At 42.1% G+C, this 1,153,433-nt stretch overlaps 4 protein-coding genes, 2 long non-coding RNA genes and 4 other non-coding genes across 29 annotated transcripts; 4 read left to right on the top strand and 6 right to left on the bottom strand.

Moving 5' to 3' along the window:
- Positions 1-210,734: 210,734 nt before the first annotated feature.
- LOC133260661 (uncharacterized) lies at positions 210,735-252,493 on the bottom strand. Of its 2 annotated transcripts, none has more exons than XR_009740920.1 (3): positions 252,409-252,493; positions 222,984-223,263; positions 210,735-210,937 (listed from the first exon to the last, which is right to left on the bottom strand). It is a non-coding gene; the product is annotated as an uncharacterized LOC133260661 (long non-coding RNA). The 2 variants fall into 2 exon arrangements; XR_009740919.1 differs by lacking the exon at positions 210,735-210,937 and adding an exon at positions 211,883-218,539.
- Positions 236,749-236,860, top strand: LOC133260857 (U6 spliceosomal RNA). The gene has a single exon (XR_009740997.1). It is a non-coding gene; the product is annotated as a U6 spliceosomal RNA (small nuclear RNA).
- LOC133260828 (small nucleolar RNA SNORA79) lies at positions 246,108-246,252 on the top strand. The gene has a single exon (XR_009740974.1). It is a non-coding gene; the product is annotated as a small nucleolar RNA SNORA79 (small nucleolar RNA).
- GRHL2 (grainyhead like transcription factor 2) lies at positions 251,642-422,763 on the top strand. Of its 6 annotated transcripts, none has more exons than XR_009740917.1 (17): positions 251,642-252,347; positions 296,522-296,717; positions 305,184-305,251; positions 309,779-310,172; positions 323,174-323,229; positions 325,988-326,144; positions 331,031-331,142; positions 358,058-358,152; positions 377,566-377,724; positions 385,491-385,578; positions 386,264-386,403; positions 391,471-391,502; positions 402,795-402,889; positions 406,755-406,840; positions 407,663-414,644; positions 417,565-417,629; positions 419,754-419,777. XR_009740917.1 is itself a non-coding variant. In XM_061439255.1 (16 exons), the coding sequence occupies exons 1-16, from the start codon at positions 252,531-252,533 to the stop codon at positions 419,866-419,868; spliced, it is 1,875 nt and encodes a 624-aa protein (XP_061295239.1). In that variant the 5' UTR covers positions 252,466-252,530; the 3' UTR covers positions 419,869-422,763. The 6 variants fall into 6 exon arrangements, 2 of the variants coding, with proteins under 2 accessions (XP_061295239.1, XP_061295238.1); XR_009740915.1 differs by lacking the exon at positions 251,642-252,347 and adding an exon at positions 252,466-252,550 and having other exon boundaries at positions 402,798-402,889; XR_009740914.1 differs by lacking the exon at positions 251,642-252,347 and adding an exon at positions 252,466-252,550.
- On the bottom strand, positions 350,916-358,642 carry LOC133260662 (uncharacterized). Its single transcript, XR_009740921.1, has 3 exons — positions 358,189-358,642; positions 356,849-356,934; positions 350,916-351,838 (listed from the first exon to the last, which is right to left on the bottom strand). It is a non-coding gene; the product is annotated as an uncharacterized LOC133260662 (long non-coding RNA).
- Positions 416,071-416,172, bottom strand: LOC133260863 (U6 spliceosomal RNA). Its single transcript, XR_009741003.1, has one exon. It is a non-coding gene; the product is annotated as a U6 spliceosomal RNA (small nuclear RNA).
- Positions 422,764-425,610: 2,847 nt separating the features above from the next.
- NCALD (neurocalcin delta) lies at positions 425,611-893,912 on the bottom strand. Of its 6 annotated transcripts, none has more exons than XM_061439257.1 (7): positions 893,814-893,895; positions 754,165-754,217; positions 648,588-648,638; positions 620,575-620,662; positions 449,774-450,170; positions 430,856-430,961; positions 425,611-428,248 (listed from the first exon to the last, which is right to left on the bottom strand). In XM_061439257.1, exons 5-7 carry the CDS (start codon positions 450,149-450,151, stop codon positions 428,151-428,153), a joined length of 582 nt encoding a protein of 193 aa, XP_061295241.1. In that variant the 5' UTR covers positions 450,152-450,170; positions 620,575-620,662; positions 648,588-648,638; positions 754,165-754,217; positions 893,814-893,895; the 3' UTR covers positions 425,611-428,150. The 6 variants fall into 6 exon arrangements, with proteins under 6 accessions (XP_061295241.1, XP_061295246.1, XP_061295244.1 ...); XM_061439262.1 differs by lacking the exon at positions 893,814-893,895 and adding an exon at positions 807,735-807,780; XM_061439260.1 differs by lacking the exon at positions 893,814-893,895 and adding an exon at positions 776,284-776,335.
- Positions 893,913-968,916: 75,004 nt separating this feature from the next.
- Positions 968,917-1,006,567, bottom strand: RRM2B (ribonucleotide reductase regulatory TP53 inducible subunit M2B). 5 transcript variants are annotated; one of them, XM_061439250.1, is made up of 10 exons: positions 1,006,162-1,006,237; positions 995,501-995,656; positions 990,755-990,871; positions 989,877-990,010; positions 989,209-989,303; positions 985,909-986,042; positions 982,269-982,373; positions 980,414-980,527; positions 975,320-975,501; positions 968,917-969,638 (listed from the first exon to the last, which is right to left on the bottom strand). In XM_061439250.1, the coding sequence occupies exons 1-9, from the start codon at positions 1,006,207-1,006,209 to the stop codon at positions 975,349-975,351; spliced, it is 1,056 nt and encodes a 351-aa protein (XP_061295234.1). In that variant the 5' UTR covers positions 1,006,210-1,006,237; the 3' UTR covers positions 968,917-969,638; positions 975,320-975,348. The 5 variants fall into 5 exon arrangements, with proteins under 5 accessions (XP_061295234.1, XP_061295236.1, XP_061295233.1 ...); XM_061439252.1 differs by having other exon boundaries at positions 968,918-969,510; XM_061439249.1 differs by having other exon boundaries at positions 968,920-969,374.
- On the top strand, positions 997,036-997,142 carry LOC133260843 (U6 spliceosomal RNA). Its single transcript, XR_009740984.1, has one exon. It is a non-coding gene; the product is annotated as a U6 spliceosomal RNA (small nuclear RNA).
- Positions 1,006,568-1,014,959: 8,392 nt separating the features above from the next.
- UBR5 (ubiquitin protein ligase E3 component n-recognin 5) lies at positions 1,014,960-1,152,427 on the bottom strand. Of its 5 annotated transcripts, none has more exons than XM_061439243.1 (59): positions 1,151,769-1,152,427; positions 1,107,325-1,107,369; positions 1,106,674-1,106,755; positions 1,106,122-1,106,198; positions 1,105,300-1,105,419; positions 1,096,053-1,096,242; positions 1,095,343-1,095,502; positions 1,094,584-1,094,733; positions 1,092,642-1,092,853; positions 1,082,285-1,082,401; positions 1,082,090-1,082,200; positions 1,081,334-1,081,488; positions 1,079,708-1,079,825; positions 1,075,482-1,075,666; positions 1,073,164-1,073,273; positions 1,071,924-1,072,036; positions 1,070,475-1,070,618; positions 1,070,269-1,070,380; positions 1,069,948-1,070,102; positions 1,069,457-1,069,654; positions 1,064,918-1,065,128; positions 1,063,801-1,063,927; positions 1,059,744-1,059,895; positions 1,059,218-1,059,313; positions 1,058,719-1,058,842; positions 1,053,357-1,053,454; positions 1,052,546-1,052,694; positions 1,052,137-1,052,228; positions 1,051,154-1,051,300; positions 1,050,942-1,051,060; positions 1,050,731-1,050,857; positions 1,050,519-1,050,648; positions 1,049,457-1,049,617; positions 1,049,101-1,049,340; positions 1,046,771-1,046,894; positions 1,046,046-1,046,157; positions 1,044,891-1,045,022; positions 1,044,253-1,044,514; positions 1,043,452-1,043,716; positions 1,043,070-1,043,281; positions 1,042,066-1,042,296; positions 1,041,512-1,041,585; positions 1,040,160-1,040,332; positions 1,039,957-1,040,070; positions 1,038,942-1,039,162; positions 1,037,388-1,037,508; positions 1,037,161-1,037,265; positions 1,034,600-1,034,843; positions 1,033,147-1,033,258; positions 1,032,403-1,032,547; positions 1,031,031-1,031,161; positions 1,026,416-1,026,476; positions 1,024,274-1,024,449; positions 1,023,992-1,024,076; positions 1,022,490-1,022,645; positions 1,022,041-1,022,154; positions 1,020,482-1,020,626; positions 1,018,813-1,018,898; positions 1,014,960-1,015,590 (listed from the first exon to the last, which is right to left on the bottom strand). In XM_061439243.1, the coding sequence occupies exons 1-59, from the start codon at positions 1,151,828-1,151,830 to the stop codon at positions 1,015,378-1,015,380; spliced, it is 8,403 nt and encodes a 2,800-aa protein (XP_061295227.1). In that variant the 5' UTR covers positions 1,151,831-1,152,427; the 3' UTR covers positions 1,014,960-1,015,377. The 5 variants fall into 5 exon arrangements, with proteins under 5 accessions (XP_061295227.1, XP_061295230.1, XP_061295229.1 ...); XM_061439246.1 differs by having other exon boundaries at positions 1,059,218-1,059,262; XM_061439245.1 differs by having other exon boundaries at positions 1,092,642-1,092,835.
- Positions 1,152,428-1,153,433: the final 1,006 nt, after the last annotated feature.

Genomic DNA, 1,153,433 nt, shown 5'->3' with positions numbered 1-1,153,433 from the left:
GAGGGTTTTTAGTTCCTCTTCACTTTCTGCCATAAGGGTGGTGTCATCTGCATATCTGAAGTTATTGATATCTCTCCCAGCAATCTGGATTCCAGCTTGTGCTTCTTCCAGTCCAGCGTTCCTCATGATGTACTCTGCATACAAGTTAAATAAGCAGAGTGACAATATACAGCCTTGACATACTCCTTTTCCTATTTGGAACCAGTCTGTTGTTCCATGTCCAGTTCTAACTGTTGCTTCCTGACCTGCATATAGGTTTCTCAAGAGGCAGGTCAGGTGGTCTGGTACTCCCATCTCTTTCAGAATTTCCCACAGTTTATTGTGATCCACACAATCAAAGGCTTTGACGTAGTCAATAAAGCAGAAATAGATGTTTTTCTGGAACTCTCTTGCTTTTTCCGTGATCCAGCGGATGTTGGCAATTTGATCTCTGGTTCCTCTGCCTTTTCTAAAACCAGCTTGAACATCAGGAAGTTCATGGTTCACATATTGCTGACCCTGGCTTGGAGAATTTTGAGCATTATTTTAGTAGCGTGTGAGATGAGTATATATATATAAATAAAATATACATAAAATATTTCCTTTCCATGTGATTCCTAAAATAATAAAAACATTTCATACTTACATATTCAATAGTTCCTACTATCTACCAGGCACTTTTACACAGGCTTTACATATATTGGTTCATTTAATCCTGCCAACAACTCTTAGGTAATTAAGGTTCAAAACAGTTAAGTAAATGACCCAAGAATACATAGCTAGGAAGTAGAAAAGCTAGATTGTGGCTCCTGCCGTTCCTCACCCAGAGTGGGCCACTGGCCTGCACTGTAAGGGCAGGTTCTCCATGAGTTATTTTCACCCCCATCCCCCAACCGCCCTCACCTCATGTGTAGCCAGCATTGCGCCTAGTGTCTGGCATGCTGTGGGCATCCAGTAAATACTTGTTGAATGAATCTATGCCTGGGTGATCCCTCCAAACTCTGTTAGGAGCCCTCTTAAGTATCAGAGAGAGAACTATGAATAGCATTTATATAAAAACCAATAATAATGTATATATGGATCTAATCACAGTTACGACTATTGATGCATATGCAACTTTCCTGGGAAGATGAGAGAATGAGAAAGCTCTGCGTAGTGAGGCCATGTAGGGGGACGGGCTGAAAGAGAATGAAATTCTCAAGTCCCTAGATAATGCCCAAAACTGGGAACAAAAAAACTTTCAAGAAATAGTAATATAAGTATTCAGAGATATAGAGATAAACACCCAAAGAATCAGCTGAAAGAATTACAAGTGGCTGTGGCTGAAAAGACAATATGGCAGGTAGGAAAGTGCTGTTTTTCATAACCAGTCTTGTAGGACTAGTGGTGTGCATATATTACTGTGATAAAACAAAAACTCTATTAATGATTTTTATTTCAAATATTTTTCTATCCACATTTGTTTTCAGGCAGTATGTTTGTCATCACAGGGCTTCAGAAAAAGAAATGAATGCGAAGTACCCTTGGCATCTCCTGCAGTTAGTCTCCGTTTTCTCTCCCCGTGAGGACATGCCCCAGGTTGCCCCACTTCATTTTTCTAGTTCTCTGCATGCCATCCTTATCATGAGACTCTGAATGAGACAGAACAGCTGAATGAGCAAAGGCGAAAGAGTATCCAAATTTAATGTGCCTGGCCTGCTGTCTTTCCATTATTACTCTTACGCAGGGGGAAAACCAAAATAAAATAAGGAGTCAAGAATGGAGTGAGTCTTTCTGAAGACACAGATTCATTACTTATTGATTGAGGGCCTTTGCTTTGGTTTCAGCTGTAAAGCTCTCCTGGTGTGGCCAATGGTCTTGATGTTGTCTGAAGTCTGCTGAGTGCCCTAGTGATGTTGGAATGATCCCATAGAGAGAAATCTGTCCTAAGAATAACTTTTGTAGTTTTTTCCTAACTCCTAATGATCTGCAGATACTTTTTTCTAATGTCTCCACTTTAAACTATCACTTTGGAGAAGACAAGAAAAGAAAAAGAAAAAAAAATTTACTTACGCTCTGAAATTTAACCACTTTTTGGCTGAGAATGGTTACTAATGCTTTTAATTACATGATAATTATAGTCTAAATTTAATTTTATAGTAGTAAAGCCATTAAGACTCAGAAGAATTTTTAATGACTAATTCTCCAGATATAAAATGAAAGAGCTGGTCTGAGTGATGTCTAAGACTCCTTCTAGCTTTTGAACTTAAGGACTCAACATGAACTTCAGGGTCTTTTAAAAGAACTCTTTATGAAAGGCAACATAAAAATCACTGCAAATTCCATCCAGATGAAAATTTGAAAGCAAGGCTGCTTGCTATTGACATACAAAATGAAGATGTAATTTCTAAATACCATAGGAGAGCACTAAGTGATGAGTAAAAAGTAGCATGAAAGGGAAAATACTTGCTTGAAACTTCCATGACTGTATTAATCATGTTTTATTTTATGTATATTATGAAGCTTTAATACCTGGGGGGCCTTCTGGCCCCAGCTAGAGACTGGGGCTAATTCCCAAAGATAGTAACAACTTGCCTAGGAATATGCCTGTTGGATTCAACACCCTCAACCATCCTCTTACTTAAATTACACACCAAACCAATGCTTCCCCAACCTAAGTCATCCCAGGGCCAGGAACCAGGCAACTAGAGACCAAGCCTCTCACCCAAAGTCTGCTGGAATCATTCATACCGGCTAGTTCTAAAATGTCCCCTCTGCCCTGCCTTACCATTCCCACGCAAACCCAGTGAGGGCTCTGGCCTAGGCTTTCCCCTACCAGCACCCCCACCCCCCGCCTTGCTCCTGCTCTGCCTCCTGACCAAAATCAAGTCATCCTCAAGTAGCTCCATGTGCTATGGCATGCGCTGTCCTCTGATTATGTAAGTAATCATTTCTTTCGATGGCATTGACCTCTCTGTATCTTCATTCCGTCACCTCTATAAATTACAATCCCATGGAAAAAACTAGTGTTTGAAGTACTAACTGTTGATTGCTAACGAAAGTATGTATTCAGTGTGACATTCCCTGTAGTTTCATAATGGCTGAGATTTTCTTGTATTTTTGCTCAAAAAAATTAAACTCTAGTTGTTCTAAAGTTGGTTAATAGATTTATAAGTATAGAATTCGCTTAGGTCAGAGGTGGAAATGAATACATCAAAAAACATTAAAAAAAATCCAAAGGAATTTAATGTTATGTGATTTAAAGAAACCTCACATATAAATTCTAAAAAAAAAAAAAAAATCCCACGGGTACAAATGAGATGGTGACGTACATTCAGTTTTGTTGTCTGTGTGAACTGGGAAGAGGGAGGTGGTCCACGTCCTCCACGTGTTACCGAGTCTAAGCTTGTCCTGCTTTAATTATTTACTTTTTTATTTTTGGCTGTGGTGGGTCTTCATTGTTTTGTGGCGGCAGTTGCGGCCAGAGAGGACTGTTCTTTTTTGCAGCGCGTGGGCTTCTCTTTGCAGTGGCTTCTCTCATCATGGAGCACAGGCTCTGGGCGTGTGGGCTTCAGTAGTTGTGGCTCATGGGCCCTAGAGTGTGGGCTTTATTGTGGTGGCTCATGGGCTTAGTTGCTCCATGGTGGCATGTGGAATCTTCCCTGACAAGGGATCGAACCTGTGTCCCCTGCGTTAGCAGGTGTTTTCTTTTCCACTGCGCTACCAGGGAATAATTGAAAGTTCAGTTGTTGGTGCAATAAATAAGGACTTTATTAAGAAAGCAGAAAACCTGAGAAGATGATGGACTCATGACCCTCAAAGAACCATCTTACCTGAATTAGAAATCAGGCTTCTTTTATACTAAAAAGGGAGGGAGTAAAGTCAAACACTTCCTGGTTTCCATCAGCCTCCAGAAGGTGTGTTAATTTCTTCCTGCCTGCCATCATCCACAGGTGGTCGTGGTCAGTATGTTTCATGTGAGCTAAAGGAAGGTGTTTTAGCTTAATGCTTATTACCTCGGAAGCAGAGTTCCCAGAGATGGGCCATTATGTATGATTTAAGCTTCCAGGCAACATCCCTTTAGTGATTAACTTGTAATAGAATACAAAACGTTTGCAATAGAATACAAGATGTTCTTCCTTATTACACATGCTCCATAGAGCACTGGTTGGTTGGTTGGTTCACTAGCTTAGGACACCTTACAAAGGATCACCCAGACTTCTAGCTCAGTCCCATGTGGACCTTGTAGCTTTGCTTCATGATCATGCACCAGACTCCTAGACTAGACCAAATGCTCAAAGCAAATGACTCATAGTACAGGGTTACAAAGGCATGTGGAGATAGGGAGGAGAAGGACAGGTAATCACTGCAGCTCGACATGTTTCTCCTGGAACAAATAGCCATAGAACAAGCCCTACTGAAGCTGGGTCCCCAGTATCATCTTCCCACATAAAATTTGTTATTGCTCAAAGCCTCTTAGTGATAACAAATAACAACAGCTATAATTTGGGCTCATGCTGTGTGGCTCTAATCCTCACATCAGACCTTCACAGTATGTCTGATTGTCCAATTTTTTTTTTTTAATTTTATTGTTGGCTGCCTTAGGTCTTAATTGTGGCATGTGGGCTCTTTGTTGTGCACGGGCTTCTCTCCAGTTATGGCACATGGGACCAGAGCGCGTGGACTCTGTAGTTTGCATCCCGCGGGCTTAGTTGCTTTGCAGCATATGGGATCTTACTTCCCCAACCAAGGACTGAACCCATGTCCCCTACATTGGAAGGTGGATTCTTAACCACTGGACCACCAGGGAAGTCCTTGATTGTCCCAATTTATTGATGAAGAACCTGAGACTCCAAGAAATTAATTTTCTTATTATCACACAGAAGGAGAACTAGTAAGTAAAAGAGCTAGGATTGAGAATCCATATCTATCTGATTCCAAACTTGGCCTTGCCTCCCCACACCATACCCACTCAGGAATGGATTCCAGGGTGGAGAATTTCTCTTCCATTTGGCTGAGAACCGCTGATACCAGCCCTCAGATTTGCAATGGCTAACATGGGCACCACGGTTCTTTCTGTTGTCATGACCATACCCTGTTACTCATCTGAGTTGCACAGGGATATCCCTTATCATCTCTGGCTCTTGTTTCTTAATCTGAAAAAAATTAGGGACTTGGAGTAACAGTTGGATTTTAAAAATATGATTATAACTTTAAGTATGATGTATGAGATAATTTATATTTTATACACTTCTTTTTCCCAAAGTAGATTTGGAGTACCCAAATACTTAACTGTTAGTTTTATTTAGCTGACATTTAATTTTTTTTTCTTCTTATAATTTCAGAAAGGCAACAAGGAACATGAATTGGTTAACCTTAAAGAGAGCTATCTTTAGTGGCTCAGAATTTTAAGTACAAATAAGAGAAGGATGTCTTTAATAAACAAATGATGTGTCCCTTGGGACAAATGCAATATGATGTGTGGGTTCATCCAGTGTAGTCATCAGGACACGTCATCATAGTTGGCATAGTTGGAATTGCCAAGGTACATGTGTATTCATATCAACCTTCCTTAGCATGTCCTTTCACCGCCGATTGGCCTCAGTAGGACTTGAGCTTTCAGCTGTCTTGCTGTCAGTGGGGATGGATGGATATACACAGATCCTTCTCTTCCCTCATCCATCTTTTGATTTATGGCTTACACGTGTCAGATGTTGGCTCACTAGAAACTGTGATCATAATAGTGCATGATTATCTGGCCCTCCAGGGGACTGGATGCAAGGCCTTGTCCCCTCAGCTGTAGAATCTAGTCAATTATCCTTACTTACCACTCTGTTTCGGAGATGTAATTTTTTTTTTCCATCAGCTGGGCAAGTCATGCTACCTCATTATGTTTTGTCATTAGATTAAAATTTTTTTTAATTTATTTGTCTTGGTTGAGTCATGCAGGATCTTCAGTTGAACTCTTAGCTGTGGCATGTGGGATCTAGTTCCCTGAACAGGGATCAAACCCAGGCCCCCAGCTTTGGAGCTCAGAGTCTTAGCCACTGGACCACCTTAGCAGAAGCCAATATTTTGTCTGATGGTATATATTCACTGCAAGTAGTTGACTGGTTTACAAAATAACCCAATTAATTGGAGGGAAATACAGAGTACAATGTTAAAAAACAGTTGTATAGAATAAAACCTAATTTAACAAAGTTGAAAATTTCATATTTTGAGATCAAAAGTTTTGGAGAAAATCTACATATTCTAATCCCTGATTTTTCTTGCTGTTCAATAAAATTTGCTATAACATGATGATCCTAAGTTTTTTAATTGTCAGACAAGCTATCTTTTGCTATTGTATTATTATTGTAATTATAGTGTATTTTTCAGCTGGCACAGCATTTCCAGCCTGAACTGTGACCAAGAAGTGGCAGAGTTAAAACTGCAGATCATAAACACGTATTGAAATGTGACTGACAGTAGCAGGTCCAAAATATTGGAAATGCAGCTGAATAAGCGAGTATGACTCGTGCTAGACAAGTCAAACGGAGACTCAAAAGCCCTGAGATGGTGAGAATGTTCTCACCTTCTGTTCCCAGAGGACGGCATTTGTCAGGTTAAAAAAAAAAAGCCTGTGATATACTTTCAACAAAATATTAAATAGGCTATAGGATTTTAATGTTAAAGCAGAGTTTTGGTAGTATCAGTGCAGTTAGTTTTAGAGAGCAGTTGGTTGATATTTTGCATCTTAAAACTGGATACTCCAGGGTCTTTCCCTGTGGCTCAGCAGTAAAGAATCTGCCTGCAATGCAGGAGATGTGGGTTCAATCCCTGGATCAGGTTCAATTCCTGGAGGAGAAAATGGCAACCCACTCCAGCATTCTTGCCTGGAAAATTCCACAGACAGAGGAGCCTGGCAGGCTCCATGGGGTCACAAAGAGTTGGACACGACTGAGTGACTGAGCATGCATGCATAGCTGAATACTCCACAGGCCATGTCACTGACTCCTTTATGTCAAAAATCTCTTGAGCATCCTGGTAACTTGATGCATCAGCAGAGTTACTAAGAGTCATTTTCCATCCTCCAAAAAGAGGATCAGTCTATTTGCTAAACAGAATTCTTGGCTCCCCAATCTTATTTCTGTTTTCTTATTCATCCTCTTCTTCCTTCCAGACAAAAAATAAGTTAGGCAACTGTTGATATTTTCTTAACTCATCACTGCTTTGTTGCCATCTTAAAGCATATATCAGAGGAGGGAAATGGAGAGGGATTGTCTTAATTCAGTGTGCAGACCAATTGAAAATCCCTCTGGAAAATTACAGAAGACAAATCAAGGCCTGCTCAAATGGAGTCCAGAGCTTGATCTTATGTATAAAATGCACGTTGATTTCTATGAATAATTCAAATTGTCTAGTCTACATATTAGCCTCTTTGCAAGTGCATGTAGAAAGTATTTTTTAAAACCTTTTTATTTTATATTGGAGTATAGCTGATTAACAATATGGTTTCAGGTGTACAGAAGAGTGACTCAGCCATATACATACATATACATGTATCCATTCTCTTCCCAACTCCCCTCCCATCCAGGTTGCCACATAACACTGAGTAGAGGTCTACAAGGTAGGTCCTTGTTTGTTATCCATTTTAAATGTACATGTCATCCCAAACTCCCTGGCTATCCCTTCCCCCGGGGGGAGTATTTTTTCTTTTTCTCTTTATATAGGCACTTTAAAATCATCATCACAGCAGGTTAAGCATTTGGGAGGCGGAGTATTTAAAGATCTGTTAACAGTGGTAAAGAATTTAGAAGCTCCGAGGCTCCGAAGTTCTGGCGATAGCGGGGAGGCTGAAAGCGCTGTGAGACCAATCGAGGGTGATGGGTGCGCTTGGCTCCTCATGTGAACAGTGAGAAAGGATAACTGCATAGTCATTCTCTCACACATAAATAAAAGATAACCTCTGAAAGAGAGGGAAATTGTGCCAATGAGCATAGCAAATTAGAATAAGAACCATTTTTTTTTAAAAAGCAAACATCCTCAGGCATAGGTTGGAGTTCGGATTTAGACTGCACGTTTAGTTCTGCGTCTTGTATGAGTTTCGTGTTAAAAGCCTGCAAAGCTTTTCTGTTAACAGAAGAAGGTATTTTCCCGTATTCACTTAAATTAGAAACGTGCACATTTTCCATGCTTCCATTTCTCTGCCCCCTGGTGGATGTTCCTTAACACTGCAGTAGTTGTGTCGAGTACGAACATGTCCGCTGATGTGTATGTTTTATGATTTATCCCATTTGAATTTTTCCAAATGACTGACAAACACTGTTAATAAACACTTTTCGAGCCCGTCATGGGTTAGTAATAAAAATCCATCCCAAAGATACCCAGGTCTCTTTTAAAACTCTTTTAAAAGAATTATTATCGTTACATGTGGTTTTTTTTTTTTTTTTTTTTTTACTTTGGCCTGTTTCTAAGCAGAAAACAGGTAGCTGTAACTTTGGATAAGAGTCTTGGTTAAAGTCTCTGACTTCTTTGGGGTTTTTTAAGGGCAAAAACTTCCAATCAGCCAGGAAAGCTGAAAGACTTATACGGTACATCACTGTCTATCCCCACGGAGATTCCACCATTTACGTGTTACTTGCTTTGTCACATATCATGCATACCCCTAACCTTTTGTCCATCCTTATGTTTTAAGTACTTATTTTTTTGTTTATTTTGCCTGAACTGGGTCTTAGTTTCGCTACACGGGATCTCTGATCTTCATTTTGGCATTCAGGGCCTTTAGTTGCTGCATGTGAACCCTTAGTTGCTACACGTGGGCTCTAATTCTCTGACCAGGATTGAACCCATGGCCCCTGCATCCGGAGAGTGGAGTCTTAGCCTCTGGACCACCAGGGAAGTCCTAGTCCATCCTTATTTTTTTAATGAATTTTAAGTTAAGTTGTAGACATCAGTATACTTGCCCTGAAATGCACCTCATTAATGAATGCTTGCTTATCTTATAGACCCTATGACTCTTATGACTGATTCTTTGGTCACTGGGAAGCTTAGGAATTGTGGCCTATCAACTTTGCAATAATCTCTGGCATATTATATTTTTGTGTGTTACCCCTGGCTTTGTTTCACAATGCCATCCTTGTTTTCTCTAAATCTCCTCTTTTTTTAAGTAAACCTATATTGATCTTTCTGTATTTTGCAAACTTCCCTCAAATAAATCCTGGACTAAGGTTAAAATAAAATTAGGCTAGCTTGATATTCTGTTTAAAGCTGATTATTCAAAAAGAATAGCTGTGAAAGAAGAGAAGTGAAAAGCAAAGGAGAAAAGGAAATATATAAGCATCTGAATGCAGAGTTCCAAAGAATAGCAAGAAGAGATAAGAAAGCCTTCTTCAGCGATCAATGCAAAGAAATAGAGGAAAACAACAGAATGGGAAAGACTAGAGATCTCTTCAAGAAAATTATAGAGATACCAAGGGAACATTTCATGCAAAGATGGGCTCAATAAAGGACAGAAATGGTATAGACCTAACAGAAGCAGAAGATATTAAGAAGAGGTGGCAAGAATACACAGAAGAACTGTACAAAAAAGATCTTCACGACCCAGATAATCACGATGGTGTGATCACTGACCTAGAGCCAGGCATCCTGGAATATGAAGTCAAGCAGGCCTTAGAAAGCATCACTACGAACAAAGCTAGTGGAGGTGATGGAATTCCAGTTGAGCTGTTTCAAAACCTGAAAGATGATGCTGTGAAAGTGCTGCACTCAATATGCCAGCAAATTTGGAAAACTCAGCAGTGGCCACAGGACTGGAAAAGGTCAGTTTTCATTCCAATCCCAAAGAAAGGCAATGCCAAAGAATGGTCAAACCACCACACAATTGCACTCATCTCACATGCTAGTAAAGTAATGCTCAAAATTCTCCAAGCCAGGCTTCAGCAATACGTGAACCATGAACTTCCAGATGTTCAAGCTGGTTTTAGAAAAGGCAGAGGAACCAGAGATCAAATTGCCAACATCCACTGGATCATCAAAAAAGCAAGAGAGTTCCAGAAAAACATCTATTTCTGGAAAATTCTGAAAGAGATGGAAATACCAGACCACCTGACCTGCCTCTTGAGAAACCTATATGCAGATCAGAAAGCAACAGTTAGAACTGGACATGGAACAACAGACTGTTCCAAATAGGAAAAGGAGTATGTCAAGGCTGTATATTGTCCCCCTGCTTATTTAACTTGTATGCAGAGTACATCATGAGAAACACTGGGCTGGAAGAAGCACAAGCTGGAATCAAGATTGTCGGGAGAAATATCAATAACCTCAAATATGCAGATGGTACCACCCTTATGGCAGAAAGTGAAGAGGAACTTTCAAAAACCTCTTGATGAAAGTGAAAGTGGAGAGTGAAAAAGTTGGCTTAAAGCTCAACATTCAGAAAAACGAAGATCATGGCATGTGGTCCCATCACTTCATGGGAAATAGGTGGGGAAACAGTGGAAACAGTGTCAGACTTTATTTTGGGGGGCTCCAAAATCACTGCAGATGGTGACTGCAGCCATGAAATTAAAAGACACTTACTCCTTGGAAGAAAAGTTATGGCCAACCTAGATAGCATATTCAAAAGCAGAGACATTACTTTGCCAACAAAGATCTGTGTAGTCAAGGCTATGGTTTTTCCAGTGGTCATGTATGGATGTGAGAGTTGGACTGTGAAGAAAGCTGAGCACCGAAGAATTGATGTTTTTGAAAGGTGGTGTTGGAGAAGACTCTTGAGAGTCCCTTGGACCGTAAGGAGATCCAACTAGTCCATTCTGAAGATCAGCCCTGGGATTTCTTTGGAAGGAATGATGCTAAAGCTGAAACTCCAGTACTTTGGCTACCTCATGTGAAGAGTTGACTCATTGGAAAAGACTCTGATGCTGGAAGGGATTGGGGGCAGGAGGAGAAGGGGAAGACAGAGGATGAGATGGCTGGATGGCATCACTGACTCGATGGACGTGAGCCTGAGTGAACTCCAGGAGTTGGTGATGGACAGGGAGGCCTTGGCGTGCTGGATTCATGGGGTCGCAAAGAGTCGGACATGACTGAGCGACTGAACTGAGCTGAACTGAATTTCCATGTATATATTTATAAGAAATTGGAATGTTTGTGACAAAAGTGAATTATAAGATCAGATTAAATACCATTCTTTTGTTAAGTTAAGACAATTATAGTTGCTAGGGACTTCCCTGGTGGCTCAGACGGTAAAGAATCTGCCTATAATGCGGGAGACCTGGGTTGATCCCTGGGTTGGGAAGATCCCCTGCAGGAGGGCATGGCAACCCACTTCGGTATTCTTGCCTGGAGAATCCCCATGGACAAAGGAGCCTGGCGGGCTACAGTCCATGGGGTCAAAAAGAGTCAGACATGAACGAATAACTAAGCACACACAGCACAGAGTTGCTAGGCATTTTAATAGTAGCAGCATTATTCACAATAGCTAAAATGTGAAAACAGCCTAAGTGCTCATGAACAGATGAATGGATAAATTGTGGCATTTACATATGGTGGAATATTATTCAGCCATAAAAATGAAATTCGAATGCATGACACAACATGGATGAATCTTGAAAATATACTAAGTGAAAGAAGTCAGACACAAAAAAGCAAGTATTGTATGATTCCACTTATATGAAGTATCTAGAATAGACAAGTTCATAGAAACAAAAAGTAGAAATTATCAGGGCTGGGAGCGGGGAATGGGTAGTTATTGTGTAATATTTACAGGGTTTCTGTTTGGAGTGATGAGTTTTGGAAATAGATAGCGGTCATGGTTACACAACATTGTGAATGTACTTCAGTTCAGTTCGGTTCAGTCGCTCAGTTGTGTCTGACTCTTTTCGACCCCATGAATCGCAGCACGCCAGGCCTCCCTGTCCATCACCAACTCCTGGAGTCTACTCAAACTCGATGGCGAGTCGGTGATGCCATCCAGCCATCTCATCCTCTGTCGTCCCCTTCTCCAGTGAATGTGCTTAATGCCACTGAATTAAACATTTAAAAGTGATTAAGAGAGTGAACCTCGTGTTATATCTATTTTACTACATATAACTTTTTTAGGGGCTTCCCTGTGGTCCAGTGGTTAAGACTTCACTTTCTAATGCAGGGGTTGTGGGTTTGATCTCCAGTTGGGGAGCTACAATCCCACATGCCTCAGGGCCAAAAAAACCAAAACATTAAAAAATAAACAACTGTTTAAAAAAAGCAGGTTAACAAAATTGAAAAAGGCACATGCATCCCATTGTTCATTGCAGAATTATTTACAATAGCTAGAACAAGGAAGTAACCTAGATGTCCATCAATAGATGAATGGATAAAGAAGTTGTGGTATATATACACAATGGGATATTACTCAGCCATAAAAGAAATGCATTTGAGTCAGTTCTAATGAGGTAGATGAACCTAGAGCCTATTATACAGAGTGAAGTAAGTCAGAAAGAGAAAGAGAAATATCGTATACTAACGCATATATACGGAATCTAGAAAAATGGTACTGAAGAATTTATTTGCAGGGCAGCAAATGGAGAAACAGACATAGAGAATAGACCTATGGACACGGGGAGAGGGGAGGAGAGGGTGAGATGTATGTTGAGAGTATGGAAACTTACATTACCATATGTAAAATAGATAGCCAAAGGGAATTTGCTGTATGGCTCAGGAAACTTGAACAGGGGCTCTATCAACCTAGAGGGGTGAGATGGGGAAGGAGATGGGAGGGAGGTTCAAAAGGGAGGGGATATATGTATACCTATGGCTGATTCATGTTGAGGTTTGACAGAAAACAACAAAATTCTGTAAAGCAATTATCCTTCAATTAAAAAATAAAATTTTAAAAAGCCATTAAAAAACAAGTTAAATACCATTCTTTTTGTGATTAGGATAATTAGAGTTGGTAGTCTTTTAATGAGTTTTTAGTAGTTTCGGGCAGTTTTTCCTACAAGGCATCCCAGAACACATGCCACATAGTTGAACGTTATAAAGAAGATCATGTTTTATTAAAGGAACAACTTTACAATTGAAAATTACATTTCAGTGTACATGACCAAGGAAGCAGTATTATGTAAGTTGCAGAGATAGCTGGAAATATTCCATAACAGCTACAAGGATTGTCACGACTTGGGGCTTGTGTGTTCACTTATGAGACAGTCTAGCGGTGATCCTGGGCAATGTCTAATATCAATGTCTAATGTCTAATATGGCTCCGAAAAAATGGTCTGCCCCAGGGCTCAGAGTGGTGGGCGAGTAGTCTGGAAAGGGAGCCATGACAGGCAGGCAGACAGGCTATATGACCTCTAGTCATGACAGATACAGGCAGCCAGGAAGTAGACCCCTGGAAGGCTTGCAGATGAAGGGCAAGGTCCCACCTACCAGAAGGCACAGAGCAGGACCCCAGTTCCAGGACAGAGTTAAGGATTTGCTCAGTTTCGCAGATCAAGAACACGGAACTAGAGTGTCTGAGAAAGCTATCAGAAGCCTTGATAATGATTATATTCTTCAATATAAAAACATTGATAAGCAATTTATTCCAAGAAAGTAACTATTTAGCATAAAAATGTAACTGCTAATACAGACATTTTTATAACAACAGTGGTTAAAATAATAAAAAATTATGATTAACTTAAATGCTCAAAAATAAGGATATCCATCCAGCAAAATTACTGTAAAAATGCTGTTTGGGGACCTCCCTGGTGGCACAGTGGATAGACTCTGCCTGCCAGTGCTGGGATGCTGGTTCGATCCCTGATGCGGGAAGATCCCACATGCCTTGGAGCAACTAAGCCCAAGTGCCACGACTGGTGAGCGCTCACTCCAGAGCCTGGGAGCTCCAGCTACTGAAGTGTGGGTGCAGTACAGCCTGTGCTCCACAAGAGAAACCACCACAATGAGAAGACTGAGCACCGCAATGAATAGTAGCCCCCGACTCGCCACACCTAGAGAAAGCCCTCACAAAGCAACGAGAACCAGTGCAGCCAAAAATAAATGAAGAAAAAATTTTAAAATGCTGTTGTGGAAGAATTTGCAAAGGCATGTACATAAAGATGTTTCCATTTTTATATATACAACAACTATCCCTTGGTTAGATAGGTTAGTACTCCTCTGAACAAATCAAAGGAGATTATGCTGCCAACATTTTATATCTGAAGCTACCTATATTACTCAGAACTTCTTGTGCTTGCAGAGTAAGCTCATGGGGTAAGAAGGGTCTTTCTTTCCCTCATTTCATTTAACAGTATTAAAATATTTTAATACCTCCCGCTCCCTCTCCCCCTCCCCTCGTTAGACCCTGTGCTGTGCTTAGTTGCTCAGTTGTGTCCGACTCTGCGACCCCATGGACTGTAGCCCGCCAGGCTCCTCTGTCCGTGGGATTCTCCAGGCAAGGATACTAGATTGCGTTGCCCTGCCCTCCTCCAGGGGATCTTCCCAACCCAAGGACTGAACCCAGGTCTTCTGCATTTCAGGCAGATTCTTTACCATCTGAGCCACCAGGGAAGCCCCGTTAGACCCTACACGAGGCCACGTTTGTGCCAGCCGCTCTGTTAGAGACTGCAGAATTTTTTTTATTCACTCATTCTGTGAATGTTTCAGTTCAGTTCAGTTCAGTTGCTCAGTCGTGTCCGACTCTTTGCGACCCCATGAATCGCAGCACACCAGGCCTCCCTGTCCATCACCATCTCCCGGAGTTCACTCAAACTCACGTCCATCAAGTCGGTGATGCCATCCAGCCATCTCATCCTCTGTCGTCCCCTTCTCCTCCTGCCCCCAATCCCTCCCACCATCAGAGTCTTTTCCAATGAGTCAACTCTGTGAATGTTTACTGAGTGTCTAATGTGTGCTGGGCTCTGGGGATAAAACAGGTAAAGAGACAGAAACACAGTCTGTGCACAGAGCTTGTAGCTTAGCCGGGAAAGTCAGACAATTAACGAGGGCAGCAATTACAACAGATTGTAATGGTGCTATGATAAGGTGCTGTGGGGGTCCCCAAACAGGGCCTGGGCTTGGTCTAGAGGTGTCAGGGAAGGCCTCCCAGAGCAAATGCTGTTTGTTTAAGCCCAGCTGGGCTCAAAGGTTTAGTAGGAGTCAGCTAAGATAAGGAAGAGAGAATGGAGAAAATGGGCTTCTGAGTGGAAGTTCGAGCACGTGACTGCCTGGGTATTCAGTATGGGATTCTGAGGGGCTGAATGTTCCTATGGCTGGAGCATGGAGTGGTGGAGAGCAGAGAGACAAGGGAAGCCAGGGACTTCTCAGTTCTCTTCACCCCTTACACACACACACACACACACACACACACATATCTTTTGCTGCACTGGGTTTTCGTTGGGGGTACTCTGGATTCTCTGCTTACCTCCACTAGACTTAGTTACTCCTCAACATGTGGGATCTTAGTTCCCCGACCAGGGATTGAACCTGTGTCCCCTGTGTTGGAAAGCAGAACCTTAACCACTGAGCTACTAGAGAATTTTTAACAGAAAAAATTTCCAACATATGCTGAAATAGAATAACATAATAAACCCCTAAACTCAGCATGCAGCTTCAGTAATTATCAGCTCATGGTCAGTCATGTTCTCAACACATCTTCTGCTTTACCAACTTCCCCCTCCTCCACCCCTGGGGTTATTTGCTCTTTGACGTTTTTCCTACTTCTCCCCAGTGTCCCTCCAGATGGGGCTAGATCAGATCCAGGGTGACCCTCTGCTCTGTGGGTCTGAATGTCTGTGCTTCAAGCTGGTGCCCGTAACGGTGCAAACAGTAAGAGCTCATCAAGCATTAGTGGAGAATGGTGCTAGAGAGGGAGGTTTTCTCTGAAACATGACAAATTCCTGAAATTTATAGTTTGCAGCCATTCTAGAAAGAAAACTTTCAACAATATGTACTCATTACTCTGCCTTAGTTAACAGAATGAGTGAAGCATAATTTGAAGTTCAGTTAACTTAGGATTGCTGTTGATAACCCTGTTCTGCCTATGGAGAAACTCGGTCTGTCTTTTCCCTGAATTCCAAGAGATTACCTCCACCAGTCAAAGCAGCAGCCATCTTTGTCCCTGCTTCTATTTTAGTCGTTTAAGTTTAGTAGTTTAAGCTTAATAGCTTAAGAGTTAAGTTTAAGGCTTTTGCATCAGTCTCCCTTTGGTAGGCTCTCTAAACCTCCAGATATTCATAGAATGAGAATTTTTAGAGCTAGAAGCAAATGGGAGCCTCTAGTCTTTGACTGTTACTGAGGGCAGAACTGCAGGTTGCCAAGGAAACCAGAGAATTCAGTGTTGTTTGTAACACGAAGTCGAAATTGTTCTCTGTGCATCTGAAGGAATAAAGTATCAAGACTTTGTCATAGTTGCCATTGTTGGGGTCAGAGTCTTTTAAGCTAATTTACAGCTTATTTTCACGGCCGCTGTAAATCTGGAACCAGGCCCAGATTCTTCACCCTTTGCAAGGGAACAATCTCTGTTCCCATCTAAGTCTCACGAGCCTTTGGAGTCAGTGTTGGATGCAGCCATAGGTAACTCTGGGTACTTAGGAGATATCCGAAGTAGTCCAAGTGGAAGGTTAAGGCATCATGACGGGAAGAGAGGCGCACTCAAGTTCACCAGACATGCCAAAGTGAGGATTGCTAGGTTTGGTGACTGGTTTCTGGGTAAGGGGTGGGGCGAGTTGTCCCAGATAAGCCAGCAATCTAACTTGGCTATGACACAAACCAGCATTTAAAGCACAAAGATAAGAGCTCCTGTAAAAGGGTAGATAGTAGGCTTCTCTTTGAATGTGGCTTTGAGGGGACATGCAGGGAAAATACGTCATCCCTGGCTTAACAAGCTTTCAGATCACAGCAGTTCTAAAAGATATTTAAGGATTTGACCTGACTGTGAAGATCAGGAGGTGGAAAGACCCAGGATGTTTGTTCTCTCGGGGCCACGTTCTTCCACTAACCAGCCATGTTCCCTTAAGCAGGTCATAACTTTTCTGGAACTTCCATTTTTTAAAAAAGTGGCTAAAATGAGAATATTTTCAAAGTGTGTTTTAACTGTGATATCTGTGTGCTTTGATGTGCTTTGATTTGCTGCATCTCCTTTCCAGCGTGGTGTTGCTTGGTTTTTTCAGTCAATATGTTTGTGCATACAAAGACAGCTGTGTCACTCTGTCTCATGGATTTCTCAGTCAAGTTTATTAGAAGCCTGTGGCTCTGTCAGTATACTGCTTTCCTTGTAGGGATCGAACCTAGTGCACCGTGTTTCATTCTATTTTTGTAATTTCTCTTTCTGGTACTTTGTTGTTAGTGTAGAGAAATGCTACAGATGTCTGTATATTAATTTTGTATCCTGCAACTTTTCCGAATTCCTTGATGAGCTCTAGCAGACCTCTGGTAGTGTCTTTAGGATTTTGTTTGTTGACTAAAAAAAAAGATGTACAACTTGAGAGTTGTGAGTTAAGTTTTATTTGGGGCAAAATGAGAACTGCAGCCCGGGAGGCAGCATTTCAGATAGCTCTGAGAGTCTGCTCCAAAGCAGCAGTGGGGGAAAGACAATATATAAGGTTTTGGTTAAAGGGAGTTCAATACCATGAAGCACTCGTTTTACAAAAGGCTTTTTAAGAAGTTAGTCAAGAGGATCTGATATCATGATGACAGGATTTAGTGGTTCTCTAGATATGAAGAGATGCAAGGATTGAGATGATGCTGAAAGATGATGCTGTGAAAGTGCTGCACTCAATATGTCAGCAGATTTGGAAAACTCAGCAGTGGCCACAGAGCTGGAAAAGGTCAGTTTTCATTCCAATCCCAAAGAAAGGCAATGCCAAAGAATGGTCAAACTACCGCACAATTGCACTCATCTCACACGCTAGTAAAGTAATGCTCAAAAAAAAAATAAAAATAAAAATAAATAAAGTAATGCTCAAAATTCTCCAAGCCAGGCTTCAGCAATATGTGAACCGTGAACTTCTCACGGTTCAAGCTGGTTTTAGAAAAGGCAGAGGTACCAGAGATCAAATTGCCAACATCCACTGGATCATGGAAAAAGCAAGAATTTCAGAAAAACATCTGTTTCTGCTTTATTGACTATGCCAAAGCCTTTGACTGTGTGGATCACAATAAATTATGGAAAATTCTGAAAGAGGTGGGAATACCAGACCACCTGACCTGCCTCTTGAGAAACCTATATGCAGATCAGGAAGCAACAGTTAGAACTGGACATGGAACAACAGACTGGTTCCAAATAGGAAAAGGAGTACGTCAAGGCTGTATATTGTCACTCTGCTTATTTAACTTGTATGCAGAGTACATCATGAGAAATGCTGGACTGGAAGAAATACAAGCTGGAATCAAGATTGCAGGGAGAAATATCAAGAACCTCAGATATGCAGATGACACCACCCTTATGGCGGAAAGTGAAGAGGAACTCAAAAGCCTCTTAATGAAAGTGAAAGTGGAGAGTGAAAAAGTTGGCTTAAAGCTCAACATTCAGAAAACGAAGATCATGGCATCCGGTCCCATCACTTCATAGGAAATAGATGGGGAAACAGTGGAAACAGTGTCAGACTTTATTTTGGGGGGCTCCAAAATCACTGCAGATGGTGACTGCAGCCATGAAATTAAAAGACACTTACTCCTTGGAAGGAAAGTTATGACCAACCTAGATAGCATATTCAAAAGCAGAGACATTACTTTGCCAACAAAGGTCCATCTAGTCAAGGCTATGGTTTTTCCTGTGGTCATGTATGGATGTGAGAGTTGGACTGTGAAGAAGGCTGAGCGCCAAAGAATTGATGCTTTTGAACTGTGTTGTTGGAGAAGACTCTTGAGAGTCCCTTGGACTGCAAGGAGATCCAACCAGTCCATTCTGAAGGAGATCAGCCCTGGGATTTCTTTGGAAGGAATGATGCTAAAGCTGAAACTCCAGTACTTTGGCCACCTCATTTGAAGAGTTGACTCATTGGAAAAGACTCTGATGCTGGGAGGGATTGGGGGCAGGAGGAGAAGGGGATGACAGAGGATGAGATGGCTGGATGGCATCACTGACTCGATGAACATGAGTCTGAGTGAACTCCAGGAGTTGGTGATGTACAGGGAGGCCTGGCGTGCTGCGATTCATGGGGTCGCAAAGAGTCAGACACGACTGATCGAGTGAACTGAACTGAACTGAAGGATTGAGATCATAAAATCTGTTCCTAAAGACATCCACCTATCTGAAGATCTGTCCCACTAGATTCCCTGGGGCACAGAGTGCCTCACGCCCCTGAACTCCCTCAGGGGTTGTTGAAGGTAACAGCTATAGCAGCGTGGGGTTCAGTCTCCACAGAGGCAGATGGCATACACCTTTCTTGTTCAGTCACTGGCAATGCTCTTGGTAAGTGCCAATTTGTAGTTGACATGTTACTTTCTAAAATAGTGACAGGACTATAGACTTACAGCCCTATGCTAGTTCACTTGCTAAACTGTCTCTGGGACTTATTTGTTATTATACAACCTTAGGAAGGACTTTTTTTTTTCTTTGAATTGTGGTTAAAAAAACACAACATCATATAACATGAAATTCACCATTGAACCATTTTAAAGTGTACAGTTCAGTGGCTTCTGGTACATTCACCGTGTTGTGCAGTCAGCATCATTATCTAGTCTCAGAAGGTTTTATCATCCCCGAAGGAAATCCTGTCCTTGTTAAGCAGTTAGCCTTCATTTCCCCCTCCCCCAGCCCCTGACCATCACTCATCTGCCTTCTGTTTCTGTTTGTCTGTTCTGGACAGTTTATATGAGTGGAATTCGTGCAATATGCGTCCTTTTGTGTCTGGCTTCTTTCACTTTAACATGTTTGCAGGGTTCACTTATGTTGTAATATGTATCAGAACTTCATTCCTTTTTATGGCTGGATAATATTCCATTGCATGGACCTGCCATATGTCGTTTATCCATGCATTGGTTGGTGGACATTTGAGTGGTGCCCACCTTTTGGCAACTGTGAATAGTGTAGTTATGAAATCTGTGTACAAGTTTTTGTTTGAACACCTGTTTTCTTCAATTCTTTGGGGTATACAATTGGGAATGGAATTTCTGGGTCACGTGGTAATTCTGTGTTTAACTTTTTGAAGAACTGCCAAACTGTTTTCCACAGCAGCCAAACTGTTTTACACATCTACCACTTTTCTCTTTGTGCTCTAAGTGGTTTCTGGCACAGCCAAGTTAGAGTGCTGGCTTATCTGGGATGGCTTACCCCACCCCACTTCACCTAGAAACCAATTGCTTAACCTACCATTCCACCAGCAACGTGGGAGGGTTCTAGTGTCTCTATATTCTCACTGATACTTATTATTTTCCAATTTTTTGATTATAGCCATCCTTCGGGGCCTGAAGTAGTATCTCATTTTGGTTTGCAGGGATGATGCATAAACATTGATGGATAAAACTGCTGGTGCTTTAGTGCCAGTCAAGTCAGTGGCACTTACTATACACACCATAGTGGTATTGATGTATTCTTGCATTCCACCATTTAGTTGCAGGGAGGAGAAAAAGCAACAAAAAAACCCAACAGTTGCATAAATGTCTTTATTTTTGGCCATGCGGCACAGCTTATGGGATCTGAGTTCATCTACCAGGGATTGAACCCTGGGCCATCAGCAAAGTGCCAAGTACTAGCCACTTGGACCACCAGGGAATTCCCTTACTGTCCTTAATGAAGTAAAATAATTTTAATCCTACTAAAATTTTGTCCTTGAACCTACTATATAACACATGGAACTCTGCTCAATGTTATGTGGCAGCCTGCAGGGGAGGGGAGTTTGGGGGAGAATGCATACACGTATAAGTGTGGCTGAATCCCTTTGCTGCTCACCTGAAACTATCACAAGACTGTTAATCAGCTATACTCCAATATAAAATAAAAAGTTAAAAAAATTGACCCTTGAATACACATTTTTTGATATCTGTATGAAAAAACTGGCAAGTATTCATAAATCTTTTTTCTGCATATGACGATCACCTTGAGGGAAAGCACTTGTGTAATTGTTGGGTTACAGTGAGTTATTTCAGCTCTTTTTTACTTGAAAAAATGATTAATAAACTGTGGTTACTTATACTTGAATATTTGGTAGATGTTATCTGCAATTTGAACAAACTGAACCACTTCAGGGAAAGCAATGGATAGTATTTGTTGTCAGTGATAAGGTCAAGCTTTTGAACAAAATTAGAATTTTGGAAAATTTGCTCATGTACTTGACAGCATCCCAGTATTTACTGATAGTTTCTCAATATTTAAAGACTTTTCTAAGACCAGTGGTGATATTAACTAATCTGATGATTTTGACATAGTATAATGAAATGTGTCAATATTTCAAAGACGTGCATAACTCAGTGAACTAATATTTTTGAAATGACCAATGACTTTACAAAATTATACATAGGATAAAGATCCATTTGGGATTCCCAGGTGGTGCTAGTGGTAAAGAACCCACCTGCCAATTCAGGAGACATAAGAGATGTGGGTTCAATCTCTGGGTCAGGAAGATTCCCTGGAGGAAGGCATGGCAACCCACTCCAGTATTCTTGCCTAGAGAATCCCACGGACAGAGGAGCCTGGTGGACTACAGTCCATGGGGTTGCGAAGAGTCGGACATGGCTCAAGCTACTTAGCGTGCAAAGATCCATTCAAGATGTAAGATATAGACCAATGGGTATTAATACTATATGATAGAATATAAAAAGCTTTTGATATTGTTTCAGATCCACACTGGAGAAGGCAGTGGCACCCCACTCCAGTACTCTTGCCTGGAAAATCCCATGGAAGGAGGAGCCTGGAAGGCTGCAGTCCATGGGGTCGCTGAGGGTTGGACACAACTGAGCGACTTCACTTTCACTTTTCCCTTTCATGCATTGGTGAAGGAAATGGCAACCCACTCCAGTGTTCTTGCCTGGAGAATCCCAGGGACGGGGAAGCCTGGTGGGCTGCCATCTATGGGGTCGCACAGAGTCGGACACGACTGAAGTGACTTAGCAGCAGCAGCAGATCCACACTATAACTAATCTTCAGGAAATTGGTCTTAAATTTGAGTGTTCTATTAAAGAACATCAACAATTTTATGAAAAGGCTATTAAAATACTTTTCCCCTTTGTAACAAAGTATCTGTTTAAGACCAAATGTCTCCCATGTACTTCTTCGAAAACAACATTGAATATTCCTCAGTTTTAGTTTCTACTACAACAAATATTAATAAATATAACCCATATAACCAGTGTAAAGGGATCCTAAGACCAAAAGTTTTAGGAACTGCTGATCTAAACCATAATGGTATCATTGAATCAGTAATTTTACTATTCCTGGAGCTTGCCCTAGTTCTGTTTACCTTGTTTAGAATCATATTAACTTTTTTCTTGTTTCCAGAGTAAGTTGAGGTTTCCTATTGCTTACAGTCTAAAGCATTCTAAATGATACAACATGGTACATATTTTAAATCAATAGATTATTTTTCTCTAATGACATTGTTTATCTGATACTAAATATTTTCAGCTATTTTTGCTTTCTGTGTTCTTCAAAGGTATTTCATCATGTATTTTTGTAACATAAGCAGCCTAATTATTTAAGTCCAAGTAATTTAATTCTTATTATCTTCTTATTCTATTATCTAGAATTATCTTTAATTCTATTATCTATTTCTACAAAATAGGGTGAGCTGAAGACTACATTTACTTCCTTCTGATCAGCTCCTGTTTTTCTCAGCTTCTTCAAGATGTTATGGCTAATGTTATTATCGTTCTATCTGCATCTCTCAAATTCTTCCAATTCCTGAGCCTCTTTTGGAGTAAGGCAAAAAATAGCTCATAAACTTAGTTTAGAATCTAGTGGGGTCTGTAATAGAAAGATATTTGCTGCTATTTACATGGAGTTGGTGTGTTGTGGTGAGTTCTGGGCTTTAAAGAGCTCTACTTGCTGCTACGTTCTCTGACTGTCTCCTTGTTGGTTTCCTGTCTAACTCATCAGTTTCCTATGAATCCAGTAGTGGTCACCCAAGCTTTTTTTGCCTACTAAGCATCCATATTACGTCTAGAAACAGATTAGCAGCATTCTGATTTTCCTTTGAGAAACCAACTCTTCACTCAGTGCATGCATTTTTCTGGGGACTATTATTCAAGGCACTCTGTCCATCATCTGCCAAAGTGAAGGTGAGTGGCCCGAGCTACATCATCAGTCTCTCTCTCTCTCTCTCTCGGAAACGGAATCTTGGTTGAGAAGAGAAAAGGAGAGAAAACTGTTGAAGTTGACACTGGCAAGAGATTTTTCCCTTTGTTCTTGCCACCTGAATTCTCAGAATTGCCCCAATTCCTCTCCCCTCTGAGGGCTGAATGTTCTCACATTTTCCATAGACTTGTGAACCACCTGTGTTTTTAATAAATTATTTTTTGCTTAAGGGAGCTAGAATCGGGATCTGTTGCTTTTGACCAAGAACTTGGACAGAGATGTGGAGAGCTGCTCTGAACATGCTCCTAATTGGCTGAGACTCTGATGCTCTCCCTGTCTTGCTGGGACTCCTGTGGCTCTCACCTGTAGATCAGGGACTTATGAATTACGTTGTCGATGGATAGTGGATGGAAGTTAATTAACTTCCAACTACCTGCCTGGTAAAACATCCAGCATCCATCCATCAGATCTGTCCATCAGATCACATCACTGTGCACATGGATCGCCTCTCTGGGACAAGCCTGCTCCCTGTGTTCAGTCAGATAGTGTAAGGTACCAAACTGAATGTCTCCCTGAGAACTGAGTACAGCCTGGCCCCAATTCCTTTCCTTCCCCATCAGTTCTGTGCTCATGAGTCCCAACATTCTTCAGACCCAAGATGTCAATACATTTATAGTAGAGAAAAGATACGTACCTGTTTTATAAACATCTTCATCATGCATTGGAAAGAACATAAGACCCAGCCCAAGAACGCTGATGACCCTGTTGGTTGCTCAGTCGTGTCCAGCTCTTTGTGACATGGTGAACACATGTACACCCATGGTGGATTCATGTCAGTGTATAGCAAAACCACACACACACACTCACAAAAACAATGATATGTTAGTTACAGATGTACAGCAAAGTGATTCAGTTATGCCCATGGCATGAATACTGGAGTGGGTTGTCATGCCCTTCTCCAGGGAATCTTCCCGACCCAGGGATCGAACCCATGGCTCTTACATCTCCTTCATTGGCAGCCTGGTTCTTTACCACTAGTGCCACATGGGAAGTCCAGTTATGGCCATACAAGTACCCATTCTGAGTTTTAAAGGATCAGATTTGTCTTTTACCTACATTCCAAGTATGTGGTGCGACACCTAATTCATAGCAAACACTTTCCACGTGTTGGTTGAATTAATCACTTCGTGTGATAGCTCAACCAGAATTGGGACTAAACTGGCGATAGATATTGAAGAGCAGATCTAGGAGCATGGGCTTTACTATTCTGTCATCTTCTCTGTGGGCTCCTCTTTCCGGGCCCTTTATACTGGACTGAGTTTCTGCCACACTGAAAACCTGAGGTTTTTCCCCTCACCCAGTTGCTACTGAAATTGAAACTGCCTGAAAGAACAGCTGAGCAATTCCTCAGGCTCTTGCGGCTTAGAGGGAGCTGCTGGTCCAGTCTGCATGGGATTTCTAATGACACACAGGCTCCAGTGGGGCTGTTGCGATTTCATGGTCACACGTTATACTGGCATCGTTCTAAGCCTGCATGAAAGATTTCGTTAAGCCCAGTTGTCTTGAGCTTTGCATCAGCCGTTTGGGCAAACTGCCGGCCCCTCTGCCACATTCTTTCCAGACCACAAAGATTGTTGAGTATCCCTCACAGATTTTTCTCTAGTGAAACAATCCAGCAGATAGAAGTATATGTGTCCTTGGACTGAGGATAATGGAATTTTTGTTGCTAATTAAAATTTTAGTTTCATCCAGGTAAAATTTATATACAGTAATACTTAGAGATCTTCAGTGTACAACGGGATGAGCTCTTTCAAATGTGTATATCTAACCAGGCAGTAATGGAGAAGGCAGTGGCACCCCACTCCAGTACTTTTGCCTGGAAAATCCCATGGGCGGAGGAGCCTGGTAGGCTGCAGTCCATGGGGTGGCGAAGAGTCGGACACAACTGAGTGGCTTCACTTCCACTTTTCACTTTCATGCATTAGAGAAGGAAATGGCAACCCACTCCAGTGTTCTTGCCTGGAGAATCCCAGGGATAGGGGAGCCTGGTGGGCTGCCGGCTATGGGGTCGCACAGAGTCAGACATGACTGAAGTGACTTAGCAGCAGCAGCAGCGGCAGCAACCAGACAGTAAAGTGTCTCAGACGGTAAAGCAGCTGCCTGCAATGCAGGAGACCTGGGTTCAATCCCTGGGCCAGGAAGATCCCCTGGAGAAGGAAATGGCAACCCACTCCAGTATTCTGGCCTGGAGAACTCTCCATGGACAGAGGAGCCTGGTGGGCTATCGTCCACGGGGTTGCAAAGAGTCGGACACAACTGAGCAACTAATACATGTACACTTATATCTAACCAACTCCCCAAATAACATATAGAACATTTCTGTCACCCCAAAAGTTGTCTTCTGTTCCCTTCAATTCCCGCCCCACCCACTAGGCAGCAATTTTCTTATCTTCTGAAATCATCAGTTAGGTTTTGTTTTGTTTTCTGGAACTTCATATAAATGGAATCAGGCAGTGTACCCTTTTTTGATCTACTTTTTTGTGTGTCTGGATTCTTGTTTTTGAGATTTATTCTTGTTGCATGTATCCATAGCTTATTTTAATTGCTGACTAATATTTCATTATATAAATGTACCACAACTTGTTTATCCATAATGTTTTTGAGATTTATTCTTGTTTTTGTGTGTATCAACCTTCTGCTATTTTTTATTGTTGAGTAATATTCCATTGTGCAAATGTACTGTAATTTGTGTGTCTCTTCCCTTGTTGAGGGACATCTTGAGTGGTTTCTAGTTTTTGGCTGTTATGAATAAAGCTGCTTTAAAGATCCCTGCAAAAGTCTTTTTGAGGAAGTATCTTTTACCTAAGAGTAGAATTGCTGGGTCACACAGTAAGTGTCTGTTTAACTTCAGAAGAAACTGTCAGACCTCTGTAAATCATGGTTTTACCATTTTACATTCCTGCACGCTGTGCTGTGCTAAGTCACTTCAGTTGTGTCCGACCCTTTGACCCCATGGACTGTAACCCTCTGGGCTCCTCTGTCCATGGGATTTTTCAGGCAAGGATACTGGAGTGGGTTGCCATGCCCTCCTCCAGGGAATCTTCCTGACCTAGGGATCAAACCCACATCTCTTATGTCCCCTGCATTGGCAGGCGGGTTCTTTACCGTTAGTTCCACCTGGGAAGCCCTTTTACATTCCTACCAGCACTATATGAAGTTACAGTTGTTCCACGTCCTCACTTACACTTGTCTTTCACTTTAATCATTTTAGTGGAAGTAACATGATTGGTATCTTTTTGGGTCAGTGAGATTTTACTGGAATTTTGTATACTGCTACACACAATTCTAGGCAGGACAGACAAGAGCAATAGGCGGACTCTGGCAGTAATCAAGGGTCCTGATACTTTACACTCACTCTACCTCTGCCCTTCACCAAGTTCCACTAATTTTTCCTTCATAGGCTCCCCCAAATCTGGCCTTTTTCCATTTTCAGAATTATCACTACAGTTAGTGCTCTAATGGTTTCTATTTTGGAGTTAAATCCCTGAACCCAGGAGAGGGGATCCTTGAGGGAAAATGACATTCAAAAAGGTGCCTCCCTCTCACCTCCACCTCATCTCAGGCTTTTGGCCTCCTTCAGGATTATAACCTCACTGGAATACACAAGAGAGAGCAGACACATGGTTGTTCTATCGTGTGGAACAGAGAGTTCTTTGGGCATTGAAGTTGAGTTCCAGGTATCAGAGAACTTAATCCAGTTATCATCAGAGCTTCATCATAAAAATACAGTCAAGGATGACTTCAAGGTTTTGAGTTTAAAAGGCTCTCTGTATAGACCCTTAGACTTTCATCTTTAGAAAACCGTTGGTTTATGGGAGCTCTCCAGGGTACTGGACTTTTGCCTGAAAACATCTCTGACACAGAACACTTAAGATTCCATGCCTGCATGTAACTTACATTTCTCTTTGTTTTGAACATTGTCCTCCTTATGTGTGCGTGCATGCATGTGTGTGTGTCAGTCGCTTCAGTTGTGTCTGATTCTTTGTGACCTTATGGCCTGTAGCCCGCCAGGCTTCTCTATCCATGGGATTCTCCAGGCAAGAATACTGGAGTGGGTGGCCATGCCCTCCTCCAGGGGATCTTCCCAACCCAGGGATCGAACCATGTCTCTTACGTCTCCTGCCTTGGCAGGTAGGTTCCTTACCACTAACACTGCCCGGGAAGCCCTATCCTCCTGATACCAGCTTTTAATTCTAGGGGAAATTCTGCATGCCTCTGACTATGTGTAAGATATCCCTTCGACTTTTCCATCTCCCAGCCACTTTGTTAGGCCAAGCTACCATGGTCTTCCAACTTAGAGCTTCTCAAACTTTAATGTGCAAATGAATCACTTGGGAATCTTGTTAGAATGCAGATTCTGATTCCAGGCTTGGGAAGGGACCAATATTCTGCATTCCCAACCAACTCTCAAGTCAGTTTGTGCTGCTGATCTGTGGACCACATGAGTAGCAAGTCTCTAATTTTCTCACTTCCACCCTTGCCTCTCAACACTAGTTATCATTTTGAAGACATAAAACCTTTCAGTGACTTCTTATTATACTTAGGATGAAATCTAGACTTGTTATTGTGACCAGAAAAATCCTGCCCTGTGGACCAGCATGTTTATCTTCCTTTGCACATTAGGTACACCTTTGCCCTCAGTCTCTACACTCCAGCCACAATGGATTTTTTTAATGTTTATTTTTATTTTTTTATTTGGCCGAAGTGGGTCTCAGTTGTGGCATGCAGGATCTGTAGTTGCAGCATGTGAGCTCTTAGTTGCTGCATGTGGGATCTAGTTCCCTGACTGGGGATTGAACCCAGACCCCCTGCACTGGGAGTGTGGAGTCTTAGCCACTGGACCACCAGGGGAATCTCAGTCACACTGGACTTCGACTGCACTTACAGAGGACCACATTCCTCCCAACCCCAGGGGTTTGTGCATGCCATTTTCTCTCCATGGAACCCCCCTTCTCTTGTGTAAGACTGCCTCTTCCTAATTCTTTAGGGCTCAGCTGAAATGTTCCCTTCTTAGAAATACCCAACCAGAAGGTAATCTCCATGGTATTGAGACATGTCTATTTATTCACTGTTGTACTCCTACCATGTAGTACACATTCAATAAATATTTGAGTGACTAAGTATAAATACCACAAGCTCTACCAAACTAGTCTTGGTTAACTCACTGTTTCATCAGTTGCAAATAGATAACTTGTTTTTCTGTCTGATACACCAGTCACTGATTATTGTATCCCTGAACAATTGCCCATAGCTTTCTAACTGTATCTCTAGAATTTCCTGCTTATTCATTCATCATATTCTCCATCATCAGTAAGTGAACCAGAAGCACCTGAATATGTTTATGTCCTAATGCCCAGAACCTCTTATTCTGGTGCCACACATGGCAAAAGGGATATTGTGTATGTGACTAAGAACCTTGAGATAGGAAGATTTTCCCAGAATATCTAGGATCAGAGTCAAAGAGAGAGAGAAAGAGATTTGAAGTTGCTTTGAAGATGGAGGAGAAGCGGTCAGAGCCAAGGAGTGCAGATGGTTTCTGAAGTTTGAAAAGGCAAGGACATGGATTACTGTCTAGAGCCTCTGAAAGAATACAGTCCTGCTGACCTATTTTAGACTTCTGACCTCCAGAACTGTAAGATAAGAAAAACGTGTTGTGTTGAGCCACTATATTTTTGCAATTTGTTACATCTGGGGCTTCCCTGATGACTCAGATGGTAAAGAATCTGCCTGCAATTCAGGAGACCCAGGTTTAATCCCTGGGTTGGGGAGATCCTCTAGAGAAGGGAATGGCAACCCCTACGAGAATTCAATGGACAGAGGAACCTGGTGGGCTATAGTCCATGGGATTGCAAGAGGTGGACACAACTGAGCTGCTAGCACTAACACTGCATCTGCAATAGAAGACTAATACAGTTAATAACATGAGGGGCACTCCAAAAACCAAGTTCCCAGCCAAGGGGCAGCTCTGCGAGCAGGTCCTTCTAAACAGAAATATCAAGCCCACAACATTAACTCTTTCTTGCATGAGCCAATAGCCAGCCAATTACCAAACAGATGTGAGAAACCAGCCAAGATTAGCAGAGCTGCTCACCCAATCCACTATGAGTGAGCTCAGCCAAGACAAAAAGCACTTCGTGGCACAATTATTATCATGGGCAAAAGTAAGTGCTTATTGTTTTAAGTCACTGAGTTTTATGGTGATTTGTTACACAACAATAACTAGCTAAATTATATTCCATTTAAGGTCTTCGATAGGAATTCATGAGCCCAAGCCACACACCCATCTTATCTCTTGTTTAAGAACTGTTGTATTTATACTGGTCTATTTCATGTCACTCAAGCAAACCTTGTTCCTTCCCGTCACAGTACTTTCCTCCATGTGATCACTTTATTTGGAGAGCCTTTTCCATTCACATCTTTGCCTCCTATTTCACAATGTAATTGACAAGCACTTGGCATGTACTTTCTTGAGCATCTGAGCTTCCAAGTCTAGTCAATTGATTGCATTTGGAATTTGGTTAGGATCATGCAGTGTGTTACTAGTATTAAAAAGGTTTTTAAGGCATTGCCATCTGTAGGCCCTCAAAAGAACAAATACTTAGAAAACACTTTCTCTTAGGTGAGAAAGTAGAATTGGTGAGAGAGCTGCCAAAGTTATTTCTTTCTGTTATTGAGAAGCAGATTTGTTGACTTTTTAAGTGCTTTGTTGTTTTCGTTCAGTCACTAAGTTATGTCCGACTCTTTGCGACCCTGGGGACTGCAGCATGCCAGGCTTCCCTGTCCTTCACTGTCTCCCAGAGTTTGCTCAGGTTCAAGTCCACTGAGTACTTATGGAACTCTTGTTTCCTAGGCTCCATAGCCAAGGACTATGGTACTCTCACTGGCACTTTATTGTTGTATTTATAAAAACTATAAGTGCATGTCTGGCTCAAAGTTAGGCAACTTGTATTTCATCGGCATCTTAAGAGTTAAGCTAGCTACAGAGTCTTGAAAGCAGGTAAGAGCTGCAAATCTTTTTGACAATCACAAAATTGCCAGTCGGCAAATGCTGTCATTGGGTTGTAAAAAAGAAACACAACAGCTAATATTTATGGAGTGCTTACTCTTCACCAAGCCTTGGGCTCACTCATGGGGGTACAGAAGTGAATAATACAGAAAAAGCCCTTAACCTTATGGAATTTGTAATAGAATGTAAACACAGTAATAGTTAAAGTCAGAAGAAAATATCTCCTGAGGTCAGCTATGACATATAAAGGCATTTGAAGGTGAAAAAAGTCAGATAATTATTGTATAATACCAAGAATATCCTTATGTCTTTTGTATAATAAAACTACTTCTAAATTTTCTGTCAATATTCCTCTACACAACAAATATTTACTGAGTGCTAATTATATTATAGGCACCCTATCTGACACCATGAAGACATGTAAAAGACCAATACAATCCCTGCCCTCTTGAATTGGATTCCGTCTAAACATTAACAGCTCCGGGTCAAGATATCTGGGGCCATGAAAGTGTGGTTTATATTGCATTATTTGTCTATTTTGCATTATTGAAATTTGTATATTTTGTTAAATCATCTGAAAGTAAAAGTCGCTCAGTCATGTCCAACTCTTTACAGTCCCAGGACTATACAGTCTATGGAATTCTCCAGGCCAGAATACTGGAATGGGTGGCCTTTCCCTTCTCCAGGGGACCTTCTCAAACCAGGAATCAAATCCAGTTCTCCTGCATTGCAGGCAGATTCTTTACCAACTGAGCCGCCAGGGAAGAGAAGCCCAAGAATACTGAAGTGGGTAGCCTTTCCCTTTTCTAGCGGATTTTCCCGAACCCAGGTCTCCTGCATTGCAGGCGAATTCTTTACCAGCTAAACTACCAGGGGAGCCCCATCTGACACACTCCTAAAACTTAGTTCTTTTGCTGGCTAAACTCTTTGATAGAGAGACATGTATATACATATATTTTATTTAATTGGAGGATAATTGCAATATTGTGATGGCTTTTGCCAAACATAAACATGAATCGGCCACAAGTATACGTATCCACTCCTTCCTGAACCCCCTCCCCACCCTATCCCTCCAGGTTGTCACAAAGCACCGGCTTTGGGTTCCCTGCATCATACATCAAACTCCCACTGGCTATTTTGCATATGGTAATATATATGATTCAATGCTATTGAGATACATACATATTAATCAGATGGTCAGAGTTAGATTATGAATGCTAAGTCACTTCAGTCGTGTCCGACTCTGTGCAACCCCATAGACGGCAACCCACTAGGCTCCTCCGTCCCTGGGATTCTCCAGGCAAGAATATTGGAATGGGTTGCCATTTCCTTCTCCAATGCATGAAAGTGAAAAGTGAAAGTAGGAGCTGCAAGAATAAAAGAGCTAACCCTGGGACTTCCAGTGATGTTTTCAATGGATTCCCCATGTATCTCACTATTTGTTTGGTGAATGTTGTGAAAGAGTCCTGGACTTGAAATCCAGAGTTCTAGTTTCCATTTTTCCATGAAACAAGGCTGTATAATTTAGGGGCAAATCACTTCACTTCTTGTCTCCTAAAAGATAGGAATTTTAGCTCTGCTCAGCCCCAGTGACCCATAGCTCTCTGATCCATTTTCCCATACAGGTGTTACCTGTATTCCTTTGAAAGTTTAAGTTTGTTAGAGAGAACCAGCTATTCTGAGACAGCACTGCCCTGTAAGGTTAACATCATGTGTCATGATCACTCATTTCAACAGCAAGAACATAAAGCAACAAAGAAGGCTTCTTTTTGTTTAGACAAGCAAAGTTTGGGGTACAAGCCACAATCCACGAGATCTCAGACTGTGAAAGTCTGTTCTAGCCCCTGTCTCAGAAAGGACACTTGGCTTTGATTTCAGGATGTTAGCCCTGACCTGGGAACCAGTACAAAGAGGGGTGGGGACAGGGCATGAGAAGCTTTTGTCATTCTGCTCACCCACAGACCCATGGGCGGAAAATGGTGCATGGATTTGACCTCTGAATTTCTTCTCTGCTGTGGAGCCTGAATCATTCAGCTTTAACAGCAGGGAACTTCTGGGGGCTCAGGCTTGGCAACTTATACCAGCAGCCACTAGGGGTAGGTCAGGGGGATTTCTTAACTTGAAGACGTAAGGAAGAATCAAGCAAAATGAAAATACGATACTATTCTTAAAATCCTCTGAACTAATAATGATGCTTTAAGAGTTTCAGGATCCTGGTTAGAGGGAACCCGTCTGATTGCTTCTCACTAAGAAGCGTTGCACATAAAATCTCTGACAGCACCAGATTGATGGCTCATTCCTTAAACTCTGGGTGAAGAATGATGACGTGCATGCTCAGTCACTCCAGTCGTGTCTAACTCTGACACCCTATGGACTGTAGCCCGCCAGGCTTCTCTGTCTGTGGGATTCTCCAGGCAAGACTACTAGAGTAGGTTGCCACGCCCTCCTCCAGGGGATCTTCCCAACCCGGGGATGGAGTCCGTGTCGTCATTGACAGGTGGGTTCTTTACCACTAGTGCCACCTGGGAAGCCCAAGAATGATGACAAGGGGAACAAATATTCATGAGACTATCTGGGGCATCAGGATGTATGGAGAACCATTAATGCATTAAATTCAGAGGGCCATTTTTAAAGTCTTTATTGAATTTGTTATTCAGTTCAGTTCAGTCACTCAGTCGTATCCGACTCTTTGCAACCCCATGGACTGCAGCATGCCAGGCCTCCTGTCCATCACCAACTCCCAGAGTTTACTTAAACTCATGTCCATCGAGTCGGTGATGCCATCCAACCATCTCATCCTCTGTCGTCCCCTTCTCCTCCCATCTTCAGTTTTTCCCAGCATCAAGGTCTTTTCAAAGGAGTCAGCTCTTCACATCAGGTGGCCAAAGTATTGGAGTTTCAGCTTCAACATCAGTCCTTCCAATGAATATTCAGGACTAATTTCCTTTAGGATGGCCTGGTTGGATCTCCTTGCAGTCCAAGGGACTCTCAAGAGTCTAATCCAGTTTGTTATTATATTGTGTCTATTTTCTGTTTTGGGTGTTTGGTCATGAGGCACGTGGGATCTTAGCTGACTGACCAGGGATTGAATCTGCATCCCCTGTCTTGGAAGGCAAAGTCTTACTGGACCGCCAGGGAAGTCCCTCGACAGGTTTTTACAAAGCTATTGGCAGGGTTGAAGGGTTAAGGACAAGGGAGATAGCATCGGGATGGGGCTACTGCCAGTATAACCATGGAAGGGCTTTACAGAACCCAGAAAACGGGTGGAGGGGAGTGGAGGCTGTGTGGGGAGGCCACCCTCACAGGAGCTGTGGCCGGGTTGGAAGAACACAACTGGTCCACAAGATCGGAAGGGAGGGAGTATCAGACCCTGGGAATAGATGCTCCTCCATCACTTCCCTTCTCTCTCCCTCAGTATCCTGCCAGTACCTCCTTGTGGCTAAACCCAGCTAGAAACAAACCCGTTTTTACAGCTTGTGTGGGTCAACCCACCAGGGCTCAGAGCAGGATGGAGAGACAAAGCAGAAAGTACCCAGTAGACTCGATAGTAAGATCTTCTCTGTTCCAACTAGCTAAGGAGACAACCAGTCAATCTAGGTTAGAAAGACCTCTGAACCATCAATCACCCAACGGAGACCCAGCATGGGAAACAGGACAGTCCCCTATTGAGAGTCACCTCAATAAGTAAATAAGAAACCACTTCCAGCTAGTACCTCAGTTTTATGTAGAGAGTACTCCTAAACCCCAGGAGAATTTGAAGACAATTTGTTCTCTTTAGTGATGTGCGCTTTCTCTTTTATAGACAAAGTCTCCTGCATTGGCAGGCGGGTTCTTTACCACTAACGCCACCTGGGAAACCCATATTAAACTCTTGGCCCCTTAAAAAAACTCTTAGCACTATAACCTGGCATACACAGTGCTCAAAATATAATGCCTATGTTTCGTGGTTTCACACTGGGAACAAGAAATGATGTCCATTGTGATCGCCATCTTGAAAACTCCACCACCTCTGTCTCCCACAGTCGCTCAGCTCCATATTCCTCTGACCTCTGGGGAGGGGAAGCAGTAACAGAGGCGACCACAGCACCTCTGTTAGCAGTGTCCCAGCCTTTGTTATAGGTTTAACCAGTTTCCTAGCTGTGCCCTACCTCAGCTGCATATTTTTAGTTATTACCCCTGTTCCTCTTTGCAGCATCCATATTCCCTAAGAGCAAATCCAAGGACATTTCTCAGTCTTCATCTTCCTTGGCAAGAAGCATGGTTATTGCATGAAGAACACTTGGAGCTGTGTGATTTAAGAAAAAGAATGAAAATGATGAATTCATATCATTTGCACATGTAAAGCATCTGCTTTCATCAAAGCAGAAGGTAAAAGAACATTCCTAATCTGCTTCAAATTATCTGAAGTTCCATTCTTATAACAATAATAGAGTCAAAAGATTTGCTTGTAATTCATTGATCAAGTTCTACTCTATTTTAAATCAGCATTTCTCGAACCATGCTCTGTGGAATACCTTTTCTGAAGACTGTTGGGAGTTAACACAACATTAGAAAGAATCCCTTGCTAGTAAAATAGGAGAGAAGGTGGGCTCAATAAAATATAAATTGTAGGACCTCTCAGAGCTTTGAAATGAAAAGTGTATACTGCAAATCTCTAAGGGAGGTTGTGGCGTGCATTATTTTCCAAATTAGTTTTCAAGCTCTGTTTGTGAGAAACATCTCCTAGGACTCGTGTTCTTCTAAATCCACTTTGAAAAACAGATATAAACCCGAGGAAGATGAAACCACATATACAGTGGTTGTATAAAATGAAAAGGGAAAGTAAAGCTGAAAATGACATAGTTGGGGACAGTCAGAGAATCTGTCCTGTTGCCAGAAGGATCCTTAAGAGGGAGGAGAGGATAGTGGTTAGTGATGGGCCAACCAGTCAAATGGGCTCAGGTCTGGAGACAAAGCTGCACACATGTAGAGGACTTTTCTGCTGTGGATGCTTGACATGGAAAGGGAAAATAAAATGTGCCTAAACAGAATCTACAGTATGGGGCAGCAGGTAAAGTGGTGTGTGTGAGTGTGTGTGTGTGTGTGTGTGTGTGTGTGAGTGGCATATTCCTCTCTTTAGAGTTTTGGAAATATGATAGAACTGTGCAAAGAAATTAAGCCAGTTCTATAAATTATTAAATAAAAAGTCCAATTATATATTTCTGCAATAGTATACAAAAATCACAAAATGTTTAACCATGTGGAAAACAAGAAAGCTATGAGCACTTCACTTATGCCTTATTTTGATTGATCACTACTAAATCCACATAACTTGTACCTCTCGCCCAAGCCCCTCCACATTTCAATCAGGCTATCCAAACATGTGTGACCTTACTTGCTTACCAATATTTATCTTCACTTCGGCGTCTCATCCCAAACTCAGATAAGCTATATTATTTTATTTAGGGGTATTTCACTTGCCTATGGCAACAGACAAACAGAATAAAAATTAGAAACAAAGCCTGGCTTGAACAAAAAGGAAATTTCTTGTATCACCTAAAGTTCAGAAGAGTTTGGTTCCAGGCACAACTTTGAGAGGACCTCAAACACTGTGATCAGGGCCCAGGTATTCTCCCCATCTTTTAGCTCTACTGCCCTATGTGTTGGAGAAGGCAATGGCAACCCACTCCAGTACTCTTGCCTGGAAAATCCCATGGGCGGAGGAGCCTGGTAGGCTGCAGTTCCATGGGGTCACTAAGAGTCGGACACGACTGAGCGACTTCACTTTCACTTTTCACTTTTCATGCATTGGAGAAGGACATGGCAGCCCACTCCAGTGCTCTTGCCTGGAGAATCCTAGGGACGGGGGAGCCTGGTGGGCTGCCGTCTATGGGGTCGCACAGAGTCGGACACAACTGAAGCGACTTAGCAGCAGCAGCAGCAGCCCTAAGTGTTGACTTTATCCTTTAGCTCCACAGCACCGTGACATGGCTGCAGTTGCTCCTCACATTCCTCCAACTCCAAGTCCACCAGATAAAGTGGTCTCTTACCCAGAAGTCCCTGCAATGGTCACCACTGAATCTCATGGACTCTGATTGGGTCCAGTCTCTGGGCTTAGGGAATGGCGTGCTCTGATTGGCCTAGACTTAGGTCACATGCTCCACCATTCCACCCAGAGCAAAGGATGGGACTGGAGAAGGAACTGATAAATCAGTGCTCTATTTAAGTACCAGGAGAGAACAAATGAATGCTGGAGGGCCCAAACGAGGGACATTCACCATATTAGGCTTGAGAGGTCGTATAGTGCTACAGTTTGAATGTTTATGTCTACCACCCACCCCGAAATTCATACGACGCAATCCTAGCTTCCAAAGATGATGGTATTAGAAGGTAGGCCCTGCTTAGTTCATGAGGGCAGAGCTCTACTGACCGGGATTAGTGCTTTTACAAGAGTCTTCAGCGAGATCCCTGGCATCTCCCACCATGTGAGGACACAGTGAGAAGCAGGCAATCTATAACCCAAGAAGGGGTTTTTCCTTTGCCAAATACAACCATGCCAGCACCATGACCTTGAACTTCAAGTAGTAAATTTCTGCTGCTTATAAGCCACCTGGTCTGTAGTATTTTGTTATAGCTGCCCAAATGGACTAAGACGTTTAGTGTACAGGTGGTCCCCAATGTATGATGGCTTGACTTAGAATTTTTTGACTTTACAGTGGTGGCACCTTCTCAGCCCCAGGCCTCCATGCTCTCTCAGCTGCCTGGCTCGCCTGGTCAGTGTCTAACCCCCTGGTTCTGAGAGAAGATTCTGACTGGTCCAGTTCATCCAATCCTGCTAGGTCAAAAGGGAATTCTTTTTCAGAGTTTTCTTCCCTGTGAGTTATAAACGTTGAAAGGAAAGAGACTTGATGCTCTCATTCACCACTGTGTCCCCAGAACACAGAGCTTGGCACATGGTTGGGCCTCAGAAGGTAATTGCTACCTGAAAAGATGCCAGTTTGTGGAAGCATTCCCTTCATCTTGTCGGCTGTGGACATGAGTGACAGTGGGCTCGAGAGGGTAGTAAGGGCCCTGGACACAGACAGTATCCTCTGCAGAGTCAGTAGGCATAAGGCACAGTGACTGACATCTTTAGTGTCTGTGAGATCATCACAACATCACTGGGTTACTGGATTAGTCTTGGTAGCTATAAAGCTCCGATCTAGATTTTGGGTTTAATTTTAGCAACTATTTTCAGTTTGGGCTTCCCTGGTGGTTCAGATGGTAAAGAATCCACCTGTAATGCAGGAGACCTGGATTTGATCCCTGAGTTGGGAAGATCCCCTGGAGGAGGGCATGGCTACCCATTCCAGTGTTCTTGCATGGAGAATCCCATGAACAGAAGAGCCTGGCGGGCTGCAGTCCATGGGGTCGCAAAGAGTCCGACACGACTCTTTGCTTAGCGACTAAGCACGCAAGCGCACACATCTTCAGTTTAGATTTTTTCTAGACAAGCCTTCCTATCTATCTGTTCCTTGGTTGACCTACCACTGTATCCAAAATTTTATGAATTTTTCGTTAATGATTACTTCAATGACCCACTGCCTGTGTGTCTTTGTGAACTTCCTATATCTTAAAATTTTTTTATTTATTTTTAGATTCTATTTTTAAAATTTGTTTTATTTATGTTTGCTGTGCTAGGTCTTTGCTACTTTGGGCGGGCTTTCTCTAGGTGCAGCGAGCGGTAGTGAGGTGCACGGGTTTCTCGTTGCAGTGGCTTCTCTTGTTTCCGGGTGCATGCTCTAGGCCCTCAGGCTTCAGCAGTTGCAGTACACAGGCTCAGTAGATGCAACTCTGGGGCTCTAGAGCATGGGCTCAGTAGCTGTGGTGCATGGACTTAGTCGCTCCCCAGCATGCAGAATCTTCCCAGAACAGGGATCGAACCTGTGTCCCCTGCATTGACAAGTGGTTTCTTATCCACTGTGCCACTAGTGAACTTCCTTTATCTTAGAAAAAGTTATAGATCTTAACAAAATAATACCAGTGGTAAATAGCAGGTTGGAGACAGATGGTTCAAGGCCGTGAAGACCGCAGACACTGTCTGGTTTGAGGGTACATGAGAGTGACTCTGCATGCCGGGCCCTGAAGGAGAGTGAGGGCGGTCCCCTTCCTGCACCTGCAGGGGATGTCTGGCTCTGTGGGTCAAATCTGATGCAGACAGAGTAAACATGGGCTTTCTGATCAATCTAGTAGTGGGGCAGAGGTGGGTGCTTTCTCCTTTTAATACTTTTGTCTCCTATCTGATCTTTAGAATATTCTAAAAACCTTCAGTTTTACCTTTCAACCACACGCTGGGGGTTCATTATAGGATTAACCAGGTTAACACGCATAATGGCTGGCGTGAATTTTGTGGCTGGGACTTCGTTCCGGATGTTCTCATTCTGTGCCAGTGATATTCTGGACCCAGCCTTCACCTCACAAGATAGCTCCTGTCCCCCACTACCCCAGACTCCCCAGTTCACCAGCATCCCTGTCCTTCATCCCACCTTGGCTCACCGTCTGTGCCTCCCCACAACCTTCCTCCTGACTGCCTTGCACCCTCTAGGAGTGTGTTGTAGGGTTCCCCTTAGAATCTTCCTGGCCACTGGTGACATAGGGTATTGTGTTGTTCCTGTGGCCTTTTCAGAGGAAGCCTTGGAGAGATGGACACGTCTCTCCCCAACCCCATCCCAGGTACCCCTGCTGGCAGCACGGCATGGAGACACATATGCAGGGCAACCCGCACCCACACCATCCCGTTGCCTTAGCAATGAGACTGAGAAAGTTGGGTTTCCTGGTATCCAAGGCTACACTGTGTTCAGCCAACTGCTACATACTACACGTACGTATGGATCCACAGTTGGTTGGATGAGAGGAAGTTTTAATTGTACACAGGTGTATGCTGGTGACTCATCGAATCTGGGGCTGATCACGAAATTTCCTTTCCTTTATAAAGAGAGCTCAGGGTGTTAACTGGGAACATTTTGCAATGTTTCTTGTGATCTTCCTCGGTCAACAGAGAGAGCTTTCTCCCCAGGAGGATGGGCAGTGGGTTCTTAAAGGCAGGGATGAGAACTGGGGAGAAGGTGGATGGAGAAAGAGGAGGAATGCTATTAATTACTTTTTAAATTCATTAATGTGAACTTATGAAAGAAGAGGAGGGGGCACCTTAGTACCTTATAGTTCATAGCCCCGGGTGCTATTCCTACGGGTCCCACAGAGCATCTCCCCCACAATAGCCAAGGTCAAGTTTGTAGTTCAAGGGACACACAGCTCACTCCAGATCTTGGGATCTGAGCAGAGGCAGCAGGCCCTCAGCCATGAAGTGCAGTGCTGAGCCCTGCACGGCCATCCCAGATTCTCCTGCAGCCAAGGGGCCACCCTGCACCCCGGCCTTTCTGTGCCTGTGGACTCACAGCCCAGCTCAGCTACACAGGCATCTCAGCCAAGCTCCTGTCCAGGTTCTCGGGCCCTTGGGTTCAGGGCACCTGGCTCCCAGCTCAGTTCACAACAGAACAGCTTCACAGACATCACATATGATCTTGCAAAAATTCAAGGGGGAGGAAGGTATTTTCAGGCTCATTTGGCAGGTGAGGCAACAGGGCAGCCCAATGGTTAGCTTGGCACCTTAACTGGACCTTGGTGCCTCGGGTCCCTTAGCCTGGGCATCTCCTGTCTCCGGGGCTTTATCTCATGACCTGGGAATGCGATCCTGCTAAAGTCATATTTGCCATCCAGTTGCAAAGGAGACTTGGCATGTCCCTTCTACCTGGGGTAGAACTTTTCTTTCAGAGAAACTGGAAGAAATTAAAATGATCCCATCAGCTCTAGTAGTATAGTTCTCAATAAAAAGTTTGTAGCCACCATGACAGTATTTCCAGACTCAAAACTAACACATGTGGTCTCACCAAGTATTCTTGTTAATTTCTCTGAATTTGGTTTTAATGAAAAAGAAAGCTCATAAAATTTAAACCTCATTGAGCTACACATTTAACCAATTGCCCTCAGTGGAAAAAATAAAATGACTTGAATCAGGATTATCCAAAAACTCTGAGACAATTGTGGCTGTATTTATGACGCTATGTGGTATATAGCCATGCCTACTATTTTAATAATAAAAGTTCTCTGTGGAAGGCTAAAGTGATTTATAAACAACTTCTAGTAATTCTTTTGTGAATATGGAAATTCAGTTCAATAGAAATTGGTTACTTATTAGGCTTTTTCAAAGAAATCTGGCAGAAATAATATTTAAGAGGAACTATAGGATTCTGATGGTTAATTATATTTTTTTAAAAAAAATTCAGATTAGGAAATTAGCAACTGTTTAAACTTGAAAACAAATGTGACCTTTGATCTATGTCATGATCCATTTTCACATGTTTTAAAGGAAATTTTATTCCACTTTTCAGTCCCTGCCCCATCTCCCCCGCCCCGCCCCCACCCCTGGTTTCCTCCCAAGGAAGTTCCTGAAGGATTTAGTAAACATCTAGGTCAGGTAAATGCCTAGAATTTCTTCCTTTCTTTTTAAACATTTATTTATTTGGCTGCACCAGGGCTTATCTGCAGCATGAAGGATCTTTAGTTGTGGCTTGTGAACTCTTAGCTTTGGCACGTGGAATCTAGGTCCCTGACCAGCGATTGAACGTGGGTCCTCTGCATTGCGAGCCCAGAGTCTTAGCTGCTGGGCCACCAGGGAAGTCCCCTGCCTGGAATTTCTAAGAATGAGACTGTAAACTATTTGCTACCAGAGCTCTCCTTACAAGGAAATCTGGCAATGACAGCGTGCCAACAACTTTATTTTATGGCAATTAGAAATAGTGAGATTTTAGTATTAATTTGATTAAGCTCAGCTCCAGAAACACCAGCAGCCACATATTTCTTTCACATTTTAAAATTAATAAAGACCTAATTGCAGTACAATTTGCTGACATTTCTACCTTGCTTATAAAATTATAATTATATAAATATGGGAATAGACTTCGTTAGTTGAGTCTTCCCATTTTATGCTGCTCTTGGAACCATTTATCCTCCACTATAACAGTAAGTACTTTTAAGTTGCCTATTTTACAACATCAATAAAATTAAGCTCCCTGTTTGTCTTTACCTAGAATATTTTGCAGGAAGCCATTCTTAAGATTTAGTGAGTGTTTTACAATTTAAAGGAAATCTAAGTAAATAGAGTCACATGGTAAGTTTTTAAAATAAGATTTGCATTCTCTCTCTGCAGGTGACTATAAAAAAAATAAAAACCAATGAAAACTTGGAACCATGGCAAATATTATAGTCACTAAAGCTGTACAGTGCTTTCCCACATTCGCTTGTTCTTGTTTAACCTTTACAATCGTAAATTACCAACCGCCATGTCCAGTGTCACTCCTGGCCATGTGTCCAGGAGCTTAATTTTCTTCCACTTTGGAGATGCCTTGTGTGGAGCTTATTTACATCCATGTTCAGGACTCAAAAGGTGCCTGTGGCTACAAAGTCAAATCCTTCCTTGCATCTGATTGATGTTACCTGTTCTGACTCTGAACAGGAGAGACACATGGTCTCTTCCAGGTTGGAGGTAATGGAGCTTTAGTAACCACGCACCAGAGAGAAACTGACAGAGAATGAGATGGTTGAATGGCATCACCGATTCAACGGATGTACGTGGGCAAACTCCAAGAGATGGTGAGGGACAGGGAAGCCTGGCATGCTGCAGTCCTTGGGGTCGCAAAGAGTTGGACACAACTTGGCGACTGAACAACAGCAACAGAGAGAAACCTGGTACCAAACATCCAAGTGGAACTGGATTCTAAAAACAGTCACCACATTTGCCCAGATTTGACTCTGACACACACGACCAGCTGCAGTTAAAATGGGTCACAGACACAGCTTGTGTTACAGTAGTGGCCAGGCTTGGGCACTGCACCAGCGTCTTCCTTTTCCCTTTTCTGCCCCTTGCTTTATCTCTTGGCCACAGCAAAGTCTCCACACCAGCACAACTGGGCCTTTGTTTGGCTGCCTACCCAGCAAAGTCAGTGGGGCTGCCAATTCTTGTGTTTTTCCTCCATCTGCACAGAAACAGCCCTCCTCCTAGCCTCTAAATCAAGATTCATGCCGTGGGCAGCAGCTTTTGCTAATAGAACTTGAACTTGAAGGATGAAAGAGGAAACAGAATTGAGTTGTCTTTCGGGAAGTTAATTGAAATTAATCCTGGATGGAATGAATGGCTTGAATGTCATCGCTCTCCTCTTCCCCGCCTCAGCCCTCTCCCGCCCCACGCTCTGTCCCCAAGGCTGGGACGCCTGGCTCTAGACGCACAGTCCTGATGCCAGCTTCTCTCCAGAGCCTCTGCACAGCACATCCATTCTCTCCTGTCCACAGTTGCCAGTTCAGTCAGTCATTTATGAGTTCAATACTTTCCCTAGGTTTTCCTATGGACCAGGCATTTCACTGAGAATGCATTTATCTTATCAATCACTTATCCATATTTGTTAAATGACTCTTAGCTGATCTAGGTATCAATTACACAGCAGAAAACCAAACAACCTTCGTGGAGTTTATAATCTACAGAGAAAGTGGGAAGTGTGCTGTGCTTAGTTGCTGTCATGTCAGACTCTTTGCAACCCCATAGACTGTAGCCTACCAGGCTCCTCTGTCCATGGGGATTCTCCAGCAAGAATACTGGAGCAGGTTGCCGTGCCCTCCTCCAGGGGTTCTTCCCAACCCAGGGGTCAAACCCAGGTCTCCCGCATTGCAGGCAGATTCTTTACCATCTGAGCCACCAGGGGATTAATCAATCACGTATCCATATTTGTTAAATGACTCTTAGGTGATCTAGGTGCCAGTTCCACAGCAGAAAACCAAACAGCCTTTGTGGAGTTTATAATCTACAGGCAAGGTGATGGAGACAGAGGACCAAATTATACACTTAAATTTAGATTATGTTAGAGAAACGCCTTAATAGAAATACTGGGAGACGTACGGGCTGTGTTTGGTGGGGCATCCAGAAGCCCACACTGCAATGATGACTTAAATAAAGACCTGTGGGGGGTGAGGGAGCATGCCATGTAGACACCTGGGGCAGAGCTGTCTAGACAGAAAGCCATGCAAAGGCTCTGAGGCAGAATATGCTTGGTGAGATCACTCAGGAGTCATTAACATGGCAGGGGCTTTGATTGTGAGGAGGGCAGTCATAGGAGATGAGATCAGAGAAATAAGGGGTGGAGGTAGGTAACATAGGTCTTATAAGATACAGAAAGAACTTCGACTTCACCACCAAGTGGAATGGGGGCCATCTAGGGGTTCAGGGCTGAGGAGGGACAGATTTGCTGTGGTGACAATTGACTGATTGGGGTGGGAGGGAAGGGTATAAGCAGGACCAGAGCAGTGACACAAGGGAGAGCTGATGGGATGCAGGCATCCCAAGTCTGGGTAGATTTTGAGGAGAGACCTGGTGGGATTTGCTTTTTTTTTTTTTTTTGACTTTAAGTCAGCCTTATTGTTGCTTTTGAATTCTCCAGGAAAACAATGCACCCCTTACTGCTTGTGGGAGGATGGACGCTCCCACTGGCCTTTTTCCTTTGGTGAAGCACTGGATGTCACTATTTGTGAGCAGGGTACCTTAAAGATAGGTCACTGATCTTTACTTAGCAACCATGGTTTTGGTGGGATTTGCTATGGATCGGATATGGGATATGGGAAAAAAGAGAGTGGGTATGAGCAGCTACTTGTCCTGAAAGCTGAGAAATAAGACTGGGATACGATACCTGCCCCAGAAGAGCCTACAGTCTAACAACGGCCTCGTGTGCTGCGGGAGACGTTGTGTAGGATGCTGGAGAGGGTGCAGAGTAGGCGCTGAGCTGAGCTGTGAGGCAGGAGCAAGGGTGAGCCAGGCTGGAGAGGTGCGGAGGGGCGGCCAAGCTGAAACCCCACAGAAGGGCAGGCAGCTCCTGGAGCCCTGGGTGAACCCCACTGTGCTGGGCAGCGAGCAAGGGGCCTTCCATGGCCTTAGTGGTCCCAGTATGACTGGGATCCTCCTCCCCTCACGTCTTAACCATGACTGGACAGGCTAGATCCCCATCTTAACCATGTCCTTTGCAGGTGGGAGTGATCAGGTGACACAGTTCTGGCCAATGACACGTATGCTTGTATCTGGTTGGGGTTTGCAACAGAAATGCACTTTATTCTCCTAATGAAGGAGACAGTCGTGGCTACTGATGGGGAACTCGTATTCCTGTATTCTTGTCCTGTGTTCCTCGAATACAGTCGTGATGTGGAGCTGCAGCAAGCAGCTTGGAGCCTTGAAGCAATAAACTCACCTGCAGGGAGGGGAGTGGGAAGCGGGGAGGAGAAGGAGTCTCGAGGGCGAGCTGCTGGTCCAGCTCCAGTTGCCTCCATCCAGACCACTCCTGGGCTCAGTCGTGTCCGACTCTTTGTGACCCAGGGACTGTAGCCTACCAGGCTCCTCTGGCCATGGGGATTCTCCAGGCAAGAATACTGGAGTGGGTTGCCATGCCCTCCTCTAGGGGATCTTCCCAACCTAGGGATCAAGCCTAGGTCTCCCACATTGCAGGTGGATTCTTTATCATCTGAGCCAGCAGGGAAGCCCAGACCACTCCTATGTAAGGTAGGAAATGTCCTTCAGCCTCTGCGAGTCAGATGTTCGAGAAGTGTGCCTATGATTCCTGAGTCCTAGAGTCAATGTCCCCTTGCAGATTTCACTGGGCTGCTCTGACTTGTGGGTGGGGGGAACCACTGAAGGGATAATAAGGGACTTTTTATTTTTGAGAAATCCCTCTGGCATCAATATGGAGCTGGATTAGAGGCTGGAGGCAGAGAGGCCCAGGAGGAGGCTGCCTCGCCTGATCAGCTGAGCTCAAGGTCAGGGGCTCGAGAGGAGCTTCTCGCCGTCCTGCAGGCCCGTGCCCTCTGGCCTCTGGCTCTGTGCACTCCCCCTTGTGTGGGGCTCTCCCTCGGGCTCCCCTGCGGTCCACCCAGGAGGAGGTGGGGGCTGTTCTCCTCTCCCCTCTGGGCCACTGACCCTTCCCACCTTCTGCCACATCCACCCTCACTGGGGACTGTGAAGCAGAAGGTCCTGCTAGGAGGCCAGGGGCTGGATTCCAGCCCAGGCCCTGACTTTATTGTGCTGAGGAGCCTCCTACAGGCTACTCTGCAGCCTGAGTGCCTTTTGCTTGTTTATTTATCATTTGGCAGTGCTGGGTCTTAGTTGTGGCATGTGGGATCTAATCCCCTGACCAGGGATGAAACTGGGGCCCCCTGCATTGGGAGGGCAGGATCTTAGCCACCAGACACCAAGGAAGTCCCAGGCTGGGTTCCTTTACTCTACGATCAGGGTGTAGAACTGGAGGATCGCATGCTACTCTAATGGTCCTAATCCGGGGACATCAAGCAGGCAGACAGATGACGGCTGGCCTGGGAGGCGGCTCCACTGTCTGACTGTCCCCAGACAGTGTCGTCTGTGTCATGGGGCCTGCAGACCACCAATGGTCATTTCCTTCCTTTGAACCCTGGAGACCTTAAGACTTTCCATAGGTCTGTACTGATGTTCTAATACCTTTGGAGGGGGTACCTTTTAATCTCTTATCTACTAGCTGGGGAAGGGGAGGAGAGAGAGGGACTTGACATGAATCTACAAAACTTCCTTTCTATGAAAGGTGGGGGGTGGGGTGCAGGGAAGGGGAAGGGGACTGATTGGAAAGGTCCAGAGCCAGACCATCCTTGCTTAAAAGACAACGTGTCACTGAGTCGTGCCTCAGGTCCTACCCGCTCTCCATCACCACCTGGCCATCCTCACATCTTCACAGTCAACTCCATGACTCAGTTCTTTTTCTTTTTTTGAACTTAATTTGGGGGGGTACCACACAGCACACAGGTTCTTAGATTTCTCGACCAGGAATCACACCCGTGCCTGCTGCAGTGGGAAGCATGGAGTCTTAACCACTGGATCACCAGGGAAGTCCTCATGACTCAGTTCTTGAGTCCGATTCTTATTATCACCTCCCTCCCAACTGGCCTCTCCTCACAGGTGACGACGCATCCATATCTTTGCAAAGCCTTGGGCGGCCCATCAAATGTTTGCTTATTTTGTTGGAGAGGCTATAGGAGACACTGGAAGGTGGTAGAATTTTCTGTTCTGAATAATTCCATACACTGTTCCCCCCCGCCCCGCCCCCAACGCATATGCCCTCCAGATCTCCCAGACCCATCAGTGTAGTGAGGGATGTGACTGTGTGGACTGGACTTAGCTGTGAAGAGCCAGCCCAGGCTCTAGCCCCTGGTGGAGCCAGAGGTGTGGAGGGCTGGTGCGCACGAAGCTGGAAGATTCTTAACCTCTGGGCCTCCTCCTTGCCTTCTCTAAGTGCCGTCTCTACAGGTAGGAGAAGCAGGAAAGGGCCAAGAAGAAATTCTAACTTCTGCTCTTTCTCACTGAAGTAGCTTCTAGGCTGCATAACAAACAATTGGGTTGACCAAAAAAAGTATGCGCGGGTTTCTCCATAAAATGGTACAGAAAAACCCGAACAAACTCTTTGGCGAAGAAAATATCACGGACATCGCAGTTTAAAACCACACCCATTTATCATCTTGGATGGAGCTTCTGTGGGTCAGGGCGCTGTGTAGCCGAGGTCTCTGCTCAGGGGCTCACCAGGCTGAAATCAACACATTGGCTGGGGCCATGGTCTCACTGGAGCTGGGCGTCCTCTCCCATGCTCATACAATTTGTTGGCAGAATTGAGTTCTTGGGGGTGTAGGACTGAGGTTTCTGCCTTCTCTCCCTCGGCTGTCTGGAGTGTCTCTCAGCTCCTGGGGGCCTCCGTCAGGCCCTAGACGCCTGGCCCCATAGGCAGTCCTGCACACGGCAGCATGCTTCCCTCTTTGAGGGGATGAGATCGGCACACATACCAGAAGTGGAAGTTTGGGGGGCCACCTAGAATTCTGACTCCTCTCTCACTGTCGATTCCCACCGGCACCTTCCCCCTGATCTCCACACTCTCCTGGGACTTCATCTCTATGTACTTCCTGCCTCTACAAACAGGTGAGTCATAGTTTAAGATAGGAATTTTATTGTCAGAAGGGTGTTTGAAGTGAATCAAAGGATTTCCAATAGAACTGAACCTCCCTTGTCGGCTGATCCGAAGTCTACCACCAGATTTACTTACTGAACCAGGGTATTCACTGTGTTCTAGGTATTGCTGTCAAATGCTGTGTATACAGACGTGATTTTACTGAATTCCGCACCCCCCCAACATCTGTATGAGGGGGCATTGGTGCCTTCATTTTACGGACAAAGAACCGAAAACTCAAAATGGACTCACTCAGGCCCCCCGGGTAGCGAGCAGAGGAGGCAAGCCTGTTCGTGTTGCCTCTGGCCGCCACCTCCCCAGGGGCAACGCAGAGAGGGTGGGGTGAAGAGCAAGACACCTACCTCTCAGAGCGACAAAACTCCTTGCACTGAACAGGAGACTGAGCTACTTACGGAGCCATTCACGTCTGGGGCATCAGACAGCCCGCTTTGGTCTCTCCTTTCATGACTGATGGGGTCTGACATTTTCCACTTAGCCTTCAGGCATTTTCATTAGAAGCACAACTTTGAATAAGAGAAGAATAGTCTTAAACCTCAAGAATCAGAACAAAGGGACTTCCCTGGTGGTCCAGTGGCTATAACTACAAGCTCCCAATGTAGGGGACCCAAGTGGTTCGATCCCTGGTTAGGGAACTAGATCCTGAATGCCACAAAGCACCAAGATCCCATCTTCTGCAACTAAGACCTGGTGCAGCCAAGTAAATATTTTAAACAACAACAACAAAAGAATCAAAAAGAAGAGACTGTGTGTGGATTAAACCCAAGGCAGAGCTTCCAGCTTTCAGGACTTGTATACATTCTGGCTAGAAATCAGTGGAGCGTGAAGCAAAAATGCTGAGTGACCTCTAAGCAAAGTGCAGGCCTTCCCAGGGCTGACTGCCCAGGCCTCTGCACCGGCCACCGATGCCTGGCATTGCTTCCTTAGAATCTAGCTTGTGATTGGTTGTGGCGGGGATTTTGACCAAAGCTCACAAAGGAGGCAGGAAGCTACTAGCACAAAACGGCCACATCACTTTGTTTTAGAATCTTTGTCTACACTCCTGGACTAAGAGAGCACCATAGGAAGCAACTTAGCACAGCGGTTAAGACCAAAGATGTTGGCCAGCTTCTGTGTTTAAATACCAGCTTTCCTACCTGATAATTGTTTGACTTAGGGAAGTATTTTTTTTAATGTTACAACTTTATTTCATTCACTGTTATACTGCTATGATATAAATGTAAAGTGAGTACTGATCTTTTTTTATGGACATGTAATTGACATATAACATTATATTAGTTTCAACGCAGGGACTGGGTGTTTAAATGTGTTGCAAAGTGATCATCACAGTAGATCATCACAGTAAGGCCTGTTAACATCCATCACATACAGAGAAACAGATATTTTTTTTGACAAGAACTTTTATGACTTTTTTTAGCACTTATCACATATACAGTATAAATATATATTTATGTTGACAATTGCTAAACAAAGTTTTAAAAGTTCTCATCAAGATTAAAAAAAAATCTGTTACTTTGTATATGATGGATGTTAACAAGATTTATCATGATAAGTCTTTGCCACATATATTAAACACACTTTTTTACCAGCTGTCAAATATCCAATATAGTAATATTAACCATGGGACTTCCCAGGTGGCACAGTGGTAAAAACCACACCTGCCAGTGCAGGAGGAGGAAAAGACTCTGGTTTGATCCCTGGATCAAGAAGATTCCTGGAGGAGGGCATGGCAACCCACTCCAGTATTCCTGCTGGTAAAAATCCCACGAACAGAGAGGCCTGGTGGGCTACAGTCCATGGAGTTGCAAAGAGTCGGACACGACTGAGTGATTAAGAACACACACACTATATTAACTAGAGTCATTGTGCTTTACATTCATCCCCATTTAGGGAATTTTTTTTTTACCCTCTTTCAGCCTCAGTTTTCTTATCTGTAAGCTGGGCACAGGAATACCTGCCTTGGAGGGAATTTACATGAGACATTAAATCCCTTAGCCCTCTGTACTGCCCCGGCCCACAACAGTTGTTTGATAAGGGACAATATTTGTTATACTGCTTTTGCTGCTTTGTTTTCCTGCTCTGCACTGTCTGCCAAATTCTAGCAAACCTACTTCCACGCCCCAGTGGCAGCTTAGTCAGATTGCAAGCAGGAAATGTCACATTGCCTAAGAAACCTTCTTTTAGGGGAAGCTCCTAACCAAGCCTGGGGGTGTCAGAGAAACTTAGTGTTAGAGGAGGCTCAGAGATACACTGCTGGATGCATAAGAGTCATCAAAAGAAGAGAGTACAGAAGGGGGCTCCAGGGAGAAGGACCAGGAGGAGTGAAGATCAGGCAGTGAGTCACGGTGCATCCGTCATGCTCCGTGCTTTGTTATTGCCAGGACTTAAGTCTCTGTGTTGACCTGCCCTGATGTCAGAAGAATGTGTGCAGGAGTCTAAAACATGTGCAGATGTCACCATCTATATCACTTAGAGATTTGGGTGTTCGGAAAATTTTATGTGTATGTGAGTGAGACACACACATACACACAAATATAATTACTTCAGTGGCTCAGACAGTAAAGAATCTTCCTGCAATGCAGGAGACCCATGTTCGATCCCTGGGTCATGAAGATCCCCTGGAGAAGGGAATGGCTACCCACTCCAGTATTCTTGCCTAGAGAATTCTATGGACAGAGGAGCCTGGCGGGCTACAGTCTACAGGGTCACAAAGAGTCAGACATGATTGAGTGACTAACACACATAATCCAGGGACCATTCTCTGGAAGTTCAGTGTTGAGTCCAGTCGTAGGAATCAACCTATTTTATAGACCAGGACCCAGAGAAAGCAATCACGCTGCCCTTTTATGCAGCTACCCTTGGGAACAAAACTTCCGCTGCATTTTAAAGTAGCAAACCCAAGATCCAGGCCCTGTAGACAGCGCTTTACCTGCGTGACGTCAGTTCTGCTATTGACCATCCGTTTTCCTTAACACTACCTGTAGGCCATTTCCTTTCCTGGGGACACAGACCATTTCGTGGGGAAGAGCGGGCCTGATTTGGCCACCAGGGATGCTGCCTGTTTGTTTATTGCTCTTATTGTTTCTGAAGCCTCTTGAATGGAGGCTTTTTGTAGCCATGGCCTTGTGACCTGGAAGGGACAGTGACCAAAGGACTGTTTGCACCAGTGAAGGGAACAGGATGCTCTTAGCCTCAGGAACGCTGCAGCTATTCGTATCTGACTCTTTGATTTCATCCCTGTATCGTATTCTGCTTTGTTCGCTTCCTGTCTCTTTCAAACGATGCCACCGAATGACATCATCTGGAAACAAACAGAAGAACAAAAGAAAGAAAGAAAGGGGTAGAAAGTGCTTGTGTCAGTCAAGTGAAAACCAGGGCAATGTCAGTGTTCTTGGACCTCCAGGCCGTGTAACTTACAGGCAAATACAGCTGCAAAAAAAGCCACAGACCACCACACCCTGGGGACCCGGATCAGACCCTCCTGGCAGGGCCAGCCCTGTGGCCAGCCAGCCTGGCCAACCAAGCCCCTCTCTCCACGCACTGCTCTGAAGCATGGACTTCTGCATTTTCATCCCCTTCTCTCTGGAGTCTGCTGTTCACATGCAGGGGTTGCTATGGTAATACAAAATCCCCGTTGAGTTAGGAATTTTGTAGAAATATAATTTAGGAAGAAGCGTGAAACTGGTGTGTTTATCTTTTTATGGGAATTGGAGCCTGGATCCTGAGTTTCCAGGGGAGTTGGAAGAAATCTGGTCTGAACAGAGCTGTCTAACCCTCCTAGGTCATCATCTGGGCCACTGGACCAGAATGGACTGTCAGACCAGGGTGAAGCAGAAACAGCTTAGAGTGGGGCAGGGGACAGCAGCCCTCTCACTCACTCCTCTCGGCCTCTGGGTGTGCTCATCATCCCTGCACCTGAGAAATCTTTACAAGTGAACAAATGAGAACTGAGCTTGGGGCAGGGGTGGGGGCGCGGGGGTAAGTGGGGGACTTCCTTAGTGGCCCAGGGGTTAAGACGCAGTGTTTCCCCTGCAGGGTGTGGGTTTGATTTCTGATCAGGGAACAAAGATACTGCATGCCGCTAGGCGTGGCTAAAAAAAAGAATAATTAAACACAGGGCTTTCCTTTCTGTTCATCTCCACACTCTCTCTTTCTCCCCTGAAGAGTGATATGGGGGCGGGGAGGAGGCTGGACACAGAGCTTCTGGAGACCGGGGCCTGAAGGTTACTTGGCTTTCCCCACCTCTTTCCGTATTCCTCATCCAGCCCCCATTCTAGGCTCAGTGGATGCTTGATAAATATTAACACTTCTTTTGACTTTCCCCACTGCCCTGGAGACGAGGGAAGAAGGTCTCAGCAGAGCTGTGAAGGGAGTCAGGCACACAGACAGACTCCTCTGCAGGGAACACACGTGCACAGAGCTCCGGGGACGAGAGGAGCTTTGGGACATCTCGTGAGTCTGCAGCCCCTCTAGAGGGGCTGGGAAAGTGACCACCCCCTCCTCCCCCAAGCAACCCAGAGCATCTCCCAATGACTCTATTATGCAAAACATTTCTGTGACTCATGACAGAACCACCCAACATATCTCCTCCACCCCCAGTCCCCCACCTTCCCCCATTTTTAAGGCTAATTATCTTTTCCTTTGCTTGGCAGCATGAATCACAGGGAGGAGGCTGAGCTGTTCACACCAGCATTGTGTAGAAATCATAGTCTCACAGAACGTAAGCATTGCCACGGATCCGGGAGGTTACCTAGGTCGTTGACAGTCTTCTTTCCGCCCAACACTCTACAGGGATGAGCTGCACTTCTGTCAGCAAGATATCCTCTGCAGCAGTGATTCGAGCCCGGATGGGACCAGGAGGTCACACCTGGGACCTCAGGGGTGGGGGAGGGGGGCCTGTCAAATTTGTTTTCTGTCGTCTAGAAGGCAGAGGTGACATAGGACTGCTGCTGCTGCTGCTAAGTCGCTTCAGTCGTGTCCGACTCTGTGCGACCCCATAGACGGCAGCCCACCAGGCTCCCCCGCCCCTGGGATTCTCCAGGCAAGAACACTGGACTGGGTTGCCATTTCCTTCTCCAACGCATGAAAGTGAAAAGTGAAAGGGAAGTCGCTCAGTTGTGTCCAACTCTTCTCGACCCCATGGACTGCAGCCCACCAGGCTCCTCCGTCCATGGGATTTTCCAGGCAAGAGTACTGGAGTGGGGTGCCATTGCTTTCTCCCGACATAGGACAGATACCTTTTAATAAAGGTGATCAAGAATAGTCTGGACCACACAGTTGGAAAGAATCCTGAATTCCCTACAGCCCATGATTCTGATACCCTTTTGTCTATGTTGAAAATCACTGATCAAGTCAGCATCTCATTTTTTTTTTTAATTTTTTATTGGAGTATAGCTGATTTATATAATGTTGTGTTAGTTTCAGATGTACAGCAAAGTGAACCGGTTGCACATATAAACATATTCAAATATCTTGTTTTTGAGGTGTGGGAAGCCAGGGAGACCCAAAGACATGAAGTAGGAGGGAGACTTCCCTGGTGGTCCAGTGGTTAGGGCTGTGCACCTCCACTGCAGGGAGCACGGGTTCCATCCCTGGTCTGAGAACTAAGATCTCCCATGCCATATGGTTTGGCCGAAAAGAAAAAAGAAAAAAGGCAGCCAGAAAAAGACAACGCTGTGTCAATCAAGCCCGTGTGTCCTAACTCCCAACCCAAGTCAGGATGTAGCACAACACCCAACTCTCTAAAATAAAGAACTCTGCTTTCTGAAGGGGGGCGGGGGGTTAAGGACATTGATCTGCTCACTGATTAGATTAAAATATAGGATGAAGGAGGAACCAAGGATGTTCTTGAAAAGAAGCTGAAGAAGGCGGGGGAGCCTGGGCGCCAGCTAGAGGCAGAACAGCAGGTCGGGTGCTCGGACGGAGGAAGCCTGCTCTGTGTGTGATCGGGGCTGCTCTGCAGGATTGGGGGCTGGCAAGGGGGGGGTGCAGGTGTGCTGGTCAGGGCTGTCTAACAGAACTTCCTGTGAGGATGGAAATGTTCCAGATCTGTGCTGTGCCTAGTGATATCACTTAGCCATAGGTGGCTATGAAGCTTTTGAAAGCACTTGAAATGTGGCTCGTGTGATTGACAAGCTGAATTTTTAATTTTTGCTTAATTTTAATTTATGTTTGAATAGCCACATCTGGTCTGTGACTATTGTATCAGCATGTGTCTAGGGCAGCCTTTTTAGCACCAGGGACTGATTTTGTGGAAGACAGTTTTCCCATGGACTGCGAGTGGGGGCAGGGGATGGTTTGGGGATGATTCAAGCCCATTACATATATTGGGCACTTTATTTCTATTAACAATCTAACACTGTCACTGATCTGACAGGAGGTACTGGTCTGTGGCCTGGAGGTTGGGGACCCTTGGTCTAGAGGACAATCCTATCTTTTTGTTGTCTCCTCTTCATAGACTTAAAACATATTCTGACTTGTTATAAACCAAAACGTGCATGCATGCCAAGTCCTTTCCATCATGTCTGACTCTTTGTGACCCCATGGACTGTAGCCCGCCAGGCTCCTCTGTCCATGGGATTTTCCAGGCAAGAATACTGGAGTGGGTTGCCATTTCCTTCTCCAGGAGATCTTCCTGACCCAGGGATCGAGACGTCTCCTGTCTCCTGCATCTCCTGCATTGCAGGCGGATTCCTTACTGTTGAGCCACCAGGGGAATCCATAAACCAAAGGTTGAAGGCTAATAAGGAAACAGGGTAGGGTGAAAACCCAGACTTTTGACAATTCCCTTTCACCTGTATCTCTGGAAGAAAATCGTGAGGTTGGAGGATCATGATTCAAAGCAGATGCTGTTCATAAGAGAGTCCCACCTGCAGGACTCACAAATCACAGACTTACAAGACTTGTGCCACTCAGGATGCTCAGAAATCTTGTAATAAGTCCAGATAAAATTATTCCAATTTTTTTTTGTAAAGTCCTTCTAAATCCAAGCTGCTTTAATACCCCTTGCTCTTCTTTTAGCCACATGTTCTTAGAGACGCTATTTCCCTCGACTTTGAGTTTATGAGGTCGTCATGAGAGGTTGAGAGCCGTATCCTTTGGAGGAGACACTGAACACACTCTCCTAGGAGAGAATGTTGGTTAAGAACTATTTGTGGTGTAAGGAAAGAAATCACGGTCTCTTCTGCATGAAGGATTGAGTCAGGCTGTCCACACCGACGGAGGGCTCTTGTAATTATGCAGGTTTTCTGCTGTTGTTGAGACAAAGGGTGCAGGCTGGTGACAGATCAGAACTTGGGCTTTGAGGCTGCCTTGAGCTGGAGTGGATGCCTGTGTCTTCCTCTATGCGGCTGTGAGACTTTGGGTTCATGAACTGGTCTTTTCCCACGTATAAAATAGGCATCATAATAATAATATCTAAGGACTTCCCTGGCGTTCAGCAGTTAAGAATCTGCCTGGCAGTGCAGGGGACACGGGTTCCATCCCTGGTCCGGGAAGATCCCACATGCCATGGAGAAACTAAGCCCAAGAGCCACAACTGCTGAGTCTGCAAGCCTGTGCTCCCCAAAGAGAAACCACCGCGATGAGAAACCCCTGCAGTGCAACTGGAGAGAAGCCATCCCTGCTCTCTGCAACTAGAGAAAGCCTGAGGGTAGCAACAAAGACCCAGGGCTGGCATTGGTTCAGTTCAGTCGCTCAGTCATCTCTAACTCTGTGACCTCATGCACTGCAGCACACAGGCTTCCCTGTCTATCACCAACTAACTCCCAGAGCTTACTCAAACTCATGTCCATCGAGTCAGTGATGCCATCCAACCATCTCATCCTCTGACATCCCCTCCTCCTCCCGCCTTCAATCTTCCCAGAATCAGGGTCTTCTCTAGTGAGTCAGCTCTTCACATCATGTGGCTGAAATATTGGAGTTTCAGTGTTAGCATCAGTCTTTCCAATGAATATTCAGGACTGATTTCCTTTAGAATAGACTGGTTGCATCTCCTTGCAGGCCAAGGGACTCTCAAGAGTCTAATCCAACACCACAGTTCAAAAGCATCAATTCACTCAGCTTTCTTTATGGTCCAACTCTCACATCCATACATGACTACTGGAAAAACCATAGCCTTGACTAGACAGACATTTGTTGGCAAAGTAAATAATGTCTCTGTTTCTTAATATGCTGTCTAGGTTGATCATAGCTTTCCTTCCAAGAAGCAAGTGTCTTTTAATTTCATGGTTGCAGTCACCATCTGCAGTGATTTTGCAGCCCCCCTAAATAAAGTCTCTCACTGTTTCCATTGTTTCCCCATCTATTTGCCGTGAAGTGATTGGAGTGGATGCCATGGTCTTAGTTTTCTGAATGTTTAGTTTTAAGCCAACTTTTTCACTCTCCTCTTTCACTTTCATCAAGAGGCTCTTTAATTCTTCTTCGCTTTATGCCGTAAGGGTGGTGTCATCTGCATACCTAAGGTTATTGATATTTCTCCCGGCAATCTTGATTCCAGCTTGTGTTTCATCCAGCCTGGCATTTTGCATGATGTACTCTGCATATAAATTAAATAAGCAGGGTGACAGTATGCAGCCTTGACATACTCCTTTCCCGATTTGAAACCAGTCTGTTGTTCCATGTCTGGTTCTAACTGTTGCTTCTTGACCTGCATACAGACTTCTCAGGAGGCAGGTCAGGTGGTCCTGTTTTCCCATCTCTTTAACAGTTTTCCATGCTGGCACAAATTAATTGATTAATATTTTAAAAATAAATTAAAAAAAAAGTAACACCCAGTACCTGCTCTCTGGGCTTCCCAGGTGGCACTAGTGGTAAAGAACCTACCTGCAATGCAGGAGACATAAGAGACACAAGTTCAATCCCTGGGTCGGGAAGATCCCCTGCAGGAGGGCATGGCAACCCACTCCAGTGTTCTTGCCTGGAGAATCCCATGGACAGAGGAGTCTTGTGGGCTACAGTCTATGGGGTCACAGAGTCAGACATGACAGCAACTGAGCCCCACAGCCCACCTGCCCTTTAGCAGTGGTGTCAAGAGTAGATGAAGCAGCGGAGGGACAGGCCAGCGTATGCCTGGCACTTAGCAGATACTGTTGTCTTCACATCGTCATCGACAGATCCAAGTTCCATCTCCAGCTCGGCCGTTTACTAATTGAGCGACCTTGGCCAAGTTGCTTAATCTGTGTCAGAATTTCCTCACTTTTACACTGAAAATATTATCGACCTGAAAGGATTGTAAGAAATAAAAATAATCTGCAGGCAGTACTTGGTACGCAAAAAGTAATAATTATGTCAATTATTATTATAACTAGTTTTCCCTCTAGTGATAGTTACATTTGAAGAATGTAGCAAATACTTCCAGACTTAATTTTTCTTCCTCTCTGTTGAAAAATACCAGGCCTCTTTGAAATCACTTTAGTGGACTCTGAAAGGTGTGCAGTGTTCTATGAAGATATGTCAGGGATATGCTCTCATTTGATTTTTAGAAAAATATTTATTTACTTATTTCGTATTTACTTTTGTCTGTGCTGGGTCTTTGCCGTGCTTGGTCTTTCTCAATTTGCAGGGAGCAGGGGCTACTCTTCCTAGAGGTCCATGGGTCTCTTGTTGAGGTGCCTTCTTTTGTTGTAAAGCATGGGCTTTCTCAGGCATATGCGCTCAGTAGTTGCAGCTCTCGGGCTCAGTAGCTGTGGCACATGGGCTTAGTTGCTCCGCAGCATATGGCAACTTCCCTGACCAGGGATTGAACCCGTGTCTCCTGCACTGCAAGGCGGAGTCTTAACCACTGGACCACCAGGGAAGTCCTGACTTCTTGTTTTTACCGACTGTAGTGTCAGGGATAAATTGTGTTTGTTAATTTCATTCACATTTGGTGCATACTTATTTCCATTTCAGGGATGAGGAGTCTGGATGAGGAATAAACAAACACTATTTGAGCATTTTGTGTCCAGCACTGGGTCCAGATTTACCTGTACAATCTTATTTTATCTTCATAGCAATCCTTTGTTATTCCTCTAAGAGGCTATTAGCACACCCATTTCACAGATAGAGAAACTGAGGCAAAGAGCTGGAGGTCACACAAGGCAAAGCCAAGTTGCAGAGCCAGGTTGTCTCCCTTCAGACTCCCAGCACTTACTTCATCAGTCTGCTAACTCTCTGCACTTTTCTCTCTTCCTCAAGAATCTCTACAGTAACGAAATTTTATCAAAACGAGTCTCAAAAACATATATGAAACGGCCCTGGCCAGGCCGAGGAGGGTGAGTGGAGGTGGGCAGACTTCCCTGCCCAGGGTCAATCCAGGGTCTGAGCAAGGCCTCCCCTCGGCCAGGCCAGGCTCAGCCCTCCTTTGAGCTCCTTTGCTCTTTCTTCCCCTTGAACCACAGGGTCCCAGCAGCAGTTCAGGCCCCAGGCCTCCTCCCCTCAAGGCCTAGGCGGATGGCAGCTGTCCCTACTTGCCACCCCATGGGGACAGTGCCCTTGCTTGCTTTTCTGCAGTTCAGAGCTCAGTAAAGCGTATAATGTGATAATGGATTTTCAGTTGCTTTAGTAACATCTTGGTAAATTGATTTCCTGGTTCGGGTTCCACCGCAGGCCTTTGCCATTGTGATGAAGACCAGGTGGGTGAAGATGGGTGGGTAAGTGGGAAGGCAGGGTGAGTGCTGTGCGTGAGGCAGGGGGTCAAAGCAAGGTTGCCGTTGGGTCTAGTCTCTGTCTGTCTCTCTTTCTCTTGGTTTCTCTATCCAGCACATTGAACATGTTGCAGGAAGTGGGACCCCTTCCAGGGCCTGAGAGTGGGCTCTTGTCTAACACTCAGAAATGAATTGTCCAAGGAGACACACGAACTGACCAAGCAAGAGACTTTATTGGGAAGGGGTGCCTGGCAGAGAACAGGAGGGTAAGGGAACCCAGAAGAACTGCTCGACCACGTGGCTCAGGTTTTATGGAGATGAAATGACTTTCCAGGTTGTCTCTGGCCAATCACTCTGACTCAGGGTCCCTCCTGGTGGCACACACATTGCTCAGCCAAGATGGATGCCAGCGAGAAGGATTCTGGGAGGCGGTAGGACACATGGTGTCTCCTTTTGACCTTTCCTGAATTCTTCTGGCGAGTGGTGGTTTATGAGTTCTATGTTCCTTACCAGGATCTCCTGTTGTAAAATAACTCAAAGGTTGCCATGGTCCCTGGCCAACATGGGCGGTTTCAGTCAGTGTGCTTCCCCTAACAAACACGTGTTATTTCATGAACACATGTGTTGTAATATCCTCCCCAACTTTTTTTTTAAGCAAGATGGCCGCTATTTCCAGGCTTGCGACAGTGGGTTGAACAAGAATAACCCATGGACTGGGTCCTGCCTGCATGCAGGTCACATAATTCACATTTTGGCTTCCTGAGTCACTGTCATTATCTAACCTTCCCAGGGAGCCAGCAGCGTGTGGGCGTAGATGGACAGGAAATCGGATAAGGCCCATCTGTGTGCACATCTGCTCGGGGACCTCTTTACCTGATTCTGGGGAAAGAGCTTTGCATTTCAAGCAATATGACTGAAAAATTCTTGCCTGAATTTCTAAATCCCTTGCTGGAGTCAGTGGATGTTTCTGGACTGGAAGACACAGGGCTGCCACGAAAGGCTGAATCAATCAGAAGGCAGAAAGCTTCAATCCAAGATCTCTTTAACTGGAGTGAAACATCAGAGGTTAAACTAGTCACTGGCTGTAAAATTATTCTCGGAGAGAGACTCGTTCTCCGAATCTAGTTGTTATTCCAAACCCATTCTTCCTCTCTTTGACCTCACAACTGTTGCGAGATTCCCCTTCGGTACCCGCTCCAGCCCTCTTCCAATAGTAAACTTACTCTCGGAGGTTATCCTGAAGATGTCACTGGCCCCTCTCCCAGCTGCCCCTGTGACTGCTCCCTTCATCCGCGCCCCGCTGGTTTGTGTAGAAAGCCTGAATAAGAAATGAGCCTCTGAGGGTTTTCCAGGTGGGCAGTGAGGATGAGATGCATCAGAGTGGGGGTGTCTGTCACACCCCACAGTGGTCACTTTGTGAGGTCCAGGTTTAGGATGTCTTGGGACACCCATGATCTCCTGAAGGACTCACTGGCTTCTTCCCTCAGGACCCTGTAAACTCACTCCAGGGTCACAGGCTCAAACGTCTATGAGAAGAAACCTTTTCCCTTCAGGGAGCCAAGTAACTCTATTTTAGTACCAAACATACATTATTTTCACTGGGAATCCATTTTTTTTTGCATGTTCAGATGTCCCTCTCTGCTTTTTTGTAACGTTAACTGCAATGATGTTCTTGGAATTCATGAAAATATAATTAAAAGAGATTTTTAAACAAAGACAAACAAACAAAAAAGGTAACAGGTGCGGAGCGTGGGCTGAGAGGTGAACACGTCAGTTTCAGCCGGCTACCGCCAGGTGGGAGGGCAGGCCCAGTGCTGCTCCATCTTCTGAAGGTTTTAGTGGGAAGCCAGAAATACTTTTAAACAACCTTAAAATATCCGCCCCCCACTTTTTATTAAGATTGGCAAGCAACCAACTGAAAAATAAACAGTCCTGGAAAGGCCCAAGTAGAATTTATTCACGGGCTACATTTGGCCCACAAACCACCATTTGCAGCATCTGGCAAGACCTCCTTGCCGGTGCTAAGTCGCTTCAGTCATGTCTGACTCTTTGCAACCCTATGGACTGTAGCCCGCCTGTCCTCTGTCCATAAGACTGGCTCCTCTGTCCATAGGATTCTCTAGGCAAGAATACTGAAGCGGATTGCCGTTTCCTTCTCCAGGGGATCTTCCCGACCCAGGGACTGAACCCGGGTCTCTTACGTCTCCTGCATTGGCAGTCGGGTTCTTTACCACTAATGCCACCTGGGAATCCCAGACCTCCCTGCCCTGACTACTAAGACCATGTTGGTGACTACCTTCGCAAGCCTAGAGGAAGTCATGCTGTGCATTTTTTGTACTTGATCATATTTTGAGCTTCCTTTTGTATGTTCTTGGTTTTTGTTTTTTGCTCCATCTTCATCACTTAATCCTGTTAAATATAATCTTATTAAATTGCACCTGTCACTGAAGGGGGGTTTTTGTCTTTTTTTTTTTTTTGCTTCCCAGGTGGCTCAGAGGTTAAAGCGTCTGCCTGGAATGCGGGAGACCTGGGTTCAATCCCTGGGTCGGGAAGATCGGCTGGAGAAGGAAATGGCAACCCACTCCAGTACTCTTGCCTGGAGAATCCCATGGAGGGAGGAGCCTGGTAGGCTACAGTCCACGGGGTCGCAAAGAGTTGGACATGACTAAGCGACTTTCACTTTCACTGCTCAGCATGTAGGGTCTTAGTTCTGTGACCAGGGATTGAACCCCTGCCCCCGAGAGGGGTCTTCATCACTGGACTGCCAGGGAAGCCCTCCTAAAGGAAGCCTTTTGGAATAAAAAAGGGGAGTCATCAATTGCTTATCTGCAGCAGGCCTTTCTTTCCTGTACTTCCAGGCCCATCTGTTTGAACCAGTCGTCAGGTGAATGCTGATTAGTCTAAAACAATCATGGTAATTCCACGCCCCTTGCATGGTCATGTGCCATAACTTACACTGGGTTAGGCATGGTCATGTGCCATAACTCTGGCCAATGAGATGTAAGATAAAGTCTGGGGCAGGGGTGTGCACTCTGGAAAAGTTTTCCTTGATGAAAAAGGTCCTGAGTCTTGATGCCATCTTGAGTCTCAGAGCTAGACTCCTGAACCCCCTGCCTCTGCCCCTGGCTAGGTGAGATAATTAATTTTCCTTCTTATTCAAGCTAATTTTAGTCTGGTGTTTCTGTTGTTTATAGTCAAAATGCTTGAACTGATAGAAAACAGAACACTTCTGGGTCTCTAACTATGCTCCACTCATGAGATCAGACTACTAGCCTATCAGCAGGTATGGCTGGCTGCCCCTTTTGAGGGCCATTTTATCAAGACCATCTTGAAGGGCTTCCCTGGTGGTCCAGTGGTTAAGAGTTTGCCTGCTGGTGCCGGGTATACGGGTTCAATCCCTGGTCCAGGAGGATCCCACATGCTGTGGAGCAACTAAGCCTGTGCACCACAACTACTGAAGCCCATGTGCCGAGAACCGGTGCTCTGCAACTAGAGAAGCCACCGCGGTGAGAAGCCTGAGCACCGCCACGATGAGCAGTCCCTGCACACTGCAGCTAGAGAAAGCTCAAGCACAATAACGAAGACACGTCACAGCCAAGAAATAAATAAAACAAACAAATCTTAAAAAAACCCTCATTTACTGAATGATTATATATATTATACATACATATATATGTATACACACATACACATATATACACGCTGGTAAAGTCATGCTCAAAATTCCCCAAGCCAGGCTTCAGCAATACATGAACCGTGAACTTCCAGATGTTCAAGCTGGTTTTAGAAAAGGCAGAGGAACCAGAGATCAAATTGCCAACATCTGCTGGATCATCAAAAAAGCAAGAGCATTCCAGAAAAACATCTATTTCTGCTTTATTGACTATGCCAAAGCCTTTGTGTGGATCACAATAAACTGTGGGAAATTCTGAAAGAGATGGGAATACCAGACCACCTGACCTGCCTCTTGAGAAACCTGTATGCAGGTCAGGAAGCAACAGTTAGAACTGGACATGGAACAACAGACTGGTTCCAAATAGGAAAGGAGTATGTCAAGGCTGTATATTGTCCCCCTGATTATTTAACTTCTATGCAGAGTACATCATGAGAAACACTGGGCTGGAAGAAGCACAAGCTGGAATCAAGATTGCCGGGAGAAATATCAATAACCTCAGATATGCAGATGACACCACCCTTATGGCAGAAAGTGAAGAGGAACTAAAAAGCCTCTTGATGAAAGTGAAGGAGGAGAGTGAAAAAGTTGGCTTAAAGCTCAGTGTTCAGAAAACGAAGATCATGGCATCTGGTCCCATCACTTCATGGGAAACAGATGTGGAAACGGTGGAAAGAGCATCAGACTTTATTTTTGGGGGCTCCAAAATCACTGCAGATGGTGACTGCAGCCATGAAATTAAAATCCGCTTACTCCTTGGAAGGAAAGTTATGACCAACCTAGATAGCATATTCAAAAGCAGAGACATTTCTTTGCCAACAAAGGTCCGTCTAGTCAAGGCTATGGTTTTTCCAGTGGTCATGTATGGATGTGAGATTTGGACTGTGAAGAAGGCTGAGTGCCAAAGAATTGATGCTTTTGAACTGTGGTGTTGGAGAAGACTCTTGAGAGTCCCTTGGACTGCAAGGAGATCCAACCAGTCCATCCTAAAGGAGATCAGTCCTGGGTGTTCATTGGAAAGACTGATGCTAAAGCTGAAACTCCAATACTTTGGCCACCTCATGCAAAGAGTTGACTCATTGGAAAAGATCCTGATGCTGGAAGGGATTGGGGGCAGGAGGAAAAGGGAACGTCAGAGGATGAGGTGGCTGGATGGCATCACCGACTCGATGGACATGAGTTTGAGTAAACTCTGGGCGTTGGTGACGGACAGGGAGGCCTGGTATGCTGCAATTCATGGGGTCACAGAGTTGGGCATGACTGAGCGACTGAACTGAACTGAACTGATACATGCATACATATATGTATACTTTTATGCATGTACATATGTACATATATACATATATATGTATACATACACATATATTATATATAGGTATACATACTTACATATATATATGTATGCATACATATATATAAGACCAAACTGAAGTCTCTTGTCCTCTCTTGTTACTGCCAGTGGTGGAAACAGGTCACAGGCATCTTTATTTCATAACGTCTACTCAGTACCCACAAGGGTAACCTTCATCTCCAGCCACCTCATGGCTGCAAGCAGAAGGAACTACGCTGTGTTTAGTGACAGCCTCACAGAACTCCAGAGATGAAAGCTGAAGGGAGTGATGATGGAAAAGGTCACATTTCCATCTCATAACCTGTCAGGCAGGATTCCTGAGCTGTCAAGATTTGTCCTTTTTTTTTTTTTTTTTTTTTGCTTATTTTCTTTCTTGCATCATCATTTCAACCCTATTTGACCCTTTTACTCCACAAAGAAAGAAAGAAAGTGAAGTCACTCAGTCGTGTCTGACTCTTTGTGACCCCATGAACTGTAGCCTGCCAGGCTCCTCTGTCCATGGGATTTTCCAGGCAAGAATAATGGACTGGGTTGCCATTTCCTTCTCCAGGGATCTTCCTGACCCAGGGATTGAACCTGGGTCTCCGGCATTACAGGCAGATTCTTTACTGTCTGAGCCACCAGGGACAAGGTGCTAGGAAACGTGATTTGTGGCACCAGAAGAGGCCCCAGGGACTCGGACACCCTTGAAGGCCATACAGTGAGATCAAGTGGAGGGTGTTCACTATGTTCCCAGTGGCCACTGTGCCCAGAGGCATGCCCTCTGGTCTGGGAGCCTCTTCTCTAGTTCTGGGTTCCTTCCAGCACATTCTATTTCTTGAGCCCATCAAGGCTACAAACACGATTCATAATGATGATGATGACGATAGTAGCAGTGGTAGTGGGCAACCCGCACTGAGACTCTGTGTCAGACACTGTTCTCTTTTTTTGGCTGCACTTGGTCTTTGTTGCAGTACCTGGACTTTTTCTAGTCGTGGTATGGGCTCCAGAGCTCAGGGGTCAGTAGTTTTGACGTGTGGGCTTAGTTACCCCAAGGCACGCAGGATCTTAGTTCTCAGACCAGGGCTTGAACCTGTGTCCCTGGATCGGAAGATGGATTCTTAACCAGTGGACCACCAGGGAAGCCCCTAGATGCTGTTCTAAATGCTTTATATTTATTAACTAACTCTCACAACAAACATGAGGCAAGTTATCCTTATTTTACAGATGAGGGAACTGAGGCCAGAATCTCCTAGCGGGTCCCCCAGCAAAGCTGGGACTCGATGCCAGACAGTGTATTTCCAGGGTTTGTGTCAGCAAGGGGCCTCCATGTGTGTTAACAGTGCTCACTGCTAGGCATGGAAGGAGTGGATGGGGGGGTGTTTGCCTCTCAGCCTGCATGATTTAGAGTTTTAAATCTTGAATCTGTACTACTTTTTGCTGAGTTAAAAGTATTAGATGTGACATCCAGCGCACACTCTTGGGAGTTTGTGTCTAAAGACTATTCACCAAACCTCCCAAGTGCCATCCCTCATGAAAGCCTCCCTGTCTCACGCCTATAAACCTCCACCCCTCTCCCCACTCACCGGAGGCTGGGAGACATGGAGGGTGAATTCTACAGTAAGAGTTTGGGGCCCTCCTGTGGTCCCTGGGTAACCTTAGCTACAACACCTCTGACTTGGAGGAAAGGAGAGAGAAATCAGTCAAGTAAAGACAGGGAGGTGAGTTCAGGCAGGGGCTTTATCGTGGCTCCTAGATTGCAGGACTTATAGTATGAGACTCAGGGCTGGTGATATTTTTACAAAATGAACATGTGACTTTCTGGGTTAGATGTCTTTCTTCTTTAGATGACATTGGGCACACTTGTTCCAGCAACTTGCGCTGTGTGACCATTTGCCCCTAATTTTAGTGGCATTAAACAGCCATGTGTCATACTCATGGTTCTGTGGGTCAGGAGTCCAGTGAGGGCAGAGTGAGGATGGCTTGCTTGTGTCCACTCTGCAGAGACAGCCTCAGCTGGAAGCTTTGAAGATGCACCTTCTGAAGGCTTGTTCTTTCACATGACTGGTGGTGGATGCTGGCTCTTGGCTGAAGGCCTCTCTTGGCTTTTCTCCATGCCATCTCTCCACCTGAACTAGTTTGGGCTTCCTCAGTACACAGAGGCTGGTTTCCCAAGGTGAGCTTAGAAGGTGGTGGGGAGAAATGTCAACCTCAGGTGGAAACCATGACCTTCTTCTGCTGTAGCCTCTGAAGGCCCATAGCATCACTCTCAACCTTTCTCCAGTGTCTCTCTAGGCTAGCACCTAGACCCAAGGGGAGGAAAAATAGGCCCACCTCTCAGTGGGCGGGGGCGCCAGGCACATGGTGAGGGAGCCCGTGTGTGAGACAGATAGCTCCATCCTTGGAAAGTAAGGTATGCCCAGCATGTGGGCAATGGCCGCCGTGGAAGTAATGGCGCCTTGGCCGTCCTTCCCACATCTACCAGAGACTACCCACCCCTGTTACAGTCTGAGACAGACCCCAAGGCTAGTTTTAACAGTGGCTCATCCTATCTTTCCATCACAGCCTTGTTCTGAGCCGGTTAATCTGAGGAACTCCTGCCTGGGAATGGGTTCCTCATCCCAGGAGACATGTTGGCAGTTAGCAGGGAGAGACGTGACCCCTTCGCATGGAAAGTGACTTCACCACGGCCCCAGAGGACGAGAGTGGGCACCAGTGGCTCTCTTCCGGTGCCAGGCAGTTCACACTGTGTGGGCTGCCCCTGTCTCCCCAGACACAAACGCGGATCTGTGTGACAGTCCAACTAAAGCAAGCACCTAAAGCAAGCAAAGCAACTAAATGCAAATACCCCACAACGTGAACTCAGAGGAGTGGTTTATTTTCTGGGTCAAAAATCTCCCTTTGGATCTGGAAAACAGTATCATGATGTTAAAAATATTGTGTTTGGGTGGTGGAACTAAGGGTCATTTTTATTCCCTAATTTTCTCCACTTCCTTTTTTTTTTTGCCACGTGTTTGCATTATTTTTATAGTAAAAATTTTAAATTGTTATTTTTTAAATTTTCATCAGTAAGAGACCGGAAAATGGTAAACCTGGGCTCCAACCTTCCTATGTCGCCCTCCGTGGTTGACATCTGCCAGGACCCTCGATGGTTCTGTGGCTTTGTTTCCGCAAATGCTAACGCTGGAGCCACGTGCTGCCTCACAAGACTGCTGTGAGTATCTCGTGAGTGAGCGGATGCAAAGCATTTGGGGAAAGGCATCATTTTTAAAAATTGCTTCCCAACATTGTTAGTTTCTGCTGTACACAAATGAATCGGCAATATGTATACATATATCCCCTCCCTCTTGGCCCTCCCTTCTGCCCCACCCCATCCCACCCCTCTAGGTCATCACAGGGCACTGGCTGCGCTCCCTGTGCTACACGGCAGCTTTCCCACTAGCTATTTGACACATCGTAGTCTACATATGTCAAACCTGATCTCTCAATTCAGCCTCCCCTTCCCTTCCTGCTCTGTATTCACACATCTGTTCTTTACATCTGCGTTTCTTTTCCTGCCCTGGAACTAGGAGAATGGAAAAAGGCATCATTGCCTTTGTTTTCCAAAAAAAAAAAACTTGACTTCATCAAAACAATATTGCTTACTTGTTTACTCTAACAGGCAAGGCCATTATGCAGCAAAATCTGAGGCTGGAATATAGGATTCACAACATGTTTTGAAATCCTGCTCCTGATGTCATGAACAAACACACACACACACATTAGATGTGATACATGGTTAATGGAGAGATGGTTTCAAAGACACCACGCTCATGAACAGAAATTTCCTTTAGCATTTTCTTCTCCAGCCTTCCTGACATCTATCTCAGAACTAGACATGGCACCTGTGAGCTAATAAATAATGTATCTAAAGAATTCTGCAAATCCAGAGCGATCGCTGTGTGTGCATCTGTCTGGCAAGGGAAATTTTTGGTTCAAACCAAGAAAGCAAGTTTATTTTGGGGGCGAATGGCTTAGAATAAGAGCTGCAAAAAAAAAGGGGGGGGGAATAAAGAGCTGCTACTTAATCTTCTTTCTAAATAGTCATTCAAAGTCCCTCTTTGATCAAATTTGATTGCCAGATGGGGCCAAGAGGACAGGGAAAGCAGAGAACCTGGAATCTGGAGCTGCTGGATATGTACAAGCACTGGTTAGGAGCTGAGGGTCGGCCCAGCCTGGAGTGGGGGGTCCCAAGCCCCCTTTGCCTGTGGCACAGTTCGGGACAGGAACGATGCTGCGGAAACCAGGGCCATTCTCCCCACCCCTGGCTCCCAGAGCAGTCCTGATGGAGGCCTTAAGCCCATGTAGAATCCACCCAACATCCCCAGGATGGGATGGGAGGACAATGACTGACTTCAGCCCCAGTGTTTTTTTGTTTTTTTGGCCGCACTGGTCTTTGTTCTGGCATGTGGGCTTTTCTCTAACTGCAGCACTTGGGCTATAGAGGGCAGGGGTTCAGTAGTAGCGGGTTGGCATGCCAGCTTAGTTGCCCCAAGGCACGTGGAAACTTAGTTACTGACCAGGGATCACACCCATGTCCCCTGCATTGGAAGGTGGATGCTTAACCACTGAACCACCAGGGAAGTCCCCCCACTGTTTCTCATGAGGTTCACCCCACCATTCCCACCCTTAACCCCAGCTCCAGCCGGCCTGCCCCTGCCGTTCCCATGACCTTCCACAGGCATCCTCGACATAGACTCGTCAGCAACCCCCAAGGGAGATAACGACAGTCCCATTCTCTCAATGAAGGAACTCTAACTTCGAGAGGTCCAAGGACTTGCCAAAAGCCCACCCAAGTGGTTGAAGCAAGCAGGCTCGTCCCCAGTGCCTCCCTTGAGATGCTTGCCGTCCTCCTCCCCTAGGCTTCTGTTGCCCCCCCACCCAGCCACATGCACGTCTCAGCCCCACCCCTCCCTGCCCACCCGGGCTCAGGGCTGGTTTGCAGGTTCACACCCTCGAGGGTGCTTCACTGATGCCTCCTGTGTGCTGTGGCTTAGACGTTTTGGGGGCGTAATCACCGGGTGCCAATTTGGCCTTGAGATATTTCACCTTTGTTGGAGAAAGGAATCTTTCCATCCTTTCCTCAGCCCAAACAAACAAAGATCATGGCCGGGGTTCACAGTATTGGCCGTTTCCCTTTCTCTCCAGGCCATGGGACTTGCTTGGAGCTCGGGCCATGGTTTCAACTCCTAGCCCAGGCCTTCAACATCGGGCCCGGGGCACAGCTGATTCCTCGCATAACCAGGGCCCCTTCTAGGGAAGCTGGCGCCCTGACCTTGGAAGAGCCTGTTACCCCACTTACAGCGACTCCCACAAGTGAAAAGACCTCAGACACGGAAAAGCTAAAGCCTGGGCGCCACTGACCTCACCTTCCTCCAGCGTGGTGGTGGTGGTCCCATGGAGGTGGAGCCACGACAGGCCCGATGCGTATTGCTTTCAAATGCCTGGGTGTCATCTGTTTTCAGTCAGAGTAGGCTAGTCAACCACGAGCAAAGCCTCACCTGGCTAAGAATGTATGCAAATGCCCAGCCAGTTTTTAAAATTCAAAATTGGACAGTCGGCCCAGAAATTTCACTCACCTAGAGAAGAACGTGTGTAGCTGTGTACCTGTCTCAGTACTTGAGAACAGACTCCCAGATCTTGGAGCCAAAGGCCTCGGATCCCAGAGGCTGCACTGGCCTGGCTCCTGACAACCCTTGGGTTTCAGCTTCTGATCTGTTACACGCCTCACGGTGGACAGACTACACTCAAAATGTCTTCAAAGGCAGTGTGGGAGCATTGCACGGGCTGGCTGTTTTCTAGACTCAAATTAACTGCTTGATCACCTGAACTGTCCTCCCTAGAGAAGCAGACTTATCCCACTCCAGCTATTTCATCACTATTTGGATTAGGCTTGATCAAACTTTCTGAAGGGCAATTGATTTTAAATTTGCCATAGGCTCAAGTGAAGTCTATGAAACATACACTTACTCCACTGCTGTGGGTGAGCACATGTAAAACTGTGAGTGGCTCAGAGAAGGCAAGAGAGTGGAGGGTCAGCTCAGGACAGGAAGAGAATAATACACCGGTCCACAGATTACATAATCCACAATTACATAATGTATTAGAAGGACCACATGAGATCCCAAACTCTTGTGGAGGAAAAAAGTAATTGTTTTTCTTCTCCCTTGTCATTTTTTCCCCTCTTAAATCTGAAAACAAGTTATGATGAAAAAATCAAATTACTTTAAACCTGGTAATCAACACCCACACTTGGAGACAGTGTTCAAACAAGCAGGGAATGCAGCCCTCCGTTAGATTCCTCCCGTAGTACCGTTACTATAACTACCACCAGAAACTGTTACATCGGAATAGGCGTTCTCAGATTACAAAGCTCTTTTTATTCCACATGTCACCACAAACAGCTCTGGAAGTCCTCATTTCCATTGTCCCCACTTCAGAGATGAGTCACCTTTTTATCGCTATGGAGAGTGGGGCGGTCCCCGTCCACGCCCTCGGATGACGCTCTGGACTGGGATTTAGGGATGGTGCCCATTTCCACCCTCGGACCCGCCGGAAAGCGGCTGGTGCACAGAGCACGTGGGGCACAGCGACTGAATTGCCTCCTGCTGTGTCGCAGACTGCCCTGAAACCCAGGGCTCTAACCCTGCAGCCACTGTCTTCTCTCACAGCCTGTGGAGCAGGAGTTCAGGGAGGACTTGACCAGGTGATTCTGCTGCTGCCCGTGGAGTGGACTGGGCTATCAGTGGTATTTGGTTGGCCACTGAGCTGGTCTAGAAGGTCCGAGGCAGCTTGCTCACACACCCGGTGCCTCGGTCAGGACAGCTCCCTGGCTGCACTCAGTTTGGCTTCTCTTCTCCTCTGAGTTACCTCTGGGCCTCTCCATGGGGTCTCTCCAGCAAGGCAGAGAGAGACGCTTCTTATGTGGAGGATCAGAGCCCCCAGGGGTAGCGTTCTGAGAGACGGAAGTGAACACTGCCTGACTCTTGAGGCCTGGGCCTGAGGGATGGCAAATGTATCCAATGTCTGCATAGTCCCATGAAGCCAGGGAGGGCCTGAACAGATACCGTCTGATGATAGATACCGTCTGATGATTACAGCAGAAGGAATACCTGTCTAGAAATGGATGCTCACAGTTTTGCAGCATTTCTACTCTTAGGGAAGGGAAGAATACATGTTATCTGCTTTGGGGCCCACAAATTCCTGCCCTTTGACAAATGACCAGCTCTGGGTTTCGCCAGGGCACAGTGTATGTAAATGTCCATTGATCATCCCCAGGAGGACATTAAAGGGGCTTCCCTGGTGGCTCAGTGGTAAAGAACCCACCTACCAAGGCAGGAGATGTGGGTTTGATCCCTGGTCAGGAAGATACCCTGAAGAAGGAAATGGCAACCCACTCCAGTATTCTTGCCTGGGAAATCCCATGGACAGAGGAGTCTGGCTGGCTACAGTCTATGGGGTTACAAAGAGTCAGACATGGCTTAGCGTCTAAACAACAACAGGAAGGCTTTAAAAGAGGAGATAGTTCTGAGGTGGTTTGTGAGGCCTTGATTTCCAGTAGTTCATTCCTTCCTTCCCAGGAAAGGAATTCAGAATTTTTCAACCTCTGAAAAATGTCTGAGTCCTAGTTCCCTGAAACTGTGCATGTCAGCACTCACGGCAGGAGAAACTTGTAGATGTGTTTAGGGTAAAGATGCTGAGATGAGGAGATTATTCTGGAGCTCGATATAATCACAAGGGTCTTCCTATCAGGGATACAGGAGATCAGAGTGGAGAGTAAAGCTGTAATAACAGGGCAAGAGGTCTGAGTGACATGAGGAGGGGCCACAAGCCAAGGAATGAGGGCAGCCTCTAGAAGCTGGAGAAGGTGGGGATGAAGTTCTCGGCTGGAGCCTCCGGAAGGAACCATGCCAGCCAACAACTCAATTTTAATTCTGTAAGACTCATTTTGGACTTCTGATGTCTAGACCTGTAAGACAATAAAGCTGTGTTGCTTTCTACCACCACCCTTGTGGTGCTTTGTTAAAGTAGCAACAAAAAACTAATACACTGCCCTAAAGCATCGCTAAGAAATTACTTCCGACACCCTGTGGGTTTTACATCAACAAAGGGCTTGACCTGGTAAATAATACAGTGCAGTGAAATCTCTTTCTGCTCAGAGATAAATTACAATACAACATCCTGCCTCTGACTACATCTCTGTGAACACACTTTGGTTTTTTGCTCTCCTTTTTCTCTCCTCTTTTCTTTCTAAGTGAACAGCTTCCATAGGAAAAGAATCAAAACTAACCAAGAGCTGGGGACTTCGATGGTGGTCCAGTGGTAAAGAATTCACCTTCCAGTGCAGGGGACGTGGGTTCAAGCCCTGGTCAGGGAACTAAGATCCCACATGCCAGGGAGCTACTGAGTCCCCTTTTCGCAACTACTGAGCCCACAAACTTTGGAGCCTATGCAAAGCAACAAGAGAAGCCACACATTGCAATGAAGACCCAGCAAACACCAACACAAACAAACAAACTAAACAAGAGCTAAAGGCCATCCTCTAATGACAAGGGAGGGCGACAGTGAATTTTGCTTTTCTTTAGACTTCTAAACTCGAAATAGCAGTTCAATGCCTTTTGGGGGGCAGAGGAGGGTGGCAGACATTGTTTTCTTTTAAGAACAAGGCCATGAAACATGAAACGCATTTCTTCAGAAATATCTGGGTGGTACAGTTGACTTCATATCAGAGAACCAAGCTCAACTAATAACTTTTTTTACAGGGGAAATACTGGAGGTTTGTGTAATAATGTTTGTTTACTTTTGGCAAGTATTTTCACAGACCTCTCTCTGTCAATTTTGAGGCACCTAACCAGCAAGCTTGTCTTCCCCAAGGAGACGTTCATCCAGACCCCAAAGTCACAAGGAGCAGATCTGGGTTGAGTCTGAGCCTGAGACCCACACACCTTCCACTAAACCTCTCAGGTCAATGTCAAAGGGAAACCTTCTCACCTACTTCTCTGCCCTGCTTCCAACAAGAAAGGTTGGGGAATTGAAGTGGGTTAAATGGAAAATCAATAAAGTGTATATCAAGTAACAATCTGATCTCAGTTTAAGAGAACTGATGTCTGAGATACAGAAATGTGAGTATGAGCTAATGAGGTATTTGTTGTCGTTGGGTCGCTCAGTCATGTCTGACTCTTTGTGACCCCATCATCACGTCCCAGATCTAATCGGAAGACCCAACCCCCTTAAAGATTTTTTGATGAGTTCCAGAGGAGAAGGCAATGGCACCGCACTTCAGTACTCTTGCCTGGAAAATCCTATGGATGGAGGAGCCTGGTGGGCTGCAGTCCATGGGGTCGCTAAGAGTCGGACACGACTGAGTGACTTCACTTTCACTTTTCACTTTCATGCATTGGAAAAGGAAACGGCTGCCCACTCCAGTATTCTTGCCTGGAGAATCCCAGGGATGGGGGAGCCTGGTGGGCTGCCTTCTATGGGGTCGCACAGAGTCGGACACGACTGAAGCGACTTAGCAGCAGCAGCAGAGGAGAAGGGGAGAGGCCGGCAGCTGAGGTTCAAGGTCAGAAGAGATGGGAGTGTTAGAGAAGCAGCTCAAGGGGGTCACCCTGGGGAGAAAAAGGGTTCTTCTTACACTAAGGCACAGAAATGGGAGGACAGCCCCTACTTCTGGGCAGGCCACTCCAGGGAACCCACGCAGGCACAGGACGGGGCAGTGGTCACGTTTCTCCTGATCCTCAGAGAAGTGGGTGGTTCACCAGCCCAGACGACGGGCATAGCACCAAGTGGTTCCTGGCTGGCTCAGTGGGCTCTGCTGCCCAGCTCGCCTGGGTTCCGGGTAGCAGCCTGGGACAGGCCTCCATCCGCACCGGAACGAGTCCCTTTTCATTTAGCTTTGTGATAATTCCCTACCAAGGGGCGTGCTTTCTTGCTTAGCTATTTGGAATTAAGGGTTATCAACCCTGGCTATGCACCAGGGTTATATGAGAGACTTAAAACCCCGTGCCTGGACCCCACCCTGAGCAGTTAAGTCAGCAGGCTCCGGGTGGGCCCAGGCTCCAGTGTCGTTAGGGTGTCCCAGGTGATTTCAAGGTGGACCTGAGGCTGTAGCCACCTACTTAGAATCATTCAGGCCTCTGCTCACGGGTCACCTCCCCAGAAAGGCTCTCAGACCTGCCTGCTGAAAGAGCCGGCTTGGTTTTCCTTCTGAGCACATGTTGGAAACAGCCATTACATGACAGAGTTATCTTTGTTTTTATTGGACTTCATCTAATCATCTGTTTCGCTCAGCTCTCTTTCCCCAGCTCTGAGAATTGTACCACGCATATGGGAAGCACCACTGAGCTGTTGCTGAATGAATGAATTCCTCAGTGGGAGGCAGTTTTATGCATTTATGATCTACGCCCAGGCTTGTGGTCGATGCATAATGTCTTGTAGATTGCAGGGGAGAATGAATCAGAGTGGAGACTGGTCCTAACTCCAGGCTTTGGGGGGTCACACTCTTCTGTTTGGGAATTGGTGTTGAGTTGTTGTTTAGTTTCTAAGTAGTGTCCCACTTTTGCGATCCCATGGACTGTCGCCTGCCAGCCTCCTCTGTCCATGGGGTTCTCCAGGCAAGAATACTAGAGTGGGTAGCCATTCCCTTCTCTACAGCATCTTTCTGACCCAGGGATCGAATCCAGGTCTCCCACATTGCTGGAAGGTTGATTCTTCACTGCCTGAGACACCAGGGATGGGCTTCCCACGTGGCGCTGGTGTAAAGAACCCGCCTGCCAATGTAGGAGATATTAGAGACACGGGTTCGATCTCTGGGTCGGGAAGATCCCTTGGAGGCGGGCATGGCAACCCACTCCAGTATTCTTGCCTGGAGAATCCCATGGACAGAGGAGCCTGGTGACATACAGTCCGTAGAGTTGTAAAGAGCCAGCCAAGACCGAAGCGACTGAGCGCGCAGCCAGCACATTGCTCTACAGAGCGTGGTGCACAGCGCCATCTGCTGGATAAAGTGTAAAACTGGGCTTATTTTTCTAAGCCGGGAGGGTTACTTCCAAGCAGCTCTTCTCGGGAAAGAGCTCCAGGCAATCCTCCGCCTGGACACGTTCCCCTGTTTGGTTGCACGCCATTGTGGATGTGAGTGTGTGTGAGTGTGTGAGTGAGTGAGTGTGTGTAAGTATACTGTGTGAGTGTGTGTGTGAGTGTATGAGTGTGTGTGAGTATACTGTGTGAGTGTGTGTGTGTGAGTATACTGTGTGAGTATGTGTGTGTGAGTATACTGTGTGAGTGTGTGTGTGAGTGTGTGTGAGTGTGTGTGTGTGTGTATGTGTGTGTTTATGTAGATGGAGACAATGATTGAGATTTTTTACCTAATGCCCAAAAGCAGAGCCACAAACCCCACTATTCTTTAGGATTGATCCAGGCAGTGAAGAATCTCTGGGGCTGTGCCAGAAAAATACAAACTTAAAAAATCATCAAATAATTCTAAAAACTAAACAATGCCAAGCCTTGAACTCCGTGGGAGGCACTGCGCTCTCTCTGTCTCTCTCAACATCTATTGCTCTGAGGCCAGACTGAGGTGACCACATAAAGGCTTATTTGCTGTCTTTGATCAGTTTCCTAGAGCTGAAATGACAGAGGACCCAGCTGTGAGAAGAGCTATTCCAAGTATTTAAGTGGGTTTCCAAATGCTTACCTTATGTTCATTAAATTTTAGAGTGCTTTGGTTTTTGTGGGTTTTTTTTATACTGTAGCCTGATCTTTAGAATGGAACCTCCATAAAAATGGAAACTCCACAATCGCTCTATCTCACTCTCTCTCTTATACACACACACAGGATTTAATATATTGAGACGTTTCTCTTAGACCCTTACAATAAGTTTTTCTTTTTTGGTTGCCCTGGGTGGTGATTGCTTCAGTCAGGCTTTCTCTGGTTGCGGCGAGCAGGGGCTGCTCATCATTGTGGTGCCCGGGTTTCTCATCGCAGTGGCGTCTCTTGTTGCCAAGCACAGGCTCTAGGCGCACAGGCTTCAGCAGCTGCAGCACGTGGGCTCGGTAATGTGGCCCACGGGCTTAGTGGCTCCGAAGCATGTGGAGTCTTCTCAGACCAGGGAGTGAACTCATGTCCCTTGCATTGGCAGGCGGATTCTTCTCCACTGTGCCACCAGGGAAGTCCTAGACCCTTACACGACTATTGTTTCCTCTTTCAAATGGAAAATACTGGACGAGACCAGAAATAATCCCTGGGACAACTGAGGGACATTCAACCTAGAGGGGAGAAAACAGATTTAATAGAAACTTCAGATGAAGAGCAGGCCTTGATTAGGTAGAAATAGGGCTGAAAGGCAAGGGGCCAGTTATAGCATGGGGGCGCCCACTTTGTGGGGCTCTGTTTAGGAGTCATCTGGCTATGTGTGTTAGCAAATTGTCTTGTGACAGGGTTCTGAGTTCTACCAAGAGCCTTTGCTCCGAATGTGGGTGCCTGCGGTTCTCCAAAGTACGGAGGTGGCACCGCCAGTACCAAAGTAAGCTGATAAAGTGGCAGGAGGAGCTAAGTTAGACATCAGGAAAACGTCTTACTAACATCACTTCAGTAGATTCTAGACCAAGTCATGGAGCGGAGCTGTGAAATACAATTTTCTGTGGTTCTTAGGAGTTGGAGGTAATAAAAAATTAAGTAAACTCTGCAGTCATTTAGCAAATATTTAAGGAGTACCTGGTGTCTGTCAGGCCCAGTCCTGGTCTCTGGGGGCATGCAAGCTTGTCCTGGACTGGTCTTGCCCCCTTGGGGGTGAGGGTGGGCGGGGTAGTGAGGAATGATGCAAATAAGTGCTAAACAAACGCCTCAGGAGAGTGACCAGCTTGTCCTTGACTTGAGCCTGGAAGGACAGCTGGGAGCAAGGCGGGGCAGGTGCAGACAGCCCAAGGCGATGCTGAGATTGAAGACCCAGGCCTAGGAATACACAAGTCAGCTTGAAAGGATGGTTGGTGGGTCATTTGGGCTGGAGAAGAGCTGTGTGGCAGGAGGCGGTGACACATGAGTTGGGAAAAGTCGATGCGGGTGGCCTCAAAGGTCAAACTAAGGAATTTGAACTTTGTTCTGTGAGCAACAAGATGTTTGTTCTGCCCTTCAAGATACCAAGGGACGGTATGATCCACATGTTCTGAGTCTGTGTTTTATTCTGCTGGATGTTGGGTCTCCCCAGGGTCCCCTCTGTGTCTTGGTACATCTGACAACAGGCACAGGGGAGCTGACCAGGACCTTCTTCAGTAGACACAGCCGCCGGGACACAGGAAGAAGTGTGAACCGCCAAGCACGCCTGAAACCAGCTTAGAAGGCATAACCTAATCAGCATTTCATGAAAGCGTCATAAACCGATTTCTACTTTATTATGTTTGTAAATTATAATCTTACCCAGATAGTATAACTGCTACCCTAGAGACTGAGAGATCTACAAACCTCTGATTATTTTTCTAGGTGGAATACCTTCCTTTGGTATTTTGGGAAAGGCTACCCACTCCAGTATTCTGGCCTGGAGAATTCCATGGACTATATAGTCCATGGGGTAGCAGAGTTGGACACGACTGAGCGACTTTCACATTCAACATTCAATGTCATCTCCCTTATTTGAGATTTCTACCTATTGTATCGGCTCCCTCTGATAGACCTGGTGCTTTTTGGAGACATTTAAAAAACTGAAGTCATTTCAGTGTTTCTGGGGTAAGAGTAACAAAGTGGTTAAAGCTGGGATTTTGAGTCAGACTTCCTGTGTTCACAGGACTTCCCTGGTGGCTCAGTGGTAAAGAATTTGTCTGGAATGCAGGAGATCCAGGTTTGACCTCTGGGTCGGAAAGATCCCCTGAAGAAGGGAATGGCTATCCACTGCAGTATCCTTGCCTGGAGAATCCCATGGGCGGAGGAGCCTGGTGGGCTGCAGTCCATGGGGTCGCTAAGAGTCTGACACGACTGAGCGACTTCACTCTCACTTTTCACTTTCACGCATTGGAGAAGGAAATGTCAACCCACTCCAGTGTTCTTGCCTGGAGAATCCCAGGGATGGGGGAGCCTGGTGGGCTGCCATCTATGGGGTTGCACAGAGTCGGACACGACTGAAGTGACTTAGCAGCAGCAGCTCCTACACTTAGGCCTATGATCCACTTGGGTTTACGCTTTATATACAGTATGCAGTAAGGGTTAAGATTCCTTTTCTTATGTAGGATAACCAACTGTTCCAGTACCATTTGTGGAAAAGATTGTTCTTTTCCCATTATATTTCCTTGGCTTCTTTTCAAAAAGCAAGGGGCCGTATATGTGTAGGACAATTTCTGAACTCTCTAGTCTGTTCCATTGATCTATATACCTATCTTTATACCAATACCACTATCTATTATTTTTACATGTAACTTTTTTCCATTATTATTTATATTCTAAACTAGAGCCTAAATTCCTTGAAGATACCACTCTGATAATCAGTTCAGGAATATTATGCAGATTAAATTAAATTACACGTGAAACTAACCAGCCCTGAGTTTGGTGTATACAGATGCATAATAGATGTCCATTGCTTGTTTACAAGTTCATGTTTCTTCTATTAATTTAGTAAGTGTCTACTTGCCCAGCACCATAAAAGGATAAAAGGCAAGAGTCTCAGACAGAGCTGACATCTAAGACGGTAGCTGAGATATGTCATCAGTGCAGCAACGTGAAGTTATCGTATTTTAAACTCTGCAGTTCTGCTGGCGAGTGGTGGTATTTTTGCCACAGCCCACATCAAAGTCCAGATGGAGTGAGGGAGGGATGGAAATGGGGCCCCATAACCCCCAGGAACTCTTGAGATTTCATCTCCTAAGTAGTATGGTCCATCTGTTTCTGTAACTTCCTTAGCAACTTAACAAGTAAATCCTTTAATAGTAACTCCAGCGATATTTCAGCTTTTAAAATTTCTTCCTAGGTGCAAGAGCTATGAAGGACCTCTACATTGGAGTTGTCGGCTCCTCTGGGCCCACATACCCTTCCTTTTTGTCTCTAAAGGGAGATCTAGACTGATGAGCCAATGTTCACACATCCTTTGTTTCTGCCGGTCGAGCACCCAGTACCCCTTCCTTAGGCAGCAATTCCCTGACTTTCCTTGGGTCCCCTTCCAATCTCAGACCACATGGTTTGGGTGAGGATGGTACCCCTTCGCTAATTACTTATTTAGAGAACTGTTCTGAGAAGCAATCCCCTTCTAAAAGAAATATGTAACAATAATGTTTGTTCTTTCAACTTTGATCTCCTAGACGGTCCTATCTTTGAAGAGTCTTCCAAAAAAAAAAAAAAAAACAAAACAGAGAAAATATTTTGTTAGCCATTGTGGTTTGATTGGAAGTCTTCTGGTCAGGTCTGGGAACTGGATGAGTGTGTCCAGACATCAGACTTCTTGTCTTAGATGATGTTTTTCCAATCAGAGCTTTTTTTTGCTTTTATTTGATGTTTCCTTTAACGTGACTCAGGCTGCAGTCACCACCAGAGTGTTTACCTTTCAAACTCCGCAGCAGCTAGAATCCAACCCTCGGAAAGTATGAGTGTCCCCACACTGCCCACCACAGCGGGGTGACCCCAGCTGACTGGACCCAGAGCCTTCATCTTCTTCATCTTGGTTCTCAGCACATGTGAAGCCCAGAAATGATGACCATAGACAATTTCAGATGTTTCAGTCCTGATTTTAAAAATGCCCTTTTGTCACCAACCATATTTGGTCAACCAGCTGCCTTGATGGTTGGGATTGGGATCTAAAGTTTTCATTGTAAGAGACACTTGGTTTCATCACCTGGATTCCTGGCTCCCCCATCCCACCTCTCCTTCTCCTTGGGTCCCTCTTGCTCTTCCTGCTTCTGGAGTGTGGGTTTTTGACTTTGAGCCCTTCTTTTGGCAAACCAATGACCTTCTATCTTGACAATCTTGTAATGGGCAATACCATGCTTTTTCTGCAACACCTTGAATCTCTTTAAAAAGTTATTTTGATGTGCTCTTAATCACACAAAGATATACACAACACTGGAAGTGCCATGGAGTATCTGTCCCCTCCTCCACACTCCGAAGGTCATTAGACTGTCAGTGTGGGAACATGAGAGCCCAGCTCGGCCTGGGACAGCTCTGAGGTGATCCTTATTCTCACAGCTGCCCCGAGGGGTGAGGCTGCAGGAGCCCTTGCTTGGTGTAGTGGGTTGAATTTTGTCCCTGCAAAATTCACATGTTGAAATACTAATCTCTGGTATCTCAGAATGTTTATTTGGAAATAGGCTCACTACAGATATAATTAACAAAGATGAGGTTTTATTGGAGTCAGGTGAGCCCTGATCCAATATGATTGGTGCCTTTATAAAAAGTTTGAACACAACTACACACACACAGTACGTGAACCGAGAACTTCCAGACTTTCAAGCTGGATTTAGAAAAGGCAGAGGAACCAGAGATCAAATTGCCAACATCCACTGGATCATCGAAAAAGCAAGAGAATCCCAGAAAAACATCTACTTCTGCTAATTGATTATGCCAAAGCCTTTGACTGTGTAGATCACAACAAACTGTGGAAAGCTCTTCAAGAGATGGAAATACCAGACCGCCTGACCTGCCTCCTGAGAAATCTGTATGCAGGTCAAGAAGCAACACTTAGAACCAGACATGGAACAATGGACTGGTTCCAAATTGAGAAAGAAGTGCGTCAAGGCTGTATATTGTCACCTTGATTATTTAACTTATATGCAGAGTACATCATTCAAAATGCCGGGCTGGATGAAGCACAAGCTGGAATCAAGATTGCCCGGAGAAATATCAATAACCTAAGATACGTGGACAACACCACCCTTATGGCAGAAAATGAAGAGGAACTAAAGAGCTTCTTGATGAAAGTGAAAGAGGAGAATGAAAAAGCTGGCTTAAAACTCAACATTCAAAAGACTAAGATCATGGCATCCGGTCACATCATTTTATGGCAAATAGATGGGGAAACAGTGGAAACAGTGAGATTTTATTTTCCTGGGCTCCAAAATCACTGCAGATGGTGACTGCAACCATGAAATGAAAAGATGCTTGCTCCTTGGAAGGAAAGCCATGACACACCTGCTGCTGCTGCTGCTAAGTCGCTTCAGTCGTGTCTGACTCTGTGCGACCCCATAGACGGCAGCCCACCAGGCTCCCCCATCCCTGGGATTCTCCAGGCAAGAACACTGGAGTGGGTTGCCATTTCCTTCTCCAATGCATGAAAGTGAAAAGGCAAAGTGAAGTCGCTCAGTCGTGTTGGACTCTTCGCGACCCCATGGACTGCAGCCCAACAGGTTCCTCCATCCATGGAATTTTCCAGGCGAGAGTACTGGAGTGGGGTGCCATTGCCTTCTCCGTGACAAACCTAGACAGCACATTAAAAAGCAGAGACATTGCTTTACTGACAAAGGTTCACATAGTCAAAACTATAACAGTAGTCATGTATGGATGTGAGAGTTGGACCATAAAGAAAACTGAGCACTGAAGAATTGATGCTTTTGAACTGTGATGCTGTAGAGGACTCTTGAGAGTCCCTTGGACTGCAAGATGATAAAGCCAGTCAATCCTAAAGGAAATTAGTCCTGAATATTCATTGGAAGGACTGATGTTGAAGCTGAAACTCCAACACTTTGGCCACCTGATGCGAAGAACTGACTCACTGGAAAAGACCCTGATTCTGGAAAAGATTGAAGGCAGGAGGCAAAGGGGATGACAGAGAATGAGATGGTTGGATGGCATCACCAACTCAAAGGACACGAGTTTCAGCAAACTCCAAGAGATAGTGAAGAATAGGGGAGCCTGGTGTGCTGCAGTCCATGGGGTCGAAAAGAGTCTGACATGACTGAGTGACTGAACTGAACTGAACACACCCACACAGAGAATGCCATGTGAATGTTAAGTCAGAGATTGGGGTGATGCTCTATCAGCCAAGGAACACCAAAGACTGCCAGAAAACCAGCAGAAGCTATGAAAGAGGCATGGAACCAACCTGCCTGGACCTTGGACTCCTAGCCTCCAGACTTGTGAGGCAATACATTTCTGTTGCTTAAGCCACCTGCTACAAAGATGGCAGTGCTTTGTTATGGCAGTCCTGGGAAACAAAACTATTTGCTTCTCATCCCTCCCTGTTCCACTTCCCACTCCCTTCTGGCCTCCCCTGGGAGTGTTGCCATGGTGAACCACTCACATGTGAGTCCTTCTCTCAGCGCCTACTTCCTGGGAACCTTAGACAGATGTGAGACAGAAGTCATACATCCCTCGCCAGGCTGGATCTCTCTTCAGACTGCAGAGCTAGCTGCCCACTGAACTCCTCCACCTGGATAGGCCTCAGATATTTTACTTTGAAGTTTTTTGTTGTTGTTCATTGTTCAGTCATTCAGGGGTGTCTGACTCTTTGCGACCCCATGGACAGCAGACCACCAGGCTTCCCTGTTCTTCACTGTCTCTTGGAGTTTGCTCAGACTCATGTCCACTGCGTTGATGATGCCATCCAACCATTTCATCCTCTTTACGTTTTTTAAAGGTTTTAAAAATTATTGATTATTTTTGGCCATGCTTTGTCTTTGCTGCTGCCTGTGGGCTTTTTCTAAGGTGAGCAGGGGCTACTGTCTAGGTGTGGTCTGTGGGCTTCTCATTTCAATGGCTTTCTTGTTGCAGAGCACCGAGTCTAGGGTGCACGGGCTTCAGCAGCTGTGGATCACATGCTATAGAGCTCAGGCTCATCGTTGCAGTGCAGCAGCCTGGTTGCCCGTGTGGAATCTTCCTGGACCAGGAATCAAACCCATGTCCCCTGCATTGGCAACCAGATTCTTAACCACTGGACCACCAGGGAAGTCCTAAAGTTGTTTCTGTTTTTTTTGACGTGGACCACTTTTAAAGTCTTTAGTCAATTTGTCACAATACTGCTTCTGTTCTGTGTTCTGGTTTTTTGGCCACAAGGCATATGGGATCCCAGCTCCTCGCCCACCTCGACCTCCTCGATCCAGCCCACACACCCTGAATTGGAAGGTGAAATCTTAACCACTGGATGGCCAGGGAAGTCCTAGCTCTTAGATATTTTAAATTCAAGGTTACAAAGTCAGACTCATCACTTTTAAAGTCTCCACGTTCTGCAACCTTGCTCCTTGAAGGTGTAATGGCACCTTCAAGCTTCACATGGCTCACGTCGGAAATCCAACAACTCCCCTTGCCCCCTTCTCCTCTCTCCCTCCTCTGATGCCTGTCGTTGTTCAAAGTCTGTCAGCTTCCCCTTAGTCTCCCAGTCCACGCTCCCCACTCCTCGAAGTTGCTGGCAGTGGGTTTGAAGACTCGGCCTTAGTTGTCTCTCTTGGATGATTACATTCATCTTCTCTCCCCAGCCTTCTCTCTTCTGTCCCCCTCAAGAATTTTTCCTTGACACAATCCAAACATGAGACTCTTCCTCTTAAAACTCATCAATGGCTCCCTATGCCCCGAAGATGAGATCCAAGCTCCATGGCATGACAAGCCCATTCCCTGCCCCACATGGTGCCTTCCTCATGGGCCTCCCTGAACCACCAGCACTTTCCCAAGCCGTAGCTGTGCTCTCCCCTGCCTGCCTCCTGCTCTACACTCGTTCTCAAGTCTAGGAGCCCTTCCCTTTCACCCCCTGGCTCCCTGACTCCCAGTGGCCCTCCAGATCTCTCCAGCAGCTCGCTCCATGGAACCTCCCACACCCAACTCCTGTGCTTCGTTGCCTTGGCTGCGCTCCAGGATGCTGCCCACCACTCCGGGTTGTATTTCTCTGCCCACCGGACGGTGAGCTCTGTGAGGAGCAGAGGAGAAAACTCTGAATCAGGGCTCAGGGGCTGGGTGGAGCCTGGAGGAAACCTTTCCAAGACCTGCTTTTAGTGTTGGCTTGAAAACCTCCTGGGAGAAGCCTGAATTCCGTGCGAGTGTCACAAATTTGCTTGAAAGGTAAACCAAGCTGTTCATTATCGCACCAGAGGTGTTTTCTTTTCTCTTTTAAAAATAATTTCATTTTTAATCTATTTTTGGTGGTACTGGGTCTTCGTGGCTGTGCCGGCTTTTCTCTAGTTGTGGCAAGCGGAGGCTACTCTCTAGTCGTGCTACACAGGCTTCTCACTGCAGTGGTTCTCTGGTTGCAGGGCACAGGCCCTAGGACTCAGTCTTCGGTAGCTGCAGCTCTCGGGCTCAGTAGTTGTGGAACACAGGCTCAGTTGCTCTGAAGCACGCGGGATCTTCTGGACCAGGGATGGAACCCATGTCCCCTGCATTGGCAGACAGCTTCTTAACCACTGGACCACCAGGGAAGTCCAGAGGTGTTTCCTTTGACATAACCTTCCTAAACATCACAAGTCTAGAATCCATCTCATCCCCAGACCCCTCTTCTTCCCCCTAGTGGTGCCAGCCTTTGCTTGGGATAGGTCGACAATCATGCCCACTGTTCTCTGGTTGCAAAGGAAAGACAAACTTCTTTCTACAGCCCTGGGATTACAGCTGCCTTCTTGGGTGAGCAAAAGGGCTGCAATCAGAACTCAGGAAGGTGAGATTAAGCTCAACTGCAGCCCACTCGTCTTCTACTTTCTACCGCTTGTCTACTGTTTTAATGTAAAGGTCTCCATCCTTAAAGAAATGAGAAGTTTTCTGGACTTAGAAGTCTCTGGTTTAGAATGTAGGTGATCAGCGTCCTCAATGTTCTACTCATACAAAAGGCACTTGAGTCAGAAAATATTCTGACTCAGACACTCCATGTATAGGGAAGAAATCTGACAGATATAAAGATACATAAAGATACATTCATAGTCATGTTATAGTCAAGAAACTGAAAAACCCTTTAATAGGGAATTTGTTAAGTGAGTTACGATATTAACAGAGTAAAACAAGTTATTAAATTTTTTAAAAAGGCATTTTACTTTTATACTCTCAGTGTTACACTGAAAAGTTTGTCTCTTATGACTCTCTGACACAATGATCACTTACTTTGCAGGCATTTACTGAGCTCCTGGGCTTCCCTGATAGCTCAGCTGGTAAAGAATCCACCTGCAATGCAGGAGATTCTGATTCAATTCCTGGATCAGGAAGATCCACTGGAGAAGGAATAGGCTACCCACTCAGGTATCCTTGGGCTTCTCTTGTGGCTCAGCTGGTAAAGAATCTGCCTGCAATGCGGGAGACCTGAGTTCTATCCCTGGGCTGGGAAGATCCCCTGGAGAAGGGAAAGGCTACCCACTCCCGTATTCTGGCCTGAAGAATTCTATGGACTATAGTTCTTGGGGTCACAAAGAGTTGGACATGACTGAACGACTTGCACTTCACTGACTGAGCACCTACTATGTTCTGGGCACTGGGCTCGATTCTGAGACTACAAAAGGGATGAAGGAGTCGTACATCTGCACACACAGACACTGAAACACAGAAGGGAAAGTGGAGTGACCGGCAGATGGCCGTTTGTTCCCCAAGCTCCCTTCTCCCCTTCTTCACAGGAAGAGCTGCTCAGCTTCTCTGTGTCCCTGGGGCAGAGAGGGAGCCTGGAGCTGGAGCTCTGAGAAGCCAGGAGGAAGGAGGAAGGGTGTGGTGGGTGGTGGAAACAGGGGTAGTTTCCAAGAGCAGAGAGGAAGGAGCCTTTGCAGCCATAACGCGTGACCTAACCGCAGGTCTTGAGACCCATTCCGTAAATGCTGGTTCAAGTTTATTTTACAATCCTAAATTTTATGCTTATGAAAGGTAATAGGGCAAGTTTCCTTGGTCATGAGAATGACCCACAGATTTGAGTTTGTTCCATAACACAGTGCAGCCCAGCTGAACCATCCAGGCCTCGTGTTTATGGCAGATTTGTTAGTAGCTTTAAAATAAATAGAGACATTGGAACTTCAAAGGAATATGAATTCCCAGGGTTCTCCTAAAAACCTCCACCTAGACTTTCTTCCTTCAATCTGCCCTGTGCTGGAAAAAAAAAAAAAAAAGAATTTGTTTCCAATACCAAAGCCTTCCTCTGAAATAAATTGCTAGTAGCTATTTTGTGGTCTCTATTCTATGATTTCAGTCTGGGTTTCCCAGTCAGTCCTCAAACTTTTCAGGCTTCAATATCTTCCTTTATTTCTTCTAATTTCTTCTAAAATGAGTAAAAGAGCAGTTGGATCTTTGAATGGAGGTACCTCTCCTCCAAGTTAAGGCATCTCCATCTCAGGGAACTCACCTTCCTTGCCTCCCGTGATTTTCCTGGTTGGAACACATTTTTACTCTCCCTGTCAGGGTCATATTCCTGCCTCACTCCTCTTCAAGCCCAGGGACTCAGAAGTGGAGAAGCATCTCCAAGAGGCCATCTACTCCCACCTCTGACCCCCACTCAAGCTGCAGGAAGCAAATCCAGAGAAGAAATATTTAGTGCTTTCTTTTTAGTTTTAAAAAAGTGCTTCCTTCTTCATTTTAATTTTCTTTTAAATGCATTACAGTTTCACCATCTGAGGCTTTAACTGTACTTCAAGGCTATTCAGGATTCAAAGGCTAATCTTCCTGTCTCCTGTTTTTGTTTTGCCATTTGGATTAGTCAGACAAAGCTCTTTCCTTGTAAGGAAATTATCTTTATAACTTGGGGGCTAGTCATCTCCTAAAAATATTCTTGGGACACATAAAAAGCTATAAATACATGCATGATATGCTCAGCTAGTAAATACAGAACCACAGAACTTTTGCATGTAATTTTCACCATCCAACTATTTACAGGTTCGTGGTTTCTTATTCTGCTTTGACTTGCATTCATTATACTATGGAAACTCTCATTTCTTTCAATGATTGACAAATAGAGTTCCTAATGAGTTGTTTCTCTGAGTTATGTGAAAGTTACCAAAATGATGATCAATGTCCAAACAAGCCAATAGCAAAATGTATAATACGTAACCCTAGAACCACCCAGAATATTCTTGGATCTTTCTTTGATGATTCAGAAAGTCTCAGTTTTGCAATGTACTCAGGGTACATTCTGCTGATTATCCACACTGGAAGCAGTATCTCAATTAGTTGAGCTTCTTAGAAGTTAGCATTCTGGATGACTAGAAGTTTATTCTAAAACATATCAGTAAATGTGTTGATGTTTAAATAACCACCTTTTAAACAGGTTAAATGTTAACAGATAAGGAATGATTTGTCCTTATAATAGAGAAAGAGTTACGGATGATTAGATTGAATTCCTTTATTTTTCCTTTTGAGGATGGAAGGCAGGAAGAAGTGCAGCCAGTCAGCCATCTAAACTCTGGAATCCACCTTCACTGTTTTCTGAAAATCTTAAGTACAGAGACTATGAGGTCAGCTTATAATTATCCTGGCTACTCATTTATTTATTCTGTCTTCTAAGAATGTTTAATGCTAACGTTGTTCTAATACTATGTCTGGAATCTTCAGCTGACATCCCTCCATGGCCAATCAGCTGATAGCCTTTCTCATTTATGGGATATATATTTTGATTAGTTGGGCTCGTGACATACAAGTTGTTAAATATTTTGAGTAACATCCTTGCCTTGTAAAATTGTAATAGGATCAGTTCAGTTCAGTTCAGTCTCTCAGTCATGTCCGACTCTTTGCGACCCCATGGACTGCAGCACACCAAGCCTCCCTGTCCATCACCAACTCCCAGAGTTTACTCAGACTCATGTCCATCGGGTCAGTGATGCCATCCAACCATCTCATCCCCTGTCATCCCCTTTTCCTCCCACCTTCAATCTTTCCCAGCATCAGAGTCTTTACAAATGAGTCAGCTCTTCATATCAGGTGGCCAAAGTATTGGAGTTTCAGCTTCAATGTCAGTCCTTCCAATGAATATTCAGGACTAGTTTCCTTTAGGATGGACTAGTTGGATCTCCTTGCAGTCCAAGGGACTCTCAAGAGTCTTCTCCAACACCACAGTTCAAAAGCATCAGTTCTTTGGCACTCAGCTTTCTTTATAGTCCAACTCTCACATCCATACATGACCACTGGAAAAACCATAGCCTTGACTAGATGGACCTTTGTTGACAAAGTAATGTCACTGTTTTTTAATATGCTGTCTAGGTTTGTCATAACTTTTCTTCCAAGGAGTAAGCGTCTTTTTATTTTATGGCTGCAGTCACCATCTGCAGGGATTTTGGAGCCCAGAAAAATAAAGTCTGACACTGTTTCTCCATCTGTTTGCCATGAAGTGATGGGACCAGATGCCATGATCTTAGTTTTCTGAATATTGAGCTTTAAGCCAACTTTTTCACTCTCCACTTTCACTTTCTTCAAGAAGCTCTTTAGTTCTTCTTCACTTTCTGCCATAAGGGTGGTGTCATCTGCATGTCTGAGGTTCTTGATATTTCTCCATGCAGTCTTGATTCCAGCTTGTGCTTCATCCAGCCCAGCGTTTCTCATGATATACTCTGCATATAAGTTAAATAAGCAGGGTGACAATATACAGCCTTGACGTACTCCTTTTCCTATTTGGAACCAGTCTGTTGTTCCATGTCCAGTTCTAACTGTTGCTTTCTGATCTGAGTACACGTTTCTCAAGAAGCAGGCCAGGCGGTCTGGTATTCCCATCTCTTTCAGAATTTTCCAGAGTTTATTGTGACCTACACAGTCAAAGGCTTTGGCATAGTCAATAAAGCAGAAAAAGATGTTTTTCTGGAACTCTCTTGCTGTTTTGATGATCCAGCGGATGTTGGGAATTTGATCTCTGGTAATAGGATAGTCGTTCGTAATAGCAACCAAAGTTTGCATGTTTTTTCTTTTCTTTTCCCCTAAGAATTTCACTGTGCTCTTGGTGCATCCTTAATCAGTTTACAAGAGTATCATCCTGTTTTATAAGGCAGTACAGGTTAGACTATGCTAAAGTAACAAACAGCTTCAAAAAACCTCAGTGGTTTAACGCAACTACGGTTTACTTCTAACTCATGCTACATATCCAGTGAGCATTAGTGAAGATCTCTGCTCCACACAGTCACTCAGGGATTCAGAGATGGTATTGTCTTGCAGCTGCACCATCTGGGTGCATGTGTTCCTAGGCAACCACAGCAGAAGAGAACACCTAGGGGGATGCACATGGGCAGGGAAGTGACACTCAACACTTTTACTCACATTTCATGGCCAGAACTAGTTGTGACACCGTCTAACTGCGGGGTGCTGGGAGATATAGGGCATCAGGTGGAATTTTACCTCAGGGAAGAGAAGACCCAGCAAAAATTTGGAGAAAAGGAAAAAAGCCAACTGAGTTTCAGAATAAACTATCAATGTATATGCAAAAATAAACCCTCACAGATACAGAAAACAAACTTGTGGTTACCAAAAGAGGGAGGGAAGGGGGAGGGTTAAATTAGGGGTATGGGATTAAGAGATACAAGCTACTATGTATATAATAGGTAAGCACAAAGATACATTGTATAGTATTATATATACATTATATAAGTGTATAGGTGATTATAGTCATTAACTTGTAATAATCTATAATGGAGTATATTCTGTAAAAATAATCACTATGCAGTACACATGAAATGAATATCATTTTGTAAACCTACTTCAATTAAAAAAAAATAAGCTATCAACATATTTGGTAATGAGAATACCTTTGGGATAAAAAGGTTTGGAATTGCAAGCACCCAGGCACTGAGCCTCAGAAACCATACCTAAAGAACTCAAGGAAAAAAATCCATAAAAATAGACTGAGACGGACTTCCCTGCTGGTCCAGTGGTGAAGACTTACTGGTTCCACTGCAGGGTCCGTGGGTTCAATCCCCAGTCAGAGAACTAGGATCCTATATGACAAGTGGTGTGGCCAGGAAAAATATGTATATGGAGAGAGAGACTGGAGAGAAAATAGGTGAAGAGTTCTGATGATTGCTGACCAAGAGATGATGATAGTTATAGAGGAAATTTGGTGAATGAGTATATATTTAGTTAACAGAATGATTGTTCTTTTAATGAAAGGAAACTAAATCAACGATGTAGTAAATTACTTGTGCTATGTACCATCTGTAATCTATTTATTTTACAGAACTTCACCATTGGTATTCTTTTTTCCGTTGAACAGATGAAGAAACTGAGGCTTAGATTTACACAGCAAATGGGAAGGGGGTATTGTGACACCAGGTATCTCTCATGATTTGTCTAACTGTGTTTATCACTAGATAACAAATCTGTTATTTTCTTTATACAATTCTTATTTATCAACTGTAGATGTCAGAGCAAATTAAACAATAAAGGACAACTTCGTGGTTTCTTACTTTAAATAGACGTATGTATCTTTCTACATACAGTTGAGCTATTCTAAATCCTGAAAGATGATGCTATGAAAGTGCTGCACTCAATATGCCAGCAAATTTGGAAAACTCAGCAGTGGCCACAGGACTGGAAAAGGTCAGTTTTCATTCCAATCCCAAAGAAAGGCAATGCCAAAGAATGCTCAAACTACCGCACAATTGCACTCATCTCACACGCTAGTAAAGTAATACTCAAAATTCTCCAAGCCAGGCTTCAGCAATATATGAACTGTGAACTTCCTGATGTTCAAGCTGGTTTTAGAAAAGGCAGAGGAACCAGAGATCAAATTGCCAACATCTGCTGGATCATGGAAAAAGCAAGAGAGTTCCAGAAAAACATCTATTTCTGCTTTATGGACTATGCCAAAGCCTTTGACTGTGTGGATCACAATAAACTGTGGGAAATTCTGAAAGAGATGGGAATACCAGACCACCTGATCTGCCTCTTGAGAAATTTGTATGCAGGTCAGGAAGCAACAGTTAGAACTGGACATGGAACAACAGACTGGTTCCAAATAGGAAAAGGAGTACGTCAAGGCTGTATATTGTCACCCTGCTTATTTAACTTCTATGCAGAGTACATCATGAGAAACGCTGGACTGGAAGAAACACAAGCTGGAATCAAGATTCCCGGGAGAAATATCAATAACCTCAGATATGCAGATGATACCACCCTTATGGCAGAAAGTGAAGAGGAGCTAAAAAGCCTCTTGATGAAAGTGAAAGTGGAGGGTGAAAAAGTTGGCTTAAAGCTCAACGTTCAGAAAACGAAGATCATGGCATCTGGTCCCACCACTTCATGGGAAATAGATGAGGAAACAGTGGAAACAGTGTCAGACTGTAGTTTTCTGGGTTCCAAAATCACTGCAGATGGTGACTGCAGCCATGAAATTAAATGACTCTTACTCCTTGGACGGAAAGTTATGACCAACCTAGATAGCATATTCAAAAGCAGAGACATTACTTTGCCAACAAAGGTTCGTCTAGTCAAGGCTATGGTTTTTCCTGTGGTCATGTATGGATGTGAGAGTTGGACTGTGAAGAAGGCTGAGTGCCGAAGAATTGATGCTTTTGAACTGTGGTGTTGGAGAAGACTCTTGAGAGTCCCTTGGACTGCAAGGAGATCCAATCAGTCCATTCTGAAGGAGATCAGCCCTGGGATTTCTTTGGAAGGAATGATGCTAAAGCTGAAACTCCAGTACTTTGGCCACCTCATGCGAAGAGTTGATTCATTGGAAAGGACTCTGATGCTGGGAGGGATTGGGGGCAGGAGGAGAAGGGGACGACAAAGGATGAGATGGCTGGATGGCATCACTGACTCGATGGACATGAGTCTGAGTGAACTCCGGGAGTTGGTGATGGACAGGGAGGCCTGGTGTGCTGCGATTCATGGGGTCGCAAAGAGTCGGACACGACTGAGCGACTGATCTGATCTGATCTGATCTGATGTACCTTTCTGAAGAATTCAATAAAGGAGATGTAATCAGAAATTGATGCTTTCCTGGGTGATGTTGCGAACTGCCAGGGTTATTTTGGATTGGAAGACACATTGCAATAATCTGTGTTTAGTTTAACTGCTACTGCTAAGTCGCTTCAGTCGTGTCCGACTCTGTGCGACCCCATAGACGGCAGCCCACCAGACTCCCCCGTCCCTGGGATTCTCCAGCCAAGAACACTGGAGTGGGTTGCCATTTCCTTCTCCAGTGCATGCAAGTGAAAAGTGAAAGTGAAGTCGGTAGTCGTGTCCGACTCTTCGCGACCCCATGGACTGCAGCCCACCAGGCTCCTCCATCCATGGGATTTTCCAGGCAAGAGTACTGGAGTGGGGTGCCATTGTCTTCTCCGAATACATACTCTGTTCACAATATTTTATGCACCCAGTTGCACTGTGATGTTTTAGTCAGCAGGTGGCGATGTTGCGTCACAAGGGACATCCAACGTTCTTTGCTGATGAGGTAAATGGTGATTTTATTTCCGTATCAATAGCTCTATTTTAAAATAAGACAATGGGCTACGGTCTGATAGCTGGAATCCTGTCTCTTCACAGGAACAAAGCAACACAGGTATTTCAAGCAGTTCTTTGGGGGCGGTGTTCAGACATTAGGAGCCGCCGGCGGTGAGAAATGGGACCTGCGTTCTCAGCCTCAGATCCTCCGAGGGCGACTTCCTGCCTCCTGAAAGCAGGTGCTAGACACAGCGTTCTGAATCAGCTAGGAGAAGGGTAGGTTCTTCTAACGACAATGGATATTATAGCCACTTCTCACTTTGGAGATCCCCAATGCAATGCAATCATTTCAGCTCTCAAGACCCCATTCAAAAAGTGGAATAAGGTTGGGGGGAGGGGGAAGCATTTACAGCAAAAAAATGGTTGCAGAATTGATGGAAACTGTTAGTTGTTTAATCGTGTCCAACTCTCTGCGACCCTGTGGTGTGTAGCCCTCCAGGCTCCTCCATCCATGGAATTCTCCAGGCACGAATATTGGAGTGGGTAGTCATTCCCTTCTCCAGGGGATCTTCCCCACCCAGGGATCGAACCTGGGTCTCTCACATTGTGGGCAGATTGTTTAGCCTCTGAGCTGCAGAGACAAATTCGTGTAACTTATACTTGAAAGAGACACAAAGCTTTTTTAAATTTAATTAGGGGCTGTTATCATTTTGGACATAATTCTAATCAGGCTACTTAGTTTTCTGGTTTATATGGATTGAAGATCAGCTGTTTGGAAGAGGGGGGAAATTGTTAAAGTATAATACAAAGATGAACTTGAGTTCAAAGCTCAGGGCAGTAAGACGGAGCACAGAAACATGAAAAGAAGAGAAAATAAGGACTTGAAGGCCTGGGACTGCGGTGCAGGGACAGAGAGCGCCCGGGGGCGTCACTGTGGCCACGCTCAGCCTGCTTGTGAAGGAGACCCTGAGCCTTGATCTGAGTTAATAGCGCATCGTCCATAAAGCAAGCAGGTGTGTAACAAGATGGAGATGAAGAGGTTTCTCCCAGTGGAGGGAGTACAAAAAGATGGTTTGCTGCAGAGCACAGTTCCAGGGAGTGGGAAAATGAACTCCTGGCCCACTGAAGAGCAGTTACAAGCTCTTGGGCTCTGGAGGCAGACAGACCTGAATGCAGATACCAGCTGACATGTCTTACAGGAGCATCAGCAGGTTACTCAAGCTCCCTGAGGCTCAGTTTCCTCATCTGTAAAATGGGGATTAAATGAAGGTTTGGGTGAGGATGCACAGTGCTGAGCCCAGTCCAGACACACATCAATCCCTGGTAACAGTTTTTTATTCCAGGTAAAGTGAAAATTGAATGGTTTTCCCAGTAGTCATGTATGGATGTGAGAGTTGGACTATAAAGAAAGCTGAGCGCCGAAGAATTGATGCCTTTGAACTGTGGTGTTGGAGAAGACTCTTGAGAGTCCCTTGGACTGCAAGGAGATCCAACCAGTCCATTCTAAAGGAAATCAGTCCTAAATTTTCATTGGAAGGACTGATGCTGAAATTGAAGCTCCAATACTTAAGCAAACTGATGCAAAGAGCCAACTCATTAGAAAAGATCCCAATGCTGGAAAAGATTAAAGGCAAAAGGAGAAGGGAATGACAGAAGATGAGATGGTTGGATGTGATCACTGACTGAATGGACATGAGTTTGAGCAAACTCCGGGAGACAGTGAAGGACAGGGAAGCCTGGCATGCTGCAGACCATGGAATTGGCAAGAGTCAAACACAACTGAGTAACTGAACAGCAACGGCAAAAAATGAAAAGTGAAAGTGTTAGTCACTCAGTTGTGTCCCACTCTTCGACCCTCTGTCCGTGGAATTCTCCAGGCAAGAATACTGAAGTGGGTTGCCATTTCCCTTCTCCAGGGGTTCTTTCCAACCCAGAGATAAAACCTGGGTCTCTTGCATTGCAGGCAGATTCTTCACCATCTGAGCCACCAGGGAAGCCAAAGGGTAAATGTGTGGTCATGACTTCTACCTCTGTTGGGATCCCAGGACCACAGACACATCTTGGGTTTCTCTCTGGGTCCCACCTCTGGGTGCAGGGTTCTGGCTGTAACCCACAGCATACTGCGCTTGCCTCAAAACCTGACCAGGGGTCCCGCCCCACCTCTGTAGTCGAGGATCCCTGGCCACACAGCCGGTCTCCCTGCCACCCACATTCCTGGTCATTCTGCCCCCACTGCGGCCTCTCTGAATGCTTTCCCCACCTTGTGCCTGGATCCTGCTGTTCCAGCCCACCAGCAGGGTCCTCACGGAGACCCCACATCACAGAGCCCTGTGTTTCCAGTGTCTTACACGAACACTGGCGACTGGATTTAGGGCCCCCCAGGGCAATCCGGGGTGACCTTAACTCTAGAACCTGAACTTAATTACATCTGCAAAACCCATTTTCCAAATAAGGTCACTTCCATAGATTGCAGGACAAATGGACGCACCGTGTCAAGGCCGTCATTCAACCCATTATACACGCAATGCCTCGATGCCATCGCTCAGGCCACAACACACACATAGCCTTGATGACCTCTGAAGGTGATGCAGAGCCCTGGAGGGTGGCTCTGCAGTGTCTGGTTTTGGATGACTTCCCCGGGCTTTCACACGGATCCCCTGGAGGCACCTGCTCACCCTTGCACCACCCCACCTCCCTCTTTCTCCTCAGTTGTAGTGTCCCCCACCAATCCAGACTATCTTCATACATGCTAAGAATTTATTGGAAAGATCTTTAGGGGACTTCCCTGGTGGTCCAGTGGTTAAGACATGTACTTCCAATCCAGGGGACATGAATTCCATCCATGGTTGGAGAACTAAGATCGCACAGGCCACAGAGTGTGGCCAAAAGAGAAAAAGGAAAGTTCTTTTTTTAACAAATTTATTTTTAATGGAAGGATAATTGCTTTACAGTACTGTGTTGGTTTCTGCCAAACATCAGCATGAATCAGCCGTAGGTATATCTATGTCCCCTCCCTCTTGAACCTCCCTCCCACCTCCCTGCCCATCCCACCCCTCTAGGTTGTGCAGAGCTGTGGTATGTGGACAAACACAGAGAACAGACGTATGGACATGGAGCGGGGAGGAAGGAGAGCAAGGGATGCACGGAGACAGAGGCCTGGAAACATACACTACCATACATAGAAAAGAAAAAGGAAAGATCTGCCCATGGGAGACGCTCTGCAGCCACCTTCATCCCACACAATTTCCCCAAACCAGGGCCCTGTGAGTTCCACTAGGAAAGCCCCTGCCTCACCCTGCAATGCCTTTAACCTGAACCTGTGAGGCTGGGCTGAGGCCCCAGTCCCCTTCCATGGGTGTTGACTTCACACTATGAACGTCCAGCTGCAGCTCCTCAGCCTCTGCGTATCAAACCAGCCCCACCCATTTCAGTTCTATCAATAGTCATTTAGCACCTAAAGTGTACTCGTTTCACACACACACACACACCCCTCAATGACTCAAACTGGAATGTAGCGCTGTTAATGCCCACAGGTATTTTGCTGGGAAAGATTGAAGGCAGGAGGAGAAAGGGATGACAGAGGATGAGATGGTTGGATGGCATCACCAACTCGATGAACATGAGTTTGAGCAAGCTCCGGGAGTTGGTGATGGACAGGGAAGCCTGGCATGCTGTAGTCCATGCGGTCGCAAAGAGTCGGGCATGACTGAGCAACTGAACTGAACTGATTCTGAAAGATTATATCCAAATCAGAGACTGATTTTTCTATTTTCCTGTGGATTTTCAATATTTTAGTGATGATCCTGTCTCATGACTTTTCTCATAATTTAAGTTTCTGTGCAACTCAAGGTGTGCCTGTACATATTAAAGTGAACAGTCAAAAGTCTTTCAGGAGGAGGGACTTCCCTGGTGGCCCAGTGGCTAAGACCCCAAGCTCCCAATGCAGGGGGCCTGGGTTCAATCCCTGGTCGGGGAACTAGATCCCACATGCCATTACTAAAGGTCCCGCACGCCACAATGAAGACCCGGCACAGCCAAATACATGAATGCATAGTTTTTAAAGTCTTGCAGGAGAAGAGACAGTTCTTTGGACTGGCGCCCACACTGCAGAATGTCTCCGCCCCTCTCCCACTCACACACCAGCAGCCCCTCCCCATCAGTGATGAGTGACAGCCAAGGGCACCTCTATGAGCACAGTGAGACAGGCAGTGGGCCCAGGAATGAGCCCCTTCCCTCGGAGGGAGCAGGCGAGACATCCTGTGTGCAGCTGTTGGGACCAAGTTCCCAGAACTCCCCAGGGTTTGTATTGATTTCTCTGAGTTTTTTTTCTAAGTACCATTTCTAAGAGGCCTCCATACCATTTAAATAACTGCGGACCATGGTTCTCTGATGTTGATCTTGATGTCTGTTTGCTGGCTATGCTGATAGGTGCTGAATAGTTTTTGGTGCTTGTGCTCAGTCATGCTCTTTGGGACCCCATGACCTGTAGCCTGCCAGGCTCCTCTGTCTGTAGGATTTCCCAGGCAAGAATACTGGAGTGGGTTGCCATTTCCTGATCAAGGGGATCTTCCTGACTTAGAGGTGGAACCCTCTCTTGTATCTCCTGCATTGGCAGGAGGATTCTTTACTACTGCCTCACCTGGGAAGCCCCAAAGAGTCTTTAGATTTCAATCTGACGATAATCTGAAGGTCTGCTAGGTCTTTATGTTTATATCTATGGAAATTTACCTGTATGCAAATGGCTACATCTGCTGAGCCCAGATGCAAAACGACTGTTTGGATCTTGCAAAGGCTTGGGGGAGGCTCTCTCTGAGAGAGCTGGATAAGCAAAATCCACAGATCTTTGCCTCAGGGAGAACTTCTGGGTGCTCTCAGATTTCTAACTCCACAGATCAAGATGTCTGGTGGGGACCTTTCAGCGAGGTCCATAGCTTTGTTTACTGTGCTTTTCAAAGTGCGACGAACTTCACATGTGCATCGCTAATGACCCAAATTCTCAGTGGGCCTGTGTACCCTTAGGGTTTGGAAGAACTCTTAGAATTTTCACTCTTTGGAGCATGATTATCAAGTTACCAGCAACCAGGTGATCCCAGACGTATCCCCAGGAGTCTGCTTTCACCCAGCCTTGCTCAGCCAGCCAGACACCCAGAAGCTGTAAACAGGGGGGGAAGACAGAGCTCTTTCCGCTGGGTAAATATTGATTTGTGTTTTTTTATCCTGGCCATCAAGGCCTCTCTTGCCCTGGCCTGCCACAGGCGGGACCCCCTTCTGCACACTGCCCCCCACCATTCTATTTCACAGACCTTTACATTTTCCATAGTAAGCTGAAAATTAAGGATTAAAACAAACTCTATATTGTTCCTTTGAGTCTTCTGGATTCTCTTTCCCCTGCTTTTCAGCCTGGTAGAAGCTTCCTCCCATTTCCAGTCCTTAGGGAAGCCTTGCTGGCCCAGCCTGGCTAAGACTCTGCCTCACACAGCATCACTTCCTGCACAGTCGAAGCAGGACCAGGCTTCCCAGCTTTGGGCAGCCTTCCTTTGGGAGTCTGCGTGAGCTGCTCCTCAAATGTGCTGCCTTAACAACCTGGACAGACAAACCATCAAAGCACCTTCTGTCTCACTGTGTCACAATGATCCCTTTGCTATTGGCAAGGTTATGCCCTTCTAGAGGGCAGGATCATGTTTTTGTTCGATTGCTTGCTCTTGTGACCCCAATTCTTAGCAAAGCGACTAGCACAGAGAATATGAGCTCCACTGAAGCTGATTAGAATTTCAAAGCCGAAGGAAACATCAGCTCCTCCAGATGATCACAGGTCCAGAGCGACAAAATGGCTTGATTATCCTTACTATCAACCATTGGCAGAGTGAAGACCAAACCAAGTGCCATGAGTAAATGGTTCTAGGTCACTTGCTTTTTGCTAAGCCCTCTTCACAGCATCATGAGATCAAAGGAAAAACAAAAAAACATTTTTTTTCCATAAGAAACTTACACTGCAACCCACTAGAGCTAGGTCCACTGATTGTATTGCAGGTAACCCTCAGCAAAGGTTTACTGATGAATCAGTGAATAGACCAATGGATGAATGAATGAATATTTTATTACTTAAATCCTTCAATGTTAAATACCCACATATACAGAAAAATGCACAGGATATAAGTATACAACACCGAATTCTAACAAAGTGAACACTTATTTAACCACCACTCATGTCAAGAAATAAAACTAGGCCAGGACTCAAAAGCCTTCTTTATGCTCTATCTCAACTATTGCCTATCCTCTCCTTTCTAAAAGTAACCAATTTCCCAACTTAACCATAGATTTGTTTGGCCAGCTTTTTATCTTTATGTAAGTGGAATAATACCTTTAATGGGTCAAAGCTTTGTTGTGGTGGAGGGGCTTGCATAACTCAATGAAGCTATGAGTCAAGCTGTGCAGGGCCACCCAAGATGGACAGGTCATAGTGAAGAGTTCTGACAAAATGTGGTCCACTGGGGAAGGAAATGGCAACCCACTACACTATTCTTGCCTAGAGAGCCCTAAGGGCAGTATGAAAAGGCAAAAAGATATGTCACTGAAAGATGAGACCACCCCCCCTCCCAAGGTCAGAAGGTGTCCAATATGCTACTGGGGAAGTGTGGAGGGCAATTACTAATAGCTCCAGAAAGAATGAAGCTGCTGGACCAAAGTGAAAATGATGCCCAATTGTAGACATGTCTGGTGGTGAAATGAAAGTCCAGTGCTGAAAAGAATAACATTGCTTAGGAACATGGAATGTGAGGTCCATGAATCAAGGTAAATTGGACATGGTCAAGCAGGAGATGGCAAGATTGAACATCAACATCTTAAGAATCAGTAAACTAAAATGGATGGGAATGGGCGACTTTAATTCAGATGACTATTTTATCTATTACTGTGGGAAAGAATCCCTTAGAAGAAATGGAGTAGACCTCATAGCCAACAAAAGAGTCTGAAATGCAGTACTTGGGTGCAATCCATAAACAATAGAATGATCTTGGTTCGTTTCCAGCGCAAACCATTCAACATCACAGTAATCCAAGTCTATGCCCCAACCACTGATGCTGAAGAAGGTAAAGTTAACTAGTTCTATGAAGATCTGTGGAGTAAGAAATGCAAGTCATTCCAGGATATTTGCCTGGGAAATGGACGAGGGAGCCTGATGGGCTATGGTCCATGGGATTGCAAAGAATCAGATACAACTGAGTGACGGAACACACACAAATGAAGACCTACAACATCTTCTAGAACTAACACCAAAAAAGCATGTCCTTTTCATCATAGTGGATTAGAATGCAAAAGTAGGAAGTCAAGAGATACCCAGAATAACAGGCAAGTTTGGCTTTGGAGTATGAAATGAAGCAGGGCAAAGACTAGCAGAGTTTCGTTAAGAGAACATACTGGTTATAGCAAACACTGTTTTCCAACAGCACAAAAGGTGATTATACACATGGACATCACCAGATGGTCAATACCAAAATCAGATTGATTGTCTTCTTTTCAGCCAAAGATGAAGAAGCTCTATACAATCAGTAAAAACAAAACCTGGAGCTGACTGTGGCTCAGATCATGAGCTCTTTAATGCAAAATTCAATTAAATTGAAGAAAGTAGGGAAAAGCTTAAATTGAAGAAAGTAGGGAAAACCACTAGGCCATTCAGTTCAGTTCAGTTCAGTTGTTCATTCGTGTCCGACTCTTTGCGACCCCATGAACAGCAGCACACAAGGCCTCCCTGTCCATCACCAACTCCTGGAATTCACTCAAACTCATGTCCATCAAGTCGGTGATGCCATCCAGCCATCTCATCCTATGTTGTCCCCTTCTCCTCCTGCCCCCAATCCCTCCCAGCATCAGAGTCTTTTCCAATGAGTCAACTCTTCCCATGAGGTGGCCAAAGTATTGGAGTTTCAGCTTTAGCATCATTCCTTCCAAAGAACACCCAGGACTGATCTCCTTCAGAATGGACTGGTTGGATCTCCTTGCGGTCCAAGGGACTCTCAACAGTCTTCTCCAACACCACAGTTCAAAAGCATCAATTCTTCGGCACTCAGCTTTCTTCACAGTCCAACTCTCACATCCATACATGACTACTGGAAAAACCATAGCCTTGACTAGATGGACCTTTGTTGGCAAAGTAATGTCTCTGCTTTTCAATATGCTATCTAGGTTGGTCATAACTTTCCTTCCAAGGAGTAAGCGGATTTAAATTTCATTGCTGCAATCACCATCTGCAGTGATTTTGGAGCCCCAAAAAATAAAGTCTGACACTGTTTCCACTGTTTCCCTAACTGTTTCCCATGAAGTGATGGGACCAGATGCCATGATCTTCATTTTCTGAATGTTGAGCTTTAAGCCAACTTTTTCACTCTTTTCTTTTACCTTCATCAAGAAGCTTTTTAGTTCCTCTTCACTTTCTGCCATAAGGGTGGTGTCATCTGCATATCTCAGGTTATTGATATTTCTCCTGACAATCTTGATTCCAGCTTGTGCTTCTTCCAGCCCAGTGTTTCTCATGATGTACTCTGCATAGGAGTTAAATAAGCAGGGTGACAATATGCAGCCTTGACGTACTCCTTTTCCTATTTGGAACCAGTCTGTTGTTCCATGTCCAGTTCTAACTGTTGCTTCCTGACCTGCATATAGGTTTCTCAAGAGGCAGGTCAGGTGGTCTGGTATTCCCATCTCTTTCAGAATTTTCCACAGTTTATTGTGATCCACACAGTCAAAGACTTTGGCATAGTCAATAAAGCAGAAATAGATGTTTTTCTGGAACTCTCTTGCTTTTTCCATGATCCAGCAGATGTTGGCAATTTGGTCTCTGGTTCCTCTGCCTTTTCTAAAATCAGCTTGAACATCTGGAAGTTCATGGTTCACGTATTGCTGAAGCCTGGCTTGGAGAATTTTGAGCATTACTTTACTGGCATGTGAGATGAGTGCAATTGTGCGGTAGTTTGAGCATTCTTTGGCATTGCCTTTCTTTGGGACTGGAATGAAAACTGACCTTTCCAGTCCTGTGGCCACTGCTGAGTTTTCCAAATTTGCTGGCATATTGAGTGCAGCACTTTCGCAGCATCATCTTTCAGGATTTGAAACAGCTCAACTGGAGTTCCATCACCTCCACTAGCTTTGTTGGTAGTGATGCTTTATAAGGCCCACTTGACTTGACATTCCAGGATGTCTGGCTCTAAGTGAGTGATCACACCATCATGATTATCTGGGTCGTGAAGATCTTTTTTGTACAGTTCTTTTGTGTATTCTTGCCACCTTTTCTTAATATCTTATGCTTCTGTTAGGTGCATACAATTTCTGTCCTTTATCAAGCCCATCTTTGCATGAAATGTTCCCTTGGTATCTCTAATTTTCTTGAAGAGATCTCAAGTCTTTTCCATTCTGTTATTTTCCTCTATTTCTTTGCGTTGATCATTCAAGTATGACGTAAATCAAATCCCTTATGATTATACAGCAGAGATGAAACTAGATTCAAAGGAATAGATCTGGTAGACAGGGTGCCTGAAGAACTATGATGGAGGTTTGTGACATTGTACAGGACATGGTGTGGGGCTTCCCAGGTGACACAGTGGTGAAGAATCTGCCTGCCAGTGCAGGAGACCTAGGAGACACAGCTTCAATCCCTGGGTTGGAAAGATCCGCTGGAGTAGGAAATGGCAACCCACTCCATATTCTTGCCTGAAAAGTTCCAAGGACAGAATATCCTGGTGGGCCACAGTCCATAGGATCTCAAAGAGTCGGACACAATTGAGCAACTGAGCACAGCACAGGAGGTAGTGACCAAAACCATTTCAAAGGAAAAGAAATGCAAGAAGGCAAAGTGGTTGCCTGAGGAGCCTTTATAAATAGCTGAGGAAAGAAAAGAAGCAAGAGGCAAGGGAGAAAAGGAAAGATATACTCAAATGAATGCAGAGTTCCAGAGAATAGCAAGGAGAGATAAGAAGGCCTTCTTAAACAAACAATGCAAAGAAATAGAGGAAAACAATAGAGTGGGAAAGACCAGAAATCTCTTCAAGAAAATGTGAGATATCAAGGGCCTATTTCATGCAAGGATGGGCACAATAAAGGACAGAAACGTAAGGACCTAACAGAAGCAGATGAGATTAAGAAGAGGTGGAAAGAATACACAGAAGAACTATACAAAAAAGGTTTTAATGAGCCAGATAACCACAATGGTGTGGTCACTCACCCAGAGCTGTAGTGTGAAGTCCAGTGGGCCTGAGGAAGCATTACTACAAACAAAGCTAGTGGAAGTGATGGATTTCCAGCTGAGCTATTGAAAATACTAACAGATGATGTTGTTAATATGTCAGGAAATTTAGAATACTCAGCAGTGGCAACAGGACTGGAAAAGGTCAGTTTTCATTCCAACCCCAAAGAAGGGCAATGCCAAAGAATGTTCAAACTATTGCACAATTGCATTCATTTCACATGCCAGCAAGGTTATACTCAAAATCCTTCAAGCTCAGCTACAGCAGTATGTGAACCAAGAACTTTCAGATATATAAGCTGAGTTTCAAAGAGGCAGAGGAACTAGAGATCAAATTGCCAGCATTTGTTGGATCATGGAGAAAGCAAGGGAATTCCAGAAAAACATCTCCTGTTTCACTATGGGAAAGCCTTTGACTGTGGATCACAACAAATGGTGGAAGATTCTTAAAGAGATGGGAATACCAGATCACCTTACCTGTCTCCTGGGGCTTTCCTGGTGGATCAGATGGTAAAATGTCTGCCTGCAATGTGGGAGACCTGGGTTTGATCCCTGGGTCAGGAAGATCCCCTGGAGAAGGAAATGACAACCGACTCCAGTACTCTTGCCTGGAAAATTCCATGGATGGAGGAGCCTGGTGGACTACAGTCCATGGGGTTGCAGAGTCAGACAAGACTGAGAGACTTCACTTTCTTTCTTTCTTTTCCTGTCTCCTGAGAAACCTGTATGCAGGTCAAGAAGCAACAGTTAGAACCTTACATGGAACAACTGACCGGTTCAAAATTGGGAAAGGAGTACATCAAGGCTGCATATTGTCACTGTGCTTATTTAACTTATATGCAGAGTACATCATGTGAAATGCTGGGCTGGATGAATCACAAGATGGAATCAAGATTGCTGGGAGAAATATCAGCAACTTCAACATGCAGATGATACCACTCTAATGGCAGAAAGTGAAGAAGAACTATAGAGTCTCTTGATGAGGGTGAAAGAGTGAAAAAGCTGACTTCAAGCTCAACATTCAAAAAACAAAGATCTTGGCATCTGGTCCCATCACTTCCTGACAAATAGATGGGGAGAAAGTGGAAGCAGCGACAGATTTTCTTTTCTTGTTTTCTCAAAAATCACTGTGGATGGTGACTGAAGCCATGAAATTAAAAGATCTTTGCTTCTTGGAAGGAAAGTTGTGACAAACCTAGTTCAGTTCAGTTGCTCAGCCATGTCCAACTCTTTGCGACTCCATGAACCGCAGCATGCCAGGCCTCCCTGTCCATCACCAACTCCCAGAGTTTACCCAAACTCATGTCCATTGAGTCAGTGATGCCATCCAGCCATCTCATCCTCTGTCATCCCCTTCTCCTCCTGCCTTCAATCTTTCCCAACATCAGGATCTTCTCAAATGAGTCAGCTCTTCGCATCAGGTGGCCAAAATATTGGAGTTTCAGCTTCAACATCAGTCCTTCCAATGAACACCCAGGACTGATTTCCTTTAGAATAGGCTGGTTAGATCTCCTTGCAGTCCAAGGGACTCTTAAGAGTCCCACAGTTCAAAAGCATCAATTCTTCTGCGCTCAGCTTTCTTTATAGTCTAACTCTCACATCCATACATGACTACTGGAGAAACCATAGCCTTGACTAGATGGACTTTTGTTGACAAAGTAATGTCTCTGCTTTTCAATATGCTGTCTAGGCTGGTCATAACTTTCCTTCCAAGGAGTAAGTGTCTTTTAATTTCATGGCTGGATTCACCATTTGCAGTGATTTTGAATGAATGAAGTTGCTCAGTTGTATCCAACTCTTCTCGACCCCATGGACTGTAGCCTACCAGGCTCCTCTGTCCATGGGATTTTCCAGGCAATAGTATTGGAGTGGATTGCCATTTGGAACCCCCAAAAATAAAGTCTGCCACTGTTTCCCCATCTATTTGCCATGAAGTGATGGGACTGGATGCCATGATCTTCGTTTTCTGAATGTTGAGCTTTAAGCCAACTTTTTCACTCTCCTCTTTCACTTACATCAAGAGGCTTTTTAGTTCTTCTTCAGCATATTAAAAAGCACAGACATCACTTTACTGACAAAAGTCCATATATTCAAAGCTACAGTTTTTCCAGTAGTCATGTACGGATGTGAGCATTGGTCCATAAAGAAGGCTGAGTGCTGAAGAATTGATGTTTTTGAATTGCAATATTGGAGAAGATTCTTGAGAATCCCTTGGACTGCAAGGACATCAAACCTGTCAATCCTAAAAGAAAGCAACTCTGAATATTCATTGGAAGGACTGTTGCTGAAACTGAAGCTCCAATAGTTTGGCCACCTGATACAAAGGACCAATTCACTGGAAAAGACCCCGATGCTGGGAAAGATTGAAGGCAAAGGAGAAGGGGGCAGCAGAGGATGAGATGGTTACATATCATCACCAATTCAGTGGACATGAATTTGAGCAAACTCTGGGAGATGGTGGAGGACAGAGGAGACTGGTGTGCTACGGTCCATGGGGCCACAAAGAGTCAGGTGTGACTTCGTGACTGAACAACAACAGTAAGTGGAATAATACAGTATGATTCTTTTGTGTCTGGCTTCTTTTGCTTAATTTCACATTCAGGAAGTTTGGGTATGTTCTGGTATATTAGCAGTAGTTTGTTCATTTTCATTGCTGTGTATAAGTTCATTGTATGATTATACCATGTTTATTTAATTTTCTACTGATAGAGATCTGGGTTCTTCCTGGGTTGGGGCTGTTGTAAATAATACTGCCTATCAACATTATTGCCCATGGATTTTGGTGCACATGGACATATATTTCCCCCTGAAATATCTATGAGAATAGACTTGCTATGTCATACAGTATGCATATATTTAACATTAGTAGATAATGCCAAACTATTTCCCAAAGTGTACTACCAGTTTGCAGGCTCACCGAAGTGTTTGAGCAAAACCATTGGGTTAGATCTTCACCAACATTTGATACTGTTGGTCATTTTAATTTCAATTGTTTTATTTTAAAAACTTGTGTGGGAACACAAAAGACCCTGAATAGCCAAAGCAATCTTTTTATATATAATTTCACTCCTTTATTTATTTATTTTTGGTGGTGTTGGGGCTTCATTGCTGCCCTCTAATTGCGGCTAGTGGGGGCTGCTCTCTAGTTGCAATGTGCGGGATTCTCATTGTAGTGGCTTCTCCTGTTGCAGAGCACGAGCTCTAGGGCACAAGAACTGAATAGTTGCTGCTCCTGGGCTCTAGAGCACAAGCTTAATAGTTGTGGCCATGGGCTTAGTTGCCCAGTGGTATGTGGGATCCTCCTGGATCAAGGATGGAACCTGTGTCTCCTGCATTGACAGGCAGATTCTTTATCACTGAGCCACCAGGGGAGCCCTGAAAAGGCAAAGTAATCTTGAGAAAGAAACACAGTTGGAGGAATCGGACTCCCTGACTTCAGACTATACTACGAAGCAACATTAATCAAAACAGTATCATACTGGCACAAAAACAGACATATAGATCAATGGAACAGGAGAGAAAGCCCAGAAACAAACCTATGTACCTATAGTCAATTAATCTAACACAAAGGAGGCAAGAATATACAATGGAGAAAAGATGGTCCCTTCAATAAGTGGTGCTGGGAAACCTGGACAGCTACCTGTAAATGAAATTAGAGCATTCTTTAAGACTTACCTAGTGGTCCAGTTGTTAAGAATCTGCCTGTCAAGGAAGGGGACATGGGTACAATCTCTGATCCAGAAAGATTCCACAGGCTGTGGGGCAAATGAGCCTGTGCTCTAGAACGTACAAGCAACTGGAGAGTAGTCCCCACTCACTGTAAATAGAGGAAGCCTGAATGCAGCAATGAAGACCCAGCACATTCAAAAATAAAATAAAAATAAATAAAAAATTTAAAAATAGCATTCTTTAACACCATATACAAAAATAAACTCAAAGTGGATTAAAGACCTAAATATAAGACTGGATATGATAAAACTCCTAGAGGAAAATATGGGCACAACCCTCTTTGACATATATCTCAGCAATATCTTTTTGATCCTCTCTTAGAGTAGTGGAGATAAAAAATAAATAAATAAGTAAACAACTGGGACCTAATTAAGCTTAAAAGCTTTTGCACAGCAAAGGAAACCATAAACAAATGAGAAGATAGCCTACAGAATGGGGGAAAATATTTGCAAATGATATGACTAACAAGAGATTAATTTCAAAAATAAACAAATGGCTCATACAGCTTGATATAAAAAAAAAAAAAAACAGACAATCCAATCCAAAAATGGTTAGAAGGTCTAAATAGATATTTTTCCAAAGAAGACATACAGATAGCCAGTAGACACTTGAAAAAATGCTCAACACCAGTTATTAGAGAAATGCAGATCAAAATTACAATGAGGTATCATCTCATTCTGGTCAGAAGGGCATCATCAAAAAGTCTGTAAATAATAAATGCTGGAGAGAGTGTGAAGAAAAAGGAATCCTCCTACACTATTGGTGGGAATGTAAACTGGTACAGTCACTCTGGAGAACAGCCTGGAAGTTCCTTAAAAAACTAAAAAGCAGAGCTACTGTATGATCCCCTGCAATCCTACTCTGTGCATATATAAAGAGAAAACCATAATTCGAAAAGATACATGCACCCTAATGTTCATTGCAGCACTGTTTACAATAGCCAAGACATGGAAGTAACCTAAATGTCCATCAACAGATGAATGGATAAAGAAGATGTGATGTATATATATGTAATGGACTAGTACTCAGTCTTAAAAAAGAATGAAACAATGCCATTTTCAGCAATATGGATACACCAAGAGATTGTCATACTAAATGAAGTAAGCCAGTCAAAGATAAATATCATATATCACTTATTTGTAGAATTTGAAAAAAAATGACACAAATGAACTTATTTATGAAACAGAGAATCAGAAACATAGAAAATAAACATATGATTACCAAAGAGGAAAGGGTCGGGGGAGGGATAAATAAGGAGTTTGAGATTAACATATACACACTGATATATATAAAATAGATAACCAACAAAGATCTACTGTAAAGCACAGGGAACTATAGTCAACATTTTATAGCAACCTATAAGGGAAAAGAATCTGAAAAAGAATCTATATATGTGTATATACATATATATATGTATATAACCAAACCACTGGGCTGTACCCCTGAAACTAACATATATTATAAATCAAGCACACTTAAATGAAAAAAAAAAACATTATGTAGAAAAAAGAAATGAGGTGAACTAAAAAAAAAAGTGAAATAATGCCATTTGCAGCAACATGGATGGACCTAGAAATTATTGTGCTTAGTGAAATAAGTCAGACCCGGAAAGATAAATACTGGTGATATCACTTATATGTGCAATTTTAAAAGTGATACAAACGAATGTATATGAAAACAGAAACAGCCTCACAGATACAGAAAACAAAGTGTGGTTATCAAAGAAGAGAGGGGGGGAGGGGCAAGATGGGTTATGAGGTTAAGAGATACAAACTACGGTGTATAAAGTAGATAAGCAACAAGGATAGACGGTAGAGCATAGGGAATTATAGCCATTATCTTGCAATTATTACAATCTGCAAAAATACTGAATCACTATGTTGTATACCTAAAACTAATATAATGTTGTAAATCAGCTATCCTTCAATTTTAAAAAAAGAAATTAGGCAAACTACTTTTAAGTCATTTCCCCACTCAATCTTTCAACAGTGTGAAGGCATAATACAGATTTATTTTACAATTTGTTCTTCCAAACAATTCAGAGAAAACAGACAGTGCTAGGCAGCATATATGTATCTTTCACTGATGAAAAAGGTATATTTATTATTTGGTTATAATGCATACAGAAAACATGAATACATGATGTACAGGGTGTCAAATCTACACCATGGTTCATCTATAGATTTGAGATAAGGTTTGAAGGTAAAATTGTCTACTTTTAACTGTTCAAAACCTTACCTCTGCTCTGCTTGACTCTTGGTAGGACCCTAGATTTTTTCTTTCTTTTCTGTGACAGTTTAATCATTTTGCTTATGAATTTAGATCAAAAGGGACAAACCAGTATAGCACAGGGAAATATATTCAGTATCCTGTACTAATCTATAATAGGAAGGAATCTGAAAAGGAATATATAGCTTAACTGAATTACTTAAATTCAGTTATGCTGAATTTAGAAATTCATATTTTTAAATATAATTCATTAAATATAATTCATATAATTCATTGTCTTATTTAAAAATATGGACAAGCCAGTTCCCATCATGTTTGAATTTGAATGTGATTTCTACCACATCCAACCCACAAACCATGCTCCAGGTAATGGCTTCCAGTAATGGTAACACGGTGGACATAATTACATGCTAATAATATTCATGGGCTACATTTTCCATGATACTGGTTTCTTGTTTTCTCTGGGGTTATAAGGCACCATGTCCATGAGATTCACCTTCTGTCTCAAGTACTTTTGTGCTTGGCTAAGTCAGCAGTGGGCCTGGGCCCTCCACCTCCCAGCTCAGTAGGAAGAAAAGGTATGAAACTCTGGTACCGTCTCCAGGGCTACAGCCAGAGGTGCACTGAAGCCAGATTATACCGGCTTGTTAGACTCAATTACACACATCTCTTCCCAATTCTCTGTTTGGTGATCTCACGTTGATAGCTTGAAAATTGGCCATGGTGGGTTTACTTACACTGAGGGAATTTTCTTTTTGAGGAGACTGATGTTAAACATTAACCAGCACAGCCTGGCTTAAGTCTTTAGAGCTGAGACCACAGCTGTTAGGAAAGAAGGGGGTGGCGGACCTTGAAAAGGCTGGGCTGACACCCCTTCAGCCATGACTTACCTGGTTCCACCGCAGGAAAAAATCCAACGTAAGGACCGAGCTGGCAGGACCGTTCTGGAGAGCCCAAATCAGTAGCGTGGCTGATACTCACAGGCTAAGGTCAAACTGCTGCTGCTGCTGCTAAGTCGCTTAAATCATGTCTGACTCTGTGCGACCCCAGAGACGGCAGCCCACCAGGCTCCCCCATCGCTGGGATTCTCCAGGCAAGAACACTGGAGTGGGTTGCCATTTCCTTCTCCAATGCGTGAAAGTGAAGTTGCTCAGTTGTGTCCGACTCTTAGCTACCCCATGGTCTGCAGCCTACCAGGCTCCTCCATCCATGGGATTTTCCAGGCAAGAGTACTGGAGTGGGGTGCCATCGCCTTGTTAAATATGCCTTTCATTTCCCACCCAGCTGTTGGGGGAGAACAGAAGCACTTGTTCATCAAGGAGCAGGCCTGGCCCTCACGAGGACTAAAAAGATGTCAGTGGGTGTCCTGTAGTGAAAATAGATTCCTGTTTGTTTTTTTTTTTCTCACAAAAATCATACTATCCCTTTTGATATTAGCTATCATTTTTGATTCTTCCATGTCTAAACAATGAAAAAAAAGATTAAGTGAGGAACGAAATTTTACTTGAAAAGAGTAGGAAAAAGCCTGAATCAAACCCGTATTATGTCTTTATCATGTTATGAAGCTGTGCCCTTAATTTTCCCTTTGCCTTTGCATGTGTTTGTTATCCCAGCAGAAGGTATAAATGAAAATGCTTATGAGTGTTACAAGCACTGTCACTCTCGGTGGATTTGGATGGATGAATATGTGCTGGTTAAATAAATGTTGAAAAGTCCTGAGTTAAATATTTATTGGATACTCTGTCCTTGCTGTTATTACCTCCACTGATTTGAAATCTAAATGTGCTGCTCCCATTCCGGCTGACATTATCGGAACCAAACAGAGAAGATGATGGATTGGACCCATTTAGCAAAATGACATAGACAAAGTGATACCCAGCAATGTGTAGTTTTAAATAGCTTTGTCTGAAAAAAATGAAAGAATTCTTTTTTTCTTTCAAAACTAATATCTGGTTTCCAGACTCATTAAACTATCATTTTTTAATCCAAAACTGAGATCGCCAGTCACATCAATTTTATTCACATTTAAAATTGTGAATGTTGAAAAAAAGTCACATAAAACTCCCCCTTCAGAAATATCTGGAGATTTTTAAAAAATTTCAGTCTGAATATATATGGAGAAGTGTTTGGGCTAATAGCTGTAGGAGTGTGAGAAATAGACAGCATTTAATTAAGTGTTTTCTGGGTGTTTGGAGAAAACATTCTGGATTTATTCAGTATTTCCACAGTGGCCATCTTTGCAGCCCACAGCAAATGTTGCTCTCTGGAGAAGAAAGCCCTTAATCTCAGAACTTATTAAATGCTAAATACCTTCCTGAGGAAAGATGGAGGCTCAGGATGTCAATTCCAAAACCATAAAATTCTGGAGTCCTCATGGTAATGTTAATTTGCTCTTTCATTAGCATTTTAACAGTGAAAGTTGCTGCTAACAGACTGGGATGAGGAAGCTCCCTCTGAATGGTATTAGATAAGCTCATCTTAAAAAAATTTTTTTTAATTTATTTTTATTGGAGGCTAATTACTTTACAATATTGTGGTGGTTTTTGCCATACATTGACATGAATCAGCCACAGGTGTACATGGGTCCCCCATCCCGAACTCCCCTCCCATCTCCCACCCCATCCGTCCCTCTGGGTTATCCCAGGGCACTGGCTTTGAGTACCCTGTTTCATGCATCAAACTTGGACTGGCCATCTATTTCACATATGGTAATATACAGGTTTCAATGCTATTCTCTCAAATCATCCCACCCTCACCTTCTCCCACAGAGTCCAAAAATCTGTTTTTTATATCTGTGTCTCTTTTGCAGTCTTGAATATAGGGTCATCATTACCATCTTTCTAAATTCCATATATATGCATTAGTATACTGTATTGGTGTTTTTCTTTCTGACTTACTTCACTCTGTATAATAGGTTCCAGTTTCATCCACCTCATTAAAACTGATTCAAATGCATTCTTTTTAATAGCTGGGTAATATTCTATTGTGTATATGTACCACAACTTTCTGGGTAAGCTCACCTTAATTAAACTACCGGCTTCCTCCATTAACTGGCTCGACTCAGAAAAGATTTCATTGGTGTGACAGAACAAGAAGTTGAACTGGGTGAACACCTATAGAAGCATCCAGAAGACAGAAATGCTTCTGGAAAGGCTTTGAGTTCACAAGGGCCATGACCACCATGGCAGTCATGTATCATGAAGCAAGTCAATGGCAACCAAATTTTATGCCTGCACCACCCACAGGGAAGTAATTGTCCTTGGCACTCTGGGGGGCTTGGAATCCCACAGCCAAGAGTCTGCTTTAGTGTGGATTAAGTTGCAAAGTTTTGTTCAATGGGCCTTAATCCTTGACTCACTCCTAAACTGTGGCTAATGCCATTGGTTTCAGATCTATTCCTCTGTCCTGCTTCCAGTTGACCATTAATATAAAACTGCTGAAAATGGCACTCAAGTCAATGGCTAAATCTAAAATAAACCTTCCAGGGACTTCCCTGGGGATCCAGTGGCTAAGACTCTGTGCTTCTAATGAAGGAAGCCCAGGTTCAATCCCTGGAGAAGGAACTAGATCCCACATGCCTCAACTAAGAGTTAACATGCTGCAACTAAGACCCAGTGTAACCAAATAAATAAATAAATATTAAAAAAAGAAAAGAAAAGAATTTGCCTTTCAATGCAGGCAACACAGGTTCAATCCCAGGTTGGGGAACTAAGATCCCACCTGCTTCACAGCCACAACTAGAAAAACCTGTGAATCACAGCAGAGACCCAGAAGAGCCAAGACAAACAAACAAAATGATAGAATGAAAGAAACCTTTGAGATAAGTTGATACGAGTATCTCAAAATTGACCTGGGCAATTTAAGTGCCCAAGTCACCAGGACTGGGGCTTTGTTGGTTCCCTGGGCCATGCTGGTTAACTCTATGACTCTGGACCCATCATTGAAATCTCTAACGGATCTCATGTGAAATAGAGACAGTGATACCTACTCCATATATGTGCTTGCATGTGTGAAATACAATGAAATAATGAATTCTAAATACTTAATCAGGTATCTGGCTTAAAACATTATGATTTATTCACTTAGACTTCCTCCCATTCCTACTCCATGCCTTCTTCTGCCTGGCTTAGATACACATGCTGTTTGTTCTAAAAGGATTTTAAAGGGAACTCTCTATACATTGTTTTTGTTTCTTTCTCTTCCTATCTTCAAAGTCTTTGTTTATCTGCCAACCTAGGGTTTCTTGTTTGGAAAGAACAACAACAACAACGACAAAATGTTGTTAAAATTATGTTTGACTGGCTAGCATTCCTTACACCTAAAGACATCTGAACTGCTACTTCTGCATCCTTTGAACCCATAAAGCATTTCTACTGGGATCAAGTCCAAGCGATTACCAGTGGTGGATTGGTGGTTTATTTGTTTTTTAACTTTTTAAGGAGTGTGGTTGATGAACAATGCTGTCTTGGTGGTCCACTGGTTAAGAATCTGCCTGCCAATGCAGAGGACACGGGTTCAGTCCCTGGTCTGGGAAGATCCCACATGCCACTGGGCATCAAAGCCTCTGCACCACAACTGCTGAGCCTTGCTCTAGAGTCCATGAGTGTCAACTATTGAAGCTTTCGAGCTGAAGCCAATGCCACGGAAAGCCTGCTCACCACAACAAATGGTAATCCCCACTCCCTGCAACCAGAGAAAGCCTGCACACAGGGATGAAGATCCGCACAGCCAAAAATAAATAAAATTAAATTTTTAAAAACGGCAATGTGTTTCAGATATACAGCAGAGTGACTCAGTTATACATACACATTTATTTATTCAAATTCTTTTCCCATTTTTAAAACTTTTTATTTTGTATTGGAGTATAGCCGATTAACAATGTTGTGATAGATGAACAACGCTGTGATAGTTTTAGCTGGGCAGCAAAGGGACTCAGCCACACATACACATCCATCCATTTCCCCCAAGCTCCCCGCCCGTCCAGGCTCCCACGAAACACTCAGCAGAGTTCCCTGTGCTGTACAGCAGATCCTTGTTGGCTACCCACTGTAAATAGAGCAGTGTGTACATGTCCATCCCCGACTTTCAGTCTGTCCCTTTCCCCCACCCAGCCTAAGTTTGTTCTCTAAGTCTCTGAGTCTGTTTTGTAAGTAAGTTCATCTGTACCATCTTTTTTTTTTTTTTTAGATTTCACATATAAGCATTATCACATATTTTGCCTTCTCTGACTTACTTCACTCAGTATGACGATCTCTAGGTCCATCCACGTTGCCGCAAATGGCTTCATTCCATTCTTTTTGTTTTTCTTTTCTAAAAATACTTATTTGGCCGTGTAAGGTCTTGGTTGTGGCATGCAAGATTGTCACTGCATCATGCGGGATCTTTCTTTGAGGCACCCGGACTCTACAGTTGTGGCTCTCAGGCTCCAAGGCACATGGGCTTTAGCAGCTGCGGTGCACAGGCTTAGTTGCTCCACACCATGTGGGATCTTAGTTCCCTGACCAGGGGACCAGGGATCAAACCAGTATCCCTTGCATTACAAGGTAAATTCTTAACCACTGGAGCCCCAGGAAAATCCCTATTCCATTCTTTTTTTTCCCCTACACTGGGTCTTCATTGCTACATTCAGGGTTTCTCTAGTTGTGGCGACTGGGGACTACTCTCCAGTTGCGTGGGCTTATCATTGTGGTGGTTTCTGTTGTTGAAGAGCTTGCAGACTTCAGAGTTGTGGTGTGTGGTCTATTTCGTTCTTTTTAGTAGTGGAGTGTCAGTGGTGGTTTGAGTATATTCCTTAGAGAACTAATCACGGGCAATCCATAAATTAATGAAGTGATTCTCCACCACGGCCACACATCATGATCCACCGGAAGCTTCTAGAAATACTGATGCCTGTACGAATCAAGACTCTTCAAATTTTTCACAGCGTGTGACTTGGAAATTCCACCTCTAAGAATCCATCTATTTTCAGAGAGTAGAGATGTGGACAAAAATATATAACCAAAGCATCTCATGTGTGTTTTTTTTAAAAGAATCTTCCAAATTCAGTTAAAGGATGGGGAGGGTTGATTAAATTAAATATGATACATTCACAAACTATTGCAGCTCCATTAAGGATTATACTTATGTTACCATTTGGAAGTCAGGATACCATTACCCTTGAGGTAGGGATAGAACCAGGAGGTGGTATATAGGAGGAATAAAGAGGGCTTATGGGGGCTGGTAATATTTCATTTCTTCACATGGGTACTGGTTATACAAGTGTGTTCACTTTGTAAAAATTCATCAAGTTGTATTTTTATACACACACACACACACACACACACATATATATACACTCTTTAAAAATTGTGGGACAATACACATAACATAAAATTTACTGTCTTAATAACATTTAACTATATACTTCATTAGTATTAGGTACTTTCACATTGTTGTGCAACCAATTTCCAGAACTCTTTTCATCTTACAAAACTGAAATTCTATACACATTAAACAATAACTCCTTATCTGCCCCTCCCCTCAGTCCCTGGCAACCACCGCTCTACTTTCTATATGTACGAATTTGACTACTCTAGGTACCTGAGTGGAATTGTTAACACTTGTCTTTGTATTTTTGTGACGTGGCCCTTATTTCAGCTCTTGCCAGGATGAGTGCACAAGACTGGTCTTTCTACCCCTGGAACAAGTAGGTAGATGCCTTCATGATAAGAATGAAGGAATAGCCAGGAGGGCCTCCCCAACACATACATATAAAACATTGCTCCCCGTAGCTTCTCAAAAGTCTTCTCTTCCTTTTGCATTTGTATTTAAACCATATGAATGCTTGCCAAAAAGTGAAAACCTCTTTTAAAAACCAACTGACCCTGGAAGGTTATACGTAGATTATCAGCCATTCAAACCACATTGGAATCAGTTCAAATAGATGCTTTTCAGTCCTACAGCTCTGATGTCAGTACATGCCAGCAAGGTTTTCAGTTTCAGTCCTGGTGACATTTTGGGCTGGATAATTCTTTGATGCGGGGAGCTGTCCTGTGCCTTGTCGGGTGTTTAGCAACATCTCTGACCTCTACTTACAGGGGATGCTGGTAGCACTCCAGTCCCTGGTTAGAATCACTACAAACATCTCCAGATACTGACAAATGTCCTTTGGGTGCAAAATCCCTTCTAGCTGAGAACCACTGTACTGAAGAAATGGGATTTTGATGGAAGAAGGGAGGAAGAAGATATTTTGCAACACCGGAAGGTTTAGAGGAGGCCAGGCCTGGGAAGTTTGGGCGTGGGTGTTAATACCCTCTTACTTCTCATGGTCCACTTATATCTCAGCCCCAGAAAGCCCTCCTCACTGTGTGTGAGTCAGGGTGGAAGTCAGGTCGCCAGGAGACACAGGTATGCACTGAAGACCAAGCCTGTCTGTGTGGAAAAGCACCTTGCGCCTGCATGGGCTCTCTGCCTCCTCTGGTGGCCTGTGGTCTCCTCCTCACTTCCTTCCTGCTGCAAAACATGAAATGTTGTGCGACTAGGGTTTATGAGATCCACCCTTCCCCGCCCCCTCACCCTGAAGAAAATATTTCCAGCTTTTCTCGATGACAAAGCTACCTCTTGGGAATGCCATAAATATGGTTCACGCATGGACACGACATCGTGTCCTTTTTCACGTGTGAGACCTTAGGACACATTCCCAAAGTTCTTTAGTTCTCATCTGCCCAAACTCTCAAGGCCTCTGTGGTGCGGAAGTGGCAGACGGAGAGGCATTGCTGGCCAAGGGTGAGACCTGCTTTCCAAAGCGACCAGGAACCTGAGCACACGCTCTCTTTCTCTCAAGTCCTTTCCCCACCTTGGAAGAGAATCTTAAAAGCTATTTACAAGGCCTCTCGCTGACAGGGTGTGTTTTATGCCTTTTGTCTTTGCATTGCGTTCTCTTCACCTCAGGTCTCCACTTTATTGGGGTTATAGAACCCCAAGCCCTCTCTGTGAGGGACCTGCAGTCCAGGCTTTCTCAGCAGGCAGGGCAGCCAGCGCCCGGCGGACTCAGGCACCGCCCCTCTCCTCAGCTTTCTCAGTCCCCCGCCCCACCCCGCTAAAGGGGCGGCCATTTTGCAATGAAAGACGCTGAGTAAACACAGCGTCGGCCCGGGGAGATTGGCTCGGACTTAATAGAGGATGTGTGCAGGCTTTCAGGGCTCCTCGGCCCACAGGCTTTAACCACTGTTCAAACTGATTTAGAACACTAAAGCCCGACTGTTTGCTTAGGGCCTGTGTTGACTCAATTCCCGCCTCCAAGGCAGGTGGCCTCCCAGCCGCTCAGTCATTGTTCTGACTCAGTTCTCCTCAGTAACGGGGAAGGCGGGGCGGGGGGCTCCCTATTGAGAGTTCGTTTCTTTATTTCACTTTCTGGCCCTTGAAAGGCCAGGCAATCAGTTCATGCTTGCAGGTGTAGTGTTTCATTTTAAAAGAGGCATATTTGACTGCAGTCAGAATTTTCAGTGTTGAGTTGGGTTTGTTGGGTAAGAGGGACTTTTCTGCTTTCCTTTTGGAAACCAAAGAGCTGATTTCCCGGTGACAACAGTTGCCATTGTTCTGGTACATTAACTCTTCCCAACCCTGGGGCCTCTTGCTAACGGCTTCCGAAGTGCCCTAATATCTAATCAAGTTGAACCAAAGAGCTTCTACAAACCTCCAGTAGTGCCTTGTCTCCACTCTGAGAGCTGTGAATCTGACCCACAGTGGCAACCTGGAAGAAAGAAATGGTGATCCTACTCTTTCAGTGGAACAATAATATCATCTATTGAGCATATACTTTGTGCAGAGTGCTATATATAGGTTTTTTTTTTTTTTTCAAGATGCATTGATCCTTTTGATATTCCCCATAAGCTTCTGTGCTAGGTATCATAGCACATTCCTCTATCAGATGCGGAAGCCAAGGATGAATCCATTAAGGAGCTCACCCACAGCTCTTAGTGTCTGGAGGCAGAGCAGGAATTTCAGCCCCAGTCTGTTTGACTCCAAGGCTGCTCCCTCTCTCTGCCTGACCACTTCCCTCTTCACCTCCCTTGGACTAGAAGAGAAGGAAACCCCACACGACCCCAGGGAGGGGCAGCACTCATGGGAGTGGTCCAGGAAGACAGGTGGGTGGTGGCCCCCGTGGGTTTGCTCAGCTCCCTCCCATCAGAGTCCTCTTGGCACAGAGCTGACCTCCTCCCTCTCCAGCGCTGTCCTTGAACAGCTTCCTTAAGCTTTCTCATCAGAGGGCCAAGCTCAGGTGTCACTTGATCTGGCTGCCAGTAAAGGAAGTTGGGAGCAGCACACAACCCCATACATTCACCCTGTGTGCATGTGTTCAGTAAGACACACATAGGTGCACTCACACCCCCACACACATTTATGTGCACACATATCCACATTCATTCAGACACACATCCACACACATTTACTCTCAATACTTTCACTCATACACTCATTCACACTCTCACCTACACACACACACATGCAAATATACACCTTCACATCCATCACCCACACACGCTCACACATGCATTCATGGGGTCACAACACCTCCACTTAGGTAAGTTCATACCACATGCTCACATGCACTCACACACGCGTGCGTATGACTCACACGCACACTCACACAGTGCACACTCACACACTTACACACACGTACTCCTTTCACTTCCTGTGGAGGAGCTGAGGACACACTGTGGTGCAAGGTCAGAAGGCCAACACCTAAGACAATAAACCTGGGGTGGAGGGGCGAGAAGTATGCTGTGGGATTTGATGAGTACAGCACTGGAAATAAGTGGAGGGCTTACAGCAGTGACACCAGATCTGCCCTAAGGAACTGTAGGCTCTAGCCTATCTTTGATTGCCCTCAGTGTTCATGAGTCAGATTTTTGGCATCAGGCTCTTTGTTCAGAACATCTACTTTGGAGCCTCACATACGAGCTCTGTGACCTTGGGTAAGTAACTTAACTTCTCTTTGCCTCCATTTCCTCATCTGTAAAATGGGGGAAATAATAGTGCCTGTCTTAGGGAGTTATGCACTACTGGGACTAAAACATATGAAGCTCATAAACCAGTTAGGGCACATATGTGTTCAGGGACAGTGGGCCCTTCATGGCTTGGGTTGGCTCATCCTTAACAAGTGAGAAGGTGACCAAAGGTGGACACCAATTTGGGATTTTGACATCAAAATGGGATCCAAGAAGAGATTAACTAAGTTTTAAGTTCTTCTTTTTGCTGAAATGCCTGCAATTTATAAGCCCTTACACTTGAAAACCCTTCCAGGCAGGGGACAACTATCCTTTTTCCTTCTCAGTCTCAGAGTATCCTTGACTTCTTAGGTCAGCAGGTGATAAATTCAGTCCCCTGGGTTAGATGGGCAGCATCTCAGGTTTCTACATAGGCCAGGTCTGCCCCTTACTGTCCCCGGTCCCCTCAGTTAAATTGATCCTCATCTTGTGAAAATTTTGCTCAAACCAGTTGGAGAAGGAGCCATGCAACAAATCAGAATTTTATTTTTATGCTCAGTTTACTTGTAAACAGGTAGAGTCTAAGAATTAGCACTTTTAATTTGTGGTTCCAAGACATTTCTTTAACATGATAGAAGTTGAAATCATGAAGTAAAAGCAGTTAGACCAATGACACACAGTATTTTATTCTATTTCTTTTCTTTGGTCACATCCAGGATCATTTTTCAAAACCTTCAAGAATTCATTCTCCCAGTCATCTTACTTTTCCCTCAGGCCCCTAGCAGTTTATTGCTTTGGCAGTAATGCAGAGGCATAATTCCTCTTCCCTTCTCTGCTCTGTGATGGTCTACATCTTGGCTCTTTCTTTCCTTGAGAAAATCCCCAAGGGGAACTAGAAGCTGTTCCCCTCCTTCCCATCCCACCTCCCACCTCTGAGTTAGGCCTACTGTTTGATCCAAAAGGCACAATTTGCTTTAGAATTCCAACTATTTTGTTATCAGAGCACTCATCTCATCAGGGGAAGGACCAGAAAGAGGCTCTTTTACAATCTCTGAGAGCACAAGTCCCTCTCTCTCCTCCACCACAGAGATCTCCCGAGCATGTTCCTTTGTCATTTGTTTTTCAAGTTTGCACTCGTGTTTACAAAATAATTCCTACCCCTGCCTAGAGATGTGTTGGAATGAAAGTTACTTAGTGCTCATAAGGGGCTTCCCAGGTGGCTCAGCTGAAAAGAATCTGCCTGCCAATGCAGGAGCTGCAGGAAACTTGGGTTGGATCCCTGGGTAAGGAAGATCCCCTGGAGGAACGCATGGCAACCCACTCCAGTATTCTTGTCTGGAGAATCCTATGGACAGAGGAGCCTGGTAGGCTACAGTCCATGGGGTTGAAAAAGAGTCGGATACGACTGAAGTGATTTAGCACGCACACATGCTCATAACAGTTACTTGGGGAAGTGAGATGGGGGTGATTTTTATTTAATATATTGATTTTCACTCTGTACTGTTCTGTATCAATTGACTTAAAATTGAATACACATCATATTTGTGGAAAAAGCATTTTGAGAGGTTTTAAAAACATACAGAACAATTATGACAATGCTATTTTTCAAATGCTTTGAAATGTGGTGTTTTGGGGTTTTTTTTTCCCATGGTAGTTTCTGAACACGCTGCTCAGCTGCCCAGTTAAACAGCACCTCTTTCTGAGCTCTGTTGAAGGGGGGTTTTGAGTTGCAAAAAAGTTACTCTGAACATGGAGCAAACACTTTCCTTCATTTTGGACGGCATTGTTGAATTATCAACTCATAAATCTTTTGTAAAATGTGTCTTATGGGCTTATCTTTTTTCAGACATTTTATTGATCACATGTCTTTAAAGACAACCACAATGGTCAATTGGGAGAAGAGTGTTCAGAGGTTGCAGTGTGTGGGCTCTTTCCAGTGTGTGGGCATCTCTGATAAGAAAGGGACATGAAGTGAAGTGAAACTCCTTCAGTCGGTCCAACTCTTTGCGACCCCATGGACTAAATAATCCATGGAATTCTCCAGGCCAGAAACCTGGACTGGGTAGCCTTTCCCTTCTCCAGGGGATCTTCCCAACCCAGGGATCGAAGCCAGGTCTCCCACATTGCAGGCAGATTCTTTACCAGCTAAGCCGCAAGGGATGCCCAGTAAGAAAGGGAGTCCTCTGGGAAATAAGGACTGTCTCCCTTAGTGAACAGCATCATATATATTTTGTATATACATCCTTGGAGTTGATTTTAACTTTTCATTGGAATCTAGTTTCTTTCATTTAAACTCATGAATCTGAAATTCATCGATTTTTGTGTGTACTTGTAGATCATTCACTTTCTGTGCTACTAGGACTCTTTAGTGTGACTGTATGATGATTTACTTATCTATTCTACTGTGGATGGTCGTTTGGGTAGTTGCCTGTGTTGAGCTGTTATGATCCGTGAAACTATCACGATTCTAGTACATGTCTTTTGATAAACATACGTTTGCTTTTCAGTTTGGTTTGTGTATAGGAAATAGGATGTGGAAATATTCAGCTTTACTAGGTACTACTAAGTAGTTTTCCAAAATGGTTATACCAGTTTGTATCCCCAACAAGAAGTATGAGACTTTAAACAGGTTTTTTTTGTGTTTTTTTGCAAGATTTGTGATGGATGATAACCCTGGAGATAAATATTTGCTTGAACAAACAGATGCTAATGCACATGAGTCTTTCCAAGAAGTCCAAGGTGCCATTCATTTTTCACATTAGTTTTCACAGGAAAACATCCCTGGGAAATAGATATGTGTTATGCCATTTCCTCCTGAAGCTAAGGAAATATACAGAAGCAACTGAAATGCTTTTTCTAAACCCTACTAAGCTCCATATCATCTACTTTAGCCTTAGAGCTTAGATTTTCGGTTCAAATGCCTACTTGTGAATTTGTTACGGAAATGTCATGCTCATGCTAGCATTTCTACATTAATAGCTTCAAATAACAAAGCCTAATGCCATGAACCTTCATAGAGTTTTCCAGGCAGTCATCCAGCAAAAAGGGGGATATTCATAAGCTCTCAGGCCTGACCTTGAAGGTCTTTTGACAGTTTTATAATGGAAAAAAGAAGCCTGTCCAGATATCCTGGCTTGGCTGCTCCTCAGATTCACCTGGGCAGCTTTTCAAAATAAAGAATTCCTGCCCCTACTCTGGGCTTCCCAGGTGGTGCTAGTGGTAAAGAACCCGCCTGCCAATGCAGGAGATATAAGAGACACGGGTTCGATCCCTGGGTCAGGAAGATCCCCTGGAGGAAGGCATGGCAACCCACTCAGTATTCGTGCCTGGGAAATTCCATGCACAGAGGAACCTGGCAGGCTGCAGTCCATGGGGTCGCAAAGAGTCAGACACAGCTGAGGTGATTTAGCAGGCATGCACATATCCCCACTCTAGAATAATTGGATTGATTTGCTCGGTGTTGGGACTTGGAATTCTGTATATTTTAAAGTTCTTAAGTGATTCTGATTCAACTGGAGATCACTGGTCAGTCTTTGGAATCACTGTTGTCCGTAGATCAATTTTAAAAATGACAACCATAGAAATGCAAATACAATAGCAAAATCCTGAAAATAAAGAAGGAAAAATGAATAAAAGATCAGGATTTTCCCCCTACTCCAAAATATTCTCTCAAGGTACAGTGTTTTGCCAAATGAAACAGATAAGTGTTCTGATGAAGATGGCTGACTCCCCAGTGATAATACATAAAGTAACAATTATGTGGTACTTGTTTCTTGAATGGTGTCACATTTATCATTTCACTTACTCAAGATTTCTTTAAGGTAGAAATAATAAACCCCAATTAAATGGGAGAGTTAGTTGGCTAACCCAAGCTTGCTGCTTCCAATTGTATTTCCAATCATATTTCTCATTATGCCCCAGGACTCCAGGAGACAAGAAGCTACCTGAAGGTCAACAGGAGTTAAGTGTTTCACAATTCTGAATGAGGTTCAGGAGTCTTTTTGGACCCCTTCCCTCCTCCCTTTCCTATTCTCCTTCATTGTGCTTAAAAATTTTTTTTTTTACTTATTTATTTTTTTTTACTTATTTATTTACTTATTTGGCTGTGCTGGGTCTTAGTTGCCATACATGGAATCTTCAGTCTTCCTTATAGCTTATGAGATCTACTTCCCTGACCAAGGATGGAACCTGGGCTGCCAGCACTGGAAGCGCAGAGTTTTAGCTACTGGTCCACCAGGCAAGTCCCGTCCTTTATGCTTTGAATGTCTCCCGTGCTACGGGTAATCTGCAGTATACCAGGGAATCAGAGATAGAAAGAAAAGTCTTTACCCTCAAAAAGTTCACATTCCAGTGGAGAGATTAGATCAATTATTGTGCGATGATGCACTGAATGTCACAGTCATATGTAGTCAAATGACAGATCAGCACAATCAGGTTGAGGTGGGAAGGGGAGATCCAACTGGGGTGTGGGTTCAGAGTCTCCACTCAGACAGAAGGTCCCAAATCCTTAAAGGTAAGAACTTCTCTGATGTATCTTACTTCAAAGGGCGACTGTTTTGTTTTGAAACAAGCCCCACGGCCTCTAATATTTGTTAGCACCCTCTTCAAAATGTGTCTTCAGATCTCTCATCTACATTCTATCGCACGTGTTTACCTTTTCCTGAATAAACTGAGAAGTAAGCTATCTAACTAGTGGTTCATTTATATAGTCTTTAAAGAATCATCAAAAGAGGTACAGAGGCCTTAAATAAGTATAGGGAGGGACCCAGGGGATTCCTTTCCTGGGTTGGTGCATTGGGGAAACAGCTCCTAATATACCAGGAAACAGCTTTGTTTATATTCAGCAACTGGGTTAGATAGAATAGGGTAGGTAGGGTGTGTGTATTCACATGTGTGTGGCCAAGGTTGGTGGCAGATGGATTTCTTTAACACACTATTTCATTTAGTTCAGTTCAGTTGCTCAGTCTTGTCTGACTCTTTGTGACCCCATGAAAAGCAGCACTCCGGGCCTCCCTGTCCATCACCAACTCTCGGAGTTCACTCAAACACACATCCATTGAGTCAGTGATGTCATCCAGCCATCTCATCCTCTGTCGTCCCCTTCTCCTCCTGTCCCCAATCCCTCCCAGCATCAGAGTCTTTTTCAATGAGTCAACTCTTCGCATGAGGTGGCCAAAGTATTGGAGGCTTTAGAATCAGTCCTTCCAATGAACATCCAGGACTGATCTCCTTTAGAATGGACTGGTTGGATCTCCTTGCAGTCCAAGAGACTCTCAAGAGTCTTCTCCAGCACCACAGTTCAAAAGCATCAATTCTTTGGTGCTCAGCTTTCTTCACAGTCCAACTCTCACATCCATACATGACCACTGGAAAAACCATAGCCTTGACTAGATGGACCTTTGTTGGCAAAGTAATGTCTCTGCTTTTGAATATGCTATCTAGGTTGGTCATAACTTTCCTTCCAAGGAGTAAGCGTCTTTTAATTTCATGGCTGCAATCACCATCTGCAGTGATTTTGAAGCCCAGAAAAATAGTCAGCCACTGTTTCCACTGTTTCCCCATCTATTTCCTATGAAGTGATGGGACCAGATGGCATGATCTTCGTTTTCTGAATGTTGAGCTTTAAGCCAACTTTTTCACTCTCCTCTTTCACTTTCTTCAAGAGGCTCTTTAGTTCCTCTTCACTTTCTGCCATAAGGGTGGTGTCATCTGCATATCTGAGGTTACTGATATTTCTCCCGGCAATCTTGATTCCAGCTTGTACTTCTTCCAGCGCAGCATTTCTCATGATGTACTTAGTGACAATAAATTACTGACTTTATTTTCAAACACCTAAGACTTATTCAACAGGCTTCCCAAGTGGTTCAGTGGGTAAAGAATCCACCTGCAGTGCAGGAGAGCAGGAGACGTGGGTTCAATCCCTGGGTCTGGAAGAGTCAGGCATGACTCTTCCTTCCAAGAGGAAGACATGGCAATCCACTCCAGTATTCTTGCCTGGAAAATCCCACAGACAGAGGAGCCTGGTGGGCTACAGTCTGTAGGGTCACAAAGAATCAGACATGACTGAAGCAACTGAGCACAGCGCATAGCACAAGACTTATTCAACAATAATAGGGCTTCCCTGATGATCCAGTGGTTGGGAGTCTGCCTTCAAATGCAGGGGACCAGTTCGATCCCTGGTCCGGGAGGATCCCACATGCCAAGGAGCAACTAAGCCCGTTCACTACAACTACTGAGCATGCTTGCCGTAGAGCCCATGAGCCACAACTACTGAAGCCCTTGCCCCCTAGAGCTTTTGCTGCAACAAGAGAAGTCACCCCCCTGAGAAGCCCGGATGCAGCAATGAAGACTCAGCACAGCCAAAAATAAAAATTAAGAATAAATAATAAAAAAAAACATATTATTTTTTTTAATTCCCTTTAAAAAAAAAAAGCAATAATAAATGAGTGTCAGGTGCCCAGGGGGTACCAAAAGCTTCTTAAGCCCAGGGTCCACAGTAACAAAGGAGGCAGATACATTCCTGCCCATGTTCCCTGGTTTCTGAGTAGACTGCTGATGACCTGTGGATCATTTCTGGAAGAGTGAATGTGAGTGTTGCTCTGTAATCTGATGCTTTATATCATTTAATCCTCTCGACATTTCTGAAGCAGTGCACATTTTGTACACATGTTCACCTTTTGGTTCTGTGCCGGTTCTCATTTTTCTGAATACTCGGTCTCCTTCTTGTCTTCATTATGTCTCCTCTGGACATCTGTGGCTTCCTCTTCCCCTCTTTCCCTGCTCCAGGATCTCCAACTTATAATTTAGTACTCTCTTTCACTTTTTAAAAAAAATTGAAATAGTCTGTGTCGTCAAAGTTATGGTCTTTCTGGTAGATATGTACAGATGTGAGAGTTGGACCATAAAGAAGGCTGAAGGTCAAAGAACCAATGCTTTCAAATTGTGGTGCTGGAGAAGACTCTTGAGTGTCTCTTGGACTGCAGGGAGATCAAACCAGTCAATCCTAAAGGAAATCAATCCTGAATATTTGTTGGAAGGACTGATGCTGAAGCTGAAGCTCCAATACTTTGGCCACCTGATGCAAAGAGCCGACTCACTGGAAAAGACTTGATGCTGGGAAAGGTTGAAGGCAAAAGGAGACATGGGCAGCAGAGGATGAGATGGTTGGAATGGCATCACTGATTCAATGGACATGAACTTGCACAAACTGTGGGAGATGGTGAGGGACAGGGAGGCCTGGCGTGTTGCAATCTGTGGTGTCACAGTCACGTGGGCGTGACTTAGCAACTGAACAACAATAACAAATATTTGATTTATAATATTGTATTAGTTTCAGGTGCACAGAAAAGTAATTCAGTAATATATACATATATTTTTTCAGATTACCTTCCATTATAGGTTAATATAAGGTATTGAATATAGCTCCTTGTGCAATAGTGTACCCTTGTTGCTTACCTATTTTATGTATAGTACTTTGTATCTGTTCATCTCATACTCCTAATTTAACCCTCCCACCTACCTGTCTTTCTCCTTTGGTAACCATAAGTTGTGTTATCTTGGACTAGCCTCAGTACATACAACTGGGGTTGGTACTAGGCACCATGCCTATCACATAGAAAGAAGGCATGCAATTTAAGTGTTTGTTGACTCATACAGTGTCTGAATCTATGTGTCTGAATTTTCTATGTCTGTGAGTCTATTTCTCTTTTGTGTGTAGATTAAAGTGAAAATGAAAGTGTTAGTTGTGTCTGATTCTTTGTGATCCCATGGACTGTAGCCTGCTAGGCTCCTCTGTCCATGGAATTCTCCAGGCAAGAATACTGGAGTGGGTTGCCATTTCCTCATCCAAGGGGTCTTCCCAACCCAGGGATTGAACGTGGGTCTCTTGCATTGCAGGCAGATTCTTTACCATCTGAGTCACTAGGGAAGCCTGGTGTGTAGATTAATTTGTAATATTTTTTAGATTCTACATCTAAGTTCATCTTTCACTTTTTCACTAAAGTTATGTGTTTTTTTTTCCTTTCCAACTCTAAACAATAATAATTAACAATAATATGGGTTTTAGAAACATATACATAGAAAGTTCCATCCATTGTCTGAATCAACAAACACTTAAATGCATACCTTCCTTCTGTGTGATAGGCATGGTGCCTAGTACCAACCCCAGCTGTACGTACTGAGACTGGTCCAAGATAACACAACCAGGATGGGGCACACTCAAACACAGTCTTCTCATCCTTGACTCTGGTCCCTTCCAGCTGTTGCAAGGTGGGTCCCTAGGAGGCAGACCCCGAGATGCCACTTGGTGTGCAGGAACACTCTTGGGACCAGAGCCTGTAGAAGAGGAGAGAAGGAAGCAGGATTGGGCAGGGGAAGAAGTTGAATGACGTTGCAGTTTCAACAGAAATCTTAAGAGTTCTGAACATGGGATGGCATTCCAGAACTGCCTGCTTTTGAAGTAAGACTGATAACTAAAGGTTGTCTGACTGTAGCATTCATATCAGGGTGGGGAGAGGGGGAATTGGTGAATTCTGCAGTCATGAAGCGAAGGCCAGGCTGGGGGCATTCCAGCATTTACCACACCTCTCATTGCTAATGTTCACTGGAGGTGACCGACTTGATTTGCTGGCTTGAGCCTTAGAATAAAGGGATCAGAGTGCATGGAGAAAAAGCCAAGTTCCTGCAGCCAAGACCTTCACCCCAGGTGGTGGCAGAGCAGAAAGAGGGTGGAATGAACCTGGTCAAGTCCCACCAGACAATTGAACAAAGGCCAAGGTCATGTCAAGATAGGCAACTCTACTTCCTGCCTCAGGTCTTCCTTTACAGGGGCTGTCCCTTCGGCCTGGAATATTCTTCACTCAGTGTCTCTGATACATGTGTCATCCTTCGTGCTGTCTCCTTGTGCCCAACCTAAATAAAGATCCTGGAGATGCACTTGCTTAATATCCTGAACTTGACCTTTGTCACACTATTCTGAACTTGACCTATGGCCACCTCACTCCATGGCCTGTTGGGGAACAATTTATTCTATGTTTCCTTTCCTATTTTACTGAAAGCCTCATAAAGGCAGATAGTCTTTTTTTTTTTTTTTCACTATGTAATCCCCCATATCTAGTGGTGCCTGACACAATAGATGCTCAATAAACAATTTTAAACTGTTTTAATCAAAATGAAAGAGGGGACACATCAGGTTTCTTTGTTTGCAAGCAACAGAAACTGACACTGGTGCAATTAAGCAAAAAACAAACAAACAAAGGGACTATGGAAAGAAAGTGGGCAGCCCCACATAGAGACCAGGGGTGAAAATAGGGAACACTATCAGTTCTGAGAGTGAGGGATTAGGGAGAGAGTGGGAAGGAGTGGTCATAAGGCTGGAGCTGCTGGACAAAGCAAGCATTTTTGATCTTTGCCATTCAGTTTAAGAGTCAATTTCCACTGGGAGAGTAAAGGTCTACTTGGTTCAATCTGGCCCCTATGCTGTTCCCCTGGCTGGGAGGGGACAACTGACAAAACTCCCACCAAACTATATCCTAAAGAAAATTGGAGGAGACCAAAGGTATTTCTGCTTTGTTGACTATGCCAAAGCCTTTGACTGTGTGGATCACAATAAACTGTGGAAAATTCTGAAAGAGATGGGAATACCAGACCAACTGACCCGCCTCTTAAGAAACTTGTATGCAGGTCAGGAAGCAACAGTTAGAACTGGACATGGAACAACAGACTGGTTCCAAATAGGAAAAGGAGTATATCAAGGCTGTATATTGTCACCCTGCTTATTTAACTTATATGCAGAGTACATTATGAGAAATGCTGGGCTGGAAGAATCACAAGCTGGAATCAAGATTGCCGGGATATGCAGATGACACCACCCTTATGGCAGAAAGTGAAGAGGAACTAAAAAACTTTTTGATGAAAGTGAAAGAGGAAAGTGAAAAAGTTGGCTTAAAGCCCAACATTCAGAAAACTAAGATCATGGCATCCAGTCTCATCACTTCATGGCAAACAGATGGGGAAACAGTGGTAATAGTGGCTGACTTTATTTTTCTGGGCTCCAAAATCACTGGAGATGGTGATTGCAGCCATTGAAATTAAGAGACATTTACTCCTTGGAAGGAAAGTTATGACCAACCTAGACAGCATATTAAAAAGCAGAGACGTTACTTTGTCAACAAAGGTCCATCTAGTCAAGGCTATGGTTTTTCCAGTGGTCATGTATGGATGAGAGACTTGGACTGTGAAGAAAGCTGAGCACCGAAGAATTGATGCTTTTGAACTGTGGTGTTGGAGAAGACTCTTGAGAATCCCTTGAACTGCAAGGAGATCCAACCAGTCCATTCTAAAGGGGATTAGTCCTGGGTGTTCATTGGTAGGACTGATGTTGAAGCTGAAACATCAAAACTTTGGCCACCTGATGTGAAGAGCTGATTCATTTGAAAAGCCCCTGATGCTTGAAAAGATTGAGAGCAGGAGGAGAAGGGAATGACAGAAGATGAGATGGTTGGATGGCATCACCGACTCAATGGACATGGATTTGGGTGGACTGTGGGAGTTGGTGATGGACAGGGAGGCCTGGCGTGCTGCGGTTCATGGGGTCACAAAGAGTCGGACATGACTGAATGACTGAACTGAACTGAAAGGTATGAGGGCTTCCCTGTTGGCTTTGTGGTAAAGAATCTGCCTGCCAATGAAAGGGATGCAGATTCAATCCCTGGGTGAAATTGAAAGTTCATGGTGAAAATGAAAAATATGTCTTTTATTTTTACTTTAAAATGGAAGGAACTTTTTGGCCAACCCAGTACATTAGTTTCAGATCCTGAAGGGCTGAGAAGGAAGTGGCAGTCTGCTCCAGTATTCTTGCCTGGGAAATCTCCTGGACAGTCTGGCTGGCTACAGTCCATGTGGTCGCAAAAGAGTCAGACATGACTTAGCAACTAAACAACAACAACCAAAAATAGGAAGTGGATTAAGGGGAGCACTTCCCTGTAGCTCAGACAGTAAAGAACCTGCCTGCAATGTGGGAGACGTGGGTTTGATTCCTTAGATAGGGAAGATCCCCTGGAGAAGGGAATGGCAACCCACTCCAGTCTTCTTGCCTGGAGAATCCCATGGACAGAGGAGCCTGGTGGCTGCAGTCCTTGGGATCACAAAGAGTCAGACACGACTGAGTGACTAACAATACAACACAGTACAACAAAGCAAACAAAAAACATTCCCATGTATGAGCCAGAGGGAGAAAGGAGTGTCTTGATTACCTGGGTTATCAGGGAAGAATCTACAAAGGTAGGAGACCTGGTCTACCTCTTTCCCAGTGCGAGTGTTATGGCCGCCATCCTGCTTCTAGTGATGTACAAAATTCTGAGTCATATGTCTGATCTCTTTGAATACAGTCAGCACACTTATCTTAAAATCTGCAATAACTTCATTTTCTGTATCTCCTCTGATTCTATCATCTCATGTGTCTTATGGATTTTAGTAATATAATCTGGTCTCATTGTGTGCTTGGTCATTTTTTGTTAAGTTTCAGACATTGTATATGCACAGTTATAGAATAATTTAAGGACTATAAGGATGCCATCTTTTCTCAGAGAGAATTTATATTTGTTTCTCAGAGGGATTTTAAAGTTGTACCAATCAAGGATCAACCTAATCTGGTTTTAGGGTTGGAGATGATTGGAAGCTGTGCTCTGTGTGAAGACTCATCCATCACCACACTTACTGTGCAAGTTCAGCCCTTCAGGATCTGAAACTAATGTATTGGGTTGGCCAAAAAGTTCCTTCCATTTAAAAGTAAAAATAAAAGACACATTTTTCTTTTTCATCAAGAACTTTATTGAATAGTCTATTCACTGTTTTGTTCCACTGAGTTGAATTAGTTGCTCAGTAATGCCCAGCTCTTTACGACCGCATGGACTGCAGCCCATGAAGCTCCTCTGTCCATGGGATTTCCCAGGCAAGAATACCAGAGTGGTTTGCCATTTCCTTTGTTCACTACCTTCTGCCATTTTTCAGGCAGCTTCATAGTTCCACCTTTCCCAAACTTCTTATCTTTTTGAGGAAAGAACTTTTCCAGGTGCCTTTTACAGTCTTCCAGGAAACTGATTTTTTTTTTTTCCATTAAGAGAATTTCATAAAGATTAAAATAAATGGAAGGTGCAATGTCTGGTGAATACAGTGGATGAGTCAGAGCTTCCCAGCCAAGCTGTAACAGTTTTTGCCTGGTCATCAAAGAAATACATGGTCTTGCATTATCCTGATGGAATATTATGTGTTTTCTGTTGACTAATCCCTGACACATTTTGTCAAATGCTGCTTTCAGTTGGCATAATTAGGAGCAATTTTTGTTGCAATTGTTTGATTTTCCAGAAGGAACTCATAATAGAGGACTCCCTTCTAATCCCACCAGACACTCAACATCATCTTCTTTGGATGGAGACAGGCCTCTGGTGCAGTTGGAGGTGGTTCATTTCTCTTGCCCACGCTCTCTTCCATTCCACATTATCATACAGTACTCACTTTTCATCGCCCATCACAATTTGTTTTTAAAATGGAATGTTTTCATTATGTCTAAGTAGAGAAGCACCTTCAGAAATATAGTCAAGAAGATTTTTTCACTTAACTTATATGGAACCCAAACATCGAAGTGATGAATATAACCAAGCTGGTGCAGATGACTTTCAACACTTGATTTGGGTATTTTGAGTATATTGGCTGTCTCCCATGTGGCATAATATTGATTTTTCTCAGCTAATGTCTCAGTTTGAACTCTTATCAATTTCAACAGGTCTACCCAACCATGTAGCATTATCCAGTGATAAATCTCCAGGATGAAACTTTGCAAACCACTTTTTACACATTTGATCAGTCACAGCACCTTCTGTATTCACTTCACAAATCTTTCTTTGCTTTTTTACCTTTCTTGAAATAACAAGGCATCGTATGCTGAAAATGTTGCTTTTTTTTCTTCCATCTTTAATATTAAAATGGCTACACAAAAATTCACCAACTTTGATAAGTTTTTAAAAGTGCATGCTGATATGACAGCCATCAGAGTACAATCTAAAAAAATTGTTTTGAAGTTAAAGACCACTAAGTGCTACTAGAGCCATCTTGTGGAAAAGCGGAATGGACTTTTTGGCCAACCCAATATTAGCACATAACTAGAGGCTTTCCTTTTCGATTATTCTTATACTCCAGTATTTGTTCCTTTAGCTCCACAAGGCTCTCACGGTGGTGCTGTCTGCAACCCTACCTGTGAGATACCTCCTGAAAACATCTGGGAGTGGGTTCCTATGTTAGATCAGGTATTCAAGAAGCAGTGTGTGCATTCTAAGTCACTTCAGTTGTGTCTCTGGGCTCTTTGAGGCTCTATGGACCATAGCCTGCCCAGCTTCTCTGTCCAGGGGATTCTCCAGGCAAGAATACTAGAGTAGGTTGCAATGCCCTCCTCCAGGGGAATCTTCCCGACCCAGGGATTAAACCCACATCTCTTACATCTCCTGCATCAGCAGGCAGGATCTTCACCACTAGCGCCACCTGGGGAGTCCCTTCAAGAAACAGACATCCTGTCAAAGTTAAACCTGCAAGGAATTGATTGAGAGCAATGCCCTCCAATGAAGGAAAAAAAGAGAGAGTCAGGAAAGATGGGGAAAGCCTTCACATGGACATGTCTGACCCCTGTGAAGTAAGAAAAGTCTCAGACTTCAGGCCAGGTCTCAGGTGGCTTCAGCCAGGCTGATGGGGAGTCCTGGGGCCAACATCTGCTGGCTGGGGAGTCCCAGGTCATGCCATGCTAAGAACCCCGTCATGTTCATTCACTGGCTGGGAGTACCCATGGAAACACAGCCAGGATACATACATGACAGTAGACACAAAAGGACAATGTTAGAGTCTTCAGACAATCATCCTTCCATGGAAAGAGGTCTAAGCAGTTCATCCTCATGGTTACCATGGCTCTGCACCAGCTGATGAGGCCAGCGTAGAGATCATGGGTTACAGAGATTATATATCATTGGTTACAGTCTGTGAAATCGTAATCTTAACCCCACATTTTAACCCCAGGCAGATTTATCTACATGGAGAAATTTGGGTTGCAATGGTTACAAACTGCAAAACTCTTTTTGGGGTTCAAGAGTTATGCTTAGTTTTCTGGGCTCCTTTATCCAAAACTGAGGCACCTCTGTAGTGGAGGCCATATAAAGAAGGTCCTACGGAGGTGCTGGAATTGTCAACAACCTGTGCAATGATGGTCAAAATGAAAAATTTTTTTTTTAGCCTCAGAATATGGAAAGATAACAGATTGTCTGCATTTCTTTAAACAGGTATGGAGTTAGCTAGACTGATAAAGGAGAGAATATGTGAAGGATCCTAAGTAAAAAAGGGCACAGCCAAGACCCCCTACTCCAGCTGCTCGGCTATCTAAGGAATAGGAAAAACTCGCATGCCAGAGATTTCAGAACAATGGTGAGAGGAAGGGCTTTAAGGGAGTGAAAACCTGAACCAGTGTGCATCTGGAGTGACATCACAGGTCAGAGACTGTCAGTTCAAGAATTATGTGTTCAACTGGTGCTTCAGGCACATCAGGTTGAGCTTGTCCCCCAGCTTGCAATATCTAGGTGACCCCGGAAAGTGCGAGATGTAAATACAGGACAGAGAAAGGAAGTGGGAGTGACTTACTGAACTTGTTCTGTCAAGCAGTGATGACAACCAAAAACACGAATGGCATCTCTATTAAAAAGTTTAGCAAAGTTCACGCCTGACAGATTACTAGCTGGGAGTTGAGAGTGCCATTCTCTGATCCTTTGAAGGTGACATTGAACAGATTGTCCTGTTTGTCTCTCAAACATAGGCCTCTGCAAAAGCCAGATTGCTGGATCAGACGTATGATGGTTCTAACTTCAATATTTTCAAGTGAATGAATGAATGAATGTGAAGGAATTCTAAGGCAGCTGTTTACTCTTGTGGTTGTGCTCCCTTCAGAGCATCACACTTCTTTTTTTTTAGCTTTTTATTTTGTATTGGGGTGTAGCCAATTAACAATGCTGTGATAGTTTCAACTGAGCAGCAAAGGGACTCAGCCATACAAATACATGTATCCATTCTCCCCCAAACTCCCCTCCCATCCGGGCTGCCATATGACACTGATCAGAATTCCATGGAGCATCACAGTTCTGTTAGTGTCACAGGGCTCTTCAATCCAAAAGACAAATGTCATGGGCACCTCCCAGGCATCATCATTTGCTCAGCTCTAGAGGACCCTGAAGGCCACCCCGTTTGTGAGTTTTCTCTCACGCAAGATGTTAAACAAGAAGCTGGACCATCTAGCAGAACCAAAGTTGTTGCAGCCTTTTTCGAGCAGGGGGTTCTAACCTGTAGAAAGGGAGCAGCTCTGATTGAAGTGATGGTGGGGAGAGGACTGGGGGCTGAGTGCAGACAGCAGATGGCCTGTGCCCATCCTCCTTTTCTGTCCTCACTGAAGTCCCTGTGAGTGCACCTTCTCTGGGCACCAGACATCTGGTTTGGTACCACTGTGACAAAGGAAATCAGTGTATTTTGAGTTGGACTGGGTGACCAGGGACACATATCCAGGACTACATGTTTGACTGTGTGATTATGAATACCACATCACACATGGCAGTCAGAATTCTCTGATGATGGCAGACAGACTTCTCAACAAGGTGACCTGCACAGAGCAAGAGCTTTGGAGTCAGAAGTCCCGGGTTCTAGTCTTGACTTACTAGCTTTGTGACTTCTGCGACTAACTTCTCCAAGTCTCACTTTTATGGTGTTTACAATGGGGAGAATAAGAATCCCCCTCCAAGAACTGTATGGAAAAGGAAGGACCAGCTGGGTTGTCTTGGCCTACAAAGGGCAGTCCTGCTCACACAAACTTTCTCCAGGAGCTCTTATCTGGCTTTCTGATGGCCCTTTGTGCTTGATTCCCAGCATTGCTCCCAGGCCTCCAACTCTGGTCACCGACTTGGAATACACATTGAGCCCCAGTGTAGTGTTTCCTGGGACCCAGTGCTGACAGTCACCCCTTGACTCAACCTATACAACCACGGGTCCAAGATACCAGCTCACTCCTCAGACTGCCCTTTCAGGACTCTGGCTGCTGGGGGTAGTGGGGGGACGGGGGTGTAATGGCAGGTAGGCTCGAGGCCCCAAGGCCTGCTTGGCTTCTGATCTGGCTCAGAGTCACCCTTTCTACTGGGACTTGGGTTCTAGGCCCGACTCAAGCTGAAAGAGCCTGCAGTGACTCCTCACGCTTCACCATAAAGCCTTTGCCAGTCAGATTTGGGCAGCCCAGTTCTTCAGCCAAGGAAGCTCCTGTCCTGACCACAGGCCACTGTGGGCTATCTTTAGGTCTGCGGAGGACGGCAAGCCTGCGGGAGGCCAAACAATGGCCAGGACACAAGGGTGAGCAGACATGTCAGGCTCCCCAGATGAGTCCTGGCTGACCAGGACAATCAGAAACGGCACTTCGGAGAATCCACTACAGCCAACAGCAGGGAGAGCAACCAGAGCTGTAAGAGGAGAGGGAAGTGGCCTGAGAAACAAGAGACCCGGGCTCTGATCTCAGCCTGGGTAGGATCCAGCTGTCACCATACTTCATGGTTTCCTCCTCAGCAAAAAGAAAACCTTTGATAAAAAGGTCCCATAGGTTCATAGGAAAGAACATATGAGTACAAGAGCTTGAGTCACGTGTGTTATTTACTCCCCAGCGGCCCCCATATGGGCACGTGGGAAAGCAGAAGGAAAGATAAGGCTTCCAATCTGGCTTGTTTGGAGAAGAGACCCTCAGTTCCTAAGAACTCAGCTGGAAGCAACACTTATCACACGTGATGCCTTATCACACTTGATGCTAACCAGTACCTCGCTGATATCTGTAACACATGTGCAGATTCCTGATCTCAGTGGATAGGAACACCTCCTGCTTATTGTGAAGGTGTTAGCAGGAGTGAAAGGGTGTGGGTAGCCAGCCTTCGGAAAAGCAGGTTTGTCAAGCACCATCACCGCGGACGCCTGGTAATTTAATCTGCAGAATATCAGATAAGCAAACAAATCTCTTAATGGGAGGAAACAAAGTCTGGGCTCAGCCAACCAAGAAGAGAGATTGGGCAGCTATTAAAGAGCCCTTTCCTCTCCAGAGGCCATCGTTTCTGTCTTCTTGCTGATAAAGAGAATGAATCAGGAGTTTAATTCTACCTGGAAGAGGACGCAGTATTTCTACCACATGTTTCAAATGTGGAGAAGCCTGACAGGAAACCAGAATCACAGAATTTGGCAGAAAGGAAGTGGGAAGACAAGAAACAAGAATCCCAGGGATTCAGGGAGAGAATCAAAGGTGCCAAACATATGCTGCCTCTGGGCTTAGCTTGGTGGGGTTTGGGGCAGGACAGGGTCCCAGCTGGTGGGAAGGGCCCACGGGGAGCATCTCCACAGTCTCCCTCCAGCCTGCACCTGGTCTTTCCTCAGTGGGGAATTTCATGACAATCCAAAGGCATTTCACCATCATTTGATCAAATAGCTTATGTGAGAATTCTTTATATATGTGTATGCCAAGTATGCATCTTATCAGGCTTACTGTTTCAGGCCTGTCTTCAGAATATTTTTGGATGTTAGGGAACCAATGAGTAATAATAATGAAGAAGATGATGATCAGCTCAATTCAGTTGCTCAGTCGTGGCTGACTCTTTGTGCCCCCATGGACTGCAGCACGCCAGGCCTCCCTGTTCATTACCAACTCCCAGAGTTTACTCAAACTCATGTCCATTGAGTCGGTGATGCCATCCAACCATCTCATCCTCTGTCGTCCCCTTCTCCTCCCCCTTCAATCTTTCCCAGCATCAGGGTCTTTTCCAATGAGTCAGTTCTTCGCATCAGGTGCCCAAAGTATTGGAGTTTCAGCTTCAGCATCAGTCCTTCCAAGATGATGATGATAACAGCTGAATACTGAAAACTCTCCTAAGCACTTTAAATACATTTCCTCACTAAATCCTCACAACTGCCCCCTTAGTATAAGTGGTGTTATTCTCACTATTTTACAAGTAAGAAAACAGAAGCTTAGAGTTGAAGGAAATTTGCTCAAGGTTTCAAGGCTACTTAGTGGTGAAGCTAGAAGTCAAATCTAGAACTGCTTGCACTCAAATCCATGCTCTCAGTTAATATGCTTGACGACGCAGCCAATGGCTGGCAGGAGCATTTAATAAACACTCTGGTGTGCGGCAGTCCATGGTGTTGCAAAGAGTCAGACACAACCTAGCGACTGAACACCACCACCACCACCACGAATGCTCAGCTCTCTCCAGCTCTGTGTCTCAATTTGTTTTTGCTGTTTAGTCACACAGTCATGTCTGAATCTTTGTAACTCCATGGACTGTAGCACACCAGGCTTCTCTGTCCTTCACTATCCCCCAGAGGTTGCCCAAACTCATGTCCATCGAGTCAGTGATGCCATCCAACCATCTCACCCTCTGTTGTCCCCTTCTCCTTTTGACTTCAATCTTACCCAGCATCACGGTTGTTTTCCAGTGAGGTGGCTCTTCGCATCAGGTGGCCAAAGTATTGTAGCTTCAGCTTCAGCATCAGTCCTTCCAATGAGTATTCAAGGTTGATTTCCTTTAGGACTGACTGGTTTGATCTCCTTGCAGTCCAAGGGACTCTCAAGAGTCTTCTCCAGTACCACAATTCAAAAACATCAGTTCTTTGGCACTCAACCTTCTTTATGGTCCAGCTCTCACATCCGTACATGACTACTGGAAAAACCATAGCATTGACTAGATGGACTTTTGTCAGTAAAGTGATGTCTCTACTTTTTAATACACTCTCTAGGCTGGTCATAACTTTCCTTCCAAGGACCAAGAGCCTTCTAATTTCTTGGCGGCAGTCACCATCCACAGTGATTTTGGAGCCCAGGAAAATTAAATCTGTCACCGCTTCCACTTTTCCCCCTTCTATTTGCCTTGAAGTGATGAGACTGAATGTTGAGTTTTAAGCCAGATTTTTCACTTTTCTCTTTGACCCTCATCAAGGGGCTTTTTACTTCTCTTCTCTTTCTGCCATTAGAATGGTATCATCTGTGTATCTGAGGTTGTTGATATTTCTTTTGGCAATCTTGATTCCAGCCTGTGCTTCATCCAGCCTGGCGTTTCACATGATGTACTCTTCTTATAAGTTAAATAAGCCAGGTGACAATATACAGCCTTGTTTTACTCCTTTCCCAATTTTGAACCAGTCAGTTGTTCCATGTCTGGTTCTAGCTGTTGCTTCTTGATCTGCATACAGGTTTCTCAGGAGACAGGTAAGGTGATCTGGTATTCCCATCTCTTTAAGAATTTCCCAGTTTGTTCTGATCCACACAAAGGCTTTAGTGTAGTCAGTGAAGCAGAAGTAGATGTTTTTCTGGAATTCTCTTGCTTTCTCTTTGATTCCGTGAATGTTGGCAATTTGATCTCTGGTTCTAAATGCTCATATTACAGACCTTCCTGGTGGTCTAGTGGTCAAGACTCTGTGCTTCCAGTGTAGGGGGCCATGGGGTGGATCCCTGGTTCAGGAACTAAGATTCCATAGGCCTGTCAGCAAGGCTCCCCAAACTATTAAATGCCCACAGCAACTCATAGCTGTACTATTATTGTTATTCTTTTAAAAATTATTGTTATTATTACAGAAGAAAGCAGTGAGACTTGAGAAGTTCAGTAACTTGCCTGGGAACTTCAAACAGTAGATTTTGGATGCAACCCCGGGGCAGCCTGACTCCCAGGCTCACACCATGACACTGAGTCACGTTCAGAACGTGCCCTGACTCACGGACCCAGTGGAACACACACTGTGTTGCCAATAAGTGGAATTTCCAGGGTAAATTCTATCTGTTTGGCAAGTTCAGTTTTATGTTTTAACTGCCTAGAGCCTTTCCCACATGAGTAATGCTTGGCACCTGTTGATCACTAGTAGTATAGATCTTGCAGTTTCTCCTCTCTTGGGCTTGAAATATTTTCTGCCCATCCCCAGGAACTTCCCAAGTGCCAGTTGTGTGTGAATTAAAGGATAATGAGCTTGACACCCTCCCACTCCTGCCCCCCCTGAAACTTTGTGCAAACCTTCCTGAAGTCATTCTGTGGCCAACTGCATACTTTGCTCCTATTTACTACCGTGTCAGGATGTGAGCCCGTCACTAGTTAAGGGCCAAGCTCTCAGAACGATGCTAGTTATTATTATTATTATTATTATTATTTTTTTTTACTGAGCCCAGTCTTAGATACAGTAGTTGGCTTAGCTTCCCCATGGCACGTGGGATCTCAGTTCCTTGTTATTGCTTTTCAGTCGCTCAGTCGTGTCCAACTCTTTGCGACCCCATGGACTATAGCATGCCAGGCTTCCCTGTCCTTCCCTGTCTTCTGAAGTTTGCTCAGACTCATGTCCATTGAGTTGGTGATGCCCACCAACCATCTCATTCTCTGTCACCCCTTCTCTTCCTGCCCTCAATCTTTCCCAGCATAAGGGAAAGATTCTTTTCCGGTGAGTGAGCTCTTTGCATTAGGTGGCTAAATTATTAGAGCTTCAGCTTCAGCATCAACCCTTCCCATGAGTATTCAGGAGAATTCACCACAATTCAAAAGCATCAATTCTTGGGTGCTCATCCTTCTTTATGGTCCAATTCTCACATTTGTACATGTAGTCAGTTCCCTGACTGAGGATCAGACCCATGTCCCCTGCACTGGAAGACAGATTCTTTACCACGAGACCAGCAGGGAAGTCCGAATGCTGGCTATTCTAAGTCAAGACTGTTCTAAAAGGCTTTGGGATTTTCTGACACCTGGCCTCCATTTGTCTGAAAGTTCCCATCTCTCCCAGGTTCCCTTTCCCCAGTCACAGCATTGCCTCACCCCTCCCGGACCTCCTACTCTTGGAAAGGCCACTAAAGCATTTCTAATGTCTGCGTCCATTTCCTGCAGCATGTTTGAATGTGAGTTTCCTGGACTCTTATCAGCATGAAGAATCTGAAGTCTTTTCTGGTGTTCTCTGCCTACCTCCCAAATCCTCATCAAGCCCTCATAATTTGATTCTAGATTAAGAAAATAGCAATTTTGCTGTACAAATGAAGGCAGTGTGCCCCAAGGGTGTCACAATTTCTTTGTCCTTGTTTTTTGTATAAAGCATTATCCTCTGTCATTTGAGGAAGAAATTCTTTTTTCATCCTTGATCTTTTGTTTATTTTTCATTGTTTTTGTCCCTTTGGATGCTTCCAAATGGCCATTTACTTTCTTTCTATAACAATGTTTTTCCTTTTGGAATCAGGACTTGGCTAAGCTTTAATTTTCTCATCTGTTTAGGAGTTGGACTAGGTCAGGGCCAGAAAACTTTTTATGCAAAGGGTCGAATAGTATTTTCGGCCTGTGGGCCATGAGGTCTCTGTTGTTGTTTTTCAGTCGCTCAGTCATGGCTAACTCTTTGCGACCCCATGAACTGCAGCACGCCAGGCTTCCCTGTCCTTCACCATTTCCCGGAGTGTGCTCAAACTCACGTCCATTGAGTCGGTGATGCCGTCCAACCATCTCATCCTCTGTCGTCCCCTTCTCTTCCTGCCTTAAGTCTTTTTCATTATCAGGGTCTTTTCCAATAAGTTGACTCTTTGCATCAGGGGGCCAAAGTATTGGAGCTTCAGCTTTAGCATCAGTCCTTTCAATGAATATTCATGGTTGAGGTCTCTAAAGCAACTACTCAAGTCCGCCATTGTAGTAGGAAAGCAGCCAGAGAAAATACAGAAACGAGTGTGGCAGTGTGTCAATAAAGCTTTATGTGTGGTCACTGAGATTAAAATTGCATATAATTTTCACCTTTTATGAGATACTCTTTTTCCAACCATGTAAAATGTAGAAGTCATTCCTAGCTGTGGGATGTATAAAATCAAGCAGTGGGCCAAGTTTGTCCTCAGACTAGATGATTCTGTTTCCTCCTTAACCTTAGCATTATGATATTTCAGAATTGGTGGGTGGGGGGAGAGCTTTAGTTCAGTTCAGTTCAGTCACTCAGTCGTGTCCTACTCTTTGTGACCCCATGAACTGCGGCACGCCAGGCCTCCCTGTCCATCATCAATTCCCAGAGCCTACCCAAACTCAAAGGGGGAGGGCTTAGAAGCTATCAAATCCAAACGCCCTGGGTACCAGAAGGAAAGAGTGGCCCAGAAAGACAAAGTGACTGACCCCTGTTCACACAGCTCAGGACCACAGTGTGAGTCTCTTGGCTCACAGTCTGGGTCACTGCCATCCCTGTGCACTGCCCCCCAGGACTGAAACAGATATACTGGGTTCCATTTATTGGCAGAATGAGATCGTTTATTTATTTATTTTTAAAGTCCACCAACGGAAAAAAAAATCATATTTGGTTGCACCAGATCTTTGTTGTGGCACTCAGAGTCTTTAGTTGTGGCGTATGGGATCTTGTTCCCAGACCAGTGATCGAACCCCAGCCCCCTGCATTGGGAGCACGTAGTCTTGGACCACCAGGGAAGTCCCAGAATGAGATAATTTTAAAGAGTTACAAGTTTGGGGAACACGCCTTGCTCTTGCCTGGAAATTTTATACCTCAACATTTAAATAAAAATGTGACTGTGGACACGTTATTTGAAGGAACATATAAACTACTTGCGTCTGTCAAACACTGAAGAGTTAGCTTTTTTGTTGTTGTTATGATTAAGGTCAATTTAGACAATGGCTTCAATTGACTCAGAGCAATTTACGGATGCTCTCAATTTGTGACACTTGAATGAAATAAAAATAAGTAAAGTCAATGTACCTAGAAAATTTTCTTGGATGAGTTGGATGGAGGTACTAAATAGGAGAATAATCTCACCTATATACAAGCACACAAAAGGAAAAAAATTGGTACGTCTCCTAAAAGGTAAAATTAGCACAAATAAGTTCAAAGCTGCCCCTAGATAAGCTGTGTACAGAGTATGCCTCTTCTATCCTCCAAGAAGTCCTACAGAGTATTTGTGACAAAAGCCTGATTTTGAAACAAGATTGATTCAATCACAGAGCAGCCAGCTTAAAATATGAAGCCCTATTTTAAAATTTAACAGTCTTCATCCAAATGGATTGACCAGGCAATAAAGAGGGACTTCCCTGCTGGTCTGGTGGTAAAGAATCTGCCTTTCAATGTGGGGGACATGGGTTCGAGCCCTGGTCAGGGAGATAAGATCCCACTTGCTGCTGGGCAACCAAGCCCACACGCCACAACTAGAGGGGCTCTCAAGCCACACTGAAGACCAATAAATGAATAAAATTGTTTTTAAAAAAAGATAGGTTATCGAAACACCTGTCTTTTCCTTTCCCTGTTTATCTGCTAACAATGGGTTAAGGGTTTTAGAAGGGGGTGTGTGTGTGTGTGTGTGTGTGTGTGTGTTCAGGTGGGGACTGGGCAACTGCTTTAAAAATTCAGTGCATCCATTACCATCCGTAAAATAGATAGCCCGTGGGAATTTGCTGTATGACTCAGGGAACTCAAACCGGGGCTCTGTAACAACCTAGAGGGGTGGGATGGGTAGGAAGGTGTGGGGGAAGTTCAAGAGGGAGGGGACATATGTAAACCTATGGCTGATTCATGTTGATGTTTGGCAGAAAACAACACAGTTCTGTAAAACAAGTATCCTTCAATTAAAAAAATATGTACATTTAAAATTAAAAAAAAAGAGGAAGACACTCAGAGACATTAAACCCTTCAACAGTGGAAAAATAAAAAAAAATCTGTGCTTCTCCTTCCCTTTTTGGTGCCCAGGAAGGCAGGATAAGAAGGAATTTCATTTAAAGTAGCCCATGATGATGAGTTTTAGAAAGATAGTAGAAAGAGAAGAAGGTGGCCCAGAAAGGAAGGACTGTTCCAGGATTCCCATCTGGAACTCGGTTTATGCTTCCTGAATCTTCACACTATTTCTGCAGTTTCTCAACTTGCAGGAGAGTCCCTGCCTTGGCAGCCAACTCTGGCAAGTGGTCCAGGGAGACACACTACAGCAAAGAGAGGGGAGAGAGACCGCGAGTAGCTTTCCGGATGGCTCACATGTTCCCCTCGTCACCCTGCTGCAGACTGCTGGCTCATTCACCTTCCCGAACTCTTTCCTGAGCCTGTTTGCACGCACGCCTGGAAAGAAACGGAACTGCCTCTGGCAGCAGCAGCACCCGTGATGCAAGCTCGGGTCTCTACCTGCTAGACACAAAGCTGACCTCGATCCTAGTCAGCCAGATACACGGATGCTTCCAGCCAGCACGCGGGGTCCCCCCATGTGTGAACCTGCTCTCACAGGTGCCAAACCATTTCTTCCTCTCCCTGGAGCTTTCAGGAGTTCACGTCTCCATCTCAGAAAAGAAAAGGAGCTGGGCTTTTTACTTTGCAGAGGAAGAAGTGAGTGGCTTGGCTTTTCCGCTGTGGCTAGAGGCCTTGACCTTGGTTTATCATCTCCTTCCGTTTCCTTAACCACACACAGCATACAGTCAACACCTGGAAGGTGGATTTGGGCATCCCACGTCCACTCAGGCAGAAGTCCTAGACATTTTCATTTTCTGCTCACCTGGTCCATTCTTGGGCATGTTTGACTCCTGACCTCTTGGTTCTATCCCCCTTTCCCTACCTATCTCTAGATCTTTTATACATGTTTGTTAATTAATTAATTAATTTATTTCTGCCACCAGTATTGGGTGCGGCCATGTGCAGGCACCGTGCCAGAGCTGGTGGAGACAAGGTAAAGGAGGTCTCTGTGTGCTTGCGACTTGAGATGCAGCAATGAACAGCGTAGTCGAGAAATAATTACCTAAGTATCCACAGCGTTACTGTGTGGTGAGCACTATGAAGGATATTTGCTCACTAAATATTTGTAGGGAGCTACTCATGCCAGGCTGAGGGCACAATGGTGATCATCAAGAGACACCCCCTGCCTATTTTCATGGAAATACACCATTAATCTCACAATCGCACTCATAGGTGCTACAATTACAATCTCAGGATATAATAGGGTAGGCAGGGGTGGCTGCTGGGAGGCAATGGTGTCCAAGCAGAGACCTGAAGCCCAGCTAACTTGCTTGGCTTCTCTGCCATCTACCCAGGGTGTGGTGCCCTGGCCTTTTGCTCTACCTGGTCTTCTTGCCAGGGAACCACTCAGACTAATCCAAGCCTTCCCCTGGGACCACCCCAAGGTCCCTGACAGTGGGTGTCTGACACGTGGACCATCCAATTGCTTCAGCTTTGCTCACCACCTAGCACAGGGCCTGCCCATAGTAACCATTCGCTGAATATTAATATTTCATATAAAGGAAAGAATTTCCATTTCTTTAGTAATTAGCTCCACTCCTCTGTGGTTGGGCTCTCCTCTCACCTTATTCTCACATTCCTTTGCCCTCTGGGGACAACTGGTGCTGGCTTACTTCTATCTTCCACAATCATCATGTTGTTGTTTAGTCCCTCAGTCGTGTCCGACTCTTTGTGACCCCAAGGACTGCAGCACGCCAGGCCTCCCTGTCCTTCACCATCTCCCAGAGCTTGCTCAAACTCATGTCCATTGAGTTGGTGATGCCATCCAACCATCTCATCCTCTGTCATCCCCTTCTTCTCCTGCCCTCAATCTTTCCCAGCATCAGGGTTTTGTTTTGTTTTTTTCTTCACTATCTGCCAACACAAGGCCAATGGCTAATTTACATTTCAGCCTCTGGGTTGGGTGTCTCGTTACTTGGATGAACTGAAACCCATGCAGTCCTTCCTTCCTGGCCTCTGTCACACTTGCTTCAGCAGCCCCTAGACTTCCTGGCCTCTGTTTGCACAGCTGGAAGATTAAGCGGGAGGAATACACATGGCTTCAAGGATGTGCAACAATAGGAGGCTCAGAAGCGTGACTGCTCGCTGGGGTAGAACTTGGCTCCCCAGTTCTCACCTCCTTTCACTGCTTATTCTTCTCAGTCTTTGCTCACCTGAAGCATCAGCGGGGCCTGGTCAACTAAGAAGCGTTCAGAGCCCAGGAACACAAAGTTCTGATTGCAGGTCTCCTCCCAGGGGGCATCTGAGCAACTGCTTAGTGACCATTGCACCTTGGCCACGAGAAGAGCCAACCAGCCCCGGAATGGAATCCTCATTAAGACAATTTGGAGACACTTAGCAGAGTTGAAGTTCAGGGTCAGTGCTCGGCATGGCTCCTAATAAACATCTTGGAGCTTTTAGGAGAAGAGCTGCTAAGGAAGGGCGAGAGCTTCAAGGCCCTTCCGGGGAGGGGCTAAGGGAGGGCAGTGCTGGGCAGCTGGCCATTTGCCATCACTGGGAGGACACGGCCTAGCCTCACTGTCTGTTTTGCAGCTGTTTCATGGTGTCATTTCTGCAGTGGTAACAGGCTGCCGGATCTGACCCTGTTCAAGTGGTCACCTAGTTCTCCTCTCGGGCATGATGCAGGGACTGTCATTCATGGCCCCAGCTGGCAGGTGGGTGTCCCCTTGATGCCAACAATTACTTTCCAATTAATCCTCAAGTTGACTCTTTCCTTCCTTTTAGGTATATGATCTGTGATGACCCGAGGAGCTCCCAGAAACTGCTCAGCCTGGAGCTTAAGGAGAATTGTTTAAAATCGTATATATAATATAACCACATTTTAGCAATAAAATAGAAAAAATTAAGGGAAAACACACATGATCTATTAACTTGATATTTTACTCCTGTTGCCATTTTGATGTATTTTCCTTCATCTTTTGCAAATGCACTTTTTTACAATGCTTTAATAATGTATGTTAAAGTCAGCATCCTCTTTTGTTTTGTGTTTCTATCCAGTCTTCATAATAATGCCTTTGATTGGCTAGATACTATGTATTGAAAGAATAGCTCATATTTATCCTAATTGTCCCTTACAGCTTTAGATTTTCTTGCCTCCAGTTTTTCCATGATGGAATGGCACTGGAAGCCACATTTTTGTACAGTATCCATGGTTCAGTCCTAGGAAATAGCTCATGTCACATGGCAAAGTAACTTTCTCTGACAAAGGCTGGCTTAAGTCAAGGAGGCCTTCTGGGATATCTGGACTGAGGCTAATTGTATATCAGTCAGGCAATGCTCCATACGGTAGATGAGACTCTGTCTCAGATCCTGGGTTTGTAACCTGTCTTATTTCTATCTCTATAAACACCCAGTTCAATGCTCTCTCCACTTCCGTGAACATGTGGTAGATGAAACATGGCCACTCCTGAGCTCCTGGGTTCAAATCACTTTTCAAGAAACTGACCTCTGTCTCTTAATCCGCATTCTAAATTCCACACAGAGGGAATCTGAAGGCCCTATTTAGGCCTGGTCTAGCTCTCCTCTGTTCTGTCAAACACAGTCAGGGAGGTATAGTTGCCTAGTACCCACTGGAAACCCACTCTGTAACTATTACACATGATATATCTTTGCCCCGATTGAAGGCCACCTCTTCTAACTGTGCCCTACCTCCCACTCCTTCTCACCTGCTCAAGGACAGACTCCTGCAACTAATCTCTCTCTCTTCTGGGTCTCAGTTTCTCCCATCATTTATACCCTTTTGTTTGTCAGCAAACATGTTCTGGTATCTTTCAATTTAAAGCAAATAAAAAACCTCCCCTGACCCCATGTCTTTCTCCATTTAACACCCAATCACTCTGCTTCTACTGACTGATAAGATTCTCAAGCAAATAGTCTACACCCTGTCTCCTGTCAACTGCAGATGGGCACTTGCCATGGGCACTTGCCATCTACCTCTACAAGGATTAGATCAAGTGCTGCTGCAGCTACCGATCTTCAATATCCCCTGAAGGGAGTTCACGATGCAGGGATGAGGCACTCTATACTCTGGAAAACTGGCGGAACAGGTCTTCAGATCAGTTCAGTTCAGTTGCTCAGTCGTATCCGACTCTTTGCAACCCCATGGGCTGCAGCACGCCAGGCTTCCCTGCCCTTCACTACCTCCCTGAGTTTGCTCAAACTCATGTCCATTGAGTCGATGGTGTCATCCAACCATCTCTTCCTCTGTTGTCCCCTCTCCTCCTGCCCTCAATCTTTCCCAGCATCAGTGTCTTTTCCAATGAATCAGCTCTTTGCATCATGTGGTCAAAGTATTGGAGCTTCAGCTTCAGCATTTGTCCTTGAGGATACCATCTAGAACTGATGCTCAGCCATGCTACCCAGATTCCCCAGCAGAACTAAGGAACTGTTTCCCCTAGTTGTCCATCTTGGAATTGTCCTCAGAAGGGCAGACTTGCTTTATCCTTCCCAGGGATAGCCCATAGCCAAGGACTGGTTGATGTGAGGATACAAAGCATCAATGTGAGACACCGCTGAAGGACTAGGTCAGTTCCGGAGCTCCCAGTTGGCCTGGACAGGCAGAGGCTTCTGCTGCAACCACATCTCATTAGAATTTCTCCCTCTGATCTCCCAAATCTATACCTCAGAATTCATGTCCAGGGGACCTGACCTAGGACAATAAAGTCTTCCGGTTTTCCTCACCTCATTTTCTGCCACCGTACTAATTACAAGCTCCTTCCTGATTTCTGCCACAGCAATTTCAAAATACCCCTTTCTCTCTCTCCCTTTCACTCCTTCTATTCTCTCTTTAGCCTTTTTTGTTTGTTTGTATTGTCTGGTTGTTACAGGTGCTTTGGCAAACTGATAAGAAAATCATCCCACTCTAACAGTTTTCCTTAGAAATAACCACACTACCCAATGACTGTATACAACTTTTCTGAAATCTACGGAAGAGAGAGATTACAGGATGAATTTTATCCACTGGGTTAGATAAAATAAATGCAGCATTATCTGTTCTCTTGTAATTGGTTAGCTAAGAAGCAAAGCAGATCAAACCAGTGAGGTGGAATTAGGTACTTAGGTGCTATTTTTTTGTAAGTATATTTTATTATTTCTCTTAATTCAGTTCTAAAATAACAAAGAAAATGACCAAAAGTTTGGGTGTGCAACAACTGTAAACTTCCCAGCGGGGCAAAAGGGGACTGAACACTTTTTCACAAGAGTTTCACAAGATGAAGAACCAAGAGGCAATTGAATTCCGAGGCGCAGTGGTAAAGAATCCACCCACCAGTGCAGGAGGCGCAGGAGACGCCGGTTTGATCCTGGGTCAGGAAGATCCTCTGGAGAAGGAAATGGCAACCCACTGCAGTATTCTTGCCTGGGAAATCCAATGGACAGAGAAAAGTCTTGTGGGCTACAGTCCATGGGGTCACAAAGAGTCAGACATGACTCAGCACGTACATACTGGGTCAAGTCACAGAGCTGGTTGTTGTATATAATCCAGACTACTATGTACAAATGAGACCATCTAGAAAACCAGAAAATATTCATTACTTAACACAGTGCTTATATATTAAAAGCACCTCTACAATCAATGTTGACCTCTTAGTTTTGACACCTGAACTCTGGTTATGTAAGACTTTAGTATTAGGAAAGGACAGGGGAGCTCCCTGCCCCAGCCCTGCACCTTTTCTGTAAATCTCAAATCAAAAGCTTAAATAGTACACAGTTTAATATTTTAGCCCAATTTGATTAGCAAGCCATTGAGAAGAACCTCTGTATGCTGAAACTGGGTATTTGATGATGCCAGTCATTCAGAGTATAGCTCTGAACACTGAAGTCAGACAAAAGGTCTTTGAGCCCCTTAAAGTTCTCAGGAAAGGCAGAGTCCCCCTCAGGGCTGCTCAGAGCAGTTGTGCATGAGGATACTGACAAGACCAGAAGCTGCCAAGCCATCCAGACTGGCAAGTAGTGCTAGAAGGAAAACTATGAATACGTGCACAGCTGGTTGGGGACACGATGGAAAAGCAAACAGAACCAGGCACATCACGGAGTGTGACAGGGTTGTAATGCATTTCAATGGAGGGCATTCGTAGTGATGTTTTGGGGTGACAAATACAGGCTGAATTTATTTTTGGCTTAGGTAGGAAAGATGTCTTAGAATTCCTGCTCCTCTCCGTCTGCATACCCTATTTCCCAGTAGGAAATGCAGTGGAAGAGGAAGAATATGAGCTTTGGGGTCCACATCTCACACTATTCCTTCATCTTTCTGAGTCTTGGTTTCTCTGCCTATCAAGTGAGAACACTGATAGGTATCCTGCAAAGGTTGCCATGACAATTCTGTATGAGACTCTTTATGAAACAGCAAAAGCCTGGCCCTCAGTGGATACGAGGGGTTCTGGGAGGTAATGGATGCACATCTGACTGAGATTGGATCCTGCTTCTCAGATCACCCTGCCAGTTGCAGCACTTTGAGGCTCCACTCTGTTCTGTCTCTGAGCACAAGACGGGCCCAGTCAACGACCTTCTTAAGCCCAAGCAATCAGGATGAAACTTATAAGCTGAGGAGTGAAGAGTTTCGAGGCTCCAGCATCTCTTTGTGTCGTCATGTTTCTGTATTCTTTCTCCTCCTAGAAGTCCCCACGAGGCCAGCAGAGTAGATGCTTCTGGGGCTGCCATTACTCTCCATCTCCAAGGTGGTGGTGCATTGCTCAGGCCAGCTGTGCTCTGAGCTTTAAGGAGAAGTCATCTTTTTGTAGATGGACTTTTCTTTGGATTAACCATTCCTGACCTTTTCAACCTAAGAGTGATAAGATCCAGAAGGCTAAGATCAGGGGCCAAGAATGCCATTCAGTCAGTTCAGTTCAGTCACTCAGTCCTATCCGACTCTTTGCGACCCCATGAATCGCAGCACACCAGGCCTCCCTGTCCATCACCAACTCCCAGATTTCACTCAGACTCACGTCCATCGAGTCAGTGATGCCATCCAGCCATCTCATCCTTTATTGTCCCCAAAGCCATTAGCCTGGTTTAAATGTCAGTCAATAGTGCCTGTCTATTCTGAGTCCTCTCAGTCCCCTGTGATCCACCCTCATTCATCAGGGACAAAGGCTTCAGGTGGTCCTTGGAACCAGTGCCTAGAACAGGATCTCCTCCACAGAGCTCTCTCGGCAGCCTCAGTGTAGGAAACAAGTGAAGTGTTCTTTCATGACTAGTAAGGTCCCTGGAACTCCCCCTAATCTGAAGCCATTATTTGAATTCCCCAGAGGGATATCCTGGGCTTCCCTGGTGGCCCTAGTTGTAAAGAACCCACCCGCCAATGCAGGAGACATAAGAGATGCTGGTTCGATCCCTGATCAGGAAGATCCCCTGGAGGAGGGCATGACAACCCACTCCAGTATTCTTGTCTGGAGAATCCCATGGACAGAGGAGCCTGGTGGGCTACGTCCATAAGGTTGAAAAGAGTCGGACACAACTGAGCGACCAACACACACAGAAGGACATTCTGGTTCAGGAGTCCTAGGTTTTGGCCATTGTGTTTCCATGGGCTGAGAAGGTGGGTTCACTGAGGCACAGCTGGCCTCCTCCACTTTCCTGCAGGGAGAATCTTCTCAGGAAGGTTACTTGCAAAGTAGGCTCTCCTATTTCACTACATGATATTTCTATGACCTCCTGCCCCTAAGAGCTGCTATAATTACACCAGGGGCCAGCTGACCCTCTCCTCAACACTGGACCAGAATCCTCTAAGAAGACACCAGGGCATTTCTTCAAGAGTGTTCTATACAAAAGCTGAGCATCTCATAAAACGGCAACTCCACCCTTCCAGATGCTCAGGCTAAAACCTTAAGGTGTCTGTGATGATTCCTCTCCTCTCACATCCCACTTTCAATCCATCAGCAAAGCATTTTGGTTCTACCTTCAAAGTGACCTCTTCTCTCCATCCATGTATCGCTGCACCTCATCCAAGCCACCATCATCCCTCACGAGAGTTTTGCAGAAGGCTCCTAATGGGTCTCCTGGCTTCCACCCTTGCCCTTCAGTGATCTAGTCTCAGCACAGCAGTCAGTGGGGTCCTTGGCTACCCATGCACAGCACTCTTTGGTACAAATGCTCCCAGTGCCTCACCAGCCTCTTTCCTGCTTCTCAAAGGCATCAACACACTTCTGCCTCAAAACCTTTGCTCTTGCTCTGCCCTCAGGGTAGGACAGACTTCCCTCAGAAATTGATCAGCTCCATCCTTACCTCCTTCCTGCCTCTACTGATAAGGTTGCCTTATCAAGAGAGTCTTCCCTTGTCACCCCCTGCCAACCCTTACCCAGCTTTCTTGTTTGCTTTCCACTTACTCTCTGGCTCATGCATTTAATGGTTTGATTTTGGCAGTCTCACCCAATGGAAGGCTAGCTCAGTGAAGTCAAAAGCTTTGTCTTTTTGATTTGCTGGTGCATTTCCAGACACAGGGACTGGAGGCACTCAGGAAACACTTTTGAATGGCTGGGAGAAATTATTAATAATTGGGAGGGAATTCCCCAGTGATCCAGTGCTTAGGATTCAGTGCTCTCACTGCTGGGGCCTGGGTTTGAGCCCTGATTGGGAAACTGCTGCTGCTGCTGCTGCTGAGTCGCTTCAGTCGTGTCCGACTCTGTGCAACCCCATAGACGGCAGCCCACCAGGCTCCCCCGTCCCTGGGATTCTCCAGGCAAGAAAAAAGTGTTAATTGTCTCTGACTCTTTGTAATCCCATGGACTGTAGCCTGCCAGGCTCCTCTGTCCACGGAATTCTCCAGGCAAGAACACTGGAGTGGGTTGCCATTTCCTCCTCCAATGCATGAAAGTGAAAAGTGAAAGTGAAGTCGCTCAGTCATGTCTGACTCTTGGAACCCCATGGACTGCAGCCTACCAGGCTCCTCCATCCATGGGATTTTCCAGGCAAGAGTACTGGAGTGGGGTGCCATTGCCTTCTCCTGATCAGGAAACTAAGATCCCACAGACCACACAGCCAAAAAAATAAAATGCAAGAACTGAGTTGGGGCACTGTGGAGTATAGTGAGGTGTGGGGGTAATCTAGAGCTAAAACTCTGGTTTTCAAGCCTTCCTTAATCTCGGAAGTCTTTAAGTGAAACCAGAGGGTTGAAGGGGGAGGGATCATTGAGGAACTGGGGGCCCATTCTTGGGACTCTCCTCTTGCTCTTCAAGGAAGTCCCTGACATACCGTGGCTGAACCTGCAGGCGTCTAAGCAGCACAAACAAAGGCCAGTGATCCAGCAGATCATTTTAATGCTGATGATGGTTTAGAGAACCTTTGGTCCTTTAGCTATCATTTTGGGTCTGCATATGAGTTCTTTTAAGATATTCTCCAATTGAATCCCTTTACCTCAAAAGAAGATTACCTTCCTTCTCAGGAAAGATAATTTGTTTTGTATCCATCAACTTTATGATACAGTTTTCTGGAACATTATGCGGTAAAAAGCAAAGACTTCTTGTGATGGCATTTTGGCCAGGCATCATAGAACCAGGAAATGTTTAGACTTCAGTTTTTGGTGATGGATGAAGAATAAGAAAGTGGGATACTCATTATCCAAACAAACATTTACAAAGTGGCTGTCTCGTACCAGGCACCTCTAGCTGCTGAAGATTATGTTAAGAACTAGATGGGGTCCCTGCCCATGACGATCACATTTGAGAGGGCCAGGCTGATAGGAAACACCTAAGAGTGACTTGTTTATTTTCAGATAGTATTACAGGTCATAAAGAAAATAAATGAAGACTATGTCACAGAGAAAGACTAGGGATTTGTCAAATAACCATGGTCTTCTTTGCTGTTCAATTTTTCCAGAGAATTAATCAAGCCAATTTCCTTATTTCAAGACTGAACAATGAAATTTCGTGTTTAGAATGATTGTCCAGAAGATATGAAAGATTAAATTCTATTCCTTATATTCATTTTTAAGAAAGGAAAGAGAGAAACTAGGAGGGAGAAAGGAATAAAGAAGGAAGAGAAGGATATAACTATGTTCTAGAAAAATTCCTTACAAGGTGGAGAAAATCCAGTTAACCAAAACATGCTATTCCCAAAGAATCCCAGCTAATCAAGGATCCATTGACTCAATTAGAGCTGTATCTTACTTCTTTGACTATTTGGACTGAAAGTCTAGGAAATAGTGCTTATATTTATTTACTTTCCCTGATTTTGAAAATTACCTTCTCTTCTTCCTGGAGACAATGTTGGTGTGGTGTTTATAATTGCTGTTTTGATTTCACATATCTCTCACTCCATAATCTAGTCCCTTTTGGACTTACCAATTTCATGCAATTCATCTGTGGTCTTTATATAACTGGGGAAAAATATGTCTGCAAAAATAACACATAAAAAGGTACAATATTTTTTAGATCAAAACAGTTCAATTTCAAACTGATTCAGGACATGTAATTACTGACCTTGAAAAGGACTCAGGATGCATCCTGGACCACATGGTCGTTTCTGGTGGTTGATCAACTAATAAAAGGCAGGTACATCCTTCGCAGAGTGAGTCCAGTTAAACTGACCGTGACACAGGCAGGGCCTGCATGATTGAGATTCCCTTCCTATCTATAAATACAGCTTATAAAGTCAAGGAAAAAGGACTTGTTGAGGCACCCTGGAATGTTCCTGGGCATGGTGGCACCAGTCTAGACAGATATACAATCAGAACAGTGTAACTAGTCAGATCTGGAGTTTTGAATCACGGTCCCAGGGGAGATGCCTGAACCATGGCTTAGAGTTGATTTATCCTTTCTTCTACCATCAGACACTCATATAATAACTGCTAACCTCTGAGTACACAGTAGGTGCCTCTGTTATATTCATTAGCTCGTGCAGCTATATCGTGATACGTGTAACATTATTTTGTCCATTTTGAAGATGCAAAAACTGAGGCTTAGTCAGATAATTTGCACAATCTCACTTGCTAGTAACTGAGTCAGAACTGCAACTGAGGAGAAGACTCTAGAAGCTGCATTCATTAACACTTTTCTTTGATACCATCATGTGTTGGCGTTTCTTGGAAAGTTTTGTTAAAAGAGAAAAAACGGATTAGGTTGTTATAACAAACCACCCACTCTCCAAACAAGGCTTAAAGACCACCCGCTTAGAGTAATCAGAGCATCTCTATCGTGCCGCTGTACCTGGCAAAGGGGTAATTGTAATCTGCAGAGAGGTTGAACCTTTGTCCTAGAAAGGGGCTTAGAGCCTTCTCACTGAGCCCAGACTCCTGGGTGATAATGAAAAGGAGGAGACGGTGGCAATGATTGATAGCAACCCCCCATATTTACTGAGTGCTTGCTCTGTGCTAGGCATTAAGGTGTTATGCTAAGCTCCATAGATGGATTATCCCCGTTGATCCTTCCTCAAACCTTCTGAGTCAGTACTGTTATCATTCTGAATGTTAAAAGGAGGAAACTCAGATTTAAACTGTGTGCCCTGCCTAAGGTCATGCAGAATTCCTAACTGACAGATATTTAAACCTTCATCTACCTGATTGCAGAGGCTGGATCCTTAACCACTAGACTATACACAGCCCAAGGTCAAGCCAAGCTGAACGTCATGGAGAGTTGGGGTCAGGGGAACTGCCTGAGTCAGAAACAGAAAGATGAATCAGCTAAGAAGGAAGTAGAGTAAGCCTATGTGCTCAGTTGTGTCTGACTCTCTGGGAACTGCATGGACTGTTGCTCGCCAGGCTCCTCTTTCCATGGGATTTCCCAGGCAAGAATACTGCAGTGGGTTGCCATTTCCTACTCCAGGGGAGTCTTCCCAACCCAGGGATGGAACCTGTGACCTCTGCTTTGGCAGTCGGATTCTATGCCAGGGAGCCTCCTAGGAAGCCCAAGGCTACAGCAATTTAGAATGTATTCATCAAGCCATTGATTCACTCAATTCTTCAACAAATATTTCTTGCGTGCTCACTATTTGTTAAGCTCAGCTAGTTCCACTCATGAGCTCTTTAATTTGTTCAGCAAACATTTACTGAATGCTTCATCTTGAAGAGATAAAGATAAATAAGTCCCTGTCCCCAGAAGCTCCTGTTTAGCAGAGAAGTTGTGTTGACAAATTGCTAAGAAAAAAAAAAAAAATCACTAATCCGAACAAATAAACCAACCCCCAACAACCCCAGGGGCTTGCTTTCTGGACCACCCCTACTCCATTCACAGAGCCTGACTACACAGGGTGCTCGCCCCTGCCTGAGGTTGCAGGAAGCTGGTTTCAGAGCACCTGCTGCTCATGTGTGCTGCTAAAGTGGATGGATCTGTGGGAGGCAGCACTCTTTTATTCATTCGTGAGACTTGGATATCCAAAGACAAACCCAGGTCTTAGTGAGGGGAGGAAACGCAGACTCAAACACAGGGACATGATGGGAATGCAGTGGGGCAGGGGGGTGGGGGGGTGGCGATGCCTGGTGGGTGAAAAGAATATATGCAAATATTGATACGCCTCAGGGTAAGATAAGTGCCGTCCCAGGGCAGATATCTAAGGGAGCTCACTGTGGGCTACAGCTGAAGCCAAGGAATGGTTGGTAGAATTATGCAAAACTGCTATTTCATACATATTTTAAATGGCTGCCTAAATGATGCTTGAAAGTGAAAGCATAAAAGTGTTAGTCCCTCAGCTGTGTCCAACTCTTTGGGACCCCATGGACCATAGCCCACCAGGCTCCTCTGTCCATGGGATTCTCCAGGCAAGAATACTGGAGTGGGGAGCCATACCCTTCCAGGGGATCTTTCTAACCCAGGGGCTAAACCCAGATCTCCTGCCTCACAGGCAGATTCTTTACCATCTGAGCCACAGGGGAAGCTCATATGATGCTTCACTGCAGTCTAGTCCTTCTCTTCCTCAAACCTTCACTAAAAGTCCGGAATTCTGCTGTTATCTGTGGGAAGGAGAGGGAAGAGCTGCTCTGAGGACCCCGCAGGCAGCAGGGAAGCTGGATGCCAGCTGAGTGTGGGACCGGCAGCGCCCAGATAGGCTCAGAAACGCTGGGCGAGGAGTTGGACTTGTGAGTCTAAAATAGACAAGGAGGCCGTGGTAAGGATCCAGAGTCAGGAGACCTGGGAGAGTGGACTCAGCTGCTGAGGCACAAGTACTTCTGAAGTCCAGTTGACTGGGGTGACTTTGCAGACCCTACTACCCTGGGGATGAGGGGAGGCAATTTGGGCTATAAATTAAGGACATTGGGCCAGTGCAATACAGTAAGAGCTAAAAAGAGATTTTCCAGGGAGGTGACATAAGAGACTCAGGTTCAGTCCTTGGGTTGGGAAGATCCCGTGGAGAAGGGCATGACAACACACTCCAGCATTCTTGCCTAGAGAATCCCATGGACAGAGGAGCCTGGCGGGCTACAGTCAATGGGATCACAAAGAGTTGGACACAACTGAAGCAACTTAGCATGCACGCACGCATGGAGCCTACAGCCTTTGTGGAAGTGGGGGCTAGGGCACAGGCCAGGAAGGTTTCACAGCCCAGCACTTCCTGGGTGAGATCATGCCTAGGCTGGACCTTGGGGACAAGTGAGAGTTGCCCGGTAGAGTAAAGCAGCATGGGCATTCCAGGCAAAATGGAAGAGAGAGAAGAAGGCAGTGGGCAGGGAGAGCAAGGTCTTCGGGAGAAGTGGAAGAGCCCCTAGTTCCAGGTGGGCTGGGTGGGAGGTGGAGGAGTGGTCAGTAGAAGAGGTCAGGGCCGGAAGGTTGGATCCATCCACAGGCCCACGGTTCCCAGTCTACCATGAATGGAGTTCTCACAGGTCCTGCTGAAATGAGAAAAACATGGACATCTGTCTCCTTTAGGACTTCTCATCCCCCCTAAAATATAGTCTTCTTCCTCTTCCTCTTTTTTAACTCTTTGTTACAATGACCTTTCTTTCATGAAATGATAGTGATCATTAAATGATTATTGCTTTCGAATGACTTATTTGGCAAAAGAAAAAGTTGGCAGCTCCAATATTATTCTGTTTAACATATATTTTGTTTCATTTCATCGGTTTAATTTATTTCTTTTAAGTCACCCTGTGGAGTCCTGGGTAGGGGGAAATGGAAAGGCCTTTACCCGGGGAGAGACACAGATGTGTGTTCTGGAGTGAAAACTGGTCGGGGTGTGAGGATGACATCAGGAGAGCAGGGGGTTGGCTGGGAGATGAGGAGCCTGGAGCTGCAGCCAAGGTGTGGCAGAGGCTGAGCCAGGGCATGACAGGAAGGGCAGGGTGCAGAGGGTAAAGATGGCACACATGGGTGGCAAGGCTGCAGAAGCTGAAGAGCCTGTCTTATTGACTTCTAGAATCCAGGTGCCTGGTGCAGCTGATGACCCGTGCAGCTTGTGGATGAATTAATGGACTCATTAAACATGGAAGTGAGAGACAGAGGGGCCAGCTAGTGATTCCTGCTTGTATGGCTGGGTGGATGGTGATGCCCAAGGCTGAAATGGAGGAAACTTGGGAGGAAGGCAAGACTGAGGTGATGACAACTTCTACTTTCAAGGTGTTGGGTGTTAGGGGCTTAAGGAACATCTGGGTGGGTAGGCGTGTCCGACTCTTTGCCACCCCATGGACTCCCACCAGGCTCCTCTGTCCACAGAATTCTCCAAGCAAGAATATTGGAGTGAGTAATCATTCTCTTCTTCAGGGGAATCTTCCCAACCCAGGGATTGAACTCTGGTCTCCAGCACAGCTGGTGGCCCATCACAGGCTTGAGTTTCTGGAGAGAGATCCAGGCTGGACCTGAACCTGAGACGAGTCCCTGACGCCCCGAGGGTGTAGCCATCTGGAGGGGGAGAGAGAGAAGGAGTGCTGTTACGTGATGTTTAAAGAGCCTTCTGACATGACTCCAACTCTGCCAGCCTATTGAGTATTCCAGAACACATCCGTGTAGAAACACCTGTCGTACTCAGTTTTGAAGTGCACCCTGGTAACTGTCACTGCTGATATATGGGGACTTTGAGATGTGCCTGCTACCCCTGCCTCCGCTCCCCAGGATCATCTCTATCAATGCATCCTTGACATCACTCAACACCCTGCAACAAGCTTCAGTGTCCCCTAATTTTGCTTTTTATGAAATTCAAATATTGAATTTCCATGGAAATTTTACAAAAGATGAGAAGATATTTTAAATAATTAAATCTATACATCATAGGCTTCATCAGACACATAGTCTAATAAGGTTGGGAAATAAAAAGTTGAGGTTATTCTTTCCTTTCCTCCCAAACCCAGACCTTGCATGTTAACCCCAGTTTCTTCTGCAAGGCTTGTGTGAAATTGACTCTAACCTGGTATTATTGAAAATGTTAGCAGAAAGAAACAGATGAATGACTAATGACAGGGAGGAGGAAAGATGCCTTCTTCAAGTGCCTGATGGCTGGCAGGCACTGTGCTGGGCACTTGAAATGGACTCTCTCACTAGTTTTCACAAGTGTCCTGCTGGGTGGCACCATTAAGCCTTACAAAACAAGGACTAAGAAGCAGAACAACTTGACCTCAGTCTTGTGGTCAGGAAAGTAGTAGAAATGAGATTTGAACTCAAATCTGTCCAGTTGTAAAGCCCTTGGAAAGGGCCACCATACATTCTGATTTCCCCTCTGCCATTTGCCTCAGGTCCCATAGCTAAGTCCCAGATCCAAAGAGAACTCTGCTTTGGGCTTACAAGGTCTTGATTTGAGAGGTCACCTGAAGGGAATCCACTCCCCAACCCCTCCACCATCCGATTATTTTATTGCACTCCAAGAAAGAGGAGGAGAGGGAAAGAGAGAAAGTTGGTGAAACCGGACATGCTTAGTGCCCAGCTAGCAGGACACTGTGATTGTCGCCAGGCCAGGAGCCCCACAGAGGGCAAAGACTGGAGAAAAGGTGACCTGTCCAGGCAGGCGGGCGGCTAGCACAAGTTGCTCCGGGAGCTGGGAGGTGCCCCAGGGAGCAGTCGGGGAGGCTCTGCAACCACCATCCAGACCCAGCTGCCTTCGATGGATGAAATAGGAGGGGAAGGAGGGGTTTTCAAAGGAACCAAAATGAGGCATGTGGCCAGCATTCGAAGAAATGTTGAAAACCTGGACTCCAAGGACAAGAGAACCTGTCACTATGGAGCCTATTTACTCATTTCTTTTCTTTCCTCTCATTCCTTTTTCTACTGTTTATTTATTGAAGTATAGCAGATTTGCCATGCTGTGTTAGTTTCTCGTGTACAGCAATGTATTCATATCTATTCTTTTTCAAGTTCTTTTTCATTATAGGTTATTTCAAGCTGTTGAACATTATTCCCTGTGCTATACAACAGGACCTTGTTTTTTATCTGTTTTACATAGAGTGTCTATCTGTTAATCCCATCACCCTTGTCTTTAACAAATATTTTTTGAGTGTCTATTTATGGCTGGCACTGAGACCACTAGTGGTGCGTAAAACAGACACAGGCTTTTGCCTTTGCCAAGTTTATAATCTGGGAATAGACACAGAAGATCGGTACATAAATACAATGGAATATTTACTCAGTCATGAAAAGAAAGAATAACGCCATTTCAGCCACATACATGGACCTAGAGATTATCATACTTAGTGGGGTAGATTAGACACAGAAAGACAAATGTTAGTATCATATGATATCACTTATGACGGAATCTTTAAAAAGGGTACAAATGCACTTATTTACAAAACAGAAGAAGAGTCACAGGTTAGAAAACAAACCTATGGCTACCAGGGGACAAGTGGGGGAGGGATAATTGAAAGATTGGGATGGACACATACGCCAGTGTGGCACTGGTCGTAAAAGAATCCAGACCTGGAAAGTTAACCCAGTGTCTTCTTCTAGGCTGCTGTGAAATTTACTCTAACCTGGTTTTATTGAAAGTATTAGTGGAAAGAAATAGATGAATGAAGAATGACAGGAGACATGAGGGATGTGGGTCTGATCCCTGGGTCAGGAAGATCCCCTGGAGAAGGAAATGGCAACCCACTCCAGTATTCTTGCCTGGAAAATTCCATGGTCAGGGGAGCCTGATGGGCTACAATCCATGCACTCGAGAAGAGCCAGACACGACTGAGCAAACATGTATACATAAAATAGGTAACTAATAAGAACCTACTGTGTAGAAGAGGGAACGCTACTTAATACTCTTTAATGGCTTCTATGGGAAAAGAATCTAAAAAAAGAGTGGACATATGTATGTGTGTAACCGAGTCACTTTGCTATACACCTGACACTTAAGATTGCAAATCAACTAAATTCCAGTAAAAAATTCTTAAAAAAATTATAGTCTGGGGTCTTCCCTGGTAGTCCTGTGACTAAGACTTTAAGCATGCTGCAACTAAGGATTTCACATTTTGTGACAAAGATTGAAGATCCCAAGTGCCACAGCTAAGACAAAATGCAACAACAACAACAACAACAAAAACCCACAATAAAAACAGTCTTAAAAAAAAAATACGGTCTGGAAAAGAAGACCTAGGTAATAAACAAATCCAAATGATAAAACTGTGAATTATAATTATTGCTCTGGAGAGACAGTGGCACCAGAGGTCAGGAGTCATCCATTCTGGTCACGATCATTGGGAGGCCCTGTAGTGAGGGGTGTGAGGTACCCTGCAAGGCTTGCTTGAAAAGAGTTTTGTCAGAACCAGCTAGCTGCCTGAGCAATCATATGTAAGTGACAGTTTGTGCTAAGAGAGATTGTCTTGGAGGAAACAGAAGGTGGCCTGAGAAGACAGTGTTTGGACCCTGGGGTGTGGGGGAATGTAAGTGGGATAGATGGAGCTGGAGTCCCCAGGCTGTTCTTAGGCAGGTGTCAGGGAAGGACAATGTTCATGAACATTAGGCAGTAGATTAGATGGCTGGTGGTGAGTTGTGGTGAGGGAAGAATTGATGCTTTTCAACTGTGGTGTCGGAGAAGGCCCTTGAGAGTCCCTTGGACTGCAAGGAGATCCAACCAGTCCATCCTAAAGGAAATAAATCCTAAATATTCATTGGAAGGATTGATGCTCATGCTGAAACTCCAATACTTTGGCCACCTGATGAGAAGAACTAATTGATTGGAAAAGACCCTGATGCTGGGAAAGATTGAAGGCAAGAGGAGAAGGGGATGACAGGAGAAGGGGATGACAGAAGATGAGATGGTTGGATGGCATCACTGACTCAATGGACATGAGTTTGAGTAAACTCTGAGAGTTGGTGATAGACAGGGAGGCCTAGTATGCTGCAGTCTTGGGGTTGCAAAGAGTTGGATATGACTGAGTGACTGAACTGAGATGGCTGGTTGTTCGAGACTATTCACTCCTTCCATCTCCATGCTAAGCACCCATTTCCCTATTCCTTGACTTTGGGTTCAGCTGTGAGATGCTGTGGTCAGTGGGCTGTGAACAGATGTCATGTGGACCCAGACAGTGAGATTGGCCTCCTGCTCCTCTGTCATGGCCCCGAACAGAGCTTTCCCTGGATAGCAGCTTCCCCTTCAGCCTGGCCCACAGAGTGAACACACAGACCAAAATCCAACCCTCGCCAAGGAGCCCAGCCCACCCCAGCCAGAGCTCGTGCAGTCATGTGATCCACAGGAGCCCCACAGACTGGCAAGCATGAGAACAAGTGTTGGCCCTGGAAGCCCTGAGGTTTGCAGTGGTTTGTTATACAACATTATGTGGCAACAGCCCAATGATATAACCAGTTACAGTGCCAAGAGTTGGTTGGAAGAATTAGTCCCCTCTTACCCAAGTCACCCCAAAACTAGCAATCTAAGTGAAAACAATGGGTGCACCATGCAAATGCAGCATTAAAAAACTCCCTTAGTGATGGCCTTCCTACCGTATTCCAGCTCCCACGGGAATTCTGGAGCGGCCAGTCTTGACCACAGCCTCTGCCTCTGAAAGTGGGCACTGCTGCTTGGGCAGGGCTCTCTCCAGGGACACTGCTGACTCTTCTTCATGCCAGTCCTCGGCCTCATGGTGGCTCTGACTTCAGGTTAAAGGCAGAAGCTTTCATTCCCACTGTGATGTGACGTGTCTGAATCCCTGTGGGGGATAAGCCAAGGCAGGTCAAATCCATCCAGGTCTCACCTGCAGTCCCTGAAGTCCAAAGGAGCTGTCACTTCCTGCCCGAGTGCTGCTAGCTTCCAGCTCTCTAGTCCTGTCCTGGAGCAAGATTTGGAATCTGCTGTTGGGAACATCGCGGATAATCTGTTTCCCTGTCTGGTTCTCTGTAAATGTTCATTACCTTCTTCTCACCTAGCATATATGTTTTCTCTGGCTTGTGCTGCATGTCCCTTTATCTGGGCAACTCTCTCTCTTTTAAAATCATTTATTTATTTGGCTACACTGGGTCTTAAGGCATACAGGATCTAGCTCCCTGACCAAGGATTGAACCCAGGCTCCCTGCCTTGGGAGCATGGAATCTTAGCTGCTGGACCACCAGGGAAGTCCCCTGCCCATCTCTCTTGCTGCTTCTTGTCTCTTTCTACCTTTCCTCATGTTCCCCTTCTCTTCTTTCCCTCCTCTTCTTCCTTCTTTGTTCTCTCTCTCTCTTTTACTTCTCCTTACCTCCACACTGGCATCACCAACTCAATAGACTTGAGGTTGAGCAAGCTCCGGGAGATGGTGAAGGACAGGGAACCTGGTGTGCTGCAGTTCATGGGGTCACAGAGTGGGACACAACTGACTGACTGAGCGAGCAACCCCCACATTCACTGTGAAGAGGCTCTGATTGGTTCTGTGTGTCAAATGGACATCTCTGGTCCAATCAACAGGGTCCAAGGTGCACAATCATGTTGACTAAACATTTATTTATTTGAATAAATATATATATATTTAAATTTTATTTTGGCTGCTCTGTCTTTGCTGCAGCACACAGGCTTCTCTAGTTGTGGTGCTCGAGTTTCTCTTGTTGCAGAGCACAAGCTCCAGTAGTTGCAGCATGCAGGCTTAGTTGCTCTGCCACATGTGGGCTCTTAGTTCCCCAACGGGAATCAAACCAGAGTCTCCTGCATTGGAAGGCAGATTCTCAACTGTTGGACCACCAGGGAAATCCCTTGACTAAGCATTTCTATAAGGAGCTGGCCTTCTGTGAATGTGTCAAGTTAGGGGGAAGTTAAGGGGACACTGAACTTGGGCAAAACTCCCCAGAGCAGTCTATCCTGGGCAGGGCCATCTCTGCTATTCCTTCATATCTGCGTAGCATTTTATACAGTGCTGAGCACACGTGTGATTTGTGGAAGCTGCAGGCCTATTGATTGATTACTGTAACATTTTTACACTGGGAAAGAAAATCTGCCACAGCAGTGACAAGGCAGTACTAGGGGATCAAGATTTCTCAGCCTCCCCAAGTAAAATGGGACAAACAGCCAGTTAATAGAGGAACAGTCTCAGTACTCGGTCCCACGGTTTTCTCCTTTCTCTTTCTTACTCCTCCTTTTCCCTTCTTTTTACTTCCTACGTTTCAGAGTCTACCCTTCCATTCTTCATTAGCACTTCTGCTTTATCTCTTCCAAGCTCCCCAAGTCAGAGTTATAAAGGGGAAAAAAAAAAAAAAACTAAAGCAAAACAGTGGGCAGAGTACTAACATGTTAATCTAGTTTGGGCTTTAGCACAATCTAGTTGTGTGACCTTGGGCAAATTACTGGATTTCTCAGGGCTTTCATTTCCTCAACCATAAAAGAAAAAAAAAAAAAAGAGGGAATGTGGTGGTCTGCAGCTTGGAGTCTTAGGGGTCAGCTGAAGTGTGTCAGGGGCACTTCCTACAGGGTAGGAAGGCTGATGGAGGGCCCAGGAGGCATAAGATTTAGTTGCTCAGTCGTGTCTGACTCTTTGCAACCCCATGAACTGTAGCCCACCAGGCCCCTTGGTCCCTGGAATTCTCCAGGTAAGAATACTGGAGTGGGTAGCCATTTCCTTCTTAGTGACCTTTCCTACCCAGGGATGGAACCCAGGTCTCCTGCATTGCAGGCAGATTCTTTACCATACCATCTAAGCCATCAGGGAAGAGTTCTGCTCTATACAAACTAGTTGACCTCAAAGATTCTTTTCCATATTAGTTAAGAATTTTGTTTGATAGCAAGGTGAATGGTTACAGGGACTTTAAAGAGAGAGGGGGTGGTCCACTTTTCTGTCATGTGAAAAGAGAATGGATTTCAGGGTCAGGATGGTTGCTCTACAACATCACTATTGACCTTCATTCTTCCTGCTCCACCGTTCTTTGCACTGGCTATTTTTAAAAATATTTATTTATTTGCCTGTGATGGGTCTCAGTTGTGGCATGCAGATCTTCGATCCTTGTTGCAGAATGTAGGATCATTAGTTGTGGCATGTGGGAACCAATTCCCTGTCCAGGGATAGAACCCAGATCCACTGCAATGGGAGCTCAGAGTCTTAGCCATTGAACACCCAGGGAAGTTCCAGCACCAGCTATTGCTTCCCATCCCATCACAGGTGCTAAATATTTACTAAGCACCTGTCTATATGTGGGGGCTTCCCTGGTGGCTCAGATGGTAAAGAATCTGCCTGCAATGCAGGAGACCCAGGTTTGAAGCCTGGGTCAGGAAGATCCCCTGGAGAAGGGAATAGCTACTCACTCTAGTATTCTTGCCTGGAGAATCCCATGGATCGAGGAGCATGGTGGGCTACAGTCCACGGGGTCCCAAAGAGTCGGACACAACTGAGCAACTAGCACACTTGTCTCTAAGTGAGACCTCCAGGACACCTGCCCTTGACATCTTCCACAGGTACAATTAGTAATTCCCACCTCTGCTGCCCTCCACTTTGTTTATGTATCCCGAGTACTGTGTTTACCACATTTTGCATATGTTCTCTTTCTGTATTCTGGACAGATCTGGGCTGTTGACAGCGGGCACCATGTGTTACTCCTCTTGGGTTTCCTGGTGCCTAACCCAGTGCTTGGCATCCATCAGGAGCATGGTGTTTGGGGAATGGATGAGTAGATGCATGAGCCAATACATTATTCCGTCCTCAGCTCCTACAGCCCATCTCTAAGGATTGACGAGTAGATTGTTTGGGCCCCTTTGTGTCCCAAGGGGAGGACGAGAGGAAGGACAGGACATAGCTGATTATCTATAGGTCTGTGGCTCCAGAAGACAGCTGAGCTGGAGGTGTGTTTGAGAATCCTCAACAAACATGTGGAAGTTCAATTGACGTGATGGATCGATTGAGATCACAGAGTGGGTCAGTGGAGAAAAGAAGAAAAGGGAGCTCTAGGGAACATCCACACTTAAGAAGTGGGGAAAAAAAGAGGCCCCAGCAAGGGAGACTGAGCAGGAATGCAAAATTAGGAAGAGAACTGAGGCAGGGGAGAGCTTCAGAAGGAAAACATGATCAGTACTTGAGAGATGCAAGGAGGTCAAAAGCCTGCATGGTTTTCTCTTGACAAGTCTCTAGAATTATAGGAGACCCAGAGAACTTAACCCCAGTTCTCACTCTCAGTCCCCTCTGCAAAAGGGCCATTTTCCAGAAGATCAGAGGAATCTATTCTCAGCACCCAGCTCCATCTACCATCACAACTATACCTTCTTTGCTATAAAGTAATTTTATCTATAGCAAAAGCCACTTACCACTAATATATATATATATATAAGACAGCTCTTGCTGTAGAGGATTTATGCCTGGATAGGCATAGCTTAGGTCTGTCCTGGGATAACAAGGTCAAAATCAAACTATGAGTCAAGGGAGCAATCAGAATCTGAGCCAGTCCTCCAGGCTGGTGTTAACAAGTAGAGCAATGTTTCCCAAAGTCAATGCCAAGACTGGCCTCCCTTGTTGTAGGGAGATGATGAGAAAAACAACAACAAAAATTTGTTAAATATTAAGAACCAGGAGGTGAGAATGAGCTTGTGGAGCCAGAGACTGGGAGGGAGAAGCTCAGAATCAAGAGAAAGAGAAGAAGCTCCAGAGCTGGGGGTTGGCCATTGGGGCAGCAAGACAGCCCTGCCAGGGAGAAACTATAACAGTGGTGGAGACTTCTCTGGTGGTCCAGTGTTTCAGGCTCTGTGCTCCCACTGCAAGGAAGTGCGAGTTCAATCCCTGGTCAGAGAACTAAGATCCCACACGCCACGTGGACAAAAAAAAAAAAAAACAACAACTATCAGCGATAGAGACAGAGTGCTGAGCAAGCCCTGGGGAAAGAGAGATGATTCATACCAGGGACCCCAGGACAACCTCCCTTGCTCGGGAGGGGCACCGAGCAAGCAGAATGCGTTCCTGCAGAATCAATAATGTAAGTCGGATTTCAGCTGCACTTGGAAGAATGGCAGCTACAGAGATGGGAAAGTCACTTTGGGCAGAAGACAATATTTGAACTATCAACAGCCTGATGTGAGGTTAGCTCTGCTCCACATGGGTGGAAGGGGGAGAAGGGGTAAAGCGTTAGCTTTGCACGTTCTCAGCAGCTCCCCAGGGAAGAGAGAGCTACTTTCAGCCTCGTGCTGTTTCAGGGCACAAGCTCTGGAATGAAATCAGACCCAGCTCCCTCATCAATGCTGGCTTTTGACTGAGAGCAGCCGAGACCTGGGCCAGGCAGCCCAAATTCCCGCCTGGAGAAAGCGGGCACCCAGACTCTCCTGGCCTGGGCTGCCTGCGTGGGGCGTGCTCAGTCGAGCTCAGAGTCTCCATTACTCCACGTTGCAGGCTCCCAGGCAGGGCCCCAGCCGCTTTGTTCACAGCTGCTCCTCCGAGCGAGGACGCCGACGCTGTATGTCCTCCCGGACTCTTGCTTTGTTCAGACGGACAGCCCCGCCGCTATGCGCTCTGTCACATTCTCAAGTCTTCCTCCTGGTCCACGCTCCAGGCCAAGGGAGCAGGACGCGCTGTGTCCTCAGTTTAAAAGGCTTGTAAGCTTTTGGGTGGGAAGAGAGTGCAGAAAAAAAAATACAGAGTGAGAACACCGATAAATTGGGCAAAAGCCCAGCCCCAAGCCTTCTGGAAAGACTTCCACTGAAGCCTCACATTCATAACAACACGAAACAAAAATAGAAAACAACAACAACAAAAAATGGGAAGTTCAACAGTTGCTTTATGAGACAGTGAAGAAGGCTGCTGCTGCTGCTGCTGCTAAGTCGCTTCAGTCGTGTCCGACTCTGTGTGACCCCATAGACGGCAGCTCACCAGGCTCCCCCATTCCTGGGATTCTCCAGGCAAGAACACTGGAGTGGGTTGCCATTTCCTTCTCCAATGCATGAAAGTGAAAGGTGAAAGTGAAGTCACTCAGTCGTGTCCGACTCTTAGCGACCCCATGGACTGCAGCCTACCAGGCTCCTCTGTCCATGGGATTTTCCAGGCAAGAGTACTGGAATGGGTTGCCATTGGAGGCCTTAATGAAAGAGTCAGAATCATTTTCTGGCTTCCTCCGGTGGCTGACCTTTAATTTCTTGATAGTTCTATTAAGCTCCTAACAGTTTTTCCTGCCTATAAAATGGGTCACCTCAGTCCACAAGTCCTCGTGCAGCTACTGTGACAAATAACGAAAGTGTTGATAAAGACACTGAGAGGATGATGACATCTGGTTAAGACTATGAAACAGATGAGCTAATTCCTCCATCCTACTTGATCCTCCCAGGGAGTGAATCGAAACTGCTTGCTAGAGATAAGCAGCAGGTTACTTCAGCAGGAAATCAGGGATACTCTCTGGGCTGCAGCCTTGGCCCTACCATCTACCTGCTCCTCAAGCTAGGTTAAAGCATCAGTACTTAACTCAGTATCCTCTTTATTTAATTGGAGATAATCACACCTACTTTAAGAGTAGTTGTGAAGAGTCAGTGAAATAAAGGATATGAGGCCTGGCATCTGAGAAGTGCTTGAGAACCATTAGTCACTCAGTGTGACAGCCCCTCCCCTCCACATCAGGGCTGTCTCTTTACACAAAACAGATGGGAACACGCATTCACAGACCTCATCCGGTAATTCCTGTCTCAGGAATTCACCTTAAGTAACTCTATGCCCAAGAGGAAATGAGATACAGATATAATTTTATTAGATACAGATATAATTTTATTCTTTACAAACTTAATAACAACACAAAATAGACTGGAACAGTTAAATGATGAAGTGCATTTATTGTAAAACATCCATTTTATGAGCTATCTTGCAACCGTTAAAAATTGTCACCAAGAGGGAATTCTCTGGTGGTCCAGTGGTTAGGACTTGACACTTTCACTGCCCAGCCATGGGGGTTTAAATCCTTGCTTGGGGAAATAAAATCCTACAAGCTGTGAGGCATGGCCAAAATACACACACACACACACACACGCACACACACACATACACACACACATATATATATATATCACAAAGAATAGCCAAAATAATCTTTAAAAAGAAAAACGTTGGAGGATTTGCACAGCCTGATTTTAAGACTTATTTGAAGGTTACAGAAATCAAGACAGTAGAGTATTGGCATAAGGAGACATGAATGAATCAAAACTGGGAGTCCGAAAGTAAACTGTTATATTTATCAGTTGATTTTTCTTAATTGGGGGTATAGCTGCCTTACCGTGTTGTACGACAAAACGAGTCAGCCGTATGTGTGTATATGTACACCTCCTTTCCTTTTAGGCCGTCCCCTGCACCACCCCGGTCCCACCCCTCTAGGTCATCGCAGAGCTCTGAACTAAGCTCCCTGGGCTGTACGGCAGGTTCCCACTGGCTATTTTACACATACTTCATTCCTAATCTCCAGTCTCCGTTTCATTCTACCCTCTCCCCCACTAGTCCACACATCCATTCTCTTCGTCTGAGTCTCTACTCTTGCCTGCAAATAGGTACCATCCATATCATTTTTTTCTAGATTCCACATGTATGCATTAATATATGGTATTTGTTTTTCTCTTTTGACTTATGAAAGTGTGAAGGCAATTCAATGAGGGAAAAGATAGTCTTTTCAACAAATGGTGGTGAGACACTGGCTGTCCACATGCAAAAAAATCAAAGAACAGAACCAGAACATAGACCTATAGCACACTAGACACAAAAATTAACTTAAAGTGGACCACAGGCCTCAAAATAAGAACAAAACTGTAGGATATCACAGAGGAGAAAAATCTTTGTGACTTTGGGTTAGGCAAAGATTTCTTAAGTATGATGCTAAAAGCATGATCTATAAAAGAAAAAAATTTTGATAAATTTGACTTCATCAAAATGAAAAAGTTTTCCTCTTCAAAAAAATGTGATAGTTGGACCATAAAGAAGGCTGAGCATCGAAGTACTGATGCTTTTGAACTTCGGTGCTGAAGAAGACTCTTGAGAGTCCCTTGGACTGCAAAGAGATGACACAAGTCAATCCTAAAGGATATCAATCTTGAATATTCATTGGAAGGACCCATGCTGAAACTAAAGCTCCAATACTTTGACCACCTGATGCAAAGAGCCGGCTCGTTAGAAAAGACCCTGATGCTGGAAAAGATTGAAGGCAGGAGGAGAAGAGGATGACAGAGGACGAGATGGTTGCATGGCGTCACTGACTCAATGCACATGAGTTTGAGCAAGCTCTGGGAGATGGTGAAGGACAGGGAAGCCTGGTGTGCTGCAGTCCATGGGGTTGCAAAGAGTCAGACATGACTGAGTAACTAAACAATGACAATGAAAATAAAAGTTACAGGTTGGGAGAAAGTACTTGCAAATCACATCTAACAAAGAACGTAAGTTCAGGCTATATCAAAAACTCTTACAACTCACTAACAAGACAAACAACCTAATTTTAAAATGAGCAAAAGATTTGAATAATTATTTCAGCAAAGACTTCCCTAGTGACTCAGATGGTAAAGAGTCTGCCTTCAATGTGGGAGACCTGGGTTTGATCCCTGGGTTGGGAAGATCCCCTGGAGAAGGAAATAGTAACCCACTCCAGTACTCTTGCCTGGAAAATCCCATGAATGGAGGAGCCTTGTGGACTACAGTCCATGGGGCTGCAAAGAGTCGGATACGACTGAGCGACTTCACTTTTCAGCAAAGAAGATATAAAAAAGGCATGAAAAGATGTTCTACATTATTAGTTAGGAAAATACAAGTTGAAATCAATGAAATACCATTTCCCACCCACTTTGAAGGCAATAATCAAAAAGAGAGACAACAACAAGTATTGGCAAGGATGTGGGGAAATTGGAAACTACACATTCCTGGCAGGAATGTAAAGTAGCACAGCCACTTGGGAACAGTTCAGTTGTTCCTTTAGAAAGTTAAACATAGAGCTACCATATGACTCAGTGATTCCACTCCCAGTCATCTGGTCAAAAAAGATGAAAACATATGTTCCCACAAACATGCCATTCATAGCTGCAGTATTCATAATAGCCCCAAACTGGAAACAATCCAAGTGTTGGTCACTTGGTGAGTTGCGTGTGGTATAACCATTCAATAGGATATTATTCAGCAACAAAAAGGAGCAAACGATTGATACATACTACAACATGGATGATCCTCAAAAACACTTTGCTAAGTGCAGTAAGCCAGACCAGACACAAATTTACATAAAATTTCTAGGAAATACAAAGCTATGGCAGAAAGCAGTTTCCTAGGATGGGGGATGAAAACCCACGAACTGCAAATGGGCACAAGAAAATGTGGCGGGGAGGTGATGGGAATATTCTAAAACCGGATTTTCAGCAGCTCTATAAATTTACTGAAAGTCTTTGGGTCACTAAATTAACACTAAAATGGTGTTATTAACACTAATTTTATGCTATATAAATTTACATGAATATAATACTTTAAACATGAGTTTGAGCAAACTCTGGAAGGTGGTGAAGAACAGGGAAGCCTGGCATGCTGCAGTCCACGGGGTCACAGAGAGTCAGACATGACTTAGACTGAACAACAACAATACTTTAAAAAACTGTTATGAAGATTGTGTACCAACATGAACACATTACACGATAGATACCTTAAGGAAATACAAACAAGCTAATGCAAAATACATAAGTATCAATATTTAAAATACGAAGTAGGTAAATGATCATAAGCATGGATGGATGAGAATAACAATGAAGAAACTGTGGAGCACTTAAGGTGCCATATTAACAAAATGGAGAATATTTTTTGGTCTTTTTAACAAAATTTTCTTTAATCTTTTTGTTGTTGTTGTTATAGTAAAACAGGTAAACACGTGAGACAGACTGTTCTGTGTTTGGTCTTTTAGCTTTGCATGAGGTGGGGGGGCAGATACTAACACCTGCTAGCTTTCCACTTCTTTACTTCTGCTTTGCTAGAGAGCTTTACAGACATTAGTTCATTAATCCTCAACAATCCACCAGGCAGCCAGGGAATAATATTACCTCCCCCACCTTGCTTATTCTGTTCATTTAAAGGTATAATTGTTTTGAATTTATAATGAGGGCTTTATGTGAGGCACGTTATAATCATATTTTTACATGTTATAAATCCCCGCAGATGTACGCACCAGAAGGAACGGATTACATTTTAACCACCACTTTGGAACTAGGTTATGTCTCCCCCGCTCTCTTTGTGCTCTTATCCATTCTGAGCTTAGGCTGAAGTGTCATATTACCCTAGCTCCCAAACACAAAACACGAGGCCTGCTACATGCTTCTGGTGGGCCAAAATGGGAATTTCTCTTTTTGTGCTTTCTCCTTCCGTTATCCAGACAGTAGGAATGAATGTCCAGGCACTAGCTTATCAAGCTGATTAATGGCATCTCGCTTTGTTGGGTTAGGAACTTACTTTCTCTCCATCACGACCCAGGTCAGGTCCTGTGTAACAGAACAAATGACTCCTAGAAAACAAACCCTGAAGAATGTCCTTGTCACCCACAAATTTCACTGTAAGTGCTATCCCCTTGCCTAAGAAGCCTTGTCCCTCCTTACTTATGAAGTAATTGATCTTCCTTGGTCTTTTCAGGACTACTATACTTTATAACCCCTCCCCCATTTTCTCCTTTATGTCTTGTTAAGTACCCTCCCCCATATGGTAAAGCATTCCTTCTCTTGTGCTCTTATGGGTATGGTGCAGACCTTTATTTTTGTCCTTAGCTTGGATTATAAAGTGGGGCTTCCCTGGTGGCTCAGATAGTAGAGAATCCTCCTGCAATGCGGGAGACCTGGGTTTGATCCCTGGGTTGGGAAGATCCCCTGGAGGAGGGCATGGCAACCGATTCCAATATTCTTGCCTGGAAAAACCCCACGGACAGAGAATCCTGGTGGGCTACAGCCCATGGGGTTGCAAAGAGTCAGACATGACTGTATTAAAAAATATATTTGTCTATAAGCTTGTCTCCCTCAGATTGTGAATTCACTGAAAAAAGAATTAACAGCATAATCATCTTTGAATCCCAGCACATGGAGATGGTAATGATGATACTGATGATGTTGAAGACGATTGTACTAGTCTGTTAGGGCTGCTGTAACAAACACCACAGACTGGGTGGCTTAAAAAACAGAAATGTATTCCCCTGCAATTCAGAAGCTAGAAATCCACGATGCGGATGTCAGCAGGGTTAATTTCATTCAGGGGCTTGTCTCCTTGGCTTGTAGATGGCTGTCTTCTCCCTGTATCTTCACACATCTTCCCTCAGGTATTTTGTGTCTTCATCACCTCTTCCTATAAGGATACTAGTCATATTGGATCAGCACCCACCCGTATGGCTTCATTGTTACCTTAATCACATGTTTAAAGGGACTAGTTCCAAATACAGCCATATTCTGACCCATTGAGGGTTGAGACGCAACATATAAATTTGGCGGGGGACACAATTCAGTCCGTAACAATGGTTACGAAGAGGATGATAACGGCTACAATTTATTGGACACTTACTGTGTTCTGTTATTGACCTTCCACATGTTATCTCTTTCAATTGTCGATAGCCCTATAATTATGATATACTGTCATTCCTGGTTTATAGATAAAGGAACCAAAGCTTACAGAGATTAAGTCACTTAGCCAGGGTCAGAGAGCTAATGTGCAGTGAAAACAGGATTCAACCTCAAATTATTCTGCCTCCAGAATTACATGCAATTATGTTCTACTGCCTGGTATGTAATTGGTGTACAGTGCATTTCTGAAGAAAAAATGGCCAGGTAAACGAATGAAAAAATGCCTAATATGGGGTTTCCCTTGGGGCTCAGTGGTAAAGAATCCACCTGCCAATGCAGCAGACATGGGTTCAAACTCTGGTCCAGAAAGATTCCACATGCTGTGGAGTAGCTAAGCCCATGCGCCACAACTATTGAGCCTGTGCTCCAGAGTCTGGGAGCAACAGCTACTGAAGCCCATGTGCCCAGAGCCTGTGCTCTGCAACAAGGGAAGCTTGCATGCTCAGTCGCTCAGTCGTGTCTGACTCTTTGTAACCCCATGGACCGTAGCTTGCCAGGCTCCTCTGTCCCTGGGATTCTCCATGTAAGAATACCAGAGTGGGTTGCATTTCCTTCTCCAGGGGATCTTTCCAACCCAGGGATTTAACCCAGGTCTCCTGCATTGCAGGCAGATTTTTTTTTTTTTTTTTTTACCACCTAATCCACTAAATAAATAAATAAAAAATTTTAAATTGATTCATATGGGCAAGTGACATTTCAATTTAGGTGTACCATAGGCCATATCGTAGTGTCCAGAAAATTTACAGAAATTACACATAGATGATTATCCCAAAGGTAACCTTATTCTTGTCTTCTAATGCCAGATTTTTAAAGGGATTCAATCAAATTTAAATTTAGTACGTTTTTTGTTTAAAAAAATAAAAACTGAAGTCATATAGTCAAAGAACTTCAGAGGTGGCAGAATTTTCACAAAATATCCAGTTCAAATTCTGTCTTTTCCAAATGAGAAAGTAAAGGCTCAGTGAGATTAGCTGACCTGATCCTGTGTTAAGTCACTCAGTCATGTCTGACTCTTTTGCCACCCCATGGACTGCAGCCCACCAGGCTCCTCAGTCCATGGGATTTTCCAGGCAAGAATACTGAAGTGGGTTGCCATTTTCTACTCCAAGGGGATCTTCCTGACTCAGGGATCAAACTGGTGTCCCATGTGTCTCCTGCACTGGCAGGTAGATTCATTACCACTAGTGCCAGCTGGGAAGCCCTGAGATTAGCTGAGTTGCCATTATTTTATTAGACTGACAGCGTATTATTATCGATAGAGAATCTGCCGTGTCTCTTGCATTGCAGGCGAATTCTTTATCACTGTGCCACCCAGGAAAAGCCACTGCAATGAGAAGCCCACGCACTGCAACTGGAGAGTAGCCCCCACTAGCCACAGCTTGAGGAAAGTCCGCACAGCAACGAAGACCCAGCACAGCCGAAGTGTGTTAGTGTTACAGTGTGTTAGTGTTAGTTGCTCAGTTGTGTCTGACTCAAGAGTCAGATACTACTGAGAGACTGAGCATGCACGCACGCGCATTATTAATTATGCACCATTGCCATTATTTATCATCACTGCACTCTAAGATGTGGGGTAATCAAATCAGGTTTTCCTTTTCTCAGGATCTCTCCAGAGTAGTTGGGGTGTCAGACCTGGGAGGAAGCAAAATAGGAGTGAAATCAGCAATCTTTCAAAGCCACCTTCCAAACTCCTTTTGCCCAGTTGCTTTTTCTTCGACCGCAATTCATCCAAACTAGAGAAAGGGGGTTTTTGCATTCAGATACTGGCTGGGAGGCATATTCCCTAAGCATTGCTCATGAAAGGAGCAGCAAAGGCCTGCAAAGCTCCCAGATTAAGCGCATGTATCAACTGGTGCTAGAGAACCACCTGGAGCTCAAGGCCACACTGCATCTGGGCCTGGCAACAGAATCTTAGAAAACTTACAGATCATTAGGGAGGAACTCAGAGCCTGTTGAGTCCAACTTCTTCTGATGAGGAAATAAAGTTGTAGGAGGTGAGTGACTAACCCAAGATGGATCAGCCAATTAAGGAGAGTGTTGGAACCAATCGGCCTCTTCCAGGATGAACTGGGCATAAAGCTTCACTCACACTTAGCCTCTTCCTTATCACTGAGTAGGATTTCCCAAAATGCAGTCTGCATGCCAGTCATGGTTACACAAGAAGTTTTTAGTTATTTTCTTTTTAATGGGCCAACATTGTTTTCTGTTTATATTAGCTATGTATTGTTTCAACTGATATCAGAAAAAAATAGCCCATAAAAGCTACAAATTCACAGACAAAACAGATTTTGAAGATATTGACAATGTTACTAAAAAATATTCTATTTAGATTAAAAAAAAGGTGAGTTGACAAAGAAAATAAATCAGTGAAGAATACTATAGCTGGAATGATGATATAGCAGAAATTCTGAGGCAGTGTGCAAGTCATGGGACACACTGAACTAAGATAATTCTCTTTCTATCAATGTATTAACTAATGTGTGGAGAGGAGAGAGGATCTGCTCATGAATAGGACAAAAATACTTTTACTTACAGTTGAGAGATCCTTCAAAGAAAGGCAACGCCAAAGAATGCTCAAACTACCACACAATTGCACTCATCTCACATGCTAGTAAATTAATGCTCAAAATTCTCCAAACCAGGCTTCAACAGTACGTGAACTGTGGACTTCCAGATGTTCAAGCTGGTTTTAGGCAGAGGAACCAGAGATCAAATTGCCAACATCTGCTGGATCATGGAAAAAGCAAGAGAGTTCCAGAAAAACATCTATTTCTGCTTTATTGACTATGCCAAAGCCTTTGACTGTGTGGATCACAATAAACTGTGGAAAATTCTGAAAGAGATGGGAATACCAGATCACCTGACCTGCCTCTCGAGAAACCTGTATGCAGGTCAGGAAGCAACAGTTAGAACTGGACATGGAACAACAGACTGGTTCCAAATAGGAAAAGGAGTGTGTCGAGGCTGTATATTGTCACCCTGCTTATTTAACTTATATGCAGAGTACATCATGAGAAACGCTGGGCTGGAAGAAGCACAAGCTGGAATCAAGATTGCTGGAAGAAATATCAATAATCTCAGATATGCAGATGGCACCACACAGAAGAAAATGTGGCAGAAAAGTGAAGAAGAACTAAAGAGTCTCTTGATGAAAGTGAAAGTGGAGAGTGAAAAATTTGGCTTAATGCTCAACATTCAGAAAACTAAGACCTTGGCATCTGGTCCCATCACCTCATGGGAAATAGATGGGGAAACAGTGAAAACAGTGGCAGACTTTATTTTGGGGGGCTCCAAAATCACTGAAGATGGTGACTGTAGCCATGAAATTAAAAGACTCTTGCTCCTTGGAAGGAAAGTTATGACCAACCTAGACAGCATACTAAAAAGCAGAGACATTACTTTGCCAACAAAGGTCCATCTAGTCAAGGCTGTGGTTTTTCCAGTAGTCATGTGTGGATGTGAGAGTTGAGCTATAAAAAAAGCTGAGCCCCGAAGAACTGATGCTTTTGAACTCTGGTGTCGGAGAAGACTCTAGAGAGTCCCCTGGACTGCAAGAAGATCCAACCAGTCCATCCTACAGGAAATCAGTCCTGAATATTCATTGGAAGGACTGATGCTGAAGCTGAAACTCTAATACTTTGGTCACCTGATGCAAAGAATTTATTCATTTGAAAAGACTCTAATGCTGGGAAAGATTGAAGGTGGGAGGAGAAGGGGATGGCAGAGGATGAGATGGTTGGATGGCATCACTGACTCAATGGACATGAGTTTGATTGAACTCTGGGAGTTGGTGATGAACAGGGAGGCCTGGCGTACTGCTTTTCATGGGGTCACAAAGAGTCGGACAAGACTGAGCAACTGAACTGAAAAATCCCTATCCTTACAAGCAAGTACTGAAGTGAAGTGCTAGTTGCTCAGTCGTGTCTGACTCTTTGCCACCCCATGGACTGTAGCCCACCAGATTCCTCTGTCCATGGGATTCTCTAGGCAAGAATACTGAAGTGGCTAGCCATTTACTTCTCATGGGGATCTTCTCAACCCAGGGATTAAACCTCTGTCTCCTGCATTGCAGGCAAATTCTTTACCATCTAAGCCAATGCAAGGAAGGAAGCCCACAAGCAAGTACTAGGATGGCTCATTTATGTTTGGTGGGTCATGATGATTGCCATCAAACAGAGCTCCCCTGCTTTAGATAAATATAAATATGCTCTGAGAACAGCAGGTGTCTTGAACGTTTATTGATACACTCATATGGTGGGGGATGAAATAATGAACCAGAAAAGATCTCGATGTAAATGTTCTCATAGTAAGCTGTCACTTATCAGATCCCTGTCTTTCATCTGCAAATTGGCAGATTGGACAGCAACCAGTCTACACTTGTCCTCTATAGCTGCTGCTCTGACATGTTTACTACGAACAAATACATTTTGTTTTTATAGGGTGAATAATATCCTGAAAGAGCAACTTAGGTTTCTCATCGCTCAATTTAAGCTGGCCCCAGATCTCCTTAACCTCGAAGTAATTCCTTTCTTTATTTAAAATGCCTCATTAAATCCTCAAAATTCACAAAGTTGAGTAATGAATTAAGGTAAGGCTTTCTGCGGAGTTCTTCTGCGGTTGTTTCTGTTATTCACAAAGTTCTCACCTCAGAGATCTGTATCTGGAAATTTATAATCAACCAGCAGAGGCTTAACCCTCCTTCAGAGAAGGATCATTCATTAATTCTCAGATGTGAAGTGTGTGGGCCTGAAACTCTGGGCCCAGAATCTTCTGCATAATGCAGTCCCTGGAGGTTCTTGGGTAAGCCATTAAACCTCCTCCTCCGGAAGAGAGATTTGGGCTAATGTTTTCTTGGAGACACTACTCAAACTAGGAAGATTCTAGTCCAGTCCTGGGGTTGGGTCTCACTGGCATGTTTATGGATGCAAGATTACAACAAATCACGGGGAAAAACCCAGGCTGGCTTTCAAAACTTCCCAGAAACATTATTTCCAAGACCTTTCTAGAATATTCCACCCTCCCATGTGTTAAATATGGCTTAAGACATTTTCCTGGTCTTCGAAACACATTCTCCTTCTTTCTCCTGAACCTCCCTTTAGTCAGAGGTCATGAGAATATCAGATCAGATCAGATCAGTCACTCAGTCGTGTCCTACTCTTTGCGACCCCATGAATTGCAGCACACCAGGCCTCCCTGTCCATCACCAACTCCCGGAGCTCACTCAGACCCACGTCCATCAAGTCAGTGATGCCATCCAGCCACCTCATCCTCTGTCGTCCCCTTTGCCTCCTGCCCCCAATCTCTCCCAGCATCAGAGTCTTTTCCAATGAGTCAACTCTTCACATGAGGTGGCCAAAGTACTGGAGTTTCAGCTTTAGCATCATTCCTTCCAAAGAAATCCCAGGGCTGATCTCCTTCAGAATGGACTGGTTGGATCTCCTTGCAGTCCAAGGGACTCTCAAGAGTCTTCTCCAACACCACAGTTCAAAAGCATCAATTCTTTGGCGCTCAGCCTTCTTCACAGTCCAACTCTCACATCCATACATGACCACAGGAAAAACCATAGCCTTGACTAGACGAACCTTGGTTGGCAAAGTAATGTCTCTGCTTTTGAATATGCTATCTAGGTTGGTCATAACTTTCCTTCCAAGGAGTAAGCGTCTTTTAATTTCATGGCTGCAGTCACCATCTGCAGTGATTTTGGAGCCCAGAAAAATAAAGTCTGACACTGTTTCCACTGTTTCCCCATCTATTTCCCATGAAGTGATGGGACCAGATGCCATGATCTTCATTTTCTGAATGTTGAGCTTTAAGCCAACTTTTTCACTCTCCTCTTTCACTTTCATCAGGAGGCTTTTTAGTTCCTCTTCACTTTCTGCCATAAGAATGTTGTTATCTGCATATCTGAGGTTATTGATATTTCTCCCGGCAATCTTGATTCCAGCTTGTGTTTCTTCCAGTCCAGCGTTTCTCATGATGTACTCTGCATAGAAGTTAAATAAACAGGGTGACAATATACAGCCTTGACGTACTCTTTCTCCTATTTGGAACCAGTCTGTTGTTCCATGTCCAGTTCTAACTGTTGCTTCCTGACCTGCATACAAATTTCTCAAGAGGCAGATCAGGTGATCTGGTATTCCCATCTCTTTCAGAATTTTCCACAGTTTATTGTGATCCACACAGTCAAAGGCTTTGGCATAGTCAATAAAGCAGAAATAGATGTTTTTCTGGAACTCTCTTGCTTTTTTGATGATCCAGCAGATGTTGGCAATTTGGTATCTGGTTCCTCTGCCTTTTCTAAAACCAGCTTGAACATCAGGAAGTTCACAGTTCACATATTGCTGAAGCCTGGCTTGGAGAATATACTGGCTAAGAATTTGTAAGTTTTCAAACTGAACACAAGGGCTTCCCTGGTGGTTCAGATGGTAAAGAGTCTGCCTGCAATACAGGAGACCTGAGTTCGATCCTTGGGTCGGGAAGATCCCTTGGAGAAGGGAATGGCTACCCACTCCAGTATTCTTGCCTGGAGAATTCCATGGACAGAGGAGCCTGGCAGGCTACATTCCATGGGGTCACAAGGAGTCGGACATGACTGAAGCGACTAATGCTTTATGCTTTCAGGAATTCTATACAACACATCAGAAGACCCAGATGTTTCAAGTCAACATTCAGAAGGGAAATTTTCATGTTCTCACAGGAGATCTTCAAGGGAAATCCACAACCTAAAGTATTTGGGTTGGAAATACAACCCTTGTTTGTGTGTGTGTTAGTCGTCCAGTCAGACACAAAGAGTGTCTGACTCTTTGTGACCGCATGGACTGTGGCCCAACATGCTCCTTGGTCCATGGGATTTCCCAGGCAGGAATACTGGAGTGGGTTGCCATTTCCTTCCCCAGGGGATCTTCCAGATCCAGGGATTGAACCTGGGTCTCCTGCATTGCAGGCAGATTCTTTACCATCTAAGCAACCAGGGAAGCCTGATGTACAACCCTTGGATATTCTCTTTAAGGACTGGAAAAAATGGTGAGAAAACATACTTTGAAGGAGATGTTTAATCTATAAGGATATATCTTATATTTTTGTATCATCACAGGTAAAATGTCTCCTACCAAATTTTGCTAGTTTCCTGACCAGTCTCCATCGCCTGCTGAGTGGGCAATAAACCAGGTAAGCCTGTCCCCAGACTCAGCTAGCTGTTTATACCTGGTTAGGACCCAGATCTCAGGGATGGGCCAATGGTAGCTCATGACACAGCCTGGCTCAATGGCTAAGTCAGTCAAATTCTTCTGTGAGGATTTAGGTAAAGATGTCCAGACGGAAGTTTAGTTATGGTTGTTGAACCTGGAAAGTCATGCATATTTGGAGACTGCAATGGCCATCTGGGGCCATGTGTAGAAAAATAACCAGAAATAGCCAGCTGGCAAGGAAGAAGATAAAGGAGGTGATATATAGAGCAAGACTTTGCTGTGAGAACAAGAGTTGAAAATGTAAAAAAAGCATATCACAGAGGCTTGTTTTTTTTATTCTTCCAAGACTCCCATGCATACATGTCCTTTCAATAAATCCCATTATTTCTGGAACAACTTGAATGAGTCTCTTTTTCTGATAAAGACAAAACCATGGTGGAAGCACTGAGTGAATTAGCCTTGATGGACACTAACCTGGGTGACCGCCAGAGCTCTTTTCAAGGGCAGGTTGATTAGTGACTCTAGGTCAGTGTTGACTTGGACACCAGCCCAGGGAATGGAACCCATCCATGTTCAGCCCTCACACCACAACTCTTGCCTCTGCCATTTTGCCTTAAAGGATCTCAGTTCAGTTCAGTTCAGCCACTCAACTGTGTCCAACTCCTTGTGACCCCATGAACTGCAGCATGCCAGGCTTCCCTGTCCATCACCAACTCCCAGATCCTACTCAAACTCATGTCCATCACATCGGTGATGCCACCAACCATCTCATTCTCTGTCGTCCCCTTCTCCTCCTGCCCTCAATCTTCCCCAGCATCAGGGTCTTTTCCAATGAGTTGGTTCTTCATATCAGGTGCCCAATATACTGGAGTTTCAGCTTCCGCATCAGTCCTTCCAATGAATATTCAGGACTGATTTCCTTCAGGATGGATGGACTAGTTGGATCTCCATGTAGTCCAAGGGACTCTCCAGAGTCTTCTCCAACACCACAGTTCAAAAGCATCAATTCTTTGGTGCTCAGCTGATGGATCTGCACATCCTTAAATCTCTCTCATATAGAATCATAAACTCTCAATGTGGGAAAGAAATGAGGGCATCATATCCAACCACTCTCTCCATGGTTGAGTCATCCTTGTAAATCCCTGGACTGTGATTTTCAAGTCCATACTTGAATACTTCCAGAGACAGGAAATTATAATCAAATCATTTCCATAGCTACCATTGATTGCACATCTACTAGTGTGTTTCTCTTCACAAATGCTCTCTCATGTGATACTCTAAAACCTAGTGGGATTACTTTCAAATGAAGGAACTGGGACTCAGAGGGGTCAAATTGTTTCCCACAACCATAGCCATGGATCTAGTTTATGGCTGTGTCAGTTAGGATATTTTGTTCACAATAGGAAAATATTTCTATTAACTTAAAAATAGAATTTACTGGGGAGACAGAGGAAGCCCAAGAAATTGAGAGGATGTTGAAGAACAGGACCAGGGAGGATAATACCTCTGTCCTTCAAGGGCAAACTGCATTGTAAGGAACTTAGATTGGAGGTATAACCCTTGGAGATTCTCTTTAGAGACTGGATGAAAATGGTGTGGAAATTGAGCTTGCAGGGGATGTTTAATATACAAGAATGCATCTTGTATCTTCATTGGTCAGGGCACTATTCAGGGAAGAGTCGCTCCAGTCATCTTACCACCCTCATGTGACTCTACTCAAGATAAAGCATCCTGGGAAAAGAATCTGACTGGGCCAACTTGGATCACACATTCAAATCCTGGCAGAGGGGTGAATAGAACAACTTGAAGGATCATCCCACCAAGACAGTTTGCAGTGGGGAAATGTTATCTCCCCAAAGAAAATCAGGCCATTGCTTTCTGAATAAAGAGGAAAGGACTCTGGAAAGCAAAAATAGCAAACGCTTACCGCAGTGATGGGACTGGCGTTTCAACTGTCCTTCCCCTGCTTTCCAGTTAAAGGGATAACCAACTTATCTTTATATGGATCAAAATCTGTTTCTTTCCAAATTCTTCTTATTGATCCTGGTCTTCCAACTTGGAGCTACACAGCACTAGCATATTTTGACAGCCCTCTGATTATTTGAAAGCAATTAGCATACTCTCCCTCCCCAGTCCCTAGTTCTATTCACTCCTGGCTATAAGTGTTTCTGGTTCCTTAAACTTTTCTTCACATGACACGGCTCGAGTATCTTTTCCACCCTGCTTGTTCTTTGTTGTTGTTGTTGTTCATATTTATTTATTTGGTTGTGCCGGGTCTTAGTTGTGGCATGTGGGATCTAGTTCCCTAATCAGGGATCAAACCCAGGCCCCATGCAACAGAACCCAGAATCTTAGCCACTGGACCACCAGGGAAGTCCTCTGGTTTTTCTTTTTAAAACCTGCTTCAGATTGTTTCTTTTCCTTAAAGCACAGTGATCAGAGGAGCCCAGGTGACACTCCCGATATGCTTTGTTTAAAGCAGAGTAGAAAAGAGCATCTTGGAATCAGAAAACCTTAAATACTAAGTGGAAATTTGCCTCCACCTCCTGCCTGAGTCAGGCTCTAGCACCTGATGGGTCTAGTTCTGCACCTTAGCATTGACATTTTTCAGCTTCATTGATGCTTTGTGAGCAGGCTTCTTCACTGTTACCTGTTATCATAAAATGTACTTACAGGTAAATGGCCTGGGAAAATCCCGTGAATCCCATGGACAGAGGAGCCTGGTAGGCCACAGTCCATGGGGTCACGAAGAATCAGACATGACTAAAGCAATTGAGCACACACACACACACACGGCCACTGTAGTTATTAGAGGAGAGAATGCATGTAGAACGTGTGGCATGGTTTCTGGCCCATAGTAGGCCCTCAGTACAGCTATCACCACTGCCATGTGTCACTATTATTACTCTACCCCACGTAAGTGACCATTCAGTCTTTCCATGGCCACTGAAGTGGGTCACTGCCAAAGAAGTCGTATCTGTCCTTCAGAGTTTGCTCAAAAGCACACGAGGAGTGGCCTGGTCGAAGAGCACGGAGTTCGGGATTTGCACACACCATCAGAAGGAAGTATTATCACTTGGGAAATGAGAATGACCTTGCAGGTAAGTGTAGTGCTGCAGGGCAAGGAGACTGCTTTGAGGGACTTCCCTTTGAGTAGGTAAAGTGCAAGCTAATTTTGCTTTTTTTTTTTCAGGATCTGAAGGAAGCAGTCATTATGTCTGAACCTGTGAAAATCAGTGCAGTTATCAAGGGGTGAAAACCAACACACAAATATTTGTTATTGATAAGATACTTAGTAATCGGAGCGGCTTCTCACACCCATGGTAAGCTCTGCTCACAGGGTTTTGAACTTGAATTTGCTGCTCCCACGCTAATTAGGCAAATGAGACAATGCAGGCTTGGAATATACATAAGTATATGGCCATCGTCCTTTGCGGCACCAAGACTCTTCTACTGAGAGTGTCTCAGCCCGGCTAGGGCAAGGCAGAGGTGAAGGTCATGGTCTCTGGCATAGTACTCAGTGGCATCAGAGACAATGACAGACTTCAAAGTATGTGCACCTCGAAGAGGCTGTCTGATAGTTAAGAGAACGGGTATTGGAGTCAGAAACAATCAGATCTTCCTTGGCTTATGATGGGTTACATCCCAATAAATCCATTGTAAGTTTAAAATTACGTAGGTCGAAAGTGTATTTAACACATTAACCTAAGGGACATCACAGCTCATTCTCGCCTCCCTTAAAATGTGCTCAGAACACTTACATGAGTCTACAGTTGATCAAAACCATCTAACATAAAGTCTATTTCACAATAAATATTGAATATCTTATCTAATTCACTTAATATTGTACTAAAAATGAGAAACAATGACTGTCTGGGGACAAGATGGTTGTCAGCATATCAGCCTCTGACCCTCATGGATCGTGTGGCTGACCAGGAACCAGGTTTCAAGGTCACTGCCTGACTTCACCAGGGGGGACCACAGCACACACCACAGGGCCAAAGAAAGATCAAAACTCAAAGTGTGGTTTCTACTGAGTAAGTATTGCTTTTGCACCATCATGAAGTAAAAAAATCAAACACTGAGCCATCATAAGTCAGGGACCATTTGTAATCAGATTCTGTTTAGTCCAATTTGTCCATGAAGGACCAACCCTAAGAGTTCCTCTTGGTCTAGTGAACCCCTGGCACTGTGCCTGTCTCGGAGTGGGAGTTCAGAACCGGGAATGAATGAGTGAAGCACCTGGGTTCAGATCCTCGCATGGCCCGAGGCAAGTTCTGGAACCTCTCCGTGCCTTCATCTCCTTGACTATAAAAGGAGAGCATGACACTTGCTGTCTCAGGATGGTTGTGGAGATGAAACGAGAAAATGCAGCCAGTCGAGTACAGCACAGAGCATATAGCAAGAGCTCAATAACTGTAAGCTGTTGTTGTTCTGACTTTTCATTATTATTATAACTTACCTTTGATTAATTCTGATAAAAGATCTGTACACAATAACCTTCACATTTACATAAATACCCAAAGAGTTAAATTGCCATATTAGCAGCTGTCTTACCACCACCAATAGTCAACAATGAGACACCTAAGCTTTTGTTTGCTTGTTTGTTCCTGGCAATTGAATTTTAAGATCTCCAGCTTCCCTATAATTAACTCTTTGAACTGGCAAGGTGCTTGCAGGGTAATCACCAGCTGCCCAGGTCTTGCCTGCCTCTCTCACCACACTCCCAGGGCCGCAGTGACGGTATCCTGGGCTCTGCCTCGGGACATCAGAGCACTGAGAGCACAGAGAGCAGTGGGAGACACGTATCTTTCATTTGGAGGGACTCGAATAATTTCTGCACTGAAGAGAGAAAAGGAGAGAGAGATTTTGTTTTTTAGAAAACTAACTTGGTAAAAGCAAAACAAAACAAAAGTGTGAAAGTGTTAGTTGCTCAGAAAGTGTTAGTCGCTCAGTTGTGTCTGACTCTTTGTGACCCATGGACTGTAACCTGCCAGGCTCCTCTGTCTATGGAATTCTCCAGGCAAGAATAGTGGATTGTTATTCCCTTCTCCAGAGGATCTTCCCAACCCAGGGATTGAACCCAGGTCTCCTGGATTGCAGGTAGATTATTTGCCGTCTGAAACAAAACAAAAAACCTTGGGAATTCCTTGGCAGTCCAATGATTAGAACTCCACACTTCCACTGCTGGAGGCCTAGGTTCGATCCCTAGCTGGGGAACTAAGATTCCACAAACCATATGGCACAGCCAAAAAAGAACAACAACAACAACAAAACTAACTTGGTAAATTTTTTTAAACTGGAAATTTTCAAAGAGTTTTGAGTTTGTTTGAGCAATGCTCCCTATAACACCACAATTTTCAGGTCCCAATCTCCCTGGGCTTGGTTTCCCCCTTCTCATCAATGATGAATATGATACAAGAAGTTGAACTGATCTACCCCAAATCCCTTTGAGTCAAAAAGCAGTCACTTTATGTATGTGGGTCTGTGCCCAGGTAGATGCTCCATTATACTGTATATTACGTATATGATATTATTCTAATCTCCTATTATTCTAAACACCAGATTACCTTCTTTAATTATATGTATTGAAACTTTTAACTTTCAAAAAATATACAGACTGTGTACAATTTATGAAGGAAAAAAAAAAACAAACCCGGAACTTTGTGCTCCTGAGTGTCTTCCACAGCCGTATAAAGAAAACCAGCAAGCATTTCTAGACTGCCTTGAGCCAGACACCACCCTTCTAGGAGCCCATCTTTTATGATATTACGATCTCTTTCAAAAGAAAAGGTCGGGACAGGGGGCATAACTCTTCATTCTATTATCTTTGGTATTTTGTACCAGTCTGGGGTTTCTCAAGTCTGGAGACAAGAAGCACATATTCGGTTTAGACATTAAAAAAAAAAGAAGAAGAAGAAGTTCTGAATGCCTTTGCAGTTTCTTCCTTGAGCTGTCTAGAGGGAACTATTTATTTTGCTTCTTTACCTTGCAAATAGCTAACGGCTTCCAGCCAGGGCTCAACCCAACCCTTTTGTGCCCTGCAGTCATCGCTGCGTCTTTAAAAGAAAAGCGATCCGTTGGAATGCTCTGCGTGCACAAGCCTGTCGGACTCAGCGGGCCCCACCTGCTGAGCAGGTAAACCAGATCCTCCTACCGGCCTCTGCAGCCGCATTCCAGCCAGGCAAGCTCCCACTCTCTAATTGTTACCTGTCAAACAGGTCAACCAGGCACTTGGGTCTGGTCCAAACATGCGCATGTTCCCACGAAACCCTAACCCTGCCAACCTTTGACCTTTCTGTCGTTCCCAAGTTCCCCTGATGATTTCAACCAGGGCTGATGTAAATGTGAATGATGACTTTTTAACGGGCACACAGGTTCTTTTTTTCTCCCTCACTGTGAATGGTAAAACTGATCACACAGTTTGGGGTTTCTGGACTAGCACACTGGGGTCACTCAAGATGACCCCGGAAGGCATAAGGCTAGGGTAGCTAGGGCTTCTGAAATGAAATCCACAAGTCCTAAATCACTCGTGGAAATTGCAAGCTGCCCACCCTGACCGATGGAGAGTTCCCTTGAGTGGATAGAATCGGAGGTGACTCACAGTTGGCAGATCCCTTAATCTCCTCTCTGGCACTGACCGGGGCCGTTGGGCTCAGCCTCAAACCTACTTACAGGTAAGACCACGAGCAAGTCATGTGACCTGTGTGGGCCTCAGCATCGCCCCTCCTTTCCCCACCCCCTAGCAAAGAGAAGCAAGGGGAACTACACAGACTGGAAGGCCTATTCCAGCACCATTTCTGTTTTCTTTCCTTTCATTGCTGCCACTCAAAGTAGGGGGATCATGTAAGAGGAATGCTGACGCTTCTTCACCCTTGATATCTAGGGCTGAGTGGAGGGCCCTGGAGGGACCCTGGCTGAGCTGAGGGCCCCTTTTCATTAGCTGCCCAGGTCTAAAGATTTCCCTCAAGTGTGGAAAAACCCTGGGCTCCTCTTCTGGAGACATCTGAATAGAACACAGAGAATCCATCTTAACCTCAGGTCCCCTTCTGTATCTCATCCAGTGAGTTCAATCATTTTTATTGGGATATGTGATTTTCTGTGTCTGGGTAGCATAGACTATCCTTTTTTATTCTACTGATGAGGAATACAGAATCCAAGCTACAGGCTCACTGAATCCAACCACTGCATTTTACAGATCAAGAGCCCCCAGGGAACGGGTGTGAGTTGCCATAAATATCCTGCAAGGAGTCAGGCTCCTTGGGAGCTGGGGAACACTGTGGGCTCCCTAAATCGTTGCCAGAGCAGTGACATTGGAATATGCTCCCAAAGGCTGCTCCAGTGAAGGAATTTCAAAACTCCAGGCCAAGAACCTGAGCTCTGGAGCAGGTTTCTGAGATGGGTGGTGCTGTCAGGCCAGTTTGCTGGGGGAGGGGTTTCTCCTCCTGGGATGGACAGGTTATTCTACAAAGAGCTCAGGATCACCGCTTGGAGAGCAGGAACTGGCACTTCCTGCTCGTTCATCCAGCTCAGACTTGTCCACCAGAGCCAAACTGTTGGGGCCGGGCTACAGGAGGGAAACTTCCTCGGGGCTGTGGGACGGTGGAGTCAGGCAGTCTGCAGGCCTGCTGAGCATCCTTCTCATGGGCTATTCACTCTAGGGAGAACAAAGTGTAGAGCGCCTGGGCTCATGGAGAAGAAACTCAACCAGAAGCCTGCCTGGCTTGTTCTCTGGGATGCCATTAACTCACGAGGGCTGGCCTATGCTGTGGGGGGCCATAACCCCCCCACCAAGGGGCTGGATGTCCTGGAGAGGCCTTCAGAGGCCAAACTGGATAAACAGGCACTTCCTCTCATGAAGCCCCCTGGGAACATGGAGATCACAGTGTGGTTACTTTAAAACAGATATCAAACGGTATTTACACAACATACCTGATTAGCATTATTTTCTCATTATCAAACACAAAATCTTTGACAAACAATAAATTGTTCATAGCTATAAGCATCTATTCAATGCAAACATCCTAAATTTCATGCTCTTCCCTTGGTTCACTCCACCGCGCATTGGCTGTGGAGAAAGTTGCATTGGCTTTCCGAACCTCAACTTTCTTATCTGCAAAATGGGAACACTTGTCCTATTTTCCTCGAGGCACCATTTGTAGAATAAGTGAAATAAAGTTCCTGGCCTGCTGTGGGGCCTCAGCACATACATTTAACATACATTTAACATCAACTATTTTGGTTGCTATTGTTGATTTTTAAAAAAGCTTATTAAAATAGTGATTCACATGACCCAGTTTCAGAATGGTATTCTGATGATTAAAAGTAACTTCAGAATAACTCAGGGTTCTTCATTCATTTTCTCCAACACTGTGGGGGAAGTGGTTCTGGTTCTTCACACAGCATGCTGCTGCTAAGTCACTTCAATCGTGTCCGACTCTGTGAGACCCCATAGATGGCAGCCCACCAGGCTCCCCCATCCCTGGGATTCTCCAGGCAAGAACCCTGGAGTGGGTTGCCATTTCCTTCTCCAATGCATGAAAGTGAAAAGTGAAAGTGAAGTCGCTCAGTCGTGTCCGACTCTTCGCGATCCCATGGACTGCAGCCCACCAGGCTCCTCCGCCCATGGGATTCTCCAGGCAGGAGCACTGGAGTGGGGTGCCACTGCCACTGTTACTTATTCTTTGTTTTGTAGTTGTTTAGTCACTAAGTCGTGTCTGACTGTTTGCGACCCCATGGACTGTAGCCTCCCAAGTTCCTCAGTCCATGGGATTTTCCAGGCAAGAGTACTGGAGTGGGGTGCCATTTCCTTCTCCAGAGGATCTTCCCAACCCAGGGATCGAGCCTGTGTCTCCTTCATTGCAGGCAGATTCTTTACCACTGAGCTACCGGGGAAGCCCTCTCTGTTCAAGTACTACATTAAATTCTAGGCTCCTTTCCCTGCCATTCCTCATACTTCTAAATGCCTCCATTTGCCATTTGTTGGTAAAGATTCAGGGGTTTAAAACAGATTTTAGCATCAAAGAATCCACAGCAAGATTAGAACAGGTAGGGGGCTTCTCAGGTGGTCCAGTGTTTAACAGTCCACCTTGCAGTGCAGGGGACGTGGTTCGATCCCTTGTTTGGGAAGATTTCACATGTTGCGGAGTAACCAGGTCCATATGCCACAACTACTGAGACCCCACGCTGCAAACTAGAGAGTTCATGGGCCACAGTGAAGGATCCCACATGATGCAACGAAGGTCCTGCCTGCTGCAACTAAGACCCAATGCACCCAAATAAATATTTTAAAGAGAACATCAACAGACACAATGTGATTATGAGAAGAAAGTACCAGAGAAAAATATTCAAGGAAAAAAATAGCTGAAACTTACAAATGTGATAAAAGTCTGCACACCCAAGAAGCTCAAGGGGGAAAAAAAAGATTAGAACAGGCACTGTGAAGGAGAGGGTACTTTTGGATTATTGCTCGGGGGTCTTTTCCACCACACTCCCCCTCCACTGGCTCAGCTCATCAAATGACTGCATGGCAGTAGCTACGCTGTTGGTAACTGTCTCTCTCCAACCTTTCCTTTAGGTCACTGATTACAACGCAGGCTTTCAAAGAAAGAAGAGTCTAAAGACAGAGAGAATCCACTCATCAGCTAATTAACTCCCAAATCTTCAAGTGTTGACAGCTCTCTTCAAAGTCCTGGCTTTTCTAAAACAGGAATAGCCCAGGGCCACCCCAAACACACTCCCCACGGCCCGCCCCCAGCAAAAGTAACCTGGGCCCTGGGGATGGATGAGGATGGACCCATCGAGAGAGGCTTGCTGGACATTTGGCCTAGAGGTTGATAAGAAACTGTATCAGTCAAGCTTCTGCAAGGAACAGATGGTGTCCTCAACAAACAGTGGTTGAATCCTTGCTGACTAAACCCAGGATGTCCAATGAGTCACCAAATCCTGTCAACTCTACCTCCTAAATCTCGCTTAAATCCATTGACCGCTTCACATCCTCACTGCTTTGTCTCCCCTTTAGAGCACTCGCGCTTTGCATTTGGATTAATGGAGCAGCCTCCTAACTGGTCTGCCAAGAATGGTTCATGGAGGCCTTTGATTTCTCTCTCCAGCCCCGCTCCTGGCCTCGCCCCCTCGGTGCTCCAGGGCACACTGCACACCTGCTGTTCCCTCTGCCTGGAACACGCTCCCTGCCTAGCCCTCCTCAGCCTTCAGGGACCTGCTTAAACACCCACTTCTACAGCAATGACTACGCTTCAGCAGCCTGTCTGTAGCCCCCTCCCAGGCCCTAAGCATCGCGATGACAGGCACGCCTTCCATATCAGTCCCCATGGCAGCCTGTTCAACACGCTGCTGTTCAGTGTGTGTGTGTGTTTTCTCGTTTAATCTGCATGACCGCCCTAGAACACACTCGGACCACATCTACTCAACAGATGGAGAGACTGAGGTTTCAAGGCGTGAAATAACTCACCTGTGGTCACCCAGCTAGGAGAGAGGCAGAATTTGTGTTTTAATCCAGGCCTACGAGTTTAGCTTCTACAAGAAGCTGCCCCAGGAATACTCTGTTTGCTCCATAATTAAACAAGTCAGGGGTCAAATAGTTTAGTTAATGAGGTTCTGAGTCAGTAATGAAGGGAATCAAGAGGTGCCAGCTCCCCTCAAATTCAAATTCAAGCAAACCTGTGACCTCTCAGAGGCAGGTGTGCAGCCCTCTGGGAGCAGCTGCTGTTTGAGATGGAACCATTTTTACCCTCAGACGTGTTTAAAAGACTCCTTTAGGGCCATATGCTGAAAAAATGTCTTTATGATGGTTGAAAAAGAAGCTTGAATGCAGATGCACATTTTTGCTTTCCGCCTAGACCCTGAGCAGTAAGCAAGTTTTATGAAAGAATGAGGTCTGAAGGGGAGGTCTCCAAATGCAGAAATGTTGGGGGTGGCCTGGAGTGGCCTCAGGGAAGAGACAGCCCTGGGGACAGTGACCGTGGAAGAGCCCTGGGCGGGAGGTGCAGAGAGGATGCAGGAATGCAAACAGCCTCCAGAAACCCCCAGAGCTCCTGACCTCAGAGGAGAGACACTAAACTTGGTGCAAAGAAAACAAGACAGCCCCAGACAGGTGATGGTTAGAGAGAGAGCAGAGGGAGCTGGGATGGGGGAGTTTTAACCAGTCTGGAAAGGATACCGAGGGAATATGAAGCAAAGGCTTCCTAGGTCTCACCCAGGTACTCCTGAGAGGGCATCAGGATTGAATATCTGAGTTAAAAGTCATGAAAGACAGGAGGACATCAACTTCTGTGACCTCCTACCCTTGGAGAGAAGGAGAGTCAACAGTATTTGGCCAAGGACTTCTGTTAGAAGGGGCTTCTGTTAGAAGGGGCTTCTGTTAGAAGGGGGAATGTCAGAAAAGAACCTGCCTGCAGTGTAGGAGATGTGGGTTTGATCCCTGGGTCAGGAATATCATGGCATGGCAACCTACCCCAGTATTCTTGCCAGGAAAATCCCATGAACAAGGGAGCTTGGCAGGTTACAGTCCGTAGGGTGGCAAAGAGTCGGACACGACTAAAGCGGCTGAGCACACGTTTGGTTAAAAGTAGGTATGAACGGATGAGCTTCTGAGTGCAAAGGGAGCCACACCCAGTTGCTCCAGCTCCTTCCCTCCTGCCTCTTTGTCCCACAGCCATTGCCTGCCTGACCTCTGGTTCTGCTCAGGGGAGGTGAGCATTCAAGACCCTGAGCCATGGATAAGATTATAAATTAGAGACTTACAGAATGCAGTTAGATGTGAGAGAAAAGAACATTTTTCTTCAACTAGCCATCCTAAGTCCTTTCCAAGACAAGCTAAGGTACAAAACAGTGAAATAAAATAAAACTTAATATTGAAAGTAAAAAGGGAGGGTGGTGATGGTGTTTATAAAAATTCCTTGAGTATATGAATATAGAACTAGAATCCATCAAGTCATCAGTAGCACCCATTGGCTAGCTAAAGAAAAAAACCATGGGACTTCTCTGGTGGTCCAGTGACTGAGACTCCCAGCTCCCAGGGCAAGGGTCCCAGGTTTGATCCTTGGTCAGGGAACTAGATCGCAAACGCCGTAACTAAAGATTCTGCAGGCTACAGCTAAGACCTAGCACATCAAAAAAAAAAAAAAAAAATCATGTCAGAAGGGGAAACAGTCTATTTTTATTGGGAATATGTTTGCTTTACAATGCTGTGTTAGTTTCTAATGTACAGCAAAGTGAATCAGCTATATATACACATGGATCCCCTCTTTTTTGGATTTCCTTCCAATTTAGGTCACCACAGAGTACTGACAGAGTTCCCTGTGCTGTACAGTAGCTGCTCATTAGTTATCAATAAAAGGGGAAACACTCTTTACAGGAAAAACGATGAGGATCTACAAAAATCAGTTCGTGCTTTAAGAGCGAGCATCATACAGGAACGTGCGGGCCACATCCCCAAGTGGAAGGTATTGCTCCTGTTTATGGAAGCTATACGTCCAAACTTGAATGTCAACAGACTAGGTGAATCAATTAGTGGCTGAATGAAGCAATTGAAATGCATCCAACTTCCTACTTGGAAAAGGCAATAATGTTTCATAATAATGAATGTTAATAACCTTTGATGGTATGTGATCCTGGCCAGTGTCAAAGAGAAGTGTTTTGTGTGTTTTGTTTTTTTTTTAATAAACACATAGCCACACATACTGTCTCACACACACCCATAAGGGTTTGTGCAATTCAATTACTTTAACAGGAAGTCCCTCCATGGAAAAAGTAACAGGACCAAAGACCCATCTGTGTCCAAGGCAAATCAATGGTGATCTCAATGGGACCTTTGGAGAGAAATGAACCATATCATGGAGTTAATTGGCTAAAGCCAGTTACAGAGAAACGCTAGTCTAACTTCTCTGGGGAAGGAAATGTTACCCTGCCCAAGTTTTCATTAATACGTTTATAGAACACACTAAGAAAGTACAATTCTTAGGTTAGCAAAATTTCAAAGAGATTTTATAATTTCAAGCAGAAAAAAACATTCCTACTAGTCTGTTGCATATCCCTGAACTTGCCAAGGACTTTCTGAGATAAAGGAAATAGAAGAGACCATCAGTTCCCTCCAGTTTTTTATCTAATTGGGTAGACAGAAGAAAGACACATTAAAGCAACGGGTAAGTGAAGGAAGTTTGGGGAAGTTGTGTTGCCTGGGGACGCAGAGGCAGCAGAAGAGTATGTGCCACGGGACTAGCCAGACGGGTTCCATAAAGTAAGTGAATCTCAAAATACTACTTGGACTTGACATATCCCAGTTCTGACCAGGATGTCCCAGTAAACCATCACGAGGACACTTGCTGAGTATCTCCAGGGCTTATTACATTGTAGGACTTCCAATATGCAAGGTACTTTATGGGTGTCATCCCACTTAATTCTCACACAGCCACCAAAGGCAGGTTCAAACACCATCCCAGTTTTTCAGATGAGGAAATGGAAGCACAGAGAGGATGATCACCCGCCCGAAGTGACAGAACTAGTAAGGAGCCTGCAATATGAAGCACTGCTCTCTACTAGCTGGACAGCAAATGCTCAATAAATAAGGAGGCTTCTGGTCAAGCAGGAAAACTATCACAAGTGTTAGGTTTAACCTCAAGATTTCCGCTAAAGTAACAACTGCTTTAAAACACGAAATTTAGCTTGGAAGTCTCATGGATATCAGTGCATCACACAACATAGCTATTGTACAAAGGGTTTTCCGTGTTCTGCTACCACTCAGGATATTTGCCAGTTAAATATTGAAGTTTTCTCTAAACATTCCATTCAGCTTACAATGCTGATTATAAAAAGCAGAGTTCCAGCAAAATTTCATTCTTTACCAAACCAGGACATCTGATTCTGCCTGGTTTTGTCAACAGAGGTTAGGCTTAACGCATACAGCCTGGTTTCTTGAGCCAGATTTAGTGTTTGCTTCTTTTGAACTCATAAGAGGTTCAGCTAAGATCGACAGAATTGAAAGTCTTACCCAAAAGCATTTTGGAACAAACCAAGACTTATATATTCACTGAGATTTCATTCAGGGTGATCTAATGGTCCCTGCTGGAGACCTCTTCACCTGTTAAAATTTAACCTGATAAGGAATTCCCTGGCAGTCCGGTGGTTAGGATTCACCCTTTCACTGCTGAGGGCCCAGGTTCAATCCCTGACCAAGGAACTAAGATCCTGTAAGCCTCATGTAATGGCAAAGGAAAAAAAAAAAAAAACAAACCCAACCTGATACAGTATAGGGATTAAATGACACCGAGATCCCAAGATTCCTAACTCTTTCAGAGGCATTAGGGGTATATTGGGTTGTTTACTTATAGCCACTTACACATATGACTTGGCAACATTATTAAAGTCAATGTATTACGAATCCCTTGGATTTTTCTTTTTGGTGTGTATTGGTGTGAAAGTACCCATCATGTAAAAACACATGAGCAATGAGACATGAGGGGCTTCCCTGGTGGTTCAGTGATAATCTGTCTGCCAAGCTGAAGATGTGGGTTCCATCTCTGGGTCAGGAAGTTTCCCTGGAGAAGAAAATGTCAACCAACTCCAGTATTCTTGCCTCGTAAATCTCATGGACAGAGGAGCCTCTCAGGCTACAGTCCATGGGGTCAAAAAGAGTCAGACAATAAGACCTGAAGGATACAGCTAATAGATCAGAGGGGATGCTTATCTCAGATAAACTCTCACACAGGCCACACAAGGAGACATTCACAAGGATGGATCCTGCAGTGTGAGGGTGCTGGGGAGCTGGGAGAAATGTGGGTGAATATCACTGGGGGTGTGGATGGGAAAAATGTGGTGGAAGCGGACTGGCAGCCTCTGCAGGAGTTAGGAACACCAGACAGGATGTACCCAAAGCAATATGGTAGCAGTAAAAGTGTTAGTTGCTCAGTTGTGCCTGACTCTTTGCAACCCCGTGGACTGTGGCCCGCCAGGCTCCTCCTCTGTCGGTGGGATTCTCCAGGCAAGAACACTGGAGTGGATCGCCATTCCCTTCTCCAGAAGATCTTCCCGACCCAGGGATTGAACCCAGGTCTCCTGCATTGCAGGCAGATTCTTTACTATCTGAGCTACAGAGAAGATCCAAAGCAACATGGATGGAGTGAAAAAATTAACAGTCAGAATGAGTGAAGAGCACAATACATATATATAAAACAAAAGTATGGTGTAAAAACCAGTGAAACACATTTTTACAAAAATGTACATAAACACATGCAAATATTGTATATATATCCAGTGTATTAGGATGGTTGTCTGTAGTGGGGGACCCATTCCAGTACTCTTGCCTGGAGAATCCCAGGGACAGAGGAGCCTGGTGGGCTGCCGTCTATGGGGTCTCGCAGAGTCGGACACGACTGAAGGGACTTAGCAGCAGCAGCAGCAGCTGTGGCAGTGGGGAGATGCCTAGACAAGAGGGCCTTGCCTGGGCCAACGAAGGCAATGTGCTTGAACTGATGGATCTGACAAACTCAACTCTGCATCTGAGGTCCAGAAAGGTCTAGCAAAGACAGACATTCAGCCCAACAAGTTTTCATCATAGGTGCTTAGCCCCATGGCTCCTGAACGAGGTGTTTAAAGAGTGAGGTTAATGATTGCCAGGTGGGTTTCTTAAGCTCCTCGGATGTGCTTGGATGCTCCTTAGGCCAGAGACTCTCAACCTTGGCTGCACCTGAAAGACAGCTGGGGCAAAGTAAAAACATCCCATTGCTGGGACTCAACCCAGAGATTCTTTTTAAGAAAACTGGTGAGGCCCAGGCATCAGTATTTTTCCAGAGCTCCTCAGGTGATTTTTACTGGGCATCCAGGATTGAGAACTGTTACATTAGGTTTTTGCATTTTTTATTCTAGTTGCAAATATTGCATTCTTGGGCATTTGAGGAAAAAAAACCCCCACAAAGTCAGATTATTTTCCTTTTGCCAAATATAAAATCACTGATTAGCGGAGACGACCAAAGATAGTACAATATATCTACTCACTGGATCATACAATTAAAGCTTTCAGCTGAGCCCCATGTATGTCGGTGGGCACTCCATAATTCTGTACTTAGTTGCTCAGTCGTGTCTGACTCTTTGCGACCCCACAGACTATAGCCAGTCTCCTCTGTCCATGGGGATTCTCCAGGCAAGAATACTGGAGTCAGTTGCCATGCCCTCCTCCGGGGGATCTTCCCAATCCAGGGATCCAACCCATGTCTCCTTCATTGCAGGCAGATTCTTTACCATCTGAGCCACCAGGGAAGCTCCCCCAAAGTCATACCTTTCCTGACCAGGATTCGGACCCTGGCTGTAGCAGTGGAAGTTCTGAGTCCTAGCCACTAGACCTGTGTCCACAGTGTAGCTTATGCAGACGGAGCCCCTTGGAGCTGATCAGTGCATGACCTGTTCTGTGCACACGGCAGAGTTCCAGTCCCACCCCATGTGCTGGGCGATGTCTTGGCTACACTGGTGACAAGATGACGTGGTCACAGACCCGGTGGAACACCTATACTTCAGGGAAGGTGGACACACACAAGGTTTCCATGAGGTGTGACTGTGCTAGGGTGGGAGGGGCACTTCAGGAACTCAGGTCAGGGCCCCTCACTCAGTCCAGGGGTCAGGCAGGACTTGCTAGAAGAAATGAAACTTGAGCCCAAACCCAAGAATAAGAATGTAGGGAGGTCTGGAGGTGTAGTAGAAGGAGGGTGCTGTCCACCCAGAAAGAACATCCCAGAAAGGGCAGAGAAATTTTACCATGCTCATAACAGAGCTGAAAGAAACTCAGAAGAGGTGTGATGGGCAGGGTTAAGAAATCTGGACTTCAGGACTTCCCTGGTGGCTCAGAATATGCCTGCCAATGCAGGAGACACGAGTTCGATCCCTGGTCCAGGAAGATTCCCATATGCTGTGGAACAGCTAAAGCCCCTGTAACCACAGCTTTTGAGCCTGTGTCCTAGAGCCCAGGCTCCACAACCAGAGAAGCCATGGCAACAAGAAGCACATGCACCAGAAGTAGAGAGCAACCTCCGCTTCCTGAAACTATAGAAAAACCCACTCAGCCATGAAGACCCAACACAGCCAATAAATTAATAAAAATTACTTTTAAAAAAAGAAAGAAAAAAAATGCAGACTTAAAGGAAGGCAAAGTCTAGTTACAAAGGATGCTGCAGGTCAACTTAAGAAGTCTAGCTTTATGATATGGGCAATGGCGAAGGAGCTCATCAAATATGAGCATTCTGGCAACAAGTGGAATTGAGGCTGCAGAGAGTATGGAGGACACTCAAAGGATTCTGTGCTGATGGGAGCGGCTGGTTGAGGGTGGCCTGGGGAAGGAGGGACATGTATGAAAGATGAACAGACATGTATGAAAGATGTCCAGGAGAGACAGAATGTGGAGAGTGCCTGAGGGCGTGGAGGTGCCATCCACTGAGGTCAGGCATGAAGCAGAGGGGTCAGGAAGATGACACCTTGAACATGTTGGCTTTGGGGGATTAGTCTTACAGGTTGAGTTCCTGGGAGGCAGGCTCTGAGACAGTTTAGTGAGCAGGATAGTTTTGCAGGTGTGCTTTTGATGGCTACGTCACAGATGGGAGGGGAAGAAGACAGCAACAGACAGAGGGAAAGATGGAGATGCAGGACCCACCTATGGACACGCCTGTGGCCATGGCAGGTTATACTCTCCCAAGATGGCTGCACCGACTTGCACCCCAGTCTGCGTGTTCTTCTTACAGTGTGACGCTGATGCTCCTCCGTGGAGAGGTGGGGTCCACACTCCATACTCTTGAACCTGGGTGGACTCCTGTAACTGCTCAATCAGAGTGATGCTACATGGCTTTGGAGGCTAGGTCATAAAAGGCAATATGGCTTCTTCCACTTCTTCTCTTGGGGTATGTACTTTGGGAGTCACCAAGTAAGAAGCCTGGCTCCCCTGGTGCCTTTGTACCCGAGAGGGCACATGGAGAGATCGTATGGAGAACGAGATGCCCAGGAAGCCAGGGGTTCCGGCCCCCAGCAGTGTGAGTGTGCACAGTCCACATGCCAGACACGTGCGTGAGGCAATGAACTTTGCAATGTGTCCAGGCCCAACTCCAAGTCAGACCAGCAGACTGAGTAGGGAAGAGACGAATGACCTCTGTCCACTCCCCTACCTGGAACCTGGCCCAGATGCATCAGCAAAGTGAATGTCGTCGTTTGAAGCCATATTCCGTTCTGCGGTGGTTTGTGATGCAGCAAGAGATAAATGGCACATCAGCTCACCCCTCTGGGAGTCCCAGAACATGGATGGCCTTTCAGAGCTGTTCCAAATAGGGCCAGAAGGCTGAGCCTTTATATTCCCGTTCTAAGCAGTGATTGGACAAGGCCTCCTCAAGAAGCTACATGAACTTGGACAAGGAGGTTCTCTCCAGCTGAGGCCATCCTGGAAGGGGCTGACAGCCGACAGCTGGAGGCAGATAGCATTCCCTGCCACTGGAGCAGAAAGGCCTTCCCCGAAGGGAGTTCTGGGCGGCGTGCCCGGTGATGGCTGCAGTGAAAGGAACAGAAGCCGCTTCCATGGTGGGCAGTTGGCTGTTCCAGTTTGGAGCTTGGAAGTGCTCGGTATTGGGGGATATCAGCCTATGACACAGTGCCCCATCCTGTGGTGTGAGACCTGGGGGACGGCCTGCACTGAGTCATCAGAATGCAGCACCTCCCCCGGGCAGAATCAGGAGTCTGGGTCATCATCAGGCTCCCTCAGCCCAGCCTCCTGCCCACTAACATCGAAAGGCTCTGGATGAAGATGAGGTCAAACCACCAGGCAGCAGCTAAGGTGCCCAGGGAGACTCCTGAGGGTGAAATGAGAGCCCTGGATCACGGCAGAAGAGGCTGCGAAGGAGATGGGCTGAGGAAGGAATCGGGGGCACAAGGGGTTTCTGGTGGGAGTGGTCACTAGAGGCAGATTCAGACTGAGTCCAAGTAGGATGAGAACACCTAGCACCCCCAAATTCACAGTCATTCACAGAGTGACTGTGAATGATATGAAACAGCCCTGGTGGTGTTCATCCTTGGCTGCTTCTCAGCTGAGGCTCCTGGAGCAGAGGAAGGAACTAGAACGCAGAAGGACCCAGGAAGACCAGATGGAGTTGTCTTGAAGTGAGCCCTCCGCTCAGAGCAAAAGAAAAGGACTGATGAGACCAAGGCAAGGAAGAGTAAGTCAGGACGACATAAATGAGTGAGAAGCTAAAAGGAAAAGAAACTACCTACCGGGGAGCCTAGGGCCCGGCTGAAGGAGCAAAACTCAGCCCAATGTTCACTCAACAAGAACCATCCGGTCTGTACAACCCACACGAGGCAACAGAGGGAGGCACTCCATCGGATAGTCTTAATAGTCGCTGTCACAGCCACGAGAGCAAATGCGTTTGGAATCAATGGATTTGGATTTGGTTCCCAGCACCACAGAGGAGTATCTCCTTGGAAAGCATTTCAATTTTCTTTTTTTTAAAATTTATTTATTTATTGTTAGTTGCACTGGGTCTTCACTGCTGCACTGAGGCTTTCCCTAGTTGCAGTAAGCTGAGGCTACTCCTCGTTGCCATGCTCGGGCTTCTCATTGCTGTGGCTTCTCTTGTTGCAGAGCGCAGGCTCTAGAGCACAGGCTCAGTAGTTGGGGCACACAGGCTCTTGTTGCTGCAAGGATGTGGGATCTTCCCGGACCAGGGATCGAATCTGTGTCCCCTGCATTAGCAAGCAGATTTCTATTCACTGTACCACCAAGGAAGTCCCCATTTCAGTTTTCTAAGCATCCATTTCCTTATCTGTAAAATGAGATAATAGTGCCTCATTTGCTGCTTTGCTGCAAGGACTGTACCTCATTCATTCATTTATTCAATGAGTATTTAATCATGAGCCAGACATAATGCAAGATATGGTGATACAAGAGCAAACAGCACAGACACGGCCCTTCACCTCCTGGAGATAAACATTAAATAGATTATAACATGAACGACACCTCTACAATTGCTAGAAGGGAGAAGAAAGATGAAGCATGTTAGATACTAAATATGTAATACCTGGGACATAGTAGGTGCTGAAGAAATGATATTTCTGGGAAGATATTTACAGGGATCACACACAGCAAAATTGTGAAAAGAGATATTTTACATTCAGTATCCACAGTTTTCCTGTTTCTGCTGTTTCCCTCTCCTGAGGAACTCGGGTATTTCAAGTTTTTCATATCAAAGTTAGTACTTATCTGGCACCATTAAATAGCTCCAGGAAGAAGCCAGCAGAATTGGGGGAGAGGGGGCATTGTTTCAGGGTCTTCAGAACTGCTCTTTGTGGCAACAACCTCTGAGAACACTGGTAGCTTACACTGTCATTCACAACGTCCACTCACTCTTGAATTTCTTACACATAAAAACAAAGGTTTGAAAAGCATTTTCTCCTCAGGCATTCATTTATTAGAAGCAGCATAAAGGTGCTTTCTTGTGAGGGTAAGCTGCATAGTATCTTGGCACCTCTTTTGTTTTTAAAAAATTTTGGAACAACAAGGACACAAAGCTGACTCACTTGGAAGTAAAGGTTGCCAGCAGGAATGAGGAGTCAGTAGGAGAGGCGTCTTACAACCGGTAACAACACTGTCGGGACAGCGTGTTCATATCCAGCAGGGCTTGTGACGCTGCACGACTCCTGACACGTACCTGCAATAGAGCAGCTCACCTGAGCGCGGGAACTGGGGCTGGACCCAAGCCGGGCGTTTCCCAAAGCCTGGCCCACCACAGCGCGCTTCTCCACGAGAAGAAGAAACCAGAAGGGGGCCACAGTGTCGGGGGCGGGGGCGGTGGGGAGACACAGCTGGGAGGGGCCAGCCCCAGGCTCCCGCCTTTCATCTCAACCAATGTTCGGTGGGCAGCCCCCAGGCCCACATACACACAGGTGTTGAGTCAGGGCCCAGTGACCAGGCTCAGAGGGAAACAGGGAAGCAGCAGCTAAAGGAAGCCTGGGCCTGGGAAAATGCTGCTGAGGCCAGGCCTGGGAACAAAGGCGGGCAGGTTAGTACAGCTGCGGGTGCTCTGCCAGAAGCATGTCGTGCAGGTGAGAGAGAGACTGAGTGTGTGTGTGTGAGACAGAGAGACAGAGAGGGAAAGTATGAGTGCGTGTGAATGTGTGGATGTGTGAGTGTTACGTGAGCTGGTGTGTGTTTTTGCACATAGGCAGCAAGCGTGTCATCAGCCAGAATGTGTTCAAGGGTGTATGTGTCTGGGGGCACGTGAGAATGTAGGTTGTGTGTCAAATGTCTGAGACTGTGTGTGAGAGAGAGAGAGGGAAAAAGTGAGAGAGAGAGGTTGCTTGTATGAAGAGCCCACCTGAAGGTGTTTAGAGATAAAGCAGCTTTAGCTGCCCTGGGTTACAACTCTGAGGCACGCCCGCTCCTGATGAGCGAGCACACAATTGTTCTGAATTCTCATTACGGGAAAATCTGAAGGAGCAGAGTCCCAGAGTTCCCTGAGCCACTTATCCCTGGGAGTGAAATTCCTACGCACCAGCGGGTATCATGTAGAGTCTTTCCCAATTAGCAATCATAACACCTGAAGCTTTGAACGGTTGTTGTATGTTTATCTTTCTCTTCAAGCTCACTCTGCTGGCTCTCATAACCAAGTTCAGACAACCTTCTGTCTGCCAGCCACAAAGACAACGCCCACAGCCCCCACCCCAGACGGAGATCGGAGTCATTTCCATGATCGCTGTGTGTGTTCTGCTGCCTTTTTATTTAATTGTGCTTTATGGTGTGCCTGTTTCCATCAAGGATTTGCGCGGGCTTACAATATTAAAAAACACACATCCAACAGAAATGTTTCAGAAACACACAAAACTCAGAACAAAACTCAAGCCACAGGAAGGGAAAGATGTTCCAACGTGGGCGTTCCATGACTTAATTTTTCACGTGTGGTAAAACAGAGTCATGAGAAGTGCAATACTGAGTAATAGGAAGGTGTCTTTAGGAGTTTTACTCTGTCTGGATTTTAATTATTGTGCTGTTTGCTTAAATTCTCCAGATCTCACTCTTCCCATCACTAAAAACAGGGACAACAGCCCTACCTCATAGGATGGAGAACAAAGTAAGATAAGGTACACTAAGTGCTTAATACACTGCCTGGCACACAGCAAGCAATATGTTTAGCAGTCCTGTTGTCATTTTCTTTTTTAAAATTCTTTTTATTGCGGTAAAAGTCATATAAAGTATACTATTTTAACCATTTTTAACTGTATGGTTCAGAGGCACTAAGTACATTCCCCTTGTTATGCAGCTCTCACTGTCATCTGTCTCCTGAATTTTTCACTTTCTTAAACTGAAACTATGTCCCCATTAAACACGGACTCCCCATTTCCCCTCCATCTCCCACACACCCCACTTCTGGCATTTACCAATGCACTTTCTGACTCTATGAATCTCACTACTCTAGGTACCTCGTATAAGTGGAATCCATGTTGTTGTCATGTTCACTGACATTGTAGGATTTCACTCACACCCTAGTTGCATCTCTCTTAGGCTGCATGCACAGATCGAGGGGAGACTTTCCGCTCTCTGGTCTGATGCAAAGAGCAATGAGGTGAATGTACCCTGCACTCCTGGCATTCAGAGCCCAGGAGTGGGCGCTGCACATGGCCCGCTGTCACCCACGGCAGCGAGGTTCTTCAGGCTGCATGGGAGACTGCATGACTCAGTATTTCTTTCATTTCCTTTTACAGTTTTGGTTTTGTTTGCAAGCGCTGTTGGACATTTGCATGAGCTGTTTGGCCTGTGGGCTCTGTGATCACCAAGCATGGAGCTAAGCTGAGCTGCAGAGAAGCCGTGTGCTCAGCTGCAGGTCAGGCTGCACCGAGACCATGCCAGGGCTGTGGAGGACCACAGGCCCCCCTGGGGCAGCCGGGCTCAGAGACTGCTGCTGGCCTATTTGATGGACAGGGCCAATAGCTGAAACACCTCCATGTGGGTTCTCCACTCAACCCAAGATACCTAGACGCAGGATGCATCCACTCTTCATGTCTCCAGCGGGCAGGTGAGAGGGGCTCCATGCTCTCCTCAAACAACAGTCAATGCTCAAGAGAATCCCACTGAGCCCTCTTCCCAGCTTTCCCTTGGCGTGGGCTCGGTTTCCCAGGCTCCTGAGGAGTGCACCATCTGGTCAGGAATGTGCTTGGAACTTAGCTCAAGAGCCATCAACCTCATCTTGCCTAGTATTTGTTTTCCATGTAGATGTCTATCTTCCATCCTCTCCCTCCACTCATCAAAGTGGGTTCAAAGGCTGCAGTGTTTCATAATTTATTTCTGCATCTCCCTTCTCATCTGTCAGCCCAGGTCTACTTGGTGCTTACCACCTAAGTGCCTTATAAATATTATATTTATAAATATTTGTAAATAGGTGTTACATAAGTATTGTTGGGTCAGAGCATGAAAGTAAGCGAACAAAGGAATAAAGCATTTCACAGAATGAGAAAGATGTTGAGGCAAACATAAACCCTGGCGCCCATTTGATGAAGCACCTACATATAATAACAGTCAAGGAGACAGAGGTGGCAGCTCCCTGGGAGGTGATGAAACTCAGCAGCAGGACCGGAGTGCAGGTGTCCCGCTCGTGCTGGACCCCGTGCTGCTTCTCAGTTCGTCTCGGTCTTCATCTACCACTCTTCTCCAGGAGTCTCCCTGGGTCTCTGTCAGCTCCTCCTCTCGCTGAATCACTAGTTCATTAACCAGGGTACAACTCAGCCCCACTGCTCATTGCAAACCAAATCGATAAATATTGATTGAGTGCCTACTATGTCGACAGCCAAGTGAGAACGAGCCAAGGCAGGAAGCACAGAATAGAGAAGCTGTGTGCAGCTTATCTACCTTATTGATGGTCAGTCTGACACCCAGGTCACGTCCATAGCATAGTCCAAGAAGGCAGCAGACATGTGCGGGCTTTCAGCGGGGAAAGATAAGGGGGTGGGGGAGGGTCTCTAGGGGCTCCAGAGAAAGCCTCTTTCTCCCTCAGGCAAGAGGGAGAGGAGAATGTTGTGTAAATAATGAGTGCATACTACACCCTGTTCATGTACAAGAATTCCAAGAATGATTAAACTCGACTGTGGCTCTAGGATAAACAGAAATTTAAGGCTGCTTAGTGTACTTTGTCTCTCTCTGTTGCACATGTACTCACACACACACACGCACACACACACACACACACTATGTACATCTGCTACCTTATAACTGGTTCATAAGGAATGCAGTTTAGTCTGATGGAAAGGTAACAGTTCAGTTCAGTTCAGTCACTCAGTCGTGTCTGACTCTTTGCGACCCCATGAATTGCAGCACACCAGGCCTCCCTGTCCATCACCAACTCCCAGAGTTCACTCAAACTCATGTCCATCGAGTTGGTGATGCTATCCAGCCATCTCATCCTCTCTTGTCCCTTTCTCCTCCTACTCCCAATCCCTCCCAGCATCAGAGTCTTTTCCAATGAGTCAACTCTTCGCGTGAGGTGGCCAAAGTACTGGAGTTTCAGCTTTAGCATCATTCCTTCCAAAGAACACCCAGGACTGATCTCCTTTAGAATGGACTGGTTGGATCTCCTTGCAGTCCAAGGGACTCTCAAGAGTCTTCTCCAACACCACAGTTCAAAAGCATCAATTCTTCGGCTCTCAGCTTTCTTCACAGTCCAACTCTCACATCCATACATGACCACTGGAAAAACCATAGCCTTAACTAGACGAACCTTTGTTGGCAAAGTAATGTCTCTGCTTTTGAATACGCTGTCTAGGTTGGTCATAACTTTCCTTCCTGGTATGGACCTAACAGAAGCAGAAGATATTAAGAAGAGATGGCAAGAATACACAGAAGAACTGTACAAAAAAGATCTTCACGACCCAGATAATCACGATGGTGTGATCACTGACTAGAGCCAGACATCCTGGAATGTGAAGTCAAGTGGGCCTTAGAAAGCATCACTATGAACAAAGCTAGTGGAGGTGATGGAATTCCAGTTGAGCTCTTTCAAATCCTGAAAGATGATGCTGTGAAAGTGCTGCACTCAATATGCCAGCAAATTTGGAAAACTCAGCAGTGGCCACAGGACTGGAAAAGGTCAGTGTTCATTCCAATCCCAAAAAAAGGCAATGCTAAAGAACGCTCAAACTACCGCACAATTGCACTCATCTCACACGCCAGGAAAGTAATGCTCAAAATTCTCCAAGCCAGGCTTCAGCAATATGTGAACCGTGAACTTCCTGATGTTCAAGCTGGTTTTAGAAAAGGCAGAGGAACCAGATACCAAATTGCCAACATCCGCTGGATCATGGAAAAAGCAAGAGAGTTCCAGAAAAACATCTATTTCTGCTTTATTGACTATGCCAAAGCCTTTGACTGTGTGGATCACAATAAACTGTGGGAAATTCTGAAAGAGATGGGAATACCAGACCACCTGATCTGCCTCTTGAGAAATTTGTATGCAGGTCAGGAAGCAACAGTTAGAACTGACCATGGAACAACAGACTGGTTCCAAATAGGAAAAAGGAGTATGTCAAAGCTGTATATTGTCACCCTGCTTATTTAACTTATATGCAGAGTACATCATGAGAAACGCTGGACTGGAAGAAACACAAGCTAGAATCAAGATTGCCGGGAGAAATATCAATAACCTCAGATATGCAGATGACACCACCCTTATGGCAGAAAGTGAAGAGGAACTCAAAAGCCTCTTGATCAAAGTGAAAGTGGAGAGTGAAAAAGTTGGCTTAAAGCTCAACATTCAGAAAACGAAGATCATGGCATCTGGTCCCATCACTTCATAGGAAATAGATGGGGAAACAGTGGAAACAGTGTCAGACTTTATTTTTCTGGGCTCCAAAATCATTGCAGATGGTGATTGCAGCCATGAAATTAAAAGACGCTTACTCCTTGGAAGGAAAGTTATGACCAACCTAGACAGCATATTAAAAAGCAGAGACATTACTTTGCCAACAAAGGTCCATCTAGTCAAGGCTATGGTTTTTCCTGTGGTCATGTGTGGATGTGAGAGTTGGACTGTGAAGAAGGCTGAGAGCCGAAGAATTGATGCTTTTGAACTGTGGTGTTGGAGAAGACTCTTGAGAGTCCCTTGGACCGTAAGGAGATCCACCCAGTCCATTCTGAAGGAGATCAGCCCTGGGATTTCTTTGGAAGGAATGATGCTAAAGCTGAAACTCCAGTACTTTGGCCACCTCACGTGAAGAGTTGACTCATTGGAAAAGACTCTGATGCTGGGAGGGATTGGGGGCAGGAGGAGAAGGGGACAACAGAGGATGAGATAGCTGGATGGCATCACTGACTCAATGGACGTGAGTCTGGGTGAGCTCCAAGAGTTGGTGATGGACAGGGAGGCCTGGTGTGCTGCGATTCGTGGAGTTGCAAAGAGTAGGACATGACTGAGCGACTGAACTGAACTGAAGGAGTAAGTGTCTTTTAATTTCATGGCTGCAGTCACCATTTGCAGTGATTTTGGAGCCCCCCAAAAATAAAGTCTCAGGTAACAGTAGGAGCAGCCAAAAGACTTGACATTGTCTCTGCTCAGCTATTCACTCACTGTGATCCTGGGTCCATCAGTTAATCACTCCAGGCCTCCACTTGTCCATTTATATGTCCAGTAAAAATATTTTACTAATATCACTGGCTATCTGCTTTACAGCAGTGCTGTGACTACACAGATATAAACAATCCTTTAGAAGTTGAACTACTGTAGGCTTCACACAAATGAAGTATTCTTCAGAGCTGACTTAAGGATTCATAGAGATACCATAGAGATCACAAGGAAGTAGAAGACCTTAACAACACTATAAACCAACTAGACCTAACGGACATCTAGAGAACACTCTACTCAACAAGTGTTCCAAGTACACATGGAACATTTTCCAGGATAAACCATATGCTAGGTCACTGCTATGGACCGAATTATGTCCAACCCCAAATTCATATGTTAAATGTCTAACCCCCCAAGGTAGGACTATTTTGGAGTCAGGAACTAATTAAGGGTAAATGAGGTCATAGGTGGGGCCCTGATCCGATAGGATTAGCATGTTTATAAGAAGAAATACCAATGTCAAAGAGCATATTGCCTGTATTTTTTTTTTAGAAGTTTTATGGTTTGAGGTCTTATACTTAAGTCTTTAATCCATTTTGAATTTATTGTTGTATATGTTGTGAGAAATTAACTCAATTTGAATCACGTACATGCTAATGTCCACTTTTCCCAGCACCATTTATTAAAGAGGCTATCTTTTCTCCATTGTATAGTTTTGCTTCCTATGTCACAGATAATTTGCTTATATAAGTGTGGGTTCATTTCTGGGTTCTCTATTCGGTTCCATTGATCTATGAGTATATTTTTGTGCCAAAGCCATACTGTTTTGATTACTGTAGCTTTGTAGTACAGTTTGTAAGCAGGAAGCATGATACCTCCAGCTTTGTTCTTTCTCAGGATTGTTGTGGCTGTTGTCTTTCATGGTTTCATACAAATTTTAGAATTATTTCTTCTAGTTCTATGAAAAATGGCATTGGTATTTTTGATAGAGTTTGCGTTGAATCTGTAGATTGCCTTGGGTAGTATGATCATTTTAAAGATATTAATTCTTCCAGTGCATGAATATGGTATGTCTTTCCAATCATGTTGTCTTCTTTCATCAATGTCCAGGTCTTTAACCTACTTACTTAGATATATTCCTAGCTATTCTGTTCTTTTTGATGTGATTATAAGTGGCCCTGTATTCTTAATTTCTCTTTCTGACAGTTTGCTATTAGTGTATGGAAGTTCAACAGATTTCTGTATATTAATTTTGTGTCCTGCAACTTTATTGAATTCATTGATGAATTCTAGTATTTATTTATTTATTTATTTTGGTGGTGTCTTGAGGGTTTTCTGTGTATAGTATCACGTCATCTGTAAACAGTGACCCGTTTCACTTCTCTGTTTCCAATGTGGATTCTTTTTATTTCTTTTTCTCATTGACAGTATTACAAGTGGCTAGGACTTCCAATTCTATGTTGAATAAAAGTGGTGACAGTGCATCCTTGTCTTCTTCCTGATCTTAGAAAAAATGCTTTCAGCTTTTCACTGTTAAGTATAATGCTGGCCATGGGCTTGTCATATTTGGCCTTTACTGTGTTGTAGTATATTCCCTCTATACCCACTGTGTTGAACATTTTTCCCAGCAGGCACATGAAAAGATGCTTAGTATCATTAATCATCAGGGAAACACAATCAAAACCACAGTGAAGTATCACCCCCACTCCTGTCACAATGGCTAGGATCCAAAAGACAACAAGTAACAAGTCAGTGAGATAGTGGAGAAAAGGGAACTCTTGTGCACTACTGGTGGGAATGCAAATCGATGCAGTCACTATGGAAAACAGTTTGAAGACTCCTCAAAAAATTAAAATAGAATAGCTGCATGATCCAGCAGCTCCATCCAAAGAAAATGAAAGCACAAATTTGAAAAGATATAAGCAGCCCTATGTTCACTGCAGCATTATTTACAGCAGCCAAGATAGGAGAGCAACCTAAGAAGACGTGGTGTTACATCGCTCAGTCGTGTCCAATTCTTTGTGACCCCAGGGACTGTAGCCTGCCAGGCTCTCCTGTCCATGGGGATTCTCCAGGCCAGAATACTGGAGTGGGTTGCCATGCCCTTCTCCAGGGGGTCTTCCCAACCTAGGGATCGAACCCGGGTCCCCCGAGTTGCAGGCAGATTCTTTACCATCTGAGCCACCAAGGATGCTCACAATAGAGTATTACTCAGCCATAAAAAATAATGAAATCTTGGAACAACATGGATGAACCCAGAGAGTATTATGTTAAGTGAAATAATTTAGACAAATACTGTATGATTTCACTTATATGTAGAATCTAACAAAGCAAAACAATGGACAAACATAATAAAACAGAAACAGTTATAGATACAGAGAAAAAACAGCTGGTTGCCAGAAGAGAGGAAGGTAGAAAGAGAGAGAGAGAGAAAAAAAAAAAAACAGATTAGTGGGTGAGATTAAGAGGTAAAAATTTCCAGTTGCAAAATAAATGAGTCATGGGAATGATATGTACAGTGTGGGGTATGTAGTCAGTAACAATGTAATATCTTTGTATGGTGACAGACTGTAAATAGAATTATTACATGATCCTTTTGAAATGTACAGAAGTATCAAATCACTATGTCCTGTGCCAGGAACTAACATAATGTCATACTTCAACAACAACAAAAAAACAAACTCATAGAAAAAGAAATCAGATTTGAGATTTTGAGAGGCAGGGCACGGGGGGAGGGAAAATTGGATGAAAGTGGTCAAGAGGCAGAAACTTCCAGTTATAAGATAAATAAGTACTAGGGATATAATGTACATGATAAATATAATTAATAGTGCTGTATGTTATCTATACAAGTTGTTAAGAGTAAATTTTAAGAGTTCTCGCCATAAGAACATTTTTTTCTATTTTTTTAGTTTTGTATCAATATGAGATGATGGATGTTCACTAAACATACAGTGGTCGTCATTTCATGATGTATGTAATTCAAATCATTATACTATGCACCTTAAAGTTATAGAGTGCTGTTTGTCAATTATATCTCAATAAAACTAGAAGTAAAATAAAAAGAAATGCCGACGAGCTGGTGCGCTCTCTCTCTCGCTCTACTGTGCGAGGACACAGTGAAAAGGCAGCCATATGCAAGCCAGGAAGACAGGTCTCATCAGGAACTAAACAGGCTAACACCTTGGTCATAGATTTCCCAGCATCCAGAACTGAGAAAACAAATTCATTTTGTTTTATGCTATTTTGTTATGGCAGTCACAAAACAAACTAAACAAACCTCAATAAACTTAAAAGGAGAGAAATCATACAAAGTATGGCCTCTGACTGCAATGAAATGATATTAGAAATCATTAGCAGGGAAAAATTGGGAAACTCAGAAATATGTGGAGATTAAACAGAATACTCCTAAATAACCAATGGGTCAAAGGAGAAATCAAAAGAAATCAGAAAATCCTTTGGGATGGATCCAAATGAACACACAATGTGTTGAAATGTACAGAATTCAGTTAAAGTCCTCCTTAAAGGGATATGTAGAGTGATGAATACTTATATTAAGAAAGGAGAAAGATCTCAAGTCAGTAACCTGAACTTCCGTAATAAGACACTGGAACAAGAAGAACAAGCCTAAGCAAGTAGAAGGAAGGAAATAATAAAGACTAGAGTCTAAATTCAATAAAATAGAGACAAGGAAGATCATACAGAAAAAATCAATGAAACCAAAAGCTGGTACTGAAAGACCAACAAAAATAGACAAATACTGGACTTCCCTGGTGGTCCAGTGGTTAAGAATCTGCCTGCCAATGCAGGGGACACAGGTTCGATCCCTGGTCTGGGAAGATCCCACCTGTCTCGGGCAATTAACCTCGTGTGTCACAACTACTAAAGCTCACATGCCTAGCGTCTGGGCTCAGCAATGAGAAGCCACTGCGAGAGAAGCCCTCACACCACAACTAGAGGAAGCCTGTTGCAACTAGAGGAAGCTTGTTGCAACTAGAGGAAGCCTGTTGCAACTAGAGGAAGCCTGTTGCAACTAGAGGAAGCTTGCTGCAACTAGAGAAAGCCTGCGAGCAGCAACAAAGACCCAGTGCAGCCAAAAACATAAGTTAAAAAATAATTAATTAACTTTAAGAAACAGACAAACGTTTAGTAGATTGACCAAAAGTCATGTCTAAACAGACTTCACTGAGGAGAGAGCCCGCAAACCATCCATCCTATAAAACGGCCAAAAAGGTCGAGGCTTTAAGCCTGGGCGGTAAGGACAAGGCAGAGGCAACACTAGAAACCAAATAGGCTGAGCCAGCCTGGGGCTTCTGATGCTGCCAAATGGACGCTCGCATACCAACCTCTATTTGAAAGACAGTAGGAAAGCCAAAGAAAAGAACTGTACTATGTCTTAAAATAAGAAACCCTTGAGTGAGTCAATCATTTGCCTCCTACTTTGTCTCCCTGCATGAATCAAAAAGGGTCCTATTCTGACTCACTCGAAGTAGAGATTACTCCAAGCGTTAGACTTGTTTTCTCTGGTTTCGGAAGAACAATCCATAGCTGTAATAGATGTGGCAGGAGAGAAGTGAAATCTTGCTTCTATAAATAGTCATGGTGACTCTTTCAGAATTATAATCCTGGATAGGAAGACAGATGGGAGGTGGAAGAGCCAGGGCATGCACTGCATTAGAGAATATGGTCCAGGTCTTGGACTCAGGATCCCCAGACCATGCCCTGTGTCTCTTGTAGCATTGTAGAAGTGCTGAATGTGTGGCAGAACCTGAGGTGATCCTGTTCTAGGTGATTTTAGAGAGACTGCTTGATTCTCTCAGGGAAAGATGAGTTTAAGAACACAATTAAAATCTTAGGATACCACTCTTGTTTTCTTTTCTTTTTTAAATATTTATTTATTTGGTTGCACCGGGTCTTGGTTGCAGAAGGCAGAATCTTTGATCTTCACTAGAGCATGCAGGATCTTTCATTGCGCCATGTGGGATGTAGTTCCCTAAATGGGGATTGAACCTGGGTCCCCTGGATTCAGAACTTGGCGTCTTAGCCACTGGACCACCAGGGAAGTCCACACTGTTCTCTTTCTTGAGCAAGCAGCTTATGGCAGTCCCATGTGGGGGCATGAAAATTCACACATCTAGATTTTGCCCTCTTTAAGATTTTCTCACAGGATTCCAGCAACAGACTTGCCTTCACAACACTAGTTGAGCTTGCTCTTCTCCTTGATACAAATTTCATTCAGCTAATGGGATAGTAGAACCTGAAGGTAGAGAGGTGTTTTTGGTTGTAGTTAAATGAACTGAAGTAAAAGGAAGGAGCCTTGAAATCACAATAATAACAGGTAATATTTATTGAGCACTTGTAGCCAAGCAGTGTTCAAAGTACTTCACATGGATTAACTCTTTTAATCTGAAAAATTTCGTGATGCCAGTACTATTACTGACTCCATTTTACAGGTAAGAAAATCGAGGCAGTTGGGTAATCTGCCCAAGGTCATGAGAGACGGAGCTCCATTAAGTCTGCATTCTTATCCAGCCTCTTCAGGGAGTTAGCTTTAAGATTTGGATCTACCGAGTGCTGTTATTTATTATTTATCTATTTATTCAGCCTTTTTCAAATTCCTACACAATTCCTCCAGCTGTAATCCTCTTCAGGAATTTGAGTGATAAACAAATTCAGGGTCATAATATGTTAGAAAATCAAAACTGGGAGAGACCTTTGAAAATACATAATCGAAGCCTCTATCATACAGTTGAGGAGACTGAGGTCCAGAGTTTCACACAGCATTAATGATAAAAGAATTATTTAGTTACAGCACAATCACATAGTTCTAGTTTCAGTGGAGACCACTAAACAACAAATCTACTTTTTAGATTCTTCTAAACTAATTCTGGATCTTCTTGGGAAAACATAGAGCCTGCCCAAGAAGTCTAGACCTGCCCACTCATTAGAATCACCCGAAACACTTTTTACACATACTTAAGCTTGGGCCCCTTGAATCAGAACACCTGGGGCAGAGTTTGGACAATTGTGTGTTTCTATAATTACCCCAGGTGAACACCATGCATAGTAAAAGAAGAAAATCATTTATTTAGTCAACATTTGATGGGTTCTTGGTGATGGTGGAGTTGTTTTTCATTCCATAGGGGGTTCTTCCTACAGTCGTCCGGGCATCTTAGGCAAAGACAGTGTGGCCGTTCTTTTCTGAGTTCTTTCTGTGAGTCAAGAATCACTTTCAGGACTTCCTTGGTGGTCCAGTGGTTAAGAATCTACCTGCCAATGCAGAGGACACAGGTTCAATCCCTTGACCAGGAAGATCCCACATGCTGTGGAGGCAACTAAGCTTATGCGTCAGAACTACTAAAGCCTGCATGCCTAGAGCCCATGCTCTGCAACAAGAGGAGCCACTGCAATGTGAGGCCTGCGCAGCACAACTAGAGAAAGCCTGTGTGTAGCAACGAAGACCAAGCACATCCAAAAACAAACAAATAAAAAGTGAATCACTTTATAGCATGTAACTATGCTATGAAATGGGCTTCCCCGGTGGCTCAGATGGTAAAGAATCCTCCTGCAATGTGGGAGACCTGAGTCTGATCCCTGGGTTGGAAAGATCCCCTGAAGGAGGGCATGGCAACCCACTCCAGTATTCTTGCCTGCAGAATCCCCATGGACAGGAGAGGCTGGGGGGCTACAGACCCTGGGATTGCAAAGAGTCAGACAGGACTGAGCGACTAAGCACAGCCTAGCACGTGCTATGAAATTCCCAATATTCCATAAGCCTGGTGTTAAGTTTAAGGAGATGAGTGTGCTGGAGAAAACACAAGCTTTTTGAAGTAGGTTGGTGTGTATTTGTCTAATCTAGAAAAGCATCATCTGATGCCTTTATGTCTGATAGGTGTCCACGCACAAGCCAACCTTGGCCTTTCCCTCCCTTGGCATGCAAATGCCTGTGGGTCCCAGACCAACTCTCTAGCCTCAAGCTAAAATCAGGCTAAAATCTAAAAATATTTAGTTATTAAAAAAAAAGAGGCGGATGGGGAAAGAAAAAAGTAAAGTGTGGATCAAATAAATGGCAGATTGTCTTCCCACAGAAATAATCAGCTCGCCTGTCCAGAGAGCAAGTCCTAAGGTCCAGGAGCAGAGGAGTGAAGTGGGAGATGACAGAATGCCAAAGCCGAAACCTGCCCCCTCAACCACCCCCACTCCCATCCCCCACACGTCAGTCCTCCAGCACTAAATAAACAAACATCCATTTGAATTACTTCTTTCTATTCTGCCCAATAATAAAGACCATCTCTATACCAACTCAATGCATGTGAGTTTGAGCAAACTCCAGGAGATGAGGAAGGACTGGCATGCTGCAGTCGTGGGGTCACAGAGTCGCACACAACTTAGCGACTGAAAACAAATAGTGTTTTGTGGCGAGAGTTGTGTAAAACCGCATTTTGTTAGTTTGAATAAGTCAATTTGAGTGACTCCATTTTTGTTTTAAAGCCTGAGATCAAACAGAGGTGAAGGAAAGAGGTGGGGTGGGGGTTAAATGGTCCATTTGAGATGTTTGCCTTGGGTGATAGAGAGGGAAAAGAAGGAAAGCAGGAGATGAACCACGGGAGGTGCAGGGCTCCGCCAGCCCCTGTAGCACCTTACAGCAGAGAGTGGCACCGGGTTAACACCAGTGAAGACTCAATGAAGAGTGTTGGAATCCAATGCTGTTTTCTAAGATAGAAACAGCCAGAAGATGTGAATTAATGAAAGCTCTTTGATGAGCAGTGACTAAAGCATCAGGGTCCAAAGAAACAATTGCAATTGGAAAATGTAGCCGAAATTGTTTCCTAAACTGGTAAATAAAAGCAAAGCGTGTGCTAAGAACGTAAATAGCTGTACCTGTAATTAGCTTGTATTGATGAGAGAGGGTATTAATGATCACAGTAAAAGAAGGCTGAGCATTGAACAACTGATGCTTTTGAACCGTGCTGTTGCAGAAGATTATTTAGAATTCCTTGGACAGCAAGGAGATCAAACCGGTCTACCCTAAAGGAAATCAACCCTGAATATTCATTGGAAGGATTGATGCTGAAGCTGAAGCTCCACTGTTTTGGCCACCTGATGTGAAGAGCCAACCTGGGAAAGACCCTGATGCTGGGAAAAAGAAGAGGGGCAGCAGAGGATGAGATGGTTAGATAGCATCACCGACTCAACAGATATGAATTTAAGCAAACTCCGGGAGATAGTGAGGGACAGGGGAGCCTGGTGTGCTGCAGTCCATGGGGTCGCAAAGAGTCAGACATGACTTAGCGACCGAACAACAGCAGCATTGTTATTGATCTTGCTTGGATTCTTGAAGAGAATGCTTCTGGATTCTGAAATCAGGGTGAATTTTTAAGAATTGCCCTCTTTTTTTGCACATTTCACAGCATGCTGGAAGACCAAGCTACAATCCTGCCATTCCCCAATCCCCAACCTTCCTCCTTCCTTTTAAGTTTTGGCTTCTGTGCTAGTGACAAAGGGAGCCCCTAGAAGGAGCTTGTTTAGGCCAAGCTCCTTGGGTGCCCAGCATGGGCTGCAGTCGGAAGGAGGGGGTTCACCTCCACTAGAGACAGAAAGTCTCAAACGGGAGACTCTGCCTTTTTCCTAAGATGGAAAGCCCTGGAGATAAGGCTGATCTTAAGAGAGATAGGGATGCCACTGACCAAGGTTTCTTAACTTCTCTTTATTTTTGGTTTGCATATTCACCAACAAAAATCCTCATTGTTACGAAGCAATCTGAAACTTTTTGCATGCATTTAAGCAGAGTGAATTTGCTTCCTCTAATCCCCAGGAAGAAGGAGGAGAATCAATATTTATTAAATGCTTAATGTAAGCCAAGTCCTTCACAAACACCCTCATTTTAAATCCTGTAACTACCCAATGAGTTAGCTTTATTTGTTGCCTTTTATACTTATCCAAAACTAAAGCTCAGAGAGGGGAGGTAACTTTTCTAAGGTCATACAGTAAACCCACAGTGGAGCCGGGTTTCAAGCCTAAGTATCCCAGGCTCCAGGATCCTCACTCCTGTTCTCAATGCTAGGCAGCCTTCCTCCTGCCCTTTTCTCTTGGCCCATCATTATCCTTCTCTAATTCTACCTCCAGTTCTGAAGGATGGTTTTACCAACAGCATCTTCCCCCACACTCTTCTTATTCCTAAAGACAGGGCAGGTGCCTCTGACTCCCGCAAGGACATTGCTAAAAGTGTGGGAATTTCTGAACAATTTCTTGTGACATTGTATAACCAAAAGAATCAAAAATAGACTCTCTTCTGATATTTCCACCTTGCATTTTTCTACCTATTCTTATGCTCCTTGATGTTAGGATGATACTTCTTTTCCATCCTAGTACAAACAGGTTAAAAGCCTGGGCTCTGGAATAAGAGAAAGCTAAGGTAAAATGCCCTGGGTGGCTTTGTGTAAGTGATTTCAGGGTGTAAAATGAGGGTGTGTGTGCGTTAATCACTCAGTCGTGTCCAACTCTTTGCGACCCCATGGACATAGCCCGCCAGACTCCTCTGACAATTTTCCAGGCAAGAATACTGGAGTGGGTTGCCATGCCCACCTCCAAGGGATCTTCCCAAACCAGGGATCGAACTTAGGTCTCCTGAATTGCAGGTGGATTCTGTACTGTCTGAGCCACCAGATAATCACCCATTTTTGTGAACAGTATGTGAAATAATGCAAAGAGCTTAGAGAAGTGACTGGCACATAAAAGGTGCCTCTGCAATATTTCTCCTCATTCTCACTTCTCTCCTCCTTCTTCTCTTTATTATTGTAACTATTTCCCCTAGAAACTGGAGGCAGAGCGGGTGGCACAATTGTATGTCCGGTCTGCCAGGAATCCACAGCCTGGGCCTGGCAGGTCTTGGCGATCAGCAGGCTCTCAGGGAAGCTAAGCAGGGGTCAGCAGAGGCAAGCCCTTTTGGGTTTGCCCTTTTTTCCCTATCTCCAGAGATCTCACTGGTGACAGGAGTAAGAATTGAGGGTGGAGATTGGAGGGATGGAAGAAGCAGAGCAGACGGGGCTACCGCAATTGGAGCTTATGTAAAATACAACAATATGAGCACAATGAAAATAATGCGGGCTTTGAATCTAACTAAATATGCTTGAGTTTGCCTCCACTGCTTATGAACTCTTTGTCTTTGGGCACATTAGTTTGCCTCTCTCAATCTCAGTCTCTTCATCCTAATGTTTATTGAGCTGCTACCTTATGCCAGGCACTTTGTTGAATATATAAATATATGTATGTATTTTGTATACTATATGAGAGGGTATTCACATGTACTCTGTAAGGTGTTATTAGCATCCCAGTCTATTTTACTCTTGTGATTCTTATCTTCCTGTTTAGCTAATATCTATGAAGCCACGTATAGGGCTTCCCTGGTGGCTCAGCAGTAAAGAATCCGCCTGCAATGCAGGAGGCTTGGGTTTGATCCCTGGGTGGGGAAGATCCTCTGGAGAAGGAAATGGCAACCCACTCTAGTATTCTTGCTTGGAAAATCCCCTGGACAGAGGAGCCTGGCAGACTACAGTCCGTCCATGGGGTCGCAAAAGAGTTGGACACTGGCTTGCGACTAAACAAATGAAGCCACATACTCTGCTGGGAACAGTGATATGCTAAGTGAAGAATGGGACTTGTATTCTGGCAGTAATTTGAGGTAGGCAGGGGTGGGGGGTGGTGGTCAGCAAGCCCAGCACATATTGTGTCTTCAATAAATGTCAGTTCCCTGCTCCTGTGCCCTAATTCATCCCATTGTGCTCCACAGAGTTCAACTATTCCATTGAATCACACTAAATGAACATTTTTAGAACAAAAACTGGTTCAAAAGCAGCAGTTGCATGTGATCCAGCAGAACCCAGAAGAGAGGCAGCCTGCCTGGGTTATGAAAGGAGCAGCAACCTCCCAGTGGAGGCTCGAGTGGGCTTGTTTCCCTTGACTTCTCAGGAAGGCAATTCCATTCCTTACCTTGTTAAACCCCGTTCTAAAAGCAAGCATTAAAACAGACTGTGGAATGCTCACTGAGGTAGAAAACCAGCACCCAGCAGCAGTACCCCTCACCGGGAGTCAATGGCTGGAAACAAGAGACAGCAGAGGAGGCTGGCGAGGAGGCTGCCCCGGACAGACTGATGGCGGCCACCAGCCTTTCCGTCTCCCCTCCCACCGCCGGGCAGGGGCATGCTGCCGGGCTCTCTCCTTTCCTGAAGTCAATCCAACCAAGACACAAGCCCCCAAGAGAAAATACTCCCAGTTGGAACTCAGGCAAAGCACGACCATCAAGGGGGACACCTAGAAAAATTGTACCCTGCCCAAAGTAATGATCCCTTTGCAAAGATTGGGTGGCTCAAGGAATTCGATCCCATTAACATCTGAACGCCTCTGAACAACCATTTGACTATCTCATTTCATTACTAAGGGCTCTCGAGCTCAGTTGGTAAAGAATCCACCTGCAATGCAGGAGACACCGGTTCGATTCCTGGGTCAGGAAGATCCCCTGGAGAAGGAATAGGCTACTCACTCCAGTATTCTGGCCTGGAGAATCCCATGGACTGTACAGTCTGTGGGGTTGCAAAGAGTCGGACGTGACTGAGCGACTTTCACTTCACTTTCAGTAGAGGACAGTCACTTACCGTTATCGATGCCTTACTCTTGGTGATTAGGATGATGATATCCAGTGTAAATGGCTTCCCTGGTGGCTCAGTCGGTAAAGAGTCTGCCTGCAATGTGGGGGATCTGGGTTCAATCCCTGGGTTTGGAAGAGCCCCTGGAAAAGGGAATGGCAACCCACTCCAGTGTTCTTGCCTGGAGAAGTCCATGGACAGAAGAGCCTGGTGGGGTACAGTCCATGGGGTCACCAAGAGTCGGACATGACTGAGTGACTAACTTTATCCAGTATAATTAAAATCTTCACTAATTTCAGTTGTGTACAATGAACAGCCTTTTTTTATTTCCCCCTTTTTTTTCTCTTTCCCTTTAGGCTTCTTTGCTCTGAATTAACTCTGGTTCCTGAAGTGTGGAAAAAGTAAACAAGGTTTTGTTTGGATTCTACCCTTAGTTTCTCTGGACTGAAACACACGAAAGTGCCAGAAGTGTCCTCTGATATGATAAGAGTTTCACAAAAATGTTATAGAACAACAAAAAAATTTCCAGAGGTTTTATAATTAAAAAGATAGGGGTGCAGGTAAACTGTTCAGCCTATTTCCAATTGCTGAGTATTTTCATAAAAGCTAAACAAAAAATTCATGCTAAATGAAATCAACACAATTCATGTTAACTTTAGCCAAATGAGTATCCAGGTCATTGAAAACAGAATCCCAAATGGTAGATTAAATATTTCACATGCTCATATCAAATTCTGTTATAAGAACTTAATCAGTATAAAATTTCTGAAAGATGAGATAAAACAAATATTAAGGACTTAAAAACACACAAGAACACAAACAAAACACACAAAGAAACGAAATCATCTAAATGAGTGACCTTAGTCTGTCTTTGTGGCCCTCAGTGATCCACTTAAAGGAGTTCAGTTAGTAAGGTGACTTACCTGTGTGAACTGTGCTAATTGTTCCGAGTGTACAGGTGTCCCTCACGGGACAACGTCAACCTGTGTCTGGAGAAGCTGCCAGCCAAGCAGTCAGATGTGGGCTCCAGGCCTGGATTATGGAAAAAAGAACATCTCCCTAGCCTGTTCCGAGCTCTGTTTTGGTTTGGTGTGTGTGTGTTGGGGAGAGGGGGCTGTTGTTTGTTTTTTCCTTTGGTTTATTTATTTTTGGCTGTACTGCATGGCTTGTGGGATATTAGTTCCCCAACCAGGGCGTGAACCCATTCCCTTGGCAGTGTAAATGAAGAATCCTAACCACTGCACCAGCAGGGAATTCCAAAAGTCATAATTTTATTTTTTGTGTGGCCATGTCATAGAATCTCAGTTTCCCCAACCAGGCACTAAACCCAGACCAAGGCAGTGAAAGCCCGGAATCCTAACCACTAGCCACCAGAGAACTCCTGAACCCTGTTTTGAGGCTAAAACAGGGCAAAACTTATGAAATGGTTTGAAGATCTAGGACAGAAAATAACTTGATACAAAAATGCCAACAGTTAAGTGGTTAGATTATGAGTGATTATTGTATTTCTTTCTCTCAACAGACTATTGAAATGAATTTCATTACTTTTGTAGTACAAATAGGAAATTAGAAAAAATATAATGCTACATAAGGTAACTTAAAAAAAATCTTATGTTAGTCGGCCCACTTATGGGGAGTTTTATAATAGTTAATGGGCTTCTCTTGTTGGCTCAGCTGATAAAGAATCTGCCTGCAATGCAGGAGACCTGGGTTCGATCCCTGGGTTGGGAAGATCCCCTGGAGGAGGGAAAGGCTACCCACTCCAGTATTTTGGCCTGGAGAATTCCTGGACTATACAATCCATGGTGTTGCAAAGAGTCAGACATGACTGAGCGACTTTCACTTTTACTTTCATAATGGTTAGTTCTATTTCCATTTGATTATAGAAGCTTGTATAATGCATGGTAGACCCATAAATGTACTCCAAAAATCTACAAAACCTATATTCTATCAGCCATTATAAGAAAATAAACTTTTCCCCTTTTCTAAACCTCTTTTATTAACAAAACCCTTGAATATTCTCTCCAGTACACTCTTAACAAATACCAAAAATATACAGAGGTAAATAGCATGCAAATAAACCTTGAAAACATACATTTCTCCCTTAATTATAAAAAGTAATATAAGGAATTCCTTAGTGGTCTAGTGGCTAGGATTTGGTGTTTACATTGCTGGGGTCCAGGTTCAATCCCTGATTGGAGAACTAAGATCTGCAAGGTACATGGCAAAGCTGGAAAAAAAGAAAAGAAAAGAAAAGAAAAGTAATATAAGCCCTTGTAAATGCTGGAAACTATAAAATAGAACCTAAAAAAAATATTTACCCCCAAACCTACCAATTGTAATCAACCTTTGTCCATATTTCTGTGTAATAGGCGGGAAGCCACCACTGCTGGGGGTTCCTTTCGGAAGACTTGGGCGCCCGCAGCTGAGTGGCAAGCATGTACTACAGTGAGCAGTGTTTGTCACCATACTGCTTATGACCCTTACAATGGAAGTGATTTACTTGAACACCACATAAATTAAGGAAATCTGAGTGAGAAAACAAAGAGAGGTATTTTTTTTTTTTTTCTAAGAGAGTTGTTTCTCTGCAAACTAGATTGAAGGCTTCGGAAAGATGCCATGAGACAAGATTTTTTAAATAAAAGGGTTCTGCGCTCAGGAGGCCTTGCAAGGGTCTGCCCTGAGTGGCACTGTCCTGGGTGTTGCGTCCCACCTTCTAGGACCAGGCTGGGCAGGGTGGGCACAAGGGGCAGACACAGCCACGTGGCTCATTACAGGCTGGCTGCTTCCGTCCACTAAATGAGGATCCGGAAATGAACACTGCGTGACTGACCTTGTGTTCTCTCCCTTTGAGACAGGACCACTGGACTGGAAATCACCAGAGCTAAAGGACTGGAGACTCTCACGGAGACCTTGTGAGCTCTGCACACTGTGAGGCTCTCCTCCATCTGGGTCCTCAGGTCAGTGACTCATGGGATAAATTGGCTATAGCTTTAACTAAGCTCCAGCTCAAGTTTCCCTCTGCTGTCCCAAGGAAAGGACCTTGCTTTTCCTTCTGGCTTCCGTGATTTGGAATGTGCCCCAGGATATTTAGGGATCAGTCAAATTCAGCCAAAACTGTGTTGGTTAAGATTCCCATCTAGATGCCCTATTTAAGAAGGTTGCAGAGCAGGAAACACTCCTGGATGGAGTCCCAGCTCGGTCCCACGGCTGGAGAGGCCTCTGTCTGTCCCGGGTCCCTGCGTAGGGAGCTTCCCAGAAACTTCTGGGCAAGATGAATGGCCCAGGCAGAGGCCACCTCATTTACCATCCACCTCGCCACCGGCATCACTGCCCTGACGGTCCAGAGGGCTCTCGCAGTGGGCTCTGTTGTCCTTGCCTGTCTGGACTTGTCCCAGTACTGCTGTGGGGACCCAGTCCTCATCCCATTGGATGCCCTTTGGTGGGACAATCAATCAAGGTGTGGGGTAGGGGGCAGGGGGCCATTTGACCAGAGCGAGGCCAGTGAGATGCCTTCTCCTGGGATCTGAATTTTGAGCTAGGGGCAGAAACTGGTGGGACAGCATCTGAGGGAGACCATCCCCTCATTCCTGCTGACTGCGAACCTGAGAGCAGCCCCAGTTCCTGTCCCTCCTGAGCCTGGAGATTCAGATTTCTCTTTGATTCTGTCAGCTACCCATAGGTTCCACTGAGATCTGTTTGTGTTAGAGTAGCCAGAGCTAAATACTTCTGACTGTAACCGAAGAATCCTGAGGGACACAACTCACAGTGGTGTGTGTGTGTCTGTATGTGTGCAAACACATGTGTGTGTTCTGCCCTGGAAGCACAGCCTGGGTCTGCATTTTCAGCGCTGACCATGCAACACACATATATTCAGTCTATCACATATATTTCTTTCACTAATATCTAGGCCATTGAGTTAGTATACAAAACAAAAAAGGGAATAAAATTCAATACTTTGTTTCAAGGCTATGGCATGTATGTGCTTACACTTAGCCAGGAGAAAAACCCCACCAATATATTACACCGCATCTCGTGGACACCTATTGGATTATGAGCCAAGTCCTTCCACATCGGTGGGGTGGTGGTTGGTGGTGAGGGATTGGGTGGGGAGTATGGCTGTTTCTCCTGCATGCCCCTGCTAAGTCGCCTCAGTCGTGTCCGACTCTGTGTGACCCTATAGACGGCAGCCCACCAGGCTCCCCCGTCCCTGGGATTCTCCAGGCAAGAACACTGGAGTGGGTTGCCATTTCCTTCTCCAATGCATGAAAGTGAAAAGTCAAAGTGAAGTTGCTCAGTCATGCCCGACTCTTAGCGATCCCATGGACTGCAGCCTACCAGGCTCCTCCGTCCATGGGAGTTTCCAGGCAAGAGTACTGGAGTGGGGTACCATTGCATGCCCCTACCCACCAGCAAACAACAGATTGTTCCACAGGGTCAATGCTGATGTAATCTAGGCCAATCATATTTTTCTCCATGGCACTCAGAATGGGGATGGGGTGAGAGGGGAGGGCAGGGCTGGAGAGAGGAAGGGAGAAAGACAGAGAGAAAGGTGGAAAGAGTCGGTTTCCTCCAGGTGCTAAACCATGAATACTTGAGTGGGGTGGGAAGCTGCCTTCTGCCCACCAGAAGATAAGCAGCCAAACCATGTAGTCTGTTAAGGAAGAATGAAGGGACTGCCAGAGAGAAACCAGAGAGGCAGTCACCCACCCAGCTGCTGGCTACAGCTCTCTTTTGGTACCCAGCTGTGTGCCTGTCTTGGGATTCTGTGATAGCCTTGGGTCCTGATAATGTATTCCTACACGTATAACCGGCTCAGGTGGATTTCTGTGCTTGCAACTCAGTATCCAACCAATACAAGCATAAATTCCACATGCTGTGGAAATCCAATCTACAGAATGACCTTCTCAAGGAGTGAGGAGAGGTTCCAAGGTCCCTGCAGAGAGGAGGGACTTCATTCCTCTTCCTTTAGAACCACACCATTCACCATTCTTTAAGCACCAAGATGCTTGTCTCAGGTCTGTTCAGTTCAGTTCAGTTCAGTTGCTCAGTCATGTCCGACTCTCTGCAACCCCATGGACAGTAGCATGCCAGGCCTCCCTGTCCATCACCAGAGTTTACCCAAACTCATGTCCATTGAGTCGGTGATGCCATCCAACCATCTCATCCTCTGTCGTCCCCTTCTCCTCCCACTCTCAATCTTTCCCAGCATCAGGGTCTTTTCAAATGAGTCAGTTCTTCGCATCAGGTGGCCAAAGTATTGAAGTTTCAGCTTCAGCATCAGTCCTTCCAATGAATATTCAGGACTGATTTCCTGTAGGATGGACTGGTTGAATCTCCTTGCAGTCCAAGGGTCTCTCAAGAGTTTTCTCCAACACCACAGTTCAAAAGCATCAATTCTTTGGCGCTCAGGTTTCTTTGTAGTCCAGCTCTCACATCTGTACATGACTACTGGAAAAACCATAGCTTTGACTAGATGGATCTTTTTTGGTAAATAATGTCTCTGTTTCTTAATATGCTGTCTAGGTTGGTCATAACTTTTCTTCCAAGGAGCAAGTGTCTTTTAATTTCATGGCTGCAGTCATCATCTGCAGTGATTTTGGAGCCCCCCAAAATAAAGTCTGTCACTGTTTCCACTGTTTCTCTATCTATTTACCATGAAGTGATGGGACTGGATGTCATGATCTTCGTTTTCTGAATCTTGAGTTTTAAGCCAGTTTTTTCATTCTCCTCTTTCACTTTCATCAAGAGGCTCTTTAGTTCCTCTTCACTTTCGGCCATAAGGGTGGTGTCATCTGCATATCTGAGGTTATTGGTATTTCTCCCGGCAATCTTGATTTCAGCTTATGGTTCATCCAGCCCAGCGTTTCTCATGATGTACACTACATATAAGTTAAATAAGCAGGGTGACAATATACAGCCTTGACATACTCTTTTTCCTATTTGGAACCAGTCTGTTGTTCCATGTCCGGTTCTAACTGTTGCTTCCTGACCTGCATACAGATTTCTCAAGAGTCTGTATCTCCATTGAGTCTTCTAAGGGAGATTAGTTGAAGTCTATTTCATAACAGGAAACAACTATATACAAATATAGGTGCCCATTTTTATACTTAGGATAACTACTCCCAAGAGACTCACAGAATTAGATATTCTAATATTGGCACATGACACTTTGGTAGACACATCGTACTGCAGTTCAACAGCTTCCATCAGCGTGTTCCATGAACGGAAAACATGTTACTATCATACAGGAAGATATGAAGCAAGCCTGACATTGTCCTGTCCCTCACACGAGCACCATCAGAGGTCACACTTTATGAGTTTTACTGGTGTAGACTTAACACTGGACAAAGTCTTTTCCTGTCAGAGTTGCCATGTCTGGGCTCCCCTGGTGGTCCAGTGGTTAAGACTCTGTGCTTCCAAAGCAGGTGACCAAGGTTCCATCCCTGGTTGAGGAACTATGATCCTGCATGCCATGTTATAAGGCCAAAGAAAAAAAAGAAAAAAAAACAACCAAACAAACCAAACCAAAGACCCCTCTGTTGCCATGTCTAAAAATTCTAGGGTCCCATCTAAGATCTCACTAATGTCATGGTAGAGCTAATTGAGAGGCATTGTTTAGACCTGTGCTCTTGTCCCTAGGACACACCTTTAGTGATTTTAGAGTGACTTACCTGATTTGAAAATTTGGGGAGGTTAACTAAACATGTTATTTCAGCTTCTTGATGTCTTTCATCCCCTTGAACAGTACTGTGGGCAGCACTGGCTTTCTTTGCTCTTCCACGGGGCATTTTGCAGGCCTGCGACCAGGTGGGGACCAGAACTCAACTCAGGGTGCAGGCCCGATTTCATTCTTCCACTAAGTCACAACCTCATGTGTACCTCTCTCAGTAGGAGGGATGACATTCGGCCTCCATCTTTAATCTTTATTTTGTGTTTCATCTTGTTTAGAACCTAGGTGAAAAAAAGGAGTGTAATTTAATGGGGACCTCTTTGAGACCTCAACAAACAGTTCCTCCAATTTTCCCAGTGCTATCTTATACATGCTGAGTTCCAGTGTTTCCTAGCTGCTAGTAAGGGAAGATATAGTTTGCTATGTTCTAGAGATGCTTTTATAAAACCATCATCTGTAAAAGGTTTAAAAGTCCTGACATCAAATTCATAATAGTATTTTGCAGCAACTTCACTGACTTTATTCACATGTAAAAACAAATTCTTTGACCTGTTCATCTTCTTTTTCAGTTTGATAGCATTATCATCCTTTATCATCTCATTTATCCTAGCTCTTATTATGTTTATTTATGACAATTATTAACGTTTTTCAGAGAGTGTCATTCTTTTTTTTCTTCCAGTTTTACTGAGATATAATTGTCATATAACACTAAGTTTCAGGTGTACAGCATAATGATTTGATTCACATACCTCATGAAATGATTATCACAAGAAGTTTAGTGAACATCCATCATCTCATATAGATACAACATTAAAGAAATAGAAGAATATTCCTGTGATGAGAACTCAAGATTTACTCTCAATTATTTTTACATGTAATATATAGCAGTGTTAGAGGAGGGCATGGAAACCCACTCCAGTGTTCTTGCCTGGAGAATCCCATGGAAGAGGAGCCTGGCGGGCTACAGTCCATAGAGTCGCAGAGTTGGACAGGACTGAAGTGATTTAGCATGCATGCAGCAGTGTTAATTGCATTTGTCATGTACATTATACCCCCAGTACTTATTTATCCTATAACTGGAAATGTGTACCTTTGGATTGCCTTCATCAATTCCCTCTCCTCCAACCCCACATCTGGTACCCCAAATCTGATCTCTTTTTCTATGAGTTTGTTGAAGTATAATTGACCTGTATTATGTTAGTTTCTGGCACAGGACAGTGATTGAATTTTTCTATACTTTTCAAAATGATGACCATGATAAGTCTAGTTGTCACCTGTCATCATTCAAAGATAGCATATAATTATTGACTATATAATCCACAGTGTACATTTCATACCCATGGCTAATTTATTTTGCAACTGGGGGTTTGCATGCCTTAATCTTTCTCACCTAATTCTTCTCCTCCAACACCTTCCCACATCTCTTCTCTCTAGCAATCATCTCTTTGTTCTCACAGTCATGAAAGTGAAAGTCGCTCATTTGTGTCCAACTCTGTGCAACCCCATAGACTATATAGAATTCTCCAGGCCAGAATACTGGAGCCGGAAGCCTTTCCCTGCTCCAGGGGATCTTCGAAACCTAAGGATCGAACCCAGGTCTCCCACATTGCAGGCGGATTCTTCACCAGCTGAGCCACTAGGAAAGACCAAGAATACTGGAGTGGGTAAGCCATCCCTTTTCCAGGGTCTTCCAGACCCAGGAATCAAACTGGGGTATCCTGCATTGCAGGAGGATTCTTTACCAGCTGAGCTTCCAGGGAAACTCTCTCACAGATATAGTCATTATTATTATTATTGCCGTGGGATCTTAGTTCCCCAACCTGGGATTGAACTGGTGCCCCCTGAATTGGAAGCATGGAGCTCTACACATTGCACAGCCAGGGAAGTCTCAATCTTTCTTTACATAATAGACAATATTTTTTATTTCCATAGAGAAATAGACTCAATACTTTTCTGAAAATCAGTGGTCTTCTCAGTCTAAAATTTCCCCCAACTTACGATAAAGGCATAGGAGCAAAACAATATTAGAAAAATAGTGGAAGAATGATTAGAAATGACAGCTGACACTCAGCCCAGGATTGCCGAGATGCATAACATGAGTAAACAGGAGGCAACGATCTTTGCTTAAAGCCATTAATGCATGTGGGCCCAGGGCTGCCAGGTCATCTGATTTTCAAAAAGAAGCTGAAATAAGATTTTTACATTAAATTTCACCAAAAAAAAAAAAATACTACCTCAATTTTAAAAAGAATCACTGAGCATATCCACAAAATACATTTTTTGGCAGAATCCTCCATAATCCCATTGGGGCTGCCAGTTTGATTATTATCAGAAGCCACAGGGAGCTTCTAAGGTGGTTGGACATAGCCGACTACCTGTGTTGTGAGATCTGTTTGGGGAGGACTGGGCCCCTCTTAGGAACGGGCTGTCTTTCTTTGTAAGGACTGAGACGCTTGGAACAGGGGACAGAGCAGGTGGGGATGGTGGGATGATCCTGGCTAAACACCTAGTTTGCTTTTAGCCTGGGGCAGCTGCCGTCTATGGGGTGGCACAGAGTCGGACACGACTGAAGCGACTTAGCAGCAGCAGCAGCCAAAGCTGCAGGTGACTCCCCAGTGCTTTCTCTGAGATTCCAAGCTGACCATATCCACTCGCAGGTTTTCTTTCCCTTAATTTGTCCTTCCTTCCAACCTGTCCATTCTCACTGTTTCCATTGGAAACCAGAGAAGTTCAGCTGGAGTTTCAGATTCTGGAGATCAGTGTGTACTTGGTAAATTCTAGTCACTGCGGGACATGGCTAAACAGCTGAACCAAGGGCTGCAGTGACTAACCAGAAAGGCAGAATATCTGGGATGAAATTCAGCCACCGGAAAAAACAAAACAGCATTTCATTTGCTGTGGAGAAAATGTAATCATTAAAGAGCCCCAAATGAAGACTACTACTTTTTTTTTTTAATTTTTTGTCCACTCTGTGTGGCATGTGGGATCTTAGTTCCCAAACCAGGGATGGAACCCACACCCCCAGCATTGGCGGAATGGGCTCAACCACTGGACTGCCAGGGAAAGCCTGAAAACTACTTTTTATGAGAAACACGTAGAACATGTTATGCTCTCCTCTAAAACTGAGTGGCCTTTCTGAGAGGATGTGTACACATTATACACATTTACACGTTACACAATGTTTTCACACAGGTATACTATTTTAATAAGACTTTTGTTTCAATAAATTGTATTAAAAATATGTTTTTGAGTACATTTCTGTCAAGTGATTATTCGAATACCACTTTTGAAAAATTGCTTACCCAAGTTTATTGGGTCATATCCAATTGCATTATTTTTTCTTATGGGTTTGTATAAGTCTGTATTCTTTCCTTCTTTCTCTCTCTCTCTCTCTTTTTTTTTTTTTTGTGGCCTACTCCAAGGTCAGGCTTCCCTGGTGTCTCAGATGGTAAATTATCCATTCGCCTGCAATGCTGGAGAGGCAGGTTCTGTCCCTGGGTCAGGAAGATCCCCTGGAAAAGCACATGGCAACCCACTCCAGTATTCTTGCCTGGAGAATTCCGTGGACAGAGGAGCCTGCTGGGCTATAGTCCATGGGGTCGCGAAGAGTCGGACACAACTGAATGACTAACACACACACTCCAAGGTCATGCCGATATTTTTCTGTTATCTGCTTCTGGAAGGTTTATTGTTTTACATTTAATATTTAAAACTATAATCCACTTGGATTAACTTCTTGTGTGTGAGGTAGGGGTCAAGTCCTTCTTTGCTTCCTTTCCTTTCCACTTCCCTTCCTCCTTCATCTGGACATCCTATTGGCCTAGAGTCCCTTACTAAAAAGACTGTCCTGTTCCCACTACACTGTATATTATTTTGTCATAAATGAAGATGTGTGAGTCTATTCATTTTTCAAGTTCTTTTTAAAATAATTTTTTGTAAGCTTTAAAACCCACCCATATGCAGTAGGCAGTCTCCAAGATGGCCCCCAAAACTCTCGCCTCCTGATATTTACACCTTGGCATAGTTCCCTCCCACATCGCACCAAGATTGGTTTGTGTGACTCATAGAATGCAGCAGAAAAGATGGAATGTGACCTTGAAAATTAAGTTATAAAAGATACCACGATCTCCCTCTCTTTCTCTTTCTCACTTGTTCTTGGGGAAGCCAGCAGTCATTTCTGAAGGATACTCACACATCCTTGTGGAGAGATTCACATGGCAAGTAGCTGAGCCCTTTGTCCAACAGTCCACGAAACAAGTGTGTGAGTGAACTCGGGAAGAGATCCTCTGGCTTTCAGGTGACTGCGGACCTGGCTGATGGCTTGACCACAACCTCATAAGAGACCACAGCCAGAACCACCCAGCAGAGCTGCTGCCACATTCCTGACTCTCAAAAACCAAGTGAGACAATAAGTTTTTGTTGTTTCAAGTCGCTAAATTTTGGGGTAGATTGTCACACAGCGCGCATGTGTGCTAAGTCGCTTCAGTCGTGTCCGACTCTTTGTACCCCCATGGACTGTAGCCCCCTCCCAGGTTCCTCTGTCTGTAGAATTTTCCTGGCAAGAATACTGGAGTGGGTTGCCATGCCCTCGTCCAGGGGATCTTCCCCATCCAGGGATCCAACCTGCATCTCCTGTAACTCCTTCATTGCAGGCAGATTCTTAACCACTGAGCCACTGGGGAAACCCTGTTACACAGCAGTAGATACCAAATATATCATTATTCCATTTTAAAAAAGTTTACATATTCAAAAATACAAGCAGAGCTCCTAAAATTTTCACTTTATTATGAGTCATTGAAATGATAAAGGCACTTGTAAAGCAAAGGATTACTTAATGACTAATGCCTTACACTTCTGCTTCATTGACTGAAGCCTTTGACTCCATGGATCTCAACAAACTGTAGAAAATTCTTCAAGATTTTTGGAGTATAAAATACCAGACCACCTTACCTCCCTCCTGAGAAATCTGTATGCAGGTAAAGAAGTAATAGTTAGAACCGGACATGGAACAACAGACTGGTTCCAAATAGGAAAAAGAGTATGTCAAGGCTGTATATTATCACCCTGCTTATTTAACTTCTATGTGGGCTGCCGTCTCTGGGGTCGCACAGAGTCAGACACGACTGAAGTGACTTAGCAGCAGCAGCAGCAGCAGCAGCAGAGTACATCATGTGAAATGCCAGGCTGGATGAAGCACAAGCTGAAATCAAGATTGCTGGGAGAAATATCAATAATCTCAGATATGCAGATGACACCACCCTTAAGGCAGAAAGTGAAGAGGAACTAAAGTGTCTCTTGATGAAAGTGAAAGAGGAGAATGAAAAAGCTGGCTTAAAACTCAACTTTCAAAAAACTAAGATCATATCATCTGGTCCCATCAGTTCATGGCAAATAGATGGGGTAGCAATGGAAACAGTGACAGACTTGATTTTCTTGGACACCAAAATTACTGCAGATAGTGACCGCAGCCATGAAATTAAAAGACATTTGCTCCTTGGAAGAAAAGCTAAGACAAACTAGACAGCATATTAAAAAGCAGGGACATTACTTTGCCAACAAAGGTCCATATAGTCAAAGCTATGGATTTTTCATTAGTCATGTATGGATGTGAGAGTTGGACCATAAAGAAAGCTGAGCCCCGAAGAACTGATGCTTTTGAACTCTGGTGTTAGAGAAGACTCTTGAGAGACCCTTGGACTGCAAGGAGATCCAACTAGTCCATCGTAAAGGAAATCAGTCCTGAATATTCACTGGAAGGACTGATACTGAAGCTGAAACTCCAAAACTTTGGCCATCTGATGCGAAGAACTGACTCATTTGAAAAGACTCTAATGCTGAGAAAGATTGAAGGCAGGAGGAGAAGGGGATGACAGAGGATGAGATGGTTGGATGGCATCACTGACTTGATGGACATGAGTTTGAGTGAGCTCTGGAAGTTGGTGACAGACAGGGAAGCCTGGTCTGTTGCAGCCCATGGGGTCTCCAAGAGTCAGACATGACTGAGCCACTGAGCTGAACTGAATGCCTTACATGTCACAAAATCACAGGCAGTTTTGACTTCAAGCTACCAGTGCTACAGAAAGTATGTGGCAGCTAGAGATAGAATGAGAAATGCAAGATTAAATCTGGGATTCCAGGATAATTTCTGTGGGTCCCTCCTTCTGGACAATTTATGATTCTGGTAGAAGCCAAAGAACTCTATTTCTCTAAAATCCTTCCAGTAAAGAGTGGTCACCTTTCTTCATCTCTCTTCATTCCTACAGCAGTCTTAAGTAATTAAATTGCTTTAAATACCAGCTGGAAAATGCAATGAGTATTTAAGATACAATGTGCAGAGCACTTTGCCTGGGGCACATAGTCAATGAAAGGAAGTCTTAGGAGGTAAGACTGAGTAAGCTGAGGTCTTTATGGTAAATTGATGTCTTTTTGCTCTTGGCCATTAGAGCTGGGATGAGCCATACAGGAGCCATGCACCAGCTGGCCCAACGAAGTGGTAGATTCCTAAAGGCAACCTGATCGTTCCTCAGGCCTGTGGTCTTGGTACCACTGCTTGCCTGTTGTAAAAAAAAATCCCTGGGCATACAGAAGGGCGTGTTGCAAATACAGATTCCTGAGCCTCACCCCTGGGCATTCTAAGTCATTAAGTTAGAAGTCGGGTCAGGAAATGTGCATTCGTGACAGCCTCTTATGGAGATTCTATGGACATCCAGGTTTGAGACCGAGTTCTAAGAGACTCCCAGTGGGCTGGCTCTGTTACCTCCAAGTCTTACGTGCTCATTCTATCTCTCAATCCAAAGCCTTACCATAAAACTGTCCCTGATAATTCCTGAGACTCTTTTGTTTCTGGGGACCTACATGGCTTTGGGGCACCTTGCTTCTTGCACAGTTTCTGCTCCTTTTGCTTTCTTGGTTTGGGCATCACCTGATATTTTCGGAAAGAACTTCCCTACTCCAAACTTGGTCCTTGGGAACTTCACCCTCAGCTTGGTCCTCACCAGCTCCCAGGGAAGAATCATATCATTTTGCTTAAATGTCATATTTAAAACTGAGTGCCTCCCTCAGTGCACGCACACACACACACACACACACACACACAAACACACATAACACATATACTTCCCATGCTCTCTCCCACCCAGGCAGGGGCCAGTGAAGGATGGAGAAGCCAGATGGTTCCACATTCAGGTTCTTGAAGGCCTTGTCTGAAGCCCTCCATACTCACTTCTATCCGTCCACTCCCTTCCCTGTAGTATCATGGTCAAATGAATGTGGACACTGAGCTCTGGATTTTGTTGCTTTCAAAAACATTTTTTGGGGTATAAAAAAATTAAACTCACACAGCAAGTAGAGAGAACAATACAACGAATCCTCATAGACCCATTCACCCAAATTCAGTAATTATGAAAAAATTTGCCACATTTACTTTATCTACTCTTCTTCTCCCTTCTGTTGAATTCTTTCCTTTCAAGCCAGCTTCAGACATTTCAGACATCTAAATTGGGCAATGCTATGAGGCCGTCTTTCTGGTAAATCTTCTGTCTTCCTGTCTGGAAAACTACGACTTAGAGACCAATCATGGCCTCCTTCATATGCTTCTGTATCCGATGCCCAAGCCCATGATGTCAATGTGCATCTCTGTATTACCACATAGATTTCTTAAACATGTTTCTTGTCTAAATCAAGATCCAAACCAGGTCCACAAATTACGTTTAGTGGTTTGTCTTTTATACCCATTTTAACGTAAATTTCTCCCCACCCCACAAGCCATTGACCTGTTGCAGTAACTAAGTCTGTTTCCCACAGCCTTCCCAACATTCTACATATGTTAGTGTGGCTCCTTTGGAGTCATTCAACTTGCTTCCCTCTCTTCCTTGTTTCCAGAGGCTTGATTAGGTTGCTTCATTTTTTTAGGCAATAGGTGATGCCACAGGCTTTTTCATGGAATACCTCAGAAAGCCTGTAGTGTCTGGTTGTTTTGCTTTTAATGATGCTAAGATCATTCAGTGGCTTTAGGGGGTGACCAACCTGATAGCTTGTTCTAAAATTTCCTAGAACCGGTTCATCACATTAGTTTCATCCATTGACAATCCCAAGTGAGTTCTGAAGAATTTCTGCTACAACAGCACAACTGACCCACTGGTTAAATCTACCCACAGTCATCCATTGTGCTTCTTTGTTCTGAACCTCCAGGAGATGCCGCTTCCTCTCGTGACTGTATCGCCAAACTCTAGAAAACTGCTTCTTAACCCTTTAATGTGCATATAAATCCTATTAAAATATAGGCCTAATTTAGGAGGCTTGAGGTTCCACATTTCTAACCAGCTTCCAGGCTATTCCAAAATTGCTGATCTGTGGCTATACTTAACTGAGCAAGGCCCTGCTGCTGTTGCTGCTAAGTCGCTTCAGTCGTGTCCAACTCTGTGCAACCCCATAGACGGAAGCCCATCAGGCTTCCTGGGATTCTCCAGGCAAGAACACTGGAGTGGGTTGCCATTTCCTTCTCCAATGCATGAAAGTGAAAAGTGAAAGGGAAGTCACTCAGTCGTGTCCGACTCTTAGCGACCCCATGGACTGCAGCCTACCAGGCTCCTCCATCCATGGGATTTCCCAGGCAAGAGTACTGGAGTGGGGTGCCATTGCCTTCTCCAAGCAAGGCCCTAGGGCATTTCTAATAACTAAAATCCCACAGGAACCAGAAGGAGCTATGTACAGGCCACTCAGAGATTTTCAAGAAACTGGCCCTGAGAATCAGGGAGTGTATCTAAATTGGGCAACACTATAGGGCTGTCTTTGTGGCAAATCTTCTTTCAGTCTGGAAAACTGCTGCTTAGAGACCAATCATGGCCTCCTCATATGGCCTCTGCATGCAGTGCCCAAGCCCATGACGAGACCCTTCTCACTGGGTTGGACCACTTAAATTTAGCCTCTTCCTTCTCCTCTCCTCGTGCATATTTCTGCTGTTAAGTCCTGCAACAAGAGATGGGAAAAGTGCAGTTAGAAATGTTCTATGCTCTGGTTGTCTCCAGAACTTAGTATACTGGGAAGTACGTGGACCAGCATGTGCCATAGAGGACTGTCTGCTATCTCCAGAGTACCTTGGAAAAGGTCAAGGCTTTTGGCCAGACCCCCTGGAAGAACTGACAACATGTGATGCAGGGGAGGGAAGGGGCTGTACCAAGACCAGGGTAATAAAAGCAAATTGTCCCCAGCAGCGAAAGTCATCTGTCCCCATAGACGACTGCCCTAGAGTTTTTGCTGTCCAAATCTCAATGCTCCCAATGGGGAACCACTCACTCATATCTCTTGGCTTGATGTCCTAGATCATGTACTAGTTTTGAGCTCTCCTAAGGCTTCCCTGGTGGCTCAGATGGTAAAGAAACTGCCTGTAATGTGGGAGACCCATGTTTGACCCATGTACAGTTCTAAATTGGGCAACACTATATAGGGCTGTCTTTCTGGCAAATCCTGGGTCAGAAGGATCCCCTGGAGAAGGGAATGGCTACCCACTCCAGTATTCTTTCCTGGAGAATTCCATGGACAGAGGAGCCTGGTGGGCTACAGTCAACCGGATTACAAAGAGTCGGATATGACTGAGTCACTAACATTTTAACGCTTTGGCTCACTCACTTAAGCTTTAAGGTCCTTCCAAATACCCTCTCTGGTATTTTTGGTTCTATCTTCCAATTTCATGCACGCTTTGTGGCTCTGCTTACACTTGTGATTATGGTGGGGGGATGGTCACAAATCTTGGACAAAGACAGCTCCCTCCTACATGTCGCGCTGCACACTCCACATCCGGCCACATTCAACTCAGGTCTCTGAGTGCAGAAGACCAGTTGGGATGAATCGGAGCGACTGGAGTTAGACCGGGTAACATCTTAATTCCTAGATGAGGTTGCCCTGTGTGCACTGAGGAACTGCTGAAGGTTATCAAGCAGGAAAGCAGCAGTTCCATGATATTAGGTTATTTGAATATGTTTTCCAGGTTGAGACATTTTTAAGAGTACTTTGAGGCATCAACAACGAGCATGCCTCATTAAAAATCTCAGAACATTCTGTCCTCCTGTAGCCCAGCCATGGTCTCTGGGTTCTCACTGTGACATTTTCCCCGGGGTAAATGTCTTCTCATCTCAGTTTATTTATAGTTCATTTAGACCATCAAAGCAATAATAATTCCCAAAATAGAGAGCATTGCTCTGATGATCAATGGGATACATGAAAAGCAGTTTAATATAAAAGTGAAAATGAAAAGGGTGTTTTTTGTGGGGGTTTTCTGGGCTGCAGTAGGTCTTCATTGTTGCATGGGTTCACGAGTTGGGGAGCACTGAGCTAGTTGCCCTGTGGTATGTGGGATATTAGTTCCCTGATGAGGGATCAAACCCATGTCCCTTGCATTGTAAGGTGGATTCTTAACCACTGGACCTCCAAGCAAGTCCAAGAGAGTGGTTAATATAACTAACAACTTTCCTCTCATTCACTCTATCAACTCAATTTGTGTTATTTCTTTCAAGACCATGCCTAAGATATTTTTCTTCTATGAAGCCATTCCTGACTAAATCTACCACATCTTGAATCAGGAAGAACTTTACATTTAAAGCTAGGAGGTATCATGATACAGACTTTAGAATAAGGCAGATAAAGATTTGAATCCCAGATCTGTTACTTACATTATCCGAAACGAAGGTCAAATTTATCATCTGTATTATGAAGCTATCAATTCTGTGTTATCTCTATTGACACTTATTTTTAACTCAGTGGCAGTCTCCCACTACTTTCTTGTTAAGATAACCCAGATCTTTTCAAATATTGAGTGGAGATTTCTTGATCTCATGAAAGATGGATCCAGCTCCTGATTTGTACAGATCACGTGACCCAGTTCTGGCCAATGAGATACAAGGTGAAGTCTGATGGGGGCTTCTGGGAAAGATTTTCATCCCTAAAGTACGTGCTCTATCTACCTTCTTCCTGCTTTTAAACTTGGTTGTGTAAGAACATGAAAGTTTCTACTGTGAGAGGCAGATGAGTGCCAAGACACTGACTCAGAACTCTGAGTTATGAAACTGCTGACCAAATGCCAGCAATGGTGTTAAGTGCTGGGGAGACAATGAAGAGCCAGTAACAGATATCATCTCTGCCCTCCTGAAGCTCAGAGTCTAGTGGAAGGTGACGGCCAGGGATCAGACACTGTGCAAGTAAATATGAAATCACAACTGTGACAAGTGTTTTCAAAAAAGAGGAACATGTTCCTGGATTAATAAATCATGGAGAAATGTATCTTCCCAATATACCTATACATGATCTGGGAGAGTAGAGGATGCTTCTCTGGAGATGAGATGATACAGCACTATCTGAAGGAAGGTTAGGAGCTAGTTGGATGAGGGATTAAAGAGACCAAGAGATTTAGGGATACAGAACAGCAAATGCAAAGACCCTGGGAAAGAGGGAATATGATATATTTGCAATTGTACTTTTATTTTTTAATTTAATTTTATTTGACCAAAGTTGTATATTTGTGGATGTAAACTACAATGTGTATAAACTATATGTAATTTTAAAAGTCAAATAATTACCTTGAGTAATAATATTGAAAATGATACACATTAATATCATCGAAAAATATCAGTCCATGCCTCGCTCCTCCCCACTTTCCAATCCCACTCCTCAGGGGCAACTCTTTTTCATTATTTGAGCTTTCTTTTTCAAATTCTAGCATTCACTTCTATATTTCTAAGTAGTATGCTGAATGGCCAACCAGAACACAATTCTGTGACCCAGGTCTGGCCAATGAGATAGAGGCATAGAGGAGGCTTCTTCAGTGCTGGCATTTCTTTCTTCATGAATGACTTAGTTGAGGTAAGCACCATCCTCTCCTCCTCCTTACTGTCTTAAGCATAGATGTAACAGCTAATGTTGAAGGGGTCATCTTGTATCCATATGAAAAAGGCCAAGAGACGCTCAGAGATACCACAACTGAGTGTTGGGACCAATGCTAACTTTCAGAGCTTTTTTTTTTTTTTTTTTTAATGAGGAAAACTAAATCCCATCCTTCTAAACTACTGTTAATCAGCCTTGATATTACTAGCAGCCAAAAGCATTTCTAATTGATGTTTAGTTGCTAGTTTCTGATTTATGAATTTTGGGCAATAGGTATTGACTTTCTGTTACAGAAGATGACTATTTTGAGCTTCCCAGGTGACACTAGTGGTAAAGAACCCACCCACCAATGCAGAAGATGTAAAAGAAGTGGGTTCAATCCCTGGGTTGGGAAGATCCCCTGGAGGAGGGCATGGCAGCCTACTCCAGCGTTCTTGCCTGGAAAATCCCACAGACAGTGGAGCCTGGTGGGCCGCAGTCCATGGGATCGCAATGAGCCAGACATGACTGAGTGACAAAGCACTCACACACGCACATGGTAATTTAACTCACAATTTCCCACATCGTCATCACCCACCTAATACCAGTATCTTCCTTCTTTCATCTTCCAGTTGAGGTTTATCACCAGTTTTAGTAAATTATCATTCAGTAATTCTATTATGAAGATCATATGAATATTATTCACTGTTGAACCAAGTATGTAGTAAGATTAATTTGATTATATTTCCAGTCTTGTGTAATTTCCCCCAGAATTACTGAATGCTAAATATTTGTTAAGCTTTCTCTGTACCTATTCCTAATACTTTTCATACCCTCAAACACCATCTCAATATAATTTTCCATCATGTTAAACTTAATTGTTGGGTTCAACCCTTCAACCCCACCCCAAAACCTCTGTTGGATGAGAGAATTTAGTTGCTGTCTAAGCCTGCTAAGCCATTATCATTTTCTGCCATCCCTCTAACTTTCTCTTCTGTTGCCTCCCCTCTTTCCTGAATCTTAAGACTATCTCTTTCTTGGTTCTTTCTGTTCTCCCATGTCTTAATAGAGCACATTGTCTAGTATCTTTTTGAGAAAGGATGCAAGGTTTTAGAACTTGAGCTTCTGGAATTGAATTTTATTCTACTTTCATACTTCACTGATAACTTGTCTAGGCATATAATTTAGCATTTAAAGGTTTTTGTCCCCCCTAATATCTTGAAGCTGGCAGTATTGTTGAATGAGATAATATATTCTGATTCTTCTTTTTTTTTTGGCCATGCCCCACAGCTTGTGGGATCTAGTTTATCGACTAGGGCCACAGCAGGCCGCGAAAGCCAGAAATCCTAACCACTAGTCCACCAGGGACTCCTATTTCTTCCCCTTTCTTTCTTTTTTTCTTATTCTTGATCCTTTGTGCCTGAGCAGTTTGCTCTTTGCTTGCTTCATTTTATTTTCATTTCTCTGGGCTAGAAAGATCTGCCCAGACATTTTATGAGAATTGCTTCAATTTACTTCATTTAGAACCCACTGTGCTGACCACTGTGTGGGTCATGCCAATTAGAAGACTTAAAATACTTGAGCTATTTAAAAATCATATTTTATCTTTTTTCTGATAATTTTCTTCCCAACATTTTTCCATTCTCTTTTTCTGCAATACCTCTTAGTCATGTATGAGATCTACCTGCCTGATCTTACAATTGTTAATTTTTTTTGTCTTTTACTCTCTATTTTGTTGTCTTTTTTTCTACTGTATGGGAGATTTCCTAGATTCTAACTTCAAATATACCGTGGAAGGCTCTTTTTATGCTTTCTTTTTAGCCTCTTTTTAGGCTTTCATATTGATATTTTAATGTCTATGAGCCCTTTTTGACTCCCTGATGGTTGTTTCATTGCTTTTAAATAGTATGCTGGTGCTCACTTTGGCAGCACATATACTAAAATTGGAACAATATAGAGAAGATGAGCATGGCAAGTGTGCAAGGATGACAAGCAAATTCATGAAGCATTCCATTAAAAATTTTTAAAAAATAAATAGTAGCTGTTCTTATTTCATGGAGGCAATGTTTTCTCATATTTTAATTATATAATCTTTATTCCATCTTTGTACCATCTGTTTTTCTTAAAATCACTCTTTTAGTTACATTTTGGTCAAGTCTTCATTTTGGAGGCTTTTCTCAAATGTCTGACCCCTAACCTCTTATCTATATTCAAGAGTGTGGCAGAAAGAGCTCCTTAGAAACTCTCTGTATGAAGGTAGGACTTGTTGACTGATGGACTTTGTTGAAAGGAGATGTATTAGAGAATAGCCCTCTTTTTTCTTTCTTCCTTGCTTTCTTTCATTTCTTCCTTCCTTCCTTTCGCCCTCCTTTTTCTTTCTTCTCTTTCTTCTTTCTCCCCCCACTCTCTCTTTCTTCCTGATTGGGAAACACCCACATCAGTATCTGCAGATCTTTTCTCTAAGACCTTACAATTAATCCAAAGAAAGATCTTCTGATCTCCTGCTTTGAGGGGAGGCGTGGCTGCTGGTGGGATAAGCTTGGTTCCTGGCTCACTGGGCTGGGTGGAGGAAACCAGGAGATGGTATCTCACTGATTAGCATATGGCCTTCACAAACTCTCCCTGTTATAGGTCCGGTGCCTCAGTCCTGATGATTCCCTCAGTACACCCAAGTCTGCAGTCTTCCTGGTTCAGTTTGTCTAGAATACACTTCTGTCTCCTGCCGGAATGAGGAGGGATGGTGTTATGGGCTGAACTGTGCCCCCCACCTAAATTCACAGGCTGAGGTCCTAACCCTGCAGTGGCACACTCCATTTTATTGCACTTCACTTTATTGTGCTTTATGTGCATTGTTTTGGTTTTTTTTTTTTTTAACAAACCAAGGGTTTGTGGCAACCCTGCATCAAGCAAGTCTGTTAGCACCATTTTTCCAATGGCATTTGACCACTTTGTGTCTCTGTGACACATTTTCACGATTTTTGCAATATTTCAAACTTTTAAATTATTTTTATATTTGTTACAGTGATATGCGATGTGCTCTTTTAAAACTTTTATTTATTTACTTGGCTGTGCTGGGTCTTTGGTGATAGTTGCAGTGAGCCAAGGCTACTCTTCCTTGCAGTGCATGGGCTTCTCACAGCAGTGGCTTCTCTTATTGCAGAGCACGGGCTCTAGGCACATGGGCTTCAGTGGCTGTGGTATGGGCTCAGTAGTTGCACTTCCCGGGCTCTGGGGCACAGGTTCAATAGTTGGGTGCTTGGGCTTGATTGCTCCATGGCATGTGGGATCTTCCCAGACCAGGATTGAATTCATGCTTCCTGCATTGGCAAGTGGATTCTTTACCACTGAATTGCCAGGGAAGCCCAATAAGTGACCTTCAATGCTACTACTGTAATTGTTATGGTGGCACCATGAACTGTGCCCATATAAGACGGCCAACTTAACTGATAAATGTTGTGTGTGTTCTAATGTCTCCATTGATGGGCCATTCCCCCATCCCTCTCAGGCCCCCCTATTCCTTGAGACCCAACAGTATTGTTATCAGGCCATTTAATAACCCTACAGTGGCCTCTAAGTGTCCAAATGAAAGGACAGATCACATGTGTCTCATTTTAAATTAAAGCTGAAAATTATTAAGTTCAGTGAGAAAGGCATATAGAAAGCTGAGTCAAGCCAAAAGCTAGGCCTCTTGTGCCAAATAATTAGCTAAGTTGTAAATGCAAAAAAAAAGTTCCTGAAGGAAATTAAAAGTGCTACTCCAGTGAACACAGAAATGATAAGAAAATGAAAAACTTATTGCTGATATGAAGCAAGTTTAGTGGTCTAGATAGATCAAACCAGCCACCACATTGTCTTAAGCCAAAGCCTCATCCAGAGCAAGGCTCTAATTCTCTTCAATTCTGTGAAGGCTGATGGAGGTGGGGAAGCTGTAGAAGAAAAGTCTGAAGCTAGCAGAGCTGTTTCGTGAGCTTTAAGGAAAGAAGCTGTCTCTGTTACATAAATGTGCAAGATGAAGCAACAAGTGCTGATGTAGAAGCTGCAGCAAGTTATACAGAAGATCTAGCTAAGATAATTAACAAAGATGGCTACACTAAACATCAAACTTTCAATGTAGATGAAAAACTCTTATATTGGAAGAAGATGCCATCTAGAACTTTCACAGCTAGAGAGAAGTCAACAACTGGCTTCAAAGCTTCAAAGGACAGGCAAACTCTCATAAAAGAGGTTTATACATCTGGTGACTTGGTGTTGAAGTCAATGCTCATCAACCACTCTGAAAATCCTCAGGCCCTTAAGAACTATCCTAAATCTACTTTGATTGTGTTCAATAAATGGAACAAAGAGCCTGTATGATTGCATACGTGTTTACAACATGGCTAATTGAATGTTCTAAGCCACTGTTGCAGAGAAGGCAATGGCAACCCACTCCAGTACTCTTGCCTAGAAATCCCATGGACAGGGGAGCCCGGTGGGCTGCCGTCTATGGGGTCACACAGAGTCGGACATGACTGAAGTGACTTAGCAGCAGCAGCACAAGCCACTGTTGAGACCTATTGCTCAGAAAAAAAGAGATTAATTTCAAAATACTGATGCTCACTGAAAATGCACCTGGTTACCTAAGAGCTCTGATGGAGGTGTACAAAGAGATGAATGTTTCATGCCTCCTAGGACAATATCCATTTTGCAGCCCGTGGATCAAGGAGTCATTTCAACCTTCAAGTCTTACTAATTAAGCAATACAACATGTAAGACTAAAGCTGCCATAGACAATGATTCTTTTCATGAATCTGGACAAAGTAAATGAAAAACCTTCAGGAAAGGATTCGTCATTCTAGATGCCATTAAAAACGGTCATTAAAAACATTAAGATGAGGTGACTCATGGAAAAAAGGTCAAAATATCAATATTAACAGGAGTTAGGAAGGACTTCTCTGATGACCCAGTAGTTAAGAATCCGCCTGCCAATGCAGGGAAGGGAAGATCCCACATGCTGTGGAGCAACTAACCCTGTGTGCCATGACTACAGAAGCCCACACACCTGGAGGCTGTGCTCTGCAACAGGAGAAGCCACCATGAGAAGCCTGCATACCACAGGGAAGAGCATGCCCTGCCCACCACAACCAGACAAAAGCCTGTGAGCAGCAACAAAGACCCAGGGCAGTCAAAAAACAAAATTAATTAATTAAAAAAACAAAAACAGGAGTTGGGTAAAGTTTGGTTCCAAGCCTCATGAATGACTTTGAGGCGTTCAAGATTTCAGAGAAGGCTCTTTGACATAAATCACAGCAAGATCTTCTTTGACCTACCTCCTAGAGTAATGGAAATAAAAACAAAACTAAACAAATGGGACTTAATTAAACTTAAAAGCCTCTGCACAGCAAAGGAAACTATAAACAAAATGAAAAGACAACCCTCAGAATGGAAGAAAATAATTGCAAATGAAGCAACTGACAAAGGATTAATCTCAGAAATATACAAGAGGCTCACGCAGCTCAGTATCAGAAAAACAAACAGTCCCCAGTCCAAAAATGGGCAGAAGACCTAAACAGACATTTCTCTAAAGAAGACATACAGATGCTCAACATCACTCATTATTAGAGAAATGCAAGTCAAAACTACAATGAGGTATAACCACCTCACATGGTCAGAATGGCCATCATCAAAAAATCTACAAACAATAAATGCTGGAGAGGATGTGGAGAAAATGGAACCCTCTTACACTGTTGGTGGGAATGTAAATTGATGTAGCCACTGTGAAGAACAGTATGGAGAATCCTTAAAAAACCAGGAATAAAACTACCAAATGACCCAGCACTCCTACTACTGAGCATATACCCTGAGAAAAACCATTATTCAAAAACACACATGTACCCCAACATTCATTGCAGCATGGCCAGTACAGGGAAGTAACTTAGATGCTCATTAACAGATGAATGGATAAAGAAGTTGTGGTACATATATATAATACAATATTACTCAGCCATAAAAAGGAATACATTTCAGCCAGTTGAACTGAGATGGATGAACCTAGAGCCTGTTATAGAGTGAAGTCAGAAAAATAAATATCACATATTAATGCATATGTATGGAATCTAGAACAATGGTACTGATGGGCCTATTTGGAGGGCAGCAATGGAGACGCAGACACAGAGAACAGACTTGTGTACGCAGTGAGGGAGGGAGAGGGTGGGACGAGTTGAGACAACAGCATTGAAACATACATTACCACATGTAAAACAGACAGCTAGTGGGAAGCTGCTATAAAACACAGGGAGCTCAGCCTGGTGCTCTGTGACAACCTAGAGGGGTGGGATGGGGATGGGTGGGAGGGAGGTTCAAGAGGGAGGGGATATATGTATGCTATGCTAAGTCGCTCAGTCGCGTCCGATTCTGTGCGACCCCATAGACGGCAGCCCACCAGGCTCCTCTGTCCCTGGGATTCTCCAGGCAAGAACACTGGAGGGGGTTGCCATTTATAGCTGATTCATGTTGTTATATGGCAGAAACCAACACAACATTGTAAAGCAATTATTCTCTGATCAAAACAAATTAAAAAAAAAAAAGATTTCAGTGAAGGAAATAACCGCAGATGTGGTGGAAATAGCAAGAGAATCAGAAACAGAAGTAGAACCTGAAGATGTGACTGAGTTGCTGCAATCTCATGATAAAACTTTGATGAATGCCGAGTTGCTTCTTATGGTTAAGCAAAGAAAGTGATTTCTTGAGATGGAATCTACCCCTGGTGAAGATGCTATGAAGATTGTTGAAATGACAAGGGTTTAAAATATGACAAAAACTGGTAAAGCAATAGCAGGACTTGAGAGGATTGACTCCAGTTTTAAAGGAAGTTCTTGCTATTAAACAGTACTGCATGCTACCAAGCAATTTCTTTGTGAAAGGAAGAGTCAACTGATGCAGCAAATGTCACTGTTGTCTTATTTTAAGTCATCATAGCCACCCAAACCTTCAGCAACCACCACTCTGATTAGTCAGCAGCCATCAATACCTAGGCAAGATTCTCTACCAACAAAAAGATTACTTAATGAAGGTGCAGATGATGGCTAACATTTTAATAATAAAGTATTTTTTTAAGCAATAAACTGTGGTATCCTACATGAAAATAAACGGAAAAGGCAATGGCACCCCACTCCAGTACTCTTGCCTGGAAAATCCCATGGATGGAGGAGCCTGGTAGGCTGCAGTCCATGGGGTCTCGAACAGTCAGACACGACTGAGTGACTTCACTTTCACTTTTCACTTTCATGCATTGGAGAAGGAAATGGCAACCCACTCCAGTGTTCTTGCCTGGAGAATCCCAGGGACGGGGAGCCTGGTGGGCTGCCATCTATGGCGTCGCACAGAGTTGGACACGACTGAAGTGACTTAGCAGCAGCAGCAGCACATGAAAATAAAAGGTACAAAACATCTTATTTCAACATAAAAACGAAACTATTTTTTCTGGAGTACATCTTAATCTGGGAAAAGGATAGATATGTTGGAAGGAAAAAAAAGAAAAGAAAAGACAACCCATTATTTAGTCCTATGCTGTTGTGCAGGGGATGATTTCAATGAAGTATTTTTTACTTAAAAGTATGCACATTGTTTTCGTAGACATAATGCCATTGCACGATTAATAGATTACAATATAGTGTAAACGGAGCTTTTGTATGTACTGGGAAACCAAAGAATTCATGTGACTTGCATTATTTCAATATTCACTTCATTGAGGTGCTCTGGAACTAAACCTCCAATAACTCCAAGGTATGGCCTTACCTCTGAATGTGACTGTATTTGGAGACAGGGCTTCTAAAAAGGCAGTTAAGGTAAAACGGGGTCATATGTGTGGGCCCTAATTCAACATCACCAGTGTCCTTAGAAGAGAAGATTAGGACACGTGCATGTTCACAGTGAACAGGATCTGTGAGGACAGAGCCAGTGACGGCCACCTGTAAGTCAAGAAGAGAGGCTTCAGAATGAAACCAACCCTGCCGAAACCTTAACCTGGAACTTCTAGCACCATGAGAAAATACATTTCTCTTGTTTAATCCACATGATGTGTGGTATTTTTTATGGTAGCCCTAGCTTTGCCAACAAAGGTCCGTATAGTCAAAGCTATGGTTTTTCTAGTAGTCATGTACAGATGTGAGAGTTGGACTGTAAAGAAGGCTGAGTGCCAAAAAATTGATGATTTCAAATTATGGTGCTGGAAAAGACTCTTGAGAGTCCCTTGAATTGCAAGATCAAACCAATCAATCCTAAAAGAAATCTACACTGAATATTCACTGGAAGGACTGATGCTGAAGTTGAAGCTCCAATATTGTGGCCACCTGATGCGAAGGGCTCACTCATTGGGAAAGACCCTGATGTTGGGAAAGACTGAAGGCAGGAAGATGATGGGGGTGATGACAGAGAATGAGCTGGTTGGATGGTATCACCGATTCAATGGACATATGTTTGAACAAACTCCCGGAGATGGTGAAGGGCAGAGGAGCCTGGCATACTATAGTCCATGGGGTCACAAAGAGTTTGACACGACTTAGTAACTGAATGACAAGCAAATTAATACAGATAGAAGCTTGATTATACTGGGGGTGGGGTGGGGGGTGGTAAGGGGACCTACAGGATCTAACAGCTTTGAATTAAAAATGTTAATCCATTCCGCTGGTTTCAGTCCTTCCACTTGCTCCCACCTTCAATGACAATTAGAAATTTGATTTTCTATGTCTTTATGAGGTTCTACAGCCTAAACAGGCTTGATCCTGTCTACAGATGCTCTGGTTCATCTTTCTCAGTTCACCTAAATCAGTTTCTACTCCTCCAGTCACTTTCCACTTTTTTTCCACCTTCCAAATTTTGTTATCTTGAACCATCTCATCTCCTCTCTTATTCTTCCATCAATGGGACTTCAGGAAGAAGTAGAGATAAAGATATGTATTCAGTGCAGTATGTTTTAACAGGACCACGATTTCTGTTGAAGAGTTACCAATGACCAGTTCAAGAAACAGAAACCTTCACTTCCCTGAAGGAGATGTGTTACTTCAGGTTACTAGCTGAAGTCCACACTGCTAGTTTCAGAGTCTGCGTGGAAACAGTGTCAATGCAAATATACATATCCATACAACTATGAAAAATAGAAGTGGCCCCAAAAAAGTGCCATTTACTGCTTAGTTGGTTAAGTTATATACTTCTATGTCAATTTCAAATTCAGACACCCAGGTACATTTCCTTCTTTACAAGGTTAATTCTTGGGGAGAAAAGCCAAACAAAAAAAAAGTATTTTTATAGTGTGAAGCAATGTAGGAGATACCACCAGTCATCTACCACAGTACATTCAATGTGCTTTAGTGGCTCTGTATATGACATTCAGTGGGTGAAAAGCAGCAAAGCAGATTCAGTTGATGGGTTCCTAGAAACCCAGTATTTCTAGGAACTTCTCTGGTGGCCCAGTGATTAAAAACCACCTTCCATGCAGGGGACACAGGTTCGATCCCTGGTCTGGGAACTAAGATCCTACATACTGAGGGGCAACTAAGTCCATGTGCTGCAACTAAGACCTGATGCAGCCAAATAGATAAATAAAAGATCTTCACGGCCCAGAAAATCACGATGGTGTGATCACTGACCTAGAGCCAGACACCCTGGAATGTGAAGTCAAGCGGGCCTTAGAAAGCATCACTACGAACAAAGCTAGTGGAGGTGCTCGAATTCCAGTTGAGCTCTTTCAAATCCTGAAAGATGATGCTGTGAAAGTGCTGCACTCAATATGCCAGCAAATTTGGAAAACTCAGCAGTGGCCACAGGACTGGAAAAGGTCCGTTTTCATTCCAATCCCAAAGAAAGGCAATGCCAAAGAATGCTCAAACTACCGCACAATTGCACTCATCTCACATGCTAGTAAAGTAATGCTCAAAATTCTCCAAGCCAGGCTTCAGCAATACGTGAACTGTGAACTTCCTGATGTTCAAGCTGGTTTTAGAAAAGGCAGAGGAACCAGAGACCAAATTGCCAACATCCGCTGGATCATGGAAAAAGCAAGAGAGTTCCAGAAAAACATCTATTTCTGCTTTATTGACTATGCCAAAGCCTTTGACTGTGTGGATCACAATAAACTGTGGGAAATTCTGAAAGAGATGGGAATACCAGACCACCTGATCTGCCTCTTGAGAAATTTGTATGCAGGTCAGGAAGCAACAGTTAGAACTGGACACGGAACAACAGACTGGTTCCAAATAGGAAAAGGAGTACGTCAAGGCTGTATATTGTCACCATGTTTATTTAACTTATATGCAGAGTATATCATGAGAAACACTGGACTGGAAGAAACACAAGCTGGAATCAAGATTGCCGGGAGAAATATCAATAACCTCAGATATGCAGATGACACCACCCTTATGGGAGAAAGTGAAGAGGAGCTAAAAAGCCTCTTGATGAAAGTGAAAGTGGAGAGTGAAAAAGTTGGCTTAAAGCTCAGTGTTCAGAAAACGAAGATCATGGCATCCGGTCCCACCACTTCATGGGAAATAGATGGGGAAACAGTGGAAACAGTGTCAGACTTTATTTTTCTGGGCTCCAAAATCACTGCAGATGGTGACTGCAGCCATGAAATTAAAAGACACTTACTCCTTGGAAGGAAAGTTATGACCAACCTAGATAGCATATTCAAAAGCAGAGACATTACCTTGCCAACAAAGGTTCGTCTAGTCAAGGCTATGGTTTTTCCTGTGGTCATGTATGGATGTGAGAGTTGGACTGTGAAGAAGGCTGAGCGCCGAAGAATTGATGCCTTTGAACTGTGGTGTTGGAGAAGACTCTTGACAGTCCCTTGGACTGCAAGGAGATCCAACCAGTCCATTCTGAAGGAGATCAGCCCTGGGATTTCTTTGGAAGGAATGATGCTAAAGCTGAAACTCCAGTACTTTGGCCACCTCATGCAAAGAGTTGACTCATTGGGAAAGACTCTGATGCTGGGAGGGATTGGGGGCAGGAGGAGAAGGGGACGACAGAGGATGAGATGGCTGGATGGCATCACTGACTTGATGGACGTGAGTCTGAGTGAACTCCGGGAGTTGGTGATGGACAGGGAGGCCTGGCGTGCTGCGATTCATGGGGTCGCAAACAGTCGGACACAACTGAGCGACTGATCTGATCTCATATATATATAAATTATATATATGTATATACATACGATTTAAAAACAAACTTGGTATTTCTGCCCAGATGGCACAGAAGCGGCATTCTTCTCCCCACATCTCATTATAAGAGATTTAACATCTGATGGCTGTTCTCACTCCCTGGAGCCTTAGGTAGTGGGTTTTAATACATCATACATCTAAACAGACTTGTCTTCACTCAGGGCACTATGGGGATGAGTTGGCTATGGGGTAGCATCTACTGATTTTTGCGGAGCCAAAACAACTGAGGGAAAAAAAAAGACATAATAAAGTAACAATTTGGTATCAAATACTGAAGTTTTAATTTAGGAAAATGGCATTGGCCATTATAATAGATGCTAAAAATCACCATTAAAATGATAACAGAAGTAAACACTAAAATGATAATAGAAGTTTTTCTCCACTAGAAATTTAACTAAAACTTTAATCTCATAAATGGAATAGTTTAAAAAACACTAGCTTTTTCTTATTGCTAGCTTTTTACATGAGAATTTACTTTGTTGCGGCCACATAAAATGACATCAAATACTAACCTGTGCTGAAATTCCTAAAGATATGACAAATAATGTAGCAGATCACACGCTGTTTTAAAAAAATGCACTCAGATCAGATGAGATCAGATCAGTCACTCAGTCGTGTCCCACTCTTTGCGACCCCATGAATCGCAGCACGCCAGGCCTCCCTGTCCATCACCAACTCCCGGAGTTCACTCAGACTCACGTCCATCAAGTCAGTGATGCCATCCAGCCATCTCATCCTCTGTCGTCCCCTTCTCCTCCTGCCCCCAATCCCTCCCAGCATCAGAGTCTTTTCCAATGAGTCAACTCTTCACATGAGGTGGCCAAAGTACTGGAGTTTCAGCTTTAGCATCATTCCTTCCAAAGAAATCCCAGGGCTGATCTCCTTCAGAATGGACTGGTTGGATCTCCTTGCAGTCCAAGGGACTGTCAAGAGTCTTCTCCAACACCACAGTTCAAAGGCATCAATTCTTCGGCGCTCAGCCTTCTTCACAGTCCAACTCTCACATCCATACATGACCACAGGAAAAACCATAGCCTTGACTAGACGAACCTTTGTTGGCAAGGTAATGTCTCTGCTTTTGAATATGCTATCTAGGTTGGTCATAACTTTCCTTCCAAGGAGTAAGTGTCTTTTAATTTCATGGCTGCAGTCACCATCTGCAGTGATTTTGGAGCCCAGAAAAATAAAGTCTGACACTGTTTCCACTGTTTCCCCATCTATTTCCCATGAAGTGGTGGGACCGGATGCCATGATCTTCGTTTTCTGAACACTGAGCTTTAAGCCAACTTTTTCACTCTCCACTTTCACTTTCATCAAGAGGCTTTTTAGCTCCTCTTCACTTTCTCCCATAAGGGTGGTGTCATCTGCATATCTGAGGTTATTGATATTTCTCCCGGCAATCTTGATTCCAGCTTGTGTTTCTTCCAGTCCAGTGTTTCTCATGATATACTCTGCATATAAGTTAAATAAACATGGTGACAATATACAGCCTTGACGTACTCCTTTTCCTATTTGGAACCAGTCTGTTGTTCCGTGTCCAGTTCTAACTGTTGCTTCCTGACCTGCATACAAATTTCTCAAGAGGCAGATCAGGTGGTCTGGTATTCCCATCTCTTTCAGAATTTCCCACAGTTTATTGTGATCCACACAGTCAAAGGCTTTGGCATAGTCAATAAAGCAGAAATAGATGTTTTTCTGGAACTCTCTTGCTTTTTCCATGATCCAGCGGATGTTGGCAATTTGGTCTCTGGTTCCTCTGCCTTTTCTAAAACCAGCTTGAACTGCTCCAATTGAGAATAATGGTCAACCATTATATAAACAGTCACTAGATTAGGAATAAAACTATCCAGACGGGTAAAATCGACTGCCTACCCCACGGTTGCTACAAGTTGCTGGAAAACTCCAAATTCGGCATAATTTACAATGATGGCTTTCAATGGCTACTGAGGTGCTACTTCCTCCTGTCAGCATTCGGTACTGATGCGTTTCAAACTCTAACCTGCATCAGAATCACCTGGAGGACTTGCTAGACACACAGTCTGCTGTCCACCTCCATGAGTTTCTCGAGGCCTGGGGTGAGTTGGTGAATTTGCATTTTTCACAAGCTCCCAGGTAATCTGATGTCGATGGTCTGTCCAGGGATCTCACATTGGGAACGACTGCTGCACTTAAGAGTTTACGGAGAAAGATGTTTGAGAAAGAGAGAGAAGTACATTCTCATGTTGGGTGTGGCAAGGTTTCATAGTCACTTGGAACTATTTTGCCAACAGAATCAAAACAATTGGGTAACCTGGGGCTTCCTTGGTGGCTCACTGTAAAGAATATGCCTGCCAATGCAGGAGACATGGGTTTGATCCCTGGTCTCGGAAGATTCCACATGCCTTGAAGCAACTAAGCCCGAGCAACTTGAGCCTGTACTCCAGAGCCCAGGAGCCGCAGCTACTGAGCCCACACACGGGAATTACTGAAGCCCATGTGCCCTGGAGCCCGTGTTCCTCCACAAGAGAAGCCACCGCAGTGAGAAGCCCAAGCACTGCAACAAAGAGTAGACAGCCCCCAGCCAACCCCTGCAACTAGAGAAAATCCTGTGCAGCAATGAAGATCCAGCACAGTCAAAAATAAGTGAATAAATAAATAGTATACGTATGGCTGAGTCTCTTCACTGTTCACCTGAAACTATCACAACATTGTTAATACCCCAATGTTAATACAAAATTAAAAGTTTAAAAAGAAAGAAAAATTAAAAAAAAAAAAACTTCAATTGGGTAACAGAGTTAACTTCATTGTTGATGATTTTAAATTGTTCATGAGGATCTTCTCCTTCATAAATCTAACCAAACAATATAGCAGTGGGTAGTCAAACAGGGCATACTAAGCAATGTAGTCAAGGCTGAGTTGTTAGATATTGGTGAGAAAGAAGGGAATCTTGAGCACCGTTGACCAAAAAAAGGCAAGGTTTGCTCATAAATTCTAGTTTTGTTTGCACAAACAAATTTGGAACAGTTTGGTAAAAGTTTTGGGATGGTTTTGGAAATGGCTTCAGATTAAAGATGTCAGATTGACCCATACTTGTTTATGTTCATTATCTCCTGAAAAGGACAGTAAAGGAAAGTAAGAGGATAAATTCACAGGGACAAAGAGGATGGAGGTGGAGTCATCTGCACAAGATATATCTCAACACAATTCTGGAAGATGGGGATGAACGGCAGAGTGGAAACTGGTTTAACAGAACTTCAGAAGCTACTCTAATGACATCCTAGAGGTCAATATAGAAACAGCCCAAGAGATTCTTCTATAAAACACCAGATTGGGCCGGGTCTTGGAGATGCCAGAGGTCATGAGAGAGATGCTGAGGAGAGGGCGCAGGATCCCAGAAGTGAGACAGAGGCGAGAGGCTGAGAGCTGAGTGAGTGCAGATGTTTGAATTTGTTAGATCCTCAGGTCCCCTGTCCCACTTCTTGCAGCCAGGGGATTACAATGACAGTAGGAAATACAGGAGAGAGGCTTGTGCATCCGGCAGAAAGAAGAGCAGGAGTAAAGCGCCTACAGGAAAGACAGAGACTGCATACTGAGCAGTGGCTGCTCTGGATCTCTTCTGACCTGTTCTGAGAATACCAGCAGCCAGGTGAACGTACCCTAAGTCAAGGTATGGCAGATACTTCTCTTGAGATGCTGAAGAGCCCATAAGAAAAGACATCTCGTTTCTGATATTTGGGAATCTTCCTAAGGAAAGATGAACTTTGAACACGATCACCACACGGCAAGCCCATCAATGAGCAAGAACCCTTCCTCCCACCCCTATGTCTAGTTTCCAGAGGGGTTTTAAGATCTCATTCTTAAGTATGAAGCGACAGTCAAAGGTTTGCAAACATTTGATGAAAGCCTCCAACATACTGACATTTCAGAATATTAGGTAACCAAGGCACATAATTATGAAATCTCAGAATATCAGAGATAAAGAGATTATTCTATGAGTTTTTAGGAAGAAAAATTCTAGGTCACAAAGGAACGGGAATCAGGATGGCGTCAGAATTCTCAGTGGCAACACTGGCTGCTAGAAGATAAAAGAGAAATTTTTATGAACTTATGAATGAAAAATTTCAACTTAGAATTCGACACTTGGTCAAACTCCTTCAAAAGAAAGAATTGGGGAAAAAAAAGAAAGTTGAATAAGTTTTACCTTCTGAACCCATTCTTGGGCTACTACTGGAACATATGCCATGGAAAAAATAAAGCAGCAAACCAAGCAAAAAGTCACAGGACAGAGAAATGGGGCTCTTACTCTGGAGATGACGGATTGTCCCAAGATGACAACTGAGTAGCAGGTCCAAAGAGGAACTCATCTCCATTGGAACAAAAGGGCAGTGGACTTTCGGAGGGATGTTTGGGGGTGTAGGGGGTAGGATTGACTGATCATTTGAAAAATAAATGTGACAGTCATTTGATAGACATGTTGTAGAAAAAAATATCAGATTGGAAACATCACAAACTAAGTAAATAGATAAAAATTTGTTTTAAAAATAAGAAAACAAGCGTAGTACAGTAGGTGGTTCTGTTGTGACTAGTATTTGCACACTCACTGACTACTTGCTGTGCCTAAGCTGTGAAAGAGATACATTGGAAGAATGGTGGAAGATGAAACTGGACAGGGTTTGAAAGAGCTAAGTCCTTATCTAAGGCAACAGGTGGTCAAAGCACCTGTTATCAAAATTGATAAATCAAGGGATAGCTGCGTAAATTACTAGAAATAGGAAGGTAATGACAGAATAGACAGCTAAAAGTGGAATTTGGTAGCCTCTAGACAGGAGGTTAAGAAGGTACATGAAAGTAGGTATTGCATTACCTTAAAGTATTGTATTATCTTAAAAACGATAGTGTGCATGCTTATATTGTATTTAAAAAGAAAAAAATCCTGAAATTCATTTGTTGAGAATGAAACATGGAGCTGCCAAATCTTGCCTCATAATGTCATGTGCAGGAAATATATGATCCATACAGATTAAAATGGGAGTTGTTTCATCTCTGCCAACGTAGTAATAACTCGAAATAAATTATGATAAAATTTTCATGCCCTCTTTATTTCTACAATTAATATGCATGGGCTAGATTACTGTCAGAATTTACACAAGTACTCATTGGAAGAATTGGTTATAAATTACAGTTTTGCAAATTCGCTGCTCTCAACCAGGGGCAACAAAACTGCAAAAAGTCAGTTTCATCCTGAATTGTTTCCGTAGCAACCATATTAAGCTGGAAGGATAAAGCACCTTTGTAGCTGCTGCTTCTATTGAATTACAATGTAAATGTTGATGCCTGCCTGGAAACGTCAAATGACAATAGGTTTATGGAAGGGATTCAGTCGTTTGCAGCTCTGCAATCCTGGTCTGCAGAATTGAGATGGAAGAGGTGCGCTTGAGCCCTTTGAGTGTCTGTTCAACCAAATTTCTTCATCCCATCAAAATCAGCCACTCCCTACCCGCCGAGGTGAAGAAAGGATGCTGCTGCTGCTGTTCAGTCGCTAAGTCGTGTCTGCTTATCTATTTATAAGTCTAGCCGTCTACCGTATCTTTTACACATTGGGACATGACATGTTGTTTGTTGTGGATAAGAATGTTAAAAATGCAATTACGTAACAGACTTGGCGATCTTTGCGCTTTTCGCCCCCTCGGAGCACAACGTAAACTTCAGTCCCGTGTTCTTCTGACACTGTCCAACACTGTCCTCTTAACGTGGGTATTAAAAGCCTCGTGGTTGTGCTGCGCATTTGATTCCGGTTGGCTTGGGACACCCGAGTTCAGCTCTCCTTAGTCCTTCCGTTCGACCCACAATGCCTAGTGGTTGCAGGTGTTGTAGTTTTTTTTCCTGGTTAACTTCTCTCCTTCAAAGTCCCCCAACCCCTCACCCCAGGCCGGTCCCCGGGAAGAAGGGAAACGTAGCACGAAGTCTGCTCCAAGCACCGACCCTCAGCTCCCACGGCTCGCCGCTGGGCTGCAAGCGTGCCGCCGCTCCACTCAGGTAAACTTCGGAGTGAGTTACCTGCACTTGGAGAAGGGCCTTACCTGAGCGCGCCTCTGCCAATGGCAGCTCACCTGAGGGAGCCCCGCAGCCAATCACCGCGCAGCTCGTCCCTCGGGCTCGTACCCTTTAGTGAAAGAATTCAGCTCCTTGCGAGAAAGTTACCTGTGGCCGCCCAAGTCCGCCACTTTCTGCTCTGTGGCTGCCCATTGCCACGATTCGGGAGGGACTCCGCGCCGCCCGGCCGCCTCCGAGCTCGGGCCCCATGTGAGGGGGCCCCCCCCTTATCCCACCTTTCCGGCTAGGTGAGGGCGCGAGCGGGCGAGCGAGCGAGAGTGGTGAGGGGGGACGGAAAAGCAGAATTACCTGTAGCTCTTGTTCTGCCATCTCGGGCGCTCTCACACACCTTCACCTGCACAGACTTGAAAGTCCAGTTTCACCAGAGGCTGAGGCTCCAGGAAAAGGGGAGCGAGTTCATTGGATCAAACATGTCACAAGAGTCGGACAAGTAAGTGGATCACACGCGCCGGCTGCTGCTACTACCACTTTGGGCTGATGGCAACTGGTTTGTTGTGTTTTTTTTTTTTAAGTTGCTATTGTTGGTATTTTTTTTTTTTTCTTTCTTTTTCTTTTTGGTGTATCCAGACTTTTCCAGATTATGTTTCTACCCTGGTTAAGGGGAGAAACCCTGAAAGAATGTGAATGTTTAATATCCCCTTTGGGCCTTGATAGTAAAAGTAGGTTTTCCTCTTTCCTTCCTCCCTTTACGAATGATCTCAGCCCCGGTCTCCCAGGACGAATCCTTGGATATTGGCAGAGGTTTCGGTAGAAGAGGGCGGGAGGCCTCTTATTCCCCCTCTCTTTTAGTTGCTCCCACCGCTTCGGGCTCCGAGGGCCATTTGGAAAATTCAGCTGCGTTCCTTCGATTTGCCCAAAGGGCCTGCTGGAAAAGCGGGTCTTGGCGGCTTTTGTGTGAGAGCAACAAAGAGCCTTTATCCTGAAAGCAGAAACGGCCATCTTCCCGCACCGGGCCGGACGGTGTGCGTGTGTGCGCCCCCGACGGGAGGCCAGGCGCCTGCCGGCCGGGGTCTCGGGGGCCAGAGGCGCCGAACCCACCCCCGTCCCCGGGCCTCCCCGCCCCTCCTGCCCGCCCCCGCATTGTTTGGTCACCTTACGCAGGTGCCGGAGGACGGGGGCCTTTCGGAAATGAGGGGGATCGATTTGAGGCCAGAGTTTGTGCCACGGTTGGGCGCGAAGGGGCGCGTGCGACTTAGGGAGTCACCCCAGCGTCCGGCCGGCCTCCGCCGCCCCGACGGCCCGGGCGCCGCGCGCTGGAGCCCGCCACCTCGGGCGTGGCTAGCGGGACGGCGCGAGTGCGCCTGGCCTCCCCGGGGGAATGTCGCCTGAAAAGGCGGGGAGCCCGGCTTCCCGCGCCTCCTAAGGCCAGCCGGGGGGCGCGTCCGCCCCGTCCGGGACTGGAACAGGAGACGCGCCGGGGCACGGCGGCCGGAGCCGCGGGGCGCCGGGCCCCGGTCCAGTCTCGTCCGGGCGGCCTCCCAGCAGGCCTGGCCCCCGCCTCCGGGCCGGCTTTGTGCAGGCTGGGGGAGGTGGGGCCGAGGGCGGGAGCGAGGGGGAGCCGGAGGTGGGTCCCGCGGCCTTCCCTGGGATTCGGTGGCGACACTCCCTTCCCCCTCCTGTCGGGCGCGTCCCCGGCTGGGAACGGGCTGCGTCCTATTGGAGTGCGTAGGGGCCACCTTCCCGCCTTGCCCGGTAGCTTTATCTCGGCGCTGTGGCCACCCCAAGGAGACCTTTCTCAGGGCGCCTCTCCTGGCCAGGTGGCCCTGGACCTTCTCGGATTGAGGGACCTTGAGGCGGGGGAGCGCGAATGCCCCGCGGACCTATCGAGGGATGGAGGGGACTGTCCCTAAAGTTAAGCCCCGGGTAGGGTAGGCGTAGTTAACATCACAGGCTAGCATATTTTAACAAAATTAGGTATTAGTACCACTTTACTCATTAGTGAAAAATTAGCTGCTGCGACTATATACACCTGAGGGATGGACCTGGTTGCAAACGACGAGAAGAGGGCGGGAGAAGGGTAGGACTGGGAAAGTGATTGAGTGTATCCTTGTTTCTTCCCCCTAAATTCTCTCTAACCTTTAAGAACTCACTACTCCGAGTTTGAAAACTTCAGTAACCAAAAGCCGAGATGGCAGCAGGGTTGGTTTTTTTTTTTTTTTGGTTTGTTTTCATCTTGTCAAAAATGGTCGCAAATCTAGTGAATAAGACTTACTGTAATTCCTTAATTAAATCATATAACGTTGGTCGCACCCCTTCGTTTTGTGATACAACGGGACTCGAATTTAGGGTGAAATCAGATGGGCTTATATTTTAGCCGGTTGTACTTAGCACCAATGAAGATAATTTATTTAGTATTGAAGATAAGTTCTAATATAGTCAATAACGTTGTGTTAACTTTGGTGAGGAACAGTAACTGCATTTATTGTGCGGATAATGTCCACAGGCTTCCCAGGTGGCTCAGTGGTAGAGTCCGGGTGCCAATGCAAGAGACTCAGGAGACATGGGTTCAATCCCTAGGTAGGGAAGACCTTCTGAAGCAGGAAATGGCAACCCGCTCCAATTTTCTTGCCTGTAAAATTCTATGGACAGAGGAGCCTGATGGGTAGGCTCCACAGCCCATGGAGTGGCAAAGATACAACTTAGCCACTGAGTGTGCAGTATATAGACATCAAATCACTGTGTTGTGTGCTTGCAACTAATACCATATTGACTGTGAATTATATGTCAATTAAAAATAAATTTAAAGAAATAATAAGTTCAGAACACTAGCAATCTAGTTCACTGTGATACATTACCATATTTCTATGGATAAAACTAGGGTTATGTATACTTACATTTAATGAAAGTAACTTTAATCTAGTCATGGTTTCCAAGACTTCATTTTGTTTCCGGGGAAAAGAAATACTAACAATACTCCAAAGAGATTGTTGAACCCCATTCGCCTCTCTTTGCTGGGACTATGGAGAAATGCTTGACATTAAAAAATGGTTTTTGGATCGTTTTTGCAGATTCTAGCCTAGTTTTCTTAATGTTAATATTCTAATGGAGGGCTGTCAGGATGGGTCCAGGTTTTTATGAGCTTGAAGCTTATGCAATTGTGTGTGTTAGGTGGAGTAGGGGTGAGATCTCAAAAGAAAAAAAAAAAAACCCCACACACATGAGCCTGTTTTCTGGCGTTTCCTGCCAGAACAAACGGGGATCCTGAAGCTTGAACTTGATCAGCTTCATGGTAAATCTGTGTAGGAGGCCTGTCTGTATTTTCTGGAACTAACCTAAAAGAATACACACAGGATTTTTTTTTTCCTTTCTATAAACCCATCAAAGAGTAGGTAAGCTTTTGGATAGCACAGGAAGATAATTCCAGTCAGCAAGTCTGGACTGAAGTAGCATCATCTTTTTTATAGCTGTGAACTTTTCAGATGCAAACGATCTACTTTTTATGTTCTGCAATGTTGATGCTATCGCTATTTAAAACAAAGTATTTTTAGGACAGTTTGTACATATTTAAAATTTTTCTACTCCCCCTTTCTAACATTTTATGACGATTTATGGTCTTTGTCAACAAGCATGTATGTTCTAGCAGCAGAGTGATGGATTTAGAAACTCTTACATTACTGCCAAAATATTCAGAATATATACGATTTATTTGAAACCCACAGGTGTTTTTCATTACCTATATGTGTTTTCTGATTACTTACCATTTGCAACACATTCAGATAAGTATATAGGAGAATAAAAAGATACATAATGTGGGCTATGTCCTCAAGGGACTTTCACAATCCAGCAGAAGATGAGACTTGAACAGATATTATAAAAGTCCCCCTTCTCTCTACCCACCCTACTTTAGCCTTAGGGCAATTACCTTCAGTCATTTGGTGCATTTTATCTAGGGAGTCCAGCCATAATTCTATAAAGAAAAATAAACAAATTTATAGATGCCTTATGTGGGTGGGTAATCTTTCAATTAATGGGGTGAAACATTTTAATTAATCTTTCTACCTAGATAGCATATTGAAAAGCAGAGACATTACTTTGCCAACAAAGATCTGTCTAGTCAAGGTTATGGTTTTTCCAGTGGTCATGTATGGATGTGAGAGTTGGACTGTGAAGAAAGCTGAGCACCAAAGAATTGATGCTTTTGAACTGTGATGTTGGAGAAGACTCTTGAGAGTCCCTTGGACTGCAAGGAGATCCAACCAGTCCGTTCTGAAGGAGATCAACCCTGGGATTTCTTTGGAAGGAATGATGCTAAAGCTGAAACTCCAGTACTTGGCCACCTCATTCGAAGAGTTGACTCATCGGAAAAGACTCTGAGGGAGGGATTGAGGGCAGGAGGAGAAGGGGACGACAGAGGATGAGATGGCTGGATGGCATCACTGACTCGATGGACATGAGTCTGAGTGAACTCCAGGAGTTGGTGATGGACGGGGAGGCCTGGTGTGCTGTGATTCATGGGGTTGCAAAGAGTCGGACACGACTGAGTGACTGAACTGACTGACTGACTGACTGTTTGGTTTTATAAATGTATATGTTTCTATTTGGCTATAGACTTTCTTTTTTGTCCATGCCACAGGGCTTGCAGGATCTTAGTTCCCTGACTAGGGATAGAACCTGGGCAAGGGCAGTGACAATGCAGAGTCCTAACCACTGCATTTCGAGGGAATTCCCTAAAATATCTTTTAAAATCACAAACACCAAGTTAACCATATCTTCCTCAAAGCACTAAAAATACCCATTCATTTATTCAACAAATATATCTTGAGTGCCACTATATACTGAACAATGCCATTGATCCTGGCATTGAGATTCATTAGCAAATAGAACAAACTTCCTGCCATCATGGTGCTAGCATTGTAGTGCCAGGAAACAGAGGAAATCTATAAAGAAGTAAATATATAACAATTTAGATGATGATTAATGCTACAAAGGAAAGCAAAGCAGGCTAAAGGGATTGCAAATAATGGGAATTATGTTATATAAGGTGGTCAGGGATGGCCTTTCTGATGAGATGACTTTTGATCAGATGGCTGAAGTGAGGGCTCAAGCACTGAAGATACTTGGGATAAGAGTGTTATAGGCAGATGGGAGAGTAAGTGCAAAGGCCATGAGGTAGGAGAGTGCTTAGCATATTCTAGGATCAGAAAGGAGCCCAGTGTGGGTGAATCAGAGATGTAGACAGACAGCGGTCCCATTAAGTAAACTAACATAATCAACTCCCTACTTAATAGTCCAGACACTTGTACACTCAAAACCAGACAACATTATACTTATAAATGTCAAGTCAAGAGGGTAGTAAATAAAGAATTAGCCAATAGCGTCAGTCTTGTTTCTTTCCTCAGATATCACTAGTTTAATGGCTAGAGTCCAGTGTTCATCTTCCCTGCAATGGATTAAATCCTGCATATGTCTTAATTTAGGGATGAAAAAAATGTACACATTCTGGATGACCCCGGGGAATTAGAACTGAAGGAGAGGGACCTGCATGGTATTGCTCTGACATTCCTGTCTAAACCTCTTATTTTAAGCTGCCACTCTTCCTGGCTATCTCAACCCTAAATTGTGTATGTGTGTTAGTCATTTACTTGTGTCCAACTCTTTGTGACCCTCTGGACTGTAGCCTGCCAGGCTCCTCTGTCCGTGGGATTCTCCAGTCAAGAGTACTGGAGTGGATTGCCATTTCCTTCTCAAGGGAATCTTCTTGAGCCATGGACTGAACCCTGGTCTCCTGCATTGCAGGCAGATTCTTTACCATCTGTGCTATAGAGGAGTCTCAACCCTAAATTAACCTCCAGCAAAATAAGGCTTACCCTTTCTCTTGCCATCATTCAATTTCTGCAAACCTGCATCTGTCAGAAAACAGACTGGTCCACTGTGTTCTGAAGTGAGACACTGAAAACAGTGTGCTTTCCTTAGTTTTGCATCTTCAGTGAAATAAACCAATATACAGGCAAAATTAACCTACCTGAAAAATAAGGAACTGCTAGACAATAATACACGGAGAAGGCAATGGCACCCCACTCCAGTACTCTTGCCTGGAAAATCCCATGGACGGAGGAGCCTGGTAGGCTGCAGTCCATGGGGTCGCTAAGAGTCGGACACGACTGAGTGACTTCACTTTCACTTTTCACTGTTCTGCATTGGAGAAGGAAATGGCAACCCACTCCAGTGTTCTTGCCTGGAGAATCCCGGGGACGGGGGAGCCTGGTGGGCTGCCGTCTATGGGGTCGCACAGAGTCGGACACGACTGAAGCGACTTAGCTGCAGCAGTAGCAGCAGCAGCAGCAGACAATAATACGAAAGTCTAGATTGATTGGGGAAAAAAGGTTGAAGATAATCATGTATGTGCTTAGTAATAGGAATGTCCGTAGGAATTCTTTAAATCACTGCAAACTCATCTGATTACAAAAATATCACCTGAGGCACTTGGTAAAACTACATTCCATGTGCCCCACCCCAGAGCTGTGGGGAGAGGGGCCAGGGCATCTACATTGGATTATTTAACAAACTAATGCTTTAAGTGAATAATAAATTCAATTCACAAGCGACTTTTCAGGTGTATATTTGCTTATGTGAAATGAAGTCTGTGGGCTTTGTTTTACCTTCAGTATTACTGCTTCTAAATGATTAGCTTCTGACATTTTAACTTGGGTTTAAGAGTTTTTTGGAGAAGGAAATGGCAACCCACTCCAGTATTCTTGCCTGGAAAATCGCATGGCCAGAGGAGCCTGTGTAGGCTACAGTCCATGGGGTCGCAGAGTTGGACATGACTGACTGACTTCTCTTTCTCTTTTCTAAGAGTTCTTCGTTAAGAGTTCTTAGGCCTTCTCTCAATGTCATTTACTTTCATTGTTTTGCTGAACTGTCCCTTCTGGAAGAATGGGACCCTTTTGACAGGTCATACATTTCCAGATCTGCTAAACACCTTATTTGGAGTGATGTCACCCCACGGGGGCTTCTGCCAGGCCCAGAGCTAAAAGGTCAAGCTCAGATTATAGGCTGGATCTCACACACTAGGGAGCTGAGTTGGAGTTAGAAGGCCAACCTCATTCTTCCATAATTTCACATTACAGCATAAAATTGGTGTTCATTTTTCTGGGCACAGTTATTTCGTTAAAATTAGGTTCTGTTTTATAGCACAAAGTCAAAGATAACAAGTTCTGATCTGTATGATCTGATGTTGGTCCTTGGTGAAATATTTAATGGGATGGTGGTTGCAGTTTCATTTCTAGGGCTGCTTTAAGTATTTAAGTAGGCTGCTTTAAGATGGTAGCTTTAAGTATTACCTTGATAAGATGGCACTAGGCCCTCTGTTGATCTGTAATTAGATCCTATTTTAAACTGACTGCAGAGACTAGGTCACTCAAATGCACCCAGTGCCATCTGATTTAAAGGAGGATTAAAAGTCAGTGCTAGAGCAGTGCTGAAGAGCTGTATCTAGCAATTTGTACTATATTCTGCAAAATCAAAAAGAGAATTTAGACATATAGCCAAGTAAGTCAAACATACATAGAAACATTTATGCAAAAACACGATCAAAGAACCCCACGAAGTATTTGTTTAAAATCTACAGATACTTTAAACAAGATTATTATTTTGATGTTAGGTTATTAAAACTGGTTGTTAAAAAGTCTTAGGTAACTCAAACAAATGCTTTGGTTCCTCTCTGTGACTTTGATACAACTAGGCATACATTTCAGGTTAAAAAATAAACAATTTGGTTAAATAGTATTTTCCCTCTTATTTCATCCTGAGTCTGACACAGTATTTTTTCCCCCATTTTTCCCTCCTTCTCTCCCTTCCTTCGCTTCTTGGTCTATCTCCTGATGCCACTTTCCTGATTTTTTTTTCCCTTCTATATTACTTGATAGGAATTTACACATGCATATCTTCTGTGCAGAGAGATAAATATGAATCTGATTTTAGACGTTCCTTTAGTCAGTGAACTTTGATGAACTTCTTTTAGCCTTGTAACCATCAGCAGACCATCCCTGTTACCTGAGCCAAGAGTTAAGATGATGGCTGTAGATGATGCCACCCTATCTAGTTCAAGTCAACTGAGTTTAACCTTGGGAAATGTTTACTTTTAACTTCTTCTTAGTTTAAGGCAAACCTTGCCCTAGAGTCCTCACTCATGATCCCTGCCATTCACTTTGGGGTGTGTACACTCTTCCTTTTCAAAAGGTATTCAAGGATTCCTGCTCAATTATAAAAACATTAGGTCTAAGCTGAAATAGGGTAGTGATTGGTTTGGCAAACGTGTCCAGGAAAAATTCCTTAGCGAGCAGCAACAGGCTGAATAGGAATTTCTGCTTCGGGCCACGAGGATGAGTGGGTTGCTTAGTAACAACAACATATACCTAGGAGTCCCTCAGACAGCTTCACAAGTCTTCAAATTTAGGCCTCCAAAATTCAGGTTCATTCTACCCTCCATGTGCCCTGTGTATTTCCATCCACTAAAGTAGTCCTTGGTTCCATTTTATTTATTTATCCGTCCATCCATCCATCCTATATTCATCCATCACCAGAAAATTACATTTTGTGCGATGTCTTTTAATGGTCTATGGTAAAAAGGACTGGACTATAAAGGGGCAGGTTGGATAGAAACAGAAAGTACTACCTTGGGGATTTACCCCCACATCCCACCCCCGTTTATATTGGGAAGAGAATTAAGTGTTTTAGCTTGATGTATTCTGGGGAGTAACGGGATTAAAGTAATATTTTTAAAAACAGCATATTTTGATTTGTTACTTAAAATACCCACCAAACAAACATTTTTTGAGTGCTTTGGAAGGCACTAAAAAGCTGGTGCATTTCAGCGGATTTTGATGTACGTTTTGACAATGTGTCGGGGTTATGGAGATTGACCATGTATTTGAAACGGACATTCAGCAGAAAACCATCACTGCCTGTGGCGATAAAGAGCCTTTATTTTACTTTGTAATGAACAGGGCAGTGAACTTTGTGGGGTGCACTTTTAAAGTGATCTGACTTCACATTCACTCCCAAGGAAATGCTTCCTTTACAAGTGTGAATGCAGATACCCTCCGGAGCAGAAAAGGAAAGCGAGATTCGCCTGTTGCTTCTTTTTATTTTGGTGCCCGCCTTTCTTCCCAACGCTGAATGTATATGTATAACAACCCTCCTCCCCCAGAGTCTCTTTTTTTAAGACTCCTGAGTTTAGATCAAGATTTTAGAAAAGGGGGAAAGGTTGAAGTGAAGGGGAGAAGAATGGAGAAAAGAGAGAAAGAAAAAAGGAACGGAAAGAAACTGCGCTTCAGCCGCTATTGAGCTGCAGGCTTTTCTCAGGCTTTTTCAGTAGATGAGAGAGTTGCTTGGCTCAGCCTGCAGAGCTGGGGTCTAGGAGAAGATGACCAAGTGCTGTTTGTCTTCCTGGGCAACTGATTCTTACTTGACGCCTTGAATCTGAGATCTAGGATGAACCTTCCAGATCTTATAAGTGAACCTTCCAGACCTTCTAGGATGAACCTTCCAGGTCTATGAGTACCCAAGTGTAGGATCTGGAGCCAAAAGTTTGGTTTGGAGATAAAAATGCCTTAATTCTTTCTTGAGTGTTGCACACCAGTTGTATGAATTGAAAATCTGAAGTTTTGATTAAAAAATACACTGCTTTTTATGGGTAGGGAGATTGAGAACAGGGGAGGCATTGCCTATTTGCTTCTTAAAATATGAACATGACTGTAGGAAATACCTGGTTAAGATTTCGACAGTGTTTCTGCTAGAACACTTTCCTTCCCACACTCACCCCAAATCATTGGTTTTGGTTCTCAGTTCAGTGAGCCTCAGAAAATAACTGCTTTCTGTACTTCTTGGATCTAACTTTTCAAAGAAGCAAGGAACAAAGGTAGCTTTAGCCTCTTTCCTGTATTGCCAGTAAGATAATTAACATAAGATCAGAGGGTTCTTCTTTCATTATTTTTCACCTGTAAAATGAAGTTGAACTAAATGATCTCTGAGGATAATCACTTACTCCAACATTCTGCGAGTTTCATTTTTTCCCTTCCAGAGGGGTCTGGGCTGCTGGCAGCTCACAGAAAGATGATGTTAACAAGATAGGAGAGGACCCAGCACAGTGGGACCTGCTTCTGTTCCCATGCCCTCCCCCACTCAATCATTTTATTTTAGCAAAATAAAAGGTGGTTTAAGATGACAAACAGACTTCTGGCAGTCAGGAGAAATTCAGAGGGCCACGCGGAATTCAGCAGGGCAGCTAGGCTGTGAGATCAATGGTTTACCGAGTGGATCCCTGAACAGCCTCACTGGGCTGGTAGATAAAGGTACAGGAGAATCAGATAAAAAGCGCTGGTAGTTTCTCGAAGAACTCTCTTGCCAGAGAGCGCCCAGGAAGTGGTGTATTCTGCGCAGGCTCCTGGAGTGAGAGGTAATGTTGGAATGCACGGGACACTGAATAAAATTTAGTAAATTGCAAACAGCAGCAAAAAGGACAAAGGATTCTCCTCTTTGCTCTTCCTGCCCTTTCCTCTCCTCCCCATACTCCTCCTCCCTCACCCCTCCTCCCCCCCAACTTCCTGATTCCTCCTCCTCTTAATAAGACATAATTCAGGGAAACCCATTGTCAACCAGATTGCCAAACCAGTGGTTTGATAAGAGTTCAGAAGAGGTATTAAATAATATAAGGACAAGAATAGCACCTGCAGTTTCTCCTTGATTATAAGACAATATATTATTTCACTCCAGGGCACACAAATGACTATTCGTTTAGGTCAGGAATAAAATCTCCTTTTCTGGTATTCTGTTGTGTTCTAAGATTTAAAAGTCTCTGAAGTTCGTTTTCTCTGAAGCCAGTATTGGTACCTAGACAAAATGGACTATAGGCCCTGGAAGGTTCTCAGGGTGGGGGACTTCTGATAGGTTATAAAGCCCTGTAAATACATTTATGCTTCTTGTGCAGACCACGGTTTTTAGCTGCTTTGGCATCTTGGTGGCTAGTTTTAAAACTATGTCTATCTTATACATAGTTTTGAAAACATTTTTCAAAAGGACACATGTCACAATGGAAATATGGTCCATAACCATGAGTAGACAGTTCACAAAAGCTACAAATAGTTAATAAGCAGATGAAATACTATTTAGTTTATTAATAATCCAAGAAGTACAGATGATAAAACAGGGAAGCTCAAGGTTTCCCTGTCAAATGGGCCAACATTAACAAAATTGGGTTTGAGTAAAATACATTTCTAGGAGGATTCTAAATTATTACAAACTTTCTGGAAGACAGTTTGGTTAAAGTGGTTGAAATGGGCCTATCTTTTGACATCTGAACTTCAGTTTTAGGGCTTTATTTTAAAGAAGTAATCAAAGATATTAATTGTAGAAATATTTAAAAAGAAATATTTTCCTGAAAAATCAGGAAAGCTCTAAGTGTCCAGCTACAGAAGATTGGTTTAAATCCTCTGGTAAATCACTGTTCAGTGAGATGATGGAGAACTCTGCAAGCATTATAAATCATATTATGGAAAAATATTTAATAACAGGGAAAAAAATGTCATGGTGTATTATGTTAGAATGTTTACAGGGATAGAAAACAAAAAACTATAGTAATACAACCACAATAGGTTAACAGTAGTTTGCTCTCTGCATGGAGAAATTACAGACACTTCCGTGTCTTATTTGTGCTTCTCTGTACTTTTCTAGTTTGCAGAAGTGAGCTTGTACTGTTTTTGTAATTAAAGAGAACCATTTAAAGGTTCTTTCTAAAGAATAGTCATTTGGCCATGCAGATGTGTAAAAATAGCACACACGTACCCTAAATAAAAGGGAGAGAGAGTCAGCTTGCTTAGTTGTTCCAGGTAGAATTCATCCGCTCCCTCCCTCCTATCCAAGCATGCCATTCTACTCATCACTGCTGGAACACCACGTGTGTCTTTTGCACTATGCCTCACTCACCTGGACACTTTTGGGTTGGTCTCAACAACTCTGTCTCTTTGGGTTGGCCCAGTTATCAAGTCCAACTATTTTTCAAAACAGCACAAATAGGTGTGGGAGTTTCCAACCTCTGTGTAACTTGGAGCTGGGGGGGTCGAGGGTGACTAAGTCGAAGAGAAACGTTTTCATCTACTCAGTAGGCTGCCTGCGCGCCTGCGCAGTTTCCCTTGGAGAAAATTCTCTGTAGGCGGGGCTGCCTTCCAGGCCTTCTCAGACCTCACCTGAGTGCGTGTTCTTGGGAGCGACTCGGTGGTGGGTCCAGTTGTGTTTAATCTTTTGCAGGAATAAAGAGAACCTGGAATATGACTTCCTTTGAAACAAAAGGTAGATGTAGGCACGGTTGAGTTTTTATTAATTTTTTTTTTTAACAGCTACTTATTTTTTCCATAACATAGACTTGCTTTTTCCCTGGAGGGCCCAGCCTGTGACTCATCTACCTGCTTCTACAAGCTGGTTCATAGATCATGCCAGACGCGAGCTGGAGTCTGTTAGTTAAGCTGTGGAGAGATTGCATCACTGGATTTCCTGCAGGCGTCTTTCAGGGTGGTTTTGTCGCAAATGTGAAGTTATTTACTTAACATGTCCAAGGAGCATCCACAGCAGGGAACAAAAAGTACACGAGGTGAACTTGAGGGAGAAAGTGGCCTCACAGAATCACTCAAGTTGCCAAAAATGTGTCAGGAAAAAATCAGGGGTGGTGGGGTGGTGGTGGGGAGTGGGGGTTGGAGAGGGTGAGGTTTAAAAAAAAAATGTTAAGAAACGTTGCCTTTGTGAACAAAACCTAAGCAACGTTAGCTTGTGGGAATCAACATGGTTTTATGACACAGGAACTCTAAGATATATACTTCTTGGTTGTGGATTCCACAGTGAAATATGCAGTTGTTCCTTTCTCTCCCACCCCAGCCTGGCTTCCCCTTGCCCGTACTTTTCTTCTCGTATTGCAGAAATTCATCAGGTCTTAAATACTATACCTTACATTTTCAAAAATCATATCTTCTTTGGACGTTGGAAGTCTAAAGGTGCACATCCTTGTAGGTCTTGTGAGGGGAGATAAAGAAAGGCTACTTTTTTATCCTGTGTTTATCTTCAGTTTTCAGTAAACATCGTAAAAGGTGTGGTTTGTATTCAGCCACACAAAACCACAAATTTGCTTGTTGAGCTTGCCCACAAATCTTGGGACACAGTTCATTTATCATTTCTAGTATCCTGAAGTTGAATTGACCAGTGGTTGTAGCTGTTTCTCTTCTCTTTTCCTCATTTAAATGACCCACACACATGCTACTTTTTGATTTCCTGGTCCTTCTTAAACAATAAAATGCCTGTGTGGTCAATACCGAGGACACATTTAATTGCAAATTGGGAGTTTTCCTCTTGCAGCATAACCCATGGTTAGCCAGGTGAACTGAATTGAACATGCTATGCTGAGCTTTCAGGACTAACCAGATTTTACTATTTTTGTGCTAGATATTCCTGGAATATGGAAGACATTATAATGTTTTTATGGTTCTCAGACTTCTTTTTTATTGTACTTAGTATTTGATGGATTATTTTTTAAATAACTATTTGAAGCATTTCTGAATGGCCTACCTCACTGCTTTCAATGCTATGGTGCGGGCTGACTTTTGCTGCAACTATTTTATGGTACAGTTTTGTATTTGTAGTGTGTTTTCTTTTTAAAGCATCATATCTTGAGGCCTTTTTTTATGATTATGAAGATAATATAAGTTCACAAGTAAAAAAAACTGAAAACTAGAGAAAGATATAGAGAAGAGAAGCCACTCATAATTCCTGGGCCCTGACACTTCATATGGGATTCCCTAGCAGCTCTGTGGTAAAGAATCTGCCTGCCAGTCTGAGGTTGACGAGTTGTGGGTTTGATTCCTGGATTGGGAAGATCCCTTGGAGAAGGAAATGGCAACCCACTCCATTATTCTTGCCTGGGAAATCCCATGGTCAGAGAAGCCTGGCAGGCTACAGTCCATGGGGTTGCAAGAGTCAGACACGACTTAGCGACTAAACGACAGCAACACGTCATATATTTTCTTGCAGTATCTAACAAGTGCATGCACATGCTGCTGCTGAGGCTGTTGCTAAGTCGCTTCAGTTGTGTCCAACTCTGTGCGACCCTATGGACTGCAGCCTACCAGGCTTCTCTGTCCATGGGATTCTCCAGGCAAGAACACTGGAGTGGGTTGCCCTTTCCTTCTCCAATGCATGAAAGTGAAAAGTGAAAGTGAAGACGCTCAGTCGTATCTGACTCTTAGTGACCCCATGGACTTCAGCCTACCAGGCTTCTCCGTCCATGGGATTTTCCAGGCAAGAGTACTGGAGTGGGATGCCATTGCCTTCTCCCACATGCACATGAATATGATTATAAAAGTATACAAATTATGATCTCCCATTTTTATATCATTCATGCTGTTTTGAGTTTTCTACTCAACGCTATAATTATTGGTGTTTTATTAGTCTCTGAAGTATTCTTCTATATATCACTTAAAGATGAAATTTATCATCTCTTATTTTTTAATATTTAGGTTGTTTTGCTTTTTCTTTATTATAAATCATGATTGTATATAAATCTTTGTATCTCTGGTTATTACTTTAGAATAGTCTTCCGAGAGTACAAGAACAAAAGAGAAAACATTTTTAGGTTCTTGATTCATACTTTGAAAATGACTAGTAGATAGGTTGTAAACATTTATGTTTTCTGCCAACAGTGTTTGAGTGTGTCTTTCTCACATCTTGTCACCAGTATATGATAATTATAATTTTTTTTGGTCAACTTGAAAAGCAAAAAAAAGGTACAGTTTTGTTTTAGATTGCAGTCTCACAATTAATGAGGTTAAACGTTTTCTCAGATGTTTGTTGATCATTTAAATTTCTTCTTTTACCAAAGTTCCTGCTCTTGCCCTGGCTGCTTACTACATATGGGTGTTTTGTTGTGTCCTGGTTGAGGGGACCTTGGGGCTGAGAGTCAGCTCTGCTTCCCCTTGGCTGCTGCCCAGGGAAAATAGTGCCTTCCTACATCTGTACAAATGCACCATATGCATTAGAAGTGGGCTGTTCTTAATTTTCACTTTTTTTTTTAAAATTGGGATGCTGATATTTTTATGACTGATTTGTGAGAGCTTTTTTGTTGTTGTTTAGTCACTAAGTCGTGTCCACCCAGGGATGGACTGTAGCCCATCAGGCTCTACTGTCCATGGATTGTCCAGGCAAGAAAACTGGAGTGGGTTGCCATTTCCTTCTCAGGAGATCTTCCCCACCCAGTGATCGAACCCTTGATTGTTGCATTGCCAGGCGGGTTCCTTATCATTGAGCCACTTTTACACACCTAAAATGATTAACTCTTTCGTCAAAATTCTGCTTATAATTTTCTCAAATTTTTGATTATCATTTAATTTCACGATTTAAAAAATGTTTGAAGCTTTAAATTTTTTTAATGTCAAATATATTATTCTTGTTTTTTCAAATATATTATCTTATGTGTGAGAGTGCTTTCAGGGCTTTTAAATGTAGAGAGTTTGAGATCAACATTTATGGATTTAGCTCATTAAATTTTTTTCTTTTATTTTAGCCTTATTTTTAAGGTTCTTTAAAAGACCCTTTAAAGATGATTAATTCATACTTAATTTTCGAAAACATTAGCGAATGCAACTACTCTCCAAACTACCACTCAAAGATGTTAATAGTAACATTGCTAACATTTTGATGTCTATATTTTCACTTTTTTTCTGTGTCTGTACATACTGTGTATACAGAAGTGAGAGTAATGTATTTATATACTGTTCCCATGGATGGGGGAGCCTGGTGGGCTGCAGTCCATGGGGTCACTAAGAGTTGGACATGACTGAGCGGTTTCACTTTCACTTTCCACTTTCATGCATTGGAGAAGGAAATGGCAACCCACTCCAGTGTTCTTGCCTGGAGAATCCCATGGACCGAGAAGCCTGGTGGGCTGCAGTCCATGGGGTTACACAGTCAGACACGACTGAAGCGACTTAGTAGTAGTAGTAGTAACTTAATTTTTAAGTTAATATTGATCACAAAGAGCTTTTCATGGTGGTAAATATTTTTAATGGCCCCGAGTTTTACATTGAATGGAAATGTCCAGATTGATTTAACGAGTTCCCTGTTGAATATTTAAATTTTTCATGTTTTTACTGTTAAAGTCAATATTTGGATGACATATCTAAATCCTAACATACTTCTTAGTTGTGTCTTTGTAATACATTCCAATGAATAGACATCCCTAATCAAAAGGCATCCTCTTTTTAAAATTATCTGGTTCGTATTTCCAAATTTCCACCCCAAAATCCTCTCTTCATTAACACTCCCATAAACAATATATTTGAAGGAGGATTTCACCTCCCTTCTCCAAAAATTCATAGTATCCTCTTTATTTTTTAAATTGAAGTATAGTTGATTTGCACTGTTGTATTAGTTTCAAGTGTACAGCAGAATGATTCAGTTATATATATACTTTTTTTTTAAAGACTCTTTTTCTGTAGAGGTTGTTACCAAATATTGAGTGTAGTTCCCTATGCTCTATACTAGGTCCTTGTTGGTTATCTATTTGGAGTGTGTTTATGTTCTTCTTTTTAGTTTTTGCCAGTTTGATAGGTCAAATGGTAACTCGTTTTGAATTTACTTCCCATTTACTTAAATTGTATTTTCTATTTCAGTTGAACATTATATATTTTTTAATATATATATATAGTATTTTGATATCTTAAAAGCTCTTCTTGAGGTTTATAGAGTTCAATGTTAGTAAAAAGAGTTTATCAACAAGAGGCCCAGCCATGGTCTCTTCTCTTGGTACAAGTCATTGGTTCTGAGAACTGTCCTTAGTTCACAGCTTCCATCCTTTGCCAGTGAGAGCAGTGACCTAGGCCTTCACTCAAGCGCCCTAATCAAAGGCCACAAGTTCATGGAACTTACCCATCCAAATACTGACATGAAAAATTCAAGTGTTCAACAAGGAACTGGTTAAATTAAGCTGGATTCCATTCAATGTAAAACTCCGGTATGTCCAAGCTGCCTGGTGATGACCAAACTCAGGATGAATACGTCCAAACGGCAAATGAGTGGTCACCGCGCAAATCTGTTCCACTTCTTTACTGAGTGCCTACAGGCCCAGTACAGAGCCGGCCGGGCACCATGCCAGCCACAGACACCACAAAGATTAGACAGACTACTAGTTTAAGGTTTGAGAGCCTTAAACAATATAATTAGGTAAAACACAATTGACTTTTGAAAATGCACGCCTATCTTTCATTTCTGAGGTAATTAGTTGTGGGAGAAATAGACGCAGGCAGGTCCAAAATAAGACAAAATCCTGTGAGTCTTCAAATTTTCTGCTTTATGTTCATTTGAAAAAATCTGCCACTGGTTTTCATTTCTCAGGTTTGGTCAGGCTTGCATCCATTTCCTCTCTCCCCCCACCACCCCCACTCCTTTTTTGGTCTGTTATTAGCGGTTAAGAAACACTGGTCATTTATCTAAATAGTAGGACTATTTAAAGTGGTGTTACTTTTCAAAGATAAATCTTCAGCACTCTGTAATTAAACTTTGTATTAAAAACTTTTCTAGAGCTATGGGTTCAAACATCTGTTTATATTCCTTCTCATATATATATATTGCTTGTAGCATTAAAAGGTAACATCTGTGGAAACTGGCAATTTATGAAAAGTAATTTGGTACTTTTCTAAACTGAGATATAAAATTAAAACATCTAGGACAATTAGAAATTTATTTTAAAAATGTTGGTGACATTAGAGCCAGCTGCATTAATCAGGAACTTATTATCTGGTCTGTGAATTATCCAGGCTGTTTTCTTCAGTCTTTCTCTTATGGTTAACCTTTTAGATATATAGTTTTTTTTTCCTCTCTACAGATCTAACAGAGAGGGCATGAAGAGGAAAATCCAACTTAATTAGTTTGACTACTGATTAAAAGGAAAAAAAAGTAATTCCAGTAGAAGTTTGAACTCATTATTTTAAATAAATTCTTGGATTATCTAAAATTTCATGTGATACATGTTACACCTTCTCCCGTTTTTTCAAATGTACTTGAAGCTGTAAATTTAAGGATTGTTTGATTAGAAATTCCAGAATTTGCAAGCTGTAAATAATGGCCTTTCCTTATGAAACCTAAAAAGCACAATACCAATGAAGGGGAATTTTTAAGTAATTGGTCATATTGCATATTTTTCTCTTTTCCCAAATGAATTTTATAATATTAATATTTGGTCATGATTTTACGATGTTTTTCTAAATAATTGAATAGCTGCTGAGCATGATGTGCTGTGGATTTACTATCATTGACTTCCATTTAGGTTTCATGTAGTTGGTTGCCATCGTTTTCACTATTATAAAATCATACTTGAAAGAATTTGTTAATCTTTTGGCTGCGCAGCATGCGGGATCTTTGTTCCCCAGCCAGGGATCAAACCCACGCCTCCTGCATTGGCAGCATGGAGTCTTAACCACTGGACCACCAGGGAAGTCCCTAAATCATACTTTCTTAAAAATCTTCAAACTTAAAACCTTTCAAGGTTTTAGAGTTTCTACAAGTGGAAATTTCTGGATTGAAAGTCACAAATATTAAGAAAATTTTGTTAAATAGTAGCTGTAAATTTATGGAGAAAAAGAATAAACACCTCTTTTATAATTCTTTGTTTTCTATTATTTTCAAAAGAATTTTGACAGTTTACTGGAGAGCCTTCTAGATGTGTTTCTAGGTATTATATCCCATATGAATGTGTATGTAGTTGAGAATTTAAAAAATTTCACAGATTATTTTATATATCGTGTTTTATGATTTTGATTGTTCTATGCAGGTAATACCAAATCATCTTTTTGGTTGCACAGTATTCCACAGTATGCATATACAGTGACTAAAGGATATCTTTATAGAAGTGGAACTTCTGGGGCAAAGATTTTGTATATTGAAATCTTAGATTGTTCTCCAAAAATGCTACTTTTATTTATACTCCAATCAATACTGTTAGCATATGCTTATTTCTGCCAACCCTCAGTCAATGATTTTATCAGTCTACCAAGTTTTTGCCTAGGTGAAAAATTATTCACATAATTTACATTTCTAGAATTCTTTCCACATATTTAAAAGCTGCTTGTATTTTTCCACCGTGTGGACTGTAAATGTTCTTTGTCTATTTCTCTGTTTTGTTGTTGGCCTTTTAATTTATTTATGAAAATATTTGTTTTTCGCTGTGCTAGGTCTTTGTTGCTGCACGGGCTTTTCTCTAGTGGCGGTGGGTCGTGGCTACTCTCTGGTTGCCTGAGGGTTTCTCACTGTGGTGGCTTCTCTTGTTGCGGAGCATAGGCTCTAGGAAGTGCAAGCTTCAGTAGTTGCAGCACATCGTAGCTGTGGCTCCCGGGCTCTAGGGCACAGGCTTAATAGCTGTGGTGCAGGAGCTTAGTTGCTCTGCAGCATGTACGGTCCTACCAGACCAAGGATCGAACCCATGTCTCCTGCATTGGCAGGCGGCTTCTTTGCCACTGAGCCACCTGGGAAGTCTCCATTGTTGGCCTTTTTAAAGAGAAGTTTTATTGAAGTATAATTAACACACAAAGAATTGCATATATTTAATGTGTGCAGAGAGTTTGTACTTAGGCAAACACCTGTGATTCTATCATCACGATCAAGATAATAGACATGTTCAGCACCTCCCAGAGTTTCCTGGTATATCCGTGCGTGTGTGTATGTGTGTGTTAAGAATACTTAGCGTGATATTTACCTTCTTAGCAAATTTTGAAATGTATAATACTATATTAACTGCAGGCACTCTGTCGTACAGCAGGTCTCCAGAACTTATTCATCTACCATAACTGAGAGTTTAAACCCACTGTATAACAGCTCCTCATTTCACTCTCTCTGCAGTTGCTGGCAACCACTATTGAATGCTCTCCTGTGTGAATCAGTTTGACTACTTCAAATACCTCATAGAAGTGGAGTCCTGTGGTATTTGTCCTTCTGCATCTGGCCTTTTTCACTTAACATAATGTCCTCCAGATTCATCCACGTTATTGAAATTGGCAGAATTTCCTTTTTAAAGGCTGAATAATATTCCACATTATGTTATCTATTCATCTGTCAATGGACACTTGGGCTGTTTCCATATCCTGGCTATTGTAAATAGTGCTGCAGTGGACACGGGGGTGCAGATATCCTTTTAGGATCCTGATTTCTATTCTTTTGGTTACTCAGAAGTGGATTTGCTAGATCATGTGGTGTTCTTGGTCTTTCCTTGATGATTTTTAAGAGATGCGGTTGTACTGAGAGATTAATTAGCCTGTTGTCTACCAGTTTGTTGTCATTTGACTATGCTGTATTTTTGCTCTGTAGAGGTTTTAGAAATTTAGGTAGCTAAATTCATCTGTTTTCTTAAATGGCTTCTAGGTTTTCTGTCTTAGTAAGGAAGGCTTTCTCTGTTCCAAAGTTACAAACAACCCCTACCCCAATATTGTGTGTTAGTCGCTTAGTGGTGTCTGACTCTTTGTGACTCCATGGACTGTAGCCTGCCAGGCTCCTCTGTCCATGGAATTCTCCAGGCAAGAATACTGGAGTGGGTTGCCATTTCCTCCTCCAGGGAATCTTCCCGACCCATGGATCAAACCTGAGTCTCCTGCATTGCAGGCAGATGCTTTACTGTCTGAGCTACTAGGGAAGCCCCTTCTCCAGACCCCAATATTAACTTCTCTCAAATTGTATTCTTTCTATGACTTAAGAGTTCACATTGCCATTGAAAACTTTGATCCATCTGGAATTTATTTGATGAATAAATGAGGTAGGCTCCTTAATTGTTTTTTTAGATGGTTCCCCTATTTTGTCCATAGTGTTTATTGAATAATACTGTTCCTACTATAATAATATTTCTTGCACTTATTTGAAATCCAACCCATATCATATATTAAATATCTGTGTATATTTGGGACTATTTCCTAACTCTTCATTACATTACATTGATCTACCTATTTATGTTTCAAAAGCAGCTATCTACCTAACTTATTTATCTTTATAAAATGTTTTCATATCTGAAAGTGCTATGCCATTTCATTACTCTTCTTTTAAAGAATATTACTGGTTATTTTTCCTTTTTTTTAAAGTATACATTTTAGAATCAGCTTCTGTAGTTCTTAAGAAATCCTGATTTGAGGGTGGGGAAGAAGAGAGGGAATACATTAAATTTTATGGGTAACTTTGGTATAGAGTTGATATCATATTACTATTGTATCTTCCTATTTAAGAACAGGGTGTGTTTTGCTCTATTATTTAAATCTTTGATGTTCCTCAATATTGTTAAACATTTTCTTCATATAGATCATGTACTTTTATTGTTTATTAAAAAAGTTTGTTTACTCAAAAATATGTTATCTTTTTGTTACTGTTTTAAGTGGGATTTTTAAAAAAAATATGTTTTAGCTAATTCTTTTTGAGTAAGAAAGGTATTGATTTTAAAATATTATTTTGTATCCAGCCACCTTATTTTATTTCTTTTTTAGAGGTTATTGTTGTTCAGTTGACTCTCTTGGGGATCAGTCATGCTGCCATATTGTGTGCAAATGCTTTTTATTCATCTCTTCCAGTTTTTATACTTTTACTTCATTCTCATCTCTAAGTGTATCAACCTATCACTATAGAACAATGTTAGTTAATACTATTAGGTGTGAGAGTAGACCTTCTTGTCTAATGTCTTTAGGATTTCAGCATTAAATATGATCTGGTCTTTGAAAAGCTTTTGGGTTTATATGATCTTCTATCTGACCACCCAGCTGAACTCTTCTGTTCTAATATCTATCTAGCCATTCATCTCCTTTTCCCCTCTTTCTCTTTTATTGAATTTCAAATTGTCCAGTAATTAGATTGTCTACAAATAATGATTATTTTTTCTCCTTTCTGGTATTTAGATTTATTAGGTTGTTCTCTTTTATTATGTAGCTCAGGATGTCAAGTAAATGTTGGCAAGTAGGATGGCAGAGGACCTTCTGTGAAGGAAGTGGTATTAATGTCTCACTTTTAAAAGCGATGGTATTGTAGGTTTCTTGGCTATCAAGAATGATTTTCATATTGGATTTTTTAGTCTCTTGATGTAATGATATTCATAAATAAATTTCCTAATTTTTTTCAGAGCAGTCTTATATTCCTGGGATAAGCCTTGTATGGTCATGATGTAAAAACATATCAATAGATTCAGTTCATCAGTATTATTTTGAGGAATTTTATATCTGTATTCATCCCAGTCCCACCTGCTTACTGGTGACATGACCTTGGGTAAGTTACTTAATCCCTCTGTGTCCTCACTTTCCCTCTATAAAACAGAGATAATGGTAAGAGACCTTGTTTCCTAGCATTGGGGTGAGGTAGATAACTTGTATAGAACAGTCTGTGGTACACAGAAAACACCCAATAAATGTTAGCTGTCATTGTTATTGCTATTTGTGTGCGGGTGTATGTACGTGGATGCTTGCTACCTGTGTTGTGTTTTGATATCCATGTTATGCTAGCTGATTAAAATGAGTTGGGAAACTTTCCATGTCATATTATGCTCTGCAGTAATTCAAACAATGGTGGAATGATCTATTCCTTGAAGGCTGCCTGGGCTCGGTGAAGGTCCTTGACTAACCTTTCAATTTCTTCTGTGGTTCCTTTGTCTCTTTATTCTTTCTACTCCAGGCAAGTTTGAGCACTTATATTTTCCAGGAAATCATCAGTTTCAGATTTCCTTTTTATCTGTGGTTATTATGCTTGCTCCTTGGAAGGAAAGTTATGACCAACCTAAATAGCATATTAAAAAGCAGAGACATTACTTTGCCAACAAAGGTTTGTCCAGTCAAAGCTATAATTTTTCCAGTAGTCATGTATGGATGTGAGAGTTGGACTATAAAGAAAGCTGAGCCCCGAAGAATTGATGCCTTTGAATTGTGGTGTTGGAGAAGACTCTTGAGAGTCCCTTGGACTACAAGAAGGTCTAACCAGTTCATCCTAAAGGAAATCAGTCCTGAATATTCATTGGAAGGACTGATGCTGAAGCTGAAGCTCCAATATTTTGGCCACCTGATGCGAAGAGCCGACTCATTAGAAAAGACCCTGTTCCTGGGAAAGATTGAAGGCAGGAGAAGGGGACGACAGAGGATGAGATGGTTGGATGGCATCACTGACTCAATGGACATGAGTTTGCGTAAGCTCCGGGAGATGGTGAAGGACAGGGAAGCCTGGCGTGCTGCAGTCCATGGGGTCATAAAGAGCCAGACCCGACTGAGTGACTGAACACCAACAACAGGAGTCCTAGAGCTGACAGGTGCAGAGCTGGGATTGGAACCCCTGTGGTCAGACGTCACCATCTGAATTTAGTCATCATGCTTTCTTCCTCACCTACTTTCTCTTGCCAGAAGCTTGGTGGTTTAGTGGGTAAAGCTGGCTATCATTGGCTACGTCTGGACTCGGATATATTTCATAGGACTCAATAGTATCAATATTTTAACATTTATTTTGTATTTTTAACAAAGAAATGTATTTAGTTTAAGATGTATTTAGTTTAGTTTAAAATGTATTTAGTTTAAAATTATTTAATACAAAAAAGACTTATGAAAAATAGTGGTTTCCTGAGCCCCGCTCCGCTCCCCAGTTTCCGTCTCCTCTGGTCTCAGCGGCGGCTATGCTCCTCTCTTTTGTACTTATTCCCATACGTCTCGATACTAAATACTGTTGTTTCTCCATCTGCCCATTTAAGACCTTAGATATTGACTTCCCAACATGAAGATAAAAATCTTTTTCTTTTGCTAACCAAAAAAAAAAAACGGTTATTAATTCTTGTGTCTCTGAAGCATGGGAAAAAAGGGAGAAAAGAGAAAAAGGAAACTGCCCTTCTAACATTTCAGTCCCTGATTCAGGTCAAGGGGCTGATTGACCCTGCAGACAGTCGAGGCCCAAAGGCCAAGTCAGGCCCTCTCCCAAATCCTTTGGCCTCTTTAACCTTCTTTCTTTTTTTTCATTTTCTAAAAATTTATTTTTAATTGGAGGATAATTGCTCTACAATGTTATGTTGGTTTCTGCTGTACAACAGTGTGAATCAGCTGTAAGTATACATATATCCCCTCTATCTTGAACCTCCCTCCTACCGTCTCCCCCATCCCACCCCTCTAGATTGTCAGAGAACACTGGGCTGAGCTCCCTGTGTTTAACCATCAGTTTTTTTTGTTTTGTTTTTTTTTTTTGTAATTTTTAATATGTATATATTTTATTGTAGTTGACTTATGTTTCAGGTGTACAGCAAAGTGATTCCGTTATACGTATGCATTATTTTTGAGATTATTTTCCTTGTAGGTTATTACAAGATATTGACTGTAATTCCCTGTACTATACAGTAAACTTTTGTTGCTTGTTGCATGTATATATTTTTAGAATTAGAAATCTAGCATTTTATTCAAGCATTTACAAGTAGCATTTAACAAAGAGAATTAGAATGTCATAAATTTTTTAGTTAGGGAAAAATTCATAAGCTTTCTAAAACATATACATACTAGTGTTTATATTTATGTATAGAAAAGCTTTTCTCCTATGCCTAATAAATGCTTGAGAAAGAACATCAAAAAAAAAAAAAGAGATGGAGAAATTGGAAAGCATAAACTAAATGAAATGGGAGCACTGCATATGAAATAGAAAAAGTGAAACAAGCTAGATAAAAAGTAAAAGATCATCGTAGAGTCCAGTTGTTTTTAAACATGGCTGCTCATTAGAAACATATCTGGAGCTTTGGAGAAAAAAGCAAATACCTGGGCATTTGTATTTTTCAAAAAATCCCAAGATAATTCTGATATACATCTGGATTTTTAAAAGTGATGACAGGTTTTTGTATTAATAACCGTCACTTTAATGGGGTTTCAGCAAAGATGTTCAGCCTGCCGCATTAACCAGAAGCGTCCCTGTAGTGTAACTGAGTGGTGTTTGTCTTTTTTTTTGTTTGGTGTTCTACTTCAGTGACATTTATCTCCATGTTTGTTCCTCTTTGTCCCTGATTATCTATTGTCTAATGCTTGTAATTTCTCTCTTTCTCTTCTGCGATTGCTGTGATTATCTCAAGCCTTTCCTTTGTCAGTAATTCTGTTTTCAGTTCTTCTGGTATGCTGTTGTTTCGGTCTTTCTTTTCTTAGCTCTGCAATTTTCCTTTTTTACCTAATTCTGTTGTGCCGTCAACTTTGCACTTTTTGTTTTCTTGAATTCATGTTTTTATGTTTTATAGTATAAAGCAAGTTCTGGGATTTGGGAGGGTTAATTTAATTAATTATAGTAATTAATTTTGGTTAATTTAATTTTCTTATGTGTGCTATGTTCTTTTATTATTCATCTGATTTCCTGTAGTATTTTTTGCTCTATTGCTATGCCATTTCTTTTTGACTTGTTCGTGCTTGATGTGTTCTAGTCAAACCTCCTTTTGTTATGCTGCAGTCAAAGCGAATGATTTCTTTACCGTCTTTCTGCCATTTGAGTCGTGTTTGCTTGCCCTTTCAAGGTTGGCTTGGAGCCTGGGCATTTGAAGATGGGGCAGCATGGGAAGGCTCAGCTGGCCTTGTGTAGCCTCTGAGTGACTTGGTTAAATGTCCTGTATCAAGTTCACGCCCCATCTGAAGGAGGGCATTCTCTTTCCTGCCTTTGGGTTTTAGGTCTGTCCCCTACCTGACCTTGGGGTTGTGGGGCTTCCACTTCTGGAGACAGTCGCCTTGGTTGATCATGTCTCTCCTCTCCTTTCTCACTCCCATCAGTCACTAGGGTTGAAAGAAAAAGGTGCCTGAGAGTGTTGGAAAGTTGTTGTTCACACTGGAAAGTACATTTGGAGCTTTTGACAAGCTTCTGCCTGCCCCTTTCCCAGTTTTCCCTCCTCTAAGGGTCTTACCGTGTTTATCTATCATTTTGTATCTATCATCAGTTCTATTTTTCTTCACTGCTGGGGATATTTAGTGCCAGCTCCTTCTTCCACTCACCCTCCCCTCTCTGGCTGGACCAGAGCAGTCAAGATAAATATGGTAGGGAGTGTCCAGACAGCTGCTCCTACAACCCCAACGAGTCTCAGAAACCACCGAGACCAAGGGTTATGCTGTCACTCAGTGGCTCTCTCTGTCAAAGAAATCAGGCTGCTCACTGTGTTAGATTGAGCTCTGCAGGACCCTTCTATTGGGCAATATTCTAACATTTGTTGGGGAATCTGTGTAATTTTAAAAAATGCTCACTTTCCTCAGAGACAAAGCAGACAAAGGTCAAAGAAAGTCAAATAATAGAAAAAATACAACACCAATACTTGTTTCTTCTTCAGAGTTCCAAGAACATTTGCAGCAGTCTGATACAAACTTTAAAGCATTGCAATTAAATGACTCTAATTCCTGGAAAATTTTCTGCCTCTTGCAATCCCACCTCTCTTTCTAACAGGTTTAAGCACAAGTTTGGTTAGCGTCCGCTTGGTGTGGCTGAGGTTGGGAAATAGAGCTGCATATTTTCATGCTGTGAATGAAACTAGCTAGAAGAGGCAAGGCAACACTTGGGTTCCTTAATATCTGTGACCCTGTCACATGGTCAGCAGGAAAGTTGACGTGCTGTAGAATCCTAAGTGTTATAGACCTTTCAGGCTTAAGATAGTCCTCTTTACTTACAACACAGGTTCATCCCTTGTGATGTGCTGTGTCCAGATTACGGCATGGCCCACTCTGAACTGTCCTGCACATCTTACGCTATTGTGGGGACACCCACATTCCGTATTGCCCTCCTCCTAATTATTACTTATTATACTTACATGTGACGTTTCCCATTATACAACTAAAAATATGGTTTTATAAGTGATGTGCACACTGCGTCTCCTCTTTACTTGGTTCTGTCTTTCCTCCTCTGTTTGGTCACGAGAACCCTTCTGCAGGCTCCTGGTCCTTTTTAGGATATTCCTGCCAGTGCCTCCTTGCTAGTCACCAAGACAACACGTTACCCTTCTATCAATGTCCCTTCAGCACAGAATGATGCACTCGTAGCCAATGATAGCTGCCTCTACATGGTTGAGATCATTTTGTGTGTCCTGTCTTTTCTCTCAGACTAGAAAGATCCCAAGTTCTTGCCGTTTCTCCTGAAGTCTAATGGGGGAGGTACCGATTTTTCTCAAAGGGTTTTCCTAAACCATTATTCAAGTTGTCTTTGTATATGTGGTTTAATATTAAACATAAGTAAAGAGTTGCTTGGGATTTCTTAAAATAGTTTCAGGTAAGAATCTTATTTAAATAAGTAAGCGCACAAATGAAACCCAACACTTCAACTACTTACTCTAATATCGTTTATTGGAAGAGGAATTCTTTGGATTCCCTTCTTTCCTTCTTCCCTCCCATCATCCCTCTCTCCTTTTTGTCCTTCCTTCTTCCTGTAAAATTTCTTTACACGTACCTAATTTTGCACACACACACAACTTCTATAAATTATATAAATTCATAATTTATATAAATTCATGAGTGTGATCATATTGTGCACAGTGTGTTTGGGTACCTTCCTCTTTCCTTTTCTTGCCTCTCCTCTCCACTCCTACTTCCTGTCACCCACCTCACACATTCTACCACCCCAACCCTAAGGATGTATATGTAAAGATTTATGTATATATACATTCTTACGTTCATATACACTCACATAACAGGTACAAGTTTAAGATTAATTTTTAACTTCAAGCACAGATCTAAGGCCAAAGAAATAACTTTGAGTGCTTTTGATTATTGTCTAGAAGAGGAAAAACAAGGATGTAACTGTTATTTTCCTGATAGAGTTCTCAGGAGCCCATCTAAATTCTAATAAGGCAAACTAAAGCTTAACTGGTTTTGGTTATTTCCAGCACTTTTGTTTTAGGTCAAATTTATTATAGAGCAAAGCCCATTCATATGCCCTGTTTTGTTTTGTAGAAGGAACTTCTTATTCAATCATTACGTTTAGTGTGGATTCTGTATGGGCTTTTCCATTACTTCATTGTGTAACCTTTGTGGCTTTCTGATTTATTTCCTTATATACTGAAGATTTATTTCCTCATCTACTGAAGTTGGATTCTAATGTTTTTATCAATGAATATTTCTGCTAATATTGGAAAAAATAGACTAACTCACATGCTATGTTATTACAAATTGAGTAAGACATAATACCCACTTGCATAAAGACAGTAGAAGTTAAAACTTGTAGCTGAATAAAGAGTAAGGCATAGAATATTGAATGCCTTCAGATAAAGAAATGGGCTATGTACTCTCAAGGGAAACACTGTGAAAATGATTTTTTTAAGCCTGTTTCCTAATCTCCTAGTATTCACCCCGCCTGCCCCCCACCCGCCGCCCAAATCCATCCACCGCAGCCACAGTGCCCTTTTTAAAAACACACATTGAACCAAGTTGGTCTGTTGCTAAGGATCTTGCCTGCCTTTCCAATGCATTAGAATACAATTTAAAATCCTTAAAGTGAATTACAAATCCTTGCATAATTTGGCCTCTGCCTATCTCTTAAGTTTTATCAGACACTGCTATCTTCCTTCTTAAAACACTATGGCCCAGCTACACTGGCCCTCATTTAGTCCCTCACTTGGACAAGGCTCCACACTGCCTCGGGGACCTTGCACTTGCTGCTTGTGTCATTCACTGCTTCACCTCTCCATTTCTTTTTTTCCCACCTGACTAAATTCCTCCTCCTTCAAGTCTCAGTTTAAGTGTCACTTCCCCTATAATCCACTCTTATGCAGCCCCATCTCTATCTAAATTAGACCTGTGTTAGTCTGGGCTCTCCAAGCTAAAGACTCCACGATGGGATTAATTTGGCAAGAATTTAGGCTTCCTTGGTAGCTCAGCTGGTATAGAATCCGCCTGCAATGCAGGAAACTCCAGTTCAATTCCTGGGTTGGAAAAATCCCCCAAAGGAGGGCGTGGCAAACCACTCTGGTATTCTTGCCTGGAGAATCCCATGGACAGAGGAGCCTGGCGGGCTACAGTCCATGGGGTCGCAAAGAGTCGGACACAACTGAGCGACTAAAAGCGCATCACATCGCATAGCATGTATGATGTATTTTTTATTAAGTTTTAATTTGAAATTTTTCCTTGATTTTTTTTTTTGATCTGTATTTGGAAGAGTATCTTATAATTTCTAAACATACAGTGTTTAACGTTCATCTTTTTGTTATTGGCTTACAATTTAATTATAATGTGGTCAGAGAATTTAGTCTGTTTCATAAGAATTCTTTGAAATGGGTGGTCTTGCTTAATGGCTTGATACAGGATCAATCTTCTTATGTATCATGGGTGCTTAAAAAGAATACTCCTATCTTTTTAAAATTCAGTTTGAAAAAAATCTCTTAAAAGTAGAGTTAACTCATTTTTACTTATTGCAGTGCTGAAATTATAAGGTCTTATTTTTCACAGGTTATTTTGTCATTTTTATTTTTGCTTACTTCTGTTTCATTGATCAATATTTCTTTTTTTTCCATTATTTTTCTCTAGTGATTTTCTAGTAGAGTGATCTTCAAACTGTTTGTTCTCAGAATCCTTTTACACTCTTAAATTGTTGAAGTCCCTAAAACATGTATTTGTGTGAGTTTTATATAGACTGTAGTCTGCTGGGCTCCTCTGTTCACGGGGTTCTCCAGGCAGAAATACTGGAGTGGGTTGCCATGCCCTCCTCCAGGGGATCTTCCCAACCCAGGGATTGAACCTGCCATCTCGTTATGTCTCCTGTATTGGCAGGCAGGTTCTTTCTTCATCACTAGCGCCATCGTATATATACGTGTGTATGTATACACACACATATATATATTATAATTTACCAATCTAGAAATTAGAGATGAGAAATATAAAATACATTTTATTATTCAATTAAAATAATGATTATAAACCCATTGCATATTAACATAACATTTTAAAAATGAAAACTAATTAAAATTTCCAAAATGAGGAACTTAGTGAGAAGTGCTGTGTTGTGCTCAGTCGCTCTGTCCATGGGATTCTCCAGGCAAGAATACTGGAGTGGGTTGTCATGCCCTCCTCCAGGGGATCTTCCCAACCCAGGGATCGAACCCAGGTTTCCTGCATTGCAGGCAGATTCTTTACCATCTGAGCCACCAGGGAAGCCCCTTAGTGAGAAGAGTGGTGTTGATTTATATTTTTGCAATTCTCTTTAATGTCTGGTTTCATAGATGACAGCTGGATTCTCATATCTGCTTCATTCAGTGTGTTGCAAAATGTTATTTTGGTTGAAGTATATGTGAAGAAAATCCTGCTTCTTGCTGATAGTTGGAAAAGAAAGATGTATCTCCAAAGCCTTTTCAGATAATTGTAGATACTTGGGTACTACATCAAAACTTGGCAGGTGGGCTCATTCCTAGGGTGTGTGCTCTTAAATGTAAGGAGTGCTCAAGGGTGTAGAGGGCATCTGGAGGTTTCCTTCGCATAGGTACAGGTGAAGTGCAAGGGGGCAAACTGAAGGTAGGACTCAGTGGAGGGTTTCTTATTGTCTTAAAGCTGAATTTCCCTCTGTGTTTCTTCCATAACCCCCTTTGTTTCATTTGGTAGTTTGAAATTACTCTAGGCATTTTCCCAAGTTGTTTTTCTCTCTGGTTCTAGGACCCTTCCAAAGACTGATCCCTTCTGTATTCAAGAAGTGAACACGTAGCTAGTTGCTATGACTGGCTTGGTTATAGATGCTGAAGACTCTGAGTTAGAGTTTTCCAAGCTCAGTGGGAAAACCAGTTCTCACTTACGCAGTAAGTGGGGGTGCAGTGCTCTTGACTTTGGTTTCTCCTTATTCCAGTCTTCTGCTTTCTGTCTTCTAGAATTGCACAAAATTTCTGTTTTCACATTGACTACACATTATTATGTGTCTCAGTTCAGGGAAACCTTTGAAGGAAAAGTAAACACATGAAATGGTCATGAGATAGAAATCTGTCCTGCAGCCTTTTAAGAGGCTCTTATTTTTTTTATTTTTTTTCCTGCTGGAGATTTGAGCATGATAAGTTTCTCTAAAGAACTGATTCTCTTTTTAATTTCTGAAGCTGATTTGGCTTTAAGATGACTTTTTTTCCTTTAAAAATTGAATTTTGGTCATTACTGAAATATAATGTTTCTGATATTTCCTAATTATTTAATGTATGTTTTTATTATGTCAATTATTTAACATTTTCTACAGGATATTTAAAAACAGATGGCCTCTAACTGTGTCAAATTAAATATGGATAAGGTGTAGTAGTTATTCTTCTCCATATGCAGTTTATTTGTGTTACCTGCCTAATACGTACCCCACAGAAAGTTTCAGCACCTTGGAATTCTACACATAATTAAAACACATAATCTCTGTCTTCAAGGATCTTATAGACTTCCACTTTGTGCAGTATTTTTAGAACTTTGGATTTAGATAGTGTTTCATTTACTTCCATGTAAGAAAATCCCCTGTCATATTGGTCTCTTGTATCTGGTCTGTTTTCTAGTTCCTTCTTTTCAAGTAACTTTTTGGATTATGAAAGTAGAGCGTAGTCAAGAATTGACAACAAGGAAAAAGAATGCTTAAGAGCTCAGGCTCTGGGATGCCATCCTGGTCTAAGCTGACTGCTACGTGACCCTAGGCATGTAACTTAGCACTTTGTTCAACGTCCCTGTCTGTGTAAAGGGCTTGGTTACCTTTCCGACTTTATGGCTCCAGTAAAGAATAAACGTATTAACCCGTGTCAGGAGCTTAGAACACCATCTGGCATATAGTAGGGGCTCAATAAGTATGTGTGCTGCTGCTGCTGCTAAGTCGCATCAGTCGTGTCTGACTCTGTGCTACCCGAGAGATGGCAGCCCACTAGGCTCCCCTGTCCCTGGGATTCTCCAGGCAAGAACACTGGAGTGGGTTGTAAGTATGTGTGACTTATTAAAGACTATTTGAAAAGTGAAAAAGGAAAATTCACCCATAATCCCTGTTAATATTTTGGATTTTGACTTACATACACACAGTTTTAACCACTTTTAATTATTTCATAGATTGTAAACTCTACAAATTCTCTCCATTTAAAAAATTATTTTCTTGTCCTCTTTCTTTTGCTTTCCATTTTGGTAACTTTTTCCTCCTGTTTGTTTTTACTGCTTGATGATGTGCCTTTCCAGCTGCTTCTTAATTATATCCCTAATCCTCTGAGTCCTTGATTAATTAGTAGGTGGACGAAGGATGCTTGTGTATGTGCATACTCAGCTGCTGAGTCGTGTCCGAGTCTCTGTGACCCCACGGACTGTAGTCCATGGGCGCCAGCAAACCTAGGGTTCAGTCAATGGATCAGTGTGTTCTGCAGTTAATATATTTTAAGTGGAACTATCTTAATTTTAATAAACAAGTTTTGTTTTAAAATGCACTTATTTTTAAGAACTGTGCATTTTATATGGTTTATATGCATCTTATATGGAAGCATTATAGTATTTTCACTGAATTAATCAAAATTCTTTTTGTCAAATATAACCATCTTCAACATAAGACTATCGATGTCACCCCAGACTTTTGGATTCATTTTATTTCCTTTGACTTATATATGGATTTGGTCAAGGGCAAAAAGAGTCATTAAGGACAAATGCTCAGTGTAGAAACTTCCTAATCAATTTCAACCCTTGTTCCAACATGGAAAGTATCTGTTATCTCTTGTGATTTGCCTCTAGCAAGCACCAAAAGGAGGGATTTATTGAAAGTAGCTACTAGTGAAATGACTAACATTGTTGGCATTTAAATTGTGACATTTTCCCTGGTCAGCATGGTTGGTTCATTAGTTTCTATTTGAAACTCATATTCTGTTACTGGAGAAAATGCCAGGATTTCCAAAGGAAGAGTGATTGTCAGTTCTTAAATCTTGCCCTTAAGTTTAGGATCTGAATATAGTCTTTTTTTTTTTTTTTTGTCTTTTTGGCTGAGAAGCTGAAGTGATTATATGTCAGTAAGCAGTTACGTTAAATCAGCTACAAGAAATTGAAGTGGATGAAGATTAAATTCCAAGTGCTGACGACTCAGTATAAGAAGAGGCATTCTATTTAGAAAATAGAATTCATATAATCTCAAGATAAAGGTTGTGTGTGTGTGATATAGAGAGAGAGAGAGACAGAGAGACAGAGAGAAGGAGGGAAATATTGAGACAGAGAACATAGCATGAAATCCTGAGAATCATTTTAAAACGTCACTTCTTCTTTTAATTGAAGTATAGTTGATTTACACTATTTCTGGTGTATAGCAAAGTGTTTCAGTTATATATATGTGTGTGTTTGTGTGTATAATGCTGCTGCTAAGTCGCTTCAGTTGTGTCCGACTCTGTGTGATCCCATAGACGGCAGCCCACCAGGCTCCCCTGTCCCTGGGATTCTCCAGGCAAGAACACTGGAGTGGGTTGCCATTTCCCTCTCCAATGCATGAAAGAGAAAAGTGAAAGGGAAGTCGCTCAGTCATGTCCAACTCTTAGCGATCCCACGGACTGCAGCCCACCAGGCTCCTCCGTCCATGGGATTTTCCAGGCAAGAGTACTGGAGTGGGGTGCCATTGCCTTCTCCGTGTGTGTATAATATATATGCACTATTTCTTTTCAGATTCTTTTTTGTTATAGGTTATTACTGTGCTATGCAGTAGGTCCTTGTTTATCTATTTTATATATATAGTAGTGTGTATCTTTTAATTCCATGCTTCTAGTTTATTCCTCTTCCCACGTTTCTCTTCTGGTTACTGTAAGTTTGTTTTCTATGTCTGAGTTTATTTCTGTTTTGTAAGTAAGTTCCTTTGTGTCACTTTTTTAGATTCCATATGCAAGTGACATCATATGTATTTGTCTTTGTCTATCCAACTTACTCCACTTAATAGGATAATCTCTAGGTAAAACGTCACTTTTTCTTCCTTTTGGCTCTGTTGCAAGACATGCAGGATCTTCCCAGGGATGGAACCTGCCTGCCCTCCCCCACCTCACCCCACGCCACCCCCGCCCCAACACACACAGTGGGAGCAGAGTCTTAATCATTGGACCAACTGGGAAGTCCCAAAACTTCACTTCTTAAAGAGAGGTGGAAAAATTATTTTGTCCCCAACTCAAGTCAGTGTTGGGAATGATAGACAACAGGTGGGAGGAAGGGTCATGTATTGCAGACCTTTGCTGAGTAGAGCTCAGTCCTCTAGTTTTGCCTCTGGTCTCCAAATAAGTCTGCTTGATTTCCTATTGTGTAGCTCATATTTTGGGGCTTCCCAGGTGGCACTAGTGGTAAAGAACCTGTCTCCCAATGCAGGAGACATAGACATGTGGATTCAATCCCTGGGTTGGGAAGATCCTCTGGAGGAGGGCACGACAACCCTCTCTATCTTTGCCTGGAGAATCCCCTGGACAGAGGAGCCTGGTAAGCTTCAGTCCATAGCGTTGCAAAGAGTTGCACACAACTGAAGCGACTTAGCATGCACTCACAGCTCTTATTTCAGGAGAACAGAAGAATGAATCCTCATTTTGTTTAATGTGAAGGTGAAAATTAAGAGTTGAGAGAAGGACACTGTAGGATCAATACTTGTTAAATTAATTTTAGAATTCTGCTGCTTACAATTAAGGCATCTTGCATTTGTATAGCCCTTTACAGTTCACAACCAATTTACAAATATACTATAAACTGATTTTATCAAAACGGAAAAAATAGCTCGCCCAATCCCTTCATAGTACTTGACTCTTTACTTTTTAACCTTTTTAAAAAATTAATTTTTATTGGGGTATAATTGATTTACAATGTTGTGATCTTCCTAGTACTTTAAATTCTAACTTACACTTCAATTCTTCAGCTGAACTTTTATTCACTCATTCAACAAATTTAATTGAGTGGCAGGCATCATTCAATGCTTGTGATACATCCATGAGGAAAAAAAAAAAAAGAATCTCCATCCTGTGGAGCTTACATTCTCATGGGGGTAGATAGACCATGAACTCAGAACATAGTAAGTAGGCTACATTGTATGAGCAGATGGTGACTACCAGGGAAGAAAGGAGAAGGGATTTCCCTGGTAGTCCAGTGGCTCAGACTCTGTGCTCCCAATGCTGGAAAGGGGGTGATGGTTTGATTCTTGGTTGGGGAGCTAAATCCCACATGCCACACCTGGGGATCCCACATGCTGCAACTAAGACCCAGCACAGTCAAATAAATAAATACTTTTTTAAAAAGAATAGAAGCTGTATAAGGGAGATGTAAATTTTGGAGGAATTGAGATTTTTAGGGTAGGTGGTATCACCGACTCAGTGAACATATTTTTGAGCAAACTCCAGGAGATGGTGAAGGACAGGGAAGCCTGATGTGCTGCAGTCTTTGGGGTCACAGAGTCGGACATGACTTAGTGACTGAACAATAATGAGGATGGGTGGAGGCAGGTCACTGCATTAATAAAGGTAGCCAGGATTAAGTCTCACTGTGCTGAGATCTGGGCAGAAGTTTAGAGGCAGCGAGAGAGTTATGAGGGGATATTGGGGGAAAGAGCATTCCAGAAAGATGAAAAACAGCTGGAGCCAAGACCCGAAGGTAGAGACATGGAGACCAAGGAAGAGGATCACAATGAGGGCGGAGGATGACAAGGGGAGAGAGTACCAGGAGGGAAGCTGGGAGAAGTAAGGGAGGAGAGGTTCTGTAGGACCTGGAAGGCCGCTGGAAGGACCTTGACCTCTAAGGAAAATGGGGATAATATAGGACTGAGGATGGGAGTAGCCTGATCTGATTTATGTCTTAATGGGATTTCTCTAGATGCTGCTTTGTTGAGAATAGACTGGAGAGAGGGGGCCACAAAGGTGAAAGCCGGGAGGTTTATTCAGAAACAGTATTAACTCTCTGTTGCTGGGTAACATAGTATCTAAACATTTAGCAGCTAAAATAGCAAACATTATCTTACACAGTTTCTGATGGTCAGGAGTCTAAGAGTTGCTTAGCTGGAGATGGTTGTGGCTCAGGGTCTCTGTAAGGCTTCACTCAGGCTGTCATCTGGGGCTATAACTGATTTTGCACTTGACTTTGACTGCAGGATGTACTAAGCTCCCTCACGGGTTGGTGGTGGTCTTCAGTTTCTCATTAATTGTTAGTCAAGGCTTCAGTTCCTCACCATAATATGGCAGTTTGGTTTCCCCAGAATAAGAGAGGAGAAAGAGAGAGAAAGAGAGAGACTTACCAAAATGGAAGACTTTCAGTATCTAATTCTAGGAGTGCCATACTCTCACTTTTGCCATCTGCTATTCATCATATCAAAGTCTGGTACAGTGTGGGTGGGCACTCCACAAGGCTGTGAGTTCTAGGAGGCAAGGATTTTTGGGAGCTTGTAGTAGAGGTTGCCTACCTCAGAGACAATTGCAGTAATCCAAGTAGAAGATGAGGGTGGCTTGCAGCAGCATACTTGCAGTGGAATGGCGAGAAGAGGCCACAGTCTAGGTATATTTTGAAGGTAATATCTATAGGATTTTTAAATGAAGTGGATGGAAGAAAATAAAGGTTCATGGATGACTCTGTGGTAGCTGCCTTTTAAGAGATAAGTGCCTAGGGCCAGTCCAGGTGTCTAGGTGTGCTCCTTGACTCAGGGAGGTGTGTGTGTGTGTGCACGTATGTGTGATAGAGTGGGGACTAATGCTTTCAGAAACAAAGCCAGTGCAAAGTTGGAGAAGAGGGATTCACAGATCTTTGAGTGAAGTCAGGCAGGTTGGGAATCCAAGGCAGGTCAAGGACATGGTGTAGGATAGACTGGACTATGTACGGGAACTTCTGGCTTTTTGATTAACAAATACTACTTTCTTGGTATAGTTTTAGCAGCTGAATAACAGTTGTTAGATCTTGGTGGATCTAACAACTGAATAACAGTTTTCTCTCCATATTTGGTATTCTTTGCATAGTAAAAATTAAATGGTAGAATATGTAGTAAATGGGCTTCCCTGGTAGCTCAGCTGGTAAAGAATCTGCCTGCAATGCAGGAGACCCTGGTTCGATTCCTGGGTCAGGAAGATCCCCTGGAGAAGGGATAGGCCACCCACTCCAGTATTCTTGGGCTTCCCTGGTAGCTCAGACGGTAAAGAATCTGCCTGCAGTGCGGGAGACCTGGGTTTGATCTCTGGGTTGGGAAGATCCCTGCAGGAGGGCATGGCTACCCACTCCAGTATTCTTGCCTAGAGAATCCCCATGGACAGAGGAGCCTGGTGGGTTACAGTCCATGGGGTCACAAAGAGTTGGACACGACTGAGAGACTTAGCACAGCACAGCACATGTAGTAAATAATATACATACTGTAGGAGTTTGTAGTACAGGAAAGCCCTTAAAAACTCAAATAGGAACAACCAGGGAGTATTTTCTACAAGATGGGATGTTGGTGCTGGACTTTGCTAAGAGTAGAGTTTAGATGGAGAGAAGCAGGAAGGCAATTTCAGGCAGGGGAACAGTCTGAGCAAAAGCATGGATATAGAAATGGGGCTTTTTTGCGGAATTTCAGCTAAATGGTTCAACTCCTTATGCTAAGCAAGTAGGAATAAATTTTGAGAGGTAGGTAGGGGGCTGATCATGGAGAATCCTAAGTATCAGATGGAGGATTTGGGGCTCCATATTACAGGTGGTGAAGAAACATAGAACACTCTTGAAAGTAATTAACTATGAAGGTGATTCCACAGGGCTTCAATACAGATTGAAGGGGGGAAAGCTGAAGGATAACGAGACCACTTGGAGGCATGAAGAGGTAAGACTAAAACTGTGATCGTGGATACTGTGACTGACTCCATATAAGGGACAAAGAGAAAGTATAATAGCTAACACACATAAGACTTTTATACTGTGTCAATTTTAATTCTGAGAAAATCCTAGAGAGTGCATATTATTATTCTGTTTCATTTGGGAGTACATCTCAGTTTTACAGGTGAGGAAACTGATGCCCAGAAAGGTTAACTAACTCAACCAAGGTTACACAGTTAGTAAGCGGTGCAGCCAGGATTTACACCCAGGCCATCTGGCTCCAGAAGCTATATTTTATTTTTTATTTTAAATGTATTTTAATTGGAGGCTAATTACTTTACAATATTGTGGTGGGTTTTGCCACACAGTGACATGAATCAGCCATGGGTGTCCCCTCCCACCTCCCTGCCCACAGAGTCTATATTTTAAACCAGTACATAAGATTTGGCTCTGGATAACTAGGGACAGGGGATGATGAGTTGTGCTCAACTGAGAAATGATGGTTACCATAGTTTTGAATTGAGTTTAAGTCGACAACAGGATGTCTAAGAGAGAAGGCAGAACCGGCTCTTAGGTGATACATGTCTGTTAGACATGAAAATAGAGGATGAATGAAAGCTGTGTGAATCAACAAGGGAGAGAAGAGAACCAAGGGCCCAGAAATGATGAGAGTTAGAGAACAGGAAGAGGAGAGGAGAACTTCGGCTTTGCAGGTGGCGCTCGTGGTAAAGAACCTGCTTGCCAACACAGGAGATGTAAGAGATGGGGGTTTGATCCCTGAATTGGGAATATCCCCTGGAGATCTGCATGGCAGCCTACTCCAGTATTCTTGCCTGGAGAATCCCATGGACAGAGGAGCCTGGTGGGCTATAGTCCATAGGGTTGCAAAGAGTCAGACATGACTGAAGCGACTTCTCATGCACGCAGAGTAGTAATTGGAAAAGAATGTTTGGCTGTAGAGGAGAACTGCACTTGTACAGTATCTTAGAAGCCAGGCCAGGCAAGAAGTGAGAAATGGCCAAGAAAATCCAAGGAGATTAAGAATGGAGAGCCGTCTGTTGGATTTTGGGTGCTGCTGCTAAGTCACTTCAGTCGTATGCGACCCCGTAGAGGGCAGCCTACCAGGCTCCTCCATCCTTGGGATTCTCCAGGCAGGAACTCTGGAGTGGGTTGCCGTTGCCTTCTCCAGTGCATGAAAGTGAAAAGTGACAGTGAAGTCCCTCAGTCGTGTCTGACTCTTTGCGACCCCATGGACTGCAGCCTACCAGGCTCCTCCATCCATGGGATTTTCCAGGTAAGAGTACTGGAGTGGGTTGCCATTCCTTCTCTGGAGGATTTTGAGTGGGGGTCATTAATAGAATCAGTTCTAAAGAGAATACTTCTAACTATTATTTATAGAAGATCTGTAATGTACCAGGCTCATTGTATGTGAATATCTGAGTTTACCTTTAGAACAACACTGTAAGTCTGATATGATACAGAGGAAGAAACAGAAGCTTGAAGAAGTAAAATACCTCATCCAAATTCAGAAATTGACAGAGCTGAGATTGAAACTGAAGTTTAACCATTCTCCCCCTAGATTAAGGCAAAAAGCTCCCAAACAACCCTCCCCACAAAGAAAGACTAAAGCTCTTCTAGGAATTTTTTTTTTTTTTTAAAGAATGGTAAGAAATGAATTGAAACTGATAATTTGAAGTGAAAACTTCACTGTCCTGGTTTTCTGTGGTCCCAAGTGAAATGAATTTATGTCTGAATTTGTTGACTATTACTGCACATATTTTTAGGAGGTGAAGGCATTATGTGTTCAGTTCTGTAAGCTTTTCCCCAGCAAAGCCTTCCCTCTGTTAGACTCTTACTAATGCCCCAGGGCATGGTAGGTTGTGGTAGAGTGATCTGGAGTTTTTCTTGACCTGTTGGTTATGATCTCAGTCTCATGAATGCTCCACCTCTTTCACTACTTCAGCTGATGACTCACTCATCTGTTAGTTTTTCTCCCAGCATCAACAAAATGAAGTAGTGGATTAAAGAAACAAATGAAAGACAAAAAAAAAAAATATCTATGATCTAACAAGGCCTTTAGCCTTGCTGGGAATACTCAGGTGCTAATGTAAACTTTCCTCCAAGGAAGAACAGGGATCAGGTGTATAGTTCAAGGCAACTCTGAAAATTGCACACCTAAAGCTACTGAAAGGATATTTTAAAAGCTGACTGGTGCATGATTAGAACTGCCATTCCAAAAAAGCAATGATGAAACTCACCCTCAGAAAGTGTTCCAAACTTTGGTAAAAGCTGTTCTGTGAAAACTTTCCTTTCTTTACAGGTCTACATTTTTGCTCAGTGTACCAGAGAGATTGTTCTGTTTTTATTAAACCAAGCTTTATTCAACAGTGCTCTGTACCGGAGAGATTATAATCTAAGGAAAAAAAAAAAACAACAAAGTCATTATGCAGTTAAAGGGAAGAGCATAAAACTCCTTTGGCCATCAAAAAATGTGAACAGAAACAGCTAGCAAGGTTGTACTTTCCCAGAATATTTTTTTTCTATTGATCGTGTAAAGATTCATCAAGCATTTCTTCATAGAAAAGCTGATGAATCTAGATTTATGAGTGAACGTTTGTGCTGGGAACATATGAAATCAGCAATCCAGGAGACTTAGCAGAACGGAGAAGAAGGAAGACTCAGGAGAAAATCTCTCCAGTGAATGAGGACCCTATTTAGTGTAAATCAAGAGTTGGCTCTTATCCTTCACCCTGGCGCTTCCTGCTAAATTTTGGAGATTAGCCAGTGTTGTAATTAACACTCCACCCCCACCCCAACCCCACCCCGCCTCCCCACTTTTCTTAAGTAAGGAGAGTCAAATCCCCATCTTTTTCAGTGGTGAGGTCACTACAAGTAACGTAAAGCTCTTCCTTCCTGCTGCATGTTTTAGGAAGTATACATGATGTGTGGGCGCTCCTGGGCAGCAGTTAGGATTCAGATTCCTCTAATTTGCCTCTAAGTGAAGGCTGCAGAGTGGCTTCTTCTAGTGACTGGGAGGGGTGGTAATGGCACTGCCCCGTGTGGCCCACCAGCACCGCCTTCCCTCTTGGTCCTCCCAGAGACTTCATTTCTCCCACTTACAGACTCTTAGGAGTCCGCCAAAATTCTGTCTCTAAATCCAACTCTATCCTCTGTGATTAGTAATGTCCACAACGTGGAAAAGCTGTTTTACTATTAAATCAAAATGTGTGTAATTTTTTTTTTTACGTTGAGGAGTAGTTGATTTATGATATTGTATTAATTTCTGCTGCACAGTGAAGAGATTCAATTATCCATATATGTATACATTCTTTTTTTATATCCTTTCCCATTATGGTTTATCACAAGATATTGAATGTAGGTCCCTGCGCTATCCAGTAGGGCTTTGGTGTTTAGCCGTTCTCTGTGTACTAGTTTGCATTGGCTAACCCCAAACTCCCACCCCATCCCTCCCCCACCTTGCCTGCCATTAGCAATCACAAGTCTGTTCTCTATGTCTGTGAGTCTGTTTCTGCTTTTGTAGATAACTTCATTTGTGTCATATTTTAGATTCCACACATAAGGGATACTCATATGGTATTTGTCTTTCTCTGACTTACTTCACTTAGTATGATCATCTCTAGGTCCATCTGTGTTGCTGCAAATGGCATTATTTCCTTCTTTTTTTATGACGAATACGCCATTGTATATAAAATATGTAAATTTCTTGGACTCTCCAAAATGAATACAAATGTGCTCCTTTTGTTGGAAAATCCCATTATTTTGCATTACCAATACACTCTTCACTTAAAAATTTTTTTCCCCACATCTGCCCATTTCACCACTGACCAGCACTCTCCTGCTTTTCCTTCAGGTCTTTGTGGAAGCTTTGCTTCCTCCTGGATCCTCTGGCTAAGTTAGTCCCCTCTGTCATGAATCCTCACTCATGACACTGTTCATTTCTCACGCTCATCACTCATGTAACACTGGTGCTTGCTTTCCCTTCCTGTAGGCTTCGTGGGCTACAGGGCAGTGCCCATGTCCTTTGCCATCACCCCCTCCACATATAGCATGATATTTGGTGTCTGTTGGGCTCTTGTGGAAAATAGCTAAGTAAACAACTTCAGACTCCCTTAATTAATGATTACCTTTAGCACTTCTACGTTGTAACCAAAAGTTGCTATGCCCTCAAACTTTATAGGAATATAGAACTGTGCTGTGAGAGTAATACTTGTTCAGTTTACAGTTGATTTATCCATTATCTTATTGAGTTCTCACAGTCATACTGTGAGGTTAGTAGGGTAGGCATTGCTGTGCTTGGTGTTTTAACTTTCTGTTTTATATTGGAGTAGAGTTGATTAATAATGTTGTGTTAGTGTCAGTTGGACCACAAAGTGATTCACTTATACATATACATGTATCCTTTTTCAAATTCTTTCCCCAGTTAGGTTGTTCCATGATATTAAGCAGAGTTCCCTGTGCTATACAGTAGGTCCTTGTTGGTTATTTGTTCACATCAGTCAGAATGGCTGTCATCAAAAAATCCAGAAGCAATAGATGCTGGAGAGGGTGTGGAGAGAAGGGAAGCCTCCTACAGCCTTGGTGAGAATGTAAATTGGTGCAGCTGCTAAGGGAAAAGGGTTGGTAAAGAATCCGCCAGCCATGCAGGAGATCCTGGTTTGATTCCTGGGTTGGGAAAATCCCCTGGAGAAGGGATAGGCTACCCACTCCAGTATTCTGGTCTGGAGAATTCCATGGATTATACAGTCCAGGGGGTCACAAAGAGTTGGACACAACTGAGCAACTTTCACTCACTCACTTCACTAAGGAAAAAACAGTATGGAGGTTCCTCAAGAAACTAAAAATAGTGCTGTCTTTATGTAAGGCACGAAGAAACCGAACCTCAGGCAGTGTTCCTCCTCGGTAAACAGTGAACAGAGACTCACTTCCAGAGCCTGTGCTGCTCCGTGTCACCACACAGCCGAATGGTTAGAAAGGCCTTCCACCAGGATTTTCCTGTTTACTTCCAGAAACTTGGTTTTTACCCTTTTAATTCAATTCATGTACAGTTGGGTCATTATTTTCTCTTTCCTCCCAATCAGTTCCACCAAACCACTGGCACAAAGAGTTCAAACCATCTAAAATTTGGAGACCATCTAAAATTCCACTCTGCTCAATGTGGATTTCCCACCCGCACCCCCCAATATATGTCACCAATGTCAGTGTCATTTTCTGACCCTCCGTCGATGCATGACACCATGCCTCCACACAAAGGGCCCTCAACACAGCCTTTGTTGTGAGTTCACACCTGTGTTCCACCACAAAGTGAGCTGGAAGACCATCTACCGTTGAGGGCCCTGCAGGAATACCAGCAAAAAGGTTTGTCTTTACTGAATGACCATCGGTTCTTGCTGGATGAATTTCCACTGATCGGCGTACATGCTGCCTTTGCAGCCCTGCCACTTCTCTGTGTCAGGTTACCCTGAGTAGACCCAGGTGTTACTGAAATACAATGTCTCATTGTTACTTTCTGATTTCATTTCAATGAACAAGCCTGGGGTGTGCTGCTGAGGACTGTGGTGGTTTAGAGGTGAAAGTGAAAGTCACTCAGTCGTGTCCAACTCTTTGCAACCCTGTGGAGTATAGCCCACCAGGCTCCTCTATCCATGGAATTATCCAGGCAAGAATACTGGAGTGGGTAGCCATTCCCTTCTCCAGGGGATCTTCTCGACCTAGGGATCAAACCCAGGTGAGTCACCTGCATTGCAGGTGGATTCTTTACCATCTGAACCACCAGGTACTTGAGTTATTATTGAATCCTCCTTAAAAAATTGCTTTGATGGTCATTTCCTGCTTTACCTGAGTTTGGCTTGGTTAGGACCGACAGCTCCAACCCCTCTTGTCTGCTGAAGATTCTCCAGGTGCCCTCCTCACTCTCCATGATGATCTTTTATGATCTGTAGCTTCTATATCCTTTAAATATAGTAGGATCCCATGGAAAACAGGACTCATGTACAGAGTTCATCTCTTTCCTGTTGCTTCGCATCCGTATGATGCATCATATCTGCAGTACGCCTTGCGCCTTGTTTCTGTAGCTTCTATTGCCTTTTAAATTAAAGGACATGGATTGGTCTATAGGGAAATGGCAATCCACTCCAGGACTATTGCCTGGAAAATCCCATGGACAGAGGAGCCTGGTAGACCACAGTCCATGGGGTCGCAAAGAGTCGGACACGACTGAGCAACTTGACTTCACTTCATAGTGTAAATTACACTAGATAAAACTGTTTTTTAACTGCCATTAACACGCCAATGACTTTTAATGTGTTGCACATATTTATACACTAGAACTTACAGAATTAAATGAAACCTGTTCCCTTCCAAGATTTCATTCTAATATATATTAATGAAGGATAATCAAATAAAATGATTTGGCTCCTGAACTGATTGGTTATGAAAAGCCGAGTGTGAAGGGAGTCAACTTACACTACTTCTACACTACCTTTTAAAGGCCATTATTACCTCTCCTGGACAGTAAAGAAATAAATCAGTGGCTTTATCAATGTGACGTGACCATCACTTTGGTCTTAATCTTCCTTCTCTTCCATTCTGGGGAAGTACAAGTGAACCGAATAACGTGCATATTTTTATTCCACGTGTATATTTAGTGGGAAAAAAGAACACTTCTCTGATCAGGAATCTAATTTCTCTTGCTTTCGCAGTAATAAACGACTGGTGGCCTTAGTGCCCATGCCCAGTGAGCCTCCATTTAATACCCGAAGAGCCTACACCAGTGAGGATGAAGCCTGGAAGTCGTATTTGGAGAACCCCCTGACGGCGGCCACCAAGGCAATGATGAGCATCAACGGTGACGAGGACAGCGCGGCCGCGCTTGGCCTGCTGTACGACTACTACAAGGTAGACCGCGGAGCCCCGCCTCCCTCTGCCCTCGGCCCCTAGGTCCGCCCCTCTCTGTGGGCAGAGAGGGCAAACTTCGTCCCAGGCCAGAGAACCAAGGGTATTTCCACACTCACCGTGGAACTCAGCCTCTTCCTTGTCTCGTTGCTTCCCTGCTTTCCCGTCTATGAAGCCCAACTTCACCCCTGCCCAGAGGGAGTTTTCCTTTCGGATACTGACTTCCGTGCCCTCTGTTTACAAGCATACATAGTATCTACATTTAATGCCTGCAAGGCAGGAGACCTGGGTTCAGTCCCTGGGTTGGGAAGATCCCCTGGAGAAGCGAAAGGCTACCCACTCCAGTGTTCTGGCCTGGAGAATTCCATGGACTGTATAGTCCATGGGTTGCAGAGTCCGACACAACTGAGTGACTTTCACTTTCACATTTAATTCCTACTTCATATCATATTGCAGTACTTTTTTGCTGCCATTTTTACTCTATGATTTTTGGTGAATAAAGAATATTGCATTGTGTGGCTGTACCATAATTTAGTCATTGCTGTTTGGGGGCATTGAAGCTGCTTTTATTTCTTATTTTATTATTATTTTAAAATTAAGTACTGTGGGACTTCCATGGCCATCAGTGGTTAAGACTCTGTGCTTCCATTGAAGGGGGCATGGGTTCCATCCCTGGTTGGGGAACTAAGATCCCTCATGCTGCATGGTGCAGCCAAAAATAAATAAATTAATAAAATGAAATAAATACATGAAAGAATGAGAACCTTTATGTTTTTGTTTATTTATTTTCTGGCTGAACCCTGTGATGTGCAGGGTCTTAGTTCCCCGACCAGGGACTGAACCCAGTCCCATGGCAGTGAAAGCAGCAGTAAAAGTGCCAAGTCCTAACCACGGGAGTGCCAGGGAACTCCCTAGTTTGCTTTTAGATATTCCATTTTATAAGAAACATCAGGATTTCTAGATTTTTCACTTTTGTAAGAAATACGCCAATGAATGCTTTTATGGTAGACTTTTGCAGCAATTCCAAAATCTGTCTCCCTTTGTTTCACTGGGCACTCAGTATTTATTTTGAAAAACCCTTAAAACAAAATGAATGTAATTCACTTGCATTATAAAAATACTTGTCACAGGTACCTTCAAAACAGGAGTATTTCAGGAAATTGAACAAACATTGGTCTGTCTCTACTATAAAGGACTATATCTGGTATGACCTGCTTCCTTAGAACCATTGAAATGTAAAAAGTCAACAAGTATTTACTGATTGAGGATATTTATTTGCCTGATTTGATTGTAAACACCTGGGCTTCTGCTGGGATTGGCACAAAGGTGAAAACGGCTGTGTTTATTTTGCCTGTTGGGTGCAACTCTTTAGAATAAGCACTAAATCCTCCTCTTGCCCTCTCCCTCCATCAGGAGAAAATCACACGGGAGGAATTTCTATTTTAGTTAAGCGTCAGTCTCGGTTTCCTACTTCGTTCCTGCATCCCAGTTCCTGTTTCCTCCCAGCAGTCTCCACCATTGCAAGTTGTGCTGCCTCCTGTGTCTCTCCTAAACCAGAGTTTTCATGCTTTCCAAGGATCTCCCACCAACACCAACACCAGTACCAACCCTGGCACTGACCGACCACCCCCAAGCCTACTCTTTGACCAACGTTCCCTAAAATTATTCATTCCTTTTCCAGCTTCCTCTAATTTTCTCTATTAAAACTCTAAGGAGGGCTCCCTCTGTGGGGAGAGAAAATACAGTCAAGCCAAGTTGTGCTTGTTAGTCTCTCAGTTGTGTCCGACTCTATGCGACCTTATGGACTGTACTGCCAGGCTCCGCTGTCCATGGAACTTTCCAGGCAAGAATACTAGAATGGGTTGCCACTCCTTTCTCCAGAGAATCTTCCTGACCCAGGGATCGAACCTGGGTGGGTCTCCTGCACTGCAGGCAGATTCTTCACCATCTGAGACAGGGAAGCCCCAAGCTGTGCTTATTAAAGATGAGATATTGAGTTGGTCAAAAAGTTGGTTCAAGTTTTTCTGTAAGCTGTTATGAGCAAACATTTTGGCCAACCCGATACAAGGTTTGAGTAACTGATAGGTTGGCCCATCCAGGCTATTTTAAATGAGGATATTATTGACTCAAATAAATGCATCTTTTATGGTTAGAAAGTGATGGAGAAATAAATGAAAGGCATTCCACTTGCACCCTTGCAGTCTAGGCTGACTTTTCCCCCTTACTAAGAGAGCTGGAATTGGCAGATTTCACAGCTGTCTTGTGAAGGTATACAATTCCCAACATGACTCGTGACCTAGCAAAAAGGGGCTTTAAATTTGGGAACTGGGGTCCACATGAGAGAAGGTAGGGTCTAGTCTCCATTTCATGCAAGCAGGGCAGTTTCCTACACGGAACAGGGAGCACCCGAAAAAAACTGAGCCTGAAAAACAAAGATGGTTTCTCGGCAGGCTTTCTTTTCTTCTTTTGTTTGTGGCTGTTTTATATATTTAAATCCTTTTTGACTGAAAAGCTAATTTGAGAAACACAAGGATAATTTCTAAACGTTTTGGGGTGAACATTTTCAGAATGTATTAAGGATGGTACAGAACTTATCATGTTAGACTGTTTCATGTTCTAGGCTACTTCTTGAGGGTTTCGATTTATTAGACTTTTGTGTTAATACTTAATGTTTGGAAATGATCTCATCCCTAGAAATTGCAAAGCAATTTTTATTTATTATAAAAAATAGTTAAGCTTGACACTCATTAAAATCTGGTAACATATCATTAAAGTGACTATGATTTAATAACTTGGGTCATTAAAACTTTTTGGTAACCTATATAACTTCATTAAGCAAATATGTTAGTAATAGTTTTATAAGACTATGAAGAAATATATTAAGATTATTTTGAAGAAACATATTGTTCTTATTTTTTAAAAACAGATTTTATTCCATTACTGTCATAATTTCAGATATCTTTATTAGATGACAGTTCTTTCATATTAATGAAAAAGAGAAATATACCTTGAAACAAAACTCATTAGTAATTTAGGAAAGAATTTAATTTCCCATAGGTTCGAAGGATAAAGTATTAGTAAATATGGTACCTAGATTACCTCTCCTTTTGTACATTATTAATATTAAAAAGAAAGTTGAAATTCTGCTTTCATAAATATTTTAAGATACAGAGTAGGGAGTTTACATAAAACTCACTTTGAGGATATGGAGAAAATGGAACCCTCCTACGCTGTTGGTGGGAATGTAAATTGGTTCAACAACTGGAAAATGGAGGTTTCTCAAAAAACTAAAAATAGAACTACCATATGACCCCACAATTCCACTCTCAGATATATATTAGAAAAAACCCAAAACACTAATTCACAAAGATATGTGTACCTCACTGTTCATAGCAACATTATTGACAATTGCTAAGATATAGAAGCAACCTAAGTGTCCATCGATGGATGGATAAAGATGTGTTGTGTGTGCGCACACACACACACAGTGGAATACTGGTCAGTCACAAAAATGAAACTTGCCATTTGTAACAACGCGGATGGACTAAGAGGATATTATGTTTAGTGAAATGTCAGAGAAAGACAAATGCTATATAATGTCATTTATATGTGAAATCTAAAAAATAAAAACACACCAGTGAATATAACAAAAAAGAAACATACTCAGATATAGAGAACAAATTGGTAGTTACCAGTGGGGAGATGGAAGAGAGAGAGGAGGGGCAAGTTTGGGGTGGGGATTAAAGGTTACAAACTACTATGCATAAAATAAATAGGCTACAAAGATAAATTGTACAACACAGGGAGTAGCACCAATATTTTATAATAACTAAATGTAGTATGATCTTTAGAAACTGGAGATTACTGTGTTGTACACCTGAAACTTATATAACATTGTACATCAACCAGACCTCAAATAAATAAGTAGTCATCACTACTTCGGAGAAGGCAATGGCACCCCACTCCAGTACTCCTGCCTGGAAAATCCCATGGACGGAGGAGCCTGGTGGGCTGCAGTCCATGGGGTCGCTAAGAGTCGGACACGACTGAGCAACTTCACTTTCACTTTTCACTTTCATGCATCGGAGAAGGAAATGGCAACCCACTCCATGTTCTTGCCTGGAGAATCCCAGGGACAGGGGAGCCTGGTGGGCTGCCATCTATGGGGTCGCACAGAGTCAGACAAGACTGAAGTGACTTAGCAGCAGCAGCATCACTACTTGCTCTGTCCATGGGATTTCCCAGGCAAGAATACTGGAGTGGTTTTTCTTTTCCTACCCCAGGGGATCTTCCTGACACAGGGATCAAACCCACGTCTCTTGTGTCTCCTGCATTGGCAGGTGGATTCTTTACCACTAGTGCCACCTGGGAAGCCCCATTTAATCTTAACCACTTCCTTAAAGGCCCTGTCTCCAAGTATAGTCACATTGGAGATTAGGGTTTTAACATACAAACATTGGAGGCATACAATTCAGTCTATAACACTCTACCCTGTTTAAAAAATGCTTCAATGGAATCTATTTGAAAATAAGCTCAAAACTTTAAAATATGCATTTGAAGCTTAGATGTAATCTATTATAAAAATAACCAAAATGCTAGAATTTGTCATAATTTAAAGACTCAGATACTAGCCTAGTTCTCTATTCGGTTCAAGCTACTTACCAACAACAGAGCCACCAACAGCTCTGAAGTCAATTGTGACCTTTTGATTAATTTCAGGCATGACAGAAAAATATGACAGATTTCATTTGTTATTTTTATGTGGTTTGATTTACTTTAGCTTACTTTACTTTCCCCCTGAAGAAGCTGGTGATTCGTAATCATCTGATTCTAGCTCTGGTGAAAGTATTCTTCCCTGGCCCGTTGGTTCCTCTCTATTCTGTTGACCTGGTGCTGCTGGACACCAAGATGTTTGTTTGTTTGTCTAACCATTTGGTCACCCATTTATTCATCCATCCATCCAACAAGTGCTAATTCACCACGACCTTCCAGCAATGGTGTTAGATATTAGGGGGGTGGGTTGAGTATCCAAAGGCAGATGGGACCCCATTTAAGACCTTAGTGAGGTCACAGTCCAGGACGTCTGTAACAGTCCCGTAAACCTATAACAACAGTGCATGGCAGTAAATACTATGAAAGTGATGTGCTCCAGGTGCAGTGAGGAGGGCGTGCCAGCCTTCCAGAGAGCTCAGGTTTTCCAGAGTTGTGCTCAGTCGCTCAGTCATGTCCGACTCTTTACGACCCCATGGACTGAAACTGGTGGTGCTGGCGGTGAAGACCCCACCTGCCAATGCAGGAGACATAAGAGACGGGAGGCAGCAGTGCCTATTCTACGGGGAAGCAGAGGAGAGTTTTTCAGGTAGGCATACAGAGAGGGAGCATTTTAGGCAAAGCAAACAGGAGATGAGAAAACGTGGGAGGTCAAACTCCAGGATGCATTCAGTGAAATCCAAGGAATCAGCCTTGCTGAACTGTGGAGGTGAGTGAGGGGGGAGGGCAGTCAAGGTTGGTTAGGAAGGCAGCGACTCCTTCTGGAAGTGACCAGACTGGTGGGCTGGGCTTTATTCCCCCAAGAGGGAGTGCAGGGCTAGGTACATGGCCTTGTTTTTTGCTAGATGAATGAGTGAATAAATGATTTAATAAATATTCATAAGCTTTAGAAATTTTTGAAAGAAATCTTTTTATTTTTAATTTAAAAATGGAGCCTTTTGTTTTCAGTTTATATACATTATAGAAAATGGATAGAAGCTTAAAGAAAATGAAATTTCCTGTAATTTTTCTATTATATTCTTTGACATCATTTTCTCTATTACTGAAGGATTTTGAACATTGGGCTGGTAGATTGGAGAAATGACTTACACATGTTATAGCAACAGCAGCAGCAGGGAGATGGATTATGAGCAGAGAATCCAGTGAACAGGTTGTTGCGATTGTCCAGATAAAAAAGAATGAAGCCCTAAAGTAAGACCTAATGGTAGCTGTTCCCTGGGTCAGCATTTGTGAGCTTCTTCTTAAATCAGCTGCTATATTTAGTCAGTCATGCAACACAGAAACAAAGCTGTATGTTCAGGAGATCATTGAGTATTTGTTTGAATAAAAGTTGGCAACTGATTCTGTTTGTGTGTGTGTGTATGTGTATGTGTGTGTGTGTGAGAGAGAGAGATTTGATGAGAGAGCCCTATAACTAGGATCACAATAGCTCAGTTGATTCTCAGAGTAACCAAGGCGGAGTACAGAAGAAGGGCTTTGGGGAAAAGGATAATTGTAGGTTGAGTTTGAAGTGCTTGTAGGATATCCAGGGAGGGGTGTGTGGTGGTGAGTCTAGACTCGGAAGGGGCCTGAGTTCAGAGGTCTCGGTTTCTCTAAGAAGGACAGTCTTTGGGAAGCCAGAAGTAAACATGGTTCAGGGGGGCCCAGATGGGAGGGAGGAAATCTGAAGGCACGGTGGGGTCAGCCTGAAAGAGCACTCTGGTCCTTCTCAATGGAGCCAGATGGATTTGCAGGGACTAAGTGAAGGAGAGGAGAGACCAGTTAGCTGATGCAGTAACCCAGGCAAAAGAGGTGGGGGGCTGAGCCAGGAGGCAGGCCTCCACAGGGAAGTGGATGGATCTGAGTCACATGGGATTTAGTGTGGTGTCTTTAAGACTCATTCATATTATAGCATGTATCAGAATTTCATCTTTAAGACTGAATAACATTTCAGTGTGTGTGTGTGTGTGTATATATATATATATATATGTATGTATATAAAACACATTTTGTTTACTCATTCATCTGTAGATGGACATTTGAGTCATTTATACCTTTTGGCTATTGTGAATTATGCTGCTGTGAACATGGGTTTGCTTAGTATTAAAATTTTGTGATTATCCGTCATCTTCAGTAGATGATAGGAGTTTTGTTTTATTCATTTCGTTTCTTGTTTAGCATGTAGTAATGCTGCTACTCTGTAGACCCTCAACATCGACATGTGCATGAAGGACTTAAAATTGATTTACTTTATTTTTATTTAACAAATGCTTATAAATTTCCACGCTAAGTGCCTTTAAAAAATCAACTTTTCTAATTTTACTAAACACCCGGTGAGGTGTAGAACTACCACTATTCCTTTTTTACAGCTGAGGAAACTCAGGCAGAGTTAGTTTGTGGTAGAGCTGAGATTTGAACTGAAACGATCAGGTCGAGGTCTGGACTCTTAGTCACCCTGCTGTGTCGCCGCCCTCGCCCAGCTGGCTGGGCTTGCAGACACATTTGGGTGAGTGGAAACCATCCATGAGGATTGCAAGAGAAGTCCAGAAAAGAGAAACTTCTCATAAACACTCTTTTATGTCAAAATAGTGCAGGGTGCATTTTCAGTGCAAAGGTGTGTGGCTAGAAGGAAGATCTGGAGATTTAGGGGAAAAACAAAATTGAAAAACAAAAAAATTGAAAACATCCAACCAGCCAAACAAATCTAAACCCACTGTTCATGTATTTGAGAACTGTGGTAGAGATAGAAAAGCGATCCATAGTGCCGTCGAGTGATTAGATGATGCTCAGACACACAGCTGGTCGGGGTGTCCCTTCTCTCAAGTAGCGCTTTTTCGATAATCTTTCAGGTAATGCGTTGGCACTGTAGTTGTGAAGTCCATAATAAAAGTGCCTTAGAAGAAGAAGGGTGGAAGGCAATGGCACCCCACTCCAGTACTCCTGCCTGGAAAATCCCATGGACGGAGGAGCCTGGTGGGCTGCAGTTCATGGGGTTGCTAAGAGTCGGACACGACTGAATGACATCACTTTCACTTTTCACTTTCATGCACTGGAGAAGGAAATGGCAACCTACTCCAGTGTTCTTGCCTGGAGAATCCCAGGGACAGGGGAGCTTGGTGGGCTGCCGTCTATGGGGTCGCACAGAGTTGGACATGACTGAAGCGACTTAGCAGAAGAAGAAAGGTGGAAGGAAGGCAAGCCGTGAGCTATGTAGGGAGGTTGGATAAAGGTGGCCCAGGTATTAGGTGTTGCCTCACCACTGAACGGTGCAGCCCACTACCCAGTTTTCCCCTCTACATGTCAGTCTAGAGTCCCTCATCACAGTGGGGGGTCAGTCCTGTTCCTTAATGGGATACTTGTAGCTCCAAGATGCTTTTTCTCTGCTCCAGAGTAGAGATACCCTTTCCCCTCATCTGCGCCCAACCAAGGAGGGGAGGACTCAAGAGGTGCGCAGGTCCAGCGATAACTGCCTGTGTCAGCGGAGCACAGCAGAATCAGGATTGCTGTGACTTTGCATCAGTCATCACCGTTTTGTGTCTGGTCCGCTTCATTGCTACTCAGGCCTCTCACCTTTAACCATCTCCTGGCCATTGCGAATTTGCCACCTTTCTCCAGAGAATGTTCCGTTTCATTTTTTTTGCTTATGCTGGTGTCAAGCTCTCTGCACAAGGTCACAGTTGCATTTATGTAAGTCTGACTGACGGTTGGTCATGATTTCAGGTTCCTCGAGACAAGAGGCTACTGTCTGTAAGCAAAGCAAGCGACAGCCAAGAGGACCAGGATAAGAGGTATGATGATATACATAGGAGTATGCCTGACTCCCCAGATAACTCCTTTTTTATGTTTTTGACAACAATAGTATTAAACTATAACTTGTTCTTGAGAGGGTATGGTAGTTAAGAAGCTTAATGTCTGCTCCCTGTCTTTTGGAGCCTGGACCAAAACCGGATTTCTCAGTTGGAAGAGCAAATCGTAGTTTTTGGTTTTGCAATTTGCAGAGGTTCATTAGTGTCTTCCAAGGAGGCTGCAAATCCCAAGAGACAGAGATGATATACTGGCAAGATAGCCCACTGCTAGTGTGAACTTTTCTGTTAATTCAGTGGCTGTGTAACTGTGATGAGGCTCTTGAGGGAGTGAGACATTTGAAGATGACCTTTGGTAAGGGGGAGAGGAAGGAGGCCAGGCTGATCTCAGTCCAGGGAGGAGCTGGTAGGGAGCCATGGGTGGCAGAGGACACTGTCAGGGTGCAGGGGCAGGAAAGATATTAGGAGACCATAGGTAACACTCTTTTCCTTCAATCCTGAATTAAGAACCAGTTGAAAAACAAGACACAGATTGAAATTAAAAAGGAAAATAAATCAATTTTATTTCTGATGAAGCTAATTAGAGAATGTGATTTTGAACGGGCAATTTGTAACATATCAGTACTGACTTGGATATGACCTATTATCCAGTCCCAGGCAGGACTTCAGGCCTCCCTGAAGGGACGTATGGCCTGGCCAAGGTGACTGGAGTGTCTGTCCCCTTTCTTTGGCCAAGACGATCCAGACATAAAGGAGGACCCATAAAGGTCTGAACCACCTTGCTCAGCTACTTCTCCCAAAGTAGCTCTGGAACACAACCAATCAAATATATCTCTTCCCCTGCAGAGGAATGGAGAAGCCCCAGTGCTTTTCTGTTGGAGGGTTTTCCACTTGGAAACATGAAGCCAAGAGAAATGAAGTCTCCTACTAAAACAGATGTCAGAAACTGGCCTGCCCTTGATAGGAACTGCTGTGACCCTACGATCTTGTCATGTGACTAGCAGTGGGGACCACCCTGCCAGCCAGTGGTATTGTCCATGTGTCACCTCCAGGGCACACCCCCAGCAGAAGGTCAAGGCTGTCTGCATATGATTTGCTGTTCCAAGGGGATCTTCTGGAACTTTATGCTGCTTTGGGGACCCAGGCACTGGTTAGTAGCAGTGATGACAGGGAGAAAGAGGCTGATACTCTTCAGGTCCAATAACTTTTCCTCCATCCAGTCAGTATTTAATAAGCTAAAGAGGTTTAAGTCCTACACCAGTAATCACAGAAAGATTAGGGACGCATGCAGGAGGTGGAGATGGGGAGAGAAATGAATCTAAAATGTGCTCTGTATGTATCGTAATAGACACAAGAGGCCCTGTTTTGGTGAAGTATCTTTTAGAGCAACCTTAAAGACTGACAGCTGCCCATTGTATTTTAAAGGCCGTTTTTATGATATCTATGGAGTGCCTTGAAAAAAAACTGGCAGTGAGGTATAGACAAATTACCTTGTATAGACTAATTATGACTTTGTAGACTTCTGGTTAAATGTAATTTGGAAGGATATCATTTGGTCTGCAGTGTACTCATGAATTAGGGTGCCATGGGCTGGCATAATATCATTACAAATGTTTGTATACAGAAGTCACCACTTTGAAAAGTAATCTCAAGGAGATGAGTCCAGTTTTTTTTTTTTTAAGAGTATATTTTCATCACCATTCCTAGCATTGCATTTTTTCCTCATGTTATAATGTTTGGTTCAATTTTAAATTCTATTGCAAGTGAGTTAGTATCTCACAATTGCTCTTAACTTTGCTCAGATCACCCATTTTTGGGGATGACTTTCAAAGTTCTCTGGCATCAGCTTTTAATGTCAGTGCTATCTGTAGAGGCACTGTTAACACATTATAGGACAGTGCTGAGTCTATTATTTCCTTGTCTCGTGGTAATGAAGATTCAACTATATTTGCACGACTCTATTCGCTTGCTTATTTATTTATTTATAAGAATGCCCAAAATATTTTGACTTGTGTTTCTTGCTTAGAATCCAAGTGTTTTACATGAAATACAGACTTAAGAAATTTGGACTGAAGTGGACTCTGATGGTAGAGGAGTTGATGAATTTAGAATATTTTGGCCAAGCCAGTAAGACCATGCTTGTGCAAAGCCCAAAAGTGTGAAGAAAGTAGATAATTGCTTTGGTAGCTACTGAACATAGACCAACCCTTCTACACTCAACTTGCAGGATATTATCCAAAGGGTACTGCATAAAATGAGTTTGGGAGATTCTGGGTTACAATTAAACTTTTGGAGGAACCGCTGGGGGCCTTACTGTGTTCACAGCTGTGACCCACCAGGGTGGTCTTCTTGTTGTGGCAATAGCATCTTTTTAAAAAATATTGATTCTATCGTGGACTCCTTTCTTGAGGAACATGTATTAACATGCCATGTGATGTTCTAAAAAACAAGGTTTAGAAAATACTGATATAAATGGGTGGTCTGGGTTTTGGCATCATCCACTCACTGGATTCAGATTAAACGTAATATCTAATTTTCACTGTGTCTTAGACACAGATTCATTGTATTGATTTGGCCACGAAAGCAGGTTATTACTGAAAGCCAGTATGTTTATAGACTCGTGATTTTATTCTTTAAAGGATTCCTTTCTAGAGTGGTTTCTTTAGGTCTGTGGCTGACTCAGAGAGGTTCAGGTATTTTTCTGTTGGCTTTGCTCATGAGGAGCCATTTTCTCCCCAAGCTTCCCTTTGAAGTTTTATCTGAAAAATCAAAGCTAAAAATACCAAGCCCTGTTTGAGAGTTAGGCAAGTTCAGAGGCCAGTTGACTTCCTTTACAGAGAGGAGCCAGGAGAGCTCAATTCTTAGAAGAACCAATTTTGTTCAAACATTTCTCCTGATGAAAAATGCCTATAAACCCCAGAAAGCACCTGCTGGTTTAAAAAAAGCAGACACCAGGGACAGGGTTGCATACAAAACATGCATTTTCTTTCTGTCATTCAGGATAATCTATAAATAAGTAAGAGATGGCCTCAAACCTTACTGACTACTAGGACTTGGTTAGTAAAATCACTTTGCTGTCAACAGTGCTCATTTAGTAAGAAGTTGCTCTTTGCTTCTGCTCTCACTCAAAATCCTGCAGTATAGATGCAAATAGTTCATCCTATCCTGGTAAGAATTAATTTTCTAAATCCTTTTTTTTTCTCTTTGTACCAGTCAGGAGGTGTGAGATCTGAGAGCTCTTGTCTTACATAAGCCCAGTTACACCACTTCCTTAAGTCCTGATAGTAATTCAATGCTCAGGATATCAATGAGCTCATGGTTTTTCTCAATTAAGTGAAAATATTTTAATGACAAGTTCTCATTATCTTATTTTTATCTGCAAAGGGTTTAGCCTGCAGAACAGTGAAAACTTTTCTTCCCAATCTTCTCCTTCAACCTATTGTTCTGCCCCTAATTTTTAAATTACTGTGAATTTTTTAAAAATTATTTTTAATTGAAAGATAATTGCTTTACCAGTATTTACCAGTACCACAAAACCAGTATTGTATTGGTTTCTACCAAATCCCTGTGTTTTTAAAAAAGCCTATTTAAATTTTTTTCTTTTGAAAGCTTTCAAACATATTCATTAAAAAAACAGTGGTATAATGAACCCCCAAAGACCCATTCCATCCTCCAGATTCAGTACTTGATAACTTTTTCTTACACCTATTTATTCTTCACCATTTCTTTCTTTCCCTTCTTTCTTTTTTTAAAAAATTTTTATTGCAATAGTATTTAAAATAAGTTCCTGGCTTAACTTTATGTCATTTCACCTGTGACATGACATATTTAGAGATCCATATCCATTTGATATGGATCTCTAAATAAACAAGGACCTTTTATTACATAATCTCAAAATCATTATCACATCTAAGTGAATGAACAATACTCCTTAACATCAGCTAACTTTCAGTTCATATTTGATTGTCTCAAAAATCCCATTGCCTCATAAATACCTCTTTGGCTTTTTAGATCGGGATCCAAACAAGATCTGCTCGTCCTGTTTGGCTGTCATGCCTTTTAAATCTCTTAACCTAGAACAAGTCTCCCACCTTTCTTTCTTTTTTCATGCCTCTGACTTATTGAGGAAACCAGGTCAGTAAGATGTGTGATATTCTGGTTTGTATGATTGTTTCTTTTCAGTATGGTTTAAATTATTCTTCCAGCTCCCGTATAGCCTAAGAACTGGAAGTTAGATATAAAGCTTGGTTTGATTTAGAGTCAACATTTGATTTTTGTTGAGCATTTCCTAGGTGGGGCTGATCGCATGCTACCAGGAGGCACATGGGGGTGCTTGTCCTACTTCTAGTGGTGGAAAGATCCATTTCATTCCATTGTAAAGCTCACCATCAATTTTTTTTCCCCTAATGCATTAGCATCCGCTGATTCTTGCTTGCATCAGTTATTAGGAGTTGCAAAATGATGATTTTTCTAATTCTATCCTGTTGCTGGGGGGCGGGTTTCAATACACAGAAACTGTCTCGGCACGAGTGAAGCCCAGAGTAATTTGAGCGGAGGAGAAAACCGAGTGCAGGTCCTGAAGACTGTTCCAGTGAACCTTTCCCTGAATCAAGACCACCTGGAGCATTCCAAGCGGGAGCAGTACAGCACGAACGTCCCCGAAAGCCCAGCCATCATCCCCGTGTCAGGAATCACAGTGGTGAAGGCTGAAGATTTCACCCCGGTTTTCATGAGCCCACCTGTGCACTATCCCCGGGGAGAAGGGGAGGAGCAACGCGTGGTTATCTTTGAACAGACTCAGTATGGCGTGCCGTCCATGGCCGGCCATAGCACCTACCTCAAGGACGACCAGCGGAGCACCCCGGACAGCACTTACAGCGAGAGCTTCAAAGACGGAAACACAGAGGTGAGTCCCTGGCTCTTACATCAGGAGCCCGAACCGAAACCCAGAACCCATACCTAACTTTTTTCCTCTGTTTGCTTAAAAAAAAAAAAAAGTATTTATTTCTTTTTGGCTGCACGGGATCTTCATTGCTGCATGCTGGCTCTCTCTAGTTGCGGTGAATGGGGCTACTCTCTAGTTGCCGTGCATCGGCTTCTCATTGCGGTGGCCTTTCTTGTTGAAAAGCACGGGCTTTTGGGGACCCGGGCTTCAGCAGTTTCAGCGAATGGGCTCTACAGCACAGGCTTAATAGTTGTGGCCCCCGGACTTAGCTGTTCCACGGCACGTGGGATCTTCCTGGACCGGGGGTAGAACTGTCTCCAGCATTGGCAGGTGGATTCTTTACCACTGAGCCCCCCAGAAAAGCCCTTTATTTGCTTTTTATGTGGGATGAGTGAATTCAACTGTGAGTTCATTTTTTTTTTATAAACATGTTTGCTTCTTTCCTTATAAACAGATTTTATTAAAACACAGGTTGTGTGGAGGAATATTCTCATTTTCCTGACTCTGAGATGACAGATTCCTCTATTGGCTTTAGTTTTAGTCTTAAAATCAAATATTTGTGAAGAACAGAGCTGTTTGTGTGGAAGTTTCCTACTTTTTAAAGTTTTCACCTTGACTTCTAGTTTGTAACCTTCCAAATTGGAGCCAAAGGTGTTGCCTGCCCATCATTTTTTAAAAACGAAGCAACTCTTCTTTAAAAACTTATTTATTTTTAATTGAAGGATAATTGCTTTATGATATTGTGTTGGTTCCTGCCATACAGCGGCATGAATCTGCCATAGGGGTACATATGTCCCTTCCCTCTTGAACCTCCTTCCCACCCCACTCGGCCATCACAGAGCTGATGTGATGAGCTCCCTGAGTCATACAGCAGATTCCCATTGGTTGCTTTACATATGGTGTGTATATGTTTCCATGCTACTCTCCATTCACCCACCCTCTCCTTCCCCCACAGTGTCCACAAGTCTGGTCTCTATGTTTGCACCTCCATTCCTGCCCTGCAAATAGGTTTATCAGTACCATCTTTCTAGATTCCATATATATGTGTTAATATACAGTATTTTTTTTTCTCTTTCTGACTTACTTCACTCCGTATAATAGGCTCTAGGTTTATCTACCACTGACTCAAATGTGTTCTTTTTATGGCTGTGTAATATTCCATTGTACATATGTACCGCAGCTTCTCTATCCATTCATCTGTTGTTGGCCATCCACAGGTTGCTTCCATGCCTTGCTGCTGCTGCTGCTAAGTTGCGTCAGTCGTGTCTGACTCTGTGCGACCCCATAGATGGCAGCCCACCAGGCTCCCCTGTCCCTGGGATTAGCTATTGTAAATAGTGCTTCAGTGAACACTGGGGTACATGTGTCTTTCTCAATTATGGTTTTCTCAGTGTATATGCCCAGTAGTGGGATTGTTGGGTCTTATGGTTTTATTTTTATAAAACTAGTTTTATTCCTAGCTTTTTAAGGAATCTCCATATGCTTCTCCATATGCTCCTCTGTAATAGTATCAGTTGATATTCCCACCAACAGTGAAAGAGGGTTCCATTTTCTCCACAGTCTCTCCAGAATTTATTGTTTATAGATTAAAACTATATAAATCTTTAAAGACCTTGTCAGATGAAAACTCAAGGAAGAATTGGTATTATCAGTAATAAAGTGTGTATACGTATGTGTACTTTGCACCTTACAGATAGATTCTGTGTATTCTTCTCATGTGCCCAAAGAATTTGCAGAGGCAGTGGATCTTTGCTTGCTTGTTTGTTTTAAATTCACAGGTTTTAAGGGCACAGTTTGAAAATTTTGTTAATTGTATCCAGTTGTGTAACCAACATCAGAATCAACAGACGGCTTCCTCACCCTAAAAGTCTGAACTTGAAGCTCTCCCCTCCCCCCTTGCTCATGGCAAACAGTCACCTGCCGTCAGTCACTATAGTTTTGCTTTATCTAAAATTTCATACAAATGGAATGATGGAGTATGCAATCTTGTATGTTCTCTTCTTTCATTTAGTATAATATTTTTGAGTTTCATCTGTGTTACTGGTTATATTAATAATTTCTTAAATTGCTGAGTAGTATTTCATGGTAAGCATATATCACAATTTATTCATCAGCTGGTGGATATTTGTTGCTTCTAGTTTTTGGCTATTATAAATAATGCTGCTGTAGACATTCAGGTTTTAATGTGGATGTATGTTTTCATCTCTCTTGGGTACATAACTATGGCTGGACTTGGTGGGTCATCTGATAAATGTATATGTAACTTTATATGGGTCATGTGGGAAATGTATGTGAAACATTGTTGTACAGTGTTTCAAGGTAGCTGTAATATTTTCGTTCTCACCAGCATTACATGAGGATTCCCGAACTTTTCCACATCCTTGCCCAAGCTTGATACCACCCATCTTTTAAGCTTTACTTTAGTGTATATGTGATGTTGTCTCATTATGGTTTAAACCTGCATTTCTCTGATGTCTAGTGATGTTGAATATTATTCTGTGTGTTTATTTGACTACTTCTATAACTCCTTTTATGAAATGTCTGTTTCAAATAATTCGCCCAATTTTTAGATTGGGCTGCTGGTCTTTCTTTTATTAAGTTGTAAGAGTTTCTTAAATTGTGTAACCCTTGACCAGTTATGTTTTACAATTTGATGGCTGCTTTATTTAACTATTCAAACAGCAACACTATTTAATCTTGATAAAGTCCAATTGATCAATATTTTTCTCTTAGAGTTTATGCTTTTGATATATTGTTTAAGAAATCTTGGCCTAACCTAATGTCACAAATATTTTCTGGTTTTTTTTCCCTAAGCATTTAATAGTTTTTACCTTTTGAGTGTAGGTTTATGATCCACTCTGATATAATTTTCATATTGGATACTAGAGAATTTTCATATTGGATACTAGAGAAGTGTTGTCCCATTTTTTTTTATGTTGACATCCAGTGTTCCAGAACCACTTGTTAAAAAGGCAGTATTCTCTTCATTTAATTGCCTTGAGATCTTTGTAGAACATCAGTTGCTAATATAATTGTGAATCACCACTCCAATTTTTGACTTGGCGTATGTCATGGTTTTTTTTTTTTTTTTTTTTTTGAGTTTGTGTCAGCTTCTTCCACATTTCGGAGCAGTGACTCTGCATTTGAGTCACTGGTCACTGACATCTCATTTTGCCTGGCCGATTAAAGACAACAGCAGAAGGAGAAAACTTGTGGTTTTTTCCTTTCTTAAAGAGGAGTGTGGTGGCAGCATACTGAATACTTGCAGCCTGCTGCCCATTTAGTTGCCAGCAGGACAAACTTCAGCCACTGAGGCTGAAATGGTAACCTTAAACAATAATATCTTAAAATAATAAGCATTTGATGAGCACTTACTCTGTGCTGGGCATCATTCTATGTAATATGGACTCATGTAATCCTCCCAAAACTCCCACGAGGTAGGTACTACTATTGTCATCTCTGTTTTCCAAATGAGATGCATAAGGGCAGCTGTGAACATACCACAGTAAGTGGCAAAGATGGGACTTGCCACAAGCTGTTGGTCTCCAGGGCCAGCATCCTTGACCATTAGCTCTATATTCAGAGACAACGTGGGGCCTTCTGGTTCACAGGAGTCCCATTGCTGAACATAGTGCCTTACCCCGATGTGTTCGTTTTTTCATCTGAGTGTTCTTTATCTATGTCATTAGCTGTTTCTCATCTTTCATATGATAATAAGAGGGACAAAAGGAACCAGCTCTCTTCAGCGTTGGTAGGGGCTCACAGTAGACAGGTCACACTAGCAGCCCTTCCTTTCCTGACTCGTCATTCCTGAATGCCTGCTGCTTTCTATGAATTTGGGGAAAGAGCAGAGCGAGACAGGATAAATTCGCTGTGCTCATCAGGGTTCCATATTTTGGGGGTTCTGGGGGCTTTACATCAAGCATTCAATGTCCTTGTAGTGACAATGTTATCTTCAGGTTTGCTTCTTTGGCTTCCTGTGTGGCTTAAAATCATCTACAAGCTTCTTCTCCCTGTTCCCCTCTCCTTTTTTTTCCTATTATTTCTGGGATGAGCAGGGGTTACTTCCTCGTTGTAGTGCATGGGCTTCTCATTGCAGTATCTTCTCTTGTTGCGGAACATGGGCTCTAGGCGCACAGGCTTCAGTGGTTGCAGCAGGCTTAGAAGTTGGGGTGCATGGGCTTAGTTGCTCTGAGGTTTGTGGGATCTTCCCAGACCAGGGATTGAACCTGTGTCCCCTGCATTGGCAGGTGGATTCTTAACCAGTGGGCTACCAAGGGAGTCCCCCTGCTCCTTCTTCTTTTCTTTTTTTTTCAAACTGAGCAAGGGATCTTGTAGGGCTTTGGTATTGTTGAATATTTGGTTTGCCCTCAAGCAGTCAGGGGTGCTTCTGTAGGGAAAAGCAAATCACTCCACAAAGGAATGTGAGGTGCATACTTTTTCACCAAAGGGTTGCTACTAATGTTTTTCTCACACAGTGCAGAAATATTCCATTAGTCACAGAAGAGTCCATGGATGTGGTCCAATGTCAACGGAACCGTCACCCTATTTGGGGGATGTGTTATCAGTTGTGTTGTAGATAAAGAGGCTTATGAAAGGAAGCTATTGTATTCAGGGTTTTATTTTGAAGTAAATGAGAAAGCAACTCACCAGAAATGAAATGTGAAAATTATTTCCATTGAATTTAGTTTAGATGCTCTCCTAGTCTTGGAAATCAGTATTTACATTGCATAAGGTATTTCAATGTGATGTAAATTAATTGAAATCATCTATCATGATCTTCAGCCATGGCATTGTCAACAGGTTATAAAATTAGGTGATTTCAGAGTGATTTCACCAAGTAAATTTCACTAAGGAAAATTTGTCTAAAACCTAGTACTTCCTTTAGGCAAACTATTAAAATCCCTACTACTTGTTGAATTGGCAAGTTTCATTTGCTATTACAGATGACTTCTTCTCTCTGTATCTGTATGTGTATGTGTGTGAGTGTGTCTGTGTGGGTGAGTGTGTGTGTGTGTGTGTGTGTGTGTGTGTGTACTGATACCAAGGAAGGGAGCAATTTGGTTCAATTCAAGCCAGTAGCATTAAAAAGTTCTTTAATGAGTTTATTTAGCTAATTTGATTTATATTTTATTCTATATCCTCTTTGTAGTAACATTTGGTAAATATTTGTTTATACTGGGTGTTAGGCATTTTGCTAAATGTGGGAGTAGAGAGAAGGGGGTGTGCCTTGGTTTCTGTGCTCTAGAAGGTTACTATATAATCTGTGAAGAGACATAACAATGTTGCTGTTTATTGAGTATTACTGTATGCCAGGCACTGTGGTTTACACATTTTATTTAATATTTACTATGCCACAATTCTGCAAGGAAAGTATTATTTTTCCCACTTTACAGATGAAAAAACAGATCCAGAGAGCTTATGAATGTGCCAAATGTCACACAGCTAATAAGCAGAGAGTCGAGTTGATAAATATAAATCAGTGTAGTATTAACAGCTATCAGGTTTCTAAAGTGAAAGTGAAAGTCGCTCAGTCCTGTCCAACTCTTTGCGACCCCATGGACTATACAGTCCATGGAATTCTCCAGGCTAGAATACTGGAGTGGGTAGCCTTTCCCTTCTCCAGGGGATCTTCTCAACCCAGGGATCAAACCCATGTCTCCCGCATTGCAGGCGGATTCTCTACCAGCTGAGCCACAAGGAAAGCCCTATCAGGTTTCTAGGAAACATGTAAAACTTGCGAGAGGGAAGAAAGAGTTTTTATAGAAAAATCATGTGTATTGTCATTATAAAAATAAAAGTAGAAGAAAGAATTTGCTTATTCTATTCTACAATTTTGTATAAGTCAGTTAACAGAAGTCTAGCTGTAGGAATGAAGAAACTCCAGATCTCAGTGATATGATACAGTAAAAGTTGATTTCTTGCTAACAATCTTGATACAAGTCTATAGACTTGTCTTCTGATCAGGAATCCAGGTTCTCTCCATCTTCTGACATTACCGTCTCTATATTTGACTTCAGAGTCACCCTAGCTGGGGAAGAGAGACCATGGAGATGGCACACTGACTTGTAAATACATTGATCTGAAAGTGGTGCTATTCCCCCTGTTCACATTTCATTGGCTAGAACTAGTCACATGGTCTCAACTAACTGCAAGAAGCTGAGAAGTCGATTTCCTATTTAGTCCTCCAGTGTGCTCAGGAATGAGAACCATTCAGATCAGATCAGTCACTCAGTCGTGTCCGACTCTTTGCAGTCCCATGAATCACAGCATGCCAGGCCTCCCTGTCCATCACCAACTCCCGGAGTTCACCCAGACTCACGTCCATCGAGTCAGTGATGCCATCCAGCCATCTCATCCTCTGTCTTCCCCTTCTCCTCTTGCCCCCAATCCCTCCCAGCATCAGAGTCTTTTCCAATGAGTCAACTCTTTGCATGAGGTGGCCAAAGTACTGGAGTTTCAGCTTTAGCATCATTCCTTCCAAAGAAATCCCAGGGCTGATCTCCTTTAGAATGGACTGGTTGGATCTCCTTGCAGTCCAAGGGACTCTCAAGAGTCTTCTCCAACACCACAGTTCAAAAGCATCAATTCTTCAGCACTCAGCCTTCTTCACAGTCCAACTCTCACATCCATACGTGACCACAGGAAAAACCATAGCCTTGACTAGATGAACCTTTGTTGGCAAAGTCATGTCTCTGTTTTTGAATATGCTATCTAGGTTGGTCATAACTTTCCTTTCAAGGAGTAAGGGTCTTTTAATTTCATGGCTGCAGTCACTATCTGTAGTGATTTTGGAGCCCAGGAAAATAAAGTCTGACACTGTTTCCACTGTTTCCCCATCTATTTCCCATGAATTGATGGGACCGGATGCCATGATCTTCATTTTCTGAATGTTGAGCTTTAAGCCAACTTTTTCACTCTCCTCTTTCACCTTCATCAAGAGGCTTTTGAGTTCCTCTTCACTTTCTGCCATAAGGGTGGTGTCATCTGCATATCTGAGGTTATTGATATTTCTCCCGGCAATCTTGATTCCAGCTTGTGTTTCTTCCAGTCCAATGTTTCTCATGATGTACTCTGCATATAAGTTAAATAAACAGGGTGACAATATACAGCCTTGACGTACTCCTTTTCCTATTTGGAACCAGTCTGTTGTTCCGTGTCCAGTTCTAACTGTTGCTTCTTGACCTGCGTATAGGTTTCTCAAGAGGCAGGTCTGGTATTCCCATCTCTTTCAGAATTTTCCACAGTTGATTGTGATCCACACAGTCAAAGGCTTTGGCATAGTCAATAAAGCAGAAATAGATGTTTTTTTGGAACTCTCTTTCTTTTTCCATGATCCAGTGGATGTTGGCAATTTGATCTCTGGTTCCTCTGCCTTTTCTAAAACCAGCTTGAACATCAGGAAGTTCATGGTTCACATATTGCTGAAGCCTGGCTTGGAGAATTTTGAGCATTACTTTACTAGCGTGTGAGATGAGTGCAATTGTGTGGTAGTTTGAGCATTCTTTGGCATTGGCTTTCTTTGGGATTGGAATGAAAACTGACATTTTCCAGTCCTGTGGCCACTGCTGAGTTTTCCAAATTTGCTGGCATATTGAGTGCAGCACTTTCACAGCATCATCTTTCAGGATTTGAAAGAGCTCAACTGGAATTCCATCACCTCCAGTAGCTTTGTTCGTAGTGATGCTTTCTAAGGCCCACTTGAGAACCATTAGGTTAGCCAAAAAGTTTATTCAGGTTTTTCCATAATATCTGAAAATATAAAATATGAAAATATATATTTCATATAATATATTAAATATTTCATGTAATATATCAATACTAATAATTGATAATTATATCAGTGTATATAATAATTGGTATATAATATATATTCAGATTTCCCATAATATTTGGAAATATATAAATATGGAAATATAATATGTATTATATTATATACATGTATATAAATATAATATCTTATGGGAAAACCTAATGAACTTTTTGGCCCACCCAATATTTATAGGGAAGATGAGATATCTCTACCGTGTATTTCATTATTTAGCCCCTGGTATGTTAATTGTCAGATTAATGTAGTTTGCAGAGAATCCTGTAATGAAATCAAAGAATTATTATTTGTCATACCCAACAGACTTATGATGGTTATGTCCATTGATGTCCTCCTATTCATCTGTAGACTGATACAGAAAGTTACCCTGGATCTAAACACTGTCCAGTGTGATTTTGAAATTTTTCATTTCCTTTCCTAACTAAAGAATAAAACCTTGAAAATGTTGATTCAGTTACTAAAATGGATCATGGCTTTGCTTTTGATTAGTGCAACCAATTTTATTATTTTTTATTTCAAATACTCAAAATAGTGCATGTAGTACCACTAAAACTTCTATCATTTATTATTTTGTTCTTGAGCCAAGAAAAATTTTGGAAAATCCTTAGAATACAAATTTTATACTTTGGGAAGATTTAGGTTTCTCTGTATGTGCTGTGCTGTGTTAAGTCGCTTCAGTTGTGCCCGACTCTTTGCAACCCTATGGACCTGCCTGTCCATGAGATTCTCTGGGCAAGAATAATGGAACTGGTGGCCATGCCCTCCTCTGGGGGATCTTCCCAACCCAGGGCTTGAATCTGTGTCTCTTACATCTCCTGCATTATTGTTTACTACTAGTGCCACCTGGGAAGCCCTTGCTGCTACTGCTGCTAAGTCGCTTCAGTCGTGTCCAACCCTGTGTGATCCCATAGACGGCAGCCCACCAGGCTCCCCCGTCCCTGGGATTCTCCAGGCAAGAACACTGGAGTGGGTTGCCATTTCCTTCTCCAATGCATGAAAGTGAAAAGTGAAAGTGAAGTCACTCAGTCGTGTCCAACTCTTAGCGACCCCATGGACTGCAGCCCACCAGGCTCCTCCATCCATGGGATTCTCCAGGCAAGAGTACTGGAGTGGGGTGCCATTGCCTTCTCTGTGGGAAGCCCTTAGTTTTCTCTATTTGTAGTCAAAGTTGATAAGAATTGGATGTCCCATTATTCTGGCTCCTAGGAGCCCTCTATCCAACTCTTGCATAGAATGGATTTGGAAATCCCCTTTCTGTTAAAGCTGTTACTTGGCAGCACCGTTTGATACTTTGATACTCTTGCCTCTTGAAGAAGTTCTTGTGTTTATGTCCATAGCTCAGTTACCATCTATGCCCTGAATACTTTTCACACTTTTTTCTCTTGCCCAGTTCTCTCTGCACCCTGTACCTTTGTGCCCAACTGCCTGTTTGATTTTGAAAAGTAAAAGTGAAAGCCGCTTAGTCATGTCCAACTCTTTGTGACCCTGTGGACTATAGCCTACCAGGCTCCACTGTCCATGGAATTCCCCAGGCCAGAATACTGGAGTGGGTAGCCGTTTCCTTCTCCAGGGGATCTTCCCAGCTTAGGGATCAAACCCAGGTTTCCCACATTGGAAGCAGATTCTTTACCACCTGAGCCACCAGGGAAGCCCCCTGTTTGACTTTCCACCTATACAAAACCTGGTTTACAAATTGTTTTCCACCCTAGTGGATTGACACCACCATCTTTCTGGTTTCTGAAGAAACTAGGATTTTTTTTTTTCTGCATACTTTGCTCTCTTATCATCCTGGTCTAAGTCATTACCAGTTCTATCAACTCCTCTTTCTTTTTTTTTAAATATTTATTTTAATCCATGTATTTGGCTGGGCCAGGTGTTAGTTGCACCTGGACCCTTTTCAGTTGCATCTAGCAGGATCTTCCAGGTGCGGCATCTGAACTCTTATTGCAGCATGTGGGATCTAGTTCCCTGACCAGGGATTGAACTCACACCCCCTGCATTGGGAGCTCATAGTCTGAGCCACTGACCCACCAGGAAAAGTCTCTGACTTCACTTTCTTACATCTCTCTGAAATCCTTCCTTTGTCTCCCTTCTGCTTCCACCTTACTGACTCAAGCTGTCGTTATCTCTGGTCTGTGAAACAGTCCAGTTTTGTACACTGTACCTGGGATGGTCTTTTCAAAATTATAATCTGATCATGACACCCTCTTATTGAAATCCCATTGTTTCTAGGATCAAGGTCTAAATCTGTAACTGGTTTTCAGGGCCTTGCATGTTCTGTTTCTCCTCTGCCTTTCCCACCTCACCTTGCACATCTTTCCCCCTGGTGCCCTCTGTTCTGAGCTTCATTCAGTTCTGTGAGCCTAATATGCTCCTCCTGCCTCAAGACCCCTGTGAATGCTGCTCCATGTTTCAGATCTGTGCTGTGCACTAGGTACTGTAGTCACTAGCCACGTGCAGCTATTAAAATGGATAAAATTTAAAATTTAATTCCTCAGTCCCATTATCTCCATTCTAAGTGCTCAGTAGATACATGTGGCTAGAGGCTACTGTATTAGACAGTGAAGATATAGAACATTTCCATCTTTGCATAAAGTTCTGTTGAACAATGTTATTCTAGAATGTTCTTTACTACCTTCCACACCCTTCCTCCTGTGTGACTTTCTTAGGGAAGACCTCCTTGTCCTCTCCTTTCAGTTTCTAGTAAAATCAGTTTTCTTTGAATCTAAGTCCACCAGCCAAAGACTACCACGAACATATTTGTAGTCAATGTTGCATTTATTTAGTCTGTTTCTGCAGGGGATCCTCAGGGACAGCTCATAAGAGAGAGCTGGGAGGAGCTCTTGATAGTGTTTGGGCTTGTGCTGGATGAATCTAAGAAGGGATCATGGAAATGACAACCAGTTCTGGATTGTGTATATCGAGATGTGGGGGCGGTCTAGAAACTGGGTATCTTGGTTGTCATTGTTCAGAAGAGGTGACGAACAAAGCGAGGCTGAGGATATCTTTGCTAGGAAAGCATCAGTCCCACAGGAGGAGGGAGCGTTGCTCACTTGTGTAGCTGTGTTGCTGTCTTTTGGGCTTCTGTTGGGAGCATTGCTGATCTTCTGTTGGTCTTCTCTGTTGTGCCACTGGAAATAGTACATCCTATTAGAACCATCTAGGCTGATTGTCAGTGGGACTGATTTCTACTTTCTCAGTTGTGATGTACTGCCTAGAACTCTGTGGCTGTTCCTCAGAGTGTTTGCACATGGTTTATAAGTTTTTAAATGAATGATTATTTGGCTAATATTCTTCACCTACTAGACCAGAAGCTTCATGAGAGCAGGGCCTGCATCTTTTCTTTTCTACCGTGGTATCCATAGCACCTAGCATGGTGTCTGATACAAAGTGGATGCTCAGTAAGTATTTACTGAAAGAGTGGATGAACGAATACATTAATAAGACCTAAAAATTGGTGACTGATTAAAGACATGGAATTATATAGCTATATCTGATGTACATATAAACTGTGATGTAAGGGTCCACTGTGTTCTAGAGATGGTGGTTGGAAAATAAACCACTATCCTAGAGACAATGGTTAGAGATGGTGGCTGGAAAATAGCTGGGAGTAACCCTTTCTTGGGGATGACAGAGGATGAGATGCACGGATGGCATTACTGACTCAATGGACATGAGTTGGAGCAAACTCTTGGGGACAGTGAAGAATAGAGAAGCCTGGCGTGCTGCAGATCATGGGGTCGTAAAATGCTGGACACAACTTAGCAACTGAGCAACAACACCACCAAACCCTTTCCTGAGAAGGAAATCTTTGAATTACTTGTCAAAGAATGGACATTTATGTCAGGGAAAGGAGAAGCAAGAAGGTTGTTTCTTAGAGAGACTAGAAAAAAGGCCACAGTGGAAGGTCCAGATGTATGTGATCCACCAAGTGCTTTTTCTTCAATGTTCTGTTATATTCACTTTAGGATCAAGAGTTAGCACTTTTGTGCATCTTCAATGAAAAGGTTCTGCTGCTGCTGCTGCTAAGTCGCTTCAGTCGTGTCCGACTCTGTGCGACCCCATAGACGGCAGCCCACCAGGCTCCCCCATCCCTGAGATTCTCCAGGCAAGAACACTGGAGTGGGTTGCCATTTCCTTCTCCAATGCATGAAAGTGAAAAGTGAAAGTGAAGTCACTCAGTCGTGTCCGACTCCTAGCGACCCCATGGACTGCAGCCCACCAGGCTCCTTGGTCCATGGGATTTTCCAGGCAAGAGTACTGGAGTGGGGTGCCATTGCCTTCTCCATGAAAAGGTTCTAAAATATAGTAAAATGCATCCTACTTGCACTAAATATACAACAACTGGATGTCTGTGAACCCAAACCTCCTCATGTTATGACTTAGAGTATTATGACTTATAATATTATGACTTAGAGTTTCCTCTGCAAACTTACTCTTAACAATGTTGCGATAATGAAGATCTTAGAGAAGGGCACTAAATATGGTCAAGTGTTCACAATAGAACAGAATTTAATACACATAGATAGGGCTCGCCACATTCCAGGAACTGTTCTTAGTAGTTCACCACTAATAATGCAGTTAATTCTTCTCATCACTACAACTGTGCATTTTACAGCTGAAGAAAATATGACACTTGCCCCAGTCTACACAGGCAGCAGGTAAAAGAACTAGAACCTGACTCTAGACAGTCTTGCTCCTGAAACTATGCTCCTAACACTCTCAGTAGGGCTTATGATATGCTGTGTGGCCTCCCTGTATTCAGTGTTCCATTAACTCGGAATTTGTGACTTTTGGGATAGTGCTGGAGATAAGAAAATAGAAGAGATGTTTAAACGTTTGAGGAAACAGTTTCCAGTACCTGAAAGCACCTTAGGAGCACCTGTGAATTTGTGAAGAAAAGTACAAATACATTTTATGTTGAAAATAATTCTCAATGTGCAGGTACTATGCCAGTTCTGTACACAAATGGTAACTATTTTCACTGTAGTTGAAAACACAATACCAAAAAAATGTGTAATTTTCCTTTCTAAAACATAAGACAGTTTGGATACCTTTGCCACTTTGGTGGGGGGCGGGGAGCATAATGACTCACCTATTTGTTTTAATTTTGATGACTTTTTATATTTTGCAGAAATTTCGGAGTGCTTCGGTTGGGGCTGAGGAGTACATGTATGATCAGACATCAAGGTCGGTTTCCAGGAGATGCCCCTAGACACTGATGCACCGATAACTGTTTAAATGTATCTTCAACTTTATACTTCTGCACCTTTAAAATAAAATCGTCTTCTCTGCACAATGACTTCTAAATTATTATTTCCAGTCTTGATCAGCTTTCTGAGGCCCATACTCTTTCTTTGTCCTTTAGTTGGCTAGATATCCCTTCTTAGGTGTTCCTCTGAACATCAAACACTTGGGCCTCCAACACAACGTGTACATAATGGAACTCTCTTTTTTTCTCCCTTTTCCCCTTCCTTCTTGACTTCTTTCACATCTGTTCTTCCACTTTTATTCCCTCTTTTAAAAAATTAATTAATTCTACTTTTTTGGCTGTGCTGGGTCTTCAATGCTGCATGCAATCTTTCTCCAGTTTTGGCCAGCAGGGGCTACTCTCTCGTTGCGGTGTACGGACTTCTCATTGTGGTGGCTTCTTTTGTTGTGGAACACGGGCTCTGGGTGCATGGGCTTCAGTAGTTGCAGGGCACAGGCTTACTTGCCCTACGGCATGTGGGATCTTCCTGGACCAGGGATAGAGCCCATGGACCACCAGGAAGTCCCGCTTTCATTTCTTGTTATGCGTAATGATGTAGCCATCCTCCTAGCCACACACTCCAGAGGTGCCTGAAGACAGGAGAGAAGGGCGTGAATGAATGAATCTCTCCCATTTGCAAATCTTACCACTGATTTCACCATTTCAGAATAAAACACAAATTCCTTATGAAGGTGGTTAGAGCCCTCCATGCACTGGAGACCTCTTCTCCCACTGTGTTTCTTGCCCCTTTACTTTTACGGGTATGACCCTCTTTTCTTCTGTCTGTTTTCTCTTAAAGTCTTTCTGCTCCTTCAGAGTCTTGTTCCAACCTCAGGCTCCCCAGTTATCCTCTCCAGATTGTTCCAGACAGAATTTGGCTGTGCAGTGGTGGCAGCGAAGGGTAGGGAAAAGGCAGAGAAGAAAGTTTCAAATCAACTTCTAAAATATGGAAATGCATGGGTAATTTACATGCTGTCTGTCCAGATAACCATGCAACCAGCTCTTGGGCCATTAAAAAGAGCATTGACCTACCATTTTCCTGCCCTGTTTTCGCTTTCTGCTGCTGTCATTGTTCCCTGGAGTGAGCGAGTTTCTCAGCTTCTTCTCAGCTGTGAAATGAGGAAGGTGGTTCTTATCTTATGCTGTTGATCAGCCTGGGGGACGTGAATCCCCTGAAATTATATTACAAATCATTTGTGTGCATATGTGCTTTTATCTGGGGAGAAAGTTCACAGCTTTCTTCATATTTTTCAAGCAGTGATTCCTAATATCCTGTCCAGGTCTCAAATTTTCTGATTCAGTGGTTATCTCGAAATTGCTTTTTCCAGGCAAAATGACAGTGGAATCGATTCTATCTTGAATGATTTATTTCCCACCTTATTCTAAGACGCATATTCTGGAATTCACTTTATCAGCTTTAACGTAAGATTTTCTATCATATAAGAGAAGTATTATTTTGCCCTTCAGATTTCTTTCTCATTTAAGTTAAAAGATATGAAACATTGCAGAAATATTCAACATAGAAAGTAAGAGTCCCCCGTAATCTTATGGGTAGATCATTTTAGGAAGCAAACTTTGAATCATTTTGTACCTAGTCTTTCACAGACTATGAAATTTAAAGGGCTAAAAAAATAGACACAGTGAAGAGTTTCTGATGATCCAGAAAACAGACAAAGCATTTGCAGTTGGATCATCATCTGCGCCTTCCTGCAGGGTAGCAGAAATAAGTATTCTGAACGAGCATCTTAAATAAAAAAGACGGTGGTTCATATTCATTGCTCATTTTAAACAATGGCTATGTTTTTCAAAGTTGGGAAAATTAGTGTTTTCCTTTTACAAGTTAAATTATATTTGTCAAATATTAGGGAAATTATTAAGAGCAGTGATCTTCAAACTTTTTTTCTGTAATAGGCTAGATATTAAGTATTTTAGTTTTAGCGAATTACACAGTCTCTGTCGCAACTCCTCAGCCCGGCTGTGGCAGTGCAAAAGCGGCCATGAGAAGGTAGAAACAGATGAGTGTAGCTGTGGGCCAGTAAAACTTTATTTACAAAAACAGCCAGCCAACTGGCTCTGGCCCAAGGACCATTGTTTGCAACCTCCTGCTTTAGAGCAGTAACCCTGTCATGAGTTCTTCTGCAGGCTTAGAAAACAAGACCCCCAAATCAAAAAATAATCCGTGTTATGAAACTAGATTCCCTAGAATTTTCAATCATGAGTGTTGAGTTCTAGATTTTTATATTCTGAGGTATTTTAAAGTGGGATGTAGCTGTGTGCAACACCTCAGTTAGACAAAAGAAGGTTAAGTATATGGATCAATTGAACAAAGGTACTCACACCTATGGCTTATAGCCAGCATGAAAGAAGCAAGTCCTATCTAAGTTAAGGCGTTGCAAAGTGCCAGCTTAAACCTAACAGAGGCTCCCCTGGCCCTGCCTGGCTCAGTGGGATGGGCATGCCGTGGACTTTCTCCCTTTCTTAACCATCTGGTTTATGGGCCACTAATAGAAATGTTATGTGCACTGTACTAGCAGTGACCTTTGGTATGGTCTCATCTCTTTTGCCATATGCTGTGTTTTGTCTGTGAAATGGAGTAAACGTTGGTTAATGTTCATACAAAATGTTATTGATGTGAAATTGATCCCAAAGGCAGAAATGTCTGAGTGAATCTGACCACTATTTGCTTTCTGTTCACAGTGGCACATTTCAGTACACCCTGGAAGCCACCAAATCTCTCCGTCAGAAGCAAGGGGAGGGCCCGATGACCTACCTCAACAAGGGGCAGTTCTATGCCATCACGCTCAGCGAGACGGGGGACAACAAGTGCTTCCGACACCCCATCAGCAAAGTCAGGGTAGGAGCCTCGTTTCTCAAATAAAGCATGGAGGGATCAGATGAAGGCATTGTTACTTCCCAGCCTTGTGGAAGGGCATGGAAAAAAATTCCAAAGTAAATAATTCTAGAACAAATGTCAGAATTGGGGCACAAGAACTTATTGGCCTGCAGTTTATCATTTTAATCAGTAACCAATAAACCCCAGGGAACAGACATGGTGGGAACATGCTTTCTGACCGTATCCAAGGGATTTTCCCAGCTTCATTCATTGCCTATGTGGTATCTAGTTACTATCATCATTGTTTTCAATCAAATGATGTTCATTTTTCCAGTAAGTAGCTGTAAGTCAGAGCATATCTGTGGGCGGGAAAGAGCTGGGCTTTCTTCTGTAAAAGAGGGTGCAATTCATACATTCATACATACAAAGAGCCCTTTGCAGCTCTGCTTAAAAGCCTTCTGCAGCCCAGTGCTTACTAAGGAGTCAAGGGGTTCAGTTCAGTTGCTCAGTCGTGTCCGATTCTTTGTGACTGCATTGACTGCAGCACATCAGGCTTTCCTATTCATCACCAACTCCTGAAACCTGCTCAAACTCATGTCCATCGAGTTGGTGATGCCATCCAACCATCTCATCCTCCATTGTCGCCTTCTCCTCCTGCCTTCAATCATTCCCAGCATCAGGATCTTTTCAAATGAGTCAGTTGAAATTTCTCATCAGGTGGCCAAAGTATTGGAGTTTCAGCTTCAGCATCAGTCTTTGCAATGAATATTCAGGACTGATTTCCTTTAGGATTGATTGGTTGGATCTCCTTGCAGTCTAAGGGACTCTCAAAGAGTCTTCTCCAACACCACTGTTCAAAAGCATCAATTCTTTGGCGCTCAGCTTTCTTTATTAGCCCTATTCTCACATCCATACATGACTACCAGAAAAACCATAGCTTTGACTAAATGGACCTTTGTTGGCAAAGTAATGTCTCTGCTTTTTAATGTGCTATCTAGGTTTGTCATAGCTTTTCTTCCAAGGAGTAAGCGTCTTTTAATTTCATGGCTACAGTCACCATCTGCAGTGATTTTTGGAGCCCCTCAAAATAAAGCCTGTCACTGTTTCCATTGTTTCCCCATCTATTTGCTATGAAGTGATGGGACTGGATGCCATGATCTTAGTTTTCTGAATGTTGAGTTTTAAGCCAACTTTTTCACTCTCCTCTTTCGCTTTCATCAGGTCCACCATAGTTTGGTCGCAGGTCAAACAAAAGGGAGGAAACACAGCCCTGCCCATCGACAGAAAATTGGATTATAGATTTACTGAGCATGGCCCTGGCCATCACAACAAGATCCAGTTTCCCCCACAGTCATTCTCTCCTATCAGGAAGCTTCCATAAGCCTCATCCTTATCCCTCAGAGGGCAGACAGAATGAAAACCAGAATCACAGAAAGCTAATAAACTGATCACATGGACCACAGCCTGGTCTAACTCAATGAAACTATGAGCCATGCCATGTAGGACCACCCAACATGGGTCATGGTGGAGAGTTCTGACAAAACATGATCCGCTGGAGAAGGGAATGGCAAACCACTTCAGTATTCGTGAGAACCCCATGAACAGTACGAAAAGTCAAGGAGTGGGCATGATATGATCCCCACCTGGAGTGACTTGAAAGAATTTTCACATCCATGAGGGCTAGTTCTGTTTTTGGGAAATGAAACTGTTTTGGAAGTCTGCCAGCTTCTGGCATTCTCGACTCTGCCAAGAAGGGCAGGACCTGGTAATGCTTCTCTACTGAAAAGGAAAATTATATATACAAGAGCTCTGAAAAGAGGTTGAAGGACTTTCCTGCCCTGTTGTAAAATGATTTATGCTGCTGTGTGCGTGCCTCCTTATTTTATCATAACTGCCTCCCCCTAAGCTGTTTCTTCAGTACACTGAGGAAGGAACGCCGTGCTCCTCCGGGCCCAGTTCACCGCATCTCAAATTCCCACACAAAGGGTAACACATGAGGTTACAGAGAAAAGTGTATCTGGGCACCTGCTGGCTGACTTGCCTGTTACTAGCTTTAGGTAAAATCACTGCAGTGGTGTGCTCTTGAATCAACTGGGTTTTATGACATTGTTTCCATGAGAAAGACAAGGGAGAACTGCTCCTCCTTTGTCCAGGCCTTCCTCCCTTCAAGTCTGTCCCAGTTCCAGATTGGAGCTTTAGGAGGCAGGGTGGTTGAGAGTGAAGGGAAGGATGGGGAGGGAGGCTCTGGGACTAATGTCCTACCTGAGGCTGCGCTCCGGGGCAGGTGCAAAGGTGCTCAGTGTGCTGTGTGCCTCCAGGGGGCTTAGTATGTCCCAAGCCTGCGGTCAGGCCTGCAGTGGAGGGATGCCGTCCTCGTCCCCATCGTCCCAACAACCAGAGCCACAATAGAACAGCTCGTATTTATTGTGTGTGTACGTTGAACACCGTACATCGAGTAACTCTCGGAAACTAGCAACAACCCTATGCCACAGGCATTACTTCTGTAATGTTCCAGATGAGGAAACTTGGCCTTTCAGAAGTCAGCGACTGGCCAAGGTCACACAGCTCAAATGTGAGGGAGCCAGGTTCTATCCTGAACAATCAGACTTCTAACCTACTCTCTTAACACCCAAGTGTACAGTACTGAACAGCATGGAGGCCTGAAAGGCATAGGCTCCACCTCTGGAAATTGACCCTGGTGCGCCCTATGCCATCGTATATGAATGCCTGGTGAGAAGACACTGGATACCTCTTCTTTTTCAAAAAATCTTGCCAATACAAGGTAGTGTATAACTCATATACACCTTGGTAATAACACCATTATCATCACCCTGAAAAGATGATGTTAGTAATCTAAGGCCATGGCAGCAGTTTGGAGTACAGCGACTTTTCCAAGAATTTTCTTTCATTGAAATCATGAAAATAATGTAGTTTATTTTATCTCCTTTTGTTCCATTTTGCCTGAAACAAAGAGCCTTCCTTCTCTTCAGGTCTTCAATCTAACAGCCTTGGAGAACAGGATGGCCCTTCTCGGAGTGCGTCTGTCTTACTCCTCGGCTCTGGGAGAGCAAGCTGCCTGGAGGAGCAAGGAATGCACTTAGAATCTCTGAGCACTGATTTCTGTGAACAGTGCTACATCCTAAGTCAGAGCCTGTGGCCCTGGTAATAGCAGTTTCAAACTGCCTTTTTCTTTATCACTGGAAAAATACATTTCCATACCAAAACCAGGCCATTACTTATGCTAATTTAGTCATTGACTAGAAAAAAGTCACCCGAAATGTTATTTTTATTTTGGGACAGACAGAAATAAACAACAGGAGGCTGTGCAGTGAATGTTTACATAGAAATAGAAAGACCTGAGGAAGGGGAAGGGGGAAGGATGGAGGGAGGCCGAGCCCCGGGTTCTACCAGCACAGCCCGTGAGTCCCTTTCTCGTCAGCTCTCCTGCACGCCTTTGTGAGTCATGCTGCTTGTGGATTCGAATAATATGGATGCATTATTTCTAAACCAGCTTTTCTGACAAACCTCTGCTTTTTTTGTGTGACACATGTTTACATACCACTGGGAATAAGCCAGATCTTGACACTACGGCTACTATCATGCATTTAGTATCTCTTATTTGTCGGGCACTATGGACATGGTCACCCCACTCCAGTACTCTTGCCTGGAGAATCCATGGATGGAGGAGCCTGGTGGGCTGCAGTCCATGGGGTCGCTAGGAATCGATCACGACTGAGAGATTTCCCTTTCACTTTTCACTTTCATGCATTGGAGAAGGAAATGGCAACCCACTCCAGTGTTCTTGCCTGGAGAATCCCAGGGACAGGGGAGCCTGGTGGGCTTCCGTCTATGGGGTCGCACAGAGTCGGATACGACTGAAGTGACTTAGCAGCAGCAGTAGGGACACGGTGGTGAGTGACACTATATCCCCGCCCTTATTAACATAAGCCACTGCCATGGACTGAGTAACTGTAGGTAATTAGGTAGATATGTGTCAAATGCTACAGGGGTCAAGGCATTAAGGAATGAGAGTTGATGAACTATTCTCTTGAAATAGCAGAAAAATTTCTAAGAGGTATTTTGGATATGGAATGAGATGGGGAGTATATTCCTGGATATAGTATTCCTCATGCAGTAATTAAAGGGTTGTAAGTTGGTTTTGTTTTGTTTTTTTTTTTGGTTTGTTTGGTGATTTTGGGTACCTTCTCCACCTCGTAAATGACAATGAATTAACATATATTTAGTTTAGCAAGACAGCTTGGAACTTAGAAGTGGAAGTCATTTGGGATTCTTATTTCTACAGATATAATTAGTTTCATGGGCTCATTTAAAAGTATATCCACATATTTAAGGAAATCATATGGTTGACTTTGTATCTTTTGGTCTGTGATATATCTGTATTTTATATCATTGTTCATCAGTGTGAGCTCATCTTTTAGTATTTCTCTCAGTACCATCACTGATTCAGTCAGAGGCACTTAATTAGGCCAGAAACACATATTTGCTCTTTTACAAAAGCACCAAATTCTATGTTTAAGGATATGCCATTTCAAAAATGGCCTTGTATTCAATGTAAGAAAAAAATCTTTTTTGGTATTCCCACTCACCTCACAAAATAGTACATTTGCTGGTAAATTGGTTAATCCAATTGTGTGTTAGTCATGGTAAAGATGAGGTAGCATTTTTTTTTTTTTTTACTCTGTGCTGTTTTCACTTCCCACTTATTTTCTAAAAAGTAGGCCTATTTTGAAACAAAATAAACCCTACAACTGAGCTTATCTAAAGCAAGAAAAGCAAATTTACAGAAATTAAGGCAACACACCTCTGATAGGATTCCCAGAACTGGACACTGTGGAGCAGGAGGGGCTGAATGGAAAATAAGCTGTGTGGTTCTCCCTGCCCTGCAGAGCGTGGTGATGGTGGTCTTCAGTGAGGACAAAAACCGGGATGAGCAGCTGAAATACTGGAAGTACTGGCACTCTCGGCAGCACACCGCAAAGCAGAGGGTCCTTGACATTGGTAAGTTGACCTTGACCTTGACCTTCTTGCATGGTCTTTGGTAAACCTCCATGTTGCCTTGATAGAAAGAAGAGCCCAGAAATCACAGCTGAGACCTACATCACTCCTGTGATGTGCCTGGCACTAGTTTGGAACGTTTCCAATATTTCAGTACATTTAGTACAAATTGGACTGAGAAGTCAAGATTGGGCTAAGCTTAGAGCAAAACACTTTGTGTCCCATAGAAGTCAACTGTGTCTCATATAATAATAGATTTAGATTTACCATGGCCAGGCCAGTTTCTGAAACATATTTCCATGCCCTCTTGTGTTTGAGCCTAATAACTGGCAGGCAGGCCAGAGGAACTCTTATTCCTTCCTGTAACACAAGTAACGTGGGCTCATTTGGATCTAAGGTACTCGTGAAGGTCACGGGACTAGATAGAGCATTCTAGTTCTCTAATTTTCTATCTTGTGTTCCTTCTATCCAAACACACGTCTAGTGCAAAGAGTACTAGGTGATCAGACTAATGCAGAGTTTGAGAGAGCGTTCTTGGCAGTAGAGAAGGAATGATCTGCCCAGTGCATTTCCCGGAGTCTGTATATTCCTAAACATCATGCTTGTTCTTCAGAGATTCAGAGCCCCCGGGTGGGACTCAAGAGTCCAGTCAAGAGAACAGAGCCCATACCAAGTGGTTCCATGGAGAGAATTCATTGCCAAGATTGGGAGGGTGGAAGGCCCCACGAGGCCATGAGAGAGGAGCCACAGCAGGAACTTGCTGCTATTTGCTGGAGGGCCGAAGGATCAAAGGAGAGGGGGTGGGAGTTGTGAGAGCCCCCAGGCAGGGACAGGATCCGCCGGAGCCACAGCTGGGACCATGGAGGGAGCAGCTGTCTTAGAGCAGCGAGGACGCGGACCCCAGAGGGAGCAGCTATCTTAGAATAGCGAGAACCGCAGAGAATCTGCCAGAAACACCCCTCAGTGTAGAGCGAGGGGGAGAGGGCACGCCCTGCCCCCCAGCCTCCCCTAGCACTTTCCATTGACCCCATTAGCCTGAAGAGGAGGGCACCTCCCAGGCACATGCACTTTGTAGGAATCAACCTCTAGACACAGAGCAAAGCAGGGGGTGCCAGGGATTGATCTTAAAGTGTCTAGAAATAACTTAAGACCACAGTAATTATATGTGTTTCTAAATAATTTTAACAGTTCATGTACATCCTGCTTCCATAAGAAATTATTTCCCATTTATAGGCTTTATTTTCACGTTTCCCAGACCTCGAGGCACAGTCCCAGTGAGGACAGGCCAAGTCCAGTGAGGAAGGTTTCTGCTGTGTTGGACACCAGAGTTGATAATGAAGCACTAGAAGGATGTTTACTTTGATTTCTTTCATATTATAGCAAAGGACTTTTTCAAACCTTTTATCTCACACTTGCTGGGACCCTTTGACCAATGGTAGAGGAACGAAGGTAGGGTTGGAGACTCGCTGTAGAACATATGGAAACTAATTTGCTGGTTTTTCTTGCAAAATGGCTACACCACTCCTTATCTCTACCACAGATGCACACACTCACACACATCTCCTTTCAACTAGTCAAACGAATTTATTTAATAAACAAGGAAACCAAGGCTTACTGACCCACCTTTCCTTTCCTCCGATAATTAGTGCAAGACTTAGTGCAAGTGCTGGGATAAAAGCGATCTTCCTCACCCAAGTCACACCCTGAACCCCCAAGATCGACCAACTGGGAAGAAGGGTTTGGGAATACTTGCTGTAACCTGCTTTGGAGGCAGTCTGCCCAGAGCAGAGGAACAATTTTATTTTATTTGAAAAGTTAGCCTTATAATTACTGCCCAAGAAAGGAGCAATTAAGTAGAAATGTGGCCTAGGTCCAAATAAGGCAAATAATAAACACGTTTTACTGGCATACCTGTGGGTTCAACTTTGATGTTGCTACACGGTTTACTTTTCTTAGCCCAGAATGATCTCTCAGGTCTCATAGGATTTCAGATCTTATCTCTCTTCTTTATCACCTCCTGGCTGCTTTTTCTCCCTCATGTAACCCTTTGCACATGTGTGTGTGCACACAAACACACACACATTTATCACTGAGATTTGTGACTTTGACTCAGTAACTTCATGGCTACCTGGGCTGTTTGCTGACTCTGAGATTAAGGCATTGAATCAGCCTCTTAGGTTCAAATGAAAAATCAATTTTCTGACCACAGTCTCTACCCCTCACCTCAACCTGACAGGATGAGGAAAGATGGAAGAAATTCCTCTCATTCATTCTTGTACCAGATTTTAAAAAATCAAGCAACTTGTTCCTCTGTCAGTGGGCGGTTAACACCATTTCCAGTAGAAAGCGTGGGTGGTGAGGTTGCTGTGGCAACTGCATGCGTGTGCTGCGTGCCCTCCCCGTGGTGACTCTGCAGGGCCGTGTTGAGAATGTCTGTGAGGCTGCACCCTGCGCTCAGCCAGGGGGCTACCAGTGCCTGCTGAGGGGGAGGAGGCCCAGGAGTGCGTTTATGCTATACCTTTGTCAGTTTGGGTGGAGAACCTTCTAGTGGCTGGCCTGCAAGAGAAAAGGAAAAATCCAGAAGTGTGTAATGTGTTATTTTTCTTTACCTTTATGAACTGGAGATTAAAGCTGGGTCTCCCAAGTTGCAGTTCCCCAAGCCTCTCCCAGCCACTGTGGTCAGCAAGTCCAACTGAAGCCTGTAGGTAGTGACTTTGAAGCTGGCATTAGAGACTGAGATGAGGCCCTTTTTTGCTAAAACGAGCATTCGTAACCTGGGTCCTTGGGTCTGTGGGTGGGCTTCGGGGAACCTCCATTACTCAAGTTATGTGCAATACCACTCTGTGTTTGGATACACAGGTCCTTTTACCTTTCCAGGGGTGCCCAGGACAGCCAGCCCTCCCTCCATCCCTCAGTCTCCCTGCTTCCCTTCCAAGCAGCACCCAGTGGAGCTCTCACCTCTCTGGGTCTTTCTTCAACATCCCCTCAGAACTCATGTGCTCAATTGACTCTTGGCGACGCCATGGACAGTAGGCCACCAGGCTCATCTGTCCATGGGATTTCCCAGGCAAGCATACTGGAGTGGCTTGCCATTTCCTTCTCCGGGGAACTCACCACTCATGCTCGAGGGTCATCCTGTCACCTCTGGGCCCTGATATAATCATGCCTGGAGCACATTCTCCATATTTCCCTACATAAATTGTCTCCTCTGGACTAGACTGTTGGTTGTTCTTTGTGGCCCCGCCTCATCGCCCACTCCTGCCCTCTGAGTAACCTGTGTGTGCCGGCTGCCTGATGGGAGAGGACCCTCAGCGTCCCTGTTGGAGTCCCCATCTGTGGAAAGGCCATCCACGGAAAGTGGAGGGCCAAGGAAGAGAGCTGCTCCTCAGAGCAGGGGGCACCTCAGCTGCCAGCTTCCTGAGTGCTGAGCAGAGTTCCTGGTGAGTCCCTTCCTGCCTCACACCAGTCACATCCCTCCCTGGGCGGATACTCACATGTTGCCTGACTTGTTCCCTCACTTCTTGGAGGTCTTTGCTTGTCGTCACCGTATCAGAGAGACCTTCCCTCTCACCTCACCCAAACATCACGCCCTCGTCGCTCTCAAGCTGCCTTAACTCTACTCCACTGCAGAGCCGTGTCGCCACCAAACATGTTATGAATACATGTTTCTATTTCTTCTTGTGTCCCCCCTCATGCTACACTAAGCCCCATAAGAGCAGACACTAGTCTGTTTTCTTTTCTGCTCCAGGCCTAATGCCTCTCACAGAGCCTGAGTCACCGTGAGCATTTGATAAATATTTCCTGAAGGAATTAATGAACGTATGAACGAATGAATGAACGCACGTAAGTTTGAAACTCTTGCTGCAGTGATAGGAAGCTGGCTTTCAAAGGCGCGAACTGTGTCTTCGTAACAGCTCCGGGGTGTCTGTTGCCTTTTGTGTGCCACGCTCTTTCTATACATCAGACTTAAGCATTTTGTCCTTCATCCTGAAAACAGCTTATTTTATTGCTGAAAAGCTGAGAGGGTGAGGTGTGAAGAATTTTACCCAGGATCAAACACCTGGTAAGTGGTGAAGGTGGAAATTCAGGATTGCTAGAGTGTGCACCCCTTGTTTTTTTTAATTATTGTGTGTCTTCACTCCACTGTCTCTCATCTTTGTATCCTGACCTCTAGATCACTCTGCCGCCCCCCCGCCCAGCCCCTAATCACATGCAGAGTAACTGCAAGCTGTCATGAATTGACCTTGCGCTGAGGCCCTGCCTCTCTCCACTGCACCTTCCTTTCCAGACGCTGAGAACGCTTTGCACTCTGGGTGGCAGGACTCGGCTGCTGCTAGTTCTGGCATTTCTAAAAGCCAGTTCAGATGTGTGGTTCTTGTACATTAGGCCATAAACTATGTTGGTGGGGAAGGAAACATTAGCAATTAGCTCTTGCTGGATATAAGTAGAACAAACAAACCCCAGCCCAAGTGCACTCTGCTGCTCTGCAAAGCACATAAGTAGAGTTCTCCAAGTTTCACAAGTTCTTTCTTGTGAACTCGTCGGATAACAACAGTTACTCCAGGTCATCAATATGTTCACATTCTGCAGCCTAAAGAGTGTTCCTGCACTAATTGTACCTACTGTATGGAATCACCACTTTGATGGTATCTGTCCTTTGCTCATCTCTGAGCGTGAAACCCCCTTTCTCAACGGACATGGAGTCAGTGTTGATCCCATCTTAGTTACCACCAGCTTGCAGAAAGGCAGAGTAATTTCACATTCACTCAGCAAACCGACCCTTCGTTAGGAACTGGTGATTCAGAGATAAATAAATAAGGCAGAGCCCCATCTTCAAGTTGCTCCAGACTGGAGGCAAGAAGATGACTGGCTGAGGTTATCACATGGTGAGAGGCAGATGGGAGGAACACTTGCCGTAGATGTTTCTAAGTCCCCTCTGAAAAGATAACCAGAACATGTGAGGTCAAAAAGGTGGGGGAGGGTGCTGTGAGCCAAGGAAACAGCCCATGCAGAGGTATAGGAATCAAGACAGTAAAGCCAAAGTGAGATTGGCACGTGATTTTATAAAATCTGATAAAACTGTTGGCAAAAATGGGAGGGGTAAAACTCTCGTGCATGCTGGTGGGTGTATCATTGATTCAACTTACACAGTGGGTGGGGAGACAAGTAAACTGGGAATAAACTGGGCTGAAAAATGAGCTGGAAGGCTGTGGGAATTGTGGAGAGGCTTGCTTTTTTAAGGGGAATTTTAGAGTAACCTGGTGGCTCAGACAGTGAAGAATCTGCCTGCAATGCAGGAGACCTGGGTTCAATGCCTGGGTTGGGAAGATCCCGTGGAGAAGGGGATGGTTACCTACTCCAGTATTCTCGGCGGGAGAATCCCATGGACAGGGGAGCCTGGTGGGCTGCGGTCCATGGGGTCACTGAGTCGGACATGACTGAGTGGCTAACACTTTCTTAGAGTGACAGGGGTAGGAAGTATAGATGGGATTTGCTGGTCTCAAGCTGTAAGAGGAGACCCATGTAAAGCCGTTTCAGTGAGGTACAGACTGAAGCTCTGGGTCTCCCATGGAGGCTGAATGAGCCCAGGAGGGTGTTTTGGGGTCCAAAGCCCAGAAAGTTCCTGGTATGAGAGGGCTGTTGACTCCGACCACACGTATCCTGGTGGTCAACTCAGAGCTGCAGGCGGAACACTGGGGAAATGCTCTCTCAGACCGTTGGGTGGGTCTTTGCAGAGGCGCGTCACCACACCAGATACCGAGGGGAACTGCGCTCAGAGCTTCTCGTCTTCTGCCGCGGTGCACTCGTGTGGCTCCACAGAACCTTGCTTTGCAGTTTTGTCGGGGAGATTTTCGAAATGTGTGTGCTTACACTTTTTTTATATTGAGGTGTAACATGCATATTTTGTTTTTCATTAATCCATGTTTTTCTCTTGTTGAACACAGTGGGCTTTAGAGATGCAGGAATATATAAGTGAGGGCCCATAAGAGATGTCCCTCATCCAGGGGAGTGTTCCATTCGCCCATTGGTCCTCCCAGAACTCTGACAAGGGGGAGACTGGGCAGAAATACAGGCAAATGGAATACTCTGATGAGGTGACATTTGTCTTTATTGAGTTGCAGGGTTTTATTTGGGAGACTTTGCTCAACTGCTGATGGTTTTTAGCAGGACTGAGCCAGGGTCCGGGTGGGATGAAGTGGGGGAGAGACTGGTTATAGCTGGGGAGAGACCTGGAGGAGTAAGCTGTAAAGGAGAGATGCAAAAATTAACTCAGGAATGAGAGATGAATTATAGAACTGGTAGACTTTCAGAACTGACTGGCTGTAGGGATAAAGGAGAAGAAAAAGATCACAGAAAGAAAGTGCAGCTTTGCCAATGAGGTAGGGGTTGGGAGTAGCAGCAAGCATGGTGTCCCAGGTGCCAGGGGAGTGTGGGCTGACTGATGCTGAGTCCAGCCAGGGGCACAGTGACTTTTAGGCACCATCTACACATTAAACAGGCCGGGAGTTCCCTGGGACTCATTTGCACAGTGGAGAGATCCAGTTTTGCCCCATGTAAGCCATTTAAAAAATATTTGAAAGGAACTACCAATCATAAAATGAACCAGAATGCGCAGCAAGTCTACTCAAAGTGTGAATAATTACAGAACCACTTTCTTGGGGAAGAATGTTTTTCTGTTTCCTTTCAAGCAAGGAAGGAAAATTATAAGACATTCAACAACTAACATTGATTTATAGAATGAAAAATCAGAAGCTACAGCAGATACATTGAGACTCATTCAAATATAGCTTCTCTCTACTGAACAGAATTAAGAATTATTTGCTTGCTTGACAATGCAGCTTTTTCAAAATAATGAGCATCAGAGTTTTTGCACTTTCCGAAAGGGTGGTATGGATGGTGATGTAATTAGACTAATTCCCCAAGCACGTCCGAATGAGCAAAATTACTTGATAGTCACATCCAATGTAATCAGTATTGACATCATTTTGCAGTTAATTGTGAAACCAACCATTTGCTCTTTATTCAATCTGTCTTTGATTTTGGTTCCCAGAAAGTAATCTTTCCTTGTATTAGTATGTATTATATTGTTAATATTAATCCCATTGTTTTCCATTGACAGGCAGTTATAGTCTCTTTGGTTATTAGCATGTGATTATAGGATTTTCATCTGTGCCCTAATACAAATGTATTTCTTTATTTTAAAATTGTCCTGTTGATAGCAATCTTATATTAAGATAAAGTTTTCATGAATCCTTAAGGTCTGATGAAATCAAAACATTTTTTCAAGTTTAGTTCGAGATAGTTTTCTGTGAGGGTCAAAGAGAAGCCTTTCGGGAGATTCTCGAATACAGCATTTCGTTGACCACTGTGACTTTCGCAGCTTGGCTCATCTGTCTGGGGCTGGGAGCTCTCTTCTGTGTGGAGTCGTACTCCACTTTCAAATAGGAATTGTGAATAAAACTAAGTTACACCTTTAGTTTTCCTTTGAGCTTTCTAGAGGAGCCTGGCTTTGGATGTGCCTTACAAGTGTGCTTTCTTGCAGTTTTTATAGTCAAATGCTGGCTTGGGCTACTCAAAGCTGTGCAGAGAAGTGGGGCGTGGTGGTGTAGAGATTGGTGGGCTGGGAGAGGCATCTGCTGGTTTTCAAGAGGTCAGGTAGCCAAGTAGTCAGCATGAATCTGTGGCCCAAAGGGGCCTAGACTCAGGCATGAGTAAGATGTGGAGTAGGAAGTGACTCCTCTTTCAAGAAACATGGATGGAAGGAAAGAGGAAGACCTAGCAATGGTTTGGAAGGAAATCTGCCAAGACCAGGGCCTGAATGTGTGGTCATTTGGTGAACTCTGGCCCTGTCCTGGCCCCTTCCCTTGTGGGGATGGCTGGGGGAACCCCAGATCACCATAGGGTGCCCTGCAGCTTGCCTCTCTCTTCCCCAGGGTTGCCCACTCTGCCACTGAGTTTTGTTCTGCGGTGAGCCCTCCTCCCCCAGCACTGAGCAAACCTGCTCTCTCCCTGCAGCTGGGAAAGTGTGGGACTTCCCTCCTTTAAAAATAACTCAAGGAAATGGAATTTTGATTTTTTATATTTCCTAGACTCTTTCCACACTTCTGAATAGATATGAAAAGTAAATTTGATTCAAAACCAAACCAAACCCCTTGAGAGCCCTCAACTTAAAAAATAAATAAATAATAACCCAACCCAGGGCTGGTTGGTGAGAGTCAGGGCAGTGAGTGAGTCAGAGCTGAGATAGTGGAGCAGCCTTGGCCCCTGCTTCCTGCACGGGTGGGGGCAGGGAGGAGAGGTTGGGGTGTGGCCCCGGCTCTGCCCCACCTGCTGTTTGATCATCAGCTCCGGTTGTTGAAACAGTCACAGGCAGTGCGAGGCACCCTCTGATTTACAGAGAAGCACTGTAGCCACAGCTACTGGACAACTGTTTTCATCATCAACTTTGGTTAGAAAACATGGCCATGATAAAAATCGTAGCCTGTTAATGCTGTATTTAAAAGATGATACACTGCAAATATTCTTTAAACTTTAATCTTAGTTCAAGCAGAACATACTCATTTTCAATAAAAATTGAACCACCGTGAGTTTTTCTTTATTGCATGCGTGTCTCCGTATGAGTGTTAGGAGCTGATTCTATTGGGGACAGCACCTCTGGGGAGAATCATTTCCTCCTTGGCATGTGTGCCTAGGGTGATGGAGAGTTCCTCCAGCCTTCCCCCGAGACAGGGCCAGAGTTCACCAACTGTCCACACATCCAGGCAGATTTCCTTCCAAACTATTGCTGGGTCTTCCTCTTTCCTTACAATCCAGGTTTCTTAAAAGAGGCATCATTTCCCTCCTCACATCTTACTCACGTCTGAATCCAGCATAATCTGCCTTTTATTAAGATTTCTTTTTTTTTTTTAACTGGAGTATTGTTGCTTTACAATACTATGTTAGTTTCTGCTGCACCGCAGAGTGAGTCGGCCGTATGTACACATACCTCCCTCTTTTCCGGATGTCCTTCACATTTGGGTCACCAGAGAGCGCCTAGCAGAACTCCCTGTGCCGTGCATCCTCGTCAGTTACCTGTGTTAAACACGTAGTGTGTGAGTCCCCATTGCTCCACCCACTGCCTCTCCTCCATCCTTGGGACCCTTATGTTTGTTCTCTGCATCTGCATCTCTAGTCCTGCTTTGCAAATAAGGTCCTCTATACCATTTTTCTAGGTTCCACATATGAAAGTGAAAGTCGCTCAGTCGTGTCCGACTCTTTGCAACCCCATGGGCTATACACTTTTTGGATTTCTCCAGGCCAGAATACTGGAGTGGGTAGTCTTTCCCTCCTCCAGGGGATCTTCCCAACCCAGTGATTGAACCCAGGTTTCCAACATTGCAGGCAGATTCTTTACCAGATCAGCCACGAGGGAAGCCCAAAATGTGTGTCATATATTTATTTTTCTCTTTCTGACTTAACTCTGTGACAGTCTCTAAGTCCATCCATACCTCTACAAATGGCACAGTTTCATCCCTTTTAATGGCTCATAATTTTCCATTGTATAGATATGTGTGTGTGTATACATATGTGTATATGTATACATATATGTGTATATATATATGCCACATCTTCTTTATCTACTCCTCCATTGATGGACATTTAAGTTGCTCCCATGCCCTGGCTATTGTAAATAGCGCTGCAATGAACTTTGGGGTGTGTGTATCTTTTTTAATATTCAAATTTCTTAATGCCATATCTGTAGATCTGTTTCACCCCTAGGTTACTTCCAACCTCCCCTTCATTTCTCCTCTCGGGCTCTCCTTGCCTAGAATGGCCCTTCCTCCCTCCTTTACCTGGCAGTCATCTCCCTCCTAAGACCTTGTTCCACGCCCCACTTAGGTGAGATCTTCCTGATCTTTCAGACATCAGTTGCTTCCTCCAAAGGTTTTAGTTTGTACTTAGACCGTAACATTGCTGTCTTTCACTTGGTTGATCAGTTTACATTCTGTCCATTCCACTAAATGCCAAGCTTCTCGAGGGGAGAAAAAATTTTCTTCTGTAACTTTTGTATGAGCAGCACCTGGTATGGTGCCTGGCACAGAAAAGATGCTCAACTAGTGCTGACTAGCTGATGAGCAAACTTCCGTGTATTGTTCTGTGTGTGTAGGTAACACCATGGTAAGGGAATATGTGCCTTGTTAACAGGGAAATCAGGGTGGGGTTGGGCTCTGTCCTCTTCTATGATGAAACAATCAGTTTTGGTGGTATTTTTCTGGATGCCAGCTAAATGTGCATTTGGTACTTTGATTTCTTATATTTTAAAAATTGTTGCATTATTCTATAGACTTTTTCATGAAGCATGGTTAACTCCAAGACTTAATTGCTAACATAGAAACATAATACCTACATTAATAAACCAAGGGGGAACTTTTCCTTTTTAACTTGGGGGCTTCATTAATAAATTTTTCTTTTAACTTAACTGGAAATTATTGTTATTTCCCTGAAACAAACAGAAATTTGCTTTAAAGAAAACTTTACCAAGAAAAAATATGGGAATTAAAAATTGTAATTAATCTGGTCTTTAATTTGGGTTAATTTTTTTTTCACTGCTCCTGGGAAGTGTGTTTGCCTGGTTGTAGGCATTATTGTTTAAGAAACCTTTTCTGGAGAAGTACTTCCCCACTGCTGGCAATTTTAAAACCCTGAGTGGTTAACCAGAAGGAATGTTACAGAGAGGGTTAAAGTAGGAATGGGTGCTTGAAGGGCATCCACTGAATGGATGCTCTGAGAACCTGTTTCAGTGAAAGGCTGAAACTTTCTCATAAAGAGATCGTGGTTTATATGATGAGCTTTCAAAATGAACACACACACACATAACTAAAGCCACTCAACAGACCTATCATATTTAATACTGTAAAATACTTTAATTTCCTGTCTTCCACCATTTTCTTTTTCACATTTACTGGATGCCACATTGCTTTCTCCTACTTGGTCGGAACTTTCCTGTATCTTTAGCTATATTTGACCATGACTTCATCTCAAACATGTTATCTATGCTCCCTATTTGAGTTTATGTCTTTAAAAAATATTTATTTGGCCACGTCGGGTCTTAGTTGCAGCACCCAGGATCTTTATTGCAGCATGCAGACTTCTCAGGTTGCAACCTGTAGGCTTAATTGTCCCCTGGAATGTGGGATCTTAGTTCCCCGACCAGGGATCAAACCCCTGTCCCCTGCCCGGGAAGACGGATTCTTAACCACTGGACCACCAGGGAAGTCCCTGATTTCATGTTTTTTGCTTGGTACCTAATTATTTTCTTTCTTTAGAGATGCATTTAGTGAAACCTCAGCCTAATAGTCTCACATTTTTTAGTGTTACTTGGTTGACTTAAGAATTACAAAAAAAGAAACCCTGGCAAGACAGTCTGATAGTGTCACGAGACTCAGCTAATTACTGAACAGAACTACAGAGCTGGTCTTTTCAGCCGCACTCCAGCAGGGACTGGAAACCTCTCTCTCACCCTGCCTTTCAGCAGGAACAAACGCATGTCTTCCTTGGCTTTGCAGTACCCACAAGTGTGGAATTAGGCAAATGTAAAGTTTTTCTTCCCTGTTTACAAAATCTAAAACTTGCCAAGAGAAAGTTTTTTCTGTACAACAGAAAAAAACAGAAAGTTTTTTATGCTGTGAGGCCAGCACTGTGTTATCTCCATTTCACAGATCAAGGAGCCAACTTTTCTAAGGTGGCTGTTGGTTTCCTCTTGGTGCACACCTGCAGTCCTCAGATGCTGTGATTCAGCATCTCCAAGGAGAATGGTAACAGCAGGAACTGCCTCCCTCCTTTGAAGGACACATTTATCTTCTTGAGGAAATATATGTAAGAGAATTGGAATTTCCATTTTGAAATAATATGTAAATCCTCTAATAACTGTTGAAAAATAAATAAACAGGAATAGCAACGTGAGTAACTCTAATAGCAGTTAATGCAAAAATCCCTCATATAACAAACACCCTCCACCCTCATCGTCCACATAACAAACTTACCTTCCTTTATCTGTAGACCACTTTGGTGAGTGACTGGGCAGCCCAGGGGCTAATGGGAAGGTTGAAAGTGGAGGTTGCTTTTAATGGATCTTGAGCTACTGAAAGAATTGGGTTTGTAATTTCTGGTTGATCAAAGGGTAATCCCTGTGAAGATTTACAGTTCTCATAGTGTGTCTGTGTCCCGCACCCCCAGTTACCAAAAAGTCATTTCTTTTTTTTGAATCTATTCAACTCAAAAGGGCAGTTATAGGTGTTGGAAAATCATTTGTGACATTGAGGGCTACTAGATACTAGAATGAGACTTTGAGAGATTGGAATGTCTTAGGACAGAAAAGCAATTCTGAAGACTGTTGCTAATAATAAAGTACCATCGTTTGAGAAAGAGTTCCATTGTCTTTCATAAATTAGACTTGGTTTAACTGGGAAGCGTCACACTTTCCGGAAATGTCAACTGACGTGGGGAAAGCTTGGGGACTTGTGCTAGAGGAAGGGAGCCCGGTGTGCAGGTCTGACATGATTTTGGCTGAATAACCACTCTGGGCAGTAACTTCTAATCCTAGATGTCTATAACATCTTGTCCTCTGCCTTCCCCTAAGAGTGTTAGCATATTAAGTAACGAAATAAAGAATGGAAAACTGAAATAAAACATGAATAGTTCCCACAGTATACACAAATAAATTATTTACCGAAGCACTACCCCAGTCTTCATTCATTCAGTGAAATGTCAGGATGTGTTAGGCACTTTTGTGTTTTCACAAATTTAAAAGACACATAGTTTAAAAAGACATAATAGTTAGATTGAATTTAAATCTCACTGAATAACAGACTAATGAGAAGAGTTTAATTTTAAGCCCATCCCAGTTGATTTAAATTCAGAGCTAGAAGTCTTGTTGTATGTGTGTGTGGGTATATATATATATATATATATATATATAAAAGTGAAAGTATTACTCACTCAGTTGTGTCTGACTCTTTGTAAACCCTTGGATTGTAACCTGCCAGGCTACATGGGATTTCTCAGGCAAGAATACTGGAGTGGGTTGTCATTCCCTTTTCTAGGACATATGTGTATGTGTGCCTACAAACAGAATGTGACCTACTTTCAATCTGAAGTCAAGTTTTATGGGTCAAGACCAGCATTCTTTTTCCCTGTTTTCCCATTATGGTATGCTGGGCTTCCCTGTTGGCTCAGATGGTAAAGAATCTGCCTGCAATGCAGGAGACCTGGGTTTGATCCCTGGGTTGGGAAGATTCCCTGGAGAAGGGAATGGCTGCCCAGGATATTGAATATGGTTCCCTGTGCTATACAATAGGACCTTGTTGTTTATCTGTTTTGTATATACTAGTTTGCATCTGCTAATCCCAAACTCCCAACCCTTCCCCTCCCCAGCCCCCTCCGCCTTGGGAAGTTTGTTCTCTATAGTTTGTTCTCTGTATCTGTGAGTCCATTTTTGTTTTGTAGATAAGTTCATTTGTGTCTTATTTCAGATACATATAAGTGATATCACATAGTATTTGTCTTTCTCTTTCTGACTTACCTTGATTAGTATGATCATCTCTAGGTCCATAACATGTAACTGTAAATGGCATTATTTCATTCTTTTTTATGACTAATATTCCATTGATGTATAAACATCACATTTTTTTTACCCATTCATCTGCTGATGGATATTTAGATGGTTTGCACGTTCTGGCTGTTGTAAATAGTGCTACACTGAACATAGGGGTGTATGTATCTTTTTGAATTATAGTTTTGCCTGGATATACACCCAGAAGTGAGATTGGTGGATCACAGGTACCTTTCAGCACATCCTCTCCAGTATTTGTTATTTGTGGACTTTTTCATGCGGCCATTCTGGCTGGTGTGATACCTCCTTGTAGTTTTGATTTGCATTTCTTGAATAATTAGTGATACTGAGCATCTTTTCGTGTGTCTGTTGGCCATCTATATGTCTTCCCTGGAGAAACAGCTATTTAGGTCTTCAGGACCAGCATTCTTAAGCAATGAAATCAAACAGAATAAAAGTATGGGGTTGGCCAAAAAGTTCATTTGGGTTTTTCCGTACCATTTCTCTGGCTGATGTAAACCTGAACGAACTTTTTGGCCAACTCAATACTAGCCTATCTGGAATGCAGCAACGGGTTACAGTGTCAATGCTTTTCTTATTCTAAGTTTATGTTAAGTGCAATTGAAAGCTATCTCACAGGCCTGTATAATTCTTTCTCTAGAAATAGAAGGGTGAGTCAAACAAATAAAATATTAGGCTTCTCCTAATGGGAAAACTCTAAGAAAGAGTTTATCTTAAATGATATATGGAGAGTAAATATCATAACAATATTAATAACTCCAGCTTTAATAGTGCCAAAGAGTCACTCTACACCAGTCACAATTCTATGAGTCACAAATTTTGTTTTCATAATGTCAGCCCCTTTTGTTCTGGATTATGTATGGAAAGGTGCTCATTGTAAAGCTTATATATTACAGAACTTCTTAGGTTTCAATCCCAGCTTGTCCCTTTCAGAACTAAGTGACTGCCAGGGAGGGGAGGTACTCGATGCGTTTGCCCACTATACCTAGTAGGAATAATTTTTAAAAGCTACTGATCAGAATTATTTGAGGTTGTGTTCATGAAGTATGTGTATTTAGTACACACTCAGCTCTCAGAGACTGGTGGTTGTTCCTAACTGTTTGCTCAGGACCCAGTGATGGAAATACATTTAGTGCCTCTAAAAATCAGCTCAAGTGTCAACACCCTTAAGGAAACCCAGGTCACCTCTGATTTGGTAAAAATATATAAAGGAAATCATGAACTCAGAGTTCTTGTGAGTCATTCAGATTTTAAGAAGCTGATTCTTTAGTTTTGAAAACAGAAAAAAAAAAAAATCTCAGAACCTACTTCAACTAGGGTTTATTTATTTTTCATATTTCAAGTCAGAGTGAATACTTTTAGAATGACCCTTGACTGTTTCCGGAATTTGAACTGATCCCATTTGTCATTGCAGATAGAGGGACACAGATGTTTGAGGACAGAAGGGATGGGGGAAAGTGGGGACCAGCGTTGTTTCTGTCACCGACTACAGGACCAGTAGGGTCTGTTCTCTTAGACATTGTCTCTCTTTAATGGCTGAGGAAATACAAGTGCAGTAATTCACTGGCGGTCTCAGGCTTTGGTGAGAGGAGGATAAATTTAATTCAGGTCTAGGTATCTCCCCTGCCAGTGGTTTTTCTCTCTGTGCTTTGAGCACCACCGTATAAATGGACTCTTTGTAGCATCCTGACCCCAAATGCATAAAATGCATAAACTACCACAGGTCCTTGGCTTTTCAAAAGAAGCATCTTCCTGGGCTGTGATGCTGCACACTGAGTTGGTACTAGTGCCTTGAGCCATTCTCAGCATTCTGGCTTCATTATTGCACCAGTCCAGGCAGAATCCACACCTTTCAAAAGAGAAGCAATTTTTTGCATTAATTATACCACTTCTTTTAATCTCCAACAATATATACAAAAATAATAAGGAGTAGTTATAATTTACCAAGCATGTGAACTTAATTAAGGTAAAGGAGTTACTAGTTTCTTTGACAGCATTCCAGAATCACACTTACACATACAATCAGTTTGAAGAAAACAACAAAAGTCTGAATTTAAAGACCTTTTGGGACTTCCTTGGTGGTTCAGTGGTTAAGACTCCTTGCTCCCAAAGCAGAGGGCCTACGTTCAGGGGGCCTGGTCAGGGAACTAGAGCCCACTTTCCACAACTATGAGTTTGCATGCCACAGCTAAAGAATCCTGCTGCTACGACTAAAGACCCAGAACAGTCAAATGAATAAATAAATATTTTTTTAAATGAAAAAATAAAGACCTTTTAACAGACCAATATTCATATGCAAAAAAATAAAAAGGGTATAACAAATGAATTCATTGGCCTGCTTTCCATAGCAATTAAAATAGAGTGGATCCTATAATATCAGCACAGAATATAACTCCCAAAAACATGGAAAGTATTGCATATCCATGCTTGTCTAGCGGTCCTTTGCTGATAATAGTGTGAAGTTTGTCATCTCCACCCTGGTGGCTCAGATGGTAAAGAATCCACCTGCAATGTGGGAGACCTGGGTTCAACCCCTGGGTTGGGAAGAACCCCTGGAGGAGGGCATGGCAACCCACTCCAGTATTCTTGCCTGGAGAATTCCATGGACAGAGGAGCCTGGCGGGCTACACTCCTTGCAGTCACAAAGAGTCGGACACAGCTGAGCAACTAAGCACACACCTCCGTTGCTTTCTTAGAAGGGCTAATTTGTGAGCTTTCTTTCCATCCTCCCAGTGTCTGCAGGGTATGGAGATGTGTTCTTTGCTTCCTCTTCACTGCAACACCCCTAACTTTGCCCTGGTTTGCTCAGGCATTTGCAGTGGTCCAAAAATGTCCAGACTCTCCTCCTCATCAAACTTCCATTCCTCCGGCACTTCTCTACCCGCTAGTTTCCACATAGGCTATGCTATGATTTTTCTCTGTAAGATGTTAATGTCTGGTGGCCATTTATTGTTTAATTTGCAAGATAAACTTACAAGATAAATGCAGGTAGTGGTTAAAACTGTGGCCTTTGGCACTAAACAGACCTAGATTCAAATCACAGGTTGTTTTGTCACCAGCCATGTTGCTTTGCACAAGCAGCTTAACTTCTCTTTAGAAGGGCGTGCTGATACCTACCTCCTGGAGCCATGGTGAGGCTTAGAGGAGGCTGTGTCAGGAGAAGGTTTGGCATTTGGTAAGAGCTCACTTTATGGCAGGTATTAGTGTCCCTAGAGCACTTCATTTTCATGTCAGGAGATGACAGTGTCCGTTCCCAAAGAGAGTCCTAGGATGGGATTCCAGGCCAGAGAATAAGTAGAGGTCTTGGAGCAGGTGGTCCCCAGGTCTTACCATGTAGGTAGCTGCCTGGTCCTCCTGTACGTGGTGCTGGCATTTACCTAAGAGGGGAGACTTGAGGATGAAGACAGTCTGTCTCATGGACATCATGGATAATTGATGTGGGACATCACTGTAGATGGAGTGCTTTCTAAGCCTATATGTGAAATAAATTGAATGCACAAAAAGGATTCAGTCATTTCAATTTGCCATAGATCTATGCTACCCAGTCTGGTCTCCAGACCAGCAGCATCAGCCCTGCCTGGGACCTTATTAAAAAGGCAGATTCTTTGCCACATCCCAGACCTACTGAATGAAAATCTCTGGGAGTTGGCTCAGTTGTCTCCATTTTACCAAAGTTTTCCCGGTGATTCTGATGCACCCCAGCACTCGAGAGTAACTATAACAGAACATCTGCCCAAGGCTACCAACCATGAGAATCCAGAAACTATCAGTCTATGTCTTTGGAGGCTATCCTAACAGGCTCTAGAGAATCTTCATGGCTGTGTGTTCCCATATGCTTCACTTTAACATTTCAAGGACACACCCAACCTGAGAACAGACCCTGGAAAGTTTGACTCTATCACCAGACATGACATTAACATGAGATCAACTTCACCCTTATTTCATTAGATTCTCATTTCTTCTTTCCATGGTTTTGTTCTTTTTGATGCTTTGAGCTGGTTGTGTACTTTAGGGTTATCCCTTTGTGTGTAAATCACTAAGATTAATAAGAAGTACCTTCTTAACTCAGATGCAATTGACATACATTTTTTTTTTTTAGAAACCTGTTTTAGCCACTTGTAGTTTTGTTCCATTATGCCAGTTTTGGGAAACATCTAAGCCATATTTATATCTCCATGCTGATCAAGTAGATGTTTATATTCTATAGATATTTACAAACTAGTGTACAAAACATGTAGCTTGTGTGTTGCCTCGTCATCTTTTTTAGGAAACAAAGTCCATTCAAAATGTAATACAAAGTGTTTTTTTACTGGGCTTCAGTTTATGGTGCTTTACAGATAATGCTTTTTTAAAAATTGGATGTTTGTGGCAACCCTGCATGGAACAAGTCTGTTGGCACCATTTTCCCAGCAGCATCTGCCTGTGTCACATTTTGGTAATTTCTCCATATTTCAAACTTCTTCATTATTGTTGTATTTGATATGATGGTCTGTGATCAGTGATCTTTGACGTTGCTATTGTAATTGTTTTGGGACATCACAAACCACATCCGTATACCATGGCAAGCTTAATTGATAAATGTACGTGTTATGATTTCTCCACCAACAAGCCATTCCCCCATCTCTCCTTTTCCTCAGGCCCTCCTGTGCCTGGAGAGACAATATTGAAATTAGGCCAATTAATAACCCCAACAATGGTCTCTAAGTGTTCAAGTGAAAGAACAAGACTTACCTCTCTCACTTTCTTTTTCTTTTTTTCAAAATTCTTTTTTTTATTTTTTAAATTATGAAAGTATGATAATGCATTTACAGAAAATACAGAACAAAATTACATATAGTTCCACTATATATTACAATTACTTTTAGGTAGTAAATTAGAATTTTAGTTGGAGTTTCAATATCAAACTCTCAAAAATTAATAGAATGAATATACAGAAAAGTAGAAGGATATAGTAGACCTGAAAAGCACCATGAACCAAGTCAACATAAACATAGTTAAGGCTTACACAATTTTCATACAACAGTAGGATATACATCTATCCAAGTTCTCATAGACTATAAACTAGGAGACACTGGAGCGTATCCAGGGACATAAAACAGGGTGCAAAAATTTCATGGTTTAAAGGTATTGAAAGCATACAGAGTCTGTTCTCTTATCACTGTGTTAGAATTATCAAAAGGTAATTATGTTAGAAACAAATTATCAAAGATATTTGAAAATAATCCACACATTTTCAAGTGCAGTGTGACCTTTACCAAGAGAATCACATCTCTCACTTTAAATCAACAGCTGGAAATCGTTAAGCTTAGTGAGGAAAGCATGGCAAAAGCCAAGAGAGGCCAAAAGCTAGGTCTCTTGCTCCAAGCAGTTAGCCAGGTTGTGAATGCAAAGGAAAAGTTCTTGACAAAAATTAAAAGTGCTAATCCAGTGGACACACAAATGATAAGAAAACAAAACAGCCTATTGCTGACATGGAGAAAGTTTTACTGCTCTGGGTAGAAAATCAAAACAGCCACGACATTTCTGTAAGCCAAAACCCAATCCAGAGCAAAGCCCTGACTCTCTTCCATTCTACAACAGCTGAGAGAGGTGAGAAAGCTAGGGAATAAGAGTTTTAAGCTAGCAGAAGTCAGTGTATGAGGTTTAAGAAAAGGTGTCGTCTCATTAACTTATAAAATTGCAAGGTGAAGCAGCCAGTGCTGATGTAGAAGCTGCAGCAAGTTATCCAGAAGATCTAGCTAAGATAATTCATGAAGGTGGCTACATGAAGTGAAAGTGGCTCAGTCGTGTCCGACTCTTTGCGACCCCATGGACTTTACAGTCCATGGAATTCTCCAGCCAGAATACTGAAGCGGGTAGCCTTTCCCTTCTCCAGGGGATCTTCTCAACCCAGGGATCAAACCCAGGTCTCCCGCATTGCAGGTGGATTCTTTACCAGCTGAGCCACAAGGGAAGCCCAAGAATACTGGAGTGGGTAGCCTATCTCTTCTCCAGAGGATCTTCCTGACCCAGGAATTGAACCGGGGTCTCCTGCATTGCAGGCGGATTCTTTACTAACTGAGCTATTAGGGAAGCCCCCAATTATCAATGTAGATCAAAAGAAAATGCCATCTAGGACCTGCATAGCTATAAATGCAACAACGAAGCCTGGATGACCACACATGTGTTTATGACATGGTTTATTGAATATTTTAAGCCCACTGTTGGAACCTGCTGTTAAGAAAAAAAGATTTCTTTCCAAATATTATTATTGTCCATTGATGATGCATCTGATCACCTGAGAGCAAGGATTGAGAGGTACCACAAGATTATTGTTATTTTCATGTCTACTAACCCAACATCCATTCTATAGTCCATGGATCAAAGAGTAGTTTCAACTTTCCAATCTTATTATTTAATAAATACATTTTTAAGACAATAGCTGCCATAGATAGTGATTCCTTTGATGAATCTGTCAAGATTGATGACCTTCTGGAAAGGATTCACCATTCTAGATGCTTTAAGAATGTGGTTTGTGGAAAGAGGTCAAAATATCAACATTAACACGAGTTGGGAAGACATTGATTCCAGTCTTCATGGGATACTTTGAGGGGTTTAAGATTCAGTGGAAGAAGTAACTGCAGATGTGGTGGAAATTGCAAGAGAACTAGAAGTGGAGCCTGCAGATGTGACTGAATTGCTGCAATCTCATGAGAAAACTTTCATGAATGTGTAGTCGCTTCTTATGGGTGAGCAAAGTATGTGGTTTCTTAAGATAGAATCTGCTCCTGGTTACGATGTTGTGAAAACTGTTGAAATCATAACAAAGACTTAGACTATCATAAAAACTCAGTTAATAAAGCAGCAGGAGGGCTTGAGAGGATTAACTCCAGTCTCCAAAGAAGTTCTGTTGTGGGCAGAATGGCACAGAGCATTGTGCTCTGCAGCACAGCATTGCACGCTACAGAGAAGTCATTTTTTAAAAAAAATCAGTTCAGCTCATTTTAAGGAATTGTCTCATTTTAAGAAATTGCCACAAGCACCCCACCCTTCAGCAACTACCACTCTGATCAGTCAGCAGCCATCAACTCCAGGCAAGATGCTCCACCTGCAAAAAAGATTAAAAAAAAACTCAAAAAAAGATTATGACTCACTGAAGGGTCAGATGATGGTTAGCATTTTTAGCAATAAAGTTTTTTGAATTAAGGTATATACATTGTTTTTTAGGCATAATGCTATTGTGTGCTTAATAGACTACAGAGTAAATATTTTTATATACACTAGGAAACCAAAATATTGATGTGATTACCTTTATTTCAGTATTTGCTCTATTGAGGCTCTCTGGAGCCAAACCCCACAAAATCTCTGAGACATGCCTATATGTTCACCATGAAATGCTTTAAAAGAAAGTGTGATGACTCTTTAGCTACAGTGGCTCTCATACAAGAACAAGCCATGCATTCAAATCATAGGACTTCCAATCATAGGAGGGAATCGCAGATACAGAGGTTGATGATAACTCTCTCAAAAATTATATGTTCATATCCTAAGTACTAGATCCTGTAAATATGACCTTGTTGGGGAAAAAGGTCTTTGCAGATATAGTAAGTTAAGTATCTCTAGATGAGATCATCCTGGATTATGGTGGGCCTTAAATCCAATGCCAAATCCTCAGAAGAGAAGAAAAAGGGAGAAGAGACACAGAAACACAGAAGAGAACACGACATGCAGACGGAGGCAGCTTAGAATGCTGGGTCTGCAAGTCCAGGGATGCCAAGCATTGCCAGCAACCGCCAGAAGCCAGGAGAGCTAGGAACCTTCAGAAGGTTCCAGCCCTGCCAACACTTCCTTTGGAACGTCTGGCCCCAGAACTATGAGAGAATATGTTTCTATGGTTTTAAACTTCCAAGTTTGTGCTATTTGTTATGGCAGCTCTAGGAATATAAACTCATGACACTAGCTCATGACACTCCCTTTTACTGTTTGCAGCTACCAACATTTATAAAACTTAGGTTCTGGAAACTTTCTTGAGGAAATAAATTCAGGAAGATGTAACAACAGGTTTGTTGTTGTTTAGTCACTAAGTCATGTCTGACTCTTTGTGACCCCGTGGACTGTAGCCTGCCAGGCTGCTCTGCCCATGGGGTTTGCCAGGCAAGAATACTGGAGTGGGTTGCCATTTCCTTCTCCAGGGGATCTTCCTGACCCAGGGATTGAACCTGCGTCTCCTGCATTGGCAGGTGGATTCTTTACCACTGAGCCACCTGGGAAGCCCCCCTAAAAACAGGTTGAATGTGAAAGTGAAGTCGCTTAGTCGTATCCGACTCTTTGTGACCCCGTGGACTGCAGCCTACCAGGCTCCTCCGTCCGTGAGATTCTCCAGGCAAGAATACTGGAGTGGGTTGCCATTTCCTTCTCCAGGGAATCTTCCCGACCCAGGGATCGAACACGGGTCTCCTGCATTGGAGGCAGACGCTTTAACCTCTGAGCCACTAGGGAGTTTTATTCCTACACCAAGGATCATGAACCCTTAAGCCAGCAACACTCATCAGAGGACATTAAGACAGTTTTCAGAAACAGGAGACACATCCGTTAGCGTTCTGTTTATTGGACTAACATGCGTGTGGACAAAGCAGTATCAGGGTGTATGATGTAGAAGACTTTGACAGTCACCGTGTGATAGCAGGGCTGTTTTGCCATCTACAGGTGAATGGCTTAGAGACGAACAACAAAGGGAGTCAAGAAGAACAGGTATTTCTTGTATAAGGTCAAACGGGAGTGTGTGACTCTGGTGTCTTAGTTTTGTTTTTTGTTAGACTATTCATGGAGCCATTATTCATTTTTTACTCAAAAATTTTATGGAATGAATATCATCTGAATAATGTCAAACACCGAGAAGGCAGCATTATTAATGACAAGTTCCTTGCCTTCATATACATGTGTAGCTAATGAGAAATGATAGTGATAAATAAAACAAAATATTGATGTGTGGTATGAAGGAAATGGGTAAATAATATAACCACCTCGTAAAAGGTAGCCTTGCCAGTCTTGTTTTTGGCATAAAGTGAAAGTGAAAGTCGCACAGTCATGTTCAACTCTTTGTGACCCCATGGACTGTAATCCATGGAATTTTCCAGTTTAGAATACTGGAGTGGGTAGCCATCCCCTTCTCCAGGGGATCTCCCCAATCCAGAGATCAAACCCAGGTCTCCCAGATTGCAGATGGAATCTTTACCAGCTGAGCCACCAGGGAAGGCCCCCCCCCGCCGCCACCGCCTTTTCTTTGAAGCATATTGAACATAATTGTGTTGTTCATTTATTTATTCATCTACTTAATTATATTCTGTCTCCTTCTGAACTGTAAGCACCATGAGATCAGGGACCTCATTTTGTTTTCTGCTGATCTCAAGTGTAAGGATGCTGCCTGGTATATAGGGAACACAGAGCAAATATTTATTCAATGTATTTGTGGACTGAGTAAGGGAAATTGGATTCCCAGGCAGCTCAGTGGTAAAGAGTTCACCTGCAATGCAGGAGACTCAGGTTTGATCCCTGGGTTGGGAAGGTTCCCTGGAGAAGGAAATGGCAACCCAGTATTCTGCCCGTGGACAGAGGAGCCTGGTGGGCCATGGGGTTGCATTAGAGTTGGACAGGCCTTAGTGACTCTGCAGCAACAACAGCAACAAGGGAGCATGATGGAGAGAAACTGGCAGACCCCCTGGGCAAAACTAGGGGGCCCAACACGCATTTTATTTGTATTTGTATTGCATTTGTTTTTAAAATTCTTTACTTTTCTAAGCTAACATTTTTTTAGGGGAGAAATTTTTCAGGTAGAGAAGGTATGAAAAAATAAAAACTTGTAAGATCTAGAATAAGTGCTGGACCAAAGCACTTTTATTTATTTCTCTTTATTGCTAGATATAGTATTTGTTTTTTAAATTTATGGTTGATTGATAATTTTTAAGAGGCTTATTAAAATTTTAAAACAAAATTGTAAGACTATTTTTTAAAACAGATAGCATGAAGAATCAAGGAACTCAATTTAAGTTCAGTGATCTTTTCTTATTTCAAAATTTAAGAAACTGGCCTGCTGAAAACACAGGTTTGCATTTAAAATTATCTGAAATATAGTCATAAAGACTTGTAAAATTTTAGGATATAAAATGGTTTTCCTTTGCTATCTGTTTTATCTCTTAACTTTAAATATTTACTTTAAATCAAGAAAATTTGAATTCCCTTAGAGAAAAATGAGCAAAAGACAGAACAATAAACTGTTACAATAAATGAGTAAAATTTAAAAACAAAGAGAAAGAATATAAAGAAACACAAAGAACCAGAAGCCAAATGGAAGACTGTTCTATTCTTTAGCAATCAAGGAACTGCAAATAAAATAATGTAACCTGCTTTGCATACCAACTTGGAAAGAGACAGTTTGAGGAAACAGGAAGTCATACAGTTATTGTGAATATAAACTGTTTTAACCTTTCCAGGAGCAATTTTACAAAATGAATTATAAGCCTCGAAAATATTTTGCCTTTGACCTATTAATTTCACTTCTGAGAGTATATATTAATGAAAAAGTGAAGTATATATGGCTATTTTGCCATGAAGATAATTAGATGAAGTGCTATTTAAGGTAGCAAAGTATTAGACATCATTTATAGGATCAATAAGAGCAAAATAAAGTTTATAGCATTTTATCTTAATCCAATATAATAGTACTTAGACATTAAGACTATTTTCCACAATTTTATTTAGTGACGTGGTAAGATGCTGAAGATGTATTACAGGGGGAAAGAAGCAAATTAAAAAATAATTGTTACAATATTGTTTAAAATATTTACATATTTTGGAGAAAGGGAGACAGAGACTGTGGTAGGAAAAATGAAGGCTACACAGATGTGTTTGTAGTGGGTGGAAAATATTGTGCCTGCTTTTCAATATTTTTCTTATTTGTTCATGGTCTGTGACTTTCCTATGGTGATCACACAAGCGTCTATGTTAAAACGTGTGTGCTTTATTTAAAATGTGAAGATCCATAGTCTTGCCTTGAAGTTTCCCTGGAGAAATGAATAAAATTACGGACAAAGGGCATGAGTAGGCAGTTTATGTAAGGAGACACCTGCTTGGCTATCCTGGATGTGAAGAGATGCTTGAACTCATAGGTGATGGAAAAAATGGAATTGTAATGACTTTGAGACACCACCTTGTACCCACTGAATTGGCCCCCACAGTAGAAATTTGGTGAGAAAGACGGGAACTAGAATTCTGGTCAGGGTCTAGACCAACATTACCCTTTACAGGAAGTGCATCCAAGGCCGTTCTGAGAGCACCGAGGTAGGTTTTTCTGCAGTTAACCACCAGTCCAGGTCCCAGTAATAATAAGAAGTTTTTTCTTTTAAACAAAATCAAACTGACTTTATTATATTTTGAGCTCATTAGTATTGTGGGCTTTGTTTTATTATTATTTATACTATGGATAGAAAAATAGGAGTCTAATTCACACAAAGTGTGTTGTATGAATAAGAAAACGTAAGTAAAATTTTGGCGAATGATCACATGAATTTAGATTTTGTGATAAATGAGGAGAAAATGGCTAAAATGATCAGATATATGAATTTTAGGAAAGCAGACTTCAAAAATTTGCAGCATTCACGTAGAGAACTTGCTGAAACCTCAAGAAACCACTGACCCTGGAGTCGCAGGGCCGCTTAGGACACAGGTGAGGAAATGACCATTTGTCGAGAAACATGTCAGATATTGTAGACAATGAATGCTTTATACACCCTGAAAGTCAGTCATCATAACTCACTCCTAACTTAGAAAAACATTCGAAAGATTTTATAAACAAAAAAGACTCCAGTATGGTCAGCATTGTACCTTCCTCTGACCCCCACTGTGGGGCTGGAGTATGAGCAGAGAGAAGTATGCAGGGCCTGATTGTGAAGGATAGTGTAGGTCATGGTGTATGTTTTAGCCCTAAAAAATTATTAAAAGCACATAATTAGAGTTTTCATTTTAGAAAATAATTATAGAAATTTAGATAAAAAGAACGTACGTGATTAGGTGATCAAGCTGTGAGTGAAACAGACCTCAAAGAAAAGCAGATGGACCTTACCATGATGCCAGCCAAGCAAGACGTGGTCAGTGTTTATTTCGTACACAAGAGATGGAGTGAAGGTAGGTTGTCATATCCAAGGAGGCCTAGAGTAGAGGGAAAATCCAGATGGTGAGCATAAGCTAAAACCTCAGGAAGTAGTAGTGAGGATTAAGAGTAAGAATATCATGCCTCGCCCTGAAGACCAACTAAGGCGGTGACAGTGCAGACAGAAGACCAGGGATTTTTATCAGTGTTGTCTGTGGTTCCGGAGAGCTGGAGACTACTGAAGGCTCCATCTGGGGAGAGGGGATAAGTAAATTGCGGTTGACGGTCACCACGGAATTCTGTGCAGCCACAGCCAGGATTAGACATGCAACCAGTAAAGTGGTTACATCTGAAAAGGTCCATAGCGAGGGTTGCCAGATAAAACAGAGAGTTAAATTTGAATTTCGGACCAACAACAAATACTTTTTTAGAGTATGGTCCAACTATTTGCTAAATCTGGCAACCCTGGTCATAGCATGGCACAGTTTGTGAAAATGAAAGCTATGAACACAGGCAGATCGACCCAATTTATTTCATAAGCATATAGAGCAAACATGTCAATAGCTATTGCGGGGGCAGGGGGACAGAGGAGATAAAAAGGATTATTTATTACATAAATAATATTACATAAATAAATGAGAGGGCCTTAAGTTGACAGGTGGATGGTAATGAACTGAATCAGACTGACTCAATTCTCTGTACCTAAATCCAAGAAGAAGTAAAAAAATAAAATTTTCTTCACTCTCCTGGATTTCTTTACTGAAGTCCTGAGACACTGCCTGGCTGATAGATTATTCTGTCCTACAAAACGATCCCTATGAAATAGTCCGGCATTGCTGGCAAAATTAAATGGCAGAAAAGAGAGTAGGAGAGGGAGTGGGTAGGTGACAAGGAACTCAGGGGGAAGAAATTTATAAACCGAATGAAAAATAAAACTAATGAACAAATCGTTTAGGAACACTGCTTCTCCTAGATTTACTGTTTTAATACAGGAATGGGCTCACATTCTTATAGAGTAAATAGTAGTAAAAGATTATCCATAAGCACAAATCCTTAACTGTTACCATGGCAATAGTCAGCCGAATAGACAAAGTTGCAATTTCCCCATTGGAAAATGATACTTCAATACATGTCACCAGTAACATTGACTCTTAATTTTTTTTTTTTTTTTTCATGTCACAGCTGATTACAAGGAGAGCTTTAATACGATTGGCAACATCGAAGAGATTGCCTATAATGCTGTTTCCTTCACCTGGGATGTGAATGAAGAAGCAAAAGTGAGTGAGAAAGTAGCATTGATTCATTGGTCATACCTTTTAAGTATCACAGCCTTTCTCTGCAGTGGAGTCTTTGACAAAAGCCTCTGTGAGTAGAGAAAGATCTGTTAACTTGAGCCAGAAAAACGGGAAATGAACCTATTGGGTTTCTCTAGAAGTCACACACATTCAGTTACTGAGAAGCTAAATCAATCGCCTTTTGACAGGCAAAGGGGTGTACCTGTCTCTCTGGGGCCTCCTGCTGAAAGGGCCAGGCCCCTTGTCCCTCCCATTCCTCCAGGCCCCCAAGCTCCATTTTATCACTTGGGGCTGATGGGACTGGGCATAAAAATCTTTTCTCCCTGTACTGGTTTCCCCAAACACCTCTGCAACTGCCTCTTTCTTCAGAGTTGCACAGGTAAGCAGCTGGAAGACCCCACCCCGACTCCTGCCCCCTCCAGGCTTCACCTGGTCAAGGGAGGGAGCAGGGCTGCAGGTCTCTGAACTTCACTCCCTGAGAAAAAGCCACCACTGTGACCTTGAGCCATTTCTTTCCTGTTGACCTTAGGCTTTTCTTATTTCTATCTGGTGCCAGCACAGTTAAGAAGTGCAAAGGTAAAAATCTCTGGCCAGGTGCATCCAGAGGATAGACATCCACCGTTGCATGGATTTGGGTGAAAAAAAGCAAGACTTGAGGATATTCAGACTTATTTTCCAGCCACGAGTCTCTGAGTATATGGAAACTGAGTTTTGTGGCTGTGCCCACTCTTCATCCTGGGTTCTGTACCATCTGATTCTCGAGCTTCATTTTGCACCAAAGGGAAGGTTTCAGATGAACCCTAAGCTTGTTTTCTGCTTCGGTTACTTACCATCTAGGCGGGCGTTAGAAGACTTTGTCTTCGAATTAATGAAAAGGTCAACGTAAACAACCGCTGTCAATGCTTCATTGTCTGCGAGCAGGGGAAGGCCGGGTGAGAAAGGAAACTGGATGGGAGTTCGTGGGCATGATTTAGAGATGAAGATGAATTGCTCAGTGTCTCATTTCACTCAGGTGTAAAACAAAGTAAATGAAACTGGCGTTAGGCCCAAGGAAGGTGACCTAAATGGGCAAGCAGAAACAGAGCTCCGGAGCGGCCGAGGGAATGTTCCGGGGGCTCAGTGCGTCCAAGGGAAGGAGGGAGGCCTTGTGATGTGTTGGGAACTCAGGGACCGCACAGAAGGGCAGGAAGAGCTTTTCCTCAAGGCTTTCCTCTGCTTCCGCTTCCCGTTCCTCACCCGAGCCCCAGGCCTTCTCCTAGTGGCCCTTTGCTTCTCCCAGAGGCTAGATTACTGGGCTGGGTAAGGGAGAGGCAGCCTGTGCGGTGGTGTCAGGGCCCAGAGTTGGAATCCTTGGCAAGGCATCTGACCCCTCTGGGCTTCAGTTCCCTCACACAAAGCAAAAACAAAACAACTTTTCGATTGTCTCTGCTGTACCAAGCATGTGCTTGGGGGGGTTGATATGTGAAAAGTCAGCCTCCGAGAGAGGTGGGGGACAGCAGTGTGTGAGGAGTGAGGCATGTCCGAGAACAGCCATCCACTGTGAAGACAATGGGATCCTACCTTTGGAATACCTTGTCAAGGTAAAGCCAGCTGAAACTGCACCCTCATTTTCCTTTTCATGGAATCTGATAATAAGTTGCTAGAATGTAAATGTATTAACTGTCACCAGTCAATAGAACCTTTTAAAGAAAATGCCAAAACTGGAAGGCACATCTTGAATGATGGTGGCTCTCTGGTCAACCAATGAGATGGTTAATTTGGGGTTGAGTTGACTCTTCTTTCTTTTCCCATAGGCAGGGCTCACTTGTCTTGTTTAAATATGTGTGTTTGTACATGTGTATTGTTCCAGGCTGACACATTTACGCTCACATATGCTTTGACAAATGGCAGTACTTGCTTGTTGTAGCACAACTTGTTTCTTTAATACATATTTTTAGTAGCTATTATTTGGTAGTTGTAATTGTGCACAGTCTAGATAAGTAATAGAAATAGTTCCAAAGAATTTTACTGAACTACTGGAAGAACTTTTAAAGAAAAACCATAAAAATTAAATTCATTTCATTAGGTAGGCTGAGAAGATTTTTTTTTTCAGACTGCAGGACATAAAGGTTTTTCTTTAAAATATAATTGATCAAAAATATACAAGCAACTCCTACAGCTCAACTCCAGAAAAATAAATGACCCAATCAAAAAATGGGCCAAAGATCTAAATAGACATTTCTCCAAAGAAGACATACAGATGGCTAACACACACATGAAAAGATGCTCAACATCACTCATTATCAGAGAAATGCAAATCAAAACCACTATGAGATACCATTTCACACCAGTCAGAATGGATGCGATCCAAAAGTCTACAAATAATAAATGCTGGAGATAGAACTGCCTTATGATCCAGCAATCCCACTGCTGGGCATACACACTGAGGAAACCAGAAGGGAAAGAGACACGTGTACCCCAATGTTCATCGCAGCACTGTTTATAATAGCCAGGACATGGAAGCAACCTAGATGTCCATCAGCAGATGAATGGATAAGAAAGCTGTGGCACATATACACAATGGAGTATTACTCAGCCATTAAAAAGAATACATTTGAATCAGTTCTAATGAGGTGGATGAAACTGGAGCCTATTATACAGAGTGAAGTAAGCCAGAAGGAAAAACACCAATACAGTATACTAACGCATATATATGGAATTTAGAAAGATGGTAACGATAACCCTGTATACGAGACAGCAAAAGAGACACACACACAAAAAAATAAATAAATACATAAGTAAAATAAAATTGATTTTATAATAAGCAGGCTGCAAAAATAACCCCACAATTACACAACTGGGAAAAAGTTTTCAACAAAGCAATGCATATAAAGGGCTTCCCAGGTGGCTCAGTGGTAAAGATTCCACCTGCTGATGCAGGAGAGGCAGGAGACATGGGTTCGATCCCTGGTTGGGAAGATCCCATGGAGAAGGAAATGGCAACCCACTCCATTATTCACGCCTAGGAAATCCCATGGACAGAGGAGCCTGGAGGGCTACAGTCCACGGGGTCCCAAAAGAGTTGGACATGACTTAGCAATGAAATGACAACAAAGCAAGGCATGAAAGGTGTCCCTCTCACGGTGGAATTGTTTATAATTTTCATATTGTGGAATTCTCAGAAGCAGTTGCCTTGGCCTACGAGTTCCTGTTGGTAACAACCACACAGAAATCCACTGGAGGCTTCGGGATCGGGGCCCCATTCAATGTCAACTGTTGTTTTGGTTTTGGTGTGGCCAGAGGACGCAAATTTGTGACCCACCACCTTCATATGGTCCACAGAACATAAATGTGTGTGGGTTTAATGCACTTTAAGTACTTTTATTCCAAATTTTAAAATATTTCACCCGCATTTAATAATCAGATTTTTTTTTTTTTAATACAAGTTTCCAGATTCTTTTGGACTCCAGCAACATTAGCCCGAGTGTTTGCAAGGCTGTGAGTGGCTCTTGTGAGGCACCAGTGTTCTCTTGAATGCTTTCTCTGCCTTTCTCCCTCTTGGAACTTCCCTTGCCTGGTCCTCATGGACATTTGAGTTTCCATGCCTGAATCACACCCTCTCAAGCAACCAAATATGCAGTTTACCTCTTTATTGGCTTTCAGTGTTAGGGAAAGTAGTGACACAGGGGAGCTTAACACAGGGAGGAACGGGGCAGTCACAACTCCGTCACCCTCCGCTGGTTCTTCGGCAGCAGGTTGCGCAGAGGTTGAGCTGGTGCCCATACAGAGAGTTGCAGTGCCTTCCTTTGGAACACACAGAGTGGTAGTAAATCTTGATCTTTGAACGTGTTAAAAAAAAAAATCAGAATCACTTGGGTCCAAATGTAAATATATACAAACAATTTGAATAATACCATTTCAAGGATAAAAATTATATATATATAATTTATTAAGTTTATATATGCCTATATAAATTTACCTATACAAATACACATATATACAAACATATATACATATATATGTATACATGTATATATAAATACATGTATATATGTATACAAATGTACATATATATACATATATAAATTTACATATACATATACAAATATAAACATACATACATACAAAAATATATATATTTGCACAAGACCAGCTTTGAAGAACTCAATAGCTGAAGAAACACTACGAATGTTCTTTGAGCCATGTAAGCATCATTTGAGAAACCCAAGATAGCTTTTGTGTCTTCCCAAGATAGCTTTTATTTGGACATTTGGCTTCCCTCGTGGTTCAGATAGTAAAGAATCTACCTGCAATGCTAGAGACCGAGGTTCAAGCCCTGGGTCAGGAAGATCCCCTGGAGAAGGGAATGGCTACCCACCCCAGTATTCTTGCTTGGAGAAACCCATGAACAGAGGAGCCTGGTGGACCACAGTCCACGAGTTCACAAAGAGTCGGACACGACTGAGCGGCTTTCACTTTCACTTTTGGTTTTGGTGCATTTACTAAAAGAATAGAATAGTCTCATATGTGGTAGTCTCCCCACGTACGCATCATCAAGACCTGATGACAAAATTTATGGATTTTTTCCAGAACACTACTCTTGTCTTTTGCTGCTGACCTACATTCTATTCTTACCTCTCCTTTAGTGGGAACAGAAGTAAAGAAAGAACGTGAAACTGTAATCACTTAGTTTAATTTAATTACAGGAGAAAATTTGGCCAGGGAAGGTGTTAACACTGTTTGTTAAAATGAGGTTGTGGGATTAACTCCAGGTTGCCAGTCTCAAGAGCAGTGTGGTTCTGGCAGAATTCCTGCAGAGTTTTTCCTCCCAGAACCGGTTCTGCTGGTTATGCTACAGTGTCTCTGCACAATGACACCTGCTGGCCAGAGACGTTTCCCACTGTCTAGAAGCTCTTGTTGGAGAAGGAAATGGCAACCCACTTCAGTATTCTTGCCTGGAGAATCCCAGGGATGGAGGAGCCTGGTGGGCTGCCGTCTATGGGGTCGCACAGAGTCGGATACGACTGAAACGACTTAGCAGCAGCTCTTGTAATGTGAACGGGTGTCCCGGGGTCCCTGGGAATGACTTAGGTAGCATCCAGGTAAGTGAGGTTCTGAGCATCCTTGCAGTCACAGTTTGGAAGTTGATGGGGTGGGGCACAGGATAATAAAGAAGATAAAACACTGAAATGGCACTCAGGCCGCCAGGTCTCTGGGCATATGAATAGCCGGTTTTGTGTCTTCCTCCTTCTTAGCTTTAGCTTCTCAGCTGGAAAATGACAGGAAGGGGAACCGGGCAGGGTTGACAAAGTATTAAGGTTCCATCCTTATGATTCTAGTGGAGGACTACAGGGCTAAGTTTCTTCGTGTGACTCCCACTTATAAGGTCATTCAATGTTTCTTTCTCCCCACAGCCAATCCAGTATCTACAACGTAGATTTGTTGCTCGCTAATTTCCAAGATGAGAAATTCCCAGGCAAGCCCCTATTGAATTATTAAAGAGCGGTGAGCTCTGATTCCTGGCACCGAACGCTGGTGATGACATCATCTCAGAGCAGGAGCTCACAAATCCTAATTACAGGCTTCCTTTTCTCCCCAGTTTCTAAGGAGATTCTTGAAACCAGGCCCCTTAGTTTTGTCCACAGCCCTTTTCTCAGTTCACAGTGATTTCAAGATGAAACCAATTTTGATGTGCTACAAAGGCCTCTCTCATGTGACCACAGAGGAATTACCTGAATGTTAAGATGCTGCTTAGTGCTCAGAGGAAAAGGTTTCTATTTTGGTCTTTTCACTGGAATCAGTTTAGTTCAGTTCAGTCGCTCAGTCATGTCCAACTCTTTGCGACCCTATGAACCGCAGCATGCCAGGCCTCCTTGTCCATCACCAACTCCTGGAGTTTACCCAAACTCATATCCATTGAGTCGGTAATACCATTCAACCATCTCATTCTCTGTCATCCCCTTCTCCTCCTGCCCCCAATCCCTCCCAGCATCAGGGTCTTTTCAAATGAGTCAGCTCTTTGTATCAGGTGGCCAAAGTATTGGAGTTTCAGCTTCAACATCAGTCCTTCCAATGAACACCCAGGACTGATCTCCCCCAGGATGGACTGGTTGGATCTCCTTGCAGTCCAAGAGACTCTCAAGAGTCTTCTCCAACACCACAATTCAAAAGCATCAATTCTTCAGCGCTCAGCTCTCTTCACAGTCCAACTCTCACATCCACACATGACTACTGGAAAAACCTTAGCCTTGACTAGATGGACCTTTGTTGACAAAGTAATGTCTCTGCTTTTTAATATGCTGTCTAGGTTGGTCATAACTTTCCTTCCAAGGAGTAAGTGTCTTTTCATGGCTGCAGTCACCATCTGCAGTGATTTTGGAGCCCCCAAAATAAAGTCAGCCACTGTTTCCACTGTTTCCCCATCTATTTCCCATGAAGTGATGGGACCAGATGCCATGATCTTAGTTTTCTGAATGTTGAGCTTTAAACCAACTTTTTCACTCTCCTCTCTCACTTTCATCAAGAGACTCTTTAGTTTTTCTTCACTTTCTGCCATAAGAGTGGTGTCATCTGCATATCTGAGGTTATTGATATTTCTCCCGGCAGTCTTGATTCCAGCTTGTGCTTCTTCCAGCCCAGCGTTTCTCATGATGTACTCTGCATATAAGTTAAATAAGTAGGGTGACAATATACAGCCTTGATGGACTCCTTTTCCTATTTGGAACCAGTCTGTTGTTCCATGTCCAGTTCTAACTGTTGCTTCCTGACCTGCATACAGGTTTCTCAAGAGGCAGGTCAGGTGGTCCGGTATTCCCATCTCTTTCAGAATTTTCCACAGTTTATTGTGATCCACACAGTCAAAGGCTTTGGCATAGTCAATAAAGCAGAAATAGATGTTCTTCTGGAACTCTCTTGCTTTTTCAGTGGTCCAGCAGATGTTGGCAATTTGATCTCTGGTTCCTCTGCCTTTTCTAAAACAAGCTTGAACATCTGGAAGTTCACAGTTCACGTATTGCTGAAGCCTGGCTTGGAGAATTTTGAGCATTACTTTGCTGGACATAGGAACATTGGATGTGGTCCGTGTCGTGAACTGCTTCGTATTGTGAGACATAAATAAAGCTCTCATATTGGGTGACTTGCTTTTGTCACATGAAGTCCAGGTTTCTTCCTTTTCCTCCCATGTGGGTCAGCCCTTTCTCTTTCCAGTGCTGTCTTTTCCAGGTACAACCAGTGGTCCGCTGGCCAAGCGTGGCTCTACTCCATCTGCTCCTGATGGGAAGGAAACTAGCCCCTCAATTGAGATCCTCAGATCTCAGTGTTGGTAGCATCAGAGACAGGATGGTGCCAGCAGCAGTGTTTGATCACAGCCTATGTAAAGGCAGTAAACTGGAGGAAATAGAAGTATTCTAACCTTCTTGAACCCTGCAAATTATTCAGTCTCTCTTTGTTGAAAATAAGGTTATTGAAAGACTTTTAGCACCAAATCATGGCAGAGCTATTAAAATTGTCCCTGATTTATCTCACCTTTCTTCCTTTTCTCTTTCTCTCAACACTTCTTTTTTGTCTAAAGATTTAATTAGTTTTTATGGGGCTCCACTGTGTGTCAAGCAAAGTGCTTTGGAAAGTTACAGTTTCGATAGTCTTGATGAATCATGTCTTCCAAAGGGATGCTTCTGAATGAATTGTGTTCCTTTCCTACCAAACTCCAGTGCTGGACACCAGGGAGAAGGAGAGATGTGTAAATACTGATTTGGGGGATTAAAAGGGAACACAAAGAACTGGTCAAAGGAAACCACACTCCTGAGTATCCATGGGTTCATGATCTAATTTGCTTCCCTGACCCTAACCTCCTGTCAGCAGTCCAGGGAGTCCTCTTTCTGCATATCAGACAGTCCAGGATGAAATGGAGTTGATGGATATTACTAATTCAGAAAAAGTTACATCTTAATGTGTGTGCATGTGTGCTCAATTGAGTCTTGATTCTTTGTGACCCCATGGACTAACCTGCCAGGCTCCTCTGTTCATGGAACTCTCCAGGCAGGAATCCTAGAGGTGAGTTGCCATTTCCTCCTCCAGGGGATCTTCCCAACCCTGGGACTGCAACCTTGTCTCTTGTGTCTCCTGCATTGGCGGGTGGGTTCTTTACCACGGGTGCCACCTGGGAAGTCCCTTATGTCCTAATGTTTTGCCTAAGTAGAGCCCAGGTTTCAACAGATCATCCTATGGAAGAAGAGAAATATTATAAGGCATCTTCCTTGGTCTCCAAAGTAAACAAAGTATTGAGAGGCTCCTGGGAGGAGTCTTGAGGGGCTGAGATACACATTGCAAAGCAGGGCAAATGGCATTTTTATGTGTTTGCTAGGGCGTGGTGTGGATGAAGGAAACTTTCAAAGGGAAAGGTAAACATTTGCTGGAGTCTTTGTTATTGAACTTAAACAAAGCCATACCTTTGTTCCAGTTTTATAAGGTAATGGATGGCAGAAAAAGCCGTAAAGCTGGAGTTAAGTCACATTTGGACGGAATAATCTTTGGAAAGCATCTCACCAGAGCTATCAACAGCTTGATCTTTTGTTAGAATGTGGAGTATCCATGGTTTTTGCCCTGAATTCTGCTGAGGGCTCTGTAACTCACAGGCATGAACTCTTGTGTGCATGCGGAGAGTGAGACTGCATACAGATTTCATAGACTGATAATGTGTGTGTGTGTTCACCATGGTTAGTATTTATTCAGTGCTTACTTATTGATATATACCAGGCAGTCTGCCAGTTGTTTATATACCTTATGCAATATTCATATTTTAAGTGGCTATTATTTTTCATTTAAACAATGAAGAGATTGAAGTCCAGAGAGCTTACACAGTGAATGCACAGTAGAGTGGAGACTCCCACCCTGGGAATGTCTGTCCGAGGCACGTGTTCTTTCCATACTGCCTTATTGTCTGGGAAGGAGGTGGTCATAGTGTCTTCCACCTCGTCTCTGGCAAAGGGGCTGGCATCCCCTCAAAGCAACCTGCTTGCTGTGCATCACGTGCTGGGGCAGGCAGTGGGGATTTACAGACAAAAAGCCAAGCAGGGTGTCTGCTGCTCTCAGAGGCCATCCTGGCTGGGCTGAGAACTCAGACACCTCTGTACATGACTGTAAAATGAGGAAGAAAGAGACAAAGCCTCCAATGAAAACAGAATTAAAGGGTGAGGAGAGTTCTGGACAGGACGGTAGCCCTGGTGTTTTATTTTTTATCACAAAATAAAAAAATTTTCTTGAGCACAAATAAGCATCCACCTACTTGATTAGTAGCCCAGTTCGCAAGTTTTCTCTTCCATTCTGAGTCTTGTCTTTTTGTCTTGATTATGGTTAGCAGCCAGGAACTTTTTGGTAACTTAATGTTTTCAAACCATTTTTTGAAACGGAAGTATAGTTGATTTACAATGTTGTGTTAATTTCAGGTGTATAGCAAAGTGATACAGTTGTATATGTTGTGATTCTTTTCAGATTCTTTTCTAATTCTTTCTAATAACCATTATAGATTATTAGAAAATAGTGAATATAATCCCCTGTATTATAGAATAGGTCCTTGTTGATTATTTGTTTTATATATAGTAGCGTGTATATGTTAACCCAAAACTCCTAATTTACACCTTCCTCCTTCCCCTTTGGTAACCAGAAGATTGTTTTCTATGTCCATGAGTCTATTTCTGCTTTGTAAACAAGTTTCATCTTTTAATTCATTTTATTTTTATAAAAGCATTTCTATTAACTTTTTAATTTAAAAATTCCCCCAGTGTCTTATTTTAAAAGCTTGCAAATGAAAAGTTGAAAGATTAATACAGTTATGACCACATACCCTGCTCTTCAGCAGGTAGAGAGGGTGCCAGCTGTGTGGGATCAAGAAAGACCCAAGGGAGGGCGTGGTGCTTGAGCTGCATCTGAGCGGGGGCCGGGAAGGGGCACCAGGTAGCAGGACGGGCCGCTCGCAGGCACAGAGACTGGGCAGCACAGCAGAACCTGGGGCGGCGGAGCTCCGAGAGAAGGCAGAGTGGCTGTGGAGGGGCATGAGAGACATTGCAAGACGGGTGAAATGCTACGGGGAGGCTTGGAGGGTGGGTGAAAGAGGCTCAAGGTGGGAGTTTTAGACCCACCCATTTGGGGGACATGGAGGAGAAGGAACCAGAGAGGGCCGGAGTGGTCAGTAAGGAGAGGACAGAAGGATACGGGAGAGCAAAACAGAAGGAGAAAGTGACCAGCGAAGTGGGTAACGCAGGCGGTGGTTTCTCACAGCCGGAACCTCTGAAAGCAGCAGCAAGTTGGGAAATGGTTAGAAATGCAGATACTTGGACCTCCCACCTGCGACCTAGAGGGCAGAGTCATGACACGTTTGAACAGCATACCCCTGCTTGTAAGGATGCCACCTGGAGGAAAGCAATCTCAGTGAAGTCCGAGGTCAGGTTAAAACTGTTGGGGACAGGGCCTTTACTTACGGTCCCTAATTTATATGTGCTCGTGTTGAAAGCTTGCATTGCAGCATGGTTTACAAGACGAAGAGGCTAGAAACAGCCTCGTGTTAAAGAAGTTGTTACTCCATATTCATGGTCTTTTTTTTTTTAAAAAGAGAGAAAGGACTTTCTTCAGAATGTCCTGTCAAGTGAAACAAAAAGCAGGCTGCGGAACTGTGTTGACCATGCTACCATTTGTGTTGGAAAGGAAAGGATTATGAATTTGCATAGCAGGCTTCTAGAAGATACACTAGAAACTGTGACGGATACCCAAGAAACTGTTGGTTGCAGAGCAGTGCTGGCAGGGGACGGGGTGTGGTTTCCACGTTTACCCTTTTGAATTTGTGCTAGATTCAGCTATGACAAACTCAAAACAAGTTTTCAGGGTTAAACACGAATAGAAGAGGCTTAAAGTCATAACCGATAACCAGAAATCTGAGTGAGTGGCTCTTTCAGTCTGTTTCACTCCTTCTCCCACTGAGAGCTCATTATTTGTGAAACAGCCCCACCCGTTGTTACACAATATCCAGATTCTTCCTTGTCCTGAGGTGCTGCTTCACAAGACCCGTTCAGGTGACAGAGCCGAGTGGCCGAGACTGGCCGTCTGCAGAGCCACGAGGGTTCTGCCCCAGAGGGCTCACCTTTGCTCTCTCCCCAGCGAAGCCTGCGACTCCACCCTTCTGAAAGGATCACACAGAGATAGAGTTTGTGCTTTCCAGATCAATTCACCTTCATTAAGTATCTCTCTGTTCAAGTTAATGTGAATATAACCACTCTGGACCCATGTGGAATCAAATGCCTGGAGAGAGTCTGGACAGGGAGCTCTTGGAGCAGTCTGGTCGGAAGGAGGGCTTGAACTGGGGACCGTGGTTGCAGAGGTAGTACAGGTGGGGCAGTACTTTGTGGACTGTGCTGTGGGGCGAGGAGGAGCTTGGAGTCTCAGAGCAGGACTGGCAGGGTGACCAGGTATCTGAGAAGATGGAGACTGTGGTGGTCATAGCAAGTTGCCGAAGAATTTCATGGCATCTTATAGTTGAAAAATGAGATCTCAGTCTCCGTATCTGACTGAGATCGTGTGCAGTAGAAACTAGCACAACCTTGTAAAGCAGCTATATGTGCATAAAAATTAATTCCAAAGACAATAAATATTTAAAAACGTGATCTTGAAGTATCACAGTATCAAGCTAGAGATTGTTATACCTATTTAAAAGAAGAGGCCAATGAGGCCCAGAAAGGTTCGATAGTGAGTCCAAGGCCACAGTGTCAGCATTTGTACCAGGGACATAATTTTGAGCCTCTTGTACATTTTTTTTTTTTTTCCTTCCTGGGATTTCCTCTCATTTTGCCCTCCAGCTTCATAGAAAGCTCCTTCTTCTTAATAGAACTTCACCTGTGAGCTGATCCCATTTAATCCCTGTTTCCAGGGCTCTCAGCTCCCACAGGGCCTCCTTCCACAGCCTTGCAGCCTTCTGTTCCTCCTCTCTGGCTGTGTCCCATCCATCCTGGGAGAAGACCTCTGCATGACCCCCTAGCACGCGCTCCTGCCCATCCTCCTGCTTCTGCCAGACTCCCCAGCTGGGTGCTCTCTCCCCATCTTCACATCCTGGCTCCCTTGCCCCAGCAACCTAGCTTCCTGTCCTTCCCTCCAGAGGTCTGGCCTCTGGAAGGGATGCAGACCCTCGATTTCTGATCCTCCTGGTCTTTTCTCAGCCTTTACTCTGTCCTCTCGGTAACTTGGATGTTGATACTGTGGCCACAGGTCTATCTGCCCTTGGCCTCAGTGATACACACTTGACTTCATCAAGTGTCCGTGACTCGATCACAGGGATACAAGCATCTTGGTTGGTGTCTCCCCTCCCCAGCTGCCTTTTCTCAGGCTCCTTCTGAACCTCCTCAGCACGAACCCTCCTCTCCCATTAGCCTGGCCTCTTTCCTCTTTTGAGAACAGCATGCACCTTCTTCTCCATTTCTCTTCCTTCTGGGTCAGCACTCCTATGGGAAATCCTCCCTGGCTGAGCTGTCTCCTTTTTTTTCAGGTTCTCACAGTATGTACACCCTGAGATACTCACCTCAGTTCCTATTTTTATACACCCCACCACAGTGAGAAATGTTGTAGCTGCCCTTTTCCCCAAGGGCAATGCCCTACCTTAGATTTCTGTTTCTCCTGTAACATCCATGTGTATCATCTTCATTAGCTTATATACATGGACATACATGATACATACATATATACATTCATACTTGATTATATAGTTTGGGCTTGATTTGGGTTTGTTGATATATAGCTAGATAACATTTTTTTGAGGATAAATCTGGTCAGAGCAACTGACTCTGCTGTATTTTATCTTGACAACTTCAGCTACTCAGAGCATTCTTGGCTCTTAGAACATTTTGCTTATGAAAGCAAGAACACTGATAAAGGAGGAACTGTGTATTTAGAAAAGTAATTTTCTCTTAATTTGTTAGACAAATATTTGTTGAGTATCTTCCATGAGCCTGGCATTGGGAACAGAAGGAGCTTGAGGCAGACAAGGCCCCTCCTCTTATGGGTTTAGAGCTGCATGGGGCAGACAGATAATTAAGTACTAAACAGATAAATGACAAGATAAATCCAGATAATGTTCAGTACTGTGAAGAAACCGAGAAAGAGCAGCATCGTAAGATGAGCTACTCGTTGTGGGAGAAGGAGAAGGAAGACAACTCTAGATGGTCAGGGCGGGGATTTCTGAAAAGTTGACATTGGACTGAAATCTGAATGAGAAGAAGGACAGGCAGTGTGATCATCTATGGAATCAGCTTTAGGGGTAGAGGGCACTGCCCATAGCAAAGTCTGGCAACTGGAAACAAGCCTGGTATATTCTGGAAATGGAGACTATTGAGTACTAAAGGAATATGGAAGATGTGGTAGAATATGTGAGTAAACCAAAAATGTATCTGTGCCTACTCACGGTATCTGTAGGAGAAAATAAAGAAATATTTATTCAGGTTGTAATCATTTCCTAAAGGTATTCTATAAATGGAGGCATCAGGAAATCTAGGAGTTTCATAGCTTCTCAACGAAATTGCAAGCTCTCTGAGAGCAGGGAGTCTGTCTCAGCATTCTTATGTCCCACCTCGTAGCATAATGGCAGACACAGAGAAAAGATATTCAGTAAGTATTTGATGAATGAATGCATAGAGGAAACAAATAATTGCCTAAGACCGAGATGTCCCATGTTAATATTATTTACTTTTAGTTTATCTTTCTATCTCAATTTGGCATTGCATTTGCACCAAACGCAATCATATAAATGGGGAAAAAATGCTAAGATGTAAGAAAACCATCTGTAAGGTCTTTCATAATTCTAAGAACAGAGAAGAAAACAGTAGGGAAACTGGCAAGGGTACACTTAACGCGTTCATATATTCTTTGTGTTTTACGGTGAAAATATGGATTTCTTCGTGTATGTCGTGTCCCTGTAATTTGGAGGCTAATGTGTGCAATTTCTTGTAAAAGAGCTCTTTAGAGTCCCAACCTTAGGAAATAAGTAGCTTTCTTAGTCTCTAATCAGGGGATCTTGAAAACACGAAATACAATTGTTTAAAGAGGTAAATAAACACTTCCCATCAAACCATAGACCTTATGATTTTTTAAGTCCCAAATTGCTTTGTAGATCAAGATTGGCCTATTTATTTTAATGGCAAGCTCTTGGAAAAATCTTGGAAGTTAATAATCAAGTTAACGTAGCACGTCTAAAGCACACTAATTCTGCATTTATTTTAATAAATCTTACTATACCCATAATGCACAACTGAGAGGTATTGTAACCCAGATAAAGTCACTTTTCTTGTGTACAAAATGGGAGTTGTAATTCATGTGTCAAAAAGTGATTTTATTAAAAATTATCAATTGTCATGAGACTGCTTCTGTTTCTGAAAAGGTTTTGGTACCTTTACAAATGATCTCTCTGTTGGAATCAATCTTTGAACCAATGACAAAATTAAAATTGTATCTATTATCTGCCTGGATACACTTGATTCAGTTAAAATTTTTCTAAAAAATAAATTACGTGCTGTAAGAATTATAGGAAAACAACATTTACAGCTCTTGGTTGACAGACTAATTGTTCACAGCATTTCTTTACATAATTAGGGCTTCTACTAAAGTTAAAAAGAACTTTCTGTGCTTGACATTTGGATTAACATTTGGTGAGGGAAAGTGTATTGCCCCCATACACTTTCTGTAATACACGTTTCTGTAATACACGTTTCTGTAACACACGTTTACAAACAGTGCTTTGTAGATAAACTTGCAAGAAATTCATTGTCACATTTGCCTGCTGTGTATAGAGCTGCGACATGGTTGGGTTTGCAAGATGAAACAAATGAATGCTTATCAGTCCCAGCCTAGGTTTTAGTTAATGTCCTTCCATGCCCTCCTCCCCCATCCTACCACCCATTGCAGTTAAAGTTCAACCATTTGGGTTTTAAGTGCAGCGCAGCGAGACCACAATTGATACCATCAGGCACATAGACCGTGCTTTGCTAGCGGGTCAGACAGTCAGGCAAGAAGAAAGCAGTGCCAACCCTATTATAAAATCCCTACTTGTTAGGATAATTCTGGTAACATAACATAGCAGAAAAAGAAGGTAGAGTCTTGCGTTGTTTACTTTTTGTAGAATCAGGCTGCCATGAATCAAAGAGGGCCCACTGGATCTTCTCCTAAGGACCTTTCTCCATGAAGAGGACCTAAGTCTAACTGTCTCCTGGTAGGGGCCAGTGCGCTGTAGCTCATTTCACCATTGAGACCTTCTCTACTGGATGGCTCGTTGTTACAGCTCCTCCAAGGACGAGTTAGTGCATGTGTTGCAGAATATTGCCAGTAAGCATCTGTTATTTCCATAGATCTGTCCTACTCAAGTGGCCCTTTAAATATACATATTTCATCAGCTAAGCTTTCTTAGCTGAGACCTTGGGCTGATGAGGCCACAATTAATACTGCTTCCTGTCTGTCTGGGTATATGTCCACGGTGAGTAAGCATATGGATCAATCAGTGAGCCAACCATGAATCCTATTAGCTTGGGAAGAACAGAACAGTTTTCTCTTCTGGCTCCTGCAGGACTTGGGAGGCTTTATGAGGGAAAGGGAAAAAAACCAGTCTGGTTGAGGACTCTGTCGATTATAGCCACCAACAGGAAGATTTCTACATGAAATACACAGCCACAAATTGGAACAACTGCGTAGCTCACCAGAGTGATCATTGATTTGCTGACATAAAGCTGTGTTTATTTATACATTCTGGCCAAGAAAAACCCTATCGCCAATAATGCCAATCACAATTTAAGAAGTCAAGTGTTCCTAGAAAAGTATGCTTTTATTTTCTAACCTGTTTGATGAAGTTATTGTAATCTTTCATGCGTGTGTGTGCTCAGTCACTCAGTCGTGTCCGACTCTTTGTGACCATATGGACTTTAGCCCTCCAGGCTCCTCTGTCCAGGGGATTCTCCAGGCAAGAATACTGGAGTGGGTTGCCATTTCCTCCTCCAGGGGATCTTCCCAACCCAGGGATTGAACCTACATCTCCTGCATTGCAGGCAGATTCTTTACCGCTGAGCCACCGAGAAAGCTAGCCTCAAACTTCTGTGATTGCAGGGACCATTGTTGTACCTCTGCTAGTATCCAGCACAGTCTCAGAGACATGGTAGATGCCTAAAAATATCTGTGGCGTGAGTGAATGTTCTCTGCAGTCAGGATATCTTCTACTTTTACCCTGAAAATTCAGTAGGAAAAACCAGCATGGCATCTTCCTTCTGAGTGGTCTTCATCACTTAGCTCTCCTAAATCACTTGACATTTGCATCTCTAGTTACTCTTTGCCTTTATTTTCCTAAATAATAAACAAGTATTTATGGAATCCCTGACCTTAGCCCATTGTCTCTGTGGGTTGTGTATTTCACTTGTGTCTTTCAAGTTCAGTATTCTGTGTTCTCATGGCCTCTGTACACATCTCTCTCTGGGGAGCCCTGACCACTCTGTATTGGTCATTGCTGGATTACTCATCTGTCTTCCCCTTGGACTATTAGCTCCATGAGACGGATCTGCTTTCTTCTGTATCCCCAGTGTCTAATGCTGCATTTGAACTACTGTGAACTTGTGTTGATCTTTATAGAATGAATGAATGAAAAAGGAATGAATGAATGGAATGCCCATATTTATGGTTAGATCATCTTTAGGCACTTGTTTCCGGATGCAGCTAGAGAAGTGAGATCCTGTGTCATGGTGTCCATAGGTGTTGTGATTAGCATGTCACTAAGATGTGTCATCTGGGCTTGACTGAGATTGATGTGGTGTGCTGCCTTGCTAATGTGTCTCTATTGCCAAGCAAGGGGCTCAGAAAAAGGCAATCTTTATATAGATATAGCACTAAAAATGAGAGATTTGGTTGTATGAATTACCAAAGGACGACCAGGGATATGGCCTGAAATGAATTAGATCAAAAATTTGAATGGCCTTTAAAATGCAGCTCCTGGAAGTGGCTCTTTGCTTTCTGCTGGGTGTTTTCTGGGGGTGTTGCTATGATATGAAAGGCTTTAGGACAAGAGTTTGAAGGTGAATAAAGATTTCAAAGGGACCAAATAAAACAAGAGTCAGATAATACATCTGATGAAATGGATTTCATAATACATAACTGTACAATTTTAAAACAGTGAGTTTAAAGTTTTCTGTTGAATACAAATAATAAGCTGGAATCAAGATTGCAGGGAGAAATATCAATAACCTCAGATATGCAGATGACAACACCCTTACAGCAGAAAGTGAAGAGGAACTCAAAAGCCTCTTGATGAAAGTGAAAGAGGAGAGTGAAAAAGTTGGCTTAAAGCTCAACATTCAGAAAACGAAGATCATGGCATCCAGTCCCATCACTTCATGGGAAATAGATGGGGAAACAGTGGAAACAGTGTCAGACTTTATTTTGGGGGGCTCCAAAATCACTGCAGATGGTGATTGCAGCCATGGAACTAAAAGACGCTTACTCCTTGGAAGAAAAGTTAGGACCAACCTAGATAGCATATTGAAAAGCAGAGACATTACTTTGCCAACAAAGGTCTGTCTAGTCAAGGCTATGGTTTTTCCAGTGGTCATGTATGGATGTGAGAGTTGGACTGTGAAGAAGGCTGAGCACCGAAGAATTGATGCTTTTGAACTGTGGTGTTGGAGAAGACTCTTGAGAGTCTCTTGGACTGCAAGGAGATCCAACCAGTCCATTCTGAAGGAGATCAGCCCTGGGATTTCTTTGGAAGGAATGATGCTAAAGCTGAAACTCCAGTACTTTGGCCACCTCATGAGAAGAGTTGACTCATTGGAAAAGACTCTGATGCTGGGAGGGATTGGGGGCAGGAGGAGAAGGGGATGACAGAGGATGAGACGGCTGGATGGCATCACTGACTTGATGGACGTGAGTTTGAATGAACTCTGGGAGTTGGTGATGGACAGGGAGGCCTGGCATGCTGCAATTCATGGGGTGGCAAAGAGTTGGACACGACTGAGTGACTGAACTGAACTGAACTGACTGAACTGAAAATAGTATCAAGGATGTAATCTATTGTGCCTGTTTTTCCCCAGAGACTGCCTCTTCTATTCATGTATTCACCAGATAAATCTAAGTGCTGTCCTTATATCCCTGTGTGCGTGCTATCGCTCAGTCATGTCCAACTCTTTGTGACCCTATGGACTGCAGGCCACCAGGCTCCTCTGTCCATGGGATTCTCTAGGCAAGAATACTGGAGTGGGTTGCTATGCCCTCCTCCAGGGGATCTTTCTGACCCAGGGGTCAAACCCGAGTCTCTTATGTCTCGTGCTTTGGCAGGCGAGTTCTTTACCACTAGCACCACCTGGAAAGCCCCCTAATATCCCTAGTCCTTCATAAATAAAGTGGTATGTATTGATGTCTATAAACTATAGAAAAAGAGGATAAATTTAATCATTTGTATTCCTCTTTCCATTCCTCTCAGTATTTTATAATGAGATTATTATTTTTAGTTCTGTTGGGCAGTTCCATTTTTTCAGATTCATATCATTTTGTTTGTCTCTCTTGATACCTCATGTTGTAAGATGAGAATGCTGATGTCTTTACTACCCATCCATCCTCCTGTTCCATGTCTTACTTTGCCAGCTCTTTTACTTTTTCACCAAGTTGAAAGCATCTTAGCATTTTATATTCTGTTCTTTGGAGAGGGTTTAAGAATGATTTAACGGGAAAATTGAAAACCAAAAACTAGAAATGGCTTGACTGAGATCTGGTTAATGTTAGAGCTGGGACTAAAACCTGGGGCTTTTGACTCTCAGTCTAGTGGGCTTTCTAAATAAATTCGTTGACCTCATTCATCAGATGTTTATTGAATGGTTATTCTCTGCTAGGCATTACATTAAGTACCAGTAATACAAAAATAATAAAAAATTGTCTCAAATCTCATACTCTCATGAAAATAAGAAAAATAGATGTGTAAACAAACAACTATGTTTCGATGCAATAAGATGCAAAGGAAGATGTTGTGTAGCTTTTTTTTTTTTTTAAGCCCCACAGGTCAGAGATTATAGAAATCAATGTAATTATTAAAAGTTACAGTTTTTATATGTTGAGGAGATAGTGTTTCACCCAACTAACTTATGCATGTTTGGAAAATAAGGCATTGCTGATATAAAGATAAATTTAAATTGTCTGTTTCAAGTTTAAATATAAAAGCAAAAATGTTGTAAATTTATAACTAGAAATTATAATAAATCAGTTTCATGTATTCAGTAAGTTTTATGTGAGAATATCCACATATTCTTTAGTTGTACTTTTAGGTTTGTTTAATATTCTAATTTTAAGTCTAAGGCTTATGCATTTTTTTAATAGATCTATTTTATGGTGACTCGTGAACTTTTTCCTTTCTTCCTCCCTCAGATTTTCATCACCGTGAACTGCCTGAGTACAGATTTCTCCTCCCAAAAAGGAGTGAAAGGACTTCCTTTGATGATTCAGATTGATACATACAGTTATAATAATCGTAGCAATAAACCCATTCATAGAGCTTATTGCCAGATCAAGGTCTTCTGCGACAAAGTGAGTAAAGATGACAGTTTGTCATAAAGGTATTTTTGTTATTAGATATTACTTTTGATGACATTTCCCCCTTGTCACCTTTCTTGTCTAGTGGTGTCCAAATAATCACTTTCCAGTCACAGTGGGAGTGGCAATCTTTCATTCTCAGTTCTTATTAGCTATCTCCGGAGCCATCAACTGTATTTGTTTTTTTTCAGTCAATCATTCTAGCACTAATTTAATGACTGACATTGTGCTGTGCTGTGAGTCTGATTCACATAGATATAACTGATCTAATAGATGGATAGTTTTTAATGGGTAGGTAGATCTTGTCCCAGAACATACTAATATAACCTCTTTTATGGGTTAAATGGGGTCTCCTCTAGAGCCTTTTGGAATGGACACAGTACCTTTTAGGTATGTTCACTAGCAAACATGATGCTTCAGGAGGACATGTAGTTTTTGAATCTTCTTGAATCCCCCTGTATGAGATAGATCAATTAGAATAGCAAAGATTAAAATCCCATGTTTATGTGATGAGAGACCCTTACAAATCCCAAATGTGAATGGGACCAAGCATCAACAGTTTCAGAACCTGTATGATGTCAGCATCATGAGGGAAAATAATGGACTCACTTGATGACCGAAGAACAGGACACTGTCAAGTGGTCCATGATAGCAGAGAGTGCAGTGGGCATCGAGGACATCTGGTGAGACTGGGGTAGAAGGATGGAGTGTGCAGACTTGAATTTACTGCTGGGTGGGTGCAAGGGGACAAAGCATTGGAGTGTTTGGGGCTCTATAAACTTGGGAAAGTTACAAATCGAAGTTCCCTTCTAGGATAAAAATCCTGCTCTGAGAAAAGGCTACTGGGAGTAGAATCCAAGTTGAGTTAGACAAAAACAAAGCAAAGGTTCAAAGGAATGAGAAGTTCCAATTAAAAAGGAAGAGGGGAAAGAAAACAGAGTAGTGAGATCTCAGGAAATACAGGACGATTTTCTGGTATCACTTTGTGAACACAGCTAGAGTAGGAGCATGAGGACCATCAAGCTAGAAGAATTATCCTAACTTACTTATTTCACTTAGAAATGACCAACAGAAAAGAAAAAATATTGAGTCCCCTACAGTGTTACATGAAAAATATAATTAAGATTAGACTAACTTCTTGTGGACCATGGATGCATGCCAGAAAGACATGCCCCCGAAACAGGTGATACATATTATATGTCCTTATGTCTATAGCCTACTGTTTCAGATGGGCTGAGAATTAACAAAATTTTAAAATATGAAATTAACAAAATCATGGAAATTATGAAGAACAACATAAACAACAATTTGAAAAACTCAGACATGAGATGTTTGGAGACCAGAATGACTTGAAAAGAGATATAGTAGAATTCAGGAAAAAATTTAGAAGTGGAAGATTAAAATGTTTCAGAAGTAAAGACTACTACATGGGAGTAAATAAATGTAAAATATAATTCCTTAAGAACAATACAAGTATAAAATGGCAAAATTTTTAAAACTTGAAGAAATGAGAAAACAATTAAGAGAAAATAATAGATACAGAAGAGAGGGAAAGAAGATACAAAGACATATAATATGTATCTTTGTGGGAGAAAACATAAACAATGGAACAGAAGAAAAGCTAAAAAAGGACAAATCAGGAAAACTTAAAAAGAACATATTTTTAATGAGCTACCAGGCACTTGGGAAAGTTGATTGAGGATAGCCAATATCAAAAGCCATTGGACTTTAAAAATATTCTTTGGGCATCTAAGAAAAATAAAATAGACAATGCGTCATTAATTTTTTTCATTAATTTTTACTGGAGTGTAGTTGATGTACAGTGTTGTCTTGGTTCCAGGCGCATAGCAAAGTGAATCAGCCACACACACACATATATCCACTCTTTTCCAGACTTTCCTCCCATAGAGGCCACCACACAGGGTTGAGCTGAGTTCCCTGTGTTACGCAGTAGGTCCCTATTAGCCATCTACTTTATATATGGTAGGCAATGAATCATTTATAAGGAAACTTTTATTATCAAGCTTTTCAACAGCAGCACCTTGTCAGGAGACAGTGATATTTAAAGTAACCAAGTAAAGAAAATGTGAGCCAAGGATTTTATATCCAGCCAAGCTGATTTTCAAGTATAAGGAAAACAGGCAAATGCAAAACAAAATAAAACAAGGAAACAAAACCACCAGTGAACAAACAACCAAAGGGGCAAAAATCCAGGGAATATTTCTGCTCTAGGAATCTAGTAAAAAACTTTGTTTAGACACCGATATGACTGTAAAGACATTGATAAAAGGACCGACGGTGAGCATTCCACGTGTTTTTATCTTGGATATAATGATGGGAGAGACAGGAATGGCAATATGATATGTTCTGACAATAATCAAGACATAATTATTTAGCAATTGGGTAGGGTAGGGAGAGAATATGAAAAATTGAATAAACTGGCAACTGCTGTTGCTGTTATTTTAGTTTCTAAGTCATGTCCAATTCTTTTGTGACCCCATGGACTGTAGCCTGCCAGGCTCCTCTGTTCATGGGATTTCCCAGGCAAGAATATTAGGGTGGGCTGTCATTTCCTTCTCCAGGGGATCTTCCCAACCCAGGGATCAAACCCGAGTCTCCTGCATTGCAGGCAGATTCTTTACTACTGAACCGCCAGGGAGTTGGCTGGATGTAAAAGAGTAGGAGTTCAGTTAGGTCCTGGGGAGAAGACAGAAAGGGGAAAAAGAGGTTAGTGGCTAATTCAGAATTGCCAGCACTCTTAACGGTGCTGCAGTCAGATGTAGATCAAAGAGCTTATAGGGCCATTAAAATGTCTGAGTTGTCGTTTAGCAGAGTTGGAGAGGAGGAAGAAGTGGGCATCTCTGAACAGAAGGCAGAGATGATCATGAGACGAGAGAAGGAAGCAAATTAACTCGAACTGCACTGAGTTTAGGGACATGTGGCATAATGGAAAATGTCTCTAAAATCTCGATAGCGTTTCAAGTTGCAATGATTTCAATTAGTGCTAATTGTCAGAGCAGCACAGCCCTCTCAGGCCCAGTTAGGCAGCTTCCATGATATAGAGGAGGCACAGGTAGGTCTGTAGACACAGTTGTTATGTAGATGAGAAAATTGCCAGTGAGCACAGGTAACTCGCCAGAGTCATGTGGCGAAAAAGCAGAGTAGCTGCGTGTAAATCCATGTCTGATCCCAAACTCAGATTCCTTATATCTTTAATTCAACATATTAAACGTTAAGAAAGCATTTTCAAATGATGTACAAGGTGGAATTTTTAAAGTACGCATGGGAGAACAGTTAACTGATTTGAATTCCCTTCTTTTATTCCAGAAGTTTCAAGGGGAATAGTAGAATCCCCCTCCCTGAATCTCCTTATTGGAAGGAAGGAGGAAGATTAGGAGCAAGGAGAAAAGGAAGGAAGGGTGGAATGGAGGCCCTGGGCAATCTGTTTACCTTTAAGTCACAGCTGGAATTGAAAGTATGAAAGAGAAGGCTTAAGAGATGCTCGTATAATTATTTGTTTCGAGTATTGATGTAATAAATACTAAAAATAAAAATAAAGCATAAAATGCAGAATAAACAGAGAGTGCCATATTGTTCACTATGCCCTAGAATGAGAGGGACTCCAAGGAACTAGTGATGTAGAGAGTCTCTAGTGGGTCGCTTTTTAGTTAACATGGTGATGAGGATCAGGAAACTCATAGGGAAGGAATCTCATGGGATAAGCAGAGTATATTAATCTTAACTGCTCTTAATTATTCCAATAAGCTAGATGCAAAATCTTTTGCTATGATTTGTCATTATATTTGTAGCCATGATTTCAAAATACAGGCAAAACTCATTCCTGGGACATTTTAGTTCTTGCACTTTCAAATGTGTGTATAAATGCAAAAGATTAATTTGAATCATCTTCTAAAGCAAAAGAATTAAGAGCTATTCCATTTTCAGTTCAGTTCAGTCGCTCAGTCATGTCCGACTCTCTGCGACCCCATGAACCACAGCACGCCAGGCCTCCTGTCCATTACCAACTCCCAGAGTTCATTCAGACTCACGTCCATCGAGTCATTGATGTCATCCAGCCATCTCATCCTCTGTCGTCCCCTTCTCCTCCTGCCCCCAATCCTCCCAGCGTCAGAGTCTTTTCCAATGAGTCAACTCTTCACATTCCATTTTAAAACTGTAAATTTCCCACAGTTTAAACAGATGGAATTTTGTACTATTTATAGTTCCCTAGGTTGATTTCTAATTAATGCACCTGTAAGATTGCAGATGAAAATAAAGGACTTCTCTCCCTTTTTTTGATATTAAAATTTCTTTTTTTGAAATACATATGTTTATGAATTAAAAATTCAGGATCTGCTATATGGCTATATCTTTATCAATACTTTTGTCTGTATTTTTATGGGCTCAGTCACTCAATTGTGTCCAGCTCTTTGTGATCCCATCAACTGTAGCCAGACAGGCTTCTCTGTCAATGGAATTTTCCAGGCAAGAATACTAGAGTGACTTGCCATTTCCTACTCCAGGGGATCTTCCCAACCCAGGGTTTGAACCTGCATCTCTTGCGTCTCCTATGTTGGCAGATGGATTCTTTACTACTACGCCACCTGGGAAGCAGATATCTTTATATCTGTATTTAATTCAGTTATCTTTCATGAAAAACAAGAATCATATTACTGCAAAGAGCAACTATATATTGTTCAAAACTTGAAAATAAAGCCACCTTCTCCTAAGAATTTTCCCCCTCTTTATTAATTCTTGCTTAGAATTATCTTGGAGATTATAAAAAACTAAAGATATTTTTCCAAAATACCTTCTCGGTATCTTGGCCAACTTTAAATAGGTTAAGGCCACATTATTGAGACAAATTTAAGAGAAACAATTTAAGTATCAAATACAAATATAAAGATAGCCATCACCTCTCAAGAGGTGGCAAAGGTGATCACAGTATAATCAGGAAATCCTCTGGCATCTTTTTTTCTTTTCTCCAAATTTAACACTTCATAATGAACATCTAAGTGGGGGAAATTATTTTCAAATGATAAATTTGGTATTTGTAGCAAATTATACCCTTCTGGAAGAACCAGACTTTTTTACATTTTAATGAGAGTGAAAATATTTTCCAGAAGCTTTGGGTCACAAATAATCAAAAGAAGGAAAGGAATTCTTGGAAGGTCATGTTCAAGGATGGTTCTTCATCATAATTGAATGTATCAAAGCTGCCCTGGGTCACTGTGAATCAAAGCGTTATTTTAAACATGAGGACGGTGGTCCTCCTAAGTTTGGATACTATCAGAATTGTTTTGGAGTGCTGCTCTCTGGGCCTTCTGGGCAGGGAGTTTCTTACATAGATGTGGTGCCCGGACTAGGCTCTATGGAGAACTACTCTGTGTTTTATGTTAATCCTTCAGGTTTGGTGTATCAAAGAACCCCTGTAAAATGATAAGCAGGTGGCTTTATTTCCTAAAAATTGACACTGAACATATATAAACCTTGGAACGGTAATTTCAGAACTTTTCTTCACATAAATTGTACAAGACAGAAGACTAATTTTAAAATAAAATTGCTCGACAAACTTTGGGATGTGTCTTCAGTGAGTTATAATTTATGTAGGTACATTTCTATATTTTGACTTACATGCAATACTATATTGTACAGAACTTCAAATACAGAGAAAAAAGTCTTACATGGACACAACTACAAATGAATAATAAGGGCCTTTTGCTTCTTTTTCACACCCATTTGAACAAAGTCATGTTTGTGCATTTAGCACTTTATTTTTTTTCTGAAAATATTATACCTTATCTAGACAAAAATCTCTACAAAACTTTTAGTTTATCTTGAAGAGACTTTCCAAGGAAATATTTTTATATTTTATCTCCTTCTTTCTATGAATTTCTATGGTTTATAAACATCAGTGACAATTTAAAACTTAAAAATAGAGCACTGTAAATGATTAGTCTCTTTTTGGAGTAGAAGCTTTTTGACATAAAAATGCATATTTATAATATCTGTTTAAACTATTATAAGCATCCAAATCTTACCAATGTAAAGTTCTTAGAGCTCTCCTGGCTCAGAGGAAGTGCCGCATCTGATTAGCTGTCATCACTTGTTCATGAAGAATTAGCTCTAAAGCCGTGTCCTTTATGATGGATGCCTCCCTTGGCCACATGTCTCCATTGTGTCATGGCCTTACTTTGGCCAGAATTGGGATTATGTTTTTTTTTTTTTTTTTAAGCCAGATTGATAAGCAAAATCTATATTTCAGTGTTTTACTTCTAAACCATTAGCGTGCCCCTTTCTGTGAATTGCCTTCATGACTCTTGTCCATTTTTTAACTGGTATGATAGTTGCTGTTTTCTTTTTAAATTTGAATCATTATTTATATGTTATTGATTTAACACTTTATATGAGATTTTATGGGCTTCCCTGGTTGCTTAGGCAGTAAAGAATCCGCCTGCAGTGTGGGAGACCTGGGTTCGATCCCTGGGTTGGGAAGATCCCCTGGAGGAGGGCACGGCAACCCACTCCAGTATTCTGGCCTGGAAAATCCCCAAGGACAGAGGCACCTGGTGGGCTACAGTCCATGGGGTCACAAAATGTCAGACACGACCGAGTGATGAAGCCCAGCCCAGCACAGCACATGAGATTTATATAGCAAGTATTTCTACCAACTTGTCCCTTCCTTTTTAATTGATCTGTGTGCATTTTACAGAAGGATTAAATTGTATATTCTCAGATCTATCTCTTTTGTGTGTGATAACTTGGGGATTTTCCAGGGGTAGAGGTTGCTGAGCAGTCCACACTTTGCTGTTTTTTAAATGTGCTGCCACAAAGGGCAGAAATAGTGAGGATTTGAAATGTAGGAGGAGTCGAGGCTGGGAGAGGTGTCGCGTTAGAGCACCTTGGAAATATAGGTATAGATGGACTTCTCTGCCACAAGAATGGAGAGAGGGAAAGGCAAAGGGAACTATGTGGAAATGTCTGTATTTGGGGCGTGAGAAGAGGAAAATGAGTCAGCAAAGCTGACATCGAAGGGTGACCAAAAAGAGAAGAGGATGATCAAAGAATTGTGGAAGACCAAGAGGGCAAGAGACATGGGTGATGGCCAGCTGGTTAATTTGGATGGAGTTGGCAAGAGATGCCAATGAAAAAGTCAAATTACAGGGAACAGAGGAGCAAAAAGGCAAATTGAATGCCATTTCCAAGAGCATGTGAACATATTAAGACAAAAGCCCAGATCGTAGTTGTATATACAAAATCTTACACCTTGTGTAGCTTGCTTCAGCCCTACCTCATTTCCTCTTCTGTAATAATTTTTTAAAGTTCCATACCAAGGAGCAAAGGAAAAGTTTTATAGGAAATTCATACTCAACTTTCATGCCCACTCCATGATTAGGAAAGATAACAGGCCAATGCGTCATCCTACAACATTTTATTTTAAATAAATACCACTAAAATTACTTAACTGGCTTTACTGGGATAGGGAACTGAGTCTGGCCTTTCCGTAATTGGAATTGTTTAAATAGGCAAGATACCAAAAAAGGGGAGACTTTGGGAGGAGTGGGATCCCTCCCTCCCCCAGGACGTCAGCAACATCAGGTAGACTGAGGGGCGGTCGACCTCGCTGGAGGCTGGAGCCGCGGCTGCTGGCCTCCCCTCCCCACGTTTTATTTCTTATCCCTGTGACTTGTGTGTGCACAATTGTTTTGCACTTTCTGGTAACATGCCTGGCATTGTCTGCATTTGTTTTTCCCTGTCAGGGAGCAGAAAGAAAAATCCGAGATGAAGAGAGGAAGCAGAACAGGAAGAAGGGGAAAGGCCAGGCCTCCCAGACCCAGTGCAACAATTGTGAGTGTGGCTGGGAAGGGGGTGGGCTTCAGCCGGGCCAGGTCCACCAAGGAACGGGTGGAAAGAAGTGGGTTGCAGGTAAAATATGCACGTCCAAGTTATGGCTGGGCTTCCCTGGTGGCTCAGACAGTAATGAATCCTCCTGCAATGAGGGAGACCTGGGTTCGACCTCTGAGCTGGGAAGTTCGTCTGGAAGAGGGCATAGCAACCCACTCCAGTATTCTTGCCTGGAGAATCCCCATGGACAGAGGAGCCTGGCGGGCTTCCGTCCATGTGGTTGCAAAGAGTCAAACGCAACTGAGCAACTAAGCACAGCACAAGTTATGGCTAGCCACGGCGATGGGGAGAACCATCCCTGTGCAAAGCAAATAGGATCATGTGATTACATCAGAGCTAGGAGGGAGGTTCTCATACTCCAGAGACCAACATCCTCCTTCTCCAGACAAATCTAGGGTGCAGAGAGTGACAGGAGAGCACCCCTTCAGGAGTGTTCACTCCAGGTGCACACTCTTTCTGCTGGTCTGGTGATGGGAGAGGGCAGGCTTTTAAAGTCTGTTCACATATATGGCATTTGGGAAGCTTCATAGGAGACCATTGCGAACTTTAGCCAAGACTAGAGCTTACAAGTGAGAGATCTTAAGTCATCCACGACCCTTGCACTTACGGGTTTTGTGATCGTGTCCAGCCTCTGATGGGAAGTTGGCAGCGATACCGTTACAGAAGAAGAGTGACGTCACCTACTTCAAGACAATGCCTGATCTGCACTCCCAGCCCGTCCTCTTCATACCTGATGTTCACTTCGCAAACCTGCAGAGAACAGGACAGGTATGGCTGACCCGCTCACATCACCTGCCATCCATCCACTCGGCAGGTAGAGCCTTAAGAGACCATCACTTCAGGCGCTATTGACCTGAAAAATAAAACCTATGCGTTCGACCAAAAGTCAGCCATTTCCTACAGAAAATGTAATTTTATAGAAAGGAATGTCTCAGGAGAGGAAACCAACTTACTAAGGGGAAGGTGAGAGTGAGCTGATAATAGTGAAGTGTTGACAAAGCAATGAAAGAGGAAGAAAGTAAGAAGGCTGATAACCTGTAAGGCAAGTTTTGTGAGTTTTGTTCTGTGGGATCCGCATGATGCGATAGGGCTCCATCTAATGGTGGGAAATTGAACTGCACCCATTGGAAAGTTGCTTAAGAGGAAAATTCTTTCTGTTAAAAACTTTTTCTTAGTAAATTGACAGTTACTGTTGAATAGGTAAATTATTTTAAACCAAAAGAAAAATGAGATTGTAGACAAGCCTTTTAAAAGACAATTCCTGTCTTCTAGTTCTAGTTACAAGTGAAATTATAGAGATAATATAATAATACATAAACACCCAATAATTAGCTCCTTATGGTAGCTCACGTTAATGATATGCAGCCACTAAAATTATAATTAGGAAAACTATGTAGCAACATAGGAACTAGTTATGATAATGTTCAGTGGGGAAAAGGTAGAATATTCATTTGTGTCTATACTGTGATTCCAAATACTGGGTTGGCCTAAAATTTCATTTGGGTTTTTTGCAAGATGTTACAAGAAAAATTGTAATACTTGATGAGTAAGCTTAAGAGATGGATAATTTTTCTTGCTTTTTGTAATGTCTTAATATTGTCTATTTTATGTGATAAATTAAAATTGTGTGAAAAAAAATTACTTCCCTAGCTTTAGCCAGAATTGTCTTCCTGTTGAGAAATAGGTGCATACTGACACATTCAAGTTTTTCTTCCATTCTAGCGTTCAGGTACTCACTGGAATTGACCTTAGTCTAGGAACAGAAATCATTATTGGCTTAACTTTCTTTTTCTTGAGAATATTTTGTCCCTGGGCCATTTCATTTTGTGTATGAGACAAACCAGTTATACAACCAGAACTTTTTAATTGGTGTTTTTGATGCCAACTAAATATGGGTAGCAGAATACCCCCTAGTTCTTTTTCTTAAGAGTGCATTACATTAAAATTTAACATTCTCATCTTGTCTTACTTGTCTGATAGGAAAAAGACACAGAGATGAAAGGAAGAATGTAATGATTTATTACGACATGAGTGCCAGGGCCTGATTTTATTTTTTAATTCCCAAGAACGTGGTGATTTGTGTATTTGCAGTCTTTGTAAATATGTGCTGTATTTTGAAGCTAGGTCGTCACACTTTTAGGAAAGAGGGGATGGTTGAATTAACTTGCTCTCATTGTTTCCTGTTGTGATTCTGGCTTCAGCCCTGTGTCAAAGCTGACAGCCTGACCTGTTCTCTTGGCAAGATTTCTCTAAAATACGCAAAGCTGTAAATGAATCTTAAGAGGAAAACTGACCAAATGTGACGGCTCGTGACTGTCTCTGGCCTCACGTACCCCCTCTGTGTCCTGAGCGGGACTCCTAGCCTGTGGCTGAGCAGAAGGAAAGTGTAGTCTTTCCCATTTGTTGGTTTCAGCAGTTTGCAAAGCAGCCCAACCAGCGTCCCTTGGGGCATCAGCACAGTTAAGTCCTGCTGTCCTTGAAGAGCCTCAGGCTTTCCCTGTGGCTTTGGAGTCAGAATGTAGGGGGTCAGTGAGGGAGCCTGCCTGAGCCCCGGGTGACAAAGGAATGCACTCTTCTGTGTGCTGGGACAGTGTGTCAACATCCTGTGGTTGATCAACGTGCTTGGCTGAAGGAAAAGAGCACGTGCGGTAGCTGGTCAGGACTAGAAAGGCTGCCTTTACTTAGAAGAGTCAGGAGTTTGGGGGGATGAGTCCAGAGGCAGGAGGGAAGAGGGCAGTGCTCTGATGTTGGAAGTGGGCAAGGGACAGGGCTTGGCGAGCTTCGACAGGCCAAACAAGAGCCAGCTGTGGCAGGTCACGAGCTGGCCCAGTTCTCCCATAAGGGAGCAGAGATGGAAGGGAGGAAGGCAGGTGATGGTGTGATGCTCAGTAACCGCTACTGCCATGGACCTGGCGAAGTCAGCCACGTGGCAGCCCTTCAGCTGCAGAACAAGCCGCTGGCTAGCTTTCACTGTCAGCCCACATGTCCCCTTCTCCCTCCATGTCTCACTGATTCACTCGTGGGTTGAAATAGTCACCGGATGGTTATCAAACACTCACAGGAGGGCATTCTTACCGAGTCCATGCTCATTCCGCTCCCTGCACGACAGGCCAGTAAATCAGAGACGAGGAATGTGGAGGCAAGGAATGTGACGTCATTCAGAAAGCAAGCAGACCAAGAAGGTGGCAGACTAGTATGTCCAAATGATCATCTTCTCTGGGCCTGGATGCCAGTTTCTGTTATAGAACAGAGATGGGGAGGAGGTGAGGAAGTAAAATAAAAAGGTCATGAGTCTTGCAAGTATCTCCTGGAATGGCCAGCCTGAGGGGGGAGGTGGGATGGGGACAGGTTGTGTTAATGTCTTTTTTCTTTTTGTAAAATTCAGGCAGAGGGGCAGGGTTCCCCAGGCAGGCCTTTTAGTAAACAAAAGCAACGGGGGAAGGGAAGCAAAAGTTAAAGAAACAGATCCACCATGGAGTCAGATTTTGTTGTCCCCTGAAACAGCATGAACCCAGGGTGCAGGCACTATGGAGGTCTCTGCTTTCCCTCTCCTCGCATTAAAGCCCAGAAGATCCAACCAGTCCATTCTAAAGGAGATCAGTCCTGGGTGTTCATTGGAAGGACTGATGCTGAAGCTGAAACTCCAATACTTTGGCCACCTCATGCGAACAGTTGACTCATTGGAAAAGACCCTGATGCTGGGAGGGATTGGGGGCAGGAGGAGAAGGGGACGACAGAGGATGAGATGGCTGGATGGCATCACTGACTCGATGGACATGAGTCTGAGTGAACTCCGGGAGTTGGTGATGGACAGGGAGGCCTGGCGTGCTGCAATTCATGGGGTCACAAAGAGTCGGATGCGGCTGAGCGACTGAACTGAACTGATGCAAGGTGCCTTTTGTCAAGAACCCTTGAAAAGAAGTGATAGAGGAGCTTGGGAGAAATTGTGGGCTGCGTAGGCCTCGTTCCTCTGGATCCCATGTACCTGGCAGGAATCAGCCTCCCTCAATGCACCTGAACCCAGGGAGGACATCCCTTCTCTTCTCCTTTACACCCTCGAGAGCCGTCTCCCTGACCTGTGGCTTGTAAGCCACCTCCACCCAAATCACAGGCGTTCTTGATAAGAATTCAGGTTCCCAAGGTTTATTCCAGGTCTTTCAAATTAAAATCTCCTAAGGGGAGCCTGGGGATTTGTGTTTATGAGAAGTTCTCCAGATCGTTTTTATGTGTTCTGAAGTTTGAGAACACTGTCCAAAAATCAAATTTGTGCAATAAGCACTAGAGCCGACTAGGAAGAGATGGTGGGTCATCCCGTGTGAGGAGGAGGAGGAGGAGTGGCGGTGCGGGGAGGCGAGGAGTGGCGGTGCGGGGAGGCGACGGGGGCAGCACAGTACAGGCTGCCCAGGAAGCCAGGGGGACACTCAAGAGAAGGTCGCTTCTGGCTCTGGATCACCAGGCACCTTCGCAGAGAGCTGGCCGTTACCCTGCCTGGGCAGTGAAGCAGGGCGGGTGTATTATGCCACATTTAAAGAAAGCAGCAAAAAAACAAGTCAGCATCAGTCTTGGGTCCAGTTCTGTGGCCCAGGCTCCCTGGCTTATGTGGGTCCCTCTGTATACATCTAAATAAATAGTCCATTCTGAGCATAACCCAGTGCTCTGATGCCACACTGAAACTTGGGGCGTGGGGAGGAAACGTCTTACCTTCACCTTCATTGCCTTGTGTTTAAGAAGAAAGGATACAATACTACCATAAACATTAAAAAGTTTAAGAGGAAAAAGTTCCCCATGGAAATCTCAGCCAATGACTAATATGACTCATTCCCGAAGAGTTCCAGGTAACGAGCTCTGTTGTATAACTAAGTCTGGGCTTGGCGGCATGCTGGAAACTGGCACGAGCCTTTGAGAAAGTTTACACGGAGGGTGTCATGGCTGTGGCAGGGACATTGATGAATTGCACTGGAACCCAAAGGTGATTTTTGAAGTTTAATGTGTGAATGTTGGATACTAACGAGTGTCATTCTCACCCAAATGCAAATGATCCTGAAGCACATAGTTAAAGCTCTTGAAAGGCCCACAGTTAATTGCCGTAAATAACTGGGTGAAGAGGACTTAACATACACAGCAGCTCCCCCTCTGGATTTCCAGAGCTGCATAAAATAATAAGGATGCTTCATAATGTCTTTAAATCTGATTTGGCCTGTTGCCAGGCTGACCACCTAAGAAGTCTCTTTCCCTTCTGGCCAGAACACCTCCTATGGCCAGAAATACCTCCTAGGGCTAGGTGACATTTCCTGGCCTGAAGATAGTTGGCTCCTAGATTTTTGTGGTCATGGGACCAGGGTAGCCCAAGTCCCTTTGGGAAATAAACAAAGGCCTGGGCTTACTGCCTGGTACTTGCTTCCCTCCCTTTACCAAAGTATACCAGTCTGCAATCAGCTCACTTGTGGACTGGATGGGATCGGTTACTTACAGGCCCTGTGCCAAGGCCCTTCTAAGCAATGAGTTTTAAATCTTGCTAAAATATTTCCTTAATGTCTAAAGCAAGGTTTGGCTTTGATCTATAGGTGATCTGATCAGACTGATTTGAGCTAGAAATAGTCAGATTTCTAATTTTAGTTCATTAACGTCTAAGAATTAACCCTAGGAGACTGTTGAAGAGCTTAAATTTGTATTCGACACACACAGATTTGTATTAGACACATACAAATGATTAAACAGATGTGTCTTTTTTTTTTTTAAGAGACAGTGTAATGTCTTAGGAAAGTCTGTGCATCACGTAATATATTTCCATTTCTCATGCTTGACCTACAGTAAGTCTGCCGTTTTGTTCCACAGGTGTATTACAACACGGATGATGAACGAGAAGGGTAAGACACTCAGGCTTTTCACTTCAACACCCAAAGTCAGTTCCTGTTGGTAGAAATGGGTTTCCAAGCACAGGATAATGGGACAGGGAGTGGGCATGTCCTTTCAGCCCCAGACTCAGAGCTAGAGAAGCCTTGACTCCCAGAATTGTCTGGGAGAAGCCTGGAAGTACCGTTCTCCTTCCAAGTTTCTCTCTTTTTTATTTTTATTTTTGGCCGCACCTCACAGCATGTGGGATCTTCCCTGACCAGGGATCGAACCTGTGACCCTTGCATTGGAAGCACAGAGTCTTAACCACTGGACTGCCAGAGAAGTCCCCAAGTTTCTCTTTACCCCTCTCTCCTTCCTATGATCTGCCTTTGAAGTGGTACATCTCTTTGATTCCACCCTTTCACTGCTAATCCAGTTACTGAAATCTTTGGCCCCAACACAAGATCGAGTTGAGCTCAAGGCAGGAGCTAAGGAGACAGCCTGTCCTCCTTTCAGTGCTACCTGGACCCCCCTCCCCAACCCCGCACATCCCTCACGCTGGAGGGTGAGCTGCCTGGGCCAGTGGCGAGGCTGGTTTAGATGGGGGCTAGGAAGATTGAGAACCTTGTCACTGTCTTCAGGACTGTAGGGAAGAGAGGGTTTACACAGGGGCATTGAAGGCTCCCAGTGTCTTGGGTATCAAGTCGCTGCATACTGCTTTTCTGTTCATTAACTCATTGTGTAGATTCCTAGAATTTTGGAGGCAAAAAGGAACCTTCAAGGTCGTTTAGCTGATCCTATTCCCAGGCAATATAATGCAATATACCACATTCTTGATAGGGGGTCAGCCAACTTCTACTTGAATGTTCCCAGTGATGGGAATATTCTGACTATTCTCGTTGTAGGAGATAGCTCATGACGCTATTGGACAATTCCAGCTCCAAAAAGTTAGTTTGTGGAACCGATGTTGCCTTCTTTTGACTGATATGCGTTGGCTGTAGTTCTTTCTGGATGAGTCTCAACCTTTCCTCCTCATTCACATGTCATTTTACCTCTCAACATCTTAATTCTCCCACCAGGGGGTACCACCAGATTTGTTACTGGTCTCCTTAAAATTGGCTCTCAGAAGTACACGTGTTCTGAACCACATGAGTTGGAGATTATATTGAGATCATTTCTTTTTGCCACCTGGATGCTGTACTACATTCAATTTTCATCATGTTACACCACTTACAACTAAAATCTTTGTTTGCACTAATTACATGGGTATAACTAAACTCTCTAGATCACTGTTTTTCAAACTATGGTCAAACCAGGGCTTCCCTATTCTTAAGCAATATTTCCTTGTGCAACATTTCAAAATGAAGTCAAGTGGAACAGATAGTCCTGGGTTCTTTTCCAAAGCAGAGCTTGGTAAACTGTAGCCTAAGGGCCAAATTGAGCGCCCCCCACCGCCCCTGCCCCACTGCAGTACGCCACTTCTTTTTGTACTGTCTGCATATTTTCAAATAGTTGAAAAAGTCCAAAAGAAGAATAATATTGCATAACATTTGAAAATTATGAGATTCAAGTGCACACAGTCACATTTAATTGGCACACAGCCACATGAACGCCTTGTCTCTGGCTGCCTGGGTGCTTCAATAGCAGAGCTTCAGCAGAGCTCAGTAGAGAGACGCTGTTGTAGTTGCAACAGAGACTGTCTAGCCTGGAAAGCCTAACTGTTTACTTTCCAGGGGAAGTGTGCCACCCTCTGTCCTAAAGGATAGAGAATCTCAAAAGAAACTAATAATTCCCTAGTTGGTCAGGAGCAGAGCCTCATCCAGGATCTGACCTCCAAATTCTGAGTTCCAAATTTTCTAAATACCTAGTTATATTGTTCTCTTTTTATCTTGGTGAAAGTGAAGTGAACGTGAAGTTGCTCAGTCATGTTCGACTCTTTGCGACCCCATGGACTGTAGCCTACCAGGTTCCACCATCCACGGGATTTTACAGGCAAGAATACTGGAGTGGGTTGCCATTTCCTTCTCCAGGAGATCTTCCCGGCCCAGGGATTGAACCCGGGTCTCCTGCATTGTAGGCAGACGCTTTACCGTCTGAGCTACAGAGGTCGTATATTCCAGCGGCAGGAATGAACAGGAACAATTAGCACCAATCACTTCTACTCTGTTGTTCACTTGGTTCACAAAGGACAGGGTGGCGTCATGGAAGGAACGATGACTCTGAGCCAGGAAGCCCATGTTCTCCTCCTGGGCTGCTGCTCCCCAGTGGGAAGCCTGGGGCTGGGTCCCTGACCTCTGGACTTTGGTGTTCTCCATTGTAAAAGGAAGATTTTATAGAAGAGGATCTGTGAGATCTCTCCTGAGGAAACTGAGGATCGGGGGATCTAGTCTCCATCTCCATCTGACCCGTAGTTCCTGGAAGACCCTTCTTGCCTTGATCCTCTGTCCACACTCATCCCCACTAGGATGCCCACGTTCCAGCCTTCCATGAGGTCCCCTCAAGTTTTGCATTTCTATGGCTCACATACTGCATTCAGGATACAGGGGTTCTTGGTGAATTTGGGCATCCTTAAGTCTGGAAAAACAGTGATTTCCCTCCAAGAACTTGCCATCGCCTGATGCCACATGGGGCACTCAGACCACAATCCTCTCTCAGAATTTCTCTTATTTTTGCTTCTTCTCAAAGGCATGCCACTATCTCCTTTGGGCCCATCTTGTATAATCTCCTCAAAGGCTGGTAGGTGGGTTTAGTCCCTAAGTCACATCCAACTCTTGCAACCCCATGGACTGTAGCTCACTAGGCTCCTCTGTCCATGGTCTTCTCCAGGCAAGAATACTAGAGTGGGTTGCCATTTCCTTTTCCAGTGGATCTTCCCCAACCAGGGATCGAACCCATGTCTCCTGCATTACAGGCAGACTCTTTACCAATGAGCCACCAGGGAAGCCTTAAAGACTGAGTCTTTAGGAAAATAAAAGCCAGAAGAAGACAAATGTAGAGAACAGCAAGTCTGAATTTGGTTCCATCACAGCTCAGAGAGTCAGCCCTGCAAAGTGACTTCACTCATCAGCCTCTGAATGACTGGAGCAGAGGGCCATGCCTCTCCTCTCAGAGATGCTGCCAGACCAAACCCTGAGCTTGCTTACAGTGTTGCTGAGCAAGAGGTGTTATCTTCCACCCAGAACACTTTGGCCAAAATTCAATGCACTTTGGAGATATTAGAGATTGTTGACCAATCACCAGTGAGTACATTTAATCAACATAATATTAAACCTAAGTATTCATCATGCTGTGTTCATCAGCACAAAATAAAGTTCTTCCAGAATTCTGCCCTATTTCTCTTAAAGGAGCAATTTCCTGGAGGACCAAGCACTTTTTTTTTGATGAGGTTCTCAGAGATGCTAAGGAAACCATGAGCTGTAGGACATGGTGGGCTATGTCTTAACCACATATACACAGGTGATTACAACTATAGGACAATTTCCCCAGGAGAATATGAAAACATAAACTAAAGCTCTGGGGCCACCTTGAATAGGTAAACTTTTTTGAATATAACCAAAAGAATCAACACTCTGTTGATACTTTTGTTGTTGTTGTTAATTTACTTTGTTTAACATGCATTTAAAAAGTAACATAATTTAGAAATATCTCACATTTTGTGAAACTTTTATTCGAATTCTTCACAATTCATGACATCCGTATCTTTCTCATTCTTCAAGTTACTTTTTATGTCATCTCATACTATATATCAAGGCAGTTCTCCGCTACCTTCAAAGTTGAGATACAGAACTTAGAAATTCTGTCCTAAGTCACAAATATTGACTCTTGTAATATTAGTTACATAAGTGACTGCTGCCATGTTGCCTCTTATTTTTAAATTTTGTTTTTAATTAAACTCTTTTATTTCAAGATAATCATTGATTCACATGCAGCTGTAAGAAACCCACCCCCTTTTCTTTTCTTTTTTTTTTTTTGCCACACTGCACAGCCTGCAGGATCTTAGTCTCCCCAACAGGGACTGAACCCAGGCCCATAGCAGAGAAAGCGCCAAGTCTGAACCACTGAACCACCGGAGAATTCCCAGGACCATCTCCTTTTCAACGGATATATTTTTACTTTTACTGTTAGATATTGCAGTTAAAAAAATCCACCCAGTAATATTCAAATCTGCATCAGATACACAAGGGAGATTTTTAGAAAATATTTAAGAAAATGAAAATCATCTTTACCATCCCTTAGCGTAGCAGATTTTTATCAGTTTCTTATATTAGTTCCGGTTATTCTTGTACTAGTTAGCCATTTTGCAAATTGGAAGATTTGAACTAAATACTCATAAAACTGAGCTTTACCTCCTTTTATAAATTTAACCTACATTTACCCTTTCTGTTGCTCTTCATTCCTTTATTTTTGTGTTTCTTTGGGATCCTTTTTCATTGTTTTTTTTAATTGTGTTTGATTTCTTTTTTCTTTCTTTATTTTTAATTGGAGAGTAATTGTTTTCCAATATTGTGTTGGTTTCTGCCATAGAGCAATATGAGTCAGCCATAGGTGTACATATGTCCCCTCCCTCTTGAACCTCCCTCCCATCTCCTACCCCATCCCACCCCTCTAGGTTGTCACAAAGTATTGGTTTGAGCTCCCTGATTTATACAGCAAATTCCCACTGGCCATCTGTTTTATGTATGATAGTGTATATGTTTCCATGCTCCTCTCTCAGTTCGGCCCACCCTCTCCTTCTCACTGTGTCTGCAAGTCTGTTTTCTATGATTGCGTCTCCACTGCAGCCCTGCAAATGGTTTCATCAGTACCATCTTTCTAGATTCCATATATATACGACATTTGTTTTCCTGACTTACTTTACTCTGTATAATAGGCTCTAGGTTCATTCACCTCAATTAGAACCGACTCAAATGCATTCCTTTTCATGGCTGAATAATATTCCATTGTATACATGTACCTCAACTTCTTTGCAAATTCATCTGTTGATGGAAATCAATCCATGTGATACACCATGTCAACAAAGTAAAACATAAAATCATTTGATAATCTCAATAGAGGCAGAAACAGCTTTTGACAAAATTCAGCATACATTTATGATAAAAACTCTTTAAAAAATGGGCATAGAAGGAATCTATTTCAACATAGTAAAGGCCATATATGATACACCCTTAGCAAACATTATTCTCAATGGTGAAAAGCCAGAAGCATTTCCTCTAAGTTCAGGAACGAGACAAGGTTGCTCACTCTCACCACTGTTACTCAACACAGCTTTGGAAGCCCTAGCCGCTGCAGTTAAAGCAGAAAAAGAAATAAAAGGGATCTGGATTGGAAAAGAAGAAGTAAAACTCTCACTGTTTACAGATGACATGATACTATACTTAGAAAACCCTAAAGATACTATCAGAATTACCAGAGCTAAATTGGTGAATTTAAGTCACAGAATACAAAATTAATACACAAACGTCACTTGCATTCCTATATACTAACAATGAAAAATCAGAAAGAGAAATTAAGGAATCAATCCCATTTACCATTACAACAAAAAGAATAAAATACTTAAGAATAAACCTACCTAAGAATACCAAAGAGCTTTCCATTATTTATTTATTTGGCTACACGGCCTGGGCGAGCTTAGTTCCCTCACCAGCAATCAAACTGGGGCCCCCCGAATTGGAAGTGCAGTTTCTTAACCAACTGGACCACCAGGGAATTCCCTCACCATCTTTTAAATTTTGTTTACTTTTAAACTTTTTATTTTATATTGGGGTATAGCAGAGTAACCATGTTGTGATGGTTTCAGGTGAACAGCAAACGGATTCAGCCATACATACTCTCCCCAAACCTTCCCTCCCATTCAAGCTGCCACATAATATTATACATGCTGCTATATTAAAATAGATAATCAACAAGACCTACTGTATAGCACGTGGCACTCTGCCCCACCATTTTTCAAAAACTGAAATATAGTTGGTTTACAATGTTGAGTTAGTTTCTGGTATTTGGCAAAGTGATTCAGTTATATATGGGCTCCTTTTCCTGTTGCTAAAAGAATTCTGTTTAATTGTTCTTTCATTATGGAACTTTTGGCAAAGAATTCTTTCATATTTGTTTCTTTGTTGTAAGCATTTTTATTTGGTCATCATTTTTCTAGCGTATTTTTGTTTTATTGTCTTTGTCTCATGCAGCTTAAGAATCTGACAAAGATCTAGGAAGGAATACTGCAGTGTCTGGCTCACTTCTCCTGCTTCTCTTCTCTCTGGAAGTTTTCCCATTAGTCCTGAATACCTTTGCACTCCTAAACACCAATTTCTGTTTCTCTAACACCATGAGATTGCCCAAAGCTGTGCAGGCTTCTTTGCCCTTAAGTATGTGCCTCTGCTGGGATCACCATCCTCTGCTCCCAGTTGAGAAATGGCAGATGCTTCAGGGGAAAGCAGCTCACTGACTATCAGCCCACCTTGCTGCATTTTTCTCCTCTGGGATCTTAGCTCTCAGGTTCTGGCTGACTCAACAGTAGTCTCCAATACCTTCAATAAGATTAAATATTAACATATATATATACATACACACACACGCAGTTACTTAAGTTGTTCTTGGATGGAACATTGCTTGGTTTGCCACAACTGCAACATCTTAGCCACAAACAGAAATATCTGTATTTCCTCTTAAAATGATCCTTCTCGGGCCTACTGACCTAATTATTTACTGCTTTTAATTGTAAGCTCTTAACTACCATAATTGTTACTAAATATATGTGGGGTTTGTTTGCTTTTTGACTTTGGTTTGTTTTTACTGACTGTGTCAGATGAATTCTACCAAGACCCTGAACTAGCATTGATTAAAGTCATTTGGAAATGATAGATTCTTCCCCAAAGAGTGATTTATTGTTGCAAATAAATTGAGATTCTACTCCATTATGTGAGAGCCTTTGTGAGGACTTGAACATAAGAGGACCTCCACTTTTCTGAGGCTAATAAACGGTTGTGGTGGTGTTAGTCTCTCAGTTGTGTTCCACTCTTCGTGATCCCATGGACAGTAACCCACCAGGCTCCTCTGTCCATGGGATTCTCCAGACAAGAATTCTGGGGTGGGTTGCCATTCCCTTCTCCTGGGGATCTTCCCGACCCAGGGATTGAACCTGGGTCTCCCACATTGCGGGCAGGGACATTCATTTATTTAGGGCAGATGTGGTCGTCAGCCTACACGGGCCATAAGCAGAGCTGTGAACTAGACAAACTATGCCGCCATGGTGCCGGCAGCGCCTTTCTGGGTTTTATTCTGACACCTCCTCACTAGGTACTGATGTCTAGTGTGACCCAGCCTGACAGGTAGGGCTCAACATGGCCAAGTATGTCCAGAGATGCAGCCTCCAGACCCAGGCACCTTCCCAGTTTTTTTCCTGATGAAACAGCTAGCCTTTGTTAATACCTCAGGGACTTGCTCTCCCTGAAATTGACCCCATAAAACAATGGCTTCACACGTTGCTGGGTCTGGAGCCCCTCCACACGTTAACCTCACACACTGTGCCCAAAAGGTGTGGGTTGAAGGAAGAAGATTGGTATCAGAGAAAGCTCCTTCTCCTTGTTCTCATCCTTTTGTGGTGCAATCTACTGTAATTGAACAGGACATCAGGAGACCTGAAATCTGTGCTCTTCCCATCTATCAACTGGGCAGTCATTTCTGCCCTTCTTTTCTCACCTTGCCTTGAAAAGAAATGAACCACTGAATTCAGACCACACAAGCTATTGACTCCCACTGGGTTTATAGATTTGGAAGTGTGAAAAAGCATCTCTGAACTCCTAAGAGAAATGTGGTTTATCCAAGATGTTATTTTAATGACAAAGTTTGTCATGGCTCAGAGTGGGGTGCTGTTAAAAGTCAACAGAACTGGAAAAATATAAATAAATCGTCCTTGGCGAGAAAAAGAAAATCACTAGTTAAGGAACCCTGACACAGCATGAGTGGTGATAGTTCAGTCTGTTTACCCATTATTAACCTCCTGGTCACTGACTGCCAAGTCAATGAATTTTTAATCTTCTGCTCCCAAGGTCATGGTCAGTCCAGATTCAAGACATGACAGAATAATATGACCCACTTTTATGATTTTAAAGAAAAGTGAGGGGAAGATAGAGGGAACAGGGCCCTTAAAACTCATTACCACCTTCAACTGGGACTTGACCTTGAGTTTTTCCTCTAGCTCTTTCCATGGTTTGATTACCATGGGATAAGACGGAATGCTGACTCTTAATATCATTTCTCATACTCTTACTCATCGTCATCTCAGTTTTATTGGGTACTTTATCATGAGGTTGTCCCTCAGAGCTGGGTTCTCTTAACAGCCTGATTCACTGTTTAGCTGCATTGCCCAGCATAAGACACGACAGCTGTGCCTTAGTTTGGTCATCACTGAATAGGGATAAGATTAGTTCTCGCCCTGCTGGCTCGCAGAGTGTTCAAGAGACTTAATTTACCAAGATGAAAAGTGCTTTATAAAAAGTGGCCTTCCTAAGGGCTGGTAAACATACTTTTGGACCATCTAGAGCAGCAATCCCCATCCTTTTTGGCCCCAGGGACTGGTTTTATGGAAGACGATTTTCTGTGCACCTTGGAGGAGGGGGATTGGTTTTAGGATGGTTCAAGCGCATTATTGTGTACTTTGTTTCTATTATTATATCGGCTCCACATCAGATCATCAGGCATTAGATTCCGGAGTTTGGGGACCCCTGATCTAGAGTGTGATCTAGTTGACTTCCCTGGTAGCTCAGTTGGTAAAGAATCCGCCTGCAATGCAGGAGACCCCAGTTTGATTCCTGGACTGGGAAGATCCCCTGAAGAATGTATAGGCTACCCACTCCAGTATTCCTGCCTGGAGAATTCCATGGACAGAGGAGATTGCATGGGATTGCAACGAGTCAGACATGACTGAACGACTTTCACAGTCACAGATCTAGACTGTGAGATGGTCAATTAAAGCCTTGTTGGTTTAATAATTTAAACCGTTAGAATTAATAGAAATGCCATTTGGACAGTTTTACCCCACGTGCTCTTTCTACCACTGGATCCCAGCATTAGCTCCACTTGAGAATTGAGGAAATAAAAGCTTCTTAATGACAGTGATGCCAGTAGAGGTTTGGTTTTGAAACAGAGTTTTATATTATTAATGTCTTGGAAGCTTGGGATTGATACAATGTCAGTCTCCAATGCAGGAAGTTTTTTCAACTTTGGCCCTTAATTTGGACTAGAGAGGTAGTTTGGACTATTTGCCATATGATGGTAAATGGGAACTTTGAGCTCTTTCAAATTGTCTGCCTTCTGTACTCTTTCCCCGTATCTCTCTTCCTCAGATCTCTCCCTCGTTCATTTTCATGATCATCATGATGCATCTCTAATAACACTTCAGTTGTTCTTACAAAGTATCAGGCAACTCTGTGAGTGCTTCACGTGTGTTGAATTCATTTACTTCTCTCAACAGCCTCCTTTTAAAGACAAGCAGGCTGAGTCTCAGGGCAGTTGAAGGACTTGTCCATGTGTTCATAGCTAGTAGATTGCAAAGCACGGGGTTATTATTTTTTTTAATTTTTATTGAAAGATGGTTGATTTATTGTGTTGTGTTAGTTTCAAGTGTCCAGCAAAGTGATTCAGTTATATATATAATTTTTTAGAATCTTTTCCGTTATAGGTTATTACAAGATATTGAGTAGAGTTCCCTGTGCTATACAGTAGGTCCTTGTTGGTTATCTATTTTAGATTTTAATCCCAAACTCCTAATTTATGGCCCCCCTACTTTCCCCTTTGGTGGCCATAAGCTTCTTTGCTTTGTTTGTGAGTCTACAAAGCAGGGGTTTAAACCACGGTGCTCGGTACCCAGAGTTCATGTCTTAACAATACCGCTGAGCTGCCTATCTATCTTTGCTTCATGTGCCTGGGTCCAGGAATCCCCAGAGAGATGAAAGTTTCCTGAAAACCTGCACCCACTCTCTTGAGGGCTTTAAGGACAGTAGGACGCCATGCAGGACCGTTTGCTCGGCGTTTTGGTCGGTTTGCGTTGCTGTAACAAGATTCCATAAACTAGGTGGCTCAGACAGCATAGTGTGAGTCTCACAGTTTGAGAGGCTGGAAGTCTCTAGAAGGAGAGACTGGAAGAGATCAGAATGCCAGTGTGGCTGCCATCTGATGAGGACCCTCTTCTGGCCTGCAGACCACCATCCTCTTGCTGTGTCCTCACATGGCAGAGAGAGGGCATCCGCTCCTTAAAAGATGCTCCCATCATGGGGGGCTCCACCCAGAGGGTCTAATTGCCTCTGAATGCTCCCACCTCTGAATACCTTTCTCCTGGGGGCTTGGGTTTCAGCCTCTGAGTCTGAGGGGACACATGTGCCGGCTGCAACTCTCAGCAGCGACGACTACTGTTCTTCCGAGTTCCTTTCTCTTGACAGCTCTCCCTTCCTTAGAAAGCCCGCAATGGACAGGGATTCTGGGAGGAAATGTAGAACTACCAGAACTTGCTGATTGGGGACCTGTGGGCCCTCAGGAAGAGGGGCTGAAACCCTCTCCTGGAGGAAGGGAGGGCTGGATCTAGGAATCCTCCAGCACTGCAGTCTCCTCTGTTGCAAGTGACGGAGCCGTGGAACAGCAGGATCTGAGGGCAACCTCATAACTTAGACCCACCGAGGCAGGCCTGGGGCCTTCACAGGTGGCGCCAGAGGTAAAGAGCCTGCCTGCCAATGCAGGAGACATAAGAGATGTGGGTTCAATCCCTGGGTTGGGAAGATCCCCTGGAGGAAGACAGGGCAACGCACTCCAGTATTCTTGCCTGGAGAATCCCACGGACAGGGGAGCCTGGCGGGGTCGCAAAGAGTCGGACACGACTGAAGCAACTTAGCACGCACGCACGAGGGAGGCCTGTGCCCTTTCCAGACAAAGGTTGTGCTGTGCCCTCGGGGCTGGCGAGAGGTGCAGGACACCCAGATGCTAGCTAGATGGGAGGGGCTGGGTAACTTGGAGGCCATACAGACACAGGGCTCACATCGCCTCCCTAGCCCTAGACATTTGAGCAGGAAGGGGGTGAGGTGTAGGACAGAATGGGTGAAACCCAGCGGTCTCCCCTGGCGGATCCGTATTTAGGACAGGGAGAATGTCTCGGGGCCACGTGGTAAAGATATTGGGGTGTGTGTTCTGCCCCACACGCCCACTCGGGACCTGCAACCAGAAGGCGGGAGGTTGGTGCATGGATCCAGTTGTGACGAGGGATGGTATACACAATGGGAAAGGGTTTTTGTTGGCGCCCCGCATACTTTAATGAATGAACACTTTCTCATCTTTTCTAGCAGCAGTGTCCTTGTGAAACGGATGTTCAGGCCCATGGAAGAGGAGTTTGGTCCAGCACCCTCTAAGCAGATGAAAGAAGAAGGGATGAAGCGAGGTAGCGCTCCCCCTGGGGCCCTGCCCTCCTTGGCCTCGCTCTCATGAGGAAGAGTGGGGGACGGTTCACCCAGAAGAGCTCACATTCCGTCCGGGCCCTGCGGTTCCGTGCTGGCCTGGAGATGCTCTTATTGACAAAGGAAGTCCACAGTTTCCTCCTTTGCTTTCCACCTTGCCTCTTTAAACACCCTAAGCAAACATTTATTCTTTCTGGGAGCTGGTTCTTTCCTTTACCTTGAGGGCAACGTAATGAACATACTGACTCATCCAGCAGTGAAATAGAAAGTTAAAAAGAAACCCGCGCTGTGTTTGACAATAGCCTCTCATAAGCACCAAGAGCTGAGACTTGTTCAATAGACGCCAATGATGGATCACGGCACAAGTAAATGAACCTATTTTCTGTGATATCACAACTTAACTCATTTTCTCTTGGTCAAGGATATTATTCCACTTCACCAAGAGGGTAAGAAAGGAAGCACGGGCATGTTAGTGTCTTGTTCAGCATCTCAGTGCTTTGCTGACCCACTGTCCTTCCTGGGAGTAAGAGGAAGGGGTGAAGGGGGGCGTACCCCGCACACTCTGCTGTAGCCAACACCAAGAGCTTCCAGAACTTCCGGCTTATGCAGCACTGGACTGTTAATGAGGCAGGTTGCTATACGCCCACCATCTGCACAGGCTTGAGGTTTTTGTTTTTGAGAATTTTTTCCCCTATTTGTTAAAATGGGTTTGTACAGTGGTAAGAGCATCCCCTCTGCAGCCTCCCTCAGCCTTGTCACATTGAATGACCTTGGGAAGGTCCTCTGTGCATTGGAGTCCTTGCTTGTAAAGTGGGGACCACAAGGTACCTTCATCACAGAATGAGGACTGATGAGTTAATGTATGTAAAGCACTAAACTCAAGTGCCCAGTGCATAGTAAGCACTCCATCTTCACTATTACTAGTTTTATTTTTAGGCCTGGATCTAGTTAAGGCATATTATCATAATTATGATTGAGTAATGAGCATTTCAGAATTCAAAGAGCATAAATACCTGAGTAGTGTTGATTGCAGTAGTAGTATTTAAACCTTTAAAGGGTTTTCAGATTTCCCAGGCTCACCATCAAATATTCGAGTCCATTTTGAGCTCTGTTCCTGCATGCCTTTTATATCACATCCTTTAAAAGGAGGGCAGTGTTGTATGGAAATCAAGAATCACACAGGCCAAAGTGATTGCAGCTTAGATCCATAGTTAGTGAGTGTGACTGGTCTAAAGATTGTGTTTTTCAGATTATTTTGAGGTGGTGAAGTTAGCACAAAAATTGCCACCAGAATTTGTATTGGGCTGTGACGAGACACGGTTATGGCCTTTGAAACATCTCAGTCGTAGGGACACATGAGGGCGCTGCAACCTTCCAGCAATAGAGAACTCCCAGGAGTGGCTTGTCTTTGGAAAAGGGCTGTGGAGTGCCTGAGCCCCTCCGCCAGGACTCCTACTCTGAGCTGGGCTTTGATGAGCACGAGGAGCCGGGATCAGTGATGGTGCCCACTGTTTGTTTGTTAGAAGTTCTCCAGGAGAGGCAGTGACCGTAATTATCACCAATGCCACTGTTTGCTGCTTTGTCTTTGTAGCCACTTCTCAGGGTGGCTCCCTTGGAGTCACCAGGGGCTGGCCCCCCTTGGCTGGCTGCCTTTGTCTGTAGGAGGTCTTGGATGTGTGATGATGGTTATTGCTATCATTAGCGGAGTGATTATTATCCACAGACACACAGTTAATGAGAGCTGTCTCTCTGGGCAAGCTGTGGGGGTGAGCTGTAAGCCCAGCGCTGCCAGTGTGGCTGTCAACAAGCCCAGCAGGAGACGGTGACACAGTATGCAGCCAGTCAACCTGCCGCCACGCCCCCTTTAACCCTTTCCAGGGACTCCTGCAGCTGGAGTGGCAGCTGCACTATCTCAGATCCAGTGGAAGTGGTACTCACTTTAATAGAACATGGTTTGGGGTTTCCTTAGGGTACTGGAGATTACGTTTTTCTGTTGGGGGTCCATGGGAAGAAGTTACAGAACGTTTATCTGTGAGAGGCACCGGTGGGGTTTCTTGTTCTGTTTTGTTTTTTACTTAAAATTTCCCCCATCTAGTAGTAATTGAGGCCCTGTGGTCTAATTATTTCTCTCTGTGCTGCTAACATTGAGACCTCATACAGTGCCATTAGGTCACTAGATCATTGTAGCTGAAATGGGGGCTATCCAATATCGGAGATACTATTCTCCAATCTATTATTTCCTTGGTATTTTATTTTTATACTTGGTGAAGAGAAGAAACTGCAATGCTTACGGTTTTGTTTTTTTCTTTCTGGGGCATCATACAGAAACTGAACCTCTGGCTGCAGAAGGAAAATGCGGGCAGAGCCCATGTGCACCCATAGACGCTGCCGTTACAAAGCAGCAACTTTAATGATGTCCCTGGGGACTGGGCAGGAGGAGAAGAAGGGGTGGGAGTTTGGATTAGAGCCGATTTCATTTCCCAGCTCCAGCTCCATTCTTTCAGGCTGGTGGTGACCGCGGCTCCATGGGTATCTGACGGTGGTCAGGATCTGGGCTCAACAGGGCTTCTGACCTGTGCGTTCTTCCTATTGTGGCCAGGTGCATGGGGCTTCAGCCTCGGCCCCTTCCTTCCCTCTGAAGGTAGAAGCAGAAGCCAGGTCATCACCAGGAGGAGGGAAAGAAAGGGCAGGCAGTTCACTGGGCCTGGAGAGTCTCATCTGAATAGTGCTTCCTGGTTCTTCCCGGGAGCTGAGCCTGGTGCAGTTGCTGTAAGAGTGGGGCTGCAGTAACAGTGTGCCTTTGCCTCCCTGAGGACCCCTGGGGTCCCTGCCATCTCTTGTATTCTGTGCGTTGCTGGATTCAGTATGTTAGGTTATAGAGAAATGAGCAGAAAACTGCACGTGCCTTCGCCAAGGGAACCAGCACCCTCACTACAGTTGCTTCATAATGACCCAGGGATGGAGAAATTGGAGGTGCCGCCTGCGTGCCTGGTGCCCATGGCTGCTGTCTCATTCAGCCCTCTCAGCAGCCCCATGAGGGAGGTATCATCCTCAGCTTGAAGGGGTTGAACAAATAGGGCCCCCCAGCAGGCTGAACTGGGCTCAAAGCCAGATCAGGTTCTCAGCTCCTCCCTCAGCTTGCCTCCGACTTGCTCGGTCTCCCTGTGGGCCTGTTAGTCTGTCCACCTGGGGGTCGCCCCCCTGTCCTCTCCCTCCCACCCTCCTCACCCCCATGGCCTGCACTGATGCCTCTACACCCTCCATAACTCAGATCTCTCCTTCAAAGTAGCCTTCTGGGAGCCCTCCTTCCCCACCCCCTTGAAAAAGCTCAGGCCTTACAAGCCCCCGCTTGTGGTTTTTTTCCTTCATAACTCTGACACCCTGTCTGCTCATCTGAGGAATGCCCGCCTCTCTAAGTGGACTACAGACTTCTGAAGGGCAGGCTGTGTCTTAACTCATTACTGCAACCCCAGCTCCTGTCACACCGCCTGGGGCCTTGGGCCCAGATGGATATCCAGTAATACTTGTTGAATGGTCAAATAAATAGAAGATAGAGGTCACAGAGAGATGGGTCATAAAGAGATTGTGTGCCCACCTTAAAGGAATTCAAATGTGATGGGTGTGATGGGTGTGATGGGTGTGATGTGACGACGTCTTACACCCTACTGTTGGTTTCTTTCATTGAATTCTCAGTAACAGTCCCTAGCCGCAGGTGCCTCGTCACCGGGTGGGATGCCGTCTGGGTCAGGGGTCGGATGATGGCAGCCTCTGACCCCTGTGTCAGGGGAGCAGCCTCCAGGGGCAGCCACGTGGGTTCTGTGGTCATGGCTTCCCGCCCTTCTCTTCCAGTGCTTCTGTACGTGAGGAAGGAGACGGACGACGTGTTTGATGCCTTGATGTTGAAATCCCCCACCGTGAAGGGCCTGATGGAAGCGGTAAGCGTGAGCCCCCTTCAGCCTCCAAGAAACCAGCATGCAGTCTCCTATGGGCTGGAATCCATTTATTAAAAGGCAGCCTTCGAGGTTGGCTCTGGAATGAGCTTTATAAAAGAAAAAGGAAAACTGGAGATTTATGGAGACACTGATTTCTATCCTGACATGGCTTATTATCTTAAGGAGAAGGAAATTGGAAAACTGCCAATTTCCTGTCAGTTTAAGGCTAATCAGAGTAAAGATGCCATAGAGGAAGGTTAAATTGTGGGTTTCTATCAGCCTCTTTGCAAGAAACCAAATTAGATGGGCTTCCCGGGTGGCACCAGTGATAAAGAACCTACCTGCCAATGCAGGAGACATAAAAGATGAGGGTTCAATCCTGGGATCGGGAAGATCCCCTGTAGGAGGGCATGGCAACCCACTCCAGTATTCTTGCATGGAGAATCCCATGGACAGAGGAGCCTGGTGGGCTGTAGTCCATAGGATCTCAAAGAGTCGGACACAGCTGAAGCGACTTAGCATGCAACTTCCTAATATGTACGGAACAAAAATAATTAGGAAGTGTCTCACCAGCTGTGACAGTGTACAGTATAATCCAGAATAAATTATGACTTCTTTTGGTTAAGGAAAAAGTATATATTGCAGAGTTATAATAATTTAAGTAAGATTCTGAAGTTCTTCCCTCCCTTCTCATCCCCAATTTAATCTAGTGTTAACTAACCGGGGACTCAGGAAGATATTTTACATTTTATTTATGTATTACCTATGTGAATATGACTCTACCTTGAATATGATTTCTGGCTCCCCTGTACATTTATGTTGCAGAACACGTATATTTTTTATAGTGATGCAGTGGAGAAGGAGATGGCAACCCACTCCAGTATTCTTGCCTACGGAAGCCCATGGACAGAGGAGCCTGGCAGGCTACAGTCTGTGGGGTCACAAGAGTCGGACACAACTGAGCGACTAAGCCCAGCACAGCACATAGGGATGGAGACAATAGGGTTGCCGAGGGCCAGTCCAGAACTTTTGTTAGTCTGGAAACCTGCTACATTGAAACAGCATTTTGGGCTATGGAGTAATATGTCGAAATGTATATATAAAACAGTGCCTGTACGTGGGATCATGCACTGTATTGTCTTTTGTGGATGGCTTATTTCACTTAGCATAATGTTTTTGAGGTTCATCAATGCTGTACTATAAACCAGTACTTCGTTCTTTTTAATGGCTGAGTAATGTTCCATTGTGTGACTATACCACATTTCATCTTCCCATTCACCAGTTGGTGGACATCTGGATTTTCACGTCCACCTTTTAGCTATTGTGAATAGTGCTGCCGAAAGCATCCGGCTACACGTTTTTTTTTTTTTTTTTTGAATACTTGTTTTTTCAATTTTTTTTGATATATATGAGGAGTGTCTGCCAGCCAGATACAAAAGATCACATTGTATGATTCAATTTTTAGGAAATCTCAAGAATAAACAAATCCATAGAGACAGAAAGCAGATTCATTGTTGCCAGGATTTTGATGAAAGGTGAATGAGGAACGATTATTTTGTGAGTTTCCTTCTGGGCTGATGAATTGTTCTGAAACTACATAGTCCTGATGTTTGCAGAACATCGTGAATGCACTAAATACTACTGAATTGCATACTTTAAATGATTTAAGTGGGAAATTGTATGACATGTAAAAAAAATTATTTGTTCACCTGAAATTTTTTTTAAAAAGCATAAGAATGTTACCAATGCACATTGCCCCCCTCTGTGGTTGGCATTGTTAGGCAATACAGAACAGGGCATGGAGGACCACCCTCTAAGAAAACATGTGAATGCCCGGCTTGGTAATCTCTTCTGTTCTTAGGATTTGCCATTGGAATGGAGTTTGTCGTTACTGAATCTGCCCCTGTAAAGGGAAAACACAACCAGAAATGAACACAACAAAAAGTGTGAGCTCTACTTCTTCAAAAGAACCAAGATTTTTTAAATGACCCTAAAATCACTGGAAGATTGATTTATGAGCTAGAGGAGCCCTTTGGATAGAGTTCATACCCTTCATACCCTGTGTGCCTGCGTGCTAAGTCGCTTCAGTCGTGTCCGACTCTTTGCGACCCCATGGACTATAGCCCATCGGGCTCCTCTGTCCATGGGATCCTTCAGGCAAGAATAATGGGTTGCCAGGTCCTCCTCCAGGGGATCTTCCCGACCCTGGGATCAAACCTGAGTCTCTTATGTCTCCTGCCTTGGCAGGGGGATTCTTTACCATTAGCGCCACCTGGAAAGCCCTTCATACCCTTAACCTGGCCTTTAAGATCATATTACTGAAACTCACTTGGCTGTTTCAAGTGCACAAACCTAGGCCTTAACCCAGATTCCAGTTCTGCTGAATTGGAGGTGGGGTGGGGATGGAGCTGCAGGAAAATATATTCTTAACAGTTCTTCAGGGAATTCTTAGATCAACCAGTTGTGAGAACCGCTGATCTAGACCAATTCTAAACTAATTCATCACACCCTTTTCCTTGATGTCTTCCTTTCCTGTCTGTGACATCTGTTCAGTTCTGCAAGTGTTTGGTAGCTGTGGTCTCGCTGGATCACAGTGGGGTTCGATATCACCTTCTCCTCCTCCCGCACTGTGACTGACTCTGTTTATTTGTTTCTCTCTTCCCCAATGGAATGTGAAGTTCTTGAGAACAGGGACTTTGTCTCTTGCTGTCTTCTGTGTATCCCTAGGTCTTTAAGCATAAGTATTATGCTTGACTGACTGAACTGAGCATGCCGCCATGCCGAGTGCTATGGGGGCACGCATTCCACATGCACTGTTCTCATTTGATCCTCAGAATATCCCTGTAAACTTGGGAGGTCAGATGTCATCACCATCCTTTGCAGATGTGGGTGTCCTGAGAGGTCTGATAGCTCCACAGAGTGGCAGAGCCAATGTAAGCCCTTGAGCAACGTAAGTGCACTTAGGGAGACGTCCACACGTGAAAAGTTATTACAAGAAGAACAGACCTTCCAAGCCACAGCTCATATCAACTAAAGGAAAGAAGCTTGGGCAATAGTGAGCCATCAGGCAAGAAGTGTGTGTGTACTGCTTTGAACCACAAAGTCAGGGTTCAAGTCCTGACTCTGACACTTCAGGGTGGTGGGCAAATTTCTCAGCCTATCTACACCCCAGGTTTATCATTTCTGATAATATGGCCTATTATTATGAAGATAACAAGATGTGGAGTTGTTGCGAGGATTAAGTGACTTCATAGACGAGGTGTTTAAAGCAGCACATAGACTACTCTATAGGTGAGTATTTATATATAGTAGATGACTGTATGTGCTATGGGGTGGGGAGGCAGACAGAGTCCTTCTAACCAGAGGGACTAAAGCTAAGGGTGTTCTTCCATGGTGAAGCTGGCTAGGGTGCACAAGGAAAGGAGGGTTCATGAACCTGGGAGCACCCACTTGTATGCTGCTGACTTATTCATGCATGGAGATACAAGCCTGTCCCTCCTGATTCTATTGACAGATCAAATGCAGTCACCTAGGAAGTATCTGCAAGCAAGAGTCACCGGTTTTTAAAAAGTGCATCCTAGAGCCCACACTCAGCACTTTATAACTCCACAGAAAAGTCATCGGCTTCCAGAACTGGCAGTTGTGTTAGATGCCTCTAGACCAGGCAGACAGAGTCCTGCAGTGGTGAAAACCAATGGGAATTTGTTCTGCCTGTTACAGGCCAGAGGTTTCTGGGAAAACAGAACTCTGCCCCGAGTAAAAGTCTAAATGTTCCAGATCATCAGATAGCCAGTAACACATTGATGAGATATGTCCAAGGCCTAGGATCCTCCTGGTTGCTAAGGAAATCTTGTGTGTGTGTGCATATGCGCTCAGTCGTGTCTGACTCTTTGCGACCCCAGGGACTGTAGCCTACCAGGTTCCTCTGTCCATGGCATTCTCTAGGCAAGAATACTGGAGTGGGTTCCCATGCCCTCCTCCAGCGGATCTTCCCAACCCAGGGATTGTGTCTCCTGTATGTGTCAGGAACCTGCGTCTCCGGCATCGCCTGCATTGGCGGGCGGTTTCTTTACGACTAGCGCCACCTTGGGAAGCCTGCCAAGGAAGTCTTAGGGGTCCTTAAAAATATTCATCACGGGCTTTTAAAAATGATGGACGTGTTTGGGCAGTTCAGATGACTTGAAAAACACAGAGAAAAAAACTAAGCACTCCTAATGCCTTGCTCTGAGAACTGCCGCAAAGCACACGCTTTCCACGCACACGGAAGGGGGATGCTGCGGTGAGATCACCCAGCTCCTGGGCAGAACGATTCCTTTCCATAACCTCCCGACAGATGGCCTGCTTCCTCCACATGCCATCCGACATGGTCTCACTTCTTTCCAGGCTTCTGGGTTTGGCAAAGCACACTTCCTTGCCTGGCGTGGAGGCAGGGGATGCGGTGTGAAGGTGGCTTTTTATCCAGTTGCCTTTGCCTTTGATGATTGCATGGAGGCCAGGGCTTTGCCCTCCTGGAGGCTGTTGCCCTTGGCAGCCTGATGCCCGAGCCCACTTTGCCAGTCTCTTCTTGGAGCCCTGCTCCTAACAGTCCCAACATATGCCTCTTTTCTCCATAAGTTTAGAATCCAAAACCAGACTGCCAGACTGTTACCCTTTTAAATCTTGTCTCTGTCACTTCTTAGCTGAGGCACCCTGGGCAAGTTACTTAATGACTGTACGCTTGAGTTTGCTCGCTGAGAAACAGGTCCCATAAAAGCACCTGTTCTGTTGCAGTGATTCATGGACTGAGCGAGTTAATAGACGCAGAGCTCCCCATGCCCATATGCTAAGCACTTAGTAAGCACTCGGAAAATGCAGGCTGCTGCTGCTGTTCCAGGCAGACCCAAATCGAAACTGGAGTAATGCAGATTTAGGCAAATTTCCTCACTGTTATCAACTGATTTGTGAGCTGAGTATATGCATTCATGCTTTGGAAACTGGGAGTCAAACCCCTAAAAAGGGAAGATCCACGAATCAGATTCACTTCTCTTTCAGAAAAGATGTGAACTTGCTGATGTTGAGGAGAAAATAGAACACCTTTTCCTTTATTTATCTATTTCATTTTAAAAACAAGTTCCAAATGACACCAACCAAAGGTCAAAACCCAACGCTAGCAGGTCAAGCAACTCAGAACGAAAAACTTTTTATTTATTTATTTCGCTTTGTGGCTTCCTCTTTCTGTTTAGTTTTGCAGCTGGATTAAATCAATGTTTTTCACCTTTTCTTGGAAGTTATTCTTTACTTTTCCTAAATTGTTTCCATCTCTTCTCCTTATTGTGCTGTGATTTGAAAATAAATTTTCAACTGTCTTCTGCACCCCTGCTCTCTAGCCCCCTGGCCCACTGGGTGAGAGGAGCCTTCTAGAGCCTTTGTCTCGCCCCCTTCTCCCCTCCTTCGCTCATTAGGACGAGTATGCTGAAATGTTTACCCCGCACTGCCCCCACACACTCCAGGCTTCTGGATGTTCCTGAAGTAGTTTATTGCTTTCTCTCTAGGACACGATTAGATTTTTTCCTCCCATTGTGTTCTTTTCACTTCAAGAACCCTTATTTAACACTTATTTCACTTCCCCAGTCCATTTACCTGTGTGTGTGTGTGTATGTATATATATATATATATGAGCTTCCCTGGTGGCTCAGATGGTAAAGCATCTGCCTACAATGCGGGAGACCCGGGTTCGATCCCTGGGTGTGGAGGATCTCCTGGAGAAGGAAATGGCAACCCACTCCAGTACTCTTGCCTGGAGAATCCCACGGACGGAGGAGCCTGGTAGGCTACAGTCCATGGGGTCGCAAAGAGTCACTCATAGATATAAATAGATATATATTATATGTGTGTGTGTTAGTTGCTCAGTCATGTCAGACTCTTTGCAACCCCATGGACCACAGCCCACCAAGCTCCTCCATCCATAGAATTCTCCAGGCAAGAATACTGGGGTAGGTTGCCATTTCCTTCTCCAGAATATATTATATACATATCTATAATTCTATATCTATATATGAACTGTATATATATGTATATAAAGAGTTTTGTATAGAGAACTATAGTTATATAGCCATATATAATGTATATAGAGTATGTCTCTCTCCATGTGTGTATGTGTATATATATATATATTTAATGGTATAACACTGGTTACTTGTTTCTTCCCCCTTTGCTTTGCTGAAGTCTTCGTTCTTTTGTGTGTTCTGTTCAGCTAGGAGTCAGACACAACTGAGCAACTTCACTTTCACTTTTCACTTTCATGCATTGGAGAAGGAGGTGGCAACCCACTCCAGTGTTCTTGCCTGGAGAATCCCAGGGATGGGGGAGCCTGGTGGGCTGCCGTCTATGGGGTCGCACAGAGTCGGACACGACTGAAGCGACTTAGCAGCAGCAGCAGTAGCAGCAGAGATCTTTTATGAGTATTTTCTTCAAATGGGATTTTTTGAATGAAATGCATTTGTTAAATACCATTCTTTAACCTGAGTATTGAGGGAGAGCTTGTCAGTGTACAGAATTCGTGGGGTGACATCCCTTTTTTCAGTAGTCTATAGTGGTTATTCCACTTCGGTTTCCAGTTTTGCAGATGAGAAGACTGAAGCCAGGTTCATTCTTTTTCTTTTCTTTTTTTAGTATTAGTATTAATGTTAATAACTTGTACTTTCTGTCTGGAGGTTCCAGGATGTTTTATTTTTATTCTTACCTTTGGAGATCTGGCACTTTTCAGAATGGCCAGATGCATGGTTCTTTTCTCACTGATCCCTTCTGGGATTCAGGATACCTCTCCTGTCTAAAAATGTGGTCTTCTATTATTTAATTGTTTTCTCATCTCCATTTGCTCCTTTTTCTCTGCCTGGGACTTTGAAAGTTTGAAAGTGTTAGTTTTTCAGTCATGTCTGACTCTTTGCAACCCCGTGGACTGTAGCTTGCCACGCTCCTCTGTTCATGGAATTCTCCAGGCAAGAATACTGGAGTGGGTAGCTATCCCCCTCTCCAGGGGATCTTCCTGACCCAGAGATCGAGCCTGGGTTTCCTGTGTTGCAGGCGGATTCCTTACAGTCTGAGCCACTAGGGAATTCCCTGACATCTGATATGGTTGCCTTTATTCTTCAAATCTCCCTCCCTCCCTCTCTCCTTTTATTCCCTTCCTGATTTCTGTCTATGCTATGTGTCTTTGCTTTGCACTTGAAATGGTTTTCCTAATTGACCTTTCCTAACTCCTGGATCAACCTTCAACTAGCCTTCAACTCATTTACTGAACTTGCAGATCTTTTAGTTCAGTCGTATTTTTAGATCAGGATTTTGCCCGTGTGTGTGTGCTGTACAGCAGTCTTCCTAAGTGCTCTTTTATGTTGTGTTCACATGGACACCTTCCACACAAGTCCTGTACATTTTCTTTGCTACGCCACAGGCCAGGTTCTGTATGTGCTGGGCTCATCTGGGCTCCAGTGTGGCCATGGGGCAGCCCCATCAGTGAGGGAGCGGTGGTGGGCCACAGGCAGGCTGTGTGTTTCCCAGTCTCTTTGCTGTCTCAGCCCTCAGCCCAGCTGTTCTGCTCTTTGGGGCTTGGGGGAGAAGTGGGGGCGGTCTTCCTATGTATGAGGGATGGACAGGTGGGAATCTATGATGCTCTGGAGAATAAGCTCTTCCCAGGAGACAAAGCTATCCCACCTTTGCCCCGGAGCTATTCGGGCTCTTTCCCCAGGCCCTGCTAGAGCACCGGGTAGTCAGAGTCCCAAACCTCACCAGCGCCAGCCGTTTGTGCACCGCCAGCCACTGGACTCAAGAGGTGGGTGGATTGGATTTGGGAGAGAGAAAGTATTTCGAGTAAGTCTCTCCAGAACGCATCTCCAATGTTATATTGCTTTATATTTATGAAAATAAATCACAGTCACTTTAAAAGTAAACAGTACAGAATTATGCAAAGTGAAAAGAAAAATAATCTCCTTGTTTTTGTCCATTTTTCCAGGGTAGCCACTGTTAATAGATTGATGGGCCTTTCAAATATTTTCTATTTACTTACATGTGTGCGTGCGTGCTAAGTCACTTCAGTCGTGTCTGACTCTGTGCAGCCCTATGGACTGTAAGCCCTTTAGGTTTCTGTCCATGGGATTCTCCAGGCAAGAACACTGGAGTGGATTGCCATGCCCTCCTCTAGGGGATCTTCCTGACCCAGGGATCAAACCCATGTCTCTTATGTTTCCTGCATTGGCAGGTGGGTTCCTTACCACTAGCGCCACCCAGGAAGCCCATTTACTTACATACATATTTTTAAAAATATACATTCAGGATCACACAATAAACACTGTTTTTCTATTTGTGTTTTTTCACTTAATATGTTTCCATGGGGTTGCAAAGAGTCCGACATGACTGAGCAACTGAACTGAACTGAACTTAATATGTTAATGACATTTTTTTTTTCATATAGGCGTTGTGCATTTCTTTGAATGATTATATGACTTCATGGTTTTTAACTGAGCAAATATCAAAGTGTGCTTAATGGTTGTTTTCTGTGTTATGAACAGTGATACTTTCAAGATGTATGTACTTACATACATCTGACTGTATTTCTGTAGATCAGATTACTAGATGTGGACTATTTGGGTCAAGAGATAAATGCCTTTTAAATTTCAATATCTTCTGCCAGACTTCCCTCCAGAAAGGTCGAGCTTACTGCTCTCCTGTTTATGGACTAGGAGAGTTGCTGTTTCTTATCCTCTGGCTGTCACTGTATTATCAAGCTTTCAGTTTTTGTTGCCCTGATAAAGATAGTATCTTCTGGTTGCTTTAATTTGCATTTTTAAGTTATTAGTGCGGTGGTGCATTTTTTCATTTGTGTATTGTCCTATTGCATTTATCTGAAATTACTTCTTTATATTGTATTCTTCCTTTTTTTCACTGAACTGTCTTTTTTTTTTAATTGAAGCATGATTGATTTATGATACTGTGTTTGTTATAGGTGTACAGCGAAGTGGTTCAGATATATATTTTCAGATTATTTTCCACTATAAGTTGTTATAAGATGTATTGAATATAGTTTCCTGTGCTATACAGTATGTCCTATTGTTTATTTTATATACAATAGTATATATTTTTTAATCCCAGACTCCTAATTTATCCCTCCCTCTCCCCTCCTCACTTCCCCTGGTAACCATCAGTTTGTTTTCTATGTCTTGGAGCCTGTCTCTGTCTTGCAAATAAATTCATTTGTATTAAAGGATATGGACTGACTCAGGAGCCTGCGTATCATCCTTGTGCAGGGGCCATGCTCATCTTTTCTGTATCAGTTTTAGTGTGGTGGTGGTTTCGTTGCTAAGTCGTGTCCAACTCTTGCAACCCCATAGGTAGTAGCCTGCCAGGCTCCTCTGTCCATGGGATTCTCCAGGCAAGAATACTGGAATAGGTTGCCATTTCCTTCTCCACAATTTTAGTGTATGTGCTGCCAAAGTGAGCTCGTGTGTTGTATGCTCACTTGCTCAGTTGTGTCCGACTCTTCGAGACTCCATGGACTACAGCCCGCCAGGCTCCTCTGTCCATGGGATTCTCCAGAGGAGAATACTGGAGTGGGTTGCCAAGCTGTCTTGCAGGAGATCCTCCCGACCCAGGCATCGAACCTGAGTCTCTTGTGTCTCCTGCATTGGCAGGCGGGTTTTTTGCCACTAGCGCCAGCTGGGAAGCCCTAAAGTGAGCACATTAGTCTTTCATTTATTTATTTTTGGCTGTTTTAGTCTTTCATTTATTTTATTTTCAGTCTTCATTGCTGCACGGGCTTTTCTCCAATTGCGGTGACGGGGGAGCCTACTCTTCTTGCAGTGCACCGGCTTCTCACTGCAGTGACTTCTTTTGTTTCGGGGCACAGGCTCTAGGGCGCTCAAGCTTCAGTAGCTGCAGCTCATGGGCTTAGTACTTGTGGTTCCTGGACTTGACAGCACAGGCTCAATAGTTGTAGCTCACAGGCTTAGTTGCTCCGTGGCATATGGAATCTTCCCAGATCAGAGATGAAACCTGTGTCTCCTGCATTGGTAAGCAGACTTCTCACCACTGAGCCACCAGGGAAGCCCTAGCCTTTTATTTGTATTCACAGATGTTCTTTCTAACTTAAGGAAGTTAGTTCTACATCTGTCATTTACATTGCCCGCAGAAATGTTTCCCAGTGTATTGTCTGTCCTCAGTTTTATTTAAAGGTAGTTTTTGCTCTACTGGTATTTTAAATATTATGCTGTTTTATCAACATTTTGACCTTTTTTCTTTAGGTTTCATACTTGCTTGGAAAGATCTTCCTTATCTAAAGATAATATTCATACAAAGAATTGATTCACGGTTTCTTCTTGCATGGTTTCATCTTTCACATATAAATCTTTGATGATGTTTATTCTGATGGAAGGAGTAGAGAAAGGATCCAGCGTAACTTGTTAATTTTTTTCTACCTATTTAATCCAACATTATGACCACAGTCCATCTTTTTCTGACTGAACTGAAATGACACCTCTATCATAGATCAGATTCTCGTGGGACTGAATCTTTTGCTGATTGATTTATGGTGTGTCCAAAGGGAGAGCCTTGCAAATGAGTCTTTCCGAAAGCTTGACTCATGACTGAAGGCCACTGGCACCCAGGAACATTGCCAGGACAGTGATGTTGGAACTTTCTCTCTTGCTTCTGCTCGGTTCCCCTTCCACACTCATCTGCCTTTTTGTTACTGGTTGCAGATTTCTGAGAAATACGGGCTGCCTGTGGAGAAGATAGCAAAGCTTTACAAGAAAAGCAAAAAAGGGTAAGAAAGAAACCTAATTTCAATTGACTTTCACATCAGATATGTCTGCACAGTGCCTTTATAAAAACAAGATGGCGCCCATCTTATGTTAGTTCTGTTGTTTGCCTTTTATAAAATTTGTGTGTCATCTTCCCGAAGGAGTGCTGAGCAGCTTACCCGTGCCATGCGTTTTGAAGATCTTTAATGAGAGAAAGAGAAGGGGTGAGAGTGCATTGTCATGGTATCAGCTGAGATGTCCCCCTCCATGGCAGGATTAGGGGGTAGAGTAGAGGGGTCTGGAAGTGGGGAGAGTGGCCCTTGGGCAGAGAGCCAAGTTTGTTAGGAATCACGTGCTGCTCTTAAGCTTGGTCTCAGGGCAGCACAAAGCTTGGTCTCAGGGCAGCACAGTAGAAATACAAAGGATTCAGGACATCAGGGATTCTTCTGGGGTCGTTATTAACAGAATGATCAAAGTGATTACTGAACCTGCTTGTTCTCAGTGTTAAGAACGATAGCTCTTATTTATCTGGTCTTCGGTAGGTTCTGGGTCCCCTGCTAAGCGCGTTATGCACATTGTTCTGTTATTCCTCATCACTCCGTGAGGTAGATTCTTATCCCTAATTTATTGCCGAGGAAATCGAGCCAGATGGAGGCTAAGCATTTTGCCCAAAGTCTTGTGTTCAGTAGGTGAAATGCAGATTTAACCCAAGTAAACTTCCATGGCGCCAAAGCCCAAGTATTTAGCTTGCACATTCTGCTGTCTGCTGCCTCCAGCCCTCTTGGGGCCTCCTGTGAATGAAGCTATAAGCATAGTGGCCGTGGAACAGGATTTAGTACCGGAAAAGGATCTCCAGTGAGTCAGCTTCTGGATCCATTTTCTTACAAAAAGCAGAAAGTTGATCTTTAAACTCTGCTCTGGGCCTTTTTCATAGAAGAAATTGATGATCTGGGATACTGGGGACTTCCAAGTAATGGGGTCTCTCAGTTAATTTGGAGTCTAGCAGGAAACCCTTTCCATTTGAGCCCTGGTTGAAAAGCTCACTAAAATGCACGTTCTTTCCAAAGTCAGTGCAAGAGGCTGAGTGGATTCCTTTGATGGTGAGATCTGAGTGGTGTCTCAGGGTCTCATGCTGAGCAGAAGCCCTGAGTGCTGATGTGCATGCCGATGGTAGCATTTCACTTCCACGGGGTCCGGTGTCAGGCCCTGGGCTAAATACTTTAATCCTAACCACAACCCTCTAAAGCAGGGTTGTTATTCTTATTTTTGTGGAAGAATAAACCGAGACTCTGAAAGGCTAAACAACTTGCCTGATGACACATAGCTGTAAAATGATAGTCACTTCTCAAACGAAGGTCTGTCTGACTTCAAAGAAGGGGATTGGCTCAAGGACTTGTCTCATGGACAGGCCCTGAAAGTTGTTGGTTTTCTTAAAACGAAACCCAGCTCAGATGGTTAACTAAGGGCTAAGTCACATGTGATAGAGTACGAACTTCAGAGTGAGGCAAAGCTAGTACCCAAACCGAGCTCAGCCTTGAACCGGCTGAGTGAACCTGGGGACATGATCTAACCTCGCTGAACTCAGGCTACTCAATTGTACCATGGCGGTGATCGCACCTGCCTCCATGGTTGCCCTGAGGACTGAACACAGGTTTGTGGAACAGACTCCATGCTCGAGGAAGGGTAGCCGCAGCTCTGGTTTATTTTCCTCTTGTAAGTGCAGAGGACTTTTTAAACACCTTAAAAAGGTGTTTTCAAGAGGCAATATGGTTTAATGAAAAGAGTTAGGAGACCTAACTCTTTAGATCCAGTCTCTGTCAATAGTTAGCTCTGTGGTTTCAGGCTCTGTTAACTTTTTCTAGGCTTCAGTTTACCAGTCTAGAGAGCCAAAGGTTTGCGTTAAATGATCTCTGACATCCTGTCTCATAAGAAGTTAGTTCTGAGAAATCGAGGTTTTGCTTCCCTCTAACTGATATCTGGGAAAGAAATACAGTGAGGGCCTCTCTCCCTGCCTGTCTCCTCTCCTTCCCACCCCCCACCCACCTCCCTTGTGAAAGAATGGCTAAGGGAACCCCCAGCCTGGAGCCTCCCTTCACTGAGCACCTCGGTCATGGCGTCTTTGTTTCCCCCCGCATTCACCCCCGCAGCATCCTGGTGAATATGGACGACAACATCATTGAGCACTACTCGAATGAGGACACCTTCATCCTCAACATGGAGAGCATGGTGGAAGGCTTCAAGATCACACTCATGGAAATCTGAGCCCCACTCTGGGCTGCAGCCCTCAGGGCCTTCCTCCCCCAGGGAAGTCGGAGGCCCCGGCCCCCAGGCCCTACAGACCCACTTCACCCATCTGACGACTGCTGTTACACGACTGTGCTGGGGAGCGGGGCGAGGCCCAAAGACCCTGGGATCCCTGCGTTTGGGCCACCCACCGGTTCCTGCCCTGGAGCCACGGCCCAAGCCCCTCAGGACGGGGCCTTGAGCTTATCACATCCTTATTTATTGTCCACCTTTTTTCCGGAGCCCGGGGCCCAGGGCCCGCCAGGACTCTGCAGGTCACTGCTGGCTCCAGCTGACACGGGCCAGAGCTCTCCCTTTCAGTCCATTGATCCTGAAGAGCCTGAGGGAGCTCCCTCCTGCCATCTCACCCCTGACGTCTCCTGAGCGGCTGGACAGAATGAGCCGCTTCCTTCGTCCGAGGTGGGGGAAGAGGTGGACACCTCTTCCTGATCAGGAGCCTTCTGTCTGCTCTGAGGAAAGGCATTGGTGGGTACCCTCAGGGGTTCCTAGTGAGTAGCCACCAGGCCGTGTACAGGAAGACATTCGCCACCGTGTAATTAGTAAGTAACCCCGAAAGTGTGCCTGGCTATCATGTACATAGTGTTTATAATATCGCAATAATATATTTTACCTGTGGTATGTGGGCATGTTTACTGCCGCAGGCCTGGGGGAGGCGCATACCTGGAGACCCTGCTTTCTCCAAGAGGTTTCTGCCTCCGTGCTGTTCAGAAGACATGCTGGGCGAGGGACACAGCCTTCAGGCTGTCAGGCAGTGGGTGCCAAGATGGTTGACCCCTGTGGGCATGCCTAAAGCCCCCCCGTTCCCTCTCTATGGGCACTATCTGCCCCGGAGACCCACTGAGTTTGTCTCATGGCGATGAGCTTCGCCTGACTCTCCCTCTGAGCTGTCTGTGGGAAAGGTTGGATTGTCTGAGGTCCCAGCTCCTCCAGCTTTGGTGTTGGTGCCGCCTGAACTTTCTGGAGATGCTGCAGGGACTTGCCATCAGGGTTCCATCACTGGGTCTGCCGCAGAACTCCTGGGCTTTCGTGAGGAGCCGGCCACTGTGCAGTGTCTCAGTTTACAAGCACATCCTCATCTCAAGTGGCTCCCTGGAGGCCCAGCTGAAGTCCTGAGAGTGGTGCCAGCGGCTCAGCTCTGGCCTGCCAGGCGTGGGCTGCCTTCTGGGGCTCAGCCGGCTCTGGAAGGCTGGGCTGCTGGATGCTGGATGGGTGCGAGAAGACCCCGGGAGCCCTGGCACTTCTGAAACCAGCGTCTGGAAGATGGAGAGAGAAGGCTTGTCCTCCTACCAGGTATCCTGGCAGATGAAGAGGAGATGAAATGCTTCCCCAAACAGTCGCATCATCATGTACCATCCGGGCCACAGTTCTCTTTGAGGAACAGGTACATGGTCTAGGGGTTTGTGTTCAGCCTTATGGGCTAAAGCATAGGTTTCTGGTAGCCACACTCCCTAGGAGGTCCCGGATCTAGGGCAGATTCTATGGAAGGGCCCAGATTTGTTTGTAAAGCACTTTGATGTCTTACCTGGGGGCTTTCTCTCCAAGGGCTCCCTGCCTCCCTGCCCTCCACGGCCCAGAGCAGGATGGAAGGGCCGCTTTCAGTCCAGCTCTCTGTCCTTGAGGCTGCAGAGGATTCAAATGGGCTGGAGGGCAGGTGCGTGCCCAGGAAGATCTCTAGTAGGTGTGGTGAGGGGGCACCTTTCTGTGTGTCTTCTGGACGTGTTACGCCTCCCTGCGGTGCCAAAGATTGCATCCTGGATTTAGCTCTGCTCCAGTCTGTCCCCTCGTCCTCCACTCTGTGACAGTCACATCCTGGACCAGCATGTGGTACTAATGGGACTCAGTATTGGAAACGCATGATGTACAATGTGCCACCATGCTCCTTGCCTAAGGGGTGATTTCAGACATCACTGCCAGGCCCAGTGGTCAATACTGTCAGGCCAGGGTGTAGGACTCCAGAATAGGGAAAAGAGAAAATCTTTGGCAGACATGGGTTCCCTGACCTTCTCTCCCCAGCCTCTGTGGACAAAATGTTTCTGGTCCTGCCCTAGGCAGAAGATGAATCCAAGATACTTTTGCCTTTGTCCCAGGGCCCTGGGCAATCATTGTGGTGGCCACTACCAGAACAAAGCGTATGAGGCCAGTGCCAGCAAAGGGTGGCACACAGTGTACCCTCCCATCCAGTCTGTCCCCATCTTACCACGTCCTCTCTGCACTCTCAGTGTGCCCGTGGCTTAGCTTCAGCGTGCCCTTCACTGTGTGTGTGAGCAGAGCTTTGATGAGCAAAATTGTCCAAGGGGAAAAAAAAAAAAAACACTCCAGAGAAATAGGAAAACTTGCCTCCTCTTTTTTTTTTTTTTTGGTTTCTTAATCAGACTCAAATAAATAAGCTTTAAAAATTCCATGTAAGATGAGGGACATATGCAACAAGTGTTTTTCTTATACTTACCCCAGATGCTTAGACTTTCTGGGAAATTGGGTCCGACAGAAAAATGCAGTCAGATGTCATCTTGGAATTGGATCCTAAAAGACTAAGGCATGTCCCAGCCCAGAAACTTAAGAAGCATGAACTGAATCAAACATTTATTTTCCTTCTTATTTAAAATTACGAAAATGCAACAGAAGCAGGGGGTTTGTGCCAAATTCTGCGAACAGCCCTTTCGTAAAGACAAGCAAAGGAGATTGCGAGATGGACAATTTGTGCTCATGTTTTTTTTTTTTTTTAAAAAAAAGGCAAATGTAACTTAATAGTTTTGTAAATGGGAGAGGGGGAATCTATAAACTATAAATACAGTTATTTTATTTTTTGTACATTTTTAAGAAGAAAAAAATAAATATTCATAATGTAAGAGTAAACTTCAAGCGTGCCATGTTTTCTGTGAGGTGGGTGTTGGGGCTCCTAGGCTGATTGGGAAGAAGCCTCTGTGTGCGCTGGGAAGGTTCTGGGCTCCCCGTGGGCACCTCAGGTCCTGGACTCCAACACAGCAGGCATTTCCTCTTCTGGTTGCTCCATTGTGCCTCCACCCCAAGGTTAAATGAGAAGAGGCTGAAGACATCACCACGCCTCCAGTGTGACCACAAAAGGCCACCAGGATGGCTGTTCTTTCAGTTCCTCGGGGTAGGGAGTAGGCTCTGTCCATCCATGTTTGTCTTCCTCTCTCCCCACTTAAATTACCAGAAGAGCCTTTCATGTCCTTTAACTCATCTTCACCCACCTTTTCACAGATCCTAAAACCATGTGGCTGAAACACCAAGCTCCTCACAACAGTCTCTTGCCCTGGAACCCACAGCCTCACCAGTATCCACCAGCTCAAATCCCAGTATTTCTCGGCATTTCCTCAGTGACCACCCACCCGCTCCTTCAACTGTCCTCCATGATGATCTCCCAAGAGCCTCTCTGTTCCAAACAAGTAGCAGCTTCTGTGTTCTTCCACATCTCACCTTCTATGTCCACAGCTTTCAAATCTTGGCTAAAAATCCACCTTGGGAAAGCTTTCTCTGACCAACTTCAACCCTGTTGGCATCCTTGGCAGCCTCCACACCTGGACCAGTGGGCGTTAAAGAGGAGGCTGGGAGAAGTGCTTGTTGAGGAGGCTTCTGAAGAGATCATGGATCAGAAATGGGCCAAAGGCCCGTTTGCCATGACCTGTGTTCCCCAGTATCAGTAGGAGGTCTGAATATGCTCCCCCCACCCCCACCCCTGCCCGAGGAGGTCCTGCCTGGCATTCACTAGTCTCACTTCCTCTCCTGAGGCAGTTCTTCCTGGACTCATGGCAGCTCTGGTCCTGCTGTGAACATGGCTCCCCACATGTGTCACCCCACCCCCCACCTCCCTGTACTGGGACTCTGGGTGGGTGAAGATGACCAACTATCAAGGCCCCGGGGTCCAGGACTGGCTCTTGCCTCCATCTTCATCTCTATACCAACTCAGCTCAGTTACCATGGGCCGGGCATTGTGCCTGGTGCTGGGGACGGAGAGGCAGGTTAGATGCAGTCCATCCTCAGAGGCCATGATGTACCAAGTGATGACAGCCTGGCATCATCAGTGCCAGGATAGCAGTTCACTTTCAGAGAGGCAGGGCTCGCAGTTACCCCAGTCCCAGGGCATACAAGCCCCTCTTACCCTTAGACTTTCACAACGTGATGAGAGGTCACCAAACTCTAACCTCGCTTTGGGAAGGTTGCCCACTCAAGTGTCTGCACCCCTGTGTCTGAGGATCAATGGCATCTTAGCAGCCAGGGCAGCAAGTGCCCAGGACCTAAGTCCTAGACACACAGCCATCATTCAAGTGTAGAGAAATCTGAAATGCATATACCATTGGTTAGATATAAAATATATCATTGGCTCTTGGCGTGGACATCTTTTCACTGTACAATAATCTTTCTATTGTAGGTGGATTTGACTGATACTCTGATGCCTTGGCAAATACAGTATTCTTTCTCTTGTTTCTTCAGCCACCTGAAAAACCAGAATATTTCAGGAGAATGCAAGCATACGCCTGACAAAGATGAGAGGCTTGTTGAAGCAGCTCCATTTTTCCTAAAGAAAGCAGTCGTGATTTCCCCTTACCTTGACTGAGAACACACGGACTCCTTCTTACCTGGCCGGTGACCCCCTCCCCACACCTGAACTAGACTGTCAGGGAGTCCAGGGTTGGGTTGGGGTGTTGGGACAGTACCCTGAAGATAGGAGTTTCAGGCTTGAAAATTTGCTGGAAATTAACCAGTTAACCTCCAACAGGTGTGCGAGTGAAGCCTCCTGATCAGGTTGGAGGGTCCCAGCCACCTGCTTACCATCATTGCCATGAATGACATGGTGTTCCTCATGCTCATGCAGTTCTCATAGGCATCAGGACCACTGTTGAACCATAAAGAGAAACTGTGGTACAAAAGGACTCCCCTCCAGGCCAACTCACTCCAGCATGAAGTCTGGTTGGCCTATGAGACGCCTACTACAGCTGACTTTCAGCCTCTTTTTCCTACATTCATGACCCCTGTGCTGGAGGCAGAGCCAGTGACAGCAATAACAAACACCTTGATCGGAATTGGCTTTGAGGCTGTGGGCTGTGTATCATGTCATCTTTTCTATCAACTCTTCTCCAGACTGAGAGGTCTGGGGGTTTGGGGGTGGGGGGAGGATGCTAATTTCCCACTGAAGAGGAAGGTGCCTCCGTTTCTCCTTCCATTGCACCTAATGTTGAGACTAGAGTTTACAGCTCCAGTCAGTTGTGAGGAAGGAGAAGAGGTAAGAAGAAAGTGAAGGCCATGAGTGGAGGGAAGTAAAGACGCCCACACGTAGACCTAGGATGCTCTTGGACAATGCTTTAGGCCCACAGACCCTCTCATCCCTCTTTCACAAACCCTGCTTCCTTGTGCCTTCAGGGCCGAAACCATACCTAGAAGGAGGCCAACACAGCGTCTGGGCCCTCACTCAGGCACAGATTCAGCTGGAGCAGTTTAGGCACAGAAAGCCCAGGTCCCAGACAATCATATTAAACAGTCAACATGCTTGACTGCCAAGCTAGAGCGACCCAAAGTCAACTGATGCAGGACCCACTCCATAGGAAAGGATTCATAAATATATTGATATATATATAGATATATATGTGGAAAGTGCCCCCGGGGTGTATCAATGGGATTGGACTGCACCCTCAGCATCCCTTCCCCCCCTAAACAAGGGTATGAATAGTCGACCAGTCTGTATCATCCTTCAAGTCGTAAGCCACTTTATTCCAGTCCCTTGAACATCACAGGCTGAGCTGCTTTCAGACAAAACAGACTCCATTTCCAGAGGTCCCTCAACACAGCAGTGACAATGAACAGCCCAGCTCAGGAGTGACATAAGCGTTTAGGCATTCAGCCTTTGGGTGCTGCTGAGCCCCTTGGCCACACAGTGCACTGGATCAGACATACAAAGGCCTGCCTGGGGAGGAGAAGAATGAGAAAAACAACCCTCAAGAAAACAGTCCGGGTCAGTGGCAGGCCAGGACAAGGACTACTTTGCGGCCATCCCGGGCATGTCAGCATCGATCAGCCCTGTGTCTGCTCTGTTGTTTTAACAGCTGGAGATGCGCTCCCCTGCTTCTTACCCCAGCTCTAGGCTCTAACGAGCAGAGTGAGTCTGGCTCAGTAAGATGTCATGACTGAGGATGGAGTCCTAATGGGCTTTCCCTGACATTAAGCAACTCTACCATTAAGGAAAACTAAAGGAGGAATTAGGTCTTCAATCCAGGGCAGGAGAAAGTGGGATGCAGCTCAGGAACATCACCTGTAGAGGCGCTGGGTCCCCATGCCATTGTGCACGCCACTAGGTTAATTTTCAAAACCAGATTTTACCACTTGGCCAATGGAGGAACTCCGAAAGTCTCAAGGTGTAAAATCACTATTAAAAAAAAGCTGACACTCGGAGCAAGAGGATTATGTTACAGGTGGTGAGTCCAGGTCTCAAAATTTCACCTTGCAAAGTTCATTCATTTTGGTCAACCACATAAATGCAGATTTTTACTACCAGTTTAAATGGAATTGAGTAATACCCAGGAATCTGGAGGTTAGAATAGGCTCAGCATCGTTTCCCTTATAAGTTTATCTTTGTGTGGTTCATGGTCTGTAGGAAGTAGCTTGGCTGCAGCCCAGGGAACCTGTCTGCCTTCTCTTTGGGCAAGATCTCCTCATCTACATCCTTGAGTGTTTGGGCTTCCCCTTGCCTACTGCTTGTGAAAATATGACTTACCTATGACCAGCGACTTTGACTCTTACCTTTCAATACGAAGGTCATCAGACCAAACAGCAACTCAAATTTGTGTCGTCACTTCTGGAAATAGAAATTTGCTTTCAGAGAACACAATGATGGAAAATATTTTTTGGATTCTTTATAGTGGGCCTTGGAAATGAGACACAGTTGCTTATGCCTTCTTCAAGATGAACCAGATGACTGCCTAACCTCTGACTCTCTTAAGGGTCACTGGGGGCATGGAAAAGTCAACGTTCCAGCTATAGCTTCCTAACTATACATGTGGATTAAAGCATCGGGAAACCCCCAGAATTTATGCTATTTGGGGTGGAGGAGGGTGGGAAAATCTATAGAACATCATCTGCTCAGAAAAGCACCAGACCTCCAATCCAGTACTACATCAGTGAGCTGCTGGGCTGGTGGGCAAACCCACAGCTCTAATAATTATGAACCTTCTGGTGCTCCACTTGACACATTCCACTCAAACCTGCCCCACTTCTACTCCCTTGGCAGTACCACCGGAAAAGCACTCAAAATTAAGGTTGGGCCCTGGTCATGGTTACTTTGTACTTTTCTGGAGTATATAAAATATACCTGCTGATGGGTGCATTTGTGCAAAGACAGATATGACTTTAAAACAAGACATAGACATTCATTACAGCTGGCTTACTTTACAATAAGCTACAGAAAACAGTCTTCTGTAATAAGATTGTATTAGTGCTCACTAAACATGCATTTCATTTAAACAAGGCAAAACAATTTGGTCTGCAATACCCAATATTTTATATACAGCAATCTTTTTTTTTTTTAATCACAATAGGCAACAAGATGGGTCTGGTTTTGGAATATAAGTTACCATTTGCATTTAATTTCCAAAGAAACTCAGCTCAACTAGTGTAAACCTGGCAAGAAATAGCTGAGCCATCTTTTTCTTCTTCTCTATGAATTTACCTTGAAATGTTCACAGCTTAGAAACTACAGCCTATTTGGGAAGAGGGTGGGGTGGGCCTCTGGGGGGATCCCCCAGGTCCCTTTAAGAGTCTGGCCCCAGAGGATTCCTGGTCCCTGGGGAATCCAGCAAGTGGTGCCACCACCCCTAGGGCATGTGTGACTCCAGACCCAGGTGGCGAGTTTTGTTTTTCCAACAGGCCCCTCAAGTTTGCAACAGAATCACTGGACTGTATTGTTTTCCCTTCCCTCGCCTCCCCGAGTCTTCAGTTTTAGAACACAGACTTCCGAATTAAAGGAAAAATAATAACAACAATAATGATGAAAAATCGTCAGAACAACAAACACCACAGTCTGTGCACGACAGCGCTGTCCATGCTTCCACAAGCGCGGGGGGTCTAGACATTCCCACGAAGCATCCACGACAGAGAAGCTGAAGGCGGCACGGAAGGAGGCGCATCCGACCACAGGGGGAACAGCATCACTGTCAATATTGTTTGGCCAAAAAAAAAAAAAAAAAAATCCAAAGGGAACACAGGCAGCTCTACAGTTGGTGGCGCCGGGCTCAGAACTGGCCGGCGCTGCTGGGGTCACACTGCAGGAGGCGCACAATGGACGGGTCGCTCTTGGCCCCTCGGATGAACTCTTCCAGGGAGAGTTTTCCTGAAAAATAAGAGGACCGGTGAGTGTTGGCGGACGGCAGCCGGATGAACCGGGTCTTCTCGATGCATCTCTGGGGTGGCTGCGGCAGCACACCCTTTCCCGGGGTCTCACACCAGCCGTGAGCCCCACCTTCTGTCTTTCCGAGCTGAGACGCACCCCACCCCCGCTCCGGGGGCAGTGGGTCGTTCGGCATCGCACGCCCAGCATGCGGCTTACTGAGAGCTCACCGTGTGCCCGGCCCTGGCTCTGGAAGGGTTGGGGTGGGTGGGTGCTGGGTGCCCCCCACGTGGTCCCTGCCCTCGTGGCCCTTCCAGCTAAGGCCACTGGAGGGACTCAGTGTCCACGGAAGAGATGGCGCTTGCACCTTTCAGAGAGTGAGCTGGGTTCCTGCTGCACATCCCACGGGGTATTCCTGGGCCCCTTGGGGCTCCTTTGGGTCACCTGGGTACCTAGCTTGGCCTGTGAGCAGAGGGGTCTGAAGAGACACGTGGGGTGAGGGCCACTTCTTTTGGACAAGGTGGGCTGCCCTTCCCACCTGGGGTGAGGGAATCCAAAACAGAGAGAGGACTCCTCAGTCTGTAGTCTTTCCTCCTACCCCGATGGACTGCGGGAGGGAGACTGGCTGGTTGAGATTCCACTCCTATTCCAGGTCCTTTTCCTTTCTAGCTAGGCTAGAGTATGTGTTAAGTTCCCTTCCAGAAGTTTCCTCATGCTGTCAGTGGGGAGGCAAAGCTTCTCCCCGATTTCTGGGGGTGAGGGGTGGGGGCGGAGCGAACCCTACATTCAGCAAAGAAGTCTTGCTTCCTCCAGTAACCTCTGTGCTTCCGAATTGGCTTTGGAGCTAACTTGCTGAGGGCCCAGACTTTTCAAGTATTAGATGCAAAGAGGAGGCATGTAACCGCCGGAGACTCTAGATGAGGCCTCTGCTCCAGGCTCCAGCCTTTGGATCTAGAAGCCCAGAGTAGAAGCACCAAGTCTCCCAATTGGGTGGAATCTGATCCCCTGCAGACTTAAACCCCTCCCTGTATGGCTCTAACTTCCCCTCCCCATCTATTTCTTAATCAAGGCTTTCCATTAGGAAAACACAGGGCTTTTAGCAACAAGATGCATTTGAGTAATGCAGACCCTGTCAGGGCTCTGTGAGCCCACTGTGGCCAAGTCCCCCAGCAGAAGCTCTCATTTCTGGCAGGGAGGGTTTGATCCCGCCCGTCTGGATCTTCTCCCACCCTTCACCCCTATTCTAAAGAGGAGGCCGGGTTACAGGCAGGACACAAACCCCCCTGTGCTCCCCTGGAACATCAGGAAAATGTGCAGTTTAATGTCAGGGCCTTTACTATCCTATTAAAAGAATCCTGTTTGGTCTTTGCAAGATGAACTATTCGCTGTGAATCAAGGCACACAAAGAAACAGGATGTAATGGCACCTTTGTGAAGGAACAGGCAAACAAACAGATGAGCTTGTACCCTGCAAACCCAGATTCTCAGGCCGCTGGTGCCCCAGAGGGCACAGGTATAGAAACTGAGGCTTGCTCTGACACAAAGCCTTCTACATCAAGGCTTTGTGAGTAACTTTGCTCATATATTTGACAAGAATTGCTGGGATGCCCAGCAGAATAGGCAAGCCAGAAATAACAGCAAGAGCTCTAGATGACTCAGGGCTTTTTATGGGCCAGGATCTGTGTCAAAACTTTAAACTCAGGTATTACATCTAACTAGGGTTGTCAGAGGGGCTTCCCTGGTGGTTCAGATGGTAAAGAATCTGCCTGCAATGCAGGAGACCTGAGTTCAATCCCTGGGTCGGGAAGATCCCCTGGAGAAGGGAATGGCTACCCACTCCAGTATTCTTGCCTGGAGAAATCCATGGACAGAGGAGCCTGGCAGGCTACCATCCATGAGGTTGCAATCAGTCAGACACAGCTAAGCAATTAACACACATACACACACACAGGGCTGCCAGATTTGGCAAATAAAATACTTGATGCCCAGTTAGCTTTCAATTTCAAATAAACAATAATTTTTTAGTATGTTCCAAATATTGCATAGGGCACACTTATACTAAAAAAATCATTTGTTATATATCCAAAAATCAAATTTAATTGCACCTCTTTATTCTATCTGGCAATCCAGCATCTAAAAGTCCACTGTTTTTGAGTCTGAAATCCATCTTTCCTTTCATTTCAGTTTGCTTTGCTCCCCCTTGCTGGGTTTGAATTGTGGGTGGCTCTCTTGGGGTGAAATCTGCTGGCCTAACCCCTCAAAAGCTGAGGGGCCCCTCTTGGTTCTGGGAAACCCTACACTTTGGAGCATGTGCAGGAAACCCCCTGGGCAGGCTGGAAGGGAAGCTTCTAGGGTCTGAGTGGATACCAAGCCCCTCCCCACTTTCTGATTAGCTAGCCTGCAGGATCCAGCCTACTGCGAACCACTCAGGTCCTCCTCCGTCCTCCCATTGCAGGGAGCATGCAACAAGAGCCACTTTCACAAAGGACCCTGAGCCAGATCCTGTGGCCAATAAATTGTCCTTGAGTGGCATTTCCATGCCTGGGTGATCTAGACCCTCCAGCAGTCCCCACTCTGAGCAAAACCAAGCAAAATAGCCATGGCCTCCTACCATCTCGATTGGTGTCCATCTGGCGGAAGATCTTTTCTGTCCTCTTCTCTGGGGTCGACTCATCTTCAGGCATTTTCATTACGGAGGAAACCATCTTATAGATCGCCTGGGGACAAGAAGCAACATGGTGGGGAGACGGAAACACAGTTTGGTTTTGCACCCAATGGCCCTATTATTAAACCTCCCAAATGCAGGGGGGAAGGGAATGCCTTCCCTTCACACAGAGAGCAGGCTCTGTTCTTGCTTCTCGCTTGTTGTGGAAATCAGATGTGCAGTGGCTGTGAGAGCAGCCAGACCAGCAGAGCATGTCCAGTGGTAAGGACCTTCAGGAACGACAGCTGATCAGAAGATCCGCTAGACGCACCCTCTACTCCATGTCTCTAATCGTACTGTGCATATGAACCCCCTGGGAATCTTATGAGAAGGAGAAGCTGATTGAGTAGAGTGGGTTGGGAAATGGGAGTCATAAGATTCTACCTTTCTAACAGGGATCCCGTGTGATGCTGTTGCTAATTTTGGGGTTCCCACTCTCAGGCTGTAGACAACATTCCTCGGGCCAGACAGACAGGTCAGGGTCTACTCCCTGGGTCCCTGGAGGATGATGCTGCCAAGTCGCTTCAGTCATGTCCGACTCTGTGCGACCCCATGGACTGTAGCCTACCAGGCTTCTCTGTCCATGGGATTTGCCAGGCAAGAACACTGGAGTGGGTTGCCATTTCCTTCTCCACTGGAGGATGATAAACACTGTTTATAAGGGCCTGCCCTCCTCCAGACATTACCAATCCATCTCAGTGCCCTCTCCACTTGTGTGTGGCAATCGTCTTGCATTCCTTATCAGCACACTGTCAGTTATCCCCCAGGATGGGAACCATCTGTGACTTGAGTACTGCTGGATGAAATAAGTGCATAATGAAAGTAAAGAAGGCTGGATCTGAAAGAAGGCTGAGCCCCGAACAATTGATGCTTTGGAACTGTGGTGCTGGAGAAGACTCTTGAGAGTCCCTTGGACTGCAAGGAGATCAAAAGAGTCAATCCTAAAGGAGACCAACCCTGAATATTCAATGGACGATCTAATGCTGAAGCTGAAGAGTCAATACTTTGGCCACCTGTTGAGAAGAGCTGATTCATTGGAAAAGACCCTGAAGCTGGGAAAGATTGAAGGCAAGAGGAGAAAGGGATGACAGAGGATGAGATGGTTGGATGGCATCACTGACTCAATGGACATGAGTTTGTGCAAGCTCCAGGAGATAGTGAAGGACAGGGAAGCCTGGTGGGCTGCAGTTCATGGGGTTGTGAATAGCCAGATAAGAGTTCACTTAGCAACTGAACAAGTGTACAATCTCTGCTTGAGATAAACTGAGTATGTCTGAAATCTGATGATCAAAGAGTTTTGACTGAGACCCTGAAAACCTGAAGAGGTTTTGAGCAGTACTGAAACTATCTCCCCTACCACCTGTGGACACCACACCCCAACCCCAGATGCTCAGGGCCTGGAAGACCTCTGCTATCAGATATTTGTATTTTGGAAGAATAATGTAAAGTCATTGTTTTTATCCCCAGACCATGGTTTTGCTACTCAGATTCAGTTTGGGAACTTTGGCCCTGGGAAGGAGTTTTAGAAAAAGTGGAATTTCCTGGGGGTGGGGGCGGGGTAGAAATCTGGAAAGTTCTGGAACTTGGGATGCAGAGGGAGGAGAAAAAGGAAGGCAGCTGAGGGGAAGTAGTCTCCAAAGGGGAAATGTGGAAACAAAAAGGATGGTAGAAAGAGATAAAGGCTAAGCTTTGCTGCTTTACAGTCTTGTTCAGGTCAACCTGCCTCAAGTTCCTAAAATAGTCTGGAGAGATGGCGATAAATATTACAATCTCAGTTGCTAAAACAGGAATGAAAAGTGGACTCAGCCAGTATGCCGACTCTTGGGCTGATCCCACCCCACAAGGACCCCTTAGGCCAGGCTCCCCTAGTCTGACTTGAACCCACCCAGAGCCCTTGCTGAACTGAAGAGCTGCCTCCACAGTGACTCCGGGAGGAAGGGCAAGCTGGGAGTCATGGCTCTGCCTGGGGGTAAGCGAGCTGGGCCACAGACAGCTGTCCCAAGAAGTGCTCACTGAAGTGTGCTCCACAGGCAAGAGGCAAACCTCACTCTGTCTTCCTCCTGGTCCCCTCCCGCTGTCCCCTCCAGCCCGGGACAACCCTGCCATCTGTGCTGGGGTTATAGTGCCACCTGCCAAGCTGGCGGGGACACCTGGATCCTTGGGGGAATTAGAAAAGGCCATAGAGATAGAGACTTTTTTTTTAACAAATGGGAAAACAGAGATGCTGAGCTTTCAGGTCCACATGAATATTTAGTAACAAAAGTAGACAGCAGGACACTCTCCATACCACCTGTGTCCTGAGGTCTAGCCCCTGTCCTCATGGAAGCTTTTCTGAAACTCTTGACCCAAAGAGGAATTGGTGGCACAAACTGATGAACACACACACACACCTCACCTGGATTTCAGACTTACACAATCTGAAATATTTTGGGAATTCATAAGCCCAGATATCTTAGAACAACAACAACAAAATAGTATCTATTTGTCAGTATCTCATCAGATCACAGGTACACCCATTTAAAGGTGTAAGAACTCTACAACATTTCAGTAGTTACAGAGGTAATGAGGGAGGGGCATAACTATTAAGATTAGTTTTAGCTATTTGTTGTTATTCAGTCACTCAGTCGTGTCCAGCTCTTTGCGACCCCATGAACTGCAGCATGCCAGGCTTCCCTATACTTCACTATCTCCCAGAGTTTGCTCAAACTCCTGTCCGTTGAGTCAATGATGCCATCCAACCATTTCCTCCTCTTTCGCCCCCTTTTCCTCCTGCCCTCAATTTTCCCCAGTATCAGGGTCTTTCCCAGTGAGTCAGCTCTTCGCTTCAGGTGGCCAAAGTATGGGAGCTTCAGGTTCACCATCAGTCCTTCCAGTGAGTATTAATAGAAGCCTTAAGGATGTTGTGTAATCAACCTTCTTTGGGGCTGCATTGTCCTTTCCCTGGTCTTTTTGGGCCTCAGTAAGGTCCCATAGTAGCAAGGATAACCCATTGATTTGGAATACTCCTTGGTGCTCTCAGTCTCTAAGACTTGAGGCTCATGAAATTCTCCTTCTTGGGATCCTGAAGGCAAGTCAATGATATGATAATCTAGAGACCATTCTCTTAATACTCTGGTTGAACAAGTGAATGAAGGACCAAGCCAACAGATGACTGTGTGTTTGAAATAAAGGTTCTTGTACCCAACAGAAAGTCTTCAATAGTTTAGTCTTTAGCTGTCAGTCTAAGGGAGTAGGGTTGGGGCCAAGAAATGAGGATGCGTTAGTACAAAAAAGAACCCATAAGCAAAAAGAATTACAACGTCTGAGTGTACGAAGGGGCTGAAGAGGAAAAGAGAACACCTTTAAGAGCCTCACATTTCTAAATAGCTCTTTCATTGCATTCAAACTAGATTTTTTCCCCCTTTTTTTGCATGTGCACCAACTCACAGAAAATGATGAATAAATTATTCAGAATACCAGGTCTATGAACATGTGTGTACTAGAGCAGGGAGCAAAGAGACGAGGTGACAAGTCCCAAGGGTCTTAAGAGTGAGTGAGTGGGTGACATCCCTGCAAAACCTCAGCGGGGTTAGGGTTAGTGTTCTCGCATGGTCTCAACAAGTCAGCATTGACTGTATTGGCTCTAGGACTCCACAGAGCAGGGAGATAGAAGGCACAAGCCCAGACAGCACTTTGAAACAAATCGTGTCTTATTAGCTCCAGTTTCTGTACACCACCCCTTACCACCACCCCGCCAATTTAATGGGATTAAATCATGAAGAGGCCAGGCTATTTCCCTACTTTATTTTTAGCAATGTCAGTGAGAGGCCCAGCAGGGACATCCTGTTTTTAATTAAACTTGAAGAGCCTTATTCTTGTCTGTGTGTAAATACAAAGCTATGGGACACTCAGGGGCCCAGTTCTGGCTTGGCCCTAGGCAGACCCAGGACAGCACAACCTGTGGCCGGGGATCTTACCGGCTTCCGCAGGGCCTAGGATTTTTTTTTTTTTCTTTTTCCCTCTGAATGAACCACCTCTGAGAATGTTGGAAAGGAAGGACTCAAGTCTGAACTGATAAAGGTTGTGGAATTAACTGAGGGCAGGCACAATTCCAAGAGCTAAAGTTCACTCCTCTCTGAAGAAAACCAGGCTGAGTTTTCATCAGAGGACATAGGGTTTTCTAACAGGACACCCAAGCCCCACAACAACCCACCAAGGGCAAAAGAAGTTAAGTGGCACAGGGCTGTTTCTAGATTATTGGTAAAGAAGAGCACCCTCCTTAGAAGGACACCACACAGCAGGAAAGGAGGGTAGAAAGAGGCCAGGAGGATCTTTCTTGTAAATGCTCTTGAAATGGTACCAATATCTATGTATCAGCACTTTCTTGTTTAGAGCTAGAAGAATACAAGAAAGTCAGTGAATCCATAATGTTTACCAAAGTGCTCCCTGCCTGTCACAGACAGGGAGGACTAGGGGAGAATAAGGGCCCCACCCCTTCTTTCCAGCAAAGCAGCTCCGTTCTTATGTTAGTTTTCTCATAAGATTTCATTAATACTTGAAACTCATTACTACCCAGTCCCCCTGCCACCACTCTGTTTCTTGGTAAATAGCCCTACCATCCACTGTTCTATAATCAACTCAAAGGCATCTTTAATACCTCTCTGTCTCCACAGGCAGGTGGTCAACTAGACCTATCAAATCTGCTTCCTTGATATTTTTCTTAATTTATCATTCTTGCCCATTCCTCCCACCACTGTCTTGTTTCAAGTCAATGGTGGTACCCCTCACTTTTAGATCTGGGCAATTACTATTTGTTTCAGTCTTATATAAAGTGCTCTGCAAAGGCTGCTTCAAACAACCCCTTCCAAAGATCCCATTTACTCCCCTAAAAAGACATTCTGGAGCTGCTGTGCTTTAGGACTTCACATGTTGGGGGGTTATACTGAGCTTGTTTCTGGAATGTTTGATTGTGAGATACCACTGCAATGTCTTACTGGAGAGAGATGTCCATTAACAGCTGGACAGAGTAGAGGCGAAGGCCTGAAAGTACACTGATTCTTCATCCATAACATGGGGCTAAGAAGGTTATCGTGAGGATTAAATGAGATAATACACAGGTATCAGGTGGACCAGTGTCCTGCAAAAACTCATGTTCACTCAAAACCTGTAAATGTGACTTTATCTGGAAATAGGGTCTTTGTAGATGTAATCAAGTTAAAATGAGATTCTATTGGATTAGGGTGGGCCCCAATCCAATGATGTATTCTTATAGGAAGAAGAAATTTATACACAGATACACAGGGAAAATGTCATGTGATGATGAGAGATGCACAACCCCCAAACACCAAGGATTGCCAGCCACCACCAGAAGCTAGGAAAGAGGCATGGAGCAGATCCCCCATACCCCCACCGGCCAGGAGTCTCTGGAAGGAACCAACCTTGCCCACACCTTGATGTTGGACTTCTGGCCTCTGGAACTATGATAGAATAAATGTTTTGTTGTTTGAAACTGCCCAGTTTATGGTAATTTATTACATAGCTGTAAAAAGAAGAGAAGCGAAAAGCAAAGGAGAAAAGGAAAGATATAAGCATCTGAATGCAGAGTTCCAAAGAATAGCAAGAAGAGATAAGAAAGCCTTCCTCAGCAATCAATACAAAGAAATAGAGGAAAACAACAGAATGGGAAAAACTAGAGATCTCTTCAAGAAAATTAGAGATACCAAGGGAATATTTCATGCAAAGATGGGCTCAATAAAGGACAGAAATGGTATGGACCTAACAGAAGCAGAAGATATTAAGAAGAGGTGGCAAGAATACACAGAAGAACTGTACAAAAAAGATCTTCACAACACAGATAATCACGATGGTGTGATCACTGACCTAGAGCCAGACATCCTGGAATGTGAAGTCAAGTGGGCCTTAGAAAGCATCACTACGAACAAAGTGAGTGGAGGTGATGGAATTCCAGTTGAGCTATTTCAAATCCTGAAAGATGATGCTGTGAAAGTGCTGCACTCAATATGCCAGCAAATTTGGAAAGCTCAGCAGTGGCCACAGGACTGGAAAAGATCAGTTTTCATTCCAATCCCAAAGAAAGGCAATGCCAAAGAATGCTCAAACTACCGCACAATTGCACTCATCTCACATGCTAGTAAAGTAATGCTCAAAATTCTCCAAGCCAGGCTTCAGCAATACGTGAACCGTGAACTTCCAGATATTCAGGCTGGTTTTAGAAAAGGCAGAGGAACCAGAGATCAAATTGCCAACATCCACTGGATCATGGAAAAAGCAAGAGAGTTCCAGAAAAACATCTATTTCTGCTTTATTGACTATGCCAAAGTCTTTGACTGTGTGGATCACAATAAACTGTGGAAAATTCTGAAAGAGATGGGAATACCAGACCACCTGATCTACCTCTTGAGAAATCTGTATGCAGGTCAGGAAGCAACAGTTAGAACTGGACATGGAACAACAGACTGGTTCCAAATAGGAAAAGGAGTACATCAAGGCTGTATATTATCACCCTGCTTATTTAACTTATATGCAGAGTACATCATGAGAAACGCTGGACTGGAAGAAACACAAGCTGGAATCAAGATTGCTGGGAGAAATATCAATAACCTCAGATATGCAGATGACAACACCCTTATGGCAGAAAGTGAAGAGGAACTCAAAAGCCTCTTGATGAAAGTGAAAGTGGAGAGTGAAAAAGTTGGCTTAAAGCTCAACATTCAGAAAATGAAGACCATGGCATCCAGTTCCATCACTTCATGGGAAATAGATGGGGAAACAGTGGAAACAGTGGCAGACTTTTTTTAGGGGGGCTCCAAAACCACTGCAGATGGTGACTGCAGCCATGAAATTAAAAGACGCTTACTCCTTGGAAGGAAAGTTATGACCAACCTAGATAGCATATTCAAAAGCAGAGACATTACTTTGCCAACAAAGGTTCGTCTAGTCAAGGCTATGGTTTTTCCTATGGTCATGTATGGATGTGAGAGTTGGACTGTGAAGAAGGCTGAGCGCCGAAGAATTGATGCTTTTGAACTGTGGTGTTGGAGAAGACTCTTGAGAGTCCCTTGGACTGCAAGGAGATCCAACCAGTCCATTCTGAAAGAGATCAGCCCTGGGATTTCTTTGGAAGGAATGATGCTAAAGCTGAAACTCCAGTACTTTGGCCATCTCATGGGAAGAGTTGACTTGTTGGAAAAGACCCTGATGCTGGGAGGGATTGGGGGCAGGAGGAGAAGGGGACGACAGAGGATGAGATGGACTGACTTGATGGACGTGAGTCTGAGTGAACTCTGGGAGTTGATGATGGACAGGGAGGCCTGGCGTGCTGCGATTCATGGGGTCACAAAGAGTCATACACAACTGAGCGACTGAACTGAACTGAACCCCAGGAAACTAACACAGCATGAAAAATACTTAACACAATGCTTGAGCACTGAGAAGCACTCACAAGCACTGAGAAGATGAGATGTCCCAGAAGGGAAAAAAAAAAAGAAGGAAAAGAGGGCTAAGGCTGGAACTCTGCTTGGGAATATCCTTGTTTAGGGAACAGGAGAAGGAAGAGGAGTCCACAAAGGAGGCCTGGACGGCACAACCCAGAGGGGGGCCTTTGGTTAGTAGGCATTCATTTGTCTTGCCAGATGTATAACTTCAACTCTTAAACTATAATGTGACTTGTCATGATATGGTTAATCCCCTAATAAGAAAGGGATAAGCCAAATATAACTGATAAACAAACAGTAAGGTTAGTTCTTAGAGAAAGTCACTAGCCTGGACAAATGCTTTAAAGAATTTTCTCCAGGAGAGAAACTGAAGTTGAATTCAGTGTAACATCTGTGGTCCACACTTGTAATTGAGTATTAGGCAAGAGTTTGGTGCTGAATCCCCAAGGGCCATGTCAAGATGGACTAGAAGCTCTCACTACCACCCCTACTTCCTTTTTTTTTTTTTCACAATCAGAAAAAAAACAGTGTTTCAGCTCTTCAAGGCACATACTACAAGTGACATGGTGTCTATGACACAAATTTAGAAAGACCTTTGGGAGAAAAAAACCACTCAGGAAGTGGTTCTAGAAAAAATGTAACCAAATCTTTCTGGCCCTGATTTAGATCTGTTGTGACACAAATATGCACGATGTGGTTTGCCTGAACTGGTCACAGTTGGTGCTCTTGAGACTAGGTCAGATTAATTTGTTAGTCTGTTTGGTGTTTGGGGACAGTAACCCTTTGTGTGACCAACACCACAATCTCCCTTCCTCTTCATCTCATTGCTGCATAGAAACATGTAACTTACTCTGATGAGTGTATCAGGAAAAAAAAATCCAAATCCCCATGTTGTGAAAAAACCAAAGCAGTGCACTCTTCTTAGACTGCCAGCATAAGCCCGCTTCCTTCCTTTCGTTTCCATTCATTCAAAAGATGTGGAGCTGTAGACTAGGGTGTTATGAAGCTCACTTGCCTTCATCAAAAGAGCCAATCAACCTTGAATCACAACTAGGAGGGAGAGTCTGATTCTAAGACAACACGCATTTGAACACCAAGTAGTGTAAAGCAATCATTACCATCCAAGGAATGAATGTGCTAACTAGAAATTATCCCAACCCGGTCATTAAAGTGAGTTCCCCAAGAACTGCTAAGGGTAACATTGTGTTAGCCTCTATATTCCTCTGGGAAAGCCTCTAGTTGGAACTTGAGAACAAATCCAGATGATCTGTGCCCCAATAGTCTGAATGCATGAGGTGCACCCATGAACTCAGAGCAACAGCTGAGATTTGGCGAATTCCTGGTGCCAACCACACTGTCTCCTAGAAAGGTAGCTCTTTCTGTTACTTAAATCCCATGAGCATCAGAGCAGCCCAGAAGTTTTGGTTTCTTCCCAGCTGGGCTGGTGTTTGGTGGGAAAGACAACAGCTGAAGCGGCCTGGGTACTCCTAAAGCTATCTATACAAGCACATCTCTTCTGTGGGTTCCACCCTTCAGAGGTTTAGTTGGGTTTGTGAACATACAAACCCAACTTGTATGTTGGGTTTGTGAACAAACATTTTATGATGAGGTAAACAACATAAAACTTAATGGAAAACTCTGTTACTTTGTCCTTTGAGTGGGAAATGACCTCCCTTTATTTTGCAGGGGAACATCCTGTCCCAGCTCTAGAAACTTCTATAGAATAGCAGTAGCCAGCATTTACTGAGTAATACCCCATGAAAGATATTATTATTATGGTTGCCCTGTTTATTTAAGTTATATGCACAGCACATTTTGTGAAATGCTGAGTTGGATGAGTTATAAGCTGGAATCAAGATTGCTGGGAGAAGTATCCAGATATGTGGATGATACCACTCTAATGGCAGAAGGAGAAGAGGAACTAAAGAGCCTTGATGAAGGTGAAGGAGGAGAGTGAAAAAGTCGACTTAAAACTCAGTATTAAAAACTAAGATCATGGCATCCAGTCCCATCACTTCATGGCAAATAGAAGGGGAAAAGGTGGAAGCAGTGACAGATTTCCTTTTCTTGGGTTCTAAAATCACTGCGGATGGTGACTGCATGAAATTAGAAGATGATTGTTTCTTGCAGGAAAGCTTTGACAAACAGTGTGTTAAAAACCAAAGATATCACTTTGCCGACAAATGTCCATATGGTCAAGGCCATGGTTTTTCCAGTAGTCACTTACGGATGTGAGAGCTAGATAATAAAGAAAGCAGAGCACTGAAGAATTGATGCTTTCGAACTGTGGTGCTGGAGAAGACTATTGAGAGTCCCTGGACAGCAAGGAGATCAAACCAGTCCATTCTGAAGGAGATCAGCCCTGGGATTTCTTTGGAAGGACTGATGCTGAAGCTGAAGCTCCAATACTTTGGTCACCTGATGCAAACAGCTAACTCATTGGAAAAGACCCTATGCTGGGAAAGATTGAGGGCAGGAGAAGGGGACGACAGAGGATGAGATGGTTGGATGGCATCTCCAATTCAATGGACATGAACTTAGGCAAACTCCAGGAGATAGTGAGTGACAGGGAAGCCTGGTGTGCTGCAGTCCATGGGGTTGCAAAGAGTTGGACACAACTGAGTGACTGAACAGCAACAACAACCCCATGAGAGGCACTGGGTTGTATCTAGAAAAGTACTCTACTTGTCATAACTGTTTTACAATTACTCTAGAGGCAGGTGCTATGATTAGTTCCAGTTCACAAATCATGAGAACAATGTACAGAAAGGTTAAATAACTTATCTGAGGAGAAGAAGGAAAAGGAGATGGAAAAAGAAAAAAGAGAGAGGCAAGATGATACTGATCCACCTTGCCCAAGACGCCGACTCTCACATGCCAATTCTTCCCTTCCTTCATCTTTATTTGGGATACAGGTGATCAATTTTTGTCTAAGCTTGTGATTTTCATTCAGATAAAGAGTAAAGCAACACAGCTTGTGTACTCCTACCTAATGACAGTCCTGTAGTTATTGGATTTGTTTGGATTGAATTTGTTGAATTTGGATTGAATTTGTTCCTTCAAGGGTCCTAGTTACTTTCTGAGAACAGAAGAGAGTTAGTTTCACTCCCTGTTCTTCCTGCATTCTCCCCTGAACCCAGGGAGGGCTGTGATCCTGTCAATGAATCCCTAAGTTCAAGTTCCTTCACCCTCAAGATCCAGAAAGCATCTGAGCATTCATGTTAACTGGCAATGGAACTCACATGCTCCCTGGCCCGTTCCTCAAACACAGCCTGTTCTGGACTGGGTGTGGGTGTTCAGACCTGCCTCTGGCTGGACTCAAGGACAGAGAAATAGGTGAGGCCGGAAGGCTTCTCCTTCTTGCAGCGATGAGCTGACACCAGCGCCCCCCTGAGGAGAGGATCTGCTGCCACAGGGGGAACTTCAGAACTGTGATCTGGTTTAAGACTCATGAGAGATAGTTTTGATGGAATAATAAAATATTGGGTCTAAATCATGTTCCTAAGTTTGTCACTTAAAAAAAACACACAGACATGAAAATCTTTATGTAAGATTCTAAAAATAAATCTTTATATGGCTTTTGCTTTTTTGCCCAGATGTTGATATAGCACAAAATTACTTTTTTGGAAAAAGGAACATAACTGCATTTGGACATATGCAGTAGACTGAATAACAGCCCCCCAGAGATGTGCTTGTTCCAATCCCCGACACCTGTAGATACGTTATCTTCCAGAATAAAAGGAACTTGAGCTGGGGGTGGGGAGGGGATTATTCTGAATTATCTGGGTGGTTCTAGTGTACTCACAGGGGTCTTTATGAGTGGAAGGGAGAAGCAGAATGAGATACCCAGAGGAATGGCAACAGAAGAAGAACTCAATCCATTGCTGCAGGCTTTGAAGATAGAAGCTGGTTTTAGAAAAGGCAGAGGAACCAGAGATCAAATTGCCAACATCTGCTGGATCATAGAAAAAGCAGAGAGTGCCAGAAAAACATCTATTTCTGCTTTATTGACTATGCCAAAGCCTTTGACTGTGTGGATCACAATAAACAGTGGAAAATTCTGAAAGAGATGGGAATACCAGACCACCTGATCTACCTCTTGAGAAATTTGTATGCAGGTCAGGAAGCAACAGTTAGAACTGGACATGGAACAACAGACTGGTTCCAAATAGGAAAAGGAGTTCGTCAAGACTGTATATTGTCACCCTGTTTATTTAACTTCTATGCAGAGTACATCATGAGAAATGCTGGACTGGAAGAAACACAAGCTGGAATCAAGATTGCCAGGAGAAATATCAATAACCTCAGATATGCAGATGACACCACCCTTATGGCAGAAAGTGAAGAGGAACTCAAAAGCCTCTTGATGAAAGTGAAAGTGGAGAGTGAAAAAGTTGGCTTAAAGCTCAACATTCAGAAAACGAAGATCATGGCATCCGGTCCCACCACTTCATGGGAAATAGATGGGGAAACAGTGGAAACAGTGTCAGACTTTATTTTTCTGGGCTCCAAATTCACTACAGATGGTGACTGTAGCCATGAAATTAAAAGACGCTTACTCCTTGGAAGGAAAGTTATGACCAACCTAGATAGCATATTCAAAAGCAGAGACATTACTTTGCCAACAAAGGTTTGTCTAGTCAAGGCTAATTTTTCCTGTGGTCATGTATGGATGTGAGAGTTGGACTGTGAAGAAGGCTGAGCACCGTAGAATTGATGCTTTTGAACTGTGGTGTTGGAGAAGACTCTTGAGAGTCCCTTGGACTGCAAGGAGATCCAACCAGTCCATTCTGAAAGAGATCAGCCCTGGGATTTCTTTGGAAGGAATGATGCTAAAGCTGAAACTCCAGTACTTTGGCCACCTCATGTGAAGAGTTGAATCATTGGAAAAGACTCTGATTCTGGGAGGGATTGGGGGCAGGAGGAGAAGGGGACGACAGAGGATGAGATGGCTGGATGGCATCACTGACTCAATGGATGTGAGTCTGAGTGAACTCCTGGAGTTGGTGATGGACAGGGAGGCCTGGCGTGCTGCGATTCATGGGGTCGCAAAGAGTGGGACATGACTGAGCGACTGATCTGATCTGATCTAATCTGATAAAAGGCTTCAAGTTAAGGAATGTTTCAGAAAATAGGAAAGGCAAGGGAACAGACTTTCTCCCAAAACCTCCAGACAGAATGCAAGTTGTCCTACCCCTTGAGTTTAGCCCAGTGAAACTGATTTCAGATCTCTGACCTCCAGAACCATAAGATAATAACTCTGTGCTGTTATAAGCCACTACATATATGGCCCTTCATTATAGCAAAAAGAGGAGACTAACATGGTGTATTTCAGTGTTACAAAGTCCACCACAAAATCCTTCCTACCAATGCCAGGAGAAACTAGGGGATTCCAATCTGTTAGCACCAACAATTCTCAGTGGATACCAAAGTTAAACCATGGAGAACAACATTAGGGAAGAAAAACTAGAAAATTTATGGGGTCCCAATCTCCATTCCCTTGGACAGCAAGGAAATCAAACCAGTCAATCTTAAAGGAAATTTACCCTGAATGATCACTGGAAGGACTGATGCTGAAGCTCCAATACTTTGGTTACCTGATGTAAAAGAACAGGTCATTGGAAAAGACCCCGATGGTGGGAAAGACTGAAGGCAGAAGGAGAAAGTGCAGCAGAGGATGAGATGGTTGGATGGCATCACCGATTCAATGGACATGAACTTGGGCAAACTCCAGGAGATAGTGAGGGACAGGGAAGCCTGGTGTGCTGCAGTCCATAGGGTCTCAGAGAACTGAACATGACTTGGTGACTGAAAAACAACTACCCTCATTCATTGACAAGCCTATTATAAACTTGTTTGGACCCCAATCTTCACCCTGACCAATTATTAGTATTTGAAGGTGAACATCATGAATTTGCATTTTACATTGCTGCTATTTAGCTGCTAAGTCATGTCCAACTCTTTGAGCCCCCATGGACTGCAGCACACCAGGTTCCTTTGTCCATGGGATTTCCCAGGCAAGAATACTGGAGTAGGTTGCCATTTCCTTCTCCAGGGGATCTTTCTGACCCAGGGGTGGAACCCATGTCTCCTGCATTGACAGGCGGATTCTTTACCACTGAGCCACTGGGGCTTCCCTTAAATGGCTTGAATTTCTGAGTCTTGGAGGGACAAAAGTTCAGCCAGGAATTTATGGACTGACACTTGTAGCTGAGCTGCAGTTTCACTTACTTGAACAAATACAGCCTTAATTTCTGTATGATTCTGCTAGCCCACAGCTTGCCTCCATCTCATCATTTTCAAATAGGTATTTTCCCAGACCCCTAAAGGATACCTACAATATGTGAAATGTGAACTTCCAGATGTTCAAGCTGGATTTAGAAAAGGCAGAGGAACCAGAGATCAAATTGCCAACATCTGCTGGATCATCGAAAAAGCAAGAGAATTCCAGAAAAACATCCACTTTTGCTTTATTGACTATGCCAAAGCCTTTGACTGTGTGGATCACAACAAACTGTGGAAAATTCTGAAAGAGTTGGGAATACCAGACCACCTGACCTGCCTACTGAGAAATCTGTATGCAGGTCAAGAAGAAACAGTTAGAACTGGACATGGAACAACAGACTGGTTCCAAATAGGGAAAGGAGTATGTCAAGGCTGTATATTGTCACCCTGCTTATTTAACTTATGCAGAGTACATCATGAGAAACACTGGGCTGGATGAAGCACAAGCTGGAATCAAGATTGCCAGGATAAATATCAATAACCTCAGATACACAGATGACACCATCCTTATGGCAGAAAGCAAAGAAGAACTAAAGAGCCTCTTGATGAAAACAAAGATCATGGCATCTGGTCCCATCATTTCATAGAAAATAGATGGGGAAACAATGGAAACATTGACAGACTTTATTTTGGGGGGCTCCAAAATCACTGCAGATGGTGACCGGAGCCATGAAATTAAAAGATGCTTGCTCCTTGGAAGAAAAGCTATGACCAACCTAGACAGCATAGTAAAAAGCAGAGACATTACTTTACCAACAAAGGTCTGTCTAGTCAAAGCTATGGTTTTTCCAGTGGTCATGTATGGATGTGAGAGTTGGACTATAAAGAAAGCTGAGCACTGAAGAATTGATGCTTTTGAACTGTGGTGTTGGAGAAGACTCTTGAGAGTCCCTTGGACTGCAAGGAGATCCTAAAGGAAACCAGTCCTGAATGTTCATTGGAAGGACTGATGCTGAAGCTGAAACTCCAATACTTCGGCCACCTGATGTGAAGAGCTGACTCATTAGAAAAGACCCTGATGCTGGGAAAGACTGAAGGTGGAAGGAGAAGGGGACGACAGAAGACGAGATGGTTGGATGGCATCATTGATGCGATGGACATGAGTTTAAGTAAGCTCCGGGAGTTGGTGATGGACAGGGAAGCCTGGCGTGCTGCAGTCCATGGGGTCGCAAAGAGTTGAACATGAACTGAGAGACTGAACTGAAAGGATACCTAAGCAACTGCAGGGTCTGCAAACATGCATTGTCCTAAATGGTGCGGACCAGCTAGAACCAAATAATGAGAATCCCCACAGGGCTTCTTGGGACAGTGACAAGGCCTGGAGTGTAGACTTTCACAGAAGAGGGGGTGGAGAAAGGAAAGGAGAGTGGGGAGTTTAGTAATATCCTACAGCAAATTCCAGTTCATCCAGAAACAATGAAAACCGGGGGATTAGCATAAGAATAAGATAGAATACATGAATTATCAGTTTGCAATGCAGCAGAATGGGATAAAATAGCCCTTAATAGGAAAATGGTTCTAAATTTAATTTAATCTCACTGACAATTTGGAAGGTGCCTCAGGGTGCTGCAAGGTTTCCTCTCCATGGTCATGAATATTAATCATCAGGGTGTGTTACTATGGAAAACAATTCAGAAAATTTGAACCTTCCATTTGCAGGCTGCTTAAGAACCCTGAGTATGAAAGCTTTATTAAGGAATCTGTGTCCTTCCTATTATGACCTGCAAACTGACTGTGGGCCTGTGAGTGGACAGAGCTGCTTTATAGTAGAGAAAGTACCTTGTTAGGGGGAATGCCCCTTCACTTTTGTGATCACTTTCTGAACACAGAGTCAGCAAGGGCTCAGCAAGCGTCTACCCACACCTTTTGCACCTTCCCTGCAACGTTCCACTCTCCCTTGCAAAATGGATTCAATACCACAGGGAGACTGTCTGTTTTCCTCATATTTTTTCCTGGTGCTAGCTACTTATTAGGTGTTTTACCACAGGTGTGAAAGGAGTTTGTGAATAATTCTTGATTCCTATAAACCCACGTAATGGGGACCGTCCTCCCTGGCTGGGGATCTACATCTTCAGTACTGGCCACCACACCATTGCAGCCAGGAGAACTGTGCAAAAAGTGTTAAACAGGTGAAAACATAATGGTTGATGGGGAAAAATTTTTTTTTCTTAGATCTCAATCAGGAAGCAATTCTCTCCAAAAAGAAGGTACCCATCCCATTCACTGCAGGGAGGCAGGGAACGAGGGCAGAGCACCACATTCCCAGGTAAAAAGGAGAGACAAAAGAAAGCTAATTAAAATTGCACACTCAATCAGTCGTGTCTGACTCTGTGACTCCATGGACAGCAGTCCATGGGGCTCCTCTGTTCATGGAATTTTCCGGGCAAGAATATTGCAATGGATAGCCATTTCCTTCACCAGGGGATCTTCTAGACCCAGGGATCGAACCTGCTTCTCCTGTACTGGCACTCAACTTCTTTAACACTGAGTCAACTGGGAAGCCCAAATTAAAATTAAAAACCACGTTTTAAATTTGAAGTTTTGTTTAAGTAGCAAAGGTTCAGAACAATTGGAGAGGTGCAAAGATAGAGGGCACCCTTCACTCACTTCAGAGGTACATTTGGAAAAACAATTTGGCAGACTGTCTCAAGAGTCTTAGAAAGAAATGCTCATTCCCTTTGGCCCAGTAATTGCACTTCTGGGAATCCATTCTTAGGAAATAATCCTAAATATAGAAAAAGCTTCATGCATAAGAATCACGTATTTGTTATTTCATTTTTAAAGCTATAGTGTTATATATAACAAAGACTGGATACAACTTAAATATCCAATAAGGGAAAATTAGGTACATTATGCTATGTGTATGACTGCAGCCATTAAAATGTTTGTATTGAAAGTTTCAGTAGTATGAGAAATGCTTATGTTTTAATTATGTTAAGTGAAAAATGGCAAGGTACAGAATTTCACATGCACTATAAATCAATTAGATATTTTTAAATATATGGAAATAGGACCAGGAAGATATATTAGAAAATTATTAGCAATGATTCCCTTTGTAGGTGAAGTGGGATTGTGGAGAATTTTTCTTTTTCTTTTTTTTTCTTCTATATTCCCTATATTTTTATGTGCGTGTGTGTGTGTTGGTTGCTCAGTCATGTCCGACTCTTTGTGACCCCATGGACTGTATATAGCCAGCAGGCTTCTCTGCGCATGGAATTCTCCAGGCAAGAATACTGGAGTGGGTAGCCATTCCCCTTTCCAGGGGATCTTCCCAAGCCAGGGATCAAACGCAGATCTCCTGCACTGCAGGCAGACTCTACCACCAGGGAAGCCCTATATTTTTATAGTAGACATTATATTTTTCATATATTTATCCTTGGGGAAAGAGAGAAATCCTTTATTTTTTGTTTTAAGATTCTGTCTGTGGGGGATTCATTCAACACAACTTGTCCAGACAGTTACTGTTTGGGGGCGAGGGAAAGCCACTGGTGGCCCAGGCAGAAAGGAGAGGGGGCTGGAGGATCTGGGAGAGCTCGTCTGATTTCCTGCGACGTGTGCAGCTGTCACTCTGACTGCCCGGGGGTCTCAGTCCCACTCCCAGGAGCAGACCCCGGGCCTCAGCCACAGGCTCAACAGCAGGCGAGTCATGTTGCTCTCACCCAGGCTCCGTCCTCAGTTCCTGTTACCCTGTTTTCCATGGATCCTTAAAAGCAGGTGTCACACACCTCCAGCCTCATCCCCTCCTTACCGTAACGTAGCTTAGTTCTTTCTGTCTCCTGTCTCTTTGTATTACACCCTCTGCCACCGTTCCAGCACCCACTAGGTCTCCCGGGGGCTGCAGCTCTATCTCTGAACCCAGCCTGTCCTGGGATGAAGCCTCCGAGATGAGCCCTCCAGGAAGCCAGATGACCACTTTCTCGCACCTGCTATTTGCTGCCAGATACTTCCTTCTCGTGTCCCATGCACCTGCCAGGACGGTGCGTTCTCCCTGGGGCTGCTCGCCCGCGTAGGTGGTTTTACTGCAGCCGAGGCTCTTCTGACCCTCCCCCACGCTGTGTTTCAGGCTCCTGAGGTTGGTCTCCGGGCCCCATCCTCTGCTGACGAAGCTGTCGTTGCCATGACTGTAGCTCCTTCAGCCTTCCCTCCTCTGCAAAGCTTGCTGGAATCCCACAGGAAAATGTGGCCAACACTAGGGCCCCCTTTCCTGTTCTTTTAGGAAATTCACTCTGCGTGAGTGGTTTGGGGAAATAAAATGGAGAACTTCCTAGTAAAGTGATGGAGGCCTTGATTCTGCACTGTTCATATCTCTAATGAGACAGAAACTAGACTAGAGATCTCTACTTTTATTCAAGAGTCTAGGGAATTCCCTGATAGTCCAGAGGTTAGGACTTGGCAGTTTCACTGCAGGGGCTCAGGTTTGATCCCTGGTCAGGGAACTAAGATCCCCCAAACTGTACCTTGTGACCAAGAAAAAAAAAGTCGAATAAAGTTGGAAATTAATGCTGCTGCTGATAATTAGTTATATATATGTATATAACTGGCACTGTGCTAACCACTGAACAAGGAGAATCGATCTAAAAATAATCCCACAGCAGTGGGTACTTTTGTGGTTCCATTTTACAGATAAGGACACTGAGGCTTACTTAGGTGAACTAACTTGGTTAAAGTCACAGACATAGTGACTGAAAGAGGTAGGATTTGAACCCAGGTCAGAGTTTGGTCATAAACATTACTCTAGGCTCTGGATCCAAGCAGGTCATTGCAATGAGTGGATGGAGTGGCCCCAGTGATCATGACCACCTGAGGAGTCTGTGTCCCTCGGTAGGGGAGAGTCACCGCAAAGCCCCTGGTGACCTATTCCAGGCAAGAATGTGGGTCTAGTGTTAGCAGAGCTCCTGAGTTCCCAAGAGATGCTAACCAGTCTGCATTGCTATGTGTAATCTCCCTGTTTCATATATGGGTTCCATATTTTCAAAGACCCTGGCTAGCCGAAATTGCAAGCAGGCAGGCCACCAGCTTGCAATCTCTCCACTAAGCTATACTGTGGGCTTTCCAGTGCTTCCTGTGACTCGCACTCTCCCCTTTGTAAAGGGCAGGGGCTACGTACCTGCACAATCTCGAGCATCTCTGCCTTGCTGATGTAGCCATTTCCATCTAGGTCATACATGCTGAAGGCCCATTTCAGCTTCTGCTCCAGCTTCCCCCTTGACGTTACGCTCAGGGCTATGATGAATTCTCTAAAGTCTATCGTCCCATCTCCGTTGGCATCGAAGGTGCGGAAGACGTGCTCTGCAAACTTGGAAGCATCCCCGTAAGGGAAAAAGTTCCCGTAAATTTTCTTAAACTCCTCCATTGACAAGTGTCCGCTGGGGCAGTCTCTCAAGAAGCCTTTGTACCATTCCTGGATCTCGTGCTCCGTGAAGTCCGTGCTTTCCAGCAAGTCTTGCATGACCTCCGGGCGCAGCTTGCTGTTCTGTTTTCCCATCTTGACAGCAAGAATTCAGCTGCAGACAGAAAAGAATACAATATAGAGAGTTTCCTAAACCTGTTCTTCAGAGGCACATTTTATAATCTGTGATTATTCCTTTGGGAGAAAGAAAAAAGTGTGACTTCAATAACATTGTTTAGGGCTTTCCAACCTTGTGGTCAGCCCAATAAAATGTAGAAAGAGGGGCTGGCAGAAGATGCAGAGTAGAAGTATCAGTGAAAACTGATACTTCTTTGACACAGAGCCAAATGAAAGACAGGAGATTTATAATGAAAAAAAAAGACACACACATACACACAGAGAAATGATTACTGAGTGCTGCCTTATCTATTTGCAAGAGGCTGAGCCTGCCTTTAGAAAGACCGGGGTTCTAATACCCAACCCAAGTATTAGTAGAGAGAATTAAAGGAAAGGATCAAAAAGAGAGAGAGCAAAAGAGATAATGTCACATGCTTTAGAGTATTTGCAAATAAAGTGCTTGGGTATCTTCTGAATATTATAAAGACAGACATGAGTAAGGGAAGTAGAAACTCATCTAATTCCATTAAATGCTACCAAGCTTGGTCAGTTATTTAAAGCCAAAAAGTCAAATCACTGTCAACATTGTGTTTATATAGTAAAGATGATGTTTCATAAAGTTATGTCCTATGATTGTGGCTTATGAAACTGGCCAAATTTTTCTTTTTAACATACAAAAAATTTCATATTTTCTTATCACGGTAATAGCACATCCATAGTAAAAGAGCAAACAACACAGCAACACATACAGGAAAGTCAGCATCATTTCAAATCTTAACACTTATACACTGCCAACAATTTGGTGTGTGTCCTTGTAGATTTTTCATATGCACCCTTGTCTAAAATGCTATTAATATATGTTTTAATGTGTTTATATTTCAAGAAATAAGAAAATATACCCTTTGTTACTTATTTTAAAACTTAATATAATGTGGGGAATAAAGGCAACTTTTATTAGACAGAAAAAACCCTGTGATTCCCGTCTTCCCATTCACAGAGCCAGTCAATATTAACCACATGCCATATATCAGGGATGTTTCTGGCACTGCGGATGCAAAAAGTAAGATGCGACCCCTCCTCCTTAAGGGACACCCAGTTGCCTACATATGGAAGGGGGGGTGGTTGCGGTGAGAGGACAACACAATAAACTTTCAAAAGGTGGTACCAGGGGAATGGACGTGGCGCAGGGAAAGTACATGGACAGGACACCCGAGCCAAAAGGGGATCTGGGTGCTATCAGGGAGGCCTTCTTGGAGGAGGTGAGCTTAGTTCCCATATCCAAAGTCTTATGATATAAGCATGGTAAAGATAAGTCCCTTCTAACAAAGGGGCTCTACACTTGTATTTTACATTTTTCTTGTATTGGAAACTTACAGAATATATAAAAGATTTTAATCCCCATTTTAATAATGATTCCCAATTTCTTTGAGATTTTCACTTTGTGTTTGTTTATGTCTGCCTCCCTCCCAATTCAGGGTGAGCCCCTTGAGATGGAGTCTTGTTGAGGTTACTCCATCTCCCTAGGGCCCACTGTATATAACTTAGGTGAATGAAGAAATGACTCAGATAAATAATTACAACAGGGAAATATGGAATAATCTTGGAAAAGGAGTCTTTTTGCCTCAAAGATGAGGCCCTGGCTTTCAGAACGTTATTTGAGACACTAAAGCTATTTGGTAGTTAAGACTCGGTCTTGGGATCTCTTTTCTTCACTTCTCCACTAGTTTTATTGAGACATAATTGACATAGAGGATTGCATAAGTTTAAGGTATATGACATAAGATCCAATATATGTTTATACTGGGAAATGCTCACCACAGTAAGTCTGGTTAACACCCATACCCTCACATGGTTACAGAAATTTTTCTTCTGTTGAGAACTTTTAAGATCTACTCTCTTAGCATCTTTCAAATATACAATAGAGTACTGTTAATGATGCTGGTGCTGAAGCTGAAGCTCCAATACTTTGGCCACCTGATGCGAAGAACCGACTCATTGGAAAAGACTCTGATGCTGGAAAAGATTGAAGGCAGGAGGAGAAGGGGACGATAGAGGATGAGATGGTTGGATGGCATCACTGACTCAATGGACATGAGTTTGAGCTAACTCCAGGAGATAGTGAAGGACAAGGAGGCTTGTCATGCTGCAGTCCATGGGGTTGCAAAGAGTTGGACACAACTTGGTGACTGAACAACAACAAATTGTTAACTATAGGTACCATGCTGTACGATGCATGCCCAGAACTTATCTGAGGCTTCTGCTTGTTGACCATGTTCACTGAACTCCCCCTCCCCCCACCCTTGGGATCTGTTGAAACTGAATTGCCTGTGTACCTATCTGTTGCCACCACTATAAATTCCTTGAAGGCAGGGTTTTAATCTTACACTGCTCAAACTTCCTTCATTATATGCACAGTTCAGGAAATGACAAGCAATCCTTGTGACTTGCCAAGCTGACTGATTTTGCTCCCTGAGTTCTGCACAGAGCAGAATCAGCCCTGCTCTGTCTCTGCTCCCCGAGAAGGGTGGAACAATTCTCTTCGCATCAGCACGACCAACAGCTGCCTGAAGGAGCTCACTTTCAGAGGTGACACTCTACGGAGAATCAGACCAATGCCATTCTACATAAGAGCAAAACTAAACTACAGAATCAGACCAATACCCTTTTACGTAAGAGCAAAAGTAAACCACAGCTCCAAGCACAACACAAACAGAACTTATAAACTGAACCTTTCAATAACTTTCACTTCCCTCTTGTGTCTTTTTTTTCCCCCTTGAGATAAAAAGTGAAGTAGGAGAGACTGGTTTGTACTAGAATTTCAAAACTGCATTTAGTTGCTAAGTTGGCAACTTGCCAGAGGCAAGAATTCAGAAACACAAGGTAATACATAATACATGGATTTATAGAGCTCCGAAACATTTTATGGAATTTACACGTAATGTTGAGTTTTCCTTTTGGGGAGTGCTTTAGAGAAGAGCCCTTTGGTGTGGCGTTCAATCAAATCACTGTGAGAACCCTTTGGTTCTGTGCAAATCACTGAGTGCACGGCCTTGGGAAAAAACGCCACTTTGATATTAAAATCTGCTCTCTTAAAGAATGATTTATTTCCCAGGATGTAGAGAGCACTGTTTCTTCAAAACCGAACTTGAGTTCCTTTCCCCATGTTTAAAAAGTGTGTCTCATTTATTAGCTGTTTTTGCACTAGAAACAAATTGCTTCAACATTTTGGCTAAGGCTCCCACTGAGACTGATCTGTGTGCGGCTATTTTTCCCGTAAACAGTAATTAAACCGCATTTACAAATTCATTAGCACAGAAAGGCCATAAGACAAACAAGGCAGAAGAGCATGGAATAAGTTATCTGGGAAGTGGGTGTTTGCAATTTAGGCCAGAATTTGTTTCAGTAGATAACTGCAAACACTTTACTAAGTATGATGTCCAAACTTGAGGGAACCATCTGGACATGGTTAGGCTGTACAACAAAAATTTCCAGGGACATAAGATACCGTTTCTTCCTTTGAGGGAGAGAGGGAAGGATAGAAAATGCCTGACAATACCTTTTTCTTTTGGAAGACAGGAATTTTGCTGGAGTTGAAGGATCGGGGAGGGGACCTTAAGGGAAATGCTACATTAATTAGCAGTCTAAAGAAAACAAACCATCCGGAGTCAGAAGTTGCACCTCAGATCAAATACTTTTAATTGCTCCATTCAGTCATTAAAATGTTTATTTTGTGCCAGTAGAACAGGGCATGGAATAAAAATGCTCGGGTTCAAAGACTGGCTCTATTGTTGACCAGCTCTTGGGTAATTCACTTCAATTCTTACTGCACTTCAGTTTTCTCATCTGTGAAATGAGGTCAGTTGTCCAAGTTCATATCTCACTGATTCTATGTGAGAATTAAACGAGACAGTCATATATGTAAACCTCTAGCATTGAGTCAGGGACAGATGCTCTGGTCAGTGAAAACTACATCTTACTCCTGTTTTTTTTAATGAGTGAATTTAAATATTAAAGGTAAAGTAGTATGAAACTAGAATTTGGTTTTTTTCTCTGTTAAGAGGACAACATTTTTATTTTATTATTAAACTTTGCATTTTGTATTGTAGTATAGCTGATTAACAATGCTGTGATTGTTTCAAGTGGACAGCAAAGGAACTCAGCTATACATATGCTGTATCCTATCCTTGATTGCACCTCATACATTCTTCTACTGAGCCTTCACAGCAACTCTGAGGGATAGGTAGGGTAGATTTCACTATTCTATAAGAAAGAGAGAGAAAGAAGAAAAGGCAGAAAGAAAACTCAGAAAGGCAAAGTGACTTGTCCTGAGTCCCACAGCTTGTGAGTGAGGGAGCCAGACAGGAAGCTCAATTTGCATGTGACTGTCAACTGTCTTTTTTTTTTTCAATTGTGTCTGACTAGCTTCAGAGACAAGCAAATATAGAAATTAAGACAAAAGCTTTATAACATGCCAGAGAGCAGTAGTTAAACGAGGCAAGTGTTAGTTGCTCAGTCATGTCCATCTCTTTGTGACCCCATGGATTGTATAGTCTGCCAGACTCCTCTGTCCCTGGGATTCTCCAGGCAAGAATACTGGAATAGGGAGCCATTCCCTTCTCCAGGAGATCTTCCTGACCCAGGGATTGAACCGGGGTCTCCTGTACTGCAGGCAGATTCTTTATGGTCTGAGAGAACCTGCATGCCAATGCAGGAGACATAAGAGATGTGAGTCCGATCCCCGGGTTGGGAAGATCCCCTGGCATCTTCCCAAGTGTGTATGGCAACCCACTCCACTATTCTTGCCTGGAGAATCCCATGAACAGAGAAGCCTGGCAGGCTACAGTCCGTGGGGTTGCAGAGTCAGACATGACTGAAGCAGTTTAGCACACAGGCCGTCAGGGAAGCCCAAGAGGAAAGAGATAACATACCCATTCCGCAAATATGGGCAAAGTGTCTATCAGGAGGGAGGCATGGCTCGGGGCCCTGGGGATTCAGCAGGGAACATACAGGCGAAACTCCTGTCCTCCTGGAGCTCACAGCCTCTTGGGAAGAGATACGCAGTAAATATGTGAAATATGAGAAGGAGATGCACCATGGAGAATAGCAGAGTGGGTGGGTAGGTGTTAACACTTTAAATAAAAAGCCCCATTAAGAAAGTGATGTGTGAAAAAGACCAGGGAGGTAGGGAGGTAGCCATGGAGATGACTGGGAGAAGACTATTCCAGGCAGAGAAAACAGCAGATGAGGAGGTCTCCACAGAAGCGTGCTTAGCACACTCAAGGACAGGGCTGCAACAAGCGTGGGAAGAAACAAAGGATATGAGATCAGAAGAGCAACGAGGACCAGATGCTGTGCGACCAGGAGGGAACCGTGAGCGCTCTGGCTTGCACTCTGAGATGCAGCTGTTGCAGGATTCTTAGCAGAGAAGTGCTAGGAGAGATTTATATTCTAACAGGACCTTGCTGTTGTGTGGACAGAAAGCTAAAGAAGGATAAGGGCAGCAGTGGGAAGACCACTGCAATGACCCAGGCAAGAGATGATGGTGGGTGAAGCCAGGGGAGCAGAGGAGGTGAGAATTGGTGGGATTTGGCACCGCTGGTAAGGTGGAAGCTGACATTTACTGAAATAAGAAAAATGCAGGAGAAGCAGGGCTTTGGGGTGAGGTAGGGGACTTTGTTGTGTCTGTATGTTAATTCTCAGATGCTGATTATATGCTGACTGGAGATATTGAGCAGGCAGTTGGATGTGTCTACAGTAAGAGAAAGTGGTCCAGGAGGCGATTTAAATTTGGGAGTTATCAGCACATAGATCGGAGAAGGCGATGGCACCCCACTCCAGTACTCTTGCCTGGAAAATCCCATGGACGGAGGAGACCGGTAGGCTGCAATCCATGGGGTCGCTCAGAGTCGGACAGGACTGAGCGACTTCACTTTCACTTTTCACCTTCATGCATTGGAGAAGGAAATGGCAACCCACTCCAGTGTTCTTGCCTGGAGAATCCCAGGGACGGGGAAGCCTGGTGGGCTGCCGTCTGTGGGGCCGCACAGAGTCGGACACAACTGAAGCGACTTAGCAGCAGCAGCAGTAGCACATAGATTGTGTTTACAGCTAAAGACTGGAAGTGAATGAGGATGGAAAAGAAAAGGGGATAAGGACCAAGCCCTTGGTCACCCTGCCATTTAGAATCTTTGCCAATAGAAAGAGGAGAAGGAACCAGCAAGGGAGAAGGAGGACGGGCAGTGAGGGGGTAGGGAGACACAGAGGCTGAGCCCACACTCTCCGCCATTTCGTCCTTCGTGCCAGCTCAAGGGGGCACATGAATGTGCTCAAGGCAGCCGCACAGGAGGGCTGGGCTCCCGGTTTCCTCTGAACCTTGTGCTGTCTCCTCCACCCCAGCCTGTCCTGTCTCCTTGAAGGTTGTCATCTTCTGCCCAGTTGTTCACAGCCAACCCCAAGGACTCACCCGTGATTCCCTTCATGTTTGTTCCATAAGCAGGAGCTGTCCAAACTTGCCCTCTGTCTCTAAAATTTGTCCCAGATCCATTCACTTGCATATCTCCAATGTCATGCCTCAGTTTGAACCTCCATCGCCTCCTTCCTGAACATCTGTAACACCCTCCTCTCTGGATTCTCATTCTTCACTCTTATCCTCCTTCTCCCTGCCTGGCTCTCCACTCAGATCCCCAGAGTGGGTTTCTAAAAACATAAAACAGACCAGGTCCCTCCTCTGCTTAAAGCTTTACGTGGCCTTCCTAACACACAGAGAACACCAACCCAGACTTCCTCCTGTGGCTCAAAGGCTCTGAGCTACCCTGGCCATCCCTGACTTCCTTTCAGCCCCCCTTGCCCAGGTACTCTGACCTCCTGCATGCTCCAGCTTTTACCTCTTAAAGACTTTTGCTTCAGAGCCTTGAAGAATACATAGATATGTGTGTATAAAGTAATATATATATATATAATTTTTTACTTTTTATACTTTCTTGACTTCATATCATGGCCATCTTCATTTCATCTCCCCCATCTCACGTGGGATCTCAGTTCACCAACCAGGGATTGAATCTGTGCCCTCCTACACTGGAAGACCAGAGTCTTAATCACTGGACACCAGGGAAGTCCCTTGAAAAATACTTTTACATAGCAATTGGGCCCTCAGCCCTTTCAAGTTCATGTACCCTGTAAGATCATTCTATGTACCTATCTACTGTAAGGTACATATATAATATATATTCGTTTTTGTTGAATCTCAACTGCATTTAATTAAATGAAACACACAAGTATTCTATTAGACACCAGCATTCTGTTATTCAGTAGTTTAACCTGAGATGGGCAATGTGAAATTTCCCAACTTATTTTGGGACACATCTAGTCATCCAGTGTCCAAAATATAAATCTGGGGTTAATATTGACCACAGATGACAAAGGAAAAATATACAAGACACCAAACCACCAACAAAGAACCACACACAGGAATCTACACTATGAAGTTAACTTTCCATCTAAAAAGAACTAAAAAAGGAATAACCCCTAAAAATGATACCGCAGGGAAAGGAAATGGCGAGGAAGATCAACCTTTCGACACGCACATGCTCCCATCTATATATTTTGTATCTGGGGAGTGGAAAGAGCTGCAGCATTTCATTTCTGCCATTCCTCATAAGGTTCCAAAACTCGGTGAGTTAATTCTCAACGCCCAGAGTTAGATTTTCCAGGGAAAAGGTCCATAACTTAACCTGGACAGTCTGGTTAACCTCAGAGGAAGTTGCAATGCAAACTGCACTGAGTTCTTCTAAAACAGAATTTACAAGAAATTAGCAACTAAAGTCACATTTAGCTGCAGCAAGGAACATAGAGCTCACAGTGGTTTCCGAAAGGGGCCAGGTTAATTAAAATGTTTGCCTCTTTGGAACATGTAACCTTGTCCTCTAAGAGTTGCTTTGAATTTCCAACCAATGGAATGTCTAAATTATGAAAACATAACTAAAAAAAGGCTCCTAAAATGTAAGGAAGGAAATGATAAAAGTTATAGGTTAATGGGAGGAAGCATTCATTTACCATGACCAAGACATCATTGTTTTGGCCAACTGAATTTTACAGGTGGCTAAAATCCAACAAATTCATTTCAAGGTCAGTTGTCCTTACTTCTCACTGGGAGAAAAAAAAATGACTAAATAAAAACCTGAAGAGCACAATGCTTCAGAAATTTCTCTTCAGTGGAACTTGCCTCTCAGTGGGAGTTTGAAAGGAGACCATATATATAAACTGACATATTTATATATAGTGAGCAAATTAGGAAATGAAACTCAGTGGGGCAGAAAGAGAAAAAAAATTAAAATATTATAGAGGGAGAATTGAAGTTATGTAACACCCACTCCAGTACTCTTGCCTGGAAAATGCTATGGACAGAGGAGCCTACTGGGCTACAGTCCATGGGGTCGCAGAGAGTCGGACGCGACTTAGCAACTTAAAAACAAAAAACCCAACACTCTCGATAGCTTAGTTGCCTTGACCAGAGAATGCTCTGCCTGCCAGTCTTTGATGAGATGGGCTCATATGAGGAAGCAATACGTACTTCCTATCCCCTCATCTGGATCACAAAATGGCTTTGCTGGAACTGCCTGAAATCTGTCACGAAGCCACTGCCTGCAGGGAGGCCTTCTTCCCGATGAGAATGGGGTGTTTGGACCCACATCTCCTGATGGCCTAGTCATACCTGTAACACCTGGTCACACATCTGCACTCGCTTCCCCCGCAGAGAGGTGACGGGCATGAGATGAGAACTTAACTGGTTCCAAAGAGACTGTGAGCGGGAAGCTCTCTAGAAACAAATTCATTCTGCCTTCCGCCTTCCGCAGGCTCTGAGATAAAGCCCACAAAAACCCTCCAGTCTTCCCAGGGTGAGCAGTGGTCACGGACTCTGAAATATCTGGGCCCTGGTTCTACAGAGCCTGAATTTCAGACTAGACAGGGCCTGGCCTTGGGCTTTTTTTCCCCAAGTTTTATTTTCCATAAAAAATAAAGTACAACCCACATTACTGCCAATAAAACATATATTTCTGATAGACTCTGAGTAGAACATTATCCAACAACAACCCTTTCCCTCATCTCCCAAAATGGAAATATTTTTAGTTCTGCTGACTGCTAAAGTACTACATTACTATTGCAAGAAATGTAAGTAATAAAGGGATATCAAAACTAGAATGTGAACACCCTTACTCTGATCCAATAGTACTCCATAAAAAATAACCACTACCAACAGTTTTATGTATATATAACAGTTTTATAAATATATATAAATTATATTATACATTTAAATGCATATATATGAAATCTGTGGGGCTTCCCTGGTGGCTCAGTGGTAAAGAATTTGCAGGCAATGCAGGAAATGCAGGTTCGATCTCTGGGTCAAGAAGATCCCCTGAAGAAGGAAATGGCAACCCACTCCAGTATTGTTGCCTGGAAAATGTTATGGACTGAGGAGTCTGGTGGGCTACAGTCCATGGGGTCACAAAAGAGTTGGACACGACTTAGAGACTAAACAATATGAACTCTGTACACGCTAACCATAAATGGGATTGTTTTCACTTAAAAGTATATTGTGGATATTCTTCCATGCGGATGTATTTCATCTTTTTAAATTGTTGAATTTTGATTACCTGATTCAACAGATGGTATTGAACACTGACCTAGGGCCAAGCACTGAACTGGATATCAGCTGATAGGATACTTAGTAACCTGAGGCTCACAGTTCATTGCACGACATTTACTTAACAAAGCCCCCTTGATGGCCATTCTGGTTGATCCCACTTTTCTTTGATTCCCTCTGCATTTACCTTGGTCATGGTTCCTGGATTCCTTGGGCAGTATTTATTACAAACAGGTTCTTGATGTCATTGGCAAGTACCATGATCTCTAGACTCTCCCTTATAGATTCATCAAACAAGCCTTTACATGCCAACCATGCATTTTGTAAGGGTTTATACACCAGCTAGGATTAGAATTGAATCGGATTTGGAATTGGACTTGGAATTTCACCCTACTCCCTCAGCCTGTGTTACAGGCACACACGTGCAAGTCTGACATTAGTTATTCTCATGCCTAGGAGGCCAAGGCCACGTTCACCCTGGTCTTTAAAGAGTGCACCACTGTCACCATGTAAATGCCCCCTTTTAGCCGAAAGACGATATTATGCACACAGCACTCTAAATCCTCCCTTGTTCAATACTCACCTCCTGACTTTTCATGCCCACGCCTTCCTCCTTACTTCAAGTCCAGCTAATGGCTGACACCCCCGACACCCCTCTCAGATTGCCAGCAATTGGAGGTGAACTTACAGTGCAAGCTTAAAGTGCCCTTAGGTAAGTGGCCTTGAGTAAATGGACAGGGCCCACACTAAACCACACGCAGAAACTACAAAGCTGATCCAACGAAAGACACTGTCAGAGTGCCTGAAGTCAAGGGCTTCAGATGAAGCAGATGGGTCCCCTTGCCATCAGCACACCTGGCCAGCAGACCACTGCATCAGAGCTGCCTGTCTGGGCCACCTCGTGCCACATGCCAGCTCAGTGCCAGCTGCAGGGAGGAAAAGAGGGGGAAGCTCTGAGGGCCTCCATGCATTCTCCAGGGCTGTACAGGCTAAGGCCCTACCTTGGCTGACTTCCATGGAATTCCTATAGTGATACATTTCTGCTTAGCTAGATGTACTAAATATTCTCTTATTTATTTATTTATCTGTCTAGCTATTGGCCGTGTGGCATGGCAGGCGGGATCTTCGTTCCCCAACCAAGATAGAACCTGTGCCTCCTGCAGTGGCAGTGTGGAGTCTTAACCACTGGACCGCCAGGGAAGTCCAATAGTCTCTTATTTGAAAGACAAGAATGACTACTTGAGTTTTGATAAGACCATAAAACAGAAGACTGAGCCAGCAAGGACTCCGGAGGCCAAATGGATCAGCTACAGGGATCCAGGCCTCCTCACATAACCTGCAGCCAGAGGCACAGAAGGAGCTCCAGTCTCATTTGTAGACATTCCCAGGGGCCACAAATACATTTAGCTAATTGATGCAAGCGCCTCCACAGAGTCTAAGAATAGTTCTTAATTCTTTTTATTTATTCAGCAAACATGTGTTTAACATCTACTGTTTCCTGGCTTGAAATGAATATTCCTACAAAAATAGCATCCTACATAAGATAGGGAAAGGAAGTGAGGGAGTCTGGGATTCCAGTTGTGGCTCAGATACTTCATCTTTACAATTTTTCTGTGGAGTTGATGAGAGGAATGTTATGTCTTGGTTTTACTCCAAGGGGCTAAGAGGGGCTTTGAGAAGTTAACCATAGTGACAAATTCATGCAGCTGGTGGCCCCAGGGGAGTACGTGGGAACCACCCTCCCCACTTCCATCCCTCCCACATCTCTGGCTGGGTCACTTTTGGTATTTGAATGCTTCTGTTGGAAGGTACTGATCAATCAGTCTGTATCCTGGCCAATGTGGCTGAAATATTAATGCTCGTCCATCAAACTTATGTACAAGTAAGAAATCCAATAATTGACTGACAAGGAGAGACTATAAAGTACCTTTTCTTCACTTCTTGCAACTTTTGCATCCCCCAGCAAGATATATGGAAAGAGAACTGGACTTGGCAGCAGAGGAAGTGAATCGAAGTCCTTATTGTCGTCCAGTGTTATGTGACTTTGGAAAAGTCATCTGACCTCCCTAAGGTCTCATTCTTCTACAGTGAAATAGACATAGTGATACCTCTCATGTGGCTGTTTGGTGAAAATACGAAATGAGAAAAAGCCTGATGAGTGAGGGAAAACTCAGCACTGTGTCTGGCATCTAGTAGGTGCTCAGAAAACATTGACTATTAATCTGAGAGAGATAAGGATTCAGCTTGGTGGGCTGTTTACAAAGAGGAGCCGTCCAGAGCTGGGGACATTGTCTCCCTTGCTTTAGCTTCATGAAGAATTAGAACAAAAGCAAGAATGTGACATGAGAGAATGAAAGAAAGAGAACCATTGCTAGCTTTCTGCCTGACTTTCCCCTTGGATCACTTGCCGGATAGGAAAGACATTTGGGGTCTGCACCCAGAGAGGACTCCTGCCAGGCCCCTGGCTGAATGTTTTCTCTGCATAGCAGTCATTATTCTAACCAGAAATTAAGCAAAGAAGTCAAATTGGAGAAGCTGCTGATGGTGAGTAGGACACTTTTTTTCTCTGGTTTCCTTCCTGGGGCTGGGACGTATGACTGGGGCAGAATCCTCTTCAGAGGAGCCCCATGGCAAAGGGAAGATCAGCCTTCCTGCAGTGGGAAGATCAGCCTTCCTGCAGTGGAATGGTCCGGCTTGTGCAAGAGGGACTTGTAACCTGTTCTCAGGGTCTGGCTGGATAAGAATGCAATTTTCAGAACTGGATACCACTGAAAAAACAGGATATCAATGACTGATTGAATCAATTCTTCTTTACCTGGGGGAAGAAATGATTCTTTGTTGCTTTATTACTTTTTTTTAAAACCATCTTTTCTAAGATCAGAGGTGAAAAAGAAAGAAATTGTTTTTGTTTTTGTTTTTGTTTAAAAAAAAAAACCATTTATCATTAGGGCAGAAAAAAATGTCCATAGGAAAATCCTTGTCTCTCAACTTATTTCCAATTACTGCCACCATTTCTTAATGCAGACCTTATCTCTCATCTGAATTCAGAAATATTAACTGTTCTCCAGTCTTAAGACTCTGCATCTGATTATGCCATTTCCCAAAAATCTTCCATGTTCCATACTGATGACAGATTAGAGGTGAAAGCCCATTGCTTGGTTCTCAGAGGCCTTAAGGTTGCACCCCAACCTCATCAGAACTGCAGAATTTGTCATTCTAACCCTCAACTTGACACATTTATTTTCACTCCAGTCCTCACAGTGGTCCAGGGGATGAAGCTTACAAGAAAATAAAACTCAAAACCCTTTGTAAACACTGAAGTATTTCCAAGTAGTCACTATTATAGCTATGCCTCTCTCCTTCTCTACTTGTTGACATCTTACTTGGTGTCAGGTGGAGATATTGTAGTACTTCCTACACTCAGCCGGCCTTTCTCTTCTAAGTGAGTGTGAGGCATATCTATGGAGTTTTGTTGGGGCCTCTCTTTACAGCTCTGAGAATGATGTTGGCATGTGGTAGGTGCTTAAGAAACAATGGCTCTGTTCTGTGGAGCTTATTTTCTGTCAATCCTAGAGGGTATTGCATTGCTTGTGTAACTTTAAAGAATGCCACTAATGTTTACAGAACTCCAGGTGTATGCAGGCCACTACACCAGCAGCCCAATGCCACAAACTAAATAAAGCACAGCCCCCCTACCCCTTGCATGTTTATGGGGCTTTCAGCATAATGTTTCAGCAGATCCCTGAAATACTGTTGAGAAAGGAAGAGGCAAGATCACTTACTTACAATAAGGAAATTGAGGGTGACGATGTAAGCATTTCCCCAAGGTTCCAGGGGTGATAAGTTTCAAAGGTGGAAGCAGGACACAGGGCTTTGTCCTCTGTCCTCTCAGCGCAGCTCCTCATGGTGGGAGACAGAGCAGAGCCTCAGGGAGGATGCTGCCAGGGGTGGCAGGCTGTGTGCACGTTTGCGTGCTTAAGAAAAGCCTTCCCGTCTAGCTATTTACACTCCGGTTACTATTTCCTTTTCTTGCTCAGAGACAATGAAAATGGAAGCGTACTCTGAAAAGAGGGAAGGTGAAAATATATCCACAAAGTGATAGCAATGCAATAAATTCAAACAGAGGATCCAACCAGCTCTGAGAGAGGGTCTGTGTCGGCCCAGGTCAGCCCCTTCCTTGTTTGGGCTTCCCAGGCGGTGCTAGTGGTAAAGAACCCACCTGCCAATGCAGGAGATGTAAGCTACAACATAAGTTCCCCGGATTGGGAAGATCCCCTGGCGTAGGAAATGGCAACCCACTCCAGTATTCTTCCCTGGGAAATTCCATGGACAGGGGAGCCTGGTGGGCTACAGTCCATGGGCCACAGAGAGTCAGACACGACTGAGAGACCAAGCACACACACTTCCTCGTTTAGACTGTGTGGGCCTGGGTGGGTTTTCTAACTTATCCTGCACACCCTACCCCCTTGCCAGTGGGGACCCTCCTAACATTTTCCCTATTTCTTTAAAAGAAATGTTTTTATTTATTTGGCTGCACAGGGTCTTAGTTGCATTATGGGGGATCTAGTTCCCTGACCAGAGATTAAACCTGGGCTCCCTGCATTGGGAGCGTGAAGTCTCAGCTACCGGACTACCAGGGACATCCCTTCCCTATGTCTACATGATCAGAGTGGCTCACTTCTATTGAACCACCTTATATACACCTTATATTACAGCAAACACTTATGAGCAGTGTAGAATCAGTGTAAAAAACGTTCTCAAAATATCCTAAAGTTGTTCAAAAAAGCTGGGAGCGTATTCCTGGCGCGTCGCTTGCTGTGAGAGGGTCAGTGGAAGCGGTATCGGGTTGACCCTGGGTGATTACCGTGGCGAGGACAGCAGAGGCGGCATCCTGCACCCCACGCCGTGCACACGCACAGAAGCCCACTTCACGGTGCCGGGGCCGCCAGACCAGAGTGTGCTGACTTCATCAGCAGCCGCGGCAAAGAAAATTACCTTTTCCTGAATAATGTCACTTCTGGCCTTTCCTACTTATTCTTGCAGCACCAAAGGGCTTATTGGTACACATAGCTTAGTAATTATGGCGACAGCAAATGCAGCCTCAGTGTGAAGCTGCAGAGATGAACTAAAGAGAGGAGGCTTTCGGGCTATGCATTCATCATGGGTCACTAGCAAAACACCTTATATTTATGAAACAGGCAAACCTGTTTCATAACAAACATGTTTCTGAATCCAAACAGCATGGATTCAGAAGTATCAATATATAACAAATGGCTGGATCTGACAGCCTAAATTTTTCTCGTTGATGACAGATCCAGAGATTCAAATATGCTTGCTGCTGCTAAGTCACTTCAGTCGCGTCCAACTCTGTGCGACCCCATAGACGGCAGCCCACCAGGCTCCTTCGTCCCTGGGATTCTCCAGGCAAGAACACGAGTGGGTTGCCATTTCCTTCTCCAATGCTTGAAAGTGAAAAGTGAAAGCGAAGTCGCTCAGTCGTGTCTGACTCTTATCGACCCCATGGACTGCAGCCTACCAGGCTCCTCCGTCCATGGGATTTTCCTGGCAAGAGTACTGGAGTGGGTTGCCATTGCCTTCTCCATACTCCTACGTAAAATTTGGGCTTTGTGGATGGGGTTGGAACAAAAATGATTATAGTAAAAAAAAAATTAATGAAAATCTGAAATTTACCCAAATAATTTCACTGAAGGAGAATGCAATAATGGAAGAGTGTTGTACTATATGTAACTATTCTATTTGAATAATGATGAAGATAAATTTGCCAGTACTCCTCTTTCTCTTCATTAACAAATTATGATGTGCAGCAGCATATAAAATGATAGAGAACATTATTCCAATCCTCCAAGCCAATTGCTTGTTTATTTAAGAGCAACATTTCCTACTATAAGAAAATTATGCAGAATTAGAATTTGATTGTATTCATACAGGAAGTGATAATAAAAGAACATAGAAGTGAAGTAAAAGCACCAGAATTAACATACTTCAGTAATCAAAACTGAGTTGGATCTGTTTTTAAATAAAAGCCAAAAATAAAGACAAGCATCTAAATTTCAACAGTGATGGGCATGTAGTTTAAATCGTTTCTTTCATTTAGATTATAAGAATTTTAAATATGCATTAAAAGGTATATTTTTAAATGTTTAAATTTATCCACAGTAGATCAAATAATGCAATTGGAAACTTAGAACAAGCACTATTCCTAGAATAAAACTGAGTTGGGTATCTAGGAAAAGCTTAGAGTAATGTCTTCATTCAAGGAGGTCCTATCTCCTTGTGAATTACTTCGCCAGAAGTGAAGTCCTTGTGCCTAGGACTGTGCAGGATATGACAATGGATTCAAAGAATAATGTATGATGAAATGGCAGAGAGACTAATCAGCTGGCAAACTAGATAGACTATTATTCCACATAAAAGACATGGTCTGTATACTCAAGGAGCATTATCCAAGCAACGTAATAACACGTCACATGTAAACAATGAGGACAGCTGTTCTTTTCACTGCGTGGTTGGGTTAAGAAGTATTTAGAAAGACTCAATTTTGCCTATAACCCTACCTGTTAAAAGACGTAAAGGTGATTTTATGGTCACATGGGAAGTAGATACAGGTGAGACAAAGAGAAAGTGATTCAAAGAGAAAGCTTTTCTCTTGAAACTTCCCTGCCCTTCATTCTTCTGACTCTCTCCAAAAGCTCTGCGCTATAAGGGACACTGTAAATTCTGAGGCTGTTTTCATTAGTCTTAGACACCAGAAGAAATAGGATGACAATAAACTAATTTCTTCTTAGATTTACAAAGACATCATATCAGATTCAAATTATAAATGTGCCCTGAGGATGAAGCTAAAAGGTTAAGCTCTGGACACAGTATCTCAAGACCAAATTTCATGTGAAATCTGTTCCTCTCTTCTTGGGTGGGAATGCAAATAGGGTGAATACTTGGAATAACGACAGTAAGTGGGAAGGGATCCTTCGGACCGAGATGCTGGATGGGAAGTCACAGAGGAGTGTGAGTCCTCACTTAACTCCTGAAAGAAGGTAGAAAGACACTGAAATGTACAGAGCATGTGGCATTGGCTTGGAGGAGGGATCCACATGCCTCGCAAGGAGAATATGGATTGTTGGTGGAAGGGTCAGAGACCCACCAAGGCTCAGTCCAGGAATCACCACTTTGTCTTCATCTCCCCTTTCTCTTTTCCTCAACTCCTACCTTCCCTGGCGTTAAGGTTCCCCATGATCATTCTCCCAACTCCCACTCCTCCAGCCAACCTTCTTTCTGCCATGCTTACCTCATCCCACCACTGTTCACCTGCTGGAGGCAGTGTAGCATGGCACTTGTGAACCTGATCTTTTTGGATAGACCTCAGTTGGAATCCTAGCTCTGTTTCACCAGCAGACTATCCCTTACCCCCACTTCTCCCCAAAGCAAAAAAGAAGTTAGCTTTTTGAAACTAGAAAATGCATTTTAAACAATTACATTTCCAAAGAGAATCATGGCTTTACATTTGCATAATTCAGACATCACTTGGGTATTCTTCATAGTCAAAGAAACAAGCCTGAAGTAATAGAGGAGCTCCACCTCTAGAAAGACAGGTTGTATTTGCAGATTTTTAAGTAACTTAAAAAAAAAAAAAATCTGCCTGCAATGCGAGAGACCTGGGTTCGATCCCTGGGTTGGGAAGAGTTGGACACGACTGAGTGACTCTCACTCTCACTTGAAAAATAAAAGCTTTTCCCTACCAAGGTTTAAAAAATCTTAGGGTCAAAGTTTCAGGCTGAGCAGGCATCCTGTTTGACTACTAGTTTATCTACCACATATCTTCATTGTTAGGGTCAAGCTCGGTAAAGAAATACTTGTGAGAAGTTCTACTCATCACATGTTCCTGTTGCACAGGCAGGACACAGTGGTGTCTCCTGGACTTCAGTGTCTCTTAGCACCCTGGGAGAGGACACTATTTATGCAGCACCCTGGGGATGGTAGATGAGGGTGCTGGATGGACGCTTGTGCCACCGGGAGGACTGAGGGATCAATACCACACCACCCACAGCTCACCCATGGGCCCCACACCTGGGCTGAGAAGTCCTGACTTAGATGATCAAAGCAAAATTTACTAATTGTAGGAAAGAGGACATCTCATGACTCCATTACAAATGCCTCACCACTGACTCAGAACTCGGTTGTTTTTCTTCTGATGAGATACACTTCCCCATGTCAGGCTGTTGTCCCTTATTGTTCAAAATGCATATACACCCAGACTCATATTTACTCATCATGCGCTAGCAAATTGGATAGAAATGGGCTTTGAAATTTGGTCACCAAAATTTAGAGGAAGACAATCAATCAACAGAATATTTTCTTTTCATCTCACAGCCTGACTCATATAGTCAAGTTTTCTTTCAATATACAAAAGCAGATCTATGGAAGCCAGGGGATACAGCACAGCAGTCTTTTCTGCACTGTGCAGTGGCTAGAGTTAATTAGGATCCGTTATAGCTAGGACTCAGTCAAAACAATTCTCTTGTGGGGAAAGACCTAATTACACAGTGATATCATGTGTAGTTAGTGAGACGATCCTATTCCCATACATCCGTTCTTTCCCTGTCCTTTGGCATTATCACAATCACTTGCTGTGTAATCAGTCTCCAACTCATCAAGGACCTCTTAGTGTCCCCAGGCCAATGATCCCGCCATATCATTAGGTTAGATGTCCACAATATGTAAAAGCATATTACCTCATTTAATCTTGATGGCAATCTTATGGGGCTTTCTAGGTGGCATTCGTGATAATGAATCTGCCTGCCAACGCAGGAGACTTAAGAAATGAGGGTTTGATCCCTAGGTTGGGAAGATCCTCTGGAGGAGGGCATGGCAACCCATCTCCTGCCTGGAGAGTCCCATGGACAGAGGAGCCTGGCGGGCTACAGTCCATGGGGTCACAGAGTTGGACATGACTGAAGTGACTTAGCATGCACACATGCACAGCAATCTTATAAGAGGAGAATAACTCACCAATTTCACAGATGAGTGGATTGAGGTTTAAGGAGAATAAGTTCTCCCAGTTCAGGCAGAAAATAAGTGGTGGAGCTTAGTTAGAATCCCCAAACTCTCAGGGGATTTTATCATTATGCGGCACTGTGTCACATTTAAAGAATGGAAGCTAGTGATGAGGAATAACCCTCACTTGTGTAATACTTGACAGTTTTACAAATGACTTTCACATCCATTATCTTACTTAAAAAGTCTGCAACCTATTGTTATCCCCACTTTATAGATAAGAAAGTTGAGGCTCAGAGAGGGAAACATTAAGCCAGAAATCCAGAGAAACTTCAGGTCTCCCATGACAAGATGAAATCCGGAAATAAAGACTTTGAGGTTAACACTGTGATATCACTTTGCAACAATGAGATTGCATGATGGTAAGGTATGAACATGGACTTAGAGGTCAAATCTGTGCAATCTTGCTGACTGCTCTTAGGTAGCTGTGAGCATGCCAAATCTGAGATACTATGACCCCCTCCTGGAATTTCAACCTGGTTGTAGAATAGCTCCTATTATTCCTGTGGGTGTTAATGGGATAAGAGATTCATCTGAAGCAATGAATGTGTGCTGAGTAACAGATATGATTCAATCTCAATGAAGTCAGTACAATATAGCACCCAAAGCAGCCAACCCTACAATATCCAACTGAAGTTGTTCCAACGGGATCCGGCAAGAAGCCCCGTTTCGACACCTCTACTTTTGCAAGTCACCAAGGCACATACTGTTGAACGCACACCCAGCAGCTCTGTCCTTGCTCCATGCCAGCAGAACCTTGCTGTGGTTCTGATGCCTCCTCCTCTTCCCCATTGTACCTTGAGCAAATTCTGACTAGTCTAAGCCAATGGCAGCGGTTGTATTCCTCCCGCACAGAATTGATTGGGAAAGGCAGGAGCCTCAGTTTTGGCCAGTAAAACATTAGTGGAAGGCTGCTAGAAGCTTTGGGGACAAGCTTTCCTTGCTGGTAAAACAGGTGCGTGTTAAGTTGCTTCAGTCCTGTCCAACTCTTTGTGCCTCTATGGACTGTAGCCCACCAGCTTTCCCTGTCCATGGGATTCTCCAGGCAAGAATACTGGAGTGGGTTGCTATGACCTCCTTCAAGGGACCTTCCCAACCCAGGGATCAAACCCACATTTCTGATGTCTCCTGCATTGGCATTTACCACTGGTGCCACATGGAAAACCGGATAAAATGGGGGAACAGGAAAAGAAACAGTCTTCTCCTGCAGCTCCATGTGATGGCTGAACCTGTTGTTGTCATCCTGTGACCACAAAACATGAAGATAATGTGATACTGAGGACATGAGAAAAGAGAAAAATCCTTGAGGACATTATTGAGCCACTCGCTGGGGTGTTGCCCATAACTTTCAGTGGAGTGAGATAAATTTCACCTATGGCGAGCCAGGGTTGGAGCTCTTGAGACTCACGGCTGGCAGTGTCCTAACTGGAGCACCAAGCAAACAATCACAGTTCCACATCCCTGGAGACGGTCTCCTGCTACTGCTGCTGCTCAGTTGCTCAGTTGTGTCTGACTCTTTGGGACTCTTTGGACTGTAGCCCTCCAGGCTCCTCTGTCCATGGGATTTTCCAGGCAAGAATACTGGAGTGGGTGGTCTTTTCCTTCTCCAAGGGATCTTCCTGATCAGGGATTGAACCTGCATCTCCTGCTTGGCAGGCGGGTTCTTTACCACGGAGCCACTTGGGAAGTCCAGATGGTTTCCTCCAAAAGTCTATTTTCCAGGAGCCCCTTTTCCCACTGAGCTTGGGGGAACATGGTTATACACTAATAGTTGTATTAAAAAAAAAAAGCTTGCATTTGAAGGACTTGCCACCAGCAACTCAGACCTTCCTCCTCTAATGAAATGAGACATGTCCACTTCATGAAACACCCCAAAGGCATGAGTTTGATCCCAGATTGTGAAGGAGGTCTGGCTAGCTTCCTTTTTGTATGTCCCAGTGGCTTGTAAGAAAGTGAGAGGACACGCCAAAACAGACTTCCAAAAATCGGGATGTACTCCATGTACTGATGTTTAGCAAATTTATGCTTTTAGGATACTTGTAAAAATTCAAAGCTCCTTAATTATACTGTTTGGAAGTGAGTTGGTTGCTTGGTTGGTTGGTTTAGTTGCTAAGTCGTGTCCAATTCTTGTGACCCTATGGACTGTAGCCCGCCAGGCTCCTCTGTCCATGGGATTTTCCAGGCAAGAATACTGGAGTGGGTTACCATTTCCTTTTCCAGGGGATCTTCCTGACCCAGGGATTGACTCAGGTCTCCTGCATTGCAGGTGGATTCTTTACCCACTGAGCCACCAAGGAAGTCCCATATTTAGAAGTGAGTTACAGGATTCATAAAGAATGCTAAGTCATAGTGCACCATAGATGCTGTGGTCCAGGGACCCCATTAAAGTGGCATTATGAACTTCCCATCCATCAATCTCAGCAGTCTAACTCGGTGACTTAATGTGTAAACTGGAGTGGGGATAAATGATGACAAGAGTCTGAGTGTATGATCCTTTGTAAATATGAGGCCCAGATTATAAAAAGCAAAACAAAATACTTTTCCCTACCTGTCTCCTCTCTCACCCATGGTAGGCTCTGGTTGGCTGCTGTGATATTTTGTTACTCACCATATTTCTATAGGGGCTTCCCTGGTAGCTCAGTGGGTAAAGAATCTGCCTGCAGTGCAGGAGACTTTGGTTCAATTCCTAGGTCGGGAAGATCCCCTGGAGAAGTGATAGGCTACCCACTCCAGTATTCCGGCCTAGAGAATTCCACGGACTATATCGTCCATGGAGGCACAAAGAGTCGACATGACTGAGCAACTTTCACTTTCACATTTCTATAGAGCACTCCTGATAGATCAGTGCTTTACACACACTAGCTCATCTGATCCTCAGAACAACCCTCTGAAGGCGGTCCTACCATCATCCTCATTGTACAGGTGGAGAAACTGAAGCACAGAGAGGTTAAGTGAGTTATTCAAGACCACACAGCTAAGAAGTGGTAGAGACAGGATTAAGATACAGGTCCACAGCTCCAGAATTCATATTCTTAACCAGTCTGTTATGCAGTCTCTGTGCTGATACAACCAAAAAACCATGGATGTTAAGAGAAGTGAACCTGGAGGGCAGAACTGGATAAGGCTCTCTCAGTGCCGAAGAGCATGTGGGCCTTGTTAGTGTCAACGTATAATCACTGTGTAAGGTGGATGTTATGGCTCAGCTGGTAAAGAATCCACCTGCAATGCAGGAGACCTGTGCTCAATCCCTGGGTCGGGAAGATCCCCTGAAGAAGGGAAAGGCTACACACTCCAGTATTCAGGCCTGGAGAATTCCATGGACTGTATAGTCCATGGCCTTGCAAACAGTCAGACGTGACTGAGTGACTTCCACTTTCGCTTCTCTCAAGGTGGCTGTGGTCTCCTCCGCTCCTTTCACCCTGGAGTGTGTGCACACATGTATGTGCTCCTGTGTGTTTTCTGTACACCAGGCATCAATGGAATTGTGTAGCAGCATTTGTCAACTATGTGGGTTTAACTCCCTAAGCACTTACAATTTCCTCAGTGAAACTTTTCAAAGCCACTGTTTTGCTCTCTAACAATTATTTCTAACCAGGCTTTGACTGTGGAGTAGAAAGAAACCCTTAAAATAATTACATTATCCTGAAATAAGGTCATTTGTCTTTTTCTTTTAAAACAATTTTCATGTTATAATCACTTCAATTGTTTCTAAATTAGGACTCATAAATGGTTCTGCAGAACGGATGGCCTCCGTTGTCAGAAATGCTTCCCCAAAGAACCAAAGTGAATTACTGGGATTGACAGGAGTGGCATTCTCTCCGATGAACAGGATCAGGAAGAGGGCAGACGAGGACAAGTGCTGTAGGGCCTGAGGTACTCTTTCTGGGGCCAATTTTGACAAAAGGAATATTAGGGAATAACTGTTTGACTGCAGACCGTGGTGTCCAACAGATCTAGGTCCAAATCATGCTCTGGCACGCAGGTGTATGGCAGGTCATTCATGTACAACCTCAGAGCCTTGGTATCATCTCTGCAGAAGAGAGCTGATAACTAGTGTGCAGTGCGGGACGCACGTCATAAAAGAAACGTGTACAAAGGACCTTTACACACACAGGAAGGAGCAGTTTGCCCTTTCTCTGCCTCTATTTGGGTCCCTCCCCAGGAAACACTAATGTCACTGGTTAAGTTTCCAGCTACCAATTTGCCAAAAGCCAGAAGCAGTTTGCAGAAGTTCAATACATGCCCCTCTGCTCCTTGCTTTGCCTTGGCTCCACAGATAAGCAGAAATCTCCAGCACTTTCTCCCTCATCCCTCTGCTTACTCATAGTACAGTGACTATTCCCCCCAGCTCAGGAGCTGAGAGGGTGGAGGAGGCCTCACTTGGGTCTTGAGCTCGAACCATCTACTCCAACCTGATCACCAGAGAGACCTGCCCGCGTGTCCGGCTAGTGATAAGAGGCATTTTGATTTCCTGAGGTCTGTATATTTATAGGTCTTCCCAGGTGGCGCTAGTGGTGAAGAGCCCGTTTGCCAATGCAGGAGACAGAAGAGATGCGAGGTCAATCCCTGGTTGGAAAGATGCCCTGAAGGAGGGCAAGGCAACCCCCGCCAGTATTCTTGCCTGGAGAATCCTATGGACAGAGGAGCTGCAGGCTAGTCCATTGGGTCACAAAGAGTCGGACACAACTGAAGTGACTTAGCATGTGTTATAGCTCCAGGGAAACCTCAAGTGGGAGGAGAGAGGACCTGCAGAACAGGATTTGGAGACTTCCAGGTCTCTGGCTACAACCTCAACTAGCACTGCGTCTTGGAATACAATGGCAGCCAGCACACACCAAAAAGAAGCCCCACTCTCCTGAATGAAGACTATGTGAAATTCTCCTCCGAGTTGCTTCAGTTCCAGAGATAGGGACACTTCCACTCTCCTTTTAAAAGTCCCCTTTCCTAATAGCGAGCAGACAATCCTTGGCTGGAGTTTTCTGACAGACACTCAGAAGCCCTTCTTGCCTGGGAGTGTCTGGTGGGAAGAGGGCAGACCCTGCTTCTGGTCTTTGCCAGGTGATGAGGCAGGGCTGTCTTTCCTGGGAGGTGTTTGCACTTGACTCAGATAAATAAATACCAACTGTAAAGAGGTCTCCACTCAATGACATCTTCCCACGCTAGCAGGCTCTCTTTTTCAGCAAGGCAGTCATACTTCTGGTTTTTTTTTGGTGATAACATCTAGGTTTCTTTATTTCATTAGAAACAGATACAAATGCAGAAATGGCCAGGGTGTCATCACATGTTTCTATGCTTTATTAAAAACTACACATAACCCAAAGGTAGAAGCAACACAAACGTCCATCATCAGATCCGTGGATAAAGACGTGCTTTATACATGTAATGAAATATTATTCGTCCTGCTGTTCAATGGATGAATCTTAAAGACATTATGCTAAATGAATGAAGCCAGACACAAAAGGACAGATACTGCATGATTCCACTTATATGAGTACACAGAATAGGTGAATTTCCAGAGAGAGAAAGTAGAATAGCAGTTACTAGGCTGGGAGAAAGGAGGCGAGTGAGGAATTAGTGCTTACTGGGCATACCAATGAAGCAGGGGCAGTGAAGAAGTTACGGATGGACAGTAGCCATGGTTACACCGTATTATCAGTGTACTTAATGCCACTGAATTGTACAGCTAAGAATGGTTAAAGTGGTAAATTTGATGTTACGCATATTTTTCTACAATAGAAAGAGATAGAGAAAGGAAGGTAGGAAGGCAGGGAGGGAGGAAAGGAGGGAGGAAGAAAGAGAAAGAAAGAAAGAAAAAGAAAGGAAGAAAGAAGGAAAGGGAAAGAAAGGACCATCAAGCAGGCCGAGGATAAAAAGTCCTTAGAAAGAAAGGGTCCCAGGGTCCCAGAATCCCAGCCCTGCTTCCAGATGTCACAGGCACAGCGCTTTTCCGAGTGACCAAGAGAAAAATCAAAGCCAGAGGAAACACTGCTTTTTACAAGATCTGGCAAAGGGCACTTATGAAAGCAATGCTCCTGACAAAATAATGGACTCTGCAGTTGTTTCTGTTCATTTGTGGGGTGGGGTCAGCCTGCCCCAGAGGTGGGGGCTGGGCAACAGGACTCCCCTTCCAAGGGCCCCAGAGCCATCCGACCAGAGAGTAACCAAGTGAGCCTGCTGTCATCTTCAGCACATGATTCTGAGCATAGGTATGATTTATTTCTAAGTTAGGACTGTTAAGTTCTCCAGCCATCTCTTAAAAAGATGACTGTCTTCAAACAATGGCATTTTTCAGCTGCCATAATTGTAAAATTCAATTCCTTCATCTTTGCTCAAGAAATATAAAAAGTTTCTGACTTCACTGTTCCATTATAAACAGATTTCCTGCTAAATATTTTCTGGAATGTGTTAATTTCTTGGCCTTCTAAATAATCCTAGCAAAGAATACAATAAATGATAAAAATATGCATGTGTGCATCCATGCTAAATCACTTCAGTCCAGTCTGACTTTTTGTGATCCTTTGGACTGTAGCCCACCAGTCTCCTCTATCCATGGGATTCTCCAGACAAGAATACTGAGGTGGGGTGTCATTTAACCAAAATGTATCCAACACATTTGAAATGATCATTTCAACATGTAATTGATTTAAAAATTATTAATTAAATATTTTACATTTCTCCTTTTATTTGTCCTAAATCTTAAAATCCAAAGTATATTTTGTACTAAGACCACATTTCAGTTTGGGCCAGGCATGTTTCAGGTGGTCACGTGTGGCTAATGCTACCACTATATTTTGGACAGAGAGGAGAGAGAGAGGTATAGAAAATATACAAAAAGCTCAAAAGCAAGACTGCTCCTCAGCAGGGATATAAAGAATCATACATAAAACATCTGGGGCATTTCAAAGAGGTGGTTGCATCTGAATTGACCCTTGAGAATTTTTAAGTTAGGAAATGCTATACTCAGACAGGCATTATATGAAGAGCTGACTGGAAGCTGATTGGATGGTTGGGAAAAGGATAGAAGGATTTGAGAGTCTAGGTAAGAAAGTTGGGAACCAGGGCAAAGACCACAGTGGATTTAAGAGATCTTTTGGAGGTGGAATTAGGACTAGAAATAGAGTAGAAGACACTGTGGGTGGTTACCCAGCAGCCATTTTTTTTTTCTTCCCTGTTAACAAGAGATTGATTCTGTTCAGGTGCTCTGTATCCTCTGCAATATCTTGTTATTTGTAGGGAGGCAGGGGGCAATGCAATGGGAACCCACTCCAGTACTCTTGCCTGGAAAATCCCATGGACAGAGGAGTGGGCTGCAGTCCAGGGGGTTGCTAAGAGTCGACTGAGCGGATTCACTTTCAACTTCATTTTCACTTTTCAATTTCATGCATTGGAGAAGGAAATGGCAACTCACTCCAGTGTTCTTGCCTGGACAATCTCAGGGACGGGGGAGCCTGGTGGGCTGCGTCTCTGGGGTTGCACAGAGTCGGACATGACTGAAGTGACTTAGCAGCAGCAGTAGCAGGGGCCAATGAGAGGGGAGAAGAGGATAGGATTCCCAGCTCCAGGAGAGTGGATCTTGATGTTGTTGTCTCTTCACTAAGTCATGTCCAACTCTTGTGACCCCAAGCACGGTAGCCCCAACTGGCTCCTCTGTCCATGGGATTTCCCAGGCGAGAATACTGGAGTGGGTTGCCATTTCCTTCTCCAGGGGATCTTCTTGACCCAGGGATGGAACCTGCGTCTTGTGCATTGGCAGGTGGATTCTTTACCACTGGGCCACCAGGGAAGCCCAGATCTTGCTTAGCATAAGCCAATTATAGTAACTTTATTTTATCATTGACTGGCTTAGAAATGGACATGGAATCCAGTTTTGGCCAGTTGAGACTTACTGGTTATACTGCAAGGAGGGACTTCTTAGATATTAAGAAAAAATACAAGGAAGAGACGATCTCTTTCTGCCTCTCGTGTGTGATGAGATGAGGAGGTAATATCTGTCATCCTGAAGTGACCTCTGAGATTGGCAGAGAGGAAATATGGACTCTTGATGACATCATCAAAGCACAGAATTAACCAATCCTGGAAGCAGTCCACCTCTGGACTTTTTGTTTTGTGAGAGAATATTTTTACTGATTATTCAAGAACTGTGGGGTTATCTCTTACTTGTAGGTTAGTTTTCTAACAGATAAGGGAAAAAGCCAGATAATGCCCCAACCACTAGTAACAGCCATAATATCTTTCCTTTGTTCACATATAGTATGTGGAGCTCTTTCACCTAATGTCTTCACGGAATCCCTCTAACAGCCCAGGGAGGTGTTTAGGCAGACACCATGGCCTACTTTCACCCATATCTCTCTCACCTATTTTCTTTTCCATTCCCAGAAACTAGTACAGTACCTGGAATAATAAGAATAATTGCTATCATTTCTCAAACATTTTCTATGTATTTGAAATGGTTCAATATTTTATATACAAAATGTGACTTTATTTCCTCATTTACAAGAGCTTACTTCCCTGGTGGCTCAGACGGTGAAGCGTCTATCTACAATGTGGGAGACCCGGGTTCGAGCCCTGGGTTGGAAAGATCCCCTGGAGAAGGAAATGGTAATCCACTCCAGTACTCTTGCCTGGAAAATCCCATGGACAGAGGAGCCTGGTAGGCTACAGTCTCTGGGGTTGCAAAGAGTCGGATACGACTGAGTGACTTCACGTTCACCTTTCTTTCACCACATAAGTTGGGTTATTATCACTGCATAACAGATGAGAAAACTGAAGCTCAGAGAGTTTAAGTGACAAGTTCAAGTATCAGTTAGTGACAGAGCTGCAACTTGACCCCAAGTATGTCTCTGTAAAGGGTTTGTTCTTTACCCCTGTGATACAATGGCACAGAGCAAACCCTTGTTTACTGAATGAATGAATCACTTAATTCAACAAAATAAATGGGTGCCCAAAGAGATTAAGTGCCTTGTATAATGTCATCCAGTTAAAGACAAATCCATGACTTAACACCAGTGTTCTGCCCTCAAGGCCATTGCTCTTTCTACCATATCCTATGACTATCATTTTTCCCAGCTTTGTGGAGGTGTCAATGACAAACCATGACTATTATTTATTTGGTGCTTGGTTAGACATTATGTTAAATGATTCCTGGCAATTTCTTTGTGTATGAGTCTTTTCTCTATGGCCAGATTGTCAGTTCCTTGAGGTGGCACGGTTTTGTTTGTTTGTTTGTTTGTTTTTACAGCTCCCACAAATATCAGAATAATGCATTTTTCACAGTTAATAGCTCAATTTTTAAATACAGCATCAGTGTTGTAATGTCAGTCACTCAGTCGCGTCTGATTCTTTGAGACCCCATGGTCTGTAGCCTGCCAGGCTCCTCTACCATGGGGATTCTCCAGGCAAGAATACTGAAGTGGGTTCCCATTCCCTTCTCCAGGGGATTTAAATATAGCATCTTCAAAATATAGACCTATCCTAGTTAGGATAACCATAACTTCTGGTGTGCCTACAATGTCCTGGTTTACACCTGTTACCCTGGCTTTATTAATAGTAGAGTAATATTAATACCCTCCAAAATAGTCCTGTCAGACAACGAATTGAAGGGCTGCCTTAATCATGGTAAATATGAGCTTAGTTTGGCCTATTTCTCTATGCTTGTCAACCACACCCAGCACACCTGCCTCTGGATAAAGGTGGATCCAACAGCCATCAAGGTTCATATTTAACAGAGAGATTTCAAGCACAGTACCTATCACACTTCACCACTTCTTCTGTCTACCATTCATCCCATTCTCTCCTTTCTTTCAAAAATCTCGTTTTCTTTATTTTACTAGTCTCCTTTCCAGCAGCCTCCTACCAGCCTGCATCTCGCATCATAAGTCTTGCTGGCAGAAATGAGGTAATAGGTTTTGAAAAGCTAGGGAAATACATTACTGTCTAGCTTCTATTTTTGGCTGAAATCCTCTTCAACTAAGGATCAACATTCCCTTTTAAATAGCAGAACAGGAAAAAGCAAACCTTTTATGGGTAACCTTTTGGCCTCTATGTCCTGTGCAAGATTGTTATGTTTGGGAATGTGGGGCTATGTGGCAAACCAGAGTTGTTGTGGTTGTTGTTTTAGCCAGGGAACACATACAGTAGTGGCAACAAGAGATTCCCAGTGTGTTAATGCCATTATGGGCTAAGCCTGAACTATGAATACTTTGAATTCTGGAATTATGATTGATATGCAGAGAGTAAGAAGCAAACTAATTTTTAAACGCACTGAACAAACTGAGGTGTCTTACAGAGGAGATCTGTCAGAGATTAAATGTTCCCCCTCTTTTTTTTTAAGAGGAGTTCCTGTCAGTTATTTTTTTCAATCTTTTTTTTTTTTTTTTTTTAATTCTAGTCTTTTTGGGCTATGCCATGCATCATGCAGGATCTTCATTCCCCAACCAGGGATCGAAGCCATGCCCTCTGCATTGGAAGCGTGAAGTCTTAACCACTGGACCACCAGGGAAGTCTCTCTCCTGCCTCATTTTTATTAAGACAAATGGAAAAATCAGATCAGAAGTGGCCTCATTCGTGAGTATAAATGGAGAGCTAGTGGCCGTATTGTCTCTGGAAAGAAGTATTTCAAGATCCTTCATGCTGAGGATTTAATAGAAAAGCAGGTACTCTATTTGGGTGAAAGACTTGAGAAAAAGATGCCAGGAGGAGGTAGATGCTTAGAGGCTTTGACTCAGCATACCTGGGGCTGATCTGTGTTCTGAAGAGTTTTCATAGGTGCACCTTCTTGGTTGGGAGACTCTCTCGGCCCGAGTGATCTGCAGGACTAATTAGGATTCCCCGAAGCAATGGACAAGCAGTGACTGTCAGACTGCAGGGGACCAGTGTTCAACATCACCACTGTGTGACAGTGAGAAGCAAGAACACGGCAGGCCAGTGAGACCAACGAGACCTCAGCAACCTCGGTGAGGCATGTGGAAGATTAGCACTGCCGTGGAACTGAATGAGCCTTGGAGAATGATGAACAATTAAGGGAAGGGGTCAGACCAAGAGAGATATACTGATTTGCCTGCTAATAGGGTGTATGACGGAGAAGGCAATGGCAACCCACTCCAGTACTATTGCCTGGAAAATCCCATGGATGGAGGAGCCTGGTAGGCTGCAGTCCATGGGATCACGAAGAGTCGGACATGACTGAGTGACTTCACTTTCACTTTTCACTTTCATGCATTGGAGAAGGAAACGGCAACCCACTCCAGTGTTCTTGCCTGGAGAATCCCAGGGACGGGGGAGCCTGGTGGGCTGCCATCTATGGGGTCGCACAGAGTCGGACACGACTGAAGCGACTTAGCAGCAGCAGCAGGGTATGTGAGAGTTTCAAAGATTTAAGTACAAATCAGGAGGAATGCAACTTCACTTAAACCCCAGTTTGTAGAATAATTCTCTCTAGTTACAAATACCTCTGATGAGAATCCGGCTGGATCAGATTACCCTGCTAAGAAACTGGCTCAAACACACACTCTACAAACTGTGTTTTCTTTCATGATTATTAAATGCATCCCACGAGAAACTCTGCTATTTAATATATAAGTTATATTGACTCTTATTCACCCACGGTAATAAATTATGCCACATAGCCATCTTTCCAATAAGAGTGTTGCTAGTAAATTCTGGAAGAATTCACAAAGTCAAAGACAATAGATTCATATGTCTCTGTCTTCTTTTTAAGATTTTGTTATTCCTTCATGAACATCCTTCCAATGAGCAGAAACTATCTCATGCTGTAATTCTTTTTCCTCTCCTTGTTTCCTCTTAGGTTCCATGTAAATATTTACACATCACCACTCGCTCCAACTGTTTACCTAACATACCCTCCAGATCCCGTCCTCAACATCTCATCAGATAACTTCATGTTTTCCGTTATCTGATATGACCTCTCATAACATTTCCACCTTGATGGGAAAAACAACCTTCCAAAGTCACGATCTGGTCTCTCTTTTAAAAAGAAAATTAGTTAAACATTCAAGGTGCCATGAGAATATGGTCCAAAGCCGTTCATTGCTTTTTCATGGGTCACTCAGTTTTCATGATCTCTTTGGTAGACAATACAGAACATGACTTCACCCCCAAAGGCTGCTGGAGCAGCTGCTCAGAGAGGGCTTGCCACTACTCGCGCCTGTGATTTCTTCCCCCCAAAGAGTAAGATCGAGGGGAGGAGGAAGGCTAGGAGAGAAATGGCTGTCTTTATTTCCTAGTGCTGATGAAGTATTTTGAATTCCAGGGGTCTGAAAGATCTCACTTTCCCATGAAATTGTTTCTCACTTGTCATTCTCCATCACCTCGTGTTCTAGATAGTCATCAGTTTTTATCAGTTCTATCTCAGAAAAATGTATGAAATGTATGGCATTATTTTCTCTTTATCTTTTAGCTACTCTGGCTTTATTTGTTCTCAGAGAAATGCCCAGATGCACAGGCTTTCACCAAGCACAAACAGTGAATGTGAACATAATATCTTGCTTGCACTAGTGTGTTCATTTCCTAACGAGCTTCCCCTCTAGACTATTCCCTCCGCAGCTATCAGATGGCTATCAGCTATCAGCTAAAACTCACATCTCTATGCTGCCTTCTTGCTTGCAAATACCAGTGACACCCCACTTTAATGTCAAGTCTAATCCCTCAGTCTGACATGACAAATCGCTGAGCAATCTGGCCCCAACCTGTCTTTTCTAAGCTCTTGACCCTCTCTCCACTCACTCCTGCCCCAACCACCTGGAGGAGCAGGCTCTTTTTATGTGTCTTATGCCCCCACCTCACCTCAGGTGTCTCCTGTGTGGTCTATGACTCTTCCTCATACTGCCCAGACACCTAGTAATAAAGCCTGAATCAACTGCTTACTCTTAATCTACAAATGAGCATTCATGGAGCATGTTCTAGGTGTTGTTGTGAGCACATCGCACGCCATTCTAATGTTCCTTTGAATCCCAATAATAACAATGAGTCAGGCTTTAATTCATTCACTAACTTGTTTACCCAGTTGATAATGACATCTGGTATCAAAGGTCAGGCGCTTGTACTCTTCAGGTAAATGATATCCCACCCACCCTGTCCCACCGCCTCCCCCACCATATGTCTCCAGCACATATCTTTGCAATAGTGCTTACTAGATGACAAAGAGAGCTGCAGTTGACTGGTGAACGTTCTCTGGAGGAATTATGAACACCTCAGTAGCAAGGTTGGTCCTTATAAATCTGAATATCTCTAGTGCTTAGCATACTGCTGGCACAAAGGGTGTGCAGAACACTTTTTTTTTTTGGTAACTGAATTTGAATCTATGCATCCAAAAATAGGAAAAAGCTCTGTCCCAACTGAATAGGGTAGTCGAGCCATATGTAGCTCTCAGAGCTCTTTTACCTAGAAAGAATAATCCAGTGACTCAACTGGATAATAAGGAAACTTTCTCTACTTTCATCTGTAACCTATTTCATAAATATACTTAACTCACCTACAGGAACTTGGCGTAATAACATTCATGGCAACCATCTGCAATTCAACCAAGCAGGCAAGCAGAAACTGCCCACACTTTCAATATCAGCATTGCTTAATCTGAAGGACTTTTTGGAAGACAAAGAAGCATTCATAAAATGGAACAGTAGTGAATGTTGATAATGAGAAAGTTTTACAACAAAATATCTTGCTGACTTACACAGTGCTTCCATGACACTGGCTAGAAGAACTTTTCACAAAGATGCTCCCTGGAAAGCATAGGCAACGTGCCAGAGAGGTTGTTAGAGTCTTTAAAGACAAGAAAACTGAGGGAGAGAGGAGAGGACAAGAGAGGAGGGAGGAAGTGAGGGAGCGGCAGCGGGAAAGACTTGCCTTTAATCCCCTGCTATAGACGGGAAATTGTAAGCCAGAAAATGAAGACAGTGCACATTTATTCTCCTGTCAGGAGCTCTCATCTGAATTTCAGGTAGGTCTTGAGAAAATACGAGGTGCCTGCCTAATCTCAGTGAGGGACAGCAGTGTCTTCTTTTCTACTCTTATTTTGATTCAACCATGAAACAAAGCGTTCTGGGAAGCAAGCAGCAGGGTGCTAAATGCACATTCCCAAGAAGACCAGAGAAAGTCGCCAAAGTTTCAGGCTGCCCAGCTGAATTTCCAGAGGCTACAGCCACTATTATTTCTTTCCTGTGTATGGAAAAATATGAAAATGTACAGGTACCCTCAAAGAATGACTTGGGTAGCAGCATCTGATGCTTAGCGTGTATGCATGCGTGCTCAGTCACTTCAGTTGTGTCCAACTCTTTGCGACCCTATGGACTGTAGCCCGCCAGGCTCCTCTGTCCATGGGATTCTCCAGGCAAGAACTTGGAGTGGGTTACCATGCCCTCCTCCAGGGGGTCTTCCTGACCCAGGGATCGAACCCAAAGCCTCCTGAGTCTTTTGCATAGCAGGCAGATTCTTTACTGCTGAGCCACTGGGGAAGCCGTTGGATCAAAATGTATCATCAGTAGGCCACATCAAAGGAGAGAGACTGACCTGGTCCCTGATTAACGAGTTCCCAATACTTACTCTCCCTTATAAATTCAATAAAGGGCAACCACTCCTGCCTTCTGACTGAATTTCCAAGGCCAGACCAGACCCCAGTCAAGATGGTGGTCTGTAAACAAGGTCCCATTAGCCCGGTCCTGAAATGAGTCTCCAGGAGCTACTGACTGATAATACACAGATTAGGCTTGGTTAGAGGACAGCTTATCCCATCTCTCCCAGTGGAACACCTCAGATACTGATAATGTGTCATGCCAAGAACATGTAGCCTGGATTTTCCACTCCCCCTATGCTGTTTGGCTGGCCTGGCTAGCAATGGACTTCATTTTTACGGTGCTTATCACTGTGGCTTTACCCCTCACCAGTGGGCTCTGAAGTAGCTGGAAACAAGAGCCAGCTGTGGGCCCAGCTGAGCAGCCAGCCACTTGGAACCCTTCTACACTGGCAGAAGAAAGGAACTGGCCAAAAGCCATACTGCTAAATCCTCTGGGAAGAATAGATGATGAAACAAGGGGGAAGGAACCTCCAATCATCCTAAAGCAAATGCAAACTGACATCTAGATTAAGGATAACCGAGGTTCCAGGAGAGTGTCTGGCTAACTTAGCCAGATACAGTCAACTTCTTGCTAATTCAGATAAATGAAGAAAGGCATTGTGTGCATTAGTGAAATTCCAAAACCATAGAGCAGAGGATTTTTTTTTTCCAAGTCCATAGAGCAACTAAACTTTTATTTTAACCGTAAGTTTCAAACTAAGGTGTGGTGGAGCCCTCTGCTACTGAATCTGCAGCTCATTTGGCATAAGCAGCAGTCATTTAAATTCAGTCATTCATGAAGTTAAGTCCTGCAAAGCTTTGCTCTCATGAATATGATAAACATCACCCTTACACTCCTGTTTACTATTTATATACCCAGCTTGGCCTTCCTTCAAAGGCTTCACAGAGATGAACCCAGCCCAGTTCAGGTCGAATGAGCGTAAGTCGTTAGCAGAGTACTAGTAGATGAGGTTTTTCCTTGATCACTGGGAGCCTTGTGCTCTGTCCCCTTCCTCATGGGAGCAGTGAAAAGTTTGAACAGATGTTCAGATTCAGGAGGAGGGAACGCTTTATTGCTGCTCTATTTACTTCCTCCAGGAGGATCCGTTTTCACTTCCTTATGGGCCACAGCGAACAATTCTACCAGCTTAACTGCTACCTGGGGGAGGGGAAGCCTGGGATTCTGGTTCCCATGAAGCATGATGAATTAAGAAAGGAATGCAGTCTGCCATGAAACCACATTTACCTCTGGTTTTTTGTTCCCAAAATTAGGTCAGCAAATTTGCTGGAGCAGTAGCTTGATCTCAGGGCGCATTAATGAAGCAGCCTCTTGGCTGGAACACGAATCCTTTTTAGTCCGAATCTATCTTTCACATCTGTTTTACAACAGGCGGCCTCTATAGCTTAACTTGAAGGGGTGTTTAAGTGTACAGAGAGCCAATCTATGACCATGTTGCCTTCTGACATTTATTTTCCTGCAGTATTTACCCTGGGATTGAATAGTGTTTGTTCTGGGCATTATAATAAAAGCTCTCTGCAAAAGTCTCTTGGATGAAAGTGCATGAACCAAATCATCCAATCAACAAACATTTACTGAATACTCACCATGTGCCAGGTGCTGAGAATGTAAGATTCAGCCCTGCCTTTTAAGACCTAATTATATAGTCAATGACAGAAATATTCACAGATTTGTCTGAGTGGGAACTTTTATTTGTCTTCCAGTACTCCATCTCTCCTTCCTCTTGATAACAGAATCCCTCAAGCTGGACATACGGCTCTCCTATAGACTATGCTTCTTGACTTAGCTTAAGTATGGTCATGTGACTAAGTTCTATCCAGTGGAATATGAGTAGAAGTGAGCTGTGCAACTTCTGAGTCATATCCTTAAAAAGAATCCATTGGCTCATATTTCCTACTCCCCACTTCCCAGGGCCTGAAACGTGTATGTGGGGGTGTGAGCTAAATTCTGCCATCAGGAGAGGAGTACAACAGATGATGGTGGGACAGCAGTATGGAAGGAGCTGGGCCCCATGTGACCTTGGGAGACAATCTTTTTTCTTGGTTGTTTATCAGCTGAAGGAGGAGACAGAGATGGGCTGGGGGTGGTGGTGAAAGGCAATCCTTCTATCTTGTTTAAGGCACTGTTATTTAGTCTCTGTCAAGAAGCCAAATCAATATTCCAATAATACACACACATTTCCCCTAACAGACCAAAATTTTCTGGAAGCATCTTTAGTTCTCCAGCCCTATCAAGGAGCCACACAGAGTAAGAGCTCACCTCATATTTGCAGATGATGATACAAAGATATATATAGTAAAAACTCAATTTTGCTCTTGTGAAATAATTTGATACCAGTATAAGTATTATAAGATAAAAACATTAACTTATAAGGAAAGCTCAAAGCAATGCCTGGCTTGGCTTCTTAAGGGTCAAAAAGAAAAAAAAGGTATAGTGTGACATAATGTTAATCTATTAGTGACTGAAAGATGGAAATATTTCACAGCAAGAAGATTTTATCAGATGAATGAAAGGCAATGAGATAAGAATAAAGAATAAGCCTTTTCCTATGGTCAAGCATAATCATGTAAATTAGCACTGACCAATAGACACTGCTATCTAGATAAGGTCTGTTTTTAATAAAAAATGGAAAATAGATGTCTAACGACCATTTGCAGAACCTTGCCTAACCTCAGGGCTTCTTGCCTGTGACTCTGTTAAGTACTGTTTTACAACAGCTTTACTACTTATTACTGGTGTCCCCCTGGCAAATTACTCAATTCTTTTAAGCCTCAGTTTCCTCATCTCTACAGCGGAAATTCAACTGAAAACATTTATTGCAAGTATACTTACATCTCAGGCACTGTTCTAGGCATTCTATCAGCAGCAGACAGAAAAATGACAGGGAGAATAAATAAGGAAATTACGTGGTACGTAAAAGGTGAGAAGTACGTAAAAGGTGAGAAGTACGTAAAAGGTGAGAAGTACGTACGGATAAAGTTGGAGCAAAGGAGAGCAAGGGTGCTGGTGGCAGCAATCTTAAATGTGATGTCTACATAAGTCCCCATGAGCAAGGATGGCCGCTCCCACTGGGCTATTGGCAATGAAAGGGACCAGCTATGGTTGAATTCTGAATGTGTTTTGTGGGTAAACAGAATTTTCTGACAGGCTGTCGTGAAGTGTGAGAGGAGGAGGAGAAGAGTCAAGGATGCTCCAAGGCTTTTGACTTGAGACAAACTGGAAGGACCCAGTTGACAACCAGTGACAGGGCAAGGCGTGTGGAGAGTTAACCCTTGTCCAAAAGATCAGGAGTCCAGTTGTTGGACTTGCTATATGTGATGGTTAATTTTATGTATCAGTTTGGCTGGTACCTAAAGTGCCAGGTATTTGGTCAAACATTATTCACTGGGTGCTTTTGGGTTAAACTTGGAGAAGGCAATGGCAACCTACTCCAATACTCTTGCCTGGGAAATCCCGTGGACGGAGGAGCCTGGTAGACTGCTGTCCATGGGTCTCGAAGAGTCGGACACGACTGACTGACTTCACTTTCACTTTTCACTTTCATGCATTGGAGAAGGAAATGGCAACCCACTCCAGTGTTCTTGCCTGGAGAATCCCAGGGATGGTGGAGCCTGGCGGGCTGTCATCTATGGGGTCGCACAGAGTCAGACATGACTGAAGCGACTTAGCAGCAGCAGCAACATTTGAATTGACAGACTGAGTAGAGCAGACTGCCCTCCCAGTGTGGGTGGGCCTCATCCAATCCCTTGATGGCCTGAAGAGAACAGAAAGTCTGACTTGCCCGCGAACAAGAAAGAATGGGCTTCTGTTCTTCCTGCTTGACTACGTTCACACTTGGATGTGGCCTTTTTTTCTGCCTTTAGACTCAGATTGAAACATCAGCCTTTCCTAGGGTCTTAAACCTTAAGCCTTCAGACAAGAATGAAACCATTGCTTCTCCTGGTTCTCATGCCTTTGGCCTCAGGCTAGAGCCACACCAACAGCTCTCCTGGGTCTCCAGTTTGCTGACTCATTTTGCAGATATCTTGGGACTTGCCTGCATCCATAATCCTTATAATACATAATGCATGTGAGCGCATGCTCAGTCATTCAGTCATGTCTGACTCTTTGCAACCCCATGGACTATGTAGCCTGCCAGGCTCCTCTATTCATGGGATTCTCCATGCAAGAATACTGGAGTGAGTTGCTATGCCCTCCTCCAAGGGATCTTCCTGACCCAGGAATTGAACCTGCTTCTCTTGCGTCTCCTGCACTGCAGGCGGATTCTTCACCCACTGAGCCTGTTGGGAAGCCCACATACATACATACATCCTATTGGTTCTGTTTCTCTGGAGAACTCTGACTACCACACCGTGCTTGGGATGCTGACTTGATTTCAAGAGGAGAGTCCAGGAGTCAGCTGCATATGAGGAATCTGGGGCTGAATTTCAGGCTGGTAATATATATTTGGGAATCACTGGCTAAGATGGTATTCAAAACCAGAAGACTGGATGGGATTATCAAGGGAACAGATATTGATGAAAAAGAGGAACAGGTACTGAGTCCTGGATCCCCACAATGTCTAAGGATCAGGAACTCAGTCACAGAGACAGAGAAGGAACAGCCACTGAGACAGGAGGAAACCAAGGAAGTGTGTTGTTCTGAAGCCAAGGGGAAAATCATATCACGGAGGAAGGAAAGATCTCATCTATCAAATGCTGCTGATGGGTCACCACCATTGGTAAATGCTCTGGCCACTGGTGACGTGACAAGAAGAGTAGCCTTGGAGAGGTGGGCCAACCCTGCTGGAGTGGGCTTAGAAGCAGAGGCAAGGAGGGAGGTTAGAGCCACTGAATATGAGTCCTTATTGGAGGAGCTGCTCAAAAGGTGTGCAAGAACACGGGGTAGTTGTTGGAAGGGGAAGAGGGGGCAAAGGACGGACATTTTTAATGGGTGAGCTAACAGGAAAGATTGGTGGTGGGAGGAGAAGGGGATGACAGAGGATGAGATGATCGGATGGCATCACTGACTCAATGGACATGAGTTTGAGTAAACTCCAGGACTTGGTGATGGACAGGGAAGCCTGGTGTGCTGCAGTCCATGGGGTTGCAAAGAGTCGGACATGACTGAGCAACTGAACTGAACTGAACAGCACATTAGTCCTTTCATTGGAAGGACTGATGCTGAAGTTGAAGCTCCAATACTTTGGCCACCTGATATGAAGAGTTGACCCATTGGAAAAGACTCTGATCCTGGGAAAGACTGAGGGCAAGAGGAGAAGCGGGTGACAGAGGATGAGATGGTTGGGTGGCATCACTGACTCAAAGGACATGAGTTTGAGCAGACTCTGGGAGATAGTGAAGGACAGGGAAGCCTGGCATGCTGCAGTTCATGGGGTCGCAAAGAGTCAGACATGACTTCAAGACAGAACAACATCAACGGCATGTTGATAGTATAGTTAGCTGCTGTCTGTGGGGCACTGCACTGATGCTAGGTGTTTCCCATGTGACTCCTTATTTAATCCCCCCAGTGGTTTTGCAGTGTAGGTATCACTACCTCTATCTTTCATGCAAAAAGACAGTTGTTAAGAGAAAGTGAGAAACTTCACAAAACCACAGTTAGTAAGTGGCTGTGTCAAGATTTAAACCCAGGTTGTTCGAACTTGAAAGCAGAGACTCTTTCCTGCGGAGAGTCACTGCCTCCCATAATATAGCCTCCCACAGGGAGAGCAGGCCTGCGAATGTATGGACCAATGGTAACTGTCAGGTTTCTCATCAGGGTGTACAGGAAGCACTTAATTGGGCAGAACAGTGTGGCAGACAGATTTGTACCACCTTCATGCAACAACTGGTTGCAACCTTTAGGAAGGAGGTATAAGAACGATACCTTTACACTGACTGCTCCATGCAAGTGGTATTTACATCCTATCCAAGGAGAGGAACAAACAGCAATTTGCAAATTCTATATTCAGATCAGGCAGGGTCTAACGTCCTTTATTACTTAGCACACTGGAATGGATGCAAGGTGCTTCATTTAATAATAGCTGCTCCTGCAACTGCTACATTAAACGGAAGGACACATGGTTCTGGAGATGGGATGGGAAGAGGCTCACTGCTGTCCTTGGCAGTGAGGATAAGTGGAGTGTCCAGCCATGTCCAATCCCAACATGTAAAAACAAACAAACAAAAAACCCTATTGCACCAAGACCTCATCAAGCTGCATATTACAGATTCCTTACCAAAATGCATGATGAAATTTTTTTTTCCCCCTTACTGGAAAGTAAGAGGCTCCCAGTAACTTTGTTCATGCTTGGAATACAATTTGATTGTAAAGCTATATGGAAATTCCCTGCTCTCAGGAGACATGGGGCGTACATGTGGGTAAAGGGTAGGAATGAGGAGAGAAAGTATCTTCCAAACTCAATGTCACTGTGGAAGGTGGTGAGCCTGCCACCCCAACGCAAAGGAACGGCAAGAGTGAGCAGCGAAGAGCTTAAAGAAAATTCCCTCGGTTAAGCACAGGGCGCCCTGGAAACAGCCATTTCAATTAGTGCCAGACTGACTTGAAATACAGATTAAGAGGTCATTTCAAACGATGCTGAAGGATAATTTGCTTAGCATACAGATCTCTCCTACAGTACCCTTCGCTCTGCTTCTCTGCAAGGTAGCATTACCCTCACTTACTGTTCAGGTCTCACAGAGCACACATCACTAGTCCTAAAGATCCAGTGAGTTCTCACACAAAGCACTCCACCTATGGCTCACGCACAGGTCTCCCTCATTCACAGTGGCAAGCATGAATAACTCTGTCAGAAATGCTCTCTATGGCTCCTCTTCTCATAGCTCTTTATTTTCAGTCATTCGTAACTTTTACGGAAAGTTTCTTTTTTGGACAAAATAGCCCATACTGAGTGCTTTCACAAAGGCATTCTTTGAATTTTTTCAGAGGTCTATCAATTATCTCTGGGTTATGACACAGGAGAACATTAAAAGCCTGGTCACCAAGAGAGAAACAAGTAGTAAATTCCATTTTAAATTGGAAACAGTTCAACTTCACTTATAATCTTAAATTTTTTTCTTGATTATAGAAATAATGCATAGTCACTGAAAACAAATTCAACCTAAACAGAAAAATCATAAAGGATAAAATGAAAGGTATCTTACAATCCCATCTGTCAAAGAGAATGTGTATATCCTTCCATATTTTTAAAATATACATGTTTTATATATATATATATACACACACATAAATACATATACACACACATATATGAAGTAAAGTGAGCTCAGTCGTGTCTGACTCTTTAAGACCCCATAGACTGTAGCCCGCCAGGCTCCGCTGTCCGTGGGATTCTCCAGGCAAGAATACTAGAGTGGGTAGCCATTCCCTCCTCGAGGGGATCTTCCTTACCCAGGGATCGAACCTGGGTCCCCTGCATTTCAGGTGGATTCTTTACCATCTGAGCCACCAGGGAAGCCCAAATATATATTTAATATATATATTTTAGAGATCCTTAACCGAAACTTCTTGAAATTGTGTGTGAAATTTTGTGTGCATATATTATATATACTTTAAAGGAAAAGGAATCATAAATTTCATATATATATATATATACACCTATATAGAGAGCTACATATAACAAAGTATAACATACTTATATAACTATATATATTCCTATGTAGCTATATATATATATATATATATCCTATGTAGTTTACAAAAATTTAATCATCTACATATAATTCAGCAATTTACTTTTTTCCATTTATGGACATTTTTCCATTTTAGAAATACTTTTTGTTCTTGATATTATTTTATTATCACTTGGTTTTTCTCCCTTTAAATTCCAGAATCCAGGCTTGGTGACAGAAAGATCTGGGTTGGACTCCTGGCTCTACCACTTACAAGTTCTGTAAGTGTAGCAAGCTACTCAGACTTTAGAAGTCTGCTGAATTATAATAGAGTTATTGCAAGGAATGAAAAGTAAAATATATTCTGGGCAGTTGGCACTTACAATGACTGGCATAGAGTAAACATCCAAATAAATATTAGTACTTTTTCTAGATAGAATGCACTTGGTCCAAATTCACATATATGACAGCATCTGGAGAAGGTTTCTAAAATCAGGATTTAGTATGACAATCAAGTGGATTATTGAGAATAAAGCTGAAGCCACACTCTGGGGTAAGATGGCATTATCCATTACTTAAGAGTAAGTCAGCAAGCAAATGATGATTTATACAGCCGCAAATGTTATGGAGGATCGGATGTCAGTCCTAACCAGCATGACCAAGGAAACTGCATTTCTCTTAAATCCCAGTCCCCCTTTTCTATGATACTGAGAAGGTCACAATCCATACCATTCTTTGCTGGGGTCTGCCTTCCCATTCTGGGTCTTAGTACTAAGCTCTAAGACTTTGCATATGCAAATAGTGCAAGTCCCATCAATGGATCCACAGAATTCCATTTCCCTTGAGGATGCTGGTGGTCTGCCTCATTTATTAACACAGGAATAGCTGTGGTCTCAGGCTGGACCTGCAGCTCTCTCCCCTCCAGAGCTCTCTGCCTGGCTGTGTCCACTCTTTACCTCTGGGGTCCTGAGCAACCCAGAGCGAGCACAGGCCTGGTGTGAGGTCCTACCATGGCCACCATTCCCAGGGGAACAACTATATGCCAGGTGTGTGCACACCTGCACATTTTATTTTTATTATATCATAACAGTTTTGGAGGTCATCTCTTTTAGTACAGAAATTAAGGTTCATTAAAATAAGGTGTTTGGGCAACATCACACACTTAGTAAGGGGCAGATTTGGTATTTGAATTGCCTTATTCCACAGTCCTGGCACTGCTGAAAGCTACCACAACAGCTTTTGGTTCTGTGTAGTGAACTACATTTTACACTTGGAAGACTTTGGTGAAAACAGAAAAAAATATCAGCTTGGTACCCATTGGGAGTTTCCCTTGGACACAGCAGATTCCTAAGCACCAGAAGGCCTTCCTGGTAGGAAGTCCTGCTGCAGGACGGCACAGTCAAATTCCCAGTCCGCATCTGCAGATCTTAGCTAAGCTATGGAGAAGAAAATGGCAACCTGCTCCAGTATTCTTGCCTGGACAATCCCAGGGAAAGAGGAGCCTGGCAGGCTGCAGTCCATAGAGTTGCAAAAGAGTCAGACGCGACTTAAGAGACTAAAAGAATAAGCTAAGCTGAACTCCTGCAGCTTTGTTGGAGGACCGGTGAGAAAACCGATCAGAAAGGATAAATTATCTGTGGTAGGCAGAATAACTACCATATGGAACACCTGAGCTACAGCAGTAGGCAGTCACTAGGACTTTGTGGAAGCTTCAGGTATATATACCTCTATACTTATACCTCTTGGGGAAGATGGTAAGCTGCTCCGATCATGCCAACAATTCAAAGTGTTGGGAGTGAAGGTGCCGTGGGTGAGACACCACCCGCCCCCCCAATATCTGCATGGTTTTGAACACTGAGTGCAGCACCTCCGCTCATGCGTGAGTCTGACCCCAGACTCTCCTGTTATAAAGCGAGGTGTTCCTTTATCTTGCCAAGAACCTGACTTAAAAGGGTTCTTTGACTTTGCGCGCGGGTTGTTCAAGACGTCCTGAACGATCCAGGTGGGCCCAGTCCCATCACAAGAGGGAAGCAGGATGCTGGAGTGATGTGGGTAACCTCTGGTAGCTAGAAAATGTGAGATGGCCCAGTGGTTAAGACTCAGTGCTTCCAATGCAGGGGACATCGGTTTGATCCCTGGTCAGGGAACTAGGATCCCACATACCAGGTGGTACAGCCAAAGTTTAAAAAAAAGAAGAAAACGTGAGGAGGTTCCCCCAAAGTCTCCATAAGGGAACTCTTCCTTGCTGACCGATTTTAGACTTCTTACCTCCAGAACTGTAAGATAACAAATTTGTTGTTTCAGGCACTCAATTTGCGGTGACTTGTTATAGCAGTAACAGGACACTAATACAGCACCCACATCCCAAGTATGTCACAGCAAATACTGTCCTATTCTTTTTTCTATTCAAAAATAGTGATTGATTCATGGCACATTGAAGGGACACTCTATTAAACGTAAAGTTCTACACACCATTTATCTAAGTTCCTAAGGTTAATGTTTCCTGATATTTCAAACACTCCCTTAATGATGTTCTGATTGATCTTATTCTCCCTTTACGTAGAGAAAGTGAATTCTAATTTCTGACCTGGGAGCTTTGAAGTGAACATTGCACTGAATACCTTCTGCTGCTGCTGCTGCTGCTGCTAAGTTGCTTCAGTCGTGTCCGACTCTGTGCAACCCCATAGATGGCAGCCCACCAGGCTCCTCTGCCCCTGGGATTCTCCAGGCAAGAATACTGGATTGGGTTGCCATTTCCTTCTCCAATGCATTAAAGTGAAAAGTGAAAGTGAAGTCGCTCAGTCGTGTCCGACTCTTTGCGACCCCATGGACTGCAGCCTACCAGGCTCCTCTGTCCATGGGATTTTCCAGGCAAGAGTACTGGAGTGGGGTACCATTGCCCTCTCCGGAATACCCTCTAGAGGTTTCCAAAACCTAAAGGAGGAAGGCCATTTTCTTTCCATTGGAAAATGACCTAGACATGCTCTCCTCTGACTGACACACGTTCACTCACTGACCCTCAGTATGTCAAATCTGAAACAGGCAGGCATGATGGGAAGGGAATGTGGACTCTCTCTTCTGCAGAGACACTTGTGAACATCTTCAATACCCACCTCCAATAGCGACTTCCATCAGCTCAGTTGTACAAAGGTTAAAAAACTCTTCCTAATTTTGATTCTAATAAATGACCTGAAGAAAGGCATGTCCTTGTTTGTTTACATATATAAATTTAGAAGCACTGTGAAATCTCAAACAAAATTAGCCACCCAGGAGAAAGAAAAGGAAAAAAAAATCAGATAACTTAATTAACCAAGGCTGAGCCACGTACACTCAGAGGACCCAGGGTAATGTGGGCCAGCTGGGCTGAAGCGAGGGCAGACAAGCATGGATGAAGAGCCAGAGGCCCAGGAACAGAATCCAAACAACAGGAGGGAAGGTCATTGGCCGATTGATGAGGCTTCTGTTGTCCTTGTCACTGAGCGTGAAGGAGAGTCCTGGAGCCCTGGAAGGTTCCTAACGTCATCGTTATTTGAATAAGCCAGGAGACAACAGGTCCCAGAGAGGCATCCTTTGTGACCAGATGTTTCAGAGAGAAAGTTTTGGGTTTGGGAAACCAACTGTGTAACCCTGTGCTCTCCAACTGGACACCACAAGCATTGATGTTTCTGTGCAGGTACTAGACTGCTTTGGAATAGCCAGAAGAACTCATTCATTGATTCTCCTGTATTATTCATTTCTCCTACAGAGTGCTCCGAGCAGCTGAACATGCCCAGCACACTAGACTAACTCCCTTTAAGAAATTCCATCTAGAGCTGGTGTTACATGCATAAGAAAACTGACATAATTATTGTTTCCTGGATTTTTCCCATTACCTATGGCCTCCTATAAACAGGCTCTTTCTGACTATCTGATAGTAACCATTTACACTGAAGAAATGATTAAAAATGCCAGAATCACTATGCAAATGCTTTGCTGCCTTCCTGAAGAGAAGTAGGCTGGCAAATATAGCTGCTATTTCTTTACCAGGAAAAAATAAAGTTAGAGAGAGCAGCATGCCTGTGTGTGCCAGCTGTCATCTGGGACAGAGGGGCCTCTTGATCCACTTGGCAAACAGCTCGATCTTCCAAGTCTCTTTTTCTCTCCCGAGGCACAGGGCAGACATGGCCACAGTCCAGATTTCCCAAGGACCTAGTTTCAAATAATTTCATTTCCAACACAGAGATTTGTTGAAATCTACATGTGGTGTAATCCTCATGCTGGTTGAAGACTGTTCGTGTAAATGCTTAAGAAATAGATAAAATCTTTAGACTGGTCTATGACTCAGGGTTAAAAATAAGGTCACTATGTGCTCATACATTATGTGTAGCCATGACATTTAAATTTAACCCTCCCAATCAAACGTAACTTACAATGCAGAGTTTGGACAAATGAGCTGTTTTTCTTAGTCACTGCAGTTGCGGGTCTGATCTAAGTCCCAATTCCTCCCCCGTCAAAGTAGCTTACTTTCCTTCTATGCACCCTTTCCGAAATATAAAAATAAAAACAAAGTGCTGTAGGGTAGGTGCAGATGGACAAGATGCCCAAGCAATAACAAGCCCCAACTCTTTTCCTGGCGGTGCTTTGGTTCGGCTCTACCTGTTGCAGTCGCCTCTGCAGAGTTTTCGCAGGAGCCACATGAAGATCATGGCACCTCCAGATAAGCAAGTTCAGGGTAGGGGTGGGTCAGGGCAGGTGAAAATTTTCACAAAAATGCATCATTCCTCGGGTGCAGCAGCATAAAAGAAACACAACTGACTTGGGAAACTGCTTAAAATAAACACTACCCACTATAAAAGAGCTGAAAAAAAAAAGAGCCCATTCTTGTTCCATCTCCCTTTTCCCTTTAAGCTCGCAAAGCCTGTGGTTACAAAACATACTTGGAGGCAGCCTTTGCTTCCATATGCCTACATTTTCCAAAAGGTTCAGACTAGACACTGAAGGGCCTGTGTGCCTGCTCCGTTGCTTGTGTCCAGCTGTTTGTGACCCTATGGACTGTTGCCCACCAGGCTCCCCTGCCCGTGGGATTCTCCAGACAAAAATGCTGGAGTGGGTTGCCATGCCCTCCTCCAGGGGATCTTACCAATCCAGGGATTGAACCCACGTCTTAGTCTCCTGTATTGGCAGGTGGACCACTGAGCCACCAGGAAGCCCCACTGAAGGGCCCAGCAGACCTTTAATAGCTGGAACTGAGACTTCCCTGGGGTCCAGTGGTTAAGACTCCACACTCCCAGTGCAGGGGGCCTGGGTTTGATCCCTGGTCAGGGAGCTAGACCCTGTGTGCTCCAACAAAAGCCTGCTGCGGCCAAAGAAATAAATAATAAAATAGCTGAGACTAATTCCAAAGGAAAATATTAAGAACATATTTTATATCTGTGGAGAGTTTAATTTTTGCAAACTATTTTCATGACTGTTTTGAAGTACAATGGGCAGGATTATTACAAGTTTGGATAGGTGAAACAAAAAAAGTACCAAGTTAGGACAAGCACTCACATCTCCTGATTCTTAGTCTTACACAAAATCACCTCAGCAATCACTTTGTGTCAGTTGAGTATTTAATTCTGAACATTCAAGGTGCTATCTGTACAGTTTGGCATAACTAGATTCATGCATTCACTTGAAGAATAGTCACTCACAAACAGACAGTGTTTGGGGCCCCACTGTGTGCCAGAGAGAAGTAGACAAGCAGGGCCCCCCCCCCCTTTATGCTGTTTACAGCCTCATCTTATGCCCTTACCTTAGCAGTAGGGGCCCTGGGAATGAGGCCACGTGCCACAGAGGGTTCTACACACCCCTGAGAAGTGAGGATGAGGTTTACGGCAGAAGCTCCAGGAGTAAAGAAGGCAAAGAGCCATAAGAGCTGGGACTTCTTCCCAAGGAGAAAAGGGTCCATGATAAAACCAGTTTGGGAAACCAATCTTACCATATTTTCTCTTAGAAATATACATGTACATTAAAAATAAAAAGTTCTCCAATCAAGAAACGTACCAACTTTCATTTACCAAGCAAGTCTGTCTACCATGGGACAGTCCTGGAACCAGCCTTCTACACGTCCCGCTCTGGGACATGCTCACAGTCTTAGAGTGGAGTCAGCAGGTTCTGATTTAGAAAACATATTTTCCCAGTTGCACCCATACTTGTCCGTATGACCTGTGAAGATACTCACTTCTGGGACCTCCTAGGCTTAAACAGCTCTTAAAGCAGGCAGAGAACAAGGCCCTGCTGGTTCCCAACAGTGAACTCTGGAAGGCTATTCCAGAGATGGCTTCTTCAGCCTTGGGCACCTTCTCTGGTTTCCGGGTCATGTATTTTTTGACCTCACAGCCTCTGTAACCTCTGACTTGAAGCTCTCTGTGCCCTTTGAGCTGAGTCCTGTCACAATCCCATTTAGCTTTCTGGTACCTGTTCTAATTCTTTGTGTGTGTTAGTTGCTCAGTCACGTCTGACTCTTTGTGACCCCATGGACTGTAGCCCACCAGTCTCCTCTGTCCATGGAATTCTCCAGGCAAGAATATTGGGGTGGGTTGCCATTTCCTTCTCCAGGGGATCTTCCCGACCCAGAGATCAAACCTAGGTCTCCTGCATTACAGTTTAATTCTTTACTGTTTGAGCCCCCAGGAAAGTCCTCATTCTTTAGCCCAAGGATATTGCCTGACCCTACATCTCTGAGGCAAGGGGTTCCCTTGTTACGTCTTGTCTACTCTCATTTCAGAGTCAACATATTACGTCACAACCATAAATCTAACTTGCACTGCCTTGTGAGAATCAGTTACCTTGAAGGAGAGGGTAATGGTCCATCTCCATTTAAACCAAGAGAACTTAACAGTGATCCACTGACCCTTGAAATGCCAGGGGCCTCAGGTAACTGTATCACATATTATCTCATTTCACTACCCCAACAAATGATGCGGTAGTTGCAATTTCTACCTCTGTTTTCTAAATTAGGAAACTGATCCTTTGAGAGGTAGTGACTGAAGCGACTTAGCAGCAGCAGCAGCAGCAGCAGCAACTTGCCCACATCACAGAGCTAAAGTATCAGAGGCAGGATTTGAACCTTCACAGTCAAAGCTATGATTTTTCCCATAGTCATGTATGGATGTGAGAAACCATAAAGAAGGCTGCATGCTGAAGAATTGATGCTTTCAAAGTGTGGTACCGGAGAAGACTCTTGAGAGTCCCTTGGACTGCAAGGAGATCAAACCAGTCAATCCCAAAGGAAATCAACCCTGAATATTCATTGGAAGAACTGATGCTGAAGCTGCAGCTCCAATACTTTGGCCACTTGATGCAAAGAGCCAACTGATTGGAAAAGACCCTGATGTTGGGAAAGATTGAAGGCAGGAGGAAAAGGAGAATGAAATGGTTGGATGGCATCACTGACTCAATGGACATGAGTTTGATCAAGCTCCAGGAGATGGTGAAGGACAGAGAAGCCTGGCATGCTGCAGTCCATGGGGTTGCAAAGAGTTGGACATAATTGAGTGAATGAATAACAACAAAAGTCAACCCTCAGAGAACATGCTGGTCTGAGCCAACAAACCTCCCTTGATTCCTACCTCTTACAAAAGTACCTATTCATCTTCCAGAACCACTGCTCAGGAGCATGGCATTCCTATGGGGTTGGGATCCTGGAGAAGCTCTCAGTGCCCAGCACCACCCCTCCCCCACTGGTCAGCATACCATATACCCTGGCTTTGTTCTCCTCTCCCCGTCCCTCTGTCAGAGCGATGCATTTCTACTGGAGTTAACCCTGTGCTAATGTTTCTTTTCTGGTGACAACATGCTTTAACCCAGGCTAAATGTAGACTTTAATGGTAAGATGGTGGAGACCTACACGGGGAGACTGTTGAGTCAGGTGTGGAACTTAGCATCCCACGATCCCCTGCTCACTTTGCTTGACCCAGCATTCTCAACCCTCCCTGCACAGAAGCATCGTGGAAACTTTTCGTCTGTTTATCTAATTATCTATCTGACAAAAAACTTATGTCCAGGTCACACCACAAACCAAATGACTCAAGATCTCCAGGAGTGGGACCCTAGTACTGGCATGTTCTTTAAAAGCTCTGGGTGATTTTATAGCAGACTAGAGTTAAATGCTCCTCTTTTAAATATGGAGCTAGCGATGTAAACAGAAACCCTGTGTCTAAATCTTGGTCTTTGTACATCCCACGGAGGCTGGTGAAAGATGACAAATGTGTTTTCTCAGAGGAGGGAAGAGGTTTTAGAATCACGGGCCTGATGCTGATTACCACGTGTTCTTGGGCCAGGATCAACTTCTTTAGGGTTTGGTTTTCTGATCCAGTAATGAGGGGTTAATGCTAACTTGCCTCAAAGGTGAATAATGAGAAATGACTAACTCAGGCGGCCATGAGGTATGACTTAGGCAAAGTTAAAACATTTTTGCGGACAAACAAGGGGATCTGAGTGATTTGCCCCTGAAACACTGTCAAGACAGCCCAATAATGATAAATAAGGAGCCAGCTTGAAGTGCAATGAAGCGGGCAGCATGGGCTCGCTGATGGTTGCTTTTCTTTCTCCCAGGAACATCTTCCCTCTGGATAGCAACTTGACAATAAATCAAAAGTAAAGAACATAGTATCTTGAAGCTCCTTTGGCACATTCCCACAAAGCCAATACTGTCCTGCTGACAAACTGTCTCCTATAGACAGGCGTGCCTCAACTTAGAGAAAGTGGATCTACAACGAAAGAAATAACCAAAGTGTTCTTCCACTTTCGAAAGCTTTCTTGCACTAGGAATCTCCCTTGTGCATAATTCATTAAATTATTAGTCTTGGAAGAAAAAAAATCCATTCAAAATGGAGATATGGCTCGGAAATGATCATGTTAATCAGTGGGGAAATGTGCTTTAATTTACAAAACCTTTACAGTAACTCATGATATTTAAAGTGAGGCTTATTGCCATGAAGCTATAAAGAGCTGTAAGAGGAAAAAGACATATATGCATACGGTGTTCAGCCCTTTCCAACCACCAGCTTTTCTCATAAGGGATGGAGTGATGGAGTGCTTGGTCAGTGGGTCAGGGTAGAGGCAGTCGCCACTATGAGGAGTTCTACCATGGCATGCCAATTCTACTAGGCAGGCGCTCCCCTCCTACAACTCTTAAGTGGTTACACTGAGGTTAGCCTCCACTGAACAAGAACCATTTAACACTGACACCCCACCCCCTTGCCATGTGTCTATTATAAGCTGAGTGCTATTCTAGGCTTGCTAAGGAAGGTGAGAAACCTATATGCAGGTCAGGAAGCAACAGTTAGAACCGGACATGGAACAACAGACTGGTTCCAAATAGGAAAAGGAGTATGTCAAGGCTGTATATTGTCACCCTGCTTATTTAAATTCTATGCAGAGTACATCATGAGAAACGCTGGGCTGGAACAAGCACAAGCTGGAATCATGATTACTGGAAGAAATATCAATAACCTCAGATATGCAGATGACACCACCCTTATGGCAGAAAGTGAAGAGGAACTAAAGAGCCTCTTGATGAAAGTGAAAGAGGAGAGTGAAAAAGTTGGCTTAAAGCTCAACATTCAGAAAACTAAGATCATGGCATCTGGTCCCATCACTTCATGGGAAATAGATGGGGAAACAGTGTAAACACTGTCAGACTTTATTTTTGGGGGCTCCAAAATCACTGCAGATGGTGACTACAGCCATGAAATTAAAAGACGCTTACTCCTTGGAAGAAAAGTTAGGATCAACCTAGATAGCATATAAAAAGAAGAGACATTACTTTGCCAACAAAGGTCCTTCTAGTCAAGACTATGGTTTTTCCTGTGGTCATGTATGGATGTCAGAGTTGGACTGTTAAGAAAGCTGAGTGCCGAAGAATTGATGCTTTTGAACTGTGGTGTTGGAGAAGACTCTTGAGAGTCCCTTGGACTGCAAGGAGATCCAACCGGTCCATCCCAAAGGAGATCAGTCCTGGGTGTTCATTGGAAGGACTGACGCTGAGGCTGAAACTCCAATACTTTGGCCACCTCATGCGAAGAGTTGACTCATTGGAAAAGACTCTGATGCTGGGAGGGATTGGGAGCAGGAGGAGAAGGGGACAGCAGAGGATGAGATTGCTGGATGGCATCACCGACTTGATGGACATGAGTTTGAGTGAACTCTAGGAGTTGGTGATGGACAGGGAGGCCTGGTGTGCTGTGATTAATGGGGTCGCAAAGAGTCGGACACGACTGAGCGACTGAACTGAACTGAACTGAAGGAAGGTGAAAATAATAGGGCAAGCTCCCTGCCCCTCGACTCCTATCAACTTATGGTGACCAAACACCCAAATCTGATAGCCGTGATCTTTTAAGAAGTATCCCTAAATAAGCTTAGAGGTAGGACTGAGAGCTAAAATATAAGGTGGTTAGTCAAATCTGAATTTCGTATAAACAACGAATAATGTTTTAGCACAAGTTTGTCCCAAATAAGGCTCCCCAGGTGGCACTAGTGGCAAAGAACCCCCTGCCAATTCAGGAGACATAAGAGATGTGGGTTGATCCCTGGATCGGGAAGATCCCCTGGAGGAGGAAATGGCAATTCACTCCAGTATTCTTGCCTGAAGAATCCCATGGACAGAAGAGCTTGGTGGGCTACAGTCCATAGGGTCACAAAGAGTGGGACATGCCTGAACACACACACTTGTATTTTTATTTGCTAAATTTGACAACCCTACTTAAGGGATCTGTAGAGTCTCATGTGAACTTTGTGAATTAGTCACACCCTTAGGTTGCTCCTCACAAATCGGCAATTTGGCGGTGTTTTCCAGCTGTGGTAGTCATCCCTGGGCCGTGACTTCCTATTTGCATCAGGTCTCTTTGTGACATACAGTCACAAAAGGAGTCTTCAGTGATAGTAGGTGGTCCTACTGGGTTGAGGGTATAGATCATGACTTCAGAACTTACTAACTCCTAAAAGTAAGACTTGTCTTCAAGGCCTGAAGAGGTGTATATGTTCTAGAATTACTTGTTAAACACAAGGACACAGAACTTGCCTTTTCTAGTTATGTACTGACCAGCCACATGTGTGACTGCAGTTTCTGGTGTTGGGCAGTCTGCAAGAAATTCCTAGAGAATGAGAGGATTAGGAAGTGCAGGTAGCTCTCACAGTTTAGCTGGTGTGAGTTAAGAATCACCTAGAAAGTTGTGTAAAGAGGAAGACCCCAAGCCCCAGCCTTCTAGAGTCCCAAGTTCTGAGTTCAGTCTCAGGATCTGCATCTGTGATTCTACCCCCAGAGGCCAGGAATCTGTGTTTAGACCTTGTGTCTCTCCCTTCAGGCTCCTGGGATGATTCTAGCCAAGTGCCCTTGGAGGTCAGTTTGGGCTGCTTTCCCTCTCCACTGGCCCAGCAGCTCAGATCCAGCTGGAACTTTGAACAATGAGAAGACTTGAGCTGCTCTTCCTGTGTGATCTTCAGGCAGTCACTTCTCTCCTGATGTCTCCAGCCCTCACTATGGCAAGGGCTGCCAAAAATGTGTCCCCTTTTGCCAGTCACCTTACACTGTTAGCATTCCCCAGACCTCATTTTCCTATGAGTTTGGCCTGGCATTTCACTGATGATTGCCAAGGCAGCTCCTGAGTCAGACCACCGGGAAATATACTTCACATCCAACCCTGGACCGCCGAGGGGCTGCCCAGTTTCACTCTTAACAACAAACCCAAATCCCTTTCTGACTTGCTTCACTCCTTTTGATGCTGAGAAGCTGGTATGTGATAGATTGCCCTTTGAGTCTGGGTCTCTGCCATGGGGAACAGCACATCCCCCAGATGATCCTGTGTTGTGGACAAATAAAAGGTCCCTGCTGAGATGTCTTCAGTGACATTCTAAATCCTGGAATGAATTATCTCCCAAGATGAGAGATGGATGGTGTACACAATGCATGATGGCTGAAATGGAAAGAATGAGTGGCCTGCAACCAAAAGCAGATCCCTTCACTCACTGGGGACAGTTTCCAGCAAATGCGCTCCTTCACTCTAATCTCATAAAAGGCAAACCCCATCTCTCCTTGAATGTTTCATTCATTCTTTCTCCCCGTTGACAAAATATTTAAGGAACACCTGCTATGTGGGTAGAATAACACATCTCAAAACTGAAAGGCTCACGTTAACTAAGCAGGAATTGAGAGCCTACTTGCTTCTGACAACTAGTAGTTTTTAATTAAGTACCGAAGGCAATGGCACCCCACTCCAGTACTCTTGCCTGGAAAATCCCATGGACGGAGGAGCCTGGTAGGCTGCAGACCATGGGGTCGAGAAGAGTCGGACACGACTGAGAGACTTCACTTTCACTTTTCCCTTTCATGCACTGGAGAAGGAAATGGCAACCCACTCCAGTGTTCTTGCCTGGAGAATCCCAGGGACGGGGGAGCCTGGTGGGCCGCCGTCTATGGGGTCACACAGAGTCGGACACGACTGAAGCGACTTAGCAGTAGCAGCAGCACCAGACATAGGAGGTGAGGCCCTCAGACCTCTGGGGAGGACTTTCAGATGGCGACTGGAGTCAGAGACATTAGAGCAAGGAAGTTCTGCCAGGAAATCACGGAAGCAGCAGAGATCTGTAACTTCAGTTCTGTGCTGCACCAGTTTCCAGCAGGCTTCAAGAGTCTGAGGATGATGGAAAAGCTTCATTATAAGTCACCTGGGGTTTCATTTTGTTCCGGTGAAGTGAAGGCTCCATACAATTCATGATACTTAATACAAATATAAGCAGATCCTTTAGTGTAAATGTGGGAAGACCTTATTGGTGCAGTTTCTAAATCATGATTGTGAAGCACTTTTATTGACACCTAAGGAACTGAGGGTCCCTTGGACTGCAAGGAGATCCAACTAGTCCATTCTGAAGGAGATCAGCCCTGGGATTTCTTTGGAAGGAATGATGCTAAAACGGAAACTCCAGTACTTTGGCCACCTCATGCGAAGAGTTGACTCATTGGAAAAGACTCTGATGCTGGGAGGGATTGGGGGCAGGAGGAAAAGGGGACGACAGAGGATGAGATGGCTGGATAGCATCACTGACTCGATGGACGTGAGTCTGAGTGAACTCCGGGAGTTGGTGATGGACAGGGAGGCCTGGCATGTTGCGATTCATGGGGTCGCAAAGAGTCGGACACAACTAAGTGACTGAACCGAACTGAAGGAACTGAGGCACCAGTGTTTCTGCTAAAATACAACTGTTTTCATGAGACCTGTACTTACTGAACTGGCAAAAGTTGAAGAACCCTGGGATCAGACTGTAATCAGAAGAAAAGGACAAGGGAGAGATTAGAGATTGAATGTGGATGAACCTAATATCTACAGCCCTCTGGGAACAACCTCCATCATTCCCCTCAAAAGCCATGTCCCAGCTTGCCTTCAAGCTTTCCCCCCATATGGCTCTTTCTGCCTGAAACAACCTTCCAGAGCTTCTCCTGCCGAATGAGCAGGTCAGTGGCCTCATTTTCAGCAAGGAAAGATGACACACCTGTTTCCAAGGTCAACATCAAGCTTGTTCATCTCCTTGTTTATACACTCAGTTACTTGGTCATTTGGTCTGTATTGGATACTTAATGTGTGCCAGCCCCTGTGGAATACAGTGAGGATGCAGACCTGAAATGTCACCTCGGTTACCTTCAGGGAGCTTAGAGTTTAGCAGAAGAGACAAATAGGAAATTGCAGAGAGGTGTGGCTAGTGTTGGATTTCCCAGGTGGCACTAGTGGTAAAGAACATGCCTGCCAATGCAGGAGACATAAGAGATGCATGTTCGATCCCCTGGTCAGGAAGATCCCCTGGAGAAAGGCATGGCAACCCAATCCAGTATTCTTGCCTAGAGGAGCTCATGGACAGAAGAGCCTTGCGGGCTACAGTCCATAAGATCACAAAGAGTCTGACACAACTGAAGCGATTTAGCACACATGCACAACTCTTTTAGACTTCCTGGTGGCTTAGACAGTAAAGAATCCTCCTGCAATGCAGGAGTCTCAGGTTTGATCCCTGGGTTGGGAAGATCCTCTTGGAGAAGGGAATGGCTACCCGTGCAGTATTCTTGCCTGGAGAATTCCATGGACAGAGGAGCCTGGAGGGCTACAGTCCATGGGGTCACAAAGAGTCGGATACAACTGAAGTGACTTAGCAGGCACACATGTGGTTAGTGGTACAATCGGGGTTTGTATGATGTAGGAGTGAGTGCTGGGGAACTTAAGAAGGCTTCGTAGAGAAGGGGGGCCTGAGCGGTATCCTGAAGGATGAGGCAGTACCTGCTGGAGGCAGATATGAGTCTGGTGATGGAACTGGCCCATGTAATCCATCCTTTTACTTTTGGGTGGCGGTTTGGTAGTTTAGCCATGTCTGACTCTTGTGACCTTATTAACTTCTTTGTAAAAATGATCCATGTTGATCATATGGTCAACCACTGTTGGGAGTGCTGTCCAGAGCCATAAAAGAAAAAGAAATGGCCTTGTGCTGAGTAAGATGTGTGCCACAGCCTCAAGTTGATGAAGGACCAACATGCTGGGACAACCACTCCAAATGGGCATACAGTCTCACTTTAAGATAGCAGACTAACCTTGGGAGTTTACCTATCCTACCTCTATTTTTCAATTATGAAAGCAAAATGTAGAGCTAAAAGGATTTAGCTCTTCTTCTGCCATTTTGAAAAAAATAATTAAAAGATTTACTCCAGCAAAATTGAAAATGAATCCAAGAAATAGGGAAACCATGAAACAATGGAAATATTCCAGTTCAGATGAAAAGAAACCCTAGTGGGACAGCCTATACTTAATCCAAACTGGAATAACAGAACAGAGTGCCTGGCGAAGAACATCTTCAACAGAGCAAAAGGTTATCATGACCGAACTGGATGCTTGAGAATCAAGAAGTAAATCGTGAGGTGTCACATAAGTACTGAAGATCCAAGTTTCTCCAGAGGAGAAAAAGAGAGTTAGAAACTCTAGAAAGATAAACATACATAAAAGAATTATGGTCTAAATACGAAGCAAACTAAAATACAGTTTGTATTTAAACAATTAATGGAATATAAAACCATTGATGTATGAAGCAAATAAAGTCAAACTTTTATGGCCAAGGGAGAGAGTCAATCAATACAGTGAATTCCTCTAAATTCTCTGTGAGTTCCAGGCCACTGGGTAAAATACCTGCTTCTCTATTGTATGACTTTATTTTTCCTTTTGAAAATGGTTTTGACTTTACGGTCTGTTTTCCTTACATATTATCCCCTTTATCTCCTTTTATTTCCGCCCCCCCCCCCCAGGAGAAGGTGACTTCTGGTTAAAAACCTTTTATTTTCCCCAAAGCCACTTTTGCTTGCTTATTCCTGATCTTTTCTGATCTTTATAAAATAGTTAAGTAAGCTTTACTATCTGAAAATACAAACCTGAGCTGCTGTGCTGTACTTAGTCTCTCAGTCTTCTCTGACTCTTTGTGACCCCCATGGAGCATAGCCCACCAGGCTCTTCTGTCCATCAGGATTCTCCAGGCAAAAATACTGGAGTGGGTTGCCATGCCCTCCTCCAGGGGATCTTCCCGACCCAGGGACTGAACCCCGGTCTCACGCATTGCAGGTGGATTATTGACCGACTGAGCCACCAGGGAAGCCCTAATCCATATCCATTAAGAAATAATTAGTTTTTAACAAACATTGATTCCTCAATCTCTTATTGCTTGATTGAATTTCAATTTTTAATTGGAAATTCAATTTAGTTAAAAATCATTAATTTCTGTTTTAAAGAAACAGTTACCTGAAGTTCACATGCTTGAGTTTATTTCAGAGTTTGTTTGTTTTTCTCTTCTGTTGAAGTAAAGTAAGATGAAATCTAAAGTAAAATGAGATATACTGCTTTTTAACTTTAAAATATTAATAGTGATTATTTAGGCAGTAGAATATTAAAAATAAGTTCTATTTTCTTTATATTCTTTATTTTTCTGAATGTTCTCTCATACACATGTACTGATTCTATACTTAAGTTTCTTAGAACAGAACACTAATATAGGACTATTTGAGTATATTGCTGCTGCTGCTGCTGCTAAATCACGTTAGTCGTGTCTGACTCTGTGCGACCCCATAGATGGCAGCCCACCTCTGTCCCTGGGGTTCTCCAGGCAAGAATACTGGAGTGGGTTGTCATTTCCTTCTCCAATGCATGCATGCTAAGTTGCTTCAGTTGTGTCCAACTCTGTGTGACCCTATGGACAACAGCCCACCAGGCTCCTCTGTCCACAGAATTCTCCTGGGACCAGAAAATTTCAGGTTCCATGGCTTTCTTTTTGACAAGGGAAATGGAAAAGCTGAGTGATAATACAAAAATTGTATTGACTATGGTTTAAGTAGGTGAGTTGAACACGTTTCAACCCATCGTCTCTGTTTTATGTCTGAAATCTCTACATCGTGGAACTCTGCGTAAACGTTGCCCACTTGTATAAACCTAAGAAATTTCCAATTATTTGGGGACCTTTTAAAATGTAATTTTATTTATTTATTTTTGGCTGTGCTGGGTCTCTGTGGCTGCAGGGGCTTTTCTCTAGTGGTGACGAGTGGAGGCCACTCTCCAGTTGCAGCGCTCGGGCTTCTCACTGCGGTGGCTCCTCCTGTCGTGGAGCACGGGCCCTAGGGCACGAGGGCTTGAGTGGTTGCAGCTGCAGGATTAGGGCACAGGCTCAGAAGTCGTGGTGCACGGGCTTAGCTGTTCTGCGGCATGTGGGATCTTCCTGGATCCGGGATCGAACCCATGTCTCCTGCATTGGCAGGTGAACTCTTTGCCACGGAGCGACCAGGAAAGCACCCATTTGGGGACTTTGAACAAGGACTTTATTAATTGAAGACTTCAGGCAAGAGAAAGAGGAATGGTAGGTTTGTTTTAAACTTCCTTAAAATGTACCTTAAGAGAAAGTACAGTGATGGTTGCCAGGGACTGAGATGGGGGCAACAGTGGTGGGTAAGAATGGGAAGTTAGTGTTTAATGGACACAGAGTTTCAGTTTGGGAAGATGGAAAGAGTTCTGGAGACATATGCTAGTAACGGTTGCAAGAATGTACTTAATGCCACTGACTGGTACACTTAATATGGTTAACATGGTTAATTTTACATTATGTATATTTTATCACAATAAAAAGTCCCTGTTTCTTAAATCTAGATATGATTCAACATGACTTCAATGAGACTCTTCTTCTATAGAAAATGTTATGAAGGTTTGAATTTTCAGTTGGTTTGGGTTTCATTCAGATGTGACTTTGTTAAATAGCAGATTACATATATTTTTAAATATGAAGTTAACATAGTTCCCCCAACAGGTATCACCCAACTAAAGTTAAAAGAGCCATCTACACAGTATTGAGGGGAAAACGGAATTCACGTTTTAAAAAAACATTTGTTTGAATTTATTTGACTGCATTGGGTTAGAGTCAGATCTTAGTTGTGGCATGTGGCATCTAATTCCCCGACTAGGGATTGAACCCTGGCCCCTGCATTAGGAGGGGCCACTGGACCACCAACGAAATCCCTCACTTTTTTTTTTTCATTTAAAAAGTTAGAATTTTTCTGTGAGAAAAATGGAGGAAAAGGAAACACTTAATATGTATTCACAATTAAAATAAGTTGTGTAAAAAAGCAAAGGGAAACAGGGTTATGAAACTATTATGACATCACTTTACACATGTATCACTTACCTGCACCCAAAATTTCACTAGCTTCTTGTTGTCAGATCAAATCCAGTTTGTTTTAAATTGATAAACTCTAGGTCCTTCACTGGAGAAGGCAATGGGACCCCACTCTGGTACTCTTGCCTGGAGGGTCCCATGGATGGAGGAGCCTGGTGGGCTGCAGTCCATGGGGTCGCTAAGAGTAGGACGTGACTGAGCGACTTCACTTTCACTTTTCACTTTCATGCATTGGAGAAGGAAACAGCAACCCACTCCAGTGTTCTTGCCTGGAGAATCCCAGGGGCGGGGGAGCCTGGTGGGCTGCCATCTATGGGGTCGCACAGAGTCGGACTGAAGCGACTTAGCAGCAGCAGCAGGTCCTTCACAGACCTACCTTATGGGTTGTACGCTTTTCCTATTCCCAGCTATTTTCTTGATCTCAGATAAGTGAGTGTCTATTTCAGTTACTAGGAAAGTATTTATGATGTTTCTTATTCATGGGCAACCCTTTCACTCCTGGGTCATGCTAAATATTATATGTCCTTTGAAGCCCAACTCAAAGTTCACTTCCCCTCCGAAGTCATCTCAATGCCATATACCCATACTTAATCTATTCACTAATCACCTACCAGAGATTTACTGAGTGGTTATTATGTGTCCAGCACTACACTAGGCACTATGAGAATTGGTACCCAACACGGAAGATATAGTTCTAGATCTCAGCTGCCTATGCTGTCCAGCCTCCCCAACTGGACTGTAACCCTTTCAGAGACTAGCTGCTCCTGTGTTAACCCTTGTAGTATCCTACTTAGCTGGGACATCCTGGGTGAGGTGGGACGTGTGCTGGTCATTGAAAGGTCTAGGTGACTGGACCACATCTGCCTGGTGTTAGTGGTGAGCAAATGAGAGACAATTGGAGGAAGTTTACCAGTCCCTGAATACAAAAGAAATCTTTATACTTAGGTGCTCAACAACAGGGGCCACCATATGGAGTGAATATATATTGAATGAATACATCAAGGTGAACATATCGATTAGCCTTCCAGAGGGAAGACTCAGGATGAGGTGACGTTTAAGTAAGCAGGAAGAAAGTCAGAGGTATTGATTTCTCTGTGGTAGAAGAGACAGAGATTGCTTCTTTGAGTCAGGACCTAAGGACTACATTTCTGACGATTTCAAGTTCTGGGTTTGACCAACACGTGGAGCTGCATGCCAGTGGGAGGGCTGCCGTCTTGGCAGCTTTGTCAAGAGAAAAGAGACGGCTGAATGAGCTAAATCTTACCTGGCCAACAGAAATTCCCTAGCTTTACTATAAACCATTAGAGCAGAAAAAATAGGTTTAGAAGCATTGGAAACAGGCCAAAAAAGAGAGTCAAGGAGATAGCAGGATCTAATAGAAAAGTAGGCAGTGGATTGGACAGAGTCGGCGTGAGAAAGAGACAAAAGCAGATAGAGAGACTAAGCAGTGACCATGGAAAATGGCACAAGCCCTGCTGTCCACATGAGACTCTCCTGTAGAGATGGGCCAGCCAGCAGGAGGCAACGAGGGAGATTCCACTAATGCATACTGACCATCTCTGTATGGAGCCCAAATCTTCTCCTAGAACCAGCAGTAGCATTACTATGTAGGGTCACTCTTCCAAATTTATGAACAGGATATGTACCTAAAGCCCATTTGTAATTTAACTGGCCAACAAAGGTCTGTCTAGTCAAAGCTATGGTTTTTCCAGTAGGCATATATGGATGTGAGAGTTGGACTATAAAGAAAGCTGAGCGCCAAAGAACTGATGCTGTTGAACTGAGGTGTTGGAGAAGACTCTTCAGAGTCCCTTGGACAGCAAGGAGGTCCAAACAGTCCACCTTAAAGGAGATCAGTCCTGAATACTCATTGGAAGGACTGATGCTGAAGATGAAACTCCAATACTTTGGCCACTTGATGTGAAGAACTGACTCATTTGAAAAGACCTGATGTTGGGAAAGATTGAAGGTGGGAGGACAAGGGGACAACAGAGGATGAGATGGTTGGATGGCATCACTGACATGAGTTTGAGTAAGCCCCGGGAGTTGGTGATGGACAGGGAAGTCTGGGCTGCTGCAATCCATGGGCTCGCAATGAGTCGAACACGAGCGACTGGACTGAACTGAACTGAAATGTATTTTTCTCCAGAAATTATTTTAATTAGGTTAGACACTTACGCCAAATCCCCCAAACCTATTTACTCTATATGTACCCAAAGTCCACATAGGTACAGGTATTTCAGTAATTTCTAATTACCCCATACATTCCAGTTACTCTGGTTGCCTAAGAAATAATTCTAAAATATATGGACTTAACAGTTTTTATTTTGCACATGAATTTGTCGTTTAGGGCAGGATTCCGCAGGGATCACAGTAATAAAGAATCTGTCTACCAATGCAGAAGACACAGGAGACACAGGTTTGATCCCTGGATCGGGAAGATCTCCTGGACTAGGAAATGGCAACCCACTCCATTATTCTTGCCTGAAAAATTACATGGACAGAAGAGGTTGGTGGTCTACAGTCCATGGGGTCTCAAAAGAGTCAGATATAACTAAGTGACTAAACACGCAATACAGCTCAGCAGGGACAGTTTCTCTCCGGTTCACTTGGCATCAGGAAGGGCAAGGGGGACCTGGGGCTGGGGCCTGGAATCCTTGGGAGACCTGCCCACTCACACATCTGGTTGCTGATGCATGTTGTCTGGCTGAGATCTTAGCTGGAGGTGTTAGCTGAAACCTACATGTGGCTCCTGTCTATGGTCTGGGCTTCCTCATAACATGGTGGCTGGTTTCTAAAGAATAGCTGAGAAAAAAAATAAGTTGAATGCTTTTTATAATCCAGCCTTGGAGGTCACCTGGCATTGTTTCCATTATGCTCTATCAATTGGACCAATCACAAAGCCTGTGTGGGTTCAAGAGGAAGGCAATAGACTCTACTTCTTGGGGTAGAGTAGCAATACTCAAGAAAAGCATGGAGGATGGATGGGGTAGATATAATTACAGGGCCATTTTTGGAGAGTACAATCTGCCACAACATGTAACATTACTTCTAGGAAAAAAATACTATACGCTTGCATGCATGCTCAGTCGCTTCAGTCTTGTTTAACTCTTTGAGACCCTAGGGATTATAGCCCGTTGGGGCTCCTCTGTTCATGGGGATTCTCCAGGCAAGAATACTGGAGTGTGTTGCCATGACCTCTTCCAGGGGATCTTTGTAACCCAGGGATAAAATCTGCATCTCCTGCATTGCAGGCAGATTCTTTACTGAGCCACCAGGGAAGCCACATAAGGTAGGTACTAATTACTATTATATTAGCCAGGTAAGAAACTGTGACCTTGGTAATTTGCCCAAAGTGACACCTGTAAGTGGTAGAGACAGGATTTACCTCTAGATCAGTTTAACTAGATGGAAGGAGCCTGAATCCCTGGGTTACTGTGTGGAGTGGAGCCCTTCTCCCAAATCTAATTCATGGGTGACTGAAAAAGGAACAATACTGCATTATGCCATTGGGACTTGGGGCTATTTATTGGAGCAGTGAGCCTATCTCGACTGGGTTAGTACAGGGAAGACAGGATTGATACACTCGAGCACAACTAACTTAAGGATTTCCTTTTATAAGATGAAATGGCTCTTGCTATTTGCATAAGGCAGGGTATGTGCATAAAGGAAAATTATTCTCTAGGTCAGTCCCTACCAGTCTCATATCTTCTCAACTAGGAGGACAAGTAGCCTTTGGGAATAGGGCTGGGCGTACTGACGTGGAATCCTTGACACTGATATGAACAAGTGCCTGCAAATTAGGCTCGGTGATCACCAACTGAGGAATGCTTCTTCTAAGGTTTGACTCTGGTGTAAAATCCAGTGGTTCCTAGGTTGTTTGCTTGTCTCTTTTCTTTTGATTTTTTTTTTTTTTTACCTTACAGAGAAGATTCTCTTTTTGACTACACTGGCCAGCATGGCTGTGAAGGAGAAACCTTGGTTGCTGTCAACACTTAGGTCTCTGGGCTGTATAATGAGACTGTAAGTTCCATGATGGTGGAGACCTTGTGTCTCTTGTTCACCACAGTATTCGTAGTGTCTAGTCTAATGCCTGGCACACAGTAGGTGCTCAAAACTTATTGAATGCAAGAAAGACTATAGGTTTGAATAAAAGCTCAAGCAAACAATAGTCAGAAGTCCATAAAGTAACTTGGGCTCTTTATGCCAGTGGCAGCTATTACTCAAGGGCCACTGAGGAAGAAGCCCAAAATGCCTGCTATGAACTGTGGGTTCAGCAGCCACTTACTAAAATGCTTGCTGATTGAGTGATGCTGCCTCATGCTGAACCTGATCCATGGTAAAACATGGGAAGGCATAGGATCGGATAACCACTGTGGGATGCTATTTTTTGAAGTTATCTCCAAGGATGTCGTAAATATGGTCGTCACAAAATTCGTCGTGGTTTTAGTTGCATGAATCAGATGAAAGTCTGTGGGAGTCAGCAGAGCAGCGAGCCAAAGAATACAACACTCTTCTCAGCATTTACCTCTAATGGATGGGGTTTAAATTCATCAAAGCAAAAAAATTCTAGGACAAACCTTCAAAGAATTCATCTTTGCATAAAAGCAATATGCAGTCTGGTTTTCCTACACTCACTGGGTTCTGGAGAAGGAAATGACAACCCACTCCAGTATTCTTGCCTGGGAAATCCCATGGACAGAGGAGCATGGTGGGCCTCAGTCTATGGGGTCACAAGGAATTCGACATGACTGAGTGACTGAACATGCACTCATTGGGACAGAATTCAGAAAATATGGACAATTCTCCCATTAGGACAGGCAGCAGCTGGGATATCTTGCAGACTACAGCCTTCTTTTCTTGAAAATTAAATATTGAACTTTAATGTAAGTATATTATGTTTTCTATTAGTGCCCACTAAATTTTAAAGGGATGCTATGTCTCTAATTAAAGGGATTTATAAAAATATGTCCCCCAAATCCCTAAACCTCACTACAAAAATAATAAGCACAGACTGCTTTGGGTTTAAAGTATGTGGCTCCAGTGAATTTAAATATTTATCATATAATTTTTATATCAATGTGTTAATGAGCATTAACTTTCATGGCATCACTTCTGGAAACAATAAAAAATACTATATTTTGGAATGCTATTTCTGGTTGGGTTTCCGTCACAGGGCACCATTAAAATAAGGGTTGATTTCATGAAAAATAATGGCACATTCCTTTCTAAACTTGAAATTTCAAACACCAGCCATGAAAGAAGCAAACAGTACAGCCTGGAGTCAGAGATTTTTGACTTTTTTCCAAGTTTCTTTATCAAATTGCCACAGAGACTCAAAGCCCCCAAAGCAGGTGTTCTTTCCTAGTCCAAAGAATATGGAATGTTTGAGAAAATCCTCTTTTTTAATTCCCCTGAGAATACATGAAGAAACATTGCTAAGCATCCATTTCACATGTTAGGGATTTGGATTGAGTTTAAACACCAGCTTGTACATAATGTCATAGCTCCGATTTTCTTAGGCTAGGGTGATGGTGCTGATGTAACAGAAAGGATGGCTGGGACTAAACACACGGCTGGAAACGCAATAATACATGACAGCAGCCAGCTAACTGCAAAGGCACCTAGTTAGCTGGGGAGGAAAATTAGGCAGTATCTTCTGCAAATTAAGAATGACATGGGAAATGAGGCAATTCTTATATAAGTCACTCTAAACAATAATATTAATATCTCCTATATTGTTCTTGAATATCCAATAAATCAAGTAAGATTTTGCATTCAGATTACTTGGGAAGTGTCAGCATTCCCTATTTCATTTTGACTGTGTCCTGTTCTAAGAACCTCTGATAGGTGAACCTGCAGGCTCTATCCAGAGTAACTGAGATTTACATTACAACTGATCAATTTACATGTGTGTGTGCTTTATATCAAACTGAAAAGTGACATAAGTTCTCTAATGCTCATTTCAGTTGTCATGAGCACACAAAGTATCTTCTAGAATATTCCTGCAGCTACGATCGATTTCATATAACATTCTGCATTCTTCATCTGAGTACTATTGCTTGTTTTCTTTGACTGGATAAAAGTCCCTTTGTAAACAGCTATAGTCTTACTTCTTTGATCCATGGCTTTAACTTGTATAAATTGTATTAACACTGTACATTTTCCCTCTTAACCCCTATTTAACCAGGCAGGAGGTCAGTCCAAGTATATAAGACTACTTAAGGATTAAGGAGGAAAACAAAAGAAATTTACAGTTTGGTAACTCTGTGGATACCATCCCTTTCACAGGGAAATTAGAGAATATTGTGAAATTCACAACACTCAGAGAATAAAATCAGATGCAGTGGAACTGATATGGAAACAGTGGTGTGGGTTTTGTCCAGTGCGGTTCCAAGACCTTTCAGCATCACTAGCTTGCATATCATTTAACTCAGAGGTGGACAGACTTCACAGGATCCAGGAACTTGGATGGGAAAAATATTATATCTTTAGTTTCACCAACCTCAAACTGAAATTTAGTATCTTTCAATTAAAATGTAGGCCACAAACCACCTACCACCGTCCCGTGATTTTGTTGCCAAGAGAAGTCACAAATATTCTCACTTCCTATTACAGTCACTGTAGCCATCTCAAAATACCTTTTACACTCATTTCTGCTTCACAATTATGGTAGTTATTATAGCTGCTGCCAATTTGGTTTATTTAATAATGAATTATTAACAACACACATTTCACAATTTTTGAAAATCTGGTGAATGTATTTCAATAAAAGTAGTTTCCTTTGTAATCCTGCATACTTTATTATGCATTTAAAAACATCACTCTAAAAAGAACCTATAGGCTTTGTCAGCCTGATAAAAGGTCTATGACATCCAAAAGGTTACAGTCCCTAAAACTGAAAGCAGTTGACATGCAACACCCAGGTTTCTAGAGTAAATCATTCCTTGCTAGTATGTTTTGAAGTTGAAGCAAACTTAACCTGAAATCAACACAGTCTCAATGCTGTAAATAGATGATTCTGATGAGAGTCTTTCCACCCCCTTATTTTGCCATAAGGAAAGACCTGTAGATTCTGAAGAATCTCCGTTATTATTAGAAAGGCTGCTTTCTTCTAATGATAAACTTTGTCATTGACATTTTGCCAATCAACATTGAATTGTTTACTTATTTTGTGTTGCTGAAATCCAATCTGTTTTATTAGGGCATTGAATACAATTATTTTATAACTCTAAAGCATATAGAGAGCATCAAGAAAATCATTGCTTCCTGGAAAAATTTTAATGATAATTCCTAATTTTGAGTAAAAGAAGCTAACATCAAAGTACCCCATCAAAGATACTGCTTTTAAATGACAGTGCTGCTGGCTATTGGTCCTATTCATACTTACTGGAAGCATTGCAAATCAATGAACATATTTCTAGGAGTGTTAAGAATATGACCTCTGAGTTATTATGAGACAAATTAAACAATGAGATAATGCCTCAGTAGTTGTGCCTGGAGAGTAAGCACGTTAGATTTTTTGGAAAATCCTCCATGGAGACTCTGGCCAAAAATAGACATATCGAATGCCAGCAAGTCAAATGAATATTCACTCATTGAAAGTTATTGAGAAATTATTTGTACACTCACAACTTATTTTTGAAGTTAAATACTGTTTATTCATCTCCAAGAGTAAAATAAAGGTGATCAGAATTCAGAAACTAATAAAGAATATAGAAAAGAACAATATTATTCTTGCATTAAATTGATATATAGCTTACATATTAAAAAATATGTATTCTTCATTTAAATGGTCAAATCATTATTTTCTATTCATCAGTAGGTATATTAAATGTGGTGCTCTAAAATTTTCTTTTTTTCCAGTTACATCTGTAAGATTTAGCTAGCTGGCTATAAATCTAGGCTTCAATTAACTTCAATACCAGAGGTTTTATTTGAATTACAAGCTACAAACATCATCCAACTTGTATGCAATGACAGAAAATTCAAAATTACTCAACCTGGGGAAGAAATGAACTACAGCAACGCAAATCCCCCCTCCTCCAATTTGCAGTACATATTGTTATAGGAATAGAGATAAAAAGCCTTATTAATCACAGTTATCAAATTACTCATTGAAGAACTAGAACAATTTTTGGTGACTATTTTTATCTGTGTTTGAATTAAAGTAGATCTACCCATGATAATTTAGTTTTAGGGCTATTGCTTTCTTCTCTAGGTAATTATTTCAATTTTGAAGTACAAAAGTAGCTTACATGATGCCTTAGTGAAGCCCATCCAACACTTTCCTTTTCACAGCTGAATTTTCAGAGGAAGATACTGCAAATGTGCACGTTTGCTCAAACAACCAAAAAGCAACGGCATGCGCACATGTCAGGGGTCCCACCCCAACTTCCTTGGCACAGTCCGGAGTATTTTTCTCTAAACAGGAAGCTGTTGACAGTTTTCCCTGGTATTTTCAGAATACTTGATTTACTAGAAAACCCCCAACTTTTGTTTCAAACTGTAACGTTCTTTACCACTGTGCCTAATTGTTGCTCCTTATGAACGCTACAAACAAGACAGAGACCACATTCCGAACTATCCTAGGCTGATTCAGAATATGGTAGCAAATACATACATATATATAAAAAGGCAAACTTAGCCCCTTATTGCTAAGCTGTGCTGGCGTCTTTAAACTCGAAACAATACTGAAGGGGAGATTCCTGGAATTCAACGGGGAATATCTGGCTCAAGCTGCAAAGTCTGTATCTCTAAACTATGTCATGTTAGCAAGTACTGAACAAGGGAGGCGATTATATTTTAACCTACTTCCCAGAACATGAATCCAAATTTAACCAAATGCCAGAGATTCCGCCCCAAATGAACAAGTAGAAGCTGCTTCACATTTTTTTCTCCGGGTACAACAATAATTGCTCATGAAGACAAACTTGTAAGAGGTGAGAGAGAGGGGAAAGCCGCTGTGATTTATAAACACATCTTACTATTGTATATAAAGCAAACTGATTACCTCACACAGCAGAAGTGCAAGATTTAACAGTCCATGCTCCGCAGCCCCTGGACGCAGAAGCAGCAGCGTGGAGAGCAGCGGCAGCGGCCAGCACCCACCCAGCCTCTCACAGGCCTTTGACTGTGCGGACTCAGCCACAGGCTCTGCCTCTAGCTGACGTCAAAGTCCCTGTCACATGGCCAGATGAAAGCCAAGAGAGCATTGGTTGTCGTAGCAACCACAGAACAGCTCTGAAATTATTTCAATAGGTCATCTGTCACTGCGGTGTGTATGTGTGTGTGAGTGCGTGTGTGTGTCTGTGTGCACACCCCACCACCCATCACGGACAGCTCCCCGACAACCTCAGCCCTTGAAGTGGTGACTGCAAAGTGCCTGCAACTTTCCTCTTCAGGGCTGTGGGGGTCTGTTCCTTACAGTTCTCGGCAGGAAAAGGCATGCCCCTCTCGAGTCCTACTAGTCCCACCGTTACCAGCGTGAAGCTCGTGGCTCTCTCTCTGTAGAACAGAAGGAAAGAACTGAGAAATTCTGGGAGTAGTATTCCAAGCTAATTAAATCTGTTCGTCAGTAAATGGAATAAAAACTGAAGCTCAAAAGGGAGCTGGAAGAAAAGATATTTTTAAAATGATCTAAGAATCCACATCCTTGTACTGAGACCATGCTGGTCATGGCAAGACAGAGGAGAAACATGGGGTGTGGTGGCCCTGAGTCAGATCCGAGTCTGATGAGCCTCACATCAACTAGGATGGGGAGTCAGGTGAGATGAATTCGGGATCCGTACATTGTGAACTGTCTACGCAGGAATGAACCACTGAAAGAGCTTCAGAGCAGTGCTGCTTTAAAATACTTGACACTGAAAACTTTTTTGGGACTTTTACTTTAGGGGTCACCATACAGTTGCCAAATTCTCCCCTTCAAAGCACTCTTGTCCACGTCCCCTTGGGACTCAGCATGGAAAAAAATGGGTAAGTGTCCCCAAACACAAACCTCAGTGAAAGTCCAGGACAGCAGAAGAAAAGGACCGCTCTGCTTGTCTTCTAACTTCAGCTTCGTTTCCCTTAGGACCAGCCTCACTTACTTCTAATACCACACACAAGGGCTTATTTCCCAGTTCCTTCTCCCTTTTAATTAACAGGAAGTCCATTCAATAAAATGAAATGAAATCCAGAGGAAGTTCTTCTGAAAAATACATTCAGAAAATGTATACACATTCAAAGAGGAAAGAGATTAAAAGGCAAGGAGAAAAGACTGCTCTCAAAACCTGAAGGATCTTCCCATGCTAGAGTTATTGGGATATCTAGTCTGGCTTCTTTAAACAGGAAAAAAAAAAAAAGACTAGGGTGCTACAAAATACAAGTGGAAGTTAAGCCAGCTGAGCAGATTACATTTATGTCACTGCAAAAGAATGAAATTTCTTCGGTTCCAGTCAGGAATTGCTTCTAGAACAATAAGACCAATGTTCAAATTGTCTGACCATAGAATCCTCCTGTCCCATCTCCCTCTTCCTTTACTTCTGTCCTAGCCCCAACTGGGAGAAAAGATACATTTTTATTTGAAAAGATAGCTTCCTGATGCTATTATTAGCTATAGCACTGCAAAAGTAACATTAAAGTGTAATGCTGCAAGGAAAGCTCCCCCTTGCATTTCAGATAATGACAGCGGAAAATGTACCTATTAGCACCAGGACCATTGGCTCATTGATTCCAAGGTCTATCTCAATGCCTCAGGATGTTGCACCAATGGCAGATTTAGGCTGCTGTCACAATTCACAAATTTGTGCTTTGTTCCAGTGGAGGGTTCTGGTTTTCTGTCAGAAATGCACATCACAGCAATGAGGGGAGTGGGAGGAGAGGAAAGAAAGCATTTCCTTCTAGACTTCTAGGGCCCCATGTGCTCTGAACGGCTTGCTTTAATCCACAGCTGCCTGATCAGCACTTCCTTTATGCAGACTGCAGTACCACAGTTTGCCTATAGGTGATGTCCTCTGAAACAAGTTACCAGTTCTAAAAATTCCTAAAATTCTGGCCTTAAATTAGTTTAAGATTTAACCAATACCCACACTTTTTCATTTTGAATTTTCTATATTTCTAAGTCTTTTAAGATTTAGAATACTTTATTGTATACTGACTTAGGCACTCATTGTAAGTTAAAATTATCAGTGGACTGACCTTCCAAATGAAAAGTGGATAGTTGTCATTCTTTTCTCTGTAACATGCTTCCAACCTGCCATCACTGATTTACCTTTGGAAATCATCTAGAATTAGAGATTCCTCTTACAGCAAAGTAAGTTACTGGTCTTCTGCAGGGTTGAAATTGTGGTAGTGATCTCTTTGGAGCTCAGTGAAAGTGTTGTTCGCTTAGTCATGTCTGATTCTTTGCGACCCCGTGGACTGTAGCCTGCCGGGGTCCTCTGTCCGTTGAATTCCCCAGGCAAGAATACTGGAGTGAATTTTCTTCTCCAGGGGATCTTCCTGATCCAAGGATTGAACCCGGCTCTCCTGCATTGCAGGCAGTTTCTTTATCATCTAGGCCACCAGAAAGTCTAAAATCGTCACGCATGCATGCTAAGTCGCTTCTGTCATGTCAGACTCTTTGTGATACGATGGCCTCTAGCCTGGCAAGCTCCTCTGTCCATGGGATTCTCCAGGAAAGAATACTGCAGTGGGTTGCCATACCCTCCTCCAGGGGATCTTCCTGACCCAGGGATCAAACCCGCGTCTCTTTTGTCTCCTGCACTGGCAGGCGGGTCCTTTACCACTAGCGCCACTTGGGAAACCCCAGGTTGCTACCAGTCTGGCTAATTAATCCAAATGTAGTTGAAAATATCATAGGAAATACACATGAGGGCCTTCTCCAACACAACCCACCATGTTGAAGAGAATATGAGTCATTTTCTTTTTTAAACAAAAACTCATTTTTTTAGGTGAACATGACTCACTGAATTTAAAAATACCCCTTCCAAAATAGCACTGCACCATAGCTTTCACTTGCTATATGAATGTCAAAGTTGCCTATTATTAGTTTGACCACTTTGCCGGAAATAACTGGTAAATGCCACTAAACAAGCAGTCTAACTTGGGTTCACACACTTGAATTAACAGGTGGTTTAGACCATGAGTAGACAACTATAATTAGCCTTTTATTTCTAGGTAGAAGTGTTGCTGTGTCACTATCTCAACATTAGTGGGAAGGCCATAGACCTTCCCACTTTTCAAAGTTTTTAGAAGCATTGGGTTCAAACCTCATCTGGGCAAGTTACTCAATGCCTACATCCTAAGGTGGGTATGAGGATTACAAAGTTAAGGTTTTCTAAATTTCTGACACCCTGCCTCAGGGTAAGTGGCTCAAGGTATATCAATTCTTATTTATCTGTCTGATTCTGATAAGTTTATAAAGACCTTCAGGAAAAAGATGAATCTTACTCATCTCTACAACTCTGTGGTTAGCCTAGGGCCCACAACACCATGTGTGCTCAATAAATGTTGGTGACGCCTCTGTGCTTAGTCATGTTGGACTCTTTGCGACCCCATGGACTGTAGCCCACCAGGGTCCTCTGTCCATGGGGATTCTCCAGGGAAGAATACCAGAGTGGGTTGCCATGCCCTCCTCCAGGGGATCTCCCCAGCCCAGGGATCAAGTCCAGGTCTCCTGCATTGCAGGTGGATTCTTTACCAGCTGAGCTACCCAGGAAACTTCCTCTACTGGGAAATAAATGCAGAGAAAGAAATAGTTCTTTTTTTCTTTCTGCTAACAAAGGAGAGCCTCCTTTCAACCCCCAAAAAAGGCCAAGGAAGGAAGAAAAAATACTGAGTAATCACAAAATTTTCTAGCAATGAATGAGTTTAAGTAAATTTGTCAAGTAAATCAAATTTATCCCTACTAAATCATGTTTATTATAAGTGCACATAAGTTTTATACTGATGTATTTTATGGCTATTGCTGTTGATATTGGGTAATCTTTTACATTAACTGATCAGTTGAGCACCCACTATATCCGGAGTATCTTTCTAAGTGCTATAGGTGTATTAAATCATTCAGTATAATAACTATGAGGTAGGAGGTATTCTTTTCCACATTTCAAAACTAAAGAAACTTAAGCATAGAGCAGTTAAATAACTTGCCTGTCTAGTACATGGCAGAGTCAGTATCTACACCAGGAAACTTAGCTCCATAGATTTTGGAGATAATTTACATTTGATATATTTTTGAAAAGCATTGGATTATTTCTTTTGGCTATTTTATACTTGGGGGTTGTTTTATTTTTAATTTCTTAGTATTGGGGGAAGCCCAACTGATCTTTTTTGCACTTGAGAACTCTGCTTATCTTAATTTAGCTTTGGCCTAAGGAGTAATATGGGCTTCCCTGGTGGTTCAGACAGTAAAGAATCTGCCTTCGATGCAGGAAACACAGGTTCAATCCCTGGGTCGGGAAGACCACCTGGAGAAGGGAATGGCTACCCACTCCAGTATTCTTGCCTGGAGAATCCCCATGGACAGAGGAGCCTGGCAGCCTACAGTCCACGGGGTCTCAAAGAGCTGGACACAACTGAGCTAACACACGCAACACAAGGAGTAATATGCCAAGAAAGCTTAATCCAGAAGACTTGAATCAAAGAAAATGGGCAAAGTAAAATACTGAAAATATCCTGAATAAAATCACCCCAACTTTTATAGTCCTAACTGAAGCAAATGTTTGGGTCTCACAGGCTTCAGTAATTTTTGTTTCACAGTATAAAGGAGTTTTTTTGTGTTCAAACTAATATCTTCACTGAGATAATAATGGGTAGATTTTTTTTTTAAGTGACTGGAAGGCATCAAAGAGTAGAAAAGGCAGCAAAATCTTTAAGTACCAAGATCTCAGATAAAAAGAAAATATATTGATATAAGCCCAACAATCTCCACATTTTCTGTTATGTTTTCCCTCAAACTACTTGATAATCCCCAAGTAGTACAGGACTCCTAGCATTCTCAAAACTGGAGAGACAAACTTTGTGTATTTTGATTGTATTAATGTCAATATCCTGGTTGTAACACTCTACTACAGCTTTGCAAGATATTACCTTTAGGGGGAAAGCGAAGAGAGAGCATATGGGTTCTTTCTGTATTGTTGCTCACAACTGCATGAGAATCTACACTTATCTCAAAATAAAAGTTTAATTAAAAATTTTAAATGAAAGTGACATAAGACATTTCAGTCAAAAACTGAGGGTATTGTTTCAATAGGGTTACATACATTTCTGAAGCATTGTTTAAGCAGAAGAAAAATGATCCTATATGGAAATATAGGGATATAGAAAGGGCAGATGTATGAATTTAAATGAATACTAACTTTATAAACCCCAATGTATTATAGGGGTTAACGTGTATAGATTCAAAATATAGGGTAACATTAGCACAAAAGGTAAGAGAAGATGAGAATCAAAGTTTTCTAAAATTCTTATATTCTGGTCAAAATCCTAATTAATGTGCATACATGCTAAGTCGATTCAGTCATGTTAAATTCTTTGTGACCCCATGGACTGTAGCTTGCCAGGCTCCTCTGTCCATAGAATTCTCCAGGCAAGAATACTGGAGTGGGTTGCAATTCTCTACTCCAGGGGATCTTCCCAACCCAGGGATTGAACCCACACTTCATTGCATTGGCAGGTGGGTTCTTTACCACTAGCGCCATCTGGAAAGCCCGTCCTAATTCATAATAGTCTCTAATAAGGTAAGGTGCACAATGTAATCCTTGTAGTATCCATTAAAAGATTAACAAAAGGATGTATAGCTAACAAACTAATACAGCAGGAAAATAATTTTTAAAATTACTTGATTCCCAAAAGAAGCAAAAAAAAAAAAAAAAGGTGGGAGAGAAGAGAAAATGATAGGATAAATAGGAAGAAATAGTAACATTGAAGAGTTGATCATAAACACATTTCACTAATTATTATGATTACTATAATATATAAACTGACTAAATATTCCAATTAAAAAGCAACAAACATCAGACTATATTAATACAAAAATTCTAACTCTTTACTCCACACATTTACCCAATCACTTATAGAATAAGTAATGAAAGAAGGTAGAGATAAAGAATGCTTTAATGATACAATTAATTGATGCAGTTAATTGACAATACATGATGAATGATAATCTTAAAAATTACAAAATACACAACTTTTCCTCTCAAATATATTTAACAATATTGACTATATGCTGGCCACAGGAGTTTTTTCCAAAACATTATAAATTATCAAAATCACAGACTATACTCTTTGTACTCTGTGTACTCAGGGGAACAAAGCTAGGACTCAATATTAAAAAGACAAATAGAAAATCTGTAAATGGAAACCAAACTATACATTTCTAAATAATCCATGAATTAAAAAGATTTACATTCCAATGTAGAAATATTTTGAACCGAACAACAAAAATGTAATACACCAAAATTTACATGCACTATTTCTCTGGTGGCGCAGATGGTAAAGAATCTGCCTGCAATGCAGGAGACCTAGGTTTGTTCTCTGGGTCGAGAAGATCCCCTGGAGAAGGGCATGGCAACCCACTCCAGTATTCTTGCCTGGGAAACCCCATGAACAGAGGAGCCTGGTGGGCCACAGTCCATGGGGTTGCAAAGAGTCGGACACGACTGAGTGATCAAGACTCTCTCTCTCAGAACCATAACTGTCTTTGCTGTCAGACTCTCTTGCACATTTATAAACCTGACTTTTACAGATCATCAAGGATTAAGGATTATATTCCTTCTTACTGTCAAGAGTTAAAGAAATAAACTCTAAAGCATAAGGAATCTAGATGCTTTCTTGTGGTGCTTATGTTGAAATGCAATTCCTATAAAGAAGAATATGGCATCAGTCCTGAAATTTATCTGCAACCACAAGTCAAACATTTTGCTGAGTTTTTGTCCAAAATGTGAACATCAAGGATTCCTGGTGCATTGCAATCGAAAGTGTATGAACTTTGGAATCGGGTACACTCAGATTTAATTGTGGGCTCCCCAAATATGACTTTTCATCTCTGTGACTTTGGACAACTTACTTAACCTTTCTGAGTCTTCGTTTGATTATCTGTGAAACAGCGATAACTAATGACCTTGCAGGGTCGTGTAAATAGTGATGCTCAAGTTTAGTAGTGCCTCTGAAATAGCTAAAGAGAGAGCTAAATTTCACAATTAGGAAGAATAATTAAGAAATGTACTAATTAGGGTCCATTTTACCCTGTTTATGCTGTCTAAAGAATACTTACATGAAGTGATTTCTGATTTACATGGAATTCCTTAGTAAGTAAATTACAATAACTCTTAACATCAAGAGAACTATGAATTTGCATTTATATTTTCATAGTCTATATTTCCACTTAATAGCATTTAGTGACAGTTAAAAACCTTGGAGATCCAACCAGTCCATTCTGAAGGAGATCAGTCCTGGGATTTCTTTGGAAGGAATAATGCTAAAGCTGAAACTCCAGTACTTTGGCCACCTCATGCGAAGAGTTGACTCATTGGAAAAGACTCTGATGCTGGAAGTGATTGGGGGCAGGAGGAGAAGGGGACGACAGAGGATGAGATGGCTGGATGGCATCACCGACTCAATGGACATGAGTCTGAGTAAACTCCGGGAGTTGGTGATGGACAGGGAGGCCTGGCGTGCTGTGATTCATGGGGTCACAAAGAGTCGGACACGACTGAGTGACTGAACGGAACTGAACTGAACTGAAAAACCACAGTATAGAATCATAGTTAGCCTATTAAGTTATTCATTTTATATAAAAGAGGGAAAATAGGATTAAACTTGCCATTAGCTTCTCTTCTAAAAAATCCATCCCTAAAAACACCTGCATCATATACTTCAAAAATGGCAAATTCCTAGTCCTTTTATTAATGTGAAAACTCTTCCATAATAACCCTCACACAGACTTAATAGAAAACAAATGTGTTAACAATGTAAAAGATGTGAATCTTGCTTTAATAAAATCAAATGTATATAAATCCTAATGTACAAAATAATTAACTAGGACATTCGAAGCATAACTACCTTCCCTGGTGAATATAAAAGGCAATTCAGTTATGGAAAGGGGGCTTCCCTGGTGGTTCAGACAGTAAAGAATCCGCCTGCAATGCAGGAGACCAGGGTTCAATCCCTGGGTCGGAAGAACTCCTGGAGAAGGGAGTGGCTACCCACCCCAGTATTCTTGCCTGGAGGACAGAGGAGCCTGGCGGACTACGGTCCATGCAAAGACTCGGACAAAGAGTCGGTCGCAAAGAGTCAGACAAAAGAACAATTTATTACAACTTTTCAAAAAGACATTTGTCTCAAGGAGACTGCCATCTTCTTGACTTTTGCTCTAATAGGCTACTGATTTCAGTTATCATGTTTGGGCCATATAATTAATGCTCTCCTCTGCTGCTCCTGAGGTGTCCGTGCTTTAATCCCAGAAAGCTCTGAACTTGTTATCCCGTGTGTCAGTGGTGAATTAAGGTTGCCAATCAGCTCACTTTAATATAGGGAGATTATTCTGGAATATCTAGTGACACCAATGTAATTATGAAAGTCCTTAAAAGTGGAAGAGAATGGTAGAAAGATGGCCGCATGGAAAGTTCTTGGCCGAATGTTGCTGGCTTTGAAGTTGGAGAAAGGGCCATGAATCAATCAATCTTCCTTTAGGAGCTGGGAAAGGAAAGGAAATTGCTACATCTAAATGTTTGCATCCTCCTAAAATCTGTATGTTGAGAACCTAACCATTAATGTAATAGTATTAGGAAGTAGGGTCTTTGGGGATTGTTTAGGTCTTGAGAGTGGAGCCTTCATGAATGGTATGCTGCTAAGTCATCTCAGTTGTGTCCGACTCTGTGTGACCCCATAGACGGCAGCCCACCGGACTCCCCCGTCCCTGAGATTCTCCAGGCAAGAACACTGGAGTGGGTTGCCATTTCCTTCTACAATGCATGAAAGTTAAAAGGGAAAGTGAAGTCGCTCAGTTGTGTCCAACTCTTCAAGACCCCATGGACTGCAGCCTACCAGGTTCCTCCATCCGTAGGATTTTCCAGGCAAGAGTACTGGACTGAGGTGCCATTGCCTTCTCCGTGAATGGTATGAGGTGCTTATAAAAGAGGTCCCAGAGAGCTTGCTTGGCCCTTCCACCACATGAGGACACAATGAGAGATCTATGACCTAGAAAAGGACCTTCACCTGATCATGATAGCACCCTGATCTTGGACTTCCAGGCTCCAGAACTGTGAGCAATAAATTTCTGTTGTTTATTAGCCAGCTGGTTTATGGTATTTTTGTTACAGCAGCCTGAATGGACTAAGAGAAGCGAATCCACTCCTAGAGCCTATAAACGGGGACACAGCCCTGCCTACATCTTGAGCATAGCCTAGTGAGACCCATTTAGATTTCTTACCTCCAGAACTGATAGATAATAAACGTGTATTGTTTTAGCCACTAAGATGGGGATAATTTTTCATAGCAGCAATAGAAAACTAATACAGGCAACAGGTGTGTACTGGGCATGTCTCCCAAGTGTAACTTTGCAGGAGAAATGAAGATGAATCCAGCCTCAAGCAGCTAGCAGGACAGAGAAAGGGAGAAAGCAAATATCCCAAGAGAAGCACAGAAAAGTACTACAGACCTTCAGCGGGGGGAACTGTCCTTCCCAGCTAGGAGCAAACCCACTACCAGAAAATCTATGGCAATATCTTCACATCATACATTCCAGAAGGCCAAGGGCTGCCTTTCCATCAAGTCCTCTGATTCCAGGATTTCCATCTATAAAAGGACTTCAATTGCAATAACAATATTTTCAAGGACTGGGTTGACGTTCAAGTCAAAGAATGTGCTAAACAGCAAGCAAGAAAAGAAACTGAGGGACCACACTGCTCTCTTGCTGTGATCTACAAGTAAGATGTAGCTCAGCATTGCAGGAAAGAGTGTATCCTCTGGCTGAGTGGAATGGGATGGTTTTGGTTTTTATAAAAACTTTTAGTTTTCTATTGGGATACAGCTGATTAACAATGTGGTGATAGTTTCAGGGGAACAGTGAAGGGACTCAGCCACACATACACATGTATCCATTCTCCCCCAGACTCCCCTCCCCTCCAGACTGCCGAATCGCATTAAGCAGAGATCTCTGTGCTGTACCGCAAGTCCTTGTTGGTTATCCGTTTTAGATATAGCAGTGTGTACCTGTCCATTGGAATGGGGTGTTTTATATCCAAAGCTATCCTGGAGGTCTGTCCTGTTAAACCTGCCTTGAGGATGTTTTAATTTCCTGTACTCTTATCTGTGGAAAGCAAAAACATTTTTCATATATTTTGATACCAACCAAAGAACCAAAAGTAAGATCTCTCTGAAGAGGCAGCGTGATCATTGAAATGGCGCTGCATAGAGACCCCAGGGATGCGGCTCCTGACCACCTGACCACAGCCTGAGGGTTAAGCTCATTGCCAGAGCTTTTAGGGCCTTGATTTTTTTTTTAACATGTAAAATGAGATGTTCAATGATTGAGTTTCCCACAGTGTACGGTTGTCAGCATCCTCAGGGCTCAGTCGTGAGATCAGTAACCTCACCAAATAGAAGTGGGAGCCCACAGTGCTGGGTAAACTTGTGCCAGGGCTGGAGGGACTCAGAGAACTTTCTGGAGCATCAAGATCTGGCATTGGCCTTTTCTCCAAGAAATTTTGTTATGAGGAATTTCACCATGAAACACTCAATTGCCAGTAAAGAGAGCTTAAACCGGAATGGGAGTAGAGAAGCAATTTGGCAGAGGGCAGGGAGATTGAGGCGACCCTCCCCAAAGGAGGAGAATCATGAAGTCAAGATGAAACGAAGATTCCTGACTCATTGAGGCTGTTCGCGTGGGAATGAGTAACAGTGGAAACTTCTAAACAAGGATGAGGGGCTTGGAGTCTGAGTCCTACAGCACGAGTCCCCGGCTGAGTGTCTGAGCTCCACAGGCCTCTCCAGTTCCTCCAGACTCCTTGGGGTCTATGAGCATCTCAATAGCGAATGAATAACTTCTCTTTTTGCCTGGCCAGCTTGAATGGATTTTTGATCTTTTGGAGCCACTGAGGTCTAATATAAACATCATCAGCACATCTTTGTCCTTCACAGAATTAGTGTCACTGATTCCTCAAAACGGAAAAGACTTTTTATCTAGATTCACTGATATCTGGCCTAGATATCCATAATATCTGCATTCATTCGCTCGTTATTCACTTTCACTCACTTACTCACCTAACAGTCTTCAATGAGTGCTCTCTCTGTGTGTCAGGGGAATAGCAATGAATAAGAAAGACTCAGACTCTGGTCTCCTGGAGTTTATAGCTACTGAATAATTACAACCTTCAGTAAATAACGAGTGATACAGAAGGAGAGCTACATGGTGCCCGCCACGGAGGACCTAACACAGTCTGGGAGTCCACAGAAAAGGTCTCAGAAGATATGACCCTTGAGTGAAGAAGAAAGAGTGAGTCGTTGAGGAGCTGGGAGCAAGTCAGTTCACTGAGCAGAGAAAAAAGTGGGTTTAAAACCTCTGAGGTGGGAGGGTGCATGGCATGTTTTAGGAACTGAAAAAGAGGCCAGGATGCAGAGCACTAAGAGAAGCAAGTGGCACACAATGAGTGAGCTGGTCATGCGCAGTTTAAGGAGGGCTTTGTAAATCTATGTAATCAGGTAATGGTTAACAGGTGGCAGACTGGGTCCTAGGTTCATCTGAGTTCTAATACAAAGACCGATGAAATGTTTTTAAAGTAATGTTTTTTTTTTTTTAATTCCTGATTCTGAAGGTATACAGAGTATGATTATGCAGAGTATGTATCTTCTATCAGCACAAAAAACCTTATGCAAATGGCCCCCAGGTTACATATCATCAAGCAATCATCTTCAACAGATCTGTTAATCTGCAGACACTAGACAGCTTTTGGAGAAGGCGATGGCACCCACTCCAGTACTCTTGCTTAAAAAATCCCATGGACAGAGGAGCCTGGTAGGCTGCAGTCCATGGGGTCGCGAAGAGTCGGACACGACTGAAGCGACTTAGCAGCAGCAGCAGCAGCAGCAGACAGCTTTAGAATGTCTCTAATTATAGGATTTGTCCAGATTGAACCCCAGAAAAGTCTCAGGATTAGGCTTCAGGGTAAAAATCTGTCCATTACACAGAGGACCCCACACTCTTCCCCATATTTCAGCTGCTGGCCCATTTTTACTGCATGAAAATGTAGACTTGGAGATAATTGAGTGACTATACTCAAATAAAGTGAAATTGCTCAGTTGTGTCCAATTCTTTGTAACCCTGTGGACTGTAGCCCACCAGGCTCCTCCATCCATGGGATTTTCCAGGCAAGAGTACTGGAGTGGGGTGTCATTTCCTTCTCCAGGGGATCTTCCCGACCCAGGGATTGAACCTGGGTCTCCCACATTGCAGGCAGATGCTTTACTGTCTGAGCCACCAGGAAAAACATCTGATAAACTATATTTGCACATTCCTGGTCTCTTCGTGGCCTGGTCTCCAGAAAGTCTCTGTCCATTTCAAAATCAGAAGATGCTGTTTTCATCATTCAACCATAGAAGCTTTGAGGATGTCCCCACCTTTCTCCCCACTGCCAGCAGCTCCAATTCCTTGGTCAAGCTCAAACAGCACTTCTCATAAGGATTCATGTACCAGGATAGAAGAGCTTGCCCAGTGGCTCAGTAGTAAAGAATCCACCTGCCAATGCAAGACACCTGGGTTCGATCCCTGGGTTGGGAAGATGCCTTGGAGAAGGAAATAGCAACCCAGTATTCTTGCCTGGAAAATTCTATGGACAGAGAAGCCTGGTGGGCTACAGTCCATGGAGCTGCAAAAGAGTCAGACACGACTTAGTGACTAAACAACAACCAGCATGGAAGTATCTTGTTCTTCCTCCTGGGAAGGCTCTACAAGGAGGCTCTAAGGAATCAACCTTTCCCTCCGAACTGGAGTGGCAAGTGGACGAGCCCCGCGAAGCCTGGGCAGTGCTTAATTAAGATGCCATCCTCTTCGCAGTTAATTGGCAGATTGTTTTTAGAGTTCATGCCTTAGAATTTGTACTTTCTGGATTGTCATTTTATTTCCCTGCCACCCACATTAAAAGAAAAGTCTCTTTTGCCTGTCTTTGCAGTTCCCAAGCCTAATAATAATCACGGTTTCAGCCTCTTGCCTTGAGTTTCTGACAGCATAAATAATGCAGGTGCACTGAAATAAAATGTAGCTCTGCTGGCTTTTTACTTCTTTAGCCAATCAGCTATCAAAAAAAAAAAAAAGTAAAGAGACTGAATTGATAGAAAGATGCATTTTACTGTCCAGCTGCCAAGAGGGCATTGCCTACAATGAGGATTTCGGAATAATAACCCTAAAGAGAGGAGGTTCAGAGCGTCCCATTCACTGCAGCCGCTGCCTGAAAGACACATTGTTCCTGACAGGTCAGGTGGAAGACCCCTCCCGTGAATGCGGCATTCTGAGGAAATGCTAAGCCATCCCATTTTTTAAAAGACCCTCTGACATCAGAAATTTCAACCATGATTTGGTTCTCAGGGAGCGATCTCATATCCTCACAGGTGTGGGATAATCAGGCATCTAAGAACAGCAGCTTCTCCAAAAACAGCTGTGGAAAGGATGAAGATACAATTGGTCCATTTAGAATCTGTGTGGTGGACTCCCAGGCTTAACGCTTGCATTCTGAGAGCTGTGGCAGGGTTGAGAAATGAGGCTTTCTAGCTGACGGAAAGAGGAGGACCTCTGATAGGAGGACTTAACCCCTGGGAGGCATTGGGACGGAGAAATACGTTTTCTAAAATGTCCCCAACATATAAAACATTACAAAGGGAAATGCTCCAAAATAACATATTCACTCATTCCATTATCCTTCTTAAGAACTTTATCCCACTTTTTTCTCATGCTCTCTTCTAACCTTTAATGTTGATAGAAAAAAATGACCATAGTTACAATGATAATATTTAGGTATGATTCTTTTAGGGGGGCTTGTTTTGCATTTGGCATTGTGCTGAGCGCTTCATGTGAATTACCTCATTTGATTTTTCAATAGCCCCATGAGGTAAGTACCATATAGATATGAGGACACTGAGTTTAGAAGAGTGACCATCCCCTGCCTGAGATGCCTGATTTAATCCGTGGAGTCAGATAATTCACACGAGAGCTGGCACTCAAATCCAGAAGCCAAACATTTTCCCTGTTTTTCATGAATTGTGGGCTGATGAATACTTTTTAAAGCCTTCAAAGCCTCCATATTTATCCTTTTCAGTTGCTATATAAATTCTAATGAAATGATGTGCCATAGTATATTTAATATTAATTCTCTGATTGCTACAGTTTGCTTGCTTCTTGATCTTCTCTATTATAAATAGCAACATATAAACATCTAAGACATGGGTTCGATTCCTGTGTGGGGAAGATCTCCTGGAGGAGGTCATGGCAATCCACTCCAGTATTCTCGCCTAGAGAATCCCATGGACAGAGGGGCCTGGAGGGCTACGGTCCACAGGGTCACAAATGTTAGCGTATACTGACCCTTGACCTTCAAACTTCTCCAAAACAATACACTTGAAAATATGCAGCCAGTATTTGAATTATCTGCATTAGCACCAGCTTTCTAATGCTTTCATAGCAGAAGTGGCAAACACCCAGGTACTTGGGAAAGCAACAGGGAAGCAAAACCAAACAGGGACATTTTAATCCTCAAATGTATAGAAAATTCATAGTAAGCAAACCTGCAAGTGAAATTTCCAAGGAGAGTTTTGTAGAGGAAGTGAATAACACATGTGCAAGTACACGAACATGCGCACACACACATACGAAGTGATTTATCCACTATCGTACACTGGTGTCCCCCCTGAAACTCATATGTTGAATTTCTAACCCCTGATGCATAATGTTAGGAGGCGGAGATTTGGGGAAGTGAAAAGGTTATGAGGGCAGAGCCCTCAAGAATAGGATTAGGGCTCTACTGAGAGGAGTTCTGAAGAGCTCCTCCTCCCTTCTGCCATGTGACAATCCAAGAAGGCAGCCGTCTGTGAGCCAGGAAGTTGACCTGCACTAGACACCCTGATGCCAGCACCCTGATCTTAGATTTCCTAGGCACTAGTCCGGGAGGAATACATTTTTGCTATTTTTAAGCTATGGTATTCTGTTATACTTTGGTCACCTGATGCAAAGAACTGACTCATTGGCAAAGACCCTGATGCTGGGAATGATTGAAGGCAGGAGGAGAAGGGGATGACAGAGGATGAGATGGCTGGATGGCATCACTGACTCGATGGACATGAGTTCGAGCAAGCTCTGGGAGTTGGTGATAGACAGGGAAGCCTGGCATGTTGCAGTCCATGGGGTCACATGGACGAGTTGGACATGACGGAGCGACTGAACCGAACTGAACTGATTCTGTTATAGCAGCTTAAATGGACTGAGGCATCTAAATCTGTGCTTGAAAACTCAGATCACTTCAATTCAACCAGTTGCTTTCCCCCCAAGAAAGCTTCTAAATATTCAACATATAAATGAGCTAAGTCTTTCTTATTTCTCATTTACAAATCTTTAAAAAAAATCATTTAATGTATTTTTATTGCAATCTGATGAAACTGATTGTTATTTTTTAATATTTATTTATTTAGATGGTAAAGAATATGCCTGCAATGTGGGAGACCTGGGTTGGATTCCTGGATCAGGAAGATCCCATGGAGAAGGGAATGCTACCCACTCCAGTATTCTTGCCTGGATAACCCCATGGACAGAGGAGCTTGGTAGCTAGAGTTCACAGTGTCACGAAGAGTTGGAAACAATTGAGCGACTAACACTTTCAGTTTCACTTTTATTTGGCTGTGAGGTGTCTTAGTTGCAGCAGGCGAGCTCTCTAATTGTGGTTCTGTCGGCTCCAGAGTGCGAAGGCTCAGTAACTGCAGTGGGTTGGCCTAGTCGCCCAGTGGCAGGTAGGATCCTAGTTCCCCAATCAGAGATCAAACCCTTGTCCACCCACATTGTAAGGCAGATTCTCAACCACTGGACCACCAGGGAAGTCCTGATTGTTATGTTTTTTAACCAGTAAAAAGTATACAATAGTAAACTGGCATTTATTAAGTACTTAGCATATGGTAGCTACAGTGTCAGAAATTTTACATACGTGAACCAACATATTTTTATAATGATCTTTGAGGTGTAGGTGGTCTTCCCTGGTGGATCAGACAGTAAAGAATCTGCCTGCAACGCGGGAGACCTGGGTTCAATCCTTGGGTTGGGAAAAGCCACTGGAGAAGGGAATGGCCACACACTCCAGTATTCTTGCCTGGGAAATCCCATGGACAGAGGAATCTGGCAAGCTACAGTCCATGGGGTAGCAAAGAGTCAGATACAACTAAGCAACTAACCCACATATGGAAGAGAGTATAGAGAAATTAGTAACCTTCCCAGGTCACATAGCTAGTAAGTGGTGAAGAAGGATATGAATCAAGTCTCTGAAGATCGTAATTCCTGTGGCTTGGTCCTGCATAGCTCATGAAGAGGGCAGGACCTTCCAAACCCACAGTTCCACGCCGCACATTTCTTGACCTCTTCCTAAGTAGCAGGCCTCCATCAGATCTGGGGTCCAGAGATGAATGTGACCACCACAGTGGTCCTTAAGATGCTTACAATCTACTGGGAAGGAATGACAGAAAAGCAAATAGATACTATACAAAACATACTGAAACCTGTGTTATAAAGAGATTCAAGCAAAGAGCTCTGGAAATTCAAGACAGGCATCAGTATGCACTGGAATATACACTGTTTCTTTGAGCTCACAGTAGCATTACAGTAGAAAAAAAAAAATTCAGCAACCTATTTACAAATCCTGTTTTTCAAGATCTCTCTTGGGTTGCAAGTAAAAAAATTACCATTTCTCCCCCAGGCTACAAAGCTCCCATGTGCTGTCTGGAAAGCATCAGGCAGAGTTCTTGTCTCAGCTCTGGAGAGGAAGAGCTGCGAAGGTTTTTCTGAGACTCTGCTTTAAAGAGGAGGGGTGGTGTATATAAAAGTAAATCTTATTTCATAAGGCTATTGTTAAGAATTAAATGAGAAATATTTGTAGACCAACGAGCATTTTGTGAAAACATAAGCCAAAGTTGCCTTCCTCCAAAACAGGCTAAAAAACAAATTTCAAAAGATAAACTACAGGATGCATTGCTTGATTTTTTTCATTCATATTCCATCTTTAACTATTAAAAAATGGAAGCTATTTAAAATTTAAAATATTTGGGGAAGTGGAAAGAAAGCCAAGTGAACATTTATCGATTCACGAAGCTGGGAAGGGGGGTGTGACGCTGTGCTGTTGCATGTCAGAAGTGCCTAGAACACATTTCTCTTCTGTGTGAAGGACAGACATGAGTTGTGATTTGCCTGTTTGCTCTCCATTCTATTCCTTCCCTTCCTCAGCTCAGCTCTGTTTTGCAGGGAGCTGGACTCTGCCAGCTACACTCCCCAGAATCCTGCCAACTGACTATCTATTAGATCTCGGCAGGGGGACACACTGGCATGTGTCTGGAAGGTAGGAGGAGGAGAGAAGCCATTGTGCATCCTCTCTCTGCTTCCCGTGCCATGCCCAGCAGTGGAGGCAGCAGGCGGCCCTGGGTTCCCAGGGTGTTGACTGTTCCAGGAGCAGCAGCTTTGGGTGTCCGTGGCTCCAGGAGCCTTTGCAGTTCCAGCGGCAGGAACAGGAGGTCCAAGAGCAGATGCAGACGTGGACAATTCCAAGTAGAGCACGGCTCTGGGCACCACCTCAGTTCTTTGTTCTTCTGGTGGTAGTGGCTGTGTTAACCCACCTTCCCTTTTGTGTTCCTCAGCCCTTACTTTTGAAAACAGTCCCCTATTTTAAACCTCCTTTGTTTGACATACCTAATGTGGTTTCTATTTTCCTGATTAAACCTTTACTGATATAATTAGTCCAAAAAAAAAAAAGAAAAGTCCTTTTCTGACGACCAGAATCATATTCAACCCAAACAAAACCCATAAAATGCGGTCAAATTGTTTTTATAAGCCTTGTCAGGATATAAAAATGTCCTTTGATATTTTGCATTTATGCAGAGTTCAAAAGTTTTCTGATGACAAATGGCATTGCTTCATAGGATGCCAGAATAGTTTTGGCAGCTAGTTACAGTTTTAGAAAATTAAAAATATAGTGTGCATGTAGAATGTGAAAAAACTTTCTCCCTGCTGTTAGCAAGGCTATGAAATGTTCTGGTTAATAAAAAGAGAAAAGAAAGGGCTCTTAGTACTGGCTGAAAAACTAGGTCCTGGAAACCTCTTTTTAAAAGGCTGCAATTTTAAGAGGCACCCACATGAAAGATAAGAGGGATCCTTCAATGTTCTTCCTTCAAGTTTAAGTTTCTGTACGTAAGGCCTCCCCATTGGTGAAAATCACTCCCACCAGTGTCCTGAGTTTGGCCTGCCTTGGAATTTCACAGCACTCTTTAAGACAAAGGTACTAAAACAGTATTTTTGGCCAAACCTGATGAGACTTTCAGGAAATAAAAATGTAAAAACCATTAGTATCCAGGCTTCTTAAGGTCAATAGCATAGGGGAAAACATTTCCAGAAAAAGGGAAGGAGTCCATGAATGTTCACAGGTTAATGGGTTCTCAAAATACTAGGAAATTAAAGACTGTACTCAAGTATATTGTTCTTTAACGAGAGTTGAGGCTCAGAATACAGGAAAGCCTTAGTGAGAAGCCATAAAATTTTCTGAGTATGATGGAAGTTGACAACAACCCACTGGCAGCATCAGTGGAGCAATTATATAGGGCGGCGCCAATTGAGACAGTGGAAAAGGAAAATTCTGGGAAGACCCCTCAGCTTGCCTTCCAAAGTCCTAGGAAGAAAATTAAATGCAGCAGCTTACTTATTGATCTACATGGGGGCAGTCTGCATTGCAAATTTTCATTTCCTTTTGATCAACTGTCAAAAGGAAACATGTAAACCCTATAATTATTCTGAAGAAAATGTCATTTAATTGTCATGAAACATCTATATCCAGTCAATTGTTTCTTTGTTCTCATCTCAAAGAACAAGGAAAGAAAAAAATAATCTCTGTAAGTAGAGCACAGGACCTATGCTCTATTCTAACTGTCATTTTGGCCCATTCCCAGTCTCTATATAGAAGCTGGAACACGTTATTATTACTGGCAGTACTTGTACTGATCAGCATCAACCTCCCTGTCTATTGAGGCACTCCCCCTCAATTTCTACTGGTCTTTTGTACCCTGGTCCTGAGGGGACCCAAAGCTGTGCCCATAAACTATTGCTGTTCTTACAACCATTTTCAAAATACAAATAAAATCACCATGCTGCTGCTGTTAAGTCACTTCAGTCATGTCTGACTCTGTGAGACCCCATAGATGGCAGCCCACCAGGCTCCCCTGTCCCTGGGACTCTCCAGGCAAGAATACTGGAGTGGCTTGCCATTTCCTTCTCCAAAACCACCATACTGGCGTACAAATAGATGCAGACCCTAATTTCCCTTAATAACTCACTACAGATATATCCTATTATTTTTATATAAGCTCTTAAATTTTTTTTTTTTTTTGGCTGAACCACTGCTCCCACCAGCACTTTAGATGGTAAGCTCATTAAATTTACCACAAGCATAAGATATTGTATGTTCAGTTCTAGACCATCACAATAAGGGGAATATCGTAATGAATCAAGTTGTATGGATTTTTTCATTTTCCAAGGCATATAAAAGCTATGTTTATGCTATACTGTGGTCTATTAAATATGCAATAGCATGACGCCTAAAAAAATGTACATACTGTAATTAAAAACACTTTATTGCTAAAAATGCTACCCATCTGAGCCCTCAGCAAGTTGTAACCTTTTTGCTGATGGAGGATATTGCCTTAAGGTTGATGGTTGCTGACTGATCAGAATGGTAGCTGCTGAAGTTTGGGGTGGTGGCAGTCTCTTAAAATAAGATGACAACAAAGTCTGCCACATCAATCGACTCTTCCTTTCACAAAAATTTCTCTGTAGCATGCAATGCTGTTTGATGGCATTTAACCAAAATAGAACATCTTTCAAAATTAGAGTCAATCTGCTGTTGCTTTATCAACAAAGTTTATGTTATATTTGAAATCCTTTGTTGTTATTTCAACAATCTTGGCAGCATCTTCACCAGAAGCAGATTCCATCTCAAAAAACTACTTTCTTTGCTCATCCATAAGAAGTAACTTCTCATCCGCTCAAGTTTTATCTGAGATTACTACACTTCAGACATATCATCAGACTCCACTTCTAATTCTAGTCCTCTTGCTATTTCCACCACATATGGAGTTACTTCCTTCACTGAAGTTTTGAACCTCTCAAAATCACCCATGAATCAACTTCTTCCAAACTCTTATTAATATTGATATTTTGATTTTTTCCTGTGAATCATTCAGATACCTAAATGACCTTTAGGTATCTAGAAGGTGAATCTTTTCTAGAAGATTTTTAGTTAACTTTGTCCATATCCATCAAGGGCTTCCCTGGTGACTTAGATGGTAAAGAATCTGCCTGCAATGCTGGAGACCTGGGTTTGATCCCTGGGTTGGGAAGTTCCCCTGGAGAAGGAAATGGCAACCCACTCCAGTATTCTTGTCTGGAGATTTCCATGGACAGAGGAGTCTGGAGAGCTATAGTCCATTGGATCACAGAGTCGGACATGACTGAGTGACTTTCACATATCCATCAAAAGAATTATTTATCTATGACAGCTACAGCCTTTGTTTCTTAAATTTTAAGACTTGAAAGCTGCAATTACTCCTTGATCTCTGGGCTGCAGAACGGATATTGTGTTAGCAGACATGAAAACAACATTCATCTAAGTGTATAGCTCCATCAGAACTCTAGGATGACCAGGTACACTGTCAACGAGCAGTAATATTTTGAAAGGATTTTTTTCCCTGAAATTAGTTATCCAGAGTGGGTTTAAAATATTCAGGAACCCATGCTGTAAATAAATGTGTTGTCATCCAGTCTTTGCTCCATTTATACAGCAAATCAGAGTTGACTTAGCATAATTCTTAAAGATCCTAGGATTTTTAGAATGGTAAATGAGCACTGGCCTTAAGTTCAAGTTACTAGGTACATTAGTCCCTAACAAGAGAGTCAGCCTGTCCTCTGAAGCTTGAAGCCAGGGATTGACTTCTCCTCGCTAGCTATGAAAGTCCTAGATGATATCTTATTTCAATATAAGGCTGCTTCAGCTAAACTAAAAATATGTTTTTAGTGTAGCCACCTTCATTAATTATCCCAGCTAGAGCTTCTATATAATTTGCTGCAGTTTCTACATTAGCACCTGCTGCAGTATTCACCTTGCACTTTGATGTTATAAAGATGGCATCTTTTCTTAAACCTCATGAACCTACCTCTGCTAGCTTCAGACTCTTACACCCTAGCTTCCTCACCTCTCTCAACCTTCACAGAATGGCAAAGAGTCAGGGCTTTGCTCTGGATTGGGTTTTGGCTTAAAGAAATGCTGTCACTGGTTTGATTTTCTATCCAAAGCAGTAAAACTTTCTCCATGTCAGCAATTGTCAGGAAGCATTTAACAGGAGGTTTCCCGTGTGCTGTTTTGGATCTGTCAGGAATTCTCTGCTCCTTATTAATTCCTGAATATTCAGGAATTAAGAGGAGAGGCAAGCCTCTCCCGGGACTGAGGAATCCAGGCATTTCCTTCATTAGCGTTTCTATATGGTGATAAGTACCCTTTTCCTTCTTGTGAACCTTATGGTAAAAGTGATTGTTTACAAATCTCTCTCTTTAATATGGATTGCCTATGTTTTGTAAGTCTGGAATTTTAATCTTTATCTTTGCTGAGAATAACTACTTTGTAAGATAGTATATATGCCCACACCATGTTGATTAAAACACCTTTGCTCCACCAGAGCTCTGGTCCCCATGTCTTTCTTTCTCTTTCTTTCTTTCTCTCTCTCTCTCTCTCTCCCCCTCTTTTTCAGGCTGATCCCCTGGAGCGCAGAGGCTCTCTGAGTTTACTTTCCTGCTCGGGCTTCTAAGACCCTCTCTAGAAGGTGCTCTGCGCCTTCACCCCATCGAGAGGGCGCCTGAGGCCTCCGTGAACAGAGCAAACCCCGTGCCAGGGGCTTTATTGGCTTTCTGCGTAAACCAAGGAATATCAGCCTCTTTCTCTCCTTTACTTTCTTATCAGTCGACTCTGGACCACCAAGTTCCAGTCCATTAAAGGACCTCAACAAGCAATAAGCTGTTTTGGTTTCTTACCATTTGTGTGTTCACTGGAATAGCACTTTTACTTTCCTTCAAGAACTTTGCATTCACAATTTGGCTAACTGGAGCAAGATGCCTAGCTTTTGGCTGATCTTGGCTTTTGACACACCTTCCTCATTTCTAGTTTTTTATTAAAATTGAGAGATGTGTGTCCTGTCCTTTCCCCTGAACACTTACAGGCCACTGTTAGGATTATTCACTGGCCTATGTCAATATTGCTGTATCTCAGGGAACAGGGGGGCCCAAGGAAAGGGAGAGAGATGGGGGAACAATAGGTCAGTGGAACAGTCAGAGCATACAATTTATCAATTAAAGTTTGCCATCTTATAGGGGCACAATTTGTGAGGCCCCCAAACAATTACAATAGTAACATCAAAGATCAATGATCACAAATCACCATAACAAAGACAATAATGATGAAAACATTTGAAATATTTTGAGAATTACAAAATGTGATACAGAGACATGAAGTGAGCAAATGCTGTTGGAATAGTGCCAATAGACTTGCTGGAAGCAGAGTTGCCACAAACCTTCAGTTTGCAAAAAAATGCCATATCTGTGAAGTGTAACAAAGCAAAACACAATAAACTGAACTAGGGCTGATACTCTCCCTATGAATTTTCCTTAGCTCAACAATAACACCAGCTGAAACAGGCAAAGATTTGAGTGACTACTATTTGCCTGTGCTAAATGCAAAGAAATAGAGGGAAACAACAGAATGGGAAAGACTAGAGATCTCTTCAAGAAAATTAGAGATACCAAGGGAAAACATTTCATGCAAAGATGGGCTTGATAAAGGACAGAAATGGTATGGACCTAACAGAAGCAGAAGATATTAAGAAGAGGTGGCAAGAATATACAGAAGAACTGTACAAAAAAGATCTTCACTACCAATATAATCATGATGGTATGATCACTCACCTAGAGCCAGACATCCTGGAATGTGAAGTCAAGTGGGCCTTAGAAAGCATCACTACGAACAAGGCTAGTGGAGGTGATGGAATTTCAGTGGAGCTATTTCAAAGCCTGAAAGATGATGCTGTGAAAGTGCTGCACGCAATATGCCAGCAAATTTGGAAAACTCAGCAGTGGCCACAGCACTGGAAAAGGTCAGTTCTCATTCCAATCCCAAAGAAAGGCAATGCCAAAGAATGCTCAAACTACCACACAATTGCACTCATCTCACACACTAGTAAAGTAATGCTCAAAATTCTCCAAGCCAGGCTTCAGCAATATGTGAACCGTGAACTTCCAGATGTTCAAGCTGGTTTTAGAAAAGGCAGAGGAACCAGAGATCAAATTGCCAACATCTGCTGGATCATGGAAAAAGCAAGAGAGTTCCAGAAAAACATCTATTTCTGTTTTATTGACTATGCCAAAGTCTTTGACTGTGTGGATCACAATAAACTATGGAAAATTCTGAAAGAGATGGGAATACCAGACCACCTGACCTGCCTTTTGAGAAACCTATATGCAGGTCAGGAAGCAACAGTTAGAACTAGACATGGAACAACAGACTGGTTCCAAATAGGAAAAGGAGTTCGTCAAGGCTGTATACTGTCACCTTGCTTATTTAACTTATATGCAGAGTATATCATGAAAAATGCTGGGCTGGAAGAAGCACAAGCTGGAATCAAGATTGCTGGGAGAAATATCAACAACCTCAGATATGCAGATGATACCACCCTTATGGCAGAAAGTGAAGAGGAACTCAAAAGCCTCTTGATGAAAGTGAAAGAGGAGAGTGAAAAGGTTGGCTTAAAGCTCAACATTCAGAAAATGAAGATCATGGCATCTGGTCCCCTCACTTCATGGGAATTAGATGAGGAAACAATGGCAACAGTGTCAGACTTTATTTTTGGGGGCTCCAAAATCACTGTAGATGGTGACTGCAGCCATGAAATTAAAAGACACTTACTCCTTGGAAGGAAAGTTATGACCAACCTAGATAGCATATTCAAAAGCAGAGACATTACTCTGCCAACTATGTTCTGTCTAGTCAAGGCTATGGTTTTTCCAGTGGTCATGTATGAATGTGAGATTTGGACTGCTTTTGAACTGTGGTGTTGGAGAAGACTCTTGAGAGTCCCTTGGACTGCAAGGAGATCCAACCAGTCCATTCTAAAGGAGATCAGCCTTGGTTGTTCTTTGGAAGGATTGATGCTAAAGCTGAAACTCTAATACTTTGGCCATCTCATGCGAAGAGTTGACTCATGAGAAAAGACTCTGATGCTGGGAGGGATTGGGGGCAGGAGGAGAAGGGGACGACATAGGATGAGATGGCTGGATGGCATCACCGACTCGATGGACATGAGTTTGAGTGAACTCCAGGAGAAGGTGATGGACAGGGAGGCCTGGCTTGCTGCGATTCATGGGGTCCCAAAGAGCCGGACATGACTGAGCAAGTAAACTGAACTGAACTGAAGTTGCTTTAGTCATGTCTGACTCTTGAGACCCCATCGACTGGAGCCCACCAGGCTCCTCTGTCCATGGGATTATCCAGGCAAGAATACTGGAGTGGGCTGCTATTACCTCCTCCAGAGGATCTTCCCAACATAGGGATTGAACCTGCATGTCTTATGTCTCCTGCACTGGCAGATGGGTTCTTTCTGCACCACTAGCACCACCTGGGAAGCTTCCTTAGTGGCTCACACAGTAAAGAATCTGCCTTCAATGCAGGAGACACAAGTATAATCACTGAGTTGGGAAGATCCCCTGGAGAAGAGAATGGCTACCCACTCCAGTATTCTTGTCTGGAGAATTCTATGGACAGAGGAGCTGGGTGCACTACAGTAATGCAGTAGCAAGAGTCAGAGACGACTGAGTGACTATTTGCCTAGCAGTGTAGAAATCTTTATATTAACTCTTTTACTTAATCTTGACATTAATGCTGTGAGCCAAAAATAGTATCCCCATTTTATACGTGATAAAATGAACAAATAGTATTTAAGATCATGGCTTCTGCTTTGCTTCAGTGATTATGTGAATTTATGACCCCCCCCCCAACAATGGCTAAAGACTTCTCAAAAATACAGATAGAGACATATCCATAAATCAGCACGTCACACGGCTTCAAGGATCCATGCTGCATTTTGTGGGAAAAGTGTGTACAGGAATTGTGCAATGCTGTGATTCCAAGTACTACATCAGACTGAAACAGTTTTGAGTCTGACCAAAACCCCCAGACTTGTATTGGGAAAGAAAGGATTTCCTTAAAATCAGCCTCTATGACCAAGAATATACTCCCCCAAACATCCTCTTTTTCATAATAACCCAGTATCAACCACTTACTTTTCTTTTAATCCTTAAATAAATTACCTTTTCTACCTCTCTCCCCTCTTATTCACAGGTTGAGGTAATTAGTTTTAAACAACCCTCAAAATGAGAATAGTACATTCCCCAAAAGGAGCTACTTCATGATTTTTATGAGTGAGGCATTGTGACAGGTGCTGAAAATGCACTACACAGGTGGAGGAGACAGAAAAAAAAGTAGATAATTTCAATATAGTGTGATGCCTGAGAATGCAATCACCTCTTACTCTCTCTCCTCTGATCCAAGCCACCTTGGATCGCTTCTGCCCTTGATTACTGTGGTATCTCCTAACACGGCTCTACTTCTGTGCTTGTCTCATGTTATGGACTGAATACTTGTGTCTCCCCACCCCCTGATGGCTATATTGAAACCCTACCCATAATGTGATGGTAATAGGAGGTGGGGGCTGGGGGTGGTAATTAGGATGAGATGAGGTCATGAGGGTGGGGCCCCCTCGATGGGATTAGTGTCCTTAGAAGAGTCCCGAGAGCACTCGCTTCCTCCCTCTGCTCTCTGAGTCAGGAGACAGCACGATGCAAACTGGAAAAGAGCTCTCATCAGAGCCCAGCCATGCTGGCACCCTCAACTCACACTTCCAGCAGAATGGTGAGAAATAAATGTCTGCTGTTTATAAGCCACCAAGTCTATGGTACTTTGTCAGAACAGACTGAACAGACTAAGACGCCCCCATTTAGTCTAGTCTCTATTACACACCCAAAACAATCCTGTTAAAACATAAGTCAGACCAAGTCATGTCCTTCGCACAGAGCCCTCTAGGGTCTTCACTTTACACTTGGAATAAAGCAGAAATACTTGCAAGGCTCTGCACAGCCTGGCACTGCCCCTCTCCTCTGACTTGTCACCTCTCTGACCCCAGAGCTTCCTCCCCCCTCACTCATTCAGCTCCAACTAAAACCTAAAGCACAATCCTCCTTTGGAGTTTTTGTCCTTACTGTTTCCTCCACTCAGTAAACTGCCCAGGAATCTGTAGGGCCTTGCTGCTCACTTCCTTTGGGTCTTAATGTGATATCCTCAGTGATGCTTTCTCTGATTATTGAATTAAAAATTGCAGTGTTTTCCCTGGTACAATTTAATTTCCTTTTCTCCTTTGTTTTTCCCCATAATATTGATCATTATCTAACTTATATATCTTGCTCATTTTTCAAATGATCTGTTCTTCCCTCCTTAAGATGTAAGTTTCATGACAGTTGGCAGTATTGATAGTTTCGTTAATTGTTTTATAATAGACACCATCTAGAATGCTGACATCTAGTAGTTGATTAACACATATTTGTGGGATGGATGGGTAATGGATGGATGGATGACTGGATGGATGAATGGATGGATAGGTAGATGGAAAGGTGGGTCGATAGGTGAGTAGATGTGTACACAGGGTATTATGGAAATGCAAAGAAGAGAAGTGTTCTTAATTTAGCCAGAGGTGATGGGCACTGGAAAGACAAAACTTTAGTTGTCCTGGTCATACCATTCATGGATCGATTAGTTAATGAATACATCTCCTTCCCACCTTCATTTTTCATGATGATTTTATAGGATTAATTTTTATTTTCTCAAAAACTATTATCTTAATAGCATAATTGTCATCACAAAACAAGATCAATTTCTTTGGGTCTCATCTTCTTAGAAAAATAAGTGAACTCATCATAAGTTCAACAAGTCCTTTAATATTTTGACAGAATGTAACTTACAAGGAAACTCTATGTATTACAGAAGATTTTCATAGTCATTATCCATCTCGTTGGGCTTCCCAGGTGGCTCAGTGGTAAAGAACCCACCTGCAGTGTAGGAGACCTGGGTTTGATCCCTGGGTCAGGAAGATTCCCTGAAGGAGGGCATGGCCACCCATTTTACTACTCTTGCCTGGAGAATTTCACACTGAGGAGCCTGGCAGGCTACAGTCCATAGCATCCCAAAGAGTCAGACATGGCTGAAATGACTGAGCACATGTACTCATGCACATCCCTCTCTTTACACAGTGCTTAAAGACCCCACGATATCTGAAAGGTCTTGTGTTTATAATGTTCCCCAAATGGATGACATCTGTAACACTCTGTGTGGCTCTGGCATTAACTACTTTGTTACAAAAGCTTTCCTGTGTATGATGCAGGGAATGACTTTCATCTGGCCCTATCTGACTCAGAAGTCATATTTACCCAAGTTTTCCATGAAATATTTTTAATTAAAGAAATAACTGTTGAAGATATATTATTTCCAGTATATTTTCTCATATGTGGTATGACACTGGCAAAACACACACATTTAAAGTAGTCCTTTAGGTTCTAAATTATTGAAACAGAATCTAGCAAATACTCTAAGCTGAAACACATTGACAAAATAAACCCTTTTATACAACTACATCAGAGAAGGCAATGGCACCCCACTCCAGTACTCTTGCCTGAAAAATCCTATGGACGGAGGAGCCTGGTAGGCTGCAGTCCATGGGGTCACTAGGAGTCAGACAAGATTGAGCGACTTCACTTTCACTTTTCACTTTCATGCATTGGAGAAGGAAATGGCAACCCACTCCAGTGTTCTTGCCTGGAGAATCCCAGGGACAGGTAGCCTGGTGGGCTGCCGTCTATGTGGTCGCACAGAGTCAGACACGACTAAAGTGACTTAGCAGCAGCAGCATACAACTACATAGCAGACACCCTGCACCACAGCACCTGCTCTAATACTTGCTTCTTCAGACATTCAATAATATTTTCTATTTCTATTTCAACAGTGTCAGCTGACAAGAAAGGCATTTTGTTTGTCCCTAAATATACTTTAGGCACTATTTCGGCCATTTTTTTTTTAACAGCAGTAAAGTAAGAAGAACAGATATTTACCCAGTCATATGTGGCTTTTTCACTAATAAGTAAGAAATCTCAAAAACAAACTTTAAGTATCTATCAGTAAAGTTGGCAAATTTTAAAGTACTGTTGAGAATTACATTTCTTTAACCACCTTTAGGGGAAGGAGGGGACTACAGAGTTTGTCTTTAAGTCTTAGATATATAGCATTTAAATGAATTGCTAATCATGATGGCTTCCTAATGTCCTTGCACTTATATCAAAGTGCAAGGGATACCTGGGTGACATTCATCATCAGGGACAGTGAGTGTAATTCACATTTCAATTCACCTTGAAAATATTTCACAACTTGTTAGCTCAGATGAGACTGTTGTTTTCAATGCCATATTGTGGCTGAGAAGGAGAGCATAGCAAGAATAACAGAAATGCTGCCTCTGCTTTTGCTTGACTCGGTGTGTGCTTGCATCATAAGTATTACCCCACTTGTTTTCTCTTAGCAGGATTCATTTTAAGTTGCTTGTCCTCTCTGTCAGAGGAAGGAAGAACCTGAGTCTATAAATTCATTTCACTACAGGTGAATAAGGGGCAACATGAGGCAATGTGCTGAAACTGAACAAGGAAGCGGGTGTCACTCTGACCCAAGATGTGGGAAAGCCCTCAATCCTCAGGAGACCACACTTGAACAATGTGATGTGGGGCTGTCTGACATAAAAACTGACAAAACATGTCAAGCTCAATCCATATTTTTAACATTGATAGAGCTGAATTTCTTTCTGACTTTTAAGGGCAGAAACTCTAAAGAGTTTATTTTTGCAAGCAATAGATTTATCATGTGTACCCTCCAGGGTGTAGTAGGCTGTCCATTTTACAAGCCACTGGTCTAGTAGAAGAAGCACCAGCCTTAGACGGAAATTTCTCGCGTCACTGTCTTGAGAATGGTCTATAGACTGAAAATATATGCTAGAAGTAAGAAACGATTATTACTTAAAGAAACGGGACCTAATCAAACTTAAGAGTTTTTGCATAGCAAAGAGAACCATAAACAAAACGAAAAGAGAACTTCTGGACTGGAAGGAAATATTTGCAAATGATGTAACTGACAAGAGCTTAATTTGTAAAACATACGAATAGCTCATACAGCTCAATAACAAAAAACCAAACCAAGTGAAAAATGGGAAGAAGACAGACATTTCTGCATAGAAGATATGTGTTATGTTGCTTCAGTCGTGTCTGACTGTTTGCAGTGCTATGGACTGTAGCCCACCAGGCTCCTCTGTCCATGGGATCCTCTAGGCAAGGATACAGGAGTGGGTTGCCATGCCCTCCTCCAGGGGATCTTCCCAACCCAGGTATTGAACCCACGCCTCTAAGGTCTCCTGCATTGGCAGGCAGGTTCTTTACCACTAGCACCACCTGGAAAGCCCCAGTAGAAGATATAGTGATGGCCAGTAGGTACATGAAAAGGTGCTCATCATTGCTAGTTATTAGAGAAATGCAAATCAAAACTACAATTATGTACTACCTCATGCAGGTCAGAATGTCCGTCATTGAAAGTCTACAAATAAATGTTGGAGAGGGTATGGAGAAAAGGGACCCCTCCTATAGTACTGGCAGGAATGTAAATTGGTGTAGCTACTATGGAAAAGTGGAGCTTCCACAGTATGGAGCTTCCATGAAAAACTAAAAATAGAGTTGCCATATGATCCAGCAATCCCACTCCTGGGCATATACACAGACAAAACTATAAATTGAAGAAATACATGTAACCTTATGCTCAAAGCAGCACTATTTACAATGGCCAAGACAGGTAAACACTTAAATGTCCATCAATAGATAAATGGATAAAGAAGATGTGGTGCATATATGTAATGGACTATTACTCAGCCTCAAAAAGAATGAAACAATGCCATTTGTATCAACACGGATGGACCTAGAGATTATCATACCAAGTGAAGTAAGCCAGAAAGAGAAAGACAAATAGTATATAATATCACTTATATGTGGAATCTAAAATACGACATAAATGAACATATCTACAAAACAGAAGCAGACTCACAAACATAGAGAACAGACTTGAGCTTGCCAAGGGGAAGGGTGGGTGAGGGAGAGAAGGTTTGGGAGTTTAGGACTAACCGATGCAAACTAGCATATATAGGATGGGTAAACAACAAGGTCCCAACGTAGAGCAGAGGGAACTGTATTCAATATCCTGTGATAAACCAAAATGAAAAAGAATATTTAAAAAGAATTATAAATGAATGACTTTGCTGTACAGCAGAAATTAATACAACATTATAAATCAACTATATCTCAATGATTTTTTTTTTTAATGACTATTACTACCCAGGAAGGCCTACTTGTGTCATTTGGATTTTCTGAACCTAAGTCCATTGCCTTGCACGGACCCACTCTCAAACTCATCTTCCAGTCCCTGGCAAAACAGAATTGTCATAACCCGATAGAAGAAATTGATGAAAGGGTATCTGAAACTCTAAGACTGTTGCCCCTCTGGCCCGCCCCCATTTTTGTAACTGTAACTATATGTTTTCCTTGAACGAAAACTGGGATGCATTAGACAGACTTTTTTCCCCCTTAAACGTTTTGGGCTCGTTGTCACCTTTCCCGTGAACCCTGAGAATCCTCTCCTGGGGTTGCTCTGCCTCTCCCTAGCATCTTCTCTCCTGCCCCGAGCATCTCAGCACAGCAGCTGGGTCAGAAATGCCATCTGCCCCCTCTGACTTCATCTGGAATATTCCAGATCTAGTCAAGCATGGATTGTGGTTGGCTCCACTCCCATCAGTTTACATTAAACCCGCAGACAGCCTAGCCCCTGTCAGGAAATCCAAATTTCTCCTGACCTTAGAGGAAGGAGACTCTGCATTTGCTGCTACTGTTCTCATGAAGCAGCCGTGATTCATACAGCTGTTCTTTTATTAGTAACAATGAAGACGTTCTCCTTTATGTTTTTTCACTACAGACAAAGCCGTCTTGAGCAAACCAAATCTACCTTTGGGTCTTGCCAGGGCTGTGTCATCAGTGCAACTCTCTGTAGGAAACAGGGAAGGGTTTGAAGAGAGAAAGTACCTTGGCTGGCTCCTGGACACCAGATTTGGTGATCTGGTCTGTGTTATTCAGGTGTGTTATAGCTCATTTGATTATTTGTTATAACTTATTTGATTATTTGTTATAGCTCATTTGATTATAGCTTATTGATGCTTTTGAACTGGGGTGTTGGAGAAGACTCTTGAGAGTCCCTTGGACTGCAAGGAGATCCAATCAGTCCATTCTAAAGGAGATCAGTCCTGAATATTCATTGGAAGGACTGATGCTGAAGTTGAAGCTCTAATACTTTGGCCACCTGATGTGAAGAACTGACTCATTGGAAAAGACCCTGATGCTGGGAAAAATTGAAGGCAGGAGAAGAAGGGGACAGAAGAGGATGAGATCCTTGGATGTATCACAGACTTGATGGACATGAGTCTGAGTAAGCTCTGGGAGTTGGTGATGGACAGGGAAGCCTGGCGTGCTGCAGTCCATGAGGTTGCAAAGAGTTGGACGTGACTGAGTGACTGAACTGAACTGATAGCTCATTTAAATGCACCCAGCCTTCAAAAGAGATGGAGGTCTGATCCCTGGTGTGACTAAACTGAACTGATAGCTTATTTAAATGCATCCAGCCTTCAAAAAAGATGCAGGTTCGATCCCTGGGTCATAAAGATGCCCTGGAGAAGGGCATGGCAACCCACTCTGGTATTCTTGCCTGAAGGATCCTGTAGACAGAGGAGCCTGGCAGGCTTCAGTCCATAGGATCACAAACAGCCGGACTCAACTGAAGTGGCTGAGCACAGCACACACAGCACAGCCTTCAAAAAACAAAGGAATGCAAAGCCTCCTTTCTGTGTCTCCTCCAGCTGAGAGAAACCCTCCTTCTCTCCCTTCCTCTCTCCAGATCCACAAACCCACGGGATCATCTACTGTCACCTCTAACAGCCTGATCCTCTGCTTAAGGCATGGAGTTCAGAACTACACCTGTGATGGGGCGTGTTAACTTCTTCCTCTCCCATCAGAAATACATGACATTCTATTCTCTCCATCTTGGTTTCTAAAATAATTCTTTTCATTGCTTCCCAGCACATAGCAACATTTAACAATCAGGAATTATTTATTTTTCATAATGACAGCAAAATGTTAGAATCTATACACGTGGGTGACCAATTTTATTGAATTTCTAGCTCTGTTTACAGTGAAAACTGTAGTCCCAAAAAACTAAGCTGCCTTAGGTAGTAATCACGTCAAACCTGAAACATGAGACGTAGGTCATGTTTATTGTTTTAAACGAACACCTGACTTCAGGGACCTGCTTAATAATACACATGCTTGGGATTAATGAGGATGTTTCCTTATATAAACAGTGAAAATTCCAACATAAATATTGTGGGTTCTGACCTCCTGCTTCCTTGTAGAGCATACAGCCATGCCATGGGCTGAATAGATGGAGACTCACTACTTACCTGTCAGGTCTGAAATGGCCAAGTATGTGTGTGTGTTAAGTTGCTTCAGTTATGTCTGACTCTGTGACACTATAGATTGTAGCCCACCAGGCTCCTCTGTCCATGGGATTCTCCAGGCAAGAATCTTGGAGTGGGTTGCTGTGCCCTCCTTCAGGAGATCTTTCTGATGCAGGGATCGAACTTGCATGTCTTACACCTACCTGCATTGGCAGGCAGGTTCTTTATCACTAGCGCCACCTGGGAAGAGCCCTGAAATGGCCATGTTATCTCATATCTATCCCACGGGGGTATCTTTCACAGTTATTTTTAGAAAAGCAACCACCATGGAAGCAGCTCTAAAACATTCTCTCCATGCCCATGTTTAAGTGTGATTGAAAGGGAATATCACAGAGATTTCAGTCACCCCATAAGCCTGCATGTGGGGAGATGAAGATGTTTGTGGCAGCCTGCTTTAGCGATGCAGCCCCCAGTCTTTTAAAAAAAGAATTTTATAATTCTTTTTTAACAATTATAAAAGGGGAAGCCATGGTTTCCCCTTGTTCTCTGAGATGCTGAGAACCTGCCTGGGCCTCAGTTTCCTCATATGTCAGATGAAGGAGTCTGACTAGACAAGTGCATCTCAAATTTTCAGGTGTGCACAAATCACCTGGGGGCCTCGCTGAACTGCAGATTCTAATTCAGTAGGTTGGGAGGGGCCTAAAATCCTGCATTTCTAGCAAGTTCTGGGGGGTGGAGGGGAAGGGCAATGCTGCTGACCAGTCCATGGGCACACTTTGAGTAGCACGATGTTAGATGATTTCTAAAGAAACTTTCATACTGCATTTTTTCCTTATTCAAAATGATGTCATAAGGTTAAGTCACAAATGTTGCAACATAATAATCATAAAGAAAAGCTAAATATCTAAAGATTGAAGTCTTAATATTAACCCAGTTCAGCAGACTGTCCAAACACTTCAGCTGAAACAGTTTAGTTTGACAAAGCACATATACACACATTTCTTTACTTTTTTTCCCCACGAGCAATTAAGATGAATTTTTCTTTTTCTTTTTTTACAATGCTGTTGACTCAGGATAATGCAACAATTAACCCCCAGCTTAGACATCCTCGCGCCTGAAGTTTAATTCCAAGATTGTTATCCAAACTGGAAGAAAAGGGAGAGAGAAGTATCTAAGATTGGTAAGTCTCCCAAATTAAAATAAAATTTGTAATTCCCAAAGAGTGAGGAGAAATGCTTCCTTTCTTCCAATTTAAGTCTTGTCTGGAAAGAGTAGTTAGCAGAAGAGAGAAACAGCAGCTCCAAGTGAATCTGGCAGTGGTAAGGCAGACAACTCAGCCTTCCCTGGTGGGTAAGAGTCTGCCTTCTGCTACCTGTGAGAATTTATAGAAACTTAACCACCTGGGACAGATGATCATTGTGTATAAAAACCCCAGGGAAGGTAAGTCCATACTTCTCTCCATTTGTTGCTGTTCAGTCTCTAAGTTATGTCCGACTCTTTGCAAATCCATGGACTACAGCATACCAGGCTTCCCTGTCCTTCACTATCTCCCAGAGTTTGCTCAGACTCATGTCCACTGAGTCTGTGATGACATCCAACCATCTCATCCTCTGTTATCCCCTTCTCCTCCTGCCATCAGTCTTTCCCAGCATCAAGGTCTTTTCCAATGAGTTGGCTCTTCACATCAGGTGGCCAAAGTACTGAAGCTTCAGCTTCATCTTCAGCATCAACCCTTCCAATAAATATTCAGGGTTGGTTTCCTTTAGGATTGACTGGTTTCATCTCCTTGTTATCCATAACAGGTAAGAAAAAGCTAATAAGGGACCGTATCATGGGGGTCTTCTGGGGGGAATTTGTGAATGCAGAAGTAGTACCAGGGCACACGGTCAGAAATGGCTCAGGGGACAAAGGGACGTGGAACAGAGGAAGGAGGGTGTAGACATGTGTGCAGGTGCATTAACTGGCACACTCACCCCATAGCTTCTTCCAAAGGACACCTCTCTCCCATGGAAAGAGGTGCCAACACCTCCTGCTGGAACTTGCCTCACCCAGATGCCCCAGGCATGGCTGCAAGCTTAGCATGCCCAGGGCCTGAGCCAGAGACTTCTCCTAGAAACATCTTTTCCATTAGCAAGTAGGCTTGTTGCCCACTCAGGGCACAGACTAGCTGTGGCTGGGGCACCTGGTGGACATTCAGTCTTCTTCTCTTCCCAGCTAGAACTCTGCACTGGCCCAGCTTTGGGGACTTATCCACTTGGGACCCCACTGAACAACATCTGTGAAGAGTGAGGCGAAGCTTTATCCTCAAATAGTGACTCAGATGATAGAACACGATGAACAGGTAGAAGAAACACAATGGGGTGGTGACTGAAGGTGCTTTAATCCACCCAGAGTACCCGGAGGACTAGGCTGACATCAGTGCAAGTCTTGGCCAAGCTGAAGTGCACCAAGCTTTGGAGAGAATGCTATTTTTCAATGTAGCTGGTTTGATCATCTGTTTTGATGGGAAAGGGTCAGTGGTGGGTGACTTCTGGTTAAGTCACTGGATGCAGCCTGTGGAGGCTTGAGTCCTGGGCCTATTTCTGCAGTCACTGCACATCTTTGTACCTGGTTCTACAAGAACCACTCTTATAAAGAGAAGAGGCCCAATTGGGTTCAAAGTTTCCAAGGATTTTGTCCAGTTTATTATTTTTGAGGGAAACCTGTCTTTCTTTAAAAAAAAAAAAAATTAATTAATTTGGCTACACTGGGTCTTAGCTGCGGCATGTGGGATCTAGTTCCCTGATCAGGGGTTGAACTCCGGCCCCCTGTATTGGAAGCACAGTTGTTAGCCACTGGACCACCAGGGAAGTCCCTGAAAGCTTTCTTTAAAAGAAATCTTGTGTGGAAGTCCAATTTGCAAAGCAGATTGAAGTACTGAGTCTGGTTAGATATCACCGTATGCAGTCACAAGCATACCTCACGTTTTCCACAGCTGATAATCAGATGCAGTAATTCTTTTCTACTTCATAGTGATGCTGGGACCCCTGCTCCTTCCATTAGTGCGTCTTTAATGCCCCAGGCAGTGGTTCTCAGTAGGGATCATTTTGTCTGCACTCTGTCCCCAAGCACGGGACATTTACTTGGTGATGTCTGGAGACAACTGTGGTTGCTACAGCAGTGGGGAGGTATCAGGCGAGCAGAGGCCAGAGATGTTGCTGAACCGCCTTCAACGAACAAGATAGGCTCTCACACCCAGGAATCATTCAGCTGCAAATGCTAATGGGCTTCCCTGGTGGCTCAGACGGTAAAGAATCCGCCTGCAGTGCGGGAGACCTGGGTTCGATCCCTGGGTTGGGAAGATCCCCTGGAGGAGGGCATGGCAACCCACTCTAATATTCTTGCCTGGAGAATCCCATGGACAGAGGAGGTTGGTGGGCTACAGTCCATGGGGTCACAAAGAGTCGGACACAGCTGAGCAACTAAGCACTGCAAATGCTAACAGTGCTGAGCTTAAGAAACCTTCGTCTAGGTCCTGAAATTCTGTATATTCCGCCAACAGATATGGAAAGAACGCATAGGAACACTGCATGGAGTCTGATGGGCCAGGCCTGGGAGTGGCACATGTCACGACCACACTCAGTTCATGAGCTGAACTGGATTATGTGTCCCGAACGGTGTGTGTTGGAAGGTGGGGGAGGGGAGGGGAAGAAATGTAGTTTCTGGTTGAGAAGCTACTCCCTAGAAACAAACCCTTGCCATGCAAGGGGATCATGGAGAGCTGGTGGAGAGCTAGCTGTGCCGCCCAGTCTTCTCAGTGAACACATCCATTAATAAACAGCACACTAGATGGGTCTAGGGAGAAGGCAATGGCACCCCACTCCTGCCTGGAAAATCCCATGGATGGAGGAGCCTGGTGGGCTGCAGTCCATGGGGTCTCGAAGAGTCGGACACGACTGAGCGACTTCACTTTCACTTTTCACTTTCATGCATTGGAGAAGGAAATGACCACCCACTCCAGTGTTCTTGCCTGGAGAATCCCAGGGATGGGGGAGCCTGGTGGGCTGCCATCTATGGGGTCACACAGAGTCGGACACGACTGAAGCGACTTAGCAGCAGCAGATGGGTCTAGAGTCCATACGCAGTGGTAAAGTGGAACCAGGTGGGGCATCACTCCCCAAAGTGTGGCGACATCTGGGAGTCTACAAAGGACACAAACTCCCCATTCCCCCCACTCCCGCCCCTGCCCCAGGGCTCAGTAAAAGCACATGGGAGCCAATCAACTGGCTGCCAGGATCACAGGGAAGATGCAGGTGGAAACCCACTATCTTTGGTGGAACTGTGTTTTTCCACTTCAGGGAGGGCGCTGAGCTTCACGGAAGGCTCTCTTATCTATTTGAAAAGCAAAGATGAACACAGTCAAATACACTAAGGGGATTAAAAATGACACAGTGGACTTAACCTCTTTGCTTCTCAGCCCAAGACAGTGAAGCCATTCTTTCCCCAGTTATTATCACTAATCAGACAGTGACCTAGTTTCAAAGGGCATGGACATTCGAAACAAGTGAAAAGACATGCAAATTGTGGTAGGGAGATTTTGAGAAGAAAGTTCAATGAAATAAGTCAAAATATCCGAACTTGACACTTTTCTGCTTCTGACAAGCAGTACTACGGGGAGACACTGCCATTCCGGGCCCTTGTGCTCTCCTTAGCAAAATACGGAGACAGGCCCTGAGCAGCAATTTGCAAACTCTGTCCTGGGGAATCCCTTGGAGATATAATCAGAGTAAGTCAATGAGGATCAGTCCCCATGTCCAACTCCACTCTTGTTTGTCTGACATACTAGACATCCGTGTAAAATACTGTTTACAACTTTTGAAAATCCCTGATAGAGTGCATCACTTATTTCCAGTTCTAACAGTCTATGATTAGTTCATATGACAATTTCAGTAAAAACCTCTATTCATCTCATAATAAATCAATTTTTTTCCCTCTAAATTTTATTTTATTTTATTTTATTATTTTTTTTTTGAGTTAATGATTTTTTTTTCCCTCCAATTTTATTTTATTTTTAAACTTTACATAATTGTATTAGTTTTGCCAAATATCAAAATGAATCCGCCACAGGTTCCCTCTAAATTTTAAATTACCATTGAAAAGGCAAAATTAGCCTGGCCCAATCCCTTAGTTTTTTGTGTACATTATAGTTAGCCTCATGTAGAAGAATACACAATGAAACCCCACATGGCCTGAACAGAATCTTGGTAGACTCTAAATAATTATTAGTTAAATTGAATTTTTACATATCAATATAGGTAACTCTGATCTTGGGCTGCCCTGGCAGCTCAGTGGTAAAGAATATGCCTGCCAATGCAAGAGACACGGGTTCTATCCCTGGGTAGGGAAGATTCCCTGGACTAGGAAATGGCAGCTGACTCCAGTATTCTTGCCTGGAGAATCCCATGCCCTGGCAAGCTACAGCCCATGGAGTTCCAAAGAGTCAGACATGACTTAGTGACAAAACAAGAACTCTGATCTCAAAAATATATAATAAATTTGATTTTTGTGTGACTTGTTCCCAAACTCAGGAACTGCTATATATTATATTCAAAAAAGCCATACAAAGAAATCAGCCCTCAGTGGAACCACTTAAAGGGGCTTTCTATGAGGGGAATGATTGATCGCTGTGCCAAACAGTGATTCAAGGAACTTTATACTCCCCTCCCCACCAAATATCTATGAGCCTAGGTGCAACTGACTCAAAAAGAAAAAATACAATAAAAAACAAAACATATTCACCCAGCAACCATTCATTCAAGATAAGTCTCCTAGCCTTCTTCCATATTGCTCCCCTAAATATGTAGACCCCTTCATGGGTTATAGCCTTGTCATGGCAAAGGGTCTTGTGTAACTCAGTGAAGCTATGAGCTATGCTGTGCAGGGCCAGCCAAGACAGATGAATCATAGTGAAGAGTTCTGACAAAATGTGGTCCACTAGAGAAGGAAAAGGCAAGCCATTCCAGTACTCTTACCAGGAGAACCCCATGAACAGTATGGAAAGGCAAAAAGATATGACACTGGAAGATGAGGCCCTTAGGTCAGAAAGTGTCTAATATGCTACTTGAAAAGAGTAGAGGGCAATTGCTAATAGCTCCAGAAAGAATGAGGTGGCTGGGCCAAAGCAGAAACAACGCTCAGCTGTGGATGTGTCTGGTGGTGAAAGTAAAGTCCAGTGCCATAAAGAATAATATTGCATAGGAGCCTGGAATGCTAGGTCCATGAATCAAGGTAAATTGGATGTGGTCAAGTAGGAGATGGCAAGATTGAATATTGATATCTTAGGAATCAGTGAAGTAAAATGGACGGGAAAGGGTGAATTTAATTCAAATGACCAATATATTTTCTACTGTGGGCAAGAATCCCTTGGAATAAATGGAGTAGCCCTCGTAGTCAACAGAAGAGTCTGAAATACAGTACTTGGGTGCAACCTCAAAAATAGCAGAATGATCTCTATTCATTTCCAAGGCAAACCATTCAACATCATAGTAATCCAAATCTGTGCCCCATCCACTGATGCCTATGAAGCTGAAGTTGACTGGTTCTTTGAAGACCTACACCTTCTAGAACTAACACCAAAAAAAGATGTCCTTTTCCTCATAGGGCACTGGAATGCAAAAGCAGGAAGTCAAGAGATACCCAGAATAACAGACAAGTTTGGCCTTGGAGTATAAAATGAAGCAGGGCAAAGGCTAACAGAGTTTTGTTAAGAGAACACACTGGTCATAGCAAACACCATACAAGCCCATACAATTCACACTACCGCACAACTGTGCTCATTTCACATGCTAGCAAGGTAATGCTCAAACTCCTTCAAGCTAGGCTTCAGCAGTGCATGAATCAAGGACTTCCAGATGTACAAGCTAGGTTTAGAAAAAGCAGAGGGACCAGAGATCAAATTGCCAACATTCATTGGATCACAGAGAAAGCAAGCGAGTTCCAGAAAAACATCTCTTTCTGCTTCATTGACTGTGCTAAAGCCTTTGATTGTGTGGATCACAACAAACTGTGGAAAATTCTTAAAGAGAGGGGAGTACCAGATCACTTTACCTGTCTCCTGAAAAACCTGTATGCAAATCAAGAAGCAACAGTTAGAACTGGACATGGAATAATGGACTGGTTCAAAACTGGGAAAGGAGTATAGTCAATATAGTCAAGGCTATATATTGTCACCCTGCTTATTTAACTTATATGTAGAGTATATCATGGGAAATGCCAGGCTGGGTGAATCACAAGCTGGAACCAAGATTTCCAGGAGAAATATCAATAGTCCCAGATATGCAGATGATATCACTCTAATGGCAGAAAGTGAAGAGGAGCTAAAAAGTCTCTTGATGATGGTGAAAGAGGAGAGTGAAAAAGTTGACTTAAAACTCAACATTAAAAAACTCAGATCATGGCATCAGATCCCATTACTTCATGACAGATAGAAGGGAAAAAAGTGGAAGCAGTGACAGATTTTATTTTCTTGGGTTTCAAAATCACTGCAGACAGTGACTACAGCCATGAAATTAAAAGATGTTTGTTCCTTGGAAGGAAAGCTATGACAAACCTAGACAGTGTATTAAAAAGTAGAGACATCACTTTGCTGACAAAGGTCCATATAGTCAAAGCTGTGGTTCTTCTAGGAGTCATGTATGGATGTGAGAGCTGGACCATAAAGAAGACTGAGTGCAGAAGAACTGATGCTTTTGCATTGTGGTGCTGGAGAAGACTCTTGAGAGTCCCTTGGACAGCAAAGAGATTAAACCATTCAATCCTAAAGGAAATCAACCCTGAATATTCATTGGAAGGACTGATGCCGAAGTTGAAGCTCCAATACTCTGGCCACCCGATGTGAAGAACCAATTCATTGGAAAAGACCCTAATGCTGGGAAAGACTGAAGGTAAAAGGAGAAGAGGGTGGCAGAGGATAAAATGGTTGGATAGTATCACTGACTCAATGGATATGAATTTGAGCAAACTCTGGGAGATAGTGGAGGACAGAGGAGCCTGGCATGCTGCAGTCCATGGGGTTGCAGAGTCGGACACGACTCTGTGACTGAACAATGACAGTAACAACAAATGTGTAGAAACTCGGGAGCTTCCCCAAGGGCATCCACAGTCCATCAGGGTGGGTTTGTTGCTGTTTAGTCGCTCAGGCATGTCTAACTCTTTCATGACCCCATGGACTGTAGCCCACCAGGCTCCTCTGTCCATGGGATTTTCCAGACTAGAACACTGGAGAGGGTTGCCATTTCCTTCTCCAGGGCATCTTCCTGATCCAGGGACCTGCTTGGCAGGCAGATTCTTTACCACTGAGCCATCTGGGAAGCCATAAAGCAGGTTTGTTAAATGAGCTAAATGAGTCTTGAATAAAGTGGAAGCTACACGGTAGCTTGCCTTGCTTTTTCAGCTGTGGTACCATACTAGAGATAGCTGGGGTGATGAGGGATGCTGAGGTCAATGAAGGGAAACTGTCTGGAAGCTTGTCTTGGATGCAGTCTCTGAGGGCAAGCAGGGATCTCGTCAATTAGCTCCAGGCTCCCTGTGGCACAAGCTGTACATATTGGCAGTAAAGTAACTGAGAACCAATTGTGTCGCTCCAGGCAGTGCTAAATTAGATGTACAGCGTATCTTCCACAGCTATTAATAGCAAGGAGCCTGGAGCCAATTAGAAATATGGCCATGTAATAGGGAACTGGAGTGCTCTTAAATGTGTAAAACATCATTATCCGTCATCCATAGGCAACTAAACAGAAAAACACAGCTCAAGATCATCCTCAAACTGAAGGAATATTCCTATGAAGACCCTAGGTGTATAATAGGGCTGACTGAAGGATTATGGTTCTTTCTTCTAGACACTTGTAAAAAAAAAAAAAAGTAAATGCAAAATTGTATGTGAATGCATAGGAGCACATCCAAGTGAAGATATTAGTGGTCATTCTTTTAGAAACGAAGTCTAAGGCAAACTCCTAGTGAACTGATGAAAGAATGTTTAAGCAAAAGTGCGGCTTGGGAAGCCCTGTAAACCATAACCTATAAAGCAGAAACTGCTTTGTAGTTTAAGTTAACTGTGCTTTCTGCTATATCCAAAGCTGCTACATTATGATAAATAAACTGATAAAAGTAGGTGCATGGTCACTTTTAACAAAACTGGACACCATGAAACTTAGCTAATTTGGCCAAAGTCTTCTATGTCACTCACTTCATTTTTATTTCAGAGGAAAATGTCATCTTGTAAACAGAAGCCATAAAGCAAACAGAACAAATTCTATTTATAAAGGAAATTGCAGGTCATGGCACTGATTTTTTTTTTTTAATCTAGCCACCTTTGTAGAAACAAGTACACCTATCATTCAATATATAAATCATCTTTAAGAAAAGTTTGCAAAGAAGCTTAAAAACTGTTGAATTATTATTTAAACCATAAATATATTCTATTACATCATTTCTTGTTTACCACAAAATGTCAAGATGGATGGATACAAAAAACCTAGCTATTCATTATAATCCTTAAAAGAGCTACTCCTAGAAATTATGAAGTTAATTTGAATATACCAATAATATACCAAAATAAGGTTATTAACATATTTTAAATATTAAAAGGCATTAATTGTACCTGATAACTAAGGCATTATTATACTCAGAGCTTGTGAAGTCTAGTGATTAGAGTGACAGGGTACCGTATTTTTATATTTTTAGCCCTATTTGTGTGTCAGACTGCAGTCTCAAAGGATCTACACAGGTCTACTTAAATTTATTTCCCAATCATCATTTGTTTTCTCTCTTCTAATTTTAGTCCGCACAAATCTTTCTGACTCACTTAGGTCTCCAACATACAGTTCTGGACCGAGGGATGGTGGCTGGCCAGATCAGCTTCCATCACTCAGGGTCCTGTCGCCTGCAGCTGGCTGAACAGGGTGGTGTCGGAAGAGTAGTTCCATCTGTGACAGGTCTAAAGACAACTACTTGTTCCTTCCCCACAGTCCCCTCCCCCTCCCCTCTATCACAGGGCTCCTCAGTCTTGCACTATTGACATCCGAGATGGATACTTCTTTGTTGTAGGGACTGTCCTGTGCATGGTAGAATGTTTAGTTTCATCTCTAGTCTCTATGAAATAAATGCCAGCAGTAATACTCCCCCCGCCCAGGTATGGTAATCAAAAATGTCTCCAGACATTAGCTGATGCCCCTTGGTTTGGAGGCAGGAGGCAAAATCTTCCCTGGATGATAACCCACTCTTCTTACAGAACGCTGTGTATACTCTGGTCCCCATCATTCTATGAGCATCAATGAGGTAAGAAAGGCAGTTTCCACTCCCAGCCAAAAGAGGTCAATCTTGACTGGCCAGATCAGTTCTGGTGGACCCATTCCTCTTCTCAACTACTGGTTTACACATGGGCACGTGAAGGCTGCTGAGGGGCCGCAATTGAATTATTACAAAGTAGCACAGATTAAGTAGCTTAAAAACAGAAATAAGCAGACTAACATAGTCCCAGACTGTGGTTCCTGCCCGTATGCCATCATGGGTCCTTAAAACTAGGGTCCTTCTAGGCCAAAAGGATGGGGACCTAGGAAGTCATCCATTCCAGAGCCAAATTATCCTATAGAATTTCACTTTTTCCCAACCTACCTTCAGTTGATTTTATTAATCTGCCATGAACTCAGCTATGAATTTAAAAGTACAGTTAAAAATATTTTCTAGCATGTTTAGTGTTCAGTAGCTAGGCTAGTGAGATTTCTTTGTACAGAAATGGCATGTTAGGTGTATGTTGATTTTATCATGTTCAAATTTCCCTCCTAAAAGACTATGCCCATATTCTAGTATAACGGGTGATATTTTTCTTTTGATCACTGTGCCTAATATTTCCTATTAGAGTGAGTGAAAGTTGACCAGTCATGTCAGACTCTTTGCAGTCCTGCCAGGCTCCTCTGTCCAGGAATTCTCCAGGCCAGAAGACTGAAGTGTGTAGTTATTCCCTTCTTCAGGGGATCTTCTTGACCCAGGGATCAAACAAAGATCTCTTGCATTGTAGGCAGATTCTTTACTATCTGAGCCACCAGGGAAGCCCAAATATTTCCTATTTGGTGGTTTTTATTATTGGTATTACTTTGACTGTTTACATTACTTCTATTAGATTCTATTTACTGTATACACAGAAGAACTGTACAAAAAAGATCTTCACAACCAAGATAATCATGATGGTATGATCACTCACCTAGAGCCAGACATCCTAGAATGTGAAGTCAACTGGGCCTTAGAAAGCATTACTATGAACAAAGCTAGTGGAGGTGATGGAATTCCAGTGGAGCTATTTCAAATCCTGAAAGATGATGTTGTGAAAGTGCTGCACACAATATGCCAGCAAATTTGGAAAACTCAGCAGTGGCCACAGGACTGGAAAAGGTCAGTTCTCATTCCAATCCCAAAGAAAGGCAATGCCAAAGAATGCTCAAACTACCACACAACTGCACTCATCTCACACCACCCTTATGGCAGAAAGTGAAGAGGAACTAAAGAGCCTCTTGATGAAAGGGAAAGAGGAGAGTGAAAAAGTTGGCTTAAAGCTCAACATTCAGAAAACGAAGATCATGGCATCTGGTCCCATCACTTCATGGCAAATAGATGGGGAAACAGTGGAAACAGTGTCAGACTTTATTTTTGGGGGCTCCAAAATCACTGCAGATGGTGATTGCAGCCATGAAATTAAAAGACGCTTACTCCTTGGAAGGAAAGTTATGACCAACCTAGATAGCATATTCAAAAGCAGAGACATTACTTTGCCAACAAAGGTCCGTCTAGTCAAGGCTATGGTTTTTCCAGTGGTCATGTATGGATGTGAGAGTTGGACCATGAAGAAAGCTGAGCGCCAAAGAATTGATGCTTTTGAACTGTGGTGTTGGAGAAGACTCTTGAGAATCCCTTGGACTGCAAGGAGATCCAACCAGTCCATTCTAAAGGAGATCAGCCCTGGGTGTTCTTTGGAAGGAATGATGCTAAAGCTGAAACTCCAGTACTTTGGCCACCTCATGCCACAACTCAGGACATGACTGAGCGACTGAACTGAACTGAATTTACTATTTGAGAGCTAATTAAAGCAAATAAGAGTACCAATGTATTCTCTCACAGCTCTGGAGGCTAGAAGTCCAAGATTAGGGGTTATTAGGGTTAGTTTCTTCTGAGGTCTCCCTCCTTGGCTTACAAATGGCCATCGTCTCCCCACGTCTTTACATGGTCTTTTCTCTGCATCTTTGTATACACATTTCCTCTTCTTTTAAGGACATTAGTTACATTGGATTAAGACTAACCTTAGCAATTACACTTTAATTTAATTACATCTTTAGAGACCTTATCTCCAAATACAGTCACAGTCTGAGGTACGAGAGGTTAGAATTTAAATCTATGAATTTGATGGGGATTGGGGAGGGGTCCACAATTAATCCCATAAGAAGGAAAGAAGAAAAAGGCAGACAGATGAGAAGACCAAAAAAGGGGGTTGGGTGGGAAGAGAAGTGGGTGTATCAGTTGGGAATGATTTCCTCTGAAGGTGATAGAAATGAACAGTATATTAAAATAAGGTCTTGCTTTTATCACTAACATTGTCTGAATACGAGTGGTTTGCTAACAGTGGTTCAGCTGGTCAAAACTATTATCAACGACCAGGCTCTTTCACTATTTCTACTCTGCCACTTTTGGATTTTTCTTCCTGATTGCCTCATGGTCACAAGATGGCTGCTGCAACCCCAGACATCATGTCCACCTTCAAGACAGAAAGAGAAATAGGCTACACCAGTAATCGCTTTCTTGCTCCTGTTCCCTTTATATAGAAGCAAAACCATTCAGGCGACCGCTCCCCCCAACCCCACTCAGCATATTTCCACTTACGTCTCATTAGCTGTAACAGGGTCATGTGGCCAGCTCTGGCTGCCAGGGAATCTGGCATAGCAAATATCTGGCTTTCCAGAATGTTTGGTAGCATACAGCAAGGAAGAAGGGGGTTGAGATAGCTATCAAATTAGTCAATCAACCATGTTTATCCAAGGGAGGGAGAGAGGAAAGAGAGAAAAGAAAAGACTGGGGAGAAGACAAAAAGAGAAAAGGAAAGTTATCTGTAATCATTATCAATTACCATTTACAAAAAAGCAAAGTTTTCATACACAGCCTTCCCTAGGGTGTTCCCCCAGCCTGCTGATTAGCTATTATAATATCCAACAGCTTGCTTCAGTGTCTAAGTGATTGCTCATCTTTGGGTATAAACATAAAATGTACTTAATGAATGATTGCTTCTTGATAAGGAGTTCTCAGTTACATATTTCCAGCATAATACTTGGCACATGGTAGGTACTTACTAAATATCTATCAAATACATGAATCAAACCAATGCAGATCATTGCAGGAAAAGCACATAATGCCTACTCAACAAGACATCATTAGGATTTGTTTGGAAGTTGTTAGAAATGCAAATTTTCAGGCTTCACCCCAGACATACTGAATCAGAAGTAGGAGAAGTTGGTAATTTGTATTTAAAACATCATACAGGGGATGCTGATGCATGCTAAATCTTCTGAATACATATATATACACACACATACAACTAAGCTGTGTGTCCTTCATAATTTTAGGGCCATGAATATTTAATTTATTGCAATTTCTCTTCTGTGTTTCACTGATCATCTGAAAATGCGATTCTGTTCTCAGGATATTGTTTAACTTTTTAAATGTTAAGTCACAAAATATTAAAAGGTAAAGAGAAGTGGAGAGAAGAATATAAACCAGCCAGGTACACACTCCTAGGATTTATCAAAGCTAAGCTGCAAAATATTAAAAGGTAAAGAGAAGTGGAGAGAAAAATATAAACCAACCAGGTACATACTCCTAGGATTTATCAAATGTTAACATTTACCACAGTTGCTTGAATGTCTTTTTAAAGTTGCTAGGCCCAGCATGGTTCCCTCCCATCCTTCCAATCCTCTCCGACAGCTCATCTCTATTCCTAAGCAACCTGGCGTCTTCCTGCTGCTTCCTAAATCCCTAGGTTAAGAAACCATGCGCATCTGATGGAGGCACATATTCTCACTGATGCTCCCCCGGAGGCTGAGTTAATAGCAGCTTTCATGACCTGGAGCTTCAGTAGCCCTTCGCTTAGGTTCCAGTGATGCACACTGAGACTGGCTGTACATTCAGATGTCTAGGAGGGAGGCTGGCCGCAAACCGAATTGTCAATATCATGTGTTTCTCATTCAAAATGTAACTGTAAATTCTCTCTCAAGTTCAACAGCAATACTCTTTCAGAGAGGACTACCATGAAGAGAGAAAGAATGAAGCACGTTCTGCTCATGGCAGGGAAGCCAGGGAGCGGTGGGTTTTAATTCGGCCAGTATCATCATCTCCTTGTTTTCTATCCATCTTTTATTCTAGCTAATGGAGGAGAGAGAATACTACCTGATTCTGTAATATAATTAGGTTTACAAAGTACATCCACACACACTTGCCCATTTGATGACAACTGATACCCTCACAAGACTGCCCTGTTGCCCACTGTGTCCCCAGTACCCAGCATGGTACTTGGTACGCTGTGAGCACCAACTAAATGTTTGTTAAAGAAATGATGGACAGAAAGATGCCTAGAATGGCAGATCAAGAATTTCCAGAAAGGAGCCAGGGTGGCTGTTTGGCTGGATGGGAGCTATTAGAACAGCTTCTCAAAGAAGCAGGTCGTTATTAGTTTCTCTCCTGCACCGATATGTTCTTTAAGAAAATCAGTGTGAAAAAAATGTCAATTGCACTAAACGGTGAGCTTGGGGCCAATAGGGCTAATACAGCTGGCCCTGTCCCATCTGTGGGTAGTTCAATCTGTGGACGGGGAAGCAGGGGATAAGGATGGGTAACTGTACTAGGCTATTTTACACAAGAGCCTTTTGAGCATCTGTGGGTTTTGCTATCTGCAGGAGATCCTGGAACCAACCCCCTGCCATACTGAGAGAGACTGTACTTGATTTATATTCGAGTTCGAGTTCTTCATCTTGTTTCAGACCACTAGCAAACAGTTCTTGGACTGGATCCCCCTGTGAACCATGCGTTAGGGAGGTCCAGACCACGAGATCCAACTTAGAGCTGCCTGTGCTCTCTGAGCATTTTTTTTACATAATTTGATTAGTTAGCTTTGGGTTTCTTGGAGGAGATATACATGGATATTACAGGATGACTAACCTCCCCCCACCCAAGCTACCTTTTAGTGTCTCCACTGAAGCTTAAGAACTGTACGGTTCAAATAATCCTTAATTACAAACTCCTAGAGTAATGCTTTGCTGCCGCACAGGATGGAAGCCCTTCTACTGAGTAGGAAGGAGCATGGCCGTCTGATGGGAAGAGGTCTTTGGTGCTTGCTGGCACGCTGTAGTTCATTAGTAGCCTGGTTCTTTCACACAGCGTTTTCTTCCATTTTTTCCTGAAACCAGCAACATCATGACCCTGGATTGTTCTGGCCCTATTTGGGTGAGATTGAATTGTTTTGTAAAAACTTCCCGTGGCCTAACTTGGCCACTAACCCATCCAGCCTACACTGGTGACATCAGGACAGGAAGAGCCTGAGAGGCTGGGACTCCATGCCTGGTCACTCTGGGTCAGTGGGCCTCAGACTCAGCACACATCACAATCCCCTGGGGGCATTTAAAACAGATTACTGACTGCATTTTCTTATAATTCAGTAGGCCTGAGGTAAGGCCTAAGAATCTGCATTTCTAACAATCTCCTGGGGGACACTGATGCAGCTGGTCTGGGGACTATACCTGGAGAACCACTGTTCTGGGGACTCAGCACAGTCCATTTGTTGGGGTGGGGGAGTCTCTCCTTCCATTCATAAGCAGCATCCTTGCCTACTTAATCCGGCAGAGATCTCAGGCCACCTATCAAATATCTATTATCTCTTTCTTCTTTCCCAGCTGAACCCCAGTTTTATTAACAACAACATATCTAGGTTCAAGAACACTGCATTTGCAGACTCCTTTCAGGTATAGGTGTCCACATGATCTAGTTCCACCAATCAAATGTACGTGTACTCACTGGAAATCACTTCTGGGAAAGTCCAATAAAGGAGGTTGGTTGATCGTTGCTTTCTTGGTGTCTTCCACTAACAACTTTGTCTATCACAGATTACCCTTTCTCCTTCCCTTTCTTCTTTCCTATAACGTGGACTTGATGCTGGAGGAGCTTCAGCCATCTGGGGACCACAGGCAACAAGCAGACGCTAGGGATCCTTGAACGGACGAAGGTGCCTGAGTCCATGATGACGTAATGGGCGGTCATGCCAGCTCTGGAGTGCTCCCTTCTACAGCTCTGATTATGTGAGAAAAGGAAAGTCCCTAATGTATTCAAGCCATTGTTATTTGGAGCCAATGGAATTCTTAACTAATACACCTTCCATATTAAAGACCAAAGCTCGATGTGGAGATGGAACAATTAGCTGTGTTTTCTACCCTAAAGGACTTTATAGTACATCTATGAAACTGTACTGGAAACAGCACTGCTCTTGGGTGAATGTGAGACTCAAGAAGCTGGAGAGTTAATAGCAGCCAGAATACCTCCAGGCTTTCTGCAAAACCATTTTAGAGACTTAGATAAGAGAGTAGAGTGCAGGGTGAGGTTTGAGGTTGAATTTAGGGATCTTGAGATAAGAGAGTTTACCTCCAGGCTTCAGGCTCATGAGAAACAGTGATCATTTGTGAAAAGAGGATTCTGGGACATGTTTGGGTCTGTCACAATGACAGGGAATGGTCCATGGTGCAAAGGGGAATCTAGGAGGAACAATCATTACAAAGGCTGAGAGAAGCAATGGCTCAAGAAAATAAGGAAATGATCCAAAGCTGACATAAAGAGACTTTGGAAGTTGGGAGACTAATACTGAGCAAGACAAGCCTGTGGTTCTGATGGGGGAGAGCCGGAGTTTGTAAGCATTTTAAAGTCCTGGACCCCTAATTTCAGGAAAGCATCACAAGAAAAATGCCCCAAATGGAGTTCTTTTGATTACATACATCATAAGAGAACCTTAGTTATCAACTTTTCTTTTCCTGTTACATCTCGGGGTCTCCAAGGAACACCAAGGGCTACAAGGACCAAATTATGGGAAAGAAGTTGAGGTACAGGTGGAAAATGGAGTGGCTGAGATACCATGAAATAATTCAGAGGAGAAGGGGCAAGAGAAAACTTGAAAAGACTATTGTTTGGGGTTCAAGACCTCTTGATCATGTTTTAGATGTGCTGAAGGATTAACTCTCAGACTGATACAAAAAAGCTGTTGGACTTCTTAGAAGTTTCCTGTTCAAGGTGCTTTCCAACCCTAAAAACGTTTTATCCTAAGTTTGGAGAAATTATTTTCAGAAAAGAAGAAGTCGTGTCTTTCAGAGGCTGTAGATTTTACACAAAGAGTTTCACTGAAATGATCCTAAGATTTTTAATGTTCAGTTACTCTTTGCTCTTGAAAGTTAAAGTTTCTTTAACTGAATCCCTTCTCTATTTTCTGTTTTAAAGGAATAAAACTATGATATTAACTTTGAATTTTTACATGAATCGGATAGTAACAAATAAAAGAGAAAGATAAAATCCAGCCTGGAAAAATGTTGTTCTACATCACTGCTTCCATAAATTTTAAATGAATAGAATTTGATATCAGATTCAAAGTATGCTGAGAATTTGTGACTACCTTGTTGCTTTAAATAAGATAAAAATTCTATGTTGATAGTTAGCATGAATGGCGCTAGTGGTATCCGCCTGCCAGTGCAGGAAATGTGGGTTTGATCCCTGGGTCAGAAAGATCCCCAAAAAGAGGGTATGGCAACCCACTCCAGTATTCTTGCCTGGAGAATCCCATGGACAGAGGAGCCTGGTGGGCTACAGTCTATGGGTTTGCAGAGTCGGACATGACTGAAATGACTTAGCAGCAGCAGCATGAATATGGAGCTGTTAATCTGTAAAGTGTTCTATGATAAATATTTTGTCGATTATTCATAATTTCACCCTGTAAAAGGTCTTTATTTCTCTGCCCACTTTCCAGATAGGAAACCAGAAAACACATCAAGGTAAAATTCACTTGATACACCTGGGTGATGGTAGCGACTTGCCTGGCTGCACTTGCACCAGAATGGAAGTCTCTTGCATCCTAACTTTTCTAAAATTAGCCAACGCAGCTACTACGATGGAAAAAAATCATTCATTTCGTAAGCCTATCTTGGACAGAATTATAAGCGAGCAGAAACAAACTCACGCTAGTTTTCATCTTCGCTGCTGTGACGGACGTGGAATTTGAAAGGGCTCTGAGCAGGGCAAGGTGGTACATTCACATTAAAGACAGACACCCTTTCTTGTGGCTCTCCAACTGCTCACATCATTCAGGAAGTTCTTCCAAATTCAATAAAGCCAATAAATATGTAAACAGTTTCTTTTTAGATGGCATTAATTCAAAATACTTTCCACTACTGTCAGTGGAAGTAGCTTTGTCACAGCCTCTGGACCAAGCACGTACACAATCCAGCTCAGATGTCACTCAGAGAGACAGGGTACGGTCCCTTGGAGTGCTTGTCATTAAAGAAGCCCTAGTCTTTGAAAGAGCCAAAGGGGTGTCTCAGGCCCTGGCATCAGCCCCCAGCCCTGCACTGGAAACCTCTCCCTACAGACAAAGTCCTATCTCTTCTGGGCTAATACTTGGAAGCACATCTTCCAGGGAGCATCGCCCAGATGAACCCTGAGTCAAGGCACTTCCAAGATACAGGGAGATGGCTGCCCACATATACAGTCAGGACATACCAGCTGAGTTGCTGTGTAAATGAATCTAACATAGAACACATTGCTTTCTGATGGGTCATATTTTCTGTAAGTAAATGATGAATGAGAGTGCAAAATGAGCAGTCTATGAGGGGAAAACCATGCTAAACACCTGTTTTAAGGAAGAACTTGTGTTGCGTTAATGTTTTCCTTGAATGCAAAGCCCATGTTGGGAAGAAAAGGAATATGCAGATTTGTGAGTTATTGGGGGTCTCTTAAATGTTTGGACAAAACAATATTTTGAACCATAATAAGATACAAGATAAAGTGTTGAAAGTCTTGGAACAACTTTTCTGTACATTGTGCATGAGCTTTCCCATTACGCAGCCTTATATCATCTTAAAATATGTGTGAAGCAGAGAGTAAAAGACATGCTCTTTTGATTTTCCTTTTGAAGTTATATCTTTGAGAGTTAGAGAAATCTATAAATACAGACTACGACACCTTCAATGAAAACAGCAGTAGCAATATTCGTTCAGTTTCAGGGTTAGAAAGTCATGTAATGAGTAGCCCTAGATCAACACCTCTCCAAATGTATCCAGCAGGGTGTTAATGGGATTTATCCGAGAGACCAAAAAGTTCCATGGTGCAATCCATTTGAGAAATATTTAATTATTTTTTCAATTTTAAGGCAAACGAAAGCCTTGTATGTGTTTTAACATGCACAGCAAATCTCAAAGCAGGAAATAAAATATGCAACATGCCCCAAATGTAGTTACTAGACCACAAAACTCTTTTCTGGATAATTTGGTGGGACCAGTGTTCTTTGGTTTACATTTGAGGAAATGCTGCAATAAATGAAACAAATTTGTGAGCTGCTCTAAAGAAATAAGGGAGTGGAGAGAAAGAGAGGGAAGAAATGACAGAATGCAAAGTCTTAAGTGATTTGAAGTCACCAGCATCTTATGGAATCGTTTTCCATGCAATATTTCAAGATGTAAAGACAGAAGAAAGTGTATGCCATTTGAACTAACATTTTAAAAAAAGATACAAATAGTATGTGTGATTAAAAAACACTTAGCGTCATCACCCACAGGTCTACTCTAGCTCTCCCTTCTGTCCCATTTACTTTTGAAAATAAAAATAAACTGAAAATAAATAAATACTAAAATAAAAATAAATGATGGCAACACATTATTAAGGTTATAAATAATTGAACTTTGTCTTGGATTTGTCCTGAGAACTGACTGGACCCATCCATACCCCACGCACCTGCTCTGCACAGAAGCAAACTGCAAATACCCATTAGTATTCTCAGCAGTTACCCCAGAGCTCACACCAGGCATCAAGCTAAGCACTCAGGGTATACACTGTGCCATGTAATCCCTACACCAGCTCTGTGAGGCTGGGACACTGGTTTCCTTACATGGAGAAGGAAGTGTAGATTCAGCAGACATAAGTACCTTTTCCAAGGAGTCGTGTCTGCCGGAGTTGAGTTCCCTCTCTGTTGTTACATTGTACTGTGCTCTTCTCTCTTCCTTACTCTCCTAACACTTTCTGTGCCCAACTCAGAGCTTCTGGCCTCTGTGATGCCCATGGTCCTCCAGACTTAGGACTCATTTTGGCCTTGGAACCCTGCCTTTCATTACTAGACACAAGTTTGAAAGTGAAAGTGAAAGGCACTCAGTCGTGTCTGACTCTTTGTGACCCCATGGACTATACAGTCCATGGAATTCTCCAGGCCAGAATGCTGGAGTGGGTAGCCTTTGCCTTCCCCGGGGGATCTTCCCAACCCAGGGATCAAACCCAGGTCTCCTGCACTGCAGGCAGATTCTTTATCAGCTGAGCCACCAGGGAAGCCACAAGTTTGACATATCCAGCTCACCGTGGGAAATCAACCCACACCATCAGTCACTTAGCTAGAACTTTTTCCAGAACAGTAGGGGTTTGGGACCCCAGGCCAGAGGGAGTGACTCACTCCCTTTCAGTTTTTATCTCTAGGATGAGATTAACCACTAGACATAACTTACCAGAAACCCAATTACTGGGAAAAGTGCGGAAATTATTATTATTATTTTTTTTAATATAGATGTCTAGAAGGTCAAGGAATTCATTTTGGACCTGGCCCTTGCTGTTGGAACAGTGTCCATACACACAGCAGCTAGACTAGAGAGCACAAGCTCCCAGGCTTGGAGGGTCACATGGAGCATTTCGCTGGACCCTATGGTCTCCCCACTGTGATGGACACCGTGGTAAGCTGAACTGTGGAGACTTGTCTGCTCTGCCTGGCTGTTCTCAGCTTCTGTGTAAGTTGGGAATATAAACCTAATGATGCCTGGTATCCCCATTTTCAAAAGAAATCAGAAGATCCAGACTTCTGTGTATGTTTTCTGAAACTTCGGATTGTGGATGAGCCATGTAAAATACATTCGTGGACCAGTCTACATACTCTGATCTAGACTATTGACTGGGAAGGTAAGTTGCTTGAGAGTCTGCAAAGTATGGTAGTTAACATGGACTTTAGAGCTGAACTGCCCATGTCTGAGTCTTGGCTCCATCACTCACTGGCTGTCCTGTAACCTCGCCTTGTTTCCTCATCTATAAAGTGGAGATTATAGTAGTACCTACTAATAAAGTTTAATGGACATTAAGTAAATGAACATCAATAAAGTGCTTTAGATGGTAGCAGGCATTTCGTTAAATGCTAAATAAGTGGGGCTTTTTTCTTGTTTTTGCCTTTTCTCAGTTCTTAAAAAATATATATATCCCAAGGACCCAGGCCAACTTTGGAACTTCCTTGATGGCAGATATATTAAAATGTCTCACTCAGGCTTAAACTTACTAGGATGGAGAAACATTTGGGGATCAAAGATGCCACAAAAATAGAGGGGGAAAGGTGAAGAAACTGCAGAATAATATTTCTGGTGACATGGCCTAAAAAAGGAGGGACTTAATAGAATCTGATGACTTGACATGAAAATGAGATACGAGTTAAGATGTATTTCTTTGTGGACTTCAGAAACCTCCATAAGACCCGGGCAAATTTGAAAGACAGAAGGCAAATGGTTCCTTCTATACACAGGAAGAATGGAAAACTCATTTAATTTCTGGATTTGGAATTCACCAAAAAAACCTATGACCAACCTAGGCAGCATATTAAAAAACAGAGACATTACATTGCCGACAAAGGTCCATTTAGTCAAAGTTATGGTTTTTCCAGTACTCATGAATGGATATGCTAATTGGACTATAAAAAAAAGCTGAGCACCAAAGAATTGATGCTTTTGAACTGTGGTATTGGAGAAGAGTCTTGAGAGTCCCTTGGACTGCAAGGAGATCCAACCAGTCCATCCTAAAGGAAATCAGTCCTGAATATTCACTGGAAGGACTGATGCTGAAGCTCCAATACTTTGGCCACCTGATGCAAAGAACTGACTCATTGGAAAAGATTCTGATGCTGGGAAAGATTGAAGGTGGGAGGAGAAGGGGACGACAGAGAATGAGATGGTTGGATGGCATCACCGACTCAATGGACATGAGTTTGAGTAAACTCCGGGAGCTGGTGATGGACAGGGAGGCCTGGCATGCTGCAGTCCATGGAGTTGCAAAGAATCGACTAGACTGTGAGACTGAACTGAACCGAAGTTGGCCTTTAGGTTCTGGGTGGGGGCAGAGTGGAAGATGAGTCACGGTGGTTGGGGGATGGACGCTTGTTCTCTGCCAACAGGCAGAACGGGAGCCGCTGACTGTGGACTGAAAGCTCACCAGCTCCCTCTCTCCTCAAGAGACAATTAACTTCCATCTGTTGAAATCTCCCTGCTCTGATACCCCTGTTAACCTCCTTCCACCAACCAGTGTGAAACTAAGAAAACCAAATCCATCTGAAATGTAAGGCCTTATACATCAAAAGTCATGGGAGAGGACTGGCTGACCTGCAGGTCACCATAGGAGACACCAAGAAGCAAAAGGGGACATTCAGGAACAACTGCTGTTTCAAGGATTATAAATCAGATTATTAACATCTGCTTTGGCCCAAGAACCAGCTTGAGCCACCTAAGATTAAGGATATAAAGTACATTTAAAAAATAAAACCTCAAAAAAAAAAAAAAAAAAAAAACCTCTAGTGCTATGCACTGTTTACTTAGAAAGATGAAAGCATTCCCTGTGCCCAAAGGTCTCTGTGAGTGGTTTGAAATAAGGCAGCAGGTGCTGCCTGGTGCCCTTCTGAGGGTCTAGACCTGGAGCAACATTATCTGTTGGCCCCAAGGGGCTTCAGACCCCATTAAACAGATCAAATGATTCTCCTGACAACAAGGCTGGAGCCTCTCTACTTCCAATCTGGTTTCAAACAATTTGGATGTGCATGCATGTTCAGTCGTGTACGACTCTGTGACCCCACGGAGTGTAGCCCACCAAGCTTCTCTGTCCATGGGATTATCCTGACAGGAATACAGGAGTAGGTTGCCATGCCCTCCTCCAGGGGATCTTCCCAACCCAGGGATAGAATCCATGTCTCCTGCATTGGAAGCCAGATGCTTTACCACTGAACCACCAGGGAAGCCCCAAACAAATTGGTTACTTGCAACCTAAGACATGGGAGAGCATTTGGGGGAGTGGGCCGGGGTGGTAGACCCACAATCCTGAGTGCACAGGACACGAAGCCCCCACACTCACTGTCCCACTGCCTGTGGACTTTTTTCTCCCCTTCACTGTCTTTCCTCTTCCCCTCATGGCCTGCATTTTACTATTCTGCTTCTAATTTCCCTGGTCTTCCCTGGTAGCTCAGATGGTAAAGCATCTGCGTACAATGCAGGAGACTGGGGTTCAATCCCTGGGTTGGGAAGATCTCCTGGAGAAGGAAATGGCAACCAGCTCCAGTATTCTTGCCTGGAAAATCCCATAGACGGAGGAGCCTGGTAGGCTACAGTCCGTGGTGTCACAAAGAGTTGGACACGACTGAGAGACTTCACTTTCACTTTCTCTGGTAAGCCTTTTCTTATTCTCCATGCTTCATTCCTTACAGCCCAAGACCAACCATTGATCAACAGTCTATTTAAATCCAAAACTGTATTTTACTGCTGAATTATAAACATATGGCTTTTCCAGTCTGCCATGAAAGAAGACATGAGCCTCATGCTTCAATGCAGGGTTAGCACGGCTATTAAGAGTATAACAACAGCTTCTTCAATGACTTTCTAAAAAAAAATTTGTGAGATAACAGATTAAGACTGGACACCTGAATCATTCTTTTAGTAATTTATAACATTTGTTCATTCATTGCACACAGCAAACCTTGGTGAATATTCACATACACCAAGCACTCTCAGTAAGGGAGACGGTGAGATTCATGATACAACCACTGAACTGGTCCAACCCGGAGACCTACGCGTTCCATGCAAGCAGAGCAGTGGGAGCAGGCTGGGTTACAGGGAAGCACAGAGTGCCTTGGAAGCAGGGAGCACTCATGGCTTCTTGCAAGATCTTCTAGGGACTGAGTGTGGCTCGAGCATGTGGGAAAGTAATGAGAAATGACACCATGCAGGTAAGTCTTCACAAGTTAGATTATGAAAGATCAGTCAGGGAATAGAGTTTATAAAGGAGATGGAGCCACTCAAACACTCTTCCTCTCTCTGGAGGCAGGTAGAAGGTGAATGGAAAGAGAACCAGATGGGGAAACAGGTCGCTTGTTAAGAAATTATTGCTGTGACGGAAGTGAAACATAATAAGGATCCAAATGAAGACAGTGATAATGGGGATGTACTAGGAAGACGGTTGGAGGAGATATTTAGAGGAAATGAGCAACAGTGACACGGGGCTAAGTGACTTATTATACGCAGCAACTGAAAAAGAAATTTAGGATGATCCTAGCTATGTGACTTGATAATACAGTAGAAACTTCTATAGTTCTCCCATGTCTGGGTCTCTTTCTCCAGGCATGTAGCAGGACAATACTCCATTCCCTTGCTGTGGGATAGGACTACATGGCTAGGTCTGGTCAATGGACTCTGAGTAGAAGTGATACGTGACATTTCTGAGCCAGATCATTTGATTGCTAACGGAAGATGCTCCAGTTTTATCTTTTCTTGGAAACGTGCTGATAAGAAGGTTATGCAAGATGAGAAGCAGTCTGCAAGGCTGAGCCTACACACTGAATGATCTACCCTGGAGAGTCACTTGGACCCATAATAGATTTGATGTGGGTGAGAAATAAACTTCAGCTGTCTTAAGCCAGAGATTTGAAGGGTTGTGTGCTTTTTTTTTTTTTTTAATAGCAGCATAATATAGTCCATCATGACAGAAACAGTTATATTTAGAGAAATGGATGCACTTAATAAATGGAGTCTCAAGTGTATTTACCTTTTAACTTCTTTTCCAGTTTAAAAGACTTATTTCTTGTTATTATTTCTATTCTTATTTCACATTTGTTTCAAGTTTTAACTGGTATGGAACACTCATTAAACAGCTGCCTTTTATGAACACAAAGATAAGTACAGCTCATTCCTGTACTTGCCACTCAAAAACTCAGCCATTCTTAGCTACTTTTGGCTACTTAGAGATTGAATGTCCACTCAAAACCCTCACAGTTTTATCCATTAAGTTATATCCTCTTATCTCAAAGCTCTCTCCCAGGAAGGCTTTCCTGTCTGTGTGGGTGAAAGGGAATGATCACATAACTTTCAAAGCACCAATATCCTTCATCATCCATTTCACCAGAATAAGAATGTACATGATAATAGGCCCTACTTCCACAAAGCATGAGCTCAAAACACTGCAAAATATGTCTTTATTTTTTGAGTTTTATTAAGGTATAATTGAAAACATTGTAATATATTTAAAATGTACATGATAATTTTATACACATGTACATTGTGAAAGGATTCCCTCTCTCAAGGTAATTAATGCATCCATCACCTCACACATTTACATATTTACTTACTGTTTTTCTTCATTTTTTGGTGAGAACACTTGGGTTTTACTCTCTCAGCAAATTTCAACCATAAGCACTACATTATACATTATGTTATACATCTAATTCTCAATTATATTCATTTTACAATTGAAAGCTCATGCATTTTAACCAGTTTTTACCTATTTACCTTAGCTTCCAGCCCCTGGCAACTACCATACTACTCTGTTTCTCTGTTTGACTTTTTTTTTCTATTTCTGTGAAAAATGTTATCAGATTTTGATAGGAATAACATTGAATCTGTAGACTGCTTTGGGTAGTAATATTAAGAATATTAATTCTTCCAATCCATGAGCACAGGACATATTTCCTTTCATTTGTGTCTTCTTCAATTTCTTTCATCAATATCTTATTGTTTTCAGTATACAGCCATTTCACTTCATTGGTTAAATTTATTATTGGTTAAAATTATTCATCATCCATTTCACCAGAATAAGAATGTATATGATAATAGAACCTACTTCCACAAAGCATGATCTCAAAACACTGCAAAAAATGTCTTTATTCTAAGTATTTATTCTTATACTTAACAAGTATTTATTCTTTTTTATGCTGCTGTAAATGGGATTTTAATTTCTCTTTCTAACGGTTGTTAGTATTTAGAAACATAGTAATTTTTGTATATTAATTTTGTATCTGCAACTTTACTGAATTCATTCATTAGTTCTAACAGTTTCTTGGTGGGGTCTTTAGGGATTTCTGTATATAACATCATGTTATCTGCAAACCAGGGCTTCCCTGGTGGCTCAGAGGATAAAGCATCTATCTGCAATGTAGGAGACCCAGGTTCGATCCCTGGGTTGGGAAGATCCCCTGGAGAAGGAAATGGCAACCCACTCCAGTATTCTTGTCTGGAGAATCCCATGGGCAGAGGAGCCTAGCGGGCTACAGTCCAGAGGGTCGCAAAGAGTCGGACACGAATGAGCAACTTCATTTTCACTTATCTGCAAACAGAAAAATCTACTTCTTCCTAATTTAAATGACTTTTATTTATTGTTCTCATCTGACTGGTCTGGCTAGAACTTCCAGTACTATGTTGAATAAAAGTGGTGAAGGTGGGCATCCTTGTCTGGTTCCTGATCTTTGTTGTTGTTCAGTCACTCAGTTATGTCTGACTCTACGATCCCATGGACTGCAGCATGCCAGACTTCCCTGCCCTTCACCAACTCCCGGAGCTTGCTCAAACTCATGTCCATTGAGTCAATGATGCCATGCAACCATCTTGTCCTCTGTCACCTCCTTCTCCTCCTGCCCTCAATCTTTCCCAGCATCAGGTTCTTTTCCAATGAGTCGGCTCTTCCCATTAGATGGCCAAAGTATTGGTGTTTCAGCTTCAGCATCAGTCCTTCCAGTGAATATTCAGGACTGATTTCCTTTAGGATGGACAGGTTGGATCTCCTTGTAGTCCAAGGGACTCTCAAGAGTCTTATTCAACACCACAGTTCAAAAACATCAATTCCTGATCTTAGAGGAAAAGCTTTCAGCATTTCACCACTGAGTAGAATGTTGAATGCAGGTTTGTCATATGGCCTTTATTCATCTATACCCACTTCACTGAGTATTTATCATGTTGAAAATGAATGTTAAATTTTGTCAAATGGTTTTTCTGCATATATTCAGATGATGCAGATGACCTTTTTAATACACTGTTGAATTCAGTATGTTAATACTTTGTTCAGGATTTTTGCACCTGTATTCATTAGAGATACTGGCCTGCAATTTTCTTTTCTTGTAATGTCCTTGTCTGACTTTGGTATCAGGGTAATTCTGGCCTCATAAAATGAGTTTGGAAGTGTTTCCTCCTCTTCTATTTTTTGGAATAGTTTGAGGAGGATTGGTATTATTATTCTTTAAATGTTTGGTAGAATTCACCAGTTTAGTTAATGGTGTGTCAATTTTGTATAGCTCTTTAAAAACTAGCTCTTAGTTTCATTAACCTTTTATATTATCTTTTTAGTCTCTATTTTATTTATTTCCACCCTGATCTTTTTTCCTTTCTTCTAATGTCTTTGGGCTCAGTTTGTTCTTCTTTTTCTAGCTATCTGAGGTGTAAAGTGAGGTTGTTAATTTGAGATCTTCCTTGTTTCTTAATACAGGCATTTATCACTATAAACTTCCCTCTTAGAACTGTTTTTACTATAATAAGCTTGAATATGTTCTGTTTCCATTTTTATTTATCTTTTAGTATTTTTAAATTTCCCTTTTGATTTCTTCTTTGACCCATTGATTGTTCAGAAGTATGTTGTTTAATCTCTACATATTTGTGAATTTTCTTGTAATTGATTTTTAGTTTTATATCATTGTGGTTGAAAACATGCTGATATGATTTCAGTTTTCTTAAATTTATTAAGGTTTGTTTTGTGGCCTAACATATGATCTATCCTGGAGAATGTTCCATGTGTGCTTTAGAAGGAAAGTTTTATGTTTATCTATTAAGTCCATTGGTCTAATGTGTTGACTTAAATGTGTAGTTTAAATCCAATGTTTCCTTACTAATCTTCTGTCTGGATGATGTATCGATCTATCTACTGTTGAAAGTGGGGTATCAAAGTCTTTTTTTTTTTTAATTTTTGTAATGGAGTACAGCCAAGTAACAATGTTGTGACAGTTTCAGGCAAACAGTGAAGGGACTCAGCGGTACATATACGTGTATCCATCCTCCCCCAAACCCCTCTCCCATCCAGGCTGCCACAGAACACTGAGCAGAGTTCCATGTGCTGTATAATAGGTCCTTGTTGGTTAACCATTTTAAATATAGCAGTGTACATGACCATTCCAAACTCCCTAACTATCCCTTCTCACCACCCCACCCCGGCAACCATAAGTTTGTTTTCTAAGTCTGTGAGTCTGCTATTATTGTACAGCTGTCTAAGTCTCCCTTCAGAGATGTTAATATTTACTTTATATATTTCAGTGCTCCAGTGTTGAGTACATAAATATTTAAAATTGTTATATCCTTTTGATGTATTGACTCCATTATTTTTATATAATGACCATCTTTTTTCTTGTTAAAGTTTTTGGATTAAAATCTATTTTGTATGACATAGGAGTACCTTTGTTCTCTTTAGATTTCCACTTACATGGAATTCTTTTTTTCCACCCCTTTACTTTCAGTCTAAGGGTGCACTTAAAGCTGAAGTAAATCACTTCTATGCAGCATGCAGTTGAGTCTTTTTAAAAAAATCTATTATGCTATTCTATGTCTTTTGTTTGGAGAATAACCCATTTCCACTTAAAGTCAATTATTGACAAGTATGGAATTACTACTGCCATTTTTTGAATTGCTTTCTAACTGTTTTGTACAGTGACCCTTGAACAACACGGGTTTGAACTAGGTGGATCCACTTACATGCATATTTTTTTCAATAAATACTACAATACTACACAATCTGCAGTTGATTGAATCAATGGCTGTGCACCCACGGACATGGAGAAACCACAGAAATAGAGGGCTGACTGTAAAGTTATACCTGGAATTTCCACTACCCAGGTGAGTGTCCCTAACCTCCATGTTGTTCATCAGGTAACTGTAACTCCTCTTGTTCCTTCTTTCTTTTCTTGCTCTCTTCCTTTGTGATTTAATGATTTTTCTGTAGTGGTATGTTTTGATTCCTTTGTCTTTATCTTTTATGTGTATATTATAGGTTTTTGTTTTGTAGTTACTGTGCGTATTACATAAAACACCTTATAGTTATAGCCATATATTCTATGCTGATATTAACTTTGAATGCACACAAAAGCTTTACATTTTTACCCTCCCCCATATTTTATGTTTTTGATGTCACAGTTTACATCTTTAAATACTGTATATCCATTAACAAATTATTGTTGTTATAGCTATTTTAAATACTTTTGTTTTTATATTTTAGAGTTATTATAAGTGATTTACCCATTATCATTATAATATTAGGGTATTCTGAATTTAACTATGTATTTACTTTGTCAGTGAGCTATATCTTCATATATTTTCATGTTATTAATTAGCATCCTTTCATTTCAACTTGAAGAACTCCCTTTAACATTTCTTGTTAAACCGGCCCAGTGGTGACTAAGTCTCTTAACTTTTGTTTGTCCGGAAAATTGTATCTTTTCCTCAGTTCTGAAGGATAATTTTTTCAGTTAGAGTATTCTTGGTTGGCAGTTTTTTCTTTCTTTCAGCACTTTGAATGTATCATCCCACTTTATTCTGACCTGTAAGGTTTCTGCTGAGAAGTCTACTTATGGTCTTATGGGTGTTCCCTTGTACATAACAAATTGCTTTTGCTGCTTTTAAGATAATCTCTCTTTGTCTTTAGCTTTGTGCAGTTTAATTAGAGTGTGTGTTGGTGTGAGTTTCTTTAAATTTATCTTATTTGGTACTTTTTAGACATCCTAGATCTGGATGTCTGTTTCCCCAGATTAGGGAAGTTTTCAAACACTATTTCTCTGAATTAGCTTTCTACCCCTTTCTCTATCTCCTCTCCTTCTGGGATGCCTAAAATACATATATTGGTCCATTTAATGATGTTTTACAGGTCCCTTATATTATCTTAACTCTTTTTCCTTTTTTTCTTTTATTTACTGCTCTGATTGGATGAATTCCACTGCATTTGTGGATCCCTTCTTCTGCTTGATTTAACCTGTTTTTGAGCCCATTGTTGCATAGTTTAGTCCAGTTATTGTATTCTTCAACTCTATAATTTCTGTTTGGTACTTCTTAATATTTTCTCTTTGTTGAAATTATCATTTTGTTCATGCATAGTTTTCCTGACCTCAGTGACTATCTTTATGATCATTATTTTGAACTCTCTATTTGATAAATTACTTATCTTCTTTTCATTAAGATAAGTTTCTGGAGACTTACCTTGTTCTTTTGCTTAGAATATATTCCCTTGTTTCTTTATTTTCATTGATTCTGTTTGTTTCTGCATATTAGGTAAACAGCCACCTCTTCTAGTTTTGATCTTGAGTAGGAGATGAACCTCATCAAGCAGCCTGGCCCAAGCTCCTAATTGCCTCTCAAACCTTTGCAATTGTCTGTTATTCTCTGTTGTTAGTAGCTCCCAGTAGTTGAGGGTACATCAAGACCCATCAGTGTCCCAAAGAAAGGATTGCAGTCAGGACCCAGGCTAATCAGAAGCCCAACATTCAGATAGCAGGCAGGAAAGTATGCAATCTAACCTCTCCAAGGAGAAACTGGAAGGTAGGTCCTTTGCCTGCCTCCTCTGCCCTGTGAATGCTCAAGTTTAGAAAGGAAGATACAGCGTTTGACAAGTTAAGTTTGAAATTTTGGAAATAAAAATGACAGTGGTTTCTTAGAAGTCCAATGCTCTTAAAAGTCGATTGCACTGTTGATGCCACATTACTTGTTTCTAATGATAAAATCTTAGCAATAGTTTTCACTTCTTTCCTTTGAAACCCATAGATGACCAAATGTTAATATCTTTGTGAATACTCACACTTCTTACTGAGACATTCTTAGGGTTTTAACGCAGGCAGAGTCGCTGCATTTCAGAGTCTTTTCGGGACACTAGAAGCTGCCTAAAGGCACCTTAAGGATCAGAAAAGGTGAAGAATGGGATCTAAATCCCATCCCTGCAGTATATACAACAGCAATTCTTATTCATTTCTATATTGAGCTTATGTGTACATTTTTATTTGAAGAAAGAGTTCTGCTATTAAGAAAAAATAAAGAAAACTGCTGGTCTAGGTGAAACAAAATACCACAGTTTTTAAAATATAAATATGAAATGCAATGGGATAATTAATGAGTCAAAAATTATCCTCTGGAGTAGAGAATCCTCTTTGTTATTAAAGTATAAGGGGACCTTGGAAGCCAAGATCACCCTACATTCCCAGCTCTATAGTTTCCCACCAAGCTAGACATACTCCCCAGACATACCATAGTTTGTCAAAGTACTGTGTCATGACACACACAGATTTTTTATAAAGGATGTCCTGACTCCTTTGTCTGCTGGCAAGTTCCTGCTTTTTTTTAAGAAGTCAGTTCAATATCTATCTTTAATGATGCATTCCTTAAATCCTTCCCCACTCTTCCCGTAAGTTATTCCTTCCAATCTGCTTAAAATTATAGCACTTCACTAACATCTCCATCATAACCTGCTTTATATGTATATATACATATAATATATATACATATTTATATATATATATATACACACACACACACACATATATATATATATATGCATATCCTCATATAGGCCACCACTGGTGTGATTTTGGGCTTCCCGGGTAGCTCAGATGGTAAAGAATCTGCCTGCAATGCAGGAGGCCTGGGTTCAATCCCTGGACTGGGAAGATCCCTGGAGAAGGGAATGGCTACTTCTCAAGTATTCTTGCATGGAGAATTCCATGGGCAGAGGAGCCTGGAGAGCTGCAGTCCACGGGGTCGTCAAGAGTCAGACACGACTGAGTGACTAACACTATATATATATATATATATATATATATAACACTATATATACACATAAATATATATAGATATTTAAAGATTTATTTTGATGTGGATCATTTTTTAAGTCTTTATTGAATTTTTTAACAATATTGCTTCTGTTTTACATTTTGGTTTTTTAGCCACTAGGCACATGGGATCCTAGCTCCCTGATCAGGGATCAAACCCACACCCCATGTATTGGAAGGTGAAGTCTTAACCACTGGACTACCAGGGAAGTCCCTGTTTTATATATTTTTTATTACCTTCCCTACCATGCTGCAAGCTCTTTCAACTCTGGGTCCAAGGGCCTCCTTGATTTAATAAATGAAGGCAATATCAAAACTGCTTATGAGCCAAGCACTGGTACCATATGGTTCTAACATAGCAAAACACAGAATAAATGATAAGATGCCAGAGGATGTGATTTAATTTTAACTTGCCCTTACTACACAATGTCCATCCTCCTCCTCAAACTCTGTCTCCTTTTTGATTTATAGTTCTTTTGGATGACAGAGTTTTCATAAGACCTACCTGGATAATAAGATTCATTTTCTCTTTGGCATACTGAATTTCCAACATGGCTCCCATCCCAAATACAATATAACACAGACGGAGCCAAGATAATAGATGCCCATATGTACTCATTCAAGGATTTCTCTCTTCTAAAGAATTCTGATTTTCCACTGAGTTCTAGTCTTTAAGAACAAGTCCAGAAGAAATAATCTAACACTGACTTCAGATTTTTCTGCTAATGTCATTCATCTGGCTTTTACACTTCTTATGGCATCTCTAATTTGGTCTAATTTCTATTTCCAAAAGAAAAGGGGGAAGAGATTTACATGCAGAATAGGGTAGTGAGTCAAATTCTGTTGTCTACTGAGAAGATGGAGACATGGAGGGAAGGGAGGTGAAAGAGGCAGGACATGATTTAGTTCTTTTTCTCCCATTGTCAGTAACTATCTCTGCTGCAAAGAGATTGGAGAAATCATGATAAGTTAACTAAATTAAAGAAATTAGTAGGGAAACTAATGCTTTTGGGTTTGCCAGTTTTAGTACTAAATATTCACATCCCAGAAAACCCTTTTTTGTAAATATTTTAATTTTTCTACAATGAAACAACATAATCTATAATGAACTTACTGAATAAAACAAGTTTTTTTTTTCTTTTTTTTAAAGGTAGGCTAAATACTTGAATACAATGATTCTCAGCTCTAGTGTTTGTAATAATCAGCAGAGAAACTTGTAAAGATGTAGTCCTGGGCTCTGTTCCCAGACACTCTGATTCTCTGGCTTTCATAGAGCCCAGGATTTTTTATTTTAATCAACACTTAATTCCCTCTGCCTCCAGCCAGTGATTCCGACACAGCTGTCCTGAAGGTCACACACTGGGAATGACTGCTCTAGGGAAGCTGTGGAGGCAGAACAATGCCCCCTCCCCACAAATGCCCACTTCCTAATCCCCAGAACCTGACCTGGGATGGAGTCCTGGTTAGGTCACAGACAAAGAGGAATTACGGTTACATATGGAATTAAGTCTGCTTATCAGCTTCCCTTAAAATGAAAAAATATTTTGGATTATCTGGGAAATGTAATCACAAGCATCCTTAAAAGTGGAAGAGGGAGGCAGGTTTAAAAATCAGGAAAAGGTCCAAGCAGTATGATAGGAAAAGGACTCAACCCACTGTCGCTGATTTTGAAGATGGTGGAAGAGAACCAGGAGACAAAGAACCTGGGGAGCCTTTCAGGTCAGTTCAGTTCAGTTGCTCAGTTGTGTCCGACTCTTTGCGACCCCATGAATCACAGCACACCGGGCCTCCCTGTGCATCACCAACTCCCGGAGTTCACTCAAACCCATCTCCATTGAGTCGGTGATGCCATCCAGCCATCTCATCCTCTGTCGTCCCCTTCTCCTCCTGCCCCCAATCCCTCCTAGCATCAGTCTTTTCCCACGAGTCAACTCTTCGCATGAGGTGGCCAAAGTACTGGAGTTTCAGCCTTTAGAAGTGGAAAAAATGAGGACACAGATTCTGCCCTAGAGCCTCCGGTGGGAACCAGTCCTGCCTACATCTTGATTTTAGCCCAGTGAAATGTGCTTTGGACTTCTGACCTCCAGAACTGTAAGACAATAAAATTTGTGTTAAGTCATTAAGTGTGTAGTAATTTGTTACAGCACCAAAAAGAAACGAATACAGGAGGCTGTGTTTTTCTTGGCTTGTGTTAGTTATCCAGGCTGAGCAGCCAAGAGACTGGGCTAGCCTTGCGCTCAGGGAAATTCACTGAGGAGCTCAGTAAACTCTTGCCCCTCCCTCTCTGGGTCACTGGGGTTTTCAGCCCCCACTGGGTAGTCCCACCATGATTCTTGACGGAAAAGCACAGTACAGACAGATGCAAAAAGCAGGGGTTGAACATCTGGATGGGAGGAGTAGAGGAACAAAGAACTCACAAAGAAACTTGAAGACATAGCCTGAGCAATGCAAAACCGGGATTTTAAGACCACACGTATGATTATTTTTTTTAAAAAGAAAACAACTAATCGAAGTATATAAGTGCTCTACTTGAAGAAAATTGCAGTGTAAAATAACAAATACATTAAATGGCAATGAATCATTGGATAAATGGGTGAGTACCTGCTGAAAATCCTAAAGGAAATCAATCCTGAATATTCACTAGAAGGACTGATGCTGAAGCTGAAGCTCCACTGTGGCCACCTGATGCAAAGAGCCAGCTCATTGGAAAAGACCCTGATGCTGGGAAAGACTGAGGGCAGGAGGAGAAGGGGATGACAGAGGATGAGATGGTTGGTTGGCATCACCAACTCAATGGACATGAGTCTGAGTGAACTCCAGGAGATGATAAAGAACAGGGAAGCCTGGTGTGCTGCAGTCCACGGAGTCCAAAGAGTCAGACAGGACTTGGTAACTGAACAACAACAACCTCCTCCCATAAAGACAACTTTAGACTCCCACTTTCTTCTCACATATTTGACTGCATTTCTCACATATATGACTCCATTTGAGATTCTCTGGTTTCATGAGATAGAAAGAGAGATGAGAAAATAATGTTCACCAAAGTAGAAACCATATACAGCAAGTTAGTTCTTAAGGCTGCATGTGTACCCAGGGCATGTTTCATGAACAGGTGTTTTTGTTTTTTACTGTATGATACTGTGATAGATAGAAGATACAATTCTTGCCCTCAGAGAACTTATAATCATTTATTATGTCATAATTACAGAATTGTTATTACAAAACAAACCCTCTTAAATTTGCAAAAGGGTTCATTAGTACACTGGCCTTAAATAGTAAAGAAGACCATTGTGTTCTCTGATATCACTAAGTATTCACTTATAGGTTTTTAATTACTACACCTGACAAAAAATTAGAAGTTACTGTGAATGAAAACCAATCAGAAACAAGACATCTTGCAGATATTTTAAGTTAATATTATAAATTAAATGAATCAAATTATAAAAATTTGTTTCAGGCACTGCTGTACAGAAACATAGTTAATGCTAACTATAGTAATATGGAAACATATATTACCATATGTAAAACAGATAGCCAGCGGGAATTCAAACCAGGGCTCTGTAACAAACTAGAGCGGTGGAATGGGGAGGGAGGTGAGAGAGATATTCAAGTGGGAGGGGACATGGGTAAACCTATGGCTGATGCATTTGATGTTTGGTAGAAACTGCTAGGACACAACTGAGCGACTTCACTTTCACTTTTCACTTTCATGCATTGGAGAAGGAAATGGCAACCCACTCCAGTGTTCTTGCCTGGAGAATCCCAGGGACGGGGGAGCCTGGTGGGCTGCCATCTCTGGGGTCGCACAGAGTCAGACATGACTGAAGTGACTTAGCAGCAGCAGCAGCAGAAACCAATGCAATATTGTAAAGCAATTATCCTTCAATTAAAAATAAATAAATCAAAAAAGTTACCTATAAATTACTGTTACATATAAAGTATATCTAATTAGTAATTAATTAGTAAATTACTGTTACATATAAAGTATATCTGATTAGTAATTAGTATATCTGATTAGTAATTAGTAATTAATCTGATTAGTAACTACTATTCAATTGTGACATACTCTAGGAAACTGCATTTCTCCTAACCAAGTTATCCCTTTGAGGCCATAGATACAAAGTCTATCATGTAGGGACTGGTTTCAGATAAGTAGTGCTTTCTTAATTATGACCCATGAAGCCTTTCCTCAGCTTGATCTAAGTTTTAGACAAAAGTTAGAAAATGTTTAGCATCCACTTTTTCTAAAAGTAAACTACTCTAATTACAAGCAAATATTAACTAATGATTAATTTTAATAACATAATAAGGATGGAACATAATTTGGATAAAATTTTTTAAATGAAAAATACTCATGAACAGCTTTGCCCATTTCTCATAACTGACTACAGCAACTTTCTGTTTAAATCTAACACTGTGTGTGTATATTCTCAGTCGTGTTCGACTCTTTGCAACCCCATGGACTGTAGCCTGCCAGGCTACTCTGTCCATGAGATTCTCCAAGCAAGAATACTGAGTGGGTTGCCATTTCCTACTCCAGGGGATCTTCCTGACCCAGGGATTGAACCCATGTCTCTTGTGTCTCCTGAGTTGGCAGGCAGATTCTTTACCATTGCACCACCTGGGAAGCTCAAAATCTAACACTGCTGCTGCTGCTGCTAAGTCACTTCAGTCGTGTCCGACTCTGTGCGACCCCATAGACGGCAGCCCACCAAGTTCCCCTGTCCCTGGGATTCTTCAGGCAAGAACACTGGAGTGGGTTGCCATTTCCTCCTCCAATGCATGAAAGTGAAAAGTGAAAAGGAAGTCACTCAGTCGTGTCTGACTCTTCTCGACCCCATGGACTGCAGCCTACCAGGCTCCTCCGTCCATGGGATTTTCCAGGCATGAGGACTGGAGTGGGTTGCCATTGCCTTCTCCGAAATCTAACACTAGTTTTCCCTAATGAGGGCAACAGAACCCTTGTGGTATTTTGCTGCTAAGTCGCTTCAGTCGTGTCCGACTCCGTGCGACCCCAGAGACGGCAGCTCACCAGGCCCTGCCGTCCCTGGGATTTTCCAGGCAAGAACACTGGAGTGGGTTGCCATTTCCTCCTCCAATGTATGAAAGTGGAAAGTGAAAAATGAAAGTGAAATCGCTCAGTCGTGTCCGACTCTTTGTGACCCCATGGACTGCAGCCTACCAGGCTCCTCCGTCCATGGGATTTTCCAGGCAAGAGTACTGGAGTCAGGTGCCATTGCCTTCTCCATATGGTATTTTAGGAAGAGTCAAAGTCTGGTCACATGTCTTGCTCCTGTGACTAACAGCAAATGTTTTCAGCTTTCTCTGGCAGTTTGTACTTTTAAAACAGCACTAATGAAAAGCAATGTCCTACTGTATAGCACAGAGAACTATATCCAATATCCTATGATAAACCATAATGGAAAAGAATATGAAAAAGAACATACATATATACATATATATTCAGATATAGATATATATCCGAATCACTTTGCTACACATCAGAAATGAACACATTGCACATCAATCATACTTCAGTTTTTTTTAAAGGAATTAATTATAGTAGATGCTTGTAAGCATTTGCTATTTCCCAAGTGCTCTGCTGCCAACTTTCCATATTTTTTCATTTAACTTTCCAATACCCCGATGAGGCAGGGCTCTTGCTATTCCCTCTGTACAAGAAGTGAAGGCTCAGGAAGGAAAGTCAAGACTGTTAAGTCCTCACAGCAGCTCAGCAGTGGGCCTGGGCTCAAGTCCACACAGACTGACCCTGGACCCTGCTCCCTCCCCTTCCACATTGCCTCCTTTGCACAATCACCAGGCTCCTGACCCACCCCCCACCACCCCCACCGCCCCCACCGCCCCCACCACTGCCCCCCCGCCTCTCCCCACTCCGAAGATTCTCCTTGCCTTATCATCAGGTGTGAGACATGACAGGGATGAATGTGGCATCTCTGTCTCTTATGACCATTTTTTCTCAACTCTGAGGTTTTTCCTGGAACAGTCGGATTGATTCCCTCAACCTGAATATTGGTTCTGTAACTACAGGAATGAGGCTTCCTGCCATTTGTCAGCTTGACTTCTGCCAAAGATCTGCTTTCAATTTTTAGATTGGATCTCCTCTCTCTTCTTTCTGGAATGTCTTAAAGCCATGTTTCTCACTTTAAAAAAAAAAAATCAAAACTCCGGCTTCCTCTATCATCTGCTTTACCCCAGCAGCCAGGAGAGTTTGGGCTGGCATTCCATTCTGTGGTTCTTAAAAACAGTGAGGGATTAGAAATTTAGGCATGATGCGTCGAAGGGCAGGAGTCCATTACTCCATGGAAATGGAATTCAACTCCTTATCATCCCACATAATATCAATGTCATGAAGGGGAGCCATCAAGCACTTTGTAAAACACAAAAGCACTTTGAGGAGACCTGTGACTTAATGTGCAATGGGACAGAGATGTGAACTACACGAATCTGTGATCAGAACACTGCCTGACCATCAGAGAGGACTGTGTACTTTTGCAAGTGTTTTCACACACATCCTAGAACCTCAATTGACCTTATAAGACACATGAAGCAAGACTTCTTACTGCCATATGGTGGTTCAGGAAACATTTTCAGGAAGCTTTTTGCATCAGATCACCCACGAAGGCAACTCTGAGCTCCAGCCTCTTTCTAAGAGGCTAACAGTGAGTAAAATGCATCTACTTGCTACGCATGGATATCAATGACCCACAAGAAGACAGGACTGTGACCACCAGAAGTCCCCCTTCACACTGGGGTGCTGGAATGCTAGTGCTGAGTGAGGCTTATGGGATGAATGATACACCTGTGTGTAAGATTGGACTCTTAAATGCTGATGGAGAAAAGGCAACCAGAAGAGGGAGGGGAGTGAGCTAGACATATTAAAGCAATAAAAAGCAGATTATTATAAAGATTTGACCAAAAAATGTCTGCATATGCCCTATAGGATTGTTCTAATTTCCTAGAAGGACAAAGAGTACTTGTAACCTTTATCTACTTTGAATGCAGGACTCAGAATTGTTCATCAGGTAATCACAAAAATTGGTTAGAGTGAGTTAACTCAGTTGCTCCCATCTGCAGGTGGGACTCAGGGACTCAAAAACAAGAAGTCAGGGGCTTCTAGTTTCTCCCTGATCAACAGACCTGCACACATATGCATCTAAAATTGTGGCTTAAATACTCTAAACCCACTTCCTGATTTCCCAGCATTAAGAGTTTGAATAATGAAAGTTCACCCATGCCTAATCAAACTGATACCAAAGAACTAACCAAATACAATAGTTTGAATTTCCTTCCCTGATATATTTAGGGGGGCTTAGGGCTTTGGAAGTCAAAACCCTTTTCCTGATTTTTGCATTTATGTGGGAACTCTTGGAGGGATGCCTCTCTCCTCCCTGCCTCACTGTCCTAGAGAGAAGCAGTGCTTTCTTCAATCAGACGCTTGGGGACAGGACCTGGGTGTGCACAGCTTCAGCCCTTTCTCACTCTCTCCTTCCTCTTTGTAGCATCAGCTGCCTGCAGGAAGCATGAACTCTTGTACGCTCTCAGCGTATGCTTAGGGATGCAGAGCTTATCACTGTGAGGCGTTCTTTCTCCTCTTTCTGATTCAGTTTCAGTTTGCAAGTCTTGGTCTCCATTTTGTTGACTTACTGGATTTTGGTGAAACAAATCAAGCTTTCCTCCAGCTACCTCCTTCACCAAGTGTCACTGGACTTCTGTTGTAGTATTTGGCAATACTAAACGCTTGGGTGGGGAATATCCTTGGGACTTACGTAGTTTCTTCAGGAACCATGGACTGTCTTGTTTTCTTATTTCATGTATATGAGGCCACTGCTATAATACTTTCAAGTATTATATCATCAACTCTTCAGATTTACTAAAAAGCAGCCACTTGGATGATTGTTGTCTAACCCTACTACTTAGAACATTAATACTTGAAGAAACAACATCCACGGAAGATAGCCAGCCTATAGTTGCTGAAGGAAAACTTCAGCCCCACTCAGGCATCAGTGTCCATCAGTTTGGCGGAGGCTACTCTGATCGCAAAGAGTCGGGCACAACTGAGCGACTGAACTGAGCTGAACTGAACTGAACTCTGATCAAAGTCCCTGCAGACTTCCATGTTGCTACATCCAATGGGCAGTTCCCGGTACTCCCCCTCCAACCTCCCAGCGGCACTGGACACAGTTGTTTAGTCCTTTCTCCTTGAAACAAATTCTTTACTTGGTAGGTTTCCTTTATACCTTCCCAGGTCCTTGGCCCCATTTTCCTTTGCTGTTTCCCCACCCCTGCCATCTTCCTGATCCCTGTGTTGGAGTCCCCAAGGCTTAGGTCCTAAAATTCTTCTCCTTTCTGTCCACATGTACCTTCCAGATGATCTCATGCAGCCTCATGGCTTTAAGAAAAATCTATATAGTGATAATCGCCACATTTCTATCTCCAGCTTGGCCCTTCTCCCTTGAACTGCAGATGTGTATGTTCAAATGCCTGCCCATCTACTTATGTGTGTTCAATATGCACCTCATATATACAAAACTCGGTATATACAAAACTGGCCCCTTGATCTTTGCTTCGAAACCTCCCTCCCTCCCAGTCTTTCCCAGTCTGTTAACGGCAGCTCCACTCTAGCTGTTCAAACCAAAAACCATGGTGTCATCCTCATCTCTTTATCTCACACTCCAGACAAATTAGAAAATTCTGGTACCTAGATCATCAAAATATACCCAGAATCTAAACCTCCCTTTCACCACTAGTTTAAACTGCAAATCACTGCTAGGACTATTGCAATGGCCTCTTCACTGGCGTCACTGCTTCTGCCTTTAATCTCCTTTAGCCTCTTCGTAACACAGTGGCCAGAGGGGGCTGACTTGCACTTGAAGTCAGATGATATCACTTCTCCCCTCAAAATTTTCTGGCACACTCATCGTACTGAGAGGAAGTGCCCAGGTGCTCTGCAGGGCCCTATATGACCTGGCCCCCGTTTCCTCTCTGACCACCACCTCCTGCCTTCCCCTCTGCTCTCTGCTCTGGACGTCCACTGCTCCTCAAACACTCCAGGCCCACACTTGCTACAGAGCCTCGGTCTTTGTACGCTTTATACCTGGCACGACCTTCCTCCAAACTTCTGCCAGGCTACCTCCCTCATAGCCTTCAAGTTTTACTTAAAAGTCACCTTCCCCATGAGACCATCATTGGCCTTTCTCTAAAATCCTAAACTGCTTTTACTCCCAGTTTCCCTAATTTGTTTTCTCCTTAGCAACCATCACTAAAATGTTATGAATTTTACTTATTTGTGTTACCTTAAATATAAACTCCATAAGAGCAAGATGCTCTTGTGTTCTGTTCACTGTTCTATCCTGAGTATCTCCTATAGTAGAAGCTCAATTATTATTTGTTGATTGACTAAATGACTGTGAAGTAATTTCTTAGAAATTTCTGAAGTGATTTTAAACGCTGCCTTAATAATTAGGGCTTTGATTCCTTTGAGGTTTTAACTCAGAAGAGTAAAAGATTTGGATTTTGGATCTTAATTCCTTGGGGCTTTATTTTGGCATTTTAATTTATAGACTTTAATTTTTTTCTATGAAATTCATAATACAAAAAAAAAAAAAAAGATTATACCAAATAAAAGTCATCACCTTACTGTTGGCACTTCATTAATATCTATCTTAATAATGTCATTTAAAGTCCCTGACAAATTTCTGATGAGCCTATTGGACAATGTGGCACAATGAGGGATGAATTTTTCAGCTTTGAGTAATTTAATTAAAGCATCATCTCTGAACTTAGCACTGATGTTTATTGTTCATTCATTCAACATAGTGTTGTCTATTCCTAGGGATTCTGTGCTTTTTCCGTTAAACCAGAGGTCAGTCATAAAGTGGAGAGTTGAATGGCCTTGGTGCACATTTTTTTGTCTCACGTCATGTTTAAAATAAAACAAAAACAGATTTCTAGTTTTGTTCAAAACACTCAGAAGAGGTAGCAGCCCTGGTCCCCCTTCCTCTGGGACAGCGTATGTGCTGTCTCCTTTAGAAGGGCAGACAGTCTCCCTTTTGCCACAGTCCAGCTCCAGGCACCCCATTCTGTCACCTGTCTGGCTGCTGAAGGCAATGCTGCTTATGGATCTGAACAACGGGCCCTGTTCTGAGCCTCTAGCCCTCGAGAACCCTACTCTGGCCTTCTTTGGACCACACTCCTCCTTATGGATCAAGGAGTCTGACAGCCAAGAGCATATGCCTACACTGAGCTTGTACTGACCTTCTCCTAACCAAGACCACATTCCCACTGCCCAGGATCCCAGACTATCCTGTCCAGCTCGTCCAAGCCTCCTGTAGGACCTATGTGAACCCTTGTCCAGGTTGATCTTCCCAAAGGCAGACAGAGCATCCCTTGTATATGTGTGTGGAAGAGGCGGCCAGAGGACAGAGTTTGAAAACACAGGACTGGAGAGATCATATGCATGACAGACCTCCCAAAGGTCTTTACCTCCTGGTCCCCAGAATCTGTAAATATGCTGCCTCCCATGATTAAAGGACTTGACAGACATATGAAGGTAAGGACTTAGGCTGGAAAGATTATGCTGGATTGGCTGGGTGGGCCCACTGTAATCATAAGAGCTCTTGTAAGACGGGGGCAGGTAGATAAGAGTAGTAGAAAATAATGAGAAAAGCAAGAGGTTGGAATGATTGAGAGAAAGGGGCCACGGGCCAAGGAATGTAGGCGGCTTCTGAAGACTAAAAAAAGTAAGGGAATGGATTAGTCCCTCAAGGTCGCCAAAAGAAATGCTTCCCTGCTGAGACCTTGACTTCAGACTTCTGACTTTCAGAATGGCAGGAAAGTAAGCTGACCTGTTCACAGTTTGCTTGCATGGAAGGCCTCTCCTGAGAGGTTGGAAGATGAGGGGCTGCAGGCTAAGGCTTCCATCTATACTCTTGTCTCAGGCAGCCTCAAATATTAATTTATAATAATATAGAGTCCAAAGGTATTGTTTTGATAAAAGACTTAAACCAAAGTCTATAAATGCAGTCTATGTGTCTCATCTGTGCAGTAGTAGCCAAAATGCCAGGTATTTTTAGCACAACAGTGTTTAAGTAATCCATCCACTTAGGTATTAGTCATAAAATTATTTAGGAGTGGGCTACAAAGAAGAATTTCATCAAATCATAATAAACCAGATGCAAGGAAGAATGGTATTTTATTGGGGCTTGATTTCATGCATCTTTTTGACAAGCTTCAAACCAAATTTCCCTGTATCAAATTTCTCAAATATTTACTTGTGTTTTCTGTTCCCAGGAAACAAGACACTTTGGTACTTTATTCTACAGTTGAAAAACTGAGGAAATTAAAAGCAGAAAATACACCAGGCCACTGGCATGGGCATGATGCTAATCCATGAAAAGCAGGGAGGACTAAATTAATGTCCTGATCTGTTCAATTTAGACTCCTACAACTCCCCTCAATTCATACACTTAAAAAAATTTTTCCTATCAAAAATGTGATTGCTACAGTGGTTTAGATCTACAGAACAATAACTCTTTTCCAACTCCCCTCAATTCATACACTTAAAAAAAAAGTTCCCTATCAAAAATGTGATTGCTACAGTGCTTTAGATCTACAGAACAATAACTCTTTTCCCAACCAGAAAGAAGTGCTAGAAATGAGTGTTTGGAGGATAGGCAAAACAAATACCTAATAAAATAAACATTTTCCCACAGTTTCTACTTTATCTTAGGGGATTCTCTTTAAGTTTTGACTTGGTTGTATATATAATCACCACAAGTCACTTTGTTCACATAAAGTTCATACAAAACAAACAAGAATCAAAATCACATGAAAGAATCTGCTTTTAGTTTTCTGGTCCAATAATCTAAGCTGTTATTTTGCTTGAATCATCCCAAGAGCCAGCCAAGGGCAGTGAGCTAAGCTGTCAGATGCACAGGAACTCAGAGGCCCACACCACAGGGTGAACGTTCTTCTGGAAGAAGCCAACTCACCATGGCTGTTGCTGAGGAAGGTTTGTGAAGTGAAAGTTGCTCAGCCATGTCCAACTCTTTGTAACCCATGGACTATACCGTCCATGGAATTCTCCAGGCCAGAATATTGGAGTGGGTAGCCTTTCCCTTTTCAAGGGGATCTTCCCAACCCAGGGATCAAACCCAGGTCTCTCGCATTGCAGGTGGATTCTTTACCAGCTGAACCACCAAGGAAGCCCAAGAATACTGGAGTGGGTAATCTATCCCTTCTCCAGTGGATCTTCCCAACCCAGGAATCCAACCAGGGTCTCCTGCTTTACAGGTAGATTCTTTACCAACTGAGCTATCAGGGGAGCCCATGAGGAAGGTTTGACTTGGTCCAAACATTGATATAGTCTTGAAAATTCTGAAATGTCAAGGTATATACAAAAATGGCCTCTCTTTTCTTTGGAAGTGACAGTCCTGGAGAAGTAAGATGATATCCATGGGTCTACCTCTAAAGAGAACCCACTGTAAAACAAAGAGAAAATAAGCAGGGAAAGAGACAAGGGGACCTTCAAGGGATAATATTCTGAGCAAAAAAAAAAAAAAGAAAGAAAAATGAAGGGAAAAAAGTTGTCATACATTATCTGAGGTATTAATACATCTGGAAGAAGTTGACCTGAAAATGTGATTTTGGATGAATGTTCTCCTAAGTCTGGAAAGAAACTGAAACCTTATTATAAATATCCCACTTGATGTTTTAGAAGGACGGTATATGAGACTGCATGTCGTGTGTTTTGAGTGCAATTTCATTTGGGGGCTTTTCCTAAATTCATCTATGGAAGGGGTAATCAATAGCATTCTTGGCATAGCTTGACAAAGGTGTCTTGTCTTTTAACCGTATCTGTTCTTTTGGATATATAGACCATACCTAGTCTTCTCAGAGCCTCTCAGTTCCTGTCCTCTTTTGGAAAGGATGGAAACAATATCAGCACTCCCTCTCAGACAGCACAATTCTAAAACAGAAAAATCTGGAAAGACACAAAACAACATGGAAATTTTTCCTAAGTGGCCCTTGGGCAGCTGACTTGGCTCCTAACATACCCTTGACCCCCAGCCCCATCCTCAATTAAGATTCTGTGGTACAAGGATCATCAGCTTCTACTGGAGTCCAGTCCAACACATGCTGTACCCCAGTATTATACCTCTGCCCATCAGGGCCATGACCATCTGCAGACACTTACTTCAGCTGTGTGCCAGGGAAGATGTTCACAAAAAGAGATATTTTAATCCTCTGGAATTTAGGTTTTTAAAAAAATTTACTCTAAATCTAACTGACCCTTCCAGATGTATGGGTTTGAACCAATCAGATCTGTATTGTGATACAGGCTAAGGTCCTCTCCTTTTTTTCTGAAGTATGAAAGGGTGCTAGGGAAAATCTAGACTCTTTGCTAACCCCTTCTATCTGACAGTATTAAATCTATCTCTTATGCCAAGGTCATATGCCAAGGAGAAACTAAACTGTACAGGGCCTGATTCCATTATCAGGAAGTTTCTTGGACAATCTGATCCCTTTGGCCCTTCAAGCTGGCCCTCTGGTGTATCTAACCGGTTCTTACACCATGAATGACAGTCTAAAAGTTAAAAAGGATGAAAGATGTCAGGACCTCTACAAAGTCTCTCATCTTTCATTTTACACTCTGCCTCTTTGAAGTATTGAATCTGAAGCTCCAGTACTTTGGCCACCTGATGCGAAAAGTTGACCCATTGAAGAAGACCCTGATGCTGGGAAAAACTGAAGGCAAAGGAGAAGAGGGAGACTAAGAATGAGACGGTTGGATGGCGTCACCAACTCAATGAACATGAATCTGAGCAAACTCCAGGAGATAGTGAAGGACAGGGAAGCCTGGCATGCTGCAGTCCATGGGGTTGCAAAGAGTTGGACACGACTTAGCAACTGTACAACAACAACTCTTTGAGCAGCTGCTTTTCCCTCCAGAGTTTTCCCTCACCACCCCCTTGTTTCCCAGCTACTTTGTCTTACTCTAGTTAATTGCTCTTTCTCTCCAGCCCTTTCTTCTGCCATTGACTTCTATTTTCTAAACCAAAAAAAAAAAAAAAACAACCTGTTTTTCCTTCCTTCCAGCTCCTTTTGGGCTTTTGCCTCAAAGGGAAGGCTTAGTCACTCCTATATTTCATTCCAAACCAAAATAAAATGAGGAGTGCCCAGTGTTCTAAAATGGGATCCCCAATATTCTTGCTGATCGGAAAAGCTTTTTAAATCCTCCCAAGTTCCAAGATTTTGGGAAGAAGGTCACAGATGGCACTAGGACCTCTAAGGCTCTTCCCTTCACTTCATGGAGGGGTTTCCCAAAGTGTAGACAGCATCTGGGGTAGTGCCTAGTTATGGTGGATTTGTATTGTGTAATTATGAAATGTACATTAGAAAAAACATAGATGGCATATCAAGTCTGCAATTTCACAGCTATTACTGTGAATGCAAGTTAAAATATAAGCAATTGTAAGTTAAAATATAAAGTGGTTAAGAAAGATATTAAGTAAAAAATAGTAGTGTATATGGATATAATAAAAATCATGAAGATAGAACATGAATGATTCAAGCATGAGAAGCACCATTTGATGAAAATGACTTATAACCAGAGAGAATGGGGCATGAGGTCAGCTTCTGGATATGCTTCCTTCTTCCTTGCAAAGCCCTGAGCTTGGGGCAGAGAGTGGGAACACAGCTGTTACACAGGCAATGATTCACAATTTCACACTAGGGACCAAACTATGAAGAATTTTTTCTGAATGGATAAATCAAATTCATATCTTCCTGTAACCAAGGATAATATTGCCATCGGATTTACAATTAGAAGCATTCTGGCTCAACTCTTTCTGTTTAGAGGCTAAAAAGCCAAAAAAAATCACATGACTTGGCGCGTATCTCCCCAGTGAAGAGCAGCAGAATTAGAACTCAACCCCCAAAGTTTGCTCATTCTAAATCTTTCTACTACGTTACTTCTGCTAGGGAAGTCTTTCCAATGCCCTGAAAGTCTTATCTATTCCTAATTATATCTAGCAATATTTAACAGAGGGCTTCCCTGGTGGCTCAGTAGTAAAGAATCTGTCTTCAATGCAGAAGACACGGATTCGATCCCTGGGTTGGGAAGATCCCCTGGAGAAGGAAAGGGAAACCCACTCCAGTATTCTTGCCTGGGAAGTCCCATGGACAGAGGAGCCTGGCAGGCTACAGTCCAGGGTGTCACAAAGAGTTGGACGTGACTTAATGACTAACACAACAACAACAATATTTAAGAGAGTAGTAGGAGATAAAATTAGAGGGATAACATGAATATTGGGAGGGAGATACTGTCAGGACTTCAGGGCAGTGTGAGGACTTTGTGGGGTCCAGCCCAAAGCGGGAGCTGATAGCTGCATCTCATCTAGACCACACAGCCAGAGTAAGTGATGTAAGCACTCAGAGAACGGTCCCTGGAACAATCTGATATTATTGCTATGGGATCCTCCTCTTACAGCCTTCTTTTTTTAACTTTTTATTTTTGAATAATTTTAGGCATACTAAAATGCTGCAAAGGTAGTACAGAGAATTTCCCAGCTTCTCCTATTTCTAACACCTTTTATCGCCATGGCATATTTGTCAAAATTAAGAAATTAACATTGGTATAATACTATTAAGTAAATTACAGGCTGTATTTGGATTTCCCCAGTTTTCCCATTATTTTGTTGTTGTTGTTCCAGGATGTAACCGAGGATACCACAGTACATCTGTCACCACGTCTCCTTAGTCTCCTCCAATCTGTGACAGTTTCTGGACTTTTCCTTGTTTTTCATGACTGTAACACTTTAGAAGAGGTCAGGTGTCATGTACTTTCTGTCAGTTTGAGTTTGTCTGGTATTTTCTCATGATTAGGTTTAGGGAATTGGAGGAAGGATATCACCAAGGTAAAGTGCCCTTTATTTCAATGATTAGATGCTACTCATCAACAGTGATATTCATCCGGACTCCTTCTTAAGTAATATTGTGAAGTTTACCAATGGAAAGTTCTTCTTTCATACTCTACATCTTAGAAATATGTCACTAAGTCCAGTGTAAACCCAAAGAAAATTAAGCTCCACCTCCTGGACGGAGAGCTATCAAACAATCTGTGCATTAAATGAAAACTACTACAGTAATCGGGAGAAGGCAATGGCACCCCACTCCAGTACTGTTGCCCAGAAAATCCCATGGATGGAGGAGCCTGGTGGGCTGCAGTCCATGGGGTCGCTAAGAGTCAGACATGACTGAGTGACTTCACTTTCACTTTCCACTTTCATGCATTGGAGAAGGAAATGGCAACCCACTCCAGTGTTCTTTCCTGGAGAATCCCATGGACAGAGAAGCCTGGTAGGCTGCAGTCCATGGGGTCACACAGAGTTGGACACGACTGAAGCGACTTGGCAGCAGCAGCAGCAACCACAGTAATCAATCAATCTTTTGGGAGAGAGACTCTGAGACTATGCAAACATCTTTTTCTCCTAAAGATTTGCCCATCAATATTAGGATTCATCAGTGGATCTTGTCTGCGGCAACTTGTCTACTTAAGTGTTCTAAGGATAAAATTTTTTTTTGCCTTCATATCTTCTACATTTGTAGTTTGAATTCTTCTGTAAGAAAGATTTTCTTCTATTTATTTATTTATTCATTCTATCATTTCTTTATACCAGTATAGACACATGGGTGTATTTCATTCTTTGTCTATAACCTATACTAATACTATCATTATCTTTCTTTCTTTCCTTTTTTTCATCCATGCCATGCAGCTTGCAGGATCTTGGTTCCCCAACCAGGGATTGAACTGTGCCCCTGCAGCGGGACCTCAGAATCCTAATCATCAGGATTTTCTACTGGATTTTCTACAGGATTTCCCTGGACCATCAGGGAATTACTACTTTTCTTCTTTTTCTTAAATTAATCCATCTTTGGCTACAGGGAGCTTTCAAGTTGACTCCTGTATCTTTTGACATGCTCTATCCTTTAAAAAAAAATCACTTCTAAACATTTTAGCACTACAGGGTACCCCAAATTCATCTCATATTTTTCCCTGCCTCAGCTCTAAAATCAGCCATTCCTCCATTTGGAGAATGGTATTTAGAAACCAAGATGTGGGAGCTGGGTGTGTTCCTTGTTACTGGGCATCATTGCTTCTAGATTCATTCAGTAGATAGAGCTAGAAAATACATGTATGTACATGAACCCATCAATACACACATATCAATATTAATTTCTGTATCTATTTATCTGCATGTATATATATATATGTATATGAGTATATGTATATGTGTGTGATATACATACACACATCTGCATATAAGAACATAGCTGTGTATATATACATACATATATGTTTATCTATTAATCTATATATCAGTATAAATACAAGATTTACTGATATCCTCAGATATGACTCAGTGACTTTGAATCAACTCACCTAATGTTGACACCCAGGGTCACCTTAAAGCCTCTACCTTGCGTCTAAAATCCTAGTGAGAATAAATAAAATCCTAGTCAGCACTGTGTCTTCTCAAAAAGATATGTTGAAGTCTTAATCCTCAGTATCTCAGAGTGACCTGATTTGTAAATAGGGTAGTTGCAGATTTGATTAGTTAAGATGAAGTCAGACTGGTGCAGGGTGGAGTCTTAACTCAACATGATGGGAGTCCCTCTAAGAGAAGACAGAGACACAAGAGGAAGACTGCCACGTGAAGACAGAACTAGAGATTCGAGCTATGCTGCCACAAACCAGCACCTGGTACCTGGGCTACCAGAAGTCGGAAGAAACAAGGCAGACTTCTTCTCTAGATCCTCTGGGGGGAATATGGTCCCGACAAAACCTTGATTGCAAACATCTAGCCTCCAGAACTGTGAGAGAATAATTCTCTGTTGTTTTAAGCTGCCAGTTTGTGATACTTTGTTATGGCAGCTCTTCAGTTCAGTTCAGTCACTCAGTCATGTCTGACTCCTTGCGACCGCATGAACTGCAGCATGCCAGGCCTCCCTGTCCATCACCAATACAGCACCGATCAAGTTGTACTGTTTTTACCCTGTATATACTGGTAATACACAAATTACCCATTTTGCTCCAAAAGGTGCCTCGGTTACATCACACTTAAGACTGCCTGGATCCCTCCTAGACCTCTGTCACTGGTGGCAAAGACAGCATCTTCTTTGTTGTATCCCTACCACCTGGCACAGTGCCAGGTGCAGGGTAGGTGCTCACTAAATGCTTGTTGACTTGAACACCCACAGGCCTTCTCTGTCAACCCATTAGACTAAACTAGCCAGGAGATCTCCTTTCTAAGACATTTTGTTTTTGGCTTCAAGCTCTGCTGGGTGAAATTCATCTGTCCTTCCTTCTTTCCTTTCTTCCTTTCCTCTTCCCTCCAACAAATACTCACTGGACACATACATGTGCATGGCATAGCTCTAAACACTAGAAAAATAACACCAAGTAAAATACTAGAGAAATAGCAGTGAACAAAAGAGACAAAAATCCTTGCCATCTTGAAGGCTTTCGTTCTAATGGGGAAGAAAAATTTGGAATCTGAAATTGCAAATCACCTTTGTCTAAATGATATAAGTAGCAGCAGAGGCTAATAGAATGCACTTTGGGAATGGTTTCCAGGGGTTATTTGACCAGCTGTGGTCTGGGGGCATCCTTTCCAATAACCAAAGGCCACAGCTGAACAGCTGCACTTTTCTCATCCAGTTTTTAAAATTCCTCTTCTTCCCTAAGAGGAAGAGTGAGGTGGGGGTGAGGTGGGGATGGGGGGTAAGAGGGAAAACCAAACTGGCCAGGAGGAGAGTGGAAAAGATAGAATGGGAATAATGATTATCCTATAATGCATTTTAAAGCCAACCCTTCCTGAGCTGTGCCAGGCTAAGCACCTTACCTGTTATTAATATTTTTACTGTTATTAAATCATTATGTTGAGAACATAACTGCATAACAATAATGGCGAGCCACTACTGAGAGTTTGCTGTGTGCCAGGAAGTGGTCTAGACACTAACCAATTTGCTCCCACTTACTCCTCACCACAATTCTGAGACAAGTACCATTATTTTTCACTTCACAGATGAAGAGCTGGATGCTTAGAGAGGTAAAGTCATTTGCTCCAAATCCCACAGCTAGCAAATGGCAGAGTCCAGACACAGATGTCAGGATGTTGGACTCCGAAGTCCTGGCTCTTTCCCTGTTCTCAGGGAGCACTCTCCCTTCTACTTGCCCAACAGGAGGCATTAACTGACTGGAGCTGCCCAGACCATATGATCTTCAGACAGGATTTCCATCCACAAAAATGTTTTTCTCAACAATGGATGCTCTTGCTGACCCTGTCCCCTTTCATCGCTTCATTGCATGTACTTTTTATAGCCCTGCGGTCCCAGTCCTCTGTCTCACCTGTTTACTGGGGTAACAGATATCAGCTGTGACACTTGCTGAATTTCCAGTGGTCATGGTCTCTATCTTTCCCAGCACCTCTCAGCCTTTTAATTCTCTCATTATTTAAGCCAGCACGGAGCAATTTTCAAGACATCCAATTAGCAAAGTGCACAGAAGGAACTGGGTCCATAATTAATTAGTGATTCTAGGACACCACATAACAAAAGCAAAGCCAAGCACGTGGAAATCCCTGCAAACTGAAACAAGAAGAAAAATTACACATTCCAGGACCCTTCCCCAAGAGGGAAAAAGAAGTGAACAATATGCTCACTTGAATTCCAAACTTCTCCATCTATCTTGGGACCAAACAGTCATTAATCAATGGATGACAATCCAAGTGGAACATCTCCCCGCTCTGGGATGAACAGCTGCCTCTGTTCCAGGGATGAACTGATTCTTTCCCCACTGTCTTCATGTAGGAACATTAGCTCCTCTTTCCTCCCACAACTGTTCAAGCCACTTTAGAGAATCTTTCCTTTAAGATGGCCTCAGGCCTTGGAATTTCTTGCTCATCATCAGAGCAGAAGTCAAGTTGCTGCTGCTGCTGCTGCTCCTAAGTCACTTCAGTCGTGTCCGACTCTGTGCGACCCCATAGACAGCAGCCCACCAGGCTCTCCCGTCCCTGGGATTCTCCAGGCAAGAACACTGGAGTGGGTTGCCATTTCCTTCTCCAATGCAGGAAAGTGAAAAGTGAAAGGGAAGTTGCTCAGTCGTGTCCGACTCTTCGAGACCCCATGGACTGCAGCCCACCAGGCTCCTCCGTCCATGGGATTTTCCAGGCAAGAGTGCTGGAGTGGGGTGCCATTGCCTTCTCCAGAAGTCAAGTTAGAACACCGTAATTTAAGATACCAAGCTAGAATGACTTTGGGGGCAGAGAAAGAAAAGATAGAATGCCAGGATTCTCAGATGTACAGCTACTCTTAATTTGAAGATGCAAGGAGGGCTTGGGTAAATGACAGGGGAGTACTAGCACTGTTATTAGTGAAACCATTACATTTTTATTAGGAGGAAACATGGATTATGTTCACTTTTAGTTATGGATTCTGTCAGTGCCTGGAAGATCAAGGCCAACAAAATAATAAGTCCAAACAGTATTTCAGCAAGTTCCCGCATCTTACAGGAGTGATATCACTTACCATCACATACTTGCCAGGAGTGAAAATTAGGAGCCTTATACAGAACATTAACCTACAGTAGGAGATGGCAATTCACTCTAGTATTCTTGCCTGGAAAATCCCATGGACAAAGGAGCCTGGAATCCATGGGGTCACAAAAGAGTTGGACACAACTGAGAGACTGAGCACTCAGAACATTAGAGTGGTAGGAATCTTTTGTTACTTTTTCTTACCTGCAGCCTAATTTCTTTTTGGTTCTATTGGTTTAACACCAGCTTTCAGGATTGATCTCTGTACTTATGCGAATTTACTGAAATCAAGCCCCACCAAGCCGCAGTCTAAGCACTTTGCTAATACCAGGACAGTGGATACAAGCAGTGTCAGTTGGAAGGAAAATAAGAATGCCTGCCAGGACATCGATAAGACATACCAGTTGCTTTTGCTGCTCCTGCTCAAAAGAGTAAATACTATGATGCCTGTTGCTAAGCAATGTCTCAGTTTCAGTCCTCAGTTACTCCATAGTAACATGGGATGCCTTACTTCTGTGATTTTTAGCCTCAGCAGCCATGGCTTCCAACACAAAGCAAAAGTGATTACTACAAATATTCACCCTTCTGACTCAAAGATAACACTGTTTTTAGGGATCCTATGTGAGAGTGACAGACTCTGTAGGACAGTCCCTGACCTTGTACTGATGACAATTCTTTGGTTTTCAGATGCTAGAAAGTTGCTCAGAGTAAGCAGATAACTAAGGGCTTTGCACCCCTTTCCCCCAGTTACCCAGCATTCCCTGGTTACCCAGGATTCCTTGGCTACCCAGAATTCCCAGTTACCCATCATTCATAGTCATCTGGCATTTCCCAGAGACAGTCAGCAAGAAAATAAACTCTTCAGCAGGATTCTACCAATGCAGTCTCTACTTACAGGAGCAATGCAGCACAAGACACTACTCTGTGAAAGTCAGAGCACAGAATCTGGAGCCAGACTCCCTGAGATGAATCTCAACTACGCAATTTCTCATGGAAGTGATTTTGGCAAGTTAATGTCTTCATGCTCTTGTTTTTTCCCCTGTTATTGCCATGATTAGATAAGTTGGTGTGTGTAAAGTGCTTAGAACAGCACCTCCTTCTGGCAGCTTCTGGGTCTAGGGCAAGCTATAAATGTGTTTGTGAGTCTTCAAAACAATATCACAGTTTGTAAAGGAGGGAAAAGCTGACTCCAGAATGCACCCTTAGGATCTGTATTCACTGCTTTTGCATTGCAAACGAAAAAGTTAGAAATTGCCAAAATCTGAATTCCTATAACATCAAATTGTTACTAATTATGGTTCTGGTCATATGCCACATGTTTCCCAGAAATGTCAAAAGTTCCATGGAAAACTCAGTGGGTAATAAGGGTGGGGAAAACATATAGTAAGTGTTCATGTTTTTCTTGACTGTCAGTTTTTAATACAATGAAATAGTCAATGAAAAATATGAACATTCAATTACAACTACTTACCACTTCAGAAAGACACTCTTGAACTACTAAAAGTTAGAAATCTATGTTCAAAAACAGCATTGTCAAGTATTCTATATCTCTTAAATTTTAAATTTTGAAAATATGACTCATATACCAGGTGTTTTCCCAAGTAGAAAATTACAGTGGTAGATGTTAAACTAACTCCATGTGATTCTCATTTTCAAAACTAAAATTTTGGACTATTTAGTATCCCCTTGAGGTGCCATTTTGATTTCAAATATAGTTTTCTTTTCGTGGGGTCTTTTTCCTACAAGAAATACATTTCTCTTAGTTTTTCAACACTGTTATTTAACAGGCAAAGTGTTTTAGATTTCTTTTATCTGCATTTATTTCACTTAAATTAAGTTGAATACAGTGAGTTTTTGCAACTATTTAGGGAAAGAAAATGAAATCATTAAGTGAGCTTCGTTCTTAAATGTTATACCAGGACTAGCAGGTTGGGTGTTCCATTTCAGGAGATTTTATACTAAAGAGAATGTATGTTTAAAAGAGAACAGTCTGATATTCTCATTAATTTCTATTTTCAGTCCGATATTTCTTATTGATACAGGTTAGACATGATCATCCTGTAAATGCTAAAAAGTGATCAAGATCTGATCCAAGTTACTTTGGTACTTTGATCTGTAATATGACACTTCTATGTGGAATAAGTGTGCTTACCATGTGATGGCAATGCCAGATGCTAGGATAATAATGATGAAAAAAGCAGACATGGGCCCTGTCTTGCAGAGCTTATCGTCTAGGGCAGAGCTATTTAAAGTGTAGTCTCTGAACCAGCACCACCTCATGAACTATTTCTCATCAGACAGCAACAGAACCAGTACAGAGATTGCAAATAATCGTTTAGACACATTTACAGCAGTGGACACAGCTGCACCACTCAAATGTGTAATCAAGTGGACTTGGCTCATTGAATGGGGTCTAGACAGTTCAGATATGTGAATTTTACATGGCGCTATCCCAGTACTGGTCATAGACAGGAGAATACATATTGGCCTGTAATAAATAAGAAATTTTGAAAAAATCTAGTTCTTCCCACAGATAGTTTGAAAAGCACCAGTGTAGTGCTTTCCAATGGAGAAGGCAATTGGCACCCCACTCCAGTACTCTTGCCCGGAAAATTCCATGGGTGGAGGAGCCTGGTAGGCTGCAGTCCATGAGGTTGCGAAGAGTCGGACACAACCGAGCAACTTCACTTTCACTTTTCACTTTCATGCATTGGAGAAGGCAGTGGTAACCCACTCCAAAACTCTTGCCCGGAAAATCCCATGGATGAAGGAGCCTGGTGGGCTGCAGTCCATGGGGTCATGAAGAGTCGGACATAACTGAGCGACTTCACTTTCACTTTTCACTTTCACGCATTGGAGAAGGAAATGGCAACCCACTCCAGTGTTCTTGCCTGGAGAATCCCAGGGATGGGGGAGCCTGGTGGGCTGCTGTCTATGGGGTCACACAGAGTCAGACATGATTGAAGCGACTTAGCAGCAGCAGCAGCAGAGCTTTCCAAATATTATAGGACACAGAGAGAGATTAATTCCAACAGAGAAAATTTGGGAAATTTTCATGGAAAAAATTCTGAAACATGGATTGGAATCTGTGGAGTAGAAATCATAACATGAGAAAAGCTATAAAGGCAGAAAAATGCAAGGATGCCCTGGGCAACTGAGTTCATTGCCCCCGAAGTGTGATATGGAGACGAGCAAATGGAGGTAAAGGAGACAAATCTGAAAAGATGGGCAACCTAAAGTTGCCCAGTTAGGAAAGGCTTTAAGTGCCATGGAAAAGAGTTAGAACTTTATTTTTGACAATTGGAAGCTCTTAAATATTCCTGAACATCATAGCAACATGAAAGAACGTTCTATTTAACAAAATAACATGGGTCTCATTTGAGCTCTGTGAAACACTTTGAGTCAAGAGGCCTTTAGGCAAAGTAGATAATAACAGTAAAAAGGAATTCAAAATAAAATTCTCTTAATGGTGTCATATATTAGTCATGAGTCTAAGTGAATTTATGCAATCTGTGTCTCCCCAGGCACCACAGCATAGTAAAATTCACTTTCGAAGATTCAATCATATATGATTAAAGTGATCTGGAAATGCCATTTCTTAGCTGAACAACGACAGAACACACATTTTTCCCATTTTCAGAAACTTTGAGTAAACCACAGATGTTAAGGGAACATTAAACCAATATGCTATGGTAATAACTTACACTAAAATGTCAAGAACCATCACCAAAGGATACAAGGGTGGCACTTTTTTCTCTCTGCTGCTTTCAACTTCCTATAAAACCAGAAATAAACTTGTTGAATGTGCCTCATGCAAGTTTCTATGTATCTATCACCAGTTCAGTTCAGTTCAGTCACTCAGTCATGTCCGACTCTTTGCAACCCCATGGACTGCAGCACTCCAGGCCTCCCTGTCCATCACCAACTCCTGGAGTTTACGGAAACTCTTGTCCATTGAGTCAGTGATGCCATCCAACCTCTGTCATCCCCCTCTCCTCCCACCTTCAATCTTTCCCAGCATCAGGGTCTTTTCCAATGAGTCAGCTCTTCGCATCAGGTGGCCAAAGTATTGGAGTTTCAGCTTCAGCATCAGTCCTTCCAATGAATATTCAGGACTGATTTCCTTTAGGATGGACTGGTTGGATCTCCTTGCAGTCCAAGGGACTCTCAAGAGTCTTCTCCAACACCATAGTTCAAAAGCATCAATTCGTTGGCACTCAGCTTTCTTTATACTCCAACTCTCACATCCATACATGACCGCTGGAAAAACTATAGCTTTGACTAGACAGACCTTTATTAGCAAAGTAATGTCTCTATTATTTAATATGCTGTCTAGGTTGGTCATAACTTTTCTTCCAAGGAGTAAGCGTCTTTTCATTTCTTGGCTGCAGTCACCATCCGCAGTGATTTTGGACCCCAAAAAATAAAATCTCACTGTTTCCATTGTTTTCCTCATCTATTTGCCATGAAGTGATGGGGCCAGACCATGATCTTAATTTTCTGAATGTTGAGCTTTAAGCCAACTTTTTCACTCTCCTCTTTCACTTTCATCAAGAAGCTCTTTAGTTTTTCTTCATTTTCTGCCATAAGGATGGTGTCATATGCATATCGGAGGTTATTTCTCCAGGCAATCTTGATTCCAGCTTGTGCTTCCTCCAGGCCAGCCTTTCTCATGATGTACTCTGCATGTAAGTTAAATAAGCAGGGTGACAATATACAGCCTTGATGTACTCCTTTCCTGATTTGGAACCAGTCTGTTTGTTCCATGTCCAGTTGTTCCATGTCCAGTTGTAACTGTTGCTTCTTGACCTGCATACAGATTTCTCAGGAGGCAGGTCACTACAAACAAAGCTAGTAGAGGTGATGGGATTCCAGTTGAGCTATTTCAAATCCTAAAAGATGATGCTGTGAAAGTGCTGCACTCAATATGCCAGCACATTTGGAAAACTCAGCAGTGGCTACAGGACTGGAAAAGGTCAGTTTTCATTCCAATCCCAAAGAAAGGCAATGCCAAAGAATGCTCAAACTACCACACAATTGCACTCATCTCACACACTAGGGCTTAAGATTCCCATAAATGTCTCTTTTAAAAAAATAGTTGAGCAGCTAAGTAAGTTTTAATCTTTGAGGATACAATTTTGTAAGGTTTTTAATGATGAAACAAGGCCCTCAAAGTGTAAACCACTCCCTCCCTTCCTACAGAACACATTACCATGTCAGGATTGCACACATTTGGCTGAATAAAAATCTAATTCTGGTTTCACAATGTAATTTTTACTTGTGATGTAAGAACTACAGAATTAGAAAGAAACCATGCTGTTAAACTGAAAGCTATGCACTTGGAGTTGGACGTGTTTGCAATACAACACAAAGCTAAAACAGCACTGCGAGCCCCTGATGATGATGTACTCAAGAAGTGGTTCTCAACGAGAGGGATTTTGCTCCCCCAAGAAGACATTTGGCAATGTCTAGAGGTGGTTGTCATACTTGGGAGATACTACTGGCACCATGAGGCCACTAAGCATCCTACCGTGCATAGGACTGCTGCTGCTGCTAAGTCGATTCAGTCGTGTCCGACTCTGTGTGACCCCATAGACGGCAGCCCACCAGGCTCTGCCAACCCTGGGATTCTCCAGGCAAGAACACTGGAGTGGGTTGCCATTTCCTCCTCCAAGGCATGAAAGTGAAAAGTGAAAGTGAAGTCGCTCAGTCGTGCCCGACTCTTAGCGACCCCATGGACCGCAGCCTACCAGGCTCCTCCGTCCATGGGATTTTCCAGGCAAGAGTACATAGGACAGCCCTTCACAAAAGAATTATCTAGTCCAAAATGTTAACAGTGCTGCAGCTAAGAAATCCTGCACTAAAGGATACACTAACAACATTTCTATTATTCCTCATGTCTTATATAGAAATAATCACTTTGATTCATGTAATCTGGAAATCAGAAAGCAGGAAATTCTTGAAAATTAAAACAGATACGCATTATGCCTCCCTTTGATCCATGAACTACTCTCTGACTTTGGCAAGCAAGACCTGAAGGTGACCCCACAGGTGTTCTGGTTTATTAATTGCATCAATGGTAATAATTTATATGCAGATATGAAAATAGTACCACATGGAAATCTTCAAGCAGAAAAGACAGGCATGACTGAAAATGCAAACAAGGTTCCAGGTAAGTATTATTTTCTGAATGTAAGTCACTGATGATTGTAACATGCACTATCAGTTAAAAAACAGCTTTGAGGAATGTGGCAAAGAACCATCTCTCCTTAAATGTGTATGTTGATTTTATGATGTGAACCTTTTATTGAGATAATGTGTGCAAAATCTACAAAGTATTTTGAGTGTATAATAAGATATATGTAGCTCTCTTTCTGTAAAAAGAAATAGAAAGACTCCCTTTTAAATCGTTTCCCATTGGTGTCAACTCAGCTATTTTTACTTAAATCTTTTCATTGCTCCCCTCCTCCTGCCCCCACCACTCCAGGAATTGCGGGTCAGGTGCCGGTGGGTGTGCTATCACTAGCTTCTCAGAAACAAGAGTAAATACAAATCTCTCAGCTTCCTTCTCTTACTTTTTTCAGACAGAGGTGTCTTTCATTTTTATTTATTTATTTTTGGCTGTGCAGGGTCTTCACTGCTGTGCGGGCTACTCTCTAGTTGCGGTGCTTGGGCTTCTCACTGCAGTGGTTTCTCTTGTGGAGCACAGGCTCTAGGCACTCCGGCTTCAGTAGTTGTGGCTCCTGAATCTAGAGCTCAGACTCAACAGCCGTGATGCACAGACTTAGTTACTCCACAGTGTGTGAGATCTTCCTAAAGGCCAGAGATCGAATCCATGTCTCCTACATTGGCAGACTGATTCTTTACTACTGAGCCACCAGGGAAGCCCTCCTTCTCTTATTTTATTCTCTTGGAATTTCTCTGAAGTCTTTGACTGTGAACTGAGTACTCTGAAGAACACCTGTGCTGAGCGTGGTCCTAGCTCTGCTAGAGGACATAACTTTATTTAACTAAACAGGGGAATAACCATACACAGATACAATTCAATATATATTTGAAATAATTTTCAAAATTTCATCTAAAGACCACTTACACCATTTAATCATAGACAAAAAATTACTATAAAACCTATATATTTGCTTCCTGGCATATTGTCTGCTTGTCCAACTAGAATTTAAGATCCACATGAACAGGGAATTTTGTCTTGTATTTACTGGCCGAATAAGTGAATGAATCAATGAATACCTTCTCCCAAATAGCAGAGTCATTATACAGTTGCAAACTCCTTTTTATTTTCACTCTAACGACAGGAGACAACAGGACTAATCCATGGTATGTCCATTTGTCCATGTGTGCATTCATGCATTCATTCATTCTCTACCAAGCCTTTCATGATCCGCCCCTGCCACCACTCTGCTTTCCCTCACACCTTGCTCCCTCTGTTCTCTAGCAACACTAGCCTTGGTTCAGTTCCTAGTAAGCTCCAAGCTCCCTCCTACCTCGGGGCCTTGGCCTAGAACACTCTCCTCCCCACTGTCCATCTCTTCAGATTTCTTCAGGGAAGCCTTCCCTATCACCATTTCAACTAGATGTAGTGCCTCTATTTTATAGTCTTGGTTTCCCATCTTTCTTTGTGCTCTTTCCTCCTATCATAGTATTGATCACATTTGTAAAGAATATTTCTGTAATTATTTGATGAACATCCCTACACCACTCAACTGGAGACAGAAACCATCCCTGCCGTGTTCTCCATTCAAATCCTCATCATTTAACACAATGCCTGTTATTAAAATACAGCAAGCACTCAATATTTACTGAATGGGTAGATGAATTAGGTTTCTAGGAATGTGATCTGTTATTAAATATATGAGTCATGATATACTATATTATTTTCCACTAGGGCTCAAGTAAGTAGGTGCTTAATCAGTGCATACATGCATGCTAAGCTGCTTCCGTCGTGTTCAACTCTTTGCGATCCTATGGACTGTAGCCTGCCAGGCTCCTCTGTCCATGGGATTCTCCAGGCAAGAATACTGGAGTGGGTTGCTATGCCCTCCTCCAGGGGAATCTCCTGACCCAGGGATTGAACCCAAGTCTCTTACATCTCCTGCATTGCAGGTATGTTCTTTACCACTAGCATCACCTATACTTTTTGGTTAATTGGAATCATCAGTTATCTACTACAAACAACATTCTCCTAAGTCTACATGATACTCCAAGAACTTACTGCAAAATTGCTGAGAAGTCATCTACACTATATTCTTTTTTCTAAAAAAACATTGACTTTATTAGATGTTTTGGCCTTAAAAACATGACTGAATGGAAAGTCATTGCAGGGAATCAATTATCTGAACAATCAGTATTTGTCTCTATTTGAAAACATATGGATGGATACTTAATTATCCTCTAGATATGTGGTATCCTGTGCTCTCAGCTCTGAGATAATCTCTCTCCATTACTACTCCCGAACAAAAGATATGCTATTGATGAAGTAGATTTTTTTTTAAATAAAAAAGGATTTATGAGACATTGAAAATAAAAAGTAGTAAGCTCCTAGGCTAAGAGGATTAAAATAGCATTTTTTTTAAGAGGAGGAGGAAAAAGGTCTTTAGTGCAGAAAACTGTAGAAAAATAAAAATCCATGTAACTGAGAAGTTAGTCATATAGGAAGCCTTGGGGAAGAGTATGAACTTCTTGGGGATTCAGACGAAGTAATTCTAGCTAAGGGAGATAAAGAGAGATACCCAGACAACAGCAAATCAAAAATGATTGTAAATCTAGAGTCTATTCATATACTTCACTTTCAGATAGTGTTTTACACATATCTTTCCTATCTATTGTTGTCAGGAACTCTGTCACTAGGTGACTTTCACAAGAGTCGAATTCTTGAACAAAATTCTAGAAAGCCCAGGAAATTGGGGCAATGTTTGCTACCTTAGGCCATTATTTTGGAATGCTTAGAAAGTTTAATCTCTATTCAAGGGGTCATCCTGACCCTTGCCTTGCCTTCTCCTCTCAAGCCAACAGTAATTGAGCAGGAAGTGGTTCCTTCACTGCCTCAAGAACTTTCCAGTTAATTTCTTATTCAAATCCTCCTCCTTTGGGTCTGGCAGATGCCTCAAACCTCTGGCACACACTCAGCCTCTCGTTGCTCTGCATAAATCAGAGATGGAGTAGAGTATATTTAAGGCTCACTCAAGAAGGAAAAGGCTTCCCTTGTGGCTCAGATGGTAAAGAATCTGCCTGCAACGCAGGGGACCTGGGTTCAATTTCTGGGTCAGGAAGGTCCCCTGGAGAAGGGAATGGCAACCCACTCCAGTATTCTCATCTGGAAAATTTCATGGACAGAGAAGCCTGCTGGCTACAGTCCATGGGGTCACAAAGAGTTGGACATGACTGAGTGAGTAACCCTTTCAAGAAGGAAATCTGCAGTGAGAAATCAACTGGCCCTGAGATCACAGACCCAGAAGACAGACTTGGACTTCCCTGTCAGTGCAGTGGTTAAGAATCCTCCTTGCAGGGGGCGATCCTAAGATGGCAGAGGAATAGGACGGGGAGACTACTTTCTCCTCCACAAATTCATCAAAAGAACATTTGAACGCTGAGCAAATTCCACAAAACAACTTCTGAATGCTGGCAGAGGACATCAGGCACCCAGAAAGGCAGCCCATTGTCTTTGAAAGGAGATGGAGAAGTCTTGAGGCTACTGTAAGAATAAGACTGAAAACCAGAGGCATGAGGCTTAATTAAGTCCAAATCCTGAGAACACCAGAGAACTCCTGACTCCAGGGAACATTAATCAATAGGAGCTCATCAAATGCCTCCATACCTACACTGAAACCAAACACCACCCGAGGGCCAACAAGTTCCAGAGAAAGACATACCATGCAAATTCTCCAGCAACACAGGAACATAGCCCTGAGCTTCAATATACAGGCTGCCCAAAGTCACTCCAAACACATTAACATCTCAAAACTCATTACTGGACACTTCAGTATACTCCAGAGAGAAGAAATCCAGCTCCACCCCCCAGAACACAGACACAAGTTTCCCTAACCAGGAAACTTTGACAAGCCACATGTCTAACCCGACCCACAGTGAAGAACCTCCACAATAAAGAGGAACCACAAACTGCTAGAATATGGAAAGACCACCCCAAACACATCAATATAAACAAGATGAAAAGGCAGAGAAATACCCAGCAGGTAAAGGAACAGGATAAATGCCCACCAAACCAAACAAAAGAGGAAGAGATAGGGAATCTACCTGATAAAGAATTCCAAATAATAATAGTGAAAATGATCCAAAATCTTGAAAACAAAATGGAGTTACATATAAATAGCCTGGAGACAAAGATTAAGAAGATGTAAGAAATGTTTAACAAGGATCTAGAAGAAATAAAAAAAGAGTCAATATATAATGAATAATGCAATAAATGAGATCAAAAACACTCTGGAGGGAACCAACAGCAGAATAACAGAGGCAGAAGATAGGATTAGTGAGGTAGAAGATAGAATGGTAGAAATAAATGAAACAGAGAGGAAAAAATTAAAAGAAATGAGGACAACCTCAGAGACCTCTGGGACAATGTTAAATGCCCCAACATTCGAATCATAGGAGTCTCAGAAGAAGAAGACAAAAAGAAAGGCCATGAGAAAATACTTGAGGAGATAATAGTTGAAAACTTCCCTAAAATGGGGAAGGAAATAGTCACCCAAGTCCAAGAAACCCAGAGAGTCCCAAACAGGATAAACCCAAGGCTAAACACCCCAAGACACATATTAATCAAATTAACAAAGATCAAACACAAAGAACAAATATTAAAAGCAGCAAGGCAAAAACAACAAATAACACACAAGGGGATTCCCATAAGGATAACAGCTGATCTTTCAATAGAAACTCTTCAGGCCAGGAGGGAATGGCAGGACATATTTAAAGTGATGAAAGAAAGTAAACTACAGCCCAGATTATTGTACCCAGCAAGGATCTCGTTCAAATAGAAGGAGAAATCAAAAGCTTTACAGACAAGCAAAAGCTGAGAGAATTCAGCACCACAAAACCAGCTCTCCAACAAATGCCAAAGGATCTTCTCTAGACAGGGTGTATAAACTCGAACCCCAAACAATAAAGTAAATGGCAATGAGATCATACTTAGCAATAATTACCTTAAATGTAAATGGGTTGAATGCCCCAACCAAAGGACTGGCTGAATGGATACATAAACAAGACCCCTATATATGTTGTCTACAAGAGACCCACCTCGAAACAAGGGACACATACAGACTGAAAGTGAAGGGCTGGAAAAAGATATTCCATGAAAATAGAGACCAAAAGAAAGCAGGAGTAGCAATACTCATATCAGATAAAATAGACTTTAAAACAAAAGCTGTGAAAAGAGACAAAGAAGGACACTACATAATGATCAAAGGATCATCCAAGAAGAAGATATAACAATTATAAATATATATGTACCCAACATAGGAGCACCACAATATGTAAGACAAATGTTGACAAGTATGAAAGGAGAAATTAATAATAACACAATAATAGTGGGAAACTTTAATACCCCACTCACACCTATGGATAGATCAACTAAACAGAAAATTATAAAGGAAACACAAACTTTAAATGATACAATAGACCAGTTAGACCTAATTGATATCTATAGGACATTTTACCCCAAAACAATGAATTTCACCTTTTTTTCAAGTGCACATGGAACCTTTTCCAGGATAGATCACATCCTGGGCCATAAATCTAGCCTTGGTAAATTAAAAAAAATTGAAATCATTCCAAGCATCTTTTCTGACCACAATGCAGTAAGATTAGATGTCAATTATAGGAGAAAAACTATTAAAAATTCCAACATATGGAGGCTGAACAACACACTGCTGAATAACCAACAAATCACAGAAGAAATCAAAAAAGAAATCAAAATATGCATAGAAGCGAATGAAAATGAAAACACAACCCAAAACGCATGGGACACTGTAAAAGCAGTGCTAGGGGAAGGTTCATAGCAATACAGGCTTACCTCAAGAAACAAGAAAAAAGTCAAATAAATAACCTAAGTCTACACCTAAAGCAACTAGAAAAGGAAGAAATGAAGAATCCCAGGGTTAGTAGAAGGAAAGAAATCTTAAAAATTAGGGCAGAAATAAATGCAAAAGAAACAAAAGAGACCATAGCAAAAATCAACAAAGCCAAAGGCTGGTTCTTTGAGAAGTTAAATAAAATTGACAACCCAGTAGCCAGATTCACCAAGAAACAAAGGGAGAAAAATCAAATCAACAAAATTAGAAATGAAAATGGAGAGATCACAACAGACAACACAGAAATACAAAGGATCATAAGAGACTACTATCAGCAATTATATGCCAATAAAATGGACAACTTGGAAGAAATGAACAAATTCTTAGAAAAGTACAACTTTCCAAAACTGAACCAGGAAGAAAAGAAAATCTTAACAGACCCATCACAAGCATGGAAATTGAAACTGTAATCAGAAATCTTCCAGCAAACAAAATCCCAGGACCAGACAGCTTTACAGCTGAATTCTACCAAAAATTTAGAGAACAGCTAACACCTATCCTACTCAAACTCTTCCAGAAAATTGCAGAGGAAGGTAAACTTCCAAACTCATTCTATGAGGCCACCATCACCCTAATACCAAAACCTGACAAAGATCCCACAAAAAAAGAAAACTACAGGCCAATATCACTGATGAACATAGATGCAAAAATCCTTAACAAAATTATAGCAAACAGAATCCAACAACATATTAAAAAGATCATACATTATGACCAAGTGGGCTTTTCCCAGGGATGCAAGGATTCTTTAATATCTGCAAATCAATCAATGTAATACACCACATTAACAAATTGAAAAATAAAAACCATATGATTATCTCAATAGATGCAGAGAAAGCCTTTGACAAAATTCAACATCTATTTATGATAAAAAACCCTCCAGAAAGCAGGAATAGAGGGAACATACCTCAACATAATAAAAGCTATCTATGACAAACCCACAGCAAACATTATCCTTAATGGTGAAAAATTGAAAGCATTTCCCCTAAAGTCAGGAACAAGACAAGGGTGCCCACTCTCACCACTACTATTCAACATAGTTTTGGAAGTTTTGGCCACAGCAATCAGAGCAGAAAAAGAAATAAAAGGAATCCAGATTGGAAAAGAAGAAGTAAAACTCTCACTGTTTGCAGATGACATGATCCTCTACATAGAAAACCCTAAAGACTCTACCAGAAAATTACTAGAGCTAATCAATGAATATAGTAAAGTTGCAGGATATAAAATCAACACACAGAAATCCCTTGCATTCCTATACACTAACAATGAGAAAACAGAAAGAGAAATTAAGGAAACAATTCCATTCACCATTGCAACGAAAAGAATAAAATGCTTAGGAATATATCTACCTAAAGAAACAAAAGACCTATATATAGAAAACTATAAAACACTGGTGAAAGAAATCAAAGAGGACACAAATAGATGGAGAAATATACTGGGTTCATGGATCAGAAGAATCAATATAGTAGAAATGAGTATACTACCCAAAGCAATGTATAGATTCAACGCAATCCCTATCAAGCTATCAATGGTATTTTTCACAGAACTAGATCAAATAATTTCACAATTTGTATGGAAATACAAAAAACCTTGAATAGCCAAAGCAATCTTGAGAAAGAAGAATGGAACTGGAGGAATCAACCTGCCTGACTTCAGGGTCTACTACAAAGCCACATTCATCAAGACAGTATGGTACTGGCACAAAGACAGAAATATAGATCAATGGAACAAAATAGAAAGCCCAGAGATAAATCCATGCACCTATGGTCACCTTATCTTCGACAAAGGAGACAAGAATATACAATGGGGAAAAGACAATCTCTTTAACAAGTGGTGCTGGGAAAACTGGTTAACGACTTTAAAAAAAATGAAACTAGAACACTTTCTAACACCATACACAAAAATAAACTCAAAATGGATTAAAGATGTAAACTTAAGGCCAGAAACTATAAAACTCCTAGAGGAGAACATAGGCAAAACACTCTTGGACATAAATCACAGCAGGAACTTCTATGATCCACCTCCCAGAATATTGGAAATAAAAGCAAAAATAAACAAATGGGACCTAATTAAACTTAAATGCTTCTGCACAACAAAGGAAACTATAAGCAAGGTGAAAAGACAGCTTTCAGAATGGGAGAAAATAATAGCTAATGAAGCAACTGACAAAGAATTAATCTCAAAAATATACAAGCAACTCCTGCAGCTCAATTCCAGAAAAATAAATGATCCAATTCAAAAATGGGCCAAAAAACTAAACAGACATTTCTCCAAAGAAGACATACAGATGGCTAACAAACACATGAAAAGATGCTCAACATCACTCATTATTAGAGAAATGCAAATCAAAACCATAATGAGGTACCATTTCACGCCAGTCAGAATGGCTGCGATCCAAAAGTCTACAAGCAATAAATGCTGGAGAGGGTGTGGAGAAAAGGGAACCCTCTTACACTGTTGGTGGGAATGCAAACTAGTACAGCCACTATGGAGAACAGTGTGGAGATTCTTTAAAAAACTGAAAGTAGAGCTGCCATACAACCCAGCAATCCCACTGCTGGGTATACACACCAAGGAAACCAGAATTGAAAGAGACACGTGTACCCCACTGTTCATTGCAGCACTGTTTATAATAGCCAGGACATGGAAGCAACCTAGATGTCCATCAGCAGATGAATGGGTAAGAAAGCTGTGATACATATACACAATGGAGTATTACTCAGCCATTAAAAAGAATACATTTGAATCAGTTCTAATGAGGTGGATGAAACTGGAGCCGATTATACAGAGTGAACTAAGCCAGAAAGAAAAACACCAATACAGTATACTAATGCATATGTATAGAATTTAGAAAGATGGTAACAATAACCCTGTATGTGAGACAGCAAAAAAGACACAGATATATAGAACAGTCTTTTGGACTCTGTGGGAGAGGGTGAGGGTGGGATGGTTTGGGAGAATGGCATTGAAACATGTATATTATCATATGTGAAATGGATCACCAGTCCAGGTTCGATGCATGATACAGGGTCCTCGGGGCTGGTGCACTGGGATGACCCAGAGGGATGAGATAGGGAGGGAGGTGGGAGGTGGGGTTCAGAATGGGGAACACATGTACACCCGTGGTGGATTCATGTCAATGTATGGCAAAACCAATACAATATTGTAAAGTAATTAGCCTCCAAAAAATTAATTAATTTATTAATTATTTAAAAAAAAAGAATCCTCCTTGCAATGTAGGGGACACAAGTTCGATCCCTGGCCTGGGAAGATTCCACATACCACAGGGCAACTAAGCCCATGTATCATAACTGCTGTGCTGGAGCTCTAGAGACCATGCTCCACAACAAGAGAAGCCACTGCAGTGAGGAGCCCATGCACCGCAACCAAAGAGTAACCCCTACTTGCAGCAATTAGAGAAAGCCACAGCACTGCAACCAACACCCAGTGCAGCCATAAACAAGTAAATAAATGAAATTTTTTTAAAAGAGACAGAGACTTGGATGCTTGCGGAGGGCCAATAGCAGACATACTGATTCTCCACACCGTCACATTAAGGGGAAGGGTTCTTATGTTGGATCATACATATGCTTTACTGTCTTTGGGGGCAAAAATACACATTTCTCATTATTCTTTAGCTTGATATCACAATGATCCAAGGAATTAATGCAATGGCTACTACCATGTTTAGGGGTGTGATCCATAAGTACTTCAGAGTATCTCAAGCCGCCTGATTACTGCCAACTTAAATGCATAATTCTCTCCTGGCCTTCAGGAGAAATGTATTGGCATTGAGGCTTAGTTATAAATGTTATGAGAAAAAAAAAAACAATAGATATTGACTAGCTCGACTTCAAATATTTTATTACTGTCCTATAGCTTTCATTAAAAGAACTGGCTTTATTCAATTTGGAATACAATTGAAAGTGAAAGGCTTTTCACTTTCACTTTCTCATTATATCCAGATGAGCTATATTACTCATCTATTAATTAAACCATAGAGAGTTAATGGGTGATGAAGGAAGTGGGATGAAAAAGAGCTAAATACATATAAGTTTCATTTTATATTGACTTATCTCCCTTCCCTGAAGTATCAGCAAAATACAAACTAAGGTTCTGTTCTGGCCCACGTTCACTTTAATATTTTTACCATTTGGTCTTCATATAGAACTATTTGGCCAAGTAAGTATTCATGCCTTCTTCACAGTCACAAAAAGTATTGCCAGGGCTTAAGCCAAACTACCTTGTCTACAAACCTTGGCTGGCTCGCATCTGGAGCAATTAACATATTTTGAAAATTGTCCAAGGAATTCATAAATCAATAGATTTCCCTTCCTGAAAAGCCAATTTCCTAAACGTTCAATGAGATGGCTTTTGAGACCCACACCAACTAAATAGGAAAGTAATAGTGTTCCTATCTTAACAGGAAACTCATGATTGTGGGTGCTGCTGCCCTCATTATACCATAACAGGATTTCAAAAGAATCTTTTCTGAATTAAAAAATATTCCATCTATTTGCTGCACAGTATCCTCTTCGATCTTTTGTATTAAATGATAGATATGGAAAGTAAGGAGGGGCACATATATATTGTCCTTTTCTCCAGGAAGCAAGTTGGGTTTTTTATTTCATTATCCCTTCTCCTACTTGTTTGTTTGTTTTTTTAATTAAGTAAATTTCTATTTAATCAGAGTCACTACAGAAAAGAATTTTTTAAAAAGTAAAATGGTAAAATAGTTTTTGGTAACAGAAATTTATCTAGAGTTAAAAATGGAAATGCATACTTCATGACAAAGCTTTAATGGCAGATATAAACTAGCATTTTCTATTTACCAAATACCAGAAACATTTAACACACAACAACTTAACCAGGATGCAACATCTTTGCATTCTGAATCATAATTTACACAATTCAAAACCCAGGCATTTGAAAGGTTAAAAAAGTAACTCACAATATGCAGTCACGCAGTGTCCCGGGTCTCAGAGCCTTCCACAGCTGTAAGGCCAGATTTGCTCGCCGGCAGTTCTCTGGCCCTGCAACTGAGATCACTCATAATTAATGAATAATTTACTTGAACACTTGACAGCTCAGTAAGCGGTTTATGAAAGGCTGTTACTTTTACTTCTTCTGTAGTTGCCTTTGCAAACAGGAAACAGGAAACACACCTACAAGAGCACTGACAGACCTCAGCTTAATTGGTCTTTTCTCAAAGTACTCAGTGGAGAGTCTTGTACCACAGACATGATATGTCCCTAAAAGAGCAATACTCAGATCCTTCTATTGCAGAATTTAAAATCTTTTAGACAGATGCCATGCAGGCAATTTATTACAAGCATTTTAGTAACATTCAGGCCTTATGACCTTAATCCTGGAAGGACTATAAATTTCAGAATATGTATATAATATTTATAAATATATACATATCAACACATATATGTGTATATATAAGTACAAATATATAATACATTAAGCAATATATTATTTAAATATGGATTATTTAAAACAATAAGCAGCATATTAAAGTAATATATATAATTTTCCTGGAATATATGTGGAAACTATCATTTAGGCATCTTTTGTCTACACGTAACAGAAACCCAGCTCAAAATCCCTTAAACAAATAAATAACAAAACAAGAAAATATTTTGGTTTATTGAGTTGGGGAAGAAAAACCTGGATATAGGTCTGGTTTTAGGAAAACAGAGTTTCACTATTTATATCTCTTGATTCTCTGCAAGTCTCTTAGCATGGTATTTTCTGTAGAGTGACTTTACCTTCTGGCTGCCTTTCCTCTTGGTGCAAACAAATAACTTCATTGATTCAAGATCACACATCCATCTTCCAAGAGGGCAGCGTTAGCGTGCTGCCAGTCTCAAGCTCTGAAGTCATTCTGATTGCCCATCACTGAATCAGTCACTGTACTTGTCTGAACGGCTTTAATCAAGCCTTATCCTTGTAAGAGGTGACAGCCTCTCTCTCTGTCTCTCAGTCACTCAGTCATGTCTGACTCTTTTTGATCCCATGGACTGTAGCCTGCCAGACTCTTCTGTCCATGGAATTTTCCAAGCCAGAATACTGGAATGGGTAGCCATCCTACTCCAGGGGATCTTCTCCTGAGTCTTTTGAGTCTCCTGCATTGGCAGGCAGGTTCTGTACCACTGGTTCCACCTGGGAAACCCAGAGATGAGGGTAGGATGTTCCAAAGAAAAATCACATGGAAGGGCATTCAGGTTACTAAGAGAAAGGGACAAGGGGGAAAGGAATATTGGAGGAAATCAACAAATGTCTGCCATGACAATGTTTGGCAATAATCCGAAGATTGGTATTTGAGGATGTGTATCTATGAAAATACTGGATCTTGGGTTACTACTGCACAATTACACTCATCTCACAATTACACTCGGAGAAGGCAATGGCAACCCACTCCAGTACTTTTGCCTGGAAAATCCCATGGATGGAGAAGCCTGGTAGCCTGTAGTCCATGGGGTCGCTAAGAGTCGGACACGACTGAGCGACTTCACTTTCACTTTTCATTTTCATGCATTGAAGAAGGAAATGGCAACCCACTCCAGTGTTCTTGCTTGGAGAACCCCAGGGATGGGGGAGCCTGGTGGGCTGCCATCTATGGGGTCGCACAGAGTTGGACACGACTGAAGCTACTTAGCAGTAGCAGCAGCACATGCTAGTAAAATAATGCTCAAAAATCTCCAAGCCAGGCTTCAGCAATATGTGAACTGTGAACTTCTTGATATTCAAGCTGGTTTTAGAAAAGGCAGAGGAACCAGAGATCAAATTGCCAACATCCGCTGGATCATGGAAAAAGCAAGAGGGTTCCAGAAAAACATCTATTTCCGCATTATTGACTATGCCAAAGCCTTTGACTGTGTGCATTACAATAAACTGTGGGAGACCTGCCTCTTGAGAAATCTGTATGCAGGTCAGGAAGCAACAGTTAGAACTGGACATGGAACAACAGACTGGTTCCAAATAGGAAAAGGAGTATGTCAAGGCTGTATATTGTCACCCTGCTTATTTAACTTATATGCAGAGTACATCATGAGAAACGCTGGACTGGAAGAAACACAGCTGGAATCAAGATTGCCGGGAGAAATATCAATAACCTCAGATATGCAGATGACATCACCCTTATGGCAGAAAGTGAAGAACTAAAGAGCCTCTTGATGAAAGTGAAAGTGGAGAGTGAAAAAGTTGGCTTAAAGCTCAACATTCAGAAAATGAAGATCATGGCATCCGGTCCCATCACTTCATGGGAAATAGATGGGGAAACAGTGGAAACAGTGCCAGACTTTATTTTTCTGGGCTCCAAAATCACTGCAGATGGTGACTGCAGTCATGAAATTAAAAGACGCTTACTCCTTGGAAGGAAAGTTATGATCAACCTAGACACCATATTCAAAAGCAGAGACATTACTTTGTCAACAAAGGTCCATATAGTCAAGGCTATGGTTTTTCCAGTGGTCATGTATGGATGTGAGAGTTGGACTGTGAAGAAGGCTGAGTGCCGAAGAATTGATGCTTTTTAACTGTGGTGTTGGATAAGACTCTTGAGAGTCCCTTGGACTACAGGGAGATCCAACCAGTCCATTCTGAAGAAGATCAGCCCTGGGATTTCTTTGGAAGGAATGATGCTAAAGCTGAAACTCCAGTACTTTGGCCACCTCATGCGAAGAGTTGACTCATTGGAAAAGACTCTGATGCTGGGAGGGATTGGGGGCAGGAGGAGAAGGGGATGACAGAGGATGAGATGGCTGGATGGCATCACTGACTTGATGGACATGAGTCTGAGTGAACTCCGGGCGTTGGTGATGGACAGGGAGGCCTGGCGTGCTGCAATTCATGGGGTTGCAAAGAGTCGGACACGACTGAGCAACTGAACTGAACAGAACTGAAAGATGTCTGAAAGAGAATGAGCTGAGGTTCAAGAGATACTGATTACCCAAATCTTTGCATTTAGTAAGATTTTCTATTAACATTATGTTTTTATGTTTGCTAAGAAAATAATAGTTCAGAATTTTTTCACTTTGTTTATGAAACACATATAGTGTATAAAGTGTGCTTGCATACAATCTTCCACCTTGTTATTCAAACAACCCTGCTAGGTAGATAGATAACCTTGGCAGAAGCTTAGAGAGTAGGGTAGATACTGCTCTTAACTCTCCAACACTCAGTCTGCTCTTTGTTCTACCTGGACCTTGATTTTCCTCAGGGCAGCAATTTGCCCTGTTTAAACTACAGCTAAGGATGGGCAGGTAGAACACTTTGGGCCCTGGACATGTAAGTTGAAAGTACTAGGTAGAGCTTCGGGAACAGCTCTATTAAAGGGCTCTGGTGTTTACTTTTTGCCCTTCCCCTTCCAATGCCTGAAACACCAGTAAAATGCCAGAGGTGGAGCCGTATCTTGCAACCACGGAATGACAAGTATACCACATGCTGGGAAGACCAAATTGAAAGGAAAGCCACTATACTGGGCCTTGTCTGCCTCCTCCTGGGCTATTAGATGAGAAAAACCTCTATATTGTTAAGCCACCATAGAAGGGCTCTTGTTCCGCGCAACTAAACATACACCTTATACAAAGAAGCTTAACAATCTGGCTATGACAGATCAAGGCTTAACCCCAGGTTTCTTGACTCTCTGTGTTGCCTCTCCATAAGCAGAATCCATACTCTGAATACCATACAGACAGGCATTTTAAATTTATGCTTTCTTTTTAACAAATAGCTCGTTTAAATGATCTGAGTCATAGCTATGATGCCAAGAGGGGATTCTCTCACCATTCTTCTGTTTTTGGTTTCTTTAGCTTTTTAACATGTAACACTCATGCACTTGCAAAATTTCTAAGACAAGAATGCCTTGGCTGCAGAAAAACAAACCTACGGTCATTTGACCAAAATTTCTTTCAAGACTACCTAAGGGAGAATTGACCATCTTCCCAGATTTAGCCATGGATGAGTTTTCTCCCTAGACTTTCTCACTGACTTAGTTATTAAAAGACAACAGAAGACTTCTGGTGTCTGGCTCCATGTATAATAAGCTTGGAAGTCACCACTCTCTCTTAACAACAAATAGGAATCAACAACTCTTCTTGGTTTCATAAACCGCTGCACCCAAGATTGGAGAGACCAGCAGGGGAATACAGGAAGTCTCAGAGACTTGATAGCAGAAACCACCGCATGAAGCCCTGTACCAGGAAAAGAAAACCTGAACTGTGATTGACCAACTGCTGGAGTCTCCGTGAGGACAACTCTGAGAGTTCAACACTTCAAGGGGACACAGTCATGATGGAGGGCAGTCCTTACAATACTGTGAGATTTACTTCAAGGAGCTCTACCAGATTCCCACAGTAAATACCAGAGAAAAGTCAGTTCAGGTTTCCGGAATAGAGTGTGTAAAAGAGCATTTTGAAATATGCCGGAGCACTCCGTTCTTGTCCTCAGGGGAAACTAGTTACCAGAGTCTAACCTGCAAGTGCATCCTCAGAACCCAACTGACCTGGAGAAGGGAAATACTCAGCTTCAGACTCCTCCAGGCATCCACCATGGGAGAAGGGACTACTCAACTGCAACCCACTCTAGCCATCCTGTACCACCTACGTGAGGAGAAAAAGCTGAGAAACACTCATGAAGATCGCAGTCTAGAGGCACAGGCTCACCAAAACACTGAGTGAGACCTGATCATAGGATACATAGAATATTTCTTTTCCCTGAAAACTCATGACCACATTACTGAAAATCTATTTACAGCAGTTTCTTTTACTCACTACAACATGTCTGGCTATCAAGAAAAAATTACAAGGCTTGCCAAAAGAAAAAGAAAAAAAAGCCTACACAATTTTTAGAGACAGAGAACCAAAACCAGCATGGCTGGGAAGCCGGAACTAAAAGATAACAGAGCTCTCATGAAGGTTGGAATAATTTACCAAGCAAAAAGTCAAGGAGGAGCCACACCTGAAGATCAATTCCAGAGGGATTAAGGATTTATCTGTGAAAAGCAAAATGTTAGAAGAAAATATAGGAGAACATCTTTCTGCCTTCCAAATGGGGAAAGAGTTCTTAAGGCACAAAACAGCTAATCACCAAAGGACAGACTGATAAATTTGCCTGCTCTACTATAAAGGTTTTCTGTTTATCAAAGGTACAATAAAGAAAGCAGAAGACACGCCAATGTATGAGACAAGTTTGCAACATACGAAATCAACAAAAGATCAGTATTCAGATTATATAAAGACATGTTACAAACCAGTAAGAAAAGACAATGCAATAGGAAAACAATCAACGGATCTGATGTATCATCCCAGAAGAGAATAATATGAATGGTGAATGGATGGTTTTCTTTCTTTCTTTCTGATCAGACTTTTATTTTCTCTTCTTACTTTATTGCATTGTTTAGAACTTCTAGTACTATGTTGAATAGGCGTTGTGAAAGAGAACATTCCTACCTCGCTCCTAATCTTATGAGGAAAGGATTTAGTCTTCCACTGGTAAGTGTGCTGTTAGCTGCAAGTGTTTCATAGATGTTTAAAAAAGCAATTTTAGAAAGTTTCCTTCTATTCCAATTTTTCTGAAAGCTTTTTTTTTTTTTATCATGAATGGGTGCTGAATATTCTCAAACGATTTTTCTGCTTCGATTAGTATAATTGGGATACTTTTTCTTTATACTGTTTATATGGTAGATTACACTGACTGCTTTTCATACTGAATGATCTTTGCATTGCTAGAATAAACATCACTTGATCACAATACATAATTATTTTTATATACTGCTGAATGCTATGTATCAATATTTTGTTAAGGGATTTTGCATCCATCTTCATGAGAGTCATCAGTCTCTAGCTGTCTTGTTGTACTGTCTTTTTCAAGTTTAGTTATTAGAATTGCTTCTTATAATGAATTGAGAAGTGTTCCCTTCTCTGACATTTACTGGAAGAGATTTATAGAAATAATGTTTGTGAACCGTGAACTTCCAGATGTTCAAGCTGGTTTTAGAAAAGGCAGAGGAACCAGAGATCAGATTGCCAACATCTGCTGGATCATCGAAAAAGCAAGAGAGTTCCAGAAAAACATTTATTTCTGCTTTATTGACTATGCCAAAGCCTTTGACTGTGTGGATTACAATAAACTGTGGAAAATTCTGAAAGAGATGGGAATACCAGACCACCTGACCTGCCTCTTGAGAAATCTGTTTGCAGGTCAGGAAGCAACAGTTAGAACTGGACATGGAACAACAGACTGGTTCCAAATAGGAAAAGGAGTATGTCAAGGCTGTATATTGTCACCCTGCTTATTTAACTTATATGCAGAGTACATCATGAGAAACACTGGGCTGGATGAAGCACAAGCTGGAATCAAGATTACTGGGAGAAATACCAATAACCTCAGATACGCAGATGACACTGCCCTTATGGCAGAAAGTGAAGAAGAACTCAAAAGCCTCTTGATGAAAGTGAAAGAGGAGAGTGAAAAAGTGAGCTTAAAGCTCAACATTCAGAAAACGAAGATCATGGCATCTGGTCCCATCACTTCATGACAAACAGATGGGGAAACAGTGGAAACAGTGTCAGACTTTATTTTTTTGGATTCCAAAATCACTGCAGATGGTGATTGCAGCCATGAAATTAAAAGACTCTTACTCCTTGGAAGAAAAGTTATGACCAACCTAGATACCATATTCAAAAACAGAGACATTACTTTGCCAACAAAGGTCCATCTAGTCAAAGCTATGGTTTTTCCAGTGGTCATGTATGGATGTGAGAGTTGGACTATAAAGAAAGCTGAGCGCTAAAGAATTGATGCTTTTGAACTGTGGTGTTGGAGAAGACTCTTGAGAGTCCCTTGGACTGCAAGGAGATCCAACCAGTCCATCCTAGGGGAGATCAGTCCTGGGTGTTCATTGGAAGGACTGATGTTGAAGCTGAAACTCCAATACTTTGGCCACCTGATGTGAAGAGCTAATTCACTGGAAAAGACCCTGATGCTGGGAAAGATTGGGGGCAGGAGGAGAAGGGGACGACAGAGGATGAGATGGTTGGATGGCATCACCAACTCAATGGATATGGGTTTGGGTGGACTCCAGGATTTGGTGATGGGCAGGGAGGCCTGGCGTGCCGCAGTTCATGGGGTTGCAATGAGTCGGACACGACTGAGCGACTGAACTGAACTGAATTGAACTCCTTTAAATATTTGGTAGACTTTTCCAGTGAAATCTTCTGGAGCTTTCTGTTTGGCAAGTTTCTAAACTAATTCAATTTCCTTAGTTGTAAGGCTATTTAAATTATCTATCTTCTTAACAACTTGCAATTGTGCTTTTCAGGAAGTTGGTCCGTTTTACATAAGTTGTGAAACTTGTATGTGTAGACTTATTTGTCTGAAATATTTTTACTTTTCTTTTGATGTCAGGAGGTCTATGGTGATATCTCCTTTTTGATAGCAGATATTGGTAATTTGGGGCTTTCCAGATGGCACAGTGGTAAAGAATCTGCCTGCCAAGGCAGGAGACACCGGAGACTCAGAGGATTCTATCCATGGGTTGGGAAGATTCCCTGGAGGAGGAAATGGCATCCCACTCCAGTATTCTTGCCTGGAGAATTCCATGGACAGCAGAGCCTGGCGGGCTGCAATGGGGTTGCAAACAGTTGGACACAACTGAGCACACAAGCATGCTTACTGGCAATGTGTCTTTTCTTTCTTTGATAGTGTTGCTAAAGACGGATCAATTTTGTCACCCTTTTCAAAGAAGCAGTTTTTTGCTTGATATATTTTCCTTATTATTTTTCTGTTTTCAGTGTCATTGATTTCTGGTCTTATCTTTACTATGTTCTTCTTTATGCTTGTTTTGGGTTCATCTTACTCTTTTTTTCCCCTATAGTTTCTTTTAAAAATTCATTTCTGGAAGTGGGAGCTTAGAGTATTGATTTGAGACTTTTCTCTTTTTAAAGTAAATATTTAGTGCTATAGATTTCCTCTCAGAACTGCTTTAGCTGAGTCTCCCAAATTTTGATATATTGTATTTTCATTCACTTCAATGTATTTGCTTTTAAATTTCTTTATGACTTCCTCTTTGACCCACAGGTTACTTGGAAAATTGTTGGTTTTTTCCCCAAATGTTTAGAGAATTTGCTGTCATCTCTCTGTTACTGATTTCCATTTTGATTCCACTGTAATTCAGAGAATAATACACTCTTTATGATCTTGAGAGTTTTAAAAAATTTGTTGAAGCTAGTTTTTACGGTTTATGGTGAATCTTGGCGTATATTTTGTGGTGCTTGAAAAGAACATCTTTTCTGCTGTTGTTGGTTAGATTCTATAAATGTAAATTAGAACTAGTTGATTGGTAGTGTTGTGTTCATCTCCATGACTGCTAGTTTTCTATTTGTTCTATTAATTGCTGAGAGAGGTATACTGAGGCTTCCAATTCTAATTGTGGATTTGTCTATTCCAGCAGCTTTTGCAACTTTGTTTTACATATTTTGTTCTGTTGTTTGGGACACATTTAGGATCTGCATGCAAAATATGTATCTTTGCTGTCTTTTTGACTCTTTTGTCATCATGTAATGTCTCTCTCTGTTCTTGATCATTTTCTTTGCTTTGAAATCTTCTTTATCTGATTTTAGTATAATCACTCCTTCTTTCTTTTGGTTAATGTTTGCAGGGTATATCCATCTTTTTACTTTCACACTCTATACTATTTTATTTGAAGGTAGTTTCTTGTAGATGTAATACAGTTGAGTCATTTTTTTAGTCAACTGTGTTAATCTCCATCTAATAAATTATTTATTTAGACTGTCTATATTTAATGATATTCTTGAGCTAAAGTATGTCATTATATTTTTTGTTTTCTGTATGTTCTCTATTTTTTTTTCTTTATTTTCATTTTCCAATATTATTGTGGATACTTGAACATTTTCCAGAGTTCCATCCACAGTGTTTCTTTCAGTATAACTCTTTGTAAAGCTTATTTAATAGCTGCTCTCCAAAAGATTTGTGGACACAGTGGGGGAAGAAGAGGGTGGGACGAATGAGATAGTAGCATGGAAGCATATACATTAGTTCAGTTCAGTTCAGTTCAGTCGCTCAGTCGTGTCTGACTCCCTGCAACACCATGAATCGCAGCATGCCAGGCCTCCCTGTCCATCACCAACTCCTGGAGTTCACCCAGACTCACGTCCATCAAGTCAGTGATGCCATCCAGCCATCTCATCCTCTGTCATCCCCTTCTCCTCCTGCCCCCAATCCCTCCCAGCATCAGAGTCTTTTCCAATGAGTCAACTCTTCACATGAGGTGGCCAAAGTCCTGGAGTTTCAGCTCTAGCATCATTCCTTCCAAAGAAATCCCAGGGCTGATCTCCTTCAGAATGGACTGGTTGGATCTCCTTGCAGTCCAAGGGACTCTCGAGAGTCTTCTCCAACACCACACTTCAAAAGCATCAATTCTTCAGTGCTCAGCCTTCTTCACAGTCCAACTCTCACATCCATACATGACCACAGGAAAAACCATAGCCTTGACTAGATGAAACTTTGTTGGCAAAGTCATGTCTCTGCTTTTGAATATGCTATCTAGGTTGGTCATAACTTTCCTTCCAAGGAGTAAGCGTCTTTTAATTTCATGGCTGCAATCACCATCTGCAGTGATTTTGGAGCCCCAAAAATAAAGTCTGACACTGTTTCCCCATCTATTTCCATGAAGTGATGGGACCGGATGCCATGATCTTAGTTTTCTGAATGTTGAGCTTTAAGCCCACTTTTTCACTCTCCACTTTCACTTTCATCAAGAGGCTGTTTAGTTCCTCTTCACTTTCTGCCATAAGGGTGGTGTCATCTGCATATCTGAGGTTATTGGTATTTCTCCCAGCAATCTTGATTCCAGCTTGTGCTTCTTCCAGTCCAGCATTTCTCATGATATACTCTGCATAGAAGTTAAATACGCAAGGTGAAAATATACAGCCTTGACGTACTCCTTTTCCTATTTGGAACCAGTCTGTTGTTCCATGTCCAGTTCTAACTGTTGCTTCCTGATCTGCATACAAATTTCTCACCACATGTTAAATAGATAACTAGTGGGAAGTTGCTGTATAACACAGGGAGCTTAACCTGGTGCTCTGTGACAAACTAGAGGGGTGAGCGAGAGGTTCAAGAGGGAAGGGAGATATATATTCTTCTGGCTGATTCATGTTGTTGTACAGCAGAAGCCAACACAGCAATGTAAAACAATTATCCACCAATTAAAAATAAATTAAAAAAAAAGATAAATGGGTATATAACAAGGAAATTAAGATACCAGCATAAAAGTAAGAGGAAAAAGCCTTCTCACATTTCCTTCTACTGCTTTCCCAGTTCCATTGTCACTCCAGTCTAACAAATGCATAAATAAAATTCACACACACACACAAATTGCTCTCCATATTACATTAAATATACATAACTGAACAATGCATTGTTGTTAATATTGTATAAGTTAAAGTAAACCCCTTACCTCCCTTTACATCCCTTTACTCTCCCTCTTTCTAAAATAATTTTTTAAAAATCTCCTTGCATTGAAAATCATATCAGGCAGTGTTATAATTTTTGCTTCAATCATCGAACCTAATTTTAAAAACTTAAGGAAACTTTCAAAGAAGGCAATGGCACCCCACTCCAGTACTTCTGCCTAAAAAATCCCATGGATGGAGGAGCCTGGTAGGCTGCAGTCCATGGGGTCGCTAAGAGTTGGACACGACTGAGCGACTTCATTTTCACTTTTCCCTTTCATGCACTGGAGAAGGAAATGGCAACCCACTCCAGTGTTCTTGCCTGGAGAATCCCAGGGACGGGGAAGCCTGGTAGGCTGCTGTCTATGGGATCGCACAGAGTCAGACACGACTGAAGCGACTTAGCAGCAGCAGCAGCAAGGAAAGTTTATTATACTTACTCCTATTTTTATTCTTTGTATTATTTTTCTTCCTTCTTATTATTCCAAGAGACCTTCTTTTATCATTTCCTCTTTGTTTGGAGAATTTTCTTTAGCTATTTTCTAAAGATAAGCCTGCTGGTGACAAATTTCTATACTTTTCTTCAACTAAGCCTGTTTTAATTTCTTCTTCATTTCTGAAGGATATTTTTACTGGATATAGAATTCTGGATTGACAGTTCTCTTTCAGCATTTGAAAAATATTCTGCCACTTTCTTCTGGCCTTCATGATTTCTAATGACAAATCCACTGTCATTCTAATTATTTCCCCCCACAGAAACGATTCCATTTCACTCTCGCTATTTTCAAGATCTTTTCCTTGACTTTATTTTTCATTAGTTTGGCTATAATATCTTAGTGTTGATTTCTCTGGGTTAATCTTGGTGGGATTTCACTCAACTTCTTGACAGTATAGGTCTGTGTTTTCTGCCAAATTTGGCAAACTTTCAGCCTTAAAAAATACCTTTTTAGCCTTGTTCTCTTTCTCTCTTTCCAGGATGCTGATGGTACATTTGCTAAACAATTTTCTGTTTGGGTGGTGGGGGGGAGGTGGTAATTTCCAACATTTTATCTGTAAATTCACTGATTCTTTCCTCTGTCCCCTCCAGTCTACTGTTGAGCCCATGAATTGAATTTTTTTTTACTTCATTTATTACAATTTTCAATTTCTAGCAAACTGGAAAATGATAATAAAATTTCAAAAAGAACACAAAAAATCAAGCCAAAAAAAATTTTTTTTTGAAGTTGCAAAAGGAAACAGCTGTCTTCCACTTCCTAAGAAGTGAACACTTTGATCAGTAGGTAAGGGGTCTTGCTTTCATTCAATAGCCCTCTGTTAGAACATGCTCTGGGGTTTTCTCTCCAGAGCAATGTAGCTGTTCTGGGCATGACTACCTCGAGGAGACAAGACAGGCGGTTGAGGTAGGAACAAGCAGTATTTCAGCAGTGTTTACCAGTGCTATGAAGTTTTCTTCTGACATTTTCAGTCCAACCCCACCTCATTACTTCAGTCCTTCAGCTCCCTCAGATCCTACACTCTGCATAGATTTTTATACTTTTCTCTCCTCTGGCATACTTTTCCTCTGGCATCTGCTTGTTTACCTGGTCTCTTATCCACTTTTGCTTGCACTATGACATTTCATGCATGTGTGGGTTCCCTGACCCAGCTCCTTGACTGGTGGTGCTCTTGACCTAGCTAAGCACCACCTACACATTTCAATGGGTTTACTTTTATCAGCACTTATGTTGTCCTCCAAAGATCTCCGGATCTTTCTTCTTCTCCGGATCTTTCTTTCTTCTCTTCAAGTTGGGGGTGAAGGAGGCTGATTTTAAAACCCCAGTCTCCTCTCTCTAGGATTCAGTTCTGTGAGATCACCAGCTGCTTTTGATACATGCTCCTTCCATCCCAAGCCCCACAGCTAGAGGCAGGAAGAGAAATGGGTGGGAGGACAAATTAACACTGAAAAGCTTGATAAATACTAACAGCAAACACTAAAAATAACTAGGCAGAAGTAGTCTACTTTTAGGAATTTCATTTGTGCCTTTGTGTTGGGGGCAAGGAGGAGGGGGAGAGACAGTGCTGTGGAGAGGGGGCTGGGGATGTTGATGCTCTGGAGGAGGAGGCACTAGGAGCTTCCTCAGGCAGACAGTACTACCCAACCTCTCCCCAAAATAGCTCCTTCTCTTTCTCAGCTTTCTCAGGCTTCTGCAGCTCTGCAAATGGCTCCCTCCCTGTGCTGCAAACAAGCATCCCTGCTCTTGCCAGCAGAGAGGAAAAGCAGCTAAGAGATTGCAGGCTGCTTTGCTTCTCAGCCTCACCCTCTCCCAATTGCAGACTATCCTGGCCATCTTTTGACTTTGGCTCCTGGAGATTAGAGGGTGATTGGAATCAGAGTGAGTTGCCTACATATCAGCAAGTCCCCAGTATGCTAGGTGTGACATGGCAAAGTCATTAACTCCACATGACACAATCTGCATGGCGGAGACAGAAAATCACAGATTAGGAATTTTACATGTCCCCAGAAATGCTGTCTAGGACTGGCAGTCAATGTCACTTCTAAGACAGTGCCGTGGATAAATGACCCTGATCATTCATTCCACGGCTAAGATCTCATGATTTAACAAAATGGAGGAGAGAAAGTCTGTTCAGTTCTGTTTCTGTCATTTTTCTTTTCCCTAGTGAGAAATTCAATTATGTTATGAATCAATATGGATCACTAGAGCTGGAGGAAAATACAATGTGAGGGAAATAAATGGTTCCTGCTTAGATGAATTACATGCAGTTTTGAGCTCTGCATCATATCTGACCTGTGCAACCAGCAGAAAAGGGAATATCTCAAGCCTGAGTTTTTCCCCTACTGCTCCCCTAACCCTTCCTTCATACCACACACTCTCAATAGCACAGTTGCACAGCAAAAAAGAAATAAAAAGTGTTTCTTTCTTTTCCCTGCTCTCAAAGTTTCCACCTCTTTATCTATCAACCCCTCCTTCAGTCATGACTTGGATGGAGAAGGAGCCTCTTCCATGCAAAGGTTGATCTCTCTATTTATGTCCACATTCTCTCCCCACCTCCCAGCATCATCCACAGCTTGATCCATCCCTTAATCCCCTTCACTCCTCTTATATGGAGTGATGCTACTCAAGATGCTACTTCCTTCATCTCCTTCTCTGAAGCTGAAAAAGCTTCAACCTCTCTAATCTTATAAATCTGCCTTCTAGTTCGTTACATTTTACCAACCCATTTCTCTCCTCCTCTTCTTTATCATGCTTCCTAAAAGAAGGGTCTACACTGATTATTTCCAAATCCATTCCTTTATTTACTGCTTAACCCACAAAATCAGACCTTCATCTGCCTTCTCCAAAGTGCCTAATGACTTCCAGGTTGCCAAATGCAATGACCTTGATCTTTCTGCTTAGCTCTCATGAATCCCACTCTGCACTCTGATGCCATGATGGTACAACATCCTAGCTTTCCTGGGACCCATCTGTCCATTCCTAGGCTCTTCCACTATCTTGTCTCCTGACCATCCATAAACATGGGCAATTTCCAGATTTAATAAACAAAAATATAGACTGTCCAGTTAAATATGAATTTCAGATCAGCAATGAATAAGTATGTCCTAAATATTTCATGGTATAGTCTTATACTAAAGCATTATTCCTTTAACCAAGCATCCTGTATTTTACAGACAACTCCACAGTATTTGTTTCTTTAATGCTCATCTCCGCAAATTTCCTCCCTCATTGATGCTTTCTATGCCCTAGTCTTCATGATTATCTTATCTCAGATCATTTCTAAACCTTCATCTCTAGCACCAATCCCCCCTCCCCCACTTTCTCCCTCTCTCTTCATCTGATATGTTTCTCTGTTTTGCCTTTGATATTATATAGCATTTTCAGTTCATTATACATAACACTGAACTTATTTTAGACCTCAAATCTACTTCTCTACCTGGCTTCTCTATCTCTAGTAATATCTTCTCCAGCCTTCTAATCACCTCAGCCTTAAATCTAGTAGCCTTCCTAGTCAACTGGATGAATCTTAGTCAATTTTATCCTCACCAGCTTTCTTAGATCTTTCTTCCCATTTCTATGGATACTGCTAACTTGTAGTCATTTCAGTATGACTACAAATCACCCAGGCTATCCAGGTTATTGAAATCACCTTCTGATTAGTCCCCCTAATTCTATCCTCACTCACCTTTCATCTCTCCACAAACTGTCACTCAGTTAACATCCTAATTAAAGTGCCAATATGGATATGCCACTTTCTTGGTCAAGGAAGCTTCCTGCTGGTTCCTGGTTAAAGTTCAAGTTCCCTAGCCAGCATTTAGGGACATCTATGAGTTGACTTTTCTCCCCTTACCTCCTGTGGGCACATCTATGCACCCTAAACTCAAGGCATATCAGAACACATTGTTAGGGCCTTCCTATCAGTTTGCTTACACTTCAGTTCAGTTCAGTTGCTCAGTCGTGTCCAACTCTTTGCAACACCATGAATTGCAGCACGCCAGGCCTCCCTGTCCATCACCAACTCCCGGAGTTCACTGAGACTCACGTCCATCGAGTCAATGATGCCATCCAGCCATCTCATCCTCTGCCGTCCCCTTCTCCTCCTGCCCCCAATCCCTCCCAGCATCAGAGTCTTTTCCAATGAGTCAACTCTTCACATGAGGTGGCCAAAGTACTGGAGTTTCAGCTTTAGCATCATTCCTTCCAAAGAAATCCCAGGGCTGATCTTCTTCAGAATGGACTGGTTGGATCTCCTTGCAGTCCAAGGGACTCTCGAGAGTCTTCTCCAACACCACACTTCAAAAGCATCAATTCTTCGGCGCTCAGCCTTCTTCACAGTCCAACTCTCACATCCATACATGACCACAGGAAAAACCATAGCCTTGACTAGACAGACCTTTGTTGGCCAAGTAATGTCTCTGCTTTTGAATATGCTATCTAGGTTGGTCATAACTTTCCTTCCAAGGAGTAAGCATCTTTTATGGCTGCAGTCACCATATTACACTTAGTAGACTACTTTGAGGGCAACTCTTGCAGTTTCTGCATAAATATATGCTCACTACATGCTTGTTGAATTTGTGAAGTATTAGTCGCTCTGTCGTGTTTGACTCTGCGACACCATGGACTATAGTCCGCCAGGCTCCTCTGTCCATGGAATTCTCCAGGCAAGAATACTGGAGTGGTTAGCCATTCCCTTCTCCAGGGAATCTTCCTGACCCAGGGATTGAACCCAGGTCTCCTGCATTGAATTTGTGAAGTCAGTTCTAAATTATATACATCAACAGGATGAAGTGATTAAATCTACAAATCACTTATATGATAATGCAAGTGGATGTACTTTTCCACAAACCCATTGCTGGCTTACTTTAAATATGGGTGATGTCAAGCTCTCATAAGCATCTTATATCCTTTAATGTCAAGTCACAGCTGGATTTTGATAGGACTCCGGGGCAGGGACTGACACAGACCCCATCCACTCTCGCTCTCAGCAGCTTCTCTTGACTTACTTTTTAAACTGAATTCTTCCCCATTTCTCTCTTTTCTTACACATGGAAAGTTATAATATTCTCTGTAAACATCCTTGAATTCTATTACATAAATCTCCAAATAACTACATATTCTAAATTGCTGCCAACCCCACATGCTGCTTCAAAAACATCTGAGCACTTTAATAATTTAAATCAGGGGTCTTCTATGGGCCAGATTAATAAACATTTTCAGCTTTGCAGTCTCTGCTGCAACTACTCAATTTGCTATTGTGTCAGAAGGCAGCCTTGTTGACACAAAAACAAATGAGCCAGTCTGTACGCCTATAAAACTTTACCTACAAAAATAGGCAGCCGACATGTGGGTCATTGTCTGCCAACTCCAAACCTAAATCAAGCTTCTGGTGAACAAGTGACTTCATACTTTCTTTACAAACTCTTTCATTGTGGTCACTTGATTAGAAAGAACACTAGAATTTCACTTGATATGGTCTTTTCTTTTTTTAAAGGTTACAGTTAAACCAAATTCAGGACCCTGATTGAGGGAGGGGACATAAGAAGTGGGCACTGGAAGCTCTCTCTGAGACTCTCCCCCCAGCCCTGTGGATACTACCCAAGGATGGGGGCAGGACAAGGTCAATGGACTGAGGAACTCACTCTCCTTGGGCACATATTTTCAGGGGGCACCAAAAAGCTTAGTAATCAAAATAAATGTTTTAATGCAATATTTTTAAAAATCAACATTATTTTCAATTGATGTTTTGTTTATCATAGACTTTTTTCTTTTTTTTGCATTAGCTTTGATTTTTAAAAATATTGCATCGGGATTTCCCTGGTGGTCCAGTGGTTAAGACTCCATGCTCCCAATGCAGGGGACCTGGGTTCAATCCCTGGTCAGGAAACCAGATCCCACATGCTGCAGCTAAGACCTGGCACAGCCAAATAAAATACATATATATATATATACACACATACACATACACACACACACACAAACACATTGTATTAGGCATTATTTATCTCGATTATGAAATTTCATGGGTATATGGTGTCCTCTTTAATTTGGGGCCAGAACGAGTGCCCCACCCATCTTCCTCCCCATTCCTTAGCACCAGCTCTATGTCACCCTGTGGATGTATTATTAGCACCCCTCCTCCTTTCAGAGAACAATGTACATCTATTTAATGTTGCCTTTGGACTAGACTATTCCTCTGAGGAGCTTTGACACCACTTTGGTTACTGGACCTGCCTCAGATACAGACAGGTTTGAAGCATATGGACACTCTTGTAACAGATTATTTAGAGTCACTGCTTGAGGAACGTGTTAAGGTGAAAAGGGAATTAAAGTTTTATAAAACACACACTAAGTCCCAAGTGACACTAGCGTAAGGAACTTCATAATTGTTCATGGCAAGTCAGTGTGGTTTTGTAGGCATTCTTTTGTATGAATAAGGAAATGGAGGCTCAATAAACCAAGATTACTGAAAATATTAAAGCCAGGTAGAAGCTTCCTGCTACAGCAGGAAGCTTAAATCGTGTCTGACTTTTGAGACCCCATGGGTCTCGTCAAGAAGCTAACATGGCACTTTCTTGCCTTCCAGCCTTACGTTTGCACAGAACCTCTCTCATGTATAGACACAGTTCCAGTGCTTCACCTCATTTGAGCTTCATGATAATCCTGGGAGATAAAAGTTTCATATTTAAGACATGCTAACACAGACTCACCAATTCTATTGTATTGGGCATATTCAGAAAGGTTAAGTAATATAACCCAAGTGAAGTGAAGTCGCTCAGTCATGTCTGACTCTTTGCAAGCCCACCAGGCTTCTCTGTCCATGGGATTTTCCAGGCAAGAGTACTGGAGTGGGCTGTCATTTCCTTCCCCAGGGGATCTTCCTGACCCAGGGATCAAACCCAGGTCTCCTGCATTGCAGGCAGACACTTTACCCGCTGAGCCACCAGGGAAGCCCAATATATAACCCAAGGTCGCCAGCCAATAAGTGTCAAAACTAGAATTATAAATGCAGGTCATCCGAGGCCTGGTGAGTTTCGTTACATTTCCCCTACTATAGAGAAGTATATCCAGTATACATATCTTTGACCTAATACCACCCATATTTATATCACAGAGAAAACCCAAAAGGAATAATATCTGGGACTAGAAATTTTCATAGAAGGAAACTTGCACATAAGGGAAGGAGCCTAAGTATTGAGTGATATCTACCCTGATAAGGAAGTCCTGAGATAAATAGGGGATTGGGTCAAGAAACAACAGTTAGAACAGACATGGAACAACAGACTGGTTCAAAATTGGCAAAGGAGTACATCAAGGCTATATACTGTCACCCTGTTTATTTAACTTCTATGCAGAGCACATCATGTGAAATGCCAGGCTGGATCCATCACAAGCTGGAATCAAGATTTCTGGGAGAAATATCAATAACCTCAGATACGAGCTGTCACTCTAATGGCAGAAAGTGAAAAGGAACTAAAAAGCCTCTTGATGAGGGTGAAAGAGGAGAGTGAAAAAAACTGGCTTAAAACCCAACATTCAAAATACTAAGATCATGACATCTGGTCCCATCACTTCATGGCAAATAAATGAGGAAAAAGTGGAAGCAGTGACAGATTTTATTTTCTTGGGCTCCAAAATCACTGTGGATGGTAACTGCAGCCATAAAAGTAAAAGATGATTGCCTCTTGGAAGAAAAGCCATGACAAACATAGAGAGCATATTAAAAAGCAGACACATCACTTTGCTGACAAAGGTGCATATAGTCAAAGATATGATTTTTCCAGTAGTCATGTACAGATGTGAGAATTGGACCATAAAGGAGGCTAAGCGCCAAAGAATTGATACTTTTGAATTGTGGTGCTGGAGAAGACTCTTGAGAATCCCTCGGGCAACAAGGAGATGAAACCAGTCAATCCTGAAGAAAATCAACCCTGAATATTCATTAGAAGGACTGATGGTAGCTCAGTTGGTAAAGAATCTGCCTGTAGTGCAGGAGACCTGGGTTCGATCCCCGGGTCAAGAAGATCCCCTGGAGAAAGAAATGGCAACCCACTTCAGTATTCTTGCCTGGAGAATTCCATGGACAGAGGAGCCCGGTGGGCTACAGTCCATGCGTTCTCAAGAGTCGGACGTGATTTAACAACAAAACCACTACCACCAAAGCTGAAGTTCCAATACTTTGGCCACCTGAATCAAAGAGCTGAATTCTTTGGAAAAGACCCTGATGCTGGAAAGACTGAAGGCAGGAGGAGAAGCGGGCAACAGAGGATGAGATATTTGGATGGCATCACTGATTCAATGGACATGAACTTGAGGAAATTGCAGGAGATAGTGAAGGACAGGAAAGCCTGGCATACTGCAGTCCATGGGGTCACAAAGAGTCAGACACAACTTAGTGACTGAACGACAACAGAAGATGGAGGCATGAAAAGGCTCAGAAGGACAAGGCCAACTTTGGCCTGCTTCACCACTTCACAAAGGCTCATCCCCTTGGTGCTAAGAACTGTTATAATTGTAATTAAAGCAACTTCTGCTCAAACTCCCCAGCCTTTCTGGATTCTATGGATCAAGAAAGCCAAAGAACAGCTTCCAGTTCCCATTTGTCCCAGGTGCCACCATGATTTTGTGATCAGAAGGAGCATCACCTGAACACAGGGCACTGAGGAAACCATTAAGATGGGAGAGAGGGATTGGACCACAGGGAAGATAGGATGCAGGAGCAGAGGAGAAGAACAGGAGCTATGGGGACATCATTTCCAACCCAGTGCTGGGGAGAAAAGTGGCAGGCGCTCCATTTTGGAAAGAAATCACATTTCATGTTACTCCAGGCAACTTCCAGCGAGGCATCAACCCTCATGAGAAGTCACATCTGGTACTGTATCTCTGTAATGAGATGTACAACGGGCACTTTCAAGCATTTGAAGTGCTTGAATGTGCAAAGCTTCACAGTTGGTCACAAGTTCATAACAGCTATGTGCCTCTTTCACTGGGGAGCCACCACACCATGCTGGGATTCCACAGGGCAGCATGGCTTCCCCATTCTTCAAAATAGAGCTGCTCCAAGAATCCTCTGGCAGTTTTAACTACACAAGAATAGAAAACACCCCAGGCAGAGTGTGAGAGACTAATCTTGTAAACAGCAGGATGGCAAGGTAAAAATAAGAATGAAAAGAAAACATACAGTTGTTTTTTTTTTAATTGCTTTTACAAGGACAATAAGATGGGAATAAATTCAGCCTCATATATCTGGAACAAAAGCTCAGAGAAGTGTTAAATCACAAGCTAGGTGGCTGCAGGAACTCGCAATGATCCATTCCAATCTGCTGACTCAACCCTTTGGGCAGCAGGCTTGATGTAACAGACTCCCCTTTCAGTTTTATAAGCTTGGGTTTTTTGTTTGTTTGTTTGTTTGTTTCCTTTTCTTTCATGCACAACAACCAACATTTTTAAGGCTGTTGCAACTTTCCTAAGTCACATATTTCTTGGTCTCTGACCCCACAAACAACGTTGCTTTGGAGAAAGAACCACAAACACAGTATTTCCATCTTTCATTGGACCGAGTCATCCTTGCATGCAGGGAAAACACATTCTCATACTTGTACTGAGTCTTGTGTTGCTAGATGAGGTAGCATAGCAAAACGCCAGCATCTCCTATCCTTTTAACCTTTCTACCAACAATTAAGTACCCAGCATGTGCTCTCAACAGTGACCTGGGGATAACAGGGATGAACTGTCCGAAGCTGGCTTTGAGGACCATACCTCCGATGGAGGAGGGATACTCAGAAGCAGACAGTTAAGAGAAAGGGTGAAGATACCTGCACCTCCACTCTATAATGATGTTGGGCATGCGTTCCACTCAGACTTTTTCTACTCTCTAACACATTGCTTCCAGGCCAAAAAAAAAATGCCTCTGCAGACCAACCGATCAGTGGATCAGGTATCAGTGGGTAAACAAGCACAGATACTGGACACTCACATTCTCCTATGATGCAAGGAGGTGCTTCCCAGGAAGCTCTCCTGCATCCTCCTCCATGTCCATCATTGCCTTGATGAACACACCTCTTCTCAGCCTCAGATGCCTTGCTTGGACTTACACTCCTCCCTTTCTTTAGTTATTATCATCACTGCCACCCATGCCATGCATATATACTATGTGCCCCAAAAGGCCCATACATTAACTCATTGAATTTTCATGACCTCCTTGGGCTTTGTTATCCTGGAGTTATAAATGAAGGAAATGATCTCCAGAAAATTTCAGAAATGGATGCAAGGCTACACAGCTAAAGAATAGAACAACTGAGATTATAAGCCAGAACTGTGTGATCAGAAAGACTCTTAAACAGTACACTGGTGTGCTCCATAGGTGCATGTGGTCCAAACTGCCCTGCTAGGTCATTTACACTCTAAGAACAGAGATCAACATTTCTATTCTTTTAACAGTCCCTAGGCACAGAGTCGGACACGACTGAAGCGACTTAGCAGCAGCAGTCTGGGTACACCTATAAACAAGCAGAGTAGGCATCTTCCTGCGTGGTGTTACTTTAGGGAGGCCAGACGAGGATGGGTTAAAAATATCTTCACTGTTGCTTATCACAGTGCCTGGGATTTCACCACTGGAGATACATTACTTTGGGTCTTGACATCTTTCTGGTTTTCAGGATTTCTTTATTAGACAAGATGGCCCTAGGAAGTGTGATACTCAGTTGAGACCTCAGGGCCTCAGAGAATGAGCCACAGGAGAGATGCCTAGAAAGGAGCCTGGGATCTGAGAATGGCAAAGTGGTCCTGAGAGGAGAATGAGAGGACCAAAGTCTGGGGCGATTGTTTTGCTTGGTTGACCCCACCTCTGTAGCCCCCAGTACAGGATGAGGCAATTAGAACATATGTTAAGTCTCCTGATTTGAGGAAACACTGTTCTGAGCAGCTTTAAGAGTTGGAGGCATGGGGTATGGTGGTAGGTGGTCATCAAGTGCTAACGACCAGGAGCACTGTGAAGACACAAAAAGACAAGAAGGCAGAATCCTTGCCCTCAAAGAGCCAACAGTCTCTTTTGGAGAGAAAAAGTATCCATAGCAAAGAATGGGTAAATAAGACAAGATAGGAATGACCAAGAACAGAATCCACGTGTGACAGGAAACTCAGGGAAAGGAGAGCTCAGTATGGGAGGGGTGGTGTGGGCACCACACAAGGCCTCAAGGACAGTAGTAAATAAAGAGACACAATGAATGAGTTGCCTGTCTTATGCCAAAAGAAGACCCAGATAATCATAACTAATTGCTACCTCGGTACTCCCCAACAAGGAAATCCAGCTTGTATTTGATCACCGTAATGCAAAATGATGTTAAGATGGTCTAGAAACAAAACAGATATAATGTACAGAGATATTATTTAGAAAATATTCTACTTCAAGTTAAACTCAGGTCTTTTTAAAAAGATCTAACGGTTGCTTCTATATTACTAAAAAATCCAGAATTTCAGTAATAGGTGAAAGTACCAGATTTATATATTACGATAAATGGTGAATAAATCTGAAATCATATGGCAAGACTAAATCCCTCTAAAACTGGGAGAAAGAGATCTGATGATCACACAGGCTAACAACATTGGCAAATTCCAAGACCTTCCCCTAGCTTCAGCTCTGATAAGAGCGCTTTATCCTGTGACCTTCCAGTCAAAGACAAACGTTCTTCTTCTGAGCTTGCATTTAATACTTCCTTATTTTGTGTCCTATTTTTTTAAAAGGGTTCCTTTATTTAATTCCTACAAAGAAAACAACTTCAAGGGAGAAAGGAAGGAAGAAAGCAAGTACACTTTGACCTTTATTTGCTAAATGAGTTATTTTCCCAATAGCTACAAGTGATTCTGTTCTCACCATTCTGAATAACAACTCTTTGTACCCCTTGGCATAGGAGAACCAACAGCTACAGCCTAAGGCGTGGTTGTGAGTGAGCAGAAAAAAGAAACCCAGGCAGAAAAAGACTTGAAAAGGAGGTGAAGGGTGGGGGAGGGGCCACAGGAAATCATTTCTCTTAGGAGTTTCTTAGCTAAATTATTGCAATACATATTTCCATGTCAACTTGGCTGCTAATGGGCTTCATTGCCTGTTTTCTTCCAGGTAGCTGCATATCTGAGACATAAACAGCAAAGGTGTCTGGTTCAGTCCACTAATAGGTGTGCATTAACCTCTGTGGAGGCGCACAGTCATCCTATTATCCAAACCCACAATTTGGATGCAGGGTCTAACAAAGGATGCTTGTGTTTTTATTTCCAGATGCAAGCAGCAGCTTGGCAAATGTAGTTCCAATGGCTAAATGTTAGGATTTCTAGGACATTTTGGTGTTACAAGGAGCCATCAGGGGAAAAAAAAATTTGAGTTCCTGAAAATCTGGGTGGTGATTAAAAAGCTGAAGCCAAATGACAATAGCAGAATTTCTGTATTTAATGTTTTATAAGAAAAGGATTCAGAACCCATAAGAAGAAATCAGTGAAAATGGATATTCAATACATTTAAAATATACAAATGTCTAAGCATCATGTAAAATGTAAAAATTATCAATTAAACAGTTGTTGTTCAGTCACTCAGTGGTGTCCAACTTTTTGTTACCCCATGAACTGCAACACACGAAGCCTCCCTGTCCCTCACCATCTCCCAAAGTTTGCCCAAGTTCATGCCCATTGCATCAGCGATGCCATCCAACCATCTTATCCTCTGACGTCCTCTTCTCTTCTCCTGATTGGGGTAGTTTTAATTTTTTCATATGGTAAATTATACAGTACAATCCTATTAATAATTATTAGTAGGCAGAACTTAAAAACATAAGTATTAAGAAACTAAACAGTCTCAAAAATGAAGAAAATTAAGTCATGAAATGTTGAAAATGAGATCATATTTTTGGACGTTCATAATGGGAGTTCTCAAAGCACATAAATGTTGCCACTGAGAACATATTTTTATGCAAATTTCTTCACTGCTAAGGAAAAAAAAAAAAAAAAAACTACCCCAATTAGGAAAATAGTGATGTATTTATGAGCTATCTCCAAATATTTTTCTCTAACTCCTTCATCTTCAAATACTCCTCAAAACTTAGAAATATTTCTCCAAGTTAAACATAATGTTGTGTATTTGTGTGGGGAAGCTAAATTTATTTAGTTACCTTAAGTTGTAGTTTACTTGAAGGCAAGAAGCAAGCATTTCTGATTTGTTCTCTTATTTAGTTTGCTCATATTCTCTTATTTAGTTTGCCCAGCTGCCTGTGTCTGTTTCAAAACTCTCCTGCTGCAGTGGACACACCCTAAAGTGACTGCCCAGTGAGTGCAGTCACTAGGATAATCCTTTCCCCTTGAGTACAAGCACCACCTATACTCCCAGCCTGACTTGCCCCAGCCAATAGAACACTGCAAAGCCACAGGGGATAGTCACTCCCTGATTAGGTTACATTATGCAAGTCTCTGTCCTAGCAGACTGGAGTCCAAGATCCTCCTGCTGGTTTTGAAGTGAGTAGCCATGTTGTGACAGGGCCTGTGAGAGGCAAACGGCCACATGGCCAGGAACCTTGAGTGATACCTGGGAGATGAAAGCACCCCAGGTGCCAGCTAGCAAGAAAACAAGGGACCTCAATCCTACAACTCAAGTGAATCCCACCAACAACCTCATGAACCAAGAAGAAGGAAAAAAAAAAGCTTCTAAAAGGAACACAGCCTACTTGTTGAGGGAAAGAGAGTGGAGTACGAGAGGATGGTCACATCCCAGGTCACATCTGAGTCCCTGGGAGAGCTGCCAAGTGTGAGTTCTTGGCTTCACACAAGCCATCTCATAAGGCAAGAGATGGCAAGGTGTGGGGTTATCTGTTTTTATAGAGGCGGGTATTTCTTAGGCTAATGAGTGGGAGGAGTATTCCAGCTATTTGGGGGATGGGGTGGGGATTTCCAAAAATTGGGCCACTGCCGTCTTTTTGACCTTTATGGTTGGCCTTGGAACGAGCATGGCGCCTGTGGGTGTGTCATCTAGCTTGCTGATGTGTAACAGGGGAAGTTGACTCGTCCGCCATCTTGGACCTATTTGGTTCTATTCAGTTCATGACATGTTCTTGGATTATGTCATTCCTTTAATGGTTGTGCCCTGCCCCCTTCTTGTCTCATGGCCAACATCTTGATTATAACCTTACGAGACCCTAAGCAGAGGACCCAGCTGAGATACACTCAGATTCTAGATCCATAGAAACTGTGGTATAGGAATTATATATTGTTTCAAACCACTAAATTTGTGGTAATTTGTCATGCTACATATGATAATCTACTTCAAACTCCAATAACAATTATTCTCACCAAAAAAGGTTTGTGTTGCTAATGCTATTTTCTTTCTCCATTAGAGGAGAGAATATAACTGAATGATTTATAGATGTGTACATCTCTATTTTAATTCAAAACTTTAATGCAGAATATAATCCTCCATATATGAGCCTCAAAACATAAATTAATTGAATTCAACATTTTAAAAAATACCATTATCTTGATACTTGAAAATTGAAGAGTATGCCCTCCCAAATCACTTCATTATTTTTTTTAAATAAAGACTTTATTTTTAAAAGTTCAGAAGTGCAAAATTATTGTGAAGCTAATAGAGAATTATTCTATACCCCACTCCTAGTTTCCACTGTTATTATATCTTATATTGGGATGGTACATTTTTCACAATTAGTGAATAAATATTGAAAATTATTATTAACTAATAATAGCTTCCCTGGTGGCTCAGACGGTAAAGCATCTGCCTGGAGTGCGGGAGACCCAGGTTTGCTCCCTGGGTTGGGAAGATCCCCTGGAGAAGGAAATGGCACCCCACTCCAGTACTCTTGCCTGGAAAATCCCATGGATGGAGAAGCCTGGTAGGCTACAGTCCATGGGGTTGCAAAGAGTTGGACATGACTGAGCGACTTCACCTCCTTTCACTTTCATTATTAACTAAACTTTATTCACATTTCCTTAGTCTCCACCTAATGTCCTTTCTCTGTTCCCAGATTCCATCTAAGATACCACCTTACAGGTAGCTTTCCAGTTTCCTTAGACTTCTCTTGGCTGTGACAGTTTCTCAAACTTTCTTTGTTTTTGATGAGCTTGGCAATTTTGAAGGAGACTGGCCAAATGTTTTGTAGGATGCACCTCGATTGAAAATTGTCTTGTGTTTTTCTCATGATTAGACTGGGGGGTAATATGTTTTGAGAGGAAGATCACAGAGGTCAAGTGCCATTCTCATCACATCCTGTGAAGGATGCCTACTATTAATATGATATATCACTGTCAATGTTACCTTGATCTCCTGGCTTGAGGTAGTGTTTGTCAAGTTTCTCTGTTGTAAACTGTTGCTGTTTAGTCTCTAAGTCATGTCTGACTCTTTTGTGACCCCATGAACTTGTAGCCTTCCAGGTTTCTCTGTCCATGAGACTTCCCAGGCAAGAATACTGGAGTGGGTAGCCATTTCCTACCCAGGGGATCTTCCCAACCCAGGGGTTGAACCTACATCTCTTGTGTCTCCTGCATTGGTAGGCAGATTCTTTACCACTGAGCTACCTGGAAAGCCCCTACTGTAAGTTACCCTTTTTTAAAAAAACTTACTGTTTCTATACTGTACTCTTTGGAAGAAAAAAATTATGTGTAGCTCCATGAAGAGTTATGCTTTACCTCCTAGAAAACAGAGTATCTATATACACTATTTGGAGAGATTTGTCTATTTCCCTCGTATATTTATCCAATCATTTATTTACACCAGAATAGATAGTTATCAGATTTGGGTTATACCTCAATATTGCTTATTTATTTTGTGGCTCAAACTGTTCCTGCTTTGGCTGATGGGTGTACTTTGGTTCCTATAGCCTTTCCACACACACTGTGTCATAGTCACCTTTATGAGATTTTGGTTTTGTTTTCATCTTTTCTCTTTTAGCACTTCCTTACTTCCTGGCACTATAAGATAATCCAGGCTTTTTGTGCATATTTCTTGCCCCAGCCCTCAGTCATTTCTCTGATTCTTTTTATGGGAAAATAATATTGAAACAAAGATTTGAGTGGCAGGTATATTTATTGCTCCTAGGGCATCTTTGCTTCTAAGGTCAAGCCAGTTTTTCAGTCTCTAAATCTGGAACCTCGGAATATCCCTATATGCTTAATATATTTTAATTTATTCAACAAACATTTCATAAAGATTACTATTATGCCAGGTATTAATTTAAGCACTTTATAAATATTTATAATCACCTCGTAATATTTATAAAAACCTTGAGGTTCTTGTAATAACCTTATAACAACAACAAAAGAGGTAGATTATAAACCCCACTTTGTGAATGGAAAACCCCGGGCCCTGAACAGTTTGGACCTGTGCTCAAGTCACACAGCTGGCAAGTGGCAGGGACGGTATCCGAACCCAGCACCTGGCTCCAGCTTTAGGGCACTAACCAGTGCACAACACTGCCTCACACTGCCGAGAATCTCACAGAGCATAAAAAGTGATGAATTAATGAATCCATCAGTCCATTCTCCTGCCAATTTCTATCATGTGCCCATTAAGTGCTAAACTCTCTGCTAGATGTTAATTGGTGCCGAAAGCCATTTGAGACACTTCTTGGGCTATGGCCCAATTTAAAACAGAAGAAGAGGCTGTTGTAATGTGCCTCTTGAGAGGATTCTGGCAGCTGCCTGTGATGAAGATGGTACATAAAAACCATTCCACTTGGTGGCTGCAAATATACTGTATTATGCTACAGGCAATAGTCAAGGGTGATGAGCAGTACTTTTTGTAATTTAATTTCTATCCATTTCTATCCTATTCACAAAATTTACAGAGGAGGTTTATTATCTTTCCTATATATGAAACTTCCATTTATTATACTACTATTCACTGATAAAATATTTGAATGAAACTGTTTCTGGTGGAAACCACTGAACAAAACTGATATTTCCATCAACAACTGATTGAAACAGAGTTTAAAATGTACACTTACCTTATGACTGTCGCTAATGGGTGGTGCCAGGGGACCAAAGCTGGAGGTGATCTAAAAGAAAACACACAAAATAACTATGTTGATTGAAAAAAAATCTTAAAGGATTTTTTAAAGGTGATTTACCCCCATGTATTTAGTAGAAGAGGCTTCCCAGGTGGCTCAGTGGTAAAGAATCCACCTGCCAAAGCAGGAGACTCCAGTCTAAATCCTGGGTGGGGAAGATCCCCTGGAGAAGGAAATGGCAAACGACTCCAGTGTCCTTGCCTGGAAAATCCCATGGACAGAGCTGTCCATGGGCAAGGGAATGCACGTAGAGGCGGGGATCTCCAGAAGGGACTTGCCTAGAAAAGGCGGCAGAGGCTAACACAACGGGGAGTCTGTCCCTGACCTCTTGATATTTATAAACCCCTTGGCAGAGAATACAAATCCAAGGGAAGGGACAGTCAGGGACACGGGTCTTCCCTTTTCGTTCAGTTCAGAGCAAGCACCAAATGAGCTTCCTTTTAGATGTACCAAAGTTCAGGTACATTCCAAAATGAATTAGCAGACACAGTGTCATCATGTAACAAAAAGAAATTACAATAAGCAGACAACAATTCAGACTATTGTCCCAACTATCTAACCAATAGTGTACTGGTTAGATTCATAGTTCAGAAGAAAGGAATGATCAAAAGTGTTGATTAGCCTGGAGGAGATTGTAGCAGAAAGAGCCTGATTGAGAAGGCTTGGAGTAAGGGGGGTGGTGGTATGTGGTCTAGTGAACCCCATCGCCAATGGACACAAGAGAGGGGTGGTCTCTCAGATTTTGTTTCTCACATTTATAACCTCTCTTTGAGAAAAAGTGGATTTTAGAACCTCTGTGAGCACTGGTCCAAACAATCTAATTAGCCTACTACTACAGTTTCAAAATGATCAACAGGGTCAAAGCCCTCTTGGGAGATGTGTAAAAAGAAAGAAAAAAGAAAAAAATATCCCAACTCATATCATTTAATTCTTAAATATCAGAATGTTACTTTCATTAGAAATAAATACTAAGAAATGCACAATTTGGGGGTTTAAAAAATCCTCCTTATATTAAAAAAAAATATTGGAGTAATTCAAGAAGAAAAGATGTTCCAATGGACATGTTAGGAAAACATGTAATATTTCACCGACTTCTATGTATTTGATGGTGTATTAATCATCTCAGAAGGTATCTCAGTCAATAAACCAAGGACTCATATTCCTCCAAGCATTTACCAGGGAACTGAATACAGTTAGAGCAGAACTATGAACTTTACCAAAGAATTAATAGATTTGCCCCTTTGAACATAGATAGAAGCAATATATTTCACTGGTAAGGAAATACTGAACCTCTGGATATCCCACAAACAATAGTTATTATGCTATTTTTAGTTCTGGCAATATAAGAATTCTGATCTAAGACAGATTCTGAATTTTTTTCTTACCCATAATAACCTGTACATTTTAATGATACAAATCATTATATAAAAGATGGGATTCCCTGGTGGCTCAGATGGTAAAGAATCCGCATGCAATGCAGCAGACATGGGTTCTATCCCTGAGTTGGGAAGATCCCCTGGAGAAGGGAATGGCTACCCACTCCTGTACTCTTGTCTGGATACTCCCCATGGACAGAGGAGCCTGGCGGGCTACAGTCTATGGGGTCACAAAGAATTGGACAGGACTGAGTGACGAAGCACAGCACAAAAGATAATTTGACTTAATATAATGCAATTTTTCCAAGCATGACTTTTTAAAAACTGAAACAAAAAAATCTATGAAATGGTTTTTGTATATTTTCCTTTATCTCATAGTTACTTTGTTGACATATAAACACATTACAATTTGAGAAGTGGTATTTTGGGCTTTTTTGTTGTTAAGATGTGGAATTAAGTCAAGTGAATTCACAGGGTTTTACATGTTAAAATATATTGGGTTGGCCAAAAACTTTGTTTGGCTTTTTCCAAAAACTTTTTGGCCAACCCAATACATAGCTAACTCTGTTTCAGAGCTTTAAATTTTACTGAAAACAAAACAAAACACAGATGCTGAGTTAAAGTAGCAAGATGAATAAATAAGCAGCTTGCCAGAAATAGGACCCCTGAGGTTTTCTCTAGTGTCAGAGTGGACAGGCCTTTAAAAACCAAACCTATTGCTGGCATCCAAGTCAAGGGGATGAGACCAGGAGAAGAGCACAGCACCTGAGAAGTATCAAAGCCCTGTCTGTTCCCTATGCCACTGGACACGTTTCACTGATGTGCTCACAGAAGCATACTGAAACACCCTATCTTACCTAGCTTTTCTGAGGTTTATTTTTTTAAAAAAGATGGACGTGGGGGGAGGAAGGAGGACATATGAGAAAGCAAGTGTAAATAACCCACAGGAGATATATATATATATATATGTATATACACACACACATACACATACTGTTATCTATATAACAGCTACTTTCATTGAAACTGAGACGGAAGAGAAAGTTTGTAGATTACATGCACATTTTGCTAATTCAAATGATCGTGTGAGGGAGACAAGGGGATAAGGTGGAAAGAACACAGGTGTAGGAGTCAGGAATCCTAGGGTCTAACTCCAGCGTGACCATTGGTTAGCAGTGGGCTAACTTTGGGGCACTCATCTGCTATCACTAGATCGCAGTACTTGGGGAATTTGTGTAATCACAATAAAATCCCTTTTGATACCCATTTCAAGTTGGTTCTTTTCCTTCAAGATCTCTATCAGGAAGTTTATGGCTTATGAACAAATAAATAGAGCCAGCCAAATTAGCTTTTTCAGAAGGCTGAAGTGAATCTTTTTTTAATGGTGATAGTGCTTAAAGTAGTCACTGTATATATTTTGGCATGCATACACAAACTTCAAGGTCTATGATATGAAAAGTCTGAGAACATTTGGATAAAAACTGCTTTGAAAGTTTTTAATGTTATATAAATATACTGTACAGTTACCAACACCATTTAACCATTAGTTCTAACTACCTGATCATACCATCTAACCATGCTAATGATGAAAGATATGGTTTCTGGTGTCAGTTTTTGTATCTAATTTTTTATCCAAAACCTCAAATTTTCATTGAGTGGTATTCTGATAAGTATTTATAAATAGAATCAAACAGCTTTTTATATTTCATTTTAATTTGACTTAATAAGTCTGGTAACTTGAATTTCAGAATCCAACCCTGACTTTCCTCTGGAAGTGAAAAAGACTTAGTATTTATTCATCTGGAAAAAAGCATACCATGCTCCAAAACATAATTAAACTGGAAACAGATGATATTCATCCTCTCGGGGCATTTAGCATAACCTAAATATATTCACAGCACAGCTGACCATTTATAAACACAGCTACCATCGCAACCAGAGAGCTGTGTCAGTGGCAGTCCATCCATTGGTCTGAAGTACAAAGGCATGAATCCTGCTAGGGTGGAGGCCACGTCGGAACATCTTGCATTAACACTGCTCTACTTTATACAAATGTTTAATAAAAATATTTTAAAGCACTTCATTGTCTTGTCCTCTACTTTTAGACTGGGTACTTAACTGAGGATTAATTTAGTTCTTTCCATGTTAGGACATTAAGTACGGAGGGAGCAGATTTAACAGGAATCCAGTTTCGCTTACAGGACCATTGCCATTGCCCCTGTGTCTCACGGCGCAGCCTCACTTGGGCTGGGTGCTGTCCTGAACTTCCTTCAAACACCACACTTCATTCAGATGTCATGATTCTGGGACTCAAGCTGTGAGGAACAGAGGTTTTTCTCCTCTGTTCCTCAAACTTGGTCTTACATTCAGAAAGCCTGTTTTAAGAAAATAAAAACTATAACACAAAGAAACCAACTTGATTCCAAAGAAGAGAGATCCACTAAATAGGGATTAAAGAAATGTCTTATTCAGGGACTTCTCTGGTGATCCAGTGGTTAAGAACCTGACTTCCAGTGCAGGGGATGTGGGTTCGATCCCTGGTTAGGGAACTAAGATCCCACATGCAACTAAGCCTACACTCAGCAACAAAGACCCATGACAGCCCCAAAAAAGAAAAGTTTTATTCAGCCAGTTGGTCAGTTAACAACAGAACCAACAAGGGCAGGAATTTCAGGTCACCCGCAATGCCCCACTTGGGAGAATGGCTGGCTGGTTGGCTGGTTCACAGCAGAAACATACAGTCATCCGATAGCCACACCATAAGGGGTGCGCTTGTCCATTCACTCAACAAGCTCTAACTCAGCACCCACAGTAAGGCCAAGGCTAGCCCAAGAAATGAATGACATGCCTTCACCCCTGAGGTGCTTGCTGCTAGGTGGGGAAGCCAGCTAGTCACTTATGACAGACAAGCAAATAAAATAATCAAGATGTGAGCAGATGAATGACAGCCTCGTATAAACTTGGCTAAGCCATCAGAGCAAGGCCTTGGCACACACCTCACCCCTTCCTTTCCCTGGCTTGCGGTTGTTCTCACTAGTGATTTGTCACTCGCTGGATGTCATCTCTCTGTTGTTTATGTTTGCTTGTCTGCCTCCCCCCAAGCCAACTCAAATAAGTCCTTGAGTGTGTGGGATTTCTGTGGCTTACTGAAGTAAATCAGCCCCCAGAACAAAACCTGACACCAGCAGGTGTTCAATAAGTACTTGTTTACTAAATCAATGTATGAGTGAATAAAGACTGCAGAAATTAACTCAAAAAAAAAAAAAAAAAGGTGGGGGATGATTGTCTAGAAAGATGAGAGGAAATGAGGTTGAGTTCTTATGAAAGGCAACTAAATTTTGGCAAATAAGAAGTTGAAAAGTCAGTTGAGAGAAACTGGCTTAGCAGATCCTCAGAAACACCCACAATAGATCTACAGAGAACAGGAGTTTTGTCTGCCCCGTGTCCTGTCTTCATGGCTTTGATGGGCAGCCCACCCGAGACTTCCACTCTTCTTACCACAGGGGAGGGCTAGACCCAAGTGGGGCCATTGGATTCCCCTTTCCTGGGCATTCCAAGGCTGTGCCACCAGAAGTAGCAGCACCTCGAAAGATGGTTTACTTGTTTTTGTTTTGAAGACCCTCCGTTGCCCTGGTTCCCACATTCCCCAAGGCCTCTTCCCTAAGTTCTGTCAGCTATTTATATCCTTCCAATAAACTTTTTTTTTCAGGCTCCAGTAATCTCTGTTTATTTCTGTTGATTACATCCAAAGCTCTCTATGACCACAGGGTCTGATTAAAGATAAACGTGGTTTTCAGGGCTTCTCAGTAAAGAATTTTCATTGAACAGTCATCTGGTGCAGGCACTGAGCTGAGCCCTTTATAGGAGTTATCCAACTTAATCACTAGACGTATCTCTCTGAGTGCCTATTTCCATTTAAAAAATGGGAACATTGAGGTTTACAGGGCTCTCCAGGCACTAGTGGTAAAGAACCGGCCTCCCAGTGCAGGAGACAGAAGAGACTTGAGTTTGATCCCTGGGTTGGGAAGATTGCCTGGAGAAGGAAATGGCAACCCATTCCAGTACTCTTGCCTGGAGAATCCCATGGACAGAGGAGCGTGGTGGGCTACAGTCCATAGGATCTCAAACAGTTGGACATGACTGAAGCAACTTAGCATGCAGGAGGTTTACAGATGTTGAGTAAAGTGTCTTAGCTCCTACTCTATCAATGACTACAAAGTCATTTGACTCCAAAGACTAAAATCTTAACCATTCCTCCCTTCTGTCCTCCTGAGAAACACAGGTTTCAGTGTGTGAGAAAGAACTGGAGATGCCCAGTGAGTCATGGTGGTTTGGGGAGGATCAGGTGGTGGTGGGTGTCCTTAGGGAACGCATAGGCTTAAGGGAAGTATGACTGGTTTCCACAGTCATGATGCTGGGCTGCTTTCCCCCACATTCCAAATTATGTTATGGGTTTTTTATCCGTATCATGCAAGGAAATCAGAACAGCTGGTTTCCCACTGAGAGCTGCTAAAACAGGCGCCTGGAACAGGTGGTTCCACTCTCTCTCCACATAACAGACACTGGCCCTCTTTCTCCCCTCCGGCTTCCCCTTTCCTTCCAGCGATTGCTGGTTTGCAGTCCTTGCCCACCAAGTGTCAGATCCCAGCCAGTGTATTTACTCTGAACTCTCGGTCCTCACCCTGCCGTCCTCTGTCAGCCACCCATGCTCTGCCTCCCATCTCATTTTGCCTTTTTACCCATTTATTACCAGTCATTCAGAAAATATGTGAGGATCTGAAGTCTTCAGGCTCTTTACCAGACACAGAGAGGGTCCAGTAAATAAGACAGAACCCCTCATGGAGCAGCCAGTTAGAGGGGGAAATGGACAGACGCGAGCTAACATAAGCATTATCTAACAAATGCACACTGTGTAAGTGTGACGGGCAGAGACACAGAGTCTCACAGAGAAGGGCTGACATCAGAGGACGTGTCTGCCGAATGGAGAAGCAAAGGCTGGAAAGGAGACAACCCAACCCAGGGTTAGACTGGTCCCCAGACTAAGGAGAGGAACAGCTCATGCACAGGCCCAGAGGTGGGCAAGGGCTGGCATGTTCCAGGGTCTGAGCAGTGAGTAAGGGGCAGAGGGGCTTAGGGGAGCCAACCAAGGGAGTCAGGGCTCAATGGAAGCCTGGATTTTATTCTGAGTGCAACTTATTCTCCTCTTACTCCCACAAGTAATGGATCTCCCATAAGAAAATATATCAAAGAAAATAAACCTTTAAAAAAAGGGAAATATTTTAATAAATATTTTCTTGTATATTTAATGCCAAAGCAGCTGGCAAAGTGCTACACTCCTGCAACACTGGGCTGCAAATTGAAGCCTGGAACCAACTAGAAAACGACCCTGCAAAAAGCCTCACAGACAATCTCTCCAGGATCTTATGAGGTAGATCTTGGATCTACCTTCCGGTCCTCACATATTTCCTCATTTTATATGAGGAAAATGAAGCTCAGACAGGTCCGATAGCTAACTAGGTGGAAGAACCAGGATGTATGACCAGGACTCTCTGGTCCCCAAATTCAGTCTTAACCATCATGTCACACTTCCCCCAAATTCCGTCAGTTTAATAAAATACCATGATGTTTGATCAACAATACTGAAGAATGATGTAAGCCTCCTGTACCACAGGAGATTTTTACCAGATTCTGGTAAAAACAACAACTTAAAATACATACTTTGTTGGATGAGAATTTTTCACATTTTCTGTACTTTGTATTATCAAATGCTCATGTTAACCACGTGAACATCAGTGATTTCATGTTGCTGCTCTCAAGCACTTTGGAATGTAAACATCTATTTGCTCCCAAAGGAAATGGGCTTGTATTACAGATTCAGGACTCTGTGCTATTATTTTTGTTTTCTGTGTTTTATTCTTTTCCTCTCTTTTTTCACTTTTGAGACTTTATTTCTCACAGTTTTCAGTGTGGCTGCCTCTTGAAACTTTTCCTTGAATATTAACATGGTATTTGTTACTTGGGATTCAGAAACCTGACAACTTAATTTGCTAGCATTCCTAGTAAAAGAAGAGTAAAGAGAAGCCAAGGGAGGAATATTAAACTCAAAAACACAGCACTGTGGAAGATAATGTGTCCTGGGGGCCTGACTTCAAAGGGCAGGTGTGCAAGGTATCCTCAGAGGAGGCCACAGAATGAGCTAGAACCATGAGTAGAGGCCAGGCCATGTAGGACACAGATTATCCAGAAGGTCCTTCAAGATGGTAGTTTTTAACTCAGGGCACGCTCTTCTATGGGAATAGCATTTTACACGGTGGTTTGGTTGTCAAACCATTCTATAAAATCTAACAATCTATTATACACATGAAATATTTCCCCCTTGATTACCTGAGGAAATGAAACAGGAGCAAGAAATCAGAAAGTCAGGTAAATATTGTAAAGTCATAGCGTCTAAAAGAAGGAGGAGGAGGAGGAGGAAAAGAAACAGGAGGAAAGAAGGGAAGGAGGCAGGGAGGAAGGAAGGGAAGGGGCGGGGGAGGGAAGGAAGGTAGATCCGGTTTTGTGGTGTTAGAAGCCCTTTTTAAAAAAAATACAAATGATGAATACAAAATTAAACATAAATGGGAATATTTTTTAGAATGAGAAAAGCCATTATGGAAATTACAAATTTTAATAATTGAAAAATTGCTTAGTATCATAATATATGTTTAGTAAGCAACTACCAGAAACATATATATATGGAAGTGACTGTAAATCACACAAATAAATCTGACTAAGCCCAAACAAAATGTATCCCCAACTCAGCTTCCCCTTAGACTGATCCCCAATATGCCTCTAGCTACGCCAGCACCTCTCCACGTGAGACTAAAGGCAATCTCAGTGGAAAAAGGCAGTGTTCTTAATCCACTGCTGTAGTCAGAATCTCTGTCTTCTGAAAAAATCTTACAGAAACATATGACCCTGTGAGCCCAGTGCAAAGGTACCTCAAGCATCTGAGTTCAGGGTGGATCCTGCTGCGTTTCCCCTCCTCCAAGTCTGCCCTATTCCCGTGATCAGAGGGTCCTGTGCCTCCCACATCAGCACAAAGAGGAAGCAGAAGAGTCCATGTTCCTGGTTTAATAAGTCAGAAGTGCTTGGGTCCCCTGGTCCAGACTCATCAAAATGTGCTACCTCCCATAAGACACACATGGGAAGCTGTGCTTCAGGATGAATAGCAATGTGGATCCCACTAGAGTTTTCTGGAGCCTGGGCTCTATGTCATTTGATGAGACAGTCATCAACATAGCCACCACTGAACCATCTTTCTCAGCACCAGTGTGTGTCTGCGGGGGGTGCGGGTGAGTGTCCCTCCACAACCAGGACATCAACTGCTCTGGCCATGACTTCAGCTTTTCCTGTTCCTGGGAAGTGGTGACAGGGCTACTCTGGCAGCCTCTATTTGTTTCCACTGCAAAGCTTGTGCAACTCCTTTTTTGGGTGTTTCGCCCGTGACTTTGCGCTCTGAACTAGAAGCTCCTTCTTAGTGTCATATAATCAGGAGCAGGCTGTGTCCCCAGCATCACTGTTTCTGGCATCACTGAGCCTGAAAACAGCCTGGACCATTCCATAAACTTTCTTTATGGGCCTCGGGGGTTAGCCAGCCCAGGGCAGATTTAGTATTATCTGTATTCCAAGGATCAGTGAACAAGCGAATGTCCACCCCAAGGCGAAAAGGCCATTTACTCTCCAGCAGTGATTTGGACTTTACATGAGAACCTGGTTGATGACCTGCAGTGTCTGAGGTCTGTCTAAGAAGCCAGGACTCCTCTCTTAGGCTGGTCAGGTCATGCTGGTTAAAGCACCCTGTGTGCATCTGAAGTCAGAACCTCTACCAGAGAAATACCAAGGAAGTGGGGTCAGGGAGCAGAAAGAACTTTAGGCCAGGGACTTGAGTGAAATGTGTGTGACTACATATCCTGAGCTGTGAAATAGTCACAAACATTATTTGGCAAGAAACAGGAATATGCATGACTGTATCGCATAACAAATGCCTCACATGACAATAACCTTCCTTTTCTTCCTATTTCTCTTCTCTTCTATTTTTGTTGGTTTGATTGGTTGGTTTTTGCTCTCTCTTTTTCCTTTTTAGTACAACTCCCCTCATTTGTGGATATAGGCATGACCCCAAAGCTATGGTTTTTCCAGTAGTCATGTACAGATGTGAGAGTTGGACCATAAAGAAGGCAGAGCACCAAAGAATTGATGCTTTAGATTTGTGGTGCTGGAGAAGACTCTTGGGAAGCAAGGAAATCAAACCAGTCAGTCGTAAGGGAAATCAACCCTAAATACTCATTGGAAGGACTGATGCTGAAACTGAAGCTCCAGTACTTAGGCCATGTGATGTGAAGAGCCAACTCATTGGAAAAGACCCTGATGCTGGGAGAGATTGAGGGCAGGAGGAGAAGGTGGTGACAGAGGATGAAATGGTCAGATGGCATCATCAAGTCACTGGACATGAGTTTAAGCAAACTCTGGGAGATGGTGAAGGACAGGGAGGCCTGGCATGCTGCAGTCCATGGGGTCTCAAAGATGGGGCACAACTGAGCGACTGAACAATAAAAACAACAACATGCAGAGTTCCTCACAGACCAATACACTGTCTCTTTTACTTCACATAAAGTCCTGAAAGTCACAAGGGCTTCCCTTGTGGCTCAGCTAGTAAAGAATCACCTGCAATGCAGGAGGACCTGGGTTCGATCCTTGGGTTGAGAAGATCCCCTGGAGAAGGGAAACACTACCCAATCCAGTATTCTGGCCTGGAGAATTCCACAGACTGTATAGTCCATGGGGTCACAAAGAGTTTAACATGACTGACTTTCACAAAATCCTGAAAAGGAGGAACCGGTGTTTTTATTTTACACATTAGAGAACAGAGGCTTTGGGAGGTGACAGCTGTATTGATGAGTGTGACCCCATACCTGCCTTTCTCACCACAGCCCAGGCCTGTTCTATAAGGAACACTTGGCATCTTTTCCTTGATAGACAGATGCATCACAGGATGGAGTGGAGGGTCTTTCCTCGGCAACCATGCATCACATCCTGCCCGCCCCTCTGCTCTCAGCCGTAGTTGGAGGGCAAGTGGTAGAGATGCAGGCTCCTCTGGGTCTAGCAGTGCCCTCCCAGGCCTCTCCCTGGGCATCTGCTGACTTTCTGTCTCCAGTCCTTTCCTGGTGCTGGGAACCTACAATCTGCAGGTGCAGCCAGGAAACACTGGAGAGGAGCCCCCCAAGACAGTTCTCAGCCAGAGGAGAGTAAGAGTGGGTGGCTGAACTTCCTGTGGTCCTCTTTACACAGCCCTGGGAGACATTCTACAGTAATCACATCCCCACTTGCCTGCTCAAAATCCTGCCTCAAAATTTGCTTCTGGGGCAAAATCAAACAAAGATATCTTCCAGTGAGCCTCTTAATTACATTTGCCTTGTTAGCAGACCCTCTGATTCAATATACATGCATTTTATATGGCTGTCAAGCTTCTCAAATGAAGGCATTTCTTCCCATTTTTTTTTCATTAACCAGTCATTTCCCTTAACCACAACTCCTTTGAAAGAAAAGGATGCAAGAGAAACAAGCACGCTGTAACATCTCTCTCTTCCTTTCAGAGTCCTGAAGCCCAGTCTCAAAGTCCCATTAGGAGCAGAGCTCATCAGAGCTACTGACAATACCTTCTGCTCTGTTTAGGTGGGAAGCAGACACCTGAACACACAGTAATAAAACAAGACTTAAATGAAAAACACAGTAATAAAACAAGACTTAAATGATGATAATCTGACAAGTTCACTACTTAGAAAATATAATTTTGCTCTCAGATATTTAGGCATAAATCAGAGGCAGTTCATATAAATGACTCTTCTAAGGTTTATTGCTTTCACACACATAAAAAGAACTTTAGAATTTTTCCCTTTGGCATTGTTAATTTTCTATCACCTAGAAACAGCATCAGTTGCACCAGTTTTCCTTCCATCACAGACACACACACACCCCCGACCTTCATACCTGCTGAAAATCAATGATTCTGGAGCTCCTCCCATTACAAGTGGAGAGACTGTTGTTTGTGTCTCCCCTCTGATCCTGGACCACTGTTGTCGACTGAATACGGCCCTCGTGTGTGCTAAGTCTCTTTAGTCATGTCCAGCTCTGTGCGACACTATGGACTGTAGCCCGCCAGGCTCCTCTGTCCATGGGATTTCCCGGGCAAGAATACTGGAGTGGGTTGCCATGCCCTCCTCCAGGGGATCGTCCCCACCCATGGATGGAACCCATATCCCCTGCAGCTGCGGCACTGCAGGCAGATTCATTACCACTGAGCCACTGGGAAGCCCAATGTCCCTTCAAATAGGTCCTACTTCCAGCACCCGTGTCACCGTATACTGCAAAAGGAACATCGTTGATATGATTAAACTAAGGTTCTAGAGATGGAGAGATTATCCTGTATCATCCAGATGGGCCCAGTGGAATTACAAGGGTCCTTATAAGAGGAAGCAGGAGAGTCAGAGTCAAGGGAGAAGGCAGTGAAAGCAGAGACTGGAGTAACGCTGTCAGGAGCCAAAGGAAAGCCAGCAGTCTCCAGGAGCTGAAAACAGCAAGCAAACGGATTCCCCACTCAGAGTCTCCAGGAGAAACCGGCCCTGCCGACATTTTGATTTTAGCCCACTGAACCTGATTTCAGACTTCTGACCTCCAGAACTATCAAAGAACCAATCCGTGTTGTTTTGAGTCTCTAAGTTGGTGGTGTTTTGTTACAGCAGCCATAGGAAACTGATACAACTGCGTTTTCATTCTGCCACTGCTTTTCTATACTGACCTCACTAGCACACTTTTGCTCCCCTCCCTTAACGTGCATACTACATCCAAATGAGGAATTAGAGAGTATTTCTTTCTCAATCAACCCTGAAAGACATGTCATGGTGTTGGAGACCTAACCCTGCCCTATGAGGACAAGCAGCACTTTCATACAAAGGGTAAGATGTACAGGAACAATTCAGTTAGGACAGCAACTGTTGTTTAGTCGCTCAGTCGTGTCTGACTCTTTGTGAACCCAAGGACTGTAGCCTGCCAGGCTCCTCTGTCCATGAGATTTCCCAGGCAAGAATACTGAAGTAGGTTGCCATTTCCTTCTCTAGGGGATCTTCTGGAGAAGGCAATGGCAACCCACTCCAGTACTCTTGCCTGGAAAATCCCGTGGACGGAGGAGGCTGGTAGGCTACAGTCCATGGGGTCGCTAAGAGTCAGACACGACTGAGCGACTTCACTTTCACTTTTCACTTTCATGCATTGGAGAAGGAAATGGCAACCCACTCCAGTGTTCTTGCCTGGAGAATCCCAGGGACGGGGGAGCCTGGTGGGCTGCCGTTTATGGGGTCACACAGAGTTGAACATGACTGAAGTGACTTATCAGTAGCAGCAGCAGGGGATCTTTCCAACCCAGGGACTGAACCCATGTCTCCTGCATTGCAGGTGGATTCTTCACCCACTGAGCCACCAGGGAAGCCCAAGGACAGCAGTAGGGGCTACAAAAAAGGATTTAGGCATCATGGGCATATAGATGATGACTGAAGTCAAACCAATAAACTGTGGAAAATTCTTCAAGAGATGGGAATACCAGACCACTAGATCTGCCTCTTGAGAAACCTGTATGCAGGTCAGGAAGCAACAGTTAGAACTGGACATGGAACAACAGACTGGTTCCAAATAGGAAAAGGAATACGTCAAGGCTGTATATTGTCACCCTGCTTATTTAACTTATATGCAGAGTACATCATGGGAAACGCTGGACTGGAAGAAGCACAAGCTGGAATCAAGATTGCCAGGAGAAATATCAATAACCTCAGATATGCAGATGACACCACCCTTATGGCAGAAAGTGAAGAGGAACTCAAAAGCCTCTTGATGAAAGTGAATGTGGAGAGTGAAAAACCTGGCTTAAAACTCAACATTCAGAAAACGAAGATCATGGCATCCGGTCCCATCACTTCATGGGAAATAGATGGGGAAACAGTGGAAACAGTGTCAGACTTTATTTTTTTGGGCTCCAAAATCACTGCAGATGGTGACTGCAGCCATGAAATTAAAAGATGCTTACTCCTTGGAAGGAAAGTTATGACCAACCTAGGTAGCATATTCAAAAGCAGACATTACTTGGCCAACAAAAGTCCATCTAGTCAAGGCTATGATTTTTCCAGTGTTCATGTATGGATGTGAGAGTTGGACTGTGAAGAAGGCTGAGCGCCGAAGAATTGATGCCTTTGAACTGTGGTGTTGGAGAAGACTCTTGAGAGTCCCTTGGACTGCAAGCAGATCCAACCAGTCCATTCTAAAGGAGATCAGCCCTGGGATTTCTTTGGAAGGAATGATGCTAAAATTGAAACTCCAGTACTTTGGCCACCTCATGTGAAGAGTTGACTCATTGGAAAAGACTCTGATGCTGGGAGGGATTGGGGGCAGGAGGAGAAGGGGACGACAGAGGATGAGATGGCTGGATGGCATCACTGACTCGATGGACATGAGTCTGAGTGAACTCCGGGAGTTGGTGATGGACAGGGAGGCCTGGAGCGCTGCGATTCATGGGGTTGCAAAGAGTAGGACACTACTGAGCGACTGAACTGAACTGAACTGAAGTCAAACCACAGCTGGACCATATAAACATATGATAGTGTCCTTGGTAGAAACAGGAAGTGGATCAGAGGTTTAGTCTACCAGAGATCCACAGAAAGTTAACAAGAGAAAATGTGGTCTGGAGTATAATTTTTGTAGATTTTTCTTGAGCTAAAATGCAATCTCAGATAGCTAATGAAGAGGATTATGTCTCATTCAGAGAAAAGGAAGCCTCAAAGAGAGCTCTTGAGTTCTGTAGCAGGCACAAAGATAAAAGTGCAGTCATAGTTCCTACCATCAAGGAGATCAGAGATAATTTCATTATAATGTAATTAGTGACATGACAATGGTGTCACCAAGTGTTATGGGGGCAGGGGGTACAGTTGGTCCAATGTGCAGACTGAAGAAAACCCTACTGGAGGAAGTAATAACTAAGAGGAGTTTTGAAGGATGAAAAGGACAGGGAGAAAGAGGGGGACGTTCAGGGTGGAGGAAACAGCACAAAAGAGTGGAAGTGATGTGAAAGGAGTTAAATGTGTAGGTGAGATCCCCCAGGAAGATATTGCACAATGACCAAAAAAAAAAAAAAATGGAAGCAAGACAGAGCCTTGGAGAGGAGGAAGGATTAGAGAGAAGGCACAGGAAAAGAAGCCCATGAATTAGTTCAAAAAGAAAAAGAGGAGTAGGAAGGAAGTCTGGGGGGAAATTGCTGAGGATAGAGAGCTTTGTGTGGGCGGGAGCTGAGGAGGAAGATGAATGCTAAGGGGACCAGAGGAGGCTAGGAGAGAATTTCCTCAGACCAGATTCATTCAATGATGAGCATAAACACCAGACTGCAAGGGGGCTTTCAGGTAAATGGAAATAACGAAGTAGAAGTTGACGTGGCACGCTCAGCCTACAATTTCCAGTATCTTGGTTGAGACAGGAATGACAACCATGCCTGCTTGTCAGAGTTTTAAACTTTGGAGACCAAAATAGGCTTTATAAGCTGCCACTAAAAAGAACAGATAAGATTTAAATACACAATGAGAAGATAAGAATCAACTTGGACCATCCTCCTCAGACTTGGGCAAAGCTAAAATAAGTGGAAATATCACCACAAGAACAGTGAGGCAAGCTGACTGGGGAGAAGAAAAACATTTTAAAAGTATGAGACTATATATTTAAAAAACTGTCAAAGAAGCCTCAAATTAAAGATCCCAAGAAGAAAATAAGGAGATCTAGAAGTAGATGAACTAGAGAAAAAAAGTGGAAATAGATTAAGAAGGTGAAGACAAAGAAGTGGATTCTATATCAAAGGGGGAAAATTGATAAGTTAAACAAAATAGTATGAAAACTACAGGGTAAAATATAAAAATAATAGAAGAAAATCACATCTTAATTGATAATATGTCTGGAATGCAGACTAGTTTTAACGAGGCGCACTTTTATAAATCACACAGAAGCTACTGCACACAGAGCAGGGGTGAGTGTTAATAAGAAGGTTCTTAGTTCTGAAGAATTAAGACACAGCACCAATGCAGGAGAGAGAGGAATATTTTTTAAAATCCCTAATGGTAAAGAATCTTTCTGCCAATGTGGGAGACACAAGAGACACAGGTTTGACTCCTGTGTTGGGAAGATCCCCTGGAGGAGAGCATGACAACCCACTCCAATATTCTTGCTTGGAGAATCCCATAGACAGGAGCCTGACAAGCTACAGTCCACAAGGTCACAAAGAGATGTGACTGAAGCAATTTAGCACAATTTCTTAGCACACTTTCAAATTTAGCAAGCATTTCCTAAGTACTGACCTAGGACAGAATAACATTTATATAATAATGTAACTTAATAACAATAAACAAAGAATGGAAAATTGAATTTAAGGATGTTAAAATGCTCTTTTCATGCAACTAAGTGGCCAGATAAGATGTTGATGGATCTAGTATAAAAGTAAAGAGTTTAAAATCCACAACCGAAAACAAGTGATTAAAATGGTCAAGGAAAATAAAAACAAGAGGAAAGGAGTCATTTGTGGTGTTAAATGCTGTTGACAAGCCCAGTACAATGAACACTGAGAACTAATCATCCCAGTGAGCAGGACAGAGGTCACTGGGGACCTTGACAAAAGGTTTTGGTAGCTTTCTGGCTACACATATTTGGAAAATCTTGGGAAGAAAAGATCAAATTTATAGCATCAGGATGTGCAGGCAAAGAGAATGATCCAACTCAGTCTTGTCATTTCTAATCACTTCCTGATAGTAATTTCTTGGCCAAATAACAAAGAAATAATAGTCAAATTTGCAAGTGGCAATAGAAATATGCAACAAGTAACTGCATCATGAAAATATCTAAATAATGATAATGACCCACAGCATATCCTCAAGCCTGACGTGGAGGTCAGACCTTCAACTTGGGCTGAGCACAGGCACACGACCCCACCGATCCCTGGTAATTACCTGTGATTGCCTGTGTCTGTCTGGCCTTGCTAAAGGGCTGGGCCATCCTTGTATTCACTGCTGCTGCTGCTAAGTCGCTTCAGTCGTGTCCGACTCTATGCGACCCCACAGACAGCAGCCCACCAGGCTCCCCCGTCCGTGGGATTCTCCAGGCAAGAACACTGGAGTGGGTTGCCATTTCCTTCTCCAATGCAGGAAAGTGAAAAGTGAAAGTGAAGTCGCTCAGTAGTGTCCGACTCTTAGCGACCCCATGGACTGCAGCCCTCCAGGCTCCTCCGTCCATGGGATTTTCCAGGCAAGAGTACTGGAGTGGGGTGCCACTGCCTTCTCCATTGTATTCACTACTGAAAGTCAAATAAATAACTCTTTTTAAAAAATTTATTTTTTTACTGAAGTAGAGTTGATTTATAATGCTGTGCTATCTTTCGATGCACAGCAAAGTGATTCCATTACCTGTGTATATTGTATGTATACTTTTTCAGATTCTTTTCCACTGTAAGTTGTTACAAGATATTAAACATAGCTCCCTGTGCTATACAGTAGGTCCTTGTTGACTTTATATGTAGTAGTATATATCTGTTCATCTCAAACTCCTAATGTCTCCCCCTCCCCCTTTGGTAAGTTTGTTTTGCATGTCTGTGAGTCTATTTCTGTTTTCTAAATAAGTTCATTTGTATCATATTTAGAATCCACATATAAGTGATATCATATGCTGTTCATCTTTCTCTGATTTCCTTCACTTAGTATGATAATCTCTAAGTCCATCCATTTACTGCAAATGGCACTATTTCATTTTTTTTATGGTTGAATAATATTTTTATTATTTATAATAAAGATTAATATTCTTTATTATTCATCAAACCCCGGTCCCCTGCATTGCAGGCAGATTCTTTACCGCCTGCAAAGCAGGTGTCCTGGAGGAGGAAATGGCACCCCACTCCACGATTCTTGCCTGGGAAATCCCATAGACAGAGGAGCCTGGTGGGCTACAATCCATGGGGTTGCAAAGAGTCAGACACGATTTAGAGACTAAACCAGCACATATCTTCTTTACCCATTTATCTGCTAATGGACAGTTAGGTGCTTCCACATTGTGGCTATTTTAAACAGTGCTGCTATGAACACTGAGGGGCACGTACCTTTTCAAATCAGAATTTTCTCTGGATATATGCCCACAAGTGGGATTGTTGGATCAGATCATATGATAACTCTAGTTTTAGTTTTTAAAAAAAACCGCTACACTGTTTCCCATAGTGGGTGCACCAATTTACATTTCCACTAACAGTTCCCTTTTCTCTACACCCTCTCCAGCATTTATTATTTGCAGACCATTTGATGATGGCCATTCTGATCAATGTGTAATAATTAACTCTTGCCTTTTCCTTACTCACTCAAAGGATGGAGTACAACATGTAGGTGATGACATTATTATACACCTGGTTAAACCTGGTATCTACCAGCGCTGGGATCTGACAGGATTCCCAAGTAAAAGGAGAAAGCGCATTTTCACCACTAGACAAGTTTGTATCCTGATGCCAGAAGAAAAATTCTTCTGTAATTGCAAACTGGGTCATTGATTGGCTGTTAATAATTATTCAATGAATTCATGAAGATATAGGAAAGAGGAATGCAACCATAGCACATATTAGTATAAGCCAATAAAGGTCTTTCCTACACTCTTGGTGAAGATGGACAGCACTTTACTTAATGTTCCACTCTTTCAGTTTTAGAGAAACATATAGATTCAGATTAATTGAAAGGAACGCACATCTTAATTGATGAGATGTCTGAAATGCAGATAAGTTTTAAAGGAGTCATGCATTTGAAAATCACACAGAAGGTAATTGCACAGGAACCAGTGGCAAGAATTACTAAGTAGGTTGTCTCTCCAACCCTTTCAAATGACTTAGATAACGATTGTTTTTAATTAACTCTTTCCCTTTATTTGCAAATAAGAGTTTCTAAAAGCTTTAAGTAGCTTGACTTTTTTCCTCATCACCATTCTGGTTGAAAGAAAAATTTAGTTAGCAAATCCTCTCTTCTTAGTAAAAAAGAAAAATAAATAAATAAATTCTGCTTAGCCCTGTCTGAACAGCTACACATTCTGATTCAATTAATGATTTTTTGTAATAATCCAATTGCGTATACTTATCCACATATAACCTGGCAGTTTCATTGCATCAACAAACATGGCCAAGAGAAATTAACGTTGTAGAATGCCTGCCATTTTCAAGGTAGTTTCCACTTGATGATGTCATTCCATCCTCATGACAATTCCATGAGGCACCTATTATCCCCATTTTACTGATGCTGAAATTGAGATTTAGAGTCTTGAAATGATGGCCTTATGATGAGACAGCTAGTAAGTGGCAGCAACCAACATGACTCTAAGTGAGTCGTATTTCAAAATCCATGGGGTCCATTCCAGGTGACACTAGTGGTAAAGAACCCTCCTGCCCATGCAGAAGATGTAAGAGACCAGGGTTCAATCCCTGGGTCGGGAAGATCCCTGGAGGAGGACCTGGCAACCTGCTTCACTATTCTTGCCTGGAGAATCCATGGATGGAGGAGCCTGGTGGGCTACAGTCCATGGGGTCACAAAGAGTCAAACATGACTGAAGCAACTTAGCATGCATGCATATACGCATTCCTCATCCCATTGTAAAATAAGATTTGATTCTCTGGGAGCTGACTCAGTGTATAAAAGGAGCTTAGGAGAGTGGCAGTCAGCATGCATTTATTGCTATTTTTTTAATCACAACATTCTTTTCAAAGTTGAAGTTGTACTCGGAACTCTTAACACATATCTTAAGGGCACTGGATTTCCTTTCATTTGCAATTTTGAGACGAGTACCTGGAAGAATATTCTGGACTTGACATGTTGAGATGAACCTCAAATACTTTTAGAAAACTCATTATTAAGGCAGAGATCCAGGGATAATCGGTTGCCTTGGGTAGCAGTAGGAAAATATTGGGTTGGATGTCAAGGAGCCCTTCCTGACAATAAGACAAGATAAACACTGAGATGAACCAAGGGAATTTAGTGACATGCCTGGATGAAAATATAAAACAATCAGTAATCCATCATCCGTCAGAGGAAATGTGTATGGGAGCAAAAGGATGATCCATCTGAAATGACCCCGACGTGCCCTTATCAAATGTTGACACTAACAGTTAAAATACAAATTGTCCTGTGTTCTTTTATGTGACAGGCAGTCAGGTGTGGCCACAAGAGGAGACATAGGGGAGGCTGAGGAGAACAAAAGTGTATTATAGTCACAGGCCCTGAAAACCGGAGGCAGACCAGGTCACACAGGGCCACGTGGGGCAGGCTTGGGGTGGTCAGAAGGCAGAAAGCAAGAGAAAGAAGGACGTTTGGCCAGAGCCTTTATAGGGGTTTCCACAGTCAAGGCAGGGCAGAGTAAACAGTTTTAAGACTGGCTAGTTTGAATAATCCCTGCAGGCTGGGCTTTAGCTCTGTATAGAGGTGGTCTCTTTCAGGTCCTGGGGTGATTTAGAGCAGGCAAAATATTAGCTTGGGGTGAATTTGACCAATGGAGGAAGTAAGACACTGGGTAAGCTGTGTGTGTATGTATGCTCAGTCCATGTCTGACTCTTTGCGACCCCAAGGACTGTAGCCCGCCAGGCTCCTCTGTCTGTGGAATTTTCCAGGCAAGAATGCTGGAGTGGGTTGCCATTTCTGACTGGTTAGTCTTCATATCAAAGGTATGATCCCACAGAGCCCTTTGCTATCTCTAAGAATCGGCTGGTTCAGGGAGAGGCAGGCTCTCCCCAGTCAGAAAGGATTTAAGGTATAAAACCACCATAAGATACAGAAAATAAAAATATAAACCATACACAAATATACCAAAAAGCACTAGATGTTTGAATGTTAGAGCTCCGGGATCTGCTTAGCCTTCAGAGTGACAGCTTCTGCCTCCCCCACTGAGCCTGTGCAAACAGCAGTAGGCACAGCTGGTTCGGGGAACTCGGAGGGCAAACACTGTGTAATGAACACAGCTGTTAAGCCAACAGACAATCCAAGTCCTGAATGAGACAAGCTCCAGGCTTGGACAAAAGATACTCTGAAGCATTACAATACATTGGATAAACTTCACTGAAACTAATCAGTTGGCTGCAGGAAGGAAAACACAGACGGAAGCTGAAAGGTCTGTCAGCTAAAGGCACACCATGCAGAACAGCCAAATCCCCACTGTCAGAGAACACACTGGGATAGATCCAGAGGTTTCTGAACAGAACCCATCTCCAAACCTATAAAGTATTTTGAGATAAAATATTACAACTGTTATTTACAAGAGCTTACACATTTTTTTTTTGAAAGAGGGCAATACCAACTTTTCACCAACAAACAAGGCCAACACATTTAAGAGTTTAATTTAATCTCAGATAACAAATAAAATGGAGAAATGCTATTAGATAAATTTTGCTCTGCAGTCTAAGTTATGTAACATTTTAAACCACAAAAGCAGTCTAGGCTTCTTTAATCAGAAATCTAACATAACATTCATTCATTCCCTATCTATACAAGCTAACATTTATCATTGTGTTCTAAGTCTCCTCAGTCATGTCTGAAGACTGTTTATGACCCCATGGACTGCAGCCCACCAGGCTCCTCTGTCCATGGGATTCTCCAAGCAAGAATACTGGAGTGTGTTGCCCTGCCCTCCTCCAGGGGATCTTCCTGACCCAGGGATCAAACCTGCATCTCTCATGTCTCCTGCATTGGCAGGCAGATTCTTTACCACTAGCGCCACCACATAAACTTCTGAATCACACTGCAAAAATAACATCCGTGCATCTTTCCAACTTGGGCGACAAGCAGGAACTCACACTGGGCATCTGTGGTGCATCTGTCGTGTGTGAATCTGTACCGGGAAAGATGCTCATGAAGGGGCAGGATGATAGGCTGGCATGGGGTGTTGACTGAACGCACCACCCAGCCTTAGCTTCAGCGATTTCTGCAGTAAATCATTGTTTGATGTCAATTCTTTTACAGTCATTAATATATCACAAGCATAGATGAGGCAGTTTCAAGGTAGAGAAAAGATCTATGTCTTTTCACTTAGGGGAAGCCAAAAACAGGAAGTAGTAAATTGTTATGTCTTGTCTTTTTTTTTTTATTCCCCAACATCTCAAGTCATCAGCTTGGGGAGGGAACATAGTTAGCCATCATCAGAATGAGTCATCTTTTGGATGTGGCTGCTTTCACAGCAAGCACTTCTTCATGGTGGTAGAATTCCAGTTTGAATCAAGGGTATGAAAGCCACATTTGAACCCCAGCAAATGTTTTATATGAAGGGGAGTGAAATGGAGAGACGTCAGGAGAGGTGCCATAGGAGAGGTGCCAAATCTCACTATATATCATTCATTTCAAACACTGTCTAGAGCTCACCTACAGACTAGGGGAAGACCTGTCTCGGCACTAGAATTCATGATCTGACTCTGCACTTAGTAAATTGTGTGAACTGATGAGGGGAGGCAGATGCAGTCAAAACCAGAAGCCTTAACCCATCTGCTACTGGCCTCTTGCTGAACAAAGAACTTCACTGACAAGCTATCTGCATCAGTCTTGAGCCAAAAACCCTCGCTGAGGTCTGGTAATTTTTTATTTTAACCAATCTCAAACATTTATCAATTACCTGCTCTAGCCTGTAAGAGCCTGAAAGCCCAATAGGTAAGATGGAATCCAAACGATGAGAACACAGTGCAAAAAATGCTAAAAGAGGTATGACCCACGCCAAAAAAATTGATGCTTTTGAACTGTGGTGTTGGAGAAGACTCTTGAGAGTCCCTTGGACTGCAAGGAGATCCAACCAGTCCATCCTGAAGGAAATCAGTCCTGAATATTCATTGGAAGAACTGATGCTGAAGCTGAAACTCCAATAATTTGGCCACCTGATGCGAAGAGCTGACTCATTGGAAAAGACCCTGATGCTGGAAAAAATTGAAGGCAGGAGGAGAAGGGGACGACAGAGGATGAGATGATTGGGTGGCATCACTGACTTGATGGACATGAGTTTGAGTAAGCTCCAGGAGTTGGTGATGGACAGGGAAGCCTGGCGTGCTACAGTCCATGGGGTCATAGAGTCAGACACGACTGAGCGACTGAACTGACCTGAACAGCATACTGCGGGAACACAAAGAATGGACAGTCTCTCCCTGGCATGTGTGAGAATAATAAGAAAAATTCACCACAACCGGCACTCTTACTTACTGAGAACTGACTTTGGCCAGGCATAATTTCAATGCTTTGCATGTTTTGTCTAATTAATCTTTATCCTTAAAAATGAGATAGAAAAATAATAAAGTACAACAGTCATTAAGGGTTACCAAAAATGGAGGGCACTGTTCTAAGGGCTTTTTCTTTAATGAACTCATTTAATCCTTACAACAAATCTATACAGATCTGATCACCTCCATTTTACAGATGAAGAAACTGAGGTACTGAGAGGTCCATTAACTTTCTCAAGGTTATACAGCTGGTAGGAGTTGACCCAGCATTTGAAGCCAGGCAGTCTGGCTCTGATGCCTTTACGCTGAACCACTGAAACATGCAGCCTCACCCATTTACCACCCCATGTTTATGAAAGAAGAAATCAGGGCCCTGATGAGAGACTGACTAGATACAAACTACAAGTGGTCTGACTGCAGAGCCTCCCCTCATGGGCACTACTATCCCACCCCAAGAGGCACTGGAGCAGAAACTTGAAAGACAAGATTTTCACTAGATGGAGGTCAAGGGCAAGGGTGTTCTCAGGGACAGGAAAGAGTGTGTGCAGAGAAGCAAGCGGCGTGCAAAGTCCTGACAGCGACAAATGGGCTGGAATGGCTCAATAAATAACCAGGGTGCCCAACTGGTTCTCTTCTTCAACAGGGTAGCTCAGAAGACAATCCACACTGGGGAGACATGAGCATTCAAAGAGAACAGTGTCCTGGCCACCAATCAAGGCTGCCCTCCTGGAACTTTACCAACAAACAGTTGCTGTCATTTTTCATAACTGTGACTTTCAATGTAATCCAACATGCCAGAAAACACTCATTTCCTATTTGCAGGAGGTTTTGCAGAGCTGATTATGACTAAAAGGCATCATGCCCTGTTTCTTTTATCAGGAACCTCATTGACAGAGTCATTTACTTTTTATGAAGACAGATGAATATGGTTATTCTGATTAGAAGCAGAACAAGAACTGGACTCAGAGCACAACATCTAGGGCAGGACAATCCCAGAGCCGGGGAGGGAACTGAAGCTTCGTCACCAAGAGGGGACGAGGCACATATGATGGACCCAGCTGACACAGGCAACTGGTTGCGTGTTCACAGACTCTAACAGTGAGCATGAGCTGGTCCCATCCAGCAACCCAACACTGATATTATTAGCCTTCATAAGTGATGATAGGGGCTTTCCTGGTGGCTCAGATGGTAAAGACTCTGCCTGCAATGCAGGAGACCTGGGTTTGATCCCTGGGTCAGAAGATTCCCTGGAGAAGGGAATAGCAACCCACTCCAGGATTCTTGCCTGGAAAATTCTATAGACAGAGGAACCTGGCGGGCTATAGTCCATGGGTTGCAAAGAGTCAGACATGACTGAGCAGCTAACACAGACACACACATGCAAGTGAGGATGGTCATCTTAGGGGTGACAAAGTACTGGATGTGCAAGTTGGGTTCCAGTCAGACTGTTTCTTCTGAGGGATCTGCACCCCATAACCAGTTTTGAGAGATTTTTCATCACAGGCTCTCCTGCTTTGCAGCTAATTGAACCAGAGGCATGTGTGTGACCCAAGGACAACCTTCACAGGCTGCCCTGTGAGTGCCCTGTCCAATATTAGAGGGTAACACCATTAGATGTTCTCTGGAGGAGTTTAAGCACAAGACGCACAACAGAAGAGCAGGCAGTGGAGGAGCACAGAAGCAGAGAGGCAGATGCCATAAACTGGCCAAGAGACATCAGCGAGCAATGGAGTAGCGCACGGGCGCGCAGAAGAAAGCTCATTATAAGCAACCACTCTCTATTTAAAGGGAATCACTCAACAAAAATACCGTGTGCACTAGCTTTCCTCCTGTCTCCAGTCCATCCCCTGCCTTCCGAGCTGCAGGAGGCTGGCTCTACAAGTCTCTTGCTTCCTGGCTCTCCACGGGGCTGTGCCCAGTGGAGACCCAGCAGGAGCCAAATGGGAAGGAGGAGAGTTTGGACATCTCATCTTCTTCCCCTCCCGTCTCACATTGTCTCCGGATAGTGACCTCAGTCTTCTTCTTTACAAGCATGCCTCTGGCCACAGCCATACCCCGGCCTCACCAGCTCCAGCTTTTATCTCCAGGCCAAGAATGGTAACAGCCTCCCACTGTCGCTCGTCCTCGGAAGCTCCAGTAATCTGTTGGTCCCCCTGCTCCTGCACACACCTCTATAAACAGTCCTTTTCAGAAAATCTTTCAAATCTAAGCCTCGGAGGCTCTTCTTTCAGCTGGGGCTGAAGTGAGAGAGAACACATGACAGAGGACACTGGGACCCAAAATGAGTGAAAAGACTGTGGGGCTCTCGGGCGAGGTCCATGCTCTCCACGAGTTCTGCTCAGAGGTCTTTGCCCTCTCCCCGCTCCTCTATTGCGAGAAACCTCTTCACCTGAGAAAGCAGAGCAGGTTCCCCTGCTGAGCCTTGAGTTCCTAGGGGGAAGTCAAGGAGTTGCCCACAGGCCTCTCCTGTTACGATGGTCACTCAACCAGTGACGTTTTACCCAAGCATTCACTGAAATGGTGACCTACTCCAGGAATCTTGCCTGGAGAATTCCATGGACAGAGCAGCCCAGCAGGCTACAGTCCATGGGGTTGCAAAGAGTCAGGCACGACTGAGCAATATCACTCACTCACTCGCTGAGCCCTAGTGTGTGCTAGGCAGCATGCTGGGCTGGGGGACCCAGGTGACAAACAGTCTTTGCCCCCGTGAACCTCATGATAGTTGGGGGGTGGATAGAGGCTGAAGGAGGGAAAGGAGCAGACAGACAACCACGCAGATAAGCGGAGAATTACTAACCCTGAGTAGTGATTCAGAGGAAAACTGGAAAGAGCTAAGAGACTAACAGGGGATCTCATTTAGAACATGGACTCTGTTTAATGACTGACATTGCTATTGGTGAAATTTACCATCTTGTGGATGAAGGGATTGATAAAAAGGAAACCTAGCCACAGGGAATATGGAGAGGAGTGTGAGATAGCATGCTTAGGTAAAAACGCCTGGGCTGATTCTACAAAGCCACCTCAGCTCCGTCAGCGCGTCTTCTGTTGCTGAAAACAGATGATGCTGGGGCTTGATAACTATGCTCCGTGGAAGACAGGTTTTTGTTTTGTTTTGTTTTAGGACAGGTTTTATGATGGTCAAGGTTAGTCCAGGCACTGTCCCCAATTCCTGCTTTCAAAGCTTCCTGTCTCCAGAGAACCTGTCTCTGAAGAGGAAAGGAATTGTAATTGAAGAACTGTGAACCAGCGTAAAGCCTGGTTTATTCAGTTTATTCAAACTTCCTTTATTCAGTTTGGGGGAAAGTTCATTCTCCTTTCTCTGAGGGCACAAAGCACTTAGAAACACTCTCCAGAACCCCTCCTACCTCACCCACTATTTTCTCCTCATTTCACAGCTTCCCCAGGGGGAGAAGTAATCTGAGTTAAAAAGGCAACAGAATTTCTAGGAAAAAAAAAAGAGAGAGAGAGAGAGAAGGAAAGTTTTACTTTCATTAATTCCTCAGTGTCTTGAACAACTAGGAGCAAAGATATGTCTTCAGTCTGCCTTCTTACTTGGTGATCCATTAGGGACAAAGGAGCATTAAACTCGTGGGGAGGCAGTCCTATTTTGGGAATGGGGTAATTTATAATCTTTGATGTTTTATATAATATTTGCTAATATTTAATGAATAATTACTTAGTTCCTATTGTGTGCCAGTCATTATACTAATCTCAGGGGATACAGTTTATGAGCTAGACCTACATGACCCTTGCACTTAAGGGATTTCTGGTGTAGCCAGAGAGACAGACAAATAAATAAGCAATTGCAATAAACCACAGGGTTACACAGGATACTTAGAAGGCATTTAATATAGATTAGAAAAGTTAAAGAAGGCTTCCCAGAGAATGTTCTTACTTTAAGTTAGTGCCCAAAAGATAAATAGGAGCTGGGCAGAAAAGTATAGTGGGTAAGGGATTGAGACTGACCTAGGCAGAAGATATTTCATGTGTAAAGGCACTGTGGTGAGCAAGAGGTGTGTAGAGATGCTGAAGGATGTTCAGCTGTAGGAAAGGACACAAGAAAAAGAGAGATGGGGACTGGCACTGGAATCATAGGAATGACCAGCCTTGGAAACCAAGTTAAGGATGCTTGCTTTTATCTTAAGATTTCCAGGAGTCCCTTGAAGAGTCCTAAGGAGGACAATATATGTTTTAGAAAGACCATGAGGACTATTGATGTAGATAAGGACTGGAGGATTGAAGACTTAAAGCAGGGAGAATATTTAGGGAGGATGTTACAAAATAATCTAGGAAAGATGATGCTGACCTCAATGAAGGTATTGACCCAATCCAATCAGTCACACACATGGATGCGCTATCTAGGTGGCTGAGTTGGCAGGGCTTTGTGATGGTCTAGACGGATATGGAGGGTGAATGAGGAAACTCAAGGATAATGCCATGCCTCTCCTCATCATCTCATGGCTTGGCTAGGATGATTGCCCTCCCTGGTGAATAGACTTTCCAGACTGAAAAGAAACAGGCTTATTAGATTAGAAGGAAAAATCATTGGTAAAACTTTTGGTATGGAGAGTTGGTGGTCATTTCAAGGTATCCAAGGGAAGACACTTTGTAAGCAGTTGAATAAACCTTTCTGGGTGCCAAGAGAGAGATCTCATCTGACACAGAGATGGAAGTCTTTAGCATACAGATGGAAATTAAGGCCATGGATACATAGAGATTGTTCGGGAGAAAGTAATGACTGAGATAACAATAGAGGCTGAGAGAGAAGTCTGAAGAACATTTCGTGGGCCACCAGAGGAAGAAGACCCCAAAAAGGAAAGGCTAGAGAGAATGGGCAGTGTGGCTGAGGCCATTCCACCCCCACCCCAAGCGTAGGGCTGCTCTCACACTGCAGACCATGGAACCAAGCTGTCCATGGGAAGGTCCTGGCTCCCCCAGCAAATGACATCATCTGAAGCAACTTGCTTAACTTCTCTGGGCCTCAGTTTTTCCTATTTTAAATTAGTGATAATAACATGTATAGAATAGATTTCATAGAGTTGTTCTGAGGATTAGATGACCTATATGTAAAGTGCTTAGAACAGAACATGGTATTTACCAAGTACCCATCAGGTGTTAATTTTCAACAAGTGTACCTTATAGTGAACATTTGCAGGGTTCATCCAGCTTTTCAGGACTAATGTGTTCCAAGTAATGAAAGGTACATAGAAATACATTTATTATTACTCATCCACCCTGTGCAAAGTACTTATGTTCATAACTTTGCCCAACCTAGATAGCATATTAAAAAGCAGAGACATTACTTTGCCAAAAAAGATCTGTCTAGTCAAGGCTATGGTTTTTCCAGTGGTCATGTATGGATGTGAGAGTTGGACTATAAAGAAAGCTGAGCGCCGAAGAATTGATGCTTTTGAATTGTGGTGTTGGAGAAGACTCTTGAGAGTCCCTTGGACTGCAAGGAGATCCAACCAGTCCATCCTAAAGGATATCAGTCCTGGGTGTTCTTTGGAAGGACTGATGCTAAAGCTGAAACTCCAATACTTTGGCCACCTCATGCAAAGAGTTGAGTCATTGGAAAAGACTCTGATGCTTGGAGGGATTGGGGGCAGGAGGAGAAGGGGACAGCAGAGGATGAGATGGCTGGATGGCATCACCGACTTGATGGATGTGAGTTTGCATGAACTCTGGGAGTTGGTGATGGACAGGAAGGCTTGGCGTGCTGCAATTCATGGGGTCACAAAGAGTTGGACACAACTGAGCGACTGAACTGAACTGAACTGATCCCCAAATAAAACTTGTATTGAATAGAACCTTTATTTAGCAAAGAGCTTTAATTGTCTCCTGTCATTATTCCAACAATTCCAAGAGCGAGGAGACTTGTTTTCTCATAGAAGAGATCCAGAAAGTTATCCAAGGTTATACAGAATGTAGGGCTTCCCGGGTGACGTTAGTTGTAAAGAACCCATCTGCCAACATAGGAGAGAGAAGAGACTCGAGTTTGATCCCTGGATGGGGAAGATCCCCTGGAGGAGAGCAGGGCAACCCACTCCAGTATTCTTGCCTGGAGAATCCCATGGACAGAGGAGCCTGGCATAGGGTCGCACAGAGTCAGACAGGACTGTAGCAACTTAGCATGCATGCACATACAGAATGTAAGTGGGATCAGGAGTTGAACTCCAGTTTTCTGATTCAAGGTTTGCTAATTGTTACAGATCATATTTCTCCCTTCCTCCCCTGCTTGGAAATGCATTTGTAGATCCATATCTGGATAGTACTCCAAAATATTTCCATTCAGTTTTGAGATGATTTTCACCTGCGATAAGTTTTTCTGCAACTCTGGATGTACACACCCAGGGCTGTTAGAGAGGCTGTGGGCTAACAGTTTAGGATGTAAATGTTGTTACTCTCAGAGCACCCTTGTCCTCAGTCCTCCCATCCATCGGCTAGGAAGTGCTAATGGTAAACCAACATTTGGAAAACATGAAAGAGTTAATCAAACCATGAGTTATAGAGTATCTTTCCTACCCCTACTATTTCCCAGGAACAGATAGGAAAAGAACGAAAGCAATAAAAATAGACCAGGCAGTTGTATTTTGTACTCTTTTGCATCTTAACTTAGTATAAGAAAACCCAGCTTGCTACTGTTATACACGCATAACACATAGCATTGTGTGTATATGTGTATGTGCGTGTTGAATTGAATGATTCTTTTTTTTTTTTCAATTGGGATATAGTTGCTTTGGTGTCTCAGATGGTAAAGAATCTGCCTGCAATGCAGGAGTTCAGTTCAGTTTAGTCGTTCACTTGTGTCCCACTCTTTGTGACCCCATGGACTGCAGCACGCCAAGCCTCCCTGTCCATCACCAACTTCCAGAGTGGACTCAAACTCATGTCCATTGAGTTGGTGATGCCATCCAACCATCTCATCCCTGTCGTCCCCTTCTCCTCTCACCTTCAATCTTTCCAACAATCAGGGTCTTTTCAAATGACCAGTCTTTTCAAATGGTCAGTTCTTTGCATCAGATGGCCAAAGTATTGGAGTTTCAGCTTCAACATCAGTCCTTCCAATGAACATTCAGGACTGATTTCCTTTAGGATGGAGAATCCCAGAATCAGAATCTTTTCCAATGAGTCAACTCTTCGCATGAGGTGGCCAAAGTACTGGAGTTTCAACTTTAGCATCATTCCTTCCAAAGAAATCCCAGGGCTGATCTCCTTCAGAATGGACTGGTTGGATCTCCTTGCAGTCCAAGGGACTCTCAAGAGTCTTCTCCAACACCACAGTTCAAAAGCATCAATTCTTCAGTGATGCAGGAGACCCGGGTTCAATCTCTGGGTCAGAAAGATCCCTTGGAGAAGGGAATGGCTATCCACTCCAGTATTCCTGCCTGGAGAATTCCATGGACAGAGGAGCCTGGTGGGCTACAGTTCATGGGGTCACAAAGAATCAGACATGACTGAGCGACTAACACACACACGCAGACACACACAGTTGCTTTATGATGTTGTGTTGGCTTCTGCTATACAAGGAAGTGAATTAGCTATGTGTATACATATATCCCCTCCCTCTTGGACCTCCTTCCCTCCCATGTCCACATTCCACCCCTGTGGGTCAACACAGGGCACCAAGCTGAGCTCCCTGCACTATATGGCAGCTTCACACTAGCTATCTATTTTACACATGGGAATGTATACACACACATATACAGCGTATGTATGCTAATCCCAATCTCCCAGTTCATCCTACCCCACCTTAACCCACTGTGTCCACATATCCACTCTCAACATCTTCATCCCTATTCCTGTCCTGCAAACAGGTCCATCTGTACCTCAGGTTCAGACCAAAAATAGGGCTGCTATATATTTAAGGACTCTGAAGAGTTAGATGATTTCTTGAAATGTATCTATGTTTACAGACACAACACTGAGTCAGAAAGGGTTAGTCCACGGCTGACACTGTGTTCCAACAACCAGCCAGACTGAGAAGTGAGTCATCACCCCGTCAGACACTCCATCAAAGTTCCTCTGCTTAGCTGTCTCTGGGAAACAAGGGGTCTGCGCTGCACATAATTAAAGCCAGAGGAGCTGAAGAGGAAGGAAGGCTGATCATTAAGGTGTCAAGAAGGAGCCAGGTGGGAATGACGGTGATTGAAAACACGCATTTAGCCTTACTCTCTCCCCAAACCCCATGAAAATGACAGTAAAAGGATTTTATTACAGGCATAAACCCACAAGAACAAAGAAAACACACAAAAAAGGCAAAAGCAATGAAATTTTGGAAGCTGGAAAGCAGATGGGCAAGTGGTAGCTGACTTAACAAATCTGAAAATATGACTCCTAAGGAGGTGGTGGGAAAGGGAAGAAGCGGCCAGATTTACACTATAACCCGCACACATGCCTCAGGAATTGGCAGGACCACGGGTTTCAGGAAGAAGGGGATGCTCCTGGGGCTAAAAGCAAGAGGATTAACTGAAAGTCTTCTCAAGAGGCGGGCAGATGCCCAGACATCCCTCCTACACAGCAGGATAGCCGGAGCAGATTTATCTCCTCGAGTCTTCCTTCCTCCCTCTGCCCCATGATTGTGTAGTTGCTTCTACTAGAAAGACAGCTTGGATCTCTGTCTCACTGATCTTGTGCAGGCCAATGGAGAGTGGGCAGAGGTGACTGTGAACGAGTTCTGAGCTGAGCCCACAGCACTGCGCACTTCTGCTTGTCTCTAGTTTGGTGGTGGCCATGAGAGGCTACGTCCCCAGGAGCCTGCTGGTCCAAGAAGAACGAGAGGCATGGAACGGAACAGAGCGGATCTAAGCACTCAGCTTGGATCCTAGTCAAGCCAGCTGACCTGCAGTCACAGGAGTAGAGACAGTGCTTATTGCTGTAATATGCCACCGATACCCTGCAGTGACCTCTTCCTCAACACAGTTGGCTAAGACCATAATAGGTCCATGCAAACAGATGTGCGATAATAAAACTAAAGTATGTGCTTTGGCTTTAGGGACAGGTCACAGGTGGTGAGATATATATATATATATATATACACATATATAATATATATTATATATCTAATATATATAAAATACATGTAATTTTATATATTGCAATGTTTTTATATATTGCAACATATATATTTTGAGAGCTAAAAATTAATAAGGAAAATATCATAGGAGCTGGGAAAATGGTGCCCCATGTTCTATAAAGGAAAAAACACTGATTTAATTGTTACCTAAAGTAACTTAGAAGGGGTTTCCCTGGTGGTTCAGTGGTAAAGAAGCAACCTGCCAATGGAGGAGACACAGATTCATTTCCGGATCCAGAAAGAACCCCTGGAGACGCGAATGTCTACCCACTCCAGTATTCTTGCCTGGAAATCCCATGGACAGAGGAGCCTGGCAGGCTACAGACCATGGCATCACAGAAAGCTGGACTTGGGAGATAGAAAAAATACCTCACAAACTCAGTCTCGAGCAAGGAGGTTTCTAGGCAGAATGTTGCCAGAGGTGACTGGAGCGTCCTCAGCAATGTTGGGCCAAAGCACAGAAGGAGCAGACAAGTATGCAAGGATGTGCAGGTGGGCAGCTCTGTGGATGTGTGGCAGGAGGCACAGGGAGGGAGGCTGGACTCAAGGAATAAGACAGTATAGACCCCAAACTCCCACTTCCCTTGGGTGGGGCTTCGATGATGTTTCCGGCTCTCAGTAGAGGCATCTTGTTTGAAAAGACTCCTTTGCCGGCCACTGAGCATGACCAGAACATGCTGGAACTGCTGTCTCCAAAACACTCTATGGGTATCGTATCCGAACATCCCTGCCAGTGCCTAGTACTCAACACATGTTTCTTGAACAGATAAACGCTCTTCAAAAGTCGCTAACAACTCCCCCACCCCAACTTCAGTTTCCTTGGTTTCTTCCAGTGCTAAGATGCCACAATGGATATTTGTTCTAATCCTCAAGCTATAGGGAGACCTGGTGACTGCTGGGAGCCGTTGGTTGGTTTCTGATGGTCCCTCAGGCATCTGCTGGAAGGAACCAAGTGCTCAGTCCCCTCCATGCTGGGCCCCTGCTTCTTCCAAAGTCAGGGCACCACAGCCAAGCTTGACTAAGAGAGAGAGAAGGATAGTTATGTATTGTTAAAGGCCTCGGGTCTATTCCAGCTACCAAGAATTTTTTGGTCATTTCAGCAAAAAAAAAAGGAGCAAGTTATTCAGAAGGCAGTGTTGCATCCAAGCACTTTTTAGCGTCTCTGGAAGATCTGGCCAGGAGGCAAGTGAGAACCGGTCGCTGCACGGATCTGGGAGAAAGTCAGGCAGCTGCCCCTCACCGTCCTCTGTTCCTCAGGCAATTGAGAGAGTCAGATGTTGTCTGTACAAAGAATGCAAATGTCGGTTCTTCCAGACTCGGGGAAACCACTACACAGCTCACGTCTTCACAGGCTCACCTCACACTGAAACAACTGAAAGTCGATCAGGCTGACCCACTGCCCCTCTTTGCCAAGCTCGGGTACCTCCTTCTCCTCTAACGTCTCCCTCGCTCCCTGACCTCATCTTCCACAAGGCCGCTGCTGGCAGGACCACAACCTCCTCTGGCCCGCTGCTCTCCCAGCCACAGGCACCAGGAGAGGCCATGCAGGCGGCACCGATTAGACAGCTTCAGCCCTCATTCCAGGGGAAACGTTCCGAACATCCACTCCTCGGGGCCACCTCCCACGGCCCATCTCTGAGCACAGCTGCAGAGCCCACGTGTTATCAGCGAGTTCCTGACGGGGGCTCCTCATGAGCTCCAGAAGCACTTAGAGGCTGCAGGTAGAGCGTGGGACCTCACAGGCTGAGGGGAGGCAGACAGAAAGGCGGGGACACGCTGGGCATGCATGCTGCGATGATGTGAGAGACTGCAGCGTGGATGGTGGGGAGAGGTTTCCTGGGGCCAAGTCTTCCCCGGGGAGCAAAGAGATCTCCACCATGTCAAGCTCTCCACTCAGGCTCCACCCACCGCTGGGCAGATGCGTCTGGCAGAGCCGGCTGTCAGCAGACAGCAGTGAGACTCTTCTCTTTAGAAATCACATCTGGTCTTTCCCAACTTTCCTTCTGTCTTTCTTCTCGCCTCCATCCCCACAGTTTCTGTGGGGTGACTTGGGTGACTGCACATGCCAGATCTCTCTAATGAGCCTGGATTTCTCTCAGGAAGCCTTCTGCTGCTGGCCCAGGACAGGGACTTCTCACTAAGGGGAGAGGAGCTGTCAGGACAATCACGTGTTCAGGTTTGAAAGAGCCGCAGAGTCTCCTCCAACCTAAGGGAGGCGTGGGGCCATGGCTGCCCCTCTCTCACCCACTTTGTTGGTCACCGGGGAGGAACAGCCTCTGCTGATGGGCATGTGGGTATATCCCACTGCTGGGCTCTTGCCCCGACTTGAAGAACATTAGAGGAAGTGCAAGGTTGCCACAGACTGTCTGAAGTTTTCATCAAAACACTAAGGGTCCCTGGTGGCTATTAGGAACCCGGCCTTAATCCAACCACCTCTGGCAGCATCTCTCTTGTCTCCAATTTGGAAAGACATTGAGAATCGAGTAAAAATCTGCTTTGTGCTAAGCAGTTTTAAAATAAAGACTTCAGGGCAGTTAACACTCTGCCCTCTTCAAAAGCTGAAGACATCTTGCTGTTTTGAAATGAAGGATCAGAGGCCTCAAGGAGTTCCTACAATAAAAACAGTTTCAAGGAACCATTCACGTGGAGAAACAGGCCTGGTCCAGAGCCTTTTGCATGAAAGATGCATGCTGCATTCAATGAGATGGAAGGAGGGTAACTCAGGTTGTGGTGCTTTTTATGAAATGACCATGTGGATTTTAGAGGGCACAGCCTCTTTGTCTTCCAGCCTTGTGGTTGGCTTACCTTTTGTTAAGATGCAGAGGGTTTTGGAATAATCACACCTGGAAGACCGTTTGTGAAATATTTGCCTTGTGCCTGCACTTCTGATCAAAACCTTTCCATGGCTCCCTACTGCCGTGGAAAGTAGGGATTAAGTACTGTCAACTCAAGTGTTGCATAATCTAACTCCATTGGCTCTTGGCTGTCTGTCTCCTTATGTTCCCTTTTCTCTTCTGTGCACAGAGCCACATTAAGGGGCGATGGCACCCCACTCCAGCACTCTTGCCTGGCAAATCTGATGGATGGAGGAGCCTGGTAGGCTGCAGTCCATGGGGTCACCAAGAGTCGGACATGACTGAGCAACTTCACTTTCACTTTTCACTTTCATACATTGGAGAAGGAAATGGCAACCCACTCCAGTGTTCTTGCCTGAAGAATCCCAGGGACAGGGGAGCTTGGTGGGCTGCCGTCTATGGGGTCACACGGAGTCGGACACAACTGAAGTGACTTAGCAGTAGCAGCAGGAGCAGCTACATATCCAGTCCGTAAATGGTACATGAAAGAATGCAAATGAATTCACGCAATGTCTCCATTCTCTGTAAAAAGTCTTGGAATTTGACAAGACAGGACACGGCAGAGACTGGGGGTCTACAAGCTTGGAGCAAAAGACTGAGAGGCCTGGGGAAGGAAGATCTGAGAAGGGAAGGCGGGGAAGGGGAAGGCTGTATGTGGGAAGGGAAAATGGAGAGGTAACTCAGCAGCTGCAAGGTGGAGAACCAAGGCTTGAGGGAACAGCCAAGCAATTTCAAATCAAAGGATTTAAATTTGTCTCTCCTGCACCTCTTTGAAATGGTGAGTAAAGATGACACCAGGTAACACTACATCACGTAGACTATGTGCCAAAGCAGTGTTGTGATCTGTCTATATAAGCTTGTTTGATTCACATAACAAAAATATCAGATAGATACTATCATTATCCCCACTTTACTGATGAAGAAACTGAGGCACAGAGGGGTTGAGTGGCTTGTCCAAGGTCACACAACAGTACATAATGGAGTCAGGTCCAGAAGTCAGGTCCAGACTCCTCTAGTCTCCATGTCCAACACCAACCTGTTCTGCCTTTTCTGTCTACCCTACGTTGCTTCCAGGTTGCTACAAGTTGTGGAGGTAGAATTTTAGAGACGAGAGGAAGGGAGAAGTGTCAGTTGACATATGGACTCGTATTAAAGGAAGGGGTAAAGGGTTTGTATTAATAGGAAATTGATTCATGTCCTCACTCACTAAATACATGTTGGAAAAGTATCTACTCTAAATTCTGAATACATTAAGAATGCACAGCTTTTTTGTATGTCTATCAGATCTCAACAAAGTGGTTTATAAAAGAAAAGAAAGAAGAATGGGCTCCCCAAACTGAACAGATGGAGAAAATTAACCGGGCTTTCATTTCAGTATTGTACATCACAACCACGAGACCCTCGTGTCTATCTGCTCTTAAGATCCTTGCGCTTACTGATCTAGATTAAGGCAGGGTTTCATTTGTATCATTTCAAACTTAGCTTTTGTTTGAGACTTGGATTCACATAATCGACTCTCATGCTCACCTGAAACTTTGATTATGTCACTCTTGATGGTTTCTCAGACCATGCCTGAGTTTATGCTGATGAGGTGGCTCATGGTGGGGCCCTGGGTGGTTTCAGGATGGGATAGGCCAGGCTGGAAAACCAACTATGTGATTGGAGGGTTGGGCCTTTGAACCACACCATATTCATCTGACCTCCAGGGAGGAAAAGGAAGTGGGAAAAAGAGTTTAATCACATGATCAACAATTTACTCAATCGTCTTGCATACTGATGTCCAATAAAAACTCTGGACACCAAAGCTTGGCTGAGTTTCCTGGTTGGTGATGCACATTGATGTGCCAAGACAGTGATGCATTTTGAGGATGAGAAAGCTTTGTTTTGGGGACCTTCCCAGACCTTACTTGATGCATTTCTGCACTGAGCTGGCCCTGCTCTGTGTCTTTTATAATAAAACCATGATCAGAAATGTAGAGCTTTCCTGAGACCTCTGAGTCATTCAAGCTTATTACTCAACCTGAGGGCATGGTGCAAAGCCCAGAATTCTCAGCCAATTGGTCAAAAGTGCAGGTGACCTGGGAACCGCAGAGCTTATGGCGAGTGTCTAAAGTGAGGGAAGTCTTGTGGAAGACTGAGCTCTTCACTTGTGAAATTTGATGTAGCCCCAGGTAATTAATGTCAGAATTACAGTGCAACTCTGTAGACACATATTAAGAAAGACAGGCACATACTCTGGCCCTCATGGGGCCCACAGCCTAGCCAAGATGCCAGACATAGAATAAGCAACTCATGTGGGGAAACCTTGTTTGAAGTAAATTATAGAGCATGGAGAGGTCTGTGGCAGAAGGAGCCCCTGGCACCTACCTTGGTACATAGCACTGGAACTGTCTCTTATTCATTTACAGTTTTCAAAAATTAGAAAGATGACTTGGCTTTCACGAGTGTTCAATAAAGTATTCCTAAAGTCAATGTAATAATGCAACATTTTGTTCAGGATAGAAGAGTTTCTACTTAGAAAATTCCTAGGTGAGCGATCCCTTTCTCAGTTGCCCAGATGGGTCATGCCACACAGAAATATCCCCACCCCTGACAGCCTCCTTGTTCCTCCTGACTTCTTTTGGCTTGTCTGCCCTTTGCTTTTCTTTCTTTCTTTTTCACTTTGGCCACATTGCACAACTTGTGGGATCTTAGTTCCCTGACCAGGGATCAAGCCCAGGCCCCAGCAAAGAAAGCATCAAGCCCTAACCACTGGACCACCAGGGAATTCCCTGCCCTCTGTTTCTCTTTCCCTTCTCAACCCATCCCTCCCACTTCCCCTTTTTCTTCATTCATTCTTGCTCTCTCTGTGTGTGTCACTGTCTTTCTCTCGCTTTTTCATCAGAGAAAACAATCTCACTTAGGGGAGCAGCAATTCTCCTCCTCCTTCAGTCTCAGGAATGGCTACATTGTTCTGCACTAACAATCAATAGTGATAGGAAGAAGAGAGAACGGGGACCAGTATTCTCCCCACACAGTGCTCCAGGCAGGCTCTGCAAAGTGATCCCTGTAGCACCCGAAATGAAGCCTGCCTTCACCACTTCCGGGGGTATACGTAGACTAGAAGTTGTACTACAGATAATATAGAAATTAGACTCATCATCATCACCATAAATCTAAATAGTGAGTCTCAACTCATGTTAGGCATGGTTCTAGAGCAACAATTAACGTTTTCATAAATGATTATTCCAGAAAGATTAACCCTTGCCCCAGTAAGTGGCAAAGCTAGGACAAGAAGTCTCTGAAATAGTCTGTCTACAGCTTCATCCAAGTCCTTGATCCCCTCTGAGCCTCAGTTCCTTATCAGCAAAATGAAGCTTAGACCCATGTTCCAAGGTCACACAACAGTCACTGAAGGAGCCAGGACGTGGCTGAGATCCTGAGACTGAGCCCAGAGATTTTTCATCCACGATGTAGCTCCCTCTGTCTCTTTCGAATCACTGCTGTCTTTTGTCAAGTGGCTAAATGGCAGGAACAGTAAGTGTCATGAGACAGAAGAAAAACTTTAAAGAAAAGGTGTCCCCAGACGCCTCATATAGTTAGCTAAATGGGAATTTAGAGATGGACCAATACAATCCCTGGACCCACTTTCATGTTTTTAATGGGAAAGATGTGGATTTGGGGAAATATTAGGGAAATGCTTTACATGGATCCCCAACCTATTCCCTTGTGTAGAGAAGGCAAATTGAGTACAAACAGCCTCACAAGAAGTTTAGACTTATTGGGGCTACGTCAAAGGCCACACAGAACAAGGGGTAAACTGAAGCACGAGAAGTTACCTTAATGAAAAAAATGGTCACAGTGATCAATAATTAGAAAGCTGAGACATCTGGGATCTAATATTGGGCTTTTATCCATTTGTTCATTTAGCAAATACAGGCAGTGAGTTAAGGGTCTAGGCGATATAAAGTTTAATAACACAATAGGCTCTGCCCCTAAGAAACTTGGGCTCACATACTTATAAAAATTTCTAGTAAAATGTAAAGCTATGCTTTAGAAATCAAACAAGTCTTATTATAGTTTCAATTTAATTAAATATGATACTGAGAGAGAAATGGTCAAATACAAAGGTAGCAAAATCAAAAGTCTGTGTTTTAAAACACAGTTGATTTTTAAAATAATTAGAGAAGATGTTGAGACAACTGACAAAATTTATATCTAGACTGTGAGTTAGATAGTTCAGTTCAGTTCAGTCGCTCAGTCGTGTCCGATTCCTTGGACCCCATGAACTGCAGCACGCCAGGCCTCCCTGTCCATCACCAACTCCCAGAGTCCACCCAAACCCATGTCCATCGAGTTAGTGATGCCATCCAGCCATCTCGTCCTCTGTCATCCCCTTTTCCTCCTGCCTTCAATCCTTCCCAGCATCAGGGTCTTTTCAAATGAGTCAGTTCTTCACATCAGGTGGCCAAAGTCTTGGAGCTTCAGGATCATTTCTTCCAATGAATATTCAGGACTGATTTCCTTTAGGATTGACTGGTTTGATCTCTTTGCAATCCAAGGGCCTCTTAAGGGTCTTCTGCAACACCACAGTTCAAAAGCATCAATTCTTTGGTTCTTAACCTTCTTTATGGTCCAACTCTCACATCCATACATGACTACTGGAAAAACCAAAGCTTTGACTAGATGGGCCTTTGTCAGCCAAGTAATGTATCTGCTTTTTAATATGCTATCTAGGTTCGTCATAACTTTCCTTCCAAGGAGTAAGCGTATTTTAATTTCATGGCTGCAATCGTGGATTAGACAGCAGTCCTGTATTAATGTTAAATTTCCTACTTTTATAATGTGGTTATGAAAGAGACTGTGTTTAATCTTAGAAAATACACACTCAAGTATTTAAGGGTAATGGGGTGTGATGTTTCCCAGTTACTGTCAAACAGTTCAGAGAAAAATACACACACACACGTGTGGAAAACGGGAAGAGAAAGAGACAAAGCCAACAATCCAAAATGTAAACATATGTAGAAAATAGGTAACAGAATAACTATTTGTACTATACTTGGGCTGAATAATGGTTCAGCTGGTAAAGAACCTGCCTGCCAATGCAGGAGATGTAAGAGACATGGGTTCAATGACTGGATCTGGAAGATTCCTTGGAGAAGAACATGGCAATCTGCTCCAGTATCCTTGCCTGGAAAATTCCATGAACAAAGGAGCCTGGCAGGCTACAGGTCATGGGGCTGCAAAGAGTCAGACACAACTGAATGCACATGCACACACACACACACACACACATACACACTATACTTGAAAATGACTGGATAAACCACAGATACTAATGGAGCAAAGAGGCTCCTCTGCCTGGTGCTAGGCCCAAAACACGGTTTTTCCCATCTTGTGCAACAAAAACACAGGGAAGTCTCAGGCTGGCTGCACTCAAGCATGGAAAGGTGACATGTTTTAGAATGTAGTTAAGTGAAACTATAAGCAAGGTGAAAAGACAGCCTTCAGAATGGGAGAAAATAATAGCAAATAAAGCAACTGACAAAGAACTAATCTCAAAAATATACAAGCAACTCCTGCAGCTCAATTCCAGAAAAATAAACGACCTAATCAAAAAATGGGCCAAAGAACTAAACAGACATTTCTCCAAAGAAGACATACAGATGGCTAAAACACACATGAAAAGATGCTCAACATCACTCATTATCAGAGAAATGCAAATCAAAACCACAATGAGGTACCATTTCATGCCAGTCAGAATGGCTGCTATCCAAAAGTCTACAAGCAATAAGTGCTGGAGAGGGTGTGGAGAAAAGGGAACCCTCTTACACTATTGCTGGGAATGCAAACTAGTACAGCCACTATGGAGAACCATGTGGAGATTCCTTAAAAAACTGGAAATAGAACTGCCTTATGACCCAGCAATCCCACTGCTGGGCATACACACCAAGGAAACCAGAATTGAAAGAGACACGTGTACCCCAATGTTCACTGCAGCACTGTTTATAATAGCCAGGACATGGAAGCAACCTAGATATCCATCAGCAGACGAATGGGTAAGAAAGCTGTGGTACATATACACAATGGAGGATTACTAAGCCATTAAAAAGAATACCTTTGAATCAGTTCTAATGAGGTGGATGAAACTGGAGCCTATTATACAGAGTGAAGTAAGCCAGAAAGAAAAACACCAATACAGTATACTAACGCATATGTATGGAATTTAGAAAGATGTATAGAAGAGTCTTTTAGACTCTGTGGGCAAGGGCGAGGGTGGGATGGTTTGGGAGAATGGCATTGAAACATGTATTATATCATATAGGAAACAAATCGCCAGTCCAGGTTCAATGCAGGATACAGGATGCTTAGGGCTGGTGCACTGGGATGACCCAGAGGGATGGTACAGGGAGGGAGGTGGGAGGGGGGTTCAGGATGGAGAACACATGTACACCCGTGGCAGATTCATGTTGATGTATGGCAAAACCAATACAATATTGTAAAGTAAAAAAAAAAAAAAAAAAAGATTATGTTTAGATGAACCAACTCAAGCCAGCTTTTCACAGTTTATCCAAACACAATGGGTAGAAAGAGACATCTTAATCAGAGTGGGACTGTCCAAGTCACAGAAATTGTTAACCCCCAATTGTCCTTAAGCTACAACTGCTGCCGCAAACATCTGCTAAATGAATTGTCTTTGAAATATTATAGCGATGCGGGTATGTGTATGTATACACAGAATATACAGGTTGTGGGGAGGAGGGAAAGTGAGAAAAAGAGAGCGGCAGAGAGAACAAAGCATCTACTACTATGGACTATAAGATAACGCTTACTTAGATGACAGCCAAGAAACAATATAGACAAACAGTTAAACTTTGTAGCCTCCTACTTCATAGGACTGAACGAGAAAAACGACTGAAGAACATTCCTCATAAGGTTGAAAACCTTTTTACCTAACCCACTCCTTCATGCCCATCTGGAAGGATATAATCATGTAACAATTACACTTCATTCTCAAAATACAATTTACCCAGAGTTCACTGCGCAGCTTAATAAAATATAGAAATACCAATTGGGGGACAAGCTAAATTCTGAACAAGCCATATTTAAATACAAATTTTCAGTGCTTTTTTTTCCCCCAAAGAAAGAAATGAAAACAGGAAAGATTTCCTCCTTTAAGAGTCTCAGAGATAAACACAGACACTATTGCTAACCCACTGGGATTTGTGAAAGTAATTTTGATTCTTGAATTATTGAAAGGGATCTAGTTCTGGCATACTCTAAATTCTAATTAAACAAACAAGGAAAAAAGTTCTAAAATGAACAATGCAATCAGATATAGACATTCTATTTAGACACAGTAATGCTAGCATAACAAGCAAGTTAAAAAAAGAAAAGGGAAAACAATTATTAAACAGATGGGTGGTGAAAAGAAAAGTTTTTTTGTTTTTTTTTAATTCACAAAGCCTGAATCTGAAGCCAAGCAGAGATAAGGATAAACAAGAAGCTGCCCTTCACAGCCAAAGAGCATCCTACCCAGGAAATCAAGTGAAATCAGTCTCAATACTGACTGCAGTTAGCATGAACTTAGTATTCTGATGCCAAACAAAATATTAAAGCAAGTTCCCTCTTTTTAATGCTTTGTATCTTGGTGGTTGTATGAATCAAGATGTGTCTTGGAAAACTCACTAGCAGCTGGAGGATATTAGTTTTCCTACCAAAAAATAGTTGGAGTCTCCTAAACTGTGGCATGGACATAGAATGATCAGAGCACTTGAGGAATCTGACTCAACTGTTGAATCAGAAAATCAGTCAGGGGTTCAAGGCTGAGAGCCTGACACCTTACAGAAACCTGCTGGACATAGTGCTGGCCATCTGGAAATGAGGCAGCCCTTTGTTTTACGGTATGTAAGGCACATTATATATTATACTGAGAAACAGTTGGGGTTCTAGAGTTGATACCTTACTAGGTTGTCAGAATGGATCCCCCAGCCTGGGATCTACTAGGTCAGGGCATCCTCCCAGCAGAGGTCCCACTTAGAATCTGGTAAATTCCTCCACTGTCACTTGAAAGATGCGCCTTCCTCCACCAGAAACATTTTCTTCCTTCTGTCATGGAACCCCACAATAGCCCAAACTACGTTAACCAGTGTGTCACCAGTGATGTGATCCTACATGGGGCAAATGTCACTTTTCAGGACCTCAGACCACTCACCTATAAAATGAGAGGGTTGGGTCCAGTGATCTCCAAAGGCCACTGCAGTTCTAAAAATGGAGTTAGAATCTTCCATTCTAAATTCCAAACCCAGAGAGATTAATTTGGGACCCTTCACAATCTTGGATGTGGGTGCTAGCAATCAACCTATTTTTATCTGGCCAAATCTCCCAAGTATGTCCTGTTGGCCAAAGATGCACCATAAGTCTCCCCAACAGCTCTGAGGGAGCCTATAACTCTGTCACCATAATCTCAGAATGCTTGTAGATATTTACTTTTAGAGCTTAATTGGTCATATAAACTGGAGTTTACTTATGACACCACTGAACACTGGGAGCTGCTGCTGCTGCTAAGTCACTTCAGTCGTGTCCAACTCTGTGTGACCCCATAGACGGCAGCCCACCAGGCTCCCCTGTCCCTGGGATTCTCCAGGCAAGAACACTGGAGTGGGTTGCCATTTCCTTCTCCAATGCATGAAAGTGAAAAGTGAAAGGGAAGTCGCTCCATCGTGTCCGACTCTTGGTGACCCCACGGACTGCAGCCTACCAGGCTCCTCCATCCATGGGATTTTCCAGGCAAGAGTACTGGAGTGGGGTGCCATTGAACACAGGGAGCAGTTCAGTACAGAAAAGGACCTTCTTGAAGTGTATTCAAGGAAGTTATAAAGGACTGAGAAGAATAAATTACATAGATGTTTTAACACCTTAAGGAATAATAAGAATAGTAGCTAGCATTTATTGACTATTTACCTTATGCTATGGAGAAGGCAATGGCACCCCACTCCAGTACTCTTGCCTGGAAAATCCCATGGACAGAGGAGCCTGGAAGGCTTCAGTCCATGGGGTCGCTGAGGGTCGGACATGACTGAGTGACTTCACTTTCACTTTTCACTTTCATGCATTGGAGAAGGAAATGGCAACCCACTCCAGTGTTCTTGCCTGGAGAATCCCAGGGATGGGGGATCCTGGTGGGCTACTGTCTACGGGGTCGAACAGAGTCGGACACGCTGGAGTGACTTAGCAGGAGAACGCAGCTAAGCTACTTCAAATCCTGAAAGACGATGCTGTCAAAGTGCTGCACTCAATATGCCAGCAAATTTGGAAAACTCAGCAGTGGCCACAGGACTGGAAAAGGTCAGTTCTCATTCCAATGCCAAAGGCAATGCCAAAGAATGCTCAAACTACCACACAATTGCACTCATCTCACACACTAGTAAAGTAATGCTCAAAATTCTCCAAGCCAGGCTTCAGCAATATGTGAACCGTGAACTTCCTGATGTTCAAGCTGGTTTTAGAAAAGGCAGAGGAACCAGAGATCAAATAGCCAACATCCACTGGATCATGGAAAAAGCAAGAGAGTTCCAGAAAAACATCTATTTCTGCTTTATTGACTATGCCAAAGCCTTTGACTGTGTGCATCACAATAAACTGTGGAAAATTCTGAAAGACATGGGAATACCAGACCACCTGACCTGCCTCTTGAGAAACCTGTATGTAGGTCAGGAAGCAACAGTTAGAACTGGACATGGAACAACAGACTGGTTCCAAATTGGAAAAGGAGTACATCAAGGCTGTATATTGTCCCCCTGCTTATTTAACTTCTATGCAGAGTACATCATGAGAAACGCTGGACTGGAAGAAGCACAAGTTGAAATCAAGATTGCTGGGAGAAATATCAATAACCTCAGATATGCAGATGACACCACCCTTATGGCACAAAGTGAAGAGGAACTCAAAAGCCTCTTGATGAAAGTGAAAGTGGAGAGTGAAAAAGTTGGCTTAAAGCTCAACATTCAGAAAACGAAGATCACAGCATCCGGTCCCATCACTTCATGGGAAATAGATGGGGAAACAGTGGAAACGGTGTCAGACTTTATTTTTGGGGGCTCCAAAATCACTGCAGATGGTGATTGCAGCCATGAAATTAAAAGACGCTTACTCCTTGGAAGGAAAGTTATGACCAACCTAGATAGCATATTCAAAAGCAGAGACATTACTTGGCCAACAAAGATTTGTCTAGTCAAGGCTATGGTTTTTCCTGTGGTCATGTATGGATGTGAGAGTCGGACTGTGAAGAAGGCTGAGCGCTGAAGAATTGATGCTTTTGAACTGTGGTGTTGGAGAAGACTCTTGAGAGTCCCTTGGACTGCAAGGAGATCCAACCAGTCCATTCTGAAGGAGATCAGCCCTGGGATTTCTTTGGAAGGAATGATGCTAAAGTTGAAACTCCAGTACTTTGGCCACCTCATGTGAAGAGTTGACTCACTGGAAAAGACTCTGATGCTGGGAAGGATTGGGGGCAGGAGGAGAAGGGGACGACAGAGGATGAGATGGCTGGATGGCATCACTGACTCGATGGACATGAGTCTGGGTGGACTTCGGGAGTTGGTGATGGACAGAGAGGCCTGGCATGCTGTGATTCATGGGGTCGAAAAGAGTTGGACACGACTGAGCAACTGAACTGAACTGAACTGAACTGAGAAGGCAATGGCAACCCACTCCAGTACTCTTGCCTGGAAAATCCCATGGGCGGAGGAGCCTGGTGGGCTGCAGTCCATGGGGTCGCTAAGAGTCGGGCACGACTGAGCAACTTCACTTTCACTTTCATGCATTGCAGAAGGAAATGGCAACCAACTCCAGTATTCTTGCCTGGAGAATCCCAGGGACAGAGGAGCCTAGTGGGCTGCCGTCTATGGGATCACACAGAGTCGGACACAACTGAAGTGACTTAGCAGCAGCAGCAGCAGCAGGACCTGTTCTTCGAGCTAGGCTTCAACCATACGTGAACCGAGAACTTCCAGATGTTCAAGCTGGGTTTAGATAAGGCAGAGGAACAAGATATCAAAATGCTAACATCCACTGGATCACAGAAAAAGCAAGAGAATTCCAGAAAAACATCTACCTCTGCTTTATTGACTACACTAAAGCCTTTGAGTGTATGGATCACAATAAACTGTGGAAAATTCCTAAAGACATTGGAATACCTGACCACCTTATCTGCCTCCTGAGAAACCTGTATGCAGGTCAAGAAGCAACAGTTAGAAGCAGACATGGAACACCCGACTGGTTCAAAACTGGGAAAGGAGTACATCAACGCTGTATATTGTCACCCTGCTTATTTAACTTATATGCAGAGTACATCATGTGAAATGCCAGGCTAAATGACTTACAGGCTGGAACCAAGATTGCCGAGAGAAATACCAACAACCTCGGATATGCAGGTGATACCACCCTAATGGCAGAAAGTCTCTTGATGAAGGTGAAAGAGGAGAGTGAAAAAGCTGGCTTCAAACTTAACATTCAAAAAACTCAGATCATGGCATCCAGTGCTATCACTTCATGGCAAATAGATGGAGAAAAAATGGAAACAGTGACAAACATTATTTTCTTGGGCTCCAAAATCACTGTGGATGGTGACTGCAGCCATGAAATTAAAGGCACTTTAATGTATTATTTAGTGTATCTAGTGTATTAAAAAGCAGAGACATCACTTGGCCAACAAAGGTCCATATAGTCAAAGCTATGGTTTTTCCAGTAGTCATGTACAGATGTGAGAGTTGGACCAAAAAGAAGGCTGAGCACAGAAGAATTGATGTGTTCAAACTATGGTGCTGGAGAAGACTCTTGAGAGTCCCCAGGACTGTAAGGAGATAAAACAAGTCAATCCTAAAGGAAATCAACCCTGAATATTCTTTGGAAGGACTGATGCTGAAGCTGAAGCTCCAGTACTTTGGCCACCTAATGTGAAAAGCTGACTCATTGGAAAATACCCTGAAGCTGGGAAAGATTGAAGGTAAAAGGAGAAGGGTGTGGCAGAGGACGAGATGGTTAGATAGCATCACCAACTCAGTGGACATGAATTTGAGCAAACTCCCAGAGAGAGTGAAGGACATGGAAGCCTGGCATGCTGCAGTCCACGGTGTCACCAAGAGTTGGACACGACTTAGTGATTGAACAGGAATCAAAGCCCCTGCATCCAGGACCGTGGCTGACACGGTAGGTGTATAATAAATACGGATGACAGAAATAAATGAGTGAATGGCAGCTTTTTATATGACTTTATGAGTATGAAATGAAATAATAAAAATAAAATATTTATCATAGAACCTGGCATATAGTAAATCAACAATCTGTGGTATAATTAAGCTATCAGGGGCCCCAAGTTCTAGTCTTGGCTCTTTCTTCAACTAGCAGGATGATTTGGGGCAAGCTATACATTCTCTGTGGAGAAGGCAATGGTACCCTACTGCAGTACTCTTGTCTGGAAAATCCCATGGACGGAGTCTGGTAGGCTGCAGTCCATGGGGTGGCTAAGAGTCGGACACGACTGAGCGACTTCCCTTTCACTTTTCACTTTCATGCATTGAAGAAGGAAATGGCAACCCACTCCAGTGTTCTTGCCTGGAGAATCCCAGGGACAGGGGAGCCTGGTGGGCTGCCATCCATGGGGTCGCACAGAGTCAGACACAACTAAAGCAACTTAGCAGCAGCAGCAGGAGCATACATTCTCTGAGCCTTAGCATCTCATCTTAAATCTTGTGTGATGTATTAGGGCATCTCTGAGGTCTCTTCCAGAATTTAAAGTTCCACAGTACTGAATATCTAATGGTCAAAGTTTCCAGCCTTGCTCAATGGTAACTGAACTACTGTTGCCTTAATAGCAACTCAAAAAGGCTAGTTGTGGCATTGCTTTAGTATTTCAGTTTCCATTTGCTAACTATACTTTTAGCTCAAGTTTACAAGGAGTTTCTAGGCAACTCTGCAAAGTTCTTGCATTTTCCACTGCACCTCAACTCTTTTTCCTATCTTAATTTCCAGGCACTAAACAGAAGATGGCTTTAGTTTAACAGTCATCTGACCTGGACTATAATGAAAGATTTATCAAAACAGAACTCTGGAAAATTTCAGGAAGAGCAGTAAATGCTGGTGTTTCATCCAGATATTCCTAGTGGAATTTCTGGACCCTGGGTAGAAATTTACAGTCTTGGAGACATCAGTTTATCTCCAAAGAGAGAGCACCTAGAAGCATTATTAAAGCCAAAAACCAAACTGTGAATCATTCATTTTGTTATTTCCAAGAGAAAATGCAATAGCCTTTACTACCTACTCAAAAGTCCATGATGATCTCCTCAGTGACTCTGAACTAAGTAATTTAGTTCATCCACCTTTGAGAAATGATTCCTGGGCAACAGGCTAAAAACAAAGCAATGCGTCTCATAGACAAAGCTGTGTCCTGTCAGAGTTGCTAAGTTCAAGTTTGCAGCCGCATTCATCTTTTATCTTGATAGTGTGATAGAATCCATGTGTGTGTTTGCTGCTAAGTTGCTTCAGTCGTGTCCGACTCTTTGTGTCCCTATGGACCATAGCCCACCACGCTCCTCCATCCATGGGATTATCCAGGCAAGAATACTGGAGTGGGTTGTCATGCCCTCCTCCAGGGGACCTTCCCAACCCAGGGATCAAACCCGAGTCTCTTACCTCTCCTACATTGGCAGGTGTGTTCTTTACCACTCGCACCACCTGAGAAGCCCAATAGAATATATGATTTCTTTGCAAACAGTGGACCCAAAAGAAAAAGGATAAATCTCTCTTTCCATTCAGCTTGCTCTCATTCCTTGATTGCTTATGTCAATCAAGCCAGTTTGGCTGCTGTTCTGCTTGGTAACTGGCTTCAATCAAATCACTTTTAGTGCTTCCAATAGTCGCAATGGCACCCCACTCCAGTGTTCTTGCCTGGAAAATCCCACGGATGGAGGAGCCTGGTAGGCTGCAGTCCATGGGGTCACTAAGTCGGACACGACTGAGTGACTTCACTTTCACTTTTCGCTTTCATGCATTGGAGAAGGAAATGGCCACCCACTCCAGTGTTCTTGCCTGGAGAATCCCAGGGACGGGGGAGCCTGGTGGGCTGCCGTCTATGGGGTCGCACAGAGTCGGACACAACTGAAGCGACTTAACAACTTAGCAAAGTCTGCTGCCACGGTTAGCACCTGGAAAACCTGCTTCTATTGAAGTGACTTAACCAAAGGCAGTTTCCCCAGCAAGACCAGACATGAAAAGCATGGCTCCCGTCAAAGTTTCATCAGGAGAAAGGCTCTCTCTGATTTAACGCTTCTGTTGTACTGGCAGTGCCACTGTCGCCTTTGCTCTTGCAACATATTATAAAAGTTAAGGGTTGAAGGCTTGTTACCCAAGTCCCTAGACCAATGCCTTTGAACTTATTAGAAAATTGAAATCTTAGACACTTATCCAGAGGTACTGAATCAAAATTTTACATTTACAGGATCCCCAGGTAATTGACATGCACATTAAAGTCTGAGGAGCATTAAGTTAGAATAATGGTATTTGAGATATTTATTTCAAATGAAAAAAACATTCCCAATCAGTCCCCAGTCATTTGGGAAGAAGTGGAACAAATTATTAGGCTTGTTTGCCTTATAGCAATAACTGATAATTAACCCTATGGGGGCTTTTTTGTAATATTATTTTGGTCTTAGAATTTGTTTTCCCTTTTTATGTAATAGGATTTCTCATAATCCTGGAGCAGGGTAAGAAAACCAGATGTGTTAAGCAATACCCCGTGGTGTGCTAATAAACTGGTTTTCTGAAGGGAAAATCCCTGATTTGTACCATTTGTCAATTTCCATGGTGTAAATTGCTCATTCATGATCAATTTACAGCTACCAATGATTTTAACAACTGCCACACAAAAGTCTAGAAAATTTAATAACTGGCTTTTACAAACTGTTATGAACTACTCCAATACCACCGAAAGATCCTCAAAAAGGAAATCTCTTTTCAAATTACGGCCACTCCTTGCTTGAACCTACGAGATGATGTCAGGCTAGACTTCCTAAACATCCTTTTCCTTATGTCATTCATGCCCCTGCTCCAGAACTGAAGAAGGTTCCATATCATTCACTGAGTGCACACCTCTAACCTCTTTTTCTGTTTTTCAAAAACCCCTTCTCATTCCTCATACTCTATTTATCCCACTTCGTCTTCTAGTTCTCTTGAACATACTACATACTTGCCACTTCTGTTTCCTTCAACCCATCAGTTTTTGAGGTCACAATTGAGGAAGCACGTAAGCCCAGCTATTGTCAGCATCTAACTTCCAACAACGAGGGACAGGACTGCAATGGGGTGGAGCTAGCACGGGGAATGGTAGATGGAGAAGTGGGAGGCTCTGAGTGTTGATAACATCTCTGAGTTGCTGAATCAACTTTCCCTGAACTCACCCTTCTTATAGACTTTCCGTTACAGGAGTGAATAAACATCTAGATTGTACACCCGCAACGAAAGTGAACCTAACAGCGTGCTGGGAGATAAAAGTTCATTGACAGGATAACAAGCCACATCACTGTGAACCCAAATGAGGACATCACCAATACAGCCTGCAGTGGCTCCTGCCAGCCTTGTAATCTGAGGAAGAGAGAAACGATCTGAAAGACACCAGTGAGGAGCTGATCACGACAACAGCAGGTTAGAGCACTTCACAGTCTCACTGAATCTTAGATACGGAAAGGATCTTAAAGGTTCTATAATTTTACTTCCCACCAAAGGCATCCACGACAGGCCATCAGCCTTTTAAAATGAATGTGGATTCATATTCATCCAAGGCAGTATATTCTACTTTATTATTTATTCTATTTATTATTCTTAATTCTTTGTGACAAGCTAAAATATGCCTTGCTGTACTTTCTAGTCACTAGCCACAATTCTCCTCTCTTGAATCACATGCAAAAAGACCTTGAGATATATGAGACTATTGATTATGGCTTATCTCTTCTAAGTATCTTCATTCCCCACTTTTCAGACCTCTCACCGCCTCTTCTCCATGGGTAGAAAGACAGAGTCCAGTGGCATGCCTCTAGACAGATCCCTACACACTGACGTCAGCCCACAGCACTCTATTTTCTTTGCATATGATGTTTCAGTCCATAACAAATCTGAATTTTATCTAACTACAAGAATATAGTATTAGCCAAGGTTACACCAGCTGCTGTAACTAGATTACAGTTTATTTATTTCCAATAAAAGTTTATTTCTCATTCACAAAAACTCAAAACCAAAGTTCTCACTGTCTCTTCAGGATTCAGAGTCTCAGGATCTTTCTCTCTTGTGGCTCCACCAACTTCAACACCAGCTTCCAAAGCAACCATGGAAAAGAGGAAAGAGGATCCAGTAAAAGGTGTGGTTATGTCCAAGTCTGGAAGTGGTGCCCATAACTTCTCCTCTCATTCCATTGGCCACAACCCACTGAGATGCCACGTGTCACTCAAAACACACATGAAGAACATACTTAGCTGTGTGACCAGGAGGAAGAGGACACAAACTTGGTGAACAGCCTGTCAGTTTCTGCCACAAATACCATATGAAAACATCTGTCTAAATGTCTAAGTATTTACAGAAATCCAAGTTATCCATAGAGACAGACAAGGATTTGCCTAACTCGGAAAGACAAAAAGTGGAGTCCCACAGGAAAATAGGTATGACAGCACATTCTGCTTATTTCATAAAAATAGAAAATATTTTGGCATGGAATGGGAAACATCTTAAAAACAGCACTTCCCAATGGCTTCCTAAAGAGTGCATTAGGGAAACTCATTTCCTCCAAAAACGTAATAAAGGAACAGTAGCAAATCAGAAGTAAAAACATTTATTTTATTTTTAGAAAATACTTTCTGTTGCCTGAATTACTTATAAGGAACAACAATGCTGTGCTATGTTATTCTCACAACATTATTCTTATTTATTCATTAATTAACAATATGAAGTAGAAAATCATAAAGAGTAAATTGATAGATGTGACTATATAAAAATTAACCTTTGGTATATCAACAAACAGTTTAAAATTAAGAAAATATGTTCAGCGATTGTGACAGAGAGCTAACACTCCTAAAATATAAAGAATTCTTGCAAATAAGGAAATAAAGAAAAGTAAATACATTGATGTATTTAAATAAATGAAATAAAGAACATGATTAGACAATTCACCAAATATGAACTATCATTATAATATGTTTGACTCAATAGCAATTAAACCAAAAAAATACTGGGAAAAGTTACCCATTTGTAACTGATTTTTTTAAAGATTAGTATCTGTGTTGACAACAATGCGCTAAACCTAGCATTCTCATCTAGAACTGTTTGCCACAGGCATGAACAGGCTTCAAATTGCTTTCTGATCCACAAAGTTCATATTTGGGAGTCTAGTTTAAAGGGATAATCAGAGAAAATCACAGAATCCTCTCTGTTGGGATATACATCATAGCATTATTTCTAATAGTGAAAATGAAAATATCCATTGCTGAAATAAATTACGGGGCATCTATATAAGAAAAACAAAAGGACCCATTAAAGGTTATACTTCTGAAAAATATTTAATAACACAAAATACTGTTATGCAGAAAAAATAAATTAGGAAGCAAAATAATACACATTGCAGGAGCCTAATTTTATGGAATATATGAGTATGGTCAGTAGTATATGGTAACATCTATATAACAAGTAGTGGGAATGCTTGATGAAGAGAAAGAGCTAGTGCTTTCGAAAATAACTGCTGAAATTTTCTGGAACAAACTAAATTCTAATTATTTCTACTTCTTACCTATTAGTGATAACAGTGCTTACTTTGATCTTAAAATCTTAAAATTTTACCACTGGGTCTTGAACAGTGTTATAAACCACAACAGAAAGTGCTAAGGTTATGTACTGAATTCTCCTTTCTCCAAGAGGAGGGGAGCAGATAGAACCAAGGAATTGAAAGACGTTTACTGGGGAGCACTGAAGTGCTTCTTCAGCACGTGTTGGTGTGAAAACAAAATGACTCCAGGATCATTCTTATCATGGTAAGGTCGTTCTCCCTGGGAACCCTCATCTGGACAAGACAAGAATCCTGAGGACCTCTACTCAATCCATGCAGTCAGATGTAGTTACTGTTCCTTTGTGAAGGAGGAGATAGACGGTTGGATCTATTGGTTGAGATGCCCAGTCTCTGCCACTGTAGACAACCCACTGCTAAAGCAGAATCTAGTGCCCTTGCTAGGGCCTGTCAACCAGCGGGTGGCCCGGAACCCAAGGGCTGAAGAGTTCACCTATGCAAGTAAGAGCCATGGGAACTGAGGCCAGTAAGACAGCTGGGTAAGGACTCTCTCCCAGCCTCACTTTCTTGGATACTCCCCTCCAAAGCAGGCCTGATCTCCCAATATTAGAGCAGCTTATTGATAGAGCTCTTGTAATTTATACACACACACACACACACACACACAGAACCATTTTCAGGTTCTAGCATCAGAAACTCCCCTCTAACAACTCCAGATTAGTATGGAATCCAGATTGCTAGCCGAGAAAACAAGTTAAATCCTCAAAGTGAAAGTGTTAGTCTCTCAGTCTTGTCTGACTCTTTGCAACCCCACAGACTGTAGCCTGCCAGGCTCCTCTGTCCATGGAATTCTTTAGGCAGGAATACTGGAGTGGGTTGCCATGCCCTTCTCCAGGGGATCTTCCCAACCCAGGGATTGAACCCAGGTCTCCCGCATTGCCAGCAGATTCTTTTACCATCTGAGCTACCAGGGAAGCCTTAGATCCTCAAAAAGAACTAGAATATAGACGGTGACTCTTGAAGAGGCTTTATGCAAATCTGCCCATCACTCCACCCAGAAACCTTTCTGCTCCACATAACAATGAGTGTTGGAGAATCTATGACCACCTCTATTCATCTGACTCCAGTTTTCCTCCAAGCCCCAAACTCTCCTGCTACAGTCTCAGAAGAGTAAGTTGGTATTTGGTTTATAGCCTTACAACTGAATGGGGCTACTCAAGTGAGTCTTTGCAGAATCAGAAAGTTTTCTTTCCAGGTGAAGAACCACAAAAACTGAAAACAGAAACAGCCAACAACTTTAAAGGACCAGTGTGTCTTGCTTAAAAGAAGAAGAAAAGATTTAAGTTCCCCCTTCAGCAGGCCCCCTGTTGCTTAAAGCAAACTTTTCTGGATATAGCAAGGAGATCAATACATAATTTTGGTGACAAATAGACTTTTCCGTGCAAGAGTTTTAGCCACCTAGTTCTAAATCATGGTAATTGAAGGTCATCTCTTTGAGGTTAGTGGCTGGGACCGTGACACTGACTAGGCTGCTGTGCTGTTAAAGCTCAGTCTCTTTATCTGTAAGGTGAGTCATAAGGCTACCTGCATCATGGGATGCTGTGAAGATTCACCCCAAAACCCTCCACACCCTTTTATGTAAAACAACCAACCAAAAAAGCCCAAGTGACATATGCTTTCTACATGGTGGAAATCAGTGATTTTCCCCACCGAATAAAATCTCAGCAAACCCCCAGAGTGTAAACAGAGAGAACTGGTGAACACGTTCCTGAAGCAGCTGGCTTGATGCTCTACAACCTGATGCAAAAGACCTGATCGCAACAGGCAACTGAAGCATCCCTGGGCCCCCAGGTTGCTTGGGAATACAGTGCTGGATGAACTGTGATTGAATCCTACTGTGTTCACAGGCGGGACAGCAGGTTGGAGCCTCCATTGGCTCATTCACTTAACCACCTTGGAATTTGCCCACATGCGCTTTCTCTGCACGTGAGAAAAAGCACCCAGGGTGAAGCGGAATACACCACCTGTCTCACTAGCTCTGGTGACATACAGAACCATTTGTTCCTTGCTGTTCTCGGCACACAGCTGAAGATATTTTTAATTAAAAAAAAAATAAGATGCCATCCAAACGGTGTCTCCATTTCTATCTAAACCTAGCTCTTCTAACCTATTATCACATTAAGGGGAGAATCTCCCACCTGCAGGAGCTGATGGATATACTGCCCAGAAGAGACAGACAAGTCTGGGTGGTTTGTCTTATTCAAGATTACATTCTCCTGTTTGAACTGTCTCAGTCGGATTCCCTGACAATTAGCCTTGATGATAATGACACTATGTTATCCAATATAATTTTTAACTTTTCAAAGCCCTTCAATGCTTATTTTATTTGGCCCCAAAAGAAATCCTGAAAAAGACAGGTAGGGGAAAGTATTAATTACATTAATTATCATCTCTTTTAACAAAGATATACAAAGAGCTGAGGTTTGCCAACTCCTAGGTGGGCTGACTGGCTATGAGAGATCAGGATGGCTTCCACTGGCAAAGAAAGCTTCAGGACAAACCTTGGGAGGACTTTTAGATTTCTTCCAATATGAAGTTTCATCCTTCATAGCTACCATCAGAAAATGGATGATATTTCATTACATTTTGTGACCCACCTGGAATTTACTGATCACTTTCACATATTAGGTTGAATCATATGAAACTGCCAATATTTGGGTGTTTTTGATTTATAAAAGCAATTCCATATGATTTGACCTAATATTTTACAACTTTCAATCTTCTGTAGCATAAATAGGTCCAAGCTCTTAGCTTTATTTCCGGTCTGGGAAATGTAAACAGCAGGAGTCAATCTAAATATATGTGTGTGTTTATAGATAATAAAGCATAAATCATTTGACTTGGCCATTTAGGTACAATTTCCAAAGTGCTCTCAGAATATAAACAAATAAGAAGCTATAAATATTAAGTACCTTGCCTCAAACTTCAGTTCAGTTCAGTTCAGCTGCTCAGTCGTGTCCGACTCTTTGCAACCCCATGGACCACAGCACGCCAGGCCTCCCTGTCCATCACCAACTCCCAGAGTTTACCCAAATTCATGTCCATTGTGTTAGTGATGCCATCCAACCATCTCATCCTCTGTCATCCCCTTCTCCTCCTGCCCTCAATCTTTCCCAGCATAGGGTCTTCTCAAATGAGTCAGCTCTTTGCATCAGGTGACCAAAGTATTTGAGTTTCAGCTTCAGCATCAGTCTTTCCAATGAACACCCAGGACTGATCTCCTTTAGGATGTACTGGCTGGATCTCCTTGCAGTCCAAGGGACTCTCAAGAGTCTTCTCCAACACCACAGTTCAAAAGCATCAATTCTTCGGCGCTCAGCTTTCTTTATAGTCCAACTCTCACATCCATACATGACCACTGGAAAAACTATAGCCTTGACTAGACAGACTTTGTTGACAAAGTAATGTCTCTGCTTTTTAACATGCTGTCTAGGTTGGTCATAACTTTCCTTCCAAGGAGTAAGCGTCTTTTAATTTCATGGCTGCAGTCACCATCTGCAGTGAGTTTGGAGCCCAGAAAAATAAAGTCAGCCACTGTTTCCACTGTTTCCCCATCTATTTGCCATGATCTTTGTTTTCTGAATGTTGAGCTTTAAGCCAACTTTTTCAATCTCCTCTTTCACTTTCATCAAGAGGCTCTTTAGTTCTTCTTCACTTTCTGCCGTAAGGGTGGTGCCATCTGCATATCTGAAGTTACTGATATTTCTGCCAGCAATCTTCATTCCAGCTTGTGCTTCATCCAGCCCACCTCAAACCTGCCTCTTACTAAATTCATGTTTCTAATCAGGGGATTATCTCTACAGGTACTTAGCTAACACAAACCATTTCCAAGCCCACCACCAGATAGATACTCAGAATGCAAGAAATAACAACTTCCTTTATGCCTTTTATTTCTTATTCTTAACAAGGAAACTATGGAGGCTTATTCACTTAAGCTGCTGATTTCTACTTTTCCTTCCAACCTCTTGGACACTAACTGTATTATGTATTACATTGTAATAGTGTTGTAAGAATAAAATCACTCCATGCTAATTTCCCATCACTACTACCACTTACCTCTTCCCACAGGGCAGATTTCTACCATTCAGAGTCTGGACATTTTGCAGAACTTGTGGGACCCCAACCAATAAAGCTCTATCTTCCCCCCTAGACAGTTTTACAAGCTGTGTGAAATAACCATATTCTAGCAGCTTGTTCCTCTATATACTTGTTAAGTTTCAGGGCTCAAACTTGACATATGGTTTAAGAAAAACTAGGCAGTTTTTAAGAAAGCATATTATAGAATTCAACTTCTACCAAGGTTCTATCAGGCTTGCTTTAAAAAAAAAAATTCAGACGCCCGTAAACCCACTAAGTTGGATCATCTGTGCCTGTTACAACATTGCTTAAAATTTTCCCCACTGCTGAGGTCATTTCCCTGAAGGTTTCTAAAGGCACAAAGCATAAGGCTTCAGTGTCCATCGTGGTTTTCAACTTAATTTCCACTGTCTTTTGCAGCATCACCCCTTCCCTCAGAATCCAAAGCTTAGGTGATAGTCCAAAGTGGAATTGGACCCACATGGCCACCGATCAGTCTTGCCTCTGCTGTTTACTGAAATGTCTTAATAAAAGATGGAGGCTCAGGAAGGACTGACCTGGCCCCCGACTTTATTTTTTCCCACCTGATCCCAGTCATGCTCCCTTTACTCTTCATCTCATAGGGACTATGCATGAGAAAGCTGGAAAAGGTGTGAAAAAATATTTAATGGATCAAAAGAAAGCCTGGTCATCTTCTGCAGCTGAGAAAGTGGACTCTTAAATTTGTCTTGGGTGGGAAGAGAATCAAGTCCAAATAGTCTTTCTATGTATTTTTACAAAATCCCTAGTAGGAGTCAACCAATTCAGTAGGGGTATGTGAGGAGGGAGAGAATGATAATGCTGATGAGGGTGAAGACTGGTGTGCAAATAAAAGTTTCTACCTCTGGATAGCACTGGCAACAAGTTAAAGCTAAAGCCAAGCACGTGGACAAAATCCAGGGCTTCCAGTGACCCAGACAGCACCTCTGGGGGGACTGGGTAAGAAGGCAGCCCCATGAGAAGAACGTTGGCTTGGAGGGCAGGCAGTTCTGGGCTCCAGACTTAGCTGGGCCACTCACAGGTTGCACCACCCCACAAGTTCACTCATCTCAGCTTCCCGAGCTAAAATGGGGACAAAAATACTTCGTTCAAAATGTAGAGATGAAAAGAGATCATCTGAACTCTGCTCTAGTAAAATGAGGATAAGTATCCTTTCCCTTCCCTCCCCGCTTATTTTTCTTAAAATGACTATGAGGAAGCTAACAAAACCTACTTTGCAGACTGAGGATTTCTACAGAAACAATGAATCCTGGAAGCTAATGTGAAATCTGTTATTCAGTAATTTAACTTAAATCCAGAGAGTTCATTATAACAAGCACATTTTTAAAGTGTCCTCAGTGTCTGCACGGAAAATTACTTTTTCCCAACCCGCTAGAATAGTTTAGAAACATTTCAATGTGAGCTTTGCTGAGGGAATCATGTAATTAATACTGAGATAAAGTTTTGAAAAAGAGCAAACCCATCTCTCCACATGAACATTGCTCCCCTGGGTGCAATTCATCTGTCCTGAGCTAGGTCCCACTGACAGACTGGGACCCCAGAACCCCCAAGGACTGTGTAGAGTGAGCAGGATCTGGGCTGGGGGCAGCAATCAATGGAGTCAGTTTGTTTGTTCATTTGCAGCAGAAAGAAACAGTAATTATAACTTCAAGAGCGTCTGAATGAACTACGGTGAGACAAAGAACCCCCAGCATGCTCTGTGAAAGGATGACTGGGGATCAGCGAGGGAGGCATTTAGAGATGCCTCGAAGCAGGGAGGGCGTGAGGAGGAGAAAGGCGGGGATGTGGATATGAAGGATGCTGGGGGCAGCGCCTTGATAGGGAATGCAAGGGGGAAATTGCCAGAGAGAAATTTTCTGTTCCAGGTAAACAACCAAGCAAACGTTTTTTGATTACCAGACTTTATTTTTTAGAGTAATTTTAGATTTATGGAAAAATTGAGCAGATGGAAAAGAGAGTTCCGTGTACCACATCCCATATAGTTTCCCATTATTAACATATTAATTACATTAATAGGGTACCTTTGTTATAATTAATAAACCAGTATTAATACATTTTTATTAAATAAAGTCCATAGATTATTTAGATTTCCTTAGTTCACCTAATGTCCTTTTTCTGTTCCAGGTAGCTTGTTACATTTAGGTGTTGTGTTTCCATAGACCCTTCTTGGCTTTGATGATATTCTGGACTTTCCTTGTCTTTGATGGCCTTGAGGGTTATGAGGAGGACTGGTCAGGCATTTTATAGGATGCCCCTCTATTAGGATTTGCATGATGTTTTTCCCATGATTAGAATGGGGTTATGAGATTTGGGGAGGTTTGGCTGTTAAAGTTGACCTTGATCACTTGTCAGATTTCTCCATTGTAAAGTCATTCTCGCCCCATATTTTCCATACTGTCCTTTTTAGAAGGATGTCATAACATGAAATTAAGAAAGTAGAAGTGATACACCCCAGGAGAACTTTTTAGAACAAAACTAATATTTAATCCTAAATTATCTATGTGCTGCTCTCCCCCAACTAGTATTTCTGAATAGTTAGAAGTCTGCAGCACACCAATGCCAGCTATGAGACTTACTTAGGGGAAACCAAAGAGAGGGGGCAGGTAACTATATGTGGGTCCACTCGGGGCAGAGAAAGAACAGTCACAGATGAGCCACACTTGTGACCAAAGCTCAGAAGCAACCAAAAACCAGAGCAAAGCAGGGCCCTGAGACTAAGCCACCAGGACTTCAGAGCACCCAGGGTGCAGTTCAAGGCCATTTTATGTACATTTCACAGAACTAGGTGACCGAGGTAACAGCTGAGTTACACATCTATCTACACTAAAGGGTGGGCATTGTACTAGGTACAGAGTTGCTAGGGGAACACACCAAGACAAAGAAACTTCGAGACATTTAAATCCTATCAGCTTGATAATCCTTACATTCTTGTAGTGCTCAGTCCTTTAATTGTTGTTTTTTTTTTTTTTTTTAACCTTCACAATATCCCAAGAGCTACACCCAGAAATGGGTAGGGGAGACAGATTGAGATGGTGGAGTATAAAGAAGACCCTGGGCTCACCTCCTCCCACAGGCACACCAAAACTACAGCTACTTATGGATGACTACCTATGAGAACAACCTGAAGCCCAGAGAAAAACATTTTCCACCACCAAAGATAGAAGGAGCCTCCATGAGACAAGCAGGAAGGATGGAGGAAACTTGGTCTGGTCTGGTCCCCCTCGGCCAGTGACCCACAAACAGGAGGGATATCACAGGCACAGAAGCCCTCCCTGAGGAGTGAAGGGCTCTCCATTCCACATCAGGCTCCTCAGCCCAAGGGTCCGCCACTGTGAAGATGAGCCCCCAGGAGGCTTGGCTTGGAAACCAGTGGGGCTTGTTGTTCAACTGAGCTGGAAGGCTATAGGGAACAGACTCTGCTCTTAGAGGTCATGCACAAAATCTCACATGCTCTGAGTCCCAGTTCAGTAGAAGTTCTTTGACAAAGCAGGTAGTTTGACAAACCTCCTGTTGCTCTTGGAGATGTTCCCAAAGAGGCAGAAGGCAGCTGGGACTCTTCCTGGGCACAGAGACACCAGCAGCAGCCGTTTGGGGGATCTTGATTGACCATGCTAGCAATGGGGCTGGCATGCGCCACTTTGGAATCCTGCTTCTGGCCAATTAGCACAAGGGTGTTGCCCCCAGCAGCACCTGCCAACAGGCCCACAGTAGTAGCACCTCACCAGGCATCAAAACAAGTCATGCTGGAGACCTGTCCTGCCCACCAGTGCACTGACCACAGAGCTGCCTGAGACACAGCCTCTCAGCCAGCCAGGCTGGAGGCCAGCTCTGCTTACCAGCACACTCACAGTAATCACCCCGTCACAACGGAAGCACGACAGAGCCCACAAAAGGGACACCCCCAGAGCGTCAAGCTCTGGTGACCAGAGGGGAGAACACTGCTGGGCCCCACAGAACATCTCCTACGTAGGCCATTTCCCCAAGACCGGGAGATATAACAGGCCTACCTAATGTACAGAAACAAAGAGATTTCTTTTCACTTTCTTTCAAGAGACCAAAGAATAAGTTCCAAACAAAGGAACAAGACAAAAACCTCAGAAAAAGAGCTAAGCAAAATGGAAGTATGCAATCTACCCAGTAAACAGTTTAAGGTAATGGTAATAAAGGTACTTGTTGAACTCAAGAGAAGAACAAATGAATACAGTGAGGATTTCAATCAAAAGTTAGAAAATATTTTTTTAAAAGAATCAATGAGAGATGAAGAATATAATAAGTGAAATGAAAAATACCCTAGAAGCAATCAACAGTAAATTAGATGATACACAGAAATGGATTGTCCATCTGGAAGACGGAATAGTGGAAATCACACACACTGAACAGGAAAGAAAAAAGAGAATTTAAAAAATGAGGATAGTTTAAGAGACCTCTGGGACAATATTAAGTGCACTAACAGCTGCACTATGAGTCCCAGAAGGAGAAGAGAGAATGTCTTTGAAGAAAAAACAGCCAAAAACTCCCCTAGCCTGAAAAAGGAATCAGACATCCAGGTCCAGGAAGCACAAAGAGTCCTAAACAAGATGAACCCAAAGATATTTAATATTGTAATACTGAATGGTTTGCTTTGGAAACGAACATAGATCATTCTGTCATTTTTGAGATTGAACCCAAGTACTGCATTTCAGACTCTTTCATTGATTATGATGGCTACTCTGCTCCTTCTAAGGGATTCTTGCCCACAGTAGTAGATATAATTGCCATCTGAATTAAATTCATCCATTCTCATCCATTTTAGTTCACAGATTCCTAAGATGTCGATGTTCACTCTTGCCACCTCCTGTTTGACCACATCCAATTTCCTTTGATTCATGGACCTAATACTCCAGGTTCCTGTGCAGTATTGTTCTTTACAGCATCAGACTTTACTTTCATCACCAGGCACATCCACAACTGGGCATTCTTTCCACTTTGGCTCAGCCTCTTCATTCTTTCTGGAGCTATTTCTCTGCTCTTCCCCAGTAGCATATTGGACACCTACCAATCCAGGGGTCTCATCTTTCAGTGTCATATCTTTTTGCCTTTTCATACTGTTCATGGGGTTCTCAAGGCAAGAATACTGAAGTGGTTTACCATTCCCTTCTCCAGTGGACCATGTTTTGTCAGGCCCTGACTAGCAGAGACATGCCCTTCAGCCACTCCACATAGTGAGATGAGAAGCCTGGCGCCCTGGTTGTCCCACTGCTGGTCCTCAGGGAATGTGTAAACCTCCACTGGCCACTGGATGTTGGTCAACAAGCCACCCAGGGGCCAGGTCAGAGGCCCTGCTGGAGCTGCCAGGAAGAGGGTCCAGGGAAGGCTGGAGCCAATATCGGAGGACACCCAAGAGAGGAGGGCACCCCAGCCCCTCCGCTGCCACTGCCCGCCCTGGGGCTCAACATAATAAAGGCCATATATGACAAATCTAGAGCCAACATCACACTCAATGGTGAAAAACTGAAAGCATTTCCTGTATGATCAGGAACAAAACAAGAATGCTCACTCTCACAACTTTAATTCAACACAGTATTGGAAGTCCTAGCCACAGCAATCAGGCACACATTCACACACATATATGTAATCCAAACTGAAAAAGAAGGAGTAAAACTTCTGTTTTACATCTGTCTACAGATGACATGATACTATATATAGAAACCCAAAGACTCCATCAAAAATTTATTAGAACCAATAAATGAATGCATAAAGTTGCAGCATACAAAATTAACATACAGAAATCTACTGTTTTTCTATACACTAGTAATGTATATTATCAGGAAGAGAAAAAAGAAAACAATCCAATTTACAATTGTGTAAAAGAATAAAACACCTAAGAGTAAGTCTCACCAAGGAGGTAAGGAACTATATTCTGAAAACCATGAGACACTGATGAGAGAAACTGAAGATGACATTAACAGATGGAAAGATACGCCATGCTTATGGATCGGAAGAATTAGAATGATCATATGACCCAAGGCAATCTACAGATTCATTGCAGTCTCTCTCAAAACACCACTGGCATTTTTCCACAGAACTAGAACAAATAATTTTAAAATTTGTATGAAATCACAAAAGACTCCAATTAGCCAAAGCAATCTTCAGAAAGAATGAAGAACAAAACTGGAGAGATCATGCTCCCTGAGTTTAAACTATACTATTGATACAAAGCTACAGTCATCAAAAAAGTATGGCACTGGCACAAAAGCAGACACAAAGATCAATGAAACAAAATAGCTATGGCAGAAATAAACCAGTGCTTATACGGCCAATTAATCCATGACATAGTAGCCAAGAACATACCGTGGGGAGTATACAGCATTTTTGAGCTATGGTAATAGGAAAACTGGACAGCTACATGCAAAAGACTGAAGCTGAACCACTTTCTCACACCACACACAAATATACACTCAAAATGGATTAAAGACTTTCAGACTTGAAACCATAAAAACCTCACAGAAGAAAACCTAGGAAGTATTTCCTCCTTGACATTGGTCTTAGCAATATTTTAGGGGATTTATCTTTTCTTTTCGCAAGGGAAACAAAAGCAAAAATAAACAAATTGGATCACACAAAACTAAAACCTTTTGGAAACTGAAGGAAACCATCAACAAAACAAAAAGGCAGTCAACTGAATAGAAGAAGATATCTGCAAACATTGTATCCAAAAAGGGTTTAATATCCAAAATACATCAAGAACTCATACAATTCAGTATCAAAGAAACAAATCCATTTTGAAAGGGCTAGAAGACCTGAATAGACATCTATCCAAAGAAGATATACAAATTATCGACAGACACATAAAAAGATGCTGAACATCACTAATCACTGTGGAAATGCAAATCAAAACCACAATGAGAAACCACCTCACACCTGTAAGAATGGCTATAATCCAAAAGACAACCAATAACAAGTGTCGGCACAGAGATGAGGAGAAAAGGGAATCCTAGGATACTGTTTGTGGGATTGTTTGTTGGTGCAGTCACTATGGAAAACAGTATAAAATTTCCTCAAAAAAATTAAAAGCAGAATTACACTATGATCCAGCAATTTTATTTCTGGGTGTTCACCCAATGAAAACAAAACACTTATTTGAAAAAATATGTGTATCTCTATGTTCACTGCAGCATTTTTACAATAACCAAGATTGAGAGCAACCTAAGGGTCCATCAGTAAATGAATGGATAAGAAAATGTGGTATATATAAACAATGGACTATTACTCAACCATAAAAAATGAAATTTTGCCATTTGTAACAGCATGGATGGATCCAGAGACTATCATGCTAAGTGAAAAAAGTCAGAGAGAGCAACACAAATACTGTGTGATCTCGCTTATATGTGCAATCTGAAAAACAGAACAGGAAACAGGGACTTCCCTGGCAGTCCAGTGGTTAAGACTCCACACTTCTACTGCAAGGGTCATCAGTTCAATCACTGGTCGGGGAATTAAGATTCCACATGCTGCAGGGCTTGGCCAAAAAAAACCCCAGAACAAGTGCACAAACAAAGACAAATTGATAGATACAGAAACAATGAGTGGTTGCCAAAGGGGTGGGGAGTGGGGAGTTGGGTGGAATAGGTGAAGGGGATCAAGAGGTACTAACTTCTGGTTATAAAACAAATAACATACAGCATAAGGAATATATTCAGTAATAAATTTGTATGGAGACAGATGGCTACTAGACTTATCATGGCGATCATTTTGTAATGTATTTAAATGTCAAATCACTACATTGTTCACCCAAAACTAATAGAATATTGTACATCAACTATATTCAATTAAAAGAATGGCTGGGGGCAAAATTTTAGTCCTTTCTGCCCCAATAATTTCTCCTCAAAAGTCAATCTAGAAAAATGCTAAAAACCCCACACAAAATATTAAAATAAAAACAAGATATTTTGTTTATCAGACTGGTAAAGATGAAAAAGTTTGGTAATAGGGGGTGTGCAACACACTGTCTTAAGTACAGTGGGTGAGAGTATAAACCACTGCACAAGCTTGGGCAACAGTTTGCAATATCAACAAAAGGTTTAAATACAAAAAAAGTCAATCTAATTTTAAAGAGTATTCTTTGATATAATTAATTGCCATTTTATTAATTTTTCCACATAGCATAAACAAAAGAATTTTTGGACACTTTTTAATTTTATGAATTTTGATATACAAACTAAGAAAATAGTGTGTGCTTGCTTTACAAATTTGCCCTCAAGAAAAATAAGTCTCATTCTACTCCCTACTCTCAGCAATATGGTTATTGCCCCAGCTCTTCTACATAGAAATTCTGGACCCACCACACATAATATAGGCAGGCGATATATATTATTATGGCTCTTTGACAAATAAGAAAATGCAAGCATAGAAATGATGGATGATTGCCCAATCTTTTGCATCTGTAGGCCAAATACAGAACCAAGATTAGAACAACTCCGAGCCTGCCCGCTGAACCATACCACTTTCTATTTTTAAATATTTAATAGCCTAAAGCTAACATGGACAGCTCAGACACAAGAGTTGATGCAAGCAGAAGTGCAGTAACACCTTCTGCAAATTCTTTGTTTTCAAAACAGCAATAAGAGATAAAACAGCTAAGGACAGGTTGCCAAGAAGCACCCGCCATTCTGGAAATCACACATGCATTCAGGGTAGCAAGGCATATGGGCACACCCCTGTAGCTGAACCACAGAGTGCAGGAAATGGAAAAAAGCACCTCTGGCCATAAGTCAACGCTAATATTTTGAAATGAAATATGCATCTATATAAGCTATAAATATAGATTCCACACAACATCAATGCAATAGACATTGCATTGATACACAGCATCATGGTACATTTGAACAAGAGGGAATAATCTTAGATTATCTCAAATAGGGGTTTTCAATGCTTCTTTAGTCTTAGAACTCCATGTTCAAATGAAATATAAAAATAATTATTTTAGTTGAATGGATTGGCCCTCTGACACCCTTGGCTCTGAAGAGGATCAGATAAACAGTGCTTGAAAAAAATCTTCTTTAATCCAATTTCCGTATTTTACAGGGCTATTTGAAAATATGCCGAGATTAAGATAAAACTGTGTGAACTGCAGTAGTGAGTGTGCATGGGTATGTGTATTTTTATGTGTGTGTGTATATTACTCACAGCCCTGAGCTTATTTCTTCAGGTCCTGAAAGTTTATAATACATATCTGCTAAAGTTTCTCAAGCTTAAGTCTGCTAGGAATCACCTGGAGAGTTGTTAAAACACAGCTTTCTGAATCCTAACCCAGAGACACTGATTCTAAAGATCAGGGTGTGGTCATGGGTTTGCATTTCTTTATTTTTTTTTAATGTTTATTTTGTAATGGGATATAGTCAATTAACAAACAATGTTATCACAGTTCCAGCTGAACAGTGAAGGGACACAGCCATAGACATGTGTATCCATTCTTCCCCAAACTTCCCTTCCATTCAGGCCACCACACAACATTGAGGAGAATTCCAAGTGCTATACAGTAGGTCCTTGTCGGTTATCCATTTTAAAATAGCAGTATGTACAAGGCCATCCCAAACTCCCCAGCTATCCCTTGCCCCCAACCATCACCCCGGCAACTATACGTTTGTTCTCCAAGTCTGTGAGTCTCTTTCTGTTTTATAAGTTCATTCGTATTATTTCTTTTTAGATTCCACATACAAGGGACATCATACAATTAATTCTCCTTCTCTGACTTAGTATGACAATCTCTAGGTCCATCCATTTCAATGGCTGGGTAACATTCCCTTGTATATATGTACTGCTGCTGCTGCTGCTAAGTCACTTCAGTCGTGTCCGACTCTGTGCGACCCCCTAGACGGCAGCCCACCAGGCTCCCCCGTCCCTGGGATTCTCCAGGCAAGAACACTGGAGTGGGTTGCCATTTCCTTCTCCAATATATATGTACTACACCTTCTTTATCCATTCCTCTGTCCATGGACATTTAGGTTGCTTCCATGTCTTGGCTGTCATAAACAGCACTGCAGTGAGCATTGGGGTGCGTGTATCCTTTCAAATCATGATTTTCTTAGGATATGTGCCTGGGATTGCAGGGTTGTATGGTCGCTCTGCTTTTAGTTTTCTAAGGACTCTCCACACTATTGCCCATAGTGGGAACGTAAATTGGATTTGCCTTTCTAACCAGCCTCAAGGTGCTGCTTTTGCTCCTGATCTGGGAACCTCATCTTGAGTACCTGCATTCAAGGACAGCCCACAGATACAGCCTTGCACTATTGGAAATGAAGGCATCTAAAACCTCCCTTACAAGCTCTTACATACAATACAGCAAGGTGCTTTCGAATACTTGCTGAACGGATGACCAGCCAGTGAGATGGCTAGGAGTTGCTGTACTGAGCAGCTCCATGGCACTGGATATAACACTTCTTCTCATTGGAACAGGATGACACTCCAAAGACCTAACATAAATAATCTCACTTCATTTCAGCGTTTCTGTATCCTCTGTCGGGTTTCAGTGAAGAGAATGCAGCCGTGTCTTCCACCTCCTTTACCTTTTATCTTCTCTTTGCACCTCATATTCATTCTCCAACCTGCTTCACTAGATCCTTATGGACTGACTCCTTTATCCCCTGACTTCTGGCTGGGTTATAGCCATAGAAGACATTGGCAGGAGGTTAGGAAGTGGGAGAAGATGAGGATGTTGTTTGCATTGCCCCAGCTTCCTTCCTGCCAAGATGCCATGGGCTGGTAGTGCTCCTACCAAAGGGCACAGCTCCTGTTGGGGGTCCCTCTCCTTCCAGACACCCTGTGCGGGTTCTGGTAACTCTCCATCTCCTGACCTCGCAGGACTAGCGGGAGTAAAGTCTCTGAGTTGTAGCTCATCCTGGGGTACTGGAGTATCTCTGAATAGTTTCTATAAAGCCCTTGCCTTACTTTCATTTTGCTAAATTCTGCTCAAATTGCCAGGTCAAAGTTGCCTTCACATCCTGATGGGACCCCGACTGGTATATAACAATGTTTCTTTGACTGCTGTCATGGAAGACCAGGACTTGGGGACCCACCTGCATCCATGACTTGCTGGTTGTAATTCAGTAAAACTATCTATCCCTTCTCTGCCTCACACAGGGATGAGAAGATAGAATGATTTATTTGAAATCAATGCAGACTTTTAGAAACTCAAATGTTCAGATCCAACTTAGTTGTAGCATTTGATATATATCATGGCCAACATAGGTCTCACATGACTTTTTTAGACTTCACTGTTTTTGTTGTTGTTCAGCTGCTAAGTTGTGTCTGACTCTTTGAGACCCCATGGACTGCAGCATGCCAGGCTTCCCTGTCCTTCACTATCTCCCGGAGTCTGCCCAAACTCATGTCCATTGAGTCAGTGATGCCATCCAACCATCTCATCCTCTGTCACCCACTTCTCCTCCTTCCCTCAATCTTTCCCAGCATCTGGGTCTTTTCCAATATGTCAGTTCTTTGCATCAGATAGCCAAAGTATGGGAGTTTCAGCTTCAGCATCAATTCTTCTAATGATTATGCACAGTTGATTTCCTTTAGGATGACTGGTTGGATCTCCTTGCTGTCCAAGGGACTCTCAAGAGTCTTCTCCAGCATCACAGTTCAATAGCATCAATTCTTCGGTGCTCAGCCTTCTTTATGGTCCAGCTCTCAGATCTGTACGTGACTACTGGAAAAACCACAGCTTTGACTATACACACCTTTTATCGGCAAAGGGATGGTTCTGCTTGTTAATACACTGTCTAGGTTTGTCATAGCTTTCCTTCCAAGGAGCAATGCTATTTAATGGTTGCAAGTATTTTGAGGCTGATTCTTTCATTAGCAGGAAGACAGTTATTCAATAAATGTTAGCTACCACTCAGAATATAAACTGAGCTTCTGCAATATGCCAGTTACTGGGCCAGGCCCAGTAACACCAAAGGGAACAGGGCAGTCTCCTCTCATGCCTTCATGGAGATTCCAGTCTTGCAAAAAAGGGAGCTACCCTAAAATGAATTCTAATATTTATTCTTAGATTATTACTATGATAAATGCTATGTAGGAGAAATGCCAATGCCAAGAGTACAGGAGGCAAAGGTGCAGGATAGGGGAGGGGGTTATGGGGGAGGGGACGGTTGGCAAATTGAGGGAAGGTAGCCGGACGAAGCTGAGGAAATAGCAGGTTTACGTAGACACACTTCATCTCATTGCAGTCTCCTCCGAGTCTTCTAATGGAAATATTACAATGAAAGAAGAAACAAAGACACACAAAAGTCCCTTGAAGAGCTGAGGGAGGGAGTTAGAAGATGGCGAGAAGGAGAAACAACTGTTTGCCCGGCGTGACATGTGCTCAGAAACGGTTAAGAAGGAAAACAAAAATATTGGGATTGTCACACTTTTTTCTCACCAGGAGAACAAGTCTCTTTTTTCTATTTTTGTCCTAAACTATTTTTATTCAATATTCACACTCTACTATGTTTAGATAGCTCTGCTGGAAAACAAGTATTCTAAGAGAATTAGGAGGCTTTTATTCTTTCCGTAAGGACATTTTTTTGGTCAGAATTGTGGTTTCCCAAAGAGTCATTCATTCTAAGTGCTCAAAATGCTAAAAGGCACTAAAAGAATAATGAACGAATTTTCACAGAAGCTGAATTTTTCAAGCAACAAACTTTGTGTTAACGAGTGGATTGCAATATAGCCCTTCAGACACCAGTTTCACAGCAGCTGCCTTTCCTCTGCGGCTTCTCACAGGCAGACCCTGCCCTCCCTTTCTGGCCGTGAACTCCCTCTCTGTCACTGACTGAGGTCCTCTCAGAGTCAGATACGTAGAATTTCCTTCCTAGTCCAGCACAGAGCCAAAGGGCCTATTACTCACTTTCATGTCATTTATGGAAGGTTCTGGTACTTAAGATGGTCTTCAATTATTTAAAGACCAGGCTAGAAAAGCTACAGGCAAGTCACAGTAAATAGAGCAGGAAATGAGAAAGCCCCTGGGCTTTGTCCGCTCTTCCTTCTCCCTCTTCTCTGCAGCCCCTCCCCAACAAGCCCCCCGTCTTTTCTCAGGAGCTTTTTTGTTACAGGAGATGGCAGCCACATACACGGTGACCAGTGACCCAGATGCGAATATACTGCCCCCTCCCCAGAGAAAAGCAGATGCATGCTTGTCAGTCAACATGGGCTGATCTTTTGAGTTCAGAAAATGTGATTACTATACTCATATATATCCCAATTATGCTAACCTCATTTTCCTTTCTGTTAATTTAAATAGATCCTATTATCTTGGTCAAGAAGATAGAGATTAAGAGTGTGTGTATCAGGGGACTTCCTGGTGGTTAAGCCTTCACCTTCCGAAGCAAGGGGTGCAGGTTTGATCCCTGGCTGGGGAGCTATGTGCCTCACAGCCAAAAAAACAAAACATAAAAAATAGAAACAATATTGTAGCAAATTCAATAAAGACTTAAAAAAATTGTTCATATAAAAAAAATCTTTAAAAAAGAGTATATGTATCAGAGCCAGTGTCAAACTATTTCCAAATGCTCCATCCAGGCTCCAGCTATAATCACCATCTTCATTCTCATGACTATCATATATTAAGAGTTAGATCCTGTCCAAAGTGCTTTAAGTCAGTTGTATTTCATTTCACCGTCCCACGAATTCTGTAAGATGAATAATCATATTCTCCCCCTTTTACCGATGAGGAAGCTAAAGAGAAATTAAGTGTTTTGGGCGAGGTCACCCAGGTAATAAATGGAAGACCTGGGAGGTCAACCCAGACTTATCTGAGTCCACAATCCAGTCTATTTCATAATGATGTTTGTTAAAATAGAACTTCACCCTCAACTGAAGCATGTCTTCTGTGTGTGTGATGGAGCAGGGGGGTATGAGGAGCACTATTTTTATTGGCTATTTCTCATAAACCTTCATGACTGTACACTCTGAGAGGGCAGACTTCCTATTTGTCTTATTTTCCACGGTATTTCAGAACCTAGCATAAGACCTGGCACAAGTCTTTCAACAAAAGCCGGTTGAAGAAAAGGGATGGAGGTAGAGGGGGAGGGTGGGAGGAAATGAGGAAGGAAGGAAGAAAGGTAGGAAAGAGGGGTGACTCTCAAAACTGCATGTGCTTGGTAAAGTAGATAGAAACGGATAAGGGTCTGTAGCTCAGTTTCTGGATCTGAATGCCATGGCCCCTTGAGAAATAAGGAGATAGTTTTCCAGGTGTTCAGGGAGATAGAAGAGGAATTAATAAGATTGGCAGCAAAATATTTGTCATATGATAAACAAGGCACTCAGAACAACTGGTTTAAGCCACATATAAATGTGCAAAAATACTACTCAGAGAGCAAAACCCCAAAGAAGTACAATGCAGTGGGCAGCTTTTCATTCCTGAAGATTCCAGTGGGGATGGGCAGATGACAGCGGAGCATGAGACACCAGGAGCAGCCATAGTAAGTATGTAACCAGGTAAGTAACCAGGAGGGTGTCTTTCGGATAGCACTCATTCTGGAAAATTTTCCTCTTTTTGCTAAAAAACTACTGTCCTGCGGCTCACAACAGAAGTACTAGGAAGTGATAAGTGCCCTGCAGAGAATTACAATGGGATGCTGGAGGCTGTTAACAGTGCTTACCACAAGTCAGCAACTGACTGTGAGAAATATCAGTACAGGAAAAGGGCTCTGCAGAGAAACCACACGATCAACTTTAAAATGACACAGAATGAAAACACGAAGTCATTCTGAGTTTTCTCAATAAAGTCAAGAGCTATACCTACTCCTCTCTGAATTTCTAAACAGACTTTTCCTTCCAGGATGCTAGGATAAGGGTAGTGAGTTGGACCATAACAGCTCAAATCATTATTTAGACAAAGCAAGAACAGCAAATAGAAAGAAGTAAATGAAACTCAGTCTATATAGAGGAAGGGATGGATTTTGCAAGCCCCAGTTTATCTTTCTTTCTAACCTCCTTTCCCAGCCAGTGTAAATGTCACAAAAGACCTGCTAGCTTCATGGGGCAATGAAAATCAGAAACTCAGCCAGCATAGCCTTTGTGTTACACCAGGGCCTCAGAGCCCTCATAAGCTCATGCTCAGGACAGGGGTGGTGGTGGCACCACCTTGGTCAAAGGCTTGGCAGCCATGAGGAGCAACACACAACACTAGGCTGAGGCCAGAGCAAGAGGAAGACCTGGCAACTGCATGTCAGCTTTGGCATCCCTGGAAGCCATATACAATGCCAGGATCTTACAGCTCTCAGCCAATGGCCTTGATCCTTCACCAAAGGAAAAGTACTCCAAGGACAAAACCTCACCCCGCTCCCTCACTTCCATGCACCAGGAACCTTGAGTGGGCTTAGCTAAATCCACTCCCAGGAGAAGTGGAGGTGGGAACACATCAGATGCTGCATCCTAGTGATGCTGTGTCTTCTGGTTAAGGTGGCATTTTACAGAAGGAGGAACAAGGTACAAACATTTTGGGTTCCTAGTGGGGAACTATGTCACAGCTGCTGGGTAAACCAGGACCTGGCATTTTCATTCTGTGCAGACTGGACAGTCACTGAAGGTTTTCAACAGTGGAGTGATCAGATCCACAGTATACAGGAGAAAGATGGATTGGTGAAGGAAGCGTCTCAAGAAGCCTAGAGAAAAATGACCAGGATGGTGAAGTATCTGGAAATAATGATAAATGAGAACCTGAGGGGAGGTGGAGGGAGGGAGGGAACACCTAATGGATAGAAAAGAATCCTTTTTAATACTTATAAAGGCTCTCAAATGGAAGAGGGATTCAGAGTTCCCTGAAAGAACTCTCATGGAAGTTAAAGAGTTGGAATGTGGAAGGGATATAGATTCCACCTGAAACCAAACAGAAGAACTTTCTGATGACTAATGCTAAGCAAAAATAGAGCAGATTACCCTTGAAGGCTATGACTCACTGGTGGTGTTCAAGTAGAGTCCAGGCTACGTGACCATGAAGATCTCTGTCCATTTTATGCTCTATTATTTCATGATTTCCTCCTTCAATGCCCAAGGCCATTCTAAGTCTATTGATTCATAGCTGCCCTGAAAAACCCAACTCAAGTTCCATCTCCAAGTCACTCCAGGCCTTTCCCTAATCATCTCTCCCTTTTCTGAATAAGACACTTATTACTTGTACCATTTATCTGGGAGATAAGCATGTACAGCTTTGTGGCATTGTTTCAACTAAACAGTTATGTATTTCTTGTATATCAGTTAGTTTTCATGGGTTTTATCTCTGCAATTAGACAACAGCTTCTGGAAGGCAATACTCTCATCTTATATTTACAGAACAAGTCTTGAGCCTTGCACATACCAAATGCCCAGCCTGTTGGTTTATTACCAAGACTCCTCAGTGCCTACCCTGTAAAAATTCAGGTCTCAGGGTAAATTTCTTGTGTGCATCCAAACAAGAAAACTTGTGGGTTCTTTCAAATGTCTAATCCTGATTATTTCATTTCCTAATTATACCCAGTTATATTTTAGTTTTATTGAACTAAATATTTCTTCCAATTAAAATAATATTCTTCCAGAGCATATTTTTAGAGAACAGGGAGAAAAAGAATGAAACTTTTAATTGAAAACATTTTAAACCTTTCTTTCCTCACAAAATAAAAGAAATGGTTCTGCAGCAGAAAATGTCATCCAGAAAACCAGCCAATTATGAAAAGCTTAATTTTTCTCATGGTTGAGTTAAACAAGAGCAATTAACACTACTGATTTATTTTCCCACACAGAGGTTGTCTTTGTGAATATTTGAATTCAAGAACAATAACAAGGAATTCCCTGGCAGTCCAGTGGTTAGGACTTCACACTTCCATTGCTGGGGGAACGGATTCAATCCCTGGTTGGGGAACTAAGATTCCACAGGGCACAGCCAAAAATCAATCAATAAAATCAATGGGGAAAAAAAATGACTCCTCCATAAATGATGTTGAGACAACTGGGTATCCATTGGAGAAGAGGTAGATTACCAACTTACACCACAAACAAACAAAAAGATCAATTAACAAATTAAGGTGACTCTCAAACTGAATGACTGAAGGAACTTTTCCGCCCTTTTGAGTCTTTACACAGCTGCCCTGCTGAATGTGGCTCCTTCCATAACCTATTTAAGTGACCATTTCTTTTTTTAAATGCAGCCTTTGATATATACATGTTTCCAGTATCTGAGGGTAGTTCACATCAATATCTTGGAATGAACTTTTCTTTGGAGAAGAAGCCAAAGCCTCAGAAGCTGAAATCACCCCCAAGATGCTGCTTTTGAGCAAGCACCATGAGCTTGCCTTACACCAAGCCCTTTGATACTTTGAGACTGGAGCAGATTGAGAAACATCACAGACCCACTTTCTATGTTGAGAGCCACTGTGCATGCAGTTAGGCTTCTTGTAAAAGGTGATAGCCTTGAAAGCCCCTATGATGTCTTCTACATAAAAAGTTGCACACACTACTTTCATGTAATGGATTTTCCACGACATTACATAAATTAACATACATTGGAAACTGTCAAGGGCTCTCTGCCCTTCTATTTCCAGCCAGCTTCCACACTAACAGTCAAGACCCCACTAGGTTTGCAGAGTTAGACAATTCTATTTTTAAAAGAGAAATAAACCATAGTGTGAACGGTTCCAAACCCCCAAATGGCCAGACGCTACCAGATAAATACATCTCTGAGACAGAGGCTGAACGCTTCTTGGAACTTGCTGTCCCTTTTGAGCACATTTACCACAGACATTTCCCTGCCTCTGAGGTCCCGCGCCTCTGCCACCAGTCAGGGGTTTGCAAATCTAACTGATGGGCTCGTTTTCTCTCCACTCCCCCATCCCTAGTCCTCTCAGGGGCTCTGCCAAAGAGTTACTGCCCTAGTCCAGAACCAGAATCTCCTCTTCTTTAAGTTTAGTTCCAAATACCTTAGCCCACCTCTGCTATCAACCCTCAGAACTCCACCTCCACAACAAGGTCTGAAGAAAACCAGAAATAGCAAGCCTCAAATTTCCTTGTGGCCCCAAGCTAATGAAATGGGGGTGGGGAGGGATTTTATGCATCTGAATTTTCACCCTTATCCTATTAGAGGGAAATAATTGTATTGTATTAAATTCATATTATTGTATATTCATATACTATATTGTATTAATATTGAATTGTATTAAATTCAGCAGGCAACTAGGCCCACCGGATGAGCATATTTTTGTAAACACAGCTGACAGACCAAAGCTGTAGGGTTGCGTTTATCTGCTGCGATGGCCACTTTCCATTGGCCCCTTCAAGTTCACTCTCTATCCTTCACCCTGCTCGGATCCCCAGGAGGCTACCTTTTACGGAATGCTGCCCTGGGCTTCTTGCTGTCTCCCTGGGTTCGGGCTGGGGTCCGCAATGGAAGGCCTCAGCCGGTGAGCAGAAGGAAGAGAGGCTGGAGGGTTTGCTGTTCAGTCTTCTGCGAGTAGAAGAGTTTAGGTGTGGGGGGTGGATGTGCTCCTCCGCCCACAGCACAGCGCCACCCAGCGGCCTCTCCCACCTGCAGTTCGGTTCCCCCTTTCTGTCCCCTCAGGCTCAGGTGTGGTGATGGCCCCTCAGAGCGCTTTCACTGTCCTTTTCTGGTTCCCCTTCACCATGGCTACACTTCCGGAAATAGATCTCAGTCGTGTCCCACTGTTTGCGACCCCATGGACTTTACAGTCCGTGGAATTCTCCAGGCCAGAATACTGGAGTGGGTAGCCGTTCCCTTCTCCAGGGGATCTTCCCATCCCAGGGACTGAACCCAGGTTTCCCACATTGCGGGTGGATTCTTTACCAGCTGAGCCACAAGGGAAGCCCAAGAATACTGGAGTGGGTAGCCTATCCCTTCTCCAGCTGATCTTCCCCACCCAGGAATTGAACCGGGGTCTCCTGCATTGCAGGCGGATTTTTTTACCAGTTGAGCTGCTCTCAAATTCTTTGTAACTGCTTGGTTGAATGTGCCTCTGTTTTCTGCCTGGACTTTAGCAGTATTTTAATCTCACATTCTCCAGAAATGCCTCCACCTGCAGTTTCTAAACCATGAGCATCTAAGAAATAAGGTCAGAGGAAAGAAACCAACTAGTTATACACTGTTCATAAAAACGACTCATTCTTTGGAGTCCTTTAATTCTGGACATCGACTCATTCTGGACGTCTTAACCTTTCTAAAGGCTTTAGAGCAAACAAAACAAAAGAAACAAAAAGCTCTGCTTAATTACAACGTCATCTACCACCATTCCAGGCTCTGCATCCAATCGAACAAATTTCTGCTTCTAAAACCAATGGTATAGACACAGACCTCTTCCAGCATATGGTTTTCCATGACTCAAAGAACTTTAATAAATATCAGTACAACAAAATATATCATTTTGACATCAGATGGTATTATTTATAGGAGAAATGGGCAAAGCCTTTAAGAATAAGAGTGAAAAATCTGCTCTGTAGGACAGTTGACTAATAAATGTTGGAGCTCTTAAGTGAAAGGAGTTTGCAATTTAATACCAAAATTGCTCAGCTATTTCGAAATGACTCAAAAACAACTCCTGGAAACCTAGGAGATCAACAAGCACCGAAGCATGATCTTTCCATCAGTGGAAAGGGCTTAAAGTTTGCTCCAAATAACATCCGCTCTCTCCTGTATTTGAAACCAAAGGCAAGCCAGAAGCTATCGAGTGTAACTTTAGCCATGCAGAACCCATCTAAAGAAAAGAGAATACAGTAACACTCTTCTTTGTTTCTTTAAGAACAAGGTTAAAGCGGTGGTGAAAAACCACCACTTTTTCAAATCACGGAGAAAGGTATTTCAAGACTGAATCTGTGCCTTGCTAAGATAACTCTACCCAGAGAGTTTCCACCTTCATCTCAGATCAGGTGGCTAGTTTTCTCATCTGTTCTGGGAGCTTAGGCATCCCACATACTTTGGGGGCTGGAGTACCACAGAGACTCCAGCTTTCTAAGTACCCTGTGGGAGCAGACACCAGAGTCAGGCACATGGATTCTATGGAACCATGTAGCTGAAGGGTCTATCCAAAGATTATCTCCTCCGTTAGAACATAAAATATCTAAACAAAGTTAGTCTAATGTTCCTTTAAGCCACCATCTGCCCCACGTTGAGAACTGTCATTTAAACAGGATGAAGGACATCCCTCCAAAGGCATGTTTCTACTTCTGACTCATACGTGTTATATCATCCCCTTTCCTGCCCTTAAAAAATAATCAAGAAGACTCACTGATCAACAACAAAAAAGAGTCTAGAGGGACAGAGTGAAGTTTACTTCTGCCTCTCTATGCAGCCAGAAGTTCCAGACTGGTGGCTTGGGAGGGTGGGTTTGTCTGCTTTACGGGAGGAAATTCCTCTCCTTTACATCACCAACCCCACACCCTGCCTCACTCACAAACATGACCTGTCTGGCCCTGTCCTAGATGGCATCTGAGGCTTTACTCCTGTGAACATTTAAAGATACAATTAGGGCTTCCCTGCTGGTTCAGTGGCAAAAAATCCATCTGCCAATGTGGGAGACGTGGGTTCAATCCCTGGTCCGGGAAGATCCCACATGTCATGGAGCAACTAAGCCCGAGCACCACGACTGCTGAGCCTGCACTCTAGAGCCTGTGCTCCACAACAAGAGAAGCCAGCACAATGAGAAACCCACACACCGCAACTAGAGGAGCCCCTGCTCACCATAACTAGAGAAAAAGTCCACAGAGCAATGAAGACCCAGCACAGCCAAAAATTTTTTTTTAAATTTTAAAAAGATACAGCGAAGGATAGGGGATGATGAACTGGTGGGGGGCGGGGGGAAGGAGGGAGAATCCTATGGAAACTGCAGTGGTTTTAACAGTTGTTGGCAAATCCTGGGATATTTCTCAGAGGTGGAGTCAAGTTCCCCTCCTCTTGAGATGACTTACTCCCACCTACCAAACAAAATGTGGTGCAAGCTGTGCTGGTAACTTGCAACTTTAGAGCAATAGAGTTTCTGTCTGGCTCTCTCTCTCCCTCTCTCTTTTTCTCATTCAGGATTTTTACTTTTGGAATTCGGCCACCAACCTACATGAAAGCCAAGCAGCCAGGGTTCTCCATCCCAGCCTTCTGGCAAACCCCTCGCCTCAACCTCCCAGCCAAAAACCAGAGCCAACCTTCCAGCCAGGAGACAGTGCCATGTTAGCAGTGGGTCCTCCCACCTCCCCTTGATCTGTCCCAACTGATGTCATGGAGCAGAGACACACCTTCCCCACCAGCCCAGCTCCACTTAGATGAGTGACGCATGTCAATGATTGCTGGGCCCCTAGGTTTGGGGGTGACTTGTTATGCAGCAATATCAGAACAGATGCTTAGACTCTAAAACTTTTACTGAAGTGGGTAGCCTTTCCCTTCTCCAATGTGTCTTCCCAACACAGGGATCAAACCCAGGTATCCCACATTGTAGGCAGATTCTTTACCAGCTGAGCCACAACGCAAAGGAAGCCCAAGAATACTGGAGTGGGTAGCCTATTCCTTCTCCAGTGGATCTTCCCAACCCAGGAATCGAACCAGGGTCTCCTGCCTTGCAGGCGGATTCTTTACCAACTGAGCTATGAGGGAAGCCCAATTCCAATATAGAACCTATTAAATATGTCCCCCAGTGAGAAGACAGAGAAATGAGAGAAAAGACAGGTTCTATAGCTTCTATATTTCTTAAAACCATGAGAAGCTAAATATAACCTCCCCCCCCCCAAAGGCACCTCTGACTTTTTACAGTTGATATTTTACCCACTTTTAAGGGAGAAGGAAATGGCAACCACCTGGAGAATCCCACGGACAAAGGAGCCTGGCGGGCTACAGTCCATGGGGTCGCAGAGTTGGACATGACTGAGCAACTAACACACACACACACACACACACACACACACACGGGGTAGAATAATTAGAAAAGGAAAGAGGATGAATGCTAATGATGCTGCGACTGGAGAACCGGAGGTGAGTGGGCATGCCAATCTCTGTCCCTTCACTTTAAAATCCCTCACATACTTCCTTTTTCTTCCCAAGCTGCTTATTTTTGCTGGCAAGATTATTTATAGTCAACCCTTCTTCTTAGAAGCACATCAAATCAAATTCCAAAAGCACTCATTCAATAACATTCATGGGGTGAGGGCTGAATCTCTGAAGCCTTAGGATGTGTTTTTTTTTTTCCTGAAAACTTTTCTGCACAGCCCATCACATGAAGTTCCTGAAATTTGCCCAGCAGCTTGTCACTCTCTCATTCAAGAATAACGAGTGCTCCCTTTGACTTACTGTATTAAGTCTAATGTTCTTTGCCTATCTTTTACCAGTATCATGGCTTCACCTCATATATTGAACTGTATTTCCCAGTTTGCCTTGGTTATTCCCACCTCAAAACTTTGATTCATGCCAAGTCACAGCTCCTTATCTTTGTCTTTTTTTTTTAACCAGTCAACTGTCTTTCAAAGCCATACTCAAGCCTAATCTTAATTTTTTTTTAATTGACAGCAATGCAGCTGACAGCAATCCCTCTCTCCATTTGAAATCTTACAGCACTCAAAAGCCACAGGGCTCATCTGATATTTATGCAGATCTTCTGTTCCTCACCACTCACTTTGAGCCCTTCAACTCCAAGACCATAAGTTATTCATCTTTACATTCCTCTCCATCGTTCCAAACACACCCAGTGCCCCACTCAGTATCTTGAATATCTTATGTGCTCACTTATTGCTTATTGGACTATTTAAATGAACTAATGCATGCATGCATGCTGAGTCACTTCAGTCATGTCCAACTCTGTGCAAGCCCATGGAGAGCAGCCTACCAGGCTCCTCTGTACAAGGGATTCTCTAGGCAAGAATACTGGAGTGGGTGAACTAAATAATATGGCAATTAGCTTACATAGTTCCATCTAATAATACTTTTATTTCAACCAGTGCCTAATTTTAAAAGGAAATGGCAACCCACTCCAGTATTCTTGCCTGGAGAATTCCATGGACAGAGGAGCATGGTGGGCTACAGTCCATAGCATCACAAAGAGTCAGACATGACTGAAGCAACTTAGCATGTATGCATGAAATCTTAAGGAATGGCGCTTTAATTGGGCAAGTTTGAGCCTCAGCCAGCCAATGAGGGTTGGTAAGCATTTTAGGGAGAGGGGTTGGGAAACACTCAGATGTGGAGGTAGTTGCCTATGTTAGAGCTGACCAGAGAAATTTATGCATGAAGAAAGGTGCAAAAATTATTTAGTATAAACCTTCCATTTACAGATGAAGACAGTAAGATGCAGAGAGGATAAGTAATAAGTCCCAAAGCAGCTGGTTATCAGCAGAATTGACATTGATTTCAAGTCTCCTGAATGTTCCAGCATTCTTTCCACTCCAGAAAACTGGAGGACTGTTGCATCTCTCAGTGAGCACTCCTCTTTGAAGAGCAGACTATAGACAGTTTCAAGCTGAACATTTAAATGATCTTTTTAAAGTCAATTTTGACTGTAAAGAGTGACCTAAATTGCTAAACATTTTCTTCTTAAGAAAAAAAATAATCTGCTTTTTTATTCCTCTGACTGAGAAAGATACATTCATGCATCTAACTTGCAAGCAATTTTTTCCAAAGGAGAAGGGGACTCTTATCTGAGCACTGCATCATACAGCATCTCTGGGATGAAAACAGTGAACCAGACCAGGTAATTGGCATGGATAAGAGGAAAATATAAAAGATGAAAGCTGATGCATTAAAAGCAAACCCAGAACATAGGCAGGATGCATGCATTTACTTGAAAAATTGATAAAAAGCAACTTAAATTACAAACCCTTTTCTTTAAGAGGCTCAGCAATCACTCCCTGTTGGTATACTAGCAAATCCTTTTTTTTTTTTTTTTAACTAGATTTATCTTCCAGATTCTAAGATGGATTAAATCTTTCCACTGACCTTGTCAAAATAGGCCTTTCTCATAAGAAGTAATAAAAGCAACACCATGGCCTGGATCAATAAGATCAGACAGGTAGATTGAGACAGCAGCATAAAGTCCCCAAGTGATTTTTAATTTAGAAAAACTAACTCATAAGAAATGAACACTCCACTTTGTTTTCAAATTCTGGCTCTATATTTTGATTAAATAAGGAAACGTAATTTATCCATAACTACATATATATATATATAATGTGTACATATTTGTCTATATATATGTTAAAATAGAAATTTAAGGAATATAGCACAGTAGATAAGAACCCACCCTCTAAAGCATGCGTGTGTACTCAGTCACGTCCAACTCTGCAACCCCATGGACTGTAGCCCTCCAGGCTCCTCTGTCCATTGGATTCTCCAGGCAAGAATGCTGCCATTTCCGTCTCCAGCCCTTTAAAGCCAACCAGCTATTTCAAATTCCAGCTCTGTCACTTCCTTTGTGACCATGAGAAAGTCACTTAAAATATTTTCTAGTTCAGTGTCTTGATCTAAAACATGGCTTTGATATTATTAGTTAATTCCAAAGGTTGTTACGAGGAATCAATGACAATACATGCAAGGTACTTAGAAAAGTACCTAGTAAACACTTGTAAATGTTAGCTGTTATTATTACCTGAGACAGGGACAAAGTATTAATACCCTCTAGGCATGGTCTTTCCTAATCTCCTCCAGCTTGTCAGGTCAGCTCCAGGGTTTTCTCATGTTGCATTAAGTCTGAGTCTGCGTATAAGAAAATTCACCAGAAAACATTCAGACTATATCTCCTAGGGGAGGTTCTATATATGAAAAGAATCATGGGTCCAGTGTGTGGGCCTGAGGGAAGATGGCTAAATATATGAGCTTGATGGTATGTGTCAGCAGAAAAGGAAAAGAAAAGCCATTTAGAAATGAGATGGCAATATGAAGACAGAGGACACCAAGCAACTACAGCATGAAATAGAATTAAAAAGAAGAGGTAGATTTAAGAACATGAACATGTTCATCTCATGTTCTTTGAGAATTACAATAAAGATAGGAATTAGAAGCTCAGATGGTAAAGAATCTGTCTGCAAGGCAGATACCCAGGTTTGATCCCTAGGTGGGGAAGATTCCCTGGAGAAGAGAATGGGTATCCACTCCAGTATTCTTGCCTGGAGAATTCCATGGACACAGGAATCTGGCGGGCTATGGTCCATTGGGTTGCAAAGAGTCAGATATGACTGAGCAACTAAACACTTTCACTTCCACAACAATTTTCCATTTTTTTGTAATTGCCTTGGACTGTTGGATGTTGTTCCCTTGGCTGTGAGGCTATACTGAGACTGAGCCTCCATGATACATGGGTCCAGATGAGTTAGAGAGACAGAGACATGTGCAGCCCACGGTTTCAGATTTACAAGGACAGATTATCACAAAGTGGTAAACATCATTGAGCAAAGCACACAGCTTTCAAAAGAAGCTAAAACACTCCCTAAATATATTCATTACAGTCCTTTAAAGAATATTTTAGCCATAGGTATCCAGAGCCATAAAAGCATGCATCCCCCTCGCTACAGTACTAATCCATCCTAAAGGGAAAAAAATGTTGTACCCAAGAAGATGCTCATGGCAACATTATTTATAATAGGTTTTAAAAAAATGGAAACAATCAACCAAAACAGAGTGCATTGATTTAATAGAATAATATGACTTGGTTTAAAATGATACTGTTGAAACTTATAAAATTTTTTAAAAGCTCGGAATACTGATGCTGATCCTGGAACTGTCTGCTTCCAGCTTCAAGGGCACAGAAAATAGCACTGTCCTTCAAATTACGGGCTATAGCCCTGCTTGCTGATTCTTTCTAACTCAGGCTTCTCCAGGCTTTCAAAATTCCTTTATTTTCCTCAGATGAAATGACTTTAGGAGATTATACCCAATGAACCTAGTATCTGCAACTGCCCTTCCAGTTTAAAGAGATATGGACGTGGCCCCCCTCTTATTCTCCTTAGTTCTAGAACAAGAATAACAAGTAAAAGCTTTTGCATTTATTCTTCTGACTTTGAAGCTTTTCAAGTTTCACATTCTCTGATGATTGGATTCAGAGGGTTAATAAAGCCTCTGATAACACACTGCTTTAAATAACAGTCCCAGCATGCCTGGAACAATAAGTAGTGTCCTGGGAAGAAGGCTCTTGCTGAGAACCTGTGATCTCTGCCACATTACCTGTAGAATCAGACCTGGTTTTTTATTTAAGGAACTTGCAAAAAAGGAGAAAAACATAACATGTGAATGCCATTCATTCCTTCACTGTTTCTTTCCACAAATGAGCATCAGCGACGTGCCTGCCAGACACTATCAGGGGTAGAGATTATGTCCCAGCCCCAAGTTGCCGAAGATGCACAGAACAGGGAATTCTCATAAAATGAGATGGGGGCCTTGAGAGAGGAAGTGTGGGGAGACTGAGGAGAGAAGACAGAAAAGTGACAGTAACATCCTCCCTTAATTCAATCCTGAAGATTTCAAATCAATCATGTAGGGAAAAACGAAGACACAGACCCAACACTCAGACTCTCTATTCAATATTTAGACTTTTCTTCTAAGCCATATTCTTTTACACTGTCCTGTCCTTAGGGAAAGTAACATCCTCCTGAACAGCGCCTCCAACTCTTCCTTCAAAAGCAGACGCCATGAATAATCTGAAGAGCAAAGTCTCCTCAGCAAACAGTAGGTGAGCTAATATCCACAGCCGGCCATGGGCCAGGCCCTCATCCAACTGCCAGTCCTGCCATTTTGATCTTCTCTGTCCTGGATGAAAATATTCCCTCTCTCCTTCCTGGCACGGTTTTAATTTAGCTCTGTGAATGACGGTGGAAGGAAGTAGTTTATTCTGGTGTTAAGTAAAAAGGAAGACATATTTTGTTGTTTTCTAAGAGTGGCAAAGGGCATGCTGAATCATCTTCTTTTGCCTGGCATCATGTAGACAACATGCTATTTTTACAGAAAAGATGCGTCTTCCCTAATCCTGACGGTGTCCTGAGCAGCCTCGGTGTGACAAGCCTAAGGAACCACACACTGACACAGGCTCGTCCGTGTCCCACAGCAGATTATCGGGTGCCCCTCACCTCACCTGGAAAACCACCAATTCCGTTTGTCCTCCTGAGGCTCAGGTGCTTCCGGCTTCATGGAGGATGGGAATTTGAGAAGAAAGGGAGTCAGCGCTGATCCACCTCCATCGTCATCCCGTTAATACAAAATAGCCTTGAAATCTGATTTTAGCCTCTCCAGTAAAATTTCAGGAGAAAAAAGCAATTCTGAAACATGCTGAAGTTTGTAAAAGTTATCTGCTTCACATAAATGGTACCAATGATGCCTGAATTCTCCCCCAAGGCAGAGGGAGTACAGGGGGAGTTTAGGGAGGCCCAAGATGGGCTCCCCTGGTGGCTGAGAGGGTAAAGCATCTGCCTGTGATACCTGTGATGCAGGAGACCCAGGTTCGATCCCTGGGTCGGGAAGATCCCCTGGAGAAGGAAATGGCAACTCACTCCAGTATTCATGCCCCTGGAGAATCCCATGGATGGAGGAGCCTGGGAGGCTACAGTCCACCGGGTCGCAAAGAGTCGGACACGACTGAGCGACTTCACTTTCACTTTCAAGATGGGCAACAGAGGGAAAAGACAGGGCTGAGGAGACAGGGAAAGAAAGAATCCAGCCACAGAAAACTGGTACTGATGAGGCTATTTGCAGGGCAGGAATGGAGATGTAGACATAAGGAACATGTGGACACAATGGGGAAGAAAAAGCGGGACACATTGAGGGAGTAGCACGAGGCATATACACACTACAGTGCGTAAATTGGACGCTCTTGGGGAGGGGCTGTAGAGGACAGCTTGCTCAGCTCGGTTCTCTGTGATGACCCAGGGGGCGAGATGGGGGGGTGAGGGGCGGGGGGGCGGAAGGAGGCTCAAGAGGGAGGGGATGTATTTATATACACTTATAGCTGATTCACAGTTATGCAGCAGAATACTTAACACAACACTGTAAAGCAATTATCACTCACTTAAAAATAAAAGAAAAAAGGAAAGGATCCAGCCAACCATCAGATGCAAAGAGCTTGATAAAAGGGAGATGCAGTTAGCGAATAAGAGAGAACGAAGGAGAATGGAGCAAACCCGGAGGTGCTCGTCACAGGGTGTCTGTGAGGCAGGCAGGAGCCGGGGAGGACCCAGAGCCATTTCAGAAAGCACAGGCAATACAACTAAAACCCTTGCTGTGCTCCTCCTGACAGCCCACTGCCCGCCATCCAGGGCAAAAAGGGTCTCTTGAAGAGGCAGTCCCCCTGAAAGTCCCTCAGGAAGATGTCTCACTGAGGTCTTGTGTCACTTGTCAAAAATTCCAGCAGCGCTAGTTTTGGCTCCGATGTGGAGTAAATCTTTGCTTGAGCACCAGCTGAACTAGCAGCCTCATCTATGGGCCATGTTGGATGAAAAGTGTGTTATTAAACCTCTACGTGGCAAGATGCTCACATCATGTAAGTCATGTGAGAGGCGAAGCCATCTGAGCAAAGAAAATGGGTGATGACCTCCTGATGAAAGGGCTGGTAGAAATGCTGGGGTTGTTCGGGGAATCTTTTTTAATTATTTGCTTGTTTATTTCCTTCGTGTTTGTGCTGGGTCTTTTGTTTCTGTGCACAGCCTTTCTCTGTTGTGGGAAGCAAGGGCTACTCTCTAGTTGCAGTGTGCGTGGCTTCTCATGGCAGTGGCTTCTCTTGTTTCGGTGCATGGGCTCTAGGCCCAGAGACCCCAGAAGATGCGGCTCACAGGCCCTAGAGTATCAGGCTCTGTAGTTGTGGTGCAAGGGCTTAGCTGTTCCAAGGCAACTAAGGCCTCGACCAGGTGGAATCTTCCTGAACCTGAGATCGAACCCAGGCCCCTGCAGTGGCAGATGGATTCTTACACACCGTACCACCAGGGAAGACCAAAATTGCTGGTGTTATTCAAATGTCCAGTGAGCTTGTTCTCTTTCTCCCCTTCTTCCTCCTTCCCTCCCTCGATCCTAATCACAGAGAACTCAATTGTGATAAGAGAGTGTATGTCACTTTCTCCCAAGGTCAAGTGATTTCATGAATTTCCATTATTAAGCTAACACATACATCTATAAAGGAAGTAAATATAAACTGCTTCAAAAATATTAAAATATGTAAGGACTCTGAATGCATTATGGGTTGATAAAGAACATCAAACTCTCAAGGAGATCTTCCCTCCATTTTGTGATTGACAGGAAAGACTGTACACCATGATAAAACAAATGGCCAACATCCTTGCCTTGCCACTTGCCAGCTGATGCAACTTAGGCAAGGTAACTAACAACTGTGTCTAAGTTGTGAGCAGGATTAATAATAGACTGTTGGGAGGATTAAAGAGTTCAAACACATGAAGCCCTTGGAGCAGCTCCTGGCACAGGGTCACTGCCTTGCACACCTCACACATCTTCTGGGTGACACCCACAAGGTTGTCTATGAGGCAGGTGCCCCCAGGAGCCATGCAATGCACAGCCCATGCCTAGGCCTGCTCATTCAGTATTTGCTATTCTTCTCATTATTGGGTTTTCACTATGAACTGAATAATGTGCCAAGCAATTTTCAAGGATTTTCTTGCTTAGTCTTCAGAATAACCCTATAAAGTGTGCTCAGTTGCTTAGTCCTGTCTGACTCTTTGTGACCCCATGGACTGCATCACGCTAGGCTCCTTTGTCCAAGGAATTTTCCAGGCAAGAATACTGGAGTGTGTTGCCGTTTCCTATTCCAGGGCATCTTCCTGACCCAGGGATTGAACCAAAGCCTACTGTGTCTCCTGCATTGCAGGCAGATTCTTTACTGCTAAGTCACCAGAGAAGCCCATAAACTAAGGTGTGTGTGTGTGTTAGTTGCTCAGTTGTATCCAGCTCTTTGCAACCCTATGGACCATAGCCCACCAGGCTTCTCTGTCCATGGGATTCTCCAGGCAATAATACTGGAGTGGGTTGCCATGCTCTCTCCAGGGGATATTCCTGACCCAGGGATCAAACCCTGGTCACCCTCATTGGAGGCAGATTTTTTACCATCTGAGCCAACAGGGAAGCCCATAAACTAGAAGTATCAGGATTCAAATCCTAGGGGACCAACTAGAACTCAGGCTCTCTGACCATACCTCCTGGCCAGGCAGGGAAGGGGCCAGGTTGATCTTAGATTAAATCTGCTAGTTTATGCACACTCCACAAATATACTCTATAGGGGAAACATGCTAAATCACTCCCTTCATCTCCAGAATGTGCAGTACAGGCAACATTAGTTCCTGCCACCACCTTTCCCCCATGCTGTGGATTGGACTGACATACCCAAAATTAACAAAGATCATCACTTGTCCAGAAATGACAAAGATTTTTCTGTGTCCACAGCTCCTAACAAGGGCACATGCCGTTAGTTAAATAAGCAAACAATTATGTTGATAATAATAGAAAGGTCAACACAAATGTATCTGCTAATCGGCTGATATGCCTCTGTGCCAGCAAACTGGAGGCAATTTCACTGCACAGGGAAGATGACAATTTCAGGTGTCAGCTTTTTGGACGCTTGCTGTCCAAGAAGTAACACTGGTGAGGATGCTATTTTAAACCAGCAAGTTCCAATGATGCAATCAAAGAGAAGCAGGGCTGACAGTTCAGGATGGAGGAGGCATGGATGAAGTGCCAACAAGCGCTCTTGGTCTCAGCACTGTCCTTCCCTCTCCTGACTATCAGCTCTTCACGGCATTTGGCTGCCTGGGGACAATCTGCACTTTCACGGCTAAAAGGATAGACTTCTTGAGGATGCAAATGGGCTTGGAATCAGTCCAACTGGGTTGAAATCTTGGCTCTACCACCTCCCACTCTGTGACCTGCCAACACTCCAAGAGTCTTCTGAGCCTCGGTTTCCTCATCTGTACACTTGGAAATTAAATAATATCTATTTAATGGGGCTGATTGAAGATTAGAAGCATGTCAGCTTCCAGAACTTCCATAAATGAAAGCTGCTATTCAAGACTCTGGATTGATTGAAAGTGCTGACATAGTTTTTTCTTTAGTTTACAAGGAATGTGCATTATGCTCTCCAAAGTAATTACCTTAAGAAAATGTCTAGGCAGCATTTTTTCCCCCTACAGTTTCCTTTGCTTAACATGTTTCTGGCAGTTCCTTTGGGAACTGCCTCCAGCAGGAGCATCTTTGGTGATGACCAATCTCTTTCGTTTGGGGATACATTATGACCAGAATGATCATTCAGAGCCAAGCACAGTATCTAGAAGAAAAGCATCCTTCCAGTCAAATGTGAGGGGCAACTGAGAAGATCTCATGTGGTCCTAATATGTGTCCAGACTGCCTCTGCACTAGACCTACTAGACTGTCTTACCCACAGCAGTTGCTCACAGAAATGTATTCACTGGTTACTGATAGAGATTTCACTCTGTCAGTAATAACTGGCTGAGAGTTTTTGAGCAGAGGCAGATCCTGATAAATATGAGGGTATGAGGGTCTAAGAAGCTTATGTGACAAGAGCAAGGAAAGCTCTTTGCTTTTCTGCTCCTTTCTGAGCAGGCAGGCTTCTGGGAGGTTGTCTTAATAACCAGACCATTAGGAAGGTCCTCACCATGGGGGTGACATCGGGAAAGGAAACAGATCTATCTTGCAGAGCCGTTGACTAATTGAACCTTAGGAGTGTGGAGGGCCCCAGAGTTAAAGATGCAGCCATGTTCACCCCCATAGCCATTTGGAAAATGATCCTGACACAGACAAGAATAGCTGCCAAGGACAGAGATGATCCTTCCATCAGTGTTACTCCCTATTATCACGGGGTCCAGGTTCTTAACTTAGGTTAAAGCAAGCCAGCATAGTGTTGCATTAACCACTACCTATCTGCCCTAACACTGTGCACAGGTTAGATCAGTAGGGTGAAAAGGTCTTTGTATCCACTGAAAGTCACTGATTAAAAGCAGCTTATAGATTCTAGCTGCTCAAAGCCATGACATTACTTCATTTAAGACATAATCGACAGATTTTTTTTTCTCTAGCTCTGCTCAAAATTGCAACAAAACTCATTTATGCTATGAAAGTCAAAGACTTTTGAACTTTAAGCCAACTGGCCACAGAATGAATAGCTTAGGATCATGTTCTTTTTTTGTTTGTTGTTTTTTGTTTTTTACTTTTTTATTTAGCATTTTCACAATTATAAAGAGAACAGCCAATATGACTGAAGACAAAGCCAGGCCAGACATTTTTCCAAGCTAGGGAAAAAAGGAATACAGTCGAGGCTGATAACAGGGAAAACTAATTAACTGATATACATAAAACCTTTAAAGAGCATGATTTGATTTTATTTTTTTCTGGAGCCTTTTAGATGAAGGTAACTTTGCCCAAGAATCCATCACAAATATGGAAAGGAAAAGTGGAGCTAATGAAATAGGACAAAAGATTACAGCAAATAGGAGACTGACAGCCTCCACTGTATCATATTTAAAGATTTGATATAAAGTATTTCACAGAAATAGTCCACCAGGAAAAGGAAAAATCAAATATGAATTTATTTTACCAAGAATGCAATCTTCTGGGCACTGCCGATTCATCACTCACTCAAAACCCCTGGCCAAAGAAAACATTTTCAGGTCCCCTTGCTGAAATAGCTGCAACCGATCTATTTTCAGCTCTGTTTCTATGAGTCTCACAGCAGAAGCTCTGAAATGATCCTGGGGCCAAGTTTGGTTAAAAGTTGCCAGGTGCATTTAAGATGGTCTCGTTGCTTTGCTTTCATTTTGAAATAATCTGCAACTGAGGGTACCCAGCTAGAATGAATTCTTTCCCAGAAGCGGGCCTCGCTAGCTCTTGGTCATCTGGGTCTATTTTCATTAAATAATTATGCACAAATAATCAATGAACAACTGGAAATGATTGTTTAGTAATTACATTTAGCTCCAACAGAAACAGCTTATTAAGACAATAAGAGTATACACAATATGGTGGCCATCTTTAACTCTGAAAATGCCAGTTTGGACAAGCTATGCTGGTGACTGTCCTCCTTCAAGCTGCAGAGGTCAAATTCAGGCCTCATGTCATGGTAAAGGCAATGCCTTGCTCACCACACAGTGAGGCTAAGAGAACTGGAGAAAATCTGGGTCTATGCACTAAGAAACTTCAGAACAGGCTAAGGGAGTAGCAAGTTTTTAAAACAATAAAATCGGCTCTGCTCACTGTAATAACCTAAATGGGAAAAGAATGTGAAAAAGAAAAGATACATGTCTATGTGTAACTGAACCACTTTGCTGTGCCCCTGAAACTAACATGACATAAACAACTATACTCCAATATAAATAAAATTTTTAATTTAAAAAAAATGGCTCTATAGAAAATGGATTTGCTCATTAATTTCATGTACCTATGTTGAATTTCCTCTAAATATAATGTCACAAGTAATCATTTCAGGGGGTTCAAATAGTGAAAAAACACTTGCCAGTTATTCCCCACCCGCCTTTAAACACCCACAACCCTACCCCACCTCTCCTGCCCCTGTGTCATCTATACTGCTGGCTTTCTGTTGGGTTTAACTAACGGGGGCACCAGACAAAGATGGGAGAGCTGTAGGGAGAGCTGTAGGGAGAGCAGTGAGGTGCTGTTTCCCTTCTGTCTCCCTGTTTCATGTCAGTGTCCTTCCAGCTGTTGCCAGCCCTCACCACTGTTTGCCCCTGTTGTCCCTTGCCCTGGAGATGGCAAGGACTTCCCATTGCTGCTGGTTCCTGGAAGCTAGGCCACCCCTTGTCTGTTCTCATAACCCTGCCCGTAGGTTTGCAATAGTCCCTTCATTAAACTCTCTTCATTCAAACCCTCTGTGGTGAATTCTGTTTCCTGCTAAGATCCCAATGCAACCACTCTGCAAAATAAATACAGCAGTGCTTGTGTCCTCACTGAAGAGGGTGAGCAAACACCAGAGACCAGTATGTATGAGGAAAAGTACATAAGCAAAACAAATCTCCACCAAGCTTTCTATTTTGGCAAACTTGATGTATTTAATGTCACACTTAATGTCAAAAACAGCACAATTTGACTATTATTCCTCCATGCTAACTTATACTCCTTTTCTGAAATGAAGGGAGAAAAAAAATCTCACCCATTCACTTCCATCATCAAAAACAACCCCCACTGGATAAACCTCAGGAAAGCCTACTCCTAAAGACTAGTGATTCTCCAGAAGTCCCAAGGATGCTTAAGAAAGATGAGCTATTTTCCCCATTCTTATCCTTTTGCAATTGCAAAAAGAAGAGGACCATTTTCTGAGTCTTTTTCTTTGGTGCCCAGAATTTAACTCTCTATACTGCAGAAGGGGTGATGATATGGTCTTTCACAAACTAGAGCCAAGTATAACAAAATGGGTGGGGTGGAATAAAAGCACTGTTTTATCCAAATTGTAGAAGGCTATATCTCAGATGGAAGTTCTTTTTCTTCAGTCTAGATATTTATTTATTTAGCTGGAGGCTACAGTTCTTTTATTTTCATTAACCTACAAATAAAGAATGTTTGTGGAATTTGCAACATATTGATCAATCGTACAGTTTCAGAGTCTAAATGCAATGTTTTTCTTGCATCCTTTTTTTTTTTTATTATTATTAAGCTACAGGGCCCTCCCTACTAACATAGGAGCTGTGAAATAATAAGCAGAGCACATGTTTTAACCCAGGCACAATTAACTAATCAGACTATCTCTCCTGCATTTTGCTTTAACACAGGACTGGTTATTCTCACCTCACCCCCTCACTATATCCATTCTCCAGATCCATTTTGCGTCTTTCTCTTCTTCTTCTCTGCCCAGCAACCGTATTGTCCATCCCCTGCCCTCTGGCTTCCGGTGAAGTCTCACCAATGTGAGGCACCACCAGGAGCTCCAAGGCAAAGACAAAGACACATGTCTTCCGCACACTGGGGGCTAACATTCTGGCAGTGACTGGTTTTCCAACTACACATCCATGACTACTACTGCACCAGGTCACCTGTCCCAAAGAGGGGACAGCTCTTCACTGCCAAAAGCTCCTGGCTGCCTTAATATCTCTTATTTGTTTCCTTCACCCTGCCTCCATTTCCGTAAATAGCACCTTGGCTAAATTCTTTCCAGGCTTCTCCAGAATGTGCCTTCAGTTTGGGGCTCTGTCCCTGACTGACAGGATGAAAAGCACAAGGTCCCCCCTTAGGCAAGGGGAGGTTCCCCAGGTTTCTGAGCACTTGTTAGGTGTGCCTAGGGTTCGTCCCTGGCTTTAGAAGAACAGTGGGTTTTGCATTCTAGTGTCTGAGAACCACCTGGGAGCTTATTAAAAATGCAGGAAAGACTAAGAAACCATCACAGATAAGACAGGATTAAGAAGACAGGATAACTACATGTAATGTAATATCCTGGATTAAAGAGAAAAAGGACAACAATGACAAAACTGATGAAATTTGAAAAAAGTCTGTAGCTTTGTTGTTAATTTATCAAATACGTTCTGGTTATGTAAGGAGTTAACATTCGGGGAAGCCAGGTGCAGGAAACACAGGAAGTTTCTGTACTATTTCACTTTTCTATACATATAAAATTATTCCAAAATATCAATAAAATGCTTATTTAAAGGAAAAAATCAGACTTCCAGACCCTGCCCCAGATCCCATGAATCAGAATTTTGGCAGTGGATATTTAAAGCAGATGGCTTGAGGACTAAACTGAAAATCACTGCCCCTAAAAGACTTGCAAACTATTATCTCAGGTTGAGATAAGGATGGAAACAATTGTTTACGATGCCAAATTGCAGCATAATTACTTGACTATTTAAAGAAAAGAGCCAATTGAAGCTTTGTCAAAGTTCACCTTCTATTCCTGTTAATTAGAATGATTCATCCTTCGACCAGTCTCCCTGTTTAGTTTCCAGCATGAAAACACTTGAAGAGGTACAGGTAATTATAGGACCGAACAAAGAGTGCGGCAGTAAAGCCCTTTCACTTCCTCCTCCCTCTGAGATTGTTTTTTGATTTTTTTGCAGTATGCATCCTTTCTATTTTCCCCAACTTTGAGTTTCCAAAAGAGCAGGGCCAACCAAACAGGCTGCTGAATGGTGATTTTCTGCATCTTTTTCACAGTGGGTTACCATGTTTCTCTAAGCTCTAAGTTCCCTGAAGGCAGGGACTCTATTTTCAGTTTCTTCTGTGTTTTCCTACAGCTCTTCTGAGGGTTCTTCATCCACTATTTGATGGCTTGACAACCTGCACTTCCCCACTGTTCTCATATCTTTGCCTACTTATTTTAGATAAAATTATTATTATGCCATTGGAACGTATAAGAAGGGGATGGGTGGAAATGAAAATGTTGGCATTATTGTATGCTAAGTCTCTTCAGTCACATCCAGCTCTTTGCAACCCCATGGACTGTAGACTGCCAGGCTCCTCTGTTCATGGGATTCTCCAGGCAAGAATACTGGAATGGGTTGCCATTTCTTTCTCCAGGGGATCTTCTGGACCCAGGGATAGGACCCTCGTCTCCTGCATTGGTGGGTAGATTCTTTACCACTAGCACCACCTGGGAAGCCATTATTATTACTTGCCTAATCAACAAAAGTGTTCCTTGAGAATTTACTACGTGCTAGTCAAGGCTGTGGTTTTTTCCAGTGGTCATGTATGGATGTGAGAGTTGGACTGTGAAGGAGGCTGAGTGCCAAAGAATTGATGCTTTTGAACTGTGGTGTTGGAGGAGACTCTTGAGAGTCCCTTGGACTGCAAGGAGATCCAACCAGTCCGTTCTGAAGGAGATCAGCCCTGGGATTTCTTTGGAAGGAATGATGCTAAAGCTGAAACTCCAGTACTTTGGCCACCTCATGCGAAGAGTTGACTCATTGGAAAAGACTCTGATGCTGGGAGGGATTGGGGGCAGGAGGAGACGGGGACGACAGAGGATGAGATGGCTGGATGGCATCACTGACTTGATGGACATGAGTCTGAGTGAACTCCGGGAGTTGGTGATGGACAGGGAGGCCTGGTGTGCTGCGATTCATGGGGTCGCAAAGAGTCGGACACGACTGGGCGACTGAACTGAATTGAACTGAGGCTGTATTCTAGGTACTTGGGATCTAGCAGTGAATAAAATAATCTCAGGACTGCCCTAGTGCTCTAGTGATTAAGACTCCACGCTTCCAACTCACAGGGCATGGGTTTGATTTCTAACTGGCAAACTAAGATCTCATATGCCATGCAGCTTAGCCAAAAAAAATTTTTTTTTTAATCTCCACTTTAGGCAGCTTAAAGTCAGACCAGGGAGATAGACTATTAAGCAGATAATTGCCAAACAAGCTATCAGTTCTCCCTTGCCATCCTCACACTGCTTATCATGGTAGAGCAACCTGAAGAGGAATTAGGAAGAGGAGGGTAGCTTCTAGTTCCTGGTCTACATCTGGTAAGAACTGATTTTAAAGAAGGCACACATCTTTCTGGGGGCTTCCTTGGTGGCTCTGATGGTAAAGAATCTGCCTGCAATGCAGGAGACCCAGGTTCCATTCCCTGGTCTGGAAGATCCCCTGGAGGAGGGCATGGCAACCCACTCCAGTATCCTTGCCTGGAGAATCCCATGGACAGAGGTGCCTGCGGGCTATGGTCCACAGGGTGGCAAAGAGTCAGACACGACTGAAGTGACTTAGCACACAAGCTTACACCTTTCTGACCTTCAGTACACTCATTCCAAAAAATGGGAATTAAAAAAAAAATCTACCTTCCGGGGGTCATTAAAAAGCTCAAATAACAATGGATGTGAAAGTGTTTTGAAGACTATAAAGTGTTACACAAATGTCAAGCAATAGAAAGTAATGACTTAAACAGTCCCTGCTTTCTAACTCTGAAGCAAAAAACTAGCAGTTCAGTGGTCTTTCCATTTAGCAGAAATCTCAAACAATAAGAATTTATAAAAGGCAGTCCTTTCAAAGATTGAAGCTCTGTTGCTTTGGCGTTAGCAATTAATGAGAATTACATTAACATCAAAGAATTCGGTCATAGGGAAGAAGTCGCCTGTGAAGAAAGCAGGCCTGTCATTTTATTCACAGCAGACCCATTCTGGCTCCATTCTTCCTGAATAAACCGGACTCAGTTACTGCAACTCTTGTCTGAAATTCAAAAGGATTTCTTAGCCAGAGCCATTCAACATTTCTATTTTATTCGAAAAGAAGCTTCCAGATCAGAGATGAAAGAAAAGCTTCTCCAAGTCAGTGCTACAGCATATAAACTGGTGAAGAGTTTTCCGTGAATGTCTTTGAGAAGATGATGCTTGGAGAGAAGTTTTGGAAATGAGATTTGCTGTTTCAGATACACACAGTGTCTATTCTGAGTTTCTAAGATAGAAGATGTCCTCCCGGAGCAGTTTCACCATCTTCCTGTCTGGAGAAGTCGACGGGCTTCTAAGGGTGCTCTTCAGATGCCGTGGTAACAGCACGATTCTGGTCAAGTCTGTTGTGTCTGGGGTACAGTCTAAGGATCTTCAAAATGCTGCCTAAGAACATTCGCACGAGAGCCCTGTTGGTATGCTTGAACTGGATGTACAACACAAGCTCTTCGGGGACACACACACTTGTAGGCCTCGACCGGGACAGTACTGGGGCAACTGAGTGACTAGAAGACACATCGCCAACAACTCTCAGTGGGCGAGATCCCCAGGGAGCTGCAAGACTATTCAGGGGTGATATAGTCAAGTTTTAGCTTTGTTTTTTTAAAACTTATTTATTTTTAATTGAAGGAAAATTGCTTCACAATATTGTGTTAGCCTCTGCTACACATCAACATGAGTCAGATCTAATGAGGTGGATGAACCTAGAGCCTGTTACACAGAGTGAAATAAGTCAGAAAGAGAAAATCAAATATCGTATGTTAATGCATATAGATGGAATCTAGAAAGATGGTACTGATGTACCTTTACAGGGCCACAGTGGAGACGCAGATATAGAGAACAGACTTACGGACATGGGCAGGTGGGACTGGGCAGGAAAGACAGGGTGGGACAAATGGAGAGAGTAACATGGAAGTTTTAGTTTTTATTCCAAAATTTAAATTTTATCATTTGTTTATACTGTGACTTCAAGTGTGGAAGTCCTTCACAAAGATTACTTCAGCTAAATATAGACACGAGAAAAAGTCAACAGTTGACCATGGGGACAGTAATGGGATCAGAAAGAAGTTTAAGCTGTTCATTTGGGCCTTCAAATGTACATCACCTGCAAAATCACGAAGAGCGAAAGGAGACCTGGTGGCCTAAGAGAAGGAGGAGCGTTTGGCTTTCTGGGTAAGGCATAATCACGTCCAGCACAGGGGACTCTCGAAAGTCTCCTCAGGCCATCTCCCTAAAGATGATACTTTCCCTTCATCCATATTGAACAAGTGTCAGATGATGGAGACTTCCCCTTCACTGTGGTTAGTATACACGCACGTGTTTACACTATTGTCAGATTATATCAGGAGTCACTTTGGAGCTTGCCATTTGCACGAAACCAATGACCACCGCCTCCCCCCCCCAATCATTTCTATATATGTGAAAGAAATTTGATCTATGACTTCAAGGAAAGCCCATGAGGAAGCTGGAATTCTTCAGGAAATATTTAGGAAACACGTGGTCTGAGCAACATGGTGAACCAGGAGCTGAAGGAGAAACAAAAGAAACGTCATACCTGCCCTTTTATACCCTCTGGTGGAAGAGACAAGACAGACTCACTGGAAAGAGTCTGGTAGCATTTTGTTCTCTTTCTCTTGCCTCTTAGCCGCTCCCCATTTCTTTATCGGCCTAATGGAGTCCTCTTGGCCTCAGCTTCCACCCATCATGTCCGTGAACCACTTTCTCCATCTTCATGATACCCCTATCCGACTCCACGCACACACCTTGGCCTCCCTTTCTTCTGTGCCCAACATGAGATGATTATGCTTTCTCCATAGACCCCTCAATATCTCTGTTCTCTTTCCATCCCAATCCTGGATAATCCTGTATTCTGTGTTCTCTGCTCTAACACTCTTAGAGAAAAGCCATGTAACCGTGAAGATGCCTTCAACGAAACGATGAAGAAAGGACCACTGGCGAATGTTGATTCCCTAATTAGAATGTAAGTTCCTTGAAGGAGGGACTGTGTCTCACACTGCTTTGTTAAGTTCAAGGACACCTCAGCAGGCACAATAAATCCTTGCTGCCATGAATTGATACCAAAAACAAACAAAAAAAATCAGAAAAGAAGGGTCCATACTCATACTCGCACAAATAGATTTTTTTAAACTTTTGCACATGGTTTATATGCAAATAAACACAGTTATTCCAAAATAAAGCATTCAACCAAAGAGCCTTAAAAAATAGCTGCCAAAAGTTAAATCTGGTGGAGTTCAGAGCTGTAAATCTCTTCAAACTTCTTTTATAATTCAGAATTGTTACAACTTACGATGGTTCTTTCTGGTAATTAAAGCAACCTAGTGAGAGCTCACTACACTGCATGGCAAACCACCTCTAATACTTCACCAAGCAGCAGCCTTCCTCGGGTCGTATCTGTATTTTTCCCAGGGGAAAATGAAAGGGTGTCTCCACATTAGCCAGAAAGGCAAATATCAAAGAAATCCTGAAACACCATGTTTCAAAGAGAAGACAGCATCCTATGAGGTTCCCTGTGAGGTGTCAGATTTCAGTGGGACGTTGCTGCCTGAACAGGCTCCCCAGTGAACCCCGAGGTCTCTGAGGCCTCACTGGGAATACAGAACTCCCTTCCCTCCCACCACCAGCAGTGCTGCTGTCTCAGAGCCTGGCGGGGACTGCCACTCTGCCAAGCCAACTGCACCACAGGCCACGATCCTCACACCAGCTTGGCAGGACCAAGCCCAAATGTCACCCGATGATCCCACAGATGTAATAATATATGGCAAGAGGCTGATTGGACAGCACACGATGTCACTTCCTCTAATTAAGAAACGCTTGAGAAAAACCAAAATAGCCACAAAGCACTGTCAGCAAAGCAATCAGCAGCAACAATTAGGCCTGAGCTGAGCTTTGCGGAGGGAGCAGGGAGGGAGAAGGGCTGGTGGTTATGAGAAGAGCGGCCCAAAAGGACCCTGCTGCACACTGAGGGCTTCTGCAGCAAAACCCTTGGGCTGGGAGCGGAGGTGGGGCGGGGGTGCGGGGGTGGAGGCAGCAGTTTGTGGGTTGGTTTTTGTGCAGCAGTAAAGGGGCCATCATAAAGAATCCTGCAGCAAGCTGCCCAAGCAGCTAGAAATCTACTGGCTGCAGCCCAATGCTGTTTACTTGCCCTGAATACCCTTCTTCTCAACCTGAAACAATTCTAAAAACCTTTCAGACCTATAAGAGGTTCATCCCCATCTCCTTTTCAAGAGTTTCACAACTCCAACACATGTGAATTCTCCCTTTTCTCAACTACTGCAAGAGATTACGATCGATTTTACAAGGTCATTAGAAGTAGGAGTTGCGGGATATATTGGGTTGGCCAAAAGGTTCATTTGGGTTCATAACATCTTATGGAAAACATGTTATGGAAAACGGTGTTTCCATAAGATGTATCCATAACATCTTATGGAAAAACCCAAACAAACCTTTTGACCAACCCAATATATAAAGAAATAAATATAACACAACTGTCATAATATACAATAAGACATTGTGTGTGTGTGTGTGTGTGTCTGATACACATGTATATTTAACAATTATTAGGAGGTCATCATTCTCTCCTTCCCAGCATTCCTGTCTGGGCACATAAAACAAAATCGTTTGTCTTCTTAAAACTGTTGGAAGGTGACCTCTACACTTCACGACATCCCTTCACTCCTCCTTAAGGGAGTGACTCCTTGAATTGCTCAGACTGAGTAAGGGAAAGTGCATGGAGGTCTGGGCATCTTCCCTTCTCTCTATTTCTGGCTTCAGCAGCATGTATTTTTCTTTCCCATGAAAGAAATCTTCAGCAATAAAAGTAATAGGATACCTGATTCTAGTTGATCTTGTCCATAATTTAAGCTCATCCTCCAATCTAGGATTATCAGGAATGAACCTGAAATCTAGCTCCCTGTCTGATAATTGCATCTAGTTCTCTACCCATAGCAAACCCAGCCCTGATTTCTTTTGCACCAACAATATGCCCAACTCTGAGACATATTTCCCAGGCTCCCTTGCAGCTAAGGGTGACGACTGAGATTAAAGCATAATTCACTGGTCCCCGGAAACCAGGGCAACTCTTCACTTGGGCTCACTCAGCTAAGAGGCATGATCTTGTGCCCCTCTCTGTCCATTTGCTTGGAATACTACCATGATGGCTGCAAGTTGAACAAGATAGGTTAAAACAAGTTAATGATATAGCCAGAACTCTTTGACTTGATGTGTCTCACGAAAGCATGTCTCTCACGAAGGGTCAGGGTCGCAAGGAGGAGGCAAAGGGAGGGGAAGGGGAAGGCCTCAAAATACTGGGACATAAAAGCAAAGGTAAAGACAAAAGGAAAGCAGATGCTATAATCCAGCAATCTTGGCCAACATTCCTGACGAAATCAAAGGAAAGACAACAAATTAGGAATTAGGATAAATGTAAAAGTAAATGTAAATTTTAAATTTACATTTAATTAAGTTTAAATCAATTAAATGTAAAATTTATTGCAAGTTGAGAAAAAAATAGAGGAAACTAAAATTCTGGCAGCACAGCCCCATCACTGCATCAATAAAATACTCAAAGTTGGAAAGATTCAAAAGCTGACGGTCTCTTGGCAAGAACTTTGTCAGAGGCGTGGGTCCTTGCTAGAACCCTTTAGGTCAGGCTGTGAAGCATCATTAGAAATTTCATGAAGCAACCTGTTGTTTGAGCTGAACCCAAGGCGGAGAGGAAGACAGAACTGCCCCTAGGAGGCAGGCTTCAAAAATCTAAGAAACCCCTTTTTATAAGAGGAAGCAACAGGAAAATCCTGGCTACAAGAAAGACTCAAGGTTGTTGTGTGCTAGGAACGCAAAGCTCAAAAAAGTATTTGAAACTAAGAACCTCTAAATATGCATATCAGTGGTAATTGTTCAATTAAATTCAATAATTTAACTAGAAAAAAATTTTAATGTTCTAATTTAAATATGTGTGCACCATTCTTAAAGTAGGGTTACTTTCACAATATTTTGACTTTGAAGGATCTTAATCTCATTTTGAAAAACACAATTGAAAAAAAAAAATGAAGAAGCAGAAAGAAGGTAAAGAAACAGTGATTGTGTGAAACACCCCTTCTCAAAGTGCACATGACTCCCTCAGGGATTTCGTCAAAATGCACATCCTGATTCATCAGGTCTGAGCGTGGGACCTGCGATTCTGTACTTCTAACAAGTTCTCAGGTGATACTGGAGCTGCTGGTCCTGCTCTGATGGCAGAACAAGGGACTCTCAGGCCTAGGATCCTGCACTGACACAAGGAAGAGGTCTGCTACCATTGCAGGGAGCTCTCTCCTACCCACGCCACCTACAGAAGCAAGCAGAAACTGAAAGCCATGAAGAGGAACAGGAACACAGGCACAGCCCCAAGGCCTGCCCAAGCCTGAGGGAGGACCAGAAGAACAGGGAAGCCCCTAACATGGCCACAGCTTTGCCCTGAGCTTTGCCCTGAGAGTGGAGGGCCCGCTGAAAGCTGAGGACAGAGTCTACACAGCGAGAAAAACTCTCTGGTACACCAGGCCACACACTAAGCATGAGGTAACTTCAGTCCGTGACTGGAAAACTCTGCAGTCTGGTGGGCGAGAGAAAGTGACAACAATCAAGAGTCCAACCCCACCCAAACTCCCAGCTACTGATCTATCAACTGCCAGCAAAGGACTAAACCATTGTTACATTAACCATCTTGCAAAAGAACTGCGCCCATTTCTGGGTGGCAATATTATCAATTTTATTATCTACTGCTCTTCTACCAACAACATCCAATCAAAATTAAGAAGACATTCAAAAAACCAAGGTAAAGCAACCGTTTGTTAAAATAAAGCCACCAATGGAACTAGACAGAGAGATGACGCAGATACTAGAATAATCAGAGACTTTAAAATAGCTATGATTGGGACTTCTCTGGTGATCCAGTGGTTAAGACTCTGAGCTTCCACTGCAGGGGGCAAAGGTTTGATCCCTGGTCAGGGAACTAAGATTCTGCATGCCAGGGCCAAAAAATAAAAAATAAAATAAAAATGTCTTCTCCAAAGAAGACACACAGATGGCCAATAAACACAGGAAAAGATCTCAGCATCCCTCATTACTAGAGAAATGCAAATCAAAACTACATTGAGGTATCACCTCACACTGGTGTGAATGGCCATCATCAAAAAATCTACAAACAATAAATGCTGGAGAAAGTATGGAGAAATTTGCATTCCCCCCTTGCACTGTTGGTGGGGATGTAAATTGATACAGTCACTATGGAGAACAGTATGGCAATTCCTTAAAACCTAGGAATAAAACTACCATATGACCCAACAATCCCACTACCAGGCATATGCCCTGAGGAAACCATGATGAAAAAGACACATGTACCCCAATATTCATCACTGCACTATTTACAATAACTAGGACATGGAAGCCTGGCATGCTGCAGTCCATGGGGTTGCAAAGAGTGGGACACGACTGAGCGACTGAACTGAACTGAGGACATGGAAGCTACCTAGATGTCCATCAACAGATAAATGGAAAAGGAAGTTGTGGTACCTATACACGATGGAATGTTACTCAGCCATAAAAAGGTACATATACACAGTGGAATATTACTCTGCCATTTGACTCAGTTCTAATAAAGTGGATGAACCTAGAGCCTACTATATGGAGTGAAGGAAGTCAGAAAGAGAGAAACAAACATCATATATTAATGCATATATATGAAATCTAGATGGTACTGATGACCCTATCTGTAGGTGAGCAGTGGAGATACAGACCTAGAGAACAGACTTATGGACACGATGTGGGAAGGAGAGGGTGGGATGAATTCAAAGAGTAGCATTGAAACATAAACATTATCATATATAGAATTAGACAGCCAGTGGAAATTTGCTGTATGACACAGAGAACTCAAATCCCGTGCTCTGAGACAAACTAGAGTGGTGGGATGGGGTGGGAGGTAGGAGGGAGGTTCAAGAGGGAGGGGACATACATATATCTATGGCAGATTCATGTTGATATATGGCAGAAACCAACACAATATGCTGTGCTAAGTCGCTTCAGTCGTATCCAACTGTTTTCGACCCTATGGACTATAGCCCACCAGGCTCCTCTGTCCATGGAATTCTCCAAGCAAGAATACTGGAATAGGTTGCTATTTCCTCCTTCAGGGGATTTTCCCAACTCAGGGATCGAACCTGCATCTCTTACGTCTCTTGCACTGGCTGAGATGGCACTTCACCACTAGTGCCACCTGGGAATTGTAAAGCAATTATCCTTCAATTAAAAATAAACTAAAAGCTTTTTAAAAAGCTATAAAATTTCTAGGAAAAAAAAAAAAGAACGTCTTCGTATTTTTGGTTTTAGCAAGGATTCCTTAGGACACACAACTGCTATCCAGCAAAGAAAAAAATTGATAAACTGAACTTCATGAAAATTAAAAATTTCTGCTCTTTGAATGATGCAATCCACAGGCTGGGAAAGGGTATTTGAAAAGCACACATTTGATAAAGGATTTGTATCTGGAATGGAGAAGGCAATGGCACCCCACTCCAGTACTCCTGCCTGGAAAATCCCATGGACGGAGGAGCCTGGAAGGCAGCAGTCCATGGGGTAGCTGAGGGTCAGACACGACTGAGCGACTTCCCTTCCCTTTGTATCTGGAATAATATTTTATTATAGCTCAAAAATGAAAAGATAGATGACTTTATTTTTAAAATGGGTGACTGATTTGAATAGACACTCCACTAAAGAAGATAGGCAGATGGCAAAGAAGCACATGAAAAAATTTTCAACATCATTAATGATTAGGGAAACAAGAACTAGAGTTATGAGATAAAACTACATACCAACTCATATTGCCCAAATTACGGAGACTGATTATACCAAGTTCTGGAGAGATTGTGTGTGTACTAAGTCACTCAGTCGTGTTTGACTGTTTGCAACTCTATGGACTGTAGCCCACCAGGCTCCTCTGTCCATGGGATTCTCCAGGCAAGAATGCTGAAGTGGGTTGCCATGTACTCCTCCAGAGGGTCTTCCCAATCCAGGGATCAAACACAAGTTTCTTGTATCTCCTGAATAATTCTTCTTTTTTTTTTAGCTTTTTTTTTTTTAATTTTATTTTATTTTTAAACTTTACAATATTGTATTAGTTTTGCCAAACATTGAAATGAATCCGCCACAGGTATACCCGCGTTCCCCATCCTGAACCCTCCTCCCTCCTCCCTCCCCTACCCTCCCTCTGGGTCGTCCCAGTACACCAGCCCCAAGCATCCAGTACCGTGCATCGAACCTGGACTGGCGACTCGTTTCATACATGATATTATACATGTTTCAATGCTATTCTCCCAAATCTCCCCACCCTCTCCCTCTCCCACAGAGTCCATAAGACTGATCTATACATCGGTGTCTCTTTTGCTGTCTCGTACACAGGGTTATTGTTACCATCTTTCTAAATTCCATATATATGCGTTAGTATACTGTATTGGTGTTTTTCTTTCTGGCTTACTTCACTCTGTATAATAGGTTCCAGTTTCATCCATCTCATTAGAACTGATTCAAATGTGAATAATTCTTTATCACTAGCGCCATCTGGAGAAAGACCATGGGGCAACTAAAATATCATACATTGCTGAATGGAATGCAAAATGGCACAATCACTTTGGGAACAGCTAGAGGGATTTTTTTGTATAATGTTAAATATATACTTGCTACACAGTATATGACTCAGTAAACCTACTCCTAGTAATTTACCCAAGAGAAATTAAAACATATATCCATACAAAGACTTACAAAGTGAGCAATTATAATAACTTTATTCATAAGAGCCAAAAACTATAAATAATCTAAATGTTCATCAATTGGTGAATGGATAAATAAATTGTGTTCCATCTACACAATGGAATTCTACTCTAAAAAAAAAACCAAACAACTGGTACTGCAACACAGGGATGAATTTTTGAGATTCTTTGAGATTTTTAAAAAAGAAATCTGAAACAAAAGTCTACATACTCTATGGCTTCATTTATATATTCTGAAAAAAGAAAAAAATCTAGGGACAGAAATCAGATGAGTGATTGTTACTACGAAGGAGCATTCTCTCAGAGGTTGGGTATGTTCTGCATCTTGATTGTGGTGGTGGCTATAGAACTGTTCAAGCTTATCAAACCATCAATTTCAAGAGAATGAATTTTACTGTGTTCATTGTACCTTAGTGAGCCTAACCGAAATAAACAGGTAGATAAACAGAGCTATGACCAAAGGATGGCTCCTGATCAAGTGCATGTCCACATGGAAAAAATCAATCTTGACCCTCTACCTCCCGTCGTACACAATAAAACCAATTCCAGATGTATTGTGGCTCAAATGTAAAAGAAAAATATTATAACTTTCAGATGAAAACGTACAACTTCTTTGTGATCTTAGAATAAGGCCAAGATTTCTTAAATAAGTACAATAGTGCCGACCACAAAAGGAAAAAAAATGGATAATTTACACTATTTTAAAGGAATTTCTGTCCACAAAAAGAGTGAAAGGGTAAACCACAGGAAACAAAAGTAGGTATTTACAACATATATATTCTAACAAGACCTCAAGTCCATAACACTTATTATTAAAAATATCTGTAATTCTACAAGACAATTCAACAAAGCAACCCAATTTTTTGTTTCAGAAGACCTGAATAAGCATTTCCCCCCCTTTTTTAAGACTAGAAAGGGCTTTTGACAAAACAAGATATTCAAATAGTCAATTAACATATGAAAGAGTACCCAACTTCATTAACCTACAAGCAAATACAGAACTACAATGTCACTGTAATACTTCACACCCACTAGCACAGACTAAATAATCAACCAAAACAGAAATACCTTGTGCTGAAAAGGATACAGAGCAATCGGAACTCTCATATACTCCCGCTTAGCATGTACATTTTAAATCAATACAAGCATTTAGAAAAACTGATATTATCTGCTAAAACTGAATGTATACTTACCCCCTGATCCAGACATTCCCTTGCTGCATATATATCCAACAGAAAATGAACATATAACCAAAAACAAAATTTGTCAAAACTGACTCAAGAAGAAATCAGAAAATGTAAATAAATCAGAAACTAAATGAGCAGGTAAAAATTCTCCTTTCAAAGAAAACAACAGGACTCAAATGTTTTACTCCTTTATCATTAAACATTCAAGTAATTCCAATATTTTGAAAACCACTCCTGGCACGGAAAATACCAGAAAGGAAAACTGTATCCAATCTCAAGACTAAAACTAAATCTTAGCTAAAGATAGAAAGGAAAATGCATCATGACCAAGTTGGTTTTATCTTAGCAATGCAAGGTATATAATATTAGAAAATCAATTAATAGAAATTACCATGAACAGATAAAGAATAAAAATCATTTTAACAGCTTAGTAGATTAGAAAAGCTTTCAATAAAATTCAATACCCAAAATAATTAATTTGCTTTTAGCAAATGAGGAATAGGAAAAAAAACTTCTTAATCTCATGTAGACTATTATTAAAGTAACTTCATCAAATGATTTAACAGTTTGCCTGCTGTTGGATATTTCAGCTCTCTCCTCTTGTTTTGCTTTATCTGGCAAGTATAGTTTATGGTGTGATGAACGCCTTTGTGCATGTTGATCTAACTTCTCTGTGCAAGCTGTCTAACTTCTCTATGTTTCAATTTCCTCCTGTATAACATGGAAATAAACCTAACTTAAGGGCTGTTGCAGGGATTAAATAAGATGTTGGATTTTGATCTCAGGAAATCTTGGGAGAAAGTCTTGGTTTATAAACCAGAGGAAATTTGTACTGCATTTACCTGGTAGAGGATCTCTCAAAGCACACTGCAAGCTCAAGTCAGAAGAAGTCACTCTGTCAAAAAGAAAGAAAGTTATTGATATAGGTCGTCAGCAACTACAGACATAATATCTGAGGAAAGCTGTCAGTGATGGGGACTATTGTTTGGTACAGGATTCTCTAGCATCATTTGATATCTTCTCCCCCTCCCAGCTACCACATCTCTTGTTCAGTGAAGATGACTACCACCACATTCCCTTCATCTGCCCTTGATCTACAGCATTCCATTTTTGCACAGCAGCCAGAACGAAGTTATAAAACTTGAGCATGACACACCACATCCCTCCTGAAACCCCTCCCATAAGCTCTTCTTATCCATGGGATGACAGCCAAGTTCCCTGGCATGACTTATCAGGCCCTTGGTCATCTGAGGCCTGCCTACTTCTCTAGCCTGTCTCTCATCCCCGTACCACTGTCTGGGCTCCCACTGCACTGGACTTGCTTCAGTCTCTCCTAGCCAGGTCCCAGCTTTCACACGTGGTTCCCTCTGCCAGGACTACCCTCCCCTTCCCCAACTCACCTCCACCTGGCTAACTCCTGCTCATCTTTCCATTCTCCACTTAAGTGTCTCATCCTCACTTGGGCCATCTGCTCCCCTTGACCACGTTAAGCTCTTTTATTTATACTTCCAAAGAAACCCGCAAGTCTTCTCTATGATATCATACACGCAACTACTTATTCAATGTATCTTGTCTTCACTGTGAGCCCAGCGATCATATCTGCTTTGTTCATTGCTGTACCCTCATGCCAATCCCAGTGCTGGTCTCACAGTAGACATTTAATAAATATTGAGTCAAAGGATTACTAAACTAAACTCATTACTAAACTCATTCCTCAGTTCTTAGCTTTCCAACTCATCTTTTGATTCATAATGATAATTTAATCAACTTCCTACTTCATTGCCATACTTCGTTGATTAAGATTCACTGGTTGTGAGAGACAATGCTACTTTATGTAACATTAGGAAAGAAAAAAAATGGTTGCAAATTAAACTGTGATACACTAGTAAGATTAAGAATTTTTGTATCTTAAATTCTTAATATCTCTTGTAAAATTTTGTAAAACCCTTAATTTCGTAAAATTCTTTTGTATCTTAAATATCATGTATTTACTGAAAAGGCTCTGTTAGGCTTATTAATAGGGTAGGTGGGTTTTATTATACTCATAAAAAAAGAAAATGTAAAAATATTAGTGAAATAAATTGGTTGGGGTGCTCCAATTTAATTTGATTTAGACATCCAATCACAGAAGTGATTCACACTTTTGAATCACTTTTGTCACAGGTCCAATGACTGTGTTTTTCCACACAATATTGTCCTCTGTGCCACCAAGAAACTCAGTGATGCAGCGTGTCTTAAAAGAGTACTGCATTGGGGATTTCCTTCTAAGTTTCTGATGCCTTTCCACAGTGTTGATGCTGGCAAGAAACTCTTACTAACAGGTGCCAGCAGAAGACTTCACTAAGCACCTAGGACCACATCCCTCTCTCTGGTGATCATGGAACGGACCACAGACTGCAACAATGAGCGGTTTCATTCGTCTTGTGCCCCCAGATCTACCAAGTTCACGCACACACAGGAAATGCAGCTGCAGCACAGCCATCGCCTGACCAGTTGCAATAAAAGATGCTTTCAGTGCCAGACACAGCCGGGTATCAGAGGATTAAAATGTGAGGAAAGTAAAGCATGTCTTAGAAGCAATGAAATGTGAGAGGTCAAAAAAGACTCTTCAAGAGAACCTGGGAAAGTTACTAAAAGGAAGAATGTGAATTCATTCTTTCCCTCTTCTTCCCTCTCTCTCTCTGTCACACACACACACACACACACACACACACACTCAACACTCACTCATGGTCAGAGGCATGACCAGCAGCTCTAAGTCCTCGCCTGCTGGGGCTGGGAGGGTGCAGGAGGCATGAGCCGAGGAGGGTGGGGGGAGCCACCCTCATCCGCAGCCCCGCCCTGCAGCAGGTGCTTCCCTGCTGGAGGAAGGAGGCGTTTCCTTCCTTTCTGCCAACCCAGCTGCGCCCCCATGGACAGTGTCCTCCCAGAGGGACTCCGTTCTCTAACTACTTTTTAACCGATTCAAATACCTTTTGTGCTTCTCTTTTCTGGTTAAAAAAATAATAACATGAAATCGACCTTCTTAAAATTTTAACTGTGTAATATAGTCTGGTTAATCACTGGCATGATGCTGTACCACAGATGTCTAGAGCTCATTCATCTTGCATAACTGAAACCTCACGCCCATTGAAGAGCAGCTCCCCTTTTCCTTCTCCCCCAGCCCCTGGTTCCCACCACTCTGCCTTCTGCTTCTACGAGTTTGAACTTCTTGATAGCTTGGGTAAGTAGAATCATGCAGTACTGGCTGATTTCACTTGGCATAACATCCTCACCATCCTTCCCTGGTGGCTCAGAGGATAAAGCATCTGCCTGCAATGCAGGAGACCTGGGTTCCATCCCTGGGTTGAAAAGATCCCCTGGAGAAGGAAATGGCAACCGATTCCAGTATTCTTACCTGGAGAATCCCATGGACAGAGGAGCCTAGCGGGCTACAGTCCACAGGGTTGCAAAGAGTCGGTTGCAAAGAAGTCACAACTGAGTGACTTCACTTCACTAACATCCTCAAGGACCATCCATGTTATTGCATCTGACAGGATCACCTTTTTTTGAAGGCTAAATAATATCCCATTATGTATATACACCACATGCATTTATGCGTGCTCAGTCACTTCAGTTGTGTCTGCCTCTTGCGATCTTATGGACTGTAACTCACCAGGCCCCTCTGTCCATGGGATTCTTCAGGCATGAATACAGGAATGGGTTGCCATGCCCTCCTCCAGGGGATCTTCCCAACCAGGGTATCAAACGAACATCTGCCTATGTCTCCTGCATTGCAAGTGAACTCTTTCCCTACTGAGCCAGCTGGGAAGCCCCATATACCACATAGTGAAGTCGCTCAGTCATGTCCGACTCTTTGTGACCCCATGGACTGTAGCCTATCAGGCTCCTCCGTCCATGGGATTTTCCAGGCAAGAGTGCTGGAGTGGATTGTCATTTCCTTCTCCAGATATACCACATAAAATAACACTTATAAGGACACAGCTTTTAAATAAATGGAAGTTTCTTAGAAATGTGTCATCACATTAGCGCTGAGCAGACTCTAGTGTCAGAGGTTTTCTCATTCTCAGCCCAGCATTCCAAGGCCTCAGGATCTCAACTTGTAAATACTCAATCATGGCTGGGAAAAGGATGAGAAAAGGGACACCATTTGAAAAGCCAGTCAACCTCTCTGTGCCTCAGTTTCCTCATCTGTAAATGGTCACATAGGATTAAACGGTGTAGCCATTCAGGGTCCTAGCAAGAAAGAGATCACATACTCAAATGGGAGCTTTTATGAAGGGGATTATTTATAAGATGTATACAGGATTAAAGAAACCACCAAGGGATGGTAAAGCAAGACCTCTTACTGGCCAAATACATGATTGATGTGGTTCATGGACACTAGCCTCCCAGGACCCAGAACAGCATGGAGAGGAGCAGAGAAGGGATCTGGAAGGACAGAGCATGTCCATCTCAGATCATCTCTGAGTTCCCACAGAGCTGCAGTATCCTATGGCCTTTTCCTTACAGAATTAAGTTTGCCACAGCAAGTCTATTTACTCTAAAAGTCTATTTACTCTAAAGATTGGAGAGAAATCCACCAGGATGCATTTTCTCATCATTCTCTTAGCTCAGAGAGCAGCACTCATTTGCTGCTTTTGGAAACAGCTCAGGTTGAGAAGATCACACTCCATGGCCTCTGTTTCTCTTTCACCAAGCTCTTACAAATGTGGTCGAATTGTGTTTTGAGCTAGTAATTGATCTTCCTCCCTCCTTGTCTTATCCCCTGAGATCCTTCCCTCTTTCCAGAAGGAGGTTCCCACAAAGTCCACTGCCTCACAGAAGAGACATTCCAGAGGAGCAAAATAAAGGCTCTTGGCTTTCTAAACCCAAGCACCTGGCATCTCAGAGCACACACAACACGAACAAGCCAGAGCAATGCTGACCACCTGCTCCTGCCCACCACCCCACACCCAGGCCTCAAAGTCTGGAGAGAGAGCTGGGACCGAGTAGACATGATGAGCCTGAGGAAAGGGCCCCCGAGTCCTCCCCCCACAACGCTGAGACAGTAGATGGTCAGCACCACACAAGCTCTTTTCCTCTCCTCACTCACACTCATCTTCAAACCTCCCTTCTCCCCTTCCTTGGCTGCACTGAGCTCCAAGTACCACCCATCTGCCCAGCAGCAGCAGCCAAGTCCCAGGGGTGCTCAGGAGTCCCAGGAGTGCTCAGTCCCAGGATGGTGCTCTGTGATTTTTAATTTTAAGAATCAAGGATCCCTTTGAAGGCTTGATAAACAGTTGCTTCTAAGGAAGTTCCCAGGATCACTCAGCCTAAAGATCCAGGCCATGGGCTGGGTAGCATATTGTAGCATCCATCCTTTCCAGAGTTTAGAGACACTGCCATGCCCCCAAATGTACGAGCTTTTGCTGCGACTGTTGCACAGATGTCCAGCTGGGCAGCCCTGGCCATTAGAGAGATGTCACGCGGTGTGGTGAAAGCTCTCTCAGAATACAGGGGAGTCACACCGCCTTGAAACAAACATCCATTTGGAGAAAAACAAAAATAAGCTTTCTGAGTAAACATGTTTTTTCTTCTTTCAGAGGAGTTAAGACTATTTCCCAGAGGCTTTATAAAGTGAAGGAAGACTCGAAGTTCTGGCAAATAACAAACTAAAAGCAATAGGGAGGCTGCCCTCCTGCCCATTCTGAACGAGGAGGGGAGCTGAGCAGAGGGTTCAGTAATTACCTGGATGTGCTCAATTGCTAAGTCATGTCCAATTCTCTGCAACCCTATGGGTTGTAGCCCGCCGGGCTCCTCTGTCCATGGGATTCTCCAGGCAAGAATACTGAAGTGGGTTGCCATTTCCTTCTCCAGGGGATATTCCCGACCCAGGGATCAAACCCACACCTCCTGCGTCTCCTGCATTGCAGGCAGATTCTTTACCGCTGAGCCCCTGGGGAAGCCCAATGAACTGGATGACTGCGGCCAAATTGCTTAACCTCTCGGCATCTCGTTTTTCTCATCTGTAAAAACGCCAGGTGTTTGTGCTCAGTCACTCAGTCGTGTCTGACTCTTAGTGACCCCATGAACTATAGCCCTCCAGACTCCTCTATCCATGGGATTTTCCAGGCAAGAATACTGGAGTAGGTTGCCATGAAGATAATTATCAAGGCCCCTTCCATCTCGTACAGTATATGACTTTCAAACTAGGAAAGGGACTTTCCAGCTCAGGGTCCAAGGATTTGCCATTGACAAATGAAGCAAAGAAGGAAGAATTGTCATCATCAGCCAACAGGGCTATAGCCTGACAAATAACAGAAAAGAAGTGCTCTGCGGATTCTGTCATCCCAGCCTGGATGCATTCAGGCTGCATTCCCATCACGGATGATACCGCACAAATGGGCTATTCCATGCATCTCAAGAATGCTCCAACCATATTAGGAATTCTCCTAAGTGGCTTCTCTGCAACATTACACAGTGTTGCTCCTGACATGGACATTTCAGTCAGCCCCAAACTCGACTCTAGACAAAAATATTACAACTGGATGATTGTCAAGTGCTCAGTCTAATCACTGCTATTCTTTCCCCAGAGTCCTTAAAAATAAGAGTACCAGATGTTATGCTTGTATATTTAATGGGAAACTGAACGGGGCAAAACACAAAATGCAGCAAGCCTAGTTGTAATATTTAACTGTTTTTGAAAACCCACCATCTAAACATACCAGAAGTAACATATTTTCAGAACTGTGACAAAGTCAAATGTCTTTCAAACACACACACACACACACACACACACACACACACACACAAAGCCTGTCATGAGTAATTCAAAATAAAGCAATCTGTCAGTTGTAAAATTCAAGAATCCTTTCCTAAGTAGGTTGAATGTGTCCAACTCTCTCAGTAGATACCATATTAACATATGAAAACTATTCAGAGAATTCCATCAACTTCAGAAAATATTAACTAAACAGTTGCTTAGTTAACATCAGGCTGGATCTCCTACAGGTACTTAGCCCTTATCAGAGTGCGTGCTAAGTCGCTGAGTCATGTCCGACTCTTTGTGACCCTATGGACTATCGCCCGCCAGGATCCTCTGTCCATGGGATTCTCCAGGCAAGAATGCTGGCGTGGACTGCCATGCCCTTCTCCAGGGGATCTTCCCAACCCAGGGACTGAACCTGGGTCTCTTACATCGCCTGCATTGGCAGGCAGGTTCTCTACCACTAGCACCACCTGGGGAGCCCCGGCACTTATCAGGAACAAACCTAATTCATCATGTGTTACCCAAACCAGTCCCCCACCCTGCCAGCCCTTCTTATTAATCACACAAACGAGGAACCTGACCATAGTCCACTTTCTCTTCTCATCAATAACCAAATTCTATAGATTGTGCTTACAGAGGATCTTTGTCTCTTACTCTGTCTCTACTCTGTCTCTTTACTGCCACTATCTCAGATCAAATCTTCATCCCCAATCTGCTGAACAATTTAAGATCTTCCAGCTTTTGATGTCTTCAATGAATTCATTCATCCTTGAGATTTCTCTTTCTCAAATACACAATTGATACGTCATTCCCTTACTCATACCACTCTTCAGTGACTCCCTGTTACTTACAGGAAGGACTCAATATTCGAGATGGTGTCTGGCTTCACACTCCACACTCCAGCCTTGCCAAACTGTATACAGTTCTCCACTGATTGGTTTCTATTTTGATATTCAGGTCTCCACATCCTAAGTGATCAACACCTTCCCATCTCACCTTCTAAAGGGCCCATCTAACAATTCCACTTCTTTCCAGAGGAAAATTCCTTGACCTCACCTGGCACTACCCTCTTCCTCCACTGCTGAGCTCCAGCCAGATCCCTGTAGGGTCTGCTGCCCTCCACTGGGTCTCAAGTTCAAGATGATTTCCTCAGAGAGATCTTACTTGACCCCCAAAAGAAAATTTTATCCTTCTCTGATGTACTTTGCAACCTGCTCTTCCTTTCCCTTTTTGCATTTATCACAATGACAGCTGTATGCTTACTTTTGTGGTTAGTTCAAAGTTCACCATCCTCAGTGGACACTTACTTCTGTGAATTAGGAATAGTTTAGATCCAAAGTTAATCCCCAGAGGCCTAGCACTCAATAAAAATTTAAGCCAATGTGTGATATCTCCAGCCGCATTGCTTCTATGAATAATTTTCCACTCATTACCACCAAGCAATTAAGGATCACTTCCTCTCTTGCAGCTCAGACAGGTCCCTGAAAAAACTTAAGTCAGAACATTCATGATGCCTCATGCACTTCCACGTCGTTCTTCTACTACAAGCTTCTTGTATTGTTCCTTGCAAAAATCGTGTCATGTCTTTGAGGCAATTCTTCTTTAAGGCAGAATAAAGAGGGTACACAGGGGGACACATGTTTTCAGATATCAGTTGTGAGGGTGCCACAAGAATGGCAGCAAGATAATTTGGTACTTCAATTGGCATTTAATTGCTTTTTTTTTTTTTTTTTGCAACACCAAATAACAAACATGAACTTACTATGCTTTTCCTTTATGCTCAGTTCTAACTAAATATTATATTGCTCTTAAGAACCAGGTATCCTACTCAGTGTCACTGATCTATCCCCAGCATCTAGCATAGTGCTTGCATGCTGTAGGTACTAATAAATGATGAAAAATGAACAAAAAACAAACAACAGAATGAAAAATGAACAATTCTTATCCTCAAAGAATTCACTACTTAAAGAAGTAAACAGCAGATATGCCCAAATTTTGAAATCATTACAGATACCTCACGAAATTGTGGCTTTTATAAGAGTTTCATATGGTTTAATCTAATACTTATGCATAGTAGTGTACCTGCATTCATTTTTTTCATTTTTCCATGTTTATTTTTAACTCTCATCCATTTGGACAAGATAAATTGTGGTGCAAACAGCAGGTGTATATAACCAGGTTAACCATATATTTTGGTTTGCCTGACACCAACCTGATTTAAGCACATGGCCTGAAATAAATATTTTCATTGTCAATAATTATTTTATATTCACTATAAATGTTTCACTCTCAAACATGTCCCAATTTGGATGACAAAACTCTGCAGTCTGCTCAAATCCTCTTAAGACATTCTAAGGCTTATGACCACAGCCATAAGAAAGTTTTCTCTCTCTCTGGGTGTTAATGCTTTCTCCTTTGAAGAGCAAAGACTGTGTATGAGCAGAATAAATACTGACTTCCCCTGAAGCCTCATTCTGAGGGGATGTCATATTCCAGGAAAACATTGTCCAAAAGTAACTAATAAACATAATCTTTCCTGGTTCTGGAAAAATACTAAAAAGAATCTAATATATAGCTCACAGCAATTTTTCTTCCAATTTCCTTCCACTCCTCTCCAAGGCCCCACACTTCAGAGCTACAGGGTGGGTGTGGGCCACAGGAGAGGAGCTTGGGCCTTTCTAAAGCCTCAGGACCAAACTCCTTCTGCCTCTCACTCACTCCAGCCCATTAACCTATCTTTAGAGTCTTCATCAGGGAATTCTAAACAGCAGAGAGCAGATCTGGCAACTTTCTTTAGAAGAGAGAGGAGGAGGAAGAATCTAAGTAAAGGCAAAATTCTTTCAAGGGTGAGGGGGGAAGGATTTCAAACACTGTATGTCAAAAATAAGTTACACAGACACCAAAAACAGGCACAGAGACTATACAAGATTAAAAGAGATGAAAGAGACATAATGGATCAAATGGATTCAAGATCCAAAACTTGTCTGAAGACATTTGAGTATGGACTGTATATTAGATGACTTTGTAGAATTACTGTTAATTGTCTTGGGTGTAATAATGACATTGTGGTTACTTAGAAGCATGTCCATATCCTTAAAAGAAACATGTGGAAGTATTTAGGGGTGAAGTACCATGATGTACTCAAACTATATACAAATGATGCAAAAGGAGAATGTGGACATTATACATACATCGTACTTAAACACAAACTTAGTCCAAGGTGTATAAATATGAACTAAGCGAGAGAGGAAAAGTGCATGTATCAAAATGAAGGAACTATCACTATGTACAGTTCTGTTGACTTTTCTGTAGGCTAATTTTAAAAATGAAAAGAAATGGAAAATAAATAAATAATAAGTAAATAAACAAAGTCCTTTTCACGTGCATATTCAATATTCTACACAATACCCGAGTATTCTTTGAAGCTCCAACTGCAAGGACCCAAGGAAGAAACAATGCCCACAGCTTTTCATGTTGGGAGAGAGTGTTTATTAAATCCTCAGGGAATCTAACTTTCTGATGGGAAAGTAATAGCTCCGGGCAATGCCATGAGGAGGACTAGCTCTGGGAGGAGTCAAAACTGACCTCTAGCATTTCCTGATGGCCTCTGCAACGTGGGCCCTGCCCCAGCACAAGGCAGTCTCCTTCCTGTGGACTTTGTCGCCCCTTTGCCCACCGTATGTGGGTTCCATCACCCCTCCTGATAAATGACCAGCAATTCAAGAATGAGTATGAGGCAGCCCCAGTCCCCCAGTGACTTCTTCCATGGGTGACTACTTAATTCATCATTCAGATCAAGATACTTTGGAGAAGGCATGTACATCCTAGGTCACTACAGTCATGTCTGACTCTTTGCAACCCTATGGACTGACAGACTCCTCTGTCCATGGGATTCTCCAGACAAGAATACTGGAGTGCGTAGCCATTCCCTTCTCCAGGGGATCTTCCCAACCCGGGGATTGAACCCAAACCTCTTCTGTCTCCTGCATTGGCAGGCAGGTTCTTTACCACTGCATCACCTGGGAAGCTTAAGGAGAAGGCAACAGGGAGTTAACCAGACAGGGTACTGGGACAGCACATACTCTGAGACTAGCCCAGGAAAACTGGAACTGTCTCAATAACATTTGGGTATATGTCCATCCTACTTATATCCCATAAGCACATGTATCAAACAAATATGTAAAGGATGCCAATAGCAATCTTTAACCATATATCAAAACAATGTATTTCAAAGAATTCAAAGGAGGAATGAAGTAATTCCTTTGTAGGAATCAGGAAGAGAATCTCGGGAAAAAGGAATTTCAAGCTCATGTTAAGATATTATAGTAAGATTTCTGCAGTTAGCAATGGGAGGCAAGGTCATTCCAAATGGAATTATGTGAGCAAAAGCCAAAGTAGGAAAGCATGGGGTATGCCAGGGAAATGGGAACCATCTAATATAGCTGATCTAAAGAGGTGCCCACAGAAAAGCCAAGGAGATGAGCCGGGGGAGGTAAATAGGAGTTGTAGGAAAATTGCATGCTCTGTCCAACAGACAATAGGGAGTCACTGAGTGTTCAGAGTGAGGATGGTAGTAAGACTGTGAATGGCCTTGACTATCAGGCTAAGCACTTAAGCCCAGGGAATCAGACAGACCTTTTCCAGAAGATTCTTATACAATAAAAATATCCATAAGTATAAATCCATATTCTCTATCCTAAAAACATGAATGATAGAAACCAAAAGTGGTAAAGAACCCACCTGCCAATGCAGGAGACATAAGAGACGTGGGCTTGATCCCTGGGTCAGGAAGATGCCCTGGAGTAGGAAATGGCAAGTCACTCCAGTATTCTTGCCTGGAGAATCCCATGGACAGAGGAGCCTGGTGGGCTACAGTCCATGGGGTCATACAGAGTCAGACACAACTGAAGCGAAGGGACATTTTCCAGAAGAGTCTTACACAATAAAAATACCCATTTTTGTAAATGGGTATTTTTGTAAATGCATATTATCTAGCCTAAAAATATGAATGAAATAAACCAAAAGAAAACTGTCACAGGTGTTGACGCCATAAGCTTCTCAAAACCACCTTTACTCTCTCCTGTGGGAGGTTCTGTTTTGTATGCTGGGCCAAGTATCACTTCTTCCGTCAATGTTTCCTCATCAACTTCTCACTTCTGTTGCCTGAAAACCACTGTCACAGAAATAGAACTGAGAGAATTTAAAAGTTCAGAATGTCCAAGCTTGAGAGGATGAAAACAGAAAACACAGCATTTGAACTAAAGGAAAAGCAAGTTACCCAGAGGTGAGAGATGTGATAAATTTCCACTGGGCATAGGAAATTACATTTTCAAGGCACAGCACATTTTGAAAGCAAGTCCTTCTACCCCACCCCAAGAAGCCTGAGGCAATCTCGCATTTAATAAGACTAATTTATCTTTCCCAAAGGTTAATTTACAGATATTTATTGGATTACATAGGGAATTTCAGGGGGAGAGCAGTAAAAGATAGTTTTTCAGCTGTTTTTAATTCTATTGTAGCTAAGTTTGACTAGGCAAGAGCACATGCCTCATAGAAGAACAAGTCATTCTAGAGAAAAACTATTAATATCAAATCTTTCCGGAAAAGGTGGACAACACTGGCAAAGCAATCTCCTTTTCAGAGGAGAATGGCCCAACAGGAAGCCAGTGCTCCAGGCTCTCAATACAAAGCCAGGAATATTTGTAAACAGAAAGCACATATTCTCTTTCTATAGAGGGTGTGCCCGCTCTTCAAACATATTCCCTGGTCAGTTAAGGCCATAAATGAATGGAGAAAAGGCTGAGCTAGAGAAGTTGTTCTTGAGTTTTCAGTCCATGGAGTTCATATCTACAAAGGACATCCGGGAAAAATAAACAGGAGACAACTTTAAGAGGCTTCCGTCAGGCTTTGAGGTTTCAAAAAGATAACTGCAATTAAATGGAACACATCAAATATGCTTAAGTCCACAAAGTCATGCATATATATATATGCATACTATTGGAAGATGAAAGGGACTCAGATTCATGATTTTGATGCTTCGTAAATAAAAGAGTCAAATAGTTATCTTGTCTCTCCTATGTGAATAGCACCACTGGGTAATCAAAAAGTAGATGAGGGGAAGCAATTCTTTATGAAAGTATTCCATCTGCTAAATGAAAACATAAGTCTAAAATAAATATAACCATTTTGCCAGCCCCAGTGAATAAAGGAATCTAAGCACTGAGCATCAGCAAGAGTTAACATCACAAAAAGGACAAGACAGATATTACATGCTTCCTGATGGAAGAACACTCTTAGAATGTTGCCAAAGGAATTATATCTGAGTCTGATCAAGCCTCTAAATCCTTCTACCACATTACAGGGCTACAGAAGACAGAGGAACAGTGGAATTTGTCATGACCGTGAGAAACTCTACAGGTCAGTAGACTGGGTTCATCCACAGATAAACTATAAGGAAAAGAGAGATGGAGCAGGAACCTATAGATTAAAAGAAAGCTGTAGCATTTTTTTTTTAATAAGCACATTCATTTTTTTTAAAGCTGCTAAACTATAGGACCTAAGGATGCACATTTGGGTGATCACTGTTAAAGCATAGGTAATGGTTACTTGTGAAGGGAAGTAAGGGGTTGTGATTGACACAGGGAACATGGAAGGGGCTTCTGGAGTGGGTGATAATTTTTACTTGCTGAACTTTGGTTGTAGTTACAAATGCTTTTGCCTTATGATAATTGACTAAGCTGGACTTCCCTCATAGCTCACTTGGTAAAGAATCTGCCTGCAATGCAGGAGACCCAGGTTCAGTTCCTGGGTTGGGAAGATCTGCTAGAGAAGGGATAGGCTACACACTCCAGTATTCTTGGGCTTCCCCTGTGGCTCAGCTGGTAAAGAATCCACCTGCAATGCAGGAGACCTGGGTTAGATCCCTGGCTTGGGAAGATCCCTGGAGCAGGGAAAGGCTACCCACTCCAGTATTCTGGCCTGGAGAATTCCATGGACTATACAGTCCATGGGGTCGCAAAGAGTCAGACACCACTGAGCGACTTTCACTTTCACTTTCTAATTGACTAAGCTATATATTTCACTTGGAAGAGGGGATCTATCTGTGTTTTGTTTTACAACAAAGTAACTTGATTTTTTAAAAAAAGAAGATACTTCTAGCAAACTCCTTAGAAGCATGAAAAAGGATATAAAGAAGCTTCTGATATTTTCCAAATTTAGGGGAAGTATGATAGATAAATAATGCATCAATGATTTATATTTGGGAAAGGAGAGTTAAAATATATTCAATACATTTCTATAATAAATATTAGAATAAGTCGGCTAGGAAGAAATATAATTCAATGAAGAAAACATGAAAGGAAAGATGCTGACTGGCTATGGCCTCCATTCCCAATAAATCTCATCGTGATTCCCTAAAAGTGTTATATGGTGGGGGGCTCATCCCCCACCCCCCACCAAAAAAGGGGATGACTTAACAATCATGGGGCAAGCCCTATATAAAAATCAAAACTTAGAATACTAATGTTTTGGGAAAACACCAGGCTTTTCTGTTGATTTTCTCCCTCAGAGAAACAGCTGCTGATTTTTCCCCTTGAAAGCACATTCCTAGGCTCTTGAACTCCTGGCCTTGGACACTTGATGACCACATGACCTAAGGTATCCACTATAAATTAACTGTGTCATTTGATCCCCCATACCATAGACTCAGTTATGTGTAGTCCCAGTCTGTCACCTATATATATATATATATATATGTATAATATATATGCTAGGTCTACAGCAGGTCTGGAAGGTACAAGAAGTTATATAATTAGGTGACTCAGCTTCCTATGGCCACTACTTGTGCTACGTTGCTTTCCCTTTCTCAGCCCACACCCATGACTTCATAAGGAGCTCCCTGTAACCAGTTAACGATCAAAAAAAGATCATTCTATTACCAGCACTAGCTGGAAACAGACTGGTGCATATTCACTCAGAGTGGCCCTGGAAAATAGTGGAGAAAGACAATCCTGCCCGTTGGTAGAACTTTACAGGACGTCTGAATATCCACTTTGTTTAGGCTGAAAAATAGCCAGAAGTGCAAATCTATACCAACTCATAAGTAGTAGTTAATGATTTAGCCAGATGGTCAGAGAATTAGAAAGGATGGAATTGGAAATTTGGTAAAAAGGAGGACTGTGAAATAGGTGTATGGATGATCTTTTGGAATGGAGAAAGGGTATTGAATATTTGTGTGTGTGTGTGTGTTCACACTCAGTTGCTCAGCCGTGTCCTACTCTTTGTGACCCCCATGGCCCCACCAGGCTCCTCTATCCATGGGATTTTCTAGGCAAGAATACTGGAGTGGGTTGCCATTTTCTCCTCCAGGGGATCTTCCCTACCCAAGGATCAAATTTGCATCTCCTATGTCTCCTGCATTGCAAGCAGATTCTTTACCACTGAGCCATCAGGGAAGCCCCATGAAATATTTGTATCCCATGTGAATATCCACAAAAGAGCACCACTGCAGAGGCTCTCAATGATAAGGTAGACAAGATAACATTCTGAGGATATCAGATGACAGTCAGCCTTTTTTCCCCAGTGCTTTCCCTATGCTTTTTTTTTTTTCCAGTGCTTTCTCCAAAGACTTGCCTTCAGAGTGTCAATGGCAGCATCAAGCTGGTTGTGCAAAGGCCCACCAAGAAAATCCTGCTATCACCATCGCTGAGTTCTCAACTTCCCAACAGCAGGAGCCAACAATGAGCCCTGGTGGCCAGCTAGCCAATCTGATTACCTTGGGTTGATTACCTTGATCTCCTTCCAGAAAGAAGGAGGCAAAGATTTATCCTCCCTGGAATAAATACATTCTGGATATGGATTTGCCTTTTGCAAACACCACCATCCACATACTTACTGATCATCATAGTACCCATCACAACATTTCTTCTGACCAGGCACTAATTTCTCAGCAAAAGAAGTACAGCAACTGGTTTATGACCATGAAATTCTCTGGTCTTGCCACACACTCCATCATCCAGAAGCAGCTGGCGTGACAGAATGGTGGAATCACCAACTGAAGGCTCAGTATTGTCACCCACTGGGAGATAACACCTTGAAAATTTATGGCACTATCTTATAGCCTGCAGTATATGCTTTGAGTCAACAACCCATATAGAGTGTTATTTCTTCCATAACTAGGACACTTGGATCTGGAAACCAAGGATTAAAGTTATAGGGTCTGCTTTTATTATTACACTTAAACAAAATTTTGCTTCCCACTCCTGAGATTTGGGGCTCTGCTAGTTCCATTATGGGCACAAAAAATGGTTCTACCATACTCAAATTTGAGACTTCCTCCTTGTCATTTTAGACTCCTTGTGCCATTAAACTAATGGACAAAGAAAGGTTTTGCTGTCCATGTTAAGTTGATTGGTCCCAAATGTAAAGATGAAAATAGGACTCTGCTGCTAAACAATAGCGGCCTGAAGAGAGATGTCTGTAATTCAGAGGATTCTCTGGGGTTCCATTTATTACTTCCATGTTCAGTAGTAAAGTTGATGGAGGATTTTACCAGCCCAATAAAGAAAGAACGACTAGGGACACAGACTCTTCAGGAATGAAGCCACAATCCAGCAGAGAAAGAATCCTCACAAACCAAAGGACTAGTTAAAAGGAAGCGGTACATGAAAGTGGATAAGAGAAGAAGAAAAGCATATAGCTACAGATATAGTTTCATATTGTTGCTGTTGTTCAGTCGATAAGTCATGTCAACTCTGCAACCCCGTGGACTGCAGCACGCCAGGCCTCCCTCTCCACCATCTCCTGGAGTTTGCCCAAATTCATGTTCATATGCAGATCCTATATCTATCTACCTACCACTATATATCAGTTATGGCCTTGTGATCAGCTAGAGAAGTGAGAACTACAGCAACTATGTGTATTTTCTTCTTTGTTTTTTTATGTACATATTTGTATATAGAAATCACTTCCTCCTTTTTCCTTTCCCCTGCTCTGTCATATCAGGGATGCTGGTTGATCGTTTAACTTTACAATTTAGCCTTGTGGGTTATACAGTGGGATTTTGACTAACCTTAGTGAGAGTCACTAAGCTCATTCAAACATGGATGCACTGACTGATGAAACTTTGTTATCTCCCTTATTGGGGGAAAGGGGGGCATGCCTTCATTTGTTAAAGGGATAGTTGTATCAAGGGAAGCACTTCAATGCTGCTGGGGTTGTTTTATCGAGTTTGTGTGTGGGTAGAAGGCTGTGAGCGGATGCGGAAGAGACAAAGGGATGGACTGTGCCTCACAGCACCTTCCTCGCTCAACTCCACACTCTTTTCTGTGGACGTTCTTCCTTTCTATGTACATTCTATGCACACCACCTTTTTCAGACTAACTCAGCAGCTGGCTTCCTATTGGGTTCTATCATCTGGGGCACTAGCAGGAAATTGGAAGACAGCAGAAGGGAGAAGGCGTTCTGTTTCTTTGGATTACTGGCTGTGCCCACAGGAGCAAGGGCAGTGATGCCTCAACTGGCTCTTGAGGACCCTGGCTTGCCCAGGCACCTCACTTCTCACAGAAGAGGGGAAGTGAACCAGCTGAGAGCAGGGACTGTCTTGGACTTATGGGTCCCCTAGTGCCTGGCCTAGAGCAAAACTCATAGCAGTTTCATGGGTGTTTTATTCTGGTTTTATTTTGGTAAAACAAATATACAGAAAAATTACCTTCTGGACCATTTTTAGGTGTACAGTCATGTTAAGTATGTTCACTTTGTTGAAACAGATGTCCAGAACTTTTCACCTAGCACATCTCTATGCCCATTAAATAACAAGTCCCCTTTCCTCCTCCTTCCAACCCCTGGTAACCACCACTCTACTTCCAGTTTTACCACTTTAGAAAAATAGGCAGATGATTTCTTTTAATTAACATAATTGTAGAATCTCCAAGTTGGAAAAAACCTTAGAAGTAATCTAGTTTAGAAGTTACCTAGTGCATGGTCCCACCTTCTCCATCTTAAATCCAGTAACCATTACTTTTTAATCATCTGATCTATGCTGGAAAAATCCCAGTGACTGCTTCAAAAGGTGACCCATACTATGAGGAGACACTTTCTGAGATTTAAAAAAAAAAAAAAAAATCAGTTCTTTCTTACATTAACAGGAAATGTTGAACTTATCCCCATTGATCTTGGTCTATTTTCCAGAACAGAACAAGTTTCACTTCACTGAAGTTTACATGTTTTTGTGGTATTTTAAAAACATGATTTTATCATGTGTTTTAGCCTGCAAGATTTGCATGGAGAAAATCAGGAACACAAGTTAAGACCATCAACTGCTGCTGATATTCAACACTCAGCAACAGCATACCATGTAGCCAGAGGTCTCCATAGCCAACGGGAAGGCAGAATTCAGGAGTCAATTTAAAGAGTGAATAAATTCTTGTTCCTGAGACCCGTTGCACACCCAGGCCTTTAAAAATAAATCTTCTTCCACATGTTCACAGGATTACTGACAGTTTCTCATTAGATGACTACTTAGCTCATTAATAAACCAAGAGATTCTCTCCAAGGTAGTCACAATATTTATTGTGATGCAAAGACGAAAATTGTCACTAATGAAATCTCATTCAGAAAAGTGCATCACCTCAAGATGATTTCTTTTTTAAAAACTTGTTATTAATTTAATTAATTTATTTATTTTACTTTACAATATTGTATTGATTTTGCCATACAAGATGATTTCTGAAGTTACAGAGGCAGGATACAATCCTGTTCTTGCAGTGTTTCAAGCAAAATTCATGGCAACCTCTTCCTCAAATAACTGAACCATAAGTTCTTTATACCACAGATTTACACTGTTGCTATGTGTGCTCAGTTGCGTTGTGCCCGACTATTTACAACCCCATGGACTGTAGCCAACTAGGCTCCTCTGTCCATGGGATTCTTCAGGCAAGAATACTGGAGTGGGTAGCCATTCCCTTCTCCAGGAGATCTTCCTGACCCAGAGATCAAACCTGGCTCTCTTGAGTCTCCTGCATTGGTAGACGGATCCTTTACCACTAGCACCACCTGGGAAGCCCCATAGAAATATAACCAAATAATAATAATAATAACAAATTTGAAGAACATGGAGGCTATGATGAAATGCCTCTGATGGAAGATCAGGAGCTGAGCGAGCCTTGCACAAGAATTTGACTATAGGAGGTTACTGCCTCTGAGATGTGATATATGCCTTGGGCAACTGTCTTCAGCATCTTCATCATGATTATTGTTGAATGCACTCAGTATGCCTTGGATATACTAGAAGCATTTAATGTCAGATTAAGAGAGAAATGTAAAAATTGGTAAAGGCCAGGAAGCAATAATTTATAAAGAATAAATGTAAATTGTAAATAAACACATGGAAAAACTTCTCTGGCTTGTAATCAAAGAAATGCCAATGGAAACAAAGCAAGATACTGTTTGTGTCTCATCACTGAGAACAACAGGCATTCTCAGTACTATAGACACGTAAGCTGGTGCAGCCTTTCAGAGATTAATTGCTAATATGTAACAGAAACCGTAAAAATACTAATATATTTTCATCCAGAAACTTTATTTCCTGAAACAAAGAAATAACTTTTTAAATGGGCACACAAAAAGTGTGTACCAGGGTTTCACAATTTGTAATCATCAAAAATCAAAAACATCCAGGGTGTAAGTGTGTGAACTTCAAAATCACCTAAATAAACAGTGAGATGGTGTTCAAGAAAAAAAAATCCAAATAGCAAGCAGTGGATGGTAAATAAGTTATGACTCACCCAGAAGATGGAATTCTATGCAACCATTAATAAAAACAAACATTACATAGCACTTACCATGCAGCAGCCTCTATTCTAAGCAATTTGTAAATATATTAACACATTTAATCTTTACTATAATTCTATGATGTAAGTACTATTATTGCCCCCATTTTACAGAGAAAAACTAAGGCAAAGAAGTTAAGTAATTTGCCCAAGACCACTGATTTAGATGGCGCTGAGCTATTCAAACTCAGGAAGGCTGTTCTGATTGCAGAATTCTGTACTCTCAACCATCACACCATTATACTATAGAAGAATATCTAATGTCACATTAAAAATCTCAAAATATACTTGTAAAAATGTTTTAAATGAAATTATATTGGGTGCGTGTGTGTGAAAGGTTGCTGCTGCGAGCCAAGTACTACACCAGGATTTGTGACCTCCAGAGGAGAGGATTCTGATCTGGGGTCAGAGATGAGGCTTGACTACTTGGAGCATTTTGTGTAGCAAAGTTTTATTAAAGTATAGCAGAGATAGGGAAAGCTTCTGACAGATATCAGAAGGGGACAGAGAAAGTGCCCCCTTGCTGGTTTGCAGCAAGGTGTTTTGTCTGTTAGAAAGCTGTTAATCATGTAAGAGAAACACCTCAGGGCTGACGGAGTTTCACCAGGCCCCTCTCCCACAATCTGCACTTTTGAGATAGGATGGCATGAGGTGTATCATCCCCCAGCCATAAAACAATTGACAAGAACACTGGTTTGTTGAGCCATTATCAGCCCAAGTTTTGAGAAAATAAAAGTTAGTCTTAGGCAGAACCATTTTGAAGAAAGGCAAATTCCAAAGCAAATACACAGTTTCATTGACCTAAGAAAACACACATTGGTTAGCTCAAGGCAGAGCCAGGTGTCGTCAACACAGAATTAAAAGAACCCCCTTTTAATTTCATGTAGAGAAGGAAAAGAAACATCTGCCATTTGCAGTTTATTTCCTCCTGCTGCCTGGGGACCTCTGGGCTTCCCGCCTGTTACCCTCTCATATGTGTATAATATATATGCACATGTATGGCAAAATACCAACTGTTATTGAAATCATATACAATGTTTGAAACTTTTTTCTTTCTTCTATTTTTCTAATTTTATTTTTTTGCCAAGAACACATGTAGTTGGCCTTCTGTAGCCACTGGTTCCACATCCATGGATTCAACCAACCGCAGATCCACAGAAACCTACCCACCCAAAGAAACCCATTGGTGAAAACCACAGATACAAGAGCCCACTGTACTAGGCAATTTTATACAAGGGACTTGAACATCTATGGATTTTGGAACCAATCTCCCACAGATGCCAAGGGATGACTGTGTTACATTCATAAATTTCAAAATAAAAGAATGCTCTCGGTACCATCACTGAAATATTCCTGATGGCCACTGCCCTCAGCCTAGAACTGGAAGGGACCCAGTTCTTAGCATGACTATTTGAACAAACTGAAGTATTTCACATCAGTTTGCCTCCTTCTTTCTTGACCATGAGATACAGCTGTTGTTTTTAAATCTTCAAGAAAACTAAATAAAGGACCTTAACCTGAACTGATAGCACTTTGTGTATATATATATCTTTTAACAATAAATATTTGTATTATTTCAACACCTGAAGTTTCAAAGCACTCAACCTGTGCCCAAATAAATTCTCTCTATGCTCTGCCTTCAACCCTGAGCCATCTGAGTTTATCAGTGTGCATATACTTAACTTTAGCAACAGTTTCCAGCTGGTGAGGATACTGTTGCTTCGTATGGGGTCTTCTAGGGCCTCTGACTCATTGAAATTTCCTAATGGCCATTGCTTTACGGTACTAAACTGATCCTAGGGCTCCTCCATGGTAATTCTCAACTGAACCAATTTGGGGATTTAAATTGCCTTCAGGGAATGGGCAAATAAAATATGACAGAAATCAAACCAGCACCATCCACACAGACTCTGTCCACACCATGTGGAAAGAAAACAATTGTCTGTGGGCCAGTGGGACAGAGGCAGTAATTACATTCTGTCAAAGAGCAACCCTTGCTGTGGACATCCATCACATAGTACTGTGTGCAGGGTTTGCAAAGTATGTAAGAAACAGGGTGAGCCTGTGTGCCTGCAAAGGGTGCTGCATCAACTTTCACCAGAATCAAGTCCACAAACTCCCTGGCTGTTCTCCCCACCTGGCATTTGGTGGCCTTGATTATTCCCGTGGCAGAAAAGCCCCTAGGAAACCTAAGCAGAAGGCTCAAGATTCTATAGCATTAACCAGAATAGCACATAAATATGTTTAGGGGACATATCCCTGTGCACTAGTAACCCATTCCACAATTTTCTAACATCCACTTTGGCAGTGTTGCTGAAATCCCTCTGGGCTCCAAAACTGCAACCGAGGGGGCAGAATTCTAAGATACCCCCAAGACTCCATCACCCAGGTTGTATCCACCTGTATCCCTCCCCTCTAGTGGGGAACTGTGATGGGATGGCCACTTCCTCAATTAGGTTACATTATATGCTTCCCCGGTGGCTCAGACGGTAAAAAAATGTGCCTGCAATGCGAGAGACACAGGTTCGACCACTGGGTCAGGAAGATCCCCTGGCAAAAAGAATGGCTACCCACTCCAGTATTCTTGCCTGGAGAATCCCAAGGACAGAGGAGCCTAGCGGGCTACAGTCCTAGGGGTTGCAAAGACTTGGACATGACTGAGCGACTAACACTTTCACTTCCTTTCATATGACTAGTAGTGACGGGACAGCCACTCCATCCCAGCCAGCCAGAGAGAGGTGAGTTCCTCCTGGCCTGGAAGAAAGCAGACATCTGTGCTGCAAACTGCCTATGGGAGAGACAACTGGCATGGAACCTCAGGAGTTCTCGAGAGCTGAGGGTGCTCCCGGCCAAAGGCTAGCAAGGAAGGAGGGATGTCAGTCCTACAACCTCAAGGAAATGAATCCAGCCAACAACCAGTGATCTGAGAAGACAGCCCTGAGCCTCAGATGACAGCCCCAGCTGCCACTGGATTTCAGCCTGAGATGACCTTGAGCAGGATCCAGCTAGCCTATGCCGGACTCCTGACCCCCAGGAACTAAGAGATAATAAATTTGTGTTATTTGAAGTCCAAGCCCCCAACAATAGAAAACTAATGCAATGACCATCCTGGTGACATTATCAGCACATGTGCTGCTAAAGTTCTTTCTCATACTTCTACTCTCTTCAGAAGGAGTGCCTGTCCATAACATTCACCCCTAAGGAACACAGAAAGGGATAATTGATATCTGTTTAATACTTTGGAGTTCATTGAACCTTCACATGAAATCTCACTTGAATTTTTCATCATTAATCTGAAGGAGTCCAGGCAGTGATGATTAGAAACAAAGATTCAGGAGCCATGCTGCCTGAATTCGACTCCCTCTTCTCCCCCACTTACTCACCAGATGTGCTCAAGCCAATTCCTTGACTTCTCTGTGCCTCAGTTTCCTCACCTATAAAACAATATGATAAAAGCCTAGCTCCTATTAAGCACTGGACAAGTGTTTATTGTTCTTGTAATCAATGCTGGAATCTAAATACACCACAAAAGCACAACTAACTTTGCTTGTTTCCTGCTATAAAACATTGCAAGAACTAAAGCCTATGGTTTTAGCAGGTTCTACAACATTGAGTGAAAGTCACTCAGTCGTGTCCAACTCTTTGCAACTCCATGGACTATACACAGTCCATGGAATTCTCCAGGCCAGAATACTGGAGTATTCTGAATGAACTCCAGAATTCCAGAACACTGGAGTGTGTTTTCCTGGAGAAAAGTAACCCACATCAGGGAAAGAACAGATTTCCACCATTTACCTATTGTCCTGAGTAGAATGTTAAGGAGGGTGGGGTATGGGGGGATGAACACAGGCAAGAAAGAATGAGCTTTTTGCACCCCCTAGAAAAGACCACAGCTCCAGGGGCAAGCAGGAGTGTGACCAGGTAAATCAAATCCTGGTTCCAACAGAATTCTGGATTTGAGATGAGACACAGATGCAAGTGGGTTCATGATGCTATAATTAGACTCACACAGCCCACATCACACACACTCTGGAGCGTAGACGGGCTGCCATGTTGACTAGCTGCAACAGGCGTTCCTCCCAGGTAAACTCAGTCACAGAAAATCCATTAAAAAACCAGTTGGCGGAGGGTTGGCAATGCCTCCCAAGGGGCTGCCAAATCCATGTGTGACAATAGTGGTCTTGTCACTGGGATTGTTCAAGGTGAGCTGCTAGAGTATCCACCTTCATAATATGGAGACAGGCCACTTTCTAGTTCAAAGAGTACCCCGCCAGGCTGTCCCACAGGTCAGGGCTGCTGTGGACATGAGGGTGCTTTAGTTTGTGGGCACCGCTTTGGTTGTACTCTGGAGAAGTTGAAGGGATAAAGGCATATCTGCCCAATGTGTTTTGGTCCCATTATATCACTGACCAAAGGCCTACTTAGTCATCCCTCATCTTCTTGACTAATTTCTCAATTTAAGTGTTAAAGAACTCTTGTCAGTGTGGAGGGAAAATGTGAGTATATCCTTTTTGTGTGTGTGTGTGTGTGTGTGTGTAATAAATGCCCCTCTTTTGTCTCTACTTGTGCACAGCCCTCACCTGAGCAGCCTTCATGCCACAGAGAGATGAGGCCCTTTATTTCTGATACTCTCCCATCACTCCTCTCAGGGATTCCCAGGTGGCGCTAGTGGTAAAGAACCTGCCTGCTAATGCAGGAGACATAAGAGACACAGGTTCAATCCCTGGGTCGGGAAGATTCCCTGGAGGAGGGCATGGAAATCCACTCCAGTATTCTTGCCTGCATAATCCCATGGACAGAGGAGCCTGGTGAGTTACAGCCCATGGGGTTGCAAACGGGGGTCGCAAAGTGTCAGACAAGACTGAAGCAACTTAGCACGCATCACTCCTCTTCCCACTAAACAATCAGTCGTGGACAAAGGAAATGGAAAACTACAAAAAGGAACTTTACCTTATCTCCTAATCACTCAAAGACATATTGATTCATTTCAGAGCATTTACCTTAATTCACACTGGAAGCTATCCCGAAAGATCCAAAAGGAGGTAGGAAAGCTTCAGTGCCTGCAGGTGTGCAGTTAACCCACAACAACTATGTGATCAGGTTGAAAGGAACAAGCCTAGATGACTTGGCTTTTAAAACATTGTGCAGACCTACCAGCCAAACAAAAATCTCACCCGTGGGCCACGGGTGGCTTGGGGCCACTTTTGTAAGGACCCCTGACCTAGAGAGTAGGAAGTTCTTTCAAAAGCCAGTTTGATACGAGGAATGCAGACCCCCAAGCAAAGACAGGAGGAGCTCAAAAGAGAAAGTCAAAGCAACTGAAACTGCTCTCTGAAAACTGCCAGCCCAGCTGATAGGTAAACTCAGAATTCTCCACTTGGCATGGCCTGGAAGTCTAGGGACAGGCTGCAATGACACACCAGTCTAAACACAGAGGGCTGCAATCAAGAGCAAATGCCTCCCTGCTGGAACCCAATTACCCTTGAGATTTTGACCAAAGAAAAACATTTCCTCTTTCTAATCAAAAAAAAAAAATCCAATCACTACTATGGTAGAGTGGGTTTCAAGCCATTTAGCTCCTCTAATCAGGGCATTACCCATTGAGTAGAGGTCTTTTTCCTGGGAAGAACTCCCTGCTAAAATCCCTCTGAGAGCACATTTAGCCCTAGCTTGGTCCAGACCTAACAGCACACACAGTCCTCCGTGAGTGTAGTCTGTGGATTACGTATGTGGCAACGTGTCAAAATGAGAACTTTTCTCTCAGTTTAGAGACGACAAACCCATGGCAAACTTTTAGTGCCCAATAACCAGTGACAGAATGCAGACCCCTCACCTTCAACAAGAATATCAAAGAGAGAGACGAGAGGGAGACAACTGAGAAAATCATTTGTGAGAAGGATTTATTTGGAGAGAGCTATATTTTTAACCCCTGGGAAAGAGGTGAAGGCCAGCTATTTCCACTTCAAGCCTGGTGAAGGGCAGTTTACTCCTGCACTGCAGAAGTCACCTTGGATTGAAAATCCTACAAGGTGGGAAGCGGACTTGAGTGGCCGACCTGAGTTCAAGGACATACTGGAAGCAGATGGGCCTGCACTCCCAGAGCTCATCAGTGCAAAGAACGCTTGCATATTTCCGGTGACAAAGTGGACAGGGGGCTGTGTGAGGGCTGGTGTGAGGTCACCTGAGGGCCTTCTAGTAGGGTCTCCTAGATGCTTGATGAAAGCTAGAGGTGACTCTAGATTCCTTGGGATGAAGAGGGAGTAAATGAAGAGTCAAAGAAGAGACGGTGCATCGTCTGCATAAAGAGAACTACACTGGGGAAAGGCCCCAGTGATTAGAGCCGCACGCAGGGGTGGGAGTGTGGGTGGGAGTGGGAGTGTGGGGCTGGGGAAGTGGGTAGTCTCTGAAGAGTCTATAAAAACACCCAGGAGGAAAAACTTTAGCCTTAAATACCTGCCAGATCCAGAGACTATAAAGCTGTGTGACAGCAATGACGTCAAGTCAAAACTTTCTGGCTCCCCTCATCTTTCCATTCTGACAAGGAGGATTCGAGCAGCCGCTGGGATGGGAGGAAAAAGAAAACACGCGTGAAGGGACCGAGCACACCCCTTCTCTGTGTGTGCCAGGAGAGGACCCACCACAGCAAAGTGCCCTGCCAACGAAAAGGTCCCCTGAGACTTACCTTAGATTTACTGTCATCAAGGTATTAAAAGCGAACTGTAAACTCACCTCTCACACAAGGAAGTCATTTTGGTCATACCTGCTTATTCTTGTTTAAACTTTTCATCACATAATTATGGGCATCTAACTGGATTCCTCAAGTAGCATATGGCCCATGTGAGTCCTTGACTCATTTCCATTTGAGGATAATATTTTGCTGAAGTTTAAGCTTTGGAAAATCTTCTTTAATGAGAAAGAATTTAGAGGGTTTGGTGGGCTTGTTTGGTTGGTGGGTTTAGTTTTGTTTTTTGATGTTCTTCCTCCTGCTTTCTATATTTCTAATTGTTCCCATAGAGTTGATAGTTATCTTGTCCTTAATCTAGCAGCAAGTATCTGTACTATTGATTCAACATTACTAGGTCATCATGGATTGAAAATCTGGGTGTTAGCAAATTGCTGTAAAAATAATTTAAGTCCGAGGATTGGAGGCTTGGACAAGGAAAACTCAAAGAAGTGGGGACAACTAAGTGACCTGAACTTGGAATTAAAATGTAAAAGGCAAAATGTCAGGAGGTTAGCAAGCAGCTGTTCTCCATTTCTATCACAGATAGAATTTTTTTTTAATAAAAAAATGCAGCTACCTATGTTGTACTAAATCAGGTTGGAGGTAGAAGGAGGGGTTGGAAGGGGAATGTTTTGTAGCTGTTCATTTTCTTTGCTTCCTTGTCCCTTCCTGAAAGGCCAAGCCAGAAAGATGACACCCAGCTGCTACTCCTAAACTCTAGGACTTCGGTTGCATCACTACTGGGAGGAAAACTGATTCTATCATTGGTTCAAGAACTCTAATTTGCTTCAAATGACTGATGGTAAAATACTATCAGAATCTCTGAGTTAACACTCAGAAGTATGTTAGAATCTCAATATATTTTCAGTTACTTGCCATCAGCTATGGCCTTCATTTTAAGCAGAACGTGTTAAAACAACATATGGAAAATTGCTATGTGAGTTATTTTAAAGTAATTCTTTTTTTAAGGAATTTACGTCTAATTAAGTCTGATAAAATACTAGAAGAGAGAGAGAGAAGAGGAGTTTGGGAAGACAGCTGGAGAGTCTGTAGAGTTTTTATTTACAACTTTAAATAACGAATAAAGTGACCCCCCAAAAAGGAGTTAATCCTTGCTAGGATTAACAAGGAATTTGAGGACTCAGAGAAGTGGTTCAGGAAGAGAAGAACATTTGGGAAACTGCTGTCCTGGGCTGAGGAAAAAGCTCAGCATAACTTCTCCAGGCATGGGAAGGAAAGGACCACACCTCATTCTACAAATGGAGTTAGCAGGGTGAAGAGGGGTGGTTGACATATTGAACACATGTTTCTATAAGTTAGAAAGAATTTTTGTGACCAATCAGAAGGGACTCCAAAAGGCATCCAAAGAGTTGCATGGGGGAAATTTAAGAAGGATTCCTTTAACATTTGGAGAGGATCTTTATTATCAAGTGCATAGCCTTGGAGCAAGTCTATATGAGTTGGATTGTAGCAATGTCAGTAGCTGTGTGAGTCTAGGCAAGTTACTGGTCTTCTCAAGCCTTCAATTTTGATACTAATAAAACAGGGATGCTAACAGAATCTACTAGGTAAGGGGCTGTGAGATGTCAGTGTATTAGTATGTGAGAAGTGCTTAGAAGAAGGCCTTGCACAGAGGGGGTGCCCTGAAGTGCACAGATTTCAGGAGACAACAACTCTACCAAAAAACGGATGAAGAAAACAGAGGAGAAAAACAAGGCTCACAAAGGTTAGCAACTGTTTAAAATCAAACTTAAGTCTCTATTTCTAAACTCAGGGCTTCCCACCATAATGCACTGCTGCCATGAAACCAAGGTTGTTGCTGTCATTCAGTCGCTCAGTTGTGTCCGACTCTTTACAACCCCATGGTCTGCAGCACGTGAGGCTTCCCTGTCCTTCACTATGTCCATTGAGTCAGTGATGCCATCCAACCGTCTCATCCTCTGTTGCCCCCCTTTCCTCTTGCCCTCAATCTTTCCCAGCATCAGGGTCTTGGCCAGTGAGTTGGCTCTTTGCATCAGGCGGCCAAAGTATTGGAGCTTCGGCTTCAGCATCTGTCCTTCCAATGAATATTCAGGATTGATTTCCTATAGGATTGAGTGGTTTGATCTCCTTGCTCTCCAAGGGACTCTCAAGAGTCTTCTCCAGCACCACAGTTTGAAAGCATCAGTTCTTTGGTGCTCTGCCTTCTTTAATGTCCAGCACCGTAACTGAAAGGGACCAAGTCTAGCTTCCCCTCCTTTTGCTTCTATGGGCTATACTCTGAGGGAAGGTCATTGAGTAATGACCAAAATGTTGAGAACTGCCTCATTCAAAGGCATCTTAAAAGAAAACATAATGATTCCAGTCCACTGACCCTGGAGACAGAGAGTCTTGGCTCAAATCTCAGCTCCATTTCTACAGCAGCCCTGTGACCCTGAAAAGGCTTTTAACCTCACTGAAACATAGCCTAGGAGTATTATGTGCCCATCTGAATGAGTGCATGTGAGAATAACATTAAAAATTCTTACATTTTATTCTTTGTTACATAACTGAGTTATATGTAATGCTTTACAAATAAAATGTGATTTGTGTAGAAAAAAAAAAGCACTGATACATGGTAAACCTTCAGATTTTACCTGTGCTTGTCATCATCATCAACAACAGGGTTCAGCTATCCAACTGATATTTGAATTTCCTCTACACCACTGACTTTTCAATTTCCTCTCATCAAAACTCATGGAGGGGAAAAAAATACTAGCCACATGTGGTACTAAGCCCCTGAAATGTGGCTAATGCAACTGAGGAATTGAATGTTGACTTTTATTTTATTTTAATTAAATTAAAAGTCACATGTGGAAAGTAGCTTCTGTACTGGTGTGTATCTAGAACTTATCATGGTACATCCTAATGACTTTAATGTAAAGAAAATGATAATAAAAGGTGCCATTACTTGAATATTTATCGGGGGTCAGGCATTAGTCTAAGCCCTTTATATAAGGCAATGGCACCCCACTCCAGTACTCTTGCCTGGAAAATCCCATGGATGGAGGAGCCTGGTGGGCTGCAGTCCATGGGGTCGCACAGAGTCGGACACGACTGAAGCGACTTAGCAGCAGCATATGCATTATGTGATTTACTTCTCAGACAGTTCAGCCTGGGAAGTACCATTATTATGTCCTATTTTCGACTGAAGAAACTGAGATCCCAGCTAGTACGTCATAAAGTTGAGGTTCAAACCCAGGTCTGCCCCCAGAGCACAGAGCTGAGCTGTATTCCTTCCCACAACAATATCCACTGGCAATGTGTGTGTGTGTGTGTCTGTTTTTAATTTCAGTGGGTAGGAAAAAGAGCTGTATGAAAGACTCAAAAATAAATGACTCTTTGTCTATCCTTTAAAAAATTTCCTCTACTTAGTGCCCCAGACTGGCCTCTAAAAGAAGGAAAATTCTGAGTGAGGACTCTTCCAGTTCTAAAAACAAATGTCTCTGTGGCCCATCTGAAGCTATGATACTATTTTTACACTTACTTTAGGTTTTTTTCTTGCCTGCTTCTGAGAGGATTTGGGGGGGATTATAGATTAAGACATGTGAAGATCATAAAAAGCAGAGGTCATTTGGAAAAAAATTAATGGGTTAAAGATTTTAAGCACCTGATTTCTGAAACAGAGAACTGACAAAAGCTTTCCAGCTAAGGCAATTAATTTATATTATTATGAACACATACTTAATAAAAAGGTGGAGGCATTAGCTTATGCACAGGACCTGTTGTTCTTTGTTTTTTCCAGACAATGAAATCTATCAAATTGGTATATGGTTTTCATTAAAGACACGGCTTGCTCATGTAATTTTCGTCTCTCTTTCAAACAAACAAACAAATAAAAATAGATAATATTGCAGGAAAATATAACTCAGTAAAGGCGGTTCTCTGAGAAGAGAAGCCACATAGCTCAAGAGCTCATTGAGAGTGTGTGAGTGTCCTTCTGCCCATGTCTGTCTGCACTAATTCAGACGTGGCTTGCCTGCAGGGTCCTCTCTGAATGGGCTCTTCTGTCCATTGTTGCTGATAACCACTCAAAACTGGACTAAGGGTTAATAGGCCCCTCCACTACCATAAAGGATGAGAAATGTGGCCACTTGGCTCTACAAATATGTTCTTTCATGTCAACGTGGGAAATCTTTATCAACGAAGAACTGCCTGTTGTCACTTACTTGCAGTTGAACTGAATTTGTGCATGCGTGTGTGTGTAAAGCTTTAAGTGTATTGAATTTGTGTTTCTGTCTCATTATTTGAAGAAGAAAAATAATCATAATTAATCACACACAAACACTAATTTGAAACAATAACTTCTATGGGGATTTTCTAAAGAGTAATGATTTGTCTTTATCAGATCAAACAGTTAGAGAAGTTGGTTGTCTCTTACCCCTCAGTTCACAGCTGCCTCTAACCCACTTTTTCCTTCCTATTTTCCTTGAGCTGGTTGTAGAGAATTAAGTTAAAGAGGATAAAGAAATGCAAAGCCTAAAAAAATAAAAATAAAGAAATCCAAAGCCTTTGACAGCCTCACTGTACTCTCAATTCCATAGAGAAGTAAAAGGAAAACTTCATCTATAATTTTTGTTGTGAGGTGCTTTATATGCCTAAATTTAATCCTCATGAGTCTCTCAATGGTAGGTATGATCCTTATTGCTATATTAGAAATGAAAAGCACAGGTAAATCACCCAAGATTTCACAGCCTATATGTGTTGCAGCTAGAATCAAAACCAAGATGGTCCATCCCAGATATGATCAAAGTCTTTAAACTGTTAGTCCTTGACAGAAGGGACCCTGACTATGTTGAACATCTGTGTGCTGGGCCCAGCACACAGTAGCATTCAAGCAATACTGGCAGACTGACCAGCTGAGCGTTCCTTACCCCTGCTTCTTTTGGTTATACCACAGCTGTGCTCTAAATTGGTAACTTGAATAGAAATTCCAAAAAATCTTCCAATTATTGCTAAACTATCACTTCCTCCTTTCAAGAGTCTTCTTTATTCTAAGGATAAAGGGATCCATCAATCTATTCATTCTTCTATACTACTTTTATCCAGTCGACAAATATTTCAGTGCAGTGTAAGCAACTGTGGGAATATACATTCTAAGAATTATGTCTCTAGGTTATATAAAGTGGCTGAATTGCTGTTCTTCCATAAACAGGACTGAGTTTCAAAAAATTAATGAATGTTAACAAGAATGGAAATAGATTAAGACCTAGATGTTGCAATCATACACTACCTATTCGTTTTTAATTAACAGACTTTTTCAGAGCAGCTTTAGGTTTACTGAAAAATTGTACAAAATTCCCATATACATCCCTCCTGCTCCACTCCACTCCATAAATTTCCCCTATTATTAAATCCAATGTTAATGTTGTGCATTTGTTACAATTGATGAGTCAATACTGATAAATTATTTTTAACTAAAGCTCATGGTTTACATTAGGGTTCACTGTCTGTTATACATTCTATGGATTTTGACAAATGTATAATGATATATATCCAGCACCACAGTATCAAACACAACAGTTTCACTGCCCAGAAAATCCTCTGTGCTCCACCCATTCACCCTTCCCTCTATCCTAACCCCTGAACATCACTGACCATTTTATTGTCTCCATAGTTGGGAGACAATTTTCCAGAGCATTGATATAGTTGGTATCATACGGTAGATAGCTCTTTCAGACTGGCTTCTTCATTTAGGAATACGCGTTTATTGTTGAATACTATTCCATTGTATGAATGTACCAGTTTATTCATTCACCTACTGAAGAACATCTTGGTTACTTTCAAGTTTGGACAACTATAAAACAAAGCTGCTAAAACATTTGGAGGGACATATGTTTCTAATTTATTTGGATAAATAACAAGGAACATGATTGTTGGATTGTATGGTATGAATATGTTAAACCCGCCAAACTGTTTCCCCAAATACCTGTACCATTTTGCATTCCCAAGAGCAATAAACAGGAAGTCCTACTGGCTCACAGTCTTACCAACATCTGATACTGTTAGGGTTTTGGATTTTAGGTGCGTAGTGGTATCCAAGTGTGTTTTCACTTGCAATCTCTAATGGCATATGACGTTGGACATACTTTCCAAAGCTCACTGTCATCTGTACCCCTTTTTGGTTGAAGCGTCTGTTAGCTCTTCTGTCCATTTTTTACTTCTTTGTTTTCTTATTGTTGAGTTGTAAGAACTTACAATCATTTTTCACTGTTATAAAAACATAAAGCCTTGCTCTCTGCTCTATAATTTTCTTCTTGATTTTGTCAACTAGATCCTGGAACTCAACTGCTGCTTTTCCAATGTCACCAAGTTCTATGTCAAGATCAGAGTTAAAACTCTTATTCAATGCCCTGTACTCCATAAGGCTGCAGGGATAGGACAACTGGAAGAAATGAGGGAATTGTCTCAACAACGCCTTGAACAGTCTCAGCCCATGACCAAGCTGTCAGAACAAAGAAGTCAAAAACCACAGTGCACCATGCAGAATCCTAATGCAGTGCATTAGGCTAACATCATGCCCCATTATTTCAGTATTTTTAAAACATGAGACATCCTAAAGGTATTATTACTCTAGTGAGTTCATTCCAAACGATAATGAGGATCTATGTCAAAATAGAAATTTCAACAAAAATTTAAATAAAGAAGGTCTTCAAAAGGATAGAACAAACTTTCTAACTTGCCACAGAGAATTAATATCTACCAGAATTTTTCTGTCTAGAAAGTAACCGAATTTAATGTTCTTTGGATTTTTATCAGCAGCAAGGTAAACAGGAAGAATCACTCAGAAGCACTTTTATGAAGTTCTACAAAGAAATAAGTCTCAAGCATTTCATGGTTGGCAGCTTAAGATAATTTTTCATATTTTTAAGGGAAAAATTTCTTAGTTCTTTTGACATGTTGATAACATGTACCACAGATCTCAGTAATTACAGCAGATAAACCCTGATGAAGCAGTTGAGAAGATTATAGCCTAAGAATATCAGGACAGAAAAGTAAAAACACTCCCATTGGGTTGTGCCCTTTTTATCTAATGCATTTGGACCTAAAAAAATTACAGATTACAGACCTCTATTCACAGGCTCTCTCTTGATTGCCTAAGGATCGGGCCCACCTACCAGGACAACCTTCTGATTTCAGCCCTGAAGGCATTTCCCTTTCTCTCATCCAGCACTCTGGGAGAAGGCAATGGCAACCCACTCCAGTACTCTTGTCTGGAAAATCCCATGGGCGGAGGAGCCTGGTGGGCTGCAGTCCATGGGGTCGCTAAGGAGTTGGACCCGATTGAGTGACTTCACTTTCACTTTTCACTTTCTTGCATTGGAGAAGGAAATGGCAACCCACTCCAGTGTTCTTGGCTGGAGAATCCCAGGGACAGTGGAGCCTGGTGGGCTGCTATCTATGGGGTCGCACAGAGACGGACACGAATGAGTGGCTTCACTTTCAATTTTCACTTTCATGCATTAGAGAAGGAAATGGCAACCCACTCCAGTGTTCTTGCCTGGAGAATCCCAGGGACAGCGGAGCCTGGTGGGCTGCCGTCTATAGGGTCACACAGAGTCGGACATGACTGAAGCAACTTAGTAGCAGCAGCAGCTGCAGCATCCAGCACTCTGCTGTCTCTAAACATTCTCACTTGGCATTGCCTCAGAAGGTAAGGACAGCTTAAAGTAGTTAAATCCACATATAATCCAGGAAGTTTATTTTACCTAAAAGCTTCTGCCTCTGGCCTCACTTGCTAACAAGTTCCAAAATGAACAAAGCTGAATCTGACCTCTCTGTTTTACCACATTTGGAACTGGACAGGTGCCAGCAAACTTTTCTAATAAAGGGCTGGGTAGTTAATCTTTTACATTTCATGGGCCATACAGTCCCTGTTGCTATTACTCAGTTCCACAAAAGCACCACAAAAGCAGCACCACAAAAGCAGCCATGGACAAGCTGAAAAGGAATCCATGTGGCTGCAGATTTTATTTCAATAAAACTCTATCCATGGACAAGGAAATTTGAATTTAATATAATTTTCACATGTCATGAAATATTACGCTTCTTTTGATTTCTAAATGTAAAAACCATTCTCAGCTCAAAGGTTACACAAAAACAAGCATCAGGCCAGATGTACCTCACAAGTCCTAATTTGCCTTAAAAGAAATCTCAAAAAATGTGATAGTCACACAAAAAACAGGAGCCAGGTCCTTATATTAGAACAACCTAAGAAATCCTATGAGGAGACAAGCTTCCAAATGACAATATAAAGAACAATATGCCTCAGAAATCTGGGGTATGTATATTTAAAAAGTCATCATAGATGCTATAATCTCATTTCATATGTGCTACAAAATTCAAGAAATCTTAAAAATTTAAAGAAATCTTGATTTCTTTAAAATCTAATTTATAACATCCTCCTTATTTAAAAGTTGGTAAAATATTAAGTATTTAAATACTAATAAGAAACATTAATTTTTTAATATTGATTTTAAATATTAAACACTCAAAACTGGGATAGTTAAACATATTATCTCTACCCTTAACTGGCTATTTAAAGCAGCATATTAAAAGATAAATATGAAGAGAGTGCTAATAAGTAACACTGCTTGACCTCTTACTCTACGCCAGGCACTAGATTAACTATTTTCCATATGTAATTCATTTAATCTTCACAGAAACTCTAGAGGTTGATCACTGTTATCCCCATTTTATAGTGGGGGAAACTGAGGCACAAAATTAATAAATGGTGGAGCCAGGATCCAAGCCTAGGCAGTCTAACTCTGAAGCTGGCATCATAAAACACCTGGAAATACTAACAAATGTCAAGTTGCTGCTGCTGCTGCTAAGTCACTTCAGTCGTGTCCGACCTTGTGCAACCCCATAGACGGCAGCCCACCAGGCTCCCCTGTCCCTGGGATTCTCCAGGCAAGAACATTGGAGTGGGTTGCCATTTCCTTCTCCAAGCATGTCAGGTTGGTTAGATGTTATTTCTCTTTGATTCAGGGATGTCTTGAGGTTTAAATGGCCTCTCATTCTTTTAGGCATTTATGTTTTACTTTCACGGATACATAAATACATATTTTTAAAGGCTCCTCAATTATAAAGCTGTGGAGTCACCAAATAAGAAAAAAATATAGATAAGGACTCCACCGAAGCATTCACAGAAGTTTAACTATCTATTCACATAAAAACTGTATTCTTTCAAGTTCTATCAGTATGCAATTATTACACAAATTGAGATTCTTTAACATCTTGCTTTCAAAGATATTAGAACATGGTAACTATCATTTTCTCACCCATCCTTATGGCATCACCTACAGATAATGAGCTAATACATCTTTCTTTCAGTCATTCCTTCAAACCTAAGTCACATTCATCTACAATAAGCTGAAAAAAGCCAATGGAACCACGTCTAACACTTTTGGACCCCACACCTTTTCCAGACAGTAGTAGCAGTTCTCACACTTACCAGGCATCTACAAATGGCCTGTTGTTCCCATACCTCAAAGTGAAAAGCCTGTATTAATGACAGAAAGAGAAAGCCCTGGAGCAGTGTCTGCATATAACAAGTGCTCGCTAAATATTAGCCATTATTAAGGATATAAAAACACACGTTTATTTGTTTTCCTTTAAGTGACTTGCTAAACAAAATGCCTGCCTTCTCCCTGGCACTCTGTATATGCATGCTCAGTCACTTCAGTCACGTCCAACTCTTTGAGACCCTATAGACTGTTGTCCACCAGGCTCCTCTGTCCATGGGATTCTCAAGGCAAGAATACTGGAGTGGGTTGCCATGCCCTCCTCCAGGGGAGTCCCCCAACCCAGGGATCAAACCCATGTCTCCTGTATCTCCTGCATTGCAGGTGGCTCAGATGGTAAAGCGTCTGCCTACAATGTGGGAGACCCAGGTTCAATCCCTGGGTCGGGAGAAGGAAATGGCAACCCACTCCAGTATTCTTGCCCGGAAAATCCCATGGACCAAAGAGCCTGGTAGGCTACAGTCCATGGGGTTGCAAAGAGTCGGACACGACTGAGCAACTTTCTTTCAGTTTCTTTCACTTTCACTTTCTTTTCCACTAGCACCACCTGGGAAGCCCTGCTCTGTATATGGTTGTACCAAATAAGCCCTGTGGATAAATCATCCCTTTCTGCTGAATAATCAGTTTACTAGTGGCAGACTGCATTTTGGGGGGCTCCAAAATCACTGCAGATGGTGATTGCAGCCATGAAATTAAAAGACACTTGCTCCTTGGAAGGAAAGTTATGACCAACCTAGATAGTATATAAAAAGCAGAGACATGACTTTGCCAACAAAGGTCCATCTAGTCAAGGCTATGGTTTTTCCAGTAGTCATGTATGGATGTGAGAGTTGGACTGTCATGAAAGCTGAGCCCTGAAGAATTGATGCTTTTGAACTGTGATGTTGAAGAAGATTGAGGGTCCCCTGGACTGCAAGGAGATCCAACCAGTCCATCCTAAAGGAGATCAGTCCTGGGTGTTCATTGGAAGGACTGATGTTGAAGCTGAAATTCTAATACTTTGGCTACCTGATGCGAAGAGCTGACTCATTTGAAAAGACCTTGATGCTGGCAAAGATTGAAGGCGGGAGGAGAAGGGGATGACAGAGGATGAGATGGTTGGATGGCATCACCAACACAATGAACATGGGTTTGAGTAAACTCTGGGAGTTGGTGATGGACAGGGAGGCCTGGTGTGTTGTGGTTCATGGGGTCGCAAAGAATTGGACACAACTGAGTGACTGAACTGAACTGAAGACGTGGCTGGATTGATTCTCTTTTCAGCAAATTAACGAAGAGCAGGAAATGATTAGTCATCTGTCAGTCAGCTGGTGTGAACTACACCACCTTACTCTTAAACACACAACACACCATTGTCTGAAATTTCACAATGAACAGCTGATAGAACAAAAGTAAACCTAAATCTAATTGCTCTCGCCTTTCTGCTGCTCTTTTTTTATTTCTGGATAGATCTTGGTAAACCAGACTTTTATTAGAACCTCATTTTCCCCACCTCCTGTTGTTATAGAATAAAACAGAGCCCCCGAGCACACGAGAGGCACAAGGCAAAGACTCAGATATGAGTTTCATTATATCCTTAGTTATCTCTTAGATACAGATTTGTATGAAAAACATATATTTGGGGGAGTAACTCAGTACTCTTCCAGGAGCTCAGTATGCCAGACACATTTTTAAAGCCTTAACATTTTGAATGTCTTTTAAGCACACTTCTCAGAAATTATCCAAAAGGAAAAATAACATCATAAGATATATGAAAAGATTAACTATGCTGTTCATTTTCTGAAATTTTTACAAAGAATTTGTGTCACTCCCCTAGTAAGAACAGTGGGGTTTATGCTTGTTTTTTTAGTTTAAGAGAATGAGCTTTGGGATGAAATAGCCCTGAGTCAGAACTCAGAAACTGCCCGCTTAATAGCTACATGACCTTCAGGAAGTCACCTAGCTTCTTGAGTGCTAGCCTGGAGATCTGTGAAAATAGGAATAATGTACACCTCCCTCAAAGAGGATTTTGCATCAGTCCAGAGAGATAAAGTTCATTATAGAGCCTCGCACACCTACATTTCACTATCAATAAATGCAGTAAATGTACTTTTGAAAGAAAGGATGGATGAGTAAGTGAACAACTGAACAATCAATCCCAGAGGCTCTATGTGGAGCTGGTCAGTGCTAGTGAGAAGAACAGATCAGTAGGGAATAGTGAAAACAGTCAAAACTCTAAATCAACACCATCAGAGAGAGTTATCAGTGCATCTTATCTTGAAAATATTCACCAGTGAGCATGAGCCTGACCACTTACATTTCAGGGCAACCTCAGCAGGTCAAACCAAAGACCAAAGCCAGGTTTCCTTGAGATCTGCCCATCTGGGTAACCAGCTTCTAAGATGGCCCCCATTTCCTCATATTCCTGCCTCTGTGCAATTCTCTCCCACATTAGTCCAGGGCTGCCTCTGTGACCACTAGGATATGCAGAAGCAATGCTCTCTCCCTTCTGAGGTTAGATTATGAAAGGCTGCAGCTTCCATCTGGGCCTGTCTTCTCTTGGATTCATTTTGGAGGAAGCCATGTCATAAGCAGCCCTATAGGCTCATCAGGGAAGGAACTGAAGCCTATCTGTATCCAGGTAAGTTAGCTTGGAAGTGGGTCCTCCAACCCCACTCAAGACTTCAGCCCCACCCAACAATGTAACAACCTCATGAGAGATTCTGAGCCAGAACCACCCAACTAAACCACTCCTGGATTCTTGACCTTAGAAGCTGTGTAAGATAAGTATTTGTGGTATGAAGCTTCTAACTTCTGGGGTAATTTTTTACACAGCAATAGATAACTAATACACCATTACAAGTAGAACAAGTCTTCAGGCTTCAGTATTATTACTGGACCCATTTTACAGATAATGACACTGAGGTACAATGAGGTCCAATGACCTTCCTAATGGCTACCCAACTAAGAAGGGTAAAACGAGGATTTGAACATAACTTTGCCTGAGTCCAGAACCAGTGCTTTTTAACCACCACACTATATATATTTTCCCACCTCCTCCTTCCCATCCCTGTCTACGGTAGTAGCCATGTGATCTTATAGCATTCCACAGTTCCTCTGTCATAGACAGCACTTACGTCATATTTTAATTTTCTGTTTGAGTCGTTCTTCCTTCCACCAGACTGTAAATTCCTAGAGGGTAGGAATCTGTCTATATTCATTCAACCATTTGACAGGGGTTTTATTGAGCCTACACTGTACTGGGCACTGGGAATACAATGACGACCATAGTCAAAACTCCATCCTTGGACAGCTCACAGTCTAGTAGAGGAGATAAGCATCTCTCAAATGAATATAAAACTACAACTGCAAATCGCTACACACAGGCTTTGTGCTGCATTTTTCCTAGAAAGAATCCTGAGAGGTGATCACTTTGAATGAGGCTGAAGTGGAAACTGTAGCAGTTATCCAGAGGAAAAGGAGAGGCAGGAAGGAGCCCCCTCATCCTCCCAGCAGAAAAACCACATACCCCAAGTTCTGAGATGGAGGGGAAAGGCTGTATTTGACAAACTGAAGGGAGACCATGGGAAGAAGAACAGAAGCCCCGGGAGAGGGTCATGGTGGGAGAAGGGGCAGGAGGAAGTACCCAGGGTGAACATGGGCTGTCATCTGCAGACCATGTTCAGGAACCTAACTGCTCCTAAAAGTAGCGGGAGCAGCGGCAAGGGCTGGGGCTGCATGGGTCACAGGGGACAAGAGCATCCTTGTGGCAGCAGTGCAAGGCACAGCCTGGAAGAAGGCTGTAGTGAAAGCAGGCAGATCCTTCAGAGGCAGTCGCCACAGGCAGCAGCGAAGTGATGGAAGCTCTTTCATCCTGGCCCCCAATGCCTTGCACAGCATCTTGCCTGGCACAGGGTCAACCCTCTGTACATAGTAACGGAAATGAAGCACTTGTTGAAAGAGTAGAACACGGTAACCTGCTGCAAACAAGAGAAAGAAAGGGCGCATAAGAGCTCTGAGACCTTCAGCACCCGGGAGTTCATAGAAATCTCCTCGGCTTTAAAGAGGGAGGTGCAGCATGGTTCAAAACACTCAGCGTGGAAGCGCCTATCAAACTTACCTGGTACATGTCAGCTTGCTATGTCAAGTTCTTCTTCCAAAACTCACTATATGTAAGTCACCCCTCATGATTACACGTAAAATAAGAAACAAATAAGGATTGTCTGAGACATGAAGCATTGTCTGGGCAGTATTTAAGCCACTCCAGGATCCATGAGTGACTGCCATTTAGTCAAGACAACCCCAGAGACCATTTTCTAAAGATGAAACAAAACACGGAACCAGGTGATGCTGGGCAACTCTCCAGTGTATAAACTTTGGGACTCCTTCACCAGTTTTATCCAAACCACAGCAAAATAAAGAGTAAGCTTTAAAAGCTTTAATTTTATGCTTTTTCCTTAAAGGTTCAATATTCCACAATCACTCATATGAAAAAGTTATTTGTTGTTTATAAACGCCTGTGTGCTCAGTCATGTCTGACTCTTCGCCACCCTTTAGACTGTAGCCCTACAGGCTCCTCTGTCCACCGGGATTCTCCAGACAAGAATACTAGAGTGGGTTGCCATGCCCTCCTCCAGGGGATCTTCACAACCAAGGGATCAAACCTGCATCTCTTTCATCTCCTGCATTGGCAGGCAGGTTTCTTTACCACTGAGCCACCAGGGAAGCTCTGAGATTTAGTTTCTGATGTGCTAAAATCTGAGACTAAGGTGAACTAAAAGGATTTTTTTTTTTTTTGAGTGGAAAAAAAACTACAGGGTGTGTGATGTAACTTCCCACCCCATCCCTGGACTCCATCATGAAATCTTCAATAAAATCTAAGTGGGCTCTGTGGAGGTAATGCAAAGACATGCCAAGCCTAGCTTCACATGTGGCACGAGACAAGACGGGGGCTGCCCTGGGATCCCAGCAGGAGCGGTTTCTTCTTTGCTGAAAGGAGCGGTGAAGTATCCAACTCAGCTCGCCAGCGGCGGGCAGCAGGCTCCGCCCTCTCGTCCCCACAGATGTGCCTGTATCCTCAGACCGTGTGTGTTCCCCGGTCCTCTTCCCTCTGCCTGTGAGGTGGACACATCTTATATTCTAGTTCTGCCTGAGATAGATTCAGAAGAAGGAATCCACAAACACGCAGAGCCTCATGTTTAAAGCCTGATGAAAGTGTATCGGGTTTCCCTGGGGGCTCAGTGGTAAAGAATCCTCCTGCCAGTTCCGGAGACGTAAGAGGCCCAGGTTTGATACCTGTGTCAGGAAGATCCTCTGGAGAAGGAAATGGCAACCCACTCCAGTATTCTTGCCTGGAAAATTCCATGGACAGAGGAGCCTGGTGGGCTACAGTCCATGGGGTCGCAAGGAGTTAGGCCACGACTCAGCAACTGAGCAGGCAAAAACTAGATTGACGAATCTGGCTTTAGACTTGAGGTTAAGCTGGTTTAGAAGTGCGGCTCATTATTTTCATCTGTCTGCCTCCTGTGTCTCTTTCTTAATTATCTCCAAACTCAAGCAGGAAAGAATGCTATTTATAGAATTCCTCAATTTCAGACCTCAGCCGCTGTGAGTATACTGAAGAAGGTTTGCAAGCAAGTACAACTAGATATTTAATAAAAGTTATTTCTGTGTAAGTAAGTTTGACTATATGTTAAGGTTTTCCTGTTAGAAACATGTATTGCTAAAATTTTCAAATTCTGGTTATTAAAGCAGTTGTTAAAAAAGAAAAAGTAGCTGTTACATTTTACATTTCCACATGTCTTGATGAGCCAAGATTTAAATTCCAGTCTGTGTGTCCTCCAAGCCCACACTCTTGTATTAATGAGTTTCTCTCTACCCTGACCAACTATTCTCAGTTTGGGTGAAAATTATTCCTTCTGAATCCACACCATATACATTTATTTCTCAGATCTGTCTAACATTCCCTGTCAGATTTTATTCTCTTTTATCTCTTCCCAATGATGAAGTATAAAGGGAAAAAATTTTAATAATAATAAGTGACTTACATTCAGGACAGTTTTGCCACATGAAGAACTTGAAGACCAAGCTTTTAACATCTGAGCTTTAATATAATAAAACATTTGATGGAGATTGGAATGGAAGAGGATGTGGAGTTTACGGCCAACCTAAAGCCCATTATTGCTCATAAATATTCAATAAATATTGGCAATGACGATCTGAAAATGCAGTCTAGAGCAGACTAAGGAAGAGGATTTCCTAGCTAAGGGACTTAAGTATTAGGGACTTTAATACAGTCAGCAAAGTCTCCTTTTGTGATATACCATCTTCACCCAGGAAAGCAGCTGAAAGAATCAGGACACAGGTCAAACGTGGTTAGAAAGGAAGGTGAGCAAGATTTACTGTTATTTCACTCCAGAGGGACACTCTGTCCAGCCTGGATGTACCCCTCAGGTACTGTGAATATAAAATTTGATTTTTTTTTTAAAACTATAACTAGCAATGTAATGCTAGTTTTCACTGGAGAGCAAATATATTGTACCAAAACTCCTGTGATTCACAGTGGCTTACCTAATAAATTTCTGGTGGGTGAGACAGATAAGTAAGAAAAACTAGAAAAAGAAGAAATGGAATTTGTCTACCTACTTCTTTTTGATCGTGTAGCCAATATCCATTTTTTCTATTACAAAGAAAAGAATTTTTTTTGTAAAATAGTAGTGACTGAATTAACTCAGTCACTAAAACTTTTTAAACTCAGGCCTCTGCTGAAAGCATCTCTGGTTCATCCTGCCATACACATATTTTCATTTCCATTCTCAATAGCACTTTCTCCCTCACTCCTGGACATAGTGCAGCTACACTGGGTTTTCTTATTCTTCTAAAACAGTCTCCACACTCAGGCATCCATGCTGTGCCCTGGGTAGGCAGAATAATGGACTCTGCTGCTGCTAAGTCGCTTCAGTTGTGTCCGACTCTGTGCGACCCCATAGACGGCAGCCCACCAGGCTCCACCGTCCCTGGGATTCTCCAGGCAAGAACACTGGAGTGGGTTGCCATTTCCTTCTCCAATGCATGAAAGTGAAAAGTGAAAGTGAAGTCGCTCAGTCGTGTCCGACTCTTAGCGACCCCATGGACTGCAGCCTACCAGGCTCCTCCATCCATGGGATTTTCCAGGCAAGAGTACTGGAGTGGGGTGCCATTGCCTTCTCCGAATGGACTCTGAAGATGCTCTAATCCTCAGGACATGAGACTATGTTACTTGACATGGCAAAGGGATCTTGCAAATGTAATGGGGTTAGCGACCTTGAGCTGGGTATCTGATCCTAGATTTTTCAGGTAGGTCCAATTTAATTATATGAGTGTAAACACACAGATAGGTGGCAACATGGGAAGGATACCATCTACCATACCTATCTCTGAAGATGGAAGAAGGATGCCACACACCAAGAAATACAAGCAGAGAAGACACAGATACACATTGTCCCCTAGGAACCTCCAGAGAGAACTGGACACTGCCAACACCTTGATTTTAGCCCATGTCAGACTTCTGATCTACAGCATAATAAATCATTTTGTATAGCTTAAGCTACCAACTTTCTGGTAATTTCTTATAGCAGATACAGACCCATGTGTATTCTCTCCACCCAGAATACTCTTACCTGTCTTGACTCCCTGGTAAATGTTTTGTTCCTTTAGGTCTCTGTTTAAATGCTGCCTTCCTTGTGAGAATTTCCCAAAGGCCATCCTTCCTTCAGGTCCTGTGGGCCACTCCATCCTCTTTGCTCCCGAGTTTCTTCATATTCACTTCAACTGGGCATATTGTGATTCATGTTAGACATCACATCCCCACATCACCTATTCTCGACAACAGAATATGAGTTCTAATATATAACAGGTGCTCCATGGTATTTGAGTGAATAGATGAGTGACTGAATGAGTGTTTAAAAAACTGAAGTCATAGACTTAAGTTCTAAAAGAATGCAGGACAAACATGAAAAGAAATCCGGGTACAAAAATGTGTAAACCTACAAGTAAAATATCAAAATATGGTCTAAGCACCAATTTCTCTACATTTGCAATGTGTCATGAATCACTGACATGCTAGTGTAACACTTGGGGAAATAAATGAATGAGTATTAAGTGATGTCTTAGAAGTGACCGTTCTGGGACTTCCCTGGTTGTCCACTGGCTAAGAATCCACCTGCCAATGCGGGAGACATGGGTTCGATCCCTGGTCTACCACACGCCTCAGAGCAACTAAGCATGTGCACCACAACTCCTGAGCCTGCACACTAGAACCCGCAAGCCACAACCACTGAAGCCCATGCTCCCTAGAGCCCATGCTATGGAACAAGAGAAGTCACCGCAATGAGGAGCCCGTGCACCACACCTAGTGAAAGCCTTCATTGCGCACAGCAATGAAAACCCAGCCCAGCCAATAAATAAGTAACATTTTTTTAATTTCCATATTTTAAAAAGTGACTATTCTGCTAAATGTGTTAACTGATATCAGGGGAAATCTTTTTCATGATGAGCCCTGGATGGCCACCCTCCAACCCTGGGTGACAGATTTGGGATCCCCGATGCTCTTTTTAGGGCTGTGAGTCTTCAATTTAGGATTCCCAGAGGGCTTGTTAGAACAATCTGTCTGGAGCTCCATCCCCAGGGTGTCTGAATCAGCAGGTCTGGAGTTGGGCTGTGATGTTTCTAATAAGTTCCCAGCAATACAGAAGATGCTGGTCAAAGAAAACACTTCGAGAACCACTGCTGTAGGACAAGGCTCACCCCAGACCTCTGGCTCCAACCCTTTCTCTGACAGTCAGTCTTAGGAGACCTCACTTCCAAGTCCAGGCACTGGCCAGTATCACTTGGCCTAGGCCTTGTCGGAGAGGAGTTTAGGTAAATAATTAATCTTCCCAACCAAGCACATGGAGATCTTTCTTACGAAACCAGACTCTCAATTCAGGTTCAGTTACTTTAGCACTTAATGCTTCCCTCCAGTCATTGCAACACCTTGATGGAAATCCAGAGCCTGATCATTAACACAAACCAGTCAAAGTGTCCAGGCCCTGGGAAGCAGCAGGTCGCCAGAGAGCTGGGGAAACTCAACAGCCTTGAGAGCAGATCCTACGAGATCACGTTACAATTAGGCATCTATGTCTTGAGCACTCGGCTTAACTCAATCAGGAGAAAATCATTCATGTCTTAACCTAGAAATAAAGCATTATATCTAAATGGCTGGAAAAAAATACCCCAGTAATACACCCCACACACTTGCAAACCATTCCCTCCTTACTTCCTCCAGAAAGACAAAACAGAGGTTCTAAGAAAGTGCAAGGAACATCACCCCAAAGATTATGGTGAGTTAAGTTTAGCCAAGGGTATGACTACCTATAGAATGGACAGAGAGGGAAGCCAGCTTCTCTCAGTAAACTAGACTTTCACCTACCAACGGATCCCCAGGATAGAGGGAGAAAGACCTTTCATGCTCTGATGGACATCCAAGTACTCCATGTCTGTCAACAGGGTTACCCCACCCTAGACAACTGACATTTGAGACCTAGACAAAAAGGAATTGAACAGCAAAGCAAAAAATATCAAACTTCACCACATTCCAAGTGGAATAAATTATTTTTCAAACTGCCTGGTATTTGCTACTATCTGTCTAGGTGGCAGAGGATGAGATAGTTAGCATCACCGATTTAATGGACATGAACTTGAGCAAACTCTGGGAGACAGCGGAGGACAGGGAGACATGGTGTGCTGCAGTCCATGGGGTCACAAAAGAGTTGGACATGACTTAGCAACTGAACAACAGCAACAACGAAATCAAGGGCTAACCTGGACAGGCAAGCCTTACATTTCTAGAGTTAAACCCACCCGAAATGGGCCTTTCAGCTTTAAGACCTCTGAGAATTTAATACATACAGCTGCATTTCAGTTCTGCTGTCCATGAAACAAGAAATGTGAATTTTTGCTACTGATTCCCAATAGTCTCCAAAGTCATAAAACTGAACTTTTCCATCATTTGAATAATATTTTTAAATGTATTCAACATTACATTCAAATTCCCTTCCCAGGATGATGTTTTCATTCCAGACCAGCCACCACAGACCTCCACAGTCGGCAGAATTTCCAGACATGCATAAATATAAGCACACACACAGCCATTTACCCTGGTGAAATTTCACGTACGCAGGGAGATTATTTTTAGTTATGGAACCCAGTCAAAACTTTGTATGAAGTAAAATCAAGCAAGAGCAAAATTAGTAGACAAAGTGATGATGCTCTTATTTTTCCATCTATTTTTATATTCTTTTCTAGACATTTCTGGCCATGAGTCAAGAGAAGTAAATGCCTTAACAAAGGCAGTTTTGATGATAATGGTGGCAACATCAAGTAGTCAAGTTATTCCCTGACTTTTCTGTTCAATATATGACATATATATGCAGATAAGACCACACGGGTAGACAAAATCCCCTCTATCCAGATAATGGTCACTTTGCAAACATGTCAGTGCAATGTTAGTTTGCCCTGCTGGAAAAGGGAAAAAACAAAGCATTTATCAGATCCATAAATAGTTGAGAAAAATTATTGAACATCCACTAGAATATGCACTCCCTAAGGGCTGAGACTTGGTCTGTTTTTTGAAGACTTTCATAGTCACAGTACCCACAGCAATAACTGGTACATAGTGTTCATTAAAATCCAAGAGTATTATATACATGGAATCTAGAAAGACAGTACTGACAACAATCCGATGTGCAGGGCAGCAAAGGAGACACAGACATAAAGAACAGACTTTTGGACACAGTGGGAGAAGGAGAGGGTGGGATGATTTGAAACAATAGCACTGAAACATATATGTTACCATATGTAAAATAGCCGGTAAGAGTTTGACGTATGATGCAGGGAGCCCAAAGCCGGTGCTCTGTGACAACCTGGAGGGAAGGGACGGGGAGGGAGGTGGGAGAGGGGTTTCGAGGGGAGGGGACACGTGTATGCCTACGGCCGATTCATGTTGATGTATGGCAGAGACCATCACAATATTGTAAAGTAAATATCCTCCAATTAAAACAAATAAATAATTTTTTAAAAACCCAAACATATACACTCTAGTGCTAACTAACCAATGGGCTAGACCATATCAGTCAGTTATCACTATCATAAAACTGTGTCGCAAACCACCTGGGAATATCATACAATAATAAGCAATTATTCTCTCAATAAACAATAAGCAACAATTTCTCTTTTGCTGACGCACCTGTTGGTTGGCTAGAGTTCAGCTAATCTAGGCTGGGCTCAGCTGAATCCCAGTCAGCTCCACATGTCTGTCATTCTCTTCGAACCAACAGCACCTAACAATAGGAAAAGGAGAGGCCAAACTGAACCACCAGCTCCTTTCAAGCCTCTCGTTTCTGGCATGACCATACCCAGCACCCCTGGGGTGGGGAAGTGTACGTCTCCATGGAGATGGGATGGGTAGGGGGGCAAGTGTCCCCCGAAGACCAGCATTTCCAAAACCTGAATAAGAGACTTTTCCTTTTAAAGAAACAAAATTCCTCTAGGACCTCCAGAGTTGACCAAAGCTACTTTTTATTTTAATTTATTTAAATGCTGCTGCTACTGCTGCTAAGTCGCTTCAGTCGTGTCTGACTCTGTGCAACCCCATAGACAGCAGCCCACCAGGCTTCCCGTCCCTGGGATTCTCCAGGCAAGAACACTGGAGTGGGTTGCCATTTCCTTCTCCAATGCATGAAAGTGAAAAGTGAAAGTGAAGTCGCTCAGTCGTGAAGCGACCCCATGGACTGCAGCCTACCAGGCTCCTCTGTCCATGGGATTTTCCAGGCAAGAGTACTGGAGTGGGGTGCCATTGCCTTCTCCATTTATTTAAATAGATAAATTTAAATACATAAAAGGACTTTACATTTATACGTGTAGATCTATATCTTATGCTGGTAGTCTCACACCACTATAAAAAATAAGTGGACAAATTAAACTCAGACAAAACTGCAAAGCCAATAAAATTCAAAATACCATTAGTGCATATAAAGGATTATGTCGTTTCGTTGAAACTAAATTGCCGCTTTCAATTTGCCCACGGTGCTAACGGCTACGGCCCAATTTCCCTTGCATTCATCATGCCTGTGCTGCTACTTGCCGTATGAAAACACCATTCCCCAAACATTTCTCTCTCTTCTAAAAACAGCACCCTGTGATATCATTTGGTCTGCGCTTGACGCAAAGATTATTTTTATATTAAGCCTGCTTCTATTTTTCTCTCGTTAGACCATGACAGTTAATGAATTTCTATCAAAGCCAGAGCTTCAGAAAACCCAATGCCCCAAAAATGAATACAGAAGGAACTCAGCACTTGCGGTGTTAAGTATCATCAGCTCATCCAGAATAAGTAGATAAAGGGACCAATTTTTAAAATTATTATTGAAATGAAACTTCCCATTTTTGAAGTTCTCTTTGAGAGTCCTCCAGGGAAATGCAGACCTCCATTAGAGAAATACCGTCTCCACTCTATGGCTTCTGAACCATAGTGCATCTGAAGCCACTTATGTGCAACCTCCCGTTCTGGGGTCCATAGGTCCACCCATCACCTCCTGTTGCTCATTCAGAGTTACCAGCATGCCCAAGCCATGCACTAAAAGATCAAAAGTTTTTTTGATAGACTACCTATGACTAAATAGACCAAAAATATTGAGAAGTGGGAGGCCTGAGAAATATACCATCATTTCATGGCAGGAGTGGATATCTGTCATTGTCTGCAGATATCCACCAAGATAAACCCCCTAGCTCCTTGCAGTCTCAACCTTCTGGTAAATAGATGGGCAGAATGACCCAGCCAACTCACTCTTCCAGGAATTTGAATCTCCAGGGAAAGAATGTCAGGATGGAAAATGACTGCTGCTGATTCATCCTAAAAAGACCATCCCTTAGTTCCCCAATATTTAGAACCTTAGAACTGTCCAACTTCCTTTCTGAGGCCATGTCACGTATTTCATCCCTTTCCTTCAATTCTAAGAGCTGCCCAATAGCCTTCTAGTGGAATCCTTTCTGGCCTAAGTAGCCAGGGTTGGTTTCTTTACCCCAGCTGATAAATATTCCAACATGACTTTCTAAACATAAACAACCTCAAACAAGGCCATGATTACATGAACAAATGCAACTGTGTTTGCCTTTAGGTTCCCAAAACAGAAGTGATCTCATCCTCAATCGCTTTTATGCTGTATATTCAGCTGTAGCAACCCCAGGGTTAACCCTTCATTTTCCAACCTCTAACTCCAGAGCTCTGAGCATCTCGAATCAAGAGGAGAGGAGACTGACGAAGGTCACTCCTCCACACTGCCAGAGTGCAGGGCAAGTCCCTAGATACTCATGTGAGACAGGTTTATGTTCCTCTAACCCGACCCAGACCCCTCAAACATGTGCCACGGGGACAAGAAGGACTGAGGGAGAACCAGTGGATGGCTCCCACGTCTCCACGGCACAACTAGGCTCAAGTCTTCCAAATACAAATAACATCTGCTGAACCACTTTATATTCTTCCACTCTGTGTGTGAACACTGTTCTCTCCTCATCTGTCAAGCCATTTCTATTTCTACAGTTGATGTAGGTCAAAAACAGCATTCAACCAACAGAGGGCCCCTTCAGGATATGGATGGACTTCCCTGGTGGCTCAGACAGTAAAGAATCTACCTTCAGTGCAGGAGACCCAGGTTCAATCCCTGGGTCAGGAAGATCCCCTGGAGAAGAGAATGGCTACCCACTCCAGTATTCTTGCCTGGAGAATTCCATGGATAGAGGAGCCTGGTGGGCTACAGTCCATGGGGTCACAAAGAGTCAGACACAACTGAGCAACTAACACTTCGGGATAGGGACTAAATCTTATTGACCTCCAAAACCTCTGGGTCAAGCACAGTGCCTACATGTAGTACTTGCTCAGTGAATCTGTTCATGATGCTAGATGTTTGAATCAATTACTCGATCAATCCCAGGATATACACAGACATTTCTGGAATATCATCATCATCACCACCACCATCATCATCACAAACATTGATATACCAACTCCTCTGTACCAAGTACTGTTCCAAGAATCTATCACTGAGAGACACAATAAAATGTAATAGATATTAAGACAATGCTGAAGTTACCTTCTTACTTCTGGATGACATGAGAATATTTATTAGTTTCAATTTTATGTCTAAAAATAGGTAAAAGGGAGAATGTATAAACACCCTCCTACAAGATCACGATGCATTTGAAGAGAAAAGGCTTTTCATTAATTGTGACTTAAAGATGGGAACTGAAACAGAAACTTCAACACTGCTTAAGTCAGTAATACTGTAACTAACCAATTAAAGGAAAAGCTAAATCAAAAAGCACTCGGTACAAGTTAATACACAGATATATTTAAGAGATTAACCCTACAGTATTTTAACTTAGCAAAGTTAGCAAAGTTGTCCCTTAAGAGCAAAAGGAAAGAAAAGGAAAAGATAAGGAGTTTTGTAAATATTAGTGTTCCTTAGAAATAAAATATCAAAATTAAAAACAATTCTAAATATCCAATTTCTTTACCCCCTACTTGAAATACTAGAAAGAGCCAATACTTCATTGGTCATGAGATGCAATTCAACAATTCTTGGATTTCATTTCTCTCAGTTGTCCCATCCCAGTAAATTATCAAACACCTGCACAGCTGCTTAAGCCAGCAGAGGCACAGAGAGGGGAAAATATATTTATGAATGTGTGTATATGTATGTATGTGTGTATGTATTTATGTATGTATGTATATCACATATCTGTGTATATATATCGGAGAAGGCAATGGCACCCCATTCCAGTACTCTTGCCTGGAAAATCCCATGGGCAGAGGAGCCTGGTAGGCTGCAATCCATAGGGTCGCTAAGAGTCGGACACGACTGAACGACTTCACTTTCACTTTCCAATTTCCACTTTCATGCATTGGAGAAGGAAATGGCAACCCACTCCAGTGTTCTTGCCTGGAGAATCCCAGAGACAGGGGAGCCTGGTGAGCTGCCGTCTATGGGGATGCACAGAGTTGGACACGACTGAAGCGACTTAGCAGCAGCAATGTATATATATACACACACATATGTGATATACATATATATGTGTGTATATAAATACATGTATATATATGATACAGATAATCATTGTCTATAGCAACTAAACTGAGTTTCTGCTGTACTGATGATATGAAATGCACAAAGATTATATATCACACAGGAACAGAAACTTTCTGTCATGGATGTTTGAGCCAATGTGCAAAGTTATGTGGTGTCAGTGGGAGGTGCTCTTGCGAAGTGCCCACAACAGAATTAGTCTCTTAATAGAATTTCATGCTTTATTCTTTGGTGCTTTGTTCTTTTTGGTATGTGTATCCTCATCTAGTCTTGCACTCACTCAATATGGAGAACCCAGCCTGCTTCAATTTGAGATTCTTGAAATGGAGTCCAGCCTATGATAAAATATCAGGTTCAACAATTCTCATCCTAGGCAACTGAGAAACCCCAGGCAAGAAATTCCACAGCACTGGAAAAATGAAAGAGCTAAAAAGCAGAAGGGGCTTGGAGGCCTGAAAGGGGGAATGAAAAAGAAGAAAGAAACAGTTGGAAAGATGGTCTCCAGACCTAAAATAGAAATGCTGAGCTGAGGCAACAGATTTCAATCTGCTAATCTGAAAAGTCACATTACTTTGTCCTGATGTGAATCAGTGAGGCTTTTTTTTTTCATATCCGTCCCTGTATTTCCACCGCCCCACACACAGGCACCACCTCCCAGCGAAGCCCATCTGCAGCTTCCTATCTCCTCTGAGACGTGAGGGGGTGGGGACGGAGTGACAGTGGGTGGGGTGGGGATGTGAACAGTTCCAGGAACCACTCAAGCCCCTGTCCCAGCTCCTGGCAGATCCCCAAGGAATGTTCCCACCAAACCTTTGAGAGGTTACTCCTCCATTTCAAAGGCTTAAATATAAAGCTGAGGCCTTTACCGTCATCAAAAGGGTAGTGCCAAAGGCAAAGGCAATGAGCCTTTTGTTTTTAGTTTATTTGGGGTTTTTAAAACTTTTTATTGGTGTATAATTGATTTATAATGTTGTTTTACTTTCTGAGGTACATAAAGTGAATCAATTATACATATACTGTATATACATCCACTTTTTTTTACTTTCTTTTTCCATAGAGGTCATTACAGAGTATTGAGTAGAGTACCATTATGCTATATAGTAGGTCCTCCTTAGTTGTCTATTTCAAAGTTATCTATTTTAGTTGTGTGCCTATGTCAATCACAGTCTCCCAATTTATCCTTCCTCCTCTTCCCCCTTGATAGCCATAAGATTGTTTTCTACATCTGTGACTCTATTTCATTTATAAATAAGTTCATTTGCACCATTTTTTTTTTCGATCCCACATATAAGCGACGTCACATGACACTTGTCCTTCTCTGTCTGCCTTGCTTCATTCGATATGACAATCTCCAGGTCCATCCGTGTTGCTTCAGATAGTGTCATTCTATTCTTTTTTATGGCTGAGTAGTATTCCATTGTATGTATGTGCCCCATCTCCTTTATCCACTCCTCTGTCAATGGATATTTAGGTTGTTCCATGTCCTGGCTATAGTAAATAGTGCTGCTATGAATATTAGGGTGCATGTATGTTTTCAATTATTGTTTTCTCCAGATATATGCCCAGGAGTGGGATAGCTCGATCATATGGTAGCTCTATTTTTAGCTTTTTAGGGAACCTCCATAGTGTTCTCCATGGTGGCTGTTCCAATTTATAGTCCCACCAGTAATGTTCAGCTTTTTACACCCATCACCTGCATCATCCTTTCCAGGACCTAATCTCCAATGTTAAACTCTTCTTGCGGAATGGGAGTTACCTATTGCAGCACTAATATTATGAATATCACCACTGTCCTCCCGGCCCTCCCAAAAATCTAGCACATTTATACCCTAACATATTTCCAAGCAGATAGGATTTGGGGGGTTTTCTTGGCAGTTTTTAATAATAATTTTATTATTTTTATACTAAATACAAAAAATAATAAATATAGTTATTTTATAACTATATACAATTTTATAACTATACATGACTCTCAATAATTTAAAAGAAGACAAACACGTCCTTCAAAAACCCACCAAAATTCTTTGAGCTCTTAGTTTCACCTTCCTGACCCAACATAGAGTTGCTAACAAGTAGTAAAATGAGTCATTTTTCTTCACACTTCCTTTCCCTCCATGAGGCCAATAAATACTGAAATGATTAAAATGCAGGCTGCCCACAGAATTCCAAAACATGGCAGCTTATGTGTTCTGGAATTAGAGAATCACAAAGACATTGAACCAGAAAAAATTCTTCCCACAAGGACAGCTCCTTCCTCACTTACTCTTCCTAAAACGTATTTTATGTATTGGGTTCTCCATTCCTAGGACCTCATTTATTTAGAAGATCAATTGAAGCAGGAACTTCCCTGGTGGTCCAATGGCTAAGACTCTGTGCACCCAGTGCAGAGAGCCCAGGTTCCATCCCTGGTCAGAGAACTAGATGCCATGTGCTACAACTGAGAGTTCATATGCCATAACTAAAGACCCCTCATTCTGCAACTAAGACCCAAAGCAGCCAAATAAATACTTTAAATTTAAAAAAAAGACCAATTGAAATTTTCTACCTAAGGTAAGATGAAGTTTGTGTCTCTACTATCACTTTGCAGTTAATCGGAGCTTTGTTCAGTCGCTCCAGAACCTTCATGGTGCCCCTCCTCCGTGAGTGGCGTGGTACTGGACCTGCAGGACACACCGCAAACAAGACAGTTCTGGCTTGTGAGGCCTGGGCACAGCCTCGGAGGCAGCCATTAATTACATAAACAGCCATTTAATTACAAGTGTGAAATAGTTTTAACAGAACACCATTTCCTTTCAAGAAATGGTTAGGGAGGAGAGGGAAAATCAGCAGTGAGAAAGGCAGAGGTCCACAGGTAACGTGGACTGTGGGCCATCTCTGAAAAGGAAGCCACCTCATTTTTTTCTCAAACTCTGAGAAAGCAACATGAGCTTTTGCACCCCAAGTCATCAGCGCAAAACACACAAATTTATGTTAGAATAGTGGAGGAAAGTCTTCAACCGAAGCACAACATTTCACAAAGGAAGTCAAGTTATGAGGAGGCATTCGCCTAACGCTTGTCTTTGATGTCCTTCCCTCAGTCCCGTCAGCACCGTGTCCCATCCCGCTAGGACCTCCTGCAAGCCTCACCCCTGTCCATCTGCCCCCGGACACCGACCCTTTAGCCCATTTCCACTAGTTCCGGCAGAAAAGCTAACCTACAATGTATGTATTGGGTGGTCATGGCCTGGCTCTGAATTACTTGCATTTTAAAGGAGGACTCTTGACGACTGAAAGAAATCCTTCTGATTCTAGAAACTAAAATGATAAAATGCTATAGTTTTCTGAACCCATCAAACCTCCCCCAAACTGCTGCCTGGTCCTAACCCACATCGAGAAATGAGCCCACCCCGTGAGTTTTCCCCTTAACTGTGCAAACCCTGGGTCATTACCTATTTCTATTTCTGCTTCTTTCCAGCACACTGATTCAGGGGTACCTAAAATGACAGGAAAACACATGAAGCCATTTTAAAACAAAAAATAAATCTAAATATAAATCTGCAGACCATGTCAGGATGAGCTCAGATCAGGTATCACTGAAAGAAAAATACCATGTAATTCAAACATTTAACTCTGCTATGACTTTTTCTTATCCTTCAACTGTGTACTTTTAAGTGATACAGAATCAGCTCAAACACACACACACAGATACCAATTGTCCATTTATGACCTTGACATAATTTCCAGGAAGAGAATCTAGTAAAGTACCAGTAGGGGTTATCTTTCTAAATCACCACAACTGCCTCCTGATACCATAGAACATGGGTATTTTTGAATTTTGAAATAATACAAACCATATTCAAAAAGTTAAACATGCACCTTTTAAGCAGACTAGGCAGTATCAGTTGCACATTCTCTTTTTTGAGAACTTGGTAGCTCAAGACCTCATTCCGGATATTGGTAACACACCTCACAATCCTGCAGCAGGAAGCAGGGGCCCAGTGAAAGAGGGAGCGGAGAATAGAGAACAGAACCAAATCAGGGCTAGCAAACAGACTTCCCCTTTCATATTATATGGGGCCTGTTTTTCCTTCTATCTTTCATAGTCTAATAACATTATTTTCCATCTGGCTTCCCAATGCCAGAATCCTTTTCATCGCATGCTCCACATTTGCTCCCTTCTTTTGAATTACAGTTACATTTCCAGTCTTCCAGTGTTAACACTCTTGTTCTATACAATTGGCTTTATCTTCCACTGTTTCACCCACAGACTCATATGAGAATTAATTTTGTGGTCTACCATGAACAGTATGAAAAGGCCAAAAGATAGGACGCTGAAAGATGAACTCCCCAGGTCGGTACGTGCCCAATATGCTACTGGAGATCAGTGGAGAAACAACTCCAGAAAGAATGAAGAGACAGAGCCAAAGCAAAACAACACCCAGCTGTGGATGTGACTGGTGATAGAAGCAAGATCTGATGCTGTAAAGAGCAATATTGCATAGGAACCTGGGATGTCAGGTCCATGCCTCAAGGCAAATTGGAAGTGGTCAAACAGGAGATGGCAAGAGTGAACATCGACATTTTAGTAATTAGTGAACTAAAATGGACTGGAACGGGTGAATTAAACTCAGATGACCATTATATCCACTACTGTGGGCAAGAATCCCTTAGAAGAAATGGAGTAGCCTTCATAGTCAACAAGAGAGTCCAAAATGCAGTAATTGGATGCAGTCTCAAAAACAACAGAATGATCTCTGTTCATTTCCAAGGCAAATCATTCAATATCATGGTAATCCAAGTCTATGCCCTGACCAGTAATGCTGAAGAAGCTGAAGTTGAATGGTTCTATGAAGACCTACAAGACCTTCTAGAACTAACACCCCAAAAAAGAGATCCTTTTCATTATAGGGGAATACAAAAGGAGGAAGTCAAGAGATACCTGGAGTAATAGGAAAATTTGGCCTTGGAGTACAAAATGAAGCAGGGCAAAGGCTAACAGACTTTCACCAAGAGAACTCACTGGTCATAGCAAACACCCGCTTCTGACAACACAAGAGAAGACTCTACACATGGACATCACCAGATGGTCAATACCAAAATCAGATTGATTATATTCTTTGCAACCAGAGATGGAGAAGCTCTATATAGTCAGCAAAAACAAGACTGGAAGCTGACTGTGGCTCAGATCATGAACTTCTTATTGCCAAATTCAGACTTAAATTTAAGAAAGTAGGGAAAACCACTAGACCATTCAGGTATGACCTACATCAAATCCCTTATGATTACAGTGGAAGTGACAAATAGATTCAAGGGATTAGAACTGATAAACAGAGTGCCTGAAGAAATATGGATGGAGGTTCGTGACATTGTACAGGAGGCAGTGATCGAGACCATCCCCAAGAAAAAGAAATGCAAAAAGGCAAAATGGTTGACTGAGGAGGCCTTACAAAGAGCTGAGAAAAGAAGAGAAGTAAAAGGCAAAGGAAAAAAGGAAAGATATACCTATTTGAATGCAGAGTTCCAAAGAATAGCAAGGAGAGATAAGAAAGCCTTCTTCATCGGTCAATGCAAAGAAATAGAGGGAAACAACGGAATGGGAAAGACTAGAGATCTCTTCAAGAAAATTAGAGATACCAAGGGAACATTTCATGCAAAGATGGGCACAATAAAGGACAGAAATGGTATGGACCTAACAGAAGCAGAAGATAAGAAGTGGCAAAAATACACAGAAGAACTATACAAAAAAGATCTTCATGACCCAGATAACCACAATAGTGTGATCACTCACCTGGAGCCAGACATCCTAGAATGTGAAGTCAAGTGGGCCTTGGGAAGCATCACTATGAACAAAGATAGTGAAGGTGGTGGAATTCCAGTTGAGCTATTTCAAATCCTAAACGATGATGCTGTGAAATGGCTGCACTCAATATGTCAGCAAATTTGGAAAACTCAGCAGTGGCCACAGGACTGGAAAAGATCAGTTTTCACTCCAATCCCAAAGAAAGGCAATGCCAAAGAATGCTCAAACTACTGCACAATTGCACTCATCTAATACGTTAGCAAAGTAATGCTCAAAATTCTTCAAGCCAGGCTTCAACAGTATGTGAATCATGAACTTCCAGAGTTCAAGCTGGATTTAGAAAAGGCAGAGGAACCAGAGATCAAATTGCCAATATCCGTTGGATCGTAGAAAAAGCACAAGAATTCCAGCAAACATTTACTTCTGCTTTATCGATTACACCAAAGCCTTTGACTGTGTGGACCACAACAAACTATGGAAAATTCTTAAAGAGATGGGAATACCAGACCACCTGACCTGCCTCTTGAGAAATCTATATGCAGGTCAAGAAGCAACAGTTAGAACTGGACATGGAACAACAGACTGGTTCCAAACTGGGAAAGGAGTACGTCAAGGCTGTATATTGTCACCCTGTTTATTTAACTTATATGCAGAGTACATCAAGAGAAATGCCAGGCTGGATGAAGCACAAGTGGGAATCAAGATTGCTTGGAGAAATATCAATAACCTCAGATATGCAGATGATGCCACCCTTATGGCAGAAAGCGAAGAAGAACTAAAGAGCCTCTTGATGAAAGTGAAAGAGGAGAGTGGAAAAGTTGGCTTAAAAGTCAATATTCAGAAAACTAAAATCATGGTATCTGGTCCCATCACTTCATGGCAAACAGATGGGGAAAAAATGGAAAAGTGAGAGGCTTTATTTTGGGGGGCTCCAAACTCACTGCAGATGGCGATTGCAGCCATGAAATTAAAAGATGCTTGCTCCTTGGAAGAAAAGCTATGGCCAACGTAGGCACCATATTAAAAAGCAGAGACATTACTTTGCCAACAAAAATCCACGTAGTCAAAGCTATGGTTTCTCCAGTAGTCATGTATGGACGTGAGAGTTGGACTATAAAGAAAGCTGAGCACCAAAGAACTGATGCTTTTGAACTGTGGTGTTGGAGAAGACTCTTGAGAGTCTCTTGGACTGCAAGGAGATCCAACCAGTCTAACCATTTATTATGTTAAGCACTGAGGTTCACTGGTTGGTTGCTTCAAGAGTTGTCCACTGTGGTCAGCACAAGTTAGGCAGGGCTGGGAGACACAGAGAGAGGAGGACCTGGCCACTCCCAGATGACAATGCCCTGAGGATGTGGATAAGCATATGTGCAGTACAGCTGGGAAGTCTGAACCCTGCACCCAGGTCCAGGTTCCACCGTTTTATAATTAGAGACTTTCTGCCTGTATTCCAAGTGCTTTAGCCATAAGCCTCCTCAATTCCAATGCAACCCTGAGGAGGAAAGGAGCCTCAAGAATGACTGAGATTACACTCAGAAGATGAGATCTGCAAGTCAAATTTAATTCAACTTTTAAAATAAACGTGTATTATTTCTTATATATCTAAATTTTTAGGCCGAAATTTCTACCTGCTCCTTTAGTCAGGAAGATCCCCTGGAGGAGGGCATGGCAACCCACTCCAGTATCCTTGCCTGGAGAATCCCATGGATAGAGGAACTTGGTGGGCTATAGTCCATAGGGTCACCTAGAGTCAGATGCAACTGAAGCAACTTAGCACAAGCTAACTGAATAACAAATCAATAGAGAGTATCAACTCCATAAGGATCAGAAAGCAAAAACAAACCAAAAACTCTTAACAAAAAAAAAAAAGGATAAAATTCATAAAATTCAGTCAATCACTAGTCCCCTAATGCCACAGCAGGGAGAATTTCCTGACTGAAGCAAGTATAATATGGAGGGGAGGCTGGCTAGGATGGCAACGTAGGAAGATTCTGAACTCACCTCCTCCCCCGGACACACTGAATCTACAGCTACATATAGAACAATTTCCTCTGAAAAAGACCTTAAAACCAGCTGTGCAGGGGCTTCATGTCTACAAACTAGAAAGGAGACACATCAAAGTGAGCAGGAGAGGCTGAGCCGTGGCACTGCCATAAACCCCACCCCAGGGCAGCGACCTGCAATCGTGTGGGAACTCACAAAGCCAGAGCGTCCCCCTGAGGACAGAGGGGTTCATACCCCATATTTAAGACCTACTGCTGAGAGATGAGCCTCCTAAATATTTGGCTTTGAAAATTAACGGGGCTCACGTCCACAAGACTTGAAGTGCTGTAGTGAACTGAGAAAGGCCTCTCTAAGGGCACAGACTCACTCACCAGGGCCCAGCGCAGAAGCAACTGTTCAAGAAACAAACAGACTTTATGTCAAAGAGATTCATTTGCAAGTCTTATAGCATCAGCCTGAGGGGCTGGGGCCTGTTGGGATCCTGGTGGGCACCGTTTCAGCACTCTCTCTCTAGGCAAAGCCATATTGATTTTTTTTCTTTTTCCTTGGAAGGTGTCATTCTTGCACTCTCCACCACGCCACATCACCACTGTCTCCCAGAGAGGAACTTTTACACACATCTGGTGCCCTGGTTTTCATGTCCAGTGTCCCAGCTTTTATACCAAGTGTCCCGGTTTTTGCAGCTTCCACCCAGGGGAATCCCTGGAACACCTCACTCTAGTGACCAGGGAGGCTGTCCTCGATGGTCCTATGGGACTGTAACAATCAGAGAGACAGTTCTTGGCAGGCTGCCCACCCAGGACACCACACAGACAGCAGACCAAAATACATCCCGTCCCCCAAGTCTCTCTGTGAAAGAGGCCTATTGGCTTGTTGTGGAGCTTCAGCCTGAAAGGCAGGTTTCAGGTTGGCACACTCTTGGACACTACAGAGGGGCACTCAGGAATGTGATCTGGGGGACCCCATCTTTTCCCTCTCCATCTGCCTCACTATGAGACAGCATATTAAAAAGCAGAGACATCACTTTGCCAACAAAGGTCCATATAGTCAAAGTTATGGTTTTTCCAGTAGTTGGATACAAGAATTGGACCATAAAGAAGGGTGAACACCGAAGAATTGATGCTTTTGAACAGTGGTGTTAGAGAAGACTATTGAGAGTCCCTTGGACTACAAGGAGATCAAACCAGTCAATCCCAAGGGAAATCAACCCTGAATATTCATTGGAAGGGCTAATGCCTTCCAGTCCTGAAGCTCCAATACTTTGACCACCTGATGTGAAGAGCAAACTCATTGGAAGAGACCCTGATGCTGGGAAAGACTGAGGACAGAAGGAGAAGGGGAAGCAGAGGATGAGATGGTTAGATAGCATCACCGACTCAATGGACAGGAGTTTGAGCGCTCCTGTGGTAAAGGACAGGGAAGCCTAGGGTGCTGCAGTCCATGGGGTCACAAAGAGTCAGACACGACTTAGCAACTGCCTCACTACAGCTCACCTGGGTGTCCCAGAAAGGAGGTTATATGCTCTTCCAGAACACTGATTTCTATAACAGTCACCCAAGGGACACCTCCAAACCACCTGGTCTGGTAGCCAACTGGGTTTATGCTTGTGGTCCCACAGGACTGTCTATTATTGCATAGTTTAAGAGCTGCTGCCTGAGAGTCCGGCATTCAGTCAGGTGCTGATGTAGGTGCTGACTGAGAGTTCAAAGCAATGGTCATAACTCATTGTTGCCAGCAGGGAAGAATGGGGGAAAGAGAAAGGGAGTTTGGGATTGACATGTACACTGAGCTATATTTAAAATGGATAACCAACAGGGTCCTACTGTGCAGCACAGGGAACTCTGCTCCATGTTACGTGGCAGCCTGGATGGGAGGAGAACTTGGGGAAGATGTATTATGTATAGGGTGGCTGAGTCCCTCCACTGTCCACCGGAAACTATCACAGCATTGTTAATTGGCTATACTCCAATACAAAATACAAAGTTAAAAATAAATAAATAAAACAACTGATGGTGTTATAGTACACACACACACACACACACACACATAACAAAGTAATGGTCATAAAGATGCTCGCCGATTTGGAAGATTAGATGGAGCAAAGATGCTGTTGTTTCTCAGACCCCTTTATCTGTATTCCTCACACATGTTTGTCAATTACAGTGGACCCTTGAGCAACATGGGTTTGGACTGTGTAGGTCCACTTATATGTGGATGTTTTTTCTCTAAATACTTGCTATAGTTTTACATGATCTGCCGTTGGATGAGTCCACAGATGTGAACCATGAATTGGAGGGCCAACCGTAAGGTTATAGGTGGATGTTTGACTGCTTGGATGGTTGGTATCCCAATCCCCATGTTGTTCAAGGGTCATCTGTATTAAACAAATATTTATTGAGCACCTACTATGTGCCAGATGTGTTTCTACAACCTTGAGATATATAGTGGACAAAGTTAACCAAAATCCTTCCTCTGTGGAGTTTAAATTCAAGCGGTAGTAAATATATATATCACGTACTGTTTTTAGAATAAACTGAGTTAATCTACAGAACTGAGATGATAAGACTTTGTTAGATCATAGTGACTTTCTAATGTTACATAAAAATAATCCACATCATTTTCTAATTGTTAAGTAAAAGCTCCAATTGCCAAATTAAATGTACTATTTTTGATTAAATGTACAAATAAATACAAGCCAGACAGAGCTCCTAGAAAAGTAAAAACTAAGAAAACTTGACGTAAAAAAATACAAATTGTTGCTGTTCTTAGACAGGTAAAGCAAAAATTACATATATAAAGGGAAGCACATTCTGAGAGCAATTTTGACAAGGGAAAAAGTGACCAAATGAAATATTTTTGTTATAAGGCGTCAGCTAAGAAATGCAGTTCTGAGGGAGACTAAGATTTCAGTTTCAGTTGAGAATGTTAAATGTAAAGACTATAGCCACACAAAAAGTTCAAGGGAAAATAAACCAACCCCTGTCCAGAAAAGGGAACCCTCCTATACTGTTGTTGAGAAAGTAAATTCATACAGTCACTATGGGAACAGGATGGAGGTTGCTTAAAAAAGTAAACCTAGAGCTACCATATGATCCAGCAATCCCACTCCGGGCTATATATTCATAAAAGACAAAAGCTCTAATTCAAAAAGACACACACACTACAGTGTTCATAGCAACACTATTTACAATAGCCAGGATGTGAAAGCAACCCAAGTGTCCACTGACACATGAATGGATGAAGAAGGTGTGGGGTGTGTGTACATATAATGTACATATAATGGAATATTACTAAGCCTTAAAAAAGGAATGGAATAATGCCATTTGCAGCAACGTGGATGCACCTAAAGATTGCCATACTAAGTGAAGTAAGTCAGATAGGGAAAAGCAAATATGGAGTCTTTTAAAAAAGGTACAAATGAACTATTTACAAAACAAAAATCAACTCGCAGACATACAAAACAAACTTACGGCTACCAAAGAGGAAAGAGGGGAAGGGATAAATTAGGAATTGGGGATTTACAGATATGTACTACTATATATAAAATAAACAACAAAAACCTACTGATTACCACAGGGAACTATATTCAATATCTTGTAATAACCTATAATGGAAAAGAATCTAAAAATCAATATATACGTGTATGCTGCTGCTGCTGCTAAGTCACTTCAGTTGTGTCCGACTCTGTGAGACCCCATAGACAGCAGCCCACCAGGCTCTGCCGTCCCTGGGATTCTCCAGGCAAGAACACTGCAGTGGGTTGCCATTTCCTCCTCCAATGCATGAAAGTGAAAAGTGAAAGTGAAGTTGCTCAGTCGTGGCTGACTCTCAGCGACCCCATGGACTGCAGCCCACCAGGCTCCTCCATCCATGGGATTTTCCAGGTAAGAGTACTGGAGTGGGGTGCCATTGCCTTCTCCAATATATGTGTATATATATTTACAATTTACATATATTTTAATTTATATATCACTGAATCATTTTGCTGTACACTTCACACTAATACAACATTGTAACTCAACTATAATTTAGTAAATAAATTTTTTTTTTAATAGTAAACTACCGTTTCCAGTAGGCCCAATGTCATGGGTCATCTCCACAGGAGACCACTCCCAAGGGAAGAAGGGAGATTTAAGTCAGATCAGGAAAGTGCGTCCGTGTGTGCTCAGTCACTCAGTCATGTCTGACTGTTTGTGGCCCCATGGACTGTAGCCTGGCAGGTTCCTCTGTCCATGGGATTCTCCAGGCAAGAATACTGGAGTGGATTTCCAGTCCATCCTCCAAGGGATCTTCTTGGCGCAGGGATCAAACCCTCGTCTCCTGCATCTCTTCCATTGGCGGGCAAGTTCTTTACCACTGGGTCACCTGGGATTCCTCAGAAAAGCATAGCAGCCCCCAGATCAAGAATCTATCTGATTAAGGAAGAATTGATTCATCTCAGGTTTGAAGTAAATGCCTTCTGTTGTCCTTCTGATTTTCACTTTATTTCTACTCCCATCAGATAGACCCCTTCCTCTTCTCTGTCTTTTATTCCCAGTCTCATCACTGAGGTGGTTACGATTATAATCTATCATACATTAAAGACCTCTGACTCCACAAAAGACCTCTGACTCTCTAAACAGACCCCCATCCTGAGAACCATTTGGATGTCTCCTTGGCACCTCCACTTAAATGTCCCACAAGAGCACACACCTACAGCATCCGATCTGAGGCAACTATCCTCCGGCACCAAGTCTGGACCTCCTTTGGTTGTTGGCCTCACTGTCCACCCAGAAACCCCAAGTCTACCTAGACATTTCACTCTTTTCGTTCCCTTTTGCATAAAATCAGCCCCAATTCAAATAATCTTTCCTCTGAAATTCCTTTCACATCTGCCCACTTTTCTTCATCTGCATAACCAACACTTATCTAATAGAGGCCAAACTGCAACCATACCCCATGTCCCCAGGGCTCCAAAGACAAAGTCCAAAATCATTTACCTAAGCTGCGAGCCTTCTTCTGGTTCCTGAAGACACCCATTTTCATTTCAGTTTTCACATACGAAGCTCCTGCTGCACTGGTTTCTCCCACCTGGCCAGCTCCTCCTCATTCTTAGCTCTCAGCTCCTGGCCCTCTCAACACACATCAGAGGAGGTCCTGATACCATACATCATTGCACAGTGCACTTTTGCTTTCTATCATTTATTATGATAAATACAATTAATTAGTTGTTTAATTATTTGTATAGCTCCCAATTTCCCTAAAGGAAATCAATCCTGAATATTCATTGGAAGGACTGTTGCTGAAAGCTGAAGCTCCAATACTTTGGCCACCTGATGCAAAGAGCTGACTCATTAGAAAAGACCCTGATGCTGGGAAAGACTGAAGGCAGGAGAAGGGTTCGACAGAGGACAAGACGGTTGGATGGCATCACCAATTCAACGGACATGAGTTTGAACCAGCTCCAAAAGATGGTGAAGGACAGGGAAGCCTGGCGTGCTGCAGTCCATGGAGTTGCATAGAGTCTAACATGACTGAGCTACTGAACAACAACCCGATTTCCCTGTTCAATAGTACATGTCGAGAGTGAAGCAACCGTGTCTGTCTTGATCCCTGTTTGACACACAGTAGGAACTTGCTAGGTAACTGGAGAATGAATGGATATACAACCTCGTTATCACTCACATTGTAGAATTCTCTCTCTTCTTACCTTCAGGTCTTGGCTCAGCCTGACCTCTATGATGGCAGTAGCTCATTCTCAGCACTCCATTAGTAACAAACAAACCCTTCATGAATCCTTACCCAACTAACCTGGAATCACTTGCCAACCCCACACAATCCCAGAATGATCTGAGATTTTGCTCCCTCATTTGGATGTCCATCTCCTGGAAGGGAACTTGGGCAAACTCCAGGGGATAGTGAGGGACAGAGAAGCCTGGTGTGCTGCAGTCCATGGGCTCACAAAGAGTCGGACATGACTTGGCGACTGAACAACAACTCCTGGAAGGTAATCTGCATGTAATCCATGTACACAAAATCAGTGTTAAGGTTAAGATGAACCTCCTAATTCACAATAATGCCTGATTACTATCTGCTATTAAATCCATTTTAATGCATCACCCACATCATTTAGCTTATTATCCATAAAGACACTTAGCAAAGTAGCTAAATGGCTTGTTCAAGATTTCAGAGTTAGTGATGAGCTGAGACTGAAGTCCAGTTTCCTAGACTCCCTGCCCAGAGCTCCTGTGACTGGTTGAGTCAGTCCTATGCTGAGGCCTAGGGGAAAGAGGTTTATCCTAGAAACACCCTACAGAGGTAGGTCATGGTCACACCCATCACCATAACTCAAATTTTAGAAATATCTAGAGAAGGAGGCTTAGAGACAGAAGATGTGGGTAAATGGAATTCTTCCCCCATACCACCATCTTCTCCTTCTCCTTCAACACCAAGTTCAAATGTAACTTCTCTTCTAAACACTTGCAGGACTGTGCTGCCCATTTCAACAAGTAAACATTGACTGGGCACCAGGCCCTGTGCTGGGACCCAAGAAACAAAGGCAGCAAGGCCCCTGGTCCTCCCTTAGCCCATGGTCTCCCCCAGTATCCATCTCATTCTGCTCCAACACATATTAAGTGTAACACTTGTCTGCTTCCCTCACTAAACTGACAGGGTTTCAAGGGTAGAGACTCCCTCTGTCCCCTCACTCCACACTCTAAGTTCAGAGGAAGCATCACAAAAGGAAAGTGATGAAGGAAGAAAAGTAACAGTCAAAGGTAAGTCATACAGTTTCACATCAAACCACCGAGCCCAGCACACTGACCACTAGTTTCCTCCATGGTAGGGCTGACTTGGTGCATTGTAAGTTACAGTTAGTGCTAACTCTCTACGCCTTGATCAGATCCCTAAGGATTGGAGTTATCGCTGATCTGATTGCTAGAACCAAGTTTATCTCATTTGCTCAGATAGTACAATGTTCCATGTATTTTGCAGAACTTAATGAAACTCTAACCAACATGTTAGAAATAAGTTACTAGCATAATCAGTTCAATTCAGTTCAGTTGCTCAGTTGTGTCCGACTCTTTGCAACCCCATGAACCGCAGCGCATCACTTAGCAGCATGCAAATCTGGATAAGGTTTCACCTAGTAAATTTTTGCTACCATTGTTTTGTTTGTTTGGTTTCCTTCATCTCTACTAAACTGGTTGATTTAGGCTTTGGCAATGCAAAAAAATAGTTGCTGCACTCCTGTTCTTTTCACATCATAATTGTTTTTAAATCCTGTGCAGTAGAATCATTTCATCTAATCTTCCTGGCCCTCATTTTCATTTCTAGATAGTTTCAGAGTTTACTAGCATAATACAGGCCTAAGAAATCACAACAGGAAGCACACAATCCCACATATAAGAATTGTTTAACTAAGTAAGATTAGCTGCTTTTGCATATTAATGTTAAAAAATGTTGCAACTTTCTGTCCATTCATTTTGTTACATCACTAATGACTTTAAATTTAAGAGCCTGTAGATGAATGTTCATCACTTAATTGAGCACTTTTTTATTTAGCAATTATTACATGTATTCTTTGTACCCAGAACTGGAAACATACAGAGGAATTAATATAGCATTTTAAGGCTAAAAGGACCCTTTTCTAAAGAAGTTTATATACTGGTGTCTGGTGTTGAATTCTGTGCCTCAAAATTTCATATGTTAAAATCCTAGCATCTCAGAATGTGTACTTATTTGCAAATAAGTCATTGCAGATATAATCAGTTAAATTAAATTGTGGTTGTACTGAAGTATGGTGGACTGCTAATCCAATATGACTCATAAGAAACACTTTAATCTCTGATTTCTGGGCTCTAGAACTGTGATACAATAAATTCCTGTTGTTCAAAGTCACTCAGTTCCTGGTACTCTGATATGGCTGTCCCAGCAAAGCAACACCCCTGGTTATGACTTATTGCCTCTTAGATCCAAGCCGAGCATTCTCTTTTCCACTCTGTAATGTTGAGGATGGGACTCTGCAAAATTGATTTCACTAACTCCCTTGTCAACCAGCTTCCTGGAAGTTTCTGCCAATATGAAGCACTAGAGAGAGACTGGAAGGTAAGTAGAAAAAGAAGGGACTTCCTTCCAGTTTCCAGTTTCTATTGGCAATCAAACCAACAGCCATCCAAGGCTGGCCTCAGTCCCCAGTTTCTCTCTACAGTTCTAGCACCAGCCATCTGGTGCCTCCCGGGATGCCAGCAGTTGGGCCACACCCTCCTGGCAGTCAAACCACGAGCTGCGGCACAACCTCACCAGACAGGCTTCTCCCTCCTCGGGCCCAGCCCACACACTCCAGGGCCCTCCCCACACTGCCCAGGTCTCATCTTCCTACCTCGTCCCTGCTGCTTCTTGCAGTTACTACCTCTGGGCGACATTAGCATTTCCTTTTTGTACTTTCAGATTTTCAATACATGTGGAACCAATTCCACGTGTGAAATCTCTGCTAGTTGAAATAGTTGGTGTGATACGGAGTTTTCTGACTGGATTCTGATGGATTCAGCTTATTACCCTCAGAAAGAGACAAATATATACAAATTTAGAAATATAAACAGGATAAGATTCACAATAAATAGTGTTTGCAATGGTGTGGGTAAACACTCCCCATATGATATAGATGAGAATAAAAATTAATTCAAATTTTCCACATGCAAGTTTGGCAAAATGAATCTAAAGGTAAAATATACACAGACTGAGTCCTAGAATACCCCTGCCAGGATTGTATCATAAGGAAATGATCAGATAAATGCTCGAGATTTTATGTGTAAATATGCCCTAGAGTCAAAGTTATTGTTTTTCCAGTAGTTATGTATGGATGTGAGAGCTGGATCATAAAGAAGGCTGAGTGATGAAGAATTGATGTTCTTGAATTGTGGTGTTGGAGAAGACTCTTGAGAAACCTTTGGATAGCAAGGAGATCAAACTAGTCAATCCTTAAGGAAATCAACCCTGAATATTCATTTGAGGGACTGATGCTGAAGCTCAAGCTCCAATATATTGGCCACGTGATATGAAGAGCTGACTCATTAGAAAAGACCCTGATGCTGGGAAAGATTGAGGGCAGGAGGAAAAGGAGGTGACAGAGGATGAGATGGTTGGATAGCATTACCAACTCAATAGACACAACTTTAAGCAAGCTCCAGTAAATCAGTGAGGGACAGGGAAGCCTGGAGTGCTGCAGTCCATGGGGTCACAAAGAGTCACACGCAACTGGCAACTGAACAACAATGCCCATTTCTGTGTTGTTTACAATAGTAAAAAAAAAAAAAAAAATTTAAAAGATGTCCATCAAAAAATGGACTGGTTAAATTATTTTAAAAACAAACACACATACACACAAACTCACACACACACACACACACACAAACACTAAAAAGCTATTAAAATAATGCTGTTGTTGTTTAGTCCATAAGTTGTGTTCAACTCTTTTGAGACCCCATGGACTGTAGCCCACCAGGCTTCTTCTGTCCATGGGATTTCCCAGGCAAGAATACTGAAGTGGGTTGCCACTTCCTTCTCCAGGAGATCTTCCCAACCCAGGAATCAAACCCATGTCTCTTGCATTGGCAAGTGGCTTTTTTTTTTTTTTTACCATTGAACCACCAAGGAAAGAACCCCATTTAAATAATGTAGCTCTGTATTTTTTGACATGGAAATATACCCATATCACAGAACATTTAATGACAAAAGCAGATTTCCAAGTAGCTGGTATAAGCAATGAAATGGAAAATAATTATAATTATTTCATAACAAATAAGTAAAAACAGTAATTATTTCTGGGTGGTAGGAATTCAGGTGATTGGACAAAGTGCCAGTTGCCCTGAAGCAAAGAGAAGTGTTCTATTAATAACAGTCACATGGCCATGCAATGACCTGGCCCTGCCCGGGGCCCTGACCCAGAACCAGCCCCATGGCCTCCTGGTCAGCTCAGAGAGTCCTGTGGGAACACAGTCACACCCTTCAGCAGGTAAGCAGCCACCTAGTGGTGGCTTCCCTGGGCTACACAGGAAGCCTACTCTGCAACTAGAGGCTCACAGCCACACATTAGGCTTCACAGACAGCCAGGACAGGAGCCAACCCTGCCTACCAGTGAGCCAAAGTAGTCAGCCCCTCCACTACAGAAGGGTACACACAGCCCATAGGGGGCACCCGTAGAGCAAATAACTCTGGTGACCAGAGAGAAGTGTCCTGCTGGGCCCCGTAGGACATCTACATAGGGCCATTTCTCCAATATCTGGAAACATAATTGACCTGCCTAATACCTAGAATTAAACACAGAGAATTGGGAAAAAATCAGGAGACAAAGGAATATGTCCCAAACAATGAAATAAGACAAAACCTCAGAAAAGGAACTAAATGAAATGGAAATAAATAATTTACCTAATAAAGAGTTCAAGTGAATGATTTTAAAGATGCTCACCACACTTGGGAGAAGCATAGCAAGAATTTCAACAAAAGTTAGGAACAATAAAGAAGACACAAACAGAGCTTAAGAACACAATAACAGAAATTAAAAATTAACCTAGAAGGAATCAACAGTAGATTAGATGATATGTAAAAATGGATTTGGAAAACAGAGTAATGGAATTCACTAAAACTGAACAGAAAAAAAGAAAAAATAATTTTTAAAAATGAGGATAGTTTAAGAGGCCTCTGGAACAATATCACACACACTAAAATTCACATTATAGAGGTCCCAGAAGGAAAAAAGAGAGAGAGAGAGGAGCAGGAGAAATAATAACTGAAAAATTACCAAACTTGGGAATAAAACAGACATCAAGGTTTAGAAAGCACAGATAGTCCCAAACAAGGTGAACCCAAAGAGGTACACACCAAGACACATTAAATTAAAATGTCAAAAATTAAAGATAAAGAATCTTAAAAGCAACAAGAGAAAACCAATTACTTATATACAAGGGAACTCCTATAAGACTATCAGCTGACTTTTCAGCAGAAACTCTGCAGGCCAGAAGAGCAGGCATAACATATTCAAAGTAATAAAAAGGGGGAAAAAACACAACCAAGATTACTTTACCCAGCAAGGCTATCTTAAGATTTGAGGAAGAGATAGAGTTCAAGAGATAAACAATGCTAAAAGAGTTCAGCATCACTGAAATGGCTTTGCAAGTTTAAAAGTTTTAAAGGGACTTCTCAAAGTGGAAAACAAAAAGGCCACAACTATAAATATGAAAGGAATTATGAAATTATGAAAGGAAAATCTCACTGATAAAGGCAAATATACAATAAAGGTAATATTCAATCACTTATAAAGCTGGTAGGAAGGTTAAAAGACGAAAATAGTAAAATGATCTATATCTGAAATTAGTAATAAAAGGATACAAAAAACAAAAAGATGTAAAATATGATGCCAAAACACTAAATGGGGGGCTACAGGAGTAAAATGTAGGGCTGTTATGATTCAAACTTAAGAGATCATCAGCTAAAATAATAATTCATATATATAGGTTGTCATATATGGACTGTAGCCTACCAGGTTCCTCCACCCATGGGATTTTCCAGGCAAGAGTACTGGAGTGGGTTGCCATTTCCTTCTCCAATGAACCTCATAGCAACTACAAACCAAAAATCTAAAATAGATACACAGCCACACAAAAGAGAAAGAAATCCAAACAGAATACAAAGGTAGTCATCAAATTGTAAGAGAAGAGAGTAAAAGGAGAAGAAAGGAACAAAATAAGAACAATGAAAACACCAAGAAAACAATTAACAAAATGGCAGTAAGTATGTATGCATCCATAATTCCTTTAAAAGTACGAGATTAAATACTCCAATCAAAACACACAAAGTGGCTGAATCAATTTTTTTAAGGACCCATATATATGCTGCCTTCAAGAGTCACACTTCAGATCTACAGACATATGTGGACTGAAAGTGAGGGAATAGAAAATGATATTCCATGAGAATATAAACAAACAAAACAGATTGATGATGATGTGGAGAAAAGGGAACCCTCAAGCACTTTGGTGGGACGGTACATTGATATAGCCTCTATGCAAAACAGTATGGAGGTTCCCTCCAAAATTAAAAATGGTACTATCATATGATTTAGCAATTTCTCTTCTGGGTATTTACCTGACAAAAACAAAACAATTAACTTGAAAAGATATATGCACCTCCAATGTTCACTGCAACATTTATAGTAATGAACATATGTAAGCAACTTAGGTTGCTTACATCTATTGATGGATGAATGGACAAAGAAGATGCATGTACATATACACAATGGAATATTACTCAGCCATAAAAAAGATGAAATTTTGCCATTTGCAACAACATGGCTACACCTAGAGGGTATTACGATAAGTGAAAAAAATCACAAAATAACATATGACGTCACTAACATGTAGAATCCGAAAAAACAAAACAAGCAAACAAAGCAAAATTAAAAGAGACTTGCAGATACAGAGAACAAATAGTTATTTGCCAGAGGGGAGGGTATGAAAGGCGGGGAAAGAGGTGAAAGGGATTAAAAGGTAAAGCCTCCAGTTATAAAATGAATAAGCCATGGGGATACAATATACAGTGTAAGGAATACGGTCAATAATATTTTAAAAGCTTTGTTGGTTATTACAAATCTGTTACTCTGTATGGTGATAGATGGTTATTAGACTTAACGTGATGATCATTTCATAGTGTATGCAAATGTCAAATCATTATGTAGTATAGTGAAACCAACATAATATTGTCTGTCAACTGCATTTCAATTAAATAAATAAATAAATATCAAAAATACTTACAGAAGACTGTTTAATGTCAGTATGTAAATATTTGCATGCATGGGTGCTAAGTTGCTTCAGTCATGTCTGACTCTGTGCAACCCCATGGGCTGTACCCCACCAGGCTCCTTTGTCCACAGGATTCTCCAGGCAAGAATATTAGAGGGCGTGGCCGTACCCTCCTGCAGGGGATCTTCTCAACCCAGAGATCAAACCTGCGTCTCTTATGTCTCTTGCATTGGCACTAGCGCCACCTGGGATCAGATCAGATCAGATCAGATCAGTTGCTCAGTCGTGTCCGACTCTTTGCAACCCCATGAATCGCAGCACTCCAGGCCTCCCTGTCCATCACCAACTCCCGGAGTTCACTCAGACTCATGTCCATCGAGTCAGTGATGCCATCCAGCCATCTCATCTTCTGTCGTCCCCTTCTCCTCTTGCCCCCAATCCCTCCCAGCATTAGAGTCTTTTCCAATGAGTCAACTTTTCGCATGAAGTGGCTAAAGTACTGGAGTTTCAGCTTCAGCATCATTCCTTCCAAAGAAATCCCAGGGCTGATCTCCCTCAGAATGGACTGGTTGGATCTCCTTGCAGTCCAAGGGACTCTCAAGAGTCTTCTCCAATACCACAGTTCAAAAGCATCAATTCTTCGGCGCTCAGCCTTCTTCACAGTCCAACTCTCACATCCATATATGACCACTGGAAAAACCATAGCCTTGAGTAGACGGACCTTTGTTGGCAAAGTAATGTCTCTGCTTTTGAATATGCTATCTAGGTTGGTCATAACTTTCCTTCCAAGGAGTAAGCGTCTTTTAATTTCATGGCTGCAGTCACCATCTGCAGTGATTTTGGAGCCCAGAAAAATAAAGTCTGACACTGTTTCCACTGTTTCCCCATCTATTTCCCATGAAGTGATGGGACCGGATGCCATGATCTTAGTTTTCTGAATGTTGAGCTTTAAGCCAACTTTTCACTCTCCACTTTCACCTACATCAAGAGGCTTTTTAGTTCCTCTTCACTTTCTGCCATAAGGGTGGTGTCATCTGCATATCTCAGGTTATTGATATTTCTCCTGGCAGTCTTGATTCCAGCTTGTGTTTCTTCCAGTCCAGCGTTTCTCATGATGTACTCTGCATATAAGTTAAACAAACAGGGTGACAATATACAGCCTTGACGTACTCCTTTTCCTATTTGGAACCAGTCTGTTGTTCCATGTCCAGTTCTAACTGTTGCTTCCTGACCTGCATACAAATTTCTCAAGAGGCAGATCAGGTGGTCTGGTATTCCCAACTCTTTCAGAATTTTCCACAGTTTATTGTGATCCACACAGTCAAAGGCTTTGGCATAGTCAATAAAACAGAAATAGATGTTTTTCTGGAACTCTCTTGCTTTTTCCATGATCCAGCGGATGTTGGCAATTTGATCTCTGGTTCCTCTGCCTTTTCTAAAATCAGCTTGAACATCAGGAAGTTCACGGTTCACGTACTGCTGAAGCCTGGCTTGGAGAATTTTGAGCATTACTTTACTAGCATGTGAGATGAGTGCAACTGTGCGGTAGTTTGAGCATTCTTTGGTATTGCCTTTCTTTGGGATTGGAATGAAAACTGACCTTTTTCCAGTCCTGTGGCCACTGCTGAGTTTTCCAAATTTGCTGGCATATTGAGTGCAGCACTTTCACAGCATCATCTTTCAGGATTTGAAATAGCTCAACTGGAATTCCATCACCTCCACTAGCCTTTTTCATAGTGATGCTTTCCAAGGCCCACTTGAATTCACATTCCACCTGGGAAGCCCCATGTAAACGCTGAAGAGAACCAAATATATTTTTCTAATAGTTGAAAAATTCAACTATTTGAAAAAAATCACCCCACATTCATATTAATCCAAATTTACAAGGGTATGCATTCTTTTATTTTTCTTTTTTCTATTATTTCTATCATTCTTATCTTTTTCAAGTTGATCCATATTCAACAGCAAGAATATAGTTAGTTCATTCATATGCTAGTTCTTTATCGACGTGTGAGCCTAATCAGATACTAAAATGTCAACCAGTATGGAGACGATCACAGAGCAGTCCGTGCGGCATCAACTCAAAACTGCCTTAAACATTTTATCAACCTACTGCTTAAATCTCTAACAGCATCTTCGCTGCTTGCAAAGAAACAATAGAATTAGCTCCTTAGAAACAAATATCACACAATGGAAGAAACATCCTTTTCCAGCCACATGGACAACGGAATGCAAGAAAGAAATGGCTACTGCAACCAAAATGCAAAGATGGGCAGCAAAGTCCTATCAGTGTTCTTCCTCCGGCCCTTGGAGTCATCTCACGTCCCAGGCTGCCACTTCACCATCCTATGAATCTTCAGAATGGGCAAAAGCCACCGCGTACTGGGAAAAGACCACCGCCCACTCACAGGAACTCTCATCCTCACTCCTTAGGCTCACTCACAAACTCCAAGTGCATACTAGCAACCTAAAAATAACATTGCTCCTGGAATTTAAAGGCTCAAAACTGAAAATTTCCCAGGCTTCACTCCAGTAATATTGAAAATGCAGATTTTTTTTCCTACACCAACAGAAGCCTGGGGAATTGGGACTGAAGGCAATGAAGTCCAGGAATCCATCTGCTCCGTGATATCCTGGGGAGAAGCAGTCACTGCTATTTTAGAAGTCTCAAAATGCTTAGCAAGAGTCATATAACACGAACATAACCTCTGAGAAGCATCCTAGAAATGGGAACCACAAACCAGGCAGGATGACCTGGAGATTCTTCAGACTACCTGTAGTAACCCTTACAAATCAAGACGTACCAACTCACAAAAATGGGTTTTAACAAACATCCTTTTTCTTGCTGGTGGTTGTTTACTGATTATACAGAATAGTAAATTATAGCTTTAATTTCATTATTTTCCCCATTGTTATTTGAATAGTCAACCAAAATTCTCTTAAAGTACCATGTCTTTGCCTCAAAGAATCTTGCCTCAAGTACCTTACAGTTTAGTGGGAGAAGAAAAAAAAAAAAAAACGTACAAAAATTTTGCAGTAGGGCAAGAAATTTTTAAAAATAAAAGACATAAATATTAGAAAGGAAAACTTATTTATTAGCAGATGACATAATTATGTTCCTAGAAAACCCAAAGGAACGTTTTTACAAACAACTATAACAATTAGCATGTGAATTGAGAGAAGATACAAATTAGAATACAAAATCCATTTGCATTTCTATATTCTAGAAATCAATAATCAGAAGATAAAATTTTTAAAGTAATACCATTTACAATGGCATAAAAAAATTAGACACGCAAGAATAAATTTAACAAAATACGTGTAAGAATTATACACTGAAAAAATCACTGAGATGAAAGAAGACCTAAGCAAGTGCATTGCTAAGATACCAATTATCCCAAACTGACCTATAGGTTCAGTAGAGTCCCAATTAAAATCCTAGTAGGCAGTTTTTTTGGTTTTTTTCAGAAACTGACAGGCTTATTCTGAAATTTATATGGGAATTCAAAGAATCCAAAATAGTTAAGACAATTGAGAAAAACAATGTTGGAGGGCTTAAACTTCCAGACTTTAAGACATATTATAAAACTACTGTAATGAAGACACTGGGCAAAAACTTAAACAGGCACTTTACAAGAGATGACATCCAAATAAACAAAAAGTATAGGAAAATGCGGGCTTCCCTGGTGGTTCAGATGGTAAAGAATCCTCCTACAATGCAGGAGACCTGAGTTTGATCCCTGGGTTAGGAAGATCCCCTGGAGAAGGGAATGGCAACCCACTCCGGTATTCTTGCCTGGAGAATCCAATGAACAGAGGAGCCTGGGGGGCTCCATAGGGTTGCAAAGAGTCAGACACGACTAAGCAACAAAGCACACAAGCAAGCTTATATGAAAATGTGTTCAATGTCATTATTCATGGTGGAATTAAACCACAAGCTTTATTAAAATCACAATGAGATACTTCTACAGACACAATACAATGGAAAAGATGTATAGCATCAAAAGATGATGAGGATGTATATCAACTCATATATTTCTAGTAAAAATATAGAATCAAATAATCCCTTTGGAAAACTGTTTGGTGATTTCTTGTAATGTTAAACATATACATACCCTACGATCCAGCAATCCATTCCTCAGTATACATGCATGAGAAAAAGGAATTTGTTCAAGAATATTTATAGTATCTTTATTTATAATTGTGAAAAACTGGAAACAACCCAAGTTTGCCAACAGGGGAATGTATAAACAAACTGTTATACAATGGAATTCTACACAGCAATAAAACAAAAAGGAAAATTGATAGACACAATAGCATGGATGAAATTCAAAAGCAATATCTTGAGCAAAAGTAGCCAGACACAAAAGTGTACATAGTATATGATGCCACTAATTAGAAGCCCAAGGACATTAACATTAATCTATGATGACTGAAACCAGAGCAGATTACCTTTGGTAGCTGGTAGTAGTCATTAACTGGGAAAGACCATAAGGGAACTTACTGAGGTGGTGGAAATGTTCTGTCTTCATCTGAGTGGTTGCTGCCAGGAATATGCATGTGTAAAAATTCACTACATTGTACAACTAAGATTTTTTTCATTTACTCTATATAAATGATCTCTCAATAGGAAAGAAAATATAGAAACAACCAGATGGTAGGAGGATAAAAAGTTCCAGAAAAGATGTGCATGTAAAAGGATATTAGACATGAAATTTCTGAGGTTGTAGTGAAGAACGGGGGTAGAGGCACTATATTTAAAAGGACCCTTGAAAGAAGGAAAAAAGTTTGAACCTAAGGAAATGTAGACTGAAGGTGAGAGAAGGAAGAGAAGATTGCAAGAGAGAAAACACTAGCATTGCGAAGGTCTGAGTATTCGTGTTCTCTCCAAATTCATATGCTGAAGTCCTAATCCCCATGATGAGGATTGAGAGGTGAGGCCTTTGGAACATGCTAAGATCATGAGGGTGAAGCCTAATGAATGGGATCAGTGTCCTTAAGAAAGAGACTCCAGACAGCTATCTTACCCCTTCCACCGTGCGAGTACACAGTGAGAAGGCACCATCTATGAGGAAGTAAGTCCTTTACCAGACACAAATCTGCTGGTGCCATGATCTTGGACTCCAGCCTCCAGAACTGTGGAAAGGGAATGCCTGTTGTTTTACGAGCCATCTAGTTTACCGTGTCTCTTTATAGCAGCCCAGGCACGCTAAGACACGCTAAATGAGAATCGGAACCGAGGTAGATATATCAGGAACACAGAAGGTGTGAAGAGTATTACAGAGCCAGTGTACCTGATTTGCCAGCTCATAAAATACAAGACCGGAGCTCAGGAGAAAGGTCACAGCTAAAGATGATTCAGGGGTGAGTCATTCTTAGAAGACTGACATGTATAGCTAGTTAATAAAGATCTGTTGGATGGATGGATGGACAGATGGAAGATGGATGCATAGAAGGAGACTGAAGCAGATTGTCAAAAGAAATAGATCAGATTTAACTATATAAGATTATTGGTATTTGGCCATTTTTAAACCTTCTAAAAATTGTCATTTCATATGGCTCAGTCTTAACAGACAAATAAAAATGAGGGTTAAGAACAGCTCTTGGGAACATTCCTTTATTTAGGGAGAGTAAGAAAAGCCAGAGAAAGAGCAGACAAGGGAAAACACAAAATAACAGTGATGATGATGATGATGATAAGCTCTAGGCACATGGGGAAATGCGTTGCCTTCCCTGGTGGCTCAAACGGTAAAGCATCTGCCCGCAATGCGGGAGACCTGGGTTCAATCCCTGGGTCAGGAATATTCTCCTGGAGAAGGAAATGGCAACCCACTCCAGTACTCTTGCCTGGAAAATTCCACGGACAGAGGAGCTTGGTAGGCTACAGTCCACGGGATTATAAAGAGTCAGATATGACTGAGCAACTTCACAAAAAAAAATAAAAATAAAAATTATCTAATTAAAAACTCTTGCCTAAGGATATGAACTGACAATTTGCAAAAGAAACACAAAGCCAGAATGCATATAAAAAGTATTCACCATCACAACAATCAGAGAAACGAGCATAAAACCAAAAGATACCATCCCAAAGACTTTTTTTTATAATAGTAAATATTTCTGGCAAAGGTTTAGGAAAACATTCTCACACATTTCTTTAAAAAAATACAAATTCAGGACTCCATTGGAGGTACAGAGGTAAGAATTTGCCTGCCAATGCAGGAAACATGGGTTTATTCCCTGGTCCTCAAGGATTCCACATGTCATGGGGAAACTAAGTGCCAAAATTACTGAGCCTGCCCCCAGAGTCCTCAAGCTGCAACTGCTGAAGCCCAGGCGCCTAGAGTCTGTGCTCCACGACAAGAGAAGCCATGGCGATGAGGTGCCCGTGCATCACAACTGAAGAGCAGCCCTCGCTCTCCACAAGTAGCGAAAGCCTGCACACGGTAGCAAAGACGTAGTGCAACCAAAAATAAAATATTTAATTAATTAAAATATACATGTATAAATTCATAAAGATTTTCTAGAGAGCAACGAACGCATATGCACAAAATTCTTTACATTTGTCATGTGTCATGGTAACTCAATTTCTTTGAATTTATTATGTGCATAGTAAAAAATGCATATACAAATACATGTTTAAGGACGTTTAGCACCTTATTTATAATATAAAACATATTAAAATAACCTAAATGTTCAATAATAGAGAATTTTAGAATGTTACACAGTTATTTTTAAAAGTAACTACTTTAGGGACTTCCCTGGTGATCTAATGGTTAAGAATCCACCTACGCATGCAGGGAACACAGGTCCGATCTGTCCAGGAAGACCCCACATGCCCCGGAGCAACTAAGTCTGTGTGCCACACAACTGAACCCACACTCTAGAGCCTGCGACCCACATGCTGCAACTTCTGAAGCTTTCGTACCGTAGAGCCCATTCTCTGTGACAAGAGAAGCCGCTGCAGTGAGAAGCCTATGCAATGCAATGAAAAATAGCCCCCACTCACTGCAACTACAGAAAAGCCCATGCACAGGAAGGAAGACACAGAGAAGCTAAAGTAAATAATAAATAAAAGAATTTTTTTTAAGTAACCATTTTTTAGGGATATTTAACAATATGTAAGAAACAGCAAAGTACATCATGAGAAACGCTGGGCTGGAGGAAGCACAAGCTGGAATCAAGATCGCTGGGAGAAATATCAAGAACCTCAGATATGCAGATGACACCACCCTTATGGCAGAAAGTGAAAAGGAACTAAAAAGCTTCTTGATGAAAGTGAAAAAGGAGAGTGAAAAAAGTTGGCTTAAACCTCAACATTCAGAAAACTAAGATCATGGCATCTCGTCCCATCACTTCATGGCAAATAGATGGGGAAACAGTGGAAACAGTGTCAGACTTTATTTTGGGGGGCTCCAAAATCACTGCAGATGGTGACTGCAGTCATGAAATTAAAAGACGCTTACTCCTTGGAAGGAAAGTTATGACCAACCTAGATAGCATATTCAAAAGCAGAGACATTACTTTGCCAACAAAGGTCCGTCTAGTCAAGGCTATGGTTTTTCCAGTGGTCATGTATGGATGAGAGAGCTGGACTGTGAAGAAAGCTGAGCACCAAAGAACTGATGCTTTTGAACTGTCATGGTGGAGAAGACTCTTGAGAGTCCCTTGGACTGCAAGGAGATCCAATCGGTCCATTCTAAAGGACATCAGTCCTGGGTGTTAATTGGAAGGACTGATGCTAAAGCTGAAACTCCAGTACTTTGGCCACCTCATGTGAAGAGTTGATTCATTGGAAAAGACTCTGATGCTGGGAGGGATTTGGGGCAGGAGGAGAAGGGGATGACAGAGGATGAGATGGCTGGATGGCATCACCAACTCGATGGACGAGTTTGAGTGAACTCCAGGAGCTGGTGATGGACAGGAAGGCCTGGCGTGCTGCAATTCATGGGGTCGCAAAGAGTCGGACATGACTGAGCGACTGAACTGAACTGAACTGAACTGAATAAAGCACATCATATAACTAATCTTCAAAATAACGTATTGAAGTTGTCCCCTTTTACAGATGAGGAAATGGAAATATATATGTATATATATATTCAACAAGGAGAATATCTGAAAGAAAATACAAAATCCCTACATAGTAAGATAACTGCGAATTTAACAGTAAATTTTTTTTTCTTTTTTTTTTTTTTCCTCCAATTTTATTTTATTTTTAAACTTTACATAATTGTATTAGTTTTGCCAAATATCAAAATGAATCCGCCACAGGTATACATGTGTTCCCCATCCCGAACCCTCCTCCCTCCTCCCTCCCCATACCATCCCTCTGGGCCGTCCCAGTGCACCAGCCCCAAGCATCCAGCATCATGCATCGAACCTGGACTGGCAACTCGTTTCCCACATGATACTTTACATGTTTCATTGCCATTCTCCCAAATCTTCCCACCCTCTCCCTCTCCCACAGAGTCCATAAGACTGTTCTATACATCAGTGTCTCTTTTGCTGTCTCGTACACCGGGTTATTGTTACCATCTTTCTAAATTCCATATATATGCGTTAGTATACTGTATTTATGTTTTTCCTTCTGGCTTACTTCACTCTGTATAATAGGCTCCAGTTTCATCCACCTCATTAGAACTAATTCAAATGTATTCTTTTTAATGGCTGAGTAATACTCCATTGTGTATATGTACCACTGCTTTCTTATCCATTCATCTGCTGATGGACATCTAGGTTGCTTCCATGTCTTGGCTATTATAAACAGTGCTGCGATGAACATTGGGGTACACGTGTCTCTTTCCCTTCTGGTTTCCTCAGTGTGTATGCCCAGCAGTGGGATTGCTGGATCATAAGGCAGTTCTATTTCCAGTTTTTTAAGGAATCTCCACACTGTTCTCCATAGTGGCTGTACTAGTTTGCATTCCCACCAACAGTGTAAGAGGGTTCCCTTTTCTCCACACCCTCTCCAGCATTTATTATTTGTAGACTTTTGGATCGAAGCCTGGATCACCTAATTTCAAAGCAAACTAAACATTATTTGGGGCTTCCCCCTTGGCTCAACAAGTAAGAATCTGCCTGCAATGCAGGAGACACAGGAGACGTGGGTTCAATCCCTAGGTCGGAAAGACCCCCGGAGGAGGAAAAGGCAACCCACTTCAGCATTCTCGTCTGAAAAATGCCATGGACAGAGGAGCCTGGCTGGCTACAGTTCACAGGGTTGCAAAGAGTCGGATACAACTGAATGATTAAACAAAACATAATTTAAGTTGCTAAAAAATTTAAATTGCCCTTAAATTGTCTGGCAGCATACAAAACAGTCCAAAGGGTGTCCATGCATGCCACAGGCACATCTCTTTAAAGAAATGCACATAGATGGGTTTACCGTAAAGCTAAAGAAGCTGCAGCTTCAGGAGCCTTTCTGAGGGCACAGGGCCTTTCTTATATTCTAGGTAGGTTCCTAACAGTGTACCTACATTGTCATTTATTTGTTTGTTTAATTTTGCTTAAATAAGTTATTTCAACAGCAACTGGTTAAAACCATTATCTCAACCACAATTTCTCCTTCATCATACTCTGTCTCACTTTAGGTGGCATTGGAAGTGCCCTGGACATTTTGGGGTCTGGATAAAAGGAAGTTGCCTTAGGACACATTTGGTATGGGGCATCACAGGATGTATTAATAAGGTTTATGATCATTTCCAGGTATAGTTAAGGTATTGCTGGCTGTCCCATGGTAGATGTGGTTTTCAGGAATATTCCCACCATTCCCTGCGCTGACTCATCCATTGTCAACTAATGAAAAGGCAAGGCCAAAAGATGTGAACACATCTTAGGACCCTAGGAACCTCACGGTGCCCAGCACTGGAAGTATGTAGGCTGGAGGAGAAGCAAGTTTTGAAACATACAGAGCCAGAAGCTGCTGCTGCTGCTGCTGTTAAATCACTTTAGTCGTGTCCGACTCTGTGTGACCCCATAGATGGCAGCCCACCAGGCTCCTCCATCCCTGGGATTCTCCAGGCAAGAACACTGGAGTGGGTTGCCATTTCCTTCTCCAATGCATGAAAGTGAAAAGTGAAAGTGAAGTCGCTCAGTCGTGTTCAACTCTTCGCGACCCCATGGTCTGTAGCCTACCAGGCTCCTCCGTCATGGGATTTTCCAGGCTAGAATACTGGAGTGGGGTGCCATTTCCTACTCCCGAGCCATAAGCTAGTCTGTAGAAAAAAATCTTGCCATCACCAGAGATGTAACAGAAATGTCAGTGCCCACTGACACCTGCCCTCATTTTTCAGCACTCCCCGGGCCTCTAGCAGCACTAAGGCAGAGGAAAAGCAAGTGGACAGATTCTAGTGGAGGAAACGGCACCAGAAATACAGCCTAGTGTCCACCCTAAGACACTAGATTCTGGTCGTAATCTGTGAAGTTCTCCCTGTCTTTAACTGTTACCTCCGAAGTTCCTGCCCTTGGTGTAACAACTCATTCTGAACCCCTAAGAGTCTGGCCTGACTTCCTGTTTGTTACCCTTACTTCCTTTGAGATCTTAATCCTTGTGCCCCGAAGCCAGACTGGTGACCTGTATGCTTCCTCATTGGTCTCTGGGTCTCAGGAATTAAGCTCCACAGTCTCCTGACTGAACTTGAATCAACAACTGTCAAGTCAGTTCCACAGGAAATCCTCAATCTCTTACTATGGGCATATTGACTCACACAAAATATTTATGATTTATGGGAATACAGATGTATGCATAACTCTTTCTACAAAGAATGTGAAGAAGTTATAAATAAATGCATAAGCTAGAATGTCTTTTAACCAATTATAGGCATTTCAGTTATGGTTACATTTAGCTGTGAACCTTTGATTACTACTGCTCCACATTCCTTATGCGTGGGTTTCTTCCGCTGTTCATAAGATGGCTACCATACCTCTCGCCATCAACTGCGTTCCAGACAAAAGGAGAGAGGAAAGTGAAGTCACAGCACCACAGGCTTCTACTTAACCTCTTTTTGCTCAGAACCAAGTCCCATGGCCACCTTTAGGGATGAGGAATTGAGTTTTTAACAACATCCACTGCTGCCCTGTGCAAAATCAGGTTCTGCTCGTAAGAAGGCAGCTAGTAGCTCGTAAATAGGCAGCTAGTAGCAAGTGCCACACCCAGGAAGTACAAACCATGGAGATGTTACCAGGCCTGTATGGTTCAAAAAGTTGGTTTTATGTGCTTATGAATATTTATATAATATTCTATGTTTATGGGCTTTCCTGGTGGCTCAGTGGTAAAGAATCTGCCTGCCAATGCAGGAGACATAGCTTCGATCCCTAGCCTGGGAAGATTCCACATACCACAGAGCAACTCACCCCGTGCACCACTACTGAGCCTGTGCTCCGGAGCCCAGGAGCCGCAGCTACTGACGCCCGGGCACCCTAGAGCCCGTGATCCGCAACAAGAGAGGCCACTGCAATGAGAGGCCGTGTATCACAACCTTAAAGTAACCCCCACTTGCACAACTAGAGAAAAACCTGTGCAGTAACAAAGCCCAGCACAATAAAAAATAAATTTTTTTTTAACTGAGTTAAAAAAAAAAACATGCTGTCTCAGTTTGTCATGGCTTTACTCCCAAGGAGCAAGCGTCTTTTCATTTCATGGCTGCAGGCACCGTCCAAAGTGATTTTGGAACCCAAGAAAATAAAATCTGTTGCTGCTTCCACTTATTCCCGACCTATTTGTCATGAAGTGATGGGACTGGATGTCATGCTGTCTCTCTAGGCATGTCTCTCTAACGCTGCTGTGCACATAACTGTAATTCCATGCAGTAAATGGCTTGCCTTCCCTTTTCAAGGATGCACACTCTAAGCTGTTTTTCTAATGGTGATGGTGGATTTGTACAATCATCTACACTTTTCGCTCTGCTGTATCTGTGACCCATTTATGATGCGGCCGATACTCACATTCGCACAACCTGCTGGCCAGGATGGAGAATTCAGAGAATGGAGAGAAGCAATGTTAAACCAACTTTCCCAAACACCCACCTCCTTAGAGGACCCCTCTGAAATCATGTTGACTCTTTTAACCAACTTCTGCTCACAGCATTCCCGAACCTGCTCTCCATCCCTTCCCTGTCTCTTTTCTGAGGGGAACCTGGAATGACTTAGCACTATTTGAGTGAAAGATTTATTCTGACAGAACCTGAATTATGTTGGGAGAATCATCTCACCGCTGCCTGAAGAAGTGCTGACTACAGCGGCAGCCTCAACCTATGGCTCCTCCACAGGGTACAAGTTACTTGGGGTTATGGACACTTGGTTGTGTTCCTAGAAGTGGACATGAAAAGGAATTTTAAAGGTGGACCAAGAAAGTAGAGAAGACAAAAAAAATGAGAAGAAATCCAGATGCTAGTGGTACCAAGGACCTCTAAGAGCCTTTGGAAAGTAAAAAACAGAACTAGTAAAAAGTCTGTAAAAGGGAGATAAATTAAAAGAAAGCTATGATGAGAGAGACAAGTAATATTGTAAGAGTCTGTCTACGAAACGTCAATTAGACTTTAGGCAGGTTTTAGAATCTCCAGCCCGTCCTTTCTTCTTTCCTCTTTCCCTGCACTAGCTTCAGGAGACATCTGTTTCATTCACACCAACAGCACTGAATCTAGAGCAGAGACTGCAAAGCTACCAGCTACCTGCTGTTTGTTCCTTTTCTAACCTTAACAATGCTCCTGGGAAGTGAGCTGGACAAAGCGGATATTCTGTACAACCATAATACACACAAACATAATACCATTTTATAGGGAAAGAAACTGAGACCCAGAAGTATACGTGTCTTTCCCATGACTTTTCCAGTCCCTAGCAAAGTCACAGTTTGAAGATAGGATGGATTAACTCTTCTTCTCATGAAATATGATCCCTATTCCCAGAACATGGAACCCACTCTTTTGAAGACAGTCACAGCATGAAAGCCTTCACTTTCCAAAAAAGGAAGAACAGAAACAATTCTGCCACCCAGGATGCAATTTTCATTAAATTAGGAGGATTTAAAGCTACAACCGTGCATTTCTTTGAAAGGTTACAGGTGTAACAGCTGCGCTGTGTGCTTAGTTGTTCTGTCATGTCTGACTCTTTTCGACCCCATGAACTGTATAGCCCACCACGCTCCTCTATCCATGGGATTCTCCAAGCAAGCATACTGGAGTGGGTTGCCATGCCCTCCTTTAGGGGATCTTCCCAACCCAGGGATTGAACCCAGGTCTGCTGCATTGCAGGTGGATTCTTTACCATCTGAGCCACCAGGAAAGCCTAAGAATACTGGAGTGGGGAGCATATCTCTTCCCCAGGGGATCTTTCTGACCCAGGGATCAAATTGGGGTCTCCTGCACTGTGCAGGCAGATTTTTTACCAGCTGAATTACTATAACAGCAATGGGCCCTATCTACAGAAACAACTGTTGCTGTTTTAACAGTCCTTTTCTCACACATCTCTTACAGCTAATCACTTGACAGCTTTAAATGAATATTAACTGCAATGCATAATTAATAAATTGGATTACTTTCTCTTTGCACATCCAAACATACAAATCAATCTGCCAGCAATTAAGGAAATCCCATCATGCCACGGGGCGTTAAATCAAAGTTAAATAAGTGAAAAATTGAGACACAAAGATAATGGCAAATTTGCCCAAATATTACAAAGCACAGCCAGCGAAGTGCCACAGCAATGAGGCAGGAATACTGCATCTTCTGCCTCCGATTATTCACGTCTTGTCAAATAATAGGAAAGACCTGCTTGCAAACACATAGCCATTTCATTGCACTTCTCAAACCTTTCAAATAAAAATAGATCCTTGGTGCCACCCACCATCTTTTTAAAAAAAAAATAATCCACCCCCGAAACATCCATCTCTCTTCCAATCAGTGACTTCACATGAAAGGTTCATGGTGTGGTGTGCTCCAGCAGCCAGCAGTGTTTGCTATTTTGACTTTTCGCTTAAGAGCTCCATTATTCTGAACAATCCCAATACCTTTATTTAAACTACCCCCAACTGGCCTTTATAGCCTAATACTAGGGTCATCTTGACAGCCTCCTATAAGCATTCATTTCAAGACCGGCCTGCCATATCCAAAAACAATCTACAATGTCACATGGCAGGCTTTCAGAGAGCACGAAGGCAGCAGGTAAGCATGCTTCACTGAGGATTGTAAGGGTTGGCTCCTGAGCATATCATTGTTTTCTTCCTGTCGGAGCTTGCTCATGGAACTTCAGGGGACCTCAACCCCAATGGATTAATATGTTCTTGTCAAAGGCTCAACAGGGAAGGGAATTTAGCAGGTGTTCCCACTAATCAAAGGGAATACCTCGGGATCATTTTACTTGGAAGGAAAGCTCTCAGACAAAAGCATGGGCTCCAGGGAGCCTTTGGGGGACACTGAAAGTCTGTGGCCATTCTGCACAGCGGGTGTGAAGGGCTTGGGGCTCCCCCAGAAACTGCAGTCACACAGAGAAGTCAGTACTGCTGCAGGTTTATACCTAATCAATGGTTCTCAAATTACATACTGCCAGTGGGATATGACGGAGAAGGCGATGGCACCCCATTCCAGTACTCTTGCCTGGAAAATCCTATGGATGGAGGAGCCTGGTGGGCTGCAGTCCATGGGGTCCCTAAGAGTCGGACACGACTGAGCGACTTCACTTTCACTTTTCACTTTCATGCATTGGAGAAGGAAATGGCAACCCACTCCAGTGTTCTTGCCTGGAGAATCCCAGGGACAGGGTAGCCTGGTGGACTGCCGTCTATGGGGTTGCACAGAGTCGGACATGACTGAAGCGACTTAGCAGCAGCAGCAGCAGCAGTGGGCTATGAAGGACCTTCACGAGCCTAGGTCTTCAGCCCACTCACTAGGCATTAAGGCAAAGCTTCTAAGAGCATATAGACTTTAAGGGTTTGAGATATGGGATAAGTTTTGATATTAGAGAGGGTTTGGGTTTTTTTTTCTTTTTGTTTGTTGTTGTTGTTCTCCCCCCCCCACCCAAGTTTGGTGTTCAAGCTACCTGTATCATAATTACCTGTGTTGTGGTGGTGGTTTAGTCATTAAGTCATGTCCGACTCTTGGAACCCCATGAACTGTAGCCCGCCAGGCTCCTCCGTCCAGGGAATACTCCAGGCAAGAATACTGGAGTGTGTTGCCATTTCCTTCTCCAGGGGATCTTCCCAATCCAGGGATAGAACCCAGGTCTCCTGCATTGCAGGCCGTCTTCTGCATTACAGGTGGATTCTTTACTGACTGAGCCACCAGGGAAGCCCTATAATTACCTGTGGTGTTTATTAAATATTCCAATTCATGGGCTCCTTTCCTTATGTTCTGAATCTAAATCTGGGGGGCTCTTGTCTGCATTTTATGCACACGCCCCAAATTTGAGAACTGCTCCCTGAAAGAAAAGCAATAAATAGGGTTCCTTTATTACCTTCTCTTGGTGGTTCATCCCTTATTGTCAAAAAAAGAACAGATAAAAAAGATAAAATACTGAACAGAATAAGAGATAGAATGTTGTTTTCACAATGTTAGAAAATGTACTGTTTACAGGGTCAATAAATCACAGAAATACAATATGACCAGGCTAAACCAGCTCTGTTTAGAATTCAAATGCATTAGCACATTATTTTTGAGGTTAAGTCTCTAATGAGTCATTTGGTTTTCACTAACCCAACAAAGCCCTTTTCATATAGAAAACTGTTCTTTAATATTATTAATATCAGACTGATGAAAAGAGGAGTACCCTGCGGCACAAACAGTCCCTGGGCTTAAAAATAGTTTAGCCCATTCGTGCCTATTATGGATTTCATGTTGAGGAGCTTTCAGATAACAGGAAGGTAAAAACCTATTGGTTTTCCACACAAGCATGCTCTCTCGGCTCTCTGAATCCACACTCCTTTTCCATTATTTCTCCCATTGACTCAGTCAGTCGGCCAGCTAAAGTTCTGTACCCGTACTTTTAACTAGACATCATGCTGATATTTGAAGACCATCTCCTTTTCATCATTAAAAGAAAAACATTTAGAACCTGTTGTGGCCTGAGTGTTATATCTCCCCAAAAGTCATACACTGAAGCCCTAATCCCCAGTGTAATGGTATTAGGAGGTACAGCCTTTGGGAGGTAACTAGGTTTAGACCTAGTCATGAGGGTAGAGCCCCTGTGGTGGGATTAATGCCCTATAAGAAGAAAAAGAGAGAGAATTCTCTCTCCTCATCCATACACCAGGCACACACAGAGAAGAGGCCATGTGAGCACATGGCAAGACAGCAGCCACCGTAGCCAGAAGAGGCCCTCACCAGACACTGAATCTGCCAGCACTTTGATCTTGGACTTCTCAGCCTCCAGAACACTGAGAAATAAATGTATATTGTTTAAGTCACCCAATATATGGCATTCTGTTATGGTAGCCCCCAGCTAACTAACAGAAATCATTTGAACATAAACAAAACGATTGCTTTAACATAACAATTTAAAAAATTGAAACACTCAGCTGTAAGCCCTTTACCAGGCCTTATAGAAACACTCAGCTGGGCATGGCTAGCACTTTCTCCAACACTAAGCCTCATGGAACCCACCAGTTGCTGGACAAATCCTAGAGGCAACAATTTAGTCTATGGATGGGAACATGACCTAGTGGTGGCTAGCAGTCACTGAATATGTGTTGTATTTAAATTGCCTTCCTAAATGTAACTTCAAAACCCAAAACTCCCACCACAATAAGAAAATTCCTTATTACCACACACATGATGTCATCACAAAATATTGCCAATGAATCATCAAATGCATTCAAAAGAAAGTGTGAAGATGATGGTGACAATGATAATGACGATGACTGTGACACCTTCTCTTGGTGCTTAGTATTTTCAAATAATAGCTCTGTAGATGGGCAGTTATTTGAGAAGCAAAGCTCTCTTTGGAGATATGGTGGACACAAGTTCTCTGTCCTTACCAGAAATTGATGAAAATTAAAAGACCCCTTCAAACTGCAGCTTCTCCCCAAATCCTTGTCCAACTAACACAGATATGGAGCACCCCTCCCCCTCCCACCTCTCATTCCAAAGGGTCTAAATATGCAGCCTCCACTAAAGCCCCACAAAGAAAACGTATCCCTGTGTTGTTTAACATTTAAAATTATTATTCCTCGGTCACTGCAGGAATCATTGCCTTTATGTTAGAGGCATCAGTAAAGAAATAACAACTTTTTAAAAAAATAAAAGGAAAGGAGTTTTAAAGATACCATATGGTCGAATGAAGTTCAGAAGACTTTCTGGCGATAAGAAAATGAGTGCTCCCTCCCAGCACAGTGCATCTGTAATGGAGCTGCACATTCATGGGAGCTTTTGGCCTGCCTCTCAATCCCTGGCTGAGGCCGTTCCTTCTATGGCTCTCATTCAAATCATCCTCCAGTCCATAGGAGAAGAATACAATAGAGACCTCAATAGAAAACCAAGAATTACTCCTGAGATATGAACATCTCCTCTCCCTTCTTCCAAAAGGACAAGAGAAAAGTCAATGTATTCCACTGCTTCTGTTTATTAACAATGACTTTTTCTCTTTTGGTGCATAAGGAACAAAAAGAAAAAAAAAAAAACTTCAGGGGACAACACTCATAAAAGAGAAATACCACCTGAGTGTCTCCCGCACTGATGAGTTGATAAAGTCTGACTCAATCCCAAAATGGCAACAGCCCCACAACTTTAACACAGAAGTTGTCTAACGAAACACATTCACGCCAAGAATAAGGGCTTCACAGGTGGCACCCAGGTGGTAAAGAATCCACCTGTCAATGCAGGAGATGCAAGTGACACGGTTCAATCCCTGGGACAAGAAGATGCCCTGGAGGAGGAAATGGTGACCCACTCCAGTATGCTTGCCTGAGAAATCCTGTGCACAGACAAGCCTGGTGGGCTACAATCGATCCATGGGGTCACAAAGAGTCAGACACAACTGAGTGACTGAGAACACACAAGCCAAGAAGACACTTTCCTTTAATTGAATAACGCATGAATAGCAGACCAGTATTTCAAGTTGACTCAGCATGATTTGGGCTTATCTTTTGCAATAAACAAGCCATTCTGGAGGTCTTTATAACCTTCCCATAACTGGTCACAGATGGTTGCACTCATGAGTATAAAAGGAAGATGCAGTGCCTCTAGATGGGGACAGCTATCCTTTCCCATGCGGCAGCTTAGAGTCCAACTGCGTGACCCAATACAAGGCTAAAGACTCCTTTATTCTTTTTATCTTTATTAGACTCATATCTTTAATCAAGCTATCATTTGCGTATTATTTTAAAAGGTCAGATCAAACTATAAAGCTAAGAGGAAAGGAGAGCAGCTTGTTACCCCACCCCATCCACTTCTCAGTCCCATTCCCCACAAGTAACCACTCCCAACCCTTTTTAACTCTTTCCTATGATCATAATCTCCATATTTTTATATTAACTTCTTCATTGCTATTTCTTGTTTCCTTTTTCTATGTGGACATTATCGACAATTTCCTACTATCAAAGATTAGAATTTAAGAGATACATGACCTCCTCCCATTTCTCTACCCCACCATTATCTTCATATAATAATGTCACTCTTTTGATTAAAGCAATACAGTATTCACATTGTTATATTATCAACCCCAACTGCCTAGGTTCAGATTCTGCCTCCAACAGATACTAGCTATGTAAACTTATGTATCACTTTCCATATTTGCAAAATAAAAATAGTATTAATACCCACTTCATGGGGTTGCTGTGAGGGTTAAATAAGTAAATATGTATGAACACTAAAAACAATGCCTATTACAAAACCGGTGCTCTCTAAATGCACAATCAGAATAGATTTTCTTTCTTGTCCTTCCCCTTTCCTTTGTTTTCCCCTCATTTTGCATTTATTTAATTTTCTATGTAACTGTCACCAGTGTATCCTGAAAACTCCCACAAAACTAAAATTTCTCTCATTGGAGGTTTTACATTATGTAGTACTTGTCTGCTTTCCTTAAAAAATATCCCTCTTTAGCATTGAAATATACATATTACCATATGCAAAATACATAGCCAGTGGGAGTTTGCTGTATGGCACAGAGAACCCAAAGCCAGTCTCTGTGACAACGTAGAGGGGTGGGAAGGGAAGGGAATTGGGAGTGGGGGTACAGTAGGGAGAGGACACATGTTCTCTATGGCCAATTCATGTTGGTGTATGGCAAAGACAATCAGAATACTGCAAATTAATTATCCTACAATTAGAAATAATTTTTTTTAATTGAAATGGAAAAAATAATCCTTGGCGTGCTCCATTCTCCTGCTACAGTCTGCCCAAACACTGAGGGCCTGATGCACACTTTAAGTCAGGCATAACCTTCTTCTTTCACTCTGTGTCTCTGGCACAATCCCATGTCCCAGGTCTTTCTTCCTCTTAATCTATATTTCTTTTTGATGGATCCCATCCCTCCCATATTGCTAAGACAAGGTATGCATGTGTGTGTGCTCAGTTGCTCAGTCATGTCCGACTCTGTGCGACCCCATGGACCGTAGCCCTCCAGACTCCTCTGTCTAGGGAATTCTCCAGGCAAGAGTACTAGTGTGTGTTGCCATTTCCTCCTCCAGGGGACCTTCCCCACCCAGGGATCAAATCTGTGCCTCTTTCGTCTCCTGCACTGGCAAGCAGGTTCTTTACCACTGAGCCCCCTGGGAGGTCCAAGACAGGGTATTTGGAGGCAAACTGCTTCAGTCAGGTAAGTTTAAGCCTGTCTTCATTCTACCTTTATCTGTGCCCGAAGGTCCACAGAACATGGACTGCTAAATGGACATCACTTTCCCTCAAAATGTTGAAGGCAATGCTCTATCAGCTTCTAACTTGCAGCATTTCTGTTAAAAAGCCTCGTGCCCCTCATAACTGATTTCTTGTTCTCTCTGATAGCTCATAAGATTTTCTGGGACTTCTCTGATGGTACAGTGGGTGGGAGTCCACCTGCCAGTGCAGGGGACACAGGTTCAATCCCTGGTCTGGGAGACTTCCACATGGCGTGGAGCAACTAAAGTCCATATATCACAGCTACTTGAGCCCATGTGTTCTCGGGCCTGCAAGCCACAACTTCTGATGGCCTGTGCACCTAGAGCCGATGCTCTGCAACAAGAGAAGCCACTGCAATGAGAAGCTGCACACCGCAACACAGAGTAGCCCCCAATTGTGGCAACTAGATAAAGCCTGTGTGCAACAATAAAGACCCAGCACAACCAAAAATAGTAAATACACAAATTGGTTTTAGATTTTATAGATTTCTAAAATCTAAAATAGGTTTCTAAAATCTGTTTTAGAAAATAGATTTTCTGCTCTTGGTTTATGGTTTTCATCTCTAGTACTGGCTAGCCAGCAGACCCTTTATTCTGGAAACGCATACCCTTTGGGGACATTTTCTCATATTTTTTCTCTTCTGGTTTCCTTCCTTACTTGCTCTTTTTAGAATCCCTATTAGCTGGATGTTGACCCCCTGGGTTTTCCTCCATTGCTCTCTTTATTCCCCCATCTCTTGGTCTTTCTGTTCCACTTGCTAAGCCTTCTTCAACTGTACTTTCCAACACTTCATTTTTATTTCCACTCTCATATTTTAACTTTCCAATAACTTATTTTGTTTTCTCAATATACCTCTCTTGTTAATAGCATACTGTTCTAGCTTAAGAAGTGCAACAGCATCTCTTATCTCTCTAGAAGTACTATAATCAAGTTATTTTTGTTTACTTCTGTTTCTTGTGTTCTCTATTTTTCTCCTTCTTTTCCCCCCTCCATTTTTCTCACCATTTTTCATTATGAGACTGTCCTCAACTATCCGGAGACTTGTGGCTCTCTGTTTACATTTAAGACAGTCTCAAAAAAATGAACAAAAAGTTCTTGGAGAGTGGGTGGAACTCACAGTGGGTGATTGGCAGAGACCTGGAACACTGGGAGATTTACAGATGTTGATATCCTTATCCTTGCTGGTCAACTTCCTAATAGAAATAGTCTCCCATCTCCTAAACTGCCTGTGTTGGGTGGGAAGGCAGGGACTCTCATCCTCGATTTGCACTTAACTCAGAATTTGTCAAAGTGTTAGTGGTAGTCGCTCAGTCATGTCTGACTCTTCGCAACACCATGGATTGCAGCCCACCAGGCTCAGCACTATTGACATTTTGGGTCAGATGGTCCTTTGTTGTGTGACTACCCTGAGTACTGTGGAATATTTAGCAGAAGCTACCCACTAGATGCCAGGAACAAACTCCTGCCAAGCTGTGACAACGGCAAGTATTGCCAAGTATCTGTTGACTTGTCCCACAGTCTGGGAGCTCCCCAGTTCATCCTCTCTAGGCAGTAAACTCCCATCTGCAGAGAGCAGAGGAAGGGTACCTGCCTGGCCTCTAGCCTAGAGGGAGGGATTCCATTTTCAGCTAATCCTCCCATCAGCCCCACCTTCAGAGGAATCTAGCACCACCAGTATCTGAGCCTGTCTGGGGTTTTGTGGTACAAATCAGCCTTCTTATTGTTGGCTGTAGGTTTTAACCAAGCAGGAAAAAACTAAAACCCAAGGCAGTTACTCATCCATCTGCTTTCCATACCTCAAAATTTTGTTGGTCTCTTTTGTATTCAGTCATTGCCCTCCCCATTCTCTTTGTCCTTATTTGGAAATGCTGTTTAATCCTTTTTCTGACATTTAGTGATATGAAACATGAGGGAGAGTCCAAAACAAATGCTGCATTTGGGTACCATGCTTAATCTGAAACCTCCCAATTCAGTTCTCAAATTCTGGTAAATGAAGAAAGCTAACAAATCTCAAAGGCAAGGAAAACATCACCTAAGCATCTCTCATCTCAGTGTACAGGAACCTACACATCTTTGATGCACATTTTATTAAAATACCAGAGTTTAGGATTAGAAAAAATACATTCAATCATGAATATTTACTAAGATCAAGCCAGGACCAAATCTCACCCCAACTCAGGTCTGGTGAAGCCTGGGTTAATTTGAATTTGAACAAACCTCTAGAACAGAATCCTGTGACTACCAATAAATTTAATGCAAACATTTTCTCTTCCATGTTAATGCTTTCTACCTGGAGCAAGTATCTCAGAAAGACTCAGCTGGACCATTATCAGCCCTCAAAAGTCAAATGGCTCTTAGAACTAGTGAATTTGTATACTTCTTTCCATATCTGGAGAAGGAAGTGGCAACCCACTCCAGTAGTCTTGCCTGGAAAATCCCATGGATGGAGGAGCCTGGTGCAGGCTACTGTCCATGGGGTCGCAAAGAGTTAGACACGACTGAGTGACTTCACTGCACTTCACTTCACTTCCATATCTATAATTTCCATCATTCTGGATCAAACCACCATTATCTCTTATCTAGGCCCCAGTCTGGTCTCTCTGCCACTATTCAATCCAGTCTGGCTCATCCTCCATCAGAGTAACCTTTACAAAGAGCAAAAGGGATCGTTTCACAAGCCCCCAGTCTCCACCCTTACCTTAAAACTCAGTGGCTTCTCATTGCTCTTGGAAGGCAGAGTGAAATCCTTAGCATGCCTAACAGCCCCAGTGGCTGGTCCTTGCTCACCTCGCAATTTGCTTCCTCTTGCTTCTTGTGGTCCAGCCACACTAACTAGCCTTTTTCCCATGGTCCTTCCACCACTGGCCTTCATCTGTACTATTCCTTCTTTCCGGAATGCTTGGAATTCCTGGAATGTTATTTACCCACATACCCCCTTCAACTAGGTGTTTCCTATTCATCCATCAAATTGCAACTCATCTGTGGAGTCAGGAGCCTTCCCTATCCCTATGACCAAGAGAGATTTTCTTATTGTATCTAAGACACATCATTCTTTTTCATCACACATTTTTCTTATCTTTATGGGACTCTTTGATTCACTGCATTGTAACTCAGAGAGAAGGGACTGAGACTACCTGATTCATTGCTCCATCCTCAAGCTTCAAAACTTGCCAGATATTTAGGAAACACACAAACTTACACACAAACACACAATCTGTTGCATAAATGAATGGCTTCATTAATTCCCACAAGTTAAAGAACTGTCCTAGGTACTCCAGGTACTCTGTAGTTTTTTAAGTGACTCTTTTTATTGTGATTGATAATTTTGGTTGAGTAGTAGGAAATGCATTTTAATCATGAAGGGGATGAGCAAATGAGTTGAGGGAGTTGAGTCAGAGATTGTTAGCTGCCAAAATGTCAATTCTCTCCTATCTATATCCCTGAGTGACAAAGTACACAACTAAAAATACTTGCATTTCAGAGGAAGGAATACTTCCAAACCCATTCTTTGAGGCCATTATCACTCTGATAACAAAACCAGACAGAGATACCACAAAAAAGGAAAACCAAAATTTGAGAAGATACATGCACCACAATGTTCATTGTAGCCTATTTATAATAGCTAAGACAAGGAGGCAACCTAAATGTGTATTGACAGCTGAATGGATACAGAAGATGTTGCTGTTAGCTGCTAAGTCATGTCCTACTCTTAGTGACCCCATGGACTGCAGCACACCAGGCTTCCCTGTCCTCCACTATCTCCCAGAGTTTGCTCAAGTTCATGTCCACTAAGTTGGTGATGCAATTCAACCATCTCATTCTCTGCCACCCTCTTCTTTTGCCTTTAATCTTTCCCAGCATCAGGGTCTTTTCCAGTGAGTCTGGTCATTGAATCAGGTGGTCAAAATATCAAAGCTTCAGTTTTAGCATATGTTCACATATGTATATATGTTATATACACACATACACACACACACACACACACACACACACAATGGAATATCACTCAGCCATAACAAAGAATGGAATAATGCCATTTGCAGCAACATGGTGGACCCAGATTTGCCAACTATGTGAAGCAAATCAGACAAAGATAAATATCATGTGATATAATTTATATGTGGAATCTGAAAAAAAAAAAAAAGGTACAAACGAACTTATTTGCAAAACAGAAACAAACTCACAGATATAGAAAACAATCTATGGTTACCAAAGGCCACATGTGGAGAGAAGGGACAAATTAGGAAACTGAGAGTAATATATACACACTGTACTGTGCTGTGCTTACTTGTGACCGACTCTTTGTGACCCCATGGACTGGAGCCCACCAGGCTCCTCTGTCCATGGGATTCTCCAGGTAAGAATACTGGAGTGGGTTGCCATGCCCTCCTCCAGGGGATCTTCCCAACCCAGGGATCAAACCCAGGTCCACCGCATTGCAGGTAGATTCTTTACCATATGAGCCACCAGGGAAGCCCAAGAATACTGGAGGTGGGTAGCCTATCCCTTCTCCAGGGAATCTTTCCAACCCAGAAATCAAACCTGGTCTCCTGCATTGCAGGCAGATTTTTTACCAACTGAGCTACAAAGGAAGCCCTAATATATACACACTACTATATAATAAATAGATAACCATCAGAGACCTACTATATAGCACAGGGAAATGTACTCAATATCTTGTAATAACCTATAGGAGAGAAGAATCTGAAATATATATATATATATATATATATATATATATATATATATGCTGTATACCTGAAAATAACAAAACATTGTAAATACTGTAAAAATTGTAAACTCCTTCAATAAATAAATTTAAGAATAAATAAACAAAAATGCTTGCATTTCTCCAGCCTCCCTTACATTATAGATAAGTGTGACTAGTGAGATTTACAAAACAGAACAGAAGGTAAAATTTTGCATAAGAATACTTAAAAGGGCTGGCTCAGGGGGGAAGCATGGCCATTTGCCTTTTGCTTCTTTTCTCTACTTTTCTAACTAGAGGATGAATGTGATGGCTCCAGTTCCAGTAGACATCTTGGACTATAAGATTATCTTTGCCTTTCTTTCTTCCAGGTTTATTGAGATATAATTGACATATAGCACTGTATAAGTTTTAGAGTATACAAAGTGATGATTTCTATATACATATATATTGTGAAATGACTCCCACAATAAAGATCATTAACACTTCCATCACCCCATACATTTACCATTCTTAGCGTGTATTGTGAAACTGTTTAAGGTCTACTCTCTTGGCAAACTTTCAAGTGTACTGTTAACTAAATTCACCATGCAGTATTAGATCCTCAGAGCTTATATTCATCTCATAACTGGAAGCTTATGCTCTTTGACAACATTGAAATTAAAAGGCACTTGCTCCTTGGAAGAAAAGCTATGACCAACCTAGACAGCATATTAAAAAGCAGAGACATTACTTTGCCAACAAAGGTCCATCTAGTCAAGGCTATGGTTTTTCCAGCAGTCATGCATGGATGTGAGAGTTGGACTATAAAGAAAGCTGAGTGCTGAAGAATTGATGCTTTTGAACTGTGGTGTTGGAGAAGACTCTTGAGAGTCCCTTGGACTGCAAGGAGATCAAACCAGTCCATCCTCAAGGAGATCAGTCCTGAATATTCACTGGAAGGATTGATGCTGAAACTCCAGTACTTTGGCCACCTGATGTGAAGAGCTGATTCATTGGAAAAGACCCTGATGCTGGGAAAGATTGAAGGCAGGAGGAGAAGGTGATGACAGAGGATGAGATGGTTGGATGGCATCACTGGCTCTATGGACACCAACTCGATGAGTCTGAACAAGCTCTGGGAGTTGGTGATGGACGGGAAGCCTGGTGTGCTGCAGTCCATGGAGTTGCAAAAGAGTCAGACATGGCTGAGCGACTGAACTGAACTGAAAGAAGGACAATACCAAAGAATGTTCAAACTATTGCACGATTGCTCTCATTTCACATGCCAGCAAGATTATGCTCAAAATCCTTCAAGCTAGGCTTCAGCTGTACATGTACTGAGAACTTCCAGATGTACAAGCTGGTTTAGAAAAAGCAGAGGAACCAGTGATCAAATTGCCAACATTCACTGAATCATGGAGAAAGCAAGGGAATTCCAGAAAAACATCTACTTTTGCATCATGAACTTCTAAAGCCTTTGACTGTGTGAATCACAACAAACTGTGGAAAATTCTTAAAGAGCTGGGAACACCAGACCACCTTATCTGTCTCCTAAGAAAACTGTATGGGAGTCAAGAAGCAACAGTTAGAACTGTACATGAAACAACAGACTTGTTCAAAATTGAGAAAGGAATACAACAGGGCTGTATATTGTCACCCTGCTTATTTAACTTATATGCAGAGAACATCATGTGAAATGCCAGGTTGTATGAATCACAAGGTGGAATCAAGATTGCTGGGAGAAATATCAACAACCTCAGATATGCAGATGACACCACCCTTATGGCAGAAAGCAAAGAGGAACTAAAGAGCCTCTCTTGATGAGAGTTAAAGAGGAGGGTGAAAACACTGGCTTGAAACTCAACATTCAAAAACTAACATCATGGCAACCAGTCCCGTCACTTCACGGCAAATAGAAGGGGAAAAAAATGGAAGCAATGAAAATTTTCTTTTCCTGGGCTCCAAAATCACTGTGGACAGTGACTATAGTCATGAAATTAAAAGACATCTGCTTCTTGGAAGGAAAGCTATGACAAACCTAGACAGTGTATTCAAAAGCAGAAACATCACTTTGCCAACAAAGATCCAAACAATCAAAGCTATGGTTTCTCCAGAAGTTCTTGCTGCAGAATCCATGGACAGGAGAACCTGGCGGGCTACCATCCATAGGGTCACATACAACTTAAATAACTGAGCACGCATGCACACGGCCGCTGTGAAAAACAGCATGAAGGTTCCTCATAAGATTTTATATATATATATATATATATATATATATATATATATATATATATACATGGAGAAGGCAATGGCACCCCACTCCAGTACTCTCACCTGGAAAATCCCATGGACGGAGGAGCCTGGTAGGCTGCAGTCCACGGTGTCGCGAAGAGTCAGACATGACTGAGCGACTTCACTTTCACTTTTCACTTTCATGCATTGGAGAAGGAAATGGCAACCCACTCCAGTGTTCTTGCCTGGAGAATCCCAGGGACAGGGGAGCCTGGTGGGCTGCTGTCTATGGGGTCGCACAGAGTCCGACATGACTGAAGCGACTTAGCAGCAGTCATATATATATTTTTATATATTTTATATATATATTTATATATATATATTTATTTATATATATATATATTTTATTTATATATATTTTTATATATATATATATATTTATATATATTCTTTCTTGTATATGTGTATAAATATATCACATCTTCTTTATTCATTCATCTGTTGACATTTAGGTTGTTTCCATGTCTTGTTTATTGTAAATAATGCTTCATTGAATAAGAAAGTGCTGGTATCGTTTCGAAATAGTGAATTTATTTCCTCTAGATATATACCCATAAACAGAATTGCTGGATCATAGAATAGTTTTGTTTTTAATCTTTTGAGGCACCTCCATACTGTTTTTCACAGTAGCCATGTGCATGCATACTCAGTTGCTGAAGTCGTGAGTGACCCTGTGGATTGTAGCCCACCAGGTTCCTCTGTCCATGGATTCTGCAGCAAGAATACTGGAGTGGGTTGCCATGTCATCCTCCAGGGGATCTTCCCAACCCAGGGATTGAACCCACATCTCCTGTGTCTCCTGCATTGCAGGTGGATCCTTTACCCACTGAGCCACCTGGGAAACAGTGGCTGTACCAATTTACATTTCCACCAACAGTGTATAAGAGTTCCCTCTTCTCCACACTTTCACTAGGACTTATCTATCTTGTGCCTTTTTGATGGCAACCATTCTAATTGGTGTGAGGTGATATCTCACTGCGGTTTTGACATGTATTCTCTTGATTAGCGATGTTGAGCATATTTTTATGTACCTGTTGGTCATTTGTATACCTTTTTTGAAAAAATGTCTACTCAGTCCCTTTGCCCATTTTTCATCAGATTGAGTTTTTGCTGTTGAGCTTTATGAGTTCTATATATATTCTGAATATTATCTCCTTACCAGATATATAATTTGTAAATATTTTCTCCCATAAGAGCTTATGGGAACAAAAACAATGTGCATTAATGATGGAAGAGAAAACTGGAACAGTCCTGAATTCCATGGACCAAGATGCATTCACACCTTCCCTAGACTATTTCCAGGTATTTTTTATAAGAAATAAATAATAAATCCTTATACTTTTGAGCCACTGAAGTCAGCTCTGTTCCCAGAAGCCAAACACAATTCCTGTCTGATGTGATATTTAATAAAAATCAACAAATTCTGCCCCCCAAGAACCTCACAGATTACTGAGGATATGATAGATGGGCCCAGAGCCAGAGGGCTTTCCTGGTGCTCAGAATCCACCTGCAATGCGGGAGACCTGGGTTAGATCCCTGGGTTGGGAAGAACCCCCGGAGGAGGGCATGGCAACCCACTCCTGGAGATTCTTACCTGGAGAATCCCCATGGACAGAGGAGCCTGGCGGGCTACAGTCCATGGGGTTGCAAAGAGCTGAACATGACTAAGCAACTAAGCACACAGAGCCAGAAGAAATCATCAGGGTTAATCAACTCCAACCTAGTCCCTAAGCCAGTTGTTTCAAGTGAGCCAGGGTATCTGATTATTCATAAAGTTGCCAGTGATGGACATTCCACCAGCCCCTTCATGATGAAAAGCAATTTCCTACTGCATTTCCAAAACAATCAATCAGACTCCCAAAAGAGTCACTTAAAATACAAAACTTGGATAATGCTCAGATTGGCCAGTAATTTCAGCACTGGGTGTATGCTCAGTCATGCAGTCATGTCTGATTCTTTGCAACTCCATGAATTGTAGCCCTCGAGGCTCCTTTGTCCATGAAGTTCTCCAGACAAGAATACTGGAGTGGGTTGCCATTTCCTACTCCAGGGGATCTTCCCTACCCGAGCATCTTCCCAATCCAGGGATCAAATCCATGTTTCTTTAAGAGATTCTTTAACCACTCTGCCACCTGGGAATCCCAATCTCAACATTAGTCATGTAATTATTACAGTTCACCCTTGAACAATACATGGTTTTTGAACTGTACAGGTCCATTTATATCTGTGGGGTTTTTTTCCAGTAGTAAATACTACAGTACTACATAATCTGTAGTTGGTTTTATCTGCAGATGCAGAGCCTCTAAAAACAGAAGAATCCCCTCTATGGAAGGCTAACTGTAAGCTTTTGTGACTTTGGAGAGCTGGCACCCCTAACCCCCAGCACTGCTAAGGAGTCAACTATACTTTCAGATTCTATGAAGAGCACAAAGAAATTTGCTAATTCATTCATATGAAGTCAGTTGACTTTGAAAGTAAGTGAGAGAGGACATTAATTGCACACTCATTCTGTGCCAGGCACTGTGCTTTGCGTAAACCATCATACATGAACCTCATAACAGCTCAGTATGACAGATAGTATACTCATTCTAAGTGGTTTACCCATTGCTTCTCCAAAACAAGCAGTAGGACTAGGATTTAAATAAATCCGTCTCCACATCCTGTACTATTTTCACTACCCCATTCTACTCTGTGCTTTGTGATTTTCAGCAAGAAATAAATATTTGGCCTTCCACCCAGTTCCTGGCAAGGAGATCCTAAAGCCCTTGGGATTTCCTAAGTTATAAGCGCAGAGGTATCTTTTGTTATGAAAGCCCCTAGGTCACCTTATGGAGAAGGGAATGGCAACCCCCTCCAGTATTCTTGCCTGGAGAATGCCATGGATAGAGGAGTATGGCAGGCTACCGTCCTTGGGGTCACAAAGAGTCAGATGTGACTGAATGACTAACACTTTCACTTTTCTTTTAGGTCACCTTAGGATGGGAGCTGGTTACCAGAGGAACCAACCATGTGACTAGAGGGTTCGAATATTCAGTCCCACTGCAGACCTCTGGGGAGAGAGAAGGGGCTGAAGATTGAGTTCAGTTGCCAATGGTGGATAATTTACTCAGTCACTCCTATGGGATGAAGCCTCCATAAAACCCCTAAAGGATACAGTTCAGAGAGCTTCTGAGTTGGTGAATACATGGAGATGCTGGGAGAGGGGCACCCACAGGGCATGAAAGCTCTGAACCCTCTCCACATACCTCACCCTGCGCAATTCTTCCATCTGGTTGTTCCTGAGTCACACCCTTTTAAAACAAAGCAGCAAGTGAAAAGTAATTCTTCCATCTAGTTGTTCCTGAGTCACACCCTTTTAAAACAAAGCAGTAAGTGAAAAGTAATCTAGTGAGCAAAAAGTTTCTCTAAATTCTGTGAGCCTCTCTAGCAAGTTAATTAAACCCAAGCTGGGGGCAGTCATGGATACCTCTGTTCTCTACCTGATCAGTCGGAAGCACAAGTGACAACCCGAATTTGTAATCTGGAGGGAGCGGAGGTCTTTGGGACCAAGCCTTTCCTAGGGGATCAGTCACTACCTCCAGGTAAGGGGTGTCGGATTTGAATTAACAACAATGGTGTGGGGGAAAAACACACCCTGGAGGTGGTGTCAGAATTGGAGCCTTGAAGCCAGCCCTTACTATTACCTTGAGCATGCGGTTGACTTCACTATGTCCTGTTTATGAGCTCTTCTTCAAAGGATTTATCAGTTCTTGTGGGTTGAATTGTGTCCTCCTCAAAAGATAGGAAATCCTCACCCCCAGTACCTGTGAATGTGACCTTATTTGGAAATAGGGTCTTTACAGATGTGATCAAGTTCAGATCAGATCATACTGAACAAGAGTGGGCCCTAATTCAATGACTGGTATCCTCAGAAGATGGAAATCTGGACACAGAGAAATACAGAGAGGAGAACATCGTATAAAGATGGAGACACGTTGGAGTGATGTGTCCAAAAGGCAAGAATGTAAAGAACCACCAGCAGCCACCAGAAGCTGGGAAAAGGCAAGGAAGAATTCTCCCCTAGAGCCTTCAGGGGCAGAACAGCCTTGCTGACATCTTGATTTCAGGCTTCTAACCTCCAGAACTGTAAAGAAATAGAATTCTGTTGTTTTAAGCCATGCTGTTTATAGTGGCCTTTTATGGCAGCCTTAGAAAATTAACAGCTTCCCAGGTGGCTTGAGTACTAGAGTCTGCCTGCCAATGCAGGAGACACAAGAGACTCATGTTTGATCCTGGGTCAGGAAGATCCCCCAGAGTAGGAAAGATCCCAGGAAAGATCCCCCTACTCCAGTATTCTTGTCTGGAAAATTCCATGGACAGAAGAGCCTAGGGGGCTATAGTCCATGGGGTCACAAAGGGTCGGATACGACTGAGCACACAAGCAAACACATTAGGAAATTAAAAGTTACCCTGTTAACTTTTAAGGCTGTTTTGGCCTTAGCAGTCACATGTTTGACTGAGTGTGAAGTTATGTCCACCACATACGATGTGGGGGTGATGAACTGGTCAGATGGAGCTGAGAACATGTCCAATACTTACTCCTGCCAAGTCTCAAGGCGCTGAGAAGGATGAGAGAGATGGCGGGTGACAGATGGAGTGAGGGAGGCAGAAGCGGGTGTGGTAGGCGGCTTGGGCTTAAGAACTGAGCTGGACCAGTGGGATGCGAACAAATAACAAGTATTCAGGGTAGTGAGGCAGGAGCCCTCCTCATTACCGCATCCAGGGGCCTGGAGGACCTCATTTTTTCCACTCACCCAGAATGCGGCCATGAAAGGTAAACCAATTTAGTCCTATGTTTAGATTTTAAACATCTGTTAGGCTTGACCCAGCTACAACCCACTGAACAACAGCTGGCTCCAACTGTGTATCTTATACAATGCCAAAGACACTGTTAGTGGGTTCATTAAAGGGTCCAATTAGCTGAAGCAAATGCTTAGAATCATCAGGGAGATCATTACTCAAAATGTACATCCTGAGATGTATGAAAGTTTTAATAATACAAACCCCAGCCAAGAAAACATCTTGTTTAAAAAAAAAAAAAAAACTAATAGGAAATAATGGAACTGAAAGGAATGCATCTCAAACTTGCTTTTCATTACTGTGCTTGTTTCATGGTGGAAGCACCCACTTCTAGATAGCTTCTAGCGAAAAAAGATGAGCATTCCCAAGACGATAATATGAATACAACAGCTATCACCTTCTCTTAGACCCGTCACCTTTCAATGAGGTAAATAAATCCTGCCAAAGCTTCCCTCTTATCAGTCCCAGTTTGCCTAGAAACGTCCTGGTTTTAATAACGAAAGGTCCCACATCCTAGAAACCCCTCAGTCCTGGGCGAAGCGGCACCGGCGCCGTTTGTCCCCTCCCTCTAGTGAACCGCAGAACCGTTCAGTGAGCAAGGACCTCAGGGCAGGAAATCTGCACAGGTCTAAACTGTGTATTCAAAGCAGAATCTTATAGGGTGAAGCGGCCCAAGGAATGGGTCTGAAAGGAGGCTAATAGGCTAAAGATCAAAGGTTGCTTTCCAAGCACAGCGTACTTTATATACCTGACGTCTCACTGACCACGCCCTGTGCTCACTCCTCACTACTTCCTCTAGCACTCAGCCACGGCCCTCTTTTCCTTTCCTTCCTCACTCCCACGTCATCTCATTCAGCCCAGGACTTTAACTACACCTCTATGCCAATGACCTCCAAATCTCTCACTAGCTTTCCCGTCTTCCCCAGGACCACACACACACCTGGTGACTTGTCCCCGCTGAGTGTACCTGGCATTTAACTTAACATGTATCAGTTTGCTAGGGCTGCCTTAACAAAGCACCACAGACCGGGCAGCTTAAACCACAGATATTTATTTTCTCACAAGTCTGGAAACTGAACATCCAAGATCAAGGTGCAGGCAGAGTTTTTTCCTTTAAGCCCTCTCTTCTTGGCTTGTGGATGGCCATCTTCTCCCTAAGACTTCACGTGTCTCCCCTCTGTGTGCGTCTGTGTCCTATGCTCTCTTTATGAGGATGCCAGTATTGGATTAGGGCCCACCCCAATGCCCTCATTTTAACTTAATTACTTCTTTAAAGACTCCACCTCCAAACACAGTCACATTCTGCAGTACTGGGGGTTAGGACTTCCACATACGAATTTTGTGGGAACACAATTCAACACATAACTTTGGTTCACCAACCCACTCCCACAATACCTTCTCAACACACCCCTAGGCTTCTCCAGCTCGGAATAAAAGACACCGCCACCCACCAAAGTGCTCTAAATAAAAACCAGGAGTCATTCCTGAGGCCCCTCCCTTCTCCAAGTCTCGCCTTATGTTATGCCACTGTTACATTGCATGGGCTCTCTCTTTTCTTCACCTCCATTGCAAATACAGCTCTTTTCAAGCCACCACTATATCTTGGGTTACAGCAAAACCTAATGAGTCTTCCTGCTTTATCTCCTACCCCCTACAGTCCATTCGGTCAAAAGCAACCACTTTTAAAATGTAAAAAATATTTTCTGGAGTTGAGCTGTAGGGGTTGCTTGTATATTTTTGAGATTAGTTGTTTGTCAGTTGCTTCATTTGCTATTATTTTCTCCCATTCTGAAGCTTGTCTTTTCACCTTGCTTATAGTTTCCTTTGTTGTGCAGAAGCTTTTACGTTTAATTAGGTCCCATTTGTTTATTTTTGCTTTTATTTCCAATATTCTGGGAGGTGGGTCATAGAGCATCCTGCTGTGATGTATGTCGGAGAGTGTTTTGCCTATGTTCTCCTCTAGGAGTTTTATAGCTTCTGGTCTTACGTTTAGATCTTTAATCCATTTTGAGTTTATTTTTGTGTATGGTGTTAGAAAGTGCTCTAGTTTCATTCTTTTACAAGTGGTTGACCAGTTTTCCCAGCACCCCATTAAAAAGAATACATTTGAATCAGTTCTAATGAGGTGGATGAAACTGGAGCCTATTATACAGAGTGAAGTAAGCCAGAAAGAAAAACACCAATACAGTATACTAGCGCATATATATGGAATTTAGAAAGATGGTAACAATAACCCTGTGTACGAGACAGCAAAAGAGACACTGATGTATAGAACAGTCTTTTGGACTCTGTGGGAGAGGGAGAGGGTGAGATGATTTGGGAGAATGGCATTGAAATATGTATAACATCATATATGAAACGAGTCGCCAGTCCAGGTTCGATGCACGATACTGGATGCTTGGGGCTGGTGCACTGGGATGACCCAGAGGGATGGTATGGGGAGGGAGGAGGGAGGAGGGTTCAGGATGGGGAACACATGTATACCTGTGGCGGATTCATTTCGATATTTGGCAAAACCAATACAATATTGTGAAGTTTAAAAATAAAATAAAATTTTTTAAAAATGTAAAAAATATCCCATTTCCCTGCATAAAGCTCATCAACGGCTACCCATTGCCCTTACGAAATCTCCAGACTTTCCTGGCTGCCAAGCCCCCATGCACTTGGGCAACCTCAGCTTCAGCACGTCCCATTTGCCCTCTAGGTTGACTATCTGTTCCTTCCACACATCAAACTCACGCCCATCCTCAGGTTTCTGCACGGGCTCTTCCTTCATCCTGGAATGTTCTTTCCCTGTTATTCTCATGACATGTTCCTGTTCGTTATTCATAATTAAGCTTAAATCCTATTTCCTCAAAGAGGTTTTTCCCTAACCACCCAACAAAATGTAATCCCATCATCATTCCACTCTATGTGAGTGGTCACATAATTCTACTTTAATTAGCACCGTACTTCTAATTCTCTTCAATTCTACTTCAATTCTGTTTTCTTGAGGGTGAAACTCTTGCCTGTGTTTGACCCCTCCGTGTTCCTAGTGATTGAAGAGTGGGTGGCACAGGGCAGGTGCTTTGGAAGTAGCTGCTCTCAACTGAAGCAAGTTAGGTGCATGTCCAAGGCAGGGGTGCTACCTCTCCTCCCGAATGATTTAGGGAAAAGACACACCAGACACAATGGACTGGTTCTCTGGTGATTTCTGACCTGAAAACACAGATAGAGCCAGAAGTCATGGAAGTGTAGGGATCTGAGAAGACTGGCAGTTCCCACTTAGCTTACCTAAGCTCCATAGTCTTAGCTTACCTGAGGCCCACAGTCTCAGACATTACAAAAAGTAAGACTAAGAATTAGTAACCAAAAAGGAACTACTAGCAAGGGGCCGGGGCGGGGGGGAAATGGGTCCATTCACTGCATCTGACATTCATATCACATTGACCAGCCGTATTTCTCACATATTATTTCATTCACCTGCATAATGAGCCTGCATGACACGGTTCTTAAACACAACCAGCAGGCCCCAAACCAGTTCTAACGCCAAGTGCAAGGTGATCTCATTATCTCGTGCTGTCGTATCGGGCCCTCTCTTGCACAGTATTACAAGATGTTCATTCCAGATCCCTTACTCTGAATAAGACTGACACACAGAGATGCCATTTCAACAGAAGTTGAGTCAGCTGTGAAGGCCAAGACAAGGAGTTCTAGATGAGACTGGATACAGCTTATCTGTTGAAACTCTCTCTCCGACAATAGTCAGTAACCTCTCTTCAAAGTACCTCCTTTGCTCCGAACTCAATACTCTGTAATGACCTATATGGAAAAAGAATCTAAAAAAGAGTAGATATATATAAAACTTCAAGTGTGAAAGTGTTAGTTGTTCAGTCATGTCCAACTCTTTGTGACCCCATGGACTGTAGCCCCCCAGGCTCCTCTGTCCATGGGATTCTCCAGACAAGAATACGGGAGGGTTGCCATTTCCTTCTCCAGGGAATCTTTTAGACTGAGTCTCCTGCACTGCAGGCAGATTCTTTACCATCTGAGCCACCAGGGAAGCCACAGATAACATACACACACACGTGTACACACACACACAGGCAGGCACGCACACACACACACATACACATATATATATATATCAGTTAGAGATACATATATATGTATAACTAATTCATTTTGCTGTACAGCTGAAACTAACACACCATTGTAAAGTAACAAAACTTTAATAAAAATATTTTGCTTAAGTACCTGCTTTCTCTGGACTCTCATCAACTTATCCCTTTATTTTTACTACTGAAACTATAGTGCTCCCGCTCTCAGCTCCAACCACATCTGTCTGATAATCCATGAAAGCAGAATCTGCAGTCCTGACAGGTACCTAGATCATTATTTCCAAATTCAAAATTATGGCATAATAAGGCCTCACGCTGCCTCTTTTCTTTCCTAGGGCCACACCCTAGTCAACGCAATTCAGAATGCAATGCAAAGGCAGAGCCACAGAATGAGGTGTGCACTGCATGATTTCAGAGGATGCTATTCACATGATGTGAACAGTGCTTCTCGCACAGACATCTGTGGTACCCCTGGCAAAGGCATGTGGCACCAGACAGTAAAATAAGTATAGTCTGTGCTTGGGGTATGAGTCGGAGGAGGGAGATGAATACAGCTAAGAAGATCTGCATTTAAATAAGGTCTGAAGAAGACTGAGAGTGAGAAAGAAGCCTGGGGGGACCTCTATTTGTCCTCCGGGAGCCTGATCCTCAGGTACTAAATGAACTGGGCTCTCTTATCCTCTGGCTTTTCCATGGGTTCAAGCAATGGGACCGTGAGAGAGGTCAGGATGAGAGAGAGAACAGGGTACTTATCCTCCCCGCTTCCTCCTTACCAGGCCATCATTTGACAGTAGTGCTTTCCTCCATGCACAGTGCTGGGCTCTTGTCAAGCCTCCCTCTCTCTCAGCCACTGTTCTCTCTGATTCCAGGAGCTATTCCTCTCATTATTCCTCCAAGTCTGAGGATTCTAACAGCTTCCAGCAGCTTCTGGCCATTTCCCAATAGTTTCCCTTAACCTGGTTGAAACCCTATAACAATTCTTTAATTAAACTCTCATCAATCCATAATTGAGTTCTGTTAAGGTTTGGGTAAACTAAAAGAAACAAAGATGAACAGAACTGGTCCTTCCTCACAGAGAGATTTCAGGACACCTAAATGATGTCCTAGGCATCTTTACTCTTTTGACACCAGACCCTGTCCTTCCAATGAGAAATCCATCTCAAACACTTGGAATTTAACCAACCATTCCCAAGCCCCTGATATAGTGATGACCGAGGGGCGCAGGCCTGGCCAATCACGGTGTTCATCTTCCCACCACTGTGATTGGTTCAGGGATGGCCATATGACCCAGGTCTAGCCAATCACTCATTACGCATCCACCTCAGTAACTGGCTCAGAAATGAGCACGTGACCCAAGGCCAATTTCATCCCTCTCTCATAATTCTGTCAGAGGTCCTGTAGAAGTTTTCTCTCTTTTCTAGTATGGCTAACTGTGAGGGTGATGTATGCCTGGAGCTGCGGGCGGGCATCTTGGCTTCCATGTGGAGAGAGCATGCTGCGTGCTGAGAATTAGATCAACATAGATGAAAGCAGAGATGAGAAGTAGAAAGTGTAAAAAAAACCCGCAAATTCCTCACATTCTTTGAACATCATAAATGGGTCTCAATTCCACTCCTGGAATTTTCAGTTATTTGAGCTATTTTGCCCAAACAATTTGAGTTAGGTATCTGTCATTTGGAAATAAAGTAGCCCAGAGTAGTAAAAATAGCCTCCATTACTAAATCCATGCTCACCAATAATCTAAAGCACTCAAGACTTATCATTGGAAAGTCAGTTCCTTAGAATCATTACAAATAATATCTTTAAGGGGATAGAGTCAGGGCAGGTGAAAAAGAACATTGCAAACTACAAGGCACTTAGATAAGAATCTTGGATCTTAACTTTGAAGGGATTTCTCCTACATGTCTTAAAATTTAAATGTATTAGTTTTAAAACAAGTAAATAGGAAGAGACAAGTCCTTATCAAGAGACAACAGATCTATATTAAGATACAAAATTTGTCCTTGAAATGTGATTTAATGGTTAAAGCCAATTAGAAATTTAAAATGTGCCCACACACATTGACTGGCGTGTTATCTTAAAACTGCAAGCACATTGAAAATTAAAAAAAAAAAACACACAATTATAGCAAAATTTATTAATTCAGATAAAAGTTTACTGTATTAGTTTAAAAGTCTAGGTTATAAAACATTTTAAAGAAATGTAATCATAAAACTTTCAAGAAAACACTTAAGCAAACCAGGCTCTAAAACAAATTTTATGTAGTAGGAAAGTAACTATGAGGATCCAGCTTTAATGAAAAGATTTGTGATTTTTATGTCAAATTTTTGTAAACTCATACTTTTCAAGTAAGTACATGAAAACAATTTGTTTTCTTAAAGAGTTTAATGTTCTCTGTGCAACACTGGTTACATCAAAAAGTTAAGTCCAGAACTACATTAGACCAAAGTGCTGAATAAATATGAGCAACTCAAATTCTGGCCCAGTGCCTACTTAAATAACTGAAATTCCAAGCTGACATCAAGATTTTGTTCACATAATAATGAAATGGAATTGCCATATGCCTATGTCAGATAATGACATTTAGGCTGATGTTGTCATTAACAAAGAGCAAATCAGAAATAGTACTCTCTCAAAAAGAAGAGCAAAAACTTATTGTGACCTTTCCATTTAGCACTCGGTGGGGGAAAAAAATTACATTTTTCCTAGCTTAATGAACCTGAAAATTCAGAAATAAAATCTAAATCATTTTTATATTTCTCATGTATCAGCACCTATAAGAAGAAGATCTCATTAGCATAATAGCACACCGAAGCAAGATGAACAAGCTTCCTTCAGATCAAGAAAACCAAATACATTGCAAATTTCTTCCCCCAACAGTTTTCATAGCTAAAATCAAGACTGAATAGATCACAAAATGTTAGCTCCTGATATTTTTTAATGTGACATTAAATTTTGAAAATCCCACAGAAACCACTTTTTACAATTTTAAAGAACTTAAGTCATTTTCATGAGCCAGCTCAAAGATTTTTCAGTGCTTCTCAAAAAAGTTAATTCATTAAACTGAACTGAAGTCAGTCCCTTGCCTTTGGGAGATGAGTGAAAGAGAGGAAAACTGGAGCTGTAAGAGCACAGAAGAAAATGGTCAAGAAAATTGTCCAAAAAAAATGTGAATGTTTAAGGGACTGGTAGCTCAGATGGTAAAGAATCTGTCTGCAACGCAGGAGACCCAGGTTCAATCCCTGGATCGGGACAATCCCCTGGAGAAGGAAATAGCAACCCATTCCTGTATACTTGCCTGGGGAATCCCATGGACAGAGGAGCCTGGCGGGCTACAGTCCATGGGATCACAAACAATCAGACATAACTGAGCGACTAACAATTTCACTCTCAAGGGACTCAGATATCTGAACACCCATGTTCATAGCAGCATTATTGCACCAAAAGATGGAAGCAATCCAACTGTCTACTGACAGATGAATGGATATACTGTGGTGTATACATACAACAGAATATCATTCAGCCTTAAGAAGGAAGGAAATGTTGACATCTGCTACATGGATTAACCTTGAAGACATTGTCCTAAGTGAACTAAGTTGACCACAAAAGGGCAAATATTGTACAATCCCATTTATATGAAGTATCTACAGTAGTCAAATTCATTGAGACAGAAAGTAGAATGATAACTGTGGGGAGCTGAGGGGAGGGGAAATGAGAAGTTGCTGGTTAATGAGTAACGGTTGGGAAAAATGAAAACATTCAGGAGATGGATGGTGACAACGGTGGCACAAAAATGTAAAGGTACTTAATACTATTGAACTGTACACTTACAAGTAATTAAAATGGTAAATGTTATGTATATTTTACCATTTAAAAATGCAAATACACTTCCCTGGTGGTCCAATAGTTAAGACTCCAAACTTCCACCGCAGGGGGCACAGGGTTCTATTCCCTGTCAGGGAACTAAGATCCCACAGGCCACAGCTCCCCACCCCCCACCCAAAAAAAGAGCACATCTACAGAGGCAAGCCAACCTGTGGGTAGGACAGAGAGGGTCAGGGTTTGCAACAGTACGGAGAGTAGAGGCTCGCATCAGTGAGTGTGCCTTGTGCTCTCTAAAGACAGCAGGCGCTGCTCAGCTTGCTGATGGCGGCCATGCGCCATTTTAGAGGCAGATATGATGACATTTCAAGAGAAGTTTGAAATCCACATTTTTATGAGACATATTCTACTTTCCTTTTTAAGCTGGCAACAAAGTTTAAGTCCTAAAAATGCTGCAGGTCAACTAAAGCATGTCAGCGGGCCTCTAGAGTACATCTTTTAATTTAGAAAGTGAATTAACAGTATTGTCTTTAGATACAGACGCCACCCTTGACGCAGGGGAGCAAGCCAAGTCCTGAGCAGCATCAGCTCCAGCAGAGGACGGATTCCCAGTCTGTGCTGCTGGCCTATGCATTCCGGAAGGCCAGCACACAAGTACATCACTTTATTCTAGGAAGCTAATAACACATGGAAAAGGGGTGTTTTATACGGGTTTTGTTTTCCTTTTGTGTATCTGGAATGGGGGACTTTAGAATTCTCGCACATATAAAAACAGGCTGTCCACTGATTGGACAATTTAATAGATTCCCACATTAGTCTCAGACAAGAAATGAATTCTCCATTGACAAAAGGGTAGAATAAAGATGTGAGCAGCATTTATCCAAGTCACATGAAGGACAACTTTGCAGTATTAACACCCTTAATTTATGCCAATAAGGCTGAAGGACGCTGAATTTTAAAACAAAATTATTGTTTGAATTTTTCAGTCTCATGAATTTGGGGAGACAGGGGTGATGATTTCAAAATGATACAATATCCTAGAATAAACTAACATGAGTCATTATTAAATAAATGCACTATGGAACAGAACTAACAGCCCTCACAATGCATCCTCTGTTCTTTGAAATAACCAGTTTTATTTTTCATTTGTGTTTATCTTATTATTACCATTCTGTAGATGGGGCAAATAATATCTTTAGTATACGAATGCAATTTGAATTCATTAGCTGTTAGGCAGTAAAATTCAGTTCAATTTAACTAGTGTTTATTGAGCACCTTTTAAATGCTCAGTGATGTGATGGGCATGGTGAACAATGAGAATTGTGTCCATTGACTTTCCCCACCATGAACACCCCACCCACACAACCTTGCTTCATTTCAAATGGGCCAACAAGGAAACAGACATCAGACAATCAGAAGGCAGGACAGACTCGAGTCTACCTGTAGCTCATCTTGGTTTGCACATGGAAGAAAAATATAGTACCATAAAATATCCTCAACCCTTGTTGGAGTCATCTTATTAGGGCATCAGGATTACAGCCAGAAGAGAAACCAAAAGGGCATTCAGCCATGTTCTGCCTTCAGTAGGGAAGGATCTATCGTCATAACACAGATAAGGCATGTGAGGCTCAGTTAAGGGATTGTCCAAAAGCACACAGTAAGTGGGAGAAGGGACCAGAACCCAGACCCCTGCTTCCCGGGTGTGAGTCCTGCTGCCCCAGTCCACTGCCCTGTGCATCACCAGCAGTGAGTACTCTTCATTAGCCCAGCAAGCTTTTAATGGACATCTTCCTTCCTCATGCTATGTTCTTGCCCAGTCCCACCAGATATCTGGGGTTCAGTCTGTCACACTGTTTAAAAGTTTAAAGGCCAGAGTAACAGGGAGGAGAGAGAGCGGTGGACAAGTTCTCTGTTTGCAGCTGGGCCTCACAATATCTGTACCTCCAAGGGGTCACTGCAGGTCCAAGGCCTGGTCTTCAGCTCTGCACATTCAGGAATTTGATTTTATCAGTTCCCTGAGGGGTGATGAGACTCTGGGGGACTGACTCAAGACACTGATTGATAAACCAGAAGGCCAATTTGCTCATGGACAATGAGAAACACTGTCGGGCGGGCCAGGATATGCTTCTAGGCTCCTTCAAAGCTCCTTTCGGGAAACCTCTTCCAAGAAAAGACACCTTGAAGAACACAGACTCAGAAAAAGGGAGCCGGACTGAACTGGGGCTCCAGACAAACCATGCCGCTGTTCACAAGATGCATTCCATGGCCTCCCTCCACTGTTCACACGTTTCTTCACACTCTGATTGTCTCCTTTTTCCTCCGCAAACACACCCTACCTCATTCTCTGCTGGTTCAAATAATATTAATAACTAATATTAATAATTTACTGAATGCTTATCTCAAGCTAAGCATAGCTCAAAATAGTTCCACATGCATTGTCTCATTTAATCTCTCCCCCAATGTTGTTATTACCTATGATGACAATAGGTACTGTCATTATTCTCCTTTTTAAAAAAGAAAAGCTCAGAAGGACTAAGCAACTTGGCTATAGTCACACAGCCAGCAAGCCAGCACAAGGATTCAATCGCAGGAAGTCAGAGCCCAGAGCCCATGCTTTGAAACCCGCAAGGCACTCCAGCTCCCTCAGTGCCCACTTCCCATGGCACTGTCGCCGATGGAGCCTTTAATGAGCCCCTGACGAGCTGTTTTCTCATCCTCCTCCAGGCCCCATAGCTCCTCTAGCTTCTGTTGCATATGTAACTACCATCCCTACCTTCCTATTTGGGATTTAAGGCAAACGGACTCACAATCATTTGCTCAGGCTGCTGTAACAGAACACCTCAGGCTGGAAGACTTCAATAACATATACTGATTTCCTCACAGTTCTGGAGGCTGGAAGTCCAAGACCAAGATTTCAGCAGAGCTGGTTTCTGGTGACGCATTCTTCTGCACCAGAGGAAGAATGGCTTATAAACGATCACCTTCTCACGGTGGCCTTTTCTCAATGCATACACACAGAAAGACAGAGCTGTAGAGCCTCACCCTTATTTAATCTTAATTATCTCCCTACAGATCAGATCAGATCAGATCAGTCGCTTAGTCATGTCCGATTCTTTGCGACCCCATGAATCGCAGCACGCCAGGCCTCCCTGTCCATTACCAACTCCTGGAGTTCACTCAGACTCATGTCCATCGAGTCAGTGATGCCATCCAGCCATCTCATCCTCTGTCGTCCCCTTCTCCTCTTGCCCCCAATCCCTCCCAGCATCAGAGTCTTTTCCAATGAGTCAACTCTTCGCATGAGGTGGCCAAAGTACTGGAGTTTCAGCCTCAGCATCAGTCCTTCCAATGAACACCCAGGACTGATCTCCCCCAGGATGGACTGGTTGGATCTCCTTGCAGTCCAAGGGACTCTCAAGAGTCTTCTCCAACACCACAGTTCAAAAGCATCAATTCTTCGGCACTCAGCTTTCTTAACAGTCCAACTCTCACATCCATACATGACCATAGGAAAAACCTTGCCTTGACCAGACAGACCTTTGTTGGCAAAGTAATGTCTCTGCTTTTGAATATGCTATCTAGGTTGGTCATAACTTTCCTTCCAAGAAGTAAGCGTCTTTTAATTTCATGGCTGCAGTTACCATCTGCAGTGATTTTGGAGCCCAGAAAAATAAAGTCTGACACTGTTTCCACTGTTTCCCCATCTATTTCCCATGAAGTGGTAGGACCGGATGCCATGATCTTCGTTTTCTGAATGTTGAGCTTTAAGCCAACTTTTTAACTCTCCACTTTCACCTTCATCAAGAGGCTTTTTAGTTCCTCTTCACTTTCTGCCATAAGGGTGGTGTCATCTGCATATCTGAGGTTATTGATATTTCTCCCAGCAATCTTGATTCCAGCTTGTGTTTCTTCCAGTCCAGCATTTCTCATGATGTACTCTGCATAGAAGTTAAATAAACAGGGTGACAATATACAGCCTTGACGTACTCCTTTTCCTATTTGGAACCAGTCTGTTGTTCCATGTCGAATTCTAACTGTTGCTTCCTGACCTGCATACAAATTTCTCAAGAGGCAGATCAGGTGGTCTGGTATTTCCATCTCTTTCAGAATTGTCCACAGTTTATTGTGATCCACACAGTCAAAGGCTTTGGCATAGTCAATAAAGCAGAAATAGATGTTTTTCTGGAACTCTCTTGCTTTTTCCATGATCCAGCGGATGTTGGCAATTTGATCTCTGGTTCCTCTGCCTTTTCTAAAACCAGCTTGAACATCTGCAAGTTCACCGTTCACATATTGCTGAAGCCTGGCTTGGAGAATTTTAAGCATTACTTTACTAGCATGTGAGATGAGTGCAATTGTGCGGTAGTTTGAGCATTCTTTGGCATTGCCTTTCTTTGGGATTGGAATGAAAACTGACTTTTTCCAGTCCTGTGGCCACTGCTGAGTTTTCCAAATTTGCTGGCATATTGAGTGCAGCACTTTCACAGCATCATCTTTCAGGATTTGGAATAGCTCAACTGGAATTCCATCACCTCCACTAGCTTTGTTCGTAGTGATGCTTTCTAAGGCCCACTTGACTTCACATTCCAGGATGTCTGGCTCTAGGTCAGTGATCACACCATCGTGATTATCTGGGTCGTGAAGATCTTTTTGTACAGTTCTTCTGTGTATTCTTGCCATCTCTTCTTAATATCTTCTGCTTCTGTTAGGTCCATACCATTGCTGTCCTTTATCGAGCCCATCTTTGCATGAAATGTTCCTTTGGTATCTCTGATTTTCTTGAAGAGATCTCTAGTCTTTCCCATTCTGTTGTTTTCCTCTGTTTCTTTGCATTGATCGCTGAAGAAGGCTTTCTTATCTCTTCTTGCTATTCTTTGGAACTCTGCATTCAGATGCTTATATCTTTCCTTCTCTTCTTTGCTTTTCGCTTCTCTTCTTTTCACAGCTATTTGTAAGGCCTCCCCAGACAGCCAATTTGCTTTTTTGCATTTCTTTTCCATGGGGATGGTCTTGATCCCTGTCTCCTGTAAAATGTCACAAACCTCATTCCATAGCTCATCAGGCACTCTATCTATCAGATCTAAGCCCTTAAATCTATTTCTCACTTCCCACTATATAATCATAAGAGATTTGATTTAGGTCATACCTGAATGGTCTAGTGGTTTTCCCTACTTTCTTCAATTTAAGTCTGAATTTGGCAATAAGGAGTTCATGGTCTGAGCCACAGTCAGCTCCTGGTCTTGTTTTTGCTGACTGTATAGAGCTTCTCCATCTTTGGCTGCAAATAATATAATCAATCTGATTTCAGTTATCTCCCTGCAGGACCTATCTAAATACCATCACATTGGGGAAGAGGGCTTCAAGACATGAATTTGTGGGGCACACAACTTATCTAATCATGAATTATGCTGTAAAGCAAACCATGTTATTGGAAGTTTCAGTGAACATCTTTAAAGCTTCTATTTGCAACTAATGATATTCGTTTCCTGGTTTATACGAGGGGCTTGTCCATGGCAGAGACACAAGTAAATGCCACTTCCCTCACCAACACTGGAGAATTCATCTTTGAAGGGGGCAGAGGGACAGTGTTGTGGGCTCAGGAGAGGTCCAGCCATCTGTTCAACACATACTACTGATGAGGAAAACCCTCAATTCAGAGTGCATGCCGCTCCAAAGACATTCCTGCAGAGCTGTTAGAGAAGCGGGCTCTGGAGTGGACTTGGGTTTTAATCACTTACAGGCTGTGTGACTTTGGGCAGGTAAGTTACCTCCTCTGAGCAACAGATGACTCATCGTTGCTTTTCAGAGCTGTTTCCTGCCTTCACGCAGGGAAGGGATGGAGACTGATTTAGCCAATACTGATGAGGCAACCAAAGGCAGTAAAGAGGTGAGTGTGGAGGTTTCCACTCGATGAAAAGTAATGAAACTCCAGTATGGCATTAGGCCAATGGGGGGGTGGGGGGCGGTGGTCCTTCCTGAATTCATTCAAATTGTACTCAGTAGGGAACAGGGCTACTGTTAGATGTCAGTCACTATTTTAGAACAATAAGTATACAGAGGTTCGGTTCAGTTCAATTCAGTTGCTCAATCATGTCCAACTCTTTGCAACCCCATGGACTGCAGCATACAAGGCCTCCCTGTCCATCACCAACTCCTGGAGTTTACCTAAACTCATGTCCATTGAGTCGGTGATGGCATCCAACCATCTCATCCTCTGTTGTCCCCTTCTCCTCCTGCCCTCAATCTTTCCCAGCATCAGGGTCTTTTCCATTGAGTTGGCTCTTCACCTTAGGTGGCGAAAGTATTGGAACCTCAGCTCCAGCATCAGTCCTTCCAATGAACACCCAGGACTGATCTCCCCCAGGATGGACTGGTTGGATCTCCTTGCAGTCCAAGGGACTCTTGAGAGTCTTCTCCAACACCACAGTTCAAAAAGCATCAATGCTTCGGCACTCAGGTTTCTTTATAGTCCAACTCTCATACCCATACATGACTACTGGAAAAACCATAGCCTTGACTAGGTATAGAGGTTAAGAGTAGTACTTTGTCTTATCGTGTGGGCACAGCATTTTTTCGATCACTCCTCCCATATTTGAGAAACTTCCTACCTTCTGAGTCCACATCTTTCGAAGAAGTCAGGAATGTGCATCCCCAGACTTCTTTGCACCTGGAGTACAGGCATGTGACCTGGGTTCCACCACTCAGCAGCATCCATGCCAACATTCTCAGAAGAGAGCAGGGGTACAGAGGCAGGCACCATGTGGAATTCAGCAAGGCGGGGGTGGGTTGAGCATGGCAGAGAGATGCCCAGCTTGCAGCAGCAACAGTGACGGTGTCCCACCACAAGGACTCCCTTAGTGGTATGTGCAGAGGGACCTATGCTCTGTGGTAGCCACGCCAGGGTCTCTGCTGGAGCTACCAGGGGTGTAATCTGTGTAGTATTCCTGGCTACATGGCCTCCAAGTCTGACTGATCCTCCGAGAAATTCTGTGAGCTCTTCAATATCATTTTACAAACTCTCTTTCTATATAAACTAGCCAGAGTGGGCACTGATGTTTGCAATTGAAACTTAAAATCAGTATGAAACCAAATAATAGCTGCATCACTAAATGAAGGTCAAGAGAGAAGAAACACGTTTTGGCATATATAAGGGAACTTTTTTAACCCCACTAATATAAAAAAAATTTTTTTTGGCTGTGAGCCTTCTGAGATCTTAGTTTCCTGACCAAGGATTGAACCCATGAGTAGCGAAAACACAAAAAAGTCCTAACCACTGTACTGCCATAGAATCCCTAAAATTTTAAATAAGTAAAATAAATTAAGGCAAATGCCTGCAAAACTTTGATAGTCAAAAGCAGCTGATCATTTGTTCCCAAGGACATCTGGGACCATTGCAGCAGGTAAGGTAAGCAAAGAAATATGGCAATTCTGTCAGCACAAAGTTATATCTGCATACACACACACACACACACACACAAATTCAAGACTCAAAGTTGCATAGATTCAACTTGCATCTGCTAGCACGGAGACCTACTAATTTAGCCTCCTCTGGCCTTGAAGTTCCTGATTTATGAGACAGTTAAAAACCAACCAATTATTTCCCAGTGGGTATTAAGATCATGGATATATAAACAGGACAATTTAATCATTACCTTGATAAACTGGGTCTTAGAGTCTAGCATTGCTAAAGGTTTACACAAAGCCTTTATGTATTTCGCCAAAGTCATTGCAATGCCACAACAGATTAGACTTTAAATAGAGGGCACCCAACAAGAGCTCTTCAAGTCTTATCCTCTGACTTAATCAAAAAATGGAGACGAGGCCATCCTGTGATTGGTTTTCTCAAAAGATGTAAGTCTTAATAATAATTTTGGATGATTTAATAGCATCATTTTTCAGGATTAATGACTGAGAAAATATAGGTGATCTAGGCCTTTCCACAGAGAAGGAGATGGCACCCCACTCTAGTACTCTTGCCTGGAAAATCCCATGGACGGAGGAGCCTGGTGGGCTGCAGTCCATGGGGTCGCTAAGAGTCGGGCACGACTGAGCGACTTCACTTTCACTTTTCACTTTCATGCACTGAAGAAGGAAATGGCAACCCACTCCAGTGTTCTTGCCTGGAGAATCCCAGGGACAGGGAAGCCTGGTGGGCTGCCGTCTATGGGGTCGCACAGAGTCGGACACGACTGAAGTGACTTAGCAACAGAAGCAGCAGGCCTTTCCAAACACTGAATTTCCTAGGTCTTTGGATTTGTCACATACAAATAACATAAAGTCAGGGACCCAGACTGCTTACCCTAAGCCCCCAAATCTTGATTATGGATATCCAGTTATTTATGATATACCTGAAAATCTTTCCAAGTGGACATGGGTTATTTTTGTCTGGACAGCATCCACTCTCATTTCTTCAAGTACTAACATCCCACTTGTCTCTGGAGACTATACGCCCCATACTCAGTTCATGTGTTTTAATAAAGGGGTGGTTTAACCCCTCTCCACGAGTGGGCAATCAGCCTGGCTGCCAGGTTTGGTTGAGAGACTGGCAATCCAGAGCAATGAGATTCAAACCTGGGAATTTTGCTGTAAATTCTGCTATAAAGAAAGAGACACTTTCCACTGGGGCGGCTCAGCTAATGGATAAGCCTGGAGCTTCCACTGGGGTCTTGAGGTCATGAAAGGACAACTGCTCACTTCAGATGAGCGCAGAGCCCCGTGGTGGCAAGTGATCCATTTCTGCTGTCATTGTCTCAGACCTGGGTCCAGCCAAGCTTCTGCCTACACAGTTATAAGAACCAATTAAATTTGATCTAAGTCCCTTGGAATTCAGTTTCTTTCATTCACAACCTGAAGAGTCTGAACAGATACAGATTCTTTTGACTTGAGAGTTTACAAAGATAGCAAATGTGTTAAAGTATTTAAAAGTATTAAAGTATAAAATGAGCTTATACCAGATGTTAACTTCCTGCTCTGAACAACTTCCCAGTCTTACCCACAATCGCCTGCTTGGGAAAATAGTGCTGGAGAAGTCTGTGCACGAGGCAACCCCCAGTGAACCTGGAATGAACAGGCAACCCAAAGGCAGCTAGTATTTTTCCTAGCCAGATTGCAATGGCTGTGTAGTCTGGCTCAGTGAGCTAGACCAATAGGAAACTCTCAGTTATGAGTTTCAGCCAGAAGATTCTGAGCTTCCAGGCTGCAGCCTTATGGGCTGGCCACTGAGGGACCATGAGGAAAATGAAGCAATAGAAGATAGGAGGAGAAGGCAATGGCACCCCACTCCAGTACTCTTGCCTGGAAAATCCCATGGATGGAGGAGCCTGGTGGGCTGCAGTCCATGGGGTTGCTAAGAGTCAGACACGACTGAAGCAACTTAGCAGCAGCAGCAGCAGCAGCAGAAGATAGGAGAGAAAAGGGAAGGGGCCAACTGAACAGAGACCACATAACCTCTGAGAAAGGTCATGACTCCATTCCCAATTTTCCAGTCCTTTGTTTTGGCGCCCAGGAGACTCAGCTGTTCTTTGCTTCACAAGCTCAGAATGCTTTCAAGGGGTAGCGCAGCCCAGTGGTTAGAGAATAAGGTTCCCAAGTGACCACCTGGGTGTGAGTCTGGATTCCCACTGACCATCCACATGCTTAGGACACATTCTCTAAGCCTGTTCCTCCTCAGTGGAATGGGAATAACAACACTCCTTCCACAGGGTAGGGCAGAAGAGTCCATGTGATAATACACTCGGGACAATGTAATGATAGTCATAGTCATTACAATGCGCCCCTTGTACTTGAACTCATTTGAGTGACATCTTATCCTTGACCACTGAGAGGGCCCAAACTAAAGCAACAATTTATTAAGTGATTAACTTGAATAGAAATATATATTTTTACGCAATACATATTGAACTGTCAGCATATGGATATAACTACAGGGGAGATCCTCCTTAATGGAACAACCTGAGCCACGGGTGGCACGTGAAAGGGGCCACGCTGTCTCTGTCCTCATCTGGTCCTGTGCCCTGTTCCTCTTGGGTCCTGCACTGACCCCTCGGGACTAGTTTATTCCTTTGCATGCCTGTGTGCTAAGTCGCTTCAGTTGTGTCCAACTCTGTGTGACCCTAAGGACCGTAGCCTGCCAGACACCTCTGTCGGTGGGATTCTCCAGGCAAGAACACTGGAGTGGGTTGCCATGCCCTCCTCCGGGGGATCTTCCCGACCCAGGGATCGAACCTGTGTCTCTTATGTCAACTTGCATTGGTAGGTGGGTTCTTTACCACTAACGCCATCTGGGAAGCCCTTGCTCCACGTAGCAGGGCTGATATGCCAACTTCTCAGACTACTCCTCCCTCTGCAGCTGCTCAGAGTGCAGCCTCCTCTTCTGCTGCACTTCTACAGCTATTGCCTTGGCTCCACATTCTTGTTGAGCAGGTGCCTGGGGGCAGTGTGTGGATGCTGTAGGAGAGCATCTGTAGCCTGACCTGGCTTTCAGCTAAGCCAAATCCAGAACCTTCTCTCATTACTCAAACCACTGGCCTGAGATTACTTCCTGTTCTGAGTGGGCCCACCCCTTCTGAGGTTGGAAAAAAGTCATCTAGAAGTTGGGGGAGAGGGTTTACTCTTTAACTGTTTTGTCCCTTCTGTGAAAATTACACAAGCAACTGTACAGACTTTGTTCCTTTTCCAAGTAAGTGTGTTTAATCATTCTGCACTGCTGATCTGTGCCTTCCAGCCTTTAAAAAAAAATGAATTTTGCTAAAGAAAGGTGATATAAGTCATCTTTAAAAAAAAAAAAAAAACTCCCTATTTAGAAAAAAAAAATTCTCTATTTCCCCAGAAAAAAAGATTCACAGAAATACTCTTCAAATCTGTTCCCCCAAATGCATTAAGAATGAGAAACACACAGGAGTTCTGAGAAAGGAACAGAAGTTTCATCAGTATTTCTCTAAGGAAAAAAAAAGATAAGGGCCCATCCCAAAGACCCTGGTGTATTTGGTTTTGTAGAAAGAAAGAAAAAGTGAAGTCACTCAGTCATGTCCGACTTTGTGACCCCATGGACTGTAGCCTACCAGGCTCCTCCGTCCATGGGATTTTCCAGGCAAGAGTACTGGAGTGGGGTGCCATTCTTTGCTAAAAGGTAATAATCAAGGAATTGAATCTATCTTCCCAAGGCCTTTCTCCCTGCCTTCTTTTGGTAGAATCAGGATGCAAGTTTTTCAGTACAATTGCTATTCTAAAAATCAGAGGACTGATGAATTCTGACAGCTACAGAAGAGGGCTGGGGGAGAGAAGGGCTAGCACATCCCAGTGTTTCAAGCAAGGGCCATTCCCATGCACAAATAAGCCACATTTTTTACTTTAAAGCCAGTCCCTCAGCTTACAGGCTGATCATGTTCTAAGTTTCTCCCTAACCTGGAATACTTAGACTGTAGGAAGTATTCTCCAAGAACAATGTTCTAAACCCTGCCTGAGGTCACCCTAACAGAGCCATGCTAACCTCAGATTTCCTCAAGAAGCACAGAGTTTTGTCCTGTGGGCCCTGCACGGCCCAGACACAACTTGGACCTTCCTTTATGAAAAGCCATTCAGACCTCCAAATAAGACACAGCACTACCATGCTTCCGACCCTACAGCACTGTCATGGGTGCCAAGATGTCCCTGGTGGCCAGGGCGTGCCCGCCCTCCTGGGGTGCAGGGACTCACTCTGCCCACGCTGACCAGACAAGGGAACGCAGAGGGGTAAGGGCAGGGGCAGGAGGGGTCCTTCCTGTCCCTCCGTCTGGTCCCCACTTGGCCACCAGCTGAGAAGGCAAAAGCAGGAACTTGAGGCCAGCAAGGCGGACCCCAGGGCCACAGACTCACAGGGATGGGGGAGGGAAGGAGAATTCTCTGAGGCCTCAGCTGGCTGATTCCTCCAGCTCGGCCAGGGCTGGCTGTGCTCTTAACTTTCATTTCCACTGTTGGTTGCTAAGTGCTATACATAATGCAAAAGTAAATAGTAACACAGTGTAGTTTGGGAGACACGAAAACACACATCAATCAGCCAAGAAAGAAGAAGAAGGAAAAAAAAACTCTCAAAGTTTCTAGGTTTATTTTTAGATCCTGGTTGACCACATGAGTAACCTAAACGCCCAAAGGAAGAGAAGTTGGGACCGAAAAGTGTAACACAGATACTGCAAGACCTTCGGGTCCATCTTAGCTCATAAAATATGCATCAGTCAAGTCCTCAGGCGTGTTAAGTACCTCACAGGAGTTCCCTGAATAAGATACAACATCCCATGCACTCTACTCTCAAGACTTGCAAGATAAAAAAAAAAAAAACATCTTCCCCAGGGGTCTCCAGACAGTGGAGCAAGTGCAGCACAAAATATTGATAGCCTTTAGTAGAGAATGCAGTTAAATAAAAGTAACTAAAACAGTACTAAAGACATGAGTGTAAATCCATTGAGGATAGGAAAAGTGTGTTACTCACCTTGTATTTCCCATGACACTTGGCATTATCTTTTTTTATTAAAAGATTTGTTTGATGTGGACCAATTTAAAAGTCTTCATTGCTTCTTTTTTTTTAAAGTTTTTTTTAGTTTTTTGGCCGAGCTCCTTGACCAGGGATCTTAGCTCCCTGACCAAGGATCAAACCCACACCCCCTGCACTGGAAGGCGAAGTCTTAACCACTAGACCACCAGGGATGTCCCCTGGCATTGTGTCTGGGACAAAGCAACACACAGTAAATATTTGCTGAAAAAATTAATAGTAATATTGGTCCTGGAAGAGCCTTCATTTCTAAGCAAAACTACCATTATATGACCTTCCTGAGATTCCCTACGTGGTAATCAAACTAGCCAAACACATCTCAAGTTTCAAAGATAAATTTCCTACATGGTAATCAAACTAGCCAAACACATCTCAAGTTTCAAAGATAAATTTATCACTTTAAAGCAGATTTAGAAGGAAGAGCAGAAGAGCTAAGACTCAAAAAAGGAAGAGCAGAAGAGCTAAGACTCAAAAAAAAGAATGAACTATCAGACTAGAAAGCAGGAATAACCCTGAATGAGTCCTGAGATTGTTTGACTGCTTCATATTTAAGATGAGATTTATGTCTGTGGCCCTGCCATCTCTTGGCAATGCAGTAGAGGTGGATGAGAACTCATTAGTGTGGAGCTGCTCAGACTACACCCACGAGCAGTATCGTGATGGTCAAGTTACAAGGCAAAGATCTAGGACCTGAAGGGACCAAGTTATCCTCAGTGTAACTACCAGGTAAATGCAAAATCTTCTTTCCTTAGGAAAGACCCTTCTGATTATAATACCGTTGTTTTAAGTTGAAAAATTAAAAAAGCACAAATAAGAAAAGACACTTGTTTTATGGAAAGTTAAAAAAAATAAACAACATCATTCAATAAAGAGTGCTAGAACATCTTTTATCTTTTCAAATGTTCAAAATTTCAACCTATTAAATGCACTAGAAATATATCCTAAGATATAACCTCACATCAAGTAAAAGTTACTGTACAAAGTGACAATAGCAAAAAAAAAATTTAGATTTGTTATCAAATGAGCAATCATGGAATGCTTAAGTAACCGGTGGTATATCCAGTCAATGGAATAGTATAGGACCAATTACATATTATCTGCAAAGAATATAAAATAAAATGGAATTTCTGGAAAAGGAATTCTCTTTACTCTCAATACTTCACTTCTGACACCAATGTGTGAAGGTTTTTTCCACACCAAGCAATTCTCTAACTCTCTGGGCACCAACTGGGTGTCCTAGTCCTCAACTGCTGCTACTAATGACCCAGAGTGAATGCAGACCCCTCAGGGGAGGGACTCGGTTCCAAAGACTGCTCTCCACTTCAAACAGCAGCTGCAAGTCCTAGGATGTCACCTGCACTCCTGGCCAATCAGCCATAGATCAGGGGTTCCTAGGACCCCCTCCTCAGGTTTAATAATTTGCTAGAAGAGCTCACAGAGCTCAAGAAAACAGTTTACTTATTAGAGTATCAAATTATTAGAAAAACAAAGAACTAAGGAGCAGAAGAGATGCACACCCCAAGGTGCAGGGGAAGAGGTGCGGCGCTTCCAGGCTCTCTCCAAGCATGCCATCCTCCCAGCAGTTTGTGGTGTTTTGCAACCTGGGAGGTTCCAACTGGGAGCAAAGACCAAACATGTATTTCTTATTATATCACAATATCACGGCTTGGAGTATACAGTTAAATTAAAAATAATTTTAAAATTATATACAAACATGACTATGCAACTAAGAAAAATCTCTCCCCGAAATAATGAATGTCCAAATATTAACTTTGCCTTTGACTATATGGATTATTATTTCTTCTTTCTAATGTCCTATAATCTTCGCATTTTATTTCATGATAATGCCTTCCTTTTATAATGATGGGGACTACGGTATGAAGGAAACAGCACCCAAGTTCTGGGGAACATATTCTTTAAGTGCCTGGATTAGAAAACTACAAGGCGCCTTCTTCCTGTTGCTTTCCCCAGAAACTTCAGAGGTCAGACTTGACTTCTGATTCTCACCACTTGCCTTTTCATCTCATATGGAAAAGGCTGTCATATCTTCCAAAGGGTGAGGTGATGGGAACTCAGCATCACAGACTTCCCACATCCCAATCTTTCCCTTCCGACAAGTCACAGAGTAAAATCCCATCAAAGAGCTCTTACTTTAAATATCCTATTAGAAATTTTAGGTCACAAGTCTAAAGAGAAGTGTGTGTGTATCTGTGTGTGTATGTGTGTTTCTGTCTGTACATCTGCTTCCTCCCTCCTTCCCCTGTCTTCAAGGGCCGCAAGACAAACTCCAGGGCAATGAAGCAGCAATCTGCCTCATTCGTCAATTCGGATAAATCTGCTTAGTAAATGATAAATCTATGTATCAAAATAAAATAACAATGCAAAAAAGTGAAAACCAAAAGAACTCCAGCCAGGATGACACTCCAATATTAAATCATTTTAAATAACAACAGATTAAAGTCTATCCCAAAGGGTCACGAAGAGTCAGACACAACTGAGCGACTGAACTGAACTAAAAGTCCATCCCACTTTTCAAACTTGCCATAAAATCCAAATTAATCATCTCAGATCCCTATTGGCAGTATTCCAGGCCCTAATACTGAATCAGGCTAAATATTTCCCTTCCAAGTACATATAACAACCAGATAAGTATCAAAATCCCTTATTACACAGATATATGTCATATATACATTACATAAATGGTAAATTATGTGAATAACCCAAATATCAACTCTACTGCCTTTGAATTATAGGTAATAATACTACAGTTATATCCATAAAAGTGTGAGGGTAAATTAGATTTTTAATTTCAATGCTAGAAAAAGCACACTCAGTGGTGTGTTCACCATTAAAGGAAATTCTCTGAAATGTTTATTAAAACAAAAATCATTTTAGCAAAGAATATAGGGACTTCCCTGGTGGTCCAGTGGCTAAGACTCCAGGGTCCCAATGCAGGGGGCCCGGGTTCGATCCCTGGTGAGGGAACTAGATCCCACACGTCACGACTAAAAGATCCCCAGTGCCACAACTAAGACCCGGCACAGCCAAACAAACAAATAAGTAATTTTTACAAAAAGAATGTAAGGATCTCCCTAATTTATCTCATTAGTATATTTGAGTATTTTTTACTTCTGGTCTGAAACGAAGGTGGTGCACTTGCACCTTGGATATTGAAGAGCAGCCCAAGTGTCCCTGTGAGAAGCTGCACCTCACACTCACACGTGGTGCCCACCTACCCTTCTCAAGCTTCAGAGCAGCCCCAGGAAGCAGGACCCTGCACCGCACAGCTGTTACTAAGATACCAGCTCCAGGCGTACAGCTGGTAAGCGGCAATACTGAGACTGAAGCCAGGTTAATCCAGCTCCGGAGATGGGCTCTGTCCCCTATGGAGCTACAGATTGCCTCTGTATCCCCCTTCTCTTCTACCAAAAATATCTTTGGCCAAGCCTGGCTTGGACAACCTGTGGGAAAAATAACTGGTGTCAACTAACCAAGCAGACAATCAGTACAGACTTTGTTGTTGCTGTTCAGTCGCTGGGCTGTGTCTGACACTTTGCCACCCCACGGACTTCAGCACACCAGGCTTCCCTGTCCTTCACCATTTCCCAGAGTTTGCTCAAACTCATGTCCATTGAGTTGATGATACCATCTAACGTTCATCAGTACAGACTCAGTAATGCTGAATGGAGAAGGTACTGAATTACTGTGTCAATTTTCAAAAAGTTAATTAACCCTCAAATTAGAACCAGAGGAAGGAAGCTATACATGGCCTTCCAATAATGGAAACAGAAAAAATAAACCAATTACATAGTCTGGTGGGGGAAAAAGAAAGGTATACAACAGCCTAAAAATAGGCTACTATTTAATAATGTTATTGCTACTTTAATAATAGCAGATTACCACACATTCTCTTGGAAATGTCACCTAGGCAACCAGAAATACAAAGACAGAGATGTTCGGAAAAATATATGTATATGAATCTGTTTTGCCATCTCTTAAACGCAAATGATTACTATTTTTGTCCAAGAAGAACAAAAATCAGGAGACTAAATGCGGAGAGCGAAAGTAGGAACAGAAGAAAGTTCTGTAAGTAAGTGCCCAATATCAAGTAGAATCATAAAGTATAAAAGTAGGCCTCTATTTGTATGAGCAGTCCTGACCTATGGTCTCAAATTTGGGCCAAGAATCCACTAGGAGTGTTCACTGTATATAAAACAGATAACTAATGCATAGCATGGGGAACTCTGCTCCATGCTTTGTGATGACCTACATGGGAAGACAATCCAAAAAAGAAGGGATATATGTACACACAGAGCTGACCCACTGTGGCTGATTCACTTTGCTGCACAGCAGAAACTAACACGACACTATAAAACAACCACACTCCAGTAAGAAATTGTTTAGCAAAGAGCCTACTAGGCGTGTCAAACACATTCTTTCTATGTCACTGAAATCTCAAGTTTTTACTTCATAAACCAAAGGCAGACTAACACAAAAGAGGGTAGCGTGGCAAACTTTAAAACCCGTTTGGAAGACTATTGTAAGGCTCACTTAACTAGGGGTATGACATGTCCCTGTTTGCCTGGATTACCTAGGACATCGGTGTTTGCGCCTGTTGTTTTGTTATGAACATTAAAAAAGTTGTCCTTGTTCACACTCAAAAGCATCCTGGTGTGAACAATAAATTATATGGTCACTATATTTAGCCCAGACACATTTCTTAACAGTTTAATGATGTGTTAGCTACTAAGTTGGAAACTTAGATTAGTACCAAGAGAATTCTGGAAATAGTATCCCCGGCCTCCACAACACTACCATCTCATTGAAATAGACAGAAATAACTCAAAACAACAGGGAACCAGTGAAACTTGATCATCATGGGTGTAAGGGGAGGCTGTGGCACCTTGGTTCAGATCAGAGACAAGGTAGACAGTGCATCTCCCCGAGGGGACACTCCAGAGGACTAATGGTAAAAGCCACCAGACTTCATGAACACCTACAGCAGAGCAGGCACTGTGCCAAGCATGATACCCACGTGACGTCACTGCATGCCCAGAACAACCCCAGAGGTGAAGAACTATCATTACGCTCATTTTGCAGATGAGATGACTCACCCAAAATGATGCCAGAGAATTCATGCGCCTGCCTCCCGGCACATGTTCTCCACCACTGCGGTGTGGACACACTGCTTCCTGACTGCCCTGCTTTCCCAGGAGTTGATGCAGCAGTCACGTGTTATCAGAGCCATCAGCCGCTCTTTCAGCTCCACAGCAGTGCAAGCCATGGTCCAGCCCTGGCAGAGGGTTGCCAGCTCTGTTAGGGCCCAGAGGTCTCTGTGATTCCAGGAAGGATCCTAGGGAGGAGGCTAGTGAGAAGACAGCAGTGAGGGGTTCGAGAAAGCAGTGAACGCTAGGCTCGCAATAGCAGGGAGCATGACCATCCTAGGCCTGAGGGCCACAGGGGAGGAGTGACTCAAGGCACCCGAAGACAGCGGTAAAGAGAGGCTGTCTGGATGGAGCCATGGCCTTGGGCAACAGGTCAGCCACCCTGCAGCATGAAGCCAACAGGAGGGAACTCAGGAAATAACTTCTCTACCTCCCTCTCCCCTCCCCCTCCCGGGAGTGGCTGGACCCCCCCAGAGACTGAATTACACTAGAAATCAGAAGACAAGGATGGACATTGATACTGGTGATAGAGACCTGCCTCTCAGGGCACAGAGGCAGGTGGATAAGGGAGGAGAGAGACGCAGAGGAGACTAGAGATGGCTAGCCTGCTCACTGTCCTTGTCCATACAGGAGCATCTGCTTCAACTGGCCTGGTCCCTCTTTGGGGGTCAAGAAGATGCCAATAAGTTGGAAGATGCCAATCTAAGCATCTCTGTGACTCCAGGCCAGCTTCATGGACAGATGACCTGTGCAGAGGGTCATGCAAGCCCTATGCTCAGAAGAACCCTGGCTTGGTCTAAGGCTCACTGACACCATCTTGAAATTCTTTATAACTTTTTAACAAGGGCCACCCATTTTCTTTTTGCACTGCATCTCATAAATTGTGTATCCAGTCTTGTGCAAGGCAAACCATTTTCTTCAACTGGTGTGACTAAATTTTCTAAGTATCTCAGTACTTCAGGTATACTATTCAAAGCAAACAAATCCAAAATTAATATTAACTAGAGTAACAGTGTTACAGCAGAATACATAATAACGTGAAGGGACATTTTACTTTCTTTTCCTTTCCTCTTTCTCTTAACTGCAGCCAAAATTTGCTGCCCCCTGGAGAGAAACGCCTCCCCATATTACAGGTACCTCCCCATAACACAGAGGGTCTGTTTGGTAAGTTTGGCTCTTACCCAGCTAAAGTGATCAATACAGACAAACAAACAGAATAATTTACACCCTGGGGTGTGGACTCTCTTGATACAGTCCACTTGATGAGTTATAGTTATCGAATTATCCAGGTAATGGCCAGAGTTACCCTTGACTTCACCCTGTGTGCCTGGTGTACACAGGCCCCAGTTTCGGGCTCAGTATTGAAAACACATGCATAAAAGGCTTGTTGATGGGCTGGCAGCATTTACAAATCACATTTCTAAGCCCATGCCTTCTAAAAACCTAAACCTTGAACCTTTACTCATTCTGCTTCATGTTCCTGAAAGATACTAACATCTGAGCAATTACAATTTTAAAAGCATCCTGCAACCCCAGGTGAGAAGCCAGAACAGGCCCAGAGGCTGCTCTTCTCCCATTCACTTCCTCCAAGGCCACTGGACAGAGCAAAGTACAGAAAACTTCCAGCAAAGGCAGAGCTCAAACTGGATTTTGACAGCCTTTTTCACTCACCCCTTCATTTCAGAAATAAATGATGGCACAGATTCTAAGAATTTTGTTTGCTTTGTCATTTAAAGTTAAAATTTCAATAGATCAAATCAAAAGCACGAATAAGATCCAGGGGGAGGAACCGATAGGAACCAAATCTATGGGCATCGTCACAGAATCAGAGGATCAAGAGTTGCAGTGTACACTTGAGTCTGTTGTGGGGTGCATGGTGGACCCCCTGCTAACGGTGTGTCCACATCCTAGCTGCAGGAACAGGTGGATGTGATCTTATTTGTAAAAAGGGTCTTTGCAGATGTAATAAAGTTGAGGATCTTGAAATAAGATCATCTTGCAAAATGCAAATTAAAACTATAATGAGATGTCACTTCACCACTGTTAGAAGGGGCATCAATAAAAAGACAAGAGATCACAAATGCTCATGTGGATGTGAAGAAACCAAAGGGAACCATTGTATACTATTGGTGGGATTGTAACCTGGAACTCTGGCCATCTGATGAGAAGAGTCAACTCCTTGGAAAAGATCCTGATGCTAGGAAAGATTGAGGGCAGGAGGAGAAGGGGGTCAAAGAGGATGAGATGGTTAGATGGCATCACTGACTCAATGGACATGAATTTAAGAAACTCCAGGAGATAGTGAAGGACAGGGAAGCCTGGCATGCTGCAGTTCATGAAGTCACAAAGGGGTGACATGACTTGGCACCTGAACAATAAACAACAACAACAGCCACTATGGAAAACGAAATGAAAGATCTTCCAAAATTAAAAATAGAACTACCATACGATCCAGCAATTTCATTTCTGGGGATAAATCCAAAGAAAATGAAAATACTAACTCAGAAAGGTATCTGCAACCCCATGTTCACAGCAACATTATTTACAATAGCCAAGACAAGGAAACAACCTATTCAACTGATAATGAATGGATAAAGAAGCTGTGGTATATATACACAGTGGAATATTACTCAGCCATCAAAAGGAGAAAAATCCTACCATTTGCAACAACATGGATGGACCTTGAAGGCATTATGCTAAATAAAATGTCAGACAAAGACAAATATTATATATCACTTACACGTGAAATCCAAAAACAAACACATTTTTTTAAACCCCACAAAACTCATAGAAAAAGAGATCAGATTTGTGGTTTCCAGAGGCAGAGGATGGGGGGAGAAGGAATTGGAGGAAGACGGTCCAAAGGTACAAACTTCCACTTACAAGATAAGTAGGGCAGGATGTACACAGTATGATGCTGGGTGATGTATGGGAAAGACGTTAAACAAAAATAAATCCTAAGAGTTCTCATCACAAGGGGAAGCATGTTTCTCTTTTCTTCTTTCTTTTAATTCTATCTATATGAGATGATGGATGCTAGCTGAACCTCTCTGGTGACCATTTCACACTACATGTAAATGCAACCATCCTGCTGTACGTATGTACACCTTAAATTTACAGTGATGTATGTCCGCATTTTTCAATAAAACTGGGAGAAACAAATTATCTAGAATTACTATCCAGGTGGCCCTAAATGCAATGACAAATGTCCTTATAAGGGACACACAGAGGAGAGGAGGGGGCCAGGCGATCATGGAGGCAGAAGCAGAGGTGATGCAGTTTCAAACCAAGAAATGCCAAAAGCCACCAGAAACGAGAAGAAAGCAACACGCTCTCCTCCAGAGCCTCTGGAAAAAACCTGGCGCTGCTGATAACTTGATGTCAGACCTCTGGCCTCCAAAACGGTGAGAAAATGAAGTTCTATTATTTTAAGCCGCCCAGTTTGTGGTAATTTGTTATAGAGGCCACAGGAAACTCATACAAGCCCTCAGCCACCTCTCTCACCGTGGCCTCAGCCTCGCAACCTCGGGGAATGGAAAATATGAGGCCTTGCAAAGCAGCCGGCTGTTTTCACAGTGAGCCTAGTTCTGGCCCCAGAATAGGTCTTTTCCCCAGCGCAGTACTTCGCATATTTGGAAACCATAATAATCAGGCTCCCACAGAGCTTTTTCTGGCTAGACAGCCCCTCAAGTCATGCCCCAGGAGAGACGGGCTCACCCCCACCCCACTCCCATCCCCCGAGCTAGACTCTGCCCTCTGCACCCTCCGGCCAGAATAGCAGGGAGGGAACTACCACCTCCCTTATCCTCAACACTCTTTCTTCCAATGAGGCTGAAATCTCATTAATGTTTAAGTAGTCAGGTTACACTGTCAACTCTTTTGAAGCCTTCAGTTAAAAGTAAAACAAAACAAACTTGTGTCTTTTTCACGTGTGTTTCAAGGACATATTGTCACCCCCATCAACTGCACAGAAAGCTAATCATATTTATTACTGAAACATAACCAATCACCTATGAAACCTATCTACAAAATACATGTTGTTATTTAGGAAAAGAAAGGCGGGGAGGTGATTTCTGAGCAATCACTCTACATTTTGACAGTTGAGCAAATCAGATTATTATCAAAGAATCAAAACACACAGGATTCTGAAAACCCTAACATTTCAGGACCAACTGGATGTACAGAAGAAAAACACATCCATGGGTTGAAATCCCAGCTCCACAACTCACTAGCTACCAATCTAGAATAGTTCCCTCAGCCTCTTGATGCTCCCTTACCTGTAAAGGATAACCGTAATGCTCCCTGGTGCTGAATTCCCTCTGCTTTGTCCCTCCAGATCCACCTTCCTCCCTTCTCCACTCTGCTCTCAGCCCTGAGAGGCTGATTGCTATGAAAAAGGTAGTCCTCGCATTTCCAGCCCTCTGGCTTCTGGATGGTTTGGCCAATCGGACACCAGCAATGCGGAGAAAAGAGTGGCTGGGACTTACTCACCTGGTGCCTCCCGGCCAGGCCACAGCAGTTTCTGGAATTGCTGTATTTTGCTGAAAAGCAATCCCAGAAACTGCTCTTTCACGTCACCCTTTCAGGGCTGGGTAGTAAAGGCCTGCACACTTGTCTAGCCATTCTATAGGATTTCCCTTAACGTAACCCACAACTTTCCGAACACAGTGGTCCCCTCTTATCCATGGGGAATACGTTCCAAGACCCCAGTGGATGCCTAAAACCACAATAATCCTGAACCCTATATTTACTATGATTTTTCCTGTACATACATAGCTATTCAGTTCAGTCATACATACATAAATAGCTATGGTAAAGTTTAATTTATGTTAGGCACAGTAAGAGATTAACAAGGACAAATAAAATAGAACAGCTATAATAATATACTGTAATAAAATTATGTGAGTGTGCTCTCTTCCCCTCTCTCAAAATATCTTATTGTACAAATCTGATGCGTTTTCCATTTTAACTAAGCATTTATCACGCACTGATGCCATAACTTTTGCTGTTTGAGGTACGACAGCAAAAACATACACACTAACATATATGAAACAGACAGCCAGTGGGAATTCGCTCTGTGACTCAGGGAACTCAACTGGGCCTCTGTGACAACCTAGAGGGGTGGGCTGGGGGGGGAGGTGGGAAGGAGGCTCAAGAGGGAGTGGACATACGTATCCCTATGACTGGTCCGTGTTGATGTACCGCAGAAACCAACACAATATTGCAATTACCCTTCAATTAAGAATAAATAAATTTTTAAAAACTAGCATGAATTCCTTCTTCACAATGTCATGGATAGAAGATTCATCTTACCATAAATCCCACCAACCTTAGCATAAGATTTTTTTCTTTCCTTGTTAAGTCAAGAACCTTCACCTCCCATTTAAAGGAAGCACTTCCAGCTTATCTTTGGCATACCCGAATTCCCAGCATCATTACTGTTGCATTTTAGGGCCGTTTTTAAAGACAATGGGTGACTTGCATACAAGCACCAAGATACCATGACAGTGGACCTTCTTAATGACCAATGAACGGGATTCTCTGGACAAAGGGATTCGCCTTGTCTTGGACAGGGTTGGAGCAGGACAATGTGAGATTTCATCACAACACTCAGAACATCTTGTCATTTGAATTATTTCCAGAATTTTCCACTTAATATATTCAGACCACGGTTGACCACCAGTAACTGAACCCTTAGAAAGCAAAACCGAGGTTAAGCAGGGACTACGACTATAGTCCCTTCATTTAGGTTTTTTCAGTTACACCTTTTTTGTTGTCGTTGGCTGTGCTCTGCAGCTTGCAGGATCTTAGTTCCCCAATCAGGGATCAAACCTATGACCCCGGCAGTGGCAGCGAAGAGTCTTAACCACTGGACTGCAGGGAAGTCGCCAGTTATATACGCTTTTGAGTCTGTCATCTGCTGCGCAGCAGGACTCTGGCTGATCAACCTTTTATAGGGTTTATGTTCATAGCAGCATCACTCAAAATAGCCAGAAGACAGAAGTCATACATGTGTCCCTTGACAGAAAAATGGATAAACAAATGTGGTATATCCATACAATGGAATATTATTCAGCTTTAAAAAGAAGGGAAATTCTGACACATGCTACAATATGAGTGAATCCTGAAGACACGTTAAGTGAAATAAGGTAGTCACAAAGGGACAAAGGTTGTATAATTTCACTTCTATAATGCATCTGAAGTGGTCAAATCCATAGAAACAGAAAGCAGAACGAAGGGTGGTGGCCAGGGACTAGTGGGCAGGTAGAAAGGAAAAGCTTTTGTATAACAGGTGTGGAGTTTCCGTTTGGGAAAATGAAAAATTTCTGGAGATGCACACTGGTTGCAGTTGCACTTAATGCCACAAAACTATACACTTAAAAATGGTTAAAATGGTACACTTTATGTTCTGTGTTTTAATCATAATTTTAAAATGTATTTAAGAAATATTGCTCACCTATTGCGCAAACTACACGGGGATACACAAACGGGAAGATTACTGTCCCCATCAAGGGGGCGTAGCTCCTGTACCTCCCCGCCACATACCCCTTCTTCCAGCAATTTGTTCCCTTGTTATCTCTTGCACTTTCAAGCTGGAATGCAAATTCCTTCAAGATAGGGGACTAGCTCATATTCAGCTGAATCTCTAGAACCTAACAAAAAGTTGCACAGAAAAACTCCTCAAAAATATTAATCAAATCGGATAACTGAGTAAATATCTAGCCAAAGATGTCTATGTTCTTTTCTTCTTGAGTCTTCCAGCCAGCTAGTACTTAACATTTCTTGACATTATCTACCTATATTTTCAGAAATGAAAAGAATAGAGTTTCAGGCTAAACTCATTTTAAATTGTCACAAATGACCCTACTAAGTGCATCAATTATGGGTTTCAAATCAGAACTCCTTTGTTTGCCAGCCATGTATCCTCCAGCAAGCTACTGAGTGCCCCTTAGCCTACTTCCCTCATCAGTTAAGCGGGAATGCTGACACTACTGTAAGTGAACGTCTATTGGTTTTCAATCCAAACTTTATGGCTCAATCTTCTGGAGCCAGTATAACAATGTTCTGCTGGAGAAACACCCTTGCTCCTACTTCTTAGCCTATGGCTCAGCAATGAAACCTGTAACCAAGCCCAAGCCCTAGACTGGTGTGGAACTCCAGCCACAAAAACAGGCATGGGACTCAATCAAAGCCAATGGCCACAGTCTGCCACTGTGAGGAATGCTGGGATATTCAATCATAGTGATAGAGAGGGATGGTGAGGACCAAGCCTGGCTGTCATTACTGCCTAATCCCACACCCTGACAGACATCACTAATTGACCACAGCACTCTTTCCTACTGAGCCTGGACCCAATCTTGGATTCCTCTTCACCCCAGCTCTCCGGGCAGCCACGACCAATCTATCAAAGATGACAGGCAAAATGAAGCCAACTGTCTTAGCTTGAGACTAGCAGCTGGCAGTTTTTCTGTAAAGAACTGTGTAGTAAGTATTTTAGGTGTGGTCTCCACTATATATTCTTCTTTGTGTTTTGATGTGTTTTAAACCCTTTAAAAACCTTAAAAAGCATTTTTAGATCTTTCAGTTTACAAAAACCCCTGCTCTGGAGCCATGAAATCAGACTCTGGGGCTATCCCAGAGATCCACACGCTCTCTTATCTCACTCTGCAGGGCTCCTGGAAGCTCAGTCCAGGAGCGCTTGGAAATGCCGCCTCAGTCAGAAGCACACCCACAGAACCCACTGAATTGTCTGAAAAGTACAGAGGAGCTTTGATGACAGGAGAGTTTCTGTTCTCATCATACCAATCCCAGAGCAGGCTGACACCCACTCTCTGGGGGGAAGCTACACTTCCAGGAAGGGCTCCCAAGCCCATGCATGTAGCAACCTTCATTCTACCTTCAGGACCTATTTCATTGCACACCTCTCAGATAGCCGAACCCCCATTCCTCACAGCCAACCTGAGGAAAGTAAGGAAAGAGCTCAAATGACTACATTTCTCCATTGTTAGTCTGACCCCTTACAATTAAAAAAAAATCTCTGAAATTGTTCCACAAGAGTCTACCACATTTCTTTTGACCAGCCTTTGAGTCCCTTGGACTGCAAGGAGATCAAACCAGTCCATCCTAAAGGAAATCAAACCTGAATATTCATTGGAAGAACTGATGCTGAAGCTGAAACTCCAATACTTTGGCACCTGATGTGAAGAGCCAACTCACTGGAAAAGACCCTGATGCTGGGAAAGATTGAAAGCAGGAGGAGAAGGGGATGACAGAGGATGAGACGGTGTCATCATCGACTCAATAGACATGGGTTTGAGTAAGCTCTGGGAATTGGTGAAGGACAGGGAAGGCTGACATGCTGAAGTCCATGGGATCGCAAAGAGTCAGACACAACTAAGCGACTGAACTTTGATTCCTTAATATTTTCCAAAGTTTTTTTTTTTTAATTGCAGAGTAATATATATAAAGACTGGTTTGGTCTTCCTCTCTATTATTTTCCACGTTTGCTTCTGGCTTTGTGCATGCCTGCTAAGTCGCTTCAGTCATGTCTGACTCTGCAACCCCATGGACTGTAGCCTGCCAGGCTCCTCTGTCCATGGGATTCTCCAGGCAAGAAGACGAGTGGGTGGCCATTCCCTTCTCCAGGGGATCTTCCTGACCCAGGGATTGTCTCCTCTGTTTCCTGTACCGGCAGGTGGATTCTTTTACTACTAGCGCCACCTGGGAAGCTAGGAACTTTGGTTGACTGATGTTCATTTATTCATCCAACAATTACTTATATAATAACAATCCACTTGTCCAGGCACTTGCAGCTTGGGAAGATCTATGTAGATGATGCAGAGTGATAAGAGGGGTACGTGTATGGTGCGATTGCAGCATGAAACAAGGGTAGTTCGGTCAGCTGGGGAGGAGGCGGGTACCCAGAGGTCTGCTGGAAGGTAATGTCACTGCAGCTGAGCAGGGAAGAATGCATAGGAGTTGACCAGACGAAAAAGGATGGGAAGATGGCAGGTGTTGAGACTCAGTGACTTGAGTCAAGGCTACACACAGGGAGGCTTGGGAGATGAAGGTGGCAAGGAGACAAGTGTACAGTCACAAAGGTCTTGAAGTCCAAACTCTACCCTGAAAACCACAGAAAACCTCTGAAGGAATTAGGCTGCGTGACTGGCTTAGATTTTTGTTTTCAAAGCAAGTCTTCTTTTTTTAGAAATTCATTTATTTATTTTAATTAGAGGCTAATTACTTTACAATTTTGTGGTGGTTTTTGCCATACATTGACATGAATCAGCCATGGGTGTACATGTGTCCCCCATCCCAAACCCCCCCTTCCCCATCCCATCCCTCTGGGTTGTCCCAGTGCACCAGTTTTGAGTGCCCTGTTTCGTGCATTGAACTTGGACTGGTGATCTCTTTCACATATGGTAATATACATGTTTCAATGCTATTCTCTCAAATCCTCCCACTCTCGCCTTCCCCCACAGAGTTCAAAAGTCTGTTCTTTATATCTGTGTCTCTTTTGCTGTCTCCTGTATAGGGTCATTCAAAGCAAGTTTTCTAGTTGCAATTTAGAGAATCGATTGAAGCAAAAGTGTCCTGATTTGGAGCAAGAAGCCCAGTGTGAAGGCAACTGGAGCAATTCAGGCAAGAGGTGGTGAAGTTATAAACTAAATCAGTGACAATAAGAACTGACAGAAAGCAGCAGACATCAACAAATGTAATAAGAGTAATGAGTTCAAACTTCATAAGTCAACTATATACTTCAATATAATATATATAATTTAAAATTTAAAAAAACCATCTCATCCTCTGTCACCCCATTCTCCTCCTGCCCTCAATCTTTCCCAGCATCAGGGTCTCTTCCAGTGAGCAGGCTCTTTGCATCACATGGCCAAAGTACTGGAGCTTCAACTTCAGCATCAGTCCTTCCAATGAATATTCAGGGTTGATTTCCTTTAGGATTGACTGGTTTGATCTCCTTGAGTCCCGGGGACTCTCAAGAGTCTTCTCCAGCACCACAATTCGAAAGGATCAATTCTTCGGTGCTCAGCCTTCTTTATGGTCCAACTCTCAAATCCATACTTGACTAGTGGAAAAACCATTGCTTTGACTATATGGACCTTTGTCAGCAAAGCAATGTCTGTGCTTTTTAGTATGCGTCCACCTCACATCACAGATCAGGAAACACAGAGAGATTAAGCAAGGAGCCCACAGCCTGAGAGCTATTCATGTCCCAACCAGAATTCATATCCCGCAGTCTGGCTGCAAAGTCCACACTCCTCACAGCCCATTCTCCTAAGCACATTTAAAGAGAGAGAATATTCAGGATGGGTGCTGAGTGACTGAAATGGGCAGATTTCAAGGCAATCTCCAGAGGTCTGGCTTGGGTATCTTTGAACATTTGGATTTCAGCTTCTTAAGCCTCTTCTTCTGAAGGAAACCCCATCCCCAAGTCTGTAATTAGCCCTCGCTAGCCTGACCTGGACATCCACACTACCCCCTTTGCCATACTATCCATTTCTCTTCTGCTGTGGCCTTGCACACCACATCAGACCCTAGAACATCATTTCCCAGCTGGACAGAAAAACCTCACAAGCCTTTCCAATCAAGTCTGAGAAACCAGGACAGCAAAGTCTGCTCTTGGCAATACAGAGGCTTAGGTCTATCATTTTCAAATCAGCAAGAACTGGGAAAACTTTGAGCAAGCCTGTGCGGTTTCCTTCTCTGCGAGTGAGACCTCGGCAGCCCTGGTTCTGTGTTTCGCACCGGCTGCCGGACGGAGCAGAATAAGTATCATTATTTGGGTCTTGCACTCAACAACAGAAGCGCACGCGCCGGGCCTGCAGCCCCAGACAGACCCGCAGGAAGAAAGCGGCCCTGCGGGGAGACCAGCAGACAGCCAAATAGCTTTCATTTCTCCAGGCATGAAAGTTAAAGCAAGCATCTGCAGCAAGAAACTTGTGTATTTCCTGCGGACAGGGAGACCTCCTGCCCCTCCCGGCTGATACAACCCACTTTGCACATCCTGCTTCTCTGGGAGCTAAAAATAAATTGGTATGCACTGAAAAACACTCAAACACATCTCCCCAGCACACCCCTTCCCGAGTCTCCGAGGGCAAGAGACACAAATCCTTCAGGTCCTGAGTCCACAATGCAGACCACTTCCTCATCGGGGTTCCCTGGCGCCTTCTGGTGGTTCCTAAAGCCCCCTCTGCAGGAGCCCACCCCTCGTACCCGCCCACTGCGGCTTCGGAGGGCCGACTCTGAGGCTCCCCCCGGAATCCGCGAGTGCCCGCGACCCCCACCTCTTCCCCCGACCCCCGGAAGGATGCTTCTGGTGTCCTGGGCCACCAGGCGCACGAACGCCCCCTTCCGACCCAGCGCGCCCCCATCCTGCCTGCCCTGCGCGCCTCTGCGCTTCCCTTAGCAAAGTTGGTCTCTCCTTTCCTGCCACTCTCCTCGGGGTCTTTGGTTTAGTTCTATCTTCCCTCGGAGGCATTGAGTGGAGGACAGGGGAACTGACAGAATGAGCTGCACCCGGGAAGGGCAGCGGGGACCAGGTGCCCAGGACCGCGCGCCCCTCGCGCCCACCCCTGCGCCCGCCGCGCCCCGAGAGCGTCGGCTCCCGCGGCGGCTGCTCTTGGCGCCCTCGGCCCTGCACACCCGCCCGGCTGCAACTCCGGCTCCGCTCCAGCTCCCGAGAAGCGGAGGGAAGGCGCTGCGACTCACCGCCTCGGCCGCTCCCGGCGTCTGTGTCGCCGCGGGTGAGGCGGCGGCGGCAGCGCCTTCCCTCCGCCCGCCTCCCCCTGGACCGCGCCACCGCCCGCCGCGCCCCCCTCCCCAGCCTCCCTCGCCGCCTCCCTTGTAGCGGCCGCCGACACCCCCCCCCACCTCCACACACACACACACATACACACACACGCACACACACACACACACGCACACACACACTGCTGCCCCCCAGGCAGCCTCTCCAGGGTGGGCAGCCGGCTGGGATGCAGGGGGCCAAGCCGAGGCGCGCGTGGGGTTTGCAGGTGCAGTGGACACCCCTATTTTCTTGGGTGCAGCCGCTAGACTTATCCCCGTTGTACTCCCTACTCCTAGCCCGCTGCCGAGCTTCCAGCCAGGCTTCTAGCCAGGCTACACTGATTCTTTCCAAGGGACGCCATTTGTTTGCCTGTTTGGGCCATGGGAAGGTCAGGTTCAACACAGAGCATCTTCTGGGCGTCGACCGGGAGATCCTCGGGTCTCCGCCACGCAGAGGTTAAGTTCAAGGGAGCCTTAGAAGGACAAACCCACAAGGTGGTGATGGGCCACCTTGCCTAACCAGTGTTTTTTCTCTACCAGAACTCAACAAAAAGGTGGAAAGGACATCTAAGGGATCTCTTCCTCACGATGTTCCCCCCACCTCCTGTAGCCCACCAGAGAATGTCACCAAATCGTCCATCTCCACTGGAGATGAGAAGCAGCAAATCTCTTATCAATTTATTCAACCAATATTTATCGAGTGACTGCCACCACAATTCCTGTCTTGTGTTGGCCACTCATGACCTCTCAAAAAGCCACCATAACTTCCTGTACTTGTCAACGTTTCCAGAACCCACAGAAGAGCAAATCAATTTCATTGATTAAAAAGCTTGCTGATAAAAATAACAAAAAGGCACCATGCAAAGCTGTAAAGGCACCATGACTTGCTCATACTTGTTCTGATTACGAAATCTTTTAATATGACTAGTGGTTAAAAAATGACACTTACATTTAGATTCAGACATCAACTCTGATTTGAAAATCAGGTAAAAGGTTCACCTGACCAAAACCACAGTCTTAGTTCTGCCTTCCATTTCCACTCCTTCAGGCGAAGCTTAAGAAACAAAACTTACCAGAGAGGCTGTTAAACCATTATTGGACACTACAGTTTGCTCTTGAATTGAATTAGCACATTAGCCCAACTGCTTCGCCTCCCTGGATACACTTTGGAACCTAGAGAGTTGGATTTTTTGGTAAGCCCGCCTGCCCCAATAGGTTCCAGTTTAACTGGGTTGCAGTCTCGCTTGCAGACATTTTACAAGAATCCCAGGAGATTCAGGCAACCAGGATTGGAAAACCAGGAATTAGCCAATCATCCAGCTGAGCCTGAGGCAATGGAATGACAAAAAAGTTCTGATGCTGGGAAAGGTCTGTGCAGGTGTTGCAAACTTAAATATCCCGAAAGGATTAAAAAGAAGTAACAAAGAAGTGATTCAGGCTGCTGATACAGGGCCAAACAGGGAAGAACAACAAGCCCTAAAAGAGACAGTCTCATTTTTCCACGTGGAAAATACAGGTCCAGTGTAGCCATCGAACTGGGATTGCTTATTTTTTATTTTGTTTTGTTCCCCTCCCCATCCCCGCCCCCCATGAAGAAGCCAAAAACCCCTATTTAGTGTGAACTCTTCTAATTTTAAAATGTTGGCAACTTAAAAAAATTTTTTTTAATGCTCTGTGCACTAAAAAAACAGAAGAAGAAGAGTTTGTAGGCCACAAAATGTCCCTAGGTCATCATTTTGTAACCTGTGTTCTTTACCATTGAGGTCATCGCCTACAGACTGCAGGAAGAACCCTGATGGGCAGAAGATGGCAGTGCTTGGGGTGGGAGTGTCTCTGAGAATGGTTTAAAAACCCACTTTCTCTAGTTTTAATTTTAATAGTCTCTGCTTTTTAAAAAAATCTTTGTTAAAATACAACTCATATAGCATTCAATTCACCCATTTAAAGTATACAATTTGATATTTGTAGTATATTCACAGAGCTGTACAATTATCACCACAATCAATTTTAGAACTGATTTTCCTCCCCTAAAAAAGAAATGTCATGCTTATCAGCACTCATTTTCTTTTTCTTTCCCAACCCCCAGCCCCTGGCAAACACTAATCTTTCTCTATGGATTTGCCCACTGTGGACACTTCATATAAATGAACTCTTCATACAATATGAAATCTTTTGTGACTGCTTTCTTTCACGTAAAGCATACTGTTTTCAAGGTTCATCCATGTCAACAGTACTTCATTCCTTTTTATGAACAAACGATATCCTATGGTATAGATATCTTCTTTCATCCTTTTTTTCAGTTGATGAACATTTAGGTTGTTTGCACTTTGGGGCTATTTTAAATAATGCTGCTGTGAACATTCATGTATAGGTTTTTGTGTGGATGTATGTTTTTTTCTCATGGGAGTCTATCTCGGAGTGGAAATATTGAGTCACTTGGTAATTCTAAGTTTAACATTTGAGGAACTGCTACACTGGTTTCCAAAGCAGCTGCACCATTTTAGAGTCTCACCAGCAGTGTGTGAACATTCCAATTTCTCCACATTCTTGCCGACACTTGTTATTTGCCATTTTTCAAGTTTATACCATCCTAGTGGACGTGAGGAGAAGGCAATGGCACCCCACTCCAGTACTCTTGCCTGGAAAATCCCATGGACGGAGGAGCCTGGTAGGCTGCAGTCCATGGGGTCGCTAAGAGTCGGACACGACTGAGCAACCTCACTTTGACTTTTCACTTTCATGCATTGGAGAAGGAAATGGCAACCCACTCCAGTGTTCTTGCCTGGAGAATCCCAGGGACAGAGGAGCCTGGTGGGCTGCCGTTTATGGGGTCGCACAGAGTCGGACACAACTGAAGTGACTTAACAGCAACAGCAGCAGGGCTATGGTGGCATACATTCATTCATTTATCTACTCCACAAATATTTCCTAAAGCCTCCTAACAAGGCTTTAAACTATTCTAGTTTCTCAGGATATAGCAATAAACAAAGCAGACAAGATTCATATTCTGGTGGGGCTTCTAGTTTAATGAAAGAAAAGAAGAGATAGATGACAGATACATAGATAGAACATACAAGATCCACATCAAATGAGTGCTATGTCAAGACTCCACATACAGTGATAAGCTGGAACAACTAGGGAGAGAGCCAAGCAGAAGAAACACAGAGCCAAAGCTCTAATCTGAGGGAAGAAATACACAGCTCATTCTGGGAACACAAAGAAAACGAATGTGACTGAAGCTTATTGGGTGTCTTTGGCTGAACTGCCTAGAAAGTTGAGCCCAAGCAATCGGTTAGGTGACAAAACTATAGGAAAGTGCAATCTCAGGAAAGGATGGAGAGAAAAGAGGAGTCAGGAAGACAGAGCTGCTGCTGCTGCTGCTAAGTCGCTTCAGTCGTGTCCGACTCTGTGCGACCCCATAGACGGCAGCCCACCAGGCTCCCCCGTCCCTGGGATTCTCCAGGCAAGAACACTGGAGTGGGTTGCCATTTCCTTCTCCAATGCATGAAAGTGAAAAGTGAAAAGTGAAAGTGAAGTCGCTCAGTCGTGTCTGACTCTTAGGGACCCCATGGACTGCAGCCCACCAGGCTCCTCCATCCATGGGATTTTCCAGGCAAGAGTACTGGAGTGGGTTGCCATTGCCTTCTCCGACAGAGACAGTAACTACAAAGAAATGAGTTACACAGCTGGTGACTGTGCTAGAGGCTGCAGGAAGCATGGTGGGATTGTAGGAGGCAGCATGGAGGCATTAGTGAATAGGCTAAAGAAGGATTCAAAAGGGAAGATGCTGACTGCTGGTCTACAGAGAAGCAATGTGATGCTTCTGAAGCTTCAAACATCTGACAGGGTCAGGGGAAATAGTCCTGGTGGGGAAGGAAGAGAACATTCACTTGCAGGCTCCTTTCTCATGTTGCTCGATGTTAACTGATCAGCACTACCGGTTAGGGAAGTCCCAAGGTGGAAGGCGCAAGGCAAATGGTGGGAGGTGCGACACTGTAGGGCCATACCCAAGAGCAACTTGAGAGATTCAATCCGAGGCAGTGACAGAAGGTGCGGCCACCTGGCTCCACAACCACAGTAACAGCACAAACCATCGCTGGATTTGCTCTAGCAAATTGGTGTCTCATCATCCATTGAGTTGGTGCATTAAATGAGTTCTGTCTAGTGGGCAAGGGGGGAGGGTGAAAGACAGTGTGGCCAGAGAAGCAGGGCCAGGTCACGCATTGCTTTGCAAGTCAGGATAAAGAACATAAAATTTAGTCTGCTGCTGCTGCTGCTAAGTCGCTTCAGTCGTGTCTCTGTGCGACCCCATAGACAGCAGCCCACTAGGCTCCCCAGTCCCTGGGATTCTCCAGGCAAGAACACTGCAGTGGGTTGCCATTCCTTCTCCAATGCATGAAAGTGAAAGTGAAGTCGCTGAGTCTTGTCCGACTCTTAGCGACCCCATGGACTGTGGCCCACCAGGCTCCTCCTTCCATGGGATTTTCCAGGCAAGAATGCTGGAGTGGGGTGCCATTGCCTTCTCTGAAAATTTAGTCTACCTTGGAATTTATTCTAAGAACAATACAAAGCCATGGAAGGCTCTTTTTAAATTGGTTTTTAAAATTTATGTACAAAGTTCCTTTTTTAAAGGGACCATGCTATAAATTTTGATAAACCCATCACCACCATCAAGATTCAAAATGGTGCCGTCACTCCAAAAATGCCGCTGCTCCTTGTCTCCATCAAGCCCTGCCCCTAACCCTAACCCGTGGAAACCATAGATACGTTTTCTGCCTCACAGTTTTGTCTGTTCAAAATGTCACAGCAGAGGGATCATACAGTAGGTAGCCTTTCAAGACTGGCTGCTTTCACTGAGTACAATGCATGTGAGACGTATCAGTGTTGTTGAGTCCATCAGTGGTTTATCCCTTTTTATTGTGTGACTATACTATGAGTTATTTATCCGCTCACAGTTGAAGGAAGCTTAGGTTATTTCCAGTTCAGGGCAATTATGAATCAAGCAACTATAAATACTGGCCTACAGGTTTTTTGTGAATGGAAGTTATTGTTTCACTTGGGTGAATACATCGGACTGGGTTTGCTGGGTCCCAGACTGAGTGCATGTTTCCCTACCTATAAAAGAAATGCACACTGCTTCTGAAATTGTATTCTCAACAGCAATATAGGAGCGTTTGGTTGTTCTGTAGTCATTCCAGGACTTGATATGGCTAAGTTTTTGTTGTTTTGTTTTGTTTTAAGCTATTTTAAATCATGTGTAGCACTTTTAATTTCTATTTCCCTAATAATAACTGATTTCAATCCTAAAAGAAACTAGTCCTGAATATTCATTGGAAGGACTGATGCTAAAGCTGAAGCTCCAATACTTTGGCCACCTGATTCGAAGAACTGACTCATTAGAAAAGACCCTGTTACTATCAAAGATTGAGATATTTATTATTTTTCTGGATTATAAACTGAACACTTTTAAAATGTTAATTTTCTTCAAAGTGATCTATAGATTTAATGCAATCAATAAAAATAGCAGTTGGGATTTTATAGACATTGACGAGATGATTCTAACATATATGTGCAAAGGGGAAGAAGGGGACAACCAGGGATGAGATGGTTGGATGGCCTCACCAACTCGATGGACATGAGTCTGAGCAAGCTCCAGAAGTTAGTGATGGACAGGGAAGCCTGGCGCGCTGCAGTCCATGGGGTTGCAAAGTCAGACATGACTGAGTGACTGACCTGACTGAATAACTAATGATGTTGAGTATCTTTTCATGTGCTTATTTGCCACCTATGTAGTTCCATTGACGGATCTTTTCAAAAAATTTTCTACGTCTTAATTGGTTCATTTGCTTGCTTATTGGTGAGTTTTAAGTATCCTTGCTATATACTGGATACAAACCCTTTGTCAGTTAGTTGATTTGCAAATATTTTTCTCCCAAGGGGCAGAGTATCTTTTCATTCTCTTACCATGATCCTTCACAGAGCAAAGTTTTCATTTTGATGAAGTCTAATTTATCCATTTTTTCCTTCACGTATCATCCTTATAATATCACATCTAATAACTCTTTGCCTAATCCCAGGTCACAGAGTTTTTCTTCTAAAATGTTTATAGTTTTAGATTTTATATAGAGGTTTATGATCCATTTCAGTTCATATTTGTACAAAGTATAAGTATTGGTCAAGGTTCATATTTTTGCTTATGGATATCCAATAGTTCCAACACAATTTATTTAAAAGACTTTTTTCTCTTTGTTTCATCACCTTGCACCTTTGGCAAAAATCAGTTAACCCTATATTTATTTCTGACTCACATTTCCATTCCAACGATCTATGTGTTTATCCTTTTGCATCATCACATTCTCTTGATTACTGAGGGTTTTTAATAAGTTTGAAATCAGGTGATACAAGTCTTCCAACTTTGTTCTTTTTCAAAATTGTCTTAGCTTTCTTATTTATTTCTTTTGCCTTTGCACATATATGTTAGAATCATCTTGTCAATGTCTAATTTCATTGATTGCATTAAATCTATAGATCACTTTGAATAAAATTAACATCTTAAAAGTGTTCAGTTTATAATCCAGAAAAATAATAAATATCTCTATTTAAGTCTTCTTTTATTTCTCTTATTGTTTTTTAGCTTTGAACACAAGCATCCTGCATATTTTTTTAGTCCTATAACTGTATTTCTTTTCCTGTGTGCTTTTGAACATGAAAATTTCAATATTTAAGGCTTACATATAGGAATATGGTTGTTTTTTGTACATCAACTTTGTATCCTATGACCTTGATAAACTCACTCACTAGTTCTAGGAATTTCTTTGTAGAGTCTTGGAGTTTCCTATGAAGACAATCATGGCATTGGTAATAAAGGGAGAGTTTTATTTCTTTTCTAATCTCTATGGCTTTTATTTCTTTTTCTTATCTTATAGAACTTCCAATTCCATGTTGAATGGAAGTGGTAATAACAGACATCCTGCCTTGTTCCTAATTGTAGGGAGAAAGTGTTGAGTCTAATTAGGACAGTATTTTGGGCTATGTCCCAAGGAGGTCATAAATGGTGTATCCTCTCTGTATTCTAGAATCAGTATTCTTAAAAAAGAACTCCCCTCACACACACTCACTCCACAGGTGATTCTGATGTCCAGATAGATTTTGAGACCATCAGTCTGGAGACCACTAGTCTCTTTGCTCCCACTGGCTCTTAAATTCTATGAGACCAGCTCTTTTATTCAACAGCATATACTTTTTAGTGTTTACTATATGCCAGGTGGGAGAAGGCACCGGCACCCCACTCCAGTACTCTTGCCTGGAAAATCACATGGACGGAGGATCCTGGAAGGCTGCAGTCCATGAGGTCGCTAAGAGTCGGACACGACTGAGCGACTTCACTTTCACTTTTCACTTTCATGCATTGGAGAAGGAAATGGCAACCCACTGCAGTGTTCTTGCCTGGAGAATCCCGGGTACAGGGAGCCTGGTGGACTGCCATCTATGGGGTCGCACAGTCAGACACGACTGAATCGACTTAGCAGCAGCATATGCCAGGTAGAGTTTTAGATCCTCTATACACAGAAATTAAAGCTCAGTGCATGCCCTCACTACCTTAAGTCTAGAGAAGAAGATGCATGCATCAGCCTGTGTTATAGGAAGGTGTAAATGCTCTGATGGAAATATGTGCTTGCCCTTCCCACTCTCAATTTCCTAGATCTTGAAGGAGAGAATGTCTGCCTACTGTGATCTGACATTATATCCATAGCCACCTAAAAGCCAGCTTTTTCTGGATTTTTCCTTCAGAGAAGACTTTCTCTGGTTTATGTAGCCTGAGAATCTGTATACTCCCCTTGAGGTACTTTGAGCCTGTCATCTTAATTAAGACATTTTAATCTCCTGCCAGATCTCATTTTTCCTCTTCAACAAGCTCTGTAAAAGGATCTTATCTCTTTTAAGTGTCTCTTCCCTCGCAATCAAGGTGATCACATCTTTATACTCTGTATCCAGATCATGTTTTTAAACTCCTACATGAGCATTTAATAATATATCTTTATTTAATTATAGCTCATGCCCACTAATTAGGGCTTCCCAAGTGGTACAGTGGTAAAGAATCCGCCTACCAATGCAAGAGACACAAGAGATGCAGGTTCAATCCCTGGGTTAGGAAGATCCCCTGGAGTAGGAAATGGCAACCCACTCCAGTATTCTTGCTTGGAAAAATCTCATGGACAGAGGAGCCTGGCAGGCTACAGTCCACAGGGTCACAAAGAATCAGACATGACTGAGCAACTGAGCATGAATGGACACATGCCCACTATAAAGGATATGCTGACATACCCCACCAAAATCACAGTAGCATCTGGGAAGAAAGGATATACAGGTTTTTATTAAAATTTTATTGGCAGTTTATTCACTTCTGCCAACACAGTAGTACTTCAGTATTACTCTTTGTCTCCAAAGTACAACTGTGAAAAAGTAGACCAGTAATTTGGTAATAGTGATAGCTGAATGATCAGTTACTTTCTAGATGTTCTCATTAATAATGACTTTCTAAAATAAGCAATTTTCATCAATTAATGCATGTAGTCATAATATTTTTGTTTAACCTAAACATGTTCCATAAAAGACAAACAGTAGGATGTCCCAAAAAGTGTGAAGAAAATGTTGTCGGAGAAAATGATGCAGATGAGATAACTTTATCCGTGACCTTTTGTGGAATTTTTTGTCCAAAAAAAAAAAAAAGGGATCAAAATCACTTTTCACTCTCAGTCGTAACACATTTCAACCCAGTCTTTCACTGGGAAGCCTCTTCTGTCCCAGGCAGGAAGGAATTACAAAGAGACATAAGCTAATCCGCCTAGTGTCAGGGAATTCTATTTGATAAAGAGACACATAAGCAGAGGGTGACATTGCAGTGTGGGGTGGGGTGTGATCAGGAAGGACAGGTTTCTGTGGGAGCTGAAAGAGGGGTCTCTGATCCAGAGCCAAAGTGAGCAAGCATAATGAAAGTCTAAAATGAAACTAGCTAATGTTCACTGAGTGTTTAGCATGTGCCAGGCACTCTTTTCAGCACATGGCACATATTATTGCAACTAATTGTCACCAAAAGCCCACGAGGAAGGGACTCCTATTACCCCCCTATCTAATGAGCCTTTTTAAAAGGTTAATGGCTTGTCCACGGCTACATAACTCTGAAGATACTGGATTGGAATCCAGAATAAAGTCATTAAGCATAATAATGGACTTTCAAAGATGTCCATGTCCTAATCCTCAAGACCTATTAGTATAAATATGTTACCCTACAGGGCAACGGGCAATATAAAGATACAGATGAAATTAAGATTACTAACCCATTGGCCTTAAATAGGGAGATTATCCTAGATGATTCTGGTGGACCTATATGACCACAAGGGTCCTTGGAAGTAGAAGAGGGAGGTCAGAAGGAGAAGCAGAGGGAGATTTGAGCTATGGAAATCAGTCAGACAGAGACGCAGCTCCACTGGCTTGTAAAGATGGAGGGAGGGATCCCTATGTGGGTAGCCTCTCAAAGCAGGAAAAGGCAAGGAAACAGATTTTTCCCCAGAGCCTTCAGAAAGGAAAACAGCTATGCCAACGCCTTGATTTCAGCCCAGTTGAGTCCCACTCCAGACTGCCAAACTCCAAAACAGTAAGATAAGTCTGTGTTGTTTTAAGCCACCAAGGCTGTGGTAATTTGTTACAGCAGCAATAGGAAACTAACACACACACCCAGGTCTTTCTCATTTAAGAGTGCAAGGCTTTGACTCCAGAACCTCGTCCCTGAGTTTTAACTTAGAAGAAGGTAAGCCAATATTTTTGCACGTATGGCTTGAAATATTTGCCCCTAAATCCCTTACCTCACTCTTATCCACTGTGAGAGGCAGAGCCAACCTTCCCACCCTCATGCACCTCCCAGAGAGTCCCCCTTCTTGTCCTTTCTATCTCCTCAGCATTTCTCAGAGCATCTTTGATTCATCTTCAAACTACAAGGATTCATCGTGCAGTGATTTTCTCCTAGAACATTGCCCCAGATGCCAAAGAAGAACCATATGCACAGAGCTGTGATCAGAAGGGAGCAATGTTTTCGTCAAACACCATGATTACTGTCAGCCAGGCTGACCCTGCTGCACCCAGCATACCCAGACCTGCAACTTTCATATAGGGTGGGGGACAACCTAAGAGTACCTGGTGAACTTGACAGGAGGCAGAGGTTTGCTGCAGTTATACCTCAAAACATACCTGGTTTCCTTCAAGGCAAAAAAAAAAAAAGAGAGCGAGAAACAAAAATAGCTTCCCTCCCCGCATGTCTAGGCTGCTTCCTTGCCTCCTCAAGAATGACTGAAGAGGAGGGACGTCCCTGGTGGTCCAGTGGCTAAGACTCCACGCTCCCAATGCAGGGGGCATGGGTTCGATCCCTGGTCAAGGAACTAGATCCCACATGCTGCCACTAAGAGTTCACATGCCGCAACTAAAGATCCTGCATGCCACAACAAAGACCAGGTACAGGCAAATAAATAAATATTTTAGCAAAAGAGAAAAAGAATGAGTAAAGAGGAGAGGCCAGCTCAGCAGTTTGCTACCCGTTGTTGGCTTCAGAGAGCAAGTGAAATGGCGGCTTTCTCCCGCCTGCTTACTTGGGCACCAGTCATTTCATCATCTTTGCGGCTCCTCTCACAGCCTTCAACATGTTCTCTGGGTCTCTTGTCAAGTGGCAACCAGAATGAAGTGCAGTTCACCAGGAAGATGTTCTGACAGGCAGCTGCAGGCGATGGGCACCAAGCTGGAGGTCACAGCTGTGTGCTGGAGTTCCCAGAACTGGTCATTAAATAGAAAATGTGGCAATCCAGTGGAATTATTTACACAGCAGAAACAGACAAGGCTACAAATTCAGATTTCTCCCCTCCTCACTCCTGACCCCCCCACAAAGCTGGGTTATCAGGACACCACTGGGGCACGGGCTGTATGCATTTGGAGACGTTGTATTTTTGAAACCAGCTCCACAGATTCATGCCATTCAGCTTGTAGGCCATGAAGACAAAAAGACAAAGGAATCAAAAAAAAAAAAAAGGAATCACCAAGAAAAATACAGATTCCACACCCCAGCTTTGCTCTTCAACAATTCCTTACATCTCCAAGAGAGCGAGAAATCAAGTTACCAAACATCTACAACAGAATTAGGGTAAAATCCTAGGATGTTACACTGGTCTGGCAGAAGCTCTTACTGGGGTTCAGGCAAAAATGAGGGTATTTGGCTAAATCAGAGAAGTCTTCATTAGTTGGATTAGAATTAGTTGGGGCTTTATTCCTTGTTTTATCATTAATTACAGAGCACTTCCCACGGGCAAAATCCTGTTCTAGGTTCTGTGGGGACACAAAGATGAATCTGGATGAGGGCTCTCTCCTAGAAAAGCTTGTGACCTTGAGGGACCTCCACAAAGGACCCCCGTACATCCAGGTTCTCAACAGTGCCAAGATCACTTTCCTTGATCCCAGCTGCTCCCCCATCCTCAGCTCCCCCATCCTTTCTGCCCCTTGACACTCTAATCTGACCTGTTCCTTGGCTTCTGTTTTCTGTTCCTCAGATATTCTGGACTTCATGTCATAGACCCCAAGCCTCCCACGCCTCTCGACTCATGTGCCAGCCCCGCACCGTGCCCCAACGCAGCCTCCAGTCACACCATTTGCAGATGCACAGATGTTGGGAGGTTGGGATTGACATGTACACACCACCGTTTATAAAATAGATAACTAATGTGAACCTCCTGTACAGCACAGGAAACTCTACTCAATGCTCTGGGGGGACCTAAATGGGAAGGAAATCCCAAAAAGAAGGGATATATGTATATGAATAGCTGATTCACTTTGCTGCTCAGCAGAAACGGACACAACACTGTAAAGCATATACTCCAGTAAAATAAAATACACACAGAGGTACAGGCACTCTTTATCACTTCATTCACTTTATTCCTTTTATGGCAGTTTTCATAATCTGCACTTATGTCATTTATTTGTTTACTTTTTTACTGTCTGTTCCACCACCACCACCTGCCACTAGATAAGTTCTCTAAAGGGCAGGGACCTTATCTGTCCCATTCCTTCTCACCGTATCTCTAATACCTATTGCCACACCTGTGCATTCAACAGTAAACCTTTAATTAATTAATTCCCTGGTGGCTCAGATAGTAAAGAATCTGCCTGCAATGGAGAACTGGGTTCAGTCCTTGGGTCGGGAAGATCCCCTGGAGAAGGAAATGGCAACCCACTCCAGTATTCTTGCCTGGAGAATTCCATGGACAGAGGAGCCTGGCAGGCTACAGTCCATGCGCTCTCGAAGAGTCAGACAAAGAGTCAGAGCGACTAACACTTTCACTTTCACTTCACAATACAAATATAAATGAAGGGCAATGACTGGATTTCAGAATAGGGCGTGATTGTACCCAACCGGAAAGATGTTACAGGTAAGAAGTAGGTTTTGAGCTGAACCTTGAAGAATGAGTAGGACTGGGGAGGCAGAGGGTACAGAGTAACAGTGCGCAGCAGTGAACACAAAGAGTGGAAACCAGCAGAGGAAAAGATGATGAGATTCCTCCAAAGAGACTGGACACATAGCCATTGCCATCAGTTCAACTATACATTCAAAACCTACCATTCTGGAAAAAGAAGCATTTGATAATTTTTCTTTTCTTAATACAGTGATTTCAGCACTGAGCTCTACAGAATCCACTTCCTGCACACCTTGGCTTTAAGTGGGGTGGAGGGAAGAGTCTTTATTTGGACTTACCTTCCCCACCTCTCACCCCTCCCCAATCCCCACCCGCAGTAAGCAGAAGAACTCTGCTTTAATCTCTTGTTATCTATCTCTGCTTTTCTGTGGGGGCTTCCCAGGTGGTGCTAGTGGTAAAGAACCTGATGCCAGTGCAGTGCTTTTATGTAAGGTTTGATTTGGGGAAAAGATCCCATCTTTCTTTATCTTCCTGTACAAGGAAATATTTCTTTATGTATCTTCTGTTTTCTTTTCTTTTTAAGTCTTATGGAAAAATACACCCTTCTCTTTTCTTCCTTCTTCAGTAAGATTTTTTTCAGAGATTTAGATCCCTTACCATATACGGATTTTGCAGAGTAAAGATTCATTCTTTCAAGAAAACAACATTTTTGAAATAATAGATTCTTCCTTCTTTCCTATAGATCCTATGAGCCATACATAGATATATTTGTAAAGTATGTTTATGACTATGTTGAAAGACAGGACTGTATCATAGATGTGTTTAAAGAAATGAAAATGGAGAAAATATATTTAAATATCTAGGTAGGAAAATTGCCTTCTGGGTACTGGGACAGCATACTCAATTTTGAGGCTGTATTGAAATAAATGGAGCAGCTGTAAAATATTCTCAACTGCATTCAAAAAGATAATTATTAAAATTCAAAGTACTCTTATCAGCTCTGACACTTTTACGGTGCATTCTGCCACTGAAAGATTTGGGTCTCCTAGTAATTTATTTCAAATCAAAAGGAGAATCAATGCCCACCCCTCTTCTTACCCTGTGATTCAAATACCAATTTCTTCACAGATCACATCTTTTATTTCCATTTAAAAATCACCCCTATACAAACCTTTAACTTCCATGGCCTGATCAAGAAATATGTCATTTTATCTATGTCTGGTATTAAGAACTCTGACATCCAAAAAGATTCAGAAATACTCCTGTTGATTAATCCTTACATGTATTAGAGGTTGAACGCCTGCTACAGTAAATTCCAGGGTCATTAAAATCATATGACGACAAGACTCTTTCATCTAGGAGCCCATTTATTTCAAGAAATACTAATAAACAAAATAACTTGGAGTTCAGTTACAATGAGATTTGATCAATATTTTTAATATCTTGATGAAAAGTATGGGAGTAAAACTGACAGTCTGACACAGAGACACAAAATTTAGGACTAAAGAACGTATTTCCAGGATTCTCTTGTCCTGTCAAGTGATACAATCTCTCCTGCTGGTGCTGACATTCATATAGAATGCCTCAGTTTCTAGTTCTAGTACATTATGAAGTGCAGCAGTGGAGTCATGCCCATGAAATCCATACGCACCACCATCCAAAAGCAGCGGGCTTAATAGAATGGTGGAATGGCCTGCTGTAGACTCAACTGTAGCACCAGCTGGAAGACAACGCTCTGAATGAATAAGACAAGATGCAGCTATACTTTGAGTTAACAACCAAGATAAAGTGATGTTTCCTCAGTAAGCAACATATACAGGTCCGGGCAGCACAGAATGAAACGTTGGCATTTGCAACAATATGAATGGACTTGGAAGGTATTATGCTTGGTGAAATACGTCAGACAGAGAAAGACAAATATTGTATGATATCACTTATACCTGGAATCTAAAAAATACAACAAACTAGTGAACATAACGGACGAGAAGCAGACTCAGAGATACAGAGAACAAACTAGCAGTTGCCAGTGGGGTGAGGGGAGGGCAGAGGGGCAAGTAGGGATACAGGATTAAGAAGTCCAAACTACCATGTAAAATAAAGAAGCTACAAGGATATATTGTACAAGGGAATATAACCAACTATAAATGGAGAAAGTATAAACACTGTGAATCACCATGTTGTACACCTGAAATGTATATAAATCATAAGTCAACTACACCTCATTAAAAATTATTTTTAAAAGTTGATTCAATGACTTTGAAAGTGTTTATTTCTTCATTTTGGGGAAACAGTGCAGAATGTTTTTAGGTGTACAAAATTTAGTGGATTTAAAAAAAAAAAATTTAGTGGATTTAGCTAGATGAAAACATGAAGAAGTTTTTCCTTATTGTATGGGAGTTTGAACATGTATAGAAAGGAGGTTATAAATGTTGAGTAGCCAGAAGAATGAACTGTGTCAGTTATTAAACTATTGTCTCTCAATTCAACCCACTCTCTATATTTTACTGTTGGGAACTACAACAGTCGTCTCTCAGTAATTAATAACAAAACAGTAGGCAGAAGTTTATCAAGAAAATAGTTGTCCTAAAAATAATACTATTGAGTTGACCTAACTGACCTACAGCACTTGACCCAACCCAACAACAGCAGAATATATACTTTTCAAATGTATGGAACACTTAAACATAATATGGAACACTAAACAATAAACCATAAAACAAGCTTTAGCAACTTTAAAAGAATTTAGAGCTTACAAAGTGTGTTCACTGCTCAGAACAGTATCAAACTGGAAATCAACAGCAGAATGATATCTGGAATACTCCCAGGTATTAAGAAATTAAGTGCCCAAATAATCAGAAATTAAATAATGCATTTCTGAATTACATATTGTTTAAAGAGGAAGTTTCAAAGGAAGTTAGAAGAATTTTGAGAGAGATGTGTTGGTATCTCTGACTATAATTGTGAATTTATCTATTTGTCCTTAGAGTTCTCTAGGTTTTTTTGCTGTGTGTATTTCGAAGTGCTGTTATTAGGTGTAAAAACATTTAGGAGTTTTGTGTCCTCTTAAATAACACATCCAGTTAATTATGAAGAAATGATTCTCAGTATCTCTGGTAATAGTCTTTGCTCTGAAATCTACTTTCTCTGATATTAATGTAAAGACTCTACTTTCCTTTGATTAATAATAGTATGGTATTTTTGATTCTTTTATTTTTAACCTATCTGTATCTTTATATTTAAAGTTAGTTCCTTGGAAGCAAGATATAGTTGGGTTTTGCTTTTTTCCAATCTGACAATAGCTGTTTTTTGATTACAGTGTTTGGGCCACTTACATTTAATGTGATTACAGATATCTTTGGGTTTAGAAATTTAGAAGCAGAAGCTATTCAGTCATCTTATCCTTATTCAAGAAGAGCCTAGCAGAAAATAAAACCAACACAGCAGAAATCAGAGCTATGAGATGGAGAGAAACCAGGCCCTGGTGATATTACCTGAGTCACTGAATCTGGCTGTCCCTGTGACTGCAGAAACCCTAAAGCTTCAACAATTTCTATAAATTCCATTTTTACTTGGTTGAGTTTCCTATTCAACCTCAATGTCTACCCGAATGAGTCCTAACTGATATAAGTTTTCTCTCTCTGGATAGGGATCACTTGAACATGTTTGTAGGTTAAGAGGAGACTAGTTGAGCAGAAAATTATTTAGGAGAAAAATAACATAAGAGAATAATCCACTTCCATTTATTAATTTAGCCAGGGTAGTACAATGGTGTCTTACCTTTTATTTTTTGTTATGTGTACATTCCTATTACCATCCAGATAAAAGGCCTCTGAGGCAAAGTAAGAGCTCAGCATTCAAAGAATGACTAAAGGCTGTGGTCTACTTACTAAAGGCAAAAACGCCTTATAGAACTCTTTTTAAATTCCTAGAACTCCCTTATCCCTCATTTGTTTATATGGCTAGCTCCCACTTAGACTTCAAGAATCAGTTTAATGGTGTCAAACTCTGGAAGGGTGTTCCCTTACTTTTTCTTTAACCCTATCCCCCTTATAAGCTAAATCAAGGCCCTCTCTTTGCTGCCCCATAATGTTTCTAGCATATGGGTTTCAGAGCCCTTTTAACCACCACGTGGCCACTTGATTATCAGAACCATGAGGGCACCTTCCTACTGTGGCGAGGTCCAATAAGCCATAGGGAGGCACAATGAACACAGGGAGATGAGAGCTGGGAAGGAACTAGGTAACTGCTACTCTCTCAACTCTATGTACGCTAATGAAAGAGTCTGTAATTTGCTGCTCTGAAATCACGAAAAGCATCAGAAGAGACTCAGTTTTTCTTCATGCCTAGGATCTGCTTTTATTAACATCCTTTTTGGTCTAGCTACATTTACCAAGCTTGGAGGCTAAAGAGAAAATAAATTGCACCTAATTTATAGGAAGTTAGAAGCTTTTTTAACCGCTTTCATCTGACTGCACGCAGTATAGTGGAAGGAGAGAAATAGGCACGTACATGCAATTATTTTTCTTCTAGGTTCCTATTAATTTAACGGCAAAAAAACCCCTGCCACATTTCTGAGTTCTTACTTCCACCTGGTGTGCTGCTGAAAATCAGAACTGATTAAAGAAGGAAGGGGTCTGTGCTTTTCTTTGTCTGTGGGTTGCTCTCGCAGCAAATCCCCTGCTGTTTTCACTGAAGAGAGATGGCACAAATTGCAAATCACCATGGCAGGATGGTGAGATGGGATACAGGTAAAAGCTTTTTCTGGACCACAACAGAATTTCACTCAGTAAGTGTGAAAATTGTCCGTTTTAAAAAAGTATTTTAGCTTCCTCCAGCTAGTTGATGTGAAGAACAAACAGAACAAACGGCCAACTCCATATTCAGTCACTTCCTTCAGATTCATTCCTTAGTCATTCAGTTTAACCCCCATTGCCTTCAGCACAGAGTTTGAGAAACCGAGGGAAGATGTTTGAAACATGACAGAAAATGACACAAGACAGTGTGTGAAACTGACTATGTGAACGATCGAAAATGAGTCATGATTCTGTCTGTTACGCTAAAGTATAGTCCTTAGAAATTGTTTGTTAAGATGGATGCTAAAAGCAGATATATCATGAGTGCCATGTCTCTAATGCACAGGCTCTCTAGGTAAGAAAAGGTATGTTTTCTTTGAGAGATGCAAAGTCCAGGAGGTGAGGGTGAAAAAAAAAGTGGAATTGAGATCTTGAAATGCTGTGTGATTCATTACCACGCTGGCTAGTCCTTTACAATAAGTCACAAAGAGATGTAACTGGTCATTCAATAGGTTCATTTGCTGGCGCTATGGGACCTTTCTAGAAGGAGTGCAACAAGGAGCTGCATCTCAGAAAATTCTATAGAGGGAGGAAAGGAAGTGGGATTTATCTGTTCATCTCACTTCCATTTCCTATTTCCTGTTAGTTACTTTCTATCCTTCTGTGCCCACAGGTTGTGTCATCCAGCCCCCTAGTGGTCACTGGGAAAACCAGATTCCTGTAGAACAGCACTCTATCCAGATGCGGACCGAGGAATGACTTAGTGTAAATGAGCTCTATATGAGGAGTGTGTGGTCCACGAAATCTGGGGCTTCAAACAGGAGGGCCCTGCAAAGATTCTCACTACTTACCATTGAGATGTGCCCCTGACCAAGGCTGTATCAGGGGAAGTTCAGTTTAGAAAGCATGCCATCAATAAATAGTAAAGGAATACTGATTAGAAATGTGGTATTCAGTGAGGCTCTGTGAGGGCTTCCCTGGTGGATCAGACAGTGAAGACTCTGCCCACACTGCAGGAGACCCAGGTTCTATCGCTGGGTCAGGATGATCCCCTGGAGAAAGGACTGGCTACCCACTCCAGTATTCTTGCCTGGGGAATTCCATGGACAGAGGAGACTGGAGGGCTCCAGTTCATGGGGTTGCAAAGAGTTGGACATGACTGAGCAACTAACACACTTTCACTAGGCTTTGTAGAGGATACAAAGAAGCTTATAACTCAATCATTGCCCTTAAAATATCCAAATATACATACAGATTCAAGTTCTGGCTACTAAAGCCATTGGAATTTCCAGGGCAGGGTACCTGAAAAGAGGGAGCTACACAGAGGAGGGGCACCAGAAGGATAAACAAATGTTCACCATACCTCCTTGGCCAAGGATTGACAAATTAGTTGTCTATTTCTACATAACCCAAAAACTTAACAGCTTAAGATAACACATATCTATCATCTTGCAATTTCTATGGCTCAGGAAACCATTCATGGACCCTCTCCTTCAGAACTTTCACAAATTAACTTACCTGTTTGTTGGTAGGATTCAGTCCCTTGAGAGCTGTTGGACTGACGACCTCATTCTTGTTGGCTTTCAGTTCAGTTCAGTCACTCAGTTGTGTCAGACTCTTTGTGCTCCCATGGACTGCAGCACGCCAGGCCTCCCTGTCCATCACCAACTCACAGAGCTTGCTCAAACTCATTCCCATTGAGTCAGTGATGCCATCCAACCATCTTATCCTCTGTCGTCCCATTCTTCTCCTGCCCTCAATCTTTCCCAAAATCAGGGTCTTTTCAAATAAGTCAGCTCTTCGCATCAGGTGACCAAAGTATTGGAGTTTCAGCTTCAACATCAGTCTTTCCAATGGATATTCAGGACTGATTTCTTTTAGGATGGACTGGTTGGATCTCCTTGCATTCCAAGGGACTCTCAGGAGTCTTCTCCAAAACCACAGTTCAAAAGCATCAATGCTTCAGCCCTCAACTTTCTTTATAGTCCAACTCTCACATCCATACATGAACACTGGAAAAACCATAGCTTTGACTAGATGGACCTTTGTTGGCAAAGTAATGTCCCTGCTTTTGAATATTCTCTCTGGGTTTGTCATGCTTTTCTTCCAAGGAGCAAGAGTCTTTTAATTGCATAGCTGCAGACACCATCTGCAGTGATTTTGGAGCCCCCCAAAATAAAGTCTGCCACTGTTTCCATTGTTTCCCCATCTATTTGCCATGAAGTGATGGGACCAGATGCCATGATCTTAGTTTTCTGAATGTTGAGCTTTAAGTCAACTTTTTCACTCTCCTCTTTCACTTTCATCAAGAGGCTCTTTAGTTCTTCTTCACTTCCTTCCATTAGTGTGGTATCATCTGCATATCTGAGGTTATTGATATTTCTCCCGACAATCTTGATTCCAGTTTTTGCTTCATCCAGCCCAATATTTTGCATGATGTATTCTGCATATAAGTTAAATAAGCTGGGTGACAATATATGCCTCGATATACTCCTTTCCCAATTTGGAACCAGTCTGTTGTTCCATGTCCAGTTCTAACTGTTGCTTCTTGACCTGCATATAGATTTCTCAGGAGGCAGGTAAGGTGGTCTGGTATTCCCATCTCTTTCAGAATTTTCCACTGTTTGTTGTGATCCACACAGTCAAAGGCTTTGGCATAGTCAATAAAGCAGAAGTAGATGTTTTTCTGAAACTCTCTTGCTTTTTCTACGATCCAACAGATGTTGGCAATTTGATCTCTGGTTCTTCTGCCTTTTGTAAATTCAGCTTGAATATCTCGAAGTTCTTGGTTCACGTACTGTTGAAGACTGGCTTGGAGAATTTTGAGCATTACTTTGCTAGCGTGTGAGATGAGTGCAATTGTGTGGTAGTTCGAACATTCCTTGGCATTGCCTTTCTTTGGGATTGGAATGAAAACTGACCTTTTCCAGTCCTGTGGCCACTGCTGAGTTTTCCAAATTTGCTGGCATATTGAGTGCAGCACTTTCACAGCACCATCTTTTAGGATTTGTTCATAGTGATGCTTCCTAAGGCCTACTTGACTTCTCATTCCAGGGTATCTGACTCTATGTGGGTGATCACACCATCATGGTTATCTTGGTCATGAAGATCTTTTTTGTACAGTTCTTCTGTGTATTCTTGCCACCTCTTCTTAATATCCTCTGCTTCTGTTAGGTCCATACCATTTCTGTCCTTTATTGTGCCCATCGTTGCATGACATGTTCCCTTGGTATCTCTTAATTTTCTTGAAGAGATCTCTAGTCTTTCCCATTCTATTGTTTTCCTCTATTTCTTTGCACTGATCACTGAGGAAGGCTTTCTTATTTTTTCTTGTTATTCTTTGGAACTCTGCATTCAAATGGGTATGTATTTCCTTTTTTCCTTTGCCTTTAGCTTCTCTTCTTTTCTCAGCTATTTGTAAGGCCTCCTCAGACAACCACTTTGCCTTTTTGCCTTCCTTTTTCTTGGGGATGGTCTTGATCACTGCCTCCTTTACAAGTCTCGAACCTCCCAGAGGTTACCCTCAGTTTCTGTCCACATGGGCCTCTTCAATATGGCAGCTTGCTCATCAAAGCCAGCAAATCCACTAGCATCTAGAAGTCATGACAAGCTACAATCTAATCACAGAAGTGATATGCCATCACTTTTGCTGTATTCTTTTGGTTAGAAGCAAGCAACTAGTTCTAGCCCACACTCAAGGGGAGAGGATTATATAAGGATATGAACACTAGAAGGTGGGGGACCACCGAGGGCCATCTTAGAAGTCAGCCTACCGTATTTGGACTGCACATATGTGAGATAAAATCTATAAGGCCTTGCAGAGACTGAATATTAAAGGGCTGAAAACTGGGAAAGCTAGAATGGAGAGACCTCACTGATAGCCAGAAAAGCCCCAAGTATTAGGAAATTAAACAATGCACTTAATAGCCCAAGAGAAAAAAAATCACAAGTAAAATTAGAAAATATTTTGAACAGAATGCTAATGAAAATACAACATATAAAAATTTGTTGGACCTAAAGATTGTCATACAGAGTGAAGTAAGTCAGAAAGAGAAAGCCAAATATTGTATATTAATGTATATATGTGGAATCAAGAAAAATGGTGTGTGTGTGTGTGTGTGTGTATGTGCACTCAGTCACTTTAGTCTTTGTGACCCCATGGCCTGTAGCTTTCCAAGCTCCTCTGTCCATGAGATTTTCCTGGCATGAATACTGGAGTGGGTTGCCATGCCCTCCTTCAGAGGATCTTTCCAACCCAAGGATTGAACCTGTGTCTCCTGCCTTGGCAGGTGGATTCTTTACCACTGAGCCACCAGGGAAGCCTGAAATGGTATAAATGATTTTATTTGCAAAACAGAAATAGAGACACAGAAGTAGAGAACAAAGATATGGACACCAAGCGTGGAAAGGGAGGTTGGGGTGGGATGAATTGAGAGACTGGGATCGACATGTATATGTCAGATAACTAATGAGAACCTACTGTATAGCTCAGGGAACTCTACTCAGTGCTCTGCTGCTGCTGCCAAGTCGCTTCAGTCGTGTCCGACTCTGTGCGACCCCATGGACTGCAGCCTACCAGGCTTCTCTGTCCATGGGATTCTCCAGGCAAGAACACTGGAGTGGGTTGCCATTTCCTTCTCCAACTCAGTGCTCTATGGTCACCTAAACGGAAGGAAATGCAAACAAGAGAGGTTACGTGTCTATGTATAACTGGTTCACTTTGCTGTATACACTAGAAATTAACACAGCCTTGTAAGGCTACTATACTTCAATAAAAATTAATATGAAAAAATATATAAAATAAAACTCTGTTGGCTGAAACTAAAGCCTTAATTAAAAGAAATGTTATAACCTAAATGTTTATGTGAGAGAATAAGAAAGATTTAAAACGTGATGAAACTTGACACCTAAAGAAAATAGAAAAAGATACACAAGTTAGGCCTAAAATAAGTGGGAAGACAAATATGATAAAGCTATAACAGAAATCAATGAAATAGAAAGACAATAGAGAAAATTAACAAAATCAAAAATTGAGTTTTTTTAAGAGATCACAGCTAATGACTCTCTAGAAAACCTTATCAAGAGAAAAATAGAGAAAACACAAATTACCAATATAAGAACTGGAAGAGTGACTAGCACTACAAAAAAACACAATATTGAAAATATAACAAGGGAATAATATAAAGTTTATGCCAATAAATTCAATAAGAAATGAAATGGAGAAATTTCTTGAAAAACCTGAACTTACCAAGTGATGGAATTGGTACATGTACGAAGCTTTCTTGCCCCCTGTTTGCCACAAGATCTTAAACAGCAGAAGGAAAGTTATAAGAAATGCTAAAGGAAATGCTTTGGAATAAAAGGAAATGACACCATATGGTAACTCAGATCTACAAGAAACAATGAAGAACACCAAAAATGGTAGTATATGGATGAATAGTAAAACTGTGTGTTTTTCTTTCTCTTAATTTGTATAAAAGTCATATTTGACTATTTAAAGCAAAAATTATAAAAGTATTGTTAGGTTTAAAATATATATAGATATCACATCATTCCATTTACAAGAAATGTTCAGAATAGGAAAATCTATAGAGATAAGAAGTAGGTGAGTGATTGCCAGAGGCTGAAGAAGAGGGGAAAGGAGAGAGGCTCCTAGGGGGTTTCTTTTTGGAGTGATGGAATGTTCTGGAATCAAATAGTGGTGATGGTTGTACAACTTTTTGAATATAGGTTTTAAAACACTTAATTACATAGATTAAAGGGATAAATTTTGTGGTATGTGAACTGTATCTCAAAAAAATGTATACAGATGTAATATATTTATGGTACAAAGAGCAAAAAGAAAGGGAGAAATGCAATTATATTATTGCAAGATTTGTACATCATGAAGTAATTCAATAGAAAGTCTAAGAAGGTCATGATAATTAAAGATGCACAGTGTAATTACCTAGAGCAACCAAAAATAAATAAATCAATAAACAAAAAGAACACAGGACAGTGGTCCATGAGAAAAGAAAATCTAACAACTGGGCCCTATACCTACCCCAGCTTTTTGCCTAGAGGCATAGGGAAGATCTCCTGGAGAAGAAAATGTCAACCTACTCCAGTATTCTTCCCTGGGAAACTGTGGACAGAGGAACCTGGCAGGCTACAGTCTACAGGGTCACGAAAGAGTCAGACAGAGCTTGGCAACTAAACAGCAGCAATTTCACAGTCACTGGTACAGCTAGGGGAGTCAAACAGAACCTATGGCCTCAGTGAAACAGATATGGAGTTGGAGTCTGGGGAGACCAAGGCAGGTAGGAGTTGTGGGCCTGGGATCTGCCCTGGAGGGAGCAATGCAAGAAGACTTGGTGATTTGCTCATGGTCTGCTTGAGTCTTTGATGAGTGCTGGGTTTGGCATGCATAGAGTAGAATTTCACAGAGAGGCAAAGGATGACCAGAGAGTTGCAAACATAAAGTTCCCCCAATATAGCCAATATTTTGTAATAACTGCAAATGGAATATAATCTTTCAAAATTGTATGGTTAATTAATTTAATTTCTCAGAGTTCACATCTAGTTGACAGACAAGAGATCTGACCAGCCACGGTGTAAGGTCCTCAGTGATCACCCAGAAAATCCTTAAATATGATCTCAATTACAGTGTCTTGCTTGGTGGGTAAAACCTAAACATCTAGCAAAAGAATTAATCCCAGTGTAAACTGTTTTCACCTCAGGAAACTAGATCTTTCTTCTCTTCTAATATATAGAAACTCTCACACATTACTGGTGGGAGTGCAAAATGTTACAGCCGCTTTAGAAGACAGGCTGGTGGTTTCTTACAAGATCAAATACATTCTTACCATACAGTCTGGCAATCATAACCTTTGGTATTTACCCAGAGGAATGAAAACTTAGGTCTACATAAAAACCAACACATAGATATTTATAACAGTTTTATTCATAATGCCAAAACTTGGAAGCAACCAAGATGTCCCTCAGTAAGTGAATGGATAAATAAACTGTGGTACATCCAGGACAATAGAATATTAATCAGTACTAAAAAGAAATGCGCTATCAAGCCATGAGAAGACATGGAAATACCTTAATCATATTACTAAGCAAGAGAAGCCAATCTGAAAAGGTTACATACATACTAGCCATAGGACATTCTGGAAAAAGCAAAACTATAGAAACAGTAACAAGATCAGTGGTTGCCAGCGGCTGGTGAGGATGGCAGAGATGAATAGGCAGAGAGCAGAGATGACACCACCCTGATGACAGAAAGAAAAGAAGAACTAAAGAGCCTCTTGATGAAAGTGAAAGAGGAGAGTGAAAAAGTTGGCTTAAAACTCAACATTCTGAAAACTAAGATCATGGCATCCGGTCCCATCACTTCATGGCAAATAGATGGGGAAACAGTGGAAACAGTGGCTGACTTTATTCTGGGGGACTCCAAAATCACTGCAGATGGTGACTGCAGCCAAGCAATGAAAAGACACTTGCTCCTTGGAAGAAAAGCTATGACCAACCTGCTGCTACTGCTGCTGCTAAGTTGCTCCAGTCATGTCCAACTCTGTGCGACCCCATATATGACAGCCCACCAGGCTCCGCCATCTCTGGGATTCTCCAGACAAGAACACTGGAGTGGTTTGCCATTTCCTTCTCCAATGCATGAAGGTGAAAAGTGAAAGTGAAGTCGCTCAGTTGTGCCCAACTCTTCGCGACCCTATGGACTGCAGCCTACCTACGCAGCATATTAAAAAGCAGAGACATTGCTTTGCCAACAGAGGTCTGTCTAGTCAAGGCTATGGTTTTTCCTGTGGTCATGTATGGATGTGAGAGTTGGACTGTGAAGAAAGCTGAGCACCGAAACATTGATGCTTTTGAACTGTGGTGTTGGAGAAAACTCTTGAGAGTCCCATGGCCTGCAAGGAGATCCAACCAGTCCATCCTAAAGGAAATCAGTCCTGAATATTCATTGGAAGGACTGATGTTGAAGCTGAAACTCCAATACTTTGGCCACCTGATGTGAAGAACTGACTCACTGGAAAAGACCCTAACTCTGGGAAAGATTGAAGGCGGGGACGAGAAAGAGATGACAGAGGATGGGACGGTTGGATGGCATTACTGACTCGATGGACGTGAGTTTGAACAAGCTCTGGGAGTTGGTGATGGACAGGGAGGCCTGGCGTGCTGCAGTCCATGGGGTCGCAAAGAGTGGTACACGACTGAGTGACTGAACTGAACTGTACAGTGTCTTTGCAGCATGTACAGGATTTGATAAGTCAGAAAGGAAAGCGATCAACCCAACAAATGAAATAAACTATATGCAGAAAAAAGTAGAAATGGGAACTAGTAGCATGTCGTTTCTGAAGCAAGGCAAAAAAATCATTCTGTCCCCCTGAGTGTGACTCTGGGCAGACACAATGGGATAATGATCCCACAGGTGGGATGATCAGGACCAGACTATAAAGGATTGGTGGATTGGACTTACTCTGGGAGGCAGAACAAAACCATGAGAAAGATTCTGGCAGGGAAATGACAAGATGAAAGGCAAAAATATTTTTGGAAGATAAATCCAGCCACAGTATGGGTTTAACCTCCAGGGCATGAGTGCACAGCTGCCTAGGGTTTAGCAGGTTGAGAACAGCAGAAAACAACTAGAGTTATTGTTATTTCCCACTTAAGGGAAACATGAAGGTAGCAGAGCTTGGCAGGGAGGCCTGAGGCAGAGGCCCTGAGCTAGAGGAGGAGGAGGTAAGAACGGAGGCAGGAGGGGAGTCCAAGGGGAAGAGGAAAGGAGGGTGGCTTTCTCATCCCAAGCCACTGGATTGGAAACCTGGCCACGTTTCCAATTCATCTGAGAACTCGAAAAGGACAGATCCTGGGACTTCCCTAGGGGTCCAGTGGGTGGCCCTCTGGACCAATACAAGGGGCCCACATTCGATCCCTGGTCAGGGACCCAGATCCCACAGGGTTCAACTAAGAGTTCACATGCCACAACTAAAAAAAATCCCATGGCCACAACTAAGACCCAGTACAGTCAGATAAATAAATAAATAAAAATACAGAATTTCTCTTCCTGTCTTAAATCTTCTCAATTGGAAGTGGAGAGTAGGAGAGGCAGTAAAAATATAGATATTTATGCCGTTTCCACCACTAGCCATCATCTCCCACCAAAAATATGAAAGGCCTGGGCTGGTCTCCACATCTCCATCCCTGCTCACCTTCCCACGGTGTCTAGGGTCTTCCACTGGATAATCCGAGTGATCCTTTAAGAACCAAAGTCAGATCTTATCACTCATCTGCTCAAAGCTTTCCATGCCTTCCTATTTCACCCAATGTAAAACCCTAAATGCTTTCAGTGGCCTCCAATCCACAGCCAGCCTCCCACTCCCTCTTCTCATTTACTAAGTCTCCCTCTATCCTAACTTGCTCCTCTTTAGTTGCTGGCCTCACTGCTGTTTCTTAAAGAAGAAGAAGAAGGGGGAAAGAAAGTGTTCTCCTACCTCAGGACCTTTGCACGTGCTTTTCTTTCGGCATGTTCATGCATGCTCAGCTACTTCAGTCATGCCTGACTCTTTGCAACCCTATGGACTATAGCCCACCAGGCTCTTCTGTCCATGGGGTTTCCCAGGCAAGAATACTGGAGTCAATTGCCATTTCCTTCTCCAGGGGATGTTTCTGACCCAGAGATTGAACCTGAGTCTCCTGCATCTCCTGCATTATAGCCAGAGTCTTTACCCCTGAGCCACCAGGGAAGCCCCATTCTTTCTGCATAATGGTTCTTAGTTCAGATATCTCCCCTCCCAGATATCCATATGCCTTCTCCTCTCCCTTTCTTAATCTTCTGTTCATATGTCACCTTATCAGAGAAGTCTCCTGGAATCATTTGTCCAAAACAACATCCCATTCTGTCCATGACCCTCTCTCTGCTTTATTTCTCTTCATAGCACTTGTGATCATCTGACATATTATCTATTTATGTGTTTATCACTTGCCTCCCCACACTCAATGTAATCTCCACATAAGCCAAACTTTGTTTTGTGAACTGCTGCATTCCATGTCTAGGTACATGTTAGAGACATAATAAATATTTTTGAATGGATAAAATTGTTTACATGCTCCCCCAAGTGAGTCTTATGCAGCCAGCCTGATGTGCAAGTACTGGTGTAGCTAATATAAGGTAAATTCTCAAATATTAAAATGAGGATTTGGTACAGTGTTTCTCTCAGCACTGCTTTCGTTGATATCTAGGGGACAGACATTACCCAAGTCTTGTCTTTTAAAACTATGCCTCCCCTTCCTGTGGAGTCAGGCATCAGCTTTGGGTGCATCATGGAGCAGAACTTCTGTTCATTTTGTTCCCTGTCTTGTTCTCCAAGGCAACCACATCTTCTGTTCTCATCTGGTTGGGAACAAGACAGCATCCCTGCAGACTCGGTGAAGGGAGATGGGCCAGCTTATCACAGGGGTCACAGAGAGCTTGAAGAATTCAGAGCTGCTGGGTGCTACTTACTTTGATTGTGAAATTTGTCTCTTTTGATTTTTAATTATCTAATTTCATAGCCTTAGAACTTAAATGACATATCAGGAGTAACACAACAAGAATAAAATCACACTGAATATCAGTTAAAGGTACAACCAGATTAATAATACTTTCTATGTAACTAGGAGCTTCCCAGGGGGCACTAGTGGTAAAGAATCTGCCTGCCAATGCAGGAGATGTAAGAGACATCCCTGGGTCAGGAAGATCCCCTGGAGCAGCAAATGGCAACCCGCTCCAGTATTCTTGCCTGAAGAATCCCATGCACAGAGGAGCCTGGTGGGCTATAGTCCATGGGTCACATAGAGTCGGACAGGATTGACCATCTGAGCACACAGAGCATGTAACCAGAGCCTTCTTGTTCACAAAAGGTTTCCACATATCTTATTCCACCTTGACTCTTGCAACAGTCCTGTGATGGAGAAAGTACCAGCATCAAGGCTCCCATTTTGTAGATAAGGAAACTGGGGGTCATAAAAGTTGCTTGCCTTCCTCATTAAAAATAAGCCAAAGACCCTGGAAATTCCCTGGCAGTCCAGTGGTTAGGACTCTGCGCTTTCACTGCTAAGGGCCTGGGTTCTGTCTTTGGTCAGGGAATTAAGAAACCACAAGCCATGCAGCAAAAATAAATAAATAAATAAAAAGTAAGCCAAAGACCTTAACAAACACTTCATCAAAGATATATAGATGGCGAACAGCTGGCATCAGTGGTAAAGAATCTGCCTGCCAATGCAGGAGATGCAAGAGACTTGGGTTGGATCCCTGGCTCAGGAAGATCCCATGGAGAAGGAAATGGCAACTCACTCCAATATTCTTGCCTGGAAAATTCCATGGACAGAGGAGGCTGGTGGGCTACAGTCACTACCCTACAGGAATGAGTCCTAACCTGTTCTTTGAGGTTCATCTTTGCAGCTTCACATCACTCAGCCTGTGCTGCATCCCCACCACGATGTCACCAGACTTCTCTATGCCTTCTTACATAGCGCTCTTTCAGCATGAGATGCTCTTAACTGTCTTCTCCATCTGGCAGACTTGTACTCACGTGGACCAGGAGGTATAGTTTAGGTTGTGCTGTAGAAACAAGCAATAAACTGAGTGTCATAAAACTACATTCAATCTCGGTGACATCACACTACATGCTGATGATGAGTCAGCTGGGGGTTCTACTCCGATTTCTCCTTACTCTAACACTCAGGCTTATAGAGCAGCCCTCATTTGGAGTGTTGTCAGTCACTGCAAAAAAAAAAAAAAAACGCGATGAATTGTGCATTGATTTTTAAAGCTTCCTTTCAGAACTAACACACATCAATTCCAATCACTTTCATTGACCAAAGCAAGTGCAGGCACAGAGTCAGCACATATTGAATTTGATTAGGTTTGGGATTAGGTTAGGAGAGTGCAATGGAGGAAGACAGCCAAGGGAGGAGTGTTTGAGATGATGGACTTTGGTGTCTCACCTGGATAAGGAAAAAAGCTCATGATGAGTTGTTTGACAGTGGTGGGGGCCAGTGGACTGGGGACCTCCATAAGGCTGAAGATGAATGGTCTTGGGAGGAACCTCATGTGTATAAGGAAGGATACATGTAAACAGGCTTGGCAGGTGGACACAATTCAAACCACGACTACTATTTTCCTAGTACATACATATATATGTATATACATATATATGTATATTTAATTTTTCCCAATTAGAGTGTAAGCTGCACAAGAGCAAGGACTTTGTCTTACTTATCATTATTTCCATGATGTCTAGAACAGAGCCCAGCACAGAGTAGATGCTCAGTAAAAAGCTGATAATGAGTAAGTGAATAAATTAATGAGCAGTAGGTGTCTTCTACATCTATAGCACTCCTGAGAAAAGCTGATAAATGACCTCATCACCCTGGCATGATAGATAGACTCCAGAGATGATATTACTAGTTCTCCCCTCCTTGTGCCTTTCTCCCCTTGACTAGTAGAGTTTATTTTTCCTTCTTTCAACTCTAAGAACAACCTAGGACTGCTCTAATGAGCAGAACACAGTAGAACTACATTCTGGGACCACTCAGCCCAGGCCTTAAGACTAGAAGCTTCTATCCCTGACTTAGAATTCAGTTGTCATATTGTATAGATAAGCCACGTGGAAAAACCATATGAAGGAGAACCAGGTCCTCTGACAACTACAACTGACAGCCAGCACCAACTACCAGCCATATAAATGAACCTTCTTAGACATACCAGCCCAGTCTAGCCCAGTAACACCCCAGGGAAGAAAGCAACCTCTCAGCTAAGACCAATAAACCATCACCTTCACACACAAAAGTCTTGAACCACTAAGTTTGGGGTGATGTGTTGATTTGTTACACAGTGATGGATAACTGAAACAGCAATTGGTGCCCAGTAATGCCACCTGGAAAATCCCATGGACGGAGGAGCCTGGTAGACTGAACTCCATGGGGTCGCTAGGAGTCGGACACGACTGAGCGACTTCTCTTTCACTTTTCACTTTCATGCATTGGAGAAGGAAATGGCAACCCACTCCAGTGTTCTTGCCTGGAGAGTCCCAGGGACGGGGGTGCCTGGTGGGCTGCCGTCTGTGGGGTTGCACAGAGTCGGACACGACTGAAGCAACTGAGCAGCAACAGCAGCAGCAATGCCGACAAAGGTCCGGATAGTCAAAGCTATGGTTCTTCCAGTAGTCATGGATGGATGTGAGAATTGGATCATAAAGAAGGCTGAATACCAAAGAATTGATGCTTTCGAACTGTGGTGTTGGAGAAGACTCTTGAGAGTCCCCTGTACTGCAAGATAAACCAGTCAATCCTGAAGGACATCAATCGTGAATATTCACTGGGGGGACTGATGTTGAGGCTGAAGCTCCAATACTTTGGCCACCTGCTGTGAAGAACTTACTCATTAGAAAAAACCTTGATGCTGGGAAAGATTGAAGGCAAGGGGAGAAGGGGACAACAGAGGACAAGAAAGGTTGGATGGCATCCCAACTCAATGGACATGTGTTTGAGCAGGCTCCGGAAATTGGTGAAGGACAGGGAAACCTGGCGCACTGCAGTCCATGGGGTTGCAAAGAGTCGGACATGCCTGAGCAACTGAACAACAACAATGAAATACTGCTCTAAGAAAGATCTAGAACATGTAATACTGGTTTCAGTGGATAGAGGCCTGAAGACTTTTTTAAAAGGAGTATTAGTGAAGGCTGACGGAGCAGTGAGATCACTACTGATTGCTAGAGGGAGGGGGATGCCATGTATATACCAAAAGAAATTTTATTGAAACTGTTGCCTGTGGTAACATCACAAATAGAAAGGATGCCTCATGAACTTGTGGAGCTGACTAAGGAGATCTCCAGGAAAAATATAGGAAATATCAATTGGCCTCTTTTAGCTTCCTATGCTATGATAAAATACAAGAAGAAAGGAATGAGTGAAATAAAGAATCATTTGAGCAGAACTTAGAGGAAATATAGATGGTCCAGGGAAATCTCGGCAGCACAATGAAATCAAAGTAAGAGACAGCCTTAAGGTAAAGGTCAGATCTAGGATGCTGCCAGGAAAACACAGCTGCAGTGCAAAATTCAGATCAAAGGTGCAGCTCCAAGATCTTTTGCAAAGACCTTAGAAAAGATTTAAATTGTGACCAAGAGGCCCTTAGGCCAGACAAAAATACTTCTAAAAATCTTAAGGGCATGACTTGTAGACCCCCAACAACAGAGCTTCTAAAAAGGTTAAGGTTGTTTTTCCTCAGCACCTCAAATCAACTTTGATGCCATTTATATCAAGTAAACTGGCAAAAATAAATAACATTAACAATCAAAGTGGATGTGGCTTCAGGGAAACATAGTGTTGATAATGGGTTGTAAAACAGTTTCAATCTTTTTAAATAGCAGTCTGGCAACAGGTAACAAAATGTTCATGTCATTTTTCCAAATATTTTATCTTTAGAAATATTGACCTAAGGAAATGACCCCCAAGAGATAATTTTAAAAGCCATTGGTCTAAACAATCCTTCACAGTCACATTATTTATAATAGAAAGAAACTGGAAACAGCCCAAATGGCCAAAAATAGAGATATGGATGAGCAAACTGTGGCATATTTACACGATGGATGGCTCTATAATCATTAAAAAGACAGGTTTATGGATTGTGTTGATTCAAGGTTATGTGGGCTTGAAATATTATTAATAACAAGCAAAGTACAAAATGGTAAGTGCAAAGCTATTTTAACTCCATAAAAATAAGTATTGTCTATTTTTAATAAAATATGTAACAATTTAACAATTTAAGGTTTAGTTTGTTTTAAACTTAAAGTGCTTGATACCCTAGCTTGAAAGGGGAAAGAGCATACTTTTGGTAATTACTAAGAAAAAATTAAGGGAAGTTCAGTTCAGTTCAGTTCAGTCACTCACTCGTGTCTGACTGTTTGCGACCCCAGGCACTGCAGCACGCCAGGCCTCCCTGTCCGTCACCAAATCCTGGAGTCCACCCAAACCCATGTCCATCGAGTCGGTGATGCCATCCAACCATCTCATCCTCTGTCGTCCCCTTCTCCTCCTGCCCTCAATCTTTCCCAGCATCAGGGTCTTTTCAAATGAGTCAGCTCTTTGCATCAGGTGGCCAAAATATTGGAGTTTCAGCTTCAACATCAGTCCTTCCAATGAACACCCAGGACTGATCTCCCCCAGGATGGACTGGTTGGATCTCCTTGCAGTCCAAGGGACTCTCAAGAGTCTTCTCCAACACCACAGTTCAAAAGCATCAATTCTTCGGCACTCAGCTTTCCTCACCGTCCAACTCTCACATCCATTCATGACCACTGGAAAAACCATAGCCTTGACTAGACAGACCTTTTTTGACAAAGTAATGTCTCTGCTTTTTAATATGCTATCTATATTGGTCATAACTTTCCTTTCAAGGAGTAAACATCTTTTAATTTCATGGCTGCAATCACCATCTGCAGCAATCTTGGAGCCCAGAAAATAAAGTCAGCCACTGTTTCCACTGTTTCCCCATCTATTTGCCATGAAGTGATGGGACTGGATGCCATGATCTTAGTTTTCTGTTTTTTTTTTAAATTTTATTTTATTTTTAAACTTTACAATATTGTATTAGTTTTGCCAAATATCGAAATGAATCCACCACAGGTATACATGTGTTCCCCATCCTGAACCCTCCTCCCTCCTCCCTCCCCATACCCTCCCTCTGGGTTGTCCCAGTGCACCAGCCCCAAGCATCCAGTATCTTGCATCAAACCTGGACTGGCGACTCATTTCATACATGATATTATACATGCTTCAATGCCATTCTCCCAAATCTCCCCACCCTCTCACTCTCCCACAGAGACCATAAGACTGATCTATACATCACTGTCTCTTTTGCTGTCTCGTACACAGGGTTATTGTTACCATCTTTCTAAATTCCATATATATGCATTAGTATACTGTATTGGTGTTTTTCTTTCTGGCTTACTTCACTCTGTATAATAGGCTCCAGTTTCATCCACCTCATTAGAACTGATTCAAATGTATTCTTTTTAATGGCTGAGTAATACTCCATTGTGTATATGTACCACTGCTTTCTTTATCCATTCATCTGCTGATGGACATCTAGGTTGCTTCCATGTCCTGGCTATTATAAACAGTGCTGCGATGAACATTGGGGTACACGTGTCTCTTTCCCTTCTGGTTTCCTCAGTGTGTATGCCCAGCAGTGGGATTGCTGGATCATAAGGCAGTACTATTTCCAGTTTTTTAAGGAATCTCCACACTGTTCTCCATAGTGGCTGTACTAGTTTGCATTCCCACCAACAGTGTAAGAGGGTTCCCTTTTCTCCACACCCTCTCCAGCATTTACTGCTTGTAGACTTTTGGATCGCAGCCATTCTGACTGGCGTGAAATGGTACCTCATAGTGGTTTTGATTTGCATTTCTCTGATAATGAGTGATGTTGAGCATCTTTTCATGTGTTTGTTAGCCATCTGTATGTCTTCTTTGGAGAAATGTCTATTTAGATCTTTGGCCCATTTTTTGATTGGGTCATTTATTTTTCTGGAGTTGAGCTGTAGGAGTTGCTTGTATATTTTTGAGATTAGTTGTCTGTCAGCTGCTTCATTTGCTATTATTTTCTCCCATTCTGAAGGCTGCCTTTTCACCTTGCTAATAGTTTCCTTTGTTGTGCAGAAGCTTTTAAGTTTAATTAGGTCCCATTTGTTTATTTTTGCTTTTATTTCCAATATTCTGGGAGGTGGGTCACAGAGGATCCTGCTGTGATGTATGTCAGAGAGTGTTTTGCCTATGTTCTCCTCTAGGAGTTTTATAGTTTCTGGTCTTACTTTTAGATCTTTAATCCATTTTGAGTTTATTTTTGTGTATGGTGTTAGAAAGTGTTCTAGTTTCATTCTTTTACAAGTGGTTGACCAGATTTCCCAGCACCACTTGTTAAAGAGATTGTCTTTAATCCATTGTATATTCTTTCCTCCTTTGTCAAAGACAAGGTGTCCATATGTGTGTGGATTTATCTCTGGGCTTTCTATTTTGTTCCATTGATCTATATTTCTGTCTTTGTGCCAGTACCATACTGTCTTGATAAGTGTGGCTTTGTAGTAGGGCCTGAAGTCAGGTAGGTTGATTCCTCCAGTTCCATTCTTCTTTCTCAAGATAGCTTTGGCTATTCGAGGTTTTTTGTATTTCCATACAAATTGTGAAATTATTTGTTCTAGCTCTGTGAAGAATACCGTTGGTAGCTTGATAGGGATTGCGTTGAATCTATAAATTGCTTTGGGTAGTATACTCATTTTCACTATATTGATTCTTCCAATCCATGAACATGGTATATTTCTCCATCTATTAGTGTCCTCTTTGATTTGTTTCACCAGTGTTTTATAGTTTTCTATATATATAGGTCTTTAGTTTCTTTAGGTAGATATATTCCTAAGTATTTTATTTTTTCCATTGCAATGGTGAATGGAATTGTTTCCTTAATTTCTCTTTCTGTTTTCTCATTATTAGTGTATAGGAATGCAAGGGATTTCTGTGTGTTGATTTTATATCCTGCAACTTTACTATAATCATTGATTAGTTCTAGTAATTTTCTGGTGGAGTCTTTAGGGTTTTCTATGTAGAGGATCATGTCATCTGCAAATAGTGAGAGTTTTACTTCTTCTTTTCCAATTTGGATTCCTTTTATTTCTTTTTCTGCTCTGATTGCTGTGGCCAAAACTTCCAAAACTATGTTGAATAGTAATGGTGAAAGTGGGCACCCTTGTCTTGTTCCTGACTTTAGAGGAAATGCTTTCAATTTTTCACCATTGAGGATAATGTTTGCTGTGGGTTTGTCATATATAGCTTTTATTATGTTGAGGTATGTTCCTTCTATTCCTGCTTTCTGGAGAGTTTTTTATCATAAATGGATGTTGAATTTTGTCAAAGGCTTTCTCTGCATCTATTGAGATAATCATATGGTTTTTGTTTTTCAATTTGTTAATGTGGTGTATTACATTGATTGATTTGCAGATATTGAAGAATCCTTGCATCCCTGGGATAAAGCCCACTTGGTCATGGTGTATGATCTTTTTAATGTGTTGTTGGATTCTGATTGCTAGAATTTTGTTAAGGATTTTTGCATCTATGTTCATCAGTGATATTGGCCTGTAGTTTTCTTTTTTCGTGGGATCTTTGTCAGGTTTTGGTATTAGGGTGATGGTGGCCTCATAGAATGAGTTTGGAAGTTTACCTTCCTCTTCAATTTTCTGGAAGAGTTTGAGCAGGATAGGTGTTAGCTCTTCTCTAAATTTTTGGTAGAATTCAGCTGTGAAGCCGTCTGGACCTGGGCTTTTGTTTGCTGGAAGATTTTTGATTACAGTTTCAATTTCTGTGCTTGTGATGGGTCTGTTAAGATTTTCTATTTCTTCCTGGTCCAGTTTTGGAAAGTTGTACTTTTCTAAGAATTTGTCCATTTCTTCCACGTTGTCCATTTTGTTGGCATATAATTGTTGCTAGTAGTCTCTTATGATCCTTTGTATTTCTGTGTTGTCTGTTGTGATCTCTCCATTTTCATTTCTAATTTTATTGATTTGATTTTTCTCCCTTTGTTTCTTGATGAGTCTGGCTAATGGTTTGTCAATTTTATTTATCCTTTCAAAGAACCAGCTTTTGGTTTTGTTGATTTTTGCTATGGTCTCCTTCGTTTCTTTTGCATTTATTTCTGCTCTAATTTTTAAGATTTCTTTCCTTCTACTAACCCTGGGGTTCTTCATTTCTTCCTTTTCTAGTTGCTTTAGGTGTAGAGTTAGGTTATTTATTTGACTTTTTTCTTGTTTCTTGAGGTATGCCTGTATTGCTATGAACTTTCTCCTTAGGACTGCTTTTACAGTGTCTCACAGGTTTGGGGTTGTTGTGTTTTCATTTTCATTCATTTCTATGCAAATTTTGATTTCTTTTTTGATTTCTTCTGTGATTTGTTGGTTATTCAGCAGCGTGTTGTTCAGCCTCCATATGTTGGAATTTTTAACAGTTTTTCTCCTGTAATTGAGATCTAATCTTACTGCAATGTGGTCAGAAAAGATGCTTGGAATGATTTCTATTTTTTTTAATTTATCAAGGCTAGATTTATGGCCCAGATTGTGATCTATCCTGGAGAAGGTTCCATGTGCGCTTGAGAAAAAGGTGAAATTCATTGTTTTGGGATGAAATGTCCTATAGATATCAATTAGGTCTAACTGGTCTATTGTATCATTTAAAGTTTGTGTTTCCTTGTTAATTTTCTGTTTAGTTGATCTATCCATAGGTGTGAGTGGGGTATTAAAGTCTCCCACTATTATTGTGTTATTGTTAATTTCTCCTTTCATACTTGTTAGCATTTGTCTTACATATTGTGGTGCTCCCGTGTTGGGTGCATATATATTTATAATTGTTATATCTTCTTCTTGGATTGATCCTTTGATCATTATGCAGTGACCATCTTTGTCTCTTTTCACAGCCTTTGTTTTAAAGTCTATTTTATCTGATATGAGTATTGCTACTCCTGCTTTCTTTTGGTCCCTATTTGCATGGAAAATCTTTTTCCAGCCCTTCACTTTCAGTCTGTATGTGTCCCCTGTTTTGAGGTGGGTCTCTTGTAGACAACATATGTAGGGGTCTTGTTTTTGTATCTATTCAGCCAGTCTTTGTCTTTTGGTTGGGGCATTCAACCCATTTACGTTTAAGGTAATTACTGATACGTATGATCCCGTTGCCATTTACTTTATTGTTTTGGGTTCGAATTTATACACCGTTTTTGTGTTTCCTGTCTAGAGAATATCCTTTAGTATTTGTTGGAGAGCTGGTTTGGTGGTGCAGAATTCTCTCAGCTTTTGCTTGTCTGAAAAGCTTTTGATTTCTCCTTCATATTTGAATGAGATCCTTGCTGGGTACAATAATCTGGGCTGTAGGTTATTTTCTTTCATCACTTTAAGTATGTCTTGCCATTCCCTCCTGGCTTGAAGAGTTTCTATTGAAAGATCAGCTGTTACCCTTATGGGAATTCCCTTGTGTGTTATTTGTTGTTTTTCCCTTGCTGCTTTTAATATTTGTTCTTTGTGTTTGATCTTTGTTAATTTGATTAATATGTGTCTTGGAGTGTTTCGCTTTGGGTTTATCCTGTTTGGGACTCTCTGGGTTTCTTGGACTTGGGTGATTGTTTCCTTCCCCATTTTAGGGAAGTTTTCAACTATTATCTCCTCAAGTATTTTCTCATGGTCTTTTTTTTTTTGTCTTCTTCTTCTGGGACCCCTATGATTCGAATGTTGTAGTGTTTAATATTGTCCTGGAGGTCTCTGAGATTGTCCTCATTTCTTTTAATTCGTTTTTCTTTTATTCTCTTTGACTCATTTATTTCTACCATTCTATCTTCTAATTCACTAATCCTATCTTCTGCCTCTGTTATTCTACTATTTGTTGCCTCCAGAGTGTTTTTAATTTCATTTATTGCATTATTCATTATATATTGACCCTTTTTTATTTCTTCTAGGTCCTTGTTAAACCTTTCTTGCATCTTCTCAATCCTTGTCTCCAGGCTATTTATCTGTGATTCCATTTTGATTTCAAGATTTTGGATCAATTTCACTATCATTATTCAGAATTCTTTATCAGGTAGATTCCCTATCTCTTTCTCTTTTGTTCGGTTTGGTGGGCATTTGTCCTGTTCCTTTATCTGCTGGGTATTCCTCTGTCTCTTCATCTTGTTTAAATTGCTGATTTTGGGGTGTCCTTTCTGTATTCTGGCAGTTTGTGGAGTTCTCTTTATTGTGGCATTTCCTCGCTGTGTGTGGGTTTGTACAGGTGGCTTGTCAAGGTTTCTTGGTTAGGGAAGCTTGTGTTGGTGTTCTGGTGGGTGGAGCTGTATTTCTTCTCTCTGGAGTGCAGTGAAGTGTCCAGTAATGAGTTATGTGATGTCTATGGTTTTGGGGTGACTTTGGGCAGCCTGTATCTTGGAGCTCAGGGCTGTGTTCCTTTGTTGCTGGAGAATTTGTTTGGTATGTCTTGCCCTGGAACTTGTTGGCCCTTGTGTGGTGCTTGGTTTCAGTGTAGGTATGGAGGCGTTTGATGAGCTCCTGTCAATTAATGTTCCTTGGAGTCAGGAGTTCCCTGGAGACAGGGTTTGGACTTAAGCCTCCTGCTTCCAGTTATTGGTCTTATTTTTACAGTAGTTTCAAAACTTCTCCTTCTATACAGCACCATTGATAAAACATCTACGTTAAAGATGAAAAGTTTCTCTACCGTGAGGGTCACCCAGAGAGGTTCACAGCATTACATGGAGAAGAGAAGAGGGAGGAGGGAGTTAGAGGTGATCCAAATGAGATGAGGTGGAATCAATAGAGGAGAGAGTGCGCTAGCCAGTAATCACTTCCTCATGTGCACTCCACAACTGGACTGCTCATAGATGTTCACGGAGTTATACAGAGAAGAGAAGAAGGAGGAAGGAGACAGAGGTGGCCAGAAGGATAAAAGAGGGGAATGAAAAGGAGGGAGACAGATCCAGCCAGTAATCAGTTCCCTAAGTGTTCTCCACCGTCTGGAACTCACAGAAATTCACAGAGTTGGGTAGAGCAGAGAGGGGTTAGGGGGGAGACACAGGCAACCTGGTGGAGAAAAAGGAGAGTCCAAAGGGAGAGAGAGCAGTCAAGCCAGTAATCTTGCTCCGTAGTGAAAAATGGGTACTGAAGATTGGATTCTTAAAGGTACAAAATTGGTAACAAATATATAAAAGGGAAAATTAAAAATTTAGAGTAGAGTTTGGAATTTCAAAAATACGATGTTAAAGAAAAGAAGAAGGAAAAGAAAGAGAGAAAAAAGAACAAACAAAAACAAACAAGGTCACGAAAATTATAAAGGAAATATAGGTACAAAATTGATAACAAATACCGAAAAGCTAAAATTAAAAATCTAGAGTAGAGTTTGGAATTTCAAAAATACAATGTTAAAGAAAAGAAGAAAAAAAGAAAAAAGAAAAAAAAACAAGGTCAAAAATTATAAAAAAATATATATATGAAGTTTGCTGTAAAAAAAAAAGGTCTTTTTTTTTGCAAAGTAATAAGTTATAAAAGTGAAAATTAAAGAAATAATAGAGGACTTAGAATTTTTTTAAAAAATTGAAAAAAAAAAGAATGAATGATCATAAAAATAGTAAAAATATATCTAGGACTTTCTCTGGTTTTGTTGTGAGTATTGTGGGTTCAGTTCATTTTTGGCTAGTTCCTTGGTCCGACTTATATTTCTCAAGATCTATAGGCCCCTTCCTATGTAGTCGGTAGTAACCACAGGGTTTTAATCTATTGCCTGTAGCTTCCAAGGCGATTCCCTCTGTTATAGCTTCTTCTGTTTGCTGGTCTCTTCAGTGTCTGGTTTCCGCCCTGACACAAAGGGGACGGTGGAGGACACTTTTTTTTTTTTTTTTAAGGCTCACTTGTTCAGTCACTCTGTGGGGAGGGAGGGAGGGATGCTGCAAACAAATAACACTGGCGTGTGCTCGCAGTGCCTCAGCCACACTGGGTCTGCCCCCGCTCACGGCGCGTGTAGCCTCCCTGCCACGCTGCTCAGGCTCTAGGTTGCTACTCCAGGAACCATTCGTGGCCAGCCCTGGGCTGCCTGCACCTCCCAGGTCCAAGCCGCTCAGGTTCAGGCACTCGGGTAGTCCTCAGAGGTGCAGACTCATTTGGGCCTGCGTTTTGTGCCCTTCCCAGGTCCAAGCAGCTCAGGTGATGAGGTGTTTGGAGAGTGCAATTGCTGCGACTTATCGCCTCCCTGCCGCTCGGTTATCTAGGTGTACAACCGGCGCACCTTCTCAGGCAGATGTTGACCGTCCAGACCCCCAAGAAGTTTTAGTTAGCAAAGAAGCCTGCTTACAGTTTTATAGATAATGTCTCTCTGGGGCTGCGATTGCCCCCTTCCGGTTCTGGCTGCCTGTCACTGGAGGGGGATGGTCTGCAGCCGGCTATCTCTGTTCAGTCCTTTGTTCCGTGCATGGGGCTGGTGGTGTCTTAAGTTAGGGCTGGCTTTTCGTGTGGTAGATATCCCACAGTCTGGTTTGCTAGCCCAAATTATTTCGCTCAGATAGCACTCAGGGTATTCAGGCCAGGTCCTTACTCTAAGCCATGCAGCCCGCGCCACGCCTCCCTGCCCAGCCCCCGCTTGCTAATGGCATGTGCAGGCGTCTGCGCTGCTTCTCCGCTGGGGGAGTTACCCTAGGTCTCACAATCTGCGGGTTTTAATTGTTTATTTATTTTTCCTCCCTGTTATGTTGCCCTTTGTGCTTCCAAAGCTCGGCACAGATTTGGCAGTGAGAAGGTTTCCTGGTGTTTGGAAACTTCTCTCTTTTTAAGACTCCCTTCCCGGGACGGAACTCCATCCCTCCCTCTTTTATCTCTTTGTCTTTTTTATTTTTTCCTACCTCCTTTCGAAGACTTGGGTTGCTTTTCTGGGTGCCTGATGCCCTCTGCCGGCCTTCAGAAGTTGTTTTGTGGAATTTACTCAGCATTTAAATGTTCTTTTGATGAATTTGTAGGGGGGAAAGTGTTCTCCCCGTCCAACTCCTCCGCCATCTTGGCTCCTCCTCTTAGTTTTCTGAATGTTGAGCTTTAAGCCAGCTTTTTCACTCTTCTCTTTCACTTTCATCAAGAGGCTCTTTAGTTCTTCTTCACTTTCTGCCATAAGGGTGGTGTCATCTGCATATCTGAGGTTATTGATATTTCTCCCGGCAATCTTGATTCCAGCTTGTGCTTCCTCCAGCCCAATGTTTCCCATGATGTACTCTGCATATAAGTTAAATAAGCCGGGTGACAATATACAACCTTGATGTACTCCTTTAACTTGAATATTGTGATATAAATTTAACTTTTACTAATATAGCTTATGTTTGATGATAAGGGGATAGAGAGGGAAGAAAAAATATATTTGCTTAACATATATACAAACATATTCATAGAGACTAAGGAAGAAATACTTAAAATAAGTAGTCCTCATTCTTGCAACTGGTCACCCAATCATAATATTTATAACTACGTTCTTCAACTTCCCATTCCACATTCTCTTTGCCCTCAGCAAGCACCTCAACTGGACATGGTTCTTTACCTGGTGGGGTGACCCAGGCTTTCTTTACTAAAGGGTCAGGCATTAGCAATCTAGCCTGAATGGGTTGTTTTAGTTTCCCATTGACCTTGATTACGGAAGTGGTAGTACAAAGAGACACCCTTAACTTCTTCTGATTCCAGGCATAACCTTTCTCAACTCTCTCATGTAATGAATGCTCAATTTCTCCATGGTAATCAGAATCAATTATCCTTCTTTGCCTACTGATCTGGAGACATGGGGACCCCAAAATGACCAGGTGACCATGTCAACTTTCAGTTCAAGGAAATCATTGTGTCTCTTGGTAGAACTATACCTCCCTTTGAAATTTACATCTCTAGACCAGCAAAGCCTAAAGACACAGGGATGAGAAGAAAAAATCTGCTAGTGGATTACCAGCCACTCACATATCTACCGTTTGATAGACTCATGAATCCTGGCTATAGGAGACAGTCTCATATATTGGACACGGCTTTAGAGCATAATCAGAAACCTAGGGGTCCTTTCCTAGCCCTACAAGGTATTGTCACCTACTGGGTACTGCAATTGAGTCTTCAAAAGTCCATTCAACTATTTTATCAAGACAGCTGCTTCAGGAGGATGGATACTGGCAGCAAAATGGTGGCGTTTAATCTCCAAAGGCAAGGTGGACATGGTTACCATGATGGACAACAAGTCAAAGCAGTAATCAGGATAGTCTGACTCACAGAGACCTGTGAATTTGACTAGTTGATCATGGGGTCACATGGAGCAAATCAGTAGTTGCCAGAGGCTTACAGGGGAAGGGGGTTGTGGAGTGATTGTTAATGGGCGCAGGGCTTCTTTTGAGGGATGACAGAAATATTTCTGAAATTGGATAATGAAGATTATTCAAAACTACCTACAAAATCCCTAAACTGTGCACTTTAAAAGGGTGAATTTTATGGAATGGAATGAATGATATGCAGTCAAGTAAATAAATAATATTTGTTATTATTATATTATAATATTATAATATATATAATATTGTATATTATATATATTATAATTATATTTATTATAATATATTATAATAATATTTATAATATTTTTATTTATTTTACTTTTTAAAAAAGATATATCTAATATAGGCTCATTTTAGAAAGGAAGTACAAATAACACAAAAAAGAAATAAAATCACTTGAAGATTAAAATAAAAGGACAGAAGAATGAAACATAATTTCAACTTTGAAGGGACTTGTATTTTGGTACTCTATATCTTAATACACAAGCTAAATGCAATATGATGCAAAAAGCACTATTAAAACTATGACCAGTATACTTCAGGGATTAAGTGTATCTGGATATTCTTTTCCCAAATGTGCACAGATGGCATAAATTGCCTGATAGCTTCCCCACCTCCTGCAACCATCCATTATAATTAATGGAAAAGAAGCTAACAGTTGGTCCTATCAGTGCAGATCCACCCTCTGGCAATGGCCCATGCCTTAAGTTGGCTTTTGGAGTGGTTGCTAAACCATCAGGGGATCTAGCAGAGAAGACTGAGGCAAGAAATATCAATGAAACTAACTCTAGTCAAAGGACTTTGCTAAAGCATTTTTGCCTTGTGTCATTTTTGTTACTTCATCTATGGTGTTCAGTCATGCCCACTGCTTGAGTTTGCTGCTGCTACCCAAGCTCTGGGGGAAGCTCCGAGGACAAACCCTGCAGCTTGGCAGGACCTCCTCCACTTTCCAAGGTACTCACAGCAATCATGGCCCACCTGGCAGCTCTCCCAACGGAAGGCGCTTCAGCAAGGCCTACGAGTATCTACCATTGTCCAGGATACCTAACGACAATGTTCACAGATGGAGTCAAGTCAAACGTCCTGCTAGGTCACCTTAGAGACTATTGTGGAGTCTCTTTCTAAAATGGCAATGAGATGTTCTGGAGCTTCAGAGACTTTCTATCCAGAGAAGCTGAGAAGAGATTCTCTGTGATCACTTTTCTCTCTTCTTTCAATGTCCTCCCCTCTCTTTCTTCCACTGCACAAAGTTCTCCCAGCAGCTACCACCACGTCTAATATGTGAGAGGCAGCCTGCAAGCAGTTCTCTATCAAGAACCTTAGGGTTGACTTATACACACTGCTGATACTGTGTGTAAAATAGAGAGCTAATAGATAGCTACTATACAGCACAGGGTCTCTCATCAGTGCTCCGTGGTGACTTAAATGGGAAGGAAATCCAAAAATGAGAGGAGATATATATATAATGGATTCACCTTGCTGTACAGTAGAAACTAACACATTGTAAAGCAACTCTTCTCCAATAAAAATTAATTAAAAAAAAAAAAGAACTTGACTACTTAATTGTGCATTTTCAACAGAGGATGCTGTGTTCATGATTTTGTTTTCTGATTCACCCTGCTTTCACTTTTGTGGTATGAGAACGTATCCCTTCCTCTGTTCCTTGAAACAGTTTTTTGCTTCTGATGGGTCAGCTGAGCACAAGGAGAATTAATTGGCTTTTCATCATGCGAAACTGCGTTACAAAAATTTTAATCAAGTATTATTTGTAGCAAGAAAGAAAAAAGAGAGAAGTGGTATGGCATCTCTGGGAGGAGGCAGGAAGAGGCCAAACCTCCAGGCTTCAAAGCCCTATTTCCTAGTGTTCACTTCCCACTCGTTGCTTTAAATATCTATTCTTTTGTGTTTCTGCATCCTTGTAATCACTCCTTGTCAGTAGCTGTATTGCGAATTCACACCTTTAATTCCTAGTTCTGTGGCTAGATGAATTCTAGGACCTAAAAGATAAACCTGAGTAAGGTTCTAAGAGGAAAGATGGGGATAAAAAGCAAGTGAGGGACAATGGGGTGGCTGTCCCCGAGAGAAGGAAGCGACTTAGCGCTGCCCAAGGTCCAGGAGAGAGTGGAATGTTCAACGTGCGTGTGTTAGTCGCTCAGTCTTTGTGGCCCCATGGACTGTAGCCCACCAGTCTCCTCTGTCCATGGACTTCTCCAGCAAAGACTACTGGAGTGGGTTGCCGTTTCCTCCCCCAGGGGATCTTCCCAATTCAGGGATCAAACTTGGGTCTCCTGCATTGCAGGCAGATTCTTTACTGTCTGAGCCACCAGGGAAGTCCAATATCCCTAATAAAGTTAGCAAGCTAGGGTTCTTGTTGGGATGTCAATTACATGCTGATCCCAGAGAGCTGTGAAGGCATTATGTTCAGGGTAGGGATACAAGCGGTCAAATCAGACCTACTCTTAGTCGAAAGGGTCCAGCAATTGGACTAGTTTGCATCAGAATCCCTGGGGCAGGCTTTTAAATGTTATACACACACACAGATACTCCAAGTGATTCTAGAATAGATCCCGGTACAGAAGGAAAGCAAGAGTGGTTTGCAAATCTCCCTGAGTTATCCTGCTGTATGACCTCATCCACAGCCAGCCATTTCCCTGGCTTAACCTACAAAGCCACAGGAAACTCTCCTTTCCTTTTCAACCACAAACACTGCTTCAGTCAACGTACCATTTACCACACTAAAAACACTAAGACGGCAGGCTCACTTGAGCACGTGGTTCAGGAGCAACCTGATCTAAGACTCAAACGATGCTCTCCATTTCGGTCTCCACCTCCTTGACCTAGGTGGTCACAGATGGCTGCAGCAGTTCCAGCAACCACATCCTTCTTTTTTCACATCCAATGAGAAGAGAGTAAGCCTTTTCCCCGGGATCCTTAGTGACTGTGTCAATGCACAGCGTTGGCTCATTTCTGAACTGATCACTGTAACCAAGAGCGTGTGATCTGCTAACTAGCCAATCAGCCCACCTCTCCAGCTGGGCTTTGAAGTCAGTGCCATCCAAACTACACAGCTGGGAAGAGGAGAGGCAATTTCCTGCGAGAAATCCAGGACGGTTTTGTCAGAAGGAGAGATGGATGCTAGGCATCAAGTCGCTGGTGGCCACTGCATTCCACTCCACCCTCCTCCACTCCAAGTGTGCAGTGAACCAAAGCAAGCATCTCAGGGATCGCACAAAGCAATGTCAGGCTGGCCTCATCTGGTTGTTCTGTATGATGTGCCGTTTTTCTGACACATTGATGTAAGGCTGACAGAAGACAAACGTAAAGGAGACGTGCCTCTTGACCTCCAGCAGCTTACATTGTAGCCAACAAATATGTTTTTACTTTATAAATAAAAAGAGAAAGAAAAAAAAAAACTGGTCCATCTAATTGGATATTCCCTTTCCTGGGGTTTAATTCTTAATGTCACAGCAAAGTTCTGAAAGCAAAAAAATATTTTAAGGGGCTATTTTCTTCAACCAGGCATTTAACCTCATTCATTTCAAATTGTCCCTCTGAGATTGGCCCCTGTTAAAATTATGTGAACTACCTCCACAGAGCCACCCGATGCCCTCACTTTCACATGAGGACATCTAGTGATGGGATTCCATGGACAGAGGAGACTGGTGGGGTACCATCCATGGGGCATACGGGGGACACTACCGAAGTGACTGAGCGCGAGCATAGTGGTAAGAGCAAAGAGCAACGAACTAGAGGCAGAAGACCTGGCTTCTACCCGCTCCTTAGCCATCACTAGTGAAGGGATGCTGGGTGAGTGGCTTTGTTCCCTGACTAGGAAACAGTTTTTAAAACTTTATAACAATATGGAAATCAAGGGATTGTTGTTCCTCTTAAGTAACGAAGATATTCCAGTTTACTCTTAAAAGAGCTGAAGAAGAAAGGGCCTTCTACTTTCAGGAATATAAAGAGACTCATCAATATATAACTGTTGAGCACCCCCTAGGTGCAGGCCCAGTGCTGGGTTCTAAGATTAGAAAGATACAAAAGGTCCAGCTGCTGTGCTGGATGAACGCCTAGGTTGATCAGGGAGACAGATGGGTAATAAACAATTACAATGCAATGTGTTTCATGTGAGATTGAAATCTACACAGGATACTATTTGAATTGAAAGGTAGGACGTGTGTCTTGATGGTTGAGAATGAGTTATTATGTGAACAAGGCACAGGAAAAGGGATGGGGTCAGCCTTTCTTGTTTCCCTTTCTTTTTTAAAAAAAATATTTAGTTACTTATTTATTTGGCTGCACAGGGTCTTAGTTGTGGCATGCAAACTCTTAGTTGCAGCATTTGGGATCTAGTTTCCTGATGAGGAACCAAACCCATACCCCCTGCATTGGGAGCACAGAGTCTTAGCCACTGGACCGCCAGGGAAGTCCCCATGCAAGCCCTTCAAGCAGAAGGAAAAGCAAGTAAGCACAGGGGCTCATTGATGAAGCTGCAATGGGTATACTCATATTGTTTGCCTCTCCAGAGCCACTCTACCCCTGTCTATCTTGCTCTCTGCCTGAGACTGGCCTCTGCAGAGTGCACCTTCAGAGCTCCCCTGCCTGCTGGCCTCTAACTGAGTTCAGCCAAACAGGATACACCAGGTGCGGGATGGAGGGAAGTGGGAGACAGTTCCCATCTTTGGCCCCCAGCTCCCTCCCTGCCTAGCAGCAGCGAGGCCACAGCTCTAGCCCAGAGATGACCCAGCTCATCTAGGTCCTGGGAACAGCTCCCTCACATTGGCCCCTGCAGCCCTAGAAGTGTAATGACCTTCCATTCTTGTTTCCCCTCGCCCTGTCTGCACCTTTGTAAATAGTCCAGTAAACTCTTCAATTATTGCTCTTGCGTGTCTCATCTATTTCCTGCCAGCCACCCTGACTCATAAGTGTGTGGATTTGGTGGAAATTGTAGGGCTAGAACACAGCCTAACATCTGCATGTGTGAGTGTGACGAGGACCCAGAGTTGGCAGGAGCTGGGTCTTTGAGGATCTTGGATTCTCTGGGCAGAGGGAGTGAAGATTTTATCTTGACGGTAATGGGAAGCTGTTTTCTGAATCATTAAATTACTTTTAGAAAAGTCATTTGTCATCATTATGGGTAATACATGCACTACGCACAATTCAAAAGCAGCTACTTGCTGCTATTAGGCCTTAAGTGGGTCAGAGTATCTTATCTTAGTAGAGTTGGAGCATGGAACAGCAAGTGAGCACACAGCCAGAGCTGCCTCTCATGAAACAGGTTCTGTCAAAGGTGAGCGGTGCATCCTAAGGGGGAAAGATCAGGCAAACCAGAGCCTGAGGCTACAAGGAAATGGCAGAAGCAGAAGGCCCTGAGTCCCTCTACTTCAGTTCATGTTTATGGCTAGATGGAGGAAGAGGGGAGCCGTGTTACCAGGTGAAAGGGGAGGGAAATAGGCTAGTCTTGGTTCTTGGGTGGGTTGGCTGGTGCTATGGACTGAATTGTTCCTCCCCCAAATTTATATATTCAGGCCCCAGTGTGATGATATTTAGAGATGAGTCCTTGGAGGAGTAACTAGATCTGTTGAGTTATTTGTTGTTTAATTTATTTGGCTGCCTTGGGTCCTAGTTGTGATGTGAAGACTAGTCGTGGCGCATGGGCTCAGTCGTTGGGGTGTATGGGCTCGGTTGTTCCATAGCATGTGGGTGGGATCTTAGTTCCTCTACCAGGGATTGAACTTGTATCCCCTGCACTGCAAGGCAGATTCTTACCTACTGGACCACCAGGGAATTCCCAAGAAGTAACTAGATTTAGAGGATATCATGAAGGGCTTCCCAGCTAGCACTAGTGGTAAGGTAGTACAGGAAGGTAAAGAATCTTCCTGCCAATGCAGGAGATGTAAGAGACAAAGGTTCAATCCCTGGGTTGGGTAGATCCCCTGGAGGAGGACATAGCAACCCACTCCAGTAATTCTTGCCTAGAGAATCCCATAGACAGAGGAGCCTAGTGAGCTACAGTCCACGGGGTCACAAAGAGTCGGACATGACTAAAGAGACTTAGCATGCATATGTGCACGAAGGTAGGGCCCCCATGATGGGACTGGGGCCATTAAAAGAAGAGACACCAGACATCTTACTTCCTCTCTTTCTCTCCACCCTGTGACAAAGCAGGAAAGCAACTGTCTGCAAGCCAGAGAGCCTTCACCTGAACCTGACGATGCTGGCACCCTGGTCTCTGACTTTCAGCCTCCAAAACTGTGAAAACTAAGTTTCTGTTGTTTGAGCGACCCAGTTTGTGGTCATTCATTACGGCAAAACTGAGTGGGCTAACACAGCTTGACATGTTGACGTGAGTCTGCTGCTGACTTATGACACCACTTCGCAATGGCTCTGAGGACAGGGAAGCCCTCTCATGGCACAGCATTCCAAACAGTGTGCCCGGTTGCCCACTGTGTGTGGATAGAGAAGAGATCTGGTGTAAGAACATGTACAAACTCATCGGGAGTGGCCGCAGTTTGGCTGGTCAGGAAACTTGAAAGAGAACAATTAGAATAGCAGGGTCAGAAGAGCTCAGAAAGAGACATATGGGCTTGTGGGAATGGAAAAATGTATCAGTGTAGCTTATGCTGATACATGACAGAGACCGTCCACAGTGGGAAAGGAACTAAACAGTCAGACAGAATGATGGGCCAAGGGTCATCAGCCAGCCTCCAGCATCACCCATCCCAGTGCTGACACAATGGACTCGTGAATGACAGTCCTGCTGGCCAGGAGAGATTATGCCAGAAGCATGGACTTCCACTCACCAGAGCTCAGTGTCCAACCAGCCAGCAGCACAGCTAAAGCCCTTGAACAGAAACTATCTCTCACAGAGAACAACTATTCCCCCCTTGGAGAGAGGCAGCGAGTTGTATTGATGGACTATTTCAGACACAAGTTTGTCCTTGTTTCCTGCAGAGCCATGGCCCAGAATCACCAGCCAAGGACTTGCCAAGGATTTGATCCACCAGAGCGTTAAAATGCCACATAATATTGCCTCAGAATGACGGACAGACCCTTCCGGAAAGAAGGTAGAACAATGGGAACATGACCGTGGGTGGCACCCATCGGTCTCACCACACTGCACGCCACCAGAAGCCATCAGCCCAAGTGGCAGGAGGGTCTCGTAAAGACGCAGCTGAGGCACTGATTTAAAGATAATAAACCGAAAAGGGTTGGGTGCCATCCCCAATCAATGACCGCTGTATGAAGCCATGTCTCAGGTGGTAGAATTCACGGGTTCAGGAGACCAAAGGATGAAATGGGGAGTAGCTCCACTTATCCCCACTCCCCGGAACACAAGGCCAACCAGAATGCCATGAAAGCTGCTTTGAAGTGGGGCAAACTTACTGTAAGAAGCAAGTCAATAGGAACAGTGCAAGCACTGGCTGCCATGGGTTCAACAGTGTCCCACCAAGATCTCCTCTTGGGGGCCATTCCCCCAAGCACCTCTGCACTCATTCCCCCATCTGCTACTACCAGCCACAGGCAACTCCCTGTTGTGGCTGTCACCGAACACTGTCCCCAGCCACAGGGACAAAGCTTGCTCTGCCTTGCTCAAGGCTATGCCGCTGCCCAGAGGGCAGCCCTCAGCCATGACTGGTTGATGCAGGTACGAAGGCCAGAGCCTTTGCCTCCATGAGAGACAGTTATGAAGGGCCTTCCCACCTCCAGGAATCAGCAAAGAAAGAACTGTAACCACATTGCTGGTTAGCTTCTGACTCTAAACAGTCCTGCCTTCCTCATGTGCTTACAAGTATGTGTCCCAAGACAACCCCCACCAAATCCCTTGCGTGCAACTCCTTGTCTCAGAATCTGTTTCCAAGGGAACCCAATATAAGATCTGAAACTTGCACTCAGTCTAACAAAGCAAACACAGTGGAAAAGAAAACAAGGAATTACTTTAATTTTAGGTTAGTACTAGGTACAATTAGACTTTCATTTCAAAGTTAGGCAACTTTGTTGCTTTTTTAAAGGGAAATGTTATGCATAGTAACTATGTGAGATGGTCCTCCGTCCAAAGAATTTTCCAAGCAAGAGTACTGGAGTGGGTTGCCATTCCCTTCTCCAGAGGATCTTCCCGACCCAGGGGTCAAAACTGGCTCTCGCATAATGACTAAAATTTTCACAGCCACCTGTACCTGCTCTTCCTTGACATGCTAGGCATCCATTAATGTTGTTCAAGCCATCTAATCAATGGCAATTCATTATGGGTAGTCTACACTAAGAAATACAGGCATCCCAGAGACTAGCCTGAAGGGTTTTCAGAAATATCCCAACATGGAAAGGAACGCTTGGTTCTAGCCAGCAAGAGAGAAAAGAATGTTGAGAATTTGTATTCCATATGGGTTTTATTATATTAAATTCGAAGTCTACTGTTTATCATCACTAGAAATTTATTTTGTGGCTGCCTCTTCCCTAGAGAGTTTTGCAGTGGCAAATGAGAGCGGGTGTGTATCAGTGATGACAGGGGAGATTATACCAGGGCAGTAAACAGCTCAAAACACCTCGGTGGCTTACAACAACAAGCCACCTTGTTTCTCCCTTATTCTACTTGTCAAGTGAGGGTCAGCCATAGTTTTGACCCAATTAATAGAACTTTGGACTCAGTCTAATGGGGAAGTCTCACTGTGGAACTGAACCACACATGCTGTCTCTCACAGCCTCTGCTCAAAAGAGGCCCGTGCTAGATAGGCCAAAGCAAATCTCACGGCCACTGCTGAGTTCAACAGGCCAGGGACATATAATCTTCCCATTGACAAAGATACCACACAGAGGAGCACCAAAATTATAAACAGTAATATAGTCTACCACAATAAGGTGGCTTCTTTTGCTCCTTAAAGACTGGTCCATATATTCAGAAATCCAATCAAAGTAGGCCTATAACCATAATGATCTTTATTCCTGAGATTTAAAAATGAACAATACAGACATTTACTCTAAAGACACCACTTTTTTTTGGATGTGTGGTAGATAGCCTATGATTTTTCTCCTAAAAGAGCTTTCTTTTATTGTCTTAACATGTGATAAATATATTTTTATTTCTAATCATCAGAAAATTTGAATCTCAAAATTTGAACTATAAGGGGAAAAGTTAGTTAGATATACATATTTTTCCTGTAACATCTCCCTAATTCTTAAAAACATAAAGGGAGGGAGAAAAAAAGAGAAAAGGAGGGAGGGAGGAAAAGAGGAGAAAGAAGGAGAGGCCTAGCTAGAAAGTCAGCTCCATGTCTAACACCGGAAAGTCCTCCTTTGGCTTGGGAGTTCTTCAAGCGACCACCATGGACCTTTGCCATGGTGGGCTTCGGAGGCAGAGAAAGCAGCCATTCTTCTAATCATTGAGAGGTGCGCGGTCCTGGGATAAACTTTCCAAGTAGGTTTACCAGGTTCATAGCTAGGTAATTTATCATCTTTCCAAGTAAGAGGACCATTTGAGTCATGGAAAGTCACCTCTAGTATCTAAAAATCCACATATACTTGGGATAAAAGCAGGGTATCTCCAAGTCATAAGGATTTTGACAGAGTTACAAACAATGCTGTATCTTTAGGTATCAGAGAAATGCCTGAAAAGTGATCCTGACAAGGCAGAGGATAATAAAAAGGTCTTTGTCTGTGATCCTATCTTGGCTATGTCCCTAGAATCAAGATGTGAGATTCAGTCCTGCTGAGTAGCTCAAAAGCTAATACAAGATGGTGAAGTTACATGACTTGGTCTAGTAAAGTCTTTGGAGTCAAGCATACCTAAATCTGAATCCTTTGTGGGACACTTATTATCCATGTGACCTTGAATAACCTAATTTCTCTGAGTCTTGGATTCCTCATCTATAACATGAGGATAATAATAACTCTTATTCACAGAGTTGTGGTGAAGATTAAAGAAGATAGTACTCCTGGCACATGATTTGATAACTCTTAATAAGGTATAGCTATCATTATGATCAACTTCATCTTCATCATCATTGTGAAGAGCCAATCCATTGAAAGAGTTAGAGAGGTATGGAGATAGCTCCATCAGGAGACATTCCACACACTGGGGAGCCCATGTTTGTTTTCACAGATATGTTCATACTGTAATTACAAATGCTAGACTTCTGATTTCAAAAATATTGTGACACTATGTGTCCATGAACAGATAAAGAAGACGTGGTACATATACACACACACACGCGCACACACACACACACACACCATGGAATACTGTTCAGCCATAAAAAAGAATGAAATAATGCCATTTGCAGCAACATGGATGGACCTAGAGATTGTCATACTGAGTGAAGTAAGTCAGAGAAAGACAAGTGTTATGTGTATCACTTATTATACAATCTAAAAAGAAAACGATACAAATGAACTTATTTATAAAACAGAAACAGATAAACAGACACAGAAAAAATAAGTTATGATCACCAAAGAGGAAAAGGGAAGGGGAGGGGTAAATTAGGAGTTTGGGATTAGCAGATACACACCACAGATACAAAACAGAAAACAGCAAGCTCCTGCTGGATAGCACAGGAAATTATATTCAGCACCTTAGAATGAACAAAAGTGGAAAAACAATGTGAAAAAGAACATACCTGAATCACCATGCAGTACCCCAGAAACTAACGCAAATTAGAAATTGACTAAACTCTCAAAATTCGTGATAAATCTTTCCAGCAACCATTAATTAGCCATTAATTAACTGGCTAATGACTGAATGCTCTGTGTAAAAGGGTTTAGGAAAATCTGTGTATTACAATCCTAATTGTTTCTCCCATTATATTTAGCATCAGTTGCTGCACCACAAAAATGAGTGTCTTCATAATCAAACTATTTCCATTCTCATTAACAAGTGTCTGAAATTTGTGATTTCATGAACTGAAATGATTTCTTTGTCCTTGTTCAGAAAGAGAAAGCATCTGCTCACTAATAATAATGCAATGGAAAAAATTACCACAGAAATTGGTATTTAGTATTTCCTCCTTGGACACACTTGCAAAACTTTTAACTTTGTAGGGTTCCCTCAAGGGAAAAGACAGATTGAAATTCATCAAAAAAAAAAAAGTTACCTTCTTAATTTAATTGCCATTAAGCTATTTTATTTGCACATGCCAACGGTACTGGGTGAAGCACAACTTGTGGGATGGTGTTTTTCAGAAAGTCACAGTGAAGAAAAATTAATTGCAGAGCTCCAGAGTTCATTCACCCAAGCACACAGAAAATATACACTAGTAAGTGACTAACAGGACTTCCCTGGTAGTCCACTGGTTAAGAATCCACCTTGCAATGAAGGGGATGGGGGTTTGATCCCTGGTTGGGGAACTAAGATCCCACATGCCACACAGCTTGGCCAAAATAAGAAAAATGGTTACCTATATTAAAAATAAACAAATAAATTGGCTTTAAAAAAATAAGTGACTAAGATTCATAGACATATGAGTATTTCCCTTCTTGAGATAGGAATGAATTCTTCTTAGGTGCCTTGATAGTCAGGGGTGTATAATCAGGATATAGTCCACAAATGGATAGGTCATTTAGGCTTCAAAACGCCATTCTATGTCAGTTCTCTGTGTGGTCATTTCACTAAGAGTTTAATATAATTTAAAACTTATTTCTTACTTGAAAAGACAAAAACTGGAGACACATCCCTCACTAGTTCCCCTCTCTTACCATAATACCCCAAGAGAGTATTACCTAAACATGGACTGCTCATTAAAGAGGAAATACAGCTAGAAAAAAAATATCTGAAGGCATATTCAAAGAAGAACAAATTTTAGAAATTGTGATTTTACTTACTTGTACATTTATCACTTTAAAAATATACAGCCAATACAGGTAAGAACGTTGAGAAATAGTTTCCCTTATCCACTGTTGGTAAAACTGTAAACTGATTTAAAATAAAGAAAATCACTTTTTGAAAGGTCAGAGCTATGTCTCCACAACCAAGAATCTAGAAATGTTATTAAAGGTAGGTTCAGACCATGGGCTCAGGATTGGGAAGCTGCTGTATAGCACAGGGAGCTCAGCTCTGTGCTCTGTCATGGCCTAGAGGGCTGGGGTATGAGGGGAGAAGGCTCCAGAGGGAGGAGATATATATACTACATGGAGCTGATTCACGGGCATCCCTGGTAGTTCAGCTGGGTAAGAAGTCAGCTGCAATGCAGGAGGTCCCTGGTTTGACTCCCCAGTCAGGAAGATCCCCTGGAGGAGGGCATGGCAACCCACTTCTTATTTTTGCATGGAGAATCCCCATCGACAGAGGCATGGAGCCTGGCAGGCCATACAGTCCTGGGGTCACAAAGAGTCAGACACAACTGAGCAAGTAAGCACAGTACAGCATAGCTGATCCACACTGTTGTACAGCAGAAAAATATGACATTGTAAAGCAATTGTACTCCAATTGTAAAAAAAAAAAAAAAAGTCATAAGATCTGGCTTTTTTTTTTTAGTTCCTACTCATCACCTGCTTTGTGGCTCTGGGAATATTTCTCAACTTCTCTGAACCTTAAAATCCTCATTTATAAACACTGGAATAATATCATAAACTTCCTAAGGCTGTTGCAAAAATCAATTGAGATAATATCTGCCAAGTATTTATTACAGAGAATATTAGTTTTCTACTGCTGCCTGACAAATTACCACAAACTGTGCAGCTTACAACAATACATATCTCTTATCTCAGTTTCTGTGGGTTGAGAGTCTAAGCAAGGTTTGTCTGGGTCCTCTGCAAGATTTTAATCAAGGAGCCAGTCAGACAATTTTCATCCAGAGGCTCAACTGGAGAAGAGTCTCTTGGCTTTCGAATGAAAGACTTCTGTAGCTCTATGCCACATGGACCTCCAAACACAGCCACTTACTCTTTCAAATCCAGCCAGGGACAAAGTCTCTAGAATGAGTAAGCTAGCAAGATGACACACACGACATAATAACATCCCATCACCATTATCATATCCTGTTGGTTGGAAGTAAGTCACAGGCCCTGCTTATACTCAAGGTGAGGAAATTACACAAAGCTGTAAATAAGTACCAGAGTTAATACCAGGACAAACACCAGGACTGCAGATTATGGGTGTTATCCTAGGGTCTAACCACCACAGAGAGCCTGGTAACAAATGTCAGTTACATGTGAAGAAGTTTGGCACAGAATTGTTTGTGACTTTGAAAAATGGGAAACAAACAGCTAACATTTAAGAAAAGCAAGCTCAACGTGGCTGGAGCTTACTGTGAACTGCCCGAGGACAGTGGAACTACCCAGCCAGAAGGGGCACATTAAAATTCTCCTAGCTCCCCCACTAATACTTTCGGACCACAAAACACATACTATTTTCTGAGAGTTGGCCTGGGTATAACAGTAGCACACTCGTCCAGTAGTAACAGGAGAAGCAATTAATAGTAATGTAAGTATAGCCTTCTTCACACACAGGCTATACCTGTCTCCTTCTCTCCTTTTCACTGACATCAGACCTCTTTTTCCATCCCTTCATTTCTTGAGGACGATGTCAGATGCCAAACTTCTGCTCTGCAATTCGGTGCTGTTATTATCCTCGATTCCATCAAAATCTGAGCAAAATACCCATCCGATATCCTGGCTTCACAGATCCTTCGATTCTCACCACTTCCGCCATCTTACGGCTGGGCTCTCCATTCTGACAGCATCTTGTAAATCCTACGTTCCATCTCTTCCTCCCTAAGCATACTGGTTGATCCTTCCAGTTCCCTCCATGTCTCACTCCCATTTCACCAACTTTCTCGTCACTAAGGCTTCCACAGACTGGGTCTCTTCTTTACCTCCTACTGCGATAGATTCTTTCTATCTCTGTAACTTTCCCAATCCAACCAGGTCCAGTGGCCCATTCCTTCAGACACTCTCTCAACTTTGACTTTCTTGTCTTATGTTATTTTTACTTTCATATTGCTATTATTAAAATATATGCTTACATACACTGGTTATTCTCCTTTCTTCCTCTTGCACTTCCAACCCCGAATCTTCTCCACTCTTTTTTTTTTTAATTTTATTTTTAAACTTTACAATATTGTGTTAGTTTTGCCAAATATTGAAATGAATCTGCCACAGGTATACATGTGTTCCCCATCCTGAACCCTCCTCCCTCCTCCTTTCCCATACCATCCCTCTGGGTCGTCCCAGTGCACCAGCCCCAAGCATCCAGTATCATGCATCGAACGTGGACTGGTGACTCGTTTCATACATGATATTATACATGCTTCAATGCCATTCTCCCAAATCTTCCCACCCTCTCACTCTCCAACAGAGACCATAAGACTGTTCTATACATCAGTGTCTCTTTTGCTGTCTTGTACACAGGGTTATTGTTACCATCTTTCTAAATTCCATATATATGCATTAGTATACTGTATTGGTGTTTTTCTTTCTGGCTTACTTCACTCTGTATAATAGGCTCCAGTTTCATCCACCTCATTAGAACTGATTCAAATGTATTATTTTTAATGGCTGAGTAATACTCCACTGTGTATATGTACCACTGCTTTCTTATCCATTCATCTGCTGATGGACATCTAGGTTGCTTCCATGTCCTGGCTATTATAAACAGTGCTGCGATGAACACTGGGGTACACGTGTCTCTTTCCCTTCTGGTTTCCTCAGTGTGTATACCCAGCAGTGGGATTGCTGGATCATAAGGCAGTTCTATTTCCAGTTTTTTAAGGAATCTCCACACTGTTCTCCATAGTGGCTGTACTAGTTTGCATTCCCACCAACAGTGTAAGAGGGTTCCCTTTTCTCCACACCCTCTCCAGCATTTACTGCTTGTAGACTTTTGGATCGCAGCCATTCTGACTGGCGTGAAATGGTACCTCATAGTGGTTTTGATTTGCATTTCTCTGATAATGAGTGATGTTGAGCATCTTTTCATGTGTTTGTTAGCCATCTGTATGTCTTCTTTGGAGAAATGTCTATTTAGTTCTTTGGCCCATTTTTTGATTGGGTCATTTATTTTTCTGGAGTTGAGCTGTAGGAGTTGCTGGTATATTTTTGAGATTAGTTCTTTGTCAGTTGCTTCATTTGCTATTATTTTCTCCCATTCTGAAGGCTGCCTTTTCACCTTGCTAATAGTTTCCTTTGTTGTGTAGAAGCTTTTAAGTTTAATTAGGTCCCATTTGTTTATTTTTGCTTTTATTTCCAATATTCTGGGAGGTGGGTCATAGAGGATCCTGCTGTGATGTATGTCGGAGAGTGTTTTGCCTATGTTCTCCTCTAGGAGTTTTATAGTTTCTGGTCTTACTTTTAGATCTTTAATCCATTTTGAGTTTATTTTTGTGTATGGTGTTAGAAAGTGTTCTAGTTTCATTCTTTTACAAGTGGTTGACCAGATTTCCCAGCACCACTTGTTAAAGAGATTGTCTTTAATCCATTGTATATTCTTGCCTCCTTTGTCAAAGATAAGGTGTCCATATGTGCGTGGATTTATGTCTGGGCTTTCTATTTTGTTCCATTGATCTATATTTCTGTCTTTGTGCCAGTACCATACTGTCTTGATAACTGTGGCTTTGTAGTAGAGCCTGAAGTCAGGTAGGTTGATTCCTCTAGTTCCATTCTTCTTTCTCAGGATAGCTTTGGCTATTCGAGGTTTTTTGTATTTCCATACAAATTGTGAAATTATTTGTTCTAGCTCTGTGAAGAATACCGTTGGTAGCTTGATAGGGATTGCATTGAATCTATAAATTGCTTTGGGTAGTATACTCATTTCCACTCTTAAAATATCCATGTGCCTGGATGGACCTGGAGGGTGTTATGCTCAGTGAAATAAGTCAAAGAAAGAAAATTATTGTGATATCACTTATATGTGGAATCTAAAAAATTAAACAAATGGATGTACCAAAACAGAATCAGACTCACCCACAGAGAGAACAAATTAGTGGTTACCCATGGAGAGAGGCAAGGGACGAGGAGCAAAGAGAGGGATCAAAGATTAAGAGGTACAAGCTACTATATATAAAATAGATAAGCTACAGGGATCTATTGTACAGCACAATATATACATATATTATATAGTTACTATTTTGTAATAACTATAAATGAAATATAATCTATAAAAATATCGAATCCCTGAGGTGTTACACCTGAAATTAATATAATATTGTAAATCAACTGTACTTTAACAATATATTGATCGATATCCATGTGCCAAGAAATAGGAGGAGAGAGGCAGAAGAAAGGGAGAAAAAGAAAAAATACTAACTGGGCTCTCAGTAATGCCTGGCAGAGTTCTCAGTCTTTACATGTATTACCTTATTTAATCCTCACAGCAGCCTTGCTTTTATTTCATTTAACACATGAGGCACAGAGGTTGAATAATAATCCCAGTATCACCCACCTAAGTATCTGAGCTACGATCTCAAGCCAGACATTTGGCCCAAACTCCTTCTCTTTCCCACTATGCTATATTACTTACAAAGAAGGGAGGAAAAAAGAACCACTGTGTCCATAACCACTCATATCTCAGCAACAATGGAAGTCCAAAACCTTAAGGAGCAATAGATGCCCCGACTTTTTAAAAGAGACTGACAAAGGTTTCAGATGGAGGGCTCGTGACACTGACTTTCCATGCAATACAGGCATGTCCAACCCAGGCTCAGCTCCACATCTGGTTTCCTTCGAAATGGCCATGCTAGCCCTAAGGTCACGTGTCCTCATTCAACAGCATCCCGGTACTTATCTATAGAATCCCCCTTACAGAGTAATACAAGTCACCTAGGAGGGCGAGGTTAGTCATAGAATATTTAAAAATAACATGTCATTTCTTTAGCCATAAACATCATTTCTATCAGTCATAGCAGAATTTGGCTCTAAAACAGTGGTTCTGAACAGAGAAGAAAGTTTATAAAGGGAAAAGTGAAGTCACTCAGTCGGGTCCGACTCTTTGCAACCCCATGGACTGTGTAGCCCACCAGGCTCCTCCGTCCATGGGATTCTCCAGGCAAGAATACTGGAGTGGGTTGCCATTTCCTTCTCCAGGGGAATCTTCCCGACCGAGGGATCGAACCCAGATCTCCTGCATTGCAGGCAGATGCTTTAACCTCTGAACCACCAGGGAAGCCCCTATAAAGGGAAACAGCAAGATATAATAAATTAAGCATCTGTTCAGTGGCAAGAGGGACAGTCTTCTTAACAATGCTCCATCTCAAACATATTTTTTCCTGCCAGAGATAATGGGATAAGTGTGCTGAGCATGTAGAAGTAAAGAATAAACCGAGCTTTGCCTTGTGTTTTGATTTTATTTTAACCACTACAGAAGGGAAGACAGAGGACTAGTATTTCACATACCAGAAATTAGAACATGGTTTTTAGAGTGTTAGAACAGGGAACTTAGCTTTTGGCAAGAACAAAATTTAAAACTCTCGGGAAGGTTTATTTTAAGTTCAATTATATCTGAATTGACTACCAAGCATAGTTAACCATTATTACCTCCTACACCAGTTGAGTTTTGTGACTTCTCATAATTATCTGAAACATACTTCATGGTTCCTGAGGGGCATACACATATGGTAAGTTTACAGATCAGATGACTAAAAATCTGACATCAAGAGAGTCCTTACACTAAAGGGCAAAGAACTTTACCACCTAGAGTAGTAAAACCAAGTTCATTCAAGACCTTGCCTCCGTCTGTTCAGTGAGTAAATACTTAGCTTTTGAAGGTCAAAAATATACTAGCTCCTTTGGTTCTTCTTATCAGCAGACAGAAAAGAAAGCAACTTACAAGTGGTGCCAGAATAAATAATTTGAGTGTCTCCTTCTGCTGCTGCTAAGTCGCTTCAGTCGTGTCCGACTCTCTGTGACCCCATAGACGGCAGCCCACTAGGCTCCCCTGTCCCTGGGATTCTCCAGGCAAGAATACTGGAGTGGGTTGCCATTTCCTTCTCCAATGCATGAAAGTGAAAAGTCAAAGTGAAGTCGCTCAGTTGTGTCCAACTCCTAGCGACCTCATGGACTGCAGCCTACCAGGCTTCTCCGTCCATGGGGTTTTCCAGGCAAGAGTACTGGAGTAGGGTGCCATTGCCTTCTCTGGTCTCCTTCAGAGTTTTCCTATTAAAACTGATCTCTTAAAGGAAGACTTACATTCCTGTTTCCTATTGAATATTCTTCTTTCTCAAAGAGAGTATTGCTCTCTTTCTAGAGAAGATAAACATACCAACAGACAAATGGGGAAAGGCAATTAGAATAAACTGTAGGTATGTGAGGAGCTTCCGGGGTGGGGCTAGTGGTAAAGAGCCCGCCTGCCAATGCAGAAGATATAAGAGGCACAGATTTGATCCCTGGGTTGGGAAGAACTCCTAGAGGAGGGTATGGCAACCCACTCCAGTATTCTTGCCTGGAAAATCCCATGGACAGAGGAGCCCATAGGGTTGCACAGAGTCAAACACAACCTAAGAGACTTAACATGCACGTAGGTATGGGACCTAAAGGGCAGGAACAAGAATACAGATTCCTGCTCATTAGGTCTGAGTGTCACCTGAGATTCTGCATGACTAACAAGCTCTCAGGTGACATCTACTCTGGTGGTCTGAGGACCACACTCAGAGTACAAAAGGTGTGGGTAGTGTGAAGCCAGAGTTGGCTTAGAGGCTAAGCTGAACTAAGTGGACAGCAGAGCCCAGTGTAGTCAAAGAGGTAAGCAGGAACAGAAAGAACTGGGAAACCAGTACAGACATTAACCTCACAGCCGTGTGATCAAGGCAGGCTCTACTAGAGCTGAAGACCCCACAGTCCCAAGACATGATCCCTTGACCTTCAAGTGACTGGAGTCCCAAGCCCCACCCTCTGCAGCCCCCACTGGGGCTCCATATCCATTCCAGTTTGTCGAAGTGGAAAACAAAAAATTTCATTTTCTTGGTATTCCGTGATTGGTAAAAGGTTGGGAAACAATTCTTTAAAGGTCTGAAGGCTGAAGATTGGGCTTTTATGAAGATGTGCCTAATAACAAGTCTTCAGAGGCCATGCAGAGGGTATGTGAACAAAATCAAGCCCAGCAGGATAAAGGCCAGGGAAAGTCAAGACTAGAGGAGCTGCATAGGAATGCGTTGCAGCATGGTGGCCTTAAGAGGTAAACATAAATGTGAAATTCTAGCAGTGAACACAGGCCAGGACCAGAATGACAGGGTTTGGAAAAGGTGGGCTAGAATCAAATTTGAGATTAGCCACTCATGGCTAGAAAAATTTGCCAAAACCTCTAGAAGGAATTGAAATTTAAGCAAAAAAATCTATAACATATATTATATTTATTATTGACATGCATAGAATACTCTTTTTTTTTTTTTAAGCAAACTGTATATCTTTAATCCGTAGCTATGTTTTGGTTCTCAGCTAATTCCTTTTATTGTTTCCAAAGACTGCATGTGTGTTCACTCATGTCCGACTCTCTGTGACCCCATGGACTTGTAGCCTGCCAGGTTCCTCCATCCAGGCAATTTTCCAGGCAAGAATACTGGAGTGGGTTGCCGTTTCCTACTCCAGGGGATCTTCTTTTCAGAGGGCTCAAACCCAGGTCTCTTGCGTCTGCTGCACTGGCAGGTGGATTCTTTACCACCGCGCCACCTGGGAAGCCCTTCCAAAGACTGGAGCATTAAATAATGTCTCCAGGACTTCCCTGGTGGCCCCATGGTTAAGAGTCTACCAGCCAGTGCAGGGGACACGGGTTTGAGTCCTGGTCCAGGAAGATGCCATATGCCACAGGGCAGCTAAGCCCAGACACCACAATTAATGAAGCCCACGGACCCTAGAGCCTATGCTCCACCACAAAAGAAGCCACTGCAATGAGAAGCCGAGCACCACAGCTAGAGAGCAGCCCCCACTCACAGCAACACGAGAAAGCCCACGCCCAGCACTGAAGACCAAGAGCAACCAAAAATAAATAAATAAACATTTTGAAATGTCTTCAGACATCATAAACCAGTCCTAGGTAGTGAACTCTGGACAGATCCAGCCAAGCACCTGGTCTTAATCTTGATGTCTTGGGTAAGGACTCTAATTAGGTTAGCCATTAGGTAACCGGTATTTATAAGGGATCTCAGCATCTGGTTGCCAGGAGCAAAGGAACTAAGGGCCAGCACTTACATTCTCCTTTCAGACTTTTCCCTAAAGTCCTCTACCAAATTGAATCTATCCAGCCACCAGTTCCCACAATGAGGATGGCAGCATCGAGCCATGGTATTTGGCATGCTTAGTGTGACAATTCTATTCCCTAGAGAACCTCATCATCTCTCTCCCAGCAACATCAGTTGGTCTCTTTTCAGGGGTTCAAGTTTATCTTTCTTCATTGCCTTCCCCAAATCTTCCTTGATTGCTTGTAACTCTTCAACTTAAAGTCCCGCTACATGAATTAAACCTGTTTGCTATATTTTTTCCAATATAGACAACTGTTCAAATGTGTAAGGTCAATTCATTCAATTTAACCCACTTAATATTTCAGTCTCTGCTTTCTGCCTCCTTTTATATGTTGTTGCTGCTGTTTTAGTCACTAAGTCTCATCCGACCTTTTGCATATGTTAAACAGGCACAAACTGAATTGCAATCAAAACTTTTTGTCACCTCATGACCTTTTAAAAATTAATTTCATGAGCATACTATTTCCCTGGCCCTGGATGAAAATATTCCTATTCCTTGGATTATACCCTCTCCCAGTGTCCATAAATTGCAAATCCAAATCAACCCAGTGATGTTCAGTCTAAGATATTAATTAAAACTTCTAACTTGATTTAGCATGCTGCTGCTGCTGCTGCTAAGTCGCGTCAGTCGTGTCCGACTCTGTGTGACCCCATAGACGGCAGCCCACCAGGCTCCCCTGTCCCTGGGATTCTCCAGGCAAGAACACTGGAGTGGGTTGCCATTTCCTTCTCCAATGCATGAAAGTGAAAAGTGAAAGTGAAGTCGCTCAGTAGTGTCCGACTCTTAGCAACCCTATGGACTGCAGCCTACCAGGCTCTTCCGTCCATGGGATTTTCCAGGCAAGAGTACTGGAGTGGGGTGCCATTGCCTTCTCCCAAATGCACCAAATACACCTCTTCCCCTCCCCCATCCCCCAGGTCAAACGGGTTTTCTTACAATTTTGTCTCAGGATCATCACTTAACAAGTGTGCAAATGGAGTGCTGAACAATGCAGAGGGGGAGGGCAACCATCCATATTCACTGTGTTTGGCGTTTTAGTCGCTAAGTCGTGTCCGACTCTTGCAAACCCATGGACTGCAGCCTGCCAGGTTCGTCTGTCCATGGGATGCTCCAGGCAAGAATACTGGAGTGGGGTGCCATTTCCTTCTTTCCCCTAATTTTCACAAAGCTGTTGGGCAGGGCACTTACAGTTCCTTCTCTCCCTCTCCCCCACCCAGGGAGGAAGTGTGGTAAGGAACTGGAAATTGCTTCCAGAAATTGGCTCTTCGCTCAGTTAGATTGGCAGCTGTTTAGCGCTTGCTCTTTCTTTGCGGGAGGTCTTCTGAAGATTTGGGGAAGAGTCCCTCCTAGGGGACTACCATTGTGATCCCACAGGCTAAGGGAGGCGGCCTTCTCTATTTGGCAACTTTCGTTTACGCCTGCATTCCACCCCCTGCCTGACCGCCTCTGCTTTCCTGGGGGTCCACCCCACACGCACCCTCACTGATGGTGTGCCCTTCCTTCTAGCAAAAACCATCTTGGGTAAAACTCAGGCAGATCCAAGACAATCCTTTCTTCCTGGCCCATGGGAATTCCTGCAAGTTCACTCCAACATAACCACCTCAATTCTGAGCCACCACACTTGCATTCTCTCGCTTATGAACATAGATCCCTCCCCTGTGTTTCTCAAGTGCAAAGAGAACAGGTCAAGCTTGCCAGGGAGTCCCCTGAAGTGCCCTTGCTAGCCTTGAAATGGAAGTTCCTTCCCCTCTCCCTGCAGAGGAGTGGGGCTCACAACAGCAGAGCATTTCTCTCCGAAGAAATCCATCCAAGGTGCCTCCTCGTTCCACCCCATCCCTATCGTTCATCTGATCAAGAAGCCCAAGCGTCAAACAATTGTGCGTGATTCCCTATCTGGATGCTGCCTATGGGGGATTGAGCTCGCATTCATTCAGACATCTGAAGGCCACTGTATTGTGACCTTTTGAAATTAAGCCCCCATTACACCCATTTTAGAGTCATTCCACTTTTTCCTTCCCTTCCTAACAAAATTATTGAGATAACTTTCAGAGAAAGCCATGATCCTCCTTTTAGATACAATAGGAAAGAAAGCAGCAGAATTCACTGGATAATGAAGCTTGTCCAGGTCCCTACAGAACCCACTGGGCAACTGAAGGACAGCTTGAGATTCTCTCGGACACCAGCTCCGTGAAAGACAGGCTGTCCTCTGGTCCAGTACATGATGATGTGATTCTGTCAGATTGATTACTGTCCCAGGGCTAGAGAACCAAGTGTTTTTTGTTTGTTTGTGGATTTTTTTTTTTATGAAAGTATGATAACATACTTACAGGAGACTTGGAAAACACAGAACAAAGTTACATATAATTCTACTGTATATTGTAATTATTTCAAGAAGATAAATATTTTAGGTAGATAGATTTTTAGTTGCAGTTTTAATACCAAACTCTCAAAAATTAATAGAATGAATATACATAAAAGTAGAAAGATATAGTAGACCTGAAAACACTGTGAACCAATCCAACATAATTAAAATTTATAAAATTTTCACACAGCAGTAGGACACAAATTATCCAAGTTTCCACATACTATAAACTAGGAGACTCTAAAACATATTCAGGGACATAAAACAAGACACAAAAACTTCATGGTCTAAAGGTATTGAAATCATAAAGTCTGTCCTCTTATCACTGTGAAATTATGTTAGAAATCAGTATTGTTCCTGGGAAAAAAAGAAATCAATAGCAAAAGATACTTGAAAATAACCCATATATTTTCAAGTGCAATGTGATATTTACCAAGAGAGATCATTGACTTAGCTGAAAGGCTTTGGTCTAACTCAATTAAGTTACAAGACTGATTTCAGACAGTGATTGCAGAGAAGAAAGCATTTAAATGAGAAATTAATATCAAAATGAAAAATTAATACCATAGATACTTTAAAGACCCCATGTATTTGGAAATTCAGTGTCCACTTTTAAATGATGGATGTATCTAAGAAGCCATAAAGAGGAAAATTAGAAAATATTTGTAACAGAATAAAGATGAAAAGAGAATATACCAGAGAAGAACCAAGTGTTAAAACACCAAGTTGAAAACAAAACAAATACCCTACGAGCGAGACACACATACTCCAAAGCATTTAGCTATGAGATGAAAGCAAATTCTTATAATTACATTTTTATTTAACATTTTTAAAAGTCCCACTCAGACTCCCCCTTTTAACCACAGAAATATCTCCAAAAAGTATCTCTTCTCTGGTAGGGCAAACTTCAGCATCAAAGGGCTCCAAAGAGGCCATCTGTGCTCAGAACCCTATGATCAACCTTCCTGGGTGGATCTGAGTTTGCAGAGCAGATTTACCAGCTGTTCTCAATTGTGAGGGACCTGTGTAGGAAGGAAAGAGAACTCTGTGGCTACTGGAGTCCTGGCTACACTAGTGGACACTGGACAGGGAAAACTAAGGTCGGAGTCTTTGTGTTCTGCATATACCTAGATACCAGTTGTCCTGGTTTAGTCCAGACTGGAAAATGGAGTCTGGATCCTTGACAATTTCATGCACTCTTTAGGTGTTTATTTGCACGGGTTGGTAGACCTAAGGGGCTTTTGTGTGTGTGTGTGTGTGTGTGTGTGTGTGTGTGTGTGTGTGTGTGAAAGAGAGATATAGAGAGAGAGAAAATGTGTACAGCTACCCAATCCCCAGGACTATTTTTAAGCCTCTCTGAAGAAAAATTGGAGGCAGATGCTGGAGGAAGCATTTTCACGAGGGAATTTGTAAGACCCTGTGCACACACAGTTCTGCTTTGGGACTTTGGTGATAAATCAGATGAAAAGTTTTAAATGGAACGATTCTCCCCACCTCTGCGTTAAGATGATACCTTGACACAGGCGCTGGTGTTCTCACACTGGGCACCTCTGGAGTCTCTCGCTGAATGGAGGACAGTGTCAGGGCAAGTCAGGGACAGAGAGGAAACAGCAGCAGACCGCTGTGGTGGCCATGCCTGGATCATGAGTTACAAGAGGTGGCCTTCGCCCACTTCTCAAAATATCTGGGTCTGAGGGTTTCACAGGAACAGGTGACGGCAAGAGCAGGAAAAGTGGAAGAATGACTTTAGTGGGGCTTTTCTTGTGCCCACAGACTGACTCGGCCTTGATTTCCCAACAGCCAAGAAAAAGCATTTACAAAATGGGGGCATTTACAACAGTTGAGCCTGGTTGCAACATGACTCACACTACGTGGATTATTCTGGGTTAAATCCTGACTAGAAATAAATCAAATATTCAAACCTTGGGGGTGCATAACAAATTACTTCCAGATTCTCTCTAAGCATGTGAATTCTGGGTCCACCCTCAGAAAGTCTAAATGAGCAGGTCTGAGCTGAGGCGCAAGAATCTTCTAGTCACTCAGGCACTTCCCAAGCCATTGAGTGAAGGCCGATGTTTTGACAAATATTGGCTTACAGCTGTATCCCACCAGGCTTGCACACATAGCCAAAAGTTCGGGTCATTTTCACTTTCACACTGAAAGTAAACGACATACCTCAATTGCCGGTAAGGCTCACCAGCCAGGCCCTCTCCTCACACAAGTTACCTCTGGTAGCAGGAATAACCTTTGAAGAAAATGATGCTGCTGTGAGTCTCAAAGGTAACAAAAGTTCCACCTGGCCACCAGGTGAAGAGCTGTCCTTTTTAAACAGCAACTTCTCATCAGAGGGCCTCGGCAACTCCCCATAGAGTTGCATTTTTATTAGAACAAGATCACAAGTGAAAGGATCCTGGAACAAATGAAGTAAGCAGATAAGCCAGGTGCCATTGCTTTGCTCTGAGGGTTGGATGAAGAAAATGTAACTTTGGATTTTCCTGGCAATCCAGCGGTTAAGACTCTGCACTTCCATTGCAGAGGGTGTGGATTCAATCCCTGGTCAGAGAATTAAGATATACCACATGCTGCAAGGTGCGGACAAATAATAAGATTTTTTTAATTTAATTTAAAAAAAGAAAGAAAATGTAAGTTGCCCCATGGCAGGGAAGACAGAAAGGGGGGACACAAGGGAAGTTCCAGTGATGGGAACGTCTGTGTAATCATTTCCATGAGCTTGTAAGAGAGAACTAAATGTTCAAGGTGCTAGGACTCCAGGATTTCAGAGACGCAGAACCAAAATCCAGGGTGACAGGCAGGAGGAGGCTATCTAGAAAACAGTGTTACCAAACTGAGGCGCTGGGGTCTGCCTCAGCTTAGGGAGGAGCCAGAGTGCATGAAGGGCCAGCAAGAGGCACTGAAAAGCAAGCCAGGCAGAGGCCCAGAAGCCCTAGATGGCAGGGCAGGGGCCAGGCAACAGCCCAATGGGCAGCCCTTGCCAAGATGCCAAGCTAAGTTAAGCTAATGTGCAGGGCATGCTACGTGCAGCATGTCTGGCTATATCACAGCTAACTTACTTCCTGCCATTATCTAGCTAATATTCCAACATTCTCCCACAGGCATAAATTACTGATTTACCTCTATGCCATAGTCCGGTAGTTCTCAGACTTGGATGTGCATCAGAGCACCTGGAGAGCTTGGTAAATCTCAGATCCACGAGCCCCAGCCCAGGTTTTCTGACTCAGTAAGCCAGGCAGGGCTAGAGAATTTGTGCCTCACAAGTTTCCAGGTGATGCTGATGCTGCTCACCCAGCTACCACACTTTAAGAACCACTGATGGGGGGCCTTCCCTGGTGGGCCAGTGGTTGAGACTGTGCTTCCGAGGTTGGGGCTGCAGGTTTGATCCCTGGTTAGAGAACTAAGATCCCATGTGCTGCAGGGTCTGAGGCAAAAAAAAAAAAGGTAAATTTATTTTGTAAAGCAACTATACTTCAAGAAAAATTAATAATTAAAAAAAAACTACTGATTCAGTCCATTCTTCCCTCAAACAGATGAAAAGAGCAGGATGGTAGGAGAAAGAAAGAGGAGAAAAGGGCCTGAGAAGAGGCAGTATGTGACAATGTGGGCAGGGCAGTTTACTCCGTGGATACTGTGATTTCACTGGCCATGGAAAAGTTAATAAAAAAAAAGTTTGTACCAGCTGATTGATGCAATAAATTTTATATGCAGAATTTATTGCACTGATTTGACAGTAAATACTTCTGTGAGAAAATATTCAAACATCATCAGTCTTTTGCACTTTATTGTGAACAAGTTTAAACATTCATATCTACATGGAAACTTGTCAACTGCAAAAGAGACAGTTTTACCTCTTCCTTTCCAATTTGGATGCATTTTATTTCATTTTCTTGCCTAATTACTCTGGCTGGAACTTCCAGAATTATGATGAATAGCAACTGTAAAAGTGGACATCCTTATCTTGTTCCTGAGTTTGGGAAGAAGATTTCTATTGAGTATGAGGTTAGTGGTAGGAAAATTCATAGCTGAGAAAGTTGAGAGGGTAAGGAATGGTGGGAGGGCGTGAAGGGTGGGGATTGCCTGAAATTTATTCATTTTACCCTTTGTGGGCTTGAGACTGAAAGCTTTAAAAGTCAAGTTATCAAGCAAGGTTTAAAGTTAAAACTGATTGCCTAGGTCTTGTTCCAGTTATTGCTGCTCTAACTTGAAAAAGCTGTGAAACCTTGAGCAAAGTTCCTGACTCTTCTGAACCTTAGTTTCCTTTTCCGTAAAATAAACCCGTGGGTGGCACAAGGTTATCTTGAGAGTAACACAGCTTTAAAGTAGGCCTAGCATAACCACCAGAGAAGGCAATGGCACCCCACTCCAGTACTCTTGCCTGGAAAATCCCACGGACAGAGGAGCCTGGTGGGCTGCAGTCCATGGGGTCGCTAAGAGTCGGACACGACTGGGCAACTTCACTTTCACTTTTCACTTTCCTGCATTGGAGAAGGAAATGGCAACCCACTCCAGTGTTCTTGCCTGGAGAATCCCAGGGATGGGGGAGCCTGGTGGGCTGCCATCTATGGGATCGCACAGAGTCGGACACGACTGAAGCGACTTAGCAGCAGCAGCAGCATAACCACACAGGAGTCAGCCACCACTTTAAACTATTTAACAGTTAAAACCCACCACCACCTGCTAAGGCCCAAACTGAGACCTGACTCCTCTCCCACCTCAGCCCCCTTCCCTTTCTAAACCCAGATCAGATCCAGGTTCCTTATTTTACTTCAGTGAACTGTTCACCTCATACTCTTATAAACCTCAAATCAAAAGGCATCCCCAGGATTTCCCTGGTGGTCCAGTGGTTAAGGCTCCATGTTCCCAATACAGTGGGCACTGGTTTAGTCCCTGGTCAAGGAAACTAAGAGCCCACATGCTGTGTGATGCAACCAAAAGATTTTTTTTTAAGGCATCCTCACTTTACAGATAGGAAAACTGAGGTGTGGGGGAGTTTAAACCACTCATCCAAGGTCACATGGCTAATGGTGGATCCAAGATCGTTCCTCATCTGTCTGACCAAAGTGTTTCATCTTGCCACTTTTCTTTGTGACTCTCAACCCGGTAATTTTCACCGTACCACATGCTGGGAACCTTGATCCCTGCCAAGTGCACCCGCGATATCTCCACCCGAGCCTCTGCCTGACCTTCCACTCTCTCCTTGGGTATCCAGCCTCAAACCAGGAAGGGGGCATTCCTTACCTGCCTGCTCCTTCCCACTCGACACAAGCACATACTTCCACAGTCTCCCGCTAGGACGCTTGTTAAAGGTCTAAGCCCTGTCATTTATTCCTGTCACAGGAAACTTGAATATTAGTTAAATCACAACAGGAAACCAGCCATTCAGGGGTAATGCAGTCAAACATTTCACTCAGTCCAAACATACCTGCGGAAGGGAAAATGATTCCGGCTGCCTTTGAAAGAATCCTTGAATTCTTTGTATTCCAGGCACAAGCACCTTATGTACTATTTTCAGAACAAAGGTTCTGGTTTGAAAATTAAGTGTTTCTAACATGGTCTCAGTTAGAGGCAGTAGCATGGAGATCCCATCCACCGTGAACTCCTCCTCAGGAAGGAAGGGCGCTGGGCTTCAGCCCCCGAAATGAGAAGCAGGCAGCGTAGCCCAGTAGCAGGACCCAAGAGTGCCTTGCACACCCCTTCTGGCCTAGCTGCCATGGGGAATGGGGAGTTGGCGGGGTGGCCGAGTGAAGCCACGAGGAAGATAGCTGACTGCTTAGAGCTGCCTTCTGTCCTCTGCCAAAAGGTGGGAAAGCTGGGCGAAGCCAGAACTGGTGGGAATGAACATGAGTGAAGGACACCAGAACTGCTGAGAAAGGGACCTGGGTGTCTTCACCTTTTTAGATGTTTTGTCAAGAATGTAATCGCAGTGGGAGTATTGAGACCACACTATGGGTAAGGAATGCAGGATGAGAGAAGAGGGATAATGATCTCATCTTAAAGTGTTTAAATTTGCTTTTTTCAGTTAAGATACAGTTGTTATAAGTAATAGAAGCCATGGGCTTTTCTGGTGGCTCAGATGGTAAAGAATCCGCCTGCAATGCGGGACACCTGGGTTCGATCCCTGGGTTGGGAAGATGCATGGCAACTCACTCCAGTATTCCTGCCTTGAGACAGGAATCCCCATGGACATGGGAACATGGAAGGCTCCAGTCCATGGGGTTGTAAAGAGTCAGACACAACAGAGTGACTAAGCCCATGATAGAAGCCATGATTAAGAATAGCCCAGGTCATCTTGATACTTACTGTCTCATAAAACAGAAAATAGGAGGTAGGACATGGCCTAGACGTGTAACAGCATCTTCAAAACTCAGTCATCTTTTGCCTTTTACCTCTTCCATCACCAAAATCTTACCCTTGCTGTTCTTCCACGTGCTTGTTGCCTCATGGTCACAAGGTGGCTGCCACTGATCCAAGGATGCGATTCTTTGAAGGTAGGGCTCAAAGAAGTATTTTTGGTAGAGCTTTTCTTTTCATAAGACTCACTCTCAGTGGAGAGGAAAACTTTCTCTATAAAGCCCCAGAAGATTTCCTTCATGTTTTATTAGCCAAACTGGGCCAGTTAGCCATGCCTAGCTACAAGGGAATCTGGGAAAGGAAGTACATGGCTTTTCAATTTCTGTCATTGGAAATAGGCAAGGGTTGGGGATGGCTTTGGAGTAGACAGCTAAGACTATTTGCCATAGGAATAAGTAGCTGCTGCTGCTGCTAAGTTGCTTCATTCGTGTCCGACTCTGTGTGACCCCATAGACAGCAGCCCACCAGGTTTCCCCATCCCTGGGATTCTCCAGGCAAGAACACTGGAGTGGGTTGCCATTTCCTTCTCCAATGCATGAAAGTGAAAAGTGAAAGTGAAGTCGCTCAGTCGTGTCTGACTCTTGGAGACCCCATGGACTGCAGCCAACCAGGCTCCTCCATCCATGGGATTTTCCAGAAGTGTAGCTAAAACAAAAATTCCTCTTCTAAGGCCAAAGAAAAGGTTTTAGAATATGTCTACAGTTTTAGTTTTTTAAAAAAGGAAGTTTTGTATGTAAACATCTCTATTATGTAAGGAAAAAAGACAGACCTATCTATGTGTGCATATTTCACTTTTGTACAGTTTTTTAAAGCAGGACAGCTTCAGAATCCTGCATTTCTTTGACCCAATTTGTCCCAGGGGAAAATCGTAAATATGTATAAAGTTGTATATGGATGCATCTATGTATTAGAGTGTGGTGTGTGTGTATCTACAACAGCAAGAAGGTGGAAAAACCAAGCACATCCACTTTTTACTGTTCTGCCAGGCACCAAAGTTGGCTACAAGTTGGCCTGGGAGGGCCCCTGGACCTCTCCTTTTCGTATTCGCCTCGGTGTGGTTTGTATCGTAACATGGGCAGGATGAAGCCACTCTTTCTAGCTCTACCTTCACCCTTGTCCTTCCTGGGGGGGTTTGATTCATGCCCTCCACACTACATTCAGAATCTCTGCCTCGTCTCAGCACTTGAGTCAAACCCAGCAGACCCGTCTCCTTGCCCCAGGGTTGATTCCCTCCCAGGAAATCCCATACAAAGAAACTTCAGTTGAGCCACCACATAAGTTCTCTCAAAATACCAGTCATTCCCCCCATTGATAGGGCCTAGGCTCAAACTGAGGTCCCTACTGCAAATGAAAGCCAGTCTGAATCCCAGCTGGTGTCATGAGAGGCTTCATAGGCCAAGGAGCAGCAAATCTGGACCCTCAACCTCTCAATCCAGTTGAGGGAACAGCAGGGGAATAATCTCCTGGGACTGAGGTCTCTTCTTAGAGCCATGATATATCGTGGCAGTAAAGTTACTTTGCTGCTTGTAAAATGAAATGGGAATTATTCATTATGAAGGCTTGTGATTTGTTCATTAGCCTTAAAAGGGAATGTTAGTAAAAACAGCAGTTGCTGCTGCTAAGTCGCTTCAGTCATGTCCGACTCTGCATGACCCCATAGACGGCAGCCCACCAGCCTCCCCCGTCCCTGGGATTCTCCAGGCAAGAACACTGGAGTGGGTTGCCATTTCCTTCTGCAAGGCATGAAAGTGAAAAGTGAAAGTGAAGTCACTCAGTCGTGTCCGACTCTTAGCGACCCCATGGACTGCAGCCTACCAGGCTCCTCCGTCCGTGGGATTTTCCAGGCAAGAGTACTGGAGTGGGGTGCCATCGCCTTCTCCGAAAAACAGCAGTAAGGGTTGCTAAACCCATATAGGTGATTAAGGTGAACTGAGTTTCACTTGCTCCTGATGTTGTAGGCAGAGTAAAGCTATCTTATTTGCTAAGGAAACACACAAATATATTTCCTAGCCAACTAAAATGCTAGATACTAAGACCATTTAGAAATTTATACTAAAAAAACCCAACAGTCTGTACAATGGAAATGAAACCTAGCCAATGATGAAATTATTAAAGCTGACATAGCCTTGCAGAAACTATTGATTTTAAGGTCTCCCTAAGCTAATGGGAATGTTCCAGGCATAGAGTTAGAATTTTAGAGCTAGACAGAGCTTTGAGATAATAACATCAATTGTTGAGTGCTTACTATGTGCTGGGTGCTATTTTAGGTGTTCTCTATACTTACACAGCAACACAAGTCCACACTGTTTTTCTTCCTACTTTTACAGATAGTGACTTGCCAAAGTCCAGCCAGTAAATGGTCAAGCATCAGGATATGAGTCAAGTAGTCTATGGGTCGCACAGAGTCGGACACGACTGAAGCGACTTAGCAGCAGCAGCAGCAGCAGCAACAGTTTAAGTCTAAAGCCTGTGCTCTCTCACACCTCACAACAGCACAGTGTCCCACATTTTGAGGTACTTTCTGTGGGCTGCAAATGAGTTAACTGGGTCAAGACAGATTTAGGCCAGAGAGAGGATTGCACGATGGTGTCCGTCAGGGTCTGTCCTTAGGGAGAGCTGCAGTCTCCAGGAGCTCCCCAAGACCAGCAGATATTCCACCAAATTCCACCAGGAGCGGAATTTCCAAATGCAGATTCTTGAGCTCACGCACATGAGAAGCAAACACTGGGAGGCCCAGCTCTCTGTGTTTTAATAAGCTTGTAGCTGTGCCGCAGGTGTAGAGGGTTGTCAGTGGGGTCCTGCTCTTCACAGGGAGTAATAACACAATATTGGACACAGATTCACTCCCAAGTAATAAACCTAGAGCTTCAAAAATAAAATTTGTTAAGGAAAAAAAATTAGGTTTCATAGGATGAAACATCATTCAATGGCCCCTAACTCTCAGGAAATCTGCTTCCCATAACCTGAATTGTGAAAATACCCCATCCTGCCCCAAATGTAGGTATCACCCTCCTCAGACCAAAGTGGAGGAGAGTTTTGGGTATCCAGGGCCAAAGGAACACACGTGACCTTTTCAGGCACAACAGATAAGAGCTAGTATGTTGCCTCCATCCCCAGATCCTCCCAGAAGGGGCTAGAGGGTCAGCACCCCCTTTCTGCCATTTCCAACCCTCCCCTCTCCACCACCTCCTCCTCCAAACTGATGGAGAAGCAACACCAAGTCACAGGTGATTCTGTGACTAGTTCTGGGGCTCCTGATATCTCACAAGAGGTGTGTAGTTTGTCAGTTGTGTTATAACTGCGTGGCATCTGTTTATAGAATGAGATTTCTCCTCTTTCAGTGGCTACCAAAATTTGCACAACCCCCTCGACGTTCATCTCTATACAGTCAGCCAGGACTGAAATCCCCTGTGGGCTCCTGCTGGGAGTTTGCCCTTCTAAAGGGCCAGTGCTGAGCGTGAGTTTCTTGCATGTTTCTGGGCGCCATGCTCCAGCCAAACAGCCGAAGCTAAACTGGAAACAGAATAGTCCTTTAAAATCTAACTCCTCAGCTCCTGGGTAAAGAAGCAGCACCTGAGCTGAGAAACCAGTGGCTCAAGGGCGCCACCATGAGGAAGTCAGGAGATGTGACCCCAGGCAAAAACGTCTCCTGAATCTTCCAGAGCGAGTACCACCCACAGGAAGCCAAGGGCTTCCAGCAGTAGAAGGAATAGAAATTTGGGTGCACTCAACGAAAATATGGGATTTAAAGCCACAACAGCTGGGTTGGAGTCTTGCCTCTAACTTTTACTAGTTGTGTGGACTTGGGCAAGTAACTTGTCTGAGCCTCAGATCACTTAAAAACTACCGGTTTGGCTGAAAATTTCCTTCAGGTTTTTCGAAAACCCCAAAGAACTTTTAGGCTAAACCAATATTACTATGATACAGTAATTCCGCATAAAATCAGGGAGCCATTGAAATGATTGCAATAATATGATTGCAAAAATCACCTTATGGTATATACAAAGAATATTTTATTAAGAATTAAGTGTTCAAAATACAGTGAAGCACACATTTTTCCTCTTAGAACCTGGACACCGTTGTTACTGGTGAGGCACCATTGAGAGCATACTCACACACACTGGAGATGCTTTTTTCCTATGATGTGTGAACATACCAACCTGGAGAAATGAACAGAGAGCAGCTATGGTTGTGAGAGGTGGCATATGGGGCAGAAAGCCCAGATGCACAAGTCACCTAAAAAGGTCACGTAAAGCAAGGACAGCTGGTTTTTGTTTTTTTTTTTATTGCCAACTGATCATACAGGCCTCAGACACCACATTCTTTTGAAACAATTGTGCTCTTCTGAGACTCACAACTCAGCTCAGCTCCTCTCTTGTCCTCCAGACAGTACTTCCCTTCCACTGAAGACTCAAACACCTGGCTCTCGGGGTCCACCCAGGTGCAGATTCCAGACTCTCAGCTCCTGGACTGAAACACACATGAACACCCAGTTTCTTTCCCGTCACTTGGTTTCCAGAACCATTTTCTTCTCTAACTATGGTCCTTTTGGTTGCAAATCAAGAAACCTGGGCTTCCCGGGTGGTACTAGTGATGAAGAATCTGCCTGTAATGCGGGAGACACAGGAGACAAGAGTTCGATTCCTGGGTCTGGAAGCTCCCGTGGAGGAGGAAATGGTAACGCACTCCAGTGTTCTTGCCTGGAGAATCCCATGGACCGTGGAGCCTGGGGGGCTACAGTCCAAAGGGTCACAAAGAGTTGCACAAAACGACTGAGAGACAAAGCACACACAAGAAGCTTAACTTGAACTATCTCAGGCAAAATATAGGCTTTTATTACCTACACAATGAAAAGCAGCAAAGAATTGGGATAAGATTGGACTTTGCCATTAGACGTAGGACCTTTTCTCTAGCTTTGTTATTAGAATAAAAGTGACCTTTTCCCTTTAGTTTCATTTAGAAAACACCTTAGCTAAGGACCTGGCCCCGCGAGGATCACACACATAATGCTGTGCCCAGACAGATGCAGTGTGCTTTGTGCAGACGAAGGAGCTTTGGCAGCCCTGTGAGAATCATGTGGTGGGAACAGAAGCAAGACCTCCCAGGGTTAAATGGCTGTTACTCCTGGAAGGGGGAGCAGAAGAGATATTCTCCTCGATCACTCTCTGCTTGTAATGAAGCAGAAGTCATGCATAGAAATTTGTATCCTGGATTCTACTGCCAACTTCTTAGGTTCTAGGTTCAGAACTCCTATATTGTTAATCTTTTCTTCTGAGAATCTCTAAGTGCCCAGAGCCCAAAAAGAAAAAATACATGAGAGCGGTACTTCTTTGGGGAGCAAGGGTAGGAGCAGAGCGTGGAAACTGTGAAAAAGCAGTTGTGGAGAATAGAGAACAAGTTCACCGGGAAATTGTAGTATGATTGTCAGACAGTGCTGACGTAGGTGCTATAAACTGTATGTTTGGGTCCCACCAAAATTCATATTGAAACCTAGTCCCCAAACAAAAAGGAAAAAAAAATTTTTTTAAATGAAACCTAATCGCCAGTATGATGGCATTTGGGGGTGAAGCCTTTGGGAAGTGAATGGATCATAAAGGCAGAGCCCTTATGAATGAGATTGCTGTTTAGTTGCTAAGTCATGTCTGACTCTTTTGTGACCCCATGGACTGTAACACACCAGGCTCCTCTGTCCATGTGATTTCCCAGGCAAGAATACTGGAGTGGGTTGCCATTTCCTTCTCCAGGGTATCTTCCCAACCCAGGGACTGAACTCATGTCTCCTGCATTAGCAGGCAGATTCTTTAATCAACTGCACGAGGGAAGCCCATGAATGAGATTCCATGAAGTTGCTCAGTCATGTCCGACTCGTTGCGACCCCATGGACTGTAGCCCACCAGTCTCGTCCATCCATGGGATTTTCTAGGCAAGCATACTGGAGTGGGTTGCCATGTCCTTCTCCAGGGGATCTCCCCGATGAATGAGATTAGCGCCCTTGTAAAAGAGCCTTCAGAGATCACCCCCTTCATGTGAGGGCACAGCCAGTAGACAGCTGTCTATAAACCAAGAAGCAAGGTTCACCAGACATTGGATTTGTTAGCATCTTGATCTTTGACTTCCTAACCTGGAGAACTGTGAAAAATAAACGTCTTGCTTAAGCCACCCACTCTACAGCAGTTTTTTGTATAGTGGCCCAGATGGACTAAGACAGTAGGTAATCATGAATGTAAAGTAGATCCAATTTGTCTTATACGACTTTTTCTCTAGCAGTATTTGGCTGCAGGGGTACAAACAGGGAAAAACTGGATTGTTGTTTCATAACAGAATGGAGAATTGCTTTGAGTTTTCTCTGTAAGGTAGAAAACGCAGATAAAGAACAGAGTTCAGGGTACTGATAAGAATGTTACTACTAGTAATATGATATATTGTAGAATCTCAGCTGGATACCAAGAGACAGGAAGAAAGGCTCATGGATTGAGAGAAAGTAGATGAGAGACAGCTGAAGGGGGTGCCACTTAGGTCAAAGAGTGGTAGGAGGAATAGTTAAAGTAATACCAATATGTTTATCTGTATACACAAATAGGAAATATATACAGTCCTTCACTAGGATAGCCCCTGCACCTTTAAAGAAACATTCTTACTCAAAAGGCCATACACGAAATGACAGAGACATGATACGGTTTATTTCAACGTACTAACGCAAAACAATGAACAAAACAACTCATTTGTCAAATTGCATATATGCAGGGTTGGCTTTATTTCACCACAATGTAAAATACATTAAAAATGTTTGCATATAACATATTCAATAAAGCTTTCTATGTACATAGTAGATACTTGCTTTGCTAAATGACCAGACATTTGGAAAAATCAAAACACAGTTGTCAAACAGAGTCAAATACATAAGATTCTTGTAAACTTAGAAAAAGACTGAATTGTTCTATTTTTACCTGTATAAAAAAAAATTCTTCAGCCTTTCATTTTCACCTGTATTTTCTTTAATAGAATTAAGCCCCAAATTTGAAGGCTTAAATTCTTTCATCCTAATGCCTTGGGACTATCAGATTTTCCTTTGAACCTGTAGCTGTCTAAAAAAGGAACAGACCATTTAAAGGGAGGGAAAAATAAAGATATCCAGATTTCCAATCTGTGCCACTCATGTAGATTATGAAGAGTTCCTGAGTTGGCTACCCATTCACTCATCTTAGTTCAAAAACATAACAGCTGGTTACAGGATTAAACTGGCATTCTCGCAGCCCATCAGCTTTCTTAATCACCAAAAATTATTGACATGTGGCCCTTAGCTTAATCTGAATAACTGTAATTTAGGAATTCTATGACATGATGTTAGCATATTTAAATGTAAAATTCAAAATTCTGAATATTAAAGAATTTATTTTTTAAATATATAAGATGGTGTGTTTTCCATGAACAAATGAAAATCAAAATGGCAAAAGAAGCTGAAACATCTGAATGTTTCAAAATGAGTTAAAGGAAGCATTTCATATACAAAAACATGACTGAGGTAAGCTTAAATTATAAGAACAGTTGTTTATTTCACTTCGTACGTAACTGAACGGCAAAACAGCCCTGTCTGACGCGCTGGAGCAAACAGTCTTCCTGAGTCCTTTCAAGTCATGATTTCTACATGCTACAATGAAACATTTTTAATAAATGCAATTTGTCATTGAATGACTAGTTTTTACATTCTTAAATAATAAACTTAACTTTAACTACTATAGCAATGATTTAAATACATGTGCTGTTAAAACAAAAAAGTTATAAACATGTTCTGAATTACTTTCTTTGCTTGAGAGATAATATCAAAAAGAGATTCTACAAGTTCTTGACTCCCTAAGAACTAAGAACCAAAATACTAAACATAATAAATAAATATGAAACCTGGAAGCTCGGAAAAGGGGATAGAGTACTGAATATAATAAACCAGTGTATTATAAAATCCAGTATTTCAGTATTAAAACTTCATCTCACTACAGTTAGGTTTATTGCTATGATAAATAAGCTTCATATTAAGGCACCTGTCATTACCTATGAGAAAGAGGTGGATTCAAAACAAAGGGCATATACAATCTAAAACTTTTTTCTTTTATTCTTATGTCACTACCGATATATTATCAACTTTAAATGTAAGTTTTTGTGTTAGCAGTAGATGAATATCTTTGAACTACTACCTGAATATAGTTATAATGTTTATGATACAATAATTAATATATGTGATATCTTAATTGAACTATATGATACTTTAATGGGAAAATAGGCAAAATCAAGTCAAGATGAATAGAAAGGACTAAAAATTAGAAACATGGTAACTTCTAAGAAAAAAACGATATATCATAGTGACAGTGACTACGAGCAGATCTTGGCCAAGCCATTGAACCTGACTGAGCCTCACCCCCTCCATCTATAAAATTCCAATCCTGCCTGCTCTGGCAAACTCATAAGGCTGTTTTGAGATCAAATGAGGTGATATAAAAACACTCAGCAAACTCTGAATCCTTGAACAAGTATATGGTATTATGATAGGCCAAAATAGCTCATTTCCGATATTCTAACAGATAAAGTCATGGCCTGTTCCTTTGCATCCACTTGAAAACTCCCCGTTTTAATGCATTAGGTAGTTGTGGACTGAATGGAGCAAAAATTATTCAAAGAGAAAATCTCTAATCCTTATTAACCAGAATTGTACGCAACAGTTGGCTGTGAGTGGGGAAACCCACTGCTTGCTTAGGCTCAGACTACCTCTTGACACTTCCCTCCCATAAAGGGAGCAGACTTCTCACAGACCTTGTGGGCTGGCCTTTCCTCAGTCTCCCTCACCATCTGCTGTCCTGGGACATGCATAGTTCCAGAAAAAAATTGAATCTCAATAACAGCATAAGAGAGTTTTAGGAGTATAAGAAATATAGCTGCAGTCAATTACAGGGACACTTCTCAGCTTGGCACAAAGTGGAAATGGCTCAATAATCCCCACCAGGCCCTCCCTTGCTTGGTCCACAAGCCCTTCTTCCATGTAGAAAATAGTCCTGGGGCAGCTTTTTCCAAACTATGTTCTGAGGAACATTAGGTGAGATGTTAACAGGTGAAAAACAGATCTTTGTTAAGTAGGTCTGGAATACGCAGTGGGGTATACGTTGATGTCCCCACTCCGGTACTCTTGCCTGGAAAAATCCCATGGACGGAGGAGCCTGGTAGGCTGCAGTCCGTGGGGTCGCTAAGAGTCCGACAGGACTTAGCGACTTCACTTTCACTTTTCACTTTCATGCACTGGAGAAGGAAATGGCAACCCACTCCACTGTTCTTGCCTGGAGAATCCCAGGGACGGGGGAGCCTGGTGGGCTGCCGTCTATGGGGTCCACAGAGTCGGACACGACTGAAGCGACTTAGCAGCAGCAGCAGCATACATGGATGCACTGCAGAATTTCTCAGTGTTTGACGTACCAACTCCACATTCCAAAGAGGAATGGAGCACAGAACATTTCCCAAACTCATTGACCACAGAATCTTTCTTTTTCTCCCCACAAAATACCTAGACAGGCTAACAGCTCTTACAATACTCTTTGAGAAATGCCATTCTAGCTAATTCACCCTGGTTTTAAACATTTCAGGGCTACATCTGGCTAAAATGATCCTTTTGATTTCTAAAGGAGCAGAATCATTTTGCTTACAAGGTCAACTCTCATGAAAACGTCAAGGATTCCACTCTTAAGTATTCTGCCCAAAGCAGCTAAGAACCAAATTTCCTTAACTATAACGCTGAGAAATTCAAAGAAGTTATTCTCATGTTAAAGAGAAGTACAATCTTTTTGAGGAAATATTTACATTCTTCTAAAACATTTAAAACACAAAGATATAATTCTAGATCTTAGGACCTAGAATCACAGTTACTTTGAGGAGATGGAGAATTTTATCCCATCACTGCAATTAACACTATTAATAACAATAATAATAACAGGAGAGGGAGAAGGGGGAGAGAGAGAGGAGGAGGACACAACAGCAGTATTGGCTGAGACCCATGCTGTGTCTCATCCTCATACATGCTCTATGAATTTAGGACCTGCTATCACATTCACCTTAGGGTTTACATTCATCTGAGGTTAGACAGATTAACTGACTTTCCAAGGGTCACACAAAGAAGGACAGAACCTCAAATTCTATCTGACCCCTCACCCCATGCTCTTGACAACTACGGAATGCCATCTTATATTTTAGGGATGAAACAAAAGCATTTGGAGGTCATACTCTGACTGATAAACAGTAAAATTAAAGGGTATTTCTATAAATCCAACTTGATTGATATTTGGTTTCAGATTTCCTTTTGAGCAAACTCCTAAGCCCTAAAGGAGATACTTTAGGTTTGTGTTTTGTTTTTAAGCAGAGAAAAATAGGCTGTTATTTACCAATGATTAGTTTCGATATGAGGAGGGTTTTAAAAATCTGCATCTAAGGTGAAGACATTATCTGTAGTTTCTGCCATAACTGCAAAACGCTGATACTCTGAAACTCGTTTCTCAAAGAAATTTGTTTTTCCCTCTAAGGAAATGTTTTCCATAAAGTCAAAGGGATTTTCTGCTTGAAAAACCTGAAAAGAAAAGAAATATTGTTAGACATTCTGAAGAAGCAAATTGCATCACATAAGAAGAGCAACAGATAACTTGGGTCTCCCAACACCATGTATCATCACCTGGAGATCACATATTCCCTAGGGTCCTGGAGGCAGTCAAGACTGATACATTTTAGGATGACTAAGATCGCCTGCTAACCTCTTAAAGGAACTATACTAGCAACTCTGGTATTCTCAGAAATTGAAAGAAAAAAAAAGATTATATCAGGAAATAGAAGATTTAATACCAAACTAAAATGTTTTCACAGCTTGAGAACTCTAAAACACCAAAGGTATTATAGGCATTTTCCACAGGTATTACTACTATGCGAAGAGCCAACTCATTAGAAAAGACCCTGAAACTGGAAAAGATTGAGGGTGGGAGGAGAAGGGGGCAACAGAGAATGAGGTGGTTGGATGGCATGACTGAATCAATGGACATGAGTTTAAGCAAACTTCAAGAGATAATGAAGGACATGGAAGCCTGGCACACGCCAGTCCATGGGGTCCAAAGAGTTGGACACGACTTAGCAACCGAACCACCACCGCTAGGCTGTCACATCTACATGATACCACAGAATATTACATTATCAACAATGTACTGTGGACCTAAATGCTTCTTAGTTCACAGGAGACGTGTAATCTTCAAACTGCTGTTAAGGAACCATGATCAGGGAAGACAGACTAAATGCTATCTATTGTAACCCCAAACAAAAAATGGAACACATGTTGACAAGAAGCTTTTTCACTGCTTCTGAATTCAAGAAGCAGGCTTGGAGATACAGCTTGATAGGCATACTGATGATTCATGAGGAACAATAAAAGAGAATTCTTTAAATTTGGAATATTCAGGCAGTAATTATGAATATCACAGAAAAGAACATATTCGAATAACCCAATTAAAATGGGCAAAGGATCTGAATGGATAAATGCTTCTCTAAAGAATACCTACAGAAGGTCAATAAGTATATGAAAAGATGCTCAAAATCATTATCCATTAGGGAGATGCAAATCGAGACCACAATAAGATACCATTTCATACCACATCACACTAGGACAGCTGTTGAGGCTTCCCTGAAGGCTCATATGGAAAAGAATCTGCCTGCAATGCAGGAGACCTGGGTTCAATCCCTGGGCTGGGAAAATCCCCTGGAGAAGGAAATGGCAACCCACTCCAGTATTCTTGCCTGGGAAATCTCATGGACAGAGGAGCCTGGCAGGCTATGGTCCATGGGTTACAGAGAGTTGGACATGACTTAGCGACTAAGCACACAGGATGGCTGTAGGTGTGTAATAAAACAGACAACTTATTGTGGTCATCACTTCATGATGTATGGAAGTCACATCATTATGCTGTATACCTTGAACTTAAATGACACTATATGTCAATTATATCTCAAAACTAGAAGGAAAAAAAAAAGACAGTAACTGTTGGTGAGGATGTGGAGAAACTGGAACCCTCATATACTGCTGGTGTTAATATAAAATGATGCAGTGGCTTTGGAAAACAGTCTGGTAGTTCCTCTAATGATTAAAGATAGAGTCACTATATGACTCAACAGTTTCACTTCTAGTTATGTATCCAAGATAAATGAAAACATATTTTCCCACAAAAACTTATACAAGAATGTTAATAGCAGCATTATTCATAATAGCCAAAAAATGCCAGCCAAATGCCACCATCAACCAATAAATGGATAAACAAAATGAGGTATAATCATACAATGCAATATTATTTGGCCATAATAAGGAAAAAAGTACTGATACATGCTAACATGAATGGAACTTTAAAACATTGTATTGACTTTGTATATACCATATACCAGTATACAGTATATACTATATATTGTATGATTCTATTTATATGAAGTAGGGATTACAGAATAGGCAGATCTAAAGAGACAAGAACTAGATTAGTAATGCCTAGGCTATGGTGGGGGCTTCCCTGGTGGCTCAAGGGTAGAGTCTGTCTGCAAGGCAGGAGTCCGGGGTTCGATCCCTGGGTTGGGAAGATCCCCTGAAGGAGGGCATAGCAACCCACTCTAGTACTGTTGCCTAGAGAATCCCGTGGACAGAGGAGCCAGGCAGGCTGCAGTCCATAGGGTCACACAGAGTCACACACAACTGAAGCAACGAAGCAGCAACAGCAGGGCTATGGGGGATGGAAGAAGCAAAGGCAAGTGGCTGATCGCTAACTGGGATAGAATTCTTTTGTGGAGTGATAAAAATGTTCTCAAATAGATTGTTGTGATAGTTGCACAACTCTGCAAATATACCAAAACCATTGAATTGTTTTTCAATGTTTTTCAAATAATAAAAAAACATTTATTAATAGGCATATTGCATGTTCTGTCATTTATATCTTAATAAAGCCATGTGTATTTTTCCCCCAAAAAAAGCAGACATGCTGGGTGTGGTTGATGTAGTGGAACTCTGTGAAACTGTGTCAGAAACAGTGTTCAAGGCAGTAAACATGTGAGTTTTCACTCACGGCAGGAGACAGTGCAAAGTACACTGGACAGTGGTCATAGGTTCACTAGACTTTACAACTGAGGCTCTTCCCAATCATTCATGGCGGGAGCAAAATAGCTAAGACCAGCCTAAATCAAGCAGCTTGGTTGTGACACACTGAAGTACTTGAATATTTATTGACTAATCCAAAACTAAGTTGAAAACAACATTAATGTGGCTTCTGCTTGGAATTCTGTATGTGACAACCATTCGCTAATTTAAATAACCTCTTATTTTACCAAAGTGTGTCGGTCCCTCAGTTGTGTCCAGCTCTTTGAGACCCCATGGACTGTAGCCCGCCAGGCTCCTCTGTCCATGGAATTCTCAGGCAAGAATACTGGAGTGGGTTGCCATTCCCTTCTCCAGGGGCTCTTCCCAACCCAGGTCTCCCACATTACAGGCATATTTTTTACTGTCTGAGCCACCAGGGAAGCCCAAAAATTATCATTATAAGAATAATTTCTTTTCTAGCTCCTTGAGTTCAAAGTTTTTTAGCTTATGCATTTTAAATTGTCTTGCTTTCTTAATATATGCCTATAAGGATACAAATTTTCCTCTGGGGATCTGTTTGGTTGCATTCTACAGATTGTGATATACAGTAATCTTATTGTCATTTAGTTTATATTTTCATTTTTAATCTCATTTTAAAGGACACAGTTTTGACTTCTAAGTAGATGGAACTTTCTGGTAATCTTTTATTATTCATTTCTAATTTTATTGCATTAAAATCTAAGAGTCAGTATAATTTCTGCTTTTTGGAATTTACTGAGATAGTTTGAAGGCCTGTGGAGACTGAGGTTTTTGTACTGTGTCCAGATTTTCTCCTTAGGAGGCATGTTTTGTATACCTACAATTAGCAAACTTTCCAAGGAAGACTAGACCCACAGGTCTGTAATTTTCCAATAAGTAGAAGGTGGATGTGTGGGTGTAAAGATATGGTGGTGGGTTAAAAGACAGTGAGTTCATTTTAAGGCTGTAAGTAAGCAAATTAATTTTATTATGATAAACATGTAACTTAGAAACAGAAACAATTTCTTTTAATACACAAATTATAAATTTCAGAGGTCATATTAATATAATTAAAATCTTTGTTTATCTCATTAATGATCAGCAAAAGAGATGATCTTGCAACAAAAACAATATAAATAGTGATATTTTACAATTTATAGTTACCAAAAACCTTTGTCCCATCTGATTCTCATCACAATATTTTTGTAGCTACCAGAAAATAAGTGCATTATCAAGAGAGTTAGTGATTACCCATAAGCATCATGGATTTTATAAGGCTTCTCAATAATTTAAACTTCCATTTCCATGAGAAATCAGAACCTAACATTTCTAATTAACAATAGTAATATACAGGAGATTGTGATGAATGTTACACTTATGATGAAAACAACGTGACCACTGAGTGTTCATTTACTGTGTGTGTGACACTATTATAAGTGCTTCAGGTGCACCAACTCATCAGCAATCACTTGTGGTGTGTGTGTGCTCAGTTGTGGCCAACTCTTTGTGATCCCGTGGACTGTAGCCCAGCAGGCTTCTCTGTCCATGGGATTCTCCAGGCAGGAATACTGGAGTGAGTTGCCATTTGCTTCTCCAATAATCTGTGGTAAGGATTATTACTATTATCTTCATTTTACAGATGAAACTGAGACAGTGGTTAAGCAATTTGCCTAAGGTCACATTGCTAGTGAGTGGTGGAATCAGGACTCAAACCCAGTTAGTCCGGCTGCAGCCTCCATCTCATGTGAAAGACACACATGAAAATTCAGGTACATTATCTCTGATAAACAAGAAATAACTTAAAGACAACTGAGTTTAAAGAGTCAAATTATGACAGCTAATGTCTTCCTAATAATGATTTCCTATTTAAAAATATTAACCCTCAAATTACAACACAGACACATGGGGATCTACCTGAGGATAAACATATATTGGCATGTTAAATCCAATTATTTAAAGATAGTCCTATTAAATAGTACCTACAATTATTATAAAATAATTTATTGAGCTTATTAGTTCTATGATTTATCAGCCTCCTACTTCTGTTAATGAATTTCATTTTAAGTTTCATTTAAGGATTTTGCAAAATCAACTAGTTCGGGTAAAACAAGCCTGTCATGGACAATTTACAAAATAGACTAGTTTGGGGAAGAATGGATACATGTATATGTACGGCTGAGTGCCTTTGCTGTTCACCTGAAACTATCACAATATTGTTAATCAGCTATACCCCAATACAAATTAAAAAGTTTAAAGTTAAAAAAAAATAGACTAGTGTGTTACAAACGCTTTCAGTGAAATATAGTATGTATTTTAGAGTCCTTACCTGACTATAACATTTTAGCTAGTAGTAATGTTTGAAACACCTTACCTTTGAGAATCCAAGTTCTGTAAGCAATCTGTCAGCTACAAACTCAATATACTGTTTCATCAGAACACAATTCATTCCAATGAGGCCAACTGGCAAGGCTTCTGTTAAAAACTCCTGAGACATAAATAAAAACAGAATAAAGTACAAAAAAAGAACAATAAATAGTATATATTTTCCAAATAAAAAGAGGGTTTTAGCTTTATTAACCTTCTAAATCACTGATCTTGTTTGAGGAAAGTACACTAGCATAAATCCTTGCAACATGGCAAACAATGCCCATTTGCTTAAAAGGTTTGGGGTGCTGCTACTCACACTGATTCACATTCTCAAGTAGCCAAAGTAAATTGAAACTATTACATTACTGGTATTTTAAAGTAGCACTTGTAGGACCCAAATTTATATGCTTTCTCAATAGAAAGAAAGGAGATATTTTGTTCTGAAATATCTAGAAAAAGATTCACCTAAGATGATTGCTGTGGTGAACATGACTTAAAAGGGAGCTGGGAAAGAAAAAACAATTAACAGAGAAAATGAGAAAGAAATAGAAATGGATCTGAGCATTGGGAGATAATCTGAATTCCAATTGTATTGAATGACAGTGAAGTGAAAGTCGCTCAGTTGTGTCCGACTCTTTGCAACCCTATGGACTATAGCCTGCCAGGCTCTTCTGTCCATGGAATCCTCCAGGACAGAAGGAGTGGATTGCCACTCCCTTCTCCCTCCCAGGGATCTTCCCAACATAGGGATTGAACCCAGGTCTCCTGCATTGTAGGCAGATTCTTAATGACAGTGGTAAAGTGTTAATAGAGAAAAAATAAAAACATATTAACCATTTGGATTTAGTTCTAAAAGTGATTCAAGATACCAAAATCTGGGATTTCCCCGGTGGTCCAGTGGTTAAGAATCTGCCTTGCAATTCAGGGGTTGCAATCTGATCCCTGGTTGGGGAAGTAAGATCCCATATGCCTTGGAGCTACTGAGCTCTCGGGCACATGCTGCACCTAAGACCCAACGCAGCCAAAGCAATAAATAAAAACTAGATTAAAAAAAAAAATCCATTTTATGACTTTTCTCTCTTCAAATATGAAAGCTATTTTTTTTAAGTTTAAAAACTTACTTATTTTTCAACTAGCTCTTTCAAATGATAAAAATACATTCTAAAGTGAAGCATCCATGTCTTTCTAGTTAGAGATCTTTACATGCTCATAAATCACATTTTACTATTCACTAATTCATTTATTTCCTCATTCTATGAACATAGGATGCATGCTTAAAGCTAGATACCTTGCTGGTTTTTTAAGAATACAACCAACAAGGACCTACTGTATAGGAAAGGGAACTCTGTTCAGTGTTATGTGCAGCCTGGATGAGAGGAGAGTTATAGGGGAGAATGGATACATGTACATGTATGGCTGAGTCACTTTGCTGTGTACCTGAAGCTACCACAACATTGTTAAGCAGCTATGCTCCAATTTAAAATAAAAAGTTAAAAAAAAAAAAAAAAGAATACAAAGCAAGAAACCATCACTGCCCTCTAGTAGCTAAAAATCTAAAGCTAAGATAATTAGAATAGTTTGGTATGGCACGAAATTTGATGTATAAATGAAATCTAAAAATAGTCCTGAAACAAATTTTAGTATACATAAAATCTTAATATATAATAAAGACTGGCTTATAAGCCAAATTTTAACATGACATAATAATTGTAATACATCATCTATTGGTACTTCCAGGTTGACCATATAATATTTCTGATATCTATTCTGACCTACAAAACAGCAATTTCATATGAGTCAATCTAATGCAGTCAAACATCAAAGAGAGATGTGCTACTTATATAAGCGTCCCTGCTTACCTGCTCAATTTCAACGGCATTAACAATGATCTCCCTAACCCTTTCTTCCGAAGGCTTATTTACCAAGTATTGAAACATCAGGCAAGCAAAGTCGCAGTGAAGCCCCTACAACAGAAGAAAAATACCACTGTCAAAGAAAATTTCATCAGTTATTTTCACACAGTGATATATCAGGCTTTATATAAGCTAGGAATGCAACACTGAACTTCTGGAAGATGGAAGAAGGATTAATAGGGCCAGGATCTTCTTTTCTCCAAATCTCATTAAAATGCCAATCATAATAACCTATAATGAAAAATTTTCAAGGCCGGCAAATCTCAGTTAATTAACATGAAAGAAGAATTAATGAACAACAACAAAACCAACAAACCTGCAATCAAAAGCATTTTGGAAGGGAAAACAAAGTAAGAAAAACCAAAAATAAAATTAATTCATTTTTAACTTTTTAAAAATTAAGACAGATTGAAAAACTCAGATTTCAAAAACACAACAGTTATATTAAACAAGAATGGTTCGAGATAAAAATAAATTCAGTGCAAGGAAAATGGAAACTGAAGAATTAAGGATACCATCTGAAGCTGTGTGAAGCAGAAATGACATTGCAGAAAACTCAAAGACAGAAGTAAACAAATTTGTGAAATACCTTGAGAAGAGAATTGTTGTGCAAATACATGAAACGTTATAGAATCTTAAATAATTGGAAAACAGTGCAAGGAGGCTCAACCTACAATAACTGGAATTTCAAAACACAGAACAGATGGTATAAAGCTGAAAACAACTGAAAAAAAAATTCAAAAAGTCAAAACAAAAAAGAGAAGGAGGTCAGAGACAGAAGGATGATGGAGTTCTAAACAAAATTAACAATTAGATACTGACAACAAGGCAGAGTCAATTAACATTTCTAAACTACACAGAAAAAGAAATAATTTTGTAAGCCAACAAGGGAGGAGAGGAAGGAAGGAATATGCACTTTAGAGGATTAAACATCAGAGCTGTCTACCTTTTCCTAAAAGAATCAATAAAAAACCAAAGACAATTGAAAGATGAGACTCAAAGGCTGTATTCCAAGGATTATTTTCCAAGTTAAATTGTCATTCCCAGAAGAAATCATTAAAAAGACAAGAAAAAGCCTCTTTAAATAACTAATCTTAGAAAATTTACTAGTAAAACATACCCCTCCTACTCGACTCAAGAGGATATTTCAAATTACCAAAGGCAGAATTTCAGATATAGTGCTGAAAGGTGATAATGTAAATATCGATTAGAACCAATAGCTACCTACCAATTACAGAGCTGAGTATGAAAAAGGAAAGCACTTGTAATTGTTAAATCAATAAGAGAATAAAATTAATTTTCAGGTTTAAAGCGACTCTAATCAAAATCCCAGTGGGACTGTTTTTAAGTTGAAACATTAATCTGCAAGACTAAATGAGCAGAATCTTTTAGGAATACTTTAAAAGAAAAGTTATGAGATTTAGCCTACTAATTATCAAAACATAAGAGACTGTAATAATGAAAATAGTTTGTTACAGCATGAAATTTGTCACACAGGTTAAAGAAAAAGCCCTGAAATAGGTGTTAGTATACTTGAATCCTTAGTATATAATAAAGAAGATATCAGAAGTCAAGGGAGAAGGAAGGATTACTTAAGGAGAATTGGAAAAACTTCCCAATTGTGGTAGAAAAGACATGTTCATATATTGTTAGGTGGTGCTACAAATTGTTATTGTATTTCTGGAAAGAAATCTACAAGTAAGTATGATGGCCTTTAAAATGTTATTGTTCAGTCGCCTAGTCATGTCTGACTCTTTGCAATCCCATGGACTGCAGCAGGCCAGGCCTCCCTGTCCCTCACCACCTCCTGGAGTTTGCCTAAGTTCATGTCCATTGCATTGGTGATACCATCCAGCCATCTCAGCCTCTGTCACCCTCTTCTCCTTCTAACTTCAATCTTTCCCAGCATCAGGGTCTTTTCCAATGAGTCAGCTCTTTGCATCAATTGACCCAAGTATTGGAGCTTCAGCTTCAGCATCAGTCCTTCCAAAGAGTATTCAGAGTTGATTTCCTTTAGGATGGACTGGTTTGATCTTGCTGTCCAAGGAACCCTCAAGAGTCTTCTCCAGCACTGCAGTTCGAAAGCATAAATTCTTCAGCGCTTAGCCGAGAGATTGAGGGCAGGAGGAGAAAGGAACGACAGAAGATGAGATGAGATGAGACAGATGGCATCACCGACTTGATGCACATGAGTTTGGGTGAACTCCGGGAGTTGGTGATGAACAGGGAGGCCTGGTATGCTGCAATTCATGGGGTTGCAAAGAGTCGGACACAACTGAGCGACTGAACTGAACTGAAATGCAGAAATGCAGAAAATAGTCTAGAAGGAAATATCAATACAATATGAAAGGTGTTTTGAGACTGAATGATTTTATTTTTTTAATTCTCTGTAATAATCATACATGACATTAATTAAAATTACTAGAAATTTAAAGACATGAAACAACAGAAATGTAATTACACAAAGCATTTTGTTGCACTTGAAAAGTACTTTCATATATACTATTTCATTGCATTTTAACAAAACCCTGTTAAGATGTATAGTTGAAGAAACTGAGGCTCAGAGAAATTAAATAACTTGACAAGGTCAATATGGAAATAAGCTAAGAAGCCAGGATAAGTCAATCAATGTGAGCAGAATGGCTGTAACAGTCTAAACCCTGAGAAAATAAGATCAATGACAAGGTTTCTGCACTTGAGGAGCTTAGAGAGACAAGTACAATATATGTTACTACTACTACTACTATTACTACTACTATGTCGCTTCAGTCGTGTCCGACTCTGTGCGACCCCATGGACGGCAGCCCACCAGGCTCCGCCATCCTGTGGAACCTAAATAGGGACAAGCTCAGGTTTCAAAGATATATGTAGAAGAAAGAGTGGTTAGTTTTCCTTAATTGGGTCAGGAAAGTTTCACATGGCAACTTGTGAGAAGGTAATCAAGAGCTGGGGAAAAAACGTGGGTAGTAAAGATGGAAAGAGTGTTGCCGACAGAGAGAGACAAGATTTAGTTACTGAATGTGGCTAAAAAAATAAAGAAGCAATCTAAAATGACTCCCAGATTTCAAATTTGGATGATTGGATAGAAGATAGATTTGCTCAATGACATAGAGAAGACAGGAAGAACATAATTTGGGAGAAAATGATGAGTTTGATTTCCTGAAATACTAGGCTTGAGATATCTGTGGAGCCTTCCAGGAGGAAATATCTAAACATGCACTTGAATATATGGGTTTGGACCTCAGGAAAGAATGACCGGGCTAAAGGTAAAGTTTTAGCTTTTATAAGCACCTACGTGGCAGCTGATCCCATGGGAATAAATAAGATCAACCAGGAGGCCATGTAGAGGGAAGCAGAGAGGCTAAGGTGCGAACTCAGGAGTACTTTGGTGCATAAAGATGCTCAGAGGCTGAGGAGGAACACTAAGAGAGCTAGGAGGAAAACATAGACTTAAATCCAAGGAAGAAATGACTTCTTATTTTAATCACCAGGATATTTGTGTCACCATAAGCATCTCCAAGGGAAAGAAAACTAAATGAACACCAGCTAGGAATACAAATAGAACTAGAAGAACTTCACTCCTTACTTCATCTCTGCTGATGAGCTCATTGGAAAAAGTGAGTCCAGGCATGAGTCCTCTTTTCTTTAGCCAGAATATAGCAGCAAAAGATCCCGAGAAGAAAATTCCTTCTACAGCGGCAAAGGCCACCACCCTTTCCCCTAGGGGAGAAAAAAATAGCTTCACTTTCTGAAATATTAATATATACTGCAGACATGTTCAAGCTTACCTATGGATAATATATGTTTTTACATATATATTTTTTTAACAACCATATCACAACTGTTTTGCCAAGAAATAAAATCAACAAGGTCATTGATTTTAAAATCAACAAGACAGCCAAGTCTTCGGTGGAGAAAACTTGCTACTTTAACCTACTAGAGCAGAAAAGCACCTCTACTTCAGGTGCTATGTCCAACACTGGACTCCTGCAGGTCTTGAAATCTGGAGCGCCTTCCACACTCAAAAAAAGAAAAAAGAAAAGGTGATTCATCTGTGCTACACATGCCTGTGGGTATGGGTGCGGGTACATGTTTTTGAATGCAGTATGTATATACATGTATGTTTGCATACTATGCTCTGTTGACCCCTTTGAAACAAAAATAACTCTTTAGACTAGTGAACTGCTTGTTTTAGGATGGAGCTTTATCATTTATTTACATAGATTACTATATTTTCATCTTACTGTTAATAAGAATGGATAGTTAAAATTGAGACATTTTTAATCAACATAAATGTGATGTCATGTGAACATTTATCTGTAAAGGAACAAGACTATAATTTTATACATCTGTGATTAAGAGGAACATTGTCCTTTTAACTATTCTATGCATTCACATGAATGCTACAGAATGAAAATCATAACAGAAATAATTACAGAAGGCTATTCTTTTTGGAGAGGATTATAGGATGATACGGGGTAAATGTTACAAATTTTCTTTTCTTTTCTTTTTTTACAAATTTTCAAGAATAGATGTGAACCACAAAGAGACTTTCAAAATGCTTCTTATAAAAGCTATAATGAATTGCAAAGGCATCATGATTTGTCTTAGAGATAGGGAAGTACTATGTATTTTTAATATACAGCTAACCTCTATGATGCAATGCATTAAGATTGTGTAACTCATACTTTTTTTGATGTTTGAAATGTAATTTCATCATATATATTAAAGTTGAATCTGTATATTTAATGTTTTAAAGTTCTTTAAAGATATTTTTAAAGTAAGCAGTATATGACACTTTTTTAAAAACTAAGCAGATTGCCATGGGATGACTGCTGCCCTCCTGCATTTTCTCTCTTTCTAGGTTACTTCTCTGGTGGTGTCATGAAAACATGCTTCCTGCGAGGCACACCATCATTTTCCATCATTTTCTAGACACGCTAATCTTTTCATTCCATATTGAACACTCATGTTTCCCTTTGTTTTTCTCTAAAGCCAGTTTCTCACCATGTGCCTCTCAATCAATTTTGAGATAATTCAGTTTAGTTCAGTCTCTCAGTTGTGTCCGACTCTGCGACCCCATGAATTGCAGCCTGCCAGGCCTCCCTGTCCATCACCAACTCCCGGAGTTCACTCAGACGCATGTCCATCGAGTTGGTGATGCCATCCAGCCATCTCATCCTCTGTTGTCCCTTTCTCCTCCTGCCCCCAATCCCTCCCAGCATCAGAGTCTTTTCCAATGAGTCAACTCTTCACATGAGATAATTAGCTGGGTATAAAATGCAGATCACTCTCTGGTGAGAACCAGGAATCTGCAGAATTTTTCCAAAATTCTCCAGGTGATTTTTATGCACATTGAAAACTACTGCTTTTCTCATCATCAAAATGAACTGAAGGCAATGCCACATATATGTTTCTTCCCTGATATACTACGTACTTGTCCACATCTTACACTGAATCACTGGTTCTCAATGTGTTAGCCAGGAATCCCTGGAGATCCACAGATCAGGAGGTCTGTGAGGTGAAAACAATTTTCATAGTGATACTAAGGCATTATTTATCATTATTACTATCATTCTCTCATTAATATAGAGTGGTGTTTTTCCAGAGGCTACATGACATATCACAACAATCCGAAAAACCTGGTAAAATACTCCTCCCTTTTGTAACTACGTATCTGAAGGGGGCTAGATTTTCTTCATATAATTCAACCAAAACAACAGTCTGCAAGAAATTGAATGCAGAAGCAGATATAATCCAGCCATCCTCCTATAAAGCAGACATTAAAAAGATTTGCAAAAATAAAAAAACTAGGTTATTCTCACTGATTTTTTTTAAATACAGTGTTTCTTTGCATAAATATACATTATTTATTTTAAAATATAATGGGTTGTTACTGCTAATTTAATATCCATTAATTAGTAAATATTTTGAAAGTTTCTTGGTTTTAATTTCTAATATGTAAGTGTCTGCAGCCTACCAGGCTCCTCTGTCCATGGGATTTTCCAGGCAAGAGTACTGGAGTGGGGTGCCATTGCCTTCTCCGCAATAGATACAACCATATAAATAAAAGCAGTTTGGAGTCCTCAATAATTTTTAAGAATGCAAAGGAGTACAAACTGAAAATTTTTAGGTCTCCTTCTGCGCATAATGAATAAAACCAGAAAGTAAAGACAATCAATTATGAAATAGATAAGAATAAGAAAGGTACTTAGGGCTACTTATATTAAATATCTGAATTTTTTAATTAAATGTAATAAATATTTATTGAGCAACTACTGTTTATGAGACAATGTTAATTCTTTCCTTAAAAAAATGTTATTGGATCTCAATTAATCCTACAGGGTGTTTTCATTTAACTTATTTGAAAAATAAGCCTGTTATTGCAAACTGTTCTTGCCTTGAGTGTACTAATCTATATACTTGTTCCCTGAAAAATATTAGGACTCTGACTTGCTTTATTTTAGGGAAAAAAATAAACATTACTCAAAGTATATAGTCTTGCTCTAATATTCTTGTCCAAGTCTATGTGACTGACTCTTTGATTCTTTTTTTAATTAATTAATCTATTTTAATTGGAGAATAATTACTTTACAATATTGTGATGGTTTTTGCCATACATCCACATAAATTGGCCACAGGTGTACATGTGTCCCTCCCGCCTCCCTCCCCACCCTATCCCTCTGGGTTGTCCCAGATATTCATCTTTACCTGAAATTATGCACTGACCTTTTACTCTTTCAACTTTTAATTTAATAAACAGAATATATAACAGCTTTAGATTATTTTTTCACCAGCTTCCAATTAATTCTTAGGAATAGTGATATTACACCATGTAAAATATAACCTAAGCAAATTTGATCAAATATAAATTAAAGTTACATACCAAAAGTAGATTTTCTATCTGCTATCCACCGCAAGGCCCAATCTGCTTTTTTCTTAACATATGGCATTGTTTCAATTGCATTAAATAAAAATTCTCTGTAAAAACAGAATTAATGGCAAAGTTATTCACTTGGGTTTTTTTTGTTTGTTTGTTTTCATTTTTGGCTGCACCATGAGACCTGTAGGATCTTAGTTCCCCAACCAGGGATCAAAACCTGAGCCCACAGCAATGAAAGTTCCAAGTCTTAACCACTGGTCCACCAGGAAATTCCCAATTCACTTGTTTTTAATCCTACTATATTTGATTCTATGAAAATTATGGTATGCATAGAATCTGGAGTTTCTCTGTATCTTGGCAAGTCCATAAACTATAGAAGTCAAAATAAAACTCAAATTAGTGGTTTGAATCTGGTCTGATACAAACTGACTAAATTAGAATATTTAATTTCTAAACAATGTGTTGATGAACAGTTTTTTAAGTTATAATTTCCAAAAATTTATTGGTCCTATGCAAGTTTTTTTTTTTAACCCAACACATTACTGAGTAATAGAAAATAGTGTATTCCTAAACTTCCATATTTGAATAATCTTTCCCTATATTTAGTTTCCTAATATTAACATAACCAAGTGATAGATAGAGCTTTGTAAATAAAATCTCAGCAGTAATACCTTTTCTTGGGATCTCTGATGTAAGTGTCTATTAGCAAACTGTACATCTCTGAGTGAACATTCTCGATGAGAATTTGAAAGCCATAGAAACAGCGAGCCTCTGGAACCTGTACTTCCTGACTAAAGCGCTCCACCTAAAAAAACAAGGGAAATAAATACATCCGATTCTATGGGCTCTCATTAAACACTGCAAATCAGAACCTGAACATAAGAATTATCACATAAGAATCACCTGTGATGCCACAAACAGGTCAGAAAGACCTTATGAATTATTCTAAGTGGTACTGTTTAATCCATCAACCCTCCACAATTAGTTGCATACTGTATTCTTAAGCAATTAAATAAATTGACCTGTTAGTTGGAAATACTACCTATAAAGCCAAATAAATTTTAGAATATCTACCAAAAATAATTATTTTGCTTTGTAGAATTGACCTTAAGTAGATCTACTGAAGCCTCTACCAGTTGACAGCGAAAGTTTGCATCTTCCCATTCTTTTTAGTAAGAAAGCATGCCTTCTAACCAACCATAATACAGTGGGGAGCCAGACCCAGTGTTCTATTAAAGAGCTCTGGAAAGGTTATTAAGGTGCAGATGCTTTATTAGGATTACTATCTAAGAGTAAACACAAACTCATGCTTATGCCTTGTAAGCAGTCTTCATTGGTACAAAATGCTTGGTTTGATGATATTTGTGGGGGGTGGGGTCAAATATAAATGAAAACTTGCCTTTGACACTTCATCAGAAAAAAATTTTTCAAGAGTTAAGCTTCATCTAGTTCATATCTTAGACTTTTTTCAGGTTCAGTCTGATTATCTTACTGCCATCACTGTCATTTAACTGCTGAATGAGAACAAAAGTAGAACCAAAAATCTCACCAAATTTTCATTCACAATTCCATCACTGGCTGCAAAAAAGGCTAAGATGTGAGAGATAAAATACTTCTCTTCCGATTTAAGCTTGTTCCAGTGAGGAAGATCCTTTGATAAATCAACCTGAAATAAAAAGATTTTCAAAAAATTTAACTTCTTCTCAAAGTATAGAAAACTGACTTCTGTCCCAATGTTAAGTGGGACATCTTTGCAGTAAAATCTGAAAAATGAAAAAAGTCATCATTCTTGCTAAGACTGAGTATTTGTGCCCCCTCAAAATCCATATTGAAACTTAATCCTCAATGTGATGATATCTGGAGGTGGGGCCTTTAGGAAGTGATTTATTGTTATTGCGTAGTCACTAAGTCATGTCCAATTCTTTGTGACCCCATGGACTGTAGCCCACCAAGCTCCTCTGTCCATGGTATTTTCCAGGCAAGAAAACTGGAGTGGGTTGCCATTTTGTTCTCCAGGGGATCTTCCTGACCCAGGGATTGAACCCACATCTCCTACATTGGCAAACAGATTCTTTACTGCTGAACCACCAGGAAACCCTGAGAAGTGATTAGATCACCCTCATGAATGGGATTAGTGCCCTTATACAAGAGACCTCAGAGAACTCCTTTGCCCCTTCTGCCATGTGTGGACATAGTACGAAGACAGCTGTCTATGAACCAGGCAGCAAGCCCTCATCAGATACCAAAACTGTAGGCACTTGATCTTAGGATCTCCAGCCTCCAGAACTGTGAGTAATAAATTTCTGCTGTTTGAAAGCCACTCACTCTATGATATTATTATATCATCAGCTCAAACTAAGACAATTACAAAGGAACACAACAAAATCAAAACATTATGAAGAATTCTATCTTTTAGCTAATTGAGAAGCTGGCCAGGATGTCCTTTCAAAACATTAACCTAATCTATTCTCACCACAAAAAAGAAATGGTAACTATGTGATGGGATACAGGTGTTAGCTAACACTATGCTGGTAATCATTTTGCAATACATGTGTATTAAAGCAATATGTTGTATACTTTATAATTACACAATTTTATATGTCAATTATAGCAATAAAGTTGGGAGAAAAACTGCAATCTGGAAGAAATGAAGGAAGGGGCAAAATAGAAAGAGAGAGTAGAAACTGATCAAGAAGGAACTGAGGTGAATATACTAATGATTTTCAGCAGCCAGGGCTTTAACATTTTATATAATACTTACCATTGTGTTAGATAACTAGACACCTGTTAAGCAGTTGTACTTGCTACTTTACTGCTAGTTAATCTACTTTTATACCCAGAAGTAATGTCAGACAGGTAATAATCTGGGTTTTAAAACAATTTATAGGTACAGCTTTCTCTGAGAGTAGAAATATTTTGAAAAGTGTTTCTTGGAACTAGTCCTTGGAATTAATAGTAATGTACTCTAGAGTTTAGTAGAATCTACAATTTTAAAATTGTCTCTAAATGTACCTTGTAGATTTTGTCTCTGGAAAATCTCTTACAAATGTTTCATAATAATCTCACAAACATTTGAAATGTGTTTTGTCAACAAAGGTCTGTCTGTCAAGGCTATGGTTTTTCCAGTAGTCACGTATGGATGTGAGCGCAGAAGATACTTTTGAACTGTGGTGTTAGAGAAGACTCTTGAGGGTCCTTTGGACTGCAAGGAGATCCAACCAGTCCATTCTAAAGGAGATCAGTCCTGGGTGTTCATTGGAAGGACTGATGTGGAAGCTGAAACTCCAATACTTTGGCCACCTGATGTGAAGAGCTGATTCATTGGAAAAGACCCTGATGCTGGGAAAGATTGAGGGCAGGAGGAGAAGGGAATGACAGAGGATGAGATGGTTGGATGGCATCACCGATTCAATGGACATGAGTTTGGGTAAACTCCGGGAGTTGGTGATGGACAGGGAGGCCTGGCGTGCTGCAGTTCATGGGGTCGCAAAGAGTCTGACACGACTGAGCGACTGAACTGAACTAAACTGTCTTTTGCTCTTTATTTATTTATTCTAAAAAGCCCTAATCTCTTTGACCCTTCCAAAAAAGACTAAAGTTTCATCTCTTCAATCATTTGTGTTCTTTTCCAAAATCCTTTCCCATTACTTTATGTTTTAAATGTTTACTGAACACCCACTACATGACAGACACTGTGCTAAATGTCGGGGATACAACGGAGAAGAGAGGAAATATTTGCATACGTCTTTTAAAATATGCAAGCTAAAAGTCAGGTCCTATTCTATAATGTTAAGAGTTCACTCAGGTTAAACTGACATCTTCCTGGTTTTTGTGTATTATACTCCTAACACTAAATTTTAATATTACAATATGCTCACTCTTAAATATTAAACTTATCTACATTATTTTCCATTCCTAAAAGGTAAATGTTTTTGCCCAGCTTTGTTCATTTGAATAAATTCCCAATTTCACAATCTGAAGATTGATTGCAAACTATTGGTAACAGAATTTCCTAAGTAGCTTTAAAAAAAAAACAAACAAACACCAGAACTTTGTCTTCTGAATCAAGTCTTCAATGACCAGTCATATTTAATAATAAAGGTAAATCACTGGTAAAGCAATGAAATCTAAAGATGATTAAACTGTAACTTACATAATTTGTTTAAATGAATAATATATGGAACTAAAAATGTGTTTGACTTCCCAGTTAATTATGTATTTGAATCTTCCTATCAGCTGTCTGTAAAAAATGTGCATGCATGCGTGTGTGCTAAGTCGCTCAGTCATGTCTGACTCTTTGCAACCCCGTGGACTGTGGCCCACCAGGTCCTCTGTCCATGGGATTTTCCGGGCAAGAATACTGGAGTGGGTTGTCATTTTCTCCTCCAAGGGATCTTCCCAACCCAGGAATCAAATCCACATTTCCTGCCTTGACAGTTGGATTCTTCACCACTGAGCCACCTGGGAAGCATAAAATATGTACCAAGCTGTACATTTTAATTTTTAAAAAGTAGTATTTTTAAGTCATAGTGCAACACATAGTACAGGTCTTAAAAGATGCAAGAAATGTCTTGATGAAATGTAATTACACAAGTATCACAAGTACCTTTTTAACATGATGACTGAAAAAGCCACCTGTGTAACCTATTTGTTCTCTTAATGACATCTAACAAAAAGCTTTCTAAAAATCACGGTTAGGGACAGTCAGGTGTGCCTACCACTATGGCTCGATATGAAAATACTGGGTTTTTGGTTTAGTTTTTTTTTTTTTTTGCTCTACATGCTAACTACAATATAACAAAAATGTTAATAATGTTAACAGATATAAAATAACAAAAATGGGTGGGGGGATAAAATTAGTGTAACAGAAGGTTCAAAAATTGGTACCTTCTGATATCTAGTATAAATCTCCTCCATTCTGTATAAACTAGTAGCTTGCATTTATTTGGTTCTCACTACACGCCAACTACCATTCTACACATCTAATGAATCCACACAACCACCCAACGAACTAGGTACTATTAGCCCAGTTTACTGACGAGGATACAGAGCGGCTTCCCAGAGCAACTTCCCCAGTGGCACAGCTAGTACGTGGTAGACCCGGGATTTGTACCTCAGCTGGCTCCAGCACCTGCATTCTTAACAGTGTGTATAAAGAGCCAATCTCAACAACAACAAAAAAAGTTCTGATCGATAGATATCAATAGATGGATAGATCCAAATATATCTACACAAATAGTTATATCTATGTGCAGTATACAGGCGAATATCACACCCAGAGAACAGAGTGATACACAGGTATCATCCATCATATTCAAATACGAAGATAAGGATTATTTGCAGACTATGGAGCAACTGCTTGCATGACCAACTGTCTTTACCAAACAGCGAGCATTTTCTAACTTGCTGGGTTCAATTCATTTCCTAGGCAGAAATTGCCACACTAAGAGAAAACATTCCACAGCTGTCCTGTCTGCTCGGGCAGTTGTGCCAGGTTTGATGTGGCTGAGGGCAGAGCCAGACAGGGTGGAGCATGGTGAGTTCCGGCCAGTAGTTCAGAAGTTGAGTACATTGCCCGGGCAAATTCCTTGTGTGGCAGCTCTTTCAGCACCATCAGCTATAGCTGCAAATTTATTTATTTATTCGTTTATTCCACTGACTGGAAGTAAAAACTAGTCTTATTTGGTCACAGCAAACCAAAAGTCTGTTCAAAAATGGAAAATGGGACTTGCCTGGTGGTACAGTGCATGAGAATGTGCCTGCCAGTGCAGGGGACAAGGGTTCGATCCCAGGTCTGGGAAGATCCCACATGCTGCGGGGCAACTAAGCCAGGGCAGCGCAGCTACTAAGCCCACGTGCTGCAACTACTGATGCCCACATGCCTAGAGCTTGTGCTCCAGAACAAGAGAAGCCACCACAATGAGTAGCCTGTGCGCCGCAGCAAAGAGTAGCCCCTGCTGACCTCAACCAGAGAAAGCTTGTGTGTAGCCACAAAGATTCAGCTCAACCAAAAATAAAAAATGCCAAAAAAAAAAAAAATAAGGCAAAATGTTCGAAAACACATTAGAGGTAAAAATCTGGCAGACTGAGATGACGTTTTTGCGGAAGAAAACATGTTTATAGGTAGAAGTCTAAACACAAAACATTGGAGAACCCTGTATTCAGTCTCAGGAATTTCAAACATTATCATATACAACTGATCTTATCCAGGGTACCTCACAATGTAAGTCCTGTGATATAAAATGTGAACACTACCCTAGAGAACATGTTTGCTGATGATGGCGATGCTACTTACCTCTTCTGCTGTCCAGAAGGATGCCTGTGCCTTTTTATACATTTTCCAAATGTCAGGGTACTGGATTGGAAAGATGACAAATCGACGAGAACTCTTTCTCAGGAGCGGCTCTTCATCTGACTTTGCTTCATTTTCATTGGTATCTGAAGACAACCTCTTTGAAAAATAAAGTACAAACACCCATTTTATGTAGAGATTCCCCTTTACTCACATCTAACACACGTCTGGGAGAGTTAGGGAGACAGCACAGTTGGGAGCCTGTCTCCCCAGCTCGAATCCTTACTGTGATCTGGTAGGTGGTCAATGGTGTTGGCTTAAGTGCGTGGCTATAGGAAGTTCCTTAACTTCTCTGAGTCTCAGTTTCCTCATCAGTAAAATAACACCTACCTTAGAGATTAATTTTGATGATAAAAATGCTTTAAACAGAGCCTGGTGCATAATAATCATTCAAAATATTATTGCCGTTATTGTTACTCTGAGGATAAGCATAAAAAACTAGACCCATAAATGTCATGGGGGCAAATTTCTAAAGTTGTGGACAAAATGTCCCTTCAGTGCCTCTCACCGAGACAGAATGCTGGCATGAATAGGCTACTATTACAAGCTGCTTTTTAATTTTAAAGTTTTCTTGTCTAATCTTAACTGAAATATTATCATACTCATCTGAAAACTCTTTACCAACAACTTAGCAGTCTTTGTCTGAGCCTTCCCATGTACCAATTGGTTTTTGCTATTTACATGTTAATATTCCTTTACAGCATATGGTCTTACAGGGACTGTCTCAAAGCTTTGTGGGATAAAGAAACACATACCTAAAATGCATACTGCTTGGAAAGAGGATGGCACTCTAAAGGGGGAAAATGTCATATACATACATACATACATATATATGTATGTGTATATATATATATATACACATACATTTCATGGCTGAAATCACCATCTGCAGTGATTTTGGAGCCTGAAAAAATAAAGTCATATGTCTGACTGGAGACCAGTTTTTTGTATATTGTGGTATTTCCAGAGTACTATGTCAAGTAAACATTAGTTTCCCTGGTGGCTCAGCAGTAAAAAATCCACCTGCAATGCAGGAGCTGCAGGAGGCAGTTTCAGCCCCTGGGTCAGGAAGATCCCCTGTAGGAGGGCATGGCCATGCACTCCAGTATTCTTGCCTGGAGAATCCCATGGACAGAGGACCCCATGGGCTACAGTCCATAGGGTCACAAACAGTCAGACACAACTGAAGCAACTTAGCACCCGTGCACAAGTAAGTGAATGGACTGTTAATCTCTCTTTAGCCTGTGCTCTGATTTTGGGATACCTTTAGATTTTAAAAAATTTAACATAAGACCATAATGTATCAGTGAAATAATCTAAAACCATTCAAATCAAGCCTCCTCTGAGTACCCTCACAAAACCCTCCCCTCAGCACACCAAAGGCCTTGATTACATGCCTAAGAAAGCATATAGATCACTGCAATTTAATTCTCTGTCTACAGTTTCCTCTAGACTCTGCTTCTTAACAGTAAAAATCAGTGGTCGCTTCGGCAGCACATATACTAAAATTGGAACGATACAGAGAAGATTAGCATGGCCCCTGCGCAAGGATGACACGCAAATTCGTGAAGCGTTCCATATTTTTAATTAAATCCTATTGGAAATGTAGAAATTATTAAAGGAAATTTATGCCAACCAAAAAAAAAAAAAAAACAGGAAAAACCAGATTTATACTTGTGGAATCCTTAGAGCTTAGCATACAGTTTGGTATTTACTCAATATTTATTCCACAAATATTTAGGTAAATTTCTAAAATGGAAGTGGTCAAGTTTTTTGTTTATTTGTGCTGCCATTGAGGGCTTTGCTCAAAACTGTAACTTGTACTCAACTTCTAGAATCCAGATTACCGGGAGAAGTATCAGTAACCTCAGATATGCAGATGACACCACCCTTACGGCAGAAAGTGAAGAACTAAAGAGGAGCTTGATGAAAGTGAAAGAGGGGAGTGAAAAAGTTGGCTTAAAGCTCAACATTCAGAAAACTAAGATCATGGCATCTGGTCCCATCATTTCATGGGAAATAGATGGGGAAACAGTGGCTGACTTTATTTTTTCAGGCTCCAAAATCACTGCAGATGGTGATTGCAGCCATGAAATTAAAAGACACTTACTCCTTGGAAGGAAAGTTATGACCAACCTAGACAACATATTAAAAAGCAGAGACATTACTTTGCCAACAAAGGTCTGTCTGGTCAAGACTATGGTTTTTCCATATGGATGTGAGAGTTGAACTATAAAGAAAGCTGAGCACTGAAAAATTGACTGTGGTGTTGGAGAAGACTCTTGAGAGTCCCTTGGACTGCAAGGAGATCCAACCAGTCCATCCTAAAGGAGATCAGTCCTGAGTGTTCATTGGAAGGACTGATGTTGAGGCTAAAACTCCAATACTTTGGCCACCTGATGCGAAGAGCTGACTCATTTGAAAAGACCCTGATGCTGGGAAAGATTGAGGACAGGAGGAGAAGGGGACGACAGAGGATGAGATGGTTGGATGGCATCACCGACTCAATGGACATGAGCTTGGGTAAACTCTGGGAGTTGGTGACGGACAGAGAGGCCTGGAGTGCTGCGGTCCATGGGGTTGCAAAGAGTCAGACACAACTGAGCTACTGAACTGAACTGAGGACTTTGCAATCTCAAAAAAGCTGTAAGATTCTGAGACACTGCAGTTCCAGGCTCTAGAACAGGAGGACACATAAGAGCTCGTCCTCTAGGTCTGGCACTGAGGCTGCTTTTGAACTGACACCACACAGATGCTTTATACACATTTATTCTGCTTCATCTGTACAACAAGTTAGTCAAATAGTTATAGTATTCCAATTTTACAGATGGGAAAACTAAATCTTGAAGTAGGTAAATAACATACCCAGGATTCCACAACTGGTAACTGGCAGAAATAAGATTAGAACTGAGATAGGTCGGAATTCCAAGCCTTGCCTTACACTACATCTCTGTATGTGTGGATGGCAGCTAGATTAGGGCCAGTGTGACATGAAAGTGTTAGTCCTTCAGTTGTGTCCGACTCTTTGCAACCCCATGTTCTGTATGTATCCCACCAGGCTCCTCTGTCCCTGGAATTCTCCACGCAAGTATACTGGAGGGGGTAGTCGTTCCCTTCTCCAGGGGGTCTTCCTGACCCAGGGATCGAACTCAGGTCTCCTGCACTGCAGGCAGATTCTTCACCATTTAAAAACCTGAATTCAAAACAGTAAGATAAACTAAAGTTAAAAAGAGTGCATGCATGCTCACTCAGTTGTATCCATCTCTTTGTGACCCCATGGACTGCTGCCCACCAGGCTCCTCCATCCATGGGATTTTCCAGGCAAGAATATTGGAGTGGGTTGCCATTTCTTCCTTCAGGGGATCTTCCCCACCTAGGGATTGAACCTGTGTCTCCTGCATTTTCTGCATTGGCAGGTGGACTCTTTACCACTGAGCCACCCAGGAAGCCCCTAAAAAGTGTATACACTACAATTAACCCTTGTGCAACACAGGTTTGAAACACATTGGTCCACTTATCTGTGGATTTTTTTCCAATAACAACAATACTATTCCATCTGCAATTGATTGAATCAGTGGATGCAGAACAGTAGATATAGAATGCCAACTGAAAAGTTATATCAGGATTTTCAACTGCCAAGAGTCAGTGTTCCTAACACCCCTGCTATTCAAGGACCAATTGTACTGTCTCCTGCTAAACAAAGTTAATTTAACAAATGGTACTGATGTAACTAAACCAGTCAATCTTAAAGGAAATCAACCCTGAATATCCATTGGAAGGACTGATGCTGAAGTGCCAATACTTTGGCCACCTGATGCGAAGAGCCGACTCATTGGAAAAGACTCTGATGCTGGCAAAGATAGAGGGCAGGAAGAGAAGGGGATGACAGAGGACGAGATGGTTGGATGGCATCATCGACTCAATGGACATGAGTTTGAGCAAACTCCTGGAGGTGGTGAAGGACACAGAAGCCTGGCGTGCTGCAATCCATGGGGTTGCAAAGAGTCAGACACGACTGAGCGACTGATCTGATCTGATCTGATCTGATGTAACTAGTGAAATGACAGGAGGAGGACATCATCAAATATGACTTTAGGAAAAAGTAAAAATAAAGATGAGTTCATTAGAAATAAAGTTGAAAGAACCAAAGTGATGTGAAGCTGGTGAAAACCAGCCAAACTGATAAGGCTTAAAGCAGTGGTTTTTAACTGGTGCAAATTTCAAAATAGAGTAAAACTTTCTCAGAATGCATTCGCCTTCCCCTTCACCAGATTAAAATCACCATGTATAATGAGATCATGAAGTATGTTGTTGAGGAGGATGTGTTTCACAGGTGAATAATAAGACAGTAAAGATGAGATTAAAAATCAACGTTTTGGAAACTGCTACCTCTACATCAGAACATGAAGTAAACCAAATGACCATATTTCAGTCCACAGTGTTCATTATAGTACAAAATCGTGTTCACTTACAGTAAGCACTTAATATTATTATGCATGCTTTCAGGCAAGTCATTTAATCTGATCATCATCACCTGTAAATTAAAGACTAACATTTGTCCTACTTGTTTAAAAGGAATGTTATAAGGATCAGAGGAGCTAATATAAATAAAAGTGCTTTGCATACTCTCAAGTGTTATGAACTTTTTAAATTGTTATTGTGTTACTATTAATTGTTGGGATGTTTCTGGCCTTAGAAAGGTGGTCTTCTATAATTCATGAAGTAATTAGAAAATTGCTGGAAAGGCTTTAAAAGTGAAATATTCAAATCCCAATTTAAAACGTTGAGATCTGCAGTCAACAAATACTGCAAACTTATCTTGGCCCACTTTGTTCTTCCTTGAGTTCTTGTAGACTGCACTTGCTTTTATCACCACTATGCAGCATTTTGATATGGTTTTGCATTTTTCTTTTTGTTATGTATTTTGTCCCAGGGGTACAGATCTATATGCAGAGCTAGAATTCTTTACTTTCACTCTATTTGCTGTGTGCACCATACTGACAATTGGGAATGACAGCAATAAGCAGCAACCCTTTGGCACCAAGCACCCTTGCTCTGAATGGAGTTTGAAAATGCTGATAATTGATCAACATCTGGATCTGCAAAAACTGCTGACGACAACTATCTTTAAACAATTTTCAAATGAAAGTCACATTTGAATACATATATTCTTCCTGTTCCATCATGGTAATATGTGGATTGTTAAGAAGCTGAGTTAGGAGGCTATTGGGAAAGATCCTGCCTTGTGAAGTGAGGAGCTTTAACGAACACAGGTCTTTGAACTGGGCTACAGATGATAATACTGCTTATTTTCCTGATGATAAAAATCCACACACATTTTAAAATACCGTCAAGAGGATCATATATCCCCAAATTCTAGGCTCTCCAGGGCATTCTCTGTGGATGTGGGCTAAGAACTCATATTTTAGAAGTAAAGAACAATATGAGAAAAGTCACGATGGCATGGGCCATTTTTAAGAACTGGAAAACTTTCTAAATCTGGACTTATGGTATGTGGGGGACAATGGAAGAAAATAAAACCAGAAAGAAGGCAGTAAACACTTCACAATTTTTCCAAGTGTGCTCTGAAGAACTGTGTGGTCTCTCTAATGTCAGAAAGTGCTCAGCACCTGGAGAATAACTGAATAAATCAGACAAAAACTCTTGCTTCTCACATTACATGTTTAACAAGAATTTAATATGAATAAACACCCCCACCAACCCAAGTCATTAATAACAGTAAGAAGTTACAAACACAAAAGCTTTTAAAAATCAATTTGATCAATAAAGAAGATAAGGGGTTCAGTTTCAAGACATCAAGAAGAAAGCTGAAAATATAACACTATGGTAGGTAGAGCACTCTCTCCACTCCTCTCTCAGGGCGTGAAGATCCTATTGCTGCTGCTAAGTCGCTTCAGTCGTGTCCGACTCTGTGCGACCCCATAGATGGTAGCCCACCAGGCTCCTCTGTCCCTGGGATTCTCCAGGCAAGAACACTGGAGTGGGTTGCCATTTCCTTCTCCATTGCGTGAAAGTGAAAAATGAAACTGAAGTCGCTCAGTCACATCCAACTCATAGCAACCCCATGGACTGCAGCATACCAGGCTCCTCCATCTACGGGATTTTCTAGGCAAGAATACTGGAGTGGCTTGCCATTGCCTTCTCCAGAAGATTCTATTAGTAGTTGCCAAGAGGATGGATGTGATTATTCAGGGAGAAGATACAAAGCAGCAGCACAGCTGAGAACACAGACCAGGGAATGCAGGTCTCTTGACAGAAAGAGAAAGGGCAGGTGGAGAAAGAGGTAGCTGGGATTAAAAGTGACAGAAATAGACATAAAGCAAAGGCAGCGGTGACCTAACTTGGCTAAAGCAAACGATCGAGATGAAGAGGAATTCCCTAAAGTATCCACTTTGTGGGTATCAATGGGACTGAGGCATGAGGAATTTTCTGGGTCAAAGGTTTTCAAACATCTCGGGGAGCTAGGAGGCTCAGACTTCAACTCTTCCCACTTGCCCCCACCCCCAGGTGCTGGCATTCATTGTGGAGCACAGTTTAAAATCATTCCTATGGAGAGTCATGGAAAGTTCCTGAGTAGGAATTAATATAAACAGGGGTACCATGAGAAAGAGAAATTGAATATCCATGTGTAGGCTGAATTAGAAAAGAGAAAATCCTAGGTTTTGGTAGCATCGATAGTGTCCATTTCAGAGGTGGAAATGACAGCCTGAATTAAGATGTAGCAGTTAACATGAAAAAGCTGCTTTGCCAGTCCGAGGAGCTGGGCAGTTTGGTGCGGGAATTAAGACTCTTTGAGGAGTATTTTTGAGGGACGTGACATGGAGGCATAGGTTTATTGATGGACTAATTTGGCAGTGGTAAACAGGATTGGACAGCTGGTAAGACTGAAAGTAGACAGACAACTAATTTGTTGTAACTGCACAAATGCTGAAGTGAGGAAAACGTGAAACAGTTTCTCATAGGCATTCCTTGGTAACTCTCCATTGTCTTTTTCAGAATGGTGCTTCCTGATTCTGGACACCTGGTCCCAAGAAGTGCCAGGACATGTGAGGGCAGCCATCTGGGTTAAGACTCCCCAGCTGGCATTCACCCTGCACTGATCTAGACTGGCATTCTACACAGCCCCTTCCTCCCATCCACCTCCAATTACACTACTTTGATTTGCTTGCCTTCACCTCTCCTTCTCCTCGGGTGTGGTAGAATGTTCGGATGCCGTCAGAGTTATACACTATTCGTAGGTGTTTTCACTTTCATTTTCCTATTCCCACCAAACCTGACAAAACAGGTGGACTACTGGCCCAGGAGTGAGAACTTGCTTTTAAACCTGGATCTTGGTTTTAAACTTGAGTTGTGTGGTCCTGGGTATATCATTTCGAAAACAGGGACTATCAGTTAGATTAAAGATAGTTAATTTGGGGAAACTATCAAAATTTTGGACCCCCTTTCTCTAGATATTCACAACTGCACATATGACACCTACAAACTTCAGGAGATTCATAAACCCCCTTCAAGCTCATCTATAAACTCAAGACAGTGTTCTTAAAATATATGTACCATGATCCAGTGGTTAAGACTGTGCTTCCACTGCAGGGGACACATATTTGACCCCTGGTAGTAGTTTTACATGCTGCTTGGCATACCCTAAACAAAACTGTGTACCAGGATCATCTGAAGTGCTTGTTAAAAATGCAGTCCCAAACCCATCCCAAGAGACTTTGATTCACTATATGTGGGGCGTAGACCCAGATATTTACATTTTTCACAACGTTTTCCAGGTGATTCTGATGCAGGTGGCCCAAGCTGCACCAATATATCTATAGAAATAAAGTACTTAAGCCATCCTTGCATCTCAAGTTAAAAACTGTGAAACAGGTGCTCACTGAACTTCATTCTAGATCTAAAGTTCTGCCTCTGTCTTTGTGGGTGTGTACCAAGATAGGCATAACAAATAAAAATTAACTTCCAGGTCTTAAGTCTGAACTGTTGGAGCTACCACCACAAACAAAAATATCTGAATTGTTCCATTAGAGTAGGAAAATGTTTGTTTCAAAAGAGGAAGAGAAAGTTTGAGGGCTATTTACAATTTGTTAGTTACTAAATGTTTACAGAGTCAAAGTAAAATCCCAAATCTGGAATCTACAACTTTCTGAAGAAATGTAAGAATCTCTGTGAATCTGAGAGCTGAATCTCTGTGAGCTGAAACTCTATTAAAAATAATCTTTATTTTTAATCCATTTTGAGTTTATTTTTGTGTATGGTGTTAGAAAGTGTTCTAGTTTCATTCTTTTACAAGTGGTTGACCAGTTTTCCCAGCACCACTTGTTAAAGAGATTGTCTTTAATCCATTATATATTCTTGCCTCCTTTGTCAAAGATAAGGTGTCCATAGGTGTGTGGATTTATCTCTGGGCTTTCTATTTTGTTCCATTGATCTATATTTCTGTCTTTGTGCCAATACCATACTGTCTTGATGACTGTGGCTTTGTAGTAGAGCCTGAAGTCAGGCAGGCTGGAATGCAAACTAGTACAGCCACTATGGAAAACAGTGTGGAGATTCCTTAAAAAACTGGAAACAGAACTGCCTTATGACCCAGCAATCCCACTGCTGGACATACACACTGAGGAAACCAGAACTGAAAGAGACAAGTGAACCCCAATGTTCATCGCAGCACTGTTTATAATAGCCAGGACATGGAAGCAACCTAGATGCCCATCAGCAGATGAATGGATAAGAAAGCAGTGGTACATATACACAATGGAGTATTACTCAGCCATTAAAAAGAATACATTTGAATCAGTTCTAATGAGGTGGATGAAACTGGAGCCTATTATACAGAGTGAAGTAAGGCAGAAAGAAAAACATCAATACAGTATACTAACGCATATATATGGAATTTAGAAAGATGGTAACAATAACCCTGTATACAAGACAGCAAAAGAGACACTGATGTATAGAACAGTCTTTTGGACTCTGTGGGAGAGTGAGAGGGTGGGAAGATTTGGGAGAATGGCATTGAAACATGTATAATATCATGTAAGAAACGAGTCGCCAGTCCAGGTTCAATGCACGATATGGGATGCTTGGGGCTGGTGCACTGGGATGACCCAGAGGGATGGTATGGGGAGGGAGGTGGGAGGAGGGTTCAGGATGGGGAACACGTGTATACCTGTGGCGGATTCATGTTGATATATGGCAAAACCAATACAATATTGTAAAGTTAAAAAATAAAATAAATAATCAAAGATACCACACACAGCAACAGGTTTAGAAATATTTACAAAATAACAGGCTAAGAAAATTATAGCACAACAATTTTAACTACCCTACAGTCTAATGAATCCCAGTGTGTTGACTGTTGTTATGTACCTCTACTAATATAGACGGAGAAGGCAATGGCACCCCACTCCAGTACTCTTGCCTGGAAAATCCCATGGACAGAGGAGCCTGGTAGGCTGCAGTCCATGGGGTCACTAGGAGTGGGACACGACTGAGCGACTTCACTTTCATTTTTCACTTTCATGCATTGGAGAAGGAAATGGCAACCCACTCCAGTGTTCTTGCCTGGAGAATCCCAGGGACAGAGGAGCCTGGTGGGCTGCTGTCTATGGGGTTGCACAGAGTCCGACACGACTGAAGCGACTTAGCAGCAGCAGCAACTAATATAGAAGGGCTTCCCTAGAGGCTCTGACGGTAAAGAATCTGCCCGCAATGCAGGAGACCCAGGTTCCATCCCTGGTCCATCACCCAAGGAAGATCCCTTGGAGAAGGGAATGGCTACCCACTCCAGTGTTCTTGTTTGGAGAATCCCATGGACAGAGGAGCCTGGTGAGCTACAGACAGCCCATGGGGTCGCAAAGAGGCAGACACGACTGAGCGACTAACACTTTCACTAATATAGAAGCCAAGAAGACGAACACGTTAAGGTAGGTTTTATTAAGCACCCACAACTTCCGTGGCACTTTGCATAAAGCACTAAATTCTTTGTGAAGCAAGCATCATTTCCACTGTAGAAATGAAGAAAGTGGTACCCCCCAAAGATTCACAGCTCGTTTAGCGGGGTCTGAGTAAAACTGGTCTGCTAACCTTATCGTTGCCATTGTTAGGAGGATTTCCTGAAGTCTTTCTACTGATCAGCTAACCCCATCCACTTGTGTCAGTTTCTACACGCATCCTTCCAAGTCCTATTAACCATCCCAGAGATGGAATGCATTTCTCCAGTAGGGCTACCAGTCCTCGGCCCTAGCCTCAACCTCCCCTGCCAGGGCTCCAGAACAGGGAAGGATGGAAGAGGGTGCGCCTTGCCCGGATCTGAAGTCTCAGAGCACTGCCCTCGGGTCGCCCCAGAGCAGTGGAGCAGAAACCCGGCTCCTTCCTCACCCCTCCGAGGGGACGGCCTTCAGAGCGCTCGAAAAGACGAAACCAGGCTGCAGCGAGAGCTCGAGGCCAGGCCTACCCCGGGTCTCAGGAGGCAACGAGTAAAATCTACTACAGAGATCCTGCACTTCGCAGGTCCCCCCCGCAGCTTGCAACCCAGAGGCCCGGCGTGACCGCGGGGCGGGAGAGGAAGCGACAGGGCTGTTTACCTCCTCTGGCTGGGGCCTGGCCGCTTCCGGCCTTTCCGGGTCTCCCATCGCGCAGACTCCGCCAGAGCTACCGGAGCAGAGGGAACCGACAGCCTCGGGCCACTCCAACTGGGACAGAACCAGGTGGCCGGCGGGTGCTCTGAGTAGGCCCCGCCCCCTGGCGCAGGGCCCGCTCCTACTCCGGCCGGTCCCGCCCCGCTCCTCGGCGCTGGCCGATCCCGGCTTTCTCGCCTGCCCATTGAGGACCTGGCCCGGCTCGGGCCTGGCCCCGCCTCCCCACCCACACTGGGACGCGCCCACTCCGACTGCCCCGCCCCACCTCTCTGCGCCGGCCCCACCTCCCGCCGCAGCCAGAGTAACATAGTCTCGCCAAAATTCGCCCAGCGCCACTGCGCGGGCACCGCCTTCCGCCTTCTCAGTGAAGGTCTCTTCTTTGAGCCTGCCAAACTCCGCCCACTGAACCTCGGGCCCCGCCTCCTCCACTAGGTCCCGCCTCTCCAGCCGGCCCCGCCTCTCCTCCCGGCTCGCTGCCTTTGGCTCCTCCCGCGTCGCTGTCTTCTAGCCTCTGAGTGCGGGAGGTGCCCGGACCTCCTATGATCGAAAGTGTCCAGCTAGTTCTGGCCGTGCGTCAGGAACACGGTATATGTCGCGTTAACTCGGCCTAAATTAAAAGACGCTTGCTCCTTGGAAGAAAAGTTATGACCAATCTAGACAGCATATTAAAAAGCAGAGACATTACTCTGCCCGTCTAGTCAAAGCTATGGTTTTTCCAGTAGTCATATATGGATGTGAGAGTTGGACTATAAAGAAAGCTGAGAGCTGAAGAATTGATGCTTTTGAACTGTGGTGTTGGAGGATACTCGAGAGTTCCTTGGACTGCAAGGAGATCAAACCAGTCCATCCTAAAGGAAATCAGTCCTGAATATTCATTGAAAGGACTGCTGCTGATGCTGAAAACTCCAATACTTTCGCCACCTGATGTGAAGAACTGACTCATTGGAAAAGACCCTGATGCTGGGAAAGATTGAAGGCAGGAGGAGAAGGGGACCACAGAGGATGAGAGGGTTGGATGGCATCACCGACTCGATGGACATGAGGTTGAGCAAGCTCCAGGAGTTGGTGAAGGACAGGGAAGCCTGACGTGCTGCAGTCCATGGGGTCGCAAAAAGTCGGACACTACTGAGCGACTGAACTGAACTGAACTGAACTCGGCCTATCCTGAGAGGATGCGGGGTGGTGGTCGGACCGCACACTGGAAGAGCTAAAGAGGAGAGAGCGCTCTTCGAGTGTGGAGCGGTGGCAGAGGGAAGCCACGCTCTGGGTGGGAAAAGGGGACGTCCCTGTGACACCGCGAGAGAGGAGAGAAGGCTGCCCAGCTTTTCTCCGAAGCTCCTGAGAAGCAGAGGTCGGGGAAAAGTGTGCTGGACGAGGCGGGGGGCGTGCGGAGGAGGAGGGGGAGAATAACGGAAGAGGGCGTGACACTTGCCGAGCTCTTAGCAAGTGCCAGGCGCCGCGCTCGCTGTAAGCCGGGCCGCAGGGTCCCGGGACGCCTCTGCGCCCTGCACAGCGAAGCCCCCTCCCTCGGCCGGCCCACCAGGAGCCCGGGCTTGGGATGAACGACTGAGGTTACCCAGCCCGAAGTAGAAGGCGCCCGGGCTCCCCGCGAAACGCTCTTTTCCAGGCCCAGAGTCGAGGAGCGGACAGAGAGACAGACGCTGGGCTGCCCATGGGCCTGTTTCTCAGGGGAACTGTCTACAGGTAAGTGCCCACAGAAAGAAAAAATAGTGGGGTCTAAAAACCAAAACTGAGGCGAAAGAGATTTGCTTAAGTCGTCTGAAGCTGAAATGTCGAGGGAACCCTTGTCAGGCCTTGACAACAGGCACCTGCTTTGTGATTAGTTGAGGGAACTGTGGTTCAGACAGGATAGATAACTGAGCTTTGAAAATGATGAAGGTTTATTCTCAATCCTGCCCTAGAGTGGGGGATGAGCAATATCCATTCTTACTTAGACAACTACTAGGGGCCACGTGCTGAGTAAAATTAATTCCCACAGGTTAACTTTAAATAATAGTTAAATAAGTTCCTTGAGGAAACTGAGTCTTGAAGAAGCTAGAAAATTTATCACAGGCCATGTGGAAAATAAACTAAGAGCAAAGATTCTACCATTTAAGTCATCAGACAGTATGTCTCCTATTTATCAAGCTTCTTATGTGTATTGAACGTACAAAAGTGAATGAGTCTAGTGAAAAAGAATGTGGATTCTGGAGCCATATCATCTGGGCATGAATTCTAGCTCCCTTATTTATTAGCTGTGCTGCCTTGAACAAGTTACTTAGCCTCTCTGAGACTCAGTATCCTCAGTTCCTTCCGCATAAGACTGTTGCATGGATTTACTAATATATTACATGTAAAGAACCTACTGGGGCAGAAAATTACAATGGTAGCTTTCAAGTACACTACTCATCAGAGTATCCTAGAGGTCATAGAACAGAAAGGCTCAACTGAGTCGCTTTATTAAATTAATTGAAAACATACATTAAGGGGAAAGAGATGGAGTAGCTAACCTATGTAAGATGGGATTCAGAAAGGGAAGGAAGTGGAAGGATCATTCAAGTTAATCATTCATACTCATATATCTTGTCTTTGCTGCATCAGCCTTCCCAGCTGGTGGAATAATTACAAAGGCCAGAGTTGAGGATGGGCATGGGGAATCTCCGCAGTAGAGCCAACATACCTTTGCTCTTTTGGAGGGATGCAGAAGCTAGTAGGCCTGGTGGTATTTTGGGGATCTCAGTTGTCAGTTTTCTGGATACAGCCAGCCTGGGGTCTAGTGCTGTTGATCAGCATATGGTTAACTTCCTCCACCTGGTTGGGATTTTAATGTCTGCAGAATAACTACAGGGTTTGTGGTAAAGAACCTGGCTGCCAGTGCAGGAGAAATAAGAGATGTGTTTTCGATCCCTAGGTCAGCAAAGATCCCCTGGAGCAGGGCATGGCAACCCACTCTTACCTGGAGAATCTCATGGACAAAGCAGCCTGGCGGGTTACAGTCCATGGGGTCACGAAGAGTCAGACACTAATGAAGCGACTTAACACATGGCTCAGGATATTAACTACAGCCCTTGAGAACAATTAAATGTCCTCAACTTTGTTTTATAGCCAAATTGTTATTATTTTGTCTTGTTTGCCTGCTTTCCTTTGTTTCTGCATTTTCTTACTTCTATTAAATCTGCTCTTTGAAACGCAGGGAAGGCCTAGGAGGCTAAAGTTTTTCTACCAACAAGAGTCAAGGGTCACAGGAGTTCTGTCCTTTAGAAGGCCCTGCAGGGTCCTGCTTGGTTTCAGAATTGCTGGATCATATAGTAGATCTATTTTTAAGTTTTTGAGGAATCTCCATACTGTTTTCCATAGTAGTTGTATCAATTTACAATCTCACCAATAGCACACAAGGGTTCTCTTTTCTCCACATTCTTGCCAACATTTGTTATCTCCTGTCTTTTTGGTGGGCTTCCCTGGTGGCTCAGACAGTAAAGAAGCTGCTTACAATGCAGGAGACCCAGGTTCGGTCCCTGGGTTGGGAAGATCCCCTGGAGAAGGGAATGGCTACCCACTCCAGTATTCTTGCCTGGAGAATCCCATGGACAGAGGAGCCTGACAGGTTACAGTACGTGGAGCTGCAAATAGTTGAACATGACTGAGCTTTTTGATGCTAGCTATTTTAACAGGTGTGAGTTGATATCTCATTGTGGTTTTGCCTTGCATTTCCCTAAGGATTAGTGATGTTGGGCATCTTTTCATGTACCTTTGGCCACTTCTACATCTTCTTTGGAAAACTGTCTGTTTTGCCCAACCTTTGCCCAACTAAAAATTGGCCTGTTGGCTTTTTTGCTGCTATTTCAGTTTTCTTACTTTGGATATTAACCCCTTATTAGATATATGGCTTGCAGATATTTTCACATTCTATGGGTTATCTTTTCATTTTGTTGATCACTTCCTTGGCTATGCAGAAACTTTTTAGTTTGATGTAGTCCCACTTTTTTTTTTGCTTGTGCTTTAGGTATCATATCTGAAAAATCATTGCCAAGATCCGTATCAAGGAGCTTTTTTCCTATGATTTCTTCTAGGAGTTTGATGGTTTCAGATCTCACATTTAAGTATTTAACCCATTTTGAGTTAATTTTTGTGAGTGGTGTAATATTCTAGTTTCATTCTTTTACATGTGAATACCCAATTTTCCCAGCGCCATTTATTGAAGAGACTTTTTCTCCATTCAGTATTCTTTCTTCCCTTGTCAGATATTAGTTGACTGTAAATGCATGGGTTTATTTCTGGATTTTTAATTATGTTCCATTGGAATGACTGACTTTTAACAAAGAGAATACATGGCTTTTAAGTCTAGTACATAAAGAACAATATGAACAGCTTTTGCCTGGTTTTTTCTACCTTTTGGAAAGTTTGCCTTAGAACTAAGGTACCATTCTACAGGAATCCAGAAACTGGCCTACAAAGAAAGATGACATAGAGAAGCCATAGGAAGGAACTGAGGCACCCAATCAATAGGTACTATCAACTTCTTGATGTGTGAATGAACAAACCATTAGAGGATTCCAACTAGCAGCCACCAAGTCTTCCTTCCACTTGAAACATCAGAGGCAAGCCATCATGATCATGTCCTGCACAGATTCCTAATACAGAGTCCAGGAGCATAGTGAATGATTGTTTTATACCACTAACCTTGAAGATAATTGGTTGTGCAAACATAGTAACTGGAATAACCTCCATTGTACTTACAGAGATGTGTGTGGTATGACTGAAGCAAGCAGCTGAGCCTCTGGTACAGAAACTGTGTAATTTCATGCTACTGATGGCTTACAGTGTACCAGTAAGATGCACAGACCCTCATTTCTCCAACTTAAATGATGTCTTAAATTCTTTTAAAATTTTAGTATATATTGTTTATAATAAAATGATGTACAAACATAAGACAAGTTATAGACTATTTCATTATTCTATGTGGTATTGTGATTTATAATAAGCAATACATATTTGGTCTTTTATCCCTGTTTCTGGCACTAAGCTCCCCAAATCCTCAGAATTTCCTAAGTAATAATAAAATGGTGACTTTTTGGACCACTCATTAGGATAGGTTCTGGTTGCCAGGGGCACCAAGCAACTTTCCCTTGAACTCCCTGTGGATTGGTTGTTGGCTGTTTGTTGGTTTAGTCGCTAGGTCATGTCCAACTCTTGCAGACCCCATGGATTGTAGCCCACCAGGCTCCTCTGTCCATGGGATTCTCCAGGCAAGAATACTGGAGTGGACTGCCATTTCCTCCTCCCTCCAGGGGATCTTCCCAGTCCAGGAATCAAACCCGGGTGTCCTGCATGCAGGCATTCTTTACCAACTGAGCTATAAGGGAGGCCCTATGGGCTGGAGGTTGAATCAATCACCAGTGGTCAGTGTTTTAATCAATTATGCCTGTGTAACGAGGCCTTCATAAAAACCCGGCAAGACTGGATTCAGACAGCTTCAGGGTTGGTGAACACACAGAGTTGCAGAGAGAGGGCATGGAAGCTCCACACCCTTTCTCAGGCTTTGCCCAGTGTTAATCTTCCACCCAGCTGTTCCTGAGTTATATCCTTTTATGTTATCTAGTAAGTACAATGTTTTTTGAGTTCTGTGAGCCACTTCAACAGATTCATCAAACCCAAGGAGGTGGTCATAGGAACCCCTGATTTATAGCTATTCAGAAGTACAGGTAACAACTCGGGCTTGCAATTGCTTTCTGCAGTGGAGGCTGGGTCTTTGCCTTGAAATTTGATGCTATCTCTATGTAGATAGTGTCAGAATTGAGTTGAATTATAGGATCCCCTGGAGAAGGGAAAGGCTACCCACTCCAGAATTCTGGCCTGGAGAATTCCACAGACTGTATGGTCAGTCCATGGGGTCGCAGAGTCGGACATGCCTGAGCAACTTTCACTTTCATGTGGTGTCAGCACATTGCTTGGTAGTTTGGGGGAACCCCTCGCCATATATACACACCTACATGTTGGAACTGGGTGCTCAGGACCTTTAATGGCCATGACTGGCAACTCACTTAATTATAATCATACATTCCAAAAACTAGTGTACCTGATGTTTGGGAATGCAATCTCCAGAAGGGCTGGAGACATCTGACTTCAGCACTTACCAGCTCTGTAACCTTGAACAAATTATTTTAATCTGTGCCAAATTTCCTCTGTGTGAGGATGGTAATAGTGCCACAGAATAAAATGATATAAAAGAAAGCATTTGACAAGCTGCCTAGCACACGGTAAATACTCAATAAAAGAGAGCTTTCATGTTTGTGAACAATCCAGTGATTTTTAATTTTATGAGGTAATATATATAAGATTCTTTGCTTATACTTAATTCATGGTATTTTGATATGACTAAGTCACATTTTAAATACATTTCTGTATTAATCAAACGATGTTTAGGGAAGAATTAATCTCTATGTTCATGCCTATCTTTAGGTTAATGTAAACAGTGAAAATCTTTTTACCCAGGCACAAGAGGAAGAACCTAATCCAGGAGTAGATGATTTAAAAGTACTTTTCCATAAGAAGGAATAATAAGAAGGAAAGGTTTGGCTTTGGGGTATTTACCAATAGGGGGCTTTATATTCACGAATACAACGAGTGCTCTGGACAGTGTTTCAGAATCATCTGGGATGCTGTTAAGAATAACGATTTCTTATATGAGTTACTAAGTCGAAATGGGATTGAAAGGATGAGCAAAGCTTAGAAATTTGCATTAACAAGACAATCACACCTTCAGAAATATGAGAACTACTGCCTCAAGGGAAGCTCTCCGTTTTAGACCTAGACATTGGTTCATTACCTCTAAATAGATAAAAATATTATCTTTAGGAGATAAATTTATCTTTAGGGGCAAGTACTAAATAGTGAAATTAGCTATTTAAAAAGCCTCTCAAGTATTCCCCAGGAAGCCATTTATAGGGAACAATCTTGATATTCAGATAATTCAGGGGAAAAAAAAAAAAGTAACAAAACTTTGAAAACCTTCAGTAAAGTTCATTCTTGGTCTTCGCTTCCTAAATTTGTTTTCAAATCCATTAGATTTAATCACTAAACAAGACCAAAAGAGAACTTTATTTTATATGATTTTATTTTACATTTAGAACCATTTTATGCTTTACTTTAAAAAAAAAAAAAAAAACTCACTCTGCTTTTAATACTCCTAAAAGCATTTTAACCAAATCTTGATTTAGGAAGACTTAAGACATTGTGCATTATTTTAAATACTTTCATTCTTTCAATAACTATTAAAAATAAGTTCACAATTAGGTTTTCAAATGTCCTAATCATATCTAGTTTGTTCTCATTTAATGTTTTATCAATTCCATCATGTGCATACAGAAGTTTTTCAGACACACTGATGAAAATCAGTTCTTAATCTAATTACTATTTCATTTATTCAGAAATAGCATTTAGACATAAAACCAATGTCTCATTTTGTAAAATAAACTTTGGTTAATTTACACATCTAATACATCATATTAAGTTTTAAGTAGTACAATGAGTTTCACCACTGTTGCTTTAGTTTTTAATATTTATTGTGTCAGCAGGGCTGAAAATAATGTGGTTCAGTCTTCTGAAGGAAGTTTGTTTATATATATATATATATATACACACACACACACACACATATATATATACACATACATGTATAATAAAGCACAGTGCCTTTGAATGTGAAAAACATCCCAAAGGCCAGGAGTCCTACAAAGGAACTACAAAGAAGGAAAGACTCCAGAGACTCTCTCCTCATTTTCAATATGCAAAGTGACTGGTTTAAGTCACTTTATTGAAGACATGGTGAAGAAAAGTGTTCCTTATTATGCCACTGAATAAAGCTACTAAAACCACAAGAATTTAGAGATAATGATCCTAAACTACATAGTTAATGGATCATCAAAAAAGAACTTCTCATTTATTAAATACAACTGGATTGACTTCTGATGCCAAGTAAGGCTCATTTTACTTCCCCCATTTGTATAAAAGAAAATGTGGCCTGGCCAGTGCCATTCAGGATTCTCTGCTAACTGTAAAATGTGGACCAATTTCCTTCTGTTTCTTATAGTCCGTGTGTACATTCAGTTTTTTAAAACAAAATTTTTATGCACATAACCGTGTCAGGTACTGTATTGCCCTTAGTTTAAAAAATGTACAACTACATAAATAAAAACTATTGTTTCTTCAGTGTTACTTGACATTTCTTCTGTAATTTATTTAAAAAAGTAAATGTAACAAGATACTTTAAAAAGGCTAGATACAAAAGTAGTTAAGCTGCTCACGAACATTTAAAATTTTCCAAAATGTATCTTCAATAATCATGATCTTATAAAACATTTTACAGTTATCAGAAAGTGCCCAGGCTGAGTTTACATAACTGAAATGCCTTAGTACAAATGTCTAGTTAGAACTGAAGTGCAGTATACCTGACTGACTGCTCATTGAAATAGGGATACAAAGAAAAAAGTTGATTGTGATAAAGTACTGTGCATTGGCCCCCATCGTATGTACAAAAAAGTGCCCTCAAATGAACAAATTACATGCAAAATATTAGTGATATCATTTAATATCCTAGAGCTCAATGCAGTCAAACCTCAATAAAAGTGGTTTTTATAGGTAAAAGTGATTTCATTTCTTAAGATCTGAATGTTTAGAACTTTTTTACAAGTTCCATATACGATACACAACCGCAGCCAACCACAAATTAAACACCGTAAAAAAAGTTAAAATGAAACACAGAACATACTTAATTTTTTATTTTGAAATTCCCTATTCCCTCTATACAAGAACCTTTGCTGAAACACTTTCCACAAAGGCAGCAGTGAATTTTCAGAACGTTTTACATTTTTTCCCCTCAGCAAAAAGATAAATCACAGTGTAAATTATGTTGTTCTGCTGTCATCTTTGGCTGGGGTTAGACCCAGAAGTTGTTGACTAGCAAACCATTATAGTCAAATGTTGCTAGTGCTCCTCAGGCCTTTAAGCTACAAACTCAGCAAGGAATGTTTGCATTCATCTCTTTAAGGTAAAGGTACCACAGGGTATGCGACAGCATCAACTTCCATAAACTCTTATAGACAAATGGGAAAAATCTACAAAATTAGCAAGTAATATTACACAGCAATACACACGTTTTATACTCTACACAAAACCAAAATTCTTGGTCTTAATGGCGAGTAGCAATTTCTGTTTGAGAATCTGTTTAGAGGAATAGAGTGGGACGTAAAGTCGAGAAATGCAAGTATTTGCAGTAGGAAGGTGCTGGTCGTCTGGTGGTCTTATTGTGATGGAGGGCATAGGCTGAAATCCTTCTTCACTGGCTGGTAATGACGGGCTTGATGTCCAAAAGTAAACCTAAACAGGAGTATGATAATTACAAGTTTGGCTTTTAAGAGATTAACCCTTAATTCTGGCAATTATACATACAGCCCCATTCTTGTGTTAAAACCTACGAAGAGGTATTATTTAGAAGTGTCTTTTAAATTTCTTGTATTGAAAAGGAAAGTTTCAGGGTTGGAAAAGAAAAAAGTGTCAGGTATGTAGAAAAGTGACTATGTTTCAATGCTTCAGCTTCTCATTTGCAACATGAGGCTACTTGATCAAATGCTGTCTAAGGGCCCTTCCTGTTGCTAAATTTCGCAGGGCATGTCTTAGTAGGAATAAGGTACAAGGTCTCTGAAAAAGGTTCAAAATTCACAGAGGCTATCAAAAAGTTATTCTGCATTTTATCTACTAGCAAAACCACCCAATACTTTTCAGTGGTGCGTTGTGATACACAGTAATTTTGTAACAGTAATTTAGTGTCAGACAGCATCTACTGTACATCAAAATCCATGCAATAAGCCATGCTAACACTGAGTTTTAAAACACATCTAATTTGTGTAATATAGTGTAAATTACTTTTTCTTTCAATATAACCAAAGATATACTTTCCTGAAATATTTTTATTAAAACATACTTTTCCTCATTGATAGTAGACAGTGACTATCTCTTAAGGTAAAGCTTTTAAAATCTTGCATTTATAGTACACAACTAAACAGACAAACAAAAGGGCTTCCCGAAGGTGGCACTAGTGGCAAAGAACCAGCCTGCCAATGCAGGAGAGCTAAGAGCTGCAGGTTCAATCCCTAGGTCGGGAAGATCCCCTAGAGGAGGACACAGAATCGTACTTCAGTATTCTTGCCTGGAGAATCCCACATACAGAGGAACCTGGCGGGCTACAGTCCATAGGGTCACAAAGAGTCAGACACGACTGAAGCAACTTAACACATACAAACAGACAAATATATTATCTCAGAGTGACGAGGAACCCTAAACTAGTTATGTGAGAAATCTCATCTAGAATTCTATAGGAGGAGGCAGGGAAAAATAAAACTCTTCAAGTGTCAGGGTCTCCAAAATCTTCAAAGAATTTATAAAAGGGCTGGAAGGTACTGTAGACATACACCTGGCCCAACCTACTCATTTTACAGGTAAAAAACAATGTAAAGTGTTTCTCCAAGGATAAATGTGGTTACCCAGAGCCAAATTACTACACTGCTGGATCTCCAAGAAACTGGAAAAAGATAAATACATAACAGAGGACTTCTCAAAACTTTTACTAGTGAACTATGACTTTCCAAGAGGGAAATATACTATGTGTATAGTTTTGCTGCATAACCCTAGGACCAATAATTCAAGGGAGAAGAGTTTAGGAAACCCTCTTATATTCTTATGACCCTGAGACACATATGGAAAAGCCTAACAATATGTGAAGGATAACCTCCCAAAAGAGGAAGAGGAGGAGGTAGAAGACACCACGATATACTGCTGCTAAGCTGCTAAGTTGCTTCAGTCGTGTCCAACTCTGTGTGACCCCATAGACGGCAGCCCACCAGGCTCCCCTGTCCCTGGGATTCTCCAGGCAAGAACACTGGAGTGGGTTGCCATTTCCTTCTCCAATGCATGAAAGTGAAGTCGCTCAGTCGTGTCCGACTCTTCGCGACCCCATGAATTGCAGCCCACCAGGCTCCTCCGTCCATGGGATTTTCCAGGCAAGAGTACTGGAGTGGGGTGCCATCACCTTCTCTGATATACTGCTAAGCCCAAAGAATACAGGAGTTTAAAGAGTGAAGCTCACAATTAAAGCTGTTGCTGGACATTTTGAGGCCCCCACAGAGGGAGGTAGTCTCTGTCTCTCTTTTGTAAACAAGACTGAATAGTTAGCAAATTTCTCTTCTAGGAGATGGCAGAAATGCAGTGAGATTTAACTTGACTGACTAGACAGGACACACTGGTTTTGCTCTGAATCCAGATTGACTACAGAAACCCTAGTAAGCAACTCAGGTACTCCTAAAACCAAAAGGTGCAGATACAGTATCTGCATTGGTAGGGACTTCAGTATTGGTCTACAAGTTTGTCAAAGTCAAAATACATGGAATTATAAGGAATGAACCTAGGGAACAGCCTAGGAAACTACCAGATGGCTACGTCAAGAACAAAAACCAGCTGGCAGCTAGGACTGCTGGACAACCTGTTGTGCTATAGTAGGGAAACACTGGGAGGCCTGGGGCCACGTGAAGATGAAGGAATGCTAAACACGTGGCCCCTACCCCATAAAAAACAAGTTACTAACTACCTTTAAAGGTAAATCGGAAACTGCATGCTTTCCTGCCCAACTATTTCCCCCTCTCAAATAAAATTGGGGGATATATCTAGAAATTGTATCATTTTTTATACATTCCATAGAGGTTTGGTTTAGAATACTAAGAACTAAGGCTGGTTCAACAGGGGAAATGTCACAGGGAACTATGAGGTATGAATAGAGATTTTCTGGATAAGGAATGTCCCTCAAATTTCTACAACAAAGTCTAGAGGAGGCTATCTTTTAAGGCCACTGGACAGGTTGATTTGGATATACTCACAGTTGGACATAAACTTCACAGACTTGATAGACTTCAGTATGATCAAAGTTTATACTGTCTTAATTTATGATCTATTAATTTATGTCTTAATTTATTAACTTAATAAGTAATAAGATTAAAATCATAGACCATTCCCTTCTCCAGGGGATCTTCCCAACCCAGGCATCGAACATGGGTCTCTGGCATTACAGGCAGATTCTTTACCATCTGAACCACCAGGGAAGTCCTACTAATTTAAAGATTAAAATCATAGACCTAGTACCTGTAATTAAGTTACTCTATTCATAGTATACAGAGCAATTACGATTTAATTACAAAATTTTGCAAACACTTGCAACTAGTGAAAAAGATTAAGGATGGACGAAAGAGGCCATTAACATACATCAGCACTCACTATAGAGGGAAAAACAGGTCTCAACAGTAAGCTGGTATTGTATCTTCAGGACTAAGGATAGCATTTTAATAGCTAAGATGTATTTCACTCTATTTATAGTTTTACTCATACTTCAGATGTCCTTATTATAGAATAGAGAAACAAAATTGCCTTTTATTTCTGACCTTCAATTTCCTTAGCCGAAATTAAAATCATTACCAATTTAAAACAAAAGGCTGTCTTTCATACAGTATTTAAGGTTTTTACAGTTTTTTCTACAAATTTTATGAAAACACTTACAAGATCTTGTCGTTCTGTCATGCTCATCTTCTCTACAATTGACCAGAACCACCGCTTGAACTGCAAGAGCTTCTCAGCATTTTCTCCTACAAATAAACATAAATTCAATAAATACTATGCATCAGTTGTATTTTTAGAATACTACTTATAAAATTAAAATGTGAATGGGGGGGGGTCTAATCCTAATACAGGAAATTAAGACCATTTGTACAATGTGAAACTTCTACAGTTCATTAGCTTATCCCAATGACCAAGAAAAACGAACCACTAGCCTCAAAAATCACATGACTTTAATTCCATCACTAAGTCATGATTCTTCTCATGATGTTAAACCAGTGCTTCTCAAAGTTTAATGAGTTTACAAGTCACTTGGGAGATCTTTTTAAAATGCAGATTCTCATTCACTAAGTATGGAGGAAGAAAGGGGAAAGAAACCAGAGATTCTGCATTTCTAAAAAGCTTCCAGATGATGCTGATATTGTTGATTTGAGGATCATACTTGGGAGTGTCTTTAGATATTTTTTCCCCTTCTAGGTTTTTGGTTTATATCAATAAATAAACCAAATTCTTATGTCACAAATATTGTAAACTATATTATTATTTAGCACAGAAACTATTATGCAGTGATCTGCATGTTACCAAGCATGAAGGAAAAACAAGAAAATTTACCCAAATTTAACTTACTATTTGGCTGAAGCTGTTTGCAAAATATGAAGAATAAAAGGGAAAAAACTGGTACATTCATGCATGGAATTAATCTTGGACTAGAAGTATAGTCTTCTCATGAATTTCTTGGATGTTCCAGTATTTTATTGTATGTGTTAGTCACTCAGTCTTGTCTGACTCTTTGCGACCCCAGAGACTGTAGCCCACCAGGTGCCTCTGTCCCTGGAATTCTCCAGGCGAGAAAAATGGAAAGGGTTGCCATTCCCTTCTCCAAGGGATCTTCCCAACCCAGAGATCAAACCCTGGTTTCCTGTACTGCAGGCGAATTCTTTACCATCTGAGCCACTAGGGAAGCCCATTTTATTGTATAGTCACAGCTAAAAAGTCTACTCCTAGAATATGGGACTTTGCAAAGAAAAAGTTGCAACAAATCAAGCACTGAAGACAAATATTATTCTAGAATTATCACTACCTCTTGTTACTCTTTCTAGATTTTTCATGTGGTTGTGTGTTATATATCTTTCTAAGTGTGCTCTGGGTTCAGTTCTGAAGTTCTAAAAAGTGAAGTTCTGTATTTTTGAGTTTCTTATTAACAAATTCAAAAGAGAGGCAGAAGGGAAAAAAGGCTACATCATGCAATCAAATTCTTTAGAGGACTTAAGAAACATGAATTGGGAAAGGCCAATAGAATTGTCATATGGATTATTTTTTTCTAAATAAATAAAAACCCTTTCAACACAGTTGTTCACCACAAAGAATTTTTACTATTTCATACTAAACCATACATTCCTTAAAATATAGAAAAATAAAGCAATAAAAGAATTAAGAATAACCTAATAATAAGCTATCATAGTTCAAACATATCTTAAAATATATAAAAACCCAAGTAATAAACAGCATTTCCTAAGTCCCTATAAGATTAAGAATTAGAAACCCAGAAAACTGACTGACCAAATTATCTGTATAGTTTATTTGTTACGTAAACATTTATTAAATTTCATACCTGATTCATCATTGAAAGAGGTGAAACTGATCAGCATCTGCACGTTAACCTCACCACAGCCATTTACCAAAAGCCTAAAGTCTTCTGCTGTTAAATCTTCTAATGAATTTTTTGGAAGCACATCCAGTAGACCTTTCCTCATTGCCTAGAGGATTTCAAAAATTACCTATTTATTACTATCAGTACTTTATTTTCTACATAGCAGTTATTATCATTAAAGCCCAATGTCTAATTTTAACAGCCTAAGAATACTAAATAATACTAAAAAGTGAAGTTCTGTATTTTGAGTTTATTAACAAATTCAAAAGACAAGCAGAAGGGAAAAAGGGCTACAGGTTCAACAGTAAAGGACTATTATTTTATCTCACGAGTTAAACAGTATTTAAAATTATGTTAGTAACAAACAGGCTGGTCCTTAAGAAACAATCTGTTAATCATGTTATCCTATCAATATCCTAGGAAAAGTATGATGATGACAAAAACCAATATCCCTGACACAAACTTACTGAGAAATGCCAAGAACTGTTCTAAGCACCTTACATATGTGAATTAATTAACGCTAACCTCATCCTCATTTTGCAGAGGAGGGAACAAAGGCATAAAGTACTTGAGTTGTTGCTAATGTTATACAGCTAGAGCAGGCTGCAGTCATGATTTGCACCCTGACAGTATTAATTCCAGAGCCCACACAATTATTCCCAGCACAGGGATCCAAACCACTTCATAAACACTTTTCACCAGGAGGAGAAACAGTTAACATAGTGGGCCTGATGCTGCTCTTTAGAAGAGTCTGATGGGAGGATGGTCCTTGACAGGCATCTGGAAACTTGGCTTTTGGAATGTTCCCTACATTATTACTAACTGATGTGGGAATAAGCTCTGCAGTAACAGCCTGCCTAGACTATCTGTGCAAAGGTGATTTATGATGAACATGTGTTTTTCCTCTGGGAGTCTGACAGGACTCTGATATTTCCTCTGCTAGTAGGACTGGTCTCCAATAAAAAAGCTGCGCCCCAACTCTTAAGTAGGCTTCCCTAAACACAAACACTGCATACGCACTGCTGTAATTCACTGCTGGAGGAAGAACATACTGTTTCTCTGTGACAACTCATACCCCCAGAAAGAGGGCTTTGAAGCTTGTACCTGGATTCCTCCAGACTCCATCTGATGTAAATCTCCCCTTGTGAGAGTCCTTTTGCTATAATAAACCATACCGATAACTGCCTCCGAGTCTAAGGAATCCACCTAGTGCGTCACCAGAGGCATGGATGGTTGCAGGACTCTAAAACAAAATCATCTGAGTCCCATAAAGAATCCTTCCCAAATTTTTACTCACCAGATCTACTTTCTGATGATTACATGGTTTTTCCAAGTAGTTTTACCCAAAAAGAAAGGAGTTGGTCTGGACTCAGGTACAATTTATACTGTGCGTAAACTCATTTTGGTTTTAAAAATTTTGACCCTTCATAAGCAAGCTGAATACACTGTAAGCTAGTTTAAAACACAGAAGATACAAATAGCCTCATCAGATCAAGTAACATTTTTTGGAAAAAACTTACATGTAATGGCTGTTCTGCAACTACCAACATTCTATGTTCAGCATATTTCCGCACATACTCATAAACATTCTGAGGAGTGACTGGTATATTTACACCATTAGGAATAAGTTCAACCTGTGGAAAATTTAGCAGTGCCATTTAAAACCAATTTTGACAAAGCAGGAGTAAGTTAACAGTTCATAAAACAATTTCCTGAAATTTTAAAATCTAAAGATAATTCTGTATTTGACAACTAAGAAATGCAGACATTCTAGGCCTAAGTAACTATAAACTCTTCAACCTCTCAATCTGTCTCACTAACTCTCCATCCATTCATATCTTTCTCTCCATCTCCTACTGTGTCTTTGTGTGCATGTGTGTGTGTCTCTTTCTCTTTCTTGGTCCCTATCTATCTAAATTGTTTTTCTATGTATCAAGCACAACAGACTACCCAAATTCATTTGTTTTACCTGTCCTCCACCTTCTTCTTTACACAGGTCAATTGCAAATGCCAAATCCATTGCTGAGAAAACAGCATCAGCATCTGAACTCTGAGAAGCAAGAATAAGTTGCCGCAAACTCTCGTACATCACAGGGTCAAAAAAAGCAAAATCGTGCCAATTGACCTAAGAGAGTAATCATATGAAAACGAATTATGAAAGAAACATCTTAATTGAATTCATTAGTTAAGTTGAAATCTATGATAAAAATTTTATCTAATTTGAAGATACATGATACACTGATATAGAATAATATCCCACTAATATAACTGATCTAAAGAGGTAAAATTTTAATAAGTCTTTGGCTCTGATAATACATTTAATTTTCAAAGTATGAAAAGTATATATTTTTAAAAAATTTAAAGCCAGGAGTGTAAAGCTTTAAGTTCTAAATTTTTTGCAGGAACCAGCACTAATTATTAAAAAGTGATTATGCTGAGCAGCTGATCCTAAATACACATCCCGTAATTCCAGATGATAAATCTAATGCTCAAAGGAATTCAGGAACTTGCTGAAGATCATATATCATTGGGTTATAACTTGAGTCTGTTTGATTTCATGACCTTTTCCATAAACCTTGCTAAAGGCTCAACATTTCTATGCTGTTAGCTTTTAAGTCCAGTTCTTTCTCTGCACAAGAGCATTTTACCTGGAACACGTCAACAGAGTCAGCATTTAAAAAAAAAGGAAAAAATATATATTATAGTATGATATGCTGTAAGAGAAAACAATATTCACTATTGGGTTTAAGTAGAGAAAATTACTGATAGACCACAGCTAACTAAAAATTCAAATGAGTTAACAATGCTAACTCATATCAGATGTGTGGTGTGCATCTGTAGCAAAGACCATACAATATTTTGTTGTTATACTGTGTAATTAGTATTATGCCTTAATTTAAAGAATGTGTTTTTCTCTTCCTACCTTCCCCATCATAAAGGAATGTACAAGTTGGCAAACTACCAAAACACAAAAGAAAATATGCTAATTCTGTCACCAAGAGATAATTATCAAACACTGCAGAGCTAGATGTTCTTACCTTTTCTCCCTTCTACTAACATACATCTTACATACAGTTTTGAAGCTAAGAGTGCTCTTTTCAATACAATGCTGCTTCTATTGCCATTACTTGCTAGAACAAATAATAATAACACTTACTGAACACGTACTATGTGCCAGGCACTATACTGTTGTCTTTACCATTGTATAAATGAGTAATAAATGTCCAAGGATTTGTCTGCAACAGGATCCAGGTCCGCCAATCCCTCTAAACTCACCTCTGTGTTTCTCATTTTCCTATGCTGTCTCCTCCATGTATTGAGATTTTTCCCCATGTCATTAAATGCTTGAACATGACTTTATAATGACTAGAATGCTTTAAAATTTAATATTAAGTTAATGCCATAACTATATATTTTATAAAAAAAATTTTTGCAACTGTAAAAGCAGTTAGATTCATTAAAATCACTTACTTTCCTACCAAGCAACACTTTAATCACATGTCTATTCAATGTGATAGGACACAGTTCATTCTGTAATAGACACAGTCCAAGAATCCTAAAAATAAAAACAAGCAAATAGTAATTAAATTAAAAAATTCTAGACCACATAACCCCATATACATAATATACACACTTAAATAAATTTTTATAGTAGAAGATATATATACACATTTTACAGACTAAAATATTTTAGAAAAATCTCTTAAACTGAAATTTAAAAAAAATTCAAATATAAGATAAGAGTGACTTTACCTGCCAATATTTCTGAAACAATTCAATCTTGCTTCTGTGTTTTTGCCAGGCCTTGGAGTATAAAATCCTCTTTTTCCAGGTTGATAAAACAAAGGGGCATTGTCGTCACCATCATCTGTATCATCTAAATCCATATCTACTACACTTCGACTAGAACCATGACGCTTTCGGTTTTCCTAATAAGAGTATCAGAGATCAAGTCCCAAGATTTTATTTCTATTTTAGTATATGTGTATACAAGAGAATGATTATTATTTAAAAATACCATTATAACCCTCTTTAAAATTAGTAATAATCCAGGTACCCACTCCAAAAAAAATGAACAGTAATATTTTTAACATTACCGAAGACTGATATTTAACAAAGCATACAAACTGGTTCTCTTAAATCACTTAAATGTAAAGTTCGATAAGTAAACCAAGTTTCATATTTAAATGTAAATAAACTTTATTCATTCTTTCAGAATTGTGATATACAAAGCTTGTGCCTGTTAATTTCTCTGTCCATTCAAAATCACTCAATGAAACTCTGGTAGCTTCTTTTACGTTGATTCCTTAAATTTATTTTCCCTTGATAGAATTCTGGATTGACAATTTGTAAGGATGATGCTGCAACTGTCTTCTGGCCTTCTGATGAGAAATCCACTGCCTTGCACATTACTGTTTCTATGTAAGGCACTATTATTTTCCTATTAGTTTCACAGCAGCTTGATTATCCCTAGTCAGATTTTTCTCTCAGTTTATCCTGTTTAGGGTTCACTAACCTCCTTGAATCTGCAAATAAATATGTCACGCACCAAATTTAGGAAGGTTTCAGATACTATTTCTTCAAATATTTTCCTGTAGCAATCTCATTCTCCTCTTCTGGGCACTCCAATGACATTAATGTTTAACATAGTCCAACAGGTCTCTGAAAACTGTTGTTTGAGATCTTTTCTCTTTCTATTCTTCAAAATGGATAGTTTCTATCTTCAAACTGACTGATACTTTTCTATATCATCTTCATTCTGCTATTGACCTATTCAGTGAACTTTTTAATTTTCATAAGTACTTTCTATAATTTTACCTTGGTTCTCTTTTTCTATTCCACTGTTGTGAATCTTTACCTTTCCATTCATTTGCTTATCTTACAGAACATGAGATAAAGTTTTTGATAATTCCAACAAGTGGGGTCACCTCAAGGTTAGCATCACTTGGTTCTTGTCCCAGGAGAATTGGTGAGTCTCTGCTGGTTCTTTGTATGTTGAATAATTTTGGAGTGTATCCTGGACATTTTTTTACTAAGTTATAAAACTCTGGGTCTTGTTGAAATGATATGGAGAATGCTAAATTTTTTGGCCTAGGTAAATAACCAGATAATAACCTGGTTAGGTTCAGACTGGAAGTATCTTCTGGGTGCGGTGGTCCCAGTGTCTGCCTCTTTGTGACCCCATGGACTGTGGCACTCCAGACCCCTCTGTCCTCCACTATCTCCTGAAGTTTGCTCAGATTCATGTCCACTGAGTGAGTGATGCCATCCAACCATCTCAACCTCTGTCACCCCCCCTCTCCTCCTGCCCTCAATCCTTCCCAGCATCGGGGTCTTTTCCAATGAGTTGGCATCAGGTGGCCAAAGTACTGGAGCTTCAATAACAGTCCTTCCAATGAGCAGTCAGTGGTTCCATTACCAAAAGCCTTTTAATTCCACTATGGGTCTGTTCTGCATATGCACCATGTGGCACAGTCTGGTAGTATAGTTTATTTCTTAAAGCATGTGCTATCTTCCAGTTAAGAGACAGCAATGGGGATCAGCTTTACACTCCTGCCTGAAATAATGCCCCAACAGTTGTTTTTCAAGTTTTGACTTCCCTCCAATCTGTGTGCTGCTGTTTATTTTTCAGAATTCTCAAGCAGTTCCTTTCTTAATTTTTTCCAGAGTTATCAGTTAAAGAGATACGATTATCACTGGCCCTGAAGTTCTTAGGGAGCTTACAAATTGAAATACAGCATGCACTTAACAGACAAGAAAGAATACTAGAGTGGGTAGCCATTCCCTTCTCCTGCAGATCTTCCTGATGCAGGGATTGAAAACCTGGGTCTCCTGCACTGCAGGTGGATTCTTTACCATCTGAGCTACCAGGGAAGCCCACAAAACATCCCTTACCTGTACTTTTTCTGAAGAGTCTAATAATCCAAGATCCAGGATACTATCAGCTCCATTTTCCCTAAAAACAAATAATATTCCAGATAACTGAAATTTCTAGAATTTAGTGTAGAGAAAACCATATGCATTTAAATTTTTAAGACTTAATCAACATACTTGTTTTGAAGTAAATAAGTATCTAGGACACTTTACTAGTCTTAATGCAGTTCTAGGAGCAGAAATGTCAATAATATACACAAAGATACTACATGTATGATCCAAGACAATGAACTAAAGGCTATCCGATTTAAGACAAAGTAAATGCAGTCTTCATAGGGGGACTGAAATTTGAGCTCAGGGAAAACATTGTAAAAGAACAGGAAAAAGTTCAGAAGGCAACCACAATAGGAATCAAATGTTCCAGTGTATTTAACTGTTCTAGAATACTAACAAATTCACTGTTCAATCCATAAAGGCAGGTGAAAGCAGTCAATATTCTGTATTCTTGTATTCAACAGAAAATACTACTAAAATAGCAACTCTTACATATATTTACAAATGTCTTTCCCCTCCCCCCAAAAAAGGCACATTATTTGCAACTTTTTATATAGCAGGCTAAGCTATACTCAGATCAGATCAGTCCCTCAGTCGTGTCCGACTCTTTGAGACCCCATGAATCGCAGCACGCCAGGCCTCCCTGTCCATCACCAACTCCCCGAGTTCACCCAGACTCACGTCCATCGAGTCAGTGATGCCATCCAGCCATCTCATCCTCTGTCGTCCCCTTCTCCTCCTGCCCCCAATCCCTCCCAGCATCAGAGTCTTTTCCAATGAGTCAACTCTTCGCATGAGGTGGCCAAAGTACTGGAGTTTCAACTTTAGCATCATTTCTTCCAAAGAAATCCCAGGGCTTATCTCCTTCAGAATGGACTGGTTGGATCTCCTTGCAGTCCAAGGGACTCTCAAGAGTCTTCTCCAACACCACAGTTCAAAAGCATCAATTCTTCGGCGCTCAGCTTTCTTCACAGTCCAACTCTCACATCCATACATGACCACAGGAAAAACCATAGCCTTGACTAGACGGATCTTTGTTGGCAAAGTAATGTCTCTGCTTTTGAATATGCTATCTAGGTTGGTCATAACTTTCCTTCCAAGGAGTAACCCTCTTTTAACTTCATGGCTGCAGTCACCATCTGCAGTGATTTTGGAGCCCAGAAAAATACAGTCTGACACTGTTTCTACTGTTTTCCCAACTATTTCCCATGAAGTGGTGGGACCGGATGCCATGATCTTTGTTTTCTGAATGTTGAGCTTTAAGCCAACTTTTTCACTCTCCATTTTCGCTTTCATCAAGAGGCTTTTTAGTTCCTCTTCACTTTCTGCCGTAAGGGTGGTGTCATCTGCATATCTGAGGTTATTGATATTTCTCCCAGCAATCTTGATTCCAGTTTGTGTTTCTTCCAGTCCAGCGTTTCTCATGATGTACTCTGCATATAAGTTAAATAAACAGAGTGACAATATACAGCCTTGACGAACTCCTTTTCCTATTTGGAACCAGTCTGTTGTTTCATGTCCAGTTCTAACTGTTGCTTCCTGACCTGCATACAAATTTCTGAAGAGGCAGATCAGGTGGTCTGGTATTCCCATCTCTTTCAGAATTTTCCACAGTTTATTGTGATCCACACAGTCAAAGGGTTTGGCATAGTCAATAAAGCAGAAATAGATGGTTTTCTGGAACTCTCTTGCTTTTTCCATGATCCAGCGGATGTTGGCAATTTGATCTCTGGTTCCTCTGCCCTTTCTAAAACCAGCTTGAACATCAGGAAGTTCACGGTTCACATATTGCTGAAGCCTGGCTTGGAGAATCTTGAGCGTTACTTTACTAGCGTGTGAGATGAGTGCAATTGTGCGGTAGTTTGAGCACTCTTTGGCATTGCCTTTCTTTGGGATTGGAATGAAAACTGACCTTTTCCAGTCCTGTGGCCACTGGTGAGTTTTCCAAATTTGCTGGCATATTGAGTGCAGCACTTTCACAGCATCATCTTTCAGGATTTGGAATAGTTCAACTGGAATGCCATCACCTCCACTAGCTTTGTTCGTAGTGATGCTTTCTAAGGCCCACTTGACTTCACATTCCAGGATGTCTGGCTCTAGGTCAGTGATCACACCATCGTGATTATCTGGGTTGTGAAGATCTTTTTTGTACAGTTCTTCTGTGTATTCTTGCCATCTCTTCTTAATATCTTCTGCTTCTGTTAGGTCCATACCATTTCTGTCCTTTATCGAGCTCATCTTTGCATGAAATGTTCCTTTGGTATCTCTGATTTTCTTGAAGAGATCCCTAGCCTTTCCCATTCTGTTGTTTTCCTCTATTTCTTTGCATTGATCGCTGAAGAAGGCTTTCTTTTCTCTTCTTGCTATTCTTTGGAACTCTGCATTCAGATGTTTATATCTTTCCTTTTCTCCTTTGCTTTTCACTTCTCTTCTTTTCACAGCTATTTGTAAGGCCTCCCCAGACAGCCATTTTGCTTTTTTGCATTTCTTTTCCATGGGAATGGTCTTGATCCCTGTCTCCTGTACAATGTCACGAACCTCATTCCATAGCTCATCAGGGACTCTATCAGATCTAGGCCCTTAAATCTATTTCTCACTTCCACTGTATAATAATAAGGGATTTGATTTAGGTCATACCTGAATGGTCTAGTGGTTTTCCCTACTTTCTTCAATTTCAGTCTGAATTTGGCAATAAGGAGTTCATGGTCTGAGCCACAGTCAGCTCCTGGTCTTGTTTTTGCTGACTGTATTGAGCCTCTCCATCTTTGGCTGCAAAGAATATAATCAATCTGATTTCGGTGTTGGCCATCTGGTTATGTCCATGTATAGAGTCTTCTCTTGTGTTGTTGGAAGAGGGTGTTTGTTATTACCAGTGCATTTTCTTGGCAAAACTCTGTTAGTACTTGCCCTGCTTCATTCTGTATTCCAAGGCCAAATTTGCCTGTTACTCCAGGTGTTTCTTGACTTCCTACTTTTGCATTCCAGTCCCCTATAATGAAAAGGACATCTTTTTTGGGTGTTAGTTCTAAAAGGGCTTGTAGCTCTTCATAGAACTGTTCAACTTCAGCTTCTTAAGCGTTACTGGTTGGGGCATAGACTTGGATTACTGTGATATTGAATGGTTTGCCTTGGAAACGAACAGAGATCATTCTGTCGTTTTTGAGATTGCATCCAAGTACTGCATTTCGGACTCTTTTGTTGACCATGATGGCCACTCCATTTCTCCTGAGGGATTCCTGCCCGCAGTAGTAGATATAATGGTCATCTGAGTTAAATTCACCCATTCCAGTCCATTTCAGTTCGCTGATTCCTAGAATGTCGACATTCACTCTTGCCATCTCTTGTTTGACCACTTCCAATTTGCCTTGACTCATGGACCTGACATTCCAGGTTCCTATGCAATATTGCTCTTTACAGCATCAGACCTTGCTTCTATCACCAGTCACATCCACAGCTGGGTATTGTTTTTGCTTTGGCTCCATCCCTTCATTCTTTCTGGAGTTATTTCTCCACTGATCTCCAGTAGCATATTGGGCACCTGCTGACCTGGGGAGTTTCTCTTTCAGTATCCTATCATTTTGCCTTTTCATACTGTTCATGGGGTTCTCAAGGCAAGAATACTGAAGTGGTTTGCCATTCCCTTCTCCAGTGGACCACATTCTGTCAAATCTCTCCACCATGACCCGCCCGTCTTGGGTTGCCCCACGGGCATGGCTTAGTTTCACTGAGTTAGACAAGGCTGTGGTATACTAGTGTTGCTGTATCCAGAAATGAGGAAGAGGAATGAAAATGTAGTACATAAAAGTCAAGAAATGAAAAATACTTAACAGCAAAGAAAAGAAACTTCTAGCAATAGTCTTTGGCTTGGACCATTCAAAAGCTCTGAGACTGGTAAATAGTTAGAATAAATTAAACGGCTGTTTACTTCAGGATTTAGCCAACCCACTTATCCATTTCTAGGACCATATCTAATCTTGAAGTTCCTCATTCAATATCATGACTAGGAGGAAAAAAAAAACACATCTTCATTTAAAATAACACTTCAAAGCCTCAAACTGGATATTAGAGTAGCCCCAGGATAGAAGGGCACAGATTAAATGTATCTTCTTGTCACTTTAACCTGTCACTTGGGGAAAAGAACGGTAAGTAATTTAAATTAGGTATTTTTAAGTTTTATATTAAAACAAATATATTGCACAATAAAAGCAAAGATTTGCATGATTTCCAAGATAAATCAGGATGCCTAAAAGAAATTTCTTATTTACTACAAAGACTCAGGGATTACACCCAATTCCTTGAGGTATCTGGCCTTTGCCATTAGATGTACTTCTTATAAGTTAATTTATAAATAAGGTTCATAAAATTTATCTTCAAACCTAAAGTAACTGCTAAAATTCAACCCTTCTAGTAACATGTGAAACTTGGCTGTGTCACTCAGATTTTTAAGCCATCTCCTAAAATTAAAACCATTCAAGTCTTGCACTATTTAATATAGATGATAAGATATGCAAACACCTGTATCCTAAAAATAAAGTAGCTAATGTTTTTTAAACTAAAATGTCTTCCCAAATGTGCGTATTACCGTCCATGTGCAATAATGAGTTCCATGGCTTCATCTACTCTTGCTCTCAGAGAATCTTCACTTGCTAGAAGCAGCAGCAGCTGAGCTGGGGATAACTCCAACAGCATGCCAGTGATTTTACTTGCAAATGCCTGTAAATGACAAACAAATGTTACTTGCCTCTACTCTCTGAAACCTCTTGTCTAAATTAGCAATGTTTTATCAAGGGGGGAAAAAAAAGAAAATATAAGAAACTTGGATAACAAACTAAAAAGTTTCCAAAATATTTTCTAAGTGGAATCTATGAAGAAGAGAAAGGGAGGAGACATTAATTTTCCTGATAAGGAAATTATTAATTAACCTGATAAAGGACATCTATGAAAAAGGCCACAGCTAACATGATACTTGATGATGAGAATTGTAATGTTTCTTCCCATTTGACATTGTACTGCAAGTTCCACTTAGTACAAGAAGGCAAGTAAAGAAAATAAAAGTAATCCAGATTGTAAAGAAGAAGTAAAACTCCTTTTTTACAGGCAACAGATTCTCCATGTAGAAAACAATGACAGATATCTACAAAGATGTCACTAGAACTAACAACACATGAGTTTATTTTATGAGATTAGAAACTTAATTATAGAAAACTTTGGTAAGGAATAAGTAGTCTATGCATTAGCAGTCTTATTAAAGCTAGTTTAATATTTATTTGTTGACAAGCCTTTTTAAAAGACTTCTGATATTCATGAGTAAACATAAAAATACTCAAGGTCCTTTTTTCCCCCTTCTTCATCAGAGGCCTGGAAACATTTTTTTTTCATTTAGTGTAGGAAAAAAGAGAGGGAAGAAGTGAAGGAAGGAGAAGCAGAAAGAAAAAAGATGCCCATACTTAAGGCTAAGGATTTACTGAAATGTAACTTATTTATTGTTTTATTATTCTTTTGCTGTAGTATGTACATGTAGTTATGTACAAACACAAAAATGAAAACTAGATTATGTTTCATATTATATGAAAGAAACCCCTGACAGAACATTCAAAATAAAACCTTCCTGTCATATTTATGGAGTGACATTGTTCAACATGTTCCAGCTACAAGCTGATAACAAAGTTAGCTTTAAAAAGCAACAGTAATTTGTACAAATAAATACAATGCACAGACAATTCCTTAGCATAAAAGGAAATTATTAGGTAGAATGTTAACCTGGCATATGTAGTAAAATAAACATCAAGCTATATACAATTACTCTCCAGTAAATGTTGCTTCTTTCCCTCCTAAGCTTCCTTTTTTGGCAGTCCTCAAATCACAGTAGCTGACAACTTCTTAAGATATCAGCCTTAATTCAAAACCTAAAATGGCACAGCCAGTTAAGAGGTAGCCAAGCACGCCATACGTACTGGTTGCATTGCTTGTACACGGGGGTAAAGTCTCTCTCCGAGCGCCTGACGATGTGCCGGCAGAGGGTCAGGGTCATCACTAGGATTTCCTTCAGAGGCTGGTCTGAAGGGCCTAGTGTCGATGGAAAGCTGTCTTCTAAAATCCCTGAAAGATGAACAAAGCTATGATGACTTCATTTCCCTTGTCTGCAAGATGGAAAATATCACTGCGACAAAGTGGGAAACCAGAGCATATAGTTAGCTCCAGTTATGGTACCAGGGCGGAAGAATGCCTAAAAAGAATGATGCTTGGAAAATAAAATTTATCTAGATTTTGCCACTTAAAAATCTGTAAGTCTGCAATGCATGTATTAATTTGATTTTAAGAGAACAGGACCTTTAAATACCAGAAGTCAAGAGCCCACCCATATTTCCTGGAAATTTTAAGACAAAAGTAAAATGCCACTCATTCTAACATGTGAAAAACTGAACCTTTTAAATAATACAATTGCCACAAGTTAAAATTTTTAAAACAAATTTAGGAACTTGGGTGATAAATAAAAAGCCAATGTAATTTCAACTGCCCCTGGGTTTTTAAAGCAGAACATGTTAACAGTTGGTTAGACTATTTTAGTTAAAATGCATCACTTATCCAATTATTAAATTTCATTTTCTAAAAGTTCACAATTGAGACTCTTATTTTCAGGCCTAGCTCCAATTCCTCCAAAACGATGGTACTCAATAAAAGATACAAAATCACCTCACCTATCCCGATCTCTCCGAGAACCTGCTCGCAAGCCGCTACTCCTCCTCATTTCCCTTTCTCTCTCTCTTTCCCGATCCCTCTCTCCTCTGTTTCTTAATCTCTGCATTAAACCTGGAAAAAAGTGAAATACACTTTGTTTAGATGAATGTAAATGCAACTACTTTAAATGTTAAAAGTCAATGCGAGGAAATGAGACAACACAGTAAGAACACGACAACTGAAGATCATTCTCCTTAGCATCTGTGTTAGTGCCTTTCTGCTATTCTCCCTATGGTTTTGAGTGTTGGGAGTGATTCTGTAGAATGAATTTATCTCCTTGTCATGTCAGAGCTGTGAAATAAAATGTAGCAACCAGGACTATGTTAGTTTCAACATAAACAATGCTGATATTTCTTACATATTTGAGTATCTTCTCTATTCTTAGTTTTGGGCATTAAAAGCATTTAAAGACACTCGGCTATTACTCTTTTTAAAACCTTAAGCGTAAACCAGGGTATGGTTTCCTAATGACTGTGCAGAAAAATGATTTCTGAAATGTCATGACTTCCTAGGTTTCCTCATTCACATTTTACAATTTTTTAAAAAACTGTAAGACTATAAAAAGTCAAATGGTTAAACTAATAATGAAAGGCTGGGGTACGCCCCCCCCATCTTTTCATCCTTAATTCTTTCCAGAGCTCATTCAGCTTCTATGGTGCAGTTTACAGAACCACAGTAAGATACAGCTATAGCCTAGGTATTAATAAAACACAGGATTCTGTTAGTTAACTCCTTCTCCCTCAATTAGTGGATCCATTCACCTACGAGATTGACCATTTCCTCACATGAACCCCGAGTTTCAACCTTTTGTAGTTTTCACATTTTAAAATACACTATCATAATCTTGAAAATCAGGTGAGAATCCTAACCCCAAAGTGGTGATCATTCAGGAGGTAGAACTTGCACCAGGATGTTAACATAGAAAACCTTATTACCAAAAAACAAAGTCTTGTTCAATTAAACAGTGAAGTTAGTGACATAGCCAATTTACCTTTGGTTGCAAAATCCAGCTCACTGGAGACTGGTAGAAACTGTGCAAATCATACTTTAAAAAGCACTGTTCTAGGTAACAGCATTTTCTTCTCAATATCTGTACTAATTGGGAAATCCTGCAGTTTGCTCTTTGAATTTTTATATTGCCTTAAACCTCCCATTTCCCAAACATTAAAATGGAGATGAAAAACTCAATCGTACAATCATAACCATTTATGAAAATGAATGTGGCAGTAAAAGAGCCAACTGGTAAGCTGTCAATTAGAGTAGTTTTAACAAGGTTAAGTAATTGATCTAGAATAAAATAATATAAAAGAATAAATATAAACTTCTCCAACTAAACACACATGTAACCATGATCATCGTTTCAATCAAACAAGGAAAGAATTTTTATGAGCTTGTTACCTCTAGAGTACTTACTTGTATGAGTGCCTTTGTTGGCATTTTGAATACAGTCTAAATTTGGCAGTTTTTCATTTGACAAAAAAGCTTGTGCAATGGCTGTATAAAAGCTTCGTGCTACGCCACTGCCCTCTCCTGGTTCATCCTTAAATGTGACTTTTACTCTGTGTACAGCCATAGGTGTGGTAGCACATCTTCGACCAAAGTGATTGTTAAGTTGCCTCATGGTCTGCTGAATAAGAAGATCTCTATCCCGATCAACCTATTGAAATTCAACAAAAAGCAGTAAATTCAGTGCTGGAAACCACCTTGACATTTTTCTGTGTAAAATCTGAAACTAATTTTTGCTTTTCCTTGACAGTTGAAATAGCTATGAAGTACCTGGGTTCTCAAGAGCTTATATATTCCAAATAGGACTCTAAATCACACAAGAATATCTTACATTAAATCAAGATAATGGAATTTAACTCAATTAGAACATTTTCTTAAAAGATCTACCAGAACACAGCAATTCATCCAGTTTGGGGATATAGCTAGATAAATTGCAAATAGATCAAAGTGTGAAATTTTTTTCATAGCAAATCCTTAAAGAAAAGATAGGATATTCCTTTGCTATAGAATACCATAACAAAGTAAAAGAAAAATGACAAACTGGTAAAAATATCTGCACCTTCTATTATCAACAAAGATTCATGAATAGTGTATATGTATCACTTAGCGCTTCTAAAAAAAAAAAAAAAACTGAGGAAAAAACAATAGTAAAAATGGGCAAAATATGTCAACATACATAATAGTTACCAGAAAAAGCAGCAGCCACGGTACATGAAATCTATGTAACAATGTTTAACTTTGATCAAAATAAGAGAAATACAAATTAAAATTATACTGCCAATCAGATTGGCAAAAATCTAAAAATCTGACAACAAACTGCTGGCAAGACTTTGGAGAATCAGGCACTCTTGTATTGATGCAGAAAGTGCACAAATACACAGACATTATGTAGGAGTATTTGCCAATATTTAACAAAATTATATATACACATGCCCTCTAACCCATATCTAGGATTCTATCTCAAAGACACGCGAGCCAAATAGAGAAACACACATAAAGTAATTCATCACACCACTATCTGTAACAGCAAAAGCACACCACTATTTGTAACAGCAAAAGACTGAGACCGGAAACAAGCCCAAATGTCTATCAACAGGACACCGGTTGAAAAAAAAACTGATAAAGCCATAAAATGTGGTACTAAGACTACTAGGTAGTTAGAAAACAGAAAGCAGAACAGAACATTTCTCTCTCTATAGCCACGATTTTCTCTCTAGGATATACTGTTAATTGGAAAAATCAAGATGGAGTAAAATGTGTAACATTTCACTTGGGGTGTAATGCTCGCAGTGGGGAGTGAGGGACAGAGATGAACACATATACATGATTATGTTTTTTAAAGGTGGGAGGGAAATAAGCTGGGGGTGGGGGATCAAAAAACAAACAAAAAATCCCAAAAGGGGGCAGGGGGAACCCAAAGTAAAGAGATAGAAATGTAAACTAGATTTCTCTGAATATAAACTTCTTCTACAGAGTTCACTTTGCAACTGTAGATATTTTACATTATGAAACAAAATAAAATTAAAAAAAAAAAAAAAAAGGACAGCAAGCCCTAAAAAATGAAGGCAAAATGAACCAAGACCGTAACTGTGTGGAAATAAGATGGTAGGTACGAAAACCACACAACAGAAATCATCTCAAGTGACTTTAAAACAATGTAATTTGACTACAATCTCCAACTGGAAATGCTCTAAGAACAAAAACTGCAAGTAAATCTTAACTCTATTTTCAATACTCGTTTTGTTAGTAGTAGTGTTGACATTACGATTCTAAGACTGCTATATGCATGCTGTGGTATAAAAGCAAATGAGTGATTTTAGCGGTGTTGCTGGAAAGCTGGATATTATCAGTTCAGAAAAAAGGAAGACTAAAGGGTGAAAACAAAACTTGTATTTCTAAATCTTAAATATGAAATGGGAGTATCAGTGTGAACACATGGTATAATTTTCTTATTTTTTTAAAGAAGCATTTCCTAGTTCTATCCACTAAAAGGCCTGGAAACAATGACCAACCCTATAGGCAGTGAACAATTTAAAGCCCAGATTATAATCTCAAAATACAATTTCCTGTTAAAAGGAATGGCTGATTTAAAGACTGTGACAGAAAATACCAGAAAATGAGACACATAATAGTAGGGAAGATATCAAAGACTGGATGGACTCTCACTACAGTGAGAGTCTCACTTTCTCAGCTAAAGAAAACACTGAGCATCAATGAAATGAAGCACATTAACAGTTTAAATCTGTGTATTCACGATACTTAAACAAACCCACTGTTCCTCATTACATTGATAATGGGAAACCAACTGCCAGAGATACCCACTACTCTAAATTCGGTGACTACCATTTTCTTTAAATTTTTAATTACATAGTATGCATCTACTATTTTTGTTCTCAAACTTTATATAAATACTACATGTATAGTATTGAATAGTATACTATATGTATATTATAAGAAACTCTAAATACCTTTACCTCTAGTGATAAATCTCTTGACTGCTGATTTCTCAGTTTTTCCATTTCTCTACGGAATTTTGATTCTTTTACCTCAAAACCACCCAATTCAGTTAGGATCTTTAAAAAGAAAAGGAAAAAAAAAACACAAAATGAAAAAAACCCATAAATATATGACAGAACTATTCTCTGAATATGTACTTATCAGGCAGAATAGAATGTAAAGTGTTCAAAATACATACTGATCCAGGTTCTGCTCCAACATCTTCCATGAACACCCGGCCAAATAGTTCTAAAGAAAGGCGCCAACGTCCTAGCAGCATATCATGGGAAATTACCATTCCCATGAAGCTACACTGTGGCCTGTGAGAAATTTAAGGGGAGAGGAAGAACAGTTTAGCCAATTCTTAAAAATTTCCTTGTTTTTGGTCAATAACAGTAACTTACTTGGTCTTTTAATATTCTGAGATCTTAATTTATAACCACATACTATCTAATGGCGTATTTTCCTGTAAATACTTGTTCCTTGCAGAACTTCTCATTTTTACTCTATTATTCCTTCTGTCCTTTATGTAAGGATACATCCCCAGGCTGCCTCCTTATCTTCATCTTTAATTTACCTCCTCTCCTTAAAGTCCCGTGTCCATCTCCACTGGGTGATTTCCAGACCCCTTTAGTTCAAACTTTCACAATGGACCAGAATTTCATTGCATGAAATATATCCACTTCGATTACACTTAACTCATACTCAAAATTAGTAAAACTGAGCATGACCTCTTCACTGCAATGACACTGCCTCCTAATTTCCTTCAAAAGTACTGTCTATTTTTCTGTTGCACAGACTTCAACAAATTTTATTCTTCCCTTGGTTCTTCCAAAGTGATCAAGCCCCTCATGAGTTTCTTTTCTTACCCCATGGTTTCTTTTTCATCCCCAAAGACAATATTCTACTTCAGTCCCTTTTTCACCACTAGCCAGAATGAATAATAGCTTCTCTCTCTACCTCTAAGTTCTCTCCTTCAGTCTATCTGCTTCTACACTTTCTAACCATCTCAGTTCAAATCATACTGTCTCTAGGAAGCTGGGGCCATCTCAGTCCATAATTCTTGTTTTTTATGGTTGTAGATTGCTAGACTGTGTATATATGATGTACATAGTTTCCTAAACTAGCTCAACTCCTCCTAAGCAAAAAAAAAAAAAAAAAAACCTGACATTACATAACCAAAAAACCAAAGAGCACAAAACAGTTACTAAACAGATCATTAGGTGATGAACCATACTGAGTCACACTATACTAGGGCAAATTTTTACTGGGAAAGCAAAGAACCTATCCTCTTACAAGAGAATTACTAAGTGTGAACTTGGTAAAGGAGTGAAACCAAGCAAATGTGAAGGTCATAAATCCAGAAACTCCTTTTTTCACACGCCATCCTCTCCCCTCAACCACCACATCTGAGCTCCTGCTAACAAGCGTGTAACTGGCAATTTGATGTGGATATATACTTTAACTCAGCACTGAACATTAAAAACAGAGTCAGAATTTCTTCAATAAACAGAGAAAATCAGAACGCCAATCAGTGACAAAACAGTCACAACCCCCTCCCCCAAAATCCAGAAAACTTAATATTTTAAATATCTGATTATAAACTAGGGAAACAAAAATAATAACATTTCATCCTATTATTTATATACAAATGAAATACATAGATTATAAATTTCCTAAAGAAAAACTCTTATAAAAATTATAGTAGCCATAAAGGAATAGCACAGAAAAACTGCCTTCACTTAACAAATACCTGAAAGATGTGAGAGGTGGCCCTTCACTCTCAGTCAGCCCTATTTCTGCCAGTAAACTGCTTTTCAACTGTGCCGCGAGGTCATGAGCCGATGGGCCTGGCTTTGAACTCTCAGCTTCCTCTGGCACCACAGTCTGTTCTTCTCCTTCCTTTTTTTGACGATTTTGCATGTTCATTACATTTTTCAAATTGGCAGCGTAAGACATTTTAGTTGGAAGAACCTATGAATTTTTACATTTAAATGTTAGACATTAAGAACAAATTGACTATAATGTCCTTTTCAACTTACTAATATTCAACAGAAATCACATGGAAGTTCAATAATCCCTTTCTGGTACTTCTAGTTAGGAAGATGCAACCTATTTCTTGTCTGATTCCCACAGCTGAGCACCAATTCCATGCATTTACCACAGCAGCCTTAGAGAACTTTAAAACGCATCTTTATAACATTTATGGTTACTTAAGTGTCTTAATGTACATCAAATCCTCCCTTGTCACTTAGATAATGAAGAAAATTCCATTCAATTCCATTCTTCTATATGCCTGCTCTTAAACATGTTACTACTTTTTCACTGGAGAAACAGGACAGTGTAATTTCAGGCTCAAAAACTAGATCTGTCTAGGCAGTGCCCAGGAGATAGAATTTTTTAACAAATATTAGGTATCATTATTAATATTACTTTATTTATTCCCATTCTAGATTCAAAAAGAAAAGTTACAAGTCAATATATATGCTCATATGTGCAAAAATTTAAATATTCAGTAGCATTACAACAAACGACCCTGAAATAGGTGAAGCACAAAATGAAACTACCATTTTATAGGTGCATTAGCCTGACATACAGCAAGCCTCAAAGCAGACTAATAATACTGTTGAATTCATAAGGAAAGAATTTCTGATACTTCTATTTGGGTAAATACAATATTCTGAATTAATGCATTTCCAAAAAACTGAATGCCTGGATAAGTGTTCAGCTTACAAGCATCATACTGCAATGATTTTTTACTATCTTACCTCAAGGCAGTTTCTATCCACTGTAACCTCCATTAAGCATTTCCCACTGCTGGCAGATGAAGAATAAAGACCCTGACTTGGGCGGCCAAAAAGATCCTCCTTTCTAGCATTTGGCTGGAATTTTAACAAAAATACTACAGTTACACTGAACACTTAAATAAGTTCAACTGAAAAGAAACCTTAAGGTAGTTCCTTTAAATCACCTGCAACAGATGTGGCTGATCAGCCAAAGGGATGGCTTCAGCCAGAGGCACTTCAAATGGATTTGGGGGTATACACCCAAGGAACGTCATGGAGTCGGAGCGTCGGAAAAACGGATGGCTTTGGCCAGTTTCTGCGGGAAGAGAGTCATCATCCTTATCATTCAAAGTAGCACCTAAACACGAAGAGATAAAATGTGTTTTTTTTAGAAAATTACCTATTGGGGAAGGGTAAAAGAATTTTCATCTGCTCAATCCAAAAATCCTATTATCTCTTGATAAAATTTTAAATGTCACTCAAAAACAACAGTCTAAAATTGTGTTAATATTTTCAAGTGGTAATTCAAAATACTGGTTTTAAATGGTTACAGTGATAAAATTTAAGTGTATTTCAATATAATAAAAACTTGCAAAAAGTATTAGCAGTAACAAATACTGTTCCATTTTGCATTGGGTGGACACCTGCCACATCTACCTCTTAGCTCCCTGGAGATTCAGACCTGAATGTAGCCAATTTCCTGAGCATATTCAGGATCTGGCGCACTGATGACTCCAAAAGGAGGAGAAAATAAGGAGCTAAAATTTAAGCATTTGCTTACTTCTAAGTTCTGCTTCCTCTACAAGCAGATAAAAAGAGAAATGTCTGGGCAACTCAAGTAACCCAACAGGAAATCAGCCCACCAACACCAACTCCCATTAAAGGAATAAAACTTTTGTCGGTGCTTACAGTATGCTGTGAAAATAACAGTGAGCTATGGCTGGGTTCTCAAAAAGCAGAAATTAAAGGAAAGCTGTCTTTCCCAGGGTTGAATAAAGTAATAAAGTACAAGGTGATATTAAATAACAGGTAAGTGGGCTGCACTAGAAAAATATTTTAATTCTACTTGAAATAATATCAGAAAACTATGAAAGTGCAGAAGGTCCCAAAATTTCTCAAATTTGGGATATTTTCTCTCTTTTAATTGCATTAACTGTTAAGTTCCAATGAAATTTATGAGTTCCATTTTCTTGACACACTCTATTTTGCAGCAATATTAACAAAAGTTCTGCTAAAATTCTATTTAAATGTATGTATTACCAACACATGTAAAAGTAAACATAAAAGATGCAAAGGAGAGATACAAAATCAAAACAGAAAAAATATTAATTATTAAAAAGTTCATTAATTCTTATTTATGAAGTAATTAATGCAAGAACGTATAAGGAAAAATGGACAGAAAACGCAAGAAACGGGACACAGAGAAGAAAAGAGAAATTCCCACCCAGACAGAAAATAATGAAGTTAAAAAGCTTGAAGGGGAAATACTGAGGCAGCCATTTCTTGAAGTAGGTTAGCAGATTTTCTGTACACTAACTTTGATTGGTGTCATCATCATTTTCATGTTCTGAATCTTCATTATCAATACCAAGTTCCAAGAGTTCTCGTGTCCTTAAAAAGACAAGTGAGTCATTTTACATGAAGTATTTCATGCTGTATGAACAGGAGCAAAGATGATATCAAAATACTGAAGAGGTCAGTTTAGTACCTAACCAATTTTGATTAGTGTGATAAAAGTTTCAGATTCTAGGGATGGCAGACTGATCAGCCAAATGTACTACAATTACAAAATAGGCTCAAAAGAAGCAAAAGGCTAATCGCATCAAGAAAGAGTTGAGTCCTTACACAAACTCAGAAACATGATAAACAAATCGGGACAAACTATCTCAAACATAAAGCCTAAATGGATTCTTAGGTTTCATAATTTAAGTGAGGAGTGGCTATAGAGAAAGGCTGGATGGACTCAAGCTAACCTGCCTACGTGAAATATTCCTGTACTATTTCTCCCTACTCCAAAAATCAGACAGTGTACTAATAAAGATCACACTGATCAAGTATTTCTTATATCAATTTCACAGCAGGTATGAATACCTTTTGCGTTCCAGTTGAGGTGTATCCAATGTTGTCTGCTGATTCATCGCTTTAATCCAATATATAAGTGCTTGAAAAACATACGCCACATGCTTCAGGGAGCAAACATCCAAAACTGGAAGAACATCGGAATGCTCATCATTATGAGACCTCATTAAAGACAGAGCGTAATTGAGGAAGTCACCTCGAGCAGACATCATTCCCTGACGGGCACTAAGCAATGTGGCACGTCTACAGGGATAAAAAAAATACACGATGTTTACAAAAAGAACACAAATATCAAATTTACCACTGTTATAAACATCCAAAATCACGAACTGAGACTATCCATAAATAAAAGCTAATTACGCCTGGGCTGTACTTTAGAAATAGAATCACTGAGTATTATTTACAGTACTGTACATTTATAAAGGTAAGAAATTCCCATGTCCTTTGGATTGCCAGAAGGTATTCCTTCCCTAGATACAATGGTTCTCAAACTTGTGTCCACCAAAATCACTTGGAAGGGTTGTGAAAACAGCTTGCTGGACCCAGCCCTTAGTGTCAGAAGAATGGGGTGGGACCAAAAATTTGTATTTTTAACAAGCTCTTAGGTGATCCTGATACTGCTCTTCTGGGAACCACACTTTGAGAACCACTGCCTAAAATGACACCAAAAGCAAAAGAAAATGAAGAGCACTAGCCTTTACCCAAATTAAAAAACATATGTCCTTCAGAGAACACCTCAAGAAAGTGAAAAGACAACCCACAGAACAGGACACAGTTTCTGCACATCCTGTATCTGATAAGGAACTTGTATCCAGAATATATAAACAACTCATAAAATTGAATAACAGCTTGGATTATAACTTGTTTTGTTTCAACTACACAACAATTTAAAAGAAGTAACACACGGCATGTATTTCCTCCTTTACAACAGAGTGGGGTCTCATATAATGGCAATCAAAAAACTCTCAATTTCTAGGCTAGAAGGTTTCTGTCTAAACAGACAAAGAATTTCATACCGTCTGCCTTCAAGGGTTCGTAAACTAGCCTCTTCTCGTGCGGTCATCCTTTCTCTTCGAGCTGAGTTCTGAGAAGCATGGAGAGGGTGATTGGGATGTCCTGGATCACCAGCAGATGCTAATGCAGAACCATAACGTAATTGAGCTTCAGTAGAATCCATAATACTGACCATCCAGTTCCAAGTGGGAATAAGCTTTTCTTCTACATAGTTCTACAAAGACCAAACTAAAACAGTTAAAACTACCCAGATAAAGTTAAATTTGATAGTTATATGATATAGACATTTAAGTACTTGTAACATTCACTCCCATCATACTGGAATTCTCATAACAGATGGCCAAAAAATATATCTGAATGAGTAATTTTTCAGTGGTTTCATACCTGTAAATTTACTGCATCTTGGTAAGTCAGCTTCACAGCTGCTGGAATCTGAGAGTAAACTAGGTGATTATACTTAGGAATAAGGCCCATCAAGTCCGAGATTTGTCTGATGACAATGCTATACGCCCTGGCTAAACTGCTTGCAGATGTTAAGTAGCTGCTGGCATTGCTAGCTTCCAAAGCAGCTGCTGCAGCGGCAGCACTTGTGCTGATGGTACCGCTCCGGCGTAGGTTGGAAGGATCGATATAAATCAAACCCGCTGAACTTGCTATCAGGAAAGAAAAGACAACCACAATAAATTAATGTCACGTGCTAACAGTTTCTCTAACACGTACATACGTGAAGTAAAAGGTCAATTATATTAGTAAATATGGCAAATGAGCATTTCCTTTAAGCCACACTAATTTGGGGAGGGGAATGATGAAGGTAAGAATTATTAATATTGTAATGTTCTCACCTAGGGCAATTCTGCCACTGCCTCCCTATGCAGACACGGGCAGTGCTGCAGACATTTTTGGTTGTCACAACTGGGGAGAGAGTGCTCCTGGCATCTAATGAGTACAGGTCAAGAATGCTTCTAAACACCCTACAGGGCATGATCATAAATTAATTATTCAGCCCAAGGTAGCAATGGTGCAGAGACTGAGAAACCCTGCCATGAGCAATAAGTAAATAATTCTGTATTTGAACTCAGCAAAACAAAGAAAAATTATTATGAAATTATTTAATTTGTTCTTCAGAGGAAAACGTGTGATTTTTAAACCTATTTAAGCTCTCTCAGGAACACCAAGTTTAAAGACTTGCCTGCTGGAGTGGATGTGCTAGAAGGCGCTGTGCTAGCTGCCCGCTGGTGCTGGGTGTTGCGGACAGCCCACTGCATGGACCGAGGAGCTTGGGCAGCACCATTGGCATGTGAGCTATTTGTGGTTCTCTCCAACGGCTCATCAAGCATAAATGTCTCTTGTTCTATGTCGTCACTCTGACTACTGCTGCTATCAGAATCACTTGAATCATTTGATTGCGAGTCATCTTCAGAAAAGAAGGCAGGAACACTGCTTGCACCTAAATTTTTAATTTTTAAACCAAAACCACTGTGAGTTTGTTTGTATTTAAAATTACAGTGTACCCCTCATTTAGGAAAATATATTAAACAGAATGCCAGACTATGTCCAATATTTCACAAAACCCATCATTGAAATATTCTGGAACTCTTCAATGAACCTTAAAATTAATTCATTGTTTAAAAATCATAAAAATGAAACAGAAAAAAGAAAAAAAGAGTCACTGAAATAATAATCTTCTTCACTAATATCTCTGGAGAAACAAAGTTTTAAAAAAAGGGTTAGCCACCCTTGGGAATATCGTACTGAGCACAGTTTAACCAGTTCTTCACACATAACCTTAGTATAAGCAAGAAAACTGCTAGAAGGTAACATACCTGCTTCTGAGCCAGCAGTTGCTGCAGTGACAACACTTCTACGCCCACTAGCATTATCTTGGTTGCTATGGTTACTTTCACTGTCACTTTCTGTTTCAGCTGCTGCTAACAAGTCCAGCTCCATGTCGCTCCCTAGCAAATATATTTAAATAACAAGAAAATAAGGTACAAACTCACTATCGATCAAGACAGGATGATAAGACAGAATACTGTAAGGGTAGGAAGGGAGGGGAGCGGGGCAGAGAGAATTGGTAATACTAGAGTATGCATAACTGCCCACTTAGCAGAAGAATGACCAGGTAAATCATGGTACTCAGTGAACACAGACACAAAATTGGCCTGCATAGCCTTAGGTGAAAAATATTAGGCAAGAGGACTTCAACAAGTGGACAGAGCTCGGGGTTAGGGCCACTGCTCAATTTTCATCAATTTTACATACTGGGATTCCAAGAAGGGAAGAAGGCTAATAAACATGTGTATCCTTTGTATTTCACTGTATATACACACACGTCATAACATACTAAGTTATGAATTTTCAACATGTGTAGTTTAGTGCATGTCAATTAAACCTCAATAAAGGTGATCCCCAGAAGTCTATCCTATGGCTATTAAGAAGAATGATGACTATGTAGCAAAAAGGCCTACATGAAAAATCAAAGTAAAAAATGTACACACAGTATGAATGACACGCATGGCAATGGGGCAGTACAGGGGAGGACTGAAAGTAAAAACACAGCTGTTAGCGTCTGGGTGGGATTATGGGTTGTCTTCCCTTTTTCCAATTTTCCAATGTTATGTTGGTTATGATTATTTTGATTTTCAAAAGACTTTTAAGAAAATAGAAAGTGTAAACCAAATGGTAAATAGAGAGATGATAAATTATTTTATACATGTAAACATATAAAAGTCTATACATTGGGTTGGCCAAAAAGCTTGCTTGGGTTTTCATAAGATGTGGAAAAGCCCAAGTGAACTTTTTGGCTAATCCAGTATTTATATTTATGTATGTAAAATTCTGACAGATACTACAGAATCCCCTGGCAGAAGTATGCTGAACATTTCACTATACATCAAGTACTATTTCCTCTGTATTAATATCTCTTTAAAGGCACCCGGTTTTCTCATACTGAGCAATTTCGCCAATAACCTGCATACCGTCTTCATCATGCTCGTCGTGCTGTCCCTCTGCCTCAGCATTTTCTTCCCCATGTTCTTCCTGTTCGTCATGGTGATCCTCTTCTCCAGCCACACCCTCCACCACCTCAACCTAAATCCAGATCTTATTTGTAGACAATCAAAGTACATAATAAACCCACATCTCTACTGTATTCCCCCACAGCATGTAGTAACTAAAATACAAAGATCACTAACTATAGGGAACTGTAACACTAAGCAGTTTTGAAATTTTTCATTTGCTAGCAAAAATTTGGTATCAAAAATTATGCCAACATATCCCGAAGTTTATGATTACTATCCATACCCAGAACCCTAAAATTAGAAATATAAAAACTGTGGGGAGTACATGTTTTTAAACTTCGGCAATTATAAAATTTATATAATAAATACACAGCAGCCTCTCTACCTCCGAATACACTGCACAAAACTACTACAACTTTTTTAACATTGAGAATATCTTTTCTGTGAACCCTTAAGTAGAGTTACGTTTATGTCTAATTTCTTATTAGCCAATGAAACAAGGATTATTAACATATTTTAATATGTATAACTACAAATGAGAACATATAACAGAAGTCTAAAAGGTAGAAGCATATACATGTAACAGTGGTAAGCTACCATTAATAAAACTTCTAGTGACTACTTTCCCCTTCCCTCCCAAATAAAAGCCTCTCATGTACCACAGTTAAAACAATTAAAATCACCTCTTCCACATCTGCTGAAACAATATCATCCTGTTCTTCATCTCGGCCACGAACAGGCTGTGACTGGCTGATGCGCCTCTGCTGTGGGTTCCGGATGATGTAGGACGACTGAGACTGACTGGAGCTGTAAGGAAGCAGCTTATGAGCACACTGCGGCCACCACCCTGACAGACAGTGCAGACCTCGAGGTGTTATTCAACGTGGTTCACAACCTGCTCTTTCCAATCTGACCAAATGTTTCTTGGAAACTGACAACAATTAATCTATGGTATATCAGAAAATGTGTAGCCCCAAAGAAATCATCTGACCTGGTGACTGCAGCCATGAAATTAAAAGACGCTTACTCCTTGGAAGAAAAGTTATGACCAACCTAGATAGCATATTCAAAAGCAGAGACATTACTTTGCCAACAAAGGTCCATCTAGTCAAGGCTATGGTTTTTCCAGTGGTCATGTATGGATGTGAGAGTTGGACTGTGAAGAAAGCTGAGCACCGAAGAATTGATGCTTTTGAACTGTGGTGTTGGAGAAGACTCTTGAGAGTCCCTTGGACTGCAAGGAGATCCAACCAGTCCATTCTGAAGATCAGCCCTGGGATTTCTTTGGAGGCAATGATGCTGAAGCTGAAACTCCAGTAGTTTGGCCACCTCATGCGAAGAGTTGACTCATTGGAAAAGACTCTGATGCTGGGAGGGATTGAGGGCAGGAAGAGAAGGGGACGGCAGAGGATGAGATGGCTGGATGGCATCACTGACTCGATGGACCTGAGTCTGGGTGAACTCCAGGAGTTCGTGATGGACAGGGAGGCCTGGCGTGCTGCGATTCATGGGGTCGCAAAGAGTCGGACACGACTGAGTGGCTGAACTGAACTGAAGATTTAACTTATAAATCTGAGAATGGTTTTTACTTTTTAGTAAGGCATTTCAAATTGTGTTAATGCACATACTTTTTCGAGTTCTCCCCACTGAAATATTTCTACAATGTTTCCTTTTCCATCACTAAACCTTTCAACTTCCAAAGGCTCTGGTAGCAGCATTCACCCAGGAGAGTTCCTTATTTACAAGTAACCCACTCTTTAAGAGACTTGACTAACATGACCTACTTTGCATCAGCTTGTTAACCATTGACTTGCTGATGAGTGTGGGGAAAAAAATAAGTTCAGAAGTACAATTATAAAATAAATCATAACAAAAGATGGGGTGGCAAAATACTGGGTTGGCCAAAAAGTTCAAATTTTCTGGCCAAACCAGTAATTTCACTTTCTTAAAAATGTGACTCGGAAACAGCCAAGAATGGACAGATGTCTCCATTATAAAAGATGTCTAAGATGTCTCTTGTACATCTTAGAAACTTTGCAACTCAAAAGTGTGGCCTTGAGAGCAGCTGTATTGGCATGGTCCTATCTGCGAGTTCACAAGAAATACAGACTCTCAGGCCCCACCCAGACCTCCAGAATCAGCCCCTGCATTTTAATAAGATACCCAAGAGTTCTGCATGCATGTTAAAATTTGAGAAGCACTGTGATAAAAGACACCACAACATTTTAGTTGCTAAACACTCTGACTCAGCCAACTTACAGCCTAGTTAGGTAAACTATTAAACAAATGGAAAAATGAGATTTAAGATTAATGTTGTAACTAGAATTGAACTGTTTTAGTCTTATCCTATATAACAAGGATCCCCGAACTTCAGAATTGAATGTGGGATAGTCTGAGGTGGAGCTGATGTAATAACAACAGAAATAAAGTACTTAAATTAGCCTCACTCCAGTCCATGGAAAAACTGTCTACCACAAAATCGGCCCCTGGTGCCACAAAGGCTGGGGACCACTACTATATGAGTGCACAGAATATTTTAAAATTCCATCATTCTGTTATTTAGATTATATAATAACCTGCCCCCCTTGCCCAAAGCTTTGGACACAGAGAAAGTTAAGAAGTCTTTTCATTCTTCAGCTTGGCCTTCTAGCAGGCTATATTTAAAGGTAAGGAAAAAAAAAAAAACAAAAGTAATGAAGCACAGAAGCCTAAAGTAAACTTTCTTACCTGATTATACTTTTTTGGTATAATAAAAAGTGCCATTCTGAACAAACAAACAAACCAAATTGCACCCCCCCGTTATATGTCTATTACTTTAGACGTACAGACATGTAGTTTTTAAAGTGCTTTTCACATGTTCCAAACAAGATAAAATCTTTACCATTTGTTAAACAAATGATCCTGTACATAACCAGAGTGCCTATGCCTCAGATTTAGTTTAGTTTTAGGTTTTAGTAACATCTGTAACGTTTGCAGAGAAATAATCAGAATGTGTTACCAGATAGAAATTTACCTGCTAGACTGATCAGACGAAGGCCGTGGTGGCAGTGGTTCCACTGAAAATAATTCCTCGCTGCCTTGCATGGCATCTATGCTGGTGCTTGCCAGAGTAAAAGGGGCAGTTGGACGAGCAATACCCATTCTGACAGGAACAATCAATGACTCTGCTACATTGCACAGTTCTTCTACTGCGTAAGGCAGCAGTGCTTGGAATACACGCTTACATTTTCCTATTGGCTGTGGAATAAAGTTGCTAGAGCAAAAAGGGAAATATAGAAATCTTCTGAATCTTTTCATATACATAATTTTATCATCACAAAAAAATGCGCATAAAAAATATAAAAGCCAAAATCAAAAAGAATGCCTTACTTTTTCTTTTTAGATGAAGCCATTTCCACACTGAGAATGACAAAAACTCTTGCAACTGATCGCAAAAACCTCATTGTCACAGCAATCGCTTCTTCTCTACGTCCTGGTGTGTACTTGTTCTGGAGTTCTTTTACTAGTGTACCTAGCAGAGTATCTAAAAGCTTTAAAACCAGTAATCACTCTGTTAATGTTGAGACATCTTGTAAGATGTAGGCATTCATAAATAAAAAGTTCTAACATGTTTTCAATATTAACATTTCATGATAAAAATATAAAAATATATTGAATCAACACAATGCCAGTGATTAACTTTGTGCCACACTCACTACTATGCTTGACTTATAGTGGGTCTCAAATGTCTGATTTCTTGTTTCTTGCCTTAAACTCCTACATATAACCATTAATATTTAGAAGACGAATACCTAATATGTCCAATCAAAGAAAGAATATACTTCACTCAATATATAGGATACTTAACAAAACATCAAAGTAGACTCAGATGTTTATTTTGATGAATTCATAATCCCATCCATCTCATATTGTTTTGTGACATAATGTTTCTCTTTCTCATATCATAGATAACTTCTTTAGGACAGTTTCTAAGGGCAATGTTAGTTTTATGGCTCCTGACATTGCCAAATTGTTTTCCAAAGGAGTACCAAAAGAAGGGTCTCCTCATCGGTGTATAAGTATGTTCTTTTTTCCATAACCTCTCCAGCAGTGGGTTTAACAGTTTATATTCTTTTCTAAATTCATAGCAAAAGGAGATATTTTTTAAAAATCTGCATTGAGTTATTACTAATTTAGAACCCTGCTTCACACATTTTTATACTGTATTTTTAATACACTCTAGGATTTGTATTTAGAATGAAAAAAAGGAGCTCTCACTGATTGACTGATTTAAAATGAGAAATTTAAATCACCTCCAAAATTCCATCCCCCTTAATGTAGTATTTGATTAGTGCTTACTGGTCCATGGGAGCTTGAATTAGTAAAATTTTGGGAAACTACGTAACACGTGCCCTTTTCATGTGCTTGTAAATAACCATTCAAAGGACTTACCAAAATGTCTGCTGTACACTTGACTATAAGGCAGTGAGTGAAACAGTCCAACCGAATTGTGCCACTTTGTTGATTGAGGTACACTTGCTCCTCTGGCAAAAGATGGCCTATCCTGCTGCTGGCACTGAGACTTGAGGGGAAAGAAAGAATGCACTGTAATTGCCTACACTAACACAGGAAACAAGTCTAAAAAACTTTCAATGGATACATACGGGTCTTTATTCTCCTGTGACCCAAACATAATCATAGATTTCAAAGCATTCCAGTCCTGCAGAACACGCTCCAAAGCAAGCTGGGCAAATCTTGGGGGCTCTAAATCATGATCAGGCATATCTGAATCTACAAAGAAAAGAAGAAACTGTGGGTAAGGCAGAAATACACATGCTGGTTTTCCTGGGTGTCATAAGCGTCAAATCAACTCACCCTCAGGACTGGCTGTCTTCCGGTTACGATCCTCCCTGATTCGAGGCGGTCTGTACTGGCAGTGCTCCACCGTTTGCCTCGCAACTGTCTGCACTAAAAAGAGTAAGAGGTGCTCTCCTCTGCAAGACAGAACATTGTTATGAGGAAGAAGGCTATTTACCTGTGCTGTGCTTTCACAACTTAATTTATGCCCTAAAAATCCCACGACTTGCCTGCTATTCGGCAGAGTGACCAAATTAGTAGCAGTGAGCAGGCGATAAAGTAGATCAAGACGAGCAGATTTCTGTCCAGCAATTAGAGTTTTACATTTACATTTCTCCCAACAATCACAATAGGCTGTCGGTGATGTACGTTTGAGTCTAGAAAGAATTCATATACAAATACAAACACAGAAATTTTTAAAAAATACAAAGGCCTATATTGATATTACAGAGGCCTAACTCATTGAAACTCAAGAGAAACCTTGTTAACTTTCAAATAATGCAGCAAGGATCACTTCAGTGGTACACAGTCTGTAAAGCAGTACGAGAGACGAAGCATCTTAACTGTTTTGTCCACCACCACGTAGTATCTAGCACAGTGACGGCACTTGTTAGCAAGCAATCAGTAAATAAGCAGATTATCACTTTGAGATATTTAAATAAGATAAACATATTAGCCAGAATTCTTTTAATAAAAATTGTAAGTATCAGTATAGTATCTATAAAAAATTTCCACTTCTCCCACATATTTATTTATTTTAAAGCACAATAGATGGTTTTTACAAACCAATTCTCTATTAACTATTACATCTATAGCACAGCCATAGGTGATGTCCCTATTGAGACCCTGAGGCACTGCAAATGTTAGTGCTGGGGTATTTTATGCTTCTTAGGTCTATGAGTATGAAAACTAACTAGCCATAGCAACTCTATTGCTAGATGAAGGTTATTATATTTAGTTTAAGAAATAAACAAGGCACAGGCCAAACCATGACTCCCTTAATGCCTTAATGCCAGCTAACAGACCGCACTACAGGGGACCTGAGACTTTGGCTGGAGAATACAGACAAAAACATTCTGTATATATATGTTTCTTAAAAGACTGATCCTAGTTACAATGTATGATCACATATTTCTTGCATATCAGGCTATTTTTAATACGGCAGTATGAATCTAAGTAGTTTACAGCATTAAGAAACTAAAATCGCACTCACTTGCAATCATGACCTTTATGACAAACCCTTGCACATTCCGTACAACAACAGAGCGACTCCAACAAGCCACAAGTACGACACTCAAAAATATCCTAAAATTAAAAGGATATACTTTTTAAAAGAATGATATGTATATCTCAAAAGGATTATTTCTGGTATTTTCTAAATTCAATCACAACAACAGTAGAGCAAAATTAATATGCTCTGGAAACAGTCACAAATGGATACACAAATGGGAATCAAAAATTACCAGAAGAGCAAAAATAATTTATATCATCCAAAAAAAGTAGCATAATTAAACATTAGACTTCCAATTCCAAAGCTAAGAGCTATAACTCCAGTGATGGTCAAAGAGAAGAAAAGAAAATCTGAAGATAGCACAAATATAGGTAAATGTAAAATAACTTACCTGGTTAATGTGCTCTGCTCCAGTCCATGTAAAACTGCAGGTATCATTACAACATAAGACATATAAAGGAGAGTCATCAGGGTTGGTACCTGATGGGCAAACCATGCCCATAAATACATCTTCCTCTTTTTCACTTGAGGATACTTCAGCTAAGATTAAAAACACAGTAGTTCACACATCAAGAAAGAACTTAAGCACTACTTTCCTCAAATGGAAAAGTTCTAACATGTACACAGTATAAATCAGAAACTACTACATATTAATAAAATAAAATGACATACAAAGTTAACATTGCAAAGAAATCCAGTCAATTCTGGTGCAAAGTAAAGCAAAGTATAATTACATCATAACCACACAAGAGAACAATACAAATACATCAAACATCAGCCATCTAAGTGCTCAACTCTACATTATGCAGTTAAGATTCAAGTTCTAGCTCTATTGAACAAATTATACAGATAATCACATAAATTAGTCACAGCCACTATTTTTCAAAAGATAGTCAAACTTTTACAGATTCACAAAACTACTGAATCTTTTAAAGGCTGGACGGCAAGAACTGATATTCCTTAACACTTTCTATTAGGCGGTAAATCCCAGTCAGAAAGAACAATAAGACATCTGGTCTGTTCTTTCCATAAAATTTTATCACCAATACCAATTAACAGGCTGACAATATATGCTTGAAAAAAGTACATGAATTTTATACATATACACAAAAGAATTATCTTGATAGTTTCTAATCAATTATAGAAGAGAATCTAGTCAAATTAAAAAATAAGCAACTCATTTAGAACTTGAAATAAATTACCTTTTGCAATTTTCTGGGCTGTTTCTAAGATGGTAATTGCAGCAGGATAAGCTCGGCCACTTACAGCAGACATAAATGGGGTCATACCTCTTGCATCCCTAAAATAAGAAAAATTGTATATAAAAATAGTATCAATTATTTTCCTTCCTGATATTATAAAAGAAACATATGTTCAGGATGAAACAAAAAACTAGTTATGTTTTAGTAAATAATGTCAGTGCTCAAAGAAAATCATTGGTGATATTTTCTGATCTCATATTATCTCTTAAGAAAGTCACTTCTGTGGAATCTTTGTGTCTCTAAACCACGCTTTCCTTTTTTGGCTTTAGTGACTTTAAAGAATATGGCAAGGGTTCTGGAGTAAACTAATACTTTCTAGATGTGGGCATAGTAACAGGCTCTATCTCATACAATTTTGAGGAAGAATAAAAGAATTATTACTTCAATTCAACAGACTGCTTAGCAAAACACATGTATTCGGTAAGTGTTAGCTATTATTATTACTAAGAATTTCCACTTTAAAATGTACTTTAAATATTCTTCACTGAATTTCTATTCCCTTCTAGACCCTTGCATTTCCCAAAAGTCAGTTTCTCAGCCATTTGTACCTCCCTCTCTTCCATTATAGCAACTACCACTTCTCTCACAATAATTCAGTTCCAACATCTACACTTGCTTATTTGATAAGGCTATTTGAGATTTCCCAATGATACTTTACATTCAACATATCTAAAACTCAAATAATCTTTCTCTTCAAAACCGCTCTCTATCTAACTTATTTATGTCACCCAACAGTATCACTGTCCCAAGTAACTTCAGACAAAAAATGTGGATTCTTCATGAAGTCTTTCACCTAAACCATGTTTTAATGCATCTTTCTTTTCCACTTTCAACAACTCTTTAATTCAGTTTATTGCAACACACACATTAAAGGTTATAACAAACATATAAAACATACTTGACTTGACTCTCCTTTTTACTCTTGCCTATTTTAATCTCTTTTATACCACCACTTTGATAATATTACAGTCTAACAAAGGCAGTTATTCAGAGCACTGAAGCTCAAAGAACAGAGACCAAAGTGGTGATTTTGACCCATTTTTTTTTCCAGATTCACTCGCAATTGTTCTCTTCTAATCCTTCACTCCGAACTGGATGAATTATGATTTCTTAAAATACTCATACTTCTCAATGTTGTTGTTCCTTCTCCCTATTTTTCATGGTTCTACTCAAACTTAATCTTCATAAGGCTGCTTTCTGTATAATGAACACATTTCTCCCTCCTGTTACTCCAAAGTATACTTATGTGTCCTTTTAGCCAGAGTCAACCAAGGAAAAAGTTCAGATAAGTAAAATCAGAATTCAAAGAGAAGTTATACCAAACAAGTAACAAAGCATCGTAAGAGACTTACTACAAACAACTGTACACCAATAAAATAGACAACTTAGAAGAAATGGATAAACCGAGAGACATACAATCTCCCAAGACTGAATCAGAAAGAAATAGAAAATATGAACAGAATGATTATCAAGAATGACACTGAATCACGGGTTCCCTGGTCTAGTGGCTAAAACTCTAGATAAAATACCAGCAAGCCAAATCCAGCAATACACTAAAAGGATTATATACTATGATGAAGTGTGTGTGTGTGTGTGTGTGTGTTGGGGGGGGGGGGGGGGCGGGCATGTGTGGCTTTATCCTAGGATGCAAGTACTGTTCAATATCCACAAATCAACCAACATAATATACTATATCAACAAATTATAAAATAAAATGGTAAGATCATCTCAGTAGAAACAGAGAAGGACTGAGACAAAATTTAACATATGATAAAACCCTCTAGAAAGTGGATATAGAGGGAATGCATCTCAATATAATAAAGGCCATACACTGACAGGCCCACAGCTAACATCACGATAAAAGGTGAAAAGTTGAAAGCAAGTCCTCTCAGACCAAACAAGGATACCCACTCTCACCACTTTTATTCAACAAGTATTTTAAGTCCTAGCCACAGCAATTACACACACACACACAAAAAAAACAAAAAAGTATCCAAATTGGAAAGAAGTAAAATTATCACTATTTGTAGATGATATATACTATATACAGAAAATTCTAAAGATGCCACCAAAAAGCAATTAGAACAAATAAATGAATTAAGTTGCAGGAAACTAAAGTAATATGCAGAAATCTGTTGCACTTTATACACTAACCACAAACTATCAGAAAAAGAAATTAAGGAAACAGTCCCACTTATGATCGCATCAAAAATAATAAACTACCTAGGATACATCTAACCAAGAAGGTAGAAGACCTATACGTGGAAAACAGTAAGACACTAATGAAAGAAATTTAAGATGACACAAATGGAAAAATTAACCTTGCTCATGGATTGGAAGAATTAATATTACTGAAATAACCATACTATTCAAAGCAATCTACAGATTTAACGCAATCTCTATCAAAACAGACATGACATTTTCCACAAAATAATAAAACAAAACCATGAAACATCCCAAACAGCCAAAGCAATCTTGAGGAGAGAAAAAAAAACAAAGCTAGATGCATCATGTCCCCTGACTTCACGCAGCACTAACAAAGCTACAGTAATCAAATGGTGTGGTACTGGCACAAAAACAGACACATTCTGTCAATGGGACAGAACAGAGGACCCAGAAATGAACCCACACTTACATGGTCAATTAATCCACGACAAAGAGGTAAGAATATACAAAGAACAAAAGACAGTCTTTTCAATCAACAGGACTGAGAAAACTGGACAGCTAACAGCAAAAGAATCGAACTGGCCTACTTTCTCACAATATATAATGAACTCAAAAAGGATTAAAAACTTAAATGTATGACCTGAACTCATAAAACTCCTAGAAGAAAAAAGAAAACAAAAATAATATGCTCTTTGACATTGGTCTTAGGGTTTTTTTTGGCTCTGTCTCCTCAGGAAGGGAAACAAAAGCACAATCAAACAAATAAGACTACATCAAACTAAAAAGCTTTTGAATACCAAAGGAAACCATCAACAAAAGGAAAAGGCTGCCTACTGAATGGGAGAAGATGTCTGTACATGGCATATCCATTAAGGGGTTAATATCCAAACTATACAATTTAACATCAAAAAAAACCCCAATCTGGTTAAAAACTAGGCAGGAGACTTGAACAGACATTATTCCGAAGGAGATGTAACGGATGGCCAAAAGACCCATGAAAAGATGTTCAGTATCACTAGACATCAGGGAAATGCAAATCAAAACCAAACCATAGTAAGACATTACTGCACACCTGTCAGAATTGCTATCAAAAAGACAACAAATAAGAAGTGCTGGCGAGGATGTAGAGAAAAGGGAAGCCTTGTGCAGAACAGACTCACAAATACAGAGAACAAACTGGTGGCTGCCAAAGGGGAGTGGGTTAAAGGAATGTGTGAAATAGGTGAGGGAGACTGAGGTATAAACTTTCAGTTACAAAATAAATAAGTCATGAGGACCTAATGTACAGCATGCTGCTGCTGCTAAGTTGCTTCAGTCACGTCAGACTCTGTGAGACCCCATAGACAGCAGCCCACCAGGCTCCCCCGTCCCTGGGATTCTCCAGGCAAGAACACTGGAGTGGGTTGCTATTTCCTTCTCCAATGCATGAAAGTAAAATGTGAAAGCGAAGCCGCTCAGTCGTGTCCAACTCGCAGCGACCCCAGGGACTGCAGCCCACCAGGCTCCTCCATCCATGAGATTTTCCAGACAAGAGTAACACAGTGGGCTGCCACTGCCTTCTCTGAATGTACAGCATAGGGAACTATAATCAATTATACTGCAATAACTTTCTATAGTGGGAGATGGTAACTAAACTTATGATCATTTTGTAATATGAAAAAAATATCAAATCAGTATGTTGTATACCCGAAACAAATATAATTTTAAGTCAATTCTACTGCACTAAGAAAAAACAAAACAAAACTGAGTTATCTCCATGGTAAATAATACACCATACAGGAAACTGTTAGCAACTCTGGAAAATTCTCCTATTTTGCAGTATAAAAAAAGCAAAAAAGGGCCAGTTTGATAATCTCTACACTTCTCACCTAAATGTCAGGCAAAAGAACACCACCTGTCTTAATATCAGCTTATTAACACATCAGTTTATTAATCCGGTGTTTTCCAGATATATATTTTCTTAAAGAGGAAATAGTAAACCGTTTTGAGGGTACTAAAATAAAGGACTAGCGAAAAAGAAGTTAATTGTAGAAATACAAGATGGATTAATAACAAAGAGAAAGGGAACAAGAACATAGAATAACTTTTCAGACACCACCACGAGAAAATCATAAAAAGATAATATACTTAGAAATACCATAAATGCAACAAAAATGACAACTGAAATGAAAGCAGAAAGTTGTATGTGTGTGTCTATATATATATTTTTTTATCTATGCCTCAAACTACAAATTAGTAAGATGCTTCTGTAGTAATAACTATATTTACAATCCAAAGACTTTATCTTACTAATGGGGCAGCCTTCATTAAAGTAATCAAAATTTCATAAATGTGGTCGTTTTCATCCTAAGAGTAGTAAGGCTTAAACAGGAAAACTCCCTTGCCCTCAAAAATACAAAAAACTCAAAACATCTTCTTGTACTTAAGTAGGAAAAGTGGCATAAGGGTTAGGCATAAGGGAATTTCAGTTCTGTAAAAAAGACACAGACCAGGTCTGGAATTCCAGCTATGCCACTCACTAGGTTTTGGGATCCTGAGCAAGTTCCTGCAAACTATCTACTCCAGACAGTTATATCTAGAATAAAAGAATTAATGCAAGTAGAATTTGGCACAGATTAATAACTATTAATCTGTTATAATCATTAGTAACTATTATATAATTATGAGTCTGTAAAGGAAGATAAACAAGCATACTAAAAGTAGAGATGTAACCTATTAATGGTTAATGAGCATTTACAACAGAATATTTACCAAGAAAGTCATACTTCTAGTATAAAGCTTGGGAAAGAATCTGTACAATTTTTAAAGTTCTCCAGGTGACAGTGATATAACTAACTTATGGATTCAACATCTACGGGTAACTATACTGTGATCTTTTTAACAAATAAATATACACCCTGATCAATCTAACATATAAAGATACACCCTGTATTCACTTAGTTTATCTGTATTATATTCAGAAAGCTTTTTTCACTAAAGATAGGTTAGTAACAGAGAATACAATGCTAAATTGTGATAAATTATCTTAAATTCAATTAAGATAATTGTTGTTCCATATACTGCAAAAAGACTGACCTAACAACAGAAAAAGGAGTTAAGCCAAATCTTTATCTCAAAAGTATATTAAACTTCTTACTTGGCAGAGAGGAGTTCTCGAAGATAGGGCTGCAGAACAACACTATCACATAACAATTTTAATATAAAATGAGCATTGGCCTTTCGATCCTTGGATTCTACTACAGCTGGCTCTGTGGAAGGACCTGTAATTAAGCACATCCATTTGGTAACAAAACAAGAGTATACAAAACAAGAATGAAAGACTATTCTAGAATAACATACCAAGGATCTTTAAAATATACCACCAGAAAAATATTCTGGTATTAGTAACAAGTTAATAACTTCATGACAGAAAATTTAAACATACTAACACATTTTACAAATCTCAACTGATGAAATGCATGCCCATACACACCTTAACTTCACTGACATATGGAAGGTAAGTCAGAGGATTAGACATATTTCAAGCCAAGAAAAGTCTCCTTGAGATAAAGTGTAGATCTCTAGAAATATATATATACAAAGTGTGTATTTTATCTTCCAAATACACAGGTAGATAAAATAATAGAGATTCTCACCTGGAATGGTGGAGGTGCTTGGTCCTTGACCGGTGCCAGTCGCTGCTGTGGTAAGAGATCCCACAGCAGGGGCCAGGATAAAATCAATGTCACCATCTTTCAGTAAACAGAACAGCAGGATGTACATCATTATAGGAAACATATCCCTACCATGCTCATTTAACTGGCCTTAAGGCTTTTCTCTGCAAGCCAAAGGTCAAATCGGACAGAGGTTTCAGTGGAAACTTTTTTCCCAAACTATAAGAGGATGAACCCACTAGACAAATTATTGACTTGATATAATACTAATTGGCTTCTTATCAGTATAGAAATACATATTTCAGTAGGAGAGGGCTATCTAACAAGACTTTCTAGAATTTTAATTTTTAACTTACAAACACCTTAAACCACATCTTCATAGACTAGTTATAATACTCTTTATGCCAATTTTTAACTATTTCAGATTTCTAAATACCCCACTGAAATGTTTCTTTTCTTTCATGACATTATCTTTTTGTTTAACACTAAACAAAATAACAGGTCTTACCAGGATCCATTGCAGGAGGGTCAGGAACCCAACTAGGGGGAGCTATAGGAGGTGAAACTGGATCTTGGTGGTCACTGGATGAAGCTCCAGCTTCATGTCTACCCAAACCAGCTGCTCTCAACGAACGTCTCATCATTTCCCGTAATCTCAAACTAGAAGAACATGGACAAAATCAGAGCTCACTACTATGTCTAAATGTAACAATAAGGTGCACAGAACTTCTCATCTGAGAACAAAGTTTGTTCTACAAGCAAATACTCCAAGCAGGAAAGTGACACAAATGCCAATTCTGGAATCACGAAATAAGTCAGCAAGGAATAGAAATTCAACTGGGGGATCCCAGAACCGAGTTCAGCACTTAAAACCACTGTATTAAGCTCCCACACAAACTTAAGCACAGGGAACAAAAGTTGCGGTGAAGTAAAATTAGAAATAATCTTTTATACAGTAAAGATAAACGAACACCTGAACATTAAAACAAAAAATTCTGTCCCCTGTTTATTACCAGTAAGAATTAAGTTTAATATATACATTAACAAAACATATGTATTAGCACAAAACCAATATTGTTACCCCACCAAATCCCTTTTCTGTGATCTCAAAAGCAAGTGAACTAATATCCACACAGTAAGTAGTTTTCAAACAAGACCAATTTAGATTAATTTTTTTTTACAAAAAAAAATTTTTTAACAATACAACTTCATCCCAAGGAAATCAAATAATGAAATTGGAGCTTATAAAATATGTTATTAGAATACTGTCTGGGCATGGATATATTTTTCTTCCTGCTATACAGAAAAAAATATGGCACAGGTGTGCACATCACTAAAAAATAATCACAAACACAAGACTTCATTCGGGGAACTAGTGTATTACTTGTACAAAAATCTGTACCTCTGAATAAAAGCTTACAAAGGCTACAAAATTAATACATTAAGAACTAGCAGCAATTGAGAGAGCGCATAAGGCAAATCCCTTCACTCGGCCATGATTTTAGAGCTTTTAAATGAATAAAAAGTAAGAATTTAGATTTAAAAGCCAGGCCACACATCAGGGACTTCTTTCTCCTAGGCAGATTTAATCCCAAAGACATGACACTTCTGATGTGAAAAACCTAACATCTTACCACGTACACATTATATGTCTGCAAATAAGTAATTCGGAGTAATTTGTATTAATGCTTGAATTTAATCCAAGGGTAAATGTGTTTCTCCAGACCAATACACTTTCAGTTTCATAAAGAAAAAAAATTTTTAAAGCATTTACCAAAATATCTTTTAGAAGCTACCTTCAGGAACATACCTACTTTATAAGGCTTGTATATGATAATATATCTTTCGTTAGAGTAACTTTTTTGGAAGATTCTGCAAAGTAAATTTTAATGTCTAAAAAATATGTTAGTCATTATAGTATGCACTATTAAAAAATACCTACAGTTAATTGTTTTATGGTAACATGTCTTCTCTCTCCCAATTTAGAAGCTTTTATAATATGGAGGGGAGCAGGGCACAGTGATTTATTTCAGTCAAGGTCACTTCCTGTCCAAGACATCACCCGCAGAGCATGGCAGTGCTACCCAAACAGCACCGCCCGGGTGACTGTTCACACTGTGATGCTCCAACACAATTGTAATTAAGCTCAACACAGACATTTAGTGTCCTGATGTGTCTTACTCAAAACAGAGAGAGAGAGAAAGAGTCAGCAATAATTGGGAAGCAGTGCAAATCACCTGAAAATAAATGCATGTTTTGGGCTTATCAAGAAGGCTTACACCAGGGTCACAAACGCAATGCCTACTGGGCCTGGAAAGTAAATAAATTGAGGAAAGGACAGTTAGGTGTAAGAAGTAGGGGGTCATGGCAAACTAGAAGTGTGCATGCTCGTCTAAAGGCATTCAAATGTTAAAAGAAAAAAAAAAATTTTAACATTGCACAGGCCAAACAAAACATATGGGCTATTTTCCAATCTCTAGCTTAGAGCAGATTAAGTATGAAGATAAACTGAGACCATAGTCTCATCTTGAACTTGCAAACTCCCAACTTTGTTGTTGTGATGTAGTCAATTCAATATTAAATGAGGGGTCATTCCTTGTCATTTAAAAAAATTGTCCTTAACCTCTTTTCTTCATTAGGTCTCGGGAACATTTTTAAATACAATGCCCAGCTCCTCTTACCGATTCTTTCAAAACAAAAAAAACAAAAAACAAAAAACAAAAAAAGAAAATTATTCTTCAAGATGTTGTACACAATTCATGAAGATTCACCTGTATCCTCAGTGGCTGAGGACAATACTGAGGAGATACCACCTTGGCTGCTAAGATTCAGAGTTTTGACATTTCTTCGTATAGGCTTGCCTGGAGTCATCGTATTTTCTGACAATATGGAAGAATTCAAGGATGATGTAATTTCCTCTTTGTAAGCACGTTATATCCATGCTACAGAAGCCTTAGAATCCAGTCATGTTCAAACATACCACTGTGACAAAAAAGCGAAGGTCATGTGTCTTCCAGATTAATAATCTCTAGAGTACATACACCTGTAATCAGATGCATCAATCAAGCCTTCCACTAAATCTGCCCTTTGAACTCAGGCACTATTCAGTCACATAACAAAACTTCTCAGTCAAATCATCATCTGAAGGCATTTAACAGTACTCCATTCAATATTGAAACTGCATCGGTTTTGAGCTTACAGCTCATGAATCCCAGCCTGCATAATCATCAAGGGGCATCGCCTAGAAAATCCATTGTAGGCTAGAGGAGGGTTTCACTTCAATGAAGCAGAGTCTGTGGACTTCCTACTGCCCGGCGTGGATAATAAGACTCCTGTGCTTTCATCTGTTCAACCGGCAGCCCTGAGTTTGAACTGGTTAAGAGCACTGCAGTGAAATCTTCGGCAAATGCCTCAAAGGAGCTTACTCTGCAAATTATTTCTGTGAGCAACACATCACCCACTCTTGAAGCTCCTTTTAGTCTTTGCCTTCAAAATAATCCTTACATGAAAAAAGATGGCAGCACTGGTATTGGACAACCATATCAGAGTCCAACTTGATTTCAACCTGTGTTTTCCCTGAGGAAATGAAATACCTGAAATAATTCAGACACTAATTTCTTCATGAAGAATTTAAGTCGCTTTCCATTTTAGACCAAACACTTTGTCTGCCTAGTGAAGTCCTGAATAAATAAGCTGGTGATAATTTCCATTTTGCATAGTCTAGATAATGTTTCTGTATGGTTTTAAATTATAATTTGGTCATCCATAAATAGTTTTTGATAAATCTCACCTCAGAATGTTTTTGAACCTGGGACGCTCTCAGGTTGGAACCAATTTTAGAAGAATCATTTTTAAAAGGGAGAGTTGAATATAGAACAGCAAATAGGCAAAGAGAGTCTTCATTTTAAGTTGACTTTACAACATGAGCACAGTAAGCAGTGCTTCCACATTAATGATTTGTGAAGCATCCAAGAATTCTGGCTCTCATGTCTAATATAAATGTGCTTTTTCTCTTCAGGTAAAAAAAGAAACACCTATATCCTGAACTCTTTATAGTCTTCATCTATTCAAACATCTAGTAATTTTTAATGTGTTGTAAGTTTTGTCCATCCCAGAACTCTGAAGGCCTGAAAATTTTAAATACCGAACATTCATAATATACACCAGCTTTTCTTTTCTTCCCAGATCATTAGTACATCTGAGAGACTGAGCTAAGTAAACAATCTGAAAATAAAAGATTGAGGTTCTTTCAATTATTATTTGTTCTCCAACTAAAGAAAATAACTTCCTAGGAAAAAAGAATGACGAAAAATTTAAAACACATTCAAAGAATCAAGTTTAAACTACTTGTCTAAATTACCTCAAATTTTTTAAAGATCCTAGGTCCTACTATTCTATACCTAAATATGAGATACTGTCAAATATTTTTCCCAGACTGATATTGGTAGGAACAAAAAAACAAAAGGACCCACCAATTCATGTATACGAGAAGTAACAGATACGTTTCCTTCTGTACTTGGATTACATTTCCATCAACTGAACTTCCCTGGTAAAAATCACATTACCTTCGGCTACTTGATGATCCAGCCCGATTACCTGGGCCATTACTTGAAACAACTGATATTGCATTTGCAATGGCCTCAACAGCAGAAAGTCTTTCTGCAAATGTGTTTCTTTCAGAGCGCTCTGCTTCTGAAACATAAGAGAAAAAATCAGGATCAATTTAAACTTCAAAAAATAACTAAGAGATTAAGTATGTACAAGCCATCAAATGCTAGCTGCTGTTTTAGTGTTCTAATTCACATACTAGGGATAACAGCTTAATTTTGCCTCCTCAAAGGAATAAACACTTAAGCTAGATTGAACTATGACTTTTAACATGAATTATTTCCTTATTCTGCCTTATTTTTCAACCCCAAAGATAAAAAGTATTATTCACAAGTAGGAGGAAATGTAGCTCTCACTACCAAGGAAGAAAAGACTGACATACCAGTATCTCAGTCTTAGTTTCTACACTGCTTAGAATCCTTTAGTCAGTCAATGATAATGAATAAAAAGTCAGAAACTCGCAAACCACTCTTCAAAAATGTAGCTACCAGGATGTCATCAGTAGAATTCAAAATAAGGAAAACCATTATGAATTACACAATTGCACTTCAGGTTTTCAGTTTCCTCCCTTTAATCAGCCAATTAAAAACTTTATGGCAAAAAGAAAAGCTTATTTACTTCTCCAAAAACATCTAAAAACTCACTATTTCATTTTCTCCTCTACATTCTAAAAACTGGGATAAAAGTTGCCTCCATATAATTTGACTTAACTTGCTAAATAAGTCTCATGGTAATAAAAGTCACCTGTAATTATAAAACCAGTCAAGCTCTTAAGGATTCTATGTATATAGTTTTGTACTAAACAAAGAGAAGAGAATTTAAGACAAAAGAAACACACCGATGAAAAATTTACTTACTCATGTTATATACTCATCCTATCAAGAGAACAGGCATTTTTACCTTTTGAGAATGTTACCTTCTGAAACTCCAAGATTTTACAAAGCCAAGTGAAAATACATATACAAAGCCATACACAAATTCTTTACAGTGATTTTCTTTTCTTTCAGTAATTTTTCTACTTTCAAAACTGCCCAAAATTCCTTTTAAAGATCATGTTATAGTTCTTAATCTCACCCTCTTCTTCTTTAGTTTCCTTATTGCTGGTTGGAAAGCAAACGGATACACAAGCATGCAAAATATTTCGATTTCCATCACATCTGTGGCTGATGAATGTCTGCAGCATCTGTAGGTTCTGCTCTAAAACCACCGCTTGCTCAAGATTCATAAGATACTGTCGACAGGCCTCATAGTCACAGCGCAGGATGTGCTGCATCAAGGTTTGTTTCTGTGCTCAGACAAATTAGGAAAAAAACTTCAATGCATTTGCATACCACAATACACATGTCAAAAATTTCACATGGCCAACACAATAATAAAATCGGCTCTGCAGAAAGTAGACAATTTAAGGTGACCTGGCAAAAGAAGCTGAACTTAAAGATACCCTTAAGCAGAGACAACAACTGACAGGAATGGAAGAGTGATCTGCAAAGGATCAATAAATATTTTCAGCTTCTGCAACTAACTCAACTCAGTAACTGCAGCAGGAAATCAGTCAGATACACAGTGTGCAAATGATGAATGGGAGGGGCTGGACTGGACCTACAGATGGCAGTTTGTGTGTGTGCTGTTGCTTCAGTCATGTCCGACTCTGTGCGACTCTATGGACTGCAGCCCGCCAGGCTCCTCTGTCCATGGTTTTCTCCAGGCAAGAATTACTGGAGTGGGTTGCCGTTTTCTCTTCCAGGGCATCTTCCCGACCCAGGGACTGAACTCGTATCTCTTAAGCCTCCTGCGTTGGCAGGTGAGTTCTTTACCACTAGCGCCACCTGGGAAGTCCCACAGATCGTAGTTTATAGAACTCTTATTTACGTCATATACAAATAGCAAACTAGAACCCTATTACTATTGTTAGCCAATCAAGCGCAGGGTATACATTTCACTCCAAGCTTATTCTCACCCTCCTGTGTGCTCCAAGGTTACATCACACTATGAAAACGAAAACCTTTACCTCCCCAGAATCACGACAGATGCACCTCCCCAAAGGTGACAGCTAAATACACATTTCATTGTCAAAGACAAGGTAGTAATGATAAATTACTTATGGATCATACCATTTTCTACCTGAGAAACAGCATGCTAGGTACTGAGTATCTGTTCCCTCCCACTTCATGCTGAAGCCTAATAATAACCAAGGTGATGGTATCTGGAGGTAGTGCCTTTGGAGAGTGATTAGGTCGTGAGAATGGAGCCTTCATGAAGGTGATCAGTGACCTTAAAGGGGCCTGAAGAGACCAGAGCTCCCCTCTTGCACTGTGTGAGGACACACGGCCATCCATGAACCAGGAAAGAACACATCAGACCCCAAATCCGCCCATGCCTTGATTCTGAACTTCCCACCTTCCTGAACTATGAAAAGCAAATTTCAGTTGTTTAAGTCACTCCGACCTTAGCAGCCTAAACAAACCAAGACACAGCATTAATATATCAAAGAGTTGAAATGTATTTTTTCACCATGTAAATTATAGTTATAGGGTACTTACTGGACTGAATGTGAAGCCTTAGGTTACGGAAAATAAGAAAATTTGTTTAACTAAAATTAGGAACTAGAGGAAAGCAGGTGGGAAAAGAATATATGGAAATACAAAGGAAAGAAGAGAGATGCTTCTGAACTTACCACCTCTTTACAAATTACCAAAAAAACTGTTTTTAGTATGTGACACATGTGAGACACGCCATTTGGAGTGTGGGACTGACTACGGCTGTGAAGGGACCCCATAAATTACAAACTCCAGTTTAAGAACATGAGGTGGGCCACAAAGGACTAAACTTGTCAAAATCTAGTGGCAAACACGCATTAATCAATACACTGAGAGAGTATGTCAAAACCTCTCCATAGAATAAAAAGCACAGTACATTCTGAAATAACTAAAATTAAGATATTTTGCTGCACATGGCTGTGATATCGAATGTTTTCAAACAAATCGGTTGTCTGGTTGGAAGCAGCTACTCTATAGGAGCTCTCATCTCCAACCTGCTAGACCATGCAGTGGCCATTATGCTGACAGTATCAATACCTCACTTACTATGTCTGAGCAAGACAGTTTTTTCTGCATCACTATATGCTGTCACTTATTCTTATAACAAAAGGCAGCATGTGTGCATGCTCAGTCGTGTGTGACTCTTTTACAAACCCATGGACTATAATCTGCCAGGCTCCTCTGTCCATGGGATTTTCCAGGCAAGAATACTGGAGTGGATGCCATTTCCTCCTCCATTTCCTTCTCAACTCAGGGATAAAACCCACGTCTCCTGTGTTTCCTGCACTGGCACATGGGTTCTTTACCTGAGTTACCTGGGAAGTCCAACAAGACACAGAGTTTGGCAAAAATTTCTTGCATGTCTACTGTGCATCAAGTCCTGGTAAATGAGGTACAAAGATAAATGATGACACACTTCATCCCTACCCCTAGGATGACGGCATGTTTTATCTTTACCATTGAGACGCTGACAAAGTGCAGGGTTCATAGAATTATTAGGTCTACAGAAGCACTTGGAATAGTATAAAAATGAATGGAGGAAGCTGGCTGAAAAAACAAGGTAACATAAACCACGTAATAAATGGTGACTGACACTGAATGCACAGCAACAAATTTTAAACATTCTCTGCAATGAACTGGAGAGACCATGCATAGCCCCCTGAAAGGAGCAGATTAATGTTCTGTGATGGCCCAATGTCATCAGGTCTTCTAATTTTTTAAGAGCAAGTGAAAATCTGAATTTTAAATATAAATCCTGTGACTTGGAATGTTGGCAACAAATCAAGAATTTTTAAAGGATGTGAAGGCTCACTGGCCTACAGCACCACATGATGCACTTGAAACAACACATCCTGCTTGACACATGCTCTTGGCTTAGCTTCCAAGACAACACTCATTCTAGTTTTCCTCCAACTCCTTCTCAGTCCCTTTATACAGGTTCCTCTTTATCTCTTGGCATTTAAATGCTGAGACTACTCCAATGGCTAAGTCCTTAGGTTTTTCCTTCTCCAAGACTTGAGTAATCTCATGCCATTTAATTCCTTTAAATATCACAGATATCCAGACAGCTCCTAAATACACTTCTCCAGTTTGGTCCTCTCTCTTCTGGTCTTCCAACTTTCACACCCAACTCTCTCTTCACTAACTCCTCTTAGATAATCTAATACAAAACTTAGAGACTTCCGTTGTGGTTTAGTGGATAAGAATCTGCAGATTCCATCCTGATTGGGAAACTAAGATCCCACATACTGTGGGAAAACTAAGCCCGAGCTTCACAGCTCAAGAAAGCTTCTGTGCCGCAACAAGGACCCAGTGCAGCCAAAAACAAAAGAAACTTAAACAAACTTGATGTTACCCTCCTGAACCTGCTTCATTCATCCTTAGTGTCCTCATCTCAATAAATGGCAACATCATTCTTCAAAACCGTTCTCCCTCTTACTTCCTCTAAGAGACACCCTGTATTTGGCCATAAGTAAATCCTGTTGGATCTACTTTAAAACATTTCTAGTATATCTAGAGTCAAGTCACTCATCATTCCACTTCCTGGGCCAAGCCAACAGCACCTTCCACCTAACTGGCCTCCTTACTTCCAAACTATCCCCCATGTATTCTCAGCATGTCAGCAGTGGTATTCTGAAAATGTTAGGCAAATCAGGTCAATCTCTACTCAAATTGCTCCAATAACTCAGAGCAGTATTGCCTCCACATCTAACAAATAAAAACATCTCAACCACAGTGTGTTCAAAACTAAACTCATCTCGCCTTATCCCATTTGTTTCTCCTATTTCTCATCTCCCCATCAACCACACCTAAATCAAAGCTTTAATAACCCCTTCCTTTCGTTACTGCTGCCATCCTGTCATCAAGCTTCAAAGCTTCTACTTCCTTAAGATCTCTTAAGTCCATCCCCTCCTCATTTCCAAGACTTCAAGCTTACTTTGTTTCTAACATGAATAATTACATTAGCTTTTTTATCTGGTCTCTAAACTTCTGCTGCTTTTCCATCCACTGCTCATCTTCTTTAAAAACAAAAACAAAAAAATACAGCAGCTTAAAACCCTCTCCTCCTAGCTTTCAGGGGAATGTTCAGGTCCTGTAGATTAATACACAAGGCACCCCAATCCCTTTCCCTGCCTTATCAGTTGCCACTCATAGATCCATATGAGCCCTATCTTCTAGTTTTAAAGAATCAAAAGAATGTATAAGTTCTCCCAATATATTACTGAGATTCACAAAGGCTACTCTTCATGCCTGGGATAACACCTCCTACCTTTATCCTGTGTCTAAGAAACACCTACCTGACTATTTCAAATTATGTCTGGGCAACATCTCCTCAGAGAAGCCTCTCCAGTCACAGTCTAATTTAACCCCTCCCTTCTGTGCTTCTATACCTTTGTCCATGCCTTACCAACACTTGTATCACACTGTGACCAACGGCATACTCCTCTCTCTTATCCTAATATACTCTTAGCTCCTATAGGAAAGGGGCAATAAATACTCTACTGAAAACTGTCTCCCTAGACTCCAGCAGGGTCTTCTCAATTGAAATGCTAAGTAGTTTAAAAAACCAGATTACCTCTACAGCCATGATGATAATAGCAGCTTTCTTTTTGATTGTTGAATTGGCAGGAAGATTTATTAAAGAATGTACACCCATTCCAAGACTACTAATAGGTGGAAGATCAAGCCAATCGGGATCCCTTATTCCTCCCATGCAATCTTTGGCCATTGGGTAGATAGTACCATTTCCATCTCGAAGAATAATAGGAGACTCCTATAAGAGAGGGGAAATCAAGTTTGGCTCCCAATCAAATACATGTCTGATTTTTACAAGAGGTGTATTTATTTTTAAATTACATTTTACATATGCTTGTAACAGTGACCAAACAGAAACTTAATATTAAAAATGTGCTGAGTATTCTAAATTCTTCTGTTTAATTCTTCTAGTTCTTCTAATTCTTCTAAATTCTTCTAGTTTAATAACAAGCAAACTAGAACCAAACTCAGCTTCACAAAAAAGCTGATGTTGTCATATACATTTTCAAAAACAAAAATAAGCCTCTATACCTGTCCAGCAGTGAAAATAGCTACATTCCTCTCGTTCTGACCAAGGAAAGCAATGCTGCTTGTAGGGAAATTATTCTCCTGTTCGGCTTTTCCTGTGGCAAGATCAAAGATGCAGTACCGTACCCAATTTCCAGTCTTCAAAACAGCATGGACACCTTCAGAAATACACGGATGTTAAAAAAAATTTGTTACACATCTTTAGTAAATGCAAGTACCCACCAAATTATATATCCCCAGTCACATTTCAAATACAGACACATTCCATTCCATACTGTTACACTTTATAGAGTACGCCAGTTGGAAAAGTTACAAAACCTTTACCTTTGGAATCCACATTCACTGCTAATATTTCTGTCTTCTCAGGTATACAAAGCTTCTTAGGAGTTCTCTGGAAGCAGTCAGGAACTTTTGGTGTTCCACCAGTTTTGACAACCTGTGTGACACAAAAATGAATTTTGCTCTCAAATCTGTAATATGCTCAAGGTCCCAACATTCAACTGGTGAGTGGGTGACTCCTTCATACTTACCTGCAGTTCATCAATTCTAAGTAACCTACAATCCTGCAGGAGAGAAGAAGGGTCAGCATCTGAACCAGAGTTGCTCTGACAGTTGGTATTGCTGGATGTTCCTGGAAATTTTACAGCAACATAGGCTCCATCCACTTTTAGCACCTAGAATACAGGTAGATATGATAAATGTTAACACTAACTCATATGAAATCAATATGCAAGTTATATTATTGAGTAAATTTAACACTGAAGGCATTAAATTCCTTATGAGTATATTTCTTCAATGATCATAAAGTTATAAAATTAATCTGAACACACTCAACAAATTTATCGTTGATGTCTATATCCAAGACATATTTTCTGTAGGAAAACTGACCCACACAACCAGTGATTAGCGTGTGGATGTTTAGCAATCAAGCACAATCCACAAATTCCTCCTACCCTCCCTCGTTATTAGTTTAGAACTCCACTGTGCAAAAGAACTTCTATGATGATGGTCTAACACTCTACATCCATGCTGTCCAACATGACAGCCATTAGCCAGAAGTGGCTACTGAGCACATGGAGCTGATGTGACTGGAGACTGACTTTTTAAATGTTACTAATTTTAGTAAGTTTAATTTGCTACATATACCTGGCCAGTAGCTACCATAATGGACACCATAAGAGTGAGCAATGCACACAAAGCCGAGCACAGCACTTGAAATCAGAATACCTGAGTCCCACTTTTGTTACTTACTTCTTTTAAGCCAGTGGGCTCTTCTTAGAGGAAAAAAAAGGTGCCCATAAACTAGAGTTCTATTAAAGAAACCAAATGGAATAGTACATGAGAAAGGCCTTTGTAAATGGCAGGACGTAAGTTATCGGTCCTTTAAGTATAAAGGAAAGACCATCACATTAAAGAAAGTAAAACGCCATCCGGAAAAGATGTACACTGCAGATACTCTATAGCTATCATCCCATTTTGTATTAAGAATGTGTGAAGATAAAGGTGAAGTTAATAACATTCCAGCTGATGAACTCTATCCATTCGGTTTCTCAGAGAGCGAGACCCTCACTCTAGGAAGAACAGAAGAGAAAGTGGAAGCTTAAAGATAGTAGTAAGATTTATAAATGTTATGAAAGATCAACTCCATGAAAATGGTGTATTATTAGTCCCAAAGGATACACTGTACCAAAAAATGTTATCTTCAATTTTTCTGTAAATCTAAAATTATTTCAAAATAACATTTTTTAAAAAGCAGCCTATCACCATGAACGCTCAAGGACAGGCAGCAGCATCATCAGTTCCTCTGTCCAGGACAAAGACAGTGCATCAGGTGGGAGGATGGGGCCCAAGAGATCAGAGGTGACAGACAAGGCAGCCTGGAGGACAGGGCTGATGAGCACTCACCAACCACAAACTCCTTGATAATCGATACCACTAGAGTTCACTTAGTGATTAATTCTTAGATATTCGGAACAAACCTTGCCCACAGGAACATTCTTAACATCTTCCACAAAAACGACTTCCCGAAGAGACCACTGCTCTTCGTTCACCTTTTCCTCCTCTTTGGGGGCGGGGGTGGACCGTCGTCGTTCTTAGACAACAACAAAATGGTAAGTACCAAAAAGAAAATGTGAAAGAGACTTTATAGATTTTATCTAAATATATGAAAAAAGATCATTTGTAAAGGGATACATATTTGAGATATCTGAACATATTTCACAAACTACTGCCTTCTGAATTCAGGCTTCGTGACTAACTTTCACTTAGGTGAACTCATGGTTAAAAAAAAAAATTTCATTAATGCTTAACGATATTAACACATAGTTGCTGCTGCTGCTAAGTCACTTCAGTCATGTCCAACTCTGTGCGACCCCATGGACAGCAGCCCACCAGGCTCCTCCATCCCTGGGATTCTCCAGGCAAGAGTACTGGAGTGGGGTGCCACTGACTTCTCCGAACACATAGTAAACAACTGCAAAAAATTTAAAAACTTAACACTTGTTTTGGACCCTCAAAAGTAGGGCTATGGGACCAAGGTTTAAAAAAGGAAGATATGTTGGGCTTCCTTAAAATTAACACAAGACTATTAAAATGACTATTAACTTTCAATTTCAAGTATGAAGCAACCACAACTAAAAAATACATTTTGGAAAGCTTTAAAAAAAAAAAAAAATTTCTTTATATCCAAGGTGCAGTAGCAAACCTCAGTTTGCAAATTCTACAAATTCTGAGCAAAAAAAGTTGTGACCAGGCCATAACCAATTTACAATAACAGTTTCAACAAAGATAGGCAGATATTCTAGAGAGTGGCCGTTACTTCCTTCTATTACTGCAGTGCATTTTATATACTGTGGAAAATTATAACTCTCAAAAATATGAATATTCGACACTATAACTATTGTTTTTACATTTAAATAAGACCACTGGACTTCCCTAGTGATCCATTGGTTAGGACTCTGAGTTTCCACTGCAGAGGGCACAGGTTTGATTCCTGGTCAGTGAACTAAGATCCTGCAAGCCCCATAAGCCTTGTAGTTCAGTAAATAAATAAATATGCATATTTTAAAAAATCAAACTAGCAGGAGCACAATTTAAACTAAAAGATTTATACTAAAAATAGTCTGAGCTGTCTCCAATCAGAAACACAAACTGAACACAGCTACACAGCTGTGTGCCTGGCACCTATTTTGACCAATGTATACTACACATAAAACTTACTATATGGCATTGATGCACTGCTGGCAATGGAAGATGCATCACTGCATGTAGATGCTGGAGATGGTGGGGGACCCATTTCTGTTTTCACTGGTTCCTGCTTACTTTCAGGCCTGCAGTTAGAAACAACATTCTCTTTATAATTAGGAAAATAAAACATTAGGAACTTACAAATGGCTTATATAATAAGACTCAAGTTTATTCTCAAAAGGGAATGAAATAGTAAAAACTCGTACAAACTGTATTATTCTTTAGAATGCAAGGTACTAAAAAAGATACACAGTGCACATCTCAAATTTTAAATAATGTTTTAAAGCAGGAAAGAAATACACTGTGTGAAGCTATCAACAACTTGGAACAATGATTCAGATAAGCCCTATCTAGGAATAACAACAGAAGCTACACTCAATTTGTCTACATAGCTGTATCATAAGCCTCTTGAGCAAACAAGTTTCACACTTTACTGAACCCTGACTTGTATACAGCAGTTTAACTGAAAAGATGGTAAAGGCAAATAAATAAAAAGTCCTCCAGATCATTAATTTCCTAGATTTCAAAAGAAAAACTCTACTTGCAGTGGTTTATAAAAGTTTGTTAAACACCAGACAGTTCAAGAATAACCACCTGCTGTAACTGAAATGGAAAACTATAGTATTAATAAACTATCCCTCTTCCTTCAGTTATTTCATTAATGCTATACTTGAGAAGATAACTACAGCAACTACAGATGATAAAAAAAAAAAAACATTTTTATTCATTAAATGGCAGAAGTCAATTTTTACACAGAAAAGTCATGTATTACTCAGAAATTTGTCATATACAGATCATTCTAGTATGTATTATAATCAGGGCCATCATCTTAATTCTCTCATCTGCTATTTTTCCTGTCAGGAATTTCACCTGAGTTTAAAAAAAATAGTCCAGGGAAAAACAGTGTTATGTTCACAAGCATCTTAGCAACATGTGCCGTACAAGCATACGTGGATACTCATGGCTGCTCTGCACATCTTGTGACGGTGGAAGCCAGCCAGCACTGACTCATCACCAGCACGCTTAAAGTCAACACATTTCCATGACTAGAAGAGGCTATTGACATGAAAATGATTATCGTCTCAACATTTAATTTCACCTTAGCTCTTTTACTAAGTATATTAATATAGATGGCAAATTTCAAGGAAGATTTTGAAAATCTTAATAAATCACAAAATATAAATACAACAACCTATTTTAATTTCATTTTATGCATATCAAAAAGATTTCAAATACCCTTTACAAAGTTTCATAAATGCTGTTTTTAAGACTTAAAAAAAAAATCAATATAAGCAGAGGGAAAATCTATAAATCTATTTTTAAAAACAAGACAGTCTAAAGCACAAAGCAAAGCAAAATATCTTAATTGGGCATGAATTACAAAAGAATATTTTTAAACTTAGCAGTAATCCTTGTATAATCATTGTATTCATTTGAACTAAAAAGTTACAGAAATATAAAAACCCTGCAGTACAGGGTTTTTGTGTAGTACAGTCCCAATCATTTCTTTTCAACTGCTTGTATACATTTAGAAAAAGAGTACATCAAAATATTTAAAATGTTATTTCTACAATGTGATGTGTTACTTTTCCATATTTCTATAATGTTCATGTATTTTTATAAAATTAAGAAAAAAGCTATTTTGAAACTTTATTAAAGCTCAAGTACCAAACAGCCAAATTATAATACACAGTATTTTTAAAGATGAGTAGATGCTTCTAAAAGTACAGGTGTTAAGATCTGTACATGGCTCCCAAATAGTAAGCTAGCTCCAGAATGTAGGTTTTATATAATTCAGTGCTATTTCTGTTCACATTATCCCCCACCCCAAAATTCACAAAAATCCTTTATAGAATTTCCCTCCCCAGTACATTAACCTATAAAACCCTTCCAGTGATCAAGATGCAGGCAAGATGTTAGGTGATTAACATGATTATACAAGAAGAGAGTAGGCAAAAGTCTGCCTAAGACAGTAAGGCTGAACACATTGTCACTGCTATATACCACCTTCGAAGGATACACTCTATGACCAAACACAGACATTAAGAGAGAACTCTATATTGGCCCTTCTGGCCACTAAACATTAAGAATAACTAATATACAAATATTAACGAAACTGCAAATAGTAAATTTTACCAGTTCCTGTCAAAACTCATGGGGATCTTAACAAGACCCCACATGTTAACACTTTTATAAGTCACCATATAGCTCTCCTAAGTCTCCCTTGATTATCCTCCTTCATATACAGAGCAAACTAGAAAAATCAAGATTAGTTAAGACATAGTACTTACTTGGCTTCAGTAGTTTTGCTAGCTTTGTCCATGCTTTTCAAGCTCTCAGGAGATCTAAGTTGAAATCTACAGCTATCATTCATATTCCAAACCGACTCCATTAAGACACCAACTTTAGGAATCCCAGCACTAATTGAAAATGCAACTGCTCCAGCATGATAGAGAGGATTATTTCTTAAGCATACCTAGCAAACAAAAGAAAAATCACCATCAGAATGACATAATTTTTAAACAAACTAGAAGAGTTATGTGTTCCCAAAATCAAAGAGCAGGAATAATTTTAGCACACTTGCTAAAAACAAACTAAAATACCCTGATACTGAGAAAGAGTGAAGGCAGGAGGAAAGGATGAAATGGCTGGTCACCGACTCGATGGACATGAGTTTGAGCAAGCTCTGGGAGTGGTCATGGACAGGGAAGCCTGGTGTGCTGCAGTCCATGGGGTCACAAAGAATCAGACACGACTGAGTGACTGAACTGAACTGATATTTCACGCAGCAAATACCCTGACCATTCTGCTACAAGGACATAGAAAAGAAACAGCACAGAAGAAACTACAAAGGTTATTATAAGTAAAATGTAAACAAAACAATTATTTTTTTTTGTTTCTTATAATTTGCAATTATTTTCTCCCTTAATTCATGATGCTATATATAGGCTCCATAAACTTCATCTCTACAGGTATTTGTTTCCCTCAGAAGACTGTTTTCTATAAGCTAGAATTTTAACTAATGTAAGTTTTCTCTTACATTAAAAAAACAGAATATGTAGACATTAGTGTTAGAAGTTAACTGTATTCAAGAGTGAAAAACCTATAAATTCTTATTGCCAGGGAGCACCCCCAGGTCATACTCTAAAACCAATTAACTTGTAACGTGGCCCTGCCACATGCACCAACAAAAGCTACTACTGTGATATGAACATTATTTCTGGAAATCTCTTTTGATTTCTAAAGTAGCCCAAAACTTACTGACATTCTGTTCAGTCATTCAATAACTAATGATTACCTTATACTTGACAGTGGCATACATAAAGATTTTGGGGGTGGGAGTTATAATTAAATATAAGTCATACAGAAGAAGATAACACACAGGAGTACAGAACTGGAAATACTGACAAAGAGTAAAAGTTCTGTCGTTAAATACAGTTCTGTGGCATAGAATGAGTAGTTAAGAGACAACTTCTTGAAAGGGTATGCTTAGCTTGACTTAAAAGAGAGGTTTCATCCATAAATTTTCAAAAAATGCCAGTGAAAGCTTAAATCCTGAAAGAGGATTAATAAGAAGGCTATAATTATAAAAGAAATATGGCAAACTATATTAGAGAATAAGTTATTAATATCTTAGAATAAAAATAAATGCACCTTAAAGACAAGGAGGTATGTATCCAGTACACAACAGACATGCAAGGAGTATTTGCTAAATATACTACTCTCAACAGTTAGAATCTGTGAATGCAGATGCTGCTGCAAACTCAGAAGTGAAGCCGCTCAGTCATGTCCGATTCTTTGCGACCCTTTGCACAGTAGCCTATCAGGCTCCTCCGCCCGTGGGATTTTCCAGGCAAGAGTACTGGAGTAGACTGCCATTTCCTTCTCCAGGGGATCTTCCCAACCCAGGGATTGAACCCAGATCTCCCGCATTGCAGGCTGATGCTTTACCATCTGAGCCACCAGAGAAGTCGATCAACAATTCTTTCTGATGCAAACATATGAATGCTTTCCCCATTCTGTGGCCATGGCTGCCTTAATCCTCCTGCTTCCTACACTTTAAAACAGAACCTTAGTTCTGCACTAAAGTACTGGAATATGCTCTTTTCCAGCAATTTAGCACCAAGCTATTTTGCTTAAAGCTTTCCTTCGGTGCACATTTGAAGGATTTTTTCTTTCCTCCCTGTCTATAGTAATGCCATCCTTCATGCTAATAAGGCATCTGCTACGATATCTGGCTAATACGGGAGTTGAATAAATAGGGAATTTTGGAAACGTAAGAGATCAGTATGTGAACTGAATAAGTAAAGGGTTGCTACTAGAAGTGAGAGATCTGTCTGAAGCAACTGACATAAATAATTAAGACTAAACAAAAAATAAAATAATGGGTCATCACTAAAAACTTCCTAGCTGGAAGGTTACAAAGGAGCAGGAACAAGACAACCACAAATAGGAAGCCCAAACAAAAATAACAAATACATTATTAAACTGAGTTTTAGACAAAACAGCTAAACTAGTAATTACTTTGTAAGAAATAGGTAATGTAAATGATACCATCTTTAGTGAAAAAGCTGAATTGAAAAAAAAAATGTTAGATGAGGGAATTAGTGCCATGTCATGCAACAAAAGAGACTTAAAGTCCTTAAACAATCATTGCAGCACTTGCTATAATAATATAAACATCAACTTTTATCCTGAAGATAAATTCCTATAAAAATCTAATGAATCAGAAGTATAACAGTAGTTCTTAAACTTTTTCGGTATCAAGACTATCTTACCCCATTAAATATTTCCAAGGACCCCAAAATGCTTTGTTTATATGGGTTAGAGTTGGTATTTAACATGTTAGTAATTAAAACTGATAAACTTTAAGTATATACTTAAAATTAATAAACCCCATGTTAATATGCATAATTTATAAAAAAAAAAAAACATTTTTAAAAAAACTAGCCAAGAAAAGTGGCATTGTTTACATTTTTGTAGATCTCAATGTCTAATTTAACGTAAGACAGTTGGAGTCCCAGGTATGCTTTTTGCATTCAATTTGCCATGATATGTTACTTTAGCTAAAGTATATAAAGACAACTCAGCCTTAACAAAGATAGGTAACTGGAAAAAGAAGGACTCTACAGATCCCCTGAAAGGGCTGAGAAGGCAGCAGGAGTCCTTGGATCACACTTTGAGAACCACTGGGATACTAGAAAAATCACCTTCCATCAGATATATATGAGCCTAAAGCTGAGGTAGAAATTGTTAGGCAGTGTAGGACTCTGAGACCTTGTTTTCAATATACATCTCCCTCCATTAGCCTAAAGCTATACCCTTTGTCCCCAATTCCTGGAATGTATCCTTGGTCTGGGTTCCCAGGTAGTGTTAGTGGCAAAGAACCTGTCTGCAATGCAGGAGACATAAGGGAGGCGCGATGGATCCCTGGGTCGGGAAGATTTCCTGGAAGAGGGAACAGCAACCCATTCCAGTATTCTTGCCTGGAGAATCCCATGTACAGAGGAGTCTGGTGGGCTACCATAGGGGTCACAAAGAGTCAGACACAACTGAAGAGATTTAGCAATTTATGTCCTTGGACTGATAAATTATCAACACGCAGATCCAGGGAACAGCAGTGATTAACTTCTGTTTCATATGCTGAGGGAAAAACAACTGGTGATCATTAATCTTAAACCCATACATTTGGTCCATTATAAAACGTCCAGTGGGCATGAAGAAGGGTGGTGATTTAATCCTAGGATCAAGAGAAACCATAAAGATGTTAAGCATCTGGACCTTTAAATTGATTGATTAAAAATAACGGATTTTAAGGACAGGAACCAACCAAAAATGTACAGATTAATACTGGTAAAGATATAAAGCTGCTGTAATCCCCGTGTTTTGGGGGGACTCTTTACCCCCTCCCTCTCAGTGTCTATGCTGAGAGCTTTGTACTTTCCTCTTCTCTAATAAATCTTACTCACTTGCTACTGTGAGCATTTGTGTGTTCATGGATTTCATTCTTTGGCTTCGCGAACAGGAACTCTGATTCCTGCTTCAAAACCATCTCAGAATCAAAACACAGAAACTAGTAGAAGCACAGGGATTTGATGAAGCCTCCTGTCTCATGCTGACAGTATGACCAGAGAGCAAAATCTTTCAAACTGCTTGGTTGTTAAGAATCATCTGGTGTTTGTTAAACACAATGAAGCCTGGGTCCTACCACCAACCAACTGAAGGAATGTTTCAGGTAAGCAGTTCCTGGCTATACAGTTAAGTACAGAATGATTCCTAAAATCAGGCAAATCTAGGATCCTGGCCACACAGGAAAACCAACTGACATCAGGGCAGAATCTATACGTGACTCAGTTATTGAATAAAAAGTGATGTGGCACATACATACCACTGGAACTTAGTCCTTCAAATGACGTTCATTTAGAAAACTGTCTATGGGGGAATTAAGTACAGGGAAAGAAACTGATTTTGAAGAGCAACAATGTCCCTTAAGATAGACTTAATTCTAATCACTTACCTGGGTACCAACAGTGATGTTCGGCATTGAAGAAATACCAGCACTAGATTTGGGCTTTTTGTTTTTTGCTCTAGCTTTCTCTAACATTTTTTTCCTTTGACTAAAAGGCACTACACCCCTGAAAGTGAAAAGCAAAAATTGGACAAATAAGCAGCAAAGAAGCCATTAAACAAATCTAAAATTTCACACATTGTATTTAACTATTACTGTTATTGAAAGTGAAGTCACTCAGTCGTGTCCGACTCTTTGCGACCCCATGGACTGTAGCCTACCACGCTCCTCTGTCCATGGGACTTTCCAGGCAAGAGTACTGGAGTGGGTTGCCATTTCATTCTCCAGGGGATCTTCCCAACCCAGGGATCAAACCCAGGTCTCCGCGTTGTAGGCAGACGCTTTACCGTCTGAGCCACTATTTCTTCTCTAACATTTTTGCCTCAGTATAATATTAACGTGTGCAATTTACTAATAATAACTTGATCACAGGTCTGACAGTATATAATTGGACCAACTTTTATTATTAACCCTTATTTAATCATTAAGGATTAAAATTTACAGGAAATTCATCATTTGACATTTTCTTGTTTAGTTTAACTAATTTAATTCTGTTTTAATTAGTAGATCTCCCTATGTTATTTTTACCAATGCAAAGTTGCTGATTTCTTAAAACACAACAGAAAACATATTTAAAGTCCCTTTTGAAAACTAAAGGAATAAAGTGAGGCACAGAATATTCAGGCAATGAAATACTTTAATAAATTTCTATTTTATGTTACTGTTAAATGAAAAAAGTATAAAAAGTACTGTTTTTAATTAAGCAAAAGCAAAATACACATTTATACATACAAAAAAGGATTAATAAAACATACCCAAAATGTTAACAGTAGTTATATTCAGGTTGTAGGATTATAAGTGATTTTTATTTCTACTTATACTTTTTAAAAATTTCAAAATTATAGTCACTAAGTATATATTATTTTTGTAACCTTTTTTTAATCTTAAGGTTTATTTTTAATGTTACTTTGCTCCAAGGTGAAAATTTCCCTCTGTATAAGCATCTTTTTTTTTAATAGTTGATTTATAACGTTGCATCAGTTTCTGGTGCACAGCAAAGTGGTTCAGCTACACATACACACAGAACAGGAAAAAGAGTGTATGTATAATATGTATACAGTATGTATATATTTTTTTCATATTCTATTTTTGCTTCACCATTATGGTTTATTATAGGATACTGAATATAGTTCCCTGTGCTATTCAGTAAGAGCTTGTTGTTTACCTATTTATAGTAGTTTGAATCTGCTAATCCCAGACTCCTACTTTATCTCTCCCCTGCCCCCTTACCCCTTTGATAACCACAAGTTGTTTTCTATATCTGTGAGTCTAAAGCATTATCTTTCAACTGACCTTCTCTATTGCTTTGACTACTTAAAGCACCTATCTATGTACATAAACATCACCAACTCAATGGACAAGAGTTTGAACAAACTCTGGGAGATAATGAAGGACAGGGAAGCCTGGGGCACTTCAGTCCATAGGGCTGCAAGGAGTCAGACATGACTGAACAACCACCACCATAATGTACATGAAAGCCTCCAATGGTAAGAAATACCCCTCTGTGATACTCACCACCAGTATAAATTGTTCTCCAGCTGTGCACAGGTGTAAAGGGCACAGCAATGTAAAGAAACAATCCGTTCACCCTGAAGTTCTGAGTAAGTCTGGGCAGTGTGCTCTAATTTAGAAGCCACAGAACTTAAAGTTTCATCAACCCAGGTAGCAACCTGAAGAATAAAATATCACAAGCTTAAGTAAAAACACGTAATCTTTTCCAAGGGACTGTGGTCAAAACAAGGGCAAGGAATATCTACACTGTGGACCAGAATTCTACAGGAAAGAAAAACAAGTAATTAGGAAAAGGTTCTTAATGAGACTAGAAACTAAATTACTTCCTTCACACAAATCAATCAACATAGTACTGAAATAGATGGTTCTAAGGCATTAATTGAAAATAAACATCTGCTCCAACAATTTTTAAAAGAATTTAGTGACTCTAAAGTCAAACTGATAATCTGAGGATAGTATAATAGCTATACTTCCTCTATCTATTATAGCTCTTCAGTATCTCTTTTGTCAGCACTTAGCTTGAATATTTTTTCTTCCCTTAAGTAGAAAGATCTCTCTGAAACTGTTATAAAATAAAAACTATTATAAAATAGAGATAAAACAGAAAAGATTATACACTGGATTACAGTACTAAGGCCTAAGACACTTGGTATTTGTAGGTTTAAGTTAGACAGAAAGATAGAAATGAAAAGATGGAAAGGGGGCAGGGAAAGGAAGAAAATCAAGAATTTAAGAAATGTTTATCACAGGATGTCTTACCTTGTTATTTTCTGTAGCTACAGTTGCTCTTATGCTATTTGCAGACAGGAGAACTATCTTTTCATTGGTTAGCCCCAAAAATGTTGCTCGTGGGTGATGTAAGGAAGGATTCTTTGAAAGCATAAGAAAAGTGATTGTCATTTTGCATATTGATTTGGAGAGCTACTTAATGAAAGATTTAATATAATGAAATACCTGTGCATTTCTGTAAGGCTCAGATTCACTCCACTTCCACTGATAAAGTTCTCCTTTACTGCTGACAGCCAAAAGCTCAGAATATAGAGCCCCAATACAGATGAATTTTGTTCCATCCTATAGTGAAAATAATATAGTAGTATAAATATAACAACTGCCAAACCTGATGATTTGGGTACATCACATTAATTACTACATCTAATCTGGATTATGTGAACACATAAACCCCTTTAGCAAGGTCCCCTCCCTGAACTCACCCTTTTCCAGTCACACTGGCCTTCTCCCTGCTCTTGCCAGGATCCCACCTTATTGGTCCTTACTGGTCTCTTGCCCTGTTTTTCAGGTGACTCACTCTCTTTCTCCTCAATCAAGTTTGCTCAAGTGAGATCTTCCCTGACCACACTATCTCCAAAATCAGTACTCTAATATTGCATCTCCTTACTCTGCTGTCCTTTTGGTTCATAGCATTTCACAACTTGACAGATTATATTTACTCATTTATAGTCTACTTCAGGCTTCCCTGGTGGCTCAGTGGTAAAGAATCCACCTGGAATGCCAGAGACGTGGGTTTGAACCCTGGGTCAGAAAGATCCTCTGGAGAAGGAAATGGCAACCCATCCCAGTATTCTCGCCTGGAAAATCCCATGGACAGAGGAGCCTGGAAGGTTACAATCCATGGGGTCCCAAAGAGTCAGACACAACTGAGCATGCATGCATAGTCTATTTCACTCAGATATAAGCTTTGTCTTGTTCACCACTGTATCCCCCATTCTTAGAACAGTGAACACAGTAGACACTTGATAAACATGTTGAATAAATGAAGAAAAAACAGACTAAGGCACTGAAGCTAGGAAAGTCGAGTATCAAAACAGAAGACTCCGTCCCTGGAGGCCATTCCAAGCTGCTCAAACAAGTGTCTGCGTTGCTTTTAAAGGTAAAAGCTCACTTAAAGAATGTACAAGTAATAAGTTGGAATGCAATTAAATTTGCAAAAGTTTAAACAATAAGTGTAAATAAATATCGATGATAAAGTGATAAATTTTTTAATATTAAGGCCAGAGAGATCAGTCATAAAACTACCCTGAAATCTCACAGCAAAACTTGCCAATAACAGATTTTATGTTGTATTTTTGCTACTGCAAAACTTCTCTGTTCAATTTGAAATTCTGGCTCAGGAGTACATGGAACTAATAGTATCTTTAAAGTTTCTATCAAATTTCAATCTCAGATGGGTTATGGGACTCAGCTACAGCCTGCCAAGACTGATAACAGGTTACACTTCAGAGCCATACAAAAACAATACTAATTTTTAATCTTTTATTCTACCAGTGCCAGTCAGCTCTACTTTCAAGTCATATCTGTTACACCTATGGAGGGATGCAGAAGAGACCAAATTTGAAATTTTCCAACTTAGCAATTATACTCTTTCCTTCACCATAGGTATCTGAAAACCACTGTCTACTTTCTCCAGGATGACTGCATCAAATTTTAACACTTCTAACCTCATAATTCCTTCTCAACCCCTTGGTTAAAAAGATGATGGAATTGGATCAATTGACTCCCTATCTCCCAATATACTTAATGAAAAAACACCATTCTCCCCTCCCCACAATCTCAGAGAAAGAAGTGTCCCTCTCCACTGCTTAAGGATAACTCATAGACACAAGTGGATGCAACTCACTCTTATTACCCCAACAACCATCCAAACTAGTCTTCCCCTCAGTCTTACTCACAGTAAAGTGAACAATTACTTGGCATACATTTCACCTCACTGGCTTTCACTGACAATGACACTTGGTCTTGCAACAGCCACATCAATGCTCCATGTGTCAGGGAGTTAAAATAGGAAAAAGGAGTTCAAAATGGCAATAGCTAAAAGACAGACAAAGAAAGGGAAAAGCCCGAGAAAAAGGAATAAAGGAAAAATCTGCGGACCTGAGTGAGAACCTCAGGTGAAACAAACACACCCCCTTCCTGGGTAGCCCTAATTTGCATAGGGCAGGCGGGGGTGGGGTGGGGGTAGTGGGGAAAGAGACAAAACTATAAAAAGAGGAAGCCAAGAAGAGCTGACTCCTTAGAAAAGACCCTGATTCTGATATAGGAAAGACTGAAGGCAAGAGGAGAAGGGGACTACAAAGGATAAAGATGGTTGGATGGCATCACCGACTCAATAGATGTGAGTTTGAGATAAAACTGAGAAAATCACACACTCTCCCAACACATGCATTTACTCAATCAGTTCATCTTCTCTTTCAACTCTGAACCATGTGACTCTATGCATCACAAGCTCTAGAACCTCCCTTCTCTCTTGTTCACAGGTCACTACTGTCACTACTCTCTTCTGGTCTTCCTTTTATCTTCATGATTGTTTTCTCCATTTCCTTTGTACCACCCTTGTACTCCCTGACCCAGATTCTGATCTTGTCCCTTTATTCAAATTATGCTCCACCTTCAGGTTTATATGTGACTGGGCACCATGCTGTTCAACGTGTCATTCTCCTATCTCCAGACTAACCTGCAGACTAAACTACCTGGATGTTGTAAAAGCAACATAACATCTCCAAAGTGAATTCATCACCACCTCCAAAGCTGCATGCCCCTTGCAGTCCCTATCTCCATGAAGGACCTCCACCCACCCACCTACCCTGTAATAGGAAAGCCACAAAGGAGTCTGAGCCCTCTCTTCAACTTCTCTCTTCTCAACCATATGGTGATTAGCAAACCAATGTTATCCTTGTCTCACCTTCCCCTCAGATTCTTTCCTTCCTCTGTCCTCACTGTCACTGCTTTGGTTGTTCAGTTCAGTCGCTCAGTCGTGTCCAACTCTTTGTGACCCCATGGACTGCAGCACCAACTCCCAGAGTTTACTCAAACTCATGTCCATTGAGTTGGTGATGGCCATCCAACCATCTTATCCTCTGCTTTGGTTGAGATCCTTGCAATTCCCCTCTCTATAAACAATTTTACCAGTCCTTAACTGTTAAGAATAGGCATAGAATTGTTCCTATTCCTATCTTTCTCCGATACCAATAGTGCTTGTCTACTTAAAAACACACAAAACAAAACCCCACCAATCTCATCATGTCATTTCTCTAAGAACTTTGTTGGCAGAACAACATCCTAACTCTTCATCTAGGGCCCTCTGGTCTTGCTCCATCTTGCTCTTCTCTTCTTCCCACCACACAGCAGTAATTCCAAATTTCTCATTGTTCCACAAACACACCCTGTCCTTTCGTGACTCTAGGCCCATACTGATATGCTTGGAATGCTTTTGCATCTTGGTTAACGCTCACTTAACTTTAAAAATGCTGCTTAAAAGTCATCTCCTCTGTGAAGATTTTGCCAAATCTCTCAAATCTTAATCTAATACCAGGTGGTATTAGTCATTCCCCACTCTAAACCCCTAAATACCAGATTCCCAGCTTCAACCTAGGATTGGTGGTACTGTGAACACATTTCATATTATGTCAATGTTTGTCTTCCATATTGAGTTCCCTACAGGCTGCTGCTGCTGCTAAGTCGCTTCAGTCGTGTGGGCTGGTCCGTAACAAATCTACCTCTATGTTCCCACAGGCTAGCTTGGCACCTGGCACATGGTAGGAGCACACTGATAACTGAACAAACGCATCTCAACTCGAACTTTCTGAGTAAAAGCCCTGGCAGAGCAGTACAACCCTGAACAAGTCGTGGTATAGCAAGAGTATGGTGTGTGAGGCTCTCTCAGAACTGACTGGCCTGCACCCCTCAATAATGGGCCAGGGCTCCCCAGCTCAGGAGTCCTGAGGTAAGTGAATCCCGAAGACCCTGAACATCCCCCGAAGACCCTGAACATCCATTATGGACAAATGTGGATGGACAGCACAAACCACCAACCAAAGGAAGATGGAAAAAATCACCTATTGTTTCTCGCCTGATTGAGATGAGTTTGTAGAGAAATACAAAGCAATCAAATACAGTAGCACAGTATTTTAGCTCACACACTTCAGAATATCATAGAAAACAATGTTTTTATTGTTTTAATGAAATACTAATGGCTGCTGCTGTGCAAGCTAGGGCCTGTTTCAACCTGGAAAAGGTGGATATGCGTATTTCCTTAAAGATCGGTAGTTTCTAGCTTTTTTATTTGTAAACAAAATCAAATTATTTAGAAGCTGAATCTAATCAACAAATTTGCAATTCTCTAAACAATAAACAGGTCATCACCCAAATGAGCAATCTCTCCCCAAAGGGGATGAAAAATGCTAAAAATATAATACAAATTACCTAATGGCCAAAGTTTAAGTCATTAAGCATAGCAACTTGAACTCCTACTAATTTTGACTTCTGTTTTTTAAAAATTGGTCTTATTACTCCTAATTTTCTCCCCACAAAACTTGGTTTTTGTTTTTTTTTTTAAACTTTCCTGTTCTCAACAAACACTAGTTTTCCAACTTAAGTAGCAGCTCTAACAGCAGACTGTACTGTGCACTATGGCTGAAACAGACATTACACAACTACAGGCTACACAGCCCAATCTGATCAACTGTCCTTATTCACACTTCATTCCCCTCACCTGCCTATGTTTCCATTTTCTCCGTATGCCTGGCTTCTTTTCTGTTTTATGATCACTTCTCCCTTGCTCTTACTTCATTATTAAATTACATTTGTGATACACTTATCAAACTTTTGGAGAATTTTGAGCATTACTTTACTAGCGTGTGAGATGAGTGCAACTGTGCGATAGTTTGAGCATTCTTTGGCATTGCTTTTCTTTGGGATTGGAATGAAAACTGACCTTTGCCAGTCCTGTGGCCACTGCTGAGTTTTCCAAATTTGCTAGCAGATTGAGTGTAGCACTTTCACAGCATCATCTTTCAAGATTTGAAATAGCTCAACTGGAATGCCATCACCTCCACTAGCTTTGTTCGTAGTGATGCTTTCCAAGGCCCACTTGACTTTACATTCCAGGATATCTGGCTCTAGGTGAGTGATCATACCATCGTGATTATCTGGGTCGTGAAGATCTTTTTGTACAGTTCTTCTGTGTATTCTTGCCATCTCTTCTTAATATCTTCTGCTTCTGTGAGGTCCATACCATTTCTGTCCTTTATCGAGCTCATCTTTGCATGAGATGTTCCCTTGGTATCTCTAATTTTCTTGAAGAGATCTCTAGTCTTTCCCATTCTGTTGTTTTCCTCTATTTCTTTGCATTGATTGCTGAGGAAGGCTTTCTTATCTCTCCTTGCTATTCTTTGGAACTCTGCATTCAGATGCTTATATCTTTCCTTTCCTCCTTTGCTTTTCGCGTCTCTTCTTTTCACAGCTATTTGTAAGGCCTCCCCAGACAGCCATTTTGCTTTTTTGCATTTCTTTTCCATGGGGATGGTCTTGATCCCTGTCTCCTGTACAATGTCAAGAACCTCCACCCATAGTTCATCAGGCACTCTATCAGATCTAGTCCCTTAAATCTATTCCTCACTTCCACTGTATAATCATAAGGGATCTGATTTAGGTCATACCTGAATGGTCTAGTGGTTTTCCCTACTTTCTTCAATTTCAGTCTGAATTTGGCAATAAGGAGTTCACGATCTGAGCCACAGTCAGCTCCCAGTCTTGTTTTTGCTGACTGTATAGAGCTTCTCCATCTCTGGCTGCAAAGAATACAATCAGTCTGGTTTCGGTGTTGACCATCTGGTGATGTCCATGTGTAGAGTTTTCTCTTGTGTTGCTCGAAGAGGGTGTTTGCTATGACCAGTGCATTCTCTTGGCAAAACTCTATTAGCCTTTGCCCTGCTTCATTCTGTACTCCAAGGCCAAATTTGCCTGTTACTCCAGGTGTTTCTTGACTTCTTTCTTCCTGCAAGGAGATCCACCAGTCCATCCTAAAGGAGATCAGTCCTGGGTGTTCATTGGAAGGACTGATGCTGAGGCTGAAACTCCAATACTCTGGCCACCTCATGCGAAGAGCTGACTCATTGGAAAAGACCCTGATGCTGGGAGGGATTGGGGGCAGGAGGAGAAGGGGACGACAGAGGATGAGATGGCTGGGTGACATCACTGACTCGATGCACATGAGTTTGGGTGAATTCTGGGAGTTGGTGATGGACAGAAAGGCCCGGAGTGCTGCGATTCATGGGGTTGTAAAGAGTCGTACACGACTGAGCGACTGAACTGAACTGAACTACCTAACTTTTCACAAACATTTCTTGGTAGCTTCTACATGACAATTTAAATTCCCCACCCAGCTTTCACTTTTAGAACCTTGAAAGCAAAGCATCATGACCAACAAGTTTGATCAACTGTTCCCAACAGTGAAGCTGCTCCAAATATCTTAAGGAGCCAAATATCATGGGACTGTTTCCTCTCAATACCATTCAAAGAAAATTGAGAATAATGTACAACTCTACAATTCAAAACGCTGGTGGGAAATACATTTTATTATTTCCCCTAGACTCTATGAAAACACACCCAGAACAGTAAAGGACATGACTGTAAGTTAACAATACTGACTACCTAAATCAGTTGTTTCCTCATCACCCACCATACAACCTTTATCAAGTTCTTCTTTGGGAAAGAAAAAAGAAAGTGAAGTCGCTCGGTTGTATCCGACTCTTTGCGACCCCATGGACTGTAGCCTACGAGGCTCCTCCATCCATGGGATTTTCCAAGCAAGAGTACTGGAGTGGGTTGCCATTTCCTTCTCCAGGGGATCTTCCCAACCCACGGATCGAATCCAGGTCTCCCGCATTGCAGGCAGGCACTTTACCATCTGAGCTATCAAGGAAGCACTTCTTCTCTGGGAGCTTACTTAAAATAAAGGATGTGTGCATCTCTTAAACTGAAGGTTTGTTTTGTTACAGAGCACAATGGGGAAGTTCTTACGTTCAACTTCAGCAGACTGACTTAGCATGAATTACCCTGCAATTTTTCTCCACCCTTTCACCTTCTGCATTTTATCACTTAGCTCTTATCTTTACAGTCTTATTTCTAACAGTCTTTGTTACTATTGGAGATGCATTTTTTTATTCCCTTGTAAGTCACTTTAAGATTCTTATTGTGAGTAGGTTGGTGTGTGTATACACACACATACATATATATGTATATATAACTACATATAGATATATATATAGTTACAACTTAAATGTAGGCATTCAGCAACATAGAACTAAATTTCTAATCAGAGAAAAGTAAATTTCAAAAATGACCAAGACATGAAAATGGATCCATGTTAATGGAAGTAACTCTTAGTAATCACTCTGGCCTCCTGTGATTCCCCAAAGCCTCTTGTACCTAATTCTATTATAGTATTTAGGCAGAACAATGTTACGCCTTCCTACAAAATTCTCACCCTAACACCTGAACAAAAAGCCTAAAACACAATATACACTTAATCAAGGCTACTCAAGTTACTCATTGGATGACCCTCACTTCTGCCTCCACAGATCTTTTAACATCTCTGTAATTATCAATTATGGTTATTTTTTTTAAAAGATGCTGAAAGTTAATAAGGAGAAAAAAATTCATTGATTTATTTTTTTCTTTCTATCTTTTAATCCCTTTACCCATTTTCCCTACTTCCCATCTCTGGCAACTATCAGTCTGTTCTCTGTTATATAGGATTCCTTTTTTTTTTTTTTTTAAGATTCCACATTTAAGTGCCATTATATGGTATTTGTCTTTCTCTAACTTCATTTAGCAAAATGCCCTCAAAGTCTATCCATTTTGTCAAAAATGACAAGATTTCATTCTTTTTTTATGGCTGAATAATACTCTTGTGTGTGTGTGTGTATCAACCCACTGATGGACACTTAGGTGGCTTCCATATCTTGACTATCGTAAACAATGTTGCAATGAACATGAGGGTACATGTATTTCCAGTTAAGTGTTTTCATTTTCTTCAGATAATACCCAAAAGTGAAACTGTTAGATCATACAGTGGTTCTATTTTAAGTTCTTAAGGAATCTGTTTTCCATAGTGGCTATACCAATTTCCTACTCCACATTTCACCATTGAAGCAGCTGTATTAGCCTAGAAAATGGTGAAACTTTGAAGAAGTAGCTGTTCCTCTAAATAGGTGATGGCAAAGTCAAGATTATTCCAATTAATTTAACAAAGGAATTTCTCAGGTACCCTAACAAAAGAAGGAAAAATACCATGGACACTAACCAAACTTAGAATTTATAAATACTGAATTAGGTCATTTCTGAAATTAAGCTAGGACAACTCCTTTTTCCTCCTACCACCAAAAAAAAAAGCAAAAAAGAGAGACGATTTGCAAATAGTGTGTGCCGACATCCTATATCTCCCTGCACTCTCCGTCTCCTATCAAGCACCCCGCAAAAACCTTTTCCACTCCTCAGGGACCACCATCTCCAACTACGGAGGACATTTAAATATGGGCCTCCATAGTGCCTATTTCTTCATGCGGAATTTATCCTATGTTCCTGTACGATAATTTTGCACACTGCTCCAAAAGCAAGGTTTTTTCCCCCTTAACAATTCTGCATTCTCTTTCTGACTATAGCATTCAGCCTTACAAATCATCTTAATGGTTTGCTGAAAACCAGGATAATACTTATCAGTTTAGTTAGGCTTATGTTATTTTCTTTCTCTAAACTGAAATTTTTGATGTCTAAATTTCAGTCACAAGCTAATAAAAAGTAGTTCTTATTCAAAAAAAACATTTTAAATTAGGTTTTTCTTTATTGGGAAAAAAAAAAAGTATAGGTAGGGCATACTCTGTTGCACATACTGCTATTTCTCCTTCATTCAACGTCTAAACAAACCATGGAAATATACACTAAGTAAGGCCTATACAGTGTCAAAATTTTATGATGAACTTAGTAACTGCCTCTGAAAACAAGCTGTACTTAAAACCATGCCTATCAGTAAAGGCCAACTAAGACTGGCTAACTCTTAACAAAGTGTACACTGGCCAGGAAAAAGTCCTGCTAAACTCCAACTGCTCAAAACACTTTCAAATACATGCTGAAGAAGACTAGACTAATATAGATGTGCTGGCACTATTAAACAAGATTCAGGAGTCCTCCATTACTTCCTGTCAATATGAAGTAGATGCAGCCCTACTCCATTACTTCCTGTCAATATGAAGTAGATGCAGCCCTAATACGATCAAGGCTCTCGAGAAACAGGAAACAAAGAACAATGTATAAAAAAAAGAAAAGAAAAAGCCCAATGGTTTAAGTCACCTTCTACCATATGAAGTAAAAGTAGAAACTGGAACATTTCTGGTTTTATGGAAATAAGTAAGAGAATGCAATTCAGGGAAACTTTGTCAGCTGCCAAAGAAAACAGAATAACCTTTTGCTCACAAAGAGACTGATTAAAATTCATGTTCCTTCTTGCATTCAAGCTTTCCACATGAGCTGAATACAGAGGAAAATTAACCACATCAAGATTCACAATAACTATTAAAAAATAAACAAATTCAGAAAGTTAAATAATATTTTCCCTTTAATATTCCAAAGTCAACTTCAAAGAAAGAAAAGAAATGCACATCAGAACGTCCTTATCTGCTACAGATAACCAAGTTCTTATCTTCTTTTACTTCTACTTAAAAGAATCTCTCATCCAACTGGATCTGGAAATAAACAGGCACTCCAAGAAATACATGGACAGGATATGGACTCCTACAGGAACCTGCGAAAATGAACCACCTGCCTCTTAAGACAGTGAAACCTACACACCATCATCAGGATGTGTCCTTGCAGCAGTGATGGAGTTTTAAAGGTTCACACCACTTAAGTCCTGGCTGCTATCTAGAAGCCCGCCATGTACCACTCCTCAGGATGCAGAGCATCACTCCCTCAGTTTCTTCCTGTTCAGCCTGCTTTGTCTCCCAAAGTTTTTAGAGCAAAGAGCCTGTCAGAATTCGCTGACATCAATCAGGAAAGCTACCTAATCAAAGAAACACAGATTCCTAATCTTGCCCTCATATGCATGTCTGTATCAATGAAACCTGCTCTGCAGACACTGGGTCCATTCGACAGCACAAAACAAATTTCTATCAAGAAATATACCATCAGTTACTGGTGCGAGTATCACTAGAAAAGAAATCCTGAAACAGAATGCTTATGTCTTATCTGAAACTGCCATCCCGATGCCTCTGATTTACTTCATAAAGTAGAAAAAAGAAATAGCACCACTGAACACATCTCGTTAAAATGATTCCTGCAGTGTCAAATCAAGATTATTTATATTTTAAAAGAAACAAAAACATCACTTTATGTCTGCATTTTAAATGACAGTACAAAAACCTGAAATAAAACAGAAACCTTTTTGGGGGGGTGTTGGGGGTGGTAACGTGTGTGCCAGGAATCCATTTAAAATGGAAGAGATGGGGATTTTTTCAAATACCTTATCAGGCCACCACTGCAAATCTTCTCCAAGAGACACGGGACTTTGAACAGGCGTATTCTTCTTATCCAAGTTTGGCTCTCCTTCCTTGCTGGTAGAGCCCCTTTCATTATCAAATGAGGCTCCATCAAGCCACCTTCGCTCACGTAAACGTAAAACGGATTCACGTTCACGCAACAGCTCAGAGTCTCTCTCTAAGGGAAGAAGGAGAACTGGTATGCAATTGGGTCACACCAGTGGGATAAAAGTAAGCCACTCTCTAGTAAAGACCCTTCAGGATGCAACTAACAGCAGTTTATCCACCCACAAGAATTTAATGTAACTATATATCTAATAAGCCTGACATGCAACATTCAAAACATTTAACTCTTTCAAGTGAATGTATGAAAATTGTACACTAGTTCTTTAAGCATTTTTCTGAATATGTGCTTTTAGAGCAGAATTGCCTCAAACTGGATTCTGGACATTTTACATGGAGTTTTAAATTTCTAGTTTTCATTAAAAATGCTTACCACAATTTTTTAAATTTATCTATTAGAAACTATTCATAAATTAAAATTTTGACATGTTAGATACATAAACAAAAAAAAAGTATTTGTTAGAGATTCTACACATGGGGGGGAAAAAACTTTAAAAGGGCAAAATAAAAATCCATTAACTGTAAAATTTTTGATAATCTTTGTTTAGAGTAATTTTACAGACTAGATTTTTGTGATTTATCTTATCTTTTGTGATAAGATAAAAACTCTTATTTAAAAAATTTTGAGAAATCAGAAGTTTTTTTCTATTTTAAGAATCTTTATAGAAAGACTATTTTATAAAAACGCTACCACTGAAACTGGCTTACAAACTTTTTAAAACAAATTTTCAGGTTGCTCACACATTACTGTTTTAACTAGGCAATTAAACTTTCAAAGACTTGGATATTAAGGATTAAAAACAAGTTGAACCATATAAAACTGCCATCCATGCAGGTCAAACATGGTCAAGTACCACCAATTTCATATGGTTCAGACTGAAAGAGATGCCCACATAGAATGACCTAAGGAAAAGCAAAAGGAAGAAATTTAGAAGGAGCTATTTGTTAAATACTGAATATTTGAAATGTAATTCTTGATGCATTTAAGGCAGTAAAATATTCACTTATTTTTAAAGAATTTGTAAGCTATTACGTAACAGTTTCAGTATACTAAAAGATCATTTTAAGACTGTTGTTTTAAAACTGCTTCCAAATAGTAGGCATTTGCAGTACAGTCTTAATGTAAAATGGCATCTTTTCCAGTTTACTAATGATAAGTATATAATACAGCTGATTCCTTCCTGTTATTTGAATCAAGGAGTTTTACTTTCTGAAAAGTAAATATACTGACTTTAAAAAGTTAAAATATCAGTTAAATATATGTCAACATATACAGAGAAAGGCTTCTGTTTGTACGATTTCAAAATCTTTCTAAATTCTACTATAAACTAAAGCTTTTCAAGATTTTAACTTCTGAAAATACTATTTTAATAAGCTAAGTATTTATATGTATTTATTATGGATCAATCTCATTCCAAAAGTTTTTTTTGGATTTAAAATGAAGAAGATAGTCACCTTATTTTAATCAAATAAACTAGAGAGACTTATTTTATGAATGCTGCATGTCATTGTTAAGTAGAATTCTGCTTTTAGTTCAGAATCCATATTCCTAAATTCAAAAATATAGTTAGATAAAATATAATCCTTTATATGTGTTCTATAATGCATTAATAGATAAAATCATCTATAAAGTTCTACTGTGGCTCTTCAAAAATCAAAAATAATTATTTTAATGCCAAAGCTTCCAAGAACACTAATAAATAATGATTTCATCTAGTGTAATATTAAAAGTTCAAATACAAAGAATTCTACCACTAGCTCTCCAGTCAGCCAATAATCACCAAGAAATAAATGCACAATTACCTCGAGATGAGCCTAGCCTGGAAAGTGACGACCGACGAAATGAAGGGTAACCAAAATAGCTAATGTCTTCAGAAAACATGGCATCTGCATCGATAATGACACTTGGGTGGGCAGAATGAATGTCAGCATCAAGAAGAGACATAAGATCCTCTATAAAGTGAAACAAATATAAATGAAACAGGTACAGAGAAAAAAATCTGTAGACCACCAAAAAATCCCTTAAAGTTAAAACATTAAAATCAGAAGCTGACTACTGACATAACCTGAGAAGAGAAGCAGTAACTACCTAAGAAATACAGTTAACATCATTAACACAGAGTTTAAGAACATCAACTGCATGATTATTGCTTGGGCTACATCCTAAATAATCACAAGAAAAAAGGATCAATATTTAAGATTCTTGTGACATCACAGAGATGATACAGTCAAAATCTAAATGCAGTTCAGTTATTACATATTCAGTAATAATAACAGCATCAGAACAACATTCCAGAGGCATCTGTCAGTCAGCAATAAAGCTATGCATATACATCCATGCCTTTATTAGGACGAAACACAAGTCCACTGAGCAGAAATATGTCCCTATTTTCCCTTAAAAAAGATTTTACAATCAAACACTATAGGGAGAAATATCTACCACCTTAGAAAGAACAGTCAGAAAACCCACTGCACTTTCATTTCATTTCATTCCCGTCAAAAAAAACAAACAAACAAAACACCTCTCCCTAGATAAGAGAACCATGATGGTGATCCACCAACCTCCAGGCAAATAAGATTCACTAGCTGTATCATCACCATCATCCCCATCTTCATCATCCCGGCTAAGTAAATTATTTACAGCAAGGTTTACATCAAGATTTGTGCGCTGAAGTTCTCGAATAATGACACTTCTAGATTTGCCTTGTAAAACAACTTGCGCCTGAAATAAAAAATAAGGAGTGCTATGTTAATTTTCTTTTTTGTAACTTTTTTAAAAATCAAAATGAGTTTTCTAGGATCAAAACAGAAAAGCAGTATTTCACAACTCATGATATAAATCATGGCTACAGCCCACTATATTTGGGTTTCCCTTGTGACCCAGCTGGGCTTCCCTGGTGGCTCAGAGGGTAAAGCGTCTGCCTGCAATGTCGGGAGACCCGGGTTTGATTCCTGGGTTGGGAAGATCCCCTGGAGAAGGGAATGGCAACCTACTCCAGTACCCTTGCCTGGAAAATACCAGGGACAGAGAAGCCTGGTAGGGTTACTCGCAAAGAGTCGGACACGACTGAGCAACCTCACTTTCTTTCTTTTCTTGTGGCTCAGCTGGTAAAGAATGCACCTGCAAAGCAGGAGACCTGGGTTCGATCCCTGGGATGGGAAGATGCCCCAGAAAAGGGACCCGCTACCATAAACCATGGCTACAGCCCACTATGTTTAGTTAAACCTCACCCTGTCCTGCTCTTATGTTAAGTGTTCCACAGGATCCATACCTGTGAAATCAGCTCCTCTGGAATCACAGATGCTGGGATAACTGGCTGGGGCTGGCTGCCCAGAAGCCCAGATCCTCGATCCCGTCCCGTTCGAATAACTCGAGTCTGTCGGCGAGAATCTCGCGCTCCAGCTGATGACCTACCAGAGGATCCTCCTCCACTTCCACCCACTCCAGAACTCCAGCGACTTCTAAATTATTGGAGAATTTATAGAATTAGCATTTTAAATAATCATTCAGCAAGATTCCTCCAGGTCTCATTTTCATTCTCTTAGGACAAGCTAAAAGCTATTTTTCTAACTGACATGGTATGTTACAGTGGTATTCTGACAGAACAAGATAATAGAACTGAGCTTTAAAATAACAGTTCTAATTTTTTTAATGCTTAAATATAACTTCACTTTTAAAAGATAAATACCACGCATCTGCTTTTTTAAAGAACCACATACCTAGCATTTCTAGATACGACTCTAAAATGAGTTATAATACATTTCCTCTTTGCACGAACGACCTATCGGACATAACTACCAACAGTCTGTAATGCAAAAAGTAAAATTCAAAGCTTAAATTTTAAAGACACAAATAAATGGAAAGACACCTGTATCCATGGCTTGGAAGATTTAAAATTGTTAAGATGTCCAGACTGCTTAAAGTAATCTACAGATTCATCACAATCCCTAGCAAAATCCCAGTGGATTTTATGCCTCAAAGGACATAATCAAGAGTGAGGAAGCAACGTACAGAATGGAAGAAAATATCTGTAAATCATGTATCTAATAAGAGGTTAATATCCAGAATATATAAAGAGCTCTTACACTCAACAACAACAAAAATCAAATAACCTGACTTAAAAAATGGGCCAAGAACGTGAATAGACATTTCTCCAAACATAATACACAAATGGCCAAATAAGCATAAGTTCAGCATCACTAACCCTGAGAGAAATGCAAAACTATAACATATCACCTCACACACATTAGAATGGCTACCATGAGAAAAAAAAAAGAAAACTACAAGTGTTAGCAAGAATGTACAGAAACTGGAACCCTCATGCACTGTTGCTAAGACTATAGAATGGTGCAATGCTATGAAAACAGTACAAAGTTTCTTAAAAAATTAAAAACAGAGCCATCATGTATGACTCAGCAGTTGCATTTCTAGGTATATATCCAAAAGAATTGAAAACAGAGTCTCAAAGAGATATCTATATACCCATGTTCAAAGCAGCACTATTCATAAGAGCCAACAGGTACAAGCAACCTAATATCCAATGAAAAATGAATGGTTAAACAAAATGTGGGATATACATATACTGTAATATTATTCAGCATTAAAATGGAAGGAAATCCTGACACATGCTACAACACAGATAAACTCTGAAGATATTAGGCCAAGAGAAATTTAGCCAATCACAAAAACACAAATGATATCCAAAGTAGTCAAATTCATAGAAACAGAAAGTAGAATGGTGGCTGCCAGATGTTAGGGAGAGGGATAGAGGGAGGTGTTTAATGGAGATAACGTTTCATTTTTACAAGATGAAAAAGTTATGGAGACTTCCTTCACAACAATATGACTATATTCAATACTAACTGAGGTGTGCAGTTATAATTGTAAAGACGATACGGCCAATTTGCAATCTCTGTTACACAAAACCTCAACTGAGGTTAGTTGAAAGACAAAGGTCAAAATATCTCCGGCTTGCCCATTCATTAACCTGACTGTTACCATGGAAAATACCACATTTTCCTACCCACACCCACAGTGCAGGATTTCTTCTGTTGGAATCCAAACAACCTACTAGACTTCCTACCTCAACCAACGCTAAACATTCCTCTATCCAGCTTGCTGTCCAGAGAAAGAGCAAGGCGTTTGACTAAGTATACATTAACAGAGGTTTATCAGTGGTTTCAAAAGAAAAGTATTGGAATCCTCTGTCTATGATTACAGTGAGCTCTGTCTCTCTCTCTCTCGCGCGCGCGCGCACGTGCTATATATATATATATACACACACACATATATAGTGAGATATACATATTTTTAATATTAACCTCAAAAATAATGTAAAAACCAGTTTCTACTATCCACACCTCACTCATCAAATTAATCCTACAATTTGACCCATTATATAATACTCAAGATACACAAAGTGACTCCAATCAACTGGGAAAATCACGCATAGTATGGAATTAATCCACAGTTTGCAATCTTAATACCCATGGGATAACAATCTTAATACCCATGGGATAAGTCCTATCCATATACTTGGCTAGTTTAAAAAACTATACAGCATCAAAAACAAGAAAAGTCTGAGAAACTGTCATAATCAAGAAAAGCCTAAAGAGAAATCACAACTAAATCTACTGTGGTATCCTGGATGGGATCCTGGAACAGCAAGAGGACACTAAGAAAAAAATGAGGGAATGTGAACAACCTACAGCCTTCAGCTGATGATAATTTACCAACATACATTAATTATAAGAAGTGTACCAGGCTTATGTTACATGTTAATAGTGAAAACTGGGCATGAAGCATACAAGAATTCTCAGTACTACCTCTGTAATTTTTCTGTAATCTAAAACTGTACAAAAATATGAAGCTTATTTAAAAGAACATATACAAATACACAAGCATACAAACACACACACTAGATAGGTATGTGTGTGCCTGTGCATATGTGCACATTTATTTCCACGGAAATATCAACTAGTTTCAACACTTAAGTCAGAAGATTTCCCATTAAAAAAAACAAGTTTGCAGCTTTTCTTAAGATTAAAGGGCAGGGGGTAGGAGAGAAATGGAGGTTTACATTTGGTAACAATGGCCCTGTAGACTTCTATGGTAACATCACCCGTTCAGTGCACGATGCTGGATGCTTGGGGCTGGTGCGCTGGGATGGCCCAGGGGGATGGTATGGGGAGGGGGGAGGGAGGAGGGTTCAGGATGGGGAGCACGTGTATACCTGAAATTTTTTTAATTTTAAAAATTAAAAAAAAAAAAAAAATGGGTGATAACAAACAATGGATGAAGAGACTTTAGAAACTAATATTTCCATTTTAAACATTCTTTAAACACACACTCTCTTTCTCCAAAGTTGGTGTTCTTCCCCTTCAAAGTTGGTGTTCTTGCCCAACTGAAATGCGCTTAACAAAAATATCCTGGAGATTTTTAAAATATCTCCCAGGATAAATTTGAGTAATTATGAAAGAGAAAAAAAACGCAGCTAGAAAGCCTTAGCACACTGCCAATTAGCAAAAGCCCCAAGGGAAAAACATTAAAAGTCCTAGAAACATTGACTGTTATTTATTCCTAAGAATGCTCAGTCATAATACATGATCAATTCTCAATTACCCACACTGACAGCAAAGAAAAACAGTATTAATTATGCCAAAATCTTTCAAATGCAGTTCTCAGAGACCACCTGATTCACAACTCCTCTATGAACCCAAAGGGAACAAGCCAGGACTCTGAAGGAAGAGGCTGGGGACCAAGGTCTGTGGGGACAGTCTTTCAGATATGACTGCACCTGTATGTCCTAGGTTCTCTAATAAATAGCAAGCTTCTTTAAAGTTTACTATAATCAACATAGGAATGTGAGGAGGGGGGAACAACACAACTCAGAGAAAGAAAATTTATTATGACAGATAACATTTTTGACTTTAAAATTTCTTAATTTAGAGAATACTGGTTACAATTTCTCCATCAACAAACTGAGAAAAATTTTCATACAGGCCAAGAGAAACAATCAGCCTTTAAGTGCTTACATTTTGTGGACATCTGCAAGACCAAATAAAGGTAAACATATGGCTTAGTCAGGGGGAACACTGTGACGTTTTTCAGAATTGCGATCATGAACCCAATGCGAAAACACAGAGTCTGTTGGGGTGGGGCAGGTTTATAAAAACATGATTCAAAAAAGGAATACAATCAAGCATAAGTAAGAGGAACACAAAAACTAATGATTCTCCCCGCTTTCCAAAGTCTTAAAATTAGCCTTAACCTTCTTTTGGAGCAGCTCTACTAAGGTTTTTATTCAAGCTCAAATGTACTCCTTTATTATCATCTTTGTTGTGTGTTTTATTACCAAAGACATAAAATTCCACTACTCTCTTCCAGTCATCTTGTCATGTAGTCTATTATAACTGGTTATATCCAAGCTTTATTTATAAAGAGAAGAGGATTTAAATAGGATAATTTAAGCAACAGAAACAGCAATGGATTATAAACCATAAAATAAAACAAATATCCATGAGACCATAATAACATAAATAACTCAGCAGTAACAGAATAGAATAAATAAGAAAGAAATGGGGGAGGAGGAAAAGTTCTTCCTTACAGTCAAATTTCAATTAATGAGTGTAAAAGAAATAATAAAAACATATTTTAAAAAGCACTACTTGGCCAACACCACAGTAATGAAGGAAGAAATTATCAATGGATGCTAAAGTTAATGAGCAAAAATATGATAGAAAATGGACTATTTACATAGTCAGGAAGCATCCAGCTGAGCCACCAGGGAAGCCCATCTCCCCACAAAATACATTACAAAGGGGGCACTATTAATAGTAACTTTATACTTGAGAAGCTTGGCAAGCATCACTTTAACTAAGTGGTCAGGGATAACCATCACAGTAATGAGACAGGTCAATATCATGTGCCTCCACATATGATGCAATGAGGTCACATCATCACTTCTGTGGTATTCTTGCCAAAAATGCATCATCTGTAATCCCAATCAAAATCCCACCACGTTTTTTGTGTCAACAAACTGATTCTAAAATGTATAGGGAAAGGCAAAAGATCTAAAGAGCCAGCACAATACAGAAGAACAAAGTTCTTTTGACTGACTGGACCCTGACCAACTTTCAAAGACTGACTATAAAGCAACAGTAATCAAGACAGTGTGCTACTGGAGAAAAAACAAATAGATCAATTGTACGGAATAAAGAGCCCAGAAACAGACCCCTATAAATACATAAATACTGATATTTGACAAAGGAGCAAAGGCAATACAAAGAAGCAATTCAATCATTGCAAATGATTCAATCATTGCTAGAATAACTGGACATCCACATGGAAAAAAGACACAGACCTTCACAAAAATTAAAATGGATCACAGACTTAAATGTAAAATGCAAAACTATAAAACTCCAAGAAGATAGCAGAAAAGAAATCTAGACAATCTTGGATTTGGCAATGACTTTTTAGCTATGACACCAAAGGCACAATGAAATAAATAACTGATAAGCTAGCCTTCATTAAAGTCAAAAACTTTGGCTCTGTAAATGATGCTTGTCAAGATAATGAAAGACAACTTACAGAGTGGGACAAAATAACTGCAAAAGACATTATCTGATTAAAAAATGGTTATCCAAAATATATCAACAATCTGATGGAAAAATGAGCCAAAGACCTTAAAAGAAACCTCACCAGAGAAGAGCTACATTGGGCAAATAAGCATACGAAAAGGTGCTTCATATATCATCAAGCAAATGTGAATTTAAAAAAAAAAACAAGCCACCACTACATGCCTATTAGAATGACCAAAATCTAGAACACAAAATTCAGCAGTTGTGCTCCTTGGCATTTAATCCAAAGGAGCAGAAAACCTACATCCACACAAAAATCAGCACACAGCTTTACTCATAACTGCCAAAGTTTGGAAGCAACCAAGATGTCCTTTAGTAGCTGAATATGTAAATCAACTGTGGTACATCTATACAATGAAATACTGCTGCTGCTGCTAAGTCGCTTCAGTCGTGTCTGACTCTTTGCGACCCCATAGACGGCAGCCCATCAGGCTCCCCCGTCCCTGGGATTCTCCAGGCAAGAACACTGGAGTGGGTTGCCATTTCCTTCTCCAGTGCGTCAAAGTGAAAAGTGAAAGTGAAGTCGCTCAGTCATGTCCGACCCCCCGCCACCCCATGGACTGCAGCCCTCCAGGCTCCTCCATCCATGGGATTCTCCAGGCAAGAGTACTGGAGTGGGGTGCCATTGCATTCTCCGAATGAAATACTATTCAGCACTAAAAAGAAACGAGCTATCAAGCCATGAAAAGACATGGAGGAACCTTAAATGCATACTACTCTAAGTGAAAGAAGCCAATCTGGAAAGGCTAAATATTGAATGATTGCAACTATATGACATTCTAGAAAAGACAAAACTATGGAGATGGTAAAAAGATCAGTGGATTCTTAGGACAGTGAAACTACTCTAAATGATGCTATAATCAAAGATGCATGTCATTATAAACTTATCCAAACCCAGAGAAGGTCCAACACCCAGAGTGAACTCTCATGTAAACTATGGTCTGTGGATGATGATGTGCAGGTGTAGGTTCATCAACTGTAACAAATGGACCACTCTGGTGGGGAGTACTGATAACAAGGGAGGTTATACATGTGGTCAGGGGGAATATGAAAATCCCTGTACAGTCAGTACCTTCTCATTTTTGCTATGAACTCGAAAACTGCTCTTAAAATATAAAGACTTAAAAAAAAAATGCATCACCTGGGTTTAATCATGAGGAAATAAGAGACAAAATCAAACATTCTACAAAATAACCAGTTTTCAAACTCATCTAGATCTGGAAAGATTGAGGAACTGTCCCAGATTGGAGGAAACTACAGAAACATGACAACAAATGCAACACAGGGTCCTGGACTGAATCCTAGAGCAGAGAAATGGTACTCGTGGGACAGGTGATGAAATCCGAATAAACTCTACAGATTAAGCACTGATCACTGTTAATTTCCTGGTGTTGATAACTGTACTATGATTATGTAAAATGTTAACATTTGGGGAAGCTGGGTGAAATTTTGCAATTTTTAAAACTCAAATAATTTTCAAATGAAAAGTTAAATTTAGAAATAAAGAGCACAGCATTAGGAACAAATGCCCCTATGTAAATGAATAAACTAAAGCAGGGATCAGCAAACTGTAAAGTGTAGAAAAGTAAACCATTTATTTAGGTTTTGCCGGCTCACCAGTCTTTTGTCATGACAACTCATCTCTGCCATTTTAGCACAAAAGCAACCACAGAGAAAGTATCAAGTATAGTTGTCTCAATGAAAATAGGAGGCAGTCAGGACAGATTTAGCCTGTAGGCTATAATGTGACAACCCCTCAACTAAAAAAAGAACTAAATTTTAATCTTTAAACAGGTAAAGTTTGATGTAGTATGATATGTAAGAGCATGCTTTCTTAAATAAAATCAAACATTTGCAAGTTTATCAGATAAAATGGGATCTCAACTTTTAAATCTAACTTTACCAAGAGAGTCAAAATGTTTAAAACCATCTTCCTCTCCTTAATTATATTTTGAAACAGTTTAAATTGCTTCTATTTCTCTGCTTAGCTTTTGAATACATATGCTAACATCATTGCTTTGGCATTATCTAACCACTAAATGGGTAATTTCAGAAGATCTAGCTATTCATAAATCAAGGTATAAAATGAATAAAACCATCTGGCTTGGAATCTGTATATGATTCTTTTAGTTCAACGGCATACCAGCTTTAGAGAATATGGACTTAAGAGTATCTAGTGTAAAAAGTAAAAATTTTACAAATAATTTTAAAAGTAAAAATAAGGTACAAACTTTCAGTTATAAAATAAATGTCACAGAGATAAAATGTACAGCAAGGTACTGTACATTTGAAAGCTGATAAGAGAGGAGATCTCTAAAGTCCTCATCACAAGAAAAAAATCTGTAACCAGATTTGGTGATGGGTGTTAACTGACTGTTTCATTTCACATTACAGTTGACCCTTGAACAGCAGAGACTTTAACTGTGTGGCTTCCCTTATATAATAATTTTTTTTCAATAAATATACTGGAATTTTTTTTGGGGGGGGACTAACAGGAATTTAAAAAACTCAGATGAACCATGAAGCCTAGAAAAACTCCAAAAAAATTAAGAAAAAGTTATGTCATGAATGCATAAAATATTTGTAGATAGTAGCCTATGCTTACATAGGCATAAGGTGAATGATATTTAATATAAAACTAATACTGTTAGTTTTCTTACTGTTGGCTGCTCAATGACAGTTTTCTTACTGTGTTACAACTTTGCTTTCGTAGAATTACATTACCATACAGTATGCTTCTCTTTCTCTTAATTGGAGAAACTGTGTTTCTATCATCACAGGTAAGTAGTTTCTTTTAAATGAACAACGTTTCTAATATCATATGATAAATATGACTGTAATACTACATGCCATAAAGTTTTTATAACCATTCATTCATTAGTGTTTAAGTTAGGCTACCATGAAGTAATCATATTGCTGCTTCTTCACTATCAATGCATCAATCACTGTATCTATAAATACAATAAATATGAATCTCCCTTTCACATTATCTTTTCATTTTTGATGTCTAGTGTAAGTAATACGTATACCATCTAGAGTTTTGTATCATATAGGAAAATACTGACATAGGTAATGACAGACAATTCATTTTGCAAATAGATGGTACAAACTTACAGTATTGATAAGAACAGTACTGTAAATGTATTTTCTTCTCAATGTTTTATTTTTTCCTATCTTACATTATTATAAGAATATGGAATATAAAACATATAACATACAAAATACGTATTAATGAACTGTTTATGCTAATCCTAAGGCTGCCAGTCAACAAGAGACTATTTGCTGTTAAGTTTTGAAGGAGTCAGAAGTTACAAGTGGGTTTTTGACTGTACAGGATCAAAAATGTGCCCTAAATCCCACATTGTTCAAGGGCCATAAACATTTGTATACATGTATACACAAATATTGAACTGTTATGTTGTGCACTTGCAACTGTTATATGTCAAGTATACCACAATAATTTCTTTAAAGTAAAAAAGATTTCATTAAAGGCAGTAAAGTTTAGTTATGTAATAGTTTGAAGCCTCACTAAATTTACTCAGAAAGAACTACCAGATTTGGCTACTAGAAAGAAATGTTAGAATTTTTTTTACCTAAGAATTAATCAAAAATAAGACCAAAGATAATATAACTGAAATTTAAAAAATAACAAAGATGAATGACATAAATGCATATAGCCACTATACATTTTTAAAAGATGAAAAATCTAGGCTAACAGTAATTAGCCTATGTAGGCTTTTTTAAGTCATGGTGGCTCATTCTAAGCAACAGGACACCCTGCCCAGAGTTCCCTGGCTTCGTCACTAGGTAACACTGAGATGACCACTCGCAGTGACAGCACTCACAGACCAGTGGATGCATCATCAGGCCACAACTTACCCCAGGGTGTTGCCAGCCAGCCTGCCCAGAGTCTCAGAACCTGAGAGAAACCACGGGGAGTCGCTTGTCCTACCAGGTCTCGATGTCCTCCCTGCCCCAGAGCTGCTATTCAACTTTGACCTGGGAAAAAAACAAGAGGTAGAAAAATCACGGAAAAGTCCCCAAATGCCTAGGAATTCCAGGCTTCACTACATAAAATATCAGCTTAACAATTCTGATAACTCTCATTGAGATGGACACTTCAGAACAAAGAGCAAATCTAACAACTTGTAACCTGGTAACAATCCAGCTCCTGTCTGAACCTTTTTCATGGTTTAGCTGCAAACAAACTGTTCCTCAGATTTTTAAAAGTAATCATACTTTCTTCAGAAGCAGTCAACTGAAAGTCATCATGCATTATCTAGCAATGTTTTTTACATGTCATACTTTATAAAGACCAAAACTTTAAAGACTTCAAAAATTTCAAATTGAGTTACCTGATTTGGGAATATTAAGGGGGAAAAAAAATGATCTGAAAAGGCAGTTCACTCAAAGAGCAGATCTGACTTGGAACCTACCAAATACATATCATACTTCTGGTAACCTATTCTGTTAAGGGATCATTGATTCCTCTGCTACTGTTAATGTGAATATTTTAGCTATAAATCACTGTTTGCATAAAAATTAAAATCAAACTATAAAGTAACCACTGCATTCTATTTTAAGCACCTGGTTTTCTACAATGCTTTTTAACTTGACGGTTCCCCAAACCAAAACACAGATGGAATATTATACCTTTAAGAATTAAATTATTAATTAAATATAAAGGACATAATGACTTACCCATCATTATTGTCAGGTTTACCCAATTCCAATCGGTCTGGCTGTACTGAAAAACCAATCCTGCAAACTCTACCATCCTAGAAGCAAAGAAAATAGAACTTTCCCAAGTAAAAATGTGCATTAAAACTTGAGTTTATTCAACAAACAGATTACGTACCTATCACTGTCAATTCAAAAAGCCAAAAAATAAGCTCCCTTCCAGAAGGCACTCATAATGAAGCCAGGGAAGTATATTTTATATGCGTTACCATGAAACCAGTGAAGATAATGTAAAATATCTCAATCTAACAGAATTCAGAGTAAGAAAATAACTGGATATCAGGAACTTCATTCTCTTACTAACTAGTTTCAAGCTCTAGTAAATCATTTACACTTTCTCTGGGCCAGAGAATTTATACAATAAGAAAACAGAACTGGGTGAGCTCTGAAATAATTATCGTAAGAAACTGCTCTTTTCTTCATTTCTTCCAAAAGGAAGACACATGACGATGCACAGTTGTATTTTAACACTCATTTTCACTTCCCTACCTTAAGAGTAAACAAACAATTTACCTCAAGAAGGAAGGCAGCGTGATTTGGTCCCACCACACACTGTTTAATAGTAGCCTGCTCCAATACATTCAAAGGGGGATGGCTGAGGAATAAAGAAAAATATGCAAGCAAAGTTATTATTTTTTCCTCCAAAGTCATAGTATTTACTAGAAACTTTTATTACATGGTATACACATACACTCACACATCATATGTATGTGTGAGTGTGTCTGTATATATAACGAACATATATATACGTGTGTGTATATATATATATAAAATGAAAATAATAACACCCTATCATTACAATGAAAAGACCCAACGAAATAAATAAGAAAATTATTTTTTAAATGGCAAATACACCCTTGAGGGTTTTTTCAATTTCAATTAACAGAAGAACTGCTGGCAAAACTCATTTTTAAAAAACTAATATTTATATATTTTAAAGCAATAATTGAAATATATTATCTTATAGCTCTTTGGTATGGCAGAGTTTTTAAAAATTAGTATGAACACAAACTATAATTCAAATGAACTCACTCATAAAAAGCTGAGAGCTAGATTAAAATATTCTTAATAGCTGCTACCTAAACATGAGTACGTTTTCCTAATTTTTGTCTTTTAAAAAAAGCTATTCTCCTCAGGAAATGTAAAATATTTTAAAACTCTTACCTGTTTAAATTGTATTTGTTCAGTTTCTCTGAAACTTCTCGTAACCTTTAAAAACAAAACAAAGCATGAATAAACAACACATACAGAGCCTTTGTAAACAAAAGAGATCTCTAACAGTATGTGTGTGCGTTCAGTCATGTCCGACTCTTTTGTGACCCCATAGACCATAGCCCGCCAGGATCCTCTGTCCATGGGATTTCCCAGGCAAGAATACTGGAGTGGGTTGCCATTTCCTTCTCCAGGGGATCTTGCTGCCCCAGGAACTGAACCCACGTCTCTGCATCCCCTGCATTGGCAACTGGATTCTTTACCACTGCACAACCACAAAAAATTTACTAAGGCAAAATGATTTGTATATTATCTTTAAGTTCTGTCTCTAAAAAGGTCATAAGTCAACCCTGCACTTGCTTTACCTCACCACCTCATTTGTAACTTCAATCATCATCTTATTTTACAGAAGAGGAAACAGGCTTCCAGATTTTAACAAACCAGCAGTAGAACTGGCAATTGGATCAAAGCTCAATGGAAAGCCAATTTTTCAAACACTGTACTACATACGCTGAAAGAGATTCTTGAAGGTACAGGTATGCCACAAAATGAAACTATTTGGAAAGTACGTAACTGTTAAAGAATTTAAGATAACAAGGCAGAAACAATCCAAAAGCCAAACTGACTTTAAGGTGAGAATAGTCTCAAAAGTTCTGAAAGAAGGGCCGTGTGACACACGATTGTACAAATTAAAACCTTGGTGCCCAGGTTGGTATTCTGGTGGAATTGCAAAAATAAAAAGCAAAACCTTAGTGACCACATCTGTAAAACAAGGGTAACACCTGACATTTTTAAGAGTTATTGAATATGCTTAGAAAAATCTCAAAGGGCTATCTAACAAAGACATTAACTCATGTTATTTATCACCATTTTGCTGTTTCTCTCAAAGAAACTCTTGAGTTAATATAAAGAACTGTAATATTCATTTACATTAGGTACTTCTGTCAACCTAAGGAAGACATTTTATAATATAAAGATGTAATCAAATGTAGAGATTTTAAGAGTTCAGTTCTATTATCTAAACAAATGCCTGATCTTTGAAAACAGTATTTGTTTTATTATTATTAATAACTGAAAAATAATTTTCAGAAATTCTTTTAAAAATAAACTGAGAATTTTAGAAAACAGGGGAAAAAACAGAACAATAAATCAACAGGAAATTTCATGAAGTTTGCTTTGTAAAGAGTGACAAAAATACGTAAAATCAAATTTCAGTCATTCGTACTAACAACAGATCAAAGTGGTATACATACTCAAAATTAAACATACTTAAAGCTAGTTTAGGATTTAAAAGCTACCACAAATCATACAACATATGGGCAAATAAGCTAATTATTCCAATAAGAGATTCTACTAGGTACCAACTGTCCTTCAACTTTATCTGGTAAACTTCTATCCTCTGTTCTTTACAAGGAGCATCTTTGAAACACTAAAATGTGTATAAGCAAATGGTGCTATGCTAAGCCGCTTCAGTCATTTCCGACTCTTTGCAACCCTATGGACTGGAGCCCCCAGGCTCCTCTGTCCATAGGATTCTTCAGGCAAGAATACTGGAGTGGGCTGCCATGCCCTCCTCTAAGTATAAGCAAATGTCCAACACTAAATCATATTCCTATGCAAAAACAGGGCTTCCCAGGCAGCACCTGGGAACTCGCCTGTCAATGCAGAAGACATGAGATGATGGTTCAGTTCCTGGGTTGGAAAGATCCCATGGAGAAGGAAATGACAACCACTCCAATATTCTTGCCATCCTCTGTTCCATGGACAGAGGAACGTGGTGGGCTATAGCCCATGGGGTAGCAAAGAGTTGGACACGACTGAGCACCCCACTCCAGTACTCTTGCGTGGAAAATCTCATCGACCGAGGAGCCTGGAAGGCTGCAGTCCATGGGGTCGCTAAGAGTCGGACACGACTGAGCGACTTCACTTTCACTTTTCACTTTCATGCACTGGAGAAGGAAATGGCAACCCACTCCAGTATTCTTGCCTGGAGAATCCCAGGGACAGGGGAGACTGGTGGGTTGCCGTCTATGGGGTCGCACAGAGTCGGACACGACTGAAGTGACTTAGCAGCAGCAGCAGGGCGACTAACACTTTCAAGCAAAAGTAACTTTCGAATGATGTCATACTTAATTTTCACTCCAAAACAGCATCTGATCATCTCTGATTTGGCTCTCAATAAAATAATTTTTGTTTTTCTAGTCTTTCATTAACAAAAAATGTTTTCTTCAGTCCTTTGAAGTCAAGCTTTTTTACCATCTCTCAGTCTGCTCATTTACAATGCACATATCTCTGCTCCAAGACAAGAGAAAACACAGGAAGAGTAATGCACTGTGGAACTCAGGAGCTCTGGAAGAAGGCTGACTAGCAAATGGGGAGAAGAAAATAAACTGGGAGGCCCTGTTCTGGGCAATAACCACAGCCTTGAGAAGACCTGGCAGGGAGGCATGAGTTCTCACTCTCCTCAGCTCACATTTACTCTGAGCCACGTATAAAACTCTTTACCAGACAACAGAGTAGAAAGACTGTGAGATAAGGCCAAGGAAGGCTTTACTTCCCAAAAGCCATAATAGTGACACTGTCAAAAGATACTTGTTCACCAGCATTCAACTAAACCCCTCATTTCCATTCCTTTTTTCTTAGCCCAACACTGGCTCCAGAGTTTTCACAAAGCATAAGGGAGTGAGGGGAGAATAAAATTTGTCGAAGTGTTCTCAAAACTGGACAACTGAGATTAAGAATTAAATGATGCTTTCATGGCTCCAAATACCACTGCAGGTAGTATCTATAAAACTAAAGTAGGGTTTGAGGATATCAAAATGCTAGAAATAAAGAGAAATAAAATAACAATTCAAGAACTCAAAAGCAAATTTCACGTTAGGAAGGGGATAGAAGAAATGGTTACAGACATAAAACTTTCTATTATTAAAAATCATGGTGGACTCCTAACTGTATCTGAAATGTACACCCATTCATACTGGAAATGATACCCACTGCATGACAAGAAATCCAGGCTTTACTCCCAGCTCATCTACCACTACTAGCCCATTAAGTTTTCTGTCTCATCTATGTGAAGCAAGACTAATCAGTCCTCTCTAGTTCTTTTTAGTCTTGAAACTGTTAAGAATGTATGAAATGCAAATATATCAGTGGAAGATATTTATGTTAATGTTTATATTGAAACAGCATTTACTGTCATATTCAATTTCATCTTACCCATCTGAAACTCTCATACACAAATTTATTTTAAATAGATACTTAAGAATGCTTTTCTAAATATCAAATTTGTTTAATTTCTTAATTCAATCCCCCAAATTTACAGAAAATATATGCCATTTTTCCAAATTTCAAGATAGTTATTATAACTAAATTGGCCCCATACACCTTTTTCTACATGGATCCCAGATAACAGTAACAAAGAAATCTTCAAAGCAAAAAAACAAAAACAAAGTACTAACTACAAAATAAAGGCTACTTTGTTCCCCTTAACATTATAGAATCCTGGGCAGACATGCAAAACTCAGAATCACTGCAGGCTACTGATCACATTCATTTAAATTTACTAAGTTACTGCATGTTTCCCCAAAATTATCAGGCATTCACCTATATTAAAGGATCCTCCTCCAAAAGCTTACAATGCTTAAAGTTATTAACTGTTTAGTTCAGTTCAGTTCAGTCGCTCAGTCGTGTCTGACTCTGTGACCCCATGAACTGCAGCACGCCAGGCCTTCCTGTCCATCACCAACTCCCGGAGGCTACCCAAACTCATGTCCATTGAGTCAGTGATGCCGTCCAACCATCTCATCCTCTGTCCTCCCATTCTCCTCCTGCCCTCAATCTTTCCCAGCATCAGGGTCTTTTCAAATGATTCAGCTCTTTTCATCAGGTGGCCAAAGTATTGGAGTTTCAGCTTCAACATCAGTCCTTCCAATGAACACCCAGGATTGATCTCCTTTAGGGTGGACTGGTTGGATCTCCTTGCAGTCCAAGGGACTCTCAAGGGTCTTCTCCAACACCACAGTTCAAAAGCATCAATTTTTCGGCGCTCAGCTTTGTTTAAAGTCCAACTCTCACATCCATACATAACCATTGGAAAAACCATAGCTTTGACTGGATGGACCTTTGTTGGCAAAGTAATGCCTCTGCTTTTGAATATGCTGTCTAGGTTGGTCATAACTTTCCTTCCAAGGAGTAAGCGTCTTTTAATTTCATGGCTGCAGTCACCATCTGCAGTGATTTTGGAGGCCCCAAAAATAAAGTCTGACACTGTTTCCACTGTTTCCCCATCTATTTGCCATGAAGTGATGGGACCAGATACCATAATCTTAGTTTTCTGAATGTTGAGCTTTAAGCCAACTTTTTCACTCTCCTCTTTCACTTTCATCAAGAGGCTCTTTAGTTCTTCACTTTCTGCCATAAGGGTGATGTCATCTGCATATCTGAGGTTATTGATATTTCTCCTGACAATCTTGATTCCAGCTTGTGCTTCACCCAGCCCAGCATTTCTCATGATGTACTCTGCATATAAGTTAAATAAGCAGGGTGACAATATACAGCCTTGACGTACTCCTTTTCCTATTTGGAACCAGTCTGTTGTTCCATGTCCAGTTCTAACTGTTGCTTCCTGACCTGCATACAGGTTTCTCAAGAGGTAGGTCAGGTGGTCTGGTATTCCCATCTCTTTCAGAATTGTCCACAGTTTATTGTGATCCACACAGTCACAGGCTTTGGCATAGTCAATAAAGTAGAAATAAATGTTTTTCTGGAACTCTCTTGCTTTTCCGATGATCCAGCAGATGTTGGCAATTTTGATCTCTGGTTCCTCTGCCTTTTCGAAAACCAAGCTTGAACATCTGGAAGTTCACAGTTCACATATTGCTGAAGCCTGGCTTAGAGAATTTTGAGCATTACTTTACTAGCGTGTGAGATGAGTGCAATTGTGCAGTAGTTTGAGCATTCTTTGGCATTGCCTTTCTTTGGGATTGGAATGAAAACTGACCTTTTCCAGTCCTGTGGCCACTGCTGAGTTTTCCAAATTTGCTGGCATATTGAGAGCAGCACTTTCACACCATCATCTTTCAGGATTTGGAATAGCTCAACTGGAATTCCATCACCTCCACTAGCTTTGTTTATAGTGATGCTTTCTAAGGCCCACTTGACTTCACATTCCAGAATTCGTCTGGCTCTAGGTGAGTGATCACACGATTGTGATTATCTGGGTCGTGAAGATCTTTTTTGTACAGTTCTTCTGTGTATTCTTGCCACCTCTGCTTAATATCTTCTGCTTCTGTTAGGTCCATACCATTTCTGTCATTCACTGAGCCCATCTTTGCATGAAATGTTCCCTTGCTATCTCTATAATTTTCTTAAAGAGATCTCTAGTCTTTCCCATTCTATTGTTTCCTCTATTTCTTTGCATTTCTGTATTTCTTCCCATTGTAATATTAACACAAGTTTTCTGTTTTTAAAAGAAAAAATAAGCCACCCTGGTGGTGGTAGTGTAGTTGCTAAGTCGAGTACACTCTTGCGACCCCATGGACTGTAGCCCACCAGGTTCCCCTGTCCATGGGATTTCCCAGTCAAGAATACTAGAGCAGGTTGCCATTTCCTTCTCCAAGGAATCTTCTGAATCCAGGGATCAAAACCACATTTCCTGCACTGCAGGCAGATTCTTTACTGCTAAGCCACCAGGGAAGCCCACCTTAGAGCTCACCAAATTCCATTTCAGAATAAATCTTTACATGTGATTGTGATGGGAAACAAGAACACAGCATTACATTACAAAATAACCTCATAACTCAGCATTTAATCTCATTTGGAGACAGGCAGGAAAGTCTTTGTGAGGTGGCTATAACACACAATGGATAGGTTAGCAGTATGTTTCTGACAATCCTTAGTACTCCGACACCAAAGATTTATTGTGTATTCCGATTCAATAATCTATTCTATTCCTTCAGATTTATAGACAGATTTACAGATCCACAGGCTGGAAATTTTTCAAGCACCAAGGTAAGGTAACAGCAAACCAGTATTAAAAGAGAAATAAGTATAACAGTACCTGCTAGAAGGTAATGTATTTCATAGCTGCCCTTGAAATTCCCTACAAGTTCAGTCTCATCTCCCCCAAATTTAACATTATAATTTCTATGACCCGCAACTGACAGCAGCACTTAATGCAGGGTCTTCAGTTTTATAATTCTCTGCCCTAATACTGAATCCCCTGCCACCTGTTCAATAAGCACATCCCCAAAACAAATGAAACCTGCTAGATTCCTAGTTACATTTCTAAATGTAAAAAATTTAGGTGTGTCTGGACCCCTAAAAGGCTCCAATTCTCCAGCATGTATTTCCCTCAGTCCACCTTCTACAAGATGATGTTTTTTCCTTTACCTGGAACTGTAAGACCAGGGATACCTATCCATGTTTCACGTTTATCAGTACTCACTTTAGTGGTAGAAAGTGGCGTAATTCTTCTGCCACCCATACATTTCCTCTAGTCTTGTTCTTATTTCTTCAGGCCCAGCTCAAACACTAACTCCTCTCCATGAATTTTTCTGGTAGCTCTAATTTTCTTCCTACATAAACCTACAGCTTCTCCCTCATACAGGACCCTTTAATGGTCTACTTGACATTCTACAGTCATTTGTGTTTCGATCTAAACTGGCTTCAGACTTAAAGCAAAGAAGAGATAAAACTTACCAAGTATTTCCCCACTCTTCCATTTCTTTCCAACAGTGAAAAATGTACAATAATACTTGTTATAATACATTTCAGGAGCAGAAAAGATTCCTGATCTTAAACTAAACTACTCCTCAGGTCTTCCACCTCAAATTGAAGTTTAGAACAAGCAAGAAAAGTGTGAATATACAGATCTTTTTAGGACAGTTGCCCATATTAACTCATTAACAGACCAGTTGACACAGTGAAAACATCTGATAATTCACCAGTTACCCAATAATCATATTAGCAAACTACCTTTAAAGTGACCTCACACCACTCTCTAGATATCCATTCATGGAAATAAAACTTTTACCTATCCACATAATTTTATTTTGGAATATAGGGCTTAATAATCCATATGAAGAAACAACAATGAATCAGTGAAAGGCTACTTATAACACTAAATCATAAGATCCCTACAGAAAATGTCTTAAAGAACACCTGTCATCCACATCAGAGAAGGCAGGTACTGCCAAAACTTAAATGCACCCAGATTATCTTTTTGTAGAAAAAGAAATACTGTAGGAATATTTCTAGCATTTCTCCAAAAGCAAACTCTCTAAAGCTTAAAATTCAAGAAGCAATCAAAGCGCACTTTTTTCTTTTTTTCTTTTGGAGCAATGGCTATGTTACCAGATTGATGGCAGAGAGAAGAGTCAAACCCTCCTCTGACCACAGAATATGGTCTCTGCACTGTATCATCACACACCTTCCTGAGTATCGGGAGTCCCCCCACAACACAGTTCTTTTATACCACTGTTGCACCGCACCATACAAACTGCCACCTCTGAAATGCTTCCTTGCATGCCAACTGTTCACATTATCAACAATAACAATAAATTCAAGCTATTACATGGTGGTGCTGCCTGGCAGCAGGACTGTACCTGGGAGAAAAGAATGTACTTTCGGCAAAGGTGCAGAGAGCATTCTGAGACGGTCATTTACTTGTGCCAGCATTTAGTAAGTACATTCCCACCCCCACCAGCAAACTGAAAGCCTGGAGTTAGCTTCTTCAATCCTGCACAGTGGGTATCCCAACCCCAGGTCCCTCTGCACACAGCCCTGGAGCAGGCCACCTGCTCAAGGGGAGCCCCTTGAGGTAGTTTTGGGTATCAAGACGGAAGGGATAACTGAGTCTCCTCCTCCTGCTGCATTGTGGATTTGTTTATGGGTGAAGGAGATGAAGTCTTTCAGCCTACCTGCCCACTGTGCTGTGACTTAAAATATTAGGAGCTACCTTGACCTGTGAGCCTGAGAAGAGCTTAGCGGAATTAGGGTTGCTTTGGCCCAAACAAGAAGCACCAGCACTTTAGGGGTGATTCCCTTCAACACAATTCCCTGTGATTATGAAAGACTCTCTTACTGTATGTCTGAAATATGACTTCAAGACATTCAATTTTCAGATACAGTTTTTAAAAATTCATTCTGTACTGCTTATATCTGAATTTAACCCTGATCATGCATTCCTAGCTTCAGAATTTCTCAGGAATTGGGGGTGGGGGGGTGGATAATGAGAGAAGCAGTACAGGTATTTAGACAATACATACAGAGAAGAAAAAAATCACTACACCAAAACTCAACAAGTGATGGTTTCTAAAAGGCTGGTTACAATGGAGGGTCTGAAACACTATTTATGAACTCTTAATACTGTTAAAACTAAAATCCAGGGGCTTCCCAGTGGCTCAATGGTAAAGAACCCACTTGCCAACACAGGGGACACGGGTTCCATCCCTGATCTGGGAATATCCCACATGCTGCAGAGCAATTAAGCCCGCGAGCCACAACTACTGAAGCCGGCACCCTAGAGCCCGTGCTCCACAAGAGAAGCTAATATAATGAGAAGCCCGCACACTGCAACTAGAGAAAAGCCCGTGCAGCAACAAAGACCCAACAGAGACAAAAATTAGTTAATCAACTAATTTTTAAAAATCCACTGGTCTATTTTGCACTCAGAATAAATGTATCCATGCATGATTCTCTAGATGTAAAATGACATGGTAATGCAACATAAAGCATATGAAAAATGTAACCCTGCCTCCCTGATAGCATTTAATTTCTCATGAGCACTAAACGTTTATTTCAGTAGGGGAAGGTGAGGCAGTAGAGGCAAGGATCAGAAAGAACTTCTAAGATTTACATGCAAAAGCTACAGTCAATCAGTAAAAGGGGTGGGGAGGGGAAGTCTTTAAGTCTAAGTCACAAACTGCCAGCCTACAGGTGTACACAAGATATTGAATCACATGGCCTTTTAAATTTTTAAAAGACTGTTAAAGAACTTGGCCAACATGTAAAACTGGAAAATTTCAGATACTCAGATTTCTAGCTTCTTTTGAAAAATGAGATCTAACAACCAAGCTTCTATTGACTAGTGGTGACAAGAGGTACCCTTACCTGCCTAGCACCTGGAGGCATTTGCATTTGAGACTACTGATACAGATTATTCCTCCCACCCTCTAAAAGAGGGTATTTCCTTGTGAAGAGTAATCTGTTCAGTTTTATAATGCAAATCTCAGCTTGTACTTTGATCCATAATATATCTTTGCTTAGACATAAATCTTAGCCACTTTTTCTTTAGATTTGAGTTGACTTTTCTCTTTTTTGCCTACCAAAGAAAATGGTGCCAGGTAGCAAACACTTTTTCTTTTTTTTAAATTTGGTTGCACCGGGTCTTAGTTGTGGCATACGGGATCTAGTTCCCTGACCAGGGATTGAACCCAGGCACCCTGCACTGGGAGCAGTCTTACCCGCTAGACCACCAGGGAAGTCCCCTGACTTTTAAAAGACTCCAAATCACCCAAATGATGGCTTTTATAGGAGGAAAAAACCCATCTGTCAGCTTCCTGAGTAACCAGTTATAGGTAGGATTTCTATATACTTTGTGCTTATGGACAAAACGAATGTCTGTTTATATAATGTGTTCATTTTACCTTAAATAAATAAACACAAGACATTCAGCCTCAAGATACATTCAAGACCAAAAAAAAAAAAAAAAGTTTCCAGATAAATACAGAAAATGATATAAATTTTAAGTGGGAAATTTAATTCTTACTCCTAAAATGGTTTTCAGGTGAAACAGCTCAAACATTTCTATACAACTAAGATGAGAAAATTCCACGTTATAGACATACTCTGCAACTACAACAAAGAAAAATACATTATACTTACAAATAATTTCTTCCCTTAACATAAGAAAATATTCTAGTTAGAAATTCCTATATAATGCCATAAATAACATTTTTCATAATAAAACGAAAAGGAGACCAAAATCCCAAAATACTGTGCCATTCGAAAGATAAACACATCTCTGAGAAACTAGCACAAGAAAGTGAGTCATTTTCCTTTAAAGCAAAACCATCCATGTTATTTTCAGCTCCATTCAAAACAGGAAAAGGGAAATACACATGCCAAATGGACAAGAAATTTGGTAGGAAAAGATAAAGATTTGGCCTTTACACATTAATCCTTCTTTATAATTTCCTGTGTCTTTGTCTCACCTAATTTCAATTTCTTAACAGTAAGACTACACATACATACAAGAGTCAAACTTGTGTTAACTTGCATGCTAACAGAGTAAGAAGACTTCTTTAGTCCTTCTGTTTCAAAAATGTAGCATCCAGCCAAAATTTTAAGAGAAAAGTCTTGGTTTTTCTTCACTCTTAGGCCATATCCACATTCTGAATAACTACAACATCATTCAATAAAGTACCTGCCAAATGCATATAATGTATTCGAACTGTTACAAACCCCATTTTAACTCCACATGCAAATCAAACGTCTCATGAGAAACTAATGCACTTTGTAATATAAATACTACTGTTCGGCAAGGTACTCAGTTCTTTAAATAGAGCTATATACCTATGATTAAATCTGATTTTTCCACAAAACAAGACTATAAGGAGGTTAGGTTCCTGACCAAGGATCCTGATGCCATTAGACTCAGGAAAGCTTCTTTAAATGACAGATAATGGGATGGATTCTTGTTTGCCCTTTTAACATCGAAGATGAAATAGTAGTTTTACTGCCTCTGAAACGGTCACTGGACATTCTTGAGCTGCCATTCCGTCTGCTCCAGGAGCCATCCTGCAGTCCTGAGGGGCAGCATGGTGGTAGGGAAAGAAGGGGCTGTCAGACAAACCAACCTGGGTTCAATTCCATCTCTTCCATTAACTGGTTCTGCAACCTTGGGCAAGTTCACTTTAACCTCCCAGAGCATGGAAGGTTTCTTGCTCTGTTAAATGAAGATCAACCACTTGTTTGGTAGTGCTGCTGTAAGGATTAAAGGTAATTTTGCAATGTACCCTGGAAAGAGCCAAGCACTTAAATGCTCAATAAATGGCAGCCATTATCATTATCACTGAAATATACTTTTCATCCTTGGATAGCTTGCTCTATAGACTGCTGCTTCCAATCAGCCAACTTCTAGCTTGAACCGGTTGCCAAATTAAACAAGGCCCAATTTGAATCTGGAGATCTGGTAGGAACCCGAAGAACCAGGGAATGACAACTAAGTCTGGGAATTCCTGGAACCAGAAATCTGTAGGCACACTGTAACTCTTTGTATCCTGTGCCTAGGCTTTTATTTCACAACAGTAAGAGATTCCTTCTCTTCTCTCCCCTACTACTTCCAGTCTCATCTCCTAACACTTCCAGAGCACTGCATACTCCAGATATCACTACCGCATATTCCAGATATCACTATGCTCTCCCAAGTTCTTAACTAGATTATATTCACAAACTACTCTATTTTTCTCTTTCCTTTTGGCACACTGTATAGCTTATGAGAGCTCCCCAACCAGAAGTAGAACCCAGGCCACAACAGCAGAAGCACAGAATCCCAACCACTAAACCACCAAGGAGCTCCTTACTTTATTTTTTTGTACACACCCATTTCTTCAGCCTAGAATAAACTATACTCCACTGCCCTCTACACATCTATAGATACTAATCCCTCAAGTTTTGGCTGAAAGAACCTGTGGGAAAATCTTAACTAATCTTTCACTCCAGGCTATACTAGGTCTTCTTCTGACCCCCCTGGGGCATACTTCCTCCACTGTACTTATACCGTATAACTACTTGTTTGGTGAAATATCTGTCTCTTTCCCAGCTTATGTGTTATATGCCGAATACACCATGAAAAATGCCGGAATGGATGAAGCACAAGCTGGAATCAAGACTGCCGGAAGAAATATCAATTACCTCAGATATGCAGATGACACCACCCTTATGGCAGAAAGTGAAGAAGAGCCTCTTGATGAAAGTGAAAGAGGTGAAAAAGTTGGCGTAAAACTCAATATTCCGAAAACTAAGATCATGGCATCTGGTCCCATAATTTCATGGCAAATAGATAGGCAAATAGAAACAGTGACAGACTTTATTTTTTTGGGCTTCAGAATCACTGCAGATGGTGACTGCAGCCATGAAATTAAAAGACACCTGCTCCTTGGAAGAAAAGTTATGACCAACCTAGACAGCATATTAAAAATCAGAGACATTACTATGCAGACAAAGGTCCGTCTAGTCAAGGCTATGGTTTTTCCCCTAGTCATGCATGGATGGGAGAGTTGGACTACAAAGAAAGCTGAGCGCCGAAGAATTGATGCTTTTGAACTGTGGTGTTGGAGAAGACTCTTGAGAGTCCCCTGGACTGCAAGGAGAGCCAACCAGTCCATCCTAAAGGACATCAGTCCTGAATACTCATTGGAAGGACTGATGTTGAAGCTGAAACTCCGATACTTTGGCCACCTGATGCGAAGAGCTGACTTTCCTGAAAAGACCCTGATGCTGGGAAAAGACTGAAGGCGGGAGGAGAAGGGGACGACAGAGGATGAGACGGTTGGATGCCATCACCAACTCGATGGACATGAGTTTGAGTCAGCTCCAGTAGTTGGTAATGGACAGGGAAGCCTGGTGTGCTGCAGTCCGTGGGGTTGCAGAGTCGGACACAACTGAGTGACTGAACTGAACAGCCTGTGTGTTAGTCACTCAGTCATGTCCGACTCTTTGCGACCCCATGGACTATAGCTCGCCAGGCTCTTCTGTCCATGGAACTCTCCAGGCAAGAATACTGGAGTGGACTGCCATTTCCTTCTCCAAGCCTGAAACTCTACAAAGGCAAGAACCATGTTTTCACTAATTTCTAAACCCCCAGCACCCAATACATAGTAAAACCCTTCTGTGCGCTGATGGATGGGTGGCTGAACAAATGAGTAGACGTTCATATCCCTGCGCTAAGTCCTACGGTGCCTCAAAATGCTGAATTCATAGCTTTTTAAATTCTTTTCATAGTCGTTCTTAAAAGATTTTAGCTTTTCTGCTATGAGAACAATAGTATGAGACTAGATTTTTTAAAACACACTAAGGAATACTGTCCTACAAAATAAACCTATGGAGGCTCTGCCCTAATTCACATGGTCTTACAATACTCTGAAGAATCTGTCTAAACTCTTTTCTTTGAGAATCATCCCCAGAAAGAGTTCACCAGACAGGAAAACCACTTGGTACTGTAAGCCAGGGATCTTCTAATCCCTCCACTTAGCGAACAGTCTTCTTTCTCCCTCCATCTTACCCTCCTCCACAGTGTAATTCTGGTTGGTATAAAGGAATGTACTGAAAGGCCAAAAAGAAGCTGGAAACAAAGGGAAGAGAGAAGGTGAGCCATCAGGAAGTAAAAGTACAGATAAAAGTCTGTGTGCAACTCACCTGAATGTAAGTGCCTGAAACTGTAACCTGAGTCTAACTGGTTAAGCGCCTTAAAACCAAATGAGTGAAAGTCTAATTCCTAGCTATCTTTTGGCAAGTAATGCAGTAAAATATTTTAACATTTTAATGCTGTGCCAACATAAGAATTGGATATACATACTCATATTATTTTTTTATTTGTTTGGGGTTTTTTTGGGGGGGAAGGAGGGTTGTTTAGCCAAACATCTGCATTGTAGCCATGAAAAGGCAAAATCAGTGCCAACCCAAGTCCTACCTAGATACCAAAAAACCCTGCTTTTTTTGAGTCTCTGCTTCACTATTAAAAGAGGAGCATGACCTTGAGCAGGTCATTTTAAAACCTGCTCTCATGTTTCCACCTCTGCCAGAAATGGTGCCTACCATAGCTGCTTCAGAGTTGTTTTAAGAATTGGAAAATATGTCACATGCAAAAGTAATGTGTACCATCTAAAATAATAGCATCTAAACCTGGCTAATCATCCAATCTCTAAGGAACATTTTAAAAGACATAGTACCAGACCCCACCCAAACTTACTCAGTCAGAAATCTCCAAATACAAGACTCAGTAATTTATGTTCTAGCTAAATAAATTATGACACATTCATAAAATATCTCTGGAAGGAATAACATCTTAGTCATCTATGAGGAAAGGAAGTAGGCAGCTAGGAAACGGAGCAGGAAGGGAAGTTTTTCACTGAGTGCCAATGTACACTTGGTTAAATTTAAATCACATAAACATTCTATCAACTCAAAATTGAAAAAAAAAAAAGGTCTAAGAAACCCAAAGTGATGCTGATGATAAAATAAGTTTGGAAATCACTACTCTAAGATATCACAAATACATGTAAGCATTTCTTAAAATAGTCCCAAGATTAATAGTCCATGTAGGACCCTACTATTTCAAGTTTTGGAAATGTTGCTTAGGAAAGTCCCTTCTTAGAAATTCACAATCCACATACCTCTATTAGACTCTGGTAAGTCCTAAAACAAAGAAACCTGATTAACTATGCTTAATCCTATGTTTTACAAACTGAAGTGAGCACTGTTTGGGAAACACTAAACATGGAACACAAACAGGCCATTCTTTCTAGTAAGGTTTTAGGGAACCAGAGGACACCGATTTAATATCTAAACTCCCAGAAACAGAGACCACGTGTTATTCATCTCTACCCCCACGAAAGCCTACAGCTCAGTAGTGACAAAATGCCTTTCCTTTTTTCTTTATCTAAACAAAAATGATTTTCCAATTTCCTTACTGTTTAAGCAACTTCAAGGATTAAAAAGAGAAACAGCATAAACAATCTTACTCTACGTAAAATTACATCAACATATATCACAGCAGACAGTTTTTTAAATCCAAGTAACATGGCAACAGCATTTCTATTTCTCTAAGTAGAAAAAATTAAAGATATTTAGTTTTGATTCAAACTAATCTACTTTTAGGAGACAGCAATAGATTTCATTATTTTCCTTCTACAGTGTAAGTAAACCTTGCTGGGCATCTTTATTCCCATGAAGCCAGACTAACCAAGTGGGCTTTACACAACAACCTTGCTTATTACCTGAAGCGTTATCATCAGTATACCCAGAGGGGGTCTGAAAGTTGTATCTAATGGCTTCTTTGAAATCTGTACCTACTAGGGTTCTTAACACCAGGTCTCTATCTCAGAAAACCTGAAGGAAGGTTTTCTGAACTAGAAATTCGAAGATACAAACTGAAATTATTTTTTTTAAAAAAAGGTCAAAACTACAAGCCACCACAGTCAAATTTAAGAGCTCTACCAGATTCCTTTTATCACTACGGAGCACTAATGAACACAAATCTTTCCTCTCTAGCAACACAGCAAAGGCTTGCCTCCCCACCCCCATTTGGCCTTCAGAGATCTACCAATAAAAGTTTCCAATTCCTCATCTAACAATAAATATTCAACACAATATTAGCAGACACAACAGGCAGTCTCTGATTTACAGACTGACATCAAAGATAGAGAGGGCTCTCATCCCATCTCAACCTCCAACCACTTAAAAAACAAAAGCCAAACACCCATACACACACAAATGTGGTGTTTTTAGACAATGTGTGGATAACTAAAGGTAGAGAGCTAATCCTGAGAATGACCATGAAGGACATCAGTCTATCGAACTGCCAATCCTTAATTATCACTCCCAGGCGGCTAGTTTCTTTCCCATTAAAAAAAAAAAAAACAAAACTCAAAACTCACTTCCTAGTCACAGATGCAATATTCTCAATACTGCAGCATCAAGAACTAACAAGTTCACTGGTTTAATTCTTTCTTCATAACTAACTTCAACCTCCTGAAAAAGGAAGATGATGGAGCAGAAAGCGAGGCAGAGCCAAACACTAGCCTCACCTCCAGCCTGGCACGCCTGTAATTAGCACCATCTCAGACTGTCCTACCAAACACTAGGCAGAAGAGGAATGCTTCCCACATTCAGTCACCATTATCATAGCAACAACACAGCTACATATAGCACAGCTCTCCTGGTTCCCACAGAAGTAACTGGCATCTGTAGTGAAAGACAGAGCTGAAGAGTTAACAAATATAACAAAATGGAACCAGCCTAACAATGAGATTACTATTAATAAATACTACCAATTCACAGTAGGACTCGAAAGCTGCTTGTCCCAGACTAACTACATTCTTGACACCTCCTTTCTTAGCACTGAATACTCCATCAAGTCTGACGTGGGAAGTCAATGAAAAGGTCTTCCACAGGTTTGGGTGGGACTGTTCCCTCTACTTTCCTTTCCATATAAAGCTGAAAAGAGTAAAGTGAGTAAAACTAAAACAGAAAGAAGAAATGTATAAGATATGTAACAATTAACAAACACTGACTGAATATTATGGGCAGGTATGCGTATCAGTGGGCTAGAAGAATCGTTGCACTAGAGTTGGTGTACTTTGCTCTCTCTGGAAAACCTCTCCCACTCTTAATATACAGCCATGAAAGACACCTGTAAAAAAGAGAAATTCAAAAGACATAGCTGAGATCAAATAAAAGATAAATATCTCCACAGATGGGAAATAATGCTCAAAGTGCTCCCCAGTGAGAGACTGGGTTCATCCTGGAAGCTGGAGTTAGACTCATGGTTTTGTTATAAATGTTGTGACTGAAAAGCTTAATAGCAGCCACTAAAAGAACAGAAATAGCAATCTATGGTTTCTAGTCAAAAGCAGAGGGAAAAAAGAAAGAAATGCAGGAAACTAGCAATCTAACAAAGGAAAAAAGGCAGTGAAATAAAAGGTTCAGAAAATATAAAATTCAGACAGTAGAAATAAACCTGCTTATTCAAATGGTTCATCACACATATTAAAAGTCAAATATTATCAGATTGGAGGAAAAGGAAGTATGATGGAAGGGCTGAGAGACATTATATAACAATAAAAGGAATAATCCACCAAGAACAAGTAACATGCAAGACTCTGAATGCTCCTAATACCACATCTCAAAAATCATCTCTAGTAAAAACTGACCACTTGAGGAAATGTCAACTCCAATGAGAAATACACTTCTATCAGAAAGTGATAGTTAAAGCAGAAAAAATATCAGTAAAGACAGAAACTGTACTGGAACTTTACTGAAAAGGAACATTAACAAGCTTAGTCTAACAAATAAATACATAGAAATCTGTCCCCAGACTGGGCTGCCACAGGTTTTAAGGCATAAAGAATATTCCAACTTCTAGACTTAACAGATAAATAAAATTTCCTTCAAATTAAAGGAATAAATGTAAGGTTGCCAACTTTTCATCTTGCCAAGATGTGGTACCAATATTTTACTGAAAGATAAATTTAAAATTTAAAAAGTAAGAAAGACAAATCTAAATAACTGGCACCAACACAGAAGTGTACTTAATTTGATAGTTTTATTTGATGTCATAACAACAACTATACAGATTTTTTTTCATTTAATATCAAATTCTTGATATAATAGTCTTTGTTTTCCATGAGAAAACAAAAGACTACAAGAGGTTGATTTACCTATAATTACTCAAATAAGAGGTGAAAGAGAGGAGGGGAGACAAAACCTCTTGAAGCCTCTATTCTTGTCATGGTATCGCACTTGCCATGGGTCCAATTCAATCAACAAATACTTCCTGACAGCCCAGAGGTAAGTATTACAGGAAATAAGCTGCACTATATGATACACTGGGAAGAGAGGGGAGACAAACAGCACCACCTGAGGGGGTCTCTACATACTTGGGATGATCACCTTAATTATGCACCACAGCTACAGAAAACTGTGCCATCTACCCCTTAGGAAGCCTGAGAAAGAAAGGGAAGTTGAGAACCACTAATTCAATCCACACATCTCAAGTAGTGTACTATAATCTACTTGTAAAAACAAAAGGCATCCATAAGGAAACAAACAAAACACTAAACTGGGAGCCAAGATAAGTGCTATAACCAAAACTTACTGTAAGAGAAGGCAGCATTCATTTCAGGTTAGAAGAATCAGTGAATGCCAGGGCTTCTGGGGAGTCAGGATTTTGAAATGGGCTTTGAAGGGTGTTGAGATTCATCATCTCAGAAAAGGGGACACATGTCAATGAAAACATAAGTATTTGTCTACTAAACTAAAAAAAAAAAATGGCTCTTATACAAATAAAAAGGCTACAGTTACCAAAAAGCCGAAAAGATCCTAAGAAACTGAAATTATTTTTCTTACAAATAATCTAAACAGTAGATAGTGCCAGAGTGTCTGCAAAAAACAACAAATTGTATACCACTTCCTGTGATCAAAGTATTATTCTTTTAGGAACTGAATCTCCCTTCCAAGTAAGGGTGAATAAATATAAAAATGGACTCCCCTGGTAGCTCAGTGGTAAAGAAACTGCCTGCAATGCAGGAGACCCAGGTTCTATCCCTAGGTTGGGAAGATCCCCTCGCTGTAGGAGGGCAAAGGACCTCTGTCCCATGGACAGAGATCCGGCAGGATACAGTCCACGGGGGTCACAAAGAGTTGGACACAACTGAAGCAACTGAGCATGCATGCATGCACTGAAAGAAAACTGACATGAAAACAGAAAAAAAAGGAAGTCCAACATACTTCACAGAAGCAGATCTCATTAGCTGGACAGCAGATACAAGATCTGACAATCTTTCCACTTTGCTACCTCTTGTGGACATGAAATCAGACTCAGTGAAGACTTCAGAGAAGAACCTGAGCTCCCTGAAGAGAAACTTAATAAATGGGGAAGCATAGTGAAAGAACACCTTTCTTCCTGCTCTTCACTAGACGGAGAAGAAAATGAGGGAGAAAACATTTCAAGAAAGGTAGTAAAAGAAAACACAAGCCCTGACTACAGTAAGTTTTAAAGAACTTTCCTCATGCCTGAAGAACAACAGAGGCTTCCAAAAATTAAATTTTGAGACAGGCTTTAGTCCATTTTGGAAAGTTGTCAAACCTGCACATCCTGGGACATTCATTCTCAGGAAGAAAATGCAGGACCACTGCTAAGCCAATAGCAAGCTTCAAACCTCCCCTGAGAGCAATAAACCATAATGGAAAAGAACATGAAAAAAGAATATACATACATAAAAGTATAACTGAATCACTTTGCTGCACACCAGAAACTAACGCAACACTGTCAATCATACTTCAGTAAAATACTACATTACGTTAAATTGAATTTTAAAATAAGAGAAAAGAAGAGACAGGACAAAAGCTTGCTTCCGCTTCCATGGAAGAATACAAGAAGACAGTTATCTACAAATCAAGAAACAGGCTGTCACCAGAATCTGACCACTATAGCACCCTGGCCTGGGAATTTCAGCCTCCAGAATTGTGAAAAACATTATTAGGTTGGTGCAAAAGTAATTATGGTTTTTGCATTGTGAAATTTGCCATCTGATATTTAAATATATTCTTAATAAATGTGGCTATGTTATATATCATTTTAATGTACATTTCTTTATGTTTTTTGCTAATGACTTATTATTTATTGCTTATATTTATTTTAGACTATGGAAATGTTAAAAAGCAAATTTGAGAGATTTCCTTATTCGAGGAAATGGGACTTATTTCCTTATTCAAAATGGACTGTAAAGCAGCAGAGATAACTTGCAACATCAACAATGCATTTGGCCCAGGAACTGCTAACAAGCATACAGTGCAGTGGTGGTTCAAGAACTTTTGCAAAGAAGACAAGAGCCTTAAAGATGAGGAGGGTAGTTGCCGGCCATCAGAATGTGACAATGACCAATTGAGAGCATCATCGAAGCTGGTCCTCTTACAACAACACGAAAAGTTGCCAAAGAACTCACCATTGTTCATTCTACGGTCATTTGGCATTTGAAGCAAAGTGGAAAGGTAAAAAAGCTCGAGAAGTGGGTGCCTCATGAACTGACCACAAATCAAAAAAAATTGTCATTTTGAAGTGACATCTTCTCTTAGTCTGTGCAACAATGAATCCTATTTCTTAATAGGATTGCGATGTGTGCTGAAAAGTGGATTTTATACGCCAACTGGCGACGACCAGCTTAGTGGCTGGACCAAAAAGAAGCTCCAAAGCAGTTCCCAAAACCAAACTTGCACCAAAAATAAACAGTCATAGACACTGTCTGGTGGTCTGCTGCCTATCTGATCCACTACAGCTTTCTGAATCCTCGCAAAACCACTACATCTGAGATGTATGCTCAGTAAATCAATGAGATGCACACCAAAAACTGCAATCCTGCAGCCAGCACTCATCAACAGAAAGGGCCCAATTCTTCTCCATGACAACACCAGACCACCCATCGCACAACAAAGTAAAACGAATTGGGCTACAAAGTTTTGTCTCATCTGCCACATTCACCTGACCTCTCGCCAACCAACTGCCACTTCCTCAAGCATCTTGACAACTTCTTGCGGGGAAAATGATCGCACAACCAGCAGGATACAGAAAACGCTTTCCAAGAGTTCATCCAATCCTGAGGCATGGATTTTTACACTACAGAAATAAACTTATTTTTCACTGGCAAAAACGTGTTGACTGTAATGGTTCCTATTTTGATTAATCAGGATGTGTTTGTCCCTAGCTATAATGATTTAAAATTTATGGTCCGAAACCCTAATTACCTTTGCACCAACCTAATAAAGGTACCAGTTAATAGTATTTTGTTACAACAGCCCAAGCAGGTTAAGATGACTGGTATGGAGAACCAAGAGTATTCAGAATTAAGTAATTTTCTTGTACAGACTTCTAGTTAAACATGTGTGTACCTCCATCACCTCCTACGACCTCCTAAAATGAAAACAAATGAATGTTAAGATTACAAGGACAACTAGAGAGAAGGCTACAGCACTTAAAAGCAAGAGATGCCAACAAAATCTGGAAAGCAGACAGAGAAGTGGCAAATGACTTAACCAACAAGAGAAGGCTGAAAGCTAAAGTCTCCAGAAGTAGGAGCCGAAAAGGAACAGGTTAACTCTGAGAAATTGGGAGGCACCAGGTACCTCTGAAGCCTGGGGGTGATCCCAAGCAGGAAGTTTGCATAAGGAGCAGTTAAGATCCCCACTCTATAAGCAGGAGACTGCCCCTCCTAGACCCTGACAGAACTGTTCTGTACTTAGAGAAATTCAACCAGAATAACAGCCTAGGGATACCAGGCCAGGCAGGTTTAGGCACACTGGAAGCCATAAAAGCTGTCTGCTGAAATGTGGAGTCTACCAGTCCCCAGACCACAATGCTCGCAGCCATGCTCTTACCTTTCAGGATTCCCTTCCCTAGAAGCTGGCCCAAAGGGAGAAAAAAGAATCTTCAGCATAATATAAAACAAAAAGTCAAAGCGATAGACAACAAAGGAGAAACGATAAATAAATCAGAGTGGCAACAGAGGGGTCAAACATCCAACTCTTAGGAGTTTAAAAAAAAAAAAAAGAAAAATGAGAAAATGGATGAGAGAAAAATGTGTGACAAAATTTCCTAGAACTACATGATAGGAACTTCCAGAATAAAGGCACCTACCAAGTGTCTGGGGCCCAAAATACAATGAATGAGAAGAGGACCTACTACGAAGAGGCACATCAGTATGAAATTTCTCAGCACCATAAACTGAGAAAGCTTTTATGGGGGGGACAGGGGGGATGGAGGTAGGTCATGTAAAAGGATTAGGAGTCAAAATAGTACTGAACTCCTCAAAATGAACCCTGGAGGACTGGAGGCTATGTGACAATGAAGCACCGCCTTCAAAATTTTGAAGAAAAATTATTCCCAGCCAGAAATTTTATACCTAGCAAATAACAGTGAGGACAAAACTTAAATGTGCTTTCAACTAAATATAGTAACAAAATGGCACACCAAAGACAGAAAAGGGATAAGCTTTTAAAAACTAACTTTTAAAACAAAGTATCAAAACTAGATCCAAAAATCTTAAAATTTCACCAAAACAGTTAACTAAGTTAGAAACAAAAGCAATTTACCCTCTCCTGTCTTTTGGGATACAGAAGTATGCAGACTCACTTGTCCAACCAACTTCACAGCAGTGGATAGAAAAGTAAAGGTACTATTTGTGTTTAAAAAGTATACGTGCCACTTGAAACATCTTTAAATATTCTGAAGATTACTGAATGTCCACAGAGACAGAGGCTGGGATGAGGGAGAAGGGCAGGTAACAGAGAAAAGACCAACAGCAAGTAAAGAAATGATGTGTGTGTGCTGGGGGTGTCTGTGTGCGCTGGATGTGTGTGTGTGTGTGAGTGTGTGTGTGTGTGTGTGAACAGAACTCCTAGGGACAAAATTTTCTTTTTAAAAATCTAAGGGTGTCTGTGTGTGCTGGATGTGTGTGTGTGTGTGTGTGTGTGAACAGAACTCCTAGGGACAAAATTTTCTTTTTAAAAATCTAAGGGACGCTCTATTGAGCTTGTGGAGGAGTTTCTTGCATGCTCTCCCTGAAGCCAGCAAGTTTAAAGGGCCTTGACCCTAATTTTTCAAACTCTATTAATGGTGTCTCAAGTTATTGGCTTGGCCACAGTCTATAAAGTGGTCAAGCCGGAAAAACCTAACCACAACAATCAGAACTTAAAAGCCTGACCTTTAAACTAAATCAAAATTTTTGATCTGAAATACTAGAAAAGACTTGAGTCCCTCAACACATCCAGTAAATAATATAAACCATAAATTCACTTCCACGATGGTAAAGTTTACTTACACACTGAACCAACAGGGTACCATAGCATACAATCTGCTTAGTACAGAGCCTGGTGCAAAATATTAAAGGCTCCTGCTCTTTTTGCTGGCATTACCACTTCTGACTGAAAGAAAGAAAAGGAGCTGGGAAAGAAAAGGAACTGCTAGGTAACTGGTGAAAAAGGAATTTGGGGCGCCAGAGCCACTGGTAGGCAGTACCACTGTGAAGAGGGCTTCCCCAGTGGCTCAGTGGTAAAGAATCTGCCCGCAATGCAGGAGATACAGGTTCAATCCCTGGTCAGGAAGATCCCCTGGAGTAGGAAATGGCAACCCACTCCAGTATTCTTACTGGGAAATCCCATGAACAGAGGAACCTGGCGGGCCAAAGTCCACAGGATCGGCAAAAAGTCTAACACAACTGAGCGACTGAGCACACATGCACCACTTCGAAGACAGCAAAGAATGACTCCAAATATCGACCACTGTACCCCATTAAAAAACACTGAAAGACATCTGAAATAGATCTTGTAACTAATACAAAAGACCAACTAGACCAACTGAAGCTCAGGGATGAAACTGTACTTCTTAGCTTAACTGTACTGCAAAAATCATGTGAATCCACAGCATCTATTAAAATCCTGGTTATCTCAACATTTCCAAATTACATTTAGAATTACCTCTGTCTTACCCAGTTATATATCAAGCAGCTACATAAAGTGTAATTAAGATACCATGGCCCAGTGGACACTTTGTTTGACTTTTCCAGAACTTCCTATCAGTTCTACTCAATTTAGCAATTAATCATTTATTGCTTTGTCTCTAATACTGCTGTCCTACTTTTTACATTCCTATTTTTTTAATGACACAGTAATCTCCTTAATGATAAAAATCTGTGACTTAGCTTTTGCACATCTGGGTATTTAGTACATTGCAGATATCACACAGATTGACTAAAGATACTAGCATATTACACAAAAGCAGAGACTAACTGTTCACAACACTTCTCAGCCAAACAACACACAAAGGATGGAAACGATTTACCGTCACTATGGTAATGATTCTAATGTGTCCCCAGTCCACCATCTCACACCCTAGTGTGTCCAGATGGACAAAGGAACAAAAGCTGACTCAACAGGAACCAGCATACTGGCTTCAGAAATGAACAACAGTCCTAGTTTCAACACTTAACTGAACACGGACACGATCTGTCACTTGATGGCCCTCGTTCCTCCATGAAACCCCAGGCAGAGGGAAGAAAAGACACAGGAGGAAGAGCCTACATCCTCTGCAAACAGATCAAGATCTCAAAGCCATGAAAAAGCTGCATTCATGCAGGCACAAGATAACATTAATGTACTGCCTTCAAATGCTGGAGCACAGTCCTTTACTATGACACTGATTTTATCTACAAATGTTAACTTCAGATCACAAAACCCATGAGCCTCTGCAGCAGACTCTGTTAATGGGCCTTAATAAGGAAGGGCCTATGCTCAGAGACCTACCACCCCACAGCTGTGCAGCCTGAGAGCCACGCTCAAACGCCTTCAGCGCAAACTGCCTCTGCAACAGCGCTGCCAGGCTGCCGACACCTCAGAGCTGCTAAACGAGATGATGTTTCCAAAATGCAGTGCTTCACACATGATAAGGAGTAACAATGCTAAAAATGTTTAAAATGAACAAAGTGCATAATTTTCCAAGTCCGAGATCAGCTTCTAAACATTACATAATTCTAACCCAGAAAGTTACAATCCTCAATTCCCATAACGGGGCCTCCACAAAACAAGGACTTCTCATTATAACTTCAGATTTTACCAGTGCTCACTTTAGTTATAAAGCTGTGTGCACTATAAAATTCACTGTTCATTGGGGTTTTTAGTAGCCCTAAATGTAAAAAAGATTCAGTAAAAATGTATCTCAGAGCATGATTAAGAAAAAGTTTCTCTCTGATATAACATGATAAAAATTAATTTTTTAGCCACTGCTTTTTTTAATCATGGCTTGCAGGAAGTCCAAAATATGATTCAACTCAAACTGACACTTCACTGACATTTCCTACCACCTTTCTCATCTAAAACTTCCACCCACTCTCCTCCATGCTTTTAGTCCTGGGAAGGCCCTTAGAAACTGTCCACCCCACATCTTCATTTTATAATGACAACAATAAAGCCTCTTCTGGCTAGAAACAGTAAAAAACAACAAAAGCTACTGCAGGCACAAAAATAAGATGCAGGGTCTTTCTTTTTCACATTCACACAAAAGACGATGCAATTTCATCATATATTCCATTTAATAAAAACTGCAAAACACCGTGTAAAATGATACATGACCAATATCACTTTAAAACTGACCACAAATAATACACCTAATAACAAGATTTATTTCTTACAAATTTTACATGCAAATAGATGTCACCTTCATATTAACCTTACTGGTAGCCTACATTTATGCCAACAATAACCCTACCCAAAAGACTTAGAACTCTCCTCTGGAACTGTCTGTAAAGCTTCTTTTAAATGCCACTAACTAGGCGGTAGCTAGTACAAGGCCTGGTATGGAGTAGGTATGCAAATAAATGATAATTAAAATAGATTCTGCAGCAATACCTAGTCATTTCAAGACAGACGTGCCTCTGGATATAGAAAAACATTCAGTCCTAAAGCTGACTAATCAAAGGGATGGTAAAGCTGAGTAGTTTCTGTCCCAAGAAATTTCTGTTTCACAGGAAATACCCACTGCATTTGAGCAGTCATAGTGAACAACTTATCACTGGCCCACATTTCAATCTTTAAGTCTCAGGACACAGCAAATGTTTCACATTTCCTAAACAAACCACCTGACTCTAAGTGGAATACCAGTATTCTGGCCTAGAGAATTCCATGGACTGGGGTCACAAAGAGTTGGACAAGACTGAGCGACTTTCACTTTCACTTTCAGTGAGGTCAAAGAAATACATTTCCCTTGGTTCCCCTAATGATTCTGACTTGGATGTTTCTGGAGCGAGATCTATGGTATTGAGCTGTTTAACTGTCTACTTTAATACTTCGGTCTGGAAATATTATGTGCACTAGTAGTTACTGCTGCCATAAAATGCATTATGTCCAGCACAATAAATATCAAATCTTCACTGTTTCTGTTGTCAAATACATGGTATCAATCTTTCCTAAAACTCCATTGTACCCAAATCTCCTCCTGAACAATTACACTTTACTATTAGTTTATCATTGTTTTTAATGGTTGTGGTAGTCTTTTAAAAAAAAATCCGTAAGTTCTTTGGTATTCATGCCATCAAGAGGTGAAGTCTAATCCTTCTCCCAAATATGGGCCTTATGATTTGTTTCTTGAACAAACATCTGGGCTGAAGAAATACTGCATGACTGCTAAGGCTATGTCAGGAAAGGGCATTCTAGCCTGGCTCTCTGTCTTCTGGGACACATGTCTGTTAAACTTTGCGCTACCTGGTAGACCTCACAAAGGTAGAGATGCCTGAGAAACATGAGCATTTCACATCCCAGCCATCTGAATCTTCTAGAGGATTCCAGCTACCATCTGACAGCAGCTGCATAAATCTAGTTAAGAACCACCTAGCTGAGTACTGTCAATCACCAGAAATAATAATAAATGAGTACTGTTTCACACCATTAAGTTTGGAGTGATTATACAATAAAAAACCAGAATGATGGTCAAAAGAAATCTCAGCATTTTCTTTGGTCCTAGTTCCACTAGTATATGAATAAAGCCTCATTTTTTATTCATCTCTGATAATCTTCCTACCAATTTCCTTTAACTGTGCCAAGTTTAAAAACCAAAACTTTATATACCTAAACCTGTGAACTTTCTTAAATGTTTATATCACCTATCTTATTTACAAATCTGTTTAACCTTAGACTCACCTGAATAGTAAATCTTTTCTCAAATGCCAATCTTTACATAATATCAATAGAAATTCTATACTTCTATATACTCTAGTAACTAATACAACATTGACGAGCCAACTCTCCTGTCAATCACCCAGTAACATATACTGACAGAATGGTCTCATGTCCTCATTCCTTCAGTTCAGAGACCACATAAGGAAACAGAAGTGGACAAGGCCAAAACCTTCACCATCTGCTGATCTCTTATTAAAGTGGTCTCCAAAAACCCCTGCAAGTTTTACAACTGCACAACGCCCACATCTTTTGAAGTCAAGCTGGTGCTCATCATAGGATGTTACCTGACAAACAACATGTAATCCAATGCAAGACATGTGCAGAGTGAAACTGCAAATCTTGCAAATACGCATGATTCCATCAGATCTACAGAAAGCAACACTGAGAAATTCATTAAAATACAGACTGCTGACAAATGAAAATTATATACACAGACCAATTAAAAGTTCATAAAAATTGGAAACAATGACACAACTATAAACGGAATAATTTTAGTATTTCAATAATTAAGTGCAGCCCTTGGAAAAATCACAATTTTTTTTTAAAATGACTCCATGACAAAATTCAAATGAAGCCAATACAATGCGTGGGCCCTGACTGAATTCTGGTTTGAAAAAACTAAGCTAACTAAGCATACAGACATTTTAAAGACAAGTGGAGAAAAGCTAAGGTATGAAGGAATCTTTGTTAATTTTCTAAAGTGAGAATGATGGCTGTACAGAAGAAGGCGCATGCTGTTGGTGATGCAAGTCCACCATGTATTTGAAGTTAAAAAAAGCACCAGGATGACTGCAACTTCTAAACAGCTCAACAAAGTCATTTATATATACATGTGTATTCTGCAAATTTGGAAAAAATAATTACCAAAACAACAATTACTGAATGGATAAGGTAAAAACTCCCTGTTACCTTCTTTCAATTTTTCTGCATATCTGAAAATGTTTACAATAGAATGTTGGGTGGGAAAAAGAATATCCACCTCACCAAAATTACATACACATATAGAGTCAAGACTTCCTCACTGAAGGAAGGTCTCCTCCTACATGAAAAGAAATATGGGGGGAGGGTGGAGGAAGGGGGTGTCAAGTGAAGTTATAATGTGGTATCTTTCAATGTTACTAAAACAGTACATTCAAAAAATCCATACACTAAATTCATTCCTTATTCTAGAGACTGGAATATAGTTCTAAACTAATTTCTATTAAAATAAAGTACTTTATTTTGCTTACTTTTGAAGTTCAGATTAATTTAACAAAAATATGTACTAACATATGTCAAGCACTAGGAATGCAGAGACCACAATCAGCCTGTCTTCGAAGAGATGATCACTCAGCTCCCCTGATGCCACTCACAGGCTCAAACTGAAGGAAGGACAATTTAAAGAGTGGTTCTGCAGGATAATGAGAATGTTTAAGAAACCATTTAGGGATACCGCAAAGAGTAATTTGGTGGGCTTTCCCATCATTCCTAACTGATTACATTTTTAACAGAAATACATTTCAAATAGATGTGACATATGGAAATTAAACACCACACATTTCAAAAGAAGTGTTTCATAACTAATAACTCAAAAAGTACATCACTAAAATGTAAGCTCCTCAAGGGCAAGAATTTTGGCCTCTTTAGTTCACTGATACAGCCCAAGTATCTGGCCCAAAACAAGCCCTCAGTACATATTTGTTGACTAATAATAAACGAATGAATGAACTGAAGTTGAATTTCTTTTCATGTTCATTTAAATTATGGTGAAACTTCTGGTCAATTTACTAGGAGGAAAAAAGTGCTTAACTTTTTTATCACAATGTTTTTGCCTGTCTTCTCCCTGGGTGAAATCTGAATATAAAATGGAAATGGTAAGCTTTAGCCCAAAATCCAAAAGTCTTTCAACACATACAACTTCTTTGAGACATGGCTGTGAGTAAATATTCTGTAAACTCAAGTCAGAAATTATGTCCATATATCTGATGTCATATATAGGACATAATACATATTATATGACATAACATATATGTCATATATTAATGGCTCTGTTCAATATCAAAGTTCAAAACTTTTAAAAATAATTATTTGTAGAATCATTCCTCAGTTTTATACAAAGAAATTATACTTCATGTAAGAAGTTTCTAAAGAAAAAACTAGTGAAATTTCCTGCTTTACATGAATAGCTAACTAAAACAGTTTCCTAGGGATTTATTCTTTTTCTATTGTTAAAATAATATATACTCACACAGAAGTATATAAAATACTAAAACATATTAAAGAGACATCAAAAGCAACCATTCATAACCCATAAACAAGCACACTGTCTTTTTCTTTCACCAGTTCTTATGAAACTTTTATCTTTTAACCTGGTTAAGACCATGAACTGTTTAACACAGAAAAATGTAGTCTTTTATTTATCTCAGTGATATTATTGGTCCGTTCACAGGATTTTCCCAACAGCATTAAGGCATTTGAACTAAACCATCTATCCAAGCTTGTTTGTTCCCGTTAACACTAACAAATACTAACAACTTGGCTGGAGAGAGGTTTAAGGATGCTATTTGTAGCCATGAAATCAAGCAGCTGGCCAAAACTAGGATGGAATTCACACCCTTAACTGCACTGAACTGGTTTAGTTGCTCTATGTCTAACCCACTACATACATATAAGAAAACTATTCAACTGATGTAAAACCCTATATATGATCATTCTCTCACCTTAGGGGCTTCACATATGCTGTTCCTTCCACCTAGGAAGCTCTTCTAGTCCTCCAGGCCCTACCCTACATCACACATCTCCCCACCAGCTCCTCAGCCTACACCATCTTCAGAATCCTGTCCTCCTGTTAAACATTTCTTCTTCCAATAAGATTTCCTTCTTTGCAAGACTGGGCTATGTGCCTTTGGTGAGGAATCTTTTACTTCATCTTTCCCCGTATTATCATACTGCACTCTAATGGCCTGTCTTTACAAAAGACTAAGCTCTACCACCATATACCCAAGGTTAGAACTAGCATGTAGCAGAAGCCCCACAAAATCTGCTGAATTAAACGATAAGATACTATTTAATGGCACACATGTGCAAACATACACAGTGTATACATATTAATATTTAATTGCATATGTGCATATATATATATATATACACACGCTAAATGGTGTGCATGTGTGTATATATATACTAACAGGTATGTGTGTATCAGAAAAATAAGTTACTTCCCATGCCCATTCCAAGAAGAAAATAAAAAGCAATAAAGCTGAATTACTGTAGCATCTAGTCTGCCACTTCACTAATCATCTGGGCATGCTAGCACTCAATTCCCTCAGCTGTAAAATATGAAAATCCTAAAATCCTCCTTGATGTAAAATTTTGAACATCTCAAAAATGACTTTCTACTCAGCAAAGTCAAGTAGACTTGTAATCTACTCAAGTCAAAAGGGAGGATCAATTATTAGAGCCTACCATAGCATGATAATAGGTACCCTAGAAAACAGAAGATAAATTCCCACTGAGCACTTAAAAGGTTAGCAGGACTGCTCAAACATCCTCCCCAAAGAGAAAAGCCTCAACCCACCCCAAACCAAAGGTGAGCAAACACTCCCAAGCCCAGGAGGTATATGCCATCAATGAGCTTTTGCTTTATCACACTTTATTTCAAATAACTTTTTGCTATCCAGAACCTTCTCCCATTAAGTTTATATGGAAAGTATAATGAAAAGATAACATAATTTTATACTAATTAAATTTACTCATGTCAAATCAAATACAAGAGCCCTATCAGTTAAAAAATTGAGGGGAATAAAAAACAAAACAGAAGAGTTGGGTTGATTTTGAAGAGATCCACTCCAGTTAAACAAACAAGGTGTTCAGAGTTTAGAATGTCCACTGCTTCTAAATAGAGGCTTCCCAGGTGGCTCAGTGGGTAAAGTATCCGCCTGCAATGCAATGCAGGAGACCTGGGTTTGATCCCTGAGTTGGGAAGCTACCCTGGAGGAATGGCAACTCATTCCAGCCTTCGTGCCTGGAGAATCCCACGGACAGAGGAGCCCAGAAGGCCGCAGTGCACAGGGTCACAAAGAGTCAGACACGACTGAAACAACTGAGCATTGCTTTTAGATACCCATTAGAATGAGTTCAAAGAACAGAACAGAAGGTCTGAGGCAGGAAATAAAAATCAAATCTTAGAAGAGCAAAGCTGACCAATACATATTAAATACAATTCATAAAACAGTATCTAAAGGCCAACAACCACACAGACTCAGAGAGATGAACTTTCAGACGTCACATACATCCATCCCCTCATCTTACAAGTGAGTAAACTAAAACTCACTGTAAGGAAATGACTTGCCCAAGATTACATGACTGATAATAGAAGAACCAAATGTCTCCTGACTCCAAATTTAGTGTCTTCTCAGTTTTCAGAACTCCTTCCCCATCAGGGCCTGCCTACCAAACACAAAGTCTTTCAGAGACACATAACACTGTAACAACTGTAATACTTGATAATGAATGTCATTATCACAAAACAAACCTTCTGAAAACAGATAAAAATTAGAAAACTTAAAAGATTCAGAAATGCATTTTTGATTTTCATCTCATCTTGGGGTCTTAAATCCCGTATGAAATGCAAAACCCATAAAACTGATCACAAGTATCTAGACCCATAAATCTTAAAATATTCATTGGCAGTGTACTACATGAAATTGTCATTTTAAATGACAGTAACAATGAAAGCATCAGAGAACACCAGGTTGCATTTTGAAGTTTCTCTGTGCTCCGACACTGCTCTCCTGGCAGCATTCAAGGCAGCCACTCCAGTACTCTTGCCTGGGAAATGTCATGGACAGAGGAGCCTGGAGGGCTACAGTCCATGGAGTTGCAAAGAGTCAGGAACAACTTAGCAACCAAGCCCAGCCTGTGTAGGCATAAACAGAAAGGAGCACAGACTCCCCACATAAGCTCTTCAAGCATCCCCTAGACCCTCCCTGCCACTTTCCAATATCTCTTCCACAACTAAATCAAAGCACTAGAAACTTGTTTTCACACCCCAGCGGGCCATTAATCTCTTATGTTTTTATCCCTAGACAGATCTTTTGCAAACAAAAAGCAAAGGAACGACAACAACTGATTAAAAAAAAAAAAACAAAACCCACTGTCTGTATGTAAACTGTTCTCAAAACAATTCAACAGTTCTGGACTACTATTGAAACTCTGATTATCAGTATCAAATACAGACATCTATGATGAACCTCTGGTTGCTACTGGCATCTTCAATGACTATAAATGAAAACTCTTTAGGCTCAAGAGAATGGAGTTAAGAGGATGAACCAGTACCCACACCCTGAAACCTTGTCTTCAAAGCCTTTTGCAAGCACCAGGTTAAATCATCAGATCCTTCTTCTCTGTCACTTACAGTCTCCCTTAGCACTTAATTCTTTATTTACAGGCCTGTTTCCCCATTAAACTGAAAGCTCCAAGAGGGCAGAGGCCATCATCTTTGCATCACAATGTACATAATTTAGTTGAGAAAACAGTCACTGAATTGAGCAAAAGAGTAAAATTTTCCCACTTTGCCTCTTTATTTTTTCCATTTATCAACAAAATTTAAGTAAAAGAAACCATGGACAACCTTAGACCCACAGTCCTTTCTTCCTCTGAGCCATTCTACAATACAAAAATCCTTTTCCCTACCACAATCCTAAGAGCACAGAAACTGGAGCAGAAAAATCCTAATAATCTGGTCCAATTCTCTCATTTTACAAATGAGAGTTACAGCATTTATTAATGGTCACACACCCAATTAGTATCAGACACACACGCAAACCAACAAATCCCCAACCGCTTCCTCCAATTTATATCCCATTATCACTGTATCAAAAACAGACTGACTGCCTACTGTGTGTGTGTGTTAGCCACTCAATCATGTCCAACTCTTTGCAACCCCAGGGACTGCAGCCCTCCAGGCTCCTCTAGCCATGGGACTCTTTAGGCAAGAATACTGGAGTAGCCATTCCCTTCTCTAGGCAACCTTCCCAACCCAGGGACAGAACCAAAGACTCCTGCACAGCTGGCAGACTACCGTCTGGGCCACCAGAGAAGCCCTGATTGCCTACTATATATCCCATCAATTCAAAATCATCCAAGAATACCAAGTTTTCTTTATGTTTGTGTCTTCTAATCTATATTTTCTTAACAGACAAAGACTTCTTAAAAGTGCATATGCAGAAAATACATCTTCCCATTTCTAGTACTTTGACAAGGATGTGAAAAATACTTGGCACAATCAAGATGTTACCATTGGGAGAAGCTGGGTTATGAGTACATGGGTCCTTTTCTGCATTATTTTTTCAACTACTTGTGAGTCTATAATTATTTCAAAGTAAAAAGTTAAAAATAAATTAACAAACATGGCCCACCTACCGGATGCCACTCCAGGACCCACTAACCTATCACTTCACTCTTCTACAAACTTTCCCAAAAGAGCCAGAAAAAGTTCCAAATGCTTCTCAACCCAAATTCCAGGAAGGGTTGGTGCAGCTACCCCAAGCCTAGCACAACATTTGAGAAGCACACAAACATTTACTGAACAAGGGAAACTCACCTAACATTGTTCTCGACTCTGCCGGCAACACACAGCAAATATTGACACGGGGCAAACTCTTCTGTCAGTCTTTCATAGTTTGCTACTCGCCTGTGGATCAGTGTCACTCCCCTAACCAAGACTGTAAGCCTATGAGCACTGACATGCATTTTTAAAAAGCTACCCTCTCAGTGTCTCTCAGTTCTGGGGAAGACCTGATTTTTATGTAACTTATTTCAAATTTTTTAAATTTCATTTGTAAAAACAGAAAAACAAATAAGAATTACTCTAGCCTCAGACAGACGGCTAGAGAGCCTACAGTCTGATGGAGAAAGGATGGCTGGGGCAGTGAGGAACGGGCAAGTTTGGCCCTATTTGCTGTCGTCATTGTTGTTTAGTCGCCAAGTCGTGTCGGACTCTGCGACCCCACAGACTGCAGCACACTAGGCTTCCTTCTCCTTCACTACCTCCTAAAGTATTATCAAACTCATGTCAATTGAGCCGATGATGCTATCTAATCATCTCATCTTCTGCCAGCCTCTTCTCCTCCTGCCTTCAATCTTTCCCAGCATCAGGGTCTTTTCCAATGAGTATTCTCTTCACACCAGGTGGCCAAAGTATTAAAGAGTTTTAGCTTCAGCATCAGTCCTTCCAATGAATATTCAGGGTTGATTTCCTTTAGGACTGACCGGTTTTGCTGTCATTGATGAATTTTAAAACAAAGAAATATGGGTAAGAGCCTTTTATACCAGGATCTTCACACCTTTTGTTCCTGATGATGGCAGTCTATTTAGACACTATGAGAAACACTGCTTTAAATCAAAAAACCTCTTAATCAGAAAAGGCTACCACAGTAAATGTTTTTACTACAATCTGGTTAGGTTATATTACTTACAAAACTTTAACACTATTGCCAGAAAAATTTTCCATTAAAAAAAAAGATTTTAAATATATCACCCTCAAAAATAAATGCTATCACCTCTCAAAAATATCAGTTGAATTTACAAAAAAAAAAAAAAGATTGAATCTTCATGTCAACTGAAAGCTTTTTACATTTCCAAAGAGACTTCTGAGGAATCAAGAGACCCTGGAGAAGAAAAGCAAAAGACCAACTGGCCTAGAATCCCAGGGTTTTATGAAACCAAAGTCATTCTGGATGGTATGGGAAGGCTGCTAACCACACACGGACTGGAATCAGGTGTTGTATTTCTTTTTCAGTATCTCTCTGCTCTCCGAAGTGGCAGAAAGATGAGCAACTGCCAACAAAATCAGCCCCCATGTCATCTCTGACCTGCACACCATGGGTCGCCAACCTCCCCTATAGAAGACAGCCATTCCTGGTTCTGTGTCCCCTCGACAGTGACAGAAACCCAACAGAAAATCAGTAGAAACATGTGGCAGCAATTTGGATTCATCCCTGCTGGCAACTGCAAAAAGCAAAGAAAAAGTAGTTCCTAGAGGACAATGGCACCCCATTCCAGTACTCTTGCCTGGAAAATCCCATGGATGGAGGAGCCTGGTAGTCTGCAGTCCATGGGGTCGCTAGGGTCGGACACGACTGAGCAACTTCGCTTTCACTTTTCACTTTCAGGCATTGGAGAAGGAGATGGCGGCCCTCTCCAGTATTCTTGCCTGGAGAATCCCAGGGACAGGGGAGCCTGGTGGGCTGCCATCTATGGGGTCGCACAGAGTTGGACACGACTGAAGCGACTTAGCAGTAGCAGTAGCAGTAGCAGTATACTCTCCTAAAGAACCACCATAGCAATGGTCCACAGCATCCAAGGACTCCCTCACTGTTCACAGCATCCAAGGATTCCCTCCCCCCTCAATATTCTTGATCTATAATTATCACAACACCTGATAAGCAGAAAAATGCAGTTACTTAAGGAAAACACCCAGGGACTTCTCAAAGATGACGTTTAAAAATGAAAAAGTTTAAAGTGAAGTTTAAAAATTACTAAAAATATAAGCATACGAAGAGAATGAATGTTTAAACTAGATTTGCACAGACCCACACAAAAATCACCTGTCTGGTGCTTCCCTTAAAGTTTCCATATGCAGATGATGACACAGAGCAACAACTTGACTACTTCAAATTCCTTTGGACAGGAAGCAAAATCACTCCCACAATGGAAGAATGTAGACAGTGAACTATACAAGTTCATATACTCCTCCCCTCAAAGCTTTTCATATAAAACCCTATTTTCATCACTGAGACATCAAAATAACCCTACCATATTATCTCTGCTCTTTTGACATTCTTCATCAAGTTAACTTCCTGATCTCAAATTTGGCTTTTGCTAAAAGCTTACAAAAACCCATCATCCTCCACTTTTCACATCACAGCAGCAGGCTGTTTCTCCACAGGAAAACACTCAGGTGAACCTCCACCAGGCCTCTGAGAAAGTCTTAGAGCAGGTCATAAAGAGCTACACCACCTTATCATATGAATTCTGGAATGGCATATTCATGCTGGGGCAGAGCCAGTTTCTTGAAATGGTAGTTTCTCAATACTTTTCCTTTTATACTAAAAAAAATGGGGCCTGAACTGATGAGAAAGGAATCTATCTATTCATTCAATTCACAGTGCTCCCTAGACTGGACACTGTCATAATCTTTATAACTAGTGATCTAGAATACCACTATTACTAATGAAATTCCAAACTATATAATCTCTTTTATATATGTGTGTGTGTATATATATATATATACACACACACATATATACATTAACATGAAAATTTGCTATCAAGAAAAACGTACGTTTGAGTAGCTTTTTCCTAATGCAGCATGATCACAACTATATTTTAAAAGAAAAATCTATGTATAGGAAAAAAGAGACCAGAAAGTCACCAAAATACTACCAGTGATGGCACTCCTGCTAGACTTTATAAACTGATTGTGTTTTCTGAATCTTGTGTAAAAATGCTTTTTATTTTTTATATAAATTTATTTATTTTAATTGGAGGCTAATTACTTTACAATATTGTAGTGAGAATGCTTTTTAATAGTAAGGAATTTTTGAAAACTATTAACAGTCAAAAACTTGAAAACAGCTCAAATTTCCATCAACTAGAAAACAGATAACAATATAGTGATTATCCAAACAATGAAATACTACTACCACAATTAATGTGGCATCTGGTCCCATCATTTCACAGCAAATAGATGGGGAATAAATGGAAACAGTGAGACTTTATTTTCTTGGGCTCCAAAATCACTGTGGACAGTGACTGCAGCCATGAAACTAAAAGACACTTGCTCCTTGGAAGGAAAACTATGACAAACCTAGATAGTGTATTGAAAAGCAGAGACATCACTTTGCCAACAAAGGTGTGTACAGTCAAAGCTGTGGTTTTTCCAGTAGTCATGTAATGAATGTGAGAGTTGGACCATAAAGAAGGCTGAGCACCAAAGAATCAATGCTTTCAAACTGTGGTCCTGGAGGAAGACTCTTGAGTCCCTTAGACTGCAAAAAGATCAAACCAGTCAATACTAAAGGAAATCAGTCCTGAATATTCACTGGAAGGACTGATACTAAAGCTCCAATACTTTGGCCACCTGATACGAAGGAAGAGCCAACTCATTGGAAAAGACCCTCATGCTAGGAAAGATTAAAGGCAGGAGGAGAATGGGATGACAGAGGATGAAATGGTTGGATGGCACTACTGACTCAAATGGATATGCATTTGAGCCATCTCCAGGAGATAATGAAGACAGGGAAGCCTGGCGTGATGCAATCCATGGGGTCCCAGTCAGACATGACTTGGTGACTAAACAACAACAAACATAATTAATAAAAGAAAAAAAAACTGTTACATGTGCTAAGGAAAAGTCACCAGACACATGATCCCTATTCCATGAAATTCTAAAAAAGGCAAAATTATAGTGAGAGAAAGAAGAATAGCTGTTTTTCAGGAGCGTGGTGAATAGCTGTTTTTCAGAAGGGGCTCAAAAAGCAAAAGGGCACCAGGGAACTTTTGGGATCATGAAAACGTTCTGTATCTTGATTGTAATCATGGTTACACAACCATACACATTTGTCAAAACTCAAACTGTACACTAAAAATGGGTGAATTTTATTGTATGTAAGTTAAACTTCAATAAAGCTGAGTTACAAACTAAATAAGAATAAATAAAGTTGAAAACATTTTATTAAGGTGAATGATACCATTGGAAACTGAACAAATAACATCACTTTGCTGTTTAAGCTTATATTTTTATTTACACATGAAGTAACATTAATTTGTAATGCTTTACTCAATATCCTGGAAAAAATGAGGATATCAGAAACCAGTTACCTAAGAATTTATCATATTTCTCATTTTGAAGGAGTTTATTACCACTATAGTGATCTTATCAAGGAAATAATATAAAATATGATCTCACTAGAGAATAATTTCTAATAGCCAAATTCAATTTACCAGTAATCTTACCTCTATGAAAGTGTTAGTCACTAAGTTGTGTCCAACTCTTTGTGATCTCATGGACTGTAGCACACCAGGCTCCTCTGCCCATGGCGTTCTCCAGGCAAGAATACTGGAGTGGGTTGCTATGCCCTTCTCCAGGGGATCTTCCTGACCCAGGAACAGAATCTGGGTCTCCCACATCACGGGCAGATTCTTTACTATCTGAGCCACCAGGAAGTCTTACCTCTATATTAAGTTAGAAGAATGTTGTAAACTTTTCACATGACTTATGCCTCAATGTGCCCCACTTTCAAGAACTCTGTCTTTCCATCATTATTATAAGCAACTTGCTGATCAAATGTTATCCCACTACAGGTTAAAGATGTAACAACATCTGTCAGGAATATTTCCAATGTAATCTTGCCTATCCATCTAAGGCTATTATCCAAACAAACTTCTCTTAAGAACGTCAAATTTTATAACATGTTAAAATTTAATTAGTTCTATTATGTAAAATTGCAAAACGGTCAATCATCAAAAATAAGCTTTCATGTAACAACAGGAAAAATCTAAACAGACTGAACTCTGAGATTAAGATAATATTTTTAAAGCTTTCAACTTTGAGATATATAATGAAGGTATATCAAATAAATGATCTGAGGGAAAGGAATAAAGAGGGAAGAGACTTGAAATCAGATTGGCCATGAGTAGGTAACTGTTGAAATGGGTGCTCACTATACCATCCTCTTTACTTTTGTATTTGCTTTAAAGTTTCCATAATAAAAAGCTTTAAAATAATTTTCAGAATAAAACTTAAAAACCAATTATAAAAACAAATCAACATTTCAAAATTACAGTGAGCCAGGAGGCAGGCTGTTGTCATTTGCTCAGAATGCCAAGGTGTCAAAATGACAGAAACACAGACTATAATTAGTTTTCTTAACTAGAAATACAGTTGGCCCTGTGTCTCCAAGGGGTATTGGTTCCAAGAGCCCCGGCAGGTACCAAAACCCTTGGTTGCTTAAGTCCCTTTATAAAATAACTAGTATAAATAGTTAGCACTTGGTATCTGTGGATATGAAGGGCCTAGTGTATGTATGATGAAAATGGGGCATAAAGACATAAGTACATTCTCCTGTAACATAAAATTACTCCCCTCAATACACTCTGCAAGATCTACTTACATGTAATTTGACACAGTCCTCGGTGACGAAACTTTCCTTTAAAGACTATTTCCTAAATAATGTTAATTGTTAAGGAAAAATCCTGACCTTTCCTAAAGTTCATCCCATTATTCCTAGTTGTACTCCTGTGTACTATGTAATTGCCTTCCCAAGTATCTGTTTACTCCTAGACGTACAATTTAGTCACTGAGTTTTTGATTTATAAAACTAATCTTCCCTTGTTTGTCTTCATTTTCAATTTTTTGTTTGGCTATTCCATACCCTGTCTTTAATCTTACTTTCCTTAAACAACTTAATCATTTTAGTGAGGCTTGCCTGGACTTTCCCAGTAAAGTCACTCTAGTATTATTGTTTCTAGGTAACTATCTCAATAATCATATAGTCAGATTTCCCACTGGTTTGGTGACGTGATTTTTTTTGGTGTAGCACAATGAAACTGTAGGCAGCTTTCAGCTATTATAACCTCTACCCACCACAATCTTTGTTCAGCTCCACATAAACCCAGGCCTCTTTTCTGGATCCTACTGAAGGGATGAGGATATGCCCGAGTCTATAAAACCCAACAGTTCCTAATAAAAATAAGATGCACTTACTAAATGCCAGGTATTGTGCAAAAAGCTCTTTCTGTGTCAACCCTGCCCAACAGAATTTGCAGTGATCATGGCACTGTTCTGTATCTGCACTGTCCAATACCGTGCCACTAGCTACATGTGGGCACAGAGCACTTGAAATGTGGTTACTGTTACAGTTCCACAGTAACTTGTTAATTTTATTTCTTTTCAACTAATTTCAATTTAAGTAAGTCATGTCTTGAGACTAACTTATATTGCTTGAATTTTTCATAAATCTCCCTTTAGTTTTATATCTGTATATATTCAAGATGATCTATGATAGAGTTTCTGAACCTCACCACAACTGACATCATGGACAGGTTCATACTTTACTGTGGGGCTGTCCTGTGCATCACAGGGTGTTGAGCACCACCTCTGATGTCTACCCAACTAGAGGCCAGTAACAATGCCCCAACTGGGACAATCAAAAAACGTCTCCAAACACAGCCAAACATCCCCAGGGGGGCAAAAACTACACCCAGTTGAGAACCACTGGTCTAAGACTAACAGTCTGGATTCTGTACTCAATGCTAAGGATATTCTAGTGCAATTCCTCTAGTTCCTATTTTTCTATTTGGAAACCAGGCAAAATGTAAAAGCAATAAAAAGTAACTATCTCTTTATAATATTTTCCACAGAACCTATATTATAATATTGTGCTTTCCCACCTGCTATCTCAACTATTCTTCACCAACCAGGGTACTATACCTGATTTAGAAACTGAGTCTGAAGGGGGTGGGGAGGAGCGACAGGGAGTGAGACTGTAAGTGCTTGAACGACTCGCCTACCACAACATAGTTAATAACTAGCAGGGCTGAGATAAACCAGATTTAGGAATTCCTAATTTTAAACTCCTATCTACACTACCTTATTCTGTAGCCTTATAGCATCTAAAGGAGGAGCTCCTCGGAGAAAAACATTTTTGATATAACAGTCTCAACCCCGATTGTTTCTGGTCACACAGCACACTATAATGCCTAAGAACAAAGTTCACAGGAAAATTCCACATCCAGACCAACAACGTGAACTGGGTTTCAGTGTAGTCAACCTGCATCCCAAAGAGTAATTCAAGACAGGGACTAGCCTCAGGGACACATATCACCTTAAAAGGCCTCTCCTAACCTAGTACTAGGAAAGCGTTAAGAGGTTCCGGGCTCTGACAAAAGGCCTAAATCAATTTGAAGCACAGGAGGGAGGAGTTGAGGAGAAGGGGAAATCAAAACTCTAAGACAGGTGGCTGCACAAAGGCTGGGACACCTCAGAAAGCAGAGATTTCCTAGAATACAGGCCATGTGGGACAGTGAAGAGACCTAGACTTCAAAAATCAAAGATCCATCATGTGGCCCTCATCTGTCAGTACCCTGGATAAATTCCGTAAACTTAGGCCTGGTTTTCCAGCACATCTGTGAAAAGACTGGTCTACTGACTTCTTCAGCACCCCAGGGTTTGGTGAGTTGCACTTCCAGCTCTCCTCTCAATCTCAAAATGCAGTACCATGTTCTTGGTATGGTTTTTACTACTGATATTTCTTGAGATGTTTTAAGCAGGAACATAGCACTAACTCAAGGAATTCACTAGAAAGAAAATCAAAATGTCACACAAGTATCTGAGCACTGAGTGGTTTCAATTCCATACAAAGAATATTTGCTGAGGGGCCAGCTCTCTGCACCAGGGACCTTGTAATCATTCTGGAAATCCACAACCAACATCCCAGGCTCTCGGACTGCCTAGCCATCCCCACCTGTATTCTACTACTGCATTATTTGACTCCCAGGGCCAATAATTAAAAGATTTTAACCCAATATACCAAGACTGTCACAGAAATGCATGAGTGCATGCTTAATCATGTCCAACTCTTTTGCAACCCCATGGACTGTAACCCATCAGGCTCCTCTGTCCATGGGATTTCCCAGGCAAGAATACTGGAGTGGGTTGCCATTTCCTTCTCCAGAGGATCTTCCCAATCCAGGGTTCGAACTCATGTCTCCTTCATTGGCAGGATTCTTTACTGCTGGGAAGCCCATCATAAAAATAACAAGTATAAAAACAGAGGAAACGCACTCCAGTATTCCTGCCTGGGAAATCCATAGATAAGAGAGACTGGTGAGCTACAGTCCATGGAGCGGCAGAGTCAGACTTGACTTTAGAGACTAAACAATTTTTAGCTTTAGCTTTTTTGCCTCCACATCACCCTGTTAGTATCATTCTGCCATTTGTTTTGTTTTGCCTGCTTCTTTTATTCCTCCTGCTAAAAATGAAAAAAAAAAACCACAAAGGGAAAAAAATCAGATTTTTTTTTAATACTGAGTACATTTTAAACGCTGACATCACATTTCTACACTAAACAAAATATATGACTTTTAATAGGATGCAGCCATTTTAAATAGAAAACTTTATTTGTACAGCAAAATATTGGTGTTTTGAGGCATTTTGACTAAGCAATTTATTTTCAATACCATGCTGCCAGTCCAATCTTACTGCTTTTCAGGTAAATACTAAAGTATATGTATTTATAGATTTTTTTTTCACTGAAACTATCAATTATCATTTCATTTGTGACTATCTTTTCTATTACCAAAACTTTCTTTAAACCTTGGTAGATTTTTTTCTAAAGGCAAAAGTTTTCTGGGCTCATTCTAGTTAAGTTAAAAGGTTCCAGAAAGAGTCTAGTGTGGAAAAAGATTTCCCTTAAACAATGCAGCAATGGGTTGATCTATTATTTTCCAACTAGGTATGCAAACAGGATCTTCTTCTGAATGGGAGACGCAGAAGAGCTCCACAAGTCAACTACTTCAAAACTGGAAAGCATGACTATCTCAAATGCTGCTTTCACAAAACAGACCAGACATTTTACTGCTACTAGATACAACTACAGGTTCCTAAAATTTTATCTAAGCTATTTTTTTAAATATCTACACACATTATTGATGCACATATTTTACGATCCCATTTTCGGAACCACCTGTCTTTATTTCTCATGAAAGTTGAAGATGATCCAAATAGTCTCAATATTGTATACTGAGAGTACAGGAGTCAAAGCTGATTATCTGTTTACACCAAGAATGAAAAAAGAAAAGGTACCTTTAAAAAGGATACATGTAAATTTCTAGACTAACTGAAAGAGGAATGCTCAAAAATTATTCAAAGTGCCTAACAAAACCGCAAAATAGGTTTTGGCATGCACGATCAATTGAGTAAGTTAGTTTGGATTCCTGGTATATGAAGTTAGGATTAGTATAAAAAATACACTGTACTTCTCTCCTGGTGCAATGTAACAAGCTGCCCTACAAGCATGGCCAACTGGGTTCTATGAATGACAGGCAGTACAGCTATCCTCACTACAAGCCTGGTTCTAAAATTTACCCAAAAAAAAAAAAAAAAAAAACTTTATGTAAAAGTCTTAACAAAAGATTTGTAATGAAATAAAATCGGAGTAAGACTGCATTACAAATGACTTGAAACTTATTTTCGTACTTAAAAGAACTATGTGACCACTCCAAATTAGTATTTTAAGAAAGTATTCCAAAAGTTTTACAAACATGTTAAATACAATATGGCTACAACAGCAAAGATTAGACAAATCCGAACCCAATGCCAGAAACCAAGCCTCCAGCTTCCCGGATTGAAAGGCTGTCCGCCCCACCTGAGGCGGTTAGATACCCCGAGACAGAGGCCAGTATCTCAGCAGCAAGTTAGGCCTCTTCCTCCCTCGGGGAAGTGCATGACAAACAGGGCTTCATGCAATTTATGTCACCCGGTCACTTAGCAAAAATCATATCTAACTTCTAAAAGTGGGCCCTGACGGCCTTCTATATTTACGAGGAATAGAGAGTAGCGAAAGTTTTGGGATAGAAACTTAAAATGCCCCACTTTCTGACCCTGTAAAACATTTAACCCTCATTAGATCTGAGTCCTAGCTTCTCAGCCTTGCCTAATGGAGGTCTCCCTCAACCTCTTCGGAATCTGTTTTGCAACAGTGAAGGAACTTTTCCTGCTTTATCTCAGTTCCCTGAGAGCATGCGGCCTTGCAATTCAATATCCTAAACTGGCAGGGAACGGTGGAGGAGGGAAGGGGAGGAATCCGGAGTCAAAACAGCCTCCTTATGAAAGACCAAAAAAAAAAAAAAAAGAAAGAAATCATAATTCCTCCTCCGCCCACAGCAAAACCCATCCCAGAAATTTACAGCGTGTTAAGAAAAGCAGCACTGAGAACTGCAAACGTAAGAGTTTTCCTTTGACTCTACGCACGGTTTTCAGCTGTCAAATTACAACTCAGGAAAACACTATCATTAGAATAAAAAAAGGAAACAAAAAAGCTCGCACCACAGGGACTGGGAAGCTGGAGCTGCCAGCACCGTTTCGAGAGAAAACAGAGCAAAGGGAACCCAATCCACTTCCCTCCCCGCCCCGCACCCTCGCCTAAATTCATCCCCTCCCCGGACCGGCAAGCCTCACTGCAGGGGCTCAAATTTAATAATAATAACAATAATCATGGCGCTTCCTCCCTCCCGCCACCCCACCCGCGATCTGCAGGGAATCAGCTTCTCCCACCCGGGTCCCCCGACCCCACCCCGCCCCGCCTCCCCTCCCCCCGGGAGCTCCAGGCCCCCGCCGGTCCGACCACCCCACCGGACACAGCTCCCGGGGGCCCGGGCGAACCCAGCCTACCCCGGGGCCCCTCGCCCGGCTTCTCCGCTTCCCTCTTTTTTTTTTTTTTTCAACCTCCACCATCCCCCATCCGCATTGTCTGTCTCAATTCAACTTTGACTAATATGGATTCCTCGGGCCTGGCCCGGGCGGTGATGAAGCTCCCCCCACAGGGAGCTGGATACCCACCCGCCGCCCCCACCGAGTTCAACGCGGCTCCTGCGTGGAGGCGGGGGGACCGGGGGGCGTTAGAGGGTGCAGTGCGCTTCCCCGTCCACAGCTCGCTTCCCCCCACACCCCCCCGACCCCGCGGCCCCGGCCCTTGGGACCAGAAGTTTGCCCCGGAAGGGGCCTAGCCGGGGGGCAGTGAGGACCCCCGCCCTCCCCCACCGGCCGCCGGTCCGGCGCGGCCCCGTGGGGGAGGGGAGGGCGGGGAGGCGCCCCTCCCCCCGCCGCCCGGCCCGCCCGCCGGCCCTATTACCTGTCATTGAGCTGGTCCTCGGTGCCCGGCAGCGGGTGAACCACGAAATGGATGGACGTCATGGTGCTTCCTTCTCGTCGTCCTCTCGAGGACGGCCCCCTCCCGCTCGGCTCCCCCCACCCCCGAACCCCTTCCCCTCGTCAAAACCCACAGCCACAGCCGCCGCCGCCTCCCGGTCCCCAAATGAGAGAAGCAAATGCGCAGGGGCCGCCGCCGCCGCCGCCGCCGCCTCCCTGCCGGGCGTGTGTCCGCGGCGCGGAGGTCCGGCGGGGCGGGCAGGAGGGCGGATCAACACGCCACCCCGCTCCCTCAGCGACAGCGCGCAGGAGTGCGAGGCCGGCGGCCGGGACCCGGGGCGCGCCGCCACTGCCGCCGCCACCGGCAGCCGGACGTCGGGAGAGGGGCCCGACTGAGGAGGGGAGGGGGACGGGCTGCGGGCTGTGGGGCCGGTGTGTGGTCCCGGCGGCGGACGGGGTCCGGACTAAGGAGGTGGGGAGGGAAATGAGCCCGCTCGGCGCGTCACTGGCGAGAAGAAGCCGCCGCCGCCAGCGCCGCCGCCGCCATCTTCACTTCTGCCCCAGTTTCTCCGTCTCGCAGGCTCCGCTCCCGAGCGGCGGGGGAGGGGCGAACGGGAGGAGGAGAAGGAGGGAGGGAGGAGACCGGCAGGCGGGGGGCACGGCCGCGAGGGGGCGGGGCTCCGGGAAACGGGCGGCGAGGCCCTGCCGATTGGGCGGCTCAGCCACGGCGCTGTAAGGCGCGCGCCGATTGGGCCGTTCGGCTCCCGAGCCCGGCCCCCCCCCCACCGGGGGGGGGGGGTGGGCTCGCTCCCGAGTGAGTGTTCCGGAGAGCACGTGTTCGGGACAGATGAGGCGGAGGGGCGAGCCGGCTGGGGCGGGGAGTCCGGGAGGGAGGCTAAGTGTGTGTCCCCAGCACGATGGTGGTGGGAGGGAACAGGGGCTCCTCCAGTCTCGCGCTCTGATTTCTCTTGGGGCAACCCTAATTATTTTGCGGACCCTTAGGGGTTTTCTCTTGTTGTTTCTCGTCCTTCACATCCGCAGTTATATTTAAAGTGAAAGTGTAGAAATCTGTTAAGGGGCAAGGAACGCACAGCGTTTTATTGGAGAAGTAAGGTAGTTATGTAAGGGCCTTTCCAGAAGGTCCAATCGTAGGATTATAAGCTGACTTTGCAGCAACTTCTTTTTATCACCCTGATTTCCCCAGTCCCACCCGCCACGCAACTGCCACCATCACGTATCCACACAAAGACAAAATGTGGAAATTTCCACCGATTTCCTGATTTAAATGACTCATGAATTTTAATTCTTTTAAATGAAAGATGAAATATCTATTTCATCGAAGATGTTTCGTTCTTCAGCTTATGATCCGTGGGATCATAAGGGCTAAGTCTTGAATAGATCTGCCTTTTTCTAGGGAACCAGTTAATAGATTTCTTTCTCAAAGGCTTCTCTGGCCCTTTCAAAAAATCAAGTACCTCTTTCAAGAGAAAAAAAGTGAAAACATGAAGCCTCTTTCTCCAGTATGTTCGGTTAAATTAAGGGTCCTGTGAAACGTTCTTAATTTTAAATATCACTTTTCTTCTGTTAGTGCATTACACATACGCGCTTGCTTAGAAGTTCTTTTGAACAAAATATGTGACTATTTATA

Source organism: Bos javanicus, chromosome 14 (genome assembly GCF_032452875.1).
Source record: "Bos javanicus breed banteng chromosome 14, ARS-OSU_banteng_1.0, whole genome shotgun sequence".
In the NCBI taxonomy this organism is placed as follows: Eukaryota; Metazoa; Chordata; class Mammalia; order Artiodactyla; family Bovidae; genus Bos; species Bos javanicus.
Note: the sequence above shows the minus strand (reverse complement) of the source record. Positions and strands in the feature narration are given on the sequence as shown.

Bases quoted from the DNA above. Each gene is read 5' to 3' on its own strand.
- GRHL2 (XM_061439254.1), top strand. From the start codon at position 252,531: ATGTCACAAGAGTCGGACAA. The intron at 391,503-402,794 runs GTAAGACACTCA...CATCTTTTCTAG, and splicing joins ACGGATGATGAACGAGAAGG to CAGCAGTGTCCTTGTGAAAC. The intron at 417,630-419,753 runs GTAAGAAAGAAA...TCACCCCCGCAG, and splicing joins TACAAGAAAAGCAAAAAAGG to CATCCTGGTGAATATGGACG.
- RRM2B (XM_061439250.1), bottom strand. From the start codon at position 1,006,209: ATGGGAGACCCGGAAAGGCCGGAAGCGGCCAGGCCCCAGCCAGAGGAG. The intron at 990,011-990,754 runs GTGAGATTTTTG...TTGTTTTTTTAG, and splicing joins GAATTGTGAATGAAAATTTG to GTGGAGCGCTTTAGTCAGGA. The intron at 980,528-982,268 runs GTAAGCAGGGAC...TTTATGTCTCAG, and splicing joins ATGCCGTTGAAATTGAGCAG to GAGTTTTTAACAGAAGCCTT.
- NCALD (XM_061439258.1), bottom strand. From the start codon at position 450,151: ATGGGAAAACAGAACAGCAAGCTGCGCCCGGAGGTCATGCAAGACTTG. The intron at 430,962-449,773 runs GTACGTAGCCCC...TCTTGTCCCCAG, and splicing joins AGATGCTCGAGATTGTGCAG to GCGATCTATAAGATGGTTTC. The intron at 428,249-430,855 runs GTAGGAGGCCAT...CTTATTTTTCAG, and splicing joins GATGGACACCAATCGAGATG to GAAAACTCTCCCTGGAAGAG.
- UBR5 (XM_061439243.1), bottom strand. From the start codon at position 1,151,830: ATGACGTCCATCCATTTCGTGGTTCACCCGCTGCCGGGCACCGAGGAC. The intron at 1,072,037-1,073,163 runs GTAAGTTTTATG...TTGTTGTCTAAG, and splicing joins CAGTGCATCAATGCCATATA to AACGACGACGGTCCACCCCC. The intron at 1,070,619-1,071,923 runs GTTTGTTCCGAA...CCTGTATTCTAG, and splicing joins AGAATGTTCCTGTGGGCAAG to GTGCTAAAAGTGGATGGAGC.